Genomic DNA, 1,153,433 nt, shown 5'->3' with positions numbered 1-1,153,433 from the left:
ACATGTAAACATGATCTATTGTTATCATAGTCATCAATCTTCAATCTGTCTCAGAAATGGCTGGACACGTTGAGGGTTAAATGTCTGTTGTTTTGATCAGATAGACATTGACATATGTTTCTATTTTCTGAGATGAAGGGCTTTTATTTCTGTTCAAGAGCTGGTAATGCATTCTCTAAAGAACTCATTCTTCTGAAAATTTGTAATTTTGTGTGATTAACTAAGGATGAAGCAGTGCATCAGAATTTAAATTTCCAACTCCATCAAGATTTATAGTCAGAAAATCACATGGCACTTACAGGAAAAGGAATAGTTGTAGAAAGGGTTTTCTCCTCCTTACAGAGTGCTAAGTGATTCCATTACACACTCCCATAGATTTTTCTTTAGAAGCTGAATTGCTGTCCAGCTTTATTTAAAAATCAACCTCAAAATCCCAGAGTATAATTTTGGGGTCCAAACCTCATGCATATTTATCTTCAGGAAATTGATATGGATGTTAGAAATTTGCAGTGAGATAAATAATTGAGTTGAAAGGAGGCTTGGGATTAAAAATTTAAAGAGCTTGCTTAAAACCATTTGACCAGATAGTCCTTGAACTTCTGGGAGCCTGAGTTTTGTTGAGATGAAATGAACCAAATCTGGGAGGCCTTTTGGGTCAAGTCTCTGCTCCAGATGGATGCTCATAATTGAAGTCTTGCAGAGAACACAAGAAATCTTGTTTCCCTGGTTTTCAATCTTTAATCACAAAAGTTTCTGTCTGAGCAATCCTCAAATTAGAATCATAGGCTTTTAGAGCTGGAAGGGGGCATCAAAATGATTTAGAGCAAGGCTTCATTATATGGAAACTGAGGCATGACATTTTGGTTAATGTAAGGCCAATCATTTTTTTAAATTTATTTATTTGTTCATTTTTGGCGGCGCTGGTCTTTGCTGCCGTGCTGGCTTTCTCTAGTTGCAGTGCATGGGCTTCTCACTGCCGCGGCTTCTGTTATTGCGGGACACGGACCCCAGAGCGCTTGGGCTTCAGTAGCTGTGGCTCAATGGGCTCTGGAGCACAGACTCAGTAGTTGTGGCGCACAGGCTTAGTTGCTCTGCAGCACATGGAATCTTCCTGGACCAGGGATCGAACACGTGTCCTCTACACTGGCGGGCAGATTCCTATCCACCTGTACCACCAGGAAAGTCCAGGACAATAGTTTGTATGTCATCAGTCATGTATTTTCTTTGACATTAGCTTCTCAAACAAAAGCAAAGCATAGTATAGTTAGAATCTGCTAGAAAGACATACTTTGTATTGACCAGTTCTGTACAAATTGGCTATTCATTCAGATATTAAATCTCCAAACTGTTTGGAGTGCAGGGGAAAGCTTTTAAGTAATAACATAATTTTTATATTCATTAAACAACCTTATGTCAATTTCATTGATCTAAATGGAGCTGGGATGGGATGCTTGCATAGTGATATATGGGTGTGTCTATTCCTTCTTCCTTAAGCAAAAGCATTCAGTAAAAATGCAAATGAGGAAAGAACACTTATATATCAGAAACATGAAAAATTATAACTGGAGAAATACAAGGTGGGGAAAACAAAGACCTGAAATAAGAGAAAGAACAGACAGTACCTCCACCCAACAGATGAGGACGTCAAATTACAAGGATACTGAGCAATTTGTCAGCCAGTAAGTGGTGGAGTCAGAAACCTAAGCCAATTTTCCAGATGCTCAGCCTGGGTACTGAGCTATGCCAGGCCTCTCAAGCTTAAATGTGTCCATGTGTCTTGAGGCTCTTGTTAAAATGTAGGTTCTGATTCCATAGGTGTGAGGTAGGGCTGGGGATTCTCATTTCTGACAGCCCTGAAGGATGAGTGATGCTGCTGATGTGGGTCTCTTAGCCACAAGGCACCTATTTTTTATCCTTCATGGGATCAAAACCAAAAATCAGAACAACATGTCTAAGCAAATGATTTTGTTCTTAAGAATGCTCACCTGTGGCTCTCAGGAAAAGACCCCAATTTGGACAGTGATGTGAGACAGGACAGGTTTAACCTCAGCGTCTTAAACTTCACTTTGTGTTTTGATTGACTTAAGGCTCAGCATGACCCTGAGGGAGCCACTTCTGGGTTTGCTTTTTCTCTGCTAAGACCAAACTCTTAGGAAAAATCAGAAATTATTTTGTACTCATGAATGTATGCCCAAGGCCAACTGTGAATACAATACTCAAATTCCCCAGTTCTAGCACATCGTTTCTCAGTTGCTCCAAGAGCTGTGTCCATTCTGGATGCTGAGGGATGCTGTCTATCCACAGGTGACCTTGAAGTCCTATTTATTTTACATGTTTAGCTTCCATGAGTTTCCTCCTGAGTATCATCACCCTCAATACCCATTCCCACTAAATTGCGGCTACATGCAATTCATGGCTGCAGTCCTTGCAAGAGAGAATCTCTTTCCTGCTTTATCAGGCTCCATGTATTCCCAGCTGAGTGATGCCACAATTTAACTCTAGTTATCAGCCTGCTTTCCTGGTGGCTCAGATGGTAGAGAATCTGCCTGCAACACGGGATACCTGGGTTCGATCCCTGGGTTAGGAAGATTGAGCAACTAAAACTTTCATCAACCTGGTACGTAGGAGAGGAGGTGGGAGCATCTCTTGAAGGAGGTAGGTACCTTTTTGGGGAGAGGGCTCAGCAACACCTCCCAGCATGGAGGAAGTGCTGGCTTTGTGGGGAAGGTGGTCACATCCTGGAGTTCTAGGGGTCAGGGTCTACAGAGCCAAACTCTGCTGGGACATCCATCCAGCTGTCCTATCTCATGCTTCAAGGTCTAATTTCCTCTTCCAGGCCTCTAGACTCTCTTGGCTGACTGTTCAGCTCCTCTGGAGCTCTGTGCTTCTAGTGAGTGAGTCTGTTCCTCATCTGAGTCAGATCTCTGATGACAGGCAAGAGGGGCCATTTTGAAAGCAACCAAAAAGGCTTCTGGTTCTTAATGTTACCTTTTTGCTGTTGTTGTTCAGTTGCCAAGTCGTGTCCAACTCTTCGCGACCCCATGGACTGCAACGCACCAGACTCCCCTGTCCTTCACTATCTCTTGGACTTTGCCCAAATTCATGTCCATTGAGTGGATGATACCATCCAATCATCTCATCCTCTGTTGCCCTCTTCTCCTTCTGCCTTCAGTCATCCCAGCATCAGGTTTTTAATTACCACTGGATTTTTATTTATTTATTTTATTGAAGTATAGTTGATTTACAATGTTATGTAAGTTTAGGTGTATAGCACAGTGATTCAGTTATACATATACATATTATTCTTCAGATTCTTTTCCCTTTTGTGTGTGCATGCTAAGTCGCTTCAGTTGTGTCCAACTCTATGAGACCCTATGGACCATAGCCCACCAGGCTCCTCTGTCCATGGGATTCTCCAAGCAAGAATACTAGAGTGGGTTTCCATGCCCTCTTCCAGGGGATCTCCCGACCCAGAGATCAAACCCGAGTCTCCAGTGTCTCCTGCATTGGCAGGCAGATTCTTACCACTGAGCCACCTGGGAAGCCTCTTCTCCCTTATAGGTTATTACAAAGTATTGAGTATAGTTCCCTGTGCTACCTCTAATTGTTTGTTCATGGCCCTCGGTTTCTCATTATGCTTCTGTGGTGTCTCAATGCAATTTAGCAATATCCAGCCAACTCTACTGTCCTTGTGGCAATTACTCCCTCGTATTTTTCCAGCACCTGGATTGCTGCCCTTGGAGGGGCTTCCCCTATGCCAGGATGTCTTTCTAGGTCACCAACAAAGAACTCTGCAGCAACTGGGTTACTGCTTATATCTGAGTCTAAGTGTGGCAGACACTGCTCATAATGGTGTCCTCCTTGGCACCTGGATGGTCAGTGAGGCAGCCTGGCTCTGGCTTCTTCAGCCCCTGTCTCCTTGAACCAAGCTTCTGATAGTTGGAATCCTTTGGACAGCAGACACCAGGAAGGGATCAGACATGCAGGGCAGTGATTAAAGGAGTGCCAAGGGAGGATCACAGGAAGACTTATGAAAGACAGCAAGACACTTGGCCTGGCATATGTGGTGAAAGGAGATGGAAGCAGGGGTGGTAGAGGATGGGACAGAAAGAGAATCAAACCTCAGAGCAGTGCTAGTACCTGGAGCAGCATCCTGGTGGCAAAGTGGACTAAGAGAAGTCCCCAGTCTACAGGCATGGCCATGGCCCCTGCCCCAACACTGCCCAATCATTGGCTGGAAGCAGTCCCAGGGGAGCGTGAGCCTTGGTATTCACATGGTGGGGTCCAAAGGGGTGGGGACCAGCCATGGAGGTCAACTCTGCTTCCTATTGCCACCATCAAGGACTGTGATTGCTTCCTGACTAATAATGAACACTTCTTGAGCATTTATTATAAGCCAGGCACCATGTAAGGAGAAAACATTTCAATTTATCATTCCCTTTCATCTTCCCAATGAATATAAAGATTATTCCCTGGTTTCAAAATTGAACTGAGACTTGTTCAGTTGCTCAGTCGTGTCTGACTCTTTGCAACCCCATGGACTGCAGCACGCCAGGCTTCCCTGTCCTTTACCATCTCCTGGAGCTTGCTCAAACTCTTTTTCATTGAGTCGGTGATGCCATCCATCCATCTCATCCTCTGTCAGCACCCCCTCCTCCTGCCTTCTATTTTTCCCAGAGACAGGGTCTTTTCCAATGAGTTGGCTCTTCACTTCAGGTGGTCAAATTATTGGAGCTTCAGCATCAGTCCTTCCAATGAATATTCAGGGTTGATTTCCTTTAGGACTGACTGATTTGATCTCCTTGCTGTCCAAGGGACTCTCAAGAGTCTTGTCCAGCACCACATTTTGAGAGCATCAATTCTTTGGTGCTTAGCCTTCTTTACAGACCAACTCTCACATCCATACATGACTACTGGAAAAACCATAGCTTTGACTATATGGATCTTTATCAATAAAGTAATGTCTCTGCTTTTTAATATGCTGTCTAGGTTTGTCATAGCTTTTCTCCCAAGGAGAAAGCATCTTTTAATTTCATGGCTGCAGTCACCAACCACAGTGATTTTGGAACCCAAGAAAAGTCAGTCTTTCACTGTGTCCATTGTTTCCCCATCTATATGCCATGAAGTGATGGGACCAGATGCCATGATCTTCATTTTTCTTTTATATCTCAATAGAGATGTTAAAGTTCTTCCAAATCTTACTCTGTTGCAAACATATTTGCTGGTATTGTCCATAGTCACGTTTGAACAGAGCCCTGGCCCTCCGTGGACATCCACTTTTCCCTATGGCCGCAGCCGCAAAGCCTTTGGGCAGGGCCACCCAAGCCAGGGGGCTGCCATGCACAACTGAGCTGAGTGCAGGTAATCAGTGAAAACTTGATAGCTACCACTTTGGCTGCAAGAAGCCCTGTTTGCCCCAGTGAACTAAAGAGACATTATTATTTATTATGTTCGCCCTCCTGGAAACTGTAGGGAATGTGATCCAGCTCCCATTTCTTCATAAACTTTCCCTAGGAATTCTAGTTCATAGTGATGTACAATTTGACAATTCGTACTCCCATCATTTAATTCAATAGTCTTTCAGCAGATTTTGTTGAAAGCCTGTGTGCTGGGTGCTCTGAAGGAGCGAGGGAAAGGCAACGTTCTCACTTTGTATTCCAGCAGTGATACATGTACTGTACCCATGAAATGAAATTCCTGTTGGTTTTGTTGCCTTTGTGATAGTATAATCTGTTCTTTGAGAGTACAGAATCTCTTTGTCAACAACCTCTTTGCATAATCCCTGACACCATCTTGAATACAGTTTAGACCATTTAGTCAAATGAATGTGTTGTCTCTCTCAGGGATATTTGTGTTTGAAGTCTTAATTTTGTATATAGGAAGAAAGATCTGGGAACAGCCATTGAAGAATTTTTAATGAGGGAGTGGGTGAAGATTTACTTGTTCCAAATAAGTGAGAAAGGGTAATTCTTTCTCTGTACTTCTGAAATGAAAACTCAGTGAGTTTCAGCTCTGCCTCCATTGAAGGAAAGTTCTAGATCTACTGCAAGTTTCCATCTATTCTCGTAACTTCAAAGAAAGGTAAAGGTTTCACTGATTGCAGTAGGTAAAGCTAGCAGCCGTGAAGTAAATGTCTGAGATTCAGTAGCTGAGTAGAAGTTTATTTCTTGCTGATGTCAAGTCCAGTACATGCTTGGCAGGCGGTCTACATCATGGTCAGTCCAGGACCAAGTTTTTAGGCTCTTTCCATGCAGCTGGCAGAGAAGAAAAGCTTCTAGAGTGAAGACACACCCTCTCCCTCACAACTTCCATCTGCAATTGATGTGTATCTTTCTACTCCTGTCCTATTGGTTAGAACTCAGTCACATGACCGACCCCATGTGATACAAATACAGCTTTGCTCTGTGCCCACAAGGAAAAGGAAACAGGTTTCATAGAACATATAGCCATCTCAGCCTTAGAATTTGTACCCTGTTGTTCCAGAATAGCTCAGTAACCTTGGATATTTCTGACAAATGCTTATGAATAATTCACTTTGACACAGCTGAGCAATACCATATGCTGGTTCTATTTGTGCTTCCTTCAACTTTTTCATCTAGGCTACTTGTGTTGTTATAGTAAAAATAATAACAATTCACATTGATTCACATGACATTAAATAAAATTTTCATTTTACAGGTAATTAGTATGGTCTTATGAAAAGTTAAAGTTTTAGTCACTCAGTGCTGTCAGATTCTTCGTGACCCCGTGGACTGTAGCCCACCAGGCTCCTCTATCCATGGGACTTTCCAGGCAAGAATACTGGAGTGGGTTGCCATTCCTTCTCCAGGGGATCTTCCTGACCCAGGGATCAAACCCTAGTTTCCTACATTGCAAGCAGATTCATTACCGTTTGAGACACCAGGGAAGCCCCAGTTATTTTGTAAAATGGGATTGTGTGCACAAAGACAGTCTGGAGGTAAAATTTTAAAAATGTTAATAGTTATCATAAGGTTATCTCTTTGGAAAACAGAAACATTTTCCACTCTCTTCTCTGTATTCCTGTATTTTCTGGAAATTTTTAGAATAAGCATATGTAATTTTAAAGTCAGAAATATTACACCTTTCTAATTAAAATAATAGGGATCAACTTACATATGGCATAGGTGAAAGTATCAGTACTTCCACGTGCTTTATTTTATGGTTCTTAGGGTCAGGAAGGCAGGTGTTGGAGCATGATGCTCCAACAACAACAATGAAGCATGATGCTTCATTTTGCAAATGATGAAACACAGGTGGTGAAAACAGTTTACCCAGAACAAACAGCTAGAAGTAGCCAGTCTGGGACTTGAACCCAGATAATGTCTTTTTAAATTCTGTGTTTTTCCCATAATGTCAAGAGCCCGGAAGTGGTTTCAGGAGCCTGGAAGTGAAATATTGTGCTATTGAATGTTCAGGTTCTTAGTTGTTAAAGAAGAAAAACACATAGAAGTGCGTTTGAAGGATTCTTCCAGAGCAACTCTTAGAGAGAAACCAGAGAATTTTCGCTGTGACTTCCCCGATGACGTGATGCAGAACGAGGAGAAGGAACGTGCCCAGTGCTTTTAGGCTTTTCAGGGGAGGGCTTTTTGACAGAAATTAAAATGGCCTGTCGCCTTTGTCACCTCCATCCACTTGGACAGAGTTTGTTATCTTGGCCCTGGGCAGCTCTTTTTATAACAGGGAACGGAAAAGTTTCTAGGCTATCTCATTTGTGCCACATCTGATCCAGATGGCTTTGCACACTCCAATTTTAGTTCCTATTTTGTTTTCACCTCTCAGGGTAAAAAAGAACAGCCTGTAACATTGCTGTGGAGAAATTTCTGGAGCACAAAACACACTGTGAGTGCACAGGGAAGGCTACATTGCCGCTGCTGATGTGCTAATTAGCCTCTTACTGTCACAGCCATCGTAGTCCTCAGCCTGTGAGGGGAGAGGGGCATGGTTTGGTCAGGGGTCTATTTTAGGGGCATCTGGCGGGATCCAGAGAAGATGATTGGCATGCAGATTCTTAAAGATGCTCTATGAGGCTGGAAGTCTCATTAAGAAAGCTTGTTCAAGACTCACAGACATAGAGAACAGACTTACCTTGCCAGGGGTGAGGAGGAATGGGAGAGAGAAGGATTGGAAGTTTGGGAGGAACAGATACAAAGCTATTATATATAGAATGGATAAACAATAAGGCCTTACAGAATAGCATGGAGAACTATATTCAATACGCTATGATAAACCATAATGGAAAAGAATATGAAATTTATATACATATATTTATAACTGAGTCACTTTTCTGTACAGCAGAAATTAACACTATGTTGTGAATCAACTATACTTCAATAAAATCAGTATTAAAAAATAAAACAAAGCTTGTTCATAAGCTGAAGGGCAGAGAGGAAGAGAGAGCCACTTCCTAGGAACCAGCATTTGGACCAGGCTGGAAACAGTCATTATGTGACCCAAAGGGTATGTTCAAGTGGAAGCTAATGACAAGTAAGGTTAGAGCTGAATAAGCTAGTCCAAAGACATTCAGCTTTAATGTCACTTGCCCCAACCTCCCAGCGCCTCTCATTCTCACTGCCTTTCAGTTCAGTTCAGTTCAGTCGCTCAGTCGTGTCTGACTCTTTGCAACCCTATGAATCACAGCACGCCAGACCTTCCTGTCCATCACCATCTCCCAGAGTTCACTCAAACTCATGTCCATCGAGTCGCTAATCATCCACTTATCACTACTGCATAGGCTATGCTCTCTTCAGTCTTTCCAACAGAGCAATGTTTTTTCCTGGTTGTGTTCCAATTAGTCTTTATTTACTCCAATAAGCTTAAATCTAGATTTAGGCTCTCCTGGTCATGATTTGAGGATGCTGGTCTTGAAGAAAAGCACTTGTGCAGTTATTTGATTTGCAAGCTGAACTAAAAATTTTTTTTCTTCCATGAAACACCATCATTACCTGAAAGAGTGACTGACAAACTATGATTATTCAGATTTGAATATTTGGCAGATAGTTCCTGAAGAATGAACAAAGCAAGCCTGTCATTCTGAGAAAATAAACTGATCATCTTTGTTGCCAGTGCTAACATTAGAATTTTGTAGAATATGTATCCGACCCTATAAGCTGGATCACTTCCCAACACTTAAAAGACTTTGTTGATAAGATTGATGGTGATATTAATAAATGTGATTTTAAAATATTTTCTAATAAAATGTGTCATTATTAGGAAAATGTGCTGAACTTGATGTATCAATATTTTCCACATGACCTAAGTATGATACTACAAAAATGTACATGGGCAGAAGTTCTATTTAAAGTGTAAGAAAGACCAATGGAGCAGGAAAGCTTCACTGATAGGTTTTCAGACTCTACATTCCAACAGAGCAAATTTTAAAGAACCATGGTGGTTGTGGTGGTGTCACGTTATTTTAGGTGGCAGAATCATTTTGGCCATGAGAAGATTCTGTCTATTATCAGAAGAGCCCCCTGAGAGCCAGGGCGTAATGTATACTAAAACCAAGGAAATCAGACCTTGACTTTCATCTGCTCAAATGCTGTGGCCAAGCAGAGTCAAGGGGTGAATTCTCTGGTCACGGGGTGAGTGTCTGAATGTCACAAAGGGCAAGGAGGGCACATGTCATCTTCTCCAGATAAAACCTAGGATTTCTGACCCTATTCTTGAAACTTAGCTTGAACAGGAGGACACTCCAAAAATGTCTCCTGGCTAATTGATTGTCAAAAACTTGCAAGAATCATGATAGCAATGATTCTGCGAAGAGGCATGAAATGAAGCATACACATAAGCCAAGAATGTTTCAAGCTCTGTCACACTGGCCATTTGTCCTGGGAATTACTTTGGTTCTGTCATTTCTAGATCCTTCGGGAAGTCAGAATTAGAGAGAGAAGCCATGACGGGCTCTAATTTCTAGAAGAGAAATTTCAGGCAGATGTGTGCACCAGATGTTACAGAACAGTGACAGTTTCCAAGCATGTTTTTGTGAGACTTGAAGTTTTATTACCACAAGCCCTCTGCTTATGGAGTGAAAATGATGTGACCTGAGTGTGAGGGAAAAAGCACATGTCAGGGAGAATTTGTGCTGGTGTGGGGAGGGAGGCAAGGCTTGACTGTGAGGAAATGATAAGGAAATAGTGTCCTTGATCCTGTTTCTGAGGGGGCATAGAGCAAATCTGAATTTTCCTAATCCAGTCCTGCCCCTGGCAGTTAGTCAGCATTTGTTAGGAGAGGGCACCCTGGTATGAATCAAATCTGTCAACTGGACATGGCAAGAAAGGGTGATGCAGGCACATAGGGAGTCCTCGGAAGACCAAGAGGTTTGTGTCTGCACAGCTGACAGCACCCTGGACAGGAGTCCAGACACCTGTGATGTCTGCCTCCATAACCTAAGGGCTGTGTGACTCTGGGTTGTCCTGCCCAAGCTCCATCTCTGTGTTGTTGTTTAGTCGCTCAGTTGTGTCTGACTCTGCGACCCCATGGACTGTGGCTGCCAGGCTCCTCTGTCCTTGGGATTCTCCAGGCAAGAATACTGGAGTGGTTATTCTCCAGGGGATCTTCCTGACTTGGGGATCGAACCCTCATCTCCTGCATTGGCAGGTGGTTTCTTTACCACTGAGCCACCTGGGAAGCTTCTCCATCTCTATATGTTATGCAGTGCACGTAGGGTAATGAAGCCTTATATGTTGCTATTAAACCTGAACTCCATATACATTAAATGAACCTTCCTAATTCAAGAAATAGTCAGTTATACAAAAAATACAGAGACATCCCGTTAGAAGCCTTCTAGATTTCTCCCAATAAAGTACGGCATTCCCACATCTGTGAAAACAACTGCCACTTGGATAATAATTATACTATATTTAAGATAGATAACCAACAAGCACCTACTGTAGAGCACAAGGAACTCTACTCAATATTCTGGAGCTACCTAAATGGGAAAAGAATTTGAAAAAGAATAGATACCTGTATACATATAACTGAATCATTTTGATGTACACCTGAAACTAACACATTGTTAATTAATGTTGGTTGAGTTGTTAATCAACTCTTCTCCAATATAAAGCACAAATTAAAAAAAAAAAAAGAGTACGTATTTTGTAGAACTACTATTAGGATATGAAATAGAGCTATTAAAGTTTGCTTTATAAAATATGCTGAAAACAAACAAAGACACAAACAGAGCAAGTCAGAAATTCCAAGGAGATGGATTACTAACACATACTCCCTGAAGAAGCATAGTTAAATACCAAAATGCTCGGGCTTGCCTCTGTTTGGCTGGTCTTATCACAGAGGTGCCCTTGTGGCCTTACTTGAGAGCCTGTCAGTCTCACTCAGGAAGACCTCATTTTATTTTTTTATGCTGATTTTCATGTTGTATAGATTGTCATCATTCAAGGTCATTCCCAAGCACTAGCACACGTGTTTAAGCTATAAGGTTAAAAGCATGTGGCCTCTTAGATACTCACTTATCTGCTACCGCCCTCCAGTTATCCAACTGGGATCCTGGGAGGGGGACCAGGGAAAAGAAACCCCATGGAACTGTCCTGGGTGTCAGCAGGGTGCTCTGCAGAGAAGTAAAGCAGCATGAAGACCTTGCAGATTGAAGAGAAGAGGGAAGTGGCAAACTGGGAAGGAAAGGGTCAGGGGAACTGTGGATTCCCTGAGGGAATTAAAAGTATATGTTGAGTTGGCCAAAAAGCTCATTTGGACTTTTCCGTAAGATGTTATGTAAAAATCTGAACGAAATTTTGGTCCAATCCAATATTTACCAGGCGCCTAGAGCTGTAGTAATCCATTAAATTAATCTCCTCTCTTTATTTATTCTGGTTCTCAAATAATTAGGGTTTTCTAATCATGCCTTAAGCTTTCTGGGGTGGCTTTGTTTTTTTGACCTTGAATTGACCTCACCAATTTCCATGCACAACTTCCGTCTCACTCACTCTTGCCTTCAGAGAATTCACGGACACCCATTGGCCCTTGACTGACTCGTCATCACACTTTCACCTTCGCAATAACCTTCTTTTCAGATTGCCATGTCTTCTGTTTGTTTCCTCAGAAATCATTCACTATCTGGATGTAACTGAGATTATCACTATTTGTGTATCATTTGGGAACATCATTAGCACTTGAAGATGTGCAAAGCTTCTCGGATTGAGAACCTTGACTTTTTTTCCATGTCTAGACTGTTCCTCCACTTTTTTCCTCAGTGTGGGAGAATTTACTGTAGGTCTTGTGATCCTCTGAAAGATTTCACCAATTTCTCCTGCACATCTGATCTTTAAGGCTTTCTTTGCTTCTCTCTGCTTCAGTTTAATTCTGCTGAAAGGGTTTTCCTTACAAAACTCTCCCGAGGCAGCAGGCAGAGCTGGGTAGCTTCTAGAAGGGACTCTTTCTGCTACCTGGGAAAGCTGAATCAGTCACCTACCCACCTTCCTCTGCCCCCGTCTCCAGGCTCACCTACGAGGCGCTTCAGTATCTGCTGCTAGGTATTTAGTGCTCTCCATGTGTCTGACACTGTTCTCAGTATTTTATATGAATGAAAGCCAGAGGACAACCTTGTGAAGTAGGTATAATTACAGGTACTACTTCCATTTTACAGATGAGGAAACTGAAGACCCAAAAAGACATAAGTAACTCCCCAGGGTCATAGAGCTCAGAGGTAGAAGAGTTGGGATATGAATGCAAATGACCTGGCTCTTCTATCAGGACTTTTCACTGCTGCATTTTTAGGTCAATACATTTAAACCTGCTTTTTTTCTGTTGTCCGCAGAGTTGATATCAGTTTGCATTTCATGTTGATCTGGTCCTGCTACTTCATGAAAGCTTACTTTGACTCACTACAGAAACAAAATATTTTCCTAAGAGGATACTGACAGGGGAAACACCAGGAAATGAAACTAAAGAGCTACTTATTTTATGGGAGGCTTGAACTCTTGGAGGACAAACTTGATCTGTATAAAAAGGAGATGGTTTTGATCATAATTGCTTATAAAAGTACTAGAAAAATGGGTGATAAAAGTGTTAGCAGATCAGTGACCAAAGTGTAAAGAAATCTAACAGAGGAATATAGGCTCACTCATCTGACTTAGACTCCACTAGTTTATTCACCAGAGAAGGCAATGGCACCCCACTCCAGCACTCTTGCCTGGAAAATCCCATGGATGGAGGAGCCTGGTGGGCTGCAGTCCATGGGGTCACTAAGAGTCGGACACGACTGAGCAAATTCACTTTCACTTCTCACTTTCATGCACTGAAGAAGGAAATGGCAACCCACTCCAGTGTTCTTGCCTGGAGAATCCTAGGGATGGTGGAGCCTGGTGGGCTGCCATCTATGGGGTCGCACAGAGTCAGACACGACTGAAGTGACTTAGCAGCAGCAGCAGCAGTCTATTCACAAATACTCTGCTCCAGGGGGAAACCAGACTAGGGAAAAGCAGTGAGCAAAAGAGCCAAAATCCCTGTCTTTAGTGAATTTACCTGCTCATGGGAATACAGATAAGATAAATAAGGTGAGTCAGTATAGCATATAGTATGTCCGATGGCGATACATGTCATGGACATAAAAGAAATAGGGAATGATGATGAGGTGGTGATTTAAAGATGGGGTGAAAGAAGCCACCCTGGGAAGGTGACATTGGGGGAAGGCCTAGAGGAAGTGAGACACATGAATTACCATTGGAAGCTTGTCTCGGGAAAGTGGACTCTGAAGTTCAAAAGCCTTGTGTGAGAAAAACGCCATCATGTTTGATGAATTACAAGGAGCCTGCTTGGCTGAAGCAGAGAGAGCAACGGGCAAGTAATGAGATCTGGATATTATGAAATCTTCAGCCCATGATTAGGACTTTGATGGAAAACAACTCTCCCAGAAGCATGCCAGATAATGAAAATTTATTGAGAGGTCCCTCCTTAAAGATGCAGAGAGTATATAATAAAAGCCATTTTGGGAACTGTCCTGTAAAAAATGGGATAGCTATGGACAGATGGGGAAAATCAAAACAGTGCACTTCAACCCTTATTAGGTGAGCAGCTTCCTTTATGTCAGAGTTGATTTTATCAGTTTGAACTAGAAAATAACAACTGTAAAAGCCAAATAAAATATAAAAAGCAACTATCTGAGGCAATGAAGAATGGTCAGAAGAAGAAGAAATTGGAGGGGAATCCACCATTACAAGGTCATTACACTGATTCTTATTTTATGCATCCTTGCCCCATGGGGCATTTCCCAGTTCTTGGGGAGCAATGCAGATAGAGTTCAAGCAGAAAACCAGGGTCCTATTGGCCTGAGGAGTCAGAAGATGGAGACTGAGACTGTCAGAGTTACTAGAAGCTGATTGAGAGAGGAGAGAAGTGATTCTAGGAAGGAGAACCATGCGGGAAGCTTCCGAATTTGTATGTAAACACCCTTAAATCTTTGCTGACTCTTGGTCTGGATACAGTTAAGATTACAAGACCCAAGGGGAGGAAATAGCTGGAGAGTTAAAAGAACTGACAAGGTATTTCAGCAACTGCCATCACAGGGGTGTGGAGGCTTCTGAATCTTAGGAAGATAGAGAGACGTAGACAGTACCCTCGGTTGTTGTTCAGTCGCTCAGTCGTGTCTAACTCTGTGACCCCGTGGACTGCGGCACGCCAGGCTTCCCTGTCCTTCACCATCTCCCAGAGCTTGCTCAGACTCATGTCCATTGAGTTGATGATGCCATCCAACCATCAAAACCCCAAAGGACTAGACCATGGGAGTAAAGACCATATCTTTGGGTTAAAACATTAATCCTAGCACAAGATGGAAACAAGGCTAACAAATTGCCAAGCCACAGCATTAAAAGAGGAGGGAGCTTGGATTTTGAAGGACATGCCGATGTGATTTGTAGAGTGAGTGGGTTGCAGAATGTCGGGAAATGAGCTCAGACAGAAGTAAAAGGACCAGATCATGTGGAGCCTCACAGGTGTGGTGAAGATTCTGGGTTTTATTATGATGTGATCAAAGCTATGGGATGTCCTGAGGAAGGCAATGACATAGTCATATTTGCTAAAATGATCACTTAGCCTCCTCTGTGGAGACTGGGCTATAGGAGTGAAAGTGAAAGCTAGTTGTCCAGGGTAATGATGCTATTATGACCAGGACAGTGGAGAGGAGAGGTGGTGTTTCGTTCATGCATTGAAGATTGACAGAACTTGTAGGAGGGTTGGATACAGATGAGAGAGAGAAATCAAAGAGGATTATTTTCTTTAAAAAATTATTTATTTATTTTTGGCTGTGCTGGGTCTACATTGCTGCACGGGCTTTTCTCCAGTCGGTGGCGAGCAGAGGCTACTCTCTGGCTGCAGTGCTTGGGCTTCTCACTGTGGTGCCTTCTCTTGTTGAGGAGCACGGACTCTAGGGCACTTGGGCTTCAGTAGTTGCAGCACGTGGGCTCACAAGGTGCAGCTCCTGGGCTCTTGAGCGCTGGTTCAATAGTTGTGGCGCCCGGGTTTAGTTGCCCTGGAGCATGTGGGATCTTCCTGGATCAGGGATCCACCCATGTGTCTTGCACTGGCAGGCAGATTCTTTACCGCTGAGCCACCAGGGAAGCCCTCAAGGATCATTCTTTACATGGCCTGGCTTGGAAATGTTTATCCCATTGGCTTAAGTCAGATGACAACAGGCAGGGGCACACAGTCCTTCATACTTCCCTAAGATGGAGACAGCACTGGAGGCTGGTTACATAAAACACACACCTCCTCCACATTTTACACTTCAGCTTATGGTACAGCTGACCCCGCTGTTCAGTCAAATGCACGTGAGAACTGTACCTTCTACACAAGCTGGGAGTGATCTCAATTGTTACTGATAAGTATAACTAACAGCCAAATACAAATATTATCAAGAAGAAAATAGAAACACTGGTAGCATCTTTGTCAGAATGCTGGTTAAATAGCACCTTTAGGACCAAGGCAACGTTTGAACCTAACAGGCAGCCAGGTGAAATGTTCCATGAAGAAGTGAATAGTGACATTAAAAGTTTTATATCCTGGGAGCAGAAAGGTGGGGTTTCCTTTCCCAGATTCCAGATTCTTCTTTTGGAGACTAGCATCTACAGCATTCCTACAGGAAGTTTTCGAAATGTGTTTCAGAGGCACCTCTAGCTCCTGTGAGTCTTACCTACAGCCCAACGTGGCTTTTGGAATTTTCCCTGTAAATGCTTGTTATTTCACTTAGTATCTCACATTAGGGCCAGAGTTGAGTGAAAAGCGAGTGTTATCCAGAAGCTTGGCAAACAGATAACTTTCCCAATAAAGTTCTTTTACACTTTGATTCTTTACTCATGCATTGGGCACAGCCCACGCATCCTTCTACTTCCCATCTTGCATACAAGCTACCTCAACCCCCTCCTTCTGTGGTTAGTACTGCTTCAGCTCAAGGTCAGTTCCTTGGGGAACCATTGCATCTTGGGTTTTCCCCCAAAATGTTGGCTCCTGAATGACTTGGGCTTCTGAAATACATACTTTTCTGAGAATGACATAAACTACCTGTTTGTCATTTCTATTCCTAAAATAAAATGCTACCCATGGAGAATAAACACAGAAACAAGAACAAGAGAGCAGGTAATTCTGGGGCCTTAGACAATGTGCTGTTGCCTAGCACAGAGCACCACCAAGCTAAAGGCTCACTTTCCTTGACCTGCCCATTGGGAAGTGAGTTTGAACTAGATCAGGAGAAGAATCTCCCCAGACACCAGGAGATACAGTACTAATCCTGCTCCCTGGTGAGAGATGCATCCAGCTCCTCACTGGTGCTCTTACCACAGAGCCCAACATGGTCCCAGAATGAACCCTCTGGAAAGTAATCAAGACATTCTTCCAGGTCAAGAGCTTTGTTCTCCTCATAGTAGGCTTTTCCTGGGAGAAATAAGTGCCCATGAATGAGCAATATGAAAACAAATCCATCAACAGCATTTTACTCCGAAGCCTAAGTGCTCCTGTTTTGATTTGCTTGTCTTGAAATTGCTGTGCTGTCTTGTGGACTCCACTTTACCCAGGAGGGAGTCAGAGAACAACACAGGAGAAAGGACAACTCTACCAAAAGTAACAAAAAGAGAGTTAAACCCGACAGTCAAAATCCTAGTGGATTTGCTTTTGGTTCTCCTTCACTTGAAATGAGAAATGTTAGCCTGTGAATAAATGTAATTCTGAGATAATTTTCTTTTCCATGGAGTTCCTTCACATGTTCATTTATACACTCAGTAGTTACAAGTCATTGCCATTGGGTCACTGGTAAAGACTTTACCCCTGTACCCAAGCTGCTTGTAATTCACTGCAGCAAATGTGCAAACGCCCTCTACCTGTTGAAGATGGTAAAGTAAGGTATCAGTAAGAAGAAAACATAGGACCTTCCGGGTGGTCTGCTTCCCTTGTGGCTCAGCTGGTAAAGAATCCACCTGCAATGCAGGAGACCTGGGTTTGACTTCTGGGTTGGGAAGATCCCTGGAGAAGAGAAAGTCTACCCACTCCAGTGTTCTGGCCTGTAGAATTCACTGGGGTCGCAGAGAGTCAGACACGACTGAGTGACTTTCATTTCACTTCCCTGGTAGTCTCAGTTCAGTTCAGTCGCTCAGTCGTGTCTGACTCTTTGTGACCCCATGAATCACAGCACGCCAGGCCTCCCTGTCCATTACCAACTCCCGGAGATCAACCAAACTTATGTCCATCAAGTCGGTGATGCCATCCAGCCATCTCATCCTCTGTTGTCCCCTTCTCCTCCTACCCCTAATCCCTCCCAGCATCAGGGTCTTTTCCAATGAGTTAACTCTTCACATGAGGTGGCCAAAGTACTGCAGTTTCCACTTTAGCATCAGTCCTTACAAAGAACACCCAGGACTGATCTCCTTTAGAATGAACTGGTTGGATCTCCTTGCAGTCCAAGGGACTCTCAAGAGTCTTCTCAACACCACAGTTCAAAAGCATCAATTCTTCGGTGCTCAGCTTTCTTCACAGTCCAACTGTCACATCCATACATGACCATTGGAAAAACCATAGCCTTGACTAGATGGACCTTTGTTGGCAAAGTAATGTCTCTGCTTTTGAATATGCTATCTAGGTTGGTCATAACTTTCCTTCCAAGGAGTAAACATCTTTTAATTTCATGGCTGCAGTCACCATCTTCAGTGATTTTAGAGCCCAAAAATTTAAAGTCTGACACTGTTTCCACTGTTTACCCATCTATTTGCCATGAAGTGATGGGACCAGATGCCATGATCTTCGTTTTCTGAATGTTGAGCTTTAAGCCAACTTTTTCACTCTCCTCTTTCACTTTCATCAAGAGGCTTTTGAGTTCCTCTTCACCTTCTGCCATGAGGGTGGTGTCATCTGCATAGCTGAGGTTATTGATATTTCTCCTGGCAATCTTGATGCCAGCTTGTGCTTCTTCCAGGCCAGCATTTCTCATGATGTACTCTGCATATAAGTTAAATAAGCAGGGTAACAATATACAGCCTTGACATACTCCTTTTCCTATTTGGAACCAGTCTGTTGTTCCATGTCCAGTTCTAACTGTTGCTTCCTGACCTGCATATAGATTTCTCAAGAGGCAGGTCAGGTGGTCTGGTATTCCCATCTCTTTCAGAATTTTCCACAGTTTATTGTGATCCACACAGTCAAAGGCTTTGGCATAGTCAATAAAGCAGAAATAGATGTTTTTCTGGAACTCTCTTGCTTTTTCCATGATCTAGTGGATGTTGGCAATTTGGTCTCTGGTTCCTCTGCCTTTTCTAAAACCAGCTTAAACATCTGGAATTTCACGGTTCACATATTGCTGAAGCCTGGCTTGGAGACTTTTGAGCATTACTCTACTAGCGTGTGAGATGAGTGCAATTGTGTGGTAGTTTGAGCATTCTTTGGCATTGCCTTTCTTTGGGATTGGAATGAAAACTGACCTTTTCCAGTCCTGTGGCCACTGCTGAGTTTTCCAAATTTGCTGGCATATTGAGTGCAGCACTTTCACAGCATTATCTTCCAGGATTTGAAATAGCTCGACTGGAATTCCATCACCTCCACTAGCTTTGTTCGTAGTGATGTTTTCTAAGGCCCACTTGACTTCACATTCCAGGAAGTCTGGCTCTAGGTGAGTGATCACACCACCATGATTATCTGAGTCGTGAAGATATTTTTGTACAGTTCTTCTGTGTATTCTTGCCATCTCTTCTTAATATCTTCTGCTTCTGTTAGGACCATACCATTTCTGTCTTTTATCAAGCCCATCGTTGCATGAAATGTTCCTTTGGTATTTCTACTTTTCATATAGAGATCTCTAGTCTTTCCCATTCTGTTGTTTTCCTCTATTTCTTTGCACTGATCACTGAGGAAGGTCTAGTTGTTAAGAATCCACCTTCCAGTGCAGGGAATGTGGGTTCAATCCCTGGCTGGAGAACTAAGATCCCCATGCCATGGGGCAAGTGTTAACATAAGCCCTCAGGCTGCAATTACTGAGCCAACACTCTAGAGTCCACGCAACGAGAGAAGCCATGTCCACAGCTAGAGAAGCCATGAGCCATAATAAAGACCCAGCCAGCCAGAAGAAGATGGTATAAATATGGAGTGGCCACTTAAGCATATCTACTTCTATTCCAACACAGCCTTTGTAGAAGGAAAATCGAAGAGAAGGAAAGACAGAATATGGGGGGAAAAAGCCGTATGAGTATAATGGAAGCAGGGTGACTGCTAAGGGAGACAGCATTGGAAAGAGTTTCTTGTGGGATGAGGGCATGTTCTCTTTCACAATTCAGAGTTGCCTAATGTCTGCAGGGTGCTGAAAAGACATTAGTTGCTTAGAATTGTAAGCTGTTGAATGCAGGGATCCTCTGTCTCCAGTGAACATTATAGCCCTCAAGACAATGAATGTAGTATCTGTACAGTGTCAGCCACACGATAAGGTGTGAAAATTCACCATGTATTTTGATTCCATTGGCTTCAAACAATAATGCTTTACTATAATTTAGGGCAGCCCATTTTACTGTTACAAAATTTTCATTAAAAGACATTATTTTGCAATTCTCTGGATTCTATTTTAGCCACCCTATTTCGTCAAAAAAAATTTTTTTAATTAGAACTAATACCCAATTTGTTTACTGGAAACTTTTCTACCTTCTAGACTCCAGGTAATTGATGTTTTCCCATCCAGTGGAATTCTCTGTAGGTGGTTGTGAGTATGAGTTAGTTGATAGCTGTGTTTGTATAATCCCTAAAGTTGGTTATCAATTATGGCAAGTGATAAGGAATTTTCCCTGTTTCTATAGCAACATAAACCCTGGAGATGTTTTCAGCAAGTCTATCTCTTAAATGATTCCCTGTTTGTGACTTGGGAAGCTAAAGAAGATCCATCGGTTCAATTAGTTTACTAAGAAGCTGTTTAGTGCACTGATGGAAAAAGATAACTGAAACACTGATACAGCATTCCCATGGCTAGAATTTAACAACAGTTTATTGAACAAATGGTGTGTGAGAGATGCCGAATTAAACTCTTTGAGAAATCCAGATGAATTACGTAAGAGACCTATTCTCCTCAAGGAAACTACAGTTCAGTGGGAAATGCTGGAAGGAAATGAATGGAGGAAGGAAGTGAATGGAGGAAACATCAAGAAAATTTCAGGGGAAAAAAAGAAAAGTACATTCTGACACATGAATACCTAATGAACCTTTAGCGGAGAGGAGTAGTAATTTTTATTAACTTTAGAATCTTGAAAGTAATTAAAAAACAATTGACCTAGAATTCTATGCAGCAAAAATATTCTTCAGTATAAGGGGAAATTTAGACATTCTCAGATGAAGGAAAACAAAGAGCATTTGTCACGGGGAGATCTATCCTAAAAAAAATGACTAAAAGAAATTCTCTAAATAGAAAAGAAATGAGCTTTACCAAAAAGAAGGAACAATGGAAAGAGCAAAAGTAAGGCTAAAGTTTATTTTCTTCTCCTCTTATTTTCTAAATTATGTTTGATTGTTGAAGCAAAAATTATAACACTGCCTTGTGTGGTTCTCAATGTTTGTAGGGAAAATATTTAAGACAATTATAAATTGATGAAGGTAAAAGGACATAAATGGAATTAAGTTCACTACACTTTATCAAACAAGTTATTGTTTTTTATTTCAAATTCCAGTTGTTTATTGCTGTATATAGGAAAGCAAGTGACTTGTGCATGTTAACCTTATGTTCTGCAATACTACTATAATCACTTATTAGTTCCACGAATTTTTGGTTGATTCTTCCAGATTTTCTGCATAAGTAATCATGTCATCGGTGAATAAAGACAATTTTATGTCTTACTTCTCAATATGTATACTTTTATTTCCTTTTCTTGTCTTTTTTTGCATTAGCTAGGACTTACAATAGAATGTTAAAAAATGGTGAGGGAACATCCTTGCCTTGCTTCTGGTATTAGCAGGAAAGATTCTATTTTCTTTCCATTAAATGTGATGTTAACTGTAGGTTTTTTGTAGATATTCTTTACCAAGTTGAGAAACCTTTTTTTTCCCCTTCTTTCCAATTTTAACATGATTTATTACTACCATAAAACTACATATAAGTCTGTATATGTTCGATTTTGTTGTTGTTTTTCAGTCGCTAATTCATGTCTGACTCTTCAGGACTCTGTGGACTGCAGCACACCAGGCTTTCCTGTCCTTCATCATCCCCCCCGAGTTTCCCAAACTCATGTCCGTTGAATTGGTGATGCCATCCAACCATCTCATCCTCTGTTGCCCTTTTCTCCTTCTGCCTTCAATCTGTCCCCAACATCAGGGTCTTTTCCAATGATTCAACTCTTCACATCAGGTGACCAAAGTAATAGAGCTTCAACTTCAGCATCAGTGCTTCCAGTGAGGATTCAGGGTTGATTTCCTTTAAGACTGACTAGTTTGATCTTCTTGCTATCCAATATGTTTAATTATATCATTAATATCAATAAGTATAACACATTTCTTTTAAAAGTTTTATATGTCATTGAAGTCATCACAGTGAAAATTTACTTAGTATATTCATGATAATTTATATAATTCTGAATATCTATAACATTTTCTTTCTACCAAGCTTTTCTTCTTGCCCAAAATATCACATATTTTAAATTTAAATTAATGTGCCTGCTTTTATTGCTTTAAGATATTTCCCCCAATAGTAGCCTTTCCTATGCCTGTAGCTCCTTTATGAGACTTTTTTTTTTTTTTTTTTTCTTAGAATGCTCAGGTTCACAAATAATTTTAAGAGCCATTTTCATGGAGAATTCTCTTAAAGGGTCATCATTTGTTTTTCAGCTGTGCTTGGCATGTAGGAAAAATAAAATCTAAGAAACATCATAATAATGGTTTTGACTTTTTGACAGGAGGAGCACTGAAATAATTTGTTTTATGTTTAAAAGTTATTCTTGAATGCTGCTTTAAGAGGGGGTGGATTTTTCCTCTGAAAATTTTCCATAGTTTTTCAAATTAACTGATGCTAACCAGCTATTTAAACCAAATAAAGAACCTCAAGAGGAGAGTTATTGAGGTTTTTAGAAAATCTGTTTTTCATTATTTCATAATAAGCAAGGCTTGGTATTTGTTAGAAAGAACTGACATTTTAGAGAGAGAGAGGTTAGAGAGAGCTATGTCTTCTTAGTAGTTTAAATGCATAAACACTTTAAGCAGTAATAATGAGCAATTAAGTAATTGCCTTACAGTGCCTAGACTGTAGTCTTTTTGTATAAGCTCCAGCAAAAACTTGGCTAGAGGGGAAATGGTTTGGTGATCATAGTTCTCAGCCTGAACTCAGGCTCAAATCCCCTCAAGAATCAGGGAGTGCATTATGAGGAAATGCATTCCTGGGTCTCTTGGAATGAGCCTAGATAGTGAGACCTGATTCTTGTTTCTCCTCCCAGATGTGAATTTGTTGATGGTCAAAATGCTTCAAGGCTTCCCTAGTAGCTCAGATGGTAAAGCATTCGCCTGCAATGTAGAAGACCTGGATTCAATCCCTGAGTTGGGAAGATTCCCTGGAGAAGGAAATCGCAACCCACTCCAGTATTCGTGCCTGGAGAATTTCATGGACAGAGAAGCCTGGTAGGCTACAGTCCATGGGGTCACAAAGACTTGGACACAACTGAGCGACTAACACACACAAATTGCATCAAGAACCATTACAGCCATACATACATGAAACCCCCTTAAAAGAGAAAGCATATATTAGGAGTGTTTTGTCTTTCAGGATGGAAATACAAAGCCCAGGCATAAATGTTCCATTGTGTGACAGAGTTTGGTGGTTTCCTGGTTCTGGCAGGTCCTCGCTTGTACTGAGAATGTTCCCTGAATTTGTCCCACTAGTGCAGAGCCATACTTGCATTCCTTCATAGTCGTTTGGTCATGTCTGACTCTTTGTGACCCTTTGGGCTGTAGGCCACCAGGCTCTTCTGTCCATGGGATTTTCCAGGCAAGAATACTGAAGTGGTTGCCATTTTCCTCCTCCAGATGATCTTCCAGACCCAGGGATAAAACCCATGTCTCCTGTGTCTCCTGCATTGGCAGGAGGATTCTTTACCTGCTGAACCATCAGGGAAGCCCAAGCCATACTGAGACATATTAAATTAGCTCCTGTACTAAGTAGCCTTCTCTTTAAAATTCTGTAAGCTTGGCTAAATAAACCTGACAGTTTATAGAGAGATAAGTATATTTTCTCTTTCCACTGTAAGTAACCTACCTGAAAACCAGCAGAAGCCAAAGTGCAAAACGGGATCCCCTGTCTCTGTCGCCTTCCCATCTCTTCAGGCTGTTATTCAACACGTACATCATACCTAGAGACAGAATTCAAAGTTGTAGCTGGTATACAGCTGTCCCCATCCCTCACAGCTTATGCATGAGGAATGCATTCCAAGACCTTTGGTGGATGCCAGAAACTGCAGATATAACTGGGTCCTATATACACTATGATTTTTCCTCTACATACATACCTATGATAAAGTTATAAATTAGGCACAGTTACAGTATCTGAATTGTCAGCATCACTACCCTTGAACTTTGGGGCCATTGTTAAGTAAAATAAGGGTCATTTGAACCAAGCACCACCATACTGAGACAGTCTGTCTGATACCTACAGAGTGGCTACCAAATGACTAATGGGAAAGATGCTCTGGACAAATGAATGATTCATGCTCCTGGCCAGATGGAGCAGGGCAAGCAAAGATTTCATCAAGCCAGTCAGAGAGGCATGCATTTTAAGCCTGATGAATTGTTTAATTCTGACATTTTTCATTTAATATTTACAGACTGTGGTTGACCACGAATAACAAACCGCGGACAGCGAAAACACGGTTGCAGGGGAGGACTGCTTATTCCTAAACTGGTCACATGATCACATCCCTTCACTAATGTCTCCTGGGGTCATTACAACAGAAGTGAAATGATTTGGAGTGACAGTATGTTTTTTCCAAGTTCCATTTTGGAAATATATTTCTTCTTCAATCAAGAGAACTTGGCTGTAATGGATTTCATATCTAGGAGGTAGGAAGCTATTTACAACATAAGTTGCTGTTCGTATATACATCTCTCTGTGGTTTCTAGGGGTTGAAGTTTTGCAATGGAAATTCTCAATGGTCTATTTGCATCAGAGTATACAGCTATGTATATTATAGTCTAAAGCCCTAAATTTAATGAATAAAAAATATTAGAAAGGCTTCACTATGAGGGCTTTGATGGTTTCACAGATCCTCATGCTTGAGGATATTTGGAGAAGTCAGAAGTAGGGTGGAAAATGCCAGTGTGGCCAGGCAGCAAAATGCTGGTGAGGAGCAGGAACTAGAGAGAACAGATGCCTGAAAATGGCAAAAATCTATCTGTATGCATGACTGATGAGATAGGCTTTCCCCAAACAGATTCCCGCCAAAACACTGCAAACAAAATTCATCAAACAGTCAATGTGTATAATGTTAAGGTAAGCACTCAGCTGAAGGGAGCAAGAAGATCTTGAAAAAACAAGTCAGGTATCTCAACATTTGTAATTGATCACTAAATGAACACCATGAATATCCAACTTTTTATCCATCTTTTTTGGGGAGGGATGTTAACTTTCACAATTGTTGTCATTTGGTTCTCAAAAGTGGGTTGTTGACTGTTGGATCAATCTCTTTGTTAGACTTTTCCTTTTAAATAGGGTTGTAGATTGGATATTTTGCTAAACACAAGAAAATAGGACCATGTTAACAAAATCTGTTTTCATAGAGGACTCAAAACACAGCAGTAGCATAAAAGAAGCATGAAATATCCTGGAGTTATCCCAAAGTGTACATTTTGTTTTGATATGCTTCTCTGTGTTATTGACACTTTCCCTGTATTTTATGGAATAAAACTGAGGAAAAATCTCTCAAACTTGAGCCACTGAGGAAAACACCTATTAATGTGAATATGTGGTGAATGAAAATTGTATAAGCTAAACTGTCTTGAAAAACTGGATTATATTTCAGTGACCGAAAAAGAATTCTCTTAACACGGTTTGCATCACTTACAATCACTTACTTCAAGGCATTAATTAGATGAGACTCTTTCTCTTTTACACAAATTGTAAGTTTGAGTTTATTATTCATCACAACAGAGTCTCTTGAGATAGAGAAAAGGAGAAGCCACCTTATTAATTTTTTAATGGAGGTTTATCATTCATTTCTCTTTTTAAAAATATTTTTAAAAATTTATTTATTTTGGCTGTGCTGGGTCTTCATTTGGAGAAGGCAATGGCACCCTGCTCCAGTACTTTTGCCTGGAGAATGGAGGAGCCTGCATGGGTGGAGGAGCCTGGTGGGCTGTGGTCCATGGGGTCGCTAAGAGTCCGACACGACTAAGCGACTTCACTTTCACTTTTCACTTGCATGCATTGGAGAAGGAAATGGCAACCCACTCCAGTGTTCTTGCCTGGAGAATCCCAGGGACGGGGGAGCCTGCTGGGCTGCCATCTCTGGGGTCGCAGAGTCGGACACGACTGAAGCGCTGTGCGTGCTTTTCTCTAGTTGCAGCGAGTAGGGGCTGCTCTCTGGCTGTGGTGTGTGGGCTTCTCACTGCGGTGGCTTCTCTTGTTTCAGAGGACAGGCTCTGGGTGCTTGGGTTTCAGTAGTTGTAGCCCGTGGGCTCAGTAGTTGTGGCTCCCAGGCTTTCGAGCACAGGCTCAATAGTTGTGGCTCATGGGCTGAGTTGCTCTGAGGCATGTGGGATTTTCTCAGATCAGGGATCAAACCCACGTCTCCTGCATTGGGAGGTGGATTCTTTGCCACGGAGCCACTAGGGTAGCCCTGTCATCACTTTCATGTTATACCTTTGCTTAATGAGCTTTGCTGGCATCCTTTGTCCTGTGTTCTTGTGATATTAAGGGTATCGAATGGAAGTAGAGTTCATGGGGAGGGGGAGGCTGCATTCTGTGTCACACACATCAAGTAACACAAGCTACTGTCATAATTAGTCAGGCCTTTTCTGCCTTGTCTTCTTGGGGACCCAGCTCAAGCCTTACTACATCTAGAGACCCTTAGTGGAATTTATAATTATTCTTCTGTTCTTACGGTGGTTACCCTCAAGCTTCTAAATTAAACATTTGGGAGGGAGAAATAATTCCAAATTTGAAAAGGTTAACAAAAGTAACACAGAAAACACCCACATATACTGTACAGGGTTTACCTGCTATCCATTTACCCATTTCCTTCATCATTTCTCATGTGTTCTGCTCTCTTTTTGTTTTATTTTTGGGGGGAGGGTTGTTGTTTTTTTCCCTTCTCTCTCTCTCTGTACTGATATCCATATATCTACCATATATATATATATACGCATACACACATATATATGTATATATATACATGCATGGTTATTTTCCTGAGAAATTTGAAAGTAAATTATGTACATTAAGATCTTTTACTCCTAAATGCTTCACTGATTGGCAATATTCACTTACATAACCCAGTCCAATTCTCAACTTCATAAATTCACATTGATAGGATATTTTTATCTAATCTTCTGTCCAGATTCCAGTCTTGTTATTCACTTAATAAAGTCTGTTAGAGCCTAATGGTTCCCTCTGAAACAGAACCCAGTGTGGAGTCAGGTACTGGTTTTTGCTATCATGATTTCTTAGCGTGCTTTATTCAGAGACACCTCCACAGCCTTTTTTTTTTTCTTTTTGTAACATTGACATTTGGAAGAATACACTCCCAAATCTACCTTTTTATTAATAGAACATCCAGCAGTTTATTTTTATGATATTTCCTCATAACTAGGATGAGATTATACATTCTTGGCCAGAAAAATGCAGAAGTGATGCTGTGTCCTTCTCAAGGTATCACTTCTGAAGGTGAGCAATGTTCGTTTCCGCCTCATGTGTGCTATAAATTGGTGAAGAACTGGCCTGATTTCTCCGCTGAATAATAACAGTTTGCTTTTCTCCTTTACAATTAGTAAGTGGTCTACGGAGAGACATTTTTCGATCACACAAATAACCTGCTCACCAGCACAATTTCCTCCTAGCTTTAACTACTATGGATGGTCCTGAGCTGACCCCAGTCTTTCCCATGATAGTTGCAAAGTGATCATTTTCCAACCCAGCAGGCCCTCCACAAGCTCTTAGCCTTCTACTATAAACAAGAGCTTTTCCTTATCTGTTCATTATTGATATTGACTTAGAAAATTTATAACTCACTGTATATCTTAATACTATCAAAGAAAAGGGGTTTGAATATGTAACTATCCTTAATTCTTTTTTCCATCCGCCACCAGCTGTTCCACATCTTTACCATTCATTTCAGTTCTCCATCCCTCCTCTCACCCAGGGTTATCTGGCTTCCCACTTACTCAAGGAAGTTGGGAACATCAGCCATGAATGACTCCACCTCCCTGCTCTCACTTTGCACAGAAAAATGTATTCATATATGAATCTATTCTCATCCACTTTGTGCAAGTCACAGTAGGCAAAGCAGCCTTCCTTATGATTAAATGCAAATGCTTTATCTCTGGTTAATTTTCCTCTTCTTTTCTCTTTTATCTTATTAAAAGTGTGTTCTATAGAATTAATCAAATTCTTGGGTTGACAAAATACTCTGTGACTTGGTCCCTGCCTGGTTTCATCTTTTCCTTTTTTCTGTATTATCTCTCTATGTCTTTTTCTTCTTCTCTTCCTTCCTTTCTTCCTTCCTTCCCTCCCTATTATCTATCTATTTTTTTTTAACTTTACAATATTGTATTGGTTTTGCCATATATCAACATGAATCCGCCACAGGTATACATGTGTTCCCCATCCTGAACCCTATGTGCTCCTGTGAATTGATGACCTCTTATTATAAGATGGTGAGGGACAGGGAGGTGTGATGTGCTGCAGTCCCTGGGGTTGCAGAGTGGGACATGACTGGGCAACTGAACAACAGCAGCAATGACAACATTATAAGATGACCAACCATATTGAATTAGGGCCCACACAGTGTCCTTGTGCATGCATGCTGTCATTTCAGTCGACTCAGGACTCTTGGAGATCCTATGGACCATAGCCCTCGAGGCTCCTTTATCCATGGAATTCTCTTGGCAGGAATACTGGAGTAGGCCATGCCCTCCTCCAGGGATCTCCCACCCCAGGGATCCAACCCGCATCTCTTTTGTCTCCTGCACTGGGAGGCAGATTCTTTACCACTAGTGCCTCCTGGGAAGCCCTCATTAAACCTTAATTCCCTCTTTAAACACCCTGTCTTCAAATCCTGTCACATCCCAAGGCATTAGGAGCTAAGACTTCAACATGTGAGCTTTGGGGTGCAGAATTCTCATTCTACTTAGTATCTCACATGAGCCTTTCAACTGGTCTCTCTGTTGACGGCCCACCAGAAGTCCACCAGAGCCCTCAATGTTATCGAAGTAAACAGACAAGGAACAATTTGTACATCTTAAGTACTCACCACTTTCTTCTCTGCCCACCTGATGAGCAGTATCACCGGGATCAGAATTGTCATCTTGGTAGAGCAAGAAAGTGCTATCAGAAGTGATGTCATCTGCACGCATTTTGTGTGCCAAATCCCTTTTCAGCTTTACAGTTGACTACTTTCTATTTTGATATGTTTTTGCTTTTGAGTCTTCTACTGATCACAGTAGAGGGACAACCTCAACCCAGCCTATAGATTACTTTTAATTTTTTTTTCTCATTCATGGATTAGTATGAGTGTATCTCACTGCACCAATATATGGTATATTCACATATCCTACACAGCTCAATGAAAGTCCATGGAGTACTTGCTATGTTCTTAACATCTGGCATTCAAAGATGAATAAGAGATGGTTCCTGTCCTCTAGAAATTAAGTCTACATGTAATGCATATACATGAGAAAATAAATCACAGTTTGGTATGATGAATGAAGACAATGAATTTTTCAGCAACTTTTCTGGTAAAGCAGATGGTTTAAAGAAAGACCTGGCATGTCTAATTATAAGATTTTTCCTTCCCCGTCTCCTTTTTAAACTGTCTTTGAAAAAAAAACAAAACTGTCTTTACTTAAAACCTCTCCCGTGTTACCAGTCATTTGTCATTTGTTTATTCTCCCGTAAAACTTTCGGAAAAGCACCAAAGGACTGTGTCTTTTTGCTAAAAATTCCTGTACAAAAGGAGCAAGCATTTCTTTCATTTAAAAAAAGATACTTCTTTCTTTAAAAAAAAAATTTATTTATTTCATCCATGATGGATCTTAGTTGCAGCATGTGGGATCTATTTCCTTGACCAGGTATCAAACCCGGGCCCCCTGCACTGGGAGCATAGAGTCTTAGCCACTGGACCACCACAGAAGTCCCTGCTCACATTTCAGTACTGATGCTTTTGTTAGATTATGTGTTTTCTGGGCTTACCAGATGGCACTAGTGGTAAAGAATCCATGTGCCGTTGCTTGAGACTGAGAAGCAGGTTCGATCCTTGGGTTGGGAAGATCCCCTGGAGGGGGAAATGGTAACCCGCTCCAGTATTCTTGCCTGGAGAATCCCACAGACAGAGAAGCCTGTCCATGGGATCACAAATAGTCAGAATGTGTTTTCTTGGTCTTGTCTTTGATATTTCATCTTTGACCTGTACCATTTTTTTCTTTATTTTTTCTTTAAAATAGTTCCAAAAATACATTTTAAAGTTAACAACTCTTCTTTTGGAGTACCATCTTTTATTTTTTAATTTATAATGCTTTCATTAACTTTCATGTGGTTTTTAATCGTTTAAGAATTTCTTCATCTTTACTATATTGATGCCATATTTTCTTTCTTCTGAGAAAGCAGGTCCACTTTTGAATAGTTTGATCACATTTTTTTCACACTTTTATTAGTTCTTATAAATAAATATTGACTGATATATTGGATCATTTTCTTATTCTCTTCTTAAAATAATTTTTAGGCTGCAGTTTAAATAAGAATACTTAGGAATTTCTATTTAAATGTTTGTGTATTAGCCACTCAATTGTGTCTGATTTTTTGTGACCCTATGAACTGTAGCCCACCAGGCTCCTCTGTCCATGGGATTCTCCAGGCAAGAATACTGAAGTGGGTTGCCATTCCCTTCTCCAGGGGTTTAATTTCTTTAAGTTGAGATTACTAATATTTATTCCCTCCAAGTTACAATGTACTGTACACATTCTGAGAATTTTATCTTTCAGATGCTCAATTTTTGGAATGGTAAACATAAAAATATACCCTTTTGTAGGGGACTTTTCCTTTGTTGACTAGTGTGGAAGTTCAATCACTGTTATTTATCAACATTGTTTTTTTATATTATTTAAAAATAAATTTAGTCTGTCTTCACTCAAAAATATGCTGTACGTTGCAGTTTACAGTATAGCTTCCTGTTTTATATTGTGTCTCTTGCAACACATTTGTGTATTTTCATGGCATGTTCCCCAATGTCCTCTCTTTCCTCCAATGACTTTTCTTATTACATTTGCCCTGTATGGTTCCTGTGGTTATGGAGCAGTTTCTTCTGGGACTAGAGATTCTCTTCTCTTATAAATTCTCTGAACTCTTTACCCACAATATTGCTTTCTTTTCCTCTATAAATTTCAAGCAAAACTGACTCTTGTAAAGTTACTTTTACCCACACGCTTTTCTTGTATAAGAACAATATTCTCCCCAGTGATTTCTGGATCAGATTTAGCTTTGAGGGCTTCATTTTTTTTCTTTTCCCTCCTTCTCTCATCTTGTCAACTGTTGGATAAGAGACATCATATTTGTCTTTCCTGAAGATTTTGCCTGCTGTCATTTTCTTATAGAATTCAGGAGATTTATCTTCATTTAATTGGTCAGATGCAGTCTACAGAAGAAATAAAAATCTAGAATTTGGCAAGAGGCAGAATGAAACTTGAGACCCATTTCCCCTGCTACATGGTGCTCAGTTGCTCAGTCAGGTTCAACTCTTTGTGACCCCATGGACTGTAACCCGTCAGGCGCCTCTGCCCATGGAATTTCCCAGGCAAGAATACTGGAGTAGGGTTCCATTTCCTACTCCAGGGCACCTTCTCAACCCAGGGATCAAACCCGTGTCTCTTGCACTGGCAGGCAGATTCTTTACAACTAGTGCTAGCTGCATAAACTTAAGAAAATTATATAAAATAAATTTATATTAAAACAACAACAAAGAAAATTATAAAACCCTAAGCCACAGATGCCTCATCTAGATAATGAGTTCATGATGGTACTGAACTTAAAAGTTCACTCCTTTTAAGAATTTTTAAAATGGTAAGTAATAGAGGACTTAGCATAATTCTTGGCAAATAATAAGCATTAAATACAGAGTAATAGTATTTTAATTTCCTATTCATTATCTTCCTTTTTTTTTAATCTGCACTTTCAAGATGTCTTTGCTGTACCCAGTAATGCTGTAATTTGCATTCTTACATATTTGTGATTTTTAAAATGGCAGTTACTTTTTAAAGTAGAGTGTCCATTTTCTCTACACTAGCATGCTTTTCATGTCTGGATCTTAACCAGAAGTGATTTCTCGAGCCATGTCTATAGTAGGTTTTTGACTGCTTGGTGAATTGCCATCTTTCTTTCATCCTAACTGAAGATGATTAGTATGTGGCAAAAAGCCAACACATCTAGGGCTCTGGTTCTATTTAAACTTCTAGTAATCTGTCCAAACATCAAATCCATGTGCTAAATTTACTGGAACTGATAATTTGTCATGATGGAATTTATAGGAGGACACAGTGTTGCCTAAGGGCATCTCTGGTGGCTCAGGTGGTAAAGAATGTGCCTGCAAATGCTGGAGACCCGGGTTCAATCCCTGGGTCAGAAAGATCCCCTGGAGTAGGGAATGGCAACCCACTCCAGTATTCTTGCCTGGAAAATCCCATGGAGAGAGGAGCCTGGTGGGCCACAGTCTACGGGACCACAAAGAGTCGGACATTACTGAGCAACTAGCACTTTCTGTTTTGATAGTATTGCCTACAGCCACTATCTCAATTTGCAAGCAACTAGACAGAGTCTTTAGTATTGGTCTATACTTGAAGTCAACACTGACATCTTCTAGTGGTCCTTTTTTATTTTTGGCAGAGAGCTTAATGTTCACTTAGTAAATTATTATTTTAGGAATATATAATGTTGCTTCCAGAAATTACAGAATTCACAAAAGAAGTACCATAGAGGCTTCTCAAAGTATGCTCAGGGAAAAATATTGAATTATACCATCTCCCTCCCTTTAGCCTATTTTTAGGCTACTTACATCAGGAATATGAAACAGTTCAGATTTTTTCAAAAACATCAAAATATCCCCTGAAATTGCCTGCAGACCTTAAATGCAATATATCCACAAAGTTGTCAAGTCCAATAACTATTCTCAAACTTGAATGGAACTTTCAAAGAGTCATTGTTAATTCAGTTTTAAAGACCATAGTCAGTAGCAATGAGATGCCATTTTTTGTTGTTATTTGAAGCTTTGTGTTGCGATAGTCAGTCTTCAAATTGCCATGTGTATATAATGAACCATTGGTCCCCTAAACAACTGTTTTGCATCCTCTGCAATTGTTTTTGAAAGGTTGTTTTTTGCCTTCAAATTTTAAAATATGTATTTTTTTAGATTAAAAATTCATCAGGAAATAGTTGCAAGTCATTACAGTATACAGTATAACCAACCAATATATTTGGAGAAGGAAATGGCAACCCACTCCAGTGTTCTTGCCTGGAGAATCCCAGGGACGGGGGAGCCTGGTGGGCTGCCGTCTATGGGATCACGCAGAGTCGGACACGACTGAAGTGACTTAGCAGCAGCAGCAGCAACCGATATATATATGTATATATATATTTAATTTATTTATTTGTTTTAATTGGAGGCTAATTACTTTACAATATTTTGGTGGTTTTTGGCATACATTGACATGAATCAGCCACAGGTGTACATGTGTCCCTTCAGATTATCCACCTTATTCTAGAAAGAAAAATGACTAGAGAAAAATGAATGGTGTTAAAAAAATAACACAGACAATATTATTGGAAGACATTAACGATCACTAGATTTCATTGAAAAGGACTTGTGGATACTTGTGTATATATTTGATCTTACTTTCTTCAATCCCAAGTTATTAACAATTTTTGATAGTTTTATACTGATATTTTAATATTACCAGAAGCAAAATTAAAATCTACTTCTTTTACAGTAAATATTTTTGTTTTTATTTTGAAGTATTTTTAAGGAGTTTGAGAAGAAATAGATAAATCATTTGAGAACAAGACCTATGTTATCTTCACCCTTGAGATTTTTTTTCAGTAAATGTAAACTGGCACTAATATTTCAAAAATGAATAAATCATAAGAGTGAACATTAGGCCAAATTAATTTATAAAAGCAAATAGTTAAATTATACTGTAGTGGATAAGACAAAAATATTCCAGCTATCATAAGACTAATTTTCATGAAAGCCATTCTGAAAATTCTAAGTTAATATTATTTTCATAACTCTAAGAAAGGATTTTTTGAAGGGTTTCTTTGTCTATCAAGGAACCATGATAATTTTATACTGTGATTGGTTTAAAACATTTAAATTTTAGGAATCAGTTTCAGAGAAAAAGTACCCAAGAACAAGTAAGATTTTAGCTTAATAAATAAAGGGAAAGAATTTACTTTCAAATACACTGGTTTAATTCTACAGACATGCTCAAAGGAAAAAAAAAGGCAGAGGGTGGGAAAATATATAATGAAAATACAAATTAAAATATAACAACTATGGACTCAGAACAAGGTTCAGTATGGTATTATGCTTTTAAAGAAAAAAAATTTTTTGATTACTTTTATTTTGGTTGTACTGGATCTTCATTGCTGCATGGGCCTTTTCTAGTTGCAGAGAGCAGGGGCTACTCTTCGTTGCAGTGTGTGGGCTTCTCATTGCAGTGGCTTCTCTTATTGCAGAGCACGGGCTCTAGAGTATAGGCTCAATAGTTGTGGTGCATGGGCTTAATTGCTGTGTGGCATGTGGAATCTTCCTGGACCAGGGATTGAACCTGTGTCCCCACATTGGCAGGCAGATCCCTATCCACTGAACCACCAGGGAAGTCTGAAAACACGTTTTTAAATGACTGTAACCTTAGAAAGAAAGCCTTTCTAAATGGCTCTGTGTATGGTGCCATATCCCCATTTATACAGAATCAAATAAAGTCATGTGAAGATGTTAACAGAGCAAATCAGGGCAGAGGCTGGTGGAGGCCAAAAGATCCATATCTTCTGAGCAATAGAATAGTTTTTCTTCTTAAGAGAGTGGAGGTAAAAATAGATGACCTCACCATCCTGAGAATTAATTGAATCAGACCAATCCCTTCCTACTTTCAACCTTTCTCCTCTAAGAGACATTCTAATTGTATCTCAAAATAGTTTCTCTCTGTGTCATCTCTGTCCTTTCAATGCCATTTCCTTCACAAACCGATGCTCTCTCTCTCTCCCTGGTATACATGCCAACTAGAGAATCTCCAGGCCAGACATTTGCAGTTGATAACAGAGAGGCTATTTGCAAATGGAGTTGATATCATCATTCATTCTTTGTTCAATTAATATTTCCTTAGCGTGTACTATGTACCCGGGGCTATTTGGCAGATACACACGTGAATGTGACAGTTTCTTCTTTCACATATAAAGTGCAGTATAAACAGGTACAGAAACATAGAGGGGGAAGGAGAGACTGGATGAAGGAAAGGCAGCAGATACATACTCCACTGACCCAGAAACATCTACATGGAGATGTTCTGAGGGTCTAGGAACACGGCACGTGGTTCTGTATGGGGAGAGGGCAATTTTTGAACTAAGAGCTATTTGCCATTTCTTTGGGCTAGGCTATGTGTTTTGCAGTTGGTGTAAGAAAGGCACAGGTCCCCCTGGCCCAGGTAGGTACCAGAATAACAACATGGCACATGGCAAAAGCAGCAAGGAATTGATTCAGGATGCTCAAGTGGAGAAACAGAGTGATTGATACTTCTGCTTCTGCACTAAAAAGGAGACATAGACCTATCTTGTGGGTAAAAGATCGTGAGCTAATTTCCTGGTTTATATTTGTAGAACTGCCATTTGTATGTTCAGACATTGGAGGCAATATGTACTTGCATCTCAGTTTAAGTGACCAACAAATAAGTGGTAAACCTGCTTCAAACTTGACGGTGTCCCCCATGCAGGCATACTCAGTCATGTCTGACTATTTGCAACCCTTTGGACCACAAGGCTCCTCTGTCCATGGGGTTCTCCAGGCAAGAATACTGGAGTGGGTTGACATTTCCTCCTCTTGGGATCTTCCCAGCCCAGGGATTGAACCTGTGTCTGCTGCAGGTTCTTTGCAGGTGAGTTCTTTACCATCTGAGCCACCGGGGGCTCTGAGGACTACACCTGGTCCTCCAGCTGTAATGAAACTTCCTGGGGCTTTGGTGACCAGTGTGGGTCAGGTGATAAAAAGTTTTTCAACCTGCAAGAGGAAGAGGTTGGATGGTCTCAGAGAGAGAAGGATGTAAGTGTTCTTAGAAGAGGCCACTGAATTCCTGCAGGAGTGGCCAGCTTTGAGGAAGAGCTATTGGTGACTGAATTGAAAAAGCTGTAGTTGGAAGTCTGCGGGGACTAGAAAACAAGTGTTTGAAATGGTGGACTTCAGAATTTTAGTTCAAAACCAAATTTCCAGAGAAAAACAGGAATTATTTCACTTGTGGTTTCCCAGGGACTGTTATAGGGATCATCCAGTAAGATGTAGGGCAGTTTGGCTCATTGAATCAGTAATACCTGAATCTAGTTCTGTTCAGTTCAGTCGCTCAGTTGTGTCTGACTCTTTGTGACCCTATGCACTGCAGTACACTAGGCTTCCCTGTCCATCACATACTCCCAGAGCTTACTCAAACTCATGTCCATTGTGTCGATGATGCCATCCAACCATCTCATCCTCTGCTGTTCCCTTCTCCTCCTGCCCTCAATCATTCACAGCATCAGGGTCTTTTCAAATGAGTCAGTTCTTTGCTTCAGGTGGCCAAAGTATTGGAGTTTCAGCTTCAGCATCAGTCCTTCCAATGAACATTTAGGGCTGATTTCCTTTAGGATGGACTGGTTGGATCTCCTTGCTGTCCAAGGGATTCTCAAGAGTCTTCTCCAACACCACGGTTCAAAAACATCAATTCTTTGGCACTCAGCTTTCTTTATAGTCCAACTCTCACATCCATACATGACTACTGGAAAAACCAAAGCCTTGACTAGACAGGCCTTTGTTGGCAAAGTAGTGTCTCTGCTTTTTAATATGCTATCTAGGTTGGTCATAACTTCTCTTCCAAGGAGCAAGCGTCTTTAATTTCATGGCTGCAGTCACCATCTGCAGTGATTTTGGAGCCCCCCCACCCAAAATAAAGTCAGCCACCGTTTCCATTGTTTCCCCATCTATTTGCCATGAAGTGATGGGACCGGATGCCATGATCTTAGTTTTCTGAATGTTGAGTTTTAAGCCAACTTTTTCACTCTCCTCTTTCACTTTCATCAAGAGGCTCTTTAGTTCTTCTCCACTTTCTGCCATAAGGGTGGTATCATCTGCATATCTGAGGTTATTGATATTTTTCCTGGCAATCTTGTGCTTCTTCCAGCCCAGAGTTTCTCATGATGTACTGTGCATATACATTAAATAAGCAGGGTGACAATGTACAGCCTTGATGTACTCCTTTCCCGATTTGGAACCAGTCTGTTGTTCCATGTCTAGTTCTAACTGAATCTAGTTAGTGTTGAGTAATTGATCATCAAGGGCTTCCTAGGTGACTCAGTGGTATAGAATCCGCCTGCCAGTGCAGGAGACCCAGGAGAACCTGGTTCAATCCCTGAGTTGGAACGATCCCCTGGTGAAGAAAATGGCAACCCACTCTAGTATTCTTGCCTGGGAAATCCCATGGACAGAGGAGCCTGGTGGGCTACAGTCCATGGTGTTGCAAAGAGTCGGACACGACTGAGCACGGAAGCCCAGGTGATAATCAAGAATTATTGAATAAATCTGAGTTCCACCATGAACTCCAGGGTGTCAAGCTTCTTTCTTGGGCAAGTGGAACTACAGGAGTGAAGAAAAGAGTTGCAACCTTGGGGCAAACCAGAACTCAGAGAACAAGACTCAGAGTCAGGTCTTCCTTGAACCCTGGTGGTCCAGTGTTTAGGACTCATCTGTGGGGGCATGGGTTTGCTCCATGGTCTCAGAACTAAGATCCTGGGAGCTGCATGGCCTGGCCAACAAAAAACTCCAAAAGACTCAAAATTTCAGAAGGAACATGAAGGTTTGGAAATGAGGAAAGTGGCCTTGACTTTCTGATGTCAGACATGGGTCAGCCTTGAAGCCAGTAAGAGGTGAGTGAAAACAGCCTTCATCTGGCAAGCATAGCTTGAAAATTTTCACCTGGCACCTGCATTATCTTTTCTATGTGTATTCTTTCATTTCTCATATATTTAGGCAAAGAGTTTCTTTGCTCATCCAATGATCAGTTAAATATTATATATATAATTTTTTTCAGTTAAATATATATATTTCCTTTTTTTTTTTTTCCATTTAACTCTTCATGTTAGAGCCTAAAGGGAGGTCTGGATTTGATGATTATTCTCCCCGAGGGCCAATTTTCCCCAAAACTCTTTTTAAATAGTGTAATCCCAACCTTTTATGATGGTCCTTTTTTTTTTTACATCCTATTATTGTCTGTAACATCCACTACTAGGCTATGCTTCAGGATATTTATCCTGTCTCACTCTTGTGCAATGTTTTGCACGTATTCCACACTATTTTATTTACAGTAGTTTTATATGTTTTATGTTCCATGTGTAGCTTACTATCCTAACATTTCTGTTTGAGACTTTTAAAGACTATTATTATACTTATTCTTCCCAATAAACTTTCGAGTCATTTTTGTCAAGTTCACAGAAAAAAAGCACACTAGAATTAAATCATTATATTAATATGGGAAATGTTGACTTTTCAATACTATTTAACACTTCTGGGTTAAAAAAAAAAGTGTATCTTAATATATCTGATCTCTATTTGCATCTTTTTTTTTTGAGTTATTTTCTTTTTAGTTCTTTTTTTTTATTTAATTTTATTTTATTTTTAAACTTTACATAATTGTATTAGTTTCCAAATAAGTTCTGTAGCTTTTTTCCTTAGGAATTGCAAATGTGCTAGTTCTAGATATTTCATGTGTTTGTTTTGCTTTTGTGAATGAAAAATATTCCTTTTGTTTTATCTTCTAAATTTTGGCTCTTGATATAGGAGATGCATAGTGACTACTTCATTATATATGACAACTTACTAGTTAGTTTTTAAAGTTTTAAAATAGTAAATTACATTGCATTGAACTTTGGGCTGCATGTATCTTTTCAAATTAGTGTTTTCATTTTCTTTGAGTATATACCCAGGAATGGAATGATGAGCCATATGGTAGCTCAAGTTTAGAAAACTCCATACTGATTTCCATGTTGCCTGCACCAGTTCACATTTCCACCACCAACTATTCTCATCTCCATGTTCTTACAAACATTTGTAGATTCTAATGGGAACCATTCTTACAGGGGTGAGGTGTTAGCTAACTGTGGTTTTGATTTGCATTTCTCAATTCTTAAAGAGGTGGGAATACCAGACCACCTGACCTTCCTCCTGAGAAATCTGTATGCAAGCCAAGAAGCAACAGTTAGAACTGGACATGGAAGAACAGATTGGTTCCGAATCAGGAAAGGAGTACGTCAAGGCTGTATATTGTCACCCTGCTTATTTAACTTATATACAGAGTACATCATGAGGAACGCTGGGCTGGATGAAGCACAAGATTGCCAGGAGAAATATCAATAATCTCAGATATGCAGATGATACCACCCTTATGGCAGAAAGTGGAGAAGAGCTAAAGAGCCTCTTGATGAAAGTGAAAGAGGAGAGTGAAAAAGTTGGCTTAAAACTCAACATTCAGAAAACTAAGATCATGGCATCCGGTCCCATCACTTCATGGCAAATAGATGGGGAAACAATGGAAACGGTGGCTGACTTTATTTTGGGTGGGGGGGCTCCAAAATCACTGCAGATGGTGACTGCAGCCATGAAATTAAAAGACACTTGCTCCTTGGAAGAGAAGTTATGACCAACCCAGAGAGCATATTAAAAAGTAGAGACACTACTTTGCCAACAAAGGCCTGTCTAGTCAAGGCTTTGGTTTTTCCAGTAATCATGTGTGGATGTGAGAGTTGGATAATAAAGAAAGCTGACTGCCCAAGAATTGATGCTTTTGCACTGTGGTGTTGGAGAAGACTCTTGAGAATCCCTTGGACAGCAAGGAGATCCAACCAGTCCATCCTAAAGGAAATCAGCCCTAAATGTTCATTGGAAGGACTGATGCTGAAGCTGAAACTCCAATACTTTGGCCACCTGAAGCAAAGAACTGACTCATTTGAAAAGACCCTGATGCTGGGAATTATTGAAGACAGGAGGAGAAGGGAATGACAGAGGATGAGATGGTTGGATGGCATCACTGACTCAATGGTCATGAGTTTGAGTAAGCTCTGGGAGTTGGTGAGGGACAGGGAAGCCTGGTGTACAGCAGTGCATGGGGTCACAAAGAGTCGGACATGACTGAGTGACTGAACTGAACTAAACCGAATGATTAGTAAAGCTGAATGTTTTTTCATGTACCTGTTGGCCACTGTATTTTTTTTAATGCCTATGCAAATCTTTTGCCCATTTTTAATTGGATTTTTTTGTTTATTTGTATGAGCTTTTTGTATAATTTAGATAATAATCCCACCAGTCATACCATTTGCAAATATTTTCTCTCTTTCAGTAGGGTGTCTGTTTTATCAATAGTTTCTTTTGGTGTGGAAAAGCTTGTAAGTTTAATTAGGCCCTATTTGTTTATTTTTGCTTTCATTTCTTTTGCCTTAGGAGACAGATCCAATAAAACATTGCTGTGATTTATGTCAGAGTGTTCTGCTTATGTTTTCCTCTAGGAGTTTTATGACTTCAGGTCTTACATTTAGGTCTTTAATTCATTTTGAGTTTATTTTTTGTGATGTGAGGAAATGTTCTAATTTTAAAAATTTTAATGACACATAACCATATATTAAAAAATAGCCATCATTTATCTCTATATAATTAGAATTTTTGCATATTCTGGCATATTTGGCCAGTTTGCATTCTTAGTGCCCTGTGTTATGGCTAGAGTTCTATTACTGTAACTTACAGCTAGAAACAAAATCATAAAATTGACAAACTTACAGACTATATTAGGTAGAAAATTTAAATACTAGTTGTATTTAGTTAGGCTTACTCTTTTAAAGCCTGAATTTTGTTTCTTTTTCTTAATAGTATATTTTGGTGTCATTGGCACTCAGGATTTCTGTTCAAGAACTGATAAACACAATTGCTGTGATTTTTAGTGAATTTTTATCTGTTATGATCAATCAAATTTCATTTAAATGAATCACTGAAAATTTTGCAATGAGATTTATAAAGGATAAATGGGCTTCCCTGGTGGGTCAGTGGTAAAGAACCTCCCTGCCAATGCAGGCAACAATGCAGTTTCAATCCCTGAATTGGGAAGATCCACTGGAGAAGGAAATGGCAACCCAGATCAGTATTCTTGCCTGGCAAGTCCCATGGACAAAAGGCCTGGTGGGCTACAGTCCATGGGGTCACAAAGAGTTGGAGATCACTTAGTGACCAAACAACAACGGTAGTAATAGTTCAGCTTGCAGCTTCAGCAGCTGATGGAAAATTTCAAGATGACTTTGAATTCTGTGTATTTAAGATGGGGCATTGCAGGATGAAGTCCTGGTTTTTAAAGGGTATTCCAAAATTGGGTTCAGGGTTAGCTTTGGTACAGATTAATGAAGAGGTCAGCCAGTCAATCATCAAACTTATAATAAGTGGCTATTCTGGGTTTAGAATCATCCTATATTCTGAGGAAGTTACAGAAAATACTTTCCCCTTGTGCTCAGCCTATGGTGCTAAGGACTTCCATGCTCCTCTGAAGGTTGTTTCCTTTGATCGTCTTTTAAGCATCAATTTTTCTACCAGTTTCTCTCTATAGGCAATACATCCTGTTGTTTCTGCTTCTCTTGAAAACCCTAATACAGACTCTAATAATTACTTTCTTAAAAAAATTTTTTTTTATTTGGTTGCACCCGGTCTTATTTGTGGCATGTAGGATCTTTAATTTCATTGCAGCATGCAGGGTCTTTAGTTGAGGCATGTGGGATGTAGTTCCCTGACCAGGGATCAAACCCCAGCCCCCTGCATTGGGAGCACTGAATCTTAGCCACTGGCCACCAGGGACACTCCAGACCCTATAATTACTTTCATTATCCTAAAGAAAGGACAAGTGGAAGGTCTTCATCTAGATGAGACTTTAGTGGCTACACTTTGGCACTGCCCGCCAAAGAGAAAAGATAACAAGTGTGACAGAAAATGCTTTGTTTCATATAGAGACACTATTCCCAAGAAATATCTTATTTTCTGTAATCCTCGATGCCTTTATTTGATTTTATAACTTTTCTTAAAATAATACATTCTTTTAAAAAATAGCACTTATTCAGATGACTGGGTTTTACACTACTGTATGCAGAAACTGTAGATTTCATATTTCCATCTTTGTGCTCATGCGCTCAGTGTTACAAAGATGTACCTCCTATTTCAGCTACAGTTTAAATCTTTAAGAAATCTAAATGGTGATGCGTCTCTTTTGCATCATAACAGGTGTAGGTGGCCCTTTACTGCTTTAATCATCATTAGTTGTGCATTCTAGATGCACTGCCTGAGATAAATATAGAATTTAAGGAACAACCCCATGGGTCTGCTCTTGAACTTCCTTTTTAAAAAAAAAACAACAAAACTCTATAAACTCTTATAAAGCCTTTGCCTTCCTCTCCAGCTCATTCTTTTTAGAGGTTCCAGCAGCGTTGCCTTTGATTAACAGTCTCTAACCACATTCTTTTAAAAACCATCCTCCACTTATGAAGTTACATTTCATTTTAGTGCTAGTTGTCATATTACAGTGGTTGCGTAGCAACAGCATTGGCAAAAACATTATCTTTTTTCCCCCTACATACAAACTGAGTTTCTCAGTGCTGATCAAACTCTTCCTTTGCTTTTCGACTGTAAAAACGTTCATGAATTCATTGGGTGAATTGAGCCTGGTAGCAGCTGCAGTTTTCAGAAACTGAGGCACCAAAGCCAATTGTGTAAGAAGTAAATTGGTCAAAAGAAGAGTCAAAACTGTAAAACCACGCAGAAACTTGAGAGGTATAAGGACAATTTAAACATTGGAATGTTATTATCAGGATTGTGTGAGAGAGATTATTTCTCTGGGCTTTGTGGGGTGATGGGATTGAAAGTCAGATCACAACATTGGTGGTGAGCAGGGCAACTTGGGACACCATTGCATGGTAAATTTATATTTAACTTTTGAAGACATTTCTAAACTGTTTCCAAAGTAGCTAAATCATTTTACATTTCCACCACTGCTGTATCAAGGTTTCTGTTTCTCCACATCCTCATCCACCAATGTTACTGTCTATACTTTTTATAGCCTTTCTAGTCATTCTAATTTGCTTTTTCCTATTGATTAGTGATGTTGAGCATCTTTTCATGTTTATTAACCATTCATATATATTCGTTGGTAAAAGGCCTATTCAAATATCTTACCTATGTTTTGAGTTGTTTCTCATCTTATTGAAGCATATGATTTTGTATATTTTGGACACTGCTGCTGCTGCTAAGTCGCTTCAGTCGTGTCCGACTCTGTGCGACCCCATAGACGGCAGCCCACCAGGCTCCTCTGTCCACAGGACTCTCCAGGCAAGAACACTGGAGTGGGTTGCCATTTCCTTTTCCAATGTTTTGGACACAGTCTTGTATAAATATGTTTTGCAAGTATTTCTTCCTAGTCTGACTTGTCTTTTCATTTTCTTATTGGTGCCTTCTAAATGGCAGAAGTTTTTATCTGTATGAGGCCTAATTTATCAGTTTCATGTTTTATAGATCATGCTTTTTGTATCATATAAAAAATTTTCCTAACCCAAGTTCTCAGATTTTTATCCTATATTATCTTCTAAAATTCTCAATTCTAAGTTCTTACATTCAAATCTATAATCCATTTTGAGTTAGTTTTTGTGTTTGGTGTGAGATAATGTCATAAGTTCATTATCTTGCATGTCAATATTGAGTTGTTCAACCACTGTTTGTTAAAAAGGCTACCCATTACTCATGAATGAAATAAATTATCACCTTTGTCAGAAATCAGTGACCATAAATATAAGGATTTATTTCTAGACTCTCAGTTCTATTTCATTGCCATACTCATCTGATTTTATGCCAGTGGAACATGTTGTCTTCATAATTGTACTTCAGAATAAATTTTGATTTGGAAGGTGAAAGTTTCCCAACTTTGCTCTTTCTAAAAATAGTTTTGGCTATTCTTACTCTTCTGCAATTTCATGTAAATTTGTGGCTCATTTTGTAAATTTCTTCAAGACGTCTGCAGAAATTTTGATAGGGATTGAATTGAATCTATAGCCAAATTTGAAGGAATTTTCATCTTCACAATGTGAACATTCAAGAACATGGGTTGTCTCTATTTAGCTGAATTAAAAAAATTTTTTTCTCATCAATATTTTAACTTTTCCATGTCTAAATCTTATACTTCTTGTGTTAAATTGATAAGTATACACACAATTCGGTTCAGTTCAGTTCAGTTGCTCAGTTGTGTCTGACTCTTTGCAACCCCATGGACTGCAGCATGCCAGGCCTCCCTGTCCATCACTAACTCCCGGAGTTTATTCAAACTCATGTCCATTGAGTTGGTGATGTATACACACACAAACATATTAATATAAAATTGAAGTACACAGATTTGCCTGAGGGGAGATCAATACATTTTGGTTAGAAAATTATGAACATTATTCTAGCTGTTTTTATTTGAAGAGAAAAAATGTATTTTTTCCAGTTGCTTGTATAATGTTTTTCACTGTAGAGGAATTTTTCTACAGACTTTCACTTAAGAATTCAAACTTGATAATTAATAATTATCAACAGAAGACTTAAAAATTACTAGGAATTACTTAACTCCTTTTTCTTTCCATCTCAAACCCTCCCAGTTGTATAGTATTTTTTCTATAAGTCCAATCCCATTCACTTTAGTAAAAAGAGATTTCTTTCCATCCAAACTGCCAAAAATACAGACCGCAAACAAAATACATGACATAGTTGATGATTTTAAATTTTAGCAGACTATATTATACACAGAGTTTTAAGGAAGGAAGATGAGGTAGTTAAGACCACAGAGCATGGAGCTGGTGAGAAGCAGAGTCAGACATAGCTGTGCCCTGTGATCTTGTGTACATTACTCATTGGCACTGAGGTCTTTTGCCATCACTTTGCAGCTCTAAAACTCAGTTACCTCATCTATTAAGTTGGAGAGTCATACCTCACAGAGTAGTTGTTGATAAGACAGAAAAAGGATTAAAATACTTGGCAAATTCATCACACATACAAGCTGAAAAACAGGTGCTATAGTAGCTTTGCCTTGGATGCAGTTTCTAGGCTCTTAAAAAAATGAGATCCATAAAGAAGGCTGAGCACTGAAAAATTGATGCTTTTGAATTTTGATGCTGGAGAAGAACTCTTGAGAGCCCCTTGAACTGCAAGGAGATCAAACCAATCAATCCTAAAGGAAGTCAACCTTAAAAATTCATTGCATGGGTTGATGCTGAAGCTGAAGCTCTAATACTTGGGCACCTGATGCAAAGATCCAATGCATTGGAAAATACCACGATGCTGGGAAAGATTGAGGGTAGGAGGAGAAGGGGGCAACAAGAGGATAAGATGATTGGATGGCACCACCAGCCCAATGGACATGAGTTTGAGCAAATTCTGTGAGATAGTGAAGGACATAGAAGCCTAGCGTGCTGCAGTCCATGGGACTACAAAGAGTTGGACATGACTTAGCAACTGAACAACACGAAAGAAAATGAATAGTTGTGGCTGGTGAACTTTCCATACCAGCAGTCAGGAGAGGGTTGAAAGTAATAAATATAATCTGACAGGAAGAAGATTTGACTGCATTGCTTGTACCTGAAACCACATAGTTTAAGGACAAGTAGACTTTGTCCTCTCATTTTTTCCTGATGATATCTTTTTATTAGCAAATAGCAGAGAATTATTTTTAGTGATGCCATTGGAAATAAAGTTTTAAATCTACAATCTTTCCCCATGAAGAATGTATACTACTTGAAGTTGGATGTTTCTTCCATATCTCCAAAGTATCAATATATAGCAGGCACTCAATATTTATTGACATGTCACTAACTTACATGCTTTGAAAAATGATAATTAAAATTAGACTGCAACTAAAAAACAGCAAAGACCCAGTAATGCTAGAAGTTTACATAGCAAGTCTCACTAGGAAAATAAAAGCTTTACTTCCATTTTTAAAAATTGCCCTGGCTCCAACTTGTTTTAGCAGTGGGACAAAAACAACTCATTACTGTGATAAGCCTCAGAGATTCATGCAACACTGTACTGCATATGATGTAAAATACTTTTTTTTAAAAAATAAAAGCATTATTAAACATGTCCCTCAGAAGTTAGAATCATAGTAAAAGATTACTCTGTGCAGAAAAGTGGATTTCAAATGGGTACACCCCAAACCTCTTTATTACCTTTGATGTAATATTTCTCCCCAATGTCTCATAACCACTCTTACAGTGATTACTCTAAATTCACTGGGCAGCAACAATGAATAAGTTACAATCCCTGGCATTAAGTTCAATGGAATCTTTACCCAGAGGACCTATTTTTTTTTAATGACATACCAAATGCTTATTAATGACAATACTAATAATCTAAGCGATTAGTGAATTTTCTTTTCAGAAGCAAGTTTAGAAGTAGGTCTGAAAAAATCATACTGTGAGCACATAATAACCTTTATTCATTAGAGGGACATTGAATGTCCATTCCATTTATTTTGGAAAGAAAGCGGCTAAACAAAGGAGGGTCTGTGAGTGAAGACTGTTCTTGGGACAAGCAGGAACTTGAACTGATAGTAATGATGGTGCCTTCTCTCTGCATATCTAGGTGTTTTTTTCAAGCATTTTTCCTGCCTCCATGCAGGAGCTTTTTGAAAAGCCATTGGAAGTGTGATGAAAGTCAAGTGCAGGAACTGACACTTTTCTATTCTCCACTTTTCAGTGCAGATATTTCAGAAACCATCAAAACCCAACTTTCGGTATGGGGAGGGAGGAGGGAGGAGGGTTCAGGATGGGGAACACATGTATACCTGTGGTGGATTCATTTCAATATATGGCAAAACCAATACAAAAGTTAAAAAAAAAAAAAGAACTATGAAAGAAACTATCAACTTTATGAACTTTCCAACCACTGATGCTACAGAGGGGAGCACTAGGAGTGGTTTCAGTAAAAGCAATCACATGTGGAAAGAAATGGCACTTACGCTATTTAACTCCAGAAGAAATTTACAATGTATGAGGCAAAAATGGTCTCATGCGTATATGCATGAATGTGCATATGTATGTGTGCATATGTGTAGATACACGCTGCTGCTGCTAAGTCGCTCCAGTCGTGTCCGACTCTGTGCGACCCCATAGACGGCAGCCCACCAGGCTCCTCTGTCCCTGGGATTCTCCAGGCAAGAATACTGGGGTGGGTTGCCATTTCCTTCTCCGTGTAGATACATAGATATGTTCAATCTCATTTGAATAGTGGAAATCCTTCTAACTATGCAGATCAGTCAGTCTGCTAAGCAGTATGGAAACTCCATAAGAATATTATACCTTCTTCCCTGGAAATCAGACCCCAAAGAGATGTTTGTTCTAGTTTAGGAAGCAAATACCAGCTACTGTGTTTCAGTCTCTGTTAATTTCCTGGCTCTAAATTGTTGCCTAACACCTCTACCTGCTGCTGAACTTGATCTGAGTCCAGCCTGCTCTCCACCTTAACTGGATTGTCTGCCTGTTTTATAAGCAGCTTTTGCCTTGTCTTGTCTTTTTCATATGTGGCCTGATTTTCCTTGCCTGTTCGGTTTTCTTTTCCTTAGGCTTTGGCCCTGTGCATTTGGGCTCTGGCATTTTTATTGTAACAGAGGAACAATTTTGTATCTCTTTATGCCTTGATTACATTTGTCAGTGAATAGATTCTTTGAATGATCTAGGTCATACTCATTAAGGTGAAAAGGCTGTAAGATTGAACTATCCTGTGAAATATATATATTTATATATGTTTTATAGAACATATATAATAAAATATATATTTATGTTTTTATAATTACATATAATATATAATTATATTTTTTGTATAAGAAAATATTAAAGACAGAACAAGACTAGATACCATGTATTGAAGTTCTACTATGTACAAAGTACTTTGTATGTTTTATTCCTTTCATCTTTACAGAACCACATCAGTTAACTCTTTATTTTCATGTTATTTACAGGAAACCAAGGGTCACACAGAGTTTATAGCTAGTTAGTAATAGGGAAGAAATTCCAACTCATTTCCTTTTTACCTACAGGTACTCTCTATAAAACGTACAGGTCTAGAAAATGGCTACATACTGTAATATTTCAGTGGTAGACAACCCTTGTCAGTATAGGTAAAACAGAAGGTGAAAACCTCCATTTTTCAGGCCAAAAGTAGTCTTTTGTGAACATGGTTAGAAAAATTACTCTTCATAGTTAACTGTATGTTTTCTTTCCTAATGATCAGTCTAAGATCAACAGTTTGTGAAATCCAAAAGTATTAAAGGAAGAAATTTCAGCTTTGTCTCTTGCTTCTTCTGTATCATCTACACTCTGGTGTGTATGTCCTCTTTTGACCACTTGATAAACTCCATTTGCCCTTGAAGGCAATTCCTCTTGATCTCCTTCATCTTTACATCCGACTCCTAAGAACACACACACACACACACAGGCGCAATTAGGTCCTCCACACTGTGGTCCTTTTGCATTGATTCCCTATTGCTATCATACTTACTGCATGTAATTCCCCCTATTACTTGGTGACCTTGAGAGCAAGTACATTCTTTTCATGTCTCCATCTCCAGTGTCTATGATATAGCAGTAACCAGGCATAATGAATGAATGTAAGCATTGAGGTAAAGCAAAACATCAGCTAATTGTCAAACTCAATGAAGTAATAGAAACCATTCAGATGGGATGAATTAACTTTTCCCCTAAGTTCTAAACTTTAAAGCATGATTTCCACTTCTTCATCTCCAACTTCAGAAGGATTCCAAGATTAAAATTTGTAACACCAATATAATTTTAACAGCTCCTGGACTGTAGCCCCGGAGAAGGCACTGGCAACCCACTCCAGTACTCTTGCCTGGAAAATCCCATGAACAGAGGAGCCTGGTAGGCTGCCGTCTCTGGGGTCGCACAGAGTCGAACACGACTGAAGCGACTTAGCAGCAGCAGCAGGACTGTAGCCCGCCAGGTTCCTGTGTCCATGGAATTCTGCAGGCAAGAATACTGGAGCATGTAGCCCTTCCCTTCTCCAAGGGATCTTCCTGACCCAGGGGTCGAACCCAGGTCTCCCACACTGGAGACAGATTCTTTATCACCTGAGCCACCAGAGAAGCCCTTTTTAACTGCTTCATTGAGACGTAATTCATAGACCATATCATTTCCTAGTTTATATTAAAAACAGTTCATTGTTTTTAATATACTGACCATTGTGCACCCATGAACACAATCCAATTTTAGAACACTTTCATCACCAAAAAAACCAACAGTTACTATCCATCCCCTCCCCCCTGGCCCTAGACAATCATTAATATACCCCCTCTATACATAAATTTGACAGTTCTGGGAATCAACTATAAATGTAATCATATGATATGTGGTCTTTTGTGACTGGCTTTTTTCACTGAGCATAATGTTTTCAAGGTTTGACTGTGTCTTGTCATGCATCAGTAATTCATTCCTTTTATCGGCTGAGTAATATTCCATTGTATGGATGTACCACTTAATTGTTTCATTTTTGGGCTGCTGTGAATAATGCTGCTGTAAACGTCCGTGTGCACACTTTTGTGTGGATGTGTATTTTTGTTTCTCTTGGATGTACACCGAAGGGTGGAACTACTTAAACTCTTGTTTAACCCATTTGTGCATATGTACATGCTCAGTTGCTTCAGTCATGTCCATCTCTTTGCAACCCTATGGACTGTAGCCTCTGTCCATGGGATTCTCCAGGTAAGAAAACTGGAGTGGGTTGCCATGCCTCCCTCCTTAACTCATTGGAAAGTGAAAGAAAGTGAAACTGAAGTCACTCAGTCGTGTCCGACTCTTTCCGATCCCATGGACTATAGTCTACCAGGCTCCTCCATCCATGGGATTTTCCAGGCAAGAATACTGGAGTGGGGTGCCATTTCCTTCTCCAGGGGATCTTCTGACCCAGGGATTGAACCCAGGTCTCCTGCATTGCAGGCAGACGCTTTACAGGCACCACTAAACTTTTCCTTGATGACTACACTATGTTACATTTTTACCAGCAATGTATGAGAATTCTACCTTCACATCATTGCTAATATTTGATTGTATCTGACATTTTGATTCTAGTCATCATAGTAGGTATAAATTTGTCCTTGAGTGTTTTTTTATGATTTGTTTTTGCATTTCCCTAATGGCTACTTATGTTGAATACCTTTTCATGCACTTATTGGAAATTTGCATATCTTTTTGGAGCAATATCTACTCAGATCCTTCGCTATTTTTAAATTGGGTTATTTGCCTTTTTATCATGTAAGAGTTTTTTATATGTTCTGAATACAAGTCACTTCTCAGATGTATGACTGGCAAATATTTTCCTTCATTTTCTGTTTTGTATTTTCACTTTCTTGACAGTGTCTTTTGAAGCACAAAAGATTTTAATTTTGATGGAGTCCAACTTACTTGCTGATTTTTTTTATTGGGTCACTGTGTTTTGGTATTATTTCTTTGAGTATTTTTAGATTCCCTCATAGCTCAGTCAGTAAAGAATCTGCCTGCAATGCAGGAGACTTGGGTTCAATTCCTGGATTTGAAAGATCCTCTGGAGAAGGAAATGGCAACTCACTCCAGTACTCTTGCCTGAGAAATCCCATGGGTAGAGGAGCCTGGCAAGGTACAGCCTATGGGGTCATAAGAGTCGGACACAACTGAGCGACTAAACCACCAATGTCAATATGGACTCACAGATATTTATTTTAGTCTGTGGGTTTACAGTGCAATAATATTATTGTTTATTTTATTGTTCAAATTGCTCCAGCTTTGGCCCTTAGAAGCTCTTGCAGGGTAGTTTCTGTATCAGTTCAGCACGATCCATCAGTTGGTATTATTTCTAAGAAGCTTTTGTCTAATTGAAGATCATGAAGATTTACTCTAAGAGTAAGATTTCTTTCTGTATTGATTCATTTGGAGCCAGTTTTGTTGATAGTACTAGGTATTGGTTCAACTTCATTCTTTCACATGTGGATATCCAGCTGTTCTGGCACTTTTTGTTGAAAAGAACTAAATTTCATTTCAATTGAATTGTCTTGGCACCTTAGCACCAATATGGTCTTAATAAAGGCAGAATATATTCATTGAAGCCTGCAAGCAGTGACAACATCAAGCCCCTAAACCCTCTCCTTTTTCTGTCATTGCCTCTATGAAACCAGAATGTGAGTTGGCTTACATTTTTTGGAATAAAGCTATAAAGAACCAAAAACTTCACTGGCTTTTAAAATTTTTTCTGCTCTCAAATCCAAAATGTAGCCATCTCTCATTTAGCATCTTGTTAAGTAGTCTGATGCATTAGCACTTAAGTGTTTGTATAATATCATCTTTGTAATTCAGTTCCATTATGTCCACATCAACGGAACACAGAATGTATGTAATAAATGGCTTCCCAGATATTCTGCTTTAACAAATGGAACTCATTTCTCACCACCATTCAATCCGCAGTGACTTGATACAGTTTGTATACTGTGTTCCATTTGTGACACATGTACAACGTCTATTCGCAAAGAGATTTACCCATAACTATGGGAAACATCATGAACTACATAGGGTAGTGTATCAAATTGTTTTCTTCTAGCTCTTTTGGTCATCTTATATATAACTCTTCCCCTAGTAAATGTATTTGTTGCTTTTGAAATTACTGTTGAGCTGAGTGTGAATATCCTTCTCGGCATCACTAAGAAAGTAAGTGTTAGAGTAAGATTAAAATCTGTACTGAGAATTTTTAATTCTTTGGATCAATTGTAAAAGAAAACAATCTTTAAAAGCAAGCCAATTAAAAAATAACTCAACTCTTGGAAGCAAACATAGGATAAAAGCCTCATGACATTGGATATGCAATGATGTCTTGGAATATGACACCAATAACATGGGTAACAAAAGAAAAATAAATAAATTAGACTTTACCAAAATTAAACACTTCTGTGCATCTAATGACACTATCGACAGATGCCATGGTCGAACATTTATTTACCTAAAGAATTATGTAGTAGTATGAAAATAATTTTTCCTGATTTAATCTTTCGGTATTATTAAATGAAGCGGAGTAAGTGAGTTCATTAATCCCAGCCTTTTGTGGAAGAGCAACACATATTTTTAAATTTTCAAATAATATGTGGACTCCTTAAACCCACCTTTGGCACAAAGGTTATGAGATGCGCTGGTTTCATTTCACATTGATTTGCTGCTTAGAGGACTAAGTAATATCCATTGTCTTAAATTTTCCACAAAATATGGATATAAAATATCCTTCTCTATTTCACTACCTTGTGAGTGGAAATGATTTCTGATTTTGACAAGATTCAGATAGTTCTCTCTGGGAGCTAGAACATTTTAGAGCAGCTGCCATCTAGTTCTACTTGTGTCTCCAAGCTTGGAATATGTCAGTTACATCTGAGTGATGGTCACCTGGGTGAACAGAAGATATTTTCCTACTTTGCAGTTTCATTTGTGTATGTGTGTGTATGTATGTGCCTAGCGAAAATCCTCTAGAGCTATCATTTATTCAGAACACTAGAAATATTTTCAAGGAGACTGAGTGAAAATTGTCACTGAGGAAGCATTCCAGGTAGAAGGTACCCAAAACTAATAATCTTGGGTAAAAATAAGATGCTAATTGAATTAGTCAAATCATCCTCATTTTATACCAAAGAAGAGAACCAGCCCCTGCTGTGCTAAAATACTGCAACAGTTTATGAAATACTTTAATTATTGAACATCTCATCAAAATTTTTCTTTCTGGGCATAGTTATTGAGAATCAGCAAGTTTTCTCATCTTTACCATCTAATAAAATGCCATTGCCATGACAGTTTATGCTTTATGCTTTTCCACATACTGTGCTGACACTAAAAAGACATCAACTACTCCTGAATTTTACTTCATCCAACCATTAAAGCAGAGACTGCAGACCGGTGCTCACAGCAGCATGTTCCCCGATCTAGACAGCATCACTGTCAACTATTCTTGTTAAGATGAACAAATAAGTTCTTTCATTTATATAGTAATCTCTAGATGTCCTTGCAAATGAAGGGAAGCAAGAGAAAGAGTAATTCAAAGGGCATCCTGAAGCTTTTGAAAGATGCCATAGTCATGGTTTCCGGAGGCAGGAATTTAACAGGAATAAGAATCGGGAGGTGTATGGAAAAATTTTTATTCTCATCATGTATGCTTATTTTTTCCTGAACTTTAAACTATCTGAGAGGCGAAAAGTACTAATGATATTTTGTTTAAACCACTTCTTTGACCTCTTCTCCTACCTCTTTTTTTTTTTTTTTTTTTTAACCTGGGTAATTGTACCCACCATTTAAGTCATCTAATTGGAGGGGCCTCCTGATTTACAGACTGTGTTATAATCCCCTAAATTAAGCGTCCTCATTTACAGTAATGACTTGCACAGTAATTCCTTTGAAGAAAGTCCATCTTCCTATCTGGATATGAAGTTCCATCACAACAAGGGGAGCAGTTGCTGTGTGCTCAGCAGCATCCCAGGGCTGACACATAGCAGGTGGTAGGGCCTACGGGAGGGCTCACTGTTAAAATGGCTCCTCATATTGACCTTGCAAACAAAGAATAAAATCACAGTGACCCTTGAGACTGACCAAATTGCCCAAATTCTGTTTTCCCGCTGGTGCCTACCTTTTCAAGGATATGAGACCGCTGGATTCCAAACCTCTGGCTATGTGACCATAGGACTCAGCTATGGGCTAAAAATTAACCACCACTTCAGAGAATATTGCATTGGTGGGGTATAGGAAAGACCCTATCAGAAAGGGAGGACACTGGTTCTCCTTAAGGGCCAGTCACCCTCTCGTTTCCCTCTGATAAATTTCCTTTCCTTTGCCTGACTGCCCAGCTAGCTTTTTCTCTGCACTCGCCTTACCATAGGTAGTTAACAAATACTCATTTAATGAATGAAAAAGTTATAATATCCCCGGGAAGCAAAACAACTCCTTGTTGTGAAACACTGCTTTAAGTCTGTATGATCCATAGTTTTCTGCATATTTAAGATTGACTCCTAGAGAACATAATTCTAAAATTAATACTTAAAGGAGCATTATTTTCTGGATCAAATTAATCATTGTTTCCCACAACAGAATATACAATAATTTTATAGATTTAGTATCAAAACATTTTCCTGGAGCTACCCCTGCCTTTTGTTATATTTTACTTAAAACATTTTCCCAATTCCCAATACTTAAGGACTATCTTTTTCAGAAGCCAAAGTCCTATTCTTATTGTGAATACACTGCACCCTGGGTAGTTTTCATGGCTTCCTCAGAAATCTGTAAGAATTACCGAAGTTATTTTTAGTCCAAATAACTCTTAAAGGCATCCTTCATCTGTCTCAGTCATTCGAATTTGCCTTTATTTCAGAGTTCCCTTTTCATTAGTTCTACTCTACTAGAATTTAGATGGACAAGGGCAAAGTTGCCTGGGCAGAGGTGAGGAAAAGTTAAGAGGATTGTCATTTAAATTGCTTTCCTTTACCTACTGTTTGAAGAAAAGTCCTTTTTCTTTGAGTACAATGTTGCTATTATATACCATTTACATTTTAGTCGGGGACTGAAATAACCCAAATAGACATCCTAGAATAGCATGAGCCTATCTTGTCACGTACCTTGGAGTGATTTTCATGTACCCTAGAAGGTGGCTTTACAGATACATTTGAAGTCTGAGATGACAGGAATCAGATAGAGGTGGTTGCCTTTTAGATGTTGCAAAATCGATGTCTTTGCCTAGGGGAATGCCTGAGATGGTATCATTTTGATAGTAACCCTAGCCGGATGCAGGGTTACCTGACCTCGGATATCCTGGTGAACTTGACTCTTCCTACAAAGACACTCTGCCAGCATCAGCTCAGCAGAACTAGAGACTCAGAGCATCCCAATGTGAAATGGTGGTTTCTGTTGGTCATTCAGTCCTAGGACAGGGTGACAACCACAGAACAGGCTGTATTTATTGCTGTTGGACCTAGTCCAAATCTCCAGGGCTAGCTTATGTCTGTTCTAACATTCCCTACCAAGGGTCAGCAGCTGCAGAAGCAGAAGGTCAATTTGCTGGCCCTTGTTTTTCTATCATGATGGTGGAGATAAATGCCACAGGGTCTAAAATGAGCAGTGGGGAAGTGCTCTTCTCAGAGCTTATGCCAGTTGTCTTCATTTGACAAAGAAGCGGCTCTAGGAAAGATTATGTAGATGATACCACTTTAATGGCAGAAAGCAAAGAGGAGCTAAAAAACCTCTTGATTAAGGTAAAAGAGGAGAGTGGAAAAGCTGGCTTAAAAATTCAACATTCAAAAAACTAAGATCATGGCATCTGGTCCCATCATTCCATGGCAAATGGATGGGGAAAAAATGGAAACAACGAGAGACTTTATTTTCTTGGGCTCCAAAATAACTGGAAAGTGACTGTAGCCATGAAAATAAAAAACACTTGCTCCTTGGCATGAAAGCTATGACAAAACTTGACAGCATATTAAAAAGCAGAGACATCACTTTGCCGAAAAAAGTCCATCTAGTCAAAGTTATGATTTTTCCAGTAGTCATGTTATGGATGTGAGAGTTGGATCATAAAGAAGACTGAGCACCAAAGAACTGATGCTTTAGAATTGTGATCCTGGAGAAGACTCTTGAGAGTCCCTTGGACAGCAAGGAGATCAAACCCATCAATCCTAAAGGAAATCAACCCTGAATACTCTTTGGAAGGACTGATGTTGAGCCTGAAGCTCCAATTCTTTGGCTACCTGATGCAGAGAGCTGACTCATTGGAAAAGACCCTGATGCTGGGAAAGATTGAAGGAGAAGGGGGTGGCAGAAGATGAGATGGTTAGATAGCATCACCAACTCAATGGACATGAATTTGAGCAAACTCCAGGAGATAGCGAAGGACAGGGAAGCCTGGCGTGCTACAGTCCATGGTGTCACAAAGGGTCAGACATGACTGAGCTATTGAACAATCCCATCAGGGTGCTCTGCCCTCATGATCTCACCTAAACCTGACTACTTCCTAAAGGCTCCTTTCCAAATACTGTCACATTGCCGGTTAGGTATTCAACATTTGAATCTGGGAGGGAGGGGAAAGCTGTGGAGCATGGTCCTCTTTGGAAATGGACAGACCTGAGAAGAAGGCTCTTTGGACTCTTAAAAAATGGCATGAAATTACTATTTAGGTGACAGATTGCCAAGAGGGGACAAAAAAGTCAAGGCAGCTTGACCACATGTAGGCAGAATTCACAAGTTTATTTTGGACCTACTAGAAAGCATTGCTGCAACTACCAGGCAACATTATGCCACATGAGCTGTTGATGTTTATGCAGATGCTTTTCCTGACCGTAGCTTCTTAGTGGCATTTGAAGAGCAACTCTCTCCATCCTGCTAGGTCTTCCCATGTTGTTTAAAGTGAAGTGTTAGTCACTCAGCCGTGCCCGACTCTTTGTGACCCCATGGACTACAGCGCACCAGGCTGTCCATGGAATTTTCCAGGCAAGTGTACTGGAGTGGGTTGCCATTTCCTCCTCCAGGGGATTTTCCCGACCCAGGGATCAACCTGGGTCACTGCACTGCATGCAGATTCTTTACCGACTGAGCTACGACGAAAGCCTTCCCATACTGTTTGGTGCTAATTAAATACTTTCTCTCTCTTATTTAATGACAATATCTCCATCTTATTTTGGTCACCTTTCTTTCAATTCAGTACACATATATACATAGATATAGGATGCTTGCTTCTAGATCTGTACGGAATCATCCTTGGAGGATGGCAACTGGTACCCTCTGCTTTGGCAGAAGTTATACGAGCTAGAAAGGAGCTCAGTGAGGCCGCTGGTGGCTACAGTACAATTAGCATCAGCTACATGTTCCTCTGGGGCTCCTCTCTGCCCTTTAATCCTTTTCTAGCTCTTGCCAGCAGCTTTTTGGAGTATGTCTTTGTTCTCTTTCCGTCCTAGTTCTTTGCTCTTTTTAAAGATTTTTTTGATGTGGACCATTTTAAAAATCTTTTTTGAATTTGTTACAGTATTGCTTCTGTTTTATGTTTTGGTTCTTTGGCCACAAGGCATATGAGATCTTGGCTCCCCAACCAACGATTGAACCTGTACCCACTGCATTTGAAGGCAAAGTCTTAACCACTGGACCCCCAGGGAAGACCCTGTCCTGGGTCTTTTCTTATACACTGTGGTAGATATAAGTATTGTCTCATTTCCAGTGTTTGATGCTGTGCCAAACCTTCATCCCTGGATTTGCAGTGGTGTTTGGGAGAAATATGGGCTTCCTTGGTGGCTCAAAGAGTAAACTTCTGCCTGCAATGCAGGAAACCTGGGTTTGATCCCTGGGTCAGGAAGATCTCCTGGAGAAGGGAATGGCAGCCACTCCATTATTCTTGCCTGGAGAATCCTATGGACAGAGGAGCCTGGAGGTCCCAGTCCATGGAGTTGCAAAGAATTAGACACAACTGAATGACTTTCAGTTTGGGAGAAATACAATGATTTCAATACTCTTGTTTATCCGATGTGTATGTCAGGAATTTTTTAAAGATTATTTGCTACTCAATATAGTTATAGTTATTTATAGGAAATATCACTGGCAAGCACAGTAAACTTGTGTGCTTTTGTGGTTGTTTGTAGCCTGTCTGATATCATTTATCATTCAGTTAGATAAGGTAGCAGGCTATTTTGTTAGCTCAAAATAGTTTAAAAAAATTGTCATTGGTTTTAAATTGTCTTGACTCTAATTCCATATACTTGACTATAAACACTGGCTTACCAATTTGTTCTTTTTGTGTTGCTAAGTCCTGTTCACTGACTCACCAGGAAATCCCCTCAAAATAGTTCAATTTGTGTTTCTTTTATGTTTCCTTTTTTAGTTAAATAACCACCTAGGTCATTGCAAGTCTCTACTAATTATACTCAAGAGCATCTGTTCTTCAATCAGTCAAGGCTCTTCCCAGTTTGGCAATTGACTGCTCTTCTGTCAGGCCACTGCTTTTGCGTAGAAAAAGTCAGTATATACAAGGCATCATTACTGTTCCAACAGATAAGAATTGTCTGTGGTTGAACTCTTACTTGTGGGGTCCAAATAAATTGCTGAAATGAGAATAAACAGTCAATCAGGGAAGAACTAAGATAAAACTTTGGATCTGAAACCAAGTAAGATTCTTCCTGGAAAATGATCAGTGGAGACTCTACAGAATAGCAGACTGATGTACCATAAAAAGAAAATATTGTATACTTTTAAAGTAATACTGGCTGTAGACACGGCAACATTTGTTCATTTGATCAGTATTCCCTGAGTGGCCATTGTATGCCAGATGTGGGGCCAGTCACTGGGATAGGTGCTGAGAATAAAACCGTATAAACTAAAAAGAATCCCCCAAATAGCATACGAGAGGTATCACTGCGTAATACTTGTGCCCTGTTTTCAGTATGTTTTCTGTTCTTGAACTATAACTGCTTTACAGCGTTGCGTTCGTTTCTACCCTGTTGCTGTTGTCGTTTAGTCGCTATGTCCTGTCCGACTCTGCGACCTCATGGACTGTAGCCTGCCAGTCTCCCCTGTCCATGAGATTTCCCAGGCAAGAATGCTGGAGTGTGTTGCCAGACCACCTTCTCCGGTGGTCTTCCTGACCCAGGGATCGAACCCACGTCTCCTGCGTTGGCAGGCAGATTCTTTACCACTAAGCCACCTGGGAAGCCCCAGTCTCTGCCATACATATACATATATTCTGTCTCTCTGGAGCCTCCCTTCCACCCCTCTAGGTCGTCACAGAACACTGAGCTGAGCTCCCTGTGCTACACGGCAGCTTCCCACTAGCTATCTGTTTTACACATGGTGGTGGATATATACTACCATGTTGGTGATGGACAGGGAGGCCTGGTGCGCTGTAGTTCATGGGGTCGCAAAGAGTCGGACATGACTGAGTGACTGAACTAAAGAGTGTATGCGTCAACGCTGCTCTCTCAATTTGTCCCACCCGCCTTTTCCCCCCTCCCAGATCCACATGTCTGTTTTCTATGTTTGTGTCTCTATTCCTGTCCTGCAAACAGGTTCATTTTCCTAGATTCCATGTATATGCTTCAGTACTAATATGGTATTTGTGTTGGGATAGACTCTAGGAAACTCAAAGGCAAAGTAGCAAGCATAGAGAAGCACAGGCTGCTTGATTTCAAGCTGCGTAGCACAGAGAGCTCAGCCCAGTGTAAAGAAATGATTTTTGGACAAAGTTATACAAATAGTGTCTCAAATAAAGAAGAGAAAAGTTCACTGTTGAGTTGATGCTTTACAAATTGTATTTTTGAAAAATATGTATTTATTTGTTTGGCTGCATCAGGTCTTAGCTGTGGCGTGTGGGATCTAGTTCCCTGACCATGGATCAAACCTGGGCACCCTGCATTGGGAGCATGGCATCTTAGCTACTATACCACCAGGGAAGTCCTTATATTCTTTTCTGTTTTATCTTTGACTTCGGAACATAACTTGTTAAATTCAACCTAAGGTCATTTTTATCCACTTTTTCATAGCACCATGATGTGTTTCTCAAATTATATGCATAGAAATTTCTGTAGTCACAGCAGTGTGTACAAACCAGTTGGTTCTAATGTATGGGTTTTGTGAGCTGGCAGCCTTGAAACTATCCACTTTTTTTTCTAATTAAAACATTTTTACTAACAGATCTAGGTAGGACATTAAAGGAATCCATTAAACCTAGTCATTGAATCTTTATCTACTCCTGTGTTCACAGAAGAAAGGGTTTCTTCTTTCTTTGTAGCTGGGGAAATTAAGAACACAGAAAAGTGAATTTTCTGTGAAATGAACCAGGAAAAGCAAAAATAAACCCATGAGAACTGTCTTCTCCTCCATGTGCTAACTGTGCAGCCTCTTACAAGTCGCCCCTACATTCTGCTTTTGGCAGAAAACATGCGAAATTCATGGCTGAACATTTCTAAGAAAAGAGGATTATGTCTGTTTTTCAGAGACAAAGAAAATTAGTATAATATAGTGCAGTTAACATGTGGAACTCCAGCTTTTTTAGGTTGTAATGTGATGATGGAGCTGATATTATGTCAGGTACACAGTGAGTGCCAGCAAACTGTCATTAAATTCAAGTGAGTAAGGCATGCTACTGAATTTAAAAGATGAACAAAAAACATTTTTACTTCATTAAGAAGTAGTGAAGAGCAGAGCAAGCTGTTCTGAGAGTCGTGAGATTTTTTTAAACTCATTTAGGGATAGATATCTGGTGAACACACATACACACACACAAATAAAAGAATATGCTGAGTCGTAGCAAAATATCTGTATAAAACAAAACCTTCTAAATGTTAAAGACTGTGAGAATTTCGTTAAGGAAAAATGAACCTAAGTGGATGGATTAAATAGATTCTTCACTACTCGTCACTTCACAGGCGTGGAAACATAGACACCAAGAACAAAAACAACAAAATCCCTAAGGTGATGTATAGTCACTGTGACTACTGGTGTTTTGGCTGTCTTGCGTACATTTCAACTTATCCTCTTTGTTTTGGGGAATCATCCTTCCCCACATCATGTGTAGTTTTGAAGGGAGGCTCACTGCAGGTGTCCACTCTCCATAGTAGAGATGAGAGTCCCACCAGGGTTGTCATGTGACATCAGTTTAGCCAATCAGATTCTCTCTCCTGGGATGCTCAGTCTGCAGCAGCCACTGTGTTATTAGTGGCTTGTTGTGTCTGCTGGTTTGTCATCCTTGTCATGCCTGCTTCCTGGTACTTCTTGACCATTTATCCCTCTGAAACTTTAATTGCTGCCAGCTTTCTTCATTTTATTAACATCCTTATGAGGCATAATAAACATACAACACAGTACACATATTTTAAGTAGGTGCTGTACTGTGCTTAATTGCTCAGTTGTGTCCAGCTCAGTTGTGATCCCATGGACTGTAGCCCACCCAGCTCCTCTATCCATGGAATTCTCCAGGCAAGTACACTGGAGTGGGTTGCCATGCCCTCCTCCAGGGGTTTCCCCAACCTAGGGATCGAACCCAGGTCTCCCACATTGCAGGCAGCTTCTTTACCATCTGAACCACCAGGAAAGCCCATTTTAAGTATACATTTTGGTAAGCTTTAACATTTATAGACACCCATGAAATTATCATCACAGTCAGGGTCCATCTTCTTCAAAGCTTCCTATGCCCCTTGGTCATCCCTTCTTTCTTCTCCTCAGTACCCCCTGTTCCTCAGGCAACTGCTGATCTTCTGCCACTTTTGATTAACTTGTATGTCCTGACATTTTACATGGATAGAATCATATCAAATGAGTATGTTTTTGTCTTCTTTCACTCAGCCTAACTATTTAAGGTTCACCCATGTTATTCCTAGTATACCATTGTATAAGAGTTGGTTTATTCATCTGTTGATGGAAATTCAAATTACTTCAAGTTTCAAGGTATTAGAAGTGAAGGTGCTATGATTATTCATGTACTTTATTTTGTATGGACATATGCTTTCTTTACTCTTGGATAAATACCTATGAATGGAATGCTTCCATCATGTGAGAAGTGTGTATTTTAAAAATAAAGAAACTCCAAGATGGTTATGCCATTTTATATTCTCATCAGAAGTGCATGAGAGTTACAGGTTCTTCACTGACACTTGGTATGGTCAATCTTACGAATTTTAGCTAGTTTACCAAAGGTGTAGTGCCATTTCACAGGGGTTATAATTTGAATTTCCCTGATGACTAAAAATAAAGAGTATTTCTCATGTGCTTATTTTCAATCCATATATCATCCACCGTGAAATATCTGTTCAGATCATTTGTCCATGTACTTATTAGGTTATGTTTTTTCTTACTGAGTTTTGAGAGTCCTATATTTATTCTGGTTGTAAGCTGTTTGTTTTTTCATCAAGAGTATGGTATACAAATAATTGCTCACAGTCTGTGACTGTCTTCTTATTTTCTTAAGTGTCTTTCTAAAGCACAAATTTTTGCTTTGGTTGAATTCCAGTTTAGCGAGCATTCTTTTAATGACTTATACTTTTGATGTCATATCTAAAAAAATTTTTTTGACAAAACTTTGGGTTAGGCAAAGTTTCTTGATGAATTAACACCTCTGTCATTCTGGAATAGCTTGCTTTATCCATTGTAATACTTTTTGCTCTGAACTCTACTTTGTTTGACGTTTATATAGCCACTTCAACTTTCTTTGAACTACTATTGACATGCTATATTTTTTCACCTTACTTTAAATCTTTATGTGTCTTTAAGTTTAAATCACTTTATCTCTTTTATTCAGACTTGAAATCTCTTTTTTCTTTGTAAAGAACCAAAAAGTACATATTTTAGATTTTGTGGACTGCACATGATCTCCATTGAGGATTCTTCATATTTTGTTTTCTTCAGACTCCTGACTAATGTTGAGAAATTTTTAAACATTACTAACCAACAGGCCACAAAAAATAGGTGATGAGCTGGATTTGGTTCACAGGCCATAGTTTGTTCACACCTGCTTTTCAGTCTTACTTTTTTGAGTTGTTCAGCAAAACTGGAGCAGAACTTGGGCCAGAGCTTACTGTTCTCAGCATTGAGGCAAAACCCTTCTATAAATCCTTCTCTAAAGTTTCAGTCAGAATTGGCACTGGGATTGTTATCTGTAATCATTGTTTTAGAGTGTAGTTGCTTTACAGTGTTGTGTTACTTTCTGCTGTATGGCAAAATGAATCAGCAATATGTATATATACAAAAGTGAAATGTTAGTTGCTCAGTTATGTCCGACTTTTTGCAACCCCATGGAGTGGAACACATCAGGAAGTGTTCATTCATCAAGAAACTTTGCCTAACCCAAAGTTTTGTCAAAAAAATTTTTAGATAATTTTTGTAGCCCACCAGGCTAAAAAAAAGAAAAAAATAAGAGGGGATATACGTACATGCACGTGCATATTGTCTTTTTTGAATTGCCTTCCTATTTAGATCGCTACCAAGTATTGAGTAGAGTTCCCTATGCTATACAACAGGTTCTCATTAGTTTCCTGTTTTATACATAGAAATGAATATATGTCAGTCCTGATTTGATGGCCCTTTCCCAGCCTTGGGTCATCTCTTCACAAGCATGATCTCACCAGTTTTTAGCTGATGCTCAGAAGAACTCTCGGCAGATGCATAGGGTTCTCTCTCTGAGCAGTTCTCTGTTCTTTGGCACTTTGTCGCATGAACTCTAGTTACCTGTTCTCCCTGGAGTCTGAGCTCTGTCCCCTGAATCTGGGGAGTCTGCCTTGGTGCCTCCCATTTATGGTGTCCTGGAAACGTCTCCAGGCTGTGAGCTGGGACCTTCACAGGATTCACTTCATTTGTTTTCTCTCAGGAATCCCTGTCCTTATTCGTCTGATATCCAGGGTCTTGAAAACCATAGTTCCATTTGTATTTACCGTATTGAGAGTATTTCTGGTGGGAGGGTAAATCTGGTCTCTATTCCATCTCGTTCAGAGGCAGAAATCTCTCTGGTTTTCTTTTGATCCTGCCATTCCTCTACCAATTCTGCAAGGCTGTGTGATTCCTCCAGTAGATCTCCTTCTGCTAAACTGGATAGAGTGGTTTCTGTAGCTTGTAAACAAGACCTAAGCAGATACAATACATCAGTAGTATCTGAATAAGATAATTCTGTTGTACCCTACAGGGAAGAGAAAAATTGCCTTGGTCTCCTACTGCCCTGCAGAAATTTGGGGTTTTGTTTTGGTTTGGGATTTCTTTTTTTTTTTTTTGCTTGTGAGAATACAAATTGTGCTTTTAAAAGATCATCATATTAAATTTTAATAAATTAAACATTGAAATTTACACAAAATTTATGCAAATTTATGTATATGAAAACCCATAACTATCTCTAAATATGCACCAAATATCATCTCTTGTCAATGAAGTGATAAAAATGTGTTAGCAGTTTTGTTGGTTCTCCTTGTGATGACTTTAAAAAAAAAATCACAGAACTTCAAGGGTTGCAAAAACCTGAAGGACATGATTTCTGCACTGTCAAGGGCCACAGTCATTTAAGGAACCAAACTCTGAGCTCTGTAACAGACTAATCATTTTTTTTAAAGAGATAGCAACTGGAACCTGTTGTTTTCCATTATATTCACATATTCGAAATCAAACCATTTGAAGTAAAAGCTTTAAGTTAATATTTTTAAAAGGGGAATAGAAATTGTAATACCCTTCTATTGTTGAAGACATATGGCAGATGATGACAATAAGTGTCTGAAGTTAGAGAAATTAACAAAGAAGGTTAAGTCTAAAATTGTGCTTGTTAGTCACTCAGTCGTGTCTGACTCTTGGCAATCCCATGAACTATAACCTGCCAGGTTCCTCTGTCCAGGGCATTTCTCAGAAAAGAATACTGGGGTGGGTTGCCACATCCTTCTCCAGGGGATTCAATATATACATAGGTAGCCACCTGCACCAGTATCTGCACCAGTATCTGCATCAGTATCTGGCACTGTTTCCAGATGCCACATTAACCCTTGTGGCTCTGGTCTACTGTCTCGACCCTGTTCCTGGGCAGCCTGTTGCTTCAAGGGCAGCAACATTCTTGGAGCATATCTTATTCAAGGTTGGAGCCAATGAAGGACCTGCTGGTGTAGCTCATAGTGTCCTGTTGACTGTTTGCTGCTGTTACCAGGGGGCTTTGGGATGCTCAGAACTCCTGGTTCAGTTGCTGCTGGTTTTGCACGACTTCTGCTTCATGAACAGGGCTCTGGAATGGAGCTTCCAGACCCCAAAATTTCACTTCTCAGACCCTGTGGTCACCTGCTGACTTTGTGGATAATGTGCATCATAGCATTTAGTTGCTATGCTGCCTCTGCTGTCTATGAGACAGTGTCTAACCATAGCTAAGCATGTAGCCAGGACCATTAGGGAAAAAATCTTCAAGTGCAGCCAAAGGGGTCTAGGAGGGAAGGATTGTGCCTCTTTGCACAGTGCAGCTGTCAGACCAGGCACGTAGTGAGACCCAAAGACCCTGCTCTGTCTGCAGATTCTTGTCCTCAGTACAGTCAGACAGTACTGGAGTCATGTGTTTATTGCCTATCTGACAGCTTCTCCTGCTTTCCTTTCAAACGATACTCTTCCTGTTGAGATGTGTCCATGTGAACCCATCACCAGCCCTCATCTCTTGTTGCAATAAAGCTTCCCTTATTCTTACCATACAAAAAATTAGAAAAGATTTAGTCAGGAAATAAAAATTCCTGATAATTCCACCATTCAAAGGGAATAATTTTTAATAATTCTAAATTTGTACTCTGCCTTTTCCATATGTATAGTCTGTATTTATCTATATACTTAAATACCTATATATCTGTACATATATACTCATATATATGCATACATACATATATACTATATGTATGTATAGTATATATCTATGTGTATATAGAGATATATATCTATATATCTGTGTATGTATCTATATCTGTATCTATAGCTGTCCCATTTTTACAAATAAAATTAACTTTTTTCTAATTTTTGTGGTAAAATATGTATAGCATAAAAATCCCACATTAACCATTTAAAGTGTACAGTTCAATGGGATTAAGTGCATTCATAATGTTGTACAACCACCCATCTCCCAAATTCTATCTTGTAGAACTGAAAATACCCATTAAATAATTGTTCCCCACTTCCCCAAGCCCCTGATAACCATTTTACTCTCTGTTGTTATGATTTTGACTATCCTAAGTACTTCACTGAAGTGGAATTATGCAGCATTTGTGTTTTTCATTTGGCATAATATAATCAAGGTTTACCAATGTAGCAGCATATGTCAGAATTGCCTTTCTTTGTGAGACTGAATAATAATCCATTGCAGTACATACCACACTTTGCTTATCCATTCATACAACCAGGGACACTTGGGTTGCTTCCACATTTTAGCTATTATGCATAATGCTGCTATGAACAAACACTGGTGTACATAAATATCTCAAAAGTATCTTTTTGAGACCCTGCTTTCAATTCTTTTGGATGCATACCCCAATGTGGAATTGTTGGATTCCATGGTAATTCTAGTTTTGATTTTCTGAGAAGCTTTGCCACAGCAGTTACTACATGCAGTTGCTTTTCAGTGTCTAGTCTTTGATGCCTAATTCTCAAAAAGAGAAAAATAAATGGGAGGGGGAAGAGTGCTGGCCCTTTAGTTACAATGAAAGTCATTTCAGCTGAAGGAGGAGGGGCTTGTAACAATGGGGAAAGACGCAGCAACAGTGGCTACCTGCCTTTTAGCACCTCTGTGATCAGAGGCAGAAATCGGTGATCACAGTACAGATCCGTGATATTTGGGAGACACTATCCAGTCCATTTTGCCCATCCTGGCTCCTGCAAGTGGTGGGCAGGTTGATTTGGAATGTGTGCATAACTGCCTGCTGCATGGCCAGGGGTGGGAGATTGGGAGCCGCTATTGCACTAAAAACTGAAATTGACTAAAATTCACAGCTGTAATTCACTGTTCAAGCCTATCCTGGAAGTTAAAAACCTTCAGTAGATGTTAGAGTTCCAAAAGACAGATTCTGCCATTGCAATTATTATCTAGATGGAGAGAGAGAATCCTGGGGATTTCTACTGGGCTTCTTCCCAGAATCCTTTTACTTGCTTTTAAGGCTTGATACACAGTGACGTCAATGTATGTCTATACCGTCATGTCTGATCACTATATAGTACTCAATGTTCTAGATGTGGGGCTGGCAAATTTCTTCTATAAAGGGTCAGGTAGCAGATATTTCAGGCTTTGCAGACCACTCACTGTTCAGTTGCTAAGTCGTGTCTGACTATTTGTGACCCTATGGACTACGGCACACCAGGTTCCTCTGTCTTCCACTTTCTCCCAGAGTTTGCTCAAACTCATGTCCTTTGAGTCAGTGATGCCATTCAACCATCTCATCCTGTGTCGCTCTCTTCTCTTCCAGCTTTCAATCTTTCCCAGTATCAGGGACTTTTCCAATGAGTCAACTGTTCATATCAGGTGGCCAAAGTATTGGCACTCCAGCTTCAGCATCAGTCCTTGCAATGAATATTCAGGGCTGATTTCCTTGAAGATTCACTGGTTTGACCTCCTTGCAGACCACACGTGGTCTATTGGTGGTGCTCTCACTGCTGCTGCTTTTTCTTCCTTCCTTTTCTTATAAAACACAAGAAATGTAAAAGCTCTTAGCTCAAGGCCCATCATCTTCATACACTATAAATTATAGGCTGAATAACAAGATTTTCCCTCTTTTTGCTGCCATAAACATCACTATAATATGAAAGTAAAATAGGTAATAGCTAGAGAATATAAAAATTTATTTCATCTTCTGCTGCCAGCCTTTATGTCATTTCACTGTTGATTAGAATTTCCTCACTAAGGCAGGAGGCTTGTTTTTCTGCTCAGTCTAAATTTTATTCACTTGATGCAACAAAAAAAGTTACAGTGAACTCTGTTAGTTTTTAATTCAAGACACATTTACTTAGAGTGCATTCAGTATACTACAATGTACTGATAATCAGGTTGATCAGTGGTTTCAGAAGTATAAGCTCTCAATTCACAACAGAGATTATTACTAGCGTCATTTAAGTTATCCTTTGTACTGCATTTTGTAGAACAACTTTTAAGCTGGGGTGAATCCTAGGAATTTGGCACATGAACTTTTCGAGGAAATATCCAAATGTTAGGAAATTTGAGGAGATTTAACATGTTGATTTCCTTAATAACCTCTGTGCCTTAAGGAAACTCCAGGTTACTTTCTGCTGTGAAAATTCCTCCATTTCTTCCTTCTACATTAATCTTAAATGGAATTCCTGTAGCACTTGGTTCACAGGATGAATTTTCAACAATAGTTCCATGCTGTTGAAAGAAAATGTTAAGTTAGACTTGCTGAATGGTTTTGGGTATGGAAAAATTTGTTTTACAAATATATTTTTAAGTATGTATATGCTGACTAAAAAGGGCCAAAGCTGATGAAATCCAAATATAATGACATTAGCAACATATAGTAAGAGGTAAAAACAATTGAAAATGGCAATAGAATGTTTATTTTCCATTTGACTAATGGATTATGTCTTAGAGGATAACTTAATGGTGAAAGATGGACATACAGGGGTTCTTAATGTCTTAATCTCAATGATACTAGACATCAGAGAATTGGCTAAGAGACAGTCTATCCACAGAGCAAATGGCACAGACAGAGGCTGCACACTGGAGTTTTGAGTTTTGTGCTTCTAAAGGCATGTTTCATTGAGCTTTTTTTTCATTGAACTCATATTCAAGTTAGGGTTTGTCTATCTCCTTTTGGTCATCAAAAAAAAAAACAAGAAGTTATTTTTTTTTTTAGTTACCAGGTCCCTCAGGAACAAAACTCGAAGAAAAATTGTGGAAATTGAGAATATAATAGATTGGTTTCCTATGTCCTTAATTAATACCCATAGATCTAAAATCTATGGAAACTATTTAAGTGATTGATGGTCAGACACTGTTCTGGGTGCTGAGGATATCATAATGGACAAAAATGGGCGATACAGCCTGCTATTATAGCCTTAAATTATAGTGGAGAGAAGCTACAAATCAAAAAATGAGTATTTAAATAAAACATAGTGATAAGGTCTATGCGTGCATGCTAAATCACTTCAGTTGTGTCTGACCCTTTGTGACCTATGGACTGTAGCCCACCAGGCTCCTCTGTCCATGGGATTCTCCAGGCAAGAACACTGGAGTGGGTTGCCATTTCCTCCTCTAGGGGATCTTCCAAGCAGGGATCAAACCTGCGTCTCTTATATCTCCTGCATTGGCAAACGGGTTCAAGTGGGTTCTTTACCAGTAGCACCACTTGGGAAGCCTGATAAGGTCTATATGTCCCCCAAAAGGGATAACATAGATGGCTAAGTATCATTGCCAAAGTAGCATCTTTGGCTTTATCTTCAACTAATATTTGTGCTTAGTCCTAAAGGAAACATAGGAACTGAACCATTCAGATACTAGGTGTGAAAAAGACTTTGAGGCCAAGGTCCAGTCTGAGGGTTTGAGGATCAGCTTGGAGGAGGCCAGTGGCTGGAACATCATGAATGCAGGAAAAAGAGGTGTTGAGATTAGCATGTATCTGGCCCAGCTTTGGAGTCTTGTGGGCTATGGAGGGGATGGGAATCACTGATGGGAACAAGACAAACAAGTGTCATCTAATGGTTATATGGAGAAGAAGGAAAGAGTGGGATCAATAGAAGCCCTTAGCAGCCTTTGAAGGTAGTGATGATTTGGTCCCTGATACTGGGCTTCCCTGGTAGGCTCAGATGAGACCCAGGTTTGATCCCTAGGTCAGGAAGATCCCCTGGAGAAATGAATGGCTATTCACTCCAGTATTCTTGCCTTGAGAATCCCATGGACAGAGGAGCCTGGCGGGCTACAGTCCATAGCGTCACAAAGAGTCAGACACAACTGAAGTGACTTAGCATGCATGTATAGACCTTATCACTATGTTTTATTTATATACTCATAGAAAGAAAGAAAGTGAAGTCGCTCAGTTGTATCCAACTCTTTGCAACCCCATGGACTGTAGCCTATCAGGCTCCTCCATCCATGGGATTTTCCAGGCAAGAGTACTGAAGTGGATTGCCATTTCCTTCTCCAGGAGATCTTCCCAACCCAGGGACTGAACCCGGGTCTTCCACATTGTAGGCAGACGCTTTACTGTCTGAGCCACCAGGGAAGTCATATACTCATAGACTGAGCAACTAACACTTTCAGTGTTTTCGCTTTTACTTGTACCTGGAGATGGTAAGAGGCGCTGGAGGGTAAGAATAGAGGGTATAAGAACTTGACCAGAGTTATGGGTAACTTTCTTATTGAATCATTTTTGCTGACTTCTTCACTGTATCCACAGAAAGTCTAAGGTGAGAATCTTGGTGGAAGACATAAAATATTTTCTTTTGAGGCTGATTAAAAAACAGATGCCTCCTGTGTCCATTTCTGTACATCATTGTACTGGGGGGTCCTGCCTAAGGCAGTAAGACAGGATAGAGAAAGTTTTAAGTATTGAAAGAAGAAATGAAAATATGTTCCTGTGCTTGTATATACCTAGGACAAAGAAAAGTGGCAAACTTCAGTAAGAAACAATATAATTTTGTTTTCCAAAAACAGAGGATTTTATTTTATTGTTTTAGGTACAATAATATGGTAACCACAGATGACACAGGTATAATGATACAATCTCACTTCAGAGATGTGTGAAGTGCAGTGATCCTTGAGTAAATCACATGATAATTTCCTTGGCTCGCTGACAAATGTGTAAGAAAAAGAAAGAATGGAAAGACGGTATTAGCTCTACAGGGTATACTATGCCAATAACCATAAAGCACCAAGTGGAGACTTTCTCTTGAAACAGTGAAAGACTTCTGTGGTTACAGGAAATGATTTGTTATAAGAAAGTAAAAAGAGTATTCAGCAGGACACTGTTTTCTACATACTCCTACATCTAAGAAAGGCATCTACACAGAAAACAACCTATTAATTGGAAGTGAAGTCAAGGAAATAGATCTAAAAACCAAGAAGTGACAGGGCATGGACACAACGTTTGTTGTTGTTGTTTTAGCTGCCTCAAAGAACAGCGCGTGGCTCCTCCTTTGACTGCCATATGCAGTAGCACAAGGATGCATAATGGCCGTGGGAATAAGTGGCACATTCAGGTACAGCATCCTCCCTGGTGTTATTTCACAGTGATCAGAAATCTCTAGTCTCCTGTCAGGATTCTGTATCGATCATTCTGTCAAAGAAGATAGCCAATGACATTGATGAAAATAGAGCTACATATCAAAATCGTAGTTTATGCCAGGCTGGAAACAGTCGTAAATCAATTAAGTGGAGGATCAATATACAGAGTGAAATTGACAGTCTAGAATTATGGTCTGAAATTAATAATAAATTTTGTCAGGAATAAAAAGTAAATGCCTCCACTAAAGTTATACAAATTAATGGTACAAAAGAGGGTTGGAAAGCCTGGTTTAGTTACAGTTTTAGAGGGGAAATGCCTTTCTTCTTGCCTCATACTTCTATATGGAGAGATTTCTAATAGGGTGACATCCCTGTTCTCTTATCCCATGACTTACTTTACTAGGGGGTCACTATCATTAATTCTTGATTGGTGGTGGAGCTGACCTTCTATAGATGAGTCAGTACTAAAGGGCATTCTTAGCTCTCCATCGCAGGGCATCAGAAAACAATGATTAAGGGAAAGTGCATCTACTCTACAAAACCACATTCTTTACGATTGCACTGTTCTAGCCCCCAGGTTCACAGGAGCCACAGACTACACTGTGATCCACAGACTACACTTTGGCATAGTCAATAAAGCAGAAATAGATGTTTTTCTGGAACTCTCTTCCTTTTTCCATGATCCAGCCGATGTTGGCAATTTGATCTCTGGTTCCTCTGCCTTTTCTAAAACCAGCTTGAACATCAGGAAGTTCACGGTTCACATATTGCTGAAGCCTGGCTTGGAGAATTTTGAGCATTACTTTACTAGCGTGTGAGATGAGTGCAATTGTGCGGTAGTTGGAGCATTCTTTGGCATTGCCTTTGTTTGGGTTTGGAATGAAAACTGATCTTTTCCAGTCCTGTGGCCACTGCTGAGTTTTCCAAATTTGCTGGCATATTTAGTACAGCATTTTCACAGCATCATCTTTCAGGACTTGAAATAGCTCAGCTGGAATTCCATCACCTCCACTAGCTTTGTTTGTAGTGATGCTTTCTAAGGCCCACTTGACTTCACATTCCAGGATGTCTCGCTCTAGGTGAGTGATCACACCATCGTAATTATCTGGGTCGTGAAGATTTGTTTTGTACAGTTCTTCTGTGTACTCTTGCCATCTCTTCTTAATATCTTCTGCTTCTGTTAGGTCCATATCATTTCTGTCCTTTATCAAGCCCATTTTTGCATGAAATGTCCCCTTGGTATCTCTAATTTTCTTGAAGAGATCTCTAGTCTTTCCCATTATGTTGTTTTCCTCTATTTCTTTGCATTGATTGCTGAGGAAGGCTTTCTTATCTCTCCTTGCTATTCTTTGGAACTCTGCATTCAGATGCTTATTATTTTCTTTTCTCCTTTGCTTTTCACTTCTCTTCTTTTCACAGCTATTTGTAAGGCCTCCGCAGACAGCCATTTTGCTTTTTTGCATTTCTTTTTCTTGGGGATGGTCTTGATCCCTGTCTCCTGTACAATGTTAGGAACCTCATTCCATAGCTCATCAGGCACTCCATCTATCAGATCTAGTCCCTTAAATCTATTTCTCACTTCCACTGCATAATCATAAGGGATTTGATTTAGGTCATACCTGAATGGTCTAGTTGTTTTCCCTACTTTCTTCAATTTAAGTCTGAATTGGGCAATAAAGAGTTCATGATCTGAGCCACAGTCAGCTCCTGATCTTGTTTTTGCTGACTGTATAGAGCTTCTCCATCTTTGGCTGCAAAGAATATAATCAATCTGATTTTGGTGTTGACCATCTGGTGATGTCCATGTGTAGAGTCTTCTCCTGTGTTGTTGGAAGAGGGTGTTTGCTATGACCAGTGTATTCTCTTGGCAAAACTCTATTAGTCTTTGCCCTACTTCATTCCATATTTCAAGGCCAAATTTGCCTGTTACCCCAGGTGTTTCTTGACTTCCTACTTTTGCATTCCAGTCCCCTATAATGAAAAGGACATTTCTGGCGGGTGTTAGTTCTAAAAGGTCTTGTAGGTCTTCATAGAACCATTCAACTTCAGCTTCTTCAGCATTACTGGTTGGGGCATAGACTTGGATTACAGTGATATTGAATGGTTTGCCTTGGAAATGAACAGAGATCATTCTGTCTTTTTTGAAATTGCATCCAAGTACTGCATTTCAGACTCTTTTGTTTACCATGATGGCTACTCCATTTCTTCTAAGGGATTCCTGCCCAAAGTAGTAGGTATAATGGCTAGGTATAAGTGGTAGTAAATTCATTCTGGGCTTCCCAGGTGACTCAGTGGGCAAAGAAACACTGAGTCCATAGGGTCACATAGAGTCAGACCCTACTGAGCACTTATCACTTTAAGTATAGGAATGGGAAACAGAACAATGTTCCAGGCAGAAGAAACAGCCAGTTTAGAAGCTCAAAGAGGAGTAAAGATGTAAGGCCCTAGGACTTCATCCTAAGGATCATGAGAAATAGCTGAAAACCGAAATATACCCAAACTTTAAATTTAAAAATATTACCTTGCCCTGTAAAGCACAGAGGGCAGCACAAGTAGTGGGGTGATACAGATGGAGTAGATAGAGAGATTGAGGGATATGCTGAGCTTATGGAATGAATGACACGTGAGGTGGTCAGCGGTCAGCTTTTGTCATGTGAAAAGTTTGAGAAGACACTGAACACCCACGCAATTATCAGAGGTATCCTATATAAGCTTCATTTTTTGACCAAGCATACAGTAATCTCCAAGGGCATTGCTGCCTGTAGACTCCTAGTGGAATAGAACTGGGTGAAGGTCATTACTCATTGAAATTGGAGTTGTTTGCACATGTTCAGCCCAAGGAAGCATCAACAGCTGTGTTTTCTCCATCTAACCACCCAAATACGCAGTGATTTTCTGGTGTGGAGGTGGTGAGTCTAAGCTCAGTGTGAGGGGGTGAATTTTTTGACGTATCTCTTTTCAAAAAGACATCATTACTTGGAATTTAACATTCCCTAGCAAACATTTAGAGACTGGATTGGTGTTATCAGGGGCCATTAGAGATAAGTGGAAGCAATCTGCCTAAATTATGGCTGCTGGTTGATATATAATCATATATATATATATATATGTATTTGTTCTTCTTTATATTTTAAACTCTTATCAAAGTAATATATACATATATTTTAACAAATTAATTTAAACCAAAATATTAACTATGAAAAGCAGCTGTCTTTTTCTCAGCCTCCCCAAACCTCAAACACTATTCCCTAAGGGCATTCACTTTTAACTTAAACCTATTTCTTCCGGCACTAACTTATTCTATTATTTACCGGATTTCTTTACTTATCTCTTTTAGAAATTATCTGTTGACATCAGTTATAATAGGTATACATCTAAACTTGTTTTCTTCTTTCCAGCTTTAATTTCTTCTTCTGTAAAATATGAGACAACAGTAAGCGTTCAACCACTAGGCTGCTGTGTGCCTCAGAGAGGATCTCAGAGCTCGGTCACTGCCCTGAGTAAACGGAATCTCCCTTTTACCCACAGGAACATCCTCCGTCCTCCACTCTTGTTATAGAAACTCGATGCGTCTTAACAGGGAACATGCCTGCCCAGGTTTCATTGCATCTGGGAGTGGCTGTGTGGCTGCTTTCACCCATGGAATTTTAATAGGAATAATGAGGACCATTTCCTTACAAGGAATTGTCACTGTTCCCAGTCTTCTCTCCCACCCTTCCGATAAGCTGGAAGGCAAATATTCAGGTGTGAAATAACTTTGACTCCAGAACCAAAACTTGTTAAAATACAAGCAGCAAGATACAAGGACCCTTAGTCCCTGGATGTGTTCAGGAAGCGGAATAGTCATCCACATCCCTACATCAGCAGTTTGCCACCAATTTGGGTAGCTCACAGAGATGACACACCTTTATTATCCTGCCATGTATTCCTATGTTGTTTAGTCACTAAGTCCTGTCTGATTCTTTTGTGAATCCATGTACTATAGTTCACCAGGCTCCTCTGTCCATGGGATTTTCCAGGCAAGAATACTGTATTGGTTAGATATTTCCTTCTCCAGGGGATCTTCCTGACCCAGGAATCGAACCCACTTCCGCTCCATTGGCAAGCAGATTCTTTATCACTGAGCCATTATATGAAAGAGAAATGTTTACCTCGTTTATTTGAACTGCTACAATTCAAAGACTCTTTGTTACAACACTTCTGCCTGTTAACTATTGCAAACATTTTGTAAACTATCAAGTTCTTACTCATGTTCAGTTGTTATAACTCAGCTTCTCTCATAGTCATTGACAATAACTCTGCTCATTGACTCTGTACTAGCAAGTTCCCATCCCTACTCAGATCAAGTTAGCCATGTAAATTAGCACAAAACATGCAGTTTACTAAATAGATCCCTGGTGGTTTTAAAGAGTTAATACAGCCTCTAAAATTACCTTACCCAGCTTGCTCGAAGCTGAAGCCTCGGAAAGACCTGGCTCATTACAAATTGGTAGCTACATCTAAGTTTTAAGGTTTTGATAGCAGTTTTATGACATTCAGCTATTTGGGTGTGAACAACTGAGGTGTTCAAAGACATGGGCTGTTCGATTTAGTGTACATTAAATGGCAACCCACTCCAGTATTCTTGCCTGGAGGATCCCATGGACAGAGGAGTCTGGAAGGCTACAGTCCATGGGGTCGCAAGAGTCAGACATGATTTAGCAACTAAACCACCACAATTGAGTAACCAATGTTTCTACGGCACTGACTTAGTAAACTTCTCCTGCCTGGATGTGGAGGCACTTGTTTACTGGGACTAGATTAGGAAATGACTTTTTGGCAACAGTTGGCAGCCATAGAAAAGAATGAAATAATGCCATTTACAGCAACATGGATGGACCTAGAGATTATCATATCAGTGAAGTAAGTCAGACAGACAAAAACAAATATCATATGATTTCATTTACATATGGAATCTAAAAAATGATACAAATGAACTTATTTACAAAACAGACTCATGGAGGGAAAAAACAAATTTATGATTACCAAAGGGGAAGTGATGGGGGCAGAGAAAAATTACGAGTTTGGGATTACATATACACTACCATATATAAAATAGGATCTACTGTATAGCACAGAGAATGATATTTGATATCTTATAACATATAATGAAAAAGAACCTTAATATATATATATATGTATAATTGAACTACTTTGCTGTACATTTGAAACTACTGTGACATTGTAAGTTAACCATATTTCAATTTTAAAATCATTTAAATTTTAAATGTATATAATATATCTAGGAGGCTTTGTGGAATACAGAGATTTATGGTACTTAAATCCACAGGTGGCTCAGACAGGAAAGAATCCATCTACAATGCAAGAGACCTGGTTTCGATCCCTGGGTCAGGAAGATCCCCTGGAGGAGGAAAGGGCAACCTATTCCAGTTTTTTTCCCTGGAGAATCCCATGGACAGAGGAGCCTGGTGGGGTATGGTCCATGGGGTCGCAAAGAGTCAGACATGGCTGAGTGACTAACACTTTCACTTTTCACGGCATTCAAACAGGCGTCTAGAATCATACTCTCTGAGCCAAGGGGAATACTTGAACCAAGGGGAATACTTAGGGGGAGAACTCCAGAGACCAACTAGTGGGATTCCACTTTGGAGGAAGCCTTGTTTTGTTCTGCATAGTGATGGTAATTCAGTAGAAATAACAGCCCAGCATATGGTGTGTTTTTGTCCTTGTGGCAGAGACCTCTAGTATACTTGTTTGAACTTCTCAAAGAAACCTCTAAAATAACTGATTTGTGTTACTTTATTAATTTGATTCAATGATTTTGTGTCTATTTTAAAACTAAGTGACCATTTGCATTTCTAATTTCAGCATTTCCTCTACATAAATAAAGCAATCATATTTTACAAGTGAAAAATTTGGACATGCTGCTTGACGGGTATCAGTATATTGAGGTAGTGAAAATAAGTAATTTGAAATCGAGAAAAGCCCCCCAAAATCTGCATGTTTAGAGTGAAGGCTAAGCACGCACACACAATGTTTGACTTGTGCTAGTACCAAGCTGCTCGTGCTCAGTCACTTCAGTCGTGTCCAGCTCTTTGCAACCCATGGACTGCAGCCCACTGGGTTTCTCTGTCCACAGGATTCTCCAGGCAAGAATACTGAAGTGGGTTGCCATTTCCTTCTCCAGGGGATCTTCCCAACCCAGGGATCAAACCTGAATCTTCTGCATCTCCTGCATTGCAGGCAGATTCTTTACCCACTGAGTTACCTGGGAGGGACTATCTGCCCAAAACCTAAGTAAAAATAAGTTGTTCTGAAATTAGAATGAATAGATTGTTGTTTATCATCTTATTTTTAAATCTGGAGTTCAACCCCAAGGATATTTTGTAAAATAATATTTTATAAATGTAAGTGAAATAAAGTGTTAGTTGCTCAGTTGTATCTGACTCTTTGCAACCCCAGAAAATTAGAGATACCAAGGGAACATTTCATGCAAAGATGGGCTCGATAAAGGACAGAAATGGTATGGACCTAACAGAAGCAGAAGATATTAAGAAGAGGTGGCAAGAATACACAGAAAAACTGTACAAAAAAGATCTTCACGACCCAGATAATCATGATGGTGTGATCACTGACCTAGAGCCAGACATCCTGGAATGTGTAGTCAAGTGGGCCTTAGAAAGCATCACTACAAACAAAGCTAATGGAGGTGATGGAATTCCAGTTGAGCTATTTCAAATCCTGAAAGATGATGCTGTGAAAGTGCTACACTCCATATGCTAGCAAATCTGGAAAACTCAGCAGTGGCCACAGGACTGGAAAAGGTCAGTTTTCATTCCAATCCCAAAGAAAGGCAATGCCAAAGAATGCTCAAACTACCGCACAATTGCACTCATCTCACACGCTAGTAAAGTAATGCTCAAAATTCTCAAACCAGGCTTCAGCAATATGTGAACCATGAACTTCCTGATGTTCAAGCTGGTTTTAGAAAAGGCAGAGGAACCAGAGATCAAATTGCCAGCATCCGCTGGATCATGGAAAAAGCAAGAGAGTTCCAGAAAAACATCTATTTCTGCTTTATTGACTATGCCAAAGCCTTTGACTGTGTGGATCACAATAAACTGTGGAAAATTCTGAAAGAGATGGGAATACCAGACTACCTGACCTGGCTCTTGAGAAACCTGTATGCAGGTCAGGAAGCAACAGTTAGAACTGGACATGGAACAACAGACTGGTTCCAAATAGGAAAAGGAGTATGTCAAGGCTGTCTATTGTCACCCTGCTTATTTAACTTATATGCAGAGTACATCATGAGAAACACTGGACTGGAAGAAACACAAGCTGGAATCAAGATTGCTGAGAGAAATATCAATAACCTCAGATATGCAGATGACACCACCCTTATGGCAGAAAGTGAAGAGGAACTAAAAAGCCTCTTGATGAAAGCGAAAGAAGAGAGTGAAAAAGTGGCTTGAAGCTCAACATTCAGAAAACGAAGATCATGGCATCCAGTCCCATCACTTCATGGGAAATAGATGGGGAAACAGTGGAAACAGTGTCAGACTTTATTTTTTGGGACTCCAAAATCACTGAAGATGTTGACTGCAGCCATGAAATTAAAAGACGCTTACTCCTTGGAAGGAAAATTATGACCAACCTAGATAGCCTATTCAAAAGCAGAGATATTACTTTGCCAACAAAGGTTCGTCTAGTCAAGGCCAAGGTTTTTCCTGTGGTCATGTATGGATGTGAGAGTTGGACTGTGAAGAAGGCTGAGCGCCGAAGAATTGATGCTTTTGAACTGTGGTGTTGGAGAAGACTCTTGAGAGTCCCTTGGACTGCAAGGAAATCCAACCAGTCCATTCTGAAGGAGATCAGCCCTGGGATTTCTTTGGAAGGAATGATGCTAAAGCTGAAACTCCAGTACTTTGGCCACCTCATGTGAAGAGTTGACTCATTGGAAAAGACTCTGATGCCGGGAGGGATTGGGGGCAGGAGGAGAAGTGGATGACAGAGGATGAGATGGCTGGATGGCATCACTGACTCGATGGCCGTGAGTCTGCATGAACTCCGGGAGTTGGTGATGGACAGGGAGGCCTGGCATGCTGCAGTTCATGGGGTCGCAAAGAGTCGGACATGACTGAGTGACTGAACTGAACTGAACTGGACTGTAGCCCACCAGGCTCCTCCATCTATGGGATTTCCCAGACAAGAATACTGGAGTGGGTTGCCATTTCCTTCTCCAGGTGATCTTCCTGATCCAGGGATCGAACTTGGGTCTCCCACATTGCAGTCAGACTCTTTACCATCTGAGCTACCAGGGAACATAAGTAGTTAAGTGCTTTAACAAAGGCTATCTTTTCTGCTAAACAAGAAATGAAACAGTCTTTTAAATACTAGTTTAACCCACATACTGTTTGACCTCCAGCTTCTGAGAAGGATATTTATTGTGACAGAGGCACTGTATATATCAGAAAAGCGAATTCTGCAGTACCTCAAAGTATTTACCTCTTTAAGGTGTTACAATAATATGATCTGAGTACTATTCTGCACCAGACCCTTATGGTTTTTTAATTCATAATGAAATCTGTGCCAAACATAATCAGAGGTGGCAACCAGTTAAATGGGTAATAATGTACCTTCTTAAGGTTTTTTTTTTAAACAGTATTTAGAAATAATTCACCTACCCCATACAACTTATCCATTTAAAGCATACAATTCAGTGGACTTTAGTATATTCATGGACATGTACAGTCATCACTGCAGTCATTTTTAGACCATTTTATCACCTCTAAAATAAACTCTGTACCTTTAGCTGTTTTTGTTCAGTCACGTTTGACTCTTTGTGACCCCAGGGACTGCAGCACACCAGGCTTCCCTGTCCATCACCAACTCCTGGACTTTGCTCAAACTCATGTCCATTGAGTTAGTGATGCTATCTAACCATCTCATCTTCTGCCGCCCTTTTCTCCTTTTGCCTTCAATCTTTCCCAGCATCTGGGTCTTTTCCAATGAGTTGCCTCTTCCCATCAGGGGGCCAAAGTATTGGAGCTTCAGCTTCAGCATCAGTCTTTTCAGTGAGTATTCAGCACTGATTTCCTTTAGGATTGACTGGTTTGATCTCCTTGCTGTCCAAGGAACTGTTGAAAGTCTTCTCTAGCACCACAGTTTGAAAGGTTTAATTCTTTGGCACTCAGATTTTTTTATGGTCCAACTCTCACATCTGCACATGACTACTGGAAAAAACCATAGCTTTTACTACACAGACCTTTGTTGGCAAAATGTTGTAACTTTAGCTAGCACCCACCTAAATCCCCATCCTCTCTAGCACTGAGCAGACACTAATCTTCATCCTGTTTGTATAGATTTCCCTAGTCAAGATATTTTGTATAAATGGAATCATATAATAAGCAGCTTTTGTGACTTTTTTTTTTCATTAACCTATGGTTTTCAAGATTCTTCCATAATTGTAGCATATGTCAGAACCTCATTTTTTCTGGTGGAATACTCTTTGATTATATGGATATACCACATTTTGTTTATCCATTGATCAGTTGATATATCTTTGAGTTGTTTCCAATTTTTGGCTGTCATGAATAATGCTGCTGTGAACACTGATGTTCAAGTTTTTGTGTTGACATATGTTTTCATTTATCTTGTGTGTACACCTAGGAGTGGAATTTCTGGTTCATAAGGTATTATGTTTCATCTTTTGAGCTACTACCAGAGTTTATTGAGCAACTATCAGAGAAGTTATATCATTTTACCTCCCCTCCAGCAGTGCATGAGGGTTCCAGTTTTTCTATTTTCTTGCCAACACTTGCTGTTATCCATCATTTAATCTTAGCCATTCTAATGTGGTATGAAGCAGCACCTCATCCTTGTTTGATTTGTATTTCCCTGGTGGCTAACAGTGTTTAAAATCTCTTCCTGTGCTTACTAGCTATTCAAATCTATTCTTTTGAGAAATTTCTGTTCAGCTCCTTTGTCAGTTTTTAAATTGGGTTATGTTTCTTTTTATTCCCATAAGAATTCTTTAATTCCATCTGATTACATATTCCATGAATAGATATCATCTTGTTCTCTTCACTAAATGTGTTGAGCTATTTCTTTTTTCCAATGGCTAAAAGACTTTTTATAACCTTGGTTTCTGTGTGGTAAGCTTCTGCTTTTCTGGAGAGAGTATCAGAGATTTTTATTGCCTTCCTTAAGGCTTCATGACATGACTAAATGAACCAAACACAATTCTTTTCTGCACTAGTAGTTAGAGTTTTCCAACCAGAATAGCTTTTATTGATCCCTAGGGTACCAGCTAAGGGAGAATGACAATGAGTTGGAGAGCTAGGTAAGCTTCTAAAGTGATTACAAAATTTTAGTATTTTCCTTTCACATGCTTCTAATTCCAGTCAGTTTTGCACGATGGCTTTCAAATTTTGCTTTGTATATTGTAGGCCCAGACAAAAAGCAATTTATTCCCAAACTTTACAGAATTAATTTAATTATGTTAAGCATTCATTCTGCTGTGATTTGTGTGCATTTGGCATTGTAATAAGAATTCTTCTTTGTAATATAGATATTTTTCATGAAACTTTTATGTGCCAAATAAATTACATCAATATGTACGGGAAACAACAGTTCATTTGTATCATTCCCTGGTGACCCCGTGGTAAAGAACCTATCTGTTAATGCAGGAGACTCGGGTTTGATCCCTGAATGAGGAAGATCTGCTGGAGGAGGAACTGGAAACCCGCCTGGGAAATCCCATGGACAGAGGAGCCTGATGGGCTATACAGTCCATGGAGTCGCAAAGAGCTGGACGTGACTGAGCATGCGCAGGCACGCCATGCAAGACAGAAAGCTCAGAGTGACCGTGGTTCCTAAGTCTGTCTTAGGTCAGGCAGACATTTCAGATCAATGGGTAGAAAAGGAAGAGGAGAACCCACCCCAACAAAGCTCTAACAACATCAAGCCATGAGCAGAACACACCTCTCTTGTCCTGGGTGCTGACATCACAGTTTCTCAACCTGGGGGAGGGTGAGAGTACCTTGTTTGAAGTGCTAGAGAAAATAACTGAAAAATCCGTTCCCTTGTGTCAACATTATTCCCTTTTCTGAGATGACTGACACCTTTCTGTGTTTTTGAAATAAATTATAAGAACAGGCTAAATAAACAAAACAAAACCAGAAAATCACAACAAGTAGAAAAGAGAAGGTTGTAAGTTATTTTTCTCAAATAATTTCTAGAGAGGCCTGGACCCTGTCAGGTAGGGTAGGGCATGTGGTCTCTGTCTCCGGGAGGCAGTGCACCCAGCTATCATGTGTGGTTCTGTTACAAAAAGCGAAGGGGAAGTGGATGCTGGAGGAAGCAACTATACCCTTTGCCTTACAAGGTGATCTTGAAATCCACAAGAACATGTGGCCTCTTATAATTGTACTCCTGTACCCTCTTTGAGATTGATTTGGAAGGGTGAATTGAGTAGGCATTATAGATGTACTTACCAAGCATACTGGTGCTTTTTCACTAGCTCTTTTATTTTTCTTATAAATGTATTTATTTTTAATTGGAGGATAATTGCTTCACCATGTTGTTTTGGTCATACATCAAAATGAATCAGCCATAGGTACACATATGTCCCCTCCCTCCCACCTCCCATCCCGCCCCCCTGCCCCCGCTAGTTGTCACAGAGTACCTGTTTGAGCTCCCTGAGTCACACAGCAAATTCCCACGGGCTGTCTATTTTACATGAGGTGGAGTACATGTTTTTACCTTACTCTGTTTGTCCCACCCTCTCGTTCCCCCGCTGTGTCCGCAAGTCTGTTCTCATGTCCGGGTCTCTGTCGCTGTCCTGCACTTAGACTTTGCCAACTTAACCACTTTTGTCACCTTTCCTTTATAATCATCTCAAGCTATTCTACCTAAACCTACAGACTTAGCTTTGAAATCCTCACAGTGGAAAGGGTTTCATGATCTAGGACCAAGCTCTTGGGATCAGCTTCAAATCAAATCACTTCCAGCAACCGAGTTTTCCTGTCTTGTGCAGTTCTCATTCTATACCCAGATTTAGTCAGTGAATTCATCTGTGTGTCTGTGTGTCTTTATGTTTCTCAATACAACTTAGAGTCTGTGTTATAGAAAATGGTGGAGAGGAGTGGTCTTGCCTTGTTTTGACCGTAGGGTTTAATGTTGTTTCTGATGATTCTGAAATTAATCAAAAAAAATTTTTTTGCCAGCTTTGATTTTTAAAATTATAATGGCACCCTACTCCAGTACTCTTGCCTGGAAAATCCCATGGACGGAGGAGCCTGGTAGGCTGCAGTCCATTGGGTCTCTAAGAGTTGGATACGACTGAGCATCTTCACTTTCACTTTTTACTTTCATGCATTGGAGAAGGAAATGGCAACCCACTCCAGTGTTCTTGCCTGAGAATCCCAGGGACGGGGGAGCCTGGTGGGCTGCCGTCTATGGCGTCGCACAGAGTTGGACACGACTGAAGCGACTTAGCAGCAGCAGCAGCAGAAGCCTGAATTATACAATATTTGCCTTCTTCCTTTCTCTTCAGCTACTCAGGGTAAAATTTCCCTCTTTAAATATTGATGTAAAATTATTACTCTTGCGTTCAATAAAGAAGGCTTACACATGCAAATCTAAGAACTGGGCTGTGTGGTGAGCAGCAGTGTTTTGAAGAGGACCATAATTTCCTTTTACATTTTTAAACCTGCAAAAAAGGTGGAGGTAGAGAACAATATCCATTTCTATTTGCGAAAAGAAATGCCTCATTTGTTCATTACTGATGTCTTTGATTAATCTTGAAATGCGTTGATGGCACAATGATGAGGTTGAATACCTTTTGCTTATTGCAGTAATTTGTAATCATTTACAAGGTTGCTGAGCAATAATTTTATTATTGTTGTGAGTGGATGAGTCAATTAGGAAACAGCGATTGCCAACTGTTTATCCCTTATAGTACCATGTAAAGAGAATTATGAAAGCAATGACAGTTTTCCTTCAAATGTTGGTCTTTAATTGGCAATAGCAGAGAATACTAACAGCTAGTGGAGGACTGCTTAAAGCTACATTTTTCCCCCTGGATGGTCATAAAGGGACTGCTGTCTTCCTATAGCTGAAGTAGCATTCACTTTGTATTCGCTATGATTTTAAACATTTTTGTTTCCTCTTTGTGTTTTGCTTACTCCTTTTCCTGCATCACCTTTGGAAAAAAAACTATCAAACCGTCATATATTTAATTTTGCTAACTATTTGTCAGCAAATCATACATATTGATCACCTTTTAGGTTTGATGTTAAGACACTATTTCTCCCTTCATTTAAAAAGTAGATGAACAGTTTTAGTTTAGAAACATAAAGAACTGGAAAAAGATCAACACAACCACCCCTACAGTAAGAAAAAAGCTGGATAAAGTGTAAATCAATGACTTTTCTTAAATCCACCGGAGAACTGAGGTTAACAGAGCCAAAGCCCAAATAATATATATGATGCCATTTACATGACATACTGGAAAAAGCACAGCCACAGAGATGGAAGACAGATCAGTGGTTGCCAGGGAGGTTTAGAGATGGGGTTGACTATGAAGGGACTGCAGGAGAGAAGTTTTAGGATGATAGAAGAAGGGTGAGCAACTACTAGACTTAGTTTATGCATGTTCTGAATTTCTTAGTTTATGAATGTTCTGAATTTACAACTACACAGCCTGCATGCCAGTTCCTTTTATGTCCAGGCAAACCAAGGTTGTCGGTGATCCTAGATGAAGTACCCTATATGATACTAGCTTGACAGATACGTGACTCTACCCCTGTCACAGCCCACAGAATTGGACATTGCAAAAGGTGAATTTTACTGTATGAAAAAAGAGTTTTAAGCTCAACTAATATGTCATGGATCCCAGGACATAATGCAGGCTATGACAAATGAATCTTACTATGTTAGAAATTAAGAGAAGTTGACAAGGAGTGAAGATAAAGAGCAGATATGTGGAGTTTTTAGGTTCACATAATGGGAATCTGCAAATATTCAAAGCACTATTATGATAAAAAATGCATTAAACCAGGAGCATGATGTAACTGATACCCTTAGGTTTGGGTAGAGCACAGTCTGAACAACTGTGTAATTAGACTTAATCTTTAAATATCCTGAGGTCTTATTTTCCTTATTTGCAAAATAGGAACGTTACAATGATGATGCCTTTTGCATTTATTTATTGAGCTATGGACTCTGGAATGATCATATCTGCATTCCAATACTACTTCCAGAATTTTCTACTTCTGACTTTGGTTAAGGCATTCAACCTAACTTTGCTTTAGTTTTCCTTTCTTAAACATTATAATGGAACCTACCTTCATTGCTGGGATAAAGGGAAAATGAGATCATATATATAAAATAGCACAATGTCTGGCACATGGAAAAAATGGACACCATATATTCTCTGTTCCAAGATGGCTAGCTTTCTCATTTGACATTTCTAGTTTTTGGACTTACGTAATACAAAAGAATATAAAAACTAAAATGCCAAAATAGACTGTTTTTTCCTGTTTTGAAAAAAAAATCAAAGTTGCAATTCTTGTAAATTTAACTTTGTCACCTACATACAAGAATGGAGTTGACAAGAACACAGAAGGGTGTTACAGGCAAGAAATGGTTACATAATGAAAAAAGCAGGTACCGAGTACCTGAGCAGTTTGTATTTGTTTGACCTTGGTCGGGCCCTTTTTACCACAGAGCTTAGACACGTCTCCTGTATTTAACATATGGCAGAATTAAGGCTTGGAGTACTTTTTCTAATCTACTGCTACAGACCTATAGGAATCTACCACAGTTGTGCAATTAGTGACCTGTTAAAACAGTAAGCAGGGACTTCCAGTTTCCAGTTCCACATGTAAGGAGCTTGGAGATTGTTACTCCATCCTAACAATAAATAAAAGGCTACATATTCTGAAAAATCAGCAACAATTCTTAGATCCATAAGAGGGGGGAGAATGCAGTGATAAATCACTGCGCCCAAGATTAGAGAGACAGACAGGTGAATACAGGTCATCCAGACTTATCAGAGCAGACTCTCAAGCAGAGACCTTCACAGGAACCAGTGTCAGGGTCGGAAAACCTGAGATGTATTGATGAGTTGCTAGAGGCTCGATTGAGACGATGCTCAGAGTTAAAAACTCCAGGGGAATTCAGCCATAGGAAGGACCCCATGAGGTTATGAGGTTTACCTCCAGGAATTCTACCAGGTTCCCACAGTAAACACTGGGGAAAATCCCCTTGTGCTTCCGGCAGAGAAGAGGAAAAAGGAAACATTCTGAAATGTTCCAGAGTGCTCTGTTCACAAGGTCTACTATCAGGAGAAGGTACTGAACCAGAGCCTAACAGGATAGGGTGTTGTCAGAGTCTGTCTGACCTGGTGAAGGGAAATATCCAACTCAGGCTCACTCTGACCATCCTGTTCCACCTGAGGGGGGAGAATGAAAACCTGAGAAGTACTTGTGAAGTTCACAGTCCAGAGGCAGAGGCTCATTAAAGGACTGAGGCATAATCTTAGGACTATAGCGTGCTTTCCCAATTCCACACATCACCAGCACACTACTAAAGGTTTATTTACAGCTGTTCCTTTTACCTGATAGAGCATGTACCTATCACATATGTATATTTGTGTGTGTGTGTGTGTGTGTATATATATATATATGTATGCTTATATATGTATATGTGTATACTTATGTATGCTTATAAAGTGAAACATCCAACAAAGGCAGATTACACATTCTTCTCAAAGCAGTCAGCAGGAAAGGCTGGTCCTGTTGCCTTATTGCCAGTCATTATATCTACATTGCACTAAGTGGGGGCCATGCACAACACTAGTTGTTATTTTACCAAGCCCTATCATTCAAGAGTTCCCAATTCAGCCAGAGAGAATGCAAGTGAATACATACTTAAGTAATAATAAAACAATCCAAAGAGCCCCTTGGAGCAAAATGAGAAGAGGACACACTTAAGATATTATGCACATATATGTTTATTCTCACAACATTTTGTGATTGAGTTTGTGAACTCAGAAGCACCTGCATACTGAACTTACCCCAATAAAATTATATATTTCAAACTGAAATATAGGATAAAAAATCTTGTCTTTCATCATAAAAATTGAAAAAAAACCCTACATAAGCATGAAGTCACACCATGAAGAATTAATATGTAAATGCATACAAAACTATGACAAACCTAGACAGCACAAAAAGCAGAAACATTATTTTGCCAATGAAGGTCCATCTAGTCAAAGCTACAAAGCTATGGTTTTTCCAGTAGTCATGTATGGGTGTGAGAGTTTGACTATAAAGAAAGTGCTGAAGTGCCGAAGAATTGATGCTTTGAACTGTGGTATTGGAGAACACTCTTGAGAGTCCCTTGGACTGCAAAGAAATCCAACCAGTCCATCCTCAGTTCAGTTCAGTTCAATCGCTCAGTCATGTCCGACTCTTTGCCACCACATGAATCACAGCACGCCAGGCCTCCTGTCCATCACCAGCTCCCAGAGTTCACTCAAACTCACGTCCATCGAGTTGGTGATGCCATCCAGCCATCTCATCCTCTGTCGTTCCCTTCTCCTCCTGCCCCCAATCCCATCCAGCATCAGTCTTTTCCAATGAGTCAACTCTTTGTATGAGGTGGCCAAAGTACTGGAGTTTCAGCTTTAGCATCAGTCCTTCCAAAGAACACCCAGGACTGATCTCCTTTAGAATGGACTGGTTGGATCTCCTTGCAGTCCAAGGGACTTGCAAGAGTCTTCTCCAACACCACAGTTCAAAAGCATCAATTCTTCGGTGCTCAGCTTTCTTCACAGTCCAACTCTCACATCCATACATGACCACTGGAAAAACCATAGCCTTGACTAGATAGACCTTTGGTGCCAAAATAATGTTTCTGCTTTTCATATGCTATCTAGGTTGGTCATAACTTTCCTTCCAAGGAGTAAGCGTCTTTTAATTTCATGGCTGCAATCACCATCTGCAGTGATTTTGGAGCCCCAAAAAATAAAGTCTGACACTGTTTCCACTGTTTCCCCATCTATTTCCCGTGAAGTGATGGGACCAGATGCCATGATCCTAGTTTTCTGAATGTTGAGCTTTAAGCCAACTTTTTCACTCTCCTCTTTCGCTTTCATTAAGAGGCTTTTAAGTTCCTCTTCACTTTCTGCCATAAGGGTGGTATCATCTGCATATCTGAGGTTATTGATATTTCTCCCAGCAATCTTGATGCCAGCTTGTGCTTCTTCCAGCCCAGCGTTTCTCATGATGTACTCTGCATATAAGTTAAATAAGCAGGGTGACAATATACAGCCTTGACATACTCCTTTTCCTATTTGGAATCAATCTGTTGTTCCATGTCCAGTTCTAACTGTTGCTTCCTGACCTGCATATAGGTTTCTCAAGAGCCAGGTCAGGTGGTCTGGTATTCCCATCTCTTTCAGAATTTCCCATAGTTTATTGTGATCCACACAGTCAAAGGCTTTGGCATAGTCAGTAAAGCAGAAATAGATGTTTTCCTGGAATTCTCTTGCTTTTTTGATCATCCAGCGTATGTTGGCAATTTGATCTCTGGTTCCTCTGCCTTTTCTAAAACCAGCTTGAACATCTGGAAGTTCATGGTTCATGTATTGCTGAAGCCTGGCTTGGAGAATTTTGAGCATTACTTTACTAATGTGTGCTGCTAATGTGAGATGAGTGCAATTGTGCGGTAGTTTGAGCATTCTTTGGCATTGCCTTTCTTTGGGATTGGAATGAAAACTGACCTTTTCCAGTCCTGTGGCCACTGCTGAGTTTTCCAAATTTGTTGGCATATTGAGTGCAGCACTTTCACAGCATTATCTTTCAGGATTTGAAACAGCTCAACTGGAATTCCATCACCTCCACTAGCTTTGTTTGTAGTGATGCTTTCTAAGGCCCACTTGACTACACATTCCAGGATGTCTGGCTCTAGGTCAGTGATCACACCATCGTGATTATCTGGGTCGTGAAGATCTTTTTTGTACAGTTCTTCTGTGTATTCCTGCCACCTCTTCTTAATACCTTCTGCTTCTGTTAGGTCCATACCATTTCTGTCCTTTATCGAGCCCATCTTTGCATGAAATGTTCCCTTGGTATCTCTACTTTTCTTGAAGAGATCTCTAATCTTTCCCATTCTATTGTTTTCCTCTATTTCTTTGCATTGATCACTGAGGAAGACTTTCTTATCTCTTCTTGCTATTCTTGGGAACTCTGCATTCAGATGCTTATATCTTTCCTTTTCTCCTTTGCTTTTGGTTTCTCTTCTTTTCACAGCTATTTGTAAGGCCTCCCCAGACAGCCATTTTGCTTTTTTGCATTTCTTTTCCATGGGGATGGTCTTGATCCCTGTCTCCTGTACAATGTCATGAACCTCTGTCCATAGTTCATCAGGCACTCTATCTATCAGATCTAGTCCCTTAAATCTATTTCTCATTTCCACTGTATAATCATAAGGGATTTGATTTAGGTCATATCTAAATGGTCTAGTTGTTTTCCCTACTTTCTTCAATTTCAGTTTGAATTTGGCATAAGGAATTCGTTCATGATCTGAGCCACAGTCAGCTTCCGGTCTTGTTTTTGCTGACTGTATAGAGCTTCTCCATCTTTGGCTGCAAAGAATATAATCAATCTGATTTTGGTGTTGACCATCTGGTGATGTCCATATGTAGAGTCTTCTCTTGTGTTGTTGGAAGAGGGTGTTTGCTATGACCAGTGTGTTCTCTTGGCAAAACTCTATTAGCCTTTGCCCTGCTTCATTCCGTATTCCAACGCCAAATTTGCCTGTTACTCCAGGTGTTTCTTGACTTCCTACTTTTGCATTCCAGTCCCCTATAATGAAAAGGACATCTTTTTTGGGTGTTATTTCTAAAAGGTCTTATAGGTCTTCATAGAACCATTCAACTTCAGCTTCTTCAGCGTTACTGGTTGGGGCATAGCCTTGGATTACTGTGATATTGAATGGTTTGCCTTGGACATGAACAGAGATCATTCTGTCTTTTTTGAGATTGCATCCAAGTACCGCATTTTGGACTCTTTTGTTGACCATGATGGCTACTCCATTTCTTCTAAGGGATTCCTGCCCACAGTAGTAGATATAATGGTCATCTGAGTTAAATTCACCCATTCCAGTCCATTTTAGTTCTCTGATTCCTAGAATGTCGACGTTCACTCTTGCCATCTCCTGTTTGACCACTTCTAATTTGCCTTGATTCATGGATCTAACATTCCAGGTTCCTATGCAGTAGTGCTCTTTACAGCATCAGACCTTGCTTCTATCACCAGTCACATCCACAGCTGGGTATTGTTTTTGCTTAGGCTCCATCCCTTCATTCTTTCTGGAGTTATTTCTCCACTGATCTCTAGTAGCATATTGGGCACCTACCGACCTGGGGAGTTCTTCTTTCAGTATCCTATCATTTTGCCTTTTCATACTGTTCATGGGGTTCTCAAGGCAAGAATACTGAAGTGGTTTCCCATTCCTTTCTCCAGTGGACCACATTCAGTCCATCCTAAAGTAAATGAATCCTGAATATTCATTGGTAGGACTGATGTTGAAGCTGAAACTCAATACTTTGGCCATCTGATGCTAAGAACTAACTCATTTGAAAAGACCCTGATGCTGGGAAAGATTGAAGGCAGGAGAAGGGGACAACAGAAGATGAGATGGTTGGATGGCATCACCAACTCAATGGATATGAGTTTGAGTAAGCTCCGGAGCCTGGTGTGCTGCAGTCCATGGAGTTGCAAGGAGTCGGACATGACTGAGTGACTGAACTGAACTGATACAGTGTACCTATATGTTTTCACATGTTCACAATATAATTATACTATATTTTAATATAGTATATATTTTACATATATATTTTATGGGTCTATATCAATATATTTGATATTTTGCTATATATGTATATATTTTTTCACATACCTATAAATTTAGTTACTGCATATTTATATATATATATAGGGTACAAAATATTAATATTTTATATTATCAGAGCATACAATTATATAAATATGATACAATATACATGTGGAAAAAATATAGAAAATGAACCAGAAAAATCTCTTGATATAAAGTTGCCAAAGCACAATCAGGGAATATTAGAATTATAAAGAGACCTTAGTAGCCTCTAGTTCAAGTCTGTTTCAGAAATAGAAGTCCCATTTGCTGTATGCCTGTTAGTTGATGACCCAATTATGCTTGAATATCTTCTTTATGAGAAGCTCATTCCTTTATCAGGCTGCCTGTCCTAACACTGGCTAGCTCTAATCTCTTGGAAAATTTATTCAAATTTTCTATCTTTGCAATGGCTCCAGGGTAACTTAGGTTGGCCTTTTGGAGCAGCAGAAAATATGCCTATTCCATGATAAAATCTTACATATGTATCACTCTTTAATACCTTTCAAGCTGTTTCATATATATTACCTATTTCATTCTTACAGCTCCTGAAAGACCTGCAGAAATATAATTTTCTCAGTTTTATGAATAAACAGCAGAGGCCTCTGTGATTAGGCTTCACAAGGGGAAAAAATGAATCCCAGTGAAGTGGAGAAATTGTATTTGTTTATGTTTATTTTACAAAATGTTATATAGCTCTCAGAGTCTTTGGCAACTCTGTAAGGACAGAGTTCAGATTAAGCAACTCCCAGAATCCCCTATGACTCAGATGGCAAAGTATCTGCCTGCAATGCAGGAGACCCCTGATCCCTGGGTTGGGACAATCCCTTGGAGGAGGGTATGGCAACCCACCAGTGTTCTTACCTGGAGAATCCCCATTGACAGAGGAGCCTGGTGGGCTACAGTTCATGGGATCCCAAAGAGTCAGACTAACGCTTTCATTTTTCAAAACCACAACTCAGAGCTGTCTGATCCCAGATAGTTTGGCCTCCCTACTGGCACCCCCCAAATCAATGCCTCCCCCTCAGACAGCTCCATTCTGACCTGACATACATGAATGCATCCCAGGAGTGGAATATAAGTCACATGTCTGCAGTTTAGTGTCAAGGAAAGCTAGGAAATATGGTTTTTGTTGAATTTTATATGAAGAAGGCAAGATACACAATGTAAGAATATAGCAAAATGTAGAGAGCATGATTCAATTATTTTGAGCTGTCAGAACACTGTGATGTCCTAATTTCATTTTTCCGATCCTGAGTTCCCCCTCCCAAATTACCATCTAAGCTTTTCTCTTTTGTTTCTATATCTATTTAAACCTGCATATGGGGTAAAACTTTCAGTCACTGTTCCTTCCCATAATCTTGAGATAGAGGTGTGAATGAGATCCAGGTTGAGACAATCAGAACCATTTTCTCTTTTTATTTATTTATTTGGCTGCACAGGATCTTAGTTGCAGCACATGGGATCTAGTTCCTTGACTGGGGATCAAACCTGAGCTCCCTGCCTTGAGAGCATGGAGTCTTAGCCATTGGACCACCCAAAATCACTTTCTGTAATTTATATGTGAACAGCCTGTCCTGTGCTTGGAGCTGGATGCAGAATGAAGCTCCCCATGACAAGCAGAGCCGAGAGTTCCTGGTAACAGGAGAGCCTTGATGGCATCCTCTGAGCGCTGGATCCTGCTGTATATAAAGCCCAGACAGCCTTAGGCTTCTCTGTTTTATGATCTGATAAATCCCATTTTTGTTTAATCTAGTTCGTGTTCCACTTGTGTCACTCACAACAGAAGGGACACTGAAAGGACCATAAAAATATTCTATCGTCAGTCTGACTTTTAGGCATTTTTGTGATTTTTTTTCCCTCTTTTATCTTCAAAAGTATGTATACGAAACACAAAGAGGTTTTGCCAGAGGCTCTTCCATTCTCTGTTATATAGAGAGGAATTAATCACACATGGCATAATGGATGAGGTTAATAATAGCATGGTCAAGGTATAGGAGAAATATCAAGGTAAAATGATTAAATGCAGAAAATCCACAAAACCCATCCCATGCCTTCCACCCACCTCATCACCACCTTCCTCCCACTCAGTGCCTTTGGCTTCATACTGTTTTTGTGTCAAACCCTTGATCAGTGCCCGAATCAAATCAACTTCAGTCTCCCTATTGACAGTATTCTAGGATCATGAACAAATTTCTTGCTCTTCTCTTTATTTTTAGAATTTTTAAACTGTACAGTACTTTTTTAGGTAGAGTTTTTATGTTGCCTTTTATGTAGTACTAGCCGTCAAGGTTAACCTACAAGTTTATGTTCATTTCGTAAGTTGGGGATATATTTTTATGATCTTCACTTGATTTCCCTTTTGGATAGTTTTTTCTCTTCCATTGGTATTGGATTTGTAGATGTCACTGGCTGGTTCATTTACCTTGGAATACTCAGAGGAAGCAAGGTGGGTAGAATTTAACCTTTGACGTAATGATTAGAAAACAGATACTTGGTTTGGAAAACATCTTGATGGCATCAGCCATTGGTTAATTGGTTAATTGGCTCAAAGTCATACCTTTTTGACCTTTAGAAAATGGCAGTGTTTCCTTCTGAGTCATCAGCCCGATTACTCTTTTGCTTTAAAAAAAACAGAGGTTTCTGTGTTTTACTCAACTTAGAGGAATTACACATGCAGAATTTAACACTCTCTGCTCTGGCCTGCAGTTCTTGCCAATGGCTAGAATCTTCTAACATTTAGTAGAAGTTGCATTAAAAGACCAGCTCATGAGGTAATGACACTGATCTATTCAAAGATAATAGTTTAATTTGCTGTCCACAATTTATGAAATGCAATGGGATCACCACTATATCTTAGTGATAGTTTATTTCTCAAATAACCAGCACAGTTTCTGGCACAAAACACGAGCCAAATAAACAAACATCTATAAATAAAAGTTTATAGCTGTATAAATAAGTGAATGGACAAATATACAATTGAAGATGAGTATACTGAGTAATTTTCTACAAACTATGCAATGTGCTCTTAGGCTTAAATTGTTATGTTGGATATTTTTTTAGGTGAATCAGAATAAAAAGTATTTCTAGAAACAATAGATCTTTTCTATTTTATGTATATTTCTCTTTTACAATAGATGCTTTCAAATATATTAAATATACTTAGCCTATTGCTAAAGTACCATTTTGCTATGTTTCTGTTTATCTCATATACAATAGCTGAAATGTTATTGACACATCATTTCCTACAGTCTTAATAGGAAAAATGTTAAAGTTTATCGATATAATTATTAAAATTACTATAAGGCATTATGTGAAGTTGCTTTGCTATCTTAGAGAACAGAAAGATAAAGACATTCAAAGAAAGATAAAAGTACAACTCAATTCATAAAGCATCTTCAGAGAATTTGTCTCCTTATATGTAATTAAGATGGTATGAATCTTTCTCATCCCTTTTTTTGGAGAAGGAAATGGCAACACACTCCAGTATTCTTGCCTGGAGAACCCCATGGACAGAGGAATCTGGCGGGCTACAGTCTATGGGGTCGCAAAGAGTTGGACACAACTGAGCAACTAACAACACACACACACACACACACACACACACACATATATACATACATACACACACATTACGGAACTTCCCGTGTGGCTCAGCTGGTAAAGAATTGCCTGCAATACAGGAGACCTGGGTTCGATCCCTGGGTTGGGAAGATCCCCTGGAGAAGAGAAAGGCTACCCACTCCAGTATTCTGGCCTGGAGAATCCCATGGACTGTATAGTGCACAGGGTCACAAGAGTCAGACATGACTGACCGGCTTTCACTTTGTCCCTTTTTAAAATCTACATCAAGAGTGAGAGTTATGTCATAACAGGACCTAGTAAGTGGTGGGTCAAGAAAAGATTCTTGCAAATGTGAGAAATAAAAATGTGTGTATATTTATGAACTTTGAAAAATTCCATCAGTTCACTCAAAATAGTGTTAATCATTTTGTAAAGTGATTGTATTAATTATTATTCTTAAACCTCTTTTGCATTCGCTTTCATTTCTTCAGAATGAAACTGTCCGCCTGTATAGAAAGCTCACAGCTTACAGCTGGATCACACTGAGGTGCAAGTATCTTTTTGAATTATAGTCTTGTCTGTGTGCCCAGGAGTGGGATTTTTGTTTCATATGGCGACTCTATCTTTAGATTTTTAGGAACCTCTATACTGTTTTCTATAGTGGCAGCACCAATTTACATTCCCACCAACAGCGTAGGAGGGTTCCCTTTGAGAGATTATATTTAAAGTGCTTAGCATACTATCTGACATAGTGTAAGATTTGTTATAAGAATAATATTTATTATTAACATAGTACATAGATAAAATCTTATAGGCTGTGAAATAGTGGTAATATCTGTTTTCTGAAAATTTTTTACAAATAATTTGAATTATTAATTTATAAGATAACAAAATAAAAGACTTAATCCCATTTTTCCCCAACTCTTTGAAAAATTTCACACACGCAGAAAACTTTCCAGAATATTACAATGACCACCATATATTCACAACAATTTGCCAGTTGTTCACGTTTTCCACATTAACTGTATCTCTCCTTCTTCATATTTAAATATACTTGCATAAATCTCCTACAAACAAGGGCATTCTGCCTCGTACCCTCAGTGTCAGGCTCACATTCAAGATGCCTGACATTGATCTGCTACTATTATGTAACATACAGTTGATGTTCAAATTTTCCCAATTGCCAAAATAAAGTTCTTTATAGCTGTTTCTTTTTTATTTTCACCTTCATTTTTATTCTGGTTTTAATAATGTTCTGTATAACTTCTATTTTATTTTGATCTTTATAACTGTTTTCTTTTTTCTTGGGGGGGGTGGCACTAATCAGGGATCATTATTTGCATTTTATTGTCATGTTTCTTTTGTCTTTCTTATTCTAAAAATTCTCAGCATTTTTTTTTTTTTCTCTTCTTTCATGATAGTTGATTTGAGGTCTGTAGATCAGTTGTTCCAGTACTCTTGCCTGGAAAATCCCATGGACGGAGGAGCCTGGTAGGCTGCAGTCCATGGGGTCGCAAAGAGTCAGACATGACTGTGTGACTTCACTTTCACTTTTCACTTTTATGCATTGGAGAAGGAAATGGCAACCCACTCCAGTGTTCTTGCCTGGAGAATCCCAGGGACAGGGGAGCCTGGTGGGCTGCCATCTATGGGGTTGCACAGAGTCGGACATGATTCAAGCGACTTAGCAGCAGCAGCAGCAGCAGATCAGTTGTATCACAGATCATCCCTTAAGTTGACTGTCTGATTGTTTCCTGGGCCCCAGATTCAGGCTCAAATTCTTGGCTGGATGGTCTGGGTACCACATAAGTGATGCTGATTCCTTCTCAGTGTCTCAGGCAGGAGGTATACAATGTCTCATTTCTTGTGAGGTTCAGTTTGATGTCTTGGAGCATCCATTAGATTTCATCACCTAGGTTCCCCTGTCTCCCTCCTAATTAATGAATAATCTATGAAGTGACACTGAGAATTTGTATGTCCTGTTATCTGTCAACTGGTCACATTGTGGGTTTTTTTTTTTTACTACCAAATTGTGATTTTAGCCTGAATAATTTATTACAATAATGGTTGCAAAGTGGTAACTTTTCTGAGTGTACCATTCCTTTTGCTTTCATGAGTTGCCATTCTTCCATAAAGAAAAGCCCTGTCCCTCATTTTAGAATCACTGTGGACCCACAGATTTTTAAAATTCTGATTAAATGAGTTAAAGTGTAATTAACATGTACAATACAAGCATGCCAAATTTTTTTTAGGTCTAGAATATTAGAAGTGTGCATGGTCCCTGCTATGGACCACCCTCAGTTTCAAAGCTACAGTCACAACAACGAGCAAGTGTATATTAGATTCTTCATAAGGATTTTTAAACTTGATATGATTTTTGAAGACAAATATATGCATTATTGTTGATAACCTATTGGAATATTTGCAGTGCTACCACTCTTCATGTCAATAGTGCTTGACTTAATTAGCATTTAACTATAAATCTCTACCAAATATAATATTGTTTAGGATGGAAAACTATTTCTCTTATTTATGACAATGTAAAACATGAAGGCAAGAGACTAGTACCAGAGCTCAGAGATTTCCATTTCTTTATCCTAAACATAAAAAATGACCAAAAATAGCTTAAACAAAAAGTTATTATATGCTTCAGAATTCTTCCATGGAATGGTTATTTGTTCTGGTCAGGAAAAAAAATAGGTTTTTGACCCAAGGGTAGAGATCTGTATTGAGTTTCTCTTTGCAGAACTCATGTTTTGATTTACTGTCCTAGAAAAGCTCCCAGTTCTACTGATTTCCCCAGCCTCATATTTTAGCATGAAGGGTTATTATTAAGTTTACTGTGTAACAAATCACTCTTTCTTTGTAAGCAACCTGTTTTTTCCTATCCGATTACTTTTAAGATTTTCTGTTTGTTTTGCTTTTCTAAAATTTTAGTACAGTATATCAGTTATAAAATTATTTTACTTAACCTTGAATTTGAATATTGATTCTTTTCCTTCATCTAGTCTCCCCTGGAATTCTTTACACGGGATCATTCTATTTTATCCATGCATATGAATGATGAATAATGATGTTAAACACCGTTGATGTGCTTTTTGTCATTTATGTGTCTACCTTAGAAAAATGTCTGCTCAAATATTTTGCCCATTTTTAATTGGGTTGTTTGTATTTTTTGTTTGGATATAGAGTTCTTCATGTATTTTGAATAAGAAAGGGGTTAATTTTATCTTGAGGTCCATGTTTGCGTGTTCAGACCATTTGGAACTCTCAAGAGTCTTCTCCAGCACCATAATTCAAAAGAATTGTGAAGAGAAGACTCTGAGAGTTCCTTAAATGGCAAGGAGATCAAACCAGTCAATCCTAAAGGAAATCACCTCTGAATATTCATCGGAAGGACTGATGCTGAAGCTCCAATACTTTGGCCGCCTGATACGAAGAGTCAGTTCTTTGGAAAAGACTCTGATGCAGGAGGAGAAGGGGACAACAGAGGATGAGACAGTTGGATGGCATCACCAACTCAGTGGACATGAATTTGAGCAAACTCTGGGAGATAGTAAAGGACAGAGAAGTCTGGCGTGCTTCAGTCCATGGGGTATGACTTCAGTCAGGTATGACTTAGCGACTGGACAACAACAAAAGCTTCCCCTGGAAGAGCTGTTTTGGAAATTAGGAAAAAAAGATGGAGATACACTAAGCATTGTGCTCAGAATACAGTGGACATTCAACAAGGTCTACCATATTGGCTGGGAACAACAACAATTTGGAACTAGTAATAAAAAGTATTTATTCTTTCCAGCTATTAAGTAGCTAAGAAATTCATATGTGACCACATGCATTCTTTTTAACTCATAACCAGAAAGGATCAAAGCAGCTTGCATTCCTTAAAATACACAACAATATATATTTATTGTCTTCCCACAGTGCCATGTCTTTCCTCAGTGACTTGTGCTTTCTGTCCTAATACAGACTGAAAGGAACCAAATTTTCTGGGTATTTGGCAGAATATCACGTTTGTTCACTGTGTCAGTTGACCACAGAGTAATAGAGATGCCTGTAAATAAGACCCTAAAATGTACATAAAAATGATATTGATTCATTTTAAAACATTAAAAATAAAAGACAAACAAATGACTGTGGTTTTATTATCACAATTGTTTGATTTCAGAGAATAAGAGAGGGAGAGATATGCCAATCTTTAAAAGATTGGTTTGGATCTGTTTCTTAAGTAGGATGGCTAGTACTTGGGTGTTTATATTATCATTATTTAAATTGTGTGATTGTATATTAAACTCATTTTATATATGATGTATTGCTCAATAATGTTTTATGAGCTGGAAGAGTTCTAATAAATGAAGATAAAATTAAATAATTACAAACATGAATGATGAATCAAAAGCAATAAAAAGGATATTGACATCATTGGAAACAGAGATCTGAAGGATAGGTTTTAGATATTTAAGCAAAATGGGATAGAAAAGAACATAATGTTTAAAGAGTTAAGTGGAAAAAAAAGTGGTGTGATAGCCAAAATATAATCAATATCTGCTGTTATAAACACAATAGAATAAATGGAAAAATAAACACATTTTAAACACATAAAGGAAAACTTCCTTGATATAGAGAAAAAAAAGATTCAAAGATACAGAATAGTAAGCACCAGTAGATAAATTAGTTAAAATTATTGAACTTCAAGGATAAAGAAATAATAGTATTGGCCTCTGGACAAAATGTTATATTGGTCTCATAGTTCTGTACTGCCATATTCAGTGATGAGACAATAACTAAATGCAAAATATTCTAATGAAAGACATTTTTACACAGAAAGTTTCCATTTAAGAAACCAAGAGACACAAATTCTTAAACATTAAATAATTAAGGACTTATAGCCTCTGTGAATCTACTTCTTGAAAAATACTTGTTGAGAATAAATGCCAATCAACAAACAAGTTGACTGGCAAAGCTATGATTTAGAGTTGGGTTATTAGCATTTAATAATTTTCATATGAAACAAAGGCTAACAACTGTGAAACTATGATTAAAGATGAATATAAATGTTATAAATATGTATACTATAATAATGATTATAATATAACTTACTATGAGCCTGTACAGGATAGAAAAATGAGGAATAAGTTATCATGTTTCTTTCTTAATGGAATAATGTTCATATCTATGAGAACAGGTAAATGAAGATGACCAAAATTTAGCCAGGAGTGGCTAGTCTTATATTTTACCAGGTGGGAAATAGTTTAGTCACACATTCTGTATTTTGTAAACATTATTTCAGTCAAGTATTCTGTTTTTCAGCCTGAATAAATTTGTATTTACATAGCTACTGATTATTTGTTATCCAAACTTTTTACTGAAATATATATACCTTACAGAAAAGCCCAACTCATACAAGTTGATGAATTATAACAAAGTGAAAATATCAGTGAGACCATCACTAGGTCAAGAAATACAGCAATACCAGAATCCTAGAAGTCTCTTTTTGTCCCCTTCCAATCACATCCACCAACCTCCTTCCCAACTGTAGCAACTAAGCTGACTTCCAATATCACAAAATTCTGGAAATTTATGTAAAAATAAAAATACTACTTTATGCCTAGCTTCTTTGCCCAAGGATGTGCTGGTGTTGTCAGCCTTTTCCACTTACCTATTATGGCTCAAATTATCAATTCCCTGATGACACATACAGTTTCTCAATTCTTCATGTTCATTGGCTATTTGGATATCTTCTTTTGTGAATGACTATCCATGTCTTTTCCCATTTTTGATCATCTCTTTGTTATATAAAGAATTCTTTATATTTTCAAGATACAAGTATTTTGTGGATTTTACATATATTGACTATCTTCTCCCACTCATTGTCTTGCCTTGTTATTTTCATGATGTTCTCCTTTGATGACACCTAATTTTAGAAATTTGAAAAATGCTGGACTGGATGAAGCACAAGCTGGAATCAAGATTGCCAGGAGAAATATCAATAACCTCAGATATGCAGATGATACCACACTTAGGGCAGAAAGTGAAGAAGAACTAAAGAGCCTCTTGATGAAAGTGAAAGAGGAGAATGAAAAAGTTGGCTTAAAACTCAACATTCAGAAAACTAAGATCATGGCATCTGGTCTCATCACTTCATGGCAAATAGATGGGGAAACAGTGGAAACAGTGTCAGACTTTATTTTTTTTTTTTGGGCTCCAGAATCACTGCAGATGGTGATTGCAGCCATGAAATTAAAAGACGCTTGCTCCTTGGAAGAAAAGTTATGACCAACCTAGACAGCATATTAAAAAGCAGAGACATTACTTTGCCAACAATGGTCCATCTAGTCAAAGCTATGGTTTTTCCTGTGGTCATGTATGGATGTGAGAGTTGGACTGTAAAGAAAGCTGAGCACTGCAATTGATGCTTCTGAACTGTGGTGTTGGAGAAGACTCTTGAGAGTCCCTTGGACTGCAAGGAGATCCAACCAGTCCATTCTGAAGGAAATCAGTCCTAAATATTCTTTGGAAGGACTGATGCTGAAGCTGAAGCTCCAATACTTTGGCTACCTCATGTGGAGTTGACTCATTGGAAAAGACCCTGATGCTGGGCAATATTGGAGGCAGGAGGAGAAGGGGATGACAGAGGATGAGACAGTTGGATGGCATCACCAACTCAATAGACATGAGTTTGAGTAAGTTCTGGGAGTTGGTGATGGACAGGGAAGCCTGGCGTGCTGCAGTCCATGGAGTTGCAAGGAGTCAGACACGACTGAGTGACTGAACTGAATTGAATTTTAGATCAGTGCATTTATCCACCTCTACTCTTACAATCAGTGATTTTGTGTCCTTTTGAAGAAAACTTTGACTATTCCATGATTGTAAAGATACTCTCCTATTTTTAAGAAGTTTTATTCTTTTGCCTTTCAGATACTCTAGTAACATCTAGTTTGAATGAAGGTTTGGGAAAGAGATATTGAAGTAGGAGTTTGAAGGTGTAACAACTGATTTTTTTCAAGAGCTTTATTGAGATATAAGCTGTATACAAAAAAAAAAAACACCCACACATGTTTAAAGTGAGCAATGTAATGAATTTGAATATATCAGTATACTCATAATTCTATCAGCACAATCAAGGGAATAAATTCATCCATCTCCTCTACAAGCATGGGCTCTAGAGCACAGGCTCATTAGTTGTGGCGCACAGGCTTAGTTGCTTTGTGGCATGTGGAATCTTCCCAGCTCAGGGATTGAACCTTTGTCTCCTGCATTGCAGGCAGATTGTTTTTTATTTTTTTAGCAATGAGTCACCAGGGAAGCACCAGTACTATGTTTTATAATGGATCTCTAGAACTTATCCATCTTGCTTAAATGAAATTTTACACACATTGAACAATTCCCCATTTCCTCCTATCCGCATCCCCTGGAAGTCATTCTTTTCTCCGCTTATATGAATTGAACTATTTCTCTGCTTATATGAATTGAACTATTTCAAATACCTCGTGTAAGTGGAGTCATACTGTGTTTTTCCTTCTAAGACTGGTTTGTTTTACTTAGCATAACGTCTTCCTCGTTCACCCATGTTGTCACAAATGGTAGGATTTCCTTCCTTTTAAAGCTGTATAATCCATTTTGTGTATAGGACACATTTTTCTTACCTGTTCTTCTATCACTGGCCATTTGGTTCGTTTGTATCTCGGCTATTGTGAATACTGCTGCAGTGAACCTGAGTGTGTAGAGATCTCTTCAAGATACTATTTTAATTTCTTTGGATATATACCCAGAAGTGGGATTGCTTCATCACATGGTAATTCTATTTTACTCTTTTGAGGAACTTCCATACTGTTTTCCATAATAGTCGCATCATTTTATGTTTCCACCAATAATGTACAAGTGTTCTAATTTCTCCATGTTCTTGCCAACATTTGTTATCTTTTGCTTTTATTTGTCCACATATTTACTCTTCCCATTGCTCTTTCTTCCTCTTAACATCTCCATACTTTAATTGGGATAATTTTCCTTCTGCCTTAAAAAAAAAATTCCTCTATTATTCCCCTACAGTGGGTCTTCTGGTGACTCACAATTTCAGTTTTCCTTCTGTCAAAATTTCTTTATTTTTCCTTCATTTTAAATGGTGATTTTATGGGTTGAATTTTAGGTTGGTAAGTTTTTTCATTACTCTCAGCATTTGAAGATGCAATTCAATTGTTTTCTGCTCTCATTGTTTTGTAGTTGATAATTCATTTAGGTATTGGTCTTATTTTTGCTGCTCTGAAAGTAATATTTTTTAATCTCTTGTTGCTTTTAAGACTTTTCTTTGTCTTAGATTTTCAACAGGGTAACTATGTACCTAGCTGTAATTGTCATATTTTTATTATTCTTGAGATATATTTTAATTTTTAATATATAAATGGTTGCCTTTTATCAGTTGTGGAAAATGCTCATTAATTATTTGTTCAAAAACTGCATTTATTCCACTCTTTCTGTATTCTTATGTAAAATCCAATTGCATGTGTAATAGGACTCTTCACTGTGTTACATATGTCTCATAAATACTTTTAATATTTTCCTTTTTTTCCTCTATAAACTCTGTCTGGATATGTTTTTCTGGCCTGTTTTCCACTCTACTAGTTCTTTCTTCAACTGTGTCTAATATGCTACTGAACACAATGGTAGAATTTTTAAGTCCAGTTTTGCATTTTGAGTTCTAGAACTTCCATTTGCTTCTTTTTTATAGTCTCTTGTCATCTTATAAAATCTCCATCCTGTCTTCAAATTTCTAAGCATATTAATCGTACTTTTTATACTTAACAGTCAATCTCTGCTAACTATGGAGAAGGAAATGGCAACACACTCCAGTATTCTTGCCTGGAAAATCCCACGGACAGAGGAGTCCTGGTCACAAAGAGTTGGATACAACTGAGTGACTAACACCCACTCTGCTAACTATAAGGTCTATTTCCCCCCCTCTGCTGGTCATTTGGTTTTATTTCCTGATATATCTGGTAATATCTAAATGAATGCCACTCATTATATATAAATAATTGTAGAGATAATTTTAGGTTTTGTTTAATGTTACCTTTGGATATGGGAATGGCACCCCACTCCAGCATTTTTGCCTGGAGAATTCCATGGACAGAGGAGCCTGGCAGGCTACAGTCCATGGGATCGCAAAGGGTTGAACACGATTGAGCAACTAACACAGACAGACACAGTGTTACCTTCTTCCAGAATGGATTTGGTATTACAGGCATACCTTGGGTATATTATCAGTTCAATCTAGACCACCAAAATAAAGCAAATATTACAGTAAAATGAGTCACATGAATTTTTTTGTTTCTCAGTACATATGAAAATTGTTTACACTGAACTTTAATCTATTAAGTTTGCAATAGCATTATATGTTAAAAAAAACTGATGTACATACCTTAATTTTTAAAAAAAAATTCTTGCTAAAAAATACTGACCATAATCTGAAGCTTCAGCAAGCCATGATCTTTTTGCAGTAGTAACATCAAAGATAACACACATCACCATAACAGAAATAATAATCATTAAAAGTTCAAAATATCGTGAAAATTAGCAAAGTGTGACATAGAGACACAAAATGAGTGAATACTGTTGGGAAAATCATGTTGATAGATTTGCTTGATGCAGAGTTGTCACAAACCTTCAATTTGTAAAAAAAAAAAAAAAAAAGCAATGTCTGTAAAACACAATAAAGGGAAACACGACTGAAGGAGGTGTGCCTTGACTTCTGGAAGGCAGTTGTGCAGGGGCAGAGATCGAGTTAACTTTAGGTATGCTTTAGGCTTTGTGGAAATTGGGCTTAGCTGTGGTTCACTCCTATTTCTGGAGTGTAGCCGACTTTCCAGTAATATAATGAAAAACTTCCTTCTCTTGAACTTTTCAATGTCAGACTATCACGATTTTGAAATCAGGGCTAAGCATTTTTGTCTTTCCTTGGGAATTTGCAAATGGCTAGGTTAAAAGGTATATCAAATGTAGGTTCATTCCTTCTCTCTGGGACCTTTACACATTAAGCACTTACTGCTTTTTCTTAGCTTTTTCATGGTAACACTTATGTTTTTCATTTCCAGCAATTAAAGTTCATCTCAGTGGGAGAATTTTTCAGCAGGAAGCTAGTCTGCCTTTATTGGAAATGTAAACACTTCTAATTATATTTTAAAGACCGTGTTTTTTAATACAAGAAGATATGAGGAAACGTTTTTTCAGCAATTAGGAATTTTGAGAGGGTCCTCTTACTCTTTGTTAATTGCAAAACCAGTACATTTTTTTGTCCAAGTTGTTGAAAAAGGCACTTGGGCTGAAAGGGGGTAAAAGCAGTTGGTAGACTTCTTGATCTTATATTTGTTTTGTTTTGACTTTATCTTGCTATCATGTTCCATGAACTGTCTCAGACTTCAGTGTAGATTTATGCAAAGAAACATAAAATATTTGAGTTGAACTTAGGATTCATTCTTAACATTTTCTCTTATTAAATCATCTACTTCCACTTTTTCATTATATCCTATCATATTATTCTTTCCAGTGTTTTTAAAGTTCACTCTTTACAATCTTTATTTCCATTATCAACATCTTTATCATGTCAGGTATGAAACACACTTTATAACCCTGTATTTCCAAAGGAGGTAGTTTAAATTTTCTAGCTTTGTGTCTTGGAGAAGGAAATGGCAACGCACTCCAGTATTCTTGCCTGGAGAATCCCAGGGACAGAGGAGCCTGGTGGGCTGCCGTCTATGGGGTCACACAGAGTCAGACACGACTGAAGCGACTTAGCAGCAGCAGCAGCTTAGTGTCTATTGTAATGAAGGAAATCAGAATTGTTACTTTATAGATATTTTCAAGAATAACACTAACCCACTCAAGACCAGGGTGTTGGTAAAAGACCAGGGGAAATATCCCATGGAAACTATGAATCACAGATTACAGAGGCTAAACACAATTTCTACCTGCTGTTCCCTATAGGAAATTTCTATTTATTTTCAGGAGTTTAATGTAATTGAGGAAACTCATTTCCTTATAGTCTATACTTGAATCATTTTCCAGCTAATCTCACTTTTTTGAAATTCATCCTTTTGTTCCCTACTAAGCATAATTGAGCATATTAATATTATATTAATGTCATATTGTATTTTAATATATTATCTGTTACTCTTCTTCTTCAAACTTTTAAGTGTATCCTTTTGACTTAAATGACAAGTCCAGTTTCCTTGGGCTTTTTAGGGTATGTCTCCTCCCTACACCTCCCATCTATCTAAATCTAAATCTTTCCACCTAGCATATGTATTAAGGCATTTGGCTATAATACAGGTATTCATCAAATCTGTGTGATTATGTGCATGTGATTACATTATATAGAGATTCAACACCCATCTTCTGAGGAGAGACTCTCTCTTGCTGGCTTGAGAAAGTAAGTGGCCGAGTTGGGGGATTTCATATAGTTAAGAACCGGGTAGATACTTCAAAAGGAGAAGCCCACATCCAGCACCTGGTGTGCTCAATGCTGTAACAACAGATGAATGAATTCTGCCAACAACTGGCATGAATTTGGAAGTAGATCTTTCCATAGTTAAGCTTCTAGAATGAATCCGCAGTGCTTGTTGACAGCTGGATTGCAGGATGAAAACTCTGAAGCTAAGAACACAGGTCAGCCATCCCGAGATTCGTATCCCACCCAAACTGTGAGCTAATGAACACATGGGGTTTTATGCAGCTAAATGTGTGATGATACTTTTGTCCAGAGATAGAATACCAGTTCTCTCCTCATGTTGCTTCTCACCTCCATATTTTGCACTTACAGTACCCTACCCATCTTTGTTCTGCCAACTCATTACTATTTGTCATTGAGGACACAATTCATCACTTCGATGAAGCCTGTGAATTCTTGTCTAAGTCTGCTTTTTGTGGAATACAGTCATTCATCTTGCTCCTTAACCTAATTAGTTTTCAACTTTGATTTTTGCACATTTCATGCTATATTAGGTGAGATTATTTTCCATAGGCTAAACTTGAGGACAGAGACCGTGTCACATGTATCTTTGTATCCACAGCATCTACTACCGTGCCGGTCGATAGGCCCCCAAACATTTTATGTTCCAGCCTTTTCAAACCTATGACTATCGCTCTGACTTTACTCTTGTTATTCCCTTTCCTAGAATGCTGTTTCCTCCCCTTCATGTAAATAGGAATCATTATTCAAGATCAACTGCAATCTTATCACCTCTTAACATCTTTGAATATGTATGCTTGACAGTCTAAAAATTTATAACAAAGACTACGTGTAGGTTTGATTGCAGAAGACAGGGAAGTTGCCTGCCTCACTGCTGAGAGCTACTTCCTATTCTCCATTCCATGCTAGACAGAAACTGCCTCTTACAATGAAACCCAAATAAATAAGTGAAAATGTTAGTCGCTCAGTCGTGTCTGACTCTTTGCACCCCATAGTCTGTGTACCAATTAAAAATGAACTGATTCCGTGTCCTTAGTGTACTTTGGTCTAAAACTTTCTATGTTTAATCATTCATATTTTTGAGAGGCATCAAAAATATGATTGTTTTAACTTAATAGGATTTTGGGTGGGAAAGCTTGCAACAAGTGAGAAATGGTTTATTTTAAAACAAACTAACAGCCTACTTCTCTTTTATGGGTTATGGGAGAAATAAAAATAAAGGATTGTGAATAGGTTCAAAATTATTAAGTACTCTTAAAAAAGTCCATACTCTGATAAGAAAATTTCAGAAATACTAATGAATATGTAGTGAATTTACAGGAAAAACATTTTTGGCTCCTAATTATCATGCATTCTCTCTGTTTTGGCATAATATGAAAGTGTTTTATATACAGACACTGTCTCATTTAAGCCTTTCAGCAGTCCTGTGGGGCAGCACGGTACAAGGGCTAACAACATAAATCATGATATAACAGGAATGCTGTTTTTGTATGGAGTTATGGAGATTACCTGAACTGATATAAAGTGTTCTTAGAATAGTGCCTGACATTTTGTAAACGTTAGCTACTATTATTATGTTGGAAAAAAATAGGCTTAAAGAGGTTAAGTTACTAATGAGAGGAATACTACTAGTAGGGGGCTCTCCTGGAGTTTAAACCCAATGTGTCTGACTCCAAATCTCATGATGTTAACCACTCAACCATACTATACAATAATAATTTTTAAAAGTGTAGTCTAGACAAAGAAGTATAAGTTGAAGCAATGCTATTTCACGTTCAAATTAGCAAAAATTAAAACAAATCGTGGAGGCCCATCTCAAAGTTACCAAGTAAAAGGGAAACCATTGAAATGATCAGTCTCGTATATTAGTGGCAGGAATTTAATGGTTAGACAGAGATTAAAAATGAACTCTTTAGTATTACTATTTAACAATCTATTATTATACTACTTCATGAAATAATATTTAATAATTCTCATAATTCCATCATCCTATGGATCTATACTAAGTGGGGAAAGCAAAACAAATAATTAGGTGCAAAGATCTTAATAAATGAATTATTTATAGTACTCTTGACTAGCCAAGAACAGTACAATGGTTAAATAAATTATAATTTTATATTATTGACTATTTTATTTTTGTACATTCATAATTGAATATCAGATTCATATTTTTAAATAATGCTATTATATTGTTCAGTTGCTAAGTCACTAGATAAAATTATATTTTAAAATAGAATTATTTTTATCCATTTTTAAAAGATTTGCCTAAGAAAGAAATATTATATAGCAAATAAAGTCTAAAGGGAAATAGATCATAAATGAAAATAGCTTTCATATATGAGTAGAATACAGGAGTGACATTTTAATTTTCTTTTTTTTTTTTTTGGCTTTCCTTTTTTATTATTTTTTTACTTTACAATATTGTATTGGTTTTGCCATACATCAACATGCATCCGCCATGGGTGTACACGTGTTCCCCATCCTGAACCCCCCTTCCACCTCCCTCCCCATACCATCCCTCTGGGTCATCCCAGGGCACCAGCCCCAAGCTTCCTGTATCCTGCATTGAACCTGGACTGGCAATTCATTTATTATATGATATTATACATGTTTTAATGCCATTCTCCCAAATCATCCCCCCCCTCCCTCTCCCACTGAGTCCAAAAGACTGTTCTATACATCTGTGTCTCTTTTGGTGTCTCACATACCGGGTTGTCATTACCATCTTTCTAAATTCCATATATATGCGTTAGTATACTGTATTGGTGTTTTTCTTTCTGGCTTACTTCACTCTGTATAATAGGCTCCAGTTTCATCCACTCATTAGAACTGATTCAAATGTGTTCTTTTTAATGGCTGAGTAATACTCCATCGTGTATATGTATACACAGCTTTCTTATCCATTTGTTGCTGATGGACATCTAGATTGCTTCCATGTCCTGGCTATTATAAACAGTGCTGTGATGAACATTGGGGTACACGTGTCTCTTTCCCTTCTGGTTTCCTCAGTGTGTATGCCCAGCAGTGGGATTGCTGGATCATAAGGCAGTTCTATTTCCAGTTTTTTAAGGAATCTCCACACCATTCTCCATAGTGGCTGTACTAGTTTGCATTCCTACCAACAGTGTAAGAGGGTTCCCTTTTCTCCACACCCTCTTCCAGCATTTATTGCTTGTAGACTTTTGGATTGCAGCCATTCTGACTGGCGTGAAATGGTACCTCATTGTGGTTTTGATTTGCATTTCTCTGATAATGATTTCTACTTGAACAGTTATTTACTATGTATATCGGTATAATGAACATGTGTTACATTTAAAATCAGGAAAAGAACAATAAGTTTGATTTTAAAACAAACTAACAGCCTACTTCTCTTTTATGGGTTATGGGAGAAATAAAAATAAAGGATTGTGAACAGATTCAAAATTATTAAGTATTTGTAAACTCACAAAATCAGTATTTACCCTAGATAATATACCAATTGATATAGTAAAACCCCTGGAGTAACAGGTAAATTTGGCCTTGGAGTATGGAGTGAAGCAGGGCAAAGGTTAATAGAGTTTTGCCAAGAGAATGCACTGGTCATAGCAAACGCCCTCTTCCAACAACACAAGAGAAGACTCTACACATCACCAGATGGTCAACATCAAAATCAGATTGATTATATTCTTTGCAGCCAAAGATGGAGAAGCTCTATACAGTCAGCAAAAACAAGACCGGAAGCTGACTGTGGCTCAGACCATGAACTCCTTCTTGCCAAATTCAGACTTAAATTGAAGAAAGTAGGGAAAACCACTAGACCATTCAGGTATGACCTCAATCAAATCCCTTATGATTATACAGTGGAAGTAAGAAATATATTTAAGGGACTAGATCTGTTAGATAGAGTGCCTGATGAACTATGGACAGAGGTTTGTGACACTGTACAGGAGACAGGGATCAAGACCATCCCCATGGAAAAGAAATGCAAAAAAGCAAAATAGCTGTCTGAGGACGTCGTACAAATAGCTGTGAAAAGAAGAGAAGAGAAATGCAAAGGAGAAAAGGAAAGATATAAGTATCTGAATGCAGAGTTCCAAAGAATAGTAAGGAGAGATAAGAAAGCCTTCCTCAGCGATCAATGCAAAGAAATAGAGGAAAACAACAGAATGGGAAAGACTAGAGATCTCATCAAGAAGATTGAAGATACCAAGGGAATATTTCATGCAAAGATGGGCTCGATAAAGGACAGAAATGGTATGGACCTAACAGAAGCAGAAGATATTAAGAAGAGATGGCAAGAGTACACAGAAGAACTGTACAAAAGAAATCTTCACGACCCAGATAATTACGATGGTGTGATCACTCACCTAGAGCGAGACATCCTGGAATGTGAAGTCAAGTGGGCCTTAGAAAGCATCACTATGAACAAAGCTAGTGGAGGTGATGGAATTCCAGTTGAGCTATTTCAAATCCTGAAAGATGATGCTGTGAAAGTGCTGCACTCAATATGCTAGCAAATCTGGAAAACTCAGCAGTGGCCACAGGACTGGAAAAGGTCAGTTTTCATTCCAATCCCAAAGAAAGGCAATGCCAAAGAATGCTCAAACTACCACACAATTGCACTCATCTCATATACTAGTAAAGTAATGCTCAAAATTCTCCAAGCCAGGCTTCAGCAATATGTGAACCATAAACTTCCAGATGTTCAAGCTGGTTTTAGAAAAGGCAGAGGAACCAGAGACCAAATTGCCAACATCCTCTGGATCATCGAAAAAACAGGAGAGTTCCAGGAAAACATCTATTTCTGCTTTATTGACTATGCCAAAGCCTTTGACTGTGTGGATCACAATACTGTGGAAAATTCTGAAAGAGATGGGAATACCAGACCACCTGACCTGCCTCTTGAGAAACCTATAGGCAGTTCAGAAAGCAACAGTTAGAACTGGACATGGAACAACAGACTGGTTCCAAATAGGAAAAGGAGTACCTCAAGGCTGTACATTGTCACCCTGCTTATTTAACTTATATGAAGAGTACATCATGAGAAAGGCTGGGCTGGAAGAAACACAAGCTGAAATCAAGATTGCTGTGAGAAATATCAATAACCTCAGATATGTAGATGACACCACCCTTATGGCAGAAATTGAAGAGGAACTAAAAAGCTTCTTGATGAAAGTGAAAGAGGAGAGTGAAAAAGATGGCTTAAAGCTCAACATTCAGAAAACTAGGATCATGGCATCTGGTCCCATCACTTCATGGGAAATAGATGGGGAAACAGTGGAAACAGTGTCAGACTTTATTTTGGGGGGCTCCAAAATCACTGCAGATGGTGATTGCAGCCATGAAATTAAAAGACGCTTACTCCTTGGAAGGAAAGTTATGACCAACCTAGATAGCATATGAAAAACAGAGACATTACTTTGCCAACAAAGGTCTGTCTAGTCAAGGCTATGGTTTTTCCAGTGGTCACGTATGGATGTGAGGGTTGGACTGTGAAGAAAGCTGAGTGCCGAAGAATTGATGCTTTTGAACTATGGTGCTAGAGAAGACTCTTGCAAGTCCCTTGGACTGCAAGGAGATCCAACCAGTCCATTCTAAATGAAATCAGTCCTGGATGTTCATTGGAAGGACTGATGCTGAGGCTGAAACTCCAGTTTCAACTTTGGGCACCTCATGCGAAGAGTTGACTCATTGGAAAAGACCCTGATGCTGGGAGGGATTGGGGGCAGGAGGAGAAGGGGATGACAGAGGATGAGATGGCTGGGTGGCATCACTGACTCGATGGACATGAGTTTGGGTGACCTCCCGGAGTTGGTGATGGACAGGGAGGCCTGGCATGCTGCAATTCATGGGGTTGCAAAGAGTCGGACACAACTGAGTGACTGAACTGAACTGCACTGATGCTTTGCTGCCCAAATATGATTCTTTCCATCATAGAGGTATTTTAACTTGAAATGAACCTCCTACATATCCATTCATGTCATGATTCTGTGAACCACCAGCCCAGAGGAAGAAAAGCACCCAGCCCCGTCCACATCCCATACTCATGTCAGTTTCTTTCCATATTCTCATGGTGATGGATAGTAATCAGACATGGCCAAATGTATCCTTTTATAATTAGCACAAGAGCCTCATAGCCGGTAAGCTCCTATCAGCAGGGAACCCCACTTATATTGTCTATATTTAACATATCTCACAGTAGAGTCTTTTAACTTTAGCAATGATGTTCCTCAGGAGAAAAGGAGATGCAGAATATTCACGTCTTACCAAAATGTCAGTTATCAGCATGTACATACTGCATCTCCCTGATGACTTGGTTTAGTCAATGAGCAGAAAACACCGCCTTGTGACTGTGAAATAAGAAAACTATGAATCAAAGCTTGACCTTTTGTTCCCTCCACTGGAAGCCTGGCTGTGTGACTCCTTTATGACAGCATTTAAACATATGTAAGTATCTCTAATTGTTAAGAGAGGCTTCCTAGAACCAACATCCCCCTCAATTTCTCCTCCCCCTCACTGTCAAACTTCTTGAACTCCACTTTTCCACTTTTTCTTTAATCAGAAAAAAATAACTGAAGCTGGCTTCTACCCTTAACAGTCTACTAAAAGACTATCTTCATTGTTATCAATAGTCTTCATATTGCTTTATCCCATGGTTGACTTAAAGTTTCTATTTAACATGATCTTTTTTTTCCAGTTTTATTGTGAAGTGACATGCTTCAGTATAGAAGTTTAAGATATATAGCATGGTGATTTGATACACATACAGTTTTTTTTTTTTTTTTAATATAGTTGATCTATAGTGTTGTATTAGATTCTGGTGTACAACAATAGTATATACATTCTTTTTCAGATTATTTTCCATTATAGTTATTAAAAGATACTGAATATAGTTCCCTCAACTATATAATAGGTCCTTTTTTATTATCTATTTTATATATAGCAGTGTGTATCTGTTAATCCCAAACTCCTAATTTATCCTCCCCACCCCGGCCCTGCTTTCCCCTTTGGTAACCATAAGTATGTTTTTTTATCTGTGAGTCTGTTTTGTAAATAAGTTCATTTGTACCAATTTTTGTATTCCATATATAAGTGATATCATATGATATTTGTCTTTCTTCATCTGGCTTACTTTACTAAGTATAATAATCTCTAGGTCCATTCATGTTGCTGCAAATGGCATTGTTTCATTCTTTTATATGGCTGAGTAATATTCCATTCTATATATTTACCACATCTTCTTTATCCATTCATTTGTTGATGGACATTTAGGTTGCTTCCATGCCTTGGTTATTGTAAATAGTGCTGCTATGAACACTGGGATTCAGATTTACATATGTCTTGAAATGACTGCCACAATAGGTTTAGTTAACAACCACATGTCCTATGATTACAAAGAAAACAAAAGAAAAAAATCCTCCTTGTGATAAGAACTCTTAGGATCTCTTCTCTAGACAACTTTCCTATACATCATGCTGCAGTGTTAACTATAGGCATTTGACACTGAAAACTTCCTTTAAAATTTTTTTCTATTCTCCTGACTTCTATGCCACACTATTTCATCTTTAATTCTTTTTATGGTTGCCTTTTCTGTCCTCTATGGTTTGTCTTTTTATTTATTTATTTATAAAAAGATTCATCTTTTTTGATTGAAATAGAGTTGACTTTCAATGGTTCATTCATCTCTGCTCTACAGTGAAGTGTTTTTAACAGTTTCTTTTTTAAAATTAATTGACATGGAGGTGCTGTGAGCTGAACCCAGGGCCTCATGCATGCTGAGCATGTGTACTATCTCTGAGCTATACTCCTTCTTCCCACATTTATTATCCTTGATTTGGGCCTTTTAGTGAGATTTTGCCTATGTCAACCATGCTTTGCCATTCACAATACATTTCTAAAATGTAACCTTTCAGTTGGTAAGGACTGCTGTTTCCAGAATGTGTCATATTTTCTTGCTGCCTATCATTTTTATAAACTGTTTTCTTGCTTTGAATATTCTTTCCTAGTCTTAAACTCTTTTCTTTAAATTCTGCCCTTCCTACCTGTCATATAGCCTCCAGAAAGGCTACTCTGAGGTGTTAACCCTTGGCCCGGTTCCTCTCCTGTGCCCTGGCCTGCAGTTGCTCTTCTCACCCTGACGTGCAGTCACCTCATTCTTGCATGTTTCCTCATTAAATTGTCAACCCTGCAAGGTGAGGGACCTTGACTGATAAACCACCGTATGCCCAGAAGTTAGCAGAGTGCCTGCCTTTTCAGATGTATTTGGAGTCACACATTTACTATTTTAAAATGTGAAAGTCAAGAATCAGTGATTAAAAAAAAAATCCTCTGCTTTCCTATAGAACTATTTTTTACTGTTTCCTATTTTCAGCAATTTTCTCTAGCCATTGCTAGTAAATGCTATATTTGAAAATTGTTTCTAATGACATCTCTTTCAATCATGTGCTTAGTGCACTCAGGAGGCTGTCAGCAAGGTCTTCCCTCATAACTACAGGTCCTTTTTCTCACTCTTATTATTTTGATGTTGCTTTCTTTATTCAGTAATTTTTTTCTCTTCCTAATTTCCTTTTAATTTTATTTCTTTATCATCTTGTCATCACTGAGGCGTCTATTTTCCTAGTGCGGTCGTTTTCAGAGCGAAGAGAAATGACCTTCTCATTAGCACTTCCCTGATGCCCACAATAGAGTCACTTCTCCCAGTGGTTATGCTGATAACCCTGGGCCAGTCATTATCAGATAGGAAGATGCTGAAGTTTTAGGTGCAAGACTATGATGGTAGTTTGTCACTTGAAAAACTGATAAATGTTTTTAGGCAATTAAAAAGTCTGTTAAGTTTCTGGAATCTTCTTGACACTTTTATAGTCATAATTATTTATCCAAAAGTTACTGCCATAAAAAAGCATTTTATCATAATTTACAAAATCATCTTAAAATTCAGTTTTATTCTCTGTTTTTATAAAGAAAAAACAATAAAATAGCTATAGAATCATAAAAGTATAAGAGGAAATACAAATTGACAAAAAGAAAAGATCAAACTAAGGTGGAATGGAATCGCTGTTAATATTACTTGTATCAATATCATCTTTTCTTCTTTTGCTTCTACTCGAAGGAAATTTGACGTTTAAAAAGATCAGAGAGTGAAACAAAAAAAAAGTCTGTAAGAAAACCACAAGTAAATAATTATCTTTCAGAAATACATCCTTTATGTAAAGATACTCTTCTTGGTTCTCATCATTTTTTATCTCCCACTCGTGGTTTTCTGTACGGCGGTGGTGTCCATTGTAAAATCCATAGTTAATGAGTAGACTTCCATCAATGTCCTATCACTGCCAATATCTGTTTTCTTAAAGCCAATGCAAATTCTCTCTAATTTCAGTGGTTTTTTTCATTCCATTTCTCTCTGGTAAACAGGAGTTGAGTCTGTACTAGGAATGCATGACATCAACACATTAATATCTGCTGCCTTATCTGTTTTACCACCTTGGAAAGCTTTATCAAAATGATAACATTTACTCATAAACACTTGAACAGATTGAAAACCTCCCTGTTCTCCTTATATGACAAGTATGAAAATAATAGATGAACATATGTTGAATTATTCATGGAAGACACTGAGCCTTATAAACCATATTGACAAGTATAACTCAATATTTTTCTATTGAAAGACTGTTTATAATATTAAGAGCAACAGATAAGAATAAAACATAATTTAAGAGACTGCAGCCATGTTTATTTCCAGTGAAGTACAGACTCATTTTGGCCCCGTGGTAACAGTGTGAGAAAGGCAGGGAGGGCTAGAGTGGTGTTTTCCACACACACTACTTTCCAGATTGATTTATGAAATCAGTTTGCTTGGTCGTGGTCATCCCTCTTTTGTGACATCAAAGAAAATGTAATGGAATAGAATAAAAAGGACAGAAAAAGACAGAATACACAAGTCAGATTGTATAACGTATGGTAGAAGTTAACATTCTGTGAAATTTAAAATTAAATGTAAAGTATATTTCTCACCACTGTCATTGTCCCTTAAAAGAATAATATCAAACTTTCTCTTGATTCTGTGAGATTTTGTTTTAAGTTGAACTTTATAAATTGAGATTATAATCGGGGTACCAACTGGGTATTCATACATGTAGCCTTTGCTCTAATGGCCTCTATATTGAAATCTGTTTTTCTTAAGAGTTCTGATTTCATCATCATCAAACTCCCTGTATTAATTTCCTGTAAATGTTTTCTTTAACTATGTACATTCCTTTTTAAAAATGTATCTTCATCATCACTGAAACTGTGTTTTGAATGTTCTAACATGATTATGGTTTGAGATTCAGATTTTGGACCCATGTACAGTAGTAAAACTGAAAATTTGACTGAACACAAAGAGCCATTTGCAGAACACTGTACCAGGTCCTTTCTTTCTGTAATTCTTCTGTGGATGTAGTGTTTAGTAGACTAAATACAAATAACTGTTTAGTCTATTGTTCCTTAAAGTGATATATGAACAGATTACTTATAATGACATTCAGTACTCAAAACCATGATATAAACCAGAAATAATTAGCAAATTTGCATTAATTTTTTTCCCCACTTTTGCTTCTATCTGTTGACTTCTCTAAGCAGCCAAAGAGACTACTGATAGTTTGGGTAGTATCTTCTTTAACCATCAACTTTCAAAATAATGAGAGAGTGTTCTCTAGTATGAAAGATTGTACATGAGTGAAGACTGCATTAAGACTCAAATATAAAATGGTTATACTTTTTCTGAAATAAAATATGTTTTATACTCAGATATAAGTTTTTACCAATTAAACTTTTCCAGTAGAGACTAGGCTTCTTCACTTACAGACTGTCCTGTATATTCAAATACTCCAGTACCTAGAATTGTGGCTGGCTGATAGTGTGTTAAGGAGATGCTGACTCATTGGAAAAGACTCTGATGCTGAGAAAGGTGGAGGGCAGAAAGAGAAGGGGGACGACAGAATGAGATGGTTCAATAACATCACCAACTCAATGGTCATGAGTTTGAGCAAACTCTAGGAGATAGTGAAGGACAGGGAAGCTAGCATGCTGTTGTACATGGGATTGCAAAGAGTTGGACATGACTTATGACTGAACAACAACAACAAATGCTTGTGAATAATGAAATATAATTTGCATTAGTTAAGCATGAGTGTAGATGAGGGTTGTGTGCTGCTGAATACTTGGGGAATTATCTGTTGAGTATGTCATTTTTTCTGATACTTAGTGTCTTATTTTAATAAATTAAGTATATAGAAAGAGAATTTTCTGACAAGAAATAGGAAAATGTTTAACCAAGTTACAATTAGTACAGACTATGACCATCAATATGTGAATGTGAGAGTTGGACTGTGAAGAAGGCTGAGCGCCAAAAAATTGATGCTTTTGAACTGTGGTGTTAGAGAAGACTCTTGAGAGTCCCTTGGACTGCAAGGAGATCCAACCAGTCCATTCTGAAGGAGAACAGCCCTGAGATTTCTTTGGAAGGAATGATGCTAAAGCTGAAACTTTGGCCACCTCATGCGAAGAGTTGACTCATTGGAAAAGACTCTGATGCTGGGAGGGATTGGGGGCAAGAGGAGAAGGGGACGACAGAGGATGAGATGGCTGGATGGCATCACCGACTCGATGGACGTGAGTCTGGGTGAACTCCGGGAGTTGGTGATGGACAGGGAGGCCTGGCGTGCTGCAATTCATGGGGTCGCAAAGAGTCAGACACGACTGAGCGACTGATCTGATCTGATCTGATGACCATCAATAACTTTCGTGTTAGTGCTACAAGATACAAATTAGGTTCGAAAATGCTTTACTTCCTTGGGCATAAAAGGCATCCCAGAAGGAATTTTTGCCATTTAAGAGAAAAGGATTTTGGGGGAGGAGCTAAGATGGCAGAGGAGTAGGATGGGGAGAACACTTTCTCCCCAACAAATTCATCAAAAGAACATTTAAACGCCGAGTAAATTCCACAAAACAACTTCTGATTGCCGGCAGAGGACATCAGGCACCCAGAAAAGCAACCCAAGTCTTCAAAAGGAGGTAGGAAAAATTATAAAAGACAAAAAAAAGGGACAAAAGAGGGAGGGATGGAGTTCTGTCCCGGGAAGGGAGTCTTAAAAAGAGAGAAGTTTCCAAACACCAGGAAACCTTCTCACTGCCGAATCTGTGCTGAGCCTTGGAAGCACAGAGGGCAACATAACAGGGAGGAAAAATAAATAGACAATTAAAACCCGCACATTGAGAGCCCTTCGGTAACTCCCCCAGGGGAGAAGCAGCGCAGACGCCTGCATCCACCATTAGCAAGCGGAGGCTGGGCAGGGAGGCGCAGCGCGGGCTGCATTGCAAGAATCTGGCCTGAATACCCCGAGCGCTATCTGAGCAAAATAATTTGGGCTAGCAAACCAGACTGTGGGATATCTACCACGCGAAAAGCCAGCCCTAACCTATGACACCGCCAGGCCTGCGCACAGAACAAAGGACTGAACAGAGATAGCCGGCTGCAGACCTTCCCCCTCCGGTGACAGGCAGCCAGAGCCAGAAGGGGGCAATCGCAGCCCCAGAGAGACTTTATCTATAAAACTGTAAGCAGGCTTCTTTGCTAACTAAAACTTCTTGGGGGTCTGGACGGTCAACATCTGCCTGAGAATGTGTGCCAGTGCACACCTAGATAACCGAGCGGCGGGGAGGCGATAAGTCGCAGCAATCACGCGCGCCAAACACCTCATCACCTGAGCTGCTTGGATCTGGGAAGGGCACAAAACGCAGGCCCAACCGAGAGTCTGCGCCTCAGAGGACTACCCGAGTGCCTGAACCTGAGCGGCTTGGACCTGGGAAGTACAGGCAGCCCAGGGCCGGCCACGGATGGTTCCCGGAGGAGCAACCTAGAGCCCGAGCAGTGTGGGCAGAGAGGCTACACGCGCCGTGAACGGGGGGCAGACCCAGTGTGGCTGAGGCACTGCGAACACACGCCAGTGTTATTTGTTTGCAGCATCCCTCCCTACCTCCCCTCAGCGTGACTGAACAAGTGAGCCTAAAAAAAAAAAAAAAAGTGTCCTCTACCGTCCCCTTTGTGTTAGGGCGGAAACCAGACACTGAAGAGACCAGAAAACAGAAGAAGCTATAACAGAGGGAACTGCCTTGGAAGCTACAGGCAATAGATTAAAACCCTGTGGTTACTACCAGCTACATAGGAAGGGGCCTATAGATCTTGAGAAATATAAGTTGGATAGCCAAAAATGAACTGAACCAAACAAAACTGGAGAAAGTCCTAGACATAAACTATTTGTGATTTTTTTCCTGACCCACAATAATTTTTCACCATTGAGGATAATGTTTGCTGTGGGTTTGTCTTATATAAAGTGTTGAGACATATTTTTTTACTATTTGTTTTGTCATCATAATTTCTTTTGTTTTCAATTTTTTTTTTTTGATTTATGGATATTGAAATTATTTTTTTAATTAATGTGTTCAAAATTTTTTTAAGTCCTCTATTATTCCTTCAATTTCCACTATTATAACTGATTACTTTGCAAAAAAAAAAAAAAAAGAAGACCCTATTTTTTTAAAGCAAACTTCATATATATTTTTTTAATAATTTTTTGACCTTTTTTTTCTTTTTTCTTTAACATTGTATTTTTGAAATTCCAAACTCTACTCTAGATTTTTAATTTTAGCTTTTTTTGTATTTGTTATCAACTTTGTATCTTTAGTTTTTTTTTTTTTTTTATAATTTCTGTGACCCTTTTTTTTTTTTTTTTTCTTTTTCTCTGTTTCTTTCTCTTCTTCTTTTAAATAACATTGTATATCTGAAATTCCAAACTCTACTCTAGATTTTTAATTTATGCTTTTTGGTATTTGTTATCAATTTTGTACCTGTATTTTTTTTTTTTTTTATAATTTATGTGACTTTGTTTCTTCTTGTTTGTTTTTTTCTCTCTCTTTCTTTTCTTCTTTTTTTAACATTGTATTTTTGAAATTCCAAACTCTACTCTAGATTTTTAACTTTTGCTTTTTGGTATTAGTTATCAATTTTGTACCTATATTTTCTTTATAATTTTCGCGACCTTGTTTGTTTTTGTTTGTTCGTTTTTTCTCTTTCTTTTCCTTCTTCTTTTCTTTAACATCGTATTTTTGAAATTCCAAACTCTACTCTAGATTTTTAATTTTTGCTTTTATGTATTTGTTACCAATTTTGTACCTTTAAGAACCCAATCTTCAGTACCCATTTTTCACTAGGGAGCGAGATTACTGGCTTAACTGCTCTCTCTCCCTTTGGACTCTCCTTTTTCTCCACCAGGTCGCCTGTGTCTCCTCCCTAACCCCTCTCTACTCTACCCAACTCGGTGAATTTCTATGTGTTCCAGACGGTGGAGAACACTTAGGGAACTGATTACTGGCTGGATCTGTCTCCCTCCTTTTCATTGCCCCCATTTATCCTCCTGGCCACCTCTGCCACCTTCCTCCTTCTTCTCTTCTCTGAATAACTCTGTGAACAACTCTGAGCGGTCCAGTTGTGGAGTGCACATAAGGAAGAGATTACTGAATAGCCCACTCTCTCCTCTATTGATTCCACCTCATCTCATTCGGGGCACCTCTAACTCCCTCCTCACTCTTCTCTTCTCCATATAACACTGTAAACCTCTCTGGGTGAAACAAGTTTCAGGGCAAGACATACCAAGCAAATTCTCCAGCAGCAAGGAACACAGCCCTGAGCTCCAAGATACAGGCAGCCCAAAGTCACCCCAAAACCATAGACATCTCATAACTCATTGCTGGACATTTCATTGCACTCCAGAGAGAAGAAATACAGCTCCACCCACCAGAACACTGACACAAGCTTCCCTAACCAAGAAACCTTGACAAGCCACCTGTACAAACCCACACACAGTGAGGAAACGCCACAATAAAGAGAACTCCACAGACTGCAAGAATACAGAAAGGACACCCCAAACTCAGCAATTTAAACAAGATGAAGAGACAGAGGAATACCCAGCAGATAAAGGAACAGGATAAATGCCCACCAAACCAAACAAAAGAGGAAGAGATAGGGAATCTACCTGATAAAGAATTCTGAATAATGATAGTGAAATTGATCCAAAATCTTGAAATCAAAATGGAATCACAGATAAATAGCTTGGAGACAAAGATTGAGAAGATGCAAGAAAGGTTTAACAAGGACATAGAAGAAATAAAAGAGAGTCAATATATAATAAATAATGCAATAAATGAAATTAAAAACACTCTGGAGGCAACAAATAGTAGAATAACAGAGGCAGAAGATAGGTTTAGTGAATTAGAAGATAGAATGGTAGAAATAAATGAATCAGAGAGGATAAAAGAAAAACGAATTAAAAGAAATGAGGACAATCTCAGAGACCTCCAGGACAATATTAAATGCTACAACATTCGAATCATAGGGGTCCCAGAAGAAGAAGACAAAAAGAAAGACTATGAGAAAATACTTGAGGAGATAATAGTTGAAAACTTCCCTAAAATGGGGAAGGAAATAATCACCCAAGTCCAAAAACCCCAGAGAGTCCCAAACAGGATAAACCCAAGGTGAAACATCCCAAGACACATATTAATCAAATTAACAAAGATCAAACACAAAGAACAAATATTAAAAGCAGCAAGGGAAAAACAACAAATTACACACAAGGGAATTCCCATAAGGATAACAGCTGATCTTTCAATAGAAACTCTTCAAGCCGGGAGGGAATGGCAAGACATACTTAAAGTGATGAAAGAAAATAACCTAAAGCCCAGATTATTGTACCCAGCAAGGATCTCATTCAAATATGAAGGAGAAATCAAAAGCTTCTCAGACAAGCAAAAGCTGAGAGAATTCAGCACCACCAAACCAGCTCTCCAACAAATACTAAAGGATATTCTCTAGACAGGAAACACAAAAACGGTGTGTAAACTCAAACCCAAAACAATAAATAAATGGCAACGGGATCATACTTATCAGTAATTACCTTAAATGTAAATGGGTTGAATGCCCCAACCAAAAGACAAAGACTGGCTGAATGGATACAAAAACAAGACCCCTACATATGTTGTCTACAAGAGACCCACCTCAAAACAGGGGACACATACAGACTGAAAGTGAAGGGCTGGAAAAAGATTTTCCATGCAAATAGGGACCAAAAAAAAGCAGTAGTAGCAATACTTACATCAGATAAAATAGACTTTAAAACAAAGGCTGTGAAAAGAGACAAAGATGGTCACTACATAATGATCAAAAGATCAATCCAAGAAGAAGATATAACAATTATAAATATATATGCACCCAACACGGGAGCACCACAATATGTAAGACAAATGCTAACAAGTATGAAAGGAGAAATTAACAATAACACAGTAATAGTGGGAGACTTAAATACCCCACTCACACCTATGGATAGATCAACTAAACAGAAAATTAACAAGGAAACACAACGTTAAACGATACAATAGACCAGTTAGACCTAATTGATATCTATAGGACATTTCATCTCAAAACAATGAATTTCACCTTTTTCTCAAGCGCACATGGAACCTTCTCCAGGATAGATCACATCCTGGGCCATAAAGCTAGCCTTGGTAAATTCAAAAAAATAGAAATCATTCCAAACATCTTTTCTGACCACAATGCAGTAAGATTAGATCTCAATTACAGGAGAAAAACCTATTAAAAATTCCAACATATGGAGGCTGAACAACACACTGCTGAATAACCAACAAATCACAGAAGAAATCAAAAAAGAAATCAAAATTTGCATAGAAACGAATGAAAATGAAAACACAACAACCCAAAACCTGTGGGACACTTTAAAAGCAGTCCTAAGGGGAAAGTTCATAGCAATACAGGCATACCTCAAGAAACAAGAAAAAAGTCAAATAAATAACCTAACCCTTCACCTAAAGCAACTAGAAAAGGAAGAAATGAAGAACCCCAGCATTAGTAGAAGGAAAGAAATCTTAAAAATTAAGGCAGAAATAAATGCAAAAGAAACAAAAGAGACCATAGCAAAAATCAACAAAGCCAAAAGCTGGTTCTTTGAAAGGATAAATAAAATTGACAAACCATTAGCCAGACTCATCAAGAAACAAAGGGAGAAAAATCAAATCAATAAAATTAGAAATGAAAATGGAGAGATCACAACAGACAACACAGAAATACAAAGGATCATAAGAGACTACTATCAACAATTATATGCCAATAAAATGGACAACGTGGAAGAAATGGACAAATTCTTAGAAAAGTACAACTTTCCAAAACTGGACCAGGAAGAAATAGAAAATCTTAACAGACCCATCACAAGCATGGAAATTGAAACTGTAATAAAAAATCTTCCAGCAAACAAAAGCCCAGGTCCAGATGGCTTCACAGCTGAATTCTACCAAAAATTTAGAGAAGAGCTAACACCTATCCTGCTCAAACTCTTCCAGAAAGAGTAAGGTAAACTTCCAAACTCATTCTATGAGGCCACCATCACCCTAATACCAAAACCTGACAAAGATCCCACAAAAAAAGAAAACTACAGGCCAATATCACTGATAAACATAGATGCAAAAATCCTTAACAAAATTCTAGCAATCAGAATCCAACAACACATTAAAAAGATCATACACCATGACCAAGTGGGCTTTATCCCAGGGATGCAAGGATTCTTCAATATCCGCAAATCAATCAATGTAATACACCACATTAACAAATTGAAAAATAAAAACCATATGATTATCTCAATAGATGCAGAGAAAGCCTTTGACAAAATTCAACATCCATTTATGATAAGAACTCTCCAGAAAGCAGGAATAGAAGGAACATACCTCAACATAATAAAAGCTATATATGACAAACCCACAGCAAACATTATCCTCCATGGTGAAAAATTGAAAGCATTTCCTCTAAAGTCAGGAACAAGACAAGGGTGCCCACTTTCACCATTACTATTCAACATAGTTTTGGAAGTTTTGGCCTCAGCAATCAGAGCAGAAAAAGAAATAAAAGGAATCCAAACTGGAAAAGAAGAAGTAAAACTCTCACTATTTGCAGATGACATGATCCTCTACATAGAAAACCCTAAAGACTCCACCAGAAAATTACTAGAACTAATCAATGATTATACTATAGTTGCAGGATATAAAATCAACACACAGAAATCCCTTGCATTCCTATACACTAATAATGAGAAAACGGAAAGAGAAATTAAGGAAACAATTCCATTCACCATTGCAACGGAAAGAATAAAATACTTAGGAATATATCTACCTAAAAAAACTAAAGACCTATATATAGAAAACTATAAAACACTGGTGAAAGAAATCAAAGAGGACACTAATAGATGGAGAAATATACCATGTTCATGGATTGGAAGAATCAATATAGTGAAAATGAGTATACTACCCAAAGCAATTTATAGATTCAATGCAATCCCTATCAAGCTACCAATGGTATTCTTCACAGAGCTAGAACAAATAATTTCACAATTTGTATGGAAATACAAAAAACCTCAAATAGCCAAAGCTATCTTGAGAAAGAAGAATGGAACTGGAGGAATCAACCTACCTGACTTCAGGCTCTATTACAAAGCCACGGTTATCAAGACAGTATGGTACTGGCACAAAGACAGAAATATTGATCAATGGAACAAAATAGAAAGCCCAGAGATAAATCCACGCACATATGGACACCTTATCTTTGACAAAGGAGGCAAGAATATACAATGGAGAAAAGACAATCTCTTTAACAAGTGGTGCTGGGAAAACTGGTCAACCACTTGTAAAAGAATGAAACTAGAGCACTTTCTAACACCATACACAAAAATAAACTCAAAATGGATTAAAGATCTAAATGTAAGACCAGAATCTATAAAACTCCTAAGGGAGAACATAGGCAAAACACTCTCCGACATACATCACAGCAGGATCCTCTATGACCCACCTCCCAGAATATTGGAAATAAAAGCCAAAATAAACAAATGGGACCTAATTAAACTTAAAAGCTTCTGCACAACAAAGGAAACTATAAGCAAGGTGAAAAGGCAGCCTTCAGAATGGGAGAAAATAATAGCAAATGAAGCAACTGACAGACAACTAATCTCAAAAATATACAAGCAACTCCTACAGCTCAACTCCAAAAAAATAAATGACCCAATCAAAAAATGGGCCAAAGAACTAAACGGACATTTCTCCAAAGAAGACATACAGATGGCTAACAAACACATGAAAAGATGCTCAACATCACTCATTATCAGAGAAATGCAAATCAAAACCACTATGAGGTACCATTTCACGCCAGTCAGAATGGCTGCGATCCAAAAGTCTACAAGCAATAAATGCTGGATAGGGTGTGGAGAAAAGGGAACCCTCTTACACTGTTGGTGGGAATGCAAACTAGTACAGCCACTATGAAGAACAGTGTGGAGATTCCTTAAAAAACTGGAAATAGAACTGCCTTATGATCCAGCAATCCCACTGCTGGGCATACACACTGAGGAAACCAGAAGGGAAAGAGACACGTGTACCCCAATGTTCATCGCAGCACTGTTTATAATAGCCAGGACATGGAAGCAACCTAGATGTCCATCAGCAGATGAATGGATAAGAAAGCTGTGGTGCATATACACAAAGGAGTATTACTCAGCCATTAAAAAGAATACATTTGAATCAGTTCTAATGAGATGGATGAAACTGGAACCTATTATACAGAGTGAAGTAAGCCAGAAAGAAAAACACCAATACAGTATACTAACGCACATATATGGAATTTAGAAAGATGGTAACAATAACCCTGTGTACGAGACAGCAAAAGAGACACTGATGTATAGATCAGTCTTATGGACTCTGTAGGAGAGGGAGAGGGTGGGGAGATTTGAGAGAATGGGATTGAAACATGTATAATATCATGTATGAAACGAGTCGCCAGTCCAGGTACGATGCACGATACTGGATGCTTGGGGCTGGTGCACTGGGACGACCCAGAGGGAGGATATGGGGAGGGAGAAGGGAGGAGGGTTCAGGATGGGGAACACAGGTATACCTGTGGCGGATTCATTTTGATATTTGGCAAAACTAATACAATATTGTAAAGTTTAAAAATAAAATAAAATTAAAAAAAAAAAGAGAGTAAAGGATTTTTTTAAATAGTTAAATTAAAAATATTTAAACATCCAAGTTATATAAAATTTAAAATAGTTACATAGGGAGTCATATGATGAATAATTTGATTTTAAGGAACAAAAACACTTGATAAAGTTAATAATTTATATGTATCTTGTAGCTTGAAATGTTGTTGCCAATATTGTCAATAGTAAATCAACACAGGCATTATATTTTGCAACAGTAATAGCTTACTTGGCACCGCTATTTACAAAAAGAAGAGTCACTTTTGGTGAAATTATGTGTTTTGAAGACATATTACAAATATTCCCTTTCAGCTACCTGACATATTTGTTGTCTTGTATAAAGCTTATTTTAAAATGGTATTTTACTTCAAACAGCAGAATAAATGAGCTTCAGGCAATTTCATACCTATTTTGTAAAGCTGTGTAAAGAAGCATACTATGTTTTTATAAGTAAATTATTATCATACGTACTTTCCACTGTTCTTCACCAATAGGTCTCACCTGCTTCTCTCTTCAGATTACTAAGTGTCTCTAAACTCTCTTAAACAAGGCTTTGACAGTCTGTCTAAACCATTTTTTTTTTTTTAATCACGTTGCTTGAGGAAACTACTCTATTTTGACTAGAATATGAAGTGTCTGTAGCACATTAAGAAAAAAGGGGAAAAGGCAGTTCATTAAAAACTGTGAAATCTTTGAAAAGATAGTTAAATAATTTCATGCTACATTGTATTATTTAAATTGCTGTAAAATGTTTATCATTGGTGTTGGTGATTCTAGATAAATATATGACACAGAGTTAACACAGATAAACCAATGTTCCCAAAAAATAAATTGCCACTGGTGAAACGAAGCATTATTTTAGGTAATACAAACACCAACATTGTCTAATTGTAACACATTTATAGTAACATGTATAATAGCTTATCCACAAAAATAATCCCCAATGAACCACTCGTTTCTGTCTTCAAGCAAATTTTAGTTACCTGCCCCATTGAATCTAGGTGAGTTGCTCTAACCCACAGGATGTGGCAGAAATGACATTGTGCCATTTTCAGACCCAATCTTTAAGAAGACCCCACCCTTTTGACTTGTGATTTAGGAAGGTCTGAGCCACCAATTAAGAAGTCTAGTTTCTCTGCTACAGAGACTGTGTGAGAAGACCATGTAGAAAAGCCATGTGGAGGGGAGAAGACCTGGAATCACATGCAGGAAGAGAGAGAAGTCCAGCCACCCCAGTGTCCCAGCTGAGCCCAGAGCTCCTTCTGTCTCTGGCAAGACACAGTCACATGATTGAAGACGTCCTGGAGGCTCCAAGCTCAGCGCCATCTGCATCTATCTGCAGCAATGAAACTGCAGACCCAGCCCGTGACTACTGAAGAAACCACTCAGCTGAATTTTAGTCAGCTCTTAAATCATGAGAAGTGGTAAAATTGTGTTTTTTTTAAGGGATACTGAGTTTTGGGGTGGTTTATTACACTGCAGCTGACAAGCAAAATCGAAATTGATATCAGAAGTAGGTACTGCCATAACCAAAAAATGTGGCATTGGTTTCATTATTACATAGAAGGTAGAGAATGGAAGGACCTGTCCTTGGTATTTTTGTTGGGTTTTGTTTCATATTTTATTGTTGGTTATCCCGTTGTGGGCAAATAATTTAAAAGAAAAATTTTAAAGAGTAAAGACAAAGCGAGTAATAGAAATGTAATGTTACTGGTAGCAAACAATATATGTCATCAAAGAGTTATGAAGAATAAATAAGTAACTTAGTGTTTCAAAAATATAATCTATAAAAAAACCTCTAAAATGTCATTAAATTGTATAAAATGTTGACTATACCAAACAAAAAACTTTTACACAGCAAGGGAAATTATTAACAAAATGAAATAGCAACATAATATTAAATGGTAGAAAATATTTGCAAATTGTATACCTGATGAGGGGTTAATATCCAAAATATACAAAGAACTTATACAACTCAATAGAAAAAAAAGAAAAAATCCAATTAAAAATGGACAGAGGAAAAAAAAAAAGGACAGAGGATCTGAAGAAGATATACAATGGCTTGTAAGTAATGAAAAGATACTCAGCATCACTAATCATCAGGGAAATGCAAATCAAAAGCAAAGAGGTTTTACCTTATACCTGTTAGAATGGCTTTTATCAAAAAGACAAGAAATAACAAGTCTTAGTGAAAATGTGGAGAAAAAGAAACTCTTGCCCATTTTTGGTGGGAGTATAAATGGGCTCAGCCACTGTGGAAAACAGTTCAGAGATTCTTCAAAAAATTAAAAACTACCCTATGATCCAGCAATTCCACTTTGATATTTACCTGAAGAAAACGAAAGTACTGATTTGAAAAAATATATGCACATAGAAACAACCTGCTGCAGCTGCTGCTGCGAAGTCGCTTCAGTCGTGTCCGACTCTGTACAACCCCACAGATGGAAGCCCACCAGGCTCCTCTGTCCCTGGGATTCTCCAGGCAAGAACACTGGAGTGGGTAGCCATTTCCTTCTCCAATGCATGAAAGTGAAAAGTGAAAGAAGTCGCTCAGTTGTGTCCGACTCTTCGCGACCCCATGGACTGCAACCTACCAGGCTCCTCCATCCATGGGATTTTCCAGGCAAGACTACTGGAGTGGGTTTAGGAACAACCTAAGTGTCCATCAATAGATGAATGGATAAGAAGATGTGGCATATATACACAATGGAATACTATTTAGCCATAAAAATTTAAATTTTGCCATTTGTGACAACATGGATGGAACTTGAGAGCATTATGCTGAGTGAAATAAGTCAGACAGAGATAAATACTATATGATCTCATTTATACTTAGAATTATATTATAAATATAATTCTAAATATAATTATATTATAATAGATATAATTATAACATAAATATACTATATTTTTATAATATAAATATATTATAAATATATTTATATTATAAAAATATAAATATAATGTAATTATATTATAATATTATAGTATATTATAATAGAATTCTAATAGAATTATATTCTAGAATTTAGAAAGCAAACAAAAACAAGTCATAAATACCGATAAAAGAATGGTAGTTACCAGAAGTAGGGGGTAGGAGGTGGGTAAAACGGGTGAAGGGTGTCAAAATGTCCAGCCCTCAGTGAGAAAGTCGGTCATAGAGATGTAATTTGCAGCATGGTGACTATAGTTAATAACATTGTATTGCATATTTGAAAGTTACTAAGAGAGTAGATTTTAAAAGACCTTGCCACAAGGAAAATAATTTTTTTTTTATTTTATAACTACATATGGTGACAGATGTTAACTAGTATAATTGTGGTGATCACTTCACCATATATAGACATATTGAGTCATTATGTTGTACACTTGAAACTAATATAATGGTATATGTCAATTTTATCTCAGTAAAATGTTTTATATAAAATGTATAGAAATATTTTTTTTTGTGAACTGGCAGTAAAATTTATTCTATTCCATTCTGAATCATACATTTAGAGAAGGAAATTAAACTAATCAAATTCAGCATAATTTTGAAGTACCCCCAAAATAGCAAGGGGAAATCTATCAAAATATTCAAAATTAAGTGTAAAGATATTCAAGTGGGTCTCAAAAATTAATGTCTATTGTGACAGGGGACAAGTGCAAAAGCGGTGGAATATTTGTATTCAGGGTTATATTTAAACACAAGGGCTGGAGATACTGAAGTTTTGGCAGGTTCTTTAGGAAATTTGCCATTAAGAAATGATGAAAATCATGTTTGGTTTTCATCCAACCAAATACAATATTGATAAAGTGATTTCAGCAAAAAATAAAGTTTATATTAATATTGTAGATATGGAGGAAACCCAAGAAATTATTACTTTCTTAAAGTGTCAGATCAGATCAGATCAGATCAGTCGCTCAGTCGTGTCCAACTCTTTGTGACCCCATGAATCGCAGCACGCCAGGCCTCCCTGTCCATCATGAACTCCCGGAGTTCACTGAGACTCATGTCCATCAAGTCAGTGATGCCATCCAGCCATCTCATCCTCTGTCATCCCCTTCTCCTCCTGCCCCCAATCCCTCCCAGCATCAGAGTCTTTTTCATTGAGTCAACTCTTCTCATGAGATGGCCAAAGTACTGGAGTTTCTGCTTTAGCATCATTCCTTCCAAAGAAATCCCAGGGCCGATCTCCTTCAGAATGGACTGGTTGGATCTCCTTGCAGTCCAAGGGACTCTCAAGAGTCTTCTCCAACACCACAGTTCAAAAGCATCAATTCTTCGGCGCTCAGCCTTCTTCACAGTCCAACTCTCACATCCATACATGACCACAGGAAAAACCATAGCCTTGACTAGACGAACCTTTGTTGGCAAAGTAATGTCTCTGCTTTTGAATATGCTATCTAGGTTGGTCATAACTTTCCTTCCAAGGAGTAAGCGTCTTTTAATTTCATGGCTGCAGTCACCATCTGTAGTGATTTTGGAGCCCAGAAAAATAAAGTCTGACACTGTTTCCACTGTTTCCCCATCTATTTCCCATGAAGTGGTGGGACCAGATGCCATGATCTTCATTTTCCGAATGTTGAGCTTTAAGCCAACTTTTTCACTCTCCTCTTTCACTTTCATCAAGAGGCTTTTTAGTTCCTCTTCACTTTCTGCCATAAGGGTGGTGTCATCTGCATGTCTGAGGTTATTGATATTTCTCCCGGCAATCTTGATTCCAGCTTGTGTTTCTTCCAGTGTGGCCATGTACAATTCATTAACAACTGTTTTGCAAATATGAGTGAATAAAGAATTCCATAAGGACTTTTTTTCATTCAACCATTGAAAATAGTTTTGAAATGATCAGAGATTTCTAAAGTAATTTGACAACCCCCTCTCAACTAGAAACTTAGACTAAACGTGATATATTGAGTTAAGCACTGACACTAAAGATAGATGTGGTCTTAGGCTAAGAAAACTTATTTCAGGCATTTAAGTTGCTACAACAGAAGCAAATTGTATTCTTTATTGAACACATAAAGAATTTTTTGCCCCATTATTTATGCACAGGGCTTCCCAGGTGGCTCAGTGGTAAAGAATCTGCCTGCCAATGCAGGAGACCGGGGTTCAATCCCTGGGTTGGGAAGAGCCCCTGAAGGAGGAAATGGCAACCCACTCCAGTATTCTTGCCTGGTAAATTCCATCAGGGTTTCCCACTGAGCTGCTGAGGAAGCCTTGAACAGGTAGGAAATGTTTACAAGTGACTACTCTTTCAGACAGTAGGCATTGGAGCGGCTCCATGAACCCCACCATAGAGCCACCAGAACTTACACAGGAGTGGGGAAACAGACTCTTGGAGGGCACAGACAGAACCTTTGTGCGCACCAGGACCCAGGAGAAAGGAGCAGTGACTCCACAAGAGACTGACCCAGACTTGTCCGTGAGTGTCTAGGAGTCTCTGGCAGAGGTGTGGGTCAGTTGGGGCCTGCTGCAGGGTTGGGGGCACTGAGTGAAGCAGTGCGTGCATGGGACCTTTTGATGGAGGTCGCCGTTATCTTCATTACCTCCACCATAGTTTCAGTTCAGTTCAGTTCAGTCACTCATTCATGGCTGACTCTTTGCAACCCCATGGACTGCAGCATGCCAGGCCTCCCTGTCCATCACCAACTTCCAGAATTTACTCAAACTCACGTCCATTGAGTTGGTGATGCCATCCAACCATCTCATCCTCTGTCATCCCCTTCTCCTCCCACCTTCAATCTTTCCCAGCATCAGGGTCTTTTCCAATGAGTTGGTTCTTTGCATCAGGTAGCCAAAGTATTGGAGTTTCAGCTTCAGCATCAGTCATTCCAATGAATATTCAGGACTGATTTCCTTTAGAATAGACTGATTGGATCTCCTTGCAGTTCAAGGGATGGTTGGATGGAATCACTGACTCAATGGACTTGAGTCTGAGTAAAGTCTGGGTGTTGGTGATGGACAAGGAGGCCTGGCATGCTGCAGTCCATGGGGTCGCAAAGAGCTGGACATGACTGAGTGACTGAACTGAACTGACTCTTTCAGACTGAGTCATTCACTCTTCTCAGTAGATGGAAACTCAGCTGGAAAGTGCAGATACAAGCTGAACTACAGGAATATTAAGAGGGCGGATGGAGAAGGAACCATAGAGGAGACATGCATGACCTTCCTTGTGTGTAAGAGGAGACTGCCCAGGGGACAGACAACAGGAAAAAGCACGAATGTAGAACTCTTGGCAGTAATCCAAGTAACAAACTAGACCAAAAGAAAGAGAATATCGGTGCCTCTGGACAGAGCAAGGAGCAGCAGGTAAGTGCTTGAAGTCAACCAGTGCTTCCAGGTTGGATTAGGAAAATCAGGTGTTATAAAAAGGGCCAGAGACTAAGTAGGTATGAGAGAGACGTTAAGCAGAAATGCGTAATATAAACTCTAAAGAGTGAAGCACATTGCAATTAAGTATTGAGAAACATATTTGATTTGTACTTAAAATTTTTGTTTTGTTTTGATTGCTTGCTCTGATAGGGCACATAAAGCTGTTTATAGATAAAAAGTAGAAAATACAGCTATTGGTGCTTTTAAATTAATAAAGACACTTTTATGAAATCAAAAACAACTAACAAAATTGTTGGCCATACAAAATAAATCACAAACCAGTTGCAGAAAACAGCACTTACTTTAATGGTTCCATCAATTACATGAGGTGATCCTAACACACAGTTTGGCTAGCCAAGCTGTTAGAAAATAAAATTCAGCTGAGTAAATTTGAAGATCCAACTGGCTTTATTGAGTGATTCACGAATCCCGCAGCATCTATCCAGTCAATATAAAGGTGCTCCAAGGTTTTGTATAGAATGGAAGACTTTTATAGGCAGAAGGACGGTGGCACATGGAAGCTATTGGCAAAAGAAAAGATTGTTTTAGGCCAGCTCACCTTCTTTGAAGGGAAGAGTGAGCCTCTATAAGCACACAGATGTCTCTGCTTTCTTTGGGGCTGATTGAGACTGTCCATGTGACAGATCACCTCATTTGTACTGAGCAGAAAATTCCACACTGGCCAGTTAAGATTACATGCCTGTGGAAGGTTGAAACTACATAGAGGTAAAGTATTAAATCTAAGTTCAGTCTCATAGGCTTTAGCACAAGTGATACCTTCTTAGGCCTGTGGTTTTCTTCTTAATCAGTCTTAAATAAACTTTGATAAATACTTCCATGTAGGCTTACCAAACAAAGAGAAAATAGCATATCCAAATTAAGAATTTAAGGTTTGGGGGTAATTGCAGTTTCTAATAATGATTAGCAACAGTATACTCCCTGGCAATAACTGTTGCTAAGAAAACCCTGTTCTGTTGCTGGTGGTCACAGTTCGAGTGGTCACTTAAAGGGGAGGAAGGACAAAGTGGAGGGAATCATTCTATTAATAGTTTCCTTTCTTCTATTAATGAAGTGAAATTTAATAGCTATTAGGTGGTGCTAGTGGTAAAGAACCCACCTCCCAATGCAGGAGGCATAAGAGATGCGAGGTTCGATCCCTGCATCTGGAAGATACCCTGGAAGAGGGAATAGCAACCCACTCTGTTATACTTGCTTGGAGAATTCCATGGACAGAGGAGCCTGGCGGGCTATAGTCCATGAGGTTGAGACTGTGCAACTAACACTTTCACTTTCATTGTAAATTTTGACTCACTTTGAAGTGTCCCAAACAAAGGAAATAATGTTTGAGGTATCACAAAAGAGTACATCTCAATTCAAGACGAGAAGTAAAATACCATTAGTGTGTGAGTTCTAAAGATGCTGATGGCTGAGGCTGAAACTCCAATATTTTGGCCACCTCATGCGAAGAGTTGACTCATTGGAAAAGACCCTGATGCTGGGAAGGATTGGGGGCAGGAGGAGAACGGGACGACAGAGGATGAGATGGCTGGATGGCATCACCGACTCGATGCACGTGAGTTTGGGTGAACTCCAGGAGTTGGTGATGGACAGGGATGCCTGGCATGCTATGATTCATGGGGTCGCAAAGAGTCAGACATGACTGAGCGACTGAACTGAACTGTTGTGAGTTCTATACCTGTGAAAAAGAACTCTTGATCTTAGAGGAATGTAATCGCTTTTATATATACCTTTGTATTAACACAACACATTTACTCTTTCCATGAGCAATTACTGACAACTTTATTAGGAACTGAAAATACAAGATGAAGAAATTCTCTCTTTTCTGGGCTAACCAGTCACTGTGTTTTCAAATCTTTCTTATGTAGTGTGGATTCTAGTCTCTGCATCATCTGCTTGTCCTGCTCTGGTCACATTCCGTTTTCTTATCAGTCAACTTGAAATATAGCTAGCAGATTTAATTTTTAACCCTTCAGCCATTGACTGAGATAAATTGTAAACACTAACAGGCTCAGTGCCCCAGATCAAAGAACTATTATGTCTGCTAACGAAATTATATTGTACATTAAATTTTGAGGTTGACTCACCTACTTTGGCTTCACATTCACCTGCTTTTGAGCTTGTCATTTAAAAAAATAAATTGTCAGTAAAATTTCCCCTTCTGCTTAATCAAATGATCTTTTAAAATTTTAAGAAAAAAAAAAAACATTCTAACAAGAGGCCCTAACATTTATGCTTCTTAAGTTTCGTGCTGTTGTAACTCATTGTCTGAGCATGCCAGGATTTTATGAGTAGTTCATTGGTCCTCTGATGTGGGGCCTGTAGCAGCTGAAGCATTGGAGATTTAACCAGCTTGGCTTATTTATTCAATTCAGTGACAAAATCCAGTTGTAAAAAGGACATGGGAGAACGCTGTTCTATGCAATTCTTGATTATTCTGCCTGGAATCCTCAGTGACTAACATATTGCATTCACCAGCACTTCCTGGGATAATATTGTTTAGTTAAATATGATTTCAACTAAATGGACTATAATACAATCCACAGTTCCACAGGCTGTGAGTGATATACAGAAGGGGAGCAGACTCTGCCACCCCAAAATAAGCCACTTTGGCATGCTGATTTTTTTTAAAGATTTATTATTTATTTTTGGCTGCACTGGGTCTTCATTGGTACACAGAGGCTTTCTCTAGTTGCAGGGGCTACTCTCTGTTGTAATGCATGGGCTTCTCATTGCAGTGGCTTCTCTTGTTGCAGAGCACAGGCTCCAGGGTGCACGGGCTTGTAGTGCATGGGTTTCTCAGAGCAGTGGCTTCTCTTGTTGCAGAGCACGGGCTCCAGGGTGCACGGGCTTCGGTAGCTGTGGCGTGCAAGCTTGGTAGTTGCAGCTATTGCAGCTATTTTCACTTTTATTTTTAAAAATTTTATTGGATTATAGTTGATTAACTTTTAGGTGTACAGCAAAGTGATTAAGTTATGCTATGCTATGCTAAGTCACTTCAGTCGTGTCCGACTCTTAGCGACCCCATGGACTGCAGCCTAACAGGCTCCTCCGTCCATGGGATTTTCCAAGCAAGCGTACTGGAGTGGGGTGCCATTGCCTTCTCCGATTAAGTTATACATATACTCATTCTTTTTCAGATTCTTTTCTCATATAGGTTATTTCAGAACGTTGAGTTCCTTGTGCTATACAGTAGGTCCTTGTTAGTTACCTATCTTATATATAATAGTATATATATGTTCATCCTAAGCTCCTGATTTATTCCTCCCACCACCATGTTTCCCCTTTGGTACCATAAGTTTGCTTTTCATATCTGTAGGTCTGTTTCTGTTTTATGAATAAGTTCATTTGTATCTTTTTTTAAAAATTAGATTCCACGTATAAGTGATATCATATGATATTTATCTTTCTCTGTGTGACTTACTTCACTGAGTATGATAATCTCTAGGTCCATCTATGTTGCTGCAAATGTTGTGATTTAGCTTTTTTTTATTGCTGATGAGTATTCCATGGATTAATTTTATTTTTTTGTTGAAGTATAGTTGATTTACAATGTTGTGCCAATCTCTGCTGTATAGCAAAGTGACTGTTACAAACATATAGACATTCTGTTTTTAAAACATAGTATTTCTTTATATTCTCAGAATTGAATTAGAAGTTTCAAGCCTCATTCAATATTTTTTCAAAAATCACTAATAAGCTTCCTAGTCTTTTAGCAGTAATATTAGGTGCCAAAATACATGAAACTATATCAAAGTTCCATTGATTATTTTAAATTAAAGTTACTTAAGAAACAATCAGTGCGAGATGCACACTCTGACTCCATTTGACCTGGAGGCAGGAAATGAATCTCCCTCATGAAAGATCTCCTCCTGGTACCGTGAGGTAGAAGGCATCCTTCTCACCAGAGAATTTAGGGCCAAGGAAGCTGTATAAAAACAGCCTGTTATGTCTTCACTAAGTTGCTACTCCAAGCCAAAACCCGTTTTACTTGTCAGTTCCTCACAGCTTGATTATTTCCTTGTCTAAAACATACAAAACCTGCCTGCTTGTATAATACTTAGGCCATCTGTGGTCTTATTCCAATTTTTCTGTTTCCTTTATACTAAAATCATAATGATGGAGTCTGGACCATGCTTTCAAAGATGTTTAGTTCTGTGTTTCTCTCTTTTTTTAAAGATTTTTATTTAAATATAATTGATTTACAATGCTGTATCGGTTTCAAGTACATGGCAAAGTGATTCAGTTGTGTGCGTATATGTATTCTTTCTTATATTCCTTTCCATTATGAGTTATTACAAGACACTGAGGATAGTACGGGCTTCCCAGGTGGCCCTAGTGGTAAAGAACCCACTTACCAGTGCAGGAGACATAAGAGATGTGGGTTTGATCCCTGGGTCAGGAAGATCCCCTTGAGAAGGAAGTGGCAGTCCACTCCAGTGTTCTTGCCTGCAAAATCCCATGGACAGAGGAGCCAAGGGGGCTATTGTCCATATGGCTGCAAAGAGATGGACACACACACGTACGAGGATAATATAGTTCCCTGTGGTATGCAGTAGGTACTCATTTTTTATCTGTTTTATATATAGTGGTCTGTGTATTTTAATCCCAAACTCCTAATTTACCCTTCCTCCCTTTTCCCTTCTGGTAACCCTAAGTTTGTTTTCTATGTCTGTGAGTGTCTTTGCAATATTTAGTTATCATTTTCAAAATATGAGCTCAGCAGAATGCCCCATTTGAAACTGATTTTATTTCTTTCGAAGTTTTGCTCTGTCCATTCAGAATAATTTGTGATTGTACTAATGTTAGAATGTTTCACCCCCATTGAGGGTTAATTTGTGAAGACTTTCTCATTATTAAAGCATATGTATTTGGAAATGGAGTTATATTTGATTACAACCCTATTTCCTATCATTATAATTACTTCCTCTGTCATTTTACTTCTAATCCATTAAAAAATTTTCTTGTTTTATATTTACAAAACTAACTCATACACATGGTAAAGAAAAATAGCATTACATAGTTTATATAGCATTTCATCTCATCCCCCACCATTTCCAATTTTGCTACCAGCAAGCAAACATTTTTTAAAGTTTGGGATTGGGGGCAGAAGGAGAAGGGGACGACAGAGGATGAGACGGCTGGATGGCATCACTGACTCAATGGACGTGAGTTTGAGTGAACTTTGGGAGTTGGTGATGGACAGGGAGGCCTGGCGTCCTGCGATTCATGGGGTCGCAAAGAGTCGGACACGACTGAGTGACTGAACTGAACTGAGGGTCTCTTCTGGCGGTTACACCTGTAACTATTAATATAAAAACATTTCTTAAAAAAATTTCTTGACTTATTAAACAAAATTTTGATTCTCCTACAAATGACTAAGAATTCAGTTCAGTTCAGTCGCTCAGTCGTGTCTGACCCTTTGCGACCCCATGAATCGCAGCACACCAGGCCTCCCTGTCTATCACTAACTCCTGGAGTTCACTCAAACAAATACCCCATCTAGTTGACTCTTAATACTCTCAATTTTATTAGTTACATTATTACAGGTATACCTCGTCTTATTGTGCTTTGCTTTCTTCCACTTCACATATACTGTGTGTTTTACAAATTGATGGTTGTGGCAACACTCCTTGAGCAAGTCTACTGTTACCATTTTTCTATCTGCATTTACTCACTTTGTGTCTTGGCACATTTTGGTAGCTTTCACAATATTTCACATATTTTCATTGTTATATTTGTTATAGTGAACTGTAATAATCAATGACCTTTGATGTTACTATTACAAAGTTTATGACTCACTGAAGTCTCAGATGATGGTTAGCATTTTTATCAATAAAGTATTTTAAAAGTAAGTTATATGCCTTGATTTTTAGACGTAGTGGCAATACACATATAACAGACTACAGTTATAATATAATATATATAATAATAATAGTATATTATAAATAAAACTTTTATATACACTCAAAAAAGTCATATGACTCTCTTTATTGTGATATTTCCTTAATTGTTGTAGTTAATTTGGAATTGAATTATGTTACATCCAAGATTTGCCTGTATTTTCGTTTGGTCATTACTTGATTTTGTAATCATCTACTATTTTCTGACAGTCTCTCCTTCAGTTGAAGATACCAGCTCTTCAAATTATACTTCTCATCTTCCTTACTTCCACCTTCTAAATTCTGTCAGGTATAGCTTTATCTTTACAATGGCAATACCAATGATATACATAATTATCTATTGTGGAAGTTGATTATTTGAAACTCAGTAAATAGCACTTACATAATGACAGCTGTGTGACTACTGCCCAAGAAAGAACACTCCGATCTAGGATACCATTTTAATCTCTTCAAGTCCAATGTCACATACTCAGGAATATTTGAGAAGAATGTTTCTCAAATCCCGCCCCCGCCCCTCCACCAATGGACTTTTTATATACTTCTTAAATATGCCTAGCCACTGTTAACGGAGAAGGCAGTGGCACCCCACTCCAGTACTCTTGCCTGGAAAATCCCATGGATGGAGGGCCTGGTGGGCTGTAGTCCATGGGGTCGCTAAGAGTCAGACACGACTGAGCGACTTCACTTTCACTTTCACTTAAGTTGCCTGAAATCCTGCCTTATTTAATTTTGTTTCATGAATTCACCAGGACTTTTTAGCATAACTTTTTTTAAAAGATTTTTTAATTTTCCCTAAATTTTTGTGGCTAAGAGAATAAATACTTCTGGGGGCAAGAGGAGAAGGGGATGGCTGAGGATGAGATGGTTGGATGGCATCGCTGTCTCAATGGACATGAGTTTGAGCAAACTCCAGGAGATAGTGAAGGACAGGGAAGACTGGCATGCTGCAAATCATGAGGTCACAAAGAGTCAGACATGACTTAGTGACTGAACAACAGCAACAGTTCTTCAACATAACATAGAGAATCTCCAGTTTCCTATTACTTCATTTATTGTTTGGAATGTAACCCTTTCTTTTAAAAGATATTCTTCTTGAAGGTCATTGTCTTAAGGACTTAATTTGATCCAATTACTTTCTAGGCTTATTACAAGAAAGGCATTGCAGTGTTTGTTTCACTGCATTCCCAACACAATTGCAGTGTTTCTCTTCCTTGATTTTTACCCTCGTTTTGTGGAGGAGAAACTCAGGAAATTTCCTCAGAAAGAAGACATCAAAAATAAACAGTATGAAGATTCCTTAAAAAACTAGAGTCAACATATGATCCCAAAATTCCACCCCTGGGCATATAACTGAAGAAAACTATAATTTGAAAAGATACATGCCTCCCAGTGTTCATAGCAACACTATTTACAATAGCCAGGACATGGAAACAACCTGTGTCCCTCGGCAGATGAATGCATAAAGAAGATGTGGTGTGTATACATAGCAGAGTATTATTCAGCCATAAAAGAGAATGAAATAATGCCATTTACAGCAACATGGATGGACCCGGAGATTGCCATACTGAGTGAAGTAAGTCAGACAGAGAAATACATATACCATATGATATTGCTTGTACATGGAATTTTATAAAAGGATACAAATGAATTTATTTAGAAAACAGAAGCAGATTCACACACGTAGAAAACAAACTTAAGGTTACGAAGCGTGGGGGAGGGATAAATTAGGAGTTTGAGCCTAACAGATACCACATTATTATATATAAAATAAACAGTAAGGACCTACTGTATATCACAAGGAACTGTACTCGATATCTTATAATAGCATAATGGAAGAGAATCTAAAGAGAATATACATATATATATATATATACACACACACACATGAAAGTAACACAACTTTGTAAATCAACTATGTTTCAGTAAAGTTTTTTTAAGCTGTAATTATGGCATATGGGCTTCTCTGGTGGCTTAGTGGTAAAGAATCCATGTGCAATGCAGGAGACACGGGAGACATGGGTTCAATTCCTGGCTTGGAAAGATCCCCTGGAGAAGGGCATGGCAACCCACTCTAGTATTCTTGCCTGGAAAATCCTATGGACAGAGGAGACTGGTGGGCTACAGACCTCAGGGTCGCAAAGAGTCGAATTACAACTGAGGCAACTGAGCACACACGTACACGCATTATGCCATACTGTCTTTATTTTATACTCATAACAGAGGGATCAGTAGAGAATTATATATTATTTTTCACAAATCTTCCATCAGTGGGATCTTAATAGCTTTGTAAGTTTTATATTCTCTCTCTTTCTTAGACTTAAATTTGTTTATTCTTGGTGTTATGAGATTTTACAGGAATGTATGTATGTGTGGATTTCTTATGACCCATCTTTTTACAAATTCTATGGATCCTTAATATTTTATTTTATTTTTTAACCAAACCCAATAGCTTATGTGTTTCTTGTCTTTCTCTTCACTGTTTTTGGTCTTATCGTTTTAATTCTCATACAATATAATTGAATTTGGTATACAATTCTTTGAGTTTTGACATAAACACAAACAAGGCAAATAAGATGCGAAATGGTTCCAGTGGACTGAGTCAGTGCAGCAGTAGGGACCAAGCAGGCTTAGTGATCTTCAGCATCTTCAGAGGTGGTGCAGCATGACTGTGTGTCCATCTTTGGACTCTACATCTGCCCAGTGTGGATACACAGTAGGAGGAAGGTGGAAGATTTGCCCTGCGTCATTACGTATATTAACTTACGACGTCTCACAGTCATGCACTGCCACTTTCTACTTAGTTCTTATCACAAGACTTTCACTCTAGTTCTTACCCAACCTCGATTTTAGGATTTCCCCAAAGCCAGTGATTTTCAAGCACAAAGACCTAGAACTCTCCAGAAATGAATAGCCCTCTCATTTGTTCCTGCCTTTGGTGTCCTTATCCCTCGTCATGAAACCCCTTCTAAAGAGAAAGGAAAAGTATGCTGTAAGTAACCACTGCCTCTGAGGGGAAGATACTGACTAGACATTTGTTGGACCAGCCAAAAGAAACTCTTCATAACCGTGTCTCTAGCGACATTGAAACACACCAGCAATGATACAGAACAGCAAGGTCCTAGAGGAAGCCAGCTCCATTCCCATCCCGCCAGGGCACTAGGGTTGACAGACTGATTATCTGAGGAGGGACAAGGGGAAGCCTATGGCTCAAAGACAAGTGACCTTAAATACTTCAGTGATGCCTGATTGTCATTAGAGGAATATTAAAAGCAGAAATAGATGAGGTGCTAGATGGTGTCCTAGGTTACATGGCCTCCTCTGTGCACTGGGGTGGACCACTTGACCTATAACGTACAGATGACTAAACCCTTAACACTTGATTCTCTTTCTCAGCTTCTCTAATTAAGACAATGGGCTGGAGCTGGTCTGCTAAATACTTGCTGTTGGTCTGTGGGGAGATGAGTACCAAAAATAAGTGGAAACATTCAAAAACTCTTCTAGAAATGTAACATTGCTGTGAACTTCAAGCACTTTTTATAAATGTATTGGCTCTTGACAGAATAGAATTTTTAAAAATTAAACCTGGTCTTTGTGAAGTTCTCAGTGGAACATTATTTGTTTAAAAAATAGCACATTTCTTTTTTTTTTTGTAAAAATATTTTATTTATTTATTTTCTTTCTTTTTTTAAATTTTATTTTATTTAACTTTACAATATTGTATTGGTTTTGCCATATATCAAAATGAATCTGCCACAGGTATACATGTGTTCCCCATCCTGAACCCTCCTCCCTCCTCCCTCCCCCCCCCCATACCATCCCTCTGGGTTGTCCCAGTGCACCAGCCCCAAGCATCAAGTATCGTGCATCGTACCTGGACTGGCAACTTGTTTCATATATGATATTATACATATTTCAATGCCATTCTCCCAAATCATCCCTCCCTCTCCCTCTCCCACAGAGTCCAAAAGACTGTTCTATATATCAGTGTCTCTTTTGCTGTCTCGTATACATGGTTATTGTTACCATCTTTCTAAATTCCATATATATGTGTTAGTATACTGTATTGGTGTTTTTCTTTCTGGCTTACTTCACTCTGTATAATAGGCTCCAGTTTCACCCAGCTCATTAGAACTGATTCAAATGTATTCTTGTTAATGGCTGAGTAATACTCCATTGTGTATATATGTACCACAGCTTTCTTATCCATTCATCTGCTGATGGACATCTAGGTTGCTTCCATGTCCTGGCTATTATAAACAGTGCTGTGATGAACATTGGGGTACACGTGTCTCTTTCAATTCTGGTTTCCTCAGAATTGTATGTATGTATGTATGTATGTATTGTAAGTGTGTATGCCCAGCAGTGGGATTGCTGGATCATAAGGCAGTTCTATTTCCAGTTTTTTAAGGAATCTCCACACTGTTCTCCATAGTGGCTGTACTAGTTTGCATTCCCACCAACAGTGTAAGAGGGTTCCCTTTTCTCCACACCCTCTCTAGCATTTATTGCTTGTAGACTTTTGGATCGCAGCCATTCTGACTGGCATGAAATGGTACCTCATAGTGGTTTTGATTTGCATTTCTCTGATAATGAGTAATGTTGAGCATCTTTTCATGTGTTTATTAGCCATCTGTATGTCTTCTTTGGAGAAATGTCTATTTAGTTCTTTGGCCCATTTTTTGATTGGGTCATTTATTTTTCTGGAATTGAGCTGTAAGAGTTGCTTGTGTATTTTTGAGATTAGTTGTTTGTCTGTTGCTTCATTTGCTATTATTTTCTCCCATTCTGAATGCTGCCTTTTCACCTTGCTTATAGTTTCCGTTGTTGTGCAGAAGCTTTTAAGTTTAATTAGGTCCCATTTTTTTATTTTTGCTTTTATTTCCAATATTCTGGGAGGTGGGTCATAGAGGATCCTGCTGTGATGTATGTCAGAGAGTGTTTTGCCTATGTTCTCCTCTAGGAGTTTTACAGTTTCTGGTCTTACGTTTAGATCTTTAATCCATTTTGAGTTTATTTTTGTGTGTGGTGTTAGAAAGTGCTCTAGTTTCATTCTTTTACAAGTGGTTGACCAGTTTTCCCAGCACCACTTGTTAAAGAGATTGTCTTTAATCCATTGTATATTCTTGCCTCCTTTGTCAAAGATAAGGTGTCCATATGTGCGTGGATTTATCTCTGGGCTTTCTATTTTGTTCCATTGATCTATATTTCTGTCTTTGTGCCAGTACCATACTGTCTTGATGACTGTGGCTTTGTAGTAGAGCCTGAAGTCAGGCAGGTTGATTCCTCCAGTTCCCTTCTTCTTTCTCAAGATAGCTTTGGCTATTCGAGGTTTTTTGTATTTCCATACAAATTGTGAAATTATTTGTTCTAGCTCTGTGAAGAATACTCTTGGTAGCTTGATAGGGATTGCATTGAATCTAAATTGCTTTGGGTAGTGTACTCATTTTCACTATATTGATTCTTCCAATCCATGAACATGGTATATTTCTCCATCTATTAGTGTCCTCTTTGATTTCTTTCACCAGTGTTTTATAGTTTTCTATATATAGGTCTTTAGTTTCTTTAGGTAGATATATTCCTAAGTATTTTATTCTTTCCGTTGCAATGGTGAATGGAACTGTTTCCTTAATTTCTCTTTCTGTTTTCTCATTATTAGTGTATAGGAATGCAAGGGATTTCTGTGTGTTGATTTTATATCCTGCAACTTTACTATATTCACTGATTAGTTCTAGTAATTTTCTGGTGGAGTCTTTAGGGTTTTCTATGTAGAGGATCATGTCATCTGCAAACAGTGAGAGTTGTACTTCTTCTTTTCCAATTTGGATTCCTTTTATTTCTCTTTCTGCTCTGATTGCTGTGGCCAAAACTTCCAAAACTATGTTGAATAGTAATGGTGAAAGTGGGCACCCTTGTCTTGTTCCTGACTTTAGAGGAAATGCTTTCAATTTTTCACCATTGAGGATAATGTTTGCTGTGGGTTTGTCATATATAGCTTTTATTATGTTGAGGTATGTTCCTTCTATTCCTGCTTTCTGGAGAGTTTTTATCATAAATGGATGTTGAATTTTGTCAAAGGCTTTCTCTGCATCTATTGAGATAATCATATGGTTTTTATTTTTCAATTTGTTAATGTGGAGTATTACATTGACTGATTTATAGATATTTAAGAATCCTTGCATCCTGGGATAAAACCCACTTGGTCATGATGTATGATCATTTTAATGTGTTGTTGGATTCTGATTGCTAGAATTTTGTTAAGGATTTTTGCTTCTATGTTCATCAGTGATATTGGCCTGTGGTTTTTTTTTTGTGGGATCTTTGTCAGGTTTTGGTATTAGGGTGATGGTGGCCTCATAGAATGAGTTTGGAAGTTTACCTTCCTCTGCAATTTTATGGAAGAGTTTGAGTAGGATAGGTGTTATCTCTTCTCTAAATTTTTGGTAGAATTCAGCTGTGAAGCCGTCTGGACCGGGGCTTTTGTTTGCTGGAAGATTTCTGATTACAGTTTCAATTTCCATGCTTGTGATGGGTCTGTTAAGATTTTCTATTTCTTCCTGGTCGAGTTTTGGAAAGTTGTACTTTTCTAAGAATTTGTCCATTTCTTCCACGTTGTCCATTTTAATGCCATATAATTGCTGATAGTAGTCTCTTATGATCCTTTGTATTTCTGTGTTGTCTGTTGTGATCTCTCCATATTAAAATAGCACATTTCTTAGGCACATTGTAAAGGTGAAATCAGAAATTTTATTTTCCCACTTTTACCCCCTCCCAAAAAAAAGGCAAAAAAAAAAAAAATTCTACCAAAATAACTTAAACTTATTAAAATGATCAAATCTGTTCCATTTTTAGTTAGGCTAAGGTATGACTGTCAGAAATGGCTTCCCTCTGATTGTCATGCTTCATGATCCTACCAAGATCATGTTAGGAACCAAAAGGTCACCAAAACTCCCCCTTTCCTTTGGTTTATTCTTCCAATTCTTCATTTTCTATTTCCCTGCATTTTCCTGTTACTGATTTCAAGAGCACACAGGATGAATATTTTCCGGGACTTTATTTGAATAGAAACAACCCTAAGGATGCTACTTTCTAAGAAGTTGTTTTCTCTCTTAGTACTGCCTTCAAGCGTAGCTGAGTATTTTAGTGCCTGGTTGTTAACCACAACCCCACAGTAGCTCCCTACTGCCACCTCCATCACAGTTCACTGCACCTCGCTCACGGAGGCTGAGTTGGTGGCCTTCCTTGTGCTGTACTGACTGTGTGTGAGTGTATAACAGAGCCAGCCAGCACTTTCACACCTTCAAAACTTGACCCTCTTGTTTCTCAAGGGTGTTGAAGAGTTGAGTACTGCCCTGCAAGGCAGAGTCAAAGGTGTTATGCTGTGAAATAAAACTCGAAGAGCTGAGCTTTGAAACAGAAAATATTCACATTTCTACCTCAAATCCCTGTCTGAATGCCTGTGCAGTAGCAGAAAGGCTAAGATGAGAACTGTGCTGAAGTCTAAATTTTCTGAGATCCTTTTTCTGGCCACCTCATTATTTTTCACTTGGTGGTGGTTTAGTCGCCAAGTCATGTTTGACTCTTGCAACCCCTTAGACTATAGCCCACCAGACTCCTCTGTCCATGGGATTTTCCAGACAAGAATTCTGGAATGGGTTGCCATTTACTTCTCCAGGGGATCTTCCCAATCCAGGGATAGAACCTGAATCTCCTGCACTGGCAGGCGGATTCTTTACCACTGGCCAGACACATTGGATTTTTGCATTCCTTTATTCATTGTACTGGGGCTTCCCAGTGATGCTGGTGGTAAAGAACACCCCTGCCGATGCAGGAAACAGATGTAGGTTTGACCTCTGGGTCGGAAAGATCCTACGAGGAAGGGTATGGCAACCCACTTCAGTATTCTTGCCTGGAGAATCCCATGGACAGAGGAGCCTGACAGGCTACAGTCCCTAGGGTCACAAAGAGTCAGATACGACTGAAGCGATTTAGCATGCACACATTCATTGTATTAGATGAATTAACCCTAATTCTATAGCTGTGAAAGCCCCCAAATCTCAATAGCTAAGTGAAATGGAAATTTACTTATTGCTCATGTAATGTCCAATTGGTAGCAGAGAGTAGGTGGGTCGGGGGAGCTTTTTGGGGTCTTTGACATATAGTAAAAGACACACCGCAAGCATCAATATTCAGCTGAAAGTGAAAAGTGAAAGTTGCTCAGTTGTGTCCAACTCTTTACGACCCCATGGACTATACAGTCTATGGAATTATCCAGGCCAGAATACTGGAGTGGATAGCCGTTCCCTTCTCCAGGGGATCTTCCCAACCCAGGGATCGAACTTAGGTCTTGTGCATTGCAGGTGGATTCTTTATCAACTGAGCCACCAGGGAAGCCCAAAAATACTGGAGTGGGTAGCCTATCCCTTCTCCAGCCTTTCTTCCTGACCCAAGAAACAAACTGGGGTCTCCTGCATTGCAGGCAGATTATTTACATGCAGAAAGAGTGAGTGCAGAATATTTTGAGAGATTTCTATGGGCCAGGTTTGGAAGTAGCATATAACAATTCACTAGTAACATTCACTTCACCAGGACACAGTCTTATGGCCACAGCCTAGGAAGATGTGGAAACAAAATTTTGGTGAACAGCTAGAATGTTTCTGCCATATTCCCTGTGCAGATGGAGAATGAAAGTCTGAGAAATAGTCACATGAGCTCTAGGATATAGTCTTAGTAATATCCATTTGTTATATAGAGCTTAGGTCAGAGTTACAGTTCAGAGTTAAGATTACTGATATGTGAATTCTTACATGATTTATTATGAGTCTAAATACTAATGCTTACAAAATTATAATAGTCATCATCCCTGAGGATGTCATCAGCTACCATTTCTTGAATGCCAACTTTCCAACAAGCATCAAACTCTGCATTTTATCAATATTACGTCATTAATTTCTGTTTTAGAGTGAAGCATTCTTAAGGATGGGCTTCCCTGGTGGCTCAGTGGTAAGGAACTCACCTGCCAATGCAGGAGATGGGGATTCCATCCCTGGGTTGGGAAGATCCCTTGGAGAAGGAAATGGCAACCCACTCCAGTATTCATGCCTGGAAAATCCCATGGATAGAGGAGCCTGGCTGTGGGATTGCAAAAAGGTGGACATGACTTAGGAACTAAACAACAGATTCTTAAGGACAGAGGCATATCTTTTTTTTTTCTTCAAGTATTCTGAAGTTGAGTATAGTAAAAACAGACTATGATTGATATCTTTTGAAAGAAGTAATGTTAGACACAGACCCCTAGAGAAGGAAATGGCAGCCTACTTCAGTATTCTTGTTTGGAGAATCCCTTGGACAGAGGAGCCTGGCAGGCTACAGTCTGTGGGGTCACAAAGAATTTGACACGACTGAGCCACTAACACTCCACACAGAATCTGAACATCTAGGAAATCTACCTCAGTTTTTGTAGCTTCCCAGAGATGAATGTATGCTCACCATATTTTAAAATGTGTCTTAAAATATTTTAAAATGTGTCTTAAAATATTTTAAAATGGACATATCAATATTAATAATGCCCGTCTGGGAGCTATGCTTCTGAAGATTCAGTAAATTTTATCCTATGACAAATTTGTATCTACAGAAACTGACAGAAACTGATTCTCAAGAGAACATGGCTTATTTACAGAAGTTTTTGCATGTAATTTATTCAGCTATCTACATGATCACTGGGAATTTATTGCTGACTTTCCTTAAATTACACATTCTTTCACTAAAAAAGGAAGATGTTTTGCTTTTGAACACAGCAATAAAAGCAAAACAATTCTGCGAAAGTGTACATGCTCATTGCTGGTTTACCTGCTGGTTTATGCTAATTTGAGATCATTTCAACTTTATAAATCATTCTTTAATCTAGATTCTCTTAAACAGAGATAACGTTTAAAATGACATTTTTCCTCCAGACATATCAAGTTCATCTTTATGTGAAAATTTTAAATAAGAAATGGAGTTGAAAAAAAGCAATCAAATTAAGTGTAATGCAAAAAAGAATTATTGAGACTAATAATGGAATGATGTATTCTTTCAGTTGACTGGATATTTTGCATGTGAAATTAAAGGTCAAATTCTGATCCTATTATTTGTTTTTAAACAATTTTACATAATGTAGTCTGTCAAGAGCATTTATGTCTCTGGAGAAATTAGAAGACACATAATTATAACCGATATCTCGAAAGGGTAAAATGTCTTGCTCAATTAAAATACTTAAGGGAGAACTGTTTTTTCAGCTTTATTGAGGTATAATTGGCTAATAAATGGTAAGATATTCAAACTACACATCATGATGACTTGATACAAATGTATTATGAAAGGATCCCCCACGTTGGATTAATTAACACATCCATCACCTCACATATTATTCATTTTATTTATTTATTTGGTGACAGTACTTCAGTTCTACTCTCAGTAAATTTCAGTTATTATACAAAATAGTGGTATCAACTACTGTGGTACAGTCTCCACATTATATTGGGTTGGCCCTAAGGTTCATTTGGGTTATTTGTAATATCTTATGGAAAAACCCAAACAAACTTTTTGGCCAATCCAATGCATTAGATCCTCAGATCTTATTCATCATATAGCTGAAAATTTGTTCCCTTTTATCAGCCTCTCTCGATTTCTTCCACCCCACAGCTCCTGACAATCACTTTTCTACTCTGTTTCTATGAGTTTGACTTTTTTTTTTTTTTAGCGATTCCACATATAAATGATACCATGAAATATTTTTTTCATTCTCTCTCTGGCTTATTTCACTTAGTGTAAGGCCCTGCATTTTCATCCATGGTGTGGCAAATGGCAGGATTTCCTTTTTAAAGGTGGCATAATATTCCGTGGTATATCTGTACCACACTTTATCCATTCTTCTGTGGATGGACATTCAAGTTGCTTCTATACCTTGGATATTGCAAACAGGGCTGCTGTCAGTCTGGCACAACCTCAGAGTTGTCTCTCAAACTCTGGTGATTTCTAAGCCTCTTCCTTTGTTCTTAGTGGTCCCCAGTTGTTGGGGCTATGCCAGGATCCATCTCTGTCCTAAAGGGGAGGATGGTAGTCTGCTCTAGATGCAGCTTGACTGGAAGCTGGACCCTTTGGCAGCAGCTGGGAAGGCTGTAGTGTAAGTCCCTTCCAGGGAGAGACTGGGATGGGCCTTTTTGCCTGCTTCCTCTTTGCTGGGCTGAGGTCTAGAGCAGTGGTGTGGGGATGCTCCCAGGCTCATTAGGAACTGCTTCTTTGTTTGCTAGAATCCTAGGGGACTCGTGAATGCAAGCCCCATTGACTATTTGGGCCAGGAAATCCAGGCCACTCCCTTGGGTGACAGCCATGAAAGCTGGAGTCACAGATATGTATACAAACTCCTTCCATGGACACACCGGCACCTTGCTGGTGTTACTGGAGCAGGTTGGAGGGAAGAAGTATGAGAGGTGTCCACTGGCTTCCCTGGCCTGTGGGGAGGACCACAGCCAGCCCTTAGTAACTGCTAAATTAGAAGCCTGAACTTCAGGCAGCAGCTTTTTTTTTTTTTTTTCATTATCTTAATTTTATTTTATTTTTAAACTTTACAATATTGTATTAGTTTTGCCTAACATCGAAATGAATCTGCCACAGGTATACATGTGCTCCCCATCCTGAACCCTCCTCCCTCCCCCTCCCCATACCATCCCTCTGGGTTGTCCCAGTGCACCAGCCCCAAGCATCAAGTATCGTGCATCGAACCTGGACTGGCAACTCATTTCATACATGATATTATACATGTTTCAATCCCATTCTCCCAAATCTTCCCACCCTCTCCCTCTCCCACAGAGTCCATAAGACTGTTCTATATATCAGTGTCTCTTTTGCTGTCTTGTACACAGGGTTATTGTTACCATCTTTCTAAATTCCATATATATGCGTTAGTATACTGTATTGGTGTTTTTCTTTCTGGCTTACTTCACTCTGTATAATAGGCTCCAGTTTCATCCACCTCATTAGAACTGATACAAATGTATTCTTGTTAATGGCTGAGTAATACTCCATTGTGTATATGTACCACAGCTTTCTTATCCATTCATCTGCTGATGGACATCTAGGTTGCTTCCATGTCCTGGCTATTATAAACAGTGCTGCGATGAACATTGGGGTACACGTGTCTCTTTCCCTTCTGGTTTCCTCAGTGTGTATGCCCAGCAGTGGGATTGCTGGATCATAAGGCAGTTCTATTTCCAGTTTTTTAAGGAATCTGCACACTGTACTTCATAGTGGCTGTACTAGTTTGCATTCCCACCAACAGTGTAAGAGGGTTCCCTTTTCTCCACACCCTCTCTAGCATTTATTGCTTGTAGACTTTTGGATCGCAGTCATTCTGACTGGCGTGAAATGGTACCTCATAGTGGTTTTGATTTGCATTTCTCTGATAATGAGTGATGTTGAGCATCTTTTCATGTGTTTGTTAGCCATCTGTATGTTTTCTTTGGAGAAATGTCTATTTAGTTCTTTGGCCCATTTTTTGATTGGGTCATTTATTTTTCTGGAGTTGAGCTGTAGGAGTTGCTTGTATATTTTTGAGATTAGTTGTCTGTCAGTTGCTTCATTTGCTATTATTTTCTCCCATTCTGAAGGCTGGCTTTTCACCTTGCTAATAGTTTCCTTTGATAAAAACTCTCCAGAAAGCAGGAATAGAAGGAACATACCTCAACATAATAAAAGCTATATATGACAAACCCACAGCAAACATTATCCTCAATGGTGAAAAATCGAAAGCATTTCCTCTAAAGTCAGGAACAAGACAAGGGTGCCCACTTTCACCATTACTATTCAACATAGTTTTGGAAGTTTTGGCCACAGCAATCAGAGCAAAAAAGAAATAAAAGGAATCCAAATTGGAAAAGAAGAAGTAAAACTCTCACTGTTTGCAGATGACATGATCCTCTACATAGAAAACCCTAAAGACTCCACCAGAAAATTACTAGAACTAATCAGTGAATATAGTAAAGTTGCAGGATATAAAATCAACACACAGAAATCCCTTGCATTCCTATACACTAATAATGAGAAAACAGAAAGAGAAATTAAGGAAACAGTTCCATTCACCATTGCAACGGAAAGAATAAAATACTTAGGAATATATCTACCTAAAGAAACTAAAGACCTATATATAGAAAACTATAAAACACTGGTGAAAGAAATCAAAGAAGACACTAATAGATGGAGAAATATACCATGTTCATGGATTGGAAGAATCAATATAGTGAAAATGAGTATACTATCCAAAGCAGTTTATAGATTCAATGCAATCCCTATCAAGGTACCAATGGTATTCTTCACAGAGCTAGAACAAATAATTTCACAATTTGTATGGAAATACAAAAAACCTCGAATAGCCAAAGCTATCTTGAGAAAGAAGAAGGGAACTGGAGGAATCAACCTACCTGACTTCAGGCTCTACTACAGTCATCAAGCCAGTCATCAAGCCAGTCATCAAGCCACAGTCATCAAGACAGTATGGTACTGGCACAAAGACAGAAATATTGATCAATGGAACAAATAGAAAGCCCAGAGATAAATCCATGCACATATGGACACCTTATCTTTGACAAAGCAGGCAAGAATATATAATGGATTAAAGACAATCTCTTTAACAAGTGGTGCTGGGAAAACTGGTCAACCACTTGTAAAAGAATGAAACTAGAACACTTTCTAACACCATACACAAAAATAAACTCAAAATGGATTAAAGATCTCAATGTAAGACCAGAAACTATAAAACTCCTAGAGGAGAACATAGGCAAAACACTCTCTGACATACATCACAGCAGGATCCTCTATGACCCACCTCCCAGAATATTGGAAATAAAAGCAAAAATAAACAGATGGGACCTAATTAAACTTAAAAGCTTCTGCACATCAAAGGCAGCAGCTTTTAAAGAGTGTAGATAACCTTTTTAAGAGAAAGACTGGGAAATGGGTGATTTTCCTGCTTCCTCAGTGCTGAGCCCTCAGGGCGATAGGCCAGGTGCCTATCAGGAATTTTCTTTGCTATCGTCTTGTGGTTCCCTGGACTCAAGCCTGTTGGCTTTCAGAGCTAGGTGTTTTGGAGGCCTTCTTCCCCAGTGGTTGTCTTAAATGTTGGAGCGATATATACGTACATGTATAACTGAATCACTTTGTTGTACACCTGAAACTAACACAATATTCTAAATCAACTATACCCTAATATAAAATAAAAATTAAAAGTATACCTATGTATGTATAATTGGATCACTTTGCTGTACATTTGTAGAAATGAACCCAACACTGTAAATCAACTATACATCAATCAAATAAATTTTTTAAAAATGTTGGATTGATAGATGTGGGGTCCAAACCCTTCACTCCTCAAGATTGCTTTGGCTATTCAGGGCTTTTTATGGTTCCATATAAATTTTAGGATTGGTTTTTCTAATCCTTTTTTTTAAATTTAATTTTTATTTTCAGTACATTCAATTTATTCATAAAAACATTCTAAAAATGTACAATTTTTTCTTTTCAGCAAAGTATAATAAAACATAAACCCCCCTAAACAGAATACTTGACACTTACAATTCAAAATCAAATTAGCAGAATATTAAATACTTAAAAAACTATATCTTTTTAAAAAATGTATAAAGTTACAAGCAATTTTGTAGAACTGACATAGAAGAATGGCTCAAAAATGGGAGAAATGCTGGGAATTCTCATTTCTGGAAAAAATGCTGTTGGAATTTTGACAGGGATTACATTGGATCAGTAGATTGTTTGGGCACTGTGGACATTTTATTAATTCTTCCAATCTATGAACATAGAAACTCTTTCCCTTTATTTGTGTCTTCTGCAATTTCTTTTATCAATGGCTTATAGTTTTCAGTGTAACGTCTTTCATCTGTTTGGTCAAATTTTAGAGATTGGGATTGTTTTAAAGGGAACTCTTAAACATACTATTTCTAGACAACAACAACAACCTGTAGTGTCTTTTCTCAAAATGTATACCATAATATAGTAATTTTTTTTTGTTATCAAGATATTCTTTCTCCTCCTTTTACTATGTGACGATATGTAGTTGGCCTACGGGCGTCTTCTCTCTCTCTCTCTCTCTCTCTATATATATATATACATGCACACACACACATTCGCAGTCTCTTGTATATATGGGTGAACCTATGTTCTGTTTTGCATTTATTGTTCTTGAATTCATTCATTTTCATTCTTAACTATAAATTTTAATTTCCAAACTGATAAAAAATATTTTAATACAGTTTTTAATCCAATATGTGAAAAGCCACCCCACTCAAATAAATCAATTTGATAATTTAATGAAGAAAGAATCAGATTATGAAGGTCTGACAAGGAGGATGTATGGAATAATTTCAAGCAGTAGAGTAAGATGACTTACTGTTTTAGGAATTTGATAAGACTTGGTAACTAATTAGATAGAGTCAGTCAATAAGCTGGGAGAAGGAGTATCTGAATGACTTCTAAATTTGTGGTATTTGGGTTTATGGTAGAGGGGACCATCAATGAGAAGACTGTGTGGAAAAGAGTTAATTCCGGATGGAAGATGGACCGTTTGGTTTGTGTCTGTCGAATTTGTGATGTCTGTACATTTCTTGCAGGTGAAGGTATTACATGTATAGAAGTGCTGGTTTGAAATTCAGCACCAAAACCTATCTCCTAAAATGCTCTCCTTCTCTGGTTTCTGTGGCACTGCCCATCCCATGGCACTGCTCTCCTGAGTTTCTTCCCACCTCTATTGTTGGGCTCTTCCTCCTTCACCAGTGGGCATGGCCGAGACTCCTGGGGTCCTGGCCAAGGTTCTTTCTCTTCAGTGATCTCACTCTCACCTGTGGCCTCAGCCACCACCTTGGGGGCACAATAATTACAGCTTGGGAGAGGTGGTAGGAAGATTTGGGAGCAGAGAACTAGAAGGAAAATCAGGAGATAGTAAAATAATGATCGTTTCTAGTGGAAATTTTGAAAAATCAGGTAGCCACTGCATAAAATTCTAAACAGCAGATCAAGAAAATAGGAGCGACATCAAGAAAATGGGTCTTCTTGTTGGGAAAGTTGTATTGCCTTTACAGAACAAAGTCAGCTTGCAGTACACAGGGCTCACACCACATTGCAATGGGTGTAAGGGTAAAAGAGGGTATTGGGGAGTCGACAGGAAGTGGACCCAGTGTGTATAGATTAATGTGTAAATAAAAATATGTTTATGTGTGCTCAGTCATGTCCAGCTCTTTGCTACCACATGGACTGTAGGTAGCCTGCCAAGCTCCCCTGTCCATGGGATTTCCCAGGCAAGAATACTGGAGAGGGTTGCCATTTCCTTCTCCAGGTAAACAAGAATGATAAGGTACTAAAAGAAGACTTGCGACAGAAGCTAAATCAGTTGTTTTCCAGCACGTATATCTTTAATAAAAAAAATATTGAATAAAACAGAAACTAAGGCTTCCCAGATGACTCAGTGGTAGAGAACCCACCTGCCAACACAAAGGACATAGGTTTGACCCCTGGGTTGGGAAGATTCCACATAGTGTAGGGCAGCTAAGCCTGTGTGCCACAACTCTTGAGCCCAGGTGCCACAATTATGGAATCTTGTGCACCCTAGAGCCTGTGCTCTGCAACAAGAGAAGCCACTGCAACCAGAAGCCCGCACAGTGCAGCAAAGAGTAGCCTCCATTTGCCGCAACTGGAGAAGGTCTGCGCACAGCAATGAAAACCCAGAACAGCCAAATATAAATAAATACACAAAGCAAAAATGTTCACTGAAAACCACTTGAGGATAACAAGGCCATTTTCCTTCACTGGATTGGCTTTTAAAATGAAAAACTAGACACAATGTCTTCATATGTGTTTCCTCAATTTTTGTTTTTGGCATTTGTTTAGCATGAAAATGAAAGCTTTCCATTTATTACACCTGACGAGTGATGGGTTTTAAAATTTAGCTACAGGTTATATTACATCACACATGGGCTCCTCTACCTTATATTAATATATATATGGACATCACAAAATATTCTCAAAGCTGTTCAGGTTAATTCAGTCCCACAAATATACACTGATTTTCTATTGAGAGGCAATTGTTATGCTAGGTATTGAGGATCCATATAGAAATAGCTCAGTCTCAAAAATACAACCCAGATAACCTGAAAAACTTAATATAAAGTCATACAAACCAAGATAATAGTAGGTTCAGTGAGCATGGGCAAGACTTAATCCAACCTGATGATTCAGGCATGAGGTCCCCTGAAGCAAGCCTTGAAGGAGAAATGAATACTAGCCAACAAAAGCAGAGAGAGGGCATGCAAGGCAGAAAGATTAGTATGAGAAAGCTATGGAAATATTCCAGAGCATGTTACATGAATGGCATTATAAGCTGCAATCTGGTTTACTGAAGCATAATGTATAAATCATACAAGTGAAGGCCAAAGACAGAGATAAAAGCAAGTTTATAGAGAGCCCTGTATATCATGCCAAGGAACTGAACTTTATAAATTTATAAGGCACTAAACCATAGGTGTAACACTGTCTGAGTTGTATTTTTATAAGATAATTTTGCTGCAATGAAAAGGAGGCAAGACTTGGAGAAAGGAGTTCAGTTCAGTTCAGTTCAGTTGCTCAGTTGTGTGGGACTCTTTGTAACCCCATGAACTGAAGCACGCCAGGCCTCCCTGTCCATCACCAACTCCCGGAGTCCACCCAAACCCATGTCTGTTGAGTCGGTGATGCCATCCAACCATTTCATCCTCTGTCATCCCCTTCCCCTCCCACCTCCATTTTTCCCAGCATCAGGGTCTTTTCAAATGAGTCAGTTTTTCTCATCAGGTGGCCAAAGTATTGGAGTTTCAGCTTCAACATCAGTCCTTCCAATGAATGTTCAGGACTGATTTCCTTTAGGATGGATTGGTTGGATCTCCTTGCACTCTAAGGGACTCTCAAGAGTCTTCTCCAATACCACAGTTGAAAAGCATCAGTTCTTCAGTGCTCAGCTTTCTTTATAGTCCAACTCTCACATCCATACATGACTACTGAAAAAAACAAAACTTTGACAAGACGGACCTTTGTTGGCAAAGTAATGTCTCTGCTTTTTAACATGCTGTCTAGCTTGGTCATAGACAACTTAGAGTAAGCACCTTTTAATTTCATGGCTGCAGTTACCATCTGCAGTGATTTTGAAGCCCCCCAAATTAAAGTCTGACACTGTTTCCACTGTTTCCCCATCTATTTGCCATGGGACCAGATGCCATGATCTTAGTTTTCTGAATGTTGAGCTTTAAGCCAACTTTTTCACTCTCCTCTTTCACTTTCATCAAGAAGCTCTTTAGTTCTTCACTTTCTGCCATAAGAGTGGTGTCATCTGCATAGGAGAGAAGAGGATAAAACCCAGGGTGAGATGACCAAGTCTTATAGAGATATATAATATACAAAGAGAGTATATAATAGAAATGGAAATTTAGGAGGGATTCCAAGATGAGTTCAAATGGGGAACTTCCCTGGTGGTCCAGGGGTTAAGAATCTACCTTGCAATGCAAGGGATGTGGACTTAATCTCTGATCAGGGAACTAAGATCCCATGTGCCACAGGGCAAGTAAGGGCTGTGTACCACAGTTTACTGAGCCTGAGCACTCTGGAGCCCGAATGATGCAACAAAGATCATCTCTGCACGCTGCAACTAAGACCCAAAATGTGCTAAGTTGCATCAGTCATGTCTGACTCTGCAGCCCTATGGACTGTAGCCCGCCAGGCTCCTTCATCCTGGGTTGCCATTTCCTCCTCCAAGGGATCTTTCCCACTCAGGGATTAAGCCTGAGTTTCTTGTGTCTTTTGCATTGGCAGCTGCGATCTTTACTATGAGCATCACCTGGGAAGCCTAACACAGACAAATAAAAAATTTTTTAAGAGACAGACTTTTTTTTTAAAAAAGAGATAAGTTCAGATGGTAGGAGAAGTTAATAGTGTTGGGTGATGAATTAGGTGACTGGTGCATGTGTAAGTATTGGAGAAGGAAATGGCAACCCACTCCAGTGTTCTTGCCTGGAGAATCCCAGGGATGGGGAGCCTGGTGGGCTGCCGTCTAAGGGGTCGCACAGAATCAGACACGACTGAAGTGACTTAGCAGCATGTGTAAGTCTAGAATAACTCACAGATTTCTGGTGTTGATAACTTGGTATAACAGGCCACGAGTCCATAGAGTATAACAGGTAAAGGAATAAAAGTCTGGATAGAAAGAGCAGAGAGTAATGAGATTAATTTGGACCTGGGTGCCAGTGAAAGTTGCAAGTGGCCGTGTCTAGCAGGTCTTTGGATGGCCAAATATGAAACCCAGCTGAGAGGTCAAGGCCAAAGATACAAATATGGAATCACCATTTAAATATTACTTAAAATCATGAGACTCAGCGAGAACGCTCTGTTAATGTAGAAGAAAACTCATATGTATTTCACACTTACTGTTCATGTTGTCCTTTGAGTTTTTCTTCTTTCCTTTTAATGGGATTTTACCTGTTTGACCATGTGGTGGTCTAGGGGGAGTGCCAGCATATTGATTTAACCATAGAAATGGAAGCTCCTGAATAGGAACCCTGTCTGTCTGGGGTTTCTAATTTCCTGCTCTTGCCAGCTTACTGCTGACTTAGCCTTCTTTGAGCTATCTTCTCCAGAAGTAGCTATACCTTTCTGTGTTTCTTCTACAGTAAATGCTCTCATGCCACCTGCTAACAACATGTGCTCCAGGAAGGATGTTGGATTAGTTGTTTCCTCCAGCTGCTGTTATATAAACTTGGTGGTTTAAAGCAACATGAATTTATTATCTTTCAGTCCTGGAAAACAAAAATCGGAAATCGGAAATCGATTTAGGATAAAACCAACATGTTAGCAGCCTGGCATGAGTTCTGGAGCTTCTAGGAGAGAATCTTTAACTTTTCTTGCTTCTGTATCCCTTTGCACATGACCTCCTTACTCTGTCTTCAAAATGCATTTCTCCAACCTCTGCTTCCATCATCCCATCTGTTTCTTCTGCCTTTGACTTTCTTGTTTTCCTCTTGTAAGAGCTTTTTTGATTGTATTGTGCCCACTGAGGTAATCTGGGATAAACTTCCCATCTCAAAACCCTTTACCTAATCACATCTGCAAATTTCCATGTGAGATAACATTCATTGGCTCCAGGGATTAGGACGTGAACATCTTTCCAGGGCCACTATAGTACAGCTACTATACTATCCTCGACAAGAAACGAACACAGCTGCTCACCCTGGCTTCCAGTAGTAGTTCTTATAATAGGTCCTTCAGATATTAAGGACTCTGCCTGTAATGGTTCGATCCTTGGGTGGAGAAGATTTCCTGAAGGAGGAAATAGCAACCCACTCCAGTATTCTTGCTTGGGAAATCCCATGGACAGGGGAGCCTGGAGGGCTACAGTCTATGGGGTCACAAAGAGTTAGACGCCACTGAATGACTAACACTTTCATGCTTCTATTAGGCTTCCCAGGTGGCTCAGTGGTAAAGAATCTGCCTGTCAAGCAGGAGACACAGGTTCAATCCCTGGGTTGGAAAGCTCCCCTGGAGAAGGAAATGGCAACCCACTCCAGTATTCTTGCCTGGGAAATCCCATAGATGCAGAGCCTGGCAGGCTACAGTCCATGAGGTTGCAGAGTCAGACTTGTCTGGCAACTAAAACAACAACAACAATGAATGCTTATATTAATAAGGTAACTGGCCATACATGAAATATTAAATAGCATTCTTTAACTGAAACAAACTTTCAGTTTTACTTGTACAACATCATTGCTTATATCCAAATAACTAAGCATTACAGGGTAAATTTCACAGCCAGACAGTGTAACAGACATTGATCTTTTTTCAGCCTCAGCATCAAATTCTCTTCTTAAAAGAGGTCCCGTAAATTGTTTTGAGGAATTACTATCTCCAATCATATGTATTTTTGGAAACCCCAAAAATCCAGGTACCTGCCTTTCATTCTGGAAATCAAAGAACCAAATGTTTCCTACCTCTCTTTTGGTCCAGTCAAGGAGTTGGTGCCTGATCTAAGTTTGACTAGTCGAATGCTCTGCTCTGTGACTTGAATCTTGCTCCAGTAATGTGAGGTTCAAAATAGTAGTTGCATTTACTGACTGTAAACTGTAAGTTTCATTGACTGCAACACTAAACAAAAATGCTCTTTCTAACTTCCTAGAGCTACAGTATTGCCTCAAACACTGCCTGTTTCAAGACTGCAAAGTTTTCAATCTTTCCAATAAATACTTTTCAGTTTGCCAAGTTAGGTTTCTGTCACTTACAATCAGTAAGCCCTAATAATAGCAGGGTTATATAAACATTGTTGTTGCCTGGTTGAATCTACCATAAGAATTTTGTAGGAAAATTGATTTTCTGCTCAAGCAAATTTATTCACTAAAGTCACCTAATTTGATTTAGGGTCTGACAGTTATAATGGTCTTCTTACTTATGTGACCACATTAAAAATTCTATGGATTAAACATACTTACAAATCTGGGAATGCGTAGTTTGCTCTCTCTAGATTATGAAGGCTATTTTTCCTATGGCAGTATTTGGCCTTTTCGTGGCGTCTTGGTGATGGATAGGGAGGCCTGGTGTGCAGCATCCATGGGATTGCAGAGAGTCAGACACGACTGAGTGACTGAACTGAACTGAATGGAGTCTTCTTTGAAAAATAAATGCTCCTACATAGTAGGAATTGGCTGGCAATATCCTTTGGAGCTTTGTTAAAGCATTATAATCATGGTACTACTATTCTGAGGATTTACCTCCATTTCTTTGAGTGTTTAGTGGTTTAAAGATTTTTTTCCCCTCTTTAATGGAAAATCACTCAGTGAAATTGCGGAAAAGTGATTATTTATCTGAGTCATATTTTTATGGAAACTGTTTTTCACTTCTCTGCATTTTTAGAAGTGTTTCATTTAAAAAGGATATTCTATTAATATTTATAATTAAATATCACACAAAGCAGATGCTAAATCTTATGCTATAAGTTTATGGGTACAATTACATAAAGAAGATTATATACTCTCTGGCATAATGTTCTCTTTGGAAGCCGTAGAACAAAGGACAGACCTTCTCCGTGAAGTTGCCCATTCTTTATTGAAGGAAACCGGAAGACGGTGATTAACCGCTATTTTAACTCTTATCATCCAGAACCTAGTACTTAAGTAGGTTGAGCTCGATAAACAACTGATTGACTCCATTCTCTCTTTGACCCAAATTTCACCTATTCACAGAATATTTATTTCTATTCTTACTTAGAAGCCTTACGGATGTTTTTTACTTTCAGAGCTCATGGACTTGTGGTCCTCAGCCTGTGCGAATGGGCGTGGCTCCCAAACGCAGTTGAGATGGAGAGCTGAGCGTTTACTGAGGTCAGAGGACAGGAAGAAAAGGGATTCATTTCCCTATTATACTTGGTTTTCTCTAAATACCTAGAGAAACCGGTGGAATATATATTGTGTAATGGAATCCACAATACCCCCCTGCCGCCCCCAAGAGCCTTCGTTGTACAGATGGGGAAACTGAGGCTCTGAGGAATAACTGTTTGGAAGTAAGGGCATGGGGTGTGAGCAGTCGGTCCTGGTGAGTCTAGACTAGGTCCACAACCCGGGCTCCTCCCTGGCGATTGCGTTTTCAAAAATTCTACTAGGGACCCCGAGGATGGAGAGAAAAGGGCAAACCCTCTACCCGCCTACATGATATCCTGTGATAGAAAGTGTGGAGCGCTCCTCATAAGATTAGGGGACCAGAGGTGGCAGGTGAGGCGGGGCAGGTTCCATTCTCCGCGGATGCAGCGCCGGGGAACGCACGGGGCACGCCCACCAACGCGCGGCCGCCTCTCGGTTCCTTCGCTGGGATGCGGGGCTGGCCTCCGCGTCCCGTGTGAGCGCACTTGCCGCCCGGAGGCGGAGCGGGCATCATCCGCAGGACGCCGGGCGCCTCCCCGCGGCCCGGGCGCACGTGCCGGGCCGGGGCCAGGGCTGGTGGCCGCACCGTAGTAGCCGCGGCGGGTGGGAGCGCGGGCTCGGGGCCTCGGCCGTCACTCGCCCGCCGGCTCCGGCGGTTGGGCGGAGGAAGCGCGGGACTCCTCCTCCCCACCGTATTAACATGCACCCAGGGGCGGGTGACCAGCCCAGCCTCGCCGCCCCAGCCCGCCGCGTCCCGCCACTGAGCCTCCGCGCCAGAGGCGAGCGCTGCGCTCCGGGCGCCGCAATCCCGAGGACCCGGCCTCTCCGACACCTCCGGCCCCGGGGAATCGGCGGCATCCGCAGCGGGATCGGTCGCAGCCGCCTCGGTTTCTCTCTCGACTCCTTCGCCTCGCGTCGCTGAGAGCCTGTCCCGACCACGGGGACACCTCTTTCGTCCTGCCTCGGAAGCTCGCGGGAACCGACGGACGGCCGCGGCGACCGAGGGCCGGACTGCGGGCAGCAGCAAGGTAACGCCGGGCTGCGCCGGGGGCTAGGGCGTGCGCTCGCGGCCGGGGCCACCGGAGCCCGGGCCGCCGCCACTGCCGAGTTCCCAGTGGCTTTTCCCAGTCGCGCGGTCGCCGCTGCTCTTGCCAGTGGAGGGACTCCGGGCTGGGCTCCCCGGACCGCTAGCCGGCTTTTCCTACCCCTTCCGCCACCTGGGGCGCACTTCTGCGACCCCCGGGGACCCGGGGCCCGGCGCGCCCCTCTCCGGGTGTGCGGTCCTCGCGGCTAACCGCCCCACCACGCCGCCCCCGGGCCGGGGCGCGGACGGATTTCTAATTGCGACAGGGTCCCAGAGGGGGAGGGGAGCTGAACGGCAGTCCCCGGCATGTCCACCGGCCGCTTTCCCGCCCCCGCCCCCAACCCCTTGCACCTTGCCGGGGAGGAGGGGGCTGCTCGCTGCAGGGCATTTCTCCACCGGCTCCCGAGTCGTAGGCGAAGCAAGTTGTTGCACTTGTTTTCTGGGTGACATTTTGGCTTTGGGAGTGGAGACAGCCCCCTCCCCTGTGTGTGTGTGTGTGTGTGTGTGTGCGCGCGCTCAAGCAAGAAGGAGAAAGCCAGATAAGCAGAGACACAAAGAGAGACAGAGGCACACAGGGAGAGACAGAGATTCAGATAGACACTAGGAGAAGCGCGGTCCTAGGGCGCGATCGCGGGAGAGTCGCCCCCTGTCCGCAGCCGAGGCCGAGGCCAATTCCTGGCCAGTCGCGGCGTGGCGAGTGTTCAGGGAACTGAACGAGCCTGGATGAGCCGAGACCAGGCAGGGACCCCTCCTCCGGGCCCAGAGGGATAAAAATTGCGCTTTCCTGGAGGGGCCGCCGCAGCTGCGGGGGTTGGACCTCGGGGCTGGGGGGCGCGAAGATGGCAATTCAGCCCGCAGGGCTGAGATGCTGCGCGCCTCGCCTGGTGCGGTGGCCACGGGAGGTGGTGGGAAGGGGCGGCTCAGGTGCCCGCGACAGTGTCTGTGCCGGCGCTGCTCCCGCCCCGCGCTCCCCGGCTCTCCTCTCCTCCTGGTCAGGAGGCTGCGGAATTTTCTGTCGGATAGGGGAGGGGGTTTGAGGCGGGGAGAAGGCCGGGACAGCCCCCCACACACCCCCTGCCCCTCGCCACCGAGGGTGAGAGGTTATCTCCTCTCTGGACTCTAGCGAGACTGTCCCCTCCTGACACGGTGAGCTGGTTCCGTTCTTGAGAGATCACTGCTGTCTCCCCCACCCCCAACCCCCCAGCATAACGCGTGAAGTTATGGAATTACAGTGATGAAAGGTGTATAATAAAAGTAACAATTGAAGATGGAGCTTTAGCTTTTATAGTCTTCGCAGATGGCTTTGTAAAGTGATGATGGATCAGTCTGGCTTTTAGTCAGACCCTGGAATGAGGAATGTTCAGAGCCAGGAAAGCAATGTTAGGATCAAATGCAAACATTTTGCAAATTGTTATCTTTAAAAAACAAACAGACAAACCAGGAAGGAGCTAACTGCCTTTTGTCTGTTATTTATAGTCGAATTTCGGCTTCAGGGAGCAACTTTCTATTGGCCTATGTAATTTTGCATGTATAGCGGCAATCTTTATCCCAACTTGAACGGAAATGACAGGAAGGCAAGAGATGTTACAAGTATCCTGATTTATCTAATGTCAAAGGATAAAGTTTTGCTTACAATTTAAAAAAGAAAATCCAAAGTCGTAAAGAAATATCGAATATCTTGCAAAACATAGGAAGTTTAAACGATTAGTTGACAAAAGCTACCCTTGGTTCAGAAAATTCATATTCTTGCATGTACCAGGAAAGTTCATACAAGTCTGGTATCAATGGCCTTGTTAATAATTTCCTCTGGATGTATTAGTTCAGTTTAAAGTTGCTGCAGTAAAGTCACTGCCTTGAAATATTCCTAGTTCTAGATCTAGAATTCCATGACTGTTAAAAAAAAAAAAAATGACTCACTTAAGAGAAACTATTAGCTACTTTATATGAGAAGAGACTTGAGTGCCTTCAAATACAAGCTATTTCGAAAATTACATCTGTCTGTTTCCCTGTATATTTCTATCTAAGGCTAGTTTGCCAGATAAAATATTTGGTCTCAGAAATTATAGATGATATAAATACTGGCAAAATGAACTGGTAAACAGATTCTTTAAAAAATTATGGAGTCATTTTCTGACAACTTCAAATCACACACTAGCAATTGTGCTTTGAGGGGAATAATACTTGCGTATTCCTTGTGGGGAATTTTCTTGGTTTAGCATCTGTAATTTTTCCTTCAGTATAAACTTTGTTCCGCCAGGACTAAAACCTTGATATGAGTGATTATTGAAATCAAGACCACCTTCTCAAAATATCATGTGGCTCATACAGAGGAATAGACTAAACTGTCAGTTGTTCTACTTTCTAAGTTTCTCTAAGCTTAAGTATTTTATTGAATCAGATTTGGAAATACAACTTGCATGCTCTTTGATGTAAAGTCTGTTAGGTATGTATGCCTTTGTTCCACATAGCCATCTAGATTGATTAATTTTTAAGTATGAATTAAATATTGTGAAGAAGGGAAATGGGAGTTTTACTAAGTACTCCTTTAGAGCTTTGTAGCCTAGTAATAGTTCCTGCTACAACTCAGTTGAGACAAGTAACAGATTCTTTGAATAGCAACTTCTGAAAACAGGGTTCAGCGTTCTGACTTTGATTTCATGTACTATTTCAGATTCCGAAAGAATAATAAAATGCCATCTAAATGTGTGTTTTCATAGTGAATTTTCTATGACGGAGTCAGATTCACATGATGGTGTCTTCTGGATTATTCCCACACATTGTTCTACCTTTAATCAGAGCAACTCTGCTCCATGCAGAAGAATCTGTCTCTTTTTAGGAGGCATTCCATTGGAAGACTGTCATGAAGATTTCATCTCTATAGAAACCACGCTTGCCTTTCCTGGGTTAATTTAAGGAAATGTAGTTGTAAGTTCTTTTGTTTCTTTTTCTCCTTTACCCAATTAAAGGAGCATCTTTAAAGGACTTTGGAAAAATCAAAACCCTTGTCTCCAATCCTCGACTCCCACACTTACAGTCTATGCCTTACGTCTATGAGATGCTGTTTTCTTGGTATGTTTTTATTTTATAGAAACACAATCACAAGACCATTTTCTAGAATTCTAAAAATTTTGTGTTGCTGATACACTTGGAGGTTCAAAAGCACCCCATCGTGTTTTGTGTTGTCTCTTATTTCCAGAAGATTCTTCGGGTTTGTAATTCTTCATTTTCAAAGAAAGGAATAATTTCTTCTTTGACCTTCTTCCTTTTTTTTTTTTTTTTTTTTAATCACAGGGAATGTGTAGCCTGCTTCCTGTTACTGCCCAATGAAGGTGACTTTCACTGTGTGGTCTCTCAGGAATTGTCAAAGATGGGGTTTCTAGGAAGGTCTAAACTGTTCTTCTAGCACAGGGGAGGATTTAGAACTGTCAGTCTTCCACTTTATTAAACACCCACTGATAACCCATTGTTTGAAATACCAGCTACCAATTCCTTTTCTTCTAACACATACCTCTTTGGCTTATGCAAAATGTATATTTTCTATATATAATATACCATTGATGCATACAGCATGTGTGTGTGTGTGTGTGTGTGTGTGTGTGTACACTCAGTTGCTTCAGTGGTGTCCAGCTCTTTGTGACCCTATGGACCATAGCCTGCCAGGCTCTTCTCTTAATGGAATGCTCCAGGCAAGAATACTGGAGTGGGTTGCCACGCCCTTCTCCAGGAGATCTTCCCAATCCAGGGATCAAACCCGTGTCTCTTTCGTCTCCTGCATTGGCAGGCAGATTCTTTACCACTGTACCACCTGGGAAGCCCTGATATCTATATATAGATAGATATATATGTGTGTCCAACTCTTTGCGACCCCATGGACTGCAGCACACCAGGCTTCCCTGTCCTTTACTACCTCCCAGAGTTTGCTCAAACTCATGTCACATTGAGTCGGTGATGCTACCCAACCATCTCATCCTCTGTTGCCCCTTTCTCCTCCTGCCCTATATAATTTGCTACTTCTTTTTTTCTTTTGGTAACCCTGAAAAGGAAAACATGTGGTGGAGGACAGAAAAAAAATGGATTTTGGTTATAAGGTGGTTAAACATGGTGAATGGCTTTTCTTTGAGGACTTTTCTTCCCCTCTGAGATTGTGCAGAGGTTGCTGTTGCATATGAAATACTGCTGGTGTACCAATGAAAAGCTGGAGATATTCTCTGCTTCTATTGACCTAAGGTTTTTCCTGGATAGTGTTTATTATTTTCTCCTTCCTGTGGGAAGTAGTGTACTGAGTAACGAGCGACAGCCCACTTGGGGGCCCAGCTTGCACCCAGGAAGCAGGAAGCCCTCTGGATTATGTAGCCACAGATTTTTGGCTCAGATTCTTGGGCCTTTTTTCCTCTTGAGCAGTGTGTAGTGGGGTCATCATTGTCCTGTTTGGGGTTGCTGTGAACTAGGTGTCGCTGCCCTGGATCTCCTGTGAAGATGCACACCATCCCTTCTCCTGGGATTTGCCCGACACTGAACTATTCATTTTCACATTCATGTATCATAGTTTGCTCCTCTGTCATCATGGACAATTTCTATATCTTCTCCCAACATTTCTTGTCGAATTTGTAAGCAGCAGCCTAAAAAGCAAGTGTGAAGAGTGTGGTTTGGCAGTGTATGAGCTGCCCTATCCCACGTGGATATCCTTGCATTCAGCAGAGCCGTGGTCTCATTGGAGTCATGGATGAGCAATTAGGAGAGAAGGATTCGTGCTGAGACCTGATTGTCTCTCCACTCCTGCACCCCCATCTGCACCGGAAGGGCTCAGGGGCATTTCAGTGGCTCCATCAGGCAGCTTGTGGGAAGGTCTCTCCCTCTCTGGGCACATTTCCAGCTCTGCCGCTTCATTTTACTCCCTGACACGGTTTTGGCTAATTTGAAAACATCTGCTAGAGTAACTTCCCTTTTAATTCTACTACTGGAGAATGTTTATGCATATCTGATAGGAGGACTGGCATTAACCCTCACTCTAACCTGCAGATTACAACCCCTGCCTTGGGCATCCTTGCTTTTTGGGTTTTAATTTCAGTGGAAACTCAGTGTGATGTCTATTTCTGGACTAGAAATTTCCCTGGTAGATATTGCAGAGATTTCCTTGCAAAACATATGCTGCCAATGGAGGGGAAGATGGCATTTGATCTTGTCTCAGACTTTGCAAACAGCTCTTTGATATGATTCATCAGACTACTCTAGCAAGAAGGCAGGGCACAGTCACTCTGCTCAAAGCTCTTTTCACAGACATTGAGGCAGAAGCCAAGTCACCTTTTCAGTGTTTCACACTGGGATGAGCTTTCCCATTTGGAGCTGGGAAGCGACAGTAGGGCAACCCTGAAGCACTGATGCATTTAGAAGTTTTCTGTGTGAACTCCCTGGAACGTGTTTCTTACCATTATTTCCTTTCCCTAGACTTCAGCTGAGAAGTCATTGAATCAATGAAGCCCTCCAGTTGCAGGCAATTTCAGTGCTTGATACTTTTTATCATGGTCCTTTTATAGTAAATAATGATGCCTTGTCTTTTGTGATTATCTGATCGACTATCTTCCTCACTGAGCTGTGCATTTTATGAGGTCCAAGACAAGAATTGCCCATTTATGAAATATCACTGATGCCTAGCACAGCACCTTGGAACTTAGTAAGTGGTCCGTAGACATTGGTTGAGTGAATAAATGAATGAATAAAGAGTGCATGTAAGTCTGTATTCCAATGGTATAAGGACCGTAGCTCCAAGGATAGTATTACATGACTTTTGTATGGCCCTCCTTGCAATCTCAAACTCTGCATTCTTTGGTCCTAAGTTTACTATGATTATGTGTTCTGGTCACCAAAGGGAGTTTCTGAAATAAGATAAAGGTTAGAAAGACAAAGCAATACAAAACAACTCCTGCTCCCCACCCTACCCGCAAAAAAAAAAAAACAAACCCTCCTCTCCTCCTCCTTTATCCTCCTTCTTACTCGAAACAAAACATTTGAATAGCTTAACCACCCCAGTGCCTGTATTGAATTCCACCCCTGCCCTTTGATCCTAAGCACAAGCTCTTTTCCCCCCCTTACCCCACAGGATCGAACATTCCTTCTTATATCTCCACTAAGTCAGATGCATATATATATTCCATTTTTCAGTTGATGTGCTTGTCAATCTCTGTGAGACCTTAAGATCAAGGGATAACAGGGCTAGCAGAGGGCTTGCCAGTGGAAGGGATGCAAATGTTCATTGAGGATTGAAAAGTTGAATCAGATCACAGGGATGAGAGGTAGGAAGTGGGAGGGGGGAGAAGTGGTTACAACTGACTTTCTTGCTGATATCTGTAGAGGGAGTTACTTAGTACCTATGGGAGGAGGGTTCTTGATCACAGGGGAGGTTGAAATCTACCCTTTTAAATTGTATGTGTTCACAGCCTTCTCGGTATTTTCATGATTTATAGTAGTTTCTGGCCAGGTATGTAGTATATTTGATCTACACCTAAAGGTATTGGAATGATGGAGGGTGTGGACCCACAGCACAGATATGCTAATCGGCTCTTGGTAACCTGCTTTAGATGTTACACCACTGTTTAGCCTTAAAGATCTGTGAAGACATGTAAGACTCAGCAGGGACATGACCCATGGTTTTATAATATGATCATTTTCCTAGATTTGCATTTACTTGATCGATAATTTAAAATATTTCTGCTTTGATGCTAAGGATCCCAAGAGATTTAGATGATCGATGGCAGATGTAGGATGTAGCCTTTCTAAGGACAGGCAAACAAGCAAATGAAATTCTAAGATCTTCCTTGTATTCATGAGGATGGAGACTGTCGAAGTGCAAAATATAGTTCAAATCCTTGGGCAGCTGAAAATCGAACCCAAAGGAGTGGGATTGTTTTAGAATGCTTCCTAAAGAGGAAGGTCTTAAGCTGGACATTCCTAGATGGTAGGAGTTAAGTAGGAGGAAGGGATGAGGCAAAACTGTGACAAAGACTTGGAGATGCAAGCCAACTTGGCAGATCGCTGGCTCAGGGAGATGGTCTGCTATGCCAGCTTCTCTAGTGTCTTTTTCTGAGACCTGGAGGTGAATTTGATTGAAAAGAATAGAGATGCACTCTGTAGGGTGTTACTGACTATACAGGAATGTTTAGAGTTAATAGGAGCACTGAAGGACTCTGTATAGGCAGTGACATGAAGTGGCCTCTGGGATGGATGGAAATAGATCAGTTTGCCACCAGATTGGGACAGAGGGATGTGTTAGGGGGCTGTTGTGCTAATTCAGGCATAAATGATGAGCTGCAGGTCTAGGGAAGTCAGAAAGGAAGAAAAGAAGGCGTGAAAAATTTGAAAGTTTTCAAGTGATATTTGATTCTCTTCTTTCTCTGTTGCTATATATCTGTGCCTCAAACTACTGTTCAGTTCTTTATTATTAATTGAGAATTACTGTGAAATGTTTCAGCAACAACAAAAAATTAAGTATTACAATAAACACTGATATACCCAATCACTGCAGACACTGCTGATACTCTCAGAGTCTCTCCAAGCCTGTCTCCCCTCAATGGTACCCTGTACACTGAATTCTGTGTTTATCATTGCCATGCATTTCCTCATGCTTTCCTAGGTATGTGTGTACCTACAAGTACAGTCTTGTTTTGCTGTTGTAAAACTCTGCATAGAAACACCATGCTCTTTGTGGCTTTGTGGTCTTTACTCAACTTTAATTGATTAGTATTTTGTAGATATGTGTGCATATCTGCACGCTAAGTCACTTCAGTCAGTGCCAACTCTTTGCAACCCTATGGGTGGTAGCCCACTGGGCTCCTCTGTCCCTGGGATTTCGCAGGCAAGAATACTGGAGTGGGTTGCCATGTCCTCCTCCAGGGGATCTTCTCCACCCAGGGATCTAACCCATGTCTCTTGTGTCTCCTGCATGGGCAGATGGATTCTTTACTACTAGGGCCACTTCAGAAGCCTACTGATATGGGTAGGTATTACTTATTCTTTTTTTTTTTTACCACCCTGTGGTATTCCATTGTGTAGTAAATAGTGAATAACATCAGTCTTCTGTTGATGGACATTTTGGATATCTTCTACCAAGGCTGCTATGCAGGTTCATACACACATCTCCCTGTGCTAACAATGGAGACTTTTCTTAGGGTGTCTTCTTAGGAGAATTGCCAGAGAGTGGATTTGTACCATCCCATTTAGAAGACGATGCCGAATTACCAAACAGGGTTTTGCCTGTTGAAAAACCCTATCAAAAGGGTTTTATCCTCCCACCCAGCCATCTATAAGGAGCTCCTTTTTTTTTTCCTATATCATCGTCAACACTTGATAATGTATGTTATTTTTGCCAGTCTTTAGGATATGAAATTGTACCTCCTTATAGTTTTAATGTGCAGTTAATGACTGGGTTTAATGACTGCTAATAATGTTGACCATTTTTTCCGTGTCTTAACATTCAGATTTCTTTGCAATCCATAGGCATACATATTGTTCACTCTCCCACTGTTAAAAAAAAATTCATAGACTTGTAAGAGTTATTCGTGTATTCTGGATACCAGAGTTTTGTTTTTTTTTTAATTTTCTGTAATTTCATTCTACAAATGAAAGGAAGCTCGTTTCAATGGGCTTCTCCCAACTAGTGGCTTGTCTTTTCATTTTTAGAATGTGTTTGGGAGAAAAGATTCTTTTAAAAATTTAAATGATATTGAAGATTGATTCTTCTCTTTATTTTGTAGATACCTTGTTTAAGAAATCTTTTTGGCAATTCTAGGTGCTAAAGGTGTCACCCTTTTGTATTTCATAGACTATTAAAGTTTCATTTTCACATTTAATTTTCTTTTTTTTTAATTTTATGTTATTTAACTTTACAATATTGTGTTGGTTTTGCCATATATCAAAATGAATCTGCCAGAGGTGTACATGTGTTCCCCATCCTGAACCCTCCTCCTCCCTCCCCATACCATGCCTCTGGGTCATCCCAGTGCACTATTTTTACATTTAATTTTCAAGACTTTCTTATCAAAGATTATTTTATAAGGGCCTTAATCACTTTTCAAATTTGGGCACAGCATGTAACATCTCTTGGTCTGACTTTCTCCCTCATGAAGTTAGACTTTGAGGCAGGTGTACTCTGTGACTTCTGCTCCTGGTCCTCTGCCTCAAGACTTCCTCATGTTCTGTTGGGAGTGCTCAGAAGTCTCCTAATGGAACTTCTTGCTCCTTCTTCTGATTCAGCTTGCGTATAGATTTACTTTTCTAAAGACCTATCGAAGTCATTGTGAGACTCCTCCAATTCTGACCTTGAGAGCAGCAATCATGACCTGAATCTCCCATCAGAGCCCAGACCTGGATCATGGGTGGTTGGTCCTCAGATATGTGAGTGGGACAAATCCACGAAAGCACAGCTGGCTCCCTTCATGGCTCAGCTCCATTTCTTTTTCTTCATATTTTTATTTAAATGTAGTTGATTTTTTTTTAATTACAATATGTGTGCTCAGTCATGTCCGACTGTTTGCCACCCCAGGAACTGTAGCCTGCCGGGCTCTTCTGTCCGTGGAATTTTCCAGGCAAGAATAGTGGAGTAGGTTGCTATTTCTTATGCCAGGGGATCTTCCTGACCCAAGGATCGAACCCACATCTCTTGCATCTCCTGCATTGGTAGTTGGGTTCTTTACCACTGTGCTACCTGGGAAGCCCAAAATTGATTTATAGTATGTTAATTTCAGGTGTACAGCAAAATGATTCAGTTATATATGTATGTATATATATTATTTTTTAGATTCTTTTCTATTATAGGTTATTATAAGATACTGAGTGTAGTTCCCTGTCCTTGTTTATATGCTTTATATACAGTAGTGTGTATATGTTAATCCCAAACTCCTAATTTACACACCCTCCCCCCTCCCCCCAACATTTCTACGTTAGTCCCTTACATCAAACCTCTCCTCTACCACGACCACCCCTGCTTGTCAGGACTGTGCTATTCCGGCCCCTCTCTCCTCTTCCTTTGTTTCACTTTCCTTCCTGTATTTAAGTTCTGTTCAGTTCACAGAATCAGCAGTAGCCCGTTCTCTAGAGCTGGGACAAGAGGACTCTGGGATCGTCTCTTTGCTTCGTGTTCTTCTGTACAGTTTGAGGGTTCTACCATGAGCAAGACTTTCTTGTAAAACCATGATTTCAAAGTTTCCTCTATCCTTCAAGGCCCAGGCTAATCTTACCTCTCATGAAGTCTTTTATGACTACTCTAGCCCAGGGTAAACTCTCCTTTGAGTTCCAGTTGCATTTTTCTGGATCATTTACTTTATGATTTACATTTTAAACATTTTATGTGAATATGCCTAGATTTGAAGCTCTTTCAAGTAGTGAATTGGCTTCTGATCTTTTGTCTCTCTCTTGGGCCTAAACCCAGGAGCCAGCAGAGTAGTGGTGGTGTTGATTTCTTTTTTTTTTTTTTTTAGGGTAGCAGCTGCTTTCTTGATGATTGTGATTAGTTATTGGAGATGTCCTGGGCTGAGTGGAGATTTGCAGTTTAAAGACAGTGAAAATAGTGATGTTACTGGAATATGTAAGGATTTGGGATAGGAGGCTAAATTATAGTAACACAGATTTGAACTCTGTTTTGATTATGTTGATTTTTCAGATGACATGACCCATCAGCAACTTGGAGAACATTAAAGCTGAGTTTTATGAAATGTAAAGATTTGAGGTATCGATTAGGGTGTTCTCTGCTGGAAGGAGATCATTAGATTCAGGTTAGGGACAGCTGTGTCTGTGTTCCAGGTGGGAATCTTACCCTCATCTCCGTAATCCTGATTCCACTATTCTGATATTTACCTAAGTAGATGACTTTGGGCAAGTTAATTAATTTCTCGGAGTTCAGCTTCCCCATCTGAATAAGGAGGATACTTAAACTTACATATCAGAGTTTTCGAAAGGATTCAGTGAGCCAACCTTTGTAAAGTATCTAGTTCAGTGGTGGGCAATGAATAAATGCTGTTATTGTTGTTGTTTAGTCACTAAGTCATGGTCAACTCTTCTTTTACCCCATGGACTGTAGCCTCATAGGCTGGATTTACAAAGAAAGAGGCCCACAGCCCCTATAACTCAGCCGTGTCTGACATGGTACCATAGGATGTGAAGAGATGACAACAGAAATCAAAGGCATGTCTTTCTCCCCAAGGAAGATTTAATTGTGAAACTAAGTGTCTAAGGAGAAGGCGATGGCACCCAACTCCAGTACTCTTGCCTGGAGAATCCCACGGACGGAGGAGCCTGGTGGGCTGCAGTCCATGGGGTCGCTAGGAGTCGGACACGACTGAGCGACTTCCTTTTCACTTTTCACTTTCATGCATTGGAGAAGGAAATGGCAACCCACTCCAGTGTTCTTGCCTGGAGAATCCCAGGGACGGGGGAGCCTGGTGGGCTGCCGTCTATGGCGTCACACAGAGTCTGACACGACTGAAGTGACTTAGAAAAAGTATCTAAAGCAACATTTAAAGTGTATATTTTAATTTACTCTGGTCAGAATGCATATTTGTGCAGGCAAGATGGGATATGGAAGAAATTAAGAGGCAGTTATGCTTGATTCTTATGGGGGAGCATCTCCTAATGGACACAGTGAACCCTGGTTCATTGTAGTTTGGCAGGTGGAGTACTCATCTTCTGATCACATCCACCTTCTTCTCCTGTGTGGGGCTTATCTTCTGCTTCTGAGTCGTGTGTCTTCCTTCTCAGCTCACAGCTCCTCCCTGAGAAAGGGCTCAGCAGATGAAAACCAATACTAAATAGAATGGAAGTTTACTGATTGATTAGATGGGGAAATTTTGTTTTCTTCTCATTAAGGGAAATGTTTCGTGGCAGTTCCATCTAGATTATTTGAGTTTTGCAGAATTTTTATCTGTTACAGCAGTATGGTATTTCTTATCTTTGTGATTTAGGTTTAAAACCCCATAGTTGTTGCTGTTGTTTAGATGCTAAGTCATGTCTGACTCTTTGTGACTCTGTGGATTGCCAGGCTTCTCTGTCCAAGGGATTTCCCAGGCAAGAATACTGGAGTGGATTGCCATTTCCTTCACCAGGAGATCTTCCTGACCCAGGGATCACTCTGCATTGTAGGCAGATTCTTTACCACTGAACCACCAGGGAAGCCCAAAGCCCCATAGACCCAAATGCAAAATTCTTTTTCTCATGTCCTTAATTCTTTCACGGATTCCTCTTCAGTAGAAATGTTGACACACATAAATTGGCTTGATATGTTCCAAAGGGAGATGATAAACTCACATTAAATGCAATTAAAATATTGGCAATACTATTATAAATTACCAAGAGGTTATAATCTATCAGTTCAGTTCAGTTCAGTCGCTCAGTCATGTCTGACTCTTTGCAACCCCATGAATCGCAGCACGCCAGGCCTCCCTGTCCATCACCAACTCCCGGAGTTCACCCAGACTCACGTCCATCGAGTCAGTCATGCCATCCAGCCATCTCATCCTCTATCGTCCCCTTCTCCTCCTGCCCCAATCCCTCCCAGCATCAGAGTCTTTTCCAATGACTCAACTCTTCACATGACGTGGCCAAAGTACTGGAGTTTCAGCTTTAGCATCATTCCTTCCAAAGAAATCCCAGGGCTCATCTCCTTCAGAATGGACTGGTTGGATCCCCTTGCAGTTCAAGGGACTCTCAAGAGTCTTCTCCAACACCACAGTTCAAAAGCATCAGTTCTTCGGCACTCAGCCTTCTTCACAGTCCAACTCTCACATCCATACATGACCACAGGAAAAACCATAGCCTTGACTAGATGGACCTTTGTTGGCAAAGTAATGTCTCTGCTTTTGAATATGCTATCTAGGTTGGTCATAACTTTTTTTCCAAGGAGTAAGCATCTTTTAATTTCGTGGCTGCAGTCACCATCTGCAGTGATTTTGGAGCCCAAAAAAATAGTCTGACACTGTTTCCACTGTTTCTCCATCTATTTCCTATGAAGTGATGGGACCGGATGCCATGATCTTCGTTTTCTGAATGTTGAGCTTTAAGCCAACTGTTTCACTCTCCACTTTCACTTTCATCAAGAGGCTTTTGAGTTCCTCTTCACTTTCTGCCATAAGGGTGGTGTCATCTGCATATCTGAGGTGATTGATATTTCTGCTGGCAACCTTGATTCCAGCTTGTGCTTCTTCCAGCCCAGCGTTTGTCATGATGTACTCTGCATATAAGTTAAATAAGCAGGGTGACAATATACAGCCTTGACGTACTCCTTTTCCTATTTGGAACCAGTCTGTTGTTCCATGTCCAGTTCTAACTCTTGCTTCCTGACCTGCATACAGATTTCTCAAGAGGCAGGTGAGGTGGTCTGCTATTCCCATCTCTTTCAGAATTTTCCACAGTTTATTGTGATCCACACAGTCAAAGGCTTTGGCATAGTCAATAAAGCAGAAATAGATGTTTTTCTGGAACTCTCTTGCTTTTTCGATGATCCAGTGGATGTTGGCAATTTGATCTCTGGTTCCTCCGCCTTTTCTAAAACCAGCTTGAACATCAGGAAGTTCACGGTTCACATATTGCTGAAGCCTGGCTTGGAGAATTTTGAGCATTACTTTACTAGCGTGTGAGGTGACTGCAATTGTGCGGTAGTTTGAGCATTCTTTGGCATTGCCTTTCTTTGGGATTGGAATGAAAACTGACCTTTTCCTGTCCTGTGGCCACTGCTGAGTTTTCCAAATTTGCTGGCATATTGAGTGCAGCACTTTCACAGCATCATCTTTCAGGATTTGAAATAGCTCAACTGGAATTGCATCACTTCCACTAGCTTTGTCCGTAGTGATGCTTTCTAAGGCCCACTTGACTTCACATTCCTGGATGTCTGGCTCTAGGTCAGTGATCACATCATCGTGATTATCTGGGTCGTGAAGATCTTTTTTGAACAGTTCCTCTGTGTATTCTTGCCACCTCTTCTTAATATCTTCTGCTTCTGTCCATACCATTTCTGTCCTTTATCGAGCCCATCTTTGCATGAAATGTTCCCTTGGTATCTCAAATTTTCTTGAAGAGATCTCTAGTCTTTCCCATTGTGTTGTTTTCCTCTATTTCTTTGCCTTGATCACTGAGGAAGACTTTCTTATCTCTTCTTGCTGTTCTTTGGAACTCTGCATTCAGATGCTTCTATCTTTCCTTTTCTCCTTTGCTTTTTGCTTCTCTTCTTTTCACAGCTATTTGTAAGGCCTATAGGTATGCTTATAAACTGATTAATTTTGGACACCCGAAAGAATTTCCTATAGAAATTATGTATCTGATAGTAGCTAAAGTTATAGAGTCTTTTTTTTTTTTTCATTTTCTACAAGCAAACTAGTATTACTATAATGAAAACCATAGCTATCTAAAATTCAGGACCGTATATCTATGGGAAAAAAAAGGAATTCTAAGTTATGACCATTCCACTCGTTTGGCCACAGATTTAGAAACACTTTGGCTCTGCCAAGGGTCAGCTACTGGACCATACCCAGACGGCCACTGCTGCCAGCACAGTGATATGGTTTCCTCTTGATCCAGGATCAGAATTAGTGAGGGGATGAGGGAACCAAGAGTCTTACTGATGGGCACTAATAATTAAACAGCTTTATTTATATAAACCACTGCTCTTTATTTGAATACTTGAATGAAAGAAGAAAAGTCTAGTATGACTCAATTACCTATACCATGCCCTACATTGAGAACCAAGATGTGTGTAGATGATTTGTAAGTCAGATGTCAGTAAGTTAGAAGTGATAGGTGGAAATATATTCCTTTGTACCTAAGTCATCATCCCCCAATTTTTTCCCTATGCATTTCAGATCCTGAAGATTCCCACGGTTGAATAATGGGAATTACTGATTCATTCATTTATTCAACTAACAACAGTTTTTATATAAAGCTGGATTTTTCACTGCTCTTACCAGGTTTTTAAAACTATTTGCTTATTTATTCATTTTTGCCTTTATCAGGTCTTAGTCGTGACACTCATTGGGGTGCACAAGCTTCTCTCTAGTTGTGGCACATGGGCTCCAGAGCGCGTGTGCTCAATGGTTGTAGCGAGCAGGCTTAGTTGCTCTGAGGCATGTGGGATCTTAGTTCCCTGACCAGGGTTCGAACCTGTATCCTCTGCCCTGAAAGATGGATTCTTAACCACTGGGCCACCAGCGAAGTCCCCTCAACCAACAACAATTTACTGAATAACTAGAACACGCCAGGCACAATTCTGGGTACTTTGAATTCAGTCTCAAGCAACAGCCAGAACAGAAGACGAAAGGCGTGCCCTGTGAAGTTTACGCTAGAGTGCAAAGAAACAGCGAACAATAAACAGACTTCTTTTCACATGTTAGAAGGAATAACAGCTATTAAAAAAAAATAGAACCAGATGAGCAGGATTGTTGAAGTACTGTTCTTTGATAGATTTCCAGTATAGAAGGAAATAAGTTTTTTTTTTTTAACACATTAAAAAAAAGTCAGACCTTCTCTTGAAAGGTTCTAGCTTTGGGATTTGACAAGGCTCTTGGAGAGGTGTTTGGTGATGTTCACCGCTGTGTCCTTCTTTTATCCTTTCTGTCTGAACAGCAGTCTGTGTACTTTTCAGCTATAGTATCTACCATATTTCATTGTAGCTGCCTGTGGTTTTTAATCTCCTACTAGATCATGAACTATAACAGCATAGGGCATGCTCCTTAAAAAATATCCCTGTAATAATACTGCTAGTAATAATCATAGTTATTATATATCTTACTGAATGCTTATTATGTGCTAAGCATATTATGCCACCCCTATGCAGAAAGTGATATCATGCTTTAGAGAATATATACTTAGACCACAGAAGTATCATGGGTAGGGCTGACACTGGATCAAGTTCTGTTAGCACCAGCCTCTGTACCCCTTCCTGGTGCCTAATGCAGTGCCTGGCATTTGGTTACCATCGAAGAAATACAGAGTGAAATCAAAAAAGTGACAGTATTGTGAAACTGACAAATGTGCCTCAGAAGTGTCTCCAGCTGCCTGCAGAATCTATACCCTCTTGTTTTAAATTGTTTCACTTGATGTCCTAGCTGGTGCAGCAGGTGGTTATTTGGAAATTCTTTTTTTTTTAACCTTTAATATTTTTATTTTTTAAATGGAGGATAATTGCTTTACAATGTTGTATTGGTTTCTGTTGTACAACAACATGAATCAGTCATAACTGTACATAATATCCCCTCCCTCTTGAGACTTCCCTTCCACCCCTCACCCCATCCAACCCCCCTCGATCATCACAGAGCACCCAGCTGGGCTTCCTGTGCTACACAGGAGCTTCCCACTAGCTGTCTGTTTCATACATGATAGTGTATACATGTCAGTGCTACTTTCTCAATTTGTCCCACCCCCTCCTTCCCCCACTGTGCCCACATGTCCGTTCTCTTTGTCTGCATCTCCACTCCTTGCCTGCGGGTGGGTTTATCAGTACCATTTTTCTAGATTCCGTATCTATCTGTTGATACACGATAGCTGTTTTTCCATTTCTGACTTACTTTACTCCACATAACAGGCTTCATGAAGTGCCTCTCGTTTTATTTTTCTTGAATTCCTTCCTCTTGTTTCCACTCATCTCATTTGCAGAGTATGTAATAGGAATAGAATTACTTCTGCTAAAATCCTAACCCTCTAGTCTGAAGGTGAGGCTTTTTGTTCTGCCATGTCTGTTATATGAAGGTATCTCCACGGATCCTTTTTCTGAGTTTTGCCTCGATGGGTTCTTCCAGGATGCAGACATTTCAATGGCACCAGAAACCAAGGGCATCAAAACGTTGTGTTTGGCTCACCTTCCGCTTTGGCTCACCACCTGCTTTTTTCCTTGTCAGGGAAATTAGTGTGACAGAGGTGAGTCTCTGCGGAGCCTTCCAAGGGTGGGGCCATCTGTGCTTGCTCGGAAGAAAGTCAGTCTTTTCTTTCCAGGAAGGGATCTGTCAGCAGCAGGAGAGACTTTAGCTTCTGCTTCCCATTGAGTAATCTGTTTGGAAAGGACATTCAGAACATCCCTCCAAAAGGAAGCAGCTCACACACAGGTGATGCCAGCAGGCAGCACAGAATTTAGGGAACACAGTGAATGAGCCTGACACGCCTTTGGCAAGGTTCAAATAAGGACTTTAATGGAAAATGGGGGAAAAAAAGATGTTAGATTATCCTCCTGTGAAGTCCCAGCAGGATAGAACTCACTGCCTCTTGGGATTCTTTGTGGTTGAGCCTGATAGAATTAAACACTTCAATATATTTAAACAGACATTGGTAAATCCACACCACTGTATCCTCACCTCAAGAGCAAGGTAATTCAAGTGGCATACAAACTACTACAAGGCTGCTGTAGTTTCTTTTTTACTTTAATGTTTTAAGGAAAAGACAAGCCGATTATATAAGCACCTCTACCTCAAATAAATAAATACTGGTATGGGATGTTTGGCTCATGTAAATCATCAGAAGTTGAAATGAAGATGGATATACGTCAAACTGTAGAAGAGTGAGCACCCTTTATAAAGCTGCTGTTGGCATAATGTCAAAGAAAACAAATGCCTTTTAAAAGTGCAGTGTCTTTGCTCTTTCTTCCCGTGTTTCTATGTGGATTATTTCTAATGCTTTTGTTTGGAGTTGCTTTACAGTCCTTATTGCATGAAATAAATTTTAGTGTTGAATTGACTAGGGTGTAAACTTCGTGGAAGTTCTAGACAGGTATTAGTAAAGGCAATGTATGAATAGTAATGCATTAAGTTTTTGAAGACAGGAAATATATGGCCAAAGGCTTAACCATTTTTCAGTCTACAAGTGTCCTACAGGGAGCCTGAAATTCATTTTTTCAATATTAGACATATTCTTGAAATTAACTTGTCTCCACACGTATGGAGTGTGCATGAGTCAAAACATTTCATTAGAGATTGTATCACTGAAATTGAGTCACCCCATCACACAGTCATATGTTTAGGTATAATAATGGAAGGATAATTAATATTTTCTAAGATATTTTGTTCAATCTGCCTGGGATTTTTCTCCCTCCATCCTCCCACCTCCTTTTCATGACTGTTTTGTTTTGTTCTCATTAATGCCACTCTTTCCCACCATTTGCCCAGTAGTTCAATCTGTCACCATATTCTCTTCTCAGAAGCCTAGTTGGCATAGAGGTTCTTAATAAATGTTTGTCAAAGATTGCTTCTTAATAAATATTTATCCAAAGAATGAATGTGAATGACGTCCTCAATGACTTAAAACTTTTTTATAATAACTGGACGTCTTTGAACCATTATTATTTTTTAAAATAATTATTTACTTTTATTTGTTTGGCTGCACCAGGTCTTAGGTGTGGCATGTGGGATCTAGTTCCCTAACCAGGGATTGAACCCAGGTCCCCTGCATTGGGAGCATGGAGTCTCAGCCATTAGGCCACCAGGAAGGTCCCATTATTTACTTCACATACACCCTGAATAGAAATTAATAAACAAAATCAAGATCGTACAATGATTTATTCCCATGCATGCTGAGTCGCTTCAGTCATGTCTGACTCTGTGACCTATAATGCAGTTCTCCAGGCTCCTCTGTCCATGGGACTCTCCAGGCAAGAATACTGGAGTGGGTTGCCATGCATTCCTCCAGGGGATCTTCTCAACCCAGGGATCAAACCCACGTCTTTATGTCTCCTACATTGGCAGGTGGGTTCTTTACCACTGGAACCACCTGGGAAGCCCAGAGGCCCACGAGGGCTGTTGTATTTACAGTGGCTAGAACAACGTCTAGTGTATTTTCAAAGCTCAGATTAACAAATGGATCTGAGAATTTTTGTACATTACACCATCAGTCTATGTACCCATTTCCTTTTAACCTCTTCAGAAACAAAGTGTTCCTAGTGGAACTTAATTTTAGAAGTTTGGGTTTGGTATGTGAATTTTTTAAGCTATTTGAACACTTTTTTTGGTTAACAGTTGACTTGAATTAGGTCAAAATGTTGTTCCCAAGAGGAAATCTAAATTAGGTATAATCAAACTCTGCTGGAATGGAAACTGTTTCTAGAGAGCTTTAATCCATTTCTGGTGCTTTATTACAGATGAATAGATTGAGGTCTAGAGAACTTAAATGATGTAACCACTGTACATGTAACCAGTCATCCAACTGGTAAATTTTGAAACCAAAATTATGAGATGGCTTCTAATACAGTCAGTGTTACTTCCATTGTATAAGGCTGCATGCCACTTTAATTTTCAAATCAGATCTTAGCTGTAACTGTAGGAGAAAAAAAAATTGCCATCTAGGTCTGTTAAATTCCCAGAGAGAAATTTAAATCCTCAGGTGACAGAACTCAGGAGCTGCAGAGGAAATTGACACTGTGTCTAGTTAAATAAGTTAGTGTTTAGAAAAGACACATGTGGACATTGATTAAGTGCTTGTGGGCTTGCTTTCAGGAAATAAATTCAGGTAGACTGGACATTGCCTAAGATAGAAGGCTTGAAGATTTATACAGTTAAAAGAATGGTCTCTAGAAAATCCCCAAGAGGTGGTTACCTAGGGCATGTATTTTCAGATCGAAAGAAGAAGATCCTTAGAGAGTTTAAGTGACATGTCCAAGGTCACAAAACAGTGAATGACTCCTTCAGAAGCAGAAACCAGAACTCTTAATTTGAGAGAAGTGAATATTGGTTTTCAATTGTAAAATGCATTGCCTTGAAGGGAATCCTTGGGTTTAAGGTGATGCATTTAAAAAATTAATTTATTTATTTTAATTGAAGGTTAATTACTTTACAATATTGTGGTTTTTGCCATACATTGACATGAACCAGCCACTTTAAACATATTTTAATTGTTAAATGTTTATTTATGATATGAAACTTAGCTCAACATATCCCATAAACATGACATACATCTGCTTCCAGGTAGAACCTCATCAGTTCAGTTCAGTTCAGCCGCTCGGTCATGTCTGACTCTTTGCGACCCCATGGACTGTAGCACACCAGGCCTCCCCTGTCCGTCGCCATCTCCAGGAGTTTACTCAAACTCATGTCCATTGAATCTGTGATGCCATTCAACCATCTCATCCTCTGTTGTTCCCTTCTTCTCCTGCCTTCAATCTTTCCCAGCATCATGGTCTTTTCAAATGAGACAGTTCTTCCCATCAGGTGGCCAAAGTATTGGACTTTCAGCTTCAGTATCAGTCCTTCCAATGAATACTCAGGACTGATTTCCTTCAGTATGGACTGGTTGGATCTCTTTGCAGTCCAAGGGACTCTCAAACGTTTTCTCCAACCCCATGGTTCAAAAGCACCAATTCTTCGCCGCTCGGCTTTCTTTATAGTCCAGCTCTGATATCCATACATGACTACTGGAAAAACCATAGCCTTGACTAGACAGACCTTTGTTGGCAAAGTAATGCCTCTGCTTTTTAATATGCTGTCTAGGTTGGTCATAACTTTCCTTCCACGGAGCAAGCGTCTTTTAATTTCACGGCTGCAGTCACCATCTGCAGTGATTTTGGAGCTCATCACCAGCCACAAAATGCTTCCGGTGCTCTTGGTTTCCGACCTTCAGTCCCCATCATCCATCCTCCACAGTGAGCTACTCTCTGGAGCTTTCCTTCCTGCCATTCTCTCTCTGTTCTCTATTCTTTGACCATTATATGAATTATTCCTAAAAATCTATTTTTTAAAAATTTTGCTTGCTTTTGTACTTGATGAAAATGACAGCAGAATGTTTGTATTCTTCTGTACCTTGCTCGTTTCATTGAACAGTATGCTTTTGTTGTTGTTAATTCAGATTTTATTAGGTTCATTCCTTGTGTATACATTTTGTTTTGGTTTGTTGGCAGAATGACTGGTATATTAAATAAGCAGAACTCAGAGCATGATCTAAAATGTATAATAATTATTACTTTGTCTCTCGTTGTTCCTTTAATATTTAATTATGGAAGTAATCTGCTTCCTCCCTTATATATACTCCTACAAGTCCAACTGGTGTGCTTTGACAATCCATCCATGCTGATGGACATGGGCAGTCTGTTTTCAGTGTTGTGTGAATTCCAGTGACTCATGGTTTGTTCATCCATCTTCTCATCTTTGTGTATTTGGTTTGTTTGATAGTTACTTTTGTTTGTTTGTTTTTGCTCTTACCAGCCAGGCTGCTAAAGACGTTCTTAGGCATATCTGGTGATAAATGTATGGAAGAAGCTGGGCTAGGCAGTGTCCCAACTTTTCAAGATAATATGCAGCTGTTTTGCAAAGTGGCTATGCCAATTTGAACTCCCACCAGTGGCATCTCACAGTCCTCGATGTTCTAAATCCTTGCCAACACTCAGTGTCATCAACCTTCTTAATTTTAGCCAATCTAGTGTGTGGATATTAGTATTCAAAGGTGATTTTTATTGTGACTCGGGATCCAACATATTTCTGTAAGAAAAATACGGACCATATTACAAGGGGATGCCAAAATAAGGCAGAAAGTGAAGAAGAACCAAAGAGGCTCTTGATGAAAGTGAAAGAGGAGAGTGAAAAAGTTGGCTTAAAGCTCAACATTCAGAAAACTAAGATCATGGCATCTGGTCCCATCACTTCATGGCAGATAGATGGGGCAACAGTGGAAACAGTGGAAGACTTTATTTTTTGGAGTTCCAAAGTCACTGCAGATGGTGACTGCAGCCGTAAAATTAAAAGACGCTTCCTTCTTGGAAGGAAAGTTATGACCAACCTAGATAGCATATTCAAAAGCAGAGACATTACTTTGCCAACAAAGGTCCATCTAGTCAAGGCTATGGTTTTTCCAGTAGTCATGTATGGACATGAGAGTTATAGAGTTTACTATAAAGAAAGCTGAGCACCAAAGAATTGATGCTTTTGAACTGTGGTGTTGGAGAAGACTCTTGAGAGTCCCTTGGACTGCAAGAAGATCCAACCAGTCCATCCTAAAGGAAAACAGTCCTGGGTGTTCATTGGAAGGACTGATGTTGAAGCTGAAACTCCAATACTTTGGCCACCAGGTGCGAAGAACTGACTCATTGGAAAAGACTCTGATGCTGGGAAAGATTGAAGGTGGGAGGAGAAGGAGATGACAAGGATGAGATGGTTGGATGGCATCACCGACTCAATGGACATGAGTTTGGGTAAACTTCAGGAGTTGGTGATGGACAGGGAGGCCTGGCCTGCTGTGGTTCATGGGATTGCAAAGAGTCAGACACAACTGAGCGACTGAACTGAACTGATAAATATTCACTTTAGGCAAAATGATTAAGGAAAACATACAGCACAGTCATGTGAAGAAAGTCTGAAATGTTAGAGGAGAGATGGTTTTTCACACAGTTAGAGTGATGGCTATTGATATATTCAGCAATCACACTTTCATGTTCATTAATATTTAATGATAATTTTGAATTAATTAAGTAAAGTTCAATTATTCATCATTATTCATTTTATCCTAGCTGTTTTAGCTCATCCTGGAAGAGAATATAGTAAAGATGGGATTTGTGTTCACATATATGTATATACATTACATTTGTATATATGTGAGTCATATATGTGAATGACTCAGGGTGAAAACTTATACTGACCTAAATAGGTTACATTGCAAGGTTTACAGAAGGATTGACACTAACTGTTTCAGCTGTTTTGAGATTTTCACAATTTCAGTTTTTTAACCCTTCTACATCCTTTGCTGAGAAGTCCCCTGCCTATGCTTATATGACATCTAATGACCCCAGTAATGTGACACAGGCTCAGGTTACAGGTTGTTTTCTGCCCCAGGGGGATCTGATGGGATGCTCAGTCCTGTCTGACTCTATGCTACCCCATGGACTCTAGCCGATCAGATTCCTCTGTCCATGGGGTTTCTCAGGCAAGAATACTTGAGTGGGTTGCCATTTCCTCCTCCAGGGAATTTTCCTGACCCAAGGATGGAACCTGAGTCTCCTGTGTCTTCTGCATCACAGGTGAATTCTTTACTGCTGAGCCATCGGGCAAGCCCAATGGGGTAACACCCACTTCCTTTTTTAATGGAGTAGTAAAATTTTGGAATCCTTGGTACCCACTGCCACCCTCCATTGATCAAGTAAGAGCAATTTTGCTCTAATAACTTGTGACCAAAGATAGATGCTGAAACTCAGAGAAGTGGAACATCTTTTGGTGAAGATCCAGTAAATGCCTGAAGTTAAATGAGATTGAATACATGACTCCATCTATGATCACAGATCTGCACAGTGTGTATTCAGCTTTGACAGAAAAGTTGGTCTTTGTGTTGTAAAGTATTCAATGATGAGACACTGAGCGTGGACACAGTGGTGTCACTTCAGGTGTTACAGTTGCCTTAACAACTTGGGATGGTCACCCAGCAAGAATCAGAAAGGACAGAGTTAGGAGACCAGCTTTATTTTAGGACCCACTGGGAGCTAGGCGTTTAACCTGTGACCATCCCAGAATTTCTAAAGCAGTTGGACTCCAGCAGCAGGTGGTTTTGCTGTCTGAAGTTAACAGATCTAGGCACTCTAGATTCCCACCCACCCCTCCTACTCTCTCTGGGTGGGTCTCACCTGTTGATGGCAGCCAAGGACACAGTCTTAATTTTGAGATGTGGAAATTGCCAGAAGCCATCCAGCTGATGAAAGCCTCCAAAAGAATAAGCTCTCTGGATCCTTGATGCCTTTATGGCATCATGAGGTCCCACAGAAAAGTGGGGAGGATGTGGATTCCCAAACACCCGTTTTACCTATGGAACCAACTTCCAGAAGTTTCGGAGTTGACAATTGGAGGTCAGCCAAGGGTGTCCCCTGGGGTTCTGTCCTTCGTCAATTGCATAACTCCCTCCTAACTCCACCACCAACCTTCACCCAAGGTGGACCTAACCCATCTGCTTGTTGCTCTGTCTTTGCTTCCTCTGCATGTGGCTTTGCTCCATATGGTATCGCGAGCCTGGTAAAGCCATCTCTCTGCTCCATTTGGCTAATTAGTCTCTGACTGTGTCTGTGGCTCACCTTGTTCTTACTTTTACAAGATTATACAAACTCTAAAACTTTCCCTTCCTACTTCCCCTGCACTTCAGGTGTAACACCAAATGAACTACAGTTTTCCAAATCTACTACATTAAGGCATTCTATTTCCAGTAACTCAAAATCTACAATGATAGTTCTATAATCTGCAATAATGTTAATCATCTCATAATCACAAATGATCTTCATAACCAAATACATTTTGTATACTTCTCATTGAACCTAGTATCTTTCCCTTTTCATTATATTTCCCTTCTGATCACTGCTACTCGATGTTCTGGAAATTACCCAAACATACTTTATTGGTTTTATGTGATTTCAGCTCTAATTGAAGAGATAGTGCATATGGAAGGGGAAAACACCTAGAAAATTCATTGAAATCTTATTTTGTCTGAGGGAGATGATAGTTTACTATGTGCTTGTTGTGTATTTTTATTTAATTCTTACAGTTAATCATTGATGTAGTAATGTTATTATCCTCATTTTACAGATAAGGAAACTGAGGTATGGAATTGTCCATGGTCACACAGGGAGTAGCTCATGGAACCACTGGAGAGAGGATGCAAATATGAGATGTCTGACCCTGTTCCAACATTCTTTATCTCTGGTCTCAACTTCTTTATCAATAAGATATATATTTCATCATCTTTAAATCTTTTCTGAACAAGACAGGTCTTTTAAATTTTAAAAAACTTTTAAAATCGAACTATAGTTGATTTACAGTATTCTGTTAGTGTCAGGTATACAGCAGAGTAGTCCAGTTTTACATATGTGTGTGTGTGCATGTATATTCTTTTTCACATCCTTTTCCATTAGAGGTTATTACAAGGCATTGAGCAGCTCCTTATACCCTACGGTAGGTCTTTGTTTCCTCTCTGTTGTTTATATGGTATGTGTACCTGTTAATCGGAGAAGGCAATGGCACCCCACTCCAGTACTCTTGCTTGGAAAATCCCATGGATAGAGGAGCCTGGTGGGCTGCAGTCCATGGGGTCGCGAAGAGTCGTACACGATTGCGCAGCTTCACTTCCACTTTTAACTTTCATGCATTGGAGAAGGAAATGGCAACCCACTCCAGTGTTCTTACCCGGAGAATCCCAGGGACGGGGGAGCCTGGTGGGCTGCCGTCTATGGGGTCGCACAGAGTCGGACACGACTGAAGCGACTTAGCAGCAGCAGCAGTACCTGTTAATCTCATACCCCTAATAGATCCCTCTCCCACTTTCCCCCTAAAGACAGGTCTTTTAAATAAATAAATCTGTTACTTGGTCTGAGAGAATGGGCAGAAATAGTATAAGAATTCAAAAGCGTAAGTGATCACAGCCAGTATTTATACTTTAAAACGGACTTTCTGGACTCTTAATACAAAGGCATGAGCAGCACAGGAGATCCACATGCCTTTCTGAGAAAGCTGGGGGAGAGACTTTGAAGGAAGGGATAGTAGAGTGTAGTCTTCTCCTGCAGTGGCCTCAGATCCTGCCATACTGGTGTCCCACCTGCGCTGGGGATGTGGAGGTGGGGCTGAGGGTAGTTGGGGGACCAGAAAGGATCAGTGGTTTGTATGCACATAGGGTGTCAGTTGTGTTGCCAGCTGACCAACACAACCACTATACAATCACCCTGCTTGCTGAGAACCTGGCTCTTCTCCGTGCCTCACTGGATCCTGAGTACTCTTATTTCCTTTTGCTATTGCGTTTTCTTGGAAGCAAAATGATCTTATCCATTTTGCAGGAAAAGTGCTGGGTCAAGATGGACCATTGGGTAATTGGGTGTTAGAGGAAGTCATACAAATTTCAATGAGGTCTGATTTCTGGCTCAAGGAGTTTACTATCATGTTAGAGAGAAAAGATCAAATTCGCTAGAGAAAAAACCCCAAACAAACTTAACAACTGTCAGTGTTAGTCGGTCAGTCATGTCTGACTCTGCTACTCGATAGACTATAACCTGCCAGGCTCTTCTGTCCATGGGATTTCCTAGGCAAGAATACCGGAGTGGGTTGCCGTTCCTTCTCCAGGGGATCTTCCCGATCCAGGGTCGAACCTGGGTCTCCTGCATGGCAGGCGGATTCTTTACCGTCTGAGCCACCAGATAGTTATTAGGAAGCCCAATAACCTTCAAGCCATTATGAAATCATGGTTTTATGGAAGTAACTCTCCAACCACTGTAATATGGAGGTGTTAGGGGATTTGCAGATGGAGAGACATAAGGAGTAGAGTGCCCCTTTTGTGTGCCCTGTTGTTTAGATTCCAGGAAGGCACTGTTCATGCCTGTCCTGGTCCCTGCAATGCCATCAGCACCTGGCATAGTGCCTAGCCTGGAAAGATGTTCATTAAATGTTTGAATGTATGAGTGAAAAGACATTTAGAGCTGAAAAATATGGGCAGAGTTTTCTACATGCCTGAAAGACACATCCGCAGAACTAACTTTGTGTCTTTTAGCAGGCAGGTAATCATCCTTGGCTCAGGTTCAGTTCTGTTCGCAGGGTTGTGTCCTGTCACAGAGGCTGGACCACTGAGCTGGTCCCTGGAAATCAGAACTGATGCCTTCCTTCATCTTAACCTCAGCAGTGGGACCAGAAGAGCCTGAGCTCACAGCAGGCCAAAATAAGAGCGCGAGCATGGTTAGTCCCCAGTGGCCACCGTCAGTACTGGTGGCCAAATATTAAACAGTCAGTTTTACAATTGGATTTCAGGAATGATGTACTGTATATTATTTTGCTCAAATACAAATGAACTCTTTTGTTAACTCTCTTGTGATTTGTGGAGCTATTTTTTTTAAATTAATACTTTCGCTAGTTTTGAAGTTGTTTTGAGCTCAAAAAAATAGCAGCGACAAAGAAAATGCACATCAATTTTTAGCCCACCGAAGAATATGTAGCTCTGTTTGATTTCCATGGATGCTTGCAAAGAGTTGGGTGTTTACTAGGCATTACATACCTGTAGGGATGAATGAGGAGATGGTCCTAACTGTATTTTAGGTTTAACAGAAGTTTCTTCCAGTAGAATAAGCAATGGCAGTAAATGTCAGATTCATGCTGCTAATGAAGGCTTCCCTGATGGCAAAGAATCCGCCTGCAATGTGCGAGACCTGGGTTCATTGCCTAGGTTGGGAAGATGCCCTGGAGGAGGGATGGCAATCCACTCCAGTATTCTTGCCTGGAAAATCTCTATGGACAGAGAAGCCTGGCAGGCTTCAGTCCGTAGGGTCACAAAGAGTAGGACACCGCTGAGCGACTAAGCACAGCAAGAAAATCTACCAGTGCATTGATTTTGGGAAAGTAAATGAAGAATGAGGTGCAGATTTAGTCATTAACTTCACCATCTCTTGTATTCACACTTTCCTTCCAAAAAGAAGAGGAAAAGATAAAAGCTATCTAAGAAATAAATACTTAAGCCGAACTACTGCTTCTTTTTCTTTTTTTCCAAATCATGATGAATAACTCTGCACTTTCAGATACGCCATGAATTGAATCAGATTCCCACAGAGAACAGTATGCTCAATATTTGGTCACAGTTTGAAGGCATTCCCAGATGGTTTTAAAGAAAAACTAATTTTACAGGAATGCAGGATAAATGACTAATTTTATCCTTGAAATTACAAAGGTCCCTCTGTCTTAATGACTATGATCACTTTGTATTATCCTAATATCAAGTGTGCATGAATTTAAATTTATATTTTAAAAATTTATAATGCTGAAACTGCAAAGATGGCGTAACCACCAGAAACAGAGGAGCTGAATTCTAGCAAGTGTGTATTGTTTACGCTTTCTCTCAACTGGAGATAGGAGCCTGGGGTCTTGAGATACAGAATGCAGCATGTTATCAGCTCAGTTTTATTTATCTGGAGTCATGGAAAACTATGGATTGGCTAACCTGATGGAAAGGAGGACAGGTTTGCCTAGGTTCGCTCCCCATCTGCAAGAATCCTACTGTGTCTTTTTAGGACTCCTTCAGTCTTCACAGACAGCCTAGTAAATTCAAGTGGCTTCAAATTCTCTGCCCTCTGCTCCCCAGGCAGTAATAAGATCTTTTCTGACCACCTCCCAGTGACCTATTGTCTCTTGCAGTCTGTCACCTTCCCAGGATGTCTATATGTTGCTCTGGAATTTGTTGATGTTCAGCTGTGTCCGACTTTCTGCGACCCCAAGGATTGCAGCATGCCAGGTTCCTCTGTCCTCCACTTTCTCCCAGAGTTTGCTCCAATTCATGTCCGTTGAGTTGGTGATGGCATCTAATCATCTCTTCCTCTGTTGCCCCCTTCTCCTTTTGTCTTCAGCCCTCTCCAGCATTAGGGTCTTTTCTAATGAGTCAGCTCTTTGCATCAGGTGGCCAAAGTATTGGAGCTTCAGCTTCAGTCCTTCCAATGAATATTCAGGATTGATTTCCTTTAGGAATGACTGGTTTGATCTTGCAGTCCAACGGACTCTCAAAAGTTTTCTTCAACACCACCTTTTAAACATATTCTGAATCAACAGAATTGAGGCAGCTTTTCCATGATGTGTTTCTGTATTAGAGGCTCATGTAGAAAGCGCTGAGTTCTTGCCCAGAAAGACAGAGGTGTGGATGAGCACATCTGCCCTGTTTTCTAGCAAATTCCGTTGATAAAATATGAATTTGGAAGATTTTCTCCTAGATTATTTGTGATGTGAGCAAAGTTGAGTCATTTTACTACACTTTGTTGTACAAGACTTAATGTTCCAACCTACAGTAACGATCTAGGAAAACCATTTCCATAGCTTGATGTTCAAGGCCTTGCACTTAGTAGACAAACAGATAGTCACAGAGAGCTTAGAAAAAAAAATTAGCTGCCTAATCACTGTCATAGTTAAATGAATTGTGAATTACTTCTCACCTTAATATTAATGCAGATGTTCTGCCAGTGAACAGGGCATAATTTTCATTATTCATTTTATGAAGAGCTACAGAAAGTTCTCCATAAAAGCTCTAAGACATTTTTTGATTAATTCTTTTTCCAGATGAGGAAGCAAATACCCATAGAAGTGAATATTTATTGGTTTTATAAGAATTGATGGGTCACATTTAATGATAGCAAAAGAGCAATTTCGTGATTTTTTTTTTAGGTTTGAGCTATAAAATATATTCTGTCCTAGTAATAAAAGAGATCATTCTTTTATGAGTTAGAGATCAATCAAAATAAATCTCAAAAGATGCATTTTGTAGGCAGTGGCATCACTAATCATGATGCTTAATAAGATTAGAACCTCTTCCGGAAATAATTAAATTTTATAATTTATGTGTATAAGTTTATAGATATAATTCATTCACAGTCTCATTTACCAAGCATGCATACACATTACTGGCTTTTAAAAATGGCTTGTAGAGTATATTTACAGCTATATGTTATTTTTTTAAATAGTGAATGTTTATTACACTTATGAATAAACATTTTACTTTCATTTATCATATAAATAGGTAATGCTATTATTATTTTTACTTATGTGCTCAAATATCTTTCATATTTGGACTTTGTTATATTCAGAAAATAGATATTTGTCTTTTTCCCCCAAATTCATTTATATATATTTCTTTATAGTTTTACTTTTATCTACCAAAAGATATTTATCTTTTGGTAGATAAAAGATATCTATCAAGGGATAATTTATGGCTAAATTACAGTGAAGTACCTGAAAATTTACAGAGGGTTATAAATATGTTTTGAAGAAAAGTTAATATGTATCTGATACATTAATTCACTTTTCAGTTATTTAAAAATACTATAAGTAGACTCACTGAAGAAAAATTCAAAATTATAAGTAAAATGAGTCAATAAAATCCTAGTGGTCCAGTTAATATTTGTATGATCAACTCATTGAGATTATTTTGGGTGTACCTTTTTATTTACTAAAATATTATTATACATGTCATCTTATAAACTTTTTGAGTATATTGTGAGTCCTTTTACATGTTATAAATGTGGAGTTATGTTACCAATTTTGATGGCTTTTTACATATCATTGAATCCAATATATATACATATACACACAGATAAGTTAAATCCTATTTAAGCCCCTATTATTGAGCATTTTAGGCTATATCCAAGTTTTTTTCAAATATTAAAAAGACTGTGGTGGGACTTCCCTGGCAGTCCAGTGGTTAGTATTTCACACTTCCAATGCAAGGGGCGCAGGTTCAATCCCTAGTCAAGGAGCAAAGATCCCACATGCCTTTTCATCTGCCCTGTGATTTTTTTTGTTGTTGAAAACTGGATACCTTGCACAGTTCAACAGAGACTGAAGTAAACAGTTTTTATGCTTAGAAATGGACATGACTCCCCTTTTTTCTAGTCTCGGACTTTGAGTAAATGTAGTCAGGACATGGATTAGGCTTCAAGTCTGTTGTTCGTGTCATGAACCTCAGTGAACCATCGACTGCAGATTCCTCTACTGGTGTCTGGTGTGTGGGTCCGGCTGGGTTGTCAGAAGTGTTTCCGTGTCCCCTCATTGTCTTCTCCATTCTCAGTGGGAGGTTTCCTCTTTGCTGCACCTCAGATCAGCCCTCCTTCCACACTTCTATTCCTCACTAAGCAGTGTTTTCTATCACTTGTTGTTTGAGCTCTGGCTTCTCAGATGTAGAGAACCTGCCTGCCAATGCCCAAGACATAAGAGATGCAGGTTCAACCCCTGGATTGGCAAGATCCCCTGGAGGAGGGCATGGCAACCCACTCCAGTATTCTTGCCTGGGAAATCCCATGGACAGAGGATCCTGGCGGGCTACAGTCCACAGGGTCACAATGAGTCAGACACGACTGAAGAGACTCAGCACGCATAGAGGGAGTTTAGCATCACTATGAGCAGAGACTGTAACCCTGGGTGTTCAGGGTGTGGTCTCCTGAGATCTCTTGCTCCTTCCCCATCTGTGATTCTGAGCTCCTCCCTCAGGAGTAGGTCACTGGTCGTTCTGTTTTCATCTGCTTTCTTCCCGTGGCTGCAGTGGGTTTTCTCCAACACTCAGGGCTGCTGGGGTTAGTTTCTCTTCCTCCGGAAGATGAGCGCTTTAGCTCTGCAGGAGAGAGAGGGAAACCTTCCAGGTAGGGTTCTGTGCTCCTGCCCCTGACTGGCTCTTCCCTTTCCCCAGGTATGCATTACAAGGCATGCTCTGCTTAGACAGTTTCTAAGCTTTTCTGTGAGCACTTGGGAGGGATTTGTGGAGAAATCAGCCTGAAGATGGTTGGACCCCTTTAATTTCTGTGACTGCCACGGGCTTCTCAGTCTCTTGCCACTTCACCCTTAGCCTCCACCCCGACTGAAGTCGGCTTCCTGGCATCCAGGTGTCTCTCTCATAAATAAACACATTATTTATGTGTTTACATGTTCTGTTCACGTTATCTCTCCAGGGACCTCCTTTCCAGAGCGCAGGGAGCATGGTTTTGATTCCTGGTTGGGGAGCCAAGATCCCACATGCCATGTGGAACAGCCAAGAAAATAAATAAATAAATACAAAATAAAACGAGAACACATTATCTCTCCCTGCAGTCCACTCTCTCTCAGACGTGGGGCCTGTTGTTTGCCTCACAACCTCAGCTCTCCTGTGAGTACAAAACAGTCATGAATTTTCATTGTATCCAGATTATCATTGGAAGTGTGGGAGCAATCTTTTTCTTCCTTTCCATATCCCCACATGGCAATTGAAAGTCCCCAGAGCTCTTGTTTTCTTAATAAATCATTACACTAAGGCATCATTTACCAAATCTTTTGGTCTCAGGACCCTATTACGTAAAATTTGTCGAAAATCCCAAAGATCTTTTGTTTCTGTAGGTGATATATGTAGCTATTTCCTGTATTAGAAATTAAAGCTGATATTGTTGTTGTTATTCAGTTGCTAAACCATGTCTGATGCTTTGCAACCCCATGGACTGTGGCCTCTGTCCTCCTTTATCTCCGGAGTTTGCCCCACTTCATGTCCATTGAGTTGGTGATGCTATCTGATCATCTCATCCTCTGCCACCCCCTTCTCCTTTGGCCCTCAATCTTTCTCAACTGATATATGTTTAAATAATTTATTAATTAGTTTAAAAATAAGAATAATAAGCCCATAATATATTAACATAATTCTTGGGAAAATTAAACACATTTATAGAACAAAATATATTTAGTGATAAATATTTTACTGATTGTTTTTATAATGTTCCAAATCTCTTTGTTGTTTGGTTTAAGAGACGGTGCAATTGGCGGCTTATCTCTCTTTTCTGCATTCAGTGGGTTACTGTGTGGCATCGTATAACCTCTGGATAATTCCACTGTAAACTCATGAGGAAATGAGAGTGAAAAGTAGGGATGGTGTTTTAGTATTATTATGAAAATAGGTTTGACTTTGCAGACCCTCCAAACAAAATGGGACTGACCTCCTCCAATGGGAGGAAATGAAACTATACCCCTATCTTCTAACCCTCACTCTAATGAATATTTATCAAGTCCCAGGGTATTAGAAAGTTCAGTTTTCTTGTAATATGCTACACTTTTGAGATCTTAGGATAGATAAAAAATATAAAGGCAGACATGGATCTAGTAAGGGACTGAAGTCATGTTTGAACCTAGGTTGACCCATCTCTAAGCCTGGGCTCTTTCTCTGCTGCCCTTCTGTCTTGGGTGGTTTGGAAAACAGACATACCTAAGTGCACCCCACAGTTGGCTCCTCTTTCCTATGGCATTTTTCACCTTGTGTAGCTATCAATAATGTTTGAAGATTGTTGAATCTTGTATAAAGCTAAGTCATGAGCATTACCTTTGGATATTTAGAATTATACAGGACTATATGTGCAGGGGCTTCCCCGGTGGCTCAGACGGTAAAGAATCTGCCTGCAATGCAGGAGACCCAGGTTCGATCCCTGGGTTGGAAAGATCCCCTGGAGAAGGAAATGGCAACCCACTCCAGTATTCTTGCCTGGAGAATCCCATGGACAGGGGAGCCTGTTGGGGCTACAGTCTATGGTGTTGCAAACAGTTGGACATGACTTAGAGGCTGAACAATAACAGCATGTGTATACAGGCAATTTATAGATTTCTTACTGTTTCAGATATTAACCAAGCATGTTTAACACTTTTCAAAAGTTAACATTGTATGTTGTTCTACAAATAGGCTATGGTAAGATTTGTGCTTGAACTAGAAAATGATTGTTTTCAACATATGACTCATTTTTTATGAGTGAAAGGAAGTTGAAGTATAGGATTTGTTATTAATAAAATACACCTATTTTGATATTCTCTTCTAATGTAGCATAACTCAGATTAGCAGCTGGTCAGCAGTCTAACCTCGGAACAGCTCATGTTGGAATTCGGAGTTACTGTAAATTATCCATGCAGCTTGCAGGTGTCAGGACCCCTGATGGTAAATAGTGAGAGGACAGACACGATGGAGTCTGTATATGATGGAGTGTGTGTAAACATATGCTTTGTTCTTTCTTCAAGTCCATTGCATCTTTGTTGAATTTCATGATGTATTAATATGTCACTACACATTTAGGTCCTGAAGCATAAAATATATTCTAGCCAGAATGCTTGCCAAGATACTAGTGCCAGAATTGGAATGCTGGAATGTGTTTATTGAGCAGCATAAACATAATGAATAGGGTTGCAGGTTTGTATTTTACTGTAAAACCTCAAAGTGATGAAAAGAGAAGGAAAGAGGGAAAGAGAAATGACAAGTTCTGTAAGAACTAAATCAGTTCTCAGGCACACACCAATATCATTCATAATGCAAATGCCCATGATATGAATAGCCTGCTTTATTGAACTCATTGTGTTAGACTCTTTCCTGGGATTGTTTCTGTGTTTCACAATTACCCTTGAGAGGGGGTTAATACTCCCATTTTACAGATGAAAAAACTGAGGTTCAGAGATGTAGGAGACTTGGCCCCAAACCCAAAGCTTATATTTGAGCCTGTATCAACCAAAATGCAAAACCTATACATGTCACTCACATTTCACCAAGTTTACTTTTGCAACAGTTGAGAAGAGGTAAGCCAAATTTATAGTTGAAATATTAGAAATTCGAGTTGTCAATTCTTTGTTAAAAGGCAATTCAGTATGTGGAATTATATCCTAAGATTTGACAAATCAGTAACCTGACTTATTGTATACAAGTCTGATTTAAAAAATTTAATTTCTAAGGTTTTTCGGGGAGTATCAAGGCATTTAAGAGCTCTTTGAAAATTATTCATTGACTAAGTATTGTTCCTCTAATATTAACATCCATTAGGTAAACCCCATGTCCTTGGCCATCAGGAGGGGGAGGGGGAGAAAATTGTGTTTCAGTGGACCTCTTGTTCAATGTTGATTTATATATCACAAAATCCTGTAGAATGAGCACCATCTTTCCTTTAGAGATGAAGAACTATAGATTCAAAAGAGAACCAATTTGTACAAATTGTGCAGCTTGTAATTGGCAAAGTCAATATTTATATGAAAATATGAGTTGGCAAAATCATATTCATATGAAAACATCACACATTCATTTGACAATATGAAGATGCTAACGACCCTCACTGTGCTGAGAGAAACCGTAGTCTCTATGTTACTTGTTAAAATGTTCGTAACAGAGTAAGCATTTGTTGTAATAACATTGATTACATATTTACCATCATGTAAACATAACTCTTCCATGGACTCCAAATCAAAATAATTAGATAACATTATGTACTTTTTGGGCTTCCCAGGTAGCATCAGTGGTAAAGAATTCACCTGAGAATGTGGGAGACTTAAGAGATGCAGGTTTGATCCCTGGGTCGGTAAGATCCCCTGGAGTAGGAAATGGCAACCCACTCCAGTATTCTTGCCTGGAGAATCCCATGGACAGAGGAGTCTGGCAGGCTGCAGTCCATGGGGTCACAAAGAGTTGGACATGACTGAAGCGACTTAGCACACAAGCATGTACTTTTTATGAGTCACACAAAATAAAAAGTTCAAAAGGCCATTCCATCCTCTCTCAGGCTAATAGCTTTTTGGGGGTGTGACTTGTGATGGGACCAGTGGATCCTCATGGTTATGTGTCTACTTCCATCCATTCTTTGATGTAGGTGAACCTCTGGTCCAATGTGATGCTACCCAGCATTCTTGGCCTGCGGACTAAATACTTTGCAAGCCTGTGGACTGTGGTGCTGGCTGAGATCCTTTGGAATTAAAGCACACTCATACTTGGAGTAGGTATGAGATTAAGATGAATCGCTGCCTTTTGCAGAGTGTCAGGTTTCCAGGGTATTTCAGCTGGCCAGGTGGTCCTCCCAGGAGGTTAGTGGCCTGTGAGGGTATCAGTGTTAGTTTCTGCCACTGGTAGACTTGACAAGTGTCTAGGGCAGTCAGTGGATCAGCATCCATGTCCACTACCGTGGCTTCTCCATCCATGCACCCATCATGCTACCCCTTGGGTGGTCAAGGGGGTGCTGGCTGACGTCGGTTGACCACATCATCTATCTGGCCGTTGTATCTGCCTCTTCTGTGATGGCTTCTCCCTGGAGGGCTCCAACATAGGTTAACAAGTCCTTCAAGCTCTTCATACTTTGTCCTTTAAAGATCCTCTCCCCAGACCTTTTTCCTCCCAATCCTTTTTTTTCTTTTTAATTAATTTTTTTTATTGAAGGATAATTGCTTTACAGAATTTTGTTGTTTTCTGTCAAACCTCAACACCTCCCAATCTTTTAAAAAATTTTTATTGGAGTACAGTTGATTTACAATGTTGTGTTAATTTCTGCTGTACAGCAAAGTGACTCAGTTGTATATTTAATATATTTTTATTCATATTCCTTTCCCTAATGGTTATCATAGGGGTTGAATATGGTTCCTGGTGCTATACCGTAGGACCTTGCTTCCTCCCAGTCTTCTGGTCGTTCTCCTTCCAGACCTCTGACCAGACACGCAAGTTGTGCAGCACTGCCTGGAATCTTGCTTCCTGGGTCCATCAGTCCTTGGCACCTCTGGGTACTCCCCTTTCCTAGTCTGCGAATACCTGAGCAAGTGACTGTAGACGTCTTTGCAGAAGGAAGGACTGGATGAATCATTAACGTACATACTTGCCATGGTTTCTGAGTCCTTCTTAGGAACTCAGTTTTTCTTTTACTTAATGGGCTGGGTGTCTAAAAACTGGCTCAGGTTCAGACATTAGGCAAAGGATCATGAATTTTCTTGAGGCAGCCCTTCTCAACTTCCTGCTCATCCACCTTTGATTTGTTTTGATCATGTCATTGGACACTATCTTTGCTGCTGTCCGTCTCTCTTTCCATAAAAATTGCTGAGTTTTATTAACCATCCCTGTTACCCTGAATAGGTCAACAATTCCTGGCTGCTATTCCAGCTGCCATTCTTGATGATAATCGTGCTCAGCTTTGCTGTCAGGAACATTGCTCTGTAATAGCGTCTCCTACCATCAGCCCTGGACTTGGAGGCCAGCACCACCAAACATGTCAGTGTGGTCTGTACCTACGTAACTGGTACATTTCTTACCGCTTTGGTAAACTGTGTGTCCTCTGGGACCTCCTACAGAATGTGGTCACCTGGTAGGTTTCCTGGCCTTCGTATGTCCTGGAAAACATATGCTCCCAACGTGTCTGTATCTTTTCGTCCTTTCTTCTGTTGTCTGCCAGAGTGTGGACTGTTGCTTTCTCCAAATTTTAAGGAGTCTCCTTAGCAGCATGTCCACACTGTCTTCTAGGTTCAGTTTTAGGGAGCTACATCTTATATGGTGGGTGATGGTTATTTCTGTATCAGTGACCTGTCCTTTATTAAATTGTATGTTCTTCCCCACTAGGTCCGGGACTCTCAGCATCCCACCTGAGCCCATTCTCTCAGCTCTGACCTTGTGTGTAGGTCTGGTCCCACAGCTCCTTCAGTATCTAGACCTTCTCCTCCCCCAGCAGATCCAGCACGGGCACAGCCACGTTGTGACTTGACCTAGTAATTTTTCTGGAAGCTTACAGGGGAAGTGGGCTGTATTGTAATGGTAATACTTGTTTTCTTGCCAGGCAGAGGCCTCAGCATCTTTGTACAGGGATTGGTGAAGCCTTAGAGAGGGGAGTGGGCCACTTGGTTAGGTCAACAAGGTTCATGGAAATTTTGTGAAGCAGTCTTTTCAAGTGTCTTGACTGAGATGCTCTTATCTGGAATCTCAGGGTCCCTCTCCTTCGCAGAAAGGCACAGCAGACTTGCTCAGGCTGGCTGAGAAGTCAAGTTTCCTCTTATATTTGAGCCTGAGACCTCCTCATCAGCTTTTCTTCTCTCTAACTGCAGGAGCTGGGAGTCTCCGCATACGTTCCAAGGAGGCTGTATGGTTAGTCTCATGAGTTGAGAATACCCCTCCACCCCTGCTGATTCTCCCCCCATGAGTGTGCGTAAGTGTGTCCCATCAAGAAATGGTGCTTATTTCTGTTCTGCTTGAATCTGGGCTGAGGTTGTGACGCGCTATGACCAAACAGAATGGGGCTGAAGTGATGGTTGTGTTCCTGGACTTCTGAGCCCATAAGAGACCTGGCAGCTTTCTTGTTCTCTTGGAACCCAGCCACCATGCAATGAGCAGCCCAAGCTCCATGGAGAGGTCAACATGAAGGACAATTGAGGTGCTCCAGTTGAAATGCTAAGCTGACCTCTTAGAGCCAGAGTCTCGTGCCAGCCATAGGAGTGAGCCATATTTCATGAGCCCTCAGGTGGCCCCAGGGAGCACCACATGGAGGAGCAAAGCTGCACAGTTGAGTGCAGTCTCCTCACAGATCCGGAGAAGGCAATGGCAACCCACTCTGGTACTCTTGCCTGGAAAATCACATGGACAGAGGAGCCTGGTAGGCTGCAGTCCATGGGGTCGCTAAGAGTCGGACACGACTGAGCAACTTCACTTTCACTTTTCACTTTCCTGCACTGGAGAAGGAAATGGCAACCCACTCCAGTGTTCTTGCCTGGAGAATCCCAGGGATGGCAGAGCCTGGTGGGCTGCCGTCTATGGGGTTGCACAGAGTCAGACACGACTGAAGCGACTTAGCAGCAGCAGCTCACAGATCACAAGAAAGAACAAAATGAGCATTATATTAAGCCACTAAGGTTGTCAGTGAAGATCAGAGAGAGTCCCCTTAAACTTCATACTACGCTGAACATTGGTGGCCTCTGTTTTGTTGTTTTTCTCTAGTGTATCCTCAGCAAGGAGCTGATCCTGATGCTGGGAAAGATTGAGGGTAGGAGGAAGGGGCGGCAGAGGATAAGATAGTTGGATGGCATCACTGACTCAATGGACATGAGTTTGAGCAAACTCTGGGAGACAGTGAAGGACAGGGAAGCCTGGTGTGTTGCAGTCCATGGGATTGCAAAGAGTCGGATGTGACTTAGCAACTGAATAACAGCAGCAGCCAGAGCAAGCGGATCCCATTGCCCTTGTAATGACTGCTTCACCTTTCAGAGAGCATGATATTGTATAGCGTATTCCTATCCACTGGTGAAAGTTTTCATCACTACACCCTTATCATATCCCAGGGGTTGTCAGTTCTCTGCTGGTGGTGGGTCCTCCTTGTTGTCTGATGGCTGTTGTTGCTGCATTTCTGGTACCAACTTTCTTGAGTCCACCAGAAAACACTCTGAAACTCAGAAGTTTGCATGAAGAAAGTTTACCTGGGAGCCCCTTTGGCAACTGCATCTATAAGGGAATGTGAGAAGCAGCTTAGGCAGGGGGAGAATTTGGACTAAGATGTGAAATGTTGGAGTGGGTAGCCATTCCCTTCTCCATGGGATCATCCTGACCCAGGGATAGAACCTGGATCTCCTGCATTGCAGGCAGATTCTTTATCGTCTGAGCCACCAGGGAAGCCCATATGTATGTTTCTGTATTTGAGAGGATTATATACCTGAGAGCAAAATTGCTGGATCACAGTGTATATGTCATTCCAGCTTTAGCAAATACAGTTTTCTAAGATGTTTTAACCAACTCATACTTCCATCAGGAATGTATGAGGGTTTCATTATATATAGTTTCATATTTCCTTTTAATTGTTGGAATTGTGATACTTTATATAACATACATGTATGAGTATTTCTGATTATTCCCAATTAAATGATACATTATTTAGAAATCTTTGGAATTCACTAACGTTTAAAAAGGTCAACATTAGCTTTATTTAGTTGTTTTAATATATGATATTAAACATTTATTGAAATTTTCTACCAGTTTAATTTTTATCTGCTTAAAACTTTAGCATACATAATTGAAGGATTGGTTTTCCTTTCAACAATGTTAATTTTATGTCTCTGGATCCCTTTAAAAAGAGACAAATCTGTAGTTATTATGCTTTCTAGATTTTTGTATTCTTTGATAGAGGCTGGAAGACCAAAATGGTACTTTTGGGTTGGCCAAAAGTATCGTTTGGATTTTTCCTTAAGATGTTACGTAAAGAAACTGAATGAAGCTTTTAGCCAACCAATATTTCCCCACATGACGTGTATCTATGATGGGGGGTCCAAGTTCATGGATACCGTATTTTGGTTGACTGCCTTCAACACATGGGCTTTCCTGAAAATTTTAACCACCTTAGGAAGAAAGAAAAAATTTAACCTTAGTCTAAGGTGTCATCTTTTTTCAGCATCATTTCTTTTAATGAACATTGTCAATATGTCAAAATCAGGTGCTTTTCCTCACCTAACATTTTGTTATGGTTATACTCCTTGTCAAAAAAGAAAAAAAAAACCTGCATCATCATTTTATTTAATATATTCCATAGTTTAGATATACTAGAATTTATTTAAATAAGTTACTGCCAAACATTTAGATTTATTTCTTGGGTCTTTTTTTTTTTTTTTTTTTATTTTTTAAAAAAATCACATGCTCCCCATCCTGAACCCTCCTCCTCCCAACCTCCCCATACCATCCCCTGGGCCTTCCCAGCGCACCAGCCCCAAGCATCCAGCATCGTGCACTGAACCTGGACTGGCATCTCGTTTCATACATGACATTTCACATGTTTCAGTGACATTCTCCCAAATCTTCCCACCTCTCCCACAGAGTCCATAAGACTGTTCTATACATCAGTGTCTCTTTTGCTGTCTCGCATACAGGGTTATCGTTACCATCTTTCTAAATACCATATACATGCGTTAGTATACTGTATTTATGTTTTTCCTTCTGGCTTACTTCACTCTGTATAATAGTCTCCAGTTTCATCCACCTCATTAGAACTGATTCAAATGTATTCTTTTTAATGGCTGAGTAATACTCCATTGTGTATATGTACCACAGCTTTCTTATCCATTCATCTGCTGATGGACATCTAGGTTGCTTCCATGTCCTAGCTATTATAAACAGTGCTGAACATTGGGGTACACGTGTCTCTTTCCCTTCTGGTTTCTCAGTGTGTATGCCCAGCAGTGGGATTGCTGGATCATAAGGCAGTTCTATTTCCAGTTTTTTAAGGAATCTCCACACTGTTCTCCATAGTGGCTGTACTAATTTGCATTCCCACCAACAGTGCAAGAGGGTTCCTTTTCTCCACACCCTCTCCAGCATTTATTATTTGTAGACTTTTGGATCGCAGCCATTCTGACTGGTGTGAAATGGTACCTCATAGTGGTTTTGATTTGCATTTCTCTGATAAAGAGTGATGTTGAACATCTTTTCAAGTGTTTGTTAGCCATCTGTATGTCTTCTTTGGAGAAATGTCTATTTAGATCTTTGGCCCATTTTTTGATTGGGTCATTTATTTTTCTGGAGTTGAGCTGTAGGAGTTGCTTGTATATTTTTGAGATTAGTTGTTTGTCGGTTGCTTCATTTGCTATTATTTTCTCCCATTCTGAAGGCTGTCTTTTCACCTTGCTAATAGTTTCCTTTGATGTGCAGAAGCTTTTAAGTTTAATTAGGTCCCATTTGTTTATTTTTGCTTTTATTTCCAATATTCTGGGAGGTGGGTCATAGAGGATCCTGCTGTGATGTATGTCAGAGAGTGTTTTGCCTATGTTCTCTCTAGGAGTTTTATAGTTTCTGGTCTTACATTGAGATCTTTAATCCATTTTGAGTTTATTTTTGTATATGGTGTTAGAAAGTGTTCTAGTTTCATTCTTTACAAGTGGTTGACCAGATTTCCAGCACCACTTGTTAAAGAGATTGTCTTTAATCCACTGTATATTCTTGCCTCCTTTGTCAAAGATAAGGTGTCCATATGTGCGTGGATTTATCTCTGGGCTTTCTATTTTGTTCCATTGATCTATATTTCTGTCTTTGTGCCAGTACCATACTGTCTTGATAACTGTGGCTTTGTAGTAGAGCCTGAAGTCAGGTAGGTTGATTCCTCCAGTTCCATTTTTCTTTCTCAAGATCGCTTTGGCTATTCGAGGTTTTTTGTATTTCCATACAAATTGTGAAATTATTTGTTCTAGCTCTGTGAAGAATACTGTTGGTAGCTTGATAGGGATTGCATTGAATCTATAAATTGCTTTGGGTAGTATACTCATTTTCACTATATTGATTCTTCCAATCCATGAACATGGTATATTTCTCCATCTATTAGTGTCCTCTTTGATTTCTTTCACCAGTGTTTTATAGTTTTCTATATATAGGTCTTTAGTTTCTTTAGGTAGATATATTCCTAAGTATTTTATTCTCTCTGTTGCAATGGTGAATGGAATTGTTTCCTTGATTTCTTTTCTGTTTTCTCATTATTAGTGTATAGGAATGCAAGGGATTTCTGTGTGTTGATTTTATATCCTGCAACTTTACTATAATCATTGATTAGTTCTAGTAATTTTCTGGTGAGTCTTTAGGTTTTCTATGTAGAGGATCATGTCATCTGCAAACAGTGAGAGTTGTACTTCTTCTTTTCCAATTTGGATTCCTTTTATTTCTCTTTCTGCTCTGATTGCTGTGGCCAAAACTTCCAAAACTATGTTGAATAGTAATGGTGAAAGTGGGCACCCTTGTCTTGTTCCTGACTTTAGAGGAAATGCTTTCAATTTTTCACCATTGAGGATAATGTTTGCTGTGGGTTTGTCATATATAGCTTTTATTATGTTGAGGTATGTTCCTTCTATTCCTGCTTTCTGGAGAGTTTTTATCATAAATGGATGTTGAATTTTGTCAAAGGCTTTCTCTGCATCTATTGAGATAATCATATGGTTTTTATTTTTCAATTTGTTAATGTGGTGTATTACATTGATTGATTTTATGGATATTGAAGAATCCTTGCATCCCTGGGATAAAGCCCACTTGATCATGGTGTATGATCTTTTAATGTGTTGTTGGATTCTGATTGCTAGAATTTTTATTTTTATTTTTAATGCTAACTTTTTATATCTATAAAATATGGCTTTTTGTGTTAGTTTGATTAATTAAGCTTAAATTCTGAAAGGGCCTATTATATTGGGTTGAAGAGTTTTTCTAGATATTGTCAAATCAGCTCCAGAATCTTATTTGGAAGTGTCTTACCTCTGCTGTTGGGTATACATTTTCCTGCACTTTTATTGACGCTTTATTTGTGGTGTATTACTTTTGCCAGTCTGATACCATAAATAATATATGTTATTACTTTAAATTTTATTCCTTGTTTTGTAGTGAGGCTGAATATATTAGCATATTTTCATTGGATATTTTATTATTTCTCTTGCAAATTGTCTTTCATCTGTTTTTAATTGGTTCATGCATCTTTTATCAATTACTACCAGCTGTAAACCCTTTGCTTTTCCATACGCCAATATGGCTCATGTCCCATATTCTATATGTCAATGTCAAGTTTGTATCTTTCCTTTGTTTTTCAATTCTTACTGTAATTTTGACAAATCCATTTTTGTTTATTGTTTATGAGTTATGAATAAGCCTTATGCTTTTAAGACCTTTCCAACCCCAAGGTTTTCCTCTAATTTAGATCTCAAATTAGTGTGTCAGCCAGAGTGAACTGCTTACTGTTCTAGTTCTGTGCTTTTTCATGGTATTGTCTATGCCTGGCAAAAGCACTCCACCTCCACACATACAAATACATATGTATCACTATAACTGCTACCAAGAATAAGCACCTGGTAAATACCAACCTTTTGTCAAGGCTTCGATCAAAGATGACCTTCTTTTTGAGCCTTTGCTATGTCTCTTTTCTTCCTCCTCTTGGTAAAGTTGACTGTTCTTTTCTGCTTGTTTCTCTACCACCCCCAAAGAAGCTATTAGAACACCTCCAACACTTTAAACCTGTAGATTGATTACAGGCTTGCATGCTCCTACTGAACTGTAAATTTTTTGGACAAAATTTGTATTATGTCCCTCTCCATACCCCACCCGCCCCACCCCCGAATGTAGGACAGTTACACAACAGATGTCTCTTGAGTACTTGCAGATACACAATTGATGGAGATAGGTTGCCTTGGAGGGCTGCTGAGAAGCCGAGCCTATTTCCAAGACTCTGTTCTTTAAAAAAAATATTTTATTGAAGTGTATTATTTGTGTAAATTCTAGGTACACAGCACAGTGATGAGTTTTATGTATAAGTGTGTGTCACTCAGTCATATATATATGTTATGGAAAGAAACCAAATGAACCTTTTGGCCAACCAAGTGTTAGTCGCTCAGTCATGTCCGACTCTTTGCAACCCCATGGACTGTAGCCTGCCAGGCTCCTCTGTCCATGGAATTCTCCAGGCATTCTTGCTGGAGTGTTCTTACTGGAGTGAGTAGCCGTTTCCTTCTTCAGAAGATCTCTACTCAACCCAGGGATCCAACCCAGGTCTCCTATATTGCAGGCAGATTCTTTAGAGTCTGAGCCACCAGGGAAGCTACTCCCCCCACCCCTCCCCGCCCAACACACACATATTTTTTAAGATTCTTTTCCTTTACAGGTTATTACATAATATTGAGTATAGTTCGTTGCTGTGTAGTAGGTCCTTGTTGATTATTTTATACATAGTAGTGTGTGTATGTTAATCCCAGACTCCTAAGTTATCCCACCCCCCATCCCTTTCCCCTTCGGTAACCATAAGTTTGTTTTCTACGTCTATGAGTCTCTTGTTTTGGAAACAAGATCGTTTGTGTGTGTATATATATATATATTTTTTTTTTTCTGTACCCCATTGCTGCTGTTTTGCTTGAGGTTGCAAGGACCAGGAATGGTTATCTTCTGTACAGATACCCAATTCAGAAAATTCAAATCCAAATCCTCTCTTTTTCTTACCTAGCTTTCAGCTAGCTGGAACTTTAATGTACTTGTGTAAAGATGAAATCTCTTTCTCCTTAAAGGGAAAAACTGGAATAGCCAAATACTTTTAGGTGGTTTTATGGAAGACTTGTCTATTTTCTTTAGACCCAAAAGTCCTCCCACCCCCAGTTTTCTTGTTTCTTACTGAAAATGCTACTTTTTTTTTTTCCTTTTAACTAAATTGTGTTTTGCCCATTATTTTTTCTGGTTGGTGAAATTTGTATTGCTAAAGTGGGATTAAGCTTAATGGTTATTGTTTTGTGGCTAGAATTGCATGGGATAAGCTACCTTCTTCCTAAAAGTAAATGGATTGCATGGTTCAGCAACTAACACGAAACTCATTTAACGTGACAGGAGAGCATGGTTTTAAAAGTTAAGATCCAGGTGATCATAAAGTCATTGACTTCTTTTGAATTGGAAGTGACCACAGAAATTGCTGTCTCTTCGTATCACCAAAGTCAACATTGTAGAAATGTATTTATCTAGCTTTTGACTAAATTGCCTCCACTTGCCTCTTCTCATATCACCACTAATTTTGTATAGTTCTAATTATTGTCAGGTTTCTTCCTATAACAGGTTCTATAGCTCCTTTATCTCTCCATTGAATGCCTATTTGTTGGGAACCTACTAACCTTATATACTCTGTTATATACTTGGACCATTGCAGTATTCTTAACTGGCCTCTTTTTCTTATCCATCATGAGCTTGGGATTGCAGAAGGTCGGCTTACCACTGCCTCTCTTCCTACCTGGTGAAAAGGTACCTGCCGCTTCTGGGCACTGTGACCTTGGACATTCACTGAACCTTGTTGTTAGTCACTCAGTCGTGTCTGACTCTTTGTGACTCAATGGACAAGAGCCCACCAGGCTCCTTTGTCCATGGAATTCTCCAGGCAAGAGTCCTGGAGTGGGTAGCCATTCCCTCCTGCAGGGGACCTTCCTGACCCAAGGGTTGAACCCAGTTCTCCTGCACTGCAGGCAGATTCTTTAGCATCTGAGCCACCAGGGAAGCCCTCTGTTACCCTTCATATTCTCAGCTATAAGGGATGATAGTATGTCTCCCACCTCACTAAGTGGTTTTACAGGTTAAATGGTGTGCACTGCTGCTGCTGCTGCTGCTGCTAAGTCTCTTCAGTCGTGTCCAACTCTGTGCGACCCCATAGATGGCAGCCCACCAGGCTCCCCCGTCCCTGGGATTCTCCAGGCAAGAACACTGGAGTGGGTTGCCATTTCCTTCTCCAATGCATGAAAGTGAAAAGTGAAAGTGAAGTCACTCAGTCATGTCCAACTCTTCGCAACCCCATGGACTGCAGCCCACCAGGCTCCTCCATCCATGGGGTTTTCCAGGCAAGAGTACTGGAGTGGGGTGCCATCGCCTTCTCCAAAATGGTGTGCACAGCAGCCCCTATAAGGACCTCACCAAAAAGACCTTGCGATCAGTGGTACAGTGTCCTAGAACTCTATGTCTGTCCCGTGGACCATCTGGGGGAAGGTCTGATCCCATGTCAACAAGCCTCCTGGATGGCAAAGCCCCCACTGGAGTGTCTGAGTTCTCTCCCTCATCACTGTCTCTTGGAGTGAAACACTTGCAGCCGGCCTGTCCTTTGCTCCTATTCATGGGCTGGTTGTTGAAACTCTTATTTGTTCTTGTGTCTTGTTCCTGAGAGCAGGTGCATTTTGTTCGAGTTTCTCTTCTGTCCAGGTCCAGGAATGTGCCCTTCGTAGGGAAGACTCAGGATGCAGATGCTGTCATTTACTCAACACCCTGGCGCCTTCCTTGGAGGCCAGTCTATTCTTTCAAGCTGGTTTTGGTTCCCTGGGAGGGACACCGTTGACCCTGGTGCTGTCAGGGAAGCCTCTGGACCCTTTTTCTGTCCTGAGGAAAAGTCTTCTAAACATGAGCCAGTTAGATGAGACATGGTGAAAAAGCCATTTTGCATTAGATGTGAGAATGGACGAGGTCAAAGGAGAGACTAGGAAGCTGTTATAGCCCATCCCCACCATCTGTGCCTGTGGTTATAGTTTTTAAATTATTAGACAGCAACACGTTTTTCTGAGACAGAAAGTTGGCGCTTTGAAAAATATTTATTTTCTTGTTTTTCGAGTTGTGCCTGAGGCACTGCTGGCCTGAGGAAACAAGGGGCTCTCTTCCTCCCTTCCCTTCTCAATTAATGGCGGGCCTTTCTGTGCCGTGTTCAGATTACAGGAAGGACCCAGAGGAAACGAGGTAAATCCACTGTTTGTGTTGACCACCTCGGGAGACAGGCCAGGTGCTGCCCTGTGACTTGGGTCCCATCAGGGAATATCTGTGGCGTTGGCATTCCTGCTTGACTGCGGGCTTCTGGGTAATGATGCAAATCCAGTTTCAAGTTGTATTATCATTAATAATTGTGTAGAAAAACTCCCTTTTCTTTTTCACCCACTAACTGTACCAAACACTGAAATTCCACTTATGGATGTGAATGTTTTTCTAACTGCGTGGAACTGAGTATATTTTGTGTTAAGTAGATCTCTGATATTCCTGTTCTGTTTCTGGAGAGTGAAGGTACCTTTTTACATCAGGGTTATTCACTATCTCAGCAATTTGCTCAAAAAAACTGGTAGGATACTGTTGTTCCTATTTTTAGCTTTTATTTCAAGATCATAGGTAAGCATGGGGAGAAGTTTCTTTCTTTTTTTTTTTTTAAGTTGCTTATGGTACTTTCAAATTGTGGTCCTGGAGAAGACTCTTGAGAGTGCCTTGGACAGCAAGATGATCAAACCAGTCAATTCTAAAGGAAATCAACCCTGAATATTCTATTGGAAGGACTGATGCTGAAGCTTCAATTACCTATTGCTTATGATGTGTGTGTATACATATATATATGTATGTATATACACACACTCACACACACACATATTTATTTATTTTATAAGCTTTATTCTCACCTCTTCCTTCTACCTGCCACATTTTCTTACTATCTCACAGAGCAGTTGGCATGTGCTCACTAAATGCAAACTCATTTACATAATTATTAGGAGGGAAAACTGTCTTCATAGGAAAAAATCAAACTGTATTTCAAACTAAGCAGGAACTGACTTCTGTCTTATCTAATGCTATTACATGACATTTCATTTGCTCACACTGATTGCTGTATATCATTAAGCTTTGTCTGTTCCTTCCTAGTAGAATGTCCTGGAACACCGATCAGATCAGATCAGTCGCTCAGTCGTGTCTGACTCTTTGAGACCCCACGAATCGCAGCACGCCATCACCAACTCCCGGAGTTCACTGAGACTCACGTCCATCGAGTCGGTGATGCCATCCAGCCATCTCATCCTCTGTCGTCCCCTTCTCCTCCTGCCCCCGATCCCTCCCAGCATCAGACTCTTTTCCAATGAGTCTCTTTACAGCATCGGACCTTGCTTCTATCACCAGTCACATCCACAGCGGGGTATTCTTTTTGCTTTGGCTCCATCCCTTCACTCTTTCTGGAGTTATTTCTCCACTGATCTCCAGTAGCATATTGGGCACCTAATGACCTGGGGAGTTTCTCTTTCAGTATCCTATCATTTTGCCTTTTCATTCTGTTCATGGGGTTCTCAAGGCAAGAATACTGAAGTGGTTTGCCATTCCCTTCTCCAGTGGACCACATTCTGTCAGATCTCTCCACCATGACCCGCCCATCCCCACGGGCATGGCTTAGTTTCATTGAGTTAGACAAGGCTGTGGTAGTGATTGGATTAGATTGGATAGGCTGGTAGAAATAAGAAACCATTGGTTGAAAAAAATTTTCATCACCATCCCAGATCTCTGCCCCTTTCCTCCTCAAAGAGTCCTATGACTTTGGTGTCTGTTAGGAAGCCTTCCTCATTCCACACTGGCCATCTCTGGTGTCTTTAGAGCCCCGAACCTGAGAGCCATTTAGCAGAGGAGTTTTTTTGTTTTTTAATTAATTTATTTTTGGCTGTGCTGGGTCTGTGTTGCTGTGTGCAGGCTTTCTCTGGTTGCTATGAGTGGGGCTACTCTCTGGTTGCAGGGAGCGGGTTTCTCACTGTGGCGACTTCCCTGGTGAAGCACAGGCTCTAGGGCACTCAGGCTTTGGCAGCATGTAGTTTCAGTGGTTGCAGCTCCCAGGCTCTAGAGCACAGGCTCAGCAGCTGTGGCGCCCAGGCTCAGTTGCTCCTTGACATGTGGGATCTTCCCAGACCAGGGATCGAACCCGTGTGTCCTGCGTTGGCAGATGGATTCTTTACCACTCGACCACCAGGGAAGCCCCCAGCAGAGGAGTTTTGACTGGAGCTGGGATGCTTAGAGGTTGATAACCAGATAGGTTGGGAAGATGTAGCCAGGACCCAGCAAGTAGAAGAAGGTGCTGCAGAAGAGAACTGAGAGAAGAAAGGAACATGAGATTCAGTTCTCTGTAATATTGTTGGACTTAATATATATACACACACACACAAAATATAATACATACATACACACAAAATTTTATTTTAACTCCAAAAACATTTTGTTTTGGGGTATAGCTGTTTAACAATGTTGTGATAGTTTCAGGTGAACAGTGAAGGGACTCAGCCATATACATACGTGTATCCCTTCTCCCCCAAAGCCCCTCCCATCCAGGCTGCCACATAACATTGAGCAGGGTTCCCTGAGCTGTAAGGTAGGTCTTGGTTGGTGATCCATTACATGCAACATTTTTCTCTGAGAATATCAAATTGACCCTGCAAATCAGCCATGGACTCTCAACTAGAGTTTGGCAAAAAAGGAAGAAAGAAAGAAAGGAGAGAGTGAGGGAAGGAAGGAAGGAAGTCTGGCTGTGTCCATTCCAAGAGATCACCTCAGCCTTTCTTCTAATTTTTTTTCCTTTAATTTTCATGAACATGAGAACAAGTTTCCTTATTTTAAAATGTAACAAAACCTAGATTTGCATAATTGAAACATTTCTGAAAGTGTAATTTAGAATTTGGCAGGACGTAGATTTCAGGGAGGGGCGAAACTTTTTCGTTGGAATTTTTATATCTTAAAGACCGCATGGTGAAGTATTGCCTGTCATTTCAAAAACTGTTTTCTTATGGAGAATTTTTAGCTAAACACATTGCTTTTTTTTTTCTTTTTTTAAAGACATGGGTAGCATTAAACATCATTATTATATTACTGAGTTTGAAAGATAAAAGAATTAAATAATTAGAACTGCCATTATCATAGTCAAATTATATTTTCTGAAGTTTAAAAATTCAACCTGTATGTTCTCAGTATATTCTAGTTGATCATAAGTGGGTGGTGTTTTTGGCAGAACTTCAGTACTTCGTTTATAGAACTTCTGTACTTCGTTTATAGGTAAACATCACATTCTGTCAATCCTCACCAGTGACTAACTCCTCACATACGACAATGGAGACTTCTAAACAGCCATAGGGCTTGTATTATAAATTATAAAGTAAATTAAGTTATTTTGAAATTTGCTTTTGAAACGTTTCCAAAGCAGGATTACTAATGCCTCTTGTCAGTTTGTTTAGGAAATAAGCCTTCAGTTTGCAATATTATTCAGAAAAAAGAAAAATGGTAAGGATACTTTAAATCTGATATTATCCAGGGCTAGAGTTCTACCATAATGGATAGATTGATTCATTATCTTTTGTAGCATGATACTAAGCAAGGATTCCAAAATATGCAATATTGTTGGAGATAAAATATCCGTAAATCTGTATGTACTCTGCATGTTTGGAGAAGGAAATGGCAACCCACTCCAGTATTCTTGCCTGGAGAATCCTGGGGACGGGGGAGCCTGGTGGGCTGCCGTCTATGGGGTTGCATAGAGTCGGACAGGACTGAAGCAACTTAGCAGCAGCAGCAGCAGCAGCAGGCCAACTCTTTGCCATCTCATGGACTGTAGCCTGCCAGGCTCCTCTGTCCGTGGAATTTCCCTGGCAAGAATACTGGGGTGGGTTGCCATTCCCTTCTCCAAGGGAGCTTCCCGACTCAGGGATCGAACTTGTCTCCTGCATCTCCTGCATTGGCAGGTGGATTTTTTACCTCTAATCTACCTGGGAAGTATAAATCTGTATAGTCTCCATCAAAGCTGGCCTGTAAGCATTCTCAATGATTACTTTGGGAGAGAAACAGAAATTTTGGTGGGAGTTGTGGGGAGAACAGTGAGCCAGACCCCATATTTGCTGGCTACAGGCTTCATTATGGCCACCTACAGGTCTTTTGACTTTCTCTAATGTTGCCTGTGGAATTTTCCCCATGGTTTGCCAATGGAAAACCTCTTTGAAACTAAAATATTGAGAAAATGTGAGTAGGAGTAAAGAGAAAACTGAGTATAATTTACAGCATAAAAAGTCCCACATAAAACTTATATGCCGAGTACATCATGAGAAACGCTGGACTGGAAGAAGCACAAGCTGGAATCAAGATTGCTGGGAGAAATATCAATAACCTCAGATATGCAGATAACACCACCCTTATGGCAGAAAGTGAAGAGGAACTCAAAAGCCTCTTGATGAAAGTGAAAGAGGAGAGTGAAAAAGTTGGCTTAAAGCTCAACATTCAGAAAACTAGGATCATGGCATCTGGTCCCATCACTTCATGGCAGATAGATGGGGAAACTGGAAACAGTGTCAGACTTTATTTTTTGGGCTCCAAAATCACTACAGATGGTGACTGCAGCCATGAAATCAAAAGACGCTTACTCCTTGGAAGGAAACATATGTCCAACCTAGATAGCATATTGAAAAGCAGAGATATTACTTTGCCAACAAAGGTCCGTCTAGTCAAGGCTATGGTTTTTCCAGTGGTCATGTATGGATGTGAGAGTTGGACTGTGAAGAAAGCTGAGCACTGAAGAATTGATGTTTTTGAATGGTGGTGTTGGAGAAGACTCTTGAGAGTCCCTTGGACTGCAAGGAGATCCAACCAGTCCATCCTAAAGGAGATCAGTCCTGGGTGTTCATTGGAGGGACTGATGCTGAAGCTGAAACTCCAATACTTTGGCCACCTCGTGTGAAGAGTTGACTCATTGGAAAAGACTCTGATGCTGGGAGGGAGTGGGGGCAGGAGGAGAAGGGGACGACAGAGGATGAGATGGCTGGATGGCATCACCGACTCTATGGACATGAGTTTGAGTGAACTCCGGGTGTTGGTGATGGACAGCGAGGCCTGGTGTACTGTGATTCATGGAGTCGCAAAGAGTCGGACACGACTGAGCGACTGAACTGAACTGAAAAGGTATGCAAAATGGCAACACTGAATAAACTTCAATTATTTGGGCATAAATCTTCCCTGTGCTGTGTGCTAAATTGCTTCAGTCATGTCTGACACTTTGTGATGCCATGGTCTATAGCCCACCAGGCTCTTCTCTCCATGGAATTCTCTAGGCAAGAATACTGGGGTGGGTTGCCATGTGCTCCTCCAGGGGATCTTCCTGACCCAAGGATTGAACCCGAGTCTCTTACGTCTCCTGCACTGACAGGTTCTTTACTACTAACATTACCTGGGAAGCTCAGATCTTCCCTAGGCAAGTAGATAACTGAAAATAATTATAATTATTTTATTTGCTTTAGATAGATTTATCCTTTTACAAAGCAACTTAAAAAAACCTATTTAGTGCTTTTTAGTAATAATAACAAAGCCATACTCTATAGCGGTAAAGTCTTAAAGTCAGAAAACATGGCTTTGCAATCCAATATTCATGGGCCAGGTGACTTTGGTAATGTAATTTTGATCCATCCATATCTTTCTTTCCTATAAAATAGAATTAACCATGCTTGCCCTGAATGCCTCACCTAGTTTTCTTGAAAAGCAGATCAGGTAATAAATATCGTTATTTTGTTTTTGTTTTATATTGGTATAAATTTTATATAGTTGACATAGAACATTAAATTAACTCCAGGTGTATAGCATAATAATTCAATGTTTGTCTTTACTGCAAAATGATCACCATGACAAGCTTGGTTATCCATCATCACATTATTTGCTATTTTGAAGCAATGGCTTTAAATGAAAGTATGGGATCCTTATGGTTTTAGTTTCTAACATTCATAATATAAATGGAAGGGTCTGTTTCTGATTAACCTACTTCGTTCATCAATATAAAATTAATTTCCTCACATTTAGTGGATTTAATAAAACATTTTAATAATATAGTTATGAGTTTAGCTTTGACCCCTCATACATCTTAAAGTCTTGAAGGAATTATAAACTTAATATTTGTTTTCACAGTTAGGTAACACAAAGTTATTGATTGCTGTTTAGGTACTTACTGGCACTGAGTAGCTGATCTCAGCAATTGCTGTATGTTAGTTGCTCAGTTGAGTCTGACTCTTTGTGACCCCGTGGGCAGTAGCCCACCAGGCTCCTCTGTCTATGAGATTTCCCAGGTAAGAATACTGGAGTGGGTAACCATTCCCTTCTCCAGGGGATTTTCCTGACCCAGGGATTGAACCCAGGTCTCCTGCATTGCAGGCAGATTCTTTACCTTCTGAGCCACCAGTGGCTACCTGGCATAATAAATCTTCCTGCTCTGGAAAACTACAATCAGTTGTCCCCTCTGTTGGGCTAAGGCCTGTCTTTTAGGGACCCTTGGACGCATTACTTTGTCTCTGCTCCTGTGATATTTAAGTCACACTTGTTAAAATATAGATTCCTGGCCATTTTGTTTATGTGACCTTGGGATTGTACTTGTCTAATATCTCCAGGTGCTATGATATATACTGATGATGTATACTAATGATTCCACGTTACTATTTCTTGGCTGCTAAATTCTGAGTGTCTGACAAATAAGTGAGCATAATGAAATCTTTTAAATTTTATATAAGGAAAACTCAAGGGAGTTGGACAGCAAGGAGATCAAGCCAGTCAATTCTAAAGGAAATCAATCCTGAATATTCGTTGGAAGGACTGATGATGAAGCTCCCATACTTTGATCACCTGATGCCAACTCATTGGAAAAGACCTCTATGCTGGGAAAGATTGAGAGCAGGAAGAGAATGGGGCAACAGAAGATGAGATGGTTAGATGGCTTAACTGACTCAAAGGACATGGGTTTGAGCAAACTCTGGAGACAGTGAAGGGCAGGGAAGGCTTCTGTGCTGCAGTCCATTGGTTTGGAAAGAGACACATCTTAGTGATTGAACAGCAAGAGGGGGGAAAACCCTTATCATGCCTAAGATAATGATACACACTTTTAGATTTTTTTTGCCAACAGCTGTGACTAGCTTTGTTGTTGTTCTATCTATGATAGGCAGCATTATTTTTGCAAAAAAAAATTAATAAAACCTGGAGATGCAAAGATGAGTTTTAAAGATTTCAACTTCTTTTCCCACCTTTCTTCCAACCAAGGCCTGTGAATGTCAGCTAAGAAATTTTAGTATCTGTGTGGCACAAGAGTGTTGTGTAGCCAACCATAATGGACATTGGTTGGGCTCAACCTCCAGCTGAAAGAAATGGTTGACATTTTTCGTCTGACCATTGACCGTTTGGGAGTGCTTTCACTGACATTAGTGACACTGTGTAACTGGATTTCCTGCTTTTTACATGATTTATCCAACCTGTTAGTCTAGAATCCTGATAATGTCTAGACTTCAGAGGAATTTGGAAGATTTGCCTTTTTTTTTTTTTTTTTTAGCTATCCAAAAGAAGAGTAAATGTATGATAGAATATTGGGGGAAAAGGCATCTATTCTCAGAAATAGCAAACTTTGGTAGGTACATGAGATCAAGGAAAGAAAATCTTCAAACCTTTGAAGCCAGAGTAGATAGTTCTACAACTGTGTTCTTAGTGTGTTTTCCAGCAGGATCAGGACACAGGGAGCTTATCAAAAATGCAGATTTTCAGGCTTTACCCGAGATGGACTGAATCAGAAACCCAGACGCACGTGGGTCCAGCAGTCTGTGCATTAGTAGGCCCTCCAGATGGTTCGTATGGGTACTAGAGATTGAGAACCACTGCTCTGAAGCATTGTTTATGAGCCCCACCGTGCAGGCCAACTATGCCTTCTTTCAACATTCCTAATATAAAACCTGATGGTTTATTTCCATGGATCTAGACCAGCGCTTCTGGCCCAGGCGTTCTCAGTGGCTGCCATTCGCCACCAGCAGATGCTGAAGCAGCAGGCTAGAGAACTCTGCCTGTCCTTCCTCTGTTCAGAACAACAGTAGGAGAACTGTCCTTTATGATACATGTAGGGCAAACTGGAATATTTTTACAGAATAATCCTGATCAGCTTGTCTCTAGCTAAAATTCACCAGATCAACTACCTGTTAATATCTTGTTAGAATCTTTGATGGTTTCCTTAGAGCTAGGTAAGTGGTTCAGACAGTAAAGAATCTGCCTGCAATGCAGGAGACCTGGGTTCGAGGTCTTCCTAGATTGGGAAGATCCCCTGGAAAAGGGAATGGCTTCTTGCCCTAGTATTCTTGCCTGGACAGATGAGCCTGGTGAGTTACAGTCCATGGGGTCGCAAAGAGTCGGACACCACCGAGCAATTAACTTTCTGCTTTCTGCTCCTAATTGCCATACCTGCTGTTCGGAGCTGCCCATGTATATGGGGCAGATCCTGGGTTTGCTGGCATTCCAGGGCCTTCTGTAGACAGGGCTGGCTTTGACAGTGATGTTCTCAGAGCCATTTGGAGACTTGACTTAGAGCTTTTAGCTCACATCAAATTGCTACTTAGAATGGGTAATAACTAGGCTGTACTTACACACACAATTATGCACAGAAGGAGAACAGACAGGTTTTGGGAAATCCAGGATGCTTACAGAATAGGAGCTGTGGCTCCACGCACCTTCAAGCTTTCTTTACTTTTTTTTTTTTTTTTTAATTCCTCCAATAGCTGACTCTCTCTATGCTGACCTGCTTCTCCACCTGTCTCTCTTAACAGAGCCCCTACACCTGTAATTTGAAAAAGTTAAGCATCTCAGACTTTGGAGCTAATTGTGCTGTCAGAGCATTGGCTTTACTTCCAACAGCCTCAACAAAGGATTTCTGAGAAAGATGGGGAAAAAGCTTTCCTAAATATCCAAGCATTTAGGGGAGGTAAAAAAAAACCCTCAAAACACTTGACATCATTTCCTATGTTTACATTTTTGTTCCTCTACTTCTTAGGTGTTTCAGCTTGGCTCAATAGCTTTTCTGACCCTTAGTTTCATCACCTTAAAGTGGGATCATTATACCTATTTTATGGGGTTATTTTATGTGCTAGATGTAATTAAACAGGAGAATGTACATAAGTTGATGTTTAAAAGATGGTAATTATCTTTTGTTATTCATTGTTATTTTTCAGACTTCATGTTGGGAGTAGAAGATTTAATTTATTTGCAATGTAGAAATGCTCAGAAAGTGGTTTTTAAAAATAGAAATATATCCTTTTTAACAGTTTGACATTGAAGTGAATTATCAAAAGGATGTTTTGAAATCATCTCCCCTAAAGGTCTTTAAACATTAGAGGCGGAAGAGCCCAGCTTGTCTTTGATGACTCAACTCTAAGAATTCTTCCCCATTTTGAAATTTAGTAACTTTATCCCTGGCCTGATGGGCACATAGAAAATTGATTTAAGTGACACAGATGAAAGCAAAGAGATAACAGTTGTTCTCCATTGACTGATTTCTAAGTGTTTGGGAAGAGGTTTCTGTAGTTTTCTTTTAGGAGCAGCAGTAATGCTTTTAACCTCTACCCCCATCATCATCTTCCATCAGTTTCAAAATATTTTCTGTAGTAGCTATTAAGTTAATAGACATTGCAGCCTGCTAGACTTGCAGTTGGTAAACAATTTGTCCAGGAGAGAGGGGGCCAGGCCTGTGTGATTTCAAGTTAGTATATCCAGTAAATGCACATGCACTTTCCACTTTCACTGTGTTTGACTTCAACTTGTAAGGTAATTGGGAAAATTGAAAAGTCATATTTCTAGTCATGAAAAAAATCGCTTTATTAAAATCTTTTTTCCCCCTTTATTCCTGCAGAAAAGCAGAGGGAACTGTGATATATATTTGGAATTGGACTCCTTTATGATACTGAACTCCCCAAACCCTAAGAATTTCCTAAATGCAGAGAGCAACAAGGGTGCCCTTTGTTAGGTTAATGAAGTGACTTTTGGAAAGCACCTGGGGATGGAGGCAGGTTGCCAAGGGGGACAACCACGTGATTAGAGGGTGGGCCCTTCTAGTCCTACCCCCTGACTTCCTGGGAGGAGAGAGGGGCTGGAGATTGAGTTCAATTGCCAGTGGCCAACGGTATGTTGGTCACTGACTCGATGGACGTGAGTCTGAGTGAACTCTGGGGGTTTGTGATGGACAGGGAGGCCTGGCGTGCTGCGATTCATAGGGTCGCAAAGAGTCGGACACGACTGAGAGACTGAACTGAACTGAACTAATGGTATGTTAATGATTCCTACCTAAGGAAGCCTCCATAAAAACCCGTTCGGGCAGCCTCCAGAGAACTTCCGGGATAGTGAGCACGGGGAGGTGCTAGAAGAGTGATGATGTCAGAGAGAGATGGAAGCTTCTCGCCTTTTCCCTGTGTGTCTGGTCTTGAGCATGTCTCTTACCTGGCTGTTCCTGAGTTATAGCCATTATAAGAAACAGGTCAGCAGGTGAGTAAAATATTTATCTGAGTTTTGTGAGGTGCTCTAGCAAAATAATTGAACTCAAGGAAGGGGTCTGGGGAACCTCTGTTTTGGAGCTCATTGGTCAGAAACACAGGTGTGCTCAGTTGCTCAGTCATGTCCGACTCTCTGTGACCCCATGGACTGCAGCCCACCAGGCTCCTCTGTCCATGCAGTTTTCCCCGGCAAGAAAACTAGAGTGGGTAGCCATTTCCTACTCCAGGAGGTCTTCCCAACCCAGGGATTGAACCCCTGTCTTCTGAATTGGTAGGTAGATTCTTTACCTACCTTCCCATATGTGGGAAGCCCGTGCATGGCATGGACCCCTCCCTATAATGCCACATTACTGAGATGTCATTTCCATGCATAATGATCATCCAGAGGCCTTTTCAAATTTAAATCATGATGTAATTAAGGACATATACTAAGCCAGAGTAATATATTCAGCTAATAGTGTTTGTGTGGTAGTGAGATGTTTATTGATTAAGGAAAGAGGGAATCCATTGAGCTAGGAAAACATTCTCCAAACCATTGGAGAATGACAAATCTAAGAGTTACCACTTGAGGGTGTATACCGAACTGTCTTCTGCACTAGGGATATCAGAGAAGAGAGGAGGTGATATATTGCCTGAGGAGGGTCATGACTTAATTAGAAACATAGGTGACAACTTGGCAATTGTTTGAAGCAGGGCGGTGGTGGGTGGGTGGGGGTCTTGTGAGTTTGAACCTTTAACCCGTGGCACCTGACATTCCTTTCATGTGGGGAGTTAGAATTGAGTTGATTGTAGGACAACCAGCTGGTGTTGGCCAATTGCCTGGTGTGGGGAAAATCCTACATACACATTGGAATTACGTGCAGAATCTTAGGGACAAATCAAAATGTGCAGAAATTGACGTTGGATGTTGCCTGTTGTTGAAAAACAACAAAATTCAACTGAATTTCAAAGATCTTGCAGACTTTATCCAACGATTTATGAATGGAGAAGCATCCAACTTGGCAGATGAAGTGGAGCTCCAAGGAGCTGTTCAGTGTGGAAGACTCAATTGGCCAAAGGGAGCAGGACTAAGGAAGTTATCCTGGGCAGAACGTGGGTTAGTTACTGTATCCCTCCTTTGGAAGAAGGCAGGGGTCTATCAGGATGATTTCCTAACAAGTGCTTATCAGGCTGCTGTTGATGGACTGCTTAAAGATTCCATTTCTGGGAGAGCCAAGGACCATAATTAAGTCTCAGCGTGGTGACATGGGACTTAGCAAAAATGACTGCATTTTAGGCCTGAAAATTGGCAGTGTTGGTAGCTCAGTCGTGTCTGACTCTGTGACCCCATGGACTGTAGTCCGCCAGGCTCCTCTGTTCATGGGATTTGCCAGACAAATATACTGGAGTGGGTTGCTATGCTCTTCTCCAAGGGATCTTCCTGACCTAGGGATTGAACTCAGGTCTTCTGCATTTCAGGTGGATTCTTTAACTATTGTCTTGGTTTTAATACAATTCCGTGTGTTTAAAATGCTTAAACATAGGCGGTTCTTTTTGTTTGTGTTTGTTTCACGTGAATATGTCTTATCTCCCAGGATGATTTTATATGTCCTGTGATTCTGAACACATAGTAAAGAGCTTGGAAATACTCACTGAATTTAAATTAATAGTAGGTATACACTGACATTTCTAAAAAATGTATGTGGCAGAAATCACATACACCTGAATACACACACCATTAACTAATATGGGCCATATGCCCCATTCTCTGTTTAGCATGAATGCTTTAGGAAGTCACTCAATCTTAAAAATAAAAGCACACACTAAATTAGAGTAACGTATTGATGACTTATCTGTAAAACAGCTTTATTCACTCATAAACTCTGCTTAATAGCCAGATAAATAGTCCTGAGAAAAAGAGTAGGATTAAGAACTCTTTACTTAGAGCTGGTTAATTTAAATTTTAAATACCACCAGTTCCTAAGATGTGTTAAGATTGAGCTTCAAAAGGTTTATCCTCATGTGTCTTAACGTTTTATTAACTAGAAATGTAATGATGAAATTGACCAATTTTGGCATTAGTAATTCCAGATTTGTGATGGTTTCACCACACTAAAAATTGTAGAACTTCTTTGCTATTTATGAAAAAAGGACTTGTTATGCCTGTTAACGTAATTAAGAACAATGAACATATTTGAGGAAAAAAATACTTGGACTTTGAAATATTTCCTTAAAATATACAAAAGGACGCTGATAAATTTCAGCTGGATGTTATCTGTTGAAAGAAGATGAACATGTTTTCCAGGAAGTATTTTGATGTAAATAAAAGGTGGCTTCTAAGAACTTATTAAGTAATCAAATTTGAAATTGTTATATAACATCAAGTGGCCTTTCTCAAGACTACTGCTAGCTCTGACTTTGATATCGATTACAGTTCACCAAAATCAGCCTCGTGGTGCCAAACTAAGGAAAGATGGCCTTTTAATCACTGAGTCTGGTTATTAAGAAAACTACTCGTGATAATGATTACAGGGACTTGTTATACTTGCTATCTACCAGGTATTGTTCTAAGCACATTAAGGGATTTATTGTCTTATTGAAATTACCTTATGGCAGATGCTTTACCATACCCATTTTATAGGTGACAAGTGGCACAGAGGCTCAGAGAATTTCAGTGACCTGATTCGGTAATGTGGCTCATTAGGAATACTGGAATCAGACCTCAAGTGTGTCTCGCTCCAGAACCCATGGGGGTCCTGTTTGGCCTAATATAACCTAGCAGCTTTCCCTCTTGTTTTCAGTTCTTCCCTTACTGTGAGGTGTCATAGCTGATACTCCAAATAGCGTTGAGAACAACCACTACAAGTTATGCAGCACAGGTTTCAGAAATACTGTGGAAAACCCAGAGAGGACCCCTTAATTCAATGAACCTCCAGGCCACGGGCCCCCTTCACCTATCTAGAAAGTATTCCTCCTCCTCCTCCTGACTCATGTCGCAAGGAAGATGTCGGATTTTCTCTCTAGTTCTTGTTTTTTGACTACTCAGCTTTAGCGTGAGTTCCTCCCTTCCCAAATGAACCAGCCAGATTGGTCTTGAAAGGGAAGAGCATTGGGATTTCTCTTGAGGACATCCAATACCAAAGTTCCTGTCCACTTCCTGGTAAGGGCTCTTGCTGGGCTTCCTCAATGGCTCAGCAGGTAAAGAATCCACCTGCAATGCAGGAGACCTGAGTTAGATCCCTGGGTCAGGAAGATCCCCTGGAGGAAGAAATGGCATCCCACTCCAGTGTTCTTGCCTGAAAAAAATCCCATGGACAGAGAATCCTGGCGGGCTACAGTCCATGGGGTCACAAAGGGTCGAACATGACTGAGCATGCATGCATGCAAGGATCTTCTTTACTCTCTCTGGGGTCTCAGAGTAATAGAACATCATTAACTGAGAATAACACAATCTCCTTATATGCCTTGCTGCTTTGGAGAAATTCTTCATCATAACCATGATGAAGTTCGCTTGCTCTACAGAGGGGCTCTGATCCCTGCCCTTGGGGTGGTGATGGTATTCCCTGCTCGGTTTCCTAGTGGTCTTAGCTTTGAAGATAATGGACCGTTCTTGGCATTTCTTTGTATCTTTGCAGAGCAGACTTTGGATGTAGAAGCTTCCTCAGTTTGCTCTCTTCCTTCCTTTACTCGGTTTTCTAGAACTTGGAATCAATTTTTATTTCTTATTACTGAGTAATAGAAGCAAAAATCGACCCAATGGACTATAGCCCACCAGGCTCCTCTGTCCATGGGATTTTTTAAGCAAGAAAACTGGAGTGAATTGTCATTTCCTCTTGCAGGGGATCTTCTGGACCCTGGGATTGAACCTGGGTCTCCTGCATCACAGGCAGGTTCTTTATCTGCTGAGCCATTGGGGAAGCCCAAAAATCACCTAGAAGAGACTAATTCAACATTGTTTGCATATTTATTTACAGGCAGTTCCTCGAGTTCGCTCCTTGCCTGAAACTCCTGGGGTGGAAACTTCCATTCGTGTGTCTCAGTTGAGCTCAGGGTGGCTTCTCCATATGATAGTGTCGCATGATGTGCGTTTCTTGGGTCAGAGAGGTTCTGAATTACCCTCAAAGTGTTGATCGCTCAATCGTGTCTGACTCTTTTGTGACCCCCAAGAACTTCGGCCTGCCAGGCTCCTCTGTCCATGGGATTCTCCAGGCAAAAATACTGGAGTGGGTTGCCATTTCCTTCTCCAGGGGATCTTCCCAACCCAGGGGTCTAACCCAAGTCTCCTGCATTACAGGCAGATTCTTCACCATCTGAGTCATCAGAGAAGCCTGAATTGCCCTCAGAGCCTGTCACTTTTCCAGTGGTGTGGAGTCAAAGCATGCAATCGTGAATTTGTCTTTACTCCAGAGTTTAGAAACATTACATAAATTGCAGCTCACACATTCAGTGTTAGCAGGGCAATTGACTCTCAAGTGCTTTTGTCTTCCTTTCTGGTGATAGGAAAAGACACTGTACGTGGTGCTTTCTCGCCTGTAGATTGACTTCAGCAGTTTGTTATAAACTCTTTCAGTATTCATATCACTAGGTTGTAAAAATGCTATTTGGTCCTCAAAACACACACTGTATCTATCTATATTTACCACTGTGTCTGTCTAATTTACCTTTTCATCTTTTCTGCATCTGTTTCCATCCCTACTCTTAATTAACGGCAGATATTTATAAAGACCCTGCTGTATGCCCAGTAGATTTACTAGGTTAAGAAATCATCAGTATCTGGCTGAAAGTGATACACTGAGTTCTCTCACTGAGATAGATATTACTATTTAAAAATAATGATTTTTAAACTGAAGCCAAAATCTTTATTTTAAACTTGCTGCTTGATTCTGAATGAGTTTGTCTCATTTCTTTGAATCCAAGAGGCTGCAACACTTACTGCCCTAATTTTTTAGAGATACTAACAGCAATATAAAAAGAAAAAAAAAAGATTAAATAGAAGTAAGTGCTTATTTGGAATTTTGTCTTTTTATTTTATATGCTGATAGGGAAAAATGTGAGTTCAGATAAGGAATGCCAAATGCAATATGCTGTCTCTTTTACAAGTATTGTGCGTTAGAACGTTAAATTTTACATAATTCAAATGAAAGACTGAAAATCAGACTGGAAGCTTAACATTGACACTTCTCAGTAAATAAATAGAACTCTTCCTTCTTTCATTTGATACTATTTAATAGTATTCCTTGACTGTTTTGAGGAAGATTTAATTTCTAACTAATGACTTATTTCAGCATGTGTGTGCATACTCATTTGCTTCAGTCATGTCTGGCTCTTTGCAACTATATGGACTGTAGCCCGCCAGGCTCCTCTGTCCATGGGTTCTCCAGGCAAGAATATTGGAGTGGGTTGCCATGCCATCCTTCAGGGTTATTTCAGCATAGCTGGGCCTAATGAAGATACTCCGCGTGTGTGTGTCTTGTTCATTTCCTGGAACCAAACGCTCTTTATCCTCAGCACATGAAGACTGAAACCCACATAAAGCAATTTCTGAAATCCTTGAAGAGGAAAGACATGTTAAAATGTCACTATTGACATCAGAGAACCTTGCTAACTTCTAAGATCATCAAAATCTTGATTTCTAAAAATATATTTGTTCCCACCTGCTTAAAATCATCTGACTCAGTGAGAGGAATTTGTATTTCAAAGGAATATTTTAACAATAAAGCTGAAAATTTTCATTTAAGAGCTGCATTTTTATGAATAATTAAGCTAATTTTTTCAAAAAGCAGTGCCCAGCCTGGTGCTCTGTAATGACCTAGAGGGGTAGGATTGGGGATGGGGGGTGGAGTAGGGGAGGTCAGAGGGAGGCTCAAGGGGGACTGGGTGTCTGTATACATATGACTGACTCATATTGTTGTGCAGTAGAAACTGGCACAACATTGTGGAGCAATTGTACTTCAATTTAAAAATTAAAAGAGAAAAAAAGCATTTAAAGCCAGAGATGTGAGAGCTTTCCTTTGGGGGGAATTCTTCTCTTCAGCTCTTCTCCAAGAGAATCTTTCCATTTACACATGCATTTTTCTGTGCTCTTGCTTGATTGATTAGATGTTGTCTTATGTAGATGGAAGTCTGCTGCTGCTAAGTCGCTTCGTGTCCGACTGTGTGCGACCCCATAGACGGCAGCCCACCAGGCTCCCCCGTCCCTGGGATTCTCCAGTCAAGAATGCTGGAGTGGGTTGCCATTGCCTTCTCCAAGATGGAAGTCAGTTCTTTCCAAAATGCCAGTGAAATAATGGGTGAAGAAAAAGGAAATATTTAAATTCTTATCTCACACCTTCAATAGCTCATTGTTTCCTCTTCATTAAGAACAGTAGACATCTGATACTTACTAAAATTTCAATAGGTTATACCAACAGCAAAATCCATGACATCTAGTAAAATGATACTTTTTGAGGTTCACAGGACCCCTCTTAGGCCTCTCTGTGGCTTCTTTTTTCTGATTTTTTTTTTACATGTGTAGAAATGTTCTTGTCTTATTACCATATTCAGCCACATAGCTATTTTTGTATTCATTTTTTCAATAAATACATATTGTGTGCCTTCTATGTATTGGTTTAGGGCTTGGGGATTTAAGAGTGAGTGAAACATTGTGTTTACCCTTAGTTGATAAGTTAGCAAGAGAGACACACAGAAACAGACACATGCAGACAAGTATGTAATTACAAATGGTGTCACCAAGCACACTGTGAATTGAGATAAAGAATAAGGGGGGGGGCGGGGGGGGGAGGAGTTTAAATAGGTTGGCCAAGGAAGACCTTGAAGGAAATCCCATTTGAGATGGGAGTCTAGATGTTGAGAGTCAACCACATGTATAATTGGAGGCAGTGTGCATTCCAGGTATGTGCAAATATGTGCAAAAGTCTTTGGGTGGAAAAGAAATCATCATATTCAGGAAATAGGAGGGAAAACTGTGTGGTTGAAGCAGAGAGAGAAGGATGTGGGGTAAGACAGAAGTCTATAATTCTTCAAGAGAATCTTTCCATTTACAAAAGGGCCTTTTCATGTGCTGTTGCTTAATTGTTTAGATGTTGTCTTATGTAGATTAAAGCAAGTTCTTGTTGAAATGCCAGTGAACTAGCGAATAAAGGAAATATTTGAATTATCTCACACCTTCAGTAGTTCCTTGTTTCCTCCTGATTAACAGTAGACAGTGGTCTCTACGTAGGCAAATAAATAGGAGTCTAGGCATAGTTTTCCAAGGTCACAGTAAGAAATTAGGATTTTAAATGCAAAGGGAAATCACCAGAATTGCTCAAGCATGTGAATGACAAAACCTAATTGCTGCCTTAAGATTTTTTCTGCTAACTTTTAGAAACTCCACTGATAGGAGTTTGATTTGGCAGTCATCTTGGGGTCTAAGTAGTAAGAGGTGATGAATATCTGGTTCAAGGTGGTAGCAGAGGACATGCAAAAAAGTAAAACCATGCCTTCATGTTTAGAGCTTGAGTAGGCATGACTTCCTGATGGATTGAGGTGGGGGAGGGATGAGGGAGGAGGAGGAGGAAACAAGGGCAAATTTTATATTTCTGGTCTCACAGTTCACCGCCAGTACCTCATCCTGAGAAGGAGAAATTTGGAGCTGGAAGCAGGGAAGTCAGGATTCCAGTGTTTTATCTGGGTCAGTCTAAGTTTGAAATGACCTTGAAATACCAATGTTAAAATGCCAGATAGGCAGCTTGAAATGTGAGACTCGACCTCAGCCCTGAGACCTATTCTGGGGGGAACAGAAGTGGGAATCCTGAAACATAAAGATGATATTTATCCACGGGCCTGGGCCAGATCACCTTAAACTGTACGGTTATTGTAGAGAGATGGGTAGATGATAACATTTCCTATCTTTTTTTAAGATTTTTTTTTTTTTTTAACATTTTTGGCTGTGCACATCTTTGTTGCTTTGTGTGGGCTTTCTCTAGTTACTGCGAGTGGTTACTGAGAGTAGTTACTAAGAGATCAACTCTTGGTTGCAGCATGTGGGCTTCTCATCGTGGTGGCTTCTCTTGATTTGGAGCGTGGGCTCTGGATGCTGGGACTTCAGCCGCTGTGGCACACTGGCTTAGTTGTTCTGTGACCTGTGGGGTTTTCCCAGACCAGGGATCAAACCCCTTGTATTGCAAAGTGGATTCTTAATCACTGGACCACCAGGGAAGCCCTAAAATATCCTGTCTTATATTAGCCTTTAAAATGTAAGCACAACAACAAAAACCAGTGACCTAACTCTTTCCATACAACATGTTTAAAATTTAGTTTCGGATCAGATAAAGTAGGTTTGGTATCAAAGCAACAGAGGTGTGGGATCATAGCCAGACTGCTTGTCCATTTTGGTGAACTGCTCCGGCAATATTCAGGAATTCCTCTGGCACCAGGGAAATAATTGTACTGCCTGAGAACATCTGTTTGTGGGAGCATCTCCCTTAACAAAGGCTATAATCTGACCATCTGAGATGATATTTCTACTCGAGCAACTCTAAAGGTTGCCACTGATGGGGAAGACCAGTTTAGGTTACAGGCCATCATCCCCAGGATGATGTTGTGGGCTCTGTCCTGGTTTCTTCACTTGCCTTCAAGCTAAGGGGCTCTTCATCACTTAGTGCCATAGAAGTCATCAGAAGTAAGTGACAGCCGGCAATTGGCTGGGGCCAAGGTTACTCAGCATTCCTAGTTGCAAAGAAATAACCAGTGACTCCACTCAAGAGGATGGTGTCATGGGAAAAGAAGGATCTTAACTAAGCAAGGAATTAAGATCCTGGAAATGCAAGAAAGCCCACTGTGGTTCAAATTGGCCAAAAAGGCAAAAGCAGGATGAAGAAAGCACATTTTTGAAGTGCATCCTCAGCAGTTGGACTCTGTCATTTTTCTTCTATGAAAGGAGGGTGGGGGGAGTACCTTACATTTCCCCGGTTATAGAAGTCTCCTGCCCAGGACTGTTGAGAAACAAGTGCCTGCATTTTAGAAAGAGATCTTGGAAGAACTCAGCTTCCCTAGGAAGTACTTTGTTTTGTAGCCTCAACGGGTATGCTTTCCTTGAAGATGATGTATATCTAGTTTATTTTATTTTATTTTTTTAAATTTCTTTATTTGGCTGGGCTGGGTCTTAGAACATCTTCATTGCATCATGTGGGACCTTTTGTTATTGTGCATGGACTCTAGTTGTGGCATGCTGGCTCAGTAATTGTGGCGTGTGGGATCTTAGTTCCCCAACCAGGAAGTGAACCCATGTCCCTGCATTGCAAGGCAGATTCGTAACCACTGGACCACCAGGGAAATCCCATTATATATCTAGTTTAAAGCAAGCTGCTACATATATTTGACTTTTCTAACAATATCAACCGGAGTAGGCTAAATTAAGTTGTTGTTCCGTTGCTTAGTTGTGTCTGACTCTTTACGACCCCATGTACTGCAGCACGCCAGGCTTCCCTGTCCTTCACAGTTGAGGCAATAAATAATGTTGTTTATGATTGACGTGCTTGTTGGACAGCTTACAGTCCTGCACCAAGCTACTTTCTCCTGGGATGTGTGCGGAGTAATGGGGCTGGCCCAATGGGGAGCACTCCAGGTACAGGTCAGAGAAAAAAGAAAACATGGAGGAAGCATAAAAGAGGTCTAAGAGAAGAAGGGCTCAAGGGAACAATGCACGCACACATGCATGTTCAGAGCAGTGTAAGTCATAACTGCCAAAACTTGGAAGTAACCAAGGTCGTCTTTAGTAGGTGAATGGATAAAAAAACTGTGGTACATTCAGACTATGGAATATTATTCTGGGCTGAGAAAAAGCTATTAAACCATAAAAAGATATGGAAGATACTTGAATGCATATTACTCTATAAAAGCTATTTTGAAAAGGAATCTACTGTATGATTCCAATTATACAACATTCTGGAAAAGGCATAACCATAGAGACAGAAGATGAATGGTTACCAGGGGTTTAGGAGGGTGGGAGAGATGAGATGAATAGGTGGAAAACAGGATTTTTAGGGCAATGAAGTATTTAATAGATATGACACAGTATGATATACAGTTCAGGAGTGTTCAGTACTTTCAAATTTGTACACTCAATCCCCAAGAATTTTTCATCTTGCAAAACTGAAATTTGGTCCCTGTTGCTCAGTTGCTAAAATTGTGTCTGACTCTTTGCCGCTCCATGGACTGCAGCAGGGGAGGCTTCCCTGTTTTTCACTATCTCCAGGAGTTTTCTCAAACTCACGTCCATTGAGCCAATGATTCCATCCAGCCATCTCATCCTCTGCTGTCCTCCTCTCTTCCTGGCCCCAATCTTTCCCAGCATCAGGGTCTTTTCCAGTAAGTCAGTTCTTCATATCAGGTGGCCAAAGTACTGGAGCTTCAGTTTCAGCAGCAGTCCATCCAATGAATATTCAGGGTTGATTTCCTTGAGGATTGACTGGTTTGATCTCTCCTTGTCCAAGGGACTCTCAAGAGTCATCTCCAGCACCACAGTACAAAAACATCAATTCTTTAGCACACAGCCTTCTTTATGATCCAGTTCTCACATCGTGCATGACTACTGGAACAACAACAAATCTGCATTTCCCTGTCTCGTTAGCCCTTGGTAACCACCACTCTGTTCTGTTTCTGTGAATTTGATTACACCAGGTACCTGTATCAGTGGGATCATACAATACTTGGCCTTTTGTGACTGGCCTGTCTCATTTAGCATAATGTTCTCTAGGTGTATCCATGTTGTAGCACATATAAGAATTTTTAAGGCTAATAGCACCCCACTCCAGAACTCTTGCCTGGAAAATCCCATGGATGGAGGAGCCTGGTAGGCTGCAGTCAGTGGGGTCGCTAAGAGTCGGACATGACTGAGTGACTTCACTTTCACTTTTCACTTGCATGCATTGGAGAAGGAAATGGCAACCCACTCCAGTGTTCTTGCCTGGAGAATCCCAGGGACAGGGGAGCCTGATGGGCTGCCGTCTATGGGGTCACACAGAGTCGGACACGACTGAAGTGACTTAGCAGCAGCAGCAGCATATTCCATTGTGTGCTAGACCATGTTTTGTTTATCCATGCATCTGTTGGTAGACACACAGGTTTCTTCCACCATTTGGCTACTGTGAATAATGCAGCTATGAATGTGGATGTGCAAATAATCTCTTCAAGATGCAGCTCTCAGTTTTTCTGGGTATACACCCCAAAGTGGAGTTACTGTATCTGGGCTTCCCAGGTGGTGCTAGTGCTAAGGAACCCACCTGCATTGCAGGAGACATAAGAGACGTGAGTTTGATCCCTAGGTCAGAAAGATCCCCTGGAAGAGGAAATGGCAACCCACTCCAGTATTCTTGCTTGGAGAATCCCATGGACAGAGGAGCCTCCTGGGCTACAGTCCATAGGGTTGCAGAGTTGGACACGACTGAGGCGACTTAGCACAGGCACATAGCACACATGATAATTTTTAATTTTTTGATGAGCTGCAATACTGTTTGTCATATTGACTGCACATTCCTACCAACAGTGCATAAGGATGGTACTTTCTCTACTTCCTTGCCAATGCTTATTTTTAATAAACATTTTAAATAGTAAATATCCTGATGGGGTGAGGTGGCATCTCAGAGAGATACATTTTTGAGGTAGTTTTGATGCATGAAGTAATTTTCAGTTTTTTGACTTATAATATTTCAGATGTATGGTGAAGTGACCCAACTATATATAAGTATATATGTATTTTTTTAATGTTCTCTTCTGTTATAGGTCATCCCTGTGCTGTACGGTAGGCCTGTGTAGGTTATTTATTTTATAGAGAATGTATGTATATGTTAATCCCAAACTGCTAAATTCTTTAATGGTTAAAAATGTCTTTGGCTGCAGGTAACATGTAACTTCCTTTCAAATTCACTGAAACAGAAGTTTAAGTATTTTGAGGGAATCACATATTACATTTTGGAGAATTTCTGCATTGAAAATCCCTATTTTGATGTATTATGCAGAGAATGGTCTATATTTCAGGGAATACACTTTAAGAGATGTTCCTGTGAGGGAGCAGAATGGATTGCTGAGTTAGGAACATCAGAGTTCAAATCCCAGTTTTATCTACTATAAACTGATTGATCCTCAAATAAATGCACTGGCTGCATCAGACCATGAAATATTACTCAGCAAGAGGTTATTTATAGTTATCCAATGTTTTATCAAAGATTTTCACCACTGTCGGTTATTTCTGGGATTAATATTTTCATCTCTGGGCTGTGATTCAGCCACCCTTCCTGTGATACTTGTTAGCTGTCACTGGCTAGCAAGCATCCCCTCTGAAGCATTCTGTCATTTTCCTGTAAGTTTTTGATATTACAATCATCATTGTGTTGTCTACTGCTCACAGGAATGAGTAGTCTTGGCCCTGTGTCCAAAGCTGTTGCCTTTTCTCATGAAAAATCATGATGTTTTGGGGGACCTCTCAGTTTTGTAGAATGCTGTTATTCCAGAGTGAGAGGAGAATGAGGAAGAGGTGGAATTGGGAAGGTTAATTAAGGAAACTCTGGATACTAAAGTGTGTCTTGTGCCAAGTTCAAGAGATTGGACCTTCTTCTATAGGGATTGAGTGGCTTAGTGGTAAGTATTGGGGCAGATGGTATGGAGGATGGATTGGAAATTAGCTACAAACATTAAGGTGAGTTTGCAGATCTTTGCAGTGTTGCAAGAGAAAAATGAGACTGGTTAACAGAATAACAGTGCTGCCATTACAAAATGGGATAGACAGGGTGACGTGAAGTAGATTAGGGAGAAAGAGAATTCTAGAATCAGTTCAGAGTTTCAAATCGGGGACAGTGAAGCTAATAACCGAGAAGATATTGAAGGAAAGAAAATGACTTTCATTTTGGATGTGAATCCCTGGAACAACCCTTCGGAGATGTATAGGAGGCAGGTGAGGGCATAGTTTTGGAACCCGGGAGTACTTCACCTGGAGATCGAGAGCTGGGAGTCTTCTGTGAAGAGACGCTGACAGGAGCCATGGGGCTGGATGAGCCCACCTAGTGAGAGCTTGTAATTCAGGGACAGTCCTGTGGTCAGTAGCATCTCAGGGGTGGGCAAAGGCAGGTGATGGAGAGAAATAAGGAGTGATGAAATACTGAAATGATGGCCAGTGTTTTCTTAAAGTCTGCATTTACTTTATTTAAAAAAAATCGAGTTCTTTTGATGTGGACCGTTTTTAAGGTCTTTACTGAATTCTTTACAGTATTGCTACTGTTGTATGTTTTGGTTTCTTGTGTGGCTGTGAGGCGTGTGGGATCTTAGCTTCCTGACCAGGCACTGAACCTGCACCCCCTGCGCTGGAAGATGAAGTCTTAACCACTGGACCGCCAGGGAAGTCCCTGCATTAACTTCAGATATCACATTGGTAAAGGAAAAGCTACTTTCCCCAACATTTCTCAAGTGATGACTCAAAACTTGTATGAAGTTGGCTCTCCCCGTCTGGTTGTAATGAGAAATATTTATGATCTAACTTAAATCAACCATCTTAAGGTAAGAAACAGAACTTACAAAAATTGACCTGGAAGAGTGACAGCAGCGGGTGGTGGAAATTGCTGGAGAGAGTTGGAGGTCTGGTATTAGTTCAGAGTTTCTGTCATGGAATAGCCACGTGATCTTGAACTTCCAATATAACTTCTCAGGACTCAGTGTTATCATCTGAAAATTAGATATTCTCTTCATTTCCTTCCTTCAGTAAAGTTTATTACTTTTAAAGCAAAGTCGTACAGTTTCCTCATTCAAGGTCAGAGAAGTCTTCCCTAAAATAAATGGTATAAAGTTCATAAATTAAAAGAAAGTACATTTATTTCATTTGCGAAATCAATTTCCATCACAGTTCCTTTCAATAACATTTTAAAATCATCATCTGGTCAGTGATACAGCCTTGCTTTAATCTTTAGCACAGAGATTTATAAAAATGACCTTGTGTTGTTTGTCATCCTTCTATCTCTTATTTCCCAGCTAGGCCATTAAATTCTGTTTCACACCTCAGATCTTAAGACAGAATGCCTTGTAGATGTGTTTGAATCAAAGCTAGATAAATGTCTTTCAGTTGATTAATACCTACTTCTCTGCTCTACTTTGACCCATCATTTCTTCTTTCTACCCTTTTCATCCATTCCCATGGTTTTTTACTACTGAGTGGTTAGAAGACGGTGGGTATTTAACAAACAATAGAACAGCTTACTTCCCATTTTAACTTAAATCTTGTTTCATTTACAAGACACATTAGAGTAAGTCATTTGACTATTACAGAGGCGTGGCTTTTCTTTTACCCCAAACACTCTTGCTCCACAGACTTTATACCCTTGTTGTTATTGTTTAGTCGCTAAGTTGTGTCTGACTCTTCTGAAACACTATGGACTGTAGCCTGCCAAGTTTTTCTGTTCATGGGATTCTCTGGGCAATAATACTGGAGTGGGTTGCTGTTCCTTCTCCAGGGGATCTTCCCAGACCAGCCAGGAATCGAACCCATGTTTCATAAATTGGTAGGCAGATTCTTTATTGCTGAGCCACCTGGAAAGCCCTTTGATACCCTAATTTTATCTATTATGCAATTGTGGCACTTTACTGTTTTCTTTCTTTGCCTAATTTCCTTTGTTTTCACTGCCATCTCCTCCATTCTGAATGTAACCCTGCCTCTCATTTCCTCCTAAATGCTGATCCTTCTTATTAATACAAGAATCTGAGAGGACTCTTGCCCATATGTTCTAATGACTACCTGTGTTCTTTTAAAGTTTTTTTTTTTATTTAATTGAAGTAGGTGAAAAAAAAAAGTTACAGGTGCACATACCTGTGTGCACTCTTAACCAACTCCTTGACCTTACACAGGTGTGTTGGCCTAGCCGGGTGTGGCTGACTTAGGTTGCTAATGTAGCATTAATCATGATGAAATATAATTATATTTGGTGATTTGCCATATCCAGTGAGCCATAAGCTCCTGAAGAGATGCTTAGCTGCCAAAGGAGGTCATAGCCATCATTGTAATTACCCTATAGCCCACCCACGGGCACAAATGTGCTTAAATATTTTCTAGAGTAAATGACCCTTAGACACTGTGTCAGCCCACATCAGACCGTGTTGTAAATCATCATGGCAATTTTTTAAAGTCATGGTTTGTACTCTATACATTCTTTGTGCTTTTCTGTACTTATAAAGCTTTTGTATAATTTCCTCTAAAAAGCTACAAAAATTTGGTATTCTCTACGAAAGTGATGTGAACAGTAGCACAACATCGTCAATTTAGGGGCGTCTTTATCCTTTTTTCTAACATTAATATGGGATTATTTATAACTGAAGTGATCAAAGGATAATGTGAAAACTGTATTTTCCTTTATCATATGTATGTATAGTTGTATGTTTTTTTTTATTGCGTATCTTGTTTTAGAAGTCTCAGCATGGCAAGAATCCTAAATATGTAAATTTCTTTGACTGGAATAGCCTGTCAATTGTATGATAGCCTGTGGTTTTCTGAGGTCCATATGCCAATTCCCTTGGCTCTTCTTTGATTTATATCATGTGGTAAATTATTCCCTGCAGCAAGAAGCAATCTGCATCTCTCAAATCAGATGTGATTAGCAGCAGAAGGGCTTTCTGCTAAGGTATGGACCAGTGACAACATGAATGTATGTCAGTATCTGACTGAGAAAAGATGAAAAGTCAATATCCAGTCTACTTAACACCAGTTTGACCCAGATTTTGGGGGGGGATCTGAGGAAGGCAGTTTAAGAGCTAACATCCTGAATAAGGTGATTGCGGACCAGATGACAATAATCTCAAGTAATCAGAGAACAAGCTTCATTGTCTCACTGAGACTTTGACATTCTCTTGATGCAAAATCTGCATGCTGCCTGACATTGTCTAGGAGTGCATAAATGACAGTGGAAAGAGGAGAGGGAAATCTAGTGGTCTGATGGCTCGATCAAGGGAGTCGTCGTTCCTTTCGAGAAGGCTGAGTTCTATTTCTGGCTTTCCCCTCCCCTTCCGGGCTTTGATACAGGCTGCTGAAGCTTTCATTATTACTTATTTTATTGTATTGTTTTTTAAAGTGATTATTTCCATGGCAACAGGGCACCGTTTTAGGCATCAGGGAGGTGTGACAGCCACAGTGGAGTTGCGAATCAGCAAAGATAAAGGGAGAGGAGTGTGGGGGTATGTAGGATGGATGTGGCGAAGCCCCATAGGTGGTCTAATTTCAAATGTCCGAGAATGGAAAATTTTGATTCATGTTGACTAAGGCAAGCCAATAAAGTAGCTCTATTTATTTTTCTAATAGTTAAAAAAAAGAAAAAAACAATAGAATACTCTTCTAAGAGGATACTGCTGATGAAATTTTACAAGATCTAACTGTGAGACAGCAATATAGTCTTTCTTGATTTGGCCGTCAGTCTTACCTTTTTATGGGTGTCCAAATGATCAGTGGTATTGGGATAATTTTAGCCATGTCAGAATGAGGAAATATAGAGAAAGTACTTGAGCTGGAGGCAGCCCTGATATTAAAAAATATGTTTTGCCACTGCTGGTGTTAAGGTTCAACTTGTATTTCAGAGATGAATGAATAAATGGTATGTGAAATACCATGAATAAATGGTATGTGAAAATAGATTAATTCTTCTGTTTTTGAAGTGAACTCCTATGGTTTTAAACAAAAACACAAATAGTAAACAGATCAGTAATAATAATCCTAAGGATCTCAACTTCTTAAGTTCTTCATAAAATCCAGGCAGTACTCTGATAAATTTCAGTATGCCAGTAACTTGTCTGACAAGGGAGATCTTTTGAAATCCTACTTAGTGTGGGCAGTTACGTTCATAATGCAAATTTAGCCCTTAAAAATGTCCTCACTGGACCCCAGGGAACCTCGATTAAGCTGATAATAGGTAGGTTAGGTAGTTACTTCTCATTATTTGTCAGATACAATATTGAAGCACACATTTCATTCTCATGTTAATACTCCATTTATGAGGAAACCCCTCAGTTCCTGTTGACCAAAGCTCCCTCTGGGGATGCAAATTGCTTGTTACTTCAGGGAATAATTTGCCGTTTTATGGCTATACCATAGTGTTTGGAAGCTTTATTGACTTTTGCTCATTTTATTGCCAGAGTGAAGGACATTTTGCACCGATCTTTTCAGATTATCATTGAGTGTCTGAGAACTGATCTTTTTTTCTTATTGAATAGGTAAGAACCATTGAAATGATTTCAGTTAATTACTCTCAGTTGCAGGTTATGTACAGTACAGATTGTATGCATGCACGCATGTTCAGTAGCTTCAGCCGTGTCCAGCTCTCTGTGACCCTGTGGACTCTAGCTCTCCCATCTCCTCAGTCCATGGGATTCTTCTGGCAAGAATACTGGAGCGGGTTGCCATTTCCTCCTCTAGAGGATCTTCCCAACCCAGGAATTGAACCCATGTCTCCTGCGGATTCTTTACCCCCTGAGCCACGTGGGAAGTGCCACAGTACAGGTTATGTAGATTCCAATGGATATGGAAGAATGTAGCTTTTTTACTGTCTTACATGGGTTTTCTCCATTTGGTTACTTAAGGCCACCTAGTATAATAATTATTATATATAATTATTATATGGATAATACAATTATAATAATCCACATTATATGGATTAAAAAGAAGGAAGGATAACAATCCATTCTATTTGAATACTTTGTACCCTACATAACAGTCTCCAAACAATCCTGCTTGATCCTCATGAGTAAATATTCCTTTGAAGTATGTGTTTTCCTTATTTTATGTCTAGGAGTGCTTAGTTTTGTACAAATCCTTTCTAAGTTTAGACCCCAGGTCACTTAACTACCCACCAAGTTTTATTGCTTGCACAGCCTCCTGTCATTAAACCAGAGAGAGATGTCTTACATTCTAATTTTATTAGATAATTTTTCAAACTTTAATTATATAAGAAAAAATACCAGTGGAAACAGAATCTCGTTAGTATACTGAATATTTGGAGTTTAAGTACGTAATATTTTATTCCATAATAAATATGCCTAACTCATTAGAAAAGACCCTGATGCTGGGAAAGATTGAAGGCAAAAGGAGAAGGGGGCAGCAGAGGATGAGATAGTTAGCATTACTGACTCGATGGACCTGAATTTGAGCAAACTCCGGGAGATAGTGAAGGACAGAGGACCCTGACTGACTACAGTCCGTGGAGTCTTAGAGAGTCAGACGCAACTTAGTGACCAAATAACAAAAATATGCTTGAATTTTCAAAGTTAAAATTCCAAAGATAATGACCTTTCAGTTGGATGAATATTAGAACATCATTCCCCAGATGATGTTCACTTTGTGCTTTTGTGCTGTCTGGAAGATGATACTTCATTCCTAGGACATGGAGTCTTTGTAAGAAGAGGGGATGAAGGTAATTAGCCTCTGATTTCTTTGCTAAACTCTGTTAGCTGGCAGGTGGATCCTGTGACCTCTACTGGGCAAAAGACATGGTCAGGAATCATCTGCTAATTCTAAATACTGTTACTGAAATACCCACTGGCCCCATCCATGTTTGGTTTCCAAGGTTTGTGGTTGCCCTGGCCTTAAAGTAATTCAGTGTGTTGCTGTTTAGCCCAGTAGTGCTAAAAATGTGTCAAATTCGTGTTTAATTTAAATAACTTCTTTGGGATTAACATATACACACAAATATATTTAAGATAGATAACCAACAGGACCTCTTCTATATAAGTACAGGGACCTCTACTCAGTATTTTATAATAACCTAAATGGAAAAGAATTTGAAGAAAAAATAGATACATCTATTTATTTCTCTGAATCACTTTGATGTACAACTGAAAATAACACATTGTAAATCAATTGCACCTCAATATAAAATAAAAATACAAAAAAAATTTCAGAAGAGCCATTAAACAATCTTTATTAAATTCTTGCTGTCTTAATTACTGTGCTTGATGTGAGAACTGTATATATATGAAAGAACATAAAATATAAAACCAATGATACAGGAAAGCTTTCATTTTTTATGTAGTCTTTTCCAAAAAATGGATTAGCATTCCAAATGTTTTATTTAAAACCAAGAGTTAAAGACCAGAAATCTACAAAAGAGAGAATTTATTTTAAATTGGAGAGTAATTGATTTTTTCTCCATAGAAGTGCTATACTTGCATTCATCATATAGAATGAAACTTTTCAAAAACAGTTTCGTATCAAGATATAATATTTCTGTTAAAAAGAAAAACAGTGCTTTGTTTTTATTATCCCCATGGTTGTTCAGTCTTATTTCTATGTTCTGAAATTTTGCCTACCAGGAAAATCCATTAATTCAGCTTGAGAAAAATAATAATGAAAATCATTCCTGTAAAGCAAAATACAAACGATTAATAATGGCTAAAACTTAATATTTCAAAAATGCCACTTCTGAGAGATGATTCCTACAACTATCCTTTTATGTACATAAATAGTTTTTAAACATTTTTATATTGAAGTATAGTTACAATGTTGTGTTAGTTTCAAGTGTACATTATTTACACATATATCTATTCTTTTTCAAGTGCAAAGAAATGACTCATTGGAAAAGACCGTGATTCTGGGAAAGATTGAGGGCATGAGGAGAAGGGGGCGACAGAGGATTAAATGGTTGGATGGCATCACTGACTCAATGGATGCGAGTTTGAGTAAGCTTCGGGAGATAGTGAAGAACAGGGAAGCCTGGCATGCTGCAGTCCATGGGGTCACAAAGAGTCAGACATGACTGAGCAACTGAACAAGAACAACAGTTGTTTTCAGACTCTTCTTATAGGTATGACAGAGTATTTAGTAGAGTTCCAAGTGCTATGCAGTAGGTCTTTGTTGGTTATCTATAATATATATAAATGTATATGTAAATAAAATTTATATAAAGTTTATTACATTTATAACATATGTAAGTCATATATATGAACTAAAGTTCAGTGAGGTGAGCTTGGAAGTGAGGTGAGTAAGTGCAGAGCTTGGACTGAGTCACTGTATCTGACTGTGTGAGGGAAGAACAATTAGAAAGACAGAAACAATGCTTAGTAGTGTAGAGTATAGGAAGAGATGCTCTCAGTATAAAGGAGTCGAGAAAGATGTCACAGAAACAGTGGTGCTTAGTGTGACTTTGAATGATGAATTGGATTCGAACACACACATGCTTGAGTTAAAAAAACATCAGAACAATTAAAATTTTAATTAAGAGTTTATTGTGCATAAAAAAACAGTTCATGAACTGGGAGCCTGCAAACCGAAAGGAGAATGAAGCCCCAAAGTGCACTATGACAGGTCCGTTGGTAAAGTGAGAATGCAGAAGCTGTTTAACCTTTACAGTGGCTGGTTCTCACATTGGAGGTTCACAGATGCAGGGCATTGGTGAAAAGTGAATATCTAATACCATTTTAGGATAATGATTATAGTTTTGTTTATGATTACTGGAGGCATTTACAGAAGATAACCTAAATTTTGCATGTGACGCAGAATAAGCTAGATTAAGGTTTTGCTTACAGGGTTTACTGGTTTTGTCAGTGTAGGAGATTCTCAGGCCAGGTCTCCATTTAATTTTAAACCTAGTGAATGGAGAGGCTTCCCTCATGGCTCAGTGTTAAAGAACCCGCCTGCTAATGCAAGAAACGTGAATTCGATTCCTAAGTCAGGATGATTCCCTGGATTAGGAAATGGCCCCTAAACCAGTATTCTTGCCTGGAGAATTCCATGGACAGAGGAGCCTGGCAGGCTACAGTTCATGGGGCTGCAAAGAGTCAGACACGACTGAGGGACTGAGCAGCAGAGCAGTGAGTGGAAAGGTGAAATGCCAAAGGAATAGGAAACTGGGGACTTCTGTCTAGCCCATTCCTGTCTGTTGGAACCTGAAATGAAAATCGAGACAGATAGTTAGAAAATGATGTAGTGGACTTTAAATATTGCGTTGGCCACAAAAGTTCCTTTGGGTTCTTCCATGGAACTTTTGTGGCCAACTCAATATGAAGTAATAGGCACAATATGCCAATGAACCAGATCGTTTCACTTTGCTCCATGAAAGATGATTTTTTAAGATTTGGAGAGAAGAATCAGATTCATTGAATATGACCAGTGGCCTAACTCTTGAAATATGTACTCCCAATGGCTTCTAGCAATTGGATAACATTATGATTGTGTTTTACAGATTAAATATGATTCTGAATATCAGTCCTTCATTTTATATGTCTGTGTACCTACCCATCTCTGAAAATAATTGTAGATAAATTTATTAACATTTATAGATATTAATATTTATAGAATTTATTAACATTAATAGATACAGTAATGACCATACATGGTCTCAAAATTCTAGGCCTTAAGAGAGTAGAAGCATGGTAATTTTAGCATGAGAAAACTTTGCAGTAAGTCATATGTCAACCATTCAAAGTTTTTATATATATATAATATGTAATATATATGTATACAAATTACACACATATACTACACAAAGATATACATATATCTACATGCACTAGTAGATATACAATATGTATATCTTGGATAGTATATGGGTTTGTATACTACTGGAGTGGGGTGCCATTGCCTTCTCCAATACTATGTATATATATATATGCATATATATGTGTGTATATACTTATGTCTTTGAGCAGTATTCATGCAGCACTTAAAAATGCTGCATGATAGGCTAGTTGGAATAATGATTATAATATTTGTGGGAAGTTAATTGGTGGCTCAGATAATAAAGAATTCACCTGCAATGCAGGAGACCTGGGTTCTTGCTTGGAGAATTCCATGGACAGAGGAGCCTGGCAAACTATAGTCCATGGGGTCGCAAAGAGTCGGAGATGACTGAGCAACTAAATACAAACACAATTAAAGAAATAGTATCCTTGATGGTCTGTTCAGTTCAGTTCACTCGCTCAGTCGTGTCCGACTCTTTGCGACCCCATGAATCGCAGCACGCCAGGCCTCCCTGTCCATCACCAACTCCTGGAGTTCACTCAGACTCATGTCCATCAAGTCAGTGATGCCATTCAGCCATCTCATCCTCTGTTGTCCCCTTCTCCTCCTGCCCCCAATCCCTCCCATCATCAGTCTTTTCCAATGAGTCAACTCTTCGCATGAGGTGGCCAAAGTACTGGAGTTTCAGCTTTAGCATCATTCTTCCAAAGAAATCCCAGGGCTGATCTCCTTCAGAATGGACTGGTTGGATCTCCTTGCAGTCCAAGGGACTCTCAAGAGTCTTGCTCCTTAAATATACGTCACACTTGAACTGTCTGCTTTGATCAGGTCGGCGATGAGGAACATTGTATGAGTGTAGCAGAGAAGAACTGAACTGGTACATGCGTTGTTAAGCTGCCTTCTGGAATACATCTGCATGGAGGCTGAGTACTGATGCTCTGACAGTGGATCTAAGCAGACAGATCTCATTAGTGCTCTGTTTGAGCAGAGGAGATGAGATTGGTAAACTCATATAGTGAAGAGAGTTGAGATCATGGGAAACATATTAATGATAAGACAAAGCTTGAATGGGCCAAAGTTAGCGGTTCATAAAGATGAAGAGATAGTTGGCGCTGAGTATCTGTTCGGTTAGATTCTACTCTGAATCTGTCCTTTAATGCCCACCTTACATGCTTCTGCGAACAGGTCTGTCATCTGCACATAGATCATCTTTAGTCAATGGGAAGAGGGAGTGCTCTGGGAAAGAGAAAGATGAAGATATGTTAATGTGTATCTTGTTTTCTTTCTTCTGTGACTCCTTAGCTCCCATTTTTATTCTATCAGTACTTTTTTCCAGCCACAGACAAGTGCTTATCCTCCTATTCTGCTTGTTGAATTGGCAGATGTTTAAAGGTCATTGTAATTTTGAAGGGGTAGCTATTGTATTATGTTGTAGTGAAAATTAGAGCAAGACTAATTTTCAAAATTGAAATATATTCCCTTCATTTTCTAGTGAATAAAGTTTAGGACGTTATTAAGAATTGTATGTTATGCCTTGTATTACCCATTAGACTCAACTCCTTTTAACAGTCATGAGTGTAATTTTGCTTAAGATTTTCATTGATCTCATTTACTCTGTTCCCAGGAGAATATGTGTGTATAAGGAATGCAGTACATCAACAATATTTTATCTGCCTTCTTTCTTTTTCCATGAGATTGCATCTGGGTTTTCAACATGAAATGGGTGCTTGTACGTGTACTTTAACTACATGTCTAAGCAGTGTATATTGCTTTATTCATTTTTTTTCGAAATTGACTCCCATTTTCTAGTAGATAGTGTCTCTTTAGAGACCTCTTCTTTCACTTAGATATTTTTACTAGATCTCAGTTGTAGAATACATGCCTTAATCACTAAAGTTGAATGAATTTTTGGATTAAAGCATAGGTACTCTTTTAAATTTTCATACAGCCTAGATGCCTCCCAAGGAGAAGGCAATGCACCCCACTCCAGTATTCTTGACTGGAAAATTCCATGGACAGAAGAGCCTGGTAGGCTGCAGTCCATGGGGTCGCAAAGAGTCAGACACGACTGAGCGACTTCACTTTCATTTTCATGCATTGGAGAAGGAAATGGCAACCCCACTCCAGGTCTTGCCTGGAGAATCCTAGGGACGGAGGAGCCTGGTGGGCTGCCATCTATGGGGCCGCACAGAGTCAGACATGACTGAAGTGATTTAGCAGCAGCACCAGCAGATGCCTTCCAAAAAGGCTGTGCTAATTTACACTCAGTATTCACGGTAATCCAGTATCACGGTAATCTAAGTCTATGCCCCGACCAGTAATACTGAAGAAGCTGAACAGTTCTATGAAGACCTACAAGACTTCTAGAACTAACACCCCAAAAAGATGTCCTTTTCATTATAGGGGACTGGAATGCAAAAGTAGGAAGTCAAGAAACACCTAGAGTAACAGGCAAATTTGGCCTTGGAGTACAGAATGAAGCAGGGCAAAGGCTGATAGAGTTCTGCCAAAGGAATGCACTGGTCATAGCAAACACCCTCTTCCAACAACACAAGAGAAGACTACACATGGACATCACCAGATGGTCAACACCAAAATCAGATTGATTATATTCTTTGGAACCAAAGATGGAGAAGCTCTATACAGTCAGCAAAAACAAGGCCAGGAGCTGACTGTGGCTTGGATCATGAACTCCTTATTGCCAAATTCAGACTTAAATTGAAGAAAGTGGAGAAAACCACTAGACCATTCAGGTATGACCTAAATCAAATCCCCTATGACTCTACAGTGGAAGTGAGAAATTCATTTAAGGGACTAGATCTGATAGACAGAGTGCCTGATGAACTGTGGATGGAGGTTCGTGACATTGTACAGGAGACAGGAATCAAGACCATCCCCAAGAAAAAGAAATGCAAAACAGCAAAATGGCTGTCTGAGGAGGCCTTACAAATAGCTGTGAAAAGAAGAGAAGTGAAAAGCAAAGGAGAAAAGGAAAGATATACCCATTTGAATGCAGAGTTCCAAAGAATAGCAAGGAGATATAAGAGAGCCTTCCTCAGTGATCAATGCAAAGAAATAGAGGAAAACAACAGAATGGGAAAGACTAGAGATCTCTTCAAGAAAATTAGAGATACCAAGGGAACATTTCATGCAAAGATGGGCACAATAAAGGACAGAAATGGTATGGACCTAACAGAAGCAGAAGATATTAAGAAGAGGTGGCAAGAATACACAGAAGAAATGTACAAAAAAGATCTTCATGACCCAGATAATCATGATGGTATGATCACTCACCTAGAGCCAGACATCCAGGAATGTGAAGTCAAGTGGGCCTTAGAAAGCATCACTACGAACAAAGCTTGTGGAGGTGATGGAATTCCAGTTGAGCTATTTCAAATCCTGGAAGATAATGCTGTCAAAGTGCTGCACTCAATATGCCAGCACATTTAGAAAACTTAGCAGTGGCCACAGGACTGGAAAAGGTCAGTTTTCATTCCAATCTCAAAGAAAGGCAATGCCAAAGAATGCTCAAACTACTGCACTATTGCAGTCATCTCACACGCTAGTAAAGTAATGCTCAAAATTCTCCAAGCCAGGCTTCAGCAATACGTGAACCGTGAACTTCCAGATGTTTAAACTGGTTTTAGAAAAGGCAGAGGAACCAGAGATCAAATTGCCAACATCTGCTGGATCATGGAAAAAGCAAGAGAGTTCCAGAAAAACATCTATTTCTGCTTTATTGACTATGCCAAAGCCTTTGACTGTGTGATCACCACAAACTGTGGAAAATTCTGAAAGAGATGGGAATACCAGACCACCTGACCTGCCTCTTGAGAAACCTGTGTGCAGGTCAGGAAACAAGAGTTAGAACTGGACAAGGAACAACAGACTGGTTCCAAATAGGAAAAGGAGTTCGTCAAGGCTGTGTATTGTCACCCTGCTTATTTAACTTATATGCAGAGTACATCATGAGAAATGCTGGGCTGGAAGAAGCACAAGCTGGAATCAAGATTGCCAGGAGAAATATCAATAACCTCAGATATGTAGATGACACCACCCCCTTGATGAAGGTGAAAGAGGAGAGTGAAAAAGTTGGCTTAAAGCTCAACATTCAGAAAACTAAGATCATGGCATCCGGTCCCATCACTTCATGGCAGCTAGATGGGGAAACAGTGGTTGACTTTTATTTTTCTGGGCTCCAAAATCACTGCAGATGATGATTGCAGCCATGAAATTAAAAGACGCTTACTCCTTGGAAGGAAAGTTATGACCAACCTAGACAGCATATTTTAAAGCAGAGATATTACTTTGTCAACAAATGTCCATCTAGTCAAGCTATGGTTTTTCCAGTGGTCATGTATGGATGTGAGAGTTGAACTATAAAGAAAGCTGAGTGCCGAAGAATTAATGCTTTTGAACTGAGGTGTTGGAGAAGACTCTTGAGTCCCTTGAACTGCAAGGAGATCCAACGAGTCCATCCTAAAGGAGATCAGTCCTGGTTGTTCATTGGAAGGACTGATGTTGAAGCTGAAACTCCAGTACTTTGGCCACCTGATGTGAAGAGCTGACTCATTTGAAAAGACCCTCATGCTGGGAAAGATTGAGGGCAGGAGGAGAAGGGGACGACAGAGGATGAGATGGTTGGATGGCATCACTGACTCGAGGACATGGGTTTGGGTGGACTCTGGGAGTTGGTGTTGAACAGGGAGGCCTGGCGTGCTGTAGTTCATGGGGTTGCAAAGAGTTGGACACAACTGAGCGACTGAATTGAACTGAACTTACACTCACACCAACAGTGTGTGAGATTACTTGTTTGCTATTTTCTCACCAGCTCTATAAATAATCATTCAAAGTGAATCATGATTGTGTTTATATTAGTTCATCTTATAATAAATTTGTTAGTGATCGAATCTTGACTTAGATGCTCCATAGAGAATGTCCCTTGGACTTTATATCACTATCAATTCTAAATCCACCCATCTTTCAAGGCCCAACCAGATTTTTTTGTCTTGAATCATATGAGTGGATAAAGACAATTCCAATTTACACCAATTATTCCTTCCCTGAAAACACCACATAGTATGTGCCTCCTGAGTTAAGCTTAGTTGGGAGTAATTTTCATCTGTAACACAATGACTTCATTTCGATGAGTAACTCAGTACTGCTTCCTTTAATGCAGAGGTGTGTGCTTCATTTCTTGTCCTCACTGTTCATCCTTTGGTTCTTGTTTCTTCTTCTGATTGCCTGCAGTCTTTCTCTGTTTAGAAATTAGCACAAGTAGCCCCAGGAGCTTCCATGGCTTCTGATCCTACATGATTTTCTAATCCCAAGAACACAGTAATTGATTCAGTCCTGGAGCCTATGACTAGCTAGGTGAAATTCCTAAGAAACAACCCGATCACCCAACTTGGACTAGGGGTAGCCATTGGAGACAGGAAATCGCATGTTAGAAACATCTAAGTAGGGACCCAGCCTCTCAAGGGAAGTGATGGGTGTGCAGTTATCTGAAGACGCTCAGAAAAGGGAGTGTTTGCTGAGAAGGCACCCCAAGTGCATCAGGAAGATGCATAGGAAGAATGGCATGATGTTGATGGAACTGTGAGATAACCAAGCTGTTAGAAGAGAATATCTGTCTTTAGAAAAAGGAGGGAGTAAAAATGGATAAAATGGGTTCCGATTAAACAGGAAGTGAAAGTGTGCAAGAGAACATTATACTAATATGTACAAAATTACATATTTTGTAATTTTGAATACTGTGCATACTATGTACCAAGCATTGTGGGTACTTAAAAACTGCATTGGGTGCTTCCTCATCTTTCTCCCCAGTCCACTAGCATGTGAGCAGCTGGTTTTGTCTTTTTATTTTTCTATTGTTTTTAATTATAATTCAGGCTGTAGACTCACAGAAAGTAACTCTTGATTTTGTCTAGAGGAAATGGCAACCCACTCCAATATTCTTGCCTGGAAAATCCCATAGACAGAAGAGCCTGGTAGGCTACAGTCCATGGGGTCGCAAAGAGTCAGACATGACTGAGCGACTTCACTTAGACTTCACTTATCAGACTAACTTACCAATACTATAGCACTACTGCTCACTTGAATTTAGGTAGCAATTCCATTTCATCAGCATGTAATTGAGATGTTTAACTGTACTCATGATTTTGTTACAGTGTATTGCATTGCTCCTGTTAACTTGCTTTTAAATTTTGAATTGGAAAGTGATACTTCTATGTTTATTATAAAACATTCAAGTAGTACGGAACTAAATGAGAAATGTAAGAAGTAAAACGTGAAAGTCCTTGTTCTCACCTGCTTCCTGGCTTCCCCATTTCCTCTTTTCCAACCTGCTATATACACTGTAGGTAACCATAGCTTATAATACTTTTGGACTTGGTGTGGGTGAGTGGATGTGTATATTAGAACAAACACATGGATGGATGGGTGGATAAATAAATAGTTTTAATAAGGAGGGAGGAGGGTTCAGGATGGGGAACACATGTATACCTGTGGCAGATTCATTTTGATATATGGCAAAACCAATACAATATTGTAAAGTTAAATAAAATTAAAAAAAATAAAAAGTAAAAAAAACAAACAAAAATAACATCCTGCTGGATACATTCCTGTTAAACTTGGCCTTTTACTTTTCTTTCAACAGTGTGTCTTTCCATGTTCAGTGCCTGTGTCTCTATGTCACTGTATTTAACTGCTGCATATTATTTCATAATATGGATTTAATTTAGGCATGCCCTAGGTTCATGCCTAATAAAAGTTAAGGAATTATACTCTCAGTATTCATGCAGTACACTCTTATACATATTTATGTGCGGATATAATTGTACCTGATATGATAGATTACAAATTGTAGAAGTTTTGGATCAAAGCATCAGATCAGATCAGTCGCTCCGTCATGTCCGACTCTTTGCGACCCCATGAATCGCAGCACGCCAGGCCTCCCTGTCCATCACCAACTCCCAGAGTTCACTCAGACTCACGTCGATCGAGTCAGTGATGCCATCCAGCCATCTCATCCTCTGTCGTTCCCTTCTCCTCCTGCCCCCAATCCCTCCCAGCATCAGAGTCTTTTCTGATGAGTCAACTCTTCACATGAGGTGGCCAAAGTACTGGAGTTTCAGCTTTAGCATCATTCTTTCCAAAGAAATCCCAGGGCTGATCTCCTTCAGAATGGACTGGTTGGATCTCCTTGCAGTCCAAGGGACTCTCAAGAGTCTTCTCCAACACCACAGTTCAAAAGCATCAATTCTTCAGCACTCAGCCTTCTTCACAGTCCAACTGTCACATCCATACATGACCACAGGAAAAACCATAGCCTTGACCAGACGAACCTTTGTTGGCAAAGTAATGTCTCTGCTTTTGAATATGCTATCTAGGTTGGTCATAACTTTCCTTCCAAGGAGTAAGCGTCTTTTAATTTCATGGCTGCAGTCACCATCTGCAGTGATTTTGGAGCCCAGAAAAATAAAGTCTGACACTGTTTCCACTGTTTCCCCATTTATTTCCCATAAAGTGATGGGACCAGATGCCATGATCTTCGTTTTCTGAATGTTGAGCTTTAAGCCAACTTTTTCACTCTCCACTTTCACTTTCATCAAGAAGCTTTTGAGTTCCTCTTCACTTTCTGCCATAAGGGTGGTGTCATCTGCATATCTGAGGTTATTGATATTTCTCCCGGCAATCTTGATTCCAGCTTGTGTTTCTTCCAGTCCAGCATTTCTCATGATGTACTCTGCATGTAAGTTAAATAAACAGGGTGACATAAATTTTTGTACAGCCAAGATGCCTTCCAAAACAGCTGTACTAACTTACATTCCAACCAACAGTGTGTGAGATTGCTTGTTTTCTATTCTCATGCTAGTTCTGTGAAGAATGTTTTCTTATCCTTTCACAGTGGGTCATGATTATGTTTATATTACCGTAGTGGTGTGGGTTATATATTTTATAAGAAAGTAAGGTCATGCACATGTCACAGTAGAAGGATGATGTAAGATAATTTTTAACTGTGATTGAAGATAAAGTTAATTTTAAAACCCTAAGGACTATAATCTCTTCAGTCAAACTTGTTTATCCTTTAAAAGGAAATGTTTATGACACCCAACTCATTGAGATCAAAATATACTCCATATTTTTCTTAAACAAGAAAAACATGGCCAATGACTAAAGGATTTTAGAGCTTTTTATAAATACTTGACATTTTCAAGCAATGTCTTTGCTGAAAAAAATTAGCTCAGAGTCTGGGAATAATGAGGTTAGAGGAATGTGCCAGTTCTTGTCTATTCTGAACTTGATTCTTCTTGAGATGATTAGAATGGTAGTAAATGATCTCTCCAAATTGCTAAAGACAGAACACATCATTCACCTTTCCTTTGCTTCTTCTATATTCATATCTGAAGGGAGTAATAGTTACAAATGCAAGCATCATACCTGAACTCTGCACACACACATGTGTGTGTGTATAAAGAATAACAAACATCCAGAATTGTGCTCCAAAATTCTTGAAATGCGTGGGTTCCATGGAAAAAGTCCAGACCTTTGAAGGGTCCTTATGTTGGGGGCTTCCCAGGTGGCACAGTGGTAAAGACTTGCTTGCTAATGAAAAAGACACACAAGACACGGGTTTGATCCCTGAGTCAGGAAGATCCACTGGAGTAGGAAATGGCAACCCACTCTAGTGTTCTTGCCTGGAAAATGGCATGGACAGAGGAGCCTGGAGGGCTACAGTCCTTGGGGTTGCAAAGAATCAGACATGACTGAACACATGTACACACACACATACACACACACAGTGTTAGGAAGGGAATAGTTCCTCCCAATAACTCACTACATGGAGTAAAAATTTATGGAATTAGAAAGCTCTATCAAACTTATACTCACTTTGGGAATTCCCTGGTGGTCCAGTGGTTAGGACTTGGTGATTTCACTGCCAAGGGCCTGGGTTCAATCCCTAGTTGGGTGACTAAGATCCGTTAAGTAAGTGTTAGTCACTCAGTCGTGCCTGACTCTTTGTGACCCAATGGACTGCAGCCCACCAGTCTCCTCTGTCTTCAGTCTGTGAGATTTTCCAGGCAAGGATACTGGAGTGGGTTGCCATTTCCTTCTCCAGGGGTTAAGCCAAGTGGCACAGCCAAAAACAAACAAACAAACAAACAAAAGTTACAGTCACTGTAAATGACCTAAGCAGTAAGAAATCGAAGTTAACTTATTGAAGAAATAGTATTTTAAGCACTCTGGATGGTTATGGGATGATCTTGTCAGTGCCCGGAAGCACATGCCAGGCTCCAGACACCTAAAAAATCCAGGAAAGTTCTTTGTGTCCAGTAAGCACTTGAGGAATCTGTTAAATAAAGTTTATTTCATGTCCACTGAGGACTGAAGGAGAGAAATGTTGCTAACTAAGAATTACTGGCCAAGTGCTCTGAATCTTCTGTCAGATAAACCCTAACTGTGTTGTGAAACTCTCCCTTTGTTACTGAACCAAAATGTGGGTTGCCTCACCTGAAGTAAAGCCAATCCACTAACATCAGGTTGTGCTGAAGGAAAGTGCAGCGTTTATTGCAGGGTGCTATGCAAAGAGTTAGGGACAGCTAGTGCTCAAAAAGCCTGAACTCCTCTGTGGGTTTCCGCAAAACCTTTTTAAAGGTGAGGCAAGAGAGTGGCATCCAGGATACATGATCGGCTCATGCACAATTCTCCGATTGGTTGATGGTAAAGTGAAGAGATGATGAGCTATTGCAAATAGTTCCTAGTTTGGTCAGACTTCAGAGGGGATGTGTTAATTTCTTCCATTTGGTGGGAGTTTTATTAATAGCATCTGCAAAACAACTCAGGAAATATGCATCACATTTTGTTACCTGGGTACTTCAGAGAGGATGGGGAGTAGGACCTTCCCTGGAGAGGACCTGTGGGATCCTGCTTGATTACACTCTGAAGACAAAAGACCATTTACTCTTCTGACTTGGAAAGTTTCCCGTTGATACTATCTTGGCTAAAACTAAGACTTCCTAAGTTGGTGAGTATTCCTTCATAAGTGATGACGAAGATCAGAGTCCTCAGATGGGGACTGTAGAGTTCCTATCGACTGAGATTGTGGTAGGGATACATCAGTTGAGTGTCTACTGAAATTCAAGTAACCATTTCTAACAGCATAAGTCTACATGAGGGAAAAGCAGAGGGTGAAAGACACAGAATTCAGCTCTTGATACTTGGATGCCAATAAAGGAGTTATGGTTTTAAACCAGGAAGAATGTAATCGGGTTGAAACCTCTTGAGATAGAAGACAACAAGATATGGAACTCGAATGCGTGCCAACAGTAATTACTAGATGTACTGAAAACTAATTAAGTTGCATAGGAGAGCTCAGTGATACTAACAGCTGGTTATTGCCTTGGACCACATACTCTTATTGAAATAATGCCATTATATATGCCAAGTGTTCTTTATGCTTGGGATGGTTTTATGTAGCTATTTGATATTTTCTATGATCAGATATGATTCAGTGTTTTTCATTTGTTTTCATACTCTTCTAGAAGGTTTTCCTTGCTTTAGAATCTACCGATTTCTCTATATTGATATATTATGTGTAAGTGTATTAGAAATGAAAACTATGTTTTCCAAATGTCTCTATATCAGCATTTATAAATTGAATTCAAACTGACAAAGAGAAAATGTTGGTTTCATATACTTAGAATCAGTAGGACTCATATATACTCATAAATATTAAATGGAAATAAGGGTTTGCTCTGTTTGAGAAAAGCCCTCATATGATAAATTCAACTTTCAAGTCATAATTTAATCTAAAGGATTTTATGCTATTGCTTCTTCTTCAGCCTTGGACTTGGGACCCATACATTCTGAGATCCTATTACATGCCAGGTGCTGTGCCTGGGGCGAGGCTGGGTGTGGAGAGTCAGAAGCCTCGTCCTCATGTCATTGAACACAGGTTTGGCTGCTCACCACTCACAAGCCAGTAATTCAAGAGCAAATGTCAGTAGGAAAAAAAGATCCTTTAATAAGAAAAACTGGTGATCTGTGGAGAAGGTGGACTCATGTCCACAGACCACCTCCGAAGCTGCTCGGCCATGGCAGTTTTTAAAGGGAGAAATGGGATTGTGGAGGAGAGAATCTCAATGATTCATCCAGGTAGGAGATTGGGTTCTGCATCCTTCTCCACTGAGTGCAGCAGACTGGTTGACTCTGTTCAGACATTTTCTCACCTGTGTGATCTACCTGCACAGTGACTTAGCGGGCTGTTAGGAATAGCCATTTTTGAACTGCTTAATCCTTTTTTCTTACTAAATTTTATCTAGGAAAAGAATCAACAGGACAGACAAGTCATGGTGTGCATTCAGGAAGGCGTAAGTCAGGAGTGGGTTTCAATTATTTCTATAATAATATTCTTTTAAGTTTAGTACATATGCTCGGTCCCTTAGTCATGTCCAGCTTTTTGCAACCCCATGCAGTGTAGTCTACCAGACTCCTCTAACTCTCTCCATGGGATTTTCCAGGCAAGGTAAAGATGGGGACAGAAATGGGCAAACAGGAAAGGGACAAAAAAGTTGCTTTCACTCATGGCATCTACAAGCTAGTATGATGCCTACAGTAAAGAGAGAATTACACTGCTCCATTGCTTTCTTTAAATGTAATATTGCATCAGATTGATCCTGGGGGCTCTAATAAATAAGACAATGCTTAGAAAATAATTTGTTCTTGGAATGAAGGACTCAACTTTTTGGTCTTGGGTTGTTTGATCTTAGTCTGAAATACCTACATGTATAGATCACACAGGGGACGGCTGAATTCTAGAATTGCATATTGCTATGAAAGGGTACTGAGCAAATGAGTATTTTGATATGTTTGGTTAACAGCTGACTGATGGCTGGTAATAAAACTTTTTGTTGAAACTCAAATTGGCTGAAAAGTATCAATAGGATTTAAATTTGGGCACTAATCCACTTACTCCAAATTCTGCTGTATGACCTTAGAGTGTCATTCTGTAACTTCCTTTGGTTCCTTTGGCATCCATTTATTAATATTTCCTTAAAGACACTTTTGAGATGCATGGATTAGTGGACAATGTTATGGTGAACATTGGTATGTTATGATAAAATTATAGAAAAGAAAAAGAGCTCATAATTATGAAGCACTTAAGCACAATTTAATTTCTGAACTTTCTCCCAGAATAATGGATCAAATTTCTTCTCTGGAAATTATGCAGAAGTTGTTGGTTTGAAAAGTATTAAGCCCTCTACATTACTAGAAAAAAAGTGCTATTTTAATTTTTTCTGGTCAATTTTTATTAATAATCAAAAGTTATATATTTCCTGTTCTTTATTTCCAATCAACTAGTTATATTGAAAGTACACATTTACATTCTACCCATATTATCTCAAATAGTATTCTTTATGCCATCATATGAATTGATATTAAAATCACTGTATTTTCTATTTCTTATATCTTAACTCTTTTTCTTGTTACTTGATTATGTTTCCTGACAGTTACCTCTTTACTGGTAAATACACTTAAAGTCACCACGGTTTGATTTATCAGATTCAAATGACATATCCCTGAGCTCTAAAGGAAAGGAAATGAGAATCTTTAGCCTGCATCCCATTTTTAAACTTTCTCCAAACTTTGGCAGTAGTATTTTCAGTGTCTTCTATAATCCTGATCCTGCATTTTTTTAGTCTCAGTTCTTCTTTTGAGTAGCTTCAATGCTCACTGCCAGTCTGTTGCCACAGTTTTCCATTCATCTCTTGGATGGCTGTAGTAGTTTTGATTATAAGTGCTCATGGGAAAAGTATTACTAAATATTTTTGCATATTGAAACATATTTGTATGTTGCTTTTTTACTTACATGCCTTCTTGGCAGAGTGTAAATGCCGAATCATACTTTCTTTCTCTTCGTGTATGTGTATTGAATTTGTAAGCATCACTCTGTTGTCCTCTGGATAGTGGTCTGAAGTAGTCAGTGGGCAACCTCACCGTGTTTTCTTTTAGAAGTCTTTCTGCTTCCTAAATACTCTTTTCCATATATTTATTTTTATAGCTTATATGTTTATGCTTATATTTTAGAGTTTCCCTATTTCAAAGTAGCTCCACTAGGTCATTTCTCAGGGTTGACCGTTTCACTTTTGTAAGAAAAGAGGGTGTCTTTGAACCTTTGGAGTCAAATATTATTTGAAATGTTTTCTTGAAATTTTCCTTGACTTACATTGTTAAATACTTTAAAAGATTTTTTTTTTTTTTTTGGAGATTCCAATTATTGCCTACCTGGAATAAAGTATCTCAAACAGAATATTTACCTTTGCTTACAGATTTGTTCCTTTTTACCTCCACTGATTTGACAAGATGAATGTGTTAAGTCAGGTATTTATACTGACTTTTCCACTCCCCAGATGTGCAAGAAATGCTGATCTAGAGGGGTTCTATCCGTTCTTTGAATGGGCAGGGTGATGGGAAAGAAACTGAAGAAAAGAAAAAAAGACTAATAAATCCTGATACATAGGAAAAAGATAAATAGAAAATTACAGAGTGTGTGTTAGAGAGACTTGGGAAAAGGAGAAGATACACAAAAGAGGAATGGAGAGAGAGACTGATCAACTGTGTGTGTTGCGCGCACGCCCACGCATGCGGATGCAGTGATCACAAGACTGGCCTGCAGGTGGCGCTGTGTGTCATCAGGGGAGGCATGAGGTTCCTGGCTTCTCTCCTAGGCCCGTGGATTCCTTTTGCACCCAAGTTAGAACACTGGGAGGCTACTTGGGTTCTTCCCATTTCCTCACCTTATTTTCTCACTCCCGTTGCTCCTGGAACATTAGCCCTGTTGGCTGATTGTGCTTCTGGTCTGGCCTTTCCTGCCCATCATCACTGCTTGTCCTTGTTCCTGCCTTTGTCTGTCTGGCCTGCATCCTGCCCCCTTAGCCATTTTATTTCCTTTTCCCCTTTAATCAATTTTTAACCTTATTCTTAGAGTGATTGTGCCAAAATGCACATGTACCTGTCTCCTGATGAAGTTTTCCGGGTAGCGCTCTACTGTCTGTACTAAACAGGCTGGAGCTGATCTCTTGAGCATGGCGTGGGACCTGTCGGCCTGTTCTTTTCTGACTAATTCCTATACGCTCTCTGTGCTCTAGCCGACCACAATCATGTGGGTTATGGTCTTATTTCATATATGTATCTGTTCTTTCTTTGATATGTATCTTTACAAATGATGTGTCCCACTGCCGCCGCCCACCCCGCCCCCCGCCAGTCTGTTTCGTCAAGACTCAGCTTGGGCAGCACAGGCATCCCTGTCCCATCCAAGTCTGTTTTCTGTGTCTGTGAGGCTGTTTCTGTTTCTTAAATAAGTTCATTTGTGCCATATTTGAATTCCACGTGTAAGTCGTATCATATGGTACTTTTCTGACTGCCTTGCATAGTGTGATAATCTCCAGGTCCATCCACATAGCTGCAGATAGAATTATTTCATCCTTTTTTTATTGGCTGAGTAATATTCCATTGTGTTTATATGCCACATCTTTATTCATCTGTCAGTGGACATCTAGGTTGTTACCATGTCTTGGCTATTGTGAATAGTGCTGCTTTGGACACAGGGAATGCATGTATTTTTTTGAGTGAAAAGTTTTGCCCAGATATATGACCAGGAGTGGGATGACTGGATCATATGGCAACATCACCTTGTTGATGTCCAGCTGGTTAGAATTGTGTGCTCTGGTGTGATTTAAAGGAAGAGATTATTTTCTGTACTTGAGAATAGCAACCTGGTTTTAAAAATCCCACCTTTAGAGAGAGGCATTATTTCAGGTTAAGAATTAACACCTGTTCCTGTGTCTGTCTGCATGTAGGACGTTAAAACAGGAGCACTTTAATCCAAGTTGGATGGTCAAGGTCTTGGGGCAGCCCAAGCTCAAATACAGCCCCCTGTACATGAAGAGGGCTCTCTCGAAGGGCAGAGGAGGAGGAGGAGGATTCAGAGATAAATAGGATTTTACTGGCTCTGCCATTTTGCCCCAGGTTAATCGCAGATACCAAAATATTTGCTCTGTGCGAAAGCCTCATGCATTTGTAATCTTCCTGCATTTTTCTGTTCCTAGCTGAAATAGATGTACAAAGCATAGTTTTAACAGACAATGATTACAGACTGAATAATTAAAACTAGAAGTTACAGGGTGATTAAAAACCCTTAGAGCAGTGGTGAAATAGAGCAGGAGATGACATCGGAGGTGAGATGTGGTTTGAGTCATCCCAGTCTTTGTGGGTTGAGAGTTGTCTGTTTAAATCACAAATGCATGTGACGTGATTTGCCTTAATAAATATTACATGGATAGGTGGGAAAATGTAAGTTCTTAAAGCCATGATGCTTAAATGCAAGCTTGTGCTGTGCAGTGCAGTGCTTAGTCGCTCAGTCGTGTCTGACCCTTTGCGACCCTGTGGACAGTAACCTGCCAGGCTCCTCTGTCCATGGGGACTCTCCAGGCAAGAATACTGCAGCGGGTTGCCAGTGCCCTCCTCCAGGGGAATCTTCCCAACCCAGGGATCGGACTCAGGGATCGAACCCAGGTCTCCTGCATTGCAGGCAGATTCTTTACCATCTGAGCCATGAGGGAAGCCTAGATGCAAGCTCAGTGCCGTGCTTTTGTGCAGTAGAGGTCATGGAGTTTTCTTACACTTCTCTCTCTGCCTGCACTCAGCCATATAAGTTGTACTTAACAGAGTCTATTTAAATTACTTTTTATCTGTTTCCCTTGCTAGACTATAAACTCTCTAAGGACACTGACAGTCTTATCCATGCTTGTGTCTCTGTGTCTAGCAGCGAACCTAATATAACAAATTGTTCTTGAATGAATGAACATGACACTTGCTCATCTGTCTTTGAAGGTGGGGTTCGTTTTGTTTCTAGTGAGTTTGATTGTGTGTGTGTGTGTGTGCTGTGTTGTTATTTGTGGCTAAAAAGTACACTAGTTGATTATTGGGTAATGCATTATTAAATGAAATTAGTTGATTATCTCCTTCAGAAGATGGAAGGGGAGATAAGTGTTATCTTAATTTTTTTCATATTTTTCCAGGTGGATATCACGAATATGCTTAGATTTGAGAAAGAGAAAAAAATATACATGCATATCGATACACAACAGAATTGGGGAATAGAGAAGCAGAGAATAGGGATAGGAAATAAAAAGTGTATCCTTAGAGTTACATTTTCACCTTTCTTCATTAGGCCCCCTAGCAATTCTACCATCCACATTTTTCTAGGAGAGATAAGAACTCCAGGAGTGAAGGACAGGAAGCCTGACATGCTGCAGTCCATGGGATTGCAAAGAGTCAGACATGACTGAGCAACTGAATAGCAAGAACCCAAGCTTTGCTTCATTTTCCTGTCCAGAAACACAAAACTGGAATTAGTTCTCAATGTCACTAAATTCTAAAGCAAGATTAGGTAGATGATGGTGATTAAAAAAAAAAAAAAAAAGCGAGAAAAACTCAACAAACCATTCCACTTAAAAATGGTGCTTTGCCTGAGCTGTTTTATGAATGACTGTGGCTTTGCCTACTTGTGCATCATTGATTCTCAAATTACTATCTCGACTTCTTTCGTGAGCCTCCATCTTCAGTAAATGAATGAACATTTCCTTGTGAATATCTCGTAAGAACTTTGTATTTATGATGTTACCATCTCCTTCCTTCATTTTCCTCTCCCTGAGATCTGTGTTTCATCTCCCTTCTCTAACTCAGCTCAAATCTTCAGATCATGCTTCATGCCAAAATCTTTCTTCTCCACATTCAGAATATTCAGTAGATCCTGCTGATTTTGCCTCCTGGATAGTTGATGAGATCCACCCATTCCCTCTGGCCTTACTACCTTTTCCCTAAGACTTAAGTCTCTGTCTTTCTCACCTAGACTATAGTGCTGTCCTCTTAATTACAATCTGCCCTCGGTGCCTGTGGCTTCCGGATTTTGGTACTCTTGGGGCATCCTGGAACCAATGCCCCATGGATTCCAAAAGACAACTGTGGTTTCCAGCCAGCTGTTGTGCTCCCTGATTCTACTCCTGTCACAGGAATAGGTACAACAGCACATTCACCTCTGTATCACTGCCCTACTGAAGGAAGCTCCAGCCTGATCACCTGCCTAGTCATTTGTGTCTATATCACTGAATTGTGTTAGTCCCATTTCTTTGAATACCATTCTCTCGTCCTTTTTTTTTTTTTTTTTTTACTAAGGCAAAAGTTGTACCAGATATTCTTCCCTAAATCTACCTGCCAATCACCCATCTCCATCCGCATACTTATTTCTGTTCCCTTTTACTCTGGGCAAAATTCCTGTCCTCTCCAGTCTGCAGGAGCCTGGGCCTGACTCTCTGTCCAACACTCACAGTGGCATCAAAGTGAAGCCTGTGATTTTACTTCTTGACATTGTGCCTGGCTGTTCATTTTGACTGTGGAAAGACTAAGGCAGGGTCCTTAGACAGCTGTCATAGTTCTAGGGGAAACCGACAACGTTAAGTTATTTGAAGTAAGGAAAAAGAACTAGAAGTTGTGGACAAGTAAGAAATTGCATAATGATTGTAGTTCTTGATGACAATTCACATTAGAATGTAAGGCTTGGTAGCTTCTTCTCAGCTAGAGACAAAGTAGAACAAGTATTTGTTCTCAATGAAATACATACACACACATAAATGTACCAAAAACTTGGAGAATGATTCCAGCTGCTGAGTACATCTCGGACACAGGAGGGGCATTTCTATTTCTGGCTCTCCCATCAGATGATTTTGTGACCTTCCAGACTTGTCTGTACTTATCTGAACCTGTTTCCTTCCACTAGAAAAATAGCTAGCTCTCTCTGACATAGGGTGGGGGTCAGCTGCGTTGCTTAAAATTTTGTAGTAGTCTTTTACTTGGCTCCACAGTTACTGCTGCATCAGTGTTTGCAATAGAGAAATAGAGGAAATGGAAGAAAGACCAGTTTTCTGCCTTCAGTTTTCCCTGTCCTCTTATCAACCAAGAGAAGTATGAATTTTAATAACAGTTTTATTTCAAATGGCATTCCATGGAGGAGTTAATCATTTCTCTATTAAAGACCTTTCAGTAATATTTTACCACCATTAAAATTAAAAAAGCATTATAAATCTGTAGTAGTCAGAATGCTCCAAAGAAATAGAACTTAAAGAATAATAAATGTATCTAGATATAATCTATGTATCGAGTGATTTATTTTAAGAACCTGGGGCTGGCAAGTCTGCAGGGCTGACCAGAAGTCTGGAGACCCAGAAAAGAGTTGACATTGCAATTGAAGTCTCAAGACAGTCACTTGGCAGAATTCCCAATTCCTTGGGGCAAGTCTTTTTCTAAAGTCCCTCAACTGATGGGAAGGGGCCTATACACTTTATGGAGGAAAATATGTTTTCTGTGTTAACCTCATCGAAAAATATAGCAGCTTCCAAGAATACTGGAGTGCATAGCCTATCCCTTCTGCAGCAGATCTTCCCAACCCAGGAATCAAACCGGGGTCTCCTGCATTGCAGGTGGATTCTTGACCGACTGAGTTATCAGGGAAGCCCAACATCCACACACGTTTGACCAAATACCTGGATACTGGGGCCTAGCCAATGTGACACAAAATTAAACCTCACAATATCTAAACCATACAATTTAAGGATCATTGGCCCAATTGGGAGAGAATAGGAAGGAAAGATTAGTTAGAAAATGCTTCATACGTCAGAACAAAACTGTAGCCATGGTGATATGTCTGATTTTACCACCATTAGAGCTATGTCTTTGGTATTGTATTTAAATGGATTATTTTTTTCTGAGGATCATGAATTTACCCCAGTGTAGTCACACCATGTGTGTATTGATGTTTGTTTTTAAGTTTGCTAAAAATACATTGTATATTTGTTTTTGTTCAGTTGCTAAGCTGTGTCCGACTCTGTAACTCCATGGACTGCAGCGTGTTAGGTTTCGGTATCCTTCACTGTCTCTTGGCATTGCTCAAACTCCTGTCCATTGAGTTGATGACTCCATCCAACCATCTCATCCTCTGTCGCCCCCTTCTACTTCTGCCCTCAGTCTTTTCTGATGAGTTGGCTCTTTGGATCAGGTGACCAAAGTATTGGAGCTTTAGCATCAGTCATTCCATTGATTATTCAGGGTTGATTTCCTTTAGGATTGACTGGGTTGATCTCCTTGCTGTCCAAGGGGCTCTCAAGAGTCTTCTGTGGCACCGCACCTCAAAAGCATCAATTCTTAGGTTCTCATTCTTCTTTATGGTCCGACTCTCACATCTGTACATGACTACTGGAAAAACCATAGCTTTGACTGTTCAGACCTTTGTCAACAAAGTGATGTCTCTGCTTTTTAATATGCTGTCTAGATTTGTCGTAGCTTTTCTTCCAAGGAGCAAACATCTTTTAATTTTATGGCTGCAGTCACCATCCACAGTGATTTTGGAGCCCAAGAAAACTGTACATTGCTTATGTCCTTTGTACAAATACATGTTGATAAAAAAGATTCACCAATTCTTTTTAGAATTTTTAACAAAGCAGGTAACCAGCTAAATGCTAAAGTAGTACCTTAAAAAAAAAAAAAAAGCTTAAGTTTCCTTAAGAAGCTAATTTACTGTTTCTGAGTGTTCCCTCTGTCCTTGTAAATCATTTTAATTTTGTATAACATTTGGGTGAATTGCTAAATTTCTTAACTTGATTTCTCAGTGCTTCTGAGAGAAGTAGATACTTTGAATTTAATTAGAAAGTTCGCAGTTTTTGTTGTAAAGGAAAACTTATTTGGTAAGATGAACTGAAAGCAATTTAAATAAGATAAAATTAGGAAAGTGATCATAAAGGATACGTTTTTGAATATAAAAATATTGACTCAAATCATTGACCAGGTGATTTTTCAAAGACTTCTGAAAGCCATGTGCCAGCTAATTTCTCTGAAATTAGACTATGCCAGTTTGTCTGATGTGTCTACACTGCTCTCTCTGAATAACTATATTATGTGTTAGATGTAATTGGTGTTTAAAATTAGTCTGCTTGCTCGTCTTGAAGCAAGTGCTTTGTAATTTAGGTCAGCAAAGAAAATGCCAGTGTACTAGATTAGCACGGTTTTAGCTGTTTTTGTTCAGCAGCTGCAGAATATGAAAACTTTGTCCTTCCCTCCTGGACTGACCGAGCGATATCCTAAATTATTACATACCATTTACATGTTACAAAAGTGAAGAGCAAAAAATCAGTTTTTCTACAAGATTACTTTGCTGCGTGTCTATATGTCTGTCTGGTTTGTGTTTGATCCATGGCATGAAAGATCAGAAGCATTCCTGACTTTGGATATTGCCCCTGGAAGTAGGCATGGAAAGCCTGGAAGCGTCTTAATTGAGGCTGGAAGAGTTCACTTTTGAAAGGGTGACTGACAGGTTCTTACTATAGTGAGAATCTTTAAGAATTAGGAATCAAGGAAGAAGCAAATAAATTTTTTGAAATCATTTGTATAAGTTCATCTACACTCAGGACATTTACCCATATATAGACTTTTTTTTTTTTCCTAATCACTCCTTCATGAAATTTTAATACATGATTTAGACTCTGTTCCATTCATATTCTCTGGCCCTTGGAGTAAAGTAGCTAAGATTTTTCACTTCCTACAAGAAACAGTCCTTGTTTCTTGTAAAGATACATGACTTCTTTAGGTTTTTTTCTAGCAGACTTAGAAATGGATAGTTTTATATTAACGAAATCAGATTTTGTTTTCTCAGAACTCCAATTTTCCAAGAAAAATTCAACTTCCCCATATTCCTTATAATGGTTCAGATTTTTCCATTTTTGATAGCTTGATTTAACATAGATTTATTTACAACTAAAACTATCTTAAGAGATGATTATTTGGGATCTAGATAGTCTGTTTTCAGGCTTCAGGATGACTTAGGTTATTTTATATTGGAAATTTGCTCAGTAGAATCCAGATCACAAGGCATTTTATTGCAGAATATATATATTTGCATCATTTGGCAATATCTAGATGTTTATAGATTTTTGGCCAAAATTGTCATAATTTGTTGCAATCTTAATGTTTTTCTACTTGAAAAAAACAGAGTATCTTGCTTAAGAGGAAAGTCAAGATGTATTTATACTGACATTAAAAAAATCTTTCAATAGTTAAGACAAAAGACAACAGCCAAATAGTTTAAGTATTTCATTTCTAATGGATAAAACTAGATGATATTTTATTGACTATAAAATTGTAAAGAAAGGATCAAGTGAATTTCTTTATTTTTAAGTCTCTGTCTATGATACTTCAGTTTAGGAACACACATTTTCATTTATTTGTGCAATTCTCATGCATATTTTTCCACTACCAATCAAATAATTTATATTTTAATAGCTTTATTGAGGTATACATTGCATACAATTAAATTCATTAATTTTGGCTGAGATTTTAAAGTGCCCCTATAGAGTTATATGCAGAATACATCATGAGAAATGCTGGGCTGGAAGAAGCACAAGCTGGAATCAAGATTGCCGGGAGAAATATCAATAACCTCAGATATGCAGATGACACCACCCTTATGGCAGAAAGTGAAGAGGAACTCAAAAGCCTCTTGATGAAAGTGAAAGAGGAGAGTGAAAAAGTTGGCTTAAAGCTCAACATTCAGAAAACGAAGATCATGGCATCTGGTCCCATCACTTCACGGGAAATAGATGGAGAAACTGGAAACAGTGTCAGACTTTATTTTTCTGGGCTCCAAAATCACTGCAGATGGTGACTGCAGCCATGAAATTAAAAGACGCTTACTCCTTGGAAGGAAAGTTATGACCAACCTAGATAGTATATTCAAAAGCAGAGACATTACTTTGCCAACAAAGGTTCGTCTAGTCAAGGCTATGATTTTTCCAGTAGTCATGTATAGATGTGAGAGTTGGACTGTGAAGAAAGCTGAGCGCCAAAGAATTGATGCTTTTGAACTGTGGTGTTGGAGAAGACTCTTGAGAGTCCCTTGGACTGCAAGGAGATCCAACCAGTCCATTCTGAAGGAGATCAGCCCTGGGATTTCTTTGGGAGGAATGATGCTAAAGCTGAAACTCCAGTACTTTGGCCACCTCATGCGAAGAATTGACTCATTGGAAAAGACTCTGATGCTGGGAGGGATTGGGGGCAGGAGGAGAAGGGGACGACAGGATGAGATGGCTGGATGGCGTCACTGACTTGATGGACATGAGTCTGAGTGAACTCTGGGAGTTGGTGATGGACAGGGAGGCCTGGCATGCTGCGATTCATGGGGTCGCAGAGTCGGACACGACTGAGCGACTGAACTGAACTGATAGAGTTACACAGTCATCATTCTGATCCAGTTTTAGGCTATTTTGTATCACATCAGAATGACCCTTTAGGCTGTTTGCAGTCAATTCTTGTTCCTGCCTTTATACCCCAGGCAGCCACTAAGCTGCTTTCTGTCTCTGTAAATTTCCCTTTTCTAAACTTCTCTAAGTAATGGAATCTGCTTGCTTTGGGTTTAGATTGCTGTTCTGTTTCTAGTTTTTTAAGAGGAAAACTTTGGTGCAATATGGCTACATTTCTTTCCATATCCTTGTGTTACTACTGTCGTATTTTTACATCTCTTATAAATCCAACAATAGAGATGTGCGTTACTTATTTTATACTGTTAGCTTTACTGTTAGTTGAAGAAAAAATATATTTACACAGTTTTTATATATTATCCTATATATTTATCTTTTCTGGCACTATATTTCTTCTTGTGGATTTAAGTTACCATCTGGTGTAATTTCCTTTCAGCCAAAAGACTTTCTTTAGAATTTCTTCTAGGGCAGGTCTGCTAACAGTGAGTTATCTCAGCCCTTGCTTATCTGTGAATATTTTTTCTACATCTTCATGTCTGAAGGGAAATCCTACTGGATATAAGATTTTCAGTTGACTTTTTTATCCCCAACATTCTAAATACGTCATCCTTCTCCTGAGCTCTCTGTGATAAGTCATTTCTTTTTTCTTGTGTCTTTCAAGATTTTATCTTTATGTTGGCATTTCAGCCATTTGTCTATGATGTTCCTAGCTGTAGCTCTTTTTGTTTGTTGGAAACGTTTAGGCTTTTTGTGGATTAAGTTTGTCATCAAGTTTGGGAATTTATTGGCCATTATTTCTTCAAAAACAGTCTGTTTCTTTTTCTCTCTCATCTCCTTCTGGGACCCTGATTTGCACATCTGTTAGTGTTCTTGTTGGTAGGCTTTAGGTCTCTGTTCATTCCCCATTCTTTTCTTTCTGTTTTTAATATTGTACCATTTCTATTGATCCTCTGTTAAAGTTTTTTCTTTTGTATGCCACCTCAGACATGCTTTTGAATCCTTTGTGACTTTTTGTTGCAGTTACTCTATTTTTTTTACTCTACAACTTTTCATTTTCTTTACAATTTTTCTTATATTCTCTAGTTAAAAATCTCATTGTCATCATACTTTAATTCTTTTAATTTGGCTTCTTTAGTTCCTTGAATATATTTGTAAGAGCTACTTTGCAGTCTCTTCTTCTAAACTCTACCTCTAGACTCACTCAGTTTCTGTTTTCTGCCCTGTTCCTGACTGCTGCTGCTGCTTAGTCACTCAGTCATGTCCAACTGCGAACCCAGGGGCTGTAACCTGCCAGGCTCCTCTGTCCATGGGGATTCTCCAGGCAGGAATACTGCAGTAGGTTGCCATGCCCTCTTCCAGGGGTTCTTCCCAACTCAGGGATCAAACCCAGGTCTCCCACATTGCAGGCAGATTCTTCACCATGTGAGAAACCAAGGAAGCCCAAGAATACTGGAGTGGGTAGCCTATCCCTTTTCCAGGGGAACTTCCCTTCCCAGGAATTGTTCCGGGGGCTCCAGCATTACAGGCAGATTCTTCATCAGCTGAGGCACCAGGGAAGCCCTTTTCCTGGCTACAGATCACAATTTCCTGTTCTCTGCATGTCTCAAGTCTCTTGCTGAAAACTGGACATTTTAGATAATACAGAGACCTCAGATTCTGCCCCCACATCCCGGTTTTATTGCTTTTCTCTTGGTTTGCTCACTTTGTGTCTCTGTGCCACATTTTGTCTCACACAATTTCAGACCTTTTAATTGTTGTTATATTTGTTATGATCTGTGATCAGTGATCTCTGATGTTGCAAAAAAGATTTATAACTTGCTGAAGGTTCAGATGGTGGTTAGCATTTTTTAGCAATAAAGTATTTTTAATTGGACATGTACATTGTTTTGCTAGGCACAGTGTTGTTGCATGCCTCATACTCTACAATGTAGTATAAATGTAACTTTCATACACACCAGGAAACCAAAAAATGTGTGTGACTTGCTCTGTTGGATTATTTGCCTTATTGTAATGACCTAGAAGCAGACCTGTAGTATCTCTGTGATGTGTCTGTATAAATAAAGTATACTATACATATACAGTTTCAAGATTTTTACATTTTTAAGACATAGAATACTTCTCAGTCTGAAAATAATGCTTTCTTTAAGCTAGATTTGCTCATCATACAAAAAACAACCAAAGAGCCAAAGGCCACAGAAAGCCTTTTACAACGAGCAGGGATGGTCTTGTGATGGGAGACACGGACCTTGCTAGTGTTGGTTGCTGCCTCCTGAGGACCCGGAGGAGGCTGGGCTGGGCTTGTTTGGCTTGTTGTGGGGCTCCCTTTTGGTGCTTCTTATAATGACATAAGAGAACAGATGTAGATACTTCAGGTCATTTAAAACATGTCAGCTAGAGAAAGGTGATGGACACAACCTGTGACTTGCTGCCCTATGTTCAGGGCAAGATTTCACTGATCCAGGGCATACCTCAGAACCCAGAAAGAGAAAAAGAAAGAACAAGACAATATAAAGCAATTGTAACAAAATAGGAGATAAGCAGCCCAGGGTTCTGAAGGTAGTAAAAACCAGAGAGCTTCAGCGTGTGTCAGTTTGTATTTTAAATGCAGTAAATCCTTGACCTCATTTGAAACAGGGGTGTTTTCTAAGAACAAGAATTGTTACCCAGATGCTTGCTTTCTTGCCTTTGGTCCCTGGACTTCATAGATAGCCTTTTGGCCTGTGTTTCTGCTTGGAAGACGCTTTGGAGTGAGTAAAGGAGCACCTGTAATTCTGGGTTGATCGTCCTCATAATCACAGAGGACGTTAGTGTTTAATTGTGTTGAGGGCTCAAAAAGTCAAAAATCTATCTCTTTTCTCTAGGGATTTGCAATCACTCATGCAAAGGTAGTGGGGAGTCACACTCCGAGAATCATCGATGAAGAAGCATTAAATTACATAAGAATTAAGGCTTAGACATTTCCTGCAAAATACTGTCATCAGTGTCTATTTGAAGAAAAGAGCATGTACAGCTTGAATGGTGGTGGTTCGTGGAGGGAATGCTGGCTTTTCTTAACTTGAATGGAAATACTTATGGGAAAGACAGGGCTTACCAGCTGGTTCAGTGGTCAAGAATCCACCTGCCAGTGCAGGAGATGGAAGAGATGTGGGTTTGATCTCCTGGATCCCCCGGAGATTCTCCCCTTGGGAAGATTCCCTGGAGATGGCAACCCACTCCAGTATTCTTCTCTGGAAAATTCCATGGACAGAAGAGCCTAGTGGGCTACAGTCCATGGGGTCACAAAGAGTCTAACACAATGGAGCAAACATGCAAGCAAGCAAGATGGGAAAGACAAGATGACAGGTGTGGGTAAGTGGATGAGAGATTTCTTGGCTGCTAGGACCATGTCAGGCATCCAGGGCTACTTTATAAAACAGCAATCAGAGGACATTCATCTTTGTTGAAGAAAAGCCATGCCATGGCCTGTGTGTTTCTGTGTCCTTAGAGCAGGTGGATCTGTGACTTTTGCTCAGCAGGTGCTGAGTAAATGTCATTAGCGTGATCAATAGAACTTTAAAAAGACAGAGATGTCTTTCCAAGCCACGGTGAGAGAAAGCAGTGCTGTGAGACTGCTGGCTTTGCACAAAAATGAGGAGCTGGGGAAAGACAACTTTGGGAGCTTTTTTCTCCAAAGGCTGTAATTCTTGTCACGTAGAATAAAATGGACCTGTCATGTGACAGATACGTTACCAAATGCATGTGTGTGCCCAGTACACAGTGAGGCCAGACACTGAAACACCAAGGTTGGGGGCAAAGAAAGGTTTGTTGCAAGGCCATACAAGGAGATGGGTGGCTCACACCCCAAACCCCAAACTCCTTGAAGGATTTCAGCAAAGCATTTTTAAAGGCTAAGAGAGGGAGAAGGTGGTGTTGGTTGTTGCAAACTTCTTGGTGCTGGAATCCTGTGTTCTTGCCACTGCCCTCCTAGGTTAGGTCATGATGTGCCTGTAAACCTCCAGCCAGGCACATGTTGTTCTCTATTCTGCAACTTTTTGTCTCTTCAAGAATGGAAAAGTGTTATACCTTTAAAGGTGAGAGTCTTGAGAATGGGCTATCTTGAATATTTCAAGCTATTAGGCCACATTTTTTTTTTTGATTGGAGGATAATTGCTTTACAATTTTGTGCCAGTTTCTGCCAAATATCAGTGTGAATCAACCATATATATGTGTGTGTCCCCTCGCTCTTGTACATCCCTCCCACCCCATCCCACCCCTCTAGGTTGTCACAGAGCACTAGATTTGAGCTCCCTATTACTTAAAGAGTAATAGAATACAAAGGTTAAAGTAAAAGAAACAGATCCAATGTGGAGTCAGGTTTGTCCCTATTATAGATAGAATCTCGATGCCTGATACAGTTCCTTTCTTTGAGGTTGCATGAAAGAACAAAGTTGGGGAAGAAAGAAATTTGGCAAGAGATAGGGAGGTGTGTGGAGAAGGCAATGGCATCCCACTCCAGTACTGTTGCCTGGAAAATCCCATGGATGGAGGAGCCTGGTAGGCTGCAGTCCATCAGGTCACTAAGAGTCAGACACGACTGAAGCAACTTAGCAGCAGCAGCAGCAGCAGGAAGGTGTGTCCTTGTTTTGATGAAGTTGACAGATGCCTCTGAATGATTAAGTCCGCGTTTTTCCAGAAACTTTTCCAGAAACACTACTGTATTTTTCTTCAATGAGGATCTTACTCTATGACTCATTTCAGTAACTCATAGTTTTATTCCACATTTGTAAATTAAGTTTGGTCAGGTAGCCTGTGTGATTCCTATGGTAGAACTACATGTCACCTATAACAGAAGGAAAAAAACACATCTAAATGTTTCAAATACGCAAAAACAAACCTCCAGCTAAAGAGGGATCATTAGTCTTACATTGCAGCATGATTCAAATAATGTGTGAAACAAAGTAAATTTAAGTATGATGGAAATTCAGGATTCTATCATATTTGTGCATCAAATCTAAGTTATTCATCATGAAATGCTAATATTTTGATAAATGACTAGTTATAATACTTAGACTTTATTCAGAAGGAGAATAAACTGAAGCAGAAATGTATGGTTTTAGATAGTTTTTTAAAATTTTCATATGCTATAGATACAAAAATATTTTCTTTTACTGTGTGTGTGTTTCTTTTAAAGTTAGAAATGAAAATCTGTTTGCCTTAGGGAAGGAACTAAGAACTTAGCACGTGTATTAAAATTGTTTATTTCAGCACGACCAAGAACTTAAAAATGTGACCCTGGAATAAATAAGTATGGCTATTTTTATAAGTTCTTACAAACCAGAAAACTCCTCCCCCAAATATGTCAGGCTTAATTTTCTGCTCTGTGGAGCACAGCTAGTAGAATAGCAAAAGCCAGTGACATTTTCCGCAGTGTGAGCTGCCAACCACTAGAAGCCCGTGGCAGTGTTTAAATCTACAGCAAACAAGCTAACAATTGGTGGAGAGAGGATTATGTAATTCTTCTTTAATATTCCTTTCTGTGGCGTTTGCATCACTATCAGAATCATAAAGGCAGAACTGGGGACTGTGTGCTAAGGTTTAGCCACAAGCCCATATCATGTTTATGCTGCTCTGCAGGTTTCTGGGGTTAACCTCTTCATCTTTTACTAGAGTCCTAATGAAATGGACTGTATTGAGATGTGCAGCCTTATGGTGTGTTAGGGCTATGATTTCAGTGGTCATTATTTTTGCAGAGTGGCCTATATTCATTCCAGAGTCTCCTGGGGAGCATTAATTAGTAAGGTAATAACACGTTGCTACCTGGGTTCTGATAAATGCTTCAGTAATTAGATCCAGCCTGCAAATTGAAACATTGGTAATGGCTTAGGAAGAATTGAGTTCAGAGAAACTGAGAAACTCTATTGTGTGAAAAGAGTAGAAAAGCAAAAGTGTTAGTTGCTCAGTGGTGTCCGACTCTTTGCGACCCCCATGGATTGTAGCCCGTCAGGCTCCCCTGTCTCTGGAATTTTCCAGGCAAGGATACTGGAGTGGGTTGCCATTTCCTTCTCCATATGAAAAGAATAGATCAAAAGTCAAAAGAGGACTATTGAAATATAATGGACCAAAATATTTATATATTATGAAACTCTATCAAAGTTCTAGGGGAAATAAGAAAATAGTCCTATGTTTAAGATGGATTTAGAAAAGGCAGAGGAACCGAAAAGAAAATTGTCAACATCCATTGGGTTGTAGAAAAAGCAAGAGAATTCCAGAAAAACATCTACTTCTCCTTCATTGACTATGCTAAAGCCTTTGACTGTGTGGATCTCAACAAACTGGAAAATTCTTGAAGATATGGGAATACCAGACCACCTAACCTGCCTCCTGAGAAATCTGTATGCAAGACAAGAAACAACAGAACCAGAAATGGAACAACAGACTGTTTCCAAATCGGGAAAGGAGTATATCAAGGCTGTAGATTGTCACCCTATGTATTTAACTTATATGCAGAGTACATCACGCGAGATCTGGAATCAAGATTGCCAGGAGAAATATCAATAACCTCAGATGTAAATGACACCATCCTCATGGCAGAAAGCAAAGAAGAACTAAGAGCCTCTTGATGAAAGTGAAAGAGGAGAGTGAAAAAGCTGGCTTAAAACTCAACATTCAAAGCACTAATAAGATCATGGCATCTGGTCCCATCACTTCGTGGCAAATAAATGGGGAAACAATGGAAACAGTGAGAGGCTTTATTTTCTTGGGCTCCAAAATCACTGCAGGTGGTGACTACAGCCATGAAATTAAAAGATGCTTGCTCCTTGGAAGAAAACCTATGACCAACATGGACAGCATATTAAAAAGCAGATACATTACTTTGCTGACAGAGGTCCATCTAGTCAAAGCTATGGTTTTTCCAGTACTCATGTATGGATGCGAGAGTTGGACCATAAAGAAGGCTGAGCACTGAAGAGTTGATGCTTTTGAACTGTGGTGTTGGAGAAGACTCTTGAGAGTCCTTGGACTACAAGGAGATCAAACCAGTCAATCCTAAAGGAAATCAACTGAATATTCATTGGAAGGACTGAAGCTGAATCTCCAATACTTTGGCTACCTGATGTGAAGAACTGACTCATTAGAAAAGACCCCGATGCTGGGAAAGATTGAAAGCAAGAGGGAAAGGGCACGACAGAGGATGAGATGGTTGGATGGCATCACCAACTTGATGGACATGAATTTGAGCAAGCTCCAGGAGTTGGTGACGGACATAGAAGCCTGGCCTGCTGCAGTCCACGGGTCGCAAACAGTTGGACCTGACAGTGACTGACCTGAACTGAAATGGTCCTGTGACAGTTCCTTTTTTGTTCCTGGGTCTGGCAATGACATTTTAGTAATTGCCTCACTTACCTGGCAATTGTGTTGAACAGAAGGGTGATAAATAAGTAAAATTTCTGGATAATGGAAACATATCCCAGCTGCCAGATTGAATTTATTGTATTATTTTGCTTTTTATAATTGACTGTGTATGTGTTTCCCAGTTTTTTCTCTTCACAGAAGATATTGCTTGTAACTGAACTTTTTCTTTTTGTGTTTCCTTTATGGAATTTAGAAAAAAAATACATTGGTACCCGGCCATGCTCAAGACACTGTATTATAGGACCTGTGAGTATAGAGGCTGATGGAGACCTTGAGCATTTTATATGCTCTTGCTAGATGTCAGTACCTCTGTGACTAGTCCCTACTTTTCCTATGTCAAGTGTGGCTTTAGAGATATTGTAGTATTTTGTCTTCTGGGACAGAATGTGAAATCCAAAAGGAAAAGGACTGTTTATTATTCACTTTTTTTAAAGTATAACTTTCAGAGGAAAAAATCATGGAGGACTACAGTTCAAAAAGATTTCAAATAAATGTTAGTTGATTGAGTTGGTGGAAATGGAAAATTCTAGAAATTTCACAATTATTGAGGGAAAATGTGATTACATTTTTTAATGTTAAGGAGAATTTAAATATGTTTTGCATTCGTAGCTTTATATAGCTGGAAGTATTTATTTAGAAAAAATATAATGCATTATTTTATTATGCCTCATTTTAAGTTTGTCTTTTTCCTAAACAATCAGATTTGGTACACATATTTTTTCTAAGACATCCCAGAGTACTGAACTGTTGAGTATCCAATAACATTTCCCTTAATTTTTTGGAAAAGAAATAAACACTTTGAATGGATGGAATAGTCAGCATTTACTATAAGAGAAAGGATAATATCTTTTCTCACTCTTAAGAGTAATGAAGAGAGCTAAGCATCCATTTTCAGCAAAGGAGCTGGACAATAAAAACCATTCTTTTCCTTTTTTCTGTTATATGATGGAGAAATGGATTCTCAGAAATTAATACCCAATTTTAATTGCATCCCTTGGAAAACTCTGTCTGATAGGTAAAATATTTAAACTATGAAAATGAAGACAAGAGGATTCATTCAAGAAAAAAAAATTTTTATTTTTACTGATTAATTACTTACATACAATATGACACATGCATGTACATGAATGTTAAAATGTACAGCTTAATGAATACAAGGTTGCCGGGGTCCAGCCCCGGCTGATCCAGTGTATTCGAAGGAGAGACGGCCTAGGCGACTATTTATATGCTAATTAGAGATATAAAAAATAATAGAATGAGGATAGCTCAGTAGGAAAATTCAGTGGAGAAAAGAGGCTGAGTAGCTTGGTTTATGCAGGAGACCAATAAAACTTCAAGACAAGAAGTTTGCACCACTTACGTAGGCCGCAGGCGCCCTCTCGAATAGCGGAAGGTGCCTCACCCTAGACACCTTCTCGAGTGGGTCTTAGAAGCCCAGGCATAATTAGTAAGCGTGGTGGGTTCCGCGCTGCAGATGGAGACTTCAGCCAGAATGTGAAAAGAATGACGTGGGGAGACCAAGCGCTGGTGAGCAAGGCCCATAGCTTTATTTTCAACAGGGGTTTTTATACCCTAAGTTACACATAGAGGATAATAGGGGATGCAAAGTCAGCAGTTTTTGATCCTTATCAAAAACCAGGGTTTCTTTCCTGCAAATTTATCGTATACAAATGGTTTAGGTGATTTACATCATCTTCTGGCCAGAAGGCCTACTAACATTTTATGACTCTTGACAAGGACTTATCAACAAAGACTTATTTTCTCTAAGAGTAATTATTTTAAGGTTTGGCGCCATCTTCCGAAGATAAAATTGCATTCCTATAGGGCGGATGTATAATGGGTTTACAACAAAGGAAAGAATTTATTACCTTAAGCGTCTAAATTTACTAACACCAAGGCCACTACTTATTTTTTCTACATACCAACTATTAATTAATACATATTCAAGGATACAATTCAGGGGATGTGAAAACTTGGCAACAAGCATTGGCTCATCAATGAAATCCTTTACTAGTCTTATTCTGACAGTTTCTAATTCTCTGAGAGGCTCTAAGCTATTTGAATATCTTAAGCTTCCCGTGCCTCTGGAGGCTGGGAGACTGTAAACAATCGTATGCATAGCTGTAGGAGTCCGGGTAAACTTGTCAGGCGAGTTAGAGAGCCATCTGAGGGGTTTGGATTTAAACACTCCTAGTTGCCCAGGAACTTTATTAATTGGAGCTGTAAGTTAGCTCTTTGACAGAGAGAGCGAGATGGTGGTGGGGGACAGCCCCCAGTAAAGTCAGAGGTGAGAGCACAAAGCAATAAAGTAGGCAGACTCTGGTTTTTTGGGGGATAGATGCTCGAGAATATCCGGGCGGACTCCTGAGGCTCGATCCCGCCTTTGCATATGCCGAGCCTCCTTCCTCATGAGCTCACCGGCTCCTGGCTCCTGGCACAAGGTGTTACTACACCTGTATAACCCCTACTGATAGGAAGACACACCTGTATAACCCCTACTGATAGGAAGACACAGAATATTATCACCAGCTCAAAGAACTCCCTTGCTGCATTTCTGAATACCTTCCAGAAGTAATCAGTATAATGCATTTTTTTTTTTTACTATAAATTAGTGTCATCGGTTTCTTGAGTTTATGTCATTGGAATGATAAACTGTGTTCTTTTGAATTTTTTTAACTATGTAGTATGTCTGGTTGCTCTTTGCAGTAGGCAACAGTTGTTTGTTCTTTATGGCTAAAGAGCAGTCAATTTTATAACTGGTGCAATTTATTAACTGATTCTATTGTTGATAGACATTTGCTTTGATGCTAAGTTTTGGCTTTTATGAATAAAACAGCTATGATGATTCTTCTGTCCAATTTACACGTGGACCAGTCATATAAGAATTCCACTTCCTTTATATCATTTTCAACACTTGGTTTTTGTAATTTTAGCCATTTTTCTAGAAGCTGTCTTGTTTTACCTCTCATGTTAGTCTACAGTCTACTTGGAATTATTTTTTCCATTTTGGATATAGTGTGGGAGAAGTAGTCCTTTTTTTCATTTTCAATCAAGTGCTACTTATTGGAAAACTTGACTCGTTGTTTTCCATACTGAATGGGATGGCATCTTTGTCATAAACGAGACAGCCATATATGTGGTGAGTTCTTGACTTTGTTCTGTTTTTTATTTTTAAAATTTATTTTAATTGGAGGATAATTGCTTTACGGTGTTGCATTGGTTTCTGCCAAATATCAGCATAAATCAGCCATAAGGATACATATATGTTCCCTCCTTCTTTAAACTCCCTCCCACCTTCCACCCCATCGCACTCCTCTAGGTTTTCACAGAGCCCAGATTGAGCTCCCTGTGTTCTACAGCAACTTCCCATTAACTATTATTCATACAATAATGTATGAATAATACCTATTCTCTTAATAATAACGTAATAATAGCATTATGTTAATGTTATTCTCTTAATTAGTTCCACACTTTCCTGCCCCTGGCTATGCATAAGTCCATTCTCTATGTCTGAGTCTCGATTGCTGCCCTTCAGATACGTTCATCAGTACCATTTTTCTGGTTTCCGTATATATGCGTTAATATATGATATCTCTGTAACAGGCTCTAGGTTCATCCACCTCGCTAGAACTGACTCAAGTTTGTTCCTTTTAATAGCTGAGTAACATTCCATTGTATATATGTACCACATCTTCTTTATCCATTCATCTGTCAGTAGAATCTAGGTTGCTTCCATGTCCTAGCTATTGTAAATAGTGCTTCAGTGAACATTGGGGTACATATGTCTTTTTCAGTTATCGTTTTCTCAGGGTATATGTTCTGTAGTGAGATTTCTGGGTCACATGGTAGTTTTATTCCTAGTTTTTCTGAAGAAATCTTCATACTGTTCTCTATCACTTCAGTCCAGTCGCTCAGTCATGTCCGACTCTTTGCAACCCCATGGACTGCAGCACGCCAGGCCTCCCTGTCCATCACCAACTCCCGAAGTTTGCTCAAACTCATGTTCATCGAGTCAGTGATGCCATTCAGCCATCTCATCCTCTGTGGTCCCCTTCTTTTCCTGCCTTCAATTTTTCCCAGCCTCAGGGTCTTTCCTAATGAGTCACTTCTTCTCATCAGGTGGCCAAAGTATTGGAGTTACAGCTTCAGCATCAGTCCTTCCAATGAATATTCAGGACTGATCTCCTTTAGGGTGGACTGGTTGGATCTCCTTGCAGTCCAAGGGACTCTCAAGAGTCTTCTCCAACACCACAGTTCAAAAACATCAATTCTTCGGCATTCAGCATTCTTTACAGTCCCAACTGTCACATCCATACATGACCACTGGAAAAACCATAGCTTTGATTAGATGGACCTTCTCCATAGTGTCTATATCAGTTTATATCCCTACCAACAGTGCAAGACGGTTTCCTTTTCTCCACGTCCTTTCCAGCTGTTCTGTTTTATAAGTTAGTAATGTAAAGCTATTTCCAACACCCTTTTATTTACTGTAGAGATGTGGTATTGCTCAATTTCATTTTCCTTCTTTGTCTTATGAAGAGTTTAAAAAAACAACTTTTGGCATAGTTGGTTTTTTCCATTATAAAACTTGCTTCTACTCAATTGTTTTCATATTCATTTTTATTCTTTTCTTTCACCTATTTGAATTTAGTTTGCTATTTACTTCCCAAGTACTTTTGAAATGTTTTTAAACTTTCATTTTGAAGTAAGTTGAGTTACAAAACGTTTGCAAAAGTAGGACATAGAGATCTTATAAACTTATCACCCAGCTTCACTACATGTTGACATCTTACGTAACTGTAGTACAATTAAAAAATCATGAAATTAATATTAGCTATAAAAATCAGTACCACTTATAAGCCTTCTTTAAATTTTTCCAGTTGTGCCACAGATGTCTTTTTCCTATTTCAGGATCAAATCTAGGATGACATATTGTATTAGCTGTCATATCTCTTTATTCTCCTTTGACTTGAGAAACTTCTCTAGACTTTGTCTATCTTTATGACCTTGGCATTTCTGAAAAGTGCTGGCCAGTTAATTTGAGGAATGTCTTTCAATTTGTATTTGTCTGATGTTTCTTCATGATGAAATTTAGATTACTCGTTTTTGGCAAGAATACCCCAGAAGTGATGGTGTGACCTCAGTGAATCATATAAGGAGGTAAACGATGTGGATGTGCCTTATTCCTAGTGGTGATAAGTTTGATCACTTAATTGAGGTGGAGTTTATCAGTTTTCTGCACTCTAAATTTACATTTTTTTGCCCTTTGTAGTTCGTAAGTTTCTTGTGGGAAGACAGTTTGAAATACACAGGTGTCCTGTTTTCTCATATATCTTTGCCCACTAATTTTAGCTTCCATCACTGACTCATGGCTCTGTAACAGTTATTACGGTGGTGGTTATGAGAGGTTGATTTTTCTATTTGCATCATTCCTTCTGTATTTATTAATTTGAATTTTACTCTAAGAGTGAGCTATCTCACCCTTATTTATTTGTTCAATCACTTACGTGGAGTATGAACTCAAGAATATTTGTTATTGCTTGAGATAAAGTTCATGATGATTATCTGGCCGTCAGGAGCACCTTCAGGCTGGCTCCTGCTTCCTTTTGACCTGCCATCACAATTTGAGCACTGTGCTGACTTTCTGGCCCCACAGGATCCTGAGGACTTATCTTGCCCCATTCCCTTGTCACGCTCATCTCTGCCACGATCCTGAGATCAGCCTTCCTCCCAGGATTTTGGGTTCCTCTTATTGAAGAAGAATACTTGGAAACCAAGTTCTGGGTTCTTGGTGTGTTCAACAAATTTTCACAATTGCTTCTAGGATTTCTCTCCCCTGACAGAAATAGGAGATAGTTGTGTATATACAAACACACACATGTGCACATACACATGTCTATATCTGTCTTATATCTATTTGTGTGTATACACACGCACACACATAATCATGAGTTCATATTGATGTATCTGATTCTAGTCCATCATCAGAGTTCATTCTAGCCCATTTCTGTTTCTAGTAGCTCTTGTTTTTAACACCAAGAAACTTTGTTTATTATCCTCAATGTATTTATTAACTCAGTCTGAAAATGTACATAAAGTAGTTTCACAATTGCAATTGTATACCTCTGTGAAAAACCAAATCTTTAACTAGAGTGCAGTATGCGTACAGTTCTTTTTGTCTGCAGCTTTAACATATGCAATCAGAACACTGTTTCTGAAGTTTACTTAGGTTAGTTCTGTTGTTCCCCATCTTTTTCATTATGCTTATGTTACTTATTTATAATGCAGTGTCTATGGAAGGTCTTAATTTATGAATATTGTCATCTTCTGTTGCCTTACCAAATTCTTTTATTATTTGAGGTACTGTTTATATTGATTCTTTAGCATTTTCCAGGTATCATATCAACTAGTAGTAATAGTTTTACCACTTATTATTCTTGATTTATTTCATCTGATTGCATTTGCTAATACTAATAATAAAGTGAAAAATAAAAGAGCTACCGGACCTCCTCCAGAAAATATAAAATGTAAATATAAAATATTTACAAACTATTAAAACTTTGGTTTATGTTCTATTAAGAAAACAAGATTTGGTATTGTTATATCTAGAAAAAAAGGAAACCATAGAAAAACAGTCTAGAAGAAAATGCACCGTATTATTAGCAATGATTATGGCCGAAATTGAAGTGGAACTAAAAAGCCTCTTGATGAAAGTGAAAGTGGAGAGTGAAAAAGTTGGCTTAAAGCTCAACATTCAGAAAACGAAGATCATGGCATCTGGTCCCATCACTTCATGGGAAATTGATGGGGAAACAGTAGAAACAGTGTCAGACTTTATTTTTCGGGGCTCCAAAATCACTGCAGATGGTGACTGCAGCCATGAAATTAAAAGACGCTTACTCCTTGGAAGGAAAGTTATGACCAACCTAGATAGCATATTCAAAAGCAGAGACATTACTTTGCCAACAAAGAGGTCCGTCTAGTCAAGGCTATGGTTTTTCCTGTGGTCATGTATGGATGTGAGAGTTGGACTGTGAAGAAGGCTGAGCGCCGCAGAATTGATGCTTTTGAACTGTGGTGTTGGAGAAGACTCTTGAGAGTCCCTTGGACTGCAAGGAGATCCAACCAGTCCATTCTGAAGGAGATCAGCCCTGGGATTTCTTTGGAAGGAATGATGCTAAAGCTGAAACTCCAATACTTTGGCCACCTCATGCGAAGAGTTGACTCATTGGAAAGACTCTGATGCTGGGAGGGATTGGGGGCAAGAGGAGAAGGGGATGACAGAGGATGAGATGGCTGGATGGCATCACTGACTCGATGGACGTGAGTCTGAGTGAACTCCAGGAGTTGGTGATGGACAGAGAGGCCTGGCGTGCTGCGATTCATGGGGTCACAAAGAGTCAGACACGACTGAGCGACTGATCTGATCTGATGATGATGTAGTTAAATATTTTTATAAATATTTGTATTAACTGTATTTTATTCTCTGCAGATCTGTAATGAAGATACTAATTTTACAATGAAAACATAATTTTTATCAATTTGACTTTAGTACACAGTCATCTTTGTTCTGTAAATTTAACTGTAAGCAATTTGAAAAAGTTGCCTTTTATCTTTTCATGATGGTAAATTACACCATGAATCAGATCCTTCATGATAGAGAGGGAGAGAAATTTCTTTGGATGTTGTTTTAATATGTTTGTTTCATGTGCTGAAACTTACTAATTTGTTTCTGAATCACTCTGTCTCCTAAAACTTAGTAAATTTGAGATACATTTATAAAAATAGCATTTTATATTAAATAGTTAAACTTGCCATATTTCCTGCTTTTCTGTGGAGAACATCAAACTATGACAGGCAGCCCCCCAATATGAAAGCATTCAGATGCAACAGGAATGTTGAAGAGCATCAGACCTGGTTTAAGTGCCAGTGCTACTACTTTGTTGTCTAACTTCAGCAAATTGCTAATTCCCCAAGTCTGTCTCCTTATCTAGAAAATAAAAGGAGTAACGTCTATTCTGAGGATGAAGTGAGGTCATTTCTATAAAGCACCAACCCAGTGCTTTATATTATGTGCTCAGTAAATGGACAATAATCTTCCTAACTTGTAACCAAGAATAGGAAAAAAAAAAAGAAGGAATAAAATACCTGCTCTTCATGGATCACTGTTAAAAGCATTTTATTTGTATTCATGATTCTTTCCGTAGCCCTCTGTGGAGGGCACATATAGCTTCTCGAAAAGATAGCATGGGTGGCTGGGCTGTGACATGAAGTTTGTTCCTCTGACCTGGAGACCGTGCTCTTGATGTCTAAATGAGCCTGCCTCTGAGCTGTGAGTGTAAAGAGGAGAGTAAGGCTGCTATTCATGTGTATAAATAATGTTGGAAACTCGGTTAACAGATTTGCATTTCTTGTGTTGCAGGTGAATGGTGCTTTTGAGCACCTTCTGTGAGTACCACTCACACCTGTTTCGGGGATACTTTCTCCAAAGGATCAGCAAGCATCCAGTTCAATCTCAGATTCATGGGGTTGCTGCAGACCAGACACTGCTTGTCTCACTAAGACAAGGTGAATGTTTAAATATTTACTTCCTCTTGAGGATGATTTTTGATGTCATGACCTCTTCTGAAATATTTCTGCCTTGGTATCAGTCAGAAAGTTACAGTAACTAAATAGAGCCGTGGCAGAGGGAAAAAATAGGCTACTGTAAAAAGACTTTGGTATATTGATTGCTATATTTATTAGATAAACGTGTGCTGATATGTTTGGAGATATTTTTTATTACTTAATGTAAAGTATAATGTGTTAACATTATTGCAAGGGGAATTTCATGACAAGCATTCTTCTTTTAAAATATAACTGCAGTTTGATTTTATGAAACCTGTAATTGCTACAAACTATGCTGTTTCTACTGCTATAAAATCAGTAACGAAACTGGAGAGGCTATCTCTTGGAAACTGGTTGTGATAAAAATGTACCGAATATGATTATCTTTATGCAAATCCTGCCCTGACTGTGAGCTTTCCTTACCTGTACTAGTAGTGCATGTAACTTTACTTCTGCATACCTTCTTCTTAAAGGTTAAAACTTTCTGTTCCAATGTACGAAATTGCCGGTCAGTCCATTTGGGGTTAATCATTGAAACAGGATTGAGGCTGGGAAAAGGTGGTAAAATCGAATCGAGTTGCAGTGTTAGAATAGTTCCTGCTGGGATTGTTTGGGGAGATGAAGAGAAGAGCAAGATGACTTTGCATCACTTAGAAAGATGGTCCAGTGGCCACTATATGGGCAGAAAAGAAGGGATGAAATAGGTGTTTTGGTCATGACATGAGGTTATCTTGGGTGGATGGATGTTGAGAAATAAAGGTTATTGAAATGTTTTCCTTCTTAAGTATATGACTTATTCTGCATCTCAGGTATCCGAGATTCAAGGTGAGTCAGTACCTCTGAGAATGAAATAGACATTTTCATGGACTAGACCTCTTGGAATGGATATTCGTGTACAATGTGTAACAGTTGTTCAAGTATTTCATATACAATGTAGGGGAAGGGATGTCATGAAGATTTCCCGGTGAGCACAGCCTGGGAGATGAAAATGAGGAAAATGCCCCTGGTCATAGCATGGTGGCTGATTACATGGGCTATAGGGGACCAGATCAATTTTTCTGGCTTGCGTCCTGATACTGCCACCTTTTGGCAACAACTCCTGTGGTAGTGCTGCTACTGCTTTAGATCTTCCCTGTAGCTCAGATGGTAAAGAATCTGCCTGCAGTGCAGGAGACCTGGGTTTGATCCCTGGGTCAGGAAGATCCTCTGGAGAAGGGAATGGCAATCCACTCCAGTATTCTTGCTTGGAGAATCCCATGGATGGAGGAGCCTGGCGGGCTACAGTTCATGGGGTCGCAAAGAGTCGGACACGACTGAGCGACTGACACTGCTGCTACACTGCTACCTGTGGTAGCTGTGAAAATTAATTGAACTAATTTTCAAATTAGCACACAATAAGTGTTCAAAAATGGGTATGATTGTGCAAGTATTTTTAAGGACTTTTTTTTTTGGTAAGGACTTTTGCAGTTTGACCAATTCTTGATCTTATTATCATTTTCTCTGTGAGGACTTAAATTTCTTATCTGTACACCTGCCTACGGTGTTGATTTTTCCTTAATCTCACCTGGCCAGCCCAGTTGGAAAGACATTACTGTATTTTTCAAGAGGAGATGGTTGGCTTTCAAATATGGCATGTATTATATTTCTCAAGATCATTGGTATTTTAAATTTTATGATATCAAATCTACTTTCTAGCATCTAGTATAGGGTAAATTGTCTAACTTTTCTAAATAGTCTCATCTTTGAAATGGGAACAGTAGAATATTTATGACAGTTTTTGTGTGGAATAAATATGTAAGTTACAGTGCATGACCCCAAAATACTCAATACATGTGGTTACTATAACTATTACTACCGTTATTGTTCTTATTCTTCTTAATCACATACTTATTTACTTCTGATGTGATTGTGATGTCAGTCTTTAATTTGTGGAACTTTAAGCAGAATATTCAGCAGTTGTTACTAAAATACTGGTATGTGCAAAGTCTTATACCACTTTTTAACTTTTGAAAACATGATTCACCATCATTTTGTTCCCTCGAAATACAGTGTATTTCATTTGAACACCAATCTTATTTTCATGATGCTGTTAAATCTCTAAGGACAACTGCTTTTAAAACGCCTGAGACTTGATCTTTACTAGAGGAAAATTAAAACTTACATTTTAAATCGTTTCACATGTTGGTGCTATTTAATATCAGAGTTTGTCTGTTTTATCCATCCAATCTTTCTAACTTTGCACTCTGTCTTATCTCCATGGTTCTGAATGTTTAGAACTTGATTCCATAATCCAGCCTTATCTGACTCAGGTTATATTTGCCGTAATGCAGTACTAGGTTTGAAATAACCAGTGAATTTTAGAAAAGTGCAAAAAGTGGCTTCTTTCATATTAAGATCTGATAATGACCATGCAACGCTATGTTCCAGGGTTCATGATAATGTTCACTATGAACTGTTGTAAACAGTAAGATCAATTAAAAAAATTTTTTTTTCTCCATTTTATTTTTTTTCTCTGGTTTTGTTTCCAAAATGTTTTTAAATAAGTTGTGTGAGCAAATAGGAATACGACTGTATCAAATGTTTCAACAGCATGCCTCTAAAGATTTATGGCATATGTAGGATTAACCAATAATATAAATTTTCAGTAGAGCTAATTTACCTTTTTATGTAATCTGGGCCTGAACCAGATTTTTGACAAGAACAATGTAATTATTTCACTAAAGCTTTGACAAGTAGGTATATCGTAACATCTTTTAAAGTTGGCAGCAAGATAACATTAGATCATTTGCCACTTAAAGTATCTGTATAGAAAAAAGGACTTAAATTATGTATAAAAGTTAGAAACTTTTTACTGAAAAGACAGCAAAATTTTAACTTTCTTTTTAGTAGTATAAAATGTTTCCTTCCTAATGTTTAAAATTGAAGAACTTTAAGAGTGTTTATCCAAATATTTAGTGTATTTTCTACTCATATCTTTCAGTATAATTTTTATAGTTAAAAAATAAGAAATTAAAAAAAATCTCATTGCCTACCATTAAATTCCAAACATTATCAGATGCAGGGTATTTGTTTTAGGTGATCTCATTGTTACTAAATAGAAACAGTGTTTCTAGAAAGACTCCACTGCAAAATGAGGCGATCAGAGGAGAGCGTCAGGTGGAGCGTGTTTCATCCCCAGGTGTTTAGCTCTGCCTTTCGTTTTATCATGTTTTCTACTTCACTGTTTTATCAGAGACTTCTTGAGGGTAAGACATCCTGCGAAGTAAGGTCGACGGTGATTTCTCTTGTGTTTGATGTCTCACAGAAATAAGCAGTGTCAAGCATGTCAGTGCCACTTAACGTTTCTGGACAATCCATCCTAATTTAGTTTCTGAGGACTCTTTTGATTGTTTTCTAGGAAAGGGAGGAATGGAAATTAGGACATTTTTTGTAGAATGGGAAAGTGTGAGGAGAAACTTGAGGTGTCTGATTGCATGCTTCTAGTGTATCCCAGAACCGCTCCTGAGAAGAAAAATCCTATTCTCCAGTGTCCTGAAGGGAACGAAATATTTGGTATTGGTATTGTGTGTGTGTGTGTGTGTGCTCAGTCGCTTCAGTAGCGTCCAACTCTTTGTGACCCTATGAACTGTAACCAGCCAGGTTCCTCTGTCCATGGGATTCTCCAGGCACGACTGGAGAGGGTTGCCATTTCCTTCTCCAGGGAACCTTCCTGACCCAGGGATCGAACTCGTGTCTCCTGCATTGCAGGCGGATTCTTTAGCCATTGAGCCACCTGGGGAGCCTATTGATATTGGTGGTTAACACAAATTTAAGGTCAACTTTACATGCTGTGACCTCTCATTACGTCATTACCTAATCACATTTATATTGTTTATTGCACTGTTCTGATAACCCAGATGTTGTGTTTCATTAATTTGAATTGTGTTGGGAAGTCTGCAGAGACGGAAAGCACTTCATACTTAAGATTTTTTCCCCCCCAAAGGGTATAGTGTATTATTCAACTTAGTCTAAGTTCTTATTTATTTTTATTTCTACTTTACAGTGAAAGTGAAAGTCGCTCAGTCATGTCCACCTCTTTGTGATGCCATAGACTATACAGTTCATGGAATTCTCCAGGCCAGAAAACTGGAGTGGGTAGCCTATGTCTTTCCCTTTATGTACATTTTTCTTACTTTACTTTTATATTCTTATTCTGAAAGTGTATAGATAATAGCAGTAACTCATAATTCTTGGTATGAATTGTCAGGAAAGAGCATAGAATTTCATACAGGCCTGGAATTAAATAAATTAGGAAACATTTATATTCACCTTAGTTCTTAAATAGTATCAAAACTCCAGTTTTTTTAACAATATAGAAAATTTTCTAGGAAAGTCATTTCATCTGTAGTCTCTAATTCAGGTTCACTTTTATAATATAATTTTAAGAAGATTGTGACCTGGTGAATTTTGCTTTTATATTCTTTCTAAAAGTTGATTTTATCTAGGAACAGCGAAATGTTTAGTCTGTTTCTTGGCATATTTACTCAAAGAGATCTACTCAGGTGTACTGAAAATCTGACTGTATAATTAAGAAGTCAGGGTGATTGTCAAGCGAAGAATAAAGTGGGTCCACAAATATCTTCCAACTTTTATGTTTGCCCTGAAACTAAATCTTGAGTGTGAAGGAAGGACTGAACACTGAACATGAGGTCAGAAGACTAGGTTGCTAACTCTGATTTTAGGCCACGCAGTTTCTTGACCTCATGAGATTTAGTTTATTTTTCCTTAGCAAACACACTTCACTGGATTATTGTCAGAATTAAATGAGTTAGTATTTGTGAAAGTGTGTTTGAACTTTAAGGCTCTTTGAAAATGGTGCATGTGGATATTGCAGTTACCAGTGGTGTAACATGGGAGCTTTTATTAGAGGAGTTTAGAGAGTATAAAATTCTGTTACATCTTTCAATTTAAAGAATTAGAAAGAGAAGCATTTTCAGTGGGTTTAATATGATGCTTCCTCTTACATGTCTCCTTTCATCTAGCACATGATGATTTCTGTTTTTTGTGGATAGAACATGTATGTTCAGAGTAAATGGTAAATACTGACATTTAATGCTTTTTGTTAAATATTAAACCCTTGGTAGATTATTCAGAAGACTTGAGTTCCCTGTCACTGATGTCAGAAAAATTCTAAACAAGGAATAGTAAAGACTGTATAAATTCAGCAGTGCTGATGAAGTCAATTAAAATTATTTATGTTCCATAATATAAATTGGAAACTGGAGTGAAATGTAGCTCCTTTTATATCATATTGATACGTGATCAGGAAAGATAGGTAATTTATAATAGGCATAAGTTTGCCTTTATGAACTATGTTTCTAGACACCAAGGAGATAGTTTTTCTGGTGTAGATAAAAACTTGGTCCTGACTTACTGAGTTAGATGACATGGAAATTCAGGAGGTGGTATCGAAACCTGGTTTTGTCTGAGTCCATAGTCAAGGCTCTTGAGCACCGTGCATACCTTCTTCGTGTATATTACAAAGGAGGGGATGATCTGCAGTGTGCCAGAAGACTCTTCTGTCTCCATCAGTTTCACACAGTCTCAGCATGATATAAATTGTAAAGTGCTTATAGTAAGTTGTTTTGAAGGAAAATTTTAATGCACGAACAAGAAAGATATTTTTAAAGCTCTGCTACTAATTTTAGACCTTTTACATCTAACAAATGACACTTTTAATGTCTTGATTGGTACCTTGGTGACCTGTAGAATGATTCATATATGACTGCATAGGAGAAATAGTTTATTTGCATAATATTATTTTGAAGAATAAGCAACTCCATGCTCTAAGTTCACTTAACATTTTATTTATTCAACATGTGTCCTACTTACCGTCTTGTCCTACAAAGAATGCACACTTGACGGTGACCCTCTCATCGTGAGCCCCTAGAGGGAATGGTCTGTGATCTATTCATCTTGGTGTCCTTACTCCCAGCTAGAGTTCCTGGCACACCATAGGCACTCAATAAATATTTAGGAAATGAAAGCTGGATAAAAATAATCAAGTACACGCCCAGGGTCATATAACAAGTCAGGGTCATAACGATTGTGAGAGTCTTATTTTTTATTTCTCATCTACTGACACATTCTGTGACTTATTTATTCAAGAAGTATTTATTAGATGTGTACTGTATACTCAGTGCTTCCCTAGATACCAAGGATACATTAATAAGCAAAATTGATGAAAAGCCCAACCTTAATGGGCCTTGCATTCTAGCTAATAAAAGGACACCTGGTCAAACTTTTAAACCTTTTATAAAATTAAAATGTAATTTTTCAAGAAGTTATTTATGACTGTAGTTTCAAAAGCAATTGCCATAACAGTGGAAAATAAATGTAAAGTTTCACAAAATACTCAATGGCCCATGAATGAAGACTGCTTGGGTTTTTAAGTGATGTTAAACATAGTGGTAAGATTAAATCACTGCTCAGCATTCATTACGTTAAGAGGTTCAGCAGAGTATATTTTATTTCATAGTTTTCAACTCTGTTTTTAAATATAGTGCTGTTTCAGATTCCACTAATAATTAAATACATACAAAAAGAAGGAAATACTGAGACAGTGGGTGGGGAGAAAGACTGGTGGCAAAGGATATAGAAAGGAACATTGTGAAATACAGTATCTAAATAGATTTTCACTTTAGCCATGAAAGGGTATGTTAAAAAGCTAAAATTGCTTACATACAAGAGTAGCAGATGGATGCAAGTATTCCATCAGTAATGTTAATGAGATTACCACTTAAGTATTGATTTAATTTTTGATTTGGACTGGCTGATAACTCTCTTTATTTCTTTATTAATTGGCATTGGCAATCAGCTCCTAAAATAAAGCCCTCAAATGTTAATGTGAAATTTAATCTAAAATAGAGTGGATGATAGTCTTTGAATTAACCATTGAGCCAATGCCTTATATGAGCAAAGAGGAAATTAGACGTCATAGGTCCGTTTTGTTATAAGGAACAGAATTCCTTTCTAGCTAGCTTAGATAAGGGGGATTTACTGGGGTGACACATGAGGAGTGTTTACTGTAGGTTTGCTGGAGGAGTTCAGCCTGGCAGACAGGCAGCCCTGACTCTTGGCTGATGGTCTTTGTGGGTTACATGGCCTCGCCTCTTTTGTACTTTGTTTAAATCTACTTCACTGTCATCTTTCTACTCTCAGAACTGCTCCTTCTGTATTTACACGTGGCCAGTACACTGGTCTCCAAAATGTATTTCCGACAGACTTTCCAGAGTGGCTGTCCAGAACTGACTCCAGCTCTGTGGACCTGATTCCACTTCTTGTATGAGTGTGACTTATACACCTTGATCATTATTCATTTAAACCTAGTAAGCAGTAGTTAGAAGAGAGGGGTTACATGGCACATATATAAGCTCCCTCTATGCCAGTGGGCAACACAGAGACCCAAGAATGGAATGTGGGGACAGGTTGGCTCCTGTATAGTAATAGATGAATCATAGTGTCTTAATATTTATAGGCAGATTAGCATTTATGGTAGATTTTTGTACTTCTTAGATGATAAATAGAAAGCATATATTTTGATACATCAATTTGTTCCCTAAATAGCAGCAGAAACCAACCAATAATCTTGTATTTCTACATTATAAAAATGTCACAAGTGATTCATGGCATATATTTAATATGCATACTTTAAATACTTGAATGTGATAAATTGCTGGTATAATTTTTAATTTAAGAGTTGAATGATGTTCATCCTTCCTCTAACACCATAGCATTTCAATTCTGTGACATGGCTGATTGCCTTCTTTGGGTACATCTTGCACCAAAAATCTGGAATATTTGGTTCTTGATGACTTCAAACAGGATATGGGCCATCTTATGGGCTTCCCAGGTGGTGCTAGTGGAAAAGAACCCACCTGCCAATGTAGGAGACAGGAGTTTGACCCCTGGGACAGGAAGATCCCCTGGAGGAGGGTACAGCAACCCACTCCAGTATTCTTGCCTGGAGAATCCCTTGAACAGAGGAGCTCTGTGGGCTAGAGTCCGTAGGGTAGCAAAGAGCCGGACTCAACTGAAGCAGTTTAGCATGCACGCATGCACACACTCTTCTTACCTTCTCAGGTTTAGCTCATACGCTTTGATATCCAGACTTGGACACATTACTTAGAAAATGGACCTTATTTCCTGCTGAGTGTCTCCTTACCTTTTTTTTTTTTTTTTTAAACCACAACTATGTCAAACTCCAGCACGTTTCATTTCAGTCCCAATCGTCTGAATTTTCATCTACCACATAAGCCTAAGAATCCAAGTGCAACTAAAACAAGCTTAAATTGCTGTTTAATGAGGTTTGATGAGGCTTCTTGACTTTTTGAACTATTGAATTACATATTCAGTTTTTATTGCTTTTACTATGCAGAGCTCTAAGTTCATTGCTGAGGCCCTAGTAGTCATTCTTGCTCTTTTTCCCCTCTGTGGATGGTGTTGTGGGAGGGATAAACAACAACTTTGCTATTTGTGACCTTTGCCATTTAGTTCAATGTTCTTGCTTGTTCTTGGACATAACTTTAAAGGCATCCACATAAAGATGACTGCTTCAACTCTAGAAATTCACCCCTATTAGGATCATTGTTGATTGCCCAGCCAAATGTTTTCTGATTTTGAGGTGTTAACTTTTATCTGCATTATCATATCTTCTGGTGGCTGTTTGGTCTACATTTCTTTTTTTTTTTTTTTCTAATTTTATTTTATTTTTAAACTTTACATAATTGTATTAGTTTTGCCAAATATCAAAATGAATTATACATGTGTTCCCCATCCCGAACCCTCCTCCTCCTCCCTCCCCATACCATCCCTCTGGGCCATCCCAGTGCACCAGCCCCAAGCATCCAGCATCATGCATCGAACCTGGACTGGCAACTCGTTTCCTACATGATATTTTACATGTTTCATTGCCATTCTCCCAAATCTTCCCACCCTCTCCCTCTCCCACAGAGTCCATAAGACTGTTCTATACATCAGTGTCTCTTTTGCTGTCTCGTACACCGGGTTATTGTTACCATCTTTCTAAATTCCATATATGTGCGTTAGTATACTGTATTTATGTTTTTCCTTCTGGCTTACTTCACTCTGTATAATAGGCTCCAGTTTCATCCACCTCATTAGAACTGATTCAAATGTATTCTTTTTAATGGCTGAGTAATACTCCATTGTGTATATGTACCACAGCTTTCTTATCCATTCATCTGCTGATGGACATCTAGGTTGCTTCCATGTCTTGGCTATTATAAACAGTGCTTGTCTCTTTCCCTTCTGGTTTCTCAGTGTGTATGCCCAGCAGTGGGGTTGCTGGATCATAAGGCAGTTCTATTTCCAGTTTTTAAGGAATCTCCACACAGTTCTCCATAGTGGCTGTACTAGTTTGCATTCCACCAACAGTGTAAAAGGGTTCCCTTTTCTCCACACCCTCTCCAGCATTTATTATTTGTAGACTTTTGGATAGCCATTCTGACTGGTGTGAAATGGTACCTCATAGTGGTTTTGATTTGCATTTCTCTGATAATGAGTGATGTTGAGCATCTTTTTCATGTGTTTGTTAGCCATCTGTATGTCTTTTTGGAGAAATGTCTATTTAGTTCTTTGGCCCATTTTTTGATTGGGTGTTTATTTTCTGGAGTTGAGCTGTAGGAGTTGCTTGTATATTTTTGAGACTAGTTGTTTGTTTTTCATTTGCTATTATTTTCTCCCATTCTGAAGGCTGTCTTTTCACCTTGCTAATAGTTTCCTTTGATGTGCAGAAGCTTTTAAGGTTAATTAGGTCCCATTTGTTTATTTTTGCTTTTATTTCCAATATTCTGGGAGGTGGGTCATAGAGGATCCTGCTGTGATGTATGTCGGAGAGTGTTTTGCCTATGTTCTCCTCTAGGAGTTTTATAGTTTCTGGTCTTACGTTGAGATCTTTAATCCATTTTGAGTTTATTTTTGTGTATGGTGTTAGAAAGTGGTCTACATTTCATAAAGTCATTCTTAAATGAGTTTACTTTTAATCATATTAGAGTCTATACATCTGTTGCATTAAATGATATACAGATTGGCACACAATATTAATACTTGTTCAAAGTCAAATGTAGGCATTACTGAGCTTTAGAAATTCCTCGTAGCGTTCTTTATTGATTTTTTTTTTTTTTTGCCCCAAAGATTTGGAGTACCATTAGGATGTATTGCTAATGTCATATTTTCTATAATTTAAAGTCAAAACTCAAAGGAATATATTGCTTTTATTTAAAAGCATTCTTTTTTTAAAATTTTATTTTATTTTTAAACTTTACAATATTGTATTGGTTTTGCCAAATATTGAAATGAATCCGCCACATGTATACATGTTCCAGACGAAGACAGAAGTGGGTCTCAAAGTGAGATATGGTATCATTAATGGTTGAGGTTGTAATTTTCAAGCCTCTTCTCTGTCTCCCTTAAGGAGACTGGAAACTTCTGTCCTCTTCTACACCTACTATTCCGCCAGAATTGAGCCCTCTGTTAAATGAGGTTTGAGTTTCACCTGTTTGACTTGATGCTGTGAAGACACATCTCTAAACTCAGGCTGGGACATTTTTGTTTGTTTGTTTTCTCTTGTTCTATAAACTCTTTTGCAAACGGAGGTCAAGAAGCTTCCAGTCATCATTAGATCTGGAGAACTTAATTTGCTACATACAGTGATAGTGAGATGCTTCTGGACAGTCAAATCAGGCCAGGAAATCATTGCTAATTCTCAGGTTTCATGTTGGCCCATCACGAAGTTGACTTACCTCCTTTCTTTTGGTCATCTTATATACAAATGGCAGTAAACATAGAAAATGTCAATTGATACTTAAATTGTCACAGACTGAGATGTGAAATGAGCTGAAATGGGGAGCTTTCATCCATCTATTCATTCATTTTAAGTATTCAGCTGGAAATACGTGTGGAGAGCCTTTCATACATGAGTGGCCCAGATGTGGATTCAAAGGAAGAGCTTGTTGTTGCTCTTGTTTTAATCTAAGGATGTGGTCAGTTACAAAATGACCATAATTTTTGTCCTCTTGGGGATTGAGGGTGAAGCTGTAAATGTTCCCATCCAAAAGTAGTTTGTTTTGGCCAATGGGACATAAGCAAAAATGATGCAAACAGAGGCTTGAAAGGTTCTTGCTTGGTGAAGCTGTCCCTTTTGATGCTTCTGGTCCTGGTATCCATGAGAAGCAGCACTGGGGAGCTTGTTAGATGATGAGAAGCACATGGCTCATCACTAGCCAATTGCCAAACCTGTGAGTGAGGACATGGTGACCCAGCAGACTCAGTTGACCCTCCAGTTGATCTGAAATGCATGACCTGAGATCAGCTGAACCTGACCCAGAACATTTATTTGAACTAAATAAATGGTGGGTGTATTGTATTCACCCATTGAATTTGGAGGTGGTTTATTAAACAGCAAGGGTTAGCTGACATAGGATGTGAGAGCAATACTCCTTTAAAACAGTTCCATTGGAAGGCAGGTAACATATACTATCATCAAGCTTAGATTACCAGAGTTTGCAGACAGAGAATTTTAGAAAGATGTCAGAAGTTGGGGAAGAAGAGTTTAGTTTTAAGGTTAACTGTAAAATCTGAGCAGAATTCGGGTATATATGAGAGCAGAAAGGACGTGATAGATGACGAGACAAAACTGAGAGGTGAGAAGGAAACATGGGACTTAAATGTAAAATCTTAACTTTTTAGTTAATTTGGAGGAATATACCCAAATGATCTCAAACCTCCATGAAAGTTCTAGCTTACTTCCAGCCCAGGCCACTTGAGGTGATAGCCCCAGAAATAAACCTGAATATTCTAATATTTCTGCCCCTTATATTCCTTCTTTTATGCTTCTAGTTTTAAGTTCAGAGCAAAAGAACAGGTTAATTGGGTTGTGAAATTTGGATGAGGCCTAAAAAAGTGTGTTTGGAAAAGCAAGTGCTTGTACCAGTCTCTCCAGTCACGTAAAGAGGTTTTACTTTACCTAGTTTACAAGTTAGGAAGGAGAAGTTAGTTAAGAAGCATTCGCTTTACTCTTTTCTTAGCTCTTCTATCTTACTGTGCACAAAATATCATTCTTCTGCATTTGAAATGATTAACCCGTGCTTTTGCTTTTCAATATATGACAAGATTGTGCCAAATTGAGAGTTGTTGTAACTAATTGCTAATCAGGGTCTAATCAAAATTGTCATAATATATCTTGTTAACAGTACATGTATATGAGCTGAAATTCAATTAATATGCTTTTTATTTCTACTGAATTCACAATATGCTGTTTAACTCTACTTCTCCTTCAGATATGGTCAAAAAACCTCCTCAAAGAGGCCTTATTTACCAAACTATTTCAGTTTTATTAGGGCTTTCATTGAGCTGTGCTCACTTTTTGGGACTTCTTTCAGAGTTTGTTTGCACTTTCACTGAATGAAGTCTGTTGTCTTCATTGAATTGTAAGCTTTTTGAGAGCAATGACCAAATATCTTTGTATTTACTGTTTTGTTCTTGGTGTGGAGCTCAGTGTCTGGCGTCTACTAGGAACTGAACAAATATTTGGAGGAAAAAAATGTATTAATGTAGAGATAGCTCTTTTGCTTCCATGGGGCCCCAGTTTAAATGCTAACAGTGGAAAGGTGAGATGAATTTATTCCGGTCAGAGGCAACAGCTGAGGTCCTAAGTGGAAAGAGTTTAATACAGTCAAGCAGCAGCAAGTCCAGGCAAAACCAAAGCTAGGTGATCCACAGGGGAACGTGGGTTCAGGGAGGGAGTCAGGACCATATTCATATGGGGCTTTCTAGGTCATGGTGAGAGCTTGGAGTTTAAGTGCAGTGGGGGAGAGACTGCAGGATTTAAAACAGGGTGATGATGTCATGTGTACTGAGGTCACTCTTGCTCCTGTGCAGAGAGTGGGAGGAGCTTAGGAGGTGGGTCAGAAGCTCTAATTAGGGTTTGGGCCTCTTCTTGGTTCATGCTTAGAGTATGGAGAAAGGTAGATGAATTTGTGGTGTTTTCTGAAGAATCATTGGGATGTGCTTGACAGATAAAGAGGAATTGCGATGTTTCCCATGTTTCTGTCCTTAGTGATTGAGTGTCTGGTGTTTCATTCACTGATGCTAGAAAACCTGTGTGGGGTGCCAATACATTGGAATAGAGGTGGAGAAACCACCATTCTGTGAGTGAAAAGATGGAAATCACTGTACCACACAGGCATTAATGGAAAGAAAGCTAAGATGGCTTTATTACTGTCAATAAGGAGATTTTAGAACAGGAAATACTACCCAGAGAAAAACAGGAATATTTCACAGTGATAAAGAGGTCAGTTCATCAATAGTCCTAAATGTGTCTGTATCTGAGAACAGAGCCTCCCATCACAAGAAGGTGAGTTTGATGGAAAGGAGAAATAGAGAAGTCTGTAATCATAGTCGGATATTTCAATACTCTATTCCCTTAACTGATGAATGGGTGGAGGAGCTAGGTAAGGCGTAGAAGACTTGATCAACATTGCTGTCATACATGATCTGTTTGAGTATTTCACATAGCAGCAGGGAACATACACCCAGAACATTCACTGGGAGAGATCATATGCGGGGCTATAAGACAAATCTTAACAAACTAAAGAAAATTGAAGCCATGTAATGGATGGTCTCTGAGCACAAAAGAATTAAATTGAATCTTTGTAAGAGTATCTTAAAATTTGGTAAATGCTTGGAGATCAAACAACACATAAATAATCCATATTTCAAAGACAAAATCACAGGGGAAATGAGAAAATATTTTGAATTGACTGAGAATGAAGTAATTTCAGATCAAACTGGGTAAGATGCAGCTAAGTAATAATTAGAGGGAAATTTTTTGTATTAAATGCTTATGTTAGAACAGAAGTATCAAATTAATGGGCTAAGCTACTGCTAATGAGACTATAGCAATATGAGAAAATTAAACCCAAAGCGAGCAGAAGGAAGGAAGTAATAAGCATAAATCAATAACTCAGTGAAATAGAAACAGAAAAATAAAAAGGCAGGGTTTTAAAAAATACTAAAGAGGTTGGGAAATCTTTAGCCAGACTGATCAGAGAAGAAAGAATAAACAAGTTACTATTAGGAAAGACAGATAACATGGAATAACTGGGTTACATTGCAAAGATGAGAGATTAATTTAACATTCAGAAGTCAGTATAATTCATCATTACAGTTTAAAAATTATAACTCAAATGGTTATCTCAGTAAATGCAAAAAAATTTAACAAAATCCGTAACAAGAACTTGCAGCAAATAGGTGGGATATGCTTCAGCTTTATAAAGGATGCCACATTTAACAGTTACTTTTCGTTGTTAAATCAGAAACAAGGCACTTAATGCCTGGCTACCTCCTCATTTTATTACATAATACCCAGAATCAAGAAATGTCATAAGTGGTAAAACAGCATGTTCTTGCAATAGTTTCTACATTGCCATTATTATTTTCCTTTTTTAAAAAAGTTATTTATTTTTTAATTGGAGGATAATTGCTTTACAGTGTTGTGTTGATTTCTGCCATGTATCACCATGAGTCAGCCATGGGTATACACATGTCCCTTCCCTCTTGAACCTCCCTCCCACCTCCCACCCCATCCCACCCCTTTCAGCATCACAGAGCAGCAGGCTGAGCTCCCTGTACTGGACAGCAGCTTCCCTTTAGCTATCTGTCTTACAGATGGTAACGTATATGTTTCAGTGCTATTCTCTTAATCCATCCCGCCCTCTCCTTCCCTTGCTGTGTCCATAAGTCTATTGTCTGTGTCTGAGTCTATGCCTGCCCTGAAGATAGGCTCATCAGTACCCTTTTTCCAGATTCCATATATATGTGTTAATACTAGATTCCATATATATGTGTTAATACATGATGTTTGTTTTTGTCTTTCTGACTTGCTTCACTCTCTATAGGTTCATCCACCTCCTTAGAACTGACTCACATGTGTTCTTTTTTTTATGGCTGAGTAACATTCCATTGTATGTATGTACCACAACTTCTTTATCCATTAACCTGTTAACGGACATCTAGGTTACTTCCATGTCCTGGCTAATGTAAATAGTGCTGCAGCGAACACTGGGGTACGTGTGTTTTTTTCAATTATGATTTTCTCAGGGTATAAGCCCAGTAGTGGGATTGCTGGGTCATATTGTAATTTTATTCCTAGCTTTTTAAAGAAATCAACTTACTATTCTCCATAGTGGCTGTATCAACTTACATTCCCACCAGCAGTGCAAAAGGATTCCTTTTTCTCCATATCCTTTCCAGCACATTATTATTTTCAATCATCAAACTAAATCGGTTTAGTGTTTTCCCCAAGTGATGTTCTGTTGATCTGCTCTTGCTTTTCTCTAGGTGTTCAAAAGCTGTCTTTAGTGTCTATGTGGATAGACACTGATGAGGAATCATTAGTGATCTTAGAGGCAGATTTTAAAGACAGTGTGGTCTGTGGGGTGGAGGTTACTTGAATGTGGAAGTTGGGTGGAGATAGATAAACTCTCAAGTACCATACACAGCAGCTTGGCTATTTTCCACCATAACTAAAGGGTCAGTGACAAATCATCGCCACCCCCAGACTTGGAGTTACTGAGTATTTTGCTATAGTGGCCCCTCCTTGTCAAGTGACTGCATGCTTCCCATGACCATGAAGCCCAGTAACTGGTAAAATGTTTATGATTATTCATCATAATACTTATAATTACATTGTATTTGTATGGCCAACACAGATTGATCCTGTGTGCTGTATTTCTGGGCTTCCCTGGTAGCTCAGTGGTAGAGAGTCCATCTGCCAGTGCAGAAGACACAGGTTTGGTCCCTGGGTCGGGAATATTCCCTGGAGAAGGAAATGGCAACCAACTCCAGCTCCACTATTCTTGCCTGGAAAATCCCATGGACCAAGGAGCCTGGCGGGCTCCATGGGTTCGCAAAAGAGTTGGACACGACTTAGCAACTGAGCATGCTCATACTCTGTATTTCTACTAACTCATCTTAATTATCTTAATATTAATCTTGTGTTTATAAATTTAGAGTGAATATAACTACTGACAACACTTAAGTATCTAGGTTTTACATGTTGAAAATTATTTTCTGTATTTGACTGCAGAGTCCTTAAATTAAGATGAGAAAACGGTAGTGATACTGCTTTGTAAACCTTTTTATTTTATGACCAATGACAAAATAACTGTTAAATCCAATTGTATGTAGGGCTATTTATTCAAAACTATCTACATTTCCATCCTGAAACTCTTGAGAGTGAAAGTGTTGAAAGGTTATTTTAGTGTTAGCATTCAGAAAAGCTTCATTAAATTTCATAATGAATAAAAGATATGGGGATGGCAAGTTTGGTAAATTTTCACTTTTAAACAACATTTAAGAATCATGAGTTAGTCCTTTTCAACATTATGGGTTTGTATGTTTGCTGTGTGTGTGTGTGTATGTGTGTAAAATTATAACTATGGTTTCCACCTCAAATTTATTTCAAGCCTGATAAGGGCAACTTTAATCCATTATAAATGAGAGCAAGAATGAATTAAAATCATAGTTTTTGATTTTGCTTCCAGAAGAGAGAATAGGGGACTGCGGCCCATTGAGTGTACAGTCGCTCACTTGACAGCTTTCCTGTTGGTTTTGTATTTTTGCCTCCTACTCAAGTTTTGCTACTGCTTTGGCTAAGAAGAGAGTCAGAATGTACTGTGGGGGTGTGATCAAGAGAACAAGAGAATTACAGCTCTTCAGACTATGACAGAATATACCGTTTCTTGAGCTAAAATTAAAAAATAAATGTATTTAACTCAAACAGACCTTTAAAATGTACATTCAGTTTAGCTCTTAAGCTTGAATGCATCTAGAAAGAAAAACAGAGTTCATCATTCAAGTATCTTCTTCTATATTTGGTGGTGTTGTGGTCACTTCCGCCAGCCCACCAGCTAAGATGACGCAAACAGCTGTAAAATCGTGGGAGGAACAAACAGTAGAAATATGAGCAATTATGCAGTATCTCACTCTTTCTTTGAACTGCTGCCTTTCAATAGCATGCTGTGGTTAGCAGGGGAGAGGGACCCTAGGGATCTTCTACGTTGTTTCCAGAATATCTTTGAAAGTGATTCTTCTGGAATGTAATTAAAACTTGATAATGAAATTCTTACCAGGAAGTATTAATGGCAAAGACAAGGTTGAAGGTGGAGGAGAGAGGAGACCAGTGTTGGGTCAAATTCCCCTGGAGGGCTGAGTCCTGAGAAGGGTGGATGGAGGTGGCCACAGAATTGAAGATGGCAAGGATGGAAGTCAGGGAGTGAGAGTTCCTCCAAGTGCTGCCAAGTTCTGTGTCTGAAGTTCAGCTGTTACTTTCAACTCAAAAATTTCAATGGCTACTGTCTGTAGTATATAGACCACATGGAGGATTAAGGACACAAATGACCAATCAGCCTTCTCTTATTCCTCATTCTCACATTTAGCCTGTCCCTTGAGATGCTGCATCCTTTATGTAACCAAGAAGATTTGAACCTTTTCAAGAATATCTTTCCCTACCTTGTGTTCCTGATGTACCCAGTTGAAATGTTTCTGCCTTTCATAATAGTTTATAACTCCCTGTAAGAGGTAAAGTTAATTTCTGTTCTGGAACCTTCCTTCTGGTTTGTTAATTCATATATAATAGAGTTTGTCTCATTTACTAGGTTTATCCATTTTGGGCCCCACACTGGATTATGTACTGCTTTTTCTCTTTGTCTTGTCTTCATTCTTAGCATTTATACTACAGCATGATTAGATAACCACTAAATGTTTAAAATTGAATATATAGAAGAAAATCATTTAAGACATGGTTGTCATGATTAGAAAATATCAAAAAGGAATTAAGGCTATGGAAGATAGTCTTACTGTTCTTTGCTGTTCTTAAGATGATGCATTTATAAGTTTTAAAATTTATATGACAGAGGCAAGTATTGGTAAGACAAGCAGAGCTTGTTTTCTTGTGGAGAAAACAAGACTCAGATATGTCTTGATGAAAAATTTTATATTAATCAGAAGTCTAGTGAAATATTTTAAATATTAATAGCAAACCTAAGACATTTCAGGACTTGAATATGAAAGATTATCTTCAGGATACTGTTCTTATTTAGGCAGGTAAATACAGTTTTTAAAAACATTGAAGAATGGTGCCTTAAGTCACCATATAAGTTCTTAATGAACTTGCAAATTGAAAATGACATTTTTGAAATATAAAGAGAAGATACCTTGCTTTTCCCAGATTTCTGTTTTTGTTTGGTTTTTTTTGCCTCAAGATGGAACTCTCAGTATTTTCTCCATAAAGGCCTTTCTGAGTTTATTCTCACAGTAATTTACCCCACCGTGTTCTCTACTTGGAAAGCAATTCCACATCGAGTTACTGAAAACTTGCACTGAGAGTTGGCTTAGCGTATTGTTTTATTAGAGTTTGTCTGCACTTGAATTGGGCTTTGATTTTTAACGTCATGTTAAAACGTTCAGATTTCCTACCAATTTTCAGGCTGTACAGTTTTATGGTCCAACAGTTCACATCTTAAATAATTCTTAGAGAAGGAAATGGCAACCCACTCCAGTATTCTTACCTGGAAAATCCCATGGATGGAGGAGCCTGGCCGGCTGCAGTCCATGGGGTACATGGAGTCAAATACCACTGAGCAAAGAGTCAGACACGACTGAGTGACTTCACTTCACTTCATTCTTTATATAGATTTATAAATTTTGTTGTGTCAAGCAGTTGCAATGCACTACATTTTCCTTCCATTTATGAAGGTTGAAACCATAGCTGAAACATTCTTGTTTTAATGATGTCGGAAAAAGAAAGAATCCTGGGAAGTGTGTGAATCATTTGCAATATCTGGAGGCTATGCTGTGTTTCTTTATTTTTGGCTAGATCTTTCCTTTTTAATGTTACTTCTTGTGAGTAGAGTAATATCCCTATTAAAAAGAAAAGTTTAAAATTTGAATGTCACTCTTTTGTACATTCCCAGTTGCAGCAGCTGCTAAAGTTTGTGTTAAATCATTTGGGGGATCAAATTCTAATTATTCGTCAACTCTCTGACTTTCTCTTCCACCCCAATCTGTATTTGAGATTCTGGAGGGATACAAAGATACTTAAATAGAAACAAAACCATGGATGAATAGCGAGTATGCAGCCCACTTTGGGAGGTTGTTAACTTTCAGACTTTTTAATATCTGTGAATTCAGTAAGAATTATTCACAAAATAGTGACTCCAGGGCTCCAGAAAACTTTTCTTTACAATCCTTTACTCTTAATTTCAGAAGAAGAATATATGAAAAGAAATAATGCTCCTTTATTGTTAGAATATACAGGAAACTACATTGAATACATTTTCAAAGATAACTCCATTCCTTGATGCCTGAAAAATTATACTACTAATCGAAAGCAATTATGTATATCATGTTTATGCCTCATGTTCTGGTAGCTCATGGTCTGGCAAATTATTAGAGCAAATCATACATACTAATAAATTGAGTCATGTGAGTGGACCATATAATTCAGGAAAGATAGTAACAGATTAGGAGTTGTGTGTTAACAGAAATCCAACAGCCAGTCATAAATAGGTGTCCCCACTGTGGGAGGGCAGAGTAGCAAGGAAACTGTGGTCTAGTCTACCTGCCAATGCAGGAGAGGCATGAGACGCAGGTTCAATCTCCAGATTGGGAGGATCCCCTGGAGTAGGAAATGGCAGCCTGCTTCAGTATTCTTGCCAGAAAAATGCTATGGTCAGAGAAGCCCGACTGGCTACAGTCCATGGGGTCTCAACAGTCAGACACGACTGAGCGCACATGCAGATGACCGTGTGTAGGAAATAGGAAAGCGTACAGAATTCTCTTTAGTGCCTGTGCTCTTCCCACTGTACAGCACAGGGAACTATATTCAACATCCTGTGATAAACCCTGATGGAAAAGAATATGAAAAAAGAATTTGTATGTAACACGGATGGAGAAGAAAATGGCAGCCCACTCCAGTGTTCTTGCCTGGGAAATCCCATGGACAGAGGAGCCCGGCGGGCTACAGTCCGTGGGGTCATGAAGAGTCAGACACGACTGAGCGACTAAACAAGAATAACAGCATGTAAAACAGAATCACTTTTCTGAACAGTAGAAATTAATACAACATTGTAGGTCATTATACTGTAGTGTAAGTATTAAGTCAGTGTAAGTATTATACTGTAATAAAATAACTTAAAATAGTTTTCTTATGTCAGTTCTTCCAAGCTTTCCCTTACATGTTTATACCAAGGAGCTCACAGAATGATTGGCATTTGTCACCTACTAAGCATGTTACCCATAACTGTGAGCTCCTTGTGGTGCCTGTGTGAGATTATTATTGCTTTTAGAGGATGCCATGCTATGGATTAATAATATACAGACAAGCATTAGCCATCACAAGTGAAATCTCTCAGGTCAAACCTTCATTCAGTCAGCTTTCATTGAGTGCTTTCTGTGTGCTAAATTTTGTGCTTCTAGACTCATTCCTGCTTCAGAGTAAGACAATTAATATGATATATCATGCAGATATTAGAGATAATCTGAATATTATGAAGTATATTTAAAAGATTCATGAGATTTATTTTTTTCTTTAATAACTGGTACCTGAGCTGAATTAACTTTTATTAATTTAACTTTAAAAATCACTTTCTTTTAAAATTAGATGACCTTCAGTCTAATTTCAAAGATATAATTGCCGTGGACTTGGTAATTATAATAAATATCATTTTATCCATAAAACCTAAAAGATTATAGCTTTTCCAGTGTCTAATTCTACAAAGAATTTGAGGTAATTTACTGTTTTAAAACTCCTGAAAATTAATATAATTAGAGACTGTTCAAAAGACTTGTGTGTGCTCAGTTGCTCAGTCGTGTCTGACTCTTTGTGACCCCATGGACTGTAGCCTGCCAGGTTCTTCTGTCCATGGAATTTTCCAGGCAAGAATCCTGGAGGGGGTTGCCATTTCCTCCTCCAGGGAATCTTTCCAACCCAGGGATCGAACCTGCGTCTCTTGCCTCTCTTGCATTGGCAGGCATTTTCTTTACCACTGCACCACCTTAGAAGCCCTGTCAAAAGCTGGTTATTAATAACAGGAGAAAGAATTTCCAGGGATATTTCTATACCAAATACACATTTAATTCATTGCAAAATGTCTAAAAAGTAACATGGTAGCCAATGCAGTCCACGTTATTATCTAAAAGTATTTATTTAATAGAAATAATGTGTACACCACTTGCCATATGGCAGGTACTAATGTAATCATGTTACATATATAATTATGTTCTTACAACTCTAAGGTTCAGTTGATGGTTACTAATCCAATTTTGCAGATGAGGAACTTGAAATTAAGTTAGTTGCTCATCTACTCGGAGAACGCAATGGCACCCCACTCCAGTACTCATGCCTGGAAAATCCCATGGACGGAGGAGCCTGGTGGGCTGCAGTCCATGGGGTCGCTAAGAGTCGGATACGACTGAGCGACTTCACTTTTGCTTTTCACTTTCATGCATCAGAGAAGGAAATGGCAACCCACTCCAGAATTCTTGCCTGGTGAATCCCAGGGACGGGGGAGCCTGGTGGGCTGACGTCCATGGGGTCGCACAGAGTCGGACATGACTGAAGCGACTTAGCAGCAGCTCATCTACTAGGAGACATGATTGAGCAACTAACATTTTATTATACTTTAAAAGCATTTATATTTTAATAAACGCTAGACATAATAAAAAATTCTGTATGTTAATGTAGAATTTAGTATATCATGAAATGCAGTATGAGGTTAGATTAGTAATTATGATGACCCATTATGTTCAACTCCGTTTTCTTCAAAATTGGAGTTGAAACTACGTGAAATGTGGTGGTAAAGACCGCGGACTCTGGAGTCAATCTGTCTGCAAATCCCAGACTGCATCCTCTTAGTTGTAGGATACTGAACAGGTTTTTAAATATTTTTCAATTTTTTATATGTAAACCACTTTTAAAAGTGCCTGAGAAAGTGTTGGTACCAAGAACACTCATTACTGAGCTATCCCTTAGAAAAAAATTTTAATGAAATTCTTGGCATTGGATCTAGAGAAAACCATATGTATGATACAAAAATAGAATTAAGTACCAGTAATGCACAGCTAAAAATGTTCAAGGATAAAAATTTCTGAATGATACACTAATGGCCTATAATTTCTTATGTTGGGATCTATGTAGAAATCTCAAGAAGGAAGTAAACAGAACTTGACTTTAATATGGCGCCTGCATTGTTCAGAACTTGTTACCAAAAGCTATTAAAGCCTAATATTATTATTTCACAAACGTTGTTCTCATATATTGTATTTGGTGATATAGATAGAAACTGGAAAGGCATCCCTGGCCTTTAGGGCTTATTATCTAAATAAAGCAGACAGAAGTGAAACAACCACTATAATTATCCCAGTGGGCACTCTAAAAAAGTGAGGCTGAGGCATAAATTAGGAGGTTTATGAGTTAGAGGGTAAAAAGATTTTGTCTTTGTCAAAGTTTAGCTGATACAATAAAATGCTGAATAGTTAGTGCCCAGGAGCCTAGATGCAGATGGATTTTGCCCAGAGGGAGAGCACCTCCTTAATCAAATAGGATGCTTGTGCCTAATGCATTGGAATTTTGACTGATGCCTAGGCTTCCTTTGTTTATTGCTACAGGGTTTTGGAGTTGCTTTTCTCTTTAGACCTAGACTTTAGAGAAAGAAAGAAGTCAGCATGTTTGCATGCAAGCATAGGGTAAAGGTGCATTTAATGGCCCAAGTAAAGAAGAGCGTGAAAGAATTGAATCCAAGAGAGAATTGCTAAGATGGTGCATTAGGCGTGGGATTGGAGAATTGCTGACATTTGTGAAAAGCCAGGATAGGGAATCTTTTTTTTTTTTTTTTTTTTTACATTTTTCCTTCTTGTAATAAGAACTTTTAATATCAACTCTTTTACCAACTTTCAAATATACAATACAGAATTAGTAACTACAGTTAGCAGGCTGTACATCACATCCCCAGGACTTATTTTATAACTGAAGTTTGTACCTTTTGGTTTCTTTCACCCATTTTGCTCCCCTTCACCCCCACCTCTGGAAACCATCCCCATTTCCCCCTTTTCTGCAGAGCAAAAGGAAAACACCCAAGTAGGAATAACTAATTCTGAAGCTGATGCAGAGTCAGGCTACATTCTGCATTCACTGTGCAAATGTTCCCCTGTGGTTCCTCCCCTACTCTATGGGGGCAATTAGCTAACTCATTCTGGAATTCTAAAAGAATTCTAAACCTTTCCTCCCAACCCTTCTTTTTTTGCCTTTTAACAAATTAATTAATTTATTTTAATTGGTGGCTATTTACGATATTGTAGTGGTTTTTGCCATACATCCATATGAATCAGCTACAAGTGCACATATGTCTTCCCCACCCCCACCCAGGGTAGGGAATCTTATGTTCCAGAGTGACTTGGAGAAGCCTGGAAGCAAGAATGAATGAACCCTTTCCTTTTGTGTATATAGAATAATATTTACTATTTAAATAGTAAAAGTGAAGGTGACATTTTTGTTGCTTTGAGATGAGTGTCTTGTATTCTTACTTAAAGTGAGTGCCTGTTTACATGCCAGGGAACTTAACCCAGGATACAAAGAGGAATCAGATGGTTCCTGTCCTCAGAGAACTCATAGCCTGGTGTAGGGAAGACTAATCTTGAAAAAGCATAGATAGATCCATCTATCCATGTTTCTATCTGTGTATAACTGAATCATTGTGTTATACACCTGAACCTAATATGACCTTGAAAATCAACTATACTGCAATTTAAAAGAAAATGAAATGGAGAGTTTCCTGGGGAAGACAACAATTCAAACTTCATCATAGAGTTATAACTTGAAAAACACCAAATTAACTACACATACTTGTGTACACTCATTGTACACACACAAAAACACACAACAGTGCTAAAAAGAGGATGAAAACAAAGTGTGTAATTGAGGGCAGTTAAAGAAACTGGTGGCCAAGGAATTGAGAAGTGTCTTCTGAATGAGTACTAGCGTTTCCCACAGGAAGGATTCCAGGCAGACCAAACCCTGGGGTAGATTTTCATTGTCTTATAAACAAGGACAGAGTCCAGGGATTCTAATAAAGATGGCAAAATGCGTCATCTGAGGCTTTCCTTTTTCTCCTGTCTTTTAACTAGATGATAAAATATGGATAGATCACCACATTTTTAGCTTTCCAACTGTAGCTTAGAAGAAAACAAAACTGATTTCATAGATCATTACAGAAATCCAAGAAACCACTCATACTATCTCAGAGCAGACAGTCTGGTCTTCCTTCTCTAGACTTTGAGAAGTGGTGTGAAGAGAAAGGAGATGTTAAGAATTTCATTTTTCAAAACCCTACAAATGAAGTCGTATTGCCCCCGTCTTACAGAATAAAACTGAGGTTTAGAAATGCTAAATAACTTGCAGGTTGCAGAAGTAAAAGTTCTGGAGTGAAGATTTGCCTTCATTCCTAAGGAGTCAACCCTGTTGGTTTTTGTCACCTGCCAGGTTGACTCCACTGTGTTACCTCATTGACTTTCATAATTGTCTTCCCTTCTTGGTTTATCTTGAAGACTTTGGGCTAAGGAAGAAAGCATGAGCTAAGCGGAAGTTTCTTTATGTCCCTTGAGAGTTCAGTTCTGATTAAAATTTTGGAGAAGGCAGAGGCTACCGTTTAGAAGGAAGTGCTTAGTCCATGGTGACTGGCCATTCAGAGCTGACCTCCTCGTCCACGCCTGCTCTGGTATCTTCAAATTCCCAGCCAGACTGCAGAACTCAGTGCAAATTCCCTTGTTCTCGCTTGCTTTTGACACCTAACTCAGTGTTTTAAAACTTGTCTTTTCTGACCTTCAAAATTCAGCTCTGACTTATATCTCCCCATGTATGTTGCGTTCTTTCTCTGTAGACTGTTTTCATTTCCCATGTATTTCTGTGTGTGCACTATATTTGTGTGCATTATTTTCACTCCCCTGTGTGGTTAAAGGCCCAGTGTGCACAAACGGTGCTGTTAACTGCTGACCCTGAAGCACAATGCTGATCACACATTTTCAATGAAAGCTCTTGTCAGAGAGGATACCAGTAACCAAGTCCCGAAGTGAAAATTGAAATTGTATGTATTGTCATATTTTGGCTACCAACATCTAACCCGATTAGGTACAGGTCTATAGTTTGTGAAATATCCCCATATGCATTGTATCATTTGACACTGCATCAAATAAATGTACTTCTATGACTTCATTGTGATAATGATCAGAAGATGTTTACTTTTCAACTCACTTGCTAATGAATGAAACTATCACACTTGTTCTTCTGGTTTCTTCATCATGAAGAGGCTTGGATTTCACGTGTCTTACTGTCTAGTAACTTATTTTAGCTTGGCTGGAGCGTTTACAAGGTGAAGTTCATCTTACTTGGCAAAGCGTGTGATAGCACTTTCTTAGCTTGAGGCTCCCTGTTTTGTTCATTAGGTTTGCTGCCAGCTTTTCACATTGAAATTGAAGTTGTCCTTTAGAGTTTTCCTCCTTTGTCTCTTTCCTTATGGAAGGTTCAGTAATAGATCTGTTACATTTGTGCGAATTTAAATCTTTAATTTGTGAACACAGCCTGTTCTTTCTTTTGGAATTCTTTGTTGAGTAACCACAGGACAATCTCTGCATTTTTATTGTTAATCTGATGGAAAGGTTTGATTTTCTTTCTTCTGGGAAAAAAAAGATGTTTAAAGTTTTATATATACACACACACACACACACACACACACACACACACACATATATACATATATACATATAGTCCAAAAGTAGTGAATTCTCTTCTTACTTAGGATTTTCTCATTCGATTTATCTTCCATAAATTGGAAACACCGCTTGAGGTAGCTATGACAGCTACAAGCTGTTAGATACAGTAATTTGGACTCCTATTTCATGTTTCTGGTATATTTAATAGCTGCTTTTTATATGTTGTATTGTTGTGTGTTAGTGACTCAGTTGTGTCCGACTCTTTGTGACCCCATGGCCTGTTGCCCACCAGGCTCCTCTATCTATGGAATTCTCCAGGCAGGAATCCTGAAGTAGGTTGCCATGCCCTTCTTTTTATGTGGCTCGAAATAAATCTGTATTTATTAAGTGCTTAGTGGAAGTCAGCTCACGGCCATAGGGTGCCTGTATTTGGCTACAGATATTTAGGCAGCAAGCAGCTTAAGCATAGGGTGAAGGCAACAGCCCAGCAGGAAGAGGCTCAGACTCAGGACAGTCTGGGGGGTCACGTCTTGTGCCCACTTGGCCACTGGTCAGCTGCACAGTCTTCCTCGAGTTATATAGTCTAAGTAACCCTTGTTTTCCTCGTGTGCATACATGAGTAATGCGAATAAAAAATGTTGCTGCCATATCAGTAAACAAAGGATGTCGCAACCATCAAGCCATCACATGACAGCTGCCTCGCCCCATGGTGAACCCGGAGGGGACTCAGGATGGAAAGAGGATGCTCACAGTCAAGCCCTCAGCCAGTGGGGCCCACCACCCTACCCCACCCCACCCCAGCCCCCAAAGGTACACCCTGAGGAGACTCAAGATGGCAAAACATAAGTTACTCCCCGCCTCGACGTTCTCCTTCTCTTTCTCTCCTTCTCTTATTCTCGTATCCTTCTAATATGCTTTAGTGTTAGTCTCTCAGACGTGTCCAACTCTCTGCCACCCCATGGACTGCAGCCCACCAGGTTCCTCTGTTGAAGGAATTCTCCAGACAAGAATACTGGCATGGGTAGCCATTCCCTGCTCCAGGGATCTTCCCAACCCAGTTATCGAGCCCAGGTCTGCTGCATTGCAGGCAGATTCCTCATCTTCTGAGCCACCTACGTTAAAATTTGTGGAGGGACAGTAGGCTGATTGTTTGAAGAAGGAAAACCGGCTGTTGTCTCCCTGCTTCCAGTGCAGGCTTTCCATCCACCCCTCCTTGTGCACCCCTGTGCTCACCTTCCTGAGAACTTGGGGTCAGACGTGTGAATCCACTTGCCAGCAAGCTTCCTTCTCTTAGCGCCTAGGCAATGGCTTCCTCTAATCTGATTGTGCCTTGATCAATCGTCTGTCACCTTCCAGATTCAAAATTGCCTTGCTCTCGCCCTGTCTTCTGTAATTCCCTCTCTCTGATATTTCAGAAGTGGCATCATTCATGAGACTGACATCACTGTACTCAGCAACTTCTCTAAAAACAAAACTAAAATTCCTCTGACAAGTAAACAGTGGTTGTGCCAAGTTTCCCTGAACTCTCCTCCTAGTGTCCACACAGTCTTCTTTTCATTGTGGGTTGTTTTAACATTGAACGTGATGAGTAATATTGTGAAGTGATTAAAACCATGGGCTTTGGGCTCAGAAAGACAGAAATGGATACTTCAAATTACTGGCTTCAGATACTGAGAATGTTATCATCTCTTTCTGACCATGACATTATTGTTTGTAAAGTTGGAATAACTATGGTACTTCACTTAGAAAATTGTAGAGTCTTATCTGGGAGGGCATATGTATTAAACATGTGTCCTTATGGACACCGTGTGACTTAATTGTTACGATTGTTTCTTCTTGTTACTGTTATTGTAACTGTGCTCATTGTCTTTTCTCCTTCCTTTCCTGTTCCCCAGTGCTAACCTCCTCATCTGGCCTTACATGGACACTCAGGCCAGGAGCTTCTTGAGTTAAGTGTTGTTTTTTTTTTCTGTATCCCCACTCCAGGGCTTGGCACATGATAGAAGAGAAATATTTATTGAATTAATTAATGCATTTATTTAATAGCATTAAGACTGAATAGACTAAAACCTTTCTTCCTTCAGCTCAGAGAGAAAGAAATGAACCAAAGCCACTCAGATTATCTACCAGTATTGGACTAACTGGACTCCACTCTTTCCTTCACTGATTTTTTCCCCATGCCTCCTAAGGACCAATCACTATTCTGGGAGATGGGAATCCAACACTCAACAGAAAAGATTCCAGCTCTTAAACTCTAGTGGGCAGAAATAAGTATAAACAAACACATAAATGAGATCATTTTTCTTAGTGGTAAGTGCCACCAGGAAAATTAAACATAACAAATGATCCTGTAAAGTGAGTATCTTTGGATTCGGTGGTCAGCAAAGAAAGTGGCCTTTGATCTGACAACTGAATGACCAAAAATTGCCTGACTGTGAAATTCACTCTGGAAATGAGTATTTTTCCAAAGGGAACAGCTAGAAGACCCTAATGGGCTAGAATAGATAAAGAATTCCTACAGATCAATAACCTATCATTCAATGGGCAATGACAAAAAAACAAACAGATTTCAATACGTTAGGAGTCAGAATATATTTTTGTAGAGTCACTAAGTTATGTCCGACTGACTCTTTGCTACCCCCATGGACTGCAGTACACTAGGCTTCCCTGACCTTCACCATCTCCCAGAGTTTGTTCAAACTCATGTCCATTGAGTCGGTGATGCCATTCAACCATCTCATCTTCTGTCGTCCCCTTCACCTCCTGCCCTCAATCTTCCCCAGCATCAGGGTCTTTTCCAATAAGTCAGCTCTTTGCATCAGGTGGCCAAAGTATTGGAGCTTCAGCTTCAGCCTCAACCCTTCCAATGAGTATTCAGGGTTGATTTCCTTTAGGATTGGCTGGTTTGATCTCCTTGCTGTCTAAGTGACTCTCAAGAGTCTTCTCCAGCACCACAGTTCAGAGGGTATAGCATCTCCATCTATATAATGAATAAGACACTTGAACTATTTTATCTGATCTAAATATTCTGAGACAGAAGTCATTTTAGAGCAAAAATAGTGATAAACAGGAACAATATTAGTGCTCAGAGCTAGGTCTAGACTATTGTTTTTGTTAATACAGGTGTGAGGTTTAATGCAAATATTTAAAAAAAGGATTCCTGGAGGGAAAATATAGAATTTTTTTAAACTGTAAAGTCTGGAAGAGCATGACATGTGTATTTGTGAGTATGTTTTTATGCAGGGTGAGGATAGCTATTGCGGAAAGCCTGAGGGAAACTCCGCTCAAGTTTTGTTTTTTTATTTGACTTTGATAGAGATCAAAGGATTTAAAAATTTATTGACCAGTGGTGGTAACTCAGATTGTAAAGAATCTGCCTGAAATGCAGGAGACCTGGGTTCAATCCCTGGGTTGAGAAGATCACTTGGAGAAGGAAATGACAACCAACCCTAGTATTGTTGCTGGAGAATCCCATGGACAGAGGAGCCTGGCAGGCTACAGCCCGTGGCGTTGCAAAGAGTTGGACACAGCTGAGCGGCTAATGCTTTTGCTTTCACTTTCATGGTAGAATAGAGTTGGTGGGCATAATTTGTAAGTGGTTACGGATTTTTAAAAAACTAGTATCATAGCAAAATAATGCCAAAAGTGATATTATAACAATTGTATTAACAAAGTCATAAATAAGATGAAAGAGTAAGATCAGATATTGTTGCTGTTGCAGGTTAAATCCTCTATTAAAAGACAAACTCTCTTAAAATGAATCAAAAATCAATATCTTTCTGTGTATTTTGTATAAACAGCTTATCCAAAATGAAAGGTCTCACTTTTTTCTTTTTAACAAAGTAGTGAGCAAAATTTTATCACACAAATGAGAAAGAAATTTAGCCATTTTGTTAGACTGTGTTTCTTCTGAATGTTCTGAGAGGATTTGTTGGTACATGTGAAAGCTAATGATTGCTTGTAATGAAACATTTACATGCAGTTTTAATAATTTTCTAATTGAACTTATCCTGAGGAATTACTTATACCCCTGGGCAATATTTTTTATGATAGAAGTTTAAAAAATAGAAAAATTTCTGTGATACAGTAGAGGATGGATTGGTTATAGACAAATTACAGTTTAGAAGAATACAGCCGTTAAAACCTGATATTATCCTTAGGTAATTTTTTTTTTTTTTTTAACAAAAACGTTCTGGCAGAATGTAGAACAGATGTTAATAATGTTTTTTTTCCCCCACTGTTTTTCATATACTCTGAGTTTTTATGATGAGTCATCACAATTTTAAAAAATCAGTTATATTTTAAAAAGCAAGACATTTCTACTTAGAGACAGTAAACAAAAGGAGCTTTTCATTTTCGTAGATGCTCATTACAGGCTCTTTTTGGCTCAACTAAGTAATATGTTTAGAATTGAGGCAACTCTTTGGTGCTAAATCATGGTCATGAAGTTAGCATTTGTACTACATTAGAGAGTTTTCAAATAACTTGAAACACATAGGAGTGATTTACACACAAGAGTTATTTCTTCCAAGAAATCTAAAATGTTTTAGAGATAGACCTGTTGGATGTTAAATAAATTTATGTGAGCAGGATGCTGTTAGATGATATTATTATGACTAGAAATACATGAATACAGTATATTTCAGTGGTTCATAAATTATATTGTGTATCAGAATTACTCAGATGGCTTTTTGAAGAAGAAATTGCTAAGCTTTAATCCCAGAGTTACTGATTCAGTAGGTCTGGGCTGAGGCCCAGTCATTTGCTAATGACTTTAACAAGTTTCCAAGTGATACTCACATGGCTGGCCTAGGAACCCACTTTAAGAACCTCTGATGTTAATTCTGACACTGGGAAGGCGCTCAGGGTACCCTGCTTGTAAGCTAGCAACTGAGCCTGTCACAGTTTCATGCACAAATACTCATAGAAGACACTAGACCCTGGAGACACAGATGATTTATTATAGCAAAAGTCACAGCCTGAGAACTGCCTTTCCTCTGGTTCCCTCCCCACCTTTCCACAGTCCACCCTATGCTGTGTTTGGTTCACTCAGTCATGTCTGACTCTCTGTCACTGCACGGACTATACCCCACCAGGCTCCTCTGTCCATGGGGATTCTCCAAGCAAGAACACTGGAGTGTGTTGCCATACCCTTCTCCAGGGAATCTTCCCAACCCAGGGATCGAACCCAGGTCTCCCACATTACAGGAGGATTCTTTACCATCTGAGCCACCAAGGAAGCCCAGGAATACTGGAGTGGGTAGCCTGTCCTGTCTCCCGAGGATCTTCCCAGCCTAGGAATTGAACTGGCATCTCATGCATTCCGGGGTGGATTCTTTACCAGCTGAGCTACCAGGGAAGCCCAGCGATGCTGTGAGAATGGCTGTTCACCTGGGCTTACAGTAGGTTTGTATCCTAGAAGAGGAAGACCTCAGTTAGGAGACTCTGAGCTTTTGTTGGCTGCTGGCCCATCTGCCTGCCTGTATCACAGGGAGAGAAAGATTGATTTTCCTTTATCCTGGAAGGTAAGCGAATCTCTCCCAGAGGCTCAGGAAGGAGAAGGTCTTGTCTCCAGTGTTCTCTGTCCTAATGGAGATCCTATCGCTCCTTCTCAGGCTGTCTGAGATGCAGAGATCCCCATAGTACCCTTGGCTCAGAATCCCAGGATGTTATGAAAGTGTGAAAATAGCCCAGGATAATAAAATAACCAGAGACCAGTGCTTCCACAGTGGTTATAGTGGATAGGTGAGAGAGAGTCATTGACAATTTACATTTAAATATATTTTTATTTCTCCTTCATTAATAAGTTTTAGTAAGGAGTTGCTCATTTTCTCATGTGTATATTATGAAATGTGAAAGATGAAAGTCACTCAGTGGTGTCTTTGAGTGTGTCTTTGGGACCCCATGGACTGTAGCCTGCCAGGCCCCTCTATCCATGGAATTCTCCAGGCCAGAATACTGAAGTGGGTAACCTTTCCCTTCTCCACGGAATCTTCCCAACCCAGGGATTGAACCCAGGTCTCCTGTATTGCAAGTGATTCTTTACCATCTGAGCCACCAGGGAAGCCCAAGAATACCGGAGCAGGTAGCCTATCCCTTCTCCAGGGGATCTTCCCGACCCAGGAATCAAACTGGGGTCTCCGGTATTGCAGGTGGATTCTTTACCAGCTGAGCCACCAGGGAATGCCTTTATGTGTTAGACTTCCATGTTATTTTGTCCACTATATAGTTTCTTAGGTGCTGTTCAGCGGAGGTGCATTTTCTCCAGGTCACAAGGCTGCATGGTTGAAAGAGAGCATCCACACGGTCAGATTCACTGGCTTGAGAACGCCTTCTTTGCCACTTGCTCACCTCTTCTGTGGATTCTAAACCTTATGTAAGCTCTCTGAACCCCAGATTCATTCCTTCTAAAACCAGCATACCTTATTCTGCTGCTGCTAAGGCGCTTCAGTCGTGTCCGACTCTGTGCGACCCCACAGATGGCAGCCCACCAGGCTCCGCTGTCCCTGGGATTCTCCAGGCAAGAACACTGGAGTGGGTTGCCATTTCCTTCTCCAATGCATGAAAGTGAAAAGTGAAAGTGAAGTCACTCAGTCGTGTCCGACTCCTAGCGACCCCATGGACTACAGCCTACCAGGCTCCTCCGTCCATGGGATTTTCCAAGCAAGAGTACTGGAGTGGGGTGCCATCGCCTTGTCCATTCTTATTCTATTGGGAGATGAAAATAATATATACCTAGTGCTTTGTATCAGAGAAGGCAATGGCAACCCACTCCAGTACTCTTGCCTGGAAAATCCCTTGGACAGAGGAGCCTGGTAGGCTGCTGTCTATGGGGTCGCATAGAGTCTGACACGACTGAGTGACTTCACTTTCACTTTTCACTTTTCATACATCAGAGAAGGAAATGGAAACCCACTCCAGTGTTCTTGCCTGGAGAATCCCAGGGACGGGGGAGCCTGGTGGGCTGCCGTCTGTGGGGTCGCACAGAGTCGGACACGACTGAAGCGCCTTAGCAGCAGCAGCAGCAGTACGTTGTATGGGCTTCCCAGGTGGCGCTAGTGGTAAAGAATCGGCCTGCCAATGCAGGAGACCACAAGAAATGCAGGTTTGATCCCTAGGTTGGGAAGACCCCTCCCCTGGAGAAGGAAATGACAATCTGCTCCAATTTTCTTCCCTGGAAAATTCCATGAACAAAGGAGCCTGGTGGACTACAATCCATGGGGGTTACAAAGAGTTGGACAGGACTGAGTGGCTGAACACACACATACACACACAGTGTGCGTACACACAACATACACAGACACACACACACACAGTGCTTTGTATGATACCTACTACATAAAAGGTGTTGAGTAGTGATTGTGGGTGCCATAGCCAGAGTCCCCAGCTATTCCAAACTAAGACGCAGACCTATCCCACATCCAGTTGATGTGAAATACGAGTGGCCTTTCCTGGAATAACTCCAGATGACTCACCACTTACGGAAAAGTGCTCTTTGATTAAAGATGTTGCAAGTTTAAATCCATTCATTGTCTGAGCAGGAAACAGCTGCTTTGCCAGGAGACTTCCCAGGCAGATGCCACCTGTTCTACCCGTTAGTCCACAGGTGATGGGAAGATGGGACAATAAGGTTTCTAAGGACCATCGCCTGGTCTCATAAATGTGGTTCCAGGTGGTCATTATTCCCCTGAAGCTGAGGTTGCCAACATCTAGCTGTAAAGAATTACTTTGGAACACAAAATGTTTTATCCAACCGAGAACGTACGTATTACAGAACTATTCATCAAGGCAACCAAGCTGAAAGTGGTATTAACTGCAGGATTTAGGAGAGAAAGAAACTGGAATTAAACTATAAAGTGACTGAAAATTGAAAATAGAAGAACTAACTGAATTCTAGATTGTAGAAATTCAAGTCATTATAGCAGAGAATGTGTAACTCTGAGTGTGAGCATGTGTTCCATTTGGGTGGTCTAATTTATTTGCTCATGGCCAGTGTGGTTCTGAGACTGGCCTAGCCTTCAGTCTGCTTGTTTTTTCCCACCAAAATAGAGCCAGTCTTCCACCTCCTTTTCTATTATGCATCTGTGTGTTGTGTGCACATGTGTGCTCGCTCGGGTGTACTCTGGTTTTGGGAGGGCTGTAAAGGTCAGCGACACAATCTCTATCTTGAATGAATTTACAGTTGATGAGAAATGGAAAGGAAGGGAATGCACAAAATGATAATAAGGCAAAGTCTTAGCAAAATCAAGACAAAGGGAGACTGGGCCATAGTGTGTGTCTGTCTTCACAAAAGTTGGCTTGAGTGTTGAATATTTGCTAAGAGTTCAGATTATGAAATGAGAATCTCAGACTGTACTCTTTCCTCTTGATTAACCTTGGGCCTGTTGTTATCCTTTTGGCCTGTATTCCTCATGACTAAAATTGTATAATACAGTAAAGATAAATGAAATGATGGATGACTAGGCCATAGCAAGCGTTCAGTAAACACTGACCCAGCTGACTGTCTTACTTTAATCATTAGCATCTTTAAACACATTTAATAAAAGCCTTTTCTGAGTGCAGGAGAGGCCTGTCAAAAAACTGTATGGTAACAGTTCAGTTGCTAGGTTGTGTCTGACTCTTTACAACCCCATGAACTGCAGCATGCCAGGCTTCCCTGTCCTTTACTATCTCCCGGAGTTTGCTCAAATTCATGTCTGTTGAGTTGGTGAAGTCTAGAAGGATAAGTGGTAAATATCCGGGAAACACTTTATCTGGAAACAGAACATAGCAAGTGTGGTCCATCTGGGGAGAATATATGGTTTGGCCTCATTAGAAAATATATTTTCAGGAGGATGAGCAGGAAGTTAGGTGGGGAGAGTTATTTATACTCAACTGATAAAAGGCTGTGAATGTCATGGCGAGGAGAGTGCTTGATTCACAAGTGAAAATCAAAGGCATGTCTCAAAAGATTGCAAACTGTGAGTATGAGATACTCCAACATTTGGCTCAGTTTAAACCCTTGGAATTTATGTCACTGATTTGTTTATAGTTTGGGATGGGAAGGAACTGGATGGAGACAAAGAAATGGAAAGTACAAAGTTTAAAAGAATACATTTTTGGCGTACCCCCAGGTTAAATCATTCTATAACGTGAGAGAAGGCTTCATGCATCTAATCTGCTGACTTAGTTTGACAGAACAAGGAGAAGGGAGTGGCAACCCACTGGGTATTCTTGCCTGGAAAATCCCATGGACAGAGGAACTTGGCAGGTGACAGTCCATGGGGTTGCAGAGTCAGACACAACAGTGTGACTAACACTGTACTATATTATAACACTATATAATTTTAAGTAAATTATGATTCGTCTAGCCAGCATTCCTAACGTGGATTAGGCCCTTAGTAAGTTAATATATTTGATCTGTCCTTGTAGATATTAGTTTTACAGGTTCACCAACTGTAATGAAGTCATTACTTTTATGCACTAAATTTGAAGTCTGTTCTCCTCCTGAGTGAGAAGTCTCCTAAATGTGTATTAAATTCAGGAAGTGAAGTAGGCACGTAGTTTTTAATAGTGATCACCTTTTCCTTAAAGCATTAAATCCTCCTTTTGGTACAGTCTAGGGTTACAGGTACGGTGGATAGAAAATGGGCCACAGAAAACCATTGAACTGCTACATTCATGATTTTCAGTGCTATAAGGGTTTTTCTGAGCTAAACCTTTTTGTCATAAAAATATTGATTCTGTATTCAGGAAGAAGAATGCGAACATAATATCTTTAACAAATGCCAAATGGTCTTATTCATACGTGGATAAAAAGGAATCTTAATAATGACATGTAGTCTGGAGAAGGGCTTCCCAGATGGCTCAATGGTAAAGAATCCTCCTGCCAATGCATGAGATGCGGGTTTGATTGTTGAGGTTTGAGAAGATCCCTTGGAAGAGGAAATGACAACCCACTCCAGTGTTCTGGCCTGGGAAATTCTGTGGACAGAGGAGGCTGGTGGACTACAGCCCATGGGGCCACAAAGAGTCAGACACAACTGAGTGACTGTCACTGTCATTTGGAATACTGTGTGTATTGTAAGGACAGCTTTATCCAACTGGGTAAGTGATAATATTCGCAATTCCAAAGCTGTCCCTTTGGTGGGAACCCATAAGTGGGCTACAGAATCTCCTCTGCTCACTTAGGCTCTTGTTAGACCCCAGGAGGATGGGGAGAGGCTTCAGGCATTGAAAGCAGTGCTGGGCCTTGCTGTGGGATGTTTGGTCCCTTCTCACAGTATAGCTCACCATCTTTTTAGCCTGTGTCTCTCTTTTTCTCTTTGGGGGAAAAACATCTTGAGATTTCTATCAGGTCTAATTTTTGCTTATAAGAAAATGTGATACAGGGGTGTCACCCCCAAGCCCATAGGGGTGTGTGTGTGTGTATTTAATCCCCAAGCCCATTGCTAGAAAGATATTAATTTAAAAGATGTAGGGAGATATTTGCTGTTCGAGGCATAATCAAACAGCACTATAATAGATATTTTTCTTCTAATTTTGTAAATAATGAGAAACTAGTGAACTGTTTTATTGTATGAACAAAGATAAATCATGAGACTATGAGACTGACAACATATAAAATGTTTATTTGTTACATTTGTAACAAATAATGTTTATTTGTTAAATAAGCAATGTTTATTAAATAAGCATCTCGCCAGAATAAGTCTACTAATCTGATTAAAAAACATATATTCAAGCAGCCAAAAATTAATATAAATCAACTATAATCCAATAAAATTCTGTTGTTCAGTCGCTCAGTTGTGTCTGACTCTTTGTGACCCCAGAAAATGGACTGCAGCACGCCAGGCTTCCTTTTGCTTCACCATCTCCTGAAGCTTGCTCAAACTCATATCCATTGAGTTGGTGATGCCATCCAACCATCTCACCCTCTGTTGTCTCCTTCTCCTCCTGCCTTCAATCTTTCCCAGCATCAGGGGCTTTTCTAATGAGTTGACCCTTTGCATCAAGTGACCAAAGTATTGGACCTTCAGCTTCAGCAGCAGTCCTTCTAGTGACTATTCAGGACTGATTTCCTTTAGAATTGACAGGTTGGATCTCCTTGCAGTCCAAGGGACTCTCAAGAGCCTTCTCCAGCACCACAGTTCAAAAGCATCAATTCTTCAGCACTCAGCTTTCTTTATAGTCCAACTCTCACATCCATACATGACTACTGGAAAAACCATAGCTTTGACTAGACAGACCTTAGTCAGCAAAGTAATGTCTCTAAGTTTGTCATAGCTTTTCTTCCAAGGAGCACAAGTCTTTTAATTTCATGGCTGCAGTCACCATCTGCAGTGATTTTAAGTGTATTTTAAGTGATTTTAAGAATATACTAAGATATTTTCATAGCAGTGGCAGTTACTGAACATTTTGATAATGAGTGATTAGGCTTTTTGCTTTTATTTCTGTTTTCCAAGACCAGTCATTTATCATGTTTGTAATTAAAAATTTAAACAATGAGAAAAAATAATTTCCGTAGCAAGGATATTTTTCATGGTTGGGCCCATTTTTATGGTTGCTATCTCTGCTTAATTAGGGCAATTTCATATTACTTGTGCTATTTAGCTTTGAACATTGAGTTCATTAATGGCAGAAAATGGATTGAAAACACCTATTTGTAATGTTTTAAATGAAAACCATTCAACAGTGATTTCAGTACATTGTGGGGATTTTGGCAGAAATATTTGTCACCTACTGAATCAGAGTCTGTGTGTAGGACTCTGACAAATGTATCTTAAACAGTGCCCCCAGCAGTTCTGACATATAGCCCCAGTTTGAGATCTACTAGCCTAGAGGCAGCTTTGACATAATACTTTTCCTCTGTTAATTTTATTTTTTTGCAGTTTGAACTTTTTCTCCCTTTAGGATCAATGCTTCATAATTTTTTCTTATGATTATCAGTATTCATTAAATTTCTAAGTGTGTACAGAGCTAGTATCTTCTTGGGCTTCCTTTTGCCAGGAAAAAAATTCCAGCTATCGAAAATTACCTGGTAGTCCAGTGGTTAAGTCACCATGCTTCCACTGCTGGGGGCCTGAGTTTGATAGCTGATCAGGGAATTAGGAGATTAAGGAGAATTAGGAATTTAGAAGAAGGTGATGACACCCCACTCCAGTACTCTTGCCTGGAAAATCCCATGGACGGAGGAGCCTGGTAGGCGGCAGTCCATGGGGTCGCTAAGAGTCAGACACGACTGAGCGATTTCACTTTCACTTTTCACTTTCATGCGTTGGAGAAGGAAATGGCAACCCACTCCAGTGTTCTTGCCTGGAGAATCCCAGGGACGGGGGAGCCTGGTGGGCTGCTGTCTATGGGGTCACACACAGTCGGACACGACTGAAGCAACTTAGCAGCAGTAGCAGCAGGGAATTAGGGGATTCCCTCATAGTTCAATTGGTAAAGAATTGGCCTGCAATGCAGGAGATCCTGGTTCGATTCCTGAGTTGGGAAGATAAGGGATAGGCTACCCACTCTAGTATACTTGGGCTTCCCTTGTGGCTCAGGTGGTCAAGCATTCGCCTGCAATGTGGGAGACCTGGGTTCAATCCCTGGGTTGGGAAGATCCCCTGGAGAAGGGAAAGACTACCCATTCCAGTATTCTGGCCTGGAGAATTTCGTGGACTGTGTAGTCCATGGGGTCACCAAGAGTCAGACATGACTGAGAAACTTTCATTTCACTTCATTTCAAGGGACTAAGATCTCACAAGCCTCATGGTGCAGCAATAAAGAAAAAAAAAGATTTTAACTGTCAACTCAATGTGAATTAGTAGTGAAGTATACAGTATCACGTAGCACCATAGTTCTGTTTCATACAAGAGCCACAACTGTACCTCCCTTATTGTAATTTCTGAGACCTATTGTTGGCATTAAATTTGTGTATATGTATATATTAGAAATAATCCAAAATATATTCTTTAAGGAATATATACCTATCAAACCTGGTTAACAGCTAGAATATAGAAAGCTACTTTTTAGTAGGTCCTTGGGTCATCCTTTTTGCTCCTCACGAGGAACCAGCCTCTAATGTTGAAAATGTTTGTGACCCCATGGACTGCAGCACCCCCGGCTGCTCTGTCCTTCACTATCTTCCATAGTTTGCTCAAATTCATGTCCGTTGACTCAGTGATGCTATCCAACTATCTCATCCTCTGCCTCCGTCTTCCTCTTCTGCCTTCAATCTTTCCCAGCATCAGGGTCTTTTCCAATGAGTGGACTCTTCACATCAGGTGGCCAAAACATTGGAGCTTCAGTGTCAGTCCTTCCAATGAATATTCAAGGTTGATTTCCTTTAGGATTGACTGGTGTGATTTCCTGGCTGTCCAAGAGACTCTCAAGAGTCTTCTCCAGCACCACAATTCTAAAGCATCAATTCTTTGGTGCTCAGCTTTCTTTATGGTCCAACTCTCACACTGATGTGTTAATATCATTGAATAAAATGTGTGCAGATATGTGGCTGACTTCTTGGCAATGCCTACTTACTAATTATGTCTTCATTATCATATTTAGCATGTTTCAAAAGGTTCTTACCCCAGACTGCTTTATCTTTTGAAAACTTACTTTACAAGCTCTATTCATGATGAAGTCTTTCATATTCTATTTAGAGTTGCACACAAGGATTCTTGAGGAAAAGTTGTGTAGAGAGAAATATAATGAAATTATTCTCATCAGAGTTGGCAATCCATCTTGGTTTTTATTTTAATTTTAATATTGATTTTGTAGGGATCTTAACCCATACATAACAACTAATCTATTTAGGTGTTAGCACTGGCTTAGTAAGCCTAAACCTTCTCCTCCTCATATCATAGACAATAGCTCTTAAAATATTTAAAGACACAGATATTTTCTTAAGTATCACATTTTACAAAGTTTCAGGATCATTTATGTAATTTGGAAAGCCCTTGAAGTCATCAGTGTTTGCGTTGAAAAAATGACTCCCAGAAATTAGCATTGTACACCAGATGGGGTCCAATTTGTGCAGTCCAGTGAGATAATCATGTTCTTATTGTGTTTATTACTTTGGTTCGGCAGCCAAACGCCTCATTAGCCCTTTTTGACAGCCATGTATACAGTAGACCAATATTGAGCCCTAAAACCATATCCTGTTGCTCATCTCACTCATTTTGTTGTTTTTCACTTGACCCGCTATCCAAACAAGTGTTCCCCATCCTATGTGTGGCTAAGATTGACCTTGTAAACAAACTCATTACACTTTTTGACGCTTAGTAATGTCCAACTCTTTGCGACCCCATGGGCTGTAGCCAGCCAGGGTCCTCTGTCCATGGAATTCTCCAGGCCAGAATACTGGAGTGGGTAGCCTTTCCCATCTCCAGGGGATCTTCTCAACCTAGGGATCAAAATCGTGTCTCCCACACTGCAGGTGGATTCTTTACCATCTGAGCTACCTAGTAAGCCCAAGAATACTGGAGATGGTAGCCTATCCCTTCTCCAGGGGATCTTCCTGACCCAGGAGTAGAACCAGGGTCTCCTGCATTGCAGGTGGATTCTTTCCTTTCTGAGCTGCCCGGGAAACCCGAAAATCCTGGAGTGGGTAGCCTATCCCTTCTTCAGTGCATCTTCCCAACCCAGGAATTGAACCAGGGTCTCCTGCATTGCAGACAGAGTCTTCACCACATGAGCTACCAGAGAAGCCCTTATTTCTGAAAGTAAATATTATCAAAAGACATAACAGACAAACAGTCAAGAGAGTTTATTATAGTGTGGACTGGCTTATGACATATTTCCTATAATTATTTGCCGTGATCACATCCATCTTCTGTACAATTTAAATTAGAGGCAGCGGCCGTGGCAGAACTGGCGAGAATGCTCTTGTCTTTCAATGCTGGACCAGTGCCACGACCACAGATCATGTTGCTTCTACCTTATTAGTGCATGAATTTAGAAACACTTTGGTTTTTCAACAAATACTGTTAAAGATTTGTTAATGTTTCAACAATGGCATTAATGTCTTCCATGGCAAACCCCTTTTTTGAGATCTTTCGCATTTTACTGTTTCTGAAATGCTGGCAACGTTTAACATATATCAAACGTATTCCTTCAGTTAGATTGCAGTGACGTTTGAGCTTAATTAAGGTTAATTTATGGCTGTGTACAACTATTTTCATTTCTACAAGGGACTGATTTATTGGAGTGAATGTTGTCCTTACTTGCCTGTACCAACTGTATTCATGAATCATTTTGTCTCATCATCAGAAAAATTTATCATGTTTACTTTTGTAAAAAACATTGTAAATATTTTTAGCAACTAGGAATACTGATCAGGCAGATTATTAATGAAAAGTTTTAGACATTTCTTAGTGTCATAAGTACTTGTGACAAAGTAGGATGATTTTTTAGTTCATTAAATTAACCACCATTCTTATAGGACTTTCACTCAAAAAAAAATCTGTGATACAAGACAAAATCACAAATATAGGAAGTATATATATTTCTATATATTCATGCATGCATTTATCCATATTTTTATTTCTATGTTGTGTGTGTGTATGTATTAACCTAAGGAATTTAAGAAGTGAGCTCAACTTTGTGTTTTCCAGAGAAACCCCGAATACTTACTTTTCTACTTACTGTAGAAAAATAGCTGTGATGTGGGAAATAATATAAAACAGAAGCTGACACATAGTAGTGAGTCAAAACAAATTATGGTAAATATAACCAGCATCCTTGCAAGCTTTGTAGATGTAATACATTTTCTAAAATTTGAAAGCAAGCAAACAAACAAAATACTACAATGTACTCTAACATTCCTCCAGTTTTTTTGGTATCTCAGAAGCAGCTGCCTTCAGGCCCATTGACATAGCATTGATATAAATTTTGATCACCTAACAGGTATTCTTTCCTTTTGGAGATTTCAAATCATGAAAGCAAAAACTAGGATAAAATTAGGTTGATAGTTTATTTCAAAATTAATGTATTACTAATATAATTATTAATATATTAGCAGGTAGAACTAATATATTTCTTATAGGCTGTGTCACTATTTAACCAAAGGCAATTTTAGGATTAGAGGAAATGGATATTTCTACTGAGGCCATAAAAACGGAAAATAGGCTTATTTTAGAAGAATGCAGTGGTTGGAATTAGTAATGATAGCTTAAAATTTTCCAAATAATTTTGTGTCAGAAGGAATCCATCACTGAGTATGTCCTGTCAATTCTCTCTCTCTCTCTGCCCATTACTGTCAGATTCGCCCAAGTATAAGATGAGGGTTCTTATTTTATAATTGGCAAGATAAGACACAGGGAACCTTCTATAGAAAGAAATCTAAAAAGAAATGTGTCATTGTATTTGTTTTTACCAAACTGTAGAACAGTGTACATCCACATTTGATAAATTAATGTTTAAACTTAGTACAAGCCAGTGAGGGGGTTGGTGAGGGGGGAAGAGGGAGGAGCAGTGTAGAATTGTGGGAATATCCCTAGCTTGGGAAAACACATAAAAATAGACGAATCACATGCTTTTGAACAAGTAATTTATTCATGCTGGGCCTCAGTTTTCTCATCTGTCTTAAGTGAAGCCATGAATCAGAGATAAAATCTGTTTTGTTCATTGATGCAGTATAGAACTAAGATGAGTGCCTGGCAAGATTGTTTTTCCATTAACATTTTTTTTTTTTAAGTTACGATCTGTCCTGTTGCTTTATTTTATTTTATTTTTTAAATTTTATTTTATTTTTAAACTTTACATGATTGTATTAGTTTTGCCAAATATCAAAATGAATCCGCCACAGGTATACATGTGTTCCCCATCCTGAACCCTCCTCCCTCCTCCCTCCCCATACCCTCCCTCTGGGTCGTCCCAGTGCACTACATTTGTTGAATAGATGAATGAATGAATGATTGCCAGAGTAGGTAGGTGGATTCACATTCAGGTGTGTCTGACTCTGTGACCCCGTGGACTGTAGACCTCCAGGCTCCTCTGTCCATGGGGACTCTCCAGGCAAGAATTACTGGAGTGGGTTGCTGTGCCCTCCTCCAGGGGATCTTCCCGACCTAAGGATCGAACCTATGTCTTTTATGTCTAACCTGCATTGACAGGCGGGTTCTTCACCACTAGCACCACCTGGGAAGCCTAGATTCCCGTTATATACTTTAATTAATTTTTGCCTTGATGGGTTGCCAGGACTTATGCATGTTTAAAAAATCTGAAAACTATCTTATACGGATATTAAGATTTCATTCAGTATTAGGAATGTGATGTTCCTGTTGAAGTTAAATAGCAACCAAAAGCCAGTGTTCCTTATTTGATAAAATCGATTGAGAAGAATGTAAATGTCAGAAAAAACTGTTAGCAATATTTCAAGAAAATAAGAACTAAGAACAGTGCCTAGAAATTATAAAATGTCAACTTATTTTTATTCATTGTATTGAAAAAGAAATTGGTCAAATATTATATAATGACTGTTTTATGAATAAATCATTTTTTTGGTTAAAAAGCAATCACAGGTATACCTTGATAATTTTCATTGTAGTAATATGAATTAGCATCAATAAAATTGTCTTATGTGCTTTAGTTGAATATATAAAATATAAACTTAATGAGAATTACAATATTGGCATTATATACTTAAGTTTTATCCGTATTTGAACAGTTGAAAGTCATTTTTTATTATAAATTTGATATAATAGGATTTACCTGCTTTGCAAAAAGTATTTAATTAAGAAAATAGCTAATTTATTTAAATTTTCTTAATGATACTTAGCAACCTAGATAGCGTATTGAAAAGCAGAGACATTACTTTGCCAACAAAGGTCCATCTAGTCAAGGCTATGGTTTTTCCAGTGGTCATGTATGGATGTGAGAGTTGGACTGTGAAGAAAGCTGAGGGCCGAAGAATTGATGCTTTTGAACTGTGGTGTTGGAGAAGACTCTTGAGAGTCCCTTGGACTGCAAGGAGATCCAACCAGTCCATTCTGAAGGAGATCAGTCCTGGGTGTTCATTGGAAGGACTGATGCTAAAGCTGAAACTCCAATACTTTGGCCACCTCATGCGAAGAGTTGACTCATTGGAAAAGACTCTGATGCTGGGAGGGATTTGGGGCAGGAGGAAAAGGAGACGACAGAGGATGAGATGGCTGGATGGCATCACCAACTTGATGGACGTGAGTTTGAGTGAACTCCGGGAGATGGTGATGGACAGGGAGGCCTGGCATGCTGCGATTCATGGGGTTCAGCGACTGAACTGAACTGAATGATACTTAGAATGTTAAACACATTTAAATCATTTTTTAAAATAAAGATATAGGCATTCAAATATTTGGACTATGGGTAGACCAGATAATTTGTTTACCTACAATTATGTCTGAATTTTACTCATCATGTACTTTATCACTAGAACCAAGATTCAATCAACATTTTGTTTTTTAAGCCCATGAAATCTTTCCCACATAAAAAGGTCCTTTGGCTAGTACCTTATGCTTAGCCTAACTTACAACCTCTTATGATAACCAAAATTATGATAGACACTTCACACCATCTACACATATCAGATTATCACCTTGTACACCTTAAACTTACACAGTGTTATATGTCGATTGATTTCAAAGCTGGGTGAAAACAACCAAATGTTCACAGCCTCTTGCAATCACTGTAAAAAGACATTACTTGGTGTATCTAAAATGCCCAAGATTGGGGTTATTGGCAAAAAAAAAAAAGTGTTAATACCAGTGCCATTTTTGGAGTTACCCTAATAATGTCGGAAGTCCAAACTTTAAGGATGTTTCAGTTCAGTTAAGTTCAGTCGCTCAGTCGTGTCCAACTCTTTGCGACCCTATGAATCGCAGCACGCCAGGCCTCCCTGTCCATCACCAACTCCCGGAGTTCACTCAGACTCACATCCATCGAGTCAGCGATGCCATCCAGCCATCTCATCCTCTGTCGTCCCCTTCTCCTCCTGCCCCCAATCCCTCCCAGCATCAGAGTCTTTTCCAATGAGTCAACTCTTCACATGAGGTGGCCAAAGCACTGGAGTTTCAGCTTTAGCATCATTCCTGCCAAAGAAATCTCAGGGCTGATCTTCAGAATGGACTCAGTTTATCATTTCATAGTTTGTTACCACATATGTTACTCAGAGGACTCTGGGAAGTGCCATTACTTCTGTTTGGTGAAAGAAGAGGCACAGAAAATTTAAGTAACCTAAATATAGTCACACAGCTACAAGGAACCCTTAAGAACTGAGATCCAGGTCTGCTTCTGCTTGCTTCCTGCTTATTCCCTGTGTCACCATGGCCCATACAAGCATTGGCTTCACATATGGCAGCTTCTGGTAGGATTATACTGCCTGAGCAGCGACTAGACAGACCTTACTAGTGTTTACACCTGCATCCAAGGATAAGGAATACTTTTACGCTTGTTTTGGAGAGGAGAGGCAAAGATTTGTTTGTTCACTTATGAGAACCATAGCACTCTTTCAGATCATCATTCTGAGAGTGGAGGTGCTGTTATTACAATGCAAAATAACCCTCCTGTGCATATTTATCTTACACAATGTGCCATATTGTATAAACTATAGTTTGTAATGAGGACATTATTATCAATACAAACAACAGCTACTGAACAGATACAGATGTAAAGAATGGACATGTGGATCTGGAGTGGGGGAAAGGGGAGGGTGGGATGAATTGTTAGAGGAGCATTGACATGTATACATATTGTGTGTGAAGTAGATAACTAGTGGGAATCTGTTGTGTAGCACAGGGAGCTCGGCTTGGTTCTCTGTGATGACCTAGAGGGCTGGGATTGGAGGGGAGGTTCCAGAGGGAGGGGATACATGTATATGGATGGCTGATTCACATTGCTGTACAGTAGAAATATCACACTATAAAGCAGTTATACTCCAATTAAAAAAAAAATAACAAAGAACCAAAGGTAAGGAAGGCCTTTTATTATCATCTAAATCAATTTGCACATATCCAGAAATCAGAAAATCAAAAGCTGTCTTCAGTGTCAGGTCCCATAACTAAAGGGCTATTGGACAGTAGATTTGTAAGATAAAGAAGGTGAGGAAAAGGCTTTTAGAGGACTGGGCACAGAGTCAGGGCAGACACTGTATTTCTAATGACTGAAACTTCATAAATAGAATTTGAAGCCAATGTTATTGCTATTTGGGCCAATAAAAATTCAGGCAGCCCAACTACATAAAGGGAAAGTAGAAGATAGCTTTGTGCTATCCTGCCGAGTTCTGACACCATAGTATCTCTAGAAACTGGGTTACAGTAGGATGTGGTAACAACCCGCTACACATAATTAGCACTAAATAACCCCAGAAAAGATAGTCATAGCAGCCAGTGCAATTTAAAAAAATGGCTTTTTTAATACAAGTTGGCTCTGAGCAGCTTTCTTTTAGGATGCAGAAAATAGTCTGTGATTGATGTACTAATCTACTAGACATCCTTCATGGAGCAGATGACATGTACCTTCCCCCAACATGAAACCCATACAAACTGTTATTACTTTCAGAATACAAATATGCTTTGGGTTCAGAGTCAACATGACACATCCAAAAATTATCAAACAGTGCACACTGGCTTGCACACATAAACACATACCCCTGTGTGAAGTTGGATTGTAAATAAAAATCGAAGAATTTCATAGGCAAGTTTTGTGCAATTCCATGTGTTTATTGGAATTCTTTTGGGTGGAAGAAGCAGTGTTACTGGATTAGGAGAGCCTCCATTCTCCACGGTCCCGGATCAAAGTCTGTTTTCCACAATCCTCTATGTTACCTACGTGCATAGTAAAATGATCAAAAAAACCACTACATCAAGAGGAAGAGAAACCTCCCACTGTTTTGGTGACAACATTTTATTTCAACTATTTCTCCTTTTTAAAAACCAGCATGAGCTAACTTGTTAAAGTTTTTTATGGTTAGAAACTATTTTCCAAGTTTAACAAGCAAGAAAATATATAATGAAACTAAGATCATTATTTATGAATATTTAGTAAATAAGATATTTCTTTAAATATTACTTAAATATTTTATATATGTATAAAATGTTCAATATATATGTATGCCTGTGTAATGTATGGGCTTCCCTGGTGGCTCAGATGATAAAGAATCTTCCTGGAATACAGGAGACCCTGGTTTGATCCCTGGGCCAGGAAGATCCCCTAAAGAAGGAAATGGCTACCCACTCCAGTATTCTCGCCTGGAGAATTCCATGGACATAGGAGCCTGGCTGGCAGGCAAGAGTTCATGAGGTAGCAGAGAATCAAACATGACTAAGTGACTAACATTATATGTAATGTGTAGTATATATTTATATTTGTGCACAAATAAAAATGTTATTTCAGTTCAGTTCAGTCACTCAGTCATGTCCGACTCTTTGTGACCCCATGGACTGCAGCACACCAGGCTTCCCTGTCCATCACCAACTCCCGGAGCCTACTCAGACTCATGACCATTGAGTTGGTGATGGCATCCAACTATCTCATCCTCTGTTGCTCCCTTCTCCTCCTGCCTTCAGTCTTTCCCAGCATCAGGGTCTTTTCAAATGAGTCAGTTCTTCACATCAGGTGGCCAAAGTATTGGAGCTTCAGCTTCAGCATCAATCCTTCCAATGAATATTCAGGACTGATTTCCTTTAGGATGGACTGGTTGGATCTCCTTGCAGTCCAAGGGACCCTCAAGAGTCTTCTCCAACAACACTGTTCAAAAGCATCAATTCTTTGGTGCTCAGCTTTCTTAATAGTCCAACTTTCACATCCATACATGAGTACTGGAAAAACCATAGCTTTGACTAGACGGGCCTTTGTTGGCAAAGTAATGTCTCTGCTTTTTAATGTGTTGTCTAGGTTGGTCATAGCTTCTCTTCCAAGGAGAAGCATCATTTAATTTCACCATCTGCAGTGGTTTTGGAGACCCCCAAAATAAAGTCTGTCACTGTTTCCATTGTTTCTCCATCTATTTGCCATGAAGTGCCAGGGACCGGAAGCCATGATCTTAGTTTTCTGGATTTTGAGTTTTAAGCCAACTTTTTCACTCTCCTCTTTCACTTTCATCAAGAGGCTCTTTAGTTTTTCTTCACTTTCTGCCATAAAGGTGTCATCTGCGTATCTGAGGTTATTGATATTTCTCCCGGCAATAGATACATACAAACTGTATTACTTTTTAAAGCGTTACTTTTAGGTTCAAGATGTCACATAGAATTTCGATGGTATATAGTCATTACATGATGTATGTACTCTATGTTTAGTTGTTTTTTCTTTTCTTTTTCTTTTTTTTTAATGGAGGAAAGTTGCTTCTCAACTGTGTTGTACAATTGTGTTGACCTCTGCCACACATCAACATGAATCAGCCACAGGTATACATGTGTCCCAGGTATACCTAGTGGGATAGAGGGGGAGATGGGAAGGGGGTTCCGGAGGAAGGAGAAATGTGCTTAGTTTTTTAAGGAACCTCCATACTGTTCTCTGTAGTAACTGCACCAATTTACATTCCTACCAACAGCATAGGACAGTTTCCTTTTCTCCACACCCTCCCCAGCATTTATTACTGTAGGCTTTTTACTGATGGCTATCCTGACTGGTGTGAGGTGGTACTTCATTGTAAACTACCACTATTTAAAAATACGGCATAATGTTTTCCAGTTATCAAAACAAAAGCAAGAGCAAAAGTTGTAGCATCTGGGAAGATCTCAACAAGATGGGGTTTTGAGTCAGTTGGCATTTGTACCTTCTAGAATGAGTCAGGAGAGTTGCCCCTGAAATCCTGTATCAAGACTTTTAAAAGTAATCCATAGAAAGATTCCCTTATGAAAACTGTTACTTCATAAACAATGGAATAACAGGATCAAACAATAAAAGGATGTGACAAATAAGGAGTAATATTTATCACGAAAACTATTTAAGGTGTAAGTCAACTTCTTAGAACAGCGTCAGAGACGTTGCACAAAATGCGTAACTGTAGTTTGTAGAAAATTGTTCTTGGAATTTTACTTTTGGAAAGTTAAGTTTGCAAAAGAACATCTGATTACTGAATAAAGAAAACTAAAGCTACTAGTAAAAGCCACAGAATTTTGGTTTGGAGGAGTTAATTGGGGGAGAGGTGGGCAGGAAGAGTTGGGAACTTCCATCTTCTACATTTAATATATAATCTAAAAGCTATTTTATTATTAGGAAAAAATAGTAATTCCATTTCTGTGGTATGGGTTTTTTTAAATGCCCTGTGTTTTCAATAAGAGCTCCTGTTATCATTATTGCAAACATTTAAAAATTATTACTTTTGACTGATGAAACTACTAAAAGAGCAGTCCATTTGGCGGAATGTTAATTTATCACTAAATTATTATCATAAAAAACTCACTTCTGAGGTTTGGAATGAAAAGGTCAACTGTCCTATACTGACCTCTTTGTTCTCCTCCAAAAGGGTGCCATTTGTACCACTGGGATGCACTGATGCAAGAGGCCACAAGGCGGAAAGTTGTTCCTGAAAGCAGATGCCTCCAGGGGTGTAGCAGCATGGGGCGTGGCTTTGCATTGTACTTTGCATAGGCTGCAGCCTTGAAAAGGACAGAAAAATAAAATCATTGTAAAATGGTCTGTATAAGAGGTGCCACATGTGAATGAATCTGCCGGATATCAGTCACTCCCTAAAACTTTAAACGGTACAGCTATGTGTTCCGTCCAGAAAACTGATGTTTTCAGAGCATGAGATTTGGTGCCCCTAGTGAGAGCAACTTTGAGCATTTTGTCTGCAACTCACTGTTAACACAGAGCTTCTGAACAATTATTGATAAAATTATATTACTATAAAATGTGGAGGATTCTGTCATGAATAGCTTGAGTTTGCATTTTGATCATTAGTTTGAAACAAGGTGCAATAGGGAAGCAATTTCCAAAGAAGAGTTAGAGAGCATTAGAAACAATTTTAAATAGCAGCTCAGGATGGAATTATTTTGGAGGTCAAATATCCAATGAGTTCTCATGGTTTGAACTTTCTAGATAACTATATACATTTGTAGCATGTCTATGTAGCATGTCTATGATGCTTATTAAGTAGACATTGACATTTTTCCTTCCTAGTTGTAGCAATAATTAGAGATGCTTCCAATTGCTCCTTTCCCATGGTTTTTATTTCTGAGTGAAAGTAAAAGATTAGAAAACGAATGGCATTGTTATTTGTTTCATAAGGGGAGTTATTTCTACTTACAAGAGAGTCAGAGTTATAGTTAATATCATGTGAAAATGAAATAAGCATATTCAAAGGTCAAACTGGTAATTCTTAGATTCACTTACGATGATATTTTGCAGTAATTTGGCAGAAATTCAATGAATAGAAATAGATTTATAAAAAGAACTCCCTGATACTACAGCATAGTTAATATTCATTATGATTACTCTGAGAAACCAATTTTTAATAATTCATCATTCTGATATGTATAATTTTTTGTCGCTTAGTCTCTAAGCCATGTCTGACTCTGTGCTGATGTCCGGCCATTGTTACCCCATGGACAGTAGCCCGCCAGGCTCCTCTGTCCATGGGATTTCCCAGGCATGAATACTAGATTGAGTTGCCATTTCCTTCTCCAGAGGATCTTCCCAACCCAGGGATCGAACCCACATCTCCTGCTTTGGCAGATGGATTCTTTACCACTGAGCTATCAGGGAAGCCCCAACCTAATACCTGCTTTACCATCAAATAAGCCTTTACTCCTCTGTCTACATTTGTATCTCCCTTTCTCCTTCATCTGTGATTCTTTTCCTTCTCTGGTATATTTTTTTGTTTAGTCATACTTTAGAGTAAAATTATTTGAAAATGCTATGCTTATTCCCTTTCAAGAGTTCCCAAAAGAACAATCAAATTGAAACTCTCATTTTCCCATAATTTAAAAAATCTAAAATCTATTAAAATGTAGTGAATTATCTGTGTGCTATCCATCCAGGTCTTACAAACGTGAATTTGAGCCATCTCTGATAGCTCAGTTGGTAAGGAATCTGCCTGCAATGCAGGAGACCCTGGTTCAATTCCTGGGTTGGGAAGATCTGCTGGAGAAGGGAAAGGCTACCCACTCCAGTATTGTTGGGCTTCCCTTGTGGCTCAGCTGGTAAGGAATATGGCTGCAATGAAGGAGACCTGGGTTTGATCCCTGGGTTGTGAAGATTCCCCCGGAAAAGGGAAAGGCTACACACTCCAGTATTTATTCTGGCCGGGAGAATTCTGTGAACTGTATAGTCCATGGGGTCGCAAAGAGTCAGACACGACTGAGCAACTTTCACTTCACTGAAGAGTTTGCCTAAGAGCTTGTCTGATGGTACAGAAGTGGAATGCACTGCCATCTGTAGTAGTAATCGTTCTTGTCAGAAACTGAACAAGCATCTGTGGTTGCCAGCAGCTTCTGTTGACCTTTGGTAGTCATACCTTTGTGTAGTCCTATTCCAAATTTTAGTCATTATTTGTGACAGATAGGACCCAACAGAAGTAATATTTTGTCACTTCCAAGATTAGGTTGTAAAAGCCACTGCATTATCTGTTGTGGTCAGTCGTTCTTGCTTTGTTGGATCAGTGACTCTGAGGGAAGCTGGCGGCCATGTTGTCAGCAGCTCTGTGAACGGATGTGTGTGGTGAGGAACATTTGTATTCGACAGACTGAAGCCTTCCACCAGCAGCCTCCGGAGTGAGCTTAGAAGCAGGTCTTCCTGCCCCAGTCTAGCCTTCAGATAATGACATCCTGAGCTGATAGCTTAACTGGAACCCCGTGAGAGATCCTGCTCTAGGCCGCCACCACATTCTTGAATCTCAGAAACTGTGTACTGTAACAAACCTTGGCTGTTTTAGGCTGCTGAGTTTTGAACTTATTTGTTCTGTAGCTTTCAATAAATAACACACCATCTGACAGAAATATTTCCTTCAGGTGCAGAATTGAATTTTACGGTTGCCAACATATCATTCTGGTAGTAGTTTTTTTAAAAAATGTAAGTGGGGAGAAGTTTCTCATTACACATGATAAGCAGACAATTGTAATGATAGGATTTAGCTGAAGTAATTATATGGGTAATAAAATGTTTCTGAAAGGGAAAGATAAATACCAAGAAATCTTTATGGTTTCCTACTGATAGCCTATTCATCTCTGCTACAAATTAGAAATTCCAAAGATTAGGAGAGCTAGTATGCAGACAGCCTCACATTAATCATAGTATTCAAACAGCTTTTATCTGAAAAAATTAGATATTTGTCTGAAATATATTTTGTCTGATATATATTATTAATAAATATGTATTTACCTTACATTACAGTGATAAGAACAAATATTGATCTCCTAACTATCTTGCTAGGATCTTTATATTTGTTTAAACCTGTTGTCATAAAAATACCCCATATCAATATATAAACATAAGAAAAATTCAAACAAAAGGGAAAAAATGGAGAATAGATGCACTAGAGTAAGGTTTGTTCAGATAATTTACATAGTGTGTGAGGGAGCACATTAACAAACTTATGCCTGACTTAAGTCTCTGATATCAGACTTATCTAGGAAGTCAGATTTATATAAAGTTTACTCTCAGATATTTTGTTTATATTACCTAATAAATGACTAAAGGTTGTACATATAGCCCACATGCTGATGTCAGAAGTCTTCAAGTAGGAATATGAGGAGCCCTTTTTTTTTTGCATGGAAGGCAGTTGATCCTCGATGGCTGCTGTTGCAATACATAGATAAGTGTAATCTTCGGAAATTCCCTTACAAATGTTTAGTTTGGTTTTAACTTTCTCCCTGCCTGGATCCCTGGAGGGATGAGAAAGCAATTGAAATAATTACCTTGACTCCCTTCTTCTTCTAGCCATTTTTTGAAAAAAGAAAAAAAAATTATTGGAGTATAGTTGCTTTACAATGTTGTTAGTTTCTGTTGTATAGCAAATTCGACCAGCTCTATGTGTTCTTCTCTTTTTTGGATTTTCTTCCCATTTAGGTCACCACAGAGCACTGAATAGGTGCTATACAGTAGATTCTCGTTAGTTATCTGTTTCATATATAGTAGTATATATATGTCAGTGCCAGTCTCCCAATTTATCCCCCTGACTTGGGAGGATAAATCTGGATATTGTCCATATAGTTGTTCTCTATGCCTGTCTGTCTTCCTGCCCTGCAGATGGGTTCATGTGTACCATTTTTCTAGATTACACATATATGTGTTAATATACAGTGTTTTTTTTTTTCTTTTTCTGATTTGTTTCATTCTGTATGACAGTTTCTAGGTCCTTTTTAACGGGCATGCCTATGAGCAGTGAAATAGGGATAAAGTGAGAAGAGCAAAAGGAAGCCTGAACAGGTCTATGCTGATCATTTAACTAGTCAGACACACAGACACACACAGTTTCCTAGGAGTCCTCCAGTCCTTAAGGTGAGCATTTCTACCCTCATTGCCACTGTATGGATTTTCTGTGCTCCCGACACAGAAAATGGATGGATATCATGGTTTTCTCGACCATCCAAGCAAGCAGTTAATGAAACCTCTGGATGCTTTATCTGTGGCAAACACAAATTCCCCTTCTTTCTTAAATCGAGGGCTGTTTGTTCAAACAGTTAGGTGGAATGAAGAGGTACTTACCGAGAGAAATGCTGGGAGTTTGTGCTGTGTTAGAATCAGTGTCATTTATTTTAGGAAATCAGCTAATAAAAAATTAGCTCTCTGGTCAAAATAATCTCTCATGTATTCTACAAATTTTACATTCCATTGAATTGTTGAGATTAGTAATCACATTGTAGGAAGCAAAATATCATGAGAGAGTTCCTCATACAGAACAATTCAGTGTTAATTGCATTAATCTGCTAAAGACTTATCCAAAATCTATCATTCTTTGAGAGGGAGGGTTTTAACTGATGCCCAGGAGAGAGGAGGAGGAATCTGAGTTCTAGGTAGGTGTTTATTGCACAGCCAGAGGAACACGAGGAAGCAAGTGAAAAACACACAAGGAAATTCACAGGTGAGAGTGGAAGTTTCCATAGACAAACTCTGCCTTCTCCATAGTTTTGCCTCGGGCCGTGGTAGCAGTTGGTGTACCTGGAGAAATCCCCACCATCTGCTGTCGTCCCGTTTCCAGTTTGCCTCTGTAGGAGGTAAGCTTCCAGAAGCAATTGGAAAGGCTCACCATCTTAGGTTCTATCCCTTCATCTCAAAGTCCCCAAGGACTAGCCCGGTTCATCTAGACGTACCAAAATCACTTGCATTTCCTTGTATATTTTGATCCTTCACTGTGACAAGTTGAAGAAAAAAATCGAGTGAGATTAAGGAATAGTATCAGAATTTGGTTCAAGTCAGGGATGCTGAGAAGCTGAGTGGCAGGCAGCCTGGGCAGAAGTCCAGACTGGGAAGAAGCAGAGGTGAAATGGAGGGGAATGCAGAGTTGAAGAGTAGATGTAGGTGGAGAATGAATCTGATGAACCAGTTATAGATTCAGATTCAGATCAGTCGCTCAGTCGTGTCTGACTCTTTGCGACCCCATGAATCGCAGCACGCCAGGCCTCCCTGTCCATCACCAACTTCCAAAGTTCACTCAAACTCACATCCATCGAGTCAGTGATGCCATCCAGCCATCTCATCCTCTGTCGTCCCCTTCTCCTCCTGCCCTCAATCCCTCCCAGCATCAGAGTCTTTTCCAATGAGTCAATTCTTCGCATGAGGTGGCCAGAGTACTGGAGTTTCAGCTTTAGCATCATTCCTTCCAAAGAAATCCCAGGGCTGATCTCCTTAAGAATGGACTGGTTAGATCTCCTTGCAGTCCAAGGGACTCTCAAGAGTCTTCTCCAACACCACAGTTCAAAAGCACCAGTTCTTCGGCTCTCAGCCTTCTTCACAGTCCAACTCTCACATCCATACATGACCACAGGAAAAACCATAGCCTTGACTAGACGAACCTTTGTTGGCAAAGTAATGTCTCTGCTTTTGAATATGCTATCTAGGTTGGTCATAACTTTCCTTCCAAGGAGTAAGCGTCTTTTAATTTCATGGCTGCAGTCACCATCTGCAGTGATTTTGGAGCCCAAAAAATAAAGTCTGACACTGTTTCCACTGTTTCCCCATCAATTTCCCATGAAGTGATGGGACCGGATGCCATGATCTTTTGTTTTCTGAATGTTGAGCTTTAAGCCAACTTTTTCACTCTCCACTTTCACTTTCATCAAGAGGCTTTTGAGTTCCTCTTCACTTTCTGCCATAAGGGTGGTGTCATCTGCATATCCGAGGTGATTGATATTTCTCCCCGCAATCTTGATTCCAGCTTGTGTTTCTTCCAGTCCAGCGTTTCTCATGAAATACTCTGCATATAAGTTAAATAAGCAGGGTGACAATATACAGCCTTGATGTACTCGTTTTCCTATTTGGAACCAGTCTGTTGTTCCATGTCCAGTTCTAACTGTTGCTTCCTGACCTGCATACAAATTTCTCAAGAGGCAGATCAGGTGGTCTGGTATTCCCATCTCTTTCAGAATTTGCCACAGTTTATTGTGATCCACACAGTCAAAGGCTTTGGCATAGTCAATAAAGCAGAAATAGATGTTTTTCTGGAACTCTCTTGCTTTTTCCATGATCCAGCAGATGTTGGCAATTTGATCTCTGGTTCCTCTGCCTTTTCTAAAACCAGCTTGAACATCAGGAAGTTCACGGTTCACATATTGCTGAAGCCTGGCTTGGAGAATTTTGAGCATTACTTTACTAGCGTGTGAGATGAGTGCAATTGTGCGGTAGTTTGAGCATTCTTTGGCATTGCCTTTCTTTGGGATTGGGATGAAAACTGACCTTTTCCAGTCCTGTGGCCACTGCTGAGTTTTCCAAATGTGCTGGCATATTGAGTGCAGCACTTTCACAGCATCATCTTTCAGGATTTGGAATAGCTCAACTGGAATTCCGTCACCTCCACTAGCTTTGTTTGTAGTGATGCTTTCTAAGGCCCACTTGACTTCACATTCCAGGATGTTTGGCTCTAGGTCTAGTTGTGGATACAAGGGTATAATTTGTCCCTTTCCCCACCCCCTTGGAACCTTAAGTTTGTTTCCTATATCTCTGAGTCTCTTTCTGTTTTGGAAATAAGATCAGTTGTATCATTTTTTGGATTCCACATATAAGTGACACTGTATAAAGTCTTACTTTCTCTGTCTGACTTCATTTAGTATAATAATGTCTAGGTCCATCCATATTGCTACAAATGGTATTATCTCATTCTTTTATATGTCTGAGTAATATTCCATTGCCTCTATATACCACATCCTCTTTATCTTTTTATCTGTAGATGGACATTTAGATTGCTTCCATGTCTTGGCTGTTGTAAATAGTGCTACAGTGAATATAACATTTAACTTTGTGTTGATAACTGTGGTTCCACCTAGTATGAAAATAAGTCCTGGTACAATCATGACAGCTCATATTTGTGAATCCTTATCGTGTGTCAACATTGTTCTTAGTGCTTTACACGACTTATCTTGTTCAGTGCTTCTCAAACATCTATTAGGTAGGTGATATTATGCTAACTTTACAGACATGAAAACTGAGGGACACTAGAGTTAAGTAAGCTGCCCAGAAACACACTGGTAGATCACTGGTCCCACCCTGGGAGGCTGAACACACAGCGCTTGCTTATTACCATTCTACCATTCTTATTACCTTTCTGCCCACAAATTTCCCACATTCTGCTGCATCCCTGAGGGTTTTGAATCGGTTCCCTTTCTTGTCAGGACACTGAGTCAGTAGTTCATTTGAACAATAGCCAGTTTTATTTCTATTTCACTGCATGTCATTAAATGCTAACAGCTATTCAATTTAGTGTCACTTGATATAAAATGCATTAACTCCTTTTCTTTCATCTTAAATGTGACAACTGGTGATAATGCAGGAGTATATTGTAAGTGCTCAGTATTTTCTGATGATTGAACTTAGACAAACATGCAACTACCTGTTTGCATGCATGCATGCACAGAAATTGCACAGGAAATGCTTTTACTTCGTTAGTTAAGGAAATCAGAAGTGCTGAATACTAGCTCACATTTTAGCAGTTTGTTTTCTGGCTATATTCTGACACCCTGCAGCAAAATCTTTCTTTGAGTTTTTATACTTTAGCTTTAACTAAATGTAGAACTACATGGCACTTGCTCTTATTGAAAGATCTAAATGGATATTTTTCTTTTGCCTTTGACAAGAAGAAGAGGTATAGCAGAAGAGACTATAGACTCTTCCCGTTAGAAGGGACCTTAGAGGGTACCTAAAGTAAAGTACTTAGAAAAGTACTTTCTAAGGTCCCACTCCAGTATTCTTGGGCTTCCCTGGTGTTTCAGCTGGTAAAGAATCTACCTGCGATGCGGGATACCTGGGTTCTGCCCTTAGATTGGGAAAATCCCCTGGAGAAGGGAACAGTTACCCACTCCAGTATTCTGGCCTGGAGAATTCCATGGACTGTATAGTCCATGGGGTCGCAAAGAGTCAAACACGACGGAGTGGCTTTGGTCTTGCCTGGTGGCTCTGACAGTAAAGAATCTGGCTCCAATGAAGGAGACCTAAGTTTGATCCCTGGGTCAGGAAGATCCCCTGAAGGAGGAAATGACAACCCACTCCAGATTCTTGCCTGGAGAATCGTATGGACAGAGGGGCCTGGCAGGCTGCAATCCATGGGGTCGCAAAGAGTGAGACACGACTGGGCAACTAACACACAATGCCCTTATACAGCCTTCCAATTAGGAAATAATTTTTATATAGTATTCCTGGCACTTTGAATGATGGTGGACAAACTTCTTCACTAGGTGTTCTGTTCCATTTTCAAGCAGATCTAGTTAATTAAAAGTTATTCCATTATTGAGATGAGTTTCTACTCACGTTTTCTTTGTCTCTGGTATTAGCCAATGTAGCCACTGCCTCACTGCTTGGCCCTTAATAAGAGTGCAATATATTATGATGGTTGATGAAAGCTTATTCACCTTTTAACACAGTGACTATTCAGCTCAATCCAACTAATGGCTGTTCACAGCCACTAGAAGTAAGATTGAGTCTCTGCTTTCCAGTTTTGGGGCTTAAGAGACAGAATTATACAGGGATCATTGTAATTAAAGTAAATATCCTACATATGAATGAGTTCCATTCCAAGAGCATGTTTGTAAGTCCAGTTTGTTCATAATTCCAACGAAGTTAGCCTAGGTGCCCAGTTAACACAGTAAGCTGTATAGTACTGTATTGTAATAGGTTTAAAATACTTTTCACATAAATAATCCATAACAAACAAACTGCACCAAATTTTGTCTCCTGACAAAATCAGGGTACCAAGAGATTGTGTCTTTCCTTTCCACTCTCATTCCATGAATGGCATCTGTCTATGCTACCTTTTTGATAAGTCATGCCATACTGTTAATGCATTTGAGTGGATAGCCAATTAAAATGTTTGGTCTTTCTCAGATGGCCTATTTTTAGCCAAGGCTTTCCAGTCCTTTCTTAATGTTGTTTTATTTTGATTAATCTCTGTGCATTTCTTGATGATATTAGGCTTCACCCAGTTCACCGTGCCTCACCTTGGCTTCTTGATGAAATCATCAGAATTCAGAGTTTGTCTCTGATGAAATCTCAGATTTAGCTTTTGCTATTTACCTATCTGATGATAGATATTGCATCTTGGGGCAAAGCAGCACAGATCTGTTTGCTTCTGAGAATTTGATGCTTTGTAAAAGAAATGAGAATTCTCACTCCTCTCCCCCATATAAAATATATATCTAATATTTATCTCAAAATATGACTATTACATAACAAAAGCAACTTAACATATCAAACATTCATTTTTGTTTAATATGTCAGCGCATAACAAAATGAACTGGAACACATGTCCCTAAAGAAAGTGATGTCAATTTGTTTTATTTTCTAGTTCAGACAAAGGTAAAGGCATTAAATATTTAATGCCAAAATAAATACTCCTTTTTTTCCCAACTTATATGATCCTGAAATTATACATTCTGTTTCCTTGGTTTAAGATCATGTCTTTGTTATTATGAGGACAAGAACTCCTTTGCAGATGAAAACAATTTTATATAATAACAAGGAAAGAAAGTGAAAGTTGCTCAGTCATGTCGGACTTTTGGTGACCCAGTGGACTATACAGTCCATGGAATTCTCTAGGCCAACTCTCACATCCATACATGACTACTGCAAAACCCATAGCTTTGAGTAATAGACCTTTGTGAGAAAAGTGAGCAATTGCTTAATAAGGAAATAGAAAATGAAGTGGCCAATAAATACTTTTTTTAATAATTCCTTTCATGTTGAGAATCACATTAATTCCTAAGGGTTTACTCTTTGCTGGGTTAGTTTATATTTTGGAATATAGGAAGTCAGTGAGTAGCATAAAACCAGAAAATTCTGAAAGTAAAATTAATCAAGGAAGAGAAATAGAGCTTTGGGTCTTAAATCAGAGTTGGACCATAAAGAAGGCTGAGCACTAAAGAATTGATGCTTTCAAACTGTGGTGCTGGAGAAGACTCTTGAGAGTCCCTTGGACAGCAAGGAGATCAAAACAGTTAATCCTAAAGGAAATCAACTCTGAATATTCACTGAAAGGACTGATGCTGAAGCTGCAATACTTTGACTACCTGATGCAAAGAACTGACTTATTGGAAAAGACCCTGATGCTGGGAAAGATTGAAGGCAAAAGGAGAAGGCAGTGGCAGAGGATGAGATGATTGGATGGCATCACCGATTCAATGGACACAAATCTGAGCAAACTGCGGGAGATAGTGAAGGACATGGGAGCCTGGTGTGCTGAACACACCTGGTGTTCTGGGGTCGCAAAGAGTTGTACAAGGCTTAGTGACTGAACAACAATAACAATAAATATTCTGGGAGACAGTTTATTGAGAGAAGTAAATTATTGCTACCTTTCTTTAATAATTATGGCTTTATTATTTTTTAATTGCATTTTTTGTACCCTGAGGCCTGCAGGATTTTAGTTCTCCAAACAAGAATAGGACCCAGGCCTTCTGCAGTGGAAGCATGGAGTCCACGGGACTGTCAGAGAATTCCAATTATGCTTTTAAAACAAGGTTTTGTTTAGAATTCTAAAATAACACAATTCATATTAAATCCTAGGTGTTTAGCCAGGTTCTGCTAAGTCACATGGTGTGTCCATTAGTGTGTATTATAAATGCGGAATTGTAGATGTAACAACCTGGTGAGTTGGCATTGGGCTGTCTTTTCCCTTTGGACCTCTAGGACTTCAGCTGAGTGTCCTCCTCCTCAGGCCCTAAGTCAGATAGTGGTCCATCTGGCCGTGTTGATGCTTTAGGCATTGTTTATACCACGTGGACATTTTGTTCACCACTTCTCTCATCTGATTGTTATGGATCACCACACCTTTCAGCTTACCCTGACTGTTCAGTACCCTGTACTTCCAAGGTTCTCAAAGTGTAAACATAAGTCATCTCTTTACTCTGCACGGTTCTCCTCCCCTTAAAGGAGAAGAAATACATCACTATTATACAGTCCCTCGAAAGCACCAATTCTTTGGCGCTTAGCCTCCTTTATGATCCAGCTCTCACATCCTTACATGACTACTGGAGAAACCAGAGATTTAACTTAAACAGACCTTTGTCGGCAAAGTGATGTCTCTGTTTTTTTAGTACGCTGTCTAGTTTTGTCATAGCTTTTCTTCCAAAGAGCAAGTGTCTTTTAATTGCTGCTTTCAAATTGTGGTGCTGGAGAAGACTCTTTGAGAGTCCCTTGGACAGCAAGGAGATCAAAACAGTCAATCCTAAAGGAAATCAACACTGAATATTCACTGAAAGGACTGATGCCAAGGCTCCAATACTTTGACCACCTGATGTGAAGAACCGACTCATTGGAAAAGACCCTGATGCTGGGAAAGACTGAAGGCAGGAGGAGAAGGGGGCAACAGAGGATGAGATGGTTGGATAGCATCACTGACTCAATGGACATGAATTTGAGCAAGCTCTGGGAGACAGTGAAGCACAGGGAAGCCTGATGTGCTGCAGTCATGGGGTCATGAAGAGTCAGACACAACTTAGCGACTGAATGACCACAATACAGTCCCTAGCAGTGTCTTATTTTTGCTCCTTCTCTTGGTCAGAACCAATGCCACAGCCTCATTGTGGGAGCTCTGACATTTGTTCTGTGCTGGGGAAAGGACCCAGACATGGGCTCTTACTCTTCCTTCCCAGCCGTCTTCATCCTTTCTCTTCATCATGGCATTTTTCCCTTGTGTCCTTGCGCTATCAAGAAGGCCTTGCATTCAAGACCAGCAATAGTCCAGTTGTATTCATAGCTCTCTCTGCTTTTCAAGGAGGATACATTTTCAGTGGTTTATATAATTTCAGTACTTCAAGTTCTCTCAAGAGAGATTGTTAATACAATCCAACTTACTTTTTCAAAGCTTTAACATAAAAGAGATGATTGTAAAACGTAAACCTTGTCAGTCAAGATGTGCATGCCTCACACTCACTCATTCACTCACACTCTTCCCCTGAGAATTACAAGCTGAACAAGTCAGAGGAAATTTAGCAAAACATACTGAAGTGAAATGAATTCTTTTGAAGTAGCAGAACTTGTGTACAAATGTATGATTTTTATTTGCTAGGATTGTGTTTGAGGAGGTGTTGCCACAGGGCTGGCCAGAGGGCAGAGCACCCAATGCTTTGCTTGAGTAATGTGGAGAGTCAGGAGTTCAGCTTGCATTAGCGTCTGCACACTTGTGCGTTGCCCTGAGTTGTCAGCATTCCATGCTTTCCTGCAGTCCGTGTTCCTCCATGTGAACATAAGGTGAGTGACTGGGTGGTGCAGTAGAATCTAATCTTTCATTCTTCTGCCAAAGAAACCAAATTAGAATGATTGATCTTGAGTTTCCTTAGGATTTGTTGAAAATTTCTAGATAAAAAGTTTACAGCATTTGACCTTAAACTTCATGGTCTTTGTATTTTCTTTGGCAACAAAAATTGTTTATATTTAGTTTATTTGGGGAAAAGCTTAATTTATATCACCTGAACTGAGATTTAAGGAGTAACATCTCTCAGCCTTGGTTTTTAAATCTGGGGCATATGGAAGTGATGTATATAAAATGGCTCAGACTTTAGGGCTGGTCTAACAGTGTTAGAAGGATGCTGAGTTTTGGTGGTGATGCTGTTCTTTTCATGCTCATATCTGGCACTTTGCCGGATGGGGAGAACAATGGTCACTAATGAGTTTGCTTCGAAAAAGGAAAAAGATATATACTTAATATCTACATACTGTTAGACTCAATCATGACCCATCTAAGACACCACTCTTACCTCTAGTCAACTTTTCTGCATTTGGAAGCACATCCAGGGTCTAAAATAAGGCTTATTGTCAATCACATTGTTTATTTGGCAGACGACTATGATACTACATTCTGAGGTCAATAAGCAAGAAATCAATAAAATTTTAGCATACTTTTACATAAATGCGCACATCTTGGCCTGTTGCTATTTATGGAAATTGGAAACAGTTGAAGTTAAAAGCATTTATATATAATATAAGTAAAGTCAGTTTGAAAGAAAGTCAAAGCCAAGGGTGAGAAAAAATAATTTCTTTGGCAAGATGATGGAGAAGAAAACTTTTCTTTTAATAAAGGCATGAGTTAAAAACTGCAGAAATCTGCATCTTAGATCTCAGTGAAAACAGGTTTTCATGTTCCTTTGTCAGTTCCCTGGTTTGTACCAATGCTTCCCAAACAAGTTCAATAAACTGTGGCAGAGGTCAGTCCTAAGGGATAGATAAACCTAAATGTGTACCATATTCCAAAATATATTCAGTCTCAATCCCTGTGCTGGGCTTTCAGTCTGGTCTGCCTGGAACGAATTCCTGCCTTTATTTCCCACTCTGTCCCAGAACCTCTTTTCTGCTTTGTCCAGCTTGGTTTGATTTCCTCACTAGTCTGTCCTGCTAATTTGGGGCCTTTATTTATTATGGTTTCTTCCTTTCCACCTTTTAAAGGCTCTGCCTGTCTTCGTAGAGTTTGTTCTGTTGAACTGCATTCTATTCCTGAAAGTGTAGCTCCTGATGGTAGACTGTCATGATAACTGTTTTTGTATGTTAATATCTTCCTGTGAGAGAGCTACTTCAGGTCACGTCTTATTCATTTGTGTTTCTGCAGCTGTCAATGAATCAACAGTCCCTGATTCTAGGTGTTTCTGTGAGAATTAGGAAATAGATGGGAAAAATTGTTTTTAACTTCAACTGTTACCCAATTTCCATAAGCTGGAGCAGGCCAAGATGTGCATGTTGATGTAAAAATGTGCTAAAATCTTAATGATTTCTTCCTTTTGACCTCAGAATGTGATATCATTGTGTGTCTTCTGCAAAATATAAGCAATGGGATTGACAAGCATTATTTTAGATTCTGAATGTGCTCCCAAAACACAGGACAAGTTGACTAGAGATAAGAGTGATGTCTTGGATGGGTCATGATTGAGTCTAGTAATATGTAAGATATTAGATCTGACTCGATTACCAGCTGTTGAGTATCTCAGTATTAACATCTTGAGCTGTCAATTTTCTGTTCATAAGTTTGGTGATCACGGGCATGGTATTTACTGAGAAATGGAGTATTTCCTGCCCTGTAAATAAGCAAGGATGTCACAGTCATCAGGGATTCCAGCTCCGCTGGGCACTCAGAAAGGATAACAGTACCTATGATCAGGCTGCAGCCACTCCCTAAGGTGAGTACTGAGGGACTAAGGACTTGAAAAACTCAGGGTAGATAGCTGAGATGCATATGAAAGGAATGATTTGAGTGAGCCCAGACTCTTGCAATGGCACCCCACTCCAGTACTCTAGCCTGGAAAATCCCATGGATGGAGGAGCCTGGTAGGCTGCAGTCCATGCGGTCGCGAAGAGTCGGACACGACTGAGCAACTTCACTTTCACTTTTCACTTTCATGCGTTGGAGAAGGAAATGGCAACCCACTCCAGCGTTCCTGCCTGGAGAATCCCAGGGACAGAGGAGCCTGGTGGGCTGCCGTCTCTGGGGTCGCACAGAGTCGGACACGACTGATGCGACTTAGCAGTAGCAGCAGACTCTTGCATCTTTCAATACATAGAGAAGCACTAAATTCCTTGAAGATATCTGGTCTACTTTAATTCACAAAAATACTTTTGATGTTCAGACTACCTGCCCTTGGTTGCAAACTTCTAAATAACATGAGTCCTCCCCGCTTCTCCTGGGAGCAGTTCTCTCTGGGTTACTTGAGATGTTATCTCCTGGGCTTGAAGTCCTAAAAATTTCTACTGAATAAAACAAACTCTCACCTTTAGGTTGTGACTATTTTTTGAGCTGACATTACCTTCTCTGGTTATGAATGTCTTCAACTCCAAGACAGTTTGTACCAGTTTATCCGTCTCTGATCAAACTTGCAGCTCCAAAGTTGTGGTTTTTGTTTTATTGTTGATAACTGCAATCATCAATAGAAGTAACTTTTTGTGCAAAATAGGGTACCTGTGGATCATGACACTTAGAAGAATCATTTCTAGGAATTAGGATGCCAAATTTAGGTCTTGAGAAGAAGGAATCTCCTGGGTACCACTTGCCACAGATGAATCTTCCCTCTCTCTGGTCAGCTGTCTCCTTAACGTAGCACAACATGGACTCAATGTATTTGTGCTGATCTTCAAAGCTGTTGTGGGTCAAGAGGGGAGAAAGAGGGGGAGGAAGGATGAAATGTGAGATGTCACCTGTGCTATGTCACTCAGTTGTGTCCGACTCTTTGTGACCCCGTGGACTTTAGCCCTTCGGGCCCCTCTGTCCATGGAATTCTCCAGGCAAGAATACTGGAGTAGGTTGCCATGCCCTCCTCCAAGGGATCTTCCTGACCCAGGGATCAAATCCGCATCTCTTAGGTCTCTTGCATTAGCAGGTGGCTTCTTTACCACTGGTGCCACAGAGTCTTATTTTTGTCTTCTCTGAAGCATGTAAATGTTAGAGAGGCGATGGAAACAGGAAGGGACTGACCCAAAGGTGGTAGATAGTGTCAAACCTGAGAACAAAAGAAGGTAGAAACACACTTATATGTGAAATCCAAAAGAATTCTACAAATGAAGTTATTTATAAAACAGAAGAAGACCCACAGACATAGAAAACTAACTTGGGCTTACCAAAGGGGAATGAGGGAAGGAATAAATTACGAGTTTGGGATTAACATATATACACTATTACATATGGATTTCCCAGGTGGTGCTAGTGGTAAAGAACCTGCTTGCAATGCAGAGATGGGATGGTCCCCTAGAGGAGGGCATGGCAACCCATTCCAGTATTCTTGCTGAGAGAATCCCATGGACAGAAGAGCCTGGCTACGGTCTATAAGATCGCAAAGAGTTGGACATGACTGAAGCAACTTAGCACCACACACATTACTATATATAAAATAGATAACCAGCAAGGGCCCACTGTATAGCACAGGGAACTATATCAATGTCTTGTAATAACTTAGAATGGAAAAGACTCTGAAAAAGAATACATTTATATATGTGTGTATATAACTGAATCAGTTTGCTACATGCTGAAACTAACACAATATTGTAAATCAACTACACTTCAATTAAATAGACCCCAAAATTATTTTTAAAAGGTAGAAATGGTGTACTAAGTACAGACATAAAGGAATTACTGACATTTAGTTGAATTCCAGAGGAATTTAGTCTTGTCTTCAGCAACCAGGGATTGGTTAAGTATTTGTGCTTATTCTGCTCCTAAGTTATTAGTATCTAGAACCTAAATGGCGTCACCTTAGAAGCAGAGATAATATCCTTTGATAAGAGGAGTTCTAAGAATTGTCTCTTTTGTCTACTGTGTTTGAATGTTTCATATTATTTTCCTTTTGTCACTGAAACTTTTCCTGTGTAACTCATTATAGCATCCTGGAAAAGGTTAGTTAGGATGGATGAATGGAGTTAGGGTTAGGGTTATAAAATCCTACCTCATTGATGACTGTATTTCTGAGGATTTTTCTTTTATGAGACTTTACAAGTCAATGAACAGTTCTTTGAAGAGCAAGTGGTTGAGTCTATGCTGATTCATAACCATATAAGGTGCTTCCTGCATCAATTGTCTGCCTTTACCCTCTTCTAGGGATTTCAAATGCCAGCACCAGCGCTGGGCTTGTTGATAAAATCTTTAACTGCTCTGGTGCTTTGAGTCTGAAGATCAATCTCCAAGTGTCTTGAAAGCATCCAGCTTCAGAAATTCTCAAAAGTAAGAAAAATGAGGTTTTGTTTATGGAAAAAAAAAAGGTGGCTTATGATTAGAGGAGCAGCCATTGTGAGTTGTGAAATGGTTTCTGATATTCTCCAGCTCTCCAGTGATAAACATCTGGGACAGTGTTCTCTTGTCTCATCCACAGCGAATTTTTATCTTCAATGGCTGCACTTGAATTCTGCAAATACTATTTGAATCTGAAGGTAAACCTGACTGCTTTGTGTAGTGTGGAATATTCAGCTTCTTTCTGGGCTGCTGGTTTATAGGAAAAGCATAAGTGTTTTAAAAGCCCACTGCTTTAAGAGTGAGGAGTGTTCTTTTGTGTTTAACAAAGGAGTCTAGAATACAATGCTTTATGAGAATATTGCTGATTTTTTTCTCTTTTCTTTCTGTCGCTTCCATGTAAATTATTTTCAGTGGATTAAGCGAAGCCGTGGCCAGCCCCAACTTCAGACCTTTTCCCAGGTCCCCCTATCAGTACTAAAAAAGAGAGTTTTATTTATTTTCATAAGAATATTACCCCCATCCCTAATTGCTCTTATATCATGTTCCTATTTACCGTGGCCTAAATGCATAGATATGATTTGCACATTCACAGTTTCAGAATGAGACAGTGAATTCTTAGTCTTTTTAAACACTAAGCAAATTCTGCAAAGAGAGCATGGTAAGGCAGGTTTTCTGCAACTTTGCTTACTGAGAAGAACACAGAGGGTGGAGTTGGGGGCCCCTTCTGATTCCATCTGCTTGACCATGACTAATTCTTCTCCTCCAGAGCCCTATGCTCCCATCTGTAAGGTCAAGTTCTTAGACTAAATGAACTTGACAGACTTTCCAGCTCTAGAAGTTATATAATCCCTTGCCTGGAAAACTTTCCTAAAAAGATAAACAATTTGTAGGATTTATGTCTATGAGGATTTTAGAGAGAAAGATAAGCAGCCAACCCGTCTCTCTTTCTTTCTCTGTGAATGCATCTAAGTATGTTTTGCTGGAGGCTGGATTCTCTTAGAATCCCCTTCACTTCTGTGTTTCTAGGAGTATTTAGTGCTCTAACATTCCAGTTTGACTCGGTTTCCTGGGCCATCGTAGACTTTTTCGTTTTGGGGTATAGAATGAATCAAATATGACACTTGAGTCAATTTATGTGGGTATATTCTTCCTAAATCCATACCTTAGGATTTTGTTTTCTCTTTTCAGTATTATCTGCTTTTAAATAAATGACTTAGGCAATTAGATGTTTCTTTAAAAATTCTTCCTTTATAGTCAACTCTGCATGGAGACTGTAGGTGACATACTGTCACTCCATTCATAGTAGGAAGTCACATGGAACAGGTCTGAAGATTCAGCTTTTCTCCTTGAAGTGATATTTCCCAGTGAAAATCCTGCTTAAGAATGATGGTGACAGGCATGAGAAGAGGCAAGATCACTAATTCTAAACACAAAGTTATAAGAACAAATGTTCCTGAGCTGAAAAATTAGCCCCTCAGTAATCTAATTGTCATAAAGAATCCACTTGCCAATGCAGGAGACATGAGACATGGGTTTTGATCCTTGAGTCAGGAAGATCCCCTGGAGGAGGAGGAAATGGCAACCCACTCCAGTTGCCTGGAGAATTACGTGGACAGAGGAGCCTTGTGCGCTACAGTCCATCGAGTTGCAAAGAGTCAGACATGACTGAGCACACACACAATCTAATTAAACAGAAACTGTATAGCAATAGCAAAATACATGTTCACGGTCATCTTCAAAACTGTTGGGATGAGGACTTTCTCAGGTACAGAGAATGAGGCACCAGAGCTGCTAAGTGTATTTTTTTGTCCCTGTTAACTACTCAGGGAGGTGACAAGTGTGAATGTTGGGCCTAATAGCAAACACAAATGTGAAAGTGTTAGTTGCTCAGTCGTGTCCAATTCTCTGCTATCCCATGGACTTCTCTGTCCATGGAATTCTCCAGATGAGAATACTGCTGCTAAGTCGCTTCAGTCATGTCCAACTCTGTGCGACCCCATAGACTTCAGCCCACCAGGCTCTCCTGTCCCTGGGATTCTCCAGGCAAGAACACTGGAGTGGGTTGCCATTTCCTTCTCCAACGCATGAAAGTGAAAAGTGAAAGTGAAGTTGCTCAGCCATGTCCGACTCTTAGTGACCCCATGGACCGCAGCCTACCAGACTCCTCCATCCATGGGATTTTCCAGGCAAGAGTACTGGAGTGGGGTGCCATTGCCTTCTCCATGAGAATACTGGAGTGGTGCTATTCCCTTCTCCAGGGGATCTTCCAAACCCAGAGATCAAACCTGGGTCTCCCACATTGCAGGCTGATTTTTTACTGTCTGAGCCATCTGAGAAGCCCCAGTAGCAGACATGAGCTCTCTACCAGTTATTATTGCCAAGGTAAATGGGATGATAACTTCTCCTACCTAAATAGTTCCCCTCTCAGATAACAGATAAGACCAGTGCAAACCAGTACAGTGATACAGCAGGCGTGATGGAGGGGGCTCAGTCCAGTAGGGCCCAGACATCAGATAAGACCTGGACCTATATTGTACTGCGATGACTTTAGCTTTATGCTCAGAGAGAAAGGAAGCCATTTCTTGGTTTTGAGAAATGTGATTTGACATTTTTTTTGAGGTATAATTGACATATAAGATATTCATTTTAGAAATGATTGACTTTTTAAGAGGCTCAGTCTGGCTACTGGGCCGAAAATAGATTGAAAGAGAGAAGTGAGGTCTTTTGTAAGCTTGAGATGTACTGTTTGAACAGACATCTGGGTGAAGATGGCAAGGGGCAGCTTGATGGATGAGCCCAGGGTTCAGGGGAGCTTCCTCTTGATGTTCCCAGCTCTCTCTTTTTTTTATATATAATCATGGTGGTGTGTCTAACACATCTTCTCTCTGCCCCCTTGAATAATTAACCAGATTCAGCAGCTTCGGTAAGATAATGATATAAAAGGCAGTTAATTAAAGTAGAGAGCCATTTGTGAGGCTGATTTGCTGGAAAATAATGAGAAAGTTTGACTTCAGCAGAAAATAAATCCTTATGCAGTGAAATGTTCACAAGTGTTGTGGACTTAAAGGCATAAATAGCCTTAAGGAACTAAAGATATGGTTAGAGTTCCTGTCTTGTGTTCTTTATTTCACTGTGAAGGTCATTGTTAATTGTTTCCTTTGAGTTTTAAAGTCAACATCCATGCTTGCTTCTTTAAGTTTTTTTTTTTTTTTTTTCCCTCCCTACTAAGCTAATTAATGCCATAATATAGGAACCCCGGGACAGGCTTGCGGAAGTCAGCACAGGGCGGGCAACTGGAGCTCCTGCGGGAAGGGCCAGGGAGCCAGGAGGCCATGTCTTACTCTGCCATTTGAGGGTGACTCTGAGCAAAATCACCAAAGTTTTGTTCATCTCTGCATCCCCCAGTGCCATGTTAATATTAACCCATGAGTGCGTGTGTGCTAAGTCAATTCAGTGGTGTCCAGCTCTTTGAGACCCCATGGACTATAGCCCGCCACACTCCTTGGTCCGTGGGATTCTCCTAGGCAAGAATACTGGAGTGGGTTGCCATGCCCTCCCTCCTCCAGGGGCTTTTCCCGACATGAGGATCAAACCTGAGTCTCTTACATCTCCTGCATCAGCGGAATTAAAATAATTTTGCTATGTCTGTCACTAGCATATTGAATTTGAGATCTCAGTATATATTGCATTCTTAGAAGATAGGGATGTAAATATATAGCAGAAACAATGAAAACTTGGGTTCCATTCCCTTCTCTCTCCTTTAGTGACTTTGAAAATGGCATTCAGTCGTCTTGACTGCAGTATCTTTATCTGTCAAATCTTTGCTGTGAAACACATACAGGATAACATTTATTGCTTTTTAAAAAAATATATCTTTTAATTGGAGGATAATTGCTTTACAATGTTATGTTAGTTTCTGCTGTGCAACAGCATGAATCAGCTACATGTATACATATATCCCCTCCCTCTTAAACCTCTCTCCCACCACCCCCGATCCCAGACCCTAGGTTGTCACAGAGCACCAAGCTGGGCTCCCTGTGCTAGACAGCAGCTTCCTGCTAGCCGTCTCTTTTACCCAGGGTGGTGTATTAATGTATATGTCAGTGCCGCTTTCTCCGTTCATCCCACCTTCTCCTTCCCTTGCTGTGTCTACAACTCTGTTCTCTACGTCTGTGTCTCTATTCTTGCCCTACAAATAGATTCATCAGTACCATTTGCCTAGATATATGTATGGGTTAATGTATGATATTTTGTTTTTCTCTTTCTGACTTACTTCACTCTGTATTACAGGTTCTAGGTTCATCTGCTTCACTAGAACTGACTCAGCTTCATTCCCTTTTGTGGCTAAGTGATATACCTATGTGTATATGTACCACTGTATATATTCCATTATATATATGTACCACAACTTCTTTATCCATTCATCTGTCAAGATCATCTAGGTTAACATTTCTAAGGACGTTTTGGAATTTTATTTTATTTTGCAGTAATATGGTGTAGAAATGAAGCAGCACACTGTAGTTGTTGAAACCGTGAAAGCTGAGGCTGAACCATGTGCTTTCAAATTTTGGTTCTGTTCCTTACTAGCCAGGTGAATTCGGCCAAGTTTTTTTAACCTCTGTTTTCAGTTTCCTCATCTGAAGAAATGAGGACCAAGAGTATTCTGTCTACTATCCCAGGCAGTTCTGAAGATGGTATGCCTTAATTCTAGAAATAACAGCGCCAAACTCAAGAGTTCCTGCAGCCATGATTTACAAGAGGATCCCTCCTGGGGTGTGAGGATCACTCCCGGGGCTCCTGGTCCCTTCCTCTGCCTCCCCTGCCCCCACCCCAGCTGCTGCTGTACATGAAATTCTAAACCTGCCTAAGCTGCTTCACTACGAACATCATAAGACTTCAGTTTGAAATAAGAGACCTTACCTCGTGGGGCTCCACGGTTCTGAAATAAGATATTGTGATGAAAGAATTAGTATCTCCGTCTTTTTTTCTCCTGAATGGAGAAATAAAGGTAAAACGAGTGAACAAGTATCACAAAGAATTAGCAGCATCTGCCTGCAATGCGGGAGACCCGGGTTCAATCCCTCGGTCGGGAAGAGCCCCCTGGAGAAGGAAATGGCAACCCACTCCAGTACTCTTGCCTGGAAAATTCCATGGACAGAGGAGCCTGGTAGACCAGGATTCTTAGACAACCTGTCTCAGCTTTGTTACTCTTTCATCCTGTGATAAACTAGAAGAACCTGGTTTGCTCTTCTGCAGGATTACCCTCAAGACTGAAGTCTTGGTAACCAAGGAGGTGTGCTGTAGGTAAATGGTGGGGGTGGAGGTGGGGCTGTGGGGTGTATACTGTGGACCATTGAGGCACAGCCTGGCCCTGGGAACAGGATGTTGTGGGATTGAACCTGTGTCCTCTGCATGGGCAGGCGGATTCTTTACCACTGAGCCACATGAGAAACCCCTTCTGATCAGCAAATGGAGCTAAAAATGACAGGTTTTCAGTGTTTAGGTTTGAACATGCGCTTAAGGCATTGGATTTTTATCAAAGGTTCCCCATTCCATGAAAAGACTTAAAGTGGAACCTTGGATACAGGGGAAAAAAATGATGGATCTGAACCTTGCCCCCAACCTCTTTGCTTTTTCTTCAGCACGTAGGTGTGATCATGTTGGGTGGATAAAGAACATGTGTGCATTTCATTGATATAAATGCTCTCAAGCTCTCTAGAAATAGCAGCAAAGTCAAATCTGACTTGAAAAGGGAGCCTAATGCTTCTTTGCAAAGTGATTCTGCCCAAGTGGGTTCTGACGATACATCATTATTTCCTGCTGTAAGGGCAATGAATTGCTCTGGGAGTCTGTGTATTATCTCTGCGCCGCTGTTGTCTAGAACTTACTGCTCCTTTTACATTGTGGGCCTATTGCTTATAAAGAAAAATAGCTTTGCTAGGATTAGGACTTTTAAGTGATTGAATGTTTGTTTTATTGCATTTTTTTTTTTAAGCAGAGCAGTATACCTGCTAAAACAGCAAGCTTTGCTTTTCTCCCCCTGAAATGGCTTACTTTATTAAAGAAATGTGCTGAAAAGTCACTTTGTAACATAAGCTTTTGAATGTGAGCATACGTCTTTTGTGGATGCCAGGCCACACATGTAACGCATCACAGTATTTGTTGTTATGTAGTTGCTAAGTCATTTCTGACTTCCTGGTGAGCACATGGACTATAGCCCGCCAGCCTCCTCTGTCCTTGGGATTTCACAGGCGAGAATACAGGAGTGGGTTGCCGCTTCCTTCTCCAGGGGATCTTCCTGCCCCAGGAATTGAACCTGCATCTCCTGCATTGGCAAGCAGGTTCTTTACCATGGAGCCACCAGGGAAGCTCCCAACACTATATATATATATATATATATATATATATACACACACACACACACATACATACATACACACACTTGTAATACTGATGGAGGAACCTGTATGCATAAAATGTTAGAGCTTCAGTGGCAGGTTAATATGGGAATATTTGGACTCTGCAGAATTACTAGACTGAGCCACAGTGCTCATGACTGGGCCTGGTGTTCTCCTAAGCACATACAGTGTGTGTGTGCTGAGTCACTTCAGTCCTGTCCAACTGTGACCTCGTGGACTGTAGTCCGCCAGGTTCCTCTGTCAATAGAATTCTCCAGGCAAGAATACTGGAGTGGGTTGCCATTTCCTCCTCCAGGGGATCTTCCCGACCCAGGGGTTGAACCCATATCTCTTACATCTCCTGCATGGGCAGACGGGTTCTTTACCACCAGCAGCGCCATTTGAATATCTGAGTAATGTTCTAAGTAATAGCAGTAGTCGTTAGAATAGTAGCAGCAGAATGCAGCTCTCACAACTGCCAGGCTGAACAATACAGAATTGCTAATGCTGGATCATTAATCTATAAAGCAGTAATTTCACAGGACTTAACGTTACTACAGTTATAATAAGAATAAAGATGGACAGAAGGTTTATGGAATTTTATGAACTGTTCAGAAAATGTACTACCAGACATTTGCTGCATGTCTGTAAGAAAAGTTCCACAAACGTGGAATGCTGTCACAGTGTACTTGACGGAGACCCACATAGTGACACTGGACGCCAGCAGACATCATTGAAACACACACAGTTGGAATTGATGTTATGCCCAATCAGGTATGAACTAAAAGCAGTTTCATCCTATATTCTATAGCCTCTTAGTATCTTTGGGATGTAGCTAGTGATATAATCCTTCCTGTTTGAGAGTTGTAGACAACGATGCACAAACCCAGGAACTTATCTACAGTCACAAGATAAGGCTTGGGAGAGGGACAGCCTTTGAAACAAAACCAGTGGAGAATGACCAACGATATTTATTTTCTTGTCATTGCCATTTCTCCTATCACTGACTTGGTGACCGGTATAAATATGATTACTGTTGCATTTAAAGCAGTATTTACTGCAGAATAGGTACTACATGATTTTGTGTACATAAATCATCTGAATTAGATAAGTTTTTCAAAAGATAAATGTAATCTGAAGATGTTGAAAATCTAAAATAATCTCAAAATAATCTTTCTAAAATATACCCCCCACCCTGCCCTTCTGTGCACAAGCCTCATGAAGTGTTGCTCTTAAGGGCAGCTTCATCCACAAGATCAGCCTAAGGTGTGGGGCGGGGGAGGAGAGGCTAACAGATGTGTGTGCACTCTCCCGCTCTGTGTGGTATGTTGTCAGCACACTCGTGTGACCTGCAACAACTGAGCAGCTCAAGGCACGTTGCACAACCGCATCTCCAGCCCCAGGCAGGCAGCCCAGACTGCCTGATTCCCAGTCCTGCCTACCCCTCTCCCCTGGTCTCCACCCTGGTGTCCTGTTTTTTTATTTTTATTTTTTGATTCTCTTTCAATGTGGACCATCTTTAAAATCTTTATTGAATTTGTTACAGTATTGCTTCTCTTTTATGTTTTGGTTTTTCGGCCACGAGGCATGAGGGATGCTAGCTCCCTGACCAGGAACTGAACCCATATCCCTGCATTGGAAGGCCAAGTCTTAACCACTGCACTGCCAGGGAAGTCCCCTCATGTCCTGTATCTGAAAAGAACTTTTCAATGAGCAAATTAGCAAAATCTCTTTGTTCCCTGCCCACATCTTAAATGAAATCGTGACTCTTTTATAAGATAACAGATTTTTTTTCCCTAAGCTCGTATTTACTTTCAGGGCCAGCTCTGTATGCAGCTATCCTTCACATCTGGCCACTGGTGTTCTCCATCATTTCAGATTTGTCTTCTGGAATGCTGGGCATGGATGCTCACATACACTGGAGCAGTCAGCTAAGTGAACAGCTAGTGTCCTTGAAAAGGTGATCCACACAGACCAAGTTAATTCCCTGAATGTAAAAAAAAAGTAGAATGCATGAAATAGTTCAAGATGAATCTTGGTAAAGTGATCATGTAGAGAGTATTCCTTTGGCCTCTAAAAAGACTGGGGAGGAAGCTATAAAATGGAATGAATTTTGTTGTTATGGAAAGCCACAGTCTATAAAAAAAATCAAAATTATGCAAGGATTGATCAAATGCTAGAAGGATAAAGGGGAACCATTTTTGAGTAGCAGATATATCTGTACCTCATGGTTTCCATGAAGGAAGGCCTTTTTTCTGCATAAGGGCAGGTGACCATCCCAGATGATTAAGGGAGAAAGTCCCCAGATAACATCTCTGGCCTCTCAGTATGCTTACAGAATCCAAACTGCTCAGGCACGCACTGATGTATAGCAGTATAATGCTGTGCACAAAAGCTGTGCTTTAAAAAGGTTGAGCAAAGGGAGGAATGAGGTGATATCCTCTTTATTGCTGGTGTCACTCCCTCTCTTACAGCCAGGGCTTTGGAATTTTGCATTTCTGTTAGTTTCAAATTGGCAGCAAATCATTTCCTTTTCCTCATTCATCCATTCAGTAAAAATTTACCTGTTTGTAGGTGCTGTGTAACTTCTGTTGTGTGTTTACATTTTATATGAAACCATTAAATTTTTTTTATTAATGCAGAGTTGATTTATAATAGTTCGGGTAAACAATGTAGTGATTCAACATTTTTATAAATTATACTTCTTTTTTTTTTCATTTATTTGTATTAGTGTATAATTTCTTTACAGTGTTGTGTTTCTACTGTGCAACAAAGTGAATCAGTTATATGTACACACATATCCTTTCCCTCTTTAAAGTTATAAAATACTGGCTGTGTTTCCTGTGCTGTACAATATGTCCTGTATCTTATTTATTTTATGCGCAGTAGTTTATGAACTTCCCTGATAGCTTAGCCAGAGGAAAGGTATATGCCTCAGGGTAAAGAGTCCACCTGCGTTGCAGGAGGCATAGGGGATGTGGGTTCCATCCCTGAGTTGGGAAGATCCCGTGCGGGAGGCAATGGCAACCCACGCCAGTATTCTTGCCTGGAGAATCCTATGGACAGAGGAGCCTGGCGGGCTACAGTCCATCGGGTCACAGAGAATTGGGCGCGACTGGGCACACACACACTCACAGTGGTTTATACTTCTTAATTCCTACCCTTGTCTTGCCCTTCCCCCACCCCACTCCCCACTGGTGAGCACTAGTTCGTTCTCTATATCTGTGAATGTTTCTATTTCATTATATTCATTCGTTTTATTTTTTAGATTCCACATATAAAGTGTCACTCAGTCATGTCCGACTCTTTGTGACCCCATGAACTGTAGCATGCCAGGCTTACCTGTCCATGGAATTTTTCAGGCAAGAATAATGGAGTGGGTTGTCATTTCCTTCTGCAGGGGATCTTCCGACCCAAGGATTGAACCCAGGCCTCCTACATTGCAGGCAGAATCTTTACTGTCTGTCTGATCGACCAGGGAAGCATAAATGGCAACAGTATATATATAAGTGACATGCTGCTGCTGCTAAGCCGCGTCAGTCGTGTCCGACCCTGTGCGACCCCATAGACGGCAGCCCACCAGGCTCCCCCGTCCCTGGGATTCTCCAGGCAAGAACACTGAAGTGCGTTGCCATTTCCTTCTCCAATGCATGAGAGTGAAAAGTGAAAGTGAAGTCGCTCAGTCGTGTCTGACTCTTCGAGACCCCATGGACTGTAGCCTACCAGGCTCCTCCGTCCATGGAATTTTCCAGGCAAGAGTACTGGACTGGGGTGCCATTGCCTTCTCTGATATAAGTGATATATATCCACATATAACTGATAACAGTATTTCTCTTTCTCTGTCTGACTTATTTCACTAAGCATAATATCCTCCAGGTCCATCCGTGTGGCAAAATTTCATTCTTCTATGGCTTAGTAATATCTGTGTGTGTGTGTGTGTGTGTGTGTGCACGCACACGCATGTATGTGTATGCCACATCTTCTTTATCCATTCATCTGATGATCGACACTTAAGTTGTTTCCGGATCTTGGCTATTGTAAATAGTGCTGTGATAAACACTGAGATGATGCATGTATCTTTTGGGATTGGCATTTTTATTTCAGAATCTTCAGATAGATTCTGCTCAAGAGTAGAATTGCTGGATCATATGGTAGTTCTAGTTTCAGTTTTTTGAGGAACCTTCCTACTGTTTTCCTTAGTGGCTGCACCAATTCATATTTCCACCAACAGTGTAGTAGGGTTTAAATAAAACCATTTTTTCTAAGAGTTGTATTTTAAGCTGATGTGGTGTATTCTTGTCTTGTTGTATCTCCAGACTCATGGTGAGATTTCATCGTAATAACTTAATGCAAATGAAAGGCACTCCAGGAAAATTCACAGATTGGTTTCACTCTGTGCAACAACCAGCATGTGCTTCCCAGGCGGCAGCATCAGTGTCACCTGGAAATGTGTTGTTGTTCAGTAGCTCAGTCGTGTCCGACTCTTTGAGACCCCACGGACTGTAGCCGTCCAAGCAAGTCTGTCCATGGGGTTCTCCAGGCAAGAATACTGGAGTGGGTTGCCATTTCCTCCTCCTACATTGGCAAGCAGATTCTTTACCACTGAGCCACCGGGGAGGTCTAGAAACGTGTTAGAAATGCAAATTTGGGGACCTAACCTTAGACCCACTGATTAGGAATCAGAAATACAATATTTGAAGACCACCAAGTACTAGAGTCCCTTGGAGGTTTGCTCAGTCACACAGACTGAACCCCATCCCCAGAAAGTGTAGTAGAAGCAGCCAGCAACATGGGAGATTTTGAACAGTGGTGGAAGACGTGACCCAGGGCCTGGTGATTTATTGCCTAGACTATGAATAGAACAAAAGTGATTTTCTCAACTTAACCAAGAAGAGGAGAAAAGGCTGCTTTTTTTCTGCTCTAGTTGTCAGTGTCTCCATAAAAATGGGAAGTAAGTGATAATGATGACCCAGTGAGCAGTGAGATCAGAGGCCGTGTGCATCTTGTAGAATATTAGCTCTCCATCATCACTGAGCCACAGTGGTGGCCTGGAAGCCACATGTTTCATACAAGAATCCCATGAATTGTTGATCTTTTAGCATACCTTGAAATGGATTCTAAAATTTTGCCAATTTCCAATAAAATACTTTTTATATTTCAGTACTCTGAGCAACTCAGTGTACATCATAAAAGATAAAGTAATTTCTATGGATCATAGCTAGAATTATCCAGAAGGATCTGATTATGTGTGTCATGCTAGAACATTTATGATTTTACTGTAATTGTCTTATTTTCACATTTATCCATGTTTAGGAAGAGAAAATTATTACATGGCTTAATCTTTTTTCTCTAGGTTTACTATCATTTTATGTAAATTTTACTTATCAGAAAATCTGATTACAAGATTATTAGTCTGGTGTCATTGCCGACAAAGGTCCTATAGTCAAAGCTATAGTTTTTCCAGTAGTCATGTATGGATGAGAAAGTTAGACCATAAAAAAGGCAGAGTGCTGAAGAATTGGTGCTTCTGAAATGTGGTGCTGGAGAAGACTCTTGAGAGCCCTTTGGACTGCAAGGAGATCAAACCAGTCGATCCTAATGGAAATCAGTCCTGATTATTCATTGGAAGGACTGATGCTGTAGCTCCAATACTTTGGCCACCTGGTGCGAAGAGCTGACTCTTTGGAAAAGACTCTGATGCTGAGAAAGATTGAGGGCAAGAAGAGGAAGGGGTTGGCAGAGGATGAGATGGTTAGATAGCATCACCAAGTCAGTAGACATGAGTTTGTGCAAACTCCGAAGATCATGAAAAATAGAGAATCCTGGCATGCTGCAATTCATGGGGTCACAAAGAATCAGACATGACTGAATGACTGAACAGCAACAACAATTATTTATTATTAGCCTGATGTTATGATCTGATATTATTGTTATTAGTCTGATACTGATTTTCTAGAAACTTTTAAATTAATAGGTTGTTTTCTGAGGATCCTAAATCCTTTTCCTCTCAATTCTCAATTCTTTCCTAAGATATATTTTATGGTAACTTTTGTTCTGTAATACTGTATTTAAATCTGATAATATTTAAGTTGGACTTCTCTGGTGTTTCAGTGGTGTAAAACCCACCTGCCAATATAGGAGACATGGGTTCAATCCCGGAGTTGGGAAGATCCCTTGGAGAAGGAAATGGCAACCCACTTCAGTATTCTTGCTTGGGGAATTCCACCAGAGGAGCCAGGCAGTCTATAGTCCATGGGGTCACAAAAGAGTCAGATATGACTCAGCGACTGAACAACAATATTTAAATCTAGTAATATTTAAATCCAGTAGCATATCTGCAGTAATATATAATAAAGTCATGGCTAAATATTATCAATTAGCTTATTCTAACTGATAAAATAGACCAACTTCATTTTGATGTATAAATACCTATGTGATAAAAGTACATTGCCAGGGGTATAAGAAAAAATATGCATTGTAATATAAATATACCTATACCTCAGAGTACGGAGGAGCCTGGCCGGCTGCAGTCCATGGGGTTGCAAAAAGTCAGACATGACTAGCACACACACACATGCATATATATAAATACTGTGAAAACCAAAGAAACAGTCATTCATTGGGATTTCTTTACTATTAAAAACAACAGCTTGAATCTGATTACTAGTACTACATTTTTTGCCTACCTGAGAATTTCTCACAAAAGTAAATGACATGACAAAGGAAGTATCGCTTTAGAGGGCAAACTTGACATGCTTGAAGAGCTAAGAAGATAAAAGAAGATATTTAGATAAACAGAGCATGGAAAAAGAGGATAAAAGATACGGGTAAGGAAATGCTATGAAAGGTCCGGGCAGATTCAGTGTTGATTTGTTGAACTACATCCAGACTGAACAACACATTTGAATCGGACCAGGTTGGATGACCTGCCAAGAGGAAGGATATTATTTTTTTTTCCTTTCTGAAGCAATATTATTTTAGACTCTATTGTTGAAAATATCCATGAATATGCAGATAACCAAGAAGGCTTGTGTAGTTCGATTTTAAATTGAAGACATATTTTTCCTTTCTGAAGCAATATTATTTTAGACTCTATTGTTGAAAATATCCATGAATATGCAGATAACCAAGAAGGCTTGTGTAGTTCGATTTTAAATTGAAGACACTTTGCTTAGCATGTGATTTGAGAAAAACAGGTGTTGAGATGCTGCAGTTCTGATTGTATGTCTCAGAGCCACTGACCCTGATTATCACTTCACTACTGGCTCTTTTTTATAATGTGAGACTGTTGTTTAAAGAAGCACACTGAGTTTTGGTAATATTTCCAAAAGGAGATATGTATTTTTAAAATAGTTTTTTTTTCTTTTGATCTTCGGAGATCTTCTAAGTGTATACTAAGTAACTATAGACTAAAAACCGACCGTGCCCACTAGCTAAAATTGCTTAATCAATACTTTAATGGTCAAAACTTTCTAACAAAGTATTTTTATTTCTCTAGCTCCTTGTTTTAAAACCTAGGTTCCATCAAATGAATCTCCCAAACACTGTCAATATTTTATTTAACATATAGAGGGTAGATCACAGTGCAACCCTTCATACATCCCATGCTTAATGACATTCATCACTGAGGCTTTCTTGCTGTTATTTAGTCACTTAGTCATGTTTGACTCTTTTGCGACCCCATGGACTGTAGCCCACTAGGCTCCTCTGTCCATGGGATTTTCTAGGCAAGGTTACTGAAGTGGGGTGCCATTGCCTTCTCCAGGTGATCTTCCCCACCCAGGGATCGAACTTGAGTCTCCTACGTTTCTTGCATTGCAGGCAGATTCTTTACTCAGCAAGTCATCCAGGAAGATCAAATTTAGATGTTTGGGAAAATACATGGATCATTTGTTATCAGTGTTCATTCTCGTTTCTACTTCTCAAGAAGTTGTAATTTCATAAGTCAGAGGCTTGGGGGACATTTCACACATCCAGTCTGCCAGAAAGTTACTCCAAGTAATTTAGACACAGGGGGTCTGTGGATTATTCTCGGCGATCTCTTCCTGAAGGTTATTTATTTCCAATCATCTGAAAAGAGCAGCTTCAGTTGCCCATGCATTTGCTGTCAGTGGCCAGTAGGGGCAGCTACGTATTTCAATTAGAATTAATGATGCTACTATAATTGTACAACCCATTATATTATATCATCATGTTCTTTTTTTACTAAATAAATCTTCTCAGTAGTTATTGGATCTAATTTTTTAAGGAAGCAGACCAAAAATGAAGAGTGAGATGAGATGATTTCTCAAACTTCCACTGTATATTTGAACAGTTGAAAAAAAATTTTTTCAACACCAAAAAATTTTGCTGCTTCTGCTTAATTAAAAGAGAACACAATCCATCAGAATGTTTTCTGGAATTGTCAAATTGACTTAAAAGGCTAACTTTTTTCTTTTTTAGATTCTAACTTCAGATGTCAGCTTCTTTTTTTCTACTTGACAAAGGTATACATGTTAGGTTATCAATAGAAAATAGTTTGGAATTGCTGTTTAGATTTGGGTCATAATTTATGGAGGGTCTGCTAAGAACTTCTATAGATATAATCTCATTTAACTCAAGGTACTCTGAGGAAGGTGGCATTCTCCTACAAATGATGAAATAGACTAAGAGGCAGTCTGCCTTCTGCAAATAGAAGGATGATATACCTGAAATACTCTAAGTGGTACATGTCATCTACAGATTGTTTTTGCAGGTAAGGAATCCTAATGCGTTTTTCATTTGGCATATATAATAATATTGCTCCATAATATGTTCATTATAGCTTTACAACTCATAACTCATTTCACGCTAGTCATGATCAGCGATAGGAAGTAATTACAAAGTGATTCATGTTAACATAACTTAGTTTAAGTTTCATCATTTATGCTGTCAGTGGAGCCATTTGCACATATGAATTTCTTCTACTCAAAACTCAGGCAGCAATTGCTTTCTTTTTTTGTTCCCCAAAGGGCATTGTTTAGGATTTCTTGCTACAAACAGAAACTGATTCGAATGTAAGCACATCAGGAATTCATTAGAAGGATCTTGGGGAAAGTAATACATTTGAAGGGAAGGCAGAGTCAGTGTCAGACAGGCAGGACCTGGATGCTCCAGAGCTCTTGGTGGCAGGGCCGTTGTGACTGAAGCACCAAGTACCCGACTCTCAGAGTCAAGGCGTTAATGCTCACCATGCCTTCTGTCTTAGGTTTCTCTGCTCCGTTCTGCTTCCTAACAGGAGACTTCCAGGGGCCCTTCTAGCTTCCAGGACTTACCGTCTCCCTAGGACTAGACCCTTTGGAGGTAGGGAAATTCCCCAAAAGGAACTATAAGTACTGTTAAGAAGGGGTATGAATGTTAGCTGGTGAAGAAGAAGAGAGCAGATCTCTCCCAACTGAGGGAAACAGTAATAAACTCTTTGTTACTCCCCTGAGTTTCATGCACATGTGTATGCACACATGCATACATACATACATGCATACACAGACACATAAATGTGCATATATGCACATGCACACAACATGTACATGCTTCTGTGTGCACACGTGCACATTTGCATATAAACGTGTATACATGCATCCGCACACACACACTCACATATATACACATGCACACACACACGAACAGACCAGAAGCAACAGTGTCACTCTTTAAACCACAATAAAATGGACTGGAGAATGAGGTCCACTAGCCTCAGTGAGTGGAATCCACTCAGGACTGCAGCCGGTGGGCCTTACCAGACTCCCCTCTTAATCCGCGTGGACACTTGTGAAGCTGTGAGTTCCAGCGCCCCCAGCAGAGGCCCCGATTGCAAGGCAGCATGCAGACCAGCAGGTGGCCTTCTCCCTGGCAGATGAACCCAAAAGAAAGAAGGGGCAGAGGCTGTGTGAGCCTGCTTCCTTCCTTCCCTCACGTTACCCACCAAGATTCATCCCTTTTGCTATGGGGAGGCGTGTGGGGAAAAAACCAGATGCTGCTATTCTAGCAGGAATCTTTTCACCAAAACATGAGTCCAGGGAATTCAAGGCCACTCACTGAACAATGTCCATTATAAGTTTAATTTTTTGTATCATAAAGATGATTCTTTCACAGTATTAACTCCAAGTCAATAAAGAAAGGTACAAATAACAAAATGAAACTTTTTCATTATACTACCACTCCCTAAAAGACAATGTTAACATTTTGATGGTCATGCTCTTTTCATTTTAGATTTTTAGGTACATATGCATGCCTATCTGTCTTAACTTTTATTTTAACACACATCTTAACACATCATACGCATACATAAGAATTAAGTCTTAACTGTACTTGGCGCATGGATTTTTGGAACAACATTTAATAACATTTTACCTTTTGTTGAGGATTGTGGGGGGACCAGCTCTCTAAAAGGTGAAACCGATAGGGTTTCTAAGGATAATTACAGAGATGTTCTAAGAGGTGATGCTTTTGTCTGTAGAATCCTGAGAGAGGGACTTCGCAAATGGGCATAGCTACCAGTGGCAATGACCGTGCATTGTGTTGGTTTCACAGCATCCGTGCGATGACAGTGTTACCTGTCTTCTTAGCTAGAGACCATCTTATCCTGTTCCTCAACTTTACAGATGAAGAAAGTAAGAATGAAAAAATGTTAGTGAGATGCATCTATGCCGGGTCCTATGTGTCCCACCCCACCATGACATGTGACTTTACAAAGTCAAGAAAATAAAAAAAACACAAGTGTTATAGGAGAATGGCAATTTAATAGTTTGTATTATATGCTAGATGGTCCACCTATATTATGTAACTGAATCCTGCAACAATCCTTGCAACCACAATTACTGTGTTCATTCCTTAGATGATGATTTTGAGGATCAGAGTTCCTCCAGTCTGGTTCCAAACTATTTAAAAACATTACATTAAATTGGAACTCTGACCACAGTATACATCTCTGAATACAAGAGAATAAAGAAGAACCCTGATTCTTCACTTGTATCAGGAAGGGAGTACAAAACTGCTCATAAATCAAAAAAATGGTGGCCATTACTGTGTTTTAACTATATGGTAGTATTTGTCTCTATTACAAATTAACCAAGTAGAGGGTATAATCTCTGGGAGCAAAGAGCTTAAGTAATTTCCTAGAGACACACAGGAGAACGCAAGTATCATACTGGAGCCTGCTCACTTCACCACATATCTACACCAGTGAAGCCATGATTCAAGGGAGTGGTGGGAGTAAATTGTTACAATATGAATTGAAAAAGTTTCCAGTGAAGGAACTACACTGGATTACAACCGGGGAGGACCTTGGCTTAATTTGATAATTGGTGAGTTGGGGACTAATAAGCAAGTAACCCTGAGCATCCCCGTCCCGGGGGCTTCCTCCATCCTAAGCCTGAGCCACTCGGTAGCCATTGACCACTTTCTTGTTGTTCAGTTGCTAAGTCATGTTCAACTCTTTGCGACCCCACGGGCTGTAGCCTGCCAGGCTCCTTTGTCCTCCACTGTCTCCCGGTGCTTGCTCACGTTCATGTCCATTCAGTCTAGGTGATGCTCTCTAGTCATCTTGTGCTCTGTTGCCCCCTGCTCCTCCTGCCCTCAATCTTTCCCAGCATCAAGTTCTTTTCCAATGAGTTGGCTCTTCGCAGCAGGTGACCAAAGTATTAGATCTTTGGCTTCAGCATCAGTCCTTCCAATGAGTATTCAAAGTTGATTTCCTTTAGGATTGACTGGTTTGATCTCCTTGCAGTCCACGGGACTCTCAGAAGTCTTATCCAGCCACAATTTGAAAGCATCAGCTCTTTGGCATTCAGTCTTCTTTCATCCTGTGGGAAATAGTGGAGTTATCATAGTCTTCTTTCCCCAAAGATTTAAAATTTTATTTTTGAGTGATAAATTCTCATACTTCAAAAAGCAAAATGAGTCAAAGGACTATCCATAGAGAACTTGTATTCCTCTCCATGTCTGCGTGTGTCACAGGCATAATTCTAACATGGCACTAGTAATTCTTACTGCCCTAGTGGCCACGCTTCTGTGTAATCCCCTCTTGTTTGTGGGCAGACTTTGCGGCTTATACTTTTTTAACCGTTTTTAAAAATTAAAGTGTAGTTAATTCACAGTGTTGTTTCAAGAGTACAGCAAAGTGTTTGCATTTTTTCTTTGGTTATACATATGTGTATATTCTTTTTAGATTCTTTTCCATTATAGGTTATTATAATACACTTCCCTGTGCTATACAGGAGGTCGTCATTAGTTGTCTATTTTGTACATAGTATCAATAGTGTGCATATGTCAATCCTTCAAACATTAACAGTTTTCGTGTGGTTCATCTGCTTTTAATACCCTGTTCTGTCCTAATGTCACCCCTGGCCTTTAGGTCGCTTCCGCACATATGATGGTGAAAGGAAAGGCACCAGGCTCATTTCCTCTGCAATGCGTGACGAGCACAGGGGACAGGATCGCATTTCCTTTCCCTGATTCCAACCTTATTTCACCTGCACCTTATTTTACTAATTTTCCCATATTAGAGCACCTTGAACCTTGCCATTACCCAACAACTCCATGTGTGAAATTTTTAATTGACCGCAAACTGTTGTGATAGTATTCCTGTCTTTTATTCTTATTATTCCTTTTCTTTTTAAAATTTAACTGCCACTGCCACGCCATCACTCCACTTCTTATTTTTCTGGACTCTCAGTCTCTCCTGGATAATTTTATTTCCTCCCTGACTAGTTATTTCATTAGGATTTGCAACAGCTCCCTCAACTCCTTTATCCCATAGGCACTGGACTTGACACTTCCTGATCCTAATCTTAAATCCAACCACAATTTCCCTTCTGCTTCTGTTTTAAACAGCTAGAGAGTATCTACTATACACAATTTCTAATATTTGGCAGGGAGATATTAAATATATGATTTATGAGTCAATAAATGCATGAAAAAGATACAACATCTCTCCTAACCGGCTGTTGCACATTTATGTCTTCCAGTGTCAGATGGTTTATTAATACCCATTGGCTAGCAACACTTATAACCCTTTTCAGTATCACACGGTGATTGAGAAACTGACATTGGAGGTGCTTCCTTGGGCCATGTAACGTTTCTTAGCCTTAATTTCTACATCTGTGAAAGGGATAATGATAGTACTCACTTTATGGGTCATTTTTTTTCTTCTCTTATGGCAGTTATTTTTCTTCATTAAATATGTGTGATTTTGAGTTTTTTTCTTAAAAAACATGCTTTTAGAGTTCCATTTAACACGTATTTAATGGGCGTCCACTGTGTTTTGGACACTGTGAGGGTACAAGATGAATGCACTGTGCCCTTTGGTTCCAAGAAACACTTCATCAAGTGGCAGAAGAAGATGTGCTTCCAGTGAGCTGGAAAATAGGCCTGAGGAGGACGTGTCTTAGAAGAGAAGAATGAAAAGGCCCTGGATGCGCTCAGCAAAGGGAACAGCACTGACCTGGGCAGAAGTCAGGACACCGTTGGCAGATGAGGTAAAACAGACTCTGAAGTTTTCTTTTTCATCCTGTACCAAAAAAAGAGTTTAAACAGTAAATTCTAGGATCAGTAAGCTTTTCCCTTTCTTCTGCAGTAAACACCCTAACTCTTCTTTTTAGATTAATTTTTATAATTCAGTAAGAAAAGAGACAAAGAATGTCAAGATGTATTAGATCTCAGTGAGGAGAGAGGGGTGTCATTCCTGAGTGTAAGGCTGAAACTATTTCTCCCTCTTACATAACTGCTAGTTATCAGAGGAGCACTGCATTCATTTACTCATTATAGTTTTTCTAAAGGACTGTATATCTGCTAAAATATAATTCAAAGAAGGGTGTGTAGTTTGATAACTTGTAAAACAGAAGGACTGGATAATCTAAAATGTTTTCCATTTGATGTAGTCTTTGTAATCAAAGTTGAAAACTTATAGAAATGTTCCAAAGGAAATTCTTGTTCTCAGCAGGGAAAATGGAAGAATTTGTGGTTTGGAAATTAAATTGACTGGGTGAATAAGAGCAGACTGAAGACTTAGAGCCCTTGAACTAGGTGGTATTGAGCATTGGGTTGAATCGTAAATTTTCCTTGGTTACTGTCGAATGGAAATAGAAATTAAATTTAAGCAGAGCTTATTAAGAATTGTTAGTCTGAAGAGCACTTCATCAGTTCTAAAGTATATATAAGTGTCATAGCTAATTAAAATTGAATTTTAATTAGCTGCTAATATAATTTGCTGTCTTAAGAATCTGCTGTCTGGGAACCTCTCCAGTACTTGGTTGAGATGTCCTGGGTACTGTTATTTGTATTCATTTGGGACCATTCTAGTTCTGTCTAGTTGACCTTCCATCCAAGAAACAAAAAACAAAGAAAAGAAGAAACTTTACGTATCTTGAGTTTGGAGAACAGTTTTGTTTTGAGGGTTTTTTTTTTTTTTGGGGGTGTGATTGTTTATAAACATGTTAAATACTTCTCACATTGAATTTGAGGTGAAAACTGAGATACGTAGGCTTCAAAACCATGCTCATCAAAACACTACAAATTTTTTTTGGTATACTGGAGTCATGACAGGAGGAAGATATAACTTATGTGTACTGTGTTTACTTGTATTAACATAAGGATAGGAATAAAGAAATAGTGATAGGCTATGAGTAATCATAAAGAAATAGAAATATTTTTCCCAGATGTCCTATGGTATTATCTATTTCCTATGCAATTCTCTATCTCCACCAAAAACTATATTCTCTCTCCAGTCAAAAATGAATTGATCACTATTGTAGGTTTAACATATATGCACAAATTCCTTGGGAATACTCCCTCCAGGCAGGGATGCTTAACTTCTGTCTCCTTGAGTGTGGTGGGGCTTAATGACATGCAGAGTATGAAAAGGGAAAAACTGTAATTAGAGTGCAGAGAATTGGTATCCATCATCTTAACCAAGTTTAGATAAATGCTTTACCCCACCAGTGATGTCATGTTGTCATCAGGCACCCCAACACATGTGCTGTTTCACCTTTCCCCAAACCCACATCTCCAGTCTATTTGTGCAAAAAATACCAGAAATTTCCAAATGAAGGGACATTTCTGCAATATATCGGATCATTACTTTTCAGAATTTTCAAGGTTTGGAAGGAGAAGGAAAGACCAAGGAACTCACGTGGAGTATGGTAGACAAAGGTGACGAGACAACAAAATTCAAAGTGTTTTTTTCTGGCAGAGATTAAGACCAGAAATGAACAGTGGGAGAACTGTGCAAATTCAAGTAAAGTCCTTAGTTTAGGTCATAGTATTGTACCAATGTTTCTTAGCTCTTGTTTGTTCTCTGGTTATGTAGGATAACTTCAGAGAAACTAGGTGAAGATTGTTAGAAACTTTTTGTAATAAGTCTTATAAATCTAAAATTATTTCAAGATAAAAAATTTTAAAAAATATCTTTATTTTTAAAGATATTTGCAATTCATGAGATATATGCAATTCATGAGACGTCATGGTTCTTATGATTAGTTACCCTGGTAGACAAACTCCAAGATGGCTGTCTATATAATCTTTGCCTTCTGTGTTCCCATGCTTGTGCACATTCCTTTCTTGTTGAGTCAGGACTGAGCTGTGTACCAGTATACTACAAAAAGCATTATTTGTGCTTTCCAAGGTTAGATCCTCAAAAGGTATTGTGGCTTTCATCTTGATCTCCTGGGTTACTTGCTCTAGGAGGAAGTTGGCTTCAGGTGTGTGAAGACTCTTTGCAAACCTGTGGGAAATCCTGTGTAGAAAGGAGTAAGACTTCTGTCTAATAGGCAGCACCAACCTACTAATTAAGCCTGTGTGTGAACCACCTAATAAATGATTTTCTAGCCTCAGTTAGGCTTTCACATGTCCAGAGCCCAGCCAACATCTGTCTTTAATCTCATGAGTGACTTTGCATCAAAAATATCAAATTGATAATGACGACTGTTTTAAGCAGGGCTTCACTGATAGCTCAGTTGGTAAAGAATCCACCTGCAATACAGGAGACCCCAGTTTGATTCCTGGGTCAAGAACGTCCCCTGGAGAAGGGATAGGCTACCCACTCCAATATTTTGGGGCTTTCCTTGTGGCTCAGCTGGTAAAGAATCTGCCTGCAATGTGGGAGACCTGGGTTAAATCCCTGGGTTGGGAAGATCCCCTGGAGAAGGGAAAGGCTACCCACTCCAGTATTCCGGCTCGGAGAATTCCATGGACAGTCTGTGGGGTCGCAAAGACTTGGACATGACTAAGCAGCTTTCACTTTATTGTTTTAAGCTATTAATCTTTGGACTATTTGGTTATGCATTTATTGATGATGAATACAATTACTTAAGGCTTCCTGGGTGGCACAGATGGTGAAAAATCTGCCTTCAATTCAGGCAATGCAGGAGATGCATGTTCGATCCCTGGGTTTGATCCCTGGGCATTGGAAGATGCCCTGAAGGAGCAAATGGCAGACTGATCAATATTCTTACCTGGAAAATCCCATGGACAGAGGCGCCTGGAAGACTACAGTCCATGGTGTCATAAATAGTCGGACATGACTTAGAAGCTGAGCACTAATTGATGATAAATACAGTTACTTAAGGGCTTCCCTGGTGGCTCAGACAGTAAAAATAATCTGCCTGCAATACTGGAGAGCCAGGTTAGGTCACTGAGTTGGGAAGATCCCTGGAGAAGGGAATTGTTACCCACTCCAGTATTCTTGCCTGGAGAATTCCATGGACCACCAGAGGAGCCTGGTGGGTTATAGTCCACAAGGTTGCACCTTAAGCCACATTAACCTTCAGTTGCGCTTCTTTCAAGTATGAAGAATGTTTTTGAATGTGAGCAATCCATCAATAGAGTAAGACATCAGATAAAATTTTCCTGTAACTAATATTGCATTCTTTACCAATGGCATCTGTTTATGTGTTAGGTGGCAGGAATTCTGGGGGTAGTTCTATGCCCAATTGTTTTCTCTTTGTGAAACTAATACATAAAATTAAGTAAATTAATGAGTAAATTTAGCCTAAGTATAACTAAACAAAGTATTGAGTTTAGTAACACCTTATGCTAAAATTTTGAGCTATTTGGTACACTCCAAATATTTTTTAAAGTATTTACTGATATCTACTATTTATAATAGACACGAGTCAATCTTGACTTACATCGAAAAGTAGACAGATGTTTGCATTCACTGTGCTTACAGCCTGTTCCATACTAACTTGTATATTTTATGGACATTTAATGTTCACTTCTTGCCTACTGATATTCTGCCTTCTCAATTGGGTATATTGATATTAGCTATGATTTAAATACTTTCTGTATTACTCATGGTTCTGGCAGGAAGTAAGTTGCACTCAGGTGGTTTAAATGAAGAAACTTTTCAAAGTAAAAGTCTACTTGTGGCGTGGTTGGCAGGACTAAGGAAACAAAAGATGTTGCAGCACCCAGAGAATAGCAACAGAAGGAAAAAGTTACATCTGTTAAAAACTAAGAAACAGGGGGATGAGCCCAGAGAGGACTAGAGCCTTAGAAGAGATCATTCAGTTGAAACGACAGTCTTTAAAAGTTACAATTGTTTCTAAAAATTTTGCCTGAGCAATGAATATGCAAGGAAGGAATACCTCAGTCTCTCTCACCCTACTTGCTGATCTGCTGTCCTGCAGATGCTTCTTACATACAATATCCAATCAGATGCCAACATAACAATATATCCTAGAGGTCAGCCACCCAGGTCTTCAAAGCAGAGCAAAGAAGTATGAAGAAGGGAGCTTGGAAAGGATTTTGAATAATGGGGGACAACCAGCATACCTTCGTATGAAATTGCTTTATAGGTAACAGGCATTCTGATCTTCTTAGGTCATACTGAAAATGTACATAAGTAGAAGAAAAAATTGTAGTTGTTTGAGATTTTTTTCAAATATTAATATAAATTGAAATAATTACAGTATCCCTGAATATGACATATATATTTCAGAAAATAGGTAAGTAATATAAAGTTAGTGATAAGTAATCTTGATGTAAGTGTTGACCATACAAAAAACAAACCCCAGTGGGTGGCCTCTTCAGGATCATGGACAGAGCTCACACAGTTGCTCTCTGGCTTTCAACAGTATATTGTGCATTTTCTATTTTTCTAGCTTAATTTCTCAAGTTATATTGAAATGATTGAAGCTATTGTCTGGTTTTATAAACATGTTATGAGATTACAGCTAAAAACTTAGTTAAAATGATCAGGCTCTTTGTTCTATATGTTTTCTCTCTTATGGCAGGACCTGTGAGCATCTGCCATGATGATCCTCTTAAGACTAAATCTCTTCTGTATATAAATTGTGAAAGATGATGTTTTGTGTTGCAGAACTGGGTGCTGGAAAAGTTTTTCACCACTACAGCTTCAAGAAAATTTGCATTTCTGGCACAATATTGTAATAATTTGGAGAAGCTTTTAGAACTATGGTAATGGCTTTAAATAGCAAGTGACCTTCAACTGTTGTTACATAATCTTGAGATTTATTAGGATCATTATAGATAATGCAATTCCAGATGACCTCACTAAGCACATTTTCCCAACTATATTGACTAGATCATTTCCTTTAAAACAAAAAAGTATAATACTGGGGTGTTTTGCATTTAGCCCATCTTGTCCACATACCAGCAAGACAGTAGGAGGGGCAAAATCACGTTTAGAATCAAACCCCATACCTGCCAGAGATGCTCAGAGGACCCAAACAAACGTTGTGTGCACCAGGACCCAGAGACCCCACAGAGACTGAGACAGAACTGTGTTTGAGCATCTCCTGCAGACGTACGGGTCAGCAGTGGCCTGCCACAGGGACAGGGGCTCTGGGTGCCGCAGACCTGGGTATGGCATAAGCCGTCTTGGAGGAGGTCACCATTATCCCCACCACAGAGCCGCCAGAACTTACACAGGACTGGGAAATAGACTCTTGGAGGCCACAAACAAAACCTTGTGCGCACCAGGACCCAGGAGAAAGGAGCAGTGACCCCATAAGAGACTGACCCAGACTTGCCCGTGAGTGTCCAGGAGTCGTTGGTGGAGGCATGGGTCGGTGGTGGCCTGCTGCAGGGTTGGGGGCTCTGTGTACAGCAGTGCGTGTGTGGGACCTTTTGAAGGAGGTCACCATTATCTTCATTACCTCCACCATAGTTTGGCCTCAGATCAAATAACAGGGAGGGAACACAGTCCCGCCTATCAACAGAAAATTGGGTTAAAGATTCACTGAGCATGGCCCATCAGAACAAGACCCAGTTTCCCCTCAATCAGTGTCTCCCATCAGGAAGCTTCCATAAGCCTCTTATCCTTCTCCATCAGAGGGCAGACAGAATGGAAATGACAATCACAGAAAACTAACCAATCTGATCACATGGACCACAGCCTTGTCTAACTCAGTGAAACTATGAGCCATGCCATGTAGGGTCAAGCAAGACTCACGGATCATGGTGGAGGGTTCTGACAAAACGTGATCCACTGGAGAAGGGAATGGCAAACCACTTCAGTATTCTTGCCTTGAGAACCCCATGAACAGTATGAAAAGGCAAAAAAGATAGGACACAAAGAGATGAACTCCCCAGGTTGGTAGGTGCCCAAAATGCTACTGGAGATCAGTGGAAAAATAACTCCAGAAAGAATGAAGAGATGGAGCCAAAGCAAAAGCAGTAGCCAGTTCTGGATGTGACTGGTGATAAAAGTAAAGTCCAATGCTGTAAAGAACACTATTACATAGGAACCTGGAATGTTAGGTCCATGAATCAAGGCAAATTGGAAGTGGTCAAACATGAGATGGCAAGAGCGAACATCGATAATTTAGGAATCAGCGAACTAAAATGGAATGGACTGAGTGAATTTAACTCAGATGACCAATATATCTACTACTGTGGGCAGGAATCCCTTAGAAGAAATGGAGTACCCATCACAGTAAACAAGAGTCTGAAATGCAGTACTTAGATGCAGTCTCAAAAGCGACAGAATGATCTCAGTTCGTTTCCAAGGCAAACCATTCAGTATCACAGTAATCCAAGTCTATGCCCTGACAAGTAACACTGATGAAGTTGAATGGTTCTGTGAAGACCTACAAGACCTTCTAGAACTAACCCAAAAAAGATGTCCTTTTCATTACAGGGGACTGGAGTGCAAAAGTAGGAGGTGAAGACATACCTGGAGTAACAGGCAAAATTGGCCTTGGAGTACAGAATGAAGGAGGGCAAAGGCTAATAGAGTTTTGCAAAGAGAACACACTGGTCATAGCAAACACCCTCCTCCAACAACACAAAAGAAGACTCTACACACGGACATCACCAGATAATAATACCAAAATCAGATTGATTATGTTATTTGCAGCCAAAGGTGGAGAAGCTCTATACAGTCAGCAAAAACAAAACTGGGAGCTGACTGTGGCTCAAATCATGAACTCCTTATTGCCAAATTCAGACTTAAATTGAAAAAAGTAGGGAAAACCACTAGACCATTCAGGTATGACCTAAATCAAATTCCTTACGATTATACAGTGGAAGTGAGAAATAGATTCAAGAGATTAGATCTGATAGATTGCCTGAAAAACTATGGACAGAGGTTCATGACATTGTACAGGAGACAGGAATCAGGACCATCCCCAAGAAAAAGAAATGCAAAAAAGCAAAATGGCTGTCTGAGGAGGCCTTACAAATAGCTGTGAAAAGACGAGAAGCAAAAAGCAAAGGATACCCAATTGAATGCAGAGGTCCAAAGAATAGCAAGGAGATATAAGAAAGTCTTCCTCAGGGATCAATGCAAAGAAATAGAGGAAAACAATAGAATGGGAAAGACTAGAGATCTCTTCAAGAAAATTAGAGATACCAAGGGAACATTTCATGCAAAGATGGGCTCGATAAAGGACAGAAATGGTATGGACCTAACAGAAGCAGAAAATATTAAGAAAAGGTGTCAAGAATACACAGAAGAACTGTACAAAAAAGATCTTCATGACCCAGATAATCATGATGGTGTGATCACTCACTAGAGCCAGACATCCTGGAATGTGAAGGCAAGTGGACCTTAGAAAGCATCACTACGAACAAAGCTAGTGGAGGTGATGGAATGCCAGTTGAGATTTCAGATTCTAAAAGATGATGCTGTGGAAGTGCTGCACTCAATATGTTAGCAAATTTGGAAAACTCAGCAGTGGCCACAGGACTGGAAAAGGTGAGTGTTCATTCCAATCCCAAAGAAAGGCAATGCCAAAGAATGCTCAAAGTACCACACAATTGCACTCATCTCACATGCTAGCAAAATAATGCTCAAAATTTTCCAAGCCAGGTTTCAGCAGTATGTGAACTGTGAACTTCCAGATTCAAACTGGATTTAGAAAAGGCAGAGGAACCAGAGATCAAATTGCCAACATCCTTTGGATCATCGAAAAAACAAGAGTTCCAGAAAAACATCTATTTCTGCTTTATTGACTACACCAAAGCCTTTGACTGTGTGGATGACAACAAATTGTGGAAAATTCTGAAAGAGATGGGAATACCAGACTACCTTACGTGCCTCCTGAGACCTCTGTATGCAGGTCAGGAAGCAACAGTTAGAACTGGACATGGAACAACAGACTGGTTCCAAATCGGGAAAGGAATACGTCAAGGCTGTATATTGTCACCCTGCTTATTTAACTTACATGCAGAGTACATCATGAGAAATGCTGGACTGGATGAAGCACAAGGTGGAATCAAGATTGTTGGGAAAAATATCAATAGCCTCAGATACGTAGATGATACCACCTTACAGCAGAAAGGAAAGAACTAAAGAGTCTCTTGATGAAACTGAAAGAGGAGAGAGAAAAAGTTGGCTTAAAACTCAACATTCAGAAAACTAAGATCATAACATCTGGTCCCATCACTTCATGGCAATTAGTTGGGGAAACAATGGAAACAGTGACAGATTTTATTTTGGGGAGCTCCAAAATCAACTGCAGTTGGTAACTGTAGCCATGAAATTAACAGATGCTTGCTCCTTGGAAGAAAAGTTGTGACCAACCTAGACAGCATATTCAAAAGCAGAGACATTACTTTGCCAACAAGGGTCAGTCTAGTCAAAGCCATGGTTTTTCCAGTAGTCATGTATGGATGTGAGAGTTGGACTGTTAAGAAAGCTAAGCACCAAAGAATTGATGCTTTTGAACTGTGGTGTTGGAGAAGACTCTTGAGAGTCCCGTGTATAGCAGGGAGAGCCAACCAGTCCATCATAATGAAATCAGTCCTGAATTGGAAGGACTGATGCTGAAGCTGAAGTTCCAATATTTTGGCCACCTGATGCGAAGAGCTGACTCATTTGAAAAGACCGTAATGCTGGGAAAGATTGAATATGGGTGGAGAAGGGGAAGCCAGAGGATAAGATGGTTGGATGGGACATGAGTTTGAGTAAACTCCGGGAGTTGGTGATGGACAGGAAGGACTGGCGTGCTGCAGTCCATGGGGTCACAGAGAGTCTGACATGACTGAGCTGAACTGTCCACATATCTCCTGGAGAAAGAAATGGCAACCCACTCCAGTATTCTTGCCTGAATAATCCCATGGACAGCGGAGCCTGATGGGCTACAGTCCATAGGGTCGCAAAGAGATGGACATGATTGAGTGACTGAGACACACACACATGTCCAGTTATCAGAAACACCCAATAATGCTATACTTCAGATCAGTGCATAGAAGGCTACAACTATTTTAGTGCAGAATTGTACACTAAGTCCCTAAACTAAAGGGTTTCAAAACATGAATCAGTTCTTGGAATTTTTCTATAATTTAGGAAATGTGAGGAAGACTAAATTAGGTCAGTTTTCCTTCCTAAAGAATTAATTATTTTAGTTCTCTGTAGACATGTCTCACTCAGTTGGAGAGAAGAAAGTTAAGTTTTATTAAGTGTTAGTCAAAAGAAAGCAATGTTTATAAAACAGCTGTTAAAGAAAAAATACACAAATTATTTATGTAATCTATACAGTTGTAAAAGAAAATGGTAACATTCTAGATGTATTCTATTCCCTTGATATTCTTTGTCACTCCGGTCTTGAATTATGTCCTTTTATTTTGCCTCCTATTAGCTTCTCCATAGTAGACATTACGTTTTTTTTCCAGTAACTGTTTGTGTAGATTTACCCACATATTTGCCACTTTCCTATCCCACATTATTCTTACATCTCAGATTCCATCTGGCAGCATTTTTCTTCTGCCTAAAATGTATCTTTTTAAATTACTTTTAGAGAGTAGCCACTGGCACTACATCTTCTTTAATTTTTATTTCATATGAATAAGTACCTAATTCTGTTTTGTTCTTGAAAGATATTTTCACTGATTATACAGTTCTAGGTTGAGCGTGTGTTCTTGTAGCCCCTTAAATATACAGTTCAACTAACTTTTGGCTGTCACTGTCATTTCTGAGAAATCAGCTGTTTATAGTCAATCCTCTAATGACAGACACCTTCTCTTTTCACTTTTCAAATTGTGTCTTACTCTGCAGTTCCACCCTGTGTGTAATTGTTATTTTTTTTTTATCATGCTAGGAATTTTTGTACCTTCTCAAAGGTACTCACCGTAAGAGTCAAAAACAGACATGGGCTCTGTATCATGAAGCTTGTGAAGAAATGAGAGAAAATGAAATAAATACTAGAAACAAACCTGGTTTTGGGTATATTGAATATGATGCATCTTGAAAGTTTTTAAGTGGAGGTACAAAGTGGATTATATATATATGTATGTGTGTGTGTGTGTGTATGTGTGTGTATGCATATATAAACTCAGAGAAATTTGGATTGAACATGTTAAGTTTGGACATTGTATAGATAAAGGAAGAAAATATCATAGATGATTGAGAGCTTAAAATCATTGTGTAGAGTGAGAAGAGATGAAGTCTTAGGATAGATCTTGAGAAATTCCACTATTCACTTGCCAAGGAAATGGGGAATGAAGACTGAGAGGAAGTAACAAGGAATTAGGGAGAAAACAGGAATAGTCTGTGTTCGCAGATTATAATACACTGTTTAACTAAGATGGCCCTGAAATCAGACTACAGTGGTTTGAGGAGTAAGGGAGAGCAAGAAAGTGGAGGCATGATGTCTTACGCAAGGCAGTGTAGGCTAAAGTATGAGGCAATAAAAAGCAATTTCGATGAGCACAAGATGACAAAGGTTGATTCGGTGCTCAACTGTTAATCCACTATGGGTTAATGTCAACTCTGCTGATGTCTTGAATCACTTAGAACTAGTAGTAAGTGGTGGCTATTATCAGGGACATTGTTGGTCTCATAGTGGGGAAAACAAAGAAAGTAACAGGACCATGCAATTGTTGTAGAAGCTTCTTCTTGCAAGTGTCACCTATCACATTCACATAAAAATGAAAGGAAAAGTGAAAGTGTTAGTTGCTCAGTTGTGTCCAGCTCTTTATGACCCCATGACTATAGCCTGCCAGACTCCTCCATCCATAGGATTTTTCAGGCAAAAATACTGGAGTGGATTGCCATTTCCTTCTCCAGGGGATCTTCCCAATCTAGGGATTGAACCCAGGTCTCCAGCATTGCAGGCAGACTCTACCATGTGAGCCACCAGGGAAGCCCCATGTTCACATCTAATTTCATTAACTAAAGAAAGTCACATGGCCAGACTTAATGTGAATGGGGAGGGAATATTTTCATTAAATATGTAATCTAATATGGTTAAAATCTCATGTGTATCGAATTTTTTTCCACTATTTTTAAGTGAGGACAGTGGGAAATGAGAGACCATATGATTGAGAGGTTTTTTATGCGAGATAATTAATAGTGCTTAATTGCCATGTGAATGAATCTAGCTGTAAGAGAATTATTGACTGTATTGGGAAAACAGGGTCTGGTTGGTATTTTGAGGTTTCTAAGAAACAGGATCCAATTTATGAAGGGTGGCCCTGGCCCTAGATAGGAAAAGTTTCTCCCTCAGTAATGAAACAAAATTTTAAAAAGGGATAAGAACTCCTCTAAATAGATTTGTAGGTTTTTTAGAGCGTGCTAGATAGAATCCCAATATATATGAGATTTTCTCTTTGCTTTGTGAAGTAGAATACAAGAAATATACAAAGACAATGGGGGAAATTAAGGAAGGTGTCCTACATCTAGGAAAGTGGAGAAGTTTTGAAATACTGTGGAGAAGACTAGAAAGAATGGAACAAAAGATATACTCAAATTGCTAAATGGTCCTGAGAATAAATTTGATTTTTCTGATTATAAATTTACAGTGTCATCATCTACCCTCTTGTTTTTTTTCTCTTGCTATATTTGCTCAGGTGCAGGAAGAATAAGGCAGTTGAATTGTATTCATCCAGTTGGGGTCTTGCCAGATGGAAGTGAAGAAATAAGAAGGGCAAAGGATATTAAGTTCTTGGCAAGAGTGTAATTGAAATTATGACCCATGAAATCTAAGCTGAAAAGAGTGCAGCTGAAATACGAAAGATCTGATGCACTGAGATGAAGGCAGATCAAACTGGAGATTGATGATGAGGGAACAGTAGATGTTATCCAACATATAAACTCAGAGAAGAGGTATAGGAAGTGAGTGGCTTACAGTCAGTCATTTGGGATTTGAGGAGTTTAGGGTGGTGACAAGTTTTAGAATGTGAAGAAGTGGGTGGATTAGGAGACTATGAAGTTGGATGGTTTACCCACTGTGTTCTGAAGACATAGGAGAGAGCCTGTGTGCTGCTGACAATAGCTTTGGTGAATAAAGAGTGATCTGGTTATCTTTAGCTTCTGGTGACAAGAAGAGAGACTTACTGGACTTCCAGAATATCATACTTTTCAATGAATAGTTCTTTTTCCCCAAGAAACTTGGAGGAGTAATTGTAGATAGAAACAGAGAACAAAAAAAAATCTAATCTTCAGAAAAAGCACTTGACAAAATCCAACACCCGTTCATGATAAAGAAAACTATCAGCAAGCTAGGAATATAGAGAAATTCTTCAACTTGATAAGAACCTCTACAAACTTCCCATAGCTAACATTATACTTAATGGTGAGAAACTAGAAGCTTTTATCCTTAAAACTGAGACCAAGCCAGTAATCTCCACCACTCCTACTCATTACTGTACTGGAAGTCCCTGCTAATGAAATAAGACTAAAAAGGGAATAAAATTCATACAAACTGAGGAAGATGAAATAAAATTCATACACATCGAGAAAGAGGAAATAAAGCTGTCTCTTCACAGATGACATGATTGTCTACGTAGAAAATCACAAAAAGAATTGACAAAAGCACTAGTGGAACTAATAAGCAATTATATCAAGGTTACAAGATATAATATTAATGTACAAAAGTCATCTTTTTAATATACCAGCAATGAACAGTTGGAATTTGAAACTTAAAATACAGTAGCATTTAAATTAGCACCAGAAAACTTAAAATACTTAGATATAAATCTAAAAACCATGTTCAGAATTTGTATGAGGAAAACTATAAGCCCTGATGAAAGAAATCAAAGGTCTAAATAGATGGGTATCCCATGTCCATGGATAGGAAGAGTCTCTATGGTTAAGACTCCTTTCCTTTCTAATTTGGTCAGGCAATTTAACAGAATCCAAATAAATTCCCAGCAAGTTTTTTGGGGGCTATCTACCAACTGATTCTAAAGTATGCATGGAAAGGCAAAAGGTCAAGAATAGCCAATACGATACTAAAGAAAAAGAACAAAGCCAGAGAACTGACAAATTAATACTGCTTGACTTCAAAACTTAATATAAAGCTATGGTAAGTGAGATGGCATAGTGGTGGTAAAAGAATAGAAATAATACATCAATGGAATAAAATAGAGAGTCCAGAAATAGATTTATCCATTTATAATCAACTGACATTTTACAAGAGAGAAAAAGCAGTTCGATGGAGGCAGAATTGACTTTTCAACAGATGGTATCTTAACAATTGGACATGCATATACAAAAATAATAATCTATACAGACCTTACACTTTTCACAAAAAAATAAGTAAAAATGGATCATAGACAAAAATGTAAATCACAAAACTATAATACTTCTAGAAATTAACAAGAGAGTAAGCTAGGTGACCTTGGATTTGATGATGATTTTTTAGATGTAGTACCAAAAGCACCATCTATGGAAGAAAATATTAAGTTGGGATTTACTAAAATGAAAAACATCTGTTCTGTTGAAGACATTGTCAAGAGAAGAAAAGCCACAGACTGAGGGAAAATATTTGCAAAAGATGTATCTAATAAAGGACTATTATATAAAATATACAAAGAACTCTTAAAACCCACACAGTCTGAATTTAAAAATGAGCAAACGACTAGAACAGATACTGCAGGAAAGAATATATACAGATGGCAAATAATCATATCAAAAGATGCTCCATGTCTTGTATCATGCTTTGTTTTTATTTAGTCACTAAGTGTATCTGATTCTTTGTGACCCATAGACTGTAGCCCGCCAGGCTCCTCTGTCCATGGAATTCTCCAGGAAGGAATATTGGAGTGAGTTGCCATTTCCTTCTCCAGGGGATCTTCCCAGACCCAGGCATTGAACCCATGTCTCCTGCATTTAGAGCTGGGTTCTTCCACTGAGCCACCAGGGAAACCCATCATCATGCCTTAGGGAAATGCAAATTAAAACAGTTACCACTACATCTTAGAATGGCCAAAATTCAGAACACAGGCAACACCAACTGCTGGTGAGGATATGGATTAATATGAACAACATTCATTGCTAGTAGGAATGCAAAACAGTATATGGGCAGTTTTTTAATAAAAAATATATTTTTAGCATATGATCCAGTAATTGTGCTCCCAAATGAGTAGAAAACCAACATCCACACAAAAACGTGCCCACAGATGTTTATAGCAGCTTGTTCACAATTGCCAAAACTTGGAAGCAACCAAGATATCCTTGAGTAGTGAACGCATAAATAAATGATAGAATATCAGGCAATAAAATAATATTCACTGCTGAAAATATGATCTATTAAGCCATGAAAAGACACAGAGTAACATTAATTGCATATTATTAAGTAAAAGAAGCCAGACTGAAAAGATGGCATGCTATATAATTTCAATTATAGTTGGCCCTTGAACAAAGCAGGGGTTAGGGTTGCTGACCTTCTTTGCAATAAAAAATCTGAGTATAACTTACAGTTAGTCCTTCATATATACGATTCTTCCCCCGACTCTGCAGTTCCACATCCATGGATCCACCCAATAGCAGATCATGTAGTGGTGTAGTATTTACTATTGAAAAAAACATGGTTATAAGACAACCTATGCAGTTCAAGATCTGCTGTTGAAAAAAGCAAGAGAGTTCTAGAAAAATATCTGCTTCATTGACTACACTAAAGCCTTTGATTGTGGATCACAACAAACTGGAAAACTCTTAAAGTGATGGGAATACCAGGCCACCTTACCTGCCTCCTGAGAAATCCGTATGCAGGTCAAGAAACAACAGTTAGAACTGGACATGGAACAATGGACTGGTTCCAGATTGGGAAAGGAGTACATCAAGGCTCTATATTGTCACTCCGCTTATTTAACTTATATGCAGAACACATGATGTGAAATGCCGGGCTGGATGAAACACAAGCTAGAATCAAGATTGCTGGGAGATATACCAGTAACCTCAGATATGCAGATAGCACCACCCTTGTGGCAGAAAGCAAAGAGGAACTAGAGAGCCTCTTGATGAAAGTGAAAGAGGAGAGTGAAAAAGCTGGCTTAAAATTCAGCATTCAGAAAACAAAGATCATGGCATGCGGTCCCATCACTTATGGCAAATAGATGGGGAAACAAAGGAAACAGTGACAGACTTTGTTTTCTTGGGCTCCAAAATCACTGCAGATGGTGACTGCAGCCATGAAATTAAAAGTTGCTTGCTCCTTGGAAGAAAAGCTTTGACCAACCTAGACAGCATATTAAAATTCAGAGACATTACTTTGCCAACAAAGGTCCATCTAGGCTATGGTTTTTCCAGTAGTCATGTATGGATGTAAGATTTGGACTATAAAGAAAGCTGAGTGCCAAGAATTGATGCTTTTGAACCGTGTTTTTGGAGAAGACTCTTGAGAGTCCCTTGAACTGCCAGGAGATACAACCAATAAATCCTAAAGGAAATCAGTCTTGAATATTCATTGGAAGGAGTGATGCTGAAGCTCCAATACTTTGGCCACCTGATGCGAAGAACTGACTGATTGGAAAAGACCCTGATGCTGGGAAAGATTGAAGGTGGGAAGAGAAGGGGATGACAGAGGCTGAGATGGTTGCATGGCATCACTGACTCAGATGGACATGAGTTTGAGCAAGCTCCAGGAGTTACTGATGGACAGGGAAGCCCGGTGTGTGCTGTAGTCCATAGAGTTGCAAAGAGTCAGACATGACTGAGCAACTGAACTAATGCAATTCAAACCCATGTGGTACAAAGGCCAACTATAAATGATGCTCTGAAGAAGGTAAAACTATGGAGACAGTTAAAAGGTCACTGGTTGCCAGGAATTCTTGGAGAGTGAAGGAGGAATGAGTAAGACAGCGCACAGACAATGTTTGGGGCACTGAAACTATTCTGCAAGATACTGTGATGGTGGATGCATGTCATAGACATGTGAAAACCCATAGACTGTAAAACAAAGAATGAACCTTAATGCAAGCTATAGACGTTGGTGATTGATAACATGTCAGTGTTGGTTCATCAGTTGTAACAAATGGACCATGCTAATGGGAGATGTTAATTATAGGGGAAACCGTGGAGGATGAGAAGGGGACTTTGTATACTTTCTGTTGAATTTTTCTATAAACCTTGAACTGCTCCAACAATAGTGTATCAACATGAAAAATCAATACTAATCCAATTCCTTAACCCACCGTTTGGAAGAATCAGATAGCTATTACCTCCTCTTAAGTGTTTTGTACTTGTCTCAAAAACCAAATCTTCCAATGATAGAGGCAAGGTACACAAGCAAAACTCATTCATTTTATTCAGTGTATATTAAGCTATGATATATGTCTTAATGCTCAGCAAAATAAACGTGAATGTGTCTAGAGATGTTTGTGTATGACATGGCATGTGTCTCTCCTAAGTATTTGAAATACTCCTTAAACAGTTCATGAGTATGGATAAAAGATAATAAGGAAGAAAAGTAAAGAGAAAGAACAGCTAACTTACTATCAGTTGGTAAGAGGCAGTGAATGTGCGGAAGCAGCATGTTGTAAAGTTGCTCCAGGCATATTCCTTTTTGTTTCTCCTTTGGTATAAACCCTGACTCGGTCCAGTGAATTCCCAATGTCCTTCCTCCTTCCAAAACCAATTCCTACTCACATGCTTGGCGAAGAAAAGCCACACTGACCTGCAGAGAGGCTGCCCTGCCAGCAACGTGATGTTTTACCTTTGCTGTGGAAACTGCATTAGAGCTTGTTTTAAAAACATATCAAGCCATTATTTGTGTGTTTAATACCTGCCAACATCCTTGGCAGAGAAAGGATGCTCTAGATTAGAGCTGAGCCTCATCACTTTTGGCCAGTAAGTGAGCCAATCTGTTTTAATGATGGGGCGGGGCAGGAAAATGTGCCTTTTACTTGCCACGTAGAACCAGAAATACTGACTTAAGTAGCAGAATGGTGGCTTTATTTCCAAGAGTATTTACTTTGCAGGCTTATTTGGTCAGTCAGTTTAATAAAAGCACGCAGTGTAGCTGGCAGAAACCTGGGTCTTATGAATGTACAAAAAATGAGACTCTGTGTACCCTTTCAGTATCTGTTCATATGTTCAGTCTTTCTCTCGACAGTCCTAGAAGTTGTGTGAATTTTTCTTTGAATATTGACATAGGTCATTGTTAGTAGCATAAATGCTACATAAAATAGCGTTTTGTCCTACCTAGCCTTTGTTTTGGAGAAGGAAATGGCAACCCACTCCAGTGTTCTTGCCTGGAGAATCCCATGGACGGAGAAGCCTGGTAGGCTGCAGTCCATGGGGTCGCACAGAGTCAGACATGACTGAAGCGATTTAGCAGCAGCAGCAGCCTTTGTTTTAAGATATTTTATCATGATCTCTCTCAGTTGGTGTACATCTAGATAATATCCTTGTTTTTCATAACATTTAAGCTTTTTAAAATCAGGGGTGCTAATTAAATGTATACAATAAAAATAATTTTTATATATGGCAGAGTTTTTATGTATTTTAGAAGAGTTTATCATATTCTCTGTTAGGTATAATAGGATATGAATAGCACAAAATTATTTTGCATCTTACATAAATGGTGTGTGTGTGTGTTCAATCACTCAGTCATGTCCAACTCTTTGTGACCTATGAACTGTAGCCTGCCAGGTTCCTCTCTCCATGGAATTTTCCAGGCAAGAACACTGGAGTGGGTTGCCATTTCCTTCTCTAGAGGATCTTCCCAACCTAGGGATTGAACCCCTGTCTCCTACATTGGCAGACGGTTCTTTACCACCACGCCACCTGAGAAGTCCACATAAAAGGTGGCTGGTGCAAAATACAATGAAATAAAGAGAATGATAAGAATGCATCTGATATTATAGTAAAATAAATCACAGCTTTCCTGATAAATTAGCCTGAATTTTCCACTTCTCTTTCCTTAACTGTTTGTAAGTCTAAAGTGTTTATTTTATTGTGCATTTCCTTATCAGAAGAAAGACACTATCAATAATTGCATTATAATCCTAACAATTAAAGTAAAAATTCTGGCGTGTGTATGTTTTGTTCTGTTGGGGTTCCTTCCCTGAATGAACCAGATAATTAATCATATTCTCCAGAGTGGAAAATTGGCCTGATTAGACCAAGGTCAAAATGCAGTTCACTGCTAAGGTTAATTAATTCCAGTCTCCTGGCTAAATTAATAACTAGTTTAGCCATCCAGTGGTCAACATGTATGAGATCGTGATTTGCATTTGTATTAGGTGGATTCAGGGTAGGAAGGTATATAGGGCTTTTCTCTACTCATTGCACGCTATAAATCAATGCTGAATTTATCACAGATGGCATTGAAATTAGAAATGTGTGTTTGCACACTCTGCTTCCACCTGTTACTGAACCAAAGTCAGGTCTGCTTGCTCATGTGCAGTAAAGCCAATCTACTGACACCTGGCTGTGGGGAAGGAAAATACAGTGTTGACTGCAGGGCACCAAGCAAGGAGAAGGGGCAGCTCATGTTGAAAAGACCCAAATTCTTAGATGACTTTCTGGGAAGAGGTTTTAAATGCAGTGTTAGGGAGGGGGCTGCTGGGTGTGTGATCAGCTCATGGACAATTCTGGATTGATTGGCATCAAGATGAAGTTTCAAGGTCATCAGCCTCTAGTTTCAACCAGTCTAGGGTCTGTGTTCTGTGGTCAGCAGTTTTCATCTGGTGGCAGTCTGCTTCCTGTAAAAACAACTTAGGAGTGTGTGTCAGGTCTTCATGGCTTCAGGGAACTGGTAGCTTGGTCATTCTGCTATGTGGCTGGTTTATAGTCTATAAATTGTTACCAGCCTCCTGCTGCTGCTGCTGCTAAGTTGCTTCAGTCGTGTCCGACTCTGTGCGATCCCATAGACGGCAGCCCACCAGGCTCCCCCGTCCCTGGGATTCTCCAGGCAAGAACACTGGAGTGGGTTGCCATTTAATTGTTACCAGCCTCCTAGCCAACAGCTGTTCTTTGTTTCTACATCTTCTCATTTCCTAGTCATTAATTGTTTTTTTAATTTTTTTAATTGGAATGTAATTTCCTTAGAATGTTGTGTTCATCTCTGGTGTACAACAGCATGAATCAGCTATGCATATACATATATCTGCCCCCTTGTGAGCCTCCCTCCTACCCTTCTAAGTCATTACAGAGCATTGCGCTGAGCTCCCTGTGCTATATAGCAGCTTCCCACTAGCTATCTGTTTTACACATTGTAGTGTGTATGTGGGACTTCCGTGGAAGCTCAGTCCATAAAGAATCTGCCTGCAATGCAGAAGACTGGGTTCAATTCCTGGGTTGCGAAGATCCCCTGGAGAAAGAAATGGCAACCCTCTCCAGTATTCTTTCTTGGGAAATCCAAGAAAGGACAGAGGAGCCTGGCAGGCTATAGACCATGGGGTCGCAAAGAGTTTGGACATGACTAAGTGACTGCACCACCAGCACAAGCGTATATATGTCAGTGCTACTCTCTCAACTCATCCTGCCCTCTCTTTCTCCACTGCGTCTGCGAGTCCATTCTCGACATCTCCCTCTATCCCTGTCCTGAAGATAGGTTCATCTCTACCATTTTCCCAAATCCCACATATCTGCTTTGATACGCAGTATTTGTTTTTCTCGTTCTGACGTACTTCAGTCTGTGTAACAGGCTCTAGGGTCACCCATATCACTGCAGTTGACCCAATTTCATTCGTGTTTATGGTTGAACAATATTCCATTGTGTATGCATACCACATCCTCCTTACCCGTTCATCTGTAGATGGACACTTAGGTTGCTTCCATGTCCCGGCTATTGTAAGCAGTGCTGCCGTGAACTTTCGGGTACATGTATCTTTTTTGAGTTATGGTTTTCTCAGGGTATATGCCCAGTGGTGGGCTTGCTGGGTTATATGGTAGTTTTATGGAGGGGGCAGTTTTTTTTCTTCTTTCCTCGGATTTTTGTCACCTGAGGACAGTTACTGTTCTTTACTTCTCTTCCCACTATTGGGCAGCTTAATCACCATCCACAGCTATGTTGGGGTCTGTAGGATCTTCCTCCTCTCTGCCTATGGTAACCACCGTTTTACCTGCCACCTGAGGGCACGCCCGAATAGTTACCTGTTTTCACAACTCTCACCATCCCTCGCTCCCTTCTTCTCTCTTCCTCTGTCTTTCCCACTTCTGTTTCTCTCTCTCTCTCTTTCTCTGTCCCCCACCCCCACCCAGTTGGTCCTGGTGAGCAAGGGGACCATCTTCGTTATTTGGAGTTTAACGTTTGTGGAAATCAACATGTTTTCTCTTATTATCCCATTCCTCCTAAATTCCAATACTGTATTATGTTACTGGTGTGATGGAAACGGGCCCAAATGTGCTCCCACCTCCACCTGTGACTAAGACCCCAGCATTCAGTCAGTTAGGCTGAGGAAACACTGTTTTTGCATTGGTTCAAAATGTGTTTCCATGAACGTAAAGGAAAACAAACTATGATTCCATATGCTCTTTTCTATGATTTCATGCAAATATATGGTATTTCAGGTACACCGTGTCTCAACTTTGCTCGTCTCAGTTGGCTTAGAGACTTAATTATAATTTGTAATATTTTTCCATGAAAATTAGGTTCTCTGTTCCAAACACACAATTTATAAGTGAACTTTCAATCACAGCAGTGCAGGTGGAGACAGCCTGTACAGGAAATCGTAGTGGCAGAGATCGCTTGTTTTAGAATGCTTGCTTAGGTCATTGTGAAAGCAAGTCCACTGTGAAGGGAAAAGGGCAACATAGTGCTTTTGCAACCTATTGGCCCAAACCCCCTAAGTTCCAGGCACCTACATCTCAATAGGTCGAGAAATTAACTCTCTGCACTCCCTAGCCCACTGCGTTCCTCTGACATCTTCCAGTTGAGGTACCACCTTCCTCCCAGTCATCTTCACTAAGAACTCTGCATGGTCCTCTTGGTTCTGCCCCTCCAGATCTTCTGAAATAGGTGACTTCCCTCCACTTTCCCACAACTACAGTTTGAATTCAGTCACTACACAGCTTCCTTCTCTTGACCCTTTATGCTGATCTTTCACACTCTATGAGTTACCTTTTTTAATCAAGCAAAGTTTTAATCAGGTCAATTTCTTGCTTAGAAATTAGCAATCGGATGTGATTTCTCCTATTCTGGGCTTCCCTGGTGGCTCAGATGGTAAAGAATCTCCCTACAATGAAGATTCTTGATCCCTAGGTTGGGAAAATCCCCTGGAGAAGGGAATGGCTACCCACTCCAGTATTCTGGCCTGGAGAATTCCATTCAGAGCAGCTACAGTCCATGGGGGTTGCAAAGAGTCAGACACCACTAAGCGACTAACACTTTCACTTTATCCTGTTCTAAGACATCACTCATCTTTTTCAGAATTTTCCACAGTTTATTGTGATCCACATGGTCAAAGGCTTTGGCATAGTCAATAAAGCAGAAATAGATGTTTTTTTGGAACTCTTTTGCTTTTTCAATGATCCAGCAGATGTTGGCAGTTTGATCTGTTTCCTCTGCCTTTTCTAAAACCAGATTGAACATGAAAGGGATGGGAATACCAGACCACCTGACCTGCCTCTTGAGAAACCTGTATGCAGGTCAGGAAGCAACAGTTAGAACTGGATATGGAGCAACAGACTGGTTCCAAATAGGAAAAGGAGTACATCAAGGCTGTATATTGTCACCCTGCTTATTTAACTTATATGCAGAGTACATCATGAGAAACGCTGGGCTGGAAGAAACACAGGCTGGAATCAAGATTGCTGGGAGAAATACCAATAACCTCAGATATGCAGATGACATCACCCTTATGGCAGAAAGTGAAGAAGAACTAAAGAGCCTCTTGATGAAAGTGAAAGAGGAGAATGAAATAGTTGGCTTAAAGCTCCACATTCAGAAAACTAAGATCATGGCATCCAGTCCCATCACTTCATGGGATATAGATGTGGAAACAGTGGCTGACTTTATTTTTCTGGGCTCCAAAATCATTGCAGATGGTGATTGCAGCCATGAAATTAAAAGACACTTACTCCTTGGAAAGAAAGTTAAAAAGCAGAGACATTATTTTGCCAACAAAAGTCCGTCTAGTCACAGCTATGGTTCTTCCAGTGGTCATGTATGGATGTGAGAGTTGGATAAAGAAGGCTGAGCACCGAAGAATTGATGCTTTTGAACTGTGGTGTTGGAGAAGACTCTTGAGAGTCCCTTGGACTGCAAGGAGATCCAACCAGTCCCTCCTAAAGGAGATCAGTCCTGGTTGTTCATTGGAAGGACTGATGTTGAAGCTGAAACTCCAATACTTTGGCCACCTGATGTGAAGAGCTGACTCATTGGAAAAGACCCTGATGCTAGGAAAGATTGAGGGCAGGAGGAGAAGGGGACGACAGGATGAGATGGTTGGATGGCATCACCGACTCAATGGACATGAGTTTGGGTGAACTCCAGGAGTTGGTGATGGACAGGGAAGCCTGGTGTGCTGAGGTTCATGGGGCCGCCAAGAGTCAGACACAACTGAGCAATTGAACTGAAAACATCACTGTCCAATAGAACTTTCAGTGATAAACCTTCTGTATCCTTCTGTCTAATATGGTAGCCGCTAGTTACACATTGCGATTGAGCATTTGAAATGTGACTAGGTCAACTAAGGAGTTGAAATGTTGCTTGGGTTTATTTTAATTTAAATTTAGAGAGCCATAGGTAGACAGTGGCTGTCATATTGGAGAATGATGAAGGGACAAAATCCAGAATTATTGGCATGGTGTGTAAGATCCTTCCTGGACTACCCACAGCTTTCCTATCTCTGTCTCACCCACTCGGTACATACGCTGTAGACTCACATGGTTTCTTATCTCCTGAGAGCTCAAAAAGGACCTCATGTTCTGACTTGTTCTGTGTGTGCCTTGATTTGTGTGTGTGTTTATCTGGTACATTCTTTCTCTTAACCTCCCGTGAAGTGAAAGTCGCTCAGTCGTGTCTGACTCTTTGTGACCCCATGGACTGTATCCATGGAATTCTCCAGGCCAGAATACTGGAGTGGGTAGCCTTTCCCTTTTCCAGGAGATCTTCCCAACCCAGGAATCGAACTGGGGTCACCTGCATTGCAGGTGGATTCTTTACCAACTGAGCTATGAGGGAAGCCCACGTGAGCACCTATAAGCCCTGAAAGAATGCTTAAATGTGACTTCTGAAAAGTCTTCTTCCACCTCCTCAGGCATCCATTGACTTCTTTTTTCAGGGCTCCCATAAAAATACGTATATCCCTTAATAAAGCATCAACTACTGAACGGCAGTTATTTATTTCCTTAGCTGTTATCCTAAATTTAATTTTCTGCTTAAGCAGTCAATTAGAAAGTCAGTTTCAAAATTATTACTTATGATAGATACTAACTATATTGAAAGGGAAAAAAGATTCGAGCTAAATTTCAAATGAATTGTGAAAAGGAACAATGAAAATAAAGTGGGAAGAGGAGCACCCCAGTGATCACCACTGCCTACTCGGTGCATTGAAGTCTTTTGGAGGAATTTAAGGGAATGAGTTGACTTTGACCTTCATAGAACATCTAACATTTTCCTTTACAATTCCAAACTGAATTTTTTTTGCTTCTTCCTTTGTCTGTATTTCAGATGTGTTCCTGCTTGATGTCAAATCTCTAAAAGCTAATTAAATGATAGATTTTTTTTAATTGAGTACACCATATATCTTTCAAGGTTAAGCAAGAATAAAACACTTTGCCTGGATTTGCCATCGTGAAATTGTTGGGTGGGGGGAGGTGGGTAGTGGAAGGAAGGATATTTTTAAAGTGATGCACTCCAGTAGAGGAAAAAAAAAATCCTGTCAGTTAAAACGACTAGATACGGCCAGTCTTATAAATGTTTTATAATCATTGTAAAAACTCAAAGTGAATTAATGATATTTTCAAAATTTCCTGGGAGAATGACTTCTTTTCTCATTGAATTATCTTGGCAACATTCCCACCTTTTGAGCTCACTGGAGGGTGAAGAGAATAGCATTCTTCTTGTCCTGATTTTATGGAAAGCAAAGCAATCTGCTGTGTTTCTGAGGATGCTGTTATTACCATTTAAAATAAATGATGATTTAAAAGAATCTGTTCCTTGGTACCTATTCAGGCCATTCTAATTTCATTGACACTATTATGTACAGACAGTTGAAAGAATTATGGCTATTAAGCAGAGTTTAATATTATAGAAAGTGAATACATAATGACTGTATTTCTGTTACTTCCTGTTTTTATTATGAAGAGTTCTGTAGTCAACCAAATTTGAAATTAGGAACCATTTCTGGACTGACAGTCAAGTCTAGAAATGGTTGTAATCTTAAATCTCTTGATTTTATGGGAATGGTATCAAGAATGAATGCTGAGGAAGAATTTAAGTGTTAACCCAGCTTCCTCCTCTTTTATTCCTTTTTGACCTCTTCCAATTCTGTGAAAGCACCTTGCTTTCTGCTCCAAAGCGCCCTTTGTAGACATGTATGTATCACTGAACGTACCAGGATATGTGGTAATTAGATGTGTGTATTTCTGCATCCTCACTGGCCTATGAACTTCTTTAAGAAGAGTATCATGTACAATTAGTCACCAGTACATTCTCAAGAGCCTTACACACAGCCTTAATTTAGGCAGAGACTCATATTTTGTGTTGGGGAGGAAGAACAGGAAGAAGAGAGGAAGAATAGGATTATTTTCTGGGCACCGTGAATGATGAAAATATTCCTATTAAATTACATGAGACCTAAAAGTTTTAAAGTGTGTTAAAGTAGAAGCCTTTAAAACCCATGGCAAAACCAATGTATATTTTAGCAGATTAATTAATAATCACTTCTATATTAAAGATCTGAAAATGGAACTAGATTCTACCTGTTCCTAAAGTATTTCCCTAAGACAAATCTGAGCCCTTTGAAAATGTTTAATATTTATGCAAAAATACTATAACAATTTGAATGAGAAAACTAACTCAAAACAGAGACAACCGATAAACAGAAAACCTGTGGGAAGTTACTCAACGTTTAATTAAGAAATGAAGTTAGGGTTAATTTCTCATCCATTAAAAAAAGCTCACAATTAAAGTGAAACCAATCAACTTTGCTAACTAGAGTCCAAGCTAGTTTTAGAAAAGTCAGAGGAACCAGAGATCAAATTGCCAACATCCACTGGATCATGGAAAAAGCAAGAGAGTTCCAGAAAAACATCTATTTATGCTTTATTGACTATGCCGAAGCCTTTGACTGTGTGGATCACAATAAACTGTGGAAAATTCTGAAAGAGATGGGAATACCAGACCACCTGACCTGCCTCTTGAGAAACCTATATGCAGGTCAGGAAGCAACAGTTAGAACTGGACATGGAACAACAGACTGGTTCCAAATAGGAAAAGGAGTACATCAAGGCTGTATATTGTCACCCTGCTTATTTAACTTATATGCAGAGTACATCATGAGAAGCGCTGGACTGGAAGAAACACAAGCTGGAATCAAGATTGCGGGTAGAAATATCAATCACCTCAGATATGCAGATGACACCACCCTTATGGCAGAAAGTGAAGAGGAACTCAAAAGCCTCTTGATGAAAGTGAAAGTGGAGAGTGAAAAAGTTGGCTTAAAGCTCAACATTCAGAAAACGAAGATCATGGCATCCGGTCCCATCACTTCATGGGAAATAGATGGGGAAACAGTGTCAGACTTTATTTTTTGGGCTCCAAAATCACTGCACATGGTGACTGCAGCCATGAAATTAAAAGACGCTTACTCCTTGGAAGGAAAGTTATGACCAACCTAGATAGCATATTCAAAAGCAGAGACATTACTTTGCCAACAAAGGTCCGTCTAGTCAAGGCTATGGTTTTTCCAGTGGTCATGTATGGATGTGAGAGTTGAACTGTGAAGAAGGTTGAGTGCCGAAGAATTGATGCTTTTGAACTATGGTGTTGGAGAAGACTCTTGAGAGTCCCTTGGACTGGAAGGAGATCCAACCAGTCCATTCTGAAGGAGATCAGCCCTGGGATTTCTTTGGAAGGAATGATGCTAAAGCTGAAACTGCAGTACTTTGGCCACCTCATGCGAAGAGTTGACTCATTGGAAAAGACTCTGATGCTGGGAGGGATTGAGGGCAGGAGGAGAAGGGGACGACAGAGGATGAGATGGCTGGATGGCATCACTGACTCGATGGACGTGAGTCTGGGTGAACTCCAGGAGTTGGTGATGGACAGGGAGGCCTGGCGTGCTGCAATTCATGGGGTCGCAAAGAGTCAGACATGACCGAGCGACTGAACTGAACTGATACAGATACAAGTATATTTGTGATACAAAAGTCATAATAAAATGAGTAGCCATTGACATCCTAAACTTGTTTCTTTTTTTTTTTTTAAACTTCTAAACTTGTTTCTTAAATTCTGTCTAAATATTTCAAAATACATGAATGTTCTATTGGGTTGCCCAAAAGTTCATTTGGGGTTTTCTGATCTTACAGAAAAACCCAAATGAACTTTCTGGCCAATCCAATAGTTTTTAGGAAACGATAGGGGAAATTACATGTAAGGTACAGTATTCATTTAAGAAACTATTGAGCACCCCTTAAACGTGACCTTTAACAAAGTCTGCATACCACTAAGTAAATACTTGTAATCCAGTTTTAACTAAATAGACACAAGGTAGAAAACTGACTATACATACAATGGAAAAAAAAAAGTGAAAGTGTTAGTCATTCAGTTGTGTCCGACTCTTTACAACCCCTTGGACTGTAGCCCGCCAGGCTCCTCTGTTCATATTTCCCAGGCAAGAATACAGGAGTTGGTTGTCATTCTCTTCTCCAGGGTATCTTCCTGACCCAGGGATCAAACCCACATCTCTTATATCTCCTGCATTGGCAAGCGGTTTCTTGACCACTAGCACCTCGTGGGAATTATCTTATTTTCTAATCTTATTAGAAAGTTTATAAGATATTATCTAATTATCTTAATTCACCACATCTTATTCCAGTTGTAAATCACACCATAGGTACCCCGTGACTCGAGGGAAAAAAAAAAGTTTATGTTTAAACTGTGACATACCACTGGTTTTAAGAATTACCCTATTTCGTAGACACTGAAGTATTTCTAAAATGGATGAAAACAATGAGTCTAGCTTGCTGATAGTGACTCCTCCTTTACCCTACTCAGGAATAGATGTCTGAATGCTAGCAAGAGAAGCCAGAGATGTAAGCCACTAGGACAGGCAGGAGGCCACATCTCCTTAAGGGGGAATCAGAACTTCTGTGCTCTTCCCTGAGCCGTTTGCCCATGGGCTTAAATTGCTTTTGCATTGGTTTCCACTCTTAAGTACCCCATCACCATTCATTGCCAATAAGAACAGGGCAGGTGCAAAGTGGGGCCCCTTATTCAGAGCTCCACTCACGTGTGCTGGGAAATGAGCAAGTGGGGGTGGAGCCTACTTCTTGGTGACCCCCTCCCTTTCAGTTACAGGTTCCTCCTCTGACCACAATCCCTGCTTTTCTTGAGTCCTATCCAAGATACTGTGTTGTTTGCCTGTTACTCCCTAACTCCAATGTGGTAAGTGAGGATGCCTTTGTTCTAAGAATAACTCTAAATGTATCTTAATTGGTTTTAAGTATATCCTTGAGAAACTTCAGTGTGTAACAAAGCATTCGATATGTATCTTTAAGGAGTTCAGGGAGAAAGGTGAATTGTAGCTTGAGGCCAGACATGGTAAATATCCTGCCCTAAGTCAGGTGGTCCTGTTAAAGAGGTAATTTTTTTTTTAATTGCAAATTTGGAGCCTTTTACAAAAACTTGGTCACTTCAGAGTCTAGCAGTTTGCTGACATCGCTAGCAATGAGTAAAACTCTTGTATCCTATGAAATTTGAGGCACTTCATTTTTGAGGTTAGAGTTTTTATAGTATCATCAGTGACAATCCAAGTATGTTTTTAAAAGATGAGAGTGACATCTGTCTGATGCATTATTTAAATATGCATTATTCTTTGATCTCTACTATCGTTTAGTGGGCACACTAATTGTTTTAGTATTGAAAAAGAAGCAAACGTCAGGGCTTTTATGGAGACAGAGGTTGACTGCTTTTATTGATAAAAGCCAGATTTGAGATGCTCTTGAGTTCTGGTTTTGTCTCCAGATGTGGGGTGTATCTCAAATAGATCGCAGCCCTCTCTTAGGAGTCCAGGAATCTGTTTCAGTGACTTTCTCCACAAAACTTTTCAGTTTCCCATATAGTGAAGCAGCTGTGGGGCTCTGGGCAAGCAGCGCTGTCTTCCTACCCATCTCAGTCAGCGTATTCTCCCTGCTTCATCTCCAGTACTCAAGAGTTTCAGCTGACTCCTGAATGTAAATGGTTTTCAAGTCTTCGCATCCTAACTTCTAGAAATCCTAGTCCTATATATATTCTGCTGACCTCTTGAACTCTGTATGAGTGGAGTCATCGTCCCTCTTCATACCTGCCCCTTCTCTGTTGTGTATCTCATGTGAAACATTACTGTCATCTCAGTAATCCAGGCTGGAAACATTGGGACCTTCTGTAACTTCATGCTCCCTCTTATTCTCCATGTTTAACTAATTGCAAGTCCTATCAATCTGATAGGGATTTTTATAATCTCTTATATTGTATGTCTCGTGAATCTTGAATGGAAATGGCTTAATTTAGTAGTCTTCAAGTGCCTTTGGACTGTCTGTGATAAAATTTTCTACTTTACTATATTCTGTATTCCTGCTTTTCTGAAAATGTAGTCATTAGTGACAACAATTTCAATTTTTTTTTATCCTTCAAATGATCTTTGTGAGTGTAAATGACAAATCCTTATAAACTCTATTAAATAATAGAAGGTATCCCTACATATCGAACCTGGGATAATATACTTAAATTTTTTTAAATATAAAGGCAGAATTAATAACTATATAGAGTTCTTATTAGGTTTTGACTCAAAAATAATTTATAAATCTAGAAAATATTAAGTGAAACATTAGGACATGTTTTTAATGAATACATATAATTATTAATATGAAGTCTTTCTTGGTGTTCTAAACAATTTCAGTATATCTTTAGCATTGAATTTATTTTTAAAACTTGATGAGATTTTTCACCAGTAGCTAAGCTACTGATTTAAAGCTTGAAGAATATATATGCATGTTAATCCTTTTATTGCTGCATCTTTCAATAATCTTAGAAACCATTTCAAAATTTCAACTTTAGTTTCAACATTAGAAAAAGAGAAACCATGAAAAATCTTTAAAATAACAATTTCTGGAAGTTAATCTTTTCTATACCTAAGCTATTCAGTTAAACTTCCAGTTTTTCCCTTGAGCTTTAGAATCTGAGCCATTGACAGGCCTCTTTATTTCTGGGGGTGCTTTTGAATTTATCTAGATTTCAAAAATATACTCAAAACAGAAAAGTCAAGGAGGGACTTCCCAGGTGGCTTAGTGATTAAGACTTCACCTTTTAGTGCAGAAGCACAGGTTCGACCCCTGGCTGGGGAGCTAAGATCCCACATGTTTTGTGGCCAAAAAGCCAAAAAAAAACAAAAAAACAAAAAACCATAAAACAGAAGTAATATTGTAACAAATTCAATATAGATTTTTTTTTAACGGTCCACATCCAAAAAAAAATCTTAATTTTTTTTTTTAAGTCAAAAAGCCAATGTAGAGGAGAATATTCAAAACTCTGGCTTTTGGCTTTATTTCTCTGAATTTTCTGTCTCACACTCATTCATTATTTGATTTAACCAATATTTATAAAACACTTAACAAGACACATGTTTTTTCTCCAAGCATCATCAAAACATCCATTTATAAAATCCTACAATATATAGTCATTGCTAAAATCATGTCCTTTTTAAAATGAAAAACCACAAAGCTGCTTCATTTGATTTGTTGTTAAATTAATTTTTCATAGATTCCAGGATTAAATTGGTGTCAGTCCAAGGCCTGACTTTTTTTTCCATAAAGCTGTGGGTTTGAGGCCATTTCACAAAGTTGTGATGTTGGCTCCACTTTAGTACAACTACAGGCCTTCCCTGAGCATTTAGATTGGCATAGGACAAATTGCGAAGGTGAATTAGTAAACTCTATTTAGCTCATGATTTCGTTTGACCTAGTTTCAATAATTTATGCATAATTTGGAAAATATAAAGAAAACACATTAAAAAATGAGATCAAAAATGGATTCTTGCCACAGCACTGGCTGTTTCCCAGTCATAAAATCCAAGCCAGGCCTGCGTCCAGCTCAGCCTTTTCGCTGCAGCCTGTTTCAGAAGAGCCACATTGTCGTCTCAGGGGGCGTGAAGATAGCTCCTCATACCTCTCCCCTGAGGGTGTTTGTGATGGCCCTGGCTTCCGGTTCTGTTCCATGGCTGCCTGAGCAGCCTGCAAACTGGATACACATCAGAAATTGAAAGGGAACACCCACAAGGAGAGACATGAAAATCTACTGTCCTGTGTATTTTTCCTTTACCCTTCCAGGGTGACCAGGATGCCTGGTCCTAGGACCTGGGCCATCAGTGCCTGCCTTTCTTCAATCAGCAGTTGTTTCCTCTCTTCACCTCCTTTCTCACCTGCAATTTGACAGCAGTTCGTGTCAACTCTTTACCCAAAATATAACCTGAATTCCTCCTAAGCCTGTAGAACTTGTGACTTGATCTGCCCACAAAGCTTCCACATTCTCCCTCCATCTGCAGCAGCCACCCTGGTCGCCTTGATTCCCACCTTACGGAAACACTCACTCTTCCCTTTGCCTGGATTTTGCTTTCTCTGTATTTTCTCTTGGCTTCAATGTTTCTTCCTCTCAGAGGCACATAATATTGTTACACATCAGAGAAATAGAAACAGATCAACAGATTCTGCCTTCACCAAGTCTATTCCTGTCCCATCCTTCTAATAGGACCCTAAAAGAGCAGTGCAGACAGCAGAGTTCAGACCAGTTAAGGTTTCAGGGTAAATATGTTGCCGTGATAGCTTCTGCTTTTAAGAGTTAGATTACTTCCTTTTATTCCAATACCACTTCTAAGGACTGGTTCTTCTAGGGAGAAGAATAAGTTACAGACATTATCAAATCACATACTTCGAATATCCCCATCCTTTGAAAGATACCTTTACACAATCCATGATTGTTTTATTCACTCAGCTTTTTTTTACTCAGTCACTGGACTCATCATGCACTTTGGAATAGAATACATATTCACCCCAGAATTTGGGGGGTATTTTTAATGTTTTTCTGAGGATCATGTTTGATTGTGACATTTGATTGTGACATTCCCTTACCCTTAGGAAATTTTATATAAAAGAGTTTTTTTGGTGGTCAGGGAAAAAAAGATGTCCCAAAGTAAATGTATTATTGATTCTTTCCCCATTTAGTTAATTATATTATCTAAATTTGATTATCCCTGTCTTTCTATCATATCTTTACAGTGAATTCTTGTGTTACTTTTTGTTGCTCTTGATGAGTGAGTCATTCAAGAAATATGTATTGGGCATATAGGTGCTGGGCCCTGGGCTGGATTTGAAGGATAAATGCACATCTTGTGCACCCATGGAGCTTACTTTCCACTGGAAAAGATAAATTCTACATATCGCTGCAACCTAACTTTTGGACAAGTGCTCTAGAGGAAGCAGAGACTATAAAAGGTGTCCTAACCTCCTCTGGAGTAGGGCTTCCCTGGTGGCCCAACAGTAAAGAATACGTCTGCAATGCAGGAGCCATAGGATACTAGGGTTCAATCCCTGGATAGGGAAGATCACCTGGAGAAGAGCATGGCAACCCACTCCAGTATTCTTGCCTGGAGAATCCCATGGACAAAAGAGCCTGGTGGGCTACGATCCATAGGGTTGCCAAGAGTTGGACACAACTGAAGCGACTTACCACACACAGGCACTGTGGTTTTCATCGTGTAGCAGTCAGGCTTTATTTAGAGTAAAGTTCATACAAAGGTGTGTGTTGAATTGAAAAAAACATTGAGAAATATGCTTGGTTTATCCCATCTCATAGAGTAATCAAAAATTCATGATGCACTCCTAAAAGATACAGAAATAAATGTAAGACTGTAGGAAAATGTCATCTGATCTGTCATTATGGAAATGTATTTTGATGTGCTAAATATAACAAAATGGTTATTTAATGGAAAAAACATCAATTTTAAATACACCTTCATGAAGGAAAATTTGTAACTTGTGATAACTTTTAATAAGAGGATATATATAAAACACATACTTTCTAGATAATTTTTCTTTCTAAATTAGAGATTAATAAAAAAAGATTCATTTTTATCATTAGTTTCTTATTTAGTATATATCATACATATGAGGTTTACTATACTTTGAAATATTTTAAATGAAAATTGTTCACAGATAAAATTTCTCTATTCCAAGAATAATTACGTATTATTTCAGAAAACAAATTAACTCCACTTACCTGGTGGCTCCGAGGGCTTCCTTGTTGGCTCAGATGGTAAAGAACCCGCCTGCCAATGCAGGAGACTTGAGTTCAGTCCCTGGGTGGGAAACATCCCCTGGAGTAGGAAATGGCTACCACTCCAGTATTCTTGCCTGGAGAATCCCATGGACAGAGGATCTTGGAGAACTACAGTCCATAGAATCATAAAGAGTCAGACACGACTGGGTGACTAACACTTACTTTCCTTTATTGAAAGAGAAGAAAATCCCAGCCCTTAGAACTTACATGAACTTACTTTCTTCTTACCTCCAAATCTGGAGGCAAGGTTTCACTGAAAATTCATTACATATGAAGCAGGAAACAATATTTACTTTTTTATAGATTTTATTTTCTTGGAGCACTTTCACATTTACCAAAAAAATTATGCAGAAAGTACAGAAAGTTCCCACATACCCTGCTTCCTTCTTCATATAGTTGATGTTATTATTAGCATCTTGTGTTAGAGTGTTATATTTTTTCACAATTGACAAGCCGATATTTATATATTAACTAAATTCCATAGTTCATGTTAGGGCTCACTCTTCTTATGAGTTGTGACGAGTATGAAATATCATACACCCACCATCACAGTATCATGCCTAGTAGTGTCGCTGCCCTAAAAATCTGCTTGTGTTTCTGCTCTTTATCCCCACCTCCTGACCCCTTGAGTACCTGGCAACCAGGACTATTTGATTATTTCCATAGTTATCCCTTTTCCAGAATGACAAATAATTAGAACCAGAGTTGTTTTTGAAGACTGGCTTCTTTCACTCAGCAATAGGTAAGTTCCTCCATGTCTTTTTCCATCTTTTTCTATGGCTTGATAGCTCATTTCTTACATTGCTGAGTGATATTCCATTACATAAATGCACCATAATTTGTTTATCCATTCATCAATTAAAAACATCTTGGTTGCTTCCAGTTTAGGCAGTTATGAATAAAGCTGCTATAAATATTTGTGTGCAAGTTTTTATGAGGACATAAGTTTTCAGCTACTTTGAATAAATACCCGGGAGTGCTCTTGCTGGGTTGTATGCTAAGCTTATGTTAAGCTTTGTACGAAATTGCTAGCTGGTGTTGCATAGTGGCTGTGGCATTTTGCGTTCCTGTGAGCAGTGATGAGAGTTCCTGTTACACTGTAAGGTCTAGATTCCTTGTTTTTTTTGGCATATCGATGTCTAGTTGTCCCAGTACCATTTGTTGCAAAGTCTGTCCTTTTCATTGAGTTGCCTTTGCTCTTTGTCAAAGATCAGTTGACTGTTTTTGTGTTGGTCTGTTTCTGGGTTCTCTAATCTGCTCTGTTGATCTAATCTTTCTGTCTAATCTTTCACATATACTGCACTGTTTTAATCACTGTAGTTCCTTAGTAAATCCTAGAGTCAGGTAGACTTAGTCTTTCAATTTTGTTTTTCTCTTTGAACATTGTGTTGGCTATTCTGGGTCTTAGCTTTTGTGGATACACTTTAGAACCAGTTTATCAGTATCCATAAAATAATTTAAGGTTTTGGTTAGGATTCTGTTGAACCTACAGATCTAGTTGGGTGAAAATTGGCACCTTGATAATATTATGTTTTTTGTGATTTATTTAGATCTTCTTTGATATCTTGTGTTAAAGTTTTGCACTTTTCAATGTTTATCTTGTAGGTGACCTGTTATGGAAGTTAAAATTTTTCAACCTAAATATGATATCATTTTGTTAAAACTTGTAAACTACCACTGTTTTTTTTTTTAGTTTATTGAAGTATAGTTGACTTATAATGTTTTATTAATTTCTGCTGTACAGAAAAGTGGTTCAGTTATATATATTATTTTTCATGTTCTTTCCTTATGGTTTATCACAAGATGTTGAATATATGCTGTACAGTAGGATCTTGTTGTTTATCCATTCTATATATAATAGTTTGCATCTGCTAATCCCAGACTCCCAGTCCATCCCTCTCCCCACCCACCTCTTCCTTGGCAATCACAAGTGTATTCTCTATGGCTGTGCGTCTGTCTGTTTTGTGATGTGTTCATTTGTGTCATATTTTAGATTGCACATAGAAGTCGTATCATACGATATTTTTCTTTCTCTGTATGACTTCACTTAGTATGATCACCTCTGTTTTCATCCCTGTTCTAGCAAATGCCATTATTTCATTCTTTTTTGTGACTAGCATTCTACTGTGCTTATGGGTGTGTGCACACGCGTGTGTGCATGCGCGTATGTGTGTGCGTGTGCACCACATCTTCTTCATCCATTTATTTGTTGATGGGTATTTAGGCTGTTTCCACATCTCGGCTATTCTAAATAATGCTTCCATGAACCTAGGGGGCTGCATGTGTCTTTTTGAATTATAGTTTTGTCTGGATATATGCCTAAGAGTGGTATTGTTGGATCATATGGGAACCATTTTATTTTCGGAACCTTCATACTGTTTTCCGTAGTGACTGCACCAATTTATATTCCCACTAATAGCAGGAAGGTTTCCTTTTCTCAACACCCTCTGAAACATTTACTAATTGTCAACTCTTTAATGATGGTCATTCTCACCAGCATGAGGTAGAACCTCATTTATAAACCACTATATTTTAAAATACCAATCGTATTCTCTAGTCATCAAAACAAAAACAAAAGTTGAAGCATCTGGGAAGGTCTTAATAAAATAAAAATCAGACCTATATCAGTAACAATTATGAATTGAAAGTGTTAGTGGCTTAGGCACATCTGACTCTGCGACCCTGTGGTCTATCCATGGAATTCTCCAGACAACGATATTGGAGTGGGTTGCCATTCCCTTCTCCTGGTGATCTTCCTAACCCAGGGATTAAACCCAGGTCTCCTGCATTGCAGGCAGATTTCTTTACCATCTGAGCTACCACGGGAGTCACCAATAATTATGAATTAACAAGAAACAATTTCCTTCCTAATTTTTATAATAACATAGTCATTGATGACAAGGCCCTAGTTTCACAGCATTCATTGCACAGAGATGATAGTTTTTACTTCTAGTGTTGTGATTCTTGGATATTTATAATATCTGTTCCTCTACAAATTAGAAAGGAACCTGAAAAAAAGTCATAGTTCATAATTATTGAGTCTTTCCCCTGAGACGGATGAACTTTAATATGACTAAATGTGAAATAATAAACCACTGACAACATCATTCAAAACTAAATACCTGCAAAGATATTATTTCTGCAAAAGGACCTCAGTGATTAAAAGGTCTGTTTATTTGATTTAATCTGTCAGTGACTTTAAATGCCATTTTGCTCTGTTGCAAAGAGAATCTGAGGTAATTTAAGTGAATGAATCTACTTGGAAACTAATATTTAGAGAGTAGTTGGTTTTCAGTACACGTTTTGATACTAAGTAAGTGATTGCATTTTAAAGTAAATAATAATAGGGACAGAAAGATAGTACTGACCAGTTTTTCAGATGAAAACAATGTAGACAAGCAACAGAAACATGCATCACACGATTTAAAAAACGATATTTGTCTATTTATTTGGCTGCACATGAGATCTTTAGTTGCAGCATGCAAGATCTTAGTTGTATCATGCAGGGTCTAGTTCCCTGATCAGGGATCAAACCGGGTGCCCTGCTTCGGGCATGAGCAGCCTGAGCCACTGGACCACCACGGAAGTCCCCATAACTTAAATTTTTGAAAAGTTACTAGAATTATCTGATCAATCAAAACAAAGAGGGAAAGATAATCAGATACCACTGCTCTTTAGATATAAATTCTAGTTATACAATTTACTCTAAATCAAACTCAATTGAATTGCTGATTGAAGTTTTAAAATAAGGTATTTATTTCAAAACATGAGTCTTTTGCAGTCATACTTTTAGTAAAATAATTTTGTATAGGAATAGGCCAAATCTCACACCAATAATACAGAAAATGGATAATAATATTCACACTGCTGCTGCTAAGTCACATCAGTCATGTCTGACTCTGTGTGACCCCATAGATGGCAGCCCACCAGGCTCCCATCCCTGGGATCCTCCAGGCAAGAATACTGGAGTGGGGTTGCCATTTCCTTCTCCAATAATATTCACACTAAATGAATCATATATCTCTGTGCATTGTGTGTATATATATAATAAATGATATGTATGGTTCAGTTCAGTCGCTCCGTCGTGTCCGACTCTTTGCGATCCCATGAATCACAGCATGCCAGGCCTCCCTGTCCATCACCAACTCCCAGAGTTTACTCAAATTCATGTCCATCGAGTCACTGATGCCTTTCCAACCATCTCATCTTCTGTCGTCCCCTTCTCCTCCTGCCCCCAATCCCTCCCAGCATCAGAGTCTTTTTCCAATGAGTCAACTCTCCGCATGAAGTGGCCAAAGTATTGAAGTTTCAGCTTTAGCATCAGTCCTTCCAATGAACACCCAGGACCAATCTCTTTAGAATGGACTGGTTGGATCTCCTTGCAGTCCAAGGGACTCTCAAGAGTCTTCTCCAACACCACAGTTCAAAAGCATCAATTCTTCAACACTCAGCTTTCTTCACAGTCCAACTCTCACATCCATACATGACCACAGGAAAAACCATAGCCTTGACTAGACGGACCTTTGTTGGCAAAGTAATGTCTCTGCTTTTGAATATGCTATCTAGGTTGGTCATAACTTCCCTTCCAAGGAGTAAGTGTCTTTTAATTTCATGGCTGCAGTCACCATGTGCAATAATTTTTGAGCCCCCCAAAATAAAGTCTGACACTGTTTCCACTGTTTCCCCATCTATTTCCCATGAAGTGATGGAACCAGATGCCATGATCTTCGTTTTCTGAATGTTGAGCTTTAAGCCAACTTTTTCACTCTCCTCTTTCACTTTCATCAAGAGGCTTTTTAGTTCCTCTTCACTTTCTGCCATAAGGGTGGTGTCATCTGCATATCTGAGGTTATTGATATTTCTCCCCGCAATCTTGATTCCAGCTTGTGCTTCTTCCAGCCCAGCATTTCTCATGATGTACTCTGCATATAAGTTAAATAAGCAAGGTGACAATATACAGCCTTGATGTACTCCTTTTCCTATTTGGAACCAGACTGTTGTTCCATGTCCATTCTAACTGTTGCTTCATGACCTGCATATATATTATATGTGTATAATATATGTGCAGTATTAATGTGCTAAGAATTCAAAAGTGGTTTTCTCAGAACTGGCTTTAGTTTTTAATACTTCAGCATCTAAAATTTCCATCTAATATATCAAGTAAAATATTTTAGAGAAAATTAAAACTTTAAAAACAAATACTTGTATGGTACATATCTTGGAAGTGCAGTTAGAGCTTGTGTCTTATATATTCACTAAACATTGAGATCACAATATCTAAGGGGCACTGTCCAGAGCCTGGGAATGAAAAGATGAAAAACGTAAGGATGAGTAAAGAAGTACATAGTCTAATAGGAAGGCAGGAATCTGTGCAGATCATTCAGATAAACTGTATTAAGTGATCTGATGTACGTTCCTTCCCAGAACGTCAAAGGACCCAGGTGGTTGCTGGGGGAAGGGAAGAATCTCTGAGTCTGGGTGCTGGATACTGTGTCACGCATATTCAGTCCTCAAAATATAGATGGCTTTTGGAAGGTTCCTGGAAGCAAACATTCCTCTATTCACAATACTGGATGCTTGGGGCTGGTGCACTGGGACGACCCAGAGGGATGGTATGGGGAGGGAGCAGGGAGGAGGGTTCAGGATGAGGAACACATGCATACCTGTGACAGATTCATTTTGATATATGGCAAAACCAGTACAATATTATAAAGTTAAATAAAATTTTTTTTAAAAAAATTAAAAAAGCTGGATACACATGATAGTTTGCATAAGAGCACAATAGGATTTAGAATTACAGTTCTATGTTACAAGTAAGAAAAGCAGTGGTTGCCGGGGGGAAGCAGGGGTGGGTGAAAGGCATAGTTAGGGAGTTTGGGATGGGCATGTGCACACTGCGATATTTAAAGTGGATAACTAACAAAGATTTACTGTATGGCATGGGGAACTCTGCTCAATGTTATGTGGCAGCCTGGATGGGAGGGGAGTTTGGGGGAGAATGGATACGTGTATACACACACACACAGAAGTCGCTCAGTCGTGTCCGACTCTTTGCGACCCCATGGATTGTAGCCCACCAGGCTCCTCGGTCCATGGGATTTTCCAGGCATGAATACTGGAGTGGGTTGCCGTTTCCTTCTCCAGGATACGTGTATATGTGTGGCTAAATCCCTTCACTATTAACATGAAACAACATTGTTAATCAGCTATACCCCAATATAAAGTAAGTTTAGGGAAAAAAGCAATAAAAAAAAGCACATTAAATTTCCCTTTTACAATAAAAAAAAAAAAAAAAGGTAGAGGGCTGTGGATAGCTAGAAATGCCACCAGTGAACAAAATCAGTGCTTTGTGTATAATGCCAGATTACACATTTGTGAGGGCCTTGTATAATTCCAGTTTATTGAATCAACTCAGAATAACGACCTTGCCTTCACATTGAGAGATTTGTCTTTTCTGGGCAAGGTAAAATTATGAGTGGCCAAAAGCCTGGTGGGAGAATTCTTGGCTTTGGAAACAGTAAATTTTAATACAGCATTAACCAGTAGAGCCTAGTTATCTCGTCTCCTCCCAAATGATCTTTGTCTCCGTATTAACAAATGTAAACAGTTGTTCTGCTGTTTGGTACTACTAGGATGGCTGTGGATTTTCTTTCTTCAAGGCTTTGGCTCTGGTGCTTAATGCAGCTCTACAAACTTACTGCAAAAGCAAATTTAGATTGTGATCAATATGGGCCATTAGAAAGTCTTTGTAAAGTGGCTCAGCCTTTGAATTCATTTAATTATTTTAGATCCAATGTGGGAAAAGAAAAGGTTACTTTTCTCTAAATGTTTATCCAGAATTATTTCAAATATTTGAAGATCTTTTCTCAGTACAGATTTGCTTTGCGTAAACTAGTTCTATTAATCTAAAAATAGACTCTGCATAGAGTATTATTAACTTTCCTGTGTGGGCATTTATGCACATTTTGTTCTGTCACCGTCTGTAACAAGATGAGAAAATACCCTTAGGTCTCTCTTTTTGACTGTGAAAGTTTTCTGGAAAAATAAAATGGAAAACTACTAAGACCATATTTGATGTGAAGAACAAGTGTTTTGCAGATCTTAGTAGGAATCTAGGAGGCAGAACGATTTGCATTGTTAAAGAAATGATTCTGTGTGCAACTCATGGGAATTATTCGATGGTTTTCATGGGAATTTACATGGAGCTTAGTTCTTGGCTTTTAGAAGAAAAATTGAAATCCATGAATCTTAGAAGGAAAAAAGATAAGGGCCACAATGAAGCAGCCAGAGCATAATTTCTAAAGAATAATGAGATGAGAGTTTTGTTGATGTGACTTTATCATGAAATAATCTTTTATTTCTCAACACTGCCTACTTTTGGTAAACATTATAATTTATATATAAGAAAGGAAAGGAAAGTGAAGTAGCTCAGTCGTGTCTGACTCTTTGCGACCCCATGGACTGCAGCCTACCAGGCTCCTCTGTCCATGGGATTTTCCAGGCAATAGTACTGGAGTGGATTGCCATTTCCTTCTCCAGCAGATCTTCCCGACCTAGGGATCGAACCCAGGTCTCCCACATTGTAGACAGACGCTTTACCATCTGAGCCACCAGGGAAGTCATAATTTATATATATGTTTGTGTAAATATATACACACAATATGCACAACACACAAATCTTATCTTTTATCTGTCTAGTCTCACATCATCTAAGAAATCCTGACATATCCCTCTTCTTTCTAAATATTTCCTCAATTTGTCTTTCACATTAAACCAATCAAGTCATTCTGTTTTGTGCGAGAATTAAACCTGGTCTATAATTAAAGGAACTGATAACTTTCAGCATGTCTTGTATATTCAACTTTCTTGCATAATCAGGTGCCAAGAATTTTATTTAATGTACTTTTTATTTCTAAAGAGAATTTTTGGTTTGTAGTACTAGGAATTGGGATATACATGTTGCTATTGATGTGTCTTCTCTTAGAGCGAAATAGACCCTGGATTTATTAGAACCGCTGCTGCTTTCTCAGTAAGATCTCCTATAATTTCTTTCCTTGGAGCGAACAGAATGTTATCAACCCAAAGTGCCAGCTGTAGATGTATTTGTTAGAACAAACTATACATCAGGCCTGTGTGAAAAGTGAAAGTGCCAAATACCAGACACTTTAAAAAAGAGAGAGAAAAGAAATCCAAAGAGATGTTTAACAAGGGAGCAATAAAGTAAATGAAAGGTTGATTTTTTTTTGTCCAGATAGAGCAGTAAAAAAACACAAAGTGGATCCGTAAAGTTGTATTAGCAGATAAGATTACAGGAACTTCAGGTTTTGTTTTGGATTAAAATGTTTTTGATAGGATGCTAATGTTTCTTCTCATTTGCTGATGTATATTCTCGTAGCACAGGTAGCCCTTGTTGAATTACTCCTTTATACTGTGACTGTATATTTTTCAATCAACTGTGAAATTAAAAAATTCTCCCTGAAGCAGTTGGATACACTTTGTTAGTTTGTATCTGATCAAAAACTGCTCAGTGCACCTCCATGGCATTTCAGTGATAATTAAAAGCAGAATTCCAGTGTTTCAGGAGTGATGAATATTTGCAGTTATTGTACTTAACTCACCCCATGTCACTCTGCCAAGAAGCCAGTCCATCGCACAAAGTAACAGGGACCTAATTCTTTCCATGGTCCTTAATTTTGTCACTCCATTTCTCAACAGCCAAGGCGAGAAAATGGCTATAAGAAATGGGTTTGTTTCTTAAGAGAAATGGGAAAAAGCTTAGATGAAAGTCATCTTTGTAAGTCAGGTCAAACAGTCGAGGAGATGTGAGGCATTCTTATCTAAGTTGGGCAGAAAGAGGACATGATTTCATTTTCACTCCAACCAGCAGTAGCTCCTGTCCATCAGCAGAGGTTTTTGGGGCTGAAACTGCTGGGCTCTCTGCTGATTAGGCTCTCTGTTTCCAGATTTTTCTTCTCTCTAGACCTCATGCTAGACACCTTGCACTGTCATCTTCCTAAAGCAGAACTTGGAACTTTTAACCTCCCAGTAACTCTTTACTTATGGCCAGTTCCTCCTGGTTAGAAGTGACGTCTCCTGCCTCCGAATCTGCCTGCACTGTGTTGTTGTTTAGTCTCTAAGTCACGTCTGACTCTTTGTGACCCCATGGACTGTACCCCACTAGGCTTCTTTGTCCTTGGATTCTCCAGGCAAGAATCCTGGAGTGGGTTGTCGTTTCCTTCTCCAGGGAGTCTTCACGATGCAGGGATCGAGCTCAGGGGTCCTGCATTGACAGGTGGATTCTTTACCGTGAGCCACTAGAAGACCACACTGTGAACACATTGTTCAGACCGGAACTGGTCTAAAAAAAATACTAAAAGACTATTACGTGTGACAGAGAGAACACATATGATAGAGGGTAAGACGTATTAACATTTGTCTGGGGAATCTGGGTAAAAAGTCTATGAATATTCTTTGTGCAGTCTGCCTTCCATATCTGCATCTGTATGGTTTCTGTATCCACAGATTCAACCAACTGGGGATGGAAAATATTGGAGGGGGGAAGAATTCCAGGAAGTTTCAAAAAGGAAGACTTGAATTTGCTGCACTGGCAACCATTTACATTTTATTTACGGCCCTTTAGGTAGCATTTACATTGTTTTAACAATTACAGTGGACTCTTAAACAATGCCAAGGTTAGGGGCACTGACCTTCCTTGAGGTTGTAAATCTAAGTATAACTTTACAGTCACCCCTGTATCCACATTCTCCATCTTCACCTTTAATCAGCCTAGTCACATGTGGTTCTATAGTACAGTGGTTAGTGAAAAAACTCTTTTTGTAAGCAGGCCCTTGAAGTTGTTACTGAAAGGGTCAGCTGAATTTGCATATTATTTATATTTTATCACATACTTTAAGTAATCTATAGATGATTTGAAGTACATGTAACATAGGTTATATACAAATGCTATGCCATATATATTTATATTAGGGACTTCAGCATCTGTGAATTTTGGTATCTGTGGTGGTCCTGGAATCAATTCCCATTGGATGCCAAGAGGTTACTGTATTATACTTATTCTGGCAACTTTTTTGTATTTAAATTTTATTTCCAAGCAAATGGTTAAAAGAAAAATACATTCAGTATCTGATCCCAATCCATCAAACTCAGTAAGAGGGATTTGTAAGAGCCACCTGCTCTACTTACCCCAGGCGATCCACGTGATTATCATGTTGTGTTCGGATTAAGCCTTGCAAGGTGTGCGTGTCTCACGAAGCACCACAGGGGAAAAGTCAAACACGGGGAAATTTTGGAAAGTGGAATGCTTCTGAAAGAGGGTGACCAACTTGCCCAGTTTCCTTGGGACAGAGGGGATCACAGGCACAAGAGTTTCAGTACTAGATGTATGAAACCCTAGACAAATGGGGATGGATGAGTTGGTCACTGTACCTTAAGGGGACTCTGAACAAATGAATATAGCTGATGCCAAAAGCCAGTGTCAGGAGAACTGGGAGACAGGGCTTGAGCAGAACCATACATTCCCAGCAAAGGCATTTCAGCTTCATTCCCTGCAGAGTGGGAAAACCATTAAGCTTGAGGTAAAACGGGAGAGAGTTGTGTTTTAGGAAGTGTAAGTTGTGTTAATGGAAAAGTAATTCATTATTGTAATGGATTGTAATGGATTGTAATCATTGATTCACATGATTGTTTAGAGAAGGAGACCAGGTCAAAGATCTGTGTTGCTCTGTTGTTCATAGATTCCCACTGCCTACTCAGTGAATCCAGGCTCCTTGACTCAGAAGGAAGGACTTGTTTATAAGAACTGTCACATATCCAGGGCTATCTAATTAACTCTTCCTCAGCATCAAGCCCCAAACTTAACTTTGTAAGGTTAGTATTAATATGCCTAGTTTGCAGACATGGAAACTGAAAGGTCAGAGACATGAAGTGCCCACACCCAAGGAAACCCAGCTGCTCTTGCAGAATTAGAAGTCACGCCACTCTCTGCCTCCAGATTCTTGCTTTTCTGTCCCAGGTTTATGGGTTATAACTTTCCCATAGAAAGCCCTGTGCTTGCCATACCTCTCACCACTTCCTAGCTGGGGTGCAGCCAGTCCCAGGGGGTGTGTCCTTCTCAGGCTCCACCCACCAAAACCTACCCAGCCTTAAATCATGCTCCCTCCATGTGAATTCTGATACTAAAGCAGCTAGAACTGATTTCTCTGCCTTCTGAACACCTAGTATGTTTTATTTGTATCATTCACATAGTCCTTCCCTTTTGGATAGTTAATTGAAAAACAGTATAATGGGTTAGAGAATATGGAGTGTGTTTCATCTAGGTTAAATTCAAGAGATCCTTGGTCACAGGAGAGGTAGCCTGTGGCCTTGGTCTGAGAATCTGTGCTATTAGAGCTTCCAACTTCTTTTATCGTACATAAAATTGATACAAATTTACATTATTTGTAGGATTACATTATTTATAGAATTACTATAAAAAAATAACAAGTATATAAATGATGACTTAACATGGTATTTGACCATTGCCACCAATGAAATGATAATGCTATGAAGAGCAAAAATTTGTCTTGCATTTCTCCCCCTCTTTTAAGTCCGAGCCCTGTTTTGAACATGTGTTTGTTTAGTAAATAAAATAAAGATTTTTATATACAGTCATTCACTGGAATAGAAGTGAAGAAAGAGATTTCAGGAATAAGTGTGATTTAATAAATGGCTAGCTACGTGTTTGGTGAGGCCCTGGGGAAAAAGATAACAAATTGCATGAAGTTTTGAGTCAAAGATTCAGGTTCTAAATAGAGGTGGGACAGAGCTGTCATTAATTTTGATTTTATTAAAGATAAAATCATCAAGCTTCTGAAGCCACAGAGGCTAGAATGAGGCTTCTAGAGGCCAGACCTTGGGCAAATGTGTCAATCTGGGTCAAAGTGCCAGCTCCACTAACTGTGTGACCTCGAAGAAATTACCCCCTATTTCATTTTCCATGACTCTCATGAAATGATAGTAATCCTTCCTGTAGTGAGTGTAAAACATTCCACAGTACGTAGTGGGCAGTAGTAGCACTAACTCACTGAGCACAATAATAGCAAGTAGTCAGAACTATTTTAATGTTAAGAGGAGATGAGTAGGAATTTTCACTGATGCAGAAACTAGCTGTGTGCATTTGATGAACAGTGAGCATTACTGCCTATGGAGCATCCTCAGGCCTGTTACTTCAGACAGCTGTTCCAGCTGCTGATGTCATTTAGCAGAATACAGAGCACTCACAGATAATTCCCAGGAACAATGACAATCTCACTTGTGATGACATTTTCATGTTCCATAATCCCTATCAGTTGGAAGGCTAAAAAGAAAAATAACAGATGTACCATAGCTGATAAATTAAAATTCTACTTTTTTTAAGTTTGAAGGCGGACTTCCCTTTTAGTCCCTGCTCTGTTGACTGCCGATTGACTGTTAACAAAGATAAAATCAAAGGAGCTACCTTTATACAGATCACACCTCAGATGCAAACTTTTCATAGTTTTAGTGATAGGAACCAAGTTTCTAACATACTGTGATTTTCATACTAGACATAGTGTCTTTTATGTCACTGTCAATTTGAACATGTGGCCAGAAGGAAAGTCAGATAATACGAGCTTCTGACCCACGTTTACCTGGAGAAACAGGTTCTAGGTTTACCTGGAGAACCGAAGAATGGGTAAAATTAAAGAGTGAGTCCAGGCAACTCAGGGCAGCCATCAGTCCCTGACCTAACGAGTGGACTTCACGAGACAGATGGGAGACCTCTTTCTGGGAAAAAGATGGGCTCCAGTATGGGCTAGGATATAATTAGGGTTAAGATGGTTAGGAATATTGTGGGTAGTTCAAGACACCTAGGACTTGCACCCTGCGGCATGCGTGTGTGCTCAGTTGCCAAGTCATGTCCGACTATTTGCAACCCTAAGGACTCTAGCCCTTTGTCCATCGACCAGGCTCCTCTATCCATGGAATTTTCCAGGCAAGAATACTGGAGCAGGTTTGCCATTTTCCTCCTCCAGGTGATCTTTCTGACCAGGGGTTGAACCCGCATGTCCTGCTCTGGCAGGCAGATTCTTTACCACTGAGCCACAAGGGAAGCCTGCAGACGAAGAATCAGATGTCCGGTTCATCCGAAGAGGTTAGGGGCAGAGGGTAGAGGCCCGGTAAATCCTACTTCTAAAGGAATAATTTATTTCTCTCTCTCAGAGTGGAAGGTGAAAGAAATGGAAGTCAGAGGTAGGGGTGCAGAAAGTAAAGTGGAATTTATACGAATATCGACACAGGTTTTTCCTCTGTGGATAAAGAAACTAGAGATATCCCGGAAGCCAGGAGAAGCTCTGAGTGGATCCAGTTGGGTGCAGTCATGGGAGAAGGGAGGGAAAGGACCATACCTTTGAAATTGCCTTTTTGTGTGGGAGAGAACTCTGAGTAGCCATTACAGATCTCATGTTCCTAACCAGCTTCCGTTCACTTCATTACCTTATCTCTCGTCAGCTCGAGAAGGTTTCCCAGGCCGCAGTCTCACTGGCTTCACGTGTGCATTCTCTTCCTCCTTTTGGTTGAGACTTTGAGGTTGGAGTGGGCTGTGGGGTCATGTTTCATAGGAAGAGTATTTGAGGTACTCTTCAAACTTTAGGAAGTAGAACTTGGGTTTACTAATTTTCAGATAGAAGAAGAGGAAAATTAATTGATTAAAATAATGAATGCTTGAAGTGGTTGGACATCTTCCCAGTCTACCCACACACTTACTAACCCTGGAAAGAGAGACATTCCATGGCCACCTCACCTCCCCTAGTGAGAAAGGACCCGATCCATTTCGGAGACAAGTTTGAAAGTCTGCCTCGAGTCCCCTATAAACGTAGGGGCTTCTAGATAAAATCAGCATGGAATACCCACGGAAGGCTCTGCATAAGACCTTGAGTCCCATACAGCCTAGCTGATGTGATTGATGGTCTATCCAAGAACGTTAAACTCATTCTGCTCTTGGCTCTTCTAGCTGCTGTCTCACCTTCGGATGCCCTGGATCCTTCAGGATGACATTTTCATCCAAACTCAGAAAAGAGCTGGTGTTCACAGGCATTGTTCCTTCCAAGATTGAGACTGTGTTATGGATGGCTACATTGGCCTTTGAATCACAAGGGAAAGAATCAGAGTTGCCTGCCCTCTGGAAATGTCCAGTGATCAGATGTGAAATGTGGCTATAATAGGTGCAAATCCTCAGCTCCTAGGCCTGTCAAATCAAATTCTCCCTATTTTCATGGTAATGAAATTATAGAATATTGATTTTTTAATCAATATATTTCATTTTAGATCTTAATATTTCTCAGGTGCTGATGAAGTAGATTTGTAACTACAGTAATTTTTTTTTCTTTGAAATGATTCCTTAAAAAATTATGGAAAACTTTTTATCTTAGCAAAATAGTTAAAAAATTGTGCTCTAACTTTTCAAGGCACATAACAATTTGGCTGAGAACAACCTAGGAAGTTTTTGCTTCAAAGCTCTTGGTCTTGAGTGCTGTCATCAAATGGCTTTCACCCTGCACTGGAGCATTTACAGTTGCTAAGGAATAGTATCGTTGAACATATGCATTCTCACTAGGGTTTTTTTAATTGTTGAAGAAAAATGTCATATTTGACTTTAATGTGGATTACACTTTTTTCCAAGAATATTTCTTCTAATTTTTGTGTGGTGAGGCAGCTGCCGTTGCTATGCCATCAGCTCTGTTGCTATGGGGGTTGCCTTGGGTGTTTGCCAGACTAGGATTGGTTATTTCAGCACCCTTATGTTCAGCAGTTGACATTTTTCTGTGTTGAATCATGCTGTTTTATCTTAATTCGATGGGTAAGCTCAATAATGTTGATCAGCTTTGAAAAAACTGAAATTAGACACAAAGGAATCCGCCTGTTTCTCTCTTTAGAAAACTTGTTAAGAATTCAAGTGGTCTGTGCAGGGCACAGGCACATCGACTCACATGCAGCACTAGATGGGGGTGTATTTAGGAACGTGCCTGTATGCAGGACATGGGACTCTTCAGTCATGAGATGCAGAGAGAGAGAAAGGGATGAATGCTGATGTTTACACAGTTCTCATGAACAGAAAAGTTATTTCAAGTTGGAGGGGTCCACGTTCCATCACCTTCATTCGCAGCTGTGAAAAAGAATATAATGACTGCTGTTTGGGATTTATTTGCCATAAATGCAATTCTCTGCTCTCCTCTCTGCCTTCAAGATAACATGTGTCTCTGGTAAATCTTCTGTACTATCAAACCAATTTTCTAATGAGTTCTTCTTGTCTCCATGATATGGTGACATTAATTGAATATTTCAGACAAATGCCAAACTTACAGATTGTCAAAATCTGAAACTCTTTCAAGAGAGAAAAAATTAGAAAAAGAAATTCATTATGATGATGATCATCTCCCTTCTTGATCTTTCTTTTTTCCCCAAATGCCAGGAGAAACAACCGTTGGAAAACAAGATCTGGGAGCTTCTGTGCCCTAGTGACTTAGTCACTAGTCTGTTTATTTAAACAGGACAGGACCTGAATGTGTAATTTTTCTACATATATATTCACAAGTAGGCTTATAAATGGGACATAAGTAAATTGGCTTAATATTGAGGAATGTAGATATTACTTCTTAGAAGCATATAAGGACCATCCCTTGTCGTTACTGTGCTGGAAAATATGTTTCTGAGTGAATTTGACATTTCCAAAGTAAAATTTATTTTAGCAAATACATTGAATCACTTCCTAAAAACATTGCTTCTCAGCTGCTGAGTGGATTTTTTTTTCTTATCTCAATAATCCCTGCCCCCAAATCGCTTTCTGCCTTTAGCAGTTAAAGGGGCTGAATGTATTCGGGTTGCAGAGAACACAATTGAACATTAATTTCAAGAAATTTTTTATACATATAGGTCTTTTCAGACTACTGAGATACACAGTGAAAGTGTTAGTCGCTCAGTAATGTCTGACTCTCTGTGACCCCATGGACTGTGGCGCAATAGGCTCCTCTATCCAAGGAATTCTCCAGGAAAGAATGCTGAAGTGGGTTGCCATGCCCTTCTCCAGGGGATCTTCCCAACCCAGGGATCAAACCCGGGTCTCCTGTACTGTAGGCATTTTCTTTAACATCTGAGTGAGGTATATACATATATGTAAATACACATAAATTTTTTGCAATAAAAATATTGTATTCTTGAATAAAAGGTAAGATTTTTGCCTTCTAGATAGAAAATGATAACTGAAAAGAACTTCAAAGCATGAATAGTTTCCATATCCAATTCATGATGGTATAATGTATTTATTCCTCTGCATATTTAAGCCTTAAAATTATGGTATATTTAGAAGCCGAGCTCAGTGAAGGAATAAGAACAGAAACATATGTTGGTCTCAAGCTGTGTCCTCATCTCCCCCTTCCGTCTACCCTCCCCACAAAAGCAGACAAAGAAATGTAAAGATCTGACAAACACTAGTGTTTTATTTCAAGATGTGCAAAATAACATGAGTGATTCTTTCGGGAGGACAGTATTTGGGAGGGAAGGACATGATGTTATTCTTATTTACTCCCATAAGTGCTTTTTAGATGGCCTGAAGTATGAGTTGTGTAACATGGCAGAACAACTCTTGTTGAGGACTTTTGCATTTATATTCATGAGAGATATTGGTCTGAAGTTTTATTATTTTGTGCTTTCCTTGGTTTTGATTTTATAAAATAAGGAGGGACTTCCTCCTTGTGTTTCTGTTTTCTAGAGAAGATTGTGAAAATTGGCTATGTCTTTAAATGTATGGTATGATTTTCCAGGGAATCTATCTGGATTTGGCGATATCTTTTTTAGTAGTTTGAAATTATGAAATGAGTTTCTTTGGTTATAGGGCTATTGATATTATTTGTCACCTCTAAGCTGTTTTGTAGGCTTATAGTCTTCGAGGAAATTGGTCCTTTTTTCCCCAAGTTGTTGAATTTCTTAGAAGTTTCCATTGTAATCTTTTATTTTCTTTTTAACAGTTTCAGAATCTGTTATTATTTGTGTCATTTTTGAACTTTGTGATATGCATGCTTTATCTTTGTCAGTCTTGTTAAAACTTTATAAATTTTGTTGATTTTCCCCCCCACTAAACAATAAGCTTTCTGTTTCACTGATATCTCTATTTCTGCTTTTCTGCTTTGGGTTTATTTGGCTCATCTTTTTCTAGTTTCTCACATGGGAATTTAGATTACTGATTTAAGACCTTTCCTCATTTCTAGTGAAAGAACAGAAATTTCTCTCTGAGCATGGATTTAACTGCATCCCATGTATTTTAAGTTTTTATTTTCGTTCAGCCTGATATTTTTAAAAACTTCTTTGAGACTTGCTCTTTGACACATGGATTATTTAGAAGTCTCTATTTTAATATTGGCACATTTAGAAATTTTGTTAGCCTTCTATCACTAATTTCTGATTTGATTCCATAGATCAGAAAACACACTGTGTGTGATTTCACTACTTTATAATTTTGTTGAAGTTGGTTTTATGGCCAGGAGCTGGTCAGTCTTGGTAAAGGTCCAGTGAGTGTTTCGAGAAAAAAAACTGTGCTCAGCTGTTGTTGGGTGTAGTGTTCTCATATGGCAGCTTGGCTCAGTTAGTTGACTGTGTTGCTTAGATCCCGTATATTTTTGCTGATTTTCTTAAAACCATTTTATCAGTTTTGAGAGGACGGTGTTGGAAGTCATCAACCATAATTCGGGTTTCTCTATTTTTCTTTAGAGTAACATCCGTTTCTCTGATATTCAGGGTCATGTTTTCAAGCTCTATTTGTTGAGTACACATGTAGGAATACGATATTATGTCTTCCTACCAAATTGGTGTTTGCATCATTTTGTTATGTCTCTCTTTTTCTCTAGTAATTGTCCTTGTTCTGATGACTACTTTATCCAATATCAATATAACCACACCTGTTTTTTAAAATTAATGTTCACATGCTATATTTTTTTCTATTGGACTCAAAGTGGGTTTCTTATAAATGGCGTTTAGTTGGGTCATGTATTCATTCACTCTATAAATCTCCATCTTTTAGGTAGTGTATTTAGACAATGTGTAATTAAGATACTTGCTGAAATGGTGGTGTATAAATTGGCCATTTCTTTACTTGTTTTCTGCTTGTTTTCTCTTGTTCTTGTTCTCCTATTTGTCTTTTCTTGCCTTTCTGTAGATTAATTAGTTTTGCATTTTTCTTGATTTATTTATATTGTTTTTATTGTGGTAAAATATACATTAACAGTCACCATTTTAACCACGTTCAAGTATATCCAGTTGAGTGGTGTTAAATACATTCACGATCATCACTTTCATCTCCAGAACTTTTGCATTATCCCAGACTGAAATTCTGTATCACTAAATTCTCCATTTCTCTCATTATTCTTTCTCTCTGTGTGAATTTGTTTGTTCTCAAATCAGTTCAGATCAGTCGCTCAGTCGTGTCCGACTCTTTGTGACCCCTGAATTGCAGCACGCCAGGCCTCCCTGTCCATCACCAACTCCCAGAGTTCACTCAGACTCACGTCCATCGAGTCAGTGATGCCATCCAGCCATCTCATCCTCTGTCATCCCCTTCTCCTCCTGCCCCCAATCCCTCCCAGCATCAGAGTCTTTTACAATGAGTCAACTCTTCGCATGAGGTGGCCAAAGTACTGGAGTTTCAGCTTCAGCATCATTCCTTCCAAAGAAATCCCAGGGCTGATCTCCTTCAGAATGGACTGGTTGGATCTCCTTGCAGTCCAAGAGACTCTCAAGAGTCTTCTCCAACAACACAGTTCAAAACCATCAATTCTTCGGCGCTCAGCCTTCTTCACAGTCCAACTCTCACATCCATACATGACCACAGGAAAAACCATAGCCTTGACTAGACAGACCTTTGTTGGCAAAGTAATGTCTCTGCTTTTGAATATGCTATCTAGGTTGGTCATAACTTTTCTTCCAAGGAGTAAGCGTCTTTTAATTTCATCGCTGCCGTCACCATCTGTAGTGATTTTGGAGCCCAGAAAAATAAAGTCTGACACTGTTTCCACTGTTTCTCCATCTATTTCCCATGAAGTGATGGGACCAGATGCCATGATCTTCATTTTCTGAATGTTGAGCTTTAAGCCAACGCTAGTAAAGTAATGCTCAAAACTCTCCAAGCCAGGCTTCAGCAATACGTGAACCGTGAACTTCCTGATGTTCAAGCTGCTTTTAGAAAAGGCAGAGGAACCAAAGATCAAATTGCCAACATCTGCTGGATCATGGAAAAAGCAAGAGAGTTCCAGAAAAGCATCTATTTCTGCTTTATTGACTATGCCAAAGCCTTTGACTGTGTGGATCACAATAAACTGTGGAAAATTCTGAAAGAGATGGGAATACCAGACCACCTGATCTGCCTCTTGAGAAATTTGTATGCAATTTCAGGTCAGGAAGCAACAGTTAGAACTGGACATGGAACAACAGACTGGTTCCAAATAGGAAAAGGAGTACGTCAAGGCTGTATATTGTCACCCTGTTTATTTAACTTATATGTAGAGTACATCATGAGAAACGCTGGACTGGAAGAAACACAAGCTGGAATCAGGGTTGCCAGGAGAAATATCAATAACCTCAAATATGCAGATGACACCACCCTTATGGCAGAAAGTGAGGAGGAACTAAAGAGCCTCTTGATGAAAGTGTGTGTTCTAGGAACCTCATATAAGTGGAATCTTGCAGTATGTGTCATTTTGTGTCTGGCTCATTTCACTCAGTGTCTTCTGAGTGTACCCATGCTGTAGCATGCATCAGCACTTCATAAGGCTGAACAATATTCCATTCTAGGATTATGTCTGTTTTTCATTCATTAATGGATATGTGAGTTATTTTCACCTTTTGGCTTTTTCGAGTAATGCTGCTGTGAATATCTCTTTGAGTCCCTACTTTTGATTCTTTCGGGTATAGACTTCGAGGAGAATTCTTAGATCACATGCTAATTTAGTATTTAGCTTTTTGGGGAAGCACCATATTGTTTTTTGCAGTGGCTTCAGCGTTTTGTTATTTTATTTCCAACTTTATTGAGATACCCTTACATATTGTTGGTGTTGAGTCACTTATGACTCTTTTGTGACCCCATGGACTGTATACCCCACCAGGCTCCTCCATCCATGGAATTTCCCAGGCAAGAATACTAGAGGGGGTTGCCATTTACTACTCCAGGGGATCTTCCCAACCTAGGGATTGAACCTATGTCTCCTACATTTCAGGTAAGTTCTTTACTGCTGAGCCACCAGGGAAGCCTGTAATTACATATAACATTATGTAAATGTAAGTTATACAAATGGTTGATTTGGTAAACTTACATATTACTGAATGGTTATCACCATAATGTTGATTGACAGTTCTGTCATGTCACATGATTGCCTTTCCATTTTTTGTGCTAAGAACTTTTAATGTCTACTCTCTTTGTAACTTTTGAATATACAACACAGTATTATTGGTTATACCAACCATACTGTACAGTAGATCCCCAGAACTTACTCATCCTATAACTGAAGCTTTGTACTTGACTAACATCTCTCCATTTCCTACACCTCTCAGCCCTTGGCAAATACTCATCTACTCTCTATTTCTATGAGTTCAGTTATTTTAGACTCCACAAATCGTTTAAGTGATATCCTGTAGTATTCTCTTTTTCTTGTCTGACTTATTTCACTTAGCACAGTGTCCTCAAGGTCCATCCATATTGTCACTAATGGGAAGATTTTCTTCTTTATCATGACTGAGGACTATTTCATTTGTGTGTGTGTATCCATTCATCCGTTGATGGACAGTTGTTTGCACATCTTGGCTATTGTTAATGATGCTGCTGTGAACATGGGAGTGCAGATACGTGTTTGCAATCCAATTTTCATTTCCTTGAAACATACCCGGAAGTGGGGCTCCTGGATCATATGAAAGTTCTGTATTTAATATTTTCAATAATCTCCAACTCTTTCCATACATTTCCATCAACAGTGCGCCAGTGTTCTTTTTCTCCACATCCTCATGAACACTTCTCTCTTATATTTTCATGATTGCCACTCTAACAGATTTGAGGTGCTGTCTCATGGTGCTTTTATTTGCATTCCATGATGATTAATGACGTTTAGCACTTTCTCCATGTGCCCGTTGACCATCTGTATGTCTTCTTTGGAAAATGTATATTCAGTTCTTCTGCCCATTTTTAATCAGATTGCTTGGCTTTTCACTACTGAATCTCATGAACCATGGACATTGGTTCCAATTTTTCCACAATATTGTGAACACTTGTCATTTTCTGGGGCTTTGTTTTCTTTTGTTTATAATGGGCACTTGACAGTTACAGCATTGTTATTGTTTAGGCACTAAATTGTGTCCGACTCTTTGCAACCCCATGGACTGCAGCTCACCAGGCTTCCCTGTCCTCCACTATCTCCTGGAGTTTACTCAAATTCATGTCCATTCAGTCAGTGATGCTGTCTAACCATCTTATCCTCTGCCTCCTGCCATCCTTTTGTCTTCAGTTTTTCCCAGGATGCTTTCACACAGATTAGCTAGCCTTGCCATCTGAAACATGGTTCCCTTGCTGGGTTTTTTAAAGACACAGTGAAGAATGTAAGAATGAATGATAAAAGTTCATTCAACCACATTTGCTAACTCTTTAGATGTTTCTCCAAAAGTTGCCATTCAGGACATTTTCTGAGTGTGAATTCTTGTATATTTACCCCCTCAGAAGGGTTTCCCTGGTAGCTCAGTTGGTAAAGAATCTGCCTGCAATTCAGGAGACCCCAGTTCAATTCCTGGGTCAGGAAGATCTGCTGGAGAAGGGATAGGCTACCCACTCCAGTATTCATGGTCTTCTCTTGTGGCTCAGCTAGTGAAAAATACACCTGCAATATCGGAGACCTTGAGTCAATCCCTAGGTTGGGAAGATCTGCTGGAGAAGGGAAAGGCTATCCACTCCAGGATTCTGGCCTGGAGAATTCCATGGACTGTATAGTCTACAAGGCTGCAAAGAGTCGGACACAACTGAGAGACTTTCACTTTCAGAAGCAGCAAATAAGGCATTCATGAGAGATGAAAACATATTGTGAATAGCACATCCTCTGTAGCTCTGCATGTATGTGGGCTCGGAAGCAAAGGCGGTTAGGAACTGGTAACAGCATACATACTGGCATCTGATGTGTCTCTGTTGCTGGGATTTAATCAGGATGTGTTAGTATTGACCCTGTCTTCAGAGACTTCAAGGGAACATGATATCAGTCTCATCTACTCGAAATACTTATTAAGTGGGAGAGATGGACTGAAGCATTTAGTATCTTGGAAGACAACCAAAGCCTAGTTTGTGATCAAAGCATAACTATATCATATATTTTTTAATCCCTGGTTACTGCAGATAATGGTGTTACTGACATTGCAAAATATTGTAATTAAAGAATAGGCTTAGTATAGTACTTTAAATCACACTGTTTTTTTGTTTTCTATTATTGAAATAGCTTTAGAATGGCTGTTTCTTTTCAGACTAACAGCAAATGCAGTCAGCCTTTGTGACCAAGAGCTCAATTTTGTGACTTTGTTACAATAATTACTGGCAAGAGGAAGAGGTGGTATGTTGATTTCAAAGGCAATTTACATTTTACTGTTGTTATCTTTCTGCCACTGTCCAAGTTGACACAAAATAATGTATGCATCATTTAAAAGGACTTTAACTAGATCAGTTTCAGAAAATTTTAACTGGGGCTTCAGGATTTCAGGTGATTTGTCTGACTATAGTTGCAATTAACAGCAGCTGTAGAGAATATGGATGTGAGAATTGGACTGTGAAGAAGGCTGAGTGCCGAAGAATTGATGCTTTTGAACTGTGGTGTTGGAGAAGACTCTTGAGAGCCCCTTGGACTGCAAGGAGATCGAGCCAGTCCATTCTGAAGGAGATCAGCCCTGGGATTTCTTTGGAAGGAATGATGCTAAAGCTGAAACTCCAGGACTTTGGCCACCTCATGCGAAGAGCTGACTCATTGGAAAAGACTCTGATGCTGGGAGGGATTGAGGGCGAGAGGAGAAGGGGATGACAAAGGATGAGATGGCTGGATGGCATCACTGACTCGATGGACATGAGTCTGAGTGAACTCCAGGAGTTGGTGATGGACAGGGAGGCATGGCATGCTGCGATTTGTGGGGTCGCAAAGAGTCAGACATAACTGAGCGACTGCACTGAACTGAAGTGATAGAGAATGAGTTTTAACTGTTACAGAGTGAAAGATGATTTTTAAATGTTAAAGAATTTGCTTAAAGAGGTTTAATCTAAGGGGAAACCCTCTCCTCTAATCTAGGTGGCTCATGCTTCATCTTAAAACTCCTTGAGGACAGGCACCTTATCTTTTCCATCTCTCTGTTGGTACCACGAAACCCACACCACCCCTATTTATGTGTAATAACTGGGCTTTGAGTATATGTACAAAATAGTAGATAGAACAGGTTCTTCCAACTATGATGGCTTCCATATTTCAAGCCAGTGCTTCTTAAATAACCACTTTTTAAAAAACCAATGATTAGATTCAAACTAACTTAAATTATGTAATGTCATATTATTTTAAAATGAAGTCCATATATAATACTTGTTTTTCCCTTTCAGACTTACTTAGATCTGTATGACAGTCTCTAGGTTCATCCATGTCTCTGCAAATTGTACAATTTCATTCCTTTTTATGGCTGAGTAATATTCGTGTGTGTGTGTGTGTGTGTGTGTGACATCATCTTTAAGCTCTGGGAGTTGGTGATGGACACGGAAACCTGGCATGCTGCAGTCCATAGGGTTGCAGGGAGTTGGACATGACTGAACTAACTGACTGATATCATCTTTATCCATTCCTCTGTTGATGGACATTTAGGTTGCTGCCATGTCCTAAGCTATTGTAATTAGTGCTGCAAATATATTAAGGCATATATGTGGAATCTAGAAAATGATAGCAATGAATTTGTTTGCAAGGCAGAAATAGAGACACAGATGTAGAGAACAAGCATATGGATACCAAGGGGGCAGGGGGTGGGATGAATTGGGAGACTGGGATTGATACATATACACTACTATGTCCAAAACAGATACCTAATGAGAACCTACTGTAAAGCACAGAGAACTCTACACAGCGCTGTGGTGACCTAAATGGGAAGGACATCCAAAAAAGAGGGGATATTCTTTTCATACAGCTGATTCACTTTGCTGTACAGCAGAAACTAATATAGCATTGTAAAGCAACTATAATTTTTTAATAGTTTATTGTACCATTATGATATGTGTGCCGTCACTCAGTCATGTCCAACTCTGCGACTCCATGGATTATAGCCTGCCAGGCTGCTTTGTCCATGGAATTTTCCAGGCACGAATACTGGAGCGGGTTGCCATTTCCTACTCGTGATGCCAGATTATAAAACTCCACCAGGAAAGGAATTTTTCTTTTTTATTTACTATCCCTTCCCCAGTACGTGGAACAGCACTTGGCACATAGTAACCCCTAGATCTTTGTTGAATGTATGAATATATTTTTTAAGGCTGCCTTTGTATAGGATGAAGACCCCAGTTTTCATGTTAGGAAATCTTAATGATTGTCTTGGCTCTGCTACTAATCTGCTGTGTGATCTCAAGTATGATACTCAATCTCTCTGTGCCTTTCTTATCTCTGAAATGAAGAAATTAGATTTTATGAATGATAAAGCCCAGTCCATGTTTAAAAGTACATAACACACTGATTGGTGATTTGCAGGGTGGTTTTGGGAAGTGACTGCTTAGAAACAAAAGTAGAATTTGTGGCCCTGGAACCCGTTTTGCCAACTGGCATGTCTGGCGTTTGGAACTAAGACTTGGGTCCCTGGCTACTAAAATTTTGGCTCTAACAATTGAACTAATCATCAGCTTACTAAAAGAAAGGGGAAAAAAAGAAAAGGCTTTTGTATACTCTGGCATGGAATAGTGATTTTTAAGAATAAGGAAAACTGAATCTGACACAGAAGAGTAAAATATAGCACAATGATTAAAAAAAAAAAGAACTAGATTTAAATCCTAGTTCCAATATTTTCTGTGACCTTGGCCAAGTAATTTAATTTCTGTGCCTCCATTTTGGCATCAATAAAATGGAATAATGACAATATCTGAATGAAATAATTTATTGATAGTTTTAGGGACAGGGTAAGCTTTTAAAGTCTTACAGCCAGGCTGATATAAAGGAATTAGGCAGGTGGATAGAAATGAATCGATGAAAGATAAATCTGTATATTTGGCTGGAGGCAACCACCAAGAGGTTAAGTAGTGGTTGGGTACATGTACGAGATCAGTATCTTTACTCACTAACATTAATAATTTGGTCAGTTTCTAACCATCTCTGCATCTCAGTTTTCTCATCCATAAAATGGAGCTAATAATAGCACCTCCCTCTTAGGGTTATTGTGAATTTTCAGTGGAACAATCCATGTAATGTGTTTAGAGCAATGTCTAGTGGATAATCAGCACTCAATAAATGAAGGTATTCTTATTTTGTTCCATTAAGTTCACACAGAGGGAGGGGAAATTGAAAGGGACGGAGAAGACTGCTAGCCTGGTGAATGAAGAGAAAGCAGTGTGGATCCAGTAGGACCAAGGAGGTTATCATAGTCTAGGGGCTTGGGAGAGGGGGGTTGTTTGTTTGCAGTTTTTTAAAAATTACTTGTAAACATACTGAACTTTGAGATAGGAGAAAAGAAAAGCTGTGCACATCTAAGATGTTGGATCATGGATGATAAATATCACAGAGTCTCTAGTTTATTCTTGGGTGGTGAAACATGTTTTAAGAAAGCTGCCATACAGAAAAGGTCTTTTCGTCATCAGCTATGTGGGTTAAAAGATATGGCTTAATCGTGCCCTAACAGTTAGTTGTAAACAGATTATCAGTCTTTTTGTAATCAGGCAGTAGCTGTGATACCACAGGGAGTCATTACCTACCATGGGTTTACCAGTGAGCCCCAAATTATTCTGTGTAGAGAAGTGAGTTGGGGGCGGGGGCAGTGCCCGGACATCTCAGCACAGAGAGCCGTTTAGCCAAATTCTTGAAGCTGCAAAGCTGTCACAAAATAAGTTGAGATGTGAAGACAGGATGGAAAGAATGCAGATCAATTAAAGAATAAAATAGAGGCTAAGTTTGCAGCTAGCACTTTAAGTGTATTTCTTTGTGGTAAGCTTTAAAGAGACATGAAGAAAGCCTGTGTGTTTCATGACTGAATCCTTTTCCAGTTGATTGGGAAATTTTGGATATGTCTGAGCACACCTCATTTTTTAAAAAATTGTGTACAAAAACAACCCAATTAAAAATGGTCAGAAGAAATGAATAGACATTTTTCCAAAGAGGACATGCCGATGGCCAACAGGAACGTGAAAATATGCTCAACATGGCTAATCATTAGGGAAATGTAAACCAAAACCACAATGAGATAACACCTCACTGATAGCACCTGTCAGAATGGCCATCATAACAAAAAATGTTGGTGAGAATGTGGAGGAAGGGGAACTCTCATACTCTATTGGTGAGAATATAAATTGGAATAGGCACTGTGGAAATACTGTGGAGGTTTCTCAAAAAACTGAAAATGGAACTACTGTATGACCCAGCAATTCCATTCCTGGATATATATCCCCTCAAAACAGTAGTTCAAAAAGATCCATGCATTCCAGTGTTCATAGCAGCATTATTTGCAATAGCCAAGACATAGAAGCAACCTGAGTGTCCATCAACAGATGAATGGATAAAGAAAACATAGTATATGTGTGTTTTTGTGTGCATGCACATATGCATAGTGGAATACTACTCAGCCATGAAAAAGAATGAAGTCTTGCCACTTGTAGCTATTTGGATGGACTTGGAGGGCATGATGTTAGATGAAATAGGTCAGAGAGAGACAAATACTATATGATATCACTCTTATGGAATCTTAAAAATATAACAAAATAGTGAATATAACAAAAGCAGATTCACAGACAAAGAGAAGAAACTAGTGGTTACCAGTGGGGAAAGGAAAGTGGAGAGGGACAAGAGAAGGGTAAGGGATTGGGAAGTACAAACTAGCTATAAAATAAACTACAAGGATATATTTTACAACACGTGGAGGATAACCAATTACAATTACTGTAAAGGTAATATAACCTTTAAAAGTTGTGAATTACTATATCATACACCCGTAACTTACATAATATTATGCAGCAACTATACTGCATAATATTGTGCAGTAACTATACTTCAATAAAAAGCAAAACGTACTTTTTCAGAAATAGGTTGGCTTATTATTCAAGTAGATCAGGGTTGAAGGGCCTTCTTAGCAGAGAGTAATAGAAAATTTTCTCCTTTACAAGCATTGTTTCTTACAAAGTACAATACATAAGTTCAGCTTTAGAATGTAAATATCCTTTGAAGGTGTCAGATGTCTACATTGTTTACACTTCAAAGTAAATCACTTTCATTTTTTACTTTTCTCTCTTCTCCAACTGAGGGTTTGACCTTGAAGGCAATGGAGTTTCAAATGGAAGATTAAAATTAAATTAAATTAGAAATTAAAACTGAGGGACATCTAAGGTGAGTTGGCTTGCAGTAGGGAACTTTGATCAAATGTTCAAAGAGTCAACTGGTAAAGAAGACATTGGGACATTTGAGGAGAAGAGAGACTAGATTCATTTAATTCACATTTATTCCAGGATTTTCAGAAGCAGATGGTCCATTTCCAAAATTCTTTATACAGTGCTTAAACCATAATTTAATAATGCTTGAAGCTCTTGTTAGAGTCTGTGCTAGCTCATTACAATAGGGTGAGTGTAAATGACTAAGTAATTAGCAGGGGCCAGGGCAAAATCTAAGGGCAGGGCCCTTAGATTCAAAAAGCAGGACAGGGCATCCCTGGTGACTCAGTGGTAAAGAAACCGCCCGCCAATGCAGGAGACACCGGTTCAATCCCTGGTCCAGGAAGATCCCACATGCCTCGGAGCAACTAAGCCCATGCTTCACAACTCCTGAGCCTGTGCTCTAGAGTCTGGAAGCCACAGCTGCTGAGCTCACATGCCCTAGAGCCTGTGGCCCACAACAAGAGAAACCACTGCAATGAGAAGCGCATGCACTGCAACTGGAGAGTAGAGAGAAACCCACTCACGCAGCTAGAGAAAAGCCTGCGCAGCAGTGAAGACACAGCACAGCCGAAAAAAGCAAGGCAGAGAGTTGTTACGTGTGCAAACATCTAAAACCATTTCCTTTCTTCCACCATCTCTCTCAGCTTGTCATAACATTTTTTTATTGGCTAATGTAGTTCCAAGTATAAAGAAAAGCACAAGTTTAAATTATTAGCATAAATTTAACCATTCATCTTTATACTGTGCGATGCAAATATAAGGCTATCTAACTTTCATGCAGAATCATGCAATTTGTATGTCATAGATCATGCATATGTGCATCTTTCTTAGCAGAACAGTGGAAACACTGCACAAAACTTATTCTACCATTTTTATTTCATGTCTTGATACAAGCACAGTCTCCCTTAGGCTTACTGATGACTGAAAGAGAAAAAGAACTGTGGATTTCCCTTTCTTTCTCTTTTTATGTATCATTTTCAACATAAGCAGCTGGCTAATACAAGGGAGAAAATGCAATAAACAAAGGCTGTGATAGGGTTTCTTGGTCATCTGTGTTTCTTTGAATAGCGTTGCCTTCTCAAAGTCAGATGCAGATTCTCGTTCCCATGAAAAGCGTGGCTGGTGGATGATCAGCTTCCTCACTTCCTCAGCCATAGTCATACAAATCTCACTGACCTCCCAGGAATCACGGGTCTACCGGAATTCAACTTCTTGCATGTTATATGTGGATAAGGCAGTAAGGTCTGGGACAGGTGTATTATTGTTCAGGGGTATTGATGCCCCTGCTCCCGTTTATGCTCCATTACCCCATTGGACTGCACCCACAGAACTCTGGTTCAAATATAAAAAGCATTAAGCAGAGCATAGGGCTGTTCTGAGCATGGAGCCCCATGGAGCTGCCCAGGAGGCGCATCCATGCGTCCCGCCCTGCTTTGAAGTTTCCTAAACACAGATGAGGACAGAAGTAGCAAAGGGGTTTGCAAAGGAAGTGGCAACTCGCTAGTCTTCCTCGTTTGCTTTTTATTTGATCAGAGGCTGCCTCAGACATCTGGGAGTCACAGAATAATTGCAGACCTACTTCTGAAATTGATTCTTACTCTAAGATCTGCAAGGGTAAAAGGACCTGGAGGCAGATGGCTAGTTTAACGTGGTCTTCAAACAAACACCATGTTTTATGGTCTATGCATTTGAGTAAAATTTTACAGTAAAACATGAGACTTCAAAAAATGAACTTGGATGGTTTTGAGTTTAACGTGTTCAGTTGAAGAGGCACTTATAAATCAAGAAATCCATGTTAAAGATACAATAGTAGACTTTAAAGAATTGTTCCTAGAATTTCCAGAGCTCCCAGCTATACTTCATCAACTGTGCACTGGTTTCTATGGCTCAGTGACCACATCTCTCCCATTTCCACATCTTCTTATCCCAAAGGATGGATGATTGTTGCTAAAAATCGAGGAAGATTTGAGAGAAGTCTTGTGCCCCAACCACAATTTACCTTGCTCCCTGAAAGTTCTACTTTATGACTTATTGAGTAGCATTATTAATATTTCGTAAGAGTTTCTTCTCCATATTTAAGAAAGGACTGCCACAATGTAGAGCATGGTTTTTATTACATCTTGTGGAAAATTGATTTTTTTTCACACAGAGATAGACTTAATCTTATAGTCAATAGAGAAATAAATATTTGAAAGTAAAAGCTGGAAAAAGAGAATTAAAATGTGCTGAGTTCTGTTATGTACCAGTTACTGTTCTTTACATGTATTTTTGTGTTTAACATCCACATAGTCATTGTGGTAGGTGAAAATAAGAATACTGTCCATGTGAGGCCAGAAACCCATCTGGAAGCTTCCATTCCAGTATTGTATGTCCAAGGCCTAGCTGAGAAGCCTGCTTAGTACTGACTTCTCAAAGCCAGTGTGGCCAAATTAAGCTCACCTTTTCCCCACAAAGCCTTCTCTAGTCGCTTTGTGTCCAACTCTTTGCGACTCCATGGATTGTAGCCTGCCAGCCTCCTCTGTCCATGGGATTCTCCAGGCGAGAATACTGGAGTGGGTTGCCATGTCCTCCTCCAGGGGATCTTCCTGCCTAAGGGGTTGAACCTGTGTCTCTTGCATCTCCTGGGTTGGCAGGCAGGTTCTTTGCCACTAACACCACATGGGAAGCCCCTTCTCTAGCCACAGCCTTTCTCATCTAAGCGATGGTACTGCCCTCTTCTGATTGTGTGGGCTAAAACCCTTGAGGACAGCCTTGCCACCCTCCTTCCTTATCTCCTCCACCCGGTCCATAAGGAGATGCTCTTGACTCTCCTTCAGAAGAAGCCCAGCCTGGACCTGAGCCCTCCTTAGCAGCACCCACTGAGTCTGAGCTGACATCTCTGTCCAAGAAGATGATCTTTCCACCTGCCTCCACCCTGGCAGCCAGCCCTGTGGTCTCTTCCCATGCAGCAGCTAGAATAAGGTTATAGAAACAGAACTAATATCAATTCTGAGCTCAACCTCCTGCAGTGGCACCCATTTCACTTTCAGAGTAAAAGCCAAAAAGCCTCGAGCTGCCTTTGATTCACCCTCCCTCCACCTCTGCCCACACAGTAGCCCCCCTGCTACCCCTTCATTCCTGTGCCTTTGATCCCCACTTCCCAGTGTCACTCCATTCCCACTGACCCTCTCGCAATTCCAGGAACAGCCCCTGGGGACACTCCCACCTTCGGGCCTTAACCTTGGCCATTCTGTCTGCTGAAACACCCTAATCTTGCACATGACTAACCCCCTCACATCCTCCAAGGGCTTGGTTTCATGGCACCTTCTTACTGAGGTCCCCTTACCACCCCACAGGCAACAAAGGCCAGAGGTGAGGATTCAGTGACACACATGGATAGTGGGCACCTTTGAAGGTTGAGGAAGGTGGTAGGATGCTGGGCAGATCCTAGAGAAAGGGGCCAAGCAGATGGCCCAAGCGGTTGACTCTGTAACAACCCAGTTGGGGTAGCAGAAAGTTTGCCATTGAATCAAGCAACTTAAGGTCAAATTTCACTGTGTGTGTGTGTGTGTGTGTGTGAGAGAGAGAGAGAGAGAGTTTTGTTTACCTTTCCTTTGCTCTTGTTCTTTCTCAGATATAGAGACTAAATATTGCTACTCCGTGACAGGAAAAAAAAAAAAGCAGGAAGAAAAAAATTTAAAAGGGACTCTGGGAAAGGAAGAAAATACCAGAGAGTCAGGAATTCTTCATTCTAATCTCAATTCTGTCACCAAAGGCCAATGCCTTGAGCAAGTCATTTCCTTGGTTTCAGTTTGTTTAGCTGTAGAATAAGGAGATTGGGCAGGAATCAGTAAGTTTCTCAACTTGATCAGGAGAATGAGCCAGGGCGCCTTTGCAAAATGCACATTTCCCTGAATCTACTCATGAACAGACTGATTTAATCAATCTTACATGAAATTCTGTAGTTTGTATTTTTTACCAGTTTTCCAGACAATTGTGATGATCAACCACTCTGGAATCACTAGATTTGATGACATTTAAGACAACCTCCCAGTGTTCCATTGTTTAAGATATTTGTTTACCTAAATATTCAAATCAGAAAATATCACAATTGTAGTAAGATTGACTTTTATTGTTTCTCTGGGTGTTTCTGTCAAAAACTGCATAATCTTTTCATTTTTTTCTATAGAAAATTAAGAACAATGTCTAGCACAAGATAGTTCCTAAATATTTATGAATGAATAAGTGATCAGTTCCAAATGTTTAAAAAATTGATATTTTTAGTATCTCCTTGGGTAACCTATTTCTCATATGTAGGAAAAAAATTCAGAGTTCATCTGGTATCCTTCAACACTAAGAATACTTAGCAAAATAATTATATATAAACGAAGACTCATAATGATACTTATACTTGAACATTTTTGATAATGGAAAACTATTTCTATCCTTTATAGTATAGATAAACGGAATGCATGTGAAAGTATTCTATTCCCAAGGTGCTTTATGTGCTATGAAAATATGTGATATTTTTGTGCTCCTATTGTTCTTGTTTTCAGCTACCCATGGCATCCTAATTCTCAATCTGTCAACTTTGCCAGCCTCACAGTCTTGCTGGGACAACTTCTGCAGAGAATTGTATTAGCCCTGAACTTTTTGAATGACCAGTGTGATTTGTGGAAACAAATACAGTCTCATGGGTTTCAAAAGGGATTGAACTTGGAGGCAGAAATTCTGAGATGTCATTCTGCCTTTGTGTCTCTTAATAAAATTAGTCAAGCCTTGTCACCTCTTCTGGCCTCTAGTTCCTCTTCTGTGAAGTGATTTCTCCATTTATTCAGACACTGTCATAGTGCCTCTGACATTATTTGAATGTGCTACCACAAGCCACAAAATCATATTGCTTAGAAGCAAACAGGAACAGAACTCTGTTGGTACCTTCATTTTTCAACACCAATCATTTGTGCCTGTAACATAAGGCCTTGCCTCCATGACTTTTCAGAAAGGAAAAGCATAGGTCAGCATAAAGCATGTGATATGACCATAATAGGTATCCCCCTCCTTAAGTCTGGGTCCAATTAGAAGTTCCATTTTACTGCTTTCATGAGAAAATATTGTTACTAGTTGGAGCTTATGGTTTGGTTTAGGCCTCAGCCAGTATCTAGTAGGGGCTTCCCAGGTGACTCAGTAATAAAGAATCTGCCTGCCAGGGCAGGAGGTGTGGTTCTATCCTTGAGTCAGGAAGATCCCCTGCAGAAGGAAAGGACTACCCACTCCAGCATTCTTGCCTGGAAAATTCCATGGACCAAAGAGCCTAGCGGGTTATGGTCTATAGGGTTGCAAAGAGTCAGATGTGACTGAGCACGCACGGCACCTAGATCTAGTGATACTCCTAGGAAGAGTCTGCCATGATTGGTGTCCTCCTGTGATATCAAAGGAATTACCCTGGAAAGGATACTTGTTAACCCCCCTCTTTTTTTTAGTTACAGTTATTTAGTTGCTGCATTGTAAAACAAATATTGCACAGGAAGTGAACACAACCTTGTGTATAATATATCTTACAAAATGACATGACCAATGCTTGCATTTTATTACTTTTTAAAGAGAATATAAGCGTTAATGGTAGAAAGGTATTAATAGACGGTAGAGTAGCAAACCTATTTATTATGGTGACATTATTTTGTATTTTTTAGGGTTGATTTTCTTTTGAAAAGCATAAAAGGAAAGTGTACCATTGTGCGAGAACTCTGCCAGGCTAATTTTCTATGAAACACTCTTCTCACATCATTGAATTTAACGGCTGCCAGAGTCATTGTGATCTTCTTAAGTAACTTTTTGTTTCAGGGCTTTGTATCTGGGCTTCCCTGGTGGTTCAGACTGTAAAGAATCTGCCTGCAATGTGGGAGACCCAGGTTTGATCCCAGGGTTGGGAAGATGCCCTGGAGAAGGAAATGGCAACCCACTCCAGTATTCTTGCCTGGAGAATTCCATAGTCAGAAGAGCCTGGCAAACTGTAGTCCATGGAATTACAAAGAGTTGGACACAACTGAGTGAGTTAAGACACACACACACTGCATCTAATTACTGCATTTTGTTATATTTCAGAACAGTTGAGCATCACACACCAAAAGGCACATCGGGTTAAAAAACAAAAGCTGTAAAGTTTGGATCTTTTCCTGCACTGGAAGCAAGAAAAATGGAAAATTGATCATCAAAGGTAAAACTATCTCCTTTTCCTTTAAATCATATATTCCTACAGCTCCCTTTTCAGTCACTGTGTGTGAAGCAATTTTTTCTTTTATGATTGTGTGGTGAAGTTTAACAGACATATTTCTGGCTTATAATTCTAAGTATATTAATATGCTGCTGACATAATCCTCTATTGTTTTAACTCCTTAATTGCCTGCTCAGAATTTGGACCAAATGTGTTTTATATGTTTAATTTTCATTCTTGGTGTTGATCTAGAGTGGCAGAGCAGGGCGATGCACTTTTGTAAGTCTTTGGGCTAAAATGTTGCACTTTAGGTTAGGCATGGAATCATGGAAGTAGGTGATGCAGTATCAGCTTCTTTCTTCTTGGGAGTGTTGGACGGATTTGAATTTATCACCACAAACTGATCAACTTGATTTATGTGAGGTAAGAAAGACAATGGAAACACTTGAAGTAATGGTATGGTCTCCACTCCTTTCATTTTATTGTATAGTTTATGGAAAGAAAAAAGAATGGTCTTGACAATATGTGATGTAAGATCTAAAAGGAATTGATATTGCCAAATATGTTAATAATTGATTGTCTTTGTTATGATTGCTTGCCTGGGACAACTACTTGAGCATGGTTGTTTACTGGGGAGTTAATTCCAAGGATTGGGGACAGTGAATGGGGGAAGAAACAAAGACCAAAATAAGAGCAAATGAATGAGTTCTCCAAGGTGGACGTGGGACCATGGTTCCCCTGGGACTTCCAAGAGGCTATGAGATCCCCCCTGGAATTTCCACCTGAAGGACGTATAGCCAAAGGTTCGCTCATTGGCTTTTTCCCTTTGGTTGTGGAAGCTCCTGGGTCATTAAATCCCCCACAGTGCTGAGCAGTGCTGGCACTGGTCACTTGTGGACACTGTGAAGGCAAAGAGAATCTGAGTTGGTTCAGAACTGTCCATCTGTGCAGCCATGGCTGAAATCAGAGGTGGACCAACAGGGTATGATGCAGGGACCAGAAGTGTCTATTGTAGTTCTTTTTACTTTATTTCCAGTAGTCAAATAAATCACATAATCCTCTTAAATGAACCATTTCCAGGAAGAATATGTCTTGTGTTTTAAAGACGTTGATCAGTGATATCCAAATGGCATAGAACGTAAAGGAACTCTGTTTCAAAACTAACTTCTTATTTAATAAATTGTCCATGTTCAGAGGTGAAAAGTACATCCTGGTCCATGTGTACTTTGGATATTATGTAGTAAGATTTGAAGTATGACCAAAATATTGGAAAAGAGATAATGGAATTAGACTTTATAGTGCCTATACATATTATTCACTGTATATTGATTTCGTACAGGAAGGTGTCTGTGGATGCACAAAAATAGAATTATTGTTTTTCCTATTTGGAAATAGCCCCATTAGTTGTGTCATTATTGGTGTGAAAAGCGTGACTGTAATTATGCATGTCCGAGCATAAAATTACAAGGACGGTCAGCTGACAAAATAGATTTAACACATTAAAGTGAAGCAGGGTTTGTTTGTTGGTTGGTTTTTGGCAATGAGGACATTCAGCAGATGAAAATAAAGCCAGGTAAAGGCTGTGGTTTGTTGTGACCTAGAAGATCCTTTGTTCAGAGGAGAGATGTTACCAGGGAACTCTAAGGAGCAACTCTGCAATCACATGAATAAGCAACATTTCAACTGATAAAATTAACATGCAAATTCCTAATGCGGGAAATGAAAATGGTAGAAGAAGGGAAAGGGTGGCCAGAAGAGGCAGGGCAGGGGGACCACAGAAACAGTGACACGTGGCGAGACAGAAATGCCCAAAGTGGACAGAATGAAACTGCAGAAATAAGAGAATCATAAAGCGCTGGAGAGATAACCTCTTAGAGCAGACCTCATCTTGAGCTCAGGATGCAGACTGAGCAAATGGTCTCAGTTCAGCTGAGGCCTGATAAATTCCTGGGTCATCACAGAAAGAATCAATTAATGTGTCTTCTCACCTAAACAGCACAGTTGTCTCCTTTGTCTTCCTGTCTGTGGTCTCATTAGATTCCAAAGCCTCCTGAATAAAAGCTCTGATCACATTTGCTCTTTGCTCAGAAAATATTCCCTTATTTACCAAGTCATCATTGTCCAGACTTCTTAATCAGATATTTAAAACCTGCCACTCTGTTTTCAGGCTTCACTTTCTTATTCCTTGATGCCACTCAATGTCTAGACCATTGATTAGTACTGCAAATTCTGTGATGTATCTTCCAAGTGATTTGGGTGCATTTGGGTTCTCAAACATAGCTGAGTCTAGTCTAGGACCGGACCCAAGAATTTGCCTTGTTAAAATGTTCCCAGCTGGGTCACTATTGCTGGTCCAGGAACCTCACTTTGAGAATCACCCTGGAAAAACAAATTATCCAGGCTGGCACTATGGTTTCTACATTGCAGTTTAAATCAAAGACTGATTGCAATAAAAGGGCTCGCTTGCCAGCACCACCATTGTTGTACTGGGTACTAGATTAAGAACAGAGTCTGTCTCCTGGTCAAATGCCATCTTAGTGTCATAAAATCCCCCACAGGAAGCTTCTTGATACATTTCTATATCCCCTGCTGTGTTATAGGCTTATAAATGTTTATTGGGTGGATGGAAGGAAAGGAAGGGAAGAAGGAGAGAGGAACAGACAGACAGGTTTGGCAAGCAAGTGTTGATTTCAGCAAGAAACTTCATGCCTACAAAGAAATTGCTGTGGTAATTGCCATTAGGAAAAGACTAATTACCGTCACACGAAAACCTCCTTATTGTATAAGAACATACTCCATATTTCATGCATTTGATTAGGTGGAATAACTATGGAGTCAGAGCCTGAGCATCTGGGTATCAATAGTATTGTGCTCTATAATAAGCAGAGTCTTTCACAAAAGACTTTGCTGTTTGATTGAGTTCAGCAGAGGAGAGATGTCATTTCTATCAAGACAAATTGTGCATTTTACTTTATAAAAGAGCCACTGGCTATGTGCAAGCAGGAAATCACATCTATTTAATGAATTCCTTTGCAAATGTCTCTTCCTTGAGTTTAAATTTTGCAGCTGCAGCATCATTTGAATGTTTATTCACATTTCGGACAATTGTGCTTTCTGGGATTTTGCTTTCTTGCGTTCAGATGTGTTCGTGTATCACTGTTGCAAATTCTTTCTCTACATCTTTTATCTGCGCACATCATCCCGTGATTGGCTTGTAAATTTATCCTACTTTTCTTACTAAAATAACTGTTCCTGCTGTCTGCTTTCTGCCTGCTCTTTGATTTAGTCCTGAAATTGGGCTCAAGGCCTACTTTTAGAGCTCAGTGTGAAATTTATTCTGTATGTTTTTAAACCAGGTTCCTACTTGTTTATTTCTGTTATAGGTTCTGTGTTGGCACCAGCTTCAAAATGCGCCCTTGAAAGAGCCTCTTATAATTATGTATCAGCATAAATAATAACAATGAATGAAAACAGGAATCTTGAAAATTTATTTTAAAAATTGATTTCATCATTTACTTTAATGATAGAAAATTAAAACAGTCAGCTGCTGCTACAGCATAGCTGGTGTTAAGCTTCGAGGAAAGGACTAGTTCCAACTTTGTTGTTACCTTGATGTGTGTCCTTGGCTGAGTCCTCGGGCCTCAGCTACCTCCATTATAAAAAGAAGGATTTAGGATAAATGTCACTAAGGGGTTCATTCTGGTTCCTTATCTTGTAATGTCAAGATGCAGGTCATATGAAATTCTGCTTAAAATCAGGTATGAGAATATGAGTGAGTCAGTTCATCAACTAATACGGTAACCTTTGGAGGTGAAGTTGAAAGAACATGGTTTAGGGTGCAGAAAGATCTGTGTTCAAAACTCAGCTCATCCATATATTAACAGCATGAGCTTGGAGAACTGACTGCACCCTTTGGTGTGCCTCAGTTTCTTCATCTGTAAAATGGGGGCAATGTTGTCATCATCTGCCAGTAGCTTTAAAAATGGGATAATCTGAAGAATATCCAGCACTTACCAACTGAGCACACTGAGCTCTGAGGATCTCTCCAGGCCTCTAAGCCAGCTTGAGCCCACACCATGGTTTTAGAGGTTAGTGGAAATTCCGTTCTTCTTCACTATAATTCTACAAGGCTAAGAAATTTATATCTGTGACTTTAAAAGATAAACTCAGTTTGGAAAATGTACCTGTAATTTAGTCATCTGAAACCTGGCAAGACAAATAGGAAAATTCAGCAGTAGGTTTTCAGCTTGACAGGATATCTGGTTCCATACATTGTGAGTAATTTATACAGAGCAAGCAAGGCTCTTTTCATCAAGACTGACTCCTTCAGTGTCAAAGCTTAAGGTTTGCAAATTGCATTCTGACTCTGACTTTGTTATGTGGCCACAGTTTGGGCAGAAATGAAAGCCTCTTTAAGACTTCGGTTTAGCCTGAATAAATGTTGCTGTGCTCTTGATTTATATCTGATTCCGGTAAGTTCAAAAGTATGCCTTACTTTTTTCTTTCTTGTCCTCTGAAAATTTATGTTTATAGCCAATTTGTATCCAGATTAATTACATTTGGGGCAAAGATGATTTGTTTACCATAGGATCCATGCAACTATGGAATATTTTTCTGCTCTTTTCATTAATTAATTTTTTGAGGTTGAAGTGTCCCTTTGATACTGGTTAACCTCAGTCCTTTCTCAGCAGAAATTCAGAACTTCCTCCTTAATAGGAATAGATCAATAAAGTTTTGGTGGACAGTTTCATCAATCTTAGCAGAGGGTTTAACCCTGTGGGCTTCTTTACTCTTTCAATATTTTATAAATCCTCTGCAAGTTAATGTCTTTTGAGATAAAGCTTACTATATTTTATTCCTCTGTGCTTTTTCATGAGAAATGATTTAGAGCCAGGAATTGCTGGTGCTGTTTGAGTACATTGATTACTTTAGACGCCTATAAGATAACTAAAATCTAATTGTGGGTCGTTGTGTTTATTTGTCATGTCTCTGAGACATTTCACCGCGAAGATGAAAATCATACTGATGAGGCTGTTTCAAGCTCTGGGAGATAGATACGTATGTGTGTCAGCATGCCACCTACTCAGTCAGTGTGTGGTGATGGTCGTGGTGGAGATGATGGTGTGGTGGTGTCTATTTAGCAACCTAGTCATCCACAGTAGTGTATTTAATTTCTGCATAAATCAATTATTACCAAAATTGGCCTTTTCTATTAAAAGATCTATTAAGTACTATCTGAAGGACACATGTTCTCCATTGTATGATAGAATCGTTTCTTTGTAAAGCAGAGTATAATAGAATTGATCACAGCTCACATCTTTTTTTAGTATTTGTTGATGTTTTGAAAATCCCCAAGGACAGCGTTTAGTCTGTAGTAAAAGGGTTGGACTCTAAAGAAGGCTGAGTGCAGAAGAATTGATGCTTTTGAACCGTGGTGCTGGAGAAACACTCTTGAGAGTCCCTCGGACGGCAAGGACATCAAACCAGTCCATCCTGAAGGAAATCAACCCTGAATATTCATTGGAAAGACTGATGCTGAAGCTCCAATACTTTGGCCACCTAATGTGAAGAGTTGCATCATTGGAAAAGACCCTGATGCTGGGAAAGATTGAAGGCAGGAGGAGAAGGGGGCGACAGAGGATGAGATGGTTGGATGGCATCACGACTCAATGAACCTAAGTCTGAGCAAACTCCCAGAGATGGTGGACAGGGAAGCCTGGCAGGCTATAGTCCATGGGGTTGCAAAGAGTCAGACACAACTGAGCGACTGAGCAACAAAAAGATGCAGCTTGATATGAATTATAGGGAAAAAAACAAAATGCATATTGGCAAAGTTTTTTTCATTCCTGTTGTAATCTCATAATGTGCTAGAAATTTTCATCTAAAATATTTACTTAAAGCTAAATTTAGGGCAAAGATGATCCCACTTAAAACAACCATCATGAATGCAGGGATTTTTCTCGCCATTCCAATATGATCTGGGAATTATAAATCATGTAAAGTACAAATTTGACAAAATAACTGCAGTGATACACAATTTATTTCTCTCTGGCATGTCAAATGTTTGAGGTCTTTGTATTTGTTTATGATTAAAAATACAATAGCAAACATATGTCAAATACGTAGATTTTTACCTGTACAGGGGGGGACATAATTTTATATCTACCCTTTTAGGGTCTTTGACTTGGCCTGAGAATTAAGTTGATGTAAGGTAAGTGAACAGAAAATTGCACAAATGAATTCAGTATAAGTTTTATGTGACTTAAATGTCTTCATAAGAAAATAAAGATGAAAACAAGTAGCGGAATCTAAGTGTTTATATACTACGTTGAACAAAGAGATAGAATTGTGGAAACGTAACTAAAATATACAAGGGGCCTAAAGGAAGATAAGAGTTATTTTAACGAGGTCTCTTTGTATAGAATTCTCTCATCCCCCATGCCCTGTCTCTGGTAATAATGATGGTTTCCCCCCGTACAGGGAGGGCATCTTCCACAGGGGAGTTTTATCTTCTGCTTTTAGCAAGTGAAGGGACCTCAGAACACAGTGTTCTCCTCGTGCCTACTGTTTTTCCAGTGCCTTTGACTCAATAATCTTAATGCCAAAGTGGCGTATTTCCCTTCCAGGCATTGTTTTGAGCACTTTATCTGAGACCTCACTTAATCCTGACTCTAACCTATGAGAATATTTTATACAACTTCAGGGAGAAATTGACAAATCCACCATCATGGAAATAGATTTCAAACTATTTTTCTTCTTGTTAGAGGAAACTCATAAAAATCTCACCAAAGACACAGAAGATATGAACACACTCTAAGAAACTTCATTTAATGGTCATAAATGGACGTTTAAAATCAACAGTTAGAGAATACCAGTTCTTCTTCAGTGATAGTGACACTAGATTTAGGAGAAAATTCACACCATAGATTATTTGCATACACACGTGCCTACATACAAATACATAGGCACATTGCACAACTGGGGCGGTGTGCGCTCAGTCATGCCCAACTCTTTGCGACCCCATGGACTGTAGGCTGCCAGGCTCTTCTGTCCATGGGATTTCCCAGGCAAGAATACTGGAGTGGATTGCCATTCAGGGGATCTTCCTCACCCGGGGATGGAAGCTATGTCTCATGTATCTCCTGCATTGGCAGGCAGAGTCTTTACCAATGGTGTGACCTGGGAAGCCACTACCATAAATTAAAGTAGATTAGATTTAAGTAGTTGCTAAATGTTTAAATAGCAGAAACAAAGCAAGAATGACATAGATTGAATTATTACTGTAAATTCATTCTCGTTAATAACCCATCCCTGAATTATTGGTCATGTTTAGGTTCCTGTGTGTGAAACAGGAGGACATTCCACTGATGTTTCACGGTCACGTCAAACTCATTATTTTCAGTACTCAACCCATAAATGCCCCCTTCCATCTGTTCGTCCATCAGCCGTCTCTGCGGCCCTCTGTCCCCATCTATGTCACCATGACCCATACACCCTCTTGCTTAAGCTGGAAACCTGGGAGTCGTCTGTGAAATCACTTCTTCCCACCACTTTTGGAAAATTTAAATGAATTTGTCGAATGAAGTTCTATATTACCCATCTAATGCCCAGCTGCTCGGGTGATTACAGTCAGAGTGTGGTGATGAGACATTATACTCGTGTTTTCTCACGTGTTTGGGTTTCTGGCCACACTGTTCCATCCCCATGTACGGGGTTTATGTTTTTGCATTTTGTTACTGGTGGTGTATTGTTGGTGTTCCATGTAACACATGCAGGGAACATCCACTGTAGAACAGCTGAGAGATTCTCTCCTCTCCATGAAGGCATTGGATTTGTTGAAAGTTACCATGTATGGCCTTTGGCACACACAGCTCTCAGCAGTATTGCCCTCTTTAATTATGTCCCCCAGGAAAAAATAATCACTTCCCTGGTGAGGCAGCTTTCCTAATCAAAGACTTCCTGGGTCTTAAGTAATAAGAAACTCAAAAGTTTCGAATGGAAACTTATAGTGGGGCTTAATTGGGCATGTATTTTAATCTCCTGGGAAGATGAAGAAACTCTAAATGTTACATACAAGAAAATATTTCATGAGGGATACATGGATGGTTTCATATATTTTGTTCTGTTTTTATTTAAGAGAAGTTACTGGCAAAATAATGTGTGCATTAGTATTAAAAAGTTTGAGTAATGTATCTTCCTTGACCTGTAAATTACTGCTTCTTTCCCAATCATTTTATTGTCATTATTTTTCACTTGAACCTTTTTCTAGGTTTGAGAAATTTTGCTTGGTTATCATATGAAGGAAGGTGCCTCAGGCAAGTAGACTGAAGACCTGAGTCCCAGTAGGATTTTAACAATAAGAGGAACCGTGCCCCCTAACCTCCCAACCCAGGGAGACAGTTAACGAAAAAAAGAGAATTATAGATTGAACTCCAAGGGAAGGCCCTCTTGTAGGGGTCAGAAGAAGAAATTAGCTGGGAAGTTAAAATTAGCTAGACAGTGGTTAAAGCAGTTAAAAATGGATTTTATTCAGGACTATTGCAGTAGGGCCAGACAGACCTCGGTAACAAATTGGTTTCAATTCCAAATAAATTATGGACAAGTAGGAACTTATATAAATTATGGACAAGTATGGGTTTCTGTTGTGGCTCAGCTGGTAAATAGTGCACCTGCCATGTGGGAGACCTGGGTTTGATCCCTGGGCTGGAAAGATCCTCTGGAGAAGGGAAAGGCTACCCACTCTAGTATTCTGTCCTGGAGAATTCACAGTCCATGGGGTCGCAAAGAGTCAGACACGACTGAGGGACTTCCACTTAACAAAAACAAAGGACTTATAAGTAAGAAGCAGATGGGAGTCAGTGGATGGAAATTACTAAGAGGAAACATCAGGAGCAAGGGAAGATTCTGGTTAAACAGGCCTGATAGGATTCTTGATAAAGGCAGACCAGGGTGACCAGATATCAAAGGTGAAGAATTTGATCAGATCACAAGGCTATCAGTTACGGAAGGTGGGGTATTCTGACTAAACTGACTTAGCAAAATTCTTGCTACAACTGGGTGATGCAAGCCCAGTGAGCCTAAGGGGAAGGCCTCGAGGCTTCAAGAAGACGGACTCCTTAGTCACAAGGTGAGTATTGGTCAGAGGAGGCAAAGAGCCAGGAGAACAGGGTTGGTTTTTGTCAGGACAGTGAAAAAGAAAGTTTCAGGATTCAGCCTAGCAAATGTAATTAACGTGATCATGTCCTAATTCTGAATAGAGTGATTTCTTTCCAATATATTGATATGTCTGCTTATATTGATATGTTTTATTGCATGAAAAAAAAGTGAACTCCTAGATAACAGGACTGATTCTTTTTCCCCCATGCGTTTGCATCCCTCATAATACCTCATACAACTGAAGCGACTTAGCAGCAGCAGCAGTACCTCATAATACAAAGTGTATTGCATTACATAAAAGCAAATAAAAGTACTTGCTTTACTTATCTTAACAGGTCTTTATTTTATGTTGTGGGCAGACCTCAGGTATTACAGGTTTCATTCCAGACCACCACAATAAAGAAAATAGTGTAAAAAAGTGAGTCACAGGAGGTTTCTGGTATCCCAGTACACATAAAAGATACATGCATTGTACTGTACTCTAGTAAGTATGCAATAGCGTTAGGTCTTAAAAAAGTACCTACCTTAATAAAGATACACTTTATTGCTAAAAAAAGGTTAATCGTCATTTGAGCTTTCAGCAAGTTGTAGCAGCAATATCAAAAATCACTGACCTCCAATCAACCTAACAAATGTTACTAATAATGAAAATGTTAGAAATATTGTGAGAATTACCAGTGTGACACAGAGACCCCAAGTGAGCAAATGCTGTTGGAAAAACACCACCAGTAGACTTGCTCAACTCAGGTTGGCACAGACCTTCAATATGTAAAACAAATAAATAAACTCAATATCTGAGAAGTGCATTAAAGTCAAACACAGCAAAAAAAACAAAAAGATCTGCCTGTATTTATATCATTTTGAATGCAAAATACTTTAGAGTAAGATTTAAGGGAATACTTTTTGCCAGAAATTAGTATAATGCCAGACTCTCTAGGAAGGCCATTTTTGCCCTAGAATTATGTGATGTTTGTATGCTCGATCACTATCAGACCTGGTAGAATGAAAATAGAGGTGGAAATAATATTATCAACTTTTATGGAAACTTGACCAGGTAGCTGGCTCTATGCCATTCACTTTACAGACTATATTATTTTATTCTCCTCATACCCTATGAAGTAGGTATTATTCTTAACACCATTTTGCTAATAAGCACGAAAGTCACAGAAAAGTTAATTATATTCCCCAAGGTCACACACCTAGTCAATGGCAGAGCTGGAATTTGAATGCTGCCACCACAATGCAGAGTCTGTGTTCACTCCCTCAATTAAGAAGTATTTTTATGTTGATGTTTGGCAGAAACCAACAAAATTCTGTAAAGCAATTTTCCTTCAATTAAAAAATAAATTTTTAAAAACCAAAAAAACAAAAGCAAATCAAAAAAAGTATTTTTATACCCTAGACCAGGATCCCCAACCTCTGGGATCAATATCTGATGATCTGAGGTGGAGTTGATGTAATATACTAGAAATAAAGTACACAGTAAATTTAATGCACTTAAATCATCCCAAAACCATCTCCCCACTCCAGTCCATGAAAAATCTGTCTTCCATGAAACCACTCCTGGGCGTCATAAAGGTTGGCGATCATTGCCCACCGACTATATCAGTGTTGATTTCAGGTTCTAGTAGATGGTCAGTGAATGTGTTCTTACGATAGTGGGAGGTATGACTGAGGGTATTCACTAGCTGATGTATAAAAGTAGAATTATTACTTAGTGATGGTTGACTCATGTCAGTGGAAAAAAAATGCATTGTCTAAAGTAATCAGTTTTAGTTTTCAGATTTTACATGCTGTACTGATTCATCTGCAATTAAAAGAAGGCAATTGCAAAGTGACTAGGAAATAGTCAATTATTGTTCGAAATGCCAAGCTTCAGAAATTAGCATTCTAGAATTTGAACAAATGTTAAGCCAGGAAAAAGAAGTTATAAAACACCATTTCAACTGCTGTTTGAAATTCTGCCATATATTAGTAATTGTATTATAATTTAAATTTGGAATCATAGGATTTTAGAGCTGGCTCAGAGCATTGGGATCCTCTGTGCCAACTTTGTACTTAATGCCAGAAATGTTCACACTCATTTAAAAAAATGAGACGTTTGACAAGTATTCCTCTAACATTGATGTAGAGTCAATAGAAACTGGATTTTTTTTATGCTATGACATAACTTTGTATGTTTGGCTAGTAAAATATTAGAATATTTAGCCAGTCCAGTCCAGCAGGATCTCTTTGTCATTCTTTCCTGGGACTTTCCCATGCCACCATCTGGCCTTTGGAGAAAAAAACTTGCCACCTTCTACCTAATTATTGCAGCTGTTTCTGTGTTTTATTCTTAAATCTCATTATTTTTTCTTTCATTTGTCATGTGGAATAAAATGATTTTGACAGAGTAAACAGTATAAACACAAAGACCCTACATACAGTTCCCACAGTGTCTAGTTAGTAATTCTCTCATGCACAAGCGCGCGCGCGCGCGCGCACACACACACACACACACACACACACACACACACACACACTGAAACTGGTAAACTGAGCACAATCTGAATGTTTCCAGTTGCCCTAAGATACAAAAAGTTGTATAATGTATTTCTGAGAAGAATATAATAATGTCATCTATGGTCATTTAAAAGCATAATTTATTAGTAGCCCATATGTTTGTGACTATCATTTTTGCCAGAATCAGATGCAAATAGTCCCTTCTTCAGCAAATCCTTCCCCATATGGCCCCTGCTCTCTCATCACCCTTTCTTCTGATCCCTGCCATTAGCTCCCTCCCCGTCAACCAAGGGGGACAGTTTCCTCATAGGTTTTTCCGAAGGTCAGCTTCTTGCCACTCCTTCTGCCCAGACGCTTCCTGGTCTTTTTCCTGTTTCAGGTGACCTCCTTGAGGTCTTTGTTAAAATGTCTCAGTGTTCCCTAACCACCCTTTACTATCTGCATCAGCTCCTGTTTTGTTGACATTTGTGACACTCAGTGCAATATGCAGTCTGCCCACTGTCCACATTTGTGTTGTGTGTTTGCACATGTGTGCATGTGTACAGGGGTCATACCTGTCTTTTCTACTGGAATATAAACTTCCTAAAGTCAAGGACAGAATCTGTCTTATTCACCACTGTTTTTCTAGTTTCTAATATAGTAGGTGCTCAATCAAGAAATATCAAATAAATGAATGTCCTGCAATTAGAAGTGTTGAAATAGAGATATTAAGGCACATTCAAAGATCATTGGGATCTTTACCCATTTTTGCTGTTGCCAGTTATGTATTCACTTATTAATTGATCACTTATCATTGAATAATCATTATTTTAGGTGTCATCTGTGTTCTTATGTCCCTTTGTTCAGGAGCAGTGATGTGGGTATGTTTGTATGTATGATGCCTCTGGAATTTACTTATTCAAAAAATTTTGGAAATAAAAAATAATTGTCCCCATAACTGAGAAAGGATTTTAGATGAAATGGAACTTTAAGAACAGCATGAAAGACCAACAGAGAGGAAAGGCATTTAATGTTCTTGTAATGAGATCAAATGGACTCTAATAGTTGAAATCCCAATGTTGAAGAATGTTTAGACATGATAGAAAGGCATGTGAATCATGATGTGATTACACTTTGCCAAGCAAATATGTGAGACATCTGTTTAAAATGCCTGGAATGTCCTGTTCAGTTATGTAATAAATAGTTCAGGATGGTACTGATCTTGTTGTATCATTAATTGTTGCAAATAATTGTTTACCTGGTGGTCGCTTTGAAACATGATCTTATAGATTATTATATCATCTCTTCCAATAACCATTTCAGAAAGAAATTATTTGCCTAAGGAATCATACCTATTCTGGAACTCCCATAGACTGAATCTCATAGTCTTAACATACCTCATTAAGCCAGTGTCAGAGTTAGCAGGGAGTAGAGTGGTCAGAGGCGATTTAAAATGATCCAAACCTTCCCACTGATCCATCTTCACTTCCTGTGAGCCACATATCTCAGGGAAGCCTGCAGCATCCTTATAATCAGGAGACCTGTGCATTTGTAAGGTTACAGATTGACGTGTGTGGGTGATGGACCAGGGTACCTGACACCTCTCATCCCAGGATGCACCAGTATTTCCTACTGTCTTCTTTATGACTAGGGAAAAGAACAAGAGTCAACCAATGAGGCCTCATGAGATTTTTAATAGCACTTACAAGCGACTTCCCTGGTAGTTCAGACAGTAAACAATCTGCCAGCAATGCGGGACACCCGGGTTTGATCTCTGGCTTGGGAAGAGCCCCAGGAGAAGGAAATGACAACCCACTCCAATATTCTTGCCTGGAGAATTCCATGGACATAGGAGCTTGATGGGCTACAGTCCATGGGGTCACAAAGGGTCAGACATGACTGAGTGACTAACACAAGCGACAGGCTGCTGAGATTTTATTTACTGCAAATAGTCCTCTTTTTGTCCGCTACATGCTTGCCCAGCCCATACATTCAGTAGCTCTAAAGGCTCTTCCTTTCTTCATGCCCTCTTTTCACTGTCAGCTTTTCTTTCTATGGAACTTATCGAAAGCACATCTTCATTTCTTGTACCGTGTGCAATGAGCTGTGATCTAGCCATCACATTACAGCAGCCCTTCTATCTGGTTTTGCTAATTAGGTTTGGATGGCACAGTTCTGCTATGGAATGGTCTTTGACAGCAAGTATCTCTCCATCCCCTTCCCCCTGCCAAGGCAGGAAACTTCTCCTGATGCCTTAGGCCCTTGAATTATTCTGAATGTTCAGTTCAGTTCAGTCGCTCAGTCGTGTCCAACTCTTTGTGACCCCATGAATCACAGCACTCCAGGCCTCCCTGTCCATCACCAACTCCCAGAGTCTACTCAAACTCATATCCATTGAGCCGGTGAGGCCATCCAGTCATCTCATCCTCTGTCGTCCCCTTTTCCTTCTGCCCCCAATCCCTCCCAGCATCAGGGTCTTTTCCAATGAGTCAACTCTGTGCGTGAGATGGCCAAAGTATTGGAGTCAGCTTCAGCATCAGTCCTTCCAATGAACACCCAGGACTGATTTTTGGGATGGAGTGGTTGGACCTCCTTGCAGTCCAAGGGACTCTCAAGAGTCTTCTCCAACACCACAGTTCAAAAGCATCAATTCTTCGGCACTCAGCTTTCTTCACAGTCCAACTTTCACATCCATACATGACCACTAGAAAAACCATAGCCGTGACTAGACAGACCTTTGTTGGCAAAGTAATGTCTCTGCTTTTTTAATATGCTATCTAGGTTGGTCATAAATGTTCTTCCAAGGAGTAAGCAAATGTAGCCTTCATTTATTCTGGAATATCGAGTATAACCTTTAAATGAAAAATTTGCAAGCATTTTTGGAAAACTCAGAAGACTTATTTACAGTTTTTACCACTACTTAGCAGTTCCGTAGGTCATTGGCGCACCATCTTCTTCCATGGCCTGAAATGTCACGTTGAAAGTCAACAGATCTTGCATTTGTTTCTGGCATCACCATCGACTGAGCTTGACCTCGGGCATATATTTTGCCCTCCTCTTCAGTAAATGGCCACAGAGCTTTGGGGAATTAACTTGGATTTTTGCTGATGTCACATTCTGTTTTCTTGCTTTTCAGTGCAATATTATCTTTTAAGGATCTGTTTTTCTTTGTAAGTACTCAGCCTTGTCTCTGTTCCCATGCCTTTCTTCTCCGCTTATTTGAAAAACATGAGACTGTAAAGCATTCAGAAAACAGAAAGTGACATAAATGGGAAGTAGTTATAGTCATTTTTCTCATGTGTGAAATCAGCATTTACAGGAGACACATAATTGCCTCTAGTGACTGAGAATGCTTACAAGAACCCCACTAGTGGTCTTGGGGAAAATATTAGGTAGCTAACAAAGAAGACAAATTCCCATTAAAAATAAGGTTTATCCCATACACAACATGCTTTCTAAAAAACTCAATCTTGCTGTGAACTATTCTGTGATTTTTCTGGACACCTGAACTTATTTTACGCAGTCTTGAGCCATGTCAAATGAATTTTCTCATGTTTCACAAGGAGTAGACATTTAAGGCAGTAAGCCAATAAATTACATATGAAGACTTACTACAGCATACATGGGATTCAGTTCATTTCAGTTGCTCAGTCGTGTCTGACTCTTTGCGACCCCATGAATTGCAGCACACCAGGCCTCCCTGTCCATCACCAACTCCTGGAGTTCACCCAAACTCATGTCCATCGAGTCGGTGATGCCATCCAGCCATCTCATCCTCTGTCATCCCCTACTCCTCCTGCCCCTAATCCCTCCCAGCATCAGGGTCTTTTCCAGTGAGTCAACTCTTTGCATGAGGTGGCCATTAGAATCTTTAAAATCTCCTCTTAAGTTGTATTTTTTGAGGTCTTAATTTACTATTTTGTTAGAAGAGAAATTAGCAACAAAATAATATTTTAGCATCTGTTTCTATTTTATAGCAAACACATGGCCCTCATAGTTGTGCTCAAATTAATGCTTTTCAGATCTTTTTTCCCCCTAAAAAACCATGTTAATTACTAGTGAGTTACATAAACATAGTATTAAAATGGGACTTCCCCAGTGGTTCAGCAGTAAAGAATCTGCCTGCAGTGCAGGAGACACAGGTTTGATCCCTGGGTCAGGAAGATCCCCTGGAGAAGGAAATGACAACCCACTCCAATATTCTTGCCTGGAGAATCCCCATGGGCAGAGGAGCCTGGTGGGCTACAGTCCATGGGTCACAAAGAGTTGGACACAATTGAAGTGACTGAGCAGCAGCAGCAGTAGTATAATACCAAGTTTGCTGCTTGACATCAATCTTTTGTTTCATCAATTAATCAACTAAATAAATGCTTCTGAATGCTTCCTCTACTCTCATTTCTCTGAATCCAGGTATCCCTCTTACCTACTTTTCCACCTCCTTCTTTTCCCTGATACGTTACTCTGTGATTTGACTAATGATGATAAGAAGGGGGTCAATCATCAACATCCTGGTAGGTTAGTAAGAGGAATTTAAATAATTTTTTTCCTGATGGACAAATGCGTATTCTTTTGAAAATGTACTGCTGGCTACAAAGCTAATGGGTTGTCCAAAAAGTTTGTTCCACTTCAAGTAAAAATAAGACCTAATTTTCATTTTCACAAAGAACTTTATTAAAGAAACATATTCCCTAACCAAACAACCTTTTTGTCCAACCAAGTATTTTTCTCAGCTATCCAATATCATATCTTGCTTTGCATAGAGGGGATGTAGGTAGGAAGATGGTTCTTGAATAACCTTGAGGAGGTATGGTGCTTCCCAGGTGGCTCAGCGGGTAAAGGAATCCGTCTGCAATGCAGGAAACGCGAGTTCGATCCTTGAGTCAGGAAGATCCCCTGGAGAAGGGCATGGCAACCCACTCCAGTGTTCTTGCCTGGAGAATCCCATGGACAGAGGAGCCATGGGGTTTACAGTCCATAGGACTACAAAGAGTCGGACATGACTGAAGCTACTGAGCTCGCACACATGAGGCTGTAGTCTGTGTGGATGACCAAAATTTCCATCTTTATATTTCAACTCACATGGTGGCTTCTAGATCCTTTCCTGAAACAAGATAATTATCCCTAGAAACTTCAGCTGATATTACAGGTCAAATGACTAGGAATGCAAAAGTGTTATTATGCAAATTTTTGTCTTTAAAGTGCAGCCAGAGGCTACTGCTATAAATAGAAAAATCAAGTGAAGAAAATTCATCCTCTGGACATACTATTCGACCACCTTTTGCTTTCTTATCGGATGTTTCCATTTTCCCTCAAGGGGGGAGGAAGAGGTTTCATTAATCTGGGACAGATATCTGTAGAGGTTTTATCCTTTTTGGAGGCTGCCTTTGAAAAGTGGCTTTGATACCTGTATATTTGGGTTTCTGTGACTTAAAACTAAAAAAAAGTTCAGCACCATATGTAACCACTGTTAAAAGTCATAGGGCTGCTACTGTGAGGTTGCACAAGAGACATGTGGCAGATCAGGGAAAAGGCCATTTTATGGTTTCAAGCAGCTTGTATCTCCTTAAAAAGAACTTCCAAAAGGTAGACATTTTTATTGTCGTCGTTCAGTCGCTAAGTTGTCTGACTGTTTGCAACCCCACAGACTGCAGCATGCCGGGCTTCCCTGTCCCTCACCATCTCCTGGATCTTGCTCAAGCTCATATGCATTGAGTTGGTGATGCCATCCAACTATCTCACCCTCTTTCGCCCCTTCCTCCTGCCCTCAGTGTTTCCCAGCATCAGGGTCTTTTCCAGTGAATTGGTTCTTGACATCACATGGCCAAAGTATTGGAATTTCAGCTTCAGCATCTGTCCTTCCAATGATATTCAGGGTTGGTTTCCTTTAGGACTTGTTCTTAGAACTATAAATATGTAGATAAAATACATAGACACACATACATATTCTGTATATTTACACGTATGAATATTTGGGCAACAATGGAGATGGTTAAAAATATGCTATTTCAGTCTCTTTATGCATTTGTGCATGGTATTTAATATGTCTGGTCAAACCTGGGCTTTTAAATATGAACTTTGTCTTGGGTTGGCTAAAAAGGTGATATGAGTTTTCCCATAAGGTGTTACAGGAAAAAACCCAGATACACTTTTTTGGCCAACCCACTATTTTACCAGAGAGTTGTGCCTTTGTAATTCTAAGCAAATGAGGTTGTGCACAGCCGAGATGCCTGGTGCAGTCTTAAAGGCAGGGCAGGGTCAGCTCAGAGACAAAGTGTTTGTTTAATAATGGCAGAGAGCGCCACAGCATCCATCTTTGCAGTCGGTTTTATTTATTTATTTTTTTAATGTGCTTCCCCGCCCCTACCCACGAGAGGGTTCACTTACACAAAGCTTCAGCTGCGCCGCTGCTCTGCCATGCACTGTCTTGGCCAGGTGCTTCTAATTGCAAGCTTCCGACAAGAAGCTGGAGCCCAGCTGTGCCGGGATCAATTCCTGCCACTGTGGGAAACCGGAGAGGAAGCCTGAACTAGGTCAGAAAACTGCCTCCCTCATCAAGTCTCTCTGACTCCGGCTGGTGCCCTCATTTCCAGCTTTGCAGCTGCCCTGTCCCTTGATCCCTGTGGTCCCTCGTAGTTCCGGTCACCCTGGTCCTGCAGAAGGGGTAGCACCCACCTGTGGACCCAGCTCTGTGCACGGACTTTGAGGCAGATTGTTGGCCCCAGACCAAGATATGGCAAGCAGTAAATCTCCAGCCAAGAAACAAGTCACTCTGAATCTCATCTCATTGACTTGGCAGCTTGAATCGAGTTTCTTCAGTGTCCCTCAGTTTTCCCTTTCATCGGAGTTCATACCTTGGGTTTATGCATTTTTTGAGTCCCTGGCTGGCTCAGCCTTCTTGGGTTGATCGCATTTCCTGGCTCTGTCCATGGACCTTAGAGACCTTGCCCTTCACTCTGCATTATTTCAGCCGTGTTTCTGCACAGCCAGATACAGGACCTGGGTTTTGGCTAATATTGTTTGGTTCTTTGCAATCCTTAGCAACACAATTTGAGACCAGCCTGTTGTCCCTAATGCCTGGAATTTTTCTTTTTTTCAGTCTGATTAGTTGTTCTGCATCTGTTGTGACTCAGCTTGAGCATCGATTCACGAAGGCGTCTCTGGCCTCCCTCTGTGCCCCACGCACCCCCTGCCAGGCAGGGCTAGGAGCTCTTTCACTGCACTTTCCTCATGGCCTATGCCTGTTTCAAATACAGACTTTGACTTATATTAATCATTTATTTATACATTTTTCACTTCTCTGCCACACACTCTGCTCTGTGTGTCTCCTGATGTGAGGTACAAGGAAGTGATTTTTTTATATGTTTCTTGGGTGAATGAATAAACTTTCAGGTGTGTGTTTCTGTGTGCTAATTCTCATAACTCACCCTTTGCCTCGCTCCTTTTATATTGACCCCCAAGCTTCACCCAGCTACCACTCACCTTTGCTGGCCATCATCTGGACTTAGCTGTGACACTGACCACCAACCTAGAGCACATGTTGCTTGCCTGGTGCCCTGTGATCCGATACCCGTGTGCCTTGTCTTGCCCATTCTTGCTGGTTGTGGATGGTTTCCATACCGTACATTGAAGTTTCTACATCTGTTGACAACGGCTAAACATCTGGCAAAGTTGCTTTCTCTGTCTCAGGCTGGAAAAAAATCATATCAAGATATTATGATTCTTACAAACTCTGAATCCTTGAAAGAACATGCCAAGATCTTCCTCTTTAATCAGAAAATAAAGTGTATTGAATGAATCATCTTTATCCCTTTAACAGTGATTATCGAGACAGTAAAATATTTTATGGCAAATAGATGCTGAAAATTTCGGACTGTTATTTCAAAGTGAGCAATGGTGTCAGCCAGAACCCAGGTTCTTTCTGGGGTCAGAAGCCGTTTTGGTTCTTGTGAGCCAGGGGACCTCCTCTATCATTGCTTCAGGATCTGGGACCCAAAATGCCAGAGATCTTCCTCTCTGGCTTCCCTGGTGGCTCGGACAGTAAAGAATCTGCCTGCAGTGTGAGCAATCCCAGTTCAATCCCTGGGGTAAGAAGATCCCCTGGAGAAGGAAATGACTACCCAATCCAGTATTCTCGCCTGGGAAATCCCTGGGACAGAGGAGCCTGGCGGGCTACAGTCCATGGGGTCACAAAGAGTCAGATACAACTAAGCAACTAAACTAACACTTTAACACAGGCTCTTTATAGTTGGTCAGAGACAGGACTACTTTTAGAGACAGTATTCAGACATTATTCCCAGTAATATTCTACTTTGACTATATTCCTTTTGGGGACAAAATCAACTCACATTGTCATCAGGAATTTTCCTTGTACCCAGCATTCTGTTGGGATTTTGCCCAAAATCTCTGAAAAGTTGACTCAGATTAAGAGGAAGGGAAAGGATGAGTTTCACTTTTACATTCATAGGGCAGTGCTGATGAGTTTCCAGAAACCTCTTCAGTCATTAAGCTGTTCAGTCAGTGTCTCTAGTTGTTTCTTCCAAGGTTCAAAGGCAGCATCATCATTTCTAATTGTTCAGCCCACCTGGTCACCTAGGGTCACTTGGTGATATTAGGTTAAATATTACTTGAGATTCTCACTTTAATATATTCCTGCCAAATCAATGTTTCTCTGCCACAGTCTGAGCTGGTTGTAATAAAATCTATGCACTTTTCCTTTGGTGCCTTTCAGGATGTCTGCTCTTACTGTGTCCTCAGCCCAGAATGTTCTCACGGACAGTTCCTTCTCACACTCAGGTCTAGGATGGGTGTCTCCAGGAAAGCTCTCCCTAATGGCCCAGCCAGAGCACTCCCAGCTCCACCCGTCTCACCCCATCCCCGCCCAGCCCTGCTTTAGACACATCAGCCATGTCAAGCTGCTAACTTCTTTCCTGACACTCACCATAACGTGAAATCACCTTGTGTTTACTTGTTAAACTGTCTGTACACACCTCCTCCAAGCATCACTGTTAGAATGTGAGTGTTGAGAAGGGGGAGAGTGTTCCTTACGCTGTGTTCCCAGTTTCTACCGAAGTGTCCAGCTTACTGTCATCATTCAATACGTATTTATTGAATGAATAAAAGTAGTAAAGGGAGTAGGGTAGGAAAAGGAGGGAGAGAGACAAAGGAAAAGGAGGAAGGAAGGAACCGTGATAGTTTTGTCTACATGACCGATGAGTTTGTATTGGGTTGGTCCAAAAATTCTTTCATGTTTTTCCAGTTTGTCCAGGAAAACCCTGCACAAAATATTTTTGCCAGCCCAATATTTGGCAGAAAAAGAACCAGTGGAAGTGGTGGCCAATCACTCTGCCATCTATCAATGTCTTCTTTTGGCAGGAGGAATTTTCGGCTCTCCCCAGATGCTTGCAACACAGATCTCATTCTTACCTGTCCATCGTTGCTCAGCTAACACTGCCTGTCTTACAATTCCCAGTTCTCTCTCAGTGCTTCACTTCAAGATTCACCTGTGGACAATGCCTTTGAAAAGTCAGGAGGGAGGTGAAATTCACCTTTCCTATTGGCTTTCTGTCACAACATGGTTACATGTGGAACCTATATTGTCTGATTGTTTCCTTTGCGATGAAGTCTGTACCTTCAGCTTTTCTACCAGTCAGTGATGCGTTTGATGACCTGTAATTAACGGGGCATGCTGATAAATTTAGTAGCAGCTCACTGCTCTTTTTAAAAATTGCTAATATTGTCTGAACAACTAGAGGCTTAATTTTATGGGTGTTTTTCAAAGAAGAGATGGCTTTTAAAGGTCTCTTAACAATAGTATGATAATTAAGCTTCATTAGTTTTTAGTCAAGATAAATATCCATTTTTAGGGTAGTGATTGTATTGAAGAGAATACTCCAGCTAAACATGAACTGTAATTCAGCACATTCTCTTAATTCAGCCAGCCTCCTCTGCTGTTAAAAAGTATTTCTTTTCATTTTCAATAGTTTTTTTTTTTCTTAACATCAAAAAGATACTTAAAATTCAGTCATTGTATCAAATACAGAACAGGTGCGGATGTCAAGTCATTTCATCAGTGAGAATATTTATATATCCAAATGATGTCTCATGTCACAGGAAATCGTATCAAAAGCCCAGGTTTCACCACATTGTTACTGAATTAAAATATGGAAAGAGAAAATTTCCAGTTTAATAATGATCTAATCCTTGTGGGTAGATAAGTAGACAGAAAATAAACAGATTTTTCAAAGAGCATTTTTTTTAATTGAAAAGAATAAGAATTGGACGTTGAGGACCCTGGATTCTAGTCTGGCTGCGCCACCAATCACTTGGCTGCCCTTAGCCAGTCATCCTCATTGTCTGTCCATATGATAAGAACATTCCCACCACTTTCCAGATCATGTAGGTTCTCTTCCCCAAAGATGTCACCTAACTGTGTACAGTTATTTTTTTTACTTAAACATTTAAAAAGAATTGTCCTGGGACTTCTTGGATGGCCCAGCAGTTAAGACTCCATGTTTCCACTGCAGGGGACACAAGTTTGATCCCTGGTCAGGGAACTAAGATCCCACATGCTGCATGGCATGGCCAGAAACAAACAAACAAACAAAAATTATCTTTAGGACATTTAACAAATAGAAAAGGAGAAAATCTATTCAGTCTCCTTTAAGGCAGGAGTCTGTAGCATTTGAACTGTGACCCCATCTTCACACCCAGAGTTCAGATGCTCTAATCGAGGCAGATACAACCAAGAAGATGGAGCTCCCTCAACCCCCAGCTCCCAGTCTGGAGCCATACTTTAACCCAGGGAAGGACAGGCTGCTGGCTTTCTCCCCATTTTACAAAAACTTTTTGCAGGCAGGTGTGACTAAGAGATCCAGGACTCCTTTCCTCCACTTAACCCCCACTTACAGGCAGAAACGCTCACCCAGAGATAGCAAACCAAGAATACAAGTGCCCGATGACTCTCACCCCAGCTCACTTTATAAACTCAGGGTTCCAGATGGGAGCAGTGAGCCAGAGGGCTATCTCTGTCACCCCCACTGCTGGTCACTCTGGGAAAAGCAAGCCACTGTGTTCTGCCCAAACTCTTTGTGGTGATATGGAGGCTCCACCAGGGGAAGAGATGCGATTTGGGGATGAGGGACTCCACAGCTCTGCTGAAAGGAGTTGATTCTACTGCAAACAGAGGATGGAAAACCCCGTCCCTGAGGACATTGTCCAAAGCAACGGGGACTTACCTGGTGATCCAGTGGTTAGAACTCCGTGCTTCCACTTCAGGGGGTGCAGGTTCAATCCCTGGTCGAGAAACTTAGGATTCCATAAGCTGCATGGTGCAACCCAAAATAAATAAGTAAATAAAAGGAAAAAACAATGGACATCTTGTTAGAAAGCAATTAAGCAGGAACTCATAGCTCCATGAGACAAGCAGCAACAAGCCAAATAGCAGAGCAGTCAGAAGTTTAACAGGGAAACAGTGGAGAGAGCCAAGAAGAGCCTTCCTGAGGTCATGGTAGTCAGAGGGCTGTGCACACACGTTGGGCTGCACTTAGGAGCAATCAGAGCTGGACGTGGACAGACCTAAAACCACCCCCCAAACCATCCGCAGATCAGTCAACAAAGAGCAAAAGCCTAGTTGTTCAGTCACTCAGCCATATCAGACTCTTCGCAACCTAATGGACTGTAGCACACCAGGCTTCCCTGTCCTTCACCGTCTCCTGGAGTTTGCTCAGATTCACGTCCATTGAGTCAGTGATACCATCCAACCATCTCATCATCTGTTGCCCGCTTCTCCTCCTGCCTTCGGTCTTTCCCAGCATTGGGCTCTTTTCCAATGAGTCGGCTCTTCACTCAGCCTCACAGGCATGGGGTTTTACCAAAAATTGGCTGAACGCTAGTCTGCCTTGACCCAGAGGCAAAACTCCTAGGAAGGCAGGTTTATGAACAAATTCACACCTACCCTTGGCAGTCTGTGTATGCCTGAGACTGCACCTTCTCAGCAGTGCTGAGGGAGGAAAAACCCCAGCTGGTATTCCCTCAGTAAGTGGAGAAGCAGCCACGTAAACCACTTAAACTGTGATCGCGGCGTGCGAGCCACACACACATCCAACGGTAAAGAGTAAAAATGTAACTGGCTAATAGAGCTTAAGCACAGCCTTTGACCAATAAGTGGTTTATGCTTTCCCAGGAGAAATTCCTAGGTGGCTAGGATAAAACATAAAACAGGTGTCTACACTCAGTGGGGGATGTAGATTTCAAGTCACTAAAGATTCTTTCCTGTCTGAGCTGCCAGGGAAGCCCCAAGTATGCAAATAACGGACCAAGAAAACAAAAACAATATTAGCCCACGGAGGAGAGCAGGGCGGGGGGAAGGGGGAGATTGCCTATACACAACAGTTTTTACATGATTTATTTTGCTAATTATGGTTTATTAAACTTAATTCTGCAATCAGATTCCCTTCCGTGGATACACTGAGGTGATTAAATGACTTGGAAGTAAACCCCATAGCCCAATATATGCTTTCTTTTTCTACACAAGAGATAAATCCTCTAAATACGTCAGGTGTGTATATATATATATACACACACACATATATATACATGTGTGTGTCTCTATATGTATCTTTGGGCTTTCCAGATGGCGCTAGTGGTAAGGAACACATCTGCCAGTGCAGGAGATGTAAGAGATGCAGGTTCAATCCCTATATTCGGAAGATCCCCGGAGGAGGGCATGGATAATATGATTCTTGCCTGGAGAATCCCATGGACAGAGGAGCCTGGCGGGCTACAGTCCTTGGGGTCTCAAAGAGTTAGACACAACTGAGCATCTGAGCAAAGGTATGTATCTTTATATTTATTCAGCATTCCAAGACTTAAATTATCTCCCAAAAAAGCAAACTAGGAAAGGAAAATAGAATTAATAAAAATTGATGACTTAAGAAGAAAACTAATTCTTGGAATGGTCTGAGTTAGGATTAATGGTAATTAGATTTGTTAGCGTTGGACTGGGATCCTCTCTGAACTTGACATGGGCTGGAGTCCTACAGCAAAGATTCTGGGAGTTTGAGCCTTCTCCAGACATCACAGTAACGACGGACTGTTTTACCTCCAGTCACCCTGTGACAGGCAGAATTCTGAGAACAACCCCATTGGCCCTCCACCTCGTGTAATCTCCTCTTTGAGTGGGGGTGAAACCTATGAAGATGAGAAGATATCAGCATCCTCAGTAGCAAAAGGAAACTGGTTTCGGCTGGCCCTGTCAGGCCACATGAACCCTTTCAGAGCATTGTAGGTGAGGTCAGAGCCTCAAGTGTAGACCACACTCACAGCCATTTCCCCCAAAGTTCACCCAGGATTGTTGTGTATAATGCAGCAAGGCCTCCAGCTCTTAGTCATCTGGTGGGTCTAGGGTTAGCACATCCTTTTCCACAACATAATCATAGATATTGAGTTTGGGTCATGAAACCAGACTCCTCAGATAGGAGCTCAATGGTTCACGAAGCAACGCAATCCCACTGGATGGAGCTGAACCTTGCAGAATTCTCAAGTGTCCCTCCAACTTATCCCTGTTATACTGTTTGTACAACACACGCAGTTTTGCACACGCATGCTAGTTGCTTCAATTGTGTCCGACTGTTTGTGACTCTATGGACTGTAGCCTACCAGGCTCCTCCATCCATGGGATTCTCCAGGCAAGAATACTGGAGTGTGTTGCCATTTCCTCGACCTTAAAATCTTTTGCAATTGCATCATATAAGGAGCTTATGTTTATAAATCAGGAAATGATCCCCAACCTTGTTTTGCATATAGATGCATAGTTGATGGCATTAGTTAATAGGATTTAAAAATGAAACAAATATAAGGATCTTCCCCACCCAGGGATCGAACCAGCATCTCTTATGTCTCCTGTACTGGCAGGTAGGTTCTTTACAGTTTTGCACAATAAAGCCTATTTTCAAAAGTCTAGTTGTTCTTTCACTGTATGGCACTTCAGTTATGTCAAGCAAAGAGAGGTTTCTCTTGAGTTTTCCCTGGGCTCTTTCTCTTTCCTCTGGAAGTATTCCAGGCCACAGTGTTGCTCAGAGCTGAACTCCAAGCCTCAGTGTATCTGACCAGCACCCAGGAAAGGGCCATGCCCTTTCTCAGACTTAGCATCTCTCTTTAATGCTGCCTAAAATGACCTTAAAATCTTTTGCAATTGCATCATATAAGGAGCTTATGTTTATAAATCAGGAAATGATCCCCAACCTTATTTTGCATATAGATGCATAGTTGATGGCATTAGTTAATAGGATTTAAAAATGAAACAAATATAAGATGCCATTGGATTCTCTTTGATTTTGTAATAGTTTTTCAAATCTTTGCTTGTAAAGAAACAAGACAAAGTTGTAGTCAGACCAGATGCTTTTTTTTTTTTTAACTTTACAATATTGTATTGGTTTTGCCATATATCAACATGAATCCGCCACAGGTATACACATGTTCCCCACCCTGAACCCTCCTCCCTCCTCCCTCCCCATACCGTCTCTCTGGGTCGTCCCAGTGCACCATCCCTAAGCATCCTTTTGGACTCTGTGGGAGAGGGAGAGGGTGGGATGATTTGGGAGAATGACAAGACCAAATGCTTTAAAAGGGAAATCTAGAAAGAAAATCACACACACACACAAAACATACATGGGAACCTAACAAAATGTAAAGGAAATAGAATCCAGTAGCCAAAGTATATTATTATGACTCTCATTTATCTTTTAAAGGTCTTTTTGGTGTGCACTATTTTAAAAGTCTTTACTGAATTTATTACAATATTCCTTCTGTTTTATGTCTTGGCTTTTTTGGAGAATGTGACATCTTAGCTCCCCAACCAGGAATCGAACCCACACCCCCTGCATTGGAAGGTAAAGTCTTAACCACTGGACTGCCAACTTTAGCTCAGTTCTTGTTTTAGCTGAAAAGCAAGAGAGGCAAAACATTGCTACCTAAATTCATTACTGAGTGAGATTCGTTTTTAAAACAGCTTTATTGAAAAATAACTCACATCATAAAATTCTCCCACTTAGAATGTGGCCTCAGTAGTTTTTAGTATATTCATTCACAGTGAGCCATCACCACGGTCTAATGTTAGACATTTCATCCCCCAGAAAGAACTCCCCTCCCCTGAATCCCTTTCTCCATCACGGTGAGGCAGATGGCACTGTCATCCACTCGGAGTCAGGGGACCAAGTAATCTGGGAAGGGGGACGGAAAAAGAGAGCAGGAGATGAATAAAGGCACGACTATATTTTCTGAAGATCGCCCTGGGCTCCCAAGCTTCTGTGAGAAAGCAGACCTCTTCATAACAGTTTTGCCTGGGAAACTGAGCTTGTGGAAAATTCCTGCTTTGGTTCCATATAACCCTAACAGGAGTATCAGGGCTTAAATAAAGGCTGTATTGTGTGAACTGCACCCCTCACCACTGCACCCGCCCCTTTCCTTTCCGAGAGGTTTAGGCTGAAGTGGAAGCTGAGCGCCGTGTTTTGCTTCAGCAAAGGGGCAATTGTCATCCAGCGGTGCTGTTTTCATTAGGAGACTGAGAAACAAATACTTGTACTGGGGTGCTTTTCATAAGGCTCTGTGATTTCCTTTCATTTTCTTCCTTTCTTTTTAAGTTCTAGGGACCAGGGTGTTAAAGAAAATCTAGAAAATTTATTTTTAACTGACGAATAGAATGTCCATTAAAGGCCAACAGCTATAACCAAATGTAAGAGTCTTAGCTCCCTGAGAGTTATAAACTCTTGAATTGATCTAAGAATGATGGGAGCACTGGCTTTTTCCCCTGTTTTACCTCATCTCAGCCAAGTTGGGTGTATCTGGACGTTTTTTTTTGCATCAGAAGCATCAAGAACTAAATTAGATATTGTTCTGATATGAGAAGCCCTGGTAAACAGACTTCTGCAAAAATGCTGTTTTTCCGTATGCTATTTTTTCTAAGGCCAAAAAGAGGAAACAGAGTGGTTGGTTATTTTGCCTGCTGAGATAAGCAGCATGTTGCTAGGGGTCGGGGATTCTGTTCCTCTGCTCCCTCTGCTGGTTGAGGCGGAGTATTGCTGGCATGCGTGGGTTTGGTTTTTGCAAGCCTGGCAGAACGTTTCCTCCTCTGCCACAGTTTAAAGAGCTGAATAAAATGCAGTGGTCCATGTTAAAATTTCCAAAGGCAAATGAAATTTATCCCACTCTCTCTTCCTAGTCTCTTCCTTCGCCCTCAGACCGTGGAAAAGTGATCCCCACTGGGCTTGGGGGATCTGACAGCTGAAAAGACAGCCATGTGTCAGGCAATGAGACAATCATGTGGTGGGTGTGAAAAGAAATTTCTTTAAGAATAGGAAGTCTTGTGTGTCGAGAGTTCTTAGGGAGGATCTAGGATTGTGCATGACCGATAGTTATGTCGGTTACTTGACAATACTGTGAATATCTGGGCACTCAATGTGCCTGTTCTCTGAGTTCAGGACATGAGAAACCTCTTTTTCCTGCATGTATTATCTTTAAACTAGAGATAGTAAACTGCTTATGCTTTAAAAAATTATTTTTTTAACTTAAGTGATTTTATGCTTAATTACTGCTTTTCAGTCCTCCTTTCTCTTAGATACTTGAATGTTGGGATTAAAGAAGCAATGGACACTTTTAGAAGTCGATTGTACTGTAATTATTTTAAATAGCAGTGCATTTTCTGTCATCTATGTTTTTGTGGGTTAACCCAAAGGTTCAAAGCTAGATCAAAATCACTAGTTGAATTAAAATATGTTTTGTTCACAAACTCAATGATAAATGAGTATAGTGTGACTTCAGGTGACATTTACTAAGATAATTTAAAACTTGAGGTTGAGACCAGATTTACAGCTTAATTTCAAATGGTCTTTCTACCTCTGAAATCAGACTTCTTTTATTTTCTATATTATATTCTTGAGTTTTATTGGTTCTCCTTTTCCCCAAGAACTGGTATCTAAAATTAACTTTCAGAGCTTACCAAGCCTCCCTTGCTGTGTCCGGTCAAAGGTGGAGGAAAGCTAAATGTGGCGATGAGGTGAGGCTGTGTGTCTGAGCACCACTTCTGTGCCTGTTCTTTGTCTCATGTGCCCATCAGTCACTTGGGACTGACGATACTTCCTGAACGTCCATCCAGCTAGTCTCAGTTTTAGAACACTGAGCACTCTCATTGCTTCATCTCACAGTCACACACCGTGTGTGTCCTTGTCTCCCATGCCACTGGAGGGACTTTTATGTGGTGATGTTATTTTGTTTTCCGGTGTGTCCCCAGCACCCAGCATGGTGCCAGCTTCGCAGGATGTTTGTGTGTGTGTGTGTGTGTGTTTGAATCATTATTCACTGAATGAGTAAATGGGGTCAAGTTCTAGGCATTTGGATAATCTGTTTTATCATGTCTTTTGCTGGGAGTTAATGCAAAGGAGCCAAAGCCTTTGACTGTGTGGATCACAAGAAACTGTGGAAAATTCTGAAAGAAATGGGAACACAGACCACCTGACCTGCCTCCTGAGAAATCTGTATGTAAGTCAGGAAGCAACAGTTAGAACTGGACATGGAACAACAGACTGGTTCCAAATAGGAAAAGGAGTATGTCAAGGCTGTATATTGTCACCCTGCTTATTTAACTTATATGCAGAGTACATCATGAGAAATATTGGGCTGGATGAAGCACAAGCTGGAATCAAGATTGCCGGGATAAATATCAATAACCTCAGATATGCAGATGACATCACCCTTATGACAGAAAGTGAAGAAGAACTAAAGATCCTCTTGATGAAAGTGAAGGAGGAGAGAGAATATGTTGGGTTAAAACACAACATTCAGAAAACAAAGATCATGGCATCTGGTCCCACCACTTCATGGCAAATAGATGGAGAAACAGTGGAAACAGTGGCAGATTTTATTTTGGGGGGCTCCAAAATCACTGTCAATGATGACTGCAGCTATGATTTCAAGACTCTTACTCCTTGGAAGAAAAGTTATGACCAAGCTAGACAGCATATTGAAAAGCAGAGACATTACTTTGCCAACAAAGATTCGTCTAGTCAAGGCTATGGTTTTTCCAGTAGTCACGTATGGATGTGAGAGTTGGACTGTAAAGAAAGCTGAGCACCAAAGAATTGATGCTTTTGAACTGTGGTGTTGGAGAAGACTCTTGAGAGTCCCTTGGACTGCAAGGAGATCCAACCAGTCCATTCTAAAGGACATCAGTCCTGAATGTTCATTGGAAGGACTGATGTTGAAGCTGAAATTCCAATACTTTGGCCACCTCATGTGAAGAGCTGACTCATTGGAAAAGACCCTGATGCTGGGGAAGACTGAGGGCAGGAGGAAAAGGGGACGACAGGATGAGATGGTTGGATGGCATCACCGACTCAATGGACATGAGTTTGAGTAAACTCCAGGAGTTGGTGATGGACAGGGAGGCCTGGAGTGCTGCAGTCCATGGGGTCGCAAAAAGTCAGACACAACTGAGCAACTGAACTGAACTGAATGCAAAGGAAGGGAAGATTAGGTAAACCTGATAGGATTAAAGGGGTTATGGAGTAATTATAGGAAAACTTGTACCTTATGGTATTTTATTCAAAACCAAGAAGGAAAATCCTTGGTTGAGTCACCAAAACCAATCTCTTATTATTAACCAATCTCTTATTATTAACATTCTTGTTTCCTAGTATATATTCTGGAATGAAGAAAAGAGAAAATATGTATAACATATGTAATCGGAATCTAAAAACAGGATGTTGCCAGAAAATCAGGATATTTGAAGACTGTTTAGAAATGAAGAGCTTACAAGACCGTGATGATTGGAGAAGAAAAATAGGAAAGACTAGAGTTAAACGATAAATCCACTTGGTTCCTTAAAGTGAGCAGTAAAATTGGCAAGTCTATTACAAGGTTGATCAAGGATAAACAGGGAAACCCTAAAAATAAATGATGCTAGAAATAAGAACAGGGATGTAACTACAGATAAGGTGGCGACAGATTCAAGAAAGCATAAGAAATTATACACATTTGGATAGTCTATATGCAATTATTTTCTAAGATAACATACATTATCAAAACTGGATAGAGGAATAGAAAATTTCAAGAAAGCAATAATCATAGAAGAAATTAAGGCAATCAAAAATCTGTCCCTAAAATAGGAATAAGATTCAAAAAACTTTATAGGTAATTCCTACCAAACCTTAAATAAATAATTTTTATATTATAAAAATGAGACATACATTATTTCTTACTCATTCTTAATATAGTGTTGATAACATAGTATGTAGTATTAACATACTTATGATATATTTATGTAGTATGAAGAATAGATAATTTTTAGACTAGAAATGATGTCTATAAAATAAAGAAACATAGTTATAAAACTGTATTCAGATAACATAAAAATATTAGAAATATCTTGGCCAATTAGACAAAGGCAGCAAAACTCTGAAACCAAACTACATGAAAGGCGATACTTGCAAAAAGGAAAAACTGTAGTCCAGTCTCACTTGTAAATACTAAAGCAACACTCCTAAATAAATTGAAACATAACAGTTCATCTAAAGAATTAAACATTTTGATGAAGTGTGGTTTATATTGACTTTGTGAAGGTAGACTAATTTAGAATATCCATGAATGTTATTCTCTGTGTTAAAGGGGGGAAAAGTATGGTTGCATGTTGAAGAAAATATATAATAAAAAATAGAACCCACTGCTGATTTCCAAAGAGAATAGCCAATAAACAGTAGAGAGTACTTCCTCTAACTTGCTGTAGCAGCCATTGTAACCAATATTAGGAAATAGACTGCATATCAGTAAAAGTATCTCAGCTGTTCAACAGGATAGAATTCCTGGTCAGTGCAGTTAATCCCGAAGCGTAGTGAGATAAGAGGAACAAGCTTTCATTATTCAAAATATTATCGTCCATGTAGAAATCAAAGATAAACAGCTAACTAAGTATTTGAGTTAGAAAAGATTTAGTCACGTTGACAAGAGTAGAAATCAATAAACAGTTTTCCTATATACCCCACTTACCAATTACAAAAATTTCTTAAATTCCCTTACCATAGTAATTAGTATTATAAAATACCTAACCATACATTTTTTTTTTCTCTTTCTTTGTTAACATAAGAGAATAACATTCATGGATATTCTATATCAAACTACTTTCCCATAATCAATATAAAGCACACTTAAGTACTGAGTGAGTTCTGGGGATGTGGTGTATGGTGTGGTGACTGTAGTTAATGCACCGTGTTGTACATTTAAACTGTGTTGTATTTTAAAAGTTGCTGAGAGAGTTCATTTTTAAAGTTCTCACCAGAAAAAAAAAAAAAAGGAATGATATGAGGTAATGATGTATTAACTACCCTTATTGTCCTTATCATGGTATCATGTTGCAATATATCCATACATGAAATCATCACACAGTGCTCCTTGTGTGTATGTGTGTGCTCAGCCACTCGGTCGTGTACAACTCTTTGCATCCCCATGGACCGTAGCCCTGCAGGCTCCTCTGTCCACGAAGTTTCCCAGGGAAGAATACTGGAGCAGGTTGCCATTTCCTCCTCCAGGGTATCTTCCCAACCCAGGGATCAAACCCCAGTCTCTTGTGCCTCCTGCATGGTCAGGTGGGTTCTTCACCACTGAGCCATGTGGGAAACCCATGGTACACCTTAAACTTACACCATGTTATGTCAATTATATCTCAAAGCTGGATAGAAAAAAATGCTACTAAATAACTCATAGGTCAAAGAAAATGTCATAATGGAAACATTATTTAGAACATTCTCAAAGGAGTGAAAATGAAAGCAGTGCATATGACAACTTGTGGGACACGTTTAAAACAGTATTTACAGAAAAATCAGTGCTTTTACTAACGGAAAGATTAAGTTATAGGTGAATTTAATTAGGAAGAATATAACTTTTATTTAGCAGTTTTAAAAATTTATTTATTTTTAATTGAATGATAATTGCTTTACAGTATTGTGTTGACTTCTGCCAAACATCAACATCAACATGAATCGACCATAGGTATTCCTATTTAGCACTTTAAAGAGCAGTCTTATTCATACTAATTTGGTCTTTGCTCTGAGGAGACCAAGACAAAATGATTAAATCCAAACCCAGATGTAGTGAAAGGCAGACAGCCTGTTCTTCAAAACCCTGTGGTCTCTGGAATGCCTTCTCAGCTCTCTTTTTCTAAAGTTTGATCCAGCAGCTTACCCTGGTTCTCCTCCAGATTCACCACCCACGTGGTAACACGTGCTACCTGCTGCACTGGCTCCCAGGTCTAAACTTTCCCATAGCTTAGCTAGTCCCCACCAAGGAGGAGCAGAGCTGGGCAGCTGTGTAATCTCCACCTCTCAAATAACTGAAAGGTAATTATTTGTCACAAATGACCTTTTCTTCTGGTTTCTGCCCAGCTTACGTTTCAAATTATTCAATTACACTAAGGTGATGGCAAAGTCAATAATCACTTTGAAAAGAAGTTCCCACTATGAGCAAAACAGAGATCATTGGGAGTTCAAAAAGAGAAGGAAAATAAAAAGACCTTTGAAACATGGAAGGAGGAAGGCGTCAGGTCAGAGAAATTTGCAGAACATAATTTCTGATCGTTTGAGTGGACCAGGTAATTATATTCTGAATTATCTAAGGAGATCCCTCTGTGTTTAAAATGGGAAAATACATTATGTGTTCTTCTGGGACAGGGACTGAGATCAGACAAGATGAGTTTGCCAGTACAAAGCCCTTTGATTTAAAAGCCACATAAAAGGAACTCAACTTTATAAAGTTGGTAAGACAAAAACTGACAGAAAGTTTTGCTCTCTGTTGCCATATGTTATTAAATTGATGTATAAAAATACTACACGACACTCTAGATCTAGACTAAATATTAACTGGTAGTCTAGTGCTAAATGTGAAGGAAGTTTTTCCTGTTATAAAAAGAGGATAAAGGCTTCTTAAGTAGCAAACTTCTTTTTAAGCTGGTTTTGCTGAATTAACAAAGGAAGCAGATTCTTCAATGAAGATTAAAGCCTCTAATTAACATGTAAGTGCATCGGGTGCTGATGCATATAATCACTGCTTGGGGAAAATAATCAAACCCCAAGACTGCCCACATATTTTTTTTCTGCCTTGGTGAGTTGTCTGTGCAGTAAATAATTAGCTTCTTGATTTAAAGAGGTTGACATTTGGAAAGACTCTGCAAAGAATATTTTCCCTCTCCTTTTTCATTTACCCATTTAATTCTACCATTCAGTTGCACCAAGACAGCCTGATCTGCCTCAGTAATTTTCTTCTGGTATATATAGAAGAATATAGAGTGATCTGTTCTAAATTTGCAATGTGGAAGTATAGAAAACCCTCCTGATTCATAGATTTGTAATCTGCCGTGTTGAGTATGTTGCATGCTCTCCATTTTCCATCCAGAATGTAACTGATATCTGCTCCTTGCCTTCAGAGTCAACTATAAAAAACAATGTTTGAAAAGAAAGAGAAAATTTTTCACAATAGAGAAGTTGTTAAAAAGGTTCTTATAAATAGTCCTCTTTCACCATAAGGGAAATCCTTAGAATAAATTAAATGAAAAAAGAAAACCACAGAATTCAAATTCAAGCCATAAATTTTGTGATTCCAGATAGATGATAGATCAAGCAGTCAGTTGATTGATCAATAGATAGACATCAGTAAATGTAAAAATGTGTACCTAGACATCTATTAATGCCTAAGGAAATGTAACAAAATATTTTCTCCACTTAGCTAACTATAGGTAATTCTTTTTCTTCTTCATATTTTCCATAAGAAACATCCATTACTTTTATTATATCAAAAAAAGATACATTGTTTTTACAGAAGCAGAAAAATGAGCACCTCTTAGAAGTGCTTTGTCCCAATGTATCCAGAGGAAGTTAAGAAATAATATTACAAAACAAAATAGAATTAAGTCATTTGGCCAGAAACCTCAATAGCAGAATTTACCAGATCATTACCCTATTAGTGATAAATCCTCACCAGCACTTAAGTGTAATATTCCAGACATTTGTACCCTGAGCAGCTTCATACTTTTCCTTTTCCCCTCATTTATAGTGGAGATCGTATGTACACTTACTCCTTCTTAGTAGAACTTGATCTGAATTTCTATCTTCAAGTCTGAAATGTTTGAGGATTCCAGCCTGAAGTAGGCCATGGAAATGAAGTAAGCTACATAATTTGCAGGACTTTTCTGCAGAATGAAAATGTAGAGCCCCATGTTAAAACTTTTTTAAGAATTTCAAAGCAGCTACAGCAGAGCCTTAGACCAAGCAGAGGGTCCTTCCAGGAATGGGGTCCTTGCAGCCATACGAGTCACCCATAAAGCAAGTCAGCCCCAAAGAGAGTATGTGCTCAGGAGGGAGACAGGTCTCAGTTGGAATCTTAGTTCTGACATCAGCTGCCTGCCCCATTTCTCCCCTTCTGCAAAAATGGAAGTCATCTAAAGACGTCTTCTATGTAAAAGATCAGGTACAGTGCCTCATGTCAAAGCCAGAGGCTAGTTAAAGTGGTAAAGACAGATTCTGTTCAGTAGTTCACTGTTGTATTAGGGACAAGAATCCAGTGTGAGTTAAACTCTAACTCACTTTGTTGCAAGGTCACTTTAAAGGGAGGATGAGTCAGTTGCTTCATTTGTTTTATTTTCTCCCATTCTGAAGGGTAGATGTCCATCAGCAGACGAATGGATAAGAAAGCTATGGTACATATACACAATGGAGTATTACTCAGCCATTAAAAAGAATACATTTGAATCTGTTCTAATGAGGTGGATGAAACTGGAGCCTATTATACAGAGTGAAGTAAGCCAGAAGGAAAAACACCAATACAGTATACTAACACATATATATGGAATTTAGAAAGATGGTAACAATAACCCTGTATGCAAGACAGCAAAAGAGACACAGATGTATAGAACAGTCTTTTGGACTCTGTGGGAGAGGGTGAGGGTGGGATGATTTGGGAGAATGGCATTGAAACATATATAGTATCATATATGAAACGAATCGCCAGTCCAGGTTCGATGCAGGATACAGGATGCTTGGGGCTGGTGTACTGGGATGACCCAGAGGGATGGTACAGGGAGGGAGGTGGGAGGAGGGTTCAGGATGGGGAACACGTGTACACCCGTGGCAGATTCATGCTGATGTATGGCAAAACCAATATAATATTGTAAAGTAATTAGCCTCCAATTAAAATAAATAAATTTATGTTAAAAATTAAAAAATAAATAAAGGGAGTATGAGGGAGTTGACTGCAGGGCAGGAGTGGGGAGGAGCAAGCTGGACTTTGTAGAGCCAGAGAATTGAAAATTTATCAGAAGTATAGAGGGAAGGGTTGGACCACGTGACACCATCTGGTTCGCTACCTGGTGCTTGTTGAAATTAAGCTTCCTTCCCTCGTACAGAGGCAAATAACCATCTAGAAAATTCCTGTTCATATCTTTAATTTATCTCTTAAATAGCTCCAGTTATCAAAAATAAAGTATTTCATGAAGAGCAACAGCGGTGCAGTGAAATAGGATTTAAAATTAAATCCTGGTTCCTCAAAAGCAGATAGTACAAAGGAAAGCATTACACTGTGTCTAATTTGGGGCATAAAGAAGAACTCTGAGTCAATTATTCCCTTACTTCACATTCTCGGTAAATAGGGACATGGAGCTTTGAATGAATGTCATAAAGCGTTTTTAATAGAACAAACCCGAACTTGAAATTTGCTTTAAACTTGGAAATTACCCAGCAAAGAGAAAAGAAATGGCTCCTAGGCAGTTTATAATACCAATTTTATTGTTGACTATACTTCTGAACATTCTTAACCGAGAAGAATTTGATGAACAAACACTATATCCTAAATTAAACTATGACAGAAATTTATTACGATAGGTACATCTGTTGGTTAATAGGTGGTTTGGGCCACTGTTTTCTCCAAGAGTGTGTAAGCGTCACTAGAGGAAAACTGTTTAAAATCACAGATTCCTGGCTTCACTCTGGATTTATTGAATCTGAGACTCTGGCGTTGAGCCTCAGAAATCTTAATGTTAACAAGCTAGTGATTCTTACGCACAGTGAAGTTAGACAGACACACTCAATTAACCTTATATTCATGTAGAAATAAAACAGTATTTTGTACGATTTTCAGTGTGTAAAGATCAAAGCACAGCTTTCTTTCTACTGGTTTTCTTTCTTGTGGTCAAGAAATGTACCTCTTTTTCTATGACTCTAGTCGGAGACGACTGAGCGACTGAACTGAACTGAACTGTATGTGCAGGATATCTTACCCCCTGGACCAACTACCAGGTCCTGAATCTGGAAAAAAACAAAAAGACTGAAAGTGAACCCCTTGGTTCATATCCGTGGAAAGTTTTCCAACACACCCCCTCCCACCAGCTCATTCCTACTTCCTTTCTCTCCACAAGCTGATGGAGGATGGATATAAGTGTATGCCTCGTGGGGCACACAGCTCAATCCTGACCCATCCCCCTTCTGTTTGTGTTGAATTTACACAGGAAGTTGATGCTTCTAATCAGCCCCTATCCATGTGTGGGGGTCTTCTGGCAATAATGATGGTCTGTTAGTTCTCAAGCCACATTCTCATCACTTAAGCTTTATGAACTGGAGAACCTGTCTGTAATACAGTCAAAGTTTAGGAATATGATCTGTGACCATAAAAGAGAGAACTGCTAACTGGTCCCCATGGGGACTAAGTCACAGGGCATAAACCCGGCAAACTGTGTTACCTAAGAGTTCTCAGGATGGGGGGAAACTCACATCTAATTCTGTGTTCGTCTATATCTTCACCTTCTTCACTCAAATCCTCCATTCATCCAACCAAGAAACAAAACTGAGTAGTAGGTTTCCAGATTAGGTGAAGTTGCTGCTGCTAAGTCACTTCAGTCATGTCCGACTCTGTGCGACCCCATAGACGGCAGCCCACCAGGCTCCCCCGTCCCTGCGATTCTCCAGGCAAGAACACTGGAGTAGGTTGCCATTTCCTTCTCCAGTGCATGAAAGTGAAAAGTGAAAGTGAAGTCGCTCAGTCGTGTCTGACTCTAGGGACCCCATGGACTGCAGCCTACCAGGCTCCTCCGTCCCTCCGTCCATGGGATTTTCTAGGCGAAGTTACTTCAAAGTAAATGAGAGAGACTACTGACATTTGTAACATTGTGGCTCTCATGTTACTATATAGGTTTATATAACCTCTTTGTGCACCATTTTTCCCCCCATCTTCAAGATGGAGATTTTGAGGATTTACTCAGATCCAGTGTCTGAAACATCTGGTATTTGACTCCATATTTACGCTTTCAGCTACACTGGAGATTCTCAGCCCTGATTGCACAGGAGTCGTCATGGGGAGCTATGTCCCTCCCCGGAGATCCTGAGTGTCCTTTATGACCACTTATCTTAAAATGGGCCAGCTACTCAATGACTTCTGTCACATGTAAGTGGGTGAAACTTTGAAAATGTGTCCTTCAGAGTTTTATGAGTCAAATCAGCTGATCTAATGCTGGCCCTGTTTGCCTCTGTTTTTAATTATAGGTGCTTTGAGCGACTTCACTTTCACTTTTCACTTTCATGCACTGGAGAAGGAAATGGCAACCCACTCCAGTGTTCTTGCCTGGAGAATCCCAGGGACGGGGGAGCCTGATGGGCTGCCGTCTATGGGGTCGCACAGAGTTGGACACGACTGAAGCAACGCAGCAGCAGCAGCAGCAGCTTTTTGATATTTCAGTGTCAGTTTATTAGTTATATGGAATAGCCTTTCTAGAAGCATATATATGATGATATTAAAGATTAGATTCCATTGTAACTCTGTCAAGTCTCCTAAGCTTTAAATAACTTACTTCCCTGAGGAATGATCTAGTTTACCTTAAACTTTGAAAACTAAAAAGGCATCTAGGAAAGTTTCTTTTGTTTTCAATGAGTAGGAAATCTACTAACACTGAAAACTCTGTGACATTTTTCACAGCAGTCAGACCATTGCACACAATGTCTAGCCCATATTCTACTGTGATCTTTGGCATTCTTCCTGTTTACATGGATTGTTTAAACTCCTACTAGATAAACTTGTCACTTCTGTGGTTCAGAGCTCTTGTGTACCAAATGCTTACCTTCATGGAACACCTAAATGCAAAAATGACCTAATAGATTAAATTTACATATGGCTTTGGCACCTTTAAACTCCTAAATAGCTTACTTTTCTTAGCATCATCTTTAAGATTTGAGAAGGTAAATAAATACCAGTGGAAATGTTGATTTCAAACATGACTCTTCTCTGCTTAGAGCTGAATGCCTTTAAAATTAATTTCACATATACCAAAAAAAGTTTGGATATTTAATCTATTTTATCCATTGTCTTAACATTTTTGCATTAATCATGCATTTAGAAGATAATCAAAAGACAAAATCTGATTTTTTAACCCTTCATGACCCTTTGTTGTTCATTCGCTCAGTCGTGTCCAACTCTTTGTGACCCCATGGATAGGAGCACAACAGGTCTCCCTGTCCTTCACCATCTCCCAGAGCCTGCTGAAATCATGTCCATTGATTCAGTGATGCCATCTAACCATCTCATCCTCTGTTGCCCTCTTCTCCTCCTGCCCTCAATCTTTTCTAGTGAGTTGGTTCTTTGCATCAGGTGGCCAAAGTATTGGAGCTTCAGCTTCAGCATCAATCCTTCAAGTGAATCTTCAGGATTGATTTCCTTTAGGATGCACTGGTTTGATCTCCTTGCAGTCCAAGGGACTCTCAAGAGTCTTCTCCAACACCACAGTTCAAAAGCATCGATTCTTTGGTGCTCAGCCTTCCTTATGGTTCAACTCTCACATCCATACATGACCACTGGAAAAACCATATCCTTGACTAGACACATCTTCATTGGCAAAGTAATGTCTCTGCTTTGGATATAGTGTGAAGGTGACCTATTCATAAATTGATTCAGTCAGAATCTGTTGGAGACCTGCTGTGAGCAGAATCATTTCCTACCCTTCTGGCTTCTCTCAGTCTGTAGAGGAAACAAACATGCAGCAAATAGGCATGTATTATATAGTAACAAACAGTGGTGAACACAATAAAGAAAGAAAACAGGTGTGTGGGAGAGAAAAAAAGGAGGACAATTTAATAGATGTGCAGAGGGCATAGTATTTTTATCAAGGCACAGACCTTAGTGATGATGCCTTCAGATACAGCATGCAAACCTTCATTTTCCCAAAACTTAGCTCTTTTGCATTAGGGTTTTTTCTTTTCTTTCTCTCTCCTTCATTGTGTTAATTCCCCATTTTGGGTCAAGCCCATGCATGAAAATATAGTTTCAGCACTTCACATGGACCTCAATCCTTGTATTCTTAGAAGAAGGAATTCAGCAGAGAGACGGAGGTAGTGAAATGGGTAGAGTGTTTATTAGAAATGAAGTACATGTGGAAGAAGACGCTGGTGGGCTTGAAGTGAGCTGCATGCTTTTAGGGTGGCTTATGTTGCTTATATGGGCACCATTTTCTGGGTTCCTTCTGGCCAATCATCTTGCTTGTTGCCCGTATCTGATCTGACTCAGGGCCTTCCCCAATGTACACACACACCTTTCAGCCAATTTGGATTCCAAGGTAAAGGTTTTGGGGAGGTTAGCAAAATATATTATGGGCTGGCAACCTCTCCCTTTCCTGACCTCCAGGGATCTTTTCTGTGTATCTGTTGTCTTGGAGGTCTCCTTGATCCCAAGAAAAATGTGCCTTCCTTATCTCTACTCAAGCAGAGGTCTTTATCTTGAAGTACCAACAGGAGACAAATTCCAGCTGCTCAGCATGGGGCCCATCTATCTCCTGTCTCAGGTCCAGATCTAACAATAAGCTCCATTCTTAGAATACAGACAATACATTTTGTTTTTCAAAAAATCTTTATATTCCTTTTTAGATAATCACTGTCTGATAAGACATTGCAAACTCATGTTGCATTTAGATCCAACTGAACAAAGTTGTGATGCTAAGAAACAGAGCTTGGTTTATTGCTGCTGGAAGAAAATAACATTGAATCTGTTATCATCTCACTTAATGGAGTTATTAATCCCTGTAGCTCATTCTGTTAAGAATCTGCCTGTGGTGCAGGAGAGCTGAGTTTCATCCCTGGGTCAGGAAGATCCTCTGGAGAAGAGAATGGCAAGCCGCTCCATTATTCTTGCCTAGAGAATCCCATGGACAGAGGAGCCTGGTGGGCTACAGTCTGTGGGGTCACAAAGAGTCAGAGATGACTGAGTAGCTAACACTACACTAATACTTAAATTTTAAATCATTGAATAGCATTCTATGCTTGCTGTCATTTCCCAGGTCAGTCATGCTAGACAAAGAGTTGTCTCGGATTTTGTTCAATGAGATCCTTGTCACTCATTATTTACTGTCTATGTTTTGGGAAGAGTGTACCAGCAATTGAGGTAATCAAAGGAAATGGAAGCCCAGTTTCATTTTCTCATCTCAGTGTAGCCATAAAAAAGTATGGATACATTCAAGTAGAGAGTAGTTGATAAAATGTTTTCTAGTGATTTGAGATTCAGGTCATTTTCTATTCCACTTGGTTGAATGATTTTTAGTTTGTTATATTTGTTCCGAAAGGAAGGGAAAGAATGTATTTTCATTTCTTTCCAAGTTACTTCTTTTCACAATATAAAGGTTGACCCAGTCATACCTTAGAAGTCTAGGACTAGCAATCATATTAAAATGTTTGATGATTTCTTGCTATTAGTTACCAGCACCCAATGATGTTGAAATATGGAAGCATATCTGGATAAATCATTGCTACTGGTTTTTTTCTTTTAATGTAGTGAGACTGAGAAAGCTATTGAATGTCAAGTGGCTGCCCCCAGAAAGTAAGCAAGAGGAGCATGTCCACTGGTACATTTTGGTAGTTCTGAAGTGGAAGAGGTTTAAGTCATTTTACTGTCAAGAGGAAGATTTGACCTTCAAGAAGCTTAATGGAGAAAAAGGAGGCGCATGTTGAGAGCAGAAAGCAAAGTTTCTTTAGCAATGGTTTTAATACTCTGATCTCTCCTGTGTGTGTTGGGGGGAGGACTGATCTCCTTATTCAGGAAATGTTTTCGTAAGTGCCTCCCATGCACCTGCATGAGATGTAGTCATTAAAAATGTATATGTTTACATTTACCGGACAAGAAGGAATAACACATTTGAGAAAAAAAATGGTCTTTCTCTGAGATTTTTCAGAAAACTATTGTGTTTCTTCAGTTAGGAGTTTATAAGTTAAGCTTGGCAAATATAGATTAGCTATGATTTGATACTTTAAATAAAATGTTAAAAAAAAAATCTCCTTGAGTCTTGGAGAGGAGACATTGGCATGACCTTCAGAAACTTATTTTACCATTAGCCTTAATTTTGGAAGGCAAATCAATTGCCAAAAATTAAAAGACATTAATATAAGATTTCAAAATAATTCAGCCACTTCCAAAATTAAGGCTAATGTTAAAATGAGTTTCTGAAGGTCATGCTGAAATTACAGAAAATTGACAACAGTGAGATTTTAAAATATATTTACTTTCGTGAAGCAGATTCTCCTTCTCTTTAGCCGTTTTTATGAAAATTTAAGTGAGAGAAGCTTGTTGAACCCCTTGAGCCCCTGAGATACCAAATAATTAAACAGTATGTCTGTCTAGAGTATTAGAAGTGGAAAGAACCTTAGACATAATATATCCATCCAAAAATCCAATCCAAAAAAGTCATTGATACACAGAGAGGTGAATAAACTTAGCATAGTTTGGGCAGTTAGTAGAACTGGATCTGGAATCCACATTTATTGGCTCCTAGTTCAAAGCTCTTTATTTGACATGAAGCATTCTCATACCTATAGAAGGGGGAAAAGTGGAAGCAGTGATAGATTATCTGTTCTTGGGCTTCAAAATCACTGCAGATGGTGACTGCAGCCATGAAATTAGAAGACACTTGCTTCTTGGAAGGAAAGCTATGACAAATCTAGACAGTGTATTAAAAAGCAAAGACATCACTTTGCCAACAAAGGTCCATATAGTCAAAGCTATGGTTTTTCCAGTAGTCATGTACAGATGTGAGAGTTGGACCATAAAGAAGGCTGAGCAGCAAAGAACTGATGCTTTTGAATTATGGTGCTGGTGAAGACTCTTGAGAGTCGCTTGGACAGCATGGAAATCAAACCAGTCAATCCTAAAGAAAATCAACCCTGAATACTCTTTTGAAGTTCTAATGCTGCAGCTGAAGCTCCAATATTTTAGCCTTCTGATGTGAAGAGCTGATTCACTGGAAAAGACCCTGATGCTGGGAAAGACTGAGGGCAGGAGAAGAGGGCAGAGGATGAGGTGGTTGGATGGCATCACTGATTCAGTGGACATGAGTCTGAGCAAACTCCAAGAGATAGTGAAGGACAGGGATGCCTGGCATGCTGCAGTCCATGGGGTTGCAAAGAATCAGACACAACTTAGCAATTGAACAATAACAATTCTTAAACTTCCTGCAGGCATATCTCTCTTTAAAAAATCGATGCATAGTTTATGTACAATATTGTGTAAGTTTCAGGTATACAACAGTGATTCACAACTTTTAAAGGTTATACTTCATTTATGCTGCTGCTGCTGCTAAGTCACTTCAGTCGTGTCCGACTCTGTGTGACCCCGTAGGCAGCAGCCCACCAGGCTCCCCTGGCCCTGGGATTCTCCAGGCAAGAATACTGGAGTGGGTTGCCATTTCCTTCTCCAATGCCTGAAGGTGAAAAGTGAAAATGAAGTCACTCAGTCCTGTCCGACTCTGAGCAACCCCATGGACTGCAGCCTACCAGGCTCCTCCGTCCATGGGATTTTCCAGGCAAGAGTACTGGAGTGGGGTGCCATTGCCTTCTCCCATACTTCATTTATAGTTACTATAAAATAATGGCTTTATTACCTGTGTTGTGCAATATATTATTGTAGCTTATTTGCTTTATATATAGTAGTTTGCACCTCTTAATCTCCTACCCCTCACCTTCCCTTTCCTCACTGATAACCACTAGTTTGTTATCTCTGAGTCTGTTCTTTTTTGTTATATTCCCTAGTTTGTTGTATTTTTTATTCCAAATATAAGTGATAATCATATAGTATTTGTTTTTCTCTGACTTATTTCACTTAGCATAATGCCCTCCAACTCCATCCATGTTGTTGCAAATGAGAAGGTTTTGTTCTTTTTTATGACTGAGTAGTATTTCATTGTGTATATTATATAGCACAGCTGCTTTATCCATTCATAGACACTTAGGTTGCTTCCGTATCTTGGCTATTGTAAATGATGTTGCTTTGAACTTTGGGGTGCATGTCTCTTTTTTAGTTAGCGTTTTCTTCAGACATACAGATAAGTGCAATTTCTGGTATTTAGTTCTGGAATTTCTGGAATTTCTATTTTTCGTCTTCCTGAGAAGCTTCCATAATGTTCTCCACAGTAGCTGCACGTTCGCACCAACAAGGCACAAGGGTTCCCTTTCCTCCACATCCTTGCCGGCATTTGTTATCTGTGGTCTTTTTGACGATAGCCCTTCTGACAGGTATGAAATAATATCTCAGTGAAGTTTTGGTTTGCGTTTTCCTGATGATTAGCAATGTTGAACAGCTTTTCATGTATCTGTTGGCCATTTGAATATCTTCTTTGGAAAAATCTCTGTTCAGATCTTCTGTCCAGTTTTTAATTGGGTTTACTTCATTGATGTCTGAGCTGTTTATATATTCATATTATAAACAGATTTTTTTCCTTAGTAGGCTGTCTTTTCATTTTGTTGATGGCTTTGTTTGTGCAAAAGCTTTTAAGTTTGATTACGTCCCATCTGTTTGTTTCTGCTTTGGTGTCCTTAGCGTATCTCTTGATGAGTAAGTATTTCAAGCTTTATAAGTATTGGTTGTAGGGAAAAGGTGAATTTCACTTATTTTCTTCAAAATATTCCTATAAATAAGGATAGCAGCTTGAAAGTAAGTTAGAAAGAACTTATTTGTTCTTCAATGAGTTCACCACTATCGTATACCTTCTGGTTGAAAACATTTTTATTTCATTCTTTTTGTCTCTATTATATCTCCAGGAAGTCTTACTAGGTTAGTTGTATGTGGTGTTTAAATTATCAGAGTTTACATTGTGAACTAAGAAAATCTTTGCCATAAATAATCTGACTTTCATTGACTTCTCTAAGGAGCTCCAAAATAGAATGATTGTTAGTGTCTAAATATCACTTTCTCCCAGTGTCAACAGAGTTTTTCTCTCTCTTTTTTTTTTTTTCTATTTCTTATTGAGCAACTGATGTTGAAAGAAAATAATTCACAGGCAGTTGCTAGAATTTCTGTTTCCTTAGTTTGCTAAGTATGTAAAAAACCTCTTTGCTTATTTAGTTTGTTTCTGGCTAACATTAAGATAAAGGTCACTTTGAGTTATGCATTGAAACACTCATCAGAAATTTTTAGATTTGCTTCTTTCTTTTCTTTTGCCCTTCATTATCCTCAGATAGCACTGCCTGAAGGTGACTTTCCTGATTTGAAAGTGTGAAGTTAGAGGATTAAAACGAATTCATCTTCTTTCTGGGAAAATGTGCTTTATTAGTGATGACAGGACATGTTAATACCTTCATTCTCTCCTTACCAAAGTGCGAACTCTTAATTCCATTTTCCCTTCAGATGAACAGCTATGTCTTCTAGGATCTGTGTAGATTTTTACCTTCAAATCTACTTTGCATCAGAAACTGACATTTGCCAACCCTTTTATTTGTGTAATTTGATTATGGGTTCAGAGCCCGGATACTTAGACATGTGTATGTGTGTGTGTGTGTGCATGCGCGTGCTTAGTCACTCAATCATGTCTGACTCTTTGTGACCCTCTAGGCTGTAGCCTGCCAGGCTCCTCTGTCCATGGGATTTTTCAGGGAGGAATATTGGAGTGAGTTGCCATTTCCTTCTCCAGGGGATCTTCCTGACCCAAGGATCGAACCGCATCTCCTGTGTCGCCTGCATTAGGCATCTAGAAGTAACAGCCTAAATGTAAAAAATGATGACTAGTAATGCAAGCCAGTGCCACCCCATTGGCCCAGTCTTTCCTCTTCCTACAGCTTGTTCTCTCCCTGTTCCCCATCGCATCTTAATCTCCATCATCCATTTCTCTCCCCCACTTTTACAGATGAAATTTAGCTTCAGGGAAGTTAACCTTCCTCCAGTCACACTGTTTATTGTGCAGGAGCCAGAGTTTGAATCCAAGCAGACTTACTCCAGAGCCCAAGTTCTGATGCCAGCATTACTAACTCTGTGACCACATGCAACTTATTTAAATTCCCCTGCCTTTATCTCTTCTTGTGTCAACTCAAGGTGTAATAATAATACTCGCCTCTTAGAGTTGAGAAGATTAACTGAGTTAATTAACACTTACATGTAATTCCCTGGCAGTAAAATAACTGTAAAGATAAGTGATGATAATGATGATGACAATGAAGATGAACACTGTTGATTTCTAATACGATTGCTACAGTAACTGTCTAGGACAGATCATGCTTAAGAGAAGCCAGTCTCAATCTATGAAAGAGAAAAGTTCCACCTTGCCAAAAAATGAAGTCATATTTCCACTAAAAATGCAGCTTTCTGGGCTCTAAAGAATTGTTCTAAAGAAGTCGTCTGTGGGAAAACATAGATTTGGAGTCTTGGCTCCACAGCACTGAATGTCTGCGCGGAAGCGATGTAACCTGTTTAATATTCATCATCCATTGTACGGGGGCCTGTAGCACAGCCAGGCACACAGATGTCCTCCGTTCTTACGAGGCAGCTGGAGGAACCACGAGATAACTGAAATTGAGACACACATATGTGAGCACATTCTTTATCCTCTGTATAAAGAAATACTTTTCAGCGGGAGAAGAGGACGTGACCTTAAGTCAGACTTACACTCTCTCCTTGCGGTCCCGCTGTAGGGGCTGCAGTATACTTCAGCAACAATGGGAAGTTTGGATTACTGAGTTGACATTCTCTTTGTAACATGAATGGATATCTGAACAGAGTTAGAGAAATCATCATGACAGCCTGCAAGTCAGAAGGCTCTCATTGTCTCTGGCCCTTCTCCTTCAAGATAGCTCAGACAAGCATCTTTTCCTCATATTACAATATCTCAGGAAAACTGTTTTGCAGTTCGGGATTTTATTTTATTTTTTTTTCTCTAATTTTATTTTATTTTTAAACTTTACATAATTGTATTAGTTTTGCCAAATATCAAAATGAATCCGCCACAGGTATACATGTGTTCCCCATCCCGAACCCTCCTCCCTCCTCCCTCCCCATACCATCCCTCTGGGCCGTCCCAGTGCACCAGCCCCAAGCATCCAGCATCATGCATCGAACCTGGACTGGCAACTCGTTTCCTACATGATATTTTACATGTTTCATTGCCATTCTCCCAAATCTTCCCACCTTCTCCCTCTCCCACAGAGTCCATAAGACTGTTCTATACATCAGTGTCTCTTTTGCTGTCTCGCATAATCGGGTTATTGTTACCATCTTTCTAAATTCCATATATATGCGTTAGTATACTGTATTTATGTTTTTCCTTCTGGCTTACTTCACTCTGTATAATAGGCTCCAGTTTCATCCACCTCATTAGAACAGATTCAAATGTATTCTTTTTAATGGCTGAGTAATACTCCATTGTGTATATGTACCACAGCTTTCTTATCCATTCGTCTGCTGATGGACATCTAGGTTGCTTCCATGTCTTGGCTATTATAAACAGTGCTGCGATGAACATTGGGGTACACGTGTCTCTTTCCCTTCTGGTTTCCTCAGTGTGTATGCCCAGCAGTGGGATTGCTGGATCATAAGGCAGTTCTATTTCCAGTTTTTTAAGGAAACTCCACACTGTTCTCCATAGTGGCTGTACTAGTTTGCATTCCCACCAACAGTGTAAAAGGGTTCCCTTTTCCACACCCTCTCCAGCATTTATTATTTGTAGACTTTTGGATCGCAGCCATTCTGACTGGTGTGAAATGGTACCTCATAGTGGTTTTGATTTGCATTTCTCTGATAATGAGTGATGTTGAGCATCTTTTCATGTGTTTGTTAGCCATCTGTATGTCTTTTTTTTTGAGAAATGTCTATTTAGTTCTTTGGCCCATTTTTTGATTGGGTCGTTTATTTTTCTGGAGTTGAGCTGTAGGAGTTGCTTGTATATTTTTGAGATTAGTTGTTTGTCGGTTGCTTCATTTGCTATTATTTTCTCCCATTCTGAAGGCTGTCTTTTCACCTTGCTAATAGTTTCCTTTGATGTGCAGAAGCTTTTAAGGTTAATTAGGTCCCATTTGTTTATTTTTGCTTTTATTTCCAATATTCTGGGAGGTGGGTCATAGAGGATCCTGCTGTGATGTATGTCGGAGAGTGTTTTGCCTATGTTCTCCTCTAGGAGTTTTATAGTTTCTGGTCTTACGTTTAGATCTTTAATCCATTTTGAGTTTATTTTTGTGTATGGTGTTAGAAAGTGGTCCAGTTTCATTCTTTTTACAAGTGGTTGACCAGATTTCCCAGCACCACTTGTTAAAGAGATTGTCTTTAATCCATTGTATATTCTTGCCTCCTTTGTCGAAGATAAGGTGTCCATATGTGCGTGGATTTATCTCTGGGCTTTCTATTTTATTCCATTGATCAATATTTCTGTCTTTGTGCCAGTACCATACTGTCTTGATAACTGTGGCTTTGTAGTAGAGCCTGAAGTCAGGTAGGTTGATTCCTCCAGTTCCATTCTTCTTTCTCAAGATCGCTTTGGCTATTCGAGGTTTTTTGTATTTCCATACAAATTGTGAAATTATTTGTTCTAGCTCTGTGAAGAATACTGTTGGTAGCTTGATAGGGATTGCGTTGAATCTATAAATTGCTTTGGGTAGTATACTCATTTTCACTATATTGATTCTTCCAATCCATGAACATGGTATATTTCTCCATCTATTAGTGTCCTCTTTGATTTCTTTCACCAGTGTTTTATAGTTTTCTATATATAGGTCTTTAGTTTCTTTTAGGTAGATATATTCCTAAGTATTTTATTCTTTCCGTTGCAATGGTGAATGGAATTGTTTCCTTAATTTCTCTTTCTGTTTTCTCATTATTAGTGTATAGGAATGCAAGGGATTTCTGTGTGTTGATTTTATATCCTGCAACTTTACTGTAGTCATTGATTATTTCTAGTAATTTTCTGGTGGGTTCTTTAGGGTTTTCTATGTAGAGGATCATGTCATCTGCAAATAGTGAGAGTTTTACTTCTTCTTTTCCAATTTGGATTCCTTTTATTTCTTTTTCTGCTCTGATTGCTGTGGCCAAAACTTCCAAAACTATGTTGAATAGTAATGGTGAAAGTGGGCACCCTTGTCTTGTTCCTGACTTTAGAGGAAATGCTTTCAATTTTTCACCATTGAGGATAATGTTTGCTGTGGGTTTGTCATATACAGCTTTTATTATGTTGAGGTATGTTCCTTCTATTCCTGCTTTCTGGAGAGTTTTTATCATAAATGGATGTTGAATTTTGTCAAAGGCTTTCTCTGCATCTATTGAGATAATCATATGGTTTTTATTTTTCAATTTGTTAATGTGGTGTATTACATTGATTGATTTGCGGATATTGAAGAATCCTTGCATCCCTGGGATAAAGCCCACTTGATCATGGTGTATGATCTTTTAATGTGTTGTTGGATTCTGATTGCTAGAATTTTGTTAAGGATTTTTGCATCTATGTTCATCAGTGATATTGGCCTGTAGTTTTCTTTTTTTTGGGATCTTTGTCAGGTTTTGGTATTAGGGTGATGGTGGCCTCATAGAATGAGTTTGGAAGTTTACCTTCCTCTGCAATTTTCTGGAAGAGTTTGAGCAGGATAGGTGTCAGCTCTTCTCTAAATTTTTGGTAGAATTCAGCTGTGAAGCCGTCTGGACCGGGCTTTTGTTTGCTGGAAGATTTTTGATTACAGTTTCAATTTCCATGCTTGTGATGGGTCTGTTAAGATTTTCTATTTCTTCCTGGTCGAGTTTTGGAAAGTTGTACTTTTCTAAGAATTTGTCCATTTCTTCCACGTTGTCCATTTTATTGGCATATAATTGTTGATAGTAGTCTCTTATGATCCTTTGTATTTCTGTGTTGTCTGTTGTGATCTCTCCATTTTCGTTTCTAATTTTGTTGATTTGATTTTTCTCCTTTGTTTCTTGATGAGTCTGGCTAATGGTTTGTCAATTTTATTTATCCTTTCAAAGAACCAGCTTTTGGTTTTGTTGATTTTTTGCTATGGTCTCTTTTGTTTCTTTTGCATTTATTTCTGCTCTAATTTTTAAGATTTCTTTCCTTCTACTAACCCTGGGGTTCTTCATTTCTTCCTTTTCTAGTTGCTTTAGGTGTAGAGTTAGGTTATTTATTTGACTTTTTCTTGTTTCTTGAGGTGTGCCTGTATTGCTATGTGAACTTTCCCCTTAGGACTGCTTTTACCGTGTCCCACAGGTTTTGGGTTGTTGTGTTTTCATTTTCATTCATTTCTATGCAAATTTTGATTTCTTTTTTTGATTTCTTCTGTGATTTGTTGGTTATTCAGCAGCGTGTTGTTCAGCCTCCATATGTTGGAATTTTTAATAGTTTTTCTCCTGTAATTGAGATCTAATCTTACTGCATTGTGGTCAGAAAAAATGCTTGGAATGATTTCTATTTTTTTTGAATTTACCAAGGCTAGCTTTATGGCCCAGCATGTGATCTATCCTGGAGAAGGTTCCATGTGCGCTTGAGAAAAGGTGAAATTCATTGTTTTGGGATGAAATGACCTATAGATATCAATTAGGTCTAACTGGTCTATTGTATCGTTTTAAAGTTTGTGTTTCCTTGTTAATTTTCTGTTTAGTTGATCTATCCATAGGTGTAAGTGGGGTATTAAAGTCTCCCACTATTATTGTGTTATTGTTAATTTCTCCTTTCATACTTGTTAGCATTTGTCTTACGTGCTGTGGTGCTCCCGTGTTGGGTGCATATATATTTATAATTGTTATATCTTCTTCTTGGATTGATCCTTTGATCATTATGTAGTGACCTTCTTTGTCTCTTTTCACAGCCTTTGTTTTAAAGTCTATTTTATCTGATATGAGTATTGCTACTCCTGCTTTCTTTTGGTCCCTATTTGCATGGAAAATCTTTTTCCAGCCCTTCACTTTCAGTCTGTATGTGTCCCCTGTTTTGAGGTGGGTCTCTTGTAGACAACATATGTAGGGTCTTGTTTTTGTATCCATTCAGCCAGTCTTTGTCTTTTTGGTTGGGGCATTCAACCCATTTACATTTAAGGTAATTACTGATAAGTATGTTCCGTTGCCATTTACTTTATTGTTTTGGGTTCGAGTTTATACACCATTTTTGTGTTTCCTCTCTAGAGAATATCCTTTAGTATTTGTTGGAGAGCTGGTTTGGTGGTGCAGAATTCTCTCAGCTTTTGCTTGTCTGAAAAGCTTTTGATTTCTCCTTCATACTTGAATGAGATCCTTGCTGGGTACAATAATCTGGGCTGTAGGTTATTTTCTTTCATCATTTTAAGTATGTCTTGCCATTCCCTCCTGGCTTGAAGAGTTTCTATTGAAAGATCAGCTGTTATCCTTATGGGAATTCCTTGTGTGTTATTTGTTGTTTTTCCCTTGCTGCTTTTAATATTTGTTCTTTGTGTTTGATCTTTGTTAATTTGATTAATATGTGTCTTGGGGTGTTTCTCCTTGGGTTTATCCTGTTTGGTACTCTCTGGGTTTCTTGGACTTGGGTGATTATTTCCTTCCCCATTTTAGGAAGTTTTCCACTATTATCTCCTCAAGTATTTTCTCATGGTCTTTCTTTTGTCTTCTTCTTCTGGAACCCCTATGATTCAATGTTGTAGCGTTTAATATTGTCCTGGAGGTCTCTGAGATTGTCCTCATTTCTTTTAATTCGTTTTTCTTTTATCCTCTCTGATTCATTTATTTCTACCATTCTATCTTCTAATTCACTAATCCTGTCTTCTGCCTCTGTTATTCTACTATTTGTTGCCTCCAGAGTGTTTTTAATTTCACTTATTGCATTATTCATTATATATTGACTCTTTTTATTTCTTCTAGGTCCTTGTTAAACCTTTCTTGCATCTTCTCAATCCTTGTCTCCAGGCTATTTATCTGTGATTCCATTTTAGTTTCAAGATTTTGGATCAATTTCACTATCATTATTCGAATTCTTTATCAGGTAGATTCCCTATCTCTTCCTCTTTTTTGTTTGGTTTGGTGGGCATTTATCCTGTTCCTTTATCTGCTGAGTATTCCTCTGTCTCTTCATCTTGTTTAAATTGCTGAGTTTGGGGTGTCCTTTCTGTATTCTGGCAGTTTGTGGAGTTCTCTTTATTGTGGCGTTTCCTCACTGTGTGTGGGTTTGTACAGGTGGCTTGTCAAGATTTCCTGGTTAGGGAAGCTTGTGTCGGTGTTCTGGTGGGTGGAGCTGTATTTCTTCTCTCTGGAGTGCAATGAAATGTCCAGTAATGAGTTATGAGATGTCTATAGTTTTGGGGTGACTTTGGGCAGCCTGTATCTTGAAGCTCAGGGCTGTGTTCCTTTGTTGCTGGAGAATTTGCTTGGTATGTCTTGCCCTGGAACTTATTGGCCCTTGTGTGGTGCTTGGTTTCAGTGTCGGTATGGAGGCATTTGATGAGCTCCTGTCAATGAATGTTCCTTGGAGTCAGGAGTTCCCTGGAGTCAGGGTTTGGACTTAAGTCTCCTGCTTCCGATTATCGGTCTTATTTTTACAGTAGTTTCAAAACTTCTCCTTCTATACAACACCATTGATAAAACATCTACATTAAAGATGATAAGTTTCTCTACAGTGAGGGTCACTCAGAGAGGTTCACAGGGTTACATGGAGAAGAGAAGAGGGAGGAGGGAGTTAGAGGTGACCCAGATGAGATGAGGTGAATCAATAGTGGAGAGAGTGGGCTAGCCAGTTGTCACTTCCTTATGTGCACTCCACAACTGGACCACTCAGAGATGTTCACGGGGTTATACAGAGAAGAGAAGAAGGAGGAAGGTAACAGAGGTGGCCAGAAGGATAAAAGGGGGGAATGAAAAGGAGGGAGACAGATCCAGCCAGTAATCAGTTCCTAAGTGTTCTCCACCGTCTGGAACACACAGAAATTCACAGAGTTGGGTAGAGTAGAGAGAGGTTAGGGAGGAGACACAGGCGACCTGGTGGAGAAAAAGGAGGGTCCAAAGGGAGAGAGAGCAGTCAAGCCAGTAATCTCACTCCTAGTGAAAAATGGGTCCTGAAGATTGGGTCCTTAAAGGTACAAAATTGGTAACAAATACATAAAAGCAAAAATTAAAAATCTAGAGTAGAGTTTGGAATTTCAAAAATACGACAACGTTAAAGAAAAGAAGAAGGAAAAGAAAGAGAGAAAGAACGAACAAACAAAAACAAACAAAGTCATGAAAATTATAAAGAAAGTACAGGTACAAAATTGATAACTAATACCAGAAAGCGAAAATTAAAAATCTAGAGTAGAGTTTGGAATTTCAAAAATACAATGTTAAAGAAAAGAAGAAGGAAAAGAAAGAGAAAAAAACGAACAAACAAAAACAAACAAGGTCATGAAAATTATAAAGAAAGTACAGGTACAAAATTGATAACTAATACCAGAAAGCAAAATTAAAAATCTAGAGTAGAGTTTGGAATTTCAAAAATACAATGTTAAAAAAAAAAAAAAAAAAAAAGAAAAAAATAAAGAGAGAAAACAAACAAACAAATACGAACAATGTCACAAAAAATTATAAAGAAAATACAGGTACAAAATTGATATCAAATACCAAAAAGCATAAATTAAAAATCTAGAGTAAAGTTTGGAATTTCATATATACAATGTTATATAAAAGAAGAAGAGAAAGAAACAGAGAGGAAGAAAAAAAAAAGTCACAGAAATTATATAAAAAACTATAGGTACAAAATTGATAACATATACCAAAAAAGCGAAAATTAAAAATCTAGAGTAGAGTTTGGAATTTCAAAAATACAATGTTAAAGAAAAGAAGAAAAAAACAAAAACAACAACAAAAAAACCAAGGTCAAAAAATTATAAAATATATATATATGAAGTTTGCTGAAGAAGAAAAAAAAATAGGGTCTTTTTTTTTTTTTTTTTTTTTTTTTTTTGCAAAGTAATAGGTTATAAAAGTGAAAATTAAAGGAACAATAGAGGACTTAAAAATTTTTTTTTTTAATTAAAAAAAAAAAAAAAGAATGATCGTAAAAATAATAAAAATATATCTAGGACTTTTTTGGTTTTTTTTTTGTGGGTGTTGTGGGTTCAGTTCATTTTTGGCTAGTTCCTTGGTCAGATTTATATTTCTCAAGATCTATAGGCCCCTTCCTATGTAGTCCGTAGTAACCACAGGGTTTTGATCTATTGCCTGTAGCTTCCAAGGCGTTTCCCTCTGTTATATCTTCTTCTGTTTGCTAGTCTCTTCAGTATCTGGTTTCGCCCTGACTCAAAGGGCACGGTGGAGGACACTTTTTTTTTTTTTTTTTTTTAGGCTTACTTGTTCAGTCGCTGTGGGGAGGGGAGGGAGGGATGCTGCAAACAAATAACACTGGCGTGGGCTGCGCAGTGCCTCAGCCACCCTGGGTCTGCTGCCCGCTCACGGCGCGTTTAGCCTCCCTGTCCACACTGCTCGGACTCTAGGTTGTTCCGCTGGGAACAATCCGAGGCTGGCCCTGGGCTGCATGCACCTCCCAGGTCCAAGCCGCTCAGGTTCAGGCACTCGGGTAGTCCTCAGAGGCGCAGACTCAGTTGGGCCTGCGTTTTGTGCTCTTCCCAGGTCCGGCGCCAATTTGCTCTTCCCAGGCGGCGCCAATGCTGCGACTTATCGCCTCCCGCCACTCGGTTATCTGGATGTAAAACCGGCGCACCTTCTCAGGCAGATGTTGACCGTCCAGACCCCCAAGAAGATTTAGTTAGCAAAGAAGCCTGCTTACAATTTTATAGATAATGTCTCTCTGGGGCTGCGATTGCCCCCTTCCGGCTCTGGCTGCCTGTCACCGGAGGGGGAAGGTCTGCAGCCGGCTATCTCTGTTCAGTCCTTTGTTCCGTGCGCGGGCCTGGCGGTCTTAGGTTAGGGCTGGCTTTTCGCGTGGTAGGTATCCCACAGTCTGGTTTGCTAGCGCAAATTGTTTCGCTCAGATAGCGCTCAGGGTATTCAGGCCAGGTTCTTACTCTAAGCGATGCAGCCCACACCGCGCCTCCCTGCCCAGCCCCGGTTTGCTAATGGCGGATGCAGGCGTCTGCGCTGCTTCTCTGCTGAGGGAGTTACCGTAGGGCTCGCAATCTGCGAGTTTTAAATTGTTTATTTATTTTTTCTCCCTGTTATGTTGCCCTCTGTGCTTCCAAAGCTCGGCACAGATTCGGCAGTGAGAAGGTTTCCTGATGTTTGGAAACTTCTCTCTTTTTAAGATTCCCTTCCCGGGACGGAACTCCGTCCCTCCCTCTTTTGTCTCTTTTTTTTTTTTTTTTAATATTTTTTCCTACCTCCTTTCGAAGAGTTGGGTTGCTTTTCTGGGTGCCTGATGTCCTCTGCCGGCATTCAGAAGTTGTTTTGTGGAATTTACTCGACGTTTAAATGCTCTTTTGATGAATTTGTGGGGGAGAAAGTGTTCTCCCCGTCCTACTCCTCCGCCATCTTGGCTCCTCCCGCAGTTCGGGATTTTAAAATAGCATAATTGTTACACCTTATGAAGTAGGAATCACTAAAATACTAGGGCTATTATTAGAGGTAACTCTACCATAGATAGATAACCATATCCTTTTCCTGAAAGGATGCTGATATGTAATCCTTGAGAGATACCAGAATGAGCAATGTACTGAGTGGTCTGAGAGTTGATTAGCTGGGCTTCACATCATTAAACTATACAGCATTGTAAAGAATAAATGGACAAATGACCAGGAGAATGTTTTATTCTTTTGGGCTTTATAATATGGCTAAACATGACACTCTTAAATATTCTTTTGTCATTGGGAATTTTTAGTTGTATTCCATTCTTTCACTGTTGTATTCCATTAGTTGTATTCCATTCTTTCACAAACATTGTTTATTTCCAGAATTTACTTCAATGTGTTTTTCGTGGTTTGATTGCAATGTCTAAGTATATGGATATTTTAAAAATATTTAAAGCTGAATGCACTTCACTTATTCATTTTAACTTTTTGCTTTATTTTTATCTTTCTACTGTAGGTCTTTGTTGGTTAAAATTCCATATATATGCATTAGTATACTGTATTGGTGTTTTTCCTTCTGGCTTACTTCACTCTGTATAATAGGCTCCAGTTTCATCCACCTCATTAGAACTGATTCAAATGTATTCTTTTTAATGGCTGAGTAATACTCCATTGTGTATATGTACCACTGCTTTCTTATCCATTCATCTGCTGATGGACATCTAGGTTGCTTCCATGTCCTGGCTATTATATGCATATATTATGTTTATACTTTAGGTTTAAAATTAGTATTTCCCCCTTTCTAAATAGTCTAAGAAAATAAGTCAAATATTGATGTTCACAATTGTAGAATTAGATATAATAGTAAAATTTTGGAGCATCTAAAATATCTCCAAATAATCACATGGTCGGTCTCCCACATTAACTTGGGTTAGCTCTGATAAAACACATTCTTCACGAACTATGAGGGGTTCCTGAAGAAGCGTGTCTTGGTTGAGTAGAGATGAGAAGAAAGCTGATGGCTCTGTACCAGCACCAGTCTTTTATGCAGGGCTAGTTTCTGCTGGTTCTCATGGTCACTCAAGTCTGAGAAATGGTACTTTGATCCTCACTTAAAAAGAAGAAAACCACCTAATGGATTTCTGAGGGGACATGTAGTAAAGTGTCCCAGCATGATTTGACCCTTTTATTATCTTACCTTTAGATATTTGAAAAACTATGGTTTTCTATGTGTTTATGATTATCACATCATTTTTGTGGAATAAACCTTTTTATCTATATGGAAATACCTCTTTCAGTCAGAATGAAAGAAAGAAGGAAGGAAGGAATCACATTTAATTCTCCTATAAATCATATAGTGTAAATATTAATCCCAAAAGTACATTAAAATTCAGAAAGTCTAAGTAACTTGCTTAAGGCCATGCAGTGAAAATGCTAACATAAGTCTGTCTGACTCCAGAACTCATGTGTTTGCCCCTACCTAGCACTTCCTCCACATTCTGCTCTGCTGGTATCAAGGCAGATAACACGTCACTTCATGTCATTTCATTTCTCATGTCCGCCTTGCTGACCTGTACAGACAGAAGTTGGTTTGAATAGTTTACAAAGTCCTTCCCAGCTCTCAGGTCTAGATATTAGACATGTTTGCTGCTGTTTCACCAACACCCAGCAGATGGCAGCACAGATCAAAGACCAGCTCATCTAAATCAACCCACCTTATCATTGATATTTCAAACATCTGAAAATCAGATTAAAGTTATATCTTCAGAATGTAATCACACGTAAAAATACATAACATCTCTATTATACATAAAATATAGATATGAAAGTGAAATCTGAAAGTCGATCAGTCATGTCCAGCTCTTTGCGACCCCATGGCACTATACAGTCCATGGAATTCTCCAGGCCGGAATACTGGAGTGGGGAGCTTTCCCTTCTCCAGGGGATCTTCCCAGCCCAGGGATCAAACCCAGGTCTCCCACACTGCAGGCAAATTCTTTACCAGCTGAGCTACAAGGGAAGCCTAAGCATACTGGAGTGGGTAGCCTATCCCTTCTCCAGAGGATCTTCCAGACCCAGGAATCAACCTGCACTGCAGGCAGATTCTTTACCAACTGAGCTGTCACTACAAATATAAACATATGCAACATTAATATATATAATTTAAAATTTATACCAAAACGCAAAGTGTATAATTCACTCATTCATTATTTACTCAACAGATATTAAGTGAAACAAAATTCTAAAGCTAGAGACCCAGTAGTAAACAGACAGACAACTAATTTTACCTTTACTGAGCCTGTGTTACTTTGAGGAGGCAACAGATGATTGAGTAAAAAGAGAGTATAATTATATATGGTATGTCAGTAATAAATGCAAGATATTGAAAAATCAGAAGAGGAATGTTTATGTGGGGATGGAGGGTGTGCTTATATCTTATTTACAAAAAGATACATTAATATATGCATTGTGTGTGTTTCTGCTGTTGTACAGTTGCTAAGTCATGTCCTCCTCTTTGTGACCCCATGGACTGCAGCACAACAGGTTTCCTTGTCCTTCAGTATCTCCCAGAGTTTACTCAAATTTATGTGCATTGAATTGGTGAAGCTATCCAACAATCTCATTTTTTGCTGCCCTCTTCTCCTTTTGTCCTCAGTCTTTCCCAGCATCAGGGTCTTCTCCAATGAGTCAGCTCTTCTCATTATGAGGCCAAAGTATTGGAGTTTCAGCTTCAGCATCAGTCCTTACAATGAATATTCAGGGTTGGTTTCCTTTAGGATTGACTAGTCCCTTGCTGTCCAAGGGACTCTCAAGAGTCTTCTCCAATACCACAATCCGAAAGCATCAATTCTTTGGTGCTCAGCCTTCTTTATGATCCAACTCTCAAATTCATACATGACTACTGGGAAAACCATAGCTTTAACTCTATGGACCTTTGTCAGCAAAGTGATGTCTCTGCTTTTTAATATGCTATCTTGGTTTGTCATAGCTTTCCTTCCAAGGAGCAAATGTCTTTTAATTTCATGGTTGCATTCACCATCTGCAGTGATTTTGGAGTCCAAGAAGAGAAAATTTGTTACTGCTTCCACTTTTCGCCCATCTATTTGCCATGATGTGATGGGACTGGGTGCTATGATCTTAGTTTTTTTAATGTTGAGTTTGTGTGTATATGTGTGTGTGTGTGTGTGTGTGTGTATAATGTAAAAGCTGGTTGAAAAGTGCAGGATACACAAGATACTATCCCTTTAAACCTGAAGATCAGTTAGTGAGAAAACTAAGGTAGAACCTATGACTAGATTGTGGTATAGAGAATCTCTATAGAATATCAGTCCTACAGAATATTAGATCTAGAGCAGTGGACTTTGGAATGCCGATGCTGGATCTTAAAAGCCTGGATAGGTATTAGGTCTGTAAGGGTGTTCCAGGCGGGTGAAATGAGAGGTGGTTTACATAAGAAAAGGTTTGTATTTGAAAACAGACACAAAGTCCACTCTCTGTCCTGCATCTTATATATTCAGATAAGTAGAGGAGACTCCTCCTCTGCAGGATTGCCTTGGCTCAGTTTCTGTGCAGACAACAGAAGGATTCAGATTGCAGCCCCAGATAACAACCGGTTTGGTTTCAGTGATGAATTATCATCATTTCTTAACCTCTATAAAGTTTGCTTATTAGGGCACCAGTTGTTAGCTTCTTTTGGAATCGTATTGTCCGAATAAGACTAGCGCTGATATTGAAATTGACAAACCCTGAGCACCAAGTGAGGTAGCCTTAAAAACATACCATTCATGCTTATTGAATCCAAGTTGGTATTGCTCACTGCAGGACAGGCCAGTCAGTCGAGAGGTGAGTCATTGAGGCAAGGAACAGGGACCGAGAAGGTGGAAGGCTTGTGTTCCAAAGAACCATCTTACCTGAGTTAGAATTCTGTGTGCTCAGTCTCTCAGTCATGTCTGATTCTTTGCGACCCCATGTACTGTAGCCCACCAGGTTCCTCTGTCCATGGGCTTTCCCAGGCAAGAATACTGGAGTGGGTTGTCATTTCCTTCTCCAAGGGATCTTTCTGACCCAGGGATTGAATCCATGTCTCCTGTATTGGCTGGTGGATTCTTTACCACTGAGCCAACTAGGAAGCCCAGGACCCACTTAATGAAGATAAACCAACACATTAGCATCTGAGGTACATTACTGTTTGTCACTTTTCCAGAACAGGTCACACACAGGCCTATCCTGTGAGCATTAACCTGTTTAAAAATGTAGACAGTTAGACCTCAAACTGCCATTACTAAGGTTTTAGAAACTGTACCAGTTTCTACTGAATTACTAATAAAATGGATAGAATTTCATATTAGGAATACTGGGCCTTGTTTTAGTGTCAGCTCTAAACTTTACCAAAGCTATTTTAACTTCTGGGAACCTGCATTTCTTTTCTGTAAAATGAGGCTAAAATAAAGCTTACCCTACCTGTACCTCACAGATATTGTTCTGAAGGTAAAATAAGATCTGTAAATAAAAGAATTTGCATATTGTAAAATTCCATGGAAATCCAAGGGGTTCTTACGTAAATATGCCTATGATATTAATGCCTGCTCTCCTGACTTGAAATGCTATTTTCCCCTGAAGTTCTCAACAAGAGAACTGAAAATACTAGCCTGTTTGGCCTCAGTAAGGTATGACTGTGCTCACAAGACAGCAAAGAGTATGTGGAAACTTGGCATTGAACCCACCTCCTCAGGAGAACTGCTTGTCATGTTGTATCACAATTGTTTATTTAATTATCTGTCTCTCCTGCTAGAGCAGGGATATGTCTGTCTTAGGAACCATTGTATCTCCAGTTCTAAACATAGGGTCTGGCATAAAGTAAGCTTTTAATTGTAAGAAAGAAAAAAAAAATGAATGAAAAGCTGGATAGGTGGGTGGGTGGGTGGGTGGATGGATGGATAATCCTAGAAGCAATTATCACTACAGTCAGGGGGAAAAGTCAAAACCTAGTCCAAACCCATGATTACAATAGCACATGCTTACTCACTCAGTTGTTTCCGAGTCTCTGCAACCCCATGGACTGTAGCCTGCCAGGTTCCTCTGTGCATGGGGTGTCCCAGGCAAGAATACTGGAGTAGGTAGCCATTTCCTTCTCTGGGACATCTTCCCAACCAGGGATCAAACCTGTGTCTCCTGTATTGCAGGTGGATTGTTTACCGACTGAGCCACCAGCGTAGCCCTTATGATTACAGTGGGGTATCCTAAAAGAGAATACAAGGCTGACACTCAGTAATTTGGCCCACCTGACCAACCACATCTGGGGAGTCTGTTCTTGGGTAACATGCCATGAGATGACAAGCACCAGGCAGTCAGATCACAGATTAGCAGAAATCAAACTCAGAAATGGGTCTAAGGTAGATATCTCAGCTCCCAGAATGGATATGGAATGCTTATCAATTAAAAAAAAAAAAAAAAAAAACGAAATTTCATAAGCAGACTAAGATAAAAACCTCAGACTTAGGAATTAAAGCCCAGGAGGAGGATCAGGATTGGGCCAAGCAAGAGCATCATTTTGAGAACAGGGAAATGATAGGCTGGACCAGGAGAATCGTTTCAGGAGCACAGATGTGACAACCAGCATGAGTGTGCTGGCCAAATAGGAGGAGGAGACCCACGGTGACCCAGCCGAGGCTGACTTTGGAATTGGGGCAGAACAGAGTTGGCATGAGGGCAACACAAGTGAGAAGAGTGCCACACAGCTCAGTGGAGCCCAGGTGGCGGCTGCCATCTGCGTGTCCCCGTCATCCGTCCCCACGGGTGTCAAGTTTTTCACTCTGTTACGAGATTCAAGGTCACATGCAGACTGATGGCTTGCAAAGGGTGAAGATATTTTACAAAACCATGCAGACACATAGTTCCCAGGTTATATGGTGCACCTAAAAAGCAGCGTGTGATTCTAGAGACAGAAACGTCAGCTCCTTTTTAACCCCACGGCAGCATTTTCCTGCTGCTTGTACCTTGGCAACAGATTTTCAGATTTTCCGTAATTCTTGGCACTTACAGTCAGAGTTGACCCCGGGCTCTTGCCTGATTTGGTGTAGGCTTGACCTGACGGAGACCACAAATTAGGTCATAATTTCCAGTTTCTTTCAGTGCCTCCACACTCTAGGATCTGTTTGACTATTAAAGGAAAAAAAGAATAAAATTATTAATATTCTTCTTAAATCTAGTTCAGATGATCACACTGAATGGGTGAGTGGGCATGGCTTGACTGACAGGCCTCACAGGAAATGCCACTTGGAACAAAAAAAACGTTGGCAAACCCCACGCTTCATGCTTCGTCATGCTGTGAAGAACTCCACGTGACTTAGAATCAATATGGTACAAGATAAGTATAAAAGGCCAGATTTGAATCTTATTACTGGAAAATGTCAAGAATGGGCTTTGATGGCTTAGATCAGTGTTTCAATTCTTCCTCCTAAATCTGAGCAATTGTATGTCTTCAAAAACTAACACATTTCTGAGAATGGCTGATGAGAGTCTGTACATACTCTGTGGTATGATACAATACACAGCTTTTAAGTTTTACATTTTTTCTAATAATCTACTCAGATGAATTTGGGTGAACTCTGGGAGACAGCAGAGGACAGGGGAGCCTGGCGTGCTGCAGTCCATGGGGGTCGCAAAGAGTCAGACACAACTGAGCACCTGAAGAACAGCAACGACAATGCAAATGAGCATGAGAGTTGGAATGGACAGTCTCCTAATTCAAATAGAAGCTTTTTTGGTTTTGTTTCATCTGGTCTTAGCTGTGGCATGTGGGCCTTCTGTGGCCAGCACACAGACTCTCTAGCTGTGGCCTGCACTCAGTAGTTCCAGCTTAGCTGTGACGTGTGGGACTTAGTTCTGCTACCAGGGGTCGAAGCCATGTCCCCTGCATTGCAAGGCAGATTCTTAAGCACTGGATTGCCTGATGATGATGTTGTTACTGTTGTTCAGTTGTTAGGTTGTGTCCGACTGTTAGTGTCCCCATGGACTGCAGCATACCAGGCTCCCCTGTCCTTCACTGTCTCCCAGAATTTGCTCAAATTCATGTCCATTCAGTGGGTGATGCTGTCTAACCATCTCATCCTGTGCTGCCCTCTTCTCCTTTTGCTTTCAATCTTTCCCAGCCAGCAGGGTCTTTTCCAATGAGCTCTTTCCATCAGGTAGCTAAAGTATTGGAGCTTCAGCTTCAGGATCAGTCTTTGCAGTGAGTATTCAGGGTTGATTTCATTTAGGATCAACTGGTTTGATCTCCTTACAGTCCAAGGGGCTCTCAAGAGTCTTCTCCAGCACAATTTGAAAGCATCAATTCTTTGGTGCTTAGTCTTCTTTATGGTGCAACTCTCCAATCCATACATGACTACTGGGAAAACCATAACTTTGGCTATACAGACCTTTGTTGGTAAAGGGATGTCTCTGCTTTTTAATATGCTGTCTAGGTTTGTCATAGCTTTCCTTCTAAAGAGCAAGCATCTTTTAATTTCATGGCTACAGTCACTGTCTGCAGTGATTTTGGAGCCCAAGAAGAGAAATTTGTGACTGCTTCCACTTTTTCCCCATCTATTTGCCATGAAGTGATGGGACTGGATGCCATGATCTTCATTTTTTGAATGTTGAGCTTTAAGCCAGCTTTTTCACTCTCCTCTTTTACCCTCATCAAGAGGCTCTGTAGTTCCTCTTCACTTTCTGCCATTGGAGTGGTATTATCTGCATATCTGAGGTTGTTGATATTTCTCCCAGCCACCTTGATTCCAGCCTGTGATTCATCCAGGCTGGCATTTTGTATCATGTACTCTGCTTATAAGTTAAATTAGCAGAGTGACGATATACAGCCTTGTAATACTCCTTTTCCAATTTTGAATCAGACAGTTGTTCCATGTCCAGCTCTAACTGTTGTTTCTTGACCTGCATACAGGTTTTTCAGGAGACAGGTAAGATGATCTGATACTTCCATCTCTTTAAGAATTTTCCACAGTTTGTTGTGATCCACAGTCAAAAGCTTTAGCACAATGAAGCAGATGTTTTTATGGAATTCTCTAGCTTTCTCCATGATCCATTGAATGTTGGCAATTTGATCTCTGATTCCTCTGCCTTTTCTAAGCCCAACTTGTCCATCTGGAAGTTTTCGGTTCATGTACTGCTGAAACCTAGCTTGAAGGATTTTGAGCATAACCTTGCTAGCAAGTGAAATGAGCACAGTTATATGACGGTTTGAACAGTCTTTCGCATTGCCCTTCTTTGGGGTTGGAATGAAAACCAACCTTTCAGAAGTTATCTACAGTATGAGAAGTCCTGGATAGGTGCTGTTGCTCAGTCATGGCTGACTCTTTGTGACCCTATGGACTGTAGCTTGCCAGGCTCCTCTGTCCATGGGATTTCCCAGGCAAGAATACTGGAGTGGGTTGCTTTTTCCTTCTCCAGCAGTCAGAAGAGTGACTATCGTTAGGAAGCAAGATGGAGATAATAATTGTGAATGAGCACAGGGGACTTGGGTGCCTGGGGGATGTTTACACAGATGTGTTCACTTTATGATAATCATGTTGTACACCTGCTTTTTTTTTCACATCTTTATAATTGTTATACTTGAATAAAGTTTATTTCAAAAAAAAAAAAAAAAAAAACCAACATTTCCCAGTCCTATTGCCATTGATGAGTTTTCCAAGTTTACTGACATATTGCATGCAGCACCTTAACAACATCATCTTTTAGGATTTCAAATAGCTCAGCTGGAATTCTATCACCTCCACTAGCTTTGTTCATAATGCTTCTTTAGGCCCACTTGACTTCACATTTCAAAATGTCTGGCTCTAGGTGAGTGACCATACCATCATGATTATCTGGATCATTGAGACGTTTTTTGTATAGTTCTTCTGTGTATTCTTGCCACTTCTACTTATCTGCTTCTGTTAGGTCCTTACTGTCTCTTCCTTTATTATGCCCATCCTTGCATGAAATGTTTCCTTGGTATCTCCAGTTTTCTTGAAGAGATCTCCAGTCTTTCCCATTCTATTGTTTTCCTCTGCTTCTTTGCATTTTTCACTTAAGAAGGCTTTCTTATCCCTCCTTGCTCTTCTCTAGACGCTGCATTCAATGACATATCTTTCCCTTTCTCCCTTGCCTTTCGCGTCTCTTCTTTCTTTGGCTATTTGTAACACCCTCTCAGACAACCACTTTGCCTTCTTGCATTTCTTTTTCTTTGGGATGGTTCTGAAGTCTCCAAGTAGAAGCTTTTGTTGCGCCTCAGACCTAGGCAGTGTAATGGGAGAAGCCATTTGATGGCTGAAGCTTTTGTTGCGCCTCAGACCTAGGCAGTGTAATGGGAGAAGCCATTTGATGGCTGATAAGCCAAGAACTCCGTTCTTGATTTGGATGCAAGTCGTTGACCCAGGTTTTCTCCTCAGGGTGAAAGTGAAAGTCCCTCAGTCGTGTCTGACTCTGTGACCCCATGGACTATACAGTCCATGGAATTCTCCAGGCCAGAATACTGGAGTGGGTAGCCTTTCTCTTCTCCAGGGGATCTTCCCAACCCAGGGATCGAACCCAGGTCTCCCACATTGCAGGCGGTTTCTTTACCAGCTGAGCCACAAGGGAAGCCCAAGAATACTGGAGTGGGTAGCCTATCCCTTCTCCAGGGGATCTTCCTGACCCAGGAATCAAACCAGGGTCTCCTGCATTGCAGGTGGATTCTTTAACAACTGACCTATGAGGGAAGCCCCATGTCTTGAGATATCTGATACAAATGGAGTAAAAATGTTAGCGAACGGAAGTCTGTGTGCTTGACACACAGTGAGGCAAGACAACACTGATATGTCCCCTTATGTTAGTTAAATGGTAGAAGGGAACTGTGGTAATAAAAATGATGACAACAAAAATGTTTTTACACATTATGTAGTCTTTGCTACAATTTGATCTCTGCTTGTTAGAAACTCAAAGTGTGGATCATTCTAGATATTGAAAGCCCATGACCAGTAATTATTGAAAGAGTACAAAGAGTTATCAGTTCCTTTTTTCCATTTATTTTGGATGCATCCGAAAGTTACATATATATATATATGTTTTCAAATGGAGGTGGGAGATGATTAGAAGAGGAATCCATGGAATGTAATTAAGAGGCTAAGACCTTGTGATAAGGAGAGACTAAGGGACCTGAGTGAGTGGAACAATTAAGTTAGTAAGAGAGAAGAGTAACCAGCCTTGGATCAGTCTTGTCCATGAGAACAGACCCATCCCTTAGAAGGGATAAGCATGTAACGTGGACTTGGGAAGTCCACCTGGGTCCATCATCATAACTTGTCTTGTTATTCACTTCCTGTGGATATAGTTATTTCATGTACATTTATGTTTGTTGCGTGTGTTTTCTTTGTGGGGAAGGGAGGTGGTTCAGTTCAGTTCAGTTGCTCAGTCGTGTCCTACTCTTTGAGACCCCATGGACTGCAGCATGCCAGGCTTCCCTGTACTTCACCAACTCCTGGAGCTTGCTCAAACTCATGTCCATCGAGTTGGTGATGCCATCCAACCATCTCATCCTTTGTCGTCCCCTTCTCGTCCTGTCTTCAGTCTTTCATAGCATCAGGGTTTTTTCCAATGAGTCAGTTCTTGACATCAGGTGGCCAAAGTATTGGAATTTCAGCTTCAGCATCAGTCCTTCCAATGAATATTCAGGACTGATTTCCTTTAGGATTGATTGGTTGGATTTCCTTGCTGTCCAAGGGACTCTAAAGAGTCTTCTCCAACACCACAGTTCAAAAGCATCAATTCTTCAGCACTCAGCTTTCTTTGTAGTCCAACTCTCACATCCATACATGACTACTGGAAAAACCATAGCTTTGACTAGATGGACCTTTGTTGGCAAAGTAATGTCTCTGCTTTTGAATATGCTATCTAGGTTGATCATAGCTTTTCTTCCAAGGAGCACGCATCTTTTAATTTCATGGCTGCAGTCACCATTTGCAATGACTTTGGAGCCCAAAAAGATAAGTCTGTCACTGTTTCCATTGTTTCCCCATCAATTTTCCATGAAGTGATGGGACCAGATGCCATGATCTTAGTTTTCTGAATGTTGAGTTTTAAGCCAACTTTTTCACTCTCCTCTTTCACTTTCATCAAGAGGCTCTTTAGTTCTTCTTCACTTTCTGCCATAAGGGTGGCGTCATCTGTGTATCTGAGGTTATTGATATTTATCCCAGCACTCTTTATTCCAGCTTGTGCTTCATCCAGCCTTGCATTTCACATGATGAACTCTTGATATAAGTTAAATAAGCAGGGTGACAATATATAGCATTGATGTACTCCTTTCCCAACTTGGAACCAGTCTGTTGTTCCATGTCCAGTTCTAACTGTTGCTTCTTTACCTACATACAGATTTCTCAATGTTCCCTTGGTATCTCTAATTTTCTTGAAGAGAGCTCTAGTCTTTTGCATTCTATTGTTTTCCTCTATTTCTTCGTATTGATCACTGAGAAAGGCTTTCTTATCTCTCCTTGTTATTCTTTGGAACTCTGCATTCAAATGGGTATATCTTTCCTTTTCTCTTTTGCCTTTCACATCTCTTCTTTTCTCAGCTATTTGTAAGGCCTCCTCAGACAACCATTCTGCCTTTTGCATTTCTTGCATTTCTTTTTCTTGAGGATAGTGTTGATCACTGCCTCCTGTGCAGTGTCACAAACCTCTGTCCATAGTCCTTCAAGTACTCTATCAGATCTAATCCCTTGAATCTATTTGTCACTTCCACTGTATAATCATAAGGGATTCAATTTAGGTCATACCTGAATGATCTCTAGTGGTTTTTCCCTACTTTCTTCAATTTAAGTCTGAATTTTGCAATAAGGAGTTCATGATCTGAGCCACAGTCAGCTCTTGGTCTTGTTTTTGCTGACTGTATAGATCTCCTCCACCTTTGACTGAAAGAATATAATCAATCTGATTTTGGTATTGACCATCTGGTGTGTCCAAGTGTAGAGTTTTCTCTTGTGTTGTTGAAAGAGGGTGTTTGCTATGATAAGTGCATACTCTTGGCAAAATTCTGTTAGCCTTTGCCCTGCTTCATTTTGTATTCCAAGGCCAAATTTGCCTGTTACTCCAGATATCTCTTGACTTCCTACTTTTGCATTCCAGACCCCTATAATGAAAAGGACATCGTTTTGGGATGTTAGTTCTAGCAGGTCTTGTAGGTCTTCAAAGAACCATTCAACTTAAGCTTCTTCAGCATTACTGGTTGGGGCATAGACTGGGATTACTGTGATACTGAATGGTTTGCCTTGGAAATGAACAGAGATCATTCTGTCGTTTTTGAGATTACACCCAAGTACTGCATTTCAGGTTCTTTTGTTGACTGTGAGGGCTACCCATTTCTTCTAGGGGATTCTTGCCCACAGTAATAGATACAGTGATGGTCATCTGAGTTAAATTGGCTCATTCCAGTCCATTCTAGTTCACTGATTCCTAAAATGTTGATGTTCACTCTTGCTTTCTGTTGTTTGACCACTTCCAATTTACCTTGATTCATGGACCTAACCGTTCCAGGTTCCTGTACAATATTGTTCTTCACAGCATCAAACTTTACTTCCATCACCAGTCACATCAACACCTGGGTGTTGTTTTTGCTTTGGCTCTCTCTCTTCATTCTTTCTGGAATTATTTCTCCACTCTTCTCCAGTAGCATATTGGGCACCTACCAACCTGGGGAGTTCATCTTTCTGTGTCCTATCTTTTTGCCTTTTCATACTGTTCATGGGGTTCTCAAGGCAAGAATACTGAAGTGGTTTGCCATTCCCTTCTCCAGTGGACCACATTCTGTCAGAACTCTTCATTCTCCAGGGAGGTGGTTAATATTCAGTATTTCCTGGATCCTCCCTCCCAGTGGCCAGACTCAACAAGTCCCTCATGCTCATGCAGATTCCCAGAACTCCTTCCTGGAGACATGCTTCAGTTTACCCAAGGTCAGGACTGGAGATTTTCTTGTTGATTCTTGACAATGGCCCATCTGGGGAAATGTCTATTTAATTCATGCTGATTACATGCCATCAAATGGGGGTGTGAAGAGATTCTTCATGGCTTTTTACGATGGGAAGTCATACCCCTTTTCTGTGAGGCCCTGAACAGCATTCAGACAGAGTCCATTCATTCTGGGGTCGTCCTACCATGCTGCTGCTAAGTCACTTCAGTCATGTCTGACTCTGTGCAGCCCCATAGATGGCAGCCCACCAGGCTTCCCCGTCCCTGGGATTCTCCAGGCAAGAACATTGGAGTAGGTTGCCATTTCCTTCTCCAGTGCATGAAAGTGAAAAGTGAAAGTGAAGTCGCTCAGTCATGTCCAACTCTAGGGACCCCATGGACTGCAGCCTACCAGGCTCCTCCATCCATGGGATTTTCTAGGCAAAAGTACTGAAGTGGGGTGCCATTGCCTTCTCCGGTCCTACCATGAATGGCCCCCAAACCAGGCATTAGTGACTGACCACTGTAAGAAAGAGAAACCAGATTTTAATACACCCTGGAAAAGAAATATCACTTTGTCCTTTGTATTTTGCCCTTGCCTCTTGTAAGAAATGTGGTGGCCTTTGATTTAAAAATTTTTGAAAGAATTCTGGTTTGCTGGAGTTGAACTTGGTGTTTCTTCTCATTTTTTATTTGCTTATCCCAATTTTCCATCCTGTCACCGATGGTGCCCATTTACTGCATTCAGTACATAGTACAGAAGATATCATCTACATTAGTTTGCTTACAGTTAGTGCTAATTGTCAGTGCTTTTAAAATGTATGGTTTTGATTTAGCAGTCTTCACTATTCACTGTTAAGACACCGTTCAAAAGTAGTATTGATTTCTCCCTACACACTCAGTTTTCACTTACTAACACTTGAGATAAATCAGAGTCTCACCATCAAGTGTCTGACTCAGCTGTTTCTTTCTTTCAGATTTCCTGAGATGTAGTAGTCCTGTTGCTCTGGTATATCCTTGAAAGATACACAAAAAGGGAAAAACAGATTGCTCGGTGGATATTATAAATCAGGGTATTGGTCTGTAAAGCTTTGTGTGCTTGGCTGCTCTAACTTATTAGATAAAGTCAGGGACATTGACATGTAAAAATCAAAATGTGTCTGTCTTTCCAAGACCATCTACAGAGATGAAAGACAGAAAATACGAGCTCAATCACGTCGAAACTGATCATCCTTTTGAAATCTTCCACATAGAGAATGTTTTCTGCCTGGAGATTTTACGATGGAGCTAAATATAAGTCATGGTCTGTTGAAAGGTTTTAATAAAAATAAGTGCGAGTTTCATCAGACTATAGAACGGGATCTGCTCAGGAACCATGGAATTAGATACTATTATGACTCATATATCCCTGCTTTGATAAATTTATGTTTTAATGTCAGTCAGTTGGTGATTAATTTCAGACTTGTCATTTTCTGTATTTGCATAAGGTCCAGCCAGAGCGACTATGCAAATGCTTTGCTTTAATTAAATTTCACTGTATTGCCTATAGTGGTAAAGAAATGATATTGTAGTAAATATTTCCAGTAGAAATTAAATATGTGCAAATATTATTATAATAATGAAAACAAATCACATGAGAAGCTCTAGTTATCCCTCTGCTTCCAAAGAAAAAGATCAAAAGAAAAAGTAAAGTCTACATTTTTGTTGGGTAGAGATATAAACATATTTTTAGTGGTTGGAATGTAAAATATTATATTTTGTGTCAACTTCAAATGTTACAAATGAATCTTTTAGAAAGAGGGAAAATCACCCTCTCTTCTACTGTTAACTATTAATCATGTATAAGCTCTGAATATTTTAGGATATTTATTTTAGCCAATAAGGACTGTCCTTGGGGAAAATTGAGATGGTTTAGTTCACATACATAAACGGTTTAGTAAAAATTAAAAGATGTTTTCTGCACTGATGCTTTGAACTGTATTTTTTAAATAGATTAATAATCATAGGGGTGTCAGAATCTGTATTGGCGTTCTGTAGCTGAACAAATTAACTCAAACTTAGTGGCTTAGAATAGCATTCAAGTATCTCCAAATTCTGTCAGTCAGAAGTCCAGGCAGTTTGGCTGGGTTCTCTGCTTAGGGTACCACAGGGTTGAAATCAAGGTCACCTGGTCTGGACGCTGACCTGGATTGGGGAAGAATTTGCTTCCAGACTCATTTGGGTTATTTAGATAGTTTAGTTCCCTGCAGCTAACAGGCCTGAGGTTTCTGCTTCCTTGCTAGCTGTTGGCCAGTGGTTTTCTCAGCCTCTGGAGGAGAACTGTATTCCTTGGCTCTGGCCTCCTCCGTCTTCAAAAATAGCAATGGCATGTTGACTCCCTCTGTGCTTCTGGTCTCTGACTTCCTTTCTGCCTTTGAAAGGGTTCATGTGATTAGATCAAGTCAAGATGATAATGTTCATGGTCTAAGGTCACCCTACTTGAGAGTAACTACAGCTGCCTGATTTTTTTTTTTTTTTCCTTTTAAACGGGCTCAGTGGTAAAGAATCCTCCTGCCACCCAGTAGATGAGGGTTCAATCCCTGGGTTGTGAAGATTCCCCTGGAAAAGAAAATGGCAACTTACTCCATTATCAGGAAAATCCCATGGGCAGAGGAACTTAGTAGGCTACAGTTCATGGGGTGGTAAAAGAGTTGGACATGACTTAGCAACTCAACAACAACAATTATTTTTACAGTAGCATGTAGACTGTTGGTTGATTGAATAACCATGGGGCCACCTTTAGATCTGCCTACCACAAAACTCTTGTAATACAGCTTTCTGAAGGCTGTCTTCAGCTTGGTGGAAAATAAACTGCCTATAAATTCCAGTTTTGCAGATACAAACTTCATCACTTCAGCAGATATCATGCAGTACATTATTTAAGAGGAATTTGGAAAAGTTTGATGTTTTTTATTAAACCACAAATGTGAAATACGTTACACTTTGTGGGGAATGAAGAAAAGAATATTACTTATGTTAACTAGGACTTTAAAGACACTTGATTTTTGTAACCTTTCCAAGTGACTCGAATGATTATAATAATACATTATGAAATTCACCAACCCCAAAACTGTCCACTCTAGTATTATGGGAAGAATGGCAAATCTGTTTTTAAAAATTTAGCACATCAGTCTTTGGAACATTTATTTCCTCTATTGTTCTCCTTTAAAGGGACACATGGTTGTTAAAAATGTTGGTCTCATCAAAACATTTATGTAACACAATGGAATGAAAGAAAAGATTATTTTCTATAAAAATCAGCGTATTTCTTGTGCCATTCAGCACCTCTACCCAAGGTCACAGTGAGAGCCACCTGGGATTTCCAGCATTTTCTTTTAAAAGGGATTCACAAAATAAGATTTTCTTTAAACTTTTATTGCTAACCTCTTTGTATCTAGCATTAATATGGTAAGAAATTTACTGTTTGATTCCCAAACAGAGATGCAGAGCAATTGGTCTGAATCTTTTGTAGATGGTGCCTAGCGGAGGGAAAAAATCTTTCCCTGAGTGGAATCTCTCAACAGTGAGCCCAATGGATTCACCACTGCTCCACGTTTCTCAGTCCTGTAACAATTTGACCCTTGTAACAGTAGCCTGAGAGGGATATTTCCACTTGTCTTGCTCCTCTGTGAAAGGTGTTCCAGGGACTAATACACACGGACGGTTAGGAACTCAACTGGCTAGTGGTAAATGTGTAGTTTGAACCCAGAGAGTCTGAACTCTTGATCACTATGTTATCGCTGTTCTCAACAGCATATTAGTTTAAATGTCTTTAGAAAACAGCATTATTTTAAATGCTCATTTGCCCCCATTGGGAGTCCTTGAATACAAAGCTCTTCTCTAGGTCAGTCGAAAGGACCTAACCTAAAGGAAGGCATTTTTCTAAATTTTATTATGTCCTCAATACATAAATGTACGGCACAAACTCAAAAGTTATATATCTTCAATAATTACAACTAATATTTGCAACATTATACAAAGAGATTTTGCATGTAATCCTCTTAGTACTATGAGGATTGAAATATTAAATGCATGTAAAATAGTGTGCACGTTAAAAATATAGCTTCTTATTGTTTTATCACTGCTTCTTTTGCATAGTATTTAACCATCTCAATGAATAAGTAAATTGGTGTTATTACCATTTTACATTCTAAGGCTCATACTCTAGGAAGTTACAAGACTCACTTGTGTTTATAGTATCTGTAATGAGCCTCAGTAGTGGGAAGGAAAAGGAGGGATAAAATAACAAAAGGAAAAACCAGCTATAAAGCACTTTGAAAATATTTTCTATGTTGAGTCTTGTTATTTAATCAATGTTAGTTAACTGTTTATGGACTGTCTAGACCCTTAACTGCTCTTTTTCTCTGTTTTCAGACACAATTTTTGTCGATTTTACAGCTTATTAGAGAGAAAAAACAAAAAGTTTAAATAAGCCTACTTTATAAAACAGATTTGAAATGGAGGGTGATAAAAATTAGAACTGTCTGCAGGCTTTCTCATTCTTATTCTTCTGTTGCTGCTCTCTTTGCTGCCAAGTCGCTTCAGTCGTGTCCAACTCTGTGCGACCCCATGGACTGCAGCCTACCAGGCTCCCCCTTCCCTGGGATTCTCCAGGCAAGAACACTAGAGTGGGTTGCCATTTCCTTCTCAATGCATGAAAGTGGAAAGTGAAAGTGAAGTCGCTCAGTCGTGTCCAACTCTTAGCGACCCCATGGACTACAGCCTACCAGGCTCCTCCATCCATGGGATTTTCAGGGCAACAGTACTGGAGTGGGGTGCCATTGCCTTCTCCCGCTGCTCTCTTTAGGGCTCTGCTATTGGCTGCAAATGGTTCATAAGTACTATAGAACAAAGGCCCACACATAAGCCTTTAAGGGTGTGTGTTTATGTGAATCTACATGAAAATAAATTACTAAAAATTTTCAACACTGGCTGAAAGAATGGCTCAAAACCATTTGAGTGTCCAGAAGTCCAAGTGATTAACTAGTAGGTGTTTGGAACCAAATGTATGTTAATATATTTGGAACCCAAGTAGGGCAACCTGGTATCAAACCGTAACCAGACTGTCCTCCAAAGAGGGAGGGTGGTGAGCAGACATCGAGTATTCAGGAACTCAAAGATGCTGGAACAGGGACTTCCTGGCGGTCAGTGGTTAAGACTCCATGTTTCCAATGCAGGGGGCTTGGGTTCGATACCTGGTGGGGGAACTAAGATCCCACATGCTATGTGATGCAGCTGGAAAAAAAAGAATGATGCTGGAAAAGCCAAATAAAAATCAGATGATATTATCAGAAAGTAGCAAGTCCTTGATAATGACTCCAGATCCAAGAAGCACACTATGGTTTCCCAGCCTCTGCACCATTTGTGAGGTGTGTTCATCAAGGCATGAGGCAACAACCAGAATCAACTGAATGCATCATCAGTTCAGTTCAGTCGCTCAGTCGTGTCTGACTCTTTGTGACCCCGTGAATTGCAGCACACCAGGCCTCCCTGTCCATCACCAACTCCCAAAGTTCACTCAAACTCACGTCCATCGAGTCAGTGATGCCATCCAGCCATCTCATCCTCTGTCGTCCCCTTCTCTTCCTGCCCCCAGTCCCTCCCAGCATCAGAGTCTTTTCCAATGAGTCAACTCTTCGCATGAGGTGGACAAAGTACTAAAGTTTCAGCTTCAGCATCATTCCTTCCAAAGAAATCCCAGGGCTGATCTCCTTCAGAATGGACTGGCTCGACCTCCTTGCAGTCCAAGGGACTCTCAAGAGTCTTCTCCAACACCACAGTGCAGAAGCATCAATTCTTCAGCACTCAGCTTTCTTCACAGTCCAACTCTCACATTCATACATGACTACTGGAAAAACCATAGCCTTGACTAGACGGACCTTTGTTGGCAAAGTAATGTCTCTGCTTTTCAATATGCTATCTAGGTTGGTCATAACTTTCCTTCCTAGGAGTAAGCGTCTTTTAATTTCATGGCTGCAGTCACCATCTGCAGTGATTTTGGAGCCCCAAAAAATAAAGTCTGACACTGTTTCCACTGTTTCCCCATCTATTTCCCATGAAGTGATGGGACCAGATGCTATGATCTTCGTTTTCTGAATGTTGAGCTTTAAGCCAACTTTTTCACTCTCCTCTTTCACTTTCATCAAGAGGCTTTTTAGTTCCTCTTCACTTTCTGCCATAAGGGTGGTATCATCTGCATATCTGAGGTTATTGATATTTCTCCCGGCAATCTTGATTCCAGCATGTGCTCCCTCCAGCCCAGCGTTTCTCATGATGTACTCTGCATATAAGTTAAATAAGCAGGGTGACAATATACAGCCTTGATGTACTCCTTTTCCTATTTGGAACCAGTCTGTTGTTCATTGTCTAGTTCTAACTGTTGCTTCCTGACCTGCATATAGGTTTCTCAAGAGGCGGGTCAGGTAGTCTGGTATTCCCATTTCTTTCAGAATTTACCACAGTTTCTTGTGATCCACACAGTCAAAGGCTTTGGCATAGTCAATAAAGCAGAAATAGATGTTTTTCTGGAACTCTTGTTGCTTTTTCCATGATCCAGCAGATGTTGGCAATTTGATCTCTGGTTCCTCTGCCTTTTCTAAAATCAGCTTGAACATCTGGAAGTTCAAATGTGTAAATTCACTCTGTTCTCTGCATTAAGAAGCTGTATCCAGGGACCAATTCTGTCTGTCATGGTGGTCCAGTGGTTAAGATTTCACCTTCCAATGCACGTGGTGAGGGTTCAGTCACTTTGGCTTTGAGTATTTCAGTGCCAGCCAGTGACCACTTCTCATAAATTGATAGGCAAAGAAAATTATTTGTTACCCTGTCCAACATGGAATCTCCTAGTCTGAAGTAATGGAAATTGGGTTCACAGTTTACAGAATTCTCAAAGGAATTCTATCATGCCAAAGCAGTTTCATGCTATTTTGCATTAACAAAGAAAATGTTACTAGAATTTGAAGGATAGAATATACAGAGAGGAAACAAATGCTGTTTTTCTTTTACTGAATACTTCTGTTTAGCTTTATTTTGGTGCTGAATTCTATTCTGAGAAATTTAAACTTTCACAAACTGAAAAAAAAATTCAAATTATAGTGGATTGAATGGTACCCAGCTGAGGCTTAAAATGTGTAATCTGTACCGAGAGATCAAGAAAGCTAAACACAAGCTTTTTGGCAATGTGACCAGCTTTCCTTTCTCTTGAAATAGTACCTAGAGCAAAGATGCACAGTGATGCAAATACTCATGTGTGTTTTGGTAAAGAATCTACAAGGTGACATCCCTGTTCTTTTTCAGGGGGCCTCAGGAGGGAGATGCTTATGCGTGTGTTTATTCGCTCAGTCGTGTCCAACTCTTTTTGACCCTGTGGACTGTAGCCCTCCAGGCTCCCCCGTCCATGTTTCCAGGCAAGAATACTGGAACAGGTTGCCATTCCGCTTCTGCAGGGGATCTTCCTGACCCAGGGATCGAACCCGCATCTCCTGTGTCTCCTGCACTGGCAGGCAGATTCTTTACCTGCTGAGCCATGAGAGACACAGGGGAATGAGGAATATTCCATCAAGTAAACTGAGCTGTGAAGTCTGGGAGTGGGGCCACTGTAGTTGGTGGTGGTGGTGCTAACTCAAAGTTCTTCATGCAGTACGCTGCCCAGATGCTACATTTCCAAATGCACTGCTTTTCCAGCAAGACTCATTTTCAAGTTCTCCTCACATTTGCTGTGGCTTTTAACACAGCTGCTTTTAAAAGACACCGATATTGGGGACCAGCTGTGCTCTTTCTAGCGTTCCCTCATGCTCGGGACTGGGTTTGTACAATCCTGTCTAATCGGCTTAAGCTTGGGGCTGGTGCATTGGGACGACCCAGAGGGAGGGGATGGGGAGGGAGGAGGGTTCAGGATGGGGAACACAGGTATACCTGTGGCGGATTCATTTCCATATTTGGCAAAACTAATACAATATTGTAAAGTTTAAAAATAAAATAAAATTTAAAAAAAAAAGAAAAATCTTTCAAAGCTGTCATAGAGAACTACTAGGTTTAAAGGTCTATGGCCTGTTTTTCCATAACTGAAAAACAAATGACTAAACCCTAATCTATCCCAAAGGATGTGTGAGTGCTACCTTTGGGCTTTCCCAGCAACATCTGTCCCAGAAATGGACGTGAACTGTGAATGTTGAATCCGTTGTCACTGAAATTGGATGGACAGTGTCCTTAAGGATTTTCACAACAGAACTGAGATCTGTATTTTAGAATCAGATTAGCCAGTGGGATGTGATTGATTTGGAAAGAGGTGATCTCTTGGTGATGAAGACAAAACCCTTAGCCTGAAACCATTAGCAACTAGTACAAGTCAAGTGAGTAGGTGGCTTTGAGGCAGCACAAACGCTTTTTAAAGGGTGTGTAACTGGCAATTTCCTGTTGTTCTCAGCTCAACTGACTTATTTCAGGAAGATTCCTGTGACCCAGACCTGGTGAGGTAAAACTTTATTATCTCCTCTCATCTAAAATAGTGTTTTCTGTGGAGCAGATGATCAATTTTTATGTCTTTCCAGCCCTGGAAATTTAATTCATTTTTTTCATCAATGGCATAAAATGTGAAACACCCTTAGAATGAAGCACCTGACTTACATTCTTTCACTAACCGCTTTTCAGTATCTTGAACACGGACTCAGATACCTTTATAACCTGTAATTAAATAGATATTCTTTTCCCTGTGGTTGTAAAGAAAGAAAATCTCATCTGATAGAGTAAGACAGCCAAGTAGAAACTTGTAGAGAGAACAGAAATAGTCTTGTTCCAATTACATTTTGAAAACTATAGGTACAATGTTGACAGTTATATGGGATATTTCAGTACACTCAAAGCAAGTAAGGTAAGTATAATATGGAGATAAATAGGAAATAATGGTGTAGAAATACTGTCAATGGACATGAGTCTGAGTGAACTCTGGGAGATGGTGAAGGACAGGGAAGCCTGGCGTGCTGCAGTCCATGGGGACACAAAGAGTCAGACACAACTTAGGGACTGAACAGCAAGAAGAAACATTGTAAATAGAAGTTGGAGTTAAAAACTGGTTTCTAAGAGTCAACATACTTCAAAATCTAAGAAGAGAATATTAAATGACCCTGTAGCTAGTTACTAAAAAAATAATAGGTTTATGTTACTCACGTACATATTTCTATGATCATGCCAAAAATGCGTTGAGTAGAGATAGACTCTTAAAAAAAATGGATTCTAGAGTTACTAGAGACACGTACTGTTCCTTCTTGTGTATTTCATCTCAAATATATCAAGGCTATTTCTATCTGATGACTTATGCTTCTAATGCTTCTTCAAGCCACTGTTCTTTATTTAAGTGCTAATTAAGATTGTTCAGATTTTTAGATATCCCTGTGAATACCTCCGGGAGGAGGAAAAGGCAACCCACTCCAGTATTCTTGCCTGGAGAATCCCATGATTCTCCAGTCAGAGGAGCCTGACTGGCTACAGTCCATGGGATCACAGAGAGTCACACACGACTGAAGCGACTTAGCACATGAATAATAAAAATAACATACATTTCTTCAAGTGGATGCAAAGGCAAAGGCATCAATCAGCTACGATGTCTGTGCCCCATAGTGGACAGTGGTCCCTTGGCTCCAGCTGGTGGTTAAAATGAAGGATTGATGGACTCACATTAGTGGTTCACCCAAGATTTCAGAAAGCACAGGAAATACTTGTCTTTGTGTGAAATTTCATGATTTTTTTCAACTGTTGGAAGGCAAATCAAGGAAATGGAGTTTCCCTCGGTCTAGATAAATCCTTTGTTTTGTTCAATAAAATGCCAAGGTTCAGAAAAATAATTGCAAGAACTGCCCTTTGTTGCATGGGTATTTAGGGTCAGAGCCCAGATCTGAATGGAACCTCCAGATTCTCACCTTGAGCTTTTTCACACTTGATTATGAAGTTCAGGGAGGTTGTTTAGAAGTTTAGAAGCTAGAAGGCTTTCAAGTTATATTGTTCAAGGAGCTAAAGTACATTATGGTGTTACCTAGTTGCTAAGTTGTGTCCAACTCTTTTGCAACCCCATGGGCTGTAGCCCGCCAGGCTCCTCTGTCCATGGGATTCTCCAGGCAAGAATACTGGAATAAGTAGCCATTTCCTTCTCCGGGGGATCTTCCCCACCCAGGGATCAAACCTGAGTCTCCTGCATTGGCAGGCAGATTCTTTACCACAGAGTCACCAGGGAAGCCCCCAGAAAGTAAACTGTTTTTCTTTTAAAATACCTCAAGTACTTAAATTTTCCTGAATCTGAAACTATCTCATTTATTTTCACCACATCAGTGAATAATGAGTAATATATATTGAAAATTATTTTCATGCTTAACAATTTAAAAATTACTTTGACAGAACATTAACAGGAAGCAACGTATTTGAAAGTCTAAACACTGGGAATGGGAATTTGCATTCTTCTTAATAATGATCTTTTTAAAAATAAAAGCAAACTCATTGTTTAAAATTACAGAATTGTTCAGGATAAATATATTGTAATTTGAAAAAATCAAGAACTGTGTTTCTCCATTTGTAATAATTTTCTTACCTTAATAATCCCTGTTCCAAAAAATTATTACTTCAAAAAATACCCAGCATTATACCATCTGATGACCATTCAGGATGTTGTGTGTGTGTATTTAAAATATCTTAATACCTGTATGTGCCCATTTAATCTCTTACATCCAAGAACTCTACATTATTCAGTTTTGCTTATAAAGAGGTTTTTATGTGCCATTATGTTCAGATAATTCAACTGATAACTTGTTACACTTTGATCATATAATCTCTTGACTTGTGATTATGATTTTGCTACTTAACGGCACAGGACTATAGCCATTTTTTTTTCAACAACAGTAGAGTTAGAGTTTAAGGTGGAGAAAAGCAGGAAGAGAAAAAAGGTGGTTTCTAGCATTTGAAAGTTTTTACCGTGCCCTAGTGGCTAAGGAAATGGCAACCCACTCCAGCGTTCTTGCCTGGAGAATCCCAGGGACAGAGGAGCCTAGTGGGCTGCCGTCTATGGAGTTGCACAGAGTCGGACACGACTGAAGGGACTTAGCAGCAGCAGTGGCTAAATCTATTACAATTGTAGTCTGTCTGTTCTCAATGTAGTAAGTCCTGTGCTAGGCATAAAGGCTACAGAAGTAGACACGTCATCTGTGTCCACAGTACAGTAACACGAGTGAGTGGAGATTCACTTAGAAACTGGAAGAAGTGATGTTTTCTTGGAGTAAGAACTGTTTGACCAACTTTTCTGTAAGGTATTCAACCTCTCAGTGAGGAAGATTCTAAAATCCATGCTGGAGATCTTTCAGAATCACATGAATGGATAACTGTATTTTTGTGAATAGTTTAAAGGTTCAGTCTTCCTTACAATAAGGCAGTAAGGCGAGATGACTTATAGTGATGCCATGGTTTTTGTATTTTTAACATGATCAAAAATATGTTAACTGAAAATAATACAGTGACAAATTCTATATAAAAACTTGCTAAACTTCAGCAGTTATCTGAGAAGTTCAAAATAAGATAGCATATTTCACTCAAATTATTATAAAAACATTTAATTTGATAAAAATATTTCGGTATAAGTATAGAAAATGCATGAGCTTTCCATTGCTGGCAGCAGTATAAATTTAATGAGCCATTTTGGGGGATGGCAATTCAGCAGTGTTTCAGTTTTTAAATTTATGATAAAACAATTTTGTTTCTCAATATCTGATCTAGAATACAAGATGTTCATCACTGCATTTCTCTTAATAGCAAGTCATGTTAACACCTTAAGTGTCTTATCAGCAGGGAAAAATTCAATAGCTTACAGCAACTATTTTATAGAATCCTCTGCAGCCACTAAAAATGTCAGTAATCCATATTTCCTTAACTAGAAAGAACTCAAAGACAGTGATCTTTTGTGTCAAACCACCTGCATGATTTCCAGCATCGTTGTTGGTAGATGAGTTAGCTTAATCTGAAATGTCTGAATGTTTCACAATGTCATATATTATAAAAATGAATATGAATTTTAACATAATCAGCAGAACATAAATTAAGAAGGGGCTAAGCACTATTGAGACTTCCCTGGTGGCTCAGATGGTAAAGAATCTGCCTGCAATTTAGAAGACCTGGGTTTGTTCCCCGGGTCAGGAAGAACCCCTGGAGAAGGAAATGGCAACTCACTCCAGAATTCTTGCTGGGAGAATTCCATGGACAGAGAGGCCTGGCAGGCTACAGCCATAGGGCGGAAAAAGAGTCTGAGTGGCTAACACTTTCACTAAGAACTATTATTCTAGTACTTTCCAATCTAATAGAAATATGGAATATTTATTAAGGACTATTAAAGAGCTACAGTTGGAAAAATGTGTTTATCTGGTCCAATATTTTATACAGCACAAGAACACTCATTAACTCTTTCTGTTGTTAATTTCGTTTGTATTTATTCAACACCATCTGAGTCCCAGCCACTATGGGTACAGAGGTGACCATGATGATTGATGTGATCAAGAAGCTTAAGGGGCGGGGCAGGGTGGGAGAGAGACAAGGGAAGGAGGGAGGAAGGATCTTAAAACCTATTAAGAACAATCCCAGGGAAACTGAATAATGCTCTCATTGTTGTTGTGCATACAGAGTATGTTAGGAGTACAGGGATTCCAGAACCTTCCTTGTAGCTCCTAACTCTGTTTTATAATATCTAAGTCTTTGACTTCCAAGTGGCTCATCTCCCAACAGTGTGACATGATCACCTGTCCCTGGAACTGACTCACCACTGCTATACAAGGTCTCTATGGATAGGTTTTATTTGGCTCCTCGTTTTTTCAGAGGGAACTTTCCTCTTTGCCTCCCAACTCCAACAATTACATTTAAGACTAATCTTTCTCAGAAACCCCCCTGCAAGGATAAAGCAACCTAGACCCAACTACCACTCAACTTGTTCTCTTCTCTTTTTTTTTCCCCCTTGATTTCTTCTATGTTTTCTTATAATTGAAACTTTACTGGAGAAACACCAAGGTAGCTCTGTGCTTACTGTGTTCTCCAAAACAGTGGTCCTTCTCCGGGTATTCACAGGTAGACTAGGAAGGAAATGGCATTTGGTCAAATGATCGAGGGGGAAGATAACATGAAGCTGAATCATTTATTTTACAACAGAGATTTTCAGAGCCTTTAATTAATGGTTGTATCATGAATCTCCAGTAGGGGTAAAAATCCTAGTTAATGTCACATCCCTTTTTTAAAATTGAAGTATAGTTGATTTACAGTGTTGTATTAATTCCTGCAGTCCAGCAAAGTGGTTCAATTATATATACATATTCTTTTTCACCCTCTTTTCCATTCTGGCTTATCACAGGATATTGAATAGAGTTCCCTGTGCTGTTCGGTAGGACCTTGTTGTTTATCCATTCTCTATATAGTAGTTTGCAGCTACTAACCCCAGACTCCGAATCCATCCCTCTCCCAACCTCCTCTCTCTTGGCCGCCACCAGTGTGTTCTCTATGCATTTGAGTCTTCTGCTTTGTAGATAAGGTCATTTGTCTTATGTCCCTTTTGTGTGTGGTTAGTACAGTATGGAAAATTCTGAAGACACAGTTTAGGAAATCCCTTTCAAATGTCAGTCCAAAAATGTCAGTAACTTCCTTCCATATGAATCAATTTTTCCTTAGTTACCTTAGGAACTGCTATCACTTATGCTCCATAATCAGTGTGTTTCTATGATTATTATTCTATTAGTTATAATATAGAGTATATTATAATATAATCTATTCTATATGTAATATAATCTATATTATATAAAAAGCATAATATAGCATATCAAAGCTGGGAAAATGGGGGAAAGAAATCATTTTGCTTCTTACTCATCATGTCACCTTCAAGTTTGTTCACATGCCTGTTTCTGCATGGCTGAAGTCACCACATGTGGTTTCAAATACGTAAAGAATTTACTGTTATTTTCTAAGTTGCTCTTTATAGTTACCATTTTAGTTGAAGAACCATTTTCCAGTCAACAATTTACTAACTTCCTTATTGCTATTGAGTTGAGTTCCTTGTAATCATCCCCTACAATGAAACCACAAAGAACAGCTTAACATTTATTATATATTTTTCATTATTTTCAATCAGATTTTTCAAAGACTCATCCACCTTTGAAACTCACTGCTGCAAAGCTCTTTTATGTCCCTTATTGAAGATCACTCTTTAAACTACCTAGCAACCCGTAGGGTTTTTACGAATAGTTATTTGACAAACACTATTGTTGATTTCCTATCAACTAACTTTAAAGTGGCCACATGAACTCCCTACAAACAAGAAAGACCGTTTTGGGGGCAGACAGACCAAAACATTGTGTACCTACTGGATACACTTACAGAGGATTTTCCTAAGTAGGTCAGCATTTTATTTTTGTTGATGGCACAGGCATCATGGCTTTCAGTAGTTTGGTAGAAATACATTTGTAAATGCAGCATATGTTTTATTCTATTGTCTGAAAGCAAATTTTATGCTAAAGATCAACCAGCTGAAATTTTACTTTTCTTTAACTGGAGGACTTTGCTTAACAAATAATTTGGGTTTTTGAACAAATAATTTCTTAACTTTCTTCACCAATGAGAGATAATAACTCAGGAAGTCCTATATTATAAACATTATAATGCCAGACTTATTCATACCAAATTTCTGTGAAGTTTTAATCATTTAGATGAGTGATTTCCTTAATAATTATTCACGGAACACCTCTTATTGTCCAGGCACTGTCTTAGCACTAGAATAGAGTTAAAAATAAAACATACGAAAACCTTTTCTTCATGGAGTTGTCATTCTAGTGGCTAAAGGAAATAAAAGTAAAATAAGGTAGATTGCATATATAGAAATTTAGGATGTGACAAATGCTGTAGACAAAAAACGAATCTGGGGAAAGTGAAAATAATGCCAGAGAGCAGAGAGAGGATTGCAAATTTAAATAGAGCCATCAGGGAGGACCTTACTGAAAAGGTGACAATTGTGAACAACTCCCGAAGGAGATGAGAAAGTAAGGTTTATGTGAATCTAAGGGTAGAATGTGACAGGCAAGGGAAAGGCACATAGCAAAGATCTAGTATAATTGGGATTTACTGTGTACAAGAAAAAGCCTTGAAATTTGGAATTAGGAAGCCCAGATTATCGGGTGAGCTCCTGTAATATCTACGTGACCGTTAATTAGCAAGTCACTCAGCATTTGTGAAGTTCAAGTATAAAATATGGGGATGGGCTTGGGGAATGAAATCATTTCTGAGTTTTTTCCCTGCTCTAAAATTCTGTCGCTATTTGCTCATGAATAACTAGTCATTCAGAGGAGATTAGAGGGCCTTTATCAGCACATGAAATTCACAAGGCCGGGAAACACGAGACGCATTTAAGGAGGCTCATCACATGCCTCCAGTGAAAGGCTTCAGCGCTTCAAGGTCAAACCTCAATAATCTGGAAATCATGATTACGCCAAATACCTCATTCCCTGAAACAGATCAGTATGCTCATACAGGAGTGATGAGGATAAAGCGATGAAAGGGAAACAGACTTCACCTGCTGGTACCACTGTTAGACTCATGAAAGCTCCTCTTTAGTTTGATGTGACGTATCATTTCAGCCCGTGGTGTGGTGTGGTGTGCTGTCCAAGGTCTGCTGCCAATTGAAGTGTACAAGCCAATTAAGACACTGGTCTCCCATGGAACATAGCCAGGCAGTGCCATTCTCAACATTTTATGGGTCATCACATGCTTTTATTTTTCTTTAAAACTACACTTTGTGTAGAGCCACAAAAGTGGGCCTTGCCTGGTGGCTCAGACAATAAAGCATCTGCCTGCAGTGCAGGAGACCTGGGTTGGGAAGATTCCCTGGAGAAGGAAATAGCTACCCACTCCAGTATTCTTGCCTGGAGAATTCCACGGACAGAGGAGCCTGGTGGGCTACAGTCCATGGGATTGCAAAGAGTCAGATGTGACTGAGCAACTAACACACACACGCTAAAAGTAATGGATAGCTAGGTAATGGATACCACACAGAGATGGTCCCTGTAGATTTACATGCTTTGGGTGACCTTTGGTGATTAAAAATTCATGTGCCTGAGACCGCCTTTGCACTAACAGCACCTCATCAGGGAAAGGACAAGGGGAATTTTTAGAATGTTCCCATCAGCGTCGCATTTATTTCTAGATTTTTCTATTTGGGTCGACTTTACAGCTGTTTCTAGGAAAGAGGCACACTTGATTCTTCTCCAGCTTGGAATGCTTTTTTTTTTTCTTTCTTATTGAAGTAGATGAGACTGAAACTGATTGGCTTACCAAGGGCCACTTAGGGAGGACATTGCCATCATGCGCTATTTAAGCAAAACCATCATGAAGGCCCCACAAAGAGTGGTTTTAAATTTCAGCTCTTAGTGAAGTAAGTCAGATTCAAGGTCACTTATTCCTCAAGCTCTGCCCAGAGCTGTTGAGCTGGAGAGTCTTGACTCGAGTCGCCATAGACAGAGGTATGTTTGATCTTCTCTTTTGCTACAGCTCTATTCGAAATTGATCTCAAATAAATGAACATTTTGTATAGCAAGTGGTTCTGTATGAACAAGAATTATAGAACTTGCCTCCCGCTATGGAGACAGGAGGGAATGTGAGAGAATGAATGCTTTTTTGAATACTTACTATGTTCCAGATTCTGTACTATATAGTAAAACATGCCATTTCATTTAAGCTTAGTACAGTAGATTGTTATTCCTATTTTTTAAAACAGGGAAACTGAGATTCAAGCAAATCTAACAGTCATTACATAGTAAAAAAAAAAAAAAATTCCAAAATCGCCATACTTTTACCCCCAAAAAGCATGACGACTCCCATTAGCTAGCCACTGATGGATTGCGCAGGTCCAGGGTTCACCTGACATCGAATCTCAGAGATGGGGGTTCCAGGAAGCAGGTGTTGTCTGTTCCCGGGGCATGGCCAAGGCAGCAGCTGATTCATGCATTATCACTGGGGCTGAACCTGCACCCCTGGAATTTATTATCTCAGCAACGACGGTTACTTCTTAACTTTGGAAAGTACCAGAACCCTCAATCTGACTCAGAGGACCTGATCCCAACCGATGCATTTATTTTGTGAGATATTCCAGGACTAAGACCAGGGAACAGGTTTTTGCATCTCCTTTCTGGTAGGTGGTTTGTCTGAGGAGTTTCTCTTGCAGCCCAGAGTCATTGTGGGAGCAAAGACTCAGAAATAGGGACTTGGGTGCTACTAAACAGAAGTGTGCTGTGCGTTCTCCATCACTCAGTTGTGTCCAACTCTTTGCGACTGCCATGGATTGTGTAGCCCACCAGGCTTCTCTGTCCATAGAATTTCCCAGGCAAGAACACCAGAGTGGGTTTTCATTCCTTATTCTAAGTGGGGATCTTCCCAACCCAGGGATCGAACCTCGTCTCTTGCATCCCCTGCATTGGCAGGCAGATTCTTTACCACTGCGCCGCCAGCAGATAACTGTCTAGCTGATGAAGTGTTCAGATGACCTTCTGGTGATTCTTCTAGTTTGCAAACCCAGAGATGACTGTGTAGAACCAGAGCCCTGCCTTCTAGAAGGTGGTGTAGACTCAGAAGTTTCTCTTCTCTCAACTGTACTGTTCTGGTGCTTTTTTACATCCTCTGGTAACACCCAACCCCCATGTATTTATGACCCAGTATATTTGGAGGTTTTGGTATTTTACCCTGAAAAATGCAAAAAGCATTCTAAACTAGAGAAGAAAACTTTGGCCTCATTATTTTCTGGAGGCAACACTTTTTATTCCTTTTTCTTCTGGCTGTGTGATGATGTGTGAGACCAGGTATCTCACAATGCAAGAGCGAGGGACATTTGTGTGACTCTGTTCGCCAAAAAGCCACTAACACCTGGAATGGTTTACAATGGCTTCGAAGCCTTTTCCTAGCACTTTAACTAAATTCAGCTTAGCCCAACTAGTGTGTAATGCATGTTTGATGGGGGCAGGGGTGGTGGCGGTGCAGAGATCAAGGAGAACCAACTTAAGAACCACCTTTGTCTTTTATAAATGGAAGCGCCGCTGCAGCCACAAGAACCTGACAGCACGTGTTTACATGATGTTGATGCTAAAAGTCTGGGAAGAAGGGCTATTTTTTGACCTTGAGATGCTATTCTGACCTCTAGACTCATCTCCTACAATGAGGAAGCAAATTCAGATTCACTCATCTTGGGGTATCTGTGTTGGGCTGTTTTCAAGGTAAGACCACTTGTCTCATAGCAAGAGATTATTTCGAAGCCAAGTAACTGTTTTCTGTAACTACTTCTGATAGATCTTTCTGGCAATGTAAAATGTCGATTTGAGGAATTCCTTGAGGATCATGGAAAGAATCCAAGGAATGTCCTGTGTCTGTGGTTAGATTAACAATTTTTTTTGTTTGTTTACATTTGTTATCACAGCAAATAGGACTCAGGTACGAAACGTTAATCTTAGAAAGTAAAGAGCTACTCAGAAAACGTTTCATTTGGTGTTTGTGGTCTACTGAAAAGGGCAGCATCACAGTCCAAAAGTGAAGTGAAAGGGGTTGTTGGAATCAAGGGAACCAAGTCTTGGGTCAGTTGCGTGATCAGGGGCCATTGGCTTTCCCTAATGCCCTGAAGGACTGTCACCACATGAGTGGAATGGTTATGACAATGATACCTCCTTGAGTTGTCACGGGTATCAGATGCAACATGTGCAGGAAATGCTCGGGCATATGGAGGGTGCATGTGCCTGACCTTGGACGGGGTCGGTGCCATGTCCCTGCACATACTCCAGGCTCAGGGTCCTCTATAATGATTGTGCATCCTCCATTCATCTCATTTCCTCCTCCATCCCCAGAATGCAAATTGTGCTTGCCACTTGGTCAGTGCTCAAGAGACACTTATAGAAGGCAGGTGGGCAGGCAGGTGGGTTTGTGCTCTTATCCTGATTGCCCAGCATCCCGATCTTTCTGCCTCCACCTGGTCCCTTCACACTGCCTGGTTTCTGTTTCATTTCTGGATTATTGTCTCAGACGTTGGCCATCTGGCTCTCGAACACAACAGCTGAGATCAAGCCCCATCACTCTTCCAGGTCAAGTCCATGGGGGAACTGTCATGGCTTTCAACAAACTTAACAGCCATATATGACATGTAATCTCTGTTATATTTCCCCTTCCAATGAGTGTATTTGCATTCCTGTATTTTCTTGGGATCCATTTTTATTCCAATATTGTTATTCATATTTTTAAAAACATCTCTTATCACCTAACTGAAAAGATGTTTTGTAGGAGTCAAAAGTTTATTTTTTCCCCAAGATAATTGCTTATCTAAGGTTCATATTTTTGTGTCTTTTTTATTTAAGTATAGTTAATTTACAATGTGGTGTTAGTTTCAAGCATACAGCAAAATGATTCATTTATAGCTATATGTATTCTTTTTCAAATTCTTTTCCATTATAGGTTATTACAAAATATTTAGTATAGTTCCCTGTGCTATACAGTAGGTCCGATGGCACCCACTCCAGTACTCTTGCCTGGAAAATCCCATGGATGGAGGAGCCTGGTGGGCTGCAGTCCATGGGGTCCCAAAGAGTCGGACATGACTGAGCAACTTCACTTTCACTTTTCACTTTCCTGCATTGGAGAAGGAAATGGCAACTCACTCCAGTGTTCTTGCCTGGAGAATCCCAGGGAAGGGGGAGCCTTGGTGGGCTGCCGTCTATGGGGTCGCACAGAGTCAGACACGACTGAAGCGACTTAGCAGCAGCAGTGTTCATATGTTATCTAAAACTCCTCATTTATCCCCCCACTATCCCCTTTGGTAACCATAAGTTGGTTTTCATTATATGTAAGTCTGTTTCTGTTTTGTAAATAAAGTCATTTATATCATTTTTTAGATTCCAAATATAAGTGATATCATATGGCATTCATCTTTCTTTGACTTACTGCAATCAGTAAGATCGTCTCGGTCCATCCATGCTGGGGCAAATGGCGTGATGTCATTCTTTTTATGGCTGAGCAACATTCCACTGCATATATGGACCGCATCTCCATCCAGTCCTCTGTTAATGGACATTTTGGTTGTCTCTGTGTCTTCCCTTTTGCAGACAGTGCTGCTGTGAACACTGGGGTGCATGTATCTTTTTGAATTAGTTTTCTCTGGATGTATGCCCAGTAGTAGGGTTGCAGGATCATATGGGAACTCCATGTTTAGTTTTTTAAGGAACCTCCATACTGTTCACCATAGTGGCTGCACTGAAGTCCATATATTTTTTTTAATTTCAAACTTTGGGAGTTGAGAAAAACAAAATTAAGAACATGTGAAAAACAACCATAAAAGCACCAGCTCTGTGTGACAGCTTTTGTGGGAGCTGGGCTTCACTTAACAGGGTTTGGAGGACTAGTCGTTCTCTCCTAGAAGAGCAAAGGCATTAAAAACATGTGGCAGTCACAGCAGGTGAGGGTGGGTACTACATCTAATACATTTGAGGGTTCCCCCCAACTGGTGACTCAGACAGTAAAGACTCCACCTGCAGTGCAGGAGACCTGGGTTCAGTCCCTGGGTCGGGAAGATCCCCTGGAGGAGGGCATGGCAACCCACTCCAGTATTCTTGCCTGGAGAATCCCACGGACAGAGGAGTCTGGCAGGCTACAGTCCATGGGGTCACAAAGAGTCAGACATGACCGAGCAACTAAGGACACACCCCAGCAGGGGACCTGGCTTGTAACAGATACACCCAAGTCTATAGAATGAATGAATTCCTGTTTCAAAAGCCATGGACAAAACCTTAGGGCAAATAAGGAAACAAGTGGTGCATTTTTCTATTAAGTAAACAGGAATAGCTGTATCAGTGGGACTCCGTCCTGAAAATGCAGTTGAGACTCATCGTGACATTCCCTGCAAACAGAGACCAGTGCTGGTGTGTTTGTGCCCGGATTTATATTAGGGGCCAAGTTTTCAAAATAGGGATTCACATTATTTTTCTTCCTTTAGACTAAAGCTGGATTAAAAGCATGGCTTACCCAAGCACTGACTTCATTTATGGCCGCAAGAAAGGGATGGTTCTACTTTAACACTTTATCATTCTCTCTCTTGAAAGTGAAAAGGAAAAACATCTACAAAATCATTCATGAAGTCACAGTGACTATTATCTTTTATTCATGGCTTAAAAAAAATGTATCTCTTAGTAGTGCTTGTCAGTAAATGAAAGGTTAGATTTTTCATTATTGTTTTTGAATTATTCTGATTTTTTTTCAGTGCTGATGCATACGTCAGATATATATTTGGGCAAAATTTAGCAGTTCTTCCCTCTAACATAGCTCAAGAAATATTTCTGTACCTCTGCTTCATCATCTTATTGATAACCCTGTTTAGGGATATTTTAACAGGAAACCATGAGAAGGTCTAATCTTGATATAAAGGGTATATAATTTGCTATTGGTAGAATTTCAATCTTCAAGGGATACTCACATGTACATGTGGCAAGTGTGCATATGTGTCACCTGTTGCAGATTCCATATACAGGCATAGGCTTGATCTTAGCATATTGGTTAGTTCTGTAAGATAGAGGTATTCTTTAATAACTCTTACCGTTCTAGCAAAAAATCCTGGAAAAGATCCAATAATCCCTTAAACTAAGCTGATATAAACTAATTTGTTTTGTTGTTCAGTTGCTCAGTCGTGTCCAACTCTTTGTGACCCCATGGACTGCAGCACGCCAGACTTCCCTGTCCTTCACTATCTCCTGGGGTTTTCGCAAACTCATGTCCATTGAGTCGGTGATGCCATCCAGCCATCTTGTCATGTCATCCCCTTCTCATCCTCCCTTCAATCTTTCCCAGCATCTGGATCTTTTCTAATGAGTCAGCTCTTCACATCAGGTGGCCAAAGTATTGGAGCTTCAGCATCAGTCCTTCCAATGAATATTCAGAATTGATTTCCTTTAGGATTGACTGGTTTGATCTCCTTGTTGTCCAAGGGACTCTCAAGAGTCTTCTCCAACACCACAGTTCAAAAGCATCAATTCTTCAATGCTCAGCCTTTTTTAAGGTACAACTCTCACATCCATATGACTACTGGAGAAACCATAGCTTTGACTCTATGGATCTTTGTTGGCAAAGTAATGTCTCTGTTTTTTAATATGCTGTCTAGGTTGGTCATAAGTTTTCTTCCAGGGAGCAAGCCGTCTTTTAATTTCATGGCTGCAGTCACCATCGGCAGTGATTTTGGAGCCCAAGAAGATAAAGTTTCACTGCTTCCATTGTTTCTCCATCTATTTGCCATGAAGTGATGGGACTGGATGCCATGATCTTAGTTTTTTGAATGTTGAGTTTTTAAGCCACCTTTTTCACACTCCTCTTTCATCCTTCATAAAGAGGCTCTTTATTTCTTCTTCACTTTCTGCCATAAGGGTGGTGTCATCTGCATATCTGAGGTTACTGATACTTCTCTCCCAGCAAACTAATTCTTACGATGGCCAAAGAGTTACATTTGTATTATGTAGACAAATTATTCTTCCCCACATACATTGAACTGAAGAGTCAAACAAGCTATTCTGGAAAATACATATTTAGCTGATAAAAACTAAAAGCATTTTAAGAAAAGACTGGCTCTTTGGCATAAAAAATCAATTATCTTAAATATACTTAATATTTAAGTGGTCATTTTTAAAATACTTGAGTCAGTTTCCTTGCTATATCAGGATTCTTTCAGTGTAACTAGAGATGGCAGATCATTTGGGATCTGTACAAAAATGATTTCATCTTAACAGGAACAAATCAGAGAGTCACGGTAAAAGCTTTATGGTTAACACATTGAATTTATGCTTTTTTGTTACAGTATCATGATAATTTAAAGCTGTTTGATAATTTATCTTTAAAAGTCTTTAATCAGATAAATCTTGGACACCAGAAATGCTTATGGGCTAAGAAAGCCTAGTTTGAAGACAATTGAAAGAAGAAGGTGGAGCTTCTTTGAAAACACCATAGAAGTCAAGGAATAAAAGTGATTCATTGCAAGCATCTGATTTATATATCTTTTTTTAATGTGGATGTTGAGTAAAGGACAGCATCTAATGCAGAATGCATAATGTCGGGAAAATGTGATTAAATTGCTGGCTGCAAGGTGAGTGGGTCTAAACACTCAGAGGAAAAGGTGCTAGACCATTAGACTGAGCAGCATAGATTGCGCTCAGAAATGACCTTCGCAAAAAGCTTTAGATGATGGTTACGTTAGTTGAAAGGGCTCCAAGCAGGAAGAGTTGTTAATTCTGAAAGGAGTCAATCAGTGATGCTTTTCATTTCTCTCTGCTGCTTCCCACAAAACTAATTATTTCTTTTCTAAAGATATGATTTTTTTTTTAAATCAAATTCTTGTGTAGTGGAATAATGCTGTTTACAGTGAAAGGGGGGTGCCTTTACTTGTTGAAACTTGATTCACTAAATCAGAGCCCCTTTTGGGACTTTTCTTTCTACCTTCTCCCCAGGCTTAATAAATGCAGAATCTGAATAATTTAATGATTCAATCAAATGACAAAGTACAAAGTGGATATCTGAGCTGGAGCTCCTCCTGGTTCTGAGTGAATTGTGTATTTTCCTTGTAGCCTCTTTTATATCCCTTCTGATGAAGTTTAAAACCAATGCTTATTATTCTTCCCTCATAGTATCTACTCATTCAATAAGTATTTATGAAATGTCCTGTAATGCAAAGTATGAGTCAATTACCTCTTAAATACATTGGTTTTTTTAAAACTTCCAGTTGTGGTGGATGCTGTAGTTTGCCATCCAGGTAACTCTTAAGAACCAAAGTATTTATTGCACCCCTGCTGGGAGTGTTGGCAGCTGATGGCTCTCAACCACATCCTTTCTGGGCATTGCCTTTGGTTAAATGGACCTGCCTCACTCAAGGTTATGCTTCCCTGCACCCAGGGCAGCCCACATCCAAGGACCATTGCTCTAATGGTCCATCTCAGGGTCTGTCTTCAGGGCACTCAAGCTAACCCATAAACCCTAGAACATCCCGTCTCCACCAATCTTCACACTTCCCTCTATTGTTTCCATCATCTCTGTTCATAGTCAGAGCAGCACTGTAATTTTGGTACCAAACTTAGTGCATGCTAAGTTGCTTCCGTCATGTCTGACTCTGTGCCACCCCATGGACTGTAGCCTGACAGGCTCCTCTCCATGGGATTCTCCAGGCAGGAATACTGGAGTGGGCTGCCATCCATCCCCTCCTCCAGGGGATCTTCCTGACCCAGGGGTTGAACCCGGTCTCTCTAAGTCTCTTGCATTGGCAGGCAGGTTCTTTACCCCTAGTGCCACCTTGGGAGCTCAGATGGCTATTGCTTATCAGATGCTAACCATCAAAACAAGATATTCTGAGATTTTCCCTCTAAACTTTGCAATATAACTGGTGTGAAGTGAGGATGCTGTGTCCAGATTATGCTTAAAGGGAGTGATAAGACTGGTGCTTGGTGTTAGTCTGTTTTTAAAAGCCAACTGAATCATTAACTCATCTGAGGAATGTTCTCAGTTGACTCCTGTTGACCTAATTTCTTGTGTTGCACGTTATGCTTCAAGTAGACTTCATAGATTGTTCTGCCCATCAGGAGAGCAAACGGTACGAACTAGTGAAATTCGGTCCCATTTATTGATTTTTGTTTTAATTTCTGTTGCTCTAGGAGACAAATCCAAAAGATATTACTGCTTTTAATGCCAAATAATATTCTTCCTATGTTTTCCTCTAGGAGCTTTATAGTACCCGTTCTTACATTTAGGCCTTTAGTCCATTTTGAGTTTATATTTGTGTATGGTGTTAGGAAGTGTTCTAATTTTATCCTTGTACATGTAACTGTCCAGTTTCCCCAGCATGACTTGTTGAAGAGTCTGTCTTGTCTTCTTCATTATATATTCTTACCTCATTTGTGATAGATTAATTGACCATAGGTGACTGGATTTCTTTCTAGGCTTTCTATCCTGTTCCATTGAGCTGTATCTCTGGTTTTGCTCTGGCAGTTCTATACGGTCTTGGTGACTATAGCATGGTGGTAGAGTCTCAAGTCAGGAAGCCCGATTCCTCCATTTTTCTTTCTCAAGCCTTTGACTGTTTTGGTCTTTTGTGAAATTTACATGATGTACTACATCAGCTATACTTCAATAAAAATTTTTAAATTACAGTAAGTATAGATACTACATTATTACATTATAAAATAAAACTTTATAGGATCAGGCCTCAGCCTTTGCACCTCTTCCTTAAATTCAGGCCACAGCAGGAGAGAGCAGGGGCCTCATCACGGAAGAGGCATCGTGTTAGCAGGGCCCCTGTTCACTGGGTTCACCACCTGTTACCCTGGGGCTCCTGAGCCAGCTCAGTGTTTTCTGCACATACTTGAGGAACATGAACAAGACAAACACCTTTTCTGTGGTGGAAAGACTTTCTCTGTTTTCTGTTAGAGTCATTATTTTTCATCCCTGAGCTTCAAGGAAAACAGAGTATCAAGTCCTACAATGATCCTGTTTTCTTTCTCGCTGGTCAGTTCTCTTTATCATATTTATGAAGCACCAAATCCATCCACGAGGACCCTGACTTGCACACTTGGGACACATCAGGGGACAGAACAGACACCTACCCCGAGTTCCTATCATTGTCCACTTTCTTTATCCCCCATCCACGAGGGGCAGGGAGGGAGGAGCTAGGAAAGGAAGCAGCAATTTTGTGGAACACGTCTGCAGAGTTTCTGCACACACAGACCTTCTTTTAATTATTCTGTTCTATTCTCAGATCATGTGGCTTACTTATTTGCTTAGCTTATATGGTTGCTTTTTAAATAAATTTTATTTTATCGAAGTATAATTACTTTGGAATGTGTTAATTTTGCAGTGTGCTGTACAGCAAAGTAACTCAGTTATAAATACATCTTCTTTCTCCTGTTCTTGTTCTTTTCCATTATGGTTTGTCACAGGATATTAAATATAATTCCCTGTGCTGTGCGGTAGGACCTTGTTGTTTGTCCATTTTGTATGTAATAGGTTGCATCTGCTCATCTCAAACTGTCAATCTTTCCCTCCCCGACCCTCGCTCCACCTTGGCAACTACAAGTCTGCTGTCTATGCCTGTGGGTCTGTTTCTGTTTCATAGATCAGCTCATTTGTGTCATATTGTAGATTCCACATGAGTGACATCCTGTGCTATTTGTCTTTCTCTGACTTAGTGTGAAGATCCCTAGGTTCATCCATGTTGCTGCAAATGGCATTATGTTGTTCATTTTTGTGGCTGAATTCTGTTCCATCGTATATACACAAGATATATGGGCACTTTTGAGTACTGAAATGTGCTTTTTGGTGCGCATAAGACTGAATGTTGTCACCCTCCTCTGCGTCACTTGTACATATGCTGTAGGAATGAGGGGCTGGTGAAGGGAGGGAGATTTACTTAGTATACTATGGGCTTCCCAGGTGGGACTAGTGGGAAGAATGCACCTGCCAGTGCAGGAGATGAAACAGACCCAGGTTCAACCCCTGGGTCGGGAAGATCCCCTGGAGAAGGAGATGGCAACCCACTCCAGTGTTCTTGCCTGGACAGCCCATGGACAGAGGAGCCTGGTGGGCTACAGTCCATGGGGTCACAGAGAGTTAGATACAACTGAGATAATGTCTGTTCTATTATGTACTTTATGTAAGACATGGCATTTAACCTGCACTGTGAGTTTGAGTTGGATGCTGTCTTTATCCCTATTTTATGTAAAGAAACCTGAACCTTAGAGACAGGCTATATACCCTTCTGGAGAAGAAACAAATCGTATCAGTCTGAGCCAGGACTGAACCCAGGTCCCCCTGCCTCTTCCCTGCTGTGCTGACTCTGCAGGTAGAAACAGCCCACTCTGGTCTCTCAGACTTAGCATTGGACCCAGAGCTGGAGAACCATTTCCCAAGTCCAGTAAGCATTTTTTTTTTCACATTTCAAAACAAATGTGCTTTAAAATGAATTTGAGTAATAGAGCCTCGTGGGTGAGAGAGGACATGCTGCCAAAACAGGTGTGACATCGGAGGCATCCTTCATGATGGTGGCCAGAAATATGTAAATCTGTTGAGAGTATGTATTTCAGCCTTAGGATAGAAGAGTATGTTTTGAAGAGTCTTAAAGCCATACTCTTCAATCCTAAAGTTGTAAATTTAATGAATTCTCTGAGGCCAAATGAGGGGAGTTTGTGTCTCATGGAAGACTTAAAGTACTGACATGTGAAATATTGTTCATTTCTATATATCCTCCTTTGTTTGGAGTGGCCATGTAAGGATGGTTATCAGTGGATCGATAAATAAAAATTAGTGATAATGTAGGCTGAATGTAAGATCCTGAATACTTACAGTAAAGCTGACATTCTTAACAACTTACTGACTGGAGACATAATAATATGTCTTTTGTTACTGGAGTGTTTCAGTATTCACTTACATAACAAATCACTGGCCATAGGCATTAGATTCTGCAAAAATCCCCTGGTCAGTAATGTGTTAAAAGCTAAATCAAAAGAAAACACTGTATATTAGCTTGTAGGGAATCTGTCCACCTTAATCACCAGAACAAGGATGTCAGAAACACAGCCCAGCACCTGGGTGACACTGTCCTTCCCCACACACAGTGGGAATCAGGTCATACAGTTCTTTTGTGCAAAGGCAAGATGGGGTTCACGTTCATTCAAAACAGTGCTCTTGGCTGGCACTACCGATGGCTTAGAATTGGCAAACACGGGAGCCTTTTTGTCATCATGGACTGGATTCTCTGGGGTCAATATGTGTTTTAGAGAGTACCCAAGCCCCTGATGCTACACACCATTTGATGTGTATTTCTCTAAGTATGTTTTTCTAGGCAGACTTCAGAGCTTTCAGTCCATGAAAGGGTCACAGTCAGGAATGCATTGATCTCATGTCCTTTAAACCCTCTTCAATGTTTCTGTCAAGGGCTTTCAATAAAAGGTGAGCAGCGCACAGTTCAAAGGCCCACTTCTCTGGCAAGGGCCAGCATTCCGTGCTGCTGATTAACGCAGGGCCACATGCTCTGATGATCAAAGCCAGCTTAGGTCAGCGAACTGAGGGCCTTACCGGGCTGGCTCGGACACCTGCCTGGCAGGGAAAGGCGAGGGAGAACCTCTGGAGAGCCCCTCAGATGCTGCTTCTTGAGGGTCTTCTCTGTGCCAGAAAATGAGGACCTGGTGTTGAATTGGGTCCTGTTCAGATTAGGCTTATTCTCATGAGCACATAGTAATTACTTACTACTTCTGTTATGGTGGCTCCGACGGTAAAGAATCTGCAATGCAGGGGAGCCAGGTTCTATCCCTGGGTAGGGAAGATCCCCTGGAGAATTCCATGGATAGAGGAGCCTGGCAGGCTACAGTCCATGCGGTCGCAAAAGAGTTGGATGTGATTGAATGAGTTGGATACGACTGAGTGACTAACATTTTTATTTTTGCTATTTGCTGTCAAGGACAGAAGGGTGGGAATTGTCCATAAAATGAGTATCTCCAAGAATAAATCTGTCCCCAGAATCGTCACCATATATAGACAAGTATACAGTATTTATTTGCAGTCTTTCGTAGATCTAAAATCATCAGTTTAGGAATAAAGAAATATGTGTTGTTTTATTAGCATCTAAATTCATCTTGCCGGTTCAGGACTATAGAAATGTATTGTTTGTAAGTTTGGCCACTAAACAGTTTTTTATGGTGTTTCATTCAGAGACTAGGTTACTCAGGCAATAGCTGTGACAAGATATGTTCAATTTATGTTTCAATATTTAATGTTCACCAGTAAGTAAAGCCTTGGAAATTGAGCACTTCCTAAGGAATTTAGTATTTCTTAACTTTACGGTGATTAGAAGCGTCTTAGAGAAGTGGAGTGGAAATACGCAGAGGCTTCCATCTGGTGGCTTCTGTTTCTCCATGAAGTTGGAGAAGCTGCCCAGGAGGAGGAGCAACATCAGAGGTTTGAGGAGAATGTACTAGAAATAAACACTGTCGTTTGTTTTGCTAAAAGCAAATCCGTCAGCTACCTGACTTAATGCTTCAGTTTTAAAATGAACAGATTAACAAAATGTACTACACATTTGAAAAGCAGTATATAGCATATGAATTTAGGGTCAGATTATCTCTATTTGGGTCCAGCGAACTCAGTAGGTATGTGATGTTGGGCAAGTAACACTCTGTGCCAGTTTCCTCGTTTGCATGATGGGGAAATAACAGGACCCACTTTGACAAGTGTTGTAAATATGACTGCTATAGGTAAAGGCTTACCTCTATGTCAGTAGTACCTGATGCACAGAAAGCAAGTGTTAGCAATAGTTAGTGAGAGGCAACAGCAGCAGAGACAAGCTAAAATGAAGGACCTTCCAAATAAAGGATTCTGATTAGAATTTTAAATTACTAAGCTATTGCAATCATGAAATTGGAGCAATTTTTTACCAAGATGCATGCATGCTAAGTCACGTTAGTTGTGTCCAACTCTTTGCGACTCCATGGTCTGTAGCTCGCCAGGCCCCTCTGTCCATGGGGATTCTCCAGGCAAGAATACTGGAGTGAGTTGCCATTTCCTCCTCCAGGGGATCTTCTTGACCCAGGGATCAAACTCATGTCTCCTGCACTGGCCCCTGGGTTCTTTACCACTAGTGCTACCTGGGAAGACTACTTAATAAGACAGTCAAAGACAACTTAGAGAATGAAAAGTAAAGGACACAGTTATTAAACATAGACGACCAGGAGCTCCACAGCCACACTGCATCTCCACCCTCCCTTGCAGTTTGGTGTGGTCGAAAGCAGGAGTTATGCCCCTGAAACCTGAGAAGTGACGTGTCGCTCCTAAGCCCAGTCCTCTGTGCATGGTGATCAGGGTCTTGCTTGTCTTTGGCCATGGCAGAGGGGAGACTGGCACGTGGGCACAGTGGCCTTGGAGGCTGCAGATCTACTGAAGTGTTGGTTTTCTGTAGACAGTATAATCAGCAGATGTGCATTTCCAAAACTCTACTCCTTTGGCAGGTGGAGGAGATCTAAGGGGCTGGTGGGATGGACCAAAGGTAAAGACTGACACTTAAGGAACTGCCCAGTTGAAAGGAATAAGCCTGATGGAGGCAGGGAGAGAGGGAAGAGACCAGTGAAATATTGGCAGGTAGCAGCAGTTTGTGTGGGTGTGATAATGAAGTGCCAGGGTAGGAAACTGAGGTCGACATAGATGTCACAGCTCTGGGGGTGTTGTGTCTCATCGCCTCATTAGCAGCCTCTCCACCATCACCTTCTATAGTCTATTTCAGACTATTTTCAGGCTGTTTCCTGTCTGGAATATATAACCTGCCCAGCCTGGACAACCTAGAAAGTTCCTGAACTGCCTTTTCCCCTGCATTGCCTCTTCTCTGAAGGCTTTGCTCACCTCCAGATGAGCCTGGCTGCTTATCCTTTGCCTCATCTCTCTTGTAGCGCATGTGAAATGTGGTCATTGTGCTCACTGAGCATCTTTATCCTCCCAACGTTCTCCATCTAGGAGACTTGAACTAGCACCAGCCGCACTTCCGTTCTTAGAAAATCTACACAATTGTATGATTACGGTTCTTTTAGTTACTTCAAAGTTAGCAGTTTTCTTATAAGGAAACTCTGCTTAGCAGCATGTGAACACACTTGCACTGAGGGAAGAAAGAAATTACTCTTTCCTTTCTAACAGCCAGTTTTCTAGAATTGCACATACATAGCATACTCAAATTAAACATGTCATTCACACGCTGAAATGGTTGATGCTGAGACCCTGATGCAGGGAAAGATTGAGGGCAAGAGGGGAAGGGGATGACAGAGGACGAGATGGTTGGATGGCATCACCAACTCAATGGACATGGGTTTGAGCAAAGTCTGAGAGATGGTGAAGGACAGGGAAGCCTGGTATACTGCAGTCCATGGGGTCACAAACAGTCGGATACGACTGAGTGATTGAGTAACAACAACCTTTAACTCTTAGGACACACGTAGCTTTTTGTGAGTTGTTTACCTGATATATTCTTCTCTTTCTCAGAGTAGCAGAACCCCAGTTTTATTTGAAATAGCAGTGGGAGTGGCTGAAAGACCACATTTCCCAGCCTGCAGTGGACCAGTATGTGGTCATGGAAATCCGTTCTGGCTAATGAGATGGTAGGAAAAGGTAGTATGGACTACCGCTTGTAGTAGTGACTCGTCATAAAGAACTGACTCACCTGGAAGATTTATCCCTTTAGACTCCCTCCTTCTGACCCTATGCCTGATGGCTGGCACCCTAGCAGTTGTCTTGGAACAAGAGGTGACGTTAAATTTGGAGAGTAGTTCTAGAAAGGAAGAGCATTAAGATAGTAAGTATCTGGGGCTGGACTACCAAAGAACCAAATACAAACATACGATGGGTTTTCCACTATAGACAACCAAACCTAATACCATCTAGCAGGATTTAACTTTTGGTAATTAACAAAAGTGCCCTAATTATTCTTAAATTTATTATGATTTGCATGTAGCTGTGTGTATGCTCAGGAGGTTACAAATTTTTTTCTTGGTAGAAAAATTAGAGAAATAATATGTGATGCTGCAGTTCGTCCTGTAATGTCCAGAAGGGCCTGCAGGTAGAGCTTGTTATGGAAAACAGCACAAAAAAAACAACTACTTTTTGTTGAGTCCACAGCATGGGGTACTAACCACTATACTATCACAGCTCTGTGTTGGTTACAAATACACTCAAATTCTAGGATGTGGGGCTGATCATTTTTTGTCTTTTCTACATCTTTAGAGACAGTCAGATATGGCAGCCCCCAAATCCTTTTGCCCCCTGGCATGCCTCTCTGCTTTTCCAATGCCCTGCTCTTTCCCCATAACCCAGCCCATCCCACTGCTACCTCTTGTGACCTGGTGAAGGGACTCATTCACCCAGTGGTTCCTGTTCCTGGAAGAGTAGGGATAGATAGTGTCATTCTCCACCCACCCCCTTGCTGTATTGAGATACATTAATAGGTTGAAGGTGTACAGCATCATGATTTGAAGTGATAAGGATTGGTTAACACATACATCACCTCGCATAGGTACTGTGTGGGTGGTTAGAACATTTGATTTACTCTTTTGACCACTGTCGAGTATATAATACAGTATTATTACCTCTCTTCACCATGCTGTACATTACATCCCTAGAACTTACTCATTTTATAAGTAAGTTTGTTCTCTTTGACTAACATCTCCCAGTTTCCCACCATTCAATCTCTGTTTCTATGAGTTCAACTTTTCTTTTTTACGATTCTACACAAAGTCAGAGAAAGAAAAGTGTTATATAGTATTGGACACTCAGTTATGTCCAATACTACATAATCTCACTTATTTCACTTAGCATAATGTCCTCAAGGTCCATCCATGTTGTTACAAAGGTAGAGTTTCCTTTTTTATGGCCGAATGATAGTCCATCATGTATATACATTTATACCACATTGTCTTTATCCATTCATCTGTTTACAGACACTTAGGTTGTCTCTGTGTCTTGGCTACTGTAAACAATGCTTCAGTGTACATGGGGGTTGCAGAAACTGTTTCACGAGATGATTTCATTTCCTTCAGATGTATACCCAGAAGTGGGGTTGCTAGATCATGTTGTAGTTCTAGTTTTAATTATTCAAGGGACCACTGTACTGTTTTCCTAATGGCTGAGCCAATTTATTTTCCCCCCAAGAGAGACAGTCATTCTTTAACCACACTTACACCATAACTTTCATGTGTTGTTATGCTAAGTTAACATTTTCTATTTGCAAAAGAGACTTTCCTGGTGGCTCAGTGGTAAAGAATCTGCCTGCAGTGCAGGATATGTGGGTTCCATCCCTGGGTCGGGAAGATCCCCTGGAGAAGGAACTAGCAACCCACTCCAGTATTCTTGCCTGGGAAATTCCATGGGCAGAGGAGCCTGGCAGGCTACAGTCCATAGGGTCACAGAAGAGCCAGACACAACTTGGTGATTAAACAACAACAACACTTCCACCAGAGTAAGGAGAGGAATGGGAAGAGTGAACCCCATCCTGCATGGGCACGTGATTGTCTCTTCTACTCTAACCCTAGACATGTGCCTGGTACTCTTTATTTCTACAATTTTGTCATTAATTTGTCAAATGAGTGAATATGTAATGACTAGGCAAAGGAAATGGCAACCCACTCCAGTGTTCTTGCCTGGAGAATCCCAGGGACCGGGGAGCCCACCAGGCCGTCTATGGGGTCGCACAGAGTCGGACATGACTGACGTGGTGGATGCCCCAGCATCAGCTGAAACAGAAATAATGATGGATCGCAATGAATGTTTGGTTACTACTGGTCACAGAGGATTACTAATGCCAGACAGTAAAGCAAAACCCCAGTCAACTGCATCTACTCATTCAGGGAAAGGAGCAGAAGTCAGGAAGGAGTTTGGGGCAAAAGTCAAAAGAAAATTGGTGCCTATCACTCCCTTCATCAGTATTTGTTCTTCTGCCTTTGAATAACCATGTTTCCCTTTCATGCGCTGGTTCAAAAGTCAGAAAAGTTAAATATAACCCCCCAAAGCAGTATACTGAGCACTTGTGCTACTTGAATAAAAAGCTATGGTAATTGTATAGGAATAGAGATCATTATTTTCCCCTATAATTGGTTTTGGTTTGTCTGCATTTCATATGAGAATAAGACACCTTCTGCATTGTTCTGTGAAATTTTGAAAATCATTTTTCATGCCCAGCATTTTCTTTTTTGGACAGAGGTGATAAGTCTTCAGAAGCTATTTCTATCCAACAGCTGTAACTGTTCTTGAAAAGCTTGACTCTTAGAAACTTTGTAGCATCATAAAAAGCTCTCCATCTTTCTGCATAGAGTCTCTGCAAATACCTTCTAATGATAGGGCTCTAGTTCATAATAAGAAAACATATAACAATTTCACTGGTAAAGGTAAATAGTAAAATTTAGAATAATCTAATGATGTAAATGTGATGGGTTAACAATTCATAAACCTAATATGAAGGTTAAAAGGCAGAAATGGTAAGTACTTAGTCGCTCAGTTGTGTCCGACTCTTTATGACCCCATGGACTTTAGCCCACCAGGCTCCTCTGTCCATGGGATTCTCCAGGCAAGAACACTGGAGTATGTAGCCATTTCCTTCTCAAGGAGTTCTTCCCAACCCAGGGATCAAACCTGGGTCTCTTGCATTGCCAGCAGATTCTTCACCATCTGAACCACCAGGGATAGTCAGAAGAGATAAAACTAACTGTAATTACAATAGTTTAGGGATACACACGGAGAAGGCAATGGCACCCCACTCCAGTACTCTTGCCTGGAAAATCCCATGGATGGAGGAGCCTGGTAGGCTGCAGTCCATGGGGTCGCAAAGAGTCAGGCACGACTGAGCGACTTCACTTTCACTTTCCTGCATTGGAGAAGGAAATGGCAACCCACTCCAGTGTTCTCGCTTGGAGAATCCCAGGGATGGGGGAGCCTGGTGGCTGCCGTCTATGGGGTCACACAGAGTCGGACACGACTGAAGTGACTTAGCAGCAGGGGATACACAAGATTTTTTAAATGTATATGGTGACATCAAAAACACAAAAAATGGGGGAGGAGCAAGGCAAAAACATAAAGGTTTAGAATGCATTCAAATGTAAGTTGTCAACCACTTAAAATAGAGTGTTGGTTGTTTTATGTAAGCCTTGTGGTAAACACTAAGCAAAAATCTAGAGTAGATACACAAACTGTAAAGGCATCTATGCATACCACTACAGATAATCACCAAATCATAAAAGAGCAAGACAAGGAACAAAGGGATTACAGAAAACTAGAAAAAAAGTTTTAATGGCAATAAGTAAATAGCTATCAATAATTACTTTAATGGACTAAATGCTCCAATCAAGAGGCAGAGTGGCTGAGTGGATTAAAAAAACAAGATACATCTATATGCTGTCTAAAAGAGACTCAATTCATATGTAAGAGCACATTCAGAACACACATGAAGAGATGCAAAAACATAATCCGTACAAATGAAAACTGGAGTAGCTGTCCTTTAATCAGACAAAATTGACTCTTAAGACTAAGACTGTACAAAGAAACAAAGTCATTGAAAAGGGGTCAGTCTACCAAGAGCATATAACACTAGTAAATATCTATGTACTCAAAATAGTAATGCCTAATTATATAAAGCAAATATTAACAGACATAAAAGGAGAAAAAGACAGCAATATACAGGGGACCAGGATTCAATCCCTGGGTTCGGAAGATCCCCTGGAAAAGTAAATGGCAATCTACTCCAGTATTCTGGCCTAGAGAATTCCACGGACTGTATGGCCCATGGGGTCACAAAGAGTCAGACACGACCGAGCAACTTTCACTTCTTGATCAGAGTAGGGATGTTAATCAATGGATAGATCATCCAAACAGAATCAGTAAGGAAATAAGAGCCTTAAATGAAATTAGTTAAGGCTGGTATTAAGAACATCAGTGAACTTAACAGACACCTATAGAACATCCCGTCTTAAAAAAGCAACAGAAAACAGTCTTCTCAAGTGTACACGGAACAGTCATTCTTAAGAACAGATCATGTATGAAGCCACAGAACAAATCTTAGTTTGTTTTCTGAGCCTGTGAGTCTGCTTCATAGGTAGGTTCACTCGTATCACTTTCTTAGGTTCCATATGTTAAGTGATGTCACATGACATTCGTCTTGGGCTGACCTATCCCTCTCAGTATAATAATCTCCAGGTCCATCCGTGTTGCTGCAAATGGCATTATTTCGTTCTTTCTAACAAGTAGCATTTCCTTGTATGTATGAACCATGTTGCCTTTATCCATTCATCTACTGATGTACTTTTAGGTTTAGCTGCCCAGTTACTCTCTAGTAACTGATGGTACCAAAGAGGAAAGGTGAAGGGAGATAAATTAGATAACCAACAAGGACCTACCTCATAGCACAGGAAACTCTACTCAATATGAGAAAAGCATTTGAAAAGCATAGATGCAGGTATAACTGAGTCACTTTGCTGCACACCTAAAGCTAGTACAACACTGCTAATCAACTAATAAAATCAAAGAAACCGCTGAAGACTTAACACCTGAAGTATGAAGACTTAAGTACTGGGGAGTGAGCGGGATGGATGCTGGGTCATGCATTTGTCCCTCTATTTTTCCAGGTTCAGTAGTTGGGTCTATGAAAGAAACTAACAACACAGACTAATGGGGGAAAAGCACATAAATGCACTAATGTTTAATTTACATCTATGGGGTGTCACAGGCCAAAAAAACAAAAAATACCCAAAAGAGATTTGAGAAAGAAATGCCTGAGGGCAAGGTTAATGCACAGGCAGACATCACCACTGTCTTCTTCTTATCCAAGCTCAGACACTAACATTTTCACTGTAAAAATGTGCCCCAGTACTCCCACCTTGATCTCTGTGTGATTTTACGTAGTGCTGAAAATGGTGGCAGCTAAAACTCTTTCACAAACTGGTGGTTATATACTGTGTAACCAAAATTAATAAATCAGAAACACCTTCATTTTAGTGACTCACTTTTTCCTTTTCTGACTTATATGGTTTTCCTTTTCATTGGCATTTTCACAGTATGCATCAGTGAATATCCTGGTAATCTAATTGACGTATAGTTCAGAACACAGAACGCTAACATTGGCCAAGGTTAGGATTGGAGAATGTTCACGTTACCTTCTGTGAAGAACAGGCTAAGAAGGCTCGAAGGGAAATGGGGGTTACCGAGGTGGAAAAGGAAGCCCTTGTAGCTCTTAAGTATTAGCCTACCTGCTCCATCCATCATACTCAGGAAACAAGACAGAAAGATTTAAAAAAAATATTAATACCATAAAAAGGAAAACAGAGTTTCATTTACCTCAAGTCCTAAGATCTTTCTTTCATGGTGGAAGAAACGGCACCTGAAATAGAAAATGTAAGCAGAAATAGAAAGCTGCTTCTCTTTCTGAAGTCAACATGACAAGTCTTGCTTAAGGAAAACAGGTCTATGTACTTGAACTACATATGAGTTATCTAATTATGATAGAACCTTAAGCTAATCCCCTAGAATTATTGTGGTTTCTGCAGAATTCACCCTGAATATTTGATGCTATTAAACTCTCCAATCATTCACTAGGACTCCAGTCAGGCTCTCAGTTATTTGAACTTCTCCACTTTCAGACCCCATGGACTGTAGCCCGCCAGACTCCTCTGTCCATGGGATTCTCCAGGCAAGAATACTGGAGTGGGTAACCATTCCCTTCTTCAGGGGAATCTTCCCAACCCAGAGATCAAATCCAAGTCTCCTGCTTTGGCAGGCAGATTCTTTAACGTCTGAGCCACCAGGGAAGCCTATCACACACATATATTAGTAAGATCATACTTCATTTAAGTTCCATATCAAGATACTAACAGACCTGCCTCAAAACAAAGAACACAAACCTTTCTAAATACAAAAAGATATGCAAAAGCAACAGAACAAGCAAATGCTGTAGACCAGGCGAGCAGTCTTTTGTGTCCCCGACCCCAGACAATGGCAAACTGCTGTTTTGTAAATATAAAATCACCTGCTTGGACTTCATGGCAGATTGCCTAAGCATTTCTAAATGTTTTCTTTCACTTTCAGTACACATATCATGGCTTAGTTCGTGGACCAGCACAGGTATAAACCACACAGAGAAGGAATAGGAATGTAAAGCAGTAAGATTCAATCAGTTCAATTGCTCAGTCGGGTTTAACTCTTTGCAATCCCATGGGCTGCAGCATGGCAGGCTTCCCTGTTCATCACCAACTCCTGGAGCTTACTCACACTCATGACCATTGAGTCGGTGATGCCATCCAACCATCTCATCCTGTGTCATCCCCTTCACCTCCCACCTTCAATCATTCCCAGCATCAGGGTCTTTTCCAATGAGTCAGTTCTTCATATCAGGTGACCAAAGTATTGAAGTTTCAGCTTCAGTCCTTCCAATGAATATTCAGGACTGATCTTTAGGATGGACTGGTTGGATCTCCTTGCAGTCCAAGGGACTCTCGAGAGTCTTCTCCAACACCACAGTTCAAAAGGATCAGTTCTTCAGTGCTCAGCTTTCTTTATAATCCAACTCTCACATCCGTACATGACCACTAGAAAAACCAAAGCTTTCACTAGATAGACCTTTGTTAGCATATTAAAAAGCAGAGACATTACTTTGCCATCTAGGTTGGTCATAACTTTCCTTCCAAGGAACAACCGTCTTTTAATTTCATGGCTGCAGTCACCATCTGTAGTGATTTTGGAGCCCCCAAAAATAAAGTCAGCCACTCTTTCCCCATCTATTTGCCATGAAGTGATGGGACCGATGCCATGATCTTAGTTTTCTGAATGTTGAGCTTTAAGCAAACTTTTTCACTCTCCTCTTTCACTTTCATCAAGAGGCTCTTTAGTTCTTCTTCGCTTTCTGCCACAAGGGTGGTGTCATCTGCATATCTGAGGTTATTGATATTTCTCCCGGCAATCTTGATTCCAGCTTGTGCTTCATCCAGTCTAGCAGTAAGATTAGGGGTATATAGAAATATACATAAAATGAGTGACAAACGGATTCTGTTTATTAAGCAAGGAAACCATTAGACTCATGCCCTGATGCCACAGAGCCCTGTGTAAGCAAAGTAAAATCTCAGCCTTTAAATGCTTCCAACGTTACAAAGTTGGTACCTAAGTAGAACCCATCCCAAAGAGCCAGCTGGGCTTTAAGCTACAGCCAATCGGTAACATCCTTATTTTTTTATTTGCGTCCACATTTTCTAACTTTCTCCCCAAGCTTCTACCGATGGAGCTCCTAGCAGCTTCCAGTTTGGCACTATTTTTTTGAATCAATTTTTGCTCACATAAAATCTTAAATCTTTAAAATATGTTTGTTTATTTTTTTTATAGGTCAAACATTTAGATCCTATTAATAAATGTAAAACGGCTCTAATTCATGAATTTTTTTTAGAAAGGATTTTTGGTTACTTAAAACAGAATTCAACAGTCCGTGTTAATATATTGATATTATATATATTTTATATATGTATACTTTCCCCACTTGGAATAGTATATGTAATTTTTTCAGACAGAAAATCTGAAAATTATGCTAACACTTACCTAATAAGGAGAAAGAAGATAAAATATATATATATAACATATGAACATGTAAAATTAATACATATATAAGCAAATATTAGCATTAATGAAAGGATAAATCAGAGCATTTAAAAATAGTAACCAAAAGGTAGAGGAAGGAGATAATACATGGGGATAAGGATAGAAACTATATTTGTTTTATAAATTTAACTTTAGAGTCTTATAAAAATGTATATAAGTATAAAACAATTAAATTTAATATAAAGCAATCTCTACATCAAAATGTGACAATTGCACCTTTTGTCCAGCAGGTGGCATAACAGCACCAGGCAGACTCTTCTAATGCCTGAAACAAATGACTTTTTCATTTGAAGGTTGTCCTAAGTGGAAGGTTACCTACTGTAAGGACAAAAACAACTGCAAAGGAGCATCAACTCGTTTTTTCATTTTCCTGATAATTTTTTATTATTTATTCTGATGCCATGTGAATGTATTATTGTATCATTGAAAATATGAATATTTGATGTAAGGAAAAGACACAGCAAAAAAATTCTGTACTGCTGAATTTGAATAAGTAGTATTTTATGATATAAATTATTTTATTAAACTAAATGATCCTTAGCTTTGTCCTCTGGAAAGACTTAGAAACAAGGGCTAAATCCTGCATACTGAGATCATAGTCTCCACATACCATTTTCTAAACAGCTGATTACAGCTCTGTGGCAGGAAATGTACAAGATAATCCCAGAATAGCAAAGGCATCTTTGATGATATTCAATTTAAAAGGCTCCCAGCAGCTGGTGATGAGAAAACTTGAACAATAGTAAAGCCAATAACTGCAATAAGTTGAAACATATCAAAGGTGTTAAAGTTCATGTATTCCTCCTAGTGATACCATGAAAATAAAATACTATGGACCATCCTTGAAAATGTGGAGAAACCAAAATAATTACAAATTAGCAAAGAAAGTGGAGAGATCAGGGAAGATGGGGATGAATGGAGTGGAAGTTAGGGGTTCGCAGATGCACACTGTTAAATATAGGATGGATAAACAACAGGGTCCTAGGGTGCAGCACAGGGAATTATATTCAATATCCTGTGACAAACCATGATAGAAAAGCATGTATATGTGTGTGTGCATATTACTGAATCATTTTCTGTACAGAAATGAACATTGCAAATTACTTCAGTTAAAAAAAATAAAGGAGAAAGATCATATATTCTGCTTTCTCTATACAAACTATTCCAAGTAACCAAGTAGGTAATGAGACGTTTCCTTTTATAGAAATATGTCATCTAATAAGTGTTAGTTGCTCAGTCATGTCCAACTCTTTGCGACCCCATGGGCTGTAGCCTGCCAGGCTCCTCTGTCCATGGAATTCTCCAGCAAGAATACTGGAGTGGGGAGCCTTTCCCTTCTCCAGGGGATCATCCCAAGCCAAGGATTGAACCCAGGTCTCCTGAATTGCAGGCAGATCCTTTACTGTCTGAGCCACCAGGGAAGCCCCTCATCTAATAAATGAAGAGAGAATTTTAAAATTTCATCACCGCCATTCTACAGCCTTTAATCAATCATCAGATTCAGACTGTGGGAGGCACTGACTGCCGATGTCACCCAAAAGCCGTGGGGCATGTGCTTCCGGATGGAGGTGTACGTCACCACCTGTGGGATGTTTTTTTGCCACAAACTGAACCTCAATCTAGTGACACCCCTACTCAGTACTGACTCCATGGAGGCGTCAAGCACTCTGAATGTGGCCAGGCCAAGTGGGGATGTGCTTTAAGTGTAACATACATGCCTGAGGGTAAAAACTTAGTATGGAAAAAAGCATGGAAAATACCTTAATAATATTTAATACTGACTACATGCTGAAATAATAATTGTATATATTAGATATTAAAATGACATCCTTAAAATGAATTAAAACTATTTCTTTTCCTTTTTAAAATGTCTTATTATAAAATTTGAGAGCATCTATGGTAAAAACAAAAATGTGTGTAAAAGGTCAAATAAATTTATGGTTACTATTATGTTTCTGTTTGGACAGCTCTGCTCCAGTTTTCACTACAACTTTCAGGAAATACCTGGGACAGAGGAACATGTTACATGGCACCAGAAAAATGGAAATAACAAAATCCAGGATTTTTGGAATCACTGCAATTCATATTTCTAATCCATTTTAACTAGTCAAGGTTAACAAAAATGTATATGCCTGATCATTGTAATTCATGTAGAGGTAATCATGAATATTGATATCTATGAAACCAAGATTTAATTTCTCAATTATATTCTCACTGTTGCTAATAAAAATAAATATATAACAATTAAAAACTATCTTTGCATGGCCAAAAGTAATTTATTTTATTACCATTGGTCTGTGAACCACACTGTGCAAAACACTGATATGTATCTGTTCCTCCTGAAAAACTTTTAAATAGAAAACCTTATTATCTCAGCTTTACAGCTATATACAGGCATAATTATTATCTCTCTAAGAAAGCCTAGGTTTAAAGTTTACTATGTCCTTAAAGCTCCAAATAGCATTATGAGAATGAACTTAATTTAAAATAATTTTGATTAAAATGTAACAAAGCCACATTAGACATGTGAAATATTTTAATTCTGTCCATCCTCTTCCACTATTGTCCCCCAAATTAAACATCAAATGAATAAATTTACTATAAAAAGGCAGGATAGGTATTATGTATATTCATATTTCAATTTTAATATGACAATTTTTACATACATGACATAATAGGTATACCTGTGGAGGATTCATGTTGATATATGGCAAAACCAATACAATATTGTAAAGTTAAAAATAAAAAAAAAATAAATAAAACCTCAACAAAAAAAAATTAGGTAACCCTAAAATTAGGTAATTTGTCTTTCAGTTTATTAAATCAGAAATTATTTAATAGTATCTAAACTTTTACTTCCATTGTTACTCATTTATGAAAAAAGTATGCATGTTTAGCATGCTTTGATTTTGATCAGGATAACATATGTCTAACCAACTTGCAGAAATCTTAAATAGTGGAATTTTTTTTTCCTTTACTCATCCTGCACCAAAGCGAGAGGCCACTAGGCGGCAGTGTACGGTTAGGGCAAAGATCTCTAGGGGCTTGGAAAGACCAGCTCAGCTCAGCATACATACGACTAATGCGATAAATAGCAACAGAAGCGTGTGTTTGGTTCATCTTCCTTCTGTGAAGTTATATGGACCATATGCAAATTGATGACTACTTCTTGGAAGAGACGCTTTACTGAAAGCCTGAACCCTTTAGCTTCATGACAGTCTTATGGTGACATCCTTGATTCAGTTAAAATCAGTTGAATTCCAAACAGCAAAAGCATAGTAAGTAATTAGCCTTAGCATTTCTCAACCTTTTGGCTAAGTTTAAAAGTACCATATGTAAAATAGATAGCCAGTGGGAGTTTGATGTATGACGCAGGGAGCCCAAAGCCAGTGTTCTATGACAAGCTAGAGGGGTGGGGTGGGAAGGGAGGGGACATATGTATACCTAATGCCGATTCATGTTGATGTATGGCAAAAACCATCACAATATTGTAATATAATTATCTAATTAAAAACACACACAATAGTAGTAATTACCCATTCTGCCTCTCACTACCTACAAAAAGCACAGGGTCAAAGCTTAAAAATTGAAAACTATGGAAATCTTTTTGTAGTTTCTAAAATTATATTTTTGTCTTTTTAGAGGGCATAAAGCTCTTGTGAGCAGTTACTTGATAGTATATTGTGAAGAGAGTACTGGACATAATCTGTAGATCCTTACTCTGTGATAATGAGATAGTCATTAGCATGTCAGATGCAGAACAAGCAGACCGCTGAGTTCCAATACCTTTTACTATGATACTGAAGCAAGGCCCTGTGGGTCTCCTGGGAACAAGGCCTTTCTGTGTCCCCCATTTCTTTGATTACGGGAAACAGCCTTCATTCAGCCTCCGTGACCTTCCCTGAGTTCCAGTGGGCAGATTCAAGCACTTGTTAATTAGGGAAGGGAGGTGGTGGGAGACCAGGGAGAAACACAGTCAAGAGCAGCCTTGGGGCAAGGTCCTGTTTCTCTGTCCTCAGATACCCACAACAGTATCTTTGAGCTATTCTGCAGATACTGAAACCCTCTCCAGGTCTGACAAGTTAACAATGATGGTAGGCTGCCCACAATCATGTCGACGCCAGACTAGTCGGACCTGCAGGTTGATGATGCTGACTCCTATTTATCTCACCACCAACCCATCAAAAGAATGTCTATGAGCTGATCACGCCCTCTTTGAACAATTACTGTAAAACTCCTCACTAAGCCCTCCAGGGCAGGACACACAGTTTTGAGGGCATTAGCCTGCTGTTGGCCCCCTTTGCCTAGCAAACCAATAAAACTGTTCTTTTTTACTTCACCCAAACCTGTCTCCAAGATTTGATTCGGCACCCGTGTACACAGAAGCTGAGATTTCGGCATCAAACTTTCTAATAGTCAAGTAATAAATAGGTTATTTTTCTTTTTCAATTAGGAGAGAAATGACAACCCCTTCCAGTATTCTTGCCTGGTGAAGCCCATGAACAGAGAAGCCTGGTGGGGAGTCCACAGGGTCACAAAGAGTCAGACATGACTTAGCGACTAAACAACAACTTTATAAGCTATACTTTGAATTATTTAATAAATTATTCTAGAGAGTTCATCTTAGTTTTGAACAATTCTGGAAGTTTCTTTTGGAATATATATAATTTCACAGCAGGTGGTTCAATACAATTAATCCTAGTTGATTTCGATTCATTTCTTCAGATCTTTTTTGGCCTTGAAATTGTGCCTAGAATTCCTGTAACCTATTTGTCCTGGGCTTTTTATAAACAATAAATGCTTGCCTCCATATGGTGGCCATCATCTGGCTTTTGGCAACTAGAAATTGCAGCTCGCCAGGGTTTCTTCAGATTGGAGGTATTTTTAGTCTCACCATATCGGTCAGTATCGCATTGCACAGAGACCTCCCTTCAAAGGGGGAGAATTTAAAGCAGCCGCTGTTTACAGGAAGTGGACAGGATTAAGAGAAAGCAACCAGAGAGGTTGAATTACCCAGAAATCAACACAGTGCTAAGTGGTCCCACCCTAGGTGTGAATGGACGGAAGAGTGGAGGAAAGAATATTTCCAGAGGTTGTGAGCACTGGAGCTGCGCAAGAGCTGCCATTCTAGAGGGACCACTCCTAACACAGCTGCTGGGAGGATCCACGCCAGACAGACCCACCATCTGTCTGTGCTCCCACCCAGTGCTCTCCACCAGTGCCTCACTTGACCTTCTAGAGCTCCGCAGGGAAGGGTGGACCACTCAATGGACTGGCTCAAAACAGACTCACTGCTGAAGCTTGCCTGTATGGTCTCTCCCTTAGCTTTTTTTTTTAAGTGCCCTGTTTTGTTTTGTTTTTTTAATATTTATTCATTTTTAATTGATTGATATTTGCTTTACAATATTGTTTTGACCTCCCTTAGCTTTTTACTTCACTCCCCACATTCTTGCAAACCAAAGCAGAAATGGTATTTTAAGGAAATGCTTCCTTACTCACGCCAGGCTTCTAGATGGAATCTGTATCCCCTACCGCATGTATCTTGTTCTTTGTGTAGCCAAAAGGAAGCACTGCCTGTGCTAGAAAAGCCTAGAACTGTTTCTTTTCAATATCTCAACGTGACAGGCTTTTAAGTCGATTCGATGAAGTCACTGCTCCCTGAGTTTGGAGAGCTCAGTGATCCACTGAGAAAGGAGATTGGATTCATTCCCTCCTGTATGTTTAAGGAGTTGCCAGGAAAGTCCCAGCTCAACTCAGCATCCCCAGCCTGGACCACAGGAATCTCACCTACTTGTTTGGCTAATCTACAGCATTGCTGCTGCTGCTGCTGCTGCTAAGTCACTTCAGTCGTGTCTGACTCTGCGACCCCACAGACAGCAGCCCACCAGGTTCTGCTGTCCCTGGGATTCTCCAGGCAAGAACACTGGAGTGGCTTGCCATTTCCTTCTCCAATGCAGGAAAGTGAAAAGTGAAAGTGAAGTCACTCAGGTTTTCTACTTGAAAGTTATACAGTCGTGTCCGACTCCTAGCGACCCCATGGACTGCAGTCTACCAGGCTCCTCCGTCCATGGGATTTTCCAGGCAAGAGTACTGGAGTGGGGTGCCATTGCCTTCTCCAATCTACAGCATTGCCTTTCCTTATTATAATCTATTGGAAACTCCTATAGGGAAAAAATCCAAATGCGAAAACCATGTTGTCACTTTCATAAAACGTGACTCTCGTTGTGTCCCCCTCACCCCCGCTTGCCTCACCCCACCTCCCCTTCCTGATCTTTACTGAAAGGAAGAAAGAAAAGGAAACCTTGATGATTTCATTCTAATTACACTATCATTAAATGACATGATTTTGTCACAGAAGCACGGGCAAAACTGAGAGAAAGCAACTGATTAAAGCTGATGACTTTCTTTCAAAGTGCATATTCTCAAATTGAATCAGTGAATAAAAATTTATTCTGTTATTTTTTCCCTCCCCCGAGAGTCCTCTGTATTATGCAGAGGGAGCCTGGTCTTGTTTTTTCCAAACCCTTTTTCTTTGTTTCTCCTGCACTGTTCATTCCTATCTTATTCCCACTTACATCACTGCTACGCTGAATGGGTTTCAGGTGTGTGGGCTTTGCCCAAGCAAGCTTTGTCTTGTCATCTGCTTGCTTCTGAGAATAAATCATTGGCAGAAAGGCAAACAAATGGAGTGGGTCTGTACATTTCTGCCAGGGGTGAGCCCTTCCTATAGGCAACCCCATCACAAAACAGACTTGACTATCTTCTAATGGTTCTGAGCAGAATTAACAACTAGATTCTGCTACCTCCATTGGAGTGGATTTAATATTGCTGGATTCTCCTGTGATTCAATGGTGTGTACATTCTCTCACAACTTTTCCAAATAGATCTTAAGGGTCTTCCGGGGACCATTGTTAGCTAAATAATCTTGAGAGTTATTACAAAGATTTTAATTGTTTTTTAAATGTTGTAATTTACCAATGCCAGTCTTTATAGTTCAGTTTATTTGTACAGGTTGTATAAGTTACTAACAACAAGACCTAACTAAAATAGGTAGCTTTTAGGTGAATTTTTTTGGTGGGGGGAAAGGAAGATAAAAAGCTAATAGATCTGTGTCTTTAAAAATATAGATCTTATAATCTCAGTTCAAAGGAACAAGTTGGGCTATCAGACTTCCCCAATTCACAGAAAAACTGCCTGGCTAAGGGTATTCCAAACAAGACATTTTTTTAATGCTTTAAATCATTAAAAGTAGAGGTAACAAATCTAAGATGGTTAAACCAACTAGGTGGGAAGTCTTAATGAACATTTTTTAGGCATATAGAGAGAAATTGCAGAGTAAGAGGATTTTTCTGCATGCACTGTCTTATTAGGCTAGATTTATCCTGTTTACTGTGGAACCATGTGATTGGATGACCCATCGGGGGAGAGGAGCATTCTGTAATATAGAAGTCCAAGGTCAAGTTTCTCTTTGTCATTTTTAGAAATAATCACAAGTTCATTTTTCCATGGACTTCCATGTAGAAAGTATGTCAAGGCAGGACAAATACTGTGATTTATGTCCCATTAAATAGTCATTGTAGGGCTATTGTTGTTTAGTCCCTAAGTCGTACCTGAAGTGCAACCCCATTTACTGTAGCCCATCAGACTCCTCTGTCCATGGGATTTTCCAGGCAAGAATACTGGAGCAGGTTTCCATTTCCTTTTCCAGGGGATTTTCCTGACCCAGGGAGTAAACCTGAGTCTCCTGCATTGGCAGGCGAATTCTTTACCACTGAGCCACCAGGGAAGCCCTGTATAAATTACGACCTTTGAATAAATTATGACCTCAACTGTATTTAAGGAAGTTATAAAAGTGAAAATAAATGTATCTGAATGTACTTTTTAAACTTTAATAGTTATAATGATAATTAAAACACTAGCTCCTGGTGCTGATCTATCGATTGAGTCCAAATACATAAAGCACTTGGAACGAGACCTGGCTGAGTAGGCCCATTATAAGTACTTACTATTACTGTAGAGTTTTTAAAATAATTCTGGCTAAGATTGAATGTTAGAATTTTAAAATAGGATGAAAGACTAGCAGTCAAGTCAGTGGTTTTCAACTTCTTTTTAAGCAGCAAAACTTTTTAAAAAATCCTTTCTGCAAACAGAAAATGTTGAGTGGACCCCAGTGAGTAGATTAAGAGGATCCTCTGCTTGAAACGGGGCTCATAGTCCTAGCATCAGGCAAATCCCTTGGGTAACTCTGGAACCCAGTATGAGAACTAAGCCAAGGTACCTCACTGTCTCACAGATGAGGAAAACAAACCCTAGGGAAGGAAATGCCCTTATTCCCAAGGCCAACACCTTTCAGATTGCATCCTAGAAAATAACTAATACCAGTTCTACTTGAAAACAAATGCTTTTTTCAGGTGACACTCAAAATGGTTAACCATAGCCAACCAAACTCTGTGTATAGCTGCGGCCTCTCATAATCAGGCCTACTCACTAGTTACTACATTACAAAGCATCTTTTGTGAGAAATAGATGTCACTGTGGAAGGAAGGAGGAACCAGGAGGCTCAGGCCTTCAATACCAAAGTGATGGAACAATTTAGTGTCAAAGTGATTTCCTGTTGGTGGGAATGTAAATTGATGCAGCCATTATGGAAAACAGTACGGAGGTGCTTCAGAAAACTTAAATAGAGTTGCCATACAACCCAGCAATCCCACTCCTGGGCATATACTGAGATAAAACTGTAATTTCAAAAGATACATGCACCCCTGTGTTCGTAGCATTTACAATAGCCAAGACCTGGAAACCACCTAAGTGTCCCTCAAAAGATGAACATATAAAGATGTGGTGCATGTGTGCAATGGGATATTGCTGCTGAGGCACTTCAGTCACGTCCGACTCTGTGCGACCCCATAGACGGCAGCCCACCAGGCTCCCCCATCCCCGGGATTCTCCAGGCAAGAACACTGGAGTGGGTTGCCATTTCCTTCTCCAATGCATGAAACTGAAAAGTGAAAGTGAAGTCGCTCAGTCGTGTCCTACTCTTAGCAACCCCATGGACTGCAGCCCACCAGGCTCCTGGCGTCCATGGGATTTTCCAGGCAAGAGTACTGGAATATTACTTGGGCATAAAAAGGAATAATGCCACTTGCAGCAACATAGATGAACCTAGAGCTTATCAATCTAAGTGAAGTCAAAAAGAGAAAGACATATTATATGATAATACTTAGATATGGAATCTAAAATAAGATACAAATCAACATGTCTACAAAATAAAAACAAAAAAAATCACAGAGATCAGACTTACGGTTGCCAAGGAGGTAAAGGAGAGAAGGAACAGGAGTTTGAGATTAGCAGAATCTAATTATTATATATAAGATGGATAAACAACAAGGTCCTACCGTATAGCACAGGAAACTATAGTCAATATTCTATGACAAACCATCATGGAAAAGAATGTAACACACACACACATATATAACTGAGTCACAGAAGTAACCCAACATTGTAAATCAACTATACTTCAATTTTTTAGGTATATACAAAAAAAAAAAAAAACCTGGTGATTTCAACAATGTATCATTATACTGAATCAGATCAGATCAGTCGCTCAGTCATGTCTGACTCTTTGCAACCCCATGAATCGCAGCACGCCAGGCCTCCCTGTCCATCACCAACTCCCAGAGTTCACTCAAACTCACGTCCATCAACTCAGTGATGCCATCCAGCCATCCCATCCTCTGTCGTCCCCTTCTCCTCCTGCCCCCAATCCCTCCCAGTATCAGAGTCTTTTCCAATGAGTTGACTCTTCGCATGAGGTGGCCAAAGTACTGGAGTTTCAGCTTTAGCATCATTCCTTCACACCAGATAAATATCAGCTCTGGATATCTGGGATGCCCTCTGCTGGGCGGGGGGAGGAAAAAAGTCCACATCGGACAGGAATCCTGTTAAGAATAGCTATTCCAGGATAGAAACTAGAACAAACTATAGAACAGTGTTTATTTCCTCTCATTTGATCTTTCTAGATATTAAAGTACTACTCTCCTCTGGCCTCTTCCAAAACATTTAGGCATATTTTCTTCCAAAAGAAGGAACTACTAGTGATGATAACCATTTTTCAAGGTCAACAGTATAAATCACCTCTCTTAGATGAGAGAAAGTAATGTGAACCAAATATTCATTTCCATAAGTGAATTTGTCTGTGATAAAGAACTATTGTAAAGTTAAAATTCTTAAACCCAGGTCACTGCAGGAAGTTGAACGGTTGTTGTCTGGGATAGAAAGTGCAAATGACTGCTTTGCATTCATCACTCACAGTAAATTGAACTATCCAAATAGCTTAGAGCTGCTAATTGTAGAAGTGGATGCATCTTTATAGAATTTACAAAAATAGTTGTCATTCCCTTGTACTTACTGAAATAAATGACTTTACCAGTGGTTCTTGACACAGACTAGTTACCTACATCATGAGAAACGCTGGGCTGGAAGAAGCACAAGCTGGAATCAAGATTGCCGGGAGAAATATCAATCACCTCAGATATGCAGATGACACCACCCTTGTGGCAGAAAGTGAAGAGGAACTAAAAAGCCTCTTGATAAAAGTGAGAGAGGAGAGTGAAAAAGTTGGCTTAAAGCTCAACATTCAGAAAACGAAGATCATGGCATCTGGTCCCATCACTTCATGGGAAATAGATGGGGAAACAGCATCAGACTTTATTTTTTGGGGCTCCAAAATCACTGCAGATGGTGACTGCACCCATGAAATTAAAAGACGCTTACTCCTTGGAAGGAAAGTTATGACCAACCTAGATAGCATATTCAAAAGCAGAGACATTACTTTGCCAACAAAGGTCCATCTAGTCAAGGCCATGGTTTTTCCAGTGGTCATGTATGGATGTGAGAGTTGGACTGTGAAGAAAGCTGAGTGCAAAAGAATTGATGCTTTTGAACTGTGGTGTTGGAGAAGACTCTTGAGAGTCCCTTGGACTGCGAGGAGATCCAACCAGTCCATTCTAAAGGAGATCAGTCCTGGGTGTTCATTGGAAGGACTGATGCTAAAGCTGAAACTCCAGTACTTTGGCCACCTCATGCGAAGAGTTGAATCATTGGAAAAGACTCTGATGCTGGGAGGGATTGGGGGCAGGAGGAGAAGGGGACGACAGAGGATGAGATGGCTGGATGGCATCACTGACTCGATGGATGTGAGTTTGAGTGAACTCCGGGAGTTGGTGATGGACAGGGAGGCCTGGTGTGCTGTGATTCGTGGGGTCGTAAAGAGTCGGACATGACTGAGTGACTGAACTGAACTGAACTGAGTTACCTACATAATAGGCAGGTGATGGTGACAGGAGGTAAAAAGAAGACCTGCAAGGAGCCTCAGATGGGAAAACTGGTCGGCTGGATTGAATGGGAGGAAGATGCTGGGGGAGAGACAGGAACAGGAGACTATGTGAGGGGGACCAGCAAGACAGGTACAGATGGCTGCTGAACTTGAGCTCAGATGGCTTCCTGTGGCTTTGTGAAGTTCAGACTCGCCCATACCACAGGCAGACTGGGCCCTCTTTTATATTCCAGAAATATTATCTGTGCCTCACTTTTCTGGCTCCTGGGGGAAGGAGGGAGGCACGGGAGAAAATTCATTTAGGTGTGTGACTTCAAGAGAAGAGCATTTGGCTAATGAGTAAGCAGCTGTTTGGTTAAGCAAATGACTCATCCTGGGATATTTATGGAGCACAACTATTTTTCAAGCCTGTAAAAATGTAAAGGAAAAAAACGGCTCCCTAAGACCCCACAGCAGATGTTTCTGCATTTATGAACAAAGTATACTGAACGGTAAGCTCTTCTTCCAGATTCATCTGCAAAAACACACAAGACTTCCTAAGAGGTGCTCCATTTATTTCCAGAGAACATCTACTGATTACTTATTTTATGCCAAGCATTGTTTTATGCAAAATAAAAAGCCTAAGACAAAGGCCCAAGCCTTTAAAGAGTAAAGTATGATAAGAAAGCTATATACCCCCAAAAACATAACTAATAGCGAAACATCAACAACCTCAGATATGCAGATGATACCACTCTAGTGTCAGAAAGTGAAGAGGAACTAAAGAGCCTCTTGATGAAGGTAAGAGATGAGAATGAAAAAGCTGGCTTAAAACTCAGCATTCAAAAAACGAAGATCATGGTATCCAGTCCCATCACTTAATGGCAAATAGATGGGGAAATAATGGAAACAGTGGCAGATTTTATATTCTTGGGCTCCAAAATCACTGTGGATGGTGACTGCAGCCATGAAATTAAAAGACACTTGCTCCTTGGAAGAAAACCTATGACAAACCTAGAGAGCATATTAAAAAACAGAGACATCGCTTTGCTGACAAAAGTCTGGATAGCCAAAGCTGTGGTTTTCCAGTAGTCATGTGTGGATGTAAGAACTGGACCATAAAGAAGCTGAGTGCTGAAGGTGATGCTTTCAAACTGTGGTGCTGGAGAAGGCTCTTGAGAGTCCCTTGGACAGCAAGGAGATCAAACCGTCAATCCGAAAGGAAATCAATCCTGAATATCAATGGAAGCACTGATGCTGAGGCTCCAGTATTTCGGCCACCTGATGTGACGAGTCGACTTACTGGAAAAGACTCTGATGCTGGGAGAGATTGAGAGCAGGAGGAGAAGGGAGCAACAGAGGATGAGTTGGACGGATGGCAACACCGATTCAATGGACATGAGTTTTGAGTGTACTCCAAGAGATACTGAAAGACAGGGGAGCCTGGCATGCCGCAGTCCATGGGGTTGCAAAGAGTCAGATGTGACACAGAAACTGAGCAACAACAGTAATGAAAAGTGATCTTTCTAATGACAATGTGAGTGTCGAGGGCTGTGACTGGCATAACTTACTCGCTTATCTGTGTGTGTGTTCACTTTATTCATGTCTGACTCTTTGCAGTCCCATGGACTGTAGCATGCCAGGCTCCTCTTCTCATGGGGTTTTTCAAGCAAGAATACTGGAATGGGTTGCCATTTCCTCCTCCAGGGGATCTTCCTGATCCAGGCATCGAACCCGTGTCTCCTGAGTTGCAGGAAGATTCTTTACCTCTGAGCCACCAGGGAAGCCCTATTTGCTTAATAATTATATATTAGTTATATGTAATTATTATATAAAACTATTATGTTACATATTGATTATATTAATATGTATTATTAATGTGGACTGTATATTAAGATATATTAATATAGTGTTATTAACATTAATATACTATAATTACTATAATAACTATTGACTAAAGACATATTAATATGTCTTTTGTTACCCAAATGTTATTGACTGGAGTGTTTCAATATTCACTTATATAACAAATTGCTGGCTACAAGCTTCAGTTTCTGCAAAATATCCCCTGGTCAATCATAGTTAATTGTTAATATAGTTAATCATTGCTATCTATTGAGACCTTACGATCCAGTCCTTGTGCCTTTAAGGCCTCCTATTAGAAAACTGGGTATTACAAAGACAGTTGAAAACAAGACTAAAAGAAATAGCATCCCGACATTGAGAGGAGACAGGTGAATGTGCCGGTGACCTGAGACAAGAGGTGGCTGTCAGGGAGGATCACCACAATGGCCCAGAGGAACTTGCTAATCAAAAGAGAAAGGGAAATAGGATGTTACAGAAGCTCAAGGCGGCGGTTCATCCCACTGGTGTCTTTGAATAAGGGCTCATGCAGGAATTAGATCTGAAATTGCCTCTGAAGAATGGGAAGAGTCAGTCCGTGGAAGGGATTTCTGAGCAGGGAAGTGGCTTAAGCAAAAAGAACAAGGCAGACACAGGATGGTCACAACTCATGGTCTAACCAGTCATACTCCTCCGATCAGTAAGTAAGCCCATGCAATCAGAATGAAGGACACACTTGGGAAATAATGGAGACAGGCGTGGTCAGGAGTCAAAGGTTGCAGGCAGGAAAAAGGGCCCAAGACTGAAATGGGTTAGCAGCAGGAATATTATTCTGGGCTGAGTGTGACATTCATGGCCACACTGCAGGGCTGGCAGCAGGCATTAGGAGTTTGCTGTAGACCACCTGTTTAGGAGTTTGTTGCAGCCACGAAATTAAAAGGCGCTTTCTCATTGGAAGAAAAACTATGACCAACCTAGACAGTATATTAAAAAGCAGAGACATTACTTTGCTGAAAAAGGTCTGTCTAGTCAAGGCTCTGGTTTTTCCAGTGGTCATGTGAGAGTTGGACTGTAAAGAAAGCTGAGCGCCAGAGAATTGATGCTTTTGAACTGTGGTGTTGGAGAAGACTCTTGAGAGTCCCTTGGACTACAAGGAGATCAAACCAGTCAATCCTAAAGGAGATCAGTCCTGAATATTCACTGGAAGGACTGATGCTGAAGCTGTAACTCCAATACTTTAGCCACCTGATGTAAAAAACTGACTCAGAAAAGACCCTGATGCTGGGCAAGATTGAAAGCAGGAGAAGAAGGGGACGACAGAGGATGCGATGGTTGGATGACATCACCAATTCAATGGACATGAATTTGAGCAAGCTCCAGGAGTTGGTGATGGACAGGGAAGCCTGGCGTGCTGCAGCCCATGGGGTCGCAAAGAGTCAGACATGACTGAGCAACTGAACTGAACTGATGTAGACCACCTAGGGGAAAATGAGACAGGACCTACCCAGCAGAGAGAAAGCCAAAGAAAGGGAAAAGGGGCAACAGCAGAGGAAGGTGAGACCTACTGGACTGTGAGAAGCAACCAGAGGAAAAAACTAAAGATGGCTCTAGAGTCTGAAGCTGGGATGACCAGATGAAAGTGGTCAGAGGAAACCTGTCTCATTGGACAGGAAGTTATTTCAGACACAGCACTGAGCTTAAGGTGCTGGCTGAGTTCATGCTAGTGATGGACAGAAGAAACAAACCTCACCAGCCTCTAAAACACAGTGAACTTACAGCCACTACAGAGAACAGTATGGAGGCGCCTTAAAAAAATAAAAAGAGAGCTACCATATTACGGACACAGCAATCCCACTCCTGGGCTCATATCCGTAGAAAAGCGTAATTCAAAAAGATACATGCACCTCAGTGTTCACTACAGCACTGTTTATAATAGACAAGACATGGAGGCACCCTGAATGTCCATCAGCAGAGGAACAGATAAAGAAGATGTGGTACATATTATACAATGGAATATTACTCAGCCATAAAAAAGAATGAAACAGCCCCTTGCAGCTACATGGATGGACCTAGAGATTACCATACTAAGTGAAATAAGCCAGAGAAAAACAAATATATGACTCATACATGAAATCTAATTTTTTTTAAAAAGGGAAAAAATGACCTTATTTACAAAACAGAGACTTACAGATAATGAAAACAAACTTAGGTTTACTAAACGGGAAACATGGGGTAGGGTCAGGAGAGGGAGATGTAACTCAGGAGCTTGGGATGAACACACACACACTACTATATGTAAGATAGATAACTAACAACAACCTACTGTATAGCATAGGAAACTGTACTCCATAGTCTGTGAATATTGAGAAAGAATCTACAAAAGAATGAATATATATATACACACATGTACACATATATCTATGTAACTGAATCACCTTGCTGTAACACAGCACTGTGAATCAGGTATACTCTAATGCAATTAAAATGTGTTTTAAATAATTAATTTAATTTGAGGAACTGGAGCCAGGATCTGTCAAAGTCGAGACCTGCAACTTCTATTTCAACAATCAGGAAAAGGGAACATTCAGGGTGACTGATTGATGAGATCTTGGGGAATGTTGAGAAAAAAGTGTCCAGACTAGAGTGGGGAAAAGGTAGAGGTTACCTGCACTTAGGAAGCATATTTGTTTGTTAGGATTGATGTAATGAAGGACCACAACCTGGGTGGTTCAATGGACAGAGATTTGGAGGCAGATCAGGGTGCTGGCTTCTCCTGGGGCATCTCTCCTTGGCTGTCTTCTCCCTGTGTCCTCACAGGGTCACCACTCTGTGTGTTTCTGTGTCCTAACCTCCTCTTATAAGGACATCAGTCAGACATCAGATCAGTCTCTCAACCCTGCAGAGAGTTGACTCATTGGAAAAGACTCTGATGCTGGGAGGGATTGGGGGCAGGAGGAGGAGGAAACAACAGAGGATGAGATGGCTGGACGGCATCACTGACTCGATGGACGTGAGTCTGAGTGAACTCCAGGAGTTGGTGATGGACAGGGAGGCCTGGCGTGCTGTGATTCATGGGGTCGCAAAGAGTCGGACACGACTGAGTGACTGAACTGAACTAAACTGAGGGCCTCAATTTAAACTTAATAATGTAAAGTCTTTGTTTCCAAATACAGCCATATTCTGAGATACTAGGGCTTAGAACTTCCACATAGGAAATCTGAAGGGACACAATTCAGCCCATAACAGAAGGTGAGAAAACTCTTACTTGGGAAAAAGGATGAGCATTATAGCATCACCAGAAGCAAAGGACCAGGGAATTACACACTACTGTCTGCATTTGTATGTTGTGAGTGTAGTATTACTTGCTGGGTCATTTCCGACTTCTTGGAACCCTATGGACTGTAACCTGCCAGGCTCCTCTGTACATGGGATTCTCCAGGCAAGAATACCGGAGTGGGTTGTCATTCCCTTCTCCAGGGGATCTTCCCAACCCAGGGGTTGAACCCAGGTCTCCTGCATTGCAATTTCTTTACTAGTGAAAGTAGTGGAACAGCTAGTGGAATTAAGCAAGTGAGAGATCCTTTGTGGGTCTGAACCACCTCATCTGTTAACAGCAGGGATTGAGATAGAAAAATGAGTTTTATTTTGAAAATATTGAGCTTAGGATTGTGTTAGAACATACAAGGGTCCTTGTCCTGGACTGCTGTGAGATTAAATGAGTACCTACTATAAAGTTGGTTCAAGAAATGGCAGCTGTGAAGATTATGATCATTAATTCAAGGTAGCTTTTGCCTTTTCCTGAATATCCCCTAATCTCTTGCAAATGCAAGATTAATGAGTAAGAAACAGACATGCTTTTAACTTTGCTCTGAAATTTCAAATAAGGCAAAATGAATCTAAGTAACAAATACTCTTTTCTATTTTTTGTGGGTATGAACACTTACCATGAGATCTACTCTCAACACATTTTCAACTGCACAATGCGTACTGTTAACTATAGACATGATAATATACAGCAGGTCTCTTGAGTTTGATCACCTAGTATAATTGAAACTTTATACTCATTGATCAGGAAGTTCCCATTTTTCCTGCACCCTGGCCCCAGCAACCACCATTCTACTTCCTGTATCTGTGAGTTTGACCATTTTAGAGACCTCATGTCAGTAGAATCACACTGTGTTTATTCTTCTGTAACTGGCTTGTTTTATTTAACATGATACCTTCCAGGTTCATCCATAGTATCATAGAGTAGGATTTCCTTCTTAAAAGACAGATATCTATCTGCATTCCTTTGATTTCTCTTAACATTTTCTATAAGTAAATTTTATAGGAACCTATGTTTCTGATTCTCAGTCCTAAATATTCACTGGAAGGACTGGTGCTGAAGCTGAAACTCCAATACTCTGGTCACCTGATGTGAAGAACTGACTCGTTGGAAAAGACCCTGATGCTGGGAGAGATTGAAGGTGGGAGGAGAAGGGGACGACAGAGGATGAGATGGCTGGATGGCATAATCAACTCAATGGACATGAGTTTGAGTAAGCTCCAGGAGTTGGTGATGGACAGGGAAGCCTGGCGTGCTGCAGTCCACGGGGCCACAAAGAGTCAGACACGACTGAGCAATTGAACTGATGTCTCTGCTATGTGATTGTAACACTTTAGATACAAACGAGTGATTTCATTTTACTCTTCAAAGTTATCATATGAAAGTTTAATAATTGTAGGAAACTACCCTTTAAAAAAATTTTAACGTATCTCTTAAAATATAAGCAATGGAGTCTTGTTTTATCCTTTTTCCACCATATTCTCAAACCAAATTAATAACTTTTTATACTGTATGTTACATGTGCATTTTTTCTAATTAGAGGATAATTGTTTTGCAGTATTGTGTTGGTTTCTGCCATACATCAACACGAATCAGCCGCAGGTATACATAAGTGCCCTCCCTCTTGAACTGTCCTCCCATCTCCCTCCCCATCCCACTCCTCTAGGTTATCACAGAGCACTGGGTTGGGCTCCCCGTGTCACACAGCAAATTCCCACTTGCTATCTATTTTACATATGGTAATGTATATGTGTCCATGCTATTAATGACCTGAACTCTGTAAGGCTAGATTGCTGTAGAATATGCAAGTATAAAATCAGCTGTTTTTCAGACAGCTGGGGAGAAAAGGCATAATGGTAAAGAGATATAAATGTCTGAAGGGCCTACCGTGTGACAGGCACATAAGTAGTAAGAACTACTATAGACTGTCATTGAAAGCTCACCGTATGCCCGAGAGGTGCCTGACCCATTGATGTTCAGAGAAGGTAAACTGCCAGCCCTACATCACAGGTCTGTCCTCTCTAGATATTGTATTGATATTTGTTGCTGTTTGTTGTTCAATCACTCAGTGATATCCAACTCTTTGCAACCCCGTGGACTGAAGCAAGCCAGGCTACCCTGTCATTCACCATCTCCCAGTTTGAGCACTATCTTCCTCAAACTCATGTCCATTAAGTAAGTGATGCCATCCAACCATCTCATCCTCTGTCGCCCCCTTCTCCTCCTGCCCTCAGTCTTTCCCAGCATCAGAGTCTTTTCCAATGAGCCAGGTCTTTGCACTAGGTGGCCAAAGTATTAAGTATTGGTATTTCCTATATTACAATTCCCATCATGAAAAGTTAAACAGTAACCAACAACATACTAGTAATAAACAGTCAAGAGAATTGAAAGAGAGTTGTCACATGGTAACAGTGACGAAAACTGTGTTTAGGAGATCAGAGGCAACAAGGATGATTGAATTAAGATGATCAAGGAAGGCTCTCCTGGTAGTCCAGTGGTGAAGAATCCACCTTGTAATTCAAGGGATATCAGTTCAGTCCCTAGTCCAGGAAGATCCCACATGCCACGGAGCGCCTGAGCTGGTACGCCACGACTATTGAGCCTGAGCTCTAGAGCCCGTGCTCCCCAAGGAGAGAAGCCACTGCAATGAGAGGCTCACACACTGCAACAAAGAGTAGCCCCCACTTGCCACGACTAGAAAAAGCCCACACACAGCAACGAAGACCGAACCCAGCCGAAAAAATAAAGACCAAGAAAATTCATACAGAATATAAGCCAACACTATATCCTGTGTATCTATGTGGTCCCATACCCCACAATTCTCCATTACCCAGTCCAATCCATCACAGGACAACCAGACAATAGTGATGAAACTGAAATAAAGAATTGGTTGAGTCTTAAGCATGTGATTCCAACCCATGCAGAATTGAAGGGTACTAGAAATTTGCAATGAATTTTCCTACCTTGCCAACTCTTCTCTGAGCTCTTTCCAGGTCCTTGCTCTTGGCTATTGGAACTTCTGGAGCAGGAGGAGCTACCACTTTGCAATGAGCACAGAACAGCCCCTAGAACTCTTCTTTCCTTTCTTTCTGCTTTGGTCCCTAAATCCTCTCATTACCTTTTAACACTTCCGCACCGAAGTCCTGCTTCCTCTTTTATATGGCTGTCATCTCAGATATACCTGAGTTACATTGTGTCTGCCTCCTTGCTGAATTTGAGTCATATCACTAAAGGTGACACAGGAGAAAGTGGGGAGGAAAACCAAGGCTTCTCCAAATCTGATTGTGATCCAAGTCTTTTTAAAAGGTGTTCTGATTAAATAAATACTTTTTTTTTTCCATAGGGAAAAATACTCTGCATTCTGCCTGTCCAGAAATATGGGCCTTTTGTAGGCAGGCATTTTTCATTTTTAATTCTCTTGTATTTTGAAGTTCTGGTGTTTCCAGTGAACTCCTTATTTGAGCATCCTTTAAAAATAGGAATCTATATAAAAATGGACTAAGATCTTATCTTTAAAAAGTAACCTTTGAATATGGGCAGCAGTGTGCCTATGGGTATATTATCTGGACGCTAGAGGAAGAACAATGCAATGAAAGTTGAATGATTTTCTATTCTTTTCAGAGAGGAATAAGAAAGATATGCTGTGGTTACACCTGCACATCTAATGCAAAACTTAATTATTTCTGCTAGAAATTAGGAAAACATCCTTCCTTTTGCAAACCCAATTTAAGTCATACTGAACAAAATTGCTGTTGGGAATGGATGGAAGAAGAATTTCCAAGGATGGAAATTCTACCTCATTCTGGAAAGATTATTAGTAAGCACATAAGTATTTCCTGCTTTAGCAAGCACTCTAAAACCTGATATCTCAAATTTAGCAAAGTCTTTCTTACCTAGCTGATGTTTGTGGTAAAAGCTGGGTTACTGTTCCCAGGTCCTCCTACCCCCGGTTAGCCAAGACCCACTGAGGCAGTGTGGGCCACCTCTGAGTAGCCCATGTTGCATCAGATCGGGTTCTTCTCCTTTCTTGCCATTTCTTCCTCTCATTATATCATCATGATCAATGCAGCGACTTCACTCAGACAAGTGAGTTACTCTTGTGCTTTCCACATACTCTTCATTTAATTCTACTACCTTACTGCCAGTCAAAATCTGTCCTATACGCGGCAGAAAATTCCAAATGGAACAGGAGACTACAAAATCCAGCCACAAGCAAACTAGATTTAAAAAGAATAAAATGGTCTTTTAAAAGTTTTAGAATGAGAACTTTTAAGCTTTGGAACAATAAAGGAAACCATAAAAGAATCAATACAATTGATAGTATTGTATATAATAATATAACGTTAATATTTAGATATGGCTTTAAATGTAAACCATTAAAAAAGCTATCTAAAAGTTTCAATAGATGTGTCAAGAGAGAAAAGGTAAGTGCTAAATCATCATAGAGATATGACTGTAATTTAATGTCACCAGTAATTTTTTTAAATGCAAGTTTAAATTATGAAATGCAAGATTTTTTCTATTGATGTTAAGTTAATGTATTTTAATCTTTCATCAGAGATTAGGTCATGATGATAAGAGTGCTTTTATATTTAATTGTGTTACTTAATCTCTTGAGAAGCAATTTTGAGCATACATTAAATGCTAAGAATGGACTCATGCCTAGGCTGTTGGTGGGAATGCAAACTAGTACAGCCACTATGGAGAACAGTGTGGAGATTCCTTAAAAAACTGGAAATAGAACTGCCTTATGATCCAGCAATCCCACTGGTGGGCATACACACTGAGGAAACCAGAAGGGAAAGAGACACGTGTACCGCAACGTTCATCGCAGCACTGTTTATAATAGCCAGGACATGGAAGCAACCTAGATGTCCATCAGCAGATGAATGGATAAGAAAGCTGTGGTACATATACACAATGGAGTATTACTCAGCCATTAAAAAGAATACATTTGAATCAGTTCTAATGAGATGGATGAAACTGGAACCTATTATACAGAGTGAAGTAAGCCAGAAAGAAAAACACCAATACAGTATACTAACACATATATATGGAATTTAGAAAGATGGTAACAATAACCCTGTATACGAGACAGCAAAAGAGACACTGATGTATAGATCAGTCTTATGGACTCTGTGGGAGAGGGAGAGGGTGGGGAGATTTGGGAGAATAGCATTGAAACATATATAATATCGTGTATGAAACGAGTCGCCAGTCCAGGTTCGATGCACGGTACTGGGTGCTTGGGGCTGGTGCACTAGGACGACCCAGAGGGAGGGTAGGGGAGGGAGGAGGGAGGAGGGTTCAGGATGGGGAACGCAGGTATACCTGTGGCGGATTCATTTCGATATTTGGCAAAACTAATACAATATTGTAAAGTTTAAAAATAAAATAGAATTTAAAAAAAAAGAAATTATCTTAAGAAAACAACATAGTTTCTTCAATAAATAGTGCTGGGAAAACTGGAGAGCAACATACAAAAGAATGAAACTGGACCACTGTCTAACATCATACACAAAATCAGCAAAGTGGGTTAAGGACTTGAACCATAAAACCTGAACTCAAAGCCATAAAACCTCTGGGGGAGGTGGGGAATATATATATATACCGATGGACGTGAGTCTGAGTGAACTCCGGGAGTTGGTGATGGACAGGGAGGCCTGGTGTGCTGCGATTCATGGGGTCGCAAAGAGTCAGACATGACTGAGCGACTGAACTGAACTGAATAGGGTGAGTTCTTTTGACATCACTCTTGGCAATGATTGTTTTGAATCTGATACCAAAAACAAATACAAAATAAAAAATAATTGAGTGGAACGGCATTAAACTAAACAGCTTCTGTACAGCAAAGGAAATCTTCAACAAAATGAAAAGACAACCTATGGAAAGGGAGAAAATGTTTGCATTTCATTTATTTGAAGTATAAAATAATATCAAAACTATATAAAGAACTCATACTACTCAACAGCAAAAAAAATCCAATTAAAAAATGGGAAGAAGATCTAAATAAACATTTTTCTCAAGAAGACACAGATGGCCAATAGGTACATGAAAAGATGCTCAGTTTCACTAATCATCAGGGAATTGCAAATCAAAAGCACAATGAGATATTGCTTCACACCTGTTTGACTATTATAAAGAAAGACAAAAAAGTATAAGTGCTAAGTAGCATGTGGAGAAAAGGGTTTGCCTGTGCGCTGTTGGTGAGAATTAAGATTTGTGTAGCCATTAATAAGAACAACATGGAGGTGTCTCAAAAAATTAAAAACAGAAATACCATGTAATCAAGCAATTAATATCTGAGTATATATCCAAAGCAAACAAAATTACTGTGTCAAAAAGGTATCTGTATTCCTATGTTCACTGGAGCGTTATTTAGAATAGCCAGACATGAAAGAAACCTAGTGCTTACTAACAGATGAATGGATAAAGAAAATGTAGTGTGCATATATATATATATGCACAGACACACCTGAATATTATTCTTCCATACAAAACAAGAAAATTCTGCTATTTGCAGCATTTATACTCTTAACAGTTTTAGTGTCAGAAAGAAAAATTAGGAAAGCATTCCATTTACAGTGCATCAAAAAGAATGAAATACCTAGGAAAATTTAACTGAGGTGAAAGACTGCAAAAAATTATAAGGCATGGAAGAAAGAAACTGAAGATAAAAATAAATGGAAAGATAGACTGTACTCATGGATTGGAAGAATTAATATTGTAAAAATGTCCATGTTACCACAAGCAATCTACAGATTCAAAGCAATTTCCATCAAAATTCCAATGGCATTTTTCACAGAAATAGAACAAACAATTCTAGAGTTTATGTACAGAACCACCAAAGATCCCAAGTAACCAAAGCAATCTTGAGATGCAAGAGCAAAGCTGGATACACAATGTTCCCAGTTATCAAACAATATTACAAAGCTACAGTAATCAAAACAGTACAATATTCAGTCTCCCAAGACAATAGAAATAAAAACAAAAATAAACAAGTGGGACCTAATTAAATTTACAAGCTTTTGCAAGCAAAGAGAACTATAAAAAAAAAAAAATTGAAATGACAACCTATGGAATGGGAGAAAATATTTGCAAATGATGCAACAGACAAGGGCTTAATCTCCAAAATACACAAAACTGCTCATAAAACTCAACCAAAAAAGCAAACAACCCAATCAAAAAATGGTAAGAGGACGTTAATAGACATTTCTCAAAAAAAAGACATACAGATGCTAGTGTGTGTGTCCCTGCTCAGTCATGTCTGATTCTTTGCAACTCCATGGACTGTAGCCCACCAGGCTCCTCTGTCCATGGAATTCTCCAGGCAAGAACACTGGAGTGGGTTGCCATTACCTCCTCTAGGGGCTCTTCCCAACCCAAGATCAAACCCACATCTCCTATGTCTCCTGTATTGGCAAGCAGATTCTTTACCACTTCACCACCAGGGAAACCCCAGACAGCCAGTAGACACATGAAAAGATGCTCAACACTACTAATTATTAAAGAAATGCAAATCAAAACTCCAATGAGTTATCACCTCACACTGATCAGAATGTCCATGATTAAAAAGTCTACAAATAACAAGCTCTGGAGAGGCTATAGGGACAAGGGGACGCTCCTGCAGTGCTGGTGAGAATGTAAGTTGGTGCAGCCACTATGGAAAACAGTGTGGAGATCCTGCAGAAAACTAAAAGTAGAATTATCATATGCTCTATCAATACCATCCTTGAACATGTACTATATAAAACTATAACTCAAAGAGATACATGCACCCCTATGTTCATAGCAGCACTATTCATAATAGTCAAGTCATGGAGACAACCTGAATGTCCATAGACAGATGAATAGATAAGGAAGATACGGTACATATATACAATGGTGTATTACTCGGCCATAAGAACAATGAAATAATGCCATTGGCAGCAACATGGATGCAACTAGAGATGATCATACTAAGTGAAGTCAGAAATAAAAAAGACAAATACCATATAATATCACTTAGATGTGGAATCTAAAATACGGCACAAATGAACCTGTCTACAAATCAGAAACAGGCTCAGACCTAGACAACAGGCTTGTGGTTGCCAAAGGGGAGGGGGGTGATGCTTGTTTCCTTTTGTCTACTCTCCACATTTTCTACAATGCATTTTTTTCATTGCAATAAAATATACATAAATAAAAACTCTGCCATTTTAACCATTAGGTGTACAGTTCAACAGCATTAAGTACATTCACATCATTTTGTAACAGACCTCCAGGACTTCCATCTTGCAAAACACAAAGTCCATACTCATTTAACACTAACTCCCCATTCTGTAGCACTTACCATTCTTCTATGGGTGTGACTTCTTGAGTCACCTCATACAAGTACAATCAGATACCATTTGTCACTTTATGACCAGCTTATTTTACTTAGCATAATGCCCTCAAGTTTATCCATGTTGTAGAATGTAATGGGAGTTGTTTTTTTTTTAGGGCCATATTCCATTGTATATATTGTATCACTTTTATATTTGTTATTTATAGATTTTAAAATCCTGCCCTGCCATATGAATCTCATACTGACCTCTTCTCTGTTCAGGCCTAAAACACCTTTTCTACAGGAGACCTTTTGACATTGAATTTCTTCAGTGTCATGTGCTCATTTACTGGCTTCATAGTAAGTTCCTTATGTCTCACTTTTAAATGAAAGCAAGAGCTGTAGGAAAGTTAGTCCCACAAAGAAGAACAGCATTCAGTGGACTTGCTGGGAGAGACAAACCCCTGATACATCCTGGGAGAGTCTGGCTTTTTCTTCTGCTCCTGTACTGAGGTCTTTTTTGGCTGAAAGATGCTGAAATCCAAAGCTCCCCTTAGAAAGTTAAAAAGTTCTTCAGAAAATATTTAAAAGTCCTAAGTTGAAAGATCATAATACATTATCTTCACTCTTCTCCCATGGACTCCTGGGCCTTCTTTGTAACTTTACAGCTTCGATTCAGCTTGTCAGTTTTCAGAAAGAACAAAATTATCTAAAATAGAGCAGGAAAAAAAAAAAAAAAAACGGCAATTTGGCAGACAATTTGGCCAAAACCCAGAACTGAATATTCATTGGAAGGACTGATGCTGAAGCTTCAATACTTTGGCCACCTGATGGGAAGAGCAGACTCATTGGAAAAGACTGATGCTGGGAAAGATGGAGGGCAGGAGGAGAAAGGGGTGACAGAGGATGAGATGGTTGGATGGCATCATCGACTCAATGGACATGAGTTTGAGCAAACTCTGGGAGATAGTGGAGGACATGGAAACCTGGCATGCTGCAGTCCATGGGGTTGCAAAGAGTTGGACACAACTGAAAATGACAACAATTCTAGCAGCAGAAGCACATGCCATAAAGGCAGCAACATGTTCCCCAGGGGATGCTCACTCAGGAGGCCGAAGGCCAAGAAGGAAGCCAGAAGTTCCTGACATCTAAGCCAGGGCCACATCAACTCTTGCACCATCACTCCCTCTTCCAAAAGAAGTATCAGTTCCCAACAGGCTATTTGGTTCCCACTAAAAGGGTCAGAAGATAACAGGGTTCTTCCTGAGGTGGTGGTGGGGGGAACGGTATCTTTTATTGACTCTAGAAAAATCTTATAGCCTCTTTAAAAACAAATTTATTGACTATTGTTTGCAAAGAGCAATCTAATAGTTAATTTGATGTCAGCTTGGCTAGGTGATGGTGTCTAGGTATTTAGCCAAACCTCAGCCTAAACAATGCTGCAAATGCATTTTTTAGATGAGATTAACATCTGAATCAGTAGATATTGAGTAAAGCAGATTATGCTCCATGATGTGAGTGGGCCTCATCTAATCAGTTGAAATACTTAAGAGAAAAAAAAGATGGTGGTCCCTAGAAGACCAGGGATTCTGCCCCTAGAATGCTTTCAAACTTGAGCTGTAATAGTCCCTGAGTCTCCAGCCTGATTGCCTGTTCTGCAGCTTTGGGAGTTGTCAGCCCCTACAATCACAGGAGCCAATTCACTGGAAAACCAGGCAAGAAAAACCAGATAACTCTCTATTTGCTCTGCCTAGTATCTTTTACTGAAAGTTGTTTTTTTCTAATTAGAGGCAGCTGAAAGGCTGGATCCAGTATTATATTTCTCTGTATACCTTATAGCATCTTGAAAAATGTTTTGTAGATAGTAAATATTCAATAAATATTTGATCACTTAATTTGAATTAAGAGAGTCAGATGATGATAACTTAATACTGTCAAAATGAAGTCTTCATGGGCAGGAATTTGTTGAGATTTTTTTAAAAAGTAAAACTATTAAACACAGAAAACCCGCAGCAAAAGACTGCTTTCTTCAGTTCGTGCTCTTTCCTGTTTTCCTTTCAGAGCACCAGGACTCATTAACGTAGAGGCCCAGAGTCTGGTTCCTACTCTGGGTCGGTGCTACAGAGACTGAAGTCTAGGTGGGAAAGAGAGACCTCAAGGTTATGCTCTAGCTACTGAAAGAAGCAGGTGGGGACGGCAGTTCTTTGAGACATACTAGGAGTGCAGAGGTGGGGCAGTTGTGGAATCAGAGGCCACCACAGCTGTCTCAGTGCTTCATTGGGCCTTAGGCCTGTATTCCACCATTCCTGGCTTCAGGAAATAAATGTTCCACAGCAGGACTAGAAACTGGGCTGGAAGCAGACCCATAGGCCCAGGGTGTAGGCTTCTCTGGGATCCACAGAGCTTATGCTCACTTCTTAAATCCCACTTCATATTAAAGTGAATTTTAGTTACTCTGGGGAAAAAAACTTCCTTTTGCTTATCTTTAATGTTAATAGTAATACTAAGATACCTGCTGTGTAACTTAATATCCTTGGTCCTGATCGTAGTTTTGATTTGCATTTCTCTAATAATTAGTGGTACTGAGCATTTTTTCATGTGCCTGTTGGCCACCTGTATTTCTTCTTTGGAGAAATGTCTCTTTAGATCTTCTGCCCATATATTTTTTGGTTGGGTTGTTTGTTGTGTTGATATTGAGCTATATGAGTAGGAGAAGGGGACGAGGAAGAGATGGCTGGATGGCATCACCGACTTGATGGACGTGAGTTTGAGTGAACTCCGGGAGTTGGTGATAGACAGGGAGGCCTGGTGTGCTGCAGTTCATGGGGTCACAAAGAGTCGGACACGACTGAGTGACTGAACTGAACTGAACTGAGCTGTTTGTGTATTTTAATTGGAAATTAATCCCTTGTCAATCATATGGTTTGCAAATATTTTCTTCCAATCTGTAGGTTCTAGATTTTGTTAACGTGGGGTTAATTAACTATGACTGTTTTGCAGCCTAAGAGGTCAAGATGTTTATTTCTATCTTTATTTTCACTTAAAAAAAAAACTCTCCTCCAATTAAAAATAAATAAATTTTTATAAAGTAAATTAAAAAATTCTCTAAAAGGTACATCACTTTTTTTTTTAAACTGGTTAGTCCAGCATTTATACCTCACCTCCCATATGTTTGCAGTACACATTTGCTATGATTTGTGACAATGACATTTGTTGTAACACAGCATTTAACAGTTGTCCCTAAGTACAAAGTATGTTCAGCACCAAGAGGCTCTTTCTTTGGAGGACTTTTTATTGTTGTTGGAGCCAGTAGGATCAAGCTATGTAGTAACAAGAAAACTAGAATGAAATCTCCTTTTTAGTTACCCTGTTTTCCTAGACCCCAGGGTTTATGCAAACAAATCATCTTATATGTTCTCTAGGAGATGAAAATGAAATCTGTGATCAGTTAATGAAATCACATTTTTATATGAAATAAGGGAGGGATAAATTGCTTGAGTACAGTAGGATTCAACTCATCTTAAATTCGGCAATTTCACTTTTGTGATATATTTGCTTCGTCCTGCTCTGAAAAACAAAGTTCTGTTGCTCTACCTACAATGACAAATATTATTCAAACTTGCCAATATTATTAAGCACTGATTACACGCCCACATGCTAACACAACAAATCTGCTAGTTTCTCTGCATGTGCCTCCGTCTTAACACAGACAAGATAGAAAGAGGGCCATTATTTTTTGGCCATACCACGTGGCATGTGCATGCATGCACGCATGCTAAGTCGCTTCAGTCATGTCTGACTCTTTGTGACCGCATGGACTGTAGCCTGCCAGGCTCCTCTGTCCATGGGATTCTCCAGGCAAGTCATTACCGGATCCTAATTCCCCGACCAGGGATCGAACCTGTGCCCACTGCTGTGGAAGTACAGAGTCTAACCACTGGACCTCAGGGAATTCCCAATGAGAGGGCCTTTTATCAAAGATATTTAATCCTAGAATCTTGCTTTACATAGTCTATACATAAGAGGCCCTTTAGATGAGATACATTAAAACATTAAATAAACATCAGTTTTGAATACAGCCTCCTTAGTGGCAAGCTGACAGACACAGGAGAGTTGGCAGAAGGAAGCTGGCACTCTTATTAAGGGCAATAATTTTGATTTTTCATGGTTTTGTGGATATTCACAGCTCAAGTAAGAACCCGGAGGGCTGTATCTGTGAAATTTTTAAGAACAAACTGAAATTGCAAAACTTCTGTACTTAGACTATGGTTGTCCTTTTCTGTGAAAAGAGGTCTCTTTACTTGATTCCAGGTATCTTTTATAAATTAAGTCCAGGGCCCCTCTCTTCTTTCTATATGTATTTTTGGAGAGCATGCACCCTTCTCTTATATTATTTTCCTAACAGAGTGTGTCCGTGGTGTAACATGTGGAGTAGAATGTGCAGGATATTTTGCAAAAACCAGTGGTTGCTATATAATGTGCTGTGCTTAGTCGCTCTATCACGTCCAACTCTTTGTGACCCCATGGACTGTAGCCTGCCAGGGCCCTCTGTCCATGGGGGTTCTCCAGGCAAGAATACTGGAGTAGGTTGTCATGCCCTCTCTTCAGGGGATCTTCTCAACCCAGTGATTGAACCCAGGTCTCCCGCATTGCAGGCGGATTCTTTACTGTCCAGGCCACCAGGGAAGCCCAAGAATACTGGAGCAGGGAGCCTGTCCCTTCTCCAGGGGATCTTCCCAACCCATGAATCGAACCAGGGTCTCCTGCATTGCAGGCAGATTCTTTACTAGCTGAGCTACCAGGGAAGCCCTGCTATATAGTAAGAGACCTCATTGTGATTCTCTGCCATTTAATCTTCAAGAAGAAATGACTAAAGACTAATTTAAAGAATTATGGGATGTGTTAATTGACCAACTGATAATTAGTAAGATTTCTAATAGAGCTCCGTAATATCAGATTTCCCTGGTGGCTCAGATGGTAAAGAGTACGCCTACAATGCGGGAGACCGGGGTTCAATCCCTCTGTAGGGAAGATCCATAATATTAGGGTACTCTAAAGTTTGGTATATGTAAATTCAAGTATTTTGACCTGGAGAGATAAACTCCCTTTAATCTTCAGTATTTTTCCTCTTAACATTCTCAGAGCAACAAAATCGAGTCATTGTTTTCTTTGAATATTATCAGGGAAAATAATTTTCTCTTTCAAAGTAGACCCTTGTCTTCTCAATTTTGTTCATTCATTAGTTACCTCTTTCTCCCTTTTGTCCCATCGGCCTGTTAACACCTACAACAGATGTCTTTTAGAAGAAAAGTGGAGGAAGAATGCTCTTCCTCAAAAAATCAGTTGTTTTGTTTATTACCAGTTGTTTGTTGTTCTGATTATTCTCTCCATAAAATTGGGCAGGAAGAAGGAGAAATTTAAAACCTCCTTTCTAGGACTTCCCGTATGGTCCAGTGATTAAGACTGTGGCTTCCAATGCAGGGGGTGAGGGTTCGATTCGTGCTCAGGGAGCTAAAATCTCACGTGTCTTGTGGCCAAAAAAAACCCATAACATAAAACAGAAGCAATATTGTAACAAATTCAATAAAAACTTTAAAAATGATCCACATCCAAAAAAATCAATAAAAATTTTAAAAATTAAAACCTCCTTTCCTTGATATCACTTATTAGATGTTCCAGTAGAGGTTTGATCCAGTATGATGATTTAATGGTGTAAGAAAAGGTATTTCCTTTAAATTTCAATTATCTCTACTTTTTCTGGATAATATTTGCACAAATAACTGAATAGCAGTTCTAAATCATTCTGCAGACATTACTGTGCTCTTTCTAAAACTGAATAAGACTATTATTTGTCTTTTGAAGTCCAGGAATATAAATATGAAGATGCTAACTATTTAAAATGTCCATGATGGTTTTCTCTAAAGAGATAATACATGATATACATTTTTTTAACTGTGTGTGTTTTCAGGTTTTAAGATGTGTTCAGCCATTGTATTCATCAAATGTTAGTCAACGGACTGCCAAGAAACAAATGACAGGCTGGCTGAAGGGACTATAAAGAAAACAAGATGGACATGTACTAGAAATTTTGCTGCACAAAATAAAAGACAGAGATCAATAGCTTGAAAGTGGTATGAGATTGAGGCAAGATGTAGCTTTTCCTTTTAAGATGAAAGAACCTCTTAACCATGATTAAATGCTGATGGAAAGATACTGATGGAGAGTGAAGGGTTTAAGATACAAGAGAAGAAGAGGCGGAGATGAGGACCCAGGGAACTTATGCTTATGTTAGAGCAATTACAGCTCCCTCCTCTAAGCATCATCAAAGGAGGAAAGATGTGATGGAGTTAGGTACCATGTTCAGGGTAAGTGTTAGGAATATTTTCCAGTAAGTTATTTTACCAGTGAAGAGTAAGAGGTTAGGATGATTTGTTAGGAATGATTAACAAGTAGGCAGAAAGAATGTTCAAAACAGCTCCTGGGAGAACACGGGGGAGCGGTGACAAGGAGAACGTGGGCCTCCACTTGGCATCCGGTGTCCGGCGCAGCCGAGAGTTATACATTTATACTGGGACCAATCTGTACAGCTGGGTGATTTTCTCAGAAGCGCTCGACAGTCTAACTTACATAATGGAAATAAATAAACCCCCAATTTTTAAATAGCTTCACGTCATCTGAAGCCAAAAGTAGACTCAAAAATGCCTTAAGCCAAAATAACCAAGGACAGGTTTCAGAAAATGGAACAGAGTGACAACCACCACCATTACCTCTATGGAGTCATCATTCCTCAGTAACCAAGGAGGACTGAGCCCAGGACCTCAGTGGATACCAAAATCCACGGATGCTCAAAGCCCTTCTATCACATGGCATGGTATTTGCATAGAACCTATGCACATCCTCTCAGATAGTAAAGAATCTGCCTGCAATGCAGGAGGCCAGGGGTCGATCCTGGGTCAGGAAGATTCCCTGGAGAAGGGAGTGGCTACCCACTCCAGTGTTCTTGCCTGAGAATTCTGTAGACAGAGGGAGCCTGGCGGGCCACAGTCCATGGGGACGCAAAGAGTCAGACATGACTGAGTGACTAAGACTGTCACTTTATACACATCCTCTTGTATACTTTAAATCATCCTAGATTACTTATAATACCCAATATAACATAAATTATATGAAGATAGTTGCCAACAAATTCAAGTTTTGCTCTTGGAACTTTCTGGATTTTTTTAAGAATATTTTTGATCTGCGGTTGGCAGAACCCCAGACATGGAGGGCTGACCGCATTTGATGTCTTCTCCCTAGATACTGTCAGTCTCAGATGGAGCTTAGATGAATGACCCTTCCAGGTGACAGCCTGCCTCCCTCTTACCAGTGGTTCTCTAGGATCATCTGCAACGTGGACTGCTGATTCAGTTTCTAACTCAATAGATCTGGGGTGGGGGCTGCAATTTACATGTCTAATAAGTTCTGGGGTGCTGCTGAGGCTGGTGGTCGGACACCACATGTTGAGAACCACTGTTCTAAATCAGATATGTGTAGTGGTTAAAGCTGCCAGAGCTCCTGTGTTCAGGATCTACTTCTCATTCACTGCTGATTCTCTGGGTACCTACCACAGTGCCTGGCATGTCAGTGACACCCAGTAACTGCTCTGAGGAAGAGAGGCAAACCAGCATCATGAGAATGCCCTCCGTGAATGTGACTGGCACACTGCTCTGTGAATGCAGAGAGGCACTTTCACATACACAAAAGTATTAACTCATTGATACATCTCTGACAAAGGAATAAAATGCCAAGTTACTGACATACCTGAAGTTCCTAAACTAATAGCATTTATTTCAGAATCTGATCTTAGTGCCGTGTAAAGATAATAGAAGTCACCACTAACTAACTACAAGTGTGAGTGAGCACTAGTTACTCAGTCGTGTCCGATTCTTGGAGACCCCACGGACTGGAGTCCGCCAGGCTCATCTGTCCGTGAGTTCTCCAGGCGAGAATACTGGAGTGGATTGCCATTCCTTTCCCCAGGGGATCTTCCTGACCCAGGGATTGAATCCTGCATTGCAGGCAGATTCTTTATCATCTGAGCCACCAGAGAAGCCCCAACTTCAAATGTAGATCTTTCCAACTAGAAAATTTCACAAAATATAGTATTTGCTCCTTTACTCCTGTATGCAAGGCATCATATTTAGTACCTGGAGTAGGAAATGGCAACCCACTCCACTGTTCTTGCCTGAGAAATTCCACAGACAGAGGAGCCTGGTGAACTACAGTCCATGGGGTCACAAAGAGTCAGACATGACTGAACTCATATTTAGTACTATAGTCCCCACTTATGGAAAAGTCTTTAAAAAAAACTGGTGCCTAGCTACTGACAGAGCTAGGACCACAGTCTCTTAATTCACATGAAGTCACCACTGACCTGCGTCTTGCCAGGTCCCCTGGTCAGTCTTCGCATCTCAGTCAGCAGTTTGAACCAGCTAACTAGTCCTTTTTTAAGCCACTCTCTGCTCTAGGCTTTCTGCTGCTTGGTTTCCCTTCCGCTGCTTCCAGAAACTGTTGCCATCTTGTCCACTCCTGGACCCTGGAACATCAGAAGGATCCAGGCAGTTCTTGTCCTGACCATCCCACCCAGTCCCGGGGCTGTGGGCAATGCTAGAATGCCAAGGTCACCCTGCTCTGCCTCTGCAGCCCACACTTCCCTCATGGCTCCACACTCACTCATCCAGCTGCCAGCCTGGCATCTCCACTTGAATACCCAATGAGCATCTCAAACGTCAGAGGTTCAAACCAGAATCCTCATCTGCTTTAAACCTACTTGTCCTCAGTCTTAGTCCTTTCAGTAGATATCACCCCTGGGTATCAGTTATTCGGGCCAAAATTTTAGGCACCATCTTGGATTTGGTTGCTGTGCTGGCTTTCCACAAACCCCTTTGGTCAACTTTTGCTCCCACGGTTTTTCTGAACCAAATCCTTGGTACCGTCTCCCCTTTGGCAGCCACAGCGGAAACCACCTCCTCTCTTCCTTTAATCCATTTCAAGAGCTCCGTAACTTCCCACTCACCTCCACTGGTCCATTCTCCACTAAGCAAATGGAGTGATTTTGTCTTAATGTGAATCAGACTCTAACAATTCTCTGATTGTAACCTGCCAAAGGCTCCCCCACCACACACAAATACAAAAAAATCCAAGTCTCTTAAAATGACTATAGGATGCTACTTCCCTCCCCTCCCCTTCCACCACCACCCTACCCAGCCAGCCAACAGAATCTCAGCCACTCTGCCCTTCCTTCTTGAACATAACAAGCTTCTCCTAACTCTGGGCTTTCACCTTTTACAGCTGCTGTTCCCTCTGCCTGTGGTGTCTCCTTCCAACCCCTTTTCCTACCGATTCGCCAGAGTGGTTTTCCACCACCCCATCACTCTCTATCCCATTTTTTATTTCCTTCCAAGCACTTACTTTAAATTATTGAAATCATTGTTTATTTAAATATGTATCTGTATCTGGCAACTGGAATGTCAGCTCCAAGCAGGCAGGGATTTTGTCTTTTTCATCCCAGGTCATTTAGAACATTATTTAGAAGATTGTACACCACAAAAGCATGTTGAATTCATGAACTTTAAGTCTGTTCTCTTCTACAACACCATCCTGATGTCTCCTAAATGTATCAATATTATTTCATAATTTGATCATAGTCAACCCTAATATCAGCAAGATGAGTTGTTCCCAACTCCACACAAACTCCTTCTGGCTAGTATTTTTCAAATGTTACAAACAAGATCAGGTTTTTCATTCAGGTCCTCAAGAATATTCTAGATAGACTTCAACTTGAGAATTAATTGAAGTTCCCACACTGACTATATGCCCTCACTCAAAAACATTTGATGGTGATTATATGCTTTTTGGTGTCGTTCAGCATTTTGTGCTCTGAATTTAGGCCACAGAAAAGAAAGATACCATGCCTCAAGTTGTGTACAGAATTGTGGGGGGTTTTGTTCTGTGTTTCGGTTCTATTACTACAGCATTAAAAACAACAGGAATCTCCCTTTGTCTGGGTACTTGGGGTTTGAAATCTAAAGCAGAACTTGCGCTCTGTTTTAGATTTGGAATTAACCTAAATTTGGCTACACTTCCCACCACAAACAGTTAATTCTCTTAGTAGAATCTTTTTTTTTAATTGGATATACTTGCTTTACAACCGTGTGGTAGTTGCTGCTGTACAATGAAGTGAATCAGCTATGCATATACATACAGCCCCTCCCTCGGGAGCCTCCCTCCCACTCATCACACACCCGTCTAGGTCATCACAGAGCACCAAGCACATATTGTATATTAACACAAATATGTGGAATCCAGAAAAATGGTACAGATGAACCTGTTTGCAGAGACACACAGAGAGAATGGACATGTGAACACCAGTGGGTAAGGAGAGGGAGAGATGAACTGGGAGACTAGGATTGACATACACACGCCACCGTGGGCTGCTAGTGGGAAGCCGCTATATAGCTCAGGGAGCTCTTAGCTCTTATAAACCTGCAGGGGTAGAAGATTCATTCATCCCAATTAGACTATACTAGTTAAGACTCCCTCATTTTCATACCAAACCCCCTTTGTCCACAGGTTTGTACTTTCTTCCTCTATTTACATGCCACCTCTTAAAAACCCTTGCCTGATAAAAGCTTCCACTGGTTAAAGCAAACCTCATGCTCTGGCACCCCACTCCAGTACTCTTGCCTGGAAAATCCCATGGATGGAGGAACCTGGTAGGCTGCAGTCCATGGGGTCACTAAGAGTCGGACATGACTGAGCGACTTCACTTTCACTTTTCACTTTCATGCATTGGAGAAGGAAATGGCAACCCACTCCAGTGTTCTTGCCTGGAGAATCCCATGGACAGAGGAGCCTGGTGGGCTGCCATCTATGGGGTTGCACAGAGTCGGACACGACTGAAGCAACTTAGCATGCTCTCGTAATTCCTAAAACACTAAGTGTATTGCTGAAACACTAAGTGTATTGAAAGCTACAACGCTTCCCTGGTAACTCAGCTGGTAAGGAATCTGCCTGCAATGCAGGAGACCCTGGTTCAATTCCTGGGTCAGGAAGATCCCCTGGAGAAGGGATAGGCTACCCACTCCAGTATTCTTGAGCTTCCCTGGTGGCTTAGATGGTAAAGAATGTGCCTGCAATGTGGGAGACCTGGGTCCAATCCCTGGGTTGGGAAGATCCCCTGGAGAAAGGAACAGCTACCCACTCCAGTATTCTTGCCTAGAGAATTCCATGGACAGAGGAGCCTGGCAGGCTACAGTCCACGGGGTCGCAGAGTCGGACACAACTGAGCAACCTCCACTTAGTTACACGAGTGTGCCCCTGAGAGCCTGCCTTGTACCTTTGCTGTGCTAGGTCTCAAGAGTATATAAACTGGTCATGGGTCCTTTTGCTAAAAATCCCTTTTGCTTCAAGACTCTTGCTCGTCAGCCTATTCTTCCCTGGTGGTTTTCCCAAAGAGCCAGCATTGAGGTGCGGCCCCCTGGGGGATTCATATACCACACTGAGGACCCCCATGTCTACTCCCAGGCCCCGTGCTCCTAGAGTTGCTCATGTTGTCATCTGCCTGTGGGGACGTGTGGATGCCCAGGAACACCTCATACACCACAGATCCAAAGCCAAGCTCATTATCTTCCTAACTTAAGTGGCAGGTCTACTCTGACTCCTTTTGTCCTGTATAACATCCCTATTCACACGATGGACAGGTCTATGGCCGACCACGGAAAACATTGAATTGTTTCCTTAGCTTCTACCCATAATAGACTGATTCCTGAATGACATAGATTCTACTAAAGATAGGACACCTCTGGCCTGACCTTTCCTTTCTACCCACACCACCACTTTTTCCTAAAGTAATTTATCTCACTCTTTAGTGTTTTTTGACAAGATTTGAGGATGGATGGGTATTCTACATACATACATATCTGAGAGTCATATTTTGACCTCCTCCTCCTAACTGTATCTAAGGAATGGCTCCTATGGCAATGGAGGTAGCCTTGTTGGGTGGAAATATGAGCCACACACACACATGCAATTTTACATTGTCTAGTATCCACATTGTAAGAGTGAAAAGAAACCAGTGACGTTAATTTTACAACTACATTCAATTTAAGCCAATGCATCTAAAATATTAAAAACTATAAATTACATTAAAAATTTTAATAGCTCACAATCCTTTTTCTTTGTTCAAAGTCTTCAAATTCAAGTGTCGATGGCCTCATGTGGCCAGTGGCTATTATATTCGATGACATTATTATAGGGGATGAGCTGGAGTGGGGCTAACATTTATAGGAATGGTTATATTAATACCTATAGCATCAGTGAGTGATAAGGCCATATATTAAGATACTGGCAATGAAAACAAAGAACCAATCCATAATCACACTGGAAAATATGAAGGGAGCAATCAGGAAAGAACTTATAAAGCTGACAGAATCAAACTGAGGATAAGACCACAGCCCAAATTAGGGAAATGTTGGTCAAAGGGGAAAACTTGCAATAGTAAGCAAATAATTCCTGGAGATGTAACGCACAGAATCACGATTATAGCCAAACATCCTGTATTATACACCTGAATTGCTCGAGACCAGATCTTAAATGTTCTCACCACAAGACAATAAATGATCATTATCTGATGTGATAGAGGCATGAGCAAACACTAGGGTGGCAGTTATCTGAATATATAAGTGGGTCAAATCAAGCACATTGTACACCTTAAATTTACACAATGTTACATGTCAATCATATCTCAAGTCAAAACAAAACGTCATAGCCTAAAATACACACAGGAGAATGGACCTTCAAAAATGAAGTTTAAGGAAAATCCCAAGAGCTAGAGACACAGTTCCAGGCACTGGACAGGGCAGGTGAGTCAGTAATTAAGACAGAGCCTTGGGACGAGGAAGGTATGCAGAACATCTCATCTTCATTCATCAGAGCGTCACTGAGCCCAGGCAGCTGGACCCTCTCCTCCAAGCTAAATGGCTCAAGAACTGTTGTCTCAACTAAGTGAAAGCTTTTCTGCTCGTTTCTTTTTAAGAGAAACAGACTGGAACCTCGGGGAATTAAATGGGGCCAGTGAGGCTGGTGTCAGCCACAGGACAGGGCACTGAGGATGTATTTGGAGGTGGGGACTCTAACAGGAGAGGCCCCCAGGCTTGCTGCAGGTAAGGACCTATCCCTCTCACCCACCTTGCCCTCTCCACAATGATGGAAGGCAGACTGCTGAGATCAGAACTCACATTAAGGCAGAAAGTTAATAGGATTTCTTATTTCAGCTCAGGAAACTCAGTCTTCAATCCTGTCCTTGAATATAAGTGTGAACAGAAAACCAAGAATCATCAAACTTTGAAAGAAAACCCTTCAAAGAGAAACATCGAATGCAACAAATTGAAGAACTCACTCCAAGGAAACAGCGTCAATAGAAAACTAAGACAACTTGAAACATGAAAAGAAGATAATCCTCCTCCTCAAATCTTCAATGTTTAACAAAATTAGAACAAGCTACTATTTTTTAAATTCCTGGGAATTAACTATATGGTCAAAAAACAAATACACAGTTTAAAGATTGGAGAGCAGAAATGAATGTTCTGGAAGGGATCTCTAAAATATCATGTAAACAAATGTCAGGATGGGTAGAAGGGGATGAGTCAGGACATGTGGGAATAGGAAATAGAGCCCAATCTGAGACATCTGTCTAATAGAAGTTTTAGAAGAGCAGACACTGGAGGAAAGAAAATGCTGAGTGACTCTAAAGAAAACTTCGCTGTACTGAAGGACACAGCATGGTTCAGCTCCAGAATATTCAGATATAAATACATATGCATATGTAAAATCTTCAAGGCAGAGGGAGGGGGGACACAGATTAATTACAAGGGAGTGAGGAGCAGGTGGGCCAGACTTGTCATCAGTGACGCAGGGTCAGCACACTTAGGGCTGGCCTTCCAAGCATGGAGAGTTAATGAATAGCAGCTGGTGCCTCATTCATACTCAAAGTTAATGTGGGAAAACAGTGTACAGAGTAAACTTTACTAAATGAGGTCCTTTCTTAAAAAATAACTAGATTTATTTCGGCAAGTTAATCCAAGGAGGAGAAAGGGATAAGGGCATTAGAAATAATACTATAGGGAAAGTCTTACCACGAAGGTTTAAATGCCTACTTGTACATGATACAATAAAAAATAAAGGCTCAAAACTAAAATTCCCAGGTCTTTTCACAAAATCAATATTCTAGGGTATTATCTTGATTCCAAGGAGGATCAAAGTATTAGATGTCAGGTGTCACTATCACCAGGACAGCCTTTACTGTTTGTGACTCGGACTCTTAAGGATCTGCCCAATCACATCATCAATCCTCATCCTGTTCTGACCCCCAAGCAGCAGGGACCGCTGGCCCAGGCGCCCTGCTTTAGAAGATCCACCGTGGCCTTCCTCTGGCTATGCCCTCCACAGTAGCGTGAGGAGTCTGTGGGCTCCCCGAAATCACGCTTCCCATCACCCCGCCTGTAAACGACACTCCACGTACCTGGGAAGCTACAATTCCCAGCTGGGCCGCCCTGAACCAACCTCCGTGCCTGCCTAGCTCTTCCCCAGTTCTTCCCCGCCCCGGCTGACTGGGCACCAGTGCCCACACCCCTCCGAGGATGCAGCTCGCAGGGAGTGCAGGCTTTCAGCAGAGCCTGGAATCACATGCAGGCGCCCATGCACATCCCACTCACAGCACGGGACGCATCCAGGTGTGGGAAGAGAGATGGGCAAGGACCCTCATTTGTGTCCCTGTTCTAAGCCCCCAGAGTGTTAGGGACTGGGCTCCCCTCTACCTCAGCAGAGCAAAAAAGGCAGCGAAGGGAGAGACAGTTCAGTTGAGGAAGCAGTGGGGTTGAGAGCGGTGTTCGAGAAAACACCATCCTATTTGGCTGTCGGAGAGGGAAGAGATGAAAGTGCTCAGAGGTGTCGGGAGGTTTCCTGCACGAGGTTAAAAGTGGCCTGAGCACAGGTATGCTCATTACTGCACATGGCACAGGAGGGAGGCCCACACGATTTCTTTCCTCCACTGGCTGCACGACCCCCGCCGTAACCTCCTCCCTCCCTCCCATCTCTTTCTCTGTGGTCTGTGCACAGCTTGGCCTCTTCGGCCGTTGCCCTCAGGGGCCCAGAATGATGACGCTAGTCCTGAGGGATGTTCTTAGACAATGATGTCCAGAGGCAGGAAAAAAGCCAGCCTGTCTTGGGGTCCCTTCTATAGAGTCTGAAAGGTTCCTAAAATCTCCCCCCCCACCCCCTCCCCCTCCCCCGATCTCACCTGCCAGAACCCACCACTGGCCAGAAAAAGTGTCTTTCCCCTTGGCCAGCACTGATTCCAGGTGGCCCTGAAGCACAGGCCACCAGGACACTGAACCAAACCAAGGCTCTGTCAGCCAGGAGAAGGGGGTGTGGCTCCTGGGGGAGAAGGCTAGAGGGCCAAGGACTGACACTTATAGCGGGGAGTCTGCAAGTAGAATCCCCAGACCCACAGCATCACCTGGAAACTGATTAGAAATACAAATTCTCCCACTTCACCCCATACCTCTGAAATCTACATCTGTGGGAGTGGGCCCAGCAATATGGTAACTGGGGTTCCCAGACAATGAAATTTTTTCCATGTTTGCACTCAGGTTTGAGAATCATGGCCTGTGCCCCCCACACCCCTCACTATCAGGATGAATCTGCAAAGCAGAAGGAAGAGGGGAACGAGCATGTATCTGTGAAAACCATCCAGGCAGGAAGGAGAGAGTTGTTGGCAGCATCTAAGGCAGTGAAGAGGCCTGGGTTTTACTTAGAGAGAGCTTAGGAGGACAGGAAATGGATCAACTGAACTCAAAGCAGCGACACTGCAAGCAAAGGGCTTAAGGGAGGCCTGTGCAGCTTAAAGGCAGAGGGAAAAAATCCAGTGCAAAACTGAAGACACAGGAAATGAAGTAATCCTCAGGCAAGGACTTACCCGGGGACAAGAAGGGAGAGAAATCAATGCCATGTGCTTCAACACCTAAACTGCTTGACAAGTGCGACTGTTGAGCGTTTGGGATGCGGCTCATCTGAATTGAAATCTGCCATCGACATAAAACGCCCTCTACCCAAGCCTCAGATAAAAAGAGAAAATAGATGATAACCCCTCAGTAATTTTATACTGATTACTTGTCAAAAGCATAATGCTTTTTGATAGATGGTTTTAAATGTAGTCTCAAAATTAATTGCCCTTCTTTTTCTTTCTTAATGAGGCTAGTGAAATTTTCACTTGCATTTGTGGCTCACATACTGTTTCTGATGGAGAAGTCTGGTCTAGAGTGAAAGAAAGTCTAATACGTTTGAAAAAAAGAGCGTAGAAATGTCAGGTCAACATAAGGATCTAAGGAAAATACCACGTGCAGTTGTTTCAAGATTCTCCTCGTATTAAATTACGTCTTACAATATTGAGAGGAAAAACGTTTCTGCCCCTTAAAAAGAAAAAGAAAACAAACAAACAAACCCTAAGGAGGTTATAAAGATACAGAAGTTAACCAATAAAAGACGGGCTACTTATTTAAATCTGTCAAGGAAGAGATGAGTTCATTGAATGAGGATATAATTTGTTGATGAAATTTCTTCCATGTTTGCAAGAAGTCTCCAACTAGTAGGTTGAGCTAAACTACTGGTGGATAAAGGAAGGAAAAAGACCAACCATCATCCCTGGCTTTTTTGGGTTCATGCTCAAGCAGAAAGATCAAGGTGTAAGAATGAGATGTCCAGCAGTCTTCTGTGTGATGTTGTAGGTGAGTCTATCTCAGAAATGCCTCAAATGTCTATGAGGACTTGGGAGTCCTTAGGGACCTAGGGAGGGTCTGGAACTAGTGACTCCGGCAAATGGGAGGACAGTGGTCACTGGGCGCTTTTTAAAAGGCAGCTTATTGCCCTCTGCATAGGTGTCACTCAGAAACTTCCTCTCGATGCTTGGAGGGCACACAGGACAGAGAAAAGATGCTGCAGAAAATAGGCTATTTATAACTCCATATTCTCAAATTTCACAGAACCTTCAAAAGCTTTTATCCCCAATAAGATTAAAGTACAGCAATATGGATGGACCTAGAGATTGTCCTGCTAAGTGAAGTAAGTCAGACAATATCATGTATGATGATATCACTTAAATATCATATGCTATCACTACAAAAAAGATACACATGAACTTATTTAAAAACAAAAGTAGACTCACAGACATAGGAAAAAAAAACAGTTACCGAAGGAGGCAGCCGGGGGTGAAGGGATAAGTTGGGAATTTGAGATGAACAAATACACGCTACTATACATAAAACGGGCTTCCCAGGTGGCGCTAGTGGGGAAGAACCCACCTGCCAATGTAGGAGATGCGGGTAAGAGACACAGGTTCTACTCCTGGGTTGCGAAGGTCCCCTGGAGAAGGGAATGGCTACCCACTCCAGTATTCTTGCTGGAGAATCTCATGGACCATGGACAGAGGAGCCTGGCGAGCTACAGTCTATAGGGTCACAAAGAGTCAGACGCAACTGAAGTAACTTCACACGCATGACGTATATAAAATAGGTAAGCAACCAGGACCTACTGTATAGCACAGGGAACTATATTCAGTATCTTGAGAAAGCCTATGATGGAAAGGAATCTGAAAAAAAATGTGTTTATATAGATACGTATACATAGGTAATGAATCACTTTGCTGTACGTGTGCCAAATTGTAAATCACCTATTAAAAAAAAAGGATTAAGCTGTTATAAACTTTCTGTTTCTCAAATTGTGAACTCTGTTTATCTCCTTTTTCTCAATCTTCATGTGTTTTCTTGGCCGATCCTAAGTACTTGACTTGGCTAAGAAACTACTTCCTGCTCATTCTGTAGTATTTTTTTTTCTTCTGCCATATTGTATTTTCTCTTATTTTCTTTTAATAGTAGCCTTGAAGTTTCCACTACAACACCAGACTGTAGTTCTCCTCTTTGGTCCTCTGTCTCGAGAGCTCCATCTGCGTTGGTATCCTTGGACTTGTCTGGAGACAAGTTACTACAAGACAACTGAAACAGTGTTCTTGCCTAGAAAACCCCATGGACAAAGGAGCCTGGTGGGTTATAGTCCATGGGGTTGCAAAGAGTCGGACATGACTCAGTGACTAACACACACACGTGTGCACGCCGCACACACACACTAGCAATTTACAGACCCTCTGAGGATTTCCTAATCTCATATTTATCATTATCTTAAAAAGTTCTTCACATGTTTCTCAAAGACAATTCTGAGACTTTCCATTTACTTAAACACAGTGCTGTGGAACTAGAGAGATAAGTCAAATAACTTTTTGCTTTAAAATCATTAAGTGTGACTGGAATTTTCTAGTGTGAAATAGTTTTCTTACTTTACTTATTAAAACATTGTTCAACTTGCATTGAAGTACGTTCACTGCTTGATCATCCTGTTAATCATCTTCATGTCAGTTAAAATAAAATCTGTTCACACCACTTAACATCAAATATCATATTTTGACAGTTTGATATCAGAGGCTTCTGAACAGGGATTGTGCCCTGCGGGGCCCTGAACGGCCTCACATAAACATGACTGTAATTTATGATGAGAAAGGAAATGTTTTTAAGATAATATTTTTGGGGAAGAGAGCTTAATTCTAAAATATGTTTGACCTTTCAGTTCTCTTCGGTTTTTATCTTTTCAACATTTGACCATTTCCTTCCTTTTACAGTAAAATACGCATGCATTTGCAAATGATAAACCACTGCCTATAACCTTCATACACTGAGAAAATATATATATATACCTAATGTTGAGGGCAAGAGATGAAGTGTCTTCTCAAAATAATAATGGTAAAAGAGTTTTCTGTCTTCAGTACAGTCTGACAGAGATAGAGATAAAAGGGCCCAAGCAAAAAGTCTTGGGTGAAAGAATTTCATCTAAGCCATAGAGTCCAGTCCCTTCAGCCGTTTCTTTCCATCTAACTAGAGCCTAGTTCTAGACGCTGGGGGCTGTGCCTGGCCTGACTCAGCAGTGGAACCAGCAGGCCAGCCATGGTTCCATGATGTAATGATGAGCACTCTTGACTCTGAATCCAGCGATCCAAGTTCAAGATTCAGAGAGCCTAGCTAGATGCATCACCAACTCAATGGACATGAGTTTGAGCAAACTCTAGGAGATGATGGGGGACAGGGAAGCCTGGCATGCTGCCGTCCATAGGGTCACAAAGAGTTGGACATGACTTAGTGACTGAACAACAACAACAAGAGCCTCAGTTCAGTTCAGTCGCGTCCAACTTCTTGTGACCCCATGGACTGCAGCATGCCAGGCTTCACTGTCCATCACCACCTCCTGGAGTTTACTCAAACTCATATCCATTGAGTCGGTGATTCCATCCAACCATCTCATCCTGTGTCATCCCCTTCTCCTCCCACCTTCAATCTTTCCCAGCATCGGGGCAAGCTATAAAGGGAAGGCGCAGAGCTTCCATGCCCCCTACAGGCATGTGTTTTCCAGCCCAGAAGCTCTCCAAACCCCGTCTTTTGGGGGTTATATGAGTGCTTTGTTACATAGGCACAGTTGATTAAAACATTGTCCACTGGTGACTGAACTCAGCCTCTAGCCATCTCCCCTCCCCAGAGGTCAAGGAGGTGCTAGTGAAGGTTCCAACCCTACAAGGTCATGGTTGGTTTCCCTGCCAACCAGCCTCCATCCTCAGTTGTGGTCCAAATAGGCACCTTATTAACATAACAAAAGACCCTTGGTAGCTCTCTTCTCTTAGGAAATTCCAAGAGCTTTGAAAGCTCTGTGCCAGAAAACAGGGATGAAATATACATTTCAAATATACTTTTCTCATTTCTCTAAAAGCTTAGTGTGTGTGTGTATGTGTTATACTGATTGAAATATCAGACATCATTTAAGCATCAGTACCTCAATGGTTAAAATATTTCCATTTGGAAAATTTCAAGTAGAACCCTGGTGAGAGAGTCAATTTCTAGGTAGGTTGATAAAAAGTCCAGGATCCCTGAGGAGGATAGAGGGGTCTGGAGTTCTCAAGGAAGAGAAAAGGACAAACCCTTTTTTCCTACATTACTTTATCTTAGTCAATATAACAAAGTATCCTGCTTGAGAACTTTTCTCCTTCTTGAGAACTTTCTCAACTAATCTTAAAATGTATATTATGGGAGTGGGTCTAGTAGATCTTTCTATTGTTAGTTCTAATCCTGTTATCTTAAAATGTATATTGTGGGAGTGGGTCCCCTAAGACCTTTAGAACCTTGAGACATTCTTTCGATTTACTATAATAACCAATTTAAAAAGTATATAGCTCTCTTGATGAGGCACTCTCCATCCCCCTTCTGATGTCTATTTCAGAAGCTTTTCCTGTCCCTTTTTCACATTAATAAAACTGCTACACAAAAGCTCTTGAGTGATCAAGCCTGGTCCCTGATCCTGGATCCGACATCATTCACTGTGAGCTATCACTGGGACATACCATTGCAGGAGCTAAGGAAGTCTAAAGGATTGTTTACTCAAAAATCTGAGCTAAAGCAGTTTCTTAAGACTTCTAATTTTTTCAAGAATTAGTTTATTTTCTATGCTGTATATTTGGTTTATAACTAATCAACTTGGAGAGCACCTTCGGTCTCCTAAGAGCTGAACGTAGAACCTAACCCTGGTAGAAACTCAGTTCCCTGGTGGCTTAGTGGTAAAGAATCTGCCTGCCAATGCAGAGACGTAAGAGATGAGGGTTCTATCCCTGGGTTGGAAAGATCCCCCAGAGAAAGAAATGGCAACCCACTCCAGTACTCTTGCCCAGAGAATCCCATGGACAGAGGAGCCTAGTGGGCTACAGTCTGTGGAGTCACAAAGGTTCAGACATGACTTAGCAACTAAACAACAACAAAATACATAGATGAATTATTCCATCATTAAGTAGGCAAAGAACCCCAGACATCAATAGAGGAACATGTCACAATCTGTCTTGAATGGTTTAGAGAGATTCAAGTGCTTATTTACTTATCATAAACTCTCTCTTACCTGTAATTTTATTTCCTTGCTTATGATTCTGTGGCAATGAAGATAAATTGCTCTGCATCCTCCAACATTGTTTGTATACTTAAAGATAATATTATTCACCTGATAACCATCTTTCTTTATGTAAGACAGTCTCAGTGAAGTTTGATAAATGAATATATGTTTATTTAAGTGATCACTATTAATTTAGCCTCTTTTCTGTGAACATTTGCCATGGTTCTGTTTCTAATTTCAGCACACTCTTTTGCATCACCTCTCGCCCGGCTCAGTCAGTTGAAGCACAAGGCTCATGGGATCAAGGCTGCAGGTTGAAGCTCAGCCAGGTCACTCTGGGAAAACAAACCCCTTGCAATGGTCAGAAGCCACCCAGGTATTTCTGTTTAGGTAACTGGTTAATGAGTATCACAAGGGGAACTAGTCAGCAGTGTGATGTTAACTCAGAACAGCCTTTGCACCAAAGGAAAACCTGGTCCGAGGCTGTAGGTAGGCTTGATCACATTAACAGAAAACCATGATTTGCTTCCCTGGTGGCTCAGATGGTAAAGCGTCTGCCTGCAGCGCGGGAGACCCAGGTTCAATCCCTGGGTTGGGAAGATCCCCTGGGGAAGGAAATGGCAACCCACTCCAGTACTCTTGCCTGGAAAATTCCACGGACTGAGAAACCTGGTAGGCTACAGTCCACGGGGTTGCGGAGAGTCGGACACGACTGAGCAACTTCACTTTCACTTTCTAAAGAGCCAGGTGGCACTAGTGATAAAGAGCCCACCTACCAGCGGAGGAGACTTAAGAGCCGAGGGTTCCATCCCTGGGTCAGGAAGATCCCCTGGAGGAGGGCATGGCTACCCACTCCAGTACTCTTGCCTGGAGAATTCCATGGACAGAGGAGCCTGGTGGGCTACAGTCCATGGTGTTGCAAAGACTCAGACATGACTGAAGCAACTTAGCACACATGTCAAAGAGCCAGGGGATTTAAAGAAAAATTCATTGATATTTTTTCATCTAGGATTTAAAAAATAAAAGCAGTAAAAATCATCCCTGAAAGGGGAAATGCTTTTTTTCCTCCCAAGTTCTGATCTGAATTGAAGGTCAAATGCTCCATAGATGGGGCATCTTGAAAACCAGCTAATCACTAACAAGAATGTATCAATTATATGCCATTGGGAACTGTCTCCCTGCTCCATAGATGGGGCATCTTGAAAACCAGCTAATCACTAACAAGAATGTATCAATTATATGCCATTGGGAACTGTCTCCCTCTAGTATAGCAATTTCTACCATCCTGCATTTCCCATAAAATATCTTGATAATTGTGATAACGTGAGTCTTCAAGAAAATTAACATTTAGTTAATCAGTCAACTTTTCTCCTTTGAAAACCAAAGAGATTTTGGAATTACAAAAGATTTTAGTGGATAGATTTAAAATTAAGGTCAGAGCGCTTCCGTGGTGGCACTGTGGATATAAGAATCCACCTGCCAATGCAGGAGACACGGGTTCGATCCCTGATCTGGGAAGATCCCACATCCCACTAAGTCTGTGCACCACAGCTATTGAGCCTCTGCACCTAAAACCCAGGAGCTGCAACTGCTGAAGCCCGGATGCCCTAGAGCCAGGGCTCCACGATGAGAAACCACCGAACGAGACCACAGCAACTAGAGAAGCCTCTGCTTGCCACAACTAAAGAAAATCCCGCACAAAGCAATGAAGACCCAACATAGCCAAAAATAAGTAAATAAAAAGAATGTTAAAGTCAGAGAGTTAGATCAAACAGTAAATCAGTAAACAGCAGAAAAGTGAAGATAAAGAACCCGCGTACCAGTTTCAACATATTTGACAGCTACTTTCCAAAAGTTTCCTAATATATTCATCAAAAGACACGCTTCACAGAAAAATTTTAAAGTCAACCATTTGAGAATTCTATCAACTGAAGTGTATCAGATGTCTGTTTCTACTATATTACAGTGATGTCCTCCTCCAGAAATATTATGTATGTATGCCTGTGTGTGCATTTGACACTTTTGAGTGCTGAAATTAAAAACTACTTTGACAAAACTACTGTTCGTCACATTCTAATTCCCTTATTTTGTTCTAGAATATTAATACTTGAATGAGCTCCAGACAAATGCCATTAGGCCTGAAGCATCGGGCACCCGTGTAGAAACAAGATCACCTTTCTTCAGTCGCTGCTTACGGTCTGCTGACCCAAAACTACTTGATTTTTTTCTGGGTTGTTTTCTGTTTTTGTTTTTGGTTTTTTTTTTTTTTTTTGCGAATTAAGTTTTAGTGGGGACAAAATACGGACTGCAGCCTGGGTGACAGCACCCTTGATTTTTTTGTTTTAGTATGAAGGGCAGATAAGGTAACTTCGTACTTGAGTGACTAGCCTTCATGTGCTGCTGTTTGAGGCACAGTTTCTCACTTTTTCTTCCCTGCCTCACGTTTCGATTCCCCTCCAGTCTGTCCGTTCCTTGAGTGTGGATTACTGTCATCACACGTAGTAATTCACCTTGATATATCTGGGCTTTTCTTTTAAAACGCTGACCTATCGAAACCCTCCGTTTTATTATAATACTATAATTAGGAAAACACAAGGAACAAACAGCCCCTTTTGAGGACTGGTAGGGGTGACATCAACTGAAGCGACTTAGCAGCAGCAGCAGCAGCTGAGTGACATCATTGGCCAGGTGAATTTGCCTCAGGCTAGGACAAATGCAAGCAGAGGTCAGAAGAATCACTTTAAGAAGTTGGGGCCAGTTCCTTTGCTGTCCCTAGTTCCTAAGTTTGGAATTTCTGTGCCTCTCTATTCTCATTCACTCCCTCAGTTGGCTTGCATTAAGTCCTGATGCTCACCCACTAGGAAAATAAAAACCAACAATAGCAGAAATGGTCCCTGCCTTCACAGGGCTTTCTATGCTTTCTGATCGGACAATTCAGCCAGCTGAAGTGGGCTTAAGTGTGATGCGCAGCTGAAGGTAGGCAGGGTCTCTGTGACTTGACTGTGACAGAAAGTATTTGGTTCCATGAGGAGGTGCCAACTGACCCCCTGTTTGAAGGATGAGAGGAGTTAACTAGGCAGGCAAAGAATATCGTTGAATGATGAAATATTGACTTCTGCCTCTTTTTTGGAGTTCCTGTCCTGTTAGGTTTATTAGCCAGTCCTGTAAGATTATGAGGGCTGCTCAAGCAATTGTACGCTGAGTCATAGGCAATAGAGCCCTGATCAGCTTGTTCCTGCACATGGAGATATTTAATTGGTAGCTTGAAAAATCTTTGCATAACGTGAACTTCTCACTCTGACTTTGGATCTCTGATATTGTTTTAAACCTGCATCCCTTCTAATGTTTCTCCTAGCATATATTAATACCATCTGTGTGTTAGGAGTTAAATAAATGATTTTGTTTTCCTTAAAGAAAACAAAATATCATGTGGACTACAGACTGTGTAGACAGGTGCTCCTCAGTAAGATACATTTTTTCCAATGTGATTTATGGTACTATTTAGACTAATTATTACTAACACTTCACCCATCCTTTAAATGATCTTCTTAGAATAACAGATTTCTTTTTGAGAACAAAGAATAAACTAGTGTTTATGCCAAAGGTTTTATCTATGTGATATTCAGTGCAAACAATTACATATTATATTAGGTCAACCACATGCAGTCAGTTCAGCATGACATAACTCAGATGATGATGTATAAAGAAAATCAACCCTGAATATTCATTGGAAGGACGGATTCTGAAGCTGAAGCTCCAATACTTTGACCCTCTCATGTGAAGAGCTGACTCATTGGAAAAGGCCCTGGTGCTGGGAAAGGCTGAAGGTAAAAGGAGAAGGGGGCAGCAGAGGATGAGATGGTTGGATGACATCACCGACTCAATGGACATGAATTTGAACAAACTCCAGGAGATAGTGAAGGGCAGGGGAGCCTGGCATGCTGCCATCCACGTGGTCACAGAGAGTCAAACACAACTTAGTGGCTAAAGAACAACAATGTAGGGAAAAAGCATTGTTTAATAAAGAAAGAATATTCTGACCATAGAGTAAGATGATGGAGCTGTAACAGCCAGAGTCCTGTGAGGAAAGCAGAACCCATGCCACATGATTCAATAGTGGTCGGTTAATATAGGGAATTGGTTAGATGGTGGCAAGAGCTGAAAAACACCATAGCAACAGGAAACCTACACCACTATGGAGCTGGGGCTGCTGCTGCTGCTGCTAAGTCACTTCAGTCATGTCCAATTCTGTGCGACCCCATAGATGGCAGCCCACCAGGCTCGCCCATACACAAAAGATGTATAACCAGAACCCAAAGCCAGAGCTGCGTCGCTTCTACAATAACCGAGGTCACAGCAGCAGAGACAGAGAAATACCCTGATTTCGCCCTTCAGTATCTTACCAAGTTTCCCACCAACCCAACCTAACTCAAAACCAGTTGCAGGAAAGGATGGGCATGGAGTTTGCCACTAGCCTCGTGATGCAGAGCAGGGGAGGGACAGACAGATGACTGGCTCAGAGCTACGAGGTGATGCTTCTTTTTCTTAACCTTTTCTCTGAAACCATCTTTTCTCAGAGCCACTTTTATCTGTTCCTTACCGAATGTGTTATTTTTTCCTTCTATACTTTCACCAATGTAGGCGTCAGTGCTTGGCTAGTCCCATGTTTAAAAAAAAAAGAAAACACCAAACCAACTAGATTTACTCATCTGCAGTGCTTGAAAAGCCAGGCTAGAGGCATAGTCAGGCAATGTAGAAGTGCAAAGTACAAAGAAGGAATTCTGTGAAACTAACAGCAGCGGGGGACTGGGCAACTAGTCTGTGCGTGTGTGCGTGTATGTACACTCAGTCACTCAGTTGTGTCTGACTGTTTGCAGCCCCATGGACTGTGAGCCCCCAGGCTCTTCTGACCATGGAATTTCCCAGGCAAGAATACTGGAACGGGTTGCCATTTCCTACTCCCGGGGACCTTGTCTCCTCCATCTCCTACACTGGCAGGCAGAATTTCTACCACTGCACCACCTAGGAAGCCCAACTAGTCTGTGCGTTTAGTCACTCAGTCGTGTCTGACTCTTTGCAACCCCATGGACTGTATAGCCCACCAGGCTCCTCTGTCCATGGGGATTCTCCAGGCAAGAACACTAGAGTGGGTTGCCATGCCCTCCTCCCACCCAAAGTGTACAGACTGAAATGTAGTGGTTATGACGGGGAAAATGGTGGGTTTAGGGATTGAGGGTGGGGGGGCAGGTGTGGAGCATGGCGGCCCAACCCTCCCACCCTCAACCCTGCCTTCTCTATTGTTGAGATCCATTCAAGAAATCAAACACGGAGCTTTATCCCATTCATCATGTAAAGCTGCCCCCTAACAATATCAAGAACTTAGTGGAAAATCTTATAAATTCATCTACAAATTAAGGGAGGAAGTTCCAAAAGCATCATGGTTTTAAATGAAATGAGACAAATGTGATTAATTGTTTCATTGAATCAAAACTTGGTGTTAATTTTAGCAGTGACTCAGATCATTTCTGGCATCCTCTATTAGCAGCAAGTCAAAACCTTTAATTATGAGTCACTTTAGTCCACAGAGAAAATGATAGGACTTTTCCAAAAAGGTTTTCGTCGGTTAGAGGCCAAAATTAATTTTAATACTTGATAATTTTCTTCAGAGGAACTACTCTTTTAAGATTTAGGGGTGTTGGTGGTGTGTTTGTTTCAGATTTGGAAAATTCCCAGAAAAAAAATCTTCTTACTGATATGATAATGTAAACAATCTGATCAAGTAATAAAATATAATTATAGTTGGTCAAATCTGTTTTGAATTGGCTTGGGAGACAACTTAATTTCTTAATGTTTGACTTTATAGGGGAGCTGTAGATTTTTTAATTTTTGTTTTATGTTAGAGTCTAGTTGATTTACAGTGTTGTTTCAGGTGTGCAACAAAGTAATTCAGTTATACATATGTCCACTGTTTTTCGTATTCTTTTCCCATATAGGTTATTACAGAATCTTGAGTAGAGTTTCCTATGCCATACAAATGTTGATTTCTCTTAATTGACACCTGTTGCTATGGAAACCATACCATTGACACATGAGTCAAGGCCCTGGAGTGATCCGGTTTAATAAACAATACGAAGCACAGAGAACAAATGCACCAAACCATAGACTTCTTGCCTCATAACTCCCTCCAATATTGTCAAATTGAGCTAAACCACAGGTGCCCTGCCATCTGAGACAGCAGTGGAGAATAAGGAGGCTTTTATGGGAGAAACTCATCATTTTTGATCCTTTTAAAATTGTCTGTGCTACTAGAAGATTTAAGAAATGAACGGGGAATAAGGTAATCGAAGCTGTGAAACCCCTAATCAGACAAATGGTGATAGCCAGTTCACCTGCTGTAGCTTTCCGCCAGCACCAAAACCACCACTGGGCATCCTTGAGATCAGAGTTTGGGGATGCAGTTTCCTAGATGGGTATCCAAGGGCATCATCCCCAGTCTTGGCTTCTCTAATAATTTTCATCCACAGTGATTCTCAATGTGCCGTCTAAAATGATCTTGGGCATCTGTTCCTGGAAATGTACATTAATACTTTCATTATATTGGAAGGAAAACTCATTACTTGAAACTATTGCTTTACAGAAAATATGAACTCTCAAAATCCCATAAGAAGATGCTCTTATGTTTCTTTCATATGAAAGGTACTCAGCAAGCATATTTAAGAATTCTTGGTGGTGGTTCTTTTCTCTTTGAAAAAAAATTTACTTTGACCTTCACTTTCACCTTTTATGTATCTACTTAAAAGTTAGAACCAACCGTACTGCTCATGGTACTTCCAAGCCCTACATCCTGCCCCCAACTACACTATCTTTTAAGTATTATTATATGTTCCCAAACTATGAGGCATGGAGAGTGGTATATGTCTGCTGCTTCAGGATGCATCTGTCTTATCAGATGGTTCATACTTTGGCTGGCAAGTCCTGCTTTCTTCCTCAATCACATTATTGCTGCTGCTAAGTCGCTTCAGTCGTGTCCAACTCTGTGCGACCCCATAGATGGCAGCCCACCAGGCTCCCCCGTCCCTGGGATTCTCCAGGCAAGAATACTGGGGTGGGTTGCCATTTCCTTCTCCAATGCATGAAAGTGAAAAGTGAAAGAAGTCACTCAGTCGTGTCCGACTCTTAGTGACCCCATGGACTGCAGCCTACCAGGCTCCTCCGTCCATGGGATTTTCCAGGCAAGAGTACTGGAGTGGGGTGCCATTGCCTTCTCCAAATCACGTTATTAGATAGTGGTAAAGAACCTGCCTGCCAATGCAGGAGATTTAAGAGATATGGATTCGACCACTGGGTGGGGAAGATCCCCTGGAGAAGGAAATGGCATCCTGCTCCAGTATCCTTGCCTGGGAAATCCCATAGAGGGAGGTGCCTGGAGGGCTGCAGTCCATGGGGTCGCAGAAGAGTGGGACACGACTGAAGGGACTTAGCACAGCACACAACACGGACATATTCTAATAGATAATGTTCCTGAGCTCACATACCAGGCACTGTGAAAGATTTCACATGTATCAATGTTAACTCCCTTGATCTTCATGTCAGTCTGATGATGTAAATATTCTTACTATTCCCATCTTAGAGACTGGGAAACAGAAGCACAGAGAGGTTAGTCAAGGGTAGGTGAGATTCAGACCCAGGCTCTCTGGCCTCAGAGTCTGGCTCTGAGGCTCTTAGCTCAGATGTAAAGAATTGGAAGGGTTTTTGAAAAGAAAACAAATATGATAAAAGGCTACCCCATTGTTTGTTAAAAGCAACCAAACTCAGTTGTTAGGGAGTCACTTTCACTGTTTCCTTTGGAATACTGTAGACAGGTTCCAATCCCTTTGTGCTTCTGCAGAAGACTGGATGGGTCCTTCTGTCCACCCCAAAGGCACACCAGGGACCCTCTCGATGAAAATGTGATTCTTACAGATGGCCCACAGGCACACGGAAAGATGCTTGACATTACCGTTACAGAAATACACATCAAAGCTACAATGAGTTACCACCTCACACCAGTCAGAATAGCCATTAAAAACTCTTCAAATAATAAGTTCTCTGATGATACCAAAATCAAAATAGTGTCTCGTCATTAAATGAACCCAAGCCTGGCACTCTATGAAGTCAGACTTTTCAATACCCAAGTAAAGTTTGTTTTTCCTTTTCTCCTTCCTTCCTCCTAAAATATATATTTCTCAATTTAACCTCTTTGATTCTCGGAAAATGACAGAACAGCAGATTCAGAAGTCGAGGAAGACTATAGGACTCAGTGAAATTAAGATAGAAGATTGATCCCAGAAAACTAAATAACCAGAAAAGAGATGTGAAATAAGAAGCTGAATGGAGAACAGGAAAGACAATGGGGGCCAATTTTCTGTGAAAGTGAACAGGGAAGAAAGCTGAAATGAAACCACTTCATTTTTATTTTTAATAGCTGCATCAAGAGATGGTTTTCCTAGGGGGAAACACCTTTAAATGTTACTAGTCCTGATTCTCATCCTTTAGACTGAATCTTCCTCACCAGGTGCCCCATTTCCCAAATTCTATCCGAACTACCACCCCCCATATCTAGTCCCTAGAGGGTATATAAGGTGCAGAAAAATATTAATTTTCTTCATGGTTTGGACAAACCAAAGAATTTTTCATAAGAATTTTTTAAACGATTTCAATTTAAGAAACATTAAGGATAGATTATGTGTTAGGATTAGCTCAAATGGTAGAGCGCTCGCTTAGCATGTGAGAAGTAGTGAGGTCAATGACCACATCCTCCATTAGGCTTTGGGCTTCCCTGGTGGCTCAGATGGTAAAGAATCTGCTTGCAATGCAGGAGACCAGGGTTCAATCCCTGGATCAAGAAGATCCCCTGGAGAAGGAAATGGCAATTCATTCTAGTATTCTTGCCTGGAGAATTCCATGGACAGAGTTGCTGTTCAGGCTACAGTCCATGGGGTCACAAAAGAGTCAGATATGACTTAGTGGCTAACACTTTCACTTCCATGGATTAGGTACTATACAAAATAAATTTCTGCCCTTGAGGGGGAAAACAAGCCCAGAACGGATAAAGGTTTCTGGTTGTGACTCTGGCTGCAGACTGGCCCAAGGAGGGGCACCTACAGCCCATCACATTTTGGTCCCTTCCTCCTGTTCAGGATGGATGTGAGGCTAGGTTACAAAGGGACAAAGACAAGCCCTCTCTAAGGCAAATGCAGTTGTTACAGATTCATATCTAATAGATGTGCTCATCCTTGTAAGAACTCACTTCCAAATCGGAATGCGATTTCCCCAGGTCATCTCTTCTGTCTGGGGACCTGCCGGACCTCTGCTCCTCTGCAGCCTTGCCCTCCCAGTGAGGAGGTCATCTCAAGGAGAGATGGACAGCTCGGACCACAGTCAGATGCCTGCCTCCTGACACCAGCACTTATAGCTCTGAGGCCTCGGGCAAGTGATGTAACCTCTCTTTTGGCCTCAGTTTCATCATTCAGGAAAGATAACATCACTGAGGATCATTAAGACCGTGTGTACAAATAGCTGGGCACTGGGCCTGGCATGTAGTGAAGGCTCTCAGCAAGGATTTGCTTCTCTTAGTGTTAATCAGATGGGTGACCCTGAGTGACCCTTCTCTTATATAAAGGTATTTCTCTTTCTCCCTGAATCCCAGGAATCTTCCAGCTTCTGATCTTACAGTTTTCCCCTCTGCCTTTTCTTGAATTCTCTGTCTCCATATTCTGGAAATGAACCTTTTATCTTCACCTTTTATTTTCCATCTGGCCTGTTCTGTTAGTCATACAGTTGTTAAGACTCCTTCCTCCTCTGCTCAGCTGTGGCCGCCCCAAGGCTCTTGCCAGCATCTCAGTTGAGGCTGAGTGGCGCCATGAGAGAAATGACACATCCCTGAGTTCACACCAGAGGCCAGGACATTTCTCTCCTGTCTGAACTGGTTTCCACGTCAATTTTGAGCCTGGTATCCTGTACCATAAGGCTTCCCAGATAGCTCAGTGGTAAAGAATCCACCTGCCAATGCAGGAGACTGTGGTTAAATCCCTGGGTGGGGAAGATCTCCTGGAGAAGGAAATGGCAACCCACTCCAGTATTCTTGCCTTGGAAATCCCATGGACAGAGGAGCCTGGCAGGGCTACAGTCCATATGGTGGCAGAGTCAGTCATGACTGAGTGACTGAACAACAGGGATCAGTCCCTACACTATGTTCCTCATCTGGCAAGTGAGAACCCTAGAGCATGGGCCAGCTGTGAATTCCATCGAAGGTAAGTGTGTTTGCCCCAGGTGGCAAGTTCCATTCACTCTCTGCTCTTCTGATTTACTAGAATTTAATCATCATATCTGGAGAGGGGAATGGCAACCCACTCCAGCCAAAAAGGTTGTTCATGTAGCAAGTATGTTGTGCAATCAAGTTCTTAGCAAAAATGAAGAAGAGATCGTCTAGTTTTACTTACAACCAAACTTTTTGGCCAACCCAATATTTCTGTGTTTACTGCATGTTTAAAGTATTGTGGCAACCAGCAGACATCGCCTCCAACAAGGGAAGAAAATGCTCCGCAGCTTCATCTTGACTTTCTCCTCCACGACGCACTAAGGTGTCCGCTCGCTCCTGCCAAGCTCCTTAACAGACTAAAGGATCTTTTACATGCCATTCCCTGTGCCCCCTCTCGCCTCCCTTCTCAGGAAACACAAACCATCTCACTCATCTCAGATCCTCTGTTTGTTATGTGGACTGCACATCTGTCTTTTAAGACTGTAAAGAGAACAAATAGAAGAGGTTTCAAGCAAGCTGATGCCTGTTCAGAAGTCTGGATGATGAACAAAAGGGTATAATCTTAGGGCTAATCGGTCTGTTTAAAGATACATCTAGGCCTGACTACAGTGCCAGTGCTTGATGTTGTTGTCCAGAAGCTCAGTCATCTCTGACGCTGTGCGACCCCATGGACTGCAGCACACCGGGTTTCTCTGTCCTTCACCGTCTCCTGGAGCTGACTCAAACTTGTGTCCATCGAGTCGGTGATGCCATCCAACCATCCCATCCTCTGCCATCCCCTTCTCCTCTTGACTGCAATCTTTCCTAGCGTCATAGGACTTGAGTTTACCTGAACTAGGCAGTTACCTGTCTAAAGTCCCAAGCCAGATAATGCTCTTACACCCCAGCACTCCTTAGTAAGGCAGTGCTGGGAGAGACATCAAAGTACTGACTTAAATGGGGTCCACTGAATCTATTGTAGCGTTACAAATTACCCCAAAACTTAGCAACAGCAATAACCATTTACTATCCACCCAGTTTCTGTCAGCCAGGAATTCTGGGAGTGTTTACAGTTGGCTATCAAACAACACTGAGGCGGGGGTTAGTGGCACAGACCCTCTGCCCCCAGTTGAAAACCCACTGTAACTTAGTCAGCCCTCTGCATCCCAGGTCTTCCGTATCCGTGGTTCCACATCCTCAGACCCAACCATCCACAGACTGTGCAGCACTGTCATATGTACTGTTGAAATAAACCCATTTAGAAGTGGGTGCACGCAATTTAAACCTGTGTTGGTTGAGAGTCAACTGTATCTGCATGTTCTGGCTCTGGCTCTCACGAGCTTGTGCTGACGATGTGACCAGGGGTCTAGGTCTCCCTTACACTTCACAGGGGCTGGCGGATTTGATTCTGAGATGCTTCATTTGAGTGCTGGGCGAGTGAACCAAGGTCACTCTGGTTGTGGCAGGAGGCCTCAGGTCCCAGCCATGTGGACCTCTCCACGGAGCTGCTTCCCCCAGAGCAAGTGACTGAGAGCAGGGCACCAGCCACAATGGCATGGATGTCCCAGCCTCAAAGTCTACAGAACAGGTGGTAGTGGTGTAGTTGCTCAGTCTACAGACTGAGACCCCACAGACTCCAGCCCACCAGGCTCCTCTGTCCATGAGATTCTCCAGGCAAGAATACTGGAGTGGGTTGCCATTTCCTTCTCCAGGGGATCTTCCCAACCCATGCTTCGAACCCAGGCCTCCTGCATCGCAGGCGGATTCCTTACTGACTGAGCTATGAGGGAAGCCCCAGAAAACAGGGCACAAGCCAAAACAACATGAATGACCCAGCCTTAAAGTCCCACATGGTCAAGGAGTTTCTGTAACATCCCCACTGGTTCACAGGTCAAACCCTGTTTCATGTGATAAAGAACTAAACAAGTGAATCTCAGGAACCAGTGGTGGTTAAGGACCATCTTGGAGACTAGGGACCACAACAATAAAAAGCTTGTAGTAAAATAAAAACTCATGTAGTTATAAATTATATGAGTTTATTGAAGAATTGCTCGCTACAACTTGAGAGTGTTATTTTTGTTGAGCCTCAGGGGTCAAGACCCTTTACTCTCGAGTTCAGCATGTTTCTGGATTCACAGCATGTTACCACCACTGGGCTGGCACAGACTCTCTTACTATAATTCCATGTTTTTTTAAATGGAGAATTTCCTTAATGTTAGCCTTAATGTCTTACTGTAAGCTACATGAGGTTTGAAAGCTATTTTTTAAATGATACAGATGATCTTACTTGCAAAGCAGAATAGAGACACAGATGTAATGAACAATATATGGATACCAAGGAGGAAGTGGGGATTGGTGGAAGGAATTGGGAGTTTGGGATTGACACGATGGGTACTGTGTATAAAATCGATAACTAACGGGTAGCCTAGGGAACCTCCTTAATGCTCTGTGGTGATCTGAATGGGAAGGGCGTCCAAAAGGGAGGGGATACAAGCGTGTGTGGGCTTCCCAGATGGCTCTGGTAAAGAATTCACCTGTGATGCAAGAGACACAGGTTCAATCCCTGGGTCAGGAAGATTCCCTGGAGAAGGAAATGGCAACCCACCTCAGTATTCTTGCACGGGAAATCCCATGGACACAGGAGCCTGGCGGGCTACAGTCCATGGGGTTGAAGAGTCAGACATGACTTAGTGACTAAACAGCAAATATGTATATGTATGACATTCATTTTGCTGTACAGTAGAAACTAACACAACATTATAAAGCAAGTATACGCTGATAAAATTTTTTTATATGCATAAATGGGATTGTGCCATAGGTGTTTGTCTTTCTGAAGTGTATGCTTCGTACCACGTTTTAGATATCTATTCCTGTCCTTATTTGTAGGTCAAATTCATTGCTGCACAATTCTCAGTCATATACAGAGGTCACATTTTACCTGTCTCCTCCCTTCTTGTTGGTTACCTTGTCCTCCAGTCCCCTCTCCCTCGGGCCACACAGTCTTGAACACAGCGTACACCAGACCGTGGCCACAGATCGCCACCTCTGCCTTCACTGAGCTCCAGTCCATCACCTCCTGCCTGGATAACCCTGCCACCTGTAATTCCCAAGGTATCTGCTATAGTATAGTCTCACCCAGCAACCAGCAATGATGCTTTTAAAGAGTGAGTCATCTCATGTCATCCACTTGCTCCAAGCCCCGAGGGGCCTCCCATCCATCTCTGTGACATCTGACTGCCCGCCCCGGGGCCGCAGGGCCTGGTGTGGTCTGGACCCTGCTCTCCTGCTGAACTCTCCCTCCAGCCTTCTTGCTTCCAACACTCCAGCTGCATAGATCTCCCTTCTTTAATTCTTCATTCCAGCACATTAATTGAGCGACCACTATCTGCCCAGCATCCTTCTAGGTACCTGGAGTACAGCAGTGGACAAAATAGGGCTTCATTCCGATGTCAGACACCCACCAAGCACCCAGGCTCCTGGCCTGGCCCCTGCTGTTCCCTCCCCACCTGCAGTGCTTCTCCCCACATTTCTATATGATCGCCCCCTCTCAGCATGTGGGTCTCAGCCCAGGCTCCTCCCCAGAGAGGCTGTCTCTGACCTCCTCATTTCCTCTCCCCACAGGCTACCTTATTTTCCCTCAAATCCCCATCATAACTGACATTATAGGTTCAGCTCTTCAGTATCGGCTCCCTGGCCAGACTGAAAGATGCAGGAGGACAGGGCATTTTTTATTGTTTCCAGTGATTGGGTCCACAACCGCAAAGTGCCGACTGTTTTATATTTGTGTTTGTGTTCTGACGCTTGTGTTACAGCCAGGAGCTCAGATGACACAGCTCTCAGCGCACTGGCCTCAGCCACACCAGCTCATCTGCTGCTTCCTATCCACACCGAGCTTGGAAACTAGACAACCACAGCTCACAAATAGCAGCCAGTGACTGCCCAGCGCTTTCATCCTCATGACAATCCGATCAGTTGCAGTCTATTATTATCCCCACTGTTCAGTTTAGGAAACTGAGGTTTGAAGAATATAAATACTGCATTTCTGGTGACTCAGCTAATAAATGTCAGAGCCAAATTAGAATCGGCACAGCCTGGCTCCAAAGCCCTCATGCTTAACCATAGTCATGCAAGCCTATCCCTTTCTAGAAGTGCATAGAAAGAAAGAAAAATTGACTCAGTGTGTTGGAGAGGGCCACCTATCAGGAAGGGGCATCAACTTTGATATATGCCCATTTTGGTTACTTCTGATTCAGCACTGCATCTCAGGGAGATCACAGTATCGTGTGTGTGTGTGCCCAGTCATGTCTGAGTCTTTCTGACCCCATGGACTTAGCCCACCAGGCTCCTCTGTCCATCAGATTATCCAAGCAAAAATACTAGAATGGGTTGCTATTCCCTTCTCCAGGGGATCTTCCTGACCTAGGGATTGAGCCCATGTCTCCTGTGTCTCCTGCATTGGCTGGCGGATTCTTTACCACTACCTCACCTGGGAAGCCCTGCAAAGATCCCAGGGCTATTCAAAACAGATAACTAACAAGGACCCACTGTGCAGCACAGGGAACTATACTCAGTATTTTCTAATAACCTATAAGGGAAAAGAATTTGTAAACAAGTTACAATTATCATTATATTAATATCACTATTATTATATTATCACTATAATATATAATATCACTATATTATAATATAGTCAAACTAGTTTGTATCTTTTTTTTAAGAAATCGGAGTAAAATGAAGGAAATAGATGTGAAGAAACCATTTTTTAATATAATTAGCAATCAGTCCTTAGACGTTTGAACCTGGAGAAAGTGAAGAACAAGGTCAATGGCCACTTCAAAGAATAATTCACAGGTTTAGAGAGTGGGCGAGCCTAAAGTGCTTTAAAGTTTCCTCCTTGTCATAACGAAAAGAAAATTCTGCCATAGAATCAGTGACAATGCATATCAATATTGTTTGTAAATTAAGCTATAACTATTAAGAAAAACTAGCAAACAAGAAATAAAGAGTTTATAATAAATCTTTTTCTGCTTTAAAAAAGAATCTGAAAAAAAATAGATATATATGGAGAAGGGCATGGCAACCCACTCCAGTATTCTTGCCTGGAGAATCCCCACGGACAGAGTAACCCGGTGGGCTACAGTGCATGGGGTCGTAAAGAGTTGGACACGACTGAGCAGCTACACCCAGCACAGCACTATGTAGGTGTAACTGAACCACTCTGCTGTGCACCTGAAACTAATACAACATTGTGATCAGTGATTGTTGTTTAGTCACTAAGTTGTGTCCAGCTCTTTTGGGACCCCAGGACTGTAGCCTGCCAGATTCCTCTGTCTTCAGTTTAAAAAAAGAAAAGAAACACAGAGTATCAGGGGCTAAATTCTAGGTGTGTAAGCTATATTCTCTAAGCAGAGTTGCAATACATGCAGGAGAGTAACTTGAAAGCATGCGTAAAATCACATGATCTAGAGCATCCCCTCCTCCTCCTCCATGCTTCCAAAGCTGACTTCTCTTGGGGGTACCCAGGTTTAGCCTCCATTCACAGCTCATTCTTTCCCTGTTCATAAGCCCTCCATGTGCTCCCTCTATGAGTCTCCTGCAAACTGACTTTTAATAAGAGTTGGGGCAGGTAGCTTGATGTGTCAGAGCTGACTTGAAACACCCACACAAACTGACCATCTCTCTCTCCATCAACATCCATCAGCTTTCAACATGAGGATCAGAACTTCTCAGTCTTGGGTTTTCACTGCTGAGCCTTTGCTCTTGGAGAAGCTGACAGTTTTCGTATTACCCCATATAGGTCTCCAAGCTGAATAGGTCTGTGACTATTGGAGGGTTGGAACCTTTCTAGAATGCTCAACAGTATTGTGTCCATTCATTCATTCATTCAAACATCATATTTAGCTTCTTACTGTAGACCAGAAGTCCTGCAAATGTGATCAGACAGACCCCTGGGCCTTCACTCAAGCCATTTACTGTCTAATAGACAAGAGTGTACCCAAATGACTGTGACACTGTGTTGCTAGGGAATCATGGAAGAATGCGTATGGAATTACAGAGGCACTTGGTAAGGGTGAGGGAATACCTATCTAGGAACAAAGGGGGAATCTCTTCCTTTTCAAATGCGAGACCTGTTATGGGGAGATGGGCATGTGAAAAGTCCAAGATACAGGAAGGGGAAAGACTCATCTCCAGCTGGGAATGACATGATCTGTAGGGAGAACCTAGAATTGATATGTCTCTAGAGTGGCGAAGGGTGGGGGGCACAGAACAAGGAGGAAACAGGAGTAGAGCTGAGAGAGGCAGGGTCATGCCAGCCTCAGTGATGGTGAAGGTTCGGGAATTGATTCGTGTCAGGATGAGATCACCGCTTCAACAGACCGACTTGTGTGTGGAGACTGGACTGGGAAGGGGATAATGGGGGGCACCCAGTGAGTCTCAGGGGTTCAGACTATATCCCCATAGCAAGGTAGGACTCTTACGATGGTGGCTTGACCTCTAGAGGATGACCCCAAGATGGCTGCAAGGAGAGAACTATTATTATGGGCTAAGTGTTTTTTATTAGAAACAATTAGTGAAGTCAAAAATTGGGGGTATGGGATTTATATGAACACAACATTTTCTTTTCCTTGGTAAAAGATGGCTTCTCCAACCCCAAAGCCAAAGTGGAATAAGCTTGGACTTTGGAAGGAGAGCAGGTTCAAAGCTATATTCTAGCACTAACTGTATGACCCTAGACAAGTTACCAAACCTCTCTGAGCATCACAGCCCTCACCTGCAGTGTTTTACTGTCTACACACAGCTCTGATCCACTGTTGGGACTCAGACCCCAGGAACTATGAGCCATTTACATTGCTGTTCTCATCATCATTGCTTTGCAAAGAAGAGCTAGACAGAACAGCAGATGGACCAGTCAACCTTTCTTGTTGGTGCTGAAACTGGGACAAATTGTGCCATCAGCCCATCTTTGGACATAGCTTGCAGTACCCCTGACACTCCTGTGTGCAAGTGTAAGTGTTAGTCACTCAGTTGTGTCCATCTCTTTGCGACCCCATGGACTATAGCCTGCCAGCCTCCTCTCTCTGTGGAATTCTCCAAGCAAGAATAATGGAGTGGGTAGCCGTTCCCTCCTGCAGGAGATCTTCCCGACCCAGGGATCAAACCCAAATCTCCTGTGTCTTCTGCATTGCAGGTGGATTCTTTTCTCAATGAGCCACCTGCTTCCCTGGTGGCTCAGATGGTACAGCGTCTGCCTACAGTGCAGGAGACCCGGGTTCGATCCCTGGGTCAGGAAGATCCTCTGGTGAAGGAAATGGCAACCCACTCCAGTACTCTTGCCTGAAAAATCCCGTGGACAGAGGAGCATGGTAGGCTACAGTCCATGGGATCGCAGAGTTGGAAACAACTGAGCGACTTCACTTTCACTTTCTTTTCAACAAGGTATGAGGCTAGATCCACTGGATATTTAAACACTTCTTGAAAAGCCTTGTCCTTGTCTGTGACCCCCAGGGGCCTCCTCTTTCCTGGAGCCTCCTGGCTTATTTGCTGTGTATAGACCTTGAAAGCATTCCCTTCAGGCCCAGCACCCTTAGGGAAATTCATTTGACTGCAGCCTCCTCTTCCAGTGTCACGTGTATGGTCCGTAATCACGATGAATGAAGAAACCACACTGGAAGTACCTGTACTTTGTCAGTACATTTTCTCAGTAAATGCAGTTTTGTTTTTAGTGACTAGGCAAAGTCACTAAAGAAAAGTAACAGTTAGTAGATCTACGCGGAGAAACTGTCTTTCCACAGTGCTCCCTGCCTGGGGCAACTCAAAGATCTGTAGTTGAGAGTTTAAGAGCTAGCTCACTTGACTGCTTTTAAAGACTCAGACTGACAATAGCAGGCTGTTGTCTTGAGACCAGAGTGTCTATGGCAGACTATTGCGGAATATTGCACAGGAAGATACATCTCTTTCGAAAAGAATGTCAACTCAAGGGGAGTCTCTTGGACTGCAAGGAGAATCAAACCAGTCAATCCTAAAGGAAATCAACTCGGAATATTCACTGGAAAGATTGATGCTGAAACTCCAGTACTTTGGCCATCCAGTGCAAAGAGCCAACTCATTGGAAAAGACCCTGATGCTGGGAAAGATTGAGGGCAGGAGGAGAAGGGGGTGGCAAAGGCTGAGATGGTTGGATGGCATCACCAACTCAATGGACATGAATTTGAGTAAACTCCAGGAGATAGTGAAGGGCAGGGGAGCCTGCATGCTACAGTCCATGGGGTGGAAAAGAGTCAGACACAACTTAGTGACTGAGTATCATCATCAATTTAAGGAGCCTGCCAGCTTTTGTAGGTAATTGTGGCCACTGGGAGGCACTATCCCAAGTCCTGTTCTATAGCCCAAGGCCCTCCCCGTGTCCCTCAATTCTGTCTGAACAGATCAGGTCCCAAACCAGTTAGGGTGTGAGGGGGGAGTGTCCACACCAAGAGGGGATTGGACACAAGGTGAGCAGGCTGTGGTCAAGGCTGCTGGCCGATGACTGGGAGGGCCAGGAGCAGCAGCCCCCTGCCCAGGGCTGTGCTTCCTGCTCCTTTTTGCTGCTTTCTCTGTTCCTGTATATAAACTTAGAGGGAAGATCAACCCTGGACAATGGAGGAGACCCAATCATGGAGCTAACATTCTGAATCAATCAAGCCTGCTTTCTAAATTGACCGTGAAATTACCAAAAAAGGTATGAACAAGACTCCTTCACGTTCTTAGCAGCCATGGGGTCTAGAGAACAAATAGAGTTCAGATACAGAAGAGAGAACGTTCTGTCTCTGACCCCAGAGTTTTGACTGTAGGTTCTAACCCAAAGCATATACTTATTTGGTCATTGATTCATGTCTGTCTGCCTTACCAGACAGGAAGCTACAAGAAGGGAAAGGCCATCTGTTTTTCCCTCACATTTTATACAGATCTGAAAACTACTACCAGACTACTGTCTGGTCCTGCCCCTCACTTCCAATCCTGGAGGAAGGCAGGTGCCCAGAGAGGAAACCAATGACATCTGGTTCCCAGGCCCAGATCCAAGGTGGTGGGGGTGAGAGGCGGAGCAGGACAGCCTGGAGTGCTCTGTGCCTGAGTCCATCAGCCTAAAGTGCTGGAGCCAAAGTCAATGGAAAGACCACTTTGCCCTAATTCCGTCCCCAGCTCCCAAGCCTGAAGCTTGCATCTCACCTCTCCATGCAGGGGAAGTGAGGACGACCAGGCAGAAGCTGGTCAGAGGCTGAAGGGAGCACAGGTGAGGGTGTATTTGCCACCAAGCAGACAGGGGGAGTGGGGAACACTCAGAAGGACTGTTCCCCTTCAGGTGGGCACAGCCTCTGCACCCAGAAGGATGCTATGTCCCTCTGGCCTTCTTAGGGAAGAGAAGGGGCAGAGAATAGAGAAAACGGTGGAGATGGTACTTAGGCCCTATTCAGAAGCTACCTTGAAAGTGAGAGTATTAGTCACTCAATTGTATCCTACTCTTTTCTGACCCCCTGGACTGTAGCCCTCCATGGTCCTCTGTCCATGGGATTCTCCAGGCAAGAATACTGAAATGGGTTGCCATTTCCTTCTCCGGGGGATCTTTCTGACCCAGGGATCGAACCCAGGCCTCCTGCATTGCAAGGAGATTCTTTACTGTCTGAGCCACCGGGAGAAGCTACGTTAGGACCATTTTAGACCGGCTTCCACGTAACAATGACAAGAGATAAACAGTGCCCCAGTGCACAAGAGGGATGTGCCTGTTTCAGGATGCTTTGAGAGCCAGTGGGTCACTGGTGTTCTTCCTTGGTCGTGACACTGGCTGGTTTCCTACAGGTGCTTGGATCAATGTCCACGAGCTCTCCAGGCTGTTCTGACCCCATGTTTTAGTGTCCCTGGACAATGGTGTCATTGTCACCTCATCACACCTACTCTCATGGCTCTGCCTCTTAGGAATTGGTGCAGAGAGGGAGCAGGGGGAACAGAGGGATCCCCACTGAGTCCTGGGGACCACACTCTGAGGTTACCACCCAGAGTCCCAGGCCAGAGCATCTGGAGTAGCGACCCTGTGGACACCCCAGCAGGGTGGGGCCTTTCTGATGAAGAATGGACTCAGAGCTGCACAGCCTCAAGGGCAGCCTACACAAACTCTGAGCCTCTGTCCCCCACTCATGATGCTAAATGCCAAAAATGAACTAATGCAGACTTCTAAAACAGACCACTCCAAAAGCTGCCTCGAGAAATAGGAGCAATGGCTTCATTAGGAAAGTATTTTAAAATGCAAACCGCCTGGGAAAATATCTGCTGTGTATTCGGCAGTGGTGGGCTCAGCCCAGCACCAGACACAGTAACTGCGCGATAAGTTGTAACTGTCACTTCATTAAAACAGAGCTTTCTACAAGTTGATAGAAAAAGAAGAAAGTGCCCACAGCAGACAGTTCACAAAAGGCGAGGTTCAGACAGCCCACAAAGTGCATAAAACCTCTACCTCGTTAAAAATCAAATAATAAAACAACTCTTCCCCATACACTGAATTTACAAAATTTGCTTTTCTGTTTGTTGTATTTTAAGATAATGCCCAGTTCATTGCAGTTCAACACTCATAACCTTTCCGAAAAGTGACCTGCCAATTCATCTTACAAGATTACAGACTTTGGAAATATTTGTATGTACTTTGATACAGTAATTCTACATGTAGGGAATTCATTCTAAGAACATGCACAAATACTTATCTATAGAATGTTCCTCATACATTTATTAATGCAAAAAGCTAGGACTTATCTAAATATTTAACAAAAGATGTTTAGCTAAAGAGATCACCATACAATGTAAAGATATTCAGAGGCACCAATGATGTTGCAACTATCTTTGTTATCATGCAAAGATGGTCAGGAGAGCCAATACCATAAGTCCCCTACATATGAATGAGTTCCATTCCAAGAGAATATTTGTAAATCCAATTTGTTCGTGAGTCCAACAAAGTTAGCCTAGGTACCCAACCAATACAATCAGCTCTATAGTACTGTATTGTAACATGTTGTAATACTTTTCACACAAATAATACATTAAAAAAATGAAAAATAAACATTTTTACCCTTACATATGGTAACTTGATGAGATGGTTAGATAGCATCACTGACTCAATGGACATGAACCTGGGCAAACTCTGGGAGACAGTGACAGACAGAGGAGCCTGGCATGCTATAGTCCATGGGGTTGCAAAGAGTTGGACATGACTTAGCGACTGAACAGCAACAATAGTAACTTGAGAAATACAGTAGTACGGTGCAGCAGCTGGCATTGAGTGAACAGGCAAGAAGAGTGGAGGAGGGAGAGGAGGTGGGAGATGGTGGAGCTGAAGGATCATCAGCAAGAGGAGACAGAGATCAAGCTGCTGGTTTGCTCATGCCTGATGCTGATGGCACAGGTTGTGGTTCCTCGCTGAATTCAATTCTATCTACCCTCTTGAGGAAAAGGTGCAGTGATGTCTAGGTAGTCTGTGCCGGCTATATCACAGATGCTTTTACGCTTGCTGCTGGACATCCTGGGCTTGAAATAAAGATACTGCACTACCGTACTCAAAAGTAAACTGTAAAATAAAGTGCATAAACACACAACCACTCGTAGAGGATGCAGGCACATGACAATGTTCACCAGACACATGAATTAACTTACATGATCGGACATACAAATGCATGTTCACGTATTCGAAAGCTTGCGACTTATAGTTTCATAGGTAGAGAATTTACTGTATTGGGAAAGGGAGCTTGCAAAACCTAAATTGGGAAAAATACAAGCTGTGCTAACAGCGGCTGCCCATGTGTGGTGAAATTCTAAATGTATTGTTTTGTCCTGCTTCACAGCATTTTCTAATTTTTCTGTAGTGCATAAACATTGCTTCTATTTTGAGAAAAGCAATAAACAATCTTGACTTTTATGACTTCAGGGGATAGTCCAAGACTTAAATGCATGTCTAATCTGGGATCCCTTATCGTCTCACTAATATTTATAGAGAACTTATATATGCCAGACTCTGCTGGTGCTGGAAAGACACGCTTATTGTTAGCTGTTAACTATCGGCTAGTACTCGTTTTACTATTAACACGATTATCAGCATCGGTACTAGTCTACAGATCAGTATTAGTAGGGGAATGAGTGTAGAAATGTAAACAAGTCACTGGAGGATGGTATTGATATGTTTCAGCACAAGGAAATACAGGAGGGATCGCTAACCAACACTTGAGGAGCCAAAGAAAAGAGGGCTTCCTGAAGGAAGGGGTAATTACAGTTTAAGCCAAGGGGGCTGCTAAGGAAAAGGAAGGGGCCGTGTTGCTAGCAGAAGGAACAGCCCCGGCAGAGAAATTCACTAAGAGTCATGCTGCAAAGACCCTGAGGCTGTAGGCTGGGGTTAGGTGGGGAGGGTGTGGGAGGGGACAGAGTCAGAAGCAGGAAGCCTTGTAAGCTGTGCTGAGGACCCCAAACTTGACTCAGAGCTCCTGGATGAGATTTGCTCTGTGCTAATGTTTCTTGCTCCATGGGGAAGAGGCCCAGGGTCAGCAGGACTGGAGTTGAGCTGATCCCCTTCCATGATTTGGTGGGTCACATGCTCTGTTTCTCAGCTGCCAGTATTTGATCCTTGATAGATGTATGTTTCTATCAAGTCAAATACTGCTGCATCCGTATGTGCATGCATGCTTGATCGTGTCTAACTCTTTGTGACTCCATGGACTGTAGCCCACCAGGCTTCCCTGTCCATGGGATTTCCCAGGCAAGAATACTGGAGTAGGTTGTCATTTCCTACTTTAGGGAATCTTCCTGACCCAGGGATCGAACCTGAGTCTCCTCCGTTGGCAGGTGGATTCTCTATCACTGAGCCACCTGGGAAGCCCTCTGATACTGCTGCTAGTCTTCAGTTATCCTTCTAACTTTCTGAAGATCCAGGGTTTTGGCTAAATTTAGGTATTCCCCCAACCCTTCTTCCATTCAGTATGATCACCCTCAAACTCTTTCTGGGAAGAAATCTTGTTGCTACTCAGCCTCTGTAAACTCTTCTAATTCAGTAGAAGCTGCATGATCTGCTGCATCTCCTGGTCTATATCCTGTCTCCTGGGCTCACTAGTTTGTTTCTTCTGCAGTTTTGAAAGAACTTGACACCCCAGGCCCTGACTGAGGCCTTCCTTACGCACTGAACACCTGCCCTTCACAGAAAACTTTGACAAACACTGTAAGGCAGCTTTGCTAGAAGGAGACAACAAGAACCCATAGCAGAGAATTTAAAGTCAGTAGGAGATATAAATCTAGTCCACATTATGGCTGCTTCTGCAAAAATACACATATCATAGAGTTAGACAATGTTTTAGTGGATTTATCTGCCCCCAGGGAGCAATCAATGGACTCATTTCTCAGCATACACCAGAGCCCAGACAGTTCTGGAGGGGGCCTCCAAGTGGCAAGCAGCAGGGTCCCTCTCAGCCTCTGAATGTTGCCAGTGGATGAGAAGCGGTTAGGAGAGCATGAGTGCTTGCACTTAAGCAGAAAAGCACAGATGTAGCCTCGACTTAGATGAATCACACACCTTCACCCTTCACGGCCTCCTCTCTTCCCACACAGATGCAGTGACCCAAAGCCATCACTGGGACTGTCAGGACAGTGGGATTTGTTTTGCCAACTTATTCAAATTCACCTGCAAAGCCATGGGGGGAGAATATACTTCAGATTTCAAGGTCTGGGCTTAGAGAGTTGATTAGATTAGGTAAGCAACCTTATTTAAAGTTCCTTCCATCTAAAAAGGAAAAAACTGAACACAGAGCTACCATATGACCCTGTAAGCCCACTCCTGGGCATATATCTGGAGAAAACTAGAATTCAAAAAGATACATGCGCCCCAGTGTTCACTGCAGCACTGCTGCCAATAGCCAAGACATACGAGCAACCTAAATGTCCATTGACGGATGAATGAATAAAAAAGCTTCAGTACATATATACACAGTGGAATACTGATCAACCATAAAGAAAGAATGAAATACTGCCATTTACAGCAACATGGGTGGATGTAGAGATGATCATACTAAGTGAAGTGAGCCACACAGAGAAAGACAAGTATCATAATATATGTGGAATCTAAAAAAAAAAGAAAAACATGATGCAAATAAACTTATTTACAAAACAGAAATAGAGTCACAGACATAGAAAACAAACTTATAATTACCAAAGGGTAAAGGGGAGGATATACACACTGCTATAAATAAAATGATAACCAGTAAAGACCTACTGTGTATCCCAGTGAACTATACTCATTGCTTTGTAATAACCTAAATGGGAAAGGAATCTGAAAAAGAATAATATGCATAACTGAATCACTTTGCTGTACACCTGAAACTAACAACATTGTAAATCAACTATACTTCAATAAAAAATATAAAACACAAAGTGGGCAGATAAAGGATTCCTTCTGTAATTATATTAATGTTTATCTCAAAAACAGAATACATATTAATGTGTGAAATGAAGTAGTAAATATTTATGGTAACAATTTTTTAACATTTTTAAATGAATCATCCAAAAGGGCAAAAAAAGACAACTGTACGTGGAAATCATAAGGCAGAAGTGGGGCAGAGCTGCGGGAGGCGGGGAGGGCCTGCACTCTGGTACCAGACCCTTGTATTTGGCCCTATTTCCAAGAGTTACCAGCTTTCTTATGTTGAACAAATTATTTAACCTTTCCATCTCTTCATCTTAAAAGTGGGAAGGATCACTGTATCTACTTCACACTATTGTCAAGTGTCAGTGAGCTCATGTATCTAAAGGAGTTGGAACCATGCCCGGCACATAGTAAGGTCAATATACAAGCCAATTATGATCACCATCACACTTATTATTAGTGCATTCATTTTTTTCTATGGGGCTTTCCTGGTGACTTACGAGGTAAAGAATCCCCCTGAGATGCGGGAGACCCAGGTTCAATCCTTGAGTTGGGAAGATCTCTTGGAGAAGGGAATGGCAACCCACTCCAGTATTCTTGCTTGGAGAATTCCATGGACAGAGGAACCTGGTGGGCTACAGTCCATGGGGTTACAAAGAGTCAATACAATTGAGTGACTAACACTTTCACTTTTACTTCTATATTCATTTTTGTCGAAAGTAATAAATTAGAGCACTTAATTCCAACCTCCTTTCCTGCCTCTTTAAGAATATTTTTAAGGAGCACAGTGGACTTTTAGCCTATGACTGATGTGAGCAACATGCCTCTGTGTTCAAATGTTCCAGCAAGAAGAGATGCTCAAGCTCAACAACTGCCCAAGGGGATGTCAAGAGGTCTCATTCCAAAAACTGGATACCTAGCTTCTTAGTAATGAAAACCTGCATTATGTCCTTATAATCAGTTAACCTCAACAAATTTTTTGGGAGCCAGGTGCTGTGCTGGGAACAAGTAGATGGTACAGACAGATGCTGTGAAGAAGCAGGGAAAGTAGCAGTGTGGACGGGGAGGGAAGGAGGGAGGAAGGTCCACAAATGTCATGCGGAGGACCATGAGCTGCTCAGTGAGGAAGTAAGGAGACACTGTCAATGACGGGGAAGGCCATGGAGGAGTGGAAAACCCTTAAGCAGGTCTATCTTCAAGTTTGTCTTCTGTATGTCACTGGTTTACAAGTCAGATCGTCTCAGCTTTGTGAAAATATCCCCATGGGGAGAAACTTTATTGATGTACAAGTACAAACCTACATGATTCTAACATTACATTTTTTAAATGTATACATGCTGCTTAGTGACCTAGTGTCCCTTGGACATTTTACATTTGCCTTCCTTAAATTCACCTGCTGGTATCCTATCAATTTACTCCAGTGGACTTCATATTCAAAGACAAGACATTAATAGCTTCATTTATCTGGTCTTGTGGGATTTTACCTTGCCCCTTTGGCTGCAGAGGAACTCTACTTAATGCACTGTGGTGACCTGAATGGGAAGGAAATCCAAAAGGGAGGGGTTATGTCTATGTATGGCCAATTCATTTTGCTGTGCAGTAGAAATATAACATTGTAAAGCAACTATACTCCAATAAAAATTTTTTAAAAAACAGGAAAAGTAAATTAAGACACTCCAACATACTATCATATGAACTCCATAAAGAATATACAGAAAACAGTGAATTTTCAAATATGAAAAAAATAAAAGATAATGAATGTAAAAGAACAATTCAGTCTTGTCTTACTTATTCCATAGGAATGTTTCTTTCAGCATCAAAACACTAAATCATATGCATAGCTGAAGCCTAACATTTAAAACTTCTTTCATGATGTAGTAAACATCTGTTTAGGCTAAGGCAGTTGCAGCTGACTGCTATCCTCGTGTGTCACAATGGCACATTTCTGATTCTTAGACCAAAGCAACAGCCGTTTATCATGCTTAGTGAGGATGCATCATTCATTCAACAAATATTTATTTTTCCAGGCATTGATGCTGATTAGTATAATTATATATGCTCATTTGAATATGGAATGTACCATAATTTAGATTTCTTTCAGTAAAGGCATTTATACAAGAATAATATGCCCTTCAATCAAGACATTGACTTTCCAAAAATTTTATGATGTAAACATACTGTTATTCATCCACTCTCACCCCCTGGTTTTAGCACCTATTAGTTATTCTTGCCTGAATCAATTATTAACCAGCCTATGTTATCTTCTAATGATAGAATCATCATCATTTCTAGGTTCACTGATTGATATTCTACTGTAAAAAAAAAAAAACTTATTTATTTAGTATTGACTATATATTCTTATTTTATTCAATTCTATTTACGTTGCTGCTGAAATTTTCTGAATCTTTTGCCCCATATTTGGTCAGAGGGAGTACCTTCAGGCAAACCCTTATGTCATTTTGATATTTCCCAGCATTTCTTGAGCTTTTCCTTACTTCATGACATAACAAGAAGTTCCAGGATCATCTTATATTTTCCAGGGCCCAGTATTGGATTTTATAGAGAAGCCATTTCCCCAAGGAACTCTGCTTCCTTTTAGTCAAGAATGGTAGTTAGAACCCAAGACCTGGGTGATAAATGTACTCATAGCTATGACAGTGTTATTGCTTCCAGCTCCTCTCAATAGAACTAGGACATATATGTATGTGTGTGCTCATGCGCATGCACGCACACACACATATCTTTATTTACACATATTAAAAATCATTTGCTTAGACCAGTGGTTCTCCACCATGGAGATTTTGCCCCCAGTGGACATTTGGTGATGTCTAGTCAAGGCTATGGTTTTTCAGTGATCGTGTATGGATGAGAGAGTTGGACTGTGAAGAAAGCTGAGCACTGAAGAATTGATGCTTTTGAACTGTGGTGTTGGAGAAGACTCTTGAGAGTCCCTTGGACTGCAAGGAGATCCAACCAGTCCATTCTGAAGGAGATCAGCCCTGGGTGTTCTTTGGAAGGAATGATGCTAAAGCTGAAACTCCAGGACTTTGGCCACCTCATGCGAAGAATCGACTCATTGGAAAAGACTCTGATGCTGGGAGGGATTGGGGGCAGGAGGAGAAGGGGACGACAGAGGATGAGATGGCTGGATGGCATCACTGACTTGATGGACGTGAGTCTGAGTGAACTCCGGGAGTTGGTCATGGACAGAGAGGCTTGGCGTGCTGCGATTCATGGGGTTGCAAAGAGTCGGACACAACTGAGCGACTGAACAGACATATTAAAAATCAGAGACATTACTTTGTCAACAAAGGTCTGTCTAGTCAAGGCTATGGTTTTTCCAGTAGTCATGGATGGATATGAGAGTTGGACTATAAAGAAAGCTGAGTGCCAAAGAATTGATGCTTTTGAACTGCGGTGTTGGAGAAGACTCTTGAGAGTCCCTTGGACTGCAAGGAGATCCAACCAGTCCATCCTAAAGGAGATCAGTCCTGGGTGTTCATTGGAAGGACTGATGTTGAAGCTGAAACTCCGATATCTTGGCCACCTGATGTGAAGAGCTGACTCGTTTGAAAAGACCCTGATGTTGGGAAAGATTGAAGGCGGGAGGAGAAGGGGATGAAAGAGGATGAGATGGTTGGATGGCATCACTGACTCAATGGACATGAGTTTGGGTAAACTTCGGGAGTTGGTGATGGACAGGGAGGCCTGGCATGCTGTGGTTCATGGGGTCACAAAGAGTTGGACACGTCTGAGTGACTGAACTGAACAGACAATTCTGGTTGTTAGTGCTGGAGGATTGGGGCACAGAGCTGGTTACCTCTCCCATTTACTAAGTAGAAGCCAGAGATTCTAAATATCCTACAAAGTACAGGACAGCCCCCACAATGAAGGATTATCAGATCCAAAATACCAGTAGGGCTGAAGTTGAGAAGTCCTGACTGTAAGGTTATCTTGAATCTCAATCCAGCACCAGTGGTGGTTCCCACATTTCCTGTAACAGTGAGAAACAGAACCACCTCCAGCCACAGTGTGCTTACTTATGGGATTAATCCTCGAATACACAGAAAGTATATTTCTGACATGTTGTCCCATCTCTCTGCAGAAAAACAAACCTATGTACGTACTGAAATAGGATTTGTCTAGATGGGATTTTATTTTGGGTTTCTTTTTTTTTTTTTTTTTTCGGTCTTGGGGCTTCCCTGGTGGTGCAGATGGTGAAGAGTCCGCCTGCAATGCAAGAGGCCCTGGGTTCCATCCCTGGGTCAGGAAGATACCCTGAAGAAAGAAATGGCTACTCACTCCAGTATTCTTGCCTGAAGAATTCCATGGACAGAGGATCCTCGTGGGCTACAGTCCCTGGGGTTGCAAAGAATCAGACATGACTGGGCAACTAAGCAGAAACAGCCTGAAGAGAGTCAAAGTTCTGTATTCACAACTTACTTGGGTTGTTTTTTCCTGAATCTACTTAATGCAGGAGAACAACCCGAGCTTTATTGGTTTGCTCTTCTCTACACTTGTAGCTTTGAAAATAAACTATATTTTTCTTAGGTCCATACGTCCTGGCATATGAAAGTCTTTAAGTGTATTTGCTATATTGGCCTGTGTGATTTTCTGGCTCAGTTTCTTATACCAAAAGAGGTTATTTTCAGAATATTGTTTTTTTTCATTTTTACAGTAATATGTAAATATGTAAAGTAATATTGAATGATCTTGCCCAGTATTACCCAGATTGCAAATGGCAAGACTGCAGATGTTAGAGTTCCTAATTTTCTTTACATTTGTGGATCATAAAAGAATGCTTCCCTGAAAAATGCTTTCTACTCCTATTGAGCTACAGAATCAACCCAAATTGCATCAGTACATTAGGAAATTAAATAACCCCTTTTACTACATAGTGACTGTAAGTGTAGCAGAACCACAATTTGATAAATGTACAAGTTGAATTTTTAGTGGCTAGGACTGTCGTTGCAAAGACAAAAGATTAATCATCCTGTCTAGCAGTTATCAGCACTGAAAGTTTCACTTTTGCCAGAAGAATGTAGAAAATTGGCATAAAATTACTTGTGTGAATCAGATTGTAGCACTTGTTCCGGAAAACTATTGGGGAGGGGATGCAATTGACAAGAAGTGATCTTGCCCTTGAAAGAAGGCGTGGCTATTGATTGCTGTCTGGTCAACAAGACCTTGTACATCAGTATCCATTGCTTCATGGATACCTTGCCATATATTGTATCCTTGGCTGGGGTGGAGTAGGATGGGAGAGCAAGCTGTGCTCTGGCTCCAAGTCCAGTGCAATCCAACACAGACATTCACCTCATAGCTATCAGGGAAAACTGAAGGCAGTAAGCAACACTCGATATACTCTGGAAAAGAAACGAGGCATAGACTGGTCATGCCAGCTGGGCCCAGAGGGAAGGTAGGAGCTTAGAAGTGATGCACTACAATCTTAGTGAACTCAGTGGCGTCCTGGCTTAGAACCCACCCATCGGAGGCATGGTGAGAGCAACCACCATGGCAGATCGACCCCATCCTACTAGTTCTGCCTCCAAGCATTTGTCAAGTCTTTCTTACATTCAAAGTGACTGATGTAAAGAAGCAGCTTTCTTTTCCCAGGCTCATAACATCTGCAGAAAATCATCAGGCAATGACCCTCCCCTCCCAGGCAGCTTTGTCTAACCACATGGCCTCTATTTCACAGTGTGTCTTGCACCAGCTCTTCGTTATTGGTGTCATTTTCTTCCTTTACTGGTTCAGAGCAGAGGTTTGAAATCAGGTGGATCTTTGTTCAAATCTTTGTCACAGAGACAAAGCTTTGTGGCCTTGAGCAAGAGCTCTGAATTCTTTGAGCTTCTATGTACTCGTCGTTAAATGAAAGTGATACCACTGCAACATCCTGTAAGGACTGAGATTATACAGGTCAAGCACCTTATTCAGCACATGCCTGGCATAGCACAGTGGCCACTACAGTTGTATTGCCCTACACTTAGTACATTTCAGCAGGTTCCTATTTGATAGCTTGACTCAAGAATCCTACTTGATGAATCCATCTTTCCACTGCCACCATGTTAATTTGGTAAACCAGAATGATGACTGTGGTACTCTCATGTGCAAAGACCATCATTAGCTCCTTCTTGTCAACCCAGCAAATTAAAAAACAAACTCTTCCGCAATCTAGCCTTGACCTAACTTTCCTGCCTTATCTCCCAGTTAAGGCCATCGGGGATCTTCATGGTCTTCTCCTGGTGCATGGTAGTGAGCTGCCCTTGCATGTGAGGACCTGGCAACATCAGTGAATGGCACCAAGGTCCTTTAATTAACTCCCAGGGAAGGGACACAGAATCTCCAACAGGCAACTTCCCACAAAGCTAAGGATGGGAGATATGGGGATTACAGGTCTTCCCCAAGTGCCTACCAAGGAGATTAAAATTACTCAAGATGCCTGTGAAACAGAGCGCCTGAGAAGGGGGCAAACCCTTCACCAAGCTTTCTAGTGGATCAACTGTGTCCACGTTCAGGAATCACTGACACAGCAGGTGTGTTATCTTGGCTGAGCTCTCATGGGCTGTGCATGTCTTAGATTATCCGAACGTTCCCCCTATCCCTTTGCAGAGCTTCACTGGGCCTGTGCTTCACTCTGGGGAACCTGTAGGCACCTGCACTGGAGAGCTGGGATACCCATTGCTGCTGGTCAACACAGGACCTCTCCTGAGCTCTGCTGCTTCTGCAACTCAGCTTCTCCATTGTCTTTCCATCGGCCCCTCCCTTTCCAGTCCTCCATCACTGGATCCCCAGTTCAGGGTTCCATCACTGCTCCTTCTATTTCAATCATCACCCCCAGTTCTCCTCTTTCCGCATTCCATGACTGCCATTGCCCCCCACCCCCCACTCAGGAGACAGTCCCCAGAGCAACACATAATGCTGTAGAAATCACACTTTCAGCAGAGAAAACATGTGCAGAAAGGCTCCAGAAACAAGATTTAATGGCCTAATAGGCTGCCCCTCTAGTTCTTGAATCAAAATTTCTGAACTTTCTTCCCCTGAATGTCACCTGGTTGCTTCTCCCCCCTTTAATGCCCCTGTTATATTCAGTTGTTAGCTGGCCGTTTGTCACTTTCCACCGACTCTCAGTGGCTAAAGAGAGCCTGGAAAACACTAACCAGGGCGTTTCTTATTTCAAAGAAACGGAGACTCAGAAAGGTGAAGCGACTGCTTTGGTGTAGGTGCATTAAAAATGAGAAATGTTCTGCGTGGCTACGTCTCCGTAGTCAGCATGTTTATGTCAAGCCTTTGTCAGGAGCGCTTCGTTTTCATAGTAACAGACACGATATTGTAGCAACAACAACAAGGCACACAGCCAGTGCACAAGTTAGGTAATAACAGGTAGGGCGTGTTTCAGAGCTCAGCTTGAATAGAGATGATTGTAAGGAACAAGGACAACACAGACGCGCCCCCAGCATCTCCATCCTTCAGAATGTTAACATCCCAGCACTTGCTTCTCTACCAGACCCTCTCGCCCCTTTCAGACACAAGGAAACCTGGAGAAGTCTTCCCTTTCTTTTTTCTTTAATGCAGATTAACAGAGGGCGTAGGGAAAGTGAGCGCCTTGAACCAGATTCACTTTTTTTTTTTTAACCTCCTTCCTAAAATCCATGCTACCACCACCACACCACATCCTCAGTCTGAGGGAAGATGTGTTTTTTTGTTCCCTGTGATCTTGTTATCTGACATTTTCCCTTTTCCTCCAGGTACTGACTTTCCCATATATAGTTTTCAGAATGTAATCTTAGTATGATTATTATTTACTCTAGCAGAGTATTCACTCTATATCTTACAGAATGCTTACAGAATGCTTACATTCTTACAGAATGCTGCATTAAGAACCACGCAAAATGGGATGATTTGAGAGAACAGCATTGAAACATGTGCATTACCATATGTAAAACAGATGACCAGTGCCAGTTCCGCGCATGAAACACGGCACCCAAAGCCAGTGCTCTGGGACAACCCTGAGGGATGGGGGGGTGGGGGGAGGTGGGAGCCCAGCGGGGGATGGGAGGGACATGTGTACCTGTGGCCGATTCATGTTGATGTATAGCAAAAAGCCATCACAATATTGTAAAGTAGTTAATTATCCAATTAAAATAATTAATTGAAAACAATTATTTTAAAAATATTGGGATTTCACTTAAGTTTTCATTTTGGTAATTTTTTTCATTTTGCTGATTTTAAATAAAAACTTGGAAACTAAAAAAAAAAAAAAAACCACCCAAAATATGCTCAATGATTGTCAAAGCCCAAGTCTTCTCTTATGCTATTTACTTAGTAACAAATGACGGTTGAATAGGGCAGACTCTTAAGGTTGGCCATATGTCTAATGACTTGACAGTCTCCGCATTTATCAATACTAGTATCACTCGTTTCTGACTCACTGGAAAAGACTCTGGTACTGGAAAAGATTGAAGGCAAAAGGAGAAGAGGGCAGCATAGGATGAGATGTTTAGACAGCATCCCTGACTCAACGGACAAGACTTTGAGCAAATTCCAGGAGATAGTGAAGGCAGGGAAGTCTGGGGTGCTGTAGTCCATGGGGTCACAAAGAGTTGGACACAACAGAGCAACTGAACAAGTGTCACTTATTACTCTATGACATGATGTAAAATATATGTAAAATATATTTGAGGACATAAAGATAACAGAACTGATGGAGAAAAATACTAAGCTCCTTGGGGCTTCCCTGGTGGCTCAGTGGTGAAGAATCCGCCCACCAGTGCAAGAGAGATGAGTTTGATCCCTGGTCCAGGAAGATGCCACGTGCTGCAGAGCAACTAAGCCCACGCACCGTAACTACTGAGCCTGTGCCCTAGAGCCTGGGAGCCACAACTGGAGCCACTGGAGCCCACTGTCCACAACAGGAGAGCCGCCTCAGTGAGAAGTCCGCACACGGCAACAGAGAGTGGCTCCTGTTCTCCGAAAGTACAGAAAGCCCACACAAAGCAACGAAGGTCCAGCATAGTCAAAGATAAATACGTATTTTTTAAAAAAAGAAAGATACTAAGTTCCTTGAACCACAGTCATCACTCTTACACTGACCTCCAGCATTGGCCCTTAGATTAGGTGGGAGGCAGTGATGCCTAGTGGTTACAGGCAGACCCCAGAGCCAGCTTTTCTCACTGGCCTCCTGGCCCCCACCATACCCCCAACTGTAGTACTGTTTCTTTGTGCCACATTTGTCTCATTTGTAAACGGGAGACTTTAATAGTACCTGCACTGTAGAATTAATAGGATTTGATGAGCTGGAATATATAAAGAACAGGGCATCTGAAACAGATGTTTAGTCTTTGGGTGTATCCTGCTCAATAAGGAAACTGCTGGCAGACAGGTTGGAGGAATAACAGGAGTTTCACAGCGGTAAGTCAGGACAAGCTTTGAAAAGGGTACCATCATGGTACCCTTGGTGGGTCATCCATTTCCTTACGTAGGGGAATCATATTAACTATGGCTTGTATTTGTTTCATCTTATACATGTTGGTCCAAGTTAGAAGGAAGGGTGAGATATTCAGGGTGATAAAAGAGGATGCTAGAAAAATCAGAATTTCAGGTTTTTATTAAAATTAATTCCCACTGTCACTTTCCTACTTCCTAGTTAGGAGCACAGGTTGAAATGGAAGAGAGTGGTATCTGGATCTCAGTTTCATGGATGAAGGTCTAACATGGTGCAAGTTCTTAGAGGTTAAAGAGAAGAGTTTCTGAGCAGCAGTTACTATTATTTACAATAATGATGATGATGATATTCTATAGCATATGAATGAACAAGCTCAGGACACACTAGACAGGGGTAAGGATTATCTCCCCCCAAATCTATATCAATCAACCTCTGAGAGCTTGGGGTGTATCTGGGGGAATAACCAAGCTGTTTCTGCTGAGTGGCTTCTCCTGTCCCCATTCTTATCCAAAGACAGCAGACCTCTCGCTATGGAATGATCATCTCCCAAGCCTGGGTGCCGACTGGGGATGCATGTGCAGGCCTGCCCACTCTCGACAGATGGCAGTGAGCCCGAACCTTCCATATGCCACTCTGTTCTCCGGGAAGGCACGGGCACGCTTGCAGATTTGGCTGGTGCAGCCATGCCCGTGGGTGTCTCTCTAGCAGCATCCCTGTCCTCGGGCTATTTAGCACCACGTGGGTCTCCAGCAAGTTGGACATATTCTGTTGCCAGTCAGGATCTCAGATGTTGGGCTGTAAGTCCTGTAAGTCTACTGAGGTGTTTTGGGGTTTCCAGTCAGCTCAGCTGAGCAGGGGTTGGCATAGCATCATTTCTACAGGCTGTTGGGCATCTGGCTAGCTGGAGAGAGCAGAGAATCTTCTGTTTTCAGTGACTTTTACTCTCAAAGGTCTCAGACTTGTCAGAGTTCACTCATCTTTAAGGCAGTAACATTCTTCCAACGGAATTTGTGCATTCTATATCTAAGCCCAACTGGTATTTCAAAAATAACCTGTTTGGGGCTGGGTACACTGTTTTCCTTATCTTTTTCCCCCTTGTGATCATTTTTGAAAATCAAAAGCTTATTTTATTTGAAACTCTCCAAGTTTACAAAAGGATTCCCAGGAACTGATCAATTACATCTTCTATTTGAGATCTGGTTCTACAATGTCCTTGTTAGTGACAACTAGCAGTTTCTATCTTTCTTTTCCTTTCCAGCTTTCTTGTTTCATTTTTTTGGGGGGTGGAGTATAATTACCTTACAATGCTGTGTTAGCCTCTGCTGTACAACAGTGTGAACCACTCATATGTACACTTATATCCCCTCCCTCCTGATCCTCCATCCCATCCCACCCCTCTAGATCTTCACAGAACACCAAGCTGAGCTTCCTGTGTTATACAGCAGCTTTCCACTAGTTATCTATTTTACATATGGTGGTGTATTTCTCCCAATCTGCCCCACCCGCCCCTTCCTGCCCTGTATCCGTGTGCATTTTCTACATCTTCATCTCTATTCCTGCCCTGCAAATAGGTTCATCTGCACATCTTTCCAGATTCCACATATATGCATTAATATACAGTATTTGTTTTTCACTCTGACAGATTCTAGGTCCATCCACATCTCTACAAATGACCTTATTTTGTTCTGTTTTATGGCTGAGTAATATTCCATTGCGGAGAAGGCAATGGCACCCACTCCAGTACTCTTGCCTGGAAAATCCCATGGATGGAGGAGCCTGGTAGGCTGCAGTCCACGGGGTCGCTAAGAGTCGGACACGACTGAGAGACTTCACTTTCACTTTTCACTTGCATGCATTGGAGAAGGAAATGGCAACCCACTCCAGTGTTCTTGCCTGGAGAATCCCAGGGACGGGGGAGCCTGGTGGGCTGCCGTCTCTGGGGTCGCACAGAGTCAGACACGACTGAAGTGACTTAGCAGCAGCAATGTTCCATTGTATCTATGTACCATACCTTTATCCACTCATCTGCCAGCTCCTTTTTAATCTTAACCACCACCTTAGGTCCTAATGGGGCTTTACTCCTTCCCTGAGCTCTGGTGCATCAAGTTGGCACCTTTCTACCGGGTCACCTACCACCGTAAATCTCCATGAGATTCACTTCCAAGACCTCTGACTGTGGCTCATTCCATGTGCTCTATGTATTCTCAGTTCCTCTCGTGCATAATTGTCATAGCCGAGCTTATTAAACTTGGCTCACAATAAAACGGTTAAAATTCGTTTTAAAGGAAGCCATGGTGACCATTGGAAGTGCTTTTAATTAAGGCTGAATTGGTACATTGCTATGAAAGTAAAACAGAATAGTTTTCCAACCCAAACTAGCTATGGGGTTCCCATTTGTCGCTGATTTGAGTACTACTCTCTTGGTTTCTGCTTGGGGGAAAAAAATGTCATCTTTATTGTAATGTTTTGAAGTTAGTGAGACATATGGCAATGAATTAAGGAGGGAACATGATTTCAGACACTGATTATTCATGAATAGACTCACTGAAGAGGGGAATTTAGTTTAAGGAGCAAAAATAATGAGAACCTGAAGTCTCAGAGATTTTTATTCTTTCTGTTGAGATTTTGATCTCTTTTGAAATTTTGATCCAAGTCCAAAAGGGTCTATATTTCAGTTCTACCACAGAATTTGTTCTCTGTTCTCAGATCGAGATAGATAAACAGAAAAGAGAATTATATTCCTCTTAAGGAAAATGCAGGAATTCACTATTTTTTATATCCCACTGAGTAACAAATAGCAGCTGTGTTTGACAGGAATATTATTTCACCTCATAGTGCCAGAACAATTCCCCCCAAATAGTTCAAATCTCTCTTCCTACTGATGAATCCTTCCAGAACCTTACAGAGAAGTAGAGGCCACAGACCCACAGAGCTGAAACAAGCCCAACATCATTGAGTCCAGGAATTGTTTAATTTAGCCATGAAACTTTTTCCAAACAAAAGTTTACACAGGGGCCTGACAAAGAGACACAAGTTGATGTTCTGGTTGAAGCAGAAGGTAGACTTTACCCGACTTGGTTTCTCCCAACCTTCCAAGTCAGCTAGGGGCCTTTCTGAATCCCAGTTCTAGCCCCACCTCCAACTCCTCTAGAAGCAAGGAGACAGGGTCACAGAAAGGGGACTCGCCTTGGCTTAGCCGGGCTCACCTGCCTCCCACAACACAACCCGTTTCTGTTTGAGTTCAACCTCTGTCCCCTCCCTGGCTCCTCCCCAGGGCAATTATTTGATGCTGTATATTTACTTTATGTGTTTATGTATTTAAATAGATTGACGTGTATGTATAACTAAATCACTTTGCTATACACTTGAAAGTAACAACATTGTAAATCAACTGTGAGTGCTCAGTTGTGTCAGATTCTGGGACCCCCATGGACTGTAGCTCCCAGGCTCCTCTGTCCATGGGATTTCCCAGACAAGAATACTGAAGTGGGTTGCTATTTCCATCTCCAGGGGATCTTCCCGAGCCAGGGATTAAACCCACATCTCCTGCATTAGCAGGCGGGTTCTTTACCACTGAGCCACCTGGGAAATCAACTATACTCCAATATAAAATAAAAATTAAAAGATGAATACCCCCACTCAATTTTAAGACCCTGGAAGGAAAAAGGTTGTCATATTCCTTCACACTTCCCCCCCACCGCCTCCACAATACACACACTGTACGTTATACGAAGCAGGCGCTGGGGCTGTGAACAGTGACTCGTATGAACTAAATTTGCACCCCCCCCACCCCTAGAATGATGGCCCACATTAGGCAAAGCACTGGAGTTGTTAAGAATATAAGAAATTTGATTTGGGTTTGTTGAAGTTTAGAAATTCAGGTTAATCTGCAATCTCTTATTTTCCAAATCAAAGTGGGCCTAAGAATAACCCTTAGTTGTTTAGAGTGTTAAATATGAGAGATCAGGGGTTTCAGAATATCAGCCAGTGTTGGAACCACCTGAAACACTTGTTTAAACAGCTTCAGTCACTGGGCCTGTGGTCTGAGAATCTGCATTTTAAACAAGGTCCCAGGTGACATGGATGCTGCAGGAACAGGGACCTACTTTGAGAACAAGCCATCATTGACCTTACATGGAGATGCTAATTTGGCATTAAGTTTTCAGCCCCTGGCATGGGATGAGCACAGAGCAGCTGATAGACATTATCAATTAACCTCTCCTTTTGTAGCTGGGCTGCCAGAAAGGCGAGGGAAGAGCTGATTCAGTAAAAGGAATCAGGATATATTTCAATTCTGGCTAAATATGTCACAGAGGAGCCACCACTCAGCTCGTTAGGAAACCGTCTTAGATCGCCACGTTGTAGGATTAAAAACTGATGTCATTTCCTTGCCAGGTGACTCAGTGAGCTGTCACATGTCCAGATACCCCACTATGAGCAGTCCTCTAGTTACTAGAGCTCTTGAAAGTGAGCAACTTCCTAATTACTCTGAGAGTTCAGCTCCAACTACTAACAGTATGGGGAATACATTTCTCCTGATAACCACAGAAAATGAAGGGACATTCAGAAATAATGCTATTTGCGGCTACATGGATGGACCTAGAGATTATCATACTAAGCAAGTCAGAAAAGACGAATACCACATGATATCACTTTTGTGTGGAATCTAAACTACAAATGAACCTATCTGTGAAACAGAAAAGACTCAGACACAGAGAACAGACTTGGTTGGTGGTGGTTGCCAAGGGCAGAAGGGGCTTGGGGAAGGGAAGGATTAGGAGTTTGGGATTAGCAGATGCAAACTATTGTGCATGGGATAGTTGTAATACAAGGTCCCACTGTATAGCACAGATAAATATATTCAATATCCTGTGATAGACCATAATGGAAAAGAATATGAAAATGTATATGATTGCTGTACAGCAGACATTAACACGTTATGAATCAACTATGTGTGTGTGTGGTAGTCACTGAGTCACGTCCAACTCTTTGTGACCCCATGGACTCTAGCCCACCAGGCCCCTCTGTCCATGGGATTCTCCAGGCAAGATTACTGGAGTGGGTTGCCATTTCCTCCTCCAGGGGATCTTCCTGACCCAGGGATCAGACTCGGGTCTCCCACATTAGAGGCAGACTCTTTACCATCTGAACCACCAGGGAAGCCCATGAATCAACTATACGTCAATAGAAGTTTAGAAAATAGCAAATAAAATGAAAGGAAATTCAGTCACATGATGAGGGAGGAAAAGAACCCCTTCATTTTCATAAGGATCTAATCTTGACTTTCTTTGCTTAATTACTACCATCATCCCCCTTCATTCATCTAACATCGGAAAAAATATTTTCCCTTAATTTGTATGAAATAATTTATTCAACATCAATTCAGAAGAGCCCACTCACTGAAAAAGTCCGATGCTAGGAAAGATTGAGGGCAAGAGGAGAAGGGGGCAACAGAGGATGAGATAGTTGAACGGCGTCACTGACTCAATGGACATGAGTTTGAGCAAACTCAAGAAGATAGCGAAGGACAGGAAAGCCTAGACTACTGCATTTCATTGGGTCACAAAGAGCTGGACATGACTTAGCAACTGAACAACGATTCAACGAACACCGAGGACTGCTAAGCCAACCACTATGCTGAGAAAAGCAAATATGTGTAAGACCCAGCCTTCATTCTCGAGGTCTTCATAGTTAACATAAAACAAGGAATATGGCCCCAAAATGGATTTAAACTAGGTGTCCAGCAAATTTTGCCTTCAGAGAGAAAGCCACATGACTTGGTAGGCATTTGCCATCCAGAACTTTCTAGTAGGACTTATGTATTTGCTCTGTTTGTACTTGCCTAATTAAGCCAGGGCTTTCTCAACTCACAGCTGGAGCAATTAAATTCTGGAGGGTTTCAGTGCCTTATCCTCAAGCAATTCGTGGGCCAAAACCAGGATTAGAACTGTGACTCCTTCTAAGTCCCAGCAAGCAATCATCCTCGCAGGTTTTGTAGAAATTCTCCCACCTCCACCCAGCTTTTTGTTAGCATTCGTGGTTTTAGACACTCCTGATGACATCAGAAAGATTCCTATTCTAGTTTTCTTCAATATTTTCATATATTTAGAAAACGCGGTATCCCTTCTCAGTCCTTTAATTTTATCCAGGGGAGGAGGTGAGTCACTTCACTGAGGCTGGCAGTGCATCCTGCTTCATCACTGACGGCCCCCGGATGCTACCAGGGCAGCAGGCACTCGCGGGTGGCAGTGGTTTCTAACCACCAATTTAGCCTTATTCTAAGCAGTCATTTGTAGAATTTTCACTGCTCTAGAGTCCACTAAGAAAACAGCAAAAACCTTAGTCCCACCCGAGGTCACTTACCCAAAGGCTGTGGTTTGTTCTAAGTTATTATTCAGTTTGAATTTGGCCGATAGGAAACAGTAGGTTGTAATGGACGGAATTTTTGTTCTGGAACTACTTGATTTTTTAAGCCAAACCTAACTCTGCCTGCCTTGTTTTAAATCAATTTACACTCATTCTGCTGTGGGTTATATCCACATACAAACTGCTAGCAAATACATTACCTTTTCACTTCTTTGCAAATGAGGGTATGGGGGACAAAGTGGTTCTGCAGATGAGAACATTTCCAATGACTGCTTTGGGGACTCTACCATTTGAATAATATAAAACATTTTCCCAATAATATTGATTATTCCTTAATATCAACTAGAATCTAGATAGCAGGCATTCACTTTTATAGTTCAACTACTAACCTTTAAAAGTGTTTAACCATGAAAGAATAGCAAATGATTCCTTCCTGTTCCTCAGCCACCAGAAGAGCGTTTGCAAGAACCCCTTATTAAACCATCAGAAATAATGCTAGATCAAGAAAGCTGGTTTATCCATAAAGCCTTAAACTTAAGTTGGCTTTAAAATAGAAGGAAAAAGTATTGCTTCTAGAAAGCTCAAAATTGGTCAAACATACCATAGTTTGAGATCTAGGCAAGAGAAAATCTTGTATTGATTATCTACTTCTTACAGTTTTCCAGCATTCTTGGAAAACAAGAAAATGAACATACATAGATGATGTCTGTTAAAGCAGACAGTCAATAACTGAACCCTTCTGTGTGCAGTCGACCAGAGAGATGCTAAAAATGGAAATGTATGGTCCCTGCTGTTCAAGGAATTTACTCATGATTGATGTGGTTTATTTAGAAGAACGAAGGAAAAGAAAAGCCCATGAAGTTTAATAGTTCCAAGTGTTGTTTTTTTTTTTAAATTAAACCACTCAGTGAACTAGAAGGAATTACCACTAATAAATCAAAAGAAGAAAAGATCCACGGTCAGTAATAGCAAGCAGGCATCCCAGGTGTCACCTCTAAACCAGCTGGACCCTTTTAAAACTCAGCCTGAGAATTAAAAGTTGCAGTTAATAGTCCATCAAGGTGCTGTAACCCATGACATTAATTTAATAAAGTAGAGATGCACTTTATGACTAACTAAGGACTAACACCTCAGGTTTCATCCAGCCATTTGGTTTATGGGATGTCAGGTCTTGAATGAAAAAACTAGGTTTTTTAGGTGCTAAAAACCTGGACACTGTGACTCCAAAAGTCTTTCTTGGCTATAGTGGAAAATTTCAGTCACAAAATGGATGAACCTTGAGGATCTAATAGTAAGTGAAATAAGCTGGCCATAAAAGGACAAATGTAGATGATTCACTTCGCTGTACAGCGGAAACTAACAACATTGTAAAGCAACTACACCCCAATGGGAAAAAAGAAAAAGAAAAAGGACAAACTCCATGAATCCACTTGTGCAAGGCATCTAAAGTAGTTGAATTCATCAATAAAGACGGTAGAATGGCAGTTACAGGGGCTGGAGGAGAGGGCAAAGGGAGCTGTTTAATTGATACAGAGTTTCAGTTGCCAGATGAAAAGGTTCTGGAGATCTTTTTCACAACAATGTAAATATACCAAAAAACATTGCTGATCTGTGTTCTTAAAAATGGTCAAGATAGTAAGTTTTATGATATGTGTTTTTCTATTGCAATAAAAACAAATTTTAATAACATGGAAAAAAAAGAAAAGATCACTTAGCAAAGATCTTCAGCAATTGCTTCCAACTGTTTAAGCCACAACTTTTCACCACTGCCCTCTGCCTTCTGTAGCAAAAGGCTATTGTAGCAACACACACACACCCAGGTGGTCTTGGGTATAGTATCATCACTATTAGATTTTTCAAAGCAGACAAAAGTTCAGTTCTAAGTTAAAAGTACATTCTAACCAAGCCACCACCGGTTTTTAGCTAGTATGATTTGCATTTACTGGTTTTAGCAATTCAAGCTAGAATTTCCTCAACAAACACACCCTGCCACCAGAACCATGAAAAATAAAATCAGTGAGGCTCCAATGACTGTGGATCCCAGTTCAGTTCCATAGCTCAGTCGTATCCGACTATGGATCAAGCATCTTAAAAACTAAAACACATAGGTCTTTGCCTCAGAACAATATTCAGCATTCAAGATTTAGGAATAGGCTGTCCTAGCAGGATACTTCAAACATAGTTTTGTGAGTTTCTTTTCACAACGTTGATTAACAGTATGTCCTAATTAATGCAGAATTGGATGCTACATGATATTATGTTAAACATATTTTCTCACTGAGAAAGCATATTTGTAGATAGCCTAACTGATTCCTCCTCTCTTACACATGCTACATAAAAGAATAATCAGGAACAAACAGAATCTCTAAAACACACACACAACTTTCCACGGCAGTAGCCACCACAGCAGTCGCCAAGGGGACATTCTGAAAACACAGACACCCACGCCAAACCCCAGGTTTTCATGAGTGGGGAGCCAGAAGTCTTTTCTCAGGGGTGCCAATGATGACCCTGAACCACAGCCAGCCAGAGTTAAGAGCAAAATTTGATAGTTACACACTGTTTTTGAGATATTTAATCAATGACTTAGGAGCGCACAGCTTTCGTCCCATGTAAGTTACCTCTAAATAACACGTCGGGCGGTTTTTTTATTCATGGTTCCTAAATATGCCACATTCAAAACAGTGCATCAGTCCCGCTTCCCACCACACCGTACCTCTGTGCACTGTGTTCTTCTCATTTTGCCAATGAGCCAACCTAACAGGGACTCATGTCCGACTCAGTGTTCAGTACAGTGTCTAGAACATTGGCACTGAGTTAAGTGTTAAAAAAAAACCCAGCAGGAACTGTGTGCTGCTTCATACACCCAATATTTGTTCATGCAGGCGTATCAGATTTAAAGTCTGTAGTTACAAATCACACATGTAGGAACGTAACTTTTTCTCATCTTCTACAAGTAAATGAAACTTACCTCTTGAGATCCTGACTCCAGTCCAGACAGACAACTTGGAATCCTGGCGCCATGAAAGTTGCGGTCTCTCTGAGTGAAGTTCTCTCTTTGAGAAAGATTTGGTCAAACTAGATCTTCTTCCCTCACGCTAGGAGACTAACCCAGCATCCCACACGAGGCTGCCTCCTTCTCCTCCTCCTTGGCGTCTGCAAGAAGCAGCTCCACCTGCCTGTCCCTGCACCACGCTGCCAAGTGTTGCTAACACCTGTGGTCCCCATCATAGCCGCTGGTCATCAAGTGGGTTCACCTGTGTCCTCTCCGCCCCTCCCTCAGCCTCAGATGTGTTCAGCACTTCTGCAGCTACTCAGAACTGTTCCTTCCTCCCCTAACCAGGGAGTGAGGGGCTCTCTGAGGTCGCCTGTGCACCAGATCAGCCCCAGGCCCTTGCCAGTTCTAGTGTGAACCAAGCCTGAATATGACGCCTCCCTAGTCAGCTTGCCATCTTTCCAAGCTTGAGATGCGGGCAGAGATCTGGGATGCTCCCAGGCCTGTCTCACCTGAGCCCGCACCACGTTTTGATCCTAGCAGTTGACAGGATGAGAAATGAGCCTTCTTTTAAAATTTGTCTAGAAACACAGAAGACCCTGAAGAGCCAAAACAATCTTGAGAAAGAAGAATAGAGCCAGAGGCACCACACTGCCTGACTTCACACCAATCATTATTTACACACTGTTTTCTGAACTGTAGGTCAGGAAATAATTGTGTTTGTAGCCAGAATTTTTTAAATTAAATTAAATGGGATCCAATAGGACAGGGTCATCTAGAAGAAACATTTTGCTGTATTCTTTATTTAAATACAGGATCAAGAATTAAACTGTATTTCTACTGTACTTTTAGTCAAAAAAGGATCAGAAACTCTGTTTTCTCATCTGTCCCTTTTTAAACTCTCTAGTCCGTCAATCAGAGCTTTGATCTCTGCCATCTCTGGCTTTCCCAGTAAACAAACAAACAAACAAAAAAACACTCCCGTAGAATCACCCTTTAAGCGCTCTCCTCTTGGATTTATTTTGTAATCTGAGCCTTGCAGACTTGCCTACATCTGGCTTTTCTGTCTCCTCTGTCTGGTCCTCCCAATGTCAAGTCAAGACATTCATAACAACCACTTCTGAGGACGTCTTCATTCCTGTCTACTTTGTTCCCCTGTGTCCTTCCTACCCTGAGGCCATTAGCTTCACCTTCCAGCCTAGTTTTAATAGTCAGAGGACCCAGGGAATCAGAGAAGATACGACACAGAGCAACTCGAAGTTTAACCTGCCACACGGGGATGTGGCAGTTTGCTAGCACTTGGAACAAGTTATTTTTTTCTAATATTTATACATACAAGAACAACACTCTAAACTGTTTGATTTGTTTATACTGGTAGTCACCAATTTTAAAAGGCTAGATAAAGCACGCAGTCATTTTAAAGCACTGTCCTCAAACATCTAGTTTTAACTTAAAATGTGTACATGTTTATTCATTCACGAACCTTTTCATGAAGCATCAAGGCCTTACTTTTAAGTGAATCTACTGATGGAAGTTCCAAGTCATCTTTCTTACATGAAGCACGTTCATGACGTATTGTCTGTAGATTTTGGTTTTAGGTTTCTTTAGGCTGGGATGTGCAAAACTGTCTTAATGCAGGCTCCTTCTAAATTGTCAGTGTTTTTTCCCATGGTTTACACTTGTCTCACCCACAACTACTCTGGCAGCAATTTTTAACAACTCTTTGTCTATTCAATCTTTGCAGAGCTTTCTAAATTGAAAGACAAACAGTTTAGTTAAACTCTTTTTTAAAGGGATTTTAGAGAAATGGCTCTTCTGCATTCATATTCCAACACTCTCTGTAATATTTAATTTCATTACATAATTGTAACACCAAGTTAGACTAACATAAATAGGTTTGAGGAAGTAGCTTGGTAGACTGAGCATTTCTTGCACCGTGGGCAGCCTGGCTGTTTTCCCAGAGAGGATGAAGAGGGTCCATTCAGCTGGGAAGTAGGTTGGGTGTTTTGTGAAAAAGGTTTCTGCTGCATTAAAAAAAAAAAAAAAAAGATTCAACCTGAGATAAAGCAAAATGTATGCCCAGTCACTCAGTCGTGTCTGACTCTTTGTGACCCGTGGACTGTAACCCACCAGGCTCCTCTGTCCATGGAATTTTTCAGGCAAGAACACTGAAGTGGGTAGCCATTTTCTTCTCCAGGGGATCTTCCAGACCCAAGGATCAAACCTGTGTCTCTTGTGTCTCCTGCATTGGAAAGTGGATTCTTTACTGCTGTGCCATGCAAACTATAATAATTTCAGAAAAATGTCCTCCTATAGCAGAAAGAGCGCTTTTTGATAGGGAAGGAGAAAGCAGAAAGGAGGAAATTCTAGATTCTAGACAGACACTGCTTAATTTGTGACACTGAGTCAATCAAGTAAAATTCCTAGAGTTCAGTGGGGGTTTTTGTTTTTGTTCTTTTTATGAAGCTAGACTAAGTGCTCTTCAGTTTCAAATCCTGTTTCCCAAATTTACCCAGGGTTCTCCCAGGTCAGCATGCATCAGGTGAACAGAAGTTGAACGTGCTCAGTTTCCTGCTCTGTGAGATGGGGAATCTGGCCTGACTTGTGACTCCTCTGGTCTGTTCAGCAGTTTGATCATTTTGAAAAAAAAGATGAAATAGTCTTCAAAAGATTCAGTGACCAGACAGTTTTACAAAATGCTGGGGTAAAAATGTTGAACTTTACTACAAAACTTCACAGCTTTTAATAAGCCATAGGGTTTGTGAATCTCTTTAAAGAGGAGATAATAGAGAACTTCTTGCAAATATATTGTGCCAAATATCTTTTTTTCCCATAGAATCTCTCTCAGGACTAAAGATCCACAGACCACTCTGGAGGAATTCTGGCCCAGCTCTCTCTGTAGTCCTTTCTAGCTCCAAATTCCCTAGCCTATGTCACTGACTCATTGAGACTTTGAACAAACAAGGCATTGGAAATGGCCAGAGATTCAATGGGGATCATTTGTAAAAGACAAAAGCTTGAGCAAAGTCAGGAAGGGGATGGAAATTTACCAGCACCTTCTTTTGATCTTTTCCTTGGCACCAAGTAAACTGCCAATAGACTACAACAGTGGAAAAAAAAAAAAAACAGCAGTTTGAATAGATTCTTGACTACTACTACTAAGTCACTTCAGTCGTGTCCGACTCTGTGCAACCCCATAGACAGTAGCCCACCAGGCTCCCCCATCCCTGGAATTCTCAAGGCAAGAACACTGGAGTGGGTTGCCCTTTCCTTCTCCAATGCATAAAAGTGAAAGTGAAGTCACTCAGTCGTGTCCAACCCTCAGCAACCCCATGGACCCCTATGGACTGTAGCCTTCCAGCCTCCTCCGTCCATGGGATTTTCCAGGCAAGAGTACTGGAGTGGGGTGCCATTGCCTTCTCCGGAATGGATTCTTTAATATCACTAAAAACCCAGAAAACACAGCCCCAAGAATGCTGTAGTCAATAATGTTATGGTCTGACCCTGTAGACTGAGGTTTGGAGGACCAGGTGAAATCCATGGACCCCATTTTGCCAATAGCTTCTTCAGAGCCCCAGCCTGTCCTTGGCTTTACCCCAAGCTTGAGGACCCCAGAAGAACAAGTAAAATTCCTAAAATTAAATTTCCTTAAAGGTTGAGGTCATTCTGAAGCCAAGTCAGCACTGCTGCAATGTTTGTGCACTTTACCCAGTCTAGTGCCATGTCCTGGACATGGCACCCCACTCCAGGACTCTTGCCTGGAAAATCCCATGGACAGAGGAGCCTGGTAGGCTACAGTCCATAGGGTCACGAAGAGTCGGACACGACTAAATGGCTTCACTTCACTTCTTCAGTGCCACCTATGGGACCAGATTGCCACTGTTGACCCCAGAGCAACCCAAACCTGTTTTAGACCCTCCCCTGCAAGGCTTGGCCCCACGGGCTACAGACCAAGATGCCTATCAAGCATCTGTCTGGGTAGCACCCTGCAAAAGGATTCTGATCTCATATGTCATCCTTCCCAGCCTTTGGTTACCAAGAGAATTTGTCCACATGTAACCTAAATGCCATGCCTGAGAATGGATCTCCTCGATTCTATTGGTATAACATGGAAAGTGCTAGTCGCTCAGTCTTGTGCGACTCTTTTGTGACCCCCATGGACTGTAGCCCACCAGGCTCCTCTGTCCATGGGATTTCCAAGGCAGGAATACTGGAGTGGGTAGCCATTCCCTTCTCCAGGAGATCTTCCCGACCAAGAGATTGAAACCACGTCTCCTGCATTTCAAGTATAAAGTGGAGTGAAAGGGAATTCTCACCAGGTAAGGGTCAAGAAGGAAAACATTTCCTCCAGCCCAGAGTTATAAGCGTGATTACTTGTGTTTCTTTTAAAAAAGGGACCCATCTCTCTGGTATATCACACCAATAAAATTTCACTGAGTCCAAAAGTAAGTCACAAGATAATCTCTTGTTTTTGCCTTATGTGTTTTTTTGCTGAATAGTTCTTGACCTGCGAATGTTACTTAATGATACTGCCATTTCAGTATCAATATTTTTCTAATGAGGCATCTGATGTGAAACAAAGCAACATTAGAGGTCAGAGGCAGCTACTGTTGAGGGTCTTCTTCGAAATGTGTTCCATGGTAATATCACTCCACCTGGAAGGGATGGTAAGCATAAGAAGCCAGAGAAAGCTTGCTCCACTGTTCCTATAAAGACCCAAAAATATCAGAGCTGGTGGAACAGACCTCATAGCCCAATTATGGCTCTTACTGCTCATGGCTCTTTCTAGGTGAAAGAAATTTTAAATGGTGTGATTTCCTCTGAGGTTTGAAACACGGTCTGCAAAGAACCAATGGGCCATTTCTACTATATTTGTAGTTTGAACATTGGGCTAGTCACAAATAAGTTTATATATGTCCAGACATTATATTAATGGTATTATCTAAATATTTTGGCCTCTAAAATGGAAGGGTTTGGACTAGATTATAAACAATATTGGGACTTCCCTTGTGGCTTGAGATGGTAAACAATCCACCTGTAATGAAGAGGCACAAGAGACTCGGGTTCAGTCCCTGGGTTGGGAAGATCCCCTGGTGAAGGGAATGGCAACCTACTCCAGTATTCCTGCCTGGAGAATTCCATGGACAGAGGAGCCTGGTGGGCTACAGTCCAGGGGGTAGCAAAGAGTCAGACACGACTGAGCAACTATCACTTTCACATAAACAACATTCACTGGAAAACATTTTTTTACTATTATTGCATATCATTTCAAAAATGTGTTATACATATCATTTTTTAAAGGAGGTAGATTTCGACAAATTGGCTGAATTGCCATATCCCAATCCCTAGGGAGCTTCTCTTTCCGTTGAGTATGCATTTACTCAGTGAGGGGAGCATTTGTAAGCAGTGTGTTGATTTTATGCTTTTCCTTCCTTCGGCATAGTCCCAAACATCCCCATTTATTTATTAATTCAGTCAGTAAGGTATTTAGTTATCAAAATTAGGGTAGGGTAGAAAGATGTCCAATACCATGGTCACCTGATGCGAAGAGCCAACTGATTGGAAAAGACCCTAAAGCTGGGAAAGATTGAGGACAGAAAGAGAAGGGGATGACAAAGGATGAGATGGTTGGATGGCATCACTGATTCAATGGACGTGAGTTTTTGCAAAGTCCTGGATGTAGTGAGGGACAGAGAAGCTTGGTGTGCTGCAGTCCATGGGGTCGCAAAGAGTCAGACACCATTGAGCAACTAACAACAACAGCAAGAAAGATGTCTGGGCTTCCCAGGTGGCTCAGTGGTAAAGAATGCACCTGCCAATGCAGGAGACATGGGTTTGACCACTGCATAGGGAAGATCCCCTGGAGGAAGAAATGGCAACCCACTCCAGTATTCTTGCCTGAGAAATCCCATGGACAGAGGAGCCTGGTGGGTTACAGTCCATGGGGTCAAGAGTCAGACGTGACTGAGCATACACACAAAAACATGTATAAGAATTAGTTCTTGCCTTCTGAGAACCTGCAATCTAAAAGGGGAAACAGGGCACTTAGAAACACACTGAAGGAACACATTAAATATAATGTACACATGCTATTAATATTTCCCCACAGGCAAAGTGCTGTCAGAGCTTAGAGGAGAGGCAGACCACCCCCAGATGGGATGAACAAAGAAGGCTTCATGAAGGGAGGCCGGTTTAATGGCTCTTAAAAGATGAGTAAGAATCTGAAGGGTTTCCACTTAAAGTCTTTGGGTCAAGAAGATACAAGGCATGTTCTCAGATTCATAAATATCCACATGGTTTATGTAGAAGAGCTTGAGCTAATGTGTTTGGAAAATAGACTTGAGCCAGGTTATCCAGGACCTTGAAAGTCTGAAGTTAGGACTTTATTACTAAGCAAGAGGGAACCATGGGATTTTAGTAGGTTAGGCTCTCGCATTGGGGTGGGGAGGTGGTGTGGGCAGAAGGTGGAGAGGGAAGACAGCTCAGAATAGGAGATAAATGCGGTCATCAAACTGGAGACAGAGCCAGATCTGGCATGGAAGTTAGAGACGTCAAAAGAAGAGGGGAGTTGTGAGAGAGATCCATTAATCCATTAAATTAGCAATTATCAAGTGCCAGCTGTATGCCACTGTCTTCCAAACATCCATCATTTATATACCACTATAATTTTTGCCATATCCACTTCTACTGTTGTTGTTATTATTCAGCCACACTGCATGGCATGCGGGATCTTAGTTACCACCAGGGATGGAACCCAACACCCCCTGCAGTTGAAAGTGTGGCGTCCTAAGCACTGAACCACCAGGAAAGTCCCTGGTATTATTCTTTTCACTTAATATTTTTCTGCAAAAGGTTCATTTTCAATTTGAAAAAACATCATCTTTTTCAAAGAAGTCAGATTTCACTTGTGCTTGCCTTGCCTCCAATAGAAGCTAACCATAAAAATAAGAATAAGCAAAACAAAATAAGTTAATCACTGAGAGAAAGGTTGTGTCCACGAAGCCTGCTTAAAAGGGAGGAAAAGTGAAAAGAGATGTTAAAAATACACCAGCAACATGCAGAGATTTTTTTGCTTTGACTAAACTCAATGGGTGGAAAGAGACTTGAAATGGAAATGGCTCTCTCATTATGTGTGGGTACTGGGGTGCTGTGCTCCAAGCCAGCTCCAGCACTGGGTCCTGGGGATGCAGAGATGAACATCACCCTCTGTTTTCAGAGAGCTTAGCTGAGCAGGATAATAGGAAGCCCACAAATGAATCCCAACAGAGCAAGGAGAAAGCCCATGGTGTGTGGTAGACACCCCAGGACACTGCTGGCCCGCTGGGATCTAGGGTGTTCCTTTTAGACTCTTCCTCAGCTCTTAATTACTTGAAAATTGAATCCTAGTTCTAGCATTTAATTCCTACTTCACATATGTGGGCTGCTTCCATCTAGTTGCTAAGAACAAGCAAAACAACCTGCCTTTACTTTCTGAGAAAACAAAGGGGGAGATTTTTTAGGCTGAGCAGAAATGTTAAAACAGGGTGGGGAGTCACCCCAAGTAAGTGGTAAAATACTTCCATGTAAGAAGCTGTCAGATCCTTTGCCCCAAATCAGAGCTACACCATAAGACAAATCGACCTCTTAGACCAACACGAGATTGAAGCTCTGAGAGCTGGGGGCACAGAGCCCGCTGTCCCTTGGCAACCAGCTCCCCAAATTCCCCCATGTGGTTCAGCTTTTATATTTTTAGGAGCTTATAAAGCTTATTGTTATGAGCTTCCCTGGTGGCTCAGATGGTAAAGAATCTGCCTGTAATGCAGACGACCTGGGTTCAATCCCGGGGTGGGGAAGATCCCCTGGGGAAAGGAAATGGCTACCCACTCCAGTATTCTTGCCTGGAGAATCCCATGAACAGAGGAGGCTGGCGGGCTGCAGTCCATGGGGTCACAAAGAGTTGGAAACAACTGAATAACTAACACACACACACAGCTCACTGTTGGGAGTTCTCTGATGGTCCAGGGGTTAAGAATTCACCTTGCAATACTGGGGATCCAGGTTTTATCCCTGCTTGGGGAACTAAGATTCCACATGCCATGTAACTAAGCCCACAAACTAGCATGCCACAACTAGGGAGCCTGTGTGCCACAACTAAGACCTGATGCAGCCAAACAAATACATATTTAAAAAGTAAAGTAAAGCTCGTTGTTGAGGAGCAGTGGGCTGGGTATAAATTAGAGAGTGTATTGGCTGTAAGAGCAACAGAGGCCATCCCACAGTGAGAGAGGAGATCACCAGAAAGAAAGATGGATGCAGAGGGGTTGGGGAAACAATGGCAGAACCTTATCCATGTGATGCTGAGAGTGATGAATACAATGAGGGGGGGGCCAGGAAGCAGTTGCCTTTTGAAAGGAATAGGAATCACTGGGCAGCAAAGGGCACTCCCAAAGTGGAGAAAGTAAGTGCCACACAAGACATAAAGAACAGAACAAGGGACCTCCCTGGTGGTCCACTGTTAAGACCTCACTTTCCAAGGCAGGGGGGTGCAGGTTCAACCCCTAGTTAGTGAGTTAAGATTCCCACATGCCTCTCAACCAAAAAAAAAAACAAAACATAAAACAAAAGCAGTATGGTAACAAATTCAATAAAGACTTTAAAAATTGTCCACGTCAAAAAAAAAAACCTTAAAAAAAAGAACAGGAGAGCAGGATGGATAAGGAAAATGGCGGGTGGTGTGGGGGTTGTCGCCTGGGACCTGGGGGATGACGAGGGGGTAGAAGTGAGGCTGGCTGGTATTCACAGCATGGCCACAAGGGGCTCGCAGGCTATGTGAGGGGTCAGGTTTTCTATTGATGGGAATGGAGATAATTTTGCTAGGGAAGAAACGTGATTAGATGAGGAGTTGAGAAGATTGTTCTGGAAGAACATGGAAGAGGAGGCAAATGGAAGAGGCAGTGGGACTTGAAAATCATTTTTCCCATTTCTAAATCTCTGTCTCCTTGGCCCATTTTCCTGTTCTCAGTACCCACGAACCAAATAAGGGATGTCCATGGCAGGATTCCATTATAACGAAACCCCACATTGGAGAAAATAGCTTTCCAAAGTCAGACTTCTTTTTTGTTCTAACCATCATCAAATCTAACATGTGCGGTTCCTCCTGCTTCCCCAAGGCATCCTGTTCCTCTTTCACACGTCTCAGAGTATTGGCTCAAATGCATTTATGGTACATGCAACTTTGCTGGCAAACTGATGGGATTTCCCCCTCCTTTTGTTTTATTTATCCAGCACTTATTGCGTGCTTACTCCATGCCTGGCAGTGGGTAAGTGCTGAGCAATCAGACCCATTTGAGGCAGGAGACAGATGGGCCCAAACTGAGCCACTGGAGTTTGCCCCCAGTGGGCAGATACTCCAAGATGAAGATTATATAAGAATGAGAGAGGAGCTGAGCCCTGCCTAGATAAGAGATCAGGAAGGTCTCCTTGACCATTCTTGAGGTCAAGACCATTCTTGAGGTCAAGGAGACCTTCCTGACTACACATACTGAAAGGCTCCTTGGAGGTCAAAAGGGAGGGGACACCACCCCATAGTAAGTGATATCAACCTACCCATAGGCCTCTTCACTAGAATCCTTCTTGGCTAAAGATGCATGCACACATGCCTGCAAGGACCTTGAACTAAACCAAATACAGACTCAGAACTAGGCCAAGCAAGATGATTGGCCAGAGGAAACATGGAAGAAATGCCCCATCAGTTCCATTCAGTTCAGTCTCTCAGTCACGTCCGACTCTATGCGACCCCATGGACTGCAGCACACCAGGCTTCCCTGTCCATCACCAGCCTCTGGAGCTTGCTCAAACTCATGTCCATTGAGTTGGTGATGCCATTCAACCATCTTAACCTCTGTTGCCCCCTTCCCCTCCTGCCTTCTCTTTCCCATCATCAGGGTCTTTTCCAGAGAGTCAGTTCTTCCCATCAGGTGGCCAAAGTATTGGAGTTCCAGTTTCAGCATCAATCCTTCCAATGAACATTCAGGACTGATTTCCTTAAGGACTGACTTGCTGGATCTCCTTGCAGTCCAAGGGACTCTCAAGCGTCTTCTCCAACATCACAGATCAAAAGCATCAATTCTTCAGCACTCAGCTTCTTTATAATCCAACTCTCACATCCATACATGACTACTGGAAAAACCATAGCTTTGACTAGATGGACCTTTGTCGGCAAAGTAATGTCCCTGCCTTTAATATGCTGTCTAGGTTGGTCATAGCTTTTCTTCCAAGGAACAAGCATCTTTTAATTTCATGGCTGCGGTCACCATTTGCAGTGATTTTGGAGCCCAAGTGCCCCATCAGTTCAGTTCATATGCCCAGTATGTTTCAGTTCCAAATGCTCCATGTTGCTGCTGCTGCTAAGTCACTTCAGTCGTGTCCGACTCTGTGTGACCCCATAGACGGCAGCCCACCAGACTCCCCGGTCCCTGGGATTCTCCAGGCAAGAACACTGGAGTGGGTTGCCATTTCCTTCTCCAGTGCATGAAAGTGCAAAGTGAAAGTGAAGTCTCTCAGTCGTGTCTGACTCTTCTCGACCACATGGACTGCAGCCTACCAGGCTCCTCTGTCCATGGGGTTTTCCAGGCAGAAGTACTGGAGTGGGGTACCATCCCCTTCTCCAAAATGCTCCATAAAAGTGATTAAAATCACCACAAGGGTGCAAGGCTCTCTGAGCCCACCTGGTCATCTAGCTACATGTACCCTTCTTCCTCCTTAAAGTACCATATGCCTCCCTCATGAAACTTGGGTAAGTAAAGCACAGGATATTGCTGTTCTTCATTGGCGCCCATGGGTGCCCTGCCCAGGGGCCTCCTCACCCTTCCACCCTCCAACTCTGAGTCCTGGACCCTGGCATCTCACAGCCCTTTGGAAAGAACACTTGTTTCACTGCTTTCTGTGTCTTTGTAAGAATTCATTTCTACAAAGTCAAAGGGCCAGGGTCTCGTCACTGGCCAGTGGCTCTAGTGGCCAGGATTCGGCATTGTCATTGCCACGGCCTGACTTCAATCTCTATCTGGCAACTGAAATCCTGCTTCAAGTCAAGGCCACCTGAGATCACCTTGAGGAGTTCACATTAGGGGAGAAGACAAAATAATGACTACTCTTACGAGGTAAATGCTTAGAAAGCACTAAAACATAGCTCTGTCCAAAGGGGAATTGTCCAGGCAAGAACTACTTGAGTAGGAGAGTGGGTTGCCATTTCCTTCTCCAGGGCATCTTCCCAACCCACTAAGCCACATGTTGCTAATGCCACTCAAGCAAAGAGTGAGCTAGAAAGAGAAGATGCCCTGTTTGTAGTTAAACATGCTATGTGCTTGCAACTAGAGGCAACAGCAAGGATGTTTTCTGAAATCTGACTCACCCTGGGCATCTTGGGTCCAGAGAATAAGGAGTAGGGCAGAAACATCCCAGTCTTGAATCTCATTTCATCCAAAAGTTTTCTTGGAGTCTAAAATGACCTCTTTTCCCACAAGCAGCACCCTTTTAACATTCCTGCTCCCATCTGAAGCCACTTCTTTCCAACCTACACAGTTGGGTCTCACCACCCTTTGCTCATGCTCAGATCTGCTTGGCTGGAATTTTCAGCTGCTTGTTTACTTGGCTGGAAAATGAAACTTACAAGCCTCCTTCAGTGGAATTTTGTCTTGACACAGATCCAGGTAGAGGAAACAATACCCCTCTGTGATAAGAAGGAAAGCTGCTATGGGCAGCAGTTACAACAGGGACCACTCATGAGATGCCAGTCCAATGAAGTGTTGATGGGGGCTTCTCTCCCCGCTCTGATTTTCTTCATTTGTCTTACAGGTCTTGGGTCTTTACTTATCTCTGTAGCATAGGCTGGCTCCCTGAACCATGTGAATTACCGCCCCCTGCCCCAAGTCAGCATCAGCAGATGGTGAGGATAAGCAGCCATGCAGAAATTGAAATTTTCCAGGTTAAGCTTAGAGATGTGCAGGGGAAAAAGGCATCTTTCATTAATTAGAAGTTTATAAATTCTAGTTTCTCATATTTTTCCCTTTCAATGTCCTATCTAAAAGTATAACATATATGTTAATTTGGAGAAGGTACTGGCAACCCTCTCCAGTATGCTTGCCTGGGAAATCCCGTGGACAGAGGAGCCTGGTGGGCTACAGTCCATGCAGTCGCAAGAGTCTGACATGACCTAGCAACTAATCCACCACCACAGAAGTTAAGTACCTGTCTGTGTCTCTGAAATCTGTACGTTATTTCCATGGTTTCAATTATTGTCTTCTTAGGTAATAACAAAAGTAGATGAATAATCCTACTTCTAGCTGATGTTGGAAAGAACGATTTTTGTTCAAGGTCCTCTTTTAAATTATGCTTATGTGACTTGGTATTTAAATAAAAGTATATCAGTGATAGCAAAGCACAGAGCCGCCACCGCACAGGACGTCAGCTCGCCCCAGCAGGTGCGCTGCACAGAATGTGTGTGACCATATGCCGCAGTCTTGGTGACATCCCATCGCTGTGGTGGAATGGGAACGACAGACTTTGCCACTGATAATTAGGGGTACACAGTGTGAGCACTGGGGTCCAGCTTCCTGGATTAGCTCAAAGTAAATGATTTAACCTCTCTGGGTCTCATTTTCCTCCTCTGGGAAATGCAGACAATAAGAGTACCTACCTGCTAGGGCTGCAGCCATAATTAAGTGTGAGGATGCCTATAAAGTGCCAGGGCAGGGTCTAGCACGTAGACCTATCAGTCTAATGTTTGCTGAAATATACCAACAAGTGTACACTTACCTGAACTACCTCATTAATGCATGCTGCATGCTCAGTTGCTCAGTCATTCTGACTTTTTGTGACCCCGTGGACTGTAGCCCACCAGACTCCTCTGTCCATGGGATTCTCCAGGCAAGAATACTGGAGTGGGTTGCCATTTCCTCCTCCAGGGGATCTTTCCGACCCAGGGATCAAACCCACATTCCCTGAATTGCCAGGCAGGTTCTTCACTGAGCCACCAGGGAAGCAAGCCCCCATGAGACTCTATGCACACACTGTAGTGCTCACACAGAGATATATTATTCCTAGGACAAAGATAGTCATATTATTTATAAATTACCACCTTTTTACATAAAAATATTTTATCTAAATTAGGAGGCTGGGAGTAACATATATACACTACTCTGTTAAAAAAAAAAAAATAACCAACAAGTACCTATTGTACAGCACAGGGAACTATCTATAAGGGAAAATAATCCGAAACAGAATGTGTGTGTGTGTGTGTGTGTGTGTGAGTCTGTGTGTCTAACTGAATCACTGTGCTGTACACCTGAAACTTTCATAATACTGTAAATCCACTATGCCAAGTCGCTTCAATCATGACTCTTTGTGACCCCATGGACTGTAGCCTGCCTGGCACCTTTGCACATGAGGATTCTCCAGGCAAGAATACTGGAGTGGATTGCCATACCCTCCTCCAGGGAATCTTTATACATCAATTAAAATTTTTTTAAATATACTGTGCTTTTCAAAATTAAAAAAAAAAAAACAACCTTGTGTTTTCCAAACAGGAGACCTCCCATTCATGTATTTAGTCAGCCAACATTTATTGAGCACATCCTGTGGTCCAGGGACTTTTGCAGGGAATGGTTATATGAAAATGAAGGAGACCCTTATGGCCACCAGAATCTCATGGTCCTCTGGGAGAAAGCTACATAAAAGGCCATAAATGACCACAGACATGTCCAGTACCTGGTAACTCTCTGGATGATGTGCATGAGAAAACACAAGATGTGGAGCTGTCAGTTCTGCCCACCTCGGTTCAGCAAAGGCATCACCAAAGAACAGGACTGGGACTTTAAAAAGGTGTTTGAGTTTAGTCTAATGGAGGGAAGGACCATGTACATCCCAGGAAGAATCACAGGTGTAAGAAACAGGGTCTGGTTCAGTGGTTCAAATGGTGATTCCTGAACCAGCACAAGCATCACCAGAGAATTTGTTAGAAATGTAACATCTTGGGAACAGCCCCTGTAACTCTGAGGACTGGGCCCAGCAATCTGTCTCTTAACAAGCCCTGAGCTGATTTCTTGCACAGTCAACTCTGAGAACCATGTTACAGTCAGCTGATGGTATCAAGGGAAAAAGAAAATGCATTAGCTAAACATTTGTATTTTACATAGTACAGAGCTATCTGGATATAAATTTGTCATCAAACAAAAGATGGAAGCAGTCTACATGATTACCTGTATTATTCAAAGGGATAAGGTGCACAGCCAGAGAAAACAAATATAAAGCATAAAAGTAGAAAAGCAATAACCCTTACTATTTTATGCTAAATTTCCCAATAAACTTCCCAGTATTCAAATATAGATGCGCAGTCACCTGGCAAGAGTGACTGCCTGCCCGATGAACCGGCAGTTGTTAAACACACAGTTTTGCTAATACTAAGACCTGAGAGGGATTTCTTCATCACACTTCATTCATGAGACACTTTTTGCAGAGGTGGATGACATCCTGACAGTAAAAACCACACAAGTATAAACATCAGCATCTTATAATTCCCTGACACGGGCTTATTATCAAAGAGACTTCAGTGAAAGGAGTCCAGTGGGAGGCCTTACCAGAAGTCAGGTTTGTAGCTCTCAGACCATCTGACTTGCATATGGACTGTATCCTCAGAAATGAAACAGAGGTAGACACGGAAGCACCAAACATAAAAAGCCGGAGGAGGGACTTCCCTGATTGTCCAGTGGTTAAGAATCCACCTTGCAATGCAGGGGACACAGGTTTGATCCCTGGTCAGGAAACTAAGATCCCACATGCCACAGAGCAGCTAAGCCCGTGCTGTCACTCTCTGGAAGCTGTGTGCCACAACTATAGAGTCCGGGAACCACCACAACAAAAGATCCACATAATCAGTGAAGATTCCATGTGCCACAACTAGGAGCTGATGCAGCCACGTAGATAAATAAACAAGAAAAAGAAGCTGGAGGAGACGATGGGATGGTTTGAACTGAACAGAACACCGAACAGGTTTTGCATGTTGTCCTAACAACATCAGCTTCGAACATTGTGCTGCTCTAGACTCTAAACCTCCTAAATTGAGATGTTTCTGTATCCCTTAACTTTTGCATCTTCTAGACTTGTTTTTTTTTTTCTTTCAAAAGCTTTTTACCTGATGCATTACATCTACAACACAGATCACACAATCTAGAGCTTGATTAGATTCTGACTTGTATTATTCCTGATTATTTTACATTTATGTGGTTTATTTCTTAACTAGACCATAAATTAGATAAATCCTCTCATTTCCATGTGTCCTTTGGCACAGGGAATATTTGAGAGGAGGCTTTATCTGTTTATATTTTATTGAAGTATATTTGATTTACAATGTTGTTTTAGTTTCTGCTGTACAACAAGGTGATTCAGTTATATATTTATATATACTTTCATATGCTTTTCCATTATGGTTTCTCACAAGATATTGAATATAGTTCCCTGTGCCATCCAGTAGGACCTTGTTGTTTATCCATTCTATATATACTAGTTTGTATCTGCTAACCGCAATCCTTCCCTCCCCCACCCTCGCTCCCCCTCGCAAGCACAAATCTGCTATGTCTGTAAATCTCTGTTTCATAGATAAGTTCATTTGAGTCATACTTTAGATTCTACATAAGTGATGTCACGTTATATTTGTCTTTTTCTGACTTACTTCACTTAGTAAGATAATCCCTAGGTCCATCCATGTTGCTGCAAATGGCATTGTTTCATTCTTTCTTATGCCTGAGTAGTATCCCATTGTGTATGTGTACCACGTCGTCTTTATCCATTCCTCTGTTGATGGGCATTTAGGTTGCTTCCGTGTCTTTGCTACTGTGAGTAGTGCTGCTATGAACATAGGGGTGCATGTATCTTTTTGAGTTGTAGTTTTCTCCGGGTATATGCCCAGGAGTGAGACCACTGGATCATTTGGTAGCTTTATTTTTAGTTTCTGGAGGAACCTCCATACTGTTTTCCATGGTGGCTGCACCAATTTATTTTCCCACCAACAGTGCAGGAGGGCTCTCTTTTCTCCCAGTGGTTCTAATATGCTTGCAGCTGCCCAGCTGGGCGGGAGGGTAAACTTACTCAGATGAGTAAGCTTTAGTGGGTCTCCCATGGTTCTGCCACAGACAGGACAGGGTCTCAGCTGCTGGGGGCAGAAAGCTAGGCCTGAGCAGACCTGAAGGTTGTCCAGCAGCCTATCTGTTTCTCTCCTGGGCTGCCGGACTCTGCATTGCTTCTCCCTGTAAGTTTGCTCCTCTCTCCTCACGTGCTCCCTCTGCAGGGCCCTTGTTTCTGCTGCCCCACAGTTTGAAACAGCACATGACTCCGGCTCCCAGCGGTGCCAGCATCAGCCCTTCCTGTAGCTGACCTTGCAGAGAAGCTCGCCGGTGTTCAGTGTGACTCTGGGAATGTCTTCATTTAAATTTCTAGGAGCCAGCATCTGATTAACCCAGATGAGCCTCTGCATAGATACCCCTGAGTTAGGACTTCAAACCAGGTTCAATCAACTCAGAGGTATGGTGACCACTGTAACATTCCTGGCCAGGACAGCATCAGTGGATTCTGTGGTCAGGGGACAAAATTCCCCAACGCAGGTGTCAGCTGAATGGCTACCACAACAAGGGGCACTGTTGGTGATTTCTGGGCCTTGGCACTTCTTAATACAGATCTGTACAGTGAGCTTGGTAAGAAAAGCAACAGCAACTAAAAGAAAAGAATTTCTGAGAGGAAACTTTTGATTCCAGTAGATAGAGAGATAACCACTCCAGTGTTCTTGCCTGGAGAATCCCAGGGACGGGGGAGCCTGGTGGGCTGCCATCTATGGGGTCGCACAGAGTCGGACACGACTGAAGCGACTTAGCAGCAGCAGCAGCAGCAGCAGATAGATAGTTAGGTGATAGTCTAGCTGTGAAGCAAGTTGTCCAGAATGTGCCAGAACACGTTCACAGGACTATTCAGCTGGTCATGAGAGCTGTAGACAAAAGCAACTCCATTTTCATCAGAGGCTATTTCCATTGCTTCTTTTCAAGTTGCATTGTGTCTGTATCGATCGTCATAGTTTTGTATATTTCCATTTTCCATCATGGTTTTATTTTCCATTAAACGGATTCACTCTATCATCATTTCTGCTTCTCCTAGATAAGTCAAATGGCATGCATATTTTTGTCAGCTTTTTTTTTTTTTGAACGGACAAAAAAGTGGTGGTTTGTGTTATTCTCTGTGAAGATTATCTGTTTTACCTCCATAATGAAGGGTGGCCCCTGCCCACAACACCTCCTGAAGAGCTGTTGGCCACTGCTGGTCAAGGTGACCACATTCTCTTAGCAACTCCCAGGGAAATCCATCTGCAGGCTTAGCTGAGATAATCACACCCTCTTCTGTGTGCATGCATGCTCAGTCACGTCCAGCTCTTTGCAGCCCTGTGGACTGTAGCCCTCCAGGACCCTTTGTCCATGGGATTTCCCAGGCAAGAATACTGGAATGGGTTGCCATCTCCTCCTCCAGGGGATCATCCCAATCCAGGGATTGAGCCCGTGTCTCCTGCATTGCAGGCGGATTCTTTACTACTGAACCACTTGGGAAGCATACACCCTCTTCTAGAATGATCCAAATGAGGGTAATCCCATGGGGAGCACATGTCCAAAGTCACATAGAGTCAGGACAGTTACCTTCCTACTTGATGCAGAATAATGTTAGGACTTTTTATAATGTCCTGCTTCAATCATCTCCACATAAAAGTCCTCTAAGTCCCGTGGCATTTTCCCAACCAGCAGTAAGTCTAAGACCAATATTAATGATGACTTACTAACCATTTCTCAAGGAACACTACCCTCCACCTTTTTATTCTCAAAAACCATCATGAAGCCACTTCTAAAAGCTTTGTGTGAAAGACAAAGGCAATTTTAGCTGTGTTGCCTACTGTGACCAAATTGGAGGAGATCTGGGTTGTTGTTTTGTTTTTTATATAATACCATATCTTTTGAAAGGGAAATGTTTCAAAGGCATTTATTTGTAGGAGCAGACTGATGGAAGGAGGTATTCACAAACAAAATCAAACTACAGATGATTAGGATAGCAATTAAGTTCATGAAAAGCCAAAATACATTCTGCATATATAAAACGGCTTAGCATTGTGCTTTGAGTAAAAGAACTGGTGTATTTCAGCCTGTGCTTATTCAAAGGTGCCCTAATGGCATTTGCACGATTTTAAGTACATAGTACATGAAAGTCTGTGAGTGGGGAAGCCTGAAAAAATGAAAGAAAATGGCATTCAGTTATCTTTTGCAGCTACAAATTCAGAAGGTCAGAAAATATCCCCAAAGTGGGCCTTTGGGCAAAATTAATTCATGTGAGTTTTCTATTTACTTTTACCCTAAAATGGCATGGCTTCATGTGTTAGTAGCATATTAATGAGAATCAGTCACTTATTTTTAAAAAATATTTAAAATTATAAGCCTGCTAAACATTCATATTGGAGAAGGCAGTGGCACCCCAGTCTAGTACTCTTGCCTGGAAGATCCCATAGACGGAGGAGCCTGGTAGGCTGCAGTCCATGGGGCCACTAAGAGTCGGACATGACTGAGCGACTTTACTTTCACTTTTCACTTCCATGCATTGGAGAAGGAAATGGCAACCCACTCCAGTGTTCTTGCCTGGAGAATCCCAGGGAAGGGGCAGCCTGGTGGGTTGCCGTCTATGGGGTCACACAGAGTCGGACACGACTGAGGTGACTTAGCAGCAAACATTCATATTGCTCTTCATTCTCAATCTCTATAGAATTGGGATTATTAGTAGAGGAAAAAATTACTAATAAGAAGTCTGCATCCATGTTGCATAGAATTTTATCCTGCCTAGAAGAAGCACTCTGTGTGTTTAGACTGTAGTGGAAACACACGAGTGAGCAGAAGAACAGAAGTGGGAGGCACCCCTCCACCACCCAGGACATTCTTACTCTTTGGAGGATTATTCTTTATCCCCTTTTAGTCTTCTCTCATGAACTTCCCAAGAAAGAAAGAATTACTGCTCTCAGATTTTCTTGCTTCTTCTGATCCCTAAATCTATTCCCTAACTCTCATGCTCAGTTGCTCAGTCGTGTCCAACTCTTTGTGACCCCATGGACTGTAGCCTGCCAGGTTCCTCTATCCATGGAATTTTTCAGGCAAGAATACCAGAGTGGGTTGCCATTTCCTCCTTCAGGGGATCTTCCCAACCTGGGGATCGAACCTGTGTCTCTTGTGTCTCCTGCATTGGCAGGTGGGTGCTTTACCACCGAGCCATCTGAGAAGCATTCTCTCACTACAGGCAGAGAAATCTCTAGTATACACACAGCTGTATCACTGCCTGGTTTAAATTGCGCTCATGGGTGACCACCACGAGCAGAGTCAAGTCCTTCATATTATAGCAGAGCTGACAAAAATTCTCCAGGAGTCAGCCCTAACCACCCTTGTCACTTAGGACTTGGTTCAGATGCAAGGGTCAGAAAACACATCACAGTGGTGTAGACAAAGATCCAGGTCCATTCCTTCCCCATAAACAAGATGCAGGGGTACACGTCCAGGCTGACAGACACTCTGTTCTGGCGGGGCCCATTGTCTTGGGCTGCTCCCATCCTCAGACTCTCACTTCCACCTCATGGACCAAGATCACTCCTTAGCCAAGCCTGAAGTCTGAATTCCAGCTGAGAAAGGGGGTAAAGAAGGTATGTCCTTCACTTAAGAGTCATTTTCCAGAAACTGCACCTGCCATTTTCAATTATACTCCATTAGCCAGAATTAGTCACCTGTGTGCATCTAGAGAGACTGGGAAGCAAGTCACTAGTTGGGGACAGGTTTTACTCTCAGTAAGAGAATTCCTTCTTTCTCTTCTGTTGACTGTTATAACCTGGCATGGGCAGGTCACCTGTAAAATGGGGAGAGGCAAAAAAGTGACTTGACCCTGAGATAATTCATGGAGGTTTTGTCTTCCCAGCATCTCCCCAAATTAGAACACAGTGCTCCCCCCTTCCTGGGCAGGTCCCCCACGCTGTCCTTTCTAAGGCAAGTTGTGATTGCCCAGCTGTCAGTCCTCATTGAAAGAGAGAGTAGACACCCTTCGGGTGGATCCTCTCTCTGTATGTAAAGAAAAACCAAGCACAGCAGCTCTAAATAAAGACATGCACAGAAATCAAAGTAAGAACTTGCCAGCTTTGTGAGACTGTTTTCCATCCAGTCAGCATCTTCTAACATGTAGTTTGTTTGTTTTTTCCTTGGTGCTAATAAATTACCTGCCTTGAGAATTTCCTTTACCTGTGCTGGATCGTTCCTGCTTTAGTCATCATCTGGACAGCAATGCTTCTGCCCCAGGTGTGAGAGAAGCATTGTTTCTCACACCCAGAGCTCACCTTACGGTAGCCAATACAGTCAACACATTTTCCAAGCCAGCGATGAGGGCCTGTCGTCTGATGGTAAAATCGTACTTAGGAGGACAACAAAACATCATTTTGAAGTCATAGTGAACAAGGCAAAAATGAGGGATGATCACCGTCGTCATAGAAACCCTTACAGAGGCGCATTGACTCACATTCTCCATCCTGGCTCAGAGAGGAAGGCACGAAAGACAATTTCCCTTTCTATTTTCAGCAATCTTTTACAGCCCCTTAAAACTTAATTCCAGGGCTAATTTTTCCAAGAATGCAGAGGGTAATGAGCATTGTTATTTATCTTTTTTCATGACTAGGTCACATCTCTCTCAGCATTAGTGATTTGCTGGTTGCATTTGGTCATCTGCAGCAGCAAACACTGAGCCCTGCATGGGAAGGATGCTTGGTTAATTCTTCCCGGGGATGGTGTTAGTCACACATGGGCTGGAGCAAGTGAAGTCCAGGTTGCCACTTACGAATATGAATTAGGACAGAGAAATAAAGAAGTGGCAGAAAGAAGTAGGCTTGGAATAGAATTCATGAGTAAGAAAAGAAGAAGACAAAGAATGAGGGGTGAAAGAGCAGGACCCCCATGGTAGGTATCACAACCATTATTTAGCCATTGAGGGTTTTAGATCATCTCCCTCATTCATCGAGAAGTCACTGAATGTGTTGCTGTAATTTATAATCACTAATTAATCGATTTTCCTTTTTAAAAGACAAGAGACTAAAAGAGACTGTAAGATTTTTCCCTTAGAAAGGTTAGGGTATTAAGTCATTTATCTGGTCTTAACCAGAAAGATAGATGGAGCATTTAGAAATGTTTATGATCATTTATTATCATATTTCATATATCACAGAGGAAAAGGATCAAGATCTCAATATCTTTTTACAGACATTAAGAAGAATGAAAGTTAACTTATTTTCCTTGATTCAATGTATTACTCTTTATGAAAATATAAGTGCTTGTCACCAGGCTGAAAATAGCCCACTTAAATTTTAGTAAAAAATCACACTGTGCATGTTTAACTTACCAAAATAATCATCGGTTACGTCATTGAACAAATTCATCATTAATGGCCTTAAAAAGGCTCTTTGTTGGCTCTGTGTGTCCTCAGGCAACATCATCTCACATGAAATGCCATTCACAAATTAAAGATAATTACATAAATATTGAACACATGATTTCAAATAATCTCCATTTTGGAGTGAATATGTATAATTCATGTTTTTGGCTCTTGCCAGATTCACATTTTATTTAGCAAAAAATATCCACCCAAGACCCAGCTGCTTCAGAAGGAAAGATTGAAGCATTATTTCATATTATTTCATATATTGAGTTATATTATGTGGAATCATAAGATTTATTATGTGACCATAACCCAACTGGCTTCCTATTTTTGTCTTTTATTTTTAAGTCTATATTTAAAAGACAAAAATGTCCTCGATGAGACCTGTTTTATATAGAGAAACTTCCTCATGAAGCGGATTTTTCAACCTAAATTAGTTTGTGCCACAGTTTTGCTAAAAATGTGTATTTAATCTTCTGTATCCCTCCTTGCCACAGCCTACTCTTGGGATCATAACTTTGTATAAAGTAGTCCCGAGGTATTTTATGTTAAAATTTCCCTTATATTAGCTCCTCAGTGGGCAAGTTTTCATTTACAGGCTCTTCCTGAACCAGTCTTTCTTTCCCTCTTTGTCTCTTCAGGTGTCATTTGCTTTCTCTTCTTTAAACAGATTGTCTTCTGTGTAGACATTCTGTAGTCAGCAGACCAGGTAAACTCCCAGATTTTAACCTCAAAGCAGGGAGAACTTTAAGAGTGAGATATTCATTGATGGGACATGGAGAGGCAGAAGTTGAAGGTAAACAAGCAGCATAAGAAACATGCACCCACATGCCTCCTGCCTCACCTGGAAAACCACTGGTCTCTAAAATGCCCATAAGATGGTGCCTTCCTTCCTTCCTTGGCCGCTTCCTTTTCAAACACAATAGGTGTGACTTGAACCACAGGATGAACCACCCTGGGAGATTTTTCACTGATGCATTATTTCATTAACTACTTTACCGAGTTCCCACCAGCAGCCAAGCACTCTGCTGGCCACTGAATGCATAAAACATAACCTCTGCCCTCAAGAAGCTCCTAGTTTGATAGACTGAGCAATTTCGAAAGACTCCAGTGATTAAAACCTCTCATCAACTTCATTCAATTAATCCAGAAACAGAGAGACTAGGAGGAGAAAAGGAGCTTCATAAAGCACGGTTAGAGATTTTCAACAGTTGGGCTCCCACATACAGCATATCCCATGGAACTGACAAGTCCTGATCCCTCAAGACTCCATGTTTTTCTTCATTAGGCTATACATGGGTGTTCTGTTTTGTTTTACAGGATTTTTTTTTTTTTTTTTTTACAATTAAACCAATTATCTCTCCCTGTGTATCTAAAATTACATTTGTGATTTTTTGGAAAGTCACATTGGCCTTTCTGGACAACTCTCCATATGATAATTTTTGTATTATAGAAAGCTTTATTAAAAACAAACAAACAAGACTGTCAGGAGGAACGCATTCAACTACTGATGAACTCACTCTGCTGCTGCTGCTGCTAAGTCGCTTCAGTCGTGTCCGACTATGTGTGACCCCATAGACGGCAGCCCACTAGGCTCCTCTGTCCCTGGATTCACTCTACTAGAGTCCAAAGGAAGTACTCTGCCCAGAAGAACAGCAGCTTCTGGTTTTTTTTTTTTTTTTTAACTTTACATAATTGTATTAGTTTTGCCAAATATCAACATGAATCCACCACAGGTATACATGTGCTCCCCATCCTGAACCCTCCTCCCTCCTCCCTCCCCATACCATCCCTCTGGGTCGTCCCAGTGCACTAGCCCCAAGCATCCAGTATCGTGCATCGAACCTGGACTGGCATCTCGTTTCATACATGATATTTTACATGTTTCAATGCCATTCTCCCAAATCTTCCCACCCTCTCCCTCTCCCACAGAGTCCATAAGACTGTTCTATACATCAGTGTCTCTTTTGCTGTCTCGTACACAGGGTTATTGTTACCCTCTTTCTAAATTCCATATATATGCGTTAGTATACTGTATTGGTGTTTTTCCTTCTGGCTTACTTCACTCTGTATAATAGGCTCCAGTTTCATCCACCTCATTAGAACTGATTCAATTGTATTCTTTTTAATGGCTGAGTAATACTCCATTGTGTATATGTACCACTGCTTTCTTATCCATTCATCTGCTGATGGACATCTAGGTTGCTTCCATGTCCTGGCTATTATAAACAGTGCTGCGATGAACATTGGGGTACATGTGTCTCTTTCCCTTCTGGTTTCCTCAGTGTGAATGCCCAGCAGTGGGATTGCTGGATCATAAGGCAGCTTCTGGTCTTGAAGGAAGGGGAAGGCTTGGGATGACTGTGTTTCACTCAGCTGCATCTGTAGGAGTTATTTCTCTCCCAGGCACACCCGACCCTTGGGTTCAGGCCCTTCATGTTTCCTCAGGAATGTTTCAAGAGTCTTTCCTTTGTCCATCTTGCCATAGCTTGTAAATATTTACCATGAACTCTTAAACCAGCAAAAGGAGATGTCCTGATAGTCAAATGAGCTGATTCAAGCTTATTTGTTCTTCATCTGCTCTCAGTTTGTAGACAAGAAACTCTTAATTCTCTGATGACAGAAATACATGGGCAGGTTTTCTCTACAGCTCTGATGTCTTTGCCCTACCATTAGTTTTTCCAATTCTAATTACCATGGGAAAGCGGGGATTGTTTGCTGTAATTGTCACCATGGCATTCTAATGGGAAAGTATGTGAAAGAAGATAACAGAAATATATCCTAAAGTTGGCACCCCACTCCAGTACTTTTGCCTGGAAAATCCCATGGACGGAGGAGCCTGGTAGGCGGCAGTCCATGGGGTCGCTAGGAGTCGGACATGACTGAGCAACTTCACTTTGACTTTTCACTTTCATGCATTGGAGAAGGAAATGGCAACCCACTCCAGTGTTCTTGCCTGGAGAATCCCAGGGACGGGGGAGCCTGGTGGGCTGCCGTCTCTGGGGTCACACAGAGTTGGACACGACTGAAGTGACTTAGCAGCAGCAGCCTCTTTTACTTACGTTTTCCACTCACATATATGGAGTGCTTGTGTGTCTATATGGCCCAACTGGTATGAGGTGAAGTGAAAGTAAAAGTGTTAGTTGCTCAGCTGTGTGAGACACCGTGGACTGGAGCCCAAACAGGCTCCTCTAGCCATGGAATTCTCCAGGCAAAAATACTGGAGTGGGCAGCCATTCCCTTCTCCAGGGGATCTTCCCAACCCAGGGGTTGAACCCAGGTCTCCTTCTTTGCAGGTGGATTCTTTACCACTGAGCCACCAGGGAAGCCCCTGGTATGAGGTAGGGAGATGTACAGGTGACTGAGAAGTAAACTAACCTCAGGGAGCTTGAGCTAGTGGGGAAAACATGGGACAAAGCATTCCAGAGGAGCTGGAGAGTATGCAGCACATGCTCTGCAAGCACAGAACTAATTCTCTCTGTAAGGGGGGCCAGCAAAAGCCTCCCAGAGAAACTGAGCCCTTGTGGTCTGCTGGCCTGATGACTAACATACAGTTAAGAATAAAAACAGAGCAGCAGGGGAGATATACAGTTATTAGAACCCTGGAGGGAGGGGAAGTTTTTCTCCTAAATCATTTAAAAATAATTTAACATTTTTATAGTTTCTTTTCTGGGTTAACTAGCTTTCACCCTGTCTCTCCTATGTGACTGGGGGTGGGGGGGGTGCTGGTCTTTGCCAAGATATAGAGGTAATAGGGCTTTTCCATCAATGCATTAAAGCTCCTTTTAGGGAGAGTCAATGAGGCTCAGGTGGTAAAGAATCTGCCTGCAATGCAGGAGACACAGGTTCAACCCTTGGGGCAGGAAGATTCCATGGAAGAGGAAATGGCAACCCTCTCCAGTATTCTTGCCCCGGAAATCCCATGAACAGAGGAGCCTGGCGGGCTACCGTCCACAGGGTTGCAAAGAATCCAACAGGACTGAGGGACTACACTTTGACTTTTCCTGAGTTCTTCTGCCAGAAAACCAACTCAGTAGCAGATGCATGGGGAAAGAGCACTATCTATTTACCAAGGGAAGAGTTAACCACTGTCCCCCTCTCCTTCATTTCCCCAGGTCCTTGCGGGAGACGGGTCTGGAACCACACCCCCAGGTGTCCATGACCCCCGCGGCTTTGCCCCGTCAGCGATGAAAGGGTTATCGGGCAGCCGCAGCCATCACCACGGAGTCACCTGCGATCCAGCCTGTGACTCGCTGTCGCACCACGCGGACCGCAAGCCATACCTGCTGAGCCCGGTGGAGCACCATCCGGCCGACCACCCCTACTACACTCAGCGGACCTCCTTCCAGGCCGAGTGTGTGGGCCCCTTCAGCGACCCGCTGGCCAGCAGCACCTTCCCGCGGCGGCACTACACCTCGCAGCAGGAGCTGAAGGACGAGTGTGCCCTGGTGCCCCGCACCCTGGCCACCAAGGCCAACCGCATCCCCGCCAACCTCCTGGACCAGTTTGAGAGGCAGCTACCTCTCAGCCGGGATGGCTACCACACTTTGCAGTACAAGCGCACGGCCGTGGAGCACCGCAGCGACAGCCCCGGCCGCATCCGCCACCTGGTCCACTCGGTCCAGAAGCTCTTCACCAAATCGCACTCCCTGGAGGGACCGTCCAAGGGCAGCGTCAACGGAGGCAAGGCCAGCCCGGACGAGACGCAGACCGTGAGGTACGGCAAGCGCAGCAAAAGCAAGGAGCGGCGCCCGGAGCCCAAGCCGCGCAACAACACATCCCCTGGCTGGTGGAGTTCTGACGACAACCTCGACGGCGACATGTGTATCTACCACTCCCCCTCGGGTGTGATGACCATGGGCAGGTGCCCCGACCGCTCGGCCTCTCAGTACTTTATGGAGGCCTACAACACCATCAGCGAGCAGGCGGTGAAGGCCTCCCGGAGTAACAACGACGTCAAGTGCTCCACCTGCGCCAACCTGCCCGTCACCCTAGATGCACCACTGCTCAAGAAGAGTGCCTGGTCCTCCACGCTGACCGTGAGTCGAGCCCGAGAGGTTTACCAGAAAGCCTCGGTCAACATGGACCAGGCCATGGTGAAGTCAGAGTCGTGTCAACAAGAACGTTCCTGCCAGTACCTTCAGGTACCATTTATATGGAGGGATGGGTGCTTAGAAGTTGTACCAGCTGATTGTATGGTATTTTCCCCTGGGGCCTAGTCTTGGCTCTACTGTGAATTCTCTGTGTGAACCTGAGCAAATTATTTAGCATTTTGGGGGCTGAGGGCTCCTATCAGGAAACAGGCCTGCTAGCAACCTCATCCAGTTATCTTGAGATACTGGATATAAAAGTGCTTTGAAAAGCACGCCTACAAAAAGGCAAGGAGTTATTAATGTTTTGTGTTCCTCTTTTGTCTGAGGGATTGGAGGACAAGGAGGGGAGAAAAGGGGAGTGTACACAGAATTGTAAAATAAAGCCACCTTTTTTACAAAAGTCAACAATGATCTTTGGAATTCTGGAAAGAGTTTAATTAGTTCTATTCAGGGCTTTTTGTTATTATTATTTAAGATTCTGCCCCAAGCTGTTAGTTTGGAAAAATTGATCAACATCTTCACCATTGCAATTTTCACACCACAGCGAAGCTAATCACACCCCCACCTAAGTCCTCATCCCCCAGAGCACAGGGAGTTGGGGTGATGCCCTGCACCCTGAGGAGGTGGAGATAGAGCCAGTTTGGGGACCTGACAAGTACAGCTGCAGGGACTCAGGACAACAGAGAAGAGGAGGAAAAGAAGGGGAAGCATCTGCGCAATAAAATACAATTAGTGTCAGTATGTAAATCCCACACACGCAGGCCCAAGGCCGCTCCTCCCCTCTGCAGACTCCTGTTTTTCCTACTGCCCTCCAATCCACTGAAACCAGATTTCACCTGGATAAAAATATCAGGGGAAGAGTTCCTTTCTTCCCTACTGCCTCCCTTTAGATTCATCATTTTTACTGAGACACAGCGTTTCATAAGAGGGATCCTCACATTTTTCCTTTTCAAAGTGTAGGTTTTCTCTTCCTAGCCCTCCCTTCCTAGCCTTGTCTGTTTTAAAAAAGGTTTTACTGGAATATAAAATCATGACATAATCATTTCCCATTCTTAAGAATAAATGCAAGGAAAAGTCTTCCACCAAGACATTCATCTTTTTGGCTCTCTTTGGATCTCTTCTGACAAAGCTGACTCCCTTGGGAATGCTGCTACCAAGTTCTGAAAATATTCCAGACTGGCAGTCACTGGGTAGGGACAGTGCCAGACCCATCCCCAGACTTCAGAAGAGGCCACCATGGTGTGGATAGTTTTCACAAAGAACACAATATTTCCTACTGAAAGTGGCATCATTTAATTTACTATAAGGTTGTCCTCAGTTGCTCAGTCGTGCCAACTCTCTGGACCCCATGGACTGGAGCCCACCGGGTTCCTCTCTCCATGGCACTTTCCAGGCAAGAATACTGGAATGAGTAGCCATTTCCTACTCCAGGGATCTTCCCAACCCAAGGAGCAAACCCATGTTTGGCAGGCATATTCTTTACCACTGCGCCACCTGGGAAGCCCTAAAAGGTTGTTACACGTGTTAATTAAGTGATCAAGAATCCCTAACAGAAGGTTAAAGCTAAAGGGATCATCTAACCAAACCTCTTCATTCAGAATATAAAAAGCTAGACTCAAAGAAAGGTAAAGGCCTTATAAGTCACACTGTTAATATATGGCAGAGGTAAGACCAGAACTCAAGACTCTTAGTTCATAGAAAAGACCATTATAAATATTACAACTGAAAGCCTTAGAAATTCTTTAACCACATAAATCTCATCCACTACTGAGAATAAAATATTTTGATAAGGTATCTGTCTTGAAAAAGGATGTGTAATGAGACAGAAAACCTAGAAGAGGATACATTTTTGTCTATGAAGGTTCTGTGACTAATGGCAAAAACAAAATAAATTTAATTTAAAAAACTGAACCATAATCAGTAGTGATAAGATCAGATAAGAAATATCAAATTAAAGCGTTTCCCTGGTGGCTCAGCAGAAAGAATTCACCTGCCAATGCAGGAGATGTGGGTTCAATCCCTGGGTCAGTAAGATCCCCTGGAGAAGGAAATGGCAACCCGTTCCAGTATTCTTGCTTGGGAAATCCCATCAACTTTGGAGCCTGGTGGGCTACAGTCTGTGGGGTCGCAAAGAAGTGGACATGACTGAGCCAGCACAGCATTCTGCACAAGACTTTCAAACTGAAAAAAAATTTTTATATATCAGTGTGGGGACATAGTAAATGCAGTGTACTCTCCCCAACCAGTATGCTAAGATGAGTTTCTCTAAAGAAAAGGAAGAAGCTGGACATTCACATGGGGGAGGAGGAATGGGACACTCCTAAGAACTGGAATCCTCTCTAGCTCTCTTCTTGCTTTACAGGGAAAGGAGAATCTATGTCCTGCAGAAGCTCCTCTTAGGAAGATAGATTTAGCCAGCACCTGTCAGCTCCCATAGAATAATTTCACTTGTAAACTCATTCTTAGAAGCAAATTTGGGAACATAGAGGGGTTTGTTTCCTAGTCATATTGCTTTGTGAAAAAGTGAAAGTGCTAGTTGCTCAGTCATGTCTGACTCTTTGAGACCCCACGGACTGTAGCCCACCAGGCTCCTCTGTCCATGGGATTCTTCATACAAGAATACTGGAGTGAGTTGCCATTTCCTTCTTCAGGGGATCTTCCCAACCCAGGGATTGAACAGGATCCTCCTGCATTGCAGCCAGATTCTCTGAGCCACCAAGAAAGCCCCAATTACAAACTAATATTGAAACTGGATGTTCAGATGTGTTCAATTTCAGTGTCAGAAAGTTTAGTGGACAAAGCATTGAACTTTAAATAAGAGGGTTTATGTTTTAGTCCCTATTGGCCACTAACTAGTTGGTGATCACTAACTAGTGATACAGCTGAGAACCATCATTTCAGCTCTCCAAAGTCTCTTTCTTCTACTATAAAGTGAGGCACTTGGTTGAGAAGGTCTGGGATCTCAGTCCACATCTTCAGACACCTCAGTTACAAATGCAAAGCACTAATGAGAGCTGTTTTCAAGAGTTGTAAAGGCCTGGAGCTACCATTTATTAAATGCTTGAAGTAGATGCTTTTCCAGTGATATCTAATTTGCTCTTTGAAACTCTTATGAAGTATTCTACAGTTAAAGGAACTGCGATTTAGTAAATTAGATTAAGTCACTTGCCCAAGGACAAACAGCTAGTACATGGCAACATGGAGGGTCTAACCTGATTCATCTACCTTCAAACCTGGATTTCCCCATTAATCATGGCTGATTCCTGCCCAGACCAAATATAACACAGAGGGAAGAAGCAGCATATACCCTCTGCCTGTTATGTAACAGAAATCATAGAGTATCCATTTAGTACCCAAAACACCTTTATAAAATTAGTATTAATATTACTATTTACTCCAGTTTTATGGATGACAAACCTGAGGCACAAAAGATGGAATTCTGTCTTCAGGAACTCATGGGTAGTAATTGAGACAGCTAAGACTTGAGTGCAGATCAGTCTGAGTCTATAAAGTGCTTCAGAAATAGAAACAAATGCATTTTTCTCATTTTAATATTTGTTCTATTCTGCAGCAAAGGTATGCATTCACCTGCCCTCCTCTGTTCGCACATGGTTAAGAATGCGTGTCCGTGAAATGTGACCCAGCTCAGATGAATGGCTGAAATGTTCCTAATTTGATTCCAGACTGAACACAGGTTAATATTCACCAATAATAGAATTCTAAATACTAAAAAGTTCTCTCTATATTGAATTATCACTCAGAAATTATTTAACTTCGGTCATTGCCATGATTATATAGAAAATGAGAGGTCTGTAGGTGTCTAGCCTCCGTCTGACACTGATTTAGAAAGAAAATACTGTAGCTTGAAATTATTGTAAGTTCCAGTTAATATAGTCAGTTGCTTAGATGTGCTGCCTCACAAGCTGTCTGTGGTTGATTTAAAAAAGACTCCCTTTTTTCCCCCAATATTGTTATTTTTAAATGTCAAGAATCAGATGTCTGCTGTTTAGAACTATTGTACGGCTGCCAGTGACTGTCTGTATCAGAATTTGGAGCAGGGACATGGATCTGAAGACATTAAAACTGTTTAATTCTCAGTTGAGATGTGGTTGGCTTTTGTACATTTGGAATAGAGCATTTATGGCACATCTCAGGGTAAGTGCTAATCGTTAAGGAAGGGGGTCAGAGGAGTAGAGGGAGTTTTGGTTGTTGATTTGTTTTTGCTTTAAGAAAACAGAATTCTTGATTCTGTAAATGCCTCTTTATGTAAAACGTTGCATGTTGAATGACTGGCATAATAAGCTATTCAAAAGAGCAAGATTTTAGATTTCCAACTGTTAGCCTAAAAAAAAAAAAAAAAACCTTCAAATTGTGTATTTTTGCATTCATCCAGCAGCAGAAACAGGAAAAAGGAAACAAAACGCTCTCCGGTAAAAGTAGAGAGAGAGAGACACAGGGGGAGAGAGAGAGAGGGAGAGAACGCACACGAGACAGACAAGAAAGCCAGCACGCTCAGAGATGAAATTTTAGGAGAACAAAATGATCGACCTTTTTAAGGCTGAGTGGGTTTCTTCAGTTTGTGTGCAAGTTTCAAGAAATGGAAGGATTGACCAGGTCTGAGTACAACTCTTTTATTACTATGTATTTGGTGAGAGTGTGTTGTTGGTTTAAGTGGTTTTTTCCTTTTGGTGGTGGTGGTGGTGAGTAGTTTTTGTTGTTATTTTATTTGTTCTCTAAACAATAGCTAGTCCAACTGAAAGGGCTAAGTACGGATGTGTGTACAGATGGTAAGAAAGCAGGTAGAGACATCAGATACCCACACATCTGTGTCTCCAGGAGGCTTCATGAAATCTTTAATTGACAGATGATCGCAGGTGCTAGGTGCCATGAGAGGATGTTGTGTGTCTGGTGGTTGAAATGTGATCTGTGGTTTTCTTTGACAAGAATGGTGAATGCTTAACTGTTCCTTTGCAAAATTAAAATTTCTGGATGGTTGGGGGTTTTGTGGATTTTCTTGTGACTTTTTTTCCCTGTTGGTTAAATAAGACTCCACAAAAGATCACTGAAGAGTCATTCATAACAGACATGAACCCAGGACTATTTTTTTCAATGCAGGTACAACTATTTTTCAAAATGCTGTTCAAGACTATGTCAGTCTCTGCCCAGTGGGGTTTTCTGTCCCCTCTGAGGTTTTCCTTCCTCTTGTTTTAGAACAATTTAAATTTTGTGAAGTCAGTTTTTAAAACCTACTTTAGATGAAATGTGTGACTGTGCTGAGCAATTCTACTAGTGACTTTGGTTACTGCAATGTTTCCTTGCTGCCTTAAAAAAAAAAAATGAACTAGGTAGATGATTTTCTTTATTTTCAATTTAAATTGCCTCAATAATCCAGCAAAAAAGGGGTGGGGTGGTTTAAAATTCTTGAATGTATTTCCTATTTGGCTTGTACAGTCTTCTCCCTATTTTTCCCTGGTCTTAGTAGAGATGTCCCTGTTTCTTGATATAATAGAAAAATGAGGTTACTTCTGCCTGATCTTAACTTTTCACGTAGAATCAGTGGTGGTTCTTTCTCTGATTCTCTGTAATTCTCGATGTTGCCCACATCTCAGTATTGGGGCTGGGGGTGTGGACAGTTGACAAAACTCTGTGAGAAAGCAGAGGTTCAGAGTGAGTGGTAGGAAAAGAAAGATTGAAAAGAAATAGGAAAGCCTTCTTGAAAGTTGTTAAACTTTCCTATTCTTGGTCTGCAATTTGCATTATTCTAAAGACATTTTCAGCAGCACCAAAAGTCCTTAGTTAGCCACAGTCAAAGTTCTTCCCACACAGGCTTTCACATCCCTCAGAATCCAGTCTACTCACAGGAGGTCTAGCATTGGTTAGCAGAGTAAAAGACAACAACTAGCCTGGATCTCTTAGTGGCCAGAGGATTTATCTCCTCCTTCTCTCTTCTCCTTAGAGCACAGTTTGATCAGTTGCAAATTAAATTCAGGAGCCAGGGTAAACATTTACCATTCAGTAAAGAAAGACTCATCCATAATCTCTGGTCCATTTGAGATCATGCCTTTATACAACCTAACACAAACAATGACTTACAAATCGTAGAACACATTGGTTTTTTTGTTTTGTTTTTTGCTTGAAGTGTTATTTTGTTGTGTTGTCATTTAGTTGTGTCTGACTCTTTTGTGACCCCCAGGCTCCTCTTTCCATGGGTTTTTCCCAGGCAAGAATACTGGAGTGGGTTGCCATTTCCTTCTCCAGGGGATTTTCCCATCCTAGGGATTGAACCCAGGTCTCCTGAATTGACAGGAGGATTCTTTACCACTGAGGTACCAGGGAAGCCCCTGAGGTATTACAAGGGCTGCTAAACATATATGCAGTATTGCCAGGCTGGCTTTGACTCGGTGACTAGATTAGGGTTTTTGCCACTTTGGTTTTAGGCTCAAAAAGCAACAACCTCGGTGTTGTAGATTTACTGTGCTTATTGATGTGAGCTGAACCATGGAGAAATTCCAGCTTTATTGTTCTAAACAGTTGAAATCAGAAACTTCATGTGGTTCAAACTACAATACCTCTGAACAGTCAGATTTTTTTTTTTTTTTCCTGTCACTTGCCAGGATAGCTTCATAGAGAAATAAAACTTGGCCTTTTCAGGTCAAATCAGGTTACTATTACTGTGATGCAATAGAAGTTATATGATCTTACTATGATTATGTTACTCATTTGAAATTTTGAACCCGTAACTTTTCCTGTTGGATAAAAATAAAATGCATGTCGGACTTCACATCAAGCGTTCATTTATCTGCTTCTCAAACCATCTTTCCTCCTCCCCCACCTGCAGGCTGTGTTCCTATTAACTGTTATTTGGAACACGTTAGGACATAGGAAAAATCATGTTACTCTATTTTTATAAGTGCATATTAATAAACTTTTAGACCAAAACCATGGTAAGGGAGTGCTTTAATTTTTTTCAGTAAATGATTTATTCTCCTTCAACCCAGTCCAGTTTGCAGCTAAAAGGTAAAGATAAAGAGCTAATTACTATTTACTGTCCCACAAACGGTGTAAGAGGGTTCCCTTTTCTCCATACTCTCTCCGACATTTATTGTTTGTAGCTTTTTGGTGATGGCCATTCTGACCTGTGTGAGGTGATACTTCATTGTAGCATTTCTCTAATAATTATTGGTGTTGAGCATCTCCCAGCATCACCCATTGGATGGCAGCACCCAGTCAATGGACATGAGTTTTAGCAAACTCCAGGAGAAACTGAAGGACAGGGAAGCCTGGCGTGCTGCAGTCTATGGGGTCACAAAGAGTCAGACATGACTTAGGGACTGAACAACAATGAAAACCTACTGTAGAGCACAGAGAACTCCACTCAGTGCTTTGTGGCGACCTCAGTGGGAAGGAAATCCAAAAAAGAGAGGATATAGGTATACACATAGCTGGCTCACTTTGCTGTACACCAGAAACTAACCCAACATTGTAAGGCAACTGTATATTTCATACTCCAATAAAAGAAAAACAGCGAATTACTTTTAAACAATTAGCAAAGGAAAAGGAGGGATCAGAGTGTAAGGAGACACTCAGCTCACTCCTTCATTGACCATGGCCAATTTCTTTTTTATACTGTTTTTTAACACTTTGATTTCTTGGAGAACACATGACCAAGGAAAGACCTCTTCTGATGCTCTGATCTTTTAAATTTAAGAATATATACAACTATATTTTTTAAATTGGGACTTTTTTTACTATTTGTTAGAATTTAGCAAAATGCCCTGCCTTGTTTCCATTTCTAAAATAAAGCGACTTCTAATTACATTCACAAAATGAGTTTTCTAGATAAGCTTTGGAGAAGGCAATGGCACCCCATTCCACTACTCTTGCCTGGAAAATCCCATGGATGGAGGAGCCTGGTAGGCTGCAGTCCATGGGGTCGCTAAGAGTCAGACATGACTGAGCGACTTCACTTTCACTTTGCACTTTCATGCATTGGAAAAGGAAATGGCAACCCACTCCAGTGTTCTTGCCTAGAGAATCCCAGGGACAGGGGAGCCTGGTGGGCTGCCGTCTATGGGGTTGCACAGAGTCAGACACTACTGAAGCAACTTAGCAGCAGCAGCAGATAAGCATATCTTTTTTTTTTATGTACCTTAAAGTCACTCTTCTCTGTCCATTGAAGCTTATACTCTTTGTTCTCCCAGAATTTGGAAACTTCCTGCAAAATTCAGGCGGGGACTATCACAGAGCCATCCAGGAAGTAGAGCTGTGTGGAGTCTAGGATTACTATATGTTGTATGCATGTGTCTAGGTCCATATAGACACGTTATATCTGCATAGGCATTCCTGTAGCCATACTAATAAAGCATGCATTCATGCATATGCTTTCTTCCATCTCTGATTCATGACGTAAGATCTGTTTCAAGTGTACCATTTCACAAAAGCAGAATGACTTTAAAGTGGGGAAACAAACTTTTCATGCATCCCACTAGAAAACTCCTTACCTCCCTCTTACAAGGAGTACGTTAAATCTCAGACCAGCAGTATAAACAAGTCCGAGGTGTCCTGCTTCCCTGGGATAAGGATAAACACCTTTCATACAGAGAGTCATCCAATAACAATGACAGGAAATGACTTCTGTTCCTCTCGTGTTTTTTATCCAACGTTAATTACATACTTTCAGGATTGTCTAACTCCTCCCTGATTTTACTCTCCAGGTCTCTAAAATATGAAGGTGTGTAATGAGAGACCCAGGAAGGTTTTATTTATTTATTTTTCAGAAAAATGACAGTTTTACAATAGTATTCCCAAAGCTCCTCACTGGAAGGCCTCACTGGTATTCCCTCTCATTCACAAAATCCTCCCTGGAAGGTGGGCATAGCATCTTTCCACCTCCCTATTTCTCACCTAATAATCCCCTTATGGAAGAATTATTTGCAGTTACTTAGTCCAACCCACTCCTTCTAAAAGTGGGGAAAATAAACCCTAAGGAGATGCCTTGACTAACACATATTAGTCACCTCATGAGCAGCAGGCTGAGCCTAGCAGACTCACTGCCCTGCTGCTGCCCATTAAGTCTTTCATATCTGTGTAAACCTTTAAGGCGCGTTTCAGAGGCCAGCTTATCCTTTCTTACTCCATCCATTTAAGGCAGTGAGGTCAAGGCACAAAGGGGCCAAGACCTAATCTGAAAGTTAGATTTGAAGCATGGCTGTTTCTTTAAAAGTTCACAAGTGATAAAGACAGTTGTTAACTAAATAATTACCTGCAGTCTGTAACTCTGTGGTTACACATGGCAGGGTAGGATTTTTAATGTCTAAATAAAAGAAATGGGTATTTTTGTTCCTGTTATCCCTGTCCATCTCTCCTGCATCCCGATGGTTTTATTAGGAGGAAATCCTGTACCAACAGAGGACAAGGGAATAGCATACACTCAGAACCCTGGGACTGGGTTGTAAGGGCAACACACTTCTCTCTGGCATCTCCCATTGTCTTGGCGGCCAGTCCTCTTCCCTCTCACCTCACTTTCCTAGAATAAAGATCGTAAGCATAGCTGAAACTGTATTTTCCAAAGTAATGCGTGTGTGTGTGTGTGTAATATGTGACGCATAGTAGAGAATATATAGGACAATGAGGCCAAGTATATTAAATCAGAGTAACTCTAGAAAATGTGAAAGAAATAATGCATAGGAGACATCAAAGGCTCCAGGTTGATCTCTTGGTCATTGCTTTTGATGGTCAAAAGTGAGCCAGTGTAAAGAAGATCTAGCTCTGAAGTTGGAAGTGCTGTGCGGAGCATTATCTAGTGGCATCCGTATAGGTAAACGGTAGCACAACGATGCCGAATTTCCCTGCATGTGCAGAGTCATATACATGTGTGGCCACTTACTCTGTCATTGAATATTTAGGCAACTGATCCTTAGGTTTGTGTGCACAAGTATCCCTTGAGGATGTCTATAAAATGAGGATTTGTGGCATCAATCCAAGAGCTTCTGATTCTGTTACTCTGGGAAGAATCCAGGGCAGAGGTCCATCTAAGAACCACCCTTCTACCCATACTCTAGAACTAGCAGACCAGATTCATCTTTGTACATACTGAAGGGGGCAGTAGAGTCTAACAAATGAAAACATGGACTTTAATGTTGCCACGGACTTACCACAGGACTCTGGGCTCCCTCTACTTAGTACCTCCATTTTTAGATCTGCAAAATGGGCATAAGGATGACTTTTGTGTTTGCTGAGGTCATAGAAAAATATTTCAGATTTGTGGAAAAAGTAAAAAATACAATGTGAAACGTTTTGAGTTTTCATATCCTCAGCTGTTAACGTCCTTTGTTGCTTCTTCACCTGCTTCATGTACCACTCTTTCTTTTCCATATTGCTTGACTGAACTTTCATTAAACCAAGGTTAGCATGAACATATCTGATTCTGTGGGAAAGAAAAGCAGTTTCCCAAAGTCGGATGACAAGTCCATCACTGGGTAGATTTAAGGCTTCCTGCCCCAAATGCCAGCTAAACACATAAAGCTTTTGTTTGCAGATGAAAAGATCGCAAAGGGTACATCTTTTGACAGCTCAGCTTCTGTCAGTCAGGTTTCCCCATGGCTCCATGTTTGCTGATAGAACACAATTTTTCTGTTGTTCTATCTCCTCAAGCTTTCATGTATGTTTAAACAAAACCTACTTTTGTTTTCAGATCTTAAGTCTGTCAAGACCCTGCTGCCTCACTACAGGCAGCTTTGGTTAGTCCACAGGGCAAGTTTACTTAACAGCAACAAAGGATGAGATAGTTGGATGATATCACCAAGTCAGTGGACATGAGCTTGAGCAAACTCTGGGAGACAGTGCAGGACAGGGAAGCCTGGCATGCTACAGTCCAGAGTTGTACATTACTTAACAGCAGCAGCTCTGGGGCTTGTCTAAAGGGGACTTTACCCACTCACCTCCTTTCTTGGTTCTCTGATGAGTGTTTCTACCAGAGCAGCTTCGATGAGTGTCATCTTCCACTATTGCTGGCAGATGACAACAGGTCCATCACTGTTTGGACTCATGTCCGAAATCCCTGATCACTCCTCTCCATTCTCAGAAGCCAGCTCCATCACAGGCCACCTGCTGGCCCCATTAAAGTCCCTTAAAAGATCCCAAGGACTTGTCATCCTTAGATAAGTCATCTTTTTTTTCCCCTTCTCCTCCTCTCCTAACTAATACAAGTTCAGCTAGCTTTTCGGTAACTCAGGGGGTGTCAGTGCAAGTAACTGTCATTTGTTTGCAAATGAACTTGAGCTTTCTGAAAATTCTTCTCCCCATCACACTCCTCCAGGCTTCTCGGTGATTTGAGATCGTTTCCTGTGCTCCCACCTCTTGGAAGTATTTCATGGCACGCCGAGCAGACACTTTTAGTCAAAAATGCCTATAAATAGCTGATTTTCCCGCTTGCTGCCTTCTCTCTAAGGCTTTCACAAAGGAGGTGAAACAAATCCACCAGAAACAAGAACTCTCTGTGAGGGCTGCACAGTGACGTTTATGAAAAACCCGATCCGTAGGCTGACGATTGATCTGTAGGCTGACAACGGTCCTGTGGGTTGCTTCACCATATTCGACTTATCTAATCACTGCCCAGAAAAAGAAACATTTTATTTCATGCCAGCCGATCTCATGAACTGAACAATCAATCAAAAACGTCTTATACAAGCTTTCATTGTATTTTTACTTTCACACTGCGTTGTAGTTTTTTTTTTTAAATCCCAAAGCCAACTGTTATTTCTTTTCCATTGGTAAATCCAGATCACCAATTCCTATGGCTATTACGGGATAGGAAATTTGAAACTACTTTGCGTTTCTCCTCCAAACTGTTATTGTTCACAGAGAGCATTTACCGTCTGGCCTGTCTTCTTAGTCCCCTGTGCTACCCCAACAACACTCTTAAATCTCCCAGGATTATGTCATGGAACCTCCTGGAAGACTGTGCCCAGCTAGGCAGGACCGTAACACCAGCCTTCACCGACCTCACCGAAATGACCCTTAAACCCTTTTAGACACATGATGCTAATTATACTCCTTCCCTTCCTCCACACCTTACTGAGCAAAGGAGAATTGGGTTTAGCTGTTTTATTATATAATTTGCAATGGGAAATTGTCCCCAGACCATGCTTATAGGTGAGGAACCTGAGGCTCAGAGAGATTAACTAGCGTTCCCCAGTCTCCTCCATTGTAGAGAGGGTGGGGACACTCCTCACTTCCTTTTACTGCCCCCTCCCTGCCCCCATCAGGGTCCCTCAATCATGGAGCACAAGACAGGTGTTGGTCTTGGTGTTCTGTCTACTCAAGAAACTTTGCCACACATTGAGAGAGTGGCTGCTGCTGCTGCTGCTGCTGCTAAGTCGCTTCAGTCGTGTCTGACACTGTGCGACCCCATACGGCAGCCCACCAGGCTCCTCCGTCCCTGGGATTCTCCAGGCAAGAACACTGGAGTGGGTTGCCATTTCCTCCTCCAATGCGTGAAAGCGAAAAGTGAAAGTGAAGTTGCTCAGTCGTGTCTGACTCTTTGCGACCCCATGGACTGCAGCCCACCAGGCTCCTCCGTCCATAGGAGTTTCCAGGCAAGAGTACTGGAGTGGGGTGCCATTGCCTTCTCCGTGAGAGAGTGGCACTGACATATAAACACCACCATGTGTGAAATAGATAGCTAGTGGGAAGCTGCTGCGTAGCATGGGGAGCCTAGCTCAGTGTTCCATGATGACCTAGAGGGGTGCGATGGTGGCGGGGATGGGGAGGTGGGGCTGGAGGGAAGCTCAGGAGGGAGGGGATACATGTTTATACAGAGCTGATTCACACTGTTGTGCAATAGAAACTAACACAACGTTGTACAGCAATTATTTGTTGTTGTTTAGTTGCTAAGTCGTGCCTGACTCTTTGGCGACCCCTTGGACTGTAGCCCACCAGGACCCTCTGTCCATGGGATTTCCCAGGCAAGCATAATGGAGTGAGTTGCCATTTTCTTCTAAGGGATCTTCCCAACCCAGGGATCGAACCCATGTCTCCTGCATTTGCAGGAGGGTTCTTTACCACTGAGCCACCAGGGAAGCCCAAAGACCTTTTTTTTTTTTTTTTTAATTAAAAAAAAGAAAATTTCTGCCACAAGCCCCACTCTCTGATTTTTTCTTTCTAGGCACTGGGCCTAATGTGGTTATGGTTTAGTCTATTGCTAAGCTTTCTAGAAAGTGCATCTTGTTGGGGCTTTCCTCTTTGTGAACTGAACACAGCCAACACAAATATGAGAAAGAACTGCAAACAACAGTGAGGCCAGTGCCTCTGACATTTTTAACCACGGAGTTCTTTGTTCATATAAAACAGAAAGTATAAAACCCAGAGCAGTCCCCACTCTGTATCCGTGGGTTCCACGAATGGAAAATATTAGAAAAATAATAAATTTCAGAAAGTTCCAAAATGGAAACTTGAATTTGCCAGCGACTATTTCCATAGCATTTCCATTGTATTTACATCTATTTGTGAAGCATTTACATCGTATGAGGTGTTATAAGTTATCTAGAGATGATTTAAAGTACCTGAAGATGTGCATGCTGCTGCTGCTGCTAAGTCACTTCAGTCGTGTCCGACTCTGCGACTCCATAGAGGGCAACCCACCAGGCTCCCCCGTCCCTGGGATTCTCTAGGCAAGAATACTGGAGTGGGTTGCCATTTCTTTCTCCAATGCATGAAAGTGAAAAGTGAAAGTGAATTTGCTCAGTCATGTCTGACTCTTAGCGACCCCATGGACTGCAGCCCACCAGGCTCCTCCATCCATGGGATTTTCCAGGCAAGAGTACTGGAGTGGGGTGCTTCCGTGCAAATACCACACCATTGTATATAAGGGACTTGAGCATCCCTGGATACCAAGAGCTGACTGTAATAGTCACACTGAAACAAGACTTTGCTGTTTTCGTTTAGTCTCTAAGTTGTGTCCGACTCTTTTGCAACCCCACGGTCTATAACCCGGCAGGTTCCTCTGTCCATGGGATTTTCCCAGGCAAGAATACTGGAGTGGGTTGCCATTTCCTTCTCCGGGGGATCTTCCTGACCCAGGGATTGAATTTGTGTCTCCTGCATTGCAGGTGGATTCTTTACCTGGAAAACAAGACTAGGAGAATTCAAACTTAAATCTCCTCTCCTCCCACCCACTGCCCTGCATCCAAGTTTCCCTCAAGGGCAGGGGGATGGGGAGCTTCCAAAGCACAGCTTGAAACCTGTTACCCATTCCTTTCCCTTTAAGCAGGCCTAAGCTAAGGACTTCCCTGGTGGCTCAGAGAGTAGAGAATCTGCCTGCAGTGCAGGAAACCTGGGTTTGATCCCTGGGTTGGGAAGATCCCCTGGAAAAGCAATGGCAACCCACTGCAGTATTCTTGTCTAGGAAATCCCATGGACAGAGGAGCCTGGTGGGCTACAGTCACTGTTTCAAGCTAAGGCAGAGTTTAATGATGCAGTTGAGGGAGGGGTAGAGACACAGGAATGAGAGGGACCAGGATGGAGCAGAGGAGAGGAGTGTGTATCCACTCTTGATAGATCAGATATATCAGAAAACCCTGATAAAGTCCAAAAATGTTAGTAGTTAGGTCCCAAGCTTGGTAATGTAATTGGCAGCTCTCCCAGGCCCCGACTTTCCTTACAACAAGTGATGGTGGATGCCACGGGGTCCTGACTGGCTTACAGTATAAAGGCACTTTTTGACTTGAACAGACAAGTTCACTTTCATTCCTTTTCCTCCACTGTGACCCAGAGAGAGGGACTGACTTCTCTAAGAACAGGCAAGCCTTTCAGTCCCAGGCCAGCGCTCTGCCCAGACACAGACTGGACATTTCCTCATCTTCATCCCATGCTCAAGGCACTTCCGTGGGATAATGAATGATGGCAAGGATAATAAGCTGATGATGAAGAAGGAGGAAAAAAAGGGAGAAATAGAAGGACTGACATTTACTGAGAAAGTTCAGTAGGCCTATGCTTAACATATATTGTCCTTACTTCTAAAAGTTATATTAGGATAGCTATTCATACCCCCGTTTTATACAAAGTAGAGGTAATTAATTTGCCCAAGATTGTGTTGCTGATGAACGACAGAATGGAGATTTAAACCCTGGTCTGATTCCACTATCTGTTCGCCTTCCACCACTCTGTGCTGCCTCTGCTTGGTATATTCCTCTGATCTTCTCCTGAAGAATTGTTTCTCGATGAGAATTTGATGACAATTTTTTAAATTGTCAAATTTAAATGTTAAATTTTTTAAATGGTTAACTGATGAAAAAACAGATTGCACCTCTATGATTAGGTATAAAAATAAATCCAGTTTGGAAAGTCGTCATGTTAGAAAGCAAGTAACACATGAGGTTCATTTGCAAAGTCAGATGTATAATGCATTTGGAATAGAATATTATTTCATGTAACTGGAAAATTATATACCAGCCGATGGAAAAAGCCATCACTCAAGGCCGTTGTGCTCTTTTTTTTTTCAGTGAGAAACAATACTGTTTATCCCTTGAGACTGCCAACCTGACTGTAGTTATAGCATTGTTAAAACACTAAAAGTTTATGTCCCCATTAGGACTATCTGCCCATTTAATATCCTTTGCTTGTATTAATTCAGAGATGTTTTCTTCTATAAAAATTAATGGCACTGAAATGATGAGGAAGGAAGCTAGGAATTCCCAAACCCAATTTCTCTCTAAGGCAGTGTGACTTTCTATTTTTGTCTTTTGGGGAGACCAGAAAGTTATCTCAAAGGCGTATTTGGAGCCAAAATTCTGCTGGGACGGGAGCTCCACACATCCCAAATGGTTAAATATTTGGGACGTTATAAATTTTACTATTTGTTAAATTACCACAGGTCCAAAGGAAAAATATGTCTCTTTAATGGTCAACCTTTAGAATGCTTGTTAATCATTTATATAACTGAGTTAAGTGGGCCATTTGGCAGGGGGTACATATTAATATATCTGACAAATAGTACTATTAGGGAATATCAGCAGAGTTTAAACTAAATTCCAGTAGCAGATAACAAGACAGGATGGTCCAGCTTCTGAACTCCATCAGGATAAAAAGTGCCATGCTCAGTGATGAACATGGGAGTCACGGAGTCTTTAGGATCTTGCTTCTCAACTCATTTTGGACTCTTCCTCATGTACGTGTGTCTCATCACAGAGAATTCATTGTTTTAACAAGCCCTGATTTCATGCCCACTCCCTTTATTTAAGCCCAGATGAAGTTCATTTAAATTTATAGATACAGTCTTAATGTTTCAACAGCTCCCGCTTTCTCTTGGTTTAGTATTTTATCAAATATCCCCATGCATAAGAAGGAAATGTTATTCACTTCACAGGGACATGTAAGTAACTAAGAAATGAAAGAATTCACTAAAATTAAATCATGCCAATTTAATTCTCATTGATATTTGTAAACATTATATTTCTTAGATTCAACCAGCGATGATTTCACCCAGCTATCATAATCTACGGTCCCTTTTTGTAGTCTTGATTGCGAGCAGATCATGTTAAATGTTCTATATTTAAATGTTAAACAATACAAGGACAACCATTCTCAACATCTTTCATTCAACCAAGATTTATTTAGCAACTGTTTGACCCACACTGAACTCTGGGAAAGCTAAGGACTTCCCTGGTGGCTCAGAGAGTAGAGAATCTGCCTGCAGTGCAGGAAACCTGGGTTTGATCCCTGGGTTGGGAAGATCCCCTGGAAAAGCAATGGCAACCCACTGCAGTATTCTTGTCTAGGAAATCCCATGGACAGAGGAGCCTGGTGGGCTACAGTCACTGTTTCAAGCTAAGGCAGAGTTTAATGATGCAGTTGAGGGAGGGGTAGAGACACAGGAATGAGAGGGACCAGGATGGAGCAGAGGAGAGGAGTGTGTATCCACTCTTGATAGATCAGATATATCAGAAAACCCTGATAAAGTCCAAAAATGTTAGTAGTTAGGTCCCAAGCTTGGTAATGTAATTGGCAGCTCTCCCAGGCCCCGACTTTCCTTACAACAAGTGATGGTGGATGCCACGGGGTCCTGACTGGCTTACAGTATAAAGGCACTTTTTGACTTGAACAGACAAGTTCACTTTCATTCCTTTTCCTCCACTGTGACCCAGAGAGAGGGACTGACTTCTCTAAGAACAGGCAAGCCTTTCAGTCCCAGGCCAGCGCTCTGCCCAGACACAGACTGGACATTTCCTCATCTTCATCCCATGCTCAAGGCACTTCCGTGGGATAATGAATGATGGCAAGGATAATAAGCTGATGATGAAGAAGGAGGAAAAAAAGGGAGAAATAGAAGGACTGACATTTACTGAGAAAGTTCAGTAGGCCTATGCTTAACATATATTGTCCTTACTTCTAAAAGTTATATTAGGATAGCTATTCATACCCCCGTTTTATACAAAGTAGAGGTAATTAATTTGCCCAAGATTGTGTTGCTGATGAACGACAGAATGGAGATTTAAACCCTGGTCTGATTCCACTATCTGTTCGCCTTCCACCACTCTGTGCTGCCTCTGCTTGGTATATTCCTCTGATCTTCTCCTGAAGAATTGTTTCTCGATGAGAATTTGATGACAATTTTTTAAATTGTCAAATTTAAATGTTAAATTTTTTAAATGGTTAACTGATGAAAAAACAGATTGCACCTCTATGATTAGGTATAAAAATAAATCCAGTTTGGAAAGTCGTCATGTTAGAAAGCAAGTAACACATGAGGTTCATTTGCAAAGTCAGATGTATAATGCATTTGGAATAGAATATTATTTCATGTAACTGGAAAATTATATACCAGCCGATGGAAAAAGCCATCACTCAAGGCAATTTGTGCTTTTTTTTTTTTTTTGAGAAAACAATACTGTTTATCCCTTGAGACTGCCAACCTGACTGTAGTTATAGCATTGTTAAAACACTAAAAGTTTATGTCCCCATTAGGACTATCTGCCCATTTAATATCCTTTGCTTGTATTAATTCAGAGATGTTTTCTTCTATAAAAATTAATGGCACTGAAATGATGAGGAAGGAAGCTAGGAATTCCCAAACCCAATTTCTCTCTAAGGCAGTGTGACTTTCTATTTTTGTCTTTTGGGGAGACCAGAAAGTTATCTCAAAGGCGTATTTGGAGCCAAAATTCTGCTGGGACGGGAGCTCCACACATCCCAAATGGTTAAATATTTGGGACGTTCGCAAATTTTACTATTTGTTAAATTACCACAGGTCCAAAGGAAAAAATATGTCTCTTTAATGGTCAACCTTTAGAATGCTTGTTAATCATTTATATAACTGAGTTAAGTGGGCCATTTGGCAGGGGGTACATATTAATATATCTGACAAATAGTACTATTAGGGAATATCAGCAGAGTTTAAACTAAATTCCAGTAGCAGATAACAAGACAGGATGGTCCAGCTTCTGAACTCCATCAGGATAAAAAGTGCCATGCTCAGTGATGAACATGGGAGTCACGGAGTCTTTAGGATCTTGCTTCTCAACTCATTTTGGACTCTTCCTCATGTACGTGTGTCTCATCACAGAGAATTCATTGTTTTAACAAGCCCTGATTTCATGCCCACTCCCTTTATTTAAGCCCAGATGAAGTTCATTTAAATTTATAGATACAGTCTTAATGTTTCAACAGCTCCCGCTTTCTCTTGGTTTAGTATTTTATCAAATATCCCCATGCATAAGAAGGAAATGTTATTCACTTCACAGGGACATGTAAGTAACTAAGAAATGAAAGAATTCACTAAAATTAAATCATGCCAATTTAATTCTCATTGATATTTGTAAACATTATATTTCTTAGATTCAACCAGCGATGATTTCACCCAGCTATCATAATCTACGGTCCCTTTTTGTAGTCTTGATTGCGAGCAGATCATGTTAAATGTTCTATATTTAAATGTTAAACAATACAAGGACAACCATTCTCAACATCTTTCATTCAACCAAGATTTATTTAGCAACTGTTTGACCCACACTGAACTCTGGGAGAGATGACTAGACTAAAGTGGGAAAGGGAAAGACAAGCATGGGACAGGAACAAACAGATGGGGCTGCTGCTGCTGCTGCTGCTGCTAAGTCGCTTCAGTCGTGTCCGACTCTGTGCGACCCCATGGACTGCAGCCTACCAGGCTTCTCCATCCATGGGATTCTCCAGGCAAGAACACTGGAGTGGGTTGCCATTTCCTTCTCCAATGCATGAAAGTGGAAAGTGAAAGTGAAGTCGCTCAGTCGTGTCTGACTCTTAGCGACCCCATGGACTGCAGCCTACCAGGCTCCTCCATCCATGGGATTTTCCGGGCAACAGTACTGGAGTGGGGTGCCATTGCCTTCTCCCACAGATGGGGCAATGACCACCAACTGGTGAGAAGAAGTAAATGGAGGCCATGATTGAGTCTCTAGTTGACTAGGTGATATGGAATTTTTTCAGAAATACTCAAGTTTCCCCAAAACAGAGGATACAGTCCAGCCTGGAGGCCAAGCCCAAGCAATTTAACTCTCTGGGCAGCATCTCAGGACAAGCAATGGCGTGAGAATGAGGAAGAGCAGGGTCAGGTGCCCCAGAAGGTGCATGGGAGGCCTCAGACCACAACCAGGCTGAGCCCAAGAACCAGGCTTCTGGCCCCAGAGATGGTGGGGCTGCCCAGGCCCCGGAGAAGAAATCTGGACAGACAGCGAGTACCACTTGGGGAGGACAGTGAGTACCACTGGGGGAAGAACATTCTCACATTCACACATCATCCTGAGCTTCAGCAGTCAGCCAGCAGGATGGGTTCACCTGGATTCTGTGGGTGGTAGCACCATTCTGCACTCCCACTGAGAGGCAGTTGGGGCCTCCCTGGGAGACCGAAAAGTCCACGGGCGTGAGAAGAGCAGAGGAGGAGCAGGTCAGAAGATAACCCCAGGGAATAATGAATGGCTTTATCACACCGAAACGCAAACACTGTATCCCCAGCTCATACACCTGAGGAGGCAGCTGTTAGACTGAAAAGATTTTTTTCCCAACAAAAGCATCAGATCCCAAGCAAGGTGAAAAAGAGCTTCTTGTTATTAAAAATGTGTAACAAGAGGCTAGCTAAACATGTCAGGGAGAGAGCAAGGAAACTTCCCTATTGGGGAAATGAGGGCAGGCGGCCCCCAGGGTTCCTTTCAAATCAAGTAGCCTTGTTCTGTGCTGCTGTTCAATATGGTAGCCACCAGCCACATGTCGCTGTTTCAGTTTACAGTAATTAAAGTTAAATAAAAGGAAAAATTCAGCTCCTCAGTCCCCGTAGCCACATTTCTAGTGCTCAGTCCTCTCGTGTGGCTGGTGTTTACCGTATTGGACAACACAGATATAAACATGCCCAGCACTGCAGAAAGCTCTGTTGGACTGCATGGTTCTACTTGTTTCTTGTCTATTTTAATACATTGAGTGCTACTAGATTTGGCTTTGCCTGGAGAAGGCAACATCCTGTTGTGATGCCCCGGTGCTCAGAGGTGTCAGAACTTGCCAGGAATTTTCTGTGTGCCGTGTGAGAGTGAGGGCTGCCTGGGGGAACACCTGTTCCTCCACCTAGTCATGATGTGACATCAAATAACCCACTTTGCTACTCACATCTTCTAGTTCTTCCATGTTCTGATGGATGGATGCCAATGAGTTGTCACACCATTCTGGGTTGTGAAAAGAATCACCTGTTTAGAAAACAGGCAGTAATCTCATGGAATAATAACCAGCATGGACTTTGTAATCTTCTGTTTTCAGGGAAATGGTGTCACCAAAAACATGCTGTCTGGCCACATTTATTTACTCACCAAACTGCAAAAGTTGTATTTTCTCACATGGTTCCCTGAAACCAAGTGTTCTTTGGCCAATGTTGAGGGCTGGAAAGAGATCTATTCTGTCCTGCAAGCCAAAAAACGCTGTTGTTGGCAAGCCAGTTGGAAAGCTTGCTTTCCAGAAAACGCCTTTATGGAAAAACTTACAGGGCAGGGCTCCGTAATGCAGACCTTCAGAGGAACAGGGTTTCCAGGCCCAGGGGCATCCCAGGAAGATTAGATACAGCACCAGGACTGCCCAGTAGTAGAAGTGATGAGCCTGCACATCTAACTAACTGATTTGGAAGTGATCCTACCTAGAGAAGACCATTTGGTGGGCTGGAGAATGGGGTGGGGTTTGAGGAGAACTTAGATGCAGGAAGGCAGGGCACACCCATCCACCTCATTCAAGTGCTCTTAGTCTGCAACTGTGGACAGGGTGTGAAGGAATGAACTTTAGGGGGTCGTGAACTCTTGAATTTAAAACATTAAGGAGGGGGGTGTTTGTGTTCACCCTGCTCTGGAGCAAAGTCCTTAGTTTTTAGCATGTCCCCGAAAGAGAATAAGGGCCACTAACAAATTTAAATTACAAATTTAAATATACGACTGAAGCGACTTAGCAGCAGAAGCAGCATGCTTTAAATTAGGTAGATTTTTTTCTCCATATGACCTGGCAGTCGCACTCCTGGGTGCATATCCAGAGAAAAATATAATTTGAAAAGATGAATCCCTATGTTCACTGCAGCACTCTTTACAGTAGCCAAGATATGGAAGCTACCTAAATGCCCATTGGCAGATGAGTGGGTACAGAAGGTGTGGTACATGTGTACAATGAACTACTACTCGGCCATACAAAAGGATGAAATAAGGCCATTTGCAGCTATATGGATGGACCTAGAGATTATCATACTAAGGGAAGTAAGCCAGATAGATAAAGATATGATATTGCTTATATGCAAAATCTAAAAGAAAAGGATACAAATGAACTTGTTTACCAAACAGAAATAGACCCACAGACATAGAAAACCAACTTATGGTTACCAGAAGTGGGGGAGGGATAAATTAGGAGTTTAGGATTAAAATATACACATTACAGTATATAAAATAGATAACCAACAAGGACCTACAATAATATACTAAACATCTTGTAATAACATATAATGTAAGAGAATGTTAAAAAAACAGTATATATATAACTGAATCACTTTACATCTGAAACTGACCCAACATGGTAAATCAACTATATTTCAACAAAACATTTTAAAACAGTAAGTAGCTTTCTCCTTAAAAACTTAAAACTGATGACTTTCCTTCTTCCTTATAACATCTCATTAGAAAAGTCTTTCGGGTTACAACCTTAAGAGTTCTCTGAGGAATGTGTAGTTTTTAAAGAATTATCATTGTGGGTGCCTATTACCTGCAAGAGATAGTTCTTTGTTGGAACCTGGAGAGTCTACTATAAAGTAAAGCGTGTAATAGGATTTATCATGAAGAATTTTCCTGAGTGATCAAGTAACAAAAAGTGAGGATCTGCTGTGTTCAAGGGTTGAAGCTGAGAGGAGAAGGGAATTCAAAGATTTGTAAAACAGCTGCGACTTTCAGGGAGTTTATAGTCTAGTGAAACACTGGGTGGTTAGAGAAATAGAATACAAGGAGAAGTAAGAAGCTGCATAAAGATACCTGAACAAAGAATATAAAGATTTATAGGAAGAAGAACTCCAACTTGAGGCTTAGGAAAGGGTAGACGGAGGAGAAGAAAGCTTTCCCCATTTGAAATGCTATATCACTGAAGCTTTGGTACCACTTTTGTGAAAGCATACTGGCAGAGATTTCTCTTAGCTTTTTCCCATTTTTACTAATCACTCAGTAATTTAGCTCTGTATCTCCCATGCCTAAATTAGTGCCTAACAGACATCATTTAGGTGTGGAAGGATGGACAAGGGGATGGATGGGTGGATGGATGGATGAATAGGTGGGCGGGTAGATGGATGGATGGATGGATGGATGACAAGCAGAAGAAAAGGAAGGCACAGAGAGAGGAAGGGTGGAAGAGAGTTCATGACATCAGCAGCCACCTCAGTTCAAAGTCTTATGGGGAAAGAGTTTAAAAACGTGGACATTTCTGTGGGTCCCAAGTCTGGGCACAGCCTGGCTCAGCTGACAGGTGCACTCAAGGCCTTCCAAGGCTAAAAAAAGATACCCGCTGGGCTGGATTCTTATCTGTAGGCTCTGCAGAAGATTCTGCTTCCAGACGAATTTAGGCAGATGGAAAAGTTCAATTCCTTGCAGCTGTACAAATGAGGTCCTTGATCTGCAAGCTAAGTCATATCAAATCTTTGATCATGCTTTGAATCTCTGCCGCCCATCTCTTTGACTTTCTCTTCTGCCCTCAGCCAAGAGAAAAGAAAGCTATTTTTTAAATTTTATTTTATGATGATAACATAAACATAACATAAAGCTCGTCTTTTAAGGGCCTCATGAGATAACATTGGGTCCATCCAAATTAGGGGTTTACTTGGTGGCTCAGTGGTAAAGAATGTGCCTGCCAATGCAGGAGACATGGGTTTGATCCCTGGGTCAGGAAGATCCCCTGGAGAAGGCAATGGCAACCCACTCCAGTATTCTTGCCTGGAAAATCTCACGGACAGAAGAGCTTGGCAGGCTATAGACCACGGGGTCACAAAAAGTCAGATACAACTTAGTAAACAACCACCACCACCACCAGATTAATCCAGCATAATCTAACTATTTTAAGATCACCAATTAGTAACCTACTGATATCTGCAAAGTCCTTTTTGCCATGAAACAGTGGATAAAGATCACCATAGCCAAAATTCTGCCTACCATAATAGTTAACAACAGAGTCCATATACATAGTAAATTGGTGAGGAGGGCACCTTTATTAACAACCATGCCATTTAAAGTTCATTTGTTCTTCTTCCAGGAAGAACAAATGCAACTTTGGGGGCAGAGAGCTGTGTTCAAACCCTGTGTTTTACTGCTTAAGCAACTTTGAGTGAGTTATGTAACCTCTCTCTGCCATGGTCTCCTCCTTTGTAATATGGAATTAATAACAGTCCTTATTATGTAGGGGTCTAGAGAGGATTAGATGGATGAATGTCATGCAAACAATGTAGAACAATGCTTGCAAAGGGACATTATATAATGCCTCAAATGTTATTTTTATTATGCTGATGCCTGAAAACATGGTAGTACCCAGATGAACTGAAACAAACCAGCAGATTTAAGAGGCATTGCAGAAGTTACTATTAGAAAACACAATTTCATTTAGTCAGGATTTTGATGAAATTCTACAGCATATGTACTCGTTTCCTATTGCTGCTATAAGAAGTTACCACAAATCTAGTGGTTTAAAACACAAATGTATTAACTTACACTTCTGGGGATCAGAAGTCTGAAAATAGGTCTCACTGAGCTAAAATCACAATATCCCTAGGGCTTCATCCCTCCTGGAGGCTCTAGGGGAGAATCCACTTTCTTGCCCATTTCCCAGCTTTAAGAAGTTCCTTGTTCTCCTTGACTCTGGACTCCTCATGTCATCTTCAAAGCTGGCAGTCACATGTCTGATCTCTGCTTCTGTGGTCACATCTTCTTTCCTGACTTTCCTGCTTCCCTCTTTCATGTATAACATGCTGCGTGCTAAGTCGCTTCAGTCAAGTCTGACTCTTTTCAACCCCAGGACGTTAGCCCTCCCGGTTCTTCTGTCCATGGGATTCTCCAGGCAAGAATATTGGAGTGGGTTGCCATTTCCTACTTCAGGGGATCTTCCTGACCTAGGGATCGAACTCGCATCTCTTCTGTCTCCTGCATTGGCAAGCAGGTTCTGTACCACTACAGCCACCTGCTGCTACTGCTGCTAAGTCATTTCAGTTGTGTCCGACTCTGTGTGACCCCATAGATGGCAGCCCACCAGGCTCCCCCGTCCCTGGGATTCTCCAGGCAAGAACACTGGAGTGGGTTGCCATTTCCTTCTCCAATGCATGAAAGTGGAAAGTGAAAGTGAAGTCGCTCAGTCGTGTCCGACTCTTAGCGACCCCATGGACTGCAGCCTACCAGGCTCCTCCGTCCATGGGATTTTCCAGGCAGGAGTACTGGAGTGGGGTGCCATTGGGAAGCCCTTATTATTCACATAACCTTACACTGAAATGCTAATTCTTATATTACCTGAAGATAATCCAGTATCTATAAATGTAAATACATACATTTTACACACTTGCAATTAATATGCTTCATTTATTTTTTACCTTTTATTGTACATAATATAATTTTTAGTTCAAACACTTGTGAGCACTAACGACATGTCAAGTAGTCTGTTAAAGGCTAGACATACTAAACTGAGGGACTTCCCTGGCAGTCCAGTGGTTAAGATTTCGCTTTTCAATGCAGGGGGTGTGGGTTCAATCCCTGGTCGAGAAGCTAGGATCTCACATGCCTCATGGCCAAAAAACCAACATAAAACAGAAGCAATATTGGAGCAATAAAGACTTTAAAAATGGTCCACATACATTAAAAAAAAATATCTTAAAAAAAATTGAAAACCACAACTCCTGTCCTCAAGTATTTCTCGCCATAGTGGAAGAGGGGAGGGATACATATGGTAAACGTTTTTTTTTTTTTTTTTTAATGTTTAAAATGTATAGAATTGCCTAGAATTAGGAGCCTGGAAGGCTGCAGTCCATGGGGTCGCTGAGGGTCGGACACGACTGAGCGACTTCACTTTCACTTCTCACTTTCATGCATTGGAGAAGGAAATGGCAACCCACTCCAGTGTTCTTGCCTGGAGAATCCCAGGGAATGGGGGAGCCTGGTAGGCTGCCGTCTGTGGGGTGGCACAGAGTCAGACACAACTGAAGTGACTTGGCAGCAGCAGCAGCAGAGACTGAATGACTTGGTCGTCAGGGAAGAGGAGTAGAAATGAAGACCAATTGATGGTTTGAAAAACTGGGTGCATGTCAGTACTTCCAACTAAGGTAGGTAATATGAGAGAAAACGTAAGCTTGAATAAAGAAGATGAGTTAGTTCCAAACATCTTGAATCTAATGTGCTTACAGAATATCCAGTTGAAGGTATCCCATTGCCAAGCCTTCACTTATCCAAATATTATTTAGGAGCGTATTACAATAATTCAGACGAGATGATTATGGTTCAGACTAGGTGAGAAGCAATAAAGATGGAAAGAAAAAAGGCATGTTTCTAGTGTATCTTAAAGATTCCAGGTTGGTCAAAAGTCCTCTGGTGAGGAAGACAGAGAAGTGAAGGCAACTGAATTTGTGAGTCTGGAGTTTTGGAAGCTGTCAAGGCTGGAGAAAGGTTAGCTGGAAGCTATCACAGAGAAGGTAGACGAAAGTTGGAGAGTGAATGAGATGGCATTGGGGCATAAATAAGTTAGAAGATAAGGCAGCACAGACCAGTTTCCTGAGCTACACAGACATTAAAGAACAGACAGGTAGTGAAAGAAAACAATGCTAGAATGAAAGACAGCAAGATGGAGAGGAAATCAAAACAGCGTAGAAGTAAAGGAAGAACAGATCTCGAAAAATGGGAAAAGTTGAGTGAGGTCACTACCAAAGAGGGGATGAGCTGGACCCCTCAATAGACGTGGAATGAAAAGTCTATCAATGAATCTGGCAATTAGGAAGTAACTATTAAATTTACCAGTAGTTTTATAATTATCATAATGTATCCTTTTGTATACATTGTTTGTATCTATATGCTTATCATTTTAATAAGTGCTTATTATTTTTCATGTCTATCCTTTTAATAAAAAGACTGTGGCTATTCAAGTATGTTAACACACCATGGTTAGAATATTCATTTCTCAGTTATTTTCATTTTAATTTTTTTACATTTTTCACCTTATGAATAATGTCATAAAAGTCTTTTTCAAGAAAATGTGCAAATTTTTTTCTGGTTTGTATTCCCAAACATTATGCACTCTTCTTCAGTAAAAAAAAAAAAAAAAGACATTCAAGTAAATCTTAGTATCTTCAAATAATTTAAATATTCTGATTTTAAATAATTCTGCAGAGACTTGTTTGCCATTTAGATCACAAACATTTGGACTATTGTCTAACACAGAATGCACACTTCCAAACCCAGCGTTTGCCTAGTATATTACATCCTGAAGCCCTCTATTAATGCAGCATTGTAGTGACTAATAACCTGTACAGGAATCTGTTTCCTTTCTCTACATTACAAACCATTTAACATCCATTAGTAATAGATTTCTTCACTTGCAAATGACTAAAGTAATTTCCCATCTATTAGCTATTTTTGTTGACCTCACTTCACTAGAGATCCTCAATCTAAGTTTTATTTTAGCAATCACAATTCTCTCATCTAATTAACAAAAAAATTGGGCCACTGCCTCAGTGGTCTGCATTCAACCCTATTTTGACTGGTGCTTTCCTAATAATATCTCACGCTCCTTTCCAGCCCTGTGCTTAGAATAGTAGTTTCTGTTCCATTGCCCCCATTTTGCTTTGTTTTTTACCCCATATTTCTTTTTTCTTTTCCTTTATTTACTTAATAACCTACCCAAATCTTTCACTGTTACAAATACCTCAAGAAACATCCAGTTATTTGTTCAGTAGAAATTCCTGGGCTTGCTGGGCCAATGGGATAAGATTCTTGCACATTACCAAATGACCCCTAGAAAGGATTCCTGAACTTTCACTCTAGAAGCAGTTTCCATTCTTGACGCCCTTTGTAGAAGATTCTTCTCTATTGTGAATCCAAGCCCACCTCTCTCTAATTTAAATATAGAGTTGTGTGAAATAAATCAAAATTTTCTTCTACAAGGCAGTCTCTCAAATGTTTGATGAAAACTATTGTTTGTCCCTGAGTCTTCTTTGTTCTGTCTTCAAAAGACCTAGTTCCTTCAGCAATTCTCTGAGAACAGGACGTCAAGCCGTTCTAGCTGACAACAGACTAATTGTATTTTGTTCCAAGAAAAGCAGTATCTCTCTTAACTTTCGGTATTTCTGTGTGAGCAGTTTTTCTGTTGAATTTGGACTTCATAGCATCCACTGAAAACCTCTGGACAGGAACACCCTCTTTCTATCAAGGTACCAGTTTGTCTGGCAACTATGCTAACCTGTCTCACGTTCAGAGAAAATTTTTGAGCCATTCGTTCCTAGGAAATCATGCTGGTGTGTTTCTCTTGCTTGGTATTGTGCACTTAGATGGTTTAACCTAATGTGGAATATTATGTTTATTTTTATTAAATGTCATCTTATAAATACAAGTATGTCTTTCTAGCCAAGGGTCACTCTTTACTATTGTGTACTAGGGAACATCACGTATGTGAGTAGCTATCTATTTATTACCATAATTTTACAGCAAATGACAATAGAATCTTGAGGAAGGAACAGCTTCTTTCTGATTCACCCACCTAAAAGTGCCATTTGGACTACCAAAAAGAATGCTTCTGCTGTCAAAACTGGAGAAATATTCAATCGGAAATCCAATATTTTAAATATTTCCCAAGATGTTTTATGTATTCAACAGTACATAAACTGGGAACTTCCAGATGTACAAGCTGGATTTAGAAAAAGCAGAGGAACCAAAGATTCAATCGCCAACATGGGTTGGATCATGGAAAACGCAAAGGAATTCCAAAAACACATCTACTTCTGCTTCCTTGACTATGCTAAAGCCTTTGTGTAGATCACAAAAAAACTGTGGAAAATTCTTAAAGAGATGGGAATACCAGACCACCTTACCTGTCTACTGAGAAACCTGTATGCAGGACAAAAAGCAACAGTTAGAACCGGACATGATTCAAAATCACAAAAGGAATACATTAAGGCTGTGTATTGTCACCCTGCTTATTTAATTTATATGCGGAGTACATCATGTGAAATGTTGGGCTGGATGACTCACAAGCTGGTATCAAGAGTGCTGGGAGAAATATCAACAACCTCAGATGTGCAGATGATACCACTCAAATGGCAGAAAGCAAAAAGGAACTAAAGAGCCTCTTGATGAAGGTGAAAGAGGAGAGTAAAAAAGCTGGCTTAAAACTCAACATTCAGAAAACAAAGATCATGGCATCCAGTCCCATCACTTCACAGCAAATAGAAGAGGGGAAAATTGGAAGCAGTGACAGATTTTATTTCCTTGGGCTTCAAAATCACTGCAAGCAGTGACTGCAGTCATGAAATTAAAAGATGCTTGCTCCTTGGAAGGAAAGCTATGACCAACCTAGACAGCATATTAAAAAACAGAGACATCATTCTGCTGACAGAGGTCCATATAGTCAAAGCTACGGTTTTTCCAGTGGTCATGGATGGATGTGAGAGTTGGACCATACAGAAGGCTGAGCACCAAAGAATTGATGCTTTCAAACTGTGCTGCTGGAGAAGACTTTTAAGAGTCCCTTGGACTGCAAGGAGATCAAATCAGTCAATCCTAAAGGAAATCAACCCTGCATATTCATTGGAAGGACTGATGCTGAAGCTGAAGCTCCAATACTTTGGCTACCTGATTCAAAGAGCCAACTCATTGGAAAAGACTCTGATGCTGGGACAGATTGAGGGCAGGAGGAGAAGCGGGCAATAAAGGATGAGATGGTTGGATGGCATCACTGACTCAATGGACTTGAGTCTGAGCATACTCCAGGAAATAGTTAAGGACAGGGAAGCCTGGCATACTGCAGTTCATGGGATCACAAAGAGTTGGACATGACTGAGCGACTGAACAACAAGAACAAGATGTATTATACTGTAAATCTCATAATAGTGCCTAATATATCATTATTGAAGTTGATGAAAAAAGTGTTCAGAATAGGGCCAAAAAGAAAGACTTACACATATTTGTTGTTGCTGTTCAGTCATGTTTAACTCTTTTGCTACCCCATGGTCTGTAGCCCACCAGGCTCCTCTGTCCATAGGGTTCCCCAGGCAAGAATACTGGAATGGGTTGCCATTTCTTTCTCCAGGGGATCTTCCCGACCCACTTATGACTCTTGCATTGGCAGGCAGGTTGTTTACCACTGAGCTACCTGGGAAGCCCCTTATGCATACTATTGGAGAGCTATAGTTTTTCATGAATTTTTTATGTAGCATCTAGGGGAAGTCATTCAACCAGTTGTCAATCTCCTATTTAGTCCACTTTTCAAATTTTGTTCAAAAGTGTATCACTTTATTACAGGTATTATTGGGGAGGTTCATAAAATTAATATACATTTATTGGGGAATTTTTGTAAAATACATGAGAAAATAAAGAAGATAATTGAAATCACCCAGAGATAATTACTGAAAGGTATTTTTATTGTTGCTGTTCTTTGAAAATACTGATAATATCAATAAACCTCTGAATGAGCTCACCATAAAGAAGAAGAAAACATAAACACTATTAGGAATTAAGAAAGGAACAGGGATAAATTTACCAGAGCTATTAAATCTATCATAGGAATAGAACAGAAATACATTTTATTTCAATATATTCAAAACTTAAGTGGATAATTTCTTAGAAAAATAAACTCATCAAAAACTCAGTGAAAACAAGCACCTTGAATATATCCATAACAATATAAGAAGTTGACACATTAGTTTAACATTTATTCCAGGGAAAAGTTGGGGGGCTTCCCGGTGTGGCTCAGACGGTAAAGAATCCTCCTGCAATGCCGGAGACTTAGGTACGATCTCTGGGTTGGGAAGATCTCCTGGAGAAGGGCATAGCAACCCACTCCAGTATTCTTGCTTGGAGAATCCCATGGACAGAGGGGCCTGATGGGCTATGGTTCATGGGGTCACAAAGAGTCAGACATGACTAAGTGACTAAGCACAGAACGGCACAGAAAAAAAAGGACCAGACCCAAACAGTTTCGTGAAGCTTGCGAGAAAAAGGTAATCCTTGTCATACAAAAGTTCTGCTAGAAATCTGAGCAAAAGAAAAGCTGTCCAATTCATTTAAGGATTTTATAGGACTTCCCTAGTGGCTCAGCGGTAAAGAATCCGCCTGCCAGTGCAAGAGACACGGGTTCAATCCCTGGGTTGGGAATATCCCCTAGAGAAAGAAATGGCAACCCACTCCAGTATTCTTGCCTGGGAAATCCCATGGACAGAGGATCCTGGTGGGTTACAGTCCGTGGGGTCACAAAGAGTTGAATATGACTGAGCAACTAAACAACAGTAGTCTAAACAAACAAGGGCGATTTGAGAAAGGAACATTGTAATGCAATTTCTCATGCACCTCATGCAAAAATTCTTAATAAATATTACTATTTCAATAAAATTAAATAATTATAAATAACACGAAATAACATGATCAGATGGGATTTGCTGATGAAAGGAAGCATAAGCATTAGAAAAATATTCATGTAACTCAACAGCACTAGGAGATTAAAGGAGAAAACACATATTACTATCTCAATATATACATAATTTTGTAATATTCAACAGCCATTAATGATTTAGAAAAGATAACAAACTAGAAGTAGAAAAATCTTCTTAAAGTATATCTACATATTAATATATATATAGATACGGAAACTTCATGTAATATTGCATCTTAAAAGTATTCCTTTTATATCCATGAAAATAATATACCTCTTCTAAAATGTACTGAGCTAGGTTTTGACCACTGGTTATTTTTTAATGATTACTGAGGTATAACTGGAATATAACATTATATGTTCTAGACATGCTACATAATAATTCGATGTTTATATACATTGCAAAATGGTCACCACAGTAAATCTAGTTAACATCTGTTAGCATACACAGTTAAAATTTTTTATCTTGTGATAACTTTTAAGATGTTCTCTCTTAGCAACTTTGAAATATGCAATACGGTATTATTACTATTATCATGCTGTACATTATTTTATAGCTGGACGTTTGTACCTTTTGACCCCATCCACCCGTTTTACCTAACCACCACCCCCTGTCTCTGGCAACCATCAATCTGTTCTCTGTATCTATGAGCTCAGTTATTTTTTCAATTCCTCATACCAGTGAGATCATACAGTATTTCTCTTCCTCTCTTACTTATTTCACTTAACAAAGGTCCTCAAGGGCTTCCTCAGTGGCGCTACTGATAAGGAATCCTCCTGCCAATGCAGGAGATGCAGGAAATGTGGGTTCCATCCCTGAGTCAGGAAGATCTCCTGGAGGAGGAAATGGCAACTCACCCCAATATTCTTGCTGGGAAAATCTCATGGACAGAGAGTGGGCTACAGTCCATGGGGTGGCAAAGAGTCGGCCACAGCTTAGCAGCTAAACAGCCACCAAGGCCCCCAGGATCCACTCATGTTGTCACAAATGGCGATATTTCTTTATTTCTTAAATATATACTGGGTTGGCCAAAAAGTTCATTTGGGTTTTCTGGTACCATGTTATGAACATCCTGTGAGATATATATATATAACATCTTCTTTATCCATCCATCCATTGAAGAACATTTAGGTTGCATCCATGTCTTGACTGTTGGGAATACAGCTGCAATAAACATGGGGCTATTGGTCACTGGTTCACTGATAATATTATTCTGAAAATACCCAAATCCTGGTATGTCTAAAGCTCTTTTTCTTGAGTCTTCACATTGGAAGGAGAACTTAACTAGACAGAAAATCACTGATTCCTGCTTTCTTGGCTTGATCTTTTCCCAATGCTGCAGGTAAGCCTGGCATCAACCTCCTTTTCTCTCCCTAGCCTCATTTTATCTTTTTGCCCAGCTGCCAAAACGATTCTTTTCAAAACTTTTTCTGAGGTATTTCTTTACATTGACCATTCTAAATGGCTTCTCACTGATAAAATGTTTACCTTTTTATTAAATCGGCTGAAGTCTTTATTTCAGAAAAGCTCTCTTGCATTATATTTTAAAATAATTATTTTATTTCATTGCTTTGACTTTTTTCAGAATCACAGTTGTGCATGTGTGTGTGGGTACTCAGTCACTCAGTCCTGTCCGACTCTTTGTGATCCCATGGACTGCAGCCTGTCAGGCTCCTCTGTCTGTGGGATTCTCCAGGCAAGAATGCTGGAGTGGGTTGCCATTTCCTTCTCCAGGGGATCTTCTTGACCCAGGGACTGAACCCACGTCTCTTGTGTCTGCTGCTTTGGAAGGTGAATTCTTAACCACTAACGCCATCTGGGAAGCCCGGCTATGCATACACCGGCTATATTGCCTTGTTTCTCTAATCTGTCTTTATCTTTTTATCCCTGTACCATTTCTTTGCTCTTTTTATTTAGTTTTTTATGTCCCTTTATTTACCTTCTTTTCCTTCAATTAGGCAGTTCAGTTCCTGTCTCACATCCTCTAGGTGTCTACCAGCAACCTCCGTTTTCTCGCTTTTTTGCCCACAAGTTTATAATTCTGCTCTGTGGTCTTCCTTTACAGCTGTAATTGCTTCAAGAATTACTGTCTTGATTTTGGGTTATGCTTTTAATCTTCCTTGTGGCAACATATTTTCCCAGTGCATTTTTATTATTTACAAGAAATTTATGGCTGCTGTTTTCCATATCCCCTATAGGACCTGCACGCATATTCCTTTTATGTTGCTCTTATTTCAGCGAATTTTTTAAGAGACTCAGAAGAAGTCAAGCATTCATGAATCAAGGGCTTCCTTTGCTGTTGCTGCAGTTGTAAACTGCTTTTTTTTTTAAAAATGTGTTTTAGTGTGGTAAAAGTCACATAATATAAAACATACTATTTTAACCATATTTAGCTGCACTGTTCAGTGGCACCAAGTACATTCACATTGTTGTGCAACTCTCACCATCATCCATCTCTCCAATTTTTCACCTTCATAAACTGAAACTCTGTCCCCGCTGAACACTAATGCCCCATTCTCCCTCCCCCCACACTGGGCCCTGGCATCCATCAATGTGCTTCCTGGCTCTATGAATTTGACTATTCTGTGAAAATATTAGTTGCTCAGTCGTGCCCAACTCTGCAACCCCATGAACTGTAGCCCACCAGATTCCTCTGTCCATAGGATTCTCCAGGCAAAAATACCAGAGTGGGTTACCATTTCCTTCTCTAGGGGATCTTCCCAATTCAGGGATCAAACCCAGGCCCCTGTATTGCAGGCAGATTCTTAACCATCTGAGCCACCAGGGAAGTCCTTTCATACAAGTGGAATCAAACAGTATTTGTCTGCACCTAATGTATGCTGCTAAGTCACTTCAGTCGTGTCCGACTCTGTGCGACCTCATAGATGGCAGCCCAAGACGCTCCCCCGTCCCTGGGATTCTCCAGGCAAGAACACTGGAGTGGGTTGCCATTTCCTTCTCCAATGCATGAAAGTGAAAAGTGAAAGTGAAGTCGCTCAGTGGTGTCCAACTCTTCGAGACCCCATGGACTGCAGCCTACCAGGCTCCTCTGCCCATGGGATTTTCCAGGCAAGAGTACTGGAGTGGGTTGTCATTGCCTTCTCCGCACCTAATGTATATTGGGATGCATTTTTAAAGTTAACTTAATATTTATGTCCAACAAATTGACTGTACCTTCTTTTTTCCCCGTGTTATCCAGTAGCTTCTCATCAGTTATCTTTTTTAATACTTAGTAATGTATATATGTCAATCCCAATCTCCCAATTTATCTCACCCTTCCCTTTCTCGCCTTGGTGTCCATACATTTGTTTTCTTTGTCTGTGTCCCTGTATGCATCTGTGGACTCACACATCCTGTCTCAGTTTGTTTCTCCCTCAGTCACTTCATGGAGGACTTCACAGGTTGCCAGTCCCATGGGGACAGAAACGGTAGCCATTTTTAGAAAGAATTCTTCTGGCCGTCAGTGAGATTTGCCCATTCACCCTCCATCACCTGTATCAGTTGCAGCCTTGCCACAGTGCATTACTCTTAAACCGAAGTCGTCACGTTGGGGAGTGTGTATATGACAGAGCTTTCTGAGCTCCACTACGGCTGGTCCCCTTCACACCTCGCATTTACCTGCCACGTGACTATCCCTTCCCTCCTTGGCTTGCTGCCTGATGCCGCCTTGGGAGTTTGAGGATGTTCTGCTGGTTTTGCTGAAAATGTGATTTGTAGGTATTTCCCTTCATTTCGTTGTTATTGTTTTTTGTTGTTTGGAATGGATTCCAGGACTAGAAGTGAGAAAATTCAGTGGAAACCAGTCCTCTTAATATTTAAAAATATTTCCCTCCTTCTTTTTTTTCCTTTTCCACTTTTGTAGCTGATTGTTTTCTGGGCTTTTCTTGTTGTTGTTATTTATTGTTTTTAATTGGAGGATAATTGCTTTGCAATGTTGTATTAGTTTCTGCCGTGGAGCAAAATGAATCAGTTATATGTATACATGGATCCCCTCCCTCTCGAGCCTCTCTCCTACCAGCCCCCCATCCCACCCCTCTAAATCATCAGAGAGCACCAAGCTGAACTCCCTTGCTACACAGCAGCTTCCCACTAGTTATCTATTTTATCCATGACGGTGTATGTGTATCAGTGCTACTACCCCAATTCCTCTCACTTGTTTGTTTTTTAATAAAGATAACTTTGCATAAGGAAGCTCAGGGTATGTGTTTACCGATCAACCAAGTTAATCTTCAACAATAAAACGGAGTCATCTTAGCCTACTGCTCCTTCATAAACGCAGGCTGCTGCTTTTCCTGCTCAAAGGTCTTCCTCTAATAGCCTGTTCTAAATGCTGCTGCCTTGTCAGCTGAAGCCCATCGAGCTGTTGTCTGTTGGGAGATTCAGAAGACTTGTGCATCTTCATCTTTCTCTGGGAATTCCCCATAGTGAGTTTAAAACTAAGAGACAACCTAAGCAGATGTCTTCAAAGATGCCAAGAGTGTAGTAGCCCAAGCAACTCCCGAACAAACCCTCTGCTCATAAGTAAAAGCCTATTCCACGTGATCACTTTGCTCAGTACCTACAAAGGAGACTATGATACTGTGATAGCAGATTTACTTAAGAGATTTGGAGACACATACCCTAGGAAGCAGTGGGATTGGGTCTGAAGGAAGACTTAGCCAGTTAGACAATGAACCAGGGGAACCAGGCAAAGACAGGAAGAAACAAAAGGGTCAAAAATAAATCTAGTCTGGTTAGGTCACCCAGATGGTACAAAATGAGTCTGGGAAGACATGTAGGACTCTTTTAGTCAGGGTCCTAGAGGTTGTGTTTAAAATTTGAATCTTTACATCCTTGTTTGTGTCTGTAGGAGGGCAGGTGTAGGCAAAGATGGTATCCACTTTGCCTTCTGAAAACATCCCTTTAGAGGAAATGAAAAGATAAATAAGGTTATCTTCATTTATCTTTTCAATGAGAAGAAAAGATAAAGAAAAGAAAGAGAACCAGTTAAAAACTAAGTATAACATCTCAGGTGAGAGAAAATAGTGACCAGGACTAGGCTGGTGACAGCGATATTGAGGGAGGTGGTAGTTTCTCCATCTGACTTACATCACTTAGTATAATAATCTCTAGGTTCATCCATGTTGCTTTTAATGGTGTTTTTTCATTCTTTTTAATGACCGACTCGATGGACGTGAGTTTGAGTGAACTCCAGGAGTTGGTGATGGACAGGGAGGCCTGGCGTGCTGCAATTCATGGGGTAGGAAAGAGTCGGACACGACTGAGCGACTGAACTGGACTGAACTGAATAGTCCATTGTATGGGTTGGCCAAAAATTTCGTTCAGGTCTGTCTATAACATCTTACAGATGATTTAAATGAACTTTTTGGCCAACCGTATATACACCACATCTTCTTTATCCACTCCTCTGTCATCAGACATTTAGGTTGCTTCCGTGTCTTGGCTGTTGTAAATACTGCTGCAGTGAACACTGCAGTGCATGTATTCTCTTGAATTATAGTTTTCTCTGGATATATGCTCAGGAGTGGGATTGCTGGATCATATGGTAACTATATTTTTAGTTTTGAAAATATAAATGTATGAGTCATCTGCATACAAGAGGTTTTCCTGGAATTCAGATTTCTCTTCATCGTGCTGCTTCTTCTAACCTTTCCAATTTGAAGATCCTTTTCTTTGATAGAGAAAATGGTAAAGTTTGAGAGTTTGATGTTCAGCCCTCCTCCTCCACCTCCTCCTCCTCCCCTCTGCTCCTTCTCCCCTTCCTCCTCCTTCATCATCATCTGCTCACATTACACCATCTGGACCAAGTCTTGGGATTGTCCTTATTCTTCTATTTGTTCTAATTCATATGCTTTTTAAAAGGGCTTTTTTTTTTTTTTACTGTCCCTGGCTTTTTTATTCTTTTTATTATTTAATTCAAACTTCATTTCATTCTGGGCTTTAGCACTCTTGATACAATTCTTGTGGATGCTCATCACTTATCTATATTCTCCCTTGATTGTGAGCCCATCTCTCATGCTAGAAACAAGTTCCTTTCATCTGAGCACTTCAAAACCCTCCTTGTTCAATTCTTTTGGTCTCTTTTAAAGGCTTTCTTCTTTTGTTCTCATCTTGATCTTGTGCTATTATATCATCAGAATTAAGGTTTGCTGATCCTAGTCGCCTTCTTAAATCATCTGCCCTTTCTCATTATCTAATCAAAACAAGTCTCTCCCTTCCTCTTTCTCTTCTCCCTCCTCTATCCCTCTCCTCTTCTTCCTCTTGCTCTCACTGAGATTTGGGATTTTTTTTTTTTCTCATTGAAAATTAGCCATGATTAAACACCAGCGCACATGGTTCTTTGGATAGGTCTATATCCCATGAGTCCTCATGGATTTTCCAAGTTTGAGGTTATCTTTACATTTTCCCCATCTTTTTTACATATAATAAATTCCATACAATAGAATGTTGCTTATTATATATAACAGAATGTATTATGTATAAAAATTCTTATAATTGCAGTTGTCATATTATAATTAATAATTGTATTCACTTATTTTGTTGTTGTTTAGTCACTAAGTTGTGTCCAACTCTTTGTGACCCCATGGACTGCAATGTGCCAGGCTCCCCTGTCCTTCACTATCTCCTGAAATTTGCCCAAATTCATGCCCATTGAGTTGGTGATGCTATCTAACCATCTTATCTTCTGCCACCCACATCTCCTCCTGCCTTCAATCTTTCCCAGCATCAAGGTCTTTTCCAATGAGTTAGCTCCTCACATCAGGTGACCAAAGTATTGGAGATTCAGCTTTGGCATCAGGGGGAGACTTGTTTTTGATTAGATAATGAGAAAGAGTGATGAATGAATAGTCATCCAATGAATATTCAGAGCTGATTTCCTTTAGGATTGACTGGCTTGATCTCCTTGCTGTCCTGTCCAGTTCAGTTCAGTTGCTCAGTCCTGTCCGGCTCTTTGTGACCCCATGGACTGCAGCACACCAGGCTTCCCTGTACTTCACCAGCTCCTAGAGCTTGCTCAAACTCATGTCCATCGAGTCAGTGATGCCATTCAACCATCTCATCGTCTGTCGTCCCTTCTCCTCCTGCCTTCAATCTTTCTCAGCATCAGGATCTTTTCAAATGAGTCAGTTCTTTGCAACAGGTGGCCGGGGAACTGGAACTTCAGCTTCAGCATCATTCAATTCTTTTGAATGATATTCATTCCAATGAATATTCAGGACTGACTTCCTTTAGGATGGACTGGTTTGATCTCCTTTTAGTCCAAGGGACTCTCAAGAGTCTTCTCCAACACCACAGTTCAAAAGCATCAATTCTTTGGCGCTCAGCTTTCTTTGGTCCAACTCTCACATCCATCCATGACTACTGGAAAAACCTTAGCTTTGACTAGATGGACCTTTTTGGCAAAGTAATGTCTCTGCTTTTTAATATGGTGTCTAGGTTAGTCATACCTTTTCTTCCAAGGAGCAAGCATCTTTTAATTTCATGGCTGAAGTTATCATCTGCAGTGATTTTGGAGCCCCCAAAAATAAAGTCTGACCCTGTTTCCATTGTTTCCCCATTTATTTGCCGTGAAGTGATGGGACCAGATGCCATGATCTTTGTTTTTGAATGTTGAGTTTTAAGCCAGCTTTTTCACTCTCCTCTTTCACTTTCATCAAGAGGCTCTTTAGTTCCTTTTTGTTTTTCTGCCATAAGGGTGGTGTCATCTGCATATCTGAGGTTATTGGTATTTCCCCAGCACTTTCTTCCAAGGGACTCTCAAGAGTCTTCTCCAGCACCACAATTTGAAAGCATCAATTCTTTGGCACTCAGCATATATGTTGAGATAGCATTTGCAAACCTAAATAGTTTGAGATAGTACTTGCAAAAATAAAATACACCTATTTAAAATATATAATCAGTGGCTCTAGTATATTCATGGAGTTGTGTAAACATCACCACCACCTAACAGAAGAACATCTTCAGCACTCCAGTGAGAGACCTGGTGCCCATTTGTATGCCCTTGCTAATACACTGCCCCCAAGCCCAGGGCAACCACTGAGCTACTTTCTGTCTATAAATTCTGCCTCTTCTGGAAATTTCTTATAAATGGGATCATATACTATGTGATCTTCTGTGACCGGCTTCTTTGAATCAGCAAACTGTTTTCAGGATTCATCCATGTTATCGCATGTGCCAGTACTTGATTTTTAATGCCAAATAACATTCCACTGTATGGCTCTATCACATTTTTATATCCATTCATCAACTGATGGATTAAAACTGTTTCCATTTTGAGGCTCTTGTCAGCAATGGTGCTGTGAACATCAGTGTACAACTTTCTGTGTGAACACGTGTTTTCATTTCTCTCAAGTATACGCCTAAGAGCAGAATTGCTGAGTCATTCAGTAACTCTGTGTTTAACATTTTGAGGCAAACCTGTCATTATTGCTTTTTCTGTACAATCTCTCATTAGAAGCAGCCATGCTCTCATTTATTCAGGAGAGGAGAACGGGGGCTTGATTTTGTGTGATGACGAAGTCAAGAAAGGTCTAAAAAGTCTTTAATGCTGACATTGCTTTGCTAGGTAATGCTCTCCTTATCTATTGATCACCCAGGACTTGTCTCACCGTTGTGGTTACACGTTTTACTTGGTAAAGCTGGATTTTAGTAGATGAGGCTGCTCAAGTTCTGTGAAGCAGAACACTTGAAAGGGGAAGCTGCCGCAGCTCCTTTGCCCAGCTAGAACTGTAACACTTTCACTAAATAAGGCTCTTCTAGGATGTTTTCTACAGAAGTCATTTTTTAGAAAATAAAAAGTATTTGCCCAAAGCTTTCTAAAAGATGTTTAATTCATTTGAAGAAAATTAATGAATTGTTAAGGAATATGACTTTTCTCTAAAAGAGAATTTGATGTCCTGAGGACAGATGTCTATTGCTGGTTTACTCCTGGACCCCTAATATCTCTGTCATTGTATCCAACACAATGTTGTGTGTATCTGTACACCTAGCTTCAAAACTGTGAAATGCATCTATATTTCCATCATGGGTCAGACAAGCAAGTTTTGTTTTGTTTTTTAAAGAAAATTGCAGAAATCACCCCCACATAGATTTCTCCTTGACAAAAAATATATATCATCCACTGACATACTGCAAAGTGAATCAATAGCCCCAGATTACACCAAGCTAAAGATGGACAGCAAGGTAATTTTGTTGGGACAGTGAACAGGCAGGACATGATAACTGCAACTGCTCTGCCAAAGTGCGCAGGCTTAAAAAAAATCTCCCCTAAGTAATCACTTCAGTGTTCTTCTCTGGGTGATAAGATCTGATTTCATTAAGTATCTTCATATGAATGAAAATGCAAAGTTTTGAGTCTGGAGTTGTGAGCCATCCGCTCCCCACCTCCCAAGTTCTGTGTTTACTGCCTTACTCACCCACTTTGCATCGGCAAATCACAGGGAGAAGCTAAATGTTCTCCGCTGCTTTAGACCTAATCAAAGCTGAGATGAATAATGAACTTGCTTTTCCATAAAGACATTCTGTTTGGCATTTCAGCTAATAAGGTAAGCTAAGGGCAATTCTGGGCTATGGAAAACAAGATAAATAATCTCTGTGTTTGCTTCCTGTGCTAATCCATAATTTTTCTTTTAATGTGCTGGAGTTACTTTCATGTTTCACAATGTCTGTGAATTTGGGATAAACAGTTTAATACAGAGTACCCCTCAGCGTACCCTTTTCCTTTGATTTGGTTGCTTATGGTACTAGAGGGGCTGAGGGAGAAATCCAGCTTTTCAGTAAGAACAGCATCTGTATAATAATAGTGTTATCATCTATAGTGCAAAGTGAATTTAGCTAAAGAGCCATGTAGGTAGATACAGCAAAGACAGATAAAATGACTGAAGCCCTGGTGACTGAATGTATTTAGCATGATGTGTTGTAAATTAACATTGAATATGCTCTAAGGAAAGCAGAGTACATACATCATGTTGGTTTATGAGTCATTTCATTTCTAAGTACATGTTATCCTAGAGAAGGTAGTAATTTTCAATTGCTAAAATTATTCCACAGCTCCGGTTTAGGTGGGTTTTATTTGGTGAGATTGTGTTTTAAAACAGCAGCCTGCCGATAATGTACATTTTCCTTATTACTTTCTTGATTTACCGGAGCTGCAAGGATTTCTGTTCGTGTGGAAAATGTACTTGTTTGTCCCATGAAGTTCAGGGGATAAAAAACCATCAGATCCCTACGAGATTTTCATGGCTACCTTAGCCACTCTACCTTAAAAACTAAAAGTGATAAAACAGTTACTAGGTTGGGTTTTCTTTTTTGTGATCTAGCTTCTCGGGGTTTAACACAAGGATTTTTATTTTAGGCAGATCGGAGCACAAATCCCTGAGACTAGCAAAAGCTTAGCAAGATGGGGAAGAAATTGCCATCTTTTCTTTTCTCTTAAGAACGTCAAAAATGAAAAATGTGATTTCTGTTTTCTGGGCTCACTGCTGTGTCACCTGAAAATCAGAGTCTCTATTCTCTCAAAGTAGGTGACCTCAAAAGATATTTCAGAAGATCTATTCAAAACAGCCAAGTATGTGGGAAATTTTGGAGACATGGAAAGGAAATGGTTCTCTTCTTCCTACCTGACCTTCCCATTTTGTTTTTCTGCGTGGGAAACGAGCTGTGCCACCAGATATTTTTGTTTCGTGGAAATCTTTAAACGTTGCAATCAGGCTCTTATAGAAAAGGAAGAATTTTTCTTCTCCCCACCCTCTAAATTGTTCGCAGTACCTGTTTTTCCAGAAGTGTAAATAGGTGCTAAGTATGCACACAAAGATAAGCCACTACCAAAGACTGAGTTCCGTTTACATGTCCCCCTGTTCCACCTACAAATTTTAGGCATTTCTCTGGAAAAAACCTCTACTTTAGTAAACCTATGAGAAGTAGGAGTGTAGCATTTGAGTCTATCACAGCTCATTTTTAAGAACATATGTCACCTAGTCATACTTCAAGGTTTTAAAATATGTTCCATTTCACGGCTCTTCTCTGCGTGCAGGACTCTGTTGGAAGCTCAAATATGGTGGGCTGTTTGGGGTTTGGGAGGTGTTCATTTTCTTTCCCTCTTTCCCCAATTTCTCTCTCATACCTCATCACTCCAGACATCCTTGACTGTCCCCTGCATTTTTATTGCTTCTTTATTTTTGGTATTTCCCCCCTGCTATTTCCCTTCTCCCCAGCATCATTGGTCCAGAGCCTATGGGTTGCATTGTATCCTTTGGAAAGTTGGAAGAAACAAACTAGAAAACAAACTTTGATAACTGCAAAGTTGCTGTCTATTTTCTGTCATTTGTACAGTAAGAAAACTTTGATACCAGAGTGACTTTTTATCCAGTACTACTACCTAAAACCAACCTGATGATTTCAAATGCAAGGTTTTTGGCCAGCATCCTCTTCATGATTCTTTTTGTCTACCATGGTTACCACTCACCCTTCAATGTGAGATGCAAAGTTCCTAGTCCTTTCAGGCACTCTGAGTGATGCCAGATGAAGGCAGGTGTTACCTACAGACTCACACATTAACCCCTTGGGTTAGTTAATTAATGGAGAAGATCTAGAGAAAGCAGCAACTGTGCCTTCGCTCCCCACCCTCCACCCCCCAACCCATACACAGCACAGACCACAGCGCAGCCGTCCACTGAGGACAGTGGTAACTGAGGCAGCAGCACAGTCACAGATGGCCCACCATCCTAACAAGTTCCTGGAACATGGCAAGGAGGCTTGAGCAGAAGGCGGCAGACAGATTTGTTCCCAAATACACGTGAAGCCCATTCTTGGGGACAATCAGAATTAAGTGGAGGAGGAACAAAGATGAGAGAAGACTGGAATATCGCTAGACTTGGTTAATATCACTATCCCTTGATGCACACAGGCTGGCGGACTGTCTGCATTACAAAAGTAAGGTGTGTGCATGCATGCATGCTCAGTCATGTCCAACTCTTTGTGATCCTATGGAGTGTAGCCCACCAGGCTCCTCTGTCCATGGCATTCTCCAGGCAAGAATACTGGAATGGGTGGCCATTTCCTGCTCCAGGGATGTTCCCAACCCAGGGACCGAACCTGCGTCTCCTGCATCGATAGGCAGATTCTTTACCATTGAGCCACCTGGGAAGAAGGTCAATGGTAAGCTCAAAAGAGCATCTCTAAAACTGGGCATGCTATCTTCCCCCACCAGCTCCTTAACTGGCATTTCCTACTCTTATAAATAGGACAACTGTCTACCTCTTTTTACCAACCCAGAAATAGAGGGGAAACCCTTCACTTTCCCCTCTACCTCCCCATATCATTTAAGGTAGACTCCTAAGAGTTAGTCAGATGGATGACTGAAGGGGTGGGAAGCTCACCAAGTCTTATAGATTCTATTTCTATTCGCTTCTCCTCATCCCTTCATCAGCCGCTGCCCCATTGAATCGCCATAGTTTCTCTCCTAGATTAATATAAATAACTCCTACATGGTCTTCCAGCCAAGACCATGTAGGAGTTATTTGGTTTCCTTTAATCCAATTCATTCTATGTACTAGAGTCCAGATGACATCTCTAAAATACAAATAGAATCAGCAAATCTTCTACTTACTAAATCCTTCAATGGTTCCTCCATACTCCCAATGGTAGAGTCCAGACTTCTTACCATGACTTACAGGGTGTGACATAATGGGGGACCTTTTTCCTCCACAGCCTAACTTCTCAACACTCCCTATGTCCACTCTGCATTTCAGCCACACTGACACTTTCTCCTGGGTTCCGTTCTCTCCTTCTCAGGGCCTTTTCATAAGCTTCTTCCTCTTTTGTCTCTTGTATCCACTCACCCCAAACTCCTCTCTTCTCTACTTACCCCTTTTCAACCTTTTAGTCTTGGCTGAGATGTCTCTTCCTCCAGGAAGTCCTCTCTGACTGGCCATAGTTGAGTCTAGTATCTCTCCATAATTCTCACCTATCTGTTATTTCCTTTTCATGTCTTAGATAAAGTTGACTATTCCACTAGCTGATAATTCCATGATGGTAGATATCTGGTCTCTTATTCACAGTAGTGGCCACAAACAAGCCCAAAGGAAATTCTGTCCGAATGCATGAATGGAAACTTGGCCTCCTGAATGACTTCATTACCTTTTGTTCTGATGAGGTTACAGAAACTGAAAGCAACGATTCTTTGTTACTCATTCCTGCAAAGTATTCTGCCAGTGCCTTTCATATGCATTCTTTAATCTTCATGTTCTTATTCTCATTTTGTAAATGGGAGAACTGAGGCTCAAGTTGCCCTGAGTAACACTGATATTAATGAATGGTCCCCCCCAGTCTGTTTGATTCCTGGAGCCAGCTCTTTCTATCCACCATGTGGCCCCTTGCTGCCTTACAGTAGGAAAAAAAAAATTTAATCTTAAAAATGAATAGCTACCTGGAGAAGGAAATGGCAAACCATTCCAATATTCTTGCCCAGAAAATCCCATGGACAGAGGAGCCTGGTGGGCTACAGTCCATGGTGTTGAAAAAGAATCAGACACGACTGAGCAACTAAACCACAAGAGAAGACATTAATGCTTAAGTAGGGATTCAGAGAATATATCACTCACAGAGTCTATTTGAAGAAAATCCTCAAAAAAGTTGCCCATTAAATAGGTTAATCATAACAATAGGGAAAGATAAAGAATAAACAGTGGTAAGCAAAAAACCGCACAGTTGTAATTAAGCTGTAATGGATGATGATAACGTGACTGGGAATTTGTGACTTAAGTAATAGGTAAAGATTCTTGAAATAAAGGAGTCAAGTTTTCAGAGAAAATCTAATAAATGTCCAGAAACAGAAAATGAATGGCGGATGGTAGAAAAACCCTTCCTTTTTCACTGCCTGCCTGTTCATTTGCTTCCTGACCTCCCCTGGTCCATCCCGGGTGTATTTTTCCATCATTGTTAACCTGAAATTACCTTCCTTTGTGCTGTATTCTTTCTTCTCCAGCCTTAGAGCTGGCTGGAGTTTTCTGCCTTTCTTGTTCTCTCCATGGCGAGAGTCACTGGGTCTCACATTTCTGCTCCATTTCCATTGTCCTTTTCAACACAAATTTTTCTGCTGGTCCTGCTCTGTAATTACTCTTTCCACAGTGCTTTTGCCTGAGCCCAGTTAGATCTCAACGTTCATCAGTCATGGCTTGACGTCAGACTACTTAGGGGGCTTCCACTGGCCTTTCAAGGGGCAGCAAATTACTGCTTTTACCACCCACCCACTTCATCAGCGCTGCTCTCTGCGGGAGAAGTCGCTAGAAGTACAACTAGAGAAGGGGAGTATACAACTTCTGGGCAATGATCCATTTTGTGTCTGCCGTGATTGTCTTCAGGGTCCTGGGAATCCAAACCACCATACAGACGCACATAGTCCCAAAAGTTAAGGGACAATAATACGATGTTGTGTGAGGGGCAGAGGCTTTCAAGGCTGGGGAGCTCAGTTTGAAGGCTCTTTCTACTATTTATCTATGTGGACTTGAGATATCATTTGACCTTTCCGTGTTTCAGTTTCCTCATCTGTTAAATAGATAATAATGGTGCCCAGCTCATAAACTGTCTTCCTGGCACAGAGTAAGTCCTCTTCCACGTTGGTCGTGTTGGTGGTTAGGGCAGGGTGGAGGGTGTATATGGAAAAATGGCCCCAAATATAGTCCACCCTCACCCTAGAAAATCGTGAATGTGACTGTTGATGGCAAATGTGACTTCACAGGTGCAACTATGCTATGGATCTTGGGATGGGAAGATTATCCTGGAATAATGGATAATAATAAATAATAATAATGAGAGGACTCCATTCCCCTCAAGGGAACTACAAGGGTCCTTGTAAGAGGGAAACAGACAGAGACTTGACCACAGAGGAAGGCCACATGACCACTGAAACAGAGATTTGAAGATGCTGGGCTGTTGGTTTTGAAGCGGAGGGAAGGTGGGTGAGACAAGGACATGGACCCTCCCCCTAGGACATCCAGAGGGAGCTCAGGGCTGCTGATAGCTTGATTTTAGCCAAGTAAATCAGTATAGACTTCTGACCTCTGGAAGTGTCAGAGAAGAAATGTGAGCTGTTTGAAGCCACTGAGTGTGTGTCATTTGATACAGCAGCCATGGGAAATATTTCAGGATATTTCAGGAAATGAAAGATGACTCCATTAAAGAAAGGGAGTATTACAGAGGCTGCTGCATGGTGAGGGAGGTGGGGAGACCCTCTGAGTATTAGCTGTGCGCCTGAAATGTGGCCGGATGTGTTGCAGTGCCTGTGTTAAAGGAGGGCCAGAAGAAGAAGGTGGAAGGGTGTCACCTGGGTGGGGATTTTAGGCATAACCAGAAGAGAGGTCTTGTGGAGATGGAGGCGGTTGAGTGGTGGTTGAGGGTGGGATGTGGTGGGTGGGGAGGGTGCTGAGCAGAGGGTAGAATGCCACACTCAGCAAGGAGTATTTGGTTCAGAAGAAAGGATGGATGGTTTGGGGGAGTTCCCTGAGAAAGGGGAAAAAATGTGGACTTGGAAAAGATCTATAGAAACAAAAGGACCCATTTTCTGTTGTTCTCAGTGTCCTATCACTGATAAAAGGCAGTCCAAAAAAGGCATTTTTGAAACAGACCTGCTGTGCTTTAAACCATGTCGAGACTAGTAGCAGGAGATTGGGTGCCTTCAGTTTAATCTCTAGAGGGGCCCCACCAGAGAGGCTCAGTCTGCCAGGAAGTTCTGAATGCTCCATGTATTGTCCGTAATCTGGTGCTTCCGGTAGAACATACTGCCTTTCCTCAAGGCCATGCCTTCACTTATGCTGTTTCCTCTCCCGTCACACCCTCTTCTTCTCCCCACACCCAGCTGGCAGTCTGGACCACCATCCAAGTGTCAGGTCAAGGATGACCTCCTTGAAGCAGCTTCTGTGGTCACTGCACTCTCTAGCATGTATTTTCCAGCAATGCCTTCACTTCATTGCAACCACACTTGAGTGCTTCTTGCTTCCCTCCCCCCACTAATTCCACCTTTCTCTCCAATAAAGATTGAGATCCCTGGGGGCAAATAAGTCTATTAATACTTGCATCTTCTGCTCCCATAGTGCCTGGCATATAGGAAGCCCTCAATAAATGTGAATGGTTGCTAAGAGGGTAGATCTTAAACATTCTCAGTGCAAAAAAAAAAAAGATGTTATTTAAGTGATGTGATAAGCTTTCACCATACTAAGCTATGCTGGTCACCATTTTACAGTATGTAAGTGCATAAAATCAATAGGTTATACCCCTTAAATTACCACAATGTGATATATCAGTCTTAGCTCAGTAAAGCTGGAACCAGCATACACACAAAAAAGTATATGAGGGGGCTTTAAGAACAAAAAAATAAATGTGAATGGATGGATGGATGGATTTATTAATTGTATCCAGTGGGCAGTTATCATAGAGTAATGAAAATCATAAAGTTCATGAATTCTAGGATCAGCATCTAGAGAAAGTAAGGTTTTCTACCCTATTCTTTCAAAAGCAAGAAATTATAAGAAGAAATAACACCAGAACTGTATGAAACAGGTATTAATTAATTCCCTTGCTGTCTGTTGTATGGTTCAAACAACTCAAAATCTGAGCTAGAATTCAGAACAAGTTTTCTTGACTTCCAGATCCAATTTGCCTTTCTCCTACAACAATGATTTTTTTTAACTGCAGTAGGCTGTCCAAAGAGAACAACAAAATACCATGTTAAATGTACACTAATTTATTTTCAAGTATAATAAAAACCACAAGTGGGTTTCTACCTACTTACTATATTTCAGATTTGAGGAAAAATTATTTAAAATCCACAATTTTTTAAAAAAGATAAATGTGTTCAACGCATGATTTTAATACTATTGTTTATTATTGCTGCTACTATCTTTTTAATAAAAATGAATAGTAAGAGCAGTAGTCAAAATGTCATGTTCATATTTTGAGTAAAATGAACATACATGAATAGACTCACAGATACAGAAAAAAAACTTGTGGTTACCAAAGGGAAGAGAGAAGGAGGGAGGGATAAATTAGAGGTATAGGATTAACAGATACAAACTACTATATGTAAAATAGATAAACAACAAGGATATGCTGTACAGAACAGGGAATTACATTGTCTTGTAATAACTGAAAATGGAGTGTAATCTGCAAAATTACTGAAACTAACACAATATTGTGACTCAACTATGTTGTTGTTGGTTAGTCACTAAGTCATGTCAGACTCTTTTACAGCCTCCAAGGACTATAGCCTGTTAGGCTCCTCTGTCCATGGGATTTCACAGGCAAGAACAATGGAGTGAGTTGCCATTTCCTTCTCCAGGCGGGCGATCTTCCAGACTCAGGGATCAAACCCTGCATTAGCAGGCGGATTCTTTACCACTGAGCCACCAGGGAAGCCAACTCAACTGTACTTCAATTGTATCAGTTATATTCAGTTATCTATAGGAATTAAATACATTACTAATAAATTATCAAGTGATTAAATATCTACAGCATCTACCCACAGCAAGCAATTCAAAAGGCCCAATTAGTATGTCCAAGCCTCAAGTTTACATTAGAAACTACTTTATCCTCATTCTACATCTTTTGGAAGGATTTTGTAAACTTTAAATTACATAGTTAATAAGCTCTAAGAGTTTACTCACTAGTGTGAACAGGAAAGGTGCTTCCCAGATGGTGCTAGTGCTAAAGAACGCACCTGCCAGTGTAGGAGACACAAGAGACGCAGGCTCAATCCCTGGGTTGGGAAGATCCCCTGGAGGAGGGCATGGCAATCCACTCCAGTATTCTTGCCTGGAGAATCCCATGGACGGAGGAGCCAGATGGGCTACAGTCCATAGGGTCGCAGAGTCAGACATGACTGAGGTGACTGAGCATGCACACATGCATGTGAACAGGAAGAACCTGCAGCTTGCTACCAGATTGGGAGAAGTAAAATTCTGTCCTTCCCTCATACCTCAAACATGTAACATGTGAACACTTCTGTACAAGACAATCGTAGGCGATTGTATCGTAGGCAATACAAGCATGTGTGCCAACCATGCCCAGTTCTGCGCTTTACAACTGCTGAGAATTTCTAGTCTTTTTTGTTTATAAACCACACAATGGACTGATTCTTAACATCTCAAAGACCCTGGCCAGCATGATTAAAACTGATGAACTGCTTTAAAACAATTGCCTTGAAAAAAGAACAACTAACATTTTAGTATTTCTTCAAGTTAATATTGAAGTTAATATTTAATATTTCTTCAATGACTTCAAGTAAACCAGTAATATTTTTACTCTCTCGTGTTACTCTGTAATCAAATCCTGTGTTTATGGTAGGGAAAATAATTTTGTTGAACTAAAATGGAAAACTCAGTTGTTTTACCCACTTGCTGGAACTTTATCACAAACAGTTGGCTATTATTCTAATACGGTTCCTACCTTCTCTCTCTCCTCTCTATGGTTTTAACTCAATGGCTCCATCCCAATCTATATTATTTTAAAGTTACTAAGAAATTAGATGTCATCAGCTAGTAATGTACTGGTCTTTTTTTTAAATTGTCTCTTCTAAACTACCAAGTAATCTAGAGAGAGGAAGAAATGAATTATATTTTCACATGACTTTTATAAGCTGGGATATTTTGATTTCTCAAAACAATTCTAAATCAAGTCTAAAATTTTGTAAAAATTTGATATTTTTGAAAGTTTTGTTTATGAAGAGGATGAAAGTGAAAGTGTTACTCAGTCACTTCCGACTCTTTGAGACTCCATGGTCTGTCCATGGAATTCTCCAGGCAAGAATACTGTAGTGGGTTGCCATTCCCTTCTCCAGGGGATCTTCGGAACTCAGGGATAGAACCCAGGTCTTCTGCATTGCAGGCAGATTCTTTACCATTTGAGCTAACAGGGAAGCCCTGTTGTATAAAATATAATATTAATAGTATTCATTGTTTGGCCAAATTAATGTATTCACACAGGGTCAAAAATCACATACAAATCAAGTTGAAGGGACCATAAGAAGAAATAGACTTAAATATCATCTAAGTGCTTCATTTCTATAGAAAAGAAATAAACACTCTAAGTTACTGAGAAGGGAGAGCTAATTCATTATAGCAGAGGTTTAAACATAAAAGGGAAAGGGGAAAGACAATAACATATGTTTGGATTTCAAAATCCTATTATATCATAACACCCCAAATTGGGAAGATGGAAAACACATCTTGAAAACCTAGTCCACACACACATGCCTCTCCCCTCAAAAATCCCAGGGCTGTTTTGTTAACACAGTTTTTCACATGGAGCAGTTGGATCTAATGAGAGGCTAAATCTTGCCTTTGTGTTCGAAATTGACTTATTTTTCCCCTCATTCTGAGTTCTCCTGTAGCCAGCCTCAGGACCATGAGAGCCTGCTTGGTTGTTCATCATTAGTATTTATCACTTTTACCAAATGCCACAAGGTACTCAGAACCATACCTTGCTATTCAGAATAAAACACAAAATCCCTGTACTTGGTGGGGAGGGTGACCCAGACCATTAAAAGCATTCACAGAATCTAAGAAAAGGAAACTACAGGAGTGATGAAACAGGGCATCTGGCAGGCTGTCTCTGAGAGGTGGATTCCCAGGGGCCAGGGATGAATGGGTGGCTGAGAACTCTCTCTCCTTCTTAACCTGACCACCCACCATGATGGCTCGGGTGGCAGGCTACCTGGGAGCGGGAGCCAGTGGCAGGCCGGCGATGGAGTGAGCCAGATATTCAAGTCACATAGCAGGAGGCGGGTGGAAGTGACCTTCCTCCCCGGCGGGCAGATACTATTCACCTGCCATCTGTGTCACGGCACTCAGGGTCAGGGAATGCTTGACAAAGGAAGAAAGAGAATCTAATCCCATTACTCGTGTGAGAATTCAGAGCAAACTTCCATAAAAACCGAGGATAAGAACGTGGCCTGGTGATGTCATACACCCCCATCTTCACATGGACCTGGTTTCCTCTTTCACATTACCCAACAGATGCAATTTCCCAAAGTACATTTTTTAGATAAATAAGGCTGATAGGGTTCTAACATAGGTATATTTTTCTGGGTAGGAAAAGGATGCATTTGGTTTCATTTCCTGCCGGTGTCCTAATCCTTCGCTACATCAGCAATGCTACCAAGATCGGAACACTGATTTTAATGTTTCGTACTTTAATTGACTAGAGTTCTCCTGTGTATCTACTTGGTTTGAAATTTGGGTGACAGTATATTTTCAGCTCAGCCCTATTTTAATGCTTATCCTAGACTCCGTGGAATCATATGACAGCAGGTTTAAGGTAACATCAACCACTTCTTATTGTTGGCAGGTTGGTACAGACAATTATTAAACTGGTCTGTAAGATCAAGTGAAATGCACTCAAAATCATCTTTATGTTCATTTTTGTAACCACAGTGCCTGTCACATAGCAGGCACTCAATAACTAGCTGATAAAAGAATGATGGGAGAGCACATAATTAGAAGGATGAAAAAAAGAAATCTCCATATGCAATCAGAAAAAACTCTTTCTAGCCATATTTAAGGTTTCCATTGAATTAATTTCGGTCACTAAAATGTAAAATTCAGGTGAGATGCCCTTATACATCCAATGATTGTTACTTGTTCCAAAAGTATATGTGTGAGAAAGAAGAATAAGTTACAGGAAGTCCTCGTAACAAAAAAAAAAAGTGCCTTTCTTATGTAATGGAAATGGTAAAAGTGGCATTAGAGTTCTGCTTCTTTCTCCAAAGGATATTTTTTAAAAGCACCCACAAATGTCATCCCATCTATTTTTAAGCAAAGTGCTGCTGGATAAACAGCTGATTCGTCTAAACTCAATGGGGAAATTCAACTTTAAGTAAGCTGTTTTATCTCATTGAAAATAAGTGGCACAGACTGATACAGAACATACGGGTCTTCGCATATGATTATATGTGCATTTTCCTAACTTTAAATATCAAATTCTAACCCAAGCTGAAAAAATAGGAAAGCAAAATGTCTTTAATAATAGTTCTTAAAAGATTCTAATTTATGATTCTCCTACTCAACTTTCATCAATTTCCAGTTAAATTGTGTTCCTTAGATTATCTTTGCCAGTGATGGAATAGAACCTACAGATTGAGATCATGTAAAGATGACAGAAATTCTAAAAAACAAACTTGTATGCTTATAAATTTGTGGTCTTTCCACAGATTTTATTTTTTAAAGAAAAGTGGGTTTGGAGGTTTTCCCACAGAATTCATATTTTAATAAGACTAATACAGGTTCATGCTGGAAAAATACAAACAGTGCAGAATGGTACAGAGTGAAAAGTCAGCCCCTGTTTCCCAGTCTCCCACCACCACTTCCTGAAGAGCACCACCACTGCTATCGTTTTAACATTTTCCTTCTCATATTTCTCACAGATATTCAAACTCAAAAATATATGCATATATATGTGTGTATATATTACAAATAGTATTCAGCATGTGGCCATTCTACTTTATAAAACATACAGTTGACCCTTGGACAACGTGGGGGTTGGGGCACCAACCCTCCACGAAGAAGAAAATTTGCATACAATTTATAGTCAGCTCTCCCTCTGGGTGGTCCCTCCATATCTGAGGTTCCAGATCTTTGGACTCAACCGGCTTCCCTGGTGGCTCAGTGGTAAAGAATCTGCCTGCCAATGCAGGAGATGTGGGTTCAATCCCTGGGTCAGGAAGATCCCCTGGAGAGGGAAAGGGCAACCCACTCCAGCATTCTTGCCTGGGAAATCCCATGGATAGAGGAGCCTGGCAAGCTATAGTCCGTGGGGTTGCAAAAGAGTTGGACACGACTTAGCAACTAAACAACAAATCACAATCATGTAGTTCTCTAACATTTACTATTGAAAAGAATCCGCATATAAGTGGATCCATGCAGTTCAAACCCACGTTGCTCAAAGGTTCAACTGTGTGGGTCTTCTCTCTGTTAGTAGAGAGATCCACCCTGTTTTTTTGTTAGGAGCTATGAGATGCTTCATTACATAGGAGTGTTCATTCATTTAGCAAACGTTTAATGCTCATATACCATATGCTGGGCACACTTCCAAACATTGAGAGTACAGAATTGGACAAAACAAAATCCCTGCCTTCAAGAAGATCAAATTCTACATATTGAGGAGCTAGCATATTTACATGCACAGATTAATTCCTTAATCTGTCTCTAGAATATACAAACAGCTCATTATCAAAAACACTAACAACCCAACTGAAAAGTGGGCAGAAGGTCTAAATAGACTTTTCTCCAAAGAAGACATACAGAAGGGCAGAAAACACATGAAAAGATGCTCCACGTCACTAATTATTAGAGAAATACAAATTAAAACTACAATGAGGTTATCATCTCACACCTGTCAGGATGGCCATCAACAAAAAGTCTACAAACAATAAATGATAGGGTGTGGAGAAAAGGGAATCATATTATTAGTGGGAATGTAAATTGGTACACCACTATGGAGAACAGTATGGAGGTTCCTTAAAAAACTAAAAATAGAACTACCATATGACCCAGTAATCCTACTCCTGGGCATATATCCAGAGAAAGCCATAATGCTAAAAGATACATGTACCCCAATGTTCATGACAGTGCTATTTACAATAGCTAAGACACAGAAGCAACCTAAATGTCCATTGACAGAGGAATGGATAAATAAGATGTGGAACACACATACAATGGCATGTTACTCAGCCATTAAAAAAAAAATGAATGAAATAATGCCATTTGCAGTAACCTGAATGGACCTAGAGATTGTCATATTAAGTGAAGTAAGTCACACAGAGAAAGAAAAGTACCATATGATATCATTTATATGTAGAATCTAAAAAAATGCTCCAAATGAACTTATTACAAAACAGAAACAGACTCACAGACTTCGAAAATAAACTTATGATTACCAAAAGGGAAAGGAGAAAAGAGAAAAATTAGGAGTTTTGGATTAATATAAACACACTTACCATATATAAAATAGATCATCAACAAGGACCTACTATAACAGCACAGGGAACTCTACTCAGTATTCTGCATTAACCAAATGGGAAATGAATCTCAAAAAGAATGGATATATGTGTATGTATAACACAATCACTTTGTATACCTGAAACTAACACAACATTGTAAATCAACTATCCTCCAAAAAAAATGAAATTAAAATACGTGGAAAGAAACATCATTCATTATCACACTTTTAACTTTTTACAAATGCTGCCATAATGAACTGCCCATTAATCTTTAATTCATCAGTTGAAGATATTGCAGATATTATTTTTATACATTCAGCCTTTCAGTCAGTGCTTTCTTTATGTCATCAACCAAGAAATGGGCTGTCAATTTTTCATTGTTAATTAATATAATACAATTATAGAATTTGTCCAGATTCTATCTTTTATAAATCTACATCCTCAACCTTGGGCTCAGTCGCTAAGTCATGTGTGACCCTATGTGACTCCGTGGACTGTAGCCCACCAGGCTCCTCTGTCCAAAGGATTTCCCAGGCAAGAATACTGGAGTGGGTTGCCATTTCCTTCTTCATCAAGTACCTTGAAAGATATTAAAATTTTATCTGAATTGAATCTTCCTGGATTAGCCTAGGTTAATGCTTCAGACGGGAAGCAGGTTAGAGGCCCTAGTTTCTCTCTACTATGATTGAGTCTACATGCTAGAAAGTTCTGATTTAAACATTTCATGATACCCAAATGCCTCCCAGACACAATTTTTATGTCTCCTTTTTGTTTCCATAACACAAGAACAAAAGAAGGATGTTTTGTAGATAAAAACAAATAAATGTATTTCTCTATAGAAAAGTCAAGAAAAGTATACCTCCTGCAAAACTGAGCAGAAAAATCAATTGTTACTTATGTGATTCTTGTTCAAAAAGCCATCCTAAAACACCCAATAGGGAAAACTACTTCTGGGTTTCTATTGCCTCTGTGCCCTGTATTATGTATTACAACTGAAGTCAGGTCAAAATTTATATCTAGAAGCACTTTGAACCAAAGAAGAAAAGAAATATTCCCTTTTCTGCCTCTTCCTACCCCACAAGGTCCTACCAAGCCCCCCCAAATATTCTCTTGTTTGAGACTTCTTGCAGTGATATTGGAACATTTGACTAGTTTGGCTAGAAACTAGGAAGCCACTTAATTTTCTTTCTTATTTAAGAACTATGTCCTCTTTAAAAAAAAAAAAAATTATCTGTGGACATCTTCACACAAAAGAGTTTATTTTGTTTTGTTTTCTGTCCAAGTCTGTCTCAGGGGGAGAAATAAAATAATTACTTTTTGCCAAATGGAATATCATAAGTGGAGCTTAATTTAACACTTTTCTATTAATTCAAAAATTTTTTCCTCTGCACAAACAATTGCAAACTTGAGTGGGAGGTGAAGTGCCCACTCATACAGCGGCAATGAGGTGTACATGAATTACAGAGAGCCAGCGTTGTTACTAGGAAGAAGCTTGACTATCTGAAGAACCCAAATCAGGTCAGTTTGACTTATTATCAAAAAGGTAAAGATAGGGAATAAACCTCCCCCCCCCAAAAAAAGTCTTTCTCAATTGAAACATATCTGCATTTTTACTGTCTATAGGAGTTCACAACTTCTGTATTGGAAAAACACCATCGTTGAATATGAAATGTGGGTCTGTGTCCACGTATGCACATGAGACAATTCTAAAGACTGAATTCCAGTCAATATTTAGGGATAGAAGGAATCATGGGATGTGCCATTAGCAAAGACTTTTCTACAAAGATAAATCATTCATCATCTTGAGTAAGATTCTTACTCATGACAGTTTTTATCATAAAAGGTTGCCGTGGTCGAGGTTCATGATTCAGTGCTTGACAGGTGACATGTATCTATTGTTATAAGCCAATTCCACTTTCACGTCTCTATTTGCTGTGTTTCGTTGGCATAGATTCCTTTGAGTGAAACAAATCATGGCATAAGCTTTACAAAAATATAAGTTCTCAAAGACTGCATTTTGTTGTGATTTTTCCCATCTACACATAGAAGCTACCCTCCGCTTTTGTCCTTTGCATATCCATAGAGGAAGATCAAAACAGTTTTGCAAATTGTGAAAAGAACTCATGGAGATGAATCATTTTCTCATTTTGTTGAGTTCAGAGGATAAGTAGTTGCAGTATGACAAGGCTGAAACCACACAGGTCCAAGAGAAGAGATCTGAATTCTAGCCAGTTCTGTCACTTATTAGCTGTATAAACTATAATTTACATTTTGGGTTTCAGTTTCTTCATTTGTAAATGAAGCATGAAGCATTTATCAAGCATGATGTGAGTAGATGTTTGTCTGAAGAGAAGGAATTGAATTTGACAAACCGAGTAATATACTCAGGTTTTTCTATCAGCAGACATTCTGCAATCTTCTGGGCTTCCCAGTTGATGCGAGTGGTAAAGAATCTCTGCAATGCAGAAGACATGGGTTCAATCCTTGGGTTGGGAAGATCCCCTGGAGTAGGAAGTGGCAACCCACTCCAGCATTCTTGCCTGGAGAATCCCATGGATAGAGGAGCCTGGTGGACTACAGTCCATGGGGCCACAGGGAGACTACTGAGCGACTGAGCACCCTGCAATCTTTAAGATGCTAATATGAACGGCAACTCTAAGAAAACTGCAAAGTAGAGAGCACCTCCCAAACCTCCTCCATCCTTGGAACCCTCTTCCATAGTACATTTCTAAGGATGAATGATCCACAGAATGTGCTTTGGAATATACCAGGAGAGACAAGAGTTTTAGGGTGAGTCCTTTTGGCTGGTCCTGCCATGGTTGGGTGATGAAGCTCTTTGGTCTAACAGTATTCCGTTGACCCTGCTATGGTTGCAGTTCTCTGAAGACCACAGAAACAGCCAACTGCCACTCCCTGGAAACCACCAAAGACTGTCTCCTGGATGCTAGTTATAAATCCAATCCCCCAAACCTACCACCGTGATACTACACCCCCCACCAGCTCCTGCACGCATAGCGCCCCCCATCTCTGCACATCAGATGGCAGACTGCTTCCCTGTCATTTGTAGAGGAGAATCCAGGAATGAAGGTTCCCACACTCACATTCCCACTGATCCAAAACTCAGGTGTAACTCAGGTGATACAATCAAAGATTTCATGAGCACTTTTGTCTCCCTTTATTTTAATTTTATTGGGTAGTCTGCTTGGAACTGGAAATGTAGGCATAAATAAGAGTCTCTGCAGAAGAATGACATCTTCCCTCCTCTCTAGTTGCTTACAGATGGGTGGGTGAGACGGATTTGTAAATGAGTGAGTTTAAAATATAGCGATAGTGTTACATTAGTAGTATGTGCATGTTGTTAAGGTAAATTGTTTTTTTAGGTGAGCTCTACATTTGTTTTATGAAAGCAGGTCATTATAGAATTCTTGGGTTTGTTTTGGTTTTTTTGGCTGCCCTACTAGGCATGCGGGATCTTAGCTCCCCAACCAGGGATCAAACCCATGCCCCCTCTTTGGGAGTTCAGCGTCTTAACCTCTGGACAGACAGGGTAGTCTCACTGGCCTTTCAGAATGCAGAAGTCTCTGAGATTCCTTTTTATTCCATGTGGTATGATATGTAGCTTTTCCTCTACAGTTGCCAACAAGAAACAAATATATCACAAATGACCCCCTTGCCCTTAAAAAGCTTGTTAAGTAAATTCACATGCGTGGCAGGCGCTCTGCTAAGCACTGAGTGAAAAGTCCACACAGTCGAAGCTCCCTCTGCTTCGACCACCTCTGTGGGACTCCTGAGCGTCCCTTGTGGGTCAAGGAGCTGATACTTACCTGTAGGTTTTGACCCAAACTAACTCCTAGAGAACGAACAGAGCATATACAGCTTATGCCTAAAGAGAGCCTGCCTGTCAACCCGTGGTGTGGGCCCTGTCTGCCCCTGGACCACTGCCCCAGAAGCCATCATTCAAGTTCCCACCTCTTCTGATGCTTGGTTCTGAGTGCCCACCTGGCTAAGCTGGGGACCCAGTTATTTAGTCAAATACTAATCAAGGTGTCGCTGGGAAGGAAGTATGTGAATTAATATCTACAATCAGTTGACTAAGGACAGAAGTTTACCCCTGAAAGTGCAGGTGGGCCTTGTCTAATCAGGTGAAAGGCCTAAGAGAGAAATTCTTCTTCAGGAGCAGAAGGAACTCTGCCTGCAGACAGCAGTGTCAGCTCTGGCATGAGTGTCCAGCCTGCCCGTCATGTGTAGGCTATCCACAAGGCCATGTGCCAGTTCGTTCAAAGAAATCTCGAGTGATTCTGTTCTGCTCTGAGAAAGTTGACTGATCCATCATCCCTTACACAGAGGTCTCTTGAGAGCCCCCAAGCGCACTGACCATCACACCCCAAAGCCCTTCCACCCTCAGGCTAAAGGATCCTTGGAACTATCCCACAGTCTATCAGGGTTCAACTCTATCATGAATTAAATAAGCCGTAGGGGTTGGCCCCCCATGGGAACTTAACCATCACTTACCACATGATCTCCATACGAAAATACCTTCTGAATTCCAAAGGACAAGTTTTTACTTAATAAACATTATCTCTATAAGTTCATATCATCTTTATTCTTACTGTAAATCCCTGAGTACATGTTTCTGTCCTCATATTTGAGAATTGTTGTGATTGTTCAGTCACTAAGTCATGTCTGATGCTTTTCAGGGAGCACACCAGGCTTCCCTGACCTTCACTGTCTCCTAGAGTTTGCTCAAATCCATGTCCATTGAGTCAGTGATGCTATCTAACCATCTCATCCTCTGCCACCCTCTTCTTTTGCTTGAATCATGAACCTAACATTCCAGTTTCCTATGCAATATTGTTATTTACAGCATCAGACTTTCACCACCAGACACATCCACAACTGAGCATCATTTCTGCTTTTTTCACCACCAGACACATCCACAACTGAGCATCATTTCTGCTTTGGCCCAACAGCTTCATTCTTTCTGAAGCTATTTGTAATTGCCCTCTGCTCTTCCCCAGTAGCATACTGGACACCTTCTGCCCTGGGGGGCCCATCTTCCAGTGTCCTATCTTTGTGCCTTTTCATACTATTTATGGGGTTCTCACAGCAAGAATACCAGAGTGGTTTGCACTCCCTCCTCCCAGGGACCACGTTTCGTCAGAACTCTTCTCCATGACCTGTCCGTCTTGGGTAGCCCCGCATGGCATGGCTTATAGCTTCATTAAGTTACACAAGCCCCTTTGCCACAGCAAAACTGTGATCCACAAAGGATGTCTTTGAGAATACTGGGGTTAAAAGAGACTAAGGTCGCTGGACTAAAATCACACTTGCTAAGTAGTATAGTCAGATTTGAACCCAGGTTTACCTGATTCCAGACTCCGTACTACGTTCATTGCACTATGATTCTTCCCTATAAATGAAAAACTGTATGGTGGCAAAATATTCCATTTTCTTCTGTGCCACGTTTGTAGCTGTGCTGGGTGGAGAAGCATTTAGACATTACCTAACATTTATTCAGAGCTTACTATGTACCAGTAGCTTATTTTAAAGATTCCTTTGGGAATTCCCTGATTGTCTAGTGGTTAGGACTCTGCGCTTTCACTGCAAGGGGCATGGGTTCAATTCCTGGTCAGGCAACTAAGATCACAAAAGGTATACAGCATGGCCAAAATAATTGTTTTAATCTTAAACATACAGATAGATCCTAGAGAAGGGATAGGCTACCCACTCTAGTATTCTTGCCTGGAGAATCCCCATGGACAGAGGTGCCTGGGGTCTATAGTGCATGGCGTTGCAAAGAGTCAGACACAACTGAGTGACGAAGCACAACACAGCCTATAGATACACAGATAGATAAATTCCTTTAATGAAACATTTAGGTTGAATTATATATCATTTCTATATTTGGACACTTCAAGATTCTAAAACATGTCATTCCTAATTATTTTTTGCCCCAGCCAATATATTTTGGTCATAGATATTTAATGAGTTTTTCTCTCTTGTTCTTAAATGACAGAGATTTCACACTGACATCAAGTACCGTATCAATTAGAACAAAAAGACAGGATTGTTGTAAGGCGAATGAAAGTGTTTTAATTTATTTATTTTAGTGTTTAAAAATGTTTGAATCCCACAGCTTCTGGTCCTCAGAGGTTGATATAGAATACCATGCAAATACCTTTTAATCTTGTTAATGGTTTCCTTCACCATGCAAAACTTTGAAGTTTGACTGGGTCCCATTTGCTTACTTTTGGTTTTGTTTTCCTTTCTTGAGGAAACAGATCCAAAATAATTATTGCTAAGACAGTGTCAGAGTGTACTGCCTGGGTTTTCTTCTAGGAGTTTTGTGTGTTACATTTCGAGGTGCAAACTACTAGGTATAAAATACCTATGTGTACACGGGTGTAACATACAGCTTAGGGAATACAGCCAATATTTCATAACTTTACATGAAGTACAATCTATAAAACTATGGAATTGCTATTTGTACATCTGAAACTAATATAACATTATAAGTCAAGTATATATCAAATTTTTTTAAAAACATGCAAATACGTTCAAGCATCAGGCTGCATATTCTCACTCTTCTCATATGGTACTAACCCAGCTGATGGCCTGACCTTCTAATTAGGCATCTCCAACCCTGGTCATTGTGTCCTCTGACTCTCAGCTATAGGGGCCAATCAGAAAGACACTTCTGTTTGTCCTTATTTCTAAAGTTAGGGAGCCACTGAAAAATGTTCTTCTACAAAAACACAATCAGCAAATGGAAAGGTAACTAAGAGTCAGAGTACTTGATTCAAGGAGTCTTACTTCAGGGTCTCATAGCTATCTATCCAACAAGCAAGCATGTCTTAAGCATTTACTTTATAGAAGGTGCTTTGGGAGAAATGAAGATGGATCACAGTGTCTCTGATGAATAATGAGCATGGTGGGCTGTATACTGGATGGTCTAAAAAAGCAGTGTTTTTCAAACCAGCAGCCGCAACCAGTTAGTGATTGGTGAAATCAATCCAGTAGGTCACAAATAACATTATTTTTAATTAAATAGAATACAATAGAAGAAAGTAGGAAAGGAGAGAGAGTACGTGACACGCAGAGAGGTTAAGCAGTTCTTTCTTTGAGTGGTGTATGTGCTTGCACTGGTTTCCAAAGTAAGATGTACTTCTTACTGTGAAACATAGTCAAAAACTGTTTAAAAGCTCCTGCTTTAGAGAGAGAGAAAAGAAAACAAAAGCCTTGGGCTCAAGAAGCTTGCAGCTTGCTGGGAAGATAAAGCTAATTAATGAACACAGAACTCTAGATAAAAGAGCTCATGACTCAGGGCTAAAATCAATCTTGCTGATTTTGCATCCCCCATGGGATTGTTAGTGTGTTAGTGTTAGTTGCTCAGTCGTGTCTAACTCTTTGTAGCCCCATGGACTGTAGCCTGCTAGGCTCCTCCATCCATCGGATTTTCCAGGCAGGAATACTGGGGTGGGTTGCCATTTCCTTCTCCAGGGGATCTTCCCATCAGGGATCAAACCCAGATCTCCCACACTGCAGGCAGATTCTTTACCATCTGAGCCACCCATGGGATTATGACCAGGGGAAAAACCACCATGACTGTTCATTACTCCTACGTCCTCCTCGAACTCTGGACTCTCAGATTCCTGGACCACACCTCGGGACCCGTCTCAAATGTCCTGCTTGTTCCTCTCTGGTTCCTGAGGTTTCATCAGTGCCCAGTGGGCACTTCTCTATTCTGCATGGGTCACCTCATCATTCTCAGAGCTTTAAATATCATGGGAATGCCCATATTTGGTTTTCCAGCCATATTGTCCGAACTCCCAGGCTTGCGTACTCAGGTCCCCTTTCAACCTCTCCACTGAGATGTCTCCTGGGAGACATCTGAATATTCCAACTGAATACATCCCCAGATGAACTCCTAATCTTTTTCCCCCATCTGCACATCCCTTAGGCCACCTCATCTCAGCTAATGGGAATTCAATCCATCCACTGATGAGGCCAAAACCCTTGGAGTATTCGTAACTCACTTTCTCGATGAGACCTTTCGTGACCATGCACACCCCTCAATACTGCACAGCCTGCCAGGCTCCCTCTTCCACAGGCACCCTCTGGTCCCCTCCCCTGCTTCCTGTTTCTCCATAGCACACATTCATAACTCCTCCTACCCTCAATCCCATATCCAAATCATCATTAAGAAACCTACTGGTAGGCTTCCCTGTTGGCTCAGTGGTAAAGAATCTGGCTGCCAATGCAAGAGATACAGGTTCAATCCCTTTTCCAGGAAGACCCCACATGCCACAGAGCAACTGAGCCGGGCACCACAACTGTTGAGCCTGTGCTCTAGAGCCTGCGAACTGTAACTACTGAAGCCCACATGCCATATAACCCATGCTCAGCAACAAGAGAAGCCACCACAATGAGAAGCCAACGCATTGCAACAAAGAGCCCTCGCTGGCCACAGCTAGAGAAAAGCCTGCACAGCAAGGAAGACCCAGCACAGCCAGAAAGAAGTAAAAGTATTTAAAAAAAAAAAAAACACCACCAGCCCTATCTTATCTTCTCCCTATCACCACACCCGCCTCTACCTCCACTGTAGCCTGGATCAATGCATGACCCCCACACACTGTCCCTCCGACCCTATCAGCCCATACCCTCCTCTAGCTATTCTCAACCAACACCTGAAGTGGTCCTTTTAAGCCAGAGGGTGTCCATCTCTCATCAAAGCCTCCAATCTCTTCCCATCTCACCCTGCGTCAAAGCCACAGTGGTCACTGTGGCCTACAAAGCCCACGTGAACTGCACCCCTCTCCTGCCTGTGGGTCATCACGCACAACTGTGCTCACCTTCCGTCTCCTCTCCCTCCACTCCACCCACCTGGCCTCCCCTCAGGACCTTCACACTTCTTTCATCCTCAAGCGCTCATCCTGCAGACCTCAGGGCTAATCCCCCAATCCTACCTGATCTTTACCCTGAGGTCCACTTTCTCGGTGAGACCTTCCATGACCATGCACACCCTTCAATACTGCATATCCTGCCAGGCTCCCTCCTTCACAGGCACCCCCTGGTCCCCTCCCCAGCTTCCTGTTTCTCCATAGCACACTCCATCTAACTTACATTTTATCTTATCAATGTCCATTTTCCTCGTTCCCCACAAAGGCAGATTATTTTTCTGTTTATACATTGCCATGTCCAGAGTGGATAAACAGCACGTATTTCACAGTAATGTGCACTGAAGAATAAACATGCATTCGATAAGTGAATGAATACTTTCACAGCATTTTGAAAAAAGTCACAGAAGAAATGGTACTTTTACCTCCAGCTTAACCACTAAGCAAAAGAAAAGAGCACCATCATAAAGTTTGCTTTAAGAAACCTTACCTCAAACCCTGCAATGAGTACTCCAGGTGGAACATGCCCTTTCAGTGGACCTTGAGCTAGTTTGGAAATCCAGGTTGAGGTAGCTGTTGGATGGATGTATCCACCACTCTTATCTGTGCACAGGCCTCAGCGACAACTCCTATTAGTTCTAGATATCTTTGCTGCCTGGAGGACGTGGGTTGAAGTACAGGCTTAAAGAGCAGATCCTCGGGAGACCATTTTCCCATCCAATGATGATGGAAGTGGAATACTTTGTGTAACACGTGTGCAAAGGACACTTAGAATATTCGATTCTTTCTAGATTCACGTAATTTGAAAGATGATGGTATCGTTATATTACAGTGAACTGTATTCAGAAGGGGAACATTCTATTTTGGCTCATTTGAATGCATTAGACTTTGAGGTGTTGTAACTGTAACTTGTAATAAAAAGTCCAAACAGCACCAAGACGGAGTACTAACCAGAAAATAGCGGTAAAAAGCAGAAAATGTCTACTTGGGTCTCTTCTTAAATCTATTGAGTTTTTTAAAAAATAGATGTCAAATAGCTAAGTGAATTATTCACAAGTGTAATAATTTATAGCCTCATGTGAGGAACTTAGTGTCCCCAAATTTATGCTAAAGAAAAATATTTGCTGAAATTCAATTCAAAACTCATAATTTTGAAGTAAAATATTAATACTGGAAATGATAGACTTGATATTTCATAGACTGTAAATGGGCTCTAACATTTGTTCCCAAGATTATCAGACTTTAAGTTCTAAGGGTGTGAGAGTTCTGAGGGTGTGGATGTGAGAGTTGGACTATAAAGAAAGCTGAACACCGAAAAATTGATGCTTTTGAACTGTGGTGTTGGAGAAGACTCTTGAGAGTCCCTTGGATTGCAAGGAGATCCAACCAGTCCATCCTAAAGGAGATCAGTCCTGAATATTCATTGGAAGGACTGATGCTGAAGCTGAAACTCCAATACTTTGGCCACCTGATGTGAAGAACTGACTCATTGGAAAAGACCCTGATGCTGGGAAAGATTGAAGGCAGGAGGAGAAGGGGACAACAGAGGACGAGATGGTTGGATGGCATCACTGACTCAATGGACATGAGTTTGAGTAAACTCTGGGATTTGGTGATGGACAGGGAGGCCTGGTGTGCTGCAGTCCATGGGGTCACAAAGAGTCAGACACGACTGAGCAACTGAACTGAACTGAAGTTCTAAGGGAAAAGATCCATGCTCCTAGCATTTGACAAGGACTGGGTTCTCCATGGGCTTCCCAGGTGCCACTAGTGGTAAAGAACCTGCCTGCCAGTGCAGGAGACTTAAGAGACATGGGTTCAATCCTTAGGTTGAGAGGATCCCTTGGAGGAGGCCATGGAAACCCACTCCAGTATTCTTGCCTGGAGAATCCCCATGGACAGAGGAGCCTGGCAAGCTACAGTCCATTGGGTCGCATAAGTCAGACATGACTGAAGTGACTTAGAAAGCACACATGGGGTCTCCATACATGCTGGGAAATTTATAAAAATTTAGCCAACACTAAAGTTCAGTTTTGATGGATGGTTTTTCTACACCTGGGCTTCTATTAACCCCCGGAGGAAGATTACTAACCTTCTACCCATATCTCTGCTTCTGAACAACAGACACAGAATTCTGGTTTACCTCAGAGGATTCAATTTATGGAACTATGTAGCACAGACACCTACACACTAGTGACTGCAAAAATAATGGAAAAAGATGATGGCTCAACTAGTCATGCCACCCAATAGACATGCCTCCAGCATGTCAGAAAGACATGTTAGCAATGAATGGATGCTTTAAAAACTAAGACAGGGCTCTACATTAGCTTATCTTCTATACAGTCAGTGAAACTAAATATAACGTATTTATTATAGACCTAAACCCTCTGTTGTTTTTATCTTGCTATCTATTAAAATGTCTGTGTTCTTGCTCATATTTCACTAAAACTTGTAGCCAGCTATTACTGCTGGGTGATGGGCGTTCTGTGAACATTACTTTTGAAAGCCTTTTGGTTCTTTCAAGCAACTGTCACCATCTGTCATGGGTTTCAAAATGTTATAGCACTGGGGACTTCTCTGGCGGTCCAGTGGTTAAGCCTCCACACTTCCACTGCAGGGGACGTGGGTTTAATCCCTAGACAAGGAACTAAGATTCTGCACGTGCTAAGTTGCTTCAGTTATGTCCGACTCTTTGCAACCCTATGGACTGCAGCCTCCCAGGCTCCTCCATCCATGGCTAGAATACTGGAGTGGGTTGCCATGCCCTCCTCCAAGGGATCGTCCTGACCCAGGGATTGAACCTGAATCTCTGACATCTCCTGTATTGGCAGGCGAGTTCTTTACCTCTGAATGCCACTTAGCAAAAAAAGAAAAAAAAAGTTATAGCATTGTATCCCCTAGCAACTTAATGCTTGAGTTTTATGTTTAATGGAAAACTACTAAGTTTTGAAACTTGCAGTCAGCAGAATGATATGATGAAAAGAGCATAGAAATTTGAGTGAGACAAATGTGGCTTTCAATTCTATGATTTACTAGCTGTAAAATTTAGAGTACGTTATTTAATAGCAGTAAGTCTCAATTTTATCATCTTTTCAATGTAATGAATAACAACACTGGAGTTTTGTATAATATTACGTGAGAGAACGTTTGTGTAGCAGGGATTATAAAATGCTCCCCTACAGATGCACTGAAGGAGAGGAAACATCTTTGTCCCAGGTCCCTAGCCAAGGTCCAGAGGTGCTTGCTGATTGAACAGGCTGAGGCCACACACTCAGCCCTGAGACAAGCCGTAGTGCTGGAGGACATGATAAGCCAGCTCTTCTGCTACTCCTGAAACACGTGGACACATGGAGGGAGCAAGGTTTCCCCCAAGCAAAACCATGGGGATGTGACAACAAAAATCAGAAGTAGCAAACCCAGGGTCGCAAAACCCACAGACGTTCACTACAGTCGAAATACAGGGTGGGCAGTGAATAAAAATTCATTGTCCTCCGCTGTCCTCATATCATACCAGTATATACTGTATTGTAGTCACTTTCTTGCTATGGTATCACAAGGGTCTTCCCAGATCGTACCTGCTTTGACATCAAATATTGGTAATATTTTCTACCGGCTCCCAAAGAGCAGTGGCTCCTTCCCCTCCTTTGAGGGCTCACAGACCTTGCCCCTCTGTATTTCTCCTGCAGACCCATTTCCCAGTGGCATGTACTTTGCACAGATCCATTCAGCTCCAAAGAACAGTTTTACCACCAAGAAGAGGATTGATACGAACTATTGAATATAAGCCCAGTAGGCAACACAGAGGAACTAAAATATAATACTCAACCCAGCTTGATTTGTTTTAAAGCTGTTTTTACTCTTTTCTTTCATCCATCCCCAGATTTGTTGGATCCACTTAAAACTTGTCAACCCCTTTGAGACCAGACTGTGTTTTCTAAAATGTTTTTGGAGTATCTCCCTGGCACCTGCTCTGGTGCATGGTACCCTGTAGATACCTGTAAATGTTCACAGGTGAGACCGGCTCTGTAGGGTAACAGTGAGTGAATTACCATCGAAAAGCACTATTACAAAGTTCTGTTCAAGGGCATCTGTGTTGTTGTATGGCAGAAAGCAACACAACACTGTTAAATTTTTTTTTTAATTTTAAAAAGTAACTATAAAAAAGGTTATTTGGAAAAAGACGTGGCAAAGGGTATTAACCCTATATGTGGAGTTCTAAAAAGAAATGATACAAATGAATTTACTTGCAAAACAGAAAAGAGACTCACAGACTTAGAGAATGAACTTTTGGTCACTGCAAGGAAAGGATGAGTGGAAGAGAGAGTTAGGGAGTTTGGGATGGACATGTACACACTGCTGTATTTTAAATGGATAACCAACAGCACAGGGAACTAGTACTAATGTACAGCACTGGGAACTCTGCTCAGTGTTATGTGGCAGCCTGTATGGGATAAAGAGTTTGGGGGAGAATGGATACATGTGTATGTATGGCTGAGTGCCTTTGCTGTCCACCTGAAACTGTCACAACACCGTTAATGGGCTATTCCCCAATACAAAATAAAAAGTTTTAAAAAAAAAGAATTTTACCCAGGGGAAAAAAAGAGGTAGGTATTTACTCCTGTCCTTAAAAGGTAATTTTTTAGGCAATCTGGAAGCAAACTAAGTTTTACACCAGCTTCGGGCTGCAAGGGGAGTTGGAAAGGGCGGTTGCCAGGGAAATCTGCTTGCAAAACACCAATCAGGCCTTGGGATCTACACATTGTGTAATTGTAATTTTCCTATTCTTGCTCTTTTTTTTTCCTGCTTTTGCTCTGAGAAGAGCAAGCTAAAAAGGCTACAGGGACATTTATGCCAAGTCGCATTTGTCAAGTTGAAAGCTGTGTGGAGCAGGAAGGCAGTTCTCCCAGCTGCAAAGAAGATGCAAAGGAGCAGAGTGAGTAGGGAATCTGAGAGCTCACTAAAAGTGCTTAGAAGGCCAGTGCATCCCAGCCATTTCCGTACAGAGTACAGAGCAAGGCTGGACCCTGAAACCCAGGGCGAAGTCTTCTTACAAATGCTGAAAAGCTACCGGAGTGCTTGGAGGCCCCCATAACACCCTTGAGAGTGTGGCCGTCCTGGAGGTGTTCTGATTCCCCGAAATGTGGCCATCATGCAGGTGTTCTGGTTCCCCCCAAAAATCGATAACAATCATTGGTAAGGGCACCACAAAATGGTGAAGAAGCAACGCTGCTTTATCTCATAATTATGTTCCACGCTTATTATTTTATTATTATTTTAAAACTTTTATCTGTGCTAGCCAGTTAGGGATTAGATAATATGTATGCTTATTTTTTTAAGATTTTTTTCTTGATGTAAACCATTTTTTGAAGTCTTAATTGAATTTTTTTACCATTGAATTTTTTAGCTTCTACCTTTTGGCCACAAGGCATGTGGGAGCTTAGCTCCCAGTGCAGGGATCAAACCCACTCCCCCCGCTCCGAAAGGTGAAGTCCCAACCACTGGACCACCAGGGAAGTCCCTGTATGCTTATTTTAATAGTCACTTTTTTTTTTTTTTTTGTACATTTTTGGAAAAGTACAGCGCGTGGGAGCACGAACTCCATTTTTTTAAGTTTATTTGTTCACGCACTCAATCAACATGCCTTCCTCAGAGGCGGGGTGATACACTCAAAGCTTTGGCATCAGAGAGATGCAGATTCCTATTTTGATGATGACCTTGGGCAGGTCAGTCCAGCTTTTTGAGTCTCAGTTTTGCAGCAGTAAGGTGGAAATGGGAGCGTCTGTTTCATAGGACAGCTAGAGGGATTAAAATAGAGTCACAAGGTATCAGCTCCAGCCCTTTGAGATTACACTAAAATGCAAGATTATTCCATAAATATCAGGTCCTCAGCTCTCCTTTCCTAAGTACAGGCTCTTCTCATGTTTACCTTTCCTCATCAGGCTCAGGAAAGGTCAAACAGGTCGACCCCCCTCAGCCATCGCCACATGCCCTTATTTGACTCTTTAATTGAAATGCACAATTGTTGAAGAAATCAACAACCGCTAAAGGGTAGCCTTGCAAAGATAAGCCTATTATTGACACCCACCATTTTAATCACAGCTCTTTCTTGCTATATCGTCTTTATTTCTACCTAATGAACCAAATGACAGAGTTATCTATTCCAGCTTCTTTGGTCCCTAATGAAATAGAAACTTGCTTTAAATTCACCTCTGTCTTAGGTTTATGCGTTTTCCTCCCCATTCTCTACAGTCCAGAACTGCTCACAGAATGGCCCCAGCTTCCCCTGGTATATTTCAGGATACATGCTCTATTTCAGCTGTCCCGGCTTTCTAAGTGTCTGCATTCCTTTTGTGGCTCTCAGATTTCCCCAAATCTCACGCATTTCCATCACCCCAAACCGCACCATCCAACTTCCCATCCTGAGATAATCCACTCTCGAGGAGTCACTCGCACATGGCTTCATCTCCCAGCCATCGTCTTCCAGCCCATCGCTGGCACAGAATGTCTGACTCTGTCTACATTGAGTTAGACTCTATGACAGCAGCTCAGCCAAACCCCATGCACATTGGAAGGGCCTATTAAAGTAAGCCTTTCCATGTCTACAATAGTATTTCTTACAGCTTTAATTTCAAGGCATGTAATTCTTTGTTTATGATTTTTTTTTTCCTCCAGAGAGAGTTTAAAACTCTCGGAAGTTGTTGTCTTATCTGAAATGTGTTCTTCAGATGATCATAAAATGACAACTGGGGGCTTTCCAGGTGGCTCAGTGGTAAAGAATCGCAGGAGATGTGGGTTCGATCCCTGGGTCAGGAAGATCCCCTAGAGGAGAAAATGGCAACCCCTTCTAGTATTCTTGCCTGGAAAATCCCATGGACAGAGGAGCCTGGTGGGCTACAGTCCATGGGGCCACAGAGAGTCAGACATGACTGAAGCACACAGGCGCACAGAATGACAACTGTTCCTCCCAAAGCAGCCAAGATCTAAATATAGAGGGGAAAAAAAAAATCTCTGGACTGTGTACAGCAGACCCCTCCTTGGGCACGGTGTCTCTCTGAATGAACTACAACCCCTCTGGACTTCAGTTTCTTTATTTCATAAGCTGAGATTATAATACTTACTCTCCTTATCCTTCAAGGCTTATAATGTCATGAGTTATAATGTTCAAAGTTAAAATGGTCATGAGACTGTGTAAACTTATGTTTTTTTGCAAAAGCATGACATAAATGAATGCTAATTGTTATTAATCTGATCACTATGAAATATGAATATTACATCCTATCATCACTAACTCAGAATACACCCATTCTTATTCTTATTTTGTACATATTCTTTAAAGGGCTGTTGGATTGCTTTCTGAGCTCCATATTTTTTCACATTTTAGCATCTTTGATATTGGAATGTATCATGTAATCTATAGAGTGTCAGTTTAATTGGTGGTATTTCTTTCTTTCTTAGTGATACAGAAAATATTGAGGAGCTTGCACTGGTATCTTGGATTCAGTAAACCTGGGCATTTGGAGCTTAGGGGAAAGTGGAGGAAGGGTAAAAGTGGAAGTACCTTGTCTATTCAGAATGGAGATTCTATTAACCAAGGGGGGATGAGATAACCACTACCCCCCCCAAAAAAAAAATCAGCCAAGAGTTTGAGACATTCAGAAAGAAGAAATTACCAAAAAAAAAAGAAAGAAGAAATTACCTTGAATGATACCACTTTGTGGGAGGAGATTTTCTAAGGACCTCTAGGTTATTATACTTGAGCTCACAGGTCTCCTGGAACTAGTAACACACTATTTCAACTGAGTTTTGGGAAGCCTAAAAAAAAAAATTGGCAGTGTCACAGGAATGGTCCACTTCCAAAGATCTTAGAAGAGAGATAAATATGTTTTTGAGATGGTAGGCCAATTTAGGAGAGATAATTTTTACTATAGGAGATATATATATAATACAATAATATGTTATATAATTTTCATATATGTGAGATTTTAAAAATAATTTTCTCTTGTTGCATTACGAAGGCCCATCATTCAGTGCCCATGACACTATTTCAACTTAGAAAGCATCTTTATTCTGTACTTAGATGATGACAGCAGCTAGGTATGGTCATTCCTTGTCAGAGATAGGTCCTCTGTCCTCCTGAACCATGACATGTGGTTTAAGGTATAGTCTGGCTATCTCTAAAACAGAAAAATTGCACTAATCCTCATTTTGTTCTCTCAAAAATAAAGTTCTCCATTGCAGTTTTGTGCTTAAACATTTGCATTTAAAAACAAATAATCCTCCTTCTCTCTAACCCATAACTATTGTTAAACTCTTAACTTTTATCAGGAGAAGGGCATGGCAACCCACTCCAGAATTCTTGCCTGGAGAATCCCATGGACGAGGAACCTGGTGGGCTATAGTGCATGGGGTCGCAAAGAGTCGGACATGATGGAAGCAACTTAGCATGCATGCATGCACCACTTATTGCAATTTCTTTTAACATTTGCTGGATCTAACTGCCCCGCCAAGCTCGTGCAGGCAATCAGGACGTCTGGCTTGCCTGTCATCAACACGTGTCCAGGCCACTCCTGTGTCTTCTCCAGTTTCCCTTTGTTATTAATACAAAGACTTCCATTTTGTACACCATGAGGACCAGTAATAGGAAGACCTTCTCAGACAGCTGCAAAGTTAGTTTTTTTCCATGGATTTACCTGAAGCTTTTCTCTCCGTGCAAGTGACGCGGAAGGACACAGGAGCCTTGACTAGATCACAATGTAGCTGAAGCACCCCATAGTTCATGCTCTGGGCCCCCGGACAAACTAGTGTGTAACCAACCACTGCCTCTCTTTTGCCTCTGAGTTTAAGAGACTCATAATAAAAGCAGTGGCTCAACTGTAGCAACTTTACAGGCCCTGATTGTTCAGCAACAGTATTTCTCTTCTCCAAAGTCTTGATGTTCAGATTTCCTTACATTTTTCCTGGAGCTAGTTTCTATATTAGTTTACATGTATTGTAATAATTGTAAAATTGCAATAACTTACTGTAGGTTTTCTCTCAGTGTATGAATAATGTATTGATTTTTTAAATCCATCCCATGCAGATCACTTCCATAAACTTCTTTAGGTGTTCTCATTTGAAAAATATGTTTAATTGAAATATATATACATTAAATACTTCCCAGCTGGTTCTCTTAGCAACAATTGTAGCCTGTTTCTAGTATAAGACCAAGTTTCTACTATAAACTAATTTTGGGAAAAAAACTACCTAAAGAAAAATTTGCCATGTTTTGTTTCATAAGCAATATGAGCTAATGAGGTGTCATTGGTCTCTAACATATTTCAGGGAGCCATGCTTACAAGCTGTGCATCAGTGCTGAGAAACTGCAAGTGTCGGCTGCATCCTCTATGACCCTCAGCTGTACCAACTTAATTTATAAAATGTAATTACTGAGCCAACAATGAGGTACTGAATATGATCGTATCTCTGCAGTGACTCACCTGCCAATGGAAGGAAAACAAGACTGTTCTCAACGTTTATAATTTCCCTAAGAAGCCTCCCTGTTGCCATGGTGATGTTGATGCTTTTTAGCTCAAAAAAGCAAGAACTCTACATTGTTACTACCATAATTGATAAATGGCAAATGGATCAGGCATGATGGATGATGAAGGTGTCATGGGACTATAGTTGTTCAGTTCTGTAGGTACCATGAGATCAGAGACAGAAAGGCAGCGTCAGATACGGTCTTGGCAAGACATAGGAGCTGTCGGGCTGGAACGCTTCCCCTTTGTAGCTGAGATTTTGGGCAAGTTACCTAACCTCATTTTCCTCATTTGTAAAATGGGGATAATAGTCGTAATACCCTTAGTTGTGTGGATCAAATGAGTTAACACTTATAAAGCATTTAGAATAGAGCCTGCACACAGGACGCATGACTTCAGTTTGTTAAAAGAAGCTGCATAACAAAGCTTAACCAAACTTCGCTGGTAGTTCTCAGCATTAGAACCTACAAATCACTGTTTTCAGGTCCAGGAATGGTAGCATCTCTTCAGTCTGATGTTTCTAGATATTGCAAGCTTTCAAAACAGTTAAATGTACGAGTTAAGGAGGAAAGAACAGTGCTTTTTTCCCAGTGGAATGTCTATTCTCAGTTCCTAGAAACTATGACTTAGAAATCTATGTCTACTCTGTACATACGTGTCATTGTAGACAATTTCATTAACACATTGTAGACAATTTTACTAATTTTAATAACACAAAATTATTAACACAACTTTATTAGATTTAAAATCCATGTTATGAATCATAAATTTTAGATTAAGTAAACTCTGATCTTTGAATTAAACCAAAAATGCTTTGAATTCCAGTGCTGCCATTTCTTAGCTGTGTGTTTTCGGGCAGATTTCTTAAGTCCTCTGAGCTTCTGCTTCCCATTTGAGAAATTCAAAAAAATAGAGTTTTCGTGTTGATGAGATAAGATCCTATAAGCAAACTGCATAGCATACTTAAATGTTAATAATGAAACACGGCATTATTTAACGGATAATCAGTAAATATTGGGTTGGCCAATAAGTTCATTTGTTAAGATGTTATGGAAAACACCAGATGAACTTTTGGCCAATCCGGCAGTTAGCATGAAAATATTAAATACTTTTTTACCTTCTCATTGCCAACGTAGCCACTTCTAGGAGCCCTTCCTGGATCCTCCTTCTCCATCACCATTATATAACTCCCGTTTGCAGTGTCTCCTTAGCTCATACTCCATTTACGGGGCCACATCTGAGGCTTGGTAACACATTGACTTGGAACTGTTCCCAAACTTTTGTCTGCTTTGTCTTATCTCCATTATCAGCATGTTGAGGGCAAGAGGCAGCCTCCTTGTTTTCTGGTCTCTTTTAATCAAGCCCTGTGCCCTGTTCTGTGCACAGTTCATAGGTTGTTCATTATATCTTAATGGATAAAAAGAGTAGCCATTGTTACATACTTTTTTATTTAACAAATGGAGGAGGAATGAGATCCTAGTGTGGATCCACACTGAACTGTGCTGTGTTGTGCTTAGTCACTCAATCGTGTCCGACTCTTTGCAACTCCCTGGACTGTAGCCCGCCAGGCTCCTCTGTCCATGGAATTCTCCAGGCAAGAATACTGGAGTGGGTAGCCATTCCCTTCTCCAGGGGATCTTCCCGAACCCAGGAATCAATCACAAGTCTCCTGCATTGCAGGTGGATTCTTTTACCCATCTGATCTACCAGGGAAGCCCTAAGAACTAAAAATAAGGTCAGAAACAAGCCTTTCTGGCATAGGATGGTGCCCTGATGAACTCAAAGGAAATGATTGCTTTGGGTGGGCCAAAAAGTTCATTCGGTTTTAAGTAAAAATAAAAAGACATATTTTTCATTTTCACCCAGAACTTTATTGAACAACATATTCACTAACTGAAGAAACTCTTCTGGCCAACCCAATAGAAAGACAAATGAGCCATGTACTGAGAACATTATCTTGTGGGTTCCTCACAATTAGGGACTTGGAGCAGGATCCAACAAAGCAAGAGGAAAAGAACAGCTAAGTAGTGGCTAAATCGGGTAAGTAGGGTAACCAGAAGGCCAGAAGGGGAAAAACTCTTTAAGAGGTGGTATGTGTGTGGGTATGTGGGGGTGTGTGTGTGTGTGTGTGTGTGTGTGTGTAGAGGCCAAGAAAAATTAAAATTAAGAAAATGCCATGAAGCTATCATGAGGAGACCATTGGAAACCTTCAAAAAGTGTGTCAAGCAACCTATAGAGGCTAAATCCAAATTAAGAGGATTCAGAAAGAATCGGTGATTGGGAAGTGAACATAGCTGGTGTAGACCAGTGGTTTGGGAGGAAGCAAGATTGGATACAAGATGCTAGAGTTGGAAGACGCAGGAAAGATGTCAACAAAACAGAAACATTCTTGAATTTCCAATGACAAATGAAAACAAATCATTGAAAAGCTCAAATAAAACCACTCTCTAGTGGCATCTGTATATGCCTATTATTTTCAGCATGAGAAGACTGAGAAGTGAATCTGATGGCTCTAATTTTCCCTAGTACACAGGTTCTTTCAAAGATTGAGACATGTATTTGCATGTATTGAAAATATTTGCAGACTAATTATGGTAAAATATTATTGTTGAAAGTTAATGTCTAAAGTTTTCAATAATTACTGGCATTACCCATATTCAAGGTCAGGAAAGAAAAGAAGAAGATAAATGATTTTTTAATATTTATGTGTATTTATTTATTTGGCTGCACTGGGTCTTAGTTGTGGCATGGAGGATCTGTAGCTGTGGCATGTGGGATCTAGCTCCCTGACCAGGGATCAAACCCAGGCCCCCTACCTTTGGGAGCAAGCAGCCTTAGCCACTGTACCACCAGGGAAGCCCCGAAGGTAGACTTTTATACAGAATGAACTCTCTGTTTTGTATGTGCATAGGTCCCTCAGGATGAATGGACAGGGTACACCCCTAGAGGTAAAGATGATGAAATCCCCTGCCGAAGAATGCGGAGCGGCAGCTACATCAAGGCCATGGGAGATGAAGACAGCGGTGACTCGGACACCAGCCCCAAGCCTTCTCCCAAAGTGGCTGCGCGAAGGGAAAGCTATCTCAAGGCGACTCAGCCATCCCTCACAGAACTCACCACTCTCAAGTAAGTGTTTCCAATACTCTACTTCCGGTACCCCACTTCCTTGTTTTATCCCTTATGATCCAATCGTACAACTTCTAGAGTAAGTGTGGCAAACAACATCCCACAGGTGGGGCAGCATGGTATATTGAATAGTCTATTGGTGCTGACCTTGGGTCTGACATACATCCCAGTGCCTTCAAAGACATGGCATCCAGGAGTGTTTTGCATAAAGCATAAGCTGAACCACCAGCCTCCAAAAAGAGTTTACAACAATCCAGAATGGCTTCTAAAGAGAATTAGGAGTTCTCATCAAGGAGGGTGTCTGTGTATTCCCACTCTTGGTTGGTTGTTTAGCCATCAAATCTGCAGGGCAATGCTTCCTTAAAAAACTCTTGAATTTTTCAGACGACTGAGTGATAAAATAGTGTAGATCAATGGTCCCTAGTGGTTTATCTGTTTGTTTAAAGTAAATGCTGACTTCCTTCTGAGGCCACTGGGAGAATCAAATGACAGATACTGAAAACACTTGGTAAACTGTTATACACAATTATCTTGTAAAAATAAAAAAGGCTTGAAAACAAATGAATATATTCCTAGTGATCAGGATGGATGATCAAATATACTTCCTAGTCATTGGTTCCTTTGGGCTCACAGATAAGTTTGAAAGCATGCGAAGCAGTTAACACGACCATTGAAGAGAACACTTCTCCAGTTCTGAAGGGAATAGCTAGCTAGTGCTGGTTTGTTACAGCCACTCCCCTCCTCCCCACAGAACTAGGAAGAAGGGATTCCCCAGATGAACAGAGGGAAATACGTTCATGTTCAGGGTGGATGACAGTATGAAGCATGGCTGCATTGGTATTTTTAACCCGCTAATATGTACCTGCCAGACCGAGTTCCCAGCCTCCAGGTGGGCTAGCGATGCTCGGTGGAATTCAGAAGGAACAGGGAGCTTTCAGAGAACCGTGGCTTCAGAGGCAAGGCTTGAAGCGGGAGGGTGAAGAGTCTAAGCCAGCATAGATGCAGCCAAAGGGGTGGGGGGGGCAAGTGTGAGATGACAATTCAACTCAACAACTACAGGTAAAGCGACTCCAGGAAGCTACTGATCGAGGCACTGTAGAATAGAGGGATTGTGTATTGGTGAGGTAGCACTTCTTATACCTCCTTGGAGTTGTAACAAAGGCTTCACAGTCATCTTTATTTTATATTTGGTCATGCTGCACGGCACGTGGGATCTTAATTTCCCAGCCAGGAATGGAACCCGTGCCTCCTATAGTGCATGCTCAGAGCTTAGGAAAGTCCCCACAATCATTTTACCTAACATTTGAACCCCCTTGGACATGGTGTACAGAGAAAATAGGAAAGTGTGTGAGAAGGTTATAATGACCTTAAGAAAGGTTTCAACAGAGTGCTGCCAGAGTTCTTGGGAAGAAGAAATAACAGCCAACAGGGAGAGGTTAAATTTGAGAGGAAGACTGAAAATAATGGAAACTTTCTTCTACTCTTCTCCACCATTAGATTGTAAGTTCTATCCTACTAGAAACCCTGACTACTGATACATCCCAATGCTTAGCACATAGTAGGTGGCCAGCAATCATAATAATGATGTAATAATGATGTAATAACTAACGAATATGAACGCGCTTCCCAGGTGGCGCTAGTGGTAAAGAATCCACCTGCCAATGCAGGAGACAAAAGAGACACAAATTGGATCAGTGGGTTGGGAAGATCCCCTGGAGTAGGAAATGGCACCCCACTGCAGTATGCTTGCCTGGAAAATTCCGTGGACAGAGGAGCCTACAGTCCACGGGGCCACAATGAGTTGGACATGACTGAACAACTGAGTGTGTCCGCGTGCGCGTGCACACACACACACACACACAGCTAACGTGAAAGGGGCACTGATCATTGCGAGGCACTGTTCTAAGTGTTTCACATATGCTGTCTTTTCCAATCTTCACAATTACTCTTGAGGTAGGATATATAACCATCCATGTAAAACCGACAACAAAATTGAGACACAGAACAGTTAGATAACTTTCCCACAGTAGCCCTCTAGAAGCAACAGAGCTGTGGTTTTGAATCCAGATCATCTCACCTCAGAGCCTGTGCTCCTGAGCAACATGCTGTCGTAAGTCTTTTTTGAATGAACAGATGCAAAAGGAGATGGCATTCCTGGGGTATATTGTGAGGAATGGCTTCTGCTGCTGCTGCTAACTCGCTTCAGTTGTGTCCGACTCTGTGCGACCCCATAGACGGCAGCCCACTAGGCTCCTCTGTCCCTGGGATTCTCTAGGCAAGAACACTGGAGTGGATTGCCATTTCTTTCTCCAATGCATGAAAGTGAAAAGTGAAAGTGAAGTCGCTAAGTCGTGCCCAACTCTTAGCAACCCCATGGACTGCAGCCCACCAGGCTTCTCCGTCCATGGGATTTTCCAGGCAAGAGTACTGGAGTGGGGTGCCATTGCCTTCTCTGGGGGAATGGCTTCACGGTACCATTATTTTTACTGTTCACCATGTATACCCAGCTCTCCTTTTCTGGGCACGTGGCAATGTTGCACTTCTCTGCCTCTTTGAAATCAGTGTGGTCGTGTACATGGCTTTAGCGATGAAATTTGAACAGAAGTGCTGTGTATCACTTCCAGGAAGTGTGGCCCTACTCCCTGGGTCCACTTTTCTGATTCAAGGACCTTAGGAGCACCGATTGACCCTTCTGTCTTTCTGGGTATCTGAGTGAATGCAATGGACAGAGCCTCCTGCCAGCTCATGGTATGGACAAAAGAAACAGGTCCAAGAAATGAAGTTGTGAGCAAGAAGTAAACTTGGGCGATTTGCGATTGTTTATCAACAGAGCCAAACTTGGCCTATCCTAACTTATAAGTAAATTGGTACTAGGAATGGGGTACTCATGTAACAACAAAATAAACTAAAACATATGACTGATTATAGGATTTGGTAGCAGGAAGCAAGGTAATTATCAGAGGCTGGTACATACTGATCCATGTTATGCAGTGGTGAGTCATTTGGTAAATTGTTTTCTAGAACGTGGAAGGTGGATGAGGTAACAAATGAACTCTAACTCTAGGGAAAGTTGTTGCAAAACATATTGTTAACAGAATGTGTCAGTTGCTCTTGGCAGCCTTCAACAGTGTTCCATGCTTTTAAATAGACTCGGAAAAGAATTGGTTATGATACAAGTAGTAATGAAAGAGAATAAGAAGAGTCTAGACATTTGTGGGTCTGGAAAATCCCATGGACTGAGGAGCCTGGTAGGCTGCAGTCCCTGGGGTCGCTGAGTCAGACACGACTGAGCGACTTCACTTTCACTTTTCACTTTCATGCATTGGAGGAGGAAATGGCAACCCACTCCAGTGTTCTTGCCTGGAGGATCCCAGGGACGGAGGAGCCTGGCGGGCTGCTATCTATGGGGTCACACAGAGTCGGACACGACTGAAGTGAATTAGCAGCAGCAGCAGACATTTGTGGACTTGTGTGACTGGAAGAAGCAATTGATCCCAATCCAGTTTTTAAAAGGTAAATCTGAGAAAGCACTTGAATGAAGAAAATAGGATGAAAACTACCCCGTGTGGCAATGTTCAAATCAAGAACATGGCCCCAGACTTCCCTGGTGGTCGAGTGGTTAAGAATCTGCCTGCCAATGCAAGGGACATGGGTCCAGGAAGATTCCACATTCTCTGGGGCGACTAAGCCCATGCATCACAACTACTGATCCCGAGTTCTTGAGCCCGTGCTCCACAAGAGAAGCCCCTGCAGTGAGAAGCCCACACACTGCATTTATTTAGAGAGTAACCCCCATGAACCACAACTCGAGAAAGCCCAGGTGCCGTGACGAAGACCCAGTTCAACGAAAAGTAAATAAATATATATTTTTTAAGTTAAAAATAAAAAAAGGACATGACTCCCTTCCTTCATTATTCATGCTTTGAGTGGAATCGGATGATTTAGAATGAGGATAAAATTAAGTAAATATTTTTAACTAGATGAAAATGCTTCAGAGAAGAGCAGTTGATAGGTTGGTAAGCTGAGAGTACATAAGATAGAGAGGCATGAGGGTAAGAAGGCAAACAAACAGGACAGCGATGGTCATTGCATCTCCAAGGGGTCTACGAGTACGATGCCTGCTACACGGAACTCACTGGAACCAGCAGGTAAGAAGTTGAGTGTGTGGCTTCCCTAGTAGTTCAGTGGTGAAGAATCCACCTGCCAGTGCAGGAGACAGAGTTTCTACCCCTGATATGGGAAGATCCCACATGCCACGGACAACTAAGCCTGTGCACCACAGCTACTGAGCCTACATGCCGCAGCTACTGAAGCCCGTGCCCTGCACCAGGAGAAGCCACCGCAATGAGAAGCCGCACACCACCACTAGGGAGCAGCCCCCGCTTGCTGCAACTAGAAAAAAAAAAAAGCCCACGCAGCAGCAAAGACCCAGAACAGCCAAAAAATAAATTTTTTAAATTATTTTTTAAAAAAAAGAAGTTGACTGTGATGATCTTAAGAGGACCTACTTCCCAAAGAATCACAATGAAAAGACACAGTAAAGAGAGACATCCTAAAATGTCTATTGGCTCCAAGGAGCCAATATTTCCTAATGTGTACTTTGGATGTGGTCATACAGAACAACAGAAATGGAGGACTCTCCCACGGAGCGGAACAACATGGACAAGGACCATGGGACCAGGGAAGTTGTTCCAGGGAGCGGAACCCAGGCTCCACAAAGCGGAAACCAGGACTCACATCAGCCAGAAAGAAAGTCAAAGTCACTCCATCATGTCCTACCCTGTGACCCCATGGACTATACAGTCCATGGAATTCTCTAGGCCAGAATACTCAAATGGGTAGCCATTCCCTTCTCCAGGGGATCTTCCCAACCCAAGGATCGAACCCAGGTCTCCCACATTGCAGGCAGACTCTTTACCAGCTAAGCCGAAAGGAAAGCCCAAGAATACTAGAGTGTGTAGCCTATCCCTTCTCCAGGGGATCTTCCCGACCCAAGAGTTGAACCGGGGTGTCCTGCATTGAAGGCAGATTCTTTACCAACTGAGCTATCAGGAAACATCAAACAATGCCTACTTAACTCTGAATCTCCTCAATCCTTTGGTCATTCGGTCCTTCTTCTCTTCACCCCAGGCCAAGCCTGAGTCAAGATACTCTCAAGGCCCTTCCTCTTTCAGCTGCACATCAGCCTGTTTGCACTTGCAGGTCAGAACTCACTTCACTGCAGCCTCTGGCACCTCCCTCAATCTGCTCTGCATTCTCCCAGTGTGCTTTGAGTGGCTCCTTTTCCTGGGCACCCAGTTGGATTTCCTTTTCTCCTCCATTTGGACCCACTGTCGTATCTTTTGCTCACCTCAGCAATCTTGGTGAAGTCCATTATTCCAATCAGCTCTTTATTCTTTCTGCTTTCAACTCTGGGCCTCACATCTTCGCTCTGACAGCTAGTTGATGTGTAACCATGGACGAGTTACTGAATCTTCCTAGGACAGAGATTCCTCATTTGTGAAATGGGGAAAGCCTCATGTATGGAGTTGCAGCGATAAAACAAAGCTAATGTGAGCCCTCGATCAGGCACTTAGAACCTAATTAAAATGGAAATCTCTCTCCTGTGTTTTACACTTTCCATTCCTTCTAAAAAGCATCTAAATTCCCTTTCATTCCTTCAGCTCCCTTAAAGATACATAGTTCCTTCCTCTCTGAGGCTGTGATCATCGCAGGGACAGTGCAGGATCCAAACTGCCTTTTCTAAAGAGCAGTTCTATAGCAAGAGACGAGGACAGGGTACAGACTACAAGACTCACACGCCCATCTCATTTGGAGGAGGGTATTCACACCCCAAATACAAACCTACTTTTTTTTCAAGCTGGGTGTGATGACAGGGGCTAAATATAATAGGCAATTTCTTGTACTGGTTTTGTCTATTTTTAGATGCTCATTGATGTTTATTGTGAGAGAAGGCAATGGCACCCCACTCCAGTACTCTTGCCTGGAAAATCCCATGGACGGAGGAGCCTGGTAGGCTGCAGTCCATGGGGTCACTAAGAGTCAGACACGACTGAGCAACTTCACTCTTACTGTAATAATGAAAAGTTGGAAACAACTTAAATACATACCAGCAGGGGAAGGCAATGGCAACCCACTCAAGTACTCTTACCTGGAAAATCCCATGGATGCAGGAGCCTGGTAGGCTGCAGTCCATGGGGTCGAGAAGAGTCAGACAGGACTGAGCGACTTCACTTTCACTTTTCACTTTCATGCATTGGAGAAGGAAATGGCAACCCACTCCAGTGTTCTTGCCTGGAGAATCCCAGGGACGGCAGAGCCTGGTGGGCTGCCATCTATGGGGTCGCACAGTCAGACACGACTGAAGCGACTTAGCAGCAGCAGGGGAAGGGATAAATAACTGTGGCAGATTCATAAAATGCGTTATCAAATGGTGCCAGAGGTGGGGCTGGTGGTAAAGAACCTGCCTGCCAGTGTAGGAGATATAAGAGACCTGGGTTCGATTCCTGGGTCAGGAACATCCTCTGAAGAAGGAAATGGCAACCCTCTGCAGTATTCTTGCCTGGGAAATCCCATGGACAGAGGAGCCTGGAGGGCTACAGCCCGTAGGACCACAAAGAGTCAGACACAACTGAAGCAACTCAGCACGCACATACACCAATATGGGTAAATGCCAAATGCAGAATGAAAGACATATACTTTCTAACAGTTAAAAGCACACAAAATAATACTAGCTACTATTTGTCTTTTAAACAAGCTTTGTTTTTTTCTTGAAGAAGGTTGGAAAGTATTTAAATAATTTGTCTATGAGTAAATGAAAGAGTTTCTGTTTTTAACTTTTTCCACTTCTTACTTTTTAGGGAGTTGCAGGTAGTTGATAGGATAGAAGACAAAATAAGACAGTGTCATGGTCAGGGAGAGATGGGAAAGTATCCTGAGTTTGTCGATGAGGATATAAACTCACAAGTTTGTAGTGTTAGGTGATACTAGGCTGTTCACCCTCCCATTGGGAGAAGCATGTGCTGTTATATGTTAGCTACTGCGGGAGAGGGATGTCAAAGCATTTGGGCAAAAGAGACAGCAAAGGAAAACAGAGGCATTTCCCTCCTCTTAGGACTAAGAAGGGAAGATGTACGTGGCTGTGTTCTTCAATATGGTTCACATCCATAGGTTAAAAAAAAAAATCGCCCTGCTCCCCTCTTCATGGCCTGTGCCCCTCCTTTTTCTGGGAAGAGGAGGAACACGAGGAGCTGCAGGTGGGCAGGACGGCGTGCAGAATGTGAACACACAGCTGAGGACAGTCTGGCCAGAGGGGAAAAGAGAGAAAGGAGACTTCTACAGAAGAGAAGCAGAATGAGAGACTCCAGCGAGAGGCTACAGTCTGGGGCTCCTGATGCAGAAGGGACTCATTTTAAGTCCCCAGAATTAAAGCTGTAGGAGAGCAGCCCCATTTGTCTCTTCTCATATGACTTTGTTACCAACACTACCTTCTTTTGTCGTTAAACTGTGAACTGCCAGTGCTTGGTGCTTCCTCATAACCATACATATACATTAGCGCTGAAAGTTTCCTCAAGACCAAGGAGATAAGGGACAGCACCTTGTGCGATGGCCAGTCACCGAGAGGTGCGGCTAAAGCTCTGTTCAGGAGGATTCTGAGGCCCAGAACCCTGTACTCATCTGGAGGGGAGCTGGGATCCATTGGCTCCATCTCCTGCAATGCCGGGTCAGAAAGATCCCCTGGAGAAGGGGAATGCAACCCTCTCCAGTATTCTTGCCTGGAGAATTCTATGGACAGAAGAACCTGGTGGGCTACAGTCTATGGGGTCGCAGAGTTGGACACGACTGAGCAACTAACACTAACACAACTGGGATCCATTAATGCTGGGATCCACTGATGCTGGGATCCACTGATGCTGTTTGCAAGGGCCTGGGGTGGGTCTGAGAGGGAGCCATCTAAGTGGACCCTCCAAGTTAAGAGCACAAGTCTCTCATTTAATTTGGGGATGGGGGTGGGGATGGGGCTCAGAGACATCAAACCATTGCCAAAAGCCACAGAGATATTTTTTTTTTAAGTTTCAGGATTAGAACAAGAATTATGATTTCAAGGATTAATCATCCTGAAAATGAAAACTTATCTGCCCTCAAGGCATTTAGGATTGAAAATAAATCTTCCTGAAGTCTTCTGTTACTTTATCAATATTGCAGGAAGCTCTGGCAGGTCCTTTCCTGAGCCAGGCAAGCACAGACACCTGGGGCCCTTCTCACAGATTTTGGAAGAGTTTCAAAGTCTATATTATTAGAGACTGATTATTTTTCCAGGAGAAAATTTTTCTTAGTGCTTGGATGAAGGGATAAAGTACTACGAAGAGATTTTAAAGTGTTATTTGCTGAGGATTAATGGACATTAATTTGAATTTAACTTGAGAATCTTCTAAATGACAGCTCACTTACAGTAATTTTTTTAATGTTCTTCTTACAGTCTATTGAATAAAAGTCCAAGTGGGGATTTGGACATGGCTTTGACTAATCAGGGAGCAGACAGTTGTCTCCTTTCCAGAATAAATAGCATATTCTGGCCAATCCAACTAAAAGACTTAAATCCTTCATCAGAGCCAAGCTGAGGTGACCTGCTTGAGGGAATTCAGGCTGCCAAACCTGTGTCCTCCTTGCCTGAGATTTACTCTTAAACATTCAGAAGACCTTTTCAAAATTACTAATGTTCTTGGGTGATATGTCATTTCGAATCATTGTTAGTTAATAATGAAGAATATTGTAGCATCGACACATACACGCTGCCATGTGTAAAGCAGATAGCTAGTGGGAAACTGCTGTATAACACAGGGAGCCCGGCCTGGTGCTCTGGGGTGACCTAGAGGGTGAGCTAGGGGAGTGGATGGAGGCGCAAGAGGGAGGAGACACATGTATAACTAACCATGCCTGCTTTACACTGCCATACTGCAGAAACCAACACAACATTGTAAAGCAATTTTCCTCCAATTAAAAAATAAATTTTAAAAAATAGTGACGAAAGAAGGACAATCTAGCAGCGAGGGGAAGGGATTTTTTCACGATCTGTGGGAGAAGAGAAAGGAGTGAGAGAGGTGATGGTCCCCAGAGTGTAGCAACGAAACTAAAGAGTAATGAGAGATGCTTCTCCAGGAGCTTTGCAGCCTGAAGATGAAGCTCATTGTCTCAAGACTCTTTCTGACTCCAGAACATTCCACTGACCTTAGGCCTTACCTATCGGAAGACACAATCACTGACATTAAGTAGCTGATGAAAACCAGCCTCAGAAATAGGCCCTCAAGATGCCTTTGGAAAACAGAAAATGGAAAGGAAGAAAGAAAAACCGTGTACAAGAGTGTGGGAGTGCCTCCTCGCCAACATTCCTGAGAGAAGATGGGAGTTGAAAACCTCAAACAAAGTGTTTGCCCCATCTCACTTGGCTAATTTTAGTTATCTTGGTTCATGGCTATGATTCATCCCTAAAGCTGTGAATTGCTGGGGAGGAAGGAGGGGAAAAAAATGGACTTAAATGTCAAAGAAGTAGGAACAAAAATATAGTTTTCTTTTTTGGGGAACTAGAATTCCAGGATATGGATCTTTTTTCTCATGAGGGATGGAATGCTTCAAACTTCTAGAAAAATAATGAGCTCCAGTCAAAACATCGTCAAGAAATAAAAGAGTAGATTATAGGTTATATCATGTAGGAATTTTTGCTTTCCTAGTGTACTCCCCTTTTATTCCTTGTGTGCCTCTTTAAATCCCATTAAACCAGACATCACTAAGAATCCTATGTAGCTGAGTATGATGGAAGCTTAACTGTAACAAGACATGGAGCTCCAGGAGCAGATGAGGGAGGGATAACAGAGACAAACAGACTCTGAGAAATAAGTCTGGGGGATGCGATGGTAGCACAGAGAAGAAGCTCCAATACTTTGGCCACTTGATGCAAAAAGCCGACTCATTGGAAAAGATCAATCCTGGAAAAGATGAAGGCAAAAGGAAAAGGGAGCAGCAGAGGATGAGATGGTTAGATAGCATCACCAACTCAATGGATGTGAGTCTGAGCAAACTCTGGGAGATGGTAGAAGACAGAGGAGCCTGGTGTGCTGCAGTCTGTGGGGTGGCAAAAAGTTGGACAAGACTTAGTGACTGAACAACAAAAAATGACGGTGAACTGTTGTCTTGCCTGTTGAAGAATAGAGGGCAACAGAGACGGTTGCTCGAACTCCATCCTTGGAAGAGAAAAACGTTTTTCAGTGTAGTGGGTGTCCCCTAGTAAATTGGCTACCGTGTGGAATCTTCATAGGTTTGGGGGAAGAGAGAGCAGTAACTGGTCTGATGCTCAGGTACCCTATCTTTCCACCATCAGTTTAGGCACTATTCCTGTGTTCACCTCTCTCTGCTCTTAAGACTTCTGAGCAGTAAAAAAAAAAAAAAAAAAAATACATAGGATGAATTGAGAGAGTAGCACTGAAATATATATCCTACCATATGTAAAATACATAGTTGATGGGAAGCACAGGAAGCTCAGCTCCACGCTCTATGATGACCTAAAAGGGTGGGATGGGGAGGTGGAGGGAGGTTCAAGAGGGTGGAGATATATGTAGACATCAGCTGATTCATGCTGGTGTACAACAGAAACCAACACAACATTGTAAAACAATTATCTTCCAATTACAAATAAATTTGGGAGGAGAATGGATACATGTATATGTGCGGCGGAGTCCCGTCACTGCTCACCTGAAACTGTCACAACACTGTTTATCAGCTATGCATGGGTGGGCAGTCGCTTGTGTGGGCAAGAACACAGTAGTGAGCTAAGAGTTTAAAAGTAATTTTAATAAACCCGAAGGCTTAGGATCTCAAAACTCTGTGAGATGACTGTTCAGTCGCTTCAGTCCTGACTCTTTGCAACCCCAGGCTTCCCTGTCCTTCACTATTTCCTGGAGTTTGTTCAAACTCATGAGTTTGAGTCGGTGATACCATCCAACCATCTCATCCTCTGTCACCCCCTTCTGCTCCTGCCCTCAGTCTTTCCCAGCATCAGGGTCTTTTCCAATGAGTCAGCTCTTTGCATCACGTGACCAAAGTATTGGAGCTTCAGCTTCAGCCTTAGTCCTTCCAATGAATATTCACGGGTGATTTCTTTTAGGATTGATTGGTTAAATAAAAATACCAAAAAGCAAAAGTCCACCAGGAGATGAGTGGGTCATTTCCCTTTTTATTGCTATTTTCTATTGTTTGTTGTGATGATACCCTACACCACAACAAATGCGACGCCTACACACCTCTCCTTTCTGCTTAGGAATGATGGAAAGGTTTCCTTCTTTATTACAGTGTTATAGAAAGAACACTTGGGACTTCCCTGGCAGTCCAGGGGCTAAGACTCCACTCTCCCAATGCAGGGGGCCCGGGTTTGATCCCTGGTCAGGGAACTAGATCCCACATTCGGCAACTCAAGATCCTGCATGCCACAATGAAGGTCAAAGATCCCTCACATCACAGTGTAGACCCAGTGCAGCCAAATGAATAAATAAATATTTTTTTTAAAATACTTGTAAAAATTCTAACAGCACCAAAGTGTGCTTGAATAGTATGTAAAAGTCTTCCTCCCCTCTCCAATCCCTGTTTTACCCCTCATTAGAGACAAGAATTGTAACCAATTCTTGTGTATCCTTACAGAAATGTTCTATGCATATCTTACACACACATCTACATTCTTTATGCATGGTATTCTACAATTTGTTTTCAATTAAAATTCTTAAACATCATTTTACATAAATGCACGTAGATTAACTTTTCTTTAAAAATTCTTAACAACTGCAAAGTATCCCATTGTATGTGTGAACAATAATTTAGGTAACCTCTTCCCTCTTTGATGAGGAGTATTCTTTATGCAAAGCTATAGAAGGTAAAAAGGACTTGCTATAAGAAAATAGCTATTTCTCTTTGGTTAAAGGATTCTAAATCGTGGGCAAGAACACAGTAATGAGCTAAGAGTTTAAAAGTAATTTTAATAAATGTGACGGCTTAGGATCTCAAACCTCTTGATCATTTGAAGAGAATGAAAAGGAAGCAAAAAGCATGATATAAAGTAAAATATGTCCCCAGCCACCAAAATCAAAAGCTATAATCATAAAGTCTTCCTTTTCAATTCCTTCATGCAGGACTGGCTTCTAAGACAATGCCACGCAGGGGCTGAAAACAAACAACCCACTACTGGAAAAACACTCCATGGGCCATTGTACAAAGAAGTAGATTTTTCCATTTGGGGTTTTTAACTGACAGTCATGGTGATCTCTTGATCAACAGCTAGAAATTTCCAGCTTCTTCTCATTTTTGAATATACTGAGATCCGCTGAACTACTTAGTTCAGTTCAGTTCAGTCGTTCAGTCATGTCCAACTCTTTGTGACCCCATGAACCGCAGCACACCAGGCCTCCCTGTCCATCACCAATTCCCAGAGTTCACTCAGACTCACGTCCATCGAGTCAGTGATGCCATCCAGCCATCTCATCCTCTGTCGTCCCCTTCTCCTCCTGCCCCCAATCCCTTCCAGCATCAGAGTCTTTTCCAATGAGTCAACACTTCGCATGAGGTGGCCGAAGTATTGGAGCTTCAGCTTCAGCAACAGTCCTTCCAGTGAACACCCAGGACTGGTCTCCATTAGGGTGGACTGGTTAGAGAAGAGATTAAAATCCTCCCACTCCTCCAGCCCTGGCTGTCTTGAAAAAACAGCTACCACCTTACGGGGAGGAAATTCTTAGTATTAGCAGGAGGGAGAAGTGATCTTTAGAGAAAAAAATCTTAGGTTGTTTTGTCTTGTTTTCCCAAAATAAGGTAAATCTATTAAGTTCCTGTGCTATTTAACCCTCTGGACCTTCCCTGAGTTTGGTTAAGTAGTTGCACACAGCAACCACCCACACTGGAAGAAGCTGAGCTGAGCAGTGTGGAAAACAGTGTGGTGAGCCTCTATCCACCTTCTCTCATCCCTTCCTGTGTTCTGGAGGTGACTGCGTTAAATCTAAACTTCATGTTTAGAAGTTTAGAAGGAGTGTTATGACTGTGGGAAACCTTTCTCACATGCAGTGGTTATGAGAGTTATTTCATTTTTATGCAGCTTTCACATTTGTAAAAGTTTGCCATCGTAACTCATGTGATCTTTAAACAGCCCCTCTTTCTCTGCAAGAAAATCTGCTCCACCTGTTACAAGTCACGAGCAGAACTGGAGCTCAGGGCAGGTCTCCTTACTCTTCAGCCAGAATGTTCTTCAAAATACTAATTGCCAGTGCAGAATGAGTAAAGGACACAATTTCTTTTTAACTAATATTTCTTAAAAATTTATTTTATTGAAGTATAGTTGATTTACAATGCTGTGTTAATTTCTGCTGTAGAGCAGAATGATTTGGTTATACATATATGTTTTTTCATATTCTTTTCCATTGTGGTTTAATCCCAGGGTATTGAATATAGTTCCTTGCCCTGTAGATAGGACCTTGCTGTTTATCTCTTCTATATATAATAGTTCAGTTCAGTTCAGTCGCTCAGTCGTGTCCGACTCTTTGCAACCCCATGAATTGCAGAACGCCAGGCCTCCCTGTCCATCACCAACTCCCAGAGTTCACTCAGAGTCACATCCATCGAGTTGGTGATGCCATCCAGCCATCTCATCCTCTGTTGTCCCCTTTTCCTCCTGCCCCCAATCCCTCCCAGTATCAGACTCTTTTCCAATGAGTCAACTCTTCGCATGAGGTGGCCAAAGTACTGGAGTTTCAGCTTTAGCATCATTCCTTCCAAAGAACACCCAGGGCTGATCTCCTGTAGAATGGACGGGTTGCATCTCCTTGCAGTCCAAGGGACTCTCAAAAGTCTTCTCCAACACCACAGTTCAAAAGCATCAATTCTTCGGCGCTCAGCTTGGCATCTGCTAATTCCAGACTCCCGATCCATCCCTCTTGTGGCCCCCTTGGCAACCATAAGTCTGCTCTTTACATCTGTGAGTCTGTTTCTCTTTTATAAATCAGTTCATTTGGGTCATACTTTAGATTCCACATATAAGTAATATCATATGGTGTTTGTCTTTCTCTTTCTGACTTACTTCACTCAGTATAATAATCTCAGTCCTTCCACGTTGCTGCAAATGGCATTATTCCATTCTTTTCTATGGCTGAGTAATATTTCAGTGTATGTGCATGTGTGTTTGTCACTCAGTTGTGTCTGACACTTTGAGACCCCATGAACTGTAGTCAGCCAGGATCCTCTGTCCATGGAATTCTCCAGGCAAGAATACTGAAGTGGGTTGCCATTTCCTTCTCCAGGGGATCTTCCCAACCCAGAGATTAAACCCACGTCTCTTGCATTGCAGGCAGATTCTTTCCATTTGAGCCACACACACACATACCCCTCGGTCCCATATATATATATATGTGTGTGTGTGTGTATATACACACACACACACACATACATACATGCCACATCTTCTTTATCCATTCATCTGTCGATGGACATTTAGATTGTTTCCATGTCTTGGCTACTGAGTCTAGAGTCTTGAGTCTATAGAGTTCTAAGTGCTGTGCCTGTCTTGCTGCTGCTGCTGCTGCTGCTGCTGCTGCTGCCACCGCCAAGTCGCTTCAGTCATGTCTAACTCTGTGCAACCCCAGAGACGGCAGCCCACCCGGCTCCCCCACCCCTGGGATTCTCCAGGCAAGAACACTGGAGTGGGTTGCCATTTCCTTCTCCAATGCATGAAAGTGAAAAGTGAAAGTGAAGTCGCTTAGTTGTGTCTGACTCTTAGCGACCCCATGGACTGCAGCCCACAGGCTCCTCCGTCCATGGGATTTTCCAGGCAAGAGTACTGGAGTGGGGTGCCATTGCCTTTTCCGGTGCCTGTCCTAATCACAAATTAATTTCTCTGTCTACACTGGAACCCAGGACAGATATACACAGGACAGTGGGCAGCCTGAGGTTTCTGAGAAAAACCATCCAATGAGAGGTATTGATTCTCATTTCCTTAATCATGTTCACCCTTATCAAGTGATGCCATCTCCTCTCTCTCTCTGATGAACCAAGACCTAGAGCTTTGCTGACTCCACTACTCAGTCTCTTAGCTTCCCTGGATCTCTCATACAATAAGAGGATGATCAGTTTTGTTGTGGGTTTTGGGTGGTGTGGACAAGGAGAACATTTGTGTTTTATGTGAATGACTTCCACACAACAAGCCATGCAACTCTCTGAAAACTGGTTAGAATAATAGAAAAAACATTTTTAATGAGTATCTAGCTTAGCCCCCAGAGAAGGCAATGGCACCCCACTCCAGTACTCTTGCCTGGAAAATCCCATGGATGGAGGAGCCTGGTAGGCTGTAGTCCATGGGGTCGCTAAGAGTCAGACACAACTGAGTGACTTCACTTTCACTTTTTACTTTCATGCATTGGAGAAGGAAATGGCAACCCACTCCAGTGTTCTTGCCTAGAGAACCCCAGGGACAGTGGGGTCTGGTGGGCTGCCGTCTATGCGGTCACACAGAGTCGGACACGACTGAAGTGACTTAGCAGCAGCTTAGCCCCCAATAAGAAAAGCCCTTTGTCTATTGCAAGGGATCTGGGGACCTCTTCCTGGCTTCTCATGGCATCCAGAGACCCTGTTGTTATGAAACCCAGTAGGAGTCTCTGTGATCCTCCCGATCCTGGTCAGTTACAAATGTCCAGGCCATCAGGGTCAGGCCAATCTGAAAATAAGTGGCCAACTCAATTTTCCCAAAGAGGAAAGTTACTTTCTTCCATGACAATAAGTTTTCACTGGATTGTTCTATGATCTCTAAGATATTCTGTCTCCTTTAAAATACCAATTCCACTGCACAGGGATGCATACACGGGGCATCACAGTGGGAGATGAGGAGACAACAGCTTGCAGAAGTCAGCTGTGGGGGGAGAGGAAACTGGTGACGCACTTTGTCTCCACCATATGTTAATCAAATTAGCCAGATCCTGTGTTCGGAGAACTGGCAGAGCTCCGTCTGCTGCTGGATGGCTTGGACAATGGCTCACAGCCACACAGCCACCTTGATAATTAGTGGAGTCCCTGCCAGCTCCTGCAATCTACCCTGTAGGAGGCAGCTGGCCAAGCCAAGCCTCTGTGGCAGTGTGTGATCCCACTGGTGCTTCAACCCCATTGCACTGTGTCAGCCTTTCCCCAAAATCCTCAAGTGGGAGCAGCTCGCTCCACAGAGGGGAACCTTCTGTGTTCAGCATAATGTAAGGGCCAAACAGGGATGCTAAGTTGGTTATTCCCGGGTCCTCCTCAGGCATCACTTCCCATTGCCAGAGTCAGGTTCAACTAGGAATTAGGAGCAAGTAACACAGAGGCAGAGAAGGCAATGGCACCCCACTCCAGTACTCTTGCCTGGAAAATCCCATGGACGGAGGAGCCTGGTGGGCTGCAGTCCATGGGGTCTCGAAGAGTTGGACACGACTGAGCGACTTCACTTTCACTTTCCACTTTCATGCATTGGAGAAGGAAATGGCAACCCACTCCAGTGTTCTTGCCTGGAGAATCCCAGGGACGGGGGAGCCTGGTGAGCTGCCGTCTGTGGGGTCGTACAGAGTCGGACACAACTGAAGCGACTTAGCAGCAGCAGCAGCACAGAAGATTCTGAAGTCAGAAAAAGAAAAAAAAAAAATGAACAGGTGCCTATAATTGAGATGCACTTCAAATGTGTATCACAGTAATGCATGTTGGTGATTACACAGTCTTATTTATATATCAGGTCCCAGCTGACTAGTTTCCTGACTTATTGCTGGGCCACGTTGTCACGGTTAAGGAAGGACTAAAGAAGGAGGTGCCGCCAGATGGGGGTATAAGGGCAGGTGGTACCAACAGACCACCTGGGACCAGACCAGCTACGCCTTACCCTTCAGAGGAGAAAGGGGGAGATGTGTACAGTTAGACATGAAACGTGGAGATGCGAGTGACAGCCGTGCATCTATTCAACAGGTACTTAACACTCGCTGTGTACAGAGCATCTGTTCTGGGAGTACCACAGTGAACAAGACAGACAGCAGTCCCCGCTCCACCTTGTGGAGAGCTTGCAGTCCAGCAGAGGAGACAAAAATAAGCGGGATGGGCAAATGAAGAAGAGAGTGCGTCAGATGTGGACCAAGGGTCAGGAGGAGACCACTGGCCTTCAGATGGAGATCAAGTGCTGGGAAGGAAAAAGTTAAGCAGGGGAAGGGGTCCATGGGCGAAGGCCTGAAGGAGGTGCAGGGGGGAGGCCTGCAGTGGTCAGAGCGGAGAGACTTCAGTAGGGAACCTAAGTGCAAAGGCCCTGAGGTCGCCTGGTCTGTCTGAGGCCCAGCCTGAGGGCCTGTGTGGCAGAGCAGAGTGGGCGAGGGCAGAGCAGTGGAGGCAGGGTCCTGGAGGGAACAGAGGCAGATTGACCCTGGGCCTGTGGGCTGTGTGAGGACTCGACTTCACTGATTGAGATGGGAAAATATTAGAAAGCTTTCAGGTAAAGAAGTAGCATTTTAAGAGAATTGGTCAGGCTGCTTTTTTTGAGGAGAAATTAAAAGGGGAGCAGGATGGAGTCAGGGAGGATGCGATGGCAGCGTTCCCGGGCAGCGGCTGTGCGGCCTGGCCGGGTGGCAGTGCTGGGGTGGCGGCTGAGCCCCGGGGTGTGTGAAGCATCAGATGTGGTTTGTGAAGGGAGAGGCTAGGCAAGGGTTTGGGCTGGAGAAGGACCGGGGGGGACTGTGAGAGGAGCAGTTTTGGGGAGAAAGGACAGAGTGTACAAAAACAGTCAGAAATCCAAAAAGAAGCTTCCTGGGGCCTCCTTGTTAAAGGCCCTGTACCTTCACTGCGACTCGGGCAGAGGGAGGAGGGAGTCTAACAATTGCTCTCCTATCGAGAGTTCTGAATGTTTAGGCTCATTTCTTTCATATCAGGCAGATTTTAAACATTTTTTAATAAACATTTTTTATTAGGCCAAGGATTGATTCTTTAAGTACTTTTTAAAGATCTTTTTGATGTGGACCATTTTTTAAATCTTTATTGAATTTGTTACAGTATTGCTTCTGGTTTATGTTTTTTGGTTTTTTTACCGAGAGGTACGTAGGATCTTAGCTCTGTGACCAGGGATTGAAGCTGCACCCCCTGCAGTGGAAGACGAAGTCTTAACCATTGGACTTAGGGACCAGCGAAGTCTCTAAGTATCTACTTACTTATTTAGATCACATGCCCTTTTGGAGAAGGAAATGGCAACCCACTCCAGTGTTCTTGCCTGGAGAATCCCAGGGACAGGGGAGCCTGGTGGGCTTCCGTCTATGGGGTCGCACAGTTGGACATGACTGAAGCAACTTAGCAGCAGCCCTTTTGAAGAGCCAATGTAAGCTATGAACATGATCCCCAAACAGGACTCACACACACACACTGTATCTTTCTCACAGCCTCAGAAAATCCATGAGCCCCGAGCCCACATGAAGTATGTTGAGGCAAAGAGTGGGGGTGGTCCCCATAGGAAGTTTCGATGGTGTTTATTTCACAAAATTGCCCTTGTAACAAGAACAATACTGCAATCTTAAAAATGTGAATTGGTAAACATTTAAGAAACAATCAATTCGCAGTAAGCTTGTCCTCACAGCACTGATCCTCCCGCAAAATCAAGCCTGCGCATCACTGCTCCTTACGATCTTGCCAGGCATGGTCACCAGCCCAAGTTTAGCGTCTCTACAAGCCTGTCACTAACTCACCATTCCTGCCAGAGAGAACCTGTTCTGTTGGGGGCTGCTGGAAATTATAACTATTAAGCCAAAACCTCTTCTTCTGGTTCCAGGCCCCAGAACACATGGCCGTAGCATACAATTACCAAAATATTCAAGAATCCACACGTTTTTTGCCATAACCTGCTTGACTACAGGAGTGACACAGGCTTGAACTTCAACCACGGACCAGAAGGGACCAGAAAAGTGATGAGTGGATGGTGTGAGCCTAGGGTGGCTGGCCTATGAGTGGACCATCCTTGTGCCAGGCATCTTGCCATCCAGGTCATGATGTCTGTTCCAACCCAGGTCCCCAGAAATGGCACCATAGGTAGAGTCTCCATGCTCTTCCTCAAAGGAAAGGAGAAGATGGGCAGAAGATGTGAGGCTGGGAAGAAGGCAGAGCAGATGCAAGGCAGGACATTACCAGGCAGGCCAGGACTTTGCAGGAAAACAAAGCTGGTTATTTGGATACATGGGATATCTCCGAGGAGACTGGGGGCTTCCCAGGTGGTACTAGTGGTAAAGAACCCGCTTGCTGATGCAGGAGACATAAGAGACTAGGCTTCAATCCCTGGGTGGGGAAGATCTCTTGGAGAAGGAAATGGCAACCCATTCCAGGATTCTTGCCTGGAGAATCCCATGGACAGAGGAGCCTGGTGGGCCACAGTCCACAGGGTCACAAAGAGTTGGACACGACTGAAGCAACTTGGCACACACTGGGGAGACCATATGGAAACACTGTATCGTGTCTGGATCATTCCATCAGAGAGCAAAAGGGCAAGCAGTCTCTCTTCCGGTTCCTCCTGGCTTCCTGTCTCTCCTTGGTCAAAAGTTGCTCCCATGGGGTATTGACTGGGGGTTCCTCCAGTGACCCAGTAAAGAAGCCTGAGGCTTCACAGACCCAGCAGCTTCCTGGGGGTTGAGGCTGAGGGGTCAGGCAGGACCAAAAAGACCTGGCAGGCGTGTAAACTGCATCCAGTACATTATGTCGGCAGTTCAGCCAACACAGGCTCCATCTGGACTGACACCAGTGCCTGAGGACGCAGGCTGTGGGCTGAGGCATGGTGGGGGCAGCTGCAGATGCTGGTCACACATGCCGTCAGGTCGGAGAATCACCTGTTTCCTTCTGGTCTGTAGCAGATGCTGACCCAGCAGGGGAAACACAGAGCTCAGCGTCCACCTCCAGGGTGGACAGGTTGAGAGGAGGAAAGTGAGAGGTCAGGGTCTCCATCAGAGATATCAGCATGACACAAAGCGGGATGTTCCATCGTAACATCTGCAGTGGCCCCAGCTCCACGTAGGGCAGGAGGCCACTGCCGGGCAGACAAGTGAGGATCCAAGGGCGGGGAAGCCGTGCGGCTGGGGCTCCTGGGATAAAATGCAGGTGGATACAGAGCGGGTTAGGTCAGGGCCCCCAATTTCTAGGCTCTAGTGCCTGTGATCTGAGGTAGAGCTGATGTAATAATAAGAGAAGTAAAGTGCACAATAAATTTAATGCACTTGAATCATCCTGAAACCATCCCCCTCCTCCATCCACAGAAAAACTATTGTCCACAAAAACTGGTCCCTGGTGCCAAAACATTGGGACTGCTGGGTTAGGGCTCAAGACAGCCAACTGTAGGTGGAGGATCCACCACGTAGAGGTGGGAGCAGAGGGGAGCTGACACATGACTTTGCCATTAAAAATGAAAGTCTGCCTATTTTCCTGTTTTAATTGTACTTCATTTCAGTTGCTTACCCTGAGCATCTGACTTTAAAACACTGAGATTGTTACACTTTTTAGTAAAATATATTTTAATTCACATACAGTACATGGGTATCTATGTATGCTGCGTGTGCTCAGTTGTATCCAACTCTGCAAGCCTGTAGCCCACCAGGTTCCTCTGTCCATAGGATTTTCTGGCAAGAATGCTGGAGTGGGTTGCCATTTCCTCCTCCAGGGGATCTTCCTGACTCAGGGATCGAACCCATGTCTCCAGCATCTGCTACATTGCAGGTGGATTCTTTACTGCTGAGCCACATCTATGTGTAATACCATCTATACCACATAATGATGACTATTGACATCTAAATAAATATTGTGTGTTTTTGTCTCAATAAGCACACACAGCACTTTGCTTAATAAACAGCATCATGTAACCCAGACTAGATTTGACAACTCTGGGTTCGAGCCAGCTTTATGAATCCAGAGCCCGTCGTTCTTAGGAGGCACTTTGAGTTTTCTGACCCCATTGTAGTAACAAACATGTATGAAATTACAAGGGGGAAGAAAAAAAACCCTGTGTTTTTACAGCTTTCCCATCTCTGCTGATTTCCGGTGAACACTGCCATGCTAAATTGAGCCATCTGTGATTAGGAATTGTCATCGTGCCTTGCAGAGTCGCTAAAAGACAGGGTGCCTGTCAAGTATCATGACAATGCACGTACTCTTCCAAGGGGCATCATTTCCTGTAGCCCGAGTAGCTGCCACCTCTTCCCCACCTGTTCCCCAGAAACAGCATCCTGGTTGACAGGTCCTTATTGCCTCAGCCCAGAAGTTCTGCCCAGGGCACCCCATGGAGGTGAACCTGCACCAGCTGATTCCGTCAATCTAAGAGGCAGAAACCACTTCTGTGGGAACCTGGTGGGTCTTTTTGTTTTAATGAAGCAAAAGTAGCCTCCATGTTTGTCTGCGCCTGGCTGCAGAGTGACAGTGATTTATCTCAGGCTGAAAGCAAGTTCAGGACCGTCCTGAGGAATCATGTAAGTCTCCCAACCTCTTTGTGATGGATGTTGTCACCCCACCAAATACCCCTACAGTGACTCCCTCAGAGGGACCTGTGCTGCTTCCCACAGTGAAACCCCGTAGTATCCACAGCTCTAAAAGCCTCAAGTTCTCCCCTTCTCCTCCGATTCTGTCGTGGACACATCGTATTGGAAAGAAATACGAGCAAGTACTCTTCCTTCAGTTAAATCTAGGGTCTGTTCCCTGCTTTTCTGGAATAAACTGGATACTGAAAATCACAATTTAATCCCACTTCCTCAGTTGAGAGATTAGAGAAACAAAGCCTCAGACAGACTCTGAAACTGCCCATACAAAGAAATGTTGGGTTGATTAAAAAGTTCATTTGAACTAGACTGGAGGGGTTTTGGGGGAGAATGGGTGCATGTATATATATAGCTGAACCCCTGTGCTGTCCACCCGAAACTATCACAACACTGCCAATCGGCTATATGCCAATACAAAATAAAAAGTTACCCTTTTTTGGTAGTTATGATAGATAATAGTGTGAAAGTGAAAGTTTTAGTCGCTAAATCGTGTCTGACTCTTTGTGACCCCGTGGACCATAACCCACCAGGCTCCTCTGTCCATGAGTTCTCCAGGCAAGAATACTGGAGTGGATTGCCATTTGCTTCTCCAAGGGATCTTCCCAATCCAGGGATTGAACCTGGATTTCCTGTATTGCAGGCGGATGAGCCAGCTCTTTACTGTCTGAGCCACCAGGGAAGCCTTAGTTATGATAATAACGAGCTTACAATTTTGTGTTCTGCTTTTTTCCACTTAAGCATTGATTTGTAGCCGTCCATTTTTCCATGTGCTTATGTAGGCTTTATAGTTCTCCTTGGTAATGGCTACATTATATGACAAAAGTAATCCCAGCATAATAGTGAGGGGATTACCAAGCCAGCCCTGGAAGGATTACACCTGATACACAGCACTGAGTGCCAGCGGAGCCTGCCAACATGTGATAACTTTGAAAACCTCTTTAACTCAAAGCCCAAATTTTCCCATTTGCCAAATAACCCTAATCATAGTTGTTTGTCATCTTCAGAGAAACAGTGTGTACAAGTAGAAATTACTTTTAGTATCTTATAGGTTTGAAATATGTTTATAGACTAGAAATAACTCACTCTCCTTCGTCTCCCCCTTTGAAGGCAGAGCAGACTAATAAACTACCTTCCCAAAGCAGTAAGCACTGAAAAAAGTGAGGAGGCCAGGCAGAACCATTTTGGTTCCTTGGTTGTTTTGGGGTCACCTATTTGTAAATGAAATCATTTTGGAGTCACCTTTTGGTAAATGAAATCATTGAAAAACTTCTTGAGCCCATTTGCTTTGCTTTATACAACATGTGCATTGCTTAAAAGTAATTTACAAATGAAAATTGTACTAATCACCCATCCTGTCCATTAACTTAGCTTATTTTTGAGGTTCACTCAACAGGTTTGGTCTTTGCTCTCATCACACCTCATGCTGTCAGGTGTGATGGCAGATTGCCCAAATGCTGAGACTTTCTTATTAGAATCAAGGACTGTTAGAGTCTGAGGAGTCTCTATTACCATCCAGCACATTTAGTCCAAACATTTGCTCACATTTCTCTAGATTAAGGGTACACACACCACTGATGGGGCTTGTTGGGCTTCCCTGGTGGTTCGGTGGTAAAGAATCCACCTGCCAATGCAGGAGATGCATGTTCTATTCCTGGGTCAGCAAGATCCCTGGAGAAGGAAATGGCAACCCATTCCAGTATTCTTGCCTGGAGAATCCCATGGACAGAGGAGCCTGGCCAGCTACAATCTATAGCGTCACGAAGAGTCGGGAATGACTGAGCAACTAAACAACAACACAGCACCTTTTCCACCGGTGACAACTCTGTTCATCGGAAAGATGCTTATTCGTTGAACTCACATCTACTCCTTTGCTACTTTTACTCATTTATTCTCATTAGATATTTTAACATAGCTGCACCAAAAAAATAATTCTAAAATCTTTCAGAAAAATGAGTTACGTCCAAGCTCTGCTTTTCTAGAAGTTCAAGGCAAAGGAAACGTTTCAGACATCAATAATACAGGCTCTCACTCTTCCCATAAAATCTATCGGACAAATATAAATAATAGAAATCCATTTTCCTACATCTGAGAATCCACATTGAGGTTTCTTCCTGAGATTTCTTCTGGGCTTGTTTTTATTACCTGTACTGGTAGCTCAACTGGCAAAGAATCTGCCTGCAATGCAGGAGACCCCAGTTCAATTTCTGGGTCGGGAAGATCCCCTGGAGAAGGGATAGCCTCCCCACTCCAGTATTAGGCTTCCCTGGTGGCGCAGATGGTAAAGAATCTGCCTGCAATGTGAGAGACTTGAGTTCTATCCCTGGGTTGGGAAGATCCCCTGGAGAAGGGCATGGCAACCCACTCCAGTATTCGTGCATAGAGAATCCCCATGGACAGAGGAGCCTGGTGGGCTACAGTCCATGGGGTCGCAAAGAGTCGGACATGACTGAGTGATGAAGCACAGCACAGCACTTTATCTCTTCTGACCCTAAATAGGGGGCTATCTAGTCATCATCATAAAAGGCAAATGGAAGCATTTGGCCTAAAATAATGCATTGGAACCATGTGAGTCATTAATCTCTATGGCAAGTAGAAAAATGATTCTCCCACCCAAAAAATGACCCTGTGCTAATCCCCAGAACCTGTGCATATGTTACCTTCCATAGCAGAGGAACTTTGCAAATGTGACTAAGGATCTGGAGATGGAAATGTAGTCACAAGACATTCTATCAAAGGGTAGGAGGGTCAGAGTCAGAGAAAGAGATGATGACAGATGCAGAGGACAGAGGGGGAGAGACAAGATGATGCTACACTTCTGGCTTTAAAGATGAAGGAAAGGGCCACAAGCCTAGGAATGCGGGCTGCCTCTAGAGGGGAAAAACAAGGGAACATAATTTTTTTTTTTTTTTTTTGCTGCTCCAGGTCTCAGTTGTGACACACAGGATCTTTGATCTTTGTTACAGCATGCAGGATCTTTTTTTGTGGCATGTGGGATCTAGTTCCCTGACCAGGGATCAAACCCAGGCCCCCTGCACTGGTAAAGTGGAGTCCTAGGCACTGGGCCACCAGGGAAGTTCCTATTTTTCCCCCTGGAGCATCCATAGGCAATTCAGCCCTGCTGACTCTGACTATGGCCAGTAAGACCCATTTTGGACTTCCTACCCCCAGAACTGTAAGATAAATTTGTGGGGATTTTTTTTAGATCATTTACATTTAATACAATTATGACTATGACTGGACATCAGTTTACAATGTTAGTGTCATTTTCTGTTTTCCTCCATGATTTTTGTTCCTCTGTGTCCCCACTCCTGTCTTCTTTTGATTATTCTAGTAGCATTCGTATTTCATTATAATTTTTCTATTGGCTCTGTGACTATCTCTTTGTATAGATCTCTGAATGGTTATTTTCAGGATTGTTTACTATATACTTTCCACATTCTACTTAGAGTTAATATTTCCCCCAATGATATAAGGCCATCTTTTTCCCCCTTTTGTTATAATCCTCATTTTTATTCATTTTCACATATCAAAAATTTCATTAAATGATGTTCTATGTTTGCTTTACATAACAAATATATTTTAAAGGACTTGAAAGGTGAAAAGTAGTCTCATTAGACACATATTTACCTTTTTGGTTGTTTTTCTTGAATTCTTCATGTTCTGGTTTTCACTCTGGTATCATTCTCTTTCCATCTGAGAACCTGCCTCTAGCATTGTTTTGTCGTAAAGCAGATCTACATGGGTGGAAGTATTAGTCACTAAGTCAGGTCTGACTCTTTTCAACCCCATGGACTGTAACCCGCCAGGCTCCTCTGTCCATGGAATTCTCCAGGCAAGAGTACTGGAGTGGGTTGCCATGCCCTCCTCCAGGGGATCTTCCTGACCCAGGGATCAAACTTAGGTCTCCTCCATTGAAGGCAGATTCTTTACCATCTAAGCCACCAGGGAAGCCAGATTTCCTAGGGATAGATTCTAAATCTGTGTGTTTTAAGCCACTTCAGTTCAATTTAGTTCAGTCACTCAGTTATGTCCGACTCTTTGCAACCCCATGGACTGTAGCATGCCAGGCCTCCCTGTCCATCACCAGCTCCTGGTGTTTACTCAAACTCATGTCCATTGAGTTGGTGATGCCATCCAACTATCTCATCCTCTGTCATCCCCTTCTCCTCCCATCTTCAATCTTTCCCAGCATCCGAGTCTTTTCAAATGAATCAGTTCTTCGAATCAGGTGGCGAAAGTACTGGAGTTTCAGCTTCAGCATCAGTCCTTCCAATGAATATTCAGGACTGATTTCCTTTACTTGAACAGGATGGATCTCCTTGCAGTCCAAGGGACTCCCAGGAGTCTTCTCCAACACCACAGTTCAAAAGCATCAATCCTTTGGGGCTCAGCTTTCTTTATAGTCCAACTCTCACATCCACACATGACTACTGGAAAAACCATAGCCTTGACTAAACAGACCTTTGTTGGCAAAGTAATGTCTCTGCTTTTGAATATACTATCTAGGTTGGTCATAACTTTCCTTCCAAGGAGTAAGTGTCTTTTCATTTCATGGCTGCAGTCACCATCTGCAGTGATTTTGGGGCCCATAAAAATAAAGTCTGCCACTGTTTCTCCATCTATTTCCCATGAAGTGATGGGACCAGATGCCGTGATTTTTGTTTTCTGAATGCTGAGCTTTAAGCCAACTTTTTCACTCTCCTCTTTCACTTTCATCAAGAGGCTTTTTAGTTCCTCTTCACTTTCTGCCATAAGGGTGGTGTCATCTGCATATCTGAGATTATTGATATTTCTCCCAGCAATCTTGATTCCAGCTTGTGTTTCATCCAGCCCAGCATTTTCCATCATGAAATCTGCATATAAGTTAAATAAGCACAGTGACAGTATGCAGCCTTGACGTACTCCTTTTCCTATTTGGAACCAGTCTGTTGTTCATGTCCTCTTCTAACTGTTGCTTCCTGACCTGCATACAGATTTCTCAAGAGGCAGGTCAGGTGGTCTGGTATTTCCATCTCTCAGAATTTTCCACAGTTTCTTGTGATCCACATAGTCAAAGGCTTTGGCACAGTCAATAAAGCAGATGTTTTTATGGAACTCTCTTGCTTTTTTGATGATCCAGCAGATGTTGGCAATTTGATCTCTGGTTCCTCTGCCTTTTGTAAAACCAGCTTGAACATCTGGAAGTTCATGGTTCACATATTGTTGAAGCCTGGCTTGGAGAATTTTGAGCATTACTTTACTAGTGTGTGAGATGAGTGCAATTGTGCGGTAGTTTGAGCATTCTTTGGCATTGCCTTTCTTTGGGATTGGAATGAAAACTGACCTTTTCCAGTCCTATGGCCACTGCTGAGTTTTCCAAATTTGCTAACATATTGAGTGCAGCACTTTCACAGCATCATCTTTTAGGATTTGAAATAGCTCAACTGGAATTCTATCACCTCCACTAGCTTTGTTCATAGTGATGCTTCCTAAGGCCCACTTGACTTCACATTCCAGGATGTCTGGCTCTAGGTGATCACCATTGTGGTGATCTGGGTCATGAAGATCTTTTTTATATAGTTATTCTGTGTATTCTTGCCATCTCTTCTTAATATCTTCTGCTTCTGTTAGGTCCATACCATTTCTGTCCTTTATCAAGCCCATCTTTGCATGAAATGTTCCCTTGGTATCTCTAATTTTCTTGAAGAGATCTCTAGTCTTTCCCATTCTATTGTTTTCTTCTATTTCTTTGCACTGATCACTGAGGAAAGCTTTCTTATCTCTCCTTGCTATTCTTTGGAACTCTGCATTCAGATGCTTATATCTTTCCTTTTCTCCTTTGCTTTTTGCTTCTCTTCTTTTCACAGCTATTTGTAAGGCCTCCTTAGACAGCCATTTTGCTTTTTTGCATTTCTTTTTCTTGGGGATGGTCTTGATCCCTGTTTCCTGTACAATGTCACGAACCTCCATCCATAGTTCATCAGGCACTCTGTCAGATCTAGTCCCTTAAATCTATTTCTCACTTCCACGTATAATTGTAAGGGATTTGATTTAGGTCATACCTGAATGGTCTAGTGGTTTTCCCTACTTCCTTCAATTTAAGTCTGAATTGGGCAATAAGGAGTTCATGATCTGAGCCACAGTCAGCTCCTGGTCTTGTTTTTGCTGACTGTATAGAGCTTCTCCATCTTTGGCTGCAAAGAATATAATCAGTCTGATTTGGGTGTTGACCATCTGGTGATGTCCATGTGTAGAGTCTTCTCTTGTGTTGGAAGAAGGTGTTTGCTATAACCAGTGCATTCTCTTGGCAAAACTCTATTAGCCTTTACCCTGCTTCATTCTGTATTCCAAGGCCAAATTTGCCTGTTACTCCAAATGTTTCTTAACTTTCTACTTTTGCATTCCAGTCCCCTATAATGAAAAGGACATCTTTTTTGGGTGTTAGTTCTAGAAGGTCTTGTAGGTCTTCATAGAACTGTTCAACTTCAGCTTCTTCAGCATTACTGGTCGGGGCATAGACTTGGATCACCATGATACTGAATGGTTTGCCTTGGAAACGAACAGAGATCATTCTGTCATTTGTGAGACTGCATCCAAGTACTGCATTTCAGACTCTTTTGTTTACTATGATGGCTACTCCATTTCTTCTAAGGGATTCTTGCCCACAGTCGTAGATATAATGGTCATCTGAGTTAAATTCACCCATTTCAGTCCATTTTAGTTTGCTGATTCCTAAAATGTTGACGTTCACTCTTGCCATCTCCCGTTTGACCACTTCCAATTTGCCTTGATTCATGGACCTGACATTCCAGGTTCCTATGCAATATTGCTCTTTACAGCATCGGACCTTGCTTCCACCACCTGTCATAACCACAGCTGGGTGTCATTTTTGCTTTGGCTCTGTCTCTTCATTCTTTCTGGAGTTATTTCTCCACTGATCTCCAGTAGCATGTTGGGCACCTACCAACCTTGGGAGTTCATCTTTCAGTGTCCTATCTTTTTGCCTTTTCATACTGTTCATGGGGTTCTCAAGGCAAGAATATTGGTGGTTTGCTATTCCCTTCTTCAGTGGACGACATTTTGTCAGAACTCTTCACCATGACCCGCCCATCTTGGCTGGCCCTACATGGCACTTAGTTCAGGGTAATATGTTACAGCAGCAAATAGGAGAATAATCCACCTTGCCTTCCAAAATCCTCCCATCAGTGACGGGATATTTACAGACACAAATAAAATGAACACATCACAGCTGCACAAGCTACTAAAAACCATGAGAACAGAAGTGGATATTATTTTCTCAGTCCATAATGTGAGGTGGATATCTAAAAGGTGGGGCTTGGATGTCATTTTACAAATCTGGAAAAAGCCTCAAGGCAGGAATATGGTTATCAGAGAGAAGCAGCAACAGGAAGGCAGTTGAGTGGCAGGGAGTGGGCGAGGGGCTGGAGGCAGAAGATATGGGCAAGGAGATGACAGAGCCCTGGTCTGTGAAGTTTACAGGTTTCACTCAAAACTTTGAACTTGAGAGTACTTCCGGAGCTCATTTTTGTCTCCTGGATTTCATCTTTAGTGAGATGGGCTTTCCAGAATGTCCCTTCCCCGGCTCTGGCTCCATATCTGGCCCAGTGCACATTTTCCTGTGGCAGCAGCTGGAAGTGGGCGTGCTGAAGAGCAGCCCGGGGGCAGGAGGGGACCCTGGTCATTAAGGAGCCTAATCACGGAACACAGTGACACTGTGGGTGGGCTGCTGCTGATTGGGAGAAAATATCTTCATCATTTGGACACCTGAACAGAGAAGTAAAAATAGAAATCCCCAGGATTTTTTTAAAAAATAAGACACACACACACACACACACACAGGAAGCAGACCCAAATCTTTCCTGAGACTAGAGCAGCTTGAGAGGGGGAAAGAAGAAGAAAATGGAGCAGCTACTCTGATAGAATAAAGAACTGGGGAAGAGGATAGTGAACTATTCCATGAAGCCCAGGTTGCTAGGGCCCAGAGACCCAGCGCCCGGGAGCTGGAGGAGGAAGCAACCCAGGTCAGGCATCTCGCTCTAGTGCCTGAAACCCTGGACCCAGCCCCCTCCAGGAACCCCTTGCCCTGGCGACCAGGGATGCACTATAACTTAGAAAGTCACACTTCTCCCTTCATGCACCTCTCCCCTTACACACGTGTGTGCAGCCATACACACAAACACTGTCTCTTTCCACTCCAGTCTTCCAAATGACCCTCTGCTGTGGATTAAAGACCACATACTCAATATTTTGAAATTACGGGGTTTTGAACACTCAAAATCTGCTAGGGAAAGAAATGAAGCCCATCAGGAAGTCTCCCGGGCAGAAATAACTTTGTGTGCATGCTTACTTGCTAAGTTGTGTCCGACTCTATAGCCCACCAGGCTCCTCTATCCATGGGATTTCCCAGGCAAGAATACTGGAGTGTGTTGCCATTTCCTTCTTCAGGGGATCTTCCCGAACCAGGGATCAAACCTGCATCTGCTGCCTTGGCAGGTGGGTTCTTTACCACTGAGTCATCAGGGAAGCCCTGGAAATAATCTTAACTCAGTGCTTAACCAAGTGACTTATTTATGTTTTTTTAATGGGAGTATAGTTGCTTTACAGTGTTGTGTTAGTTTCTGCTATACAACAGAGTGAATCAGCTAGACATACACATATACCCCCTCTCTTTTGGATTTCCTTCCCATTTAAGTCACCAGAGAGCACTGAGCAGAGTTCCCTGTGCTAGACAGTAGGTTCTCATTAGTTGTCTCTTGTATACGTAGGATCAGAAGTATATGCATGTCACCCCTCATCTCCCAATTCACCCCATCGCTCCCTTCCCTCTTTGGCATCCATACATTTGTTCTCTATGTCTATAGTGACTTTACATATGAGGACACACAGAATTCCCGCCAGCATCACTACCCCTTCCAGAAATCGCCTCAGGATCCACAGTAAGGGGAAAGCCCTATATTCATAAGTAAGAAACTTCAAAAGGATCTTACTTTCTTTTTATTACAGTCTTATTGAGATAAAATGTACATACCATGTATTTCACCCATTTACTGTGGTCAGTAAAATGGCTGTTAGCATCTTCACAGTCAAGCAAACACCACCACAATCAATTTTAAAACATATTTATCACCTCCAAAACTCCTATGCCTCTTTTCCTATGTCCCCTCACCCCCTCCTCCAGCCCTAGACAACCCTCAATCTACTTTCTGTCTCTATGGACTCATCTCTTCTGGATACTTATTTCATAAATGTGGTCCTTTGTGGTTGACTTAGCGTGTTTCCAAGGCTAATCCATGTTGTAGCATGTGTAACCACTTCATTTCTTTTTAGGGCTTAATAATATTCTGTTGTATGGATGTACCATGTTTTATTTATCCCTTCATCAGCTGATGGACATTTGGGTTGTTCCCAGGTGCTGACTGTGATGAATAAAGCTGCCATGAACTATCTGGCATGTTTTTATGAGTACAGACCCAGGAGTGGTCTTGCTGGGTGATATGACAACTTAATCTTTAACCTTTTGAGGAACTGCCAGACTGTTTTCCAAAGTGGTTGCACCGTTTTACATTCCCACCACACGTGGTGGGTTCCAGCCTTGTTATTACCTATATTATTGGTTATAGCCATGCTAGTGGATGCGAAGTGATATTTCATTGTGGTTTTGATTTGCATTTTAAGATAGCTAATGATACTGAGCATCTTTTCCAGGGCTTATTGGTCACTTGTATATCTTCTTTGGAGAACTATCTATTCAGAACCTTAACTCATTTTTAAGTGGGTTATTTGTCTATTATTGAGTTGGTTGTAGCAGTTCTTATAGAGGTAAGTTCCTCATCAGAAATATGCACAAATGTTTAGCCCGTTCTGTGAGTTTTCCTTTCATTTTCATGATGGTGTTCTTAGAATTGCAAATGCTTCTAATGTTGATGAAGTCCAATTTATCTGTGTTTTCTTTAGTTTCTATCTTCATTACTGCAGCTTTTTGTAAGTTTTGAAACTGGGAAATGTGAGCCCTCCAATTTTGTTCTTTTTAAAGATGGTTTTGGCTATTCTGGATCCCTTGGATTTCCATGGGAATTTTAGGATCAGCTTGTCAATTTCTGCAAAGAAGTCAGCTTGGCTTTTGATAGGGATTGCACTGAATCTGTAGATCAGTTTGAAGAGGACTGTCATCTTACCTGGAGAAGGAAATGGCAACCCACTCCAGTGTTCTTGCCTAGAGAATCCCAGGGACGGGGGACCCTGGTGGGCTGCCATCTAAGGGGTCTCACAGAGTCGGACACGACTGAAGCGACTTAGCAGCAGCAGTCATCTTACAATATTAAGTCTCCCAATAAGTGATCATTTACTTAAGTCTTTCCATTTATTTAGGTCTTCTTTAATTTGCTTCAGTGACTTTGTAGTTTTGTGATTTTCAGAGTAAAAGTTTTGCACATCTTTTGTCAAATATAGACCTAAGGATTTTATTCTTTTTGATGCTACTGTAAATAGAGTTGTTTCCATAATTTAATTTTCACTTTGTTCACAGCTAGGATGTAGAAATCAAATTGATTTTTATATATTGATCTTATATCCTGCAATCTTTCTGAAAAAAACAAACTGGGATTAAAATACACAATTTTTAAAAACAACATGGGTTACAATAAAAGAGGTCAAGAACATTTTATAGGAAATTATTCAATTATAAGTTTGAAAAGAAGGGAGGTCCTGTTCCTGTTTAGGGGAATAAAGATAAACAGGACACTCAAGGTCTGTAAAGAGGTTGGAGAGTTTGTCAGAGGAGTAAAACCACTGCAGTGGTTTTGTTAGCTGAGATTTTAACTTTCAGAATATTTAACATAAAGCTCTCTTGACTTGGAAGGGGCTCATTTCCTTGTCACCTCAACACCCACACTTTGCATAAGCCAAGCTTGCAGACAGACTTAGCAGCATCTTTGGGGCTTCCCTGGTAGCTCAGGTGGTAAAGAATCTACCTGCAATGCAGAAGACCTGGGTTCAATCCCTGGGTCAGGAAGACTCCCTGGAGAAGGAAATGGCAGCTGACTCCAGTATCCTTGCCTGGGAAATCCTATGGACAGAGGAGCCTGGCAGGCTACAGTCCATGGGATCGCAAAGAGTCAGACACAACTGAGCTGTGAAACTGAGCTCTCACTTTCATTTAGCATCCTTGGGAAGAGGCCACCTTTCAGAGGTACAGTCACATAAGTAATTTAATGACCCCAAGAAAGGCAAGGCTGGCTGGACCTTCGTGAGTCATTGCCAATGTTTTCTTCTTTCTCAAAATCAAGCTAGGCCATTAAAGGGATTCTTGGGCTTTGCCACCTTCTCCCCAAGGCCATAAACACTAGCAGAGTCCCTTTTTGCATGACTTGTTTGGTCCAGTTAGGTTTGTACCTAACATTTCATAATAAATTCTTGAAGCAAAAGTGAATTTTAATGACCCTAAGGCATCCTTTTCACTTCCCAACCAAGACGGTTATTGAGAACAGTTTGGGATACAGAAATTCTATCCAGAAATCTCCTGTACAGGTTTTAAAAAAAATAAATAAGCAACAGTAACAACAACAATAGCTGTATTTTAATAAAATAAGTCATGTGATTTCATACTGTGCACACAGATGAGCGGCAGGTGAGTCAATCAACTAGTCAAAAAAAAAGATATAAACTTACTGAGTTTTTAAGAATTTGGACATAAATAATCTTATATTTTAAAATTTCTACACTATTTAATGGTATATAATCAGCAAACACAGTTTAAACTGTAAATAAAAATTTTAAATGCCCTTTGAAAATATACGTATGTTCTTTGCCCCCAGTGGGTCCACTTATTGACGTGTGTGCTGTAGTCAATCTTGTCTAAGGACTCAGATATATATATGATCAAGGGTAAAAAATGTTAAAGCTGCCTAAACATCCATTAATAGTAATAAACTATGGGATACTTTGCAATTATTAACAGTGACAGCCTCCAAAAGAACTGACCCCAAAAACTATACAAGATAAATTATTCATTGAGAAAAGCAAAATATATAATATCACATATATATATATATGTATACGGTATCTCACGCTTTAAAAAAATCACATATTAAAAAAATAAATATGTCTTTATAACAATATTGATATGTGAATATAAAAGAGAAAAATACATGGAAGGATCCTGTGATAAGCAGAATACCAGCCCTCAAAGATGTCCACACCCTAATCCCAGAGCCTGTGAATATGCTATGCTATTTGGCAAGAGAGAGTGTAGGTTGCAGATGAAATTAAGGTTATTAACCAGCTGACTTTCAAATAGGGAGAGTAAAAATAATTTATTTAAAAAGAGAAGCCCCTGATGGTCCAGTAGCTAAGACTCCGTTCTTCCACTGCAGAAGGCATAGTTTTGCTCCCTGGTCAGGGAACTAAGTTCCCACGTGTTGTTTTTCAGTCACTAAGGTGTGTCCAACTTTGCAATGGTGTGGATTGTAACACTCCAGGCTTCCCTGTCCTTCCCTATCTCCTGGAGTTTGCTCAAATTCATAACCATTTGATGACATCCAACCATCTCATCCTCTGCTGCCTTCTTCTTCTTTGGCCTTCAGTCTTTCCCAGCATCAGAGTCTTTTCCAATGAGTTAGCTCTTTGCATCGGGTGATCAAAGTATTGGAGCTTCAGCATCAGTCTTCCCAGTGAATATTCACAGTTGATTTCCTTTAGGATTGACTGGTTTGATCTTGCAGTCCAAGGAACTCTCAAGAGTCTTCTCCAGCATAATTCAAAAGCATCAATTCTTCAGCACTTAGCGTTCTTTATGGTCCAACTGTGACATCCATACATGGCTACTGGGAAAACCATAGCTTTGACTAGACGGACCTTTGTCAGCAAAGTGATGACTTTGCTTTCACTGTGTGCCCAAAGAAAAGAAGAAAGAAAGAAAATGTGCACTGACTATTATAAGGATGTTGAGGAGGAAAAGATAGCTTCCATCTGTTTGCAAGAGAGCAAGGTTCCTGGAGGAGGTGCAATTTAAACTGGATCTTAAATAAATGTAATATTGACAAGCAAAGAGAGAGGAGGGGGTCTCCTGTACTGCAGGCAGATTGTTTACCAGCTGAGCTACCAGGGAAGCCCCAAACAAATAGAATATTAACAAGCAAAGTGAGAGGAGGCAATGAAAATGAAGAGGCTACACTTAGAACACAGGGATGGTCCAAGTACAGGAAAAGACCCTTGAGCTTAATTTGCATGATACTCAGTAGAGCAGTTGGCTTCACCGTCCACGAGAGTATTAATCCCGATCCCAGAGGCTTGGATGGATTCTTGTGGGTTTGGGCTTCATTTGGTAGGTGATGGAAACCTATGAAGGTTTTGGCACTATGGAAAAAACTGATTGTGTTACTTTTTCAGATTAGGGAGACAGACAGGAAGACCCCACCACGGCTAAGGCTCTGAGATTAGAACAGAAGAGGGCAAAGCGGAGAGAAATTTGGGAGCTGCTATAGAAGGCAGGGCAGGAAGACTTCACCACTCTGCAGCTGTGGGCTGGCAGGAGGAGGAAGCAGAGTAGCAAGAAATGTGGGGGTGAGGGCGGGTTGGGATAAACTGAGTTTTAGATGCCAGTGGATTCTCTTTTTTTTTGGGCAAGGGGCACACTACATGGCATGTGGGATCTTAGTTCCCTGACCAGGGATCAAACTCATGCCTCCTGCATTGGAAGCGTGGATTCTTAAACACTGGACCGCCTGGGAGTCTCCTGGGCAGGTGCTGGGTGACTTGTAAGGCTCCAGGACTGGGAGGTACCATGCAGAGTGGGCTCAGGGCCATAGCCAGAGCCTGCACAGCACAGCACCATCTGCGTCCCCACGGCAGGATCCTCCTTTCTGTGACATCCTCATCCTTTCTCTTCACCTATCCACCTGCCCTCCCAGGGGACTTTCATCCCCAGCTCAGCAATCATTTGTTCTTTCCCAGAGCCACATTTAGTCTTTCTATTCACCAACATAGTGGTTCAGCTTCAGAAATTTTGCACTCTGTGTATTCTCAAGGGTGTGGTGTGTGTGTGTGTGTGTGTGTGTCTTCAGGCTCCGCCACTGCGCTCAGGTCTCTCTCTGTTAAGATTCTAATGAGAGATTCCCTGAGAGGAGCCCTGAGAAACCTGGGCCCGCAGCCCACACTGTCAAGAAACCTGCCTTTACAGATGACTTAGATGCTTCCATCAGAAAGGTTCATCTTCCCGATACCTGCTAAAGTAAGAGGCATGACCTGATTTTTACGTGCATCATAAGAGGTAATTAATTCAAAACCCCGATACGCACAATTAAATTTTTCTTTTATAGATACTAGGTCTGTCATCAGAAATTCGTCTTGAGTGGGTCTCATTGGCAAACATGCAAAGTGAGGAGCTGACAAAAAGCAAAAACAAAAGAATGGGCCACTTGCTTTGGGAGGATTTGTTCTGCTTGGGTTCTACAGACTCACACACATATGTCATTTCCCTGATCTCAGAAGATGATGTCCCCATCCCACAAATCCTACATTAGATCTGAAGAACTCGCCTCTCATCAACTTTTTCCTCTTTCATACCCAGGGGGTCAAAGGACCAACTATTGTTGGCTGAATTGTTCTATTCTATTGAAAGAAACAGTATGTAACATCAAATGCAAGGCATTTTTCTGACCTGATCTTGTGGATCCTCTCAAACGCAGCACAGATTTGAAATACCTTTCAGAATCAAAACAGAAGGCTCTACCCCAGACACTCTTGAAATGACATTTACATCTCTCTCTTTTGTGTGTGTGTGTGTGTTTTTTCCAAGACTAGATGACCGTAACAATGTTGTGTAAACAATCCCAAATACAAATGCTGAAAATTGCTTTCTTTCCCTTATTTCGATATGAAACAATAGCCAACAGGACTCGAGGGGATTTATTTTTACAATACGAGCATGTATACCCCTGTTCACCCCTCCCCCAGCCATGTATGCAGATTTTCCACCACCTCCATTTTTATGAAATTATCTACTTTTTTTTTCATCATATTCCCTTCAGTTTATTCCCTGAAATGATCACTTTGGAACACAGAAGTTGATATTAAAATCCCCCCTCCAACCCCGTGAGAGGGCTTCTCAGGTGGCACTAGTGGTAAAGAATCCACCTGCCAATGCAGGAGACACAAAAGATGCAGGTTTAATCCCTGGATCAGAAAGATCCCCTAAAGAAGGGAATGGCTACCCGCTCTGGTATTCTTGCCTGGAGAATTCCATGGACAGAGGAGCCTGGTGGGCTACAGTCCATGGGGCCACAAAGAGTTGGACACGACTGAGAGACTGAGCACATTATTTGGGTGAGAAGCTCCCAGTCGCTAGGGAATATTTCAGAATTTCCCACTGAACATCCATGTTAAATCCCTACTCCCACTCTGCCAATACCCTGTCCCATATATGGATGGATATTTAAAGAGAAACTTTGAACCATCATTGAAAAACAATACAGGTTTTTAAAATGTAGAAAGTGATTTTATAAACATGCATTTAAAATAATTTTCCCAAGGATCTCTTTGAATTGGCTTCTTAAAATGGCAACTAAGCAAATGTTACATAATTTCCCCCTTTATCATATTCAGAGTTAGAGAAATAGTGTGATGTCGCTGAAGAAACATGCTGGCAGTGAGGCAGGGGAGGGGCGGTAAGTTAGAAGAGCACTTTCACTTTTAGACTGTGATGGAGAGTCAGCTTAGCCCCCAAGAGTGGCCAAGGTCCCGAAGCAAAGAAGCCAAGAATTGGGTGGGTGTGAAGGTAATCATGTGTTTGCTTCTCCGGGAGGGCAGGCTGAGGCTCACTGTAACACAGTGAGACCAAAAACCACGAGACCGGTGAATTTCTGAGCATTCATTTCCTCTGGGCTCTGCTAACACAAATGCAATACTATGCACCCCTTCTGACCTTCTAGAACTGAGTTCCCTGGAGACAGAGAGCTCCAGATGGTGGTGATGAGACAGAGAACCTTCAAAAGCAAAATTAACTTCTCCTTTAAAATTAGCCACACATGCTCTTCTCAATTTCCAGGGATTTGCATTCCCCTTTGAATGTAATGTTATTAATATATTCAGGGAACGATCTGTTATCCAGAGGCTGATGATCTGGTACAGGAATGAGACAAACTTTCCATTCTCCTCCCTCTCTTTGTGGGTTTCCCAGGTGGTATTAGTGATAAAGAACCTGCCTGCTAAGGCAGGAAATGCAAGAGACGCAGGTTCGATTCCAGGATTGGGAAGATCCCCTGAAGGAGGGCATGGCAACCCACTCCAGTATTCTTGCCTGGAGAATCCCATCGACAGAGAAGCCTGGTGGGCTACAGTCCATAGAGTCACGAGTCAAACATGACTGAAGCAACTTCGCACAGATGCCTCTCTTTTCACTCTGCCTGATCACTGGTCATTAAATTGTGCACTGATAGGAAAGACAAACAGGGTGACAGTTGTTGGAGGTTTGGGGTCAGCAAAATGGGTGGTGAACCGAGCACCAGTTCTGGATTCTGAGAACATGGGTTCAAGTGCGTACCAGATCTAGACCAGGAGTGTGATGGCCAGAGGTCAGGTGCTGGGGACCAGCCCCGGCTGATCCAGGGTATTCGAAGCGGGGACGGCGTCGGCGACCTGTTTATTTAAATATTTTATCAAAGATATAAAGAGTAATAGAATGAGGATAGCTCAGTAGGAAAATTCAGCGGAGAAAAGAGGCTGAGTAGCTTGGTTTACGCGGGAGACCAATAAAACTTCAAGACAAGAAGTCTGCACCACTTACGTAGGCCGAAGGCGTCCTTCCGTTCTCCCGAAGGAGAGGAGACACGGAGGCCTCCCCAGTCGGATCTTAGAAGCCCAGGCATAATTAGCAAGCATGGCGGGTTCCGCGCTCCAGATGGAGACTCAGCCAGAATTTGAGAGAGAGAGCGACATGGGGAGACCAAGTTTAGGTAAACAAGGCCTGCACTTTATTTTCCAAAGTAGTTTTTATACCTTAAGTTGTGCATAGAGGATAATGGGGGAAGGGGTGGAGTCATGAAAGGACAGCAGTTCCTGGTCCTAATCGAAGCCAGGCTTTCAAACTTATCATATGCAAAAGTTCAGGTGAATTACATCATCTTCTGGCCAGGAGGCCTGTTAACATTTTAAGAAACTTATCTTTCTCTAAAGGTGATTATTCCAAAGTCAGGCACCAGCCTCCAAAAAAAGCACTGGACAAAGTTGCATTCCTATAGGGCAAAGGTGAGGTGGGCTCAATCAAGAAAAGAATTAACTCAAGGGTCCAAGGTTACAAACATTGAGGCTACTACTTACATTTCTATATACCCATTATATCAATCAATACACTGCCAAGGACACAGTAGGTAAGGGGTATGGAGACTTAGCAGCAAACATTGGCCCAATAAGTGAAAAACCCTTCACCAATACAATTTCTAATCAATCTTTTAACTACTCAAAGGAATCTGTGTTTAGACAGTTTAGAACATCTCCTGCCTCTCACAGTTGGGAGGCTCTGAACAATCACATATGGCCGGAAAAACCTATTCAGGCAGGCTAGAGGATTTCCAAAGGAGTTTGTAGGTTAAACACTGTCACACCCAGGAATTATTAACTGGAGCTGTAAGCTAACTCTTTTTTCAGAGAGAGGTAGTGGGGGACAGCCCCCGTAAAGTCAGAGGTGTAGGTGAAAGCACAAAGCAGAAAGTAGGCAGACTCTGGTTTTGGGGGTAGATGCTCGAGAATTTCCAGGGGGCCTCCTGAGGCTCGATCCCACCTTTGCGTATGCCGAGCCTCCTTCCTCATGACCTTTGCCATGGGCGGAGCTCGCTCCCCGCAGTCAGGCTCACCCTGGATTGAAACCTTGAAAGCTCTACAACTGTGTGACCATGGACGTGTGAATTCACTTCACTGCATGTCGATTCATTGAGCTGGGAATGACTGTAATACCTGTGTTGGAGAATTGTTATGAATGATTCATATATAAAGCGTCCAACACAGGCTCCGTCGTCCCCTTCTCCTCCTGCCCCCAATCCCTCCCAGCATCAGAGTCTTTTCCAATGAGTCAACTCTTCGCATGAGGTGGCCAAAGTACTGGAGTTTCAGCTTTAGCATCATTCCTTCCAAAGAAATCCCAGGGCTGAATATTACTCAGTCATAAAAAAGAAAAAAATACTGCCATTTGCAGCAACAGGGATGGACCTAGAGATGATCTTACTAAGTGAAGTGAGTCAGAAATAAAAATACCATATGGTATCACTTAGATATGGAATCTAAAAAATGATACAAATGAACTTACCTAAAAACTGAAATAGATTCACAGACATAGAAAACAAACTTAATAGTTACCAAAAGGGACAGTGAGGGGCAGGGAGATATGAATTAGGAGTTTGCGATTAATATATACACACAAATAGGGAAACAAGGACCTACTCAATATTTTCTAATAACGTGTAATGGAAAATAATCTGAATTTTATACTCACACACACACACACATATAGTTGGTCAGGAAGATCCCCTGGAGGAGGGCATGGCAACCCACTCCTGTAGTCTTGCCTGGAGAATCCCATGGACAGAGGAGCCTGGTGGGCTACAGTCCATGGGGTCGCAAAGAGTTGGACATGACTGAATTAGCATACATGCACACTCATACATATAGTTAGATATAGATATCTGAATCACTTTGTTGTACACTTGAAAGTAACTCAATATTATAAATTAACTATACTTCAGTTTTAAAAAACAGGGGGTCAGAAGAACAAGAAATCTCACACACTACTTTGGGCAATGATTAGCATCACCCACTAGAGCTGATGAGCTCTATCAGGAAAGAACCCCAGCCTCATAGACAAGCAAGGGATAATAAGACCCCAAAGGAGATGCCCGGGTGACGAGCAGAGCAGGGCTGCCACACCCACAGTAGCCAGAAGTGGTCTATGAGATGTGATAAATCACAGCAACACAGTTTATTACCCGCAGCACAGCAGCCAGCAGGAACGTCAAATGGTCGTGCTGGCTCCTGTGCTCCCGAGCCCACTGGGCAACGTGGTGGGTCCAGATGAAAGCCGGTCACTCGGCAGGTTGCTCTGCGTTTGAGGGACGTGGGACCCGGGGCTCAGCACCTTTGGAAGGAAGCGGCAAACAAGCCAGTCCCCTGCTGCCCCTGAGGAGCAAGCAGTAACCACACCATGCTCGCCTGGACCTGTCTTGTCTGTGTGAACTGCTACGGAACTGCCCCGTATCAGGGATGGATGTGGCTTGACGTCTGCACCCTTGGGAAAGACATGCAGGGGTTCTTGGGGCCCAGGGTGAACTGTCCCTTCCCCTAAAAGGCAAAGCTTGTGAGCCAGTCATTACAGTAATTATTCCAACCCAGTGTATAATATATATACACAACCGAAATGCAAGCCCATGCCACCAAAAGACATACAAGTAATTCATAGCAGTATACTTTTAACAGCCCCAAAGTGCAACTGTCCTTCGACAATAGAATAGATAAATGAGAGGACGGGCAGACAATGGAGCACTTACACCAGTTAAGTAAACAACAGCTGTGCCAAAGCACTAGGAAGACGCTCCTACACGTCATGTTGCGTGAAGGACCCAGACACACAAAAGGACACACCCTTTATGATCCCACTTACCTGAGTTAAAAGCAAGCTGAACAAATCCGGGGGTGAAATGCGAGGAGGGCAGGAACCTTTGGGGAAGAGAGGTAATGGGGATTGGCAGCGAGCCTCTGGGACACTCATCATGTTCTTTTCCTTGATGGGGGTGGGGTGGGGGAGGCTCCTTGGGACAAGGCAATGGCAACCCACTCCAGTATTCTTGCCTGGAAAATCCCATAGACAGAGGAGCCTGGCAGGCTACAGCCCATGGGTCGCAAAGAGTCGGGACATGACTGAGTACACAGCAACCAGTTGTAAACTTATATGCTTTTTTGCATATATCTTATATTTCAATAGAACAGTTTTTTAATGAATTTTTCTTTTTTATATTTCTTTCTTTTGGTTTTTAAATTCACTTTTAATTGGAGGATAATAGCTTTACAATGTTGTATTCATTTCTGCCATACAATAACGTGAGTCAGCTATATGTATAGATATATCCCCTCCCTCCTAAACCTCCCTCCCACCCCCTACCCCATCCCACCCTTCTAGGTCATCACAGAGCCCCGGATTGAGCTCCCTGTGTTATACAGCAGCTTCCCACTAGCTCTTTTATGTACGGTAACATATATGTTTCAATGCTAATCTCTCAGTTGATTCCAAAAACAGTTTAAGAAGTTGGGCCAAGTAGAAAGAATGGAATGATTGGCCCACGGCCACCATCCCTTTAATGATGAGCGTTCCTGCCAGCAGCGAGAGGAAAAGCGGCAGTTGGCAGGTCTGCTCTTCTAGAGGGGAAAGCATCGCAGATAGAGCCGCCTAAGTGACCCTCAAACAGGCGACATCACCGACATTCCATGACATTCCAGATAACAATGAGACCACAAATGACTTTCAGAACTCTTGCTTCTAAGAACCTGCAATTACCACAAATCCTATCACTGACCCTCACATATTCTTCCTGATCAGCTACCTTGTCACAAGGAGGAAAAGGAAGATGAGACTTTGGGTGCCTGGCAGGTTGACCATGGCCCTGGTTTTCATTAGGTTCACATGGGAGATCTGAGCTGCTTGTACCTGATCACACGCCCATAGGAAGATACTGGCACAGAGTTACAGGAACAGCGTATGGACGCAATTGAAGCCCCAAATTTGGCAATGGCTGCAGAACTTTCCTCAGACAGCTGCTGAAAATTATTTCTGATAGTAGGAGGGTGGAGGTGGGGTACCAGCTGCTGGGAGATGGAGGTGGGGGGTGGGAGGTAAGCAGCCCTAATTTGGGGGTAGAAAGAAGTCGTCTTTCTCAGCTTGGATTCCCAATAACAGAAAAATGTATTTTGGTTCTTTTTTGTTACTTTTTAACTTGGCAATTTATAGCTTCTAACATCTGACTGTCAAGCTACACAGACATATTAGCAGAGTGTGAATCTATTTTCCTCTTTAATTTGTTTGCATTAATGTAGAACCAGCCTCTGGTATTCCCAGAACATAGTGGAATATATTTACTGATATATAGCATATAATATCAGTTAACAGATAATATTTAGCAATCAATTGAAGTGAATTTGGCTAGATATTTTTATCAGTAGGGGAAGAAGTTATTCAAGAGATCTGCAGCTAGTTAATAAGAATGTGCACCATCAGATCTGACCTTCACCACTAATCTTCTAATCTGAAAGTAAACAGGAGAGCTGGCATCATCGATCCAAATTGTCAGAATAGAATTGTACTAGAAACCCAGCTTAATAATTTCTGGTAGAAATCCTTATCCTGATATTTATCATCCAAGGCTCAGAAAGTGAAGAATCCACTGTCAGTGCAGGAGCCACAGGAGACTCGGGTTCAATCCCTTAGGCAGGAAGATCCCCTGGAAGAGGAAATGACAACCCACTCCAGTATTCTTGCCTGGGAAATCCCAGGGACAGAGGATCCTGATGGGCTACAGTCCATGGGGTCCCAAAGAGTCGGACACGACTGAGCGATGGAATCATACCATGCATGTGTGTGTGTGTGTGTTTGCTGCACAGCACAGCATACAGGATCTTAGTTCCCCAACCAGGGATCAAACCCACACCCGCTGCAGTAGAAGAACAATGTGTTCATCACTTGACCACCATGGGAGTCCCTATCATCAAGACTTTCGTTGTCCAACTACTTGTCTGTTTCCACTTACGGCTATGGGCTTCCTTAGGCCAATGACTTCTTTATATATCACAGGCTCAAGCCTGTGATAGTACCTGGCACATAGCCAGAAGGCAACGCATTTTGTTGAATGAACAAATTAACTTGCATGATTGGTATAATGGAGAGAGAACAGAAGTGCTTATTGATTGACTCGGCCCACCTGCCCGAGGTTCTCTCATCAGCTAGTTTGACCATCAGTGATCTTTGCCAGGGCTTAGAACACAATGATCTCATTTCCAGGCTTTTTCATCCTTTTTGTTTTTCAAAGTAGATTTTATCTTTTTAGAGTAATTTTATATTTACAGCAAAATTGAGTGGAAAGTAGAGATTTCCATTACACTCCCTGCTTCCACATGCACAGACTCCCCCATTATCAACATCCCCCACCAAAGAGGTACATTTGTGACAACTGATAGACCTATACTGACACACCAGTATCACCCAAAGCCCATAGTTTACATTACAGTTCACTCCTTTGCACATTCTATGATTTGTGACAAAATTACAGTAATCCGCCTCTGTCATGTCAGAACAGCTTCTGAGTCCTAGAAATCCTCTGTGCTCTGCCCCTTCATCCCTCCCTTCCCTCAAACCCTGGTCACTATGGATCTTTTCACTGTCTGCATAGTTTTGCCTTTTCCAGAATGTCATAGAGTTGGAATCATACAGTATGTGAAAATGAAAGTGAAGTCACTCAGTCGTGTCTGACTCTTTGCAACCCCATGGACTGTAACCTACTAGGCTCCTCTGTCCATGGGATTTTCCAGGCAAGAATACTGGAGTGGGTTGCCATTTCCTTCTCCAGGAGATCTTCCGAACGCAGGGATTGAACCTGGGTCTCCCGCATTGTAGGCAGACGCTTTACCATCTGAGCCACCAGGAAAGTCCAAGAGTTGGCTTCCTTCACTTTGTAATATGTATTTAAGGTTCCTTCTAGCTTTTCATGGCTTGATTGGTTTGGTTTTTTTTTTTTTTTTTTTTTTTTGCTACAGCAGCAATATGTGAGATCTTAGTTCACCAACCAGGGATCAAACCCATGCCCCTAGCATTAGAAGCTCAGAGTCTTAACTGCTGGACCTCCGGGGAAGTCCCTTAAGATGACACTTCTGATGATCTCAATTAGTTCTCCTTATTTCTGGGAGAGAACCCACAAATTCATTGTTTCAGTTCTGACTGCAATTAAACTTATCAGGGGAGATCATGTCATATCTGGCATTATCATTTTTTTTTCTTTTTTTGACCTCTCCCAGCTTCTTGCTTCATTAAGAGGGCAGATGACTTAAGATGGACTATTCTGATTTTTTTATGCTATGACTATCTCATAATCTAGCTCCAGATTCAGAGCACTCTTCGCTACAAAGTTGGGCCTCCGCTTTAAAATAGTCTAGAACCATGACACTATAGTTCTATGGTGTAAGGGCTTCCCTTGTGGCTAAGATGGTGAAGAATCCGCCTGGAATGCAGGAGACCCAGGTTTGATTTCTGGGTCGGGAAGATCCCCTAGAGAAGGGAATGGCAACCCACACCAGTATTCTTCCCTGGAGAATCCCATGGACAGAGGAGCCTGGCGGGCTACAGTCCGTGGGGTTGCAGAGTCGGACACGACTGAGTGACTAACACTTTCACTTTCATGACACCATAAAACTCCTAGAAGAGAACATAGGCAAAATACTGACATAAATCTGTACCAATGTTTTTTCAGGTCAGTCTCCCAAGGCAATAGAAATAAAAGCAAAAATAAGAGAATAGCATTGAAAGATGTATATGACCATGTGTAAAATAGATGACCAGTGCAAATTAGATGCACAAAGCAGGGCGCCCAAAGCTGGTGCTCTGGGACAACCCAGAGGGATGAGGTAGGGAGCAAGGTGGGAAGGGGGTTCAGGATGGTAGGACACATGTATACCCATGGTTGTTTCATGTCGATGTATGGCAAAAACCACCACAATATTGTAAAGTAATTAGCCTCCAATTAAAATAAATAAATTAAAAAAACAAGAGACATTACTTTGTCAACAAAGGTCCGTCTAGTCAAGGCTATAGTTTTTCTAGTGGTCTTGTATGGATGTGAGAGTTGGGCTGTGAAGAAAGCTGAGCACCGAAGAATTGATGCTTTTGAACTGTGGTGTTGGAGAAGACTCTTGAGAGTCCCTTGGACTGCAAGGAGATCCAACCAGTCCATTCTGAAGGAGATCAGTCCCAGGTGTTCTTTGGAAGGACTGATGCTAAAGCTGAAACTCCAGTACTTTGGCCACCTCATGTGAAGAGTTGACTCATTGGAAAAGACTCTGATGCTGGGAGGGATTGGGGGCAGGAGGAGAAGGGGACAACAGAGGATGAGATGGCTGGATGGCATCACTGAGTCGATGGACGTGAGTCTGAGTGAACCCCGGGAGTTGGTGATGGACAGGGAGGCCTGGCGTGCTGCAATTCATGGGGTCGCAAAGAGTCAGACACAACTGAACTGAGCGACTGAACTGAAAAAAAAAAAAAAAAAAAACCAAATGGGGACCTAATCAAACTTATAAGCTTTTGCACAGCAAAGGAAACCATTAAAAAAAAATGAAAAGACAATCTACAAATGAGAGAAAATATTTGCAAATGATGTAACCAACAATGGCTTAATTTCCAAACAGCTCAAACAACCCAGTAACCACAACAACAAAAAGACCCAATCAAAAAATGGGCAGAGGATTTAAAGAGACATTTCTCCAAAGAAGACATACAAATGGCCAACAGGCACACAAAAAGATGCTCAGCGTCGCTAATTATTAGAGAAATGCAAATCAAAATTACAATGAGGTACAACCTCACACTGGTTAGAATGACTATCATCAAAAAGTCTACAGATAACAAATGCTGGATAAGATGTGGAAAAAAGGGGACCCTCCTACACTGATGGTAGGAATGTAAATTGGTGCAGCCACTATGGAGAACAGTATGGAGATACCTCAAAAAAAGAAGATACTGTGGAAGTGGAAAGTCAGTTCCACCCTGAGTACCTCCCAGGATGGACAAACATACAGTGAACCTCAGATCTGTATGACGAGAAATCGCATAAATATTACTTTTAAATGTGAGTGCCATTTAAAATGTGTAGACTTTTTGATGATGGCCATTCTGACCAGCGTGAAGTTGTACCTCATTGGAGATTTGTTCTGACTAGTATGAGGTGGTACCTCCTTGTAGTTTTGATTTTATTCTGTAATAATTAGAAACACTGAGCATCTTTTTATGTGCCCGTTGGCCATCTGTATGTCTCTTTGGAGAAATGTCTATTTAGGTCTTCTGCTCAGTTTTCAAATGTCTGTTTAGGTCTTCTGCCCATTTGCTTTCCTCATTAAGGACTCCTGGCACTTCTGCACTACATACTAAATAAGCAATGAATAACTTAGAAATGGAATCGAAGTCTAGTTTCACATATGCAAGTCCGACAGCCTCTCAGGACACCTGGGCAGCCCTTCACCCTCCTGCTAACTCTCAGCCAAGTGTCAATGTCGAGCAAGGTTTACTCTGCTAGGTTCTCTGCTGGGATGACTGCCAACAGGCAGAAAGAAATCATATTGGGGCAAAGATTAATATCTGACCCCCAGGTGAGATTACTTTTAGGTAATGAATCAGCATGATTTCTTTGAAATCAGCATAAATATGAGAGGGAACATCATTTACCATGAAAAACATTCACCAGGGAATTAGGAAAGTGACCTTTGGGTAAACTACTTAAACCGTCAGCTTCCATGTTACCATTTTTTAGAGCAAAGGCATGTTTATTTTAAATACCAACACTTTGCCCATGACCTTACCCCCAGTGGGTCACTGGAAGCTTTAAGAGGTGTGATGACCTGACATTCTCCAGCCTGGACTCCTCTCCCAGAACACACACGCACACCCGTCTCCTCTCTGATGCACGCACGCACACACACACACACACACACACCCATCTCCTCTCTGATGCCCTCTCCTGTGAGTCTCCTCTGTTTCTTCCCCTCGGGCCATGCTTCCCTCCCTGCAGCAGAGGGAGGCACACCCACATCAGGACACTTGCACCTGCCCTTCACCCAGCTCAGTGCTCCTTCCATGGTCATCACTCTACCAGGTCACTCAAGCCAGGAATCCACAGACTCTCCATCTATTTTCTGTCTCAGCCTTCACTTATATCCTTTATGCTAAGTTGCTTCAGTCGTGTCTGACTCTTTGTGATCCTATGGGCCATAGCCTGCCAGGCTTCTCTGTCCATGGGAGTCTCCAGGACACTGTGCACTGTATCTTTCATAGTACATGTCATAGGACTTTTATTAGACTTCTCCCCTTGTTTGTTTGTTTTGTGCTCTGGCTTGTGCTCCCCCCAGGCCCCTAAATTATAAGCACCTTGAGGGTGAGAATTAGATTAACTTATTCCCTATTATCCTACCACCTAGTGTGGAAGGAATGATGCTAAAGCTGAAACTCCAGTACTTTGGCCACCTCATGCGGAGAGTTGACTCATTGGAAAAGACTCTGATGCTGGGAGGGATTGGGGGCAGGAGGAAAAGGGGACGACGGAGGATGAGATGGCTGGATGGCATCACCAACTCTATGGACATGAGTTTGAGTGAACTCCGGGAGTTGTTGATGGACAGGGAGGCCTAACGTGCTGCAATTCATGGGGTCTCAAAGAGTTGGACATGACTGAGCGACTGAACTGAACTGAGCACGGTACCTGATACCTAACAGGTACTCGATACATAATTGTTAAATACATAAATGAATTTGGATAAATGACCTACTTGATCAGCCCACTGATTATGAGCAGAACTATACAGCTTCTCCATCACGTTGTGGTCGTGACAACAGGGAGGGAGGAGCACGTGGCACCTGTCTCTAGGCAACAAGGCAGAGGGAGAGACAGAACATCTGGTGGTAGCCTGGAATCTGTGGGGAGGTGCCAAAGAGGACCAGTTTGGTGGAGCTTCCTCTGGAGCCTGAGTCTTAGCCAGGTGGCCCTCTGCTGCCCTTTCAAAAGCTAGATCATTCAGGGCCACCTACAGAAGCCGCTCTCCACCTGGAAGAGATTCTTTGTGTTTCAAGGTGACTTCATGGGCCTGATAAGGTTTTTTCATTGTCAGTATCATTCAACAGGAAAATACTCTTTCCTGATAAAGAGAGAGACTTAGTAGAAATCCGAATGCTTTGACATTTTTAAGCCTGTGTTAAATTGAATTACTAATGTCTTTTGCAACTCCAGCTCAAAACTTTAGGATAAATGGACAAACTAAGTTCAGTTCAGCCCTAGTCGTGTCCAACTTTTTGTGACCCCATGGACTGCAGCATGCCAGGCTTCCCTGTCCATCACCAACTCCCAGAGCTTGCTTATACTCATGTCCATCGAGTTGGTGATGTCATCCAACCATCTCATCCTCTATTGTCCCCTTCTCCTGCCTTCAGTCTTTCCCAGAATCAGGGTCTTTTCCAATGAGTAAGCACTTTGCATCAGGTGGCCAAAGTATTAGAGCTTCCACTTCATCATCAGTCCTTCCAATGAATTTTTAGGACTGATTCCTTTAGGATTGACTGGTTTGATCTTCTTGCAGTCCAAGGGACAAACTAAATGCACAGATAATTTTTAACAGATGACACACAAAAGCCTCCACAAAGAGAGGTGTGTGTATGTGTCTTCTTTCCAGCATTTATAATTATTATACGTTCATGAACAAACTTAGGGTTACCTTAACCCTTAACATATTCATATTAACCTTAACATATTCATAGAGAAAGGACAGCAGCTTTTTTTGTTTGTTTACAAAAAACAAATGGTTTTTGTACTTATAGTAAAAGTAGAACTCATTGGTGGGCGTGACTAAGGAGAGAACGGCGTCAAGGCTCTCGTAAGTGCAGAGCCGTCATTTGTCCAGGGGCCATCACTAGGGATTATTTGACCTCACAGTCATTGGGGATGAGCCACTTTTCTGCCACTGTGCTTTTTTCAAACTCCTCCACATGAAACTTAGTAAATCCCCACTTCTTGGAGATGCAGATCTTCTGACTGCCAGGGAACTTGAACTTGGCCCTGCAGAGGGCCTCAGTCACATGCTCCTTGTTCTGCAAGTTGGTGCAGATAGACATAAAGAGTTGGCCGGTGTGGACCCTGGCTACTTCACCTTGGGGCTTTCCAAAGGCAACACACATACCTGTCTGGAGCCTAGACTGGGGCCAGCGTGCCAGTCATGAATGTCCACTGGAAAGGGCTGTCTCCAAGGTCCCAAACAGGCTGCACACACTACTGAGGAGGCTGCTGTCTGCAGCCACTGCCCACCGGGTTCCAGGGGCAGAGGAGTACAGGGCTGGAAAAGCAGTTCATTTTTATAAAACCCTTCCAGATCAAGCCATTTTGATGGAAATTTCATATGCCATTCAAGGACGCTGCACTTTTGCCTGTTGAGATATTCTATATTTTTTCAGCTTTTTGACTTAGTAGTTGGAGATGTCAACCTCATTTATGGCATCTGGTATGTGCCCAGTCCCTCCTATGGCAATATTCCTACTTTGATGGAGAAATGCTAGTCCTGATCAAAGTCAATTTGGGGTTCATTGAGAGGAAAGTCTCACCATTTTCTCATGTGACTTTTGTGTCTGCAATGCCTAACAAGCTAATGCCTAATCAGCTAATATTAGAAGACCTGTAAGGTAAGAGTCTACACAGAGAAATATCTTCAAATAGGCTGCTCTGTTTAAACTCACCTTTGGCTGAACTTTCTATTCACATTTTTTTCTTCATTGATCTTCATCATAAAAATGTTTCTAACTCAACATTAAAATAATCATTATGGAAGATCTTAATTAATAGTGAAATGTCATCATCATTGCAGATATTATCTGTTTGTGGTACCATATCACTCCTGAGTTTAATAAGAACATTGAAAATGTTATTCATTCAATGTGGAATCTTAGAAAATAATACAAACCAACTCATTTACAAAACAGACCAGATTCACAGACATAGAAAACAAACACAGTTAGCAAAGGGGAAAGGGGAGGGAGAGGGATAAATTAGGGGTAGGGGATTTATAGATCAGATCAGATCAGTCGCTAAGTCATGTCCGACTCTTTGCGACCCCATGAATCGAAGCACGCCAGGCCTCCCTGTCCATCACCAACTCCCGGAGTTCACTCAGACTCACGTCCATCGACTCAGTGATGCCATCCAGCCATCTCATCCTCTGTCGTCCCCTTCTCCTCCTGCCCCCAATCCCTCCCAGCATCAGAGTCTTTTCCAATGAGTCAACTCTTTGCATGAGGTGGCCAAAGTACTGGAGTTTCAGCTTCAGCATCATTCCCTCCAAAAATATCCCAGGGCTGATCTCCTTCAGAATGGATTGGTTGGATCTCCTTGCAGTCCAAGGGACTCTCAAGAGTCTTCTCCAACACCACAGTTCAAAAGCATCAATTCTTCGGCGCTCAGCCTTCTTCACAGTCCAACTCTCACATCCATACATGACCACAGGAAAAACCATAGCCTTGACTAGACGGACCTTTGTTGGCAAAGTAATGTCTCTGCTTTTGAATACACACCAATATATATAAAATAGATAACCAACAAGGATTTACTATATAGCACAAAGAACTATATTCAATATCTTATAATAACTTATAATGGAAAATAATCTGAAAAGGAATACATATATACATATAACTGAGTCACTTAAAAGTAACACAATATTGTAAGTCAACTGTAAGTTCAATTCTAAAAAATTTTAAAAATAGGACTTCCCTGGTGCTCCAGTGGATAAGAATCCACCTGCCAATACAGGGGACAATGTTTCAATCCCTGGTCTGGGAAGATTCCATTGCCTTGGGGCAGCTAAGCCTGTGCAAAACTACTGAGCCCATGCTCTAGAGTTGCACGACAAAACTCTAGCGCTGCAAGTAGCGAAGCCCGTGCACCTAAAGCTCGCGGGCTCCACAACAAGGGAAGTCGCCCAGGGGAGAAGCCCTCACACCACAGCTAGAGAGCAGCCCCCACTCGCCACGACTCGAGAAAGCCCACATGCAGCAACAAAGACACAGTGCAGCCAGAAATAAAGATAGAAAGAAAAGAAAAGAAACTGTTATTCATCCATAGCTGGATCATCCGCCTCTCTCGAATTCACAACAGGGTACAGTGAACCTTGCTTCCATCACTGCCCACAAGCACCCTGGTGATCTTCACCTGATCTCTAAGGTACCCCCTCCGGCTGACGGCACTGGCTGCCGAGGTTCCCTCCCCCACAGAACCAGGCCTCCCGAAGGAGGGACCTGGCAGCGGCCGCCTTCCAGAGGAACTGGCCAGTGAGGATGTGAATGGTTCTGGAAAACCCCAGTCTACTCTGTGGAAGCTTCTTCTCCAGCACTCAAACTCCAAGACTTGAAGTCATGTGTTAAACCACACTTCTAAAGTGTATTCTTTTAAGCATTCCAACATTTGCATCATCAATTTTCTAGACATAGAAGATAAACAAACCAGCATGAGTTTAATTCCACAAATTCCAAAATGCTTGAGTCTGACAGCACTATAATGCAGTAACTCATTTGTCTCCCAAGTTGATAACTCCCTGGAGATATGTAAAGAAGCAAATGGATATGTGATTTTACCTATAGAACAGGGACATCAGAAAAACTCATCTAAATATGCCCTTCAGCCCACACCTTTGCACTGACTAGCAGTCCAACATCAGTTATTTTAACTAATTAGGAAAACATTTTAATCCAACAGTACTTTATGCATGGTGGGGAGGGTGGGACTCAGTAAATATTTGTCTAGTGTTATTGCTGGCAAGGCTAGTTAGGCACGTGTTGAATACAGAGCACAATTCTAGACTTGGTGGTGGGAAGAAACAAAAATGATGAGAAGCTATGGTCTGTGCAAGCACAGGCTCGTCGCCACGTGTCCTTCTGTCTGGGGAGCTGACAGGGTTTATGAGGCTGCTCAGCCCCCAACTCATTAGGAGTGAGTCAAGTACTAGGCGTAGAGTTGGCCAAGAAACTGGTTTATCAGCTTCCATGAGTTGCATATGAGGACTTTTAAACCTTTCTTATATAGTTATCAACACAGTGCCCTTCCACAAAAAATAAAGTCCCATTGAGGGATCCACAGGAACGCATCACAAACTCCACTCCATGACTCTCCCTGCCTCATTTTAAAGCCCAAGTGATGCTCTTCTTTTAAACAGAAGATGCTGACGCTCATCCTTGGCAGGAACACCCAGGTTAAGGACTAGGAGCCCAGGTCAGCCTAAGGAACGATGAAGTAAGGGCTCTGCAAGGTAGTACTGGAGTAATAGAGTTGTTCTCTCCAGGCTGTAGTGCACCTAAGAATTGCCTGGGAATCCCGCTGACACGCGGATGCAATAAACCTCAGGTGGCCCTGGGACTCTGCATTTGTAACAAGCTCGCAGGTGATGCTGGTCCTAGAACCACATTTTGAGCAGCTTGCTTTTGAAAATACCCTGGGAACATAAATTAATTGTTCTGCAGTGGAGCTCAGAAAGAGAAGAGCAGGTGAAAATAATACCAGAACTCCCAAATGATCCCATAAATGTATCATTCACCAGAAAAGACTCCTTGTTTCAGTATATGTAAATAAAACAGGCAATACACATAGATTTTTTTAAAGCAAGCTTATTAACTGTTTTTACCATCAGAGCCTACGGCTGTTATAACATAAACAGATAGTGCAATGTATTCATAATCCTATCTTATTTCAAATTAGTGCCTATTTCGCCCCTAATAAGCTTCGCCACTTTCAGCTTCACTCCTAGAAATGATAACTCAGAAGTGCAGAGTGTTCTTTTTACTTTAGATATTTATCTTGTAAATAAATACAGACAGGGGCCGCCAGAAATCTCTTAAAGGGTCCAGGCTGTTAGTCAGCCTCAGTTCTTGTATCAGCAGTGCTACTAATTAGCTGGTTACACCACAGGCCTCCTCAGCCTCAGCAGTGAGAGCCTTAGAAAAGATGAACCCCAACCCCCGCCATCAATCCAGGCCCCCGACCACCTTTGATTCTTTGAGGTCACCAATGGCAAACATTTAACAACTTGATTTGAGTGGATTACCTTGGATTTTCTAGAAGGCCCCCTTTCTTGCATATTGGTCTCCCAGGCTTGTCCTGCAGCAGGTCCGGGACCCCCAGGGCAGCCAGCGCCGTCTACTCATTTCACGGTGTCGACCGCCCCCTGCAGGCGCTCCCCGGGACTGACTCGCCTAGTGGTCTGCGAAGGTCTTGGAAATACAGACACTCTTTCCTCCAAGTGGATGCTGGGCACAGGAAAGAGCAGAACAGAAAATAAGTGTCTTTTTCAGAAGAGGAGCGATAAAAGCCAACTAATAAAGACCCAGAGGGGAGGAAGGGCCCTCAGGGGTTGGAAAAGGGAAGGACAGGAGGCGAGTCTTAGCTGTCCCAACAGCAGCATCTGTAAAGGGAGCTTTGTTTATGTACTACCAAATCCTCTAGCTCTTTGCTTCCTGCACATTGCTTATCAGAATCTTGGGATTTTCCGAGGCAGAATATGCATACTCTATTATGTTACTACCATAACAGAGTACATTTTGACCAGAAAGCTTTATATCCCTCATTATGTGTAGGTAAATGATTGTTCAGTGCTTGTCTATAGAAAAGTTAAACCATCCTCAGTAAGCTGAATATTATCTTCCCATTTTCCCTCACTCAAGGCATAAGAAATTACTATAATTTACCACGGCACAAAGGTAATAAAAGTGGATAGAAGCTGTCTTTTCAACATCTAAGCACATTTCTGGGAGAGCTTTTGACTGCCAACAGCCCTAATTATTACCATCTTTGTACCTAATTGATTTAGTCACAGTCCATGTGGTCATCTGAGTACTGTTTGATTCTAATGATAAAGGATTAATGGGCCATGTCTCCATTTTGCTCACAAATGCTTTAGAGTGTGTTTCTGCCTTGTATTGTAGGCAATTATGCTTTCTGTGCAGAATCTGTGAAGTTAATGATTCTTCACATTTCCTGAAAAACGTTTTTTTTTTTTTCCGTTTTGTTCAGATGAGTGGGTAGTTACTTTCTCTCTAAATATGAGTTTCAGAACCATTGTATTTCTACAGCTAAAGCAGATGTAAAGCATAGCCAATGAATGTGCATTCCTGTGTGTTTCATGAGACATCGAAATTTTAAGGACTTCCCTGGCACTCCAGTGATTAAGACTCCACACTTTCAATGCCGGAGGTGTGGGTTGCATCCTTGATTGGGGAAATAATATCCCACATGCCACTTTGGACAGGGCAAAATTAAATAAAAATATTTTTTTTTAAATATTGTATTTCAAGTGCTTTTCCTGTGGTCCCCTCGTCTTTTTCATGCCTCAATTAAGCCATCAGTGTGGCTATAATGGTAGTGGCCAGTGAAGTGTTGGAACGGCAGGGGGCAGAGAAACAGAATCCAGTTACTGGAAACTACCTTCATCTTCCAGAGAGTCAGAAAAAGAGGACAGTCCCACTGCCCCTCGGCTCCTGCCTACCTCCCTTTTCCCTGACTACAGCACTGACCCACTCCGCAGGGAGATGGAATATTCGAGCAGCCTCAGACAATGGTGCCTAAGCAGCCCTCGAGCCCACACCCATGAGTACATTCTTGGTATTTATATGCATTACAAGTTGATCACCATGCTAAAGTCTAATAATCATCCCTCAGCGTACAAAGTACAAAGTTACTACAATATTATTGACTGTATTCCGTATATAGGGGCTTCCCTCATAACTCAGTCGGTAAAGAATCTGCCTGCAGTGCAGGAGACCCGGATTCAATTCCTGGGTAGAGAAGATCCTCTTGAAAAGGAAATGGCAACCCACTCCAGTATTTTCACCTGGAGAATCCCATAGACAGAGGAGCCTGGCGGTCTACAGTCCATAGGATCACAAGAGTCAGACACGACTTAGCGACTAAACCACCACCACCATTCTGTATGTGGTATGTTACATCCCTGTGACTTATTTATTTTATAACTGGAAGTCTGTACTCGTAATCCCCTTCACATTTGTCACCCAACCCTCCAATCACCTCCCCTCTGACAATCACCCATTTGTTCTCTGTATCTATGCATCTGTCTCTGTTTTGATTTGTTTGTTCCTTTGTTTTTTGAGACTCCACATATAAATGAAATCAGATAGTATTTGTCTTTCCCTGTGTAACATTTCATTTAGCATAGTACCCTCCAGATCCATCCATTTTCGTGGCAATTGGCAGGTTCATTCCTTTTTCTGGCTGAGTAGTATTCCATTGTGTGTATATGTGTATATATATATAAAACACATCTTTATCCATTCGTCTGTTGATGGGCACTTGGGTTGGTATTGTAGATAATGCTGCGGTAAACATAAGTGTGCATATATCTTTTCAAATTAGTGTTTTCATTTTCTTCGGGTAAGCACCCAGAAATGGACTTGCTGTATCACAAATATATGCTTAAGGCATGCATTACTTGTTGCCACAGACACAGACCCTGCTTCGTCATGGCAGAAGTTTAAAAATCTGGAGATTAACTTGGTTCTCCTTATTCTCAGGTGTGAACATAGTTCCAACATTCAGCTTTGGACTAGGTGAGAAATCACGGTATTAGTTTCTTCTATATTCTAACCCGTTCATTGTCTGAAGGTGGAATTCTTTTTTAATTAAATGTTTACCTTGGCATAGTGTAGATTCCCATATAGTATTAAAAATAATACAGGGAGATGCCCTGTCTCTTTACACAGATTCCTCTGATGAAAACATCCTGCAGAACTGCAGTACAATATCACAGCCAGGATGCCGACGTAGTCAAAATACAAAACCTTTCACCATGCTCTGAGGATTCCTCCAGGCTGTGCTGAGTGGTCTTGCGTGATAAGGGTATATCACAGTTTGTTTAGTCATTCAACTGTTGAAGGACATCTGGGCTGTTCCCAGTTTATTATGGATAAAGCTGTGATAACATTCCTGTGCGGAGAAGGCAATGGCACCCCACTCCAGTACTCTTGCCTGGAAAATCCCATGGACGGAGGAGCCTGGTAGGCTGCAGTCCATGGGGTCTCTAGGAGTCGGACACAACTGAGCGACTTCACTTTCACTTTTCACTTTCATGCACTGGAGAAGGAAATGGCAACCCACTCCAGTGTTCTTGCCTAGAGAATCCCAGGGACGGGGAAGCCTGGTGGGCTGCCGTCTCTGGGGTCACACAGAGTCGGGACACGACTGAAGTGACTTAGCAGTAGCAGCAGCAGCAACATTCCTGTGGAGGCTTTTCAGTGAATATAGGCTTCATTTCTCTAAGATAAATTCCCAGGAATACAATGGTTAGTCATATAATAGTTGCATGTTTCATTTTTGAAGGAGCTGTCATACTATTTTTTAGAGTGGCTGAACCATTTTATATTCCCACGAGCAACCCACGAGTCATTCTGTTTCTTTAAATCCTCCTCAGTATTTGTGGTCATTGTTTTTTCTTACATTAGTCATTCTGATTGGTGTGTAGGGCTTTCTCGTGGATTTCATTTGCGTTTCCTCAGTGGCATTTGATGTTGACTTTTTTCTTGGGCTTATTTGTAAAATGTCTCTTTCCATCTTTTGCCCATTTGTTGATTGGGCTTTGGGGGTTGGGTTTTAAAGGTACTTTTTTTTTTTAGTAGAAATTATAAGTTCTTTGTCTTATGTGTGATGTTCAAATATCTTCTCATGTCTAGCTTTTTTTTTTACTTTAATCATCTTTCACAGAGAAAAAGCTTTTGATTTGTGCCAAATCTAAGAACCTAGTCTAGAACCCCAAAGATTTTCTTTAATGTTTTTCTCCCCCTAAAATCTACTTTACATTGAAGTCCAGGATCCATTTTTAGTTTATTCTTGTGTAAGGTATGAGACTTAAAGTTCAAAGTAAATATCTATGGATGTTTACTCCAACACCATTTATGAAAAGGCTGTATTTCCTTCTCGAATTGCTTTTGCACTTTTGTCAATAATCAATTGGACATATTTCTGTTGGTTTATTTCTAGATTCTCCATTCTGTTCCATTGATCTATGTGTCAAACTCCCCACAAAAAGAATAGAGTAAATCTCACTTTACTTAAAAATTATTTTAGCTACTCCAGTTCCTTTAACTTTCGTGTAAATTTTACAACAGTCTTGTCTATATCTACAAAAGTATGTGATGTTGATAGGAAATGCATTAAACCTGCATATCAATTTGGGGGAAATTGGCATCTTGACTATGTTGAGTATTTAAATTCACAAATATGGTATACATCTGGATTTATCTAAATCTTCTTTGATTTCTTCACTGATTTCATCACTGATTTCATCAGTGTTGCTTAGTTGAGTAAGAGCAAGTCCTGCACATGTTTTGTTTACAACATGTGGTCAGACTACACTTAAGTATTTTAAAATGATTGTAAATGGTGTTGCATATCTACTTTCAGTGTTCATATGTTCAGGCTGGTATTTAGAAATACAGTTGATTTTTGCAGCATCTTATATCCTGTGACTTTGCTAAATTTACTTACTAGTTCAGGGATTTTTGGCAGATTGCTTGGGGTTCTCTATGTTGGCAATCATGTCACCTACGATAGGCACGGTTTTATTTCTTCTCTCCTGATGTGTGTGCTTTTTGTTTCCTTACTGCACGGTCTAGGACTTCTAGCACAATGTTCAGTAAGAATGGTGAGAGTGGACACCCTTGCCTTGTTGCTAGCTGTAGGTTTTTTGTAGATAATCTTTGTCAAATTGAGGGCATTCCCTTTTATTTCTATTTTTCTGAGAGGTTTTATAACGAATGAGTTGTTGTCAAATGCATTTTCTGCATCAGTCGGTAAGATTGTGTAATTTTCCCCCTTTAGCTTATTAATAAGGTGGATTACATTGACTGATTTTCTTAAACCAGCCTTGCATCTCTGCAAGTAGAATACCCCATCTAAGTAAAATAAACTTGACCTGCTCTTGGTATATAATTCTTTATATATGTTGCTGAATTCTATTTGCCAGCATTTTGTTAAGGACATTTCTGTCTTTATTCACAAGATCTGTGGTTTTCTTTTTCTGCTTTTGGTATCAGGGTAATGCTAGCTTCATAAAATGAGTCAGGAAACATTAACTTCCCTTCTGTTTTCTAGAAAAGATTTTGTATAATTGGTTTTAATTTGGTTTTAAATTTTGGTAGAATTCTCCTGTGAAAACACCTGGGCTGGATATTTTTTTCGGGTGAGTTTTTAATTAAAAATTTGATGTATTTATGAGTTACAGCGCTGTTGACTGTTTAATATTTGGTGAATTTGGTCCTTTGTGTTTTTCAAAGAATTGGTCCATTCCATCTAAACTGTCGAATTTATCTGTGTCCAGTCATTCATAGTATCCCTTTGTTATCATTTTTGCGTCTGCAGTGATGTACTTTGTCTCATTCCTCATAATGGTGATTTGTGTCTTCTTTTATTCATTGTTAGGCAAGAGTTTGTCGATTTTATTGATCTTTTCAAAGAATCACTCTTTGTTTCCCTGATTTTCTATATTGTTTTTCTCTTTTCAATTTCACTGATTTTTGCCCTTATCTCTGTAATTTTCTTCCTTTTTTAAGAATTGACACGGACCATTTTTCGTCTTTATTGAATTTGTTACAGCAGTGTTTCTGGTTGGGTTTTTTTTAATGGTTTGGTTTTCTGGCCACGAGGCATGCGGGATCTTAGCGCCCCGACCAGGGAGTGACCCTGCACCCCCTGCATTGGAAGGCGATGTCCTGTCCACTGGACCACTAGGGAAGTCCCTCTTCCTTTTTTCAAGTTTATTTTGCTCTTTTCAAGATTCAGGTGGTAAAACTTATTGGTCTGAGACTTTTCTTCTTGTCTAACTTACGCATTTAGTGCCATCGATTTTCCTCTCTGCATTGCTTCCGCTATGCCCCCACAAAATTTGATATGTTGTATTTCAATTTTCCTTCAGTCCAGTGTATTTTTAGATTTCCATTTCCTCTTAGATCCGCAAGGTATTTAGCTTTGGGTGTTTAGCGTCCATGTGTTTAGAGATATTCTTGTTATCTTTCTGTTTTTCAGTTCTCATGCAGCTCCACTGTGATCAGAGGGCATGCTGTATATGATATCAATTTTTTTTAATTGGTGGAAGCTTCATTTTATGGCCCAGAATATGGTCTACATTTATCTATGTCCCATGAATATTTGGAAAGAATGTGTAGTGTGGTCTTCTTGGATGAAGGATTCTCTAAATGACAGTTTGACTGTTGGTTGATAGAGTTGAGTCTTCTATTAATAATATATCCTTGCTGATTTTGTCAAGTTGCTCTATCAACTGATGAAAAGTGGTTGTTGAAGTCTCTAACTATAATGATGGATTTTTCCATCACTCAGTTCTATCAGTTTTTGCTTCACTTATTTTGCAATTCTGTCATTTAATTCACACATATTTGGGACTGTCTTCTTGATGTATCAACTCTTTAAGCACTATGTAATATCCCTCTCTGCTCTGGTCATTTTCTTTACCACACGCTTTAATGGTAAAATTTCTTTATCTGATATTAATAGAGTCACTATTGTTTTCCTTTGATTACTGTTTGCATGGTACAACTTTTTCTCTTTTTGTTTTCAGTTTATATCTTTATATTTGAAGTATGTTCCTTCTTTTTGTTGTTGTTCAGTCGCTCATTCGTGTCCGACTCTTTGCGACCCCATGGACTGCAGCACACCAAGCTTCCCTGTCCTTCACTGTCTCCTAGAGTTTCACACTCACATCCACCGAGTCAGTGATGCATACCATCCAACCATTTCATCTTCTGTTGCTCCCTTTCCCTCCTGCCCTCAATCTTTCCCAGCATCAGGGTCTTTTCCAATGAGTCAGCTCTTCACATCAGGTGGCCAAATTATTGGAGCTTCAGCTTCAATATTAATCTTTCCAATGAATATTCAGGGTTGATTTCCTTTAGGATTGACTGGTTTGATCTCCTTGCTGTCCAAGGGACTTGCAAGTCTTCTCCAACACCACAGTTCAAAAGCATCAATTCTTCAGTGCTCAGCTTTCTTTATGGTCTAACTCTCACATCCATACATGACTACTGGAAAAACCGTAGCTTTGACTATAGGAACCTTTGTCAGCAAAGTGATGTCTCTGCTTTTTAATATGCTGTCTAGGTTCATCATTAGACAGCTTATAGTTGGGTCATGTTCTTTAATCCTGCCTGCAACTCTTTTAATCCGTGCATTCAACTAGTTACATTTAATTTAATTACTATTTTAGGATTTAAGGCTTCCATTTGATTTTCTTAATTTTCTGATTTTCTGGTTAGTTTTTACTTTTTTGTTTCCCTGGGTTTTTTCCTGATTTGTTAGGGGAAACTTGAATATTGTTTAGAATTCCATTTTGATATATCGGTAGTGTTTTTTAGTGTACCTTCTTGTATAGCTTTTTAGTGGTAGTTTTAGGAATTATAACTTATCATGGTGTATTGGAATCATCATTCTTACCAGTCTGAGTGAGGTGTGGAAACCGTGCCTCCAGTCACAGCAGTCATTGTCTGAAATGGTTCTGTCTTATGTGAGATTGGGTCAAAATGTGAGCATTTGTATTGTATAGCTAAAGCCAAAGAGCCAAGTCAGGATGGGATCTACCACAAATTAGTCATGTTACATCATAATATAATTATCTAAGCACTTTTTTATTTGAGAAAGGGGCATCTTTTCCTAGTCTGTACAGGAGTACTGCATAGGTGAGAAGCAGCCCTAAATGTCTAGGAACCATGTTTACATTTGGTTACAATATACTTGCCCAATACGTAATAGCTTTCTGAGCTAAAACTTAGTTGAATCGGTCATACAAAAAGAATATGGCCACCTACCTAAGCCCAACTTAGAACCAAAACTAGGTAACTGCCACAAATAAGAAGCAAATACAAAAAGCCAAGAAAATTTAATTTCCATCTAAAGGAATGCAGATGTAATTGTAGAATCAATACTGGTAATATTTTAGAAACGATAGGGAAAGTGCCAGAAAAGAAGTAAATATTATCTCAGTTTTCTAAAGAAAGGATTCTAAAAATTCCAGATAGTTGATCTAATGTAAATCCCTGGGGCAACTTCAGAATGGATTTTTAAATAGATGGTTTATGATGATTTAGAAAAGAAGGAGCCAGCATAGACTGACTAAAAAGGAACATATAGGACTGCCTATATTTTTCCTCTCTGAACTGGTTGAGACATATCAGAGGAATGGAACTGCATTCAAAACATTTACACAGTAGATCCCAATAGGCTTGCAGGAAAAAACTGACATCAGAGAAGCATGGGGTGGGTCACAGAGATACACGATAAAGAGCCTGACAAAGACTGTGCTGTTAATGGACTGAGCCAACTCCAAAGACAATGGATTTGCCCAATCCTAGTCAATCATTTTACAGGTGATGGGGTAAGAAAATACGTGGCACACTTATGGGGAAGCCACAGGGTAGTTAAGATGACAGAAATTAGAGAGGCCAAGCTTCCAATTCTAAGTTTACAAACTCATCAGCCTCAGTTTCCTCATCTATAAAGTAGGAATAATAATGCTTCATAACTGTTAGAATGATTCATAATATTGGTGTGCTAACTGAATAAGACATTGAAGGTAAAGCACAGAACTTCGTAACACTCACTGACTTGGGGTTTTATTACACTTGCTTCTGCTATCATATCTGCTGATGACACAACCAGCAAGAATAGCTGACGTGGACTTGCCTGGCGGCACAGTGGATGGGAATCCACCCGCCAATGTGGATTTGATCCCTGTTCTGGGAAGATTCCACTTGCTGTGGAACAACTAAGCCCTCGACCTGCAACTACTGAGCTCGTGTGCCGCAACTTCTAAAACCCACGCAGCCTGGACCCTGTGCTCCACAACAAGAGAAGCCATCACAATGAGAGGCTGCTCACCGCAACCAAGAGCAGCCTCCACTCGCTGCAACTAGAGAAAGCCCACTCACAACAATGAGGACCCAGTGCGACCAAAAAAAAAGAGGAATAGAGCGCATATATTGCATACATTGTATGGGGTTGATGGGATAAACCTTGATGTCAATTTCACAGGAAGAAAACGATCAAAAATCGTTAACAACTTAACATCCTTTGAGGTGAGGATCTAAAAGCTGTCCGAAGGCATGTACACATTGCTTCATTTAAAATGGATAACCAACAAGGTCCTACTGTATAGAACATGGAACTCTATTCAATGTTATGTGGCAGCCTGGATGAGAAGGGAGTTTGGGGGACTCACATATATGTATAGCTGAGTCCCTTTGCTGTCTACCTGAAACTATCATGACATTGTTAATCAGCTATACTCCAATAAGCTTATTGGAGTATATAATAAGTTTAAAAAATAATAAATAAATAAAAGTTGTCCAAAGGAAGCTTACCAGAAGCCGACAGGGTGACTACAAGCCAAACAATAATTCCAAAACTTTTTAGACTTCACCCCAAGATGATTTTCTACAGAACAGAAAGCAATAGCCATTCTGTATTCCACTCTTGTCAGCACATATTTGAAAGGTTGAGTTTGGATCCAGGTACTCTGTTGCCAAAGAAAAAATAACAAATTGGACCCACTTTAGAGATGAGTTATCAAGTTATCAAGGAGCACCTACAAATCTTGACATACAAGGACCAGACGAAGGAGGACGTGTCACCAGGAGAAGGGAGGCTTAGCTAGGGCTTGACACCTGTGTTCTAAACAACTGAAGACTCACACATGGACGGGAGGGAGGTCTTCCTTGAGACCTTCTGAAAGGCTAGAAGTGAGTGTAGACACAGAGCATCCAACAAGGGGGATTAGAAGAAAACCAGCACTAAAAGAATTATTTAAGACTGTCTTTAGTTGCGTTTTTCTCTTCCTCGAGTTAAGTCAGAATGTGAAGCACTTTATGAAAAAATCTATCAAAAGACTTTCACACAGGCTTTAATGACTCCGATTTGTCAATGTCAGCTTACATCTGTGTAAGAACATCTCTTCTGCCCTGACACTTTTTAAATTGAAAGAAACACTCTCCCTTCAGCTCAAAGCAGCATTTACATCCCTCCTTAGAATTAGGACTCTTTACTAACTGGTACATTTGAATTGTCATCCTGTCTTCCTTAGTGATGACATTATTTCTTTCCTTAACCAGTTCATAGACTGACACTCCTGTCAAAAGTCTTTCTATAATCTCTAACTGCTTGTAGAATTATTTTCCTGGATGTCTTAATCATGGCAATCCAATTTAGTCTCAATGTTACTGTATCAAGTTTTAATTACATTACTGTTTTGCAATCACTAGAGCAGTAAAATTATACTCAGATTTATTACTATGCTTTTCACCAAACGATAGAAGTATTTTTCTGTTTTCAGCCATAGCAATAATAGTTCCTGAAATACTACATTATTGGGTGTCCCTAAAACTTACCTTAAATGATCAATAGAGTATCTTTTTGGAGGAAAAATAATGACAGTTTGTTTTTATTATATTGGTCCCCAAAGTTGCTGGTAGCTTGATTGCTAAGAAATGAAATAGAAAAGTTAAGTACTTCTGTTAAAGTAAGATTTCTACTTTCGAGTATATACTCAAAAGAATTGAAAGCAGGGACTCAAACAGATATTTGTACACAGTGTTATAGCAGTGTTATTCACAATAGCTAACAGGTAGAAGCAACCCAAGTGTCTGTTGATGGATGAATGAATAAACAAAATGTGGTGAATAGAATGATGGAATATTATTAAGTAATATTAAAGCAAGGAAATTCTGACACATGCTGCAACATGGATGAACCTTGAAGACATTATGCTAAGCAAAACAAGCCAAACACTATGATTCCACTTATGTGAGGTACTTAAGAGTCATCGAACTCATAGAGACAGAAAGTAAGATGGTCAGGGAAGGAAGGATGAGGAGTTAGTGTTCAATGGTACAGAGTTTCAGTTTAAGATGATGATACAGTTTTGTGGTTAGATGATGGTGACAGTTGTACAACCCTGTAAAAGTTCTTGATGCTACCCAACTGTACACTTAAAAATGGATGATGAAATATTCAGTTCAGTTCAGTTCAATTGTTCAGTCGTGTCCGACTATTTGCAACCCCATGAATTGCAGCACGCCAGGCCTCCCTGTCCATCACCAACTCCCAGAGTTCACCCAAACCCCTGTCCACCAAGTCGGTGATGCCATCCAGCCTTCTCATCCTCCGTCGTCCCCTTCTCCTCCTGCCCCCAACCCCTCCCAGCACCAGAGTCTTTTCCAATGAGTCAGCTCTTCGCATGAGGTGGCCAAAGTATTGGCGTTTCAGCTTTAGCATCAATCTTCCAAAGAACACCCAGGACTGATCTCCTTTAGAATGGACTGGTTGGATCTCTTTGCAGTCCAAGGGACTCTCAAGAGTCTTCTCCAATACCACAGTTCAAAAGCATCAATATTACTCAGCTATAAAAAAGAATACATTTGAGTCAGTGATAATGAGGTGGATGAACCCAGAGCCTAGGGTACAGAGTGAAGTCAGAAAGAGAAAGACAAATATTGTATATTAACACGTGTTTGGAACCTAGAAAGATGGTCCTGACGAACCTATTTGCAGGGCAGCAATGAAGATGCAGACACAAAGAACAGACTTGCAGACACAGCCGGGGAAGGAGAGGGCGGGACGCGTTGAGAGAGGAGCATGGAAACACACACATCACATGTAAGACAGAGAGCCCATGGGAATTTGCTGTGTGAAGCAGGGAGCTCAGCCCAGTGCTCTGTGACAACCTAGAGGAGTGGGAGAGGGTGGGATGTGGGAAGGAAGTTCAAGAGGGAGTGGACATATGTATACCTGTGGCTGATTCATGTTGATGTATGGCAGAAAAAAACCACAATATTATAAAGCAGTTATCCTCCAATTAGAATTAAAAAACAAACAAAAAATGGTTGAAATGGTGGATTTTATGTTATTTATATTTGCCACAATGAGAGAGAGATGCTAATTATCCAGTAAATTCTCACAGCTCTAAGGGACTTTCCTTAGTTAAGGTGGTTAAGTCCACCGTTAAGACTCTGCCTTCCAATGCAGGGGCTGAGGGTTGCATCCCTGGGTGGGGAATTAAGATCCCAAATGGCAACCCACTCCAGTACTCTTGCCTGGAAAATTCCATGGACAGAAGAGCCTGGTAGGCTACAGTCCACAGGGTTGCAAAGAGTCGGACACGACTAAGCAACTTCACTTCATACCATGCGGTGGACTTCCTAGGTGGCGCTAGTGATAAAGAACCCACCTGCCAATGCAGGAGACATAAGAGACATGAGTTCAATCCCTGGGTCAGGAAGACTCCCTGGAGGAGGGCATAGCAACCCACTCCAGTATTCTTGCTTGGAGAATCCCATGGATAGAGGAGCCTGGCAGGCTACAGTCCATAGTCAGACAAGACTGAAGGGACTTAGCATGGACGCAGGCATGCCATGCGGTGCTGCCAAGAGAAAGAAAAATGCTCACAGCTCTATAAGGCAGTATTGTTCTCTATTTTAAACAAGGAGGAAGCGTGGCTTCCCCAGTACCATGGAGCCAACTGAGATTCAAAGCCAGCTTGTTATAACACGGAGCCAAGTTCAGCAGAGCAAGTTCCCCGCTGTGAAACTGCTTGATCGAATCCTGGTCTCTTGCATAGCAGGCGGATTCTTTACCGCTGAGCCACCAAGGAAGTCCACTAAGGGCAACTGCCACTCCACAAATCTCATTTCTCTTTGAATTATTTTAATCAATTTAGTGATCATTTTGGTCCTAATCAAGCTAAAGGGAAGAGAATTGTAGGAATCATTTTGAGGTGATACGTAAGACTTGTTTTTATAAAACTGACTACCTGGAACCAAAGAAAGCAAAACAGCCCCGTGCTGCAGCTGCTGTTCAGTTCTAGGCGGGATCTGCCTTCATGGACATGTACTGTGTACTCACACAGACCTCCTTGGATGTTAAAAGCATACCAGAGCTCCCAAATTCCTGCATGCAAGTCTTTGAAGCAATTCTTTGTGTATGAAGCACTGTATCCTCAGTCAGCCATCAATAAAACTCTGCTGGGCACATCTGAATACTAAGAAAGGTTCTTTCCTTACTGCTCCCAAAGAGAGAAATCAATTCCCCTGGGTCTGTATAACATGAGAAGAGTTAATGTCCTGCTTAGGGCTTCCCTGGTGGCTCAGACAGTAAAGAATCTGCCTGCAATGCAGGAGACCTAGGTTTGATCCTTGGGTGGGGAAGATACCCTGGAGAAAGAAATGGCAACCCATTCCAGTATTCTTGCCTGGATAATTCCATGGACAGAGGAGCCTGGCGGGCTACACAGTCCATGGGGTCACAAAGAGTAGGACACGACTGAGTGACTAACACTTTCCATCACTGAGGAATAGATCTCCAAAGGGACCTACCTGGCCCCTCAAGTCTTCACCTTCCATGATGCCTTGATTCTCTTCAGGTCCTCGTCAGGTCTTACTGGGTTTCTTGTCACAGTGCCTTGGTGGACTTCAGACTCTCCACACTCCCCCCCAACCTCACACTTATTCAACAAAATTTTAAGGAAATCTAATAATATGATGCAAAGAGCCGACTCATTGGAAAAGACCCTGATGCTGGGAAAGATAGAGGGCAGGAGGAGAAGGGGATGACAGAGGATGAGATAGGTGGAGGGCATCACTGACTCAATGGACATGAATCTGAACAAATTCCAGGAGATAGTGAAGGACAGGGAAGCCTGGGTGTGCTGCAGTCCATGGGGTTGCAAAGAGCTGGACATGACTTAGCAACTGAACAACAGCAATGTATGCCAGCCACTGTGCTACGCTTTGGGAACACAGTGATGATTCCATATAATCCCATGACCCCAGATGTGGTCGATGCCTTCCGGAACCCACAGTTTTATGGGGGAGACTGGCCAGCAGGCAGTTACAACTGCAATAAGCCTCTGATGAGAGCAGGCTCAGCTATGTACATATCAGCTTCCTGGGCACTGTCCTCTGCCCTGAGCCTCCAAGTTTTTGCTCCCTGGGTCTGGAATGACTTCTATCTGGCTCACTCTTACCTGATGACAGTCTATCAGGGTCTGAGAGACTCCAAGCTGTCCTCTCTCCAAAGCTTTTCCTAATACCTCTACTCCAAATAAGTCTCTTCTTTGCTACTTTCTTCTTGCCTCTTTCTTGAATACTTATTATATGTTTGTGTACTAAGTCGCTTCAGCTGTATCCAGCTCTGTGGCCCCATGGGCTGTAGCCCGCCAGGCTCCTCTGTCCATGGCATTCTCCAGGCAAGAATGCTGGTGTTGCCATGCCTTCCTCCAGGGGATCTTCCCAACCCAGGAATCAAACCCACATCTCCTATGTCTCCTGCATTGGCAGGTGGGTTCTTTACCACTAACACCAACTGGGAAGCCCTATTATAAGCACAAACAGATTATCTTCAAGTTTGTTTGGCATATTTGTCTCTGTCTGGAGACTGACGTTATCAAAGGCAGGAGTCACATGTTCTCTGCAGCGTCTAGCACAAGCATTATGAATAGTTGGCATCTGATTTGTGTTGTCTTAAATCTAACATTGCACAGTCTCAAGAATCTATAGGAAAGAATGTTTGAATTCCAAGTATCTTTCTTGGAATTCTGCGCCCTTCTCCAGGGGGTTGCACAGTTTCAGAAATTTCTGTGCCCTTCTCCAGGGGCTCTTCCTGACCCAGGGATTGAACCTAAGTCTCTTGCATCTCCTGCATTGGCAGGTGAGTTCTTTGGCTAGTTCTTCCAACTAGCACCACCTGGGAAGTCCTTCCAAGTGTCAGAAGAGCCTAAATATGATGGATAAACATATTTGGCACCCTGTAAGAACTGCATTTTATGTTGAAAGTTGCTAGGGTTGATGAATCATTGTCAGAAGAACTGCACCTTTATTTTGGACAAGATCCACTTTATAACTAAAATGCAGTATCCCAGTTTCTAGCATACGGCTTTGCAGATACCCAGCCTGTGGCTCTTTGATAATCTTCCCAGTAGAACAGTCAACAAATCCCCACCCATATCGGTTTTTTTCTCTACAGAGTGAAACTAATGGAGCAAAGATAAATCCCCAAGATTATTTTCTCATCTTCCTTTTACCCCACCCTGGGCTTCTAAGAGATAGCAAGGTCTACAACACTTGGCAGTGTCATGTCTCCCAGAAATAATGCTGACATTCATTCCCTGTGTCAAACATTTATGGAGGAAGAGCAACAAAGAACACAAGAGACCTATGGGAGTTTGTTCCTTCAGTCTGAATCTTAAAATGTAGAAGTTGCTCCTGTGTCTAAGCTGTGCTGTTCTGATGGGGCTAATCAGTTTGTGAAATGGATCCCTTTATGAAGTTAAAGTTCTAAGAAACAGAAGGAAAATGAAGTGTTTAAGGAACAATATGGTGTTGCAAAAGAAGTTTGAAAAAAGACTCTAAGTGGCTGTCAATGAATCTCTCAGTCTGTTTTTCTGGGAATGTCTTAACTTCTTTTTTGAAAGATAGTTTTTCTGTATATAGACTTCTTTGTTGACCATCTTTTTCATTCAGTACTTGGAATATTTCATCTCAATGCCCTCTATCGTCCTTGATTTATGATGAGAAGTAGCTTTTAATCTTACTGATGATTCCCTGTAAGTGATGAGTCATTTCTTTCTGCTTTCAAGATTTTCTCATTGTCTTTGCCTTTTGACATTTCTACAAGGCTATGGTTAGGTGTGGGTCTCACTGAGTTTATAGTATTTTGAGTTTTTTTAAGCTTCTTAGATATATAAGAGTTTTCATCAGATTTGGGATGTTTTTGGCCACTAATTCTTCAGATGTATTTTCTACCTCTCCTTCTGGAACTCCAATTACATGTATGTTGGTATGTTTGATGGTGTCCCACCATCTATGAAGCTCTGTATGTTCTTCCTTATTCTTTTCTTTTAATTTCTCAGCCTGCGTAATCTCTCTTCAGGTTTATTCTTCTTCATGGGGCTTGCTCTGAGCCCCTTGAGTAAGTTTTCCATTTTATTTGTTATTATGTAGTTATCGGTGACTCAGTGGTAAAGAATCTGCCTGCAATGCAGGAGACCTGGGTTCGATCCCTGGGTTGGGAAGAGCCCCTGGAGGAGAGCATGGCAACCCACTCCAGTGTTCTTGCCTGGAGAATCCCATGGACCGAGGAGCCTACAGGGCTACAGTCCACGGGCTCGAAAAGAGTCGGACATGACCCAGTGATAGAACACATGCACGGTGCTGTCCATTAGATCCCTGCAGCTTGTTCATCTTGTGGAGTTACAATGTTAGTGATATATTACAGGATTAGTCATTTTCTCTTTGGGAACACTGATTTAAAATGTTGTGTTCTCAGACAGAGAGAACAGACTTGTGGTTGCAAAGGTAAAGGGGGGCAGGGGGAGGGATGGATTGGGAGTTTGAAATTAACAGAGGTAAACTATTATATCTAGAATGCATAAACAACAAGGTCCTACTGTGTAGCACAGGGAACTATATTCAATATCCTGTGGTAAACCATAATGGGAAAGAATATGAAAAAAATGGATTATATATGTGTGTGTGTGCATGTGTGTGTGTGTATGAATCATCTTGCTGTACAGCAGAAATTCACACAACATTGTAAATCAACTTACTTAATATAGGTTATCACAGAATATGAAGCGTAGTTGATTTACAATATTGTGTTAATTTCTGCTGTACAGCAAAGTGATTCGTATATATAAATGTATCTATATATAAACACATGCATTCTTTTTCATATTCTTTCCCATTATGGTAAATTAACTATACTCCAATAAAATTATCTTTTAAAATAAACATAATTAAAATAAAACTATACTTAAAAAGTAAAATGTATTAAATGTTGTTTTCCAAGTATTATTGCATTTTTTCTTTTTGCAATGGAAACCTTACTGATACACTGGCCAGACTTGTTTGTCTAGCTGTCTCACTGCCATCTAAGGGCATCCCATCTTTGGGTGCAGTTAAAGGACATTATAATGAATGGGGCTCAACCAGGCCAAAATCTCAATTCCATTGGGATAAGCCATAAAAGGTTAACTTAGCATAAGCAATTTAGGGAGAAAGTGAAATATGATAGCTGTCATTTGAATAGGCTAATATCGATCATTAATCTAATCTAAGAGCTAATGTTTCTGAATATGCACATTCCTTTTCTACTTAGCAAATCAACTTCCTCTAGAGTTGATAATCAACTCATTCTCTTTTGGTGTTTCTTTCATGAGTGTTTCATCTTCAGGAGCACCGTACCCTTTATGATGAGAGCTGTGGGCTCTACTCTCTAAGTGGACAAGATCAAAGAGCTCATTTCCTTATATTTCGTGTATCATTAAAGTAGGTGTTGTTTCATCAGGAATGACTCACCAAAGTAGAACTATTCGATATCTTCTGAATGATTTTCCAGTTTGGAATTATGCTTTATTTCATAACGAGTGGCCGGAGTGAATGATTGTTTCAAGGATGCCTCATTTCTCCATCTCAGCCAGCAGACACACACTCATTGTTCAAAACACTGAGCTTTTCACTTCTTCTTTTGAATGTAGACCATTTATGAAACAGCTGCCCCCAATGCTGCCCTGATAACTGTTTGGAAGCGCAGCATCATTTATGTTGGCAATACCATTGCTCTGGGTCAGGCTACAAAATAGCCAAAGAAACACATTTGTCTTCTCTCAGGTTCTAGTGGAAGTGAACTTTGGGCTGTAAATGCTTCTAGCGAAGGCTCTCTTTCCCTAGAAGAGATCTCAATGGGAAAATTTACTCTTCAGTGTATTTGTTTTCTGACGGGGATTTTTGGCACGAGCATTTATAAAGTGGTCCATGGTGGCTCAGACAGTAAAGCGTCTGTCTACAATGCGGGAGACCTGGGTTCCATCCCTGTGTCGGGAAGATCCGCTGGAGAAGGAAATGGCAATGCACTCCAGTACTATTGCCTGGAAAATCCCATGGACAGAGAAGCCTGGTAGGCTACAGTCCATGGGGTTGCAAAAACTCGGACATGACTGAGCGACTTCACTTTCCTTTCCTTTCCATGGTGGATCTCCATAATGGCACATAATGCATGCAAAATACTTGCCTGATCTGGCAGAGGTATTTTTATGTTTGGCAGCTACTTTTAGGATCCATAGGGAACACTGCTAGAACAATCAGTTTCTCTTTTGTATTAGTAAAATACACAAGGATTTTGATGCTAAATTCCAGATCTATTCTAATTTGGCCCCTCGTTCAGTGTAGTTGCAAAAAGTGGCCACTAATCAAATCCTTAGCTTTTAGTATTAAATTTACCAGGGGCTTCCCTGGTGATCAGATGGTCAAGAATCTGCCTGCAATGGAGGAGACCTGGGTTGGATCCCTGGGTTGGGAATGGACATGAGTCTGAGCAAACTCCTCAAGATAGGACAGAGGAGATAGGAAATGACAGAGGAGCCTGGCATGCTGCAGTTCATGGGGTCACAAAGAGTTGGACACCACTTAGCAACTGAACAACAAGTATTAAATTTATAAATTAATTTAGGAAGTCTAAAATTTTTTACAATATTGAGTTTCACATCCAGGAAAATTGTTTTTATTTACGACTTGCTTATTAAGCCTTGCATAAAGTTTTACTACTTTTTCAAAAATTTTTATTACTTTTTCAAAAATTTCTGGTGCACCTCTTTTTCATAGCTTCAACTTATTATGTTTATCATTTTGAATGGATTTTTAAATTAAAATTTCTATTTGGTGGTGGCAGTATATAGAAAAACTATTGATTTCTCTGTTTTTACCCTGTATGTAACTATTTGGGCAATCACTCTTATTAGTTCTAAAAGTTTTCAGTTGATTTTGTCTTCTAGCGAATTAATTGTATAATCTATAAATACTCAAAGTTTCTCTCTTTCTTCAGAATATTTATATTCTCTATTTCTTTTTTCGTTTCCAATTTCATTAGCTATGATCTCCAGAAAAATTATAAATAATAGAAGCTTATTGGGCCTACATCTTTCTCCTTATCAACTTTTTAAATTGCAGACAATATTAGAGCAAATTTTTTTAATTTAATAACGAAAGAAACAAAATCACCCTGAATCCCACACAAAAATAAACTTCAAAAATTACTTAAAAAACACAGACATAGAAAACAAACTTATGGTTACCAGAGGGGAAAGAGGGGAGGAGGGATAAATTAGGAGTTTAGGATTAAAATATACAAACTGCTGTGTATAAAATAGATTTAAAAAATAAACCAAGGTCCTACTGTATAGCACAAGGAACTATATTCAGTATCTTGTAATAGTGTATAAAGAAGAATATATAACTAAACCACTTTGCTGCACACCTAAAACTAACACAACATTGTAAATCAGCTATATTTCAATAAAAATTTTTTAATTACTAAAACAATTGTTTTTATGTGTACAGAAAGGGTAAGGAAGGCTATACAGGAAGTTGCTATGGGTAGTTCTTCCAGGGGAGTGGAATTCTGGAGCAGGAACAAGGGGAGACCCACTTTCTGCTCTGTGCACTTCTGGATAGCTTGGCTTTTTGAGAAGTACAATTTCTGCTTTTATAATTTTAAAATGCATCTTGGGAAATAGTCTTACGAGTATAATGTATGTAAGACTTGTCTTTGGATATCAAGATTTAGAGATGTGCACATGTTAACGTCTAAAATTTAAGTTTTGTTCACTGTTAAGTCTCAACTAAATTAGAAAAGATTAAACAGATGATAGAAAGATGGATAGAGATATTGATAGAGTTATAGGCAGACACCCATTTGCCATTTGCCATTAGTAGAAAATCCAAAAAAAAAAAGGACAATCTTGTTTGTAGGACATATATTAAGCTAACCTTAAAAGTGCATTCCAGTATACAGTAGGTGCAAATACTGTTTGCTTCCACTTATGTGAGATACCTAGAATAGTCAAATTCATAGTCAGATGCCAGGGTAGATGCCAGGGGCTTCGGCTGTAGAGGGGAGGGGGGATCAAGGGATGGGGAGGGAGGGAGTGGGGATGGGGAGCTAGTGTTTACTGGGGACAGAGTTTCAGTTTAGGAAGGTGAAACATTCGGGGACGGATGATGGTGAGAGTTGCCCAACAATGTGAATATACTTAGTGCCACTGAAGTGCACAGTTAAATATGGTTGAATCGTGCATTTTATATATTATGTGACTTTTACCACAATAAAAAATAAAATAGAAGATGGCATAGAAGAGAAATGAGTACAAAGGGAAAGCTCACAAATTACAACCGGGAAGAATTCTAGGGCAGGCATGGCAGCTACACGATGCCCCTAGGATGTCTAGGAAAATGTGATTGAGGACATTATTTCATGGGCTGAAGGAATTATAATTGCTCTCAATGATTTCCCATCAAAAGCTTTCTTCCCAGACCCCACGGGGGATGCACGGGAGGGCATCTGTGTTACTCGCGCCAGTATGTAGGGTGGCAATGGCAGTCGGAACTTGCCCTGTCTTACTCCCGGCTGCACGGTGGAACAGGACTCGACGCATACTCTCCGTTGTTCTCCTCCAGGATTTCCAATGAGCACTCCCCCAAACTCCAGATCCGGAGTCACAGTTACCTGAGGGCGGTCAGTGAGGTCTCCATCAACCGAAGCCTCGACAGCCTTGACCCTGCGGGACTGCTCACGTCCCCGAAGTTCCGCTCCAGGAACGAGAGCTACATGCGCGCCATGAGCACCATCAGCCAGGTGAGCCCCGCGACCATGGGCACTGAACTGCACGGGGGAGCTGGGGAAACCCAGGGGGTGTGACGCGAGGAGGCTGACATCCCCCGAGTGATGCTGGTGGGTCAGGCAGGGGCCCAGTCTAAATGCTGCCTGTGACTGGCCACAGCCGGCGCTGGGGACCAACAGTCCTACCAGCAGCAGAGGGGTCCTTGGGCAGCTGGGGTAAAGCACGTGGGGGGAGTCCTTGAGGAAACTCTCTAGCAGTCAGCCTGCACCGGCACATTTATCATTAAGGAGCTGATGGATGAGGCTTCAGTTGCAAAGACATTTGAAGGATGGAAGGACAGGGTGGACGTCATTGGCAAAACCTAAGCAGTGTCTAATCCTAAAAGTATTAAGCAAGTCATCAAACAGGAACAAAGGTTGGGAAATGAGATGTGATCTGTTTATTCCAGCTGGGTCCTAGGTGAATATTGTGTCTTGATTGTAAGACAAGTCTACTTCTAAGAACTGGTACCCAGAATTAGGGATGAAGACTCAGTAACGTTGACTTAATACTGCATCTGAAATACTCAGCTAAAGCTTCTCAGTGCCTCCAGAGAATATGGGAGGGCTGCCTCAACCCAAGGGAGGGTTAAACCTCGGACTCCTGGAGGGTGGACACTGCAGCTTTCAGGGGCCACCAGAGGAGCAGGAGGCGCCTCTTCTGGAGGACAAAAAAAGGGTGTTTTGGGGGTTTTTTTGGAAATAATGTTTAGGAGTTCTAAATTTAATTTTTATCACAGTTTTTTTAAAATAAGCACCATACTTGGGACTTCCTTGGCGGTCCAGGGTTAAGAATCCACCTGCCAATGCAGGGGACACGGGTTCAATCCCTGATTGAAGAGCAATTAAGCCCATGCGCCCAGACTACTGAGCCCAAGAGCCACAACTACTGAAACTCAAGTATCTAGAGTCTGTGCTCCACAAGAGAAGCCACCACAATGAGAAGCCCAAGCACTGCAACTAAAGAGTAGCCCCCACTTGCTGAAATCCGTGAACAGCAACGAAGACCCAGGGCAGACAAAAATTAATTAATTATTTTAAAAAGCACTATACTATTAACTCAGCTAATATTATTGAGCAAAACACTGGGCTAGATTCTGCAAGTTGTTCAATGGTGAATAATGCCTCATTCCTGCTCCCCCAAAGTTTATAGTTTAATGGAGATTATACCAAAAAATAAATAACACATGTTATTTACTTGAATACCAGAAAAACACTGAGATAGGCAGGACAAGAATTGGCCTTAAGAGCCAACTTTACTGGGTCAGGCACTGTGCCAACTGCTTTATATGTTCATAATATTAATCCTTATAAACACCCTGTAAGATATGTAAGTAACCAAAAGTTAGATGGGACTTTGTGGTCATGAAATTGTCAACAAGATACCCAAGAGAATAAAAAAAAAAAAAAAGTGTTCAGTGCCCAGGATTCTAAAGAGAGTGCTTCTAGGCATGGGGTCTAGGAATGTACATTTTAACAGATATTCCAGGTGATTCTAATAAATAATGTATTAATAAAGATTTATTAAAGTAGTATATATCTGAACTTTGAAAAATGCTGGCCTAAAGCAGTTACCGCTAGCACCACATTGGAAGCCCCAAAGCATATGCAAGCAATAGTGTGTGGTTGGAGTTCAGAATACTTGTAGCCGCAGCAGTGGGCAATCTGTTCTGAATTTTGTCTTAGAGGCATCTTTCGTGCACAGCCTTCCATGCAGGGCCAGGGGACTGGACCTTATTCATTAGGAGGGAGACTGACTGAAGATTAATTAAAACTTCAGCTTTTATGCAGGCAAAACAGACAATCAGAACTTTGATGAAGGATAGTTAATCCAGCACCCCCCCCCAAAAAAATTTAATTGTAGGAAAATTGGAGAGAATGAGAAAGAGCCTGAAGAGGCAGAGAGGCTAGTTTGAAAGACTTTGTGATCACCAAGGTGAGAATTAATATTACCGGTGGTGGTGATGGTCGTGCTGCTGCTGCTGTTGATAGCAGCAGCAGTGTTGATGGAGATGGTGCTGGTGATGGTGCTGAGGAGTGTGATGAGGGTGGTGCTAACGATGGTGGTAGCGGTGAAGATGCTAAGGCGGCGGTGTTGAATGGTAGGCTAAGCCCTGAAGCGTCTCTGATCTATCAGAGTAAGACCTTGAAATAGGATCACGCCTCTCATTTTGTCCCCACCATCAAAATAGAGCTTCCTGCTAAAATGTATCCTTGAAAAGCAAAGGCAGCAAGGCTCCAATATCAGGGTAGGGTGGAAGTCAGGAAAAGTTGGCATATTGGATTCCAATGTTTGCCCGATGTACATTTCCTTAAAGAAATCTCCAAGAGTACACATATCTATTTGTGCCAGCTACCGCTGTCCAGTGAGGCTCACTATCCCAACTCTTAGGTAAATATTTGGTGTCTCGTTTGGTGAAACTTGAACTTTGCTTTGTTCTTACTTTTTTTCAATATAAACAATATAATTTTTAAAACTTCTTTAAACTGATCTTTATTCTGGACAGGCTCGTGGTCACATAGCCTTCCAGAATTGTAAAAGAGTCTATAACTCTCCGGTGTCACACCTGAAGAATACATCCATGGGATTAGAATATTTTGCTGGAAATGTTTATACACACCCACTGCTGTCATAACTTCACATGGTTAAAGCAGGAGAGCTTCCTCATCAGGACACACACTCATGCAGCTGCCTGCTTTTAGTCCCTGCGCCACAGATCTGACCTTCCTTGAGACAGTGTCACTTTCTGGTGACAACTTAGTACAATGTCGACAAATCACTGAAGAAGCACGTCTGGGCCCTGATCCAGGGTGGTGGGGGTCAAGTCTGCAATTCAGTGGTGTGATCATTTTGCCTGAAGTAAAATACAGGAAGCAGAGCCACCCTAAATGGATTCCTAATGACACACCATTTTTCTAGTATCATATTCATTTTTCAAGGAACAGAGTATCAGGAAGGATGATTTCAAATTTTCTGTCACCATCCCAGCATTGTCATTATTCAAAGGGAATGATTTCTTCTTCTAAGTAATCCCACTACATATATTCTAGGCTTTTCAACAAGCAGTTGGTGGTTGTGGTGCTGGAGATATCTCTCTTCTAGATCTTCAGTAGCAGCTCTAATAGTATAGAATTTAAGTGCACTATATCCTATTCCTTCTTAAAACCTGATATATTATTCATCAAAGGCTCCTAGAAAGATCAAAGTAAAATGCTGTAAGAAATTGGTATAGAATAACTAAATTGTTTCCGCCATTCATACCTTATAGAAATAAAATATCTCTTAAAACAGATTGCGCTTGGATTATGAGGAGAAACAAACATCTTTTTATATGTTTATTCCCTTTCTACTTTTTTTCCCTATATACACATCTAAAAAATAGGGGCTTTTAAAGTAAGACTTGAGAAGAATTTGAGAACGTCACATTTTAAAAAATATTTGGCATAATAACTCTCATTTCCAAATTAGCCCAATTTACTTCTCAATTTATTTCAAATCCAATCAAACATCTTCACCTAGAATGATAAACTAGACGCCCACAGAGATATTTTGTCCAGTGATGTTTGGGTTTGTACACCATTTTAAAAATGTAAATGTGATAGGGCAGATATTGTACTTGATGGTAATACCAGCAGGTTAGTGGTGACTTTTGACCTAAACTATCCCTTCATTGTATTTGTACCAGGAATGTAAACTGAGATGAATTAAGCATTTTTGAGCACACAGCTAGCCAGTGACAGAACCTAGAACACCTAGGTGTCCTGACTCCTAACTCTTAAGTTTCTTCAATATCTGCTGGAATTGGGATATTAGTGGCAATAATATTGCCAATAATAGTAGTAGTAGTAATGGAAATGAGAAGAATGGAATAGTTACTATATATCACTTACCTGACATATGCTATAAGCTTTGCATATTATCTCATTAATTTCATATCAACTGTAAGAAAGATTGGCTTCCCAGGTAGCTCAGTGGTAAAGAATGTGCCTGCCAACGCAGGAGACGTGGGTTCGATCCGTGGATCTAGAAGATCCCCTGGAGAAGGAAATGGCAACCTACTCCAGTATTCTTGCCTGGAGAATCCCATGGACAGAGGAGCCTGGCAGGCTACAGACATGCACACATGCATAAGAAAGATCATTTTTTAATTTATGAACCTCAGAGAATATAAAATAATATCTAGTATTATGGAATGCCTACTATGTGCCTAGTAATGTTCACTTGTATATTTTATTTTTCTCCTTAAAAGCATCCCTGTGAGGTAGGTATTATTATACCCATTTTACAGATGAGAAAAGTGAGGCTCAGAGAATTGAATTGCCATGATATAGTAGAAGCAGCATTGTTGTTGTTCAATTGCTAAGTCGTGTCCAGTTCTTTGCGACCCCATGAACTGCAGCATGCCAAGCTTCCCTGTCCTTCACTATCTCCTGGAATTTGCTCAGACTTGTGTCCATTGAGTCAGTAATACCATCCAACCACCTCATCCTCTGTGGTTCCCTTCTCCTCCTGCCTTCAATCATTCCCAGCATCAGGTTCTTTTCCAGTGAGTCAGCTCTTTGCATCAGGTGGCCAAAGGATTGGAGCTTCAGCTTCAGCACCAGTCCTTCCAATGAATATTCAGGGTTGATTTCCTTTAGAATCGACTGGTTTGATCTCCTTGCTGTCCAACAGACTCTCAAGAGTCTTATCAAACACCACAGTTTGAAAGCATCAATTCTTCAGCACTCAGCCTTCTCTATAGTCCCACTCACGGCATTAAACCAGATAAAAAAATAAATCCAAATGAATTTAAAATCTGAGCAGTGAAACAAAAGAAAGGCAATTACTAATGAAATGATGGTCCCAGAAATGGTCCCAGAACTGAAAGATATGAATCTGCAGGTTGGGAGGGCCCACCTAGTACCTAGTATAATGAATGGACAAAGATCCCTACAGGGAATGAATGCCATGGTGAAACATTAGATCACTCAGGACCAAAAAAAACAAAACAAAAAAAATCCTAAAAAGCTTCCAGAAGGGATGGGGCAAACCAGCACACACAGAAAGTCTCAGAGGTGAGAAAAACATCTGTTTTCTCAGTCTCTAGCACACACGGAGGCTAAGAGACAAGGAGAGAAGCCGAGAAATACCTCCTCCTTTCAGCCCCCTTCACATTGTTGGCAATGTCTATACCGCCTCCACCGTTAAGAGAGAGCATGCTTCCCAAGAAAGCACTAGAAGATGTGCTCCACTGAAAAGAGGGAATAAAACAGGGAAAGGGGAACTGGGGTACCACGACCAGTTGGATAATGAAAGGCACCCCCAGAATGATGGGAAAGGGAGATCCCAGCATAGCAGTGGGCTTAGCAGCCATAGATTGTAGTAGGAGGCACCCAGACAGATGTTTCAAGGGCAGGAAGGAAACCAAGAGGTTATCAGAGGTCTCTGAACATATCAGGAGATTCATATAAGCGTGTGTCTGGCAATATGGATGCAAATACCATTAAGATTCACCTGGAAGAATTGAAAATGGTTCTTCTGGGGAGGAAGAATTGGGGCTGGGTTGGGGGCTTGCTCTTTGTTTTTATAAGCCATCTACAGCTACTTGACCTATATGTGTGTCTAGGCTGGATAAAGAATCACCTTTTTGTATGAAAAAACGTAGTGACAAACATGAAATATATGGTCATTTGTAAAACTAGGACTAACGAGAGCTACAGTGGGAAATAACACGTACGTGATGTGCTCTGATAATATCAATCTAGTACAACAATTTTTTCTTTTGCCTTTAAATTTTTTTAATACAAAAATACTCATACACAATCTTGCACACACAACTTCCAACCTTAAATGCTATTTCCCCCCAACCAGCAATTCTCAAATCTACATTTCAGTATACTCCCCCAGAAGCGAAGTTCAAGTTTTTAAGGTTGTTGGAACTGGCAGTAGCACCTGGTACCGCAAAGGTGGAGCCTGGCCTCATTCCGTAGCACAACTATTTTTAAGTGACGAACGAACAGAGAGAGCACATGCAGAAGGAAGGAATTGTGAACTGTTTTTAATGGTGGTATGCGCAGCAGTGGTATTAGTTTGCTATTCTGCGGCTGTTGTGTATATACTGTGGAAGAAACCAAATGAATCATTGTAGAATATCCCAAGTCTATCATCTTCTGTGCCCTTGAAAACCAAGATTTTTAGTATGAAATAAAGATATACATATAAATATAATATGGGGCTTCCCAGGTGGTGCTATTGGTAAAGAATCCAACTGCCAATGCAGGAGATGTAAGAGACACAGTTTGATCCCCTGGAGAAGACAGTGACAGCCCACTCCAGTGTTCTTGCCTGGGAAATCCAAAGGACAGAGAAGCCTGGCGGCCTATAGTCTGTTGGGTGGCAAGAGAGTTGGACACAACTGAGCAATTAAACAACCTGGTCTGGCTTTTTTTTTTTTTTAATGTGGTGTTCAAATCCAGGGTAAGTTATATACAGAGGAATATAAGTTAATAAACACCGATTCCTCAAAAGGGGGAACAATTTATTTGGAAGATTTTAAAAACAATTTGTGGACCATATCAGCTTTTTATTGAGAAGAGTAAACCTTTTTTAGATAGCAAGGAGATCCAACCAGTCCATTCTGAAGGAGATCAGCCCTGGGATTTCTTTGGAGGGAATGATGCTGAAGCTGAAATTCCAGTACTTTGGCCACCTCATGTGAAGAGTTGACTCATTGGAAAAGACTCTGATGCTGGGAGGGATTGGGGGCAGGAGGAGAAGGGGACGCCAGAGGATGAGATGGCTGGATGGCACCACTGACTCGATGGACGTGAGTCTCAGTGAACTCCGGGAGTTGGTGATGGACAGGGATGCCTGGCGTGCTGCGATTCATGGGGTTGCAAAGAGTCGGACACGACTGAGCGACTGAACTGAACTGAACTGACTGATACAGTTTGAAAATCTCAATAATAGTGTCTTTCAAAACTGACATATCTGGATTGACCTATTTTTGTGCAGAATATATATATCTTGCCAGAAAATATAGGGCATGTTTCTAGACTTTGCACTAAATATCACTCCAGTCGACACAAATTATTTGACGAACTAATCACTTCCAAAGGCACAATAAAAATACTAGCTTCTAAAACGTCTGTGCCAAAAATTGCCCCATTGAAGTACATGAACTCTGACCGTGGGCTGTAACACTGGCCCCTAGGTTTGCATTTATATCTGCTGGAGAAGGGATAAAGGAAAATTAACACCTCAGCATGAGCTGGAGGAATGATTTCCCAACACCATGCTCCCTTGCATTCTAAAAACAAAGTTCTCTTTCTTTAGAATTTGACTATAAGCTAGATACCACCCCATTAGTCTGCAAGGATACTGTTGTTCAACGGCTCAGTTGTGTCTGTTTGTGACCCCATGGACTGCAGCACGCCAGGCTTCCCTGGCCATCACCAACTCCCGGAGCTTACTCGAACTCATGTCCATGGAGTCAGTGATGCCATCCAACCATCTCATCCTCTGTCGTCCCCTTCTACTCCTGCCCTCAGTCTTTCCCAGCATCAGAGTCTTCCAATGAGTCAGCTCTTCGCATCAGATGGCCAAGTATGGAAGCTTCATCAGTCCTTTCAGTGAATATTCAGGTTTAATTTCCTTTAGAGTTGACTGGTTTGATCTCTTTGCTGAGGAGCTAAAAATACGTTCGAATTTAATGCTATCTGATGGGGCGTTCCTCTCGGGGATGCGGTTTGGAGATGCTCAGAGGGCGAGTTGGCTTCTCCCCGGGAAGAGCGGTTGCTAACGTCCCATCTGGCCCCGCAGGTGAGCGAGATGGAGGTGAACGGGCAGTTCGAGTCGGTGTGCGAGTCGGTGTTCAGCGAGCTGGAGTCGCAGGCGGTGGAAGCCCTGGACCTGCCGATGCCTGGCTGCTTCCGCATGCGGAGCCACAGCTACGTACGAGCCATCGAGAAAGGCTGTTCGCAGGACGACGAGTGCGTGTCGCTGCGGTCCTCCTCCCCGCCGCGCACCACCACCACCGTGAGGACCATCCAAAGCAGCACGGGTGAGTGTGCAGAGCCAGCCCCGCGCACCACCCCCCGCCGCCCGGGCGGCGCCTCAACTGTCCCCAGACACTGCACATGGTCCTCTCGCGGGTGTCACACAGTCTCCGGTCACCAGACCCCACCCACTCCCCGCGAGGCATCCCAGCCTCCGGCCACAGTCACGCACCCCCTTCTAACTCCATCTGCGTCTCCGGAATCACCAGAGGAAACTGCAACTCGGGGACTAAGGGAGACAGCACAGGGGGGAGATGTTCCCAAGATGCCCACACAGCATCCTAGGGCCAGTACTCTCATCCCACCCAACTCCTGCGCTCCATCAGCAGACCCTCCCGTTCAGGGCTATGACCCTCTCCACGAATCAGACACCCTGATTGTTGAGCATCGCAGAGCTGGAAAGCTTTTAAAATCCCAAGATATACACAAAATGACTCTCCCGAAAGACCTGAACTATCATTGAGAGACAATAAGAAATGGATGATGCAGTAACACTGATTGCACAACTTATGTTTTCTTTTATTATACCCAAAGGCAGATTTATTTCATTTTATTTTAGACCTCCTGACTATCTATACGCACCCAGCACCTCCTTTGCACTCTAAACTGAGTTTGGATTTATGCCACTACACTGTCTTTTGATCAGATTTTCATTAGAGAGGCACAGAAGAGATTAGCTGGTTTCCATGACACTGGACCTATATAGGAATATAGCCATGGATTGTGTGTGACAGTGTATGTATTGTTTTGGAGGGTTTCAGGGTGCTTTTTTAAAAAATAACATTTGGGTCCAAGAAGAAAATCCTCTCCATTGTAACTAGTCTTAACTTTGGTAGAATTTAGCATTACTCCAATAAAGACTAGTTCGATAAAAAAGATCATCACATCGAGTCAAGATAAATGATGAATTAATTAGAAGGAAAAATCTATGCTAAACTATTCAGTTTTCATTCTAGGTGCTTCAAATGTCAGCAATTATCATTCAGCTTAGAACTTTCGCTGGCTTGGGAACTAATAGGTTCTCATCTTACTTGCAAGAAAGCCATTAAAGGTTAAACAACAGGTCTTCCTTCTGGACCAAGGCAAATTAAGATCTCAGGATTAGGGAAGAGATGCTTCTAGACCGTGGCTCAGCTGACCCACTGTATCCCAGCACCTCTGGCCCTGGGTGGCCGATTCCCACCAGAGACAGAAGGTGTGCGTTTTTGCTCACTAGGAGATTCTGCACAAACAGCCACAGACGAGGTTAATAAGTTAAATAAAGTTGGTTCAGGAAATGAACACATTTTTAAATTCATTCACGGGCATATTTGTGCGTGTTTACATCTGTGCAATAAGTGTAGCTTGAAGGTGTGGCTGTGTCTCTAGTTTCGTCTTTGGTGTTTCCCTGTTTCCCCGCCACGTCCCCACCCACCTCCCCCCAGCCCTGTCTGATCTGTTCTCTGTACAGCAGATTCATCACTCACCAGCTACTCTCCTGTGCTGCAATTGCTCCTTAAATATGCAAAATTCAGATCCTTGCCCAGAAGGGCCGAGGGAAGGAAAAGGGAACACCCTGCCCCAAATACCCTATTCTGACCTTTCTAAGACCCTTCCCAGGTATGCTGAGGGTTTCCAGAGCTCAGATAATAAGGTCACCAGGTAAAATCCAAGTTGCCAGTTACATGTGAATTTCAGATCAATAGTGAATCATTTTGTAGTGTCAGTATATCCCAAATCTTTCATGGGACCTACTTACACTACAGAATTATCTGTGACATCTGCAGTGTTTGCTAAATCTGACAAGCCTATCAGAGAAGGAGGTGAAGGGGGCCTGGGGTGGGGGTGTCTTGTGTTGTTCAATTTAGAATTGGAGAGGCTTTAGCCAGAGGCCCTGTGTGGGAGAACAGCCAAAAACAGGGAGCAGTCAACGAAAACCCCACAGAGCTGACAACATCCGCTCCACCTTGGGCTCTAGGAGCCTTGTCCTAAGTCCTGGGCCCCGTCAGGGCGGCGAGACTCCAGGCTTGGCTGCAGCTGCAGGGGGTTAGGGGCAGGAAGATGGAACTTGTCATGGGGAATGGTGAAGCACAAAATACCAGATTTGTATACAGGACAGCTGGTGACGTCACCCTTCGTCATCCAAGTCAACATTATATCGTCCTTACAGTCATAGAAAAACAAGCAAACAGTTTAAGAACTAAATGTTATTATAGATTCTAAGTAAAGCCTTTAGAATTCTAATATCACTTTTCAAAGCTTATCTATACCATGGATTTGTTCTTTAAAAAAAAAGTCATTTTAGGATATAATAAGGTTCTGTGCCCTTAATTCTACTTCTGTCATACTTCCTGTATCTCCTTCTTACCCCTTTTCTCTCTCTCTCTCACACACACACACACATATACACAGAGTTTTCCTTCTCTCTGTCATGATGATGTCAGTGCTATTATTAATATGTTTTCTTCTACTGGTTTCCTTCCATAGAAAATCTGCCTTCTCATAGGACCTACTAGTTTTTGAAAGCACGCACTCATCTGTGTTAATCAGGAAATGACTTTGCTCTAATTTTAACCATTTCCCTTGTGCACATAGGTCAGGTTTACATCTGTGTTCAGTAGGATGTGACATAGATTTCGCCTTTGCTCATTATTCTTGGACATTTACAATAGATTTTAAATGTCCTAAACTTCCCTTTGTCTGAAAAACAATTCATTTTTGTCAACTGCAGTTAATAGCTATTAACTTCCCCCCACAACAATCCACATTCTGTCTTTGATTTTTGTCAGCCCATTTTAAATGGTTCAGATGTTTAGCAAACTAGACTATTAAGCTTTTCTCCTCCAGTGTTGTCCATTCCTCATATGAGCAAAAAGAAACCACCTAGAAAGGTCCACAGAAATGTCTGCTGCCATGTGGGAGAGTCAGGAAGATGGGCTCGGCTCCAAGGGGCCCTAAGGAGCCCCTGGTGATATGACCAGGGATTAATGGAGACTCAGAGCCAACTAGGAACTGAGTTGGGGAGTGATGTATAGTTATGCTTCTTTTGGTTAATTGACATTTTGGTTTATCTAACTATGATACAGTCCTATATTATCTCCCTTTATTATCTGCTTCAAGCACTCAGATATCTCTCCACCTAAGAGATTCAAGTAAGTTCCTATATAATCATTGCACCATTGGACTATTTGGTGAGGATTAGAGGTACTGTTCCTTGGTAGCTTAGATGATGAAGAATCTGCCCAAAATGCGGGAGACCTGGGTTCGATCCCTGGGTCAGGAAGATCCTCTGGAGAAGGGAATGGCTACCCATGCCAGAATTCTTGCCTGGAGAATCCTATGGACAGTGGAGCACAGTGGGCTATAGTCCATGGGGTCGAAAAGAATCAGACATGCCTGAGCAACTAACACTAGGAAAGTAAAATTTTTAAGTGATCAGTTAGCCTCATGACTGTGGGAAAACAAGCACCATTACCTCAATCGTCTGAGTATTTTAGGTAAAAGTAGAACTTGGTACTAGAAATAGACCCAAACCTCCACTTCAGAGAACTGGATTCAGCTGGCCTTCTGTGAAATATACAAATGCAATTGGATGTGTTTAAGGATGAGATTTCTTTTTACTTCCTATGCTAAGCGTTCAAGATCTATCGAAAGCATTGCCACATTGCAGCTAGACAGACTTCAATCTGGTGACACAAGAGTCTGGATAAGCATGAACAGTGCATCATCATCGATGGACATGCTCATGCAGATACACACACATACACGTGGTCAGAAAGGACACAAAATATGTCCTTTGCAGTGGTGACGCAGCACACAGAAGCCGGAGGGTCAGTGGGTGTAGACAGAGGATAATAATAATAAAAGCAGTAAGTGTTTATTTAAAACATCTCCCTTTAAATAAACACTTACTGCTTTTTATTATTTTTAAAGCCAATATAATATTTGAGTTAAAATAATACTCTTTCACAAAAATAGGCAAGCTATCATGATACATGATTCTCTGGTCTTTTAAGATATTTCCTTTGGTACATTACAAGAGTTTCAAGAAAGACTTATGTAACAATAATGTGACTTTATGAAGAGTAAGCATGTGCCACACCGTTGCTCCTGATATTTGGCTGGTGTGCTATATTCTTTTCATTAGGGGAAGCTCTTAAAAATGAATGGGGTTGAACTGGTCTCCTGTCCTTCATGGCGCCCCCAGGAAGGGCAGCAAGGGTCCAGGACAGAGCATCCTCCTGGGCAAACAGCCAGGGTCCTCAAGCAGGGAGTTCAACACAGCTTGCCTTTGTGAGTGTGGCTTGGGGCCACAGTGATCACAACACATATTTCCAGTTTGATTTTTCCAACAAGAGCAGTCACATTCTCCTTTAAACAGAGACATGCTTTTCCATAATCTTAACCTCACACACTCTCCCAGCTCCATATACAGAAGCAGTTACCCTGTAGAGCACCTGAGGTCAGGGCTAACTTCTGGGAGTTCTCACAGGTTTGGGTCATCACACCTGGTCAGCCATCCCGTACAGAAAACCACACTGAACCTACCTTCCCTCATCCTACCCTCTGTACAGCCTGCTCCCCACACACCCACCCCCAACAACAAACCCTAAACACACAAGATCTTGAGCAAAATGACATTAAGGTAGTAATTTATATTTATAATACACATGGTAGGCACTCAATAATGGAGAAAGAAAAATAAGAGAAGATGCAGAAAAATACTTGTTTTACTCTGGTATCATTGACATATTACATTGTGTAAGTTTAAGAAACTGTGATTTAAAAACTCAGAGCAAACAAAAGTCCAGAACCAGATGGCTTCACAGGAGAGTTCTATCAAACGTTTCAGTTCAGTTCAGTTCAGTCGCTCAGTCGTGTCCGACTCTTTGGGACCCCATGAATTGCAGCACACCAGGCCTCCCTGTCCATCACCAACTCCTGGAGTTCACCCAGACTCAACGTCCATCGAGTCAGTGATGCCATCCAGCCATCTCATCCTCTGTCGTCCCCTTCTCCTCCTGCCCCCAATCCCTCCCAGCATCAGAGTCTTTTCCAATGAGTCAACTCTTCGCATGAGGTGGCCAAAGTACTGGAGCTTCAGCTTCAGCATCATTCCTTCCAAAGAAATCCCAGGGCTGATCTCCTTCAGAATGGACTAGTTGGATCTCCTTGCAGTCCAAGGGACTCTCAAGAGTCTTCTCCAACACCACAGTTCAAAAGCATCAATTCTTCAGCGCTCAGCCTTCTTCACAGTCCAACTCTCACATCCATACATGACCACAGGAAAAACCATAGCCTTGACTAGACGGACCTTTGTTGGCAAAGTAATGTCTCTGCTTTTGAATATGCTATCTAGGTTGGTCATAACTTTCCTTCCAAGGAGTAAGCGTCTTTTAATTTCATGGCTGCAGTCACCATCTGCAGTGATTTTGGAGCCCCCCAAAAATAAAGTCTGACACTGTTTCCACTGTTTCCCCATCTATTTCCCATGAAGTGATGGGACTGGATGCCATGATCTTAGAGAAGAGTTAACACCTAGCCTTCTGAAACTGTTTTTAAAAACTGCAGAGGAAGGAACACTCCCAAACTCATTCTATGAGGTCACCATCACCCTGATACCAAAACCAGACAAAGATACCACATTGTATACATTTAGGGTGTACAATGAGTTGATTTGATACATGAATGTATTGCTACGTGGTGACCACCATAGTGTTAGCTAACACCTTCATCACTTCACATAATTATCATTTCTTTTTGGTGGTGAGAACATTTAAGATCTATTCTCTTAGCAACTTTGAATGCAACAGTCTTGTTGACTATAATCATGATGCTGTACATTAATCTCCAGAACTTATTCATCTTCTCATTGGCAGTTTGTTCCTTAGATCACCATCTCCGCCTTTCCCCCACCCTCCAGCCCCCAGGAACCACCAATGTATTCTCTGCCTCAGCTTTTCTAGATTCCGTATATATGTGAGATCCTGCAGTATTTGCCTTTCTCTGACTTATTTCATTTAACATAATACCCTCAAGGTCCACCCATGTTGTCACAAATGACAAGATTTCTTCCTTTTCATGACTGAATAATATTCCATCCGGTATCAAATAGACTTACAAAGCAGAAACAGACTTACAGACTGAGAGGATGGATTTATGGTGGCTGAGGGGAAGGATGGAGGGAAGGGTGGGGGGAAGGGATAGTTAGGGAGTTTGGGAAGGTTATGTACACACTGCTGTATTTAAAATGGATCACCAACAAGGACCTACTGTATAGCAGAGGGAACTCTGCTCAGTGTTATGTGGCAGCCCGGATGGGGGTTGGGGGGGTTGGGGCAGAAGGGATACATGTGTGTATATGACTGAGTCACTATGCTGTGTGCCTGAAACTATCACAGCATTGTTAATCAGCTGTACTACAATATAAAATAAAAAGGGTTTCTAATTTAAAAAATTAAAAACTATTTCATTGTGGACCTGTATACTCCATCTTCATCCACCCATCCCTCCAGGGACACTTAGATTGTTTCCATATTGGGTCATTGTGAATAATGCTGCAATGAGTACGAGGGAGAGTTGCTCACTGACTCTTTGCGACCCGTGGACTGTAGCCCGCCAGGCTCCTTTGTCCACGGAATTCTCAAGGCAAGAATACTGGAGTGGGTTGCCATTTCCTTCTCCAGGAACACTGCAGTGACCAGCAGAAAAATACTTAACTACCTCACAAACTCCATATTCAACAGATGTTTGCATAATCAAGGTGACTTTCCCAGGGAAATAGTATTGCTATTAAAACAGGTTGAATCATAAAATATTAGCAATAGAAGAAAATTCTACATCATCCAGTCCACAGGTCTGCAAACCACAACCTAGGGGCCAAATCTAACCTGCTTCCTATTTTTATAAATAAAGTTTATGAACATAAAGTCACACTCCTTTGTTTACATATTATCTGTGCCTGCTTTTACCCTTTCACAGCAGAACTGAGTAGTTGCTGAAGACCATATGGTCCAGAAAGTCAAAAATATTTGCTCTCTGGCCTTTTACTGAAAAAGGTTATCACCACTGATCTCATCCACAGAACTCATTTTAAGGTAGGAAAACTAAGACCCAGAGTGGTGGGCCTCTAGCTGGAAGCAAAATCAGAATAAAACGCCAGGTCAGCCAGCCATCACCCTTGGCTTGTTTGAGCCCCAGCTCTACAAATTCACCAAGAATCCTTAGAGTTCAGAGGAAGTTCACTTCTTTCGAACAGGCACAAAGTTAATTAACAGGTTGTTTTTATAAAGCAATGAAGGAAAGGTTCAGAAGTCCAAAGGACAGATATAGGCCAGAAGTTTTTTTTAAACAAAGAACCTTTCTTTTCTACTCGAGATAAGATCAAGCAATAAATTTCAGATCTTGCCTGGACTGGTTTCTTGTCCCTCTGCTTATGAGGCTCCCTTCCTTGAATTTCTCCAAATATCCATGTAGGACTGGAGACATCCACTTCCTCCCATCTTAGGAGGATTAGACCAGAAAAAAAGAGCCAGATTTGTAGTAAAAACTATGCCTTTTGTGAGGAAACTTCTCTGTTTTTTAATATCTGAGAAAACGGACTGTGATGATTCTAGGAAGAATTTGGTTATAACATTTCTACTTTGGGGCCCTCAAGGTGGCATTCTTTTGCACTCTAAATAGAAATATTATGAAGTCATAAAATACAGAAGTCCTATCAACACTGAAGAAGATAGAGGGTCTGTCTCCTCCAGCAGTTTTATCACATAAATCACCTCTAAGGGGTGTGGAGGAAAGGCAACCCTCTTACACTGTTGGTGGGCGTGTAAACTGGTACAGCCACTATGGAGAACAGCATAGAAGTTCCTCAAAAGCTAAAGACAGAGCTCCCATACGATCCTGCAATCCCACTCCTGGGCGTATATCTGGAGAAAACTATGATTCCAAAGTTACATGCACCCCTGTGTTCATAGCAGCACCCCTCACAATATCCAAAACATGGAAGCCACTTAAATACCCATCAACAGAGGATAAAGAAGATGTAGTATGTATACACGCACCATAGAATACTGCTCAGCCATAAAAAAGAATGAAATAATGCCATTCGCAGCAACATGGATGAACCTAGAGATTATCATTTTATTAAGTGAAGTAAGTCAGAAAGAGAAAGACAAACACCATATGGTATCATTTATATGTGGAATCTAAACTATGACACAAATGGATTTATCTACAAAATAGAAACAGACTCACAGACATAGAGAACAAACTGTGGTTGCCAAGGGGGAGAGGGTAGGAAAGGGATCTGGGAGTTTGGGGTTAGCGGATGCCAACTATTATAGAGAACGGATAAAAAACAAAGGTCCTACTCTATAGCACAGGGAACTATGTTCATATCCTGTGATACGCCAGAATGGAAAAGAATATGAAAAAGAATGTAGATATGTGTATAAATGAATCTCTTTGCTGTACACAACATTGTAACTAACACAACATTGTAAATCAGCTATATTTTAATAAAATATATATATATTTTTTAAATCACCTCTCAGGACCAGTGTGCCAGGCCTGGAGGTATCATGTTCCATAAACAGCCTGCTAATGTGCCTTTGCCCACCTGAGGGGTTATCACAGGGCTAGTAGTGATGGAGTTCCAGTGTCTTCCAGCCTTGAGGGTTGTTGTGAGGTTCAAACAAGACCATTAATAAGGAAGCACTGTGTACAATGCACATAAAGTCTCTCTATTGGCTTTGATTTTAAATCTCTCAATCTGTTTTAGTTTAATAATGATGATAATGGCTAATCGTGGAGCATTTACTCCTTGGCAAGCACTATGAACCAGCTGTGGAGATTATTTCATGTAATCCTCACGAGTAGTCTGTGACATGTACAGGATATGATATCATTGTTTTCACAATACAGGAAAAAATATTAAGGCTTATTAGCAAGTTTAAACAGCTTGACCAAGTTAGTAAGTGACAGAGCAGGCTCTTAAATTCTCTTTATTTTTTTTAAAGATACAGTAGAATGACTAAGAACTTGGAATTTATTTATTGGCCACAGTGCATGGCATATGGGATCTTAGTTCACTGACCAGGATTGAACCCTTGCCCCCTGCATTGAAAGCACAGAGCCTTAACCACTGGACCACCAGGGAAGTCCACACTTAAATTCTCTTTACTCATCAATAAGTGCTTAGTAAAATATAGTATACCCTGAACTAATTTAATACAAATTTGTCTACAGAATGAGATGCCCAAAAACTCTTTTAATTCATTTTTCTTCCCACAAATATTCATTTAGTTCCTGCCATGTTTGAAACCTGTGTTTTCCATAAAATTTTCTGAAAACCCCTCTTGAAAAGAAATGTTTTAATCACATATTAGCAACACCATGTTTCATGCTGGTTTGTCTAACCCTGCAATATCTAAAGTGAAATTAAAGATGTAAAAAAAAAAAAAGAGAGAGAAATGACAATGAATAGAGACAAAACCTCAAAAACTAAAATACTCCTTGGGTTTAAAATTTCATATTACACTTTGTCATTTTGACATTATGATGGATTTAAAAGATCAAATATAACCCCTTGATCTGGTTACAGTGCTGTCAGAAAGCACTGAATGGGAAAAGGAATCTTTACCTACTCATGTGGAAAGAAAGCAGCTGGTAGGTTTTGTGTTGTGGTTGATGAAGTCATCGTTGGTCTCTGCCTTGGACTAAGTAAAAAAAATACTACAATTATTTACTCCTGATCTCACTGGTCTCTTGGCTGGGTTGAGTATTCACAACCCAGTTACCAAGATCAATCAGAAAACACACATTAGAAAATCAGACTCTTTTCCTGTGAATATTTGTTATATGGGAAATTTCTCCCCCAAAATTAATGACAACACGGAACCTAAAAATTCACTTTTTAATCTTCCTGATACCTCCATAGACTCATGTTTTATAATGGAATAAACAGACATTTTTAAAATTCTTCAAAGTTCGATGTTGTCTGATCCAATTCATATTGAACTTTAACAAATACAGCAAACTAGTAGCAGCTGAAAACCATACGTGTGATTAATGCTGGCACTTGGACATGCCTTCACAGCTCCAGCCAAGGGTTTGTGTCTCTGTTCCTCCTGCAATTGACTTTCTGTCAAGCGTTTAGGATGACCCTTTACTGTTGCCAAGTGTCTGTATTTAAAAAGAGAAGACCAAGATGAATAGTACCATGATTTTACTACATTCAGTTCAGTTCAGTTCAGTCGCTCAGTTGTGTCCAACTCTTTGCGACCCCATGAACTGCAGCACGCCAGGCCTCCCTGTCCATCACCAACTCCCGGAGTTCACTCAGACTCATGTCCATCGAGTCGGTGATGCCATCCAGCCATCTCATCCTGTCATCCCCTTCTCCTCCTGCCCCCAATCCCTCCCAGCATCAGAGTCTTTTCCAATGAGTCAACTCTTCGCATGAGGTGGCCAAAGTACTGGAGTTTCAGCTTTAGCATAAGTCCTTCCAAAGAACACCCATTTAAAATGGGTGTTTAAAATGGACTAGTTGGATTTCCTTGCAGTCCAAGGGACTCTCAAGAGTCTTCTCAACACCACAGTTCAAAAGCATCAATTCTTCAGCACTCAGCTTTCTTCACAGTCCAACTCTCACAGCCATACATGACCACAGGAAAACCATAGCCTTGACTAGCCGGACCTTTGTTGGCAAAGTAATGTCTCTGCTTTTGAATATGCTATCTAGGTTGGTCATAACTTTCCTTCCAAGGAGTAAGCGTCTTTTACTTTCATGGCTGCAGTCATCATCATTTACTACATTAGCAACTATATATGAAATAGTCATATATTTATTGTAATGAGAAATCAATGGCCATGTCACTATTAACACTGAAAGTTTTCTTTGCCATCTGCTGGTATCCTACTGGCAGGTAAATTCCACCAGCACACAACAGATAACTTTTCTCTCTTACCCATTTTTTGGCCATTTTTAGTTGAACTATAATTTACAATGTTAATTCTGCTATACGGCAAAGTGACTTGGTTATACACGTATATACATTCTTTTTTTATATTCTTTTTCATTATAGTTTATCCCAGGAGATTGGATATAGTTGCTTGTGCTATATATAGTAGGACCTCATTGTTTATCCATTCTATATGCAAGTTTGTATCCACTAACCCCAAACTCTCAGTCCACCCCTTCCCCCGCCCCCCATATCCCCCTTGGCAACAGCGCGCCTCCTCTCTGAGTCTGTTTCTGTTTTGTAGGTAAGTTCATGGGTGCCATATTTTAGATTCCACATGTAAGTGAAACATGGTATTTGTCTTTCTTTTTTTTACTTCATTTAGTATCATAATCTCTAGGTCCATTCATGCCGCTGCTCTTTTTTTCCCTTTTCTATCAATTATCAATTATTAAGACTACTAATTCTAATAACTTCTACTTTACCTTACAGAAGAAAATAACTAGTCTAAATTATGCTAAAATATATGACACCCTGTCAGAATTTTATTAGTTTTTAATCCCTACAGTATTTTTTCAGCTTTATGGTCTCAAGGGGATATATTATTAAAATAACCTTTGCTTAACCCATTTTATACCTTAGAAGTGTATCCCTGATGAGGAATATCAGGTGATATGAAGACAGAAGCTCACCTGGAATTTCTGAGTAGGGTTGCCATCCTTTCTCTCTCAAAATCCAATCTTAAACTAGTTTTTCATACAATATTCTTCAGTTTAGTCCCTCAGTCGTGTCCAACTCTTTGCAACCCCATGAATCACAGCATGCCAGGCCTCCCTGTCCATCACCAACTCCCGGAGTTCACTCAAACTCACGTCCATCGAGTCAGTGATGCCATCCAGCCATCTCATCCTCTGTCGTCCCCTTCTCCTCCTGCCCCCAATCCCTCCCAGCATCAGACTCTTTTCCAATGAGTCAACTCTTCGCACGAGGTGGCCAAAGTACTGGAGTTTCAGCTTTGGCATCATTCCTTCCAAAGAACACCCGGGACTGATCTCCTTTAGAATGGACTGGTTGGATCTCCTTGTGGTCCAAGGGACTCTCAAGAGTCTTCTCCAACACCATAGTTCAAAAGCATCAATTCTTCGGCGCTCAGCTTTCTTCACAGTCCAACTCTCACATCCATACATGACCACTGGAAAAACCATAACCTTGACTAGACGGACCTTTGTTGGCAAAGTAATGTCTCTGCTTTTGAATATGCTATCTAGGTTGGTCATAACTTTCCTTCCAAGGAGCAAGCGTCTTTTCATTTCATGGCTTCAGTTACCATCTGTGGTGATTTTGGAGCCCCCCAAAATAATATTCTTATCCTACTATATATCCCCCCATGATTAAATTTTTTAATTTAAGAAAATTAGTGAGTCCATATTACCCACTGCTTTGCTTCTGAAGTACTCTTCTCTCCCAAAATGATTATTATGGCCAGAAAGGTATGAGATATTAAATGTTGGCTTTTATTATTTTCACGGAACTTCTTTCCATTATCTTTGAATTTTTTGTTTAGAAATAATTATATAAGTATAGGAAATTGCAACAATAGTACAGCAATTACTTATACCCAGTCACCCAGTCTCTCCCAATGATTACATTGTAGATAACCATACAATATCATAACCAGGAAATTGACATTGGTATGATGTATATGGGTAATTATCCAAGTGCAGACTCTTGTAACCACCACCACAATCAAGATACAGAACTACTATGTGTGTTAGTCGCTCAACCATGTCCAACTCTTTGTGACCCCATGGCCTGTAGCCCGCCAGGCACCTCTGTCCATGCGGATTCTCCAGGCAAGAATACTGCAGTGGGTTGCAGACCTCCAGGGGGTCTCCATCAGGACAAAGATCTACTCTTGTCCACATTTTACCAGTTTGAATGAGGTATAGAAACCAAACCTGCTTTCAAGTCCCTTTGCCTTCTCCCATTTATAATCTAATCATCTTAAATATTTTCTCCACATTGAGAACCATATCACACGTTATATTTTTTGCTTCAAATGTCATACATAATGCAGAAATTTCAGAGGAGAAAGTCTATTGTATTTATCCTTTTTTTTTTTTTTTTTGGCCATATTGCCAAGTTTGGGAAATTTTCAGCTGTCATTTCTGTAATCACTTTTTCATCCCCACCCTCCCTCTCCTACCCTTCTGGGACTCCAGGGACCCAGTAGCCATGACTTCTTCAATGGGTGGTTTGAGCAGGGTTTCCTTTGAAGAGGACATGCATGGGTGGGCAGGCCTTGTTTTCATCTCTATTATGTAACTCCTTCTACCCATCAAACATTGAAACTATGCTTTCCAGACATAGGCCCCACCTAACATGACACAATTTTCACTCATGGGTGCCACCCAAAATTATATTTCACTGTGCACCCTGTACTCAATGCCTCATATCACACTGTCAGAGTCCCTTATCCTCCTTCCCAATCCTATCCAAGTATTTTTTTTCTCACCACTCTGAAACCTATAAGCTAAATTATACACTCTTTAAAAATCTTCAACTGCTCAAACCAAAACTCAACAATTGTGACTGACAAAAAAGTGGAGACAAAGAATTCTCAAGAACAGCAGTATCCATTGTCTTTCAAGTCATCGAGGATGACTTTCGTGGCATATCAATCAGAGTGGAATTTTAATAAAGCACAACTTGTCTTAAAAAGTAACGCAAGCACCAGGCATTGTTTGCTTAGCCTTTGGAATCGCCGTGTGTTTCTTCAGTTCAGATACTAACCACATCAGTATCTTTTCCAGATTTACAGCACATCTACTGCAGCCCATTAAGTAAAAAGCATGTTTAAAGAAACTTTCTTTTCACTTAAAAATTAGTTACCTGGGGATTTCCCTGGTGGCGCAGTGGATAAGAATCTGCCTGCCAGTGCAGGGGACACAGTTCGATCCCCAGTCTGGGAAGATTCCACATACCATGGAGCAGTTAAGCCCTTGTGATACAACTACTGAGCCCACGTTCCACAACTACTGAAGCTCACGCACCTAGAGTATACGCTCTACAATGAACAGAAGCCCCTGCTTACCACACTAGAGGAAGCCCACATACAGCAATGAAGAGGCAGTGCAGCCAAAAATAAATAAAACTATTTTTTTATTATATGATACAAACACTATGGAAAATAGTATGAAGGGTTCTCAAAAAATTAAAAATATAGCTACCATATGATCCAGCAATTCTATTTCTGGATATTTTTTCAAAGAAAATAAAAACATGAATTCAAAAAGATATATGCATACCTATGTTCATTGCAACGCTATTTATAGTAGCCAATATATGGAAACCAACTAAGTGTCCATCAGCAGCTGAATGGATACAGAGAAAGTTTTCTACACACTTACATAGTGGAACATTACTTAGCCACGAAAAAGAATGAGATTTGCAATGTGGACAGACCTAGAGGGTATCATACTTAATGAAATAATGAAAAAGAAGGACAAATATCGTATGGTTTCACTTACATGTGGAATCTAAAAAGCAAATTAACAAACAGAAAAAGACTACCAGACACAGAGAATGAACAGATGGCTGCTACAGGGAAGTGGAGTGAGGGAATAAGTGAAGTAGATGAAGGAGATTGAGGCACAGCCTTCCAGTTATAAAATAGTCACAGAATATAATGTGCGACATAGGAAACATAATCAATAATATTGTAGTGACTTTACATAGTGGCAATTGGTAACTAGACTATGGTGATGATCATTTTGTAATGTATGGAAATATCAAACCACTATTTTATACACTTGAAGCTAATCAATTATACTTTAAATTTTCCTTCTTTCATAACTAAAGTAATAAAAATTTCAAAATTTAAAAAATTTAAACAATAAAAATTAGTTACCTAAAACATGAATAGCTATCCATCAGAAAAAAAGAAAGCCACATTCCACAAGTCCTCAATGCTTTTTTAATTGCTTAAATCAAAAGAATGCAAGCTCTTAACTTTGGCCTTGATCAGTCTAACTCCACTAGTCTTATATGGTTTAAGGTCTCAGTTAGTACCTTGTGACCAAACTATAGGTGGCATAGTAGTAAAGAATCCGCCTGCCAAATCATGAGACTGAGATACAGGTTCCATCCTTGGGTGGGGAAGATCCCCTGGAGGAGGAAATAGCAACCTACTCCAGCATTCTTGCCTGGAGAATCCCACGGACAGAGGAGCTTGGAGGGCTTTAGTCCATGGGGTCACAAAGAGTCAGACAGGACTCAAGTGACTAAGCACACAGGTCTGACCCAAACTATAAGCTAAAAACTTTAAATACCACTTAATGTATCGCTTTGCAGCTGTTGCACATTAGCCTTCAAAACACAAAGCTACAGTTCTCGCATACGAAATTTGGCCAAGAACATTTGTTGATAGTTGACTGATAGGTGAAAATCTAAGAGTTCCTCAGGAAATTTTCTACTTCACTGAATTCCTTAAGTTTCTAGGATAACTCCAACATCTATACAGAAGCAGAAAGTTCTTTACTTTTTTTTTCTCAAGCACCTGAAAATAAACCACTTCATTTTAGAAAGAGTGGGATGGTCACATGTCTCCCCCACACCATCTTGAGAAACAAAGTTTCAATCATTTTTTATTTGGGGAATGGACTTCCCAAAATGGGTAAAATGATGAGACTCAAGGAGACTGGTAAATGTTAACTTCTGCAAATAAAAGCTTCCGTTTATTCTTAGACTCTTAATTCTACTTTATGTTCTTTCTCCCCACTTCTCCTAGTCAAAGTCCCAGGGAGGTTACACCTCCTTTTCCCTTTCTTACCTGTGAATTTAAAAGTTATCCTAATATTAGCAGCCTCAATCCTGACTTGGTCTCAAATCTCTGTTTAACCTATGAATATCTGAATAAGGAGGACTTAATGGATTGCTGAGCCCATCTCTGGAATGAATATTAAATTATGAGAAGATCTATAAAGCATTTTTATGGACACTGAGTCTATTTTTTCCCAACTTTCTCTTAAAAGCATCATATTATTCATCCCCCAAATTCTAGAGTACCATGAAAGGCCAGAAAAAATACTGATAATCTCTAAAGGTGCTGAGAACATGTAATTTCTTCTCTACTTTTAATTCCATTTTTTTAAAAAAGCAGCAAAACTCTCACTCTTTGCACCTATCCAAGCCATGAGATTCAACCCAAGCCGGATATTGAAATCTCTAAAAACTTTTGGATATTCATTGTTCTTTACCTGTTTTTCCCTCTATGAAACTGTTCTGTGGAGACAATGTGAGAGAAATTTTGTAAAGATGTTCACCACAGCATTATTTATGATGGTGAAAAACACCTTTGATGATAAGTGAAGATTTGTCTGCCAGGAGGGAAATGTTGTTCATGTTCATTCATGTTCATTCTTGTGGCAAGAATACTGGAGTGGGTTGCCATTTCCTAGACCCTGATACTGGGAAAGATTGAAGGGAAAAAAGATAAGGGGGCAGTAGAGAATGAGATGGTTAGACAGCATCACTAACTCAATGGACATGAAGTTGAGCAAACTCTGGGAGATAATGAAGGACAGAGGAACCTGGTAGGCTACAGTCCAAGGGGTCACAAAGAGTCAGACACCACTGAGCGACTGAAAAATACCACCACAAGGGAACTGTTAGGCAAATTATGAAACGTTCACTTCAATGAACTATTATGCCAGCCACTAAAATTATATTTAGAAAGAACTTACGGTAATACTGAGGGGAAGAACTTCTTAGATCAAGCTAGATGTCTAGAGTACAGTGAAGCACTGCCAAAATTGCAAAACTGCACACATAATGCAGAACTATGTTAAGAAACTGCACACGGGGGAAAAAAACTGGGCAGAAATAAATGCACTAAAATGTTAGTTAAACAGTAATTACCTTCGCTATTGGAGCCAAAGACAGTTTGGGTTTTTCTTTATACTTTATTTCTGCAGTGGGCATGTTTTACTTTCATAATACATAAAATGAATTTTATTTTTAAAACAGAAATATTAATAGATAACATTTCAGGGTTAAGGTTCCATTTAGAAATGATAATACATCTCATATCCTTCAATTTCACCTTTTTTCCTTGGTTAAATGAAGTCTCTTGGGTTCAGTGGTTACACTGGGTAAATGAAGATAGTCGTGAGAAAGATGCTGCTTGGTGATGCTTGTTATTTGTCTAAGCATATAGTAACTCCTTCTAGGAAAGAATTCTTAAAAATTAAATTTTTTAAGGAGCCTTTGCTTTGCCGTCCCTGCCTCTCATAAGGGTAGCAGGTGAGCTTTCTGTAGATTTTGCCTTTTTTTTTTTTTTTTGCCTTCAGATGTCAGAGGCGGTTCATTTGCAAATGGCAGTTGCAGGTGGTTTTTGAAGAGAAGGGCATTTAGGACAAAGTGCAAAGCTACACAAAACCAGATTAAGGGATCTTTGAAACATAAATCCACGCCTTTGTGGTTCTTAGGCCGACAAAGCTGAACCCTCAGAGGCCTGCTGTCGGCTGGTGCCTGTGTTCCAGCCAGAAAAGCTCCCCAAGCAATCACAGAGAAAGAAAGGGTTTCCGCCACCAAAATGATCTAATACAATAGAGGAGGCCACCTGTGTTTTTAGAAAGGCGAGGACTCTTTAGAAAGTGGAAAAAGGGAAATGCTGGATGGGACTGTGCAGAGTCCTGGAAGATATTCATTATCCTAGTTCATTAAAGTGATTCTGACAAATTTACACCGAAAAAGGATGAAGACTCTTGCTTCATGAGAAGCGTCAAAACCACAAAACAAAGGCTAGTGCTTTAGGGGATACCTGTGGCCCTCAGCACAGCACTCTGCTGGCTCTGGAATCGAACATCACTAGGTTCTTCGGTGACTGTCATTACAACATCTGCCTTTTCCTTTCTCAAACCTTTTCCTGACTTTGTCTTTGCCTCCTCTTTTCAATATTCTCTTCCAGAGAGAACTCAAAAGCTCTTAGCCTTTTCTCACCCATTCTAGCAACTCAAAGGGAAACTTTAGGAAAGGTGAAGGCTACCACGCTAACCCGTTCTCTCTTCTCACCTGTGTTCTCCTAAAACTCTGTTTGAGGCAACACGGCATGAATGGGGCTCAGAAACAGGCAGTTGAGTTCCCTTCGTTCACATGGTCACGTGGCCTTGGACAAAACTACTGTGGGCTGGCTTTTCCCAACCGTGATCATATAGGATGTGTTAGTTGTATCAGGAGCATTGTGAAGCCTTCATCGAGGAGAGAGAGAGATACCTCTGCTGTGTTGTCTACTGAATTTTAAAACCTACATACATTAATTTGTACATTTCAAATTCTTCTTCTGGTGGTAGATCTATAGCATGCAAGCTGAATGTGTGCAACAGGAGGATATTTTAACCAGATGCTGAGTGGATTGAGGCTTACTTCCTGCCTGAGTTTTACACGTCTGCCATGAACCTTACTGATCACCGTATGTGTTCATTTGGAGTCTTCCTTCTGGGGCTGTATCTCCATCCACTCATTCTCAACCTCTGGTTCTGTTTGAAAACCAATTGATTGACTCTTTGAACCTGTGTGTCATTTGTAATGGACCTTTCCAAATACACTCCTCTTGGTTTCAACTACATAATAGGGAAGTTCTAAACATCTTAGACTGAGAAGGCAATGGCACCCTACTCCAGTACTCTTGCCTGGAAAATCCCATGGATGGAGGAGCCTGGTAGGCTGCAGTCCATGGGGTCGCTAAGAGTCGGGCATGACTGAGCGACTTCACTTTCACTTTTCACTTTCCTGCATTGCAGAAGGAAATGGCAACCCACTCCAGTGTTCTTGCCTGGAGAATCCCAGGGACAGAGGAGCCCGGTGGGCTGCCGTCTGTGGGGTCGCACAGAGTCGGACACGACTGAATCGACTTAGCAGTAGCAGCAGCAGCAGCAAACATCTTAGAAAATCACTCATGGTTTTGTTTTCCTTCCAAAGAAAGTCTTAATAGGATTACATTAACTGAGCAGGACACCCACACTTCTCTCCCCTCAAACTGGTTCTGAATCAAAATTATGTTTTTTGTTTTTTAAACTAGTGGGGTGGAGACTAAGAAACCTGTGGCCCTTGGATAAAGTTCTTTCTTAAGGAGCTATTTCTGATGTTAACACACCTCCAGAAGCATTTGGAAGATTCAGAATAGGGCAGAATCATCAAAGTGTCCCCGCCTGCCTGCCTGTGTTTTTCTATGTTAACTCAAAATGGTAAATCATCCTCAAAACCTTTTATTTTTGGATTCCCCATATGTCCATTTTCTCTCTTCCTAAACAGGCTGATGAAAAGGCAGAGGCAAATAGCTGAAGCCTTAATGAAATAGGTGTATTGATCAATTCTGCTTCTTGGGCACTTCCTCAGAGTGTGCCGGAGCACACGTGGACACACGGATGCCCGTCAGACATCTCCAGGATGTCGGGCTTCCAAACACAAGTGCGGTTTCACAGGCAGCTGTTTTCACATCATACACATCACGCTGCGTGTCAGAGGAAGAACCACCAAATACTTATGATGTACTGAAGTTTGTGATCAAGTGGAAGACTATAAGCAAATGTTGAGTTTTGAGAACAGAAACATAAGCAAAAACGTAATTATCAATTTGCTGCTCAATCCTGCCTCCGCAGAGACTGCTTCTTTCCCATCCCAGATGCCTTCCTCTTATCCCTAAAGGCAATTTGCGCATCCTCTTACTCCTAACTCCTGACAAGCTACTGGAAAATTTACTCGTCTCATCTTTTCAACTAAAGCCTCCTCCAGCTTGACAAATCTTGCCAATTACTGCATAAGCCTCGACTGTCTGAGTTATGTGTCCGCAGGCTCCAAGCCCATCCATCTTGGAATTATCCTTCAGCCTTATCATTCCTTCCCCCTCATCTTTTCCCGCACATGGTTAATATCAGCTGTTATCAGTTTCGGCGCCTAGTAAATATTCTGGAGGTGATTGGAGGTTCAATCAGTTGCAGCTGCACCAAACTCAGCTGATAACGCAGTGGATGGTGGGGGAGAAGCCAGGAGAGGGAGAATTGGTAGAATTACCTTGATTCAGAATTAACCCTGATTGTACTTGGTTGTTTAGGCTCTGCCCTGTACATACAGAGTCCCCAGAATTCAGTGTCTGATTTTGTACCAAGACACCATCTTATGAGGAGTCATTGATAACAATAGCAGCTGTAAATGCTGATAATGGATTTTGCACAAATATTCCCCATACCCTCTGCCACCCACCCACCACACCCCCATAAACCTGAGCACATCTGAAGGATAATTTTGGAAAGAAAAGAATAGCAATGGGACTGCTTCACTATCTTATGTTTGGCTTTCAAACTTATGTTTGGCTTTTAACTTACCTTATGTTGAGCTGATGGAGAGAGGATTGGTTCAATCAAGACAGATTTGCTACTATGTTTGCTATGCAAAGGTGGAGCTCTGGAAGCTGCAAAGAGTGGTCATTCGGCATTTTAACTAAAACATCATCTTCTCTTTTGCCTGCCCCTTCTCTCTGCTCCAGGCCCCCACGACTTGAGCTGCAGTGGCAGAATAGCAGGTCAGTGACAAGTCCTTGCCAACAATCAGCTCCCGACACACCTGCCATTGGACACCCCACTTTAGTTCCCCTCAATGGGCCTGCTCCACATTACAGCCTAGTGGTAGTCTCTGGTGGTCCAGTGGTTAAGATACCGCACTCCCAGTGCAAGGGGCTCAGGCTCATTCCCAGGTCGGGGAACTAAGATCCCACATGCCCAACGGTGCAGCCAAAACATAAAATCACAGCCTATTTGTTACTCGAAGGAAATAACACCCCAAGCAGTTCTCAGCTCTTAGTAACTGAGATTGAATAAGGTGGTCAGATATTTCCCAGAGGAGAGGCCCAGGGTAAGATGGTCCAGTGGGAACTCTGAGTAAACAGAAGACTGAAGGTCTTCTTCATGTGAAACAGATGCCAAAGAAAAGAGAGTCGGCCCCACACCCAACACGGCCCCACCCTCCAAGTCCACATACCCAACCCTCTCCAGCCCAGCGCAGAGGCCCCCCTCTAAGCCCCGATACAGCCCACACAGTCACCACGCACTAGGACAGTCGAGAGATGGGGGTGCACTTCTCTAGAGGGAACAGAAAGGCACTGAGTGCGGTAAGATTCTCCATTTCCTAAGTGTTCATTTTGAGGCTGCAACCTCAGGCTTTAGGACAAAGCAAAATGAAAACCAAAAACTTCAAGCCTTTAACCAGTCTTTCTGTATGACAGCTGCCCACCCCCTCCCCACCAAAAAAACCTCCCCTAGAGGATTCCCAGTGTTGACTCACCAAGAAGACCTCCTCCCTGGACTCAGGTGCCATCCCTTAGGGCACTGCCATGCACATCCCATGTCCTTCTCTGGGCTCAGCCCACCGCCTGCCCATCAGGCATCTCAAACCTACCAGGTGGACTTAGGTCCGACTCTCAGTGCATCAACACAGCTGACTGTCTGCGTGGACTGCACGCACCACTTTTCAGGTCTAGACTGTCTCACCTATGTGGCTCTTACTGGTTTTCATTCCATTTGTGTTCTAGTAGGCCAATTGGTCGGAGAAGGCGATGGCGCCCACTCCAGCACTCCTGCCTGGAGAATCCCATGGACGGAGAAGGCAGTGGCACCCACTCCAGTACTCTTGCCTGGAGAATCCCATGGACGGAGGAGCCTGGTGGGCTGCAGTCATGGGGTCGCTAAGAGTCGGGCACGACTGAGCGACTTCACTTTCACTTTTCACTTTCATGCACTGGAGAAGGAAATGGCAACCCACTCCAGTGTTCTTGCCTGGAGAATCCCAGGGACGGGGGAGCCTGGTGGGCTGCCGTCTATGGGGTCACACAGAGTCGGACACGACTGAAGCGACTTAGCAGCAGCAGCAGCAGCAGGCCAATTGAGCATAAATATTTCTGTTTTTTTTTTTAACATTTTAAACATTTTTTAATGTTTAAATTAAAAATTTTAAAGGGAATTTTAAACATTTCCCTTTTTTAAAGAAGAGTTAAACTCTTCTTTAACTCTGTGTTTATACTCCACTGCGATATGATCTGATTCACTTTTAGGATGAAAGACGTGATCACTGGAATCATTTCGGAGGCCTCAGGCTGAGGTGTGGATCCACTCCCACTATGGATTCTTATCAGATGTCAGGGCCTGAAACCAAATGTGATATGCTGGCTGATTTTTTACTCCCTTCTACATTAGCCTTAGATGGTGGCTCAGTCGGAAGAGACTCCACCTCCAATGCAGGAGACCAGGGTATGATCCCTGGGTTGGGAAGATCCCCTGGAGAAAGAAATGACAACCCACTCCAGTATTCTTGCCTGGAGAAGTCCATGGACAGAGGAGCCTGGTGGGCTACAGTCCATATGGACTGAATCACCACATACCCTCTTACAACCAAGGGCTGAGACCCCTGTGCTTCCAGCCCAGGCCTTGTCCTGTGTGGCCCCTCCTGCCTCTTGGCCCTTTTCTGTTCCAGACACATGGCCTTCTTGCCACCTCCCTGCCCACAGCGCATCCCAAGGCTGCCTCTGGCCTGACATGCTGCCTTCTCCAGACATCTGAGACCTATTAGCTGCTCAGGGAACATGAGATGGGGAGCTCTGACCTTTTGCACCTCAGCGAGCTCATTCCTGCCTTGTGTGCTTCTTCTAGGACTCCTGACCCCCACCCCCACCCCCAGCCCACCCCTGGGTCCTCGTCCCTCGGCTGTCTCTCAGGACCACCTCCCTCCCCTCCCGCCCCCGTGGTACTCTTCTGTCTCTTGCTATGCTTTCTTTTTCGTCATGACATTTATTGCTAAGTGTTGTGAAATTCAATACTTGGGTATCTGTCATTTAATTCTAAACAGAATTTGTGTCTTCTTCACTACTATGTTCCCAGCCATTAAGAGTGATGTCTTCAATGGATGCCTGAAAATATTTGCAGGATGGTATCCCTGGTTGTTAAGGATTGTGCTTCCATTGCAGAGGGCACCAGTTCACGAGTCTTGGTCGGGGAACTAAGATCCTGCATCAGATCAGATCAGTCGCTCAGTCGTGTCCGACTCTTTGCAACCCCATGAATCGCAGCACGCCAGGCCTCCCTGTCCATCACCAACTCCCGGAGTTCACCCAGACTCACGTTCATCGAGTCAGTGATGCCATCCAGCCATCTCATCCTCTGTCGTCCCCTTCTCCTCCTGCCCCAATCCCTCCCAGCATCAGAGTCTTTTCCAATGAGTTAACTCTTCGCATAGGTGGCCAAAGTACTGGAGTTTCAGCTTTAGCATCACTCCTTCCAAGGCTGATCTCCTTCAGAATGGACTGGTTGGATCTCCTTGCAGTCCAAGAGACTCTCAAGAGTCTTCTCCAACACCACAATTCAAAAGCATCAATTCTTCAGCGCTCAGCCTTCTTCACAGTCCAACTCTCACATCCATACATGACCGCAGGAAAAACCATAGCCTTGACTAGATGAACCTTTGTTGGCAAAGTAATGTCTCTGCTTTTGAATATGCTGTCTAGGTTGGTCATAACTTTCCTTCCAAGGAGTAAGCGTCTTTTAATTTCATGGCTGCAGTCACCATCTGCAGTGATTTTGGAGCCCAGAAAAATAAACTCTGACACTGTTTCCACTGTTTCCCCATCTATTTCCCATGAAGTGATGGGACCGGATGCCATGATCTTCGTTTTCTGAATGTTGAGCTTTAAGCCAATTTTTTCACTCTCCTCTTTCACTTTCATCAAGAGGCTTTTGAGTTCCTCTTCACTTTCTGCCATAAGGGTGGTGTCATCTGCATATCTGAGGTTATTGATATTTCTCCCGGCAATCTTGATTCCAGCTTGTGTTTCTTCCAGTCCAGCGTTTCTCATGATGTACTCTGCATATAAGTTAAATAAATAGGGTGACAATATACAGCCTTGACGAACTCCTTTTCCTATTTGGAACCAGTGTGTTGTTCCATGTCCAGTTCTAACTATTGCTTCCTGACCTGCATACAAATTTCTCAAGAGGTAGATCAGGTTCTCTGGTATTCCCATCTCTTTCAGAATTTTCCACAGTTTATTGTGATCCACACAGTCAAAGGCTTTGGCATAGTCAATAAAGCAGAAATAGATGTTTTTCTGGAACTCTCTTGCTTTTTCCATGATCCAGCGGATGTTGGCAATTTGATCTCTGGTTCCTCTGCCTTTTCTAAAACCAGCTTGAACATCAGGAAGTTCACGGTTCACGTATTGCTGAAGCCTGGCTTGGAGAATTTTGAGCATTACTTGACTAGCATGTGAGATGAGTGCAATTGTGTGGTAGTTTTAGCATTCTTTGGCATTGCCTTTCTTTGGGATTGGAATGAAAACTGATCTTTTCCAGTCCTGTGGCCACTGCTGAGTTTTCCAAATTTGCTGGCATATTGAGTGTAGCACTTTCACAGCATCATCTTTCAGGATTTGAAATAGCTCAACTGGAATTCCATCACCTCCACTAGCTTTGTTCATAGTGATGCTTTCTAAGGCCCACTTGACTTCACATTCCAGGATGTCTGGCTCTAGGTCAGTGATCACACCATCGTGATTATCTGGGTTGTGAAAATCTTTTTTATACAGTTCTTCTGTGTATTCTTGCCATCTCTTCTTAATATCTTCTGCTTCTGTTAGGTCCATACCATTTCTGTCCTTTATCGAGTTCATCTTTGCATGAAATGTTCCTTTGGTATCTCTGATTTTCTTGAAGAGATCCCTAGTCTTTCCCATTCTGTTGTTTTCCTCTATTTCTTTGCATTGATCACTGAAGAAGGCTTTCTTATCTCTTCTTGCTATTCTTTGGAACTCTGCATTCAGATGCTTATATCTTTCCTTTTCTCCTTTGCTTTTTGCTTCTTTTCACAGCTATTTGTAAGGCCTCCCCAGACAGCCATTTTGCTTTTTTGCATTTCTTTTCTATGGGAATGGTCTTGATCCCTGTCTCCTGTACAATGTCACAAACCTCATTCCATAGTTCATCAGGCACTCTTATCTATCAGATCTAGGCCCTTAAATCTATTTCTCACTTCCACTGTATAATCATAAGGGATTTGATTTAGGTCATATCTGAATGGTCTAGTGGTTTTCCCTACTTTCTTCAATTTAAGTCTGAATTTGGCAATAAGGAGTTCATGGTCTGAGCCACAGTCAGCTCCTGGTCTTGTTTTTGCTGACTGTATAGAGCTTCTCCATCTTTGGCTGCAAAGAATATAATCAATCTGATTTTGGTGTTGACCATCTGGTGATGTCCATGTATAGAGTCTTCTCTTGTGTTGTTGGAAGAGGGTGTTTGTTATGATCAGTGCATTTGCACCAAAAAAATAAAGATTGTTTTAAAATATCTGTGGAATGAATATGTGAGAGAGGGCTGAGCTTCTCTCCCCATAGATGTGGAAAAAACCCTCATGGGAGTTTTTCTGGAAACAATGTGAACCCATCAGACCAGAGTCTTCAGCCTTTTGAACCCATGCCCCCTTTTGATAAAGGAAAAAAATCCCAGGTCACCCTGCAGAGCCTGGAGCTAGGGGTTCAATGGGGTAGTGTTGGGGGAGGTCGTTGAGAGTTTTCAGATTACCAAAAAAAAGCATGAGCCACAAACTTTTCCAATCACCTTTCCTAAATATACCTTCTCTCAACCAGGGATTTGGTGATGGTAGGAAAGATACAGTTTGAGGCGGTCTTGGTTTAGGGTAGGTGGTCTCTCCTAGTGTAAAATGAAGGACCATAGGATATTCTTGGAGACAACCCAATGCATGGAGAAGCACAGATCCATCCACACCCGAAGCTGTCTGTCTTAAACTATTTTAAATGCCTGGACTAGACTCATAACAGTGATTCACTGTCAGTGGACCTAAGCTTTAGTTTCTGTGCTGATCTACAAAGAAAGCCAGATTCAGGTCTATCCTGGGAAGGTGCCCTTGGATCTCAAGAGTCAGGACAGCATTCTGCTGTTCCTGTACCACCTCCCTCTGATTTCTGTACCAGAGAAACATGGCAGTAATGGAAATGGGGAGAAAAGAGGGCTATCTGCTACTGTCTAATCCTTCAGCCCCAAAGACACTTACTTCTCTGCACCAAACCCAAGCTGAGGGCCAGGAACATCAACCTGATAAGAAAGCATCCCTGTGCAGGGTGTTCCCAGTCCAGCACTGAAACCAGCACTTCTCATTTCGCTGCCATTTTGAGAAAGTAGCAATGACATATACACCTTAATGTGTAAAATAGTGAGTTAGGGGTAAGCCGCTGTATCACACAGGGAGCTCAGCTCGATGCTCTGTGATGACCTAGACGAATGGAATAGGACTATGGGGAGATTCACACTGTTGTACAGCAGAAACTAACATAACATTTTAAAGCGATTATACTCCAATTTAGAGAAATTTTGGAAAATAAAAGTATTAGAACGCAAAAAAGTTTTTAAAATAAACCTAAGTGTTTTACTCCTTTGCAATTATTTTTTTTAAAAGGCAAAATAAAATGCCTGATTTTTGTACTGCTTTTACAGTAGTAGAATTTTCTAGGATCTGGTGCAAATAGACATGTTCTCTGCAGGCTGAAAAGAGGCTGAAACCCCTGGTGTAATCTGTCTCCCTGAATTATTATAGGATTTTAGATGGTTGACAGGTGCAATAACTTTGAACTCCTCAGGCATCTCGATGGAAATTCAGTTCCGGCTTGAAAGTGCTAACTGTACAGCTTACATTCAAACGGAGCTTCTCAGATCAGAGGAGCTGGTTCAATACTGCCCTTGATTTATCCATGTACAAGGAAGGATTCCGAAAATGCATCCTTTGGAGTCGAGGATTTCTAAAGGAGTGTCTTCTAGTGACTGGCTGGAGGCTGACTGGACCAGCACAGAGTGAAGGAAGGAATACAGTAGGGGTTGACTGTATTCAGACAGGTGAAGTCTTGTGGGCATATGAGATCAGCAGACAGATACCAGATCTCAGCTTACTAATTCATCAGGCTTTTAGCAACTGGTTTCTCCATTTCAGTCCTACAGAGCTAACCCACAACGTCATCCGTAATGCCTGGTGATATTCATTTCTCCCTTTCTGAACTCGACTCTTCTCTTAAATTTCATATCAAAATCCATTTTTCCCCTCCAAGCCCCAAGCTCAAAGTTTCCAACATCATCTACTAGATCCTTATGAATACTTCTCTATCAAGTTCTCATTGGGAAACTTTCTCCCAGGATATATGACTCTAGTGCTCCATTGCTCCCAACTTTCTTACTTCCTTGTCCCTGGTAAGTCCACATCCTCCGAGGATGGGAGTACAAGGCTCTGTCTGATTTGAATCACATCATTTTGTCAGCTCCCCTTTCTCTCTGCATTCAGATGATAATGCTGCTCAGGTGACCAGGTGAGCGCTTACCCAGTCATGTCCAACTCTGTTGTGACCCCATGGAGTGTAACTCTCCAGGTTCCTCTGTCCAGGCGATTTCCCAGGGAAGAATACTGGAGTGGGTTGCCTTTACCTCCTCCAGGGGATCTTCCCAACCCAGGGATCGAACGTGTGTCTCTTGTGTCTCCTACACTGCAGGCGGATTCTTTACTGCTTGAGCCACTGAGGAAGCCCTCAGCCAATCACCAATGTCACAGATACATGTCTGCAGTGGGCCTTATCTTCAATGATCAGAATCAACATTTACATCTTCAGAGTACAATTATGTCCTCATGCCTGCTAGTACTTTGAGCAAGAGAATCTGTATCATGTTTCCCATTATCTGTCCTTGCCCTGAAGCTGTTGCTGTGTGAACTCTGCAGGGAGGACCAAGGGAAGGGACCCAGCCAATGTCCACTGAGCCACCAGTCTTTACCTGAGTGTAGAGATGGAACATCCCGCCTCTGCTCAGCACCCACCTGCTATGGGACTGGTATTAAATGTACGGGCAAAACTGAGTCCCTTTGGAGAGTGAAAAGGATACCATTAATAATTACACTGAGATATACACTTGCTCCTTGAAAGGAAATCTATGACAAATCTAGACAGAGTATTAAAAAGCAGAGACATCACTTTGCTGACAAAGGTCCATGTAGTCAAAGCTGTGGGTTTTTTAGTAGTCATATGTGGATGTGAGAGTTGAACCATAAAGAAGGCTGAGCACTAAAGAACTGATACTTTTGAATTGTGGTGTTGGAGAAGACGCTTGAGAGTCCCTTGGACTGCAAGGAGTTCACACCAGTCAATCCTAAAGGAAATCAACCCTAATATGCATTGGAAGGACTGATGCTAAAGCTGAAGCCCCAGTACTTTGGCCACCTGATACAAAGAACTGACTCATTGGAGAAGATCCTGATGCTTGGAAAGACTGAGAAGAGGACAGCAGAGGATGAAATGGTTAGATAACATCACTGACTTGGTGGACATGAATCTGAGCAAACTCCAGGAGATAGTGGACAGGGGAGCCTGGCGTGCTGCAGTCCATGGATTTACAAACAGCAGACACAACTAAGCGACTCAACAATAAACTGAAATGACATTTTGAGTCTGGAACTGTGTCTAAGCCCAGGGCCCTAGATGAAGCTGTGTCCTAATGCTCTTTTGCTGATGGTTTGGGTAGAGCAGCTTCGTATAAAGAATGTCACTGTGATCACTGAAGAGTGATCCATCTGAGAGGCAAACACAGATCTTTCATTCCAGCTGTAATATTTATACAAGTACAACACTGACTGACTAGGAGGTGAATAAAGCACAACAAAGCTGCATTTCCACTCCCCCCGCTGAAGTTTCCTGAGAAGTAGTCTGAGAAGTTTAAAATATTTTTTCCAAAAAACAAGCCAAAATAACTCCTTTTATTTTGGGTTCCTTTCAGATAGCCTTGCAGATGGTTTGCTGAAATCGTCAGACCAACAAAATCTGTTTGGCTCAAAAAATTAAAATAACCCTACCAAATTATGTGTTTATTTGTAATAAAAAAACACTGAATTTCTAAAACAAAAACTAAATTTCTTATTTCTATCTATTAAACTTACCCTCACTCTGCATTTTGTGAACCAAACTACAGAAATAATTCCTTAAAGATCCACACATTTTCCCCTGTAGTGCCGAATTCTAGAACCCCAAAATAGAGTGGTATAAATGCTGAGTTCTTCTCTGTTTGCTTTTCTATCAATACATATTCATGTCTTTTCTCTTGACACAAGCCTCCTATCAAAACATCCAAAAGACAGTAAATACTAATACATCCAGGAGGTGCTCTTTCTTCCTCTAATTGCCTGCATCAAGCCAGTTTCCATGACATCAGCTCAGGAACAAACACAGAAAACTCAAGTTAAAAATACTTCCTCTGGGAAAAATAAGTATGACCCAATGGGCCAGTTGGTGGGACAGCTAAAGGGAAGAGGGCTTCCCTAGCAGCTCAGGGGTAGAGGACCCACCTGTTAATGTAGGAGACACTAGTTTGATCCCTGGGTGGAGAAGATTCCCTGAAGAAGAAAATGGCAACCCATTCCAGTATTCTTGCCCGGGAAATCCCATGGACAGAGGAGCCTGGAGGGGTACAGTCCATGGAGTGGCAATAAAGTTAGACATGACTTAGCAACTAAACAAAAGACGGCAAGAGTCCCATGTTCTCACAGAGGTTTTAGTTCAAAGTTGTTTTGAGAAGATTTGAAGAAATAATCGCCTCCTCCCACCCATGGTCTCAGCGCAAAGCCAACTGTGCCAGCCCTTGGGGTCCCTGGTGCCCAGCACACAGCCCCTCGGGTAGGCTGGGCACAACTTCCCCTCATCAACAGGATGTGAGGAGATGCTGCGAGGTGACTCAGCTTCCAAGATCCTAACCGCTGCCACTGCAGTCTTGTTTTTACCTTTTTTTAAAGAATCTGTTCCTGGGTGCTTTATGGCTTTACAAAGCAATCTTAATGTTCCCAGTAGTGTAATTGCCCCCGTATAGCCATGCCTGCTGCTCTGGAAACCGTCAGGATTAGCGTCTCAGCATGGGAAGGCGACTTCGGGAGGAATTTGTCTAATTCAGGGCATATTCGTCGCCACGGAGATTCTCCATTGAGCGCTGCTGGGTGACGTCTCCCCCTGGCGGCTGCTGACGTGCGTGCAGGGGACAGACTTAACCGGCAGCTGAGAGGCCTTCCAGGAAGTTTCGGGCTAAAAAAAGTCAAGAAAACAGAGAATTTATCCACATCGAGGGAACTTTCTTTCTGGGGGATGAGGAGGGGCGGGGGGACGGGTGTGAGGCGCGGCTTGTGGGATCTTAGTTACCCAACCAGGGATTGAACCCATGCTGTTTACAATGAAAGCTGCTGCTACTGCTACTGCTAAGTCGCTTCAGTCGTGTCTGACTCTGTGCGACCCCATAGAGGGCAGCCCACCAGGTCCCCCCGTCCCTGGGATTCTCCAGGCAAGAACACTGGAGTGGGTTGCCATTTCCTTCTCCAATGCGTGAAAGTGAAAGTGAAGTCGCTCAGTCGTGTCAGACTCTTCGAGACCCCATGGACTGCAGCCTACCAGGCTCCTCGGTCCATGGGATTTTCCAGGCAAGAGTACTGGAGTGGGGTGCCATTGCCTACAATGAAAGCATTGAGTCCTAATCACTGGGGGGAGTGTGTGCCTGTGCTCAGTCCTGTTCAACTCTTTGTGACCTGTGGACTCTAACCCTGCAGGCTCCTCTGTCCATGGAATCTCCCAGGCGAGAATACTGGAATGAGTTGCCATTTCCTCCTCCAGGGGATCTTCCTGACCCAGGGATTCAACCCAGGTCTCCTGAGTCTCCTGCATTGCAGGCAGATTCTTTACCACTGAGCCACCAGGGAAGCCCCCAGGAAACTCATAGGTAAAGGATAATATAAATACATACATCTCAACGTTGATCCGACATCTTGGCACAGGTTGAATATCTGAAACCATCACTTGCAGTAACTCTCTCTCACCCCAGTACTTCTCTGTGATTCTTGATTTCATTATCTTGCATTCTCTCTCTCTCCATCCACCTGTCAGATCCTGGCTGAATTATCTCCATTTATCCTACTGAGAAAGATCTGTTTCTCCTCTGGGCTGGAAATAGACCGACACAGATTCAGAAGGAATCTTTTCTGCTCCCAGCCTCACCCCTACACCTTCTCTGCATCAGCCTCTTCTCCCCTCCGGCTCCGCCAGCCAACCCCACCCCAGATTCTCCACAACTCCCAGCCCCTCGGGATCCCCAGCTCAACTCTCTTGCGCAAAATTCATCACATAAATGTGTTTAGAATACTCCTTCTTCCTTCCCCTGCTATTTTCTTTGACTCTGCAGTGTTTATTCTCCTAATCCCTATTATGATTTTAATTTTTTTTTAGAAACAGAGTCCTCACCCATTCATTTGGAGGGAGGGCTTGTTTCATTCAGAGTCCCCAACACAGGCCCTGCCCAAACTTCTCACCATCAACCAGAACATCACATGCTGCTGTGGCAGAATGAAGAATAACTCCAGAATGCCTTCATCCTGGAGACTCCTGAGGACAGTGGTTATTTCTCCTTGCTTCATGTAGTGTTTCCCTCCCCCCATGAAATGAGACCATTTGTACATCTAAAAAGTCATGAAAATGAATTGTTGTTGTTCAGTCGCTAAGTTGTGTCCAACTCTCTGCGACCTCATTGAACTGCAGCATGCCAGCCTCCCCTGTCCTTCAGTATCTCCCAGAATTTGCTCAGATTCATGTCCATTGAGTCGGTGACGCCATCCAACCATCTCATCCTCTGTCATCCCCTTCTCCTGCCCTCAATCTTTCCCAGCATCATGGTCTTTTCCAATGAATCGGCTCTTCTCATCAGGTGGCCAAAGTATTGGAGGTTCAGCATCAGTCCTTCCAATGAATAGTCACGCTTGATTTCCTTTAGGATTGACTGGTTTGATCCCCTTGCTGTCCAAGGGACTCCCAAGAATCTTCTTCTTTATGGTCCAGCTCTCACATCCGTACATGAAAATAAATAAATGTAATTTTTACAAAGCACAAAAAAATTAAATAGAATAAAATAATAAGCTCTTACATCAGCAAATGCAGGCAGTACCAACACTAAACACCAATCAGCAAAAATGCAAAGACAGAATGTAACCCCAGCATCTTTCTCGACCAATGAATGCTCCCTTTTGTCCTTTCCGAATAAGCATATTTTCAGTAGAGGAAGAAACTTTCGTTTTAAATGTATCAGGACCCTCTGACTTCAGCTATAAAGTCACAGAGGATTCATGGCACTGTGGATAATTACAAACCACAAATTGTACTGAGTCAATTATTCTGAGTTTCTGAGTTTCCCTTTTCTCTCTGTCTAATCCTACTCAGTAAGGAGATAGCCCACTGATCTGACTGATGGACATGTGCTTTGATGATTTTCATATTAGAATAGGTTTTTTCTGACAAGTTTCTGCCTGGCTGTCATATAATTAAATATTTTGCATTTCTTCAACATGCAGATCACCATAGGTGGACAAGAAAAAAATCAAGGGTTAAGAGTAGAATTTGCATTATGTTTGCCTCCTTGAGCTCAACAATGCAAAGAAATAAAGGCTTTTATAGTTAGAAACCCCAAATGCCTGAAGAAAAGCATCGGGCTTTAATGGAGACCTGGGTGCTGCTTTCCTGATAGCCAGGCTACTGACTTTCTTCAAACTGAGCAAAGCCAGGTTGGAAAGATTGAAGGCAAAAGGAAAAGGGGCCAGCAGATGAGATGCTTAGATAGCATCACTGACTCAATGGACATGAATTTGAGCAAACTCTGAGAGACAGTGGAGGACAGGGGAGCCTGGCGTGCTGCAGAACATGGGGTCATGAAGAGGCGTACACAACTTAGCGACTGAACAACAGCAAGGATCAGTAACCTAGATTCCATCTCCACATTGCCGGCAAGCCCACCTCTTTCGCTTCTTCTGGAACAGGGAGAAGCGAGTTGAATTTCCAGGGACAGAGCTTGATTTCCTAATGGAAAAGTTTATAAAGAAGGTGGTTGATGAGAGTAATTCAGAGTTAATGTCCATTTCCCCATGAGTGTACCAGGAGACTTCATCACAGAAGAGCACTTGGAAGCTCTAAGTGCTGAGTAGTTAGCAGACAGCTGTCGTATGCAGATCTCTGCTGGATCATCTGGCCCTGGCTTGTAGAAACAAGGTTGGCTTCCCAGGGCCTGAACCACCGCCAAGATAAACACATGGGGGCAGGTTCTGAGAGACCTTGGAGAGCGAATACTCCTATTCCACTGTCAGCTGGGAGTGAGGGCGGGTGTAGCAGACTCTGATGCCTGGTAAAAGAGTAAATTGCTAATTAAAATGATAAAATTGCTTTTGAACTCTGGAGACCAGGAGAACTTTATAATTGACTCTCATAATGTGCTTTTGGATGCCTAAACACAACTACTGATGATTTGCAGTTGGGAAGGTAGGTGAGGGGAGGGAGTCCATTGCCTTTCATTTTAACAATAAAAATACTCTGAAAATATGTATACAATGGAAAGGATTACTTCTCGACTCTGGTAAGAGGCACTTAACCTTTGATCTTGAACTAAATTCCATTACCAAAGGTAGCTTATAAAGCAGCCAGGAATTTGTTTCCCTTGATATAGTTTTGATGATATGTTAAAATAATTACTAAATTGCTCAGAGTTCTCCTAAGGATAACTCCTTCTGCACTGAGATGAAGTAAAGAAAACATCAACTTGCGCAAATACAGAGAAAGATATGGGCCACCGTTGTGTCATTTTAGGCCTTTTTCCCTTATCTTGTCTTATGTGAAATATTAAACTAATTCCTCAACTCTTTTTAAAAATAGTATTATATGGTAGACTTATGGAATTATTTAAGCCAGTTATTTTATTGTTACAATCATATATGTAAATACAGACCAATAAACTTAAAGATTTTTTTAAAGTTTACTTGCTAAAGCCATACTCACAATACTATAACCTTTCAGAGTAAATTTTGTTCATCCGACTCACGTTTTTTCAAAGTAGCCCATTAACTATAGAAGTTGTATGCCCAAATACAATAGGGTGCTTCCTTTTTCAGGAGTGGTCTTCTGTGGGTGCTCTTGAGGATATTAAACCAAACCCTCACATGTGCCTTTGGTCTATACCAAACCCTGCTCTGTGTGGCAAGCCAATTTTGTCCCAGTTTTCTTGTTATATTTGCTTCTTCCTGACATTATTAGAAACCAGAGCCACCCTGAACACCTCTGAACCTTAAGCCTTGGTCTCAGAGAATAGTGACATGAGGTTCAGAGTCTAATTCTGATGGTGGTGTTTAAAGAAACCAAACCACAAACGAACAAAACTAATAGGAAACTTGAATGGAAAAAAAAATCAAAACTAAAAAACAGACATGATAAGAAAATTTCCTTAAAAAGAAATAATTGAGGAAGAAATGGGAAAACCAAAATATCAATCGCTTGCCTTCTTAAAACTCTCTTCTCTGGATTTCCCTGGTGGGCCAGTGGTTAAGGCTCCAAGCTTCCCACTGCAAGGAGTATGGGTTCAATCCCTGGTGGGGAAACTGAGATCCTGCAAGGCACTTGGCCAAAAAATAAACAAATTTTAAAAATAAAATTTTTTTAAAAACTACAAATTCCTTTATCTAATGTGCTTCTATCAGCCTTCCCTTCCTCTGGGCACATGGGCTACTTCATCCCAGAACCCACACTCAAGGATCCTGGGACTAAAGCAACTATATGCCAATAAAAATTAATATAAAAAAAAAAAAAAGATCCTGGGACTAGCAGTCCATTCTAAGCCATTCAAAAACCATGGTGCTTCAGAATCAAGACTAAAGCAACTATATGCCAATAAAAATTAATATAAAAGAAAAAAACAAAAAGATCCTGGGACTAGCAGTCCATTCTAAGCCATTCAAAAACCATGGTGCTTTAGAATCAAGAGCTTCTTGGAATTCCCAGAAGTTTCTCCAAGGCCAAGTAAATCTCTCCTTCCTTAGTATTGCCCACCCAAGTCCTGATGCCTCCCCCAGGATACCACCAATAATCCTAGATGCTTAGGAATTCCACCAAAGGGAGGGGCATCAAAGGACGCTTGTTGGCATTTCTCAAACTGTATTCCAGGATTTCATGAGGTGTTAGGAAAAAAAAAAATATATATATATATATATATATATTAGCTAAAAAAAAAGTCTATAGCTCACTTATGGAGATATGTTTGAATATATAGCAAACCTTTTAGGAAGTCACAGTGCTTATTACCATATTGAAAATTCTAAGAAACCCTATAGTAAAGCAACCTCTTCAATTCTAATCGATCCAGAATTTTACAAATTGCTTTCATCACAAAATCTTTTTTTTCCCCCTCCATATCTACTTGTATATGTCTCATAACTGGTCTTCCAAGGCTTACATTTGGGAAGTATTTGAACAACAACTATGCCATGTTGACCTTCTGTATTTGAGTATGTTCGTGTGGGTCCAAGCCCTAGATACAGGAAAATGTAGCATTATATCCATCAATCATGTTTTGGTTTGCTGAGGTAGGTAGCAAGTCTCAACATATATCAGCTTCCTCTTGAAATGGTTGATTACCTTTTCTTTTCGATGATGATTCGAAGAGGTGGAAAATGATAGGGCCACTAAAAAGGACACAATGCATGTTGTCGGATATACACAGTACTTCAATGATTTTTCAGACAGTTCAGAACATCACCAAAATGAGGGCAACCTGACCCTGACTGATGGGGAATCTAAAATTACGTTTCTGAAATCCATCAAAGGTCGAATGGAAAATAGAGCTTATTTGGTAGCTAGGTTTTCCGCTTTGTTGATCTAGCTGATGAAAGGTTTTGTTGTTTGAGGAGCTCAATTATAGTTTGACGTTTGGGAGTAGTTTGGAGCATTTAACCTGAACAGGGAATAAATGAACTTAAATTCTGCCAGAAACCACTAATCCTGCTTTGCAAATAATATAATCGAGCAATAATAATATAAAGACTCTTCAAAGATTCTTTAGCAGCCACTTCATTCAATGCAATAGTCTGCAAAAACACTGCTAAGAGACAGAATCTGGGGGTAGGACCTTAAAATTTTTCTCAAGAGATAGGTATGTGCACATAAATAGTAGGGAATGTGTGAAACCTGGGGCAAAATAGGGAACTGCTAAAGGTGTGCTGGGGGCTTCCCAGGTGAAACTAGTGGTAAAGAACTCACCTGCCAATGCAGGCGACAGAAGAGAAGCAGGTTCAATCCCTGAGTCGGGAAGATCCCCTGGAGGAGGGCCTGGCGACCCACTCCAGTATTCTTGCCTGGAGAATCCCATGGACAGAGGAGCCGGGCGGGCTACAGTCCATAGGGTCGCACAGAGTCAGACACGACTGAAGCGACTTAGCATGCATGCAAAGATGTGCTGGGTGTGAATGAACTGAACCCACAACTTAAAACTGCAGCATTTCTGTAATCTGTTTCTCATAATTACTTCCTTGCACTGGAGTCAATCGTAAAGGGCCTCAGAGAATCTAGAGACCAGAAAGGAAGCTGGATAAGAGAGTTCACAGGCTCACATGTCAATGAAGTCTGTGCAAACATGTGAAGAATCCACAAGGGGTGGAGGATGGGGGCAGTGAGTGCAGTGGGAGTGCAGACTCTCCCAGATGTTTGCACACCATCCCAGGCTACCCCTTAACCCATTCCTTAACTCAACCTGTTTGTCATCTTTAGGTGGAACACATTTCTGTTTCTTTTTGTTTTGTCCTTTTTTATATATATACCTAGAATAAAATGTCTTAAATAGGAGAAAGGCAAATATTACCAACAGCAACATTCTAAAATTTGTTCTAAGATATTGAAGTAGCTTTACATGAAGAGGTATTTCACATTTTTCTTTTTTGCTATGACTTTTCAGAATTACTTTCATCTTTCTCTTAGGTCGCCAGGATGCCCCCTAGAGTTGCATCTGTTCCATTTCCGACCATTACCTCCCTCTGCTTCCCTTTCCAGTGCTGGATTTCTACTTTGTAGTTCATGCCTCTGTCTGATTTTAAGTCACACAGATTATTCCCTATGAATCAAGAAACGGAGAGTTGATAACTATGAACTACATATATTTTGGATGGACAATAATTGTGTCCTATAATGTGATTAAATTTTAAGTCCATCTTTAAGGTTTGGAATCATTGTACTCCTTAGGAGAGAGCTGCTATTTGTTCAGAATTTCTCTTTTCATATGATAGGTTGGTCATTTGTCTTCTCTGGCCATTCTTATCATCACCTTACATATTTTTGCTTATGGTAATAATATTTGCTCTGCTTATGTGTTTTGGCATTAAGTTTCCAGGTTTTTCTTATGAAAATATTATATATGGTTCTACAAGTCATTTTTTAATTCCTACCGGCACCTTCAATACTCTCAGTATTTCTAAAAGCACCTTTCCATTATAGTGACTTCACATAATTAGTTAATATTCTCAAAGCTAGATATATTTAGACCTCTCTTTTTTTTTTTTTTTTTTTGGCCATACCACACAGCTTGTGGGATCTTAATTCCCCCACCAGGGATTGAACCGACTCCCCCTGCACCCTCCTCCCGCCAACCATTGGGCGGCCAGGGAATTCTCTCAGTTCCTCATTTTAAAAAGCAGATGTTCTTCATTATTCTTGATAATTCTAAATTTGGGAGCCAATTTCTTATCAACTCTGAGAAGATCATCACCCTGTTTGTTTAATGTGTAAAGTGTTTAACAATGATTAACAAAGTCCTATAGCAAAGCAAGTCAACCTTTCTCTTATGGTGTTTTCTATGCTCACATGATTAGTATTATCCTTAATTTTTTAAAACATCTTTCCATTTTATGAAATGAAAATGAGGTAATATAATCAGAAAATCCTCCTAGTTGGGCACCCATCAGCTGAAGCACCCAAAGGTACCCTCGATGTGAAGACTTGAGAGAGGGTGCCTGTGTCAGTTTCCTGTAGCTGCTGTAATAAATTATGAGAAACTTGGTGGCTTAGCTCAAATGTATTACCTCTGAGAGGCTAGAAGTATGAATGGGGGTTCACTGAGCTAAAATCAAGGTGGCAGGCAGGGACACTGAGTACCCTCTGGGGTCTCTGGGGAAGCACCCATTTCTTTCCTTTTTCATCCCTTAGAAGTCACCCATATTCCTTGGCTGGTGGCTCCTTTCTCCATCTTCAGAGGCATCAATGACAGCCAAATCCTCACTCTGCATCACTCGGCCTCTGACCCTCCTGCGTTCCTCTTTTACTTACAAGGACCTTATAATTACATTCCCCCCACACATACCAATAAGGGCTTTTCAAGTGGGGCCATTAGTGGTAAAGAACCCACTTGCCAATGCACGAGAGATAAGAGACTCGGGTTCAGTCCAAGTCGGGTAGAACCTCTGGATGGGGGTATGGCATTGAATCCCAAGGACAAAGGAGCCTCATGGGCTACAACCCATGGGGTCACAGAGTGTCAGACATGACTGTAGCAACTTAGCACACAAGCACGCACAGCCATGAAGCAGGAAAGCATGAATTACCGGTTTAAGAGTAGCTTGGAGAAGGAAATGGCAACCCACCCCAGTACTCTTGCCTGGAAAAATCCCATGGACTGAGAAGCCTGGTAGGCTTCAGTCCATGGGGCCGCAAAGAGTCGGACACGACCGATCGACTTCAGGATTAAGAATTGCTTTCCATGTTTATCAAGCATTTATTGAGCAACTACTATGTGCCACACACTGGGCTGCTCCTGAGGACACAGCAATATCACAGACTCAGGCTCTGCCCCAATTTCAAGGAGCAGATAATCTGAGATTTGGGTTGGGGGAGGGGGTGGTAATGTTTATGGATATAATGGTTTACCTCAGTTATAAGGTGCTATAAAGACAGAAATAAAGGTGTTAAGATTCTAGATCAACTGTGAAGTGTGTGGTCAGGGAAAATTCACTGCCTTTTCCTCAAGGAAGTCTTCCTTGAATTCCCAGGTGAGGGAACAGCAAAGGGCAACGGCCAGGAATGAGAAGAAAAAGTTAACTATTAATGAAAAAGCCAGTGTCACTGGAAGACAGAGTAGTAGTAGGGAGAGAGAGGATGAGGATGCTCGTGGTCTAAGATAAAGGAAGAAGTAGTGAGGGCCAAATAACCCAGAATGTCGTTCACCATCTGAAAGATTTTGAAAATTCTGTGATGGGAGGCAAGGAAATGGTTTCAAACAAGACTCAAGCAGCTTAGCTGTCTCAGACATTGTTTTTTTGCAGTATGATGGACAGCTAACATGTTAGTTTCAGATATATAGCATAGCAATTCAGTGTTTGTTTATATTGTAGAATTATCACCTCAATAAGTCTAGTCAACTTTTGTCACCATACATAGATATTCTTTTTTGTTTAACTTTTTATTTTGTATTGGGTATAGCCAATTAACAATGTTGTGATAGTTTCAGGTGGATAGTGAAGGGACTCAGCCATACATACATACATACATACATAGTCTTGATTAAGAATAATAATAACAACATAAAACTAATAGACTGACCTGATCTCAATGTGCTTAGTTATGGAAAAATTAATGTTAGGTGGTTTATAGACCAATAAGCTTTATTCTTGCCTGGAAAATTCCATGGACAGAGGAACTTGGTGGGCTACAGTCCATGAGATCATAAAAGAGTCAGACACAACTGAGAGAACACACGCGTGCGTGCACACACACATGCTTCCTTGACAGTTGTCAATTATTAATTTAGGATATGGTTAATATAGGGTGTCCCAGGTGGTGCTAGTGGTAAAGAACCCACCTGCCAATGTGGGTTTGATCCCTGGGTCAGGAATATCCCCTGGAGGAGAGCATGGCAACCCACTCCAGTATTCTTGCCTGGAGAATTCCATGGATAGAAGAGCCTGGCGGGCTACAGTCCATAAGGTCACAAAGAGTCAGACACAATTGAAGCGACTTAGCACGCACACATGGTTAATTAAAGCAGAATTGTCCTATACATTTGGAGACATTGAAATAGAGATGACTTAGAAATATCTCCTAAACCTAACACAATGTTATGCTTGATTGCATTTGTAGAAACTATACCCTTGCGTTTTCACTGTAGGCTTTGAGAATGACAGAATTTTTGCACATCATTTGCCAGATGAAAATGAAAACCTCTAAGACAAATTTGGTTCTGCAGAGTGGCTGTTACATTCACATAAAGATTTAGCTGACAACTAACAAAAAGAATTGGGGGAATAGATGGAAGAAACAGCTGTCCAGGAAGCTATCAGTTGCTAGGTTTGCTTGGAATGCACTGGAATTCCCCAGAAGCCCCATTTTGCTCGCTGATGACAATCTGCCTTTAGAAATCACGTTAGAGACCCAATTTTCTAAGTCTCATCTCCTCCTGAAAAAGAATATACATTTCCAGGCTCCCCCAGGATGCATAATTTTGCACCATTGTTAGTGGTTATTACCACCATTTATCTCTCCAGTAATCCCCCAGGTCCCTTCTGTATAAGTCTGAATATGCCTTGCACACGTTTAAAAATGACATTCTCAGTTACACTTGAGAAGACAGAAGGGTTAGCTAAAATGAACTCACAATGATTATCTTACTCCAACAATTAAAAGTTTTAGCTTTCTTAACAGTATTCGCTGTTTACATCATCATGTGTGCAAGGTTATAAAGATGCAGTGCAAGACAAAATAGGTATCTAGCAAGCTTGGAACCCTAGAACTAGTCTGTATGACTTTGTCTTAAAGATTAGGATTGTACGATGAAGTGAATATTTTTATCTATTAATAACACTTATCTAGAACTTGTATTTGTCAGCCATTGTTCAAAGATGCTCTACAAATACTAACACATCAAATATTACATGGGGCGTTCTATTGCTCATTTATGGTGGACTTAAGTTTGCCACAGCTCTGTAAACTGAGGATATTCTGAAGCAAGGTGCCAAGCTAGTTCTGAGGCACCTTGTAGAGATTTAGCACCCCACTCCAGTACTCTTGCCTGGAAAATCCCATGGACGGAGGAGCCTGGTAGGCTGCAGTCCATGGGGTCGCACAGAGTCGGACACGGAAAGTGAAGACTGAGTGACTTCACTTTCACTTTTCACTTTCATGCATTAGAGAAGGAAATGGCAACCCACTCCAGTGTTCTTGCCTGGAGAATCCCAGGGACGGGGAAGCCTGGTGGGCTGCTGTCTATGGGGTTGCACAGAGTCGGACACAACTGAAGTGACTTAGCAGCAGCAGCAGCAGTACAATATTTGGCCAAAGTCTTATAGGAATGTGTTGGGGAGGAAGTATTTCCCTTCTACCCTATTATGCTCTTTTCTTGGAGGCCTGCAAATTAAACTGACCAAAGACAGATTAGCTGGGGGGAAAAAACAATTTTATTCAGGTGCCTGTGGGAATTCACAGGAAAATATCACTCAAGGAGGTATTAGTTAGAATTTGAGGCTTATATACCCTCTAACTGGGCTTCCCTGGTGGCTCAGATGATAAAGAATCCGCCTGCAATGCAGGACACCAGGGTTCAATTCCTGGGTCGGGAAGATACCCCGGAAAAGGGAATGGCACTCCACTCGAGTATTCTTGCCTGGAGAATTCCATGGACAGAGGGGCCTGGCAGGCTACAGTCCATGGGGTCACAAAGAGTCAACACCACTGAGCGACTAACACTCATTTTCATGGTCAGGTAACAATGTTTCTGTAAACCTCCACCAAACAAATGTTATTCTCTGTTCTGACAAGAAAGGACACAGTCCCCAGACACAATTTTACCCTTCTGAGGCCCAGTCCCGGCTGAGAGGAGGCAGAGCTCAGCTGGTGGCTTCCTCAGAGCTGGGTCCCCAGAGCCCGCCCAGCCACTATCACTGAGGGAGCCAGAAGCCCAGGACCCATCTGGCCCTCAGGCTCCTCAGGCCACCTGCACAGCGGGGGCAGGTCCCTCAGACTGTGACCTATACAGGCGGCCACTGCCGTTAGGTCACAGAGGCAGGGCTGGGGGAGAGGTTCACCACTGCCTCAAGCCTGGGCTAGGCAAGTGGGTGACCCTGGTGAGGGCTCTGGAGCCCCGCAGGACCCAGCCCCCTGGGGCCTGTTCCCTGGGCCCCCAGCTCACCCATTGGCCCAAGGCCAGTGAACTGGTGGGCCCCCAGGGAGAAAGAGAGGATCTGCCTCTTACCTGATTCTCCACATGACAACTACTGCTCCACCAACCTTTGGCTGCATGGGCCACCAACGGTCATCTATTGACAGTTGCTTGTTTGTGGGTGGGGCCAACTGCAGCACTGACCAATGGCTGAGCAGGGCCACTAACGGCCACTCACTGACAGTTGGTCACTTGGGGGAGGGGCCCACTGCAGCACTGACCAATGGCTGAGCAAGACCACTAATGGTACCTGTTTGCCTGGTAACAGAGTAGGTGGTGCAGAGCAACTACCTTGAAGCCCTTAGCTGTGCTCTATTACGATTCTGTTACCTAGCATATTACTTTGTATTTGGGGGTTTTAATGATGTCTCAGGGGCTTCCCTGGTGGCTCAAATGGTTAAGAATCTGCCTGCAATGCAGGAGACCTGGGACCGATCCCTGGGTCAGGAAGATCCTCTGGAGAAAGGAATGACTACCCACTCTGGTATTCTTGTCTGGAGAATACCATGGAGAGAGGAGCCTGGTGGGCTAGAGTCCACAAGGGCTGCAAAGAGTAGGACATGAATGATGTCTCATAGAATGGATTTCTTCAACAGTAAGATTTTTTTTTATCTCCCCTTAGCTGCTCATAATGGGAAACTCACGTGGTCCTCCTCAGCAGTAAACACTAGAGATGTTTACCAGCATCAGCCTCATTTTGATCATTGAGGAAACAGACATAGAAAAGTTTAGAGACTTTTCCCAGGTCAAGGGGCTGGTCAGTGACCCAGTCAATATTTGTACCTATTCAGTTTGACTCCAAAATTCCAGCTCTTGGGAATTCCCTGGCAGTCCAGTGGTAAGGACTCCACATTTCCACTGGGTGGGGGAGCTGGGCTCCATCCCTGGTCAGGGGATCCTGCAAGCTTCGGAGGGAGGCCAAAAGCAATAAAGTCACTAGCATGTAATAATTAAAAAAAAAAAAAAATCAAGCTTTTAACAACCATGAATTGTGCCTCTGTTACGAGGGGCTCCTTCCTTGAAATTTTTTTAACTAAATAAAAGCATAATAAATGACTTCAAGGAGCTTTTATGGATTAGTATTAATATGACAATATTATAACCTAAAAAGCAGTCTTGCTAAAAGTATCATCCTCCCCACCCATCCTAATAGAATCTTCAGATCTGATCATTTTCTCTGCCCTAAGGTGACATCTATGTATACATCATACTCAAGTAGAGGCACCCTTGATTCACAGTTCCTATTCCTTTAAATAGACTGCCCCTCAATACCCATAACCTGCCCTAGACCCCAGATCTGTTCATTGTCACTCAGTTCAGGGACAGACAATGGCCTCAGTCAACCTGCCTCCACATCTTCAAGAACATCATTCAGAAACTTTACACTTACTCCTAGAAATGTCTGCCCCAAAGAAACTTGTTATTAAATTGGTGACAATGAATATGCTCATGATCTTTCTAGAGCAGAGGTTCATCGAGGGAAGAAACAGAAGTTTGAATGATTTTTTATAGATTATTAGAGGTAGAGATAGTCTAATCTTAGGTTATTCTAACCATTCTCTTCCATAATTGGACACTGTGCCTGTGCAGTTTCAGGGTGCTTGAGGACCCCCTGTGTCCCATACAAGGACCGCTCTCCTTCCTCCAACTCTGTGGGCATAGTAATAATCAGTTGCTGTTGATTAGGAAATGTAGTTGATCCTTTTGTGAGCAGCATTGTTACATGCAAACAACACACTTTTTGTTGACATATACTGGCTGCCAGGCACCTTGCTAGTTACGGTGAATACAAACAGAAATCAGGTGTAATCCTCAATTTCAAGTTTCTATCAGAGAAAGAAACATGAAGGCAGAGAAAGGTGGGAAAGTTCAGGTTTGTACAAAACAGGGAGCAGATTCCAGGAAAGGTTTTACAACACAGGAGATACTTGAGTTCGTTCTGAAAAAAAAATGGGTGTGAAAGTCACTCACATGAAAACTTATAAAAAAAAAAAAAAAAAAAGTGGCGGATTATCATCTGATAAATTTCTTTCAAGAGCCACTTGAAAATCTCAGAAGATGCTGCAGAGGGTACAGAAGAAAAGAATCTGAATTTTATTTTTTTATTTAGCTATTTATTTGGCTGCCCTGGTCTTAACTGCAGCATGTGGGATCTAGTTCCCTGACCAGGGACCAAACCCCGGCCTCCTGCAATAGGAGCACACAGTCTTAGCCACTGGACCACCAGGGAAGTCCTAAGAATCTGAATTTTAAATTTTCATTCCTTGTCTTGTCAAACCAGGTCTAAGACTGGAAGCAGCCTCCTTGAACGACTTGATTGGCATTCTCTGCGCTTTCAGTGTGACGCTGTAGAACAGCACGCAAACACCAGGGGGCAATGCGATTTCACCAAAGATCACAGGAAATGCTCCAGATCCTGTTTTGGCTAAGACCCTTCCCAGCATCCTGTTGCAAAGGTGAAATCCCTAATAAAGAGAGTTTCGCTAAGGAGGGGGAAAAACAGTTGAAAAACATCCTTTCTTTGAAAGCTTCCTGAATTGCCATCAAAATTGCCTTTCAGCAATTGCGCACAGCTGAACGTTTTGCAATACTATTTGCAAAAGAATGACTTCAATTTTGTGCTCAATGCAGCTGCCTGATCTTCCCAATCCTCTGCCTAAGGAATGTAAGCAGCCCCCGGCTAGCCGGATTTCACCTCGCTGGGGCTCTAGCGTCCTCAGCCCAACACTGGCCCTCCTCCCCTCGCGCCCACGCGGCGCGTCCGGCTGCCTCCTCCGCGGAGCTGCGGCTCCCTTGAAGGTAATTCCAATCCCGCCTGTGTTTTGTTTCCGGCTCAGCAGCCGCCAGGTGTCTGCCCTCCCTTAACCCCCAAGGATGAGAGATCAAAGGTGTTTCTGCATCTGCCTCCTGCCCAGCTCTTTAATCTGTTACATGTTCAAAAGGGACAAGTACAGTATTGTGCGCACAGGGCCGGGGATACAAATCAGAACCGGGGACATGGGCGATGTCCCAGAGTTTGTGGACGCGCCCAGATGATGAGGAATATGTCCGTCTACATAGCAGCCCTGCCATTTAGGGAGTGTTTTCTTTTAAATTATATTATGAATAGTATGTGTACATGGAAATCTGATTCAGTTTTCAGTTCTGTAGCTCAGTCGTCTCCGACTCTTTGCGACCCCATGGACTGCAGCACGCCAGGCTTCCCTGTCCATCACCAATTCCCAGAGCTTACTCAGACTCATGTCCATCGATTCGGTGATGCCATCCAACCATCTCATCCTCTGTCATCCCCTTCTACTCTGGCTTTCAATCTTTCCCAGCATCAGGGTCTTTTCCAATGAGTCAGTTCTTCACATCAGGTGGCCAAAGTATTGAAGTTTCCGTTTCAGCATCAGTCCTTCCAATGAATATTCAGGACTGATTTCCTTTTGGATTGACTAGTTGGATCTCCTTGCAGTCCAAGGGACTCTCAAGAATCTTCTCCAACAGCACAGTTCAAAAAGCATCAATTCTTCCGCGCTTAGCTTTCTTTATAGTCCAACTCTCACATCCATACATGACCACTGGAAAAACCATAGCCTTGACTAGACGGACCTTTGTTGGCAAAGTAATGTCTCTGCTTTTTAATATGCTGTCTAGGTTGGTCATAACTTTTCTTCCAGGGAGCAAGTGTCTTTTAATTTCATGGCTGCAGTCACCATCTGCAATGATTTTGGAGCCCCCAAAAATAAAGTCTGTCACTGTTTCCATTGTTTCCCCACCTATTTGCCATGAAGTGATGGGACCAGATGCCATGATCTTAGTTTTCTGAGTGTTGAGCTTTAAGCCAACCTTTTCACTCTCCTCTTTCACTTTCATCAAGAGGCTTTTTAGTTCTTCGCTTTCTGCCCTAAGTGTAGTGTCATCTGGATGTCTGAGGTTATTGATATTTCTCCTGGCAATCTTGATTCCAGCTTATGCTTCATTCAGTCCAGCATTTTTTCATGATGTATTCTGCATATAAGTTAAATAAGCAGGGTGACAATATACAGCTTTGACATACTCCTTTCCAGATTTGGAACCAGTCTGTTTTTCCATGTCCAGTTCTTACTGTTGCTTCTCGACCTGAATAGAGGTTCCTCAGGAGGCAGGTCAGGTGGTGTGACCCATCTCTTTAAGAATTTTCCAGTTTGTTGTGATCCACACAGTCGAAGGCTTTGGCATAGTCAGTAAAACAGAAGTAGATGTTTTTCTGGAATTCTCTAGCTTTTTTGATGATCCAACGGATGTTGGCAATTTATCGGAGCCCTACTAAACCCTCGTTTAAAAAAAAAAAAAAAATATATATATATATATATATATTGTAGGTATGCAGCATAGGGAACTCTGCTCAATGTTATGTGCAGCCTGGATAGGAGGAGAGTTTGGGAGAGAATGGATGCATGTATATGTATGGGTGAGTCCGTTTGCCGTCCACCTGAAACTGACAGCATTGTTAATTGGCTATCTTTTGGCGTACTCACTCCTGTCCAACTCTTTGAGACCCTTTGAACTATAGCCCGCCAGGTTCCTCTGTCCAAGGGCTTTTTCAAGCAAGAATACTAGAGTGGATTTCCCTTTCCTCCTCCAGAGGATCTTCCCCACTCAGGAATGGAACCTACGTCTCCTGCATTGCAGGTGGACTCTTTACCAGCTGAACCATTGGGGAACTCCAATAAGAAATAAAAAGAGAAACTGAAGGGAATTCCCTGGCAATCTAGTGGTTAAGACTCAGGGTTTCACTGCTGTGGACCCAGTTTGATCCCTCGTCCAGGAACAAAGATCCCACAAGCTGTGCAGTTCAGCCAACATTAAACAATCAAAAATAAAACTAAAAAAGTATGTTGTACACCAGCCCATTTGAGGACTGCTGTTAAGAGAACTGTACAAGGCGAAGGAAAAGCCTTTTAAAATTATGAAATAGACATTTTAAGGACATTTATAAGGACTTCATTTCACATACAGCAAAAATGACAAAGGACTTAAGGAAAGAGCAGAAGATTTTAAAGAAAGACAGTTTCCAATGGATCCATCTATTTCCCACATGCGCAAGACTCAATAAGTAGGGAAATACATTTTAAAAAAGAAAAAAAACAGTAGACTGCACACTAGATATTCAGAAAATAGTCTTGCAAGCAGAGGTAATAGAAGATATAGAACCTTTAACCCAGACATCAGCCCTCCCATTATTTTTCCGGCCACAGTTTTGGATGAAAGGGTAAAGCAGAGAAGAGCTCACAATCCAGCAAGAAATTATTTCAAAACTTAAATTTAGAAATCATTTAGAAAGTTGAGTTACCATCCTTTCGATTCTCAGGCTGCTGCTGCTGCTGCTAAGTCGCTTCATTCGTGTCCTACACTGTGACCCCATAGACCGCAGCCCACGAGGTTCCCCCGTCCCTGGGATTCTCCAGGCAAGAACACTGGAGTGGGTTGCCATTTCCTTCTCCAATGCATGAAAGCGAAAAGTGAAAGGGAAGTCGCTCAGTCGTGTCCGACTCTTTGCAACCACATGGACTGCAGCCTACCAGGCTCCTCCGTCCATGGGATTTTCCAGGCAAGAGTACTGGAGCGGGGTGCCATTGCCTTCTCCGTAGATTCTCAGGAGAGCTCCCCAATTTCCAGCAAAGACATAACTGTGAGAACACTGTCTGTTTTCTTTTCCTCTGCTCTCCTATGCCCACACACGCCCAGAAGCAATCTTCAACTTCCTTTTCTTTGCACAGAGATGACCAAAAGGAACTTCAGCAACTCCATTTGTGCTGAGCTGCTGTCACAGACAGATGTTAAGTCACACTGGGCTTCCCAGGTGGCACTAGTGGTAAAGAACCCGCCTGCCAATGCAGGAGACATAAGAGATGTGGGTTAGATCCTGGGTTGGGAAGATCCCCTGGAGGAAGGCATGGCAACCCACTCCAGTATTCTTGCCTGGAGAATGCCTATGGACGGAAGAGCCAGATGGTCTACAGTCCGTAGGCTCGAGAAGGGTTGGACACGACTAAAGTGACTTAGCTTTCCCCAGCTTTGAATCCAAAAGTCCACAGTGTGTGAGAAAGAACCAGTTCAGTTCAGTCGCTCAGTTGTGTCCGACTCTTTGCGACCCCATGAACCACAGCATGCCAGGCCTCCCTGGCACGAAAACCCATGTCCATCGGTGATGCCATCCAACCATCTCATCCTCTGTCATCCCCTTGTCCTCCCGCCCTCAATCTTTCCCAGCATCAGGGTCTTTTCAAATGAGTCGGCTCTTCGCATGAGGTGGCCAAATTATTGGAGTTTCAGCTTCAACATCAGTCCCTCCAATGAACACCCAGGACTGATCTCCTTTAGGATGGACTGGTTGGATCTCCTTGCAGTCCAAGGGACTCTCAAGAGTCTTCTCCAACACGACAGTTCAAAAGCATCAATTCTTCAGCATTCAGCTTTCTTTATAGTCCAACTCTCACATCCATACATGACTACTGGAAAAACCATAGCCTCGACTAGACGGACCTTTGTTGACAATGTCTCTGCTTTTGAATATGCTACCTAGGTTGGTCATAACTTTCCTTCCAAGGAGTAAGTGTCTTTTAATTTCATGGCTGCAGTCACCATCTGCAGTGATTTTGGAGCCCAGAAAAATAAAGTCAGCCACTGTGTCCACTGTTTCCCCATCCATTTCCCATGAAGTGATGGGACCGGATGCCATAATCTTAGTTTTCTGAATATTGAGCTTTAAGCCAACTTTTTCACTCTCCTCTTTCACTTTCATCAAAAGGCTCTTTAGTTCTTCACTTTCTGCCATAAGGGTGGTGTCATCTGCATATCTGAGGTTATTGATATTTCTCCCAGCAATCTTGATTCCAGCTTGTGCTTCCTCCAGCCCAGTGTTTCTCATGATGTACTCTGCATATAAGTTAAATAAGCATGATGACAATATACAGCCTTGACGTATTCCTTTTCCTATTTGGAACCAGTCTGTTGTTCCATGTCCAGTTCTAACTGTTGCCTCCTGACCTGCATACAGGTTTCTCAAGAGGCAGGTCAGGTAGTCTGGTATTCCCATCTCTTTCAGAATTTTCCACAGTTTATTGTGATCCACACAAAGGCTTTGGCATAGTCAATAAAGCAGAAATAGATGTTTTTCTGGAACTCTCTTGCTTTTTCCATGATCCAGCAGATGTTGGCAATTTGATCTCTGGTTCCTCTGCCTTCTCTAAAACCAGCCTGAACATCTGGAAGTTCACAGTTCACATTTTGCTGAAGCCTGGCTTGGAGAATTTTAAGCATTACTAGCGTGTGAGATGAGTGCTATTGTGCAGTAGTTCGAGCATTCTTTGGCATTGCCTTTCTTTGGGACTAGAATGAAAACTGACCTTTTCCAGTCCTGTGGCCACTGCTGAGTTTTCCACATTTGCTGGAGTATTGAGTGCAGCACTTTCACAGCGTCGTCTTTCAGGAAGAGTAGTGACACAGTCACTGAAGGCGCTGGTGAGGAGCGAGGCCTTACCTGCTGCATCAAGTAATTCTGTTCATCGGCTTAAATATTTATTCAGTTACTGAAGGCGCTGGTGAGGAGCGAGGCCTGATCTGCTGCATCAAGTAATTCTGTTCATCGGCTTAAATATTTATTCAGTGCTTATGTGTAGGCACACTACTGGCCTCTGAAAATCAGTGATGATCAAAGAGGCTTGCTCACAGTCTAGAAGTGGAGGCTGGCATTCATGAAATAATCACAGAGATAACTGCTCCAAAAGAACACTGTTCTTGTAGGAGAATCTGCTGTAACAAAGGAACTAATTTTAGAGGGTCAGGGTGAACCTCCCTGAGAAAATCATCATAAGCTAAGAGCTGGAAGATCAAGAAGAGTGAGGGAATGCACATGTTAATATTCAAAGAACTGGAAGGGTGGTGTGACCAGAGTACAGATTGCTAGGGGCTGAGATGCCAGGTGAGGTCAGAGAATTGGAACTCAAGTTCAGTTACCTGTTGCTATGACTGCAAAGTGTAGCAAAGGAGCTGATAAACAACCCCTTTATTTTTATCCTACAGTCTTATGGGCATGAACTTAAATGGGGTTCACCTGGGTGATTCTTCTGTTTCACATTCAACTGGAGGTTGGGCTGTCTAGGAGATCCAGGATGAAATTATTCAACTGGTACCTTGGTTTCAGGATCTTCCTTGTAGCTCAGGTGGTAAAGAATCTGCCTGCAATGCAGGAGACCTGGGTTCAATCCCTTGGTCAGGAAGATCCTCTGGAGAAGGGGATGGCATTCCACTCCAGGATTCTTCCCTGGAGAATCCTAGGGATAGAGGAGCCCGGAGGACTACACTTCATGGAGTCGCAGAGTCAGACACAACTAAACGACTAACACTGCTACTTTGGTTTCAGTGTCTGGAAGAGTGTGCTCAGCTGAGGCTGTTGAGCACCCATAAGTACCCCCTGCAATACTGCAGCTTCAAGGCCTCTGAAGTGGCAGCTCAGGGCTCCCAGAGACAGGGAGACAGGAAGTATTAAGGTCTGGCCAGTTAGCATCGTTTCCAAGGTATCGTATTGGTCAGAACAGTCACAGGACCCACCTGGGTCAAGGAGAGTAACCGTTCTCAACGTGAACCCTTTTGAATAATTTGTGGTCGTCTTTAGTCAGCCGTGGTTCACCATTAGACGCAAACTATTTACATTCCCCTGTAGGCAAAATCAGAGAAGGCAATGGCACCCCACTCCAGTACTCTTGCCTGGAAAATCCCATGGATGGAGGAGCCAGGTGGGCTGCAGTCCATGGGATCACTAAGAGTCAGACACGACTGAGCGACTTCACTTTCACTTTTCACTTTCCTGCATTGGAGAAGGAAATGGCACCCCACTCCAGTGTTCTTGCCTGGAGAATCCCAGGGACGGGGCAGCCTGGTGGGCTGCCGTCTATGGGGTCGCACAGAGTCGGACACGACTGAAGTGACTTAGCAGTAGCAGTAGGCAAAATATCCTCATTCCTAAAGCCGTCCAGAAATGTCATCTCCATGAAGTTCAAGTTTGAGGTCCAGATTCTGACCATCTAAATAATGATGAAGAGACTTCCCTAGTGGTCCAGTGATTAAAACTGCGTGACTGAGTGCCAGTTGTGACCGACTCTGTCACAACTGAAGTGACTTAGCAGCAGCAGCAGCAGCTTTCAATGCAGGAGTCTCGAGTTCAATCCCTGGTCATGGAACTAACATCCCACACGCCTTGCGGTACGGCCAGTAAATAAATACATAAATTAGTTTTTAAAAAATAATAAAATAAGTAAGGGTCAAGTGCTGATAAGGCACCTTTGATGTAGTTCTCTGATACAGTTTCTCTCGATATAAAGACTTGTGAACTGAAGTGAAATGTATATCATAGCCCCACCACACACACACACACACCCACCCAGCATATACTGGTAACACAGGGGTGAGATCAGTGCATTCAGCATGTTCATTCAAAGAATGGGGGAACAAGAGGCACAGAGCCATCACTGGCATCCAGCAGTTCTGAAATCCATATACTGCTGGTTCTTTAACTTGAGGGGCCCAGTCCTGCTCCCAGACTCTCAGCAGTTCTGGCTACCACCCTGAAAATGCTTGGTTTCACCTTCTAAGTTATAAATCTTATTAGGCTTCCTTCCTATGAATCTTATTAGACTTCACTCTGTTAGACAAAACATACATCCTCAATTCTCCTCAAGACAGTCCCTGCTTTGGCCTGGGCTCAGAGTCAGGGTGCTGTGGGGACCACACCCTGAGGATTCTTAGAAGCGTTTGTGTCTCTTTTAGAAGCTTGTGAGGCATATACTTAAGTCTTTCTGAAGTTATAAAAAAGGTTCTTCTGGCCATCCCCTTGAGATGTTCTCCAATATCAATCAATTTCTGGGTTGAGAGCCTTTTGCCTTTGAAAAGATTAGGAATGTGAAACCCTTTCATCTTTTTTAAACTAACAAGTACTAGCTCTATTTTTTTCTAAATTTTGCTTGAAAACTGAGCTGCTGCTGCTGCTGCTAAGTCGCTTCAATCCTGTCCGACTCTGTGCGACCCCATAGACGGCAGCCCACCAGGCTCCCCCATCCCTGGGATTCTCCAGGCAAGAACTGAGCAGGTCCTTAAAAAAAAAAACACCTCATCTTTATCTATATTTTATCATATGACACTTTTTAAAGAACCGACTGGCACTTTAAGCATTCTACCGGGAAACCTCCTTACTAAAATCTATAAATTCATCAGGCATATGTGTAGTTTCCACGTTACTGCAGGGGACAGTGTTGCCGAGCGGTCCATGTCTACATTGGAAGAGTGCCCTTCCTGCAGTCTCCCAGTCTGGGAGGGGCAGTGGCCGTTTCCCCTGTCCTCCCAGCTGTCACCAGCAGTCTTCTCAAGCCCTTCTAGCTTCTTCCCTCGGCAGATGTTGTTTGCCAGAATGTCTCCACCTGGTCTTTCCATCAGGGCAGTCCAAGGGCTTCCAACCTGGTATGTCAGGGTTTCCAGAGGGAGGGCTCCAAGTGACAGAAAAAAAGAGGCTGCCTGTTTCATAAAGCCTGGGCACAAACATGAGGAGGGCATCACTGACACTGCGCTTTAATCGGCAAAGCGGTCTCAGAGCTGCCCTCATTCAAGAAAAGGGGACATAACCCACATCTCTCTATGGGAGGTGCACGAAGGATTTGTGACCATTTTTATTCCACTCTGAGTGACATCATGCAGGGCTTTGCAAATCATGTTAAGGCTTTCGAATAAAGGCTTTCATCTTAAAAATAATGAAGCGCCACTGAAGACTTTTAAAAGGTAAGGGATATCACATAATTGGACTTGCCTTTTGAAAAGATTGTTCCAGCTGCAGTATAAGAATGTATTGGAAGGAGGTTATTAAAAACTGAATGGCTCTTTCTTAGTTCTTCTTTCTCTATATATATACCTTATCATACAGATTTATGTGAACATTACTGTGACAATTTGGCCCAGGGTTGGACTTCCCTGGTGGCTCATATGGTAAAGAATCCACCTGCAATGCAGGAGACCTGGGTTCAGTCCCTGGGTTGGGAAGATCCCCTGGAGAAGGGAAAGGTTACCCACTCCAGTATTCTTGCCTGGGAAATCCCATGGACAGAGGAGCCTGGCGGGCTACAGTCCATGGGGAGTCAAAGAGTTGAACACGACTGAGCAACTGAGCACAATGACAGTAAAGGCAAGAAACTACAGATTCTAGAGATATTTGGATATAAACTCAACAAGCTAATATTCCTTGAGGTCTACTTAGAGCATAATCTTTTTTCCAACCCTAGCCCTAACATTGATAAACTTACTTCTTTGGGACTTTTTTACATTATAATCCTGAAGCCTAAATCTCTGCTGTAACTTATGTATCTTCACTCCACACATCAGTGTTCACTAACCTCCATGAAGACCAGTCTCTGAATAGAAATAGCCATTGGTCAAAATAATAAAATCTAGTATTCTGCTCAGTGACATCCACTATTGAATTATACTTGCTAGGCCAGATCAAATTTTCTTTTCTGACACCTGGAAATACTTGGGAACGATCGCTTATTCATTTGATAAATATTTTAAGTAATTACTGTATGCCAGGCACTGTTCTAGTTAACGGAGTTACAGCAGCAAGCAAGAAAGACCAGATTCCTGCTCTCTTTCTGCTAGTGTTATAATGAGGAAGACACCCCAGAACAAAGAACCAAATAATAAACCAAAAAGATAATTTTAAGTAGTAATGTTGTTGTTGTTGTTCAGTCGCTAAATTGTGTCCAGCTCTTTGCAACCCCATGGACTGTAACACGCCAGACTTCCCTGTCCTCCACTATGTCCCAGAGCTTGTTCAAACTCTTGTCCATTGAGTCAGTGATGCCATCCAACCATCTCATCCTCTGTCGTCCCCTTCTCCTCCTGCCTTCAATCTTTCCCAGCATCAGGGTCTTTTCTAATGAGTTGGCTCTTCACATCAGGTGGCCATAGTACTGGAGCTTCAGCTTCAGCAACAGTCTTTCCAATGAATATTCAGGGTTGATTTCCTTTAGGATTGACTGGTTTGATCTCCTTGCTGTCCAAGGATCTCTTAAGAGTCTTTTCCAGCACCACAGTTCGAAAGCATCAATTCTTTGGTGCTCAGCCTTTTTTATGGTCCAACTTTCACATCCATACATGACTACTGGAAAAAACATAGCTTTGACTAGACAGACCTTTGTCAGCAAAGTGATGTCTCTGGAAAAGAGAGAGAGAAACGGGCCAGTGAGTTCTTACTGGGTCTGCTCTAAGTATAGTAATCAAGGAAGGACTCGGAGAAAGTGACATTTGAAGTAACAGCTGAATGAAGAGAAAGAGTTAGCTGTGGGGAGATCCAGTCGTTTGGGAGGGAGGGAACAGCAAGTGCCGGGGGGAGTAGAGCAAGGGGCCAAAAGGAATTAGCTCTGCGAAGCACAGAGAGAAAACTGAAGTGGTCAAAACATGTGAGTGAGGGAGGAAGTCACCTGAAATGATGTAAAAGAAGTAAGAAAATAAGCAGGAATACATCCCATAGGGCCTCGATGCCCAGGGCTAAAAATTCAACTAGTATTTCAAAAACAATGAGATGTCATTGGAGGGTTTTAGTGAGCCCCAGTCATTCACACTTTAGCATGAATTATTTTAACCTGACACTTTCTCCTAAGAATTACTTTAGATCAACTGAAGTGAGTCATTAGGTGGAAAAGACATTTCAGAAGACTATGAAGAATTAAATGTGGCGGAGGACGGGAGGGTCCATGTATGTATATATATTTATGTATGTGTTATGGCTTACCCTGAATTCCAGGCAATGTCAACATCAGCCAGTCACCAGATAATGTCTGTTGTGCGTCCTAGAAGTCAGCAGTGCTACGTGTAGCTTTTCAGCACCAACATCAATCATTTCTTAAATATCCATGTTTTTAAAAATATTTCTATTTTAAGATAAAGGAAATATCTTTCCATTCTATAAGTTTTTGTATAATGTTAATATTAGCACCCTAACCAGGTTTAGCCAATTCTAGGTTTTCACTATAAACAGTTACTATCTTGCAATATGAAAGCCTATCTTGCTATAGGGGAAACCTGGACTTGGGGTTTAAAAAACATAAGGGAAATTCACGTGGAGGAACAAATAACTCATGTGTCTATTTAAAATTATGTTTATAATTAGAGTTCTAAAGTCAGGCTTTTGTTATTTAATAGATCTTTTCCCCCTCACTCTATAAATACATTCCTGAGCTCTCATCCACCACCACCCACATCTCCCATAAGAAATTCTTTCAACTTCCTTGATTTCTTTGCATCAAGTCTGTTTCCACACACTGATTAGGTCACACTGATGTCCTTTCACTTGAGTGACCAGGTGTCAGCAACATGGTTATGCACAAAAATAAACATGGATGAAAAAAAAGAATCAATACTCTGATGGTTTCCTGCATAAAGCTTCTACGGTTCAAAAAAGACAGAATCATCGCTTACTATGCCAATGACTCATACCTCTTGGAATGGTTGCCTGACCAAAAGATGACCAAGTCCGTTTAGCGTGTGCTCCTCCTAGTTGATGCTCAATGACTGTTATTTCCAAGCTAATCTATATAGAGTATATTTTTGCATATGACAGGTTTAAGAGGTTGTGAAATTATGGGCAAAATCATGATAAATGCTCAGTTTATTCATATTTGGCTTGTTCAGTTAAATTATAACTCCTTTTGTGAATAACTCAGAGTATTCTGAAGGTCAAGATTCTCTTCTCCAGGCATGAGTAAAAAGAAACATCAGTTACGGTCATGTTGTGTCAGACCTGGTTCATACCAGGTTGCAAGAGCCAACTGTTACATTTTGGGGAATTTTGTAAATCCATTATTAAACACACCCATGATTACAAACTTGCAATTATAATTATGTTAAAACAAAGGTGATAAGTACCTTAAAATCTTTACTTCCTGACTGTTTGACTACTTTTTACTATCCATGCTCTTGGGGTTCTTTACATCTGCTATCCTTGTGTGGTGAAATATTTACTACATGATGGTTTTGCTATCATTCATCTCTTTCCAAAGCCATGTCCAGTGACAGCAAAGCTGGAAGCTTGAAATAGGCCACAGTGGGAGTGTTTTCATAGTGTTGACACCGAAAGAGTTTTAACTTAATCAAAATACTTTCTATAAAACTTGAACAGTTTAATAGTTCAAGAGATCACATAAAAGATACAGTGATAATGAATTTACTGGGAAAAGAACAAATTGGGATGCAATTCAGAGCATTATTTTTGTCAAATCATGATTGATTTGCTGGCTGTGAATCCCACGGTTTGGTCCAAATCAACAAAAGTCTTCTGTGAGAATCTGTTGGCTGCATGGACCCTGCAATAAATAAGACTGTATATTTTATTATTATGTGTAGATTGTGTACTACCCATCACTTATATTGGTAAAACCCATAATATACACACATAATACAGGCATATTTTTCCCCTTGTTAAACATTGACCAGACCAGACATGACTGGTTCCACCAGAAAGATGAAATTCAACTGGTAACTTAAAAGAAAGTTGTTTTTTGTTTTTTTCAGAAAGTTATAAAAGAGAGCAAGTTTGTCTCTTTGTAAATAGAATCTGTTAAAAATCAGCGGGTGGTCATGCTGATAACCAGTTTGGTTTACCAGTATTGAAAAGCATTTTGTTTCCATTTTTCATTTGGGACTCCTCCCATTTGAAAGAGAACCAGACTTTCCACCCAGCGAAACTGCAGATTTTTTTTTTTTCAGCCTAAGGTATCATGGCTATCACACAGAGTTTGGGAAATATCGTTTATACTTATGACTTACAAGGAAGAAAATGAACTTTCAAAATCAAATTATTGGACCAGGTCTAATTTATTTTAGTTTAGTATTTTGACCTTTCAGTTCACAAAAAAGTCACGTGGATATCCAGTCAAGGGTAGTGTCTGTTTGCTTCATGAATAATTTGACAAGCTCAGCCCCTCCACTGATCTGCAAGGAATGGGAACACTGAACACAGGAGACCAGAAATGGCCTCTGGTCCAACCACCCCCGAGAAGGAAGTTGCCAGATCACACCATGGTTTCTAACCACTTGTTACGTATTTCAGCAGAAACCCTGTCCCAACACCTATCAGATGATCTCCAGGTGCAGCTTAAGTAGGAAATACTAGGCCTTGATGTCCTTCTGAGTGAAGTTTTATCAATCCTTCATCCAGTATGACCTATCTACAGAAATAGCCGGCCAGACTATTGAGACTTGGCCTTTGTTTCATCCAGAAACATGGCCGATCCTTTATTTAGTGAAAAATGCTCCCAAGGGATTCTAGTGGGAGAAGAAGACATTCATGAAGCTTAATCAAGGACTGAAAATTACTTCGTTTTTGACATTGATGCTTGTTTACTTAAATTCTCAAAAAGCCAGCAACAACAGCAACAATCCAGATTTGAAGCATGTGTGTAATGTGCGAAGCCTGGCAAAGTAATTTGGGTCCATTCTATAACTGCGACTTTTTGTTTTTATTCAAGGTGTCATAAAACTGAGTTCTGCAGTTGAAGGTACGTTTTTACAACCACAAAATCAGTAACGTTTTGCTTCAAGATTGCACCGCGTGGCTTTGTAGCTAGACCGCTTCTGTGGCCGTGGTGTCTGAAGCCATGTTCTAATCGCCAGCTACTGCCTTTCCATCTGTGTTTCTCCTTGTCCTGGTTCTCTTATGCCACACGTCCCTCAGCTCCCCAGTGAGTGGCCTCAACACTGACCCCGAGACAGCATTGATGAGAGCAAGCAGGTGTGGTTCTGCCCCTGACGGGGCGGCCTCAGGACCACTGCTCCTTAGAGAGCATCCTTATCCTCTACGGCATCCTTATCTGAGGCTGGACCTTGAGTCTTGTCAGGAACCCTGCCCACCCCACCCCACTCCATCTTTCGATAGGACCTTTTCTAGAGGGATTTGGTTCCTCATCCTAATATAGCAGACATGTTTGCCCAGGAAATATGCAGACATGGAGTGATTAAAACTTCCTGATGGCTAGTCTCAAGTCACGAGGTGCCACCCAGGAGGTATTGCAAGAACCAGCTTCCTTGAGTGTCATCCATGTCACTCACACCAGGTGGTTCCTTGGAATTGTGCTTCTAAGACGCTGAGAAGAAAAGGAAGAGAGATTTAAAGAAAGAGGAGGGTTGGTGGGGGAGAGACCACACAGCCGTGTTTCACTGAGTAACTCCCAAGAATGTTAAAAACACCTCATTTTTTTGAAATGACTCGTTGGTTATTGGTATAAAATTGACCACCTTGCCCTAAGAGGAGCACACATCTTGTAAGTAGGGAATATGTCATGCTCTCTCTTTGTGAGTGTCTGTGTTTGTTGTGGGGTGTGTGTGTGTGTGTGTTCTCGTTTATTGGGAGTTTGTCAGTCATGCTTTGGATGGTTCTTCATCCCCATTTTATCAGGGGAGGCTCCTTGGAAGAGGTGGTGGGCTTTAAGGTGAATTTTCAAATGTAAGGAGAGATGCAGCTTCGTGAATGGGCAATGCATGGAGGTGCGAGCCGGAAAGTGCGAGGAGGAGGGGCTCTGGTGGTGAGACCACCTGCTTGGCTCAAGCAAAAGGACTGGGTGGGCTGGAGTTTGCAGGCTGGGAGAGGGGAGAGGGACTCGGAAATGTCCCCACAGGGCTGGCCCGTCCGGAGAGGGGGACTCTGCTCCTTTAGTGGATTTAGTGCCATCACATTTTGAAAAGCACAGTAAAAAGGGACTAATTCTGACATTCATGGCAGAAAGTGCACTGCTATCTCAAATAAGGAAGGGACCAGGAAACAGTACAGGCTACGGCGGTTCAGAGTCAAGAGAGGAATCAAAGGATGGACCTACAGAAACGAGAGAGGACACCTCGCATGTGGCAGGTCCTCGTGAGGCCAAGCAGGGATTCAAAGTCCCTCTGCCCGAAAACACGGAATTGTATTGAGACTGGCTTAGAAAACACAGAAGACACAGCCACCAAAGCAAGCGGGACCATGAGAATGACTCTGCCTGTGGAAACTCCCAGTGGCAAGTCACCCCAAGTTTCAGTTAATTATCTGTGGATAACAGTGGGTCCACCCTGGGCTGTTCAGATGTGTTATCGACAAATGGCTTTAAAGTCAGAGCTTTCTGTTGCCTGCTTGGCTTAAGCACAGTAGTCCACTTACAACAAAAGGATGGAAAACATTTTTTAAAAAGCCAGAAAGCCAAGAGGACATTAGATAATTTTTAAAAGTATTGTTCGGCTAGAACAATGTCCCCATCATCATTTTGCTCATTGCTATGGTTACTTCTGGTAGCGTGGCTTATCGGAACCCTCCCCAAAGAGGTTTATGGTCTTCAGAGAAAAAGAAGAATGAGGAAAAGTAAGGGCAGAGAGCTGAATGACTGACTGCCTGGGGCTTTTTCAGCAGCCTCACCATCACAGAGTCTCTGAGTTCCCAGAGCTCACGGGGAGTGGTCATGGGTACCAGAGGTCAGGACTGTTTGGACTGCTGCTTGAGCATCTTTTTGGCAGTTTCTTGGCTGGGGGCTGTAGCAGCTTGAAGGCTTGGTAGCATGCTGAGTTGTAACTGTGTGTGCCCAGGGGCTCCCCAGGACACAGTTGTTGTGTGTGTGTGGCGGGGGGGGGGGTGGCGAGGGAGGGGGTTGTTATTCCACGCATGTGTTCTCACGCATCTGGAAGGGGAGAGTTTGATGGGCATGCTCTGTGGGATGTGTGTTGGACTCTCTTGTCTCTATGGGAAATCAAACCTCAGATGGTGGTCCTTATGAATGCTTAGCTCTTTTCTTGCTGTTTTCCATCTGCCGAATGAACTCAAGGCAGCTTCTACAGCTTATCATGGCAAGAAATACGCAAATCAGTGGAGGGGATCCACTGCCAGAATGGAACCTATTTCCTTTTCTTTAAAAATGACTCTGTTCCGGATTTATCCTAGAACTCTGAAAATGACATTAATGTTGTAGGTAGGTTATCCTTTTCTTTTTTTCTCTTCTTTTTAAGGAAAAACAATTGTTACAGTCATAAGAGAAAATCAACAGGGACTCCATGGGCTACTTCCTGCTGAGTATTTTTGTTATGCGGGTCAGTCTGTTCTCTTTCTCTGAATCAAGGTGCCTCCTTCAGCATTTTGCAGCTTTGTGTAAGCTTTTAAAATCATCAGAAAGAAAAAAAAAAGCTATTTATATCACACCAACAGTAAGGTTAAAAGTGAATGGTCCTTTCATGTTTTAAAAACCTTACGTTGAAACAGAAACACTCGCTGATACTTTATTTTGTGATGAAGAAAAAATATTTGAACAGGAAAAATATTTGTTTGAAAGAAATAATTGCAAAGTTTTGTTGATAACACTGATGGGTTCTGGATTCTAATTTTAGATTCATAACCTCAAATTCAGAAAACTGGGGGGGATTTCCTTGGTGACCCAGCGCTTAGGACTCCACACTTTCACTGCTGAGGGCCTGGGTTCGATCCCTGGTCAGGAAACTAAGATCCCACAAGCATGGCCCCCAAAAATGAAAAGAAAATTAGGGTAAGAGAGAAACATCCAGACACCAAACTGGGGAGAAAGAGAGATAGTTGGGGTAATGGCAAGAATTCCATGACAGAATCTTCTAAATATTCCTCTTAAAAGGGATTTTCCCTCTTGAAATTGGAGCAGGAAGAGTTGCAGATTTCCACAAAGAAGACCAACCTACCAGCCTATCCAAGCAAAACGGGAAGGGAGGCCATGGAAGAACTGAGTCATGCCTGGGTTGGAATGGCCCTGACGTCCTGCCCACATCTTTCTGGGGAGGGAGGGTCCAGCCCAAGCCAAAGATCTTTATCTGACTCACTTGGTTTGTTCAGTGGACAGGAGGGACCTTGGGGCTGGGAGGCTGCTGGATTCTGAGGACAAGCCTTGCAACTGATAACCCAGCACACTCTGTGAGGAGACTTGCCTCAAAGGCAATTTGTTCATCCCCTGTAGGTAGGCAATCCAAAATCTCAAAATGATGTCAAATTCTTTCGATAGCCTCTATGGGAGAATGAACTTTGGCTTCTTTGAAAAAGTTCCGCGTCTTTAAAAATGGGAACAGATGAGCCTCTAGGAAGAAATCTAAGAGGCAAGATGGTGACACAAGCCCCCAGCCACTTTGGATGTCACCCACTTTGGATGTGCCTTTTGGAGGGAAGCTGCGGTTTCAGTTCACAGGGGGGTGATGCTTTGATCATGGATCCTGTGTGCTTTGATTTCATAAACAAAAGCTCTCCTGGCCTTGTGGAGCTTTTGTTCTCCTTTTTTTCCTTCTTGTCACTTCCTTTTATTTAGATAAGTTTTTTCTTCCAGTTGTATTGAGATATAATTGACACACAGCATTGTATAATCCTGGGTTTCCCTTTACTAGTGGTAAAGAACCCCCCTGCCAGTTCAGGAGACCAAAGAGACGCAGGTTCGATCCCTGGGTTGGGAAGATCCCCTGCAGGAGGAAATGGCAATTCACTCCAGTATTCTTGCCTGGAGAATCCAATGGAAAGAGGAGCCTGACAGGCTTCATTCCATAGGGTCACAAAAAGTCAGACATGACTGAAGCGACTTAGCATGCATACAATGAGTGTAGAAAGCTCTATTAGGAAACAGAAGGTTAGCAGTTTGAGTTCTTGTGGGCTTATCACGGAAGATGGTTAGTTGAAATAGATTAACAAAATGCGACTTATTATACAATCATCGAGGCCTGTCTAATATCCACTTTGATACCATAAACTGATATGACAAACTTTAGGATCTTGATGAAGTGTATACTACAAGCAGGCTCATTTTCCAGATAAAATAGGACTCAAAGACTGATGGTATCAAGGACTGTTGGAGTCAAATATTTCTGTTAAGAACAGCAAATACACAACGCCTTGTTTTTATTCTTTAAATGTTCCCACTCTTAAGAATGTAAGATTAACAGACTACTCACTATGATCTTTATAAAAGTATAAAATTATTCCATTAACAGTATGACATTCAAAGCAGTGAAATACACATTAATGTAACTGAGAGAAGAAAATGAAAGGATAAGATCACGAGATGAAAGAGGGGAAAAACAAAACAAAACAGCTGCCCAGCAGAAAAACAAACAAAACCCCAGAATTCATAGTGAAATGCAGTTGATTTATGAATGGGAAATATTTAAAATGCTGGCTAGCATGAAGGAAGAGTCAAGTGGTAGTCTTTCCAACATATTTGGAGCTGGTCCTTACCAAACCTCTATTATATTTACATATTTTTTAAGAAGTAGAAAAGCATTTTTTCAAAAGTAATCAGAATCAGGACTTCCCTGGTGGTCCATTGGTTAAGACTCTCTGTTGCCCAGTGTAAGGGGTACAAGTTCAAGACCTGGTCAGGGAACTAAGTTCCCATACACCACGTTGTGTGGTCAACGGGTATAAAAAAGAAAGAAAGAAAAAGAATATTAAAAGCACAGAGAGAGAAGGGAGCCCTTTAACAAAATATTCTATTACAAGGCAAGCTATGCTTTTTCAATTTGCAAAAAAGAATCCATGGGATAACTTTAAGGCTCAAAAGTATAGAAGGAAGGCCATAGCGACAGAGGACGAGGAAGGACACGAACTCCAGTGGCACCTTCCACCTCATGGGTCTGTTCAGAGGGGAGGAGTGTAGAGGAACTGAAGTTTGGGTCTGTAACACCTCTGCCTCTACTGCCTCGGGACTCCTGGCAGCGATTCCCAGCAGGCTTAACCTCCCCCTTCATGGGAACCTTTACATTACCTGCCTAATGATTTCGTGATGGCCACATCCTACAACAATGCAGAGCTTGTGTAAGGATTTGGGCACATGCCACCTAGTAGCTTTGATGGCCAAGACCTGTGAGCAAGACCTTTTGGTCATCACACCCTGTTTGAGCTTGCATGTGTGTTTTGGGGTGTACGGGGTGATGGGAATATCCCTGCTGAGGTCCTGTGAGCAACCCCCCTCCACGCACACACACACACACCCGGCTGGAGGCCCAGGCTGTGTGGAAAAGTTCCATTACTGGGAAGCTAGGAGAAATGCACTCAGGTTATAAAAAGGAAAACTTTTCCTTTTCACAGAGTCTTGAGGAATCTCAAGGAGAGATGTTGTTAGCAGAACTTGAAATAGACTGAATCCCTTACATAGGTGAACTTGTGTATTGGATCCATTATAGTGAGAAGCCTGGAAATAGGAGATTTCAGAGCTGGTGTAAACAACTGCTGATAATTGCAATTAGTAACGTTAACTACAATCAATTACAATTCACCACAGTGGTGTTCAGCATTTACTTTGTTCCAGGTCCCTGCACTGGGACCTTCCCCTATATTATCTCACTTAACCGCTCAGCAATCTGTCAGAGTACTATCTGCATGCCCACTTCACTGACAAGGATTCGGAGACCACCCAGCTAACCCAAGACTGACCCAGGACCGAAAGCCCTGTCTGTGCGATTGCATAACTTTAACCTCTGGCAGGAAGGAATGGCCACACTCACGTTTTCAAATTGAATATCCAACTAGCCAGTTTGGGACTGCCTTGGGTAACTCAGAAAAGTCACCTCTTCCGCAGAATGTGTGGGCGGGGCAGTGTGCAGGATCTTGCAGGATCTCACGTGGTTCTGTAACCATGATCCAGCCTTACTCTGTCTCTTTAGCACAGCATAGGCCATGAAGAGGTTGGGAACCCATAGACACAGGGAGACTGAATTCTAGCCCTCCCCACCACCACGTTCCCCCTTCAGAGCCCATCTTGGAGCCTAGATTGCCTATCATTTCCGGATCCCAAGCCAACATAAACCACGACATAACTAGTTTAATTGTAGGTTCACTAGGCACACACACACACATCCAAGGAAACACAGGTGCCCCTCATCCCTGAAGAGCTAGCCAACGTCATTCATTTTGTAGGTGAACCTCAGCTTGCACCAGAATCACTCGAAGGGCTTTTTAAAACACAGATTGCCAGCTCCCCCCACCCAAAGCTTCTGAATCCTGGGTCTGGGTGAGGCCTGGGAACTTGACCCACAGTTTCCTGGTGCTGCTGACTCTGCTGTTTGGGGGACCACCTTTGAAAACCACTGTTTTAAGGGATGGAAGCTTTAACTTTGTGATTACATTTCTGGGCACCTGTCTCTGCCTGTTTAATTGTGATAGCAGCTGTTCATCCTTACCACCTGTATTGGTTTCTTATTTCTGTTGTAACATTATTACCACACATTTAGGGACTGAAGACAACACTAGTCATCTTACAGTTTGGGAAATCAGAAGTCTAAAACGGGTCCTCAAGGGCCTCTCCATTATGGAGCTTCCAGGGGAGAATCCAACTTCTTGCCTCTTCCAGCTTCCAGAAGATTGCCTGCACTCCTTGGCTTGTCACCCCTTCCTCCTGGGTCCTCAAAAACAGCAGTGGAGTAGCATCTTCAAACCTCTCTCTCTTACACACACACACACACCCCCCTCTCTGCTTCTGGAACCACCTCTTGTCTGAGTCTGACCCTCCTGCCTCCCTCCTAGAAGTCCTAGTGATTTCATTGACCTACCCCAAGGAAACCTACCTTGATAACCCAAAGTAATCATTCCATTTTAAGACCCTTAACTCAACCCACTCTGGTGTTCTTGCCTGGAGAATACCATGGACAGTGGAGCCTGACAGGCTACAGTCCATGGGGTCACAAAGAGTCGGACACGAGTAAGCGACTGACACTTTCACAACTTAATCACACACGAAAGTCCCCTTTGCCAAGGAAGGAGTGTACACAGATTTTGAAGATTAGGACTTGGACATCTTCAGAGGCCTTCATTCTGTCCAGCACCCTAGCCACCTGACAGCTGCGTGCCCTCTTAAAGCACAGCACCCTTCCCACCAAAGAAGCACTGAAACCAAAACCGAGTCAGGATTTGCATGATGCAGCCCTGCCTTCAGACACTCCTGGTAATCAAGCCATCTTGCAGAGATAGAGAAAGGGGGAGTCTTGGCGGGGGGATGGGGGAAGGAAGGCAGGAGCCCCAAGGGAGTTAGCAAAGTGCCTCTTAGACCAGGCCCCAAACACCTATAAATCTCTCCCCACATTTGCCAGACTTTCTAGAACCTAGAGCTAGGGTGCTCCCTCTAGGCTGGGAGCCGCCAGGTTCCTCGCTGGGCCTCACCCCAGCCTCAGCCTCCAGCACCACCTCCCAAACCTGCCAGCAGGCGCTTGGGAGAGATGCAGAAAGAGGAATTGTACTCAAAGTTTTCTTGCCTTTTGAGTTTCCCAGGATGACCTGCAGAGCTTTTCTGGGCTGAAGTCCCAGCCTCCAGGCTGTGAACTTTCTGTCGGTGCATTCACTTGCTCCGGCTGCTGTAAAACTACCAGACTGGCCGGCTCAGACAACAGAAATACAGAAATACACTTTCTCACAGTGCTGGGGCCTGGAAGTCTGAGGGCAGGGCGTGAGCAGGCTGTGTGTCCTGGAGCCCCTCTTGTCGGCTTGCAGACGGCTGTCTGCTCCCTCGTCCTCAGGTGGCCCTTCCTCTGTGAGCACACTCCCTGGCACCTCTCTCTTATTATTAGGACCCAATCCTATTGGATTCCAGGTCACTCTCATCTGACCTAATCACTTCTTTAAAGGCCTTTTTTTTTTTTTTAAGTCTTTTTTGAATTTGTTACAATATTGTTTGTTTTATTTGCCCAGGAAGCATGTGGGATCTTAGTTCCCTGACCAGGGATCAAGTCTGCATCCCTTCATTAGAAGGCTAAGCCCTAACTAGTAGACGACCAGGGAAGTTCCTCTTTAAAGGCCGTATCTCCAAACACAGTTGCCTTTTGAGGTCCTAAGAGTAAGGACTTCAACAGTTGAATTTGGGGGAGCACACCCTCAGCTCATAACCGTGGACTGCAGGCCTGGGAGACTCGTACATAAAGTTCACTTCCGTCCCCTCTCTCCGTGTAACAGGTGGGCTCCGCGCAGTTAAGGCAGGTGTGGGGAGGGGAAGGTCAAGCTGGGATGGTCACAGTGTGGCCCCTCAGCCTAGGCCTGCCTCTTGGTCCTAGGACAGAGATGGGAGGAAGGGAAAGGAGGTCCAAGAAGCCCCCACAGGCTGGGTCTTAGTCTCTATAAGCACAAAGCAGCATTGAAGGCTCACTCTCCCAAGAGCCGGTTCCCTGCAGAAGACTTGCTGCATACACAGTTTACAGCAAGGCACAGGCACTGCACCAAGTCCATACGCGCCCTGGACCCAGAGGAAGTAAAGAAGCAGACAGTGAGGCTCGTGTGTGACGGCCTTCTGCACGGTCTGTGTGGCAGAAAATGATTTCATCCTCGAGGCATGGCTCTGAGAAGGAAGTCAAACAGCCCACAAGTTGAAATAAACCAAACAGTCTTATCTTATTCTTGATTCATGGGTTCCTCTTTCTTCAAAGGAAGCCTTCAGAGGCAGGACTCTATGAACTGTCACCATCAGAGTGACTGCTGTTGCAAAGTCCCTCCTGGGACCTCGCATCTGTGACTCATAACACCTGGGATCGCTGACATTTTCCCCTGACAGATCTTTACTACTCACTGGTCAGACTCACTACCCAACATGGGCTTAAAAAATTAAATATACCTGAGTGCTTAAGTATAACCCATGTGTGTGCTCAGTCACATCTGACTCTCTGTGATCCCCTGGACTGCAGACCACCAGGCTCCTCTGTCCATGGAGTTTTCCAGGCAAGAATACTGCAGTGGGTTGCCATCTCCTCCTCCAGGGGATCTTCCTGACCCAGGAATCGAACCCACATCTCCTGTGTCTCCTGCAGCGGCAGGTGGGTTCTTTACCACTAGCGCCAACTGGGAAGTCCCTATATATAAAAATATATGTTTATACTAAGTGAAATATGCCCATCACAAAAAGAACAAACACTATATGATCCCACTTACATGAGAGACCTAGTCGTTAAATTCAGAGACAGAAAGTAGAAGGGTGATTGCCGGGGCTGGGGAGGGGGAAGGGGAAGTTCTCATTTAATGTAAAGAGTTTCAGTTTTGCAAGATGAAGAGGGCCTGGAAATTGGTTGCACAACAGTGTGAATGTAGTTACTGAACTATACACTTAAAAATGGAACACGGTACCTTTTATGTTATGTATATTTTAGCACCATATTTTTAAAAAGGCTGCTGTTGGAATCATGTAATAGAACAGACTCGTGGTTGGGGTCAAGCAAACCTAAGTTTGAATCTCATATCTTCCACTCACTAGTTTGGGGACAAGGTTCTGAGTTTTTTTTGTTTAGTGCCTTCCAAGTTTTAATATTTCTCTGTTTCTAGTGGGCAGGAATTTGTAAAGAGCTTCAGTTGGGTCGTTCTGGCCCAAGGTCTCTCCCCAGCTTGCAGCTGGGTGGGTGGAGGGCTGGAACACTGGAGGCTGGCTGAGGATCTCCCCCTCTTCTTAGAGTCTCAAGGCTTCTTCATATGGTCTTTCCACGTGGCTGACTTGGGCTTCCTTTCAGCATGGCGGCCTCGGGACAACGGGATGCTTCTGTGGCGGCTCAGGGCTCCAAGCAGGCAGATGGCCCAGGGACAAAGGGAGACGCAGCATCACCTTCTCTGATGCGGCCTTGGAGGCATGCACTCTCACTTCCTTCATACTCTGTTGGTCACAAGCAAATCACACACTTCCCCAAGTTCAAGGGGAGGGGTATTAGACTCCACCGCATGATGGGAAGTGGCAGAGTTCTAGAGTAGGGTTGGCAAATTATGACCGTTGGACCAAACCAGGCTCACCTCTCCAAGGCAGCCATGTCCATGTGTTTATATCTTGTCTGTGGCTTTGCCACAGACTCAAAGTTGAGTGTTTGGGACAGATACTATGTGGTCTGCAAAGCCAAAAATATTCACCGTACAGCTCTTTATAGAAAAGTTTCCTGACCCTGTTCTAGAAGACCGTGTTAGATGGACAATATTGTTTTAGCCACCTTTGGAGTATGATATTGGCTGCAGGCAGGTTACCAGCCTCTCTGAAGTTCACCAGGGTCTCCAAACCTGTAAAAAGTAATGGGGTGTGTGTGTGTGTGTGTGTGTGTGTTCAGTTGTGTTCAACTCTTTGAGACCCCATCGACTGTAGCCCGCCAGGCTCCTCTGTCCATGGGATTTCCCAGGCAAGAATACTGGAGTGGGTTGCCACTTCCTGCTTCAGGGGATCTTCCTGACCCAAAGATCGAACCCGAGTCTCTTGCGTCTCCTGCATTAGCAGGTGGATTCTTTCCCACTGCGTTACCTGGAAAGCCCATAAAAAAGGAATGATGATCGTATGTAAAAGGTACTTAGCACAATTCTATGCCTATAACAGTTCTTCTCCTTCCAGGCTTAATTATGATTTGAGAGTCACTGAAAGGCGTTTACTGCTGGTGTAGGTCTATTAACTGTCAGAAATTCCCAATTTAGACCTTACTTGGAATTTAGGCAGACTTTACAGACGCCCTCTATTTAAACACATATTTATTACTCTGGAGGAAGGATCTGTTTGCAAGAATTCTTTTAAAAATGCAATCCTTGCCATCCTCCAGTGCATTATTTTATTGGACTCACTAGATTTTTATCTTCCAAGGAGCAAATACTTCAGGAACTGGGGCAGCCTGGTAAATTTGGAATTGAGTGAGCAGGGGAAGAGCATGGCAGTGGTGGGTCTCCGGTGGCCTCGGGAGAGAAAACCACATGCAATTTGACCTGCTTCACGGTTAAGCTCAGGGCTGCCTCTGCCCCAGACAAAGCAATGAAAAATATTTTCTTGCCCTCGCCTTGCCCATTGCCTCCCTTTCCAAGTGCCCAGACTTTTTATCTCTCCCCCAAACTCCTCCACTGGCCAAAATCTCCCTCGGATGTTTTCTCTCCTCCCCTGGATATTTCCAAGGCCAGTCCCCCAGCAGATGATCTGCCTGTGACTCTGCTTTCTTCCTTGCTCCACATTCGAACCAGGTCCTTCGAGAGCCTAGTTATTCAAAGCTTCTGAACTCTCTCTAGAGGAAAACTTCTAGCCAAGAAAATAGAGACCCCAAACAGGCCCTTACAGGGGTAACATTAGACCAACCAGTCCCAACTCTCTTCTTCATGGACCCAAAAACCACTGAAATTAACAACTGTATGTGTGCATCATTTTAAAAAGTTATATTCTATCTCCTCTCCAAGATATGTTTGACTCCAATCACTCTTAAAAATCTACTTAGCTTCAACCTGAGCTGTTTTGGAAGAATCGTTCCTTTTCATTATACCTATTTGTTGCCGTGTTATTTTTACATCAAATATTATGAGTGTTTGGGGGGCCGTGGAGAGGAGACGTTTGTGACTAAGTGATTAGAGACCATTCCCTTTGGCCCTATTAATTTTTACAGCATTTTCCCCATCTTACTTGGCTGAGACTTGCAATTTTGTGCAAATTTTATAGAACACCTTCTGGTATCTGCAGAATCCCAACTTCTGGTATCTGCAGAATCCCAACTCCGTTTCAGTCAAAGGCCAGTTGAGTTTATGCTGCTCCAGGAAGAAATACAGTTTGGAAACATTACTCAGCTGGCTGCCAAAAAAGTAACTGTTAGTACTATGACCTGTGCTCCTTCTACTGTAACCTCAGCCCAGAACCTTTGCAATTACCAAAGGGCTTTTACAAGCTCCGCCTCCTCAGCGTTCACTCTAACAGTCATTTTATAGTTATTGTCCCGTTCTACAGAGTGTCGTTAAAAAGAACATGAAGCAGTGATGTACATTGCCCTAGATCACAGACCTACTCATTGATGGACCTGGAATTCCAAGGACTTTGGCTCCATTCATACTTAAATTCATACTTCATTAATTCATACTTCCTAAGTGTACCAGGCACTGGGCCCTTTCAGCCAACACTGCTTCTGTTACTCCTTTCTGCAGAATGCTTGTGTTCATTTTATATCCAGTATCACTGACAAAGTGCTGCCAACCATTCTCTTCCAACCATTTCCACCTTCCGCTTCCCTGGTGGCTCGGTGGTAAAGAAGCCACCTGTACACAATGCAAGCGACACGGATGCAATTCCTGGGAGGGAAAGGTCCCCTAGAGAAGAAAACGGCAACCCACTGCGGTATTCTTGCCTGGAGAATCCTGTGGCCAGAGGAGCCTGGAGGGCTGCAGTCGATGGGGTAGAAAAGAGTTGGACATGACTGAGCCACAAAGCACGAGCAACCATTCTCTTAAGCTCAAAAAAATTTTTTTGACAACATACTTCCTAATCCCTCTTAGGTGAGCAATAGGAAAATGGACTAAAATGAGAGCCTTCGAGACATGTTTAGTAGAAAAGCTTTGGTTGTTTTGCTTATTTTTAGCTCAGGTAAACATCTGGGGAGTAACTAAAAATAAAAACGTGTCTGATGTGGTCAGTGTTTGTACTTTTCTCACTAAAACTGTGAATATAAAGGTCACATGAAATCAGAATTTTTGTGTGTATCTGTAATAGGAGCAACAGATGGTGGATGTATTGAATGACAGAGTTTTAACCTAAGATTCAGTTTGTTTTGTCACCTACCACCTACCTGGCACCAGATTAGACAACTGAGACATCTGGTTGCCAAGGAGATGAGATGGCATCATTGGACCACATCTGTGTTCAAGTATAGCTTCAGAGTTTCGCAGGCCTTCTACGCAGGAGCAGCGGTACTGCCGGCTTACTAGCTGCTAAGACAAGACAGATTTCCATTTTGAAACAGTTGATGTTGTTGTTGTTTAGTCAATAAGTCGTGTCCAACTCTTTGAAATCCAATGGACTATAGCCTGCCAGGCTCCTCTGTCCATGGGATTTCCTAGACAAGCATACTGGAGAGGGTTGCCATTTCTTACTCCAAGTGATCTTTCCAACCCAGCGATAGAACTCACATCTCCTGCATTGCAGGCAGATTCTCACCACTGGGCCACCTAGGAAGCCGTATACTATTAATTGAGCACTTACTATGTGTCAGGCAAGATTCTTAGCATTTCTCAAATATTACTTCATTTCATCCTCCCGACAACCCTGCAGGGGTTACTATCTTTATTTCACATAGTTAAGACAACAACAACTGATGATTGAACAGATTAAATAGCCTTCCTTAGGCCTGCCTCCCAAACATATTCTGAGATGTCATGCACGATTGCTTCTCAGGCATTGAAAGCAGATAAAGTTATTGTTGTCTATTTGATAGGTTTTTAGTAATTTAAGTGCATCATCTTAGGACTAGTATCCTACCTAATTACTATGGCAAACTAGGGAAATTTAGTTGACTAGCCTTAAGTAGAGCTTGGAGAGGGTCTGTGCTTTTAAATTCTCAAGCACTTGAACTTAAAGTGAGCTGGTCCCATGCACATCCTGCCCTCCAATCCTCTCTAGCTGGAAGTCAATCATGTTGACCATGAGCGCAAACGAAAACATACTTGAAAGTGTCTTTGGTTTGTCTGTTTTCGTCTTTTACGAACTGAGTGGTAATATAGAAAGTAGGAAAAAAGTTTTAATCACTGATGGGGATCCATCCTGCAAGACCTCAGAAATTCATTGCAATGTCTGCATTTTCCAAGGTAGGAGACAACAGAGGCCGGGGCCAGTCATCCATGTGATTTCAGGAGGTGGAAGCTTCAGAGGGTGGAAATGGGGCATATGTGTGTGTGTGTGTGCTCAGTTGTGTCTAACTCTTTGTGAGCCCATGGACTGTAGCCCACAAGTCTCCTCTGTCCATGGAATTCTCCAGGCAAGAATGCTGGAGTGGATTGCCTTTTCCTTCTCCAGGGGATCTTCCCAACCCAAGGATCAAACCTGAGTCTTTTGCGTCTCCTTCGCTGGTCATTGGCAGGTGGGTTCTCTACCACTGCACCACCTGGGGAGCCCACTTGGGAATGGGGCGCAGTGGGGCAAAGCTGATAAAAATGGACCAGGCAGGCCACAAGCCCCCACCAGAGGGGAGGGCTCGAGCTTAGCGAAGACGCAAGACTTTCACAGGACATTTTTATTTTCTCTTTGCATCTCCTCCTCTCAGTGGATGGCTCCAGGGCTGGGAGGGCAGAGCATGGGGCTGCTCGAAGCTGAGTGGTAAAGGAAGGCCTCTCTAAAGAGAGGATTTATGAGCTGAGACCAGAGGGACTAGAAGAAAGTTTAACAGTGAGCACTAGGGACAGCCGTCTGGAAGTGTGCCCTCTCGCACTTGGGATGTCCACGTAGGACTCTTTATGCTGGAGAAACCCCAACGTCTGAAAAGGGTAGGATCTCCCTGCTCCAGTAAAACCTCCTCAGGGAAGTTTCAAGATGGTTTTTGCAATACTGGAATTGTGTTGTATCAAATAACATAGAAGGAAAGAAGAAAGAGCCTCCTTCCTGTGTTTGTGGGGCTTCCCTGGTGGCTTAGAAGGTAAAACATCTGCCTGCAGTGGAGGAGACCCAGGTTTGATTCCTGGGTTGGGACAATCCCCTGGAGGAAGAAATGGCTACCCACTCCAGTATTTCCTGCCTGGAAAATTCCATGGATGGAGGATCATGGCGGGCTACAGTCCACTGGGTTGAAAAAGAGTCGGACACAACTGAGCGACTATCACTTTTCCTATGTCTGAGATGTTAGTGCCACACCAAATCCTCTTTCTTGATATCAACTATATCATTGGGATTCCCCTGGGTGGTCCAGTGGGTTAGACTCCATGTTCTTTAATGCAGGGGTGCTGGGTTCAAACCCTGGTCAAGGCACTGGATTATGCATGCTGCAACTAAGACTTGGTGCCCCCAAATAAATGGAGGGAAAAAAAAACTACATCATCTGTCTCATGACACTGTGAGGTCATCGATGCCATCACCCTAACTCAATGGATAAGGAAATGGGGTGAGAGATGAGTCATCTGAAGTCCTTCATCCAGTAACTGGCAAGTCAGGATTGGACTAGCTCTGGTCATCTTTAAGCACCACTAGAGGAAGCTGGGCCACCACAGCTGAGCACATCTCTGAAATAGAGATGACCTGATTTGGTGATCTCTTGTGTCATCACATTTGCCAAACAAAATCATTTACGCCAACATGTGAGTGGAGCAGGAAACAAAGACCTACTTTATCACTAATTTCTCTCTGCTCTCATCCCAAAGCATCAGCACAGGATCGGAACAAGCAGAGCGTGATGAGTTCTACAGGAAAGATAGGCAGGAGGTGCTCACGGAACACAAAGGAAGTGAATCCTGAAGCATGAACAGTTTCCCAAGCCAGGAAGGATGCTTAGCATCTGTTAAGTCACTGCCTAAGTGCCAGGCAAACAGATCAATTAGTAAATCAATAAAAGGGAGTAAAATTAGAGTGACTCAGATGTTAAAGGCATTCATTTTCTCCGATCACAGCAAGTCTAGAGGCAGGGCAGCCAATGAATATACAAAACCAGCTTCTTGCCATCTTCTGTCTTCTGGAGCAGAGACTCCTTGTGGTCCCCAGATGGCAGCCACAGTTCAAGGTGTCTCTCACTGATGACAATGTCCAGCGGAAGAAAAGGGATGTCACTGACTTGTGTCACTGTTAAAAAAAAAAAGGAGGTTAACTTTCAACAAAGCACTTGCAAGAGAATTCCCTTCTCATCCTTCATCTTGCAGAACAGAGAAGATTGAGCCTTCACATCTAGGGAGGGGTCTACCTCCCTGAAAAGTCATGCATGCCTAGTTAGCAAGGAGGGTGGTTAAAAGAAAGCAAACAACACCTGCCACAGGTATAAAGGCATGAAAAAAGATGGAATTCTGAATGTTGGGGTGGCCAAAAAGTTGTTAGTTGTGAAAATGTCGGGAGAGGCTAAAAATATACACTGCATGCATACATGCTTCAGTTAAGTCCGACTCTGCGACCCATGGGCTGTAGCCTGCCAGGCTCCTCTGTCAATGGAAATCTTCCATGCCCTCCACCAGGGTATCTTACCCACCCAGGGATCAAAGCCAGGTCTCCTTCGTCTCCTGCACTGGCAGGCGGGTTCTTTACAACAATTGCCAGCTGGAAAGCCTGATATACACTGCAGCCAGGTGGAAGAGGAATTATATGCCAGTGTTTGGCTGTCTCACAGGTACATGTTCCTTACTTTTAAAATATGAGTAAAATAATAATGTTAAGAGGTTTTCATTATTTTTTTAATGTGGCAATTGTATAAAATTTCCTTCAAAAAACAAATGGTTTAAAAAAAGACAAAATAGACAAAACCACATATAGTAAAACTATTTAATCAGGCCTCAGCAGTGAAGAAATATTAGCGTACCTAATTTTCATTCTGACATTTGTACTTTTTTGTGATTATAGTAGTAATGCCTGTTCACTGTTTTGTTTTGTTTTTTTAATTGGAAAATTCCGAGAAGCCCAAAGAATAAAGTAAGAATCATCCACAGACCACCACTTGGTTATCATGACTTAGTGCTGAATGTGTTTATCTAGAGTTGCAGTCGAAAGTGACTTCAAATTTTCTGTCAAATGAAGGCAAGCTACTGCCAGTCCGTTTAGAGGGGGGAAAAGCAACACATAAATATATAGGTTGAGTTAGAGTCAAACATGGCACATAACATGGGTGAGGGGAAGAATTATCATTGTTTTCTTTTTTTCCCTAAAGGGGTGTATTTCTGGTTTGTTGACTTTCTGCAGGTCTAACCCCCCAGCTCTGTAACTGAGGAAAGAACACAAGTATATCCTTGAGAGCCAGGTCTGTGGGGTAGTTCTGGTTGGGAGGAATGGGGAACCGGGCACAGGAACTGAGGCTGAATCTCAACCTGGTGAGTTACAGCTTTGGTTTACAGCTTTGGTCCTCAGAGTTACATCAGGTCAGGACACGGGGGCTTCAGCTCTAGAAAAGCCACTAGAATGCTCACGTTGGCACGTTCAGAAAGGCTCTGTCTGTCCTCTTCGAAGCAGCCCCTGCAAGGGGTCAGGATGAACAAGAGTTTAATTTTGCACTTTCACTTTTTTAATATTTATTTGGCTACACTGGGTCTCAATTGTGGCATGTGGCATCTAGTTCTCTGACCAAGGGTCAAACCCAGGCCCCCTGCATTGGGAGCACAGAGTCTTAGCCACTGGGTCACCAGGGAAGCCCCTGCACTTTCAATTCTTAAAAGGAAATCTGAACGTTTCTGTATCTAATAGCAAACAAGAGCAAAGCCGCTTTTAGAAATGCTAGAACCTGCCTGGGCAGGAATCTGTTATGAATGCTATTGGGTTTTGTTTTTTTTAAGCCCTCTTTTTCTTTATTTTTATTGATTCTTTCAGGCACACATGTTAGGGGCACTACTGGTTTCTGGGTAAATGGTTTGCTTGCTGCATGCTGTTAAAAATCTACTGAAAGACAAACAGTACCCTTCCACCAGAGAGCCATATGACTTTGGGAAAGTTACTTAACCTCTCTGGTCCTCAGAAAGTTCAAGGGAAGAGATCTTAGAGATCATGGAGCTCTGCTCCTCACGATCTGGGACTCAGAGAGGGTGAGTGACCAGCCAAAAGGCCAACAGCTTCCCCCGTGTTTTATTAACATTTTGATTTTTAAAAGGAGTCCAGTGAATTTAGAAATTAATTAGGTTGTGTTTCAAGAGCAAATGAACAAGAGACTTCAGTGTCAAAGAATGAAAACTAAGGCCTTGAGAAATAGATATTATACATTATAATAACTATCCAAATGGGTTTGTAGGAAAAAAATGTGAACTAAGATGTGACACATTCTATGAACAATATTTACCCCCCTCCAAATATTTACGGGATACCCCCTTGGAACCTAAAGTCCAGTAAAGAACTGAAGATAATCATGATGTAGTAAGTGCTCTGTCAGATAAAAAGTGAGGTGTTCTTATGAGAACTAAGAGAAGGCATTTAGGAGGACTTCCGGAAGCCTTCATGTAAGAGGTGACACCCCAGCTGGTACATGAAGGAGAAAGAGAGCAGCAAGTTCCTGCAGGGAAATTCCATCTGCAGAGGCCAGGGAGCTCGAGGCTCGAACATCTAAAGGTAAAAGCTGTCAAGGGGATGTGGAGTTCTGAGACCTTAAAGATGAGAAGCTAAAGTCCAAAGCCCTGGACGCTGCTCTTTATCCCGAGGGCAGAACTGTCAAGCTGGATCCATTCAGAATCTCCCCCTGCTGCTCGGAGCACGTACAGTAGTTTGGAGGCGAGGAGCAGACAGACTCAGTGAGACTGATTAGAAAAAATATTTCTCAAGCTCTTTGGACAAACAAGATACATTTTACGTGCTAACCCGGGATGTACCCACAAAACCGAACTGACTGCCTTTGTTTGATGCACTCTTAAGTTTTCTAATCCACTCCATTTTTTTTTCTTTCTTTTTTTAATGGTGAAACTGCAGGACCCACCTCAATTGACTCATGACCCATTAATAAGTCACACCTGGTAGTCTGAGGCACCTCGAGGTAGGAATTTTGGCTGTCATCCTCCAGAGAGGAGATAACAGGATCCAGGAAAGCAGAAAGGAGGATTGTAGGAGGTGGAAAGATTCCAGAAGGATTTAAGAGAGAGGAGGGTTAGGACCCAAAGGAATTAAGAGGTTGTGGCTTGAACTTGTATGAAAACGTGTCTGGCTAAGATGGGGGATGTTAGCTTGAAGAATCTACCTGGAGGGTAAAGGGTGTTTGGGATAAAAAAAAAAGCCATTTTGTTTGGTCAATACAAGTGTAGCCCTTCATTTGAGGTCTACCTAAAGAAAATCATTTGAGTTCTATCTGAAGAAAAACCATCTAAAGATGAAATTATGTAACTCCAGAAAACGGTCAAGTTTTACTAAAAGAGGGAGCAAAATGGTGGCACTTTAAAGGAAGAAATCATTCCTGGGGGAGCTCTGCAGCGAGCCTCAAAATTCTACTTGGAAAGAACAGGCAAGCTCACATCCCCAGGAAGTAACCCAGATCAAAGTCTCACCTGGTTCTTTGCTGTGGCTGCCACCAGCTTTTCTAAGACTGAGAACAGGGTAAGTATAGCCTCTGACTTTTCATGTAGCAAACCGTTGGCAGGAGCTAACTGCTTTACAAAGTTGGCAGCAGTTTTAGAACCCCCGATCGCTAATTCAGGAAGGGAGCAGGCGTTGCTTATGCACTTCTTGTGAAAAATGAAAATCCATTAACTTTATTCTTCACGCACGCTCTCCGACAGCATCAGGTCAAAGGGGCTTTTTTTCCTTCCACTTTTCAGGGCTTTCCAGAGTCCCAATCTGGCTCCTTCTAAATCTTTTCTTTTACAAAACAATAGGGAGGGGTGGTAGCCTGTGGCTAGTTGAAGATTTTGAACAATAGGTGTTTCTGAGCCGGGTTTATTGAAATGGTCCTGTCGGTGTCCTGGGGGGGACTGTAAATGAGATGTCGACAGGAGCTCTTTTGTGTGGACAGCATTCGGCCTGAAAGAGAGGAATTTCCTTTCTGTGCTAGTATTTAAAGTAGATTTGCTGCTGCTTTCCCTGGAACTTTTTATCCAACTGCCGGAGCTAACAGCACTGGATGAGTCACTCAGCGTGGCTGGGACTTCCTCCCCTCCCTGGCAGGGCTCTGTCTCTCAGGCATTTACATTTAGAAAGGACGGCTCCTAAGAAGATTGCTCGGATTTTCATCAGCTTGAGCCTCTTTTTCAGGTCTTCACGGGGACCTGAGCCGGCAGCCATCCTGACCCCCCAGGAGCCGGCAGCCACACCGGGCTGTTTTTCTTAACTCCCTGGAAGACTTTTGGCTGTTTTGTTCCCTTTCTTTTTTAAAATCCAGGGAGGGTGAGACAAACATCTCCTCCGACTTAGGCCTTTCCCTCCCCCTTTTTTGTAAATGACAGGCAATTTCAGTTTACTGTAATTACTTCGGGCTGAGGTTGGACTAACCCCACCCTTAGAAGATAAGGTAACCGTTTTATTACCTCGCAGCCAGGTGCCTGGGGGTGACAAGACTGCCTTTTATCTGGAGATGTGAAAAGGTTATCAGCAACTGAAAGGGGCTGAACCTTTGAGTGGCCATTAAGATGCTTTCCCTTCACTGGGATCAATTTCCTAACTCATTATTGGTAGTTAATTTTGATCCAAAGACCAGCTCTGGTGGTTTCCTCCAGGGTTTCCGCATTCCTGCACTTCAGCCATGTACAGATGAATGGTGTAAACTGCAACTGCCAGCCAATCCCATAACAGGAGCTTGACATTCTAACCACAGCCCCAAACGTAAAACCCACAGAATAGTTTAAAATTCTCATTTGGTAGCTTTGCAGTGGGCATAGTTGCTTTTTTTCAAAGAATTGATTAATTAAAAAAAAATCCTTCCCCTATGACAGTAGAAATCCAAAAGAATCAAAATGAATCACCTTTACTAGCCAAGGTTACACCAGGAGGCTGTTCAGGGCTTCTTTTATTTACTTTTTTAATATTAAAAAAAAAAACACTTTTTATTTCGTATTGGAGGTTGGCCGATTAACAGTGTTGTGATAGTTTCAGATGAAGAGTGAAGGGACTGCTATACGTGTGCATGCACCCTTGTTTTAGATTTTTTTAAAAATTAGTGCTTGATGTATTTCTGTTTGCAGTTCACTGACACACATTGGTTTATTCTTAAATCAAGCTTGTTTTACATGGATTCTCTGGGTTATCTCTTGGATTGGAAATGTGGGATAAAAACTTCTGTTTGGTAAACGATTTTCCAACTGTATCCTGGGTAGAGCGTTAGTGAATGAGGAATGCTCTTGCAGATGAACGTTCAGGTAAGTGTCCTGAGCTGCGCTCTGCTCTGCTTAGTCGTTCAGTTCTGTCGACTCCTGAGTTGCATCAAGTGAGCGCTGCACCGGCCTGGACTTAGCTCAGAACCACTCTCCTGTCAGGACATGTTAGGGTGGGCCAAGGTGAAGAATGTTACTTTTATCTCTTTTCCCCTGAAGTCAGATCGAAGCTGAGGGTAGGGGGTGAGAATGGGGAAGAGAGTGATGGAAGGGATGACTCAAAACACATACAGAACACACATAATCTTGCAGATATGGAGTGTTTATCTCCAAGGACACATCAGACTACTGCATCCTGTAATTTATGAAGATAACATTCCACACTGTAGAAAGATGCCAGTTAAAAGCCGCTATTAGTAGTACCCCTTCCCAGGTGTCGCTAGTGGTAAAGAACCCACATGCCAATGCAGGAGACAAAAGATGAGGGTTCGATTCCTGGGTCGGGAAGATCCCCTGGAGAAGGGAATGGCAACCCACTCCAGTATTCTTGCCTGGAGAATCTCGTGGACAGAGAAGCCCCGCAGGTACAGTCCATGGGGTCATAAAGAGTGGGATACGACTGAAGCGACTTAGCATCTATCACCATTATTTAAAAAAAAAAGATGTTTCTAAGGACAGCATGTGAAAACACACACAGTGAGAAACCAACAAACATCCAGAACTCCACACGGTCAAGGAGAGAGAGAAGTTGTTAGAAGTACTATTGAATTTGATGTTCGATTCCTCTTTTCCTTTAAGATATAGAAACCTTGCCCGCCCACCAGGGCAAGCCCACCACCGCCCAGTCACTATCTATCCACCTCCCTCCTCCTGGGCTGGACTGGGACAGAGTTCTATCCAGGGCCAGACAAGCCTGGGAGCAGGAGGCTCTGATGCCCGAGGCACCTGAAGTCGTGGCCACCATCCTTCAGTGACTCTGCAACCCCATGGGCTATAGCCTGCCAGGCTTCTCTGTTAATGGAATTCTCCATTTCCTTCTCCAGGGGCTCTTTCCGACCCAGGGATCAAACCTGAGTCTCCTGTGTCTCTTGCATTGGCAGGTGGATTCTTTACTACTGAGCCACTATAAGCCTCCAGAGGTTCTGAAAACCAGAGACCAAAACCTGACCTGGCAGCTACTTGCAGCGTGACTATTTCACCTCTTCCAGTAGACAGACGCCTTAGCGTCCGCATGCTCCCGGGGTGTGTCACGCTCATCAGTTTCTACAATCTGAGAAGTTACAAGTCTCAAGCAAGTCCCAAGAGATTCACAAAAGGGCTTTTAGTCACTGTTCTCATGAGGGTTCAGTGGAGATGCTTAAGGCCCCAGGTACAGGACAGCTCTTTAACAGAAGAGAAAGGAGGCTTAGATGGGAAGAACCCAGGTTCTAATCAGACCCAAGGCGGAGAACGTGTGTATCCCCACCATATTTCCCCTTTAGTAACCCTAAGTTTGTTTTCAATGTCTTTAAGTCTGTTTCTGTTTTGTAAACAAGTTCATTTGTGTCATTTTTTAAAAACTAGATGCCACAGGGAACTCTCTGGCCGTTCAGTGGTTAAGACTCTGTACTTGTGTTAGGTAGGTAGAATAGGGAAAAGGAGTCCAAAATGGCGGTGGCTAAAAGACAAGGAAGGTCCGAGGACCAGAGTGAAGACTTCAGGCAGAACAAACAGAACAAACAGCACTCCTGGCTAAGCCCAATTTGCATAGGGCAGGCCCAGGTGGAGGAAAAAACATAAAAGGAGGAGCCAAAGCGCTTTCTCTCGGACTCTCTCTCTTTCTCTCTCTCTCTTTCTCCCTCCCCACGCACTTCTCCACTCTCTTCTCTTCAAGTCTTGGATTCTCCTCCTATCTTATAAATAAAATAGAGCTGTAACACTGATTTGCCTAAGAGCTGTAGCACGGTTTGTCCAAGACCCGAGAGCTGTGACGCGCCGAGGGCTTTAACGTCCGTTGCTCCAAATCTTTGTTGTGACGAGACAAAGAACCGAGGAACATAGACTCGCGTGACACTTGCAATGCAGATGGGCCCAGGTTCCATCCCTGGTCAGGGAAGTGAGATCCCACAAGCTGCATGGCATGGCCAAAAAAAGAAAAAGAAATTAGATTCCACATATAAGCTATATATCACGTGACACTGTCTTTCACTGACTTACTTCACTTAGTATAATAATATCTAGGTCCATCCATGTTGCTGCAAATGGCATTATTTTGTTCTTTTTCACAACTAATATTCCATTGTATATGTGTGTGTGTGTATATATACATATACATGTGTGTATGTATATATATACATATATATACATATGTGTATATGTGTGTATACATATACATATGTGTATGTGTATATATACATATATATACATACACATATGTGTGTGTATATGTATATATACACACACACACACCACATCTTCTTATCTTTTCCTTTTGTCAGTGGCATTTAGGTTGCTTCTGTATTTTGGCTGTTTTAAAAAGTGCTGCGAGGAATAATGGGGTGTATTTTTATTTTTTAATGGCTTTCCCCGGATATATGGCCAGGAGTGAGACTGCAGGATCAAATGGCAGTTCTGTTTTTAGTTTTTTAAGGAACTTCCATACTGTTCTTCATAGTGGCTGTACCAATTTGCATTCCCACCAACAGTGTGGGAGGGTTCCTTGGATATTATTCAATGGTGGCAATGACCAAAACCCCACTGAAGAGTGGAAATGGAAATGCAGTCTGTAAGTGGCCCTTTACGCCCCCACTGTAAAGGCTGATGGTGTTTGCTGTGTGGTGTGGACAGAGAGAGACAGGGTTGGGGGGGGAGGTTGGGGCCCGGCCAAATTCTCTGGACCTGTGTCCTCATCTGTCAGTGACATGGCTGGATAATGAGGTGTCGTTTGAAGGCTGATCCTGTCATCTGGGAGTCAGTAAGGGGCCGCTGGCATTCTGGGGCCCAGTGAGCTGGTAGATGGTATTCCACAATTTAACCCACAGTCTTTCCTGGTTTTCCTTTGAGGAGGGGGGTTCCAGGGAGGAAGGAGGAAAGGAGCCGGATGAATAATAAGCTGCCTCACTGCACAGACCAGGCCCTCACATGCCCTGCTCTGCAGACACAAGTAATCATTCCTCCTCATCGTGCTCCAGCCCGCAAGAAGGCGAGCTGGAGGCAGTTTCTTGCTCCTTTGCTTCATCGCACATCCTGTCTGTCTCCCCAGGTTTGTCTGGAGCAAAAGCTTCTGCTCCAGGCTGAGCCCTTCCACCAGACGCTGTGTCCACAGGGCAGCAGCATCACGAGTTCCACCTTCTCTCCCGAGTCCAGAGAGTTGGCCAGTGAGCAGAGGTTCCTGATCGATTCAACCACAAGTTTTACTCAGCCTGGCAGACACTCCTGACCTCACTTGGTTTGGACAGGTCACTCACTCTGCATGGCCAGCTCACTGTTTCGAGGGAGACCAGCGGGCAGTGTGTGCCTGAGACCCTACCCCCACTTGGTGCCCATCAGTCACTCTCTCCAGCGGGGGCTGGCATCCCTGAGGTCTGCTGTATGGCCCAGACACAACCCCACGGCAGGGAGTCCTGCTGGGCTGTTTGTATGGTGGTGTCTCTTGCTTTTCAGGTCCCATTGTACATGTGACACTAGTTCTCATGAAATGAGACCAGGAATAATGAGGAGCCAAAGAATAAACTGTGTGTTGGAGAAGACTCTTGAGAGTCCCTTGGACTGCAAGGAGATCAAACCAGTCAATCCTAAAGGAAATCAACCCTGAATATTCATTGATGCTGAAGCTCCAATACTTTGGCCACCTGATGCGAAGAGCTGACTCACTGGGGAAGACTGAGGGCAGGAGGAGAAGGGGACGACAGAGGATGAGATGGTTGGATGGTATCACGGACTCGATGGACATGAGTTTGAGCAGATTCCAGGAGATAGTGAAGGACAGGGAAGGCTGGCGTACTGCAGTCCATGGGGTCACAGAGTCAGACAGGACTTAGGGACTGAACTGAAAGAGTAAAAGGAGTGGAAGGAGCTGAGGAGGAAAGGCAGCTGCCTGGGGCAAGGGCAGTGAATGTGTGGCACCTTCCACAGCCAACTACTTGTGCCCCTGGGTAAAGCCCAGCAGAGAGGGTGGAGGAAGTTCAGAAGATAATCCACAGGACTCATTGCTTCCAGCTGATAGAGGTGGGCCATTCACAGTCTAACTCTATGTCAAAAGTCAGCCAGTCACAGCTGGACTTGGCCAGCACTCAACAAGGCCAAAGAGAAACGGGTATCAGTGACAGGAGGTTGTGTCACAACATCCAAGGTCACAGACTGGCTTTGCTGAGTATTCATTTTTCTTTCTATCCTGGTGACCTTGCTTTCCTGATTATTAGTCCCTTTTTCTTCTTCTCCAGGAAGTCCCTTCTCATCCCTGTTCTTTCCTTCAGGTAACAAGTATTTACCACCATTCCACTATGTCCCACGCATGATCCAAGTACTGCAGTCGTCATGAACACAACGGACAACAATGCCTGACCTTGTGATCCTTACATCCTTAACTAATTACTCTGTCTCAGTCTGGAAGGGGAAAAAAATTCAGCTAACAGAGAATATAGGCAAGTGTTGCTGAGAAGTGACATCTAACAAGAAAGGAAAGCTGGGTGATGAGCTTAATAGAAAAATGTCCTCCACCCCTGACACCATCCTCACCCCAGGCTTCCCAGGCTTCTTGTCTTCCAAGACTCAGTCTGCTGGAGCCTGAGGAAATGGGGGACCAGCTGCCCAAACAGGAAACTTTATTTCATTCTGTAACCCTGACCTTGAGCCCCAAACCTTCCCCTCCTGTCAGCAGTCCATTCAACCCAGGAAGACTTGCTGACCTGGCAGGTACAAATTTTGAAAACTACACAAAATGTTACAGACATTAAAATAGGAAAAAAAAAAAATCCCTAGGCCCTAGAGGAAGTGGTATATCTGATTCAGTGGTTAAAAATCGCTTCATAAAGTCATGGAACAAATGGAAGTTTAATCCTAACAGATGACACTGCCGGGGCAGTCACTTGTGTGCGTGGATGACTCAGTAGCACCTGTTGGAGAGGGTGGGAAAATGAGCCGTGAAATCCTGAAGGCATTCCCTGCTAGAAGCAACGGCCCCACCTGGCAAATTAGTAAACCGGGCGTTCTCAACATCCTGCCTGGAACCTTTGTGCCCAGTTCTATGAAGGCGGTGACTCACCTGAGTTACCGGTCAAATGATTCTTACTCAGAGCCCTCTGTTTTTAACCGTTAATATTAAATGATCAAGGCAACCTCTAGCCAAATGTCCATCTACTTTCAAGATGTTCCTTTGAAATGATTGATTTTGGGCAACAACTGGTTTTACAAAGGGCAACCCTCAATTTCTCTAGTGTTTAACAGGTTGCCAAGCTTCATTAAAGGTCCACATTAGAGGCTTTGGACCTCAGTCCCTGGACCTGGGCCTTCTAAAATGACTTTCCTCCAAACCTCATTTAACTTCCTTTAATTTACTTAATTAATGGAATTTTCTGAAGGGAACAGTTACTTTGATCTGAACCTCTTTCTTAGTTTCCCGTTAACATTTCCAGAGCAAGACAGGAGTGGGGTGAGGGGCGGGAGCTCCCAGGAGCTCACAACTGCAGTTCTCCAAATCAGAGACCTTGGAGGAGCCTGAGAGGAAGAAGGCTGGTTGAAAATACTGCCCTTGGCATTTTCGTGGGTGTTTGCCCCACACACAGATAAAAGGGGTGGGGGTGGGGGGACGACGGTGTGCTGCAAAGCAAGTTCTCTGGAAGCTGGGCCTGCAGCTTGGAAATCTTCAGTCATCCTTGCAAATCAACCAACCGGAAACCAGCGATGGGAATTAGAAATGCTTCTACCTGGAAAGTCTCCTGCAAACTAACGACAAATTCAGACACAAATGGAAAATGCAAGTCCCACCCAGCAGGAATCCTCAGTTTCCCAGCTATTCATCCTCACAGCCATCCCCCTAACCAAAAGGCCACAGCAGTTTTAGCTTTGCACCTTGCCAAGGAAGCAAACACTGCTGCCCTAGGTGCTGGTTAGGGGGGAAAAAAACCCAGCAACCTCAACCCGCAGGTCTTACCTTTCAGTAAGGGGAAAAAATTTTGTTGAGGTGGTAAGTTAAAAAGCAAGACATTCTGAGTGGTGACTTCCACTCTGCGTTTTTTGAGCAGACCAACGCAGCCCCTGTTGTTTAGCCTAGTAGGCGCTGGGCTACTCTTTTGGGGACCCCATGGGCTGCATGCAGCTCGCCAGGCTCTTCTGTCCATGGGATTTTCCAGGCAGGAATACTGGAATGGGTTTGCCACATCTTTCGCCAGGGGATCTTCCCGATCCAGGGATCGAGCCCGCGTCTCCCTGCATTGGCAGACGGATTCTTTTACCACTGAGCCACCAGGGAAGCCAGTCCCCTGTCCCAGCGTGGCTTACCTGGGAGCCCAGCCTCGGAGTTCAAGGTACATCAACGATCCGAGCTTTGGTTACCAGGGGGCGCGCGCGAGCGGAGCTGCCCGGAGCGATACTTCTGTTTTCTCAGACTTTGAGTTGAGAGGCGGGGGAAGGGCAAGGGGCGGAGGGAAGGGTGGGGGTGGCGAGGGAGATGCAGCTGGCTTTCAGAAAAATCCCTTTGTTCTCTGTAACCTTGCCGCTTGCCAGTTTAGAAGGCCAAGGTTGCCACGTTACCTGTTGCCAGGGTCCTGCGAGTGCCTGGAGAAAATGTGGGCGACAGAGGTAGCGCGCACAATCCTCGGGCTCGGTGGCTCTGCAGCCCTTTGCCCCGGCTGGGCGCTGACATTTGGAAAGCAGCTGCTGCGATCGCCGAGCAGTTTGGTTGTAGTTGTAACAGAGGAGTGGCTGCGTCTTACATCATTTCCAGGCATGAAGTGCCTGGGGCTTTTTTTTTTTTAATGACTAATTTTCGGATCCCTGCCTCCTTGGAGTTTGGGACAGAACATGTACTGTGCACGACAGCCTCACCTCAGGAAGCCCAAGGTTTGTAGCAACTTGTTAAAACAACTTGGGTGCCTCTTAAAAAAAAAAAAAAAAGCTTTGACTCTGAAACAAACCTTTTCATTTTTCCTTCTGAAAACAATGTTGCGTTTGATTAGCCGCGGAGGCTCGCTGGAAGTCGGCTTTCCCCGGTGAAGCCCGGCTGCTATCGGATGAATAGATCTCGAAGCCAGACAAGCCGGGGCTTGGGGCATTTGTCTGGCATTAGGAAGTGTCTGGAACACTGGTAACTACCAACTGGCCAGTCCTATGACTACAAGAGTTATGACACCGCCCCTCCCTCTGTCCACATCCCTCTCCGCCCCCCTCCACCGCACACAAGCCTGCTTCTCTCTACTTAACAAGGAGGAAAAGTTTAACTCTTTTCTGTGGTTTACGTGGAGGGTGGCTCTGGTGGAAATCGGTCTCCTGGCCACAGCCCTTGAGCCAAAACTAACCAGGAAAGAGGCCAGCAGAAGCCCTGCCCCACCCCCCACCGCCCCCACCCCCCGCCCCGCAGGAGCCCTGCGCCCCGTCCCCAGTCGCCCGAAGCCCTCTGATCGCCGTCTCCTCACCGTGGGGCCGGCAGGTCGCAGACCGCTGACCACCACACTCTGGGTGGCCTGGAAACGTTAAGCTGTAAATATTTTGCAACAAGGGAGCGATTTTTCCGTGTATATTTTGGTTTTGTGCAGTTTCTCTTCTTTTGCAGCGTTTTAAGGTCGCAGCTGGGCACCCCTTGCTGACCACTCCAAATGTAGTCATCCTCCAGACCTTAGACCCAGACAACTGAGTTAGAAGCAGTTTCCTGGAGGTCCTCTTGGAGAGCATTGTCCTCTACTGGACATGGTGTTTCAGGGAAGGTTTACTAGGCGGATGAACACAGGTGGTTTGGCTGAACAAGAAGAGATGGGATTTGAAGCCCTGTCGGACACGACTGAGTGACTTCCCTTTCACTTTTCACTTTCATGCATTGGAGAAGGAAATGGCAACCCACTCCAGTGTTCTTGCCTGGAGAATTCCAGGGACAGGGAAGCCTGGTGGGCTGCCGTCTATGGGGTCTCACAGAGTCGGACACGACTGAAGCGACAGCAGCAGCAGCAGCAGAGCATCTGAGAGTGGCATGATTCAGTGAAGTTAGTTACCTGCCCTGAGCCTCAGTCTTACTATCAAACAAATGGGTTTAGTGAGATCCATATTCCTGGGTCATGAGACCATGTCTATTGAATTCTTTTTTAATGGCAATGAAGAAATACCATTTAGGTCCCTTTATATATTTTTAAATATTTATTTGGCTGCTCTGGGTCTTTGTTGCTGCAGGAGGCATCTTTGCCCTTCGTTGTCTCATGGGATCTTTGGTTGTGGCATGTGAATGCTTAGTTTCGACATGTAGGATCTAGTTCCCTGATGAAGAATCGAACCCCGGGCCTCCTGCATTGGGAGCACAAAGTCTTAACCACTGGACTACCAGGGGAAAAGTGTGAAAGTCAGTTCTTCACATCAGATGGCCAAATTATTGGAGTTTCAGCTTCAGCATGAGTCTTTCCAATGAATATTCAGGACTGATTTCCTTTAGGATTGACTAGTTGGATCTCTTTGCAGTCCAAGGGACTCTCGAGTCTTCTCCCACACCACAGTTCAAAAGCATCAACTCTTCGGCACTCAGCTTTCTTTATAGTCCAACTCTCACATCCATACATGACTACTGGAAAACCATAGCTTTGACTAGACAGACCTTTGTTGGCAAAATAATGTCTCTGCTTTTGAATATGCTATCTAGGTTGGTCATAACTTTCCTTCCAAGGAGCAAGTGTCCTTTAATTTCATGGCTGCAGTCACCATCTGCAGTGATTTTGGAGCCCCCCAAAATAAAGTCTGTCACTGTTCCCATTGTTTCCCCACCTATTTGCCATGAAGTGATGGGACCAGATGCCATGATCTTAGTTTTCTGAGTGTTGAGCCAACTTTTTCACTCTCCTCTTTGACTTTCATCAAGAGGCTCTTTAGTTCTTCTTCACTTTCTGCCGTAAGTGTAGTGTCATCTGCATATCTGAGGTTATTGATATTTCTCCCGGCAATCTTGATTCCAGCTTGTACTTCATCCAGCTTAGCATTTCTCATGATGTACTCTGCACATAAGTTAAATAAGCAGGGTGACAATATACAGCCTTGATGTACTCCTTTTTCCCAATCTGGAACCAGTCTGTTATTCCACGTCCAGTTCTAACTGTCTCTTCTTGACCTGCATACAGATTTCTCAGGAGGCAGGTCAGGTGGTCAGCCTCCAGAATCATTGACATGATTCCTGTTGACATGGAAGAGGAGATGATAATGGTCACTAGGTGGCGCCAAGTTGCATTTGGCCCTGTGGGGAGTGTAGCCAACCCCATCATCACTCTAGGAATAATGAGACACTCCCCACCCCCCAAATCACAGGTATCACATCCGGCAGGATTTTTACATAAATCAAAGCAAATGATATGATACTGTATTTGGCTGTGTTATCCTGTTTTGATTATTCATGCTGAAAGGAAACTGGGGATAGCTGACAAGCAATCAAAAGATTATTCAGAATATCAGACATCTGATGTTGGAAGGTGGCATTTCATTTTGTTGGTGTATCAGTGGGCAGAATGTGTGGAGAACTGATTTTGACAAAATAATGAGTTCACACTATAAAAGTCCCAAGATGATCTAGTTTCTTAGATCAGATGGTGACTCGGGCGGTAAAGAGTCCACCTGCAATGCAGGAGACACCAGTTTGATCCCCGGGTCTGAAAGATCCCCTGGAGAAGGAAATGGCAACCCACCCCAGTATTCTTGCCTGGAGAATCCCTTGGACAGAGGAACCTGGCAAGTTAATAGTCCATGGAGTCACAGAGTCAGACACGTCTGCGTGACTAACACACACTAATGTGTGTTAGTGTGTGTTAGTAACTAACACACACCAATGATGGTTACTCCCTGTCCCGCCCTCTCTGGTCTGCAGATGAGTAAGTGACACTGAGTGCTGTCCCCTCCAAACTTCCTGGGAATCGGTAGCTCCCTTGTGGTTACAGTGCAGGAAAATCAGTCGAGTGAGGGGAGCCATCAACCATGCACCTGTGTGCATCCCTTGGCTTCCCTGTGCTCGTGGGGAACCTGAGCCCAGCCTAGTCCTGTTCCAGCTCTGCCTCCACTGGCCACAGTGAGCCTCTGCTGGCCCTGTTATCTCTCAGGTACCTTAGCTAAAAACTGTGGAGGATGGAGTGCAGACTGCTGAGCTGTGTTCAAATGTAAAGATGTGTGATTCACGCAGAGCTCGGATGGAAGGTTTTCCTGGGGGAGCCTCTGCCAGCCCCAGGTAACTAATCTGCGGCTACATGTCTATTATTCTCATTGCCTCCGCTTTCAGAGCACACGATACCAAAATGTGACATGTGTGCTTTCCTCTTCCTTCAACTCTCAGACGACCCCTAGGAAGTAGTCAAGTATCTCTGTCCCTGTCTTTTATGGGTTAGGAAATTACGCCAAATCGCAGGGCAGCAGAACAGCAGGACAGAGAAAATCAATCTTCCTGTTCACTGTTCATCACAGGACACTTTTTTTTTAGTGATCTCAAGAGACACCCTGAATACTGAAGCAAGTATTTCATTCAACTAGATGGCCCAAGTGGCAGCTAGAACCATGGGTAACTAGCTGGCATTTGGTGTTAGTGTTAACAACAGTCCCAAAGGGAAAGGCTGGGGTGGGGTTGGGAATGAGTTGGGGGAGAAAGTGATGGGAACACAATAGTCTGAACCACTTTTTAAGGGGTCTGTGGAAAGCTGGTTAAGGACTCGTTCTTTACTGAGGGGCTAGTTCCCACTTTGAAACTTCCTTCATTTCTGTGTTTTCCTCCATCGTGCTCCATACATGCAAAGCTGAGAATAGTGTATCCAGCTTCCTCAAGACCCAGGGGTCATCCTCAGATGCTTGCAGGGTGGCTGGTGGCTGCACAGACTCAGGCACCCGGTCTAATCACATCTCCTGAAGGACAGCACTTCAGGGAGCCGGCTCCTAATGGGCTGCCTGAGGGCTGGTCTCCCACTAAGTGAAAGTGAAATTTAAGTCACTCAGTCAAGTCCGACTCTTTGCAACCCCATGGACTGCAGCTTACTAGGCTCCTCCGTCCATGGAATTTTCCAGGCAAGAGTACTAGAGTGGGTTGCCATTTCCTTCTCCAGGGAATCTTCCTGACCCAGGGATCGATCCCGGGTCTCCCACATCGCAGGCAGACACTTTACCATCCGAGCCACCAGGGAAGTCCGATCTCCTACTAGCGGGTGCATTTTTACAATATTTTACATATTTTATAATAGGAGATGCACGTGCAGTGTCCTCCCTCTCAGAAACAACACCACAACTCAGAACACAAGTTTATATAGTGAGCATATACCCAAAAAAGGGAAGGAAGGAAAGGAGGAGGGGGGGAGGGAAGAGAAAGGAAAAGAAAGGCAGGAAGAAAGGGAGGAGGATCTGAGTGCAGGTGAACACCATTTGCAGGAGGTTATGCCAGTGTGCTGGAGAGGGCAATGGCAACCCACTCCAGCGTTCTTGCCTGGAGAATCCCAGGGACGGGGGAGCCTGGTGGGCTGCCGTCTATGGGGTCTCACAGAGTTGGACATGACTGAAGCGACTTAGCAGCAGCAGCAGCAGCAGCATGACATTGTGCTCAGCTCACCCCCTCCCCAGCCCCCTCTCCTTCCCCCTCCAAAGCCCCCTCCACCAGCACTTTGCCCTGTTCTCAGGGTTAGAACACACAGGCTCACAACCTCTTTGCTTCTTTTTTCCAATGTTCTTTTTTTTTTTTTTCCAATGTTCTTTATGAACCATCAGAATCTTCTCCATGAGTTACTTTGTTCAGTGTTAGCTGGGGTTAATATTTTCCCAAGAAGGCAGACTGCCCCTGGCCTCATCTGTGTTACTCATTATTTCTCAGGGTTCCCTGTTGCCTGGGAAGATTTCTACAGATGGCCAGTCCTGTCTGTTTTATGTCGGTTCATATTAATCTCCGTTTCAGAAACTTCCACCTCAGAGATCCGGTGTTTTTCATCTCTTTCTCCTGCAGTCTTGGCGGGGGGTGTCACCTTAGAGGAGGCCCACATCTGCCCCCTAAGCAGGGACCTTAGTCTATTAACAGACCTGCTTTCACGTTCAATGTCTTGATGTGTTTCATGGGCCCTAATATCCAACGGGTGTCAGTTACAGTATCAGCAGTTAAAACCCATGCAGAAATCAGTGTCTTTGTTTTCGCTGTCTTCCAGTGTCATCTTGCATTACAACATATAAGAAGACACCACCTCCAGTCCCACCCAGAACTACCACGAAACCTTTCATTTCTATCACAGCCCAGAGTAGCACAGAGTCGGCCCAGGATGCCTACATGGACGGACAGGGCCAGCGAGGGGATATTATCAGCCAGTCTGGACTGAGCAACTCCACGGAGAGCCTGGACAGTATGAAGGCTCTGACAGCCGCCATCGAAGCCGCCAATGCCCAGATCCACGGGCCTGCGAGTCAACACATGGGCAACAACGCCACCACTGTCACCACCACCGCCGCCATGGCCACCGTCACTGCAGAGGACAGGAAGAAGGACCACTTCAAGAAAAACCGATGCCTGTCCATTGGGATCCAGGTAACTGCCTCCCTTTAAAAAAAAAAAAATAATACTTAATTAGTTATATCTTGGGGAGCTTCCCTGATGGCTCAGCTGGTAAAGAATCTGCCTGCAATGCGGGAGACTTGGGTTCAACCCCTGGGTTGGGAAGATCCCCTGGAGAAGGCAACAGCTACCCACTCCAGTATTCTGGCCTGGAGAACTCCATGGACTGTATAGTCCATGGGGTTGCAAAGAGTCAGGCATGACTGAGCAAGTTATTTTTGGCTGCTCTGGTCTTCGTTGCTGCGCACAGGCTTTCTCTGGTTGCAGTGAGCAGGGACTACTCTCCCTTTGCCGTGTCAGGGCTTCTCGTTGCCGTAGCTTCTCTTGTTGGGAAGCACGGGCTCAGTACTTGTGGTGTAGGGGCTTGGTTGCTCCATAGCATGTGGAATCTTCCCGGACCAGGGATCCAACCCATGTTCCCTGCATTGGCAGGCGGATTCTTAACCACTGGACCACAAGCGAAGTCCCAACAACTTCACTTTCTGTCCTTTGAAATAGGAACCCAAAATCAAGAAATGTAAACTTTTGTTTTCCCAGATTTGCTCTCTTGCCATTTTGGATGATATAGCTATTGTAGAACCAGACTCTCAAATTATTGGCTCTGGACTCCCCTAAGTTAAATGTAATTTTAGGGAGTTCCCTGGTGGTCCAGTGGTTAGGACTCCATGATTTCACTGCCACGGGTGCAGGTTCAAACCTTGGTCAGAGAACTAAGATTTTGTAAGCCATGTGGCCAAAAAAAAAAAAAGTGATCAAAAGAATTATGAAAGTGTTTTGTCTATAGACATTATTAGCAATTTTTTTCCCAAAAATATTCCATTTTTTAAAAATTGAAGAATAGTTGATTAGCTGCTTTTATTTTTGTTCTTCAAATTGAATGTTGTAAGACAAGGGGACGATAATTAAACAAACATGGACGCAATATCAAACATGAAGTGCCCTCAATTCCTGATGCACATTCGGAGTCTCAAAAAAAGAGCGGGCATCCAAGAAAAACCTGGGTTGCTGGGTGGTGTTACGGTGTGTTTGATGCTCCTGAGTAACCACATGAGAACAAAAATGGGAATTACTTCACACAGATGTGGGAGTGCTGACCAGTGAAACCAACAGGGACGGAGAGCGTGGAAAGCAATAACTCACATCACAGCATCGTGAGGGAAGAATGTGTGCCAGGGTCAGTGTGATTGTGGGTTGCTTAATCATGCATGTCATTAAAAAGGCGGAGACTCTGGCAGACTTCTCAGCTCACGTCAGTGTTTTCTGCTGCCAGGTGATAAGATCAGACTGATCCTTGGGCTGATCAGTTCAGCTTGGCTTACCCTGCTGGAAGGTTCCTTCCATCCACGTAGAAGAGGCATTCTTTCCCCCTTTTTTGTGCTGTACCATTATGCAGGTGCCCTTTGAATAATAACTTCCTGACATGGTGGCCAATAAATCTGTCCACGCTGAACCAACTCTAAGGCACATCTGAGAGCAGGCATGGGGTACGTTTTCACAGCGATGATGGATGTTCGCCATCCACTCTGCAGCATCCACTTTGAAAGGGCAATTAGACTTTCTCTGGTAGCAACAAGTCAAATGCTTTTATGTAACCTACAGGTTACCATGGCACGAGTTGTCAAGTTTCCTAAAAGAACTTGTAGCACTGGTGGCTTGGGACCAGATGACCTAGCAGGAGGCCAGGGTCTGGAGCCAGCCTCCACCCACCCTCACCCCAACGACATTCCAGGAGCTGATTCCCTCCCATCGCCCAGAGGATTTTGAGGAGTGGGGAAGAGCAGAGGTCCCTCCTCTGTGTTGTCCCAGGCAAATTATTTCATCTTACGGAGTCTGTTTTCTAATATAGCCCACCTAGGGTTATTTGGAGGACTGAGTTTACAGAATGCAGCTTTTTGTGAGGGTTTCAGTTAGGGATGATGAAATAAGATTCTAGGGATGGATAATGCTGCTGGTGGTGCAACAATGTGGATGTACTTAATGCCACTGGAAATGGACACTTAAAACAGGTTAATATGGAGAATTTTATATTCTGTCCATTTTGCTGTTCATTTAGTTGCTAAGTCGTGTCCAACTCTTTGCAACCCCATGGACTATAGCCAGCCAGGCTCCTCTGTCCATGGGATTTCTCAGGCCAGAATAGTAGACTGGGTTGCCATTTCCTTCTCCAGGGGAGAAGGAATAGCCAGTCTGTTTTCCTTTCTGGAGAAAATTAATATTACCAATATTTGCATCTCCCTGCAGGGTTATTTTGCACACGTGCTTAGTCGCTCAGACATGTCTGACTCTTTGTGACCTTGTGGACTATAGTCCACCAGACTCCTCTGTCCATGGGGATTCTCCAGGAAAGAATACTGGAGTGGGTTGCCATGCCCTCCTCCAGGGAATCCTCCCAACCCAGGGATTGAACCCACGTCTCAGGCATTGCAGGCGGATTCTTTACTGTCTGAGCCATCAGGGAAGCCCAAGAACACTGAAGTGGGTAGCCTATCCCTTCTCCAGGTGATCTTCCTGACCCAGGAATCGAACTGGGGCCTCTTGCATCACAGGCAGATTCTTCACCAGCTGAGCTACTAGGGAAGCCCTATTTTGCACATAGTCAACCACATGTTTTATTTATACCCTTTTTTTTTAACCCAAATATTAGCAGCATATACCTCTCACTAGTCTATATCTTGCCTTTTTTTTTCACTTAACAATATAATTTAAAGGTAATTATTTATCAGTCTTATTGTTCATTTTGTTTAAAAGCTTCTATCTTTATCACCTCCTAGGTCCGCTGGTTAGTTCAGTAACTCTCCAAATTATAAAGCATTCATGCACTATATGACATCCAACTTGTATTATTATCATTATTAGCCAGTAAGATGGAACTATTCTGAAATTCACAAAAAATATTGAGAACAAAGACTTTGTTTCAGAGACTGCACTGCTTCTTGAATATCTGGATATTTTAGTGAGCCAAAGAATTGTTCTTGCTCTTCTTCGAATCTTTGTTCACAGCTACAGAAATTATATGAGAGGACTGCATGCTTTACGTGGTGGTCTCATCCAGCCCCTACAGCAGCCTTCTGGTATAGGTGGTGTGATCACCTCTACCCCAGAAATGAGAACCCAAGGTCACACATCTTGTGTTGACAGAGCCTAGATTGTACCTTCACATTTATTTTTATTTTTAGTTTATTTTTTTTATCTTCTGGCTATGCCACATGGCACGTGGGATCTTAGTTCCCTGACCAGGGATCAAACCCATGCCCCTACATTGGCAGCTTGAAGTCTTAACCACTGGAGCATCAGGAAGATCCCTCACCTTCACATTTAGTGTGACCACGTGATGCAGCTTCTTTGATGAAGAATAATAATAGAAGGCAAAAGGAAAAGAGGGTGCCAGAGGATGAGATGATTAGATAGCATCACTGACTCAATGGACACGAACAAAGTCCAGAAGATAGTGGAATACAGGGAAGCCTGGTGTGCTGCAGTCCATGGGGTTACAAAGAATCGGACATGACTTAGCGATGGAACAAGTAAACTACAATTTAGGCTACAAAATAGTCACCAAATTTCATTACACTGCAATCCAACTTAAATCTGAATCCCTCAAATACGTGAGATTATTACTAAGTCCTCAGACTCTTTCTCCTAGTTTACCTTTTTAGGGTCAGAATTCTCAAATCTTTTCCAACATTTTAAATTTAATCTATATCTAATAGTTAACATTATAATCATTTACTTCACAACCTGTGTGAACCTAGGCCAATCACTTAATAGTTTCCTCATGTGGAAAATAAGAATAATAATAGTTGCTGTTGCACTGGTACTTTATAGGTTATAATAGAAACTGATGGGTACAATATATGTAAAGTTCAAGCATAGTGCCTGGCATACTAAGGGCTCAATACATATTGGGCTTAGTTGTTATTATTAGTATTATCCTCCTTTAAGTGTTAGTCACTCAGTTGTGTCTGACTCTTTGCCACCCTATGGACTGTAGCCTTCCAGGCTCCTCTGTCCATATTTCCCAAGCAAGAATACTGGACTGGGTTGCCATTTCCTCCTCCAGGGGATCTTCCCAACCCAGGGATCAACCCCATGTCTCCTGCATTGCAGGCAGATTCTTTACCATCTGAGCCACCAGGGGATGAGCAAAAAAGTAACAGTGATAATAACTTGAAGTGAAGTGAAAGTCACATGGTGGGGTCTGACCCTTTATGACCCCATGGACTATACAGTTCTCCAGGCCAGAATCCTGGAATAGGTATCTGTTCCCTTCTCCAGGGGATCTTCCCAAACCAGGGATTAAACCCAGGTTTCTCAAATTTCAGGAGGATTCTTTACCAGCTGAGCCACCAGGGAAGCCCATCCTCCTTTAAGATGATGATTATCCAAACAATGCTAAAATTGTACCATCTGCCATGGGCGTTCTTAGTTTTTTTTCAGGAAAGAGATTTAATTAATCCTGCAACATATTTCAAAATTTTAAGTGTCTCTTCAAAAGTTTAAATAGATTACCCCACACACTATATGAGAGAGGTGACATTTGTCAATATTTGGATCTAAGGGGATTAAAGTCAGAGATAAATTTACTGGCAATGACTAAAGCTTAAGAAGATTACAACACTTTGATGCAAATAAGCTATGCGTCTGGATGTGGGGGCCAGCCTAGAACAGGAAACAGCAGCCTCCTCTCCCATCCTCGGACCTCTGCTTCCTTTCTTTCTCCTTTTCTCAGGGCGTGGAGCATCCTGGTGTTTTTTGTTTTTTATGGTTATACTGGGTCATTGTTGCTGCATGTGGGCTTTCTCTAGTTGCAAAGCGTGGGCTTCTCATTGCAGTGGCTTCTCTTGTTGCAGAGCACGGACTTTAGGCACATGGACTTCACTAGTTGTGGCTCTCAGACTCCGTAGTTGTGTTTCAGTTTTATAAGACTTACATTAAATTTTATATTTAGAAAAGAAATAATTTACTAAGAAAAAAGATGAATAAAACTAATTGCTCTGAATAGTGACAAAATTTGTTTCATATTTGGGTTGGGTCTGATCTGTCACATAAGCTATCAGTTATATTTAGATATATTTTCTATATGAATTATAACATACACATAGCTATTTAGAAGCTATGAAGTGATATCCAAAGCCAATTCCTTAATTTAAAGGGGAAAAAATGAAGTACTCTAGAGTTTATCTTAATAAGTTTATAGCTAAATATCCCAGTATCAACAATTCTAACTACAGTAAGTGAAACTTCTTCCTTCTTTTCTATTTTGTTATGTGCAAATTCAAAACTTTAAAAAGCACAATCCCATGAGGTGAAAGTGAAAGTCGCTCAGTCGTGTCTGACTCTTTGTGAACCTATGGACTGTAGTCCATGGAATTCTCCAGGCCAGAATACTGGAGTGGGTAGCCTTTCCCTTCTCCAGGGGATACTCCCAACCTAGGTCTCCTTAATTGCAGGTAGATTCTTTACTAGTTGAGCCACAAGGGAAGTCCAAGCATACTGGAGTGGGTAGCCTATCCCTTTTCCAGAGGATCTTCCCAACCCAGGGATCGAACCAGGGTCTCCTGCATTATAGGTGGATTCTTTAGCATCTGAGCTATCAGGGAAGCCCATCCCATGAGGTACTTCCTCCTAATATAGTGCTCACAAGTAAGTACATCCTAACAAATCTCTGCAGGAATCAGACATTTATTGGACAACTTAGGAGTGAACAAAATTGCATTTTACTAAGATCAGCAGAGTCAAAGTGCATGCTAATTATGTAGTGATGCTGTTCATCAAATACACAAAGATTGAATGCATCACCAAACATTCCAGCAATACTACAGATGTTTCTAATGAAATGAGACTTTGTTTTTCAAGAAAGATGACTAAAATAGAGCACCTCTACTTGTGGCTATTTCTTCAGGTGGATGATGCTGAAGAACCTGAGAAAACAGGGGGAAATAAAGCACCCAGTAAGTTCCAGTCCGTAGGAGTGCAAGTAGAAGAAGAGAAATGGTGAGTTTACCGTTCATCCTCTTTCATCTTGATGTTGGCAAGTACAAAAATACAAGTATTTTTTCCCATGATAAACCTTCAATATTCAGTGATAATTCCCATTAGCTTCTGGGAGCATTAGAGGGTAAGCCTAAGTTAGCTGTTCCTTTCTCTACTTTAATACTGGAGACCATTTTATTTACATTTTAGCTAGAATAGTAGTGCGTGCTAAGTTGCTTCAGTCGTGCCCCACTCGTTGCTTCAGTCGTGCCCCACTCCTTGCAACACTGTGGGCTGTAGCCCGCCAGGCTCCTCTGTCCATGGGATTCTCCAGGCAAGAATACTGGAGTGGGTTGCCATGCCTTCTTCCAGGCGATCATCTTCCTGACCCAGGGACTGAACCCGCCTCTCTTATGTCTCCTGCACTGGAAGCTGGATTCTTTACCCCTAATGCTACCTGGGAAGTCCCAGAATAGTAGTATTGGGGCCCAAAATAGGCTTCAATAGCATGATGATTAGTTTGAATTAAAATTACTTAAGGAACAGCTAATGCAAAGAATGATACCTTTACCTTCTCTAGAATCCCTGAAAGCAGGAAATATATCTTCCACATGAAAGGTACCCTTCTTGTACTGGGAGCTGGAAAGATATTGTTATCACCAGAGACAGGATTCAGGGCCGAGAAGCCTGCACACTTGTTATTTCTTCATTAAATCATTACCCAAGTCCAAACTCTGCTTAAATTCCTTACTAATTAAACACCCAAACCTGTTTCTTTGCCCTGTCACTCCCTCTCAGATTTATTGCTCTTTGTCTACAAAGTAAAAAGCTATTTGCTTTGGCCACTTCTTAGGTTCCATTTCTCTGCGACCTCTGTGCACACAAATTAAATTTTTCTTTTTCTCCTGTAAATCTGTCTTGTGTCAATGTTATGATTGGTCTAGCCACAAGAACTCAAGAGAGGAGCAAAGGGGAGCCTTTCCCCTCCCTGACAGCAGAACAAGTGCATCCCGCTCACACATACATACGAGCATTGTGTGAAGTACCGCTGTTCCCAAACTGCTCCTCTTCAGAGAGCTTTCCCATCTTAGGCGACAAGACGTTTTAAGAGAAGAGGACTTTCTCTCTTTTTTTTTCTTTCTTATTCCTAGAACTAAATAGTAGCTCACGTTTAGCACGTGCTCAAAGAATGATGAACAAAAGAACAAATGAGGAATAGGAAGACTTTCTGTCATTACGCAGAATCACTAGTTTCTTTAGGTTGTTCTTAAAAAAAAAAAAAAGCTAGATTAAAAAAAATATATTTTTATTTATTTATTTATTTTTGGCTGCACTGGGTCTTCATTGCTGCACACAGGCTTTCTCTAACTTCGGGGTGAGGGCTTCTCATTGCGGTGGCTGCTCTTGCTTCAGAGCACAAGTTCTAGGGTGCACAGGCTTCTGCAGTAGCTCAGTAATTGTGGAAAACACAGGTTTAGTTGCTCTGCCGCATGTGGAATCTTCCCAGATCAGGGTTAGAACCCGTGTCCCCTGCTTTGGCAAGCGGACTCTGAACCACTGGACCACCAAGAAAGTCCTTTTAGATTGATCTTTAAAATATGCTTAGAGTCTTAGTATCCAGAAGTAAGAAATTTAGAGTTTGAGAAGATCACTGAATCCAGAAGCTGAAGGGAACTTCTGAGGTCAGCATCTTCATTTTATAATGAGGATTTGGTCCAGAGAAGTAGGTGAGTTTCCCAGTCAAACTGTGAGGACCATGATGGACTGGGACTATGTCTACTGATAACACAGAACCCTCAGCTTCCAGACCATGCTTTTTATATACTAAGTATACAGTTACCTGTTGACTGGATGGGGTAGGAATGCAGTTATCGTGGAGAAAGAACTCTGTATCTTAAATCAGGAAATCATTTCGACTTTGTCACTAGCTTTTTAAGTGTTAATTAGGAGAAATCACTTGGATGTCATTCATCCATCCATTCAATAAATATCTATGGGGACTTCCCTGGCGGTCCAGTGGTTAAGACTTCAGCTTCTAAAGGAGTGGGTGCGGGTTTGATCCCTGGTTGGGGAGTTAAGATCCCACATGCCTCAAGGCCAAAAAACCAAAACATAAAATAGAAGCAATATTGAAACAACTTCAATAAATACTTTAAAAATGGTCCACATCCAAAAAACAAAAATTCTATGGAATGTCTCCTATATGCAAGGCCCCATGTAACATAAACTTAAATCTGAGAATAAGCCACGTTTCAGCTGATGGAAGGGGTCTTATTCTACAGTCTCTTAGTTTGACACTACACTTGCATCTAAAAGATTTTCCATATATGTACATATAACATTTTATATTATTATATTTGATATAATTATACAATGCTGGAAGCCCAGATAATTGGTACAGTCCTTCTAGAAATTAATATGACAAAAATTGGTGATAATTATACATCTATCGATATACTGACCCAGTAATTCCTTTTATGAGGCTATCCTAAATGAAATCACTCAGTGAAAGGGAAACAACTGTGGAACATTATCATTGTAAAAAAATATATCAATTATCAAATGTCAAGAAAACAAGAATGCTTTTGTAAATTATAGCACATCGCCAAGACAGGCTATTATACAGCTATTAAATATGATTTTGTAAAGAGGATATGGAAACATGGGAGAAATTCCCATGGTACAATGTTAAATGAAAAAGAGGACATAATACCCACATATAATATTCACAAAGATGGACAAGGACTGAAATGTAATCTGTAAAAATTGTAGATTTAGGAGTGAATTTTCCCCCCTTTACTCTAAAATGTTTAATTATTATATCTACTTCAAGTTATAGTAATCATCATTTTCAAACCAACCCTTCTGGCACATGTTCCTTTCACGGTTTTAGAAAATGTTTTGAAAAAAATGTAATGACTTCCCTGGTGGTCTTAGTGGTTAAGACTTTGAGCTCCCAATGCAGGGGACATGGGTTCAATCCCTGATCTGGGAACTAGATGGCATGCCACAAGGCATGGCCAAAAAAAAAAAAATTTCAAAAGAAAATGTAAACTTAGGAGATATGAAAGATCTCATGGTAAGAAAACACATTTCTCCTTCCCCCACTGGCCCAACTTGCTTGTTCTCCCTCAATGATGGTTAAGGGCACAGATTCCTGAGCTAAAGCACCGAGATTCAAATCCTGGCACTACCACAGCTGGGAGGCCTTGATCAAATTATTAAACTTTTTGTGCCTTGGTTTCTTTATATGTAAAAAGAAGATAACAGGCAGTTTCTGGTCCAGCAGGTAAAGAGCTTAGAAGTCACCACTCTGTCTTAACAAGTAAAAAACTTTTCAAACCAAAAAATCAACAGTTCTTCTTAAACCAGGCAGAGATGTGAGGCCACAGGGCAAATTACTGCTCTAAGAACTGGAGAGACAGACAGACACACAGAGAATCACAACTTACTTGAGTTCAGTTCAGTCGCTCAGTTGTGTCCGACTCTTTGCAACACCATGAACCACAGCACACCAGGCCTCCCTGTCCATCACCAACTCCCAGAGTTTACTGAAACTCATGTCCACTGAGTCGGTGATGCCATCCAACCATCTCATCCTCTGTTATCCCCTTCTCCTCCCGCCCTCCATCTTTCCCAGCATTAGGGTCTTTTCCAGTGAGTCAGCTCTTCGCATGAGGTAGCCAAAGTATTGGAGTTTCAGCTTTAGCATCAGTCCTTCCAAAGAATATTCAGGACTGATTTTCTTTAGGATTGAGTGGTTTGATATTCTTGCTGTCCAAGGGACTCTCAAGAATCTTCTCCAATACATTTTAAAAGCATCAATTCTTCAGTGCTCAGCTTTCTTTATGGTTCAACTCTCATATCCATACATGAATACTGGAAAAACCATAGCCTTGACTAGAAGGACCTTTGTTGACAAAGTAATGTCTCTGCTTTTGAATATGCTATCTAGGTTGGTCATAACTTTCCTTCCAAGGAGTAAGCGTCTTTAATTTCATGGCTGCAGTCACCATCTGCAGTGATTTTGGAGCAAAAAAGTAAAGTCAGCTACTGTTTCCACTGTTTCCCCATCTATTTGCCATGAAGTGATAGAACCAGATGCCATGATCTTCGTTTTCTGAATGTTGAGCTTTAAGTCAACTTTTTCACTCTCCTCTTTCACTTTCATCAAGAGACTCTTTAATTCTTCTTTACTTTTGCCATAAGGGTGGTGTCATCTGCATATCTGAGGTTATTGATATTTCTCCCGGCAATCTTGATTCCAGCTTGTGCTTCTTCCAGCCCAGCATTTCTCATGATGTACACTGCATATAAGTTAAATAAGCAGGGTGACAATATACAGCCTTGACCTCCTCCTTTTCCTACTTGGAACCAGTCTGTTGTTCCATGTCCAGTTCTAACTGTTGCTTCCTAAGCTGCATACAGGTTTCTCAAGAGGCAGGTCAGGTGGTCTGGTATTCCCATCTCTTTCAGAATTTTCCACAGTTTATTGTGATCCACACAGTCAAAGGCTTTGGCATAGTCAATAAAGCAGAAATAGATGTTTTTCTGGAACTCTCTTGCTTTTTCCATGATCCAGTGGATGTTGGCAATTTGATCTCTGGTTCTTCTGCCTTTTCTAAAACCAGCTTGAAAAATAAATAAATAAATAAAACCAGCCTGATCATCTGGAAGTTCACAGTTCCCAAACTGCTGAAGCCTGGCTTGGAGAATTTTGAGCATTACTTTACTAGCATGTGAGATGAGTGCAATTGTGTTTGAGCATTCTTTGGCATTGCCTTTCTTTGGGATTGGAATGAAAACTGACCTTTTCCAGTCCTGTGGCCACTGCTCAGTTTTCCAAATTTGCTGGCATATTGAGTGCAGCACTTTCACAGCATCATCTTTTAGGATTTGAAATAGCTCAACTGAAATTCCATCACCTCTACTAGCTTTGTTCGTAGTGATGCTTCCTAAGGCCCACTTGACTTCACATTCCAGGATGTCTGGCTCTAGGTGAGTGTTCACACCATCGTGATTATCTGGGTCATGAAGATCTTTTTTGTACAGCTCTTCTGTGTATTATTGCAACCTCTTCTTAATATCTTCTGCTTCTGTTAGGTCCATACCACTTCTGTCCTTTATTGAGCCCATCTTTGCATGAAATGTTCCTTTGGTATCTCTAATTTTTTGAAGAGATCTCTAGTCTTTTGTGGAGAAGGCAATGGCACCCCACTCCAGTACTCTTGCCTGGAAAATCCCATGGATGGAGGAGCCTGGTAGGCTGCAGTCCATGGGGTCGCTAAGAGTCAGACACGACTGAGCGACTTCACTTTCACTTTTCACTTTCCTGCATTGGAGAAGGAAATGGCAACCCACTCCAGTACTCTTGCCTGGAGAATCCCAGGGACGGGGGAGCCTGGTGGGCTGCCGTCTATGGGGTCGCAGAGTCGCACACGACTGAAGTGACTTAGCAGCTAGTCTTTTGTATTCTATTGTTTTTCCTCCATTTCTTTGCATTGATCTCTGAGGAAGACTTTCTTATCTCTCCTTGTTATTCTTTGGACCTCTGCATTCAAATGGGTATATCTTTCCTTTTCTCCTTTGCTTTTCGCTTCTCTTCTTCTCAGAGCTATTTGTAAGGCCTCCTCAGACAGCCATTTTGCTTTTTTGCATTTCTTTTTCTTAGGGATGGTCTTGATCCCTGTATCCTGTACAATGTCACGAACGTCCGTCCATAGTTCTCAGGCACTCTGTCTATCAGATCTAGTCCCTTAAATCTATTTCTCACTTCCACTGTATAATCATAAGGGATTTGATTTAGGTCATACCTGAATGGTCTAGTGGTTTTCCCCACTTTCTTCAATTTAAGTCTGAATTGGGCAATAAGGAGTTCATGATCTGAGCCACAGTCAGCTCCCGGTCTTGTTTTTGCTGGAGTAGAAACCCACAAAAGAAAGCCCCAGTGGGAACCAGTGCCAGGACAGGAAAACCTGAATGGTGATTGATGAACTGCTGGCAGCTCAGTGAGGACAAGTTTGAGAGTTAAAAACTTTATGGGGACCCAGTTATGAGGGGCCTGCCATAGTTCATGAGTTTTACCTGCAGCAGCTCTACCAGGTCTTCACAGTAGAAAGCAGAGAAGAGCCCCATCCCCACCCTGTGCTTCTGGAAGAAAGAGGGGGAAAGGAACCATTCAGAAATATGCCAGAGCCTTCTGTTTCTAAAAAGCTCTGGCTGCAGAAGAAACTAACTTACCAGAGCCTAATCTTATTGTTGCTGCTCAGTTGCTCAGTTGGGTCCAACTCTTTGGGACCCCACAGACTGCAGCCCACCAGGCTCCTCTGTTCATAAGATTCTCCAGGCAAGAATACTGTAGTGGGTTGCCATTTCCTTCTCCAGGGCATCTTCCTGACATAGGGATCAAACCCAGGTCTCCCGAATTGCCAGGCAGACTCATTACCGCTGAGCCACCCGGGAAGCCCAGAGCCTAATCTGTTGGGTTTCTAATCAGAAGAGAGAAGGGAAATACCTAACCTCGGCCCCCTCTTGCACACTTGTACCACAGTGGGAAGGGGAAGGGGATGAGAAATACTGCTGAAATTCACTGTCCAAGGACACAGGCTCATTGATTGACCTAATCATAGGGCTAGAAAATGCTTCCCCTCACCCCTCACCTTACCACTGCATTTACTAAACACCTATTATTCACCATGGGCTTCCCTGATAGCTCAGTTGGTAGAGAATCCACCTGCAATGTAGGAGACCCTGGTTCGATTCCTGGGCTGGGATGATCCACTGGAGAAGGGATAGGCTACCCACTCCAGTATGCTTGGGCCTTCCTTGTGGCTCAACTAGTAAAGAATCTGCCTGCAATGTGGGAAACCTGGGTTTGATCCCTGGGTTGGGAAGATCCCCTGGAGAAGGGAAAGTCTACCCACTCCAGTATTCTGGCCTGGAGAATTCCACAGACTGTATAGTCCATGGGGTCACAAAGAGTCGGACACAACTAAGCAACTTTCACTTCACTTCACTTATTACGCACCACAGTTCCTTTTACCCACTACATCATGTCCATCTTTCAACAATGACTTACAAGGCATGGGTTGTCATTCCCTTCTCCAGGGGATCTTCCCAACCTAGGGATCAAACCCAGGTCTCCTACATTGCAGGCAGATTCTTCACCAGCTGAGCCACCAGGGAAACCCTACAAGGCATACTAAAAGGTAAAAATACAACTTATTAAGACTCAACAAGCGTTAACACAGAGGCATCTATAACAATGTTGGACATATCAGACCAGGTATTTTTTAAACCATGATTAAAATGTTAAGGACCATAATGGAAAGAGTAGACAGCATACAAAAATAGATGAACAATGTTAGCAGAGAGATGGGAACTCTAAGAAAGAATAAGAAACAAATGTTAGGGATCAGAAACACTACCAGAAATGAAGAATGCTTTTGATGGGCTCATTAGCAGATAAGCTACAGCTGAGGAAAGAACCTCTGAGTTTGAGGATGCAACAACAGAAACTCCCCAAACTGAAAGCAAAGAGGGAAAAAACAACCCTGAAAAAAAAAATCACAACAAAATATCCAAGAATAATGAGGCAATTATATAAGGTTTAACATACACAATGAGAACACCAGAAGGAAAAGAGAAAAAGAAACAGAAGCAATATTTGAACCAACAGTGACTAAGAACAGCCCCAGATTAGTGTCAGACACCAAACCACAGATCCAGGAAGCTCACAGAAGGCCAAGCAGGATAAATGCCCAATTCATCACAGCTAGGCATGCCATATTCAAAGAAAACCAAGGGAAAAAATCCTGAAAAAAGCCAGAAGGAAGACATTTTTCTTATGGAGGAGCAAAAATAAGGACTGTATGTGACTTTTTCTCAAAAACCATACTAGTAAGAAGAAAAGAGAGTGAAATATTTAATATCAAAAGATAAAAACACCAATCTAGAATCCTGTATGCTGTGACACTATCCTTCAAAAGACAAGAAAAAATAAAAACTTTCTCAGACAAACAAGAATTGAGGAAATTTGTAAATCTGTAGATCCAACTTGTAGGAAATGTTAAAAGAAGTTCTTCAGAGAGAAAGAAAACGATATAAGCCAGAAACTCAGATCTACATGAAGAAAGGAAGAGCATCAGAGAATAAATGAAAGTAAAATAAAAACTTCTTTGTCTTATTCTTAATGGATCTAACAGGTAATACTTTGTTCAAAATAATAATAGGAACAATATATATGAATATCTTACACTCTTCAGTAGAAGTAAATTGAATGACAGCAATACTACAAAGGATGAGAAGTAAGATTAGGGCTACTTAATTATTATAAAGTATGTTCAATACTCTTGAAGTGATATAGTATTATTTGAAAATGAACTTGGACCAGTTGTAAATCTACTAAGGCAACCACTAAAAAGAGTAAAAACAAGAAAATATAGCATATGTGCTAAGAGGGAAATATGTGGAAGACAAAAATAGGAACAGAGGACAAGGAAACAGAAATCTCATAGATATTAATCCAACTATATCAGTAATCACTTTGCCACTATTGGTGGTCTAAATATACCAATTAGAAGACAGAGGTTGTCAGAATGCATAAAAAATACTACCCAACTTTGTGTTTTCTATAAGAAATCCATGTTAAATATAAAGACACAGATTAAAAGTAAGGTGATGGAGAAAAATATACTGCATTCAGTTCAGTTCAGTTCAGTTCAGTCACTCAGTTGTGTCCGACTCTTTGAGACCCCATGGACTGCAGCACGCCAGGCTTCCCTGTCCATCACCAACTCTTGGAGCTTGCTCAAACTCACGTCCATCGAGTCGGTGATGCCAGCCAACCATCTCATCCTCTGTTGTCCCCTTCTCCTGCCTTCAATCTTTCCCAGTATCAGGGTCTTTTCCAATGACTCAGTTCTTCACATCAGGTGGCCAAAGTATTGAAGTTTAACCTTCAGCATCAGTCTTCCAATGAATATTCAGGATTGCTTTAGGATTGACCGGTTTGATCTCCTTAAAGTCCAAGGGACTCTCAAGAGTCTTCTCCAACACCACAGTTCAAAAGCATCAACTGTTGGGCGCTCAGCTTTCTTTATGGTCCAACTCTCACATCCATACATGACTACTGGAAAAACTATAGCTTTGACTAGATGGACCTCTGTTGGTAAAGTAATGTCTCTGCTTTTCAATATGCCGTCTAGGTTGGTCATAGGTTTTCTTCCAAGGAGCAAGCATCTTTTAATATCATCACTGCAGTCACCATCTGCAGTGATTTTGGAGCCCCAAAAATAAAGTCTGTCACTGTTTCCATTGTTTCCCTATCTATTTGCCATGAAGTGATGGGACCAGATGCCATGATCTTAGTTTTCTGAATGTTGAGCTTTAAGCCAACTTTTTCACTCTCCTCTTTCACTTTCATCAAGAGGCTCTTTAGTTCTTCACTTTTTGCCATAAGGGTGGTGTCATCTGCATATCTGAGGCTACTGATATTTCTCCCAGCAATCTTAATTCCAGCTTGTGCTTCATCCACCTGGCATTTCGCATGATGTACTCTGCATATAAGTTGAATAAGCAGAGTGACAATATACAGTCTTGACGTACTCTTTTCCCAATTTGGAACCAGTCTGTTGTTCCATGTCCAGTTCTAACTATTGCTTCTTGACCTGCACACAGAGTTCTCAAGAGGCAGGTAAAGTGGTTTGGTATTCCCATCTCTTTAAGAATTTTCCAGTTTGTTGTAATCCACACAGTCAAAGGCTTTAGCATAGTCAATAAAGCAGAAATAGATATTTTTCTGGAACTCTTCATTTTTTTGATGATCCAATGGATGTTGGCAATTTGATCTCTGGTTCCTCTGCCTTTTCTAAGTCCAGCTTGAACATATGGAAGTTCATGGTTCATGTACTGTTGAAGCCTGGCTTGGAGAATTTTGAGCATTACTTTGCTAGTGTTGAGAGATGAGTACAATTGGGCGGTAGTTTGAGTATTCTTTGGCATTGCCTTTCTTTGGGATTGGAATGAAAACTGACCTTTTCCAGTCCTGTGGCCACTGCTGAGTTTTCCAAATTTGCTGGCATATTGAGTGCAGCACTTTCACAGCATCATCTTTTAGGATTTGAAATAGCTCAACTGGAATTCCATCACCTCCTCTAGCTTTGTTCATAGTGGTGCTTCCTAAGGCCCACTTGACTTCACATTCCAGGATGTCTGGCTCTAGGTGAGTGATCACATCATCGTGGTTATCTGGGTCATGAAGATCTTTTTTGTATGGTTTTCTGTGTATTATTGCCACCTCTTCTTAATATCTTCTGCTTCTATTAGGTCCATACTGTATTAACACTAGTCAAAAGAAAGCAGGAGTGAACTTCCCTGATGGTCCAGTGGTTAAGAATCCACGTACCAATGCAGAGGACACAGGTTCAATCCCTGGTCTAGGAAGATCCCACATTGCCACGGAACAACTAAGTCTGTGCACAACTACTGAAGCCCACGTGCCTAGAGCCCATGCACCACAAGAGAAGCCCCCAGAGTGAGCAGCCTGTGCACCACAACTAGAGAGCAGCCCCTGCTTGAAGCAGCTAGAGAGAAGCCTTCAAGCAGCAGTGAAGACCCAGAGCAGCCAAAAATAAAAAAAAAAAAGCAGGAGCCTGCTATATTAATTTCGGACAGAGGAGCCTTCAGAGTAAGAAAAATTATCAGAGATAAGGAAGGATATTACATTATATTACATATAACATGAATAAATCTCTCTGAAGAGTGAAGTCTCAAGAAAGCAATTATACTATCTTTTCTTTAAAGATAAAGAGAAAATCATCCTAATTTTTTAAATGTACTTCAAACATTTCCCCTGCAGTTAGCAATTCTATATCACCGAATTCATGCCCTGACACTTGGCCATATCTGTAGGAATGTTAAACATTATATGCCTAATAGCAACCCCCAAACTTCAAATGAGCTATTTTTATCATGTTATTAAAAAGTTGAACATTTAATAAATTATTGCTGTTCCCCAGTAAACTGAGTAATTTCTTTTAAATACATCCCCCCAAAGAGCTGGCAGCCCCAATTTTGGTGGTGCTTAAAATTCCAAACCATACCCATTCTTGAAGGTCACTATGTAGTTAACTGCTATGAAATAAATAAGCATTAAAAATTGATGTTAATGATTGTTTTCAACCTTTCCATAAGAAATTTGCTATCAAGCAGAGATTACTTGTTTCTTCAGTCTCTAATTATAATTCTTTTTATAATTTTGCTGGTAGTCATTCATTTAGATAGGATCTTAAAATACAAAACTGGGTAGATGAGATTTCTTAAAGACAGCTGGGTTTTTTTTTTTAATATTTTAAATTTTTAAAAATTATCTAGTGATAAGGTAAGACTTGTTTTCACATTGAATGGCTATTACAATCCATCTCCCACTTTCCCAAATAAACAGATTGATAAATGACACTAGCCTAACAAAAAGTGAAAAAAGAAAGAAAATAGAGCAAGAGAAACAAAGAGATAGTGCAAAGAGAAGAAGATTAAAAGACTTTGTAAGATGGGCTTCCTGGTGGCACAGTGGATAAGAACCTGCCAGCCAACGCATGGATTCCATCCCTGGTCTGGGAAAATCCCACATGCCTTGGAGTAAATAACCCCATGTACCACAGCTACTGAGCCTGTGCTCTAGAGCCAGCAAGCCACCAACTACCGAACCCCGTGCACCCTAGAGCCCAAGCTCAGAAACAAAAGAGAAGCCACCAGGATGAGAAGCCCACCCACCTCAATGAAGAGTAGCCCCCGCCTGCTGCAACTAGAGAAAGCCCACACAACGCAACGAAGACCCAGTGCAGCCAAAAATAAAAGTAAATTAATTAAAAAAAAAAGACTTTGTAAGAGGCTGAAACTCAATATCACTTTTTGAAACCATCACGATTTAGGAACTAAATCTAACATAGCAGAGTCCATCTAGCTGATTCATCTCTTAAAAGGTAGACTTGTAAACTCAGGGTGCTATTCAGTGCTCCCTATTGAAACAAAAGAAAAAGTTAGTAACTCATTACTAAAAAGATAAGATGCACTGATAACCTATCTACTTCAAGAAAAGGAATCCAAATGGAGGATCACAGATCTTCCTCACTTATTCGCAGGCAGGGACCACGCACAGAGGAAGGCTGTCTGGAGGTCACTAGATTAAATACTATGGCAGCACCAAGCCAGGGTCCATGAATGCATGGGGTTTTGAAGCAAGACTTCAAAACTTCCTTTAGGCTAATAAAGCAATGTCTCATCTCCACCCAACATTAGCTGTGTGCTTTATGTGCTCAGTCACTCAGCCGTGTCTGACTCTTTGCAGCCTCATGGACTATAGCCCGCCAGGCTCCTCTGACCATGGAATTCTCCAGGCAAGAATACTGGAGTGGGTTGCCATTTCCTCCTCCAGGAAATCTTTCCGACCCAGGGATGGAATCCTTGTCTCCTGCATCTCCTGCATTGGCAGGCAGATTCTTTACCACTAGCACCACCTGGGAAGCCCCCAACATTAGGTCTCTGTTCCCAATTCCTGTTTCACAGGTCAGCCAATAGGATTATTCGATAGGATCCACATGGCATATTTTTGCTGCTCTGCAGGACTGATTCTAAGCCAAGTGGATCAAGCCCTCCCCTAGGAACGCTCCCCTCAGCTGTGCTCTATGTTCTATCCCAAGCCCTCCAAGCATCCTGCCTCCATTCTCTCCCATTCCCTGGACTGGTCCCCAGGAGTTCTCATGAGGTCTTCCTGTCTTCCAAGCTGATAATTAGCAAATCTTGTAAACCAATCCTTTCCATTGACTAAGATGAGAAAGCTAAAAGGCTCCCAGGGATCTCCCCTTTCTTTCAAGTAACAATTGTATTTCAACAGTAGTTCAAACTACACTTTTTTACGTTAGCCCATGACTGACTCCAAGACTCTTAAGAGTAGATACAAAGAGGAAGAATATTATTATTTTTATTATAAAAATAGCATGCAGATTTACTGAGAGGAAAACATACAGCAGCATGTTAACAGTTTATAACTCTCCAATGAACTTTGGAGCAACTGAAAAAAACTGAGATTATATGCATGGATAGACAGATATCTTTTTAAGTATTATATGACTTAGCAACTAAGCAACAACAATACTTTTTCTATAATAATTGTGAATCATTAAGTAATCTAATTAATGACAAGAAAATTATATTTCTATACCATAAAAATTTATAAATTGCAGAAATAAAAATTTCCATAATCCTACTCATTAACCATGAATTAATAGAGGGGTATATTTTTACCCATGCTTTCTCCATGATCGTTTTGAAAGTTGTTGAAATCATCTTTTGTAAAAAATTCAGTAATATTTAAAAAGTCAACTAATATTACAACAAAAGCATCCTCATTATTAAATATTCATGACAAATACTTCTTTAATAGTTACACAGTATTTAAGAATACGAGTTAAATTTCTCTCCCTGTTGAATATGTGCATTATTGCTAGATTGACTTTTGATTAAAGGTGGTGAAAAAAATACACACACATCGATCTTTGAGGCTTTCTGAAACTAAATGACAGTAAAAGGACTTTGTGTTTGTTTTGGCACAAGTTGTGGGGGATGAGAACAAGAGAGGAAGAAATACAGCACCAGGATTGTGGGAGCCAGAAGGCAGATAGACACATGATAATTGGCTCAGGTGACCAGAGAAAGCTGAATCTGAAGCTAGCCATGCAGAAATCTAAGATGTAATTCAACTTAAGTCTCTGAACCTACAAAAGGCATGGGCATTGACAGCACTGGACATAGGGCCGGGGGTGAAGCTAAAACTGCCTGAATCTGCAGTCAGGTGACAGATGGCTCTTCCCTACTCTGGCAGGAAGCTGGAGGTTTCCCTTCAGAGGCCAAAACAAACAGTCTGGGTCTGGAAGGCAGGCAAACAGTTGAGGGCAGGGTTGCTGTACTGAAAATAGGAAGATAAATGAAAATTCACAAACAGAATGTCGAGGCACCTGCCCTAAGTCTTCTATGCTCTCTCGGCTCCCAGGATCCCAGCAGCCAGACACATTTCCTCTACGTAGGTGTATGAACAGCCTGCAGTGGAGGAATGGGCCAGTCTGAGCCCAAAGAACCAAAGAAACTGCCATCAGGGATTCTGCAATTAGATCACCCAACACTGAGGATCACAGTGAATGAGCCTGTCTCCAAAGTACAGACTTCTCAGGAGGCTTTTTCTATGACTTTCAAGGAGGAGGAGACAGCTAAGAATCAGCAAACTCACAAAGACCAGAGAAAAGCCACGAAAGGAGAACCAAACATTTTAAGGAAAATCCAGAAAATTTTAAAGTTTTTTTCTTTTTTTTTTTTTTTTTTTTAAGAGAACAGAGAGGAAGGTTAGGCAAGAAGTCCCTGTGAAGGAAGTGGAAATTGATGCGGTCCCTTACAGAGCATCTTCCTGTACACCTGGTGGGGAATGGAGAGGTGGGATGGAAAAAAAAGGGTTCTTAGAAATTAAAAAACTTAACGGAGAACTGGAAAACCCAACAGAAGAGTTAAAAGATAACACTGAAGACATTTCTAGAAAAAAAGTACAAAACGGAAAAAAGCAAAGAAGTAAATATACAGGGACTTCCCTGGTGGTCCAGTGGCTAAGACTCTGCGTTCCCAACACAAGGGACCTGGGTTCGATCCTTGGTCAGGGAGCTAGATCCCACGTGCTACAACATGTGGGACCCGGTGTAGCCAAAATAAATAAATATTTTTTTAAAAAAGAAGTAAATATGGAATCCAGGAAACAGGTGATCCAGCACAAGAAAGGGGAAAGGGAAGTCTCAGGATGATGGAGAGGAATCTCCTGACAACAGTGGTGAGGCAGGTCTGCTGAGTGGCTGGGTGAGAGGGGACAGGTCAGAAGCTGTTAAAGACTTCTTTAAGAAGATTGGTGGAATTCCTAATCTGATCCAATGCATGGAGAAGACGCTTTATACACCTGGGGGAATTTTGAGGATCACTCCAGTACTCTTGCCTGGAAAATCCCATGGATGGAGGAGCCTGGTAGGCTGCAGTCCATGGGGTCGCTAGGAGTCAGACACGACTGAGCGACTTCACTTTCACTTTTCACTTTCATGCACTGGAGAAGGAAATGGCAACCCACTCCAGTGTTCTTGCCTGGAGAATCCCAGGGATGGGGGAGCCTGGTGGGCTGCCGTCTGTGGGGTCACACAGAGTCAGACACGACTGAAGTGACTTAGCATAGCACATAAAACTTATGTTCATAAAACTTCCCTGGTGGTTCAGATGGTAAAGAATCCGCCTGCAATGTGAGAGACTGGGTTCAATCCCTGGGTTGGGAAGATTCCCTGGAGCAACTAAGCACAAGTACACAAACATTAAGCACATTTTTAAAAAGAAGAAAAAAACTGTGCAGGAAGTAGAACTTCAAACTATATGTGTGCTCAGTCGTGTCCAACTCTTTTCGACCCTATGGACTGTAGCCCACCAGGCTCCCCTGTCCATTGGATTCTCCAGGCAAGAATACTGGAGTGGGTTGCCATTCCCTTCTCCAGAGGATCTTCCCGACCCTGGGATCAAACTCGGGTCTCCAGCATTGCAAGTGGATTCTTTATTGCTGAGCCATCGGAGAACCCCAGAGAACACATCCATCACTCCCCAAAGCCTCCTCCTGTCCCTGGATTGTGATTTCAGTGTTGTAGCTAAGAAAGCTTTAGCTAATTCAAGGTAACAAGGTTTTTTTATGTTTTCTTCCAGAATGTCATTTTAGATTTTGTGGTCTAGGACCTATATTTCATGTAGCTTTTATACATGGTGTGAGGTATGGATCAAAGCTTAATTTTTGCATATGAATATCCTTTGAACCTTCTCTCAAATATTTATTGATATAAAGAGATAGATATAAATAATTTTGCCTTCTCTGTGTTGTCCCATTGATCTAATTATCCATCTTCACACCGATACAACACTGTTTTGACCATTGTAGCTTTATAGTAAGTCTTGAAATCAGGTAATGTAAGTCCACCAACTTCCTTCTTTTTCAAAGTGCATTTTTAATTTTTACAGCTATTTTTAGGTCCTGCACATATTTTGTCAGCTTTACCCACTGACATTTCATATTTTTCTTGCTGTTGTAAATTTGTTTTTATTTCCATTTCCAATTGTCCATTGTTAGGTCACATAAATACAATTTATTTGTGTGTATGTAAGTCTTTTACAGTTGTTTCAGAGAGACATGTAAATCAATTCAGTCATTCTTACTCTATTCTTGGCCAGAAGCAGAAGTCATCAATGTAGGTTTTATTTGGCCTGTGGATGGGGTAAGCCCAGTTATCAGCACTACTCTCTGGTTGGAAGGTCATGGAATATACTGGAATGTATGGAATCATAGGGAGTAAAAGAGCATTCCAAACAAAGAGACCCAAGTTAAAAGTAACTTTACCTTTCCATAGCTAGTGTTTGAGTTGGATATAGTGAACACCTATACCTTTTTTAGGTGTATATTCTCTGATTCAACATTCCAGCAGTGTTCCCTCAATAATTTTGAAAGAGCATTACACACAGATGGAAACTTTCTTTTTTTTTTTTTTAAATTATTTAGCTGCTCTGGGTCTTAATTGAGGCACACAGGGTCTTTAGTTGTGGTATGTGGGATCTAGTTCCCTGACCAGGGATCAAACCCAGGCCCCCTGCATTGGGAGCTCAGAGTCTTAGCCACTGGACCACCAGGGAAATCCCAAGATGAAGACTCTTAGTTGATGTCTAGACCCAATCTCCTGGGTCTTGCCTTTCTGTTTATTCCTATATTTCCCAGGTCACTATATTGCCCTCATAATCTCTAGTTCAGAAACAAGAGACAAGTGTGGATAAGCATGCAGTACAGGTTCCAGTCTCCTGTCCCCATCCCAACTCAACTACATTTTATAAGGTTAGGTATTTGTGATGTATTTTTTAACAATTTATAAAGCAATCATCTTTGGTCTTCACAACTGAAAGGGTTAAGGGGAGCTGAAAGCTTCAAAATCGTGTGCTTTGGGGTTATTTATTAACATTGTCAAAATGACAAATGGACATGCACAGAGAAAAGCTACTGGTCTCACAGCAATTTTCTGCCAAGAAAACTCCAGAATGTTATTTTCCTAGTGTATGTGTATTTACTATTTCCTCCTATGTCTTTGTAAACTACTTCTTAACTGGCTGGCCTCTTTATCTGGAGATTGTCCAAGTGAGAGACAGTTACTGAAAAGACTATTTACTGTCAGAGCCAAGGGAACTAGAGGAGAAAACTTATCCCAGAATAAATGGAGAGTAAGTCATTTTGTGGCCTTTTCCTCCCTCATCAACTCCCCGATCCCCACCATTTCCTTGTTAAATACGTGAGGCTAGATAACAGTGAATGTCCAAGGCAGTCAGTCAGTCAGTTCAGTCGCTCAGTTGTGTCCTACTCTTTGCGACCCCATGGACTGCAGCATACCAGGCTTCCCTGTCCATCACCAACTCCCAGAGGTTGCTCAAACTCATGTCCATCGAGTTGGTGATGCCATCCAACCATCTCATCCTCTGTCGTCCCCTTCTCCTCCTGCCTTCAATCTTGCCCAGCATCAGGGTCTTTTCCAATGAGTCAGTGCTTCCCATCAGGTGGCCAAAGGATTGAAGTTTCAGCTTCAGCCTCAGCCTTCCAATGAATATTCAGGTCTGATTTCCTTTAGGATTGACTGGTTAGATCTCCTTGCAACACAAGGGACTCTCAAGAGTCTTCTCCAACACCACAGTTTAAAATCATCAGTTGTTCGGCACTCAAGCTTTCTTTGTGGTCCAACTCTCACATCCATACATGACTACTGGAAAAACGGACCTTTGTTGGCAAAGTAATGTCTCTGCTTTTTAATATGCTGTCTGGTCCAGGGCAGGATGTGCGTATTTGGAGGTGTGTGTATGCAAAGGAAAACAAGATCTTTCATCTATATTTCATTTATGGTATGGGAATGGGAGCAGATGGATTTGAATAATAGCCTCTGGCCTTTCTTATCCCCACTTGGTGGAACCATCTCCTTCTTTCCTTGTAACACAGAGACCCTCCAGGACACACTTAATGTTTAAGGGAGGAAATGATGACATTAAAATGTGCTTGTAGGGAGTTCCCTAGCAGTCCAGTGGATAGGACTCGTTGCTTTCACTGCCAGGGCCCTGGGTTCTATCGCTGGTAGGGGAACTTAGATCCTGCAAGCCATGCTGAGCAGCAAGGGAAAAAAAAAGTGCTTGTGAATGACACCTGCCATTTCAGCAGGTTTCTGAACACACAGATTGAACACAAGTGTGGAAGGAAAGCTTGAGTGCCCATGATGGGACCTGTTTCCTATTTCTAGAAATCAATGCCTGCTTTTGTTCCTTCACCAAAATTACCTCTATTCCTATACAGTTCTGAGTTTTTAACATCTCCCTTGCTTCACATGTTAAAGCTTCACAGGTTAAAGCCTCAAACTGGCAGGAACAAGCCTGTGGGAAAGAAGCATTGTTCTCTCTTTAAACACTGTGTCAACTGCTACAAAAGACCTCTTTTGATTGTGACTGACTTAAATATGTAAACATTTGGGCTTGCAGCGATTTGGGCCTTTTTGACTAAGCAGGATGTTAAAAACAAAAAGCCAAAATTGAGGCAGCATCTTCTGACAGCCTCTTCAAGGACCAGAGACTTGGCAAGACCTTTGGTAGTCAGAAACCAGCACCTGCCAACCCAGAGGCTTTGGATCAATCCAACTGCTCTCAGCTTCCCTGGAGGACGGCACAGACGAGCACCCACCCTCCCTATTATACTCAACAATCTCTTTTCTTTGCCAAGTTAACAATACTATGGCCTAGCCAAATAGTTCCTTCAGGTACACCTGAGTTCTAAAGGTGTGGCATTCATGCACTGCAGATTTCAAAAGCCTGGAAACTGGCATAATTCTTTATATGCCTCATACATTTTTTCTTCCTTCCTTCTCTTTTTCATTTTTTCCTTCCTGCCCATCCTCCTCCTTCCTCTTCCCTCATCTTTCTCTTTCTTCCTTTTTACATGCTTTCCAAGATAATTTACTTTGCAAAAAGAAAAATTACCAACTGACTCACAAGCCAGTGGCCCCCATTTGACCCCATAACAGGATTCAGTGAAAGACAACTGTAAGTGAGACTTCTCAGGCTTTTGTTCATTACCTGGGGTCAGGAGCCAACAAATGACCTAATATTCTCGCTGCGGAGGGAAAGTTGTTCCTTCTGGGGCACTACAGTCAGCTCAAGGATGTTTTGTTGAGGCTTCCAACTAAGGTTCCCTTGGCGACAGCCCATCAAGGATACAGAACCTGCCCAGCTGGTACTAACAGGAGAATGGCAACAAGCTGGGCCCTCACAGACACTATCAGCTGATACCAAGCCCACTCTCATCATCACCATTCCCTCCCTTTTACTTGACACATGTGTTACAATTATTTGGCCTAGAGTGAGTCTTCGTGTAGAAAACCTATTCTAATATTCTTTGCTTAAAGAGAGCTTTGGGCAAAAGGATGATGAATGTGGAGGGTTTTAAATGACCAATGGATGCTTGTGTTGAGTAGTTTTAAAATCTGTCAATAGCACTGTGCTAACCACATTCAAATGGGGAGCAGGACACTTCCACTGAATTTGTGAACAAGGGCTACATTACCCATAGGTTCCTCTGTGCTCCATTCTAACTGGGAAGCTGGTCTGACAGAAAGACTGAATCTCTTTGTTAGGGTGTCTTAATTCTTCATCTCAATCTCATCACCTCCCTCACCATCCTTTCCACCTGTCTTTTATGTAAGGAGACATCTTGGATTTTTACATCGGTTAAGTACCATTTCCCAAAACACCAAGATTCTGAACTTTTGAAGGACGGTATCTCCAAATTCCTTGTGTATTCAGCCTTTTACAGGAGGTACAGGAAAAAATGTGTAAAGAAGAAAGAACAGCATAGGACTCGCGTTTCTCTCTTTGAAACTAGATTTAGTCCTGAAAGGTAACTTTTACGTGGATAGGACCCATGGAGTACAGGATTCTGTAACAGGTGTGACTGAGTATCCCTATAAGTTTTGACTTGTTGTTATTCAGTCGCTCAGTCATATCCAACTCTTTTTGACCCCATGGACTGCAGCACGCCAGTCTCCTCTGTCCTCCACTATCACCTGGAGTTTGTTCAAATTCTTGTCCATTGAGTCGGTGATGCCATGCAACCATCTCATTCTCTGCCATCCTCTTCTCCTTTTGCCTTCAATCTTTCCCAGCATCAGGGTCTTTTCCAGTGAGTCGGCTCTTCACATCAGGTGGCCAAAATATTGGAGCTTCAGCTTCAGCATCAGTCCTTCCAATGAATATTCAGGGTTGATTTCCTTTAGAGTTGACTGGTTAAACCTCCTTGCTGTCCAAAGGACTCTCAAGAGTCTTTTCTAGAACCACAATTCAAATGGATAAATGCTTCAGTGCTCAGCCTTCTTTATGGAGCAACTCTCACATCCATACATGACTACTGGGAAAACCATAGCTTTAATACAGACCTTTGTCTGCAAAGTGATATCTCGGCTTTTTAATACACTGTCTAGGCTTGTCACAGCTTTTCTTCCAAGGAGCAAGGGTCTTTATGATTTGTGTCTCAGATAACTGAACTTGGAGGAACAAAGCATGTGTGTTCTAAAGATATAAGACTGCTTAGTTTTTGTTGATGACTCATTTTGTTCAAATACACCTCCACCTGACAAGGGAGATGAGAATAAGCCTCCAATATTTCCCATCTATTTCTTGATTTGTAATCTGCTGAACAGAAAAGTGGTGGGAGAGGGACAGAAAATCCTCTCATCAGACAGATAAACTTGTTTCATAGAAAGAGCACAAAGCAACAGCAGAGGTGAATGCTCACAAGTGTCGTTCCTCCTCCCTTCAGAACAGACACAGTATCCTGTCCCGTACTGGATGGTTCAGTCTTTGGTTTCATTGTTTTTCAATCCCTTGGCCAGAATATCAGTCAGTTCATTTCAGAATTTGTAATTATTACACATTTTGCCTTTAGGGCATGAAGGACCAAGGAAGTTTCAAGACTGGAAACTGTCTTGAAGCCACTGGGTTCAGCTTTTAGGTTTTTACCATCCACCAGCAACTGATCCATTCTTTTCGAAAACACAGAAATAAATCCAGTGACTCCTTCTGTGTTCCTATCAAACTTTTAAACAACAACTTGATCACACCCTTCGCCCAGAGGACACTCAGCACATGAAAGACATAAAGTGTTTCACAGAGCAGAACATTCTTTGAAAACTCTGGGTGGAATAAAGTGCTCGTTTAAGGAACTTAATTGAGAGAAGCAGTGCAACCCGGAGAGGGCTGCCTGAGTTCAAAGGCACCGCTTTTAATCCCAAACCATTTTAATTTTACCTTTCTTTCTTTCTGGGTGACTAACCTGCAAACTTCCACTCATCTCCTGCCAAGTCATTTTTCTTAAGAAGGTGGATACTTTACAGGATTCATAGCCAGGAGCCCTCTATCAGGAATGCTGGTGGTACGGATTTGGATAGATAAAAAGAGGCATGAGGAAAGTGGGTCTCTGTGATTTGCGTGCGCGGCAGACTCTGTCTCTGGCAAGTTTGCTCCAGTTGGAAACAATAAGGCGCTGGGCCTTCCTTGAGTCTGGAAATGTTATGCCTCTGGCAGCCCATGATCTTGGAAAGTGGAGCCAAGTGTTTTCATAGTCGGGATTTTGTGTCAGTGGAACAGGCAGGATGTCAACTGTTGGGAGGAAAGTCATCCAATTCACACACGTGCAGCTGGAGAGACAGCTCAGCTTCAGATGTCATTTAACATGTTGGCGGGTGAGCAAGAAGGCGGCAGAAGTGGCCTCCTAAAGCCAAGAAACTGCTGACTTTTGGGAGAATCACAGTGGCAGAATGATTCTTGTTTTCACAGAGAGTACCAGAAAGGACATTCTTTCAGACTTTCACACTGGGCAGTTTTTCCTGTGACCCATTTCAGAGTTAAGTGTGAGTTGCTCAGTCGTGTCCGACTCTCTGCGATCTCATGGGCTATAGAATACCAGGTTCCTCTGTCCATGGGATTCTCTGGGCAAGAATACTGGAGTGGGTTGCCATTCTCTTCTCCAGAGCATCTTCACAATCCAAGAATTGAACCTAGGTCTCCTGCATTGCAGGCAGATTTTTTACCATCTGAACCACCTATAAAATCACCATGCCTGATACCTTCCACAGAAGTAACTTTTTTTTTAACTTTTTATCTTGTTTTACGGTATAGCCGATTAACAATGTTGTGATAGGTTCTAGTTTCAGGTAAACACCAGAGGGACTCAGCCGTGTGTGTGTGTTAGTTGTTCAGTCATGTCCAACTCTTTGCTACCCCAGACTGTAGCCCTTCAGGCTCCTCTGTCCATGGAATTCTCCAGAACTATTGGAGTGGGTTGCCAATTCCTTTCAGGTGGTCAGCAAAGGGACTCAGCCATACATATACATGTATACATTCTCTCCCAAATTTGCTTCCCATCCAGGCTGCCACATAACATTGAGCAGAGTTCCCTGTGCTATACAGTAGGTCCTTGTAGGTGATTTATTTTATATGCAGCAGTGTGTACATGTTGACTCCAAACTCCCTAACTATCCCTCCCTCCCATCCTTCCCCACTGGCAACCACAAGTTCATCTTTAAGTCTATAAGTCTGTTTCTGTTTTGTAAATAAGTTCATCTGATTCGTTTCTTTTTAGATCCTGCATATAAGGCATGTCACACAATATTTCTTCTTCTCTGACTACAGAAGTAACTTCTTGAAAACAGCAAACAGTGAGATGGACCGGCTTTTTTTAGCTGGCCTATCCTCATAAAATGAATGGCGAGCATCACATTTTTTTATTATTGTGATCATCCTAATAATGAACACATATCAATTGTGCAGTCATTTTCTTGGTATTTATTCTCTAGGGGGGAAATGGACTGATTGAGATGATTATACTTTTTCCTTTTTGTGACTTCCAGTCTGTTCATTCTTTATTTTTGAGGGACTAGCATACTGGTGTTAACTGGCTCTTACAGAGTTTCCAGGGGAGTTAAGAAAAAAACATATTATCTGGTTTATTAAATGTTGTATGGACCTTACTGCACTCTCCTTTAAGGCTGGCACTATTGAATGTTAACTGAAAATCAACTGGCAAATAAACCATTGTAATATGGCATAATTATGAACCAGCCAAGAAAATACACCACTTCATACCCATTAGAACAGCTACTATAGAAAAAGTCAGAAAATCAGTGTTGGCAAGGATGTGGAGAAATTAAAAACTGTGCATTTCTGGTTGTAATATAAAATGGTACGGCTGCTAGGGAAAACAGAATTACCACATAATTCAACAATTCTGCTTCTGGGTATGTAACCCAGAACAAATGAAAGCAGAATCTTGAAGATATATTTGTACACCCATGTTCATAGAATTATTCACAATAGCCACAAAGTGGAACAAAGCCAAGTGTTTATCAATGGATTAAAAAATGAATACAGTGTGGTATATACATATAATGGGACATTATTCAGCCTTAAATGGGAAGGGAATTCTGACACATGCTACAATATGGATGAACTTTGAAGACACCATGCTAAGTGAAATAAGCCAGCGACCAAAAGACAAATACTGTATAATTCTACTTACATGAGGGACTGAAAATAATCAAATTTAGAGAGACGAAACGTGCCATCATGGCTGCTAGAGGCTGGAGGGAAGGGAGGTGGGGTGAGGAGTTGTTTAATGGGTACAGAGTTTCAGTTGGGAAAGATGTAAAAGTTCTGGAGGGGGATGGTGGTGATGGCTGCCCAACCATGGAAACGAACTTAACCCCACTGAATCATATACTTGAAAGTTGTTAGTCAATTTTATGTTATGTATATTTCTTCAGAATAAAAAATATTAGATCAGGAAGTTACCTTAAAAACTAAGTATCAAGTGGGGTAACAGACACCTGATGCTGCCTTCTATAAACTCTTATATCTTGTTAAATTGTCATTTCCTGTCTGCTCTTGGAGCCAGGGAAACTTTCCAGAGTTGTTTTAAATTACTTCAGACCCAGGCCTTCCCCTGCCCCTTGTTTGAGAAAGAATTTGCTACTTCCCTGTCCTTCCCCACCCCTCTCACCTTCCATCCGTCCTCACCTCGCTGTAGGTGTCTTGAGCCATTTGGCTGAGAAACACCGATTGCATGGATGTCCATACAAAATGCTGTTATCAAGTTGTCTTGTATTTTATTTCGGGAGAAAGACCTTGGAGGGGACATTAAAGGCACAGGGAAAGATGATACTGGAGAACTCTAGATCTGAGCTGATTTTGCCCCAAAGGCTTTGTACCAAATTATCACTATGACCAGATGATCAACAGAAGAATTACCAGGGAAAGGAGCTTTAATTTTAAGAGAAGCTTAATGGCATTTTAGTTTGTCTTCAGGTAAGAGCTATCCCTGGGAAATGTGGTTATGCAGGATTCAAGATAGTCTTGGTCCACGCTGGGTTGGGTTCCCTTCCCCGCCCCGCCCGCCCCACCTTGTTTCAAAGAAAATTACAGCAAAGCAAGATATAACTGAATTGTTTCCTTACCCCTCACCAAGTTTACTGATCACTGTATGTAAGGATCCAAGCCATGGCAGACTGGGGCAGAAGGTGGACCCTGGATATCGATCTGGCTTTGAGAGCTGGTGCCTGTTGGTCCACTTCTAAACCTTCTCCAAATACGATTTCACATTCCGTCCATATTGACCAGAGAGGAGGGATCGTGTTCTTTACACTAGAGCTATGGCGACTGATGCGCTGGCCTCCAGGGACTACCTCCACAGATGGAGAGGATGAGACTGCCCGCTCCCTCCTGGCACACCCATGAAGAAAAGCAGAACGTGGTTTTGCTTCAAGGAACACCCTTAACTAATTCGTCTCTATCCCTCCAAGTTTCCGCAGGTTCACTCGCTCCAACAGTGTGACGACGGCCGTGCAGGCCGACCTGGACTTCCACGACAACCTGGAAAACTCTTTGGAGTCGATAGAGGACAATTCGTGCCCCGGCCCGGTGGCCAGACAGTTCTCCCGGGATGCCAGCACCTCCACCGTCAGCATCCAGGGCTCAGGAAACCATTACCACGCCTGCGCGGTCGATGAGGACTTCGACGCGGACTTCGATCCTTCCATTCTGCCGCCCCCGGACCCCTGGATTGACTCAATCACCGAAGACCCCCTGGAGGCCGTGCAGAGATCAGTGTGCCACCGGGACGGCCACTGGTTTCTGAAGCTTCTCCAGGCGGAGCGGGACCGCATGGAAGGCTGGTGCCAGCAGATGGAGAGAGAAGAGCGGGAGAACAACCTTCCTGAGGAGAGTAAGTGCGGCGCCGCATATGCGCTTGCGCAAACGCCTGGAGCTCTGGGCGGGGCATGGGGCGGGGCATCCAGGATGGGGCGGGGCGGGGACACTTTCTTCCTTCCTTCCGGTTGCGCCGAGCTGCTCATGTAGTTGTCTCAGTTTCTGTAGCTCTGCGTCTAGGATTTTCGGCTCTGGACGATGGTGAGGTGCCCTGAGGCTTCTGAATGGTTCCTCTTTCCCCAAGACGCTCTCCCATTGGTGTTGCTCCTCAGGGAAGGAACAGTAATTCTAACTAGTTTAAAGATCCCCAGCTAGGCATCCTTTGGGTATTTATAATCTTCCAAATGTACTACTTTCACTAACATACAAGATTGAAACGAGGCTGGTCGTGTCTAGGCCGGTAGACGCCACGCTTATTGACAGTCTTAGCCCTGCTTAGCCCGCGCTTTCCTTCTTAGATTTAGGCAAATCTTAAGCTGCTAAAACAAGTAACACATTTCAATAGATTAAATAAATATAAAGGATGGATAAATTAAATAAATAATGGAGGCCCCAGACACCGTTCTTTTCAAACTTGGCCTTTCAACAACAATCCTTGTTAACAGTTGACAAAGAAGTTACCAGATGTCCACAGTCCTGAGACATGTTTTGTACATTTCCAAAAACTGTGAAATTTTTGGAAAATAGTTTATAATCAGTGTGTATATCAATGCTGCATGTTTATTTCCCTGTGAAAAACGATTATTGAATGAACAGTGGATCTTCCTACTGATAATATATTTGAATCAGGGAAAATCAGTGGTAGGCATCTAAGCCTGCCTTCATTTTGGGGTGGGAACCACCTGGAAGAGTATTGTCACGATGTGGCTTTTTAGATTTGTCTTTTAAGTCATCATTTAACTTTTTATCATGAAAATCTTAGAACAGGTACAAAAGTAGAGCGTTTATTATAATACCCCCCCCATCTGCCTATCACCCAGTTCAATGAGTGGCCAGTCTCAGCTTCTCCCATGTTGTCATCATTTTTGCCAGAGGATCTTAAGGAAAATCCAAGACATCTCGTCGATTCACTGTGCATCTCTGATAAGGACTTTTTTTTTTTTTTAAATAACCAATCATGTATTATCATCCCTAACAAAAACAATAATTTCTTAATAATGAGATCTAGAGCTTTCTGTAAATCATGTTCAGTTAACTTACTAAGTAAACCAAGCTAACTGTGTCAGGGAGCAGTGAGCTTTCCATAAGGGAAGTATTTTTATGAGAATGGAGACTGCAAAATAACAGTTCACAGGTTGCAGGATTTCTGCTCTGGATCTTGCTCTCAGCTCTTCTCTGCTCTTTCCTCCTCCAGACCCCTATCCACCCACTGACTAGCTTATTTGTTCCCTTTCAGAGCAGGTTAGAAAACCCATCAATATGTTTCTGTAATGTTCCTTTTGTTCTTTCATGATGAGTGCAAACAACTTAGCAGTGGAAAAGCAAACCTCCTTGACACTTGCCCCAACGGTCCGTGTCACTGCATGCTCACCTGGGTGTGGATCCACAGAGAACATGCTCTGTGCCCTGGTGACAGGGTTATGAAGCAACACCTAATAGCGGTGGGTGGGGGCAGGTTTCAATAAGAAAGTCTTCTATGTGTATATATATGCGTGCTCAGTCATGTCTGACTCTCTTCAACCCTTTGGATTGTAGCCCGCCAGGCTCTTCTGTCCGTGGGATTCTCCTGGCAAGAATACTGTAGTGGGTTGCCATTTCCTCCTCCAGGGAAACTTCCCAATTCAGAGATTGAACCCATGTCTCCTACATCTCCTACACTATTAGACAGGTTCTTTACCAACTGAGCTACTGGGAAGCCAAGAAAGTCTTAGCAGTTGCATTTTCTTATTCTCCTTTCCCCTTATGAGCAAACTCAAAGCCTAGTAAGCTTTACTGGGATATGGTAAACTTGCCCACATCTAAGGACCAGTGGCCTCGGGTGCCCTGCTCAACAGGGCAAGCTGTTTTGCAGATTTCAGGTCATTCATTGGATTGATTCACACTTGTTCTAGCTTCCCCCAGTTAACTTCCAGTATGACCTGGGAAGCTGTTCATGTGGTGTTTTCTTTTCATCTTTTCTTCCCATCTGAGACTAGATCTATTTCTCGCAACCCAGCTTTATAATGATGCATGAGGATAGCCAATGTATAAAGATTTAGGAGAATCTTCCTTGACACTTACATAGCTGGTAAGTGTAAGTTATGAAAACAAGTCAATGTATTTTGATACAAGCATATGTATTTGAAAGGTGAAAATCATGCCAGAAAATCAGACTCTCATCCTGTGTTTGGGATGGAAGAGAAGTGTATTTGTATCTTGAACATGAAGGAACTGCTCATTCATTCACTGTTCCAGAATGTTTACTTCAGATGCTATTTAAAATATTAATTTATTAAAAAATAAAGTAAAATATTGATTTATAAACAGGACTTATAAACCTATTCCATATGAAAATATTTTGTTATAACAAGATTGTCCTAATAATAATTTGCTCTTTGTACATGAAGGTACTGCTTGTCTTACCATTAAGAAGCCATACATCTTAAGGACGTTTTCTTTAGAATAGTGATTTTTTTAGCTCTACCTCTATTTTACAAGGTTGCTGCCTGGGGACGGGGTGGGGGAGGTGTGAGGGTCATGGCTGCAGAACAAGCAAAGATAACTAAGCATGGGAGTGGTTTTGGTGCTTTGCTTTAAAGCAGTCAACTGAATAATCTTAGATGGCAAGTATGCAATGAGACCTGTTTCAGTGGGGAGTGAGTTTCCCTTTGTAGTTTGAAATATATTTCGATATCAGAGCCCCCTTTTCCTAGTTTAAAAAACATACACCCAACACCAATAAAATAACAGGAATAACAGCGAAGCTTTTTAATAAGGGCTCAGAGTTCTGTCTCCTCAGTCCCTGGAACGATGTCCCTCCTTACCAACCAAAAAGTTCCTCAGATTTCTCGAGTTCAGTTGGAAAACCAATCGTCTATAGTGAAAAGTCCAAATTATTAATTTTTCGAAATATTGTTTTAGAACTTTAGATCAAACAGCTAACACAAAGTTCAGAGGTAAATGCCTTTAATTTTGGTTTTTTAAATGTACTAAAGTGATTCAAATTAGAAATGTCTAAGGACTGCAAGGAGATCCAACCAGTCCATTCTAAAGGAGATCAGTCCTGGGTGTTCTTTGGAAGGAATGATGCGAAAGCTGAAACTCCAGTTCTTTGGCCACCTCGTCGAAGAGTGGACTCGTTGGAAAAGACTCTGATGCTGGGAGGGATCGGGGGCAGGAGGAAAAGGGGACGACAGAGGATGAGATGGCTGGATGGCATCACCGACTCGATGGCCGTGAGTTTGAGTGAATTCCGGGAGTTGGTGATGGACAGGGAGGCCTGGCGTGCTGCAATTCATGGGGTCGCAAAGAGTCGGACACGACTGAGCGACTGAACTGAATGTCTGTTCATATAAGCCCATCTAGCCTACAAAAAAGGCTCCTCCTTCAGCTTGAGCCTCACCTTCTAGAAGTCTTTGCAGAATGCACCACCTTGGGCTGAACTGGGTGCTTCTGTAATAGCCGTACATTTGTCTGCCAGGTATTTCCAACATTATTTGATGATAATCTATGTATCTCTCTCCTCGACTGAAAAGTGAGGTCTGAGGACAGAAATTGTTCTTGTCTCATTCATCTTCATATCCCCGTCCCTCTGACAGTTCTTGACATATAACGGGGGATCGGTGAATACGTATTTGAATCCTGAAACTATTTTGGAAATTCTGTTTTACAGAAGTGTTTTCTTTAGCCAAACCTTTCTTCCTAAGTAGCTTACAAAATATTCAACAAGTAACTCGCTGCTATTGTTGCCCAAAGCTGGAAGGGGCAGCGCCTGGCAAAGTGGGGAGTCCTGCTGATCAGAACAGGGATCCGGTAGACAGATATGAACACCTAGTACCAAAAGGCTGGAAAGGACTTGTGTGTCTGTCAGTTGCCTGGACTAGATGAACCCGCATGTCCCTTCTAGTTCTTGGGACGAGATTCTACTCACAAGCACCTGAAGGCTTTCTTTGTCTTTCATGCTCTGGGATGTATGAAATGGAAACTCCTACCCACTAGCGTACCAGAATTCTAAACAGCACAGAGGAGCATGCACATGCGCAGTCAGTTGCCAATTTCAAATGAGGCTAATGGAAATTGCTGAGGATCTGACCAGAGAACAGGGAGAAAGCGAGAATACGAGCTCATGAAAGAATATCCATCTTGTCCTCACAGTCCCCGGGGCCCGTGGGCTACAGGCCTTGACAGGTGTTGTTTTATTTGCCCTCAAAACAGCTCTCTGGCAGTCTCTTGTCCAAGGTCACAGAACACAGAAGCGCCTGGTGGAATAGATACAACATGAATAACATCTGACAAGACAATAACACTTTGTGTGTTCCTGAGTGCCTCCTCCAAAGCTCTCCATACATATCTGCCCCTGCCTCCTTGGCAACCTCACTTCTGTTCCGATAAGTGGGCCTGGGGTTGCAGAGGGCCTTTGTTTTAGTAAGTCTCTAATTTAACCTTTGCTTGTTTTTTTTTAATAAGGGGGAGGGTAGTAAGGAAGGGGAGCCAGTTCTGTTTGGCAGGCATAGCCAATGTCTAAGTAACCGGCTTTTGAAAAAAAAAAAAAACCTGTGTACACAGAAAAAGAGCTTGGATAGAAGGGTCAAGCACAAATCTATGTGTCTGCTCATCAAACCACCTTTTGTGTTGAGTCCCAGACAGGAGGGTCATTCTTCAGGATACGTGACAATGGTGGCTCCGTGAACAATCCCTCCCAGGAGAGCTGGTCTTCACCATCAGCAGGGAAAGAAGCAGGACTGGGTGGGAGAAAGGACGATTCTAATCATACCTGTTTAATTTATCTTGTGGGGCCCCAGAATTATTCCATATTTTAAATATTTTTAAATGTTTAGTGAATGTGCTTAATGTCTCTGAACGGCCCACTTAAAAATGGTTGAAATGGTAGATCTTATGTATATTTCACCACAGATACACAAAAATATCCCCTGTCCCCCAAAAATACTCTGCAGCAGCTGAAGGTATTTGAGTCAGAACTTGCTATCATCACGTCCATACTTATTCATCATGCTTCTAGGAATGTAAGTTAAATATCTTCCTAAATTCAAAACACAGCATGTCCGTGGGGGAAAAAAAGAAGTTCGAAGCAGCAACTGTCTGCTCTGGGACCTCCCTGGTGGTCCAGTGATTAAGACTGTGCTTCCAGTGCAGAGGGTGTGTGTTTGATCCCGGCTGGGGAACTAAGATCCTGCAGACCGCGTGGCACAGCCTCCCTCCCCCTGTAAAGAAGCAACTGCTTGATGGGAACCTGAGATTCAGATTTGGGGCCTGGGTTGGTTGCAGTCACCCTTCTCTATAAGAGAGTTGAAGTAACAAAGTGATAGTCGCTCAATCACATCCAACTCTTTGTGACCCCATGAACTGTAGCCTTCCAGGCTCCACAGTCCATGGAATTTCCCAGGCAAGAATACTGGAGCGGGTAGCCGTTTCCTTTTCCAGGGATCTTCCTGACCCAGGGATCAAACCTGGGTCTCCTGTATTGCAGGAGGACTCTTTACCATCAGAGCCACCAGGGAAGCCCTGAAGAAAAAAAAAAGAGTCATCCAATTTGCAGTAATTATTCAGTAATCAGTTATTTTATGCTGCTATCATCTTAATTCTAACTGCTGCTTCCTGGGGATCTTGTTTGTGGCCTTCCAGGACTGGAAAACACTGCTTTCCCCAAAACTGGACAAATGTACTTAAGGAAGTCCAGAAAGAAAACAAACACTTACAGTCACGGCTCTCCAAAAGTCGAGCTATAAATTCTTCGGGTGTGGGGAGCTATCCTTTTTCCTGATAAAATGAAAGCAGCATGAAGACTTTGGTTCTTGGGTTAAACCTTCCTCCCTAACAGTCGATGGTAGGTTTCTGGCTCAATAACAAACTAAAAGAAATCTGCAGTGAGCAAGGGAGCCGTAGCAGCTGACAGAATGTTCCTGCAGCTCTCGAAGTAAACCGACCCGAGCTTGTCTCAGACAATGGGCCCTTGTGTGAAACAGCTGTCCCAGGGAGATGCTCCCTCACGCTGTTGGAGAGGGCCTGCATGTTACAGGGATCCGTCTGGTTTTATCTGACCAGGACGAAACGCCCAGATGGAGCGCAAGGCTCCCACCAGGAATGCAGTCCAGCACCACCGGCTCCAAACATAGGCTCAGGTTTCAGTGGCCCCAGGATGAAATATACTGGTTGATTGTGCTTGGAAATCTAGCTTTGCCTCCTGAACTGTGGACAACTTCTATGTGGAATTTTCAGGCTTTATCTGAAACGAACGGATAAACCCAAAGGGTGTGTGGGAGGGAGGCAGATTAGTAACACTTTCATTTTGCCTGGTAATAGCATCCCCCTTTACTGAAATTTGACCTTGAGTCCCCTAGAAGGACTGGGAGCCTTGGCAGCGAACGTCGGGCTGGTAATGAAACCTGAAATGGGGTTTGCCAGGTTTCAGGTTGAGTTACAGTGGGGAAGCTGTGCACAGTCATTGCCTCACCCGTTGATGGGTGCCATCCCAAGCTTGCTCTGCCCAGGGTTCCTGTGGCCTCTCTGCAGCCTGAGGACTGGTGGGTGGCAGGCACAGGAGCATGCTGTGATTTCTTCAGATCAGCTGCCTTGAGCCTTGAGTGCTTCTAAGTGGGTAAGGTGGGTGCATCCCAGCTCCTTCTGGTTCTAGTCTCATCTTTCCTTTGAATTGACCTTTGAAAGGTCCCTCCCCACCTCCATGCCCCAACACACACACACATGCACACACACACACACAGGCTTACATGTTTTTTAAGGTCTGACCAACCTGAAATTCGTGACCACAAAGGAAGTGGCAGTAATGAAAAGAAAACGGGGTGCAATGTGTCCTATGTTTAACCTTCCAGCATGCTGGGTACGTTTTGCTTTGCACAGTGCTGGGCACAAAGAGGAAGGCGTTGGTGCTGGTCTGGGCATCCTTTTGCAGGTGTGTTTTACTGGGAGTGATCTGAGGCTGAGAGGCTCAGAGGCATGAAGGCAGGGAGAGGCAGAGATGGGCAGAGGGAAGCAGGACCATGACTGGAAGCCACTTTCCTGGTGCTGTTCTCAATGTTCTAGACATCTCTACTCAACAGAAAGGCAGTGATTGCAGAGAGAGGACTTGCCTCATGGAGCACAATTCCCCATTGCTTTCTCTAACCATAACTATTTCTGTGGAAGATCATTGGAATGGACTTTAAATGCAGTTTTTAGTCCTTCCATATTCCCAAGGGAAATGTTAACACATTTCATCTCATTCCAGTTTCAAAGGCTCAAAAACTGTATCTGTCTATGTGATGTAGATGCTGTTACTAGTTCATGGCTGATGTAAATGGAGACATGGATGGGAACATAAGCATCTTTTACAAGTAGGAGTCCTGGAGTAAGAGTTGGGGAAAAATAAAATTAGCTGAGTATTTGAATACTTGCTCTTTACAAACAAAATAATATTTCCCCCAGGGCTTAGCCCCATGGAAGCTCTGGTTTTAGTCCACGAGATAATTTCTACTTGAGAATTCTATTCTTTGTTCATTAACCTTTAATAAATTCATCATTCTTTATTCATTTAAGTTTTGGCTCCTTTAAGGGAAAAAAAAAAAAGTGCTTTTGTTACATTCAGAGCAGCCGTTGTCAGCCAGGAATGAAACAGATCCATGTTTTCTGTGGAGACCTTTTATTGACAGCAGCTCTGGATCACAAATGTATTTGAGAAACAGCTGGGCAGTTGGTTGGCAAAATTCTTTTCCACGAGGACACACTTGTAAATAAAAACGTCTCCGCATGGATAATCTGACTTGAAATCACACAGATTTTGGTCTGACAAATCCACATGACTTTGGAGTAAGTGGGTGGATCCATTCTTCTAAAACTTCCTTTTTCCTCCTCACTCCTAAAGTCTAAACCATCGTGGCGGGAGGCCAAGTGAGTAGAAAGAAGTCAAAAGTTGACAATAAGGAGGCTTAATTCATCCAGAGGTATGTTCCACTTTATCCCAAATGGCCTGGCTCTTCCAGCCAGAGTCAGCACAACTAGTATTATAAACAGAAAACCACGAGGAACAATCTTGCCTAGGAAATCCCATGGACAGAGGAGCCTGGTGGGCTACTGTCCATAGGGTTGCAAAGAGTCGGACATTACTAAAGCTACTGAGCACACAAGAGGAACAATAACCCAACCAAAACTGTATTAGCTAATTAATTAATCAAGATTGTAATAAAAAAGTGGTGCTGGGCACAGTAAAATCTTAAAGAAGTGGAACGCTTAAGGCCTGGAATCTTACCATTAATTTTTCAGGTTAACATAAAGTTTACAGATGAGTCAGTTCACTTCGAAACTTACTCCTTCTACAGGATATCAGGAGTTACGTTGGCTCAGTCTATGCCATCGAGGGGCTCCTGGTCTGGTTGGAAAGCCAGACAAATAGATGATGCTGGAAAGAATTTGGAAAGGGCAGAGACAGAGCTGTGCACAGGAATCTGAGGTGCAAAGACAGGGAGAGGTTGAAGGGGTGGGGCCAGTGGGCGGGGTCAGTGTGGGCCCAAGGCAGGAGGCACCCTCAGTTCAGTGTTTAGCCTGAGCAAAAGCACTGTGGAGAGACCAGCTTTGGGAAATTGGGGGCCTAACGCATCATAGGAATGGGCAGAGGTGAGGTTAAATAGGTGGCCCAATAAAAGGAGTTTCTCGCTTATTTCAGGGATGATAGAGGAGCACAGAACAGTTTTAAGCATGAGAATTGTATGAGATAAGAACACCCTCTGGCTCCCTCAACAAAGCCAAACCTCCAAACTGGTGAGGAGGGGTGCTGGAGCCTTTAGCCCTAACTGTAAGCAACTAGAGTCGCCTGAAGGGGATGTGGATTTGGGGACACAAATCCAAAGAGGTGTCTAGCAAGTGCTCAGACATGCTACACCAGGGGCTGGTATAACCCCAGTTACAAATTTGAGCAAAATAAACCTCTTTTACAGAATAGCTGAACCCAGGAGCATGGATGAGATCACTCACAGGAGTCAAGGGAAGTAGACTCAGGACCGAGCTTTGTGTTCAACATTCCAGAGGTAGAGGGAAGAGGGAAGCCAGGCCAGGACCAGAGAGCCCTGTGAGTACCCAGGGGGCTGAGATTCCCTTGTGCCAAACACAGAGGACCAGAAGTGGGGGGAGGGCAGGGACAGCCAGACTGAAGGGAGGCAGGACCACTGGGAGCTGAGGATGCAGAGAGCAAGGGAGTCTGCCCTTTGAAGAATCCAGCATCTACCAGGATGTATTCATATGCTCTGGCTGCCGTGACAAAGTACCACCTGGTGGTCTGACCAACAGAAATTTTTTTGGTCATAGTTTTGTAGGCTAGAAGGCTGAGATCAAGACGCCGGTTTCTCCCAAGGCCTCTCCCCTTGGTCTGGTCTTCCCTCTGTGTGTATCTACGTCATAACTCCACTGTCTTATAAGAACACCAGTTATATTGGATGAGGGCTCACCTTAATGACCTTGCTTTAACTTAAATACAGGTTTGAAGGCCAAATACAGTCCCGATCAGAGGTTCTTGAGGTTAGGATTTGAACAGATGACTTTGGGGAGGACAGAAGTCAGCCCATAACAGGGGAGGAGAGGGATTTTAGGTTAGCTAGAGGGGATTACGAGATGGGGGAGGACTTTTCCCTTAGGATGGGAGAGACTTGAGGCAGCTCCCAGGTCTCTCAGGTAAAGCTCTCGAGAGGGGCTGAGATGGAAGAGCAACCAGGAGGGAGTGGGACCAAGGATACAGGGAGATGGGAAGGGTGGATGTGGAGAGCTATTTAGCACAGGGGTGGTTGTCAATCTTGAGCTGATTCCATCAGGAATGAATGGCAGTACTTCGGGCACCTGACATCTCTGATGCTGGCCTCATCACTGCTCATCCATCATGCAAAAACCTCCCCTCTTTAGAGCTTTAGGGGACCATGGGGGTGGGCAAGTGTCAGGAGAGGCAGAACATTGAGAATATTCATGCCTGGTTCCTTCCGTTTTCTTCATCTCATAGGAAACAAGGTTTTTGCTGAAGACAAGGAAGCAGGGATTCAGTTGCCAGTGAATGAGAGTCAGAAAAGAAGGGTCAGGGAGGGAGTGTACCAAGACCATCTCCAAGGACTAATGATCAGCAGCAAGAGACACACTTGAGTTTGGAACCCACGGATTTGAATGGCTCTAAACCATGTGGCGAAACACAGTTCCACGAGAAGGGAGGGCCCTGCACTCTGCAGGCCAGCAGAGTGTATCTGGTCTGCTCTGTACCTGAAGATGGACCTTATTTGCCTGGAGCAACTGTGGCTCCCAGGGAGAATCTGATCTTTGATTTTGCAGGTTTCTTTTCTGCACAGGCTCCAACAGAGTGGTCTAGGCATCCTTGGTTAAGATCCTGTCTCCTCTGTGTGTCTCTGTCAGTCAGTTAACCACTGTTCTAGCTCTGATAGGTGGGGAGCTATGCCAGACTCTACAGATAGGGATGAAAATCTGGGGCCCCGAAGAATTGTTATGGATTCCTTATCTACACAGAGACATGATTAAAGACATGATTCACCCTCTCCTTGACACTTGTCTAGGTCTGCCTGCATGGCAGCCACCAAAAAAGAGGACATTCAATCAGTCCACACTGTTGGGAAGCGAGTTTGGAATGTGAAGATTCACAGGAGAAATAATCCCCTGTTTGGGAATATGTCACCTTTTGTTTCCCCGGTAAATGACCAAGAATGTCGAAAGGATATAGGAGTTATAATTCCTGCTGCAGCCTAAGGATTTTCATACACAATTTCATCATATCTACAGTCTACAATCCTAGGAAGATAGTATTATGATCACTCGGCAGATAAAGAGGGCAGAGTCTGAGTACAATAAATTCTCTCAGGATCTGTAGCTGATAAATGGCATTTCAGATTCCAGTGCCTGTGCTTTGTCTGCTATGTTACACAGAGGAAGTTAGACAGGCAAGGAAGCAGACCAGGTGAATTAGGTGTAGGCAGCTGAGTCTGGGAGGTGTTCACCTAGTCTGACCGCTGTAGAACCTTCACCACTGGTGGGACAGCCAGATGGACTCCTTTGAATTGATAGGTAGTGTCCAGGTTGAAGATATAAAAAATACATCTGTTCTGCTCTTTCTCTCTCTTTTTTTTTAAGAGCTGAGAGTTCCATTTATTATTTATGTATTTATTTTTGGCTGCGCTGGATCTCTGTGGCTCTGTGCGGGTTTTCTCTAGTTGTGGCGAGCAGGGCTACTCTTCATTGTGGTGGCTGGGCTTCTCATTGCTGTGGCTTCTCTGGTTGTGGGGCATAGGTTCTAGGGTGTGTGGGCCTCAGTAGCTGCAGCACATGGGCTCAGCAGTGTGGTGCACACAAGCTTAGCTGCTCTGCAGCATGTGGGATTTTCCCAGACCAGAGATGGAACCTATGTCCCCTTCTTTGGCAGGTGGATTCTTATCCACTGCACCACCGGGAAGTCCTCAGCTCTGTTTCTGAGTTCTAACATGCTGCTGGGGGAGCTGGCATAGTCGGGAAGCACTGGGTGTTTGACCGCTTCCAGTCCCAGTATTTCTAAGTGAATGAATGAGTTTCCAGACTCCCCATGGACTGTCCCTGCACCAGCTTTTATGGAGACTCCACGTATCTTTGCAGCCTCCTCTGGGGCTGTTTTGGCCTTGGCGTTGAGGGCCAGCCCAGTCCCTGCAAAGTTAACTGCCGCCACATAGGGTAAAAAAAAAAAAATGGGGCTTCTTCGGTGGCTCAGACGGTAAAGAACCCACCTGCAATACAGAAGACCTGGGTTCGATCCCGTTTTACATATAAGAAAACAGAGATTAGGTGACCTGTCCAGAGCAATGGATGGTAAGTTTTCCAGAGAGGACCCTCAGCCAACTCAGGGCCTGACCCTTTAGCTTCTGTGGTATCCTGTTTCCCCATGTCGTTTCTGCTTTGGGGTGTTGAGAGATGGAGGGAGGTGACTATGTAGAAAATAGATAACTGATGAGAACCTATTGCATAGCACAGGGAACTCTACTCAGTGCTCTTTGGTGACCTGAAATAGGGAGGAAATCTAAAAAGGGGAATATATGTATATGTATGGCTGATTCACTTTGCTGTACAGCAGAAACTAACACAATATTTTAAAGCAACTTTACTCCAATAAATTTTTTAAATTAAAAAAGAAAAAGGAGGAAGGCCTCACAGACATGATGGATCAATTAAAGAGGAAAATGCAGCCATCCCAAAAGATTCTAAAAGCAGATAGACTGAAAAAAATCCAACACTTAGGCCTGAAGAATTGTGCCAGGTGCTCTCAAGGAGGACCCCAGCTCTCCCCTAGGGAGGTGGTCTCTGCACTTCAGCCTCACAGTTGACTGGTGACTTCCCAAGCCCAGAGATGCCCTGGTTATGTACGTGTGCGTGCTCAGTCACTTCAGTTGTGTCTCTTGTGACTATGGACTGTAGTCCGCCTGGCTCCTCTGTCCATGGGGATTCTCCAGGCAAGAATACTGCAGTGGGTTGCCATGCCCTCTTCCAGAGGATCTTCCTGACCCAGAAACCTGTGTGAACTATTTGGGTAGAGACCAGTGGTGGCCTGCCGGAACCATTATCCAGCCTGGCAGCCTTAAACTAACTGAGAAGCAATTGACCAGGAAACCCTGAGGCAAAGGACATTGCTTGTCCTTCTGTTGTCTTCTCAGTCTTTGTGGGGAATGAGGTCAAGAAAAGGAGATCTAATTCCACTCTGAGTCTCAGACACGGTAAAGTCAGAACAAAATTACAGCAGCAAAAACGTTGCTTCAGTCCCATAAAATCCGTCCCGGCCCCAGTGAAGAGCTTCAAGTGGGCAAGAGCTTCAAGAGGCCCGCCTGCTCTGTTTTTCTCTGTGGCTGCTGCCATCTCACCTTCCTTCCTGCCTGGTGGCGGTGGCGGGTGGCCGGGCTCCAGCCACGCAGTCCCCACCAGGCGGAGCGTAGTGCCTCTGGGATAATCTGGAGCTTGGGATGCTCAGACATGCTCAGGGATGCTCCGGGCAGAGGCTCCACCCCGCTCAGCTCGCCCACTGCTGGAAGGTTCTCCCCTTTGACTTCACTCAAGGCAAGAAGTAGCTTGCAAAGGGGAGGATTTTCAGCACAGTGCACAGGGAATTAAACCTCTCTGAACAATAACGCTGGTCCATGGAGTGTAAAAGCTGGGACAGTGCTGGCGTTCCCTAGGCAACGGGCTGAAAATGTTCGCTCCTTACAAAATCTTTCAATTGGCCAGGCTTTCTTTCCTGACAGTCCCAGTGGCTGAGCTCCGGAAAAATAAGGAAGCCTGTGGATGGGATTTGGTGAGTGCCATGAGATCCCTACCCCCTGCAAGTCAGGGCTGCTTTCCTTGTGTTTGGATTCGGATTAGAAAAACAAGCTAGCAGCCCATGACTGCTGACACAAATAAATCCCTAACCGGACTGGTAAACACTGGAAATTCATCCTTGCAGTAAAAGGGAAAAAACAAAGCAGAACTATTTGCCTCCTCTCCTGGTAACATCCATGGCTGTGATGGAAAACTCCGTTATCCCTAAGAAAGATGCCTGGTGAGCACGTGGGTTTTTCCAAGCTGGTTTTCTACTTTAACTCAGGAGTCTCTCTTGCACAGATGCGCAGAGTGACGGCAAGACCTGGCTGTGTGTGTGTGTGTGTGTGTGTGTGTGTGCGCACGCGCGCACGTGAGTTCTGCATACGGTCTTCCCTAATTACTATAGCGCAACTTCCTCTTTGCTTTGCCAGACTAAGTCTCAACAATGAGACATTATGTGTAAACTTCTTGTCTGTTTGCTTTTTTCAGTTCTAGGGAAAATCCGAACCGCAGTGGGCAGTGCCCAACTTCTTATGGCCCAGAAATTCTACCAGTTCAGAGAACTGTGTGAAGAAAACCTGGTAGGTATCTTCCCTCTCAATACTAGTTTTCCCTGCTCCTCCCCATGAGAAGACCATGTGGTCAAGACCAGTCCAACTAAAGTAGAACCAAGCCAGGGCTCATTGGACTCTCTTAACCTGAAAGAGAGAATTTTCTGATTAATCATATATTTCCTGCTTTTCTTAAAAATATTTATCTTTTAAAATAATAAAAAATATTAAATAATCTTTGAAGAAAGAATCCAATCAAGTTAAAACTCCATTTCCTTTTTTTTTTTTTTTTCTGGTTGCTGAAGATTTTCTATTTTCCTGGCCTCCTGATTTTATTATTCTTACCCAATTGGAGCAGTCTGATATTTCAAAAATAATATTTCAGAAAAAAATCATTTTGGATAACGAGTTTTTTTCTGAAGTAGCCATTGGGGCCTTTTTCCTTATCAGAGTACTCTGTTTTAATTCAAGAACTGGAGGTGGAAGGTGTCAGAAAGTGTAAGTTTGATCTCCATGAGAACAATGAATCATTCATCTTTCTTGGACACACAGAAATGAAATAAAGCAGAACAAACAGACAAAACCAGTATTAGCAGCAACAATATTTTTTTAAAAACTGTCAGCAAAATGCAAGGCCAAGAACTTCCTCACATTTTTTTTTTAAAATTCTGCCATCTCCACAAGTGTCATTCCACAAAAATAGCTTTTATTGGCCAATTAATGATCAAGCTGCATCTGTGCGCTCAGTCGCTCAGTTGTGTCCAACTCTTCGCGACCCTATAGACTGTAGCCTGCCAGGCTTCTCTGTCCATGAGATTCTCCAGGCAAGAATACTGGAGTGGATAGCCATTTCCTCCTCCAGAGGATACCCCCAACCCAGGGATGGAAACTGCATCTAAAATAAAGAAAATGAAAAGCAATTCTTTTAATCTTCTGGAAAGTTCAAAACACAATCATTTGTGATCTGATTGACCCAAACTATGATTTTTTTTTTAGCATTCTAACCACATCTTGTTGTTAACAAGGACAAATACAGACTGAAAGGGATTTGTCTAGACAAGACTCAACCAAGAGCAGATATAAAGTCTGCACAAGTCAGTGCTCTTGTTCCCCTTCACCAGGCTTTTCTTTCTGAAACCTCTTTCTTGCCTCCTCACCCCCACCTCCCACACATATAGTTTGTTTTCCCCTTCCTCAGCAAAAATGACCTGGCCCGTCTTTTACCTTCTCAGAAATTCTATTCTGAATTATGAGATAATATATATTAGTAAATGTATTGATCAGTGATTTAACAAATATTTTATTGAGCTTCACTATGTGTCAGGTACAGAATTCCTTCTAAATTGTAAACTTGCTCACATGTCACAGATCTTAATTCATATTAAATTCATATTATTCTTTAACTCTTTAAATTAAAAAGTTCATATAAAGCCATATTTCTCAAACTGGCCCTCCTTATCTTTCTCATCCTCTGTCACCTCTGGCCTCCAAGTGACCTGGTTCAGACTGAAGCAGGTTTCGCAACTACTTTTGCTGGGTGTCACAGGAGCCACTGATTAAGAGACTGGCTGAGCACCCAAGCTCTTTCTCTCTGCTTCCCCATTCATCCCTTGGATGATGAGGGGGCAAAGAGATTCCTGGTGGGAAAGGAACAAATTTCCCATGTTACTACAGAGTTAAATGCTATCATTCTATGTATTAATGCACTAACACAGTTTAACAACAGGGCTTGGGACCTAGAAGGCTTTAGTGAACTTCAGGTATAAGCAATTTAGCTTTTTTTTTTTTCGCAATTTAGCTTTTAATTACAAATGAGATAAGGTAATATATTGTGAGATCATAAAACTCCAGTTGACAGGTACTTTGTCAAAGTTATTATCTGTCTATTCTGAACCTAGATATTAAGAAACATTCGAGTTTACTATATCAAAATGCTACAGTGAAGCCCTCTTGTCAATTCAGGTGTCACTGGAATAGAGTTTAACAGTGAACCAAATACTTAAAATTTTAGAATTTAATTATTCCAGTGAACTATGGGTAATTTTTAAAGTATAAGTTTATAAATACATTCTTGTATTTATTTTGAAATCAGACCAATAATACCCATCCATTAAAAGGCTAAAAAGTATTTTTTCCCATCTATTAACTTTGATGGTCACTGACCCTGTGCTTTCTGAAATTCTGATGATGTCATTTCTTTAGGGTTGTTTTAAAAGTAAGAATGGGCCTCAAGTTATTATATGGCATGAGATTTCACAGTCTTTCCAATTGCCTGGGATACCCAGAGGTAACCAAATGGAACCTCAATAGAAACCTCTGATAAGTATGAGCCCCACCTATCTGCCCATGAATACCTTTAGCTATTGTTGCCGGTAGTAATACCTTCAGTCTCTTAGTTATGGCTTTTCTGCCTCAGATCATATAAATTCGTGGTTCCTACTCTCTAGTGCTTGTCAGGGATATGTGAATGAGGGCAAAGAAAGTCAATCCACACATCAAAGAATGTTTAATATTATCTAGCAAATGCACAGAAATCTATGTGTACATACGGACAAGTGTTCTCATGTTTGCCGTATTATGTTATGGTCAATTTAAAACCAATTCATTTCCAAATGATTATGTCCAAGTACTTATATGATAAAATGACTTCTGATATTAGAAATATCTTAATTGTTAAACACACAATACTTTGAAAATTTAATTCTTTTATTACTTATCATTTGTTTGCCCTATTATTTCACTCAATGTAAATATTAAAATGAATCTTATTTAGATTCCTTATCTGTTCTCTGAGTATGTTGGATGCCATGGAGTCAAATACTGACTCTAATAACAATAGACTGTATTTTTTGTAATATGGTATTTTCATTTAAATATAGTTTTAAATGCATTTTGGCATATATCACACATTCTGGGTTTTTTCCAAATGTTTAGACTCCCCACCATACCATACTGATAGATGCTGTATTACAAAAGAATTTTACCTTGGCATTGAGAATCACTGACTCAAATGTGTATAAAATGACTGTATAAAATTATCGTTGTAGTGGAATCTTTTTTTTTTTTTAAAGCCAAATTCATAGAGAGAGTATAAAAGTGATTGCCAAGGGCTCAGGGGTAGGGGAAATGGAGGGGGCGTTGGTAAAATGATAAAGATTTTCAGCTATAAAATGAATGAGGTCTGGGGATCTAATTAGAACATGGTGACTACGGTTGATAACACTGTATTGTCTAACTGAGCTTTGCTAAGAAAGAATAGAAGATAAATGTTCTCTCACACACACAAAAAAGGATAAAGATGTGATGTGATGATGTGCTGCTAAACTCGATGGGGAAGTCCTTACGCAAGGTGTGTCTATACCAAATCATCACACGGTACATTCTAAATATCTTATAATCTTATTTGTCAATTAGTTCTTAATAAAGGTGAATATATAGAGGTATATATATATATATAATGTATGCATGTATGCTCAGTCGCTCAGTAGTGTCCGACTCTTTCAGACCCATAAGTATAAGTTTATATAAGTTTATATAAGTTTATTCTCATGCCCTCCTCCAGGAGATCTTCCCCATCCAGGGATCGAACGCTTGTCTCTTATGTCTCCTGCCGAGGCAGGTGGGTTCTTTACCGCTAGTGCCACCTAGGAAGCCCCATAAAACATATATACATATACCTATAAAATATAAAATAAATAAATAAAAGTACCATCAGTGAGGAGGGCATGGCAACCCACTCCAGTATTCTTGCCCAGAGAATCCCCATGGACAGAGGAGCCTGGCAGGCTACAATCCATGGTGTCACAAAGAGTCGGACACAACTGAGCGACTAAGCACAGCATAGCACCATCAGTAACTTCACTTTTCTCTCCTATCTGAAAACTAAAAGGAACTCATCCTCCTTTTGTTATTTGAAGTATTTGAAAATGCCGCGTTGATCCTGGGCTTGTCACAAACATCGCTTCTAAAGCGTGACTGTTTTTCTTTCTCTTGCACAGAATCCCAATGCTCATCCAAGGCCCACCTCTCAGGATCTGGCAGGGTTCTGGGACATGCTGCAGTTGTCCATAGAAAACATTAGTATGAAATTTGATGAACTTCATCAGTTAAAGGCCAATAATTGGAAACAGATGGATCCTCTTGACAAGAAGGTAGAACAATGTAGATTTTGTATGGTTCATTTAAAAACCTGCACAAACACTGGACAGTCTAAATAGGCTTCTGCTCTCAGTCTTGTTGTTTACAATGTGAAATGGAGCTGAAATCATATTAATTTCATTGTAATGACAATGTTTACATAGTAATCATTTGGGATATTATCTGTAATATGTTTCAGGCATATTTTTAAAGAAAAACCTGTCTGTGAATTGGAAAATGGGAATGTGGCTTTTTTTTTTTGTTAATTAAACTTTAAGTTAAACCATTTTAGTCACTGGAAGGAACTGCCTCCATTTTGCTTTTTAAACTAAAATAAATGACATCTTCAGTGCATGATTACATAGAGCAAGAGTACAACTTCCTTACACCCCTAGAATGTGTTTCCGAGAAAATAGGAAGCCCTGCAAACTAACCGACTTTGATAATCATTTCATAAATATAGTAATAAAGAAACCACTGTTGTTCAAGTCTAAAAATATAAACACCGTATAGTTTCACAGTAATCATAAATGTTGGGATCTTTTTTTAAAAAAAAAAGGTTTTACCTTTGGTTGATTTGCCTTGGGGAGTATTGCTCACTGGGTTCCTCATGCAAGAGCTTAGAAATAAAGACTCAAATTCTTTTACTTGAATTAATAAACTGCAGTTTTCACATTTGACTACAGTGGCTCCACCAGGCTTGTCCAGGTATCCAATGTCCACCCTCCTAGGCTGACCGGAGATGCATGACATTTTTAACCCTTTGCTTTCCTACAGCCTGAGGTCAAATGATTCTGAGAGGTTCAACTTCTGAAGTCAGGCACAGCCATTTCTGTGATGCCTCTTCCTGATCCTTTCACCTATCAGTCCAGTCCATTCTGCTGCTGCCCATCATAATATCAAAGTTCTTGGAGTCCCTGGGCTCCCAGGAGAAATCTAATGCTAAGAGCCGGTGCATAACTGAAGGGGCCACCACTCTCATCACTGTCCCTCATCTCCAATTCTGTCACCATCCACCTGGCGGGTTTTGGTATGAAACATCAAAGTACCATTGATGCCTGTGTGGCTTCTCACTGGGGTAGCCAAACATTTGCATTCATTCTAGTTTTCTTTAATCTGAGTTTAAAACTGTCTGCTAAACAAGCTTTTAAATTGGTCTGGTTTTAAGAAAACATTACAGATGTACACATAACTGGTAACTGATTTTCTAGAGCTAACCATCTAATTACTTATTCATCAATTTTTTAAAATTGTTGTTAAAAAAAAATAAACTATGCAAGGAAAGGAAAATATGACTAAAACATTTTCAACAATCGTACTTTCAAAAGTATCTACTGAGTGTCCCAATCATGAAGATTTTAAATGTCCAAAAGGAGTGAAGCTAAGAATTGATATATGGTACCTAGTGACAGTTATACTATAAATCATTATTAACTTGATTTCTAAATCTTCATGCATGGTATCTGTGATCAGAGCTTTGCATCACCCCATGAACTGGAGGGGAAACAATGAACAAACGCAATCAGAGTTGGTGGAATACAGTTTGCACTCTGTGCTTCCTTTTTTTTATCCACACGAGACTCCACCTTAAACAACCGGCGGGCAACTCCACTGCAATAAGGGTAACTAGGCACTCCACGAGGGCCAGCAAAGGAGGAACACAGAGAGTGCCCTTTGGAGAATCATGGAATCCATATTTTAAGATACTTCTCACATTTAGGTTTATGAGAATTTAAGGTATTTTATTAAAAGATGAAATCATCAGATTCACATGGACCTTTTTGCAGCCTGAAAACTCACTATCTTTTTCCTAAAAATCCTTTGTGATTTAGATCCCTTTCCCACTGTACTTTTTTTTTTCCAGTCCAAGTTATGAATGACTTGTTTTTGCAGTGGCATTTAAAAATAGCCCACTGGTTTCTAGTTTGCTGCTGCCCCGGGCGTGGGGGAGGGAAGCAGGAATGGCCTCTTTCAGTCTTGTGTTCAGTTGTCATGGCGCAATGTCTGTCCCTATGACGAAACAGCCTTCCGGTCCACCAAGGTCACCCCGAGGCCCCTAATTCGTGATGGTCCAGCAGGATGTTTTAGGAGCTGACTCCATACCCCCAAGGGTAGGAACTCCCTCCAGGGTGACCCTGCCGAGCACATCTCTGTGTGTCTGTGTGTGATGTGTAAATGGGTGTAACTCACTGGGACACCAGCAAAGCTAAACGAACACAGTTTTAACAATTGCTTCTTCCTCGTTTGGCTGTTTAGGTTTGGGTGGGCTGGGGGAGAGGGCAGGGATGTTTTTAAACTCTGAACCCAGCTGGTACCACACGCTGCCGCCCTGCTTAGAGGGGATGCAGAATCTAAGAGGCGACCGCTGCCCTCTCCTTCCCATCTCTGGCATCCGAAAGAGTCTGGAGCCTCCAGAGAAAAACCACAGTAAATGTGCTGGAAGCTGCAGCCTTTAGGTGAAGTGAGGGGCGAGGGGCGGGGCGAGAGCTGGTTAGATTTTAAATACCCATATCCTTCCCTTGGAGAGACTAGTTCTGCCCTCCAGCTTTACCCTTGGCCTTAAACTTCAGAGTATTTTTTTCCCTCATGCATCTTTTTGAAAACCCAAGCCAGAATACTAGGAAAAATATATATACATTTTATGTGCTCAGTAGCTCAGTCATGTCTCACTCTTTGAGACACCATGGACTGTAGCCCACCAGGCTCCTCTGTCCACGGGATTCTCCGGGCAAGAATACTGGAGTGGGTTGCCATTTCCTTCTCCAATACATGTGTGTGTGTGTGTGTGTGTGTGTGTGTGTGTGTGTGTGTATGTATACAGTGTGCAGATCAGAACTAACTTAACCACCCTTAGGCTTAAAAAAAAAAAAAAAAAAAGTGTGTGCTAACTACTGACCTATCCCAGTTTCCCCCAAGCTTGTCCTGAGAAGCTGTGTAATGTCCTGAACCTTCTGCTTTGATCAGGAGCGAAGGGCCCCTCCTCCAGTGCCCAAGAAGCCGGCGAAGGGCCCCGCGCCGCTGATCCGGGAGCGCTCGCTGGAGAGCTCGCAGCGCCAGGAGGCCCGCAAGCGCCTGATGGCCGCCAAGCGCGCCGCGTCCGTCCGTCAGAACTCGGCCACCGAGAGCGCCGAGAGCATCGAGATCTACATCCCCGAGGCGCAGACCCGGCTTTGAGGCCCCGGCCGCCGCGCTCCCGCCGCCGCCGCCGCCGCCGCCGCCTCCCCGGCGCCTGCCCACCCGCGTAGACGCGGCCCCTCTCTAGGTCACCCGCCAGCCATCCTCCGTCCTCCTCGAGCTAGTCCGTCCCTAGATTCCAGCAATATCCAACTGTAGGGTATCTCAGACATCCAGGATCCCGCGGGGCGGGCGGGGGGGGGGGGGGGTCCCTAGGGATCTCGCCGTCTTCCACGCGAAAGAAACTAGGGCTCCGATCCCTTTGATTTCCCCGACACGCTTCCTATTTTGGGCGAGCAGATTGGAGCGCTTGATGTCCAGCCTCAGACATCACACCCTGTCACCAGAGTCCGGGAGTGACACGCCGAGAGGGGACGAAGAGGGGCTGGGCGCGGGGGGACCAGGATGTGTAGTGGGTGCCCGGGGGGGGGGTGGGGTGCGGGTACCTGCGTCGCTCACAGCTGCACAAACTGCCTCACTGTTGTGTCATCAGTCACTGCTTCAAATGTCTCACTCAGCAGAAGATTGTCAATTTGATCTTTCAGGGACATCCATCTATTCCGAAAGGCAATAAAATGAAGACAGGAAAAGCAAGACCAAGGAAGCACTGCTAGCTTAAGAGACTACATAAGGGATTTTTTTCTTTTGTCCTATTCTTAAGACAATTTAGACCTGAAGTGTTTTCTCAACTTTTCTTGTACTATGTATATTATATTGTTGTTGTGGTGGTGGGCGGGGGGAGGTCTTTAAAGGGGAAAGTGTTGGTTCCATTACTTTGTTAGTGTCCATCTTGGGGAGGGGGGGAGCCTACCTAATTACACAGATAGAAGTACATCTCTGCTTACCAAGTGCTGTAAATGGCAGCCGGCCTGCTTTCTGAGAAGAGTCGGGATTTTCCCATCATCCCTTTCGAATGCTACACATTCGGTCTCTTTTAACCCAGTAGTTCATAGGGCAGACGTTTGTCTCCATCAGTCTTTCCTCACTGCTCCACAGTCCTATTACACCCCCGAATCAGGATTTTGTCCTGTGTCAAACCCATCAAATAAGCTTTCTGTCCCAGTAGACATGCTGTCTCATTCAAAGAGCAGCCACTCATCTTGAGGTCCCAGTTAGAGAGAAAAGAAATTTGACCTGCAAGGTTCAGCAGCCACGTGGAGGGGGACAGCATCGCGGTTCCTAAACACTGAAGAGACCCAGGGATTTGGCAGAGAAGGTTGATTTTTGTTTTTAGTCATGATGGATGGCGTATGACCTTTGTGGCCAGCTGAAGTTATCTTTAAATGCCCTTACTCCTAGCAGTTTAAACACTTAGAATGAGGTGATCTTACATGGTCACTGGCATTTTATCCAGCTCCCTAAAGTGTTAGAAATTATCATTGAAAAATGAAAGACTTTTAAAAAGATATATCAGATACACTTGCACCAGAGACGCTTAAAAAAAAAAATACACTCTCATAGCCAGGTGCTAATTTTATTTTAAAAATTAAGAGAAGTGATGGGTACTGGCAACAACTATTTTCATGGACATAATCTAAAACCACTAGAGAATTCGCTACCTCTCAGAGCCATTGATGCTTTGAGCTATCTTTATAAACAGGGCACAAATGTTTACTGCTAAGGTTTACAAGAAAAGGGCTACTAACTTATTTAAAAACAAACCAACTTTTAACTAGAGTGGACAAAGCACCTTTGAGTACTTCGTAAAATTGGAGCAGATAGAGAATTTAAGCTTCAAGTATTTTCTGGTTTTAAAAAGAATACACGTTTTCTTTACTCTGTAGCAGCCGGGGAAGGTCACACAAAGTTTGTATCAGGTAAGGCCAACTGCCACCTTGGGTAGCCTATGGTCATGTTCAGCCATGACAATGACTCAGAACTCACAGACTAACGTGAAGGAAACAGCATCCATTTGAAGACCCATGTTCCCATCCACAGCTCTGTGCCCTGAGGGAGAGATAAGATTTGGATGGAGAAATAGATTTCTAAAGATCATCCTACAATATTTTCTTTGGAAACTGGTTTAGCCCAGGATATTTTAAGAGAGACGAGGTGGCCTATTTATCTTGTCTACGTGAATGGTATTTGTATATTCATAAGCTATTTTTGGTAAGAATTTTAAATCTTTTAGCAGAATGCCTACAGGCATCATGACCTTTGCCTTCCTTAAAAACACCAATTGTACAAACACTTTATAAAAAGCTAATTATTGATGTTAAGACATGACCCCACATAAAACTGCTTGTTGATCACTTGCCCTCTTAAGCCTGACATCCATAAGCATAACCCTTGTTACATTGTTCTTTTTGATGTAATTTGTAGAAATGTTTTTTAGTTAATAACAGAAAATGTATGTACCCTGAAAAATTACTTATTTTGTTTAACTTTGGTACAAAGGTGTTTGGGTATTTTCTTGGGGAGGGGGGAATTACAAAAGAAGTTTGTCTCCCACATCAAAAAAAAGTTCCAAGAAATTAAGTATTTATTATATTTTTTGCAGATGTTTCCATACAACTCACATAACCTTTTTGTAAAGAGAGATGAAGAAATGGATTAAAGATTTTTAATATTTGAAATGGTAAATAGAACTAATTTATTTGTACTATATTTCTGTTATTTATAGATGTTTCCTTAATGTTTTACTGTGCATTACCACTTTAATTTAAGCCTTATCCTTGTGAATTTACCATTTCTTTTTTAAAACATGTCTAGATGCATATTTTAAATAACTGGAATGTAAATCACTAGCATATCTGAATTCCCAAATGTAATTTTTAAAAATTATTTTGGTTTGGAAAAAAAAAGATTCATTTGAAAGCTTTCAGATGGAGGGGTGGGGAACATTTTTATGGCTTTATGAATTGGAATTTCATAGGCTTATCTACCTAGATTGTGTGCGGACAAAAAAAAATTGTAAATAGATGAATGTTTCCCATAATGTAAAAAGAAATTAATAAAATAATTAATGCACTGCTTTCAGGTCTCTGTGTTTTCACTGCAGAGTCCTGCTTCTTCCAGAATAGAAGTAATTGTCTTTGGGGGAGTGATTAAGCAGTTCAGAAGCATATCATTCTGATTTTCATTGTAACAACACATGTTCTAGTACCTGTGAGCTTGTGGGTAGACCTTGTCCCCTGTGGAAGGGATTTAAATACAGAAAACTACAAGTCCTTTTACTGTGATTGATCATACACTTCTGAAAGGTTCAGGTCAGGGACTGTATGTTTTATGAAAGGAGTTATCAGCTTCTCAAACATGTACAAATCTGTATAGATTTTAACCCACGTGGGTATCTTGCCAAACATGTCAGTTTTGTTTCCTACATAGTTCTCCAGGGTAGGGAAAATCAGAATAATGCATTGTGGGTTTCATTTCACCCTTGCACTAATGCAAAACTACTCCCTGAGCTTCGGTAACTCGCCAGTGTGACACAATTATTAAGTGACCCATTTAAGTGCAAAATCCAAACTTCCATTTAGCTTTGTTTTCTGTGATGTCTTTGTCTTTCTTCCCACATTTAAAATTGGTAACTGCCACTGTTGATTTCTACGTCATATCTGTAAAACTTACTTTACACGCAAAAATACAGACTCACCAAAAACAAGGTAAATTAGAATGCTTTATAAAGTGGACTTTATATGATCTGAAAATGCCCCACCTCTGAAACCTGTGTCCACAGTACTCCCTCCCGCCAGGTTCTTGGGCAAAGCCTTCAAACTACATGCAACAGACTTGGACATTGTTAAGCAAATAAGCCATTTTGTCCAATTTTTATACATAAGCAAGAACCTGTGCTAGTCACCAAAATAACACAATGTTCTTTTGAAAATGCTTCAAAAGAGTAGAGATCAAGTGGCTGTACACAGGCAAGGTTGCAAAGATTTCATTACCTTGGCTCTCGTGCTGACCATTCACGTAGTCTGAATCGTGATTATACTTCTTGACTTTTAACAAATTCTGATATTTCATCGGGGCTCCTTGAACATTTCAGCCAATCCAAAAATGAAATTAGGTTTTGCATGCAAAAAATTGAATTTCAGTGAAGAAATTTCCTATGTTACAGGGTCTACTCCTCCCGCAAAATGTAATTTCATTTTTTATAGATAGGTATTGAACAAAATGGTTTGAATTTCTTTTTATATCTTTGAAATCCAGCCCCTTGAAAATATAAGTTGATTTTGGTTTAAATAAATGACATATGAAAAATCCTAGTGTCTGACTGTGTTCGTTCTTGAATGCCACTGTCACCAAAGGGAGTTGAAATCCACCTGGGGTTTGTTCAATAGGCTATTTGTCTTTCAGCTGCTAAACCAAAATCAGATCAACTCCTTTTGCAAACAGAAAGCAGTGGCCCAGCCTGAAAACGTCTCTGGTCTTAACTCATCTCTACTGGTGTAAGTTCACAGTTGTTTAGTCCATGTCCAACTCTTTTTGACCTGATGGACAGTAGCACTCCAGGCTTCCCTGTCCTTCAATATCTCCTGGAGTTTGCTCAAACTCATGTCCATTAGGTTGGTGATGCCATCCAACCATCTCATCCTTTCTTGCTCCCTTCTCCTCCTGCCCTCAATCTTTTCCAGCATCAGGGTCTTTTCCAATGAGTCAACTCAGTTTCCCTCATAGCTCAGCTGGTAAAGAATCTGTGGGCACTGCAGGAGACTCCAGTTCAATTCCTGGGTAGGGAAGATCTGCTGGAGAAGGGATAGGCTACCCCGTCCCATATTCTTGGGCTTCCCTGGTGGCTCAGATGGTAAAGAATCCGCCTGCGATGTGGGAGACCTGGGTTTGATCTCTGGGTTGGGAAGATCCCCTGGAGAAGGGAATGGCTACCCACTCCATTATTCTGGCCTGGAGAATTCCATGGACTGTATAGTCCATGGGGTCTCAAAGAGTTGGACACGACTGAGCAACTTTTACTTTCACTTCACAACTCAGTTTACAGAATACATCTTAAATTTCTCTGCAAATCCCTTATTTCCCCTGAAGCAGAGAGAGGAAACAATGTGCTCTTCCTAGTTGGGCTTCCTCCTGTTGCAGGGAGGCATCATTGGAAAATCACAGGGACGGGAAGCCCCAGTGCGGTAGTCAATGGATTATTTTGATATGACCTGTATGCAAATAAGCACAAGCCTGAATTTAGAGAACATGGCTGAAAGCAAGAAAACATTTTAATAAATATCAAAAGTCATACTCTGCCATGTAGCTGATTGAACTGTTGCTATTCACCAAATGTTTTCACTAGAACAGATGAAAAATACCAGTTCTTCTACTTCACGTTTCTAGTCTGGCTTCTGGGAGATGTAGATGTTAATGTCCTCTTTCCAGATTACCTGATAGGTAAATCAGTGTCACGGAGAACTTCTTCTAGGGATTCTTCTAGGGATTCCCCTGCTGTTTCAGTGGCTAAGACCCCATACCCCCAACGCTGGGGGCCAGGGTTTGAACCCTGGTCAGGGAATTAGAACCCATATGCCACAGCTAAAAAAAATCCTGCATGCCACAACTAAGATCCAGTGCAGCCAAATAAATAAAGTAAAAATTAAAAGAGAGAGACTCTTTTATTTAAAAAAAAAAAAAACCCTCTCCTTTCACTTTAAAAAATATATATATTTATTTTTATTGATTGATTTGACTGTGCCACATCTTAATTGCAGCACTTGGGATATTCAGTCTTCACTGAAGCATGCAGGATTTTCAGTTGATCTTTAGTTGAGGCATGTGGGATCTAGTTCCCTAACCAGGGATTGAAACCAGACCCCCTGCATTGGGAAGGCAGAGTCTTAGCCACTGGGCCACCTGGAAAGTCCTTCCTTTTCACTTTGGAAAGGAGGATGTTTGCTGTTTACTCACTGAGTTGTGTCCAACTCTTTCATGATCCCATGGACTGCAGCCCGCCAGGCTCCTCTGTCCATGAGATTTCCCAGGCAAAAATACTGGAGTGGGTTGCCATTTCCTTCTCCAGGGGATCTTCCTGACCCAGGGATTGAAAGCATGTCTCCTGCATTGGTAGGTAAATTCTTTACCACTGAGCCATCAGGGAAACCCATACATACATATACACACACACACATATACATATATATATAAATACACACACACATGCATAGAGTGAACAAATTGATTTGAGATGTATTTCACTCTGGATTTCAAATCTTTACCATAATAAAAGAAAAGAAATGTAGAAAACTTTTAGAAGGGGCAAGACAGCAATGGACTTCCTCCTCAAATTCCATTTTTTATCCACTACTTTCTATTCTAGAGCTATCAGACAGCCTCAATAAATGCTTCTCTTAAGAAGAATGTGTTTCTGCCAATCAGAGGAGGTAGGGAGGTTAAGAATAGGAGATAGCCAAATTGAGTAATCAGCAAAAATTGAGGATATTTAATCCACAAATCTACAGGGATACCTGTAAAATTATTCCCAATACTGAGCCCACTAATATCTTGCTTTCCAGTTTCTTTTCCTATGGCATAAAAAAGAATTCAAACCCTATTATCCTAAGGGTAAGTCTGAAACACCTTACCTCAAGACATAACCTTTTCTTAAAAAAATAATGACATGTTTGACTCATAAATCCATATGAACTATTCATCAAGTTTAGCCCTATTATCTTGTGATTTTATTAAACAAATATATTCTTACCTGCAATTAGAATATCACTATGTACTTGCTTCCAAGTCATTTACAATAATGTTAAACAGGACCATTTCAAGTAGCAAAACTGAAAATAGCATTATTTACAATTCTGTCCAGAAAAAAAAAAAAATCCCTTTATTACTATTATTTTCTTTTTCTTGTCTTAAAAGTCATCACCCAGTCATCACATAATGTACCTTCGCCTTTCAACCAGACACTGATTGGACTCTTTTCAAAGATTTTTAGAAAATGTAAATGACTAACATTCACTTATTTTCCTGATCCTGTATTATTAACCAGTTCAAAAGTTACACCTAAGAATAGTTTCCTCTTTAATGCTACTCTCCCAACCCAAAAATGTTAACTCTAAGTGTTCAATGATCTGTCTTATTAGAGAATCCACCTACTCTAAGAATGTACTAAAGCTAAACAATTATCTAGACACTAAACAGGAAAACTGAAAGGTTGGATTCAGAATAGCAGTGTGACATATAATGAAAGTGATCAATACTAAATTTTGAACTTCAAATCCCAGTTTCAGCAAGATCAACCACAAAAGAAATATGAAGTTGAAATTAATCACAAAAGGATTATACCGTATAAAAAAATTATAATTGCATTTCAATGCAACTGTGTAAAGGACTGAACCATGTAGAATAGCTGCATGTACACTATAGCAGTGTTGATAGTCAATTGTGAGACATTAAGACGTTGACCTTAAGGAGAACAGGGGACGCAAATAGTTTTCTATTCTGTTACAGAGAGGGAAAATGCATTCTTCCTACTAACTCTAGTACAAGGAGGTTATAAAGAAAAATGGTAAGCTCTATAATCTTAAATTCTGGTGCTTTCACTGCTTCTGAAGACCAGTGCTTTGCAAATTAAAAACATTCCTACATAGCTAGCCTCCGGAGATCTACACGAGTAATGATCAGTTGAAGACCCCTTCCTTCTTTCTAGGGCATTCAAGTGCAATGCCTACCAGCAATTTCTATTATGAAAAATGAAGAGGAACATCTAGGGAATTAGATAATACTATGGATGTCCCCATAAAGTACATTGGAGGAAACATTTCTGCAGATTACAATTAAAATATTCTATTCACTGTAAAGGGGTGACATTTTCAAGGCATTTTGGTCTTAGGGAATAACCTCTTGCTATGGAAAATATTTATTTCTATAAGTGACGTTTTATATACATATATATATATTTTTTTTTTAAGTGATGTTTTTTAAAACACCAGCAGCGTTGGGGAATTCCCTGGAGATCCAATAGTTAGGGCTCCATGCTTCCATTGGAGGGGGCACAGGTTCAGCCCCTGGTGGGGAAACTAGGATCCCACAAGCAGCACGTTGCTAGAAAAAGCACCAGCTTCATCACGTCATTTCCTTTCTAGAATAAAACCTAATGTACTTTGCTACCTCAGCCAATACAATGTCTGTCTGTAATTTGAAATTGCCAAGTGTGAGAAGAGGTAGATCTTAAACAAAGGTGAGAAGGAGGTGAGGTTAAATAATTTACTCTTAGATTCCTTTCGAGGGAAGAGAGCCTGGTTGCCTTCACTACCTTTGCTGGGAGGATTTGACATATTTCTTCTCTGCAGCCTGGCCCCTTGGCAAGAGCAGGACCAGGAAGATCAGGAGCAGCCTGGTACTGCCAAGGTTGAACTTGACAAACTTCAAAGAGCAGCTCAAGGCTCCCGACTTGCTTCTTAAGGTAGTCGAGCAAGGTAAGGAGTCTGGAGTAGCTGAAAGGCGATCCTTTCCAAGGAGCTGGTGTCTGTTTCCGTCTCAAGTCAGCACCCCAAAGATCTCTTGACTAGCAGGTTGTTCAAAATGAAATCTGAAAGAAATCTTACAGACAGAGTAAATAATTGATCAATAGTTTGGAAAGTTGGAACACAGGAAAGATGATGACAGCACAAAACAGGATTTCCGAACTGAACGCAGATGCCTGTGAAGCACTTTGGAAACAGTAGTGACATGAGGAATAGGTATTCAGATAATTCTGAGTAATTCTGGACACAAAGAAAGGAAAACACCCTACTCTTGGGGGCCTAAGAACGTCAGGGTCTGTCAGTGGCTGAATTCATCATGTCATCATTGTCAAGGGCACTTCTTTTAAAGACAGATTATGAGGAAGCCAAAGACCAGCTATTCTTCTAGCAAAAACAGCACCTTACAGTTGGATTAAATGTTTAACTGAGAGAATTTGGGTTAAATATTAAGGAAATGCATACCTAAAGACATACGAGGTTTTGACCACCCTGAGAGAGCTGGTATACTGTCCCCAGAGATGGTCAGGCTGACAAAACTGTCACCTCAATGATTCTCTTGAAGGAGGGCAGGTCCTGCATGGCTCTTAGTGTTCAAATGTGTTCGTTAGATGATCGACACAGAAAAGACAGGTCCCCCCACACCTTCCACACTCCAGGGTCCCTGTTGGCTTCATCTTGCAGTCAAGATTTCCCAGCAGGGCTCCTGTCAGTGACTCCAGATACACGTACAGATAGGGCACAGCTGGGAGGAAACAGGCGGAGGGAAAAGTCCCCACACACGCCGGCAGAAACACCCCCACATGTCACTCTGATTGTAACATTCTGACGTGAGGTTGGTAGGAAAGCATTGCCAAATGCTTATAAGACATTTACAAATAGCCTCAGCATTTCTCTTAGAAACTGAACCAACCCTCTCATCAGCCTCATGCTGCCCTGAGTAGACCTGTCTGCCCAGTAGGGACAGGCCCATTGGGTAAGTGGGGAAGAACGCAGACTACAGAACCAGACTGCTTCGGTTCAAATCCTTAGCTCACTGTGTCTTCTCGGCCAAGTTACTTAGCCTTTCTGTGCCTCAATTTCCCCATCTGTACAATTAGGATGAAAATAGTACCTGTTTCCCAAAAAGGACCTACTGTATAGCACAGGGAACTTGGCTCAATATTCTGTAATAACCTATATTGGAAAAGAATTTGAAAGAGATATATGTATTTGTATCTCTGAGTCACTTTGTTGTACACTTGAAACTAACACAACGTTGTTAATCAACTATACTCTGATATAAAATAGAAATTAAAACAAGAAAACAGTACTTGTCTCATAGAGTTGGTATAAGGATTAAATGAACTACTACATGTGTGTGTGCTCAGTCACGTCTGACTCTTTGTGATCCCATGGACTGTAGCCCACCAGGCTCTCTGTCCATGGGATTTTCCAAGGAAGAATACTGGAGCTGGTTGTCATCTCCTGTTCCAGGGGATCTTACTGACCCAGGGATTGAAACCAAGTCTCTTGCATCTCCTGCATTAACAGGGGGATTCTGCATCATTGTGCCACCTGGGAAGCCCCGAATTAATATAGACAAAGCTCTTAATACAGTGCCTGACACGTGGTAAGCATTCAATAAATGTTCACTATATCATCATTACACTTTTACATTTACAGAGAAAGCACTATCTGATATGTATCCTGTAATTAATCATCACAGCAACCCCATGAAATAGATACTACAAATAGATTAGGGAGACCTCCAGGTCACAGGTAAATGACAGAGCTTGTCTTTGAATCCAGATACTACAAATAGATTAGGGAGACCTCCAGGTCACAGGTAAATGACAGAGCTTGTCTTTGAATCCAATCTAACTCTAGATCCTTTGTATGTGGGAGATTTTTATGCAAGACAAAAAGACAAAGCAAAGTAGCTAGGTGTTTTCATTTTTTTTTTTTTCCCAAGTGAAAAATGCACACATATGAAAATTTCAAAAAGAACAAGAGGGAATATAATGAATACAAGCCTACTTTTCACTCCAGTTCTTTGCTGCAATATTCAACATATTTGAACACTTGGTTGTACATCCTTTCAAAATTTTTCAGTGCACATTCAAGTGTATATTTTTTTCTTTCCCCACAGACTGGAAGCATACTAGACACATGATTCTACTATTTGCTTTTTCATTTAGTAATGACTACTCCATTTTAGAACATTCTGACTCACCCATGCTCTTTAATGGTTCCATAGCATTCCACTTCATGAATGAACCATAATACACTATTAGCCCCTCAAATGATGGACATTTAGGCTATTTCAACCATTTGCTATGACCAAAAAAAAAAAACCTGCAATGAAAATTGTTTTACAGTGGATCTTTAGGACATGCGGAAGTATATCTTAGGGTTATATTTCTAGACAAATCAATGCATACTTTCGTTTTTAAATACTGCCAATTGGCCTTCCAAAAAGGCTGCTTTGATTTTTACTTCACCAAGCACGTATGAGTTTCAGCACCTGCCTTTGCAAACAAGGAAACAAAGCCTTCATAAAGCAAATTCAGAGGTGTACTTAAAACAGCAACCACAAAACTGGCATCTTCCAGTTGAATTTCAAAAAGGAAGGAAAAAAGGCTCTAGAAATGTGGAGGTAGATGTACTGTAACGTCAACCCCAGGGTGTGAACTTCTCCCGGAACTGGGTCTGTTTGCACACCCCTTAGATGGCAGCCTGGCTACCCAACTCCAGTATTCTTGCCGGGACAAGATATTCCATGGACAGAGGCGCCTCATGGGCTACAGTCCATGGCTTAGCAAAGAGTAGGACACAACTGAGTGAATAACACTTTCACTTTTCCCTAGACGGCAGCCTTTTCATACTGTTCATGGGGTTCTCAAGGCAAGAATACTGAAGTGCTTTGCCATTCCCTTCATGAAAAGAAGAGAAGTGAAAAGCAAAGGAGGAAAGGAAAGACATAAGCATCTGAATGCAGAGTTCCAAAGAATACCAAGGAGAGATAAGAAAGCCTTCTTCAGAGATCAATGCAAAGAAATAGAGGAAAACAACAGAATGGGAAAGACTAGGGATCTCTTCAAGAAAATCAGAGATACCAAGGGAACATTTCATGCAAAGATGGGCTCGATAAAGGACAGAAATGGTATGGACCTAACAGAAGCAGAAGATATTAAGAGGTGGCAAGAATACACAGAAGAACTGTACAAAAAAGATCTTCACAACCCAGATAATCACGATGATGTGATCACTGACCTAGAGCCAGACATCCTGGAATGTGAAGTCAAGTGGGCCTTAGAAAGCATCACTACGAACAAAGCTAGTGAAGGTGATGGAATTCCAGTTGAGCTATTTCAAATCCTGAAAGATGATGCTGTGAAAGTGCTACACTCAATATGCCAGCAAATTTGGAAAACTGAGCAGTGGCCACAGGACTGGAAAAGGTCAGTTTTCATTCCAATCCCAAAGAAAGGCAATGCCAAAGAATGCTCAAACTACCGCACAATTGCACTCATCTCACATGCTAGTCAAGTAATGCTCAAAATCCTCCAAGCCAGGCTTCAGCAATACGTGAACCATGAACTTCCTGATGTTCAAGCTGGTTTTAGAAAAGGCAGAGGAACCAGAGATCAAATTGCCAACATCCACTGGATCATGGAAAAAGCAAGAGAGTTCCAGAAAAGCATCTATTTCTGCTTTCTTGACTATGCCAAAGCCTTTGACTGTGTGGATCACAACAAACTGTGGAAAATTCTGAAAGACATGGGAATACCAGACCACCTGACCTGCCTCTTGAGAAATCTGTCTGCAGGTCAGGAAGCAATAGTTAGAACTGGACATGGAACAACAGACTGGTTCCAAATAGAAAAAGGAGTTCGTCAAGGCTGTATATTGTCACCCTGTTTATTTAACTTATATAGAGTACATCATGAGAAACGCTGGACTGGAAAAAACACAAGCTGTAATTTAGATTGCTGGGAGAAATATCAATAACCTCAGATATGCAGATGACACCACCCTTATGGCAGAAAGTGAAGAGGAACTCAAAAGCCTCTTGATGAAAGTGAAAGAGGAGAGTGAAAAAGTTGGCTTAAACCTCACCATTTAGAAAACGAAGATCATGGCATCCGGTCCCATCACTTCATGGGAAATAGATGGGGAAACAGTGGAAACAGTGTCAGACTTTATTTTTCTGTGCTCCAAAATTACTGCAGATGGTGATTGCAGCCATGAAATTAAAAGACCCTTACTCCTTGGAAGGAAAGTTATGACCAACCTAGATAGCGTATTCAAAAGCAGAGACATTACTTTGCCAACAAAGGTTCGTCTAGTCAAGGCTATGGTTTTTCCTGTGGTCATGTATGGATGTGAGAGTTGGACTGTGAAGAAGGCTGAGTGCCGAAGAATTGATGCTTCTGCACTGTGATGTTGGAGAAGACTCTTGAGAGTCCCTTGGACTGCAAGGAGATCCAACCAGTCCATTCTGAAGGAGATCAGCCCTGGGATTTCTTTGGAAGGAATGATGCTAAAGCTGAAACTCCAGTACTTTGGCCACCTCATGCGAAGAGTTGACTCATTGGAAAAGACTCTGATGCCTGGAGGGATTGAGGGCAAGAGGAGAAGGGGACAACAGAGGATAAGATGGCTGGATGGCATCACTGAGTCGATGGACGTGAGTCTGAGTGAACTCCGGGAGTTGGTGATGGACAGGGAGGCCTGGTGTGCTGTGATTCATGGGGTCGCAAAGAGTCGGACACGACTGAGCAACTGATCTCTGATCTCTCTCTCTCTCCAGTGGACCACGTTTCCTCAAAACTCTCCACCATGATCCATGAGTCTTGCTTGGCCTTACATGGCATGGCTCATAGTTTCATTGAGTTAGACAAGGCTGTCGTCCATGTGATCAGATGGGTTAGTTTTCTGTGATTGTGGTTTTCATTCTGTCTGCCCTCTGATGGAGAAGGATAAGAGACTTATGGAAGCTTCCTGATGGGAGAGACTGACTGAGGGGGAAACTGGGTCTTGTTCTGATGGGCGGGGCCCTGCTCAGTTCAGTTCAGTTCAGTTGCTCAGTCTTGTCCGACTCTTTGCGACCCCATGAATCACAGCACGCCAGGCCTCCCTGTCCATCACCAACTCCCGGAGTTCACTCAGACTCACGTCCATCGACTCAGTGATGCCATCCAGCCATCTCATCCTCTGTCGTCCCCTTCTCCTCCTGCCCCCAATCCCTCCCAGCATCAGAGTCTTTTCCAATGAGTCAACTCTTCACATGAGGTGGCCAAAGTACTGGAGTTTCAGCTTTAGCATCATTCCTTCCAAAGAAATCCCAGGGCTGATCTCCTTCAGAATGGACTGGTTGGATCTCCTTGCAGTCCAAGGGACTCTCAAGAGTCTTCTCCAACACCACAGTTCAAAAGCATCAATTCTTCGGCGTTCAACCTTCTTCACAGTCCAACTCTCACATCCATACATGACCACTGGTAAAACCACAGCCTTGACTAGACGAACCTTTGTTGGCAAAGCAATGTCTCTGCTTTTGAATACGCTATCTAGGTTGGTCATAACTTTCCTTCCAAGGAGCAAGCATCTTTTAATTTCATGGCTGCAATCACCATCTGCAGTGATTTTGGAGCCCAAAAAATAAAGTCTGACACTGTTTCCACTGTTTCCTCATCTATTGCCCATGAAGTGATGGGACCAGATGCCATGATCTTCGTTTTCTAAATGGTGAGGTTTAAGCCAACTTTTTCACTCTCCTCTTTCACTTTCATCAAGAGGCTTTTGAGTTCCTCTTCACTTTCTGCCATAAGGGTGGTGTCATCTGCATATCTGAGGTTATTGATATTTCTCCCAGCAATCTAAATTACAGCTTGTGCTTCATCCAGCCTGGCATTTCTCATGATGTACTCTGTATATAAGTTAAATAAGCAGGGTGACAATATACAGCCTTGACGAACTCCTTTTTCTATTTGGAACCAGTCTGTTGTTCCATGTCCAGAGTTTTTTTTTTTTTTTTCCATGTCCAGTTCTAACTGTTGCTTCCTGACCTGCAGACAGATTTCTCAAGAGGCAGGTCAGGTGGTCTGGTATTCCCATCTCTTTCAGAATTTTCCACAGTTTATTGTGATCCACACAGTCAAAGGCTTTGGCATAGTCAAGAAAGCAGAAATAGATGCTTTTCTGGAACTCTCTTGCTTTTTCCATGATCCAGTGGATGTTAGCAATTTGATCTCTGGTTCCTCTGCCTTTTCTAAAACCAGCTTGAACATCAGGAAGTTCATGGTTCACGTATTGCTGAAGCCTGGCTTGGAGGATTTTGAGCATTACTTGACTAGCATGTGAGATGAGTGCAATTGTGCGGTAGTTTGAGCATTCTTTGGCATTGCCTTTCTTTGGGATTGGAATGAAAACTGACCTTTTCCAGTCCTGTGGCCACTGCTCAGTTTTCCAAATTTGCTGGCATATTGAGTGTAGCACTTTCACAGCATCATCTTTCAGGATTTGAAATAGCTCAACTGGAATTCCATCACCTTCACTAGCTTTGTTCGTAGTGATGCTTTCTAAGGCCCACTTGACTTCACATTCCAGGATGTCTGGCTCTAGGTCAGTGATCACATCATCGTGATTATCTGGGTCGTGAAGATCTTTTTTGTACAGTTCTTCTGTGTATTCTTGCCACCTCTTAATATCTTCTGCTTCTGTTAGGTCCATACCATTTCTGTCCTTTATTGAGCCCATCTTTTCATGAAATGTTCCCTTGGTATCTCTGATTTTCTTGAAGAGATCTCTAGTCTTTCCCATTCTGGGCCATGCTCAATAAATCTTTAATCCAATTTTCTGTTGATGGGTGGGGCTGTGTTCCCTCCCTGTTGTTTGACCTGAGGCCAAACTATCGTGGAGGTAATGAAGATAATGGCGACCTCCTTCAAAAGGTCTCATGCACATGCTGCTGCACTCAGTGCCCCCAACCCTGCAGCAGACTACTGCTGACCCACACCTCCGCCAGAGGCTCCTGGATACTCCCGGGCAAGTCTGGGTGGGGTCAGTCTCTTGTGGGGTCACTGCTCATTTGTCCTGGGTCCTGGTGCACTCAAGGACCTCCAAGACTCTTTTGTTTGTGCCCGCCAAGACTATTTCCCAGTCCTGTGTAAGTTCTGGTGGCTCTATGGTGGGATCATCGAAAAAGCAAGAGTGTTCCAGAAAAACATCTATTTCTGCTTTCTTGACTATGCCAAAGCCTTTGACTGTGTGGATCACAACAAACTGTGGAAAATTATTAAAAGGAAGGGAATACCAGATCACCTGACCTGCCTCTTGAGAAATCTGTATGCAGGTCAGGAAGCAACAGTTAGAACTGGACATGGAACAACAGACTGATTCCAAATAGGAAAAGGAGTTCGTCAAGGCTGTATATTGTCACCCTGCTTATTTAACTTATATACAGAGTACATCATGAGAAATGCCAGGCTGGATGAAGCACAAGCTGTAATTTAGATTGCTGGGAGAAATATCAATAACCTCAGATATGCAGATGACACCACCCTTATGGCAGAAAGCAAAGAAGAACTAAAGAGCCTCTTGATGAAAGTAAAAGAGGAGAGTGAAAAAGTTGGCTTAAAACTTAACATTCAGAAAATGAACATCATGGCATCCGTCCCATCACTTCATGGCAAATAGATGGGGAAACAATGGAAACAGTGACAGACTTTACTTTGGGCGGCTCCAAAATCACTGCAGATGGTTGAGTGCAGCCATGAAATTAAAAGATGCTTGCTCCTTTGAAGAAAAGTTAAGACCAACCTAGACAGCATATTAGAAAGCAGAGACATTACTTTGCCAACAAAGGTCCATCTATTCAAAGCTATGTTTTTTCCAGTAGTCATTTATGGATGTGAGAGTTGTACAGTAAAGAAAGCTGAGTGCCGAAGAGTTGATGCTTTTGAACTGTGGTGCTGGAGAAGACTCTTGAGAGTCCCTGGTTCTGCAAGGAGATCAAACCAGTTCATCCTAAAGGAAATCAGTCCTGAATATTCATTGGAAGGACTGATGCTGAAGCTGAAACTTCAATACTTTGGCTACCTGATGGGAAGAAGTGACTCACTTGAAAAGAACCTGATGCTGGGAAAGATTGAAGGCAGGAGGAGAAGGGGACGACAGAGGATGAGATGGTTGGATGGCATCACTGACTCCATGAACATGAGTTGGTGATGGACAGGGAAGCCTGGCATGCTGCAGTCCATGGGGTCGCAAAGAGTTGGACATGACTGAGAGACTGAACTGAACTGAATTGAGAAGGCAGCTTAAGATCCTCATTGGTTTCTACAGCAAGGTCTAGGCTAACCCCCGGGCTAGAGCCAGGACAGGAGCAGAGTGGATGCCCATGGATGATGACTAGGTTTATACCAGGACACCAGCACCTATGCATGGTTGTTCTTATTTTATTAGTTTTTTAAAAAGTGAAACTTCACTTCTAAAAAGTCTTTAAGATGATATACAGAATGAAAATATAAAACATTGAACAGTTTTTTAAATTAAAAAGAAATATAAAAAGGAAATTATGAGGAATTCTCTGGTGGTCCAGTGATTAGGTCTTGGTGCTTTCACTGCCAGGGCCCAGGTTCAATCCCCGTGGGGGAGTAAGATCCTGCAAGCCTCAGTGTTAGTCGCTCAGTCTTATCTGACTCTTTGGGACCCCAAGGACTGTAGCCTGCCAGGCTCCTCTGTACTTGGGATTCTCCAGGCAAGAATACTGGAGTGGGTAGCCATTCCCTTCTTCAGGGGATCTTCCCGACCCAGGGATCACACCTGGGTCTCCTGCATTACAGATGGATTCTTTACCATCTGCACCACCAGGCAAGCTGCAGGGTGTGGCCAAAAAAAAAGTAAAAAAGAAAGAAAATTGCTGGATAAATAACTTCATCAAGTTGCCAGAGTACACCCCGCCCCGCACTCCCCACACCCCACCCCCACCCCCCAACCCCCGCTGTAAATCCTAAATTTCTAAGCTTCCTGGCAGTCAGGGCAAAGCAGTGTTCTTTGTAGTTTGGCTTCGTTGAGTTTGGAGACACCAAAACTTTAAAAATCCCCCTTCGATGCTTAAAGAGCTACCAAACTGTTTGAGCAGATGCTGCAAACCTAAGGTGTGAGCACAACTGCCTCTCAAATCACAAGCAACGACAAAGAATGAAGTCTGACAACTGTGTCTTTAAAACCCACCCTCTCTTACTTAAGTGATCTGAGTGATATTTTTCAGTTCTTGGCAAACAAATGACCCTAGAGTTAACTGACATCCTTGTTGGGCCTGACACCCTTTGTGTTCAATCCAAGAATGTGTCCTTCCCTGTAGGAAGTAAGTGATATTTCAGTGGGTCTTTTTTTTTTTTTTCTTTCTAGCAGACCTCCTGACAAATAAGAAGTCCTCCTTTTCCTGTTCAGACAGGCCCATATCAGAGCGTGTGACTGTCAAGACCGATTGGTCTATGAGCAGGAACTCTTGTTTCCCAAACACATCTCTGTGTCATGCTAAAAGCTGTAGCCCTTTCAGCCCAGCTGTCTCAGCGGAAAGACTCTGTTGTCGCTTGGGGCTGTCACCACCCTACACTGGCGTCTGTGCTGTGACCCGGAGGGCAAACTGTCCTGTGCCTTTTAACACACATAAGGACAGAAGGCAATGGCACCCCACTCCAGTACTCTTGCCTGGAAAATCCTATGGACGGAAGAGCCTGGTAGGCTGCAGTTCATGGGGTCACTAAGAGTCGGACACGACTGAACGACTTCACTTTCACTTTTCACTTTCAAGCATTGGAGAAGGACATGGCAACCCACTCCAGTGTTCTTGCCTGGAGAATCCCAGGGACGGGAGAGCCTGGTGGGCTGCCGTCTATAAGGTCGCACAGAATCAGACACGACTGAAGCCACTTAGCAGCAGCAGCAGCAGCAGCAGCAAGGACAGAAGACAGAAGAAGGACTTCCTGGGCACACCAGTGATTAAGACTCGGAGCTTCCACTATATGGGGCGTGGGTTTGATCCCTAATCTCACATGCTGTGTGGCACAGCCAAAAAAAATTTTTTTAAAGAAAAAACAAAAACAAAACAGAAGGGTTTTCCTCCATGTGGAGACACACACAGAGGACTTCACATAGCATTTAGGGCCCTAAGGTCTGGTTAACATTTCAGCTCCAGACCTGAAAAGATGGCTTTGAAGCTGAATTTATTTAGCCCTCCCTTACCACACACATGGAGAAGGAAATGGCAATCCACTCCAGTATTCTTGCCTAGAGAATCCTGTGGACAGAGGAACCTGGTGGGCTGCTGTCCATGGGGTCGCTAAGAGTCGGACACGACTGAGCGACTTCCCTTTCACTTTTCACTTTCATGCATTGGAGAAGGAAATGGCAACCCACTCCAATACTCTTGCCTAGAGAATCCTGTGGACAGAGGAACCTGGTGGGCTGCTGTCTATGGAGTCTCACAGGGTCGGACACAACTGAAGTGACTCACCAGCAGCAGCAGCACCACACACAAGCAGATTCTAACTCAGTACGTTTGCTCTGAGAGACAATTTGTGTTTCTAACAAATTCACCAGGGGAATCCTATCACCTGAGTCCTCAGGCAGGGCCACTTGTGGCGTTAGACCTGGGAAGCTTTAAGAAATTGGCGGCAAATCAGTTCCATCAGAGTGGGGGAGGCAGGAAGGACTGATTATGCTTTTGCACTTGGGTGCAGCGGAGGCTGAGAACCCCCAACTGTAGACGCATCTTAAGCAAGAGGAACGGGTTGAACAGAGGCACAGAGGAGAGACAAAGTAGAGATGTCTGAAGAGTCCATCATCTAAGTACACAGGTATGGCTAGAATGCAGATGCATTGTGGGAGCTGTACTTTTAACTCATATGCCAGGATAAGGACAAATAAGAACCAGTGTGCTACACACAGGACAAAAATTGCATTGTTACCTAAATTATTACTAGGAATCTTGTGACCCACTTGCTTGTGGAGCACAGTGTCTCCATTTTTATCTGAGGGAAGCCTGTCTGGGGCATAAGTAAGTCCATCAAGAGTGAGGTTTCCCACTGAGGTTAAACATCTCTGTCAGTCTGGCTCTCATTCTGAGAATTAGAAGCCAGAAGGTAGAATGTGCAACATCATACAGAGTATTTCTATGACGTGACTAGCTTGTATCAGCTTATTTTCCAAAATATCCTTTGCAATAAAGTATGAATCAATTACTATGCCCCTGAGACTATTCTGCAGTCACCTGGCAAAGAGAATCACATATTATAAAGAATCAGTTTAAAATGACAAGTTTTCTTGTCTATCACTGTTTCAGTCCATTCAGGCTGTTATAACAAAAATACCATAGATTGGGTGGCTTAAGCAACAAACATTTATTTCTTACAATTCTGGATGCTGGGAAGTTGAAGATCAAGGCACCAGTAGATACAGTGTTTGGTGAGAATCCACTTCCTAGTTCATAGATGGCTAAGGGACTGGGGTCTCTTTCATAAGGACACTAATCCCATACATGAGGGCCCCACCCTCATAATCTAATCACCCCAAAAACTCCACCTCCACATATACTGAGAATTAGGCTTCAGCATAAGAATTTGTGGCCAACACAAATATTGTCTATAGCAGAAACTTTCCTATTTTTGAATAATCCTAGAATCTTGAGAATATTGGTCATGTGCACTCAATTATTGGGGACTTCCCTGGTGGCTCGGTGGTAAAGAATCCTCCTGCAATGTAAGAGACTCAGCTTTGATCCCTGAGTTGGGAAGATCCCCTGGAGAAGGAAATGGCAAACCACTCCAGAAGTCTTGCCTGGAAAATCCCATGGACAAAAGAGCCTGGTGGGTTACAGTCCATGGGGTCACAAGGAAGGAGTCAGACACGACCAAAATGACTTAGCATAAACGAATGCACACAGAGCTACTCTCCCACCAGGGCTTCAAGTCTGACAGCTCATATCTTACACAGCAAAAAGACAGTGCCAATTTGTGGCACAGACTATGTGAATCAACTTACACTACAATGAACCTCTTGTAAGTCATATTTGGGATTTTCTCTGGCTATTTTATATAAGAATGAGTTCTGAACTTTAAGGGTGAAACCACAGATCCTGAATTTTCCAGGACAATTTAGATGTGAGAGATTTTGTCTCTAGATGTTAATATTAATGGATATACAAATCAGAACAAAATAAAAAGTTCTTTGTCAGACCAAACACCTCATACTTGGTTCCAAAGCAAACTGCTCTACCCCTCATCAAATCGCTGCCACTCCTCCCCCCTCACCCAGAAGTCTATGCAGATTTTTCTACAGACAGTAATTTGCAGATCTCATTGACTTCCAGAGTCATCCTCCCTGCTTTTAGAAGAGCTCTCAAACCTGTTGGTCACATGGATATATGTGTATGTAAATATCAGAGATTGCATGGGCTTTCCATGGCCCTGGAAATTCGATTATTTTGAGCTATCCTTTCTGTTTTCTCCCCCTCCCCATTCCCATCCCTACCTGTGAAAGTCCAAAGTAACTGGATTTCTACTAATTCTCAGGTAGGAGCTTAAAGTCTGTGGTCTTTTTAGGTCTTTGGAATCCTGCTACACGACGTTTAGTAATATTCTGTATCATGTTGAATTGGCCTCAAACTCAGTCCCTCTCTCTATTTCTATACAGACACATACACATACACACACAATCCAAAAGGCTTCATAAACTCAGGATATGGGGTGCAAGGAGACAGAGTGACTGTCAAAAGCATACATACACACAATATACACAAATCCATGCAGCGTTTAGATCCGGCAGGATTCTGAGTGCATCTTTCGGCCACAGAAGTCTGGGACCAGTTTCACTGCACTGACTTTCTGCAGCTCCCCATCTCGCTCATCCTCCTCTCTCTGACCACAAATGGGACAACTTGAGCATCAACTGCAATGGATTGAAATGCATCAAATGCGTAAAATCCAGAAGTTCATCATGATACTCGACACTTCATGCTCTAGACCCAGCACTCATGGAGTCTCTGCAGTCACAGAGCATCTGAGTCTGAGCTGAAATCTTCCCAAAGGCTCCCACAGCACCGGTTTCTCTGTCCTCCCAGGTCTCCTCCTAAATGGGTCCTTTCCTATCACCCTGTTTAAAGTCACATATTCCCATGCCCACCCTACCTGCAGGCAGCCCTCTCTCCACCTCTTCTCACCATCTAACTATAACAGACAATCAACAAAATGCATGAGTAAAATGTCTTCTTCCCATCTCCCAACTAAGAGGGTAGGGATTTCTTTGTTCTTGTCTCTTTTATTCTTCGTGATATTTCCAGACCCAGAAATATTTAGAAATATCTAGTCTATAAAAGGCACTCAGTCAATATTAGTTGGATGGATGAATGACAACTGAAGCTATTTCTCCCCTCTTCTGTATTACAGAAGAATCTCTCACTATTCTCATTTCTTTGCTAAAAAGTTGCTGCAGTTGCTTGTGTTTTCCTGTTAGATTAGCTACAGAGGAATTGAAGTCAAAAGGGTCTTGGGTCACTCTGGATGGAAAGAAGAGATTTCCTGTAGGACTCAAGGTGGCAGTAGGGTAAAATCTCTAATTTAGGGATTCCCCTGGTGGTCCAGTGGCTAAGATTCCATGCTTCCAATGCTGGGGACCTGGGTTCAATCCCTGGTTAGGGAATTAGATCCCACATGCTGCAACCAAAACCCGGCACAGTGAAATAAAATATATTCTTAAAAATTCTCTAATTCAAACTAAAAGACGGTGAATGAGAATGCTAACCAGTCCCTTGAAACTCTCAGAAATATGGGGGATTGTGTGGATACTAAACTCCACCCATAGTAGGATGAGATGGGGGTTATAGTGCTTTTAGACAAATTTTGTTTTAAGATGACTGAACACAGGAAGCAGGAAGATTTGGAATTTGAGGTTACACAAAAAGGACGACACTCCCCAGTAATCCAGAGCTGATGCTCGGAGAATTCACAGGATGATAGAAAAGGCTTGAAGGCATGAGGTGGAAAGCAAATTTGTCCATGTATCCAGAATGTTACTAAGTGCTTTGTGGAGGAATCCACCTGAAATCTGCCTCCATTTACACATGAAGACACTGAGATGCAGAATCGTGTGTCTTGAGCAAGTTCATAGCCAAGTCCGTGACACATGGCTGAACGGGGTACACACCATAGCTTTGTACTCCATCAAGGGTCTGCTCAGAGGCTCTTCAGGGTCGGCTCATGTACCACATGTGTATAACCCATACTTTCCTGTCCAGTTTATGACTAAGTGTCAATAAGATTGAAGCAGCAAGTGGAGCAGAGTTCAGTACCGGCAAAGAGCTGTCTTGTCCGGGAGATCATTCAGCCCAGAACTCAAATCCCAGTGCTGTCAGGGCCCAGCTCCACGGCCTTGGAGAAGCTCATCCAGCCTCAGTTTTCTTGTCTGTCAAAGGCGGAGGACAATACCTACTCCGTAGGCTGCTACAGGGATGACATTTCAGAGAAAACGTTCAGCAGAGTCCTGGAATATAGTAAGTCCTTGATAATTGGTACCTTCACATTTTTGCAATAGCAGAAGTTTTGAATTTTTGTTTCTTGCACAAAGGCTTAAAATAGTTTAGTTACAACATCTTAGATTAGTTATTAAATCTAGCAGCTTTTTAACCAGTTGGACAGGTTACTTCGTGTTGTTCATTTTTTCTGCATTAGTCACGAAGACTGGAGGCCAAAGCATTCATTGTTTTCCCCCAACATTACTCAAAGTAAAATTGCAAACTTGAAGCCAAATTGAAAGACTTGGATGGTGATCACCCCTACATTACCCACTGCCCGGTTCCTACTGTTAACATTCTCCTGGACTTACTTTATCATCAATCTGCTCACTATCCAACCTTCACCCAGGCTGACCCAGCCATCACCTTTTTATGCATTTCAAAGTAAGTTGCAGGCATTCACGTTTGGATACTTCAGCATACCTATCTCAGAGTTTAATGCTTGTTTACATGTTTTAATCCCTGAATTTTGACCTAAAAGGTACATTGGAGATCATTCAGTCTTATTCCCTTCATTCCATAGATGTGGAAACTGAGCCAGTTCATGTGTTTTCTAGAAACGGCATTAGCTTTGAGAGGGATGATCCCCCAACAATATTCAGAGCCAAGTTTTATCATTTTCTCTATTTCATTTTTTAGATGTTCGTGCTTTTTTCTTTTTCAAGACTAATTTTTTTCAGAGCATGTCTTACTATAAAATTGATGCACCAATTGCCTTAGCCGAGTCCTGAGCCAGGTGACCACACTTTTCCCTAAATCCTGTAGTTTCCCCAAATGAAACCAACAAAGGGAACCACCACGGAGCTTCCAGAGCAGTGCACCTGAGCCCTCGGAGTGATGGAGTCGAGGTGTGTGGAGAGCAAGGGGTGGGGGGCTTCTGGGGTTCCCAGGCAGGCCCTCCAGCCTTGAGATGCCAGGTACGTAGTACAAATGTGGCCACTTTACACGTCCGCCGTGTTGAGAAAGGATTGGAAAGTAGGGCCCCACCCAGTAATTTGACGGTCTTCCGACCCTGGTTTGTATTCTTGGGTCGGGAAGATCCGCTGGAGAAGTGATAGGCTACCCATTCCACTATTCCGGCCTGGAGAACTCCATGACTGTCCATGGGGTCACAAAGAGTTGGACACAACTACGCAACTTTCACTTTCACTCCATGAAAGCAACGTATCAACCATAAACAGATTTCAGTTACCTCCTCTTCACTGTACTACTTTTGTGAATGACAATTTTTAATCTCCAGAGAAGGCTGTGAAAAGCTAGTTTGTATGCCACCTAGTCCACACCAGGGTCTACTTGTTTTTGTCTGTGCTGGGTCTTTGCTGCTGCAAGAGCTTTTCTCTAGTTGCAGTGAGCAGAGGCCACTCTAGTTGCAGTGAGCAGGGGCTACTCTAGTTGCAATGCATGGGCTTATTGCAGTGGCTTCTCTTGTTGCAGAGCATGGGCTTTATGGCACGAGGGCTCAGTGGTTGCCACTCCTGGGCTCCAGAGCACAGGCTTGGTAGTTGGCTTGAACGGGTTTAGTTGCTGCACCACATGTGGGATCTTCCCAAATCAGGGATTGAACCGGTGTCTCCTGCACTAGCGGATAGATTCTTTATCACTGAGCCACCAGGGAAGCCCCTACATTGGGGTTTAAACAGAGGGTAAATTACATACCAGTCTTGATTGCAGAGAAAGCTGGAGTGTTCTTCACCAAACTTCTGGGAGTGGGAGGGTGGGAGGTTAGGATTGATACAGTTTGGGTTTTTTGGGGGGTGTGGTGGGGTTGTTTGTTTTTTGTTTTTGGCCACACTGCATGACTCCTGGGATCTCAGTTCCCCAAACAGGGGTCAAACCCAGGCCTGGCAGTGCCAGAGAATTCCAGAACTGATCCAGCTAGGTGGATTGTAGATGACAATGTACTGCTAGCCCTCCACCCTTCCCCAAGAGCACCGTTTCTATCTGGGGCCTGACAGGTGTCCCTGGCCTCAACCTGGCAGAGCTGAAGGTCAAGCTCAGGATGAGAGGAAGGACATATCCTTCCCAAAGCCAGGGGCTGGGGGAGCAGCTGTTTGGTCCAGTTCTTAAAACCACACAGTGTGGGCCTCCTTAGGAGTTTCTCCTGCACTGGCCTGCAGCAGCTTTGTGTGTGAACACTTCAATGTCCGTTGGCAGTGACGGCAGAGACAACAAAGCAACACAGAGTTCCTTTGCCTTCTGTCTTCACCCACACACACCTTCAGCAACACCGATGGGGCCTGGCTCCTCCTCCCTCTCCCTCACCTGGCCTTCATTTCAGAGGCCGGAGGCTTGGAACCCGGATCATTTACCAGCAAGAAGGTAAGTCTGGGGTAGGAAGTACCGATGCTGAACCAGGGCGGTTCGGAGGTGGATGACGTGAGGTCTGCAGCGCTCCACGCTCTGGAAGGTCCTGTGCTGGGTGTAACACTCTGCTAGCACCCTCTTACAGGTCTTAATCCTTGCACCCTTGAATATGTGCTTTATAAGTGAAGTCCGGGTGTGGACTTGCGTTGAGCGGAGCCGGGACGCGCACCATGTGTATGCGCATGCGTGTGTGTCTGCGGTGATTTCTAGCAGCCTCATCCTTGGGTTGTGGTACCCACGCCCATGAGCACAGGGCTCCAGTGGACTCGTGATACCTGGGGCATCAGTGAGGCTCAAAGTGGGCGCCAGGGAAGCTGCTAAACCCACAACCCAGTCATCAAAGGAGCTGATGGCGCCGAGAAGCTGTGCTTTCCTAGAGAAAGAAAGCTGTGACATTCTAAGAAACACACACGAGGGATCCCATCACATTTATTCCCGCCCTCATGACTTCCCTGCGTTACCAACTACTTATGCCAACAAGGACAACAGAAACGGAAAGAGGGCAGCCATGGGTCATCCTCCCTACTCAACTGAGGATGGAAAATGCTGGTAGGATGTGAGCATATTGAGTGAAAAAAATTAAGTTTACTTTCATGTATTGCTCCCACTGTTCTAGGAAGAACACATACATATATTTTGTTATGTGCAGGTACAAGCTTTGAAATAGAAAGCGTGTCCTTTGGGTGATTTTGTATGTGTTACATGCCATTGTATTTTAAACTGGCATTGCACAATATAAAGATGGGTGGTAAAAATTCATGCTGTTAAGTCAAAATGATAGCCTTTCCTGAAAATTATAATAGAAAACATCATTACAAGTAGACAGAAAGGAAAAAGCTTTACATCTTTTACATCTTTGTACCTCTAATGACACTTTTTTCCTGTTTTTTGAAGTGGCCTCATGCTTGTATATTCTGCACCAAGCCCTGCAAATTACAGAGCCAGCCCAGAATTTGAATTATGGAGCCTAGACATCTGTATTTGAAACTCTCCTGCTGGAAGATTCTGATGTGGCCAGAATCTAGATGCTGGGTTCTATTTCAAAGGCTTCCCAGGGTTCTCTTCCTCCATCCACCCTGCCCCTCTCCCCTTGGGCCAGTAAACTCCTGAACACAAGATTCTCCAAGCACGAAAGTCATCTCCTTGCATAGCTGCGGATCTCTCAAAAAGGACTTAAACTATTCTTCAGATGTCCTCAATGTTAAGCATACGATTGCCCAGCTACTCTGTAAAGGCTGCCCAATTTTAAATGCACTCCATCCTGACTTCAGAGGCTACACATTTTTCTTCCTTGGAGTCATAAGGTTCTTTCCTATCAGGTTTCCAGATGCCCCTCTGATTTCTACATTTACAATTACAGTCATTTTCCTAATCAACTCCTAATCAGCTCCAGGTTTTCCTGGAGCCCTGTTTGTCCTCAAGAAATCCCAGAGGCCCCTGAGCTGCTCTCCTGTTCTGTCTCCAATGGAGACCACCACACCTGGTCTTGGCAGGACCGACTGGCACTCTGCAGCCAAGAGGCCACAGGGCACCCCCTCCCACCTCCATCTCCATCTTCTGGAACCACCCCATCTTCCCCTCTTCTTCCCTCCCCCACCCTGTATCCCCCTCATCAATCCCCATTACTTCTTGCAGTGAAACACCAAGGGACTCTCCAATTATTTCAACATACACTCCTCTCTTGTCTGGACTGAAGCATCATCATCCCTAAAATTTAGTCACACTTTTGATACTTTTGCCCAAAGAAAGGGATCATTTCATCATTTTGAGATCCCTATATTTTTAAAACTTTGTTAGTCAAATATAGTTGCTTTACAATGTTGTGTTTGCTTCTACCATACAGCAAAATGAATCAGCTATACCTATACATATGTCCCCTGTTTTTTTTATTTCCTTCTCATTTAGGTCACCACAGAGCACTGAGTGGAGTTCCCTGTACTATACCATAGGTTCTTATTAGTTATGTATTTTATACATGTGCTCAGTAGCTCACTTGTGTCAGACTCTTTGTGACCCTGTAGACTGTAGGCTGCTAGGCTCTTCTGTCCATGGGATTCTCCAGGCAAGAATACTGGAGTGGGTTGCCATTTCCCTACTCCAGGGGATCTTCCCACCCTAGGGAATCAAACCCACGTCTCTTAAGTCTCCTGCATTGGCAGGCACATTCTTTACTGCCTAGGAAGTCCTATTTTATACTTAGTAGTGTATCTATGTCAATCCCAACCTTCCAGTTCATCCACCTCTGGAGAACCCCTATATTTTAAACTTTTTACTTGCATTCTGTCACACAGTAGACTTTTTACTTAGACTTATGATGACCCATCTTTGGGGGGACTTTCAAGCAACCTACACTGTTATCAGATCTGTATGTATCAGTACTCATGTCCTTAGAAAGTTAGAGTTTTCAGAGGTGAAGAGAAAGATCATCTAGCCCAACCTTTTAGCTTTACTGGTGAGAAAACCAGCATGGAGAAGTTGGTATCATGCTGGCCTAGTATCATTCTTCGTTCTTCTGAAGTACAGCTCAACGCTTTTCCTTCTGCACCAGGTGGCACCTTCAGTTGTAAAGTTGTTACCAAACTAGATTTCTTTTCCCCAACACCCAGCGAGCCAAATGCTGAGACCCCAAGCTCTGCAGCTGAGACGAGGTTTATGTGCAAGGCAGCCTAAGGTAGAAATGAAAGGAGAAAGTCTCAGATGCACCTCCCGTAAGGAAGGGGTTGAGATATTTATGGAATGAGCTGGCGTCCTCAGGCACAGGTACGTGGGGCTCTCGGGGAAAGGTGATGAGAAAGAGGTGACCTCTTTGCTCTTCACAGATGCAGCTCAGTCACAGCCTCTGCAAGTTCAAAAAAAGAAATGCTTGGCAAGGTCTGAGGGTGGAGTTTCCAGCCCTCTAACTGTCAAAAGGTCACTGAGTGACACACAAGCCCAGGTGGAGGATTGGTAGTCCCTCCCAAGTCTTAACCAGCCCAGCTCCAGCTAGACACAGCTGGTCCGGGTTCCTGGAGAACATCTTGTTATTTAGACTCCATGCTGCTTAGAGGGAAAAGGCAATGGCACCCCACTCCAGTACTCCTGCCTGGAAAATCCCATGGACGGAGGAGCCTGGTGGGCTGCAGTCCATGGGGTCGCTAAGAGTCGGACATGACTGAGCAACTTCCCTTTCACTTTTCACTTTCATGCATTGGAGAAGGCAATGGCACCCCACTCCAGTACTCTTGCCTGGAAAATCCCATGGGCGGAGGAGCCTGGTGGGCTGCCGTCTATGGAGTCGCACGGAGTCAGACACAACTGAAGCAACTTAGCAGCAGCAGCAGCAGCAGCTGCTTAGAGGACAAGCAGGCTTTTTGCAGCAACAGTTGAACCGATCTTGATTAGTGAAGGCAGGTTACAGGTGAAATGGATTAAACCAGTTGGTTACCCACAGTTTCTCAGTCAGTCCCTCTGTGTCCATAGGAGATTGGTTTCGGGGTCCATGGATGCACAAGTCTCATATAAAGTGGCCCCTTAATACACTGAATACAGTCAGTGTTCAGTGTCCTGGGGTTCGCACCTGCAGATTCAGAGGGCCAACTGTGTATCCATTCCACAGAAGGCAAAAAGTTCCTGGGTTCATTAAAGCATCCACAAGCAACGAGGATGCAGCACCCAGTTCCTTGGAGACAGAAGCTCCTATACAGGGGACCCTTCCGGACCTTGCCCAACGTACGTCTTCATCTGGCTGCTGTATCTTTTAAGTCTCCTTTATAACAAACTGGTAAAGAAATTTTTTAAAAGGTAAAGAAAGACAAAAAAGGGGCAAAGAATGAAGGAAGGGAAGAGTTGAAGGAGAGAAATTGTTCTTCAGTAACGAGGGAAGGAAATAAAGGCAAAACATCCAAGAACAGACAAGGGAGATTGTCTTCAACCAGTTCTTATTTCTGGTAAAAACTCTCTTATGTGATAAATATTCTCTGGAGTGTAAAACTGAGAGATGAAGAAACTGAGGCTTGGAAAAGTAAATAACTTAAAAATGTTAAGAGACAAATTCAGTTTTCTTATCTCATCTAACTGATCCCCCAAAGTCCTTCTACCTCCAAGAAGAAATAAAAAAACTTCCAGTCATAATAAATTTAACATCTTTCAGAAGAACAGGAGAAAAAAAAATATCACCAAAGGGCCTTCCCTGGTAGTCCAGTGGTCAAGACTCCACATTTCGAATGTAGGGAGTTTGGGTTCGATCTCTGGTTGGGGAACTATGATCCCACATGCCAAGTGGAGTGGCTGAAAAATAAAAAATATTTCTCATTTAAAAAATATATCACCAGAGGCATATACGGATGTGAGAGTTGGACCATAAAGAAGGCTGTGTGCCGAAGAAGGGATGCTTTTGAACTGTGGTGCAGGAGAAGACTCTTGAGAGTCCCTTGGCCTGCAAGGAGATCATACCAGTCAATCCTAAAGGAAACCAACCCTGAATATTCATTGGAAGGATTGATGCTGAAGCTGAAGCTCCAATACTTTGGCCACCTGATGCAAAGAGCCAACTTACTGGAAAAGACCCTGATGCTGGGAAGGATTAAGGGCAGGAGGAGAAGGGGACGACAGAGGATGAGATGGCTGGATGGCATCACCAACTCAATGGACGTGAGTTTGAGCAAACTCCAGGAGATAGTGAAGAACAGGAGGCCTGGCGAGTTACAGTCCATGGGGTTGCAGAGTCAGACACGACTGAGTGACTCAACAACAAAAGGCAAAATGAGACCTCTTCAGAGGAGTCCTCTTAAGTGAGCCCAGAACTTGGAGGAGAGAGCAAGTCACAGCCTCTGGATGGTCAACCTTTTAATAACTAAAGTGTCAGTTGTTCAGTCGTGCCCCAACTCTTTGCGACCCCATGGACTGTAGCCCATCAGACTCCATGTCCATGGGATTTTCCCGGCAAGAATATTAGAGTGGGTTTTCATTCCCTTCTCCAGGGGATCTTCCCGATCCAGGGATGGAACCCAAGTCTTGTGCATTGCAGGCGGATTCTTTACCATCTGAGCTACCAGGGAAGCCTTTAGTAACTAAGAAGCAATGTTCTTTTGAACTTTGCAGGAACAATGCCAGTGGTAAAAACTGAAATAGCTAGTTTGAGAAAGATGATGATTACCTAATTGTGAGCACAATGGCCACCACTGTCTCCAACGTACTACCCGTTTCTGAAGTCCTCGTACCCTTTTTTTTTTTGGTAGACCGTCTTCAGAGTAAAAGCAGTGGACACAGCAGTAGGGGCGGGGAGGGGCGGGTGTGGCGGTGGGGGTAGGGGGAGACCTGAACCGCTGCTGTCAGTGAAGACAGGCTGGAGGCGGGAAGAACAGGCAAGGCCAGGCCTGGCAGGACAAGATCAAAGGCTGAAACTGCATTTGGAACATTTACCTGCCAGGTGGCTGTGTCAGGCAGGACTCTGCACCTGGCCAGCTAATGGTGGGTGTGTGGAGCTAGATTTATTCTAAGGTGCAGCAACATTTGTAGATCAATCTGCTTTGCTCTAAAACTTTTAAGGTGTTTTCCCTTCATTACTTCATTTAATCCTCTCAGAACTTTGAGATTTAGTGTTCATTTTTACCAAATTTAGAGAAGAAGCAGCCAGGCTTAGAGAGGACAAATAACTTGCTTGAGGCTATATAAATTCAGATCTCTTTCACCTATGCCCCCAGTTCTAAAATACCTCCCAGAGCAATATAAAAAATAAAGCCTTTTTTTTTTTTCTTCTTTTTTTGGTTGTGCCATTCACCTTGTGGGATCTCAGGCTTATAGGATCTCCGCTCCCTGACCAGGGATTGAACTCAGGACAACAGCACTGAAAGCTCAGAATCCTTACCACTGAGCCACCAGGGAACCCCCTAAAGCATTTTTAAAAATCCAAATACAGATGCATGGAATCCTGGAAGCCAACATTGGATGAGCCTTGAAAGAGAAATAATAAAACTCAAGGACTAGTTCAGTTCAGTTCAGTCGCTCAGTTGTGTCCGACTCTTTGTGACCCCATGAATTGCAGCACGCCAGGCCTCCCTGTCCATCACCAACTCCTGGAGTTCACTCAAACTCATGTCCATTGAGTCGGTGATGCCATCCAGCCATCTCATCCTCTGTCGTCCTCTTCTCTTCCTGCCCCCAATCCCTTCCAGCATCAGGGTCTTTTCCAATGAGTCAACTCTTCGCATGAGGTGACCAAAGTACTGGAGTTTCAGCTTTAGCATCAGTCCTTCCAATGAACACCCAGGACTGATCTCCTTTAGAATGGACTGGTTGGATCTCCTTGCAGTCCAAGGGACTCTCAAGAGTTTTCTCCAACACCACAGTTCAAAAGCATCAATTCTTTGGTACTCAGCTTTCTTCACAGTCCAACTCTCAACATCCGTACATGACCACTGGAAAAACCATAGCCTTGACTAGTATTGACTTGTAATTAACTGTAGAATTTAGTTAAAAATTTTTTAAAAGACTCAATATTGTCTAACCTATCACCCTTAAATATAACTGCATCTTGGCTCTAGAAAAAATGAGTAAGAAATTGGTTATAATGATTTTCTCAAGGAAAGGGAACTGGGTAGTTGAGGAATAGAGGAGAGGGGGCTTCCCTGGTGGCTCAGATGGTAAAGAATCATCCTGCAATGCAGGAGAACTGGGTTTGATCCCTGGAAGATCCTTTGGAGAAGGGAATGACTACGGACTCCAGTATTCTTGCCTGGAGAATACCATGGACAGAGGAGCCTGGCAGGCTACAGCCCAGGGGGTCTCAAATAGACACGACTAACACTTTCACACTTCGCATAGCTTGGTAACTCATTTGTCCTTTTTGCTTTTTGTTCCAGGAGCATTTATATCCTTTTGGAAATATTAAATGAAATTAAAGCATTGACTGAAAATGCTGGAAAAAATATAACTGTGTCTTGATAAGGAACACTGCTGTATGTTTGTAACTCAGAATTTCCAATCCACTGCCAGAGTCCCAATTAACTCACCCACACTTGTTATCTGAGGGCCGTCATGATGGATGTAATATACGGTGCTTAGTAGCTACTGTACTACTATGAGTTCCCCTAAACTGAAGTTTCTCCAGTCTACAGAGCATCAGGCCAGCATACATTAATTTACATACCTGCATGCATGTCCTTGCAAGTGAGCTTAAGAGCCCTGATCCTCCACTGGCAAAGATTTGAGTTACAAAGAGGAACACCCCCAACCCCATTCACCCGTCCGTTTAATATTGTGACACCAAGCATTATCATCGTGGAAAACGCCCTCCAGTTGAAGAAAACGTGCTGTTGCGTGAACACAGTGGGCAGACGGAGAAACAGGAAGGCTGAGATTAGAGTCTGCTTTATGGTTCTTTTGATGTTTTCTGAGCCAACTGTAGAAGCCAGTGAGGCTCTGAGCGAGCGATCAAAGGTGCCTCTGTAGGTTCAGGTGAACAGGGAGCTGGCGAATCAGGACTGCACCTGCCTTCGAACAGCAACACAGCCCACCAAGGAGAGTTCATCTTTTAGTCAAACTTGGAGGTGGCGGTCCTTTTAGAAAATGTACACGGGCTAAATTTATTCTTGCTGCGTCTTAGGCCTCTGAAGGGAAAATAATGCTCTGCTTTATATTCTTCCCATAGAAGTATTTATTTTAAAGCTGATCTTTGCCACATGGTGTATACCGCTCAAGACCTCTGGCTCTAGCAACTACACAGCCTGGTTTCACAAAGGTAGATGTTTGGAGATTTGGAAGAGAGGGGAAGAGAGGCACTGTCATAAATCTCTACCTGCCTTTTAAAACTTCAAGTGTTAGGAATTCCCTGGAGGTCCAGTGGTTAAGACTCTGAGCTTTCACTCCTGAGGACCTGGGTTCAATCCCTGGTATAGGAACTAAGATGCCACAAGCTGTGCAGTGTGGCCAAAAAGGAAAAAAAGAAAAGAAAAAACTGTGTTATTTGATGAAGGTGTAGCTTTGTCCCAGAGCAGTTACTTTGTCTTTACTTGGGGAAATACAGCTTAAAAGACGCATTTTTTTTTTTTTTTTTTTACAGAGGAAATTGAAAATAGGGCAGAGTAACTGAAGCCACTAGAACAAATCTAAAGATTCTCACAGTCAAAATAAAAAGCAGAAATGTACTAAACAAGGTAGTAGGCCAAGGTCACAGGCTCAGAAAGTTGATACTTAGAAAGGGAAACAAAACGCACTGGATAGAAGATTAAGTGTTAAGACTTACACAGAGAAACTACAAAACAGATTTCTTGGCCTTGGAGAGTTCATTATTTCAGGCCCTGGCTCGTCATACAGTTTAGGAAATCAGGAGGATGTGTCAAATCCTGCAAGTCTCCCAGAGAAGCAGACGCAGCCAGGAGGAAATGGAGTGGAGAGGGGAGGAGGTGTTGGAGAGCAGAAACGTAAGTGCAGGTACTTGAAAGAGAAAACCTGTATATGATTGTCTGCCAAAGCCATCCTCAAATCTTTACTGAACAGCCTGGTAAAAGCAGGACGGTTCCCAGTTGTTCCATTTTAGGCATATGTGTGGAAAGTGTGGACTTGCGACCTCCCTGGCGGTCCAGTGGCTTAGACTCTAAGCTCCCAATGCAGGGGGCCTTAGTTGGATCCCTGGTCAGGGAACTAGATCCCACGTGCCGCAAGCAAGACGGAAGATCCTGCGTGCCACAGGTAAGACCCAGTGCAGCCAAATAAGTAAATACATATATTTTTTAAAGTGTGAACTTGCAGAATCTCCTAGGGAACATGGCTTTATTATGGCCGGTATCCACACACACAAACTGAACTCAGATGAGTCTAGTTCCTCACCTACACAGTGGGAGTAATATCTCTCATCCGGGCTGTGAGGACTAAATGAGATATACACCCAAAGTGTTCAAGAGCTATTTGATGATAATATAACAAAATGTTCAATAAATATTATATCTTTTCTTTTCCAAATCAGTCTAACAGTTTTCATTTCAATACTAGATTTACAGATGCTACCAAGAAAGCCATGTTACAGTTGAAAGGACTTTTGATTCAAGAATATAAAATACGTGAATGTCCAGGTTGAGGAGACTGACTGAACAAATAGGCTAGGGGAAAAGAAAAGTTAACTAACAACAAAAATATATATATACATATATATATATACACTGGCTTTTCACAAACTCATATGAATAAATCAAACTTAAAAACAAAAATCAGGTACTGCCCTGGTAGGCCAGTGGTTAGGACTCCACACTCCCAGTGCAGAGCACCTGGGTGGTTTGATCTCTGGTCTGAGAACTAGATCCCACATGCCAAAACTAAGACCCAGTGTAGCCACATAAGTTTAAAAGAAAAAAAAATCACTAAAGCAACAAAACATTAGTGATCAGATTAGATGAGACAAAAGTTAACACAAATTTATTTAAAGTTTACATTGAAAGTTAAAAGACTATCTTTTACTACATTTCAATCTATTTATAGTCTCTAAAAACACTATCCTGTTAAAATTTATAAGAATACATGCCTTTAGAGTATCAAATATATATATTAGCAATAATTGCCAATAATTTGAGACAATATAGAAAAACTGAATTTGTCCTAAGATCATAAATTTGAGGGGCTTCTCTCGTAGCTCAATCAGTAAAGAATCTGCCTACAATGTAAGAGACCCAGGTTTGATTCCTTTTGATTCCAGGAGAAGGAAATGGCAACCACTTCAGTATTCTTGCCTGGAGATTCCCATGGACAGAGGAACCTGGCAGGCAACAGTCCATGGGCTCGAAAGTTTGGACATAACTTAGCGACTGCTGCTACTGCTAAGTCACTTCAGTCGTGTCTGACTCTGTGCGACCCCATAGATGGCAACCAACTAGGCTCCTCTGTCCCTGGGATTCTCCAGGCAAGAACACTGGAGTGGGTTGCCATTTCCTTCTCCAGTGCATGAAAGTGAACAGTGAAAGTAAAGTCGCTCAGTCACGCCTGACTCTTAGTGACCCCATGGACTGCAGCCTACCAGGCTCCTCTGTCCATGGGATTTTCCAGGCAAGAGTACTGGAGTGGGTTGCCATTGCCTTCTCTGACTTAGCGACTAAACCACAGTAAATTTGAGTGATCCAATCAAATGTGACCATGTTCAAGTTTCAGTCATTTTAATTATAAAGACAAGTTTGGAATATTAACCAAAAAAAACCCAAACTGGCAAGGCTTCCTAGGATAACAATCTACCTTCTAGAAAAACAATTTACCTTCTAGTTTCCTCTATGGCTTCATTTTCCTTGTCTGTATGGGAATGTTAAAGGCGTGTTCTCTTCAAGTCTGAGTAAATTCCTATCATGGGCTTTTATTCCATTTGTAAGTAATTGACCCGGTGCTTCAAAGGTTGTATATTCTTCAGTGTCTATGAAACACTTCATTCAAAAACTGTTTCTTTGACATTTGGTGAAATCCTCATAGTACTTACTATGGGCTCCATCTCTTGATCATGCTTGTCATCTGTCCAATTGTGACCATCAACTTTAAGTTACTTCTTTTCATCGGCCACAGACATCCACTGAATATTTTGTTTTCAATCTCAGAATCAAACTCATCTCAGATGACAGTCTGTTTTTTCTCAGTGAGACCATTTAAAACTTGATCTCTGAACGTTGCTTTTTACTCTCCGGCTGGGTTCCAGATATAAACTTTATTTTTTGGTTTGATCCAAATGCATGTTTACCTTCCTGCAGTGTTAGGTCTATCTGTAGTGTCCTGGTTATATATATTTTATGGGCTATACAATATGTATACCATAATGTATACAATATAGTATACAAAATATGTATACCATAGTATTAGCCCAAATGGAACTCTCATTGACTAAGTTGACCTGGGTGATAATTTTATAGTAAATTGTTTTTTGTTTTAACAACAACAAAAGGACACACAAATTTTTCTAGGTCTGGAAAAATAATAAACTGTCAGTTTCCAGTGTTCTACTTACAAAGAGAAATAATGGCTAAAGAATAGGGCAATGGTGCCCAAATTTGTCTAAGCATTAAGATCTTTAAAAAATTCCCAAACCCAAATCACAGTTTATTTTAAACCTTTCTAGGTGTTTCCAATGTGCAGATAAATTTAAGAACTCTTAATTTAGAGTTTAAAAGTAACTAAAGGATCAGTTACTTTCAAAACAAAGGAACTGCAGGGGGTAAGACGTGCAACTGTATACCTGGTTGCCTTAGGGCATACCTCACTCTTCAGAAGACTGAGGGTGGCAGAGACTGCAGCCTTATTGACCTGAGATGTCAAGGACAGAATTGGGGTTGGTGGAGCAGATGGAAAGTTAGGAGAGGAATCCTGGAAAGCAAGGAGCTGCAGAAGGAGCAAATCTCAAACGCTGAACCTAAACTCTGTCCAAATCCTCGGTCAGCTTGTGCAGGGAGATCCCAGCAAGTCCACTGAACGGCAGCAGCCGGAAGCTCAAAGAACTGATCAGAGATCTGAGCTACTATCTGCTACAGGGGAGAAAGGAGACCGGCTTCAGTCCAGCCAAATGAACTGGCTGCCAGAACAAAGATTAACATTCTTCATAGGAATGCAGCAGAATCCTTATTAAGTAGTATTTATCCTTAATAAGCAGTCCTTATTAATATGTCATCCATAATGTCTACCGTATAATAAAATGTCACCAGACAAGCAAAAGAGCATCAACATATGACTCCTACTGAGGCAAAATGGCATCAAATACTTTAACAAAGCTATAGTAAATATCTTATAAGGAAACATACTCCTAATTAATAAACTGATGGGGAATCTAGGCAGAGAAATAGCAATGATAAAAAAAGGACTAACTGGGAATTCTGCATGTGAAAAATAGAATAACATACTAAAATTCACTGGCTGGCCTTAACAGCACTTTAGAGACAGTAGAAGATTTAGTGAATTAAAAATTAATACAAACTATCCAATCTGAAGAATAAAGAGAAACAAGATTAAAGAAAAATAGAACCTAAGACAATAATGTAGTATAAATCTACTGGAGTTCTAGGAGAGAAGAGAAAAAAATTTTTGAAGAAATAATGGCCAGTATTTCCTAAATTTGGAAAAAACAAGATAAACTCATAGATTCAAGCTCAACAAGTCCAAACAGGATAATTACAATTATACCTTTTGTTGTTCAGTCATGTCCAACTCTTTGTAACTCCATGGACTGTAGCACACCAGGCTTCCCTGTCCTTCACTATCTCCTGGTGTTTGCTCAAACTCATGTGCATCAAGTTGGTGATGCTATCCAACCACCTCATTCTCTGTCACCCCCTTCTCCTCCTGCCCTCAATCTTTCCCAGCAGCAGGGTCTTTTCCAATTATACCTAGGCCCATCATCAGCTCAGTTCAGTGGTGTCCAACTCTTTGTGATCCCATGAACCGCAACACGCCAGGCCCCCCGTCCATCACCAACTCCCAGAATTTACCCAAACTCATGACTTCACTTTCACTTTCCACTTTCATGCTTTGGAGAAGGAAATGGCAACCCACTCCAGTGTTCTTGCCTGGAAAATTCCATGGACGGAGAAGCCTGGTAGGCTGCAGTCCATGGGGTCGCACAGAGTTGGACACGACTGAAGTGACTCAGCAGCAGCAGCAGCAGCATGTCCGTTGAGTCGGTGATGCCATCCAACCATCTCATCCTCTGTCATCCCCTTCTCCTCCTGCCCTCAATCTTTCCCAGTATCAGGGTCTTTTCCAATGAGTCAGCTCTTCGCATCAGGTGGCCAAAGTATTGCAGTTTCAGCTTCAACATCAGTCGTTCCAATGAACACTCATGACTGATGTCCTTTAGGATGGACTGATTGGATCTCCTTGCAGTCCAAGGGACTCTCAAGAGTCTTCTCCAACACCACAGTTCAAAAGCATCAATTCTTTGGTGCTCAGCTTTCCTTATAGTCCAACTCTCACATCCATATGTGACTATTGGAAAAACCATAGCCTTGACTAGACAGACCTTTACTGACAAAGTAATGTCTCTGCTTTTTAATATGCTATCTAGGTTGGTCATAACTTTCCTTCCAAGGAGTGTCTTAATTTCATGGCTGCAGTCACCATCTGCAGTGATTTTGGAGCCCCAAAACATAAAGTCAGCCACTATTCCCACTGTTTCCCCATCTATTTGCCATGAAGTGATGGGACCAGATGCCATGATCTTAGTTTTCTGAATGTTGAGCTTTAAGCCAACTTTTTCACTCTCTTCTTTCACTTTCATCAAGAGGTTCTTTAGTTCTTCTTCACTTTCTGCCATAAGGGTGGTGTCATCTGCATGTCTGAGGTTATTGATATTTCTCCCAGCAATCTTGATTCCAGCTTGTGCTTCTTCCAGCCCAGCGTTTCTCACGATGTACTCTGCATAGAAGTTAAATAAGCAGGGTGACAATATACAGCCTTGACAAACTCCTTTTCCTATTTGGAACCAGTCTGTTGTTTCATGTCCAGTTCTAATTGTTGCTTCTTGACCTGCATACAGGTTTCTCAAGAGGCAGGTCAGGTGGTCTGGTATTCCCATCTTTCAGAATTTTCCACATCATAGCCAAACTACAGAAATGCAAAGATGAAAGAGCCAGAGAAAGACATTAGATACAAAAGAACAATGATATAAGTGAAAACTGATGTCTCTTTAAAAACCATGGAAACCAGACAATAAATGCCTTTCAAGTGATGTAAAAAACCACCCAGCGTTCTATCTTTAGTGAAACTATCCTTCGAAGAGTCATTTTCAATGAAAAAAAAAAAAAAAGACCGATTAGTTACCAGGAGCCCTGCACAATTCTCGAGAAAATTCAAGCTGAAGAGAAATAACATTTGGACTCACAAGGAATGAAGAATATCAGAAATGGCTCAGATGTTTAGATGACACCACCCATATGGCAGAAAGCAAAGAAGTAAAGAGTCTCTTGATGAAAGTGAAAGAAGAGAGTGAAAAAGTTGGCTTAAAACTCAACATTCAGAAAACTAAGATCATGGCATCCGGTCCCATCACTTCATGGCAAAGAGATGGGGAAACAGTGGAAACAGTGACAGACTTTATTTTGGGGGGCTCCAAAATCACTGCAGATGGTGACTGCAGCCATGAAATTAAAAGATGTTTGCTCCTTGAAAGAAAAGTTATGACCAACCTAGACAGCATATTAAAAAGCAGAGATATTACTTTACCAACAAAAGTCCATCTATTCAAAGCTATAGTTTTTCCAGTAGTCATGTATGGATGTGAGAGCTGGACTATAAAGAAAGTTGAGCGCCAAAGAACTGATGCTTTTGAACTGTGGTGTTGGAAAACTCTTGAGATTCCCTTGGACTGCAAGGAAATTCAATCAGTCCATCCTAAAGGAAATTAGTCCTGAATATTCATTGGAAGGACTGATGCTGAAGCTGTAACTTCAATACTTTGGCCACCTGATGTGAAGAACTGACTCATTTGAAAAGAACCTGATCCTAGGAAAGACTGAAGACAGGAGGAGAAGTGGACGACAGAGGTTGAGATGGCTGGATGACACAACCGACTCAATGGACATGAGTTTGAGTAAGCTCCTGGAGTTGGTGATGGACAGGGAGGCCTGGTGCTGCAGTCCATGGGGTCGAAAAGAGTTGGATACGACTGAGCGACTGAACTGAAATATTTTAAAAAATACTATATACAGGCATAGCTTGTTTTTATTGCACTTTGCTTCATTGTGCTTTGCAGATATATTTTTTATGTCAAGTCTATCAATGCCACAGCATTTGTTCATGTCTCTGTGCTACCTTTTGGTAATTCTCACAGTAGTTCAAATTATTTCATTTGTATCATATTTGTTATAGTGATCTGTAATCATTGATCTTTTTTACTCCTGCCTTTAGCTGCACCTCTGCAGCTTATGGGATTTTCATTCCCCAACCAGGGATCAAATCCATGCCCTTGGCAGCGAAAACAGAGTCCTAACCAGTGGACCACCAGGGAATTTCCTCAGTGATCTTTGATGTTATTAAATGTTGTAAAATGATTATGAGTTGCTGAAAGCTGAGATGATGGTTAGTTACTTCTTAGCTAATAAAGTATTGTTAAATTAAGTTATATATATTTTTATTGGATTAATGATTCTATACACTTAATAGAATACAGTATAAACATAACTTCTATATGGATTGGGAAACCAAAAAATTTGTGTGACTCATTTTGTGCTATTCACGTCATTGTGGAGGTCTGGAACCAAACCCACAATATCTCTAAAGTATGATTGTATACATTCTCTTTTCTCTTATTTTTTGGAAAAAAAACATAGTCCTGTTTCAAACAAAAATTATGACATACTATTGGATTTATCAGTTATAGCTAAAATATATATAAAAAACAACAAAAAAAGAAGAGAGTAAATGGAACTATACTGTTCCAAGTTTCTACATTTTGTATGCTGCTGCTGCTGCTAAGTCGCTTCAGTCGTGTCCGACTCTGTGCGACCCCATAGATGGCAGCCCAGCAGGCTCCCTCATCCCTGGGATTCTCCAGGCAAGAACACTGGAGTGGGTTGCCATTTCCTTCTCCAATGCATGAAAGTGAAAAGTGAAAGTGAAGTCGCTCAGTCACGTCCGACTATTAGTGACCCCATGGACTGCAGCCTACCAGGCTCCTCTGTCCATGGGATTTTCCAGGCAAGAGTACTGGAGTGGGGTGCCATTGCCTTCTCCCATATTTTGTATAAGGTTGTGTAATATTAATTCTAAGTTGATTGTGATAAATCAAAGATGTATATTGTAATCCTGTAAGAACAACCATTAAAAACAATATAGTTTGAAAGAGAATAGGAAACTTACAACAAAATATGTAAAATATTCAACTAACCCCAAAAAAGGCAGGAAAAGAGGAACAGGGGGAGGGGAAAAAAAAAAAATCCAAATGGTAAACTCAACCCAAACATATCAATAATTATATTAAATATAAATCAACCAAACACACAAAGTAAAAGGCAGAGATTGTTAGGCTAAATTAAAAGACCCAAATACATTCTATTCTTAAAGAGATGAGCTTTAAACACAAATTAAAAATAAACGAGAAAAGATATACCAGATACTAAGCATAAAAATTATTTCTATTTGTCTCCAACTTGAATATTTTATTACATGTACTTATCCAGTTAATGTTTATTATATACCAGTTATTTATCCACCTGGATCTATTTGGGGTGATTTTTCTGTTTTTAATGTTTGGGTTTCATTTGACCCTTGACATTTATTTTTCTTCTAAATCATATGACTGCTTCCTCCTGCTCCCCCCACTGTATGATTAATGAAATGTCTTATCAAGGGAAGCCTTTCAGGATTTGCTGGCCTCCCTTATCCGCACTCAAAGAATTCCAGCCTTTGATCTAGCTATTAAAGCCAGTAATGATTCTTAATTGCCTGTGGTTTATTTCATTTTTGTTTACCTTGTTCCTTTTATATATTTTATTTTTGGTTTTGTCTATTTCTACGACTCTGAGGTGGGCCTAGGCCACGTCAGACTGACATGCCCTTCATTATTGCCTTCCTCTCAGACTAGAGCATCTGCCTTCTCCTCCCTTGTTTTTCTTTCAGCTCTTAATTGTCCTCATCAGTTTTTCTCTTCCACTTAGAAAAGAGTTTAGCTCTTTTTACTGTAGGGACCTTCTACACAGAATTTCAAAATTAGACAAACTTGAGTTTGCAAGAATTTTTCTACATTCTTTAAACAATACTGAAGCTCTAATGCTCCCTCAAACTTGGACAATTCATAAGCTGGGGCAGGGCTGGAAAGAACATAACTATAATAACAAAGAAACTTCATACTAAGCATGACTACAAAGAATGGTTTTGTGGCATGTGACAAACCCACTCAACCATGTAAGGGAAAGGAACACCACCAATCCCCTTCTAGCCATCCTGGCTTCATAAGGAATTGCCTATTCCAACAAACTCCACTTGTGTCGGCACCACTTTTCACAAACCATGACTTAGAAAAGAAACCTAATAAATTAACAATTATTTGGCAACCTAATAAACTGACAAGAGTTGTGGGAGATACAACTCTGCTGTTTTAACCATTTTAGACAGTGCTTTGAAAAATGATTTTAAACGTAAAGGCCTTACCTAACTGGACCACTGAACAAAAATTATTTTAGAAGGTAACATGCCAGAGGCAATACTAAGAACTGCTTGGGTTTTTGTTTACTTCTGAAAACTTAGGCCGCAATCTGATGCTTCGAGACTTTCCTTTTCAACATGGGTCACAGCTTAAAATATGCAGTCTAGACCACCAAGGGATTTTTGGTTAGCTAAACACCGATGGAAATGATTCATTTCAATTTGTCATGCAGTTTTAAGTAAAGATTTAAGGGCCTGCTATGCCTCCTATCAAGAGTAAATATCACACATCCTGTTTATACAGACTGGCTTGTCCACAGTTGTTCAAAGAGTTAGTGACACCCCCCCCAACTCACACTCCACCCTACCCCCAACTTCCTGCTCACTGGGGTGCTATATTCCTACTCATTTTTAAGAAGTGCCTCCCTCAACAAAATACTCTGTATTACAGGAATTTTTAAAGAAAATACTTTATTATGTCATGAAAAAAATGCATCAATCAACTAGATTCATACTTGTTTGAAAAAACAATTGAAAATTTATTAATTAGACAGTATGTGGGCATCCTGTTCCACATGGGAATGAGAAGATGCTATAGGTTCTCTAAGTATTGCACAGTCTGAAAAAAACACCAACAAAAAAAAAGGGAAGGGAAGGGGGGAAAAAAAAAATCACATGATCTTGGGAACCATCTCACATTATGAATAATCTACCAAGAAACATTAAAAAAAGAAAACCCTTTGTTTCTACAGTAGCTCTGAGTTTATAGTTCTTGGAATGACTGTATTCCACTGACAACATTTCAGTAACAGGAAGCTTCATTTTAGCAATCCCATGTGCAAATATTAATAAAAAAATATATAAAATAATGCAAATTCATCTTTTGCTATCATCCCAGCAATCATTAACATTTTTTTTTGAGAACTGTTTTGCTTGGGAAAAAAAAAGGGGGGTTAAGCCATAAGTTTTGCCTGAAGCTCCATCTCTGCAGCCTGTTTGAGTGCAACATCTACCAGAAGCTGAAAGCCACTGAAATCTTGGTTGAGGTCCGGTGGAGTAGGGGGAGGAGTGTTGAAAAGACCACTCTGTGTGTTTGCACTTGGTCCAGATTTACAGGAGTCCTCTGCGTACATGAGGGAGGTGTCTGTAAAGCTGCTGTTGGCCATCTGCTGTATATCTGTGTTTTGTCCCACACCAACTGACTGGCAGAGAGAGAAAGGCACATCTTTTAACGCAGTCACGGTGGTATGACAGATCACTGATGGACGAGCCAAAATGGATCCTGGGGAGGACGGCTTAGGAGACAGTGGCCTCCCCAGGGCTGGGTTGGGCCCAGCTGTACAGGAGTGAAACGGGCTCTCCTCTAGAGCTGGCATGAGGTTCCTAATGCTCACTGCTGACTCCACAGAGCTGGCTTCAGTCATCTTGGCCCCACGGCGGGAAATTGTGAACCGATTTGGATCTTTGCCATCTTTTCTCAGCATGTCGGGAAGGAGCCTGCGCCGGGCGTTGATAAACCAGTTACAGACCTGAAATTGTACAGGGATGTTTTAGACATGTTAACACTCTGCCAACACGCCTGAGAACCTCCTTCTTCTTATTGCTGAATCACTCAGTAGTGTCCAGCTCTCTGCGACCCCATGGACTGTAGCCCACCAGGCTCCTCTGTCCGTGGAATTCTTCTGGAGTGGGTTGCCATTTCCTCCTCCAGGGATCAAACCCAAGTCACCTGCATTGGCAGGCGGATTATTTTACCCAGAACCTTCTTGGGGGATGCCTAACTGGTCTCTCTCTTTGCGTTAAAGAAGGCATGAAAAGGCTTATAGGAACCTACAAATTTATTTCAAGGTATTTTGAGCCCAGCCAAGAAAGGAGAGGTGCTTCCTGTCATAAACTACCCCCTTTTCTAATACAAATTCCCCTTTTGGCTTCTCATCATCCTTAAACCCTTTCAGCACCAAAAAAAAAAAAAAAAAAAGGTATACGTTCTCAAATGTCTGAAAATGATTTTAGAGAGGGAAGTTTACCTTTTAACTCTCCCCATATTAACCTATTATCTACTGCCCAGCATTGAAGTTAATCAACTACAGGAAAACCTTCCTGTATGAAAAGAGCCACTCCTCCCAGTTACTGATTTTTTTCCCAGTTCAAATGACTATGTCAACAGACAGGACATGAATTACCTCACTTAAGGCTGTCCTTGTTTAAATATCAAACCAGTTTCCTGGGCAATAGAGTAAGATTTAACCTCCTTTTTATGTTTGGTGCATAAAGGAAGGCTCTTTTAGGCGTTAAAGGAAATGCTGTTTGACAGATGACTGTCAAGTGTTTCTGTTTCTCTAGATAGCTAACAGTTATTAGCTGTTAGCACTATAAACTTTACAAGAAAAAGATATGCCTCCCCCCACTTTGAGTGAGGAGGCAGTTTATGACTTGCTATATAGGAATGCTGTAAAGTGATTCTGGGGCGGGGGAGGGGGTACCCACCACCCCTGGGAATGCCTTCCCCTTACCTGTAGTGTAGATAAGTGTGTTTGCTGGGACAGTAACGCTTTTTCTTGCTCTGAGGGGTAGGCATTGTATCGGTGTTCATACAGCCAATCGCGGAGAATCTGAACGGATTCCTTGGGCAGGTTGCCCCTCCGCCTTCTCTTGCCTGAGCCAGCAGAAGAGGAGAGGTCCAGGGGACTGTCCATGCTGTCATCATCTTCAGTCTCACTGCCAGACGCGGCCACAACACCTAGGACAGGACAAAGGCCTGCTGTCAGCTGCTTCTATCAGCAGAGCACCTACTGCAAAGCTCACCTCTTTTAAACACTCAGCACAACCGCATTTTCTCAACTTCTGAGAGCCCAGGGAAGCACCGGTGTTTCTTTGTCCCGAACACCAGAGCTCGTCTGAAATCTGCAGGGTAATTCGACTCGCAGCATATTCCAGGTCCCCAGCCCATGGTCAGATTCCCTTTTGTACCCACTTTCCTATAGGACTCAACGACTCACATTCCTTTTGAATGAAGCTCAGAAAAGTCTAATCCAGCAAACGAGACAAAGCTGCACCCAAGGCGAATAGCATGCCACGTGTGAAACAGGAAAGGTGGCACAGCAGACGGGATGTGTCTGACAACCTCCTTGGTGAGGTCATTGCTAACTGGGAAAAACAAGTCAGCCAGGATCTTAATGCATGTTTCAAGCGCTGTTCTTCTTCCCTCTTCCACTGAAGGTTTTGAAATAAAACTGGAAGATTTTTTTTCCACTGATATAAGGAAGGAAAATTACACTTTTAACCCAGTTAGTATTTGAAAGATAAAATGCATGCCAGAATCTTCTGCCAGTTCCTTTTCCTTTTCACTGCTACTTCCTTTTATTCAAAACTTGACACCTACTTTTAATGGACAGCACTAGTCACTTTTTATTAAATACAAACAACCACTGATAAGTTTCATTGCATAAAAAGCTTTTTCTACTTTTAGTACTTATGTAAGGCCTCAAAAGAGACCTCAAAAGATGTCTAATACTGCGTAAATGTTTAAATTTCTATAAATTTCAATTGCCAGCCTAATCTGAACCTAGAATACTACATATCAATAAGCAGGATTCGGCTTTAAATCATTACATGACAAAGAAAACTTGAATATGCAACTACCACAGGAAACTCTTGTTTACAAGCACTTTAATCCTACCAGAAATTTTAAAAATTCACACACCATAGAGAATATTTAAATCACACATAGACTGGGTTCCACAAAAATTCAAATTTGGCCCTTTTAGACATTTAAAGATAACTTAGACTTTTTTTTTTCCTGGCCCTGCCTCGAGGCATATGGGATCTTAGTTCCCCAACCAGGGACAGAAGCTGAACCCCCTGCATTGCAAGCTTGGAGTCTTAACCAAGAGACTGCCCCAAATTTTGAACTTTAACTTTCCCCCTTTCAAAACTATAAAAGGCTACTCTGACTAAAGAAATGAAATCTTGTTTTTAAAGCATACTACAGTATGCTCTAAAAACCAGTATTTCTATGTAAAAGAAATTAAAGTAGCATGAAATGTAAAAAATTCTCATTAACATTGTTGACAGAACCTCAAGTAGTTTACTTGGTAGGAAATAAAAACAGAATATTCCTCAGAGTGATAAACCATTCAATGGCTTTTAAAGGAACTTTCCCCAAAACCCTTCCTTTCAAAGCATTTGATGGATGAGAGAGCCCACCAGTTAACTGAATCTAACTCTACTTGCTGACACATTTTCAGTTTTGGACGGCAGGGGGCAGAAGGTGCCGGAGGGAGTATCCGCAGAAAACGCAGAAACTTCAAAAGACAAAAGTAAAGCAAGTTCTAACAAAAGAGGAGGATGATCTTGCAAATTCACTTCAGCTCAAGATTTCATGAACCAACAGCCATCAGTAAAAGGCCCAGGAATCCTAAATTTTAACCGCTGCCACGTATCTGATGTCTTTCCCCAGAAGACTTCATTAAACTGCTTTAAAAAAAAAAGTTTCAAAAAAGGGAGACACATTTAAAACTGAAAGTGCTTTCACTGTTGAGCAGATGAAAACCTTTTAAAACCCATGTTAAAATTTGGGTGAAGAAGTATTGACCAAGAAATCCTTAAGAAATTATAAATATTCCTGCTTTACAACTGCTCTGATTAAAAAAAAAAAATCTTAATTTTTAAAAATCGTATCAAATAACTGAATGACTAACACTAATTTGAATAAAGCAATTTATTTAAACTTATCAAAAAGTCTGAAAAGCCAGATCTTCTTCCTAAGGCTATTACCACCCCCCAACCCACAGGCCACCCCCTCAACTTTTTAACTTCTTAAAAACAGTGTGAAAATCTGCACACTGAACAGTGAATTCCCAACTGTAAACTGATAATCACAAGTAGTTTGAAACAAACAAAAAACCCCTAAAGTGTATCCTTTGATCTGCTTACTTGGTTTGACAAGAAGCCGCCACTCTCAAAACAGGCGAGTGACAGAAGGTAGATACCAGTTAAGCAATACCAAACTGCAGTGACTTTACTGTGCTCTCAGTTCACTCAAATCAATGAGTGCCAGGCCTCCGGACGTCTTAACAAAGCTGAAGGAACAGGAAGTTAAGACTTCAGTCCCTCGGCTGCCCCAGCTGGTATTTCACTACAGCAAACCACGTTTGCTGCTGTCAGGGCTGTTTCCATTAAAACTCTCCCTCCGGATTGTGGCTCAACTTGGAAAAACAAAAAGACTTTTCCACGTTACTCATTTCCTATTGTAAAAGAGCTTTTGAACGCTTTCCCGGTTACGACTTGTTTCCAAACGTCTTGCTCTGCTCATGCTTTAAAAAATGTGGCGATGAGGGGGTGGGGGGACCTGGGCGGGAAGCGGGGATCACAAGCCTCTTACTCCATCCACATACAAGGAAATGTTGTTTAGAAAGCCACAAGATGGCCTATGGATCCCACAACCCTAAAAAGCACTCCCCCCGCCCCTCCCCCCGAATAGGAACAGAGAGAGCGGCAGAGCACGGGGAAGGGTCAGAGATAGTGGTTGTGAATTTGGACTTAAAAAAAAAAAAAAAATCTGGAAGAGGCTAGAAAGGGATCTCGGAATAAGAATAACCAGAGGGATCTTATAAGTGTACTATTAGGAAAAAGCAAACCTAACAAGTTTCCGGATCTTAACATCTCGGGAGAAGCGACAGGAACCCTACTTAACATCCCGGACACTAGATCCAAGGAGCCCATCCCGTCAGGAGCCGGGAGCAAAGACACTTAGGGGATTTTCCTCAACGAGTCTTCTGCTCGTTTGAAAATCACTTGGGGAGATCTTTTTGGCATCCTCAGTTTTCTAAGGCGGGACACTATTATCACTAACCAGTCTTAACCAACCCCCCGGCTCCACGATTGACTTTTTTTAAAGTGCTTTTATTTTCAACAAAACTTGAAAAGAGTTTCACAGACTTTTCGTAAGACAGACAATAGTCGGACTCGGCGAACCCGGCGGGGCCAGGTCTCTTCCGGAGCCCCAGCGGAGGCCGCTGGGCGCGGGGCCCCCAGGTGGCCGGAGGCCGGGGCGGGGGCAGGCAGGGCGGAACGAGCCGAGGGAGGAGCCTAGCCCCCGCCGGCCCGCAGGCTTTTGTTCCGCCAGTTCAGCGGCCCCCGCCGGAGTCGCCCCTCTGAGCTCACGAGCGAGAGAGCTCGCCCAGGCCTAGGAGTTTCAGATTACAAGAAGAAACTAGAAACCGGGCCGTGAATCTCAACGTCCGGAGGGGCCTGCCCACCCGCGGAGGATTTGCCAGAAAAACCTAAAAAGGGAAAGAAAGCCGGGCCACCTCGGCAGCCTCTGCAGCCCCCGCACGGGCTCTGAACCAGTCGGCGAAGTTTCCCCTCCAACACGTCACCTTCCATTGTTTCCATGAGTCGGCGCGCGGCGACAGGACCGCGCGCCCCGGGGCAGCGCTCCCCGGAGATTCCCCAGGGACCGGCGGGTTCCTGCTGGGCCCCGGCTGAGGGAGGGGGGCTTCGAGGGAAGCGGAACGGGAGGCACGGTGGGGAGGGGATGCCCCAGAGCCCGGGGGTAGCCGGGGAGGATCATCACTGCCGCCCCCGCCAGAACCGAACAATGGGGCAAGGCAACCCCTGCTCTCGCACCCCTAGGGGGACCCATCAGAAACACACTTTCCCCCAACTTATCCCCGGCAGTTCACCACGAGGGAGGGAACGCCTCCCTCCCGGGGACGGTCTGAACCTGTCAGTCCTCTCTGAACTGACACGATACCGACGCCCCCGACGCCCCCTGTGCGCGTTTTCTCGCCCAGTCCAGTTAAACATCCAAATTTCTGATCCCCCCAGGTCCCTGGCGAGGGGACGCGGGGAGTTGGTACAACCTCAACTACCAACGCCCCCCACCTCCGCGGGGAACGTTGAGTTTGACTCCCGCCCGCATAGCGAGATGTGCGGGGCTCCGCGTGTTTGAGTCACCGGCCCGGAGTCAATCGAACGTAAGTCCAAAGTGAAAACGTGGCCGAGGACACACGGTTTCGGTCCGGGGCTGCCCGGCTCTAACTTGAGTCTGAACCGTATTCGCCGGACAAGTCTGGAAGAACGTGGAGCAGGAGCCAGTCTGGGCATGCGCAGCACAACCCCCGCCACCCCCTGCGCTGGCTTCCCCCGGCGATTAACTTCTGTTTTGAACCACTCGACATAAATCACAACAGAAAAGCCAACTCCGGCCCACGACGGAACGTTCGGGGTGCCTCCCTGCCCGGGACTCAAAAGTTAACTTCAAAAGGGAGTTAACATTCTTTGACCTTTCGTGGTGGTGGTGGTTTTTTTTTTTCTCTTTCTTTCTGTGTATTTTGTTTTTAAAACCAGACTGACGGCAAGTTTCAGTTGTAAAGCTTCCAGAAGGCCTGGTGGAAACAATGACAGGCTCGCTCTTTGCATGTCACACTTGGACTCGTTCTCACTGCACGCCTTCAGTCCTAACTCTTCCTCTTGCCCCAGATTCATCGTGGGAAAACTTTTGTGAGGCTAGGAATTCTGGAAAATATAACTTTCCAAAGGGACCGACCCCCGGGGGCGATCTGGGGTCCAGAGTCGCGTTCCTCCGAGGGTGAAAACGCCCCATCCCGGGAGAAGTCGTGCCCGGACTCCGCCGGGAGCGAGTGGGGAGCCCCGGAGCCCAACTTTCAGACAAAGCGCCACAACCCCGCGGACCGGGCCACCCCGGGTCCCGACGGAGGAAAGCGGGACGGGGGTATCCCCCGACTCGGGACCCCACTCCCCCGCCCGCGAGAAGCCACGCGGCGGCTCGGCGGAGCGTGGGGTGTCGGTTTGGAGACAATGAAACTTGGAGGCGCACAAACAAGGCGCGGAGCGTGCTTCTTGACAACGTGCCAGCAGCGTGGAGAGGCCCGTCTCCCCACAACAGCCCCTCGTGTTGTGTCTGGAAGGAAAACAGCAACGGCCGTTCCAGACGCAGCTTCCACAAAGAGGACGGCCGCGGCTCAGGCCTGCGAGCCCCCCGGGGCGGAAAAGTCCGAGTCACCCGCGCCGCCCGGCGAGCACGTTGCCCCGGGACCCGCGCCCAGGGCGCGCGCCGCCCGCAAGCCTTACCTTTCTTGCTTTTCATTCTGGAGCTCCCCGGCCAGTGCCAGGCTACAGCGAGGGTCTCGAGGGACCAGGAACGGGGACGGAGGGACCGAGCGGTCGTCCTCCTTCCCGGCCGACTCTCCCGTAACTTGGAGGACGCGCTCCAGCCGTTATTGCTAAACACGGCGGCGCTCGAATCCCAGGCGCCCGCTCCTCGGGCGGAATTCAAGTGACACTCGGGCTTCCTCCCGCCGGGATCTTCTGGCAGCGGGCCGGGGACGCTCCCTCGCCCAACTCGCTCCCCTCCCCACTCCGTTCCTTTGTTCGCGGCTCCTGCTCGGCGCACCTCGGCGCTGTCAGAGTGAGCGAGGCAAGGAGGGAAGGTACCGGAGGTCCTGCCTCCGCCCCCAGCCGCCCGCCCCGTCCCCCGCCCGCCCCACCGCTCCTCCGCCCCTCCCCCGCACCTTCCAACAGCCTAGGACCGCTCTGAGCGCCCGGGCCGCGCCGCTTCACCCCGCGCCCCCGGGGCGGCTGTCACCGGTCCCTCATGGGGACGGCCGGGCTCAGGAACGCGATCCCTTATCCCCGCCGCGCGCCCGCCGCCCGCATCCCCGGCTTGGCGGCGGCGACACCAGCCAAGCGCCCTGAGTTGCTCCCTTGGGCCTTTCTTCCAGGGTCTGGCGAGGGTGCGTTTGGTTAGGAAATTGCAACAGATGGGGGGGCGGGAAATGCCGTTCCCTCCTCCACCCCAGGGAAGAAAAAGCCTTCCCTTTAGATTTTGACAGCTGCCCCAACTCCACCGGCCCAACTCAGGCCGCAGGAGTACACAGCCGATGCTGATTCAAGGGGCGGGGCTGCGCAGGAAAAGTATTCGGGAAAAGAACCAACTTCTTCCAGGACGCGCTGCTGCCATTGACACGCGCGGGCGCGGAGCGACGCACTGTTCTTCTCCCGGGGCTCTTCCTCAAAGCAACAGTGGGGGGCGGGCGGGGCGATGGGGGGAGGATGAGACCCAGACACCCTAGGCGAAAGTCTGTTGCCCCCGGCTAAAGCTGCGAGTTCCGGACTGGATTGCAAAGCAGTTTCGAAATCTGACATGTTGCGGACAGACACTTGTCATGCTCACATGCTCTTTAAAAGTCGGTGCCTGGAGATGGCCCGGACGCGCGCCCGCCCCGCCTGAGACTCGGCCTGACACCCCATCCCCGGACCCCCTCGTCTGTTTCGGTAAACGGTCTACTCAGGACTGAACATCCTGCTAGGGGACCCCTTTTCCCCCACCACCCCCACGCCCCGGTATTTCAAACAGAAACTATTAAGTAAACACATGTTCCTGTTGGTTTATTTTGGTTGAGAGTTAGGCGGGCTCCAGCGGGAGTTCCTGGATGAAATTACCCATTTTAAAAGTCCAGATGCTTTAGGCTGATTTCAAGAAATGCAGCCCCCTCCCCGCCCTCTCCTCTGGGTGTAGTTTTTGCGTGTCTGTCCCGTTGTTTTGAAGTCAACGAACTGTCACATGCCACACTAAGACTTTCCCCATCATTAAAAAAAAAAAAAAGTAAATAAGCCCGGTAGAGACGTCAGCGCCCGAGTCTGCCACCAGCTTGTGCTCTGCACTCTTTGTTTTGTAACCTCGATGAAAAACCGGCAGAAGTTCTGTGGAAATAAGGTTCAACCCAAGAAGAAATAAGGCGGCCAAACCATGACTGACTAAAACTTTGGAGCCTCTGTTGTCGGATTACACTGAAAATTAAAACCAGCCTCCCACGCACTCACCCTCCCAAAACAAGGCACCCACCCACTCCACCCCACCCCCCGAGTGGCTTAAGGCCAGAGTTTACAAAGCTTGCGTGTTGTTTTTTTTCTTCCAATTACAGGACTGAAGATGAATAAACAAGGAGAACAGCGTCACTCTAAAAAGGCGGCAACCTTTCGATTGCCCTCCCTCCCCCAGCGGTGTGCCGACGGCTCGACACCTAAGAGAACACGCGTCTGAAACGGCCGAGCGGGGAACCGAGGCCTGGGGGGAAACCACCAACCCGGAGGCTCCCCTGCCCCTTGCGGGTTCTTCCCTGCCCGGCTGGAGACGAATCAGCGGCTGCGCCCACGCGCAGCACCGACGCGGGGCGGGTAGGGGGCCGCCGGGTCCGGGTCCGGGGCGCTCCAGGCGTTTGAAGGACGGCCGGTCGCCGGGCTTGGCGGCTCGCGGCCGTTGGGGACGGGGAGCTGGTGGGGGGGGGCGCGGGAGGAGGAGCCGGGCGCCTACGCTGCGCCGCCGCCGCCTGAGTGGCAGGAGCTGGGCCGTTACTGCGGAGACGCTTTGTTTGCTGACTTCGAAAGCCGTTCCGACTGCCTCGGCCGCTTTCGAAGCGGCTCCACGAAACACTCTGCCTCCGGGTGGGCCTCGCCCTCCCCCGGCCGCCGGCCTCGGCGCGCGCCCGAAACATCTCCTTCCGCGTGCCTCCGCTCGGCCACGCGGGGGCTCTCCTTCTGTGCACAAAGGTGTCCTTTTCTCCGGCCAAGTCAGCTTAGCTCCTGACGGCGATTCGCAGGCAACCGAGATGGGAACGGAGTTCACAGCTAGAAAACCAACTTTGCAGGGGAAGTGGGGAGCGGCGCAGAGGATTAACAGTCTCTTTGAAACTGCGAGGAGGAGGAAAAAGTCAAATTTTCCTCTCTCGCTGTAAGTACGGCTTGATCCGGGCAATGCTCACCTTTTTCCTCGAGCGAATCACATCGAAGCAGTCACTAAAGCTGGCAAGATGCCCCTGAGAGGAACCCGGGGACCCTTCTGGGTGATACACGGCACACACACCCCCGCCCGCCCCCCCACACCAGAGCCTGTCCCAAACTTGTCTTTAGATTTGAAATTTTGGGGCATTCTGGAAGAAAGTGCCTGGAGTCTGCGTGACACAGGCCAAGAAGACAGCTCCACAAAGTGGGCTTGAGGAACCAGCAATTGCTTAGGATATTTTTGTTTATTTGCTTCTCTCAAGGTGGAAAAACAAGTTTCAGTTCTGGCTCTGTGAGTCCCTTCACGTACCCGGCAGGGCTGATCCAGTGACTTTTAAAGATTCTTTCCCCTGTTTGGGGGGAAAAATGTGGATTCACATTGACTACATATTATTTGCTGACTTCATGTGAATATTAATTATATTGGAAAGCTGCCTGAGTGAAGAAAGAGGAGATACTTGATGACGTTTTACACCATTATTTTTTTCCCCCTCCAAGCACACACAGGTCCATGTGGTGTCTTATCTTCCCAGGCTGCCTCAAGGCCAAGAAAAGACATAGACTTCAGTTACTTTTCACAGCTGCAAACTCTTCAAAGGCAAAAACTCAAAAATGAAACTTGGAAAGGCAAATAAGCCAGGGAAGTGTATCAATACATTCTGTGTTATTATTTTGATACTTGGTCCATCAAGTGATTGGATAATAAAGCCTGATTCCACCCAGCACTGTCTTTGGAGGAAGGATGACTCACAGTCACTGGATCCCTTTTGAGTCTCCTCACTAGAGGACAGATTTTTTTTTTTTTTGAATAAAATACGCAGACTGCTGGGCTCCACATAAGGGTTCTATAATCATCTCTTCACATCTCAGGTCAGAGGGTCTTGGGCTGCTCAAGGAGAAGCCACCCATTGTCTTTTCAAGGACCCACAACCCATCAGTGTGGTGATTCTATTAGCCTTATCAGGATAACTCTCCTCCCCTCGGTTACCTGAATAGTTAACTTGTGCTACTACTTCTGTTAGTAATCACTTTTCTCCAAGCCTGCATTCCTCTTCCCAGCCTCGCTTTTTACCTCTGCAGCCACAGGCCTTTTTTTTTTTTACCTAGAGGGGATTTGAACTCATCAGGACAAAGAAAAAAAGATCATTGTTGAGCACAGCCTTTAACCTCTCTACTCTCTTTTTTTTTTTTTTTTACTTTTTTTCTTTTTTCTTTTTAACCTCTCTATTCTCAACATCGTGTTTCTATATTGTGCCTTCAGTTCAGTTCAGCTGCTCAGTCCTGTCCAACTCTGTGACCCCATCGCTTCTCTGCCCTTTTGGCTAAGACCAAGTGTAGTATTGTGCTTTACAGTTTAAGAAACACTTAATTTAAATGACCTCATTTAATTCTCATTTAATAAGGTAGATAATTATGATTTTTTCCTAGTCAAGATAGCACATCCAAACATAACAAAGCTAAAAGGTATAAAACCAAGTACGGAGAAGGCAATGGCACCCTACTCCAGTACTCTTGCCTGGAGAATCCCATGGACGGAGGAGCCTGGTGGGCTGAAGTCATGGGGTCGCTGAGAGTCGGACACGACTGAGCGACTTCACTTTCACTTTTCACTTTCATGCATTGGAGAAGGAAATGGTAACCCACTCCAGTGTTCTTGCCTGGAGAATCCCAGGGACGGAGGAGCCTGTTGGGCTGCCGTCTCTGGGGTCGCAGAGAGTCAGACACGACTGAAGCGACTTAGCAGCAGCAGCAGCAACTGGACATAAATTGTTTAATTGCTAAGTGGTGTCCAACCCCACAGACTGTGGCCCACCTGGCTTCTCTGACCATGGGATTTTCCAGGCAAGAATACTGGAGTGGGTTGCCATTTCCTTCTCTCCAGGGGATCTTCCCAACCCAGGGATCGAACCACTGTCTCCTGCATTACAGGTAGATACTTTATCACTCAGTCACCAGGAAAGCCCAGACTTTAAGCCAAGTGTTCTCAGGCATGTCTGGTGGAAGGTCTGGTGGATAAAGAAGGCAGTACAGGGCAGAAACTGACCACAGATTATGATACAAGAGCCATCTGAACACATGGAGGCTACTTTAAAACCTGCCTCTTCTCTGAAATCTATGTGGAGTTTTACCAGAAGCTCCCTTCCAATCTACCTGCATTTTGTCCTTTTTTTAAAACCACTCATTTTTTCTTTACAAAAAGAGAAGGAGCTTGTTTTCAAAACTACAAGCAGGAAAAGTATACAAAGTGAAATAGGAAAGACCTCTTAATTGACTATTTCACTCTCCATATGCGCATATGTATACTACATACAAATGTAAGGGGTTTTTCATTGTTATTAGTTGTTTTCAAGTCCACTCTGCCTGGGATGGCCGCACAGGACTGGCTGCATATCTGACGTTTCTCACCAAAGGGTGGCCTGTATGCGAGGTAAGTCGCTTCAGTCCTATCCATCTCTTTACAACTTTATGGACTCCTCTGTCCCACCATGTCCCACCTATGTCCCACCTCTGTCCATGGGGATTCTCCAAGTGGGTTGCCATGCTCAGGGAATCTTCCCCACTCATCTCTAGGTCTGCTGCATTGACAGGCAGATTCTTTACCACTAATGCCACCTGGGAAGCCCGAAGTTTGGCCTAAATATCACCTTCTCAGAGGAGTCTTCTGTAACCACTTCACCTAAATTTAGCTACCCTTGCTGCCACCATCTAGCTCAGTAGTTCTCAACTGCTGTTTAGGGCTGGATAACTCTTGGTTGTAGGGGGCTTCCCTGGCAGTTAAGGTCCGTAGAGGCCAAACTGTGATTTTTTCCAGTAGTCATGTGTAGATGTGAGAATTAAAGAAGGCTGAGTACCAAAGAATTGATGCTTTTGAACTGTGGTGATGGAGAAGACTTTTAAGAGTCTCCTGGACTGTGAGGAGATCAAACCAGTCAATCCTAAAGAAAATCAGTCCTGAATAATCATTGGAAGGACTGATGCTGAAGCTGAAGTCCAATATTTTGCCACCTGATGCGAAAAGCCAACTCATTGGAAAAGACCCTGATGCTGTGAAAGACTGAAGGCAGGAGAAGAAGGGAGTGACAGGATGAGGTGGTTGGATGGCATCACTGACTCAAGGAACATGAATTTGAGCAAACTCCTAGAGATGGTGAAGGACAGGGAAGCTTGGTGTGCTGCAGTCCATGGGGTTGCAAAGAGGCGGACACAACTTAGCAACTGAACAACAACAAAAACTCTTGGTTGTAGGGGACTTCCCTGGTGGCTAACCAATCCGGCTGATAACACCTTCCCCCTAGCTTGTGACAAAAAAACAACAAAACTCCAGACATTCCCAATGTCCTCCAGAGGGGACAGAAATTGGGGTGGGCAGGAAGACCCCTGGTTGAGAACCACAGCTCCAACTCAACCCTTTCTTTTTTCCACGACATGACAATTTTAATTATTTTGCTTATTTGACTGTTAATGTGCTTGTCCTTTGACACCCCCCCACCCCCAGACCCTCCCTGGTAGCTCAGATGGTAAAGCAGCTGCCTGTAATGCAGGACACTCAGGTTCAATCCCTGGGTCAGGAAGATCCCTGGAAAAGAGAATGGCAATCCACTCCAGTGGATTCTCTGTCCTGGAGAATCCCATGGATAGACCATGGGGTCGCAAAGAGTCGGACATGACTGAGTGACTAGCACTTTCTTCTTTCACTTTTCCCCTACTAAAATGTGTGCGAATTACTAAATCCTCATGCACTTGGTACAGGGCCTCACACATCATAGGGACCCAATAAATATTTATCAAACAAAATGATGCATGAAAATGAGATGGTAAGAATCATTAATAAGAATACAATCTGTTATTGTAAATAGCATGCCAGGCAGTGTTAAATATTTCACATATTTTATCTTTATCCCTGACAACATCCTAAGAAGCATGCCTTATTATCATCCCTAGCTGCCAGGTGAAGAAGGGCAGGTCAGTCATTCGTCCCCTCCATCCCCACCCCGTTCTGACCCCTGGTCCCTCATCCAAACAATAATGATATTCTGCAATTTTCTTTTTTCACTTATGTAACAGTTTCTTTAGTGCTAAGCATTAAAAGGGTCTAGTGTCTAGTTTGTACCTAAGCACTAAGAGATAGTCCAATTATGTTTAAAATATTTAACAACTGATAGAGCATAGACACTAACCAATCCCAAGAGTTCCTTCAGATTGTAAACTGAACCAGAATGCCTGAGCAGGATGTCAGTTTATATGCAGATTTTCAGGAGCTTGCAAGAGTATATTTGTAGGCCTCCCTAGCTGAGTCAAGGGTCTGTGCATTCAGCATTTTCACAGATGTTGCCAAACTGCCCACCCAATCTTCTTAGGTATTTGAAAACCTCTTTACACCCTAACTAACACTGCATATTACCAATCAATTTCAAAGGGCTTCCCTGGCAGCCCAGTGGTTGAGGCTCTACCCTGCCAACCCAGGGAACTAAGATCACCCCCCACATGCGGTGCAGCAGTCGAAAGATAAATAAATGAATTTCCTATTTGCCAATCTCTTAGGCAAATAAATGACAGCTTTTTTTTAAGGTTCACATGTCTTGGTTTGAGAGGGTAAGCACGTTTTTGTGTATTTATTTATTCTATTCACTTATTTGTAACTTTTGTCAAGTTTTCTATTCTGTTGGGTTTTTATCTTCTCTTCCTCTTTTTTTTTGCCAGTACTGCTGATGGGGATCTTAGCTCTCTGACCAGGGATTGAAGTGGGACCCTCATCAGTGAAATCGTGAAGTCCTGACCACTGGACCACCAGGGAATTCCCTTTCTTCTCTTTTTAAAATTGTAAGAACCAACCTGTTTTTGTATAAGCCTAAAAGCATTTGACAGAGAACTAAAGGAACGGGGTTAGATGGACAAATAGTGAGTACAGGGGGAGAGATGTCTCCCGATTAAAAAAAGAAAAAAATACATACATATTGTTTAGAATAAGTACCAAATTTATAAGGTAAAAGTAAGACCTTCAGAATACCCTACCTGTTAACTTAGTCCCTTTCTCCTCTTTCCACCAAAGGGTTAATCCACTCACACGTTTCCATTTATCACCATTACCTCTTCTGAAAGCTATAGAGGACCTATAACAGCAATAAAATGATGAAATATTTAGGAATAAAATTAACAAGAAATAACTGCAAGTTTTATGAAGAAAACTTTAAAACCCTACTGAGGGACATAAAGGAAGACTTAAGTAAAATAAAAGACGTAATTTATCCCTTCCAGCAAGAGTCAATAACAAAAGCATAAAGATGTTTATCTTCCCTGAACTGGTCTTTAAATTAAAAGCAATTTACATTAAAATACCAACAGGATTTTTTTTCTTTACTTGCTACACTTCATCAAAATTAAGCATCTGGAGAAAGCCAGGGAAATTCTGAAAGACAAGTTAGGGATGGGAGGAGGGCAGCAGAAGCCCCTTCAAATATTAAAGTGTATTTTGAAGTTAATAATGAGATTAAACAGTGAGGACACAACAATGCGACAGTTTAGACTATGATATGGACATTTCAATTTTGGTAAAGGTGACTTTTCAGATCAGAGATAAAGTGAATTGGGACAGTGAACTACTTTTCCTTAAAAATCAAACTGGTGGAGGAGTGGGAGGGAGGTTCAAGAAGGAAGGGACATGTATACTTATGGCTGATTCACATGGTTGTATGGCAGAAATCAACACAACACTGTAAAGCAAGTATCCTCCAAACAAACATAGAATGAAGCTGGCTATGTTACTCTTCTAACAAAAATAAAACTCATCTGAATTCAGATTGAAATGTTAGAGTAATTAATAATGCACCTCTGTGTGTTCTAGAACAGTGGTTCTCCAGGCGGAATACAAGGGGCACCTTTGCCTTCCAGGGGACATTTGAAGATGTCTGGAGACACTGCCAGTGGTCACAGTTGGAGGGGAGGAAATGCTTCTGGCCTCTAGCAGATGGAGACCAGGGTGCTGCCATTTCACTGCACACAGGACAGACCTCCAGGGAAAGATCATTCTGTCTGAAAGTCAGTCGTGCTGAGGCTGAGACAACTTGTCCTGGAAGGAGGCATGAATACAATCGTGGAGTAGGGAAGGCCTTTGTAACCAGGACAGAAAATCCAAGACACAGTAAAAGATACACATGTGTATAAGTATTTTGTATTTTTTTTTTAAACTTGTGTGTGAGGGAAAATTCATAAAATTTTTAAAAGCAAAACAACTAGGAAAAAATACTGTCGGCACATGTCAGGCAGAAGATCAATTTACTGAACTTATATAGAACTCATATAAGTCAGAGGAAAAAAATAATCCTGTTTTTAAAAAGTTGGGCGAAGTCTATAGATAAGCAGTTCACATTAAAAAAAAAAAAAAGAATCCAAATAAGCAGAAACATGAAAAAAAAACATGAAAAGTTTAATGTGCAGTCATTATAACAGCAAAGTAGATTAGACTGCACTGATAGAGGAAGGTTGATAATATATATATATATAAGTTTTTTTTAAGCGAAGTACAGAACATTATAACAGTATTCCTTTTGTGTACAATTTTTTATGTGTAGTTTTTTGGAATGATACCAGGGAAATATTAACAAAGTCTACCTTTGGAGGAAGAGGGGAAGAGAATGAAGGAGGGTCTGTTTTTCTTATACTTTTTTGTACAAACCTGATATATGAGAGACAGAGACAAAGTATATGAGATGAAGTTGGAGAAGGCAGGTGCCCAGTCTAGACTGGTCATCATCATTTGATTTTACCTTACCTTATTCCTTCTTCTGAGCTCTTCCTTTCTTTATGGAGATCTGAGTTTCTGACTTATTTTCCTTCTTTAAATAATTTCTTTTAGAAGTTCCCTGGTAGACAGTGGTTAAGACTCTGCATTTCCAACTGCAGGGATGGAGTCGAGTCCTGGTTGGAAAACTAAGATCCCACATGCTACATGGGCCCCCAAAATAAAAAATTTAACCTTTTTTTACAAAGTGGGTCTATCATTTTTGATGACTAAATAATAGTCCATTGTAACTATGAATATAATTTATGTACCAAACCCCATTTATTGGACACAAGTTTTGTTCTGGTTTGAGCTGGAGGGGATTTTTGAAGATCTTCTATAAAAACCTAAGCAAGGGTCTAAAATAGGATGAGCTGTATTTGGGGCCTTGAAAGTCTGATTCTGCAGTCCACTGAACCAGGGACGGTTAATCATTAGCAAGTGTAAATAACCCCCAGTGACACCCTGGGATTTCATTATTTGTTGCTATTTCCAAGAAGTATCAGAGGGTGTCAAACCATTTACCCTGTTGAATTGGATGGCCAGATCTGCAAAACTGGAAAGGTTAATCCTGATGCAGGCACATTTTACAAAATTTGGTCAAGCATTATAATATGTAAGAAGAGAGTAAGATGCTTTGCTCAAAATGAATGAGCAAAAGTTGTGGATGTAGGGCTGGAGTCCACATACCCAGTAAATGGCATGGATCGTTCAAGTGAAGGCTTTCTCTTCTACTGGTGGGTGTGTTAGTACAGGGGACAAGTTGTTTCCTAAAGTGTTTCATCAGCTTTCCACAGGATGTCATGCAAAAGCCAAAATGATTATTCTGTATTCCCTTAAAAGGGAGGAAAACATATTTACTGCCAAGCTACTTGGATACACTTTTAAAACTTACATTAAAAAAATAATTTTTTAAAATAAAAAAAATTAAACTTTTGTTTTATTTTTCCAGTCCATCTTGGAAGCTCTCCTCAGCAACACACTTATAGGGTCGATTAGCAGAGGAAAATAAATGTCTAAATCTGTCCCTGTTTGTCTCTCTCCCTCCGCTTGCACTTGGCAACAAATTCATACATATGTCTGCTAGTCTCCAATACTTTTCTTTTGCTTTCGCCATGTGGCTTGTGAGATCTTAGTTTCCTGAGGAGGGACTGAATCCGAGCCCCTGCATTGGAAGTGTGGAGTCTTAACCACTGGACTGCCAAGGAAGTCCTGAAAACATTTTATTAAAAAAAAAAAAAAATCTTAAAAATAGCCAGGTGATCTCAAAACCAAGGGTTTTGCCCTGCCTAGAATATCTTTTTTTTTTTAAATAATGTAAAATGTAAATATAATAGTGGAGGTCCTAGTGTAATAAATCCCCAAATAATAATCACCCAGCTTCAACAATTATCAACCCATGGCCAGTCTTGCTTCATCTATACTCTCACCGACTTCCTTCTCTCCTATATTATATTGAAGCCAATCCCAGACACCCAGGCACTTCTGGATAAGCTTAGAGTTAATTCTCTGCTTGTCTCAGCAGTAACTCCTTCCTCTCTGGGCTAAATGGTTTGTTTACTGAAAGGGCTAAGAAGTCTCAGAATTATGCCCAATTGTATTTTACTTTCTAGCTATTTCTCCTCCTATGGGTAAACATTTTCTTCTTAGCAGAGAGACCAATTACATTTTATGTTTGTGTGTGTGCTGAGTTGCTGAGTTGTGCCTGACTCTTTGTGACCCCACGGGCTGTAGCCCGCCAGGCTCCTCTGTCTATGGGATTCTTCAGGCAAGAATACTGGAGTGAGTTGCCACGCCCTCCTCCAGAGGTTCTTCCTGAACCTGCGTCTCTTGGGTCTCCAGCATTAGCAGGCGGATTCTTCACCACAAGGGCCACCTGGGAAGCCCCACGTTTATGCTTAGATTCGGCTTTAAAGCTTGTAGTTCTGCTAGCCCCTGTTAGAGCAGTAACTGTGGTACATTTTCTCTTTGGACAGTGCTACCCTCAAACATTTATATCAGTTTCTTCAATTTGAACTTGTCAGACAATGTGCACTGATTTTTTTTCCCCCTTGGTTCAGAGAGCACATTCACCAAATCAGTATCTCTCTTTGAGGTCTATAGAAATGTTGTTTTACTTTACTGACTATAAAGAAAAATATGACTTTAAAAAAAGTCATGACTACAATGGACTTTAAGGCAAATTATCTCCTTCTCTTGTGTGTGTGTGTGTGTAAGAGAGACAGAGAAAAATGAATAGAAGATGAGGGAATGAAGTCTAGAAAGATTTGTTTCTAGTTTTGTTTCCAGTATCCAGTTTTTTTCAGCCAGAACAGTCAGATGTAACATTAAAACACAAACAGGCCTTATTCCAAAGTTTTAAAACATAATATTCTGACCATTGGGTTTGAAAAGAGTAGAATCCTCATAGCTTATCTGATGACTTTTCCTCCCTCCCCCCTCCCTCTCTCCCTTCCTTCCTTTCCCCCCAATCCTCATAATCCTTGGACACATTATCCCTCATTGGAAATCACAGAACAATAACTAATCCTAAATATTTTATACTTCACAAGAATCCCATTTCATTTTTAAAACTAAACAAACCAGTTAAAAACAGGGTTTAGATTTTTTGAGTTAGGAATGCTTTGCCTTCATGTGATAAAACATGTTCCTCCTACCAGTTTTTTTATGGGAAAGAATAAAGCCAAACCTCCACAAGCTTCTATTTGATTAGTCATTTGTCACTTATCTGTCTGCTCACAAAGTGCATTTACCAAAGGGATTAATGCTTCTGTAACCACAGTGCTTTGCCTTCTGTCACTTTGTTGAGCCTCCAAAAAAAATGACGGAAGGGAGGGGTTCTTGGGGCACCTCCTCCCCAGTCTGAAATACAAGCCCCTCCATGGAGCTTTGAAATCCAGTTCACAAAGTAGCCTACCCATTTTTCATACTAAAGATGGTGTTTAGGCCAAGTTTCGTCTCTAATGTGACTTACACATACACCTGCTCCTCCCATTTCTCCCTCACTCATCCAGAAAATAGTTCTCTTACTGTTTTGCAAAGTGCCACAGTCCAATCATTTCTGCTCTGTAAATGCAAAAATCAACTTTAATCCAGGAAAAAGTAATATAAATTGTGACTGCTGGACTTTGAGTTGTGTTAAGAAGATTTGAATAAGTTACTGTTAAGGAATCCTTATCTGGTAACAGGTGGGCTAAGCTGGAAAAACACAAACTGAAAATCCTGGAATGGGAAGTTTACACTCACTCCCCCTTGATTAGCTGTGGGATTAGAATGCCTCACCTCCACCCCTCTAACAGAACAGATGTCCCAGTTATCAACTGTTCTCCAGAAGGAAAGCTGAGAAGGTTTGTAGGACATGCAAGAAGAGTTTATACTTTTCCCTCAGGACTTTACCTTGAGGGTCTCCAGATCTATTCTCTAACTACGCCCATTCCAGACTTTATTTGAATGTCCATAGAAACACAACTAAACTAAAATTATATACCTCTCTTTCAGGATTCAGCTTCATCTATTGCAAAATTTGACAATTTGTCACCTTAAATATCAATGCCTGTGCCTGAGTGGGTGGCATTATGCCTACCCATTCTCTTTGCAAGTTTTCTGCAATGAGCTTGGATTCTCTTACTTTTAATCATCATAAAAAGTGATGTTTCTCTTTTAAGTTTTTTTTTTAAATCTGCCTATCCTTAACACCACAGTACAGACACAATTACAGGTGGCTCTCGTGTGACCTGAAAGAGTGGTTCATTTGACAAAGACTGACAGCTATTCTTGTGTCCTCGCTAGGTGTCAAGCTGGGTTTTTTTTAAGCTGGTTGGTGTGAAAATAAGTAAGAAAAGAACAACAGGTGAGTGTGTCCAGGAGGAGAAAGGATGAGAAAAGATAAGCTGTTCAGGGCATCTCAAAAATTGGAGGAATTAGAGGAACTTAAGAATCTGCCTCACAATGCAGGGGACACGGGTTTGATCCCTGGTTGGGGAACAAAGATCCCACATGCCTTGGGGCAACTAAGAACTTGTGCCAAAACTACTGAGCCCACACAGCACAACAAAAGATTCCCACATGATGTGATAAAGACCCAACACAGCCAGATACATAAATAAATATTAAAAGAAAAACAACTGGAGGAAGTAGAGTTGGCAGAGATTTGAGGGAAAGGAGGCATGTTTTTTAAAGCCAGTGACAGAGCTTCCCTGGGTGGCTCAATGGTAAAGAATCCATCTGCCAGTGCAGGAGATGCGGGTTCAATCCCAGGTCCAGGAAGATCCCACACGCCGTGGGAGCAACTAAGCCCATGCAACTCCTGAGCCTGTGCTCTAGAACCCAGAAGCCACAACTACTGATTCTGTGTGCCTCAACTATTGAAACCCACGCATCTTAGAGCCTGCGCCCCACAACTAGAGAAGCCGCTGCAGTGAGAAGCCCACGCACCGCAACTTGAGAAACACTCACCCAGCACAGCCCAAAATAAAATAAATACATGTAAAAATAATAAAATCTTTTTAAAAATAAATAAAGCCAGTGACAGCCACTCAGCAAAGCACAGATGTACTAGAAAGGGGTGTACCCTTTAGTCCAGCCCCTATACTTAGGGGGTGCTTATTCTGAGGTTTGGTGGTCTGATTTGGCAAATACAGAGGGAGTAATAGAAAGTAATGGAAAGCACAGAAGACCTAACACAGCCAGATTAGTAAATAAACATTAAAAGAAAAAATTGGAGGAAGTAGAGTTGGCAGGAATTTGAGGCACGGCAACTCACTTCAGTATTCTTGCCTGGAGAATCCCATGGACAGAGGAGCCTGGAGGGCTATCGTCCATAGGGTAGCAAAGAGTCGGACACAACTGAAATAACTTAGCACCCACACACAGGCCTGTTGTTTAAAGCCAGTGACAGGGCTTCCCTGGTGGCTCAGAGGCCAAAGAACCCACCTGCCAATGCAGAAGACCCGAGTTTGATTCCTAGATTGGGAAGATCCCCTGGAGAAGGGAATGGCAACCCACTCCAGTATTCTTGCCCAGAGAATTTCACGGACAGAGGAGCCTGGCAGGCTACAGTCCATGGGATTGCAAAGAGTTGGACACGACTAAAGTGAGCACACATGAGCCTGAGATGCGGTCAGGCCTTATTCTGTAGAAAATGATGACATTTGGCTGTACTTCATGGAGATGAAGTTTGCTGTTTTCTCTGGAACAAGTTTGAGGCAAACTGCCTGGTGAATAGGGTTTTAAAAGATTAAAGACTTGAAATTTCATTGTGCCTATGAAAATGGGAACTTTTTTTTTTGCTTGGTACTTTAAGTTTCTAAAAATAAGATTTACTGAACCTATTTCAGTCTGTACATGCAATTATTACAAACACTTAAAATATAGAAAACACTTTACCATTGTTTAGACTATAAAAAAATAATGAGTAACTAGATGAGAATGGGAACCCCTTCAGGCCAGGATAGAGCCAGCTTTCAGGCAGGAGTCACAATTCAGAATGCATAAGTCAGCTGTTTTACACGACTTTATTTTTCCTGTTCACACTGCAGAGGTCAAAGGGTGTGAAAGGCTTGGAAAAGGCTGGATTTCTCCAAACATCCCTGGGAGGTGTCAGCCTGCAAACAGGCTGTTGGCTAGTGACTGTGGTGATTAAGCCTGCCTCCCAGGGCCTGCTCATAACTTCTATTTAAATGGGCTGTTTCTCACCTTGATTGGCAAGATATTCTCTGATGGGAAGGAGTCAGTTCCTTACCTGCTTTTGTAGAATGAAACCTCAGTTTGAAGCTGGGGTTATCAACCCTCTTTTTTTGTTTGTTTGTTTGTGTGGTAAAATATACACAGCATGACATTTACCATTTTAACCATTTTTAATTGCACGGTTCACCGACATTAAGTACATTTGCATTGTTGTACAACCTTTCACCACCATCCATCTCCCTGACTTTTTTCATCTTCCCAAACTGAAACTCTGACCCATTAAACACCCTCTCCTCTCTCCTCAACCACTGGTAACCTATTCTACTCCCTGTCTCTATGAATCTGACAATCCTAGGTCCCTCATTTAAGTTGAATCCTAAGGTATTTGTCCCTTTGAGTATGGCTGATTTTACTCAGCATGATGTCATCATGGTCCTGGCCCCTTATAACATGTGTCAGAATTTTGTTACTTTCTCATTTACCTTTATTTTGGAACTTTTATTATTTTTAAAATATTTATTTTTCTTTATTCATTTGGCTGCACCTGGTCTTATTGGGGCTTCCCAGGTGACCCCCTGTCAGGCTTCTCTGTCCATGCAATTCTCCAGTCAAGAATACTGGAGTATTCTTGGTAGCCATTCCCTTCTCCAGGGGATCTTCCTGATCCAGGGCTCGAACCTGCGTCTCCTGCATTGCAGGTGGATTCTTTACAGTCTGAGCCACCAGGGAAGCCCAGAGCAGATGCAAAAGAGATATGAATGTTGTATAGTATTTAATCTTTCCAATATATTTCACATTTATTAATTGCAGCCTCTCAAAAATCCCTCCAGTGAAGAAGTTCAAGCATATTGAAATACTTATATAAATAAATTAGAGAGGGTGCTTTTGAGATACTATTACTCCATCACTTTTTGAGGATTTTCTTATTTTCTGGTACAACTTTTTGTTCCAGGCTCATACTGGCTTTCCTGGCCCAACCCTAGAATCTACCATTTCTCCAAGAAGCCCTGGTCATTTTCGGTAGAAAAAGATGTACAGACACTGAGATCTGGGCTCTAAATGTGCGAAGTGCATATTACTACTGGATTGTCATTGCTTCTAGGTCCTCTCAATAGACAGAAGAAGAACACACACACACACACACACACACACACACACTGCATCCAGTTGAAAACCATGAATTCACACTGATAGCTCCAATTTCAATTCAACACCACAGACTCTTTTCAGTCTTCTTGTTTTTCATGGTTGCAACTCTTCTCTGACAGTAAGGAACCTGTTTCTCATTACCCTCAAGATAATGACTACTTGTTCAATCCTAGAATATACCAACCCTGCCTCTACAAAGAACAAACTGACTATTATAATTCAATATTCCTTTCTTTGTTCTCTTTAGTCTGAGTGTGTAAGGTCAAAATACCATGTTCAGAAGTTACTTGAGTCAGTTCTTCCTTCCATATGACTGTTACTGTTTTGAAATACGTTTAGGTTCATTTTTATTCTTTCTTTCTTTTGGTTCATTTATTACATTTATATTCCTTTCTCTGGTTGTCCTACATTTGTTTGATTTTATCATTATGATGGCGATAATGACCTTTTTGGTATGCAAAACAGCATGATTCCAAAATCAAAACTAAATGGCAGGTTCGCTTTCTGCTGATCCCTCCCACCTTATAGGTAATCTCTGTCAATACCCACAATCATTAGTTTCTTTTTTGGCCACGCAGAGAGGCACTCAGGATCTTAGTTCCCAACCAGGGTTTGAAACCGTGATACTTGCAGTGGAAAAACTAAGTCCTAATCACTGGACTGCCAGGGAATTCCTGTAGGATCATTAGTTTCTAGTCTTTACTTCCTGAATCTGCTGCTGCTGCTGCTGCTAAGTCGCTTTAGTCGTGTCCGACTCTCTGCGACCCCATAGACGGCAGCCCACCAGGCTCCCCCGTCCCTGGGATTCTCCAGGCAAGAACACTGGAGTGGGTTGCCATTTCCTCCTCTAATGCATTAAAGTGAAAAGTGAAAGAGAAGTCGCTCAGTCATGTCCGACTCTTAGTGACCCCATGGACTGCAGCCCACCAGGCTCCTCCGTCCATGGGATTTTCCAGGCAAGAGTACTGGAGTGGAGTGCCATTGCCTTCTCCGTTCCTATATCTATTTTACCAAAAAAGAAAAAAAGCAGATAGATGTATGTTTCTTTGTTATACAATAGGTGGTACACTATGGATCAGCAATTTTCAAACTTTTTAGTCTCAGGGCCTCTTCACACAATTAAAAATTGTTGAAGACTGAAAGAGCTTTTGTGTATGTGGGCTTTCTCTGTTATATTTACTGCATTAGAAATTAAAACTGAGGGACTTCTCCAGTGGTCCAGTGGTTAAAACTCCGAGCTTCCAATGCAAGGGACGTAGGTTCAATCCTTGGTTGGAGAATTAAGATCCCACATGCCTCATGGCTCAGCCAAACAAACAAAAAATCCTGATAAGTTGTCAAAAATATTTATTTATTATTTTGATTAAAATGAACAGTAATAAGCTCCTGAAATATAAATATATTTTTATGAAAAATAACTCCATTTTCTCAAACAAAAAAGAATAGAAAGAAAGAAGGCATGGTTTTACAATGTCTGACTTAATGAAATGAAGCTAAATTCTCTACCTGCTTCATACAATCTCTTGCAGTGTATTATTTTCATTGAAGCATATAAAGAGTCCTGGCCTCAAACAGATATGTAGTTAGAAAAGGGAAGAGTATTTTAACAGTCTTTTTAGAAAATTGTGTATGTTCTTTGATACTACCCTAAAACTCAGCAGTAGTAGTTTCTTAAAAGGTAGTTGCAGTGTGGACTCTGAAAGCATATTAATAAACTTTTAAAAGTTCTATTACCTTATAATCCATTGATCTTTCTTATGGAGAAGGCAATGGCGACCCACTCCAGTACTCTTGCATGGAAAATCCCAGGGACGGAGGAGCCTGGTAGGCTGCAGTCCATGTAGGCTGCAGTCCATGGGGTCGTGAAGAGTCGGACATGACTGAGCAACTTCACTTTCATACATTGGAGAAGGAAATGGCAACCCACTCCAGTGTTCTTGCCTGGAGAATCCCAGGGACGGAGGAGCCTGGTAGGCTGCTGTCTATGGGGTCACACAGATCTTTCTTATACTTTGGTTGTATCTTTAGCCATGCAGGATTTTGTGCATTTGGAAAATGATGATGCACTGAAGTATGAAGGTCTTCCTAATGTGGACACATTTCATCATACAGTATCAAAAATTATTTGATATATTATCACGTCTGAGGACTTCCCTGGTGGTCCAGTGGCTAAGACTCCGAGCTCCCAACACAGGGGGGCCCAGGTTTGATCCCTGGTAGGGGAACTAGATCCCACATGCTGCAATGAAGATAAGAGATCCTGTGCTGCAACTAATACCCAGTGCAACCAAATAAATAAAATTAAATTAAAATATATTAAAAATATGTCATCTCTCACACCAATAGAAAAGTCTTCAAGTACCAAGAACCCAAAGAGCCTACAGTGGTGGATAGAAATTTCCCCAAATTCCCATTCCGATTTGAAAGTTTTGAGTTTTGCCATTGGCAGTATATAGTATCAATTGTTTCCTTGGAGAAGCTCACCTCACTTGTATTTGAGAAAAATAAAAACAATTGTCAAATACCCATGTGTGAATAACAAGTTTGTCTGGCAGGTATTCTTTCAGGTAAAAATGGTGTTCCATGAGAAAGTGGCTAGCTCAGCTTGTGACTCAAACAATAGCAGAAATACTTTTCCTTGAGGTAACTATTGTGCTGTGTGTCAGAAGTGCTTCATGGGTATTTCCCATTTAGTCACACAGACTAGTAATTCATCTATGTTATTTTTGGCTGTGCTGGGTCTCTGTTGCTGCACACAGGCTTTCTCTAGCTGTGGTGAGTGGGGTCTACTCTTCACTGCAGTGTGTGGGCTTCTCCTTGTAGTTGCTTCTCCTGCAGCGAAGCACAGGCTCTAGGTCCTCGGGCTTCAGTAGTTGCTGCACATGGGCTCAGTAGCTGTGGTGCACTGGCTTAGCTGCTCTGAGGCATGTGAGATTTTCCTGGACCAGGGATCAAACCTGTGTCCCCTGTAGTGACAGGGGCTTCTTATCCACTGCACCACCAGGAAAGTCCAGTTACACAGACTATTAAAAAGACATGAACTCAAGTCAAGTCTGATAACATTACTAATTTTTACTGCTTCACCCAAATATTCTTAAGGGAAATTGTCTTTTTTTTTTTTTTTAACGAAGCATACATGCTAGTATATGTATATGGCACAGCCTTGATTTGTGATAGCCCCTGCAGTTTTACCCTATTGCTTTTGCACAACCAGTGTAAATGTCACCTCTGAAAAAAAGCAAATGGTGGCTTCATATTATTAGGAAAATAGTTTTGATCTCATGGGCCACCTGCAAATGTCTCAGGGACCCCAGGGTGTGTGTGCACTACATTTTGAGAATTGCTACTACAGGTAGATTTTCCTTTTTTCACTTAATATATTCTGGCAATTATACTATGTCAGTTTATAGACAGCATATTAAGAAGCAGAGACATTACTTTGCCAACAAAGGTCCGTCTAGTCAAGGCTATGGTTTTTCCAGTAGTCATGTATGGATGTGAGAGCTGGACTACAAAGAAAGCTGAGCGCCAAAGAATTGATGCTTTTGAACTGTGGTGTTGGAGAAGACTCTTCAGAGTCCCTTGGACTGCAAGGAGATCCAACCAGCCCATCCTAAAGAAGATCAGTCCTGAATATTCATTGGAAGGACTGATGCTGACGCTGAAACTCCAATACTTTGGCCACTTGATGCCAAGAGCTGACTCATTTGAAAAGACCTTGATGCTGGGAAAGATTGAAGGCAGGAGGAAAAGGGGACGACAGAGGATGAGATGGTTGGATGGCATCACCCATTCAATGGACATGAGTTTGGGTAGGCTCCGGGAATTGGTGATGGACAAGAAGGCCTGGAGTGCTACAGTTCATGGGGTTGCAAAGAGTCAGACACAACTCAGCGACTGAACTGAACTGAGTTTATAGAGATCATTCTTATTATTGTTATTTTATAGTTCTATCATATTTCACTGTATGAATAATATCACACTTCAATTACTTTCTTATGTTTGGACATCAGAGTACAATTATTAATACAAATGATATTGCAATGAACAATCTTGGGCTAAAGTATTTTCATATAATTGAAGGTGTTTCCTGGGACAGCTTCCTAGAAGGGCAAGTATTGTGTCAAAAACAAACACATGTGTGGTTTTTTTAGATATTGCCAAACTCCACTTCACAATGGTTGTACCAATTTGCATATCTACCAGCAATGAATAGGAGTTCCTGTTTCTCCACAGCCTTAGCAACTAAAGATAATGCCGAGGATAAACATATAAATTCATCATACATTAAATGACCCCCAGGTTAAACAGCAAGACACTCCAGTATTCTTGCCTGGAAAATCCCATGGACAGAGGATCCTGGTGAGCGCTACAGTCCATGGGTTCGCAAAGAGTCGGACATGACTGAAGTGACTTAGCATGTAGCAGGTTATCTGTGAGGGTGACATCAGCCTTTTCTAAGAACTTTTCCCTTCAATATCAGTAGGTGAAGAATTGATGCTTTCGAACTGCGGTGTTGAAGAAGACTCTTGAGAGTCCCTTGGACAGCAAGGAGTTCAAACCAGTCAATCCTAAACAAAGTCAACCCTGAATATTCATTGGAAGGACTGATGCTGAAGCTTCAATACTTTGGCCACCTGATGCAAAGATTCAACTCATTGGGAAAGACCCTGCTGCAGGAAAGATTGAGGGCAGGAAGAGAAGGGGATGACAGAGGATGAGATGGTTGGATGGCATCACCAACTCAACGGACATGAGTATGAGCAAACTCTGGGAGATGGTGAAGGACAGAGAAGCCAGGCATGCTGCAGTCCATGGGGTCACAAAGAGTCAGACACAACTTAGCAACTGAACAACAACAACAAATGAGGAACAGGATCATAAAAATGCTCTTCCAGAAAAGGAAAGAAAGGGAGGGAAACAGTAATCACTGGACCACTGCAATGATGTAATACCCACTGAGACTCTCTGCTCCAGCAATAAAGTGTGTCTCTCCATTAGACCCTGGCTCTGCCAAGGAATTTCCTTGTTCATTATCATCTGTGGCCTTTGGTTTTGCCTCTGGAAGGTTCTTCCATCAATTATCCTCCTTGAGACGACACCTGAAGTGGTACTGAAGAGTACACGCTCGTGTAGGTTGTATTTTGAGGACCCTGAGGTTTGCTTTAGGGGGTTAAAGAATTACAGATTCCTGAAGGACTCTTAACATGTTTCTGGTGTTTTTCCTTATATTCAGTTCCTTGGTCCAAAGGTTCCTTTGTAACCATAGCCATACCTCTTGTCAGGGAAAAGTTCTTAAGCCAGAGGAATCACTGCTTTGATTCACTGGGTGGCACATGGCACAAACCCACACTTGAAGTATCATGATGGATACCCTGAGGCCACGTGAAGCAATAGACTTGGGTTGGAAAGGAACCAAACTTTATTAATCTGTCTGGCTCCCATTGTCTGGTAAAGAGCACTCAAGAAAGACTTTTCAAAACCTCCTTAATGGAAATGTATTCCATTCCACTTTACCTTCCAACTGGCTAGCTCTTGCCTGGACTTATCTCTCTCACAGACCTTAGCTAAAGGCAGAAAAAAGCAGCCAACATACATAAACATTCAGACTTTTCTCAAACACTTCTCCTAGAGCTATGGACCTGATTGGCATGTCCCATATATACCATATATTGATTTGATTATATCCCAAGATATTGCAGGAGATGATCTGTCTAAATTAATTTAGCTAGTGCAGTTTTCTTTTGATCAGTGTAGCATGGTTTATCTGTCTCCATCACTTTACTTTTGATCTGAGTCTTTATATTTATTTATTTAAAAAATTTTTTTAAAATATTTGTTTGCCTGGGCATAGGTCTTAATTGTGGCAAGGGGAATCTTTAGTTGCAGCATGCAAACCCCTAATTGTGCCATGAGAAACCTTAAGTTTCAGTATGTGGGATCTAGTTCTCTGACCAGGGATCAAACCTGGGCCCCCTGCATTGGGAGCACAAGGTCTTAGCTACTGGATCACCAGGGAAATTGCTGTGTCTTTGTAATTAAATTGGATTTCTTAAAGACAACATATAGCTGGGTCATAGTCTCTGTTTCTTAATTGGCATATTAGGACCATTCACATTTAAAGTGATTGCTGATACGGCTGTATTAGTATCAATCATATATACAACCATATACATAGCTGTTTCTGCTCATTGTTGTCATTCTTTATTTCTTTTATGTTGTCTACTCTTCCTGCCTTCTCCAGTTTTCATTAAGCATTTTGTATGACTCAGTTTTCTTTCTTTGTATATCAATATACCTCCTTAAAATTCTTTTTAGTCATTGCTCTACAGTTTGCAATATACTTTTATAGCTAATCTAAGTCTCCTTTCAAATGACATTATACCTTTTCACGGCAGTGCAGGTACTGTGTAATGAATAGTTCTAATACCTCCCTCCCGTCTCTTGTAACACTGCTGTCAGGCACTTCATTTACCCATAAGCTATAATCTTCCAATGCATTGTTGCTGTTATGCCTTTGAACCAATGGTTAACTGTTTAATCTGTTAAGAATAAGAAAAATAGGAACTTACCTGGCAATCCAGTGGTTAAAGACTCCTTGCATCTAGTGATCCTACATACCATTTAGCGTGGCTAAAAAAAAAGCAAAGAACATATAAGAAAAATAAAAGATTTTATCTTTATTTCTCAAACTCTTTTGTTATGTAGATCTGAGTTTTTGACCTATAGCATTTTCCTTCTCTCTAAAGAACATCTTTCAACAATTTCTTATAAGGCGAGTCTACTGGAGACAAATTCCCTCAGTTTCTGCTTTTCAAAAAAAGTCTTTATTTCTCCTTTGCTTTTGAAGGATAATTTTGCTAGACCCAGAATTCTAGGTTGCTGATTTTCTTTCAATGCTATAAATATTTCACTCCTTTCTCCTTTTGCTTCCATGGTCACTTTCTCCAGTCTTTCTGACATTAAGTATTATAAGGTTTTAATGAACAAAAATGCTTCCCAATCCCTCATTTTCTTTGTTTTCAAATACATTTTAAAGGAAAATTGAGGGAGACTTCAATGGAGAGTGTTGGTAAAAGGAAACCACGCGCTTAAATAGGATGGGGTCCTGAGGCCTGAGCAGATTCGGAGACGAGGCACCTCCTTTTAAAATTTCACTGGTAGAGAGGCCATTACAGGAAGCAGAGCCGTAAGGAAGAACCAGGTAAGCTCCAGGGTAAATAGAAATCTATACTCCCCACTACATTTCTGAGCTCACCAAGGGAGATTCAATACATTTTCTTTTTCACACTGGAAGAATCCTTGTGAAGTAGGTTTTATTCGTTATCAGCTCTACTTTGAGGGAAAAACTGAGACTTAAACAAGGAAGCTTGACAAGGGCAAAGAGTGAGTCATTGGCAAAGGCCAGGGTAAGTTCATTCGGCTCAAAACAATGTTCTGAGAATCTGAGCCAGACACCAACCGGAGGGGCTGAGTACGGGGGTGGGGGTAGGGGGTTGGGGGAGCTGGCGATGCAGAGAAGGCAGGACGAGGCGCCGCCCCTCCCCTACCTGGGTCCTCCCTTCGCGGGGCTCCTCCCACCTGCATTCAAGGGCCTTGGGAGCCCTGGGCTGTAACCTGGACCTTGGCTTCCCCGTGAAGGCCGGTCTCTTCCGCCAGGCCCTGGCTTTTTCCAGCTGAGGCAATCGTTGTTCTAGAGACTTCTTTCCCCTTTGTAACAGATAAGATGTTTTTGAATGATGCCTGGCTGTGTTTCCTTACGATAAGCTGGTTTCTATTTCCTGAACCCTTTCTACCCCAGGGCAAGGGCAGGAGTCACCTCTGGAAGAAAGAGGATGTGATGAAGGGGGATGGTCTTCAGGGCAGGAAGAGGAGGGGAAAGCCTGCCTTCTTCCTGAGGCCACTGCGGAGAGGCGTGTGGAGCCCAAGGTAAGGGACTGGGAGATTGGATGGATTCGTTTCTCTCTTTGGCCTGGGACAAGGTTGCACACTGGGGTCGGGGTGGAGGAGAGTGGATGGCTCCCAGGAAGCATCCCACCAGACTGAAGCCCCCACAGGCCGCTCTCATGGATCCCGGAAGATAGAGAGGTGGTTGGCTTGAGAACCTGAGGGCCTTGTGGGACTAAGGGGACAGGGACTGGAGGAGTGACAGCAGAGGCTTGGGTGGGCAAGAGCCTGGGGGTGTGTGTGGCAGAGACTCGGGGTGACTGCAGAAGCCCATTGGGCCCTGGCCAGCCATTCCTCCAACAAGTAGCCACTTCACCCAGCAGATGAGGGATACCGCCCTGAGGCCGAAGCAGGCCTGGACATGGCACCCTCCAAGCTCCTTTTATCTCAGAGGCATCAAGAGGATAAGAAAGACCACTCAAATTGATGAAGATTTTAATCAGCCCTAATGAGAAGTTGAACTTTAAGTGAACAGAATGACTCTTTGCGACCCCATGGATTGTAGCACACCAGGCTCGAATACTGGAGCAGGTTGCCATTCCCTCCTTCTCCAAGTGATCTTCCCGACCCTGGGATCAAACCTGGGTCTCTTGAATTGCAGGCCGATTGTTAACGTCTGAGCCACCTAAAGGAACTAAATTGCTGTTCTCTGGATACTTGAGCGTCCCTGGTGGCTCAGACAGTAAAGAATCCGCCTGCCAATGCAGGAGATTTGGTTTGATCCCTGGGTCGGGAGGATCCCCTGGAGAAGGGAATGGCCACCCACTCCAGTATTATTGCCTGGAAAATCCCATGGACAAAGGAGTCTGGCAGGCTAAAGTCCGAGTCAGACACGAGTCAGACATGACTGAACGACTAACACTCTCTAGATACCTGAGAAATGAAGAAGGGCAGAGATGGGAGAGGGTGGTCAATGAGCCCTGGGAGGGAAGGGAGTTCCTCCTCTGTGTGGCCGTAAATTTCCAGAGGAGGCTAGCTTCATCTTCAGCCAGAAAGAGTGGATCTAGCATGGTAGCCGGGCTCAGCTTTTTGAGAATGTCTTGGGTCCCAGGTTCCTTCTACCTGTTGTTGTCACCCCCAGAGGAACTACCCACATCTTCATGTTTGAAGCTGACTGTGCATGACCAAATCTTCATGGTAGTGTTATTGGAAGGGGAACCCGTTCCAGGGCTTGAGACTGGGCTCATGTCTAACACTCGGAATGAATTGTTCAAGGAGACACGTGAGCTGACCAAGCAAGAGACTCTATTGGAAAGGGGTGCCCGGGCAGAGAGCAGGAGCATAAGGGCACCCAGGAGGACTGCTCTGCCACGTGGCTCGAAGGCTCGGGTTTTACGGTGATGGGATTAGTTTCTGGGTTTTCTCTGATCCATCACTCTAACTTGTAGTCCTTGCTGGTGGTGCACGCATTGCTCAGCCAAGATAGATGCCAGTGAGAAGGATTCTGGGAGGCTGGTTGGACACATCGCATCTCCTTTAGACCTTTCCCAAACTCTTCTGGTTGGTGGTAGCTTGTTAGTTTCATGTTCCTTACTAGGATCTCCTGTCCTAAAATAACTCATGCAAATGGTTATTGTGGTGCCTGGCCAGGGTGGGCAATTTCAGTCAGTGTGTTTCCCCTAACAGTAGCAGAGGGGAGGACCTGAGATGGTGGAGAGCACACTTCTTTTTAAGGACTAATGCAGGAATGACCCACATCATCCCTGTCGCATCCTAATGACCAGAACTTAGGCACACGGCCACACGGGGATGCAAGGAAGCTGGGGAAGGTGGCTTCTAGCTTGCTGATTATGTTTCCAGATGAAATTTCCGGGAGTTCTCTATAGAAAGGAAGAAAGAAGAGGATATCTGGGGACAATGAACGATCTCTGGTTGCATTCTTCTTTTCAGCAATAATTTAGAGGTGCATATGGCACAGTTTTAGCCAATGAAGAGGGGGTATCTACAGAGGGTTGCTGGGAGAGTTTTCCTCTCTCCAGGAAGACATAGTGTCTTCTTCGGGATTGTGCCCTGTTTGGTGTGAACCCTGAAGGAACAGGGGACATTTTGCTGCTGGGAGGGGAGCCAGCCTTCAGACAAAGCTTACAAAGTAAAGATGGCGGAGAGAAAGAGGGCAAGAACTCATATGCTTGATGAAGATCCAGAACCACGGGATGAAGTCCACGCTGTAGCTTCCCTGCTTGGAGACCCCTTGTTATGTCAGATAACACATTTCTTGTTCTTTAGGCCACAGCGAGTAGGTTTTTTCCTGTTGTTTGTAGCCAAGTCATTCCTAATGAATAATATGGCTTTTTAAATCAGCTTTCTTTCTTTTTCACTTTTGCATTGCTGGCCTCTTTATATTATCCTAAAATCTCAAAGTTAGTGTGAGATTTAAGAATACATAACTCTGGGACTTCCCTGGAGGTCCAGTGGCTACAACTCCAAACTCCATTCTGGAGGCTAGTCTAGCCAGGGAGAGAGCACAAGGTGTGGGCAGGGCCTTGTACTCTCAGAGGCTTCGGGGAGAACCTGCTGCGCGCCTTTTATTTGGCTCCTGGTTTCACAAATAAGCCCTAGGCTCCTTGGCTTGCACTGCATCACTCCAGTCTCTTTGTGGTCACATGGCATTCAGTGTGTGTACACGCACACAGCATCACATGGCTGTCTTCTTATAAGGATATCAGTTGATTAGGCCCCTCCTGCACAGTATGACCTCATGTTAACTAATTACATTTTCAATGACCCTATTTCCAATTAAGGTTGCTTTCCAAGGCCCTGGGAGTTAAGACTTAGTCATGTCTTTCCGGGACGACACAGTTCAAGCCATAATACCATCTTAACTGGGTCTCCCTCTCTACAAGGGCTCTATTTCAACCACTGCCTGATGAATAAAGGTATTGATAGAAAAAAATTCTCTGAATTAGCTTACACAAATACCTATGCAGTATCCTAAAAACATGTTAAGAGTCCTTTCAAAGGAAACCTGATTTTTTAAATCTTGAATTTATATTAGAATCATATTACTGAAATATTACTGAAATCATATTACTGAAATATTACTGAAATCATATTACTGAAATCAAATTACTTCAATGGATGATTTTTATTTGCATTAAATTTTTTCACATATTAAAATATTCCCAGGAGTTATCATCACATTAGAAGTAACAGAATTACATTCATTCCCCCAAAAGCAATTTCAGGGTATTAAAAAATAATGCAGTGAGGTGAAAACTAGGTCTTTTTAGAATGCAAAGATTACCTTCAGAGGACTACCCTTTTTGTGACTAAATGACTAAAATAAATATAGAGCTCATCTTAATGCTAGGTCTCATTATTATCACTTAAATATTTACATCATTATCATTTCATTGCTGATGGTTCTTCCAGAAACATCTAGATGCTCATTAAGACTAGATGTACTATGTACTAATGTTCCTTTTTTTTTTAAATGTTCCTTTTAATAGGAGGTTATATCAAAGGTATTTGTTGTTCAGTCCCTAAGTCATGTCCAACTCTGCAATCCCATGGACTGCAGCACCCAAGGCTTCTCTGTCCTTCCCTATCTCCCAGAGCTTGCTCATTGAGTCAGCGATGCCAGCCAACCATCTCATCCTCTGACGTCCCCTTTTCCTACTTCCCCCAATCTTTCCCAGCATCAGAGTCTTTTCCAGTGAGTCCGCTCTTCACATTAGGTGGTCAGTTTTGGAGCTTCAGCTTCAGCATCAGTCTTTCCAATGAATATTCAGAGTTGATTTCCTTTAAGATTAACTGGTTTGATCTTGCTGTCCAAGGGATATCAAAGGTATAAACGGGACTATGTCACAAATGCAAATAATGAAAGGCTGTTTGGGGTGACTAAGATCCTTAGTGTATTTTTTAATAAAAATGTATGTTGACAGAGTCTAAATTCCAGCTGGACGGTGATCGGCTAGGCTGTGTAGCACAGAGCCCCTTTCAAGTGTCTGAAATCATCAAGAGGGACGAAGTCATATTTGCAAAACAGCCCACATTTATATGCCTTGCATAAATCACTTTTCTCGTGGTTGCAGTTCTGCACTTGTGTGGTTTCATTTCCCATAACTCACTATGGGCCCCCGGCCCCCCATCTTCCACAGTGACACTTTTAGTGTAAGGCCGTATCGTTTTCTGGTTTTCCACGTTAGTCTGCTAAATTTCAGGATATATGGAAGTTAATTCATTCTACGAAAGTCACCTGACTTTTCCCCAGGTCCTCTAGCTTGCCAGTGTGTATGTGTGTGTGTGTGTACGTGAGTACATTTAGGCATTCATGTGACAGTGAAGGAACACTTCCACTTAAACCTATACAAGATGGGACTTCCCCAGTGGTCCAGTGGTTGAGACTCTGAGCTCCCAATGCAGGGGGCAAGATTCTATCCCTGGGAGGGGAATTAAGATCCCACATGCTGTAGGACATGGCAAAAAAAAAAACAAACCTACACAAGCTGCTGTAGCTCCTACTCTGCTGGGCAGCGTGTTCGAGCTCCTCCCCATCGATTGCTGGGGAGCCCTGAGGAAGGGAGGGGCTGCTTGTCCTGTCCTCACTTCCCTCCTGGGTGTCAGGTCTCACCTCTCTCCCCCCATGCCACCCCCAGTGCCTGTCATTCAGCACTGGCTGTTTTATAACCACTTCATGCAGCTGCTCGATCTCCTGTCTCTTCCCCTGTTACGCCACATAATAAGGGCCTCTTCTCTTATTTCCCTAAGGATGTAGGCAAGGCGGCCATGTTTAACACCCTTGCTCAAGGTCTGAAGCTGACACACACAAGGGAACTGTTCTGCAGAAGAGGCTGCATTATCTACCTTCACTGGCAGTAGCATCCGCTGGCCACACCCCTTCAGCTGAGGTCCCCTGGGGCCATCTGTCCTCTGCCCCCACCCGACTGCTGTCTTGTGAGGGCTCAGTTCCTCCTTTTCTACTGCCTCACCTCCACCACTTTCAGGTAAAGGAAGCAGAAATCCCCTAAGCATGATTAAAAAAAAACACAGCTCTCTCTGCTTGACACAAAGACCCTCCACTGTTCTGTTATTATTGAAAGGTGCGTTAATAGCCGCATTAGGGTTTTAAACGGCACCTGGTTTGAAAACACGTGCTTGTGAGCGACTCAACTGCTAGGCTTCCCAGAGAACAAGGGACAGAAAGGACTCAGAAAAGGTCCCTCCAGGAACCAAAGAAAGGCCCCATTCTGCTGAACTCAGACACTGCTCTGTTTTTTTTTTTTTTTGATTAATTTATTTTTTAATTGAAGGATAATTGCATTACAGAGTTTTGTTGTTTTCTGTCAAACCTCAACATGAATCAGCCATAGCCTGCTTTGGTTTTATACCAGCACTTTACAGTCCTTCCTGCTACCAAAATCTGTCAACACTGTCTACTGAAGACCTTATTATGGGTTATGAATTGCCATGTTAGTGACGGGAGATCTCCAAAGAACCCTGCTTTCCAGAGGCTCGATCCTGTGGGGGACCCTGTGAACATGGTTTCTAGTCTGGTTGTCATATGTTAGCTATGTTCCCTGCACAAGTCACCTGAACTCTCAGAACCTTACTTATCTCGCCCCTAGGATGGGGAGAATGGTACGAGCATTGACATTTCAGGATTTGCAAGAGGCAAAAATATCTGTAAGAAAGTCCTTATTACAAAATCGTATACAAATGCACACTGTTCTAAATCTTAATAATCTATTTGAAGAGATTCTTGTGATGAGCAGACATAACTATGGAAAGTATTTCTTATGGGTTCCGAGATGTTTCTAGAAGCTAGAAGGAAGGGATGCTTGAATACAGAGTCATTTATAATATTCAAAGTTATTATGCCAAGTCTATGCCATACCACCCTGAACGTGCCTGATCTTGTCAAAATAATGCAAGCTCCTGGGCAGATGGAGGTACTATTACCATCATTTCGGCTGCCCTGGGTCTTTGTTGCAATGCACAGGCTTCTCACTGCGGTGGCTTCTCTTGTTGTGGTACAGGCTTCAGTGGTTGTGGTGTGTGGAGTCAATAGTTGTGGCTCCCAGGCTCTTAAAACACAGTAGATGTGGTACAGGGGCTTAGTTGCTCTGCGCATGTGGGATCTTCCCAGACCAGGGATGGAACCCGTATCTTCTGCATTGGCAGGCGGATTCTTTACCACTGAGCCACCAGGAAGTCCTAGAGTTGTTATTAGTTTTATTTATTTTTAATTGAAGAACAGCTGCTTTACAGTATTGTGTTGGTTTCTGCCATACGTCAACATGACCAGAGGTGTTATAAACTCAAAGAGGGAAGGCCAAGGTGTGAGCTCTAGAGATGAGTCCATGGTGGGAAAATTGGAGCCCCAGTCTCCTGGGCAACACTCAGGTTTCCTGAACTCACAGCCTTGCACTGACACTTACTAGCAGCAAGACCTTGGCCAAAGTGCTTAACCTTTCTGTATCCTAGTCTTCTCATCTGTAAGCTGAAGATGTAAGAGCTCTCAGTTCAAAGTGTTTCTGTGAGGATGAAGTAAGTTGCTAATGTCCGGCCCTTAGAAGGGTGCATAGGAAATGGCATAGCACAACAGAGATGAACCTCTGTTACATGGATCATCCACTGATGGAGTGTATCTCAGATCTGAAGAGACTATTCTCATCTCTTTAAGTCAGAATGCTTAGCTGGAACAGCGGCGTTAGATGACTGCACTGCAGCTTCTGCCAACGCATAGTGTGAACTAATCCCCGCAATCCTTCCCTTCTCACTCTTCCCATTTCTGTAAATATCAGCCCTTGTGTGTTTATTAATGACTGCTACACTTCAATAAAACATCTTTGCTGTTATTCACTCTCTCATAATAGTGTGAACTAAGGAAACAGTGAGAGACTTTATTTTTTGGGGCTCCAAAATCACTGCAGATGGTGACTGCAGCCATGAAATTAAAAGATGCTTGCACCTTGGAAGAAAAGTTATGACCTAACTAGACAGTATATTAAAAAGCAGAGGCATTATTTTACGAACAAAGGTCCGTCTAGTCAAAGCTATGGTTTTTCCAGTAGTCATGTATGGATGTGAGAGTTGGACTATAAAGAAAGCTGAGCGCCGAAGAATTGATGCTTTTGAACTGTGGTGTTGGAGAAGACTCTTGAGAGTCCCTTGGACTGCAAGGAGATCAAACAAGCCTACCCTAAAGGAAACAGTCCTGAATATTCATTGGAAGGACTGATGCTGAAGCTGAAACTTCAATACTTTGGCCACCTGATGCGAAGAACCAACTCATTGGAAAAGACCCTGATGCTGGAAAAGATTGAAGGCGGGAGAAGAAAGGGGATGACAGAGGATGAGATGGTTGGATGGCATCACTGACTCTATGGACATGGGTTTGAGTAAACTCCAGGAGTTGGTGATGGACAGGGAAACCTGGTGTGCTGCAGTCCATGGGGTCGCAAAGAGTCGGACACAACTGAGCCACTGAACTGAATTGAACCTCCAAAATCCTTCCCTTCTCACTCTTCCTCACTATTTTTGTAAGCGTCAGCCCCTGTGTGTCTTAATTACTGCTGCATTTCAATAACACATCTTTGCTGTTATTCACTCTCTCATAATCTGTTTTCCGGATTTCATGCTGTCATCGAGGTTCTGTTTACAACAGTATTGCATTGTGTCTTCACTAGAGGGGACCCAGGGAAATAGGTAGAATTGTCTTAAAACAATGCTTTCATTGAACGTTCTCAAATGGTGTGTATGTGTGTGTTGTTGCTTTGTTGACTCATATCCAGCTGTGGTCTGCCTTTTTGCCTGGTTGCAACTAACCAGTGGTTTCCCAGTTTCTGTTTATGGAATTTATTCTTTCCTTAGCTTCCAGTGTATGTGGGTGTGCCTGCCAGGGACAGACAGTCTGAGGCAAGGCTGTATGTGATCCCAGGACGTGAGCAATTGTGCCTGCATGCTAAGTCTCTTTGTTTGTTTGCGACCCCATGGACTGTAGCCCGTCAGGCTCCTCTGTCCATGGGATTCTCCAGACAAGAATACTGGAGTGGGTTGCCATGCCCTCCTCTCCAGGGGATCTTCCTAACCCAGGGATCAAACCCAAGTCTCTTACGTCTCGATGTGAGCATTTACTTTGGGCCAAGTGTCAGTTACATTTGGTTTACTTTGGGCCAAATGTCAGTTACAAAGCTGGTCCCTGAGGTGAATGATCTCAGAACTCTGTGGGGTGAGGAAATGGGAAAGGTAGGTGGGCAGTTTCAGGTTGAACCTGTTTGGCTTCTTTTTGCTGCAGCCAGGCGATTGCATTCAGGGATTGCTTTCTGTGCTCTGAAGTTGCAGAATTTCCCTGCTGCACTTGGAGGTGAATGAGGTGACTGTCTCACTTTGTCCAGACAGGAGCTGCTTTGTAACCCAGACAGCAGCCCAGTATTCCAGCAAGACGCCGGGGGGGGGGTTGGGGGGGCGGGGGGAGAGGAGGTTGGGGGGTGCTCGGAGACCATCACCTTCCCTGTGCTGACGCGACCAACCCTAGGTCAGCCTTGTAGGATCCCGACAAGGGGAGCTCATTCTGTTATCCAGTGTTTTTACCAAAATCTAAGAACCTATGTTGCCTCTGTCAGCTCTGGGATCTTCTACCCTCTGGTCTGAAACCCTCTTCCCCAACATAGATGCAGAGAAGCTTTTTTTTTTCCCCCTTTCTTGTTTCTAGAACTCTCTGGATTGGCACTTTCCAGGACAACACTGAAAATTTTTTCTCCCTCTGTACAGCTACTTATTTTTGGCTGCTCTGGTTCTTCTTTGCTGTGCATGGGCTTTCTATAGTTGTAGTGCCTGGGCTTCTCTTGTGGAGCACGGGCTCTAGGCGATTGGGCTTCAATAACTGCAGCACGTGAGCTCAGTAGTTGTGGCTTGTGGGCTCTAGAGTGCTTGCTCAGAAGTTGCGGTGCACAGGCTTAGTTGCTCTGCGGCATGTGGGATCTTCCAGAACCAGGGATCAAACCAGCGTCCCCTGTGTTGACAGCTGGATTCTTAACCACTGGACTACCAGGAAAATCCTGCTCTTCAGTTTTAACTTTGCATTTCCTTCTCATCATTTAAAAATGCACATTATGTTCCTTTAATATATGATGTGTTTAGAATTTTTAGCCTGCTTTTTTTTTTCCACTTAGTACATTTTGGGCATTTCCCCATGTTATTAAAGTTTTTTGAAAACGTAATTGTTGATGATTATGTAACATTACAACTTATGTATTACGGTTGCTTAACCATTCTTTTTTTGTTTTTACATTTGGGATGTTATTTTTCAATACTGCATCTAATTCAGATCTGGGCTACCCCTCTCATCTGTGTGGGATAACTGTGGGCAACTCCCTGCCAACAACTATGACAAAAATTCAATAAGGTCATATTTGTTAATATATTAGTAAAAGCATGCCATTCAGGTGTGTCACCTGGAACGGAAGAAAAGAAATGTCTTCTTCTATCCATCTTGGGGCCTGTGAACCAGACCAACAAGACAGATGAACAGGAGACAAACAGAAGCTTATTAATGCATGCACCATACATATGTGGGGGATAACCCACTAATGAGTAACTCAAAGCTGGTGGTTGGAACTTGGGCTTATATAGCATCATAACAAAAGAGTGATAATTTTGTAGAAAAGTGACAAGACAAAGGGAAACAACTGAGCTTCTAGGGGACTTGCGGGGAGACAGATATATGGGGAAAGTGGAAAGGACAAGGGGCTTCCCTGGTGGCTCAGTGGTAAAGAATCCCCTGCCAGTGCAGGAGATGCAGGTTCAATCCCTGGGTCAGGAAGATCCCCTGGAGAAGGAAATGGCAACCCACTCCAGTATTATTGCCTCGGAGATCCCTTGGAGAGAGGAGCCTGGTGGGTTATAGTCCATGGGGTCACAAAGACTTAGTGACTAAGTCACAGGGCTTAGTGACTGAACAACAAAGGACTAGCTGGCAGTTATTTGTCGTGTGGATTCCTCTAGCGCCACCTCCAGGCTGATTGGGTCTAGAGTCGTCCCTGGTGATTCATTGCCGTCCTTCCTTGTAGAGAGGGGGGACACCTTTAAAAGCTACTTTTGGCAAATGTGGGAGGGCAGAGGGTTTTCCTTTTTTCTTTTTAAAATTTATTTATTTATTTGGCTGCATTGGGTCTTAGTTATGGCATGTGGGATCTAGTTCCCTGACCAGGTGATCGAACTCAGACCCCCTGTATTAATAGGGGGTTTGGAGTCAGCCACTGGATCACCAGGGAATTCCCTAAATTTTTTTTTTTTTTTCAAAAAAATTTTAAAATTTCTTTGGCTCCATCTGGTCTTAGCTGCAGCACTCAGGATCTTTCTTTGTGGCAAACGGACTCAGTAGTTGTGACATGTTCAGGCTTCATTGCCTCCGGGCATGTGGGATCATAGTTCCTGGACCAGGGATCCAACTCGTGTTCCCTGCATTGGAAGGCAGATTCTTAACTACTGGACCACCAGGGAAGTCCCCCTAAAAGTATTTTGTAAACAAAGGAAATCAGTACAGTAAAATCATCTAAAATCATCACTTACAAATGAAGTCTATGGAGGGCGTAAAGATTTATATGACACAAAAGCTAAATTTTAAGGTCTTAAGACATAATCTGTTTTAATCACCCATGTTTATACTCAGTACTTAGCCCAGTGCCTGACAAATCTTAATGCTTAATAAATGTGAACTGTTTTTGATAAATAGCTCCAGAACTGACTCACTGGAAAACACCCTGATGCTGGGAAAGATTGAAGGCAGGAGGAGAAGGGGATGTCAGAGAGTAAGTTGGTTGGATGGCATCACCAACTTGATGGACATGAGTCTGAGCAAGCTCTGGGAGTTGGTGATGGACAGGGAAGCCTGGTGTGCTGCAGTCCATGGGGTTGCAAAGAGTCGGACATGACTGAGCGACTGAACTGAAATAGCTCTAGAACAGGATTTTTCTTCGACTCTAGCAGCACTCAGACACCTGTTGATAATTGCTGCAGCATTTTCACCAACAGAAGTGCCTTGTCATGACTCAACCTCGGTCTAACTCACTGAGCCCGCTGTGTGTAGAACCACCTCAGGCAACAACTTCACTTTGAAAGGGTAGAATTGGTGAGGCCATTTTCCTGCATCTTTTCCCATTTTCTTATTCTCATTTGCTCTTCAGTGTCTACATTTGACAGGGCACATTTCCATACCAAAGGGTATGAGGTGTGGAGGACATCTGTCTTTTTTTTGTTTTTTGTCTCCTTAAAACAATACTCGTCTTTACACAGGGGAATCATCTTCTGAGCCCAGAGGATTCCCAAGGGACTGGCTGCTGGGCTGGGTACACCGTTCACCCCATCCAATCATGACACCCCAGCCAAGACTCCACGACCTAACTGGGTCCTGCCCCAAGCAAGTCCAGTCATATTTCTTTCCAAGAGATCTGATGTATGGAATATAAGGAAAGAGAGAGTGTCTCATTTTTGTACCATGAGTTTGAGGGTTATCCATAGGACCAAGGCTACCGGTAGCCATATTTCCTGCTATATACAATGAGCATAGTTGTATAAGAAGAGAATTGGGCCACATACAAAAAAGAAAAAAAAAAAGCAGAGACAAACATAACCTGAGAGGCAGTGTGGGAAACATGATCTTGGTGACATCATTTGAACACGTGAATGCACCTGTGACTAAGGCCTTTTTGTTCGGCTGAACAGACTGTAAGAGTAGAAAATGACCCCACCCCAACACACTTCCAGCCCCAGGCTTGGTAAGTTGGTAAGAGGGTTTTCGGGAGAGGGGGGAGTTACTGTGCAAAAAGACAGGGGAAGAATTTGGTCCTGGGGCTGCTGTCAGGATGAGGAGCAGAAGAGGGAGGAGGTGTAGAGAGAGAAGAAAGGAGACGACAGGCCACACCCCCACGGCCCTCCTGCTGCCCAGCCCACTGTGATTCAACCCCTCTCCATATCTTTGCAAGTCCTAAGTAAATTCAAATAGAAATCACTATTGATATCAGTTGATTTCTTGGGAAAATCAGTTTTTTTAAACAAGGTATGGTAGTTTTGTATGCTCATTGTTTTACATCTATGAGCATATGGAGAAAAACAGAGACACAGGGTTTGGTTGATAGATATTGTGAGGCCTTTGGTCTCATAGGTCCTGGAATTGGCTGGGGATTAGATCTTAAAGGGCCAAGAGGCCTTAGCTAACATCTGAGTTATAGATGTGAAAAGAAATAAGGGAGTGTAAATACCTACATAAAAGGTGGTCATAGAGAAGATAATTTTCAGGGAAAAGAAAGGAATTAATAAAAGGACAATTTTCTGGAAAGAAAAGCTCTGAATCTTCAGGTTCAAAGAGCTCATCAAGAAAAAAATGACTAGGGGACTTCGCTGGTAAGACTCTGAGGTTCCACTGCAAGAGGCATGGGTTCAATCCCTGATTGGGGATCTAAGATCCCACATGCCACAGTGCCACAAAACAATTTTTAAAAAGAATTTTAAAAAAATACAATAATTTTCTTAGAGAAAAAAGTGATGAGTTCTACCAAGATTAAGACATATCCTGACAAAGTAAATGAATGTCAAGGATGAAAAAAGTTTTACAACCATCCAGGCAAATGAGACTTGTCACCTTTAAAGGAAAATAATATATATCAGGCAGGTCCTGTCCACAACACAGAAAAGGTAATGCTGCAACATTGAGAAGAAAGAATATGACACAATTCTTTCAATAGCCAAGATATCTTTCAAATGTAAAAGGCATGAGAAATACATTCTTAAATATTTAAAAATCTTGTGATTTTAGCATTAATCACATCTTCCTTAAAAATCTGCTTGAAGGAATAACCTGGTGTCTGAAAGAAGGATCAAATTTAGAAACTGTAAGTGGAGAAGTTGTGATAGTGATAGATTAGACATAAACATTGCCTTCTGCTCAACAAAGTGAGTCATTATCACTATGGGACCTATTGCTTTTGAAGACCTTCCCAGGTGGCACTAGTGGTAAGGAGCCTGCCTGCCAATGCATGAGACATGGGAGATGCAGGTTCAATCCCTGGTCAGGAAGTTCCCCTGGAGGAAGGCATGGCAACCCACTCCAGTATTCTTGCCTGGAGAATCCCATGGACAAAAGAGTCTGGTGGGCCATGGCCCATAGGGTCACAAAGACTGGGACACAACTCAAGTGACTTAGGATACATGATTTGCTTTTGATAATGTGATTACTATGGCTTCAGAAAAGTATTTTTATCATTTTACACAATGAATAATAATAATAATTTGGCAATAATAGATTTTTTAAAACCTCAGTTCAGTCACTCAGTCACGTCCGACTCTTTGTGACCCCATGGACTGCAGCACGCCAGGCTTCCCTGTCCATCACCCACTCCCGGAGCTTACTCAAACTCATGTCCATTGAGTCGATGATGCCATCCAACCATCTCATTCTCTGTCATCCCCTTTCTTCTCCTCCCACCCTCAGTCTTTCCCACCATCAGGGTCTTTTCCAATGAGTCAGTTCTTCGCATTGGGAACATGCTAAAAACAAAAGATTTGGAGCTGGTTAAAGATGGCTGACCTAAAAGATATGCCCCTTTTCCCTGCTCCCCAGGTCCCGTGGATAAATTGAAAAAGAGCCAAAAAGATAATCCAATGACAAGAGTGCCAGAAAGCAACGGGAGAGCGTGGCACACAGTTTGAAGCCATCATGGAAGACAGTGGAAGAGTTTGCAGGGACAGGAGAAGGTTTAGTTCCACAGCCTAGAATGTCAGATGTAGGAGATTTTTGAGATTTTTCTCTGGAAGCTCCAGAGAAGCTCTTAGCTCAGAGTCAACAAAAGGGAATGACGTCATGCCAATCCAGTCTCACCTCTGAGAGGACTGGTGGCTTTTGAGTTCTTCCCCTGGAAATTCTTGGAACCCAACTGCCTTTCAGGACCCAGTGGCTACTCTGAGAAGCACAGGCTGCAGGGAAAGGCGGAGCAAAGGTTCTGCGGCCAGCAGTCCGCAGGAGCATCACCCATGGGTGGATAACTCGGCTCAGCCCACTGCTCTCCTAGAGCGGAAGACCCACCGGGCAGAGCATACTCAGCCCACAGAGGCCCCGGAGATTATAGAGTCGTATGTAAATATTTAGATATCGCTTGTGCAGAAGATTGCTGCTGCTGCCGCTAAGTCGCTTCAGTCGTGTCCGACTCTGTGCGACTCCATAGACGGCAGCCCACCGGGCTCCCCCGCCCCTGGGATTCTCCAGGCAAGAACACTGGAGTGGGGTGCCATTTCCTTCTCCAATGCATGAAGGTGAAAAGTGAAAGTGAAGTCGCTCAGTCGTGTCCGACTCTTAGCGACCCCATGGACTGCAGCCCACCAGGCTCCTCTGTCCATGGGATTTTCCAGGCAAGAGTACTGGAGTGGGTTGCCATAGTTTAAAATGCTGACAGCTGAAGAGGGAAGGGGATGTGAGAGGCAAAGTACAAAGCCTTAATGGAAGGAGTCAGTACACAGCGATAGAATTTAAAGCGCTAATTTGTAACAAGCAGAAAAACAAAACACAGAACATCTTATTATATATTTCTGGAAAATGGGACGAAGGGTAGGAACAATTCACAAGGGAACTTACATTATCATTTTATAGTTTTCATTAAATTTTTACTTTTTTGTTGTTGTTTAGTCACCAAATCAAGTCTGACTCTTGTGATCCCATGGACTACATGTAGCCCGCCAGGCTCTTCTCTCCATGGGATTTTCCAGGCAACAGTGCTGGAGTGGGTTGCCATTTCCTTCTCCAGGGGATCTTCCCAACCTGGGGATCAAACCCTAGTCTCCTACATTAGAAGGCGGATTCTTTACTACTGAGCCATCTGGGAAGCCCTTCAATATACGAGCATATATCGAACCCACATCTCCTGTGTCTCCTGCATTGGCAGATGGATTCTTTACCACTAGCGCCATCTGTTTGTTCTTTATTGCTAAACCATTTCCTTGGAAAACCTAAAGCATGGCACTTAGATGATTCCTTTTCCAGTACATTTTATTGAAAAGATGATCTTCAGGTAGGAAAAATCTAACTGTATTAGTTATCTATCTCATGTGGTCCAAAACTACTGTTTAAAGTACTAGGAAATATGTAATGAGCCTGAATACAGGCTCCTACAAGACTAGGTAATAACAAGCAAAAACACAAAGAAATGAAAGGGTGGTAAGGACACTTTTATTGGAGTTTTGTTAATGCAGTTTTCCCCAAACTTTTTATTTGGAAAAACCTACAGAAAAGTTAAAAGAACAGCACAAAGAACTTCACAAATCCCTAACATTTGGCCACTTTTACTTCCTTTCTGTCACCCTCCCTCTGAATCATCTTCTCTGAATCATTAGAAAGTGACTTGCAGACACCATTACACTGTATTCCTAACTACTTAATCACTAACTCCTAAGCAAGAAACTTTTTTTTACATAGCCACAATCAGTTCAGTTGCTCAGTCGTGTCCGACTCTTTGCGACCCCATGAATCGAAGCACGCCAGGCCTCCCTGTCCATCACCAGCTCCCGGAGTTCACTCAAACTCATGTCCATCAAGTCGGTGATGCCATCCAGCCATCTCATCCTCTGTCGTCCCCTTCTCCTCCTGCCCCCAATCCCTCACAGTATCAGAGTCTTTTCCAATGAGTCAACTTTTCGCATGAGGTGGCCAAAGTATTGGAGTTTCAGCTTTAGCATCAGTCCTTCCAATGAACACCCAGGACTGATCTCCTTTAGAATGGACTGGTTGGATCTCCTCGAAGTCCAAGGGACTCTTGAGAGTCTTCTCCAATACCACAGTTCAAAAGCATCAATTCTTCGGCACTCAGCTTTCTTCACAGTCCAACTCTCACAGCCATACATGACCACTGGGAAAACCATAGTCGATTAGACAGACCTTTGTTGGCAAAGTAATATCTCTGCTTTTGAATATGGTATCTAGGTTGGTCATAACTTTCCTTCCAAGGAGTAAGGGTCTTTTAATTTCATGGCTGCAGTCACCATCTGCAGTGATTTTGGAGCCCAAAAATAAAGTCTGACACTGTTTCCACTGTTTCCCCATCTATTTCCCATGAAGTGATGGGACCGGATGCCATGATCTTCGGTTTTCTGAGTGTTGAGCTTTAAGCCAACTTTTTCACTCTCCTCTTTCACTTTCATCAAGAGGCTTTTTAGTTCCTTTTCACTTTCTGCCATAAGGGTGGTGTCATCTGCATATCTGAGGTTATTGATATTTCTCCTGGCAATCTTGATTCCAGCTTGTGCTTCTTCCAGCCCAGCGTTTCTCATGATGTACTTTGCATATAAGTTAAATAAGCAGGGTGACAATATACAACCTTGATGTACTCCTTTTCCTATTTGGAACCAGTCTGTTGTTCCATGTCCAGTTCTAACTATTGCTTCCTGACCTGCATATAGGTTTCTAAAGAGGCAGGTCAGGTGGTCTGGTATTCCCATCTCTTTCAGAATTTTCCACAGTTTATTGCGATCCACACAGTCAAAGGCTTTGGCATAGTCAATAAAGCAGAAATAGATGTTTTTCTGGAACTCTCTTGCTTTTTCGATGACCCAGCGGATGTTGGCAATTTGATCTCTGGTTCCTCTGCCTTTTCTAAAACCATATTCAGGAAATTTGACATTGCTATATTACCTAATATTCACTTATCAAAATATTAAAAATAAGAGCTGTGAGTTAGCTCTTTGGCCACCTGATGAGAAGAGCTGACTGACTCATTGGAGAAGACCCTGATGCTGGGAAGGATTGCAGGCAACAGGGGAAGGGGACAACAGAGGACTAGCTGGTTGGATGGCAACACCAACTCAAAGGAGGTGAGTTTGAGCAAGCTCTGGGAGGTGGTGAGGGACAGGGAAGCCTGGCATGCTGCAGTCCATGGGGTTGCAAAGAGACATGACTGAGCAACTGAACAATAGGGGAGGGAAAAAAATCTTTTCCACTACACATCTTAAGTTCTCCAGCTGGGGGAGACTGGCCTGTAATTAGATTGGCCAAAGACAGAGCAACAAGAGAAAAACAAACAGAAGTTTATTAACATGTGTATCAGGGATATATACGTGGCAGCACCCAGCCATGAGTAACCCAAAGACATGTTGAGAACTTGGCTTTGTGTATCACCTCAGGCTAAGCAAAGGAAAAGGGTTTTGGACTTTTGGGCAGGGGAGGCAAGTTATGAGAAGGTGACCAGGAATAGTGTGGTAAATTTGGATTGTTTTGTGTGGTTTACTATGCAGATTTAAGTTAAGTGCCTTCTCCTTGGATAACAATTAGAAGAGACTTCCTCTTCCTCAAGCTGGGGAGCAAAACATCCTCACAAATGGAACTTCTGTTTCCTTTTTCAAAACGAAAACTTGCTCTTTTCATTTTTTAAAGAGCTTTACATGCATCTCCCATTAGCTCAAGATAACCCATATGCCAAAATGGCATATTTGGGATGCATATTCTGGTGTCCTTTGCAGCCAAAAATCAAATTCCCCCCATTGTCCCAAAACACCGTTCATATTTTTTCTTTTTTTTTGGCCACATCACACAGCATCTTAGTTTCCTGTCCAAGGATCAAACCCACACCTCCTGCAGTGGAAGCATGGAGTCTTAACCACTGGACCACCAGTCAAGTCTCTTCTTTTTTTTTTTTAGTCCAGGATCCAGTCTAAGATTGTGTATTAATTATCATTTAGCTTTAGTCTCCTTTAATCTCAGTTTACTGCCTTTTTTGTTTTCCTTTTAAGATACATTTTAAAACAACAGGCTAGACTCTTTACATGTATCTGAATAAAATTCATGTTAATTACTTACGCCTGAACACTGTTGTGTCCTTCTTGCTGCTGCTACTGCTAGGTCGCTTCAGTCGTGTCCGACTCTGTGCGACACCATAGACGGCAGCCCACTAGGCTCCCCCGTCCCTGGGATTCTCCAGGCAAGAACACTGGAGTGGGTTGCCATTGCCTTCTCCGTGGGAGCCAGCACCAGCCATCAACTATGTGCCTGCCCTTGAGCTATCTCCTTTATTTTTGTAGCAACCCTATAAAGTTCAAGTTTTACTTTAAAGATGAGGAAAGCTTCTTAAAGGATTATATAATTTGCCTAAGGTCATCCAGTTTACTTTCCAAGTAAAGTGAATTAAAATGATTATTCATTAGGCAAATTGTAATCTCACATTTACTTCCTAGTTTTCTACATGATTCTGGACATAGGTATTTTGTTCTGATTCTCTTATTGGCTAACAAAAAAGGGGGAGGGATGGTTATTAAAGAGTGGACATAAATACTGTTCAAACTAAATCGTTTTTTTTTTTTCCTTCCTCAGGGAAAAGAGTTCTTTGCTTATCCTAAGAAATAACCAAAGATCAAAATCTAGTAATTAGCTATAAAACAATTTCTTTTTGACAGACTAGCTCTGTTGACCTGAGTAACTTCCATGTTTCTTCCCAAAGATGCCTAGGAAGTTTAGAATAATTTTCTTTATACTTTTCCTTTTTGTGTGTGTGTGTCCTTCTTAGCACACCCTATTGGCAGGTGTGTGGCTTAGTTGGTCCTCACGTCAGAATGTCATGTTTGACCATCTGGCTAAGGGGTATTAGATACTGTATCTCCATTTCCTCTTTGCAGTTAAACAATCTGGGGTAGTGATCCTTGGATATAGTGTAAATCATCTGTTTGCCAGCAGTTTTCACCTATGGCTTTAGCATTCTTTGTTCATACCTGTTTGAGTCAGTCATTATATTGTTGGAGTAATGATTTTTAAATCAGTCACTCCTTTTGTATTTTCAGAGCTGGGATTCTTCTGTAAGTAAGACCCTATCCCACTAGCACTTTTTTTGGAGGGTTCTGGACGCCTAGATTCTGTTTCACTTCAACTTGATTTAATCCGTGGCCGTCATCGTTTTTTAGCTGCTCAAACTATTTCAATTTAGCCAGTAGAAGCCTCTTTTAGAGGATGCCTTTTTTTTTTTTTTTTTTATTTATTTATTTGGCTGTGCTGTGTCTTAGTTCTGACATCCAGGATCTTTAGTTGCAGCATTTGAACTCTTAGTTGTGGCATGTGGGATCTAGTTCCTTCACCAGGGATTGAACCCAGGTCGCCTTCATTGGAAGAGTGGAGTCTTAGCCATTGGACCGACAGTGAAGTGAAGTCGCTCAGTCGTGTCCGACTCATTGTGACCCCATGGACTGTAGCCTATCAGGCTTCTCCATCCATGGGATTCTCCAGGCAAGAATACTGGAGTGGGTTACCATTTCCTTCTCCACGGGATCTTCCTGACCTTGGGATCGAACCCGGGTCTCCCGCATTGGAGGCAGACGCTTTACCCTCTGAGCCACCAGGGAAGCCCAGATAGTGCCTTTGGGACGTACTAAAGAGTAGCCTCTCCAGAGTCGCTCAATTGCGCCCACTGCTGCCCGTCTGTTCACGGGGGGTTCAAGGAAACAAGAAAGGAGAGATTGTAAAGGAATTAAGATTTTGTTTAGGCATGTCCTTCCAGCCATAGGAGCGGGGATCTCCTACCTTAACTGGAGGTCAGAGCCGCATGAGCTTTCTGCTGCGTTTGTTTTTCGCTGTCCTGGTCTCCAGCACGGTGGGCCTCTTGTCAGTTCCCTTGCGCTGGGTTTTCTTCGTGTTCTGCTTCTACCATTGGAGCTTTCGCTGAGTTGGGCTCCTGCTGTGCTTGGCTTCCTCCTTGCGGGGGCTGCTGCAAGGTTGTTTCAGCCTGGTTAAACTCGAGTCACAGCACAATAAATGCCAGGCAAGTGTATGCTCCTCGGTTCTGTCTCGTCCACGACAAAGATTTGAAGTGATGGACATTAAAGCCCTCAGCGCATCACAGCTCTCGGGTCTTCGAGAAAACGTGTTATATCTCTTAGACAAATCAGTGTTACAGCTGATTAGGGACCGCCAGGGAAGTCCCTAAAAGGTGACTTTAGTTTTTGACTTTTCCTTCTAAAACCAAGTTCCCATGCTGAGTTTATGATTAACCGCTCTATCCAAAACTTTATTACCTTTCTTGTTCAGCACCTGCTCCCTTCAGGATTGAGAAGTATCAAAGAAAAGGCAGGACTGAAACCAAGCATGGCCCTGTGGGCCTTCCTAGGTACAAGAGCCCTCCCTCATTTCTTGTGGAGAAAAACTTCAGTCTCTTAGCCTTTCTGAGTTCCAAAGAGTAGACTCAACCTGTTACTCATTAGGGAAGTGTGAGAATGCAGAAACTAAAGAAAAGAAGTTAAACAAGAGAAGCCATGACAGTAGTTGAGCAATAAAACAGAGTCCGGGTTCCTCCTCAAGGGACATACATAAGAATCTAATACACTTCTTTAAGTTCTTCGGTGGGAACTGTTGACTTAAAAAAAAATACACAATGTTAGAGCCGTGAGCTAAGTTTTATTTGGGGCAAAATGAGGACTGCAGCCTGGCAGATGGCACCTCAGATAGCTGGGAAACTCTTCCAAAGAGGAAGGGGGAAAGGACAGTATAGATGTGATTTTTATGTACATGCAGTCAAGCACACATTTTTTTGGTAGAAAGTTTCTGCTAGTCTTGTGAACCTTCTGCTGATTACGAGGAACAGTCATCACCATGAAAGATTTTAGCGCGTTTCTAGATATGAGGAGATACAAGAATTGGGTTCATAAAATCAGTTCCTGAGAACATCTGAAGACCTGTCCTGCCAGTTTCCCAGAGCACAGAGTGCCTTGTTTCTGCTCTCCACCCTGAACTCCTTCAAAGAGTGTTGAAGGTCAGCAGCTGCAGTAGCACATGATTTAATCCTTGTAGAGGCAGATGGCAAGTATCCACGGCAAGTGCCAATTTGTGGCTGACAGAACTAACACTCCCCACCGCCCCGCCCAGGTGGAGGATGGTCTCTACAAGCTGAACGCAAGCACACAGTTGGAACCAGAAGGTTGATGATAAAAGTTCCTGAAAGAGCACCCTATTATCTCACCACTAACCAATCAGAAAGGAGACATGCCCCCTGCAGCACTCATCCTAAACATTGCCTTTAAAAACCCTTCTCTGAAAAGCATCAGGGAGTTCAGGTCTAATCAGCACAAGGTACCCTGCAAACAAACGCTGTGCTTTCCTTCACCACAACCTGGTGTCAGTAAATTGGCTTTGCTGGACAGTGGACAAGCCCACCTAAGTTCGTTTCAGTTACACCCATGCATTAAAAAAAAAACAACACATTTTCTTACCTTCTGTAACAATAAGATGAAGATGATTCAGACTCACCCTGCCCCAAACTTGAAATCAGTCAGGGACCCCTCTTTCCTTTTACTGGGAATAGTATTTAAACACTGTGTTTTAATATACAGCATTTTCATTAAAATTTTTTTTAATATTACATTTATTTTTGACTGCACTGGGTCTTTGTTGCTGTACACAGGCTTTTCTCTAGTTGCAATAAGTGGGCTTCTCCTTGTGGTGGCTTCTATTGTTGCAGAGCACCAGCAATAGAGGTTCGGTGCCTCTAGTAGTGCCTCGGGCTTCGGTAGTTGAAGCACATGGGCTCAGTGGTTGTGGCATAAGGACTTAGTTGCTGTGCAGGAATCTTCCAGGATCAGAGAGTTGAACCTGTGTTTCCAGCATTGGCAGGCAAATTCTTAACCTCTGGACTACCAGGGAAGTCCCATTATTTTTACATTAAAAAAAAAAAAGTACTCCCGGATAGTTTGAAGAATTCTGATAATTTATCCCATGATCTACTTTTCCCATCTGATATAGTTTAGAGTTGTTAATTACAGAAACAATTTCTAACAATTGATGTTTTATTTTTACTTATTTTGGCTGTGCCACATGGCCCGTGATCTTAGTTCCCTAACCAGGGATTGAACCCATGCTCCCTGCATCAGAAGCTCAGAGTCTTAACCACTGGGCCACTGTGGAAGTCCCTGCTGTTTTAAAAGATTATCATCAGTCATCTTAAATTAATAAAACAAGGAAGCCATTGGCTTAAGTTGTCTTTAATGCCTTAGGAGCCAAGTAAACAAACTAAAACCTAAGCTGGATATGCCTCAAGGTTAAAAAATGAAAACCCAACGACAGCCAATCACAAACAGACAACAAGGCTTTCTCAAATAAGGCAACCTAACACGACTGAGCGACTTTACTTTCACTTTTCACTTTCATGCATTGGAGAAGGAATGGCAACCCACTCCAGTTTTCTTGCCTGGAGAATCCCAGGGACAGGGGAGTCTTGTGGACTGCCGTCTATGGGGTCACAGAGTCGGACACGACTGAAGCAACTTAGCAGCAGCAGCAACAGCAAGGCCTCCCTGGTGGCTCAGAGGTTAAAGTGTTTGCCTGCAATGCGGGAGACCTGGGTTCGATCCCTGGGTTGGGAAGATCCCCTGGAGAAGGAAATGGCAACCCACTCTAGTATTCTTGCCTGGAGAATCCCATGGACGGAGGAGCCTGGTGGGCTATAGTCCACGGGGTCACAAAGAGTCAGACACAACTGAGCGAGCAGCTTGACTTGACTTGAAGGCTGTAGCCAACTGGTGGATTCCTTCCTTTGCTTCTCATCTTCTCTGTAACAGTCTTCCCACTCTGTCACCCCTCCCCACCTCCTGTCCCTGGAGTGCTCCTAACACTTCTGGCTTGATTTGTGGATTTTTGCTCAAATAGACTCTTAAAGTTTTTTAATTTGCTTCAGGTTACCTTTGAACAGCCATCTGTTGTATATGTATAATTTATAAAATACTGGTCCACAGGTTTAAAATAGATGATCAAAAGTGATGAGATACAGTGGAAGTGTTAAAAAATAATTTGTATTCCAAATGAATAATCTTAATGTATGATCTTAAAGTTTTCTTCTAAGTCAGTATTATATGATTTTGCAATAATGGCAGTGATCACTATGGGATTGGTCATGTAACTGTTGACTTAACCGAATGATTAATTGACTGACACATGAGACAATTATTTCTGTTACATTATGTTGTCTGTCTAACCTAGTAACTGAGCTGTAGGCAATGCATTAGAAATTCTTAAGACCTGAGTCATGAGAGCAATTGTACAAACTTGTAATTATTTTAATAGTCTGAATACTTAAACATTTAATAATAAATTTCAGAAAACTGCCCATGTACCCATTTTTACATTTGTCTCTTTAAGGGATTGGGGAAATATTGATTTCCTAATGCATGGAAATTTGTTTTCTTGGGCTCCAAAATCACTGCAGATGGTGACTGCAGCCATGAAATTAAAAGACACTTGCTCCTTGGAAGAAAAACTATGACAAACCTAGACAGTGTATTAAAAAGTAGAGACATCACTTTGCCAACAAAGATCTGTCTAGTCAAAGTTCTGGTTTTTCCAGTAGTCATGTATGGATGTGAGATTTGGATCATAAAGAAGGCTGAGTGCTGAAGAATTGATGCGTTTGAACTGTGGCACAGGAGAAGACTCTTGAGGGTCACTTGGGCAGCAAGGAGGTGAAACTAGTCAATCCTAAAGGAAATCAACCCTGAATATTCATTGGAAGGACTGATGCTAAAGCTGAATCTCCAGTACTTTGGCCACCAGATGCAAAGAGCCAACTCATTGGAAAAGAGCTGATTCTGGGAAAGATTGAGGGCAAAAGGAGAAGAGGGCGGCAGAGGATGGGATGGTTAGATGGCATCACTGACTCAATGGACATGAGTTTGAGCAAACTCCAGGAGACAGTGAAGGACAGGGAAGCCTGGCATGCTGCCTCCCATGGGGTTGCAAAGAGTTAGACACGACTTAGTTGAACAAATGAACAATCAATGGATCTTTAGACTGCAGGGAAATCATTGCAGCTAGCCACAGAATATCCTGAATTTAGCTGGTATTTACTTCATGACATTTTGCAGTATAAAAGATATTTGTAATAGTGAATAAAATTTGGTACTGACAGAACCAAAAAGACAGAAGAGAAAAGAGATCAATATAAGTGCAGTGTGCATAATAAAACCGCACAGATGATAATGCTTTTGTCCTCTGAAGCAGAACGATCTTCAAACCAAGACAGATGTAAAAGGAACACCCAGCTGCTCCCAACGAGGACAGGACTTTTGGCTTAGATAAATGACACCCCAGGGTCCTGGAAGGACTTGCAGATGCAATCACAGGATGATCTGAAGGGGAGGAGTCAGGGGAAAGGAGAGCCAGCAAAGACCAGAGATGTTCAAATGAGTTCCAGATTTTCCAGTGCAACAGGAAAGTTTAAAGCAGAGCCTCAGCAGAGCCCCAGAATGGATGATTAAAGGGCCTTCATGCATGTTTATTGAAGAAAGTGGTGACGGCCAGGCCCTCCTCTCTGTTCCCTGAAATCTGAGCTCACTCCTGCCAACCTTGTTTCTATTTTGTAGTGCTTGACTAGAGGAACAGGAAGAAGTTGTAGTCAAAAGTGCTATTTTAGTAAAACATTTGCCAGAAGTCTCTCCTGACATCCTTGGGGACCACAGAAAAATGTGGTCTAGTGATTTCAGGGTCCTTGGGATGTCAGCATTCACTCCACGAAACCTCAGCGAAAAGGTGCAAGGGAAGGAAAAGGACCATAACGGAAAAACTTAATGAACTTTTTAAAACTAATAAGTTCGTTTTTTTTTTTTTTTTTTTATAGTTTAATGTATTTTAATGGCAAACTTATAGGAACAGCATATAAGACAGACAACATTAAAAATATGTCCTTGCATGTCGGACAACTCAGAAAAGTAGAGTGAGTGGATGGGATCTACTGTATGATAAAAATTCTACAAACACTATTTAAAAACTAATGACTTTTTAACATAAGATAGTCACACTCAGATATCCCTCCTCATCTGTGGAAGTTTTCTAAGGCTCCTATAACAAAAGACCACAAACTGAGTGTTTTGGCAAATACATAAATCTGAGTTATAGAATATAGATTCAGAATATATGTCATCTTCTGCTCCTTCCCACTCAATCCTTGCCTCCAACCACCACAGAAAGCTACTGTTTCTAATTTTTTTCCCCACCAAACATTAGTTTTGCCTGTTCCAGAATTTCATATAAGCTTAATCATACAACATGAACTCTTGTGCAAGACTTCCTTTGCTCTGCATGATTAATTTGTTTCATCCATATCGTGGTTCAGTTGCTAAGTTGTGTCCAACTATTTGTGACCCCATGGACAGCAGAACTTCCCTGTCCTTCACCATCTCCTGGAGTTTGCACAAACTTATGTCTCTCGAGCTGGTGATGCCATCCAACCATCTCATTCTCTATTATCCTCTTCTCCTGTCCTCAGTCTCCCCCAGCATTAGGGTGTTTTCATATTGTCGAGTGTATCTGTAATTCGTTGCTTTTTCTGCTTAGTAAAGTTGCATTGAATGAATATACCAGAATTTAGCCAGCCCCATCTTAATATTTGTTTGTTTGTTTTTGGCTGTTGAGTCTTAGTGGTGGCTTTCAGGCTCAGTGGTTGTGGTGCCTCGGCTTAGTTGGGATCTTGGTTCCCTGACTTACGAAGTCCCTGCAGTCTACAAAAGCCCACTGAGGACACTGAGGAATTGTCAGGTCAAAGAGTTCTAGAACAGAGTGAGACCTCGAAGGTCTTCATTCCGACTTTGCATGCCAGGATTTTTTGGAAAAATCCTGCTGCTGGGAGCGGCACTAACTCTGGCACTCTGCCACTAACCAGAGGCAGAGTGAGGCTGACTCCCATTTCCCTCAGCTCTCTTCAGTGACAGACGTATGACGTATATAATTTTCATTTTTAATAAAAACAGCAGGTGCTTATATTACGGCTATAATAGCTGAAATATCAGATTATTTTATTACATTAATGTGCACTTTAAAATATTAAGCTATAGTTTGCCTCTGACCTGCAAGTCACACAAATGTACATGAACCTCCCCATCTCTACCTCTTCAAGTCCAGGGTCTGAGTTCAGAGGGGAAGGAAAGAAGCCGTGGCTGGAGGGGAGGACCCCTAAAGCCCTGGTTCTCTCCATTCCCAGACCTGTAGTTTTGCATCATTTTTTCCCCCACTAGGAAAAAATACAGATGGTAATAAAATCCACTTCACACCCCTTTTATCCTGATTTGATTTATATCAGATATGTTTAAATTCCCTACACCATCATGTACAATTTTCCTCTTTGGGATGTACTGAGGCAGGAAGGCTAATACATCCAGGGGAGCTTATACCATGCACACTTTTTTTTTTTTTTTTTTACTGTTGAAGGTAGAGTTGCCAGAAAAAATACAGAACGCCCAGCTAAATGTAAATGGATAAACAACAAGGATGGAATCCTAAAAGACATTATTCATTGTTTACCCTACATGCAAATATCCCTGGACCTCCTGTGTTTCTATTGGCTGACTTCGCAGCCCCCGTTGGGCGGTACCCAACTGAGCTGCTCTCCCTAGGGCCCCACTCGCTCAGGCTTCTGGCACCAGAATAATTGCCTGGCGTGCTTTAGGAGTTGGTTTGAAGTTATTTAGATTCGATGACCTCTTTTTCTCCTTTGTGTAGGAATTCACTTACCAAGACAACTAGAGGAAATGGTAACCAGATCCTGCTTTCTAGAAACTCTATTTAATAAACAGCAGCAGTTTTTTTTCCTCCACCTTTCTGCATCCTTGGGGATGAGATCATTGGGATAAAAGTCATTCTATCTTCTTATTTTAAAATTCTATGTTCAGGCCCTTTAGTGGAACATCATTCTTTAGAGTGTTTAAAAGCCCTGTTATTTTGTTCTGTTAGACACTTATTTTCTGTTTTCCTTCTGAGACTCTGGAACAGGAGGTGAACGGCTGTCTGTTTCTCTCTCTCTCTCTCGTGTAGCAGCTGGGATTCAGTACATTTCTGCAGACAGAGGTGGGGCCCTTCCAGCTGTCTCCCAGGTATTCCCAGCCAGGCAAAGACAGAGGTGGGGCCCTTCCAGCTGTCTCCCAGGTATTCCCAGCCGGGCACCGGGTATCACCACCTATGGGCTCCAGCATCTGACCACCCTGCCACCTGCTGCTCGTGTGTCCAAATGCAGTGACTGGCAACCTCTCCATGCCCCGTGTTCACATCTATAACAAAAAGTTGATGTTAAATTGCGAGGATCACAGTCAGTGCTGTCAAAGCCCTCAGAAGAGAACTAATTCTGTGTGTGCGTGCTCAGTTGTGGCCAACTCTTTTGTGACCCTATGGACTATAGCCCACCAGGCTCCTCTGTCTGTGGGGTTTCCCAGAACAGAAGGAATCCTGGAGAGGGTTTCCATTTCCTCCTCCAGGGTATCTTCCTGACCCAGAGATCGAACCTGCATTGCAGGTAGATTCTTTACCACTGCACCCTCTGGGAAACCTCTGTTAAACAAATCTGTAGATCAGCTTTCCATCCTGGGCAATTTCCTCTTCTCTTTTGAGATGCCATTTGTTAAGTGGTTATAACTGTTCCATCTAACCTATAAGATTTCTGAAGGAATGAATGAATAACCCTCCAGGAGTGCAGGTTTTAGAGAACGTGGTAATTCCATGTGGGAAAATTGTTGTTATCATCAGGAATGGATGCTTTCAAAAACCTGAAAATTTTTCCAAGTCACAAGAGGAACAGAGGGGAGATGGAGGTTCCCTTTGCATTCCTGGGTGACACAGGGAGATAGGCGACTCCAGAGTATGGCAGCCCCAAGCTTTTCCGAGTGAGTGGTCCAGGGCGGTTCCTCCCAGGCAGGGTCTGGCATTTATCCTGCTTCTCCTGCACAGCTGGTCACACCTTCCCTTCTCACCTCCAAGATGTTATCACCTAAGAGAGGATTTGATAAATAAATCTGAGAGTTGGTCATAAAGAAGGCTGAGTGCCCAAGAATTGATGCTTTCAAATTGTGGTCTGAGAGTCCCTTGAACTGCAAAGAGATCAAATCAGTCAATCTTAAAGGAAATCAACCCTGAATATTCACTGAAAGGACTGATGCTGAAGCTGAAGCGCCAATATTTGGCCACCCAATGGCGAAGAGCTGGCTCATTGGAAAAGACCCTGATGCTTGGAAAGACTGAGGGCAGGAGGAGAAAGGGGCAGCAGAGGATGAGATGGTTGGATGGCATCACTGACTCAGTGGACGTGAATTTGAGCGAACTCCTGGAGACGGTGAAAGACAGGAAAGCCTGGTGTGCTACAGTCCATGGAGTGCAAAGAGTCAGACACGACTTAGTGACTAAACAACAACAACAAATCTGAAAACTGAACAGCTACAGCACTAATATAAAAGACTGGTGTGTTTTGTGCCAGCAGGTGTGGAGAGGTGGGAGCAGCAAGTTTCTCCATCAGGGTAAATGAAACATAGATAATGGTGAGAAGTATCAAGAATGCAAAAGCACTAAACGAAGGAGCTTCACACTAATACTTGGTGTGACTGGTGAATGTCTGCTTTGAACAACAGCAGGCATTGCTCTCAGGCCCTTAGAAGGGTGGTGGGCATCCAGCAGGAGTCGATTCTAAGCCTAGGCAGTTTTTAAAAGCTCTAGGGGTGGACTTCGGTGGCACAGTGGATAAGAATCTGCTTGCCAGTGCAGGGGACACTGGTTCAGTCCTGGTCTGGGAAGATTCCACATGCCACAGGGCAACTAAACCCATGTGCTACGACTGTTGAACCTGTGTTCTAGAACCCATGTGCTGCAGCTACTGGAGCCCTCAGGCTCTGAAGCCTGTGCTCTGCAGTAAGAAGTCACCACAATGAGAAGCCCCCACACCACAAGTAGAGTAGCCCCACTCTCTGAAACTTTTGAGAAAAGCCCACACAGCAACAAAGACCCAGAACGCCCATACATAAATAAAATTATACATATATAAAGAAGACGATACAAATCAAATGTCTGTCCTGTTTTACTTTGGAGCAAAGCTCAGAGGTGGCTGAGAGAGCTCGGGTTGGAGAGAGGCCGAGAGTTGCCAGGCAGGAAACAGATGGGCCGGGTCCCAGGCAGTAGGAAGGAAGGTGTCCTACAAAATCTTCACCAGAGATGTTGATGAACCACTTCAGACCTACCCTTGGAGCAGTTGTAAACACAGATGGTGAATTAGGGACATAAGGAAATGATTTTTCAAGGGTCGATTGTAAGACATTGTGACATAACAGAGAAAAGATATATTGGTCTCTATCCCCAGCCCCTGGCCCAGAGCTCCTAAAACCCTAATAGTTTCCTAAAGGATGCAAACAGCACTAGGGTGTCTTTTGTCCTATTGTTTGGCCTTTGACTGGGCTTCTGACACACAGCTTCTAAATCCCTTGGAATTTCCTGGGTGATAGAAGTGGCTTATGTTCTAATGAGGCAACTCTTCTTTCTTTCTCCTCCATACCACACCCCCCTTACCTGCCAACTGTGCGCACAGCATGTGGGATCTTAGTTCCCTGACCAGGGATTGAACTAACACCCCCTGCACTGGAATTGTGGAGCCTGAACCACTGGACTGCCAGTGAAGTCCTAATGAGGCAACTCTTGACTGGCTCCTGGATAATGTCAAGAGGGAGGCTGGTCACCAGAAATTCCGAGTCAAGATTAGAAGTTTGGAACTTTCAGCCCCACCTCCCATCTTCCTGGAAGGGGAAAGGGGCGGGAGATTGTTTCTGATAGGTCATGCGTATGTGATGAAGCCGACATAAAATTCCCCAAAGTGTGAGGCTGAGAGAGCTTCCAGGTCATGAACGCATCTTCCATCCCTGGAGGGTGACACACCCCAACTCCAAGGGGATAGGAGCTCATGGGCACAGAGCCCTTCCGGAGCCCACCCTATGTACCTCTCCATCTGGCTGTTCATTTGTAGCTTTCAAAATGTGCTTTATCATAAATCAGCTGTAGTAAGTAAACTGTTTTCCTGGGTTCTGTGAGCTACTGTAGCAATTATTGAACTAGAGGAGAGGATCATGGGAATCTGATTTATAGCCAAATCAGAGCCTGAACAGAAGTTGTGAGGAGCTGTGAAGTTGTTGGCATCTGAAATGGGGCTGCTGCTGCTGCTGCTGCTAAGTCGCTTCAGTCGTGTCCGACTCTGTGCGACCCCATAGATGGCAGCCCACCAGGCTCCCCCGTCCCTGGAATTCTCCAGGCAATAACACTGGAGTGGGTTGCCATTTCCTTCTCCAATGCATGAACGTGAAAAGTGAAAGTGAAGTCACTCAGTCGTGTCCAACTCTTCGAGACCCCATGGACTGCAGCCCACCAGGCTCCTCCGTCCATGGGATTTTCCAGGCAAGAGTACTGGAGTGGGGTGCCATTGCCTTCTACAAAACTCTTTGGATCAAATAGCTCGCTCTAACTATGAGAGCCAACAGAATAGTTTGGGGAGTGGGAGGATGTAAGCAGCTCATCTGACATTCTGCTAAGTTAGCAGATTTCTTTCTTCCCACGTGGACCACAGAAAATGGGCAGTTGGAACGATGGGTTGGCTTAGGAGCAGGTCTGCAGAGTGTTGGGACAAATTAGCCAGCATGCTGGGTATTGTAAAGGGTGGGGACCCTTGAGAAGACCATCGTATTCAAGTTTAATATGACACCTTAGAGAGTTAACACGTTGGTAGGAAGGACGTGTGTGTGAGTGCATTCAGTTGTGTCTGACTCTTCATAACCCCATGGACTGTAGCCCACCAGGCTCCTCTGTCCATGGGATTTCCCAGGCAAGAATACTGGAGTGGGTTGCCATTTTCTTCTCCAGGGGATCTTCTCGACCTAGGGATCTAACCCTGGCCTTTTGCATTGCGGGCAGATTCTTTACTGTCTGAGCCACTAGGGAAGTCCCAGTGATTACTTTCTAAAACAAATGTATAAATGTTGCTTCTACTGAGACCCTATCTTTTATTTAATAAACACTGGTTGAGTGCTTCCTCAGTACGGACAACTCTTCTCAAAGATACTACAGGAAGAAGGAATCTGGGAGAGAGAAACACAGACAACAAGCAGATAACAATGCCCTTTTCCTTGTCACAGTGCATCTGATGACACAGTCACACTTCATGCAGATACAGCTTTAGTACAGGTGCTGCTGAAGCCAACACCAGGTTCAGCTTTGAGACTCATCTGGCTCCTCTGCCCTGGGATGGCGCCAAGTCTTGGAGCTGGCCTGTTGCTGACATGTCATCTCTCAGATGTATCCTTTGCACAGACACCTGCTTCCAGCCACTGCCTGTCCAGTTTTCCCCTTCTGTCTCTTTCAGCTCCTCATAGTGTCTGTTACCCACCCACATTCTTCAAATAGCCCTGTGGTATTTTTATTCTCTAGTGAAATATCTAAAGATAACTAGGCAAAACATCACACAAGTGTAGAGTCCAAGAGCCTGAATGAAGGAAAGTACTGAATGTGATAGATGGAAAAAATCCTGGGAGTTCCTTTACTTTCTTGAACTCCCTTATTTATTTTTAAATTATATTTATTCATTTATTTGGCTGTGCTGGACCTTAGTTGAGTGCCTGGGATCTTTCATCTTCATTGCAGCATGTGGGATCTTTAGTTGTGGCATGCAAATTCTTAGTTATGGCGTGTGAGAAGTAGTTTCCCGATCAGGGATCAAACCTGGGCCCCCTACATTGGGAGCATGGACCCTTAGCCACTGGACCATCAGGGAAGTCCCTGAACTCCCTTATTTTTAGGTAAGGAAACTTATGTCCAAGAAAGCTGTGACTTGTCCAAGGTCAAAGTCCTTCAGTAACAGACCTAGCACTAAAAACCTGGGTCTTCAGATGCTGTGTCCAGTGCTCTGTGACTCTGCCCTGCAGCCTTTTGTGGACTGAGTGCCTCTGCCTCACCCCCACCTAATCCATACGTTGAAGCCCTAATGCCTAACTCAGTGGTATTTGGAGGTGAGGACTTGGGGAGGTAATTAGAGTTGGATTAAGTCATGAGGATGGGCTGCTCATGATGGGGTTAGTGGCTTTTTAGGAAGAAAAATGGATCTCTTTCTCTCCGCATGCATGCACTGGAGAAAGGCCACATGAGGCCACAGGGAGAAGGCGTCTGTCTGCAAGCTGAAAGAGAGCTCTCACCAGGCACTGAATAAGCCAGTGCCTTAATCTTGGACTTCCAGCCTCTGAAACTGAGAAACAAACTTCTGCTGTTTAAGACACCTGTCTGTGGTATTTTGTGATGGCAGCCTGTGCAGATTAAAACACTGTCCAGAGGAAAATCTGCCTGAAGAGAACACAGAGGACACTTCTTTTCCAGTTGTTAGATGCATGATCACTTTGTTATTCCATGGCTCCATGAGATAACAGGCATGGGGAAATTGATTAAAAGGTTTTCACGAGGAAAGATTGTGTGTGTGTGTTAGTCACTTCAGTCATGTTCAACTCTTTGCAACCTCATGGACCGGAGCCCGCCAGACTTTTCTGTCCATGGAAGTCTCACCAGAACACTGGTGAGGGTTGTCATTCCCTTCTCAGGGGGATCTTCCTTAGCCAGGGATCAAACCCAGAGTCTTTAGTGTCTGAGCCACCAGGGAAGATGAAAGACTGAAGGAGCTCTATTATTCATTGGGAAAACATTTTTAAAGCATCATTTCATACATAGGCTTAAGTTTCCAATCTAATCCAATTCGTTTCATTCATTCATGCATTTAACAAATAATGAACCAGGCAGCATTCTAAGGGCTGGTAATATATCGGTGATTATTAGAGACCAAGTCCCTGCCCTAATGCAGGGCACCCCCTAATTAAAATGGGGGTGGAGGGATGGGTGTTAGACACCAAGATGCTCCCCTCAGATTCCACTTTAAGGAGGAGCTTGTTGTCCAGCTGTGGGGAGCAGGGTGTGTCCAGCAGCAGTCTCTGGCTGTCAGCTCCTTCACAGTCAGTTTCAGCTGCTGTTTTGCCCGTATCCAATGCCACTCCAGCACTCTTGTCTAGAAAATCCCACGGACGGAGGAGCCTGGTGGGCTGCAGTCCATGGGGTCGCTAAGAGTCGGACACGACTGAGTGACTTCACTTTCACTTTTCACTTTCTTGCATTGGAGAAGGAAATGGCAACCCACTCCAGTGTTCTTGCCTGGAGAATCCCAGGGACGGGGGAGCCTGGTGGGCTGCCACCTATGGGGTCGCACAGAGTCGGACGTGACTGAAGCGACTTAGCAGCAGCAGCAGCAATGGCCAAGTATAATAGAGGCATAAAGACCTGCTCATTTCAGAACAATACCAGGAGAATTCCGATGGGCAATTCTTGCTCTAGAGTTTCCTGTCAAACTTGTCAATCCTTCTGCGTGCCGGCATCACAATTCAACTTCTCCCTCTGGCCAATTTTGCTTTTCCCAGATTTTCCTTTCACGTTGTTGTCGTTCAGTCGAGAAGTTGTGTCCAACTCTTTGCAACCCTATGAACTGCAGCACGCCAGGCTTCCCTGTCCTTCACTGTCTCCCAGAGTTTGCTCAAATTCATGTCCACTGAGTTGGTAATGCTTTCTAACTATCTTATCTTCTGCCAACCTCTTCTCCTTTTACTTTCAATATTTCCCAGGAATTTCAGTCTTCAAATTCCTTTTAAGTGCTGATCCCTAATAAACATCATGCATCCTAAATTCTGTCTCAGTGTCTGCCTCCAGGAAACCCAACTTGCCAGGGACTGTTTTATATAAGATTATTGGTGAAGCCTTTTTTGAAAGCTAAGGTGACGTTCGAGCATTTGAGTGAAGACCTGGAGAATGTCAGGGAGAAAGTCCCAGAGAGATGTGAGGAAAGCGAGTGAGTCAGAAGTCAGGGCAGAGGGAATGTGACCGAGCAGGACCCTGTGGGGTGGGGTGAGGGGGCAGCTACAATAGCCCCTCCTTGCCACCCCCCACCCTGTCATTTCTCATTTGTAGGGAAAGGTTTTAGTCCCCTAGGCCTTCCCTGAGTTCCAAAGAGCAGATTCAAGCAGTTAGTAATCAGAGAAGTGAGGGAATGTAGAAACAAAGGAGAAGCAGTCAAGAAGAAATAGTTAAATCATAAAACAGAGTCCTAGTTCCGCCTCAAGGCATACATATAACAGTCTGATGCGTATCTTTGAGTTATTCTGCAGGAAGTAAGGGGCTTCTCAGGTGGTGCTAGTGGTAAAGAACTCGCTTGTCAGTGCAGAAGTTGTAAGAGACACAGGTTCGGTCCCTGGGTCGGGAAGATCCCCTGGAGGAGGCCCTAAGGCCCACACCCAGATGGAGGATGTTGATTATGTGCTGAGATCCCAGACTGCACAGGACCAGAGGCTGACAGCTGAAATTCCTGAACATCACCCTGTTCCCTCGGGGCTTCCCTGGTGACTTCGGCGGTGAAGAATCTGCCTGCAATTTGGGAGACCTGAATTCGACCCCTAAGTCAGGAAGATCCCCTGGAGAAGGGAATGGCTACCCACAGCAATATTCTTCCTGGGAAATCCCATGGACAGAATAGCCTGGTGGGCTACAGTCCACGGGGTCCCAAAGAGTTGGACATGACTGAGTGACTACCACTTTGACTTTTTGACCCTGTTCAGGTCAGTTCAGTTGCTCAGTCGTGTCTGACTCTTTGCTACCCCACTGACTGCAGCACACGAGGTTTCCCTGTCCATCACCAACTCCTGGAGCTTGCTCAAACTCATGTCCATTGAGTTGGTGACCCTGTTACCTCACCATTAACCAATCAGAAAAAAGGCATGCCTCCCTGCAGGTCTTACCCCAAACATTGCCTTTAAAAATCCTTCCCTGAAAACCATCAGGCAGTTCAGGTCTTTTGAGCACAAGTCGCCAGTTCTCCTTTCTCAGCCCTGAAATAACCCTTTGTCTGCTCTAAACTCTGACGTTTAGGTTCATTTGGCCTCATTGTGGTTCAGACACATGGACTCGGGTTTGAAACCAGAAACAGCTGGTGCAAAGGCCCCGAGTCAAGGGTGTTCCTGGCAGGTTCCAGAAACAGCAAAGGAGCCAAAGGAGTAAATGGAGCAAACAGAGAAGGGTGGCAGGAAATTAGATGCAAAAGGCATGAGGAGCTGGGCGGCTAGGGAGGGGGTGATACTGTCCCACTGTGTAGGGATATGTCACGAAAAGGCGCCGAGTTGACTGTTGTGGAGAAAACACTCTGGTTAAAAGTTGTCAGGTAAGAGACCTGCAAAGGGAAAGAATACAGATTACAAAAGAAGAAGAAGAAGAAGAAAAATCTAAACACACGGCTCCATATCTTTGTTGCAGGAAGGTGTGGGGGGGGGGCCCTTCCAGGGCTTGAGATCAGGCTTTTATCTGAGGAGACACGTGCTGACAAGGCATGAGACTATTGGAAAGAGGTGCCTGGGTGGAGAGCAGGAGGGTAAGGGAACCCAGGAGGACTGCTCTGCCACTTAAAGCCTACAGTCTCGGGTTTAATGGTGATGGATTTAGTTTCCAGGTTGTCTCTGGCCAGTCACTATGACTCAGGTCCTTCCTGGTGTGCATACATCATCCAGTCAAGATGGAGTCAGCGAGAAGGATTCTGGAAGGTTGGTAGGACGCTTGGACTGGCGTTTCCTCTCTGCTTTTGCCCTATCCCAAATTCTTCCAGTTGGTGGTAGCTTGTTAGTTCCACATTCCTTACCAGGTCCTCCTGTTTAGGATAATTCCTACAAGCGGTTTCTAGGGTGCCTGGCCAGGACGAGTGGTTTTGGTCAGTGGATCCCCTAACACAATGGCAGTTTCTGAATTCTGGAGGGAATCAGGCAGAGAGGAAGATAAATGTTTCATTTCTGTTTACAGAAGTATAATCTGTTAAACTGTTAGAGTTACAGATAATTTAAGAGAAAAGAGAAAGGAGTTCCTTGAATCCAGGATACAGAACATTAGACAAACAGCAAGGTTACAAACAAAGGCCATAATTATCCTTCATCAGTTCATCCAGTCCCATGTAATTATTTCTTGTTCTGCTTGATCTTGGTTGGTGGTTTTATGAACTCATCAGCTTCTCTACTACAGTTCTGGCAGTCTTTATCCAGTCCAGTGGTTTGATCTCAAACTTATTTAAGCAACATTATCAGAAGCATTGTATAGACTCTGGAGCATCTGAAAAGGAGCAGTCCTTTTCAGAGATCTCCAATAGTCCCTGATGGAGAGCAGAATATGCCACCCCAAAATACATCTCTTTGATATATTAAGCTGGTTACTTTCTTTCTTTCCTTTTATGTCATTTTTTTTTAACTTTTTATTTTGTATGGGGGTATAACTAATTAACAATGTTGTGATAGTTTCAGGTGAGTAGCAGAGGGACCCAGCCATTCATGTACATGTATCCATCCCTCCCCAAACTCCCTTCCCATCCAGGTTGCCGCATAACATTGAGCAGAGTTCCCTGCACTTTACACTGGGTCCTTGTTGGTGATCCATTTTACATATAGCAGAGCATACATGTTCAGTCTTCCCAGGTGGCGCTAGTGGTAAAGAACCCACCTGCCAATGCGGGAGACATGAGACATAGGTTTGATTCCCTGGGTCAGGAAGATCCCATGGAGAAATGGCCACCCACTCCAGTATTCTGGCCTGGAGAATTCCATGGATAGAGGAGCCTGGCAGGCTACCAATCCATGGGGTTGCAAAAGAATTGGACACAACTTAGCAACTAAACAGCAACAACCACCTATGGGCATATGATTTAAATTGTTATATAGACTCTTCTTAAAATCTACATAAATCAACTATATTTTATCAAGTTAAATAAAATATGTTGCACTCTGTGGTATAAAAATCAAAGGTTTTATAGACTAGAGATCTCTTCAAGAAAATCAGAGATACCAAAGGAAAATTTCATGCAAAGATGGGCTCGATAAAGGACAGAAATGGTATGGACCTAACAGAAGCAGAAGATATTAAGAGGTGGCAAGAATACACAGAAGAACTGTACAAAAAAGATCTTCACGACCCAGATAATCACGATGGTGTGATCACTCACCTAGAGCCAGACATCCTGGAATGTGAAGTCAAGTGGGCCTTAGAAAGCATCACTATGAACAAAGCTAGTGGAGGTGATAGAATTCCAGTTGAGCTATTCCAAATCCTGAAAGATGATGCTGTGAAAGTGCTACACTCAATATGCCAGCAAATTTGGAAAACTCAGCAATGGCCACAGGACTGGAAAAGGTCAGTTTTCATTCCAATCCCAAAGAAAGGCAATGCCAAAGAATGCTCAAACTACCGCACAATTGCACTCATCTCACACACTAGTAAAGTAATGCTCAAAATCCTCCAAGCCAGGCTTTCGCAATATGTGAACCGTGAACTTCCTGATGTTCAAGCTGGTTTTAGAAAAGGCAGAGGAACCAGAGATCAAATTGCCAACATCCACTGGATCATGGAAAAAGCAAGAGAGTTCCAGAAAAACATCTATTTCTGCTTTCTTGACTATGCCAAAGCCTTTGACTGTGTGGATCACAATAAACTGTGGAAAATTCTGAAAGAGATGGAAATACCAGACCACCTGATCTGCCTCTTGAGAAATTTCTATGCAGGTCAGGAAGCAACAGTTAGAACTGGACATGGAACAACAGACTGGTTCCAAATTGGAAAAGGAATACGTCAAGGCTGTATATTGTCACCCTGTTTATTTAACTTATATGCAGAGTATATCATGAGAAATGCTGGACTGGAAGAAACACAAGCTGGAATCAAGATTGCCGGGAGAAATATCAATAACCTCAGATATGCAGATGACACCACCCTTATGGCAGAAAGTGAAGAAGAACTCAAAAGCCTCTTGATGAAAGTGAAAGAAGAGAGTGGAAAAGTTGGCTTAAAGCTCAACATTCGGAAAACTAAGATCATGGCATCTGGTCCCATCACTTCATGGCAAATACATGGGGAAACAGTGGAAAGAGTGTCAGACTTTATTTTGGGGGCTCCAAAATCACTGCAGATGGTGACTGCAGCCATGAAATTAAAAGATGCTTACTCCTTGGAAGGAAACTTATGACCAACCTAGATAGCATATTCAAAAGCAGAGACATTACTTTGCCAACAAAGGTCCATCTAGTCAAGGCTATGGTTTTTCTTGTGGTCATGTATGGATGTGAGAGTTGGACTATGAAGAAGGCTGAGTGCTGAAGAATTGATGCTTTTGAAGTGTGGTGTTGGAGAAGACTCTTGAGAGTCCCTTGGACTGCAAGGAGATCTAACCAGTCCATTCTAAAGGACATCAGCCCTGGGTGTTCTTTGGAAGGACTGATGCTAAAGCTGAAACTCCAATACTTTGGCCACCTCATGCGAAGAGTTGATTCATTGGAAAAGACTCTGATGCTGGGAGGGATTGAGGGCAGGAAGAGAAGGGGACAACAGAGGATGAGATGGCTGGATGGCATCACCGACTCGATGGACATGAGTCTGAGTGAACTCCGGGAGTTGGTGATGGACAGGGAGGCCTGGCGTGCTGCGATTCATGGGGTTGCAAAGAGCAACTGAGCGACTGAACTGAACTGAAAGCCATTTAATTTATTTTAAATCTTTTATTTGGTAAAAAAGATAAGAATAAAAAACATAGATCTCTGTAATTCACAAAATCTTAAGGCATTTTCTAATTTTGTTGGTTTGTTTTGTTTTTCCTACTGGAAGGGAGCAGGACCCTATGATCCTTCCCCGCCATGTCCTCTGCTTACCTTTGGTTTGTGGAAAAGCCTGAGTCAAAGAATAAGTTTAATCAGAGAAGTGAGAAACAAAGAAAGACAAAGGAGACCACATACCACATAATAACAGTTTAGTCATTAAACATAGTCAAAAACATTTAGTTCCTCCTCAAGAGCTGTAGACAGTATTCTGAGCTGTATCCTGTGAGCTGTCTTGTAGATACTGAAACCCCCGACAGGTGGAAGAAATTAACTCCATGATAACCAAACTGTAGCCATGATGTGTGTGTGTAATGTGGTAAGTCGCTTCAATCGTGTCCGACTATTTGCAACCCCTCGGACTGCAGCCCGCCAGGCTCCTCTGTCCATGGAGATTCTCATGGGGATCTTCCCAACCCAGGGGATCTTCCCAACCCAGGGATCAAACTCACATCTCTCACGTCTCTTGCATTGGCAGGCAGATTCTTTGCCACTGGCCACACCTGGGAAGCCAGTCATGACATAAGCTGCCACAATTTTGAAACTTGACCTCAAGGAAATGGGACAAACCACGCCTGAACTGAAGACTAACTGTACCTAATACCATCAAGATGATGTTGGTCAGACCACTGCATGACCAGTTTCAAGACGGCTGTCAGAGCTGGCTGTGCTCCGCATGGAGCCCCCTTCCTCTGTGTGTAACAGCTCCTGCCCACTGATTGTCAGCGGGAGGGAGCAGGCCTTTGGACAGGCGTTCTTCCCCCACCCCCACCCACCATACTTTTCTTTCCACCAGCCTGGCCTCTTTACCAGCTTTTGAGAGGTGAGTAGCTGGACCCCACTTTCAGTTACTACTACTCAGTTCATACAAAAAGAAAAGTATTTTCAAAATATAATCTGTAAACCTAGTGGGAAAATCTCTCCTGATTAAGCAGCAGATGGATAAATCTGTGTAATCAAAAAAAAAAAAAATCCGTGTAATCAGAAATAGTCTTTGGAAATGAGTAAGTTCAAGAGAGAAGTGCAGTGTATTCTAAACACACGTTCTTTGCATTTCCCACTTGATATACTACACTATTCTCCAATTGCAGCTTAGTGGGAATTAGCTGGTTCAGTAAATGTTAGCAACCAGTACCTATTCATTTTCATGGTTCTGTTTCCTAATATGTTTATTTGACTTTTATCTACATATGAGTGGTCTTTCATTTATTCATTCATTTATCCTTCATTTTTTTTTTCCACTGTGCCGACCAGGGATCAACCAGGGATCAGACCCGTGCCCCCTGCGTTGGGAGTATGGAGTCTTAACCTCTGGATCACCAGGGAAGTCCCTATCCTTCCATTCAGCCATTGAAGGTTTTCTTGCTTTCCAGGACTATAAAACATATGATCAAGTTATAGTCCTGTCTTGGCTCACCACGCTATTTATCAGGGAAGACAGATATGTAAATAGATAACGATAGGGCAGTATGGTAAGAACTACAGAAAAGGTATTTTCAAAGAATTACTGAATTCCTGGGAAAGAGTGGTTGGCAGTTAAAAGTCAGTGTCCCTGGGTTCTTCTAGAGGATATCATGTTAGGGCCCGTCTTTGCAGGAGGAGGCCCTACTTCTTGGGCAGGTCCCACACTCTTACATATGCTGAAATGCCTTTCAAACCTCTGTCCTCAGGCCAGATCTCTTCCCTGGGCTTCAGGTTTGTCCATATAAATAAATGACATTCGATCACGACACTACATGTTTCACAGGCATCTCAAAGTCCAGAACTAAACTTATTTCCCCAATCCAAACCTACTTATTTTCCAGCAATGGGAAGTGATTATTAAAATGATTTGGGACTTCCTTGGTGGTCCAGTGGTTAGGACTTCACCTTCAAATGCAGGGGGGGGGGTTTGATCCCTGGTGGAAGAGCTAAGATCCCACATGCCTCACGGCCAAAAAAAAAAGAAAAGAAAAAAACCAAAACATAAAACAGAAACAATATTGTAACAAATTCAATAAAGACTTAAAAAAAATGGTTAACATAAAAAAAAAAAAAAAAAAAAAACTTGAAAAAAAAGAAAACTCAAGTTCCAGTGGTGTAGAAATGTGTCTGAAACTGTATCTACAATGGCCGCTTAGCTCTATTTGGTATGCCTGAACCATAGTAACTCCATTTTGATTTTTAAAAATATCTTTCCTTTAATGGTTAAAGCAGATGTACAATGCGTGTTTACAGACCATAAGACAGGTTATTCTAGTGAGCATAAAGTTCAAGCCAAATCTGGTATAAGCCAGAATGACTTCCCCATATCTCAATATGTGAACATTTCTTCCTTCATGCCCTAAGTTCAGTTCAGTTCAGTTGCTCAGTCGTGTCCGACTCTTTGCAACCCCATGAATTGTAGCACACCAGGCCTCCTTATCCATCACCAACTCCCGGAGTTCACTCAGACTCACGTCCATCAAGTTGGTGATGCCATCCAGCCATCTCATCCTCTGTCGTCCACTTCTCCTCCTGCCCTCAATCCCTCCCAGCATCAGTCTTTTCCAATGAGTCAACTCTTCACATGAGGTGGCCAAAGTACTGGAGTTTCAGCTTTAGCATCAGTCCTTCCAAAGAACCCCCAGGACTGATCTCCTTTAGAGTGGACTGGTTGAATCTCCTTGCAGTCCAAGGGACTCTCAAGAGTCTTCTCCAACACCACACTTCAAAAGCATCAATTCTTCAGCACTCAGCTTTCTTCACAGTCCAACTCTCACATCCATACATGACCACAGGAAAAACCATAGCCTTGACTAGACAAACCTTTGTTGGCAAAGTAATGTCTCTGCTTTTGAATATGCTATCTAGGTTGGTCATAACTTTCCTTCCAAGGAGTAAGCATCTTTTAATTTCATGGCTGCAATCACCATCTGCAGTGATTTTGGAGCCCAAAAAAATAAAGTCTGACACTGTTTCCACTGTTTCCCCATCTATTTGCCATGAAGTGATGGGACCAGATGCCATGATCTTAGTTTTCTGAATGTTGAGCTTTAAGCCAACTTTTTCACTCTCCTCTTTCACTTTCATCAAGAGGCTTTTTAGTTCTTCGTCACTTTCTGCCATAAGAGTGGTGTCATCTGCATATCTGAGGTTATTGATATTTCTCCCAGCAATCTTGATTCCAGCTTGTGCTTCTTCCAGCCCAGCATTTCTCGTGATGTACTCTGCATATAAGTTAAATAAGCAGGGTGACAATATACAACCTTGACGTACTCCTTTTCCTATTTGGAACCAGTCTGTTGTTCCATGTCCAGTTCTAACTGTTGCTTCCTGACCTGCATCATGCCCTAAGAGAATCTTAAATTGATACTTGCAACCTTGCATAACTGGAGAAGTACATTAGGCTCAGTTCAGTCGCTCAGTTATGTCCAACTCTTTGCGACCCCATGAATTGTATCACTCCAGGCCTCCCTGTACATCACCAACTCCCAGAGTTCACTCAAACTCACATCCATCGAGTTAGTGATGCCGTCCAGCCATCTCATCCTCTGTCGTCCACTTCTCCTCCTGCTCCCAATCCCTCTCAGCATCAGATGGGAATACCAGACCACCTGACCTGCCTCTTGAGAAATTTGTATGCAGGTCAGGAAGCAACAGTTAAAACTGGACATGAAACAACAGACTGGTTCCAAATAGGAAAAGGAGTATGTCAAGGTACGTGTATATTGTCACCCTGTTTATTTAACTTCTATGCAGAGTACATCATGAGAAACGCTGGACTGGAAGAAACACAAGCTGGAATCAAGATTGCTGGAAGAAATATCAGTAACCTCAGATATGCAGATGACACCACCCTTATGGCAGAAAGTGAAGAGGAACTCAAAAGCCTCTTGATGAAAGTGAAAGAGGAGAGTGAAAAAGTTGGCTTAAAGCTCAACATTCAGAAAACAAAGATCATGGCATCTGGTCCCATCACTTCCTGGCAAATAGATGGGGAAACAGTGGAAACAGTGTCAGACTTTATTTTTTTGGGCTCCAAAATCACTGCAGATGGTGATTGCAGCCATGAAATTAAAAGACGCTTACTCCTTGGAAGGAAAGTTATGACCAACCTAGATAGCGTATTCAAAAGCAGAGACATTACTTTGCCAACAAAGGTTCGTCTAGTCAAGGCTATGGTTTTTCCTGTGGTCATGTATGGATGTGAGAGTTGGACTGTGAAGAAAGCTGAGTGCTGAAGAATTGATGCTTTTGAAGTGTGGTGTTGGAGAAGACTCTTGAGAGTCCCTTGGACTGCAAGGAGATTCAACCAGTCCATTCTAAAGGAGATCAGTCCTGGGGGTTCTTTAGAAGGAATGATGCTAAAGCTGAAACTCCAGTACTTTGGCCCCCTCATGTGAAGAGTTGACTCATTGGAAAAGACTCTGATGCTGGGAGGGATTGGAGGCAAGAGGAGAAGGAGACAACAGAGGATGAGATGGCTGGATGGCATCACTGACTTGATGGACGTGAGTCTGAGTGAACTCCGGGAGTTGGTGATGGACAGGGAGGCCTGGTGTGCTGTGATTCATGGGATCGCAAAGAGTCGGACACGACTGAGCAACTGATCTGATCTGATCTGATCAGAGTCTTTTCCAATGAGTCAATTCTTCACATGAGGTGGCCAAAGTAGTGGAGTTTCATTAGTCTAGACCAACACAAATTTGAGGATAATTCTACCCTTTCACCCTTGACCCTTGGCTGAACTTGTCCTCTTCAGCTGCACCCTCAACCAATTTTCTTTTCCTTCCTTCCTCCTCTGCCTCTTCCTTTGTCTCTTCTCTCCCAGGTTTCACTGTGGTTGTTTAAAAAGTAGGCCTGTGGAAAATATACTCTCAGATACTTTTTAGAGAGCTTAAATGACAAAAAAAAAAAAAGAGGGGGCTTCCCTGGTGGCTCAGACGATAAAGAATACATCTGCAATAAGGCTGACCTGGATTTAATCCCCTGGGTTGGGAAGATCCCCTGGAGGAGGATATAGCAACCAGCTCCAGTATTTTTGCTTGGAGAATCTCCATGGATAGAGGAACCTGGCAGGCTACAGTCGATGGAATTGCAAAGAGTCAGACGCAACTGAATGACTAAGCACAGCACAGATGACAAACAGCATTTTTCAGTGAACTCTGGAGGTTTGTTCATAGTGGATAGATGCTTATTTTTGTAGCTTAAAGGAAAGTTGTAAAAACTTGTAGAGATTATTCGAATTTTCTTGTAGGAGCAGTGAAAGTTAGTGGTGTGTGATAACTTTCAAAGCACCAAAGGTCATCAAGTGTGAAACTGTATTTCAGTTGTGCCCCAAAGTAAGGCCTCTGAATTCATCTCTTATTGTTGCTCTGTGTCTTTTTTTTTTTTCCTTTCTGTAACCAGACATGTTCCTACCAACTGTGTTACAGAAATCTGGGAAGCTTTGATATTCAACAATTATATTTCTGCCTAAAGTGGTATCGGGACAAAGTATTGCATTCTGCCCTTCTTGAAGGATTAGTAAGGATGAATTCTACTGGGTCAGAGAAAAACTCTACAATGAGTCAACCTGAAAAAATGGTACATGTTCTACAAAGCATAATCTGGTTTTCCTTTTAACCTGGGTTTTCTGGGAACTGCCCTATCACACCCTGTTCAAGTCTCAGGACACAAGGTAGCTAGTGAGATATTCATTGTGTCTTCATCTATACTGGTTAAATTGCAGAAGATGTACCCATTAGGGCAAATTTTCTGAAATTAAGTGAGGGCCTGAAACCCAATACAATGGAAGGTGGGTCTTGATGGTCCTTAGTAGCATAAGTAAATCTGGTTAATTGTTAAACTTCCAAAATTATCATAGAATTAAATCGACAGGCTGATAGATACAAAACATCAAACACTTAAAGATGAAAGGAAACTTTCTGTTGAGCCAAATACAAGGAAATACATAAAGATTGATAATTTTCCATCATTCAATTCTGGACCTTCAAATCTACCCCTCACTTTATTTTTATATTAATACAACTGACAAAGATGTAAAAGATTGGTAATGCCCAGTGTTGGCAAGGGTAGGAGGAAGTAGGCACTTGAACGCAGTGTTGGTTGAAAGATCAATTTGTAAACCTTTAGGGAGAGTAATTTCAGAGTCTACCAAAATTTTAAATGCACTTATCATTTGATCTGATAATTCTACTACTGGAAATTTACCTTATGGGATATATTTGCAAAAGTCTGCTTCTTTGTATGCATAAAGAGATGCTCATTGCAGCATAAATTGTAATGACAAAAAAACTCTAATTACAAAATTCTGGAAATAACCCAGAAATGTATAAGTAGGAGACTGATTAAATAAATCATGATGCACAGTGAAATATGGGGCTTCGTTGGAAGAGACCCTGATGTTGGGAAGGATTAAAGGCAAAAGAAGAAGAGGACAGCAGAGGGTGAGATGATCAGATAGCATCACCAACTCAATGGACATGAATTTGAGTAAACTCCGGAAGATAATGAAGGACAGGCAAGCCTGGCATGCTGCAGTCTGTGGGGTCGAAAAGAGTCAGACACGACAGCAACTGAACAACAACAATGAAATAATATGCAGCCGTTAAAAGGAATGAGGTAAATTTGTATGTTTCATGTTAAAGATCTGCAAGATGTATTATTAAGTGGAAAACAAGAGCAAAATATGGACAGTAGTTAGTATGCCATTTGTGTAAATACGTTAAGATCTACATATACATACATTGGTATTTGCACAGAAGGTCTTGGAGGATAGGTAATTATACTATATTATATATATTATAGTTGGTCAGTATTATCTGGGGGACTAGAAGTTGGTGGAAAGAGAGATTTTATATCTTTCTGTGCTGTTTAAAGTTTTCTTTTTTTTTAAAACCACGTCTTTTTTTTTTTTTTTGAATCGCCTTTCCCTTAGGTATTCCTGTCCGTTACAGTCACTCAAAGCATTTATAAAATTCAAAGTTGTGTAGTCTTATAATTTCAGAGTTGTGACCCCCCCTTTCATACATAAGAAGATTGAGGGCCAGAAACTGAGAGTTGAGGTGACAGTGATTGAGCAGGCTGGTGACAGCGCCAGGAGAAGTCAAGTTCCCTGGTCAAGTGACTGCCAACTGCACTTTGCTGCTTTGATGTCGCCAGGGAATTGCTCCAAATACACCCTGAAAATTCAATTAATCTAGACTTCATTGTAAAATAATGACTTCCTGAAAAACATGTGAGTGAAATGCTGTGAGTGAGTGAAAGTCGCTCAGTCATGTCCAACTCTTTGTGACCCCATTGACGATAGAGTCCGTGGAATTCTCCAGACCAAAATACTGGAGTGGGTAGCCTTCCTTTCTCCAGGGGATCTTCCCAACTCAGGGATTGAACCAGGTCTCCTGCGTTGCAGACGGATTCTTTACCATCTGAGCCACCAAGGAAGCCCAAGAATACTGGAGCGGGTAGCCTATCCCTTCTCCAGCGGATCTTCCCGACCCAGGAATATGAACCAGGGTCTCCTGCATTGTAGGCAGATTCTTTACCAGAAAGACATCATACTTCACATATATGAATTAAAGACCTCATAGTTATTAAATGCTTTTCACGTAATCATTTGGAAGTGGCCTGAGTGCATAGAAGCAGACAATCCCCTCCAAAGTGAGGTCACTGCTGATAGCTAGACACCTACCTGATTCTCTGGCACCTGGATATTCCTGCAATGTGCAGATAGGGTGTGGGTCCCTGTCTTGCCCACCAAACATACCTGTGAAACATCAGGCAGGACAGTGCCATTCATAGAGGGACTAGAAACAGTCCTCAGACCTGTTAATAATTTAATAGGTCAAATAGGTCATTAATAATTTAGGTTAGGTCAAAGTATCACAGATTTTAAAATTACTTTTTATGGAGGTATAACTTACATTTAGTAATGGGCTCAAGTCATAAATGCTCGGCTTGATGAATTTGCATACACACACACACCCTGTAGGCACTATCCAGCTCAAGCACCCAGCAGGTGCCCCTGTGCCAATTCCATCACTATTCCACAAAGACAATTATTCTGGTCTCTAATACTGAAGATTAGTTTTCAAGTCTTCATTATTTAAAAAAAAAAAAGGCAGCCGATGATATGGGGGGATGGGCTGGATAAGAATGAGGGGTCGAGAGTGCTCTAAACTATTCTGTTTTGCAAAAATCCCCTTATTATCTTGTAACTTATCTTCCTTGTTCACTGTGTTCTTTTATAAATTACAGCATGAAAGAGCTTTCATTTAATACATGGCTTCTAAAAGAATTTTTCTCGGCTTCTCTTTTTGTAGTGTATTTGTGTTTGAACTTTCAGCATGCTCTAGAGATCAGAGAAGGCTACACGGAAGGAGGAAAAGCGTTACAGAGGGACATTGATATATTTTTTTAAGTCTTAAGGTCTACTTTCCAGACCTGCTGTTATTTCTCACTGCTTTCACTTGAAATCAATACCTACTTTTACACAGTAACCCAAATGGGCATGTAGCATGTACATGCATGCCAAGTTGCTTCAGTCATGACCAACTCTTTGCAACCCCATGGACTATAGCCCCTCAGGCTCCTCTGTCCGTGGGATTCTCCAGGCGAGAATACTGGAGTGGGTTGCCAAGTCCTCCTTCAGGGGATCTTCCCACCCCAGGGATCAAACCTGTGTCTCTTATGTCTCCTGCACTGGCAGGCAGGTTCTGTATCACTAGCGCCACTGGGGAAGCCCACCATGTACCATCTAAGAACATACATATTGAAACATTATTTTTCTTAACACTAAAGAATAAATGCAGTATGATTGTAGAGCTTAGGGAGTTAGGGGAAAAGGAGATCTTGAAATGGACTTTGTTTGAAGTATGGGGGTAATTACTCTGGAACCCCAAAGCACCAACTTAAAGCATGATGGAAATGAACTGTATTCCAAAGGGAATGCCTGGTATGGAATTATAATGGATTGGAGTGGGGGGGTTCTCAGTAGCGTACAGCCAGGCCTAGAGTTTCGATGTTGTTTTCAGTTGGCCATCAGCTGACCTCATGTGATTCAGCCTCCCCTGAGTAGATCTCTTCTTGGGGTGTTGGGCTGTGGAGATGGAAAAAGCTCTAACTTGCTGAAGGAAGCTAAGGAGGCTGGAGACGGCAATGGAGACAGCTGTGCCTCCCGCAGACAGGGACCCTGTCCCTAGCCACTGAGGGTCAGAGAGCTGGGACTCGAATAGGAAAGCTAAAGAAACAATTGAACATAAACTTCCTGCAGTCTTGAAGTGAACGGTAAAGATCAAGCTCGCCATTGATCTGGTGTAAAACTGTAACACCAAAAGTCTATAAGGTTGAAGCAAAAATGACAATTGTTATTTATTTAAAATCTATAATTTCCCCACTGCACCACACCCTTTAAACTACTCTTTAGTAATATTTTTTTTTTTTGACATTGCTTAACAACAAATACAACCATTCCAGGAGTGGTGAAAGAAAATCAGAATACTCAGATTAGAGAGAAAACCTCAGGCTGACACAAAATGATGTTTTGCTCTTGAAATGAGTATTAGGAGTAATAGGCAAAAGCTGAAAAGTCATGTTTTCATAGTGAGTCTCCAAGATGTCAGGGGTGGCTTGCAACGGGAAGCAGAGTCACCCTGCTGCTTCTGTTCTCACAGGGGTGTGATGTCTCCCCAGATAAAGGTTGTGCATTTCAAGGCTCGAGCTAATTCTAGCTCTTCTTCCTCGATTTCTGATTCAAATTCAGTTTGCTCGATTTCTGACTGTATTCAATTTCCAAAGCTCAAAATTGGGATTTCTGAGCTTGAAACGAAGACTTCAACTCATCTCTTATGATTGGGAGGAGTATTCAAATGAAAATCAGAATCACCAGTGGGTAAAAAATCTGCCTGCAGTGCAGGAGACACAGGAGACGTGGGTTCGATCCCTGAGTCAGGAAGATCCCCTGGAGGAGGGAATGACAATCCACCCAGTATTCTTGCCTGGAAAACCCTGTGGACAGAGGAGCCTGGTGGGCTACAATCCATTGGGGTTGCAAAGAGTCGGACATGACTGAGTGACTAACACTTTCCCTGAATTTACATTCTCTAGATAAAGGCGGGGATGAAAGGAAAGAAAAAGCTCTTTCTATCTCTACCCATCCAAAAGATGGATGTAAAGTGACAACCCCACTCATACCCCCAGAAAGCAAAGCTACCGAATTATGTTCATGAAAAATCAAATCGCCACAGTCGCCAGCCACACCTGAGTGACTGACCCAAAGCATAGGGGAGGTAAGAGAAAGAAAGACACAACAGACGCTATAGTTGTGTGTATCTCTCAGGATTGTGGGCAAGAAAGTGAGGACACAATATATGCTACTCTTTGGACACTGAGTAATAATAATTTATTGCAGGGGTCCCCAAACTCTGGGACCTAATCCCTGTTGATCTGATGTGGAACTGATGCAATAATAATAGAAATAAAGACAAGACAAACAAAGACAAATAGAAACAGAGTGCACAATAAACATAATAGGCTTGATTCAACCCAAAACCATACCCTCCCCCCATCTGCGGAAAAATTGTCTTCCACGAAACCAGTCCCTGGTACCCAGAAGGTTGGGGACCACTGATACAGGGAGTGGAATGTGTGTCCCATTAAAAACAGGAGGGCAAAGGAAAGAAATTTTATGCTAAAGTGGAGGAGTCTAATTTTGAAATAAATAACTCTAGTTCTAGCACTAAGCTGTGTTTAAGCAAGGGGTTATTATTAGTTAGGGCTCAATAAACGTTAGTTATAATTATTATATTTACCGGTGTTACACTCTAATCGTGCCTTTGAAATGAGCCAGACTATCATTACAAGCTAGTCTGATTTTTTAGGAAATGGCTGTCTAAGGAGGAAAATATAAGAGATGAGTATCATGCAGTAAAATCCATCAGCAAGATAGTTTCTAAAGCATCCCTGAAGGTCTATTTTAAAGTGTCATAAATGTCTTCATTGAGTTAAAATACTTATGGATCACCATAACTGGCAGAGTTAGGAGCTGAAAAACACCCAACAGCATGAGGGAAGAGGGTGTTATTACATGTGGTAAAATTTTAATTTTATAAATGATCCGGTAATTGCTTTCCTAAGAAAAATATAATTGTATATCTTCAGACAAGTAAGGGTCATGACAGGTCCACCTGGATGGCCAGGGCTTCCAGGAGGGGGACATGGGAGCCAGAAAGAAGTGGGTTTTTCTTATTCTGATAAATTTATCCATCCAATTTGCAATGACATATTTTGTCTCCATCTAGGGATATTTGAGGGACTTCCCTGGTGGCTCAGATGGTAAAGAATCTGCGGAGACTCTGGTTGGAACACTGGGTCGGGAGGATCCCCTGGAGAAGGGAATAGCAACCCAATCCAGTATCCTTGCCTGGGAAATCCCATGGACAGTGGAGTCTGGAGGGCTACAGTCCATGGGGTTGCAAACAGTCGGACACGACTGAGTGATTAACAGGTTACAATGGACAACTTGTGAAACTAGATCCCAGAATCTCCCCTCAACAACAAAAAAAGAATAAAGACATAGAAGCTGTATTTGAAGCCCCATCTTCCCCACTGCAGGTGTTCCCTACCCATGGGTTTCACTTCTCTTTTTGTTCCTGCATGAGTAGGGGTGAGATGTGGCTTCCAGGAAGAGGTGATGGGCAGATGCAGTAGAGAGGAAGAGAGGCAAACCTGTGTCTACATTTTTCCTGGGTCAGAAGCAAAGGCTTCATGGCTCTACTCTTGCTTGGAGAGCAGCTAGAATCCAAAAGTAAATGTGCTCTGCCAGTAAAGTCTGATGAAGTCTGGTGCAGGAGTTTTAACCCAAGGACAGCAAAAGTAAAGAGCCACCCCCAGTGACACCAACCTGAATCTGAGGCCCCAGGTGAAGCACCTCTGACCCCCCACCACTTCTCCTCCCCCTCAAAATATAAAATATTTTGAGATGATAAAAATCTAGAGTGGGGCGAGTGATTATTCAATAAATAGTGCTGATTCAACTATTTAGGGAGGGGAAATTGTTTCGATTTTTGCCTTATTCCAAAATAAATTCATGACAATTTCATATATAATATAAAACAATAAAAATGATAGAATAAAACATGTGAGAATTATCAATATATAATTTTGAAGTTGGACTTCTTTCTGAGCAGAGTACAGGAGTACAAGCCAAAACCAAAAAAGATACGCATTTAATTTGTTAAAAATGTAAGGTTTCTGTGTGGCTAAATATCACATAAAATAGTTTTTAAAAAAACAAGTAACAAAATTAAGGAAATATTTGCCACACACATTACTGAAAAGGTGGCGCAGTTGGTAAAGAATCCACCTGCCAATCTAGGAGACATGGGTTCAATCACCAGATTGGGAAGAACTCCTGGAGAAGGAAACGGCAACCCACTCCAGTATTCTTGCCTGGGAAATCCCACGGACAGAGGAGCCTGATAGGCTACAGCCCATGGGGTCACAAAAGAGTCGTGCACACACGCACAGGTGTGAGCAGTGAAGGAGTGAATATCATCAACAGATACAAAATTTTTTATTTTATTTATTTTTATTTTTAATTAATAAAAATTTCATTTATTTTGTGTCTCTGTAAATTCTCCCCTCCTTATTCTTCCGCATTCCCAGTTCCCAGGCCACCAGCATTTTGTTTTTTATTTCTGTAGATTAGTTTACATTTTTATAATTTTATATAAATAGAGTAATACAGTATTGTAGATACCCTTGGTTGTCTGGCTTCTTTAATTCAACATGAATATTTTGAGATTTATCTATGTTGTTTGTATCAAGAGTTCATTCTTTTCTAAATTGTTGATTTGTATTCCATTGTACAAACGCTATACACGTCATTCAGCCATTTACCAGTCACTAGTCACTGGATGGTGTTTCCAGCTTGAAGCTACTGCAAGTGAAGCTGTGAACGTTGGTGTGCAAGTCTGATGTGGACACAGGATTTATCTCTCTTGGATAAATACCTCTGAATGGTATATCCTGATATGGAGGGATAGCCAAGATATATGACTCACTAAAAAATAAATATAATATGAAAACTTTGGTCTCATTCATGTACATTTTAAAAATACACATGATTCTACATATGCTTCAAAATCAAATTCATAATTTGGCTGAATTCTAAAACGCTGGCGGTTAAAAATCAATATTCAGTTAAAACTGAGACTGGAGCAGATTATATCATCCTAGAGTGAACTTCATTCCAGACTTATTCTTAACTTCCAATATTGTTACAAATGTACTAGTCACATCTTTAAAGACTACCATCATGCTGCAGGAACTGGTTCCACAGCAGGGTTGGCAGGTGAGATCTGTGTCATGGTATCACACGTTTTCAACAGGAAAACAACTCTTTCAACCAGTGTGGCTTTTTTTTTTTTTTGGACTGTGTGGCTTGTGGCATCTTAGTTGCCTGAGTAGGGATTGAACCCAGGCCCTCAGCAGTGAGAACTCAGAATCCTAACCTCTGGGCCACCAGGGAATTCCCATTGGCATCTTTAATAACATCTTTTTTCCCCTTCCTTTCATCTTTCTTTCCTTCCTCTCTTCCTCCCTCTGTCCCTCCTTATATGTATGTGTATATATATATGTATCTCTGTCTATCAGATTTAATCCCTGGAATCTATTTGTCACTTCCAGTGTATAATGGTAAGGGATTTGATTTAGGTCATACCTGAATGGTCTAGTGGTTTTCCATACTTTCTTCAATTCAAGTCCAAATTTGGCAATAAGGAGTTCATGATCTGAACCACAGTCAGCTCTGGTCTTGTTTTTGCTGACTGTATAGAGCTTCTCCATCTTTGGCTGCAAAGAATATAATCAATCTGATTTCAGTATTGACTATCTGGTGATGTCCATGTGTTGAGTCTTCTCTTGTGTTGTTGGAAGAGGGTGTTTGCTATGACCAGTGTGTTCTCTTGGCAAAACTCTGTTAGCTCTTGCCCTGCTTCATTCTGTACTCCAAGGCCAAATTTGCCTGTTACTCAAGGTATCTCTAGACTTCCTACTTTTGCATTCCAGTCCCCTATAATGAAAAGCACATGTGTTTTGGGTGTTAGTTCTAGAAGGTCTTGAAGGTCTTCACAGAACCTTTCAACTTCAGCTTCTTCCGCATTCCTGGTTGGGACATAGACTTGGATTACTGTGATAGAATGGTTTGCCTTGGAAACAGAGATCATTCTGTCATTTGTGAGATTGCACCAATAACTGCATTTTGGACTCTTTTGTTGACTATTGAGGGCTACTCCATTTCTTCTAAGGAATTCTTGCCCATAGTGGTAGATTCAATGGTCATCTGAGTTAAATTTGCTGATTCCAGTCCATTTTAGTTCACTGACTCCTAAAATGTCAATATTCACTCTTGCCATCTCCTGTTTGACAACTTCCAAACAGATGGTAGATGTCACCACCCTTATGGCAGAAAGCAAAGAAGAACTAAAGAGCCTCTTGATGAAAGTGAAAGAGAAGAGTGAAAAAGTTGACTTAAAACTCAACATTCAGAAAACTAAGATCATGGCATCTGGTCCCATCACTTCATGGCAAATAGATGGGGAAACAGTGAGAGATTTTATTTTGGGGGGCTCCAAAATCACTGCAGATGGTGACTGCAGCCATGAAATTAAAAGATGCTTGCTCCTTGAAAGAAAACCTATGACCAACCTAGACAGCATATTAAAAAGCAGAGATATTACTTTGCCAACAAAGGTCCATCTAGTCAAAGCTATATTTTTTCCAGTAGTCATGTATGGATGTGAGAGCTGGACTACAAAGAAAGCTGAGCGCCAAAGAATTGATGCTTTTGAATTGTGGAGTTGGAGAAGACTCTTGAGAGTCTCTTGGACTGCAAGGAGATCAAACCAGTCAATCCTAAAAGAAATCAGTCCTGAATATTCATTGGAAGGACTGATGTTGAAGCTGAAGCACTAATACTTTGGTCACCTCATGTGAAAAGCTGACTCATTTGAAAAGACCCTGACGCTGGGAAGGATTGAAGGCAAGAGGAGGATGAGATGGTTGGATGGCATCACCGACTCTATGGAAATGAGTTTGAACAAGCTCCAGGAGTTGGTGATGGATAGGGAAGCCTGGCGTGCTGCAGTCCATGGGGTCGTAAAGAGTTGGACACGACTGAGCGACTAAACTGAACTGAACTGATATATGTATTTCTCTCTCTCTCTCTCTCTATATATATATGTATATATAGATATAGATATAAGAGAATCTATAGAAATACAGAGGGGAAAGGAGGGGCCCCAAATTTTGTTCTCATTCTGCTAACTCCTTTCCTCCCTCCTTCCCTTCCTTCCTTTCTTTCACTGGAGCAGAATACAATTCAGAAAGTCATTTTTCAGCAACATGTTTTCTAGAGGGAACTTTGTACCTAGGACTTATAGATTGGTCAACTCTCCAGAATTTTTTAGTTCAGTTATTGAAAATGGTTGGCAATGAATAGGAATTATTTCAACAAGCTCAGTTTAAGTTTTTGAATGCAGTAGACTCAGAGTTATACAGGATTGTCTTCTCAAAGTAGTCTCATAGGCTCTTTATAAAATGTAGTAAAATACACATAACATAAACTTTACTAGCTTAGCCATTTGTATAAGTATACAGTTCAGTGGCCTTAAGTACATTCATATGGTTGTGCAACCATCACCCCCATCCATCTCCAGAACTTTTATCATCTTGTAAAACTGAAATTCTGTACCCATTAAACACTAACATCCCAATCCTCTTTCCCCACAGCTCCTGGCAACCACCATTCTCCTTCCCATTTGTATGAATTTGCCTACTCTAGGGACTTCATATAAATGAAACACTACAGCATTGGTCCTTTTATGGCTGGCTTATTTCCCTGAGCATAATGGTCTCGGGGTTCATCCATGGAGCCCGCCCTTTTGAAGTTAGAAGTATGAGAACAAAGTGTGCGGCCCCTCCTTTTTCTCTGTGCTTCTATACAGTGTATTTCTGTACACTAAAAGTGTACTTCTATACGCTCTTTCTTATGTGTGAATATATATATTGTTATATGTGATTTGGGAGTTTTTCTTCTTTTAAACATTTTTTAATTTATTTATAGCTGCACTGGGTCTTCACTGTTGCACGTGGGCTTTCTCTAGCTGTGGCAAGCGGGGGCCACTCTTCACTGCGGGGCATGGGCTTCTCGTTTCGGCACAGGCTCTAGAGCTCTCAAACTTCAGAATCAGTGGCTCGCCGGCTTAGTTGCCCCATAGCAAGCAGGATGTTCCCAGACCAGGGATGGAACTATGTCCCCTGCACTGACCAGCAGATTCTCGACCACTGGACCAGCAGGGAAGTCCTGGCGCTTTCCTTCTCTGGAAAGTCTAAACTGATAACTAAGCTGACATTCTGCATTTGATTCGAGAAGATGTGAAGGAATTCCTAAACAATTTTTTTTTCCTTGAAATGATCATGGCCCAGTTGGAATTAAATGACAAATGATTAAAATTCTTAAGGGATATTTTGCTCGTTCACTTCAAACAACTCTACCTGTGTTAGTGTGTTAGTTGCTCAGTCATGTCCAACTTTTTGCAACCGCACGGACTATAGCCCGCCAGACTCCTCTGTCTATGGGATTCTCCAGGCAAGAATACTGGAGCGAATTGCCATTCTCTTCTCCAGAGGATCTTCTTGACCCAGGGATTAAATCCTGGTCTCCCGCATTGCAGGCAGATTCTTTACCGTTTGAACTACCCGGAAGTCTCTTTACCATTTGAGCTATAGGAAACAACTTTACAGATCCTAGAATTTTAATTATCTCTAATCTCCATTACTGTCCTTGTATGAATACTTAGTTTTTAAATAAACATTTGTGGACTCAAAAAGGACTTTTTAATTTTTCCTAAAGTTATCAAACTCAGTCTTAATATTTGCACTGATGATCTATTGCTTCATTTATTTAACTATTTGAAATTCTAAATGATGGCTTTTGTTCACAATCCTAACAGCTTTTACACGAGTTATTTCAACATTTTTCTTTTGCAATGATAAATATAAACTTTAACTGAAAGAATTTCCACATAAAACAATTGGGGTGATAGTTCTCTCTAAATTACATCCAAAAAATGAAAAGCAAAGAAATAAACAAACAAAAATAATAAATTACATCTAAGATGACTCCTATGTTTAAAAGTGATTGTTCATATGATGCCAATCAATGACTTGTGTCGAGGGGCTTCCCTGGTGGTCCAGTGGCTAAGACTGAGCAACCGATGCAGGGGCCCCAGGTTTGATCCCTGGTCAGGGAACTAGATCCCACATGCTCCAACTAACAGTTCACATGCCACAGCTAAGACTGGGCACAGCAAAATTAATTAATTAATTAATTAGTTTAAAAAAAGACTCACCTTGTGTGGATAGATGGTCTTATGCTGATTAGCTCTGGTGATAGTTGAATCAGAGATGGCAAACATTTTCCATAAAAGGCCAGACAGGAAGTATTTTAAGCTTCTCAAGCCAATTTCTATTGCAACTACTCAACTGTGCCTCCTAGTTTGAAAGTAGCTATAGATTATTACCTGAACAAATGAGCGTCATGGGTTGCAATAAAACTTTATTTAAAAAAACAGAAAAGAAGCTAGATTTGGCTTCAAGGTGAAAAATTGCAGACCCCCTGATGTAGCTGATAATTGTGCAAGCGCAAGACTAAGCCTGCCAGGGTTGACAGTAAGTTGGCATTTTACTCTTCAGTCTTCCACAGGCCAAAGATAAAGCCAAACAGCAGAATTTGGCAGAACACTGAGGCCGAGCTGAACTACAGAGCTTCCGGAATATATACCAGAATACAAGTTACAAAACATTTTCAGAAAGATAAACAAATAATTGTCAGCCTTAACTCCCTCTGGGAGTGGAAAGGAGGCAGGAGGGGGTAGGGAAATTTTCCTTCTGCTTTTACATCCTTATTTACTCTGAATCTTTTATCATGTGCATTTTATTAAAGTTAAGACATTTTCCTCACTGAATGTTTTGGTATACATAGGATCAGAGTTTGATGTTTTGTATCAAACAAATACTTGCCGTTGTGACACCTTTTTTAAGGTAGAAGATTAAAATTAGCAGACCTTACAAAATTCTTTTGTCATGATCATAGGTGGCAACTTTTGTCAGGATAATTATGATTTAGTCTGTTTTTTGGCACTGGGCAGTCATTGCAAGATCAACCTATGATGGCAACCTATGTTCAAAAGGCTATAAGAGTCATAAATAAGGAACATATTGGACTAAATTATATCAAAAGTCATGAATAGTTTAATTCAGTTCATTGATTCTGTTTTTAGTCTTCTCTTATCACAGTGATCATATTCATAACAACACATTTTTACCAAAAATTCCTTTATAATTCATGATAATTTTGTGCTATGAGGCAGAATATTTATCAACAAAACTTGGAGAAATATTAGTGACTGAAGTGTCTTGAGTACTTATCATGAGACAGACACTGTGTTAGGTGCTTACCATGGATTATAATAATCAGTGATCACAACATCCCTATGAAGTCAGTACTAATATTATCCCCATTTTACAGAGGATAAAAATGAGGCTTAAAGAGGTTTACAATTTTGTCGAAAATGGTACGTAGTGGTTTTTAAGAGTCAAGCCTAAGGAGTCTGATTTGAGTCCTTCCCCTCACTCCTGATATATGACCCAACGAGAAAGGATGGAGTGAATAATTCAAAAACATTTCAAATTGGCAACAGAATGTACTCTATGATTTCCCAGTGGGTAAGGAAGTGGGAAGATGAATAACTTATAAGTGGCACCAAACTCACATCCTTACATGTTATTACCTTAGCATATTGACCAAAGCTGGTGTTCCATTTCTGACTAAATGTCATTTGGGCCCAAGGGAGAAACAGTACTTTTCAGAGCATCTGTAAAACTTGTTCAGCTTTTAAAATTCACTGGTGTTACTGGACCCATGAACTGAGGAGTAATTGTATTGATAAAATATCAACATCCTCAATTCAATTCCTCCTGTAACCTCAAGGTTCTAATGCAGTAGAAACACTACATCATTTCTGGAAATGCTTGGGAATGCCAAGAAACACATGATCAGAAGCAGGCTGAACTAGGATGAGGGGCAGATGTGATAAAAGGAAAGAAACAAGTAGGATCTGGAGGAAGTGGCGAATGTCCGGGCCAAGGAAAGAGGAATAGGAATCTTAGTGGCAGAAGATGAAGCAGGGTGTGTGGTTGGGTATGTACAGATGAAAAGAGGAAATAATGGGAACATTCTAACAAGGCAGTTCCCTCAGATCCTTGAAGCTCCACGTTTGCCCTCTGAATGACTTTGCCCATATAAGGACAGCATTCACAACCAAGCCAAGTTACTGCCAACTAGAGCTTAATGAGACAGTTAGTTGGACTATAGAGACAGGAAGGTCAAACTCACGGGTCATGATGGCCCAGCAAGCTCTCATCATTGTGCCTGAAGTTTCCTCTGTCTTTACTTTTTCCTCTTTTGGTGAGGTCTGGCTGAAAACAGAGTAGTGAAACTTGTAAATAACCATCAAGTTTTATTTCCATTTTTCTTGTCCAAGGTCCAACTCCTTGGGAGCCTGGCAACTCTATGGTCATCTAATTAATCTGAAAATCCAACATTATTGGTATGTGAACGGTGTCACCACACTCTTCCCCAGAGGTTAAATTCATCCGAGTGCTTCACTACTGGGCTTTACTATCTCAGCCATTAAACGAAATAGCACATGTCCAGATGACCACATGCCCACCAGGAATGAAAGTACTGGGTGATATTCTATCCTGGGCTACCTAGCAGTCAGCTGATGAGCACTTGGTGGCAAGAAAGATGGTTACGGGACTTCCCTGGTGGTACAGTGGATAAGAAACTGCCTGTCAATGCAGGGGACATGGGTTCGATCCCTGGTCTGGGAAGATCCCACATGCCGCAGAGCAACGAAGCCCGTGTGCCACAACTGCTGAGCCCAAGTACTGCAACTACTGAAACTTCTGTGCCTAGAGCCTGTGCCCTGCAACAACAGAAGCCTGAGAACCACAAAGGAGAGTAGCCCCTGCTCACAGCAACTAGAGAAAGCCCACATGCACCAATGAAGACCCAGCGCAGTCAAAAATAAATTAAAAAAATGTTTAAACAGTTAAGAAAGAAAGATGGTTAAAAAATATATATCCAGTGTATTATCTGATATAGTTTAGTGGCTTCTAGACCCTTCTACATCAGAGTCTCCAGAGGTGCCTGGCAAGCATATTCCAAGGCTCTTTCTCCAGGGATTCTGATTGGATGAGTCAGAATGGGAAAATATTTTTAGCAAGGTCCTGTGTGCTTCTGGGATTTTGGACTGGTTTTTGAGAATGGCTCTGTGCAATTGATCTTCACAACCTCTGGCCCCACTTTTATCACCCAGCCTCCCCTTACTCATTCCCTGTGCAAGGGCCCTTACTTCCACCCAAGTAAGTCTGGTAGCTGCTTCTTTTCTCTTCTGCCTAATCTAAGCCATCTTCCATGTCATGTTGGTATGTCCTAGAACTTTACAACTACTGGATCTATTCCCTCCTTTCCCTAAAACATATTTTTCCTTGAGTGCCATTAGTGGTTCAGTGGTAGAGAACCCACCTGCCAATGCAGGAGACACGGTTTTGATCCCTGGGTCGGAAAGATCCCTGGAGGAGGAAATGGCTACCCATTCCAGTATTCTTGCCTGGGAAATGCAATGTACAGAGGAGCCTGGCGGGGTATAGTTCACAGAGTAGCAAAGAGTAGGACATGACTTATTAACTAAACAGCAACAGCAACCACAAAAACAAATTGGTATATATTGGGCCTAAACTTTAAATGGGAGCTCCTGTCACTTCTATAATGCGATTGTGCCATATTATTTGAGAATCTTCAATTCTTCTGAAAATAGTGATACAAACAGAATAACAGATGAAACTCATAAAACATGTTGAGGAAAGATAGCAAATGTGCTAAGTCAGAAATCTGTTAAGTTAAACAGAGCATATGTTTGATGAAGTGAAAGTGAAAGTTTTAGTCGCTTCAGTTGGGTCTGACTCTTTGTGACCCCCTGGACTGTAGCCCGCCAGGCTCCTCTGTCCATGGGATTCTCCAGGCAAGAATACTGGAGTGGGTTGCCATTCCCTTCTCCAGGGGATCTTCCAGACCCAGGGATTGAACCCAGGTCTCCTTTATTGAAGCCAGATTCTTTACCTTCTGAGCCACCAGGGAAGCCACGTATGTCTGATAAACGTAAACAAAAAGAATGGAACAAACCAGAGAGCTACTTGTGGACAGGAAAGAATGGAAGAACCAGTCAACCTACAATATGAATACAACACAGATCACGTGTCATCTTTATGCTACGTGACCCTCTGCCGAACTCACAGATAAACCATAGCTTCTCAGCAAGTTATTGGTGAGTTTCAGTTGTGCCAAGATACCCACCCTTCCATCTCTTGGAAAGAGTAAGCATGTGCTGGCTCCAGATAACTTCAGCCTGCTGAGTCCCCTTGTTGTTGTTTAGTGGTTAAGTCGTGTCCAGCTCTTTTGCAACCCTGTGGACAGTAGCCCACCATGCTCCTCTGTCCGTGAGATTTCCCAGGCAAGAATGCTGGAGTGGGTTGCCATTTCCTTCTCCAGAGGCTAAGTGCCCTTGTTCACCCTCAGCTCTGGACCTTGTGATCATAGCGGCAGCAGGAAATGAAGATGAGAGAGAGACAGAGAGAAAATGGGCTGTGGCTCTTTCACCCAACTTTCAGCCTATCCTCATGGTGACAGCACCCTTCATCAATATTTATTTATTTATTTTGGTCACATTAGGTCTTAGTTGGGGTATGTGGGATCTTGGTTCCCTGACCAGGGATTGAACCCGGGTGCCTGAACTGGGAGAGTGAAATCTTAACCACTGGACCGCTAGGGAAGTCTGTCTTACCCTCTGTTTATTCCCTTCTGTTTTAAATTTATTCATGGGCTTCCCTGGTGGTCCAATGGCTAATGGACCACCCAATGCAGGGGTCCCTGGGTTCAATCCTTGGTCCAGGAAGTAGATCCCACATGCTACAACTAAGACCCAGCACAGACAAATAAATAAATACTTTAAACAAATAAATTTATTCAATAAACCTTGTGATTCAAGCATTTTAATTTTATCTCAGCTTATTTCATGAACTCTAGGGGAGTCTTTCTGAGAGTGGGCTTGGGGGCAGTGTGACCAGCCTGTTCTGTTTGCCCAAGGACTTTCCCAGTCTTAGCAGGGCAGCTAAGCAAACGGCTGTGGTCAGTGTCTCATTCACTAGGCAGGAGGGAACCTGTTTTGTTGCCTACTTCCTGTTTAGCCCCGACGCACAGAAAGTAGGGCACTGGCTTTGTATTTTCTAAATCAAACATTCTTTTCAAATAAAAATGTGTCACAGAGGAGTTTCGAGGTCTGTTTTGAAATATTCAAGCAAGGCAGCAAAATGTTGAAGGTGACAGGCATCTGGAACAAAGGTGGTAAAAATGAAGACAATCACAACAAAAACTATACACATAAAAAGACAAATCTACACTGAAGACAAAAGATGAGCAAGAACACTAACTGTTCAATCCCCACGATTGTGGAGGGCGTAGAAATGCTTATTTTTCGTGTCTTTAAAGCGACCTTGACTGTTTCTTCTTTGTAATAATTTGATTGCATCCATGCACCTTCCATTTCACTGTATTCACTCAGTTCTCACCCAGTCTCGTTGGCTTGAAGAGCCAGCTTGGATGTGTCTATCTTCCCATAATGACCATGGTGGGCTGGCAACGGACTTGCCTTCCTCCCCTCCCTGAGGAGTACACAGCGGATTTGCTTCGGATCAACTCATCAACAGCTGTTCACGGACTGCCTGCTCTGCATAACTAGCCTGTTAGATAAAGGAAGGTCCCTGCTCTAGTTGGGTTGATGTTCTATAAAGAGGTTGGGGCTGTAGACTCTTTTTGTCTGTTGTCTATTTGCCCAGGATTTTCCCTATTTTCAGCTGGGTTCACAGACAAAGCAGGGGAAAAAGTTGCATAAATATGATATAGTTCAAGAAAGAGACTGCTGCAAACACTTAGAACTGGAACTAAGACCTGAAATGAGGAGGGATTTCTTTGGTGGTTCAGTGGTTAAGAATCCATGCTTCCACTGCAGGGGGTGCAAGTTTCATCCCTAGTCAGGGAACTAAGATCATGCATGACTCTTGGCACTGCCAAAAAATAAATAAATAAAAATTAAAATGTAACATTAAAAATATCAATAACCTCAGATATGCAGATGACACCACCCTTATAGCAGAAAGTGAAGAGGAACTAAAAAGCCTCTTGATGAAAGTGAAAGAGGAGAGTGAAAAAGTTGGCTTAAAGCTCAACATTCAGAAAACGAAGATCATGGCATGGTCCCATCACTTCATGGGAAATAAATGGGGAAACAGTGGTAACAGAGTCAGACTTTATTTTTCTGGGCTCCAAAATCACTGCAGATGGTGATTGCAGCCATGAAATTAAAAGATGCTTACTCCTTGGAAGGAAAGTTATGACCATCCTAGATAGCATATTCAAAAGCAGAGACATTACTTTGCCAACAAAGGTTCATCTAGTCAAGGCTATGGTTTTTCCTGTGGTCATGTATGGATGTGAGAGTTGGACTGTGAAGAAAGCTGAGCGCCGAAGAATTGATGCTTTTGAACTGTGGTGTTGGAGAAGACTCTTGAGAGTCCCTTGGACTGCAAGGAGATCCAACCAGTCCATTCTGAAGGAAATCAGTCCTGGGTGTTCATTGGAAGGATTGGTGCTAAAGCTGAAACTCCAGTACTTTGGCCACCTCATGCGAAGAGTTGACTCATTGGAAAAGACCCTGATGCTGGGGGGGATTGGGGTCAGGAGGAGAAGGGGACGACAGAGGATGAGATGGCTGGATGGCATCACTGACTTGATGGACATGAGTTTGAGTGAACTCCAGGAGTTGGTGATGGACAGGGAGGCCTGGCTTGCTTCGATTCATGGGGTTGCAAAGAGTCGGACAAGACTGAGTGACTGAACTGAACTGAACTAACATTTTTGAAAAAAAAAAAAAAAAGACCTGAAGTGAAGGTAGAGCAAGAGGGAGACACAAATCCATCTTGCTTGGGAAGTTTCTCAGAGTCAGATTGAAATTTGCCACCGTGATTGTTTCCTGAGACTGCTTTTTTTTTTTGCTTTTTAAAATATTTATTTGTTTCTTTGGCTGTGTTGTGTCTCATTTGCAGCACATGGAATTTTTACTTGATGCGGCATGCAGGCTTAATTGCTCCAAGGCATGTGGAATCTTCCAGGACCAGGGATAGGACTCATGTCCCCCGCATTGGCAGGCAGATTCTCATCCATGGTACCACCAGGGAAGCCCTGGAAATCTTGTGTATTTTCAAAACAACTTTTAAAATCAAGGGTTTTTTTTTGTTTGTTGTGGCATGTGTTTGCTTGAGTTCTTAGCTATGTGATTGGCTGGCAGGAAGGCAAGTGTCATTGTCAGAGCAAGCAGTTTCTGCTGCTGCTGCTGCTGCTGCTAAGTCGCTTCAGTCATGTCTGACTCTCTGCGACCCCATAGATGGCAGCCCACCAGGCTCCCCCGTCCCTGGGATTCTCAAGGCAAGAACACTGGAGTGGGTTGCCATTTCCTTCTCCAATGCATGAAAGTGAAAAGTGAAAGTGAAGTCGCTCAGTCGTGTCTGACTCTAGCGACCCCTTGGACTGCAGCCTACCAGGCTCCTCCGTCCATGGGATTTTCTAGGCAAAAGTACTGAGGCAGTTTCTAGAAACCATCTTTAACGTCCTCAGTGAGCTATTAATCAGCTGCTGTAGCACCAGCACAGACAGAGAGCACAGCTGTATGTGGGACTCAGGTAAAGAGAGAAACCCCACTTTTAATACTTGCATCCAAAGGGCTGGACAGCATAACATTTTGTGCAAATAGAATCAGAATCTCTGTACCACCCGTGACACTCGTATGTAACACCCACTTCCATAAATAAGAACTGAATAAACAGATCACATGTAAAAAGGTAACTTGAGTGAAGTACGAAGAGCGCAACTTCCTAAACAAGCCATCGTCATTTATACTTCTATTATTACAAAATGTGAAGAAAGTATTCTGATTTCTTTTTGCTGTGCTGGTTAGCAACGTCCAGGAGGAAATAAGCATTGTCATCATGTTCATTCAGAATGAGCATCTGAAAGGAAGTACTGTGCGCTGGGAGCAAAACCAACTGCAGAAGTGAGGCTGGTGAAGGATGAAGTGGGCTTCCTGCAAGATGCATTGAAACAACGTTTTATATATAAACATACCCGTTCTTATACACCCCAGACATACTTTCAATATCCTTCTGCCAAAACCCTTCGGATCCGTCTGCTTCATTTTGATTCTGATGATGTTTCCAAGACATATGTTGAGGTGGGGAACAGCTACACTAAGAAACTGTCTCATGGTCACTTGTGATGAGGCAGATCTTAATACATGTTTATTGTATGGTTTATTGTATGCTGAAACTGAAGCTCCAATATTTTGGCTACCTGATGCGAAGAACTGACTCATTGATGTTGGGAAAGACTAAAGGCGGGAGGAGAAAGGGACGAGAGAGGATGAGATGGTTGGATGGCATCACCAACTCAATGGACATGAGTTTCAGGAAGCTCCAGGAGTTGGTGATGGACAGGGAAGCCTGGCGTGCTGCAGTCCATGGGGTCGCAAAGAGTCGGACATGACTGAGCGACTGAACTGAACTTAATGTTCTATCATGTAAATGTTACTGTACTAGAAATAGTTCCTGACATTATTGAGGTAGTAGTAGTATTCACAAATACAGAGCATGGTTGTACGAAGTATTTTCATACAGTCACTGTTTCTGTGCTTTAGTCTTCTCATCTCAAAAATAGGAATGATAATAATAATAATTTACTTTTACTCAAGATGACCGGGGCTTCCCTGGTGGCTCAGATGGTAAAGCACCTGTCTGCAATGTGGGAGACCTGGGTTCAATCCCTGGGTTGGGAAGATCCTCTGGAGAAGGAAATGGCAACCCACTCCAGTACTCTTGCCTAGAAAATCCCACGGACAGAGGAGCCTGGTGTGCTATAGTCCATGGGGTCGCAAAGAGTCAGACATGACTGAGAGACTTCACTTTCACTTTCACTCAAGATGACCCAGTAAGTAGAGGTGTCAGCTCTTACTAGTTCAAAGTCCACGCTGTTACTTTCAACAAAAGTCATTACTTCAGTGTGAAAATAACCAGAACTTCACTGAGATCCTGTCACTTTCTAAACAATAAATATTTGTAAGCGAATGAATGAACGAAGGAATGCTGCTTTGTAAAAAAGGACTCCCCGAGATTGCTCCTGAATTTTGGGGTTCATGAAATAGTACGAACTGCAATAGATTTTATCATCAGTTCTTTCCCTTTGAGAAACAATTTTGACAAAGTTACAGCATTGGGACTAATGCTCTCTACGTATTTTGTTCATGTTTTGTCACTCTCACGTTCATGAAAGAACAGGCTATTACAGCACTAAGACTACGAGTGCCATCTAGCGGCTCTTCTGGTTATCGTCCCTAACAGTGCATGTGACAATACTGCCTGCTCTAAAAATCACTGACCTGAGATTACAACGTACAACGATCAACATGTGCAGTTTGTAGTCTTCGCTGTTTTTCTGTCCAAGAAATCTTTTCTCAAAATTTCAGTATGTGATAAACTTTTTTATCCTCATTCATAGTTCCCAGATGACATACTCTTCACACCAGATTTTTCAGTAGTCATATATTTATATCCAAAGAATGTGCTTTTTTATCTTTTATGTGTGCTTGCTAAGTTGCTTCAGTCACGTCTGATTCTTTGTGACCCTATGGACTGTAGACCGCCAGGCTCCTCTGTCCACGGGATTCTTCAGGCAAGAATACTGGAGTGGGTTGCCATTTCCTCCTCCAGGGGATCTTCCTGACCCAGGAATCAAACCCATGTATCCTGCATCTCCTGCATTGCAGGTGGATGCTTTATCACTGAGCCACTGGGGAAGCCCCATTAAATGTATAATTACACATAATTTCAATGTTATAAATATTAATGACTTCCATATATATTATATATAGTATATACATATTTAAAAATGAGAAAAAGATGTTGATTAGGCTACAGGTATTAATTATTGAATTAGGAAATTATAGGTTTAATGAGAAGCACCCTGCCTCACTCAAAAAGTTTAAGTTAGTCATTGCTCAGACACTACTTACATAAAGTTGAGCAAGTGGGATAACTTCTAAAACTCAGTGTCCTCACCTGTAAAATGGGATAACAATGCCTACCTTATCCACCTCCCAGAGTTTTGAGGATCGAATGCAATAATGAAAGCTCTTAAAATTACTCTACGATGGTTAAGAATCTAGTGGTGTTAACTTCGATAATTATTTTCCTGAGGGCAGATTCTGGGGCTGGATTGACTGGACTCAAATTACAGTCTCAGTGCTTCCCACTTGTGTAACCTTGGAAAGTTGCTTCTCTGCACCTTGGTGTTTTATCTGTAGAATACCAAAATATTGGAGTGCGTGATCATTCCCTTCTCCAGGGGATCTTTCCAACCCAGGGACTGAATCCAGGTCTTTTGCATTGCAGGCAGATTCTTTACAGTCTGAGCCACCAGGGAAGCCCAGAATAAGGATAATAATAATTTTTTAAAACCTGCCTCAAAGGCCAGTAGTGTGACATGCCTGTTACAGAGCATTCAGTATCGTTTGAACTATCTGATTACAAACACACAATCATCCCAACTGTGATGGCCAAGGCATCCACTGTCAATTGCAGAGATCATTACTGAGTTGTTCTCAAAAACAGGAAAGATATTATAAGAGAGTTTTCACTATCATCACTAATATTTCTTGAACCAGAGAGGAACAAGGTCCTAGGTGCGGTGCCTTGTAGAATGTGCTAGATCCCACTCCTCTCTTTATAGACCCTATGGGTGAAACAGTGGGATATGTCAGGTCAACATAAGGCACTCAGGAAATAGTTTTTGTTTTTAATCTTGAAAACTTTTTTCAATCTCCCAGTCTTCTCAAATCTGCCTTTAAGCGGAGCAAAAGAATAAATGAAACCATGTCAGAGAGCTGGTGACAAGGCAGGGCTGGACTGGAGTAAAGAGGTCAGACAAGGAGAGCCACCTCCTCGACCATCTGCACAGTTCGGGCCACCCTCTTGTCTCGCCTGGACCATCGTGACAGCCTCTTAACTGGAAGCCTTCCTTCTGCTCCCCTTGCCCTCCATTCTACACACAGAAGCCAGGCTGAGTTTTTCAAACATAATTCACATTTCTTCCCTGCCCAAAGCCCTGTGATTCTGAACTTAGATGCTGCAGCAGTTACCATCTGTATGTCCTTCCCTTGAGCTCTCCCAGTGCTCCTGCCTTGGAGGGAGCGTTCTCTGTGATTGGTCAGCTCTGCCCTGATCTCCACGTAGGCACCCCCTTCTTGTCTTTCTGATAGCTCACAGGTACCGTCTCAGGGGTCCTCAGTTCTGCTTCCCACAGGATGTAGACATGCCTTCCTGATCCCGCCTCTCACAGGAGAACTAAGGCACAGGAGGGCAGCATTTTTTTTTTATATACATATTATAGGTTTAACATTTTAAATTTATTTTTGGCTGTGCCGGGTCTTCATTGCTTTGCATGGGCTTTCTCTAGTTGTCGTCAGAGGGGGATACTTTTCCTTGCAGTGGGAGGGCTTCTCCTTGCAATGGCTTCTCTTGTTCAGGGGCATAGGCCCTAGGCTCTCCGGCTTGTCATAATGCAGCATGCAGGCTCAGTAGTTTGGACTCCAGGGCTTAAGTTGCTCCGCCGCATGTGGGATCTTCCCAGACCAGGAATTGAACCTGGGTCCCCTGCATTGGCAGGTGGATTCTTATCCACTGTACCACCAGGGAAGTCCGAGGGCAGTGTCCTTGTCTGTCCTGCCCTCCTAGTTTTCCCCAATTTAGAAGTGCCTGGCACATACCAGTGACTGTAAGTATTGGTTTAATGACAGTCAAGATGATCCCAGTATCTCCCCCACATGGTGACTCTGGTTTTGACACTGCATGTGACATTGAACTTGGAAGTAGAAAAAGGAGCCAGATGTGGATTCTTGTTCTAGTGTGGGACCTTGGACTGTTGCTTCAGCTTTCCTGAACTTTAGCTCTTATAAAAAAAGCAGGAATCTTACTTGCCCTGCTTACCTCATGGGCGGTACCTGAGTGCTCAGTCTCTTAAATTGTGTCCGACTCTTTGTGACCCCATGGACTACAGCACGCCAAGCTTCCCTGTCCTTCACCATCTCCCAGAGTTTGCTCAGACTCATGTCCATTGAGTTGATGATGCCATCCAACAACCTCATCCTCTGTCATCCCCTTCTCCTGCCTTCAATCCTTCCCAGCATCAGGGTCTTTTCAAATGAGTCAGTTCTGTGCATCAGGTGGCCTAAGTACTGGAGCTTCAGCTTCAGCATCAGTCCTTCCAGTGAATATTAAGGGTTGATTTCCTTTAGGGTTGACTGGTTTGATCTTCTTGCTGTCCAGACTTCTCTAGGATCACAGTTTGAAAGCATCAGTTCTTCAGCACTCAGCCTTCTTTATGGTCCAACTCTCACATCCATACACGACTACTAGAAAAACCATCTTGTCAAAAAAAGCTTTGACTAGACAGGCCTTTATTGGCGTATAGTCTTTGGTCTTCTATTTTTTTACCTGGTATATAATTTTCTGAATTCTGTTCCAACAATGTCCCTCAAGTTATTTTAAATCTCAATAATGACTATAAAATTATGTTAGAATGTAATGAAAATGTCGTGACCTTTTAAGCATTCAAGGCTTCTCAGAGATAGCACGGTGGTCTCTTCATCTACACTCGGGAGGGGGCGCCCTGGCCTGGAATCCCAGGTCTGGTAGAGACTCAGATCAATCACTCAACTCCCCAGAACCCATTTTTTCCTCTTGAAATAACCGAAATCTATCCCACAAGGTTGCTGGGAGGATTCACTGAAAATCGCTTACATACAATGCTTTACACAATGTAACTATTCATCAGATTTTACCTCGTATTCCTAGACCTGGATTAAGAAAACGGTCAATGTATTCTTAGTTCCATTCTGTATTATCATTCAGTAATTTAAACATCTGACCAGAAGCGTGAAAGAAACTAAGGTATAACTAGTTTTTACTGTATATTGATGTTAATTTATATTAAAAATACTGTCTGAAGTATGTGAAAAAGGTTTCCTGTGAAATCTGAATTATATGAGTTGAAAATCTAAAGAAAGGACTACCCCCAACTACTAGGTATTCAACTTTCCATTATATTCCATTTGAGTCGGCATGATCTTTATTTCAAAATAGCATTTTTATTATATAAAAATGTAAAAATCCAGCAAAACCAGAAATACCGGATATATTTTCCTGGGCTTTCACATTTGTTGATTTTTATTTGCAATCTCTTTTTTCAATACAATTTACAACTTCATCCCCATTTGCAGTCTGATTATACAAGTGCTAAGTGGCAGGAAGGTCTAGAATAAATACACCAAAAAAAAAAAAAAGGCAAAGCTGTGAATCAAAGTTGCATGCAACAGGCCTATGGGGGGTGGGGGGAAATGTCTAGGAAACAGTATAGAGTAAGACAAAGTAACTGGAAAGTTTTAGCTCAAGTTCCTTCAGTCATCTTTGTCTTTCGCTCCATGCTTAAGGATTCGAGTGAACTCGATGTAATTGAAATTCCCCTTTTTGTCAATAGGTGCTTCTCTGTACAGCTCGTCCACTTCCTCGTCTGTAAACCGGTCTCCCATTGTGGTCAGCAGTTCTCTCAGGTAATCCTCCTGAATGGTGCCTGGAAGGCAGCAGAGAAAAGGGAGTTGTGAACACTGCCCAGCATTCTAATGATCTGGTTCTCAATCTGGTCAATCTTACAAGGTATTTCTTAACATACACATTTACATGAACAAAAATAAAGCAATATATAACCATATCATTATGTTTTCCTATTGTCTTTAGAGTTCTTTATTAATATTAAATCATTTTAAAAGCTCAGTTAGTAGATCATATGCTTACAAAATTAATTTGAAGCAAGTATTTTCCAGAGGAGGAAAAAAACCCTTGTATTCCATATATATATATAAAACAGATATAGGATAGAAGGGCAGTGTGTTTCTAAGACCAAATGAAGGATGGTGCAGTTTTAAAAGGTTGAGATGGGGAGGCAGGAAGGAGGATGCAAGGTGTATCTGAGGAGGAGATGTGAGTGGCTGAGCAGAGGGTTAATGCAGAAGCAAAGGGGAAAATGAAAGGAGTAAGAAAATGGATAAGGTTTTTTTCAGTTTTAAATAATAAGGGGGAAAAAAACCTAAGGTTTTATCGTTCAAGTTAGTGAACCATACTATTTGGTGAGATTTAAAGTCTGAAGACGTAGTTTTCAGTGTCTAAGAAATACTATTTACCGGCCAGTTCTTCTGGCTTTCATGGATGCTCAGAACCGAATTCAAAGGTTAACACCACACTCTGTGTAGCTATATGACCTACATCCCTGTGTTTTGGCCCTTCTCGGTCAACTGTCCTATTGTAAATGATGGTTTCCCTTTATTCATTAAAAAAAATTATTTTACTAATCTTTCTCATTTCTTAAAAACCGTTTTACACAGTCTGGAATGAGGCCAGGGCATAACAAAGAGTGCTCACCAGTTGCTTCTTCATCAAAGCAGGCAAAAGCATTTCTGATGACGTCTTCTGGGTCTGTGCCGTTCAGCTTCTCCCCAAACATGGTGAGGAACATGGTAAAGTTGATGGGCCCTGGAGCCTCGTTCATCATGGCTTCCAGGTACGCATCGGTTGGATTCTTCCCTGTAAAATTTCACATTTTCCCATTTAAGGACAAAGAACTCATTTCAATAAATAACTATTCTGTTATTGTTATGTTCCACAATGTATTTTTTTAAAGTTACACCACCATTACATAAAACTAATCTTTCAGTTAACTTACATTGCTGTTGCTGTTTGTTGTTTAGTCACTAAGTCATGTCCAGCTCTTTTTCAACCCTATGGACTGCAGACTGCCAGGTTCTCTGTCTGTGGGATTCTCCAGGCAAGAATACTGGAGTGGATTGCCATTTCCTTCTCCAGGGGATCTTCCCGACCCAGAGATCGAACCTGCGTCTCCTGCACTGGGAGGGTAGTTCTTTATCACTGAGCCATGAGGGTAGCCCATAACATAAAAAATCTTAGATACACCATTATAAAAATGCATTCTGGGCTTAGATTGTCCATTCACTGATACTTTCTGCAACTTTTCCTCACTGTGGTTTAGTTGCTAAACTCTTGTGACCCCATGGACTGCAGCCCGCCAGGCTCCTCTGTTCATGGGATTCTCCAGGCAAGAATACTGGAGTGGGTTGCCATTTCCTTCTCCTTCACTATTCTTCATTCAAAACAAAACAAAACAAACACGTGAAACTATGAAACAGGCAATGCCACATTAGCACATTCGGAATGTTGATTAAAGACCCATCAGGACATTTCAATACTGGTTATTTAAAAAAATCTATTCATGTTTCTAACTGTGGTACATGCAGCCATAATTGGTATGCTTCAAACAATTTATTTATAAGTTAGTAATTTAAGCTAAAACCATTAGATTGGTTTAGAACTGGGAGCTCATTTTAAACACTGTTACATTACATTCTTTTTGGTTGTCAGACACATGCCCAGATGCCATTACTGGTGTTGAAATGCAGTCTTGTTTAGCATTGTTCATGATGGGAAATCTTAACCTCAGTTCCAACCGTGAACACGTCTCCCTGTTCCGGTACAGTGGGAGGGAACTCCCCTGACCTGCTGGCAGTTGGGAGAAATTCCCCTAGAATGGCCTCATTGGTGGGAGTAACAAAGAGCCTCCCCGGTCCCAGCGCTTGTGAAGTCCACATGGCGTGGGAAAAGCAGCCCTGAAGGAAGCGTCTGGAGCAGTGGGTTTGAACCCCAGTTCTGCCCGTGGCTGCGTGCCTGGGAGGAGGGTGGCACCTGTCCAGGATTTACTTTCTATCTGTAAAATGACTTGACTAGTTAAATTCCAGAAGGTTTCCCTTCCAGCATTAAGTTTGTACGATTCTCCATGAAAAGAACATATATGTCAGTATGTCTCTATTACACCCAACTAAGCTCTAATGATAGTCCATGCTAGAATGATGGTTCATATGTAAGTTTTACTCCTGGGAATCTGAATGGAATTTAAGTGCCAGGTTGGCATCCATCTTATTGCATTACAATCTTCATTCAGTACACCTATTCAACATACCAATACAAAATCAGCCCCAAATTAATCTCAAGATTCTTTAAATAAGTGAAAGTGGTTAAAAAAGAAAAAAAAAACCTTTCTTTTCTATCTTCAGGCCTAACCCAATTCTCTTGCAGCATTTTTGGGGGATAAAAAGTATAACCCAAAGGTGTGAAGAGTACTTGGGTACAAAGAAGACACAAGGATGTAAAATGAACTGCCTTAGGCTAGGCACCTATGGACCCACTCAAGGAGTCTAATATACTTTGATTTAAAAGGTATGGGGTTCCCAAATCGAAGTCCTCGAAGTCCGCCTCTTATTGTACCACAACTCTTTCACCCAACAAAAGCTAACTAACATCTACCAGGAGGGAACAGGCTGATGTTCAACCTCTGTAATGCAACTAAGACCCGTAATTTTCCCTGGTGGGCTTCTTCGGTAGTGACCTGAAGTACACTTAGTGATTCGGCGTGCGGAAAACACTGGGACCCACCCCGCCTGCAAGTCAGCAAGTCGGATCCTGTCTTCACTCTTGAAACAGAACTTGCCCTCCACCGTGTCCTCTGCCTGCCTTTTGTCTGTGGAATAAGTTTAGTCAGAGAATATGTTTAATCGGAGAAACGAGAAATGCAGAAGCAAAGGAAAACAGTCAAAGGAGACCAAATAATAATAATGTAGTCATCAAGCACAGTCAAGAACCTTTAGTTCTTTCTCAGGGGCTATAGATAATATTCTGAGTCACACTGTGGGAGCCGTCTTATAGATACCAAAACACCAGGGTGAAGAAGTTAACCACACGATGACCGGACACCACCCACAACATAAGTTGCCACGATTCTGAGAACTGGTCTCAACGAATCCTGGAACTGAAGAGTAACTGTACTTAAAACAACCAAGATGACTCTGGTCAGACCATCAATGACCACTTTGAAGATGACTGTCAGGGTTGACTGTGCTGTTTCTACATGCAGCCCTCTCCTTCTGTCTACAACAGCTCTTGCCCCACTGGTTGCCAGTGGAGGGGTGGGGAGTCTGCCTTTGGACAGATGTTTGGCCTCCCTTCCCAGCTGCCAGCGTCTGAGATAAAGCAAACTTTCCTTCCCACCAACCTGGCCTGTTTATTGGCTTCTGGGCGTAGAGGAGCCGGACCCCACACGGACCCCACACATACTCCTTTCCGTAACACTCTCACTCTGACTAAGAGGAATGTTGCAAAATGTTAACAACCACTGAATCTGGGTAAAGGATGGAAGCATGTTCATTATACTGTTCCTTCAACTTTGTATTAGCTTAAAAGTTTTCAAGGGAGGGGCCATATGTATACTTATGGCTGATTCACATTGTGTAAGGCAGAAACCAACACAACACTGAAAGCAATTATATTCCAATTAAAAACAAATTTTAAAATATTTTCAAAACAATGTTAGGTGAATAAAAGTAAAAGTAAAATAGGGGAATGAAATTATGTGGTTATTAAAAGGAAAAAAAGTAACACCTTTTCTCCCTTTGTCCCTGGCCCTGGAATAGCCGTTTCTGGCTCTCAGTCTAACACAGAAACACTCAAGTACAGACCCTAACTGTGGGCCATGCTTAACTTGTGTCCCCTGCCCCCAGGCTTGACACTCCTTTCTACTAACCATTAGATAGTGCTGACTCAGGCAGGACAAGGACTTTCCCTTCCTTCCTTAAGATCAAAACAACAAAATCACATAAAGAATAATAAATTAACACCCATGTAACCAAAATGACAGAGGGTAGTTTCTGTTTGCTTTAGATCTTGTATCTTTAAATGAAATATTGCCATTTGTAGCACCATGGATGGACCTAGAGATCATCATACTAAGGGAAGCAAGTAAGGTGCAGAGAAAGACAAATATAAAAAATCACTTACATATGAAATCTTAAAAAAAAATGATACAGGTGAACTTCAACAAAACAGAAAGAGATTCACAAACATGGCAAATAACTTATGGTAACCAAAGGGGAAGTGGGGGAGGGGATACATCAGGGATTTGGGATTAATAGATACACATCACTATATATAACATAGATAAGCAACAAGATTTACTGTTCAGCACGGGAATGTTATTCAGCATCTTCTAATAATCTATGATGGAAAAGACTCTGAAACTGTATTCCTTAAATTAACACAATATTATAAATCAACTGTAGTTAAATAATGTGTGTGAGTGTGTGTAGGCTCAGTTGTGTCCGACTCTTTGTGACCACATGGACTGTAGCCTGCCAGACTTCTCTGCCCATGGAATTTTCCAGGCAAGAATATTGGAGTGGGTTGCCATTTCCTATTCCAGGGGATCTTCCTAAACCAGGGATCGAACACGTGTCTCTTGAGTCTCCTGCATTGGCAAGTGGATTGGGCCACTGGGAAAGCCCAAATAATGTATAAAAATCCATAAATCCCCTACCTTTACATTTTCATTTCTGTAATTATAAAAAAGTTATAAAGTGTGAAAGTCCCCTTCCTTGTGTCCCTCCCCCTGCTTTTTTTAGGAGACCTGGCCTTCCTCCTTGAGATGATCATGATCACTTATTAATGTCACCTCTTTTCTTACAACCTACTCTCAACCTTTACTACTTAGTACACTATATTATTATTGGAGAAGGCAATGGCACCCCACTCCAGTACTCTTGCCTGGAAAATCCCATGGACGGAGGAGCCTGGTAGGCTGCAGTCCATGGGGTTGCTAAGAGTCGGGCACGACTGAGCGACTTCACTTTCACTTTTCACTTCATGCATTGGAGAAGGAAATGGCAACCCACTCCAGTGTTCTTGCCTGGAGAATCCCAGGGACGAGGGAGCATGGTGGGCTACCGTCTATGGGGTCACACAGAGTCGGACATGACTGAAGTGACTTAGAATAGCATAGCATAGCATATACTATATTATTAGCCACTTTTGTTTAAGATTCTGGTTTTCTGTCACCTAGCCATTCCCTGGTTTTTCACCTAGTGGACTTATCATATTTAGCCACAGGAATGGAACGTGCCCAGCCAGAGAGGCTGCCAGGCCCACACCCCTGCAGGCATATCCTCTTGTGACTGGCCCTACTTCAGTAGGGCATCTCCCACCCAACATCTCTCAACAGGCCTCTGAGATGGATAATTGCACATCACACAAACATTAATTCATAAAATGCTGATTAATGTTTATGTTGGAGGAGGCAGGCATATTAAGAACATAAGAGTCTACCTAGAGAAGCAAGCATGTCATGCAAGTCTTCCTTGTCGATGAACCCATCCCTGTTCTGGTCGATCATGTTGAAGGCCTCCTTGAACTCCTGAATCTGGGACTGGTCAAACATGGCGAACACGTTGGAGGTCGCACGCTGGGGGCGCTTCTTGGTCTTGGTCTTTGCCTTTTTGCTCGACATGGTGGCGGTTTAACTCTAGAATTGAAAAGAAAAGAACATAAAGCAAAACTGAAGGCATAAAGCACAAAGTAAAGAAAAGGACTCATGACACCTAAAGTTAGTGAGTAAAAACATCTCAACGTAGAATGATTATCTGGGTTATGTTATACATGTAAACTGTATTTCCAATGTCACAAAAAACATCTACGAAAAAGGAAGTTTTGAAGAAATAGGAAAGTACTGGTGTAGCTTTCTCCCAAGTTTCATGAAACTCATTTTTATTAAACATGAATGAGATTTGAAGCATGCAGCAATAGCTCACACTTTTACCGAGTGCTACTGTGTGCCAAGCACTGCTCTGAAGACAGGGGGCTCCCCTTAAGACTCCAAAGTGGACATCTCAGTTCACAGAGACTGTCCCATTTAACCCTCACAACAATCCTATGCAGCAGGTATACCTTTTAACTCCATTTTACCACCAACATTACATACCTCTCTGAGCCTTGGTTTTTTGCAAAATACAGCTTGAAAATTTAGAGAAGCTCACTAAATTCTGTTCTAGAGCAAAACACAATAACTGCTCTAACAGAAGTGAGAATTAAATGAGATATATGCAAAGAGACTAGTACAGTCACTGTAAGTACATGCTCAAAAGGCTCTCATTTAAAAAAAAATCAAAACATATCTTTAATCTTGTATCCCTTCTAGCTACATCTTCATTTTCTATTTCCCCAGACAAAACTTTTAGAATAGTAGTCTAATTCTCAAATCTCTCCATTTTCTCATCTTCCCAAACACTCCTCAATTCTCTGTAATATAGTTTTAGTGGTAGCCTCTAATACTCTACTACCAATAATTTATATGTCAAATAGAATAGACACTTCTCATTCCCTTTTATTTTTTGGCTACACCATGTAGCTTGCAGGATCTTCGTTCCCCAAATAGGGATCAAACTTGGGTCCCTGGCCGTGAGAGTCCTAACCACTGGACTGCCAGGGAATTTCCTTATTCCATTTTTATTTGCAGTTTCGATTGATATAAACACAACACAAATAGACTACTGGCTTTGGAATTAGAAAAGTGCTGAGTTCGAATCTCAGCTTTACCATTACTAGCTACCATGGACACCAGAAAAAAAAATTGTTTTTTAAATATTTGTTTGCATGGAGTCTTAGCCACTGGACCACCAGAGAAGGCCACAGAAAAAATTTTTGATCCAATGTTTTATTCAATGTTCACAATGGCCCTGAGAGACAGGTACTCCCTCATTAGGTTAAAAAAAATAATTAATGGCCCTTGTATAGTAAAGAATTTAATTTTGTCCCAAAAGAGGTCTGGCCTTGGTCCTCAGCTCCTGGGAGGTAATCTCTAAGTCCTTAGGATGTCCTGCCTCGTTTACCTGGGGTCTTGGGGTCAGGTGTTATCAGCCTGGCCTCTAGACAAACTTTGGAAACTGAGATCGGCCTAGGAGCAGTGGACAGTAGCTAGGGGACAGGTTCCCAGCAAAAGCTACAGCTAGCAAGCAAGGGGAGACACTACTCTGGCAGGCAATAGTCTGTGCACACTGTCACATCTTACCAGGAAGCAACACTGCCCGTGGAGAAGACCACTGGGAGCTGAGCATTTGGAATTCTCCTGGGCTCTGCATATCTCTTCCCTTGATTGATTTTAGTCTGAGTCCTTTTGCTGTAATAAACCAGAACTACAGGTGTCACAGTTCTCAGTGAGTCCTAGCGAATTACTGAACCTGAGCATTGGTCATCTCAGGGAACCAAAACTGCAATTTGGTGTCTGAAATGACGGGGGCCTTGGGGACTGTTCTAACTCTGAAGCCACAGAGCGCAAAGGCAGATGACTGGTGGGGGCAGTGGCTGAGCAGAGGAACTCTGGACCTGGGTCTCTAGGCCTTCCAGACTTGGACTTCAAATCCGTATTGTTTTAGTCCATTTGCAGTTTTGAAGCACATCAGCCTTAGAGTCCTTACTCTTGACATTCCAACTCCTTCCCCTCCCTGCACACTTGGCCTGAATAAATGTTAATTTCTTCCCCTTCCTGTAATTTGGCTTGTATGTGACCTCAGTTATATTGAAGGTCAAGTCGGACACAGAATGTGATGCACTAGCAAGGCACTTGACTCTGCTTTAATTCTTCCTTACATTCCAAAACTGTGGGATTAAAATTCTTTCTCATGCTAAAAATTCTATGACTCTATTTCTTCAAGATTCAAAAGATATAAAAAGACAGTAGATCTGAAGGCAAGAATTAGTGCTCTCCTTCAGTTTCAACAAATTGTATTTGTAATAGAGTCATTTAGAAAAATCTCCCAGAGAAAAATCTTTATGTAAAAAAAAAAGATCAATTGTTTCATGCTAACCTTACAGCTAACCCAAAAGTAAATTATATTTAAACATCTTTGAAGCTTAGTTGGAGTTGTCAAAGAAGCTGATGCTGAGAAGAGACAGGTAACCCAGTAAGGCTAGAAAAGCCATTATACAGTGAGCAAGTCTGAGCCCCCAGTCAAAACCTGTTACAGAGCAGATATGGCTCAACGTAGTAATACCATGATTTCTTTAAAAAGAAAAAAGTTGATTTTTTCTCTGTACTTCTTTTAAAACTGGGCTTCCCTAAGAGCTCAGTTGGTAAAGAATCCACCTGCGATGCAGGAGACCCTGGTTAGATTCCTGGGTCAGGAAGATCTACTGGAGAAGGGATAGGCTGCCCACTCCAGTAGTCTTGGGCTTCCTTTGTGGTTCAGCTGGTAAAGAATCTGCCAGCAATGCAGAAGACCTGGATTTGATCCCTGGGTTGGGAAGATGCCCTGGAGAAGGGAGAGGCTACTCACTCCAGTATTCTTGCCGGGAGAATTTCATGGACTGTACAGTCCATGGGATTGCAAAGAGTCGGACATGACCGAGCGACTTTCACTTCATTTAAAACTAGTGTACATTTATATTTGTATATGGTATCCATAAAAGTACACATATAAAATATCAAGTGATAATAAAACATCAGCTGAAAAGTAAGGCAAAGTTGTAGCAAAACAATCAATCTGAAACAAACTCTGGCCTCCAAAGAAACTTCCCTCCTCTTTCTTCTCAACTACTGAGATAAATATCTTGGCTTTCTCCACTTTCTCACTTCCCACTCACCACAATCTGGCTCTCTCTTCTCTACTGTAAGCACTTTCCATTTGCCAAATCCCGTTTAAGTCTTCTTGGACCCTTCTGCTGTATTTGACACCATTTTATCCCTCCTCTCTTCAGGCGTCAGCAACCCTTGGCCTTGGTGAACTGTAACAGCAGAAGTGAACTGTCCCAAAAGGAACAGGAGCCCCAGGTTCCCATCCTTGAAGACCTCACTCTCCTAGGAAGGAGACTCCTGAACATCAGCTTGGGACGCCTGGTTGAAGTAAGATGCTGGTCTGACTTGGTCTCTCAGGCCCCCTCTCAGTTCTATTTCTATGCCTGGTCTTCCTCCAGTTTCTTATTAGGCTCTTCTCTCCTCCACTCACTTAAATATTCACGTTCCCCAGCATTCTCACGGTCCACGGCTCATTAAATTAACTCTGCGTTCCCTGGATGATCTCATCGGCTCTGTTCTGACAACACCTGTGACTCCCACGTCTGCATTCCCAGGGCAGACCCTTCCCTTGGGCTGTGGACTCAAACAGCCATTTGTGCTGGTGTGAGGCACTCATTTGATGTCCCACAGACTCTCAGAATCAACATGTTAGAAACTGAATTACCTTCCCCTCCTAACCTTTCTCAGCTTTGTTTCCTGTTAGTTGATGGCACTATCACTTACTCTCTCGCCAAGCCAGACAACGGTGAGTCATCCCTGACTTGTCCCTCTCCCCGATGAAACAGGCCCAGCCTCTTAAATAGATATCAGACTTGCTCATCTTCTTGCCACCACCCTACTCTGCTGCTGCTGCTGCTTCTAAGTCGCTTCAGTCGTGTCCGACTCTGTGCGACCCCACAGACGGCAGCCCACCAAGCTTCCCCGTCCCTGGGATTCTCCAGGCAAGAACACTGGAGTGGGTTGCCATTTCCTTCTGCAATGCATGAAAGTGAAAAGTGAAACTGAAGTCACTCAGTTGTGTCCGACTCTTAGCAACCCCATGGACTGCAGCCTACCAGGTTCCTCTGTCCATGGATTTTCCAGGCAAGAGTACTGGAGTGGGGTGCCATTGCCTTCTCCGACCTTACTCTGGGCCCTCATCATCTCTGTGTAGAATATTCTATGGCCAACACACCAACCTCCTTGCCTCTTGGTGGCCTGTCAACTACTCTATCTTCCAGCCAGAGGCGTGTAAAACATGAAATAACCACATCATTCCCTTTTGAGAACTCTTCGGCCCTCCACCCATGCCTACAGGACACAGTACAAGTTCTTAAGCATGCACACCTTCCCCTGCTCTAGAATGACATTTCTCTAGCCATTCTCTGCTTTCTACTTTTCCTTCAGCAACACCAAATGCCTAGAATGTGCCCAAGCACCATGCAGTTTCTCATGTATTTGTTTTTGTTATTATTCTAGCCCCAAATGCCTTAGCACCAGAGAGAACTAAAGGTCTACTCAACTTATGGCTACTCCCATTTGCAGAGTGACTCATGTGCTAGACACAAAGGTGAGTTAAATTCCCATGCCCGCTTTACACATGAAGGAACTGAACAGCAAAGATGTCAAACAACTTGCCCACCGTCACCTGGTGGCAGACCTAGAATTCAACCCCATTTGTTCAAGGTGATTTTACCTGTATATTCTTCATGCAATTCTTCTAGTTTTTATTTCTGGCCACAGAGCCCAGGTTGTGGATCTTAGTCACCCTACCAGGGACTGAACCTGCACTTCCACTGCGGGGAGCCATAACCACTGGACTGCCAGGGAGGTCCCTCCAGTTATTTTTTTTAATCACAAAATAGTTCTTAAACTTTCAGTACTCACCAGTATAATCCAACATTCCTGAACAGCTACTTTCCTCTAAATGTAATTCCCAGTGAAACTGAGTTTTCAAATTCCAACTCTTCTGGGGAATTTATTTGCACAGATTAGAAGTGCACAGCTGAATGGGAAGGGAATAAAATACGAAAGGCACCCCCTGCAGCTGTGCAGTGTTGCAGCCTTGGTTTGGGTTTATCAAATGGCAGTATTTCCTCCCAGTACCTGTCTTGGTTTGACATGACAGGTAAAGGCTTGACATCTTTACCTGCAACTGTCAAATTACTACTTGACCTATAAATATCAAACGAATAAAACCCACCGAACTCCATTCTTAGTTACAAAAAATAACCATTTAGAACACAGCATATAAGGTAGTGAATCAGCCTTAACAGCAATAAAACAAAAGTCTCACTTCCTCTTCAAAATTTTTATTGTATTATTTTTGTAAATTTCTGATACAGAGTGAACTAAAGGTTATATGTATTACTCACAGGTTAAAGAAGGGCAGGGATATAGGAATACTGGTGGTAGAGGTGGTTATAGTGTCAACATATTTAGATCATAGTCTAAATATTTGCAAAATCACCTGCAATAGTGCTGTGCAAATCAAAACATGGGCACCGTGATCATTAACAGGCAGCAATTGCTTGAGAACTTCGTCCAGCCTCTATGGCTTTATTGGGAACCTGGGAGAGAGGTGCTTACGGCGCATTCTGTCAGCTTCCTAAGCAGCATCTCAGGCAGCAACGTGACGCTACCATATGGCAGGTAGATACAGCTCTCACAGCAGTTAGCCTCTGGTTTCGATCTTGGCTGCACATCAGAATCACCTTGGAAAGTTTTAAAAAGTGATGTCTAGGTCCTGGTCTGGTACAACGGAAACTGAAGGTCTGTAGGTGAAGCCTATGAATTGGTATTTTTAAAACAAACCACGTGATTCCAATGTAGAGTGAAGGTTGAGAATCACTGAGTTAACCACTTAGAAGGCACTGGCTGTGGTTCTGAGTTTCTGCCCGACACTTTGCAATAACAGACTAACAACAGAAAACCAAACAAGTTTATTAAGGTGTATATCTCATGTTTACCTGGGAGATACCCAGGGAAAATGCAACTCTCAGAGGTAGCTTAGAACTCTGGCTTCAATATCATCTCAGCTAAAGCCAGAAGAAAGGCGTGTGTGAAGGGGAGAGGCCAGGGACGAAGGTGAAAAGCACACTGTAAACAAGGGCAAGCCTTCCCTTGGGATTTCAGTCCAGCCTTCCCCTCTAAGAGTCTAAAGTTATCTCTTTAACAACCTTTGTCCTTCCTGGTAGAGAGCGAAAGAAGACCTTTGTAAATTTGTGTCCTGCCTTTCGGCAAACTTCCTGAAGCCTGTGCTCAGTCCTTCGGTCGGGTCCTTTGCAACCCCAAGGACTGTAGCCCACCAGGGATTCTCCAGGCAAGAATACTGGAGTGGGCTGCGATTTTCTTCTCCAGGGGATCTTTCAGACCTAGGGATCAAACCTGCATCTCCTGCATCTCTTGCACTGGCAGGTGGATTCTTTACCACTGAGCCACCTGGGAAGCCCTTCAGGCAAATTGAGGGAGGGCAAAGAGATTTTCTTGTGTCTGCCTCTTTTCAGTTGCCTTCAGCTCAAAAGAATTTTTAGGCCAAAGTGGCATATTTTGGGGTGGCATATTCTGCCACTCTTCATATGCAAGGGGACATTGTGAAAATGAAGGGGTGTGATTTTGTCATAATACATGTTGTAGGTTCTGCCATGCTCTCGCTCAGATTGCTCAATGTGGGGGAAGCCAGCACCAGGTCATGAGGGCACTACACGACCCCACGGAGAGGTCCACGTGGCAGGGAACTGGGACCGCCGGCCAACTGCCAGCAGCAACCTGCCATCCAGGTGAGTCAGCCATTTGGAGGTGGATCCTCTGTCCAACAACTGCAAACCCAGCTGACATCTGGACTCCCAAGTTCAAGACAGCCAGAATCACCCTGCTAAGCTGCCCTGGAATTGCTGGCCCTCAGAAGCTCTGTAGTGTTTTCTTAAGGTGCTAAGTTTGGGCATAATCTTATATACTCATTGAAAACTAAGCAAGCCATTGTGTTTCCTTGGCATCTACAATATTTAATAGGGCAATGCCTTTACTTCAGAATTATAGCCAAAGAATTTTTAAAACGAAGGGGCCACAGCCATGTTTGCACTGGATAGGGAAACTTTCTATTCCTGGTTAGCAAGCTTTAATTCCCTCCATTCGGTTTCTCTCAAGTTCAGAGGATTCTTCTCTTCAGTGCAACAGCCACTCCTTTCTCAACTTTCCCATTGCCAACCTCTATCCTCTTCTTCAGGCTGATCACTATGCTGATTTCCTAGTTCTTGCTTTCTAACTGGAGTTTTCTTCAGTTTGTCTTGAATGACTGCTTTTCTCAAGGACTGGTTGAAAAACTGATAACATAATGGTGCCACTCAAAAATGAGGTAACTGGGGGAGAAAGGAGAAGCTGGTTTCATGAGCAAAGGGATGACAGACAGTTCAAGTTTTAGCCATGCTACAGCAGAGATGCCTGGGGACAGGATGTTTAGAAGGTCTCCTCTCAAGGCTGATTTGTGAGCAGAGGCACAGAGTGAGGTTTGAGAGTGGATGAACGCAAAACAAGTAGAGGGTGGTTCTTGGGTTAAAACTTAAGGTCATTCCTGATTCAATTCTCATCTTCGCCAAGGTCTATCAGCATCTGCAGGAACATCTCGTGAATTCCCATGGCCATTACTGTAGTCAAGACTAGTGCTCATGCTAATTGGGAAGATCATATGACTGGGTATGTGAGCAAGTGTGAACAGCAATAATCAAGAGAATTGAGTATATAATCAAATTAAAATACTCCACAAAATTAACCTGACATACTCAATGACATATTATTGTTTTTATGCTGCCTATTTAGGCAGATATATAATCAGTTCCATAAATTATTATATCTGTTACTTCCTTTAGAGCCAAACTCAATTTTACAGCTTTTCTCTTAGCAGCGGTGAAGTTTCCCCCATGCTATAAACATTTTAACATTTATCACATACATTATAATGCTGTCATTGCTTTATTATGGGTTTTATGATCATCCCAACTGGTAGTAAACTTTCTATCGTCTCTACTCCCCTATCATCTTTTTATTGTGAAACAATAAAGTAAAATTTACATATAGTGAAATGTACAGATCTTAAAAATGATGTACACCATATAACCACCACCCCAAGTAACCAACCATCAAGTAACAAACATGACTCCAGAAAGTTCTCTCCAAATCAATCACTCTCTCCCCAGGCTACAATTGCTCAGATTTCTATCACCGTAAATAGTTCTGACTTTGAACTTCTTACAGATGGAATTATACAGTGCATACTTTAAGTGTCCAATTTCTTTCACTCAATGTTTTTGAGAGTTATGTATCTCACTGCATTTATCAGTGGTTCTTTTCTTTACTTTTACTGCCCAGTCGTATTCCACTGCCGTGTCATTTACATGTCCATTTTTATAGCATTTAGCCTATCTACCAAAGATTGCAGGGTTAAGTATAGCGTCTTACACATTGCTGGTGCTCAGTAAACACTAGTCAAGCGAACAAATACATATGCCTCCTCAAAATAGTACATACACATACGTCCTCTGTAAGGTAGGTCCTAGGTCTGACTCCCCAATTATGGTTTTCTCCAAGGTCTACCCATAAACTCCAATGGACTCTCAGCAAGAGATCCTTAACAAAATGTACCAGTCACTCCTTGTTCCACACCTGACACAAACAAAGCTAATAAGAGTGCTGAATATGTGCTAGGCACTGGTCTAAGCATTTCATATGCATTAACTTATGTAATCCTCAGAACCACTTTGACATAGGTGCTGTTATTTTCCCCATTTCTCAGATGAGGAAATTAGGGCAAGTAGAATACATAATTTGTCTGGAGCCACAGGTAGAAAAAAGTAGAACTTAGATGCAAAATCATGCTCAGGAAGTCGATCTCAAGCGCTTGTACCACTAGCTCTTAATGCCCTGCAGCTGAAATTCTCTACCAAGAAAATGTGGAGAGCTGGCTGGAGGTAACAAGCAAAGCTACCACAGGTCAGGTGCAGAACAAAGGAAGATGCCAAAATCATCCCAAGATACACATTGTCTTTGAACCTTGGGAGACGGACAACCAGCTTTCTTAGGGGCTCCTGGTCCTTTTATCTCTCCTAAGTCCAGCAGCCCTCACCCGGGGACCTGTCCTTCAGAAGCTGCAGTTTTGTTTTTGTTTTTCAGAAGCTGCAGTTTATCTTGCCCAAACTCAGTCTCATTAAACTATAAACCGAGTCAGTCACCATAGAAGCTGTTTCATTCAACAGAGCCTGGACAAACAATAAGCTGTGTACTTAACCATAAGCTCCAAGAGAGTCCATCTAATGCTCAGAGAAAATGGGTGGTCCAGGTGAACCCCTCAAGTGACCTTGGGCAAATTATCTCACTTCACTGAATTTCATTCTTCTCCATTATAAGACTAAAGATAACCTATAAAGTTCTTCTGAATTCTGAAGTGCTATGATTCTTTTCTCACCGAAGGAGAGTTGCAAATCCATCTTTAACCAAGGCTGCCAAACTAATCCTCTAAACACCCTTTTCTTCATCTCTCTCCCTTAGTGAAGAATCCAAAATGACTCCCTAATGCCTCTTACATAATTTTTATTTCTCGTCAAGTTTGCAAGACATCTGTGAAAAGATTCCCACGGATCTACCCACTTCTAGCTATTATCCATCACAGTTCTGTTCCGTTCAGGCTGGTCTCCCCGTCTTCTCCTTTTCACACGACACAATTCCCACCTTCTGAGCTTTTGGTCTTGTTACCGCCTACCACAGATCCAGCCAGAAATAGTAAGTTCTCCCTCCCAGGGCTAAGTCCAAGGCCTCCAATGAGGTCACGATTCGTTTTTTTCAGGAAACCCTTCCTGATTTTTGCTATTTGTTCTCTTCTTCATTGGTAGGAACGGAGTAAATCTTTGTAAGATGCGAGATACTGCGAAAGAGCCAAAACTCCTGCGGAAATCGTTCCATTCAGCCGGTGCCAACCCGGCACTCCCGGCAAGAACCAGATACTAGCGGGCCCCCTGTGTCCCCAGAGCACCCTGCCCTGTGTGTGGCACAGACCCCCCTCACCCACCGACCAGGCCGCGGCGAGCTGGGGGGCGCCGAGGCACCAGGTGTGTGAAACCGTCGGGTGACGCAGCGCCGGGGACCGGCCGCCTCCGCCAGCAGGGCGGCTCCCCAGCCCGTTTCCAAACGCCTGAGCCTCCCGACCCCTCGACGTCCAGCCTCAGGCCGGCAGCGGCCAAGGCCGCCTCCCCGACCCTCCCCATCCCACCGACAGGTCCCACAGCCCCCGCCCATCCCGCCCGCCGGCACCAGGGACGGGGGCTGGGGTCGGGTGGCCGGAGGCGCAGGGCACTGGGGCGGCCCCAGGGGTGTCGCGCGCGGGGGCGAGCGCCACTCACCGCGGCCGGACACCAGCACCAGGAGCCGGGCTGTCTGCACAGGACCTGCGAGGGTACGGGCGCGACAGCTGCGGCACCGGCACTTCCTGCCTCGGGAGGCGGACCGGAAGTCGCACCGGAAGGCGCGGCGGACCCAACTCCGGGAAGGGGGACGCGCCACGGTTCTCGCTCCCGCCGCGGCCGACTTCGCCTTGTCCGCCCCGGCGCGGGGCTGGAGCCGACCACCGCGGCCTGGGTTTCCGCTGTGTCTCGCGGGCCTTGAGGTCCGGAGCTGGCACGGCGCGGCCGGGGCCCCGCGGCCCGCCCTCCTCCCCCGCCATCGGCGGCGGGTCCCGCAGCCCTTCCGCATTCCCGAGCCGGCGCGAGCCCTCGGTTTGGGGGTCGCCGGGCGCCGCCCACCCAGGGTTGTCGCTTGGCAGATAAAAGTACACCCAGCCTGGTTACACCAGAGTTTCAGATAAAACGAGTAGTTTTTCAGGTTCCGTCCCGCGTCACACTGAGGAAGGTTAAGAGGGCGGCGGCCGGCGGTGTCCGCCTGCAGGAAAGCCTTTTCTTTACAAACTGCACGCCCAGAGAGTTCTATCTGCCCTCTCCGGTCTTAATCCTCACGTTATCTATCAGGTGTACGCCCTGATCAGGACAGTTTCTCCTTTCAACCACGGTAAAACTATTCATTTGCTTTCCTTTGATTTACTACAGTACAAACTTACATACACACACAAGCGCGCACAGGCATTATACCATGCTCTTGGTCAAAACAAAGGACACCACCAAAATGCATTACTCCAGTTTTGTTCTAGCGTTCATATTCCTTCAACCTTGGAATATTATCAAAGTGAAAGTCACTCAGCCGCATCCGACTCTCTGACTCCATAGACCGTAGCCCGCCAGGCTCCTCTGTCCATGGGATCTCCCAGGCGAGAATACTGGAGTGGTTCCCTTCTCTAACCGGAGTCTTCTGCATTGCAGGTGGATTCTTTACAGTTGAGCTACCAGGGAAGCTCTTGGAATATTATAGTTGGATAAAACTAGTTCTGGATAATGGGACACTGTCTTGCCTCAACGTGTGCTGGATGCTAGGGAGAACAATCCAGTCTTTTATATTCTAGGAAAGTGATGAGAAATCTAGGAATCTTTGATTAGAAATTCCTAGGTCGTAGGAACCTTGTGCACTCTATACCAGTTGTTCTTAAAACAGTAGCACCAGTAAGAAAAACCTAAAAAAGCCCAACCGCCACCCCCCCCTCCTCCGGCAGATTCAGGTCAAGGGTAGGGCAAGAATCTGCATTCCTAGTAATCACCCAGCATTCTCCCTGGAGTAGCACTGCCCCCAGGTCCTTAATTGAATGCATTTTCTCTAGAGTCTGAAACCAATTGCTGAGAAATCATATCTGGTTCTAAAATATTTACCCTTTCCCTCAGCTGCAGTCTCCCCTTTGGCCCAATAATTAAATTTTTCCCCACTCATCATAACATTTTGGCTTCAGAGGTCTTTGTCACAGAGCTCTTCTAGTGTGCACTATTAACCATCCAATAAGTCCTCACCCTGGCCATCTTAAATAAGATCATAGCTGATACCCTGACTGCACGGTCTTTGATCTCCATATTTGTTACTAGAACTGTGTTCCAACACAATGGTCACTAACCACATGTGGCTATTTAAATGTAAATTTAAAATTCAGTTATTTGAGACATATTTTAAGTGCTCAATAGTCACATGGGACCTAGTGTCCTTATTGGACAGCACAGAGAGCATTTCCATCATCACAGAAATTTCTGGCTAGCACTGTTAAAAGTAGAATAAGTATCCAGTCCTTGGGAAACGGTTAATTATGGCATACTCTTATCAAAGATAATTGTTTACTGTGGTCATTAAAAAGAATGGTTCAAAAAAAGGTAATATACTTAAAAATGGTGGGTATGCCAAAATATGACAATTTAAGATACATTAAACTAAAAAACAAGTTGTCTACTTACTACAAATATAAAATGTATGTAGATTAATATGGAAGAGAAGTTATGATGCCTGCTATTTAAGCAGTCACACAGAAACTTAGAATAAAAAGATACAGGGACTTGGGAAAACTGGCTGTTGAAGGATGAGCGCCAGCAATGCTTTTCAGGACAGCAAAGATAAAAACCGTGGTTGCAGGGAAATCAAGAACTTGTACACTTAAAGAGGACCTAGAAAGATACAAACAGTTCTGACATACTGGACCTACTTGGAAATCTAAAGTAAACTGTTTAAGGACCTACTCTATACCACACATTTTTATGTATATTCTCATTAAATACTAATAACAACTCTTTAATAAAATTCTAGTTTGAGATAATATACTATCAAACCCCTGTAGACTTTTCTACTAACCTCAGTCTTCCAATCTCCAACTAGGATTAACTCCTGTTACCTACCCTTTACTGTTTTCAGAGGGAGCACTATCCATTTTTATTTTTCTAAGAATAATCCTACAACATGTGATCTAGGTTTTCTATCTGTTAGACATCACTCCTTTGGTTTCATTCGCTTTTTCTCTAAACAAATGCCCTGCGGTCCTGCCTTCCCTATAAGCCTCTCCCACTGCCAAACAGCCCCAGCTGGTAAACAGAATACCTACTGGATGCTAGACCATTTAGCTTTAGTGTGTTTCTATATTTACTACAAACATAGAGGGTATTGTCCCTAAACAGGTGAGGAAACTGACACTTATGGTGACCTGCCCAAGGACACGAAGCTCATCAAATAACAGACTGGCAGAATTGACTTAGCCAAGTCTGACTCTAAAACCCATACTGCTCCTAATCACAAAAATGCTGCTTTATATATTCATAGATTATGTTCCGATTATGAACCAAGAACATTACTTCCATTTTACAAACGAACAGAGGTTGAGGGGGTCAAATAACTCTCTTAAAGTTACAAAGCCATGATGGAGCACGAACAAGGTTAAAACGTAGCTGGACTGAACCCCAAGCCTAGACACTGTCCCTGTCTCCTGCTACATTTAATTCTGCACTCAAAACTCTACCTAACAGCCCAAATGAAAACCTAGTATTCAAATTTTTCTGTGGTTTAACACTATTGACTAACCTCACTCTTCCAACTATTCACCTGGTTTCCATCACACTGTGTTTGTGGCTTTATCTACTGTCCAAGCCCTTTTCAACATCTATCTGATCCTCCTTACAACTTGCCAGCACACCCTGTAGTCTAGTTATATTTCTTGTGGTTCTTTCTCTCTTCATACTTTGTAAAAACTGGTTGCCTTTCCTTTTCATAATTTGCTTTCACTTGTCTCGTATAGCCAGGCCTATTCCTGTTTCTTCCAGCAGCACTCATAAACTGCTGCTCTCATCCAGGTATAGAGGCTCTTCGATCAAGTAAAATCAGGGCCCTGGAATTGGAATGGCACTGTTGTCATAAGCAAGTGGGTAAGGAGGCTGCCCCCATTAGGCTGGTTTTATCAGAAGTTTTGCAGTGGTTTGCTTCAAGTATGGCTTTTCATCACGGAGGCTGGTTTTTCTATCAAACGCACTCACTGTTGGAGTACACGCTTTAGCGTTTTACTGACAATCATCTTAATTATGCAAAGCCTACTTTCCATGTGGAGAATACTGTTACTAAATGAGGAGACATTTCATTCAGGGGAGACCATCCACTGTTTCTAACGGTGGCTGGTTCTTTGAGCAGTTATCTGAAATGGAAATGGAGACACTGCAAGAGATCATTTCAGTAGATGAGGCTACTTTCCGCTCCCCGCCCCCCACCCCAGTATGGGAACAATGTTATTTGTTCTTCACTGGAAACTTGTTAATAAAGCAGAAGCGATTTTTTTTTTTCCAGTTGAAATGTAAATTTAGTTCAACAAACAAAATTTCAGTATCATAGCTACAGCCTGATAAAAGTACTTTGCTTATTTAATCCACTGAATGAAATTCAGGAACACACTAAAGGCAAGAGTTAAGGCAGGTGCTAAGAGCCTAATCTTAAAAGGCACGAGAGCAGTCTCATCACTGGTTCTTCCACTCCTGTTCTATAAAGCTGGCCTCATGAGGTTAAAGAATCCAGCTCACCTATTCTGCTAGGTGTGAAGGTCTAACGCCCTGAAGGCATTCAGTAATTGCATGTTCCCTGAGGTAACAGTCTTGTCCAAGGATAGTCTTGTTATTAGTAGTATAAAATGTAAAATTATGAATTAACAGTCCAATATTCATCTTCATAGGCTAACTGTCCATCCACTCTTCCCACCTAACTTTCCCCCAGTGTTTCAAGATCTTTCTTAAACTCACGAATCCTCAAGAGTCAGATTTTTGAAGCCCAAAATAAATGAAACTGTCTACCATTTCCTGATTAACTCTGAAAACAGTCCTGCATTCCTGCAAACAGCAGAAGCTATTTTTAGGATTGAAATAATGATCTCACTTTCCCAGGCATGTAGCTTCAGCTGTTCTGACTGTGGGCAGGTCAGGAATGTCAAAGATTTGTCCATGAACTCATGTGAATCTCTGCATAAATAAACACCGTGTTTCAGTAGGGACCGTGTGTTAAAAAGAAACTACATACAGAAAAAAAAAAAAAAAAAAAAACTCTATTTCCAACACTTTGAAATACAATACAGAAAAATCAGCCTTTTGGATAAAAGCATTCCATAGAACCTTTGGGGGCTAAAACAGTTTTAAAAATTAGGACAAATTAAAATTGCACTCAGTGGCCTGGTCTAGTTCTAAATGACATGAAGGAATGTACAAAAAGCTTAGAACAGATTTGGAGGGATGCTGGCAGGTCCAATATTGAACTTTAGGATTTAAAGCTACCAAAGCTATCATATATAATATATATATGCAAATTCTATAGGAAGTTTTTTAAAATGCAAAGTGCAGAAAATTCCATAAAGGCAGTTAAAAATTGGATTTTTTTTTGAGAAGGGGGGAAGACTGAGTAGAGGAAATAGAACTGTTAGGAGACCTGGAAGGAATAAGGGGAGTATAAGAACCATACCATTGTCTAGGATTTGCCTCACTACTCTTCTTTAGATGATGCATCAAGACCAATAGAAGTCAGTTTTGGTAAATAAAAAAGTTTTAAACAAGGAAGTTTTTATCATAAAGTTTAATTATGGTTCAGAAAAAATTGAGTGAATAACCTTCTCTGAAAAAATATATTGACTCTGTAGACTGCAGTTACTGGGGGCGGGGAGGGTAGACGGCAGCTGGTAAGTTAAATTACCCTATTTTCTACTCTTAAAATGACAAGAAGTCCCATATCCAGTCTGATTATAGAGATGCATGTGCCCCAAATGGCTGAGAATAAATACAAAAGAAAGGCAGAAGCTGTAAAGCTAAGGGCATGCAACAGGCTCTAAGAGAAAGTCTCAGAAATACCCAGAGTGGCAACAAGGAACGTTTGGCTGGAGTTTGAAGTTCTTTTTAGTCGTCTTTGTCTTTCGCTCCATGCTTAAGGATGCGTGTGAACTCGATGTAATTGAAATTCCCCTTTTTGTCAATAGGTGCTTCTCTGTACAGCTCGTCCACTTCCTCATCTGTAAACCGGTCTCCCATTGTGGTCAGCAGTTCTCTCAGGTAATCCTCCTGAATGGTGCCTGAAGAATAAAGAAATGGAGATCAGAAGAGACACTCCTCTGAGGAATAATTACAAGGAGCATCTACCACTTGACCAAGCACAGGGTTTACGTTAAGGACTATAAGCATGCAAATGTATGAAATATAGTCTTGACATGACTAAGCCAGCCTCAGCACAGCTGCCTAGAAAATGCTCTGTTGCTTAGTGACATTAACCTTCTCTGCTCTACTGACCGCACCCAACAATAACCTCCTGATCTCTTGGTAACAACAACTAATCCTGTGCCTAACCAGAAAGTATGAAGTATGATGCTTCCTCAACATACCATCTATGATCACACTTCTTCTACAAGCAAATACACTAAAATCATCTTGTTCTTATTTAGGCACTAAGTCATGTCCAACCCTTTGCGACCCCATGGACTGTAGCCCTCCCTCTGTCCATGGGATTTCCCAGGCAGGAATACTGGAGTGGATTGCCATTTCCTTCTCCAGGGAATCTTCCAGACTGAGAGATCAAACCCATGACTCCTGCTTGGCAGGTGCATTCTTTACCATTCAACCACCTGGGAAGCCCTAAAATCATCATAAATATCAGTAAAATGCTTCAGTGGAAAGAATACTAAAGTTGTGAGGTCCAGTTTTAACAAGGTATGTTACACTTCAGGCACTTCACTTTACCTTTTTAAAATACACAAAATGAGATTAAACAAATTTTTAAAAACAAGTCTAATTTTAGATTCAGTAACAAATATGGTTAGGCTCAGTGCAAAACCACTGAGTAGATAGTTGAGGATTAACTATGTCACAGACACTGGGATAGGCACTGGAGCGCTAACAGTGAGCAGAGAGAAACATTCTCTACTTTGGACCTGTGCAAGTAGGGGTCTCATGAAACCTGACTGCACATCAGAATCACCCAGGGAGCTCAAAACAACCCCAGAGGCCAGCCCTGACACTGATACTTAAAATAGCTCCCTAAGTAATTTCCATTGGACTAGTTTAAACAGTAATTTCCATGAGCAATCATGATCGAGACCCACTCCTGCAGTAACCCAAAGGTATTAAATGACAATTCAAGCACAGAGATTTTTGAAATTCATAAAGTTTCTATTTTACAACTACTTCTTTGTGTGTGTGAAATTAAGCTAAAACACTGATATATTTCCTATAAAATAAGTTTAACGTGTAAGGTCAGTTCACAAAAGAAACTCTAAATTTATGGGTTTTTTGACTAACTCAACCCTAGATTAAAAAAAAAAAAAAAAAGTTCTCCCAATCTTAGACTTTTAGATTGTAGAAATAAATCCTCCTCTTTAGGCAAGTCATTCAACCATCATGTAAACTAATCAACTATGTGCAGGGACTGTGATAGGAGCTGGGAGGGTTACAAAGAGGGGAACATGATGCTGTTGAAGATGCACAGCCCTTATCCAGAGAGCCGGGAGAGACTGATGACTGGAAACAAGCACACAGCTAAAGCATAAGCTCAGGAAGGGTATGTGCCAGCAGAGACATACATAAACTACGGTGGAAAGAAGCGAGAGCTTCTCAAGTTTTCCCAGAGGCCAGGAGAAAACAGTATAAAAATGCAGCTAAGGCTCTCTTAAGAATGTGACCACTGAGATGACTCTGAAGAACAGTTAAGACACTTTAATGGTTTTATTCCCTTCCACTAAAAAAATAACACATGTTCACTGTTTAAAAAAAAAATTTAATACACAAAAGTTTTTGGCAAGAAAAAAAGTCTCTTCTGCCTGCCCTTCTTCTACCGGTTCCAGAAATAACTGTTCAGAGTTTTTGATTTCAAGGGGAAGGAGGTGATCTGAGGAGGAAGGCAGAGGCAGAAATGGCGGAGGTAAGTCCAGGCAACAATGCATGGAGACTGGAACGAGGTTGTAAAGATGATGCAAGAGTCAAGAGGGTGGTCTACTTGAATAGGCCAGACGAGGCCCTATCGTGGGACGCCTTCAAAGTCAGAGTGGAGAGACTGTGCTTCCATCCCCACACACTACAAGTAGGCTGTTTAAACCAGTCCAAACACTGTGTAACCAAAGGGTGTGCCTTCCTTCTTAAAAATCTTGCCATGTGAGTTACCCCCTTATTTTTTTTCTCTTATATACATTTCTGCCAAAAGAGCAGGCATTCATGTAGCTAGCCTTTCGGGTTTCTTTGAGAGTCCACTCTATGCAGGCAGTAAGCTACTATCTCATTCCCTCATTTAATCTTCACAACAACCACATGAGGCAGGAAATATTATGGTCCATCTTACCAATAAGAGCCTTAGAGAAGTTGCCTGAAATCAGACAGCTGATTTCAGAAGAGGATTATGAAACCAGAGCACCTGATTCCAGATACCAGATCTAAACAATCTCAGAGCAGAGAGGTACCTGATAAACCAACATAGGACCGTACTAACACCACCACCTACAGTAATCTACAATTTTTTCCAAAATTGCTCCTGTAAAAGATATTCATTTGACACACTTACTGAGTGCCTAAACCCTGTGGAATTATTCTAGTAAAGGAGTAACAGAAGTTTCCTAAAAAAGTTCCAAATTCACCTAGTAAATTGTAAATTAAATATTTAAGGGCAGAGGCAGTGAAGTGAGTGCCTAACATGCCACAGGTGAAACCTGTCCCCCAAAACAGGTCTGGTATAAACCTGAGGGTGTTACATGTTGTCATGTTTCAAGTTATTATATATTTTAGCTGCTATAACCAAACAATAATCAGTTGGTAATTAAAGGTTACCTCAGACTTACCAGTTGCTTCTTCATCAAAGCAAGCAAAAGCATTTCTGATGACATCTTCTGGATCTGTGCCATTTAACTTTTCACCAAACATTGTGAGAAACATGGTAAAATTTATGGGACCTGGAGCCTCGTTCATCATGGCATCCAGATACTCATCAGTTGGATTTTTTCCTAAACAAAAACAGAGGGTCATAATTTTAATCACATCACAAAATGCATCATGGTAAACATTTTGACATGACAGACGATCATTTATACAGTTTTGCTATTTGTGTTCAAGACAGTAAAACTATTTGGAAAAAAGTCTTCTCGGTGAAAAGGATCTATATTAAGAGTCTGGAGACCCTGTGCTATTCCACTGGGAAGTCAGGAGGAATAACACTGCTTTCATAATCACGATCAGAGTGCAGCACACGCGTTCATGCACAAACACACAAACGCAGCTGGTCTCCAGCCTGATTCTGAGACTTGGCCAGAAATCTGCAGGTGGTCCAAGGACCTTACTTTGGGAAACAATGCTCCAGATTTTGAATCTTAGTGAACTGTAACATCATTAGATTGGCTTCACAAAACTTTTAAGACTTCAGAAATAAATAGAAAAGGTTGTTTTAGAAATTGTCTGATTTATTAATATTAAAACTGATAATCACCCAGGGAAGCAAGCATGTCATGCAAGTCTTCCTTGTCAATGAACCCATCCCTGTTCTGGTCGATCATGTTGAAGGCCTCCTTGAACTCCTGAATCTGGGACTGGTCAAACATGGCGAACACGTTGGAGGTCGCGCGCTGGGGGCGCTTCTTGGTGGTCTTGGTCTTTGCTCTTTTGCTCGACATGGTGGCAGTTGAATCCTAACAAAGAGGAGAAATACAAGAAATAGCAAAAACTAAATTGAACCAACCTTCCAGAGGTATTTGAGCCACTGAGAGATGGGTTTAAAAACTATTTCACAAGACAGTATCACTTGGCAAAAATCTGTCAACTAATTGATACCATTACTCAGAGGATCAATCTAAAAAGAGGAAAACCAGATTCATCTTTTGAATTCACTCATCCTTAGTAGTAAACAGTCTGTCACTAATTTCAAGTTCCAACTTACCACCAACATTAATTCAAAGCTCAGGGCATTATCAACAAGATTTCCTGTCCCCAGTACTACTGGAAAGCTGATTAAGGACTGATAACAATTCAATCCATTAGCTTAATAACAATATAGAAAACAAGAAACAAAAGACGTCAGGACGCTGGAGAAAAACTGCCAGTTCTATACCTCAGTGTTATTCAGTACTGACGAACATTAACTCATCTCCTAAGCCAAATCATCTGAAGTGATTAAGTCCTCTAAACAAAAACCAGAGCACAATACAAAATTTTTAAAGCAATTTAGTTTTTAAGAAGTTTTGGAAAGCATTTTAAGAGATATGGAAACTACCTTTGCTCTCTAATAATCTAAATTTCTCCCCGTAAAACTTAAGTTGAAAATAAAAATAACGTCTAATAATTCCCTTTCAACACTAAATCTTTTAAGACTATAAGCAATTTGTTTGAAGTTAAAAATCCCACAGTCATCAGACAATAAAATTTTACCATACCATCCTTCAGAGCTGAGGTAGCGAGGGCAGTCAGCAAAACCTCTAACCCACAAGACTAAGACACTGTAATCAGTTATATTCTCTCAAGCAGGTCTAAAATAGGCACTACTGATTTCACACTCTGACCAGGACAACAGTTTTAAAGCTTACGATCTGAAAACAACATTTAGCTATGATGTAGCAAAACACTATGCCCTTGCTCTAAAAATAAGCCTGTGGATCGCAGAGAATGAACTACCTAGATGTCAGTACTGCGAAGTGAACTTAGGACACAATGCTTCATATGAGTTTTAAAACTTATTTCTTACATTCTTTCCTTGATTACACCACACCAGCCAGACTACATTCAATTACGGAAATAATTAGAAAAGCTCTGACTGTGCCTGATTTTTTTTTTTTAAAGCTTAACTCTATTCTCAGATTTTTAGAAGGAAATTCCACGAAGGAGAGTCACAAATTCCAATTCATCAAATATAGCACTCCTGCCATGCACTGGAATGTGCTGCTGGTAAGCTATACCCTACTTGACATAGAAGTTAGGATATATGCTCCTCCCTGGTTTCCAAATTTCCTTTAATTACTCTTTCGTGATATTTTCATTTTATAACACCTCTAGATGTTATTATCTAAACTACAGAGAGCTGTAATTCCCCCCTCTAATCTAAATAGTAGTTTAAAAACAAGTAGTTATAGCATATATTATTTCTTCCTCTCCTAAATGGACTCCAGGATTTGGGTTAGTGGTTGAGTGGCACATATTTACCAGTCCACATCTCTTTAGTATTTTAGGTATGCCCCTGTCTTTGCAAAACAAAGCATATGTTTAAAAATAGTCTATTTTGTTTGACAACACTGTATTACCCTTAACTATGCACAAATATCAGTTGTTTTAAGAACAAAGAAACAGATGAAAAAGACAGGTCAAATGGTTGATAACAACTGATTTTTTAAACCTACAAGACCTCATAATACTCAATTTAGTATCGTTTCTCTAAGTATCTTTTAAAAATACTTAGGTTAGATTATAAAGTAACACACACTCTCATTCTAGAATTTTGATACATTTCCTAGTCTTTCTTTTAATCATGCATTTAATTAAAATCAGTCATTTTAATCATGTATTCTTTTTTTTTTTCCCATGTATTCTTTAAATATGTGAATACATTGTAAGATTTTTTAAAGTTATAAAGGTATTTTTGGGGTCAGCACTGACAATACCCTCAGAGTTTTTCTTTAGCTCATTTGATCCTTAATCATCAACCATTAATATGATCAGCAGAATTACGTTCATGTGCATCAAACGTCACGAATGCTGATTATTATTTAAGAATTAAGAAATGTTAAGGTACGTGTGCTCTCTTTGAAGAACTTAAATATAGTTGGGGAGGCAACTGTGAAGAAATGAGATGATTGGTTCAACTTATTTGAGTTACATAGTTTTCATTCCAAAAGTATGACTCTCAAGTTAAAACAATGTGTAACAAAAATGAAAAATAACTCAAAGGTGGTACATGATTATCAAATACTATGACTTCAGAAAAGTTCTTTGTTTCTGAAAGTTTTTTGTGGGTAGGTGGGGGGAAAGGTAGGGGAAAGAACTTGAAAAACCCTAAAAGCTACAAGACATCCTTAGAATTAAGAAATTTAAATGTCAGTCTTAATTCTGACAAATTAGGGTAGTTAATGCTATCAAAATTTGGTAGTATAACACTGGGCAAGTTACTACATGGACCTTTACTTTTTCAAGGAGTTGGATTCTGATCTGTGTTATTCTCCCACCAGAAATCTGCATCCTTTCAGAGATAGAGAATTCAGCTTTGCTGTCAAGTTATTTCAAAATAAGGAAAGGCTATTTTTTTTCCCCTTACCAAACTGAAAGTATGGGTACTTCAGTCACTACCATCAACTCTGGTGGTAGTGTGTGTGAGTCGCTCAGTTGTGTCCCACTCTTTGAGATCCCATGGACTGTAGCCCTCCAGGCTCCTCTGTCCATGGAATTCTCCAGGCAAGCACATTGGAGTGGGTAGCCTTTCCCTTCTCCAATTCCCAACCCAGGGATGAAATCTGGATCTCTGGTACTGCTGGCAGATTATCACCTGATCCACTTGACTGGGGTGGAGAGGGAGCCAAATGAGAAACAGCATTATGATCCCAAGGAGCCAATCACTTTAGATACTGTCACTGTCCTCCTTGCTATGATTCAGGTATGCTGTCCACTTTTATTTTCCCCAAACAAGTCAGCCTGTAACTCTCTTCATATAACAAGCCTTCAGCAAATGCGCAACTAGGCTAGGGAAAAAGAAAACTGAAAATATTTTACACATCAATGTAAGTATTATTTATGTACAAGGGGGAAGATTGCTATGCAGGCACCCACGGTTTCCAAGCTATGTCTTCACTCATCATCAGCTCAGTCTAGAATTTACTTTTGAAGCATTTAATGAAAGATCTTTGGTGTGAAGGGCTCTGTGTTGTATGGAACTTGAAAACCCTGGGACTTACCGAGTCAACGTCTATGAAATTCACAAGGATTTCAGAATCATGAGAAAAAGTGAATGAAAACAGTTCAAGGGTTGTTAAGGAGAATCAGTTTACAGACTCGAAGGAACATAACCTTGTCTTAATCAGGGAAGGGGAGTGCTGGTGGTAATGAATTTCTGGATTTATCCTTCTAGCTGGATCAAATAGGAAGAGAATCATTCAGGGTTATGACAAAAGGATGGATACAAACCATGTCAGGAAGAAAGACTGGATTAAGTGATGGGCGAAATGAAAAATAAAGATCCACTAAGAGGCTTTCCCCACACACCAAGGGCAACAAGAAGATTTTTCACAATTTCTAAATACTCTGGTTTCATTTATAAAATGGGATTAACCCATATCAATATTGGCTTCCCCAGTGGTTCAGCAGTAAAAAATTTGCCTGCAATGCAGTAGACAGAGGAGATGCGGGATCAGTCCCTGGGTCGGGAAGATCCCCTGGAGGAAGAAATGGCAAATCACTTCAGTATTCTTGCCTCGAGAATTCCATTCTGAGGAGCCTGGAGAGTACGCACGCATACGCGCGCCACGCACACGCACACGCACACGGAAATGGCAAAACACTTCAGTATTCTTGCCTCTAGATTTCCATTCTGAAGAGCCTCGAGAGTGCGCGCACGCGCACACACACGCGCACACACACGGAAATGGCAAATCACTTCAGTATTCTTGCCTCTAGATTTCCATTCTGAAGAGCCTCGAGAGTGTGCGCGCGCGCACACACACACACACACACACACACACACACACACACACGGAAATGGCAAAACACTTCAGTATTCTTGCCTCTAGATTTCCATTCTGAAGAGCCTCGAGAGTGCGCGCACGCGCACACACACGGAAATGGCAAATCACTTCAGTATTCTTGCCTCGAGAATTCCGTACACTGGAATGGGCTGCCCCGCCCTCCTCCAGGGGATCTTCCCGACCCCCTCCAGGGGATCTTCCCGACCCAGGGATCGAACTCGCGTCTATTACGTCTTCTGCATTGGTGGGTGGGTTCTTTACCACTAGAGCCACCTGGGAAGCCCAGAATACTCCAGTTAGAATTCTAGAGTCCAGCATTTATAGTGGTAATAAATGTAAACTAATATGAAGACTTTATACAGGACACTACAATTGATAGTATTCTGGAAATATATGTTCTTTAATGAAAAACTCCCATCTTGGGAAACACTTGCTAATGAGATGGTACATAACATCTACTTTGCAAATCCAGACCAAATCTACTGTCTCATTTAATCAATGTACTTTTCTTTTTTTACAAGCTAAGTTTATGTACTTTTTTGGCGCTAACCACAGTTTTTTAAAAGTACATTTTCAGGGGTGTTTCCGTTCCAACTTAACCAAGTTTTCAATTCCTAAGCAAACTTCCGGTTGAAGGTAGGATTAGTCCTCTAAGACTGCCACACCCAAAATGTCCTCAGCACTTGACAAAGGCAATTCGTTGTCCAGGTTCACTAGCCAGAAAAGCCTCACTTTTTAAAGTTTTTCTGGCTAGGTTTTCATCAAAGGCCTTCCAGAACAATGAAACAAATAGTAGTAATTTTAAGAATCACTCATTTTCTCCACCTTTAGATGTACAACTTTCTGCACTTAAGTTAAAATCTCAACTGAACGCTTATTTCTGTTTCAAAGTTCTGTAAAGAAATGATACACTCTTTGATAAATCAATTCAGCTACTTTGAAAGTAAACACTTTGAGAAACGGACTTAACTCGGAGGCTCCGCCGCAGAGTAACAGTTTTTTGGGAGTTTTCCTGAAGCCTCAAACTAAACCCCAAACTCCTGTTTGTCCAACTATCACTTAAAAATCAAAACATTCCAATTACAAAAGTGGATACTAAACTGAAGTTGCTAATCTGAGGTGGTTATTCCCACTAAACGTAGCCACACAGGGGCAATAACAGCTGCAGCGGGCGGGCGTCCGGGGACCGCACCAAGCTAGAGTTTTTGCGCAAACTCTCTGGAATCGGGCAAGTTTACGTTAGAAATTAAACTTAGTCCCAGCGTCAGCTCCGCGGGGCTCGGGTTTCGCAGGCCGGCTGCCGCCCAAGCTCGCGGCGCCAGCAGGCTAAACCACACTTCCCGAGCTCCAAGTTTGGGCAAAAGAGTGAAGCTGGCGTCCGGGCCGCTTCCGGCCGCGGCCTTCGGCGCCGGAGCGGCCCGTGGGCTCGAAACCCAGGAACTCGCACGCACACCTGCCCAGGTGCGCCCCCGGGAGCGCTGCTGACCACCCCGCCAACCCCAGCCGCCCCGTGGGGATGCACCTCGGACGGGCCTCCCGCGGCCGACCGCGAGCATTACTCACCCTAACTCAGCCGCGAGAATCCGAGAGTTTCAGGAACCTTCTCGCTGCCTCAGCTCCCCCTACCAACTCCCTTCCACTCCCAGAGACGCTACAAACCGACACTTCCGGCCTTTGCTTAGCGGACCGGAAGGAAGGGAGTCACCATTCTCGGCTAACAGTGTGAGCCTGGCAGGGCCACGGGGCGGGGGGGGCGGGGGGGTTGCCGGTGTGCTCAGAGGGCGCAATTTTGACCGAGTGCACGGAAAGGACGTGTCGAGAGGGAAGCTTAGAACATAGTAGAAAGGTAATGATTCTCCAGGTCTGATGACTGAGTTTCCGTCTTTTTCACACCTCTTCTTACAGTGTAAACTGTTCCATCCCCCCTTTCTGTTCGCAAATGGTTGAGTCTATCTTGTGGGTTTGCCCCTCCGCACATTCCAGGGCCCGGCCGGGGGCGGGGCTCGGCGACCCAAGTCCTTGTAGGGAAATCGCGGAGAGGGCTTCGCGGCCCACAGGGCTGGCCTTCGCCCCACCCTCAAGCGCCCCGCCCGAGCCGCCGAGCGGTTCTGCGCATGCGCAGGGGGCTCTCCTCAGGGTGAGTGGGGAGGCTGGGGTCTTCCCCCAGTGGTCACACAGCTATCTGTGTACCCCGAGAGGACGACTCTGGGCAAGAGACTTGATCTCTTGGCCCGGTGTTGTGTTATGACGAGTCACTCCCCTCCCTACGGAAACAAACACTGTTTAGTCCCGAGGGCCCTCAGCCTATCTCCGACCTAGAACGAGTTCTTCAGGCGGGGGTCGGCCGAAGACATTATCCCTCTTCAGAAACGTACACGGTTATGTTTCCCCGCGGAGTCCCGCGGAGTCCCTCGCACCCCAGGAACAAGAAGAGCCCGGCCGCATCCGGCTCGGAAGGCAGCTCGCAGCCCGCAGCTACGGGGTCCTCAACCTCGCCCCCTACTCTCACTGGTGCCGAGGTGCGCCCCGTGAAGAGGACAGGAAATCGGGCCTGTTGTGCTCAGCTCTCTGGCCTCAGGACCGCCTGCCCGAGGCATCTCGTAGAAGGAAAATCCTCCCCACCCTGAGGGAGACTATGCTGCCCGTATCCGCGGAGGAGGGTGATCCCCGCAGGGGAGGGCTGGGCCGGGCCGACTCCTTTCCAGAGTCGTCCAGGCTCCGGGTTACGTGCCTCGTCTGGCTCCCGTGGCTGGAACGTTTCTGGTTTGGAGCCGCGCTCACTCCAGTCATCCTGCTGACGAGGAAGGTAAAGCTGCAGGATATGTACTCACAGTAGGAACCATCTGCCACCGTCGGGGACCTCAGGAACATTCCGTTTCTTAACCAGTAGTCTGTTCCCAAGTTCACTTAGAGGTAAAGTCACTGAGAGATACTTTACTGCCCTAATCCTACAGGAGGACTGAAACGAAGAAGGTTCGTTTACCAAACAGCCTCCAAGTGAGAATGACTCGGGGTACGAGGGGAAAATACTCAGTATTGGGGGTCTCATGTCCAACCCGCTGAATCAGCCTTCTAGGGCAGGTCCTGGGAAGCCATCAATTTAAGAGGCTCCTAAGTGACTTCTGAGAAGGCAATGGCACCCCACTCCAGTACTGTTGCCTGGAAAATCCCATGGATGGAGGTGCCTGGTAGGCTGCAGTCCGTGGGGTCGCTAAGAGTCGGACACGACTAGCGACTTCACTTTCACTTTTCACTTTCATGCATTGGAGAAGGAAATGGCAACCCACTCCACTATTCTTGCCTGGAGAATCCCAGGGACGGGGGAGCCTGTTGGGGTCACACAGAGTCGGACACGACTGAAGCGACTTGGCAGCAGCAGCAAGTGACTCTTAGCCCAAAGGTGGGGACCCAGAGCGAGGACGGGTTAGGATCTAAGAAGAGATAGTGACGGCACAAACTCTAGATGGCTGAACCGGGGTGGGGGGGTGCGGGGGCAGGGAGATGCAGAGGGTTAGTGGAGCCTGGCGGCCCGCGGGGCGAGCCGACAGCCGTGCACACACCTACATCTGTCACTAGGGGGCGCTGGAGCTTCCTCTGCTGTCTTTCAGGGAGAAAACATCCCCAAAGATGAAATGGGCTGTTGAGTTTTCCCGCTGGGAGCGACAGGGAGCAGCAGGGAGCAGTCTTTTTTTTTTAATAGACTTTTAATTTTGAAATAATCTTAGATTTTCAGAGAAGTTGCAAAGAGTGCAGAGTGTGCCCATCTTCCACTAATGTTACATAACGATGGCATCTTTGCCAAAACTAAGAAATCAACAATGGTATCATTCTATTGCTTAAAGCCCACGATTTAATCAGGTTTCACCACTATTCCCATTAACGGTTTTTTTTTTTTTTTTGCTGATCTAGGATCCATTTCAGTTTACCCAGAGCAACAGTCTTCTGCTTCTACGTTGTTACTGAGTCGCTGTCATGTCTGACCCTGTAGACTGTAGGCAGCCAGGTTTCTCTGTCCTCCACTGTCTTCAGGAGTTTGCTCAAATTCTTGTCCATTGAGTTAGCGATGCTCTTTAACCATCTCATCCTCTGCACACCACTGCCCCCCCACTTCTCCTTTTCTTTGCTTTTAGAGTATCAGAAAATTGCTTTGCCTGTCTGCTTTCCTGTACTAGGGAAAATACAACAGGTATTAAAGAGCAACTGCACTGCCAAGCACTGAGGTGAGTGCTGTGGTTTATGTGGTTTTTGAAACAGACTATAGCTGCTACCTTTGTGATGATAGAGAAGGGAGTAGAAAAGGTGCCAAAGGCACGGGGAGTATCAGAGGGAAAATGTGGAAGAGATGGTTACAGCATAATTAGGTAAGGTTTATAGAAGGAGCGGGCTTCCCTGGTAGCTCAACTGGTAAAGAATCTCCCTGTAATGCAGGAGGGCTTGGTTCGATTCCTGGGTTGGAAAGTCCCCCTAGAGAAGACATAAGCTACCCACTCCAGTATTCTTGGGTTTCTGTGGTGACTCTGCTGGTAAAGAATCCCACCTGCAGTATGGGAGACCTGGGTTCAAGTACCCTAGAGAAGGGAATGGCAGCCCATGCCAGTATTCTTGCCTGGAGAATTCCATGGACAGAAGAGCCTGGTGGGCTGCAGTCTGTGGTGGGGTTGCAAAGAGTCAGACACAACTGAGTAACTAAGAATAGCCTAGCATGGCATAGAAGGAGCACAGAGGTGGAAATCAGCCTGTCTGGGACTTGTGCAGAGCATTACCTGGAGGACTACTGAACAGGTGATTGTAGAAGTCAGTGGGAAAAAGACAGCAGAGGGAGATTCTGGTCAAAGGAACCAGCCTACCTGATTAGAGGTGATTGGAGGGCCTGGCTGATTGAAGGTTAACAGGGATTGTGTGGTTCATGTTCATTCATGTATTCATTCCTCAATTAATTGAGTTTCCAAAGCTCAGTGGTAGAGAATCTGCCTGCCAATGGAGGAGATATGGGATTGATCCCTGGGTGAGAAAGATGCCCTGGAGAAGGAAATGCCAACCCACTCCAGTATTCTTGCCTGGGAAATCCTATGGACAGAGGAGTCTGCTGGGCTGTAGTCCATGGGATGGAAAAGAGTCAAAACATGACTGAGCAGCTGAGAACACATGCATACAAAAATTAGTAGTGTTGAAAAATAAAATCTTGATAAAATGTTATTCAAATTTCCATCTAAAATTTTGATTTGAAATTTTAATGATTGGACCCACCACAAAAGACCTCTCATGCTAATATCTACCCTTGTGGACCATGTGGAAGATCTTTGCTCTCAGGTGACAATCTCCTTTTCTCCTTGTCATTAAAAGTTTAGAGACTTGGGTTGTGTTTCATATCTTTCCTTCAGCCTACTGATTAACCCCTGGAATGGGTGAATTTAACTCACATGACCATTATATCTACTGCTGTGGGCAAAAATCCCTTAGAAGAAATGGAGTAGCCAGCGTAGTCAACAAAGGAGTCCGAAATGCAGTACTTGGATGCAATCTCAAAAATGACAGAATAATCTCTGTTCGTTTCCAAGGCAAACCATTCAGTATCATGGTAATACAAGTCTATGCCCTGAGCAGTAATGCTGAAGAAGCTGAAGTTGAACGGTTCTATGAAGACCTATAAGACCTTTTAGAACTAACACCCAAAAAGGATGTCCTTTTCATTATAGGGGACTGGAATGCAAAAGTAGGAAGTAAAGAAACACCTGGAGTAACAGGCAAATTTGGCCTTGGAGTACAGAATGAAGCAGGGCAAAGGCTAATAGAGTTTTGCCAAGAGAACGCACTGGTCATAACAAACAACTTCTTCCAACAACACAACAGAAGACTCTACACATGGACATTACCAGATGGCCAACACTGAAATCAGATTGATTATATTCTTTGCAGCCAAAGATGGAGAAGTTCTATACAGTCAGCAAAAACAAGACCAGGAGTTGACTGTGGCTCAGAACATGAACTCCTTATTGCCAAATTCAGACTTAAATTGAAGAAAGTGGGGAAAACCACTAGACCATTCAGGTATGACCTAAATCAAATCCCTTATGATTATATAGTGGGAGTGAGAAATAGATTTAAGGGACTAGATCTGATAGAGTGCCTGATGAACTATGGACGGAGGTTCGTGATATTGTCCAGGAGACGGATCAAGACCATTCCCAAGAAAAAGAAATGCAAAAAAGCAAAATGGCTGTCTGAGGAGGCCTTACAAGTAGCTGTCAAAAGAGAAGCGAAAAGCAAAGGAGAAAAGGAAAGATATACCCATTTGAATGCAGAGTTCCAAAGAATAGCAAGGAGAGATAAGAAAGCCTTCCTTAGCAATCAATGCAAAGAAATAGAGGAAAACAATAGAATGGGAAAGACTAGAGATCTCCTCAAGAAAATTAGAGATACCAAGGGAACATTTCATGCAAAGATGGGCTCGATAAAGGGCAGAAATGGTATGGACCTAACAGAAGCAGAAGATATTAAGAAGAGGTAGCAAGAATACACAGAAGAACTGTACAAAAAAGATATTCATGACCCAGATAATCATGATGGTGTGAACACTCACCTGGAGCCAGACATCCTGGAATGTGAAGTCCGGTGGGCCTTAGGAAGCATCACTACGAACAAAGCTAGTGGAGGTGATGGAATTCCAGTTGAGCTATTTCAAATCCTAGAAGATGATACTGTGAAGGTGCTGCACTCAATATTCCAGCATATTTGGGAAACTCAGCAGTGGCCACGGGACTGGAAAAGGTCAGTTTTCATTCCAATCCCAAAGAAAGGCAATGCCAAAGAATGCTCAAACTACCACACAATTGCACTCATCTCACATGCTAGTAAAGTAATGCTCAAAATTCTGCAAGCCAGGCTTCAGCAATATATGAACCGTGAACTTCCAGGTGTTCAAGCTGGTTTTAGAAAAGGCAGAGGAACCAGAGATCAGATTGCCAACATCTGCTGGACAACGAAAAAGCAAGAGAGTTCCAGAAAAAGGTCTATTTCTGCTTTCTTGACTATGCCAAAGCCTTTGACTGTGTGGATCAGAATAAACTGTGGAAAATTCTGAAAGAGATGGGAAATACCAGACCACCTGACCTGCATCTTGAGAAACCTGTATGTAGGTCAGGAAGCAACAGTTAGAACTGGACATGGCCAATACATTATTGTAAAGTAATTAGCCTCCAATTAAATAAATTTAAATTAAAAAAAAAAAAAAGAACTGGACATGGAACAACAGACTGGTTCCAAATAGGACAAGGAGTACGTCAAGGCTGTATATTGTCACCCTGCCTATTTAACTTATATGTAGAGTACATCATGAGAAGCACTGGGCTGGATGAAGCACAAGCTGGAATCAAGACTGCCGGGAGAAATATCAATAACCTGAGATATGCAGATGACACCACCCTTATGGCAGAAAGTGAAGAGGAACTAAAAAGCCTCTTGATGAAAGTGAAAGAGGAGAGTGAAAAAGTTGGCTTAAAGCTTAACACTCAGAAAACGAAGATCATGGCATCCAGTCCCATCACTTCATGGCAAATAGATGGGGAAACAGTGGAAACAGTGGCTGACTTTATTTTGGGGGCTCCAAAATCACTGCAGATGGTGATTGCAGCCATGAAATTAAAAGACATTTACTCCTTGGAAGGAAAGTTATGACCAACCTAGATAGCGTATTAAAAAGCAGAGACGTTACTTTGTCAAAAAAGGTCCTTCTAGTCAAGGCTATGGTTTTTCCAGTAGTCATGTATGGATGTGAGAGTTGGACTGTGAAGAAAGCTGAGTGCGGAAGAATTGATGCTTTTGAACTGTGGTGTTGGAGAAGACTCTTGAGAGTTCCTTGGACCGCAAGGAGATCCAGCCAGTCCATCCTAAAGGAGATCAGTCCTGGGTGTTCACTGGAAGGACAGATGTTGAAGCTGAAACTCCAGTACTTTGGCCACCTCATGGGAAGAGCTAACTCATTTGAAAAGACCCTAAAGCTTGGAAAGATTGAGAGCAGGAAGAGAAGGGGACGACAGAGGATGAGATGGTTGGATGGCATCACCAACTCAATGGACATGAGTTTGAGTAAACTCTGGGTGATGGACAGGGAAGCCTGGCATGTTGCAGTTCATGGGGTTGCAAAGAGTCAGACATGACTGAGCGTCTGAACTGAACTGGGTAACCCCAAGAGCAAGTCATTCAGCTTATTTCAGGTTGTTTTCTGATTTGTAAAATAGAGGTTAACATCTGTCCTGCTTATTTTGTAGAGTTTTCTGATTAAATGAGTTAGTTTATATGAAAGTTTTTATTAAGTATATAACAGTGGCTTTCAAATTTTTGACCACAGCTTGCAGTAAGAAATTTGAATCATTAAGCAATACTGCTTGACTATCTGATATTCTCTAAGATTTCTATTCTTTTCAATTTTATGTCATTTAACTTTTAAAAATGTTCCTTAAGACCCAGTACATGTGAATTTACGATCTGCTAATGTGAAGGTTCTCAACTAGGGGTGACTATTCCCCAAGAGAACACTTGGCAAGGTATGGAGAAATTTCATAACCAGGAAGCTGTAACTGGCATCTAGTGGGGAGAGACCAGGGATGCTGCTAAACACCCCACAATGCACAGGACAGCCTCCACAACAGAACATTATTCTGCCAAAAATGTCAGTAGTGCCAAGGCTGAGGAAACCCATGCACTAATATTTCAGGAACTGAGAGTACACAGTATGCAATTATTTAGGGATACTGTAATTACACCAAAAGGACACTACTGCTCCTGCTTGAAGATGAGGCTCCATTTTCGCCCCAAGATAAGATCCAAAGGGAGAAAGAAAAGGATCACACAGTTACTATATATCTACTATATATTAGGTATTCGACATAAGCATTTTTATCATTTAATTATTAACAACAACCCTGTGTGGGAAAATAAAAAAGTTGCTCAGTTGTGTCTGACTAGTCACGACCCCATGGACTATGGCCCCTCAGGCTTGCCATGGAATTGTCCAGGCAAGAATACTGGAGTGAGTTGCCATTTCCTTCTCCAGGGGATCTTCCCAATCCAGGGATCAAACCTGGGCCTCCCTCATTGCAGGCAGATTCTTTACTATCTGAATCACAGGGGAAACCCTAATTATCCATGGATGCCAATAAATATTTGGTAACCGATTACTTGTTCAATTGCACATAGCTAATAAGTGTCCCTCGGAGAAGGCGTTGGCACCCCACTCCAGTACTCTTGCCTGGAAAATACCATGGATGGAGGAGCCTGGTAGGCTGCAGTCCAGGGGGTTGCTAAGAGTCGGACACAACTGAGTGACTTCACTTTCACTTTTCACTTTCATGCACTGGAGAAGGAAATGGCAACCCACTCCAGTGTTCTTGCCTGGAGAATCCCAGAAACGGGGGAGCCTGTTGGGCTGCTGTCTATGGAGTCACACAGAGTCGGACATGACTGAAGTGACTTAGCAGCAGCAGTAAGTGTCCCAGAAGGAAATGACAAGCCACTCCAGTAGTCTTGCCTGGGAAATCCCATGGACAGAGGAGCCTGGTAAGGCTACAGTCCATGCAGTCACAAGAGTGGGACACAATTTAATGAGTAAACCACCACCACTAGTAAGTGTCCTGACCCAAAGCCCACATTTTATTTTACAATACTGTTCTCTCTTCTTTGGTTCAAGGAGGGAAACTCCATACCCAAACAACAAAGAAGCATAGCTGAATTGACCCTTGGTGTTTACTACCTAAAGCAATTTCCTAATGATCACTTGCAATTTTTGTTGCATGTAAGAAACATTTGAATGTTAAGAGGCATGGCTTATGTTCTGGTTTCACCTACTTAAGTGAAATTCAGATTCTTTGTCCATGAAATAGAATGTAACAATTGGTATTAATTTAGGAAAACAGTAGGAGAAGCTCCTTTCTTTTAAATGAAGTAAAGGTGTTTAATCTGTATTAGCTTTAAAGTTCAGTTCAGTTCAGTCACTCAGTCGTGTCTGACTCTTTGCAACCCCATGAATCGCAGCACACCAGGCCTCCCTGTCCATCACCAACTCCTGGAGTTCACCCAAACTCATGTGCATTGAGTTGGTGATGCCATCCAGCCATCTCATCCTCTGTTGTCCCCTCCTGCCCCCAATCCCTCCCAGCATCAGGGTCTTTTCCAATGAGTCAGCTCTTCGCATGAGGTGGCCAAAATATTGGAGTTTCAGCCTCAGCATCAGTCCTTCCAATGAACACCCAGGACTGGTCTCCTTTAGGATGGACTGGTTGGATCTCCTCGAAGTCCAAGGGACTCTCAAGAGTCTTCTCCCACACCACAGTTCAAAAGCATCAATTCTTCGGCACTCAGCCTTCTTCACAGTCCAACTCTCATATCCATCCATACATGACCACTGGAAAAACCATAGCCTTGACTAGACGGACCTTTGTTGGCAAAGTAATATCTCTGCTTTTTAATATGCTATCTAGGTTGGTCATAACTTTCCTTCCAAGGAGTAAGTGTCTTTTAATTTCATGGCTGCAGTCACCATCTGCAGTGATTTTGGAGCCCCCCAAAATAAAGTCAGCCACTGTTTCCACTGTTTCCCCATCTATTTCCCATGAAGTGATGGGACCAGGTGCCACGATCTTAGTTTTCTGAGTGTTGAGCTATAAGCCAACTTTTTCACTCTCCTCTTTCACTTTCATCAAGAGGCTTTTTAGTTCCTCTTCACTTTCTGCCGTAAGGGTGGTGTCATCCGCATATCTGAGGTTATTGAGATTTCTCCCCGCAGTCTTGATTCCAGCTTCAAGCGCGTGGAAACTTCTACATAAATAATTGCTTTTTATTTTTTAAAGGAAATCACAATTATTTCTAAATTCAGGAATGACATAAAAGAAATAACGTAAAGTTGAACTAAGACTATTTGAGGAAAGGTATTACTTCCATACTACTAAATATGAAAAAATAAGATAGATAAATGCTTAGAAAAATTAAAATACTGAACAAGATGTTAAAGAATATGAATAAGCCAAACCAAAGTAAAAAATAAGGATTACCTAGAAAATAAGTTACCTGACTCTGGTAATTAATTGAAGAAATGTTGCTCCAACTGTTAAAAGACAAAGATTCCTCATACCGTAAACTATTTTGAAATACATAGCCTAATGAAGTTAATTCTAATAATAGTTTGTAAATGAATATAATGACCAGATTATATTTTCTTAATATTATGGGGCAAGCTTTTAAAAATACCCCCAAATAAAACTAACACCTAAGACAAAAATTATTAGGCTCAGTTCAGTTAATTCTCTAGTTTCTTCATCTGGAAAAGAGCATAGTAATAGTATCCATTTTATTCAACCATTGTATGGATTAGGTGAAATAATCCATGTAAATTTCTTAGTGAAAAATCAACTATGGTTGGTTAGGGCACTGAAATTTGGAGTTTGTCCAGCAGTTAACCTAACCTGACTAATGTACCAATGTTTTATTTACCTGGCTGGAGGTACACTGAATTGCTGAATTGCTGAATTCAGCTACACTTTAACTGATGACCACAGACCTCAAGTGGCCCCTTGATGATATCTAGATACAAATAACATTTGTCTAACATTTGTCTATTTCTTTCATACTCCCAATCTCTTCAGTGTCAGTTTTATAACTTCTGTCTTCTCACACCTTCCCTCCTGCCCCCGCCCAGCATCCTTGCTCTCAGTCCATGACATTACTTCTGAGTCACTGAGAAAAAAAAGTGACTATTACAGGCTCCCACAGCAACCACATTTGCCCATCAGCCAGCATCTGCCCTTATGTTATCTTCTCCCGCTTCTTCTATTAAATACAGAGATACCCTCATGGCTCCTAGGGCTTTCCAGGTCGCTCAGTGGTAAAGAATCTGCCTGCCAATGCAGGAACCACAGGAGATGAGGGTTTAATCCTTGGGTCAGGAAGATCCTCTGGAGTAGGAAACTGTAGTCCACTTTGGTATTCTTGCCTGGAAAATCACATGGACAGAAGAGCCTGGTGGGCTACAGTCCATGGGGTGGTAAAGAGTTTGACACGACTGAGTGACAGAGCACACAAGCACATTCCTTAATCCAAGGAGCATTTTGGTACAAGGTAACCTCTCTCACAGGGCTTCTCTTGTGGCTCAGCTGGTAAAGAATCCGCCCGCAATGCAGGAGACCTGGGTTTAATCCCTGGGAAGGTTGGGTTCAATCCCTGGGTTTCCTTCCCTTGGGAAGATCCCCTGGAGAAGGGAAAGGCTACCCACTCCAGTATTCTGGCCTGGAGAATTCCATGGACTCTATAGTCCATGGGGTCTCAAAAAGTCAGACACAACTGAGTGACTTTCATTCAACCTCTCTCAAGCCTAGATTTCTGCAATAGACTTTTAACTGGTCTCCTTACTTCCAGTCTGAGCAGATCCATCACCCCCAAGGTTTCCACAGGCCCATTGGTGATCCATCCTTCATAACCCCTCCCACTTCTCCCTTCCCCCACAGTCAGACAACCACAAATCTGCTTTCTGTGACTTCAGTTGCACAAATATAAGCTTTTGACTAGTGAAAGTGTTACTGATTGTAAGATTGGTGATTCCACTTTTATGAAAGTCAAAATATAATGAAGTAAAGCAAAGAAAGAATTGAAATGAAAGCATTCTGTGACAAATATGAGAAAAACTTACTATCTAGAATATTTTTAAATTAATAAAAAGGATTTTGTTTTGGCTTATATGATAATAAGGAACAGAGATATGTTCCAGTTAGCTCTAGAAAAATGGTACATTTTTTTAGGGATATAATGAACTGGATCTAAGCTGATGGTTAATGAAAACAGATAACCTGAAGGATTGACTCTTGTTTTTCTCTCATGGGCCAAATGATTGTTCTCTGAGTGACCTGTTGCTTTAAGAGCATCTCCTGTGTTTTCTCCTTTACCAATTGCCTTTCTCTGCTAATTTTAGTTTCTCATCCCTCATAATTTCAGCTTGTCATGACTTCTCTGACTCCAGGTATACCCATGGCATCTTTTGGTTCAGCCATTTTTGACTTTTGCTCCTTCTAATAAGTGTGTTGATACTCAGTATTTCCAAAGTCAAATTTGCAAGCTAGGAATGTGATTGGCCTGACTCACCTTTGTGCCCAGATCATGTAGTGTAGTAAGTTGCTGGCCAGGATATACACCAGTTACCTTTGGGTCTGAACTGACCCATCACTTGTCAGGATCACATGGTGCAAAATATCAACAGGTGCAGAGAGCAGGGCAGGCATTAGGTGGTTTCCTGTCCAATAAAGAGGACTTCCCTGGTGGCTCAAGTGGTAAAGAGTCCACTTGCATTTCAGGAGACCTAGGTTTGATCCATGGGTCAGGAAGATCCCTTGGAGAAGGGCATGGCAACCCACTCCAGTATTCTTTCCTGGGAAATCCCATGGACAGAAGAACCTGATGGGCTACAGTCCATGGGGTCACAAAGAACCAGACATGACTGAGAGACTAATAAGTTGGCTTTTTGTTCAGTAAGGAGAATGGAGCATTAAAGCCAGATGGAACTGGGTTCAAATCTCAGTTCTGCTATTTGCTATCTATGTGACCTTGGCTAGCTTTTGTAATGTTATCCTCTGGACCTTAGTTTTCTCATTTACAACTTGGGGATGATAACTGCTTTGTAGAATTTTTGTAAGAAATAATATGTGTAAAGCACAATACAGTATCTAACACACTGTAGATCTTTTGTTAATGGTAGCTATTTTATCTTATTTAAAATTATCATTTATTCTATTATTATTTAACAGATTAATAATGACCTCAAGAAAAATAACCAATAATGACCTCAAGAAAAATAACATATCTCTTTGATATGGCAGATATCACAAGAGAGCTCACACAAGGAGAAAACCGTATAGTTAGCTAACATTGAAGGAAATGCTCCGCTCACCATGAATTTTAAAAATGCATTTAAAAATAGCTATAAGAGGGACTTCCTTGGTGGTCCAATACTTAAAACTCCAAGCTCCCAGTGGAGGGGGCCTGAGTTTGATCCTCGGTCAATGAACTAGATCCCACATGCTACAACTCAGAGCACGCATGTCACAACTAAGACCTGGCACAACCAAACAACAAATATAAAAAATAGCTATGAGATATATTTCACATCTGTTAAACTTGCTAAAATAAAATTATACATTCCAATATTGTTGGAGCAATGAAGAAAAAGTACACTCATATTTGGTAGGTGGTCATATTTGATATGTGCATTTATGCTCATTCAGTGTTTGACTCTTTGCTACCCTAGACTGCAGCCCATGAGGCTTTTCTGTCCATGGGATTCTCCAGGCAAGAATATTGGAGTGGTTTGCCATGCACTCTTCTAGGGGATCTTCCTGATGCAGGGATAGAACCCGAATCTCTTGTGTCTCCTGCATTTTGAGTGAATTTTTTTACCACTAAGCCACCAGGGAAGCCCAGGTGGCATTATATAGATTAGCCTAATTATTCCAAGTAATACTCTCACAAAACATACCCTTCAATTTATAGTCCCTTTCTGGGGAAATATCAATACTTCCCAAAGAGGTCATTGAAAGGAAAACTTTGTACAAAATGTTTATAGCTCTCTTTTTAATTCAGAGGCTTTCATTATTTTAGAACTGAAAGAGACCTAGGAGATTATTTTTCCTCTAGGGCTGCATATTAGAATCATTTAGGAGCTTTTAAAAATACTCATTTTCCCATGCCCAGAGATGAAGAGTTAATTGTCCTGGAATATGGGCTGAGGCTGAGTGTGGCTTAAAAGCTCCTCAGGTGATTCTAATGTGTAGCCAGAATGGAGAACCACTCTTCCATTCAACTCCATTAGGGGAACTATGACAGAACAGAGCCAGGGATCGGCTAAAAGGCTATCTCTGAAGGGAACACCTACATAGATGTGGTAGAAGAGCTGAGTTGAAAATGGAGATGCTCTTAATTCTTAGTTTCTAACTTCTATTCTTGGTGAATAACTGGAAATAGCCATGTGGCCAACACCTAGAGACTTGGTAACCAGTTATGGTGGAATAGTACAAGGCATTCACTAATTGTTATAGAAGGTTGTTTAGTCACTCAGTCATGTCCGACTGTTTGTGACCCCATGGACTGTAGCCCGCCAGGCTCCTCTGTCCTTGGAATTCTCCAGGCAAGAATACTGGAGTGGGTAGCCATTTCCATCTCCAGGGTATCTTCCTGACCCAGGAATTGAATCTGGGTCTCCTGCATTGCAGGTGAATTCCTTACCATCTGAACCACCAGGGAAGCCCCTATAGACAAAGTAGAATGTACTGTTTATATTTGATGGACTATACTACCCTGTGGACTGTAGCCCATCAGGCTTTTCTGTCCATGGGATTCTCCAGGCAAGAATACTGGAGTGGGTTGCCTTGCCCTCTTCTAGGAGATCTTCCTGACCCAGGGATTGAACCTGAATCTCCTGTGTCTCCTGCATTGCGAGTGAATTTGTAGACATCTGTAGACAAAGTAGAATGTAGTGTTTATAGTTGACGAGAACTAGGTGTGATGGTGGTGTATCCGTTGCTGCTTCATTGAGAGAGTCCTAACCGGGACTGCTGATTTCCCTCTTTGGAGAGTCACAGGTCTTCCGTCATGTTCTCCCCTGACCAGGTGGTCAAGTCTCCCATCTCTGTTGAGGGGAGAGAGGTTATCAATATTCAGGACTGCTGAAGGTGGGCTGTCCATGCTGAACAGTAGCAAATCAGAAGAATCCATTTTTAAAACTTGTAGTGAAATACACCTAGCATAAAACTTACCACCTTAACCGTTTTCAAGTGAACAGTTCAGCGGCATTAAGCACATTCACATTGCTGTGCAGCCTTCACCACCATCCAGCTCCAGAACTTTTTCATCATGTTCAACTGAAACTTTCTACCCATTAAATGATAACACCCCATTTCCCCCACTCCATCACCCAAGTCTGTCAACTACTATTCTACCTTGAATTTGACCTCAGCAACACATATAGATAGTATCATGCAACATGTGTCTACTGTGACTGGCTTCCCTCACTTAAGGGCTTCCCTGATAGCTCAGTTGGTAAAGAATCCGCCTGCAGTGCAGGAGACCCTAGATCAATTCCTGGATCCGGAAGATCCACTGGAGAAGGGATAGGCTACCCACTCCAGTGTTCTTGGGCTTCCTTTGTGGCTCAGCTGGTAAAGAATCATCCTGCAATGCGGGAGACCTGGGTTCAATCCCTGGGTTGGGAAGATCCCTTTGAGAAGGAAAAGGCTACCCACTCCAGTATCCTGGCCTGGAGAATTCCATGGACTGTATAGTCCATGGGGTCTCAAAGAGTCAAACACGATTGAGCGACTTTCACTTTCACTCACTCCTTCACTTAATGTCTCCAAAGTTAAGAGTTCATTTTTAAGGAAAATTATTCCATCTTTATGTCCACTTCCTTGATCTTTCCAGCAAAGGTCCATTTCCTTCCTAGTTGAGGATCACCCCATCCCTTCTATTGGTCCTTGCTTTCCTGTTCTAGTGGCCACCCTGTCTTTTCCCTCTTCTTTTTCCTAGGTTCAGTTTTACCTAGTGAGCAAGACAGGAAAAGCTAGCTCTGTAAGCTTGTACTTGAAACTAAGTCTGAAGTGCTGTTTTGTTTTTGCATCTTTGTTTCAGCTTCATTGTAGACTTGGGAAGGCAAGGGATCTCTTAGGGTATGAAAGAAAATAAGGGAACACAGAACATAATTAACACTTGGAGACATATGCCTGCCTCAAATATAAAAGTGGTACCTAAGGGCAGAGAAGCCTGGTGGACTGCAGTCTATGGGTTCGCTAAGAGTCAGACACCACTGAGCAACTTCACTTTCACTTTTCACTTTCATGCATAGCAGAAGGAAATAGCAACCCACTCCAGTGTTCTTGCCTGGAGAATCCCAGGGATGGAGGAGCCTGGTGGGCTGCCGTCTATGGGGTGGCACAGAGTCGAACACGACTGAAGCGACTTAGCAGCAGTAGCAGCAGCATATTAAAAAATTGAGGAAGTTATAGAATTTGTCAAAATTGGTTTGTTTTGATCATAAGAGACTATTGTGTGCTGGTTAACATATGAACTCTGGATCTGGATTATCTGAATTTGAATCCTAGCTTTAACACATTTCAGTTGTGTGCCCAGAGAACTTACTGAACTTCTCTGTACTCAGTTTTTCCTCATCAGTGAAAAGGTATTATAATAATAGTACCTACCTTGTAGACTGTTGTCAGGAAAAAAGTTAAGATGTATAAAGCAATTTTTAGTACCACCTGGCAAGGAAGCAGTAAGTAAGTGTTAGATAGCAATACTTTTTGGGCAGTGTTTTGATGCTCTGTTATCTATCACACCAAATATGGTTAACTATATAAGGAAAATAGATTTTAAAATTCAAGATAACATTATTCATACTAGCTCCAAACTGGACACAATGCAAAGTTGATTTGTTAATGAACAGATAAGCAAAACATGGAGTATCTTTTAAAACATTTATTTATTTTATAAAAAAAATTTATTTGGCTGGTCTGGGTCGTCTTTGCTGCGTGCAGGCTTTCTCTAGTAGCAAGCAGGGGCCACTTTAGTTGTGGTGCTCAGGCTTTCATTGCGGTGGTTTCTCTTGCTGCGTAGCACTGGCTCTAGAATGCACGGGCTTCAGTTGCAGCACGCAGGCTTGGTAGTGTGGCTCAGGCTCTAGAGCACAGGCTCAGTGACTGTGGGGCACCGGCTTAGTTGCTCCATGGTATGTGGAATCTCCCCACACCACGCATCAAACGTGTCTCCTGCATAGGCAGGTGGATTCTTAACCATTGGACCACCAGGGAAGCTCACCGTGGTGTATCTTTTAACAAAGTACTTCTCAGCATAAAAAATAGTAAGCTGCTGAATCATGCAACAACATATCTGAATCTCAAAAACATCTGGCTAGGTTAAAAAAAACAGACCCAAAAGACTACATATTATATAATTCCATTTGTATGAAATTTCTGGAAAAGGCTAAACTGTAAGGACAGAAAGGTCACTGGTTGCCTGAGTTGTGGAAGGGACCACAGGCTGACTGCAAACTGACATGAAGGAACTTTTCTGATGAAGTATTTTATTTTATTTTTAATATTTATTTTAATTGGAGGCTAATTACTTTACAATATTGTATTGGTTTTGCCATATATCAGCATGAATCCGCCACGGGTGTACACGTGTTCCCCATCCTGAACCCCCCTCCCACTTCCCTGCCCATACCATCACTCTGGGTCATCCCAGTGCACCAGCCCCAAGCATCCTGTATCATGCATCGAACCTGGACTGGCATTTCGTATATGATATTATACATGTTTCAATGCTATTCTCCCAAATCATCCCACCCTCGCCCTCTCCCACAGAGTCCAAGTATTTTAAAACCGAATTTTGGTAATGGTTGCACAACTGTATAAGTTTACTAAAACTTATTGAATTTTACTCTCAAAATCAATAAATTTTATGGCATGCAAATTACACTTCCATAAAAATGTTACAGAGAAATTCAAGATAAATTGAAACCAGAGATTCATATCTGTTGCTCTCTAGTCTGTTTCTCACTTTAAAAAACTTTTTTTTTGGTAAGAATAACATATGTTGATTGCTGGGAGACGATTCTCATGCATTAGTCATGTTTCAGCACGTTTTGCAAGCAAGCCCTTGGCTTCCCTTGGTTCCGAGCTGTCTTTTCAGGGATGTTTGAAGGTAGAGAAAGTGTCTTCCTCTGTGGCAAAGGCAGGCATGGCCCCTCTCCACGTACAGTAAAGAAAATGTCTGCCTCTGGAGGAAAGAACAGGCATGCTTCCTGCTCATAAAATATTTGGGTTCCCTAAGCTCAAAGTTCCACTCTCATGATGCAACCCAGTGTGTGTGCAGGTGGTCACCTGGCCCTCTTCATGTTGCCCTGTGAGAACAGGGGGGTGAGTCAAACCAGTAAAGAATGTGCTGATGCCAGCTTTTAATTGCTGTGAGTAATCAGTTCAGCTCAGTCGTGTCCGACTCTTTGCAACGCCATGGACTGCAGCACGCCAGGCCTCCCTGTCCATCACCAACTCCAGGAATTCACTCAGACTCATGTCCATCGAGTCAGTGATGCCATCCAACCATCTCCCCTCTGTTGTCCCCTTCTCCTCCCGCCTTCAATCTTTCCCAGCATCAGGGTCTTTTCAAATGAGTCAGTTCTTCACATCAGGTGGCCAAAGTATTGGAGCTTCAGCTTCAGCGTCAGTCCTTCCAATGAACACTCAGGACTGATTTCCTTTAGGATGGACTGGTTGGATCTCCTTGCAGTCCAAGAGACTCTCAAGAGTCTTCTCCAACACCACAGTTCAAAAGCATCAATTCTAATAAAGTTCTCTAATTCTGAACAGGAGTCCCCAGTCTTGTTGCATCAATGAAACTGTAGCAGGTTAGTTTGTTAGCTTTATAAGCAGGGTAAAATTGCTGACCTTTCGGTTTTGTGTGTGTGTGGGAAAATATACATAGCATAAAGTTTACCATTTTAACCATTTTTAAGTGTGCAGTTCGGTGACATTAGCACATTTACATTGTTGTACAACTATCAGCACCATCCCTCTTCACAACTTTTTCATCATTCCATATTGAAACTCTGCCCATTAAACATCTCATTCCCCTCCCCGCAAGCCAGTGGTAACCACCATTTACTTTATGTCTCTGTTTAACTACCCAATGAACCTCACCTAAGTGGAGTCATACAATATTTGTCCTTGAGCGTCTGACTTATTTCACTCAACATGATGTCTTCAAGGTTCCTCCATGTTGTGAGCTTGAATCAGGATCTCATTCCTTTTTAGGCTGAATAATATTTATTGTATGCCTTCACAATTCTTGACACTAATTATTAAAAAAATACAGAGGAAGAGGGTTTGGATAAGCAAGATGAAGGTTCTTGTGATGGGGGAGGGAATTAAGGAGAGGTAACTAGGGCAACTGGTAAAGAATAGAAATTTCATTTCTACAGCCACAAGTGCAGCATTCCACAGAAAACCAAGACCACTGTGGAGTTATGTGTCTGGTTCCTGGTCGCCTGGAGTCTAGTCTCGGGGACAGGACAGTAGAGAGGGGTCTGAGCAGGAGGTAGGGATTTATCCCAGCAGCTCTTCTGCTAGTGCTTCACATCACAGGATTAATCCCTTTCAGAATCAGCTGTCAGTCCCAGCAATTCTTCCCCATCCTTAGCCTGGGTGGGAGCTCACATGGGCTTCTTACAGCCGTGGGTCCTGAGATAAGACGTTGACAGCATTGGCTTAATTTGGCTATTGCCCAGATATAGGCAAAATTAGAATTAGATCTAATTTTTAGATCTAGATCTAGTTCATCTACTTTAGATCGAGCTCATTTCATAACTAGATGACATCTAGCTTCTGATAAGAACCCTTGGTCCCCTCCTCTAGTCCTTTTTAACCATCTCCTCTCCCCTCTGTTCTCACCACTCTGTTCACAAGAAAACTGAGACTCTGTCCTGTCACACAAAGACTTAACTGATCATGTGCTGAAATGTCTTTCTGGGTCATTTTCAATATAATTGGGATTTAAATTCATACAATGACACTCTCAGGAGAGAGCATTTCAGACGTGAGTGAACAGATAGAAGCAGAATTCTTGGAGGCAGGAGGGTTTATTTTTATTCCCTTCAAAACTGCTTCACATAGGATGTTACTAGTCAGCTTACGAAGTGGGCAAAAAAAAAGAACAACTACTTTTTGGATGGATAGAAACACCTTAGAGTTTATCTGGTTTGGTCTAGAAAACACCTTAGAGATATTCTGGTTCAACTCTTTATTTTATAGGCAAGAAAATAGAGCTTCAGAGAGGGGAAATGTCTTTCCAAAGTCACTCAGTGAACAAAGGACTAGATGCCAAATGTCTGTATATATATATACTTTTTAATTAGGCAACTCTGAGATAGGAAGGGTACAATTAGTTTATGAGCTCACTGAATAATCTAACTAAGCTTCGCCTTCTGTTAAAAGCATTTGTATTGGAGAAATTGCTTTGTATTTAGAAATTCTCGACCACAGGGCCTGTGTCAGTCATTTTGCTTCCCTGTACCTAGCATGTGCTTTGCATAATAGGTGAGCAATGAGTGATATATTTGATTTTCTCCTTTAATTCCTATATTTTATTTTTTTAAGATATTTATTTATTTGGCTGTGCCAGGTTTTAGTTGCAGCATGAGGTATCTTTAGTTGAGGCACGAGAGATCTATTAATAGTTTCCTGACCAGGGATCAAACCTGGGCCCCCTGCATTGGCAGCATGGAGTCTTAGCCACGGGACTACCAGGGAAGTCCCTGATTCCTATCTTTTAAAGGAGAAGAATTCTTTTGGTTTTGTTTTGTACAGATATAACAACCATTCACATTTTCCTTATATGCTGTGTTCATCATTTCATCTATCATATGGTACTATAGTTATTTGTAAGTAATCTTTATCTACCCAACTACACAGTGGCTACTTTGGGAACATGAGTTAGTCACCTCTGAACCATAGCACAGTGCATGATACATTATTGGGTTTTCAATAAATGCTTTATGAATCGAACTGAATAAATATAGGTCTTTCTTTTCCCATACTATTGAATCATGGGTTTTATTTGTTAACTAAGACCCCCAGCAACTTAAATAAACTTTCTTGATTTCAGCTGGAATTTAGTTTTTGTTTGTTTTGGTTTACATTATTTCTAAAGAATATTTTTTTATTCCCTCATGTATAGAATAATAATTTGCTGCTGTTTCCTCTTCTACTGTAAAACAAAATTTCTAGGTGCCTAAATATAATTTGTACATTTATTTTGGCTTTTAGGGTACACTGCAGTTGGTTAAACTCTTCGTTTCACACATAAAAATATTAACACCGTGGTGGCTCAATGGTAAAGAATCTGCCTAGCAATGCAGGAGACGTAGGTTTGATCTGTGAGTTGGGAAGATCCTCTGTAGGAGGAGATGGTAACCCACTCCAGTATTCTTGCCTGGAAAATCCCATAGACAGAGAAGCCTGGTGGGCTACAGTCCATAGGGCTGCAAAAGAGTTGGACACGACTGAGCGACTAAACCACAAAACAGCCCTTACAGTTAGTTTGAAGAGAGGATGTATCTACTTTAAAACTGCTTTCTTAAAAAACTAATTATAATTCTGGAAACAAATATGTTTTAAATCTTCAGACTTGTATAGTTATATGCTTTTTAAAAAGTCTTTTGCATTAGATGTTTTTCTGGGAAATTTGAAATTAACAATAGATTAACATTCCATTGGAGAAGGCAATGGCAACCCATTCCAGTACTCTTGCCTGGAAAATCCCATGGGCGGAGGAGCCTGGTAGGCGGCAGTCCATGGGGTCGAGAACAGTCGGACACGACTGAGCGACTTCACTTTCACTTTTCACTTTCATGCACTGGAGAAGGAAATGGCAACCCACTCCAGTGTTCTTGCCTGGAGAATCCCAGGGACGGCAGAGCCTGGTGGGCTGCTGTCTATGGGGTCTCACAGAGTCAGACACAACTGAAGTGACTTAGCAGTAGCAACATTCCATTAAGTTTTCAAAATAATCACACATCTGAAAGGGCATCATGATTAAGTCAGATTAATGCAGGATACCACCTGCAGTACAGGAGACTCTGGTTCTATCCCTGAATTGGGAAGATCCCCTGGAGAAGGAAATGGCAACCCACTCCAGTATTCTTGCCTGGAAAAATCCCATGTCAGAGGAGCCTGGTGGGCTACAAAATCCATGGGGTCACAAGAGTTGGACACGACTTAGTAACTAAACCACCACTACCATCTTTAAGGGAATTTGATTAAGTCACAGGTATTGATTTGTCAAAGCACCACTAATTTTTTGTCTTTAGTTTTATTATGCAGTACACCACAGTAGGTATTTTATTATCTGGATATTTATATTTTGGATAAATATTTTGTTATGCTTCCAATGCATATGCATATGCATGCATGCATGTTCAGTCATGTCTGTCCATGGACTGTAATCTGCCAGGCTCCTCTGGAATTCTCCAGGCAAAAATACTAGAGTAGGTTGGCATTCCCTTCTCCAGGGGATCTTCCCAACCCAGGGATTGAACCCAGGTCTCCTACATTGCAGGCAGATTCTTTACTGTCTGAGCCACCAGGGAAACCCAAAATATGTTGTGAGAAAAGGCTGAATCCATATGGTGCTGCAGCAGAAACTCCACTCCTCCAGAGACTTGCTTGGCTCTAGCTTATACTTCTTTTGCCAAATCTTGTTGTACATTTGTTTAAAATTGACTATTTGATTTTCACTTGGATCCTTAGTATCAATGGATAAATGATATTTTCGTTTTTCCACAAGCGTATGTGAACTTCTGTCATTTTGTCTTCTTAACAGGGATTAAAGTTCAGTAAATATTTTAATGTGTTGATATATGTAGCCAGCAAATCTTGACCTAATAGTTGTGTGTCATATGGGAACTATAACTATGACTCTTTGGTAAAAGTTCTTACTTCTAATGGAGATTATTGGCATACTCTACCTATGTATCTACACACACACACACACACACACACACACACACACAGTTAAATGGTTGAAAGTATGGTATGATATATATAGGAGGCTGGACTCTATGTAGAACAGACCTGGGTTTGAATTTCTGTCACATTCTAGTTGTGTTACTTTAAGAATATTAATCTCTCTAAATCGTAATCAATGAAGTGTTTTTATGTGTTATGATAATATATTATAAAGCAGTTAATATTAATACTTAGCATAGAGCAAATGCCTATTAAATAAATATTAGCTGGTATTTTGGATATTTATCTCTTATTTTTGCTTACTTTTTCTCTTTATTTCAAGGAGATTTGAAGCAACTTACCATGTTCCCTAGAGAAATGACTCACTGGGAACCATTACAATGGCTGGTGGGTAAAACTTGGAAGAATCAGTGTGATTATGT

General features: G+C 41.4%; 4 protein-coding genes, 2 long non-coding RNA genes and 1 pseudogene across 11 annotated transcripts; 1 reads left to right on the top strand and 6 right to left on the bottom strand.

Annotated features, from left to right (window-relative positions):
• The first annotated feature begins 277,948 nt into the window (after positions 1-277,948).
• DLGAP1 (DLG associated protein 1) lies at positions 277,949-956,098 on the top strand. Of its 2 annotated transcripts, XM_070361550.1 has the most exons (12): positions 277,949-278,062; positions 430,421-430,532; positions 653,075-654,103; positions 729,492-729,706; positions 803,603-803,780; positions 811,609-811,849; positions 902,863-903,236; positions 909,166-909,257; positions 934,214-934,635; positions 948,555-948,646; positions 952,615-952,767; positions 955,718-956,098. In XM_070361550.1, the coding sequence occupies exons 3-12, from the start codon at positions 653,147-653,149 to the stop codon at positions 955,925-955,927; spliced, it is 2,934 nt and encodes a 977-aa protein (XP_070217651.1). In that variant the 5' UTR covers positions 277,949-278,062; positions 430,421-430,532; positions 653,075-653,146; the 3' UTR covers positions 955,928-956,098. The 2 variants fall into 2 exon arrangements, with proteins under 2 accessions (XP_070217651.1, XP_070217652.1); XM_070361551.1 differs by lacking the exons at positions 277,949-278,062; positions 430,421-430,532; positions 653,075-654,103 and adding an exon at positions 658,526-658,666.
• On the bottom strand, positions 779,288-779,397 carry LOC138985489 (small nucleolar RNA SNORA70; annotated as a pseudogene).
• Positions 890,222-897,488, bottom strand: LOC138985357 (uncharacterized). Of its 2 annotated transcripts, none has more exons than XR_011462428.1 (3): positions 897,020-897,488; positions 896,673-896,947; positions 890,222-892,652 (listed from the first exon to the last, which is right to left on the bottom strand). It is a non-coding gene; the product is annotated as an uncharacterized lncRNA (long non-coding RNA). The 2 variants fall into 2 exon arrangements; XR_011462429.1 differs by lacking the exon at positions 890,222-892,652 and adding an exon at positions 892,662-896,464.
• A 42,684-nt stretch (positions 956,099-998,782) lies between the features above and the next one.
• Positions 998,783-1,007,008, bottom strand: TGIF1 (TGFB induced factor homeobox 1). Of its 2 annotated transcripts, none has more exons than XM_070361560.1 (3): positions 1,006,867-1,007,008; positions 1,000,843-1,001,069; positions 998,783-999,858 (listed from the first exon to the last, which is right to left on the bottom strand). In XM_070361560.1, the coding sequence occupies exons 2-3, from the start codon at positions 1,001,023-1,001,025 to the stop codon at positions 999,283-999,285; spliced, it is 759 nt and encodes a 252-aa protein (XP_070217661.1). In that variant the 5' UTR covers positions 1,001,026-1,001,069; positions 1,006,867-1,007,008; the 3' UTR covers positions 998,783-999,282. The 2 variants fall into 2 exon arrangements, with proteins under 2 accessions (XP_070217661.1, XP_005893705.1); XM_005893643.2 differs by lacking the exon at positions 1,006,867-1,007,008 and adding an exon at positions 1,006,427-1,006,798.
• Positions 1,007,009-1,008,657: 1,649 nt separating this feature from the next.
• LOC138985361 (uncharacterized) lies at positions 1,008,658-1,030,339 on the bottom strand. The gene is made up of 3 exons (XR_011462430.1): positions 1,030,298-1,030,339; positions 1,029,320-1,029,380; positions 1,008,658-1,014,246 (listed from the first exon to the last, which is right to left on the bottom strand). It is a non-coding gene; the product is annotated as an uncharacterized lncRNA (long non-coding RNA).
• Positions 1,030,340-1,099,564: 69,225 nt separating this feature from the next.
• On the bottom strand, positions 1,099,565-1,116,389 carry LOC102268971 (myosin regulatory light chain 12B). The gene is made up of 4 exons (XM_070361795.1): positions 1,116,252-1,116,389; positions 1,105,644-1,105,839; positions 1,100,844-1,101,005; positions 1,099,565-1,099,998 (listed from the first exon to the last, which is right to left on the bottom strand). The coding sequence occupies exons 2-4, from the start codon at positions 1,105,822-1,105,824 to the stop codon at positions 1,099,826-1,099,828; spliced, it is 516 nt and encodes a 171-aa protein (XP_070217896.1). The 5' UTR covers positions 1,105,825-1,105,839; positions 1,116,252-1,116,389; the 3' UTR covers positions 1,099,565-1,099,825.
• Positions 1,116,390-1,121,343: 4,954 nt separating this feature from the next.
• LOC102269444 (myosin regulatory light polypeptide 9) lies at positions 1,121,344-1,131,183 on the bottom strand. Of its 3 annotated transcripts, XM_005893648.3 has the most exons (5): positions 1,131,026-1,131,098; positions 1,129,585-1,129,735; positions 1,125,235-1,125,433; positions 1,124,594-1,124,755; positions 1,121,344-1,121,848 (listed from the first exon to the last, which is right to left on the bottom strand). In XM_005893648.3, the coding sequence occupies exons 3-5, from the start codon at positions 1,125,416-1,125,418 to the stop codon at positions 1,121,676-1,121,678; spliced, it is 519 nt and encodes a 172-aa protein (XP_005893710.1). In that variant the 5' UTR covers positions 1,125,419-1,125,433; positions 1,129,585-1,129,735; positions 1,131,026-1,131,098; the 3' UTR covers positions 1,121,344-1,121,675. The 3 variants fall into 3 exon arrangements, with proteins under 3 accessions (XP_005893710.1, XP_014333022.1, XP_005893709.1); XM_014477536.2 differs by lacking the exon at positions 1,129,585-1,129,735 and having other exon boundaries at positions 1,131,026-1,131,183; XM_005893647.3 differs by lacking the exons at positions 1,129,585-1,129,735; positions 1,131,026-1,131,098 and adding an exon at positions 1,126,175-1,126,321.
• Between the last annotated feature and the right edge of the window lie 22,250 nt (positions 1,131,184-1,153,433).

The sequence above is a fragment of the Bos mutus genome, chromosome 24 (assembly GCF_027580195.1).
Source record: "Bos mutus isolate GX-2022 chromosome 24, NWIPB_WYAK_1.1, whole genome shotgun sequence".
NCBI classification, from domain to species: domain Eukaryota; kingdom Metazoa; phylum Chordata; class Mammalia; order Artiodactyla; family Bovidae; genus Bos; species Bos mutus.
Note: the sequence above shows the minus strand (reverse complement) of the source record. Positions and strands in the feature narration are given on the sequence as shown.

What these genes read in the sequence shown, in the direction of transcription:
- LOC102269444 (XM_005893647.3), bottom strand. An exon ending in TGACATGCTTGCTTCCCTGG is followed by an intron (nt 1,124,756 to 1,125,234) that starts GTGATTATCAGT and finishes GTTTTTGTTTAG; the next exon opens with GAAAAAATCCAACTGATGAG. An exon ending in CTTTGATGAAGAAGCAACTG is followed by an intron (nt 1,121,849 to 1,124,593) that starts GTAAGTCTGAGG and finishes TTTATTCTTCAG; the next exon opens with GCACCATTCAGGAGGATTAC.
- LOC102268971 (XM_070361795.1), bottom strand. Translation starts at nt 1,105,824, where the DNA reads ATGTCGAGCAAAAAGGCAAAGACCAAGACCAAGAAGCGCCCCCAGCGT. An exon ending in TGACATGCTTGCTTCTCTAG is followed by an intron (nt 1,101,006 to 1,105,643) that starts GTAGACTCTTAT and finishes GAAATTTTACAG; the next exon opens with GGAAGAATCCAACCGATGCG. An exon ending in CTTTGATGAAGAAGCAACTG is followed by an intron (nt 1,099,999 to 1,100,843) that starts GTGAGCACTCTT and finishes GCTGCCTTCCAG; the next exon opens with GCACCATTCAGGAGGATTAC.
- DLGAP1 (XM_070361550.1), top strand. Translation starts at nt 653,147, where the DNA reads ATGAAAGGGTTATCGGGCAGCCGCAGCCATCACCACGGAGTCACCTGC. An exon ending in GTTCCTGCCAGTACCTTCAG is followed by an intron (nt 654,104 to 729,491) that starts GTACCATTTATA and finishes GTATGTGCATAG; the next exon opens with GTCCCTCAGGATGAATGGAC. An exon ending in GAACAACCTTCCTGAGGAGA is followed by an intron (nt 934,636 to 948,554) that starts GTAAGTGCGGCG and finishes TGCTTTTTTCAG; the next exon opens with TTCTAGGGAAAATCCGAACC.
- TGIF1 (XM_005893643.2), bottom strand. An exon ending in CACACTTATCTACACTACAG is followed by an intron (nt 999,859 to 1,000,842) that starts GTAAGGGGAAGG and finishes GTACAATTTCAG; the next exon opens with GTCTGTAACTGGTTTATCAA.